General features: G+C 38.8%; 4 protein-coding genes and 3 long non-coding RNA genes across 33 annotated transcripts; 4 read left to right on the top strand and 3 right to left on the bottom strand.

The window, feature by feature from the left end:
• Positions 1–186,777: 186,777 nt before the first annotated feature.
• Positions 186,778–523,739, top strand: LOC308193891. Of its 3 annotated transcripts, XR_013950034.1 has the most exons (7): positions 285,888–286,200; positions 310,615–310,750; positions 361,869–361,944; positions 377,712–377,769; positions 382,941–383,076; positions 522,195–522,321; positions 522,772–523,739. It is a non-coding gene; the product is annotated as an uncharacterized lncRNA (long non-coding RNA). The 3 variants fall into 3 exon arrangements; XR_013950035.1 differs by lacking the exons at positions 377,712–377,769; positions 522,195–522,321; positions 522,772–523,739 and adding an exon at positions 392,918–393,301 and having other exon boundaries at positions 285,945–286,200; XR_013950036.1 differs by lacking the exons at positions 285,888–286,200; positions 310,615–310,750; positions 361,869–361,944; ... (2 more) ...; positions 522,195–522,321; positions 522,772–523,739 and adding exons at positions 186,778–186,956; positions 219,692–219,804; positions 224,510–225,993.
• Positions 432,024–438,265, bottom strand: LOC308193892. The gene is made up of 3 exons (XR_013950037.1): positions 437,595–438,265; positions 436,238–436,409; positions 432,024–435,489 (listed from the first exon to the last, which is right to left on the bottom strand). It is a non-coding gene; the product is annotated as an uncharacterized lncRNA (long non-coding RNA).
• LOC308193890 (uncharacterized protein) lies at positions 507,417–938,394 on the bottom strand. Of its 10 annotated transcripts, XR_013950031.1 has the most exons (14): positions 937,912–938,394; positions 936,520–936,595; positions 899,778–899,977; positions 890,368–890,478; positions 867,978–868,088; positions 830,341–830,424; positions 749,544–749,659; positions 662,244–662,395; positions 658,881–659,017; positions 648,979–649,101; positions 646,352–646,529; positions 641,679–641,779; positions 633,113–633,251; positions 630,764–630,955 (listed from the first exon to the last, which is right to left on the bottom strand). XR_013950031.1 is itself a non-coding variant. In XM_080588993.1 (10 exons), the coding sequence occupies exons 7-10, from the start codon at positions 801,421–801,423 to the stop codon at positions 734,757–734,759; spliced, it is 225 nt and encodes a 74-aa protein (XP_080445119.1). In that variant the 5' UTR covers positions 801,424–801,468; positions 830,341–830,424; positions 867,978–868,088; positions 890,368–890,478; positions 899,778–899,977; positions 936,520–936,595; positions 937,912–938,394; the 3' UTR covers positions 734,642–734,756. The 10 variants fall into 10 exon arrangements, 7 of the variants coding, with proteins under 7 accessions (XP_080445114.1, XP_080445118.1, XP_080445113.1 ...); XR_013950032.1 differs by lacking the exon at positions 648,979–649,101; XR_013950033.1 differs by lacking the exons at positions 648,979–649,101; positions 662,244–662,395.
• A 4,272-nt stretch (positions 938,395–942,666) lies between these two features.
• RAP1GDS1 (Rap1 GTPase-GDP dissociation stimulator 1) lies at positions 942,667–1,039,191 on the top strand. Of its 15 annotated transcripts, none has more exons than XM_080590372.1 (16): positions 942,667–942,904; positions 942,944–942,967; positions 974,828–974,935; positions 993,073–993,195; positions 996,980–997,105; positions 1,012,837–1,012,983; positions 1,021,220–1,021,348; positions 1,023,776–1,023,901; positions 1,026,997–1,027,140; positions 1,027,413–1,027,544; positions 1,027,986–1,028,120; positions 1,029,695–1,029,820; positions 1,031,395–1,031,534; positions 1,033,306–1,033,432; positions 1,034,757–1,034,885; positions 1,038,528–1,039,191. In XM_080590372.1, the coding sequence occupies exons 2-16, from the start codon at positions 942,964–942,966 to the stop codon at positions 1,038,653–1,038,655; spliced, it is 1,824 nt and encodes a 607-aa protein (XP_080446498.1). In that variant the 5' UTR covers positions 942,667–942,904; positions 942,944–942,963; the 3' UTR covers positions 1,038,656–1,039,191. The 15 variants fall into 15 exon arrangements, with proteins under 15 accessions (XP_080446498.1, XP_080446496.1, XP_080446499.1 ...); XM_080590370.1 differs by having other exon boundaries at positions 974,825–974,935; XM_080590373.1 differs by having other exon boundaries at positions 942,941–942,967.
• LOC308194429 lies at positions 943,588–958,849 on the top strand. The gene is made up of 3 exons (XR_013950522.1): positions 943,588–953,776; positions 954,563–954,634; positions 955,240–958,849. It is a non-coding gene; the product is annotated as an uncharacterized lncRNA (long non-coding RNA).
• Positions 1,039,192–1,043,196: 4,005 nt separating the features above from the next.
• TSPAN5 (tetraspanin 5) lies at positions 1,043,197–1,127,003 on the bottom strand. Of its 2 annotated transcripts, XM_080590378.1 has the most exons (8): positions 1,126,514–1,127,003; positions 1,066,503–1,066,553; positions 1,056,207–1,056,353; positions 1,054,366–1,054,536; positions 1,052,352–1,052,477; positions 1,049,237–1,049,284; positions 1,049,001–1,049,117; positions 1,043,197–1,048,434 (listed from the first exon to the last, which is right to left on the bottom strand). In XM_080590378.1, the coding sequence occupies exons 1-8, from the start codon at positions 1,126,592–1,126,594 to the stop codon at positions 1,048,369–1,048,371; spliced, it is 807 nt and encodes a 268-aa protein (XP_080446504.1). In that variant the 5' UTR covers positions 1,126,595–1,127,003; the 3' UTR covers positions 1,043,197–1,048,368. The 2 variants fall into 2 exon arrangements, with proteins under 2 accessions (XP_080446504.1, XP_080446505.1); XM_080590379.1 differs by lacking the exon at positions 1,066,503–1,066,553.
• A 14,956-nt stretch (positions 1,127,004–1,141,959) lies between these two features.
• LOC308194713 (uncharacterized protein) lies at positions 1,141,960–1,143,641 on the top strand (the record flags this gene model as incomplete). The annotated part of the gene is made up of 3 exons (XM_080590914.1): positions 1,141,960–1,142,004; positions 1,142,613–1,142,874; positions 1,142,932–1,143,641. 3 exons carry the CDS (start codon positions 1,141,960–1,141,962, stop codon positions 1,143,639–1,143,641), a joined length of 1,017 nt encoding a protein of 338 aa, XP_080447040.1.
• Positions 1,143,642–1,153,433: the final 9,792 nt, after the last annotated feature.

Here is a 1,153,433-nt window from a genome sequence, read left to right as displayed (position 1 = left end):
TCCTCCTCAGGGTGAAAATGTAATTATGATAAATCCCACTTTCTCATTGTACTGTTGTAGCTGAAGGTAAACAGAACGAGGCAGATCTCAAAATTAACAGTTACTGAACTCCTTTCAGAGCTCTTAAATAATCTCTCTCCCTTGCACTATGCACGCTGTCTGCTGTCCCCTGCTTTTGTGACAGATGGTCTGCAGCCAGTGTTGATGCTTGGATGGCCACCACCATTCAGATCCCAGAGCATTAGGTGAGGCTTTTACTTAAGAGTACAACAATGAAAAGCTCCTGTGCAAACTAAGAGGAGGCTGGATGCAATGAACCAAGCAGCCAGTCTTGTGCCTGGTATTGTGCTTAGCTCACTGCTCACGAATGAGGTTACACGTTACATACCCAAATCAGGCCAGCCTTTTGTGGCTGGGCACTGTCAACCTCATTTACGTAAACTCTGCTTTTGATTGCAGGGGCTGCATTTGTACACCATATAATGCAACAAGGTCCTGCTCTCAGGTGGGACCTGTAGGCAATACTGCAATAGACTTAATAGGGAAATAAGATTTTGTGATGTCCTTGGTCTTGTTTTATAAGGGCATCATGCGCCCTGGGGTTTGCCAGTTTGGATTATTCCTCTTTGACTGCCAGGCTTCAAATGATGTCTCATCTGATTAATTCCTTTTATTGTTTATCTGCAGGTGTCAGTGATGCAGTGGGGCTGCCTGTAAGCAGTTCTTCACTGTGACAAACTTAGAGAGACCAAGTGGCTTTCCAAATATTTTTCAGGGTGCCTGCTGTATACAATCTGTCTTTTTGGCATCTACGAGCCTTATGATGCATGCCTTCCCATCATCTGCTCTTTGGCTATTGTCTAGTTTAGAAAGGGTTTTTTGGAACTTAAATGCCAACAGGTGTGGCAGAGTGTACTAAGGCATGCTGTACAGAAACATGGCTAATTATAATTTTTCACTTAATTTTTGTTTCCAGTTAACGATTAAAGGTAAAAATAACACGTGCATACAGAACCCTATGACTTTTTTTTTTTTTTAAAGTTTTCTAATTAATATAGCTTCTAATTAATGAAATTTTACATTCTGTGTCAGCTTTAAGTCATCCCAACCCATACACCTCTTGCTGCGTTCTGCAAGTTTGGAACCAAACTGACCTGTCAGCCTTTTCACAGACAGTGTTTCTAGAGTAGGGGAAGGGTCTGACCACCATCTAACCCACATAAGCAGCATCCTAGCAGATGGGATTGGAGAGCTGGCAGCCAAAATACCCGTTCTGTTCATCAGCTGTGGGCACAAAGCACAGACTGTCCGGCCAGACTTTGCATCTTTAGTTAGCATACCTATGGCAAAGGTGTTGTACTAGGAGAATATTTTAGAGTTCTCAATCCCAAGTGTCACTGATATTGAAATGTCAAATGGGAGAGTATTTGCTACGCAATTGGTTGCTCCCCAGCATGCCATTTTCACCGAGCAGCATTCCTTGAAGTGAGACACAATCTGTGGCTCACTGGTAGCTTTACAGGTGAAGAGCTGGCAGCAGGAGGTACAGCCTATTGCACTTACCTCACTATGAGCTACAGAGACAAAGAATACACTCTACTTTCCCTTTTGTTTCTCCTTAGAGACAAAAGTGAAAAGAAAATTCACGTGTCATCCTTTATCCATAGTTACTTAGATGGAGGGGAAAAGAAACCCACATGGACCACTGCCTACACCTCTCCGATCAAACTAACCAAAGCACTGAGAAACGGGCTGCCCTTAACCTAAAGGGCATGATCCAGAATATCATATCTACCTTGTATCCTGAAGTGCTGACTTACGCTCATCTTTAAACATCTACAACTCTCCCTGCCCTATGCAGCTCTTTCACAGGCTGAAGAAGGGAAATGCATATCTGAAGACAAAAGATAGAGACATGTAAGGCATAGAAACTCCTGTATTTCTACGATTATTCACAGGAGATGAGTTCTTAGTGCCCATTATCACCAGCTACTCAGCAACTCCTCTTTGCTACACTCAGGTTCAGAGCAAACACTCTAGATCATATTTGTGTATGCTTATTTGTGCAAGTAAGGGTGAGGTAAAGGAAGAATGAAATGTTAAGAATGCCAATGCTGTAATTCCACCCTCTCAACGTTGCCTCATACCAAGGTTTCTCTGTGTTCTGGACACTGTCCATTTATCTGTGACTGTGTCCTTGCCTCTCCTACTCCTCTTAATCCAGACAGTGCAGTAAGGTTAACGCAGAAGCTGGTCAGGGAATCTTTTTGCATTATGCCAAAAAGATTTACCAAAATACATCTGTGTAAAAATTTCATGATGAATTCACAAAGCCTCCTGTAAATGCCTAAGGAGTTTGCACCCTATAAATATTTAAAACAAATATCTCCCAATACATAAACACACTCATTTCCTGCTGATAAGCCCAGACACATCAGCAGGGGTACAAGGAAGGCAGTTATCTTTGCTCAGATGTTGTTTAGCATATCCCTAGATGCAATGAAACTTTTTGTGTTAATTCTTCCTTTTCACTTATCCTTTTCATCATCACATAATGTTTCAAAAATGCAGGAGATGTAATCCAGCTCCTAATCTTAGCTAATGCGAGCCGTGTCTAATTAAAATCTCATCACTGTAAAAATATGTTTTGTTCCCAGCAAAAGTAAAAAAAAAAATAATTAAAACACCATCCTGCAATTTTGCTACTTTTATTTCTTGTGCATGATCTGTGCAATTAGACAGTACTTTACCTCAATTAAACAACATCATATACTTGCAAAAGAAGTCTTGTTTACACTAAACAGTTTGGGAAGAGGAAAGCTGTTTTCTAACACAGGAGTCAGCTTATCCACTACTGAAAATAACTGCTCAGGGGTAATAAAGTAGCTCCTGACAACTCAGTATAGTATTACACAGCAGCAGAGAACAAATAGTAGTAATATGATCTAAGTTCTACCTGTAAAGGAGATTCTGCATTGGCATAGCGTTTCCATATGATGAACAACGCAACGCTGATTTTTGTTTAGTGGAACACTGCATCTGGGTTATAAGGGTCCCCAAATAATTAGGCCTCATTTTTGTGTCTCAGCTCTGCAGCACCCGCTCTGATCTCGCTGTCGAACAACCGTGGTTTGGATTCAGGGAATGAAAGCACTCAGCGAGTACTGCTGTCATGTCTGTGGCACTTGGGCTCCTCTGAATGCTCTGCGTGGTAGCTGAACCCTGGCTGTGCTCTTCTGACCCCGAGACATCTCTGAACGGACACGAGGATGGCAGATACACAAAACCTGCCCCAGCATCTTGAAGTCTGGTATCATCCCAGAGCTCCAGGAGATGCTTCGTTGCCCTCTCAAGATTTACCAGGTGGTGGGTGAAGCCCCAGAAAGTATGCAGACCTCCCGTCATTGTAGCTTTGTAATTTACCACCACCACAAAGCTCAAGAGCGTATGTTGTTTATTCATCAGTGTTTGCATTGCTACATTTTTACCATTCCTATTCAGAAGATGGTTTTCCTCTCCTCCTCCCTTCCAGAACAATGCCTTGCAGGGAAACCCTTATTAATGCACTCAGGAGAGCTCCTGCTGCCTGTGCGTGGGAAAGAGTGCAGATTGCATGTGGAGATAGTCAGGTTATATTTCCCCCTTCCCAAGTTCAAGTAAACTTCTTTAATTTATTTGGTAATGTGGAATTAACTTTACATTTAAATAGGCCTTGTCCCCATGAACCCAGCATAGCAGGAAAACACTCCTTGAGTTTTAAAGGCTTTAACTCTTGAAGATCTGGAGAAACGTCCTCTGTTCCCCTTCACTACTCTTGAGTCCTTGCAGCTGCCAAGAACAGCACAACAATGGGAGGTGGGCCGGACAGGCTGGGCGACTGCAAAGATAGGTGTACAGACCTATGCATGTATATACGACCTGTTTGATATCCCACCTTAGAGGTGTGAGGAGGTTTACATTCTCAATTTCTGTTCTTTGCCTTGTATGCACCTTTTATTTTTTTTTTTTCCCCAGAGCATGATCTTTCAAGCAGCTCCACATATTGCCTTAGTTTGGTGCCATATTGCTATTCAACTGTGGCTGACAGCATGCAAGAGTTGCTTGGTACACTGCATGGAAACATGCCACAGAGTGTTTTTGGAAGCCATTCACGAGCAGCTGTATTGCCTCTCTTTTAAATACTCCTTTTCAATGTGAACTAACTAAACTAAGCCATCTAAGCCATATATCACCTGAGCCTTCATTGTTGGTGCTTCAGAGGACACGCAGCCGCTATTCACAAGACTTACTCATTTTTTAAAGTAACCAAATAGAAAGGGAAGCAAGTTTGCCAGCAGGAGCTTTAAGCTACTGTTATTACTACATTATCAATTATCTGTAGGTGAGGCTTTTAATCTACACCTTTATGACACCTACAACAACCAGGGCGCAGGCCTGGCTGCTTGATGCATCACCATAGTAGATGGTTTGGTGAGTTAAGGTCTGTTAATCTCCAAAACAGCACGGCATGCTTGTTCTGCACTGATCTGTGACTTAGCCTCAGCCAGATCCAACACGTACACAGTTGTCCAGCCTGCGCATTCACTTCTTCCAGTGATGCATTAAGCTACTGAGGGTAAGCAAAGTCTAGATCAGCAGTGAACGTGTAGTGAAGCTAGGGAACTTTCAAGAAAGACACAGAATTTGTTCAACTAAGAGCACTGACAAAACTCGAGTGTGGTATCAGATTCTACCCAAGGAACGCAGGCAAACAGCGAGAAAACTGGCTTGTCTGTTGAATTAATTGGTGAAGAAAGTAAAGCTTGGTTTGAACTCTTGAGTCAATGATTCTCCTAATACTCAACTCTGCAGGCAAGAAGTATCACCCTGAAGGACACCATATCTGTAATCAGAGCTACACCACTACTGCTCTGAGTCTCTGCTGGGCCTTGGCTGTCCTGAAAACATCCTGAACAGGATAAGCCATGGAAAAGAGCATTGCTAGTCCTAGCACCTCCCCCTGGAATAGGACACTGTGTTCCCACTGTATGTCTTTTCCCTTTTTTATTCTCCATTTCTTTCCATTTCCCCTTTGCCCTCAGTTTTGACTACCTGGCCAACTGGATCCCTTGCAGTACCTCTAGGGCTCTGTAACCAGTGAAATCCTTAATCTCCACATGCTAAACAGCATAAAATAATTGCAATCTTAGGGGTTTGGTGGGCTTCAGACTGTCCCTGCCCTCACCCATCAGGGGACTTGAGAAGTGCAAAGAGTCAATGTTATTAGCAGAAACTCTATTTGCTGTGTGAGTGAATGTGTTGGTTTTCAGGTGGTGGAGTTTGGGCTTTAATGGCAACAATCTAGACCATGTCAACAAACTTGATTTTCCTCATTATTTTTCATTATTATTTTTTATTACCATTATATTTCATCCCACTTAAATATTTGCTTTCTGTTCCTCTACATAAAGCAAGCTCTATAATTAAGGGGTTTATGGAACACGGAAGGTTGAGTGAAAGCATTAATACTCTACATTTCAACGACTTCCAAGTTTTTCTTAATTTTTCTGAATCTCTAATGAAAGATAAAAGATTTCAAATGGTGCTTTTTTCCATGGGACTCAGCTGAAGTCTCTATGCTCAAAAACCCCAAACTTGTTTAAGTTTAAGAGCCAAGGTCGTGCTAATGTCTTTGACTCTTTACGCCAATCTATTCCAGTTACATTAACACATCACCAAGTCCTTGGCCTCTCTGCTAAGGTGGTCAGCAAAGCTGCCAGCTGTGATGACGGTATTCACAAGATGAAACCTCACCTGCTGTGAGCTGCTGGGATGAAAGAAGACTGCTAGACATTTAAATCCAATGCTAAGAAGAAGCTTGATGATGTTTTGGGATTGAACTTGCAGTAAAATTCCAATTTGTTGTGATTTATGTGGTAATGCTTTTCTTGAACAATGCCCTGAATTATACTGTGAAGCTTGTCTTGTTATACTTTATGAAGCATACAGCAGGGCCTCTCCTTGCATGGCCTGTGTGGTCTGAAGTCTTAATCTATTTAAATTTCTTGTTTCTATAGTCTTTTATTTCTATATAATTTATATATAATTTATAGAGGAGCCCTGTAGTTCTTCATCCCTTACCCCCCTGGCCACATCTGACTCCCTCTCCTCTTGTCTGCTCCCACAGATGTAGAAATGAAGAGGATTTGCTTCTTCCCAAAGGCCACACCTCGGGACCATGCCTTCCCACCTCTTCAGTCACTGTGCTGAGGTCCAGGTCTCTCCCCAGTGCCTCACTTCTGCACAGGGAGGTTTTATTCCAGCCCGTGAGGCTCAGACTTCATAAGCAGGTGACAGACTACTGTGACACCTGCTCAGCTAAGAGAAGTGATGAAGTTATGGACAGTAAAATAATTTATTCACCAACATTTTCTATGAATTGAGGTAGATTCTGTTCAAATGGGGCAATATCTATCCCGCCAGTTGTATGGGGAGCCAGGCAGAGGTAAGCCTGGAAAAGCTTTCTTTTTCTTCTCCAAGACTAGAGATTTTCACAAGCTCTCTACATTTTTTATTTTTTTATTTTTTGGTTCGACAGTAAGAATAGCCATTAGAAATTACATATGCAGGGTCCACCCCCGCTTTGAGCTCCAGGTAGTCATTTATACCTATATTAAGCAACTACAGAACAGCACCTGAAAGAGACAGAACTCTGCACCTGCTCGCTGGAAGTGTGACTACCACACCTGCTGCAAATGAGATTCAGTCCTACCATGCTCAACTGTACACAAAGCAATGTGTGATCCATCAAAGGGCCGGTAGGAGGAGTATTGCTAGAGCAAGGAACACAGAGAGGTGGAAGGAAAAGCAATTGAAGAACTCGGTGGTTATAAAGAAGTACCTTAACGTATTTCTATTTCAATGGCAGAGCAGATTGTGATGAGGATAAAGGAAGAAAGGTGCACAGTACTCAGACAGTGGAGAAAGTAGCAATGAGGCAAAATGGAAGCTTGTTGTAGGTAGGCACAAACAAGCAAATTATGTATATATATATTTCTATTCTAAAAAGAGAGCTTTTACACATACACATTGATTAATAGAGCATCCTTCATTTGTAATATCAGTAGGAAACATAAATCCTAACCATTCTTTGTTTCCCTCATGGGAGGCTTTATCACTGAGCAAGCAATAGGTAGATATACGGTAGGAAAAACTATGATAAATTCTGAATTTTCACAGTAAGCCAGAGCTTTTGCCTCTGCTGCTTTTCTGACAAGTCTTGTTATGCAAGAAGCAAGATAACTAATGGAAGAGATTCAGGTTAGAAGACAACATGAAGGCAGTTGTTCTGCTGGTGCTATTCCTGCCCTTCTCTTTGGGAAGATCTTGCCAAAGAATTTTGATTTCCAGAGGTTTATGTTTCTCCAGGGTAGGTGGAAGAAATCGTGGTCGTTTTTTAAACAGCCTATACAAATGCAAGGTCATCTATTTCCCTGGAGAAAGGGTTACCTGGCATTACACAAAGTGGGAAATTCTGGCCCCATCAAACATAGTGGGAGCTTTGAACAAGGCATTGGTGGGGCCAAACTCCACTATGATCCTGTAGGATGTGCTTTAACTGCAATACTTGAAGCTGGGCTGACGGAAAGCCTGAGTGTGATCAGCTGGATCACGGAACCAACCCACCAAGCAGACCTGAAAACCCCTCTGCTTCACCACTCAGACTGTCTCTTGAATTGCAAAAGTTGTTATCAACATCTTTCTGAGGAGAGGCAGAGGACACTTGAGTTGTCTAGTCTGGAGAAAAGGAGGCTGAGAGGAGGCTCATTGCTCTCCACAGCTTCCTGAGGAGGGGAAGCAGAGAGGGAGATGCTGCTCTCTGCTCCCTGATAACTGATGATAGGACATGCAGGAACAGCACAAAGCTGGGCCAGGGGAGGTTCAGACTGGAGTTAGCAAGAAATTATTTGCTATGAGGGTGGTCAAACACTGGAACAGGCCTCCTAGAGGCAGTTGATGTCCCATGCCTGTCAGTGTTCAATAGGCATTTGGACAATATCCTCATTGGCTGGAAAGGGTCAACATTTTATTTTAAAATACGCTAAGATGAAATGGAAAATATATTTCCCCTGCATTTTCTGTTTGACTTCAGAATGGAATTAATTGCCACTTCCTTCTTTATCTGGGAATTGGGAATATTCTGGTCCAAGACAACACTGCAAGGCATGCATAGAAACAAAACTGGGCACAGGTCTTTGGGACATGGACAGAAAGATCAGCCACTTTTGGATCAGAGATGCTGGCAAATCATCGAATCAATCTGTTGAGGAAAAGAATGAAAGGACTGCATACTGGAAACCAGACCTATGGGCTGCCTGTACCACATGTCACCTACTGCCCAAGGTTATGAACCTAGTGTACACAAAATAAGGTTAAACAAGCAGCATCTGAAGCATCCAGTGTATTTCTGGACATGTGTGACTTCTCGATTTCACACCTACATGGCAGGGCTTGATTCCTTTTCTACGGTTGCTTCTGTACGGTTGCTTTCTATGGGTCCTCTCAGCAGGCACTACAAATAACTTGTGCTCCTTGATTCCCCACCTCTCTTTCCAGGAAATCTATTAACTACATTTTTTTTTTCCTTCCATATCAAAAGCAACCTATTGTGTTTTTAACCCTGAAGTGTTTAACAGCTTCTCTCCTCTTCCACACTTTTTCCCCACTGTGGGATGTAATGACCTGCTTTTGAATGGGTCTGTAACAAACACCCTCTGTCACACAATTAGCAAGCTTAAAACTTCTCCAAAAGCTCTTATCAGATTTCCTGAGAGAAAATAGCCTAAAAAGCAGATCTTAGAGTAACAAGAACAATCACTCAACTCCAGTGTCATACAGCTAATCACAATTCCTATGTTTCAAGCATTTGGGGTCTGTAAAGGAGGCATCTCTGCTAAGTTTCTTTAGGCAGCACAAGGGAAGCATGCTGGAGATAATTCAGTTCTGCCCACACCATCCTCACAGGCAGATTGAACACTACTTCTGCACAACTGGGTGAAGATGGCTCTCTGCACAACTATCCCCTCTCCCTTATAACCAAATGTAGTGTACTTGATTACCTACCTCCACATTAAATTCACAGCAGGTACCAAAACACACACAGGGTGCAATTACTGAACTAGTTTACTCAGTTACCTTAAAGCTCTGTTGGCTACTGTAGAAGTTAGTTTGGCCTGTGATTGCCAGCCTGTGTGTGGTAGGAGACCTCTGGAAACAAACTGAGCTCTCTGGCAAGCAGCAGGAGATTTCATGGAGGGGAGATCTTTGAATGAAGAATTTCTGATGAGCTGAGAGAAGACAGGCAGAGAGATGACTTAGGCACGAGAATCTGATGCTTCCTTTCAGCTTCCTACAGCGCTGTTATTAGTGCAGACCAAAGTACCAACACACTTGCTTACAGCCCTGTGGGCTGCTCCTCCTTTGTCTCTGTCTCCAGCAGTAGAGGCAGCTAAGGCTGCAAGGGCAGAGGTCCCCTACGGACAAGGAGAAGCCAGAGTCCTGCAGCATTACAAGAAGGGTTAGCATGGCCATACCTCTAACTGGAGCATATATGGGTGTTCCCTACAGCCTTTTTAGGAGTCTGCCTCACAAGCTGTGACATTCCGGACTGTGCTCCTGGAGGAGCTGGTCACCGAGGAAACTGGTGGCTCCCAGGGGTTTTAACTTGTAAAAGAGGGAATAAGTCACCTGTAGCATGTTGCCAGTCTCAGAATATTGTAATGGGACTGATGAGGATTTAGGTAGATCGCTTGTTGACCACAAACACTGTTAAAAAATCCTCTTGTCCTTCTCTGATCCAGAAGGCAATGTTCCCAAAGCCAGAGACATTGGCTAGACACATGAGTACACACGAGAGTGTGTGAAATTCTTGTAATGATGTGATATAAAATGGATAGCAAGGACTTTATATAATCAAGCTTGATGCAGTTCTGAAGTATTCCCTTGTGACTTAAAGAATCAGGAGTTCATGGCTCCAAACATCTGTGACTGGAAGACTGATAAACAGAGAATGAAGGGAATATTAACAGGGACACAAGGCACAAATTTCACATTATGAGTGACAAACATGTATTTACCACGGACTGAATGTAGCAGAATTATTCACACTTTCTTATGTCATCTGATTTTTGCATTTTTCTTCTAAGCAAAGATCACAGGTAATTCAAATAGGGAGGACGAGATACCTGGCCAAATCCCATAGTCCTGTTTTCTCCCTGGCTCTTATTCACAACTCTTTCTTTTTTATTTTATTTTATTTTATTTTATTTTATTTTATTTTATTTTATTTTATTTTATTTTATTTTATTTTATTTTATTTTATTTTATTTTACTTCATTTATTTATTTATTTATTTATTTTCCATGACAGAATCACATTTGTGTTTCAAATGCTACCTCAAAGCTTCAGTCTTATCCAAGTTAGGAGTAAAAGCGGTTCCATGAATTGAAGAGGAGGCCCGATAGTCAGCAAAAGCCTTGACCCTGTAGCAGCACTAGCCTGTGGATTTCACACTCTTTTTCAAGGTAGTTCATAAATTAATAAAATAGTTACAGCACATGAAATATTATATATGACATATAAAATACTAAAGACAAAACCATGCACATATTTCTCATAAAATCCCTTAAAAGCAATTATTTCCATTTATTAATACCGATTCCAACCTACAGATGACAACCACTCTGGTGAAATAGAAATGATTTAATTAGACATTTCCCTTTACAAAAATAAAAGCAAACCATGTGTTTCATCTGGGTTGTAGGTGGGATTTTTGCCAGAACAAAGGGTAATTTTTGCCAACTACACTGGTTACTACAGGATATCCACCCACCCCTGTTAGAGGTATTGCAACTGGAAGAAAGCTGGGCAGCTCATACAATGTTTATCAATCTTGCCTTGACAGAGTGACTACCTTTTCCTGAGCTGATGCTGGTGCTTTCAAGCAGATCGATTGTATTCAGTCGAGGTGACAGTGTTCATTCTGCAACACCTCCTTGACCCTCAGGATATTTTGCTTCTCCGCAATGCGCTGCAGTGACTGCATGGGTAAGACACGTCCCTTTGGCTTGTCATATGTCTGGCAAGCTTAGGTATTCACAAGCATGTCAACACTTCTTTGGATATTAGCAGGAGTATAAATGTTAGTTTATGCTAATAAGTAATACAATGAAAAACAAAGAAAAGGTCAGAAATTGTAGTTTTATATCGTGTGATTTCCCAAGACAAAATAAATCCAATTCATGGCACATGCTTATAATTTTCCAAGAGATATATTTATAGCTACGAATATGTACTTTGGCTAACCTTATTGTAAGCAAAGAGAAGAGAGGAGTTTTTTTTCTCACTTTTAAAGAAAAAGGGAGAGGTTAATTGGTTCTGCTAGCTGAAGGGCTATACACGAGGCAGTGGGAGCACGCATTGAATGGAAGAGCTACAGAGACAAACGAGCCAGCCTATATGATGAAAATATCCACCTAATGCCTTGGGATAAAGAGGGAAAAAAACGCCAAGTCACCCATAAAATAAAATAAAATACGTGCAAGAAATCCCTGACCACTTCAGACACACTGATATTAACCAGAATCTCGTGCAAATAGTGAATAACTGTTTGCTTAGAAGGGTATAGAGCATATTGTTTTTTTAGCTGTGATTGCTAGAAGAGGCGGTCATGTCAAGCCTGAGGTATTGCTCAGCCATCACCATCATATTTACCCTTTCTGTCCCAGAGACTCTAGATCCCAAACTAGCTACAGGCATTTCATCTTTAAAGGTTTCAGCCATGCTCACAAAGAACAAATCTCACTTATTTCTTCTGTTTAAATCAGGGATGAATGATTTGTGCAAGCAAAAGGGCAGTGTGGTAAAAGCAAGCTGGAAGAGACCTCTCAGGCCTTGAAGGGAGATCATTGAAGAACAGGGCAGAGATTCCATGGCACTGTTTCACAGACACTGACCATCAGGAACATCTATGTAAACTCACCACAGAAGATCTACAGAATGGGAGTTCTTGATAAAGAAGAAGATCCCCTACATAATTTGCCATTTTTTCCTGAGTTAGTCACAAGGAGCCCATGGACAAAGAGCACCAGTATTGTGTAGGAAAATTATCTTAAATTGTCTTCTTTCTTCAGTTTCTGTCTAGCTCTCTGTCTCCCTATTCTTTCTTTCTTCATTTGGTAGAAACTTCAGTTCTCCTTCAACAGCTATCTGTTTTGCGGAGTCTCGGTGTACTTACCCATCACTTCTTCATTGAAGGTCACACACCAGAACCCAGACTGAAAATTGTACCTTGCACCACCCTAAGCCTCACAGAAGCCAGCAGAACACCTGCAGTAGCCCATCCTCTGGAAAAGCATGAGTCCATTCACTGTACTGACAAAACTTCTGTTACCATGCACTGCTTTCTCTGTTCTTAATTTCTATTCACAGCCTTACAAAAGCTCAGGGAGGTGGCATTATCTCTGTGGTACAGCTGGAAGTTTGTGTAAACCTATGGAAGGAATGACCTGAGCCCCCACTCGTGCGCAGTACCAATTTCCTCCAGACCTGGCTGGAGCCAGAGTGCATGCAGCTTCAAAGGTGTTTGGTTCCACGGGAATTAAACACCTGAACAGCTTTTAGGATCTGGGACAGGAAGATTAAGAAATGGATCTGGAAGATATTCTTGTCTGACCCTTCACAGCCCTAAGTGACTCAGGGTTTTAAGTCCCACTTTCAAGCATGACCTTGCATTTAAGAGTTTAGAATCACAATTTATCTGTGATTTTCATAGGAGTGTCCACTTGGATGAATAGGAGTTTGCAGCGTGGATTAGATAATCTTTTCCTGCTAATCTGCGTTTAATGTTATTGGATGTTACAACTCCTCAGCTCAGTAATATTTTACTGTTGAAGAATTTTTGGTCTCTGCTCTATAAAGTATGCAACAGTTTTAAAACTGGTATCACTAATGTTAATACAATTTGGAAGTTCTGCTGCGTGAATTCCATGGTGCCCTGCGCTGCTGGAGGTCAGAGCTGTCTTTCCTTGCAGCTCTTTTTAAATGGACCCAGAGAAGTAAGACTACATTTCCTTTGGTAGGTTAGCAGTAAAATCTTGCTTAGTAACTAAAATGAAGTTTAGAAATAATTTCTATTGGGATTGAGCCGATGTGTAACTTTGAGAGAAACACAAAGAAGTAGACTAGTAAGCTTGTAAGGCCAACATTTCCTAATGGGGTCCTTTTCCATTCATTTCTTAACAGTAAAACTCCAAACCACAACGCACTGAAATCTCTAGAGTGAAATCTCTATTACTTTAGGCTGTGAATGCCTGCTTTTTCATGTGCTTGGCACATATAAAAACAGACTTTTATTTTATTTTTTGTCAGGATCATCCATTAAAAGACAAATATTGAAAGCTGTCTATCTGATCAAGCTCAGCACTTTGCTATGTGGATGTAAGGATGGTTGGATACTGTGTAGATTAGATGACTTTACTCTTAAAATATTGTGCATTAACATACACAATATTCATACTATTTATGGTTTGAAAAAATAGTAATCTGCAAAAATATTTGTATAGAGTTAAATGTTAACACTGGAATGATTTTGTTTCCAACATACCATCTTTATTTTGCTTGAAGGGGTAGCTGTTGTATGAAATTCTGTTGCTCTATCCAGTAGCAGGCCATGTTAACATGGCCTCTTACCTCATAATGATCATTCTGCTGTGCTTACAATTATTGTTTCTCTCTTATTACAAAGGACACACAGTGTATTTATGTGCCTAGTGCTTTAATAAATAGAATCTTAGAATCATATGTTTTATGTGTAAAAGTCTTTGTAAAATCAGTGTAGGACTTATTTAATGGAAGAAAATCCTTCTGGTTTGTAATGGCTCAATCTAGCAGAAGATGGAATTTTTGCACAGAAGAGAAATGAAATACAGCTTTTGGAGGGATTTCTATATTCAAGAAACGCAAGATGACCCTTCTTACTGTCTGAACCTCAGTAACATAATTTTTACCTGGACTTTTCAAACTGCCTTGGGGGCCCGTTGTCCTACATTGTTGTACTGAGTAATGAACTGTCACTGCTGAAAGTATTGCCCACGTGACATGAAAATTAAATATATTCACATATCGACTGAATAGAAACTGTGCTCTCAAGCAGCAAATTTAGCTCTTTCCACTGTATGGTTTCAGTTTCCAAAGAACAGTTTGGCTGTCCTCAAGATACATATCTCGACTCATGTCCAGAGAAGGGCAACAAAGCTGGTGAAGAGTCTAGAGAACGAGTCTTATGAGGAGCAGCTGACGGAGCTGGGCTTATTTAGCTTGGAGAAAATAAGTTTCAGGGGAGACCTTATTGTACTTTACAATTACCTTAAAGGTGGTTGTAGCGAGGTGGGGAAGGTCTCTGTTTCATTAGCTTTCAAGTCTATTTTAACAGGCAGAGTCAAGGTTGAGCATGAAATGATTATGATTTGTTTCCACTGCCTAGAGACACAGGATTTGTCTGTGCAGTGGTCACAGCCACAGGAACAAGGTGAACTGACATGCTGATACACCAGGGTCACACAGGAGTGGTTCCTGTGACCAAGGAGAGCTGCTTAAAAGTCAGCCTGAGTATCTCAACACCTTGCAGCAGTCATTGCTATAACCACAATGTGGACATACCCAATCTCTTGATTTTACGCCTCAGGTATATGGGCAGTAAAGGATGCAGGAGGAACACCAGCTGCAGCTCAACAGTCCCACCATTAACAAGATAAGTGACACGGAGATAACTGAGAGTGACTGGTATGTGCCTTTTGTCTCTCTTTTGAGTTCGAAATGTTCTCATGCAAGGTCATGGCTAATCCTCAGCCTCCTGGATTCTGGGGGAATTCTATTTAGATAATAAAATTCTTTAGTTACGTTTTTGGTGATTTCTACCTACTGTAAACAAGTGGTGTCTCATGATAAAGAGGTAGCTCTGACACCAACAAGTACACATGGGCAGTGAAATGCCTTGCAGACTTACTACCTTAGCCTTGAAAGGAGGACAGTTGTCTTAAAGTCCATCTGCCTTTACTAAACGGCCTCCTTTATCTGCACAGTCTCTCCAAGCCTGTGGTTTTCTCCACGCATGCCTGATGTGTGGTCAGATGTTCCCCATACTCCTTTCTATCTAAACCAATACAACTGGAATGATGAAAATGATTCCTGTTTTAGTTTAGTCTAGCTCCAGAACACATCATCTTTCAATGCTCCTAAGTGACCTGTAAGGTGAGATTTTTTTTTTTTCCCCAAAAAAACTTCTTGTTGTTGACTTTAGGTCTTTTCAAGGAAGAACATGAACAATGAAAGATCAAAAGAAACAGATCAATGAAAATGAACGAAGACCATGGACTAACACTATTTTGATTTCACCACTTATAAAAGAAAATCTGAAGTAAACAGAGAAATTTCAAAATGAAAACCTCTTTGAATGAAAAATGAAATCATTTTGGTTTTTAAAAAGGGTTCTAAAAGTTCCAAGTAAAATATTCACATTTTTGTTTTGTCTTTGTTCTTTTAACTGAACGGTTCTGTAAGTTTAGTACAACCCCCTTCTTCCCTCATTTACATTTTCTCCCTAAGAAGTGCTTCAGTTAAAAATTGACATGGCTCTGAACAAAAGAAATCTAAAAGACATTATTTTGTCCTTAGTGTGATTTATTTTCTTTCCTGAAAAGAGATGCCTTTCCAAGCCTTACCATTCAATGCTCAGGTGAATTTAGGACAGTTAGAATGGAATTTTTCAGAGAATAAATATAAAAATGAAAACTAAGAAACAATAACAACAACAAACAAACCAGAAAACAACTGTCGTAATCATTTGAGACTACTATTGTATGCATGGTTGAAAAAGTATGTACTTTTATTAATTTAACTACCGAGGTGACCAAAACACTGTAACTTCTCATTCACTTTTATGGGAACATTAAAGTTAATGATAAAACTTCATAGAAACCTAATCTCATTGATGTCTCTATTTTTTAACTAATTGAAATATAACCCATAAAACGTGATTGCATACCCTCTTTTTCACAAAACACTTTAAATTTTATTTTTATTTATATGAGTTAGATGGGAGAAAAAAAAAAGAGGAACTAAGAAAAGGACAGGTCTTTATATTTAGATTTTTTTTTTCATTATGGTGATCTTTGAAAACTCCATTGAGAATTTCTATTACTATAAATAATGAAATCATTCAAGTGGATGTGTGTTTTTTAAAGATTTTTACAGTTCTGTCTTTTAATTAAAACTTTTTCAACATTTATTTTACTACTAGAAAATGCTTGTTGCCATTTTAATTTAAACTTTCATGAATTATTTGAACCTTTAAAAGCTCTGCTTAATAAAAACAATTAACTAAGTCCTATTTAGCACATATAAAATTAAAATGAACTAAAATGTCATTAATAAGAATGATAGACCCTGACACTAGATTTGTAAGTTTCTCAGAATGGAAATAAAACTATCTTGTTTGTGTACACATACGCTCATGCATATTCCTTAGAAAAGAGAACGGATTTTGCTTATTGCTAGATGCATTCACCTTGCACTGCATAGATCCTTAAATGCCTCATGTAGCTGAGGAAATGAACGGTACCTACATTCAAGAAATATCTGCTAGAAAGATCAGACTTTTTATTTATTTATTTATTTATTACTATTTCTGGACAAGACAGAGAAGAAACTGCATCTTCTATGCTAAAATTGGGCTAATCAAAGACGTCAATCATCTTCAAACGTGGAAGAAATGTTGTGAAAAAAAATGTTATAGTACATCGAGTTCTCTGTTGATTTTAGTATTCAACCATGCAACATTGGCACCAGGGACTAGAATATCATACAGTATATGTTAAAGGATGTTCCACTCCAAGCAACACTCTCAAATGACGAGCACATTAAAATGGAAGTAAGAGCTTTGCTTAGGATGGGATGAACAGTATCATTGCTTTTCAGTGAATTCCCACACCTTGCACCATGTGGAAGAAGTGAGGCAGACTGACAGAAGGCAAGGAAATTGCTTCTGATGTGTTTTTGCTTCCACATCAAAAAATATTGAAATAAGCACTCAAAACAAATAGTTACCTTTTTCAAAGCTGCCTAGCCTTACTCCTTCACTGCCAACTCTATCAGTCTGAGAATGGGAGTGAGATATCATTTTGCAAACAGAGGTCATATTGGAAAGAACGACACCATGCATGACTAATGAAGTCCTCTGATTCTTGAGGAAATTTTGATTTAAATTTCAAATCAATAGTGATCTCTACCCAAAACAGGTTCTGAGCAAAGAAGAAAGTAAACTCTGCATTTCCATGGAGATAGTTCGTGAAGCATAACATATAATGGGTCTAATCTCCTTTCATATGTCATTTCTTACCATCAAGCTACACGTTACTCCTTGCTAGAAGAGCACAGTAACTCATGAAAGCAATCTTTATTTTTCTGTTGATTTTACTCCACTCAGTATGTATCTAAAGTGAAATTCCTTATTGTTCAATTATTAATATTTTTTTATACAGTTTTGTGTCTTATACGTAACGGAGGTAGACATAGCCCTAAAAACAGGAAAGTTTCCATAATAGTTTAAAAGGAAAGAAGAAAGGCAATGTTGACACTAATAAAATCTTCTCATCAACATTATATTACTTAAAATATCCCTCCCTTTAGCTATGGAAGGTTTGGTTAGTATACCTCCTGCATGAGTTTACTTTTGTTTCCTGTGCAGGCTATAAAGCCAGCAGTCTCAGTTATGTTTCATGTGATATTATTTAATTTTTATTTTATTTTATTTTATTTTATTTTATTTTATTTTATTTTATTTTATTTTATTCTTTATTTTGGGCCCATAGTCTTTGCCAGGAACAGCTTCTTAGTGCTCAGCACAGCTGAAAGGGATGGGTTGTAGTGTGGAGACAAATACAAATGGTTACACCATGACAGATGCAAACCCATGCAACTATCACCTCTTCTGTTTGCATGAACCAGGACATATTGCACAAGCAGGACCAAAGTTTTGAGGGTGGTTAAAAACATTTTTTCTGCTCAGGAAAAAACAAAAACAAAAGCAACAAAACCAAACAACAACAAAAAAACACACTGTCCCTCATTAACACCAATGTCCTAATTCCCAGCAGTGCGGCAGGTACACAAAGTGCATGCTTCCATCAGATGTTGGGAATGAAAATACTCTGAGACAAGCTGATGGCAATTAATGATAATAGTGTGCCATAACTGCTATCTTATTTTTGTTAGTCATGCAGCTCTGGCACAGAGAGTGCCTGAGCTGGATTATGCTCTCATTCGTAAAAAACCTGTTAACCCAACTGCAGCTGCCAGCCCAGATGTGCCTCCGTGGCACCTGTGCAGTTCCACTGTCTACTTCCCTTCAGGGATATACAGTAGAAGTAAAAATGTGATGTGAATCAAGGCATCTGATGGCAAGGAAGTTGCAAAAATGTAAACGAGGAAAGGTTTTGCCCTGCTAGAATTTTTGTTACACATGGAGCTATCCGTGCCAGACAGAATAAAGATGGATTTTCAGATACTAACACTGGCAGTAGCTGAAAGCACTGGCTATTAGAAAACTCACGGAACACTTTGCCTCTGACAACTCTGTGAGCAGATGCTCCAAACTCTCACAGTGTTGTTTCCACAGGTACAAGTTTCAAAGCATAATTGCAATTTAAACCTGCAAGCACGCACGACACTGATTGCATGGGAGATGCCTTCTGCTGCCTGTGTGCACTGCGGAGCTGGTCGTTTAACTGGGAGGGTCACTCTCCAGGTGTGAGTATCACACGCAGTCATGGTACAGGATTACATGGAAGACAGAAATTATTAATTTACTGAGACAGGAAGTATTAATTTACTGAAGAATATGCTATGTGTTGAGAATGTGAAGAAAAACAGTATCAAAAATACCACATGAAAGCTCTCACTCATACGGTAAGGGCTGCCTTAAACCCTCTCGTTATCCTTTCCTAAGACTAAAAGGCACTCTGACCTTGTCTTCAAAGGTATTCAAAGAGCATCTCATGGCAAACCATAATGCTTCACTCTTTCCATAACTTTTTGCCTAGTTAGGAGCCAAATAAGTAGAAAGCAACAAACATGAAAGCTGCCACTCACCTGGCTTAACACGTCTCTGGAATATAGTCATGGGTTCGGAATAAGGATGGAAAAAGCATTAAGTTGAATTCTGTGACTTAGCTACAGAATCAAAGGAGAGGAGATGCAGGATTAGATCTATTACTGTGTATAAAAATGTGGAGAAGGTAAAGGAAGAGCCAAGACACCTTTCTTTTACAGCAGTTCCACACATTTTCTTTCATGAAGGAAAGGGAAGAAAGAACATTTTCCAAGTGAAACTGAAAGATAATGTAATTGTGACTCACACTCAGGATTTTAGCTCGGACAGCAAGGTTAATGATCCAACACTTGGAAGGATGCCAGGACACACTAGTGACCATAAGCAGTCATAAACTTGGCTTTACAGTTAAGTGAAAAAAACCTGGCAGCACAGCATTGCTTGTCACCCCATCTATGTGGCGAGTTGTGAAAAATAAAACCTTTGCATTCGTTAATATCTTTTTCTGTGATAGTTGAGTTGTATCTGGAGATCACCAATTTAAAACCCAATCCCAATCCTACTTTGCTTACAATATTGTCTTTTTATTATCATTGTACTGTTGATTTTGTTCTTTACACTCTGGAGTATGGCACTCTGCTGCAATAGCAGAGGGCCCTGTGGCCTACCTCAAGGAGTGTTACACTCAATGCATAAACTCATAGGTGAAGGGATAAAGAAAAAAAAAAAAAGGAGTCAGACTTCAGAGAGAAGGGGGCTAAGGCCAGTTACCACATTGCAAGATAAACACTGCAGCATTAGCTGGAAACTGTGTAAAGGGGAAAAATCTCTCAGATTTTTTTTTTTTTTTTTAAGACTTAAGGCCAACTATTTGGACAGAAGTGGATGATACCAGAAGAGGTGCGTGCTGCCATCCCAGCAGATGTTAGGGGTGCCCACAAAAAGCAAGCAGAAAGCTGAAAAATGCCAGAGGAACAAGCAGCAAGTCTAAGGCATGTCAGGAGATAATAAACAGTAAGCTGACAGGGCAGACAAAAATTTCCAAGGGAAATAAATCAGCCAAACACGGGAATTAAAAGAAGAGCAAAGCCCAAAGGACACAGTTAGTTTAACATAGCTTTTAAAGTGTCTAGCTTGACAGAACCTTAGGAGAAAAGCATTATTTCAGTTAGAAGTACTGATGAGGGCTGGAGGGAGGCCTGGGCAGGTTGGAGCTGGGACGGAGCTCTGAGCAGGCCCAGGAATGACAAACAAAAGGAGCAGGCTTAAACAAAACACTTGCAGAGCACCCACCTAGAAACGCGAAACCAGACCACCACAATGCAGATAGAGAGACGGACAGATCAGAAACTGAAGATAAACAGGAACTGATTTAATTAGATAAGCTCTCAGCCTATAAGCAGGATATTGCTTGGGCAAACAGTGCACAGGCAAAACTTTTCCAGAAACAACTATATTCAGCAGTTATCTCTGTTTATATTCACTGTAAACATACTTTCCTAATGTATGTCACAATAATAGCTCCTAATTTTTCTCTCTCACTGGATTTACACTTTGGTAAGTGCATTAGCTTCATCAGCGGGCCTCTCAGATTGCAGCAGGGTAAGTGAGAGCAGCTTGCACCGGCACAGGCAAAAGGCACAAACAGCTACTGCGGGCAGTGCAAGCACAATTCTGTTTCACTCCCACTTGCAAATTCCCAGAGCTCCTTTGTGTCATTTTTCATTACTGAATCCTTCCAAATTTACTTTTATTCCTTCCCATAATTTCATTGGAGCCCATGCTTGCTTGTAGCAGAACACAACAACATATATTTTCTGAGCAGTGAGAAACACAACCATCACACATCCCCATGCAAGCCCTGAATGCTCCACCCTGGCTCCCTGCAAAGTCCTTAATTGAATTTATGCCAGAACAGTTGTTTTTCAGGTTATTGGTCCGACTCCCATTGATACTGGCTAGCAGCAGCCCAGGGCTCTGGCTTTCTCAGTGCTGCATCTCAGTAGCTATTCGTTTTCTGGTGTTCTGTTTCAGGCTCCCACATACGTGTCCCTGGGGACACGGGTCCACCACAGCCGCACACTGCAAGCACCAAGAGCTGCCCACGTTGCCCTGCGAGGTGCAGGCAGGGATGAGGCTCAGCCGAGGAGGCCAGGGAGGGAGCAGCACTTGAGCACAGAGAGCTGCTCCCCGCTAGCTCTCATTACCTTCACCGACTTCCCAGAGCTGCGGCCGCTCCGTTCTCTGCCTGGTGGCTAAATGCTATAGTTGCCTGTCAATATCAAAGCACGAGGTTAATGGTTATATTCACAGCAGGAGTCTTTTTCTCAGTTCACATCAAAATTGATGTGTCCTGAAGAGCTAGTCATGTATTCCTTCATGCCTTAAAACTTCCCTGACTTCAGTGGGAAGTTTGGCTGAAAGAGTGATGCAACACAAGAGTCAGTGTAAGCTTCAAGACAGTCAAATTGGAGAAAATGATCTCATTTATTTTAGTGGCTTTTTAATTATTTCTATGATTATATCAGGTATATTTTTATAGCTTACAAGCAAAAGTCATTTATGCTGGGCAAAGACCCGTGATGCTTTCCGTATTTCTCTCAATGCATCTTGCCTCACTACAATAATAGTTGCTCTTCTCTGTCTTTGAAATAAACTGAATATTTAAATGACACCATTTTAGTCTTGTTTCAACTGAGCTCTAGTTAATTCATCTTTCTCCATTCCTCTATTTCCTTGGCACTGAGAAAGCCTATCCACAACACTATCTGTATTTCACAGATACAGGAAGCTATGGAAGAACAGGAGGAAGAAGGAAGAGCTACATAAAAAAGATTTCTCTGCTTCTGAAAGTACAATCATACATTCACGTTCAAAGACAGGAGGAAATCATGTAGATATCTGCCAATGCAATGTAGAAAATACTCGAGCTGTATTTAAAGTACCAGGAAATAATAAAAATGCTTATGTTAATACAATAAATTTATGTTTGATTTCAAATTAAATGCCCTTTTGAGGAGAAGGAAGCAAGCTGAGCTCATACTTAAGACATGAAGAGTCTGAGTGTTTCCTGGATGAGCTAGCTGCACACCAGGAGGAGACACGGGGTACTTACACCAGGCAGAGGGACATGCGGACATAGCCATAGGGTGTCCAGGACCCACAGAACCTATGGCTCATTCACAGCAAGCACAGAAGAAACTTCTCCCGAAGAGACAAGTTTTCATTTTTTTCTTCTTTTGTCTCTCATATTTTTCACTTTAAAGAAGATAGTGATGTTTAGAGTCTCTTCCATGCCAGGTAGAATTTCACCTCTTTTTTAAAAATATTGCCAAAATAATCATTACAATCCCCAATAGTAGCCAGAACAAAGTAGAAGATTTTTTTTTTTCTTTCTTTTAGTCTTGAGGACTGGACATGAGAGAAGGCAATTTCTATCTGCTATCTAAAAAACAAAGACTGGGATTATTTGCACAAACTAATCTTTTGCAGGAACCTATGTTATGTTCATCAAAATAATCTTTGTATATCTTATTTATTAAATTACGCACGTAAAGTAGGAATAAATTAGGAATAAGTTAGCAACAGACTAACCCACAGAAGCTCAGGAAGATCTTATTAAAAACTCACTGCATATGGCATCTCGAGAATGAAAAATCCATTGTTAATGCTATCTTTTTGAAGATACTATTTGAATACAGTCCTAAATATAAAGACTAATTGTTAGTTTGAAAAAAAAAAGGTACAGCTGATTGAGAATAGAAGTGAATTTGAGATCACAGTTCTCACTGGCGCTAGCACATCTGACTAGCTGGATGGAGCTGCCAAATGTAAAGCACAGAGGTGGGAACTGGAAGTGAGCTTTTAGAAGAAGCTGGTGGTGACTATGGCAGTTAATTTGTCGATGTTCAGTACACAAAAGAACTATTGCCTGGTTTTGTTGTTGTTTTCTTTTGTTTTTATGAGGGCTGAAAACCCTGAAAAGCTGGAACTTCAAAAGGGGGTGGTCAGCCCTTAGACGTCTCAGCCCTTACTTGTCTCAGTCTAACCCTGCAGAAATGGAGCCTTCCTAAACCTGAACACAATCCTAAAAATGTTGATTTCCACTTTTTAAGCCTCTGCTAATTTGATGCAGTAATTTCATATTTCCCAGTTCACTGTACTTGTAGGATGAACCCTGCTAGATGACTGCAGCCATCTCTAGAGGAAATACTTTTTCCTTCTACACAAACAAATGTTGTCAGGCTGGCAGCCTGAACAGGGAGAGTTCACTTTATGCCCCGAGACACCTGCCTCAGGCATCGCGTCTCTGACATTCACCCTTCACTACCTGTGTCTTTGCCTCTCCCAGGCTATTATCAGGTGCCATGCATTCTCATATTCTGTATATCTGCCAACAGATGTAGCAATATTAAACCACATCTGTTTGATAATGTCTTAAGTTTCCTGTGCTGTTTAGGTCTCTTTGGTCTATAGCCTCCAAAGACGGATTTAAACTGCTTGGCTTGCCTATGGCTTCAATCAGTGCTGCTCACAGAGCTGCATGTGTGTGTGTGCAAGCCTTCCCCTGAAGTCATTTTCCTTCTTCCCTGTTTACAACAACCAGGCACTTCAGCACAAACTGTTTTTGACAGGGGAATAACATGTGTACTGTGCAAGAATATTTAGCACGAAAGATGTTCACTTTGCTGGAATTTGCATAGGAAAACTCTGCCCAGAGCCCTGACTGGGGAGCTTCGTCTGATCTGCACTAAGTGCAAACGGACAAACAAATTATTTCCATTCCCCAAGATACTGTTCAGAATTTGCACAATTTCAAAGCTGGCTAGGAGGAGGAGTTTTGCAAAGCCTTGGGGCAAGGTACTCACAGGTGTTGTGAAATGCCAAAAGGATTTCTCACTAGGCAAAACAAAGGTTATGTTTTGATACAGGAGAAAGATCTCAGATAATCAAGGGAGATGTTAAGATTTCCTCCTGTTGCTCCCCACTTGATGCTACCAAAACATATGTTTAGTTATCTCTCAGGAGGTATGACTTAATGCTACATTTGGCTATGAATGGGTTTCTGTGGGTCTTCTATTCAGCAATCACTGTCCTAGAGATGTCTCAATTCTCGCACAGGAAAGAATGTTTTTACTGATAAGATTCCCCCAAGATTAACAGCAAGTAGCATTCAATTCAGCCAAAAATAAGCAGGCGTATTACCAGAGTATTAGCTGCTTGGACAAAAAAGAATCTACATATAATCACAATTTTTTATTGATTTATTTTGCTTTTTTTGGACTTCAAGAAGCAAATCCCATTCCCCTTTAGGCTTATCTGCCAGGCATAAGAAGATCCCTGCTCTGCCTCTATCCCACAGCATGCTCATCCCCATGCTGGAAGCCGTCACTCATCTATCTGGCTGTTGGAGACTACAGCCAAGTAACCAGCCTTTCTGGGCTGTGAACAAAGAGAGTTTTCTGTTTGTATTACTGGTGCTAAATAAATGTTAATATTTTCCTGATAAGAGCAGTTCTTAGTAATGAAAGAAACCATGTGGTAGGCATGAACCTTGGTGTGCCCTTAATCCATTAAATGGACAAACTGAAGAGACAGTTTAAGTTCCAGTGCCTTGTTCTGCCAGAGCAGATTTCTGCTATATTTGAAAGATGTGATATCTATTCCAAAAGATAATGCAATTGCTTGATTTTCTGTCTCTCTGTGCCCCAGCTTGAAATTCAGAATGCAAAGAGTCCCTGAAGTTATTTAATAGTATATAGTTCTGAGAAAGCTGGAAATCAAATATAATAGATATTTTCTGGTACTGAGATGTTTCTATGGATGTGGAAAAAGATTAGATGGTCTCTTTAGCCCCCTGCCAGACCATCTCCTGTGATTACATGCAATCAAAAAAACCCTGAATCAGTCACCAATATTTCTCCTAAATACCCCATGGTTTGCTTCTTTCCCCCAAGTACTGTTTCCAATGACAGAGAAGGGTGACTTGGTTGCTTTGAAGGCGTGACCAAACTTGGTTTTTATTTCTCCCAGTTTTACCAACTATGAATGGTTTCAGTTTTGTAAATTGTGGGTCATACAGTGGTCAGTTTATCATTCTTCTCTTGCTCTTTGAGCTGCTTTGGCATTCAGTCTTCAGAAATTTAGGTGTGGTCTATTTGAGTTTTAGGTCTAGCCACAGTACTGAGTCCCTCTATGGCTATTAATGTATCTCTAATGCTTCCCATCTCTATCATCACTACCACTAAGAAGACACTACCACTTTGTCATTCATTTGCTTCCTCTGCTGTTCACCACTGCCCAGCTGTGAATTGCTACTCCTTGGCCACTAACCACAGGTCTAGGGAGAAATTGCATTTACAGGCATATTGATCCAAAGATCCTCAGGCTATTCCATGTTCTGTATTATATTCCACATTTCAATGCAGTGTTCCTCAATTTGACCCACCTGCCAAAGCAGAACACTAATGCTGCAGTCCTCACACCCTTCCCTTTGCCCCTCACAGTCTTTCTGCACTGGGGTTCCAATTATATGCCCACAATATCTTCCTCCACTTCCACAAACCAGGACCCCAGGCCACAGACTGTGTTCTCCATAGGTAATAACATGTAAGTCTTGATTGCAGTCTCCTTTACTTCAGCCACCACTTTAATTACACAATAATGTCAATGAAATCCATGGTGCTATTTTGGACCTGGTGTAATTAAGACAAGAAACCTCCCCTTTCTACAGTGCTAAGTAACTTGTTATCAGATGACATCTGCGTGATGACATGTGTGAAAAGAGGCAGTGGTCCCAGCTCACCTTGCATTTGGCACTTGCAGTGGGTTATTACCTGCCTGCCACTGCTCTCATCGCTTCTCTTCTTGCCATGACTCTATTCTTCCACGGTTAGACCATCAGTAAAATTAGAATGTTATGATAATTCTACAAATAATTTGGAAGACCGAATGAAGCTTTAAGACTGAATGAAGTATTAACCGTGGCACCTTTGCTTCAGATACTGTGGTAGAAAGCACCATGCCCTGCTTTTATTTCAGGCAGTCCTCACCCTAATGTAAATATTTTAGTACCAGTTTTATTTACTTATCCTTTTTCCAACAGGACTTTGCAAAACTATAGAAGTATTTTCAGGGAAATATAAAAAATCTCCCAATATTTCCTCAAAAGTTACAAAAATGTGGATTTAAATATTCTGAAACACTTTTTCTGGTTTTGGTTTCTCTCTCTCTAATCCCATTTTATTTCTGGAAGGGAAAAATGGGTAAGAAGAAAGAAAAATCCTAAAATTAATTAATGAAAAGTGTATTAAAAACAGTTCTGAACACCCCTGAGCTCTGTTCCTAGAAAGTTTTGAGAGCATGATCAAGCAAAACAGAATTTTGTCTATTCTTTTAACAAAAAAAACAAAATTTATTTATAGGCTCTTCTCAACAGGGGTGGCTCACATTTACTTCAAACTCAACATCTACTGCTGGTAATTTTTTCTCTTCCGACTTCCAAGGCAAAGCCTCTTTTCCAAAGAGTAGTAGCTAGTTTGTAGGTCACCTGCTTTGCTCCCCTTTTGACTTCTCTGTATAGCTCCTCTCAGTTTTTTCCAAGCTTCCTCCCTCTCCTGCCCTTTTTCCATCCTTAGTTTCTAGAGGGCATAAGAGTATTGTTCCTGCTTGCTTTCCAGCTATTGAGAGAGCTTTATTTTTAGCAAGCATAGTTTTCATCTGCTTGGAGGAAAGTGGTCGTGATTGTGGGAGTGCACCAGAGACAGACTGGATCATTGCCCTTTCTAGCAGCAACCTCATCTTTACACTCTTAGACTTGGGATGGATGGCAGGAGGGAATCTTCCTCTGACATCCACACACTTCCAGAGAGGACTCAGAGGAACCTTTCTGCCAATGCCAAAATGAGGTTTCAATCAAACTGTATCACATGCTTAATTTAAAAACAGCAATATTTTAAAACCATGACACAACTGCAGTTCATTTTGTTCTTTTCAGAGGCTTATCAGATATCCAGATAAGGGATTCATTTTTTTTTCCCTTATGTTATGAAGTACAGAAACCCTTTTGTTTCCTTTTCATGATAAAAAACTGGTTTCTGGTCTCACTGTCTCACATGATCAAAGGGCCAGAATTTATAAGCAAAATACCCAAAAGGAAAAGCAAAAGCAAAAGAAAAAGCAAAAGAAAAAGAAAAAGAAAAAGAAGAAAAAGCAAAAGAAGCAAAAGCAAAAGCAAAAGCAAAAGCAAAAGCAAAAGCAAAAGCAAAAGCAAAAGCAAAAGCAAAAGAAAAAGAAAAAGAAAAAAAAAGAAAAAGAAAAAGAAAAAGAAAAAGAAAAAGAAAAAAAAAAGAAAAAGAAAAAGAAAAAGAAAAAGAAAAAGAAAAAGAAAAAGAAAAAGAAAAAGAAAAAGAAAAAGAAAAGGAAAAGGAAAAGGAAAAGGAAAAGGAAAAGGAAAAGGAAAAGGAAAAGGAAAAGGAAAAGGAAAAGGAAAAGGAAAAGGAAAAGGAAAAGGAAAAGGAAAAAGAAAAGGAAAAAGAAAAAGAAAAAGAAAAAGAAAAAGAAAAAGAAAAAGAAAAAGAAAAAGAAAAAGAAAAAGAAAAAGAAAAAGAAAAAGAAAAAGAAAAAGAAAAAGAAAAAGAAAAAGAAAAAGAAAAAGAAAAAGAAAAAGAAAAAGAAGAAAAAGAAAAAGAAAAAGAAAGAAAAAGAAAAAGAAAAAGAAAAAGAAAAAGAAAAAGAAAAAGAAAAAGAAAAAGAAAAAGAAAAAGAAAAAGAAAAAGAAAAAGAAAAAGAAAAAGAAAAAGAAAAAAAGAAAAAGAAAAAGAAAAAGAAAAAGAAAAAGAAAAAGAAAAAGAAAAAGAAAAAGAAAGAAAAAGAAAAAGAAAAAGAAAAAGAAAAAGAAAAAGAAAAAGAAAAAGAAAAAGAAAAAGAAAGAAAAAGAAAAAGAAAAAGAAAAAGAAAAAGAAAAAGAAAAAGAAAAAGAAAAAGAAAAAGAAAAAGAAAGAGTGGGCATTGATTACTTTCAACCTGACAGAAACAGAGATTTAGAGGCATATATTGGTGCTTTTGCTCTACATAACTGAAATCAGAATAGGCTGCTTATAAAGTGAATTAAAAAGGCAAGAAAAAAAAAAAAAAGCAGCTTTTCCATTTCATGGGGTTGCAAAGTCAGCATTAGAACCACCAGTTTAATACAGATGGTGTGTTTATCAGGAAAAAATCATCATTATGTTCAAGTAAGGAAATGGCCATCATTCAGTAGGTGAGACAGAGTGGCTTTTCCACAGCACCTGGCTCAGATGTCAGCTATTCAAGATGTCAGATTACATGGATGGGCAGGTAAAGGGAACATAATTGTAGCACAAATTCATTTGTTGTGTAAAACTGGGGCTTTGAAATATGGAAGAGAAATAGAGAGGACATGCAAAAGATAATATTCAAATTAAGTGGAAATAACTAGAATGAATCAGGCTGTCAAAATCTAATCTTAATAGTGGATACTTTCTTAAACCTGAGCATTAATATTCATCACATTTTGTCCATTACACATTTTTTGTGTATCCTTATCTGGAAGGTGGGCTAAATCTTGGACTTTTTGCCTAATAAATATGCAAAAGATTAATATATTCCAGCACATATGGACATGTCTTTTTTTCCACATAATTTGTGTGATTCATTTTTTCAAGAATTAGATATGCAGCAGGTAACTCCAACAGGAACGATGGTTTAATATAGTTTACTGTCAAGGATCTGACAGGTAAGTTAGAACAATTTAAGTCAAAAGTAAAAAAAAAAAGGCAGAAGAGAAGGATTTATAGAGAACAAAGCTTCATCCTTGGGCCTGCTCCTAGTTATACTGACATGAATCAGAAGTAACTCAAAGAAAACAAGATTGGAATAGATATTTGCTGTTGAACCGTATAAGTCCTGGAAAAGGAACTTTGGTGCTCTTGTTATTTACATTCGCTTTTTAATGTTATCTTCCAGGCTTTCCAGACTTTCATGTTTAGTGTTTTATATAGTTATTTACTGGGCTTCCAGGAAAAATGCATATTTATGCAGGTTCCAAAATCTGTATTATTTAATTCAGTGACCGTATGTTGTAAAAACACCTAATTAATCCTCCTTGTTATTTATAGATTGTACCGCTATATGTTCCCAAAAAGAGCTGCTTCAGCCTTTTGAGTAAATACTGAATACATCTGAAATGAATGTTTACGTATTTTTAAAGTAAAATTAAATAAAACACTTCTATAGTGCAGCAGAGTTTGAAAAGGCTTATTATTATTATTATTATTATTATTGGTTGAATCTTTTGTAAATGAAGGGAAAAAAATGCCATTTCTTGCTCTTTTACACATGTAAAACACAACTCAGATACCACAACTACCTGTGACAGTGCTGTGGAAAGTACTGTGTGTTCAAAGTCAGAAGTACACAGCTGATCCTTCTACACCTAACACCTACATGATGAACACATTTTGGATAGGAAAAAGACCCACCATGAAGTAACAGAAAGAAGCCCGACAAGGAACATCATCATTACCATTGCCATGTTTATCCATGGACATGCCCCAACATACCATTTCACGTGCTATGAACAGGGTCCCAGTCTGATCTTATCATGGAATCATACAATCATTGTATAGTTTGGGTTGGAAGGGACCCTTAAGGATCATCCAGTTCCAACCCCCCTGCCATGGGCAGGGACACCTCCCACCAGACCAGGTTGCAAAAGTCCCCTGCAATGTGGCCTTGACCACTTCCAGGAAGGGGGCATCCACAGCTTCTCTGGCACTTTGTGGCACTCCTCTGGACTTGTTCTAATATGTCCATGTCCTTCTTGTGCTGGGGGCCCCAGAACTGAACACAGTACTCCACATGGGGTCTCACAAGAGCAGAGCAGAGGAAGAGAACCACCTTCCTCGCTCTGCTAACCACACTTATTTTGATGAGGAGGCTCATGGAAGAGAAAAGACTGAAAACAGAATGACGATAACCAAAGAACCTTGGCTTGCTCTAGCTGTTCAGAGCAGATGAGTTTTGGGATCTCTCCTACCTGATTCACTCTGATTTCACTGCCTGCCCAAAGACAAACCACATTTGCAAGCCAGAGTGCCTGGCCATGCCACTGAGCTGTCTGCCCACAGAGTTAAGGGCTAATGTATCTCAGGCAGCAAAGCATGTCCCCTCACTTACGGCACCCTAATTTGCCATACATGCTATGCACAGGCTACGCAATAGATACATTTCCAGCATGTTGTTCCTATAACCGATGAACACCTTTAGCTGAAGTGTGTGTCAGAGAAAATAAAGGATCATTTGGGTGAAACGGAGTTTATTGAACTAGGCAGGCAATGAGATGACTGGAATGTTTTTTCCCTTAATGTTGTCTTAGGCAAGCTACACTGTTAATCTTTTTTTTTTTTTTTTTCTTTCCCCTCGGACTTTTAATAAGGTTAATAATACTTAAGATCTTGCAGATTCATATTTTCATTTAGCCAGTATGGGCCTTCCACCAAGCATCAAAAAAACCTATAAATGCAGGGATGCTACCTACCTGCTAAACAGATATGGTTTTGATCATCTATGTCTTGTCCTATCTACAGGGACATTTTGTATGTTATATTTTATACAATGCTTGCACAATCTGGAAGAAGGTAAAACATTTCTTCATATCGGGGTGCAGCTATTCCTCTGTCTTCTGACCTAAATACTCATTAAGTCATTCTTATCAACAAATTAATGCGCGTATTTTTTAAGAACCCACTCAGAATGCTAATTTTAGGAAGATATTAGAACGAGAAGCACAATTTCTGTATATGCAATTTATAGACCCACTTAGAAACATGGTTTTGTAATGAAATGCTGAGAGATCCTTAATTATTGCAGCTTTAGTGGGCACCATTATAATACTAAGAAGAGACCATGTAGAGGATAATTCCCTTCAGTAGAGACTTGCTGATGACACCTGCTTCAGCAAATGAACCTAGAATGTAGTATCAAAGCATCTTTTGACTTACTGTGGCTGTCCCATTCTCTTGGTCTCAGTATATCTTGCACATGACTGACAAGTATATCTGCAAAATAATAAAATGTGATCAAAAAAAAAGTCTAGTTAGTGTTTCTGCTGATGTATTAATTCATTTCACTTCCTATGTGGTATCACCATTATGCCTAGGCAGATTTTATGAGAAGGCTCACTGAAGTGAAAATCAAGCCAATGAATCGTTTAATATGAACTAATGAAAACCAGATATAAAAGGCTTTCACAACTGGTTTGGAGCTTTAATTGTCAAGCTGATGTAAATTCAGAGCAGTCCTAAGTAAAGCAAAGGGACTGCAATGCAGAAAAAGGAATCACTTTGTGATAATTGGTTTTAATTAAATAGCCATATAAACATCTCTGTCCTGCAAGATACTAAGTGAAATAAAAGAGTTTGCAAGGTAGAAGTTAGAATTGCTAAAGAACGTAAAAATGACAAGTGCCTTATCATTTGTGTCTCCTGCCTTGTACATCAGCTATAATTGCTGATTAATGTACGTGGTTATAGCTTAAGTAGTCAATCTTGTCATAGTGGCATTTATTTTTGCTTGATCTACAAATGCTTTTTCACTGTACAACCTGAAACCCAAATGAACCAAGTATGACAGCCTCTTCCATTTCTATACCATAGTACTGCTTGTAATGCCAAACACAGGCATGGAGTCCACTCTCTTAGTGTGTTCTTCCCTTCATTGTACATGATAAACCTTTGCTGGGGTGAAATATGCCCACAGACAAATATCAAATTTCTGTGAGACACTGTGCATTTGCCCATTGATACGCAAGGGCAAGTTCCTTTTAGCTGGAAATAGATTTAATTCTTTTGGATCGCATAATGTTTCCACTGGCATTGGTAGAATCATAATGGTATATATATATATATGTCTTTGCATTTTACATAACAATCCTGGGAAGCCAGGGCTACAGTACGTTCTGTGGAGTTAACTCTCCACTTTTTATTTCTTTTTTTATATTACTGTCACATGCCTTCAGTGGGTATTAAATATTCAGATTTGATAACGTTTCCCACCCACTTTAATCTGATCTTGAATTGGTGGAAACTGTCAACCCGTGGATGATGCAAGGGAGGATCAAGCCTTATATTCCTAAAATCCCCATGCTGAATGGCATCTGTTTTTCAAATCACTTAAATTCCATATGGCCCACATGAATTGTGAGACATATTTAACCTGAATTCAGTGTTATGTAACAGAAGTCATGCAGAAAGAAGGATGAAACTATCTCCTCACACTGAAGGGATTATCAAAGCCTCATATTCTCGAATTTAGCTTTTTATTATTATCTTTTAAACATCCCCAAGTTGTGTTGAGCCAGAGGAAAAAAAATAAATAATCCATATAGGCTGTGGAAAGCCCAACGCTTGCTATGGTGCTGGTACGTGGGTAGAGTTTTATGTCATACTGTCGGTAGTACAAAATGGGTAGAGTTTGATGTCCCACTGTTTCATCACTGGCCAGAAGACCTCTATACATTTTACTTTCTGGGCCTCATCACCATACTGAGAGAAGGGTTATAACAAGCCTCAAGAGGGAAATGGGTCCATATTTCATTTATGTATCATATTTAGAGAGCTTGAGATGGTTTGTGCCCATGTCTTGTGATTCAATCACGCCGCTTAAAAGGGCACAGTTTTTCCCTGTGCAGGATGTCCTCTGGCAGTACCTAAGTCCATACTGTTCTCGGCCTGACAGGAAGGTGACCTGCAGTTCCCTGCAAGGTTTTTGTGGCATTCTGAATTTCATCCTCCTTGTTAAGATATATGGTATAAAATGAGTGAAGAAAAATGTTTGATAGGTTCTGCTTAGCATGCACGTTCATCCGTCTCAGGGGCTTGTGGAATAGAAAGGTCTATGATGAAAGTAACAATCCATAAAAATCAAGTGTAACAGTGTGCCTAATACTTAGTGGCAGGATCAATATTTGAAGGACTTTCTGTTTTGATGCTTTTGAGTGATGCCACAGAAACCTTACTGCTGCAAGGCTGATGAATGGAGTCAGCAGAGCTGATCTGACAAACACTGGTGAAAATGAACTCAGAATCTGGCCTCCCTGAACAAGACTGACTGTGAGCATTTCATTCATGAAGATAAAATAACTTCAGGGAATCTAGTTTTATCCAAGGCACTCCTATATCAATTGATATGTGTCATATATTGGAAATACGTTTTAGCCCACAAAGATCAATATTTTCTTTGGAAAGGTTTGACTTAACTGGCTGAATTTGTTTGCAGATGCAACAAATTTATACTGCACTTAGTATTCATCTCTGAAATGGCAAAACATTGTGCAGAACATGGACCTTTCTGTTCCTGCCAGCTTCATTCTTACTTTCCTCTGTTCCATGTGTTTGAGGAAAAGAAACTACTGAATTCAGCACTTTTTTTTTTTTTTTGCCAAGGCAAACTTAATTTTGTGTTTTCCTCATATATCTTCATTATTCTGGACATAATTATCAGGCCATCCAAAGCAAACTCTTCATTTAATACATTTAGAAGTACAAGTGCATATGTTCTGTCTCATTATTTCTCCATTTTCACTAGAAATATTAAAGAAAAGAACTAGCATACAGTTGAGCGGCTAAAGTACCCAGTCTTCAAAATTCATTTACCCACATGTATCCCTAATTATATATTATTTTTTGAAGTACTCAGCACATCCTCTTCAGCATGACTAGCCTTCTTCTGTCTACCCATTAGCAGAAGCACCATTATATATGGCATTTGCTCTCAGATTAGCACAGTTGGCCTCCTCCATACGGTGGAGCACCCAGAGAGATCAATCAAGCAATGGCCTTTGCAGGCAGCAGCATTTCTGATTTCGATACCTGGGGGCTCCTGTTTCAGATCTACCTGGATAACCTTCCTTGGAGAGCATATGCTGTGAAAGCATCGCTCTTCTCTGCAGCAGTTTTCCCCACCAGATGGCAATGCAACAGCAAGAGGCCTACTGCATCCAGTAGGAGGGAAGCAAACAGCACTTCCCTTGCTGCAAGTCATTTCCATGTGGAAATTCACCTTGTTGCAAGACATTTCCAAGTCACTTCCATTTCACAGGTGATGGATGAACCTGGAAGAGTGTTCTTGACTACTTCTTTTCCCCCTCCCCTCCACTTTTTTTCTTTTATTCAGTCTTTTGATTTTTTTTTTCTACATTAGCTACTCTCATTTACAGTTACAATGTTCATACATTTTTCCTATACTAAAGCAGGCTTTTATACTCTCCTTTGCACTGTAATCATCCACAGCAAAGTATAAGAAAGGTACTTAGCATGTACACAAGTGTTAACACTTTGAAAACACTGTAAAAAACATTCCCACTTCTATAAGCTAGGTAAGCATTATCAGCTTTGTTTTACTGTGGGAACAAGTGAAACAGTTGGGTAAGTAACACAGCCAAGGAGAGCCCAAACTAACAGCAATGATGACTCAGAAGCTCTTTTAAGTCCTAGATATTGACCATTAGATAACACAGTTCCACTGCCGTACTTACAGATGTTTTTCCTTGTTCTTTTTCAAATGCCCAAATCAGGGTTGCCTTTGTTTTAAAAGCACAGTTCTTACTTTATTTCATCTCAGTGTATGATAGGATTTTTTTTTTCCCTACTTGTATTTCAAAGCAGGATTCTTTTGCTGCATGGCTAAAGCAAGGTTCTTCTTACTGGTACCTCTTTTTGTAGTTCAAAGTGGGATTTTTTGACTTCTTGTAGTTCAAAGCAGTGGTCTTTCTCTTGTAGTCTAAAACCAGGGGTCTTTTTAGCTCAACCCTAGATAATTTGCTCATCTCAGTGAATTAGATATGCTTTACATAAGTATTACTAACATTAACTCTTTCCTTCAATACAAAGATATTTAATCACAGTCAGTTTCAAAATCTTACTGCTTCCCATCGCTTCCTCTGGCTGGCTGTTTCTCTCATGACCCCTGGCGTTTTCCATTTCTCATCTAATAGTGATGATATATTCAGTGCAGTCAAAGACATGCTTAGTGCTTAAGCCAAATTTTCAAATGGACCTTGACAATCAGGCAAATGTATTTTCCGATTTTGGGGGAATGCTTGTTTTGAGACACTGACACGGCTAGAAATTCTTCCCATGGGATACCATTGCCTGTATTGCTGAAAATACATTCTTGAGTTCTTTTCTGCTGTCTGAAGTTCAAAGGAGTTATTGTTCTCAGTTTCTCTTCCTCTGCCCTGGCACTCCAGAACACTAGGCTAATGGCCAAAGCTAATGACCAACCATACAAGAAATGTAGTGAATTCAGCTAGACTGTACAGAAGGTACTGGCTAATACATAGCTCTACTTTGAAAAACAGACTTCTTCCTTGCACTTCTTCATACTGCCAACCCTTTTCTTCACATAACAGAAATGAAGAAAAAAATCCACTAATCCGGAAAAGCGTTATTTTTAAAAAAACATTCCATGAGATGTCTCTCACTGGATATTGTGGAACAACCTAAAATTACCGAATGCAATTTTGAGATAACAGTTTGTTCCACTGAGCAATTTTTAACCCTTACTTATCCTCCCTTTCAAAATGTCTCTGTATGTCACTTGAAAAGATCTGTGCTGACACAGTGCCATAGTATATTATGTTGTATTGAAAAGGTAACAGAAGTAACTGGGAAACATACCTTTAAATCTACACATCTCTTAGAAGAGAGGGATGAATCACAGAATCACAGAACTCTAGGGGTTGGAAGGGACCTCAAGAGATCATCGGGTCAAACCCCCCAAAGCAGGTTCCCTAGAGCAGGTTGCCCAGGTAGGTGTCCAGATGGGCTTGAATATCTCCAGAGAAGGAGACTCAACAACCTCCCTGGGCAGCCTGTTCCAGTGCTCCATCACCCTTACCGTGAAGAAGTTATTTCGCATGTTGGAGACTGCAGAATGGGGTCTCTGGAAGAGCATCTCAGATGTGGGCTACCTCTTTGTGTGCTTGCTTCACCTTTCAATTGCATCTTGTGCCCTTTGGCCTCAGTGATGGTATTTAATGAGAAGGAGGCAGATCTACACAGCAGAGACAGAATGAGCCCCGAAAATTAACAGTTTTTCAAACTTTGCCACACACCATACATGAGAGTCTTTGCTCTTCCATCTGCAAAATGGGTTTGATAATCTCGATTTCACTGAGAGATGATAGAAACTTGTTATGTCAGTTAGTCATCATCAAACTGATATAAGTGTGGTTTGGCTCCATCTACTATGAATGTCTATGCTATCCTAATACAGAATGTGTAATAGGAATATATTCTGGTCTTTGATTAATAATGCACAAAGCGATATTGTTTTAGACATGAAACATTGAAAAAATAGAACTCCTCAAAGTGATTTACAGTTTTGACAATTGAATACTTTTACTACCTCTCTGTGTGTGCTGCAGTCTGAAAGAGCGAGGCTCATCCGGTCTCAAATGTCACCATGCCATTAAAAACAAGGGGCATTGGGATTCCCCGTTGAGCGACTGAGGTTTTAACGTCTTATATAATTGTCTGTTTCATGTCTGTTTGTGTGCTGAAAATTTGGCCTCAGCAAAGTTAATTTTTTCACCTAGCACTCCCTCTGCTCCTTTCTGAAGAAGAAAAAAAGATTTCCTGTGAATTGGCTAGAAGCTCTGCTAGCTTTTCTCTCTCTCTGGAGGAACGCATTTTAGTCATGGGAGTGCAGCTGATAATGGCTGTAGAAATAACACTTCAGCTCAAAGTTTCTTTAAGCACTACTTTGTCTGTCACCTGAGTATTCTCAGGAGTAAAAACTGTTATTCTACCTGCACTGAAAAATGTGCGTATTTCTGAAAGCATTTCTCTCTCACCCACAAATATGCACACACAATGCCTACCTCTGCTGAGGAAAAAGCACTTATACTTATCAGTAATCTCCCGATTAAGTTCTCCACACAAGTTTCTCCTATTCCTTCTTACTTTATTAGCAACAGATTTGTGATTTTCCAGGCAGAATATCCCTGTTTTTTGATATATGGGACTACAAAGTCCATCTTCTCAGTCTTATCTGACAGAAAGGGAGATTGGGTCCCCAAAAAGACAGAGCAATGAAAACAGAACTTCTCTACATGGTAGCATCAATGACTCAGTAATGTTATCTACCAGCCTTCGTTTCTACATTCAGCGGAAAGGTAAGAAATGGTGTGAAATCATTTTGCATCAAATTCTCTTTGAACCAATATATCATTAACGTCTCCACAGGGTAGCTGTGGTCGTAGCACCATAGGAAGCTCACGTAAGTGCGCATAGTGCCCTAACACCGTACGTCGGCGGCTACGTTCTTCACCCCTTTTGTAAAATATCAGACGTGGATAAGTCTGGTATCAGCACTAAGAAATATAATTATTCCTTTGCACATTATTTCATGGCTGTATCCTACATGAAAACAGCCAGCTTGCTTTCACACACCCAGTTAACTACTTGGAATTGGAACCTTTTTTTTTTTTTCCTATGTAGCTATATCTGGATAAACACGGCAGTAAAATAAGATAAATACAACACTAGGAGCGGAGCCCAGATCTGTTAAATTCATATGGAGCTTAATATGATGTAACATCAGGTAACGACCATGAGTTCAGGTGGATCTCGGGCCCCGGCCTCGCCAGGGGCAGCCCGGGACAGCGGCGCGACCAGGCTGACACGGAGCGGGCGTTGCCAGCGCCATTTTAGCGGCGCCCCGGCCCTCTGCCCACAAACAGCCCCCGGGGGCAGGAGGGGCCAGCAGGGCACGCGAGGAGGTGGGCAGGCAGCGTGGCAGGGCCTGGGGCTGTGCACCAAGTATTGGCAGCCTGCGAGATCGCATACCTGCGGTGGTGTCTGTTAGGCAGAGAGCTCTCCCCAAAAGCACTGTGGCGACCCAGACCGGGTGACTGCCCAGAGACGCGGCTGTTCAGCCTCTGGCTGCAGGGAGTGCCTCAGCCTGCCGCTGCTGGGGGACGGCAGCAGGGGGACAGCCCGTGCTCAGGGGAAAGGGCTGCCCAAACGGTGGCCGAGCTCAGGGAGGAGGAGGGCAATTGTAGTAGGAGATTCCCTTCTGAGAGGAACAGAGGGCCCGATATGCAGAGCTGACCCTCATCGAAGGGAAGTCTGTAGTCTACCTGGCGTCTGGATCAGGGATATCACCAGGACACTCCCCAACCTGGTGCACTCCGCAGACTACTGCCCGCTACTGATCTTCCAGATAGGTGGGGAGGAAGCTGCATCCCGTAGTCTGAGGGGAATGAAAAATGAAGAGTGTAGGATCTCATGTGGCAGGAACAGAGTACCAAGCAGAATTGCAACCCTAGACTTCAGTAGGGCCGACTTTGGCCTTTTCAAGCATTTTATAGGGGAAAACCCGTGGGACAGGGTACTTGAAGGAAAAGGAGCCCAAGATAGCTGGTTAGTGTTCAAGGACTGCTGCTTCCAAGCTCAAGAACAGAGCATCCTAACAGGTAGGAAGTCAGGAAAGAGAGCCAGGAGACCTGCATGGTTAAACAGGGAATTGCTGGGCAAACTCAAGTGGAAGAGGAGAGTCTACAGATCATGGAAGGAGGGGCTTGCCACTTGGGAGGAATATAAGGCTGTTGTCAGAGGATGTAGGGAGGCAACTAGGAAAGCTAAGGCCTCCCTAGAATTAAACCTTGCAAGAGGGGTCAGGGACAACAGAAAGGGCTTCTTCAAATACATTGAGGATAAAACTAACACTAGAGGCAATGTAGGCCCACTAATGAACGAGGTAGGTGCTCTGGTGACAGAAGATAAAGAGAAGGCAGAGTTACTGAATGCCTTCTTTGTCTATAATGCCGGAGACTCTCCTGAGAAGCTCTGTGACCCTGAGGCCCCAGGGGAGGTTGGAATAAAGGAGGAGTTTGCCTTGGTTGATGAGGGCTGGGTTAAGGACTGATTTAGCAAGCTGGACATCCGTAAGTCCATGGGTCCTAATGGGATGCATCTGCAGGTGCTGAGGGAGCTGATGGAAGTCATTGCTAGGCCACTCTCCATCGTCTTGGGGAAGCCACGGGCATTGGGAGAAGTACCTGAGGACTGGAGGAAAGCAAATGTCACTCCAGTCTTCAAAAAGGACAAGAAGGAGGACCCTGGTAACTACAGACGGCCAGCCTCACCGCTATCCCTGGTGAGGTGATGGAACAACTTATCCTTGGCATTGTCTCTAGTCGTATCAAGGATAAGAGGATCATTAGGGGCAGTCAGCATGGCTTCACCAAGAGGAAGTTGTGCTTGACCAACCTGATAGCCTTTTATGAGGATATAACCGGGTGGATAGATGATGGAAGGGCAGTGGACGTGGTCTGTCTTGATTTCAGTAAAGCCTTTGACATCATCTCCCACAGCATTCTCGCAGCTAAACTGAGGAAGTGTGGTCTGGATGACTGGGTAGTGAGGTGGACTGTAAACTGGCTGAAGGGAAGAAGCCAGAGGGTTGTGGTCAATGGAACGGAGTTGAGTTGGAGTCCTGTATCTAGTAGAGTCCCTCAAGGGTCAGTACTGGGAGCAGTGTTGTTCAATATATTCATCGATGACTTGGATGAGGGAATGGAGTGTGCTGTCAGCAAGTTTGCTGATGAGACTAAACTGAGAGGAGTGGCTGCCACTCCGGAAATCTGTGCTGCCATCCTTATCCAGGCAAGAACAACCCCAGACACCATTATAAGTTGGGGACTGCCCTGCTGGAAAGCAGCGAAGGGGAGAGGGAGCTGGGGGTCCTGGTGGACTGCCGGATGACCATGAGCCAGCACTGTGCAGTTGTGGCCAAGAAGCCCAATAGCTCATCAGAAAAGAACTGTGGCTTTGTTTTCTGACAGCTCTTTGAAAAGTTACCTGAGCTTTGGTGTAAACTACAGCTTTCACAAAGATGTCCCCTGGTTACTGTGGAAGACTTTTCCAATTAAAAGGTGGCAGCTTCACGGTAGCGCGAAATAACGGGAGCTGCCTGGGAGCTACCACTGTGTGGTTTCTGGATGGGGTAGGATCGCCATGCTCCTTACACTTTGCCAGGAAACAGTACCTCTATTCCCGATCACTCCAGATGGCTCTCAATGCAGTGCTCACAAAAGTATGTCTGAATGACTCATTTGCAAGGAGTAATTTATCAAATTGATTTAGCCCTATTTCCTGTTTGTGGAACTATCTGCATGCAAGTCATGATTTCCTCAAATGTATTCATTATCCAAAGCTAATTTTGTTTAAGGATGTGGACTGAATATGAACTGTTCTCTGTATTTGATCTCTTTTGTTCCAGCAAGGTTGGCAAATAATTGTAAGAGATCAAATCTATCACACGGCTTCGTTTCTGCTTCGTGACTGAGTGAAAGCAGTCTTGGACATGAAAGTTGATAAAAGGGGTTTGGGTAGATTGAGACTCTGGGAATGAGAAGAATGGGATGGCTCTGACTGATGGCATGCAGAAATGACCCCTGACTGGCATACACAGGCCCAGTGTGAACTCCAGCCAATAGCATCACTGGGAGAAATCACTGCACTGGGATGGATTCCATGCCAGATGTCCTCAAAGAGCTCTTTCTCCAGCATAGGTAGAGCTTGAGCCACTGTGGAACTGGTCCCCAGTAGGCAGTCCGACTTGTTCACATCTTTGCTGAGAGCATATAAATTATATTTCCTCACAAGTAAACTATGGAACATCTTTTTTAAATGCCATTATATTTTTTTTTCTGTGACTGACTCATCTTTCCATTATGTCACAGTTATGTTCGTAAATGCACTGAAGATGTTCCTGATTTAAACAAAAAAGCAAGAGGGCAATCAGACCCTACATACTCAAGCAAACAATCTAGAAACTGAATTATAGATAGTCCTAAAGTAAATGTATGAATGTGTTCAAGCTGATTTGTTGACTCAGTTCTATAAACACCTCTCGGATTTTAATCTACACTCTTCTGTTTTCTGTTTTTATGCACCATTCTATTTTTTTACAATTCATCTGTTGTGTTAGATTTCTTCGTGTATTTTGTCATTCAGAGGCTTGTGAATGCAGCACATTTCAAAACGCTGATGTGATATATATCTGGTTTTCTCAGGAAAAACAAAAAATAAAAATAGGAAAAAAAAACACGTAAAGAGTGAGGAGTATGTAAAACCCAGCAATGGCAGGATCTGCAGTAACAAAAGCAACAAAACTTGCTATTCATATCTGAACCAACCCCACATTTCCCATTGTATTTTACGGAGGCTTCTCGTTTTATCTAGGTACTGTCCATCCCTCTTGGTCTTGTACTCTCTCTTCAGTGTACATCTCCACCATGGGGTTGGTTTGCTGAGCTTTCCTACCTCTTCCATTGCCACTACAGTGAAGGCTGACCTGTCAGAGTCCACCTATGTAAGTGGGCAGTGTAACTGCTTCCTTTACCTCACAATTTACCTAACCTTAAAAATATAAAACAAACAAATCAAACCAAACCAAGCAAACAAAAAACCCACACCAAAGATGAAATTTTGGTTATCAAGGGAAAAATGGGACACACAAGCTTTTTAAAGACTGAGTCAATGCTACACAACACCTAAGACTGTTTACCCCAAATGCAGACCAGGAAAAAAAAAATCACACACAGAAGAAAAGAAAGCAGTTTCAAACCAGTAGCTTAAAGAGAAACAGACATCTATTTCTAGCAAAAGAAAAAGTAAATTGTATTGATTTTACCAAGCACAATTGTGATGGGTACAGGGATGTGAAAATCAACTTGAAGTGTTTACCTATTTCTCCATTAGTTTGTATTTCTGCATTTTCTTCCCCAAATAAACAGTCCCTCAGTCCTTCCTTCCTCTTTCTTTCTATCTTTATGTCCACCCTAACATACTAACAAGTGTTTAAACTAGCAAAAAAAATTAGGAAATTGTTGCTGCTCCCCATGACACTGACTGTACACCACTGTACTGAAATTATGTAAGGACAAACCCAGTCTGAATAAAAAACACCACCAAGCCATTTTAAGCTATTTCATATCTGCTTAAGAGTAGCACAACAGAAAAAAAAAAAAAAAAAAAAAAAAGGTTGCTTGTTTGTACAGTATGTCTAACAGCATATTGGATTGGTGGCTTATCTAATTACTTTTTATGCACTAGATTTTCATGCATGTATATATTATGTGGCCTGATCATAACGGCTTCATTTAGTTCCATAAATCAATTTTGGCTATAGACTTTTATCTAAAATGAACTAGATATAAAAGCAGATATATTATGTATTGCTAATTGTTTAACCACATATCCTAGATATAGCATCTCAAATTTATGACTGCAAAGTGAAGGATAGCTCCTTGAGCTCTTCTTTTATTTATTTATTTATTTATTTTTCCTAAAGTAAATTTAGTAGTTAGGCTTCATTAACACCCTGAAATAAATGACTTTGACAAGATCTCAACTAATTCTTCTGGCTCTTGGACCTTTCCTTGGAACAGGGGCACACAGTGCCTCTGTGGCTCATACTTAAACTCTCCTCTTCTTTTTTTTTTTTTTTTTTTTTTTAATCAGTGTCACTCATATTTAGCACCCATCCTACATGTGTGACAATCAGCTGAAACTAGGCTGTTTAGGCTGTTGTTGGTTTCTAAATATAACAGTGTGTGAATGCTTTCAAATGGACGGTTATCCACCATTGAAGTAAGGAATTCAGCTGCTAACATTGTATTAGCCCCATTTCAAGGCAAGTGTATTAAAATTATTGCAGGATCCGTTGTAGACAAACATGACCTTAAGGTTCTTCCTCCTGCCAAGGCAAAGCTGCTTCTTGCAGATTTCTTATCTTCCACTGTTTCATAGGCATCCCAAGAAATAGGGCTTTTAGCACATTTCAGGGGGAGCACTTCCCTTACAGTAAGAAGTGCTGCTTAGTTTCAATTCTCTTAATATTAGATTTAAATTCTTTTACATCTAGTGTCACAGTAACAAATCTGCCTACTTGCTCTCTTCTGTGTTCAGGATCAGTATGTAAAGGACACATCTGTCTCTGAGCAAGGAAATACCAAATCCCCATTCAACTGTATAATCTTAGTTGTCCCTTTTCCTGAGAAAAAGGATGACATAAGGAAAAGGCATGTAAATAGCATTCATATTTGTTTTTCCTGAAGACTGTGAGAAACTTGGGCATGTTCTTCCGGCTGCACGCAGTTGTCTCAAAGTCTTTGAAGCTGATACATTTCCCAGTGGCATTGAGGACAAACAGCAAGCCACTTACTGAAGCCAGTGGCTTATCAGACCTATTTAAAACCTGTACGAGAGATCAGGAACAAAGGAAATACATAAGGTACAAACGAAGACAGCATTTGGATGAAGATCTATTAACTTCTCTGGTGTGAATTTCATTTTTAAATTTCCTGCTCACAGTTGCATTCTCTGGTCCTCTTATTTCTCTCCTCAGTGGTGTTTGAAGTTCCTCCCAAGCCAGGGTCTTTTCAGCCAGTTTTCAAACCTTTTGACTTCACTCACATCCAAATCAATTTGAATTATTGTTATTTTTTTTTCTATACAAGAAAGGTTATGCATTGCCAGTCTGGAGTTTCTAGGACAAAAGTCAAGCCAGCTGCCCACAGACTTCTCATATTGCTTGCTGTTTGTATTTGAAATCTCACAGAAAAGGAAAATTATTTTCTGCACAGTGCATCTGGGAACAATTGGTAGAGTTTACCAGACCAGCAGAAACTCGAGGTGCATTTAAGCAGGTTTTGGAACATTGTAACAAAGACCTGACCCCAAGCTCTCTGAAGTAAATGGAAGAAAATTCCCACTGATTCCTGTGGTCTCTTTGGATCAGTCCGTTAGTTACTCAAGCCAGAGGACACAGTAAGGCACTTCAGTAATTAGCAATGCCTGACTTCCTTGCTGGTGACACAACCTCTGGGGGCAGCAGATGTACTCTGTGTTTTCTGACTTACTCAACCTTAGAGCAGGGGCACGGAAAACTCCTTTGATATAAGCACCTTCAAGTGACTTTAAGCCCTTACCGCAGCTCTTCTGGTGGCATTGGAGGTTGCATAAGGACCTAATGTGATCAAGGATGCAAGACGAGCACGGACCACTGTTCCTTCTGTGCATACAAAATTTGTATACTAAAGCTTTGTAGCAATAAGGAAGTTGTAAGGAATAAAGTAGCAAGGGCTAAAACAAAACAAAACAAAACAAACAAAGAACATTCTTCACTAAAGAAAGCAAAATGCTGCATTTATTCACCAGGTTTGTTTCACAGAAGCCCTTGTTTGTCCTGTGTCTTATTATAAGAAGGCTTTTTGCTGCCAAGTCAGTTTCCTGATGTTGGACCAACATGTTGCACAATGTAGAGCAGCCCACGACACAGGTGAGCAGCCTCTGGCCTCTTAAATAGCATCTAGGATTGCCGACAAGTCTTATAAAATATACCTTGTCCCAGTCTTTTTCACTGACTCCAGACTGAATCTATGTGATTTTGTGGAAAACTATGAAGTTCTTTTCCAGCTGATGTGAATAAGAAGAATCTGGCCAACACAGATCAGTCATGTTTTGTATAATTTCTTAAAAAGTAGACCATGTGTTCCTAAATACTTTACACAGTTTAGCAACAAAATTGATGGGTTACATAATAAATGCAAAAAGAAAATTAAGATCTATAAGCAAGTGCTAAAAGGCACATTTTCAGATGAGATTTGAAAGGAGATGGAGAGTCTCTGAGGCAAAGAACTACAGGGAATCAGTTTCAGATGTCAGGAACTGCAGAAAAATGTGTCAAGAACCACAAGTGGTGAGTTGTATAAAGGGAAAATGAAAATTCAGCTGTAAGAAGAGTATCAAAAGTAAGAAAGGTGATTGAGAAGGAAAATATTCAATAAAATATGCTGTGGCCGGTTTGCGTGGGGCTCAAGGAATAAGTCCAATTGAGAAATGAATAGGGAGCTTACAAGAGAGGCAACGCTGTCTTTTTGCGAAGATGGGTTAAGCCCTAGAAACCTGCTGCTTGGCAATGATGCAGCAAAGGGAACTGAACTAGCCAAGGTAGATATGTAACAATAACATAGCAGAGGGATCCAGTGGGCGTAAGAGCAAGTGAAGGCAGGTTTGGGCAGTGTTAGGTAATTGCCATGTCAGTAGGGTGCATGCTGTTTTCCCCAGGAAGAGATTGCTTTGGAGCGTCTATCTCTTTATAGATATTGTTGTAGTATCACTCCATTATCACAGTACCCCACAAGTTTAAAGACCATTATTTATCACTAGAGATTATCATTCCAAAGGTGTAGATCTGGGAATGGATGCACTGAATCTGATTGTTGCATTGCATATGCGTTTACCTGGAGCACTACGGAGCAGCTGAGCAATGCTTGAGTATTTATTAGAATTGCTTCTTCGCTTCAGATTTGCCATACAAATAGGTGAGCTGTCTCTCCCAGTCCACAATGCAGCAAATGACCAGAACATCCAATAAAAATGGTAAATATGCATCATTTTTTGGTTTAGTATTGCCCCCAGGCCTGACAGAAGGATTTGAAAATGATGGAGATATCACTGGGTTTCCCCCCTGAGCACTAAGGGTGCTTAAGGAATTAACAGCTCTACTTTTCTTAAAATAGGCAAGAAACCTTGGTGTTACATTTGGAATTATCTCAGACTGTCCCTTTTCAATTAAAGCTGGTCATAGCTGACCTATTCGTTATTCCACACTAATCTGTAGCTGCTCCTGAGACACCAGTGAATTCAAGGTCTGGATCTGAATCCCAACCAGCTCCACACTACAGGCAGTGATGTAGGAAAAATGCTATTTGCACCTCTGCTAAGTTTTCTTCTGTAATTATCACCACATAATGTGAAGGCTCACAATTAAAAGAGAATGGAGTTTTAAGAAAGAGCTAGTTAGTGTTTCTAGCCCCTGTTCGTGCCAACAATATTCAGTATAATTTGTAGTCAGTGACTTTTCTGTCACTGTTTTCTATTTTTTTTTATTTTTTATTTTTTAGGAAACAGTCCAGTTAGAGAAGAATTAGCATTGAAATATATTAATATTTTATGTCTAGAGTGTGATAGTCACATATTTATTCACAGAGTTTCTCACAGCTCAGCATTTATACTGTTTGCTCTGCATATGACATCATCTCAATAATATCAAAGCTCCTAGGGATATCGTACTTGACAAAACTCATGCTTTTCTACTCAATTTTGCCACAAAATTTTCCAGCTTATATCCATTATTTCAGTTTAGCAGACTTTAAAGAATTAAATATCACATCAGTCCTTGCAATGGGGTATTCAGAGAACCTCATTCTGTCTTCTTTATTCCTTCATGCTTATCTGAGGACTTCTGGTCCACTCATATAAGATGTTGATGAGGCTGTGCAACTTGTGTTCTTATTAAAGTAAACAGCATCCTTCATTTAAGTGTAATAAGATATGGTTCAGGAGTGCAGACCAGGACTTTAACCTTCTTTGAACTGTTAAAACAACAGGAGTTCCTTCACTTTGTACTTCTAGGGCCTTGTATAACATCTTTTCCATCACTTCCGTCCTCTATACATCCTTTCCATATTGTTTTATTCTCTTTTTCTTCCCAACGCTATCCAAGAGCAGACACCATCCTGGAGAGAACCTACTTCCTCGCACTGTTTGATGTTCTCCCTACCCTACTTTCCCATCTCCCTGCCATATTTTCCCCTATCTATTTGATATTTTCTCATGATTATTTTTCATAAGGAAACATTTTTTCAACAACATGAAAGTTCTCTTTCACCTCAAGGACCATCAGAGTTCCCACGTATCACTGCTGCTGAAAAGAGGGACAAAGCAATGATCCCTGTGGAGCAGTTGCTTGTTCTTGTAGTCACCAGGGATCCATTTGAGAAGGCTTCCTCAGCTCTGAGGTTCTCCATCACTGAGTGAGTGCAGGAAAGCTGAGTCCTCCACCAATCTTTTCAGATTCTCTACCGTATCAGATCTGACTTATCTGAAGACTCTCTGAGGCCATGTAAATGACAGGATATAACACATAACATGAAATGTTGCTGGAGGGCATAACTGTGCCTTGGTAAACTGGTAGAGCTAGTTAGAAAATAACACAACTTGACTGCAGTTTCCTATTCCAGTACGTACATTTATCAAGCAAGTTTGCAGTACATGACTGTCACATTCTGACACTCCTTCTTGAATTAACATGAAAAAATGGGGCTTTAGGATGTGCCTTGTTAGCAGTGCTTTGGTGTGCATTAACCTAATGGGCGGCAGGAGCAGAGCAGCCAAAGACAAGTATCAGTGCAGAGACTTTATTGCGATTTCCTCTCATACTTTACGCCTTTCTTGATCTACTGAAAATCAGATGAACATTTTAAAATCCCTTGAAATAAACTTTTGATTTCTCATGTGTTGTTGTGAAAAGTTATTTTTCCTGTTACAGAACAATCACGAATCTCAGAGCTTTGATAGACTGACCAAGGAGGACAGAAGTTTGTTACAACAAAGACAATATCACATTTGTAGCTGTCAGCCTAGACATGATTAATGGGTCCAAATCCAGATGCACTGCCCTCTGCATTTTTAACCCCCCTCTCTCTGTCTTTCAGAATCCTTATTTCAGGCATTCGTTGGATTTGTCTCATTACTTGATTCAAGGACAATTAATAAAAATAAAATAAAATAAATAAAAAAAATAATAAAATAAAATAAAATAATAAAATAAAATAAAATAAAATAAAATAAAATAAAATAAAATAAAATAAAATAAAATAAAATAAAATAAAATAAAATAAAATAAAATAAAATAAAATAAAATAAAATAAAATAAAATAAAATAAATGAAATTAAGAGTGTAGGTTTTGTCTAGATACTCCATGCATCTAGCATGGAAAGTATAACCTTCTACTGTACCTACTTCTGTTAAGTTGTGCACCACCATAACAGTGATACAGAATAACTATTTATTTACCTAAGCATCACCTCAATGACTGATATTACTATTTAGGTAGGGGTTAATACTTCTTAATTGAGAATACAAGCAACACGATCTTGAGTAGGCGAGACTTCTACAGTTGTTTTACATGCAAGATTTAAACACAAGCATTGGCAAAGAATCACCTGCAAAATAGTTAGGATTGTCTGTAAACTGACAATTTAAGATGCAGTTACACGCATATGGTGCTAGAGTCAGATGGAATGTCAATATAACCCAGTATTTATTTGTATATGTATGCATATAGCTCGAAGACAAAATGTCGGTCTCAAATGTGAGTTGTGTGTGGGTTTTTATGTTTTGGTTTGTTTGTTTGTTTGTTTTTGTGGTGGAGGGTATTTGACATTTAGGATATTAAAGTAGCTCCACACAGGGTCTACATTTATTAGATTTTCCAAAGACTTGGCCACAGAGACATTTCAAACATATAAATAATATACAGAACAACAACAACAACAAGAACTAAGTATATAACTCTCCTTTTTCTTGCTTATTACAAACTGGAAAACACTGATTTTAAGTCTGGCATTCATAGTCAAGACCTACTCAGTTTAGCTTACTTAGGCCCACACGTTAAGAGTAAACGAGATTTACTTAAAAAGGTCACGAAACAAGCAACACTGGCCTCACGAGATGTGAAATGCACTGGGCTATTGCTTATACACACTGACTTCTTACTTGTATGTCAGGATACAACAGACCAAAATGTGAAGGCGCAGTGCCTGCCTAGTTGTACAGGACTAATTATTCATTGGTAACATTGGTTCTGTGAAAGCTTGAAGAATGCAGGGATGGTTGTCATGCTGTCCATGATGTGTAATTTGTATTTGGAGGTCAAAAAGTCATGTGTAAATACTACTGTTCATATTACTTCCAAGCTTATAAGCAATAATTGTTAACCTGCCATGTCCCCGAGTAACAGACTGGAAACAGTATTTTCCATAAGTAATTTTTAAATCAAATACTGGGGTTTCTATCTGATGTAGATATTGCTCACTTGGTGAGTCATTTGGCAGGAAGGTAACTTTTATTGGACTACTGTAGTGCAAGTTCTGTCCATTTTCTCCTCCTCCCAAAATGTAAAAATTAAAAAGATAGCTTTCGTTAAAATAATTATAAAAAGTAGAGTGGATGTAATTTTCAGATAAAATGTCAGAATAAAATTCAGATAAAATTTCAGAAAATATCAGAAAAATGTCATCATATTTTCTGTCTTAGCTCACACAAACTATTTTGTAATTTTTTAAAAAGTAACGGTGAATTTCTCAGAACAAAATTCTTCTCCTGTTATTAGTCTTGCCATCACTGTGTTGCACATTTTTCTCCAGTTCCACAAATTATCATGTTTGTTTGAGGGTTGTTATTATTTTTAGAAATACACAAAACAATTCATCACTGTGGTGTTATCAGATATAAAATAAGAGCAGAAGCAGTCTGCAGGATGCACCACAGCTAATCAATAGTACAGAAAATGGAGGATTTCATTCAGAACTTTTAACTATCTGGAGAACACACTTCCACAGTACCAGCAACACATATCCTGATTATAAAACATTGTCTTTGTATTCTCTGAGTTCAATCATGGAAAATCTTTCATTTAATTAATGCAATTCCTAACTTCATATACAAATATTGTACATTTCTAGACAACTTGGAAGACTGTGAGATCTAGTGCTTGCTCAGAGAATTAACAAGCTTTAAGATAACTACTGTTAATTTCTTATTCTGTTCTCGTTCAGCGTAAAGGAAAAATGTAACTCATCTTGTACTTTATAAATGATTATTATTATCTTGAGAGATTATGATACCTCCTTTATCAACTGCAAGATGAATATCTCATTCTCAGTTCAGTTATGGCAATGTCATTCAACTTTGCTTCGTAGTCCTATAGCTTACCAAGGATGCTTGTGACACAAATAGAAGAACCCCATGACACTACTGTATGTAAATCTTTACTATAGCCACATGAGTTACTCTGATACGATTTTGAATTTGATCTTTACACTTCCTTTACAATCTCTTTCTTTGTATAGATCATTTGACACTAAAAGCACTTTACAGTGCTAATGTTCCTCCACTTGCAATATCTTGGATCCAAACAACTCCCAAAGCATATTACCCACTAGTTTTATTGCACAAATGAGCTACTCAGAATTACTTTACTCTCCTTTGGAGTGCAGCCATATCTGAAGTAAAATGCATCCACTGTTAAACACTGCATAACTATCTTAAGCAAACTGTCAAGACTAGATGATTATAGTAGGCACAGCTCTGAGCAAGAGATCAGTGTAAACATCCCAGAAGTAGCCCCAGTAAGCAATGAACTCATCAGTTCATTTTCATGTCACAGTTTCTGAATAGAAAAATATTTTAGTAATAGTGTCCTCTGAGGACATACTCATTCTCCTTTTACTCTCTTGTGCTGTGCCTTGGTAGCCACCAAAACTCCCAAGGAATGAGGAGAAATACGGCATGGCTGCATGGCTTATGCACATTGCAGAACCCTGATTCCTATAAGGTTGTCATATAAAGACAGGCCGTTCCTTGGCAGCAACTACGGATGCTCCTACGAATATCACCTCATGATAAAGTCTGTAGAAGCTAATTCAGCAAGACAGAGGTGACCTCTGGGGAGGCATTTTCCTCCCAAGTTAATTCACTTAGCTTCCATTTTGACACATCTGAATTTAACCCTGAATTATTGGTATCAAGCAGCCCATCTTTGGGACTGGAGAAGGTCTAGGCAAGAACTCCAGACTGAAGAGCAGTCTGGTGGAAAGTCTGGCTTTTGGGACCCCAATAGCGTGAGTTCTTGTCATGGTCTTTCTTCCAATTCACAGCATATGTGAACCAGGTCTAGAGACTAGGGTCCTCTGGTTTTAATTCTTTTTCACTGAAGTAATAAAAAAAGGGTGGGGGATGCAGATTCAGAAGCAAGAATTGCAGTCTGCATCTCTGAAGATCATAAATTAGATTTGCCCTGGAAGGAAGATTAGATTAGGATCCTGTTTGAGAAAAATATTGTAAAGTAAGGTTTATTTCATGTATGATTTCTTTTTCAATAGGAGGTGAATCACCACGTATTACTTCTAAGGAGACTGTCTACAAAGTCAAATAGTTTGTAGTATGCTACAGCTAGCGTTCAGGAGTTTTTAATTACATGTTCCTATTCTACTGGAAAAGTTTATTTTTGAAGTAAATAGGAACTGGTTAAGGAAGACTTTAACTCTGTACAAGTATGCAATCTTATACCACTAGTGATCTAACAGGATTTGTGACCTAAAAATAAAGAAACCACTATGGCAATAGGTCCAGATTTCACTGACGTGATTGTCAGAGACCTGCAGTACAGTTTCAATGCAAAAATCAAAAATCTCAAAGCATTGCTTCAGCAAAATTGTTTTCTTTGTAAAAAATACAAATAAAATCCTGCAAGGAGGAATGACTCGTCATGCTTCTGTACCAAAGAACAGATGATAGCTTCTGCCTGTATGCAGCTAGAGGAGCAGGAAATAAGCCTCTTTCCAGGCAATTTAAGGAAGTGGGAAACTCAGCGTCCTATGAAGATTACCACTGCAATGGCAGAAAGCAAACAGCAATCTGACCTGACATGCATTGACGAACAAGGAACTAAAAGTCTGAGAGTGGAACATGTTCCACATAATTAAATATGGATCCTTGCTAATCAATGGTGAATGTATAATTACATTTCTCAAGGTTAGTTAGGTAGGGTTTTGTGAGGAGACACGATGAAGAGAGTCAAGTAGACAAACTAGAGAATCACAGATGTGCTCTGCAGCATTAAGGAGGCTCTTAGCAGTCAGACTTGTCATACTTGAAAGGCTCACACTGAAATTTTTATCAGTAGTCTCATTAAGGAGCCACCAAGCAAGGTCAAGAAGGCCTCCAAGATGAGGCAAATCCACTTACTCAGTGCTGCAAAACCACTCCAGCAATGCTGTCTGTGTCTGTCTTGCTCAGGGAAGGCTTGTTCAGAGGTATCTCCACATTTCTGCACATCGAATAGTAGTGAAAAGAAGCAGATCAAATTCCTTGAGACACACTGCTATCTTAAAACAGGTTTGATAAATCCATCTCTTTAAAATGGAAAAGATGTTATACATGTAGTACTAAAATGCTCATTTTACCTGATGAAAAATTCTGTTGCAAGCCTATACTTTATATATATATAAAAAAAAACAAAAAACACAATATGATCATCTGAAGATGTCAAGTAGATGTACATGTGCCAATCTGACCATGAGACAGAAATGCCAAGTAATATAATTGGCATTTATGCTAACCATACAATTAAAACATCAACAACGGAAATGCTCTCCTCCAACAAATTACATCTGTTTTAAAAGATAATTTATTTGAAAGCAGCTCAGAAACTTTTGTTTTCCTCATCTTTTGCCCAGCTGTTTGGATCCTGTTAATCTGAAAGGAATCCTGCACCCATGCACTGCCTCTCAAAAGGAAGGGAGCTTCATGTAGTACCTCTGATAGTGCATACCCCCCACTTCTGCCCCTGCCAACAGTAGCTCCAAACAATGATGTGGACAAGCTGAAACCTTCCGTAAGAATGTATAAAACCTCTAAAGAAGTGTTGAGGCTCTGACTTACATACCTTTAGGGTAAGATTCTGTAATACAGGAGCTTTTCCTGTAACTGCGTGCAATCAGAATCCCTTTAACCAAATTCCTATTGTGGTTATACTAAAAAGACTAGTATTTCCTTCAAATTTAATTTAATAAAGAGATGATGGGGCAAGGAAAAAAAAAAAAGAAAGAAAAAAAAAAAAGATCGTGGTGTCAGGCAAGGCAGTACTTTTCCAAAAACGGCCTAGAGGGATTTCTATTTTTTTTTTCCCCCCAGTGGGATGTTTTTGGTGTGAAAGCTAGATCATTATCTTTGTAATCATGGTGCAGAGAGATACTCTACTCATACTGATTAAGCCAAAAGCACATATATAATGTATGCCATATATATGTACACTATGTATATTGAATATATTTAAGAGAACAAGAGGAAAAAATACCGAGTGCATAGAGCTTTAAATGAAGATTTCACTTCTACCAATCTACAACTGTATGCTCTGAGCATTTTTTTTCCTTAAAAACACTACCATTACTTGCGGTTTTTGTGTAGCATTTGGAGACTTCCTGATGAAAAGGCCTTAATCCTTGTAGGCATTGAAAGTTAGTCCAGATTTCCATCATATATATATTTTTTTCCATCGCAGAATTCAAGCCACAAGGATGCAAACTAGTAAATATTTTCTCATACAAACAATTTTTATTTACCTAAGTTGTAACAGTAAGTTCAGTACAAATGCTAAATGAAAGCCACTTAGAAATCAGAATGCTTCATTCTCAGCCCTTCTGCCATAGCTCCTCCATACTGAAAATTTCCTATACCTGCAGTTTCTCTGTTTTGTTTCACTAGCATATCTTTATATTAGCACTAAATCCATATTAGAATTTGTCCATCATAATTTGTTCCAACTGGTACTGTTCATGAATTCTGATAAGACGGGTTGGGGAATAACTGGCTCATAAGCAGAAAAAATACTGGAATAATTGTACCAATAAATGCATTAAATTTGCTAAACCACAGAGTTTGCAATAAACTGCAATGTTTTCCATTACATGCATATTCTTCCCCCATTGGACATGGCTTTACTGGGTGAGATGTGGAGCATGCAAACACTTCACCCCAGCCCAAGAGGGCTGGTGCTGGGTAGCCATCATCTGGCAGCTGTCTACATGCTGACACAAGAAGTAAATGTAAATTAAGAGAACTGTGAGTGTCCTGGTGTAAAGAGCTTCTTGGTCCACATTCTTCTGAGAAGCTGTTTAGGAACAATATTCCAGAGGATATGTTTCTGAGGTAGAAAAAAAACCCTCATAAATATGAACAGGGCATCTTCTTTATTTAATTTCCCTTAGAAAACAGATACAGAGTTTGAATCAGAAGTGATTAATATGACTGCCTAAATTAGATTCTGTCACTCTTAATCTAAGTGTATATAAGGGAATCTAAATGAATATAAATTTAATATCACAGCGATGAAAATTGTTTTAGTTTAAAGAGATTTCCAGGACCCTGACCACTGTGTTAGCTCTGCGTGCCCGTGTCCGACCTGGTCTCATGGGCTGTTCCCTACCTTCCGATGGAGGGAAGGTGTCTGGGAAAGACCAGGGCTTCTCCACACCCAGGAGAGACAGGAGCCTGTGGATTTCACTCATTGCTTCACCGAGAGGCCTCAATGCAGAGCTTTCTTATTTCATTTGTCAACCAAACCCAGGATTGCTGTTCAAAGCTCACAATTTTTTTAGCAGTGCAGTTTAATCTCTATACATCCGCTCTCCTTCACTCACCTGCCAAGACCAGGTCTGCTTTCTTGCTGTGAAACTTAGGCATGCTAATATAAAGGCAAACCATTTTCTTGTAGTTCTTACCTCACCTCGAAGATATCTGTTACTATCACAAATTCTTGCAGGAGAAACGCACCAGATTCTGGACATTGGCAAAAGAAGAGAAGAAAAAATTATTCTCAATCATTTTGTCCTAAAAAGCACTTGAAAGTTTTAAATGCTGCCACACAGACTCTTCTCTTACTGAGCGAAACCTTAAAAAAACTTTTCTTTCTTTTTTCAAAGTTTCAAATTAGACAACCAAGTGTGTTGCGATTGCTTCTGAGCTGGTTGTGAGTGCATAGTAATAGCAAGGCCAGTTCTCCAATACTGCTCGGCTGATGAAAGTGAGCATCACTCTCATTTGCCCTCATTCAAGAAAAGTCTTAATGGGAAGCGGAGCTCAAAAGCAATTGGCACTTGGAGAAAAATGGCTATGTGGAGAAGAGCACTTTTGTTAATAGTAATTGGAGGACATACTGCAACATCTTTTCCAATTGTCTGAAAGTCTGCGGACAATCCTGAGCCCCATTTACCCCCATTTGATACCAGAGTAATTCCTCTGACTGCATTGTAATGATCCCTACTTTACACCAGCATTAGCAAGGACAGGATTACACTCAGCATGTGCTGAAGTCCCTAGTAAAAGTGCAAATGTCTCAAATCCATACAGAGCAGATGTTTCATTCAATGCCTACATTATGTCTAGAGTTCAAGGCTCTGACTATAAGGACAAAAACAAAAAGACAAAAGAAATGTTATTTTGACTCAGTGTCTCACTGTAAAATACTAGAAGCGTAATGACATAATGATAACTTCAGCAAAAGACACAGAAGGTGACAAGGCTATTTCTTTTTATCAGCTAAGATATCTTCTGTGACAAAACCACTGCTCTGCAGTGCAGCCTACTTCATCCTCATACAAATGCAGAACAAAGAAGGTGAAAAAAGACCTTTCCCCTCCCACCTCCTTTTATTTTTTATTTTTTTTAACAGCATTACTCAGAGGTAGATTTCAGCCAAGCTGAGACACGGCCTTTCAGGACACTTTGTACTCAGTAATTTCATAGGTACGTTATTAGACAAAATTATTTGCAAGCACAAAGTGGAACAGTAAAATGTCTCAATTCCCGCTGTGTAGCAGCCCTCAGGTAGGGAGAGATGCAGCTTTACAGATTTGTTCTAGTGACTGAAATTTATTCCTAAATTGTTGGCAGTTCAGCTGTGCCCCCCCCCCCCCTTCTGTGCTGTCTGCCCACAGTGATTCTGCAGTTCTGCTGTGTGTTAAACATCTGAGGTAAAAAAAAAAAAAAAAATTAGGAGTATTCTTTAACTTTGTTGCAGTTCTAAGGGACGAGTGGTAATTATTTCAGACCAGCCTGAAATTTCAGGCCAACCTGGGTACAGAGCTAACTGTCTCTGCACGAGGTACCAGTTGTAACCTCAGGAGCCTGAATCCCCAAGTTTTTGTTGTTCATTCCTCCTTGTGACTGAGTTTGGGTGAGAAACAGTACGCAGTAATTTGCCAGAGAATATGCTTGCTTTTCCAAACAGAAATTGAGAGCTGGGAAACAGAGGAGGCTGGCTGGGAACCAGTTTAAGACAGCCCTGCTCTTGCTGTGCTCTGTGCTTCGTACTCCTGCCCTTGCTGTCACCTGTTGCCATTCCCCAATCATACCAATTTAATCATTTGCACGGCCACACCATTAAGCAGATATATGAAAGAACCCCTTAAAAAAAGAATGAAAACCAGAAAAGGTATGATGAAGTAGCTGTTCTGCTAGTGTAACTGAAGGGACTGGGGCCCTCCATGGAGGGAGAAAGGGAAGAACAAGAGCAAGAAGCCAAGTCAGGCTAGGAGCACTAATGCCAAAAGATATAACCAAACAAGCCTGCATTATCAACAATTTGTTTCTTCTTATTTTAAAAATAGGTATTTTTTACATCCTGGTACTTCTTAGACAATAATGTAATACCTGTCCTCAGGTAGTGTGGTGTACACATCAAAGTGAAGCATTTTAGTGATCAATCTCCTCAAAAAATAGCTGTGAACCACGAAGCCCTGACTCCTGCAATTGTATCTGTAGCCAGAATTCCTGACCGAAACATGACTCACTCTCAATCAGTCACATATTTTAAGAGGAAAAAAGGTATTAGTACAAAGAGTACCACTGAAAAGAGACAAAAAGATGGATCCTTAAATTATTCTTGTAACAAATGACCATATTTAAAATACACATTATAGTACATTTATCAAGAATTTAAGAATATGAGTTCATACAGAGCCTGGCTTCAGCAATTTTGGAGGTGTTAATCTTTGTTAGAGAATGAAATGTCTGACTTTCCAGTGCTGTTTCTGTTTTGGGGCCTGTTCATAAAGCTAGGTTTGGAGAAGTTTCCACAGAATAAGTATGATTCTTTATTTTCCCTACATAATGGTTAGGAAAAAGTAGTATAAGGTAGAACAACTTTTCACAAAGTGTTAATTTAAACTCCTCAAACCTCAGCAGGTGCTGTGACTTCCTTCATTTATCTGTTTAAGTAGCTGGAATTATGAAGTCAGTAACAATAGCAAATCTTGCAGTCGGATCCCTGTTCTCATGTTAGGTTGCTTTCCTGTGAAGTTTATGGGCTGGAAGATTTGCTTCTGTTACTGTCCACAGTTAAATCCAGTACAGGATTAAAAATGCAAAGAAAACATTTCTCCCTGGTTTAAATGTTTGACCTTAATTTCATTTATTTGGTTAGATATCTTCTCTGTAATGACTCTGTTGAACAATATTAAGTCTCATACACTTCACCGACTCAAGTAATATGCAGCGATTTGTATTCAGGAATGTTAATTCTATCACCGAAAGATTAATCTGTTTTTAGTGGATAATGCTACCTCTCTCTGATCATTGAGTAAAAAAATATTGCAAATAATAAAATTCAAGATCAATTCCTAATGCCATTATGAAACAAGTCAGAGCTTCTGACATGGGGAAGATGGGAAATACACTTTATCTTCATTCCTGTCTTTTTTGTCTGTGGATCTCCTTTTGATTCATAACATCCTACATTTTGTGTAGTTTCATATAGTAAGTACACAATCTAGTCATTCTTGGTAACATGGGTTTAGACAAGAAAATCAACCTATTTTACATGTGGCCTGTTGGGAATATTATGTATGGGACATATGTAGTCATTTTTGCCTCTTCTTATTATATGTTTTAAGAATTTCAGAGTTTGCTTATGACTCATGTTTTTAAGATGGATGGAGGAAAACTACAGAATATTTTAACATTAAATTCTGGTCCTTGGGAGTGTAACAGTGACAACAACAGCAAAACATCATCAACAACAACAGCAACAAGAGTTTATTACCATACATACACAGACAATGCACGGCATACCACAAATTTCTTGCAAGTTGTTAGTTTTCTGCACCTCCTAGTTATATCAGTGGTATTTCATTAAATGTACTTGAAGAGAAATTCCAATTAAGTAATGACTGGTAATGCCCTCAGGTTCTTAAAGATTAAAATGATAACAGAAGTGGGTTGAATATTTGACATTATGCCAATTAATATTGGCTAATAAGAAAGGCCAATTGAAACAGTGTTGTGGTGGTGGTGGGAACTAGAGATTTCATTAAGGTTTCTAAGGATTCCTTTAAGTCCAACTGTTTTTAGCTGGGGAGTGTTCAATAATCTGATGACATCAGCAGTACAACCCACTCTTAATAACAAATAGATGTCATAGGTGAAGTTTACCATAAGGATATAAGCAAATCTGTAGGCTGTGGGTGGCCTTAATCAGACTGTTTCTTTCTTTGTTTTTGCACCTGGCCCATTGTGTAGGTTTTAAAAGTAATGGATAGCATTTTTTAGAGAAAGTGAATCACTGCTCTGCCTTTTTTTGCTGCTTGCTTTTTGGTATTTGGCAATGTGCTCATAAATTTTTATGTGCATAACAGGATAGCCTTGCTGGTCTCACTTTGAATTCCTACAGCTGGTCACATACGTCCTCCTTCACACCTTTGTCTTGCCATTGCATCACCGTCTTGGCTAATAGTCCCTAAAAAGCATCCTAGTCATATTTTCCACTGATATTATTTTGTGAGAGTCAAACTAACTTGCCAGAAACCTTACTTGCTCTTCCAGTACTTAGTCTTGTGTGTCTTCAGATTTATGTCCATCACTTGTGTGCCCTTGTGCTCTCCTCCGGGTGAGGCACTGCAATATTTTGACAGTGTTCTGATACCTGGCACTAAGTTAAAATAACAGACAACTCGAAGGACAGAGGGAATAAACCTGAACAGATAGGGGAAGAAGTACAGGTAAGAGATCAAATTCTGCCAATTTACTGCACATCGGTATTCTCTGTACTACCTGAACTGATCTATGTCTGTGTGTGAGTGCATGCATATGTTTTTCTTTAAGCCCAAGTTACATTTATGCTATGTGTGTGGTTTCTCAAAACTGAACAGTGAATAATGTCCTATGGTTTCATCCTAAAACATCAAAGCTCTCTATACAGTAACCACAGAAATGATCCACTTCCATTATACAGGGAATAAAGGTCAGAGCAATTTTCATCACTTTCCCTTTCTCTCAGCTTCTGAAATCAAAATCACCATGACAGCTTTCTGCAGCACTGAGCTTAAACCTTAAGTGGGATTATTTAAAAGGTGTTTTACTATTTTTCTGCTGTAGAAAAATAATAAAGAGGTTGCAGCTATTACCTAAGACATATCACTTTGAAGGGACATTTGCAACACTTGCAGAAAGTGACCAGTCCTTCCAGAGGTGAAATGCAAAACATCCGTCACCTATTTTTAACAGAAAAAAAAGCTGTTATTTCGACAAATGGTAGTTCTTTCTTTGAAAGTAAGTAGGCAATGACCAGTGTAGGATAAAAGTTATGATGAGGAATTACAGCGTTAATATACTGGCTGAGAGTTCGGCTGCTATTCAGCCCAGTGTGTGATCTGTGCCTATCAGATCACCTTTTTTTCCTCTCCCCACTATTAAGCTGCTGGCTCTTTATCACTTCTCTCATGGCCGACTCAGAGAAGTTTAGGTAGCCTGTTCTCCCTTTAGCAAGGGGAGTGTGAGCAAGAGGTGAATAACAGCTGTCAACAGTTGCTTGAAAAGGGGCAAATCCTGCTGAAGGTTTTTCGGCCAGAAAAATCTGAGACAGCAAATCTGTGAGGATCATTTTAAAAGCTCTGTCTTTGAAGATAGGATGCCATGCCATGGAAGGTTGTGATCACTGCGTACAACACACCAAGTGAAAGTATTAGGCACCAGTGATATCTTCTACCAGAGGTATGGTAGATGATTTTAAAATGATTTTTATTTTTAAAATGATTTTATGATTTTTGCAGAAATTTTGCAGGATTAATTGGGTCAGCTCATTCTAGTGCCTTCTTCCACTGTGCTCTATAATTTTAGCAAAATTGTAGTATTTTTTCAAAGATTATTTAAAAGAACTTTACACACTTGATGAAGGTTTTGTGGGCCTTAGACTAGCAGTATGATTTGTTCTGTTAAAACATGTTAACTTTCTCAGGAAAACATGCCTATCTGCCATGAATATGCATGTGGCTCTGCCTCTGTCTCTGCTCATCTTCCCTTCCTACAGAGATATGTAACATTAAAGGATTGAGAACTGGCAGCTGAAAGGAATTCTCTGAAACAGCATCTAATATAAAGGAATATATGTGATACTGTGGAATACATTGGTTAAAGGAAGGAGAACTTGTTCCCTCTTAGACAAGTTGTAGTGTGCTTGTTGGGCAGAATTTGACATCAGCAAAGGTGGAGGGAAACAAAAGAGTGGGAGAAGGTGGCAGAACACGAATCTGCAAGACCAGTCTCTGTCTAATGTCCTTTCATTCTGGGGACAAAATGCCAAATTCTTTGAAATCCTTTTACCAAGTGTTCTCTCAAGAAATTTTCTAGAAACTGTTGTGTAGGACTTCGGAGAACCTACAGGTAAATTGCATGAATTAAAACACAAAATAAAACAAACAAACAAACAAAAAAAACCAAACTCCAAAGCACAATTGTTTGGTTGCTGTAGTACTGGATCAATATAAAGAAGTATATCTCTGCATTTAATAGTTCCTTAATCAAGGTAATAGTGAGACCAGTTATCCTCAGGGTACTCAGCCTCTTGACCTGGAAGTCTGGGACAGGGAGCAGAAGAACCCACCCCCAAGTTCAAGTGGAAACAGTTAGAGACCTGCTGCTCCACCTGGACTGTCACAAGTCCATGGGGCCAGATGGGATCCACCTGAGGGTGCTGAGGGAGCTGGTGGATGTGATTGCTGGGCAGCTTTCCATCATCTGTCAGCAGTCATGGTCATCCAGGGAGGTCCCAGATGATGTGATGCCCATCTATGAGAAGGGTTGTAGGGGGGATCTGGGGAACTACAGGCCTGTCAGCCTGACCTCAGTGCCAGGAGAGGTGATGGAACAGGTCATCTTGAATGCAATCACACAGCATGTGCAAGAGAGCCAGGGAATCAGGCCCAGTCAGCATGGGTTCATGAAGGGAAGTCCTGCCCGACCAACCTCATCTCCTTCTATGACCAGGTAACATGCCTGGTGGATGAAGTAAAGGCTGTTGATGTAGTCTATCCAGATTTCAGCAAAGCCTTTGACACAGTCTCCCACAGTACTTTCCCGGAGAAGCCGGTAGCCCATGGCTTGGCCAGGTACACTCTGCTGGGTTAAAAACTGGCTGGGTGGTTGGGCAAAAAGAGTGGTGGTGAACAGAGTGAAATCCAGCTCACTAGAAGGACATCAAGGGCCCTGGAGCATGTCCAGAGAAGGGCTACAAAGCTGGTGAAGGGCATGGAAAGTGCATCCCGTGAGGAACGGCTGAGGGAGCTGGGGTTGTTTAGTCTGGAGGAGGCTCAGGGGAGACCTTGTTGCTCTCTACAGCTACCTGAAAGGAAGGTGTGGGAAGCTGGGGATCAGCCTCTTCTCACAGATAACTAGTGATAGGACAAGAGGAATGGCCTCAAGTTGTGGCAGGGGAGGTTCAAGTTGGAAATTAGGAGACACTTCATCTCAAAAAGAGTGTTTAGGCACTGGAACAGGTTTCCCAGGGAGGTGGTGGAGTCACCATCCCTAGGGGTGTTTAAAGAAAGGGTAGGTGTAGTATGTAGGGACATAATTTAGTGGGTTATATTGATGGTAGGTGGACAGATGATCTCAAAGGTATTTTCTAACCTTAATGATTCTGATTCTATAAACACTATAACATGACAAGGGAATAATACATGAGTAATAAAGGACAATTAACAATAAACATATAAACCACCATTTGTAGAAATCACATCATATTCATAAATATTATGGTGTTCTAAGGTACATACAGCTTCCTGAGATTTACATGTGCCTATATACAAATAACATGCAAAGTACTGAAGATTTGCTCATTCAAAATATGTGCAATACATTTATTCACGCTTTCCCATTTGCTGCGTTTGTTCCCCTCCCATAATAGCCTGCTTTCAGTGCTCCCCCTAATACGCATATTCTCTCTCATCACTTTCTGCTGCTACTGCCCTTCTCCACATCCTCTCAGTCTTGCCACTCCTTTCTTCTGCTATTTCTTCCCCTCTCCCAACACACACACACACATTTTCCTGCTTCCACCCATTTGCTCTCATTGACAGACTCTCATTTACACCAAGGGAATGTGCTGCTTCCATTAGCCCATCATCCATTTTTGCTGAAAACCCTGGATTTTTTGGTGCCCATTTTAAGGGAAAAGAATGATCCTGTGGTTAAGGCACTGGGTTACTATTGTTGGGTTCAGATTGCGTTCCCTGGCTTCCTGCCCAGTTAATGTAATATGGTTTTAGTGTAATTGAGAATAAGGAATGCCACACATGTAGAACTTTCAGCAAATCACTTAAACAAAATGCTTGGATGTCTGAAAGCTTTCTCCGAGGTATTCACCACTCTTTAATTCCAATGGGAGTTGAGGGCATACAACACTATGTAGGACACGTTCATCATGTTGAAGGATTGGGCTTAGTTCACCACCTGCAAAATGGGGCTACTTCTTACTCAGCTCACATAAGGCTTATGATGATGAAAACAATCTATTAATGTTCATTATGTGTTCAGTTGCTACAGTAGTGAGTGCCAAGAAATAATTCTCTCAGTAAGATGAATGCCAACTAAAATAATTCTGCTCTAATAGATTAAATTCAATGCAAGGTCACCAATCACCTTCCTACAGCACCCTTTATCTTTAAAATGTTCCCAACACGGAATGAGTCTTTGGCAAAAAAAATTAACATGAAACTCCTGCCCAGTAGGGATGCATATCAAAGACCAGTGCCACATCCCTTAAGCAGAGGAGTATGCCCCAGTACCTGTGGCCATAGCTAGGCAATATGCTGTTTTTTATGACTTTCGGATGTCAGTTTTCGCATTCCAAGTGTCTGCAAGGCAACTTCTGTTGGTGTCATGTCAAGTTCAGAACTGTAGATTCAAATTCACTCTTTGAAAATTACCTCTGGATTTAAGTACAGTTTTTATTGCTAATACACCTCCCTCTCCTAACCCCATATTTGCAGCCATCTTAGATATTCTTTTTCTCTCCCTTTTTCTATTATTTTTTTGAGTCTCCTCTTCATTTCCCATATCTTTTCCTTCATTTGGCTCCCAGTAATTATTCTACACAATGGCCATTTCATATTTTTCATCTTCGTTTCACTAACATCTTTAACTGGCAGCTTAGCTGATATTATCTCCCCCCTCAGTGCAAACTCATATGAGTTTGTTTGGAACTCACTGTGTTTTATAATTTCCTTACCTGAGCACAGAAGATAACTTCCATTTTATCAGTTTTTCTGTTTCTCTTTAGAGCACTGGATTTACCTTAACGTAATTGAAGCTCCATTTTGAATGTAGGAAATGGAGTTTGGGCACATTTATGATTTTCTGTGTATGCTTGAATATCTTGCAGATGTAACATAATTTTTGCCGAAGTAGGGTGTACCTCTCAAGTGTAGAGAGAATGGCAGAATTGTAACATCCCTCCTTTTCTTAAGAAAACTAGTGACATGAAATATTTGAAATATATGATAGTGATCCTTTCCTCTTCACAGGTGGCAGAGTAGAGAACTGGAGGACTGTGGGACAGCTTAATCATGACTTCATCCCATGAGAACTATCTGAGGTTTCTTTATAAAAGTGAACAGTGCACAGTCTACTGCTCCAGTCAGGAGGAGCTGGAGAGACCAGCTGGGGTACAGAAGACCATGCTGACAGAAGTCATAGGGAGCAGTGCTGCCACAGGACGTTGGCAGAATGTTCACTGTAAAGGGTGCACCACAGACCTGCCTTTCAGTGCCTCCACAGGATGATGCTGTCACCTGTAGGAAGCCTCAACAGTTGTATCTCATATATGTGGAAAAGAGGAAGGTTAGCCTGAGGACGAATGGCAGACCATTATACCATGGGAACACAAAATATCAAGGTCAATGAGCTTTATCTCCAAGCTCTTGATTTTTTTTATTGACTTTGCTTTTTGAAGCTGTCACAGCCAGATTCTTCATATGCAGATCCTTACATTGACTTGAACAGCCCAACTTGCAGAGAAGTCAGGGAGAAGCTACAGTGACACACTTTGGAGCAGGTTTCTTATCCTTAATTTCTATGTCATTTTATTTAGTCTCTTCAGAATAAACAGCACTTCCAAATTCTTGTTGCTCAGTGCAACTTGCTGTTTCATATTCAACTCATTAATTGTAACTTTTAGAACTATAAAAGTGTCATAGTTCAGATTAAAAACAAAACAAAACAAAACAAAACAGCTCCTGCAGTGATCCTGACCAGGAGACTTAGGAGTCAGTGATCCACGTAAGAGTTAACCTCAGTGGGTGCAGGCCTGTGCTGTGCTCCACTGTGTGCTACATATCCAGCATGGCAGTCAGGCTGTGTTATTTTGCAAAAATCCCTTGGTCATAGGATAAACACAGCCAGCCCCTTGTGACCGAGGCACCTGCAGGCAGCTTCCACTTGGCACAGTAGGTTACGCCACATGCATGGCCTTGCCTTTACCTACAACTGCAGCAAGACTTTCTCCTGTGAATATTCTTTCTGTTTGACAGTAGAAATGATGGAGTATTTTTTTTTTCTCTTTCCTGTACAAAGATCCTGTAAGAGCCTGAATGACCATCTTCTATGGACAGCTTCTCCCTGGTGTGTTGTGCATTGATCGGATGATGCTACATCACTCAGGGTTCTCAGCATCAAAAGGGATAAAGATTAGCCATGCTATTCTCTTCTTACAATGTTAGCTTCAATAACTAGCATTTTATATGACAACTTACAGAATCTGAGCGTCTTTCCTATGGGGATCGTAATGGACCAGCACCTCATGGTGCAAAGCAGCTCCTTCCTTGCCCACACTCAAAGAAAAGCAAAACAAGACAGCAGCAACTTTTGATCAGAAAAATGTACATAAAAACCTGGGTCATATTACTTTGGATGTTTCATTGCTGAGTTGTTTTAATTGGTTTATTTGGAGAGAAGGTTGGAGGGCGGACTTCATACCTCCTAGAGTTCAGGTTCTTCCTTCCCCAGATGATGACTATGACTTAGATCTTCCTATCAGCAAAACAGTACCCACACTTTGATCCAGCACAGTACCAAGAAATGCTGTCAGTTTTGACTGGCATTATATTTAATGGGAACTGGATGTTAGCAGCATGCTGCCCTTTGACATGTTGGCTCGGAGGAGTTACAGCACAATAGGTAGCACCGTTTGTGACCCAGTCTTTGAAAGGCTGAGGATCTATCAAGTGCTACTCTTTTACAGCTACATCTCCCGGCAGGCTTTGAACAGCAGAAGTTTTGTGCAGTCTTTGGTGTCCTTGGCTGCGTGCACAAAGGCCCGATACTTTGGCACAAGTTCTCCTTGTATTATCTTGGCAGAATACCCAGTCTTCAGGAATCCTAATCTTTTATTTAATCACTTCATCTTTTCAATTTCATCACTTTCCTATCCTAATTCTTTTTTTTTTTTTTTTTTTTTTTCATTAAAGCCAGTACACAAAGATCAGGCTGGTAGAATGTGTTCTGTAGCTGTCAATCAATGGGCACAAAAATACAAAATATGAATAGTTAAATCAGCAGACTTGCTTGCTGGAGTTATCTGCATGGCAGAGATGTCAGAGTATTGTTTCCAAGCCTGACTTCTACATGCAGGGAGTAGCAGAGCATGTCCTGGCCTCTTTTATCTTCCTCAGGAGAGCAGCCAAGTGGCATAATCAATTCTTCCAGGCTTTTGTCTTTCACCTGATGTTTACTTTGCTCACTGCCTAAGGCTTTGTTGTTCTTCTGCCCCTTAAAATGTATTTAACTTCTGATGTTATGAAAAGTAAAAGTAAGTTTTGCATGATGATATATATATTATTAGACTATATCAACACAGAAGCAGAAGGTTTCTCCTTTGCTCAAATTACTGCAAAAGCAAACTCTCCTCATTCATTGAGAAATAGTCAGGCAAACAGAAAATTAGTGCTAAAAAAGTCAAAGAACAAGGAATAGCCTTCCTTTTACAAGCTAATGAGAGAATTTTAGTCATGCAGACAGTTTTGATGAGCTCATTTTATGGGTCTGTGGTATATATTATTGCACCTAACAGAGGTCAAACATTAGAGATGTGACTCTTCCTGTAGCTCCTTGCATTAAAAGAAAAAAAAAAAAACTATTTAGGACTGAGAAGCCCATAAAACATTTAAATAAATGCAAGATGATTTAGCTGGCACATCCACAACACATAAAGCAAAATTGAAGTCGGAAAGAAGAACAAGCTAGATTTTACTGTCAATTGTTTTGTTTTCTCACTGATTTAAGTTCATAGGGCCAGGGTTCCATAAGAGGATAATCGTGACAGTCATGATAAGAAAAAGCTTCCTTTAATTCACATCACTTTTCTTTCAAAGTCAAAGTCACAAATTTGGGTTAATAGACAGACAACATTTCTTTAAGAGCGATACTTTTGTAAAGTATATATTTGGTACAATCATTCAGAAAATAACAAGTGTGTCAGAAGAAGGCTGAGCTGCTAACTGACCAATGATTAAGAAAGCAATCAGGTATGGAAGATAAAATATCAAATGTCGTGAAACAAGTTTCTGACAGTTATTATTCAATGCCACAAATTTCCGAGGACTCAAATTTTTATGTGCGCTGTGTTTCATATTTATCTTCTGCAAATGGAGCTTCAAGTACAGCATGGAATCAGGGTCAGGTCCACAATTCAAATGGAAATACCTGTGTTATACACACCTACAGAGGTGCCCAGTTAGTGAACAGAAATAAAAATTCATAATATACTTTTTACTGTACTTTAAGGTTGTTTTTATAATAAAACTCCTACAGTGCTTTGTAGATTGGTCATTTTTGTTGCATTGTTTATGTTTTGTTTTCAACTGCTTTGGATTAAAAGGCTTACTTTATACACCTGCACATCTATCCTCAAGGGAAAGAGCAGCCTGCCGTATGAAGGAGTAATTTTCCAATGCTTCCATTGGAAAACTTTGGAGGAGGAGAGTGGAAATGTAAATTTGACCTCAAATATTAGTTGATCAAAGTTAAAATTTGTTTTTTTTGAAGTTATTTTTGATAGGCTGTTATTTCTAAAAAGGGGAACAGGCGCAGATAAACAGTGAAGGTTAGAAAGAGTACTTTGTAAGCAAGAAATGGAACAGCTAGAAATATGAAAACAATGCAGTGGTTTCCCTGTAGTTATGCTTACCTCAGAAATCCCTGTATTTGGTCTTCACTTTGAATTTCCTCATTTTCATGGGTGTTAACAGATTTTTGTGACACACTCTGCGAATGCAGCTTTTTCTAGTATTTCATTTTTGGAACACTAACACTGTATAATAGTGCTACTGTAATGAAGGCTTTTCTATTGCCAGGATGTGAAAAGTTGTGTGGCAATGAAATGTGATAGATATATGAAGTATCAGTCCAAGAACTAATTATTCATGGAGTTTTAAAAAAGATGTCTCCTTTTAAAAACAATAGTCTTGAATATTGCATGTCTAGCAATGAAAACATCTATACATATAGATTCAACTTGCAATATGAATAAAAATCCCCAATTCCTATGTGACTTCTGAATTATAGCCAAAGGATATTAAGTATTATTTTTTTCCAGGATTTAAGAGCAAAGAAAGGATAAGGAAACAGTAAGCAAAACCACTCAACAGAAATTGAAAGTGGAAAAGGAGGATAAAACATATTCCCTTACACTGTTAATGCATCAAGGTTTGCAAGAACTCCAGTCAGTTTTGAGCAGCCAAATGTGGGCCAATGAAAGGAATGCATGCATTTGTGCAGCCCTTATTACCACTTGAAATGTGTTACAGAGCATGCAAAACCATGCTATTGACTACTCTTAGCGTAAGTCGATATTTACCTCTTGGGCCAATATAGTTAAGGTATTCACCCAAATATAAAGTCAATTAGTTGTAAGTATTGCTACACTCATTCATCTATAATTGTTCAGAGAATGAAGGTAAAATTGCTCTCCAAAACATTAAAAAAATAAATAAATCCCCTTTCCTTATTTCTCATTTTAAGTGGTGGTAAAAAGCGGAAAACCCCCAGAAATCTCACACAGTACAGATTACCAAAACTTGTTTGTAAGGGTTTCCACTAACCTTGCAATCAACATGGAAAGCCATTATAATCAAGGTGCTTTGTCTTTAAAATTCTGTATAGGAAGACTTCTAGTGGTCTCTGCTATCAGAAGAACTGTCCTGCAAGAGTGTAGACCATCCTTTTATTGGTTTCAGTAAGAAACCATCTGATTATTTCTCAAGCGTTGGTGAGTCTGTATTGAATTGAGACTGCTCAGAGACCTCAGCTGATAGGCACTGAAGGGTCCTAGCTCTTCCCAAGGAAGGAAATCTTGAAGAGTATCTTAGACATAAAGTATACAGATCCTTTCCTATGAACTGTTACTGCAGCAGTTGACTGAACAGGTCTCTGTAGCTTCCTTGTGCACTGAGAAGAGGTATCATGAAATATATTAATGAGCATTTTAAGGGCTCCATTGCTTTCTCTTGAGCAGTAACTCAAATGATTTATTACAAATAGGAAAATAACATTTCTTGTTTAGAATGGCACTTCAGGATGTAATTAGCACTTTTTTTTTTTTTTAATCACTGAAAATAAACAGAAAGCAAAAGAGTGTAGCCTATGCCTACAGTACAGCAAAAGTTAGGAGTGCTGTTTATGTGAGGATTCCCACTCCTTACAAAGGAGTCATTCGGGTTTTAGCTAGGAATTATCACGACAGCATGGGTTTCAGCATCGGCTGCAAAATTTGCAAATGGGCTGGGCTGCAAGGCTGTTCTCAGCGCATGAGCTAGTTTAAATCTCGGTGAGCATGGCACAGTCGTATTGAAATGAAGGGCTAGGCATACACTTTCAGTCTGGATGACACATTTAAGATTAAGACTAACAATGAAAAATGAAGCATCAAAATCAAATCCTGATGAGAGGAAAGAGCTCACTCTGCTTTCTTCTGCTCTAGAATTACAAAACAAAAATGTGCTGCCTCAACAACAGACATGAGGGAGCTCTCATATTTCAAGTTGTAACATACAGAAAACAAGGCATAGCTTTTTCAGGAAAACCCTGTGGATACAAACCCTTATTTTTAATTACAGGACATAACAGCTTTTTCTGATAAGAATAAGACATTCTGAACTTAAAACTGAGACAGTCCCATTGTGAGCTTGCATTTTTACCACAAAGCTTAAGCCCAACATGACAAGTCTAAGCTTGTCATAATATATGTCAGCTTTTACACTACATTTCCTGCCTTTTATCCATTTGTCATAACCTTAAGGGCACCCCAAATGTCATTTTAATTAACAAGATTGTCCTTGCTCTTCTTCTGATAACATTGTATTACAATGAAATGTTAATGGGAACAAATCTAAAAGAACCCTAATGGAAGACAGCAGCTGTACCTTCCCAGTTTCAAAGGCTGTGCCCAAATGCTTAAGTAATGAACACCAGAAGCCTAGTGGGAAAGCACAAAATAATGTTTTTATCAAAAATTAAAGGAAAGTGAGGAAAAAAAAAGTTTAATGTCATTTGCAGCATAGCTTTTTCCAAGGTAAGCATTTCCAATCCAGTAAAACTGAAATTCTCATGAACACACTGAATTCTCCCTTCAGAAAAAGACAAAAATGTTCTGGTGGAGAATGTTGGCGCACTATTATTTGTAATATATTCCCTTTTCTGAAGACAGTTCTCAGAACCAACCACTATCAGTTCAGCCAGGGAGGATCATAGAGGAAAAGACTATCTGAGATGTCTGGGATAAGGATTGTCAAAGACCAAGGAAGTGTGTCCATCCTGACCAGGACACCTCCCTAGCTCCCTGAATCAAAGATGTTCTCAAACCTGGAACAACAATAAAGTCCATTCTATTTTTAGTAGTAGAAGGCTATGGGGACAGTATTTTTAAAAATGATTGATTGAAGAGCCTGTGTTTGATTTTCCACATTGAAAACAGGTAGTTGTGTGTTAAAGTCACATAAATATGCTCCAAAAAAAGGGCCAAATTCACTTGGTGGCTTTCAAGATTTTCAAGGTGGTTTTCCCCCGTCTGCATTTCTATGGTTGTTACGTTGTTTCTCATTCTTTATTGTTGTTGGTGGTGTTTTTTTTCTTTTTTCTTTTTCTTTTTATTTTTTGTACAGACATTATTCCACTAACAGCAATGGTACAAGAGATTAATCCACTAAAAATATGAAATATTTTCATTTTGAAATGATAGAATTATTTTAACGTATATCTCAAACATATTTTACATCTATTCTTCATACAAAACCAGGGTGGAGCTCATTTACACATTTAAAAATTTTGTTTAGAAAGAACAATCATAAAGTCTTTGTCGGGCAATTTTCTATTAAGAGTGAAATAAATTAAAAGTGCAAAAAACTTCACAAAACATACTTTTTCTACTCCATGAAGTCTATTAATAACTCGTTTCCTAACTGCTCCTTATTTAGGGGAAATGGGTAGCTGCTAACCCAAATGATGCCATGAATCTGGCTGTCAAATCAACCTATATGGTATTAAAGAGGATACTAAAGCTTATTTAGAAACTCATTAAAGAGAACTGCTGGAATTTGTTGTGTTATTCTAATGAAATATTCCCTAGACTCAAGGAATTGCTTTAGTTCTTGTGATGTGAGTTATTCTGATCACTGTATTACTAGTGATCACTGTAGACACATCTTTGCTTCCTAGAGCTTTTATGTTCTTCCTTTATAAAGTGGACAAAAATGTGGAAAATCAATACACAGATATTTTCAGTGATTTTTCTACAGTTGCTCCAAGATTTACATTTGCTGTGATCTGGGATACTTCGAAGAATTAAAAAAATATATCAAATAATCCATAAGTAAAACAACCTTGGACAGAAGGGATAACTGTTGGGAAAATAACATATTTAGTAGGTGTTATGAAAGAGTAATAGCAACAGTGTATTTGAAATCCACTTTTTAGAGCACAGTTTTCTATCTGTGATACGGATTTGCCCATGTAGCCTTTCATAAACTAGTTCAATCTTAAATCTGTCTTTAAAACAAAATGAGGCTTTAATAATTGGTAGGTTTGTAGAAATAAAGATGTGTTTGTCCCTGTGTTGTACCATAATGGAAAAAGGACTACAGATTTTGAGGACTGTACAATAAAAAACAGATAAAATGCAAATGAACTCAACAAAACCCAATTTACAATCAAGTCTGAGAGTATTCTAGTTTCATTTAGTGAGGATGCTATAATTCCACAAGAATCTAGACATAACATTTGAAAGAATTTAATTAATATGTTATTGGTTGATAAAATAAATCCAAACCTCACTCCTTATTTTTCACAGTTTTTAACAGTTTAACTTCTGGAAAAGTAAATTCACAGGAACTGTATGTTCTTTTAAAAATTCCAAAAATATTTTAAAGAAAGGAATTGTGAAGCCAAAGTGCTTAGACTTAGAACCACTTCCCTCTCCCCACTTCTATTTTTAAGTTAACTAACAAGGGAACAAAAAAAAAAATGTAGACAAGTAAAAATGTCACCAAAGAATCTAGTCAGGACAGAAAATAAAGAAATGTGAACTTGACAATACTGACATTTGTAATGAAATATCTGTTAATATTTGCAATTAAGTATTCTGAATAATGTTTCAAAATTATTTGGAATGGGGGACTAGTCATCACTTATGTGATGACTAGTAATGTAAAAGACACATTTACACAATCATGACATGATGAAAAATTATCTAACCTCTTCTCCCCACAACCTTAAGATGACTAATAAATGGAATAAGATATTTGCTTCAGATTACTCACCAAATTTCATGGTGAAAGTCATGTGCTTAGACATTTGTTACTCATTTGTCTAGAAAAGGCTTAAAATTTTATTGTATATTACCATAATATTTACATTAACATATGGCAAATGTCACAATCTAGCAGTACGCTTATTCAACAAAATATTTAAGTATTAAGTATTGATTGTTTTCATTTCCTAACCATTGTCTTAAAATGAAAAATATTCTTAAGCAGTCTGCTGAAGAGTCTGGATGTGTGGAACACTATAGTAACCACTAGAGACCTCAGAATTCAATTTCTGAGGATTTGACTCAATTGCCCATATAAATCCGTTGGTCCTTGAATGAAGCCATTCTCTGAAGTAGGGAAAAAAAAAAAAAGTGTTTCAGAAGTTTCTATAAACTGTCCTTTTTTTGAATTTTCATCAGGTGCTCTTTTACATGTGTTTAAAGAACAATGACAAATACTACCATGGTGAAAGTTTAAATTCACACCGAAATCTTTGGTGAGTTCATTTTTCTGTATTCCGGTTGCATTATTGTATTCCTGTCTTTTCTTCCTTAAATGACTTGTGTTCAGAGAATTATTTTATTTCAGCATGAATGCTTATTTATAAACAGTCCTTGTCACAGGGCAGGAGTGTGGAAGTGCAGAGATAAACCTAGCTATTACTTTATTATACATTAATTAGCTTAACAACTTCATCAGCATAACCATTGTCATCCAGGTTACAAAGCTCTAGGCTGAAAAATGCAAAACAATAGAATACCATAATAAAATATGTACAGTAGGTGTACTGGAGATGTATATATTTATTTTTCTTGTGACATAAAATATTTGTGAAAATCTCATGAATATAAAATAATATTACATTTTATTCACACAGAATATTAATAATCTTAATTTTAGAAAACAAAGCAGAAATATATTTTGTGGGAGTCACCCTGGGAGTGTATTACCTTTGCTTTTCATATGCATTTGAACAGTAAATTAGCAACCTGCTCATAAATTATCTTAGCTGGGAAATAATACATGAGAATAAGATTATAAAGATATTTCATTATTGCACAGAATCAAAAGGTGCATAGCTAAAGCTATACTGTCAGGGAGGATGCATAAGTGCTATCCTTTTCCATTTAAGTAATGTTTTCCTTGTTTTAAATATTCCCAACGTTCATCAAAAGTTATCTAAATATGACATCAGTTCCATTTAAAACTTCAAATTCAGAACTGTGTAAGAAAGGACAGATTATATTCCCAGGTAGATGCCCGGGAAGGCTGAGGCATCCTATACAATATGTGATAACATTCTTCTCTTTCCATCTTTCCTGAGTGCCTTCCGTGCGTTCACACTGAACACTTTGCAACCAATATGAATGAGTGGAAGCAGTTTTTCATTCTGCTTCAACTCAGAGATGGGAAAGACCCACAAATTATAAAGAAACTTGTCTGTATTATGCATGTTTACAAATCTGTATTGAAGTGGATTTTAATCAAAATAATAATTAAAAAAAAGACTTCCAGTTCTTATATTTCAGGATGTTTCTTATCGTGGCATGTCTTTCCTTCATGGAAGTATTGGCGTATAGGTGGCTGGACATTTTTAGAATTGTTGAATACTCATTTCTTTTAGTTCTGAATTTTCACTCATTTGGGGGAAAATAAAGGGCACTCATGCCTTCATTACTTATTTTTGCATCCTAAATATACTTGTGCTGTTCTAGACCTGAATGGATCCCTTGTGGTGGACTGAAGCATAATCCTGGCGAGTCTGATGGACTCGCTTTATGGATAAGACATATCACATCACTGAGTGGCGGGGGAAGGCACACTTAAACAGCTGCTACTGAGGCAATTAAACTAAGCTGTTGGATTCAAGACAACAGTTAGACCCATGCTTTGTCTTTATTGGGATTGATGATGAGCAGTTTAGGGCAGCAATCCAATCATATTGCAATGAGAATGCATGATGCTGTAATTTTATATTTTCTATGGCCTCATTTAAATTACTAATATTTTACAGGTACAGTAGAAAATTGGAGATATATCTTCACTATCTTATCTGTGCTCATTAACAGTAATGAATAGTTGTTACGGAATAACATTAAAGCATGTATTTAGCAAAATTAGACCAACGCATGTACTGTCTGGATCCCAAGGGCTGCATGCACCTTTGCCTTGAAACCCATCAGTACATTACTGTTCTCTTAAGCACTAGAAAAGCTCCATTGTTAGGTAATGAGGATGGACACTTTTCAGGACTAAACCTGAGTGTCTTTCTCATCTGAAAAGACAAAGCCCTCTCTGAAGACTCAAAGGAGCAGCACAGGCCTGGTTACATAGATACATGTTTCATGGGCTTTTGAAATGTGTTTTAGCTTTGAACAGAGTTTTCCTCCTTGACTGTTCCTGATAATTACTACGGTGCTCGATATATTGTAGTGAGCTCCCACCTCCCAGACATGACATGCCTTCCTGAGACCAGCCCGCGTTGGAAACCAGATTTTGCAGGTAGGGGAACTAGAGGCTAAGGGCAAGCTAAGGGGCATGTCGGACTTCTGGTCCGACAAAAAGTAGCTGACGGGTCTACTGCTATAATGAGACATCTTAAATAGTAAAATAGAAAGAGTTTAGGGGCCATACAGAGACTGTGTTCAGGATGTGAAAGCTGGACTGGGATGAGCAATCTCAGACATGGGTGTAGATGATACAACCTGAGCAGTGTGGCTATTTTGGACTGCTTTCTGTGGACTACTATGATTTATTTCTCAATGATAGGGCAATGAATGACTTTCATTTGATTAAGCTACCTTCCTCCCAAACCACTTTTTCCCTCCTTTCATTAGACCTCAATGATTTTTAAGTCTGTGCTTTCATTATAAATATATATATATATATAAAGATATGTTCAATCTAAAGGAAACTTAAGTCTTCACAGAGAAGCTATTATATAATTATCGGAACAGTAGTTAGCTAAATAAGGAAGGGAAAGCTAGCAACTTAAAATGGCAATTCATCATCAAGTGTCTGCTGCTTGATATGCTAACAGTCTTTCGCAGCTTCCCTTAAGCCATCTGCTTGTTTCAGCTCTCTCTCCTTATCACCTGCCTCTCCCATTCCACTCCTCTCCATCTCAGACATCTCCCAGCACAAATCGTATCAGACTGATAAGTACTCAGACCCAGATTTTGTGTTTTACCTTCTAGACTCTGTTCTCTTGCCTTTTCCCACAGACATCTTTCTCACAAGAAGTATAAGTATCAGAAGATGCTGCTTAAGAACATATTTGTGTTAGCTCCTTTGTGGGTAAGGAAGCCCCACTGAAAACCTCTCCATTAAAAGTGCGTGTTGAAGGACTAAGGGAGAAAATATGCAGTTTGACAGGCAGAAGTAGATCAGAAGTACTTAGGGACGAAAATAATGTAGTGAAAAGCAAATTGCATGTAGAATGTTTTGTCTTTTATGAAGAGAAGTCTTTCGTTTCCTACTTAGAAATGTAGACTTAACTGGAAAAGGTTTTGTTCTTGCTCTTGTAGTATTTTGCAGATGCCTATCTGCAAAACTGCTGGCTGGTGGGAGTAGAAATGAAAAGGGATTGTACATATAAATGTATAGGAGCGTGAAGACTTGCGTATACAAGCTCATATTCCTGGTGTATGGAAAATAACTATTACAGCAATAAGCCACGCTGTTGTGAAGCATGAGGTTGAAGTCTAAGTACCCGCAGCCATTTGAGAAATGCACACACTCAGCATTACTATGAAAATGTGGCTCATTAATTTAATAAATCATTAGGGAAACATATAAACAGTTTAGTGCCAGGTTGCAATGAGGCTCTCATGGAGATAAGCAAGAAGAGGGTGGGAGACATGCAGAAGCAGACAGAGCACAGCCCCTAAGGGTAGGAATTACCTGCTTCTGGGAAGAACCGTGTCTGGCAGAGAGGGGGCAGAGCCCCTGGCCCTCTTCCAGCCACTGCTGCAATGGGGCCAGAGGCAAAGGGGGATGCCCCCTGCTCCTGGTGAGGAGCAGACAGGCTGCACACTGCTCTAGCTCATGGAGAGGATTTTGTCTTATAGGACCTATAGGGACCATTTAGCCTTCTTGCTCATTTTTAAGGAAGGATGCTTTAAAAGCAGCTGCTTGATCTTGAGCTGTTGAAAACAAATGGACAAGAAGAGACAGGTAAACAGGTGCCACTTCCTTGCCATGATTTAAAATTTGCTGACAAATACTCTTGTGCTGGAAAATTCTTAACCGGATTGTAGCTAGATACTGTGAGGTCATTTCCTTTTTTTTTTTTTTTTTTTTTTTGAATGATCAACTAAATAGATATGGAGATGCCAGCTTCAAATAGCTTGGAGGTTTGGGTTGGCCAAGATGTTTTTCTGAAAAATGGATTTTTGTTACAGTTATCCAATATTTAATATAGTGCTCACAACACCTTGCATCCAGATACTGCACAAAGCAGAATTCAAAAGCCACTATGCTGACCTAGCTCTAGCTTACAGGCATAACCCCGCTCCTCCCAACTAAATATAGTGCCATTTATCTTTAATATCTTAAATTCTTTAGAACACGCTAGGATGAAATCGTGGTTGTTTATACAGTACTGAAGAAGAGAGGTTAGCTCCAAATGTGCTGGCAGTGAAAATCTGAGGAGTTTAAAACTTTGTTTTCAGCTACTGTAAGTAGACCTGGTCAAATAATGCATGCCAGGATTGATTCACACCTCTTTTCTGAATAAAGCTTAGGGTTCACCCTAGTGATACATGTGGGATCATGCTGTTATTTGTATGCAGTAACATTAAGGGGTTAGTCCATTCTAGTCATTCTAGTACAAGAAGCTGTTTGTCCATTATATCACAGGCATGCATACTTTTAGTAGTTCTTGAAGGTTTGATCAAATAGATTTCGAAATAATCTAGAATCTCTTTTTCTACTGACTTAGTGGACTTCAGTTCAGGAGTCATTTTTCATTTTCCCCTTTCACTCCAAATTTCTAATAAATGGAACATGCAAAAGAACAAACATAGTCCAGTATTGAATAAGTCACTAAAAACAACAGTTTGCAAATAGCCTTTGAGGTAACAAATTCTTTACTGAAACATGTGAATAATATATATATATATATATAATTTGTAATACATATGTATATATATATATATTACAAATAAGCACAGATGGCAGGATCCATTTCAGAATGATTCTCTTAGAGAAAAAGCAAGGCTACCTCTACAGCTAGCATATTCACAACCAATATTGCAATTACATCTCCTTGAATCTCTGTTCTGAGTGATATGAGTCATACTGAAACTTACGGGCATTCTGAGGAATGATGAGTGTATCCTTTTCCATATTCCATCCCTTTCCTCCCCTTTTCACACAAGATGTCTTATACTCTGCCCAGTCATGTCAGTAATGCATGCAATGTTTTAAAAGCAACTGTAGGAACTACCTTAAGTATCATCCATCAACAACAAAATGAAAGATTATATCACAGTGACAGGAATAGCAATTACAATAATCACCATCTTCTATTAAGCTTTAAAAAAATAAAGCTAAAATCTAGCACTGGCCTTATATAAGTGATCATCTTTTTTTTTTTTTTCCATTTTAATTCTACATAAATTAAAAAATGATTCGATGTTAATTAAAACTTGGTTTATACTTGCATTTTATTGCAAACAGATTTGTGATAATGTGTATATGGATGACTTTTTAGCCCTGGTATAGAATAGACATTTTATTAAGCAATGACAAGCAATAAAGCCTGTTGTTCTGAGGAAGGGAAGGATGCCCTGTTGGCTGTCATGCTTTTGAGAAGCACAAGGGATTGCCTTGTATTCAAATGGTATAGAAGGTAGAGCTGCAAAAGAACAACGAATTAATTAGAGCAATCATTTCTGAAGAGCAGTTCCAAAACCCATTTTAATTAGCAAATAAAGCAGGATGCTAGCTGCCTAAGAACTATTTTTGCTTTCTGATTTACTGGGTGATGGCAGTTGTACTGTGCTTTGTTACAAATCACAAAATCTAGTGCCTCATTTTGCATGTAAAGCACATTAAAATACCTTGTTTCCCATTCTATAGGGGCCTTTAAGATATATTATGATGGTAAAGTCTGTACAACCCAGTACAATTATTTTCTAATTAGCATCTTTAAATGTTGTGTTGTGGCCTGAATCAGTTTTAGCATTGTCAAAGAGTGCTAGAAACAGCCCTATCTGTATAACCCAGGCCACATGTGACAAAATTAAATTGGCACACTTCACTGTATAGACCTTGTGCTCCTGGCAGTGATAGCCAGCTCAATACCTCAGAGAGAAGGCTCAGCTGTCACTCACTGACCCATTAACACTCTAGTTGCATCCTGCAGTGTCATATTCCTCATTCACACAAAGATAGCCCTCCCTGGAGATCCCAAATACCTGCAGGAATGAGAGAAGGACAGCAGTGACAGCAGCACTATCAAACAGGGCAGCAAACAACATAGTACGAGAGCACCTCGTGCCAGGATCCCAAACAGAGAGTTGAAACCCACCAAGCTGCCCTGGTGAGCCAGCTTTCAATGGGATATCATCTCTAACAAGCTGTCCCCTTCAACATCACGCACACGCATGTAAGAGGCCACTGCTGAGCACCTCTGGTTTACAGCAGGAGCACAGCCTGCTCAGTTCGTGCTGTGGGCCCATCCTGTGAGGTGTCAAATGAAATAAGCACCTGCTGATGTTTCTAAAATGCAGAGAGGAACCACTGGGAGAATAATAAGGAAAATATTTTATCAAAATACTGCCTCTTTTCTTTTCTGCCACTGACTGTACACAAAATCATTTGAACAGACTGAAATGTATTGTCTATCATCAAGAGAATATTGCTTCAGGTTTCTGTGGGGTCTATATGATATGGGAAACGAAACCACAGGTCCAGTTCAATGCAAGAGAGGATATTGTCAATGCCACTCTGACTGTAGAGAGCTCAGTCACCACTCCTCAGTGGTTTAACACACTGGGGATTCACTTCATACACATGATTTAGGCCATGCTCTGCGCACTGGGAAATTAAATTGCACCTTCCCTATATAGAAGTTTGTGGGTGTGTGTACGTGTGCATACGAGAACAAGACAAAGTGTGTGTGTGTCTGTGTGTCTATGTACACAGACAGAAAAATGAGAAAAAGAGATAAATAAAAAGCAGTCTGAACCTTAATGGAAAAGATGAATTCAGGCACAATTACAGCTGTCAGGTAGAAAGGAAAGACCCAATTCTGTTGATTATGTGCAGAACGATCCAGTAACAAGTTTTTCCTTCTAAAGATTCAAACCTCTCAAATTTTCCTCTTGCTCTCTTCTTCTCAAAAATAGACATCCATACCACACCCAATGGGAAAAAAAAAAAAAAAAGGAGTTTATACAAAAAAAGGGAAAAATAATTGAATATTGATATTGTTTCAGGGAACTCTCACTCTGTGCATTGAAGACCCCACGTTCCAGCCTCTAGGTTATGTTCACTGACTGACATAAAACAATGTGAATTTCCCCCCTAGGTTTTGTGAACAGCAGCAAAAGCAAAAACCCAAAGAAACAAACAAAGGGTGGACACTTGACTCTACTCATTTCACCCACACAGAGCTAAAAGATGGATGAACTCTGCTGCTTAAGATTTAGCATGAAATTACATCTGGTTGACAAGCAGACACATGGTCTCAAAAAAGGAAGGAAAATAAAAGCCCGGTTTGCTAGTAGAATTAAAACCTTTGGAAAACCGTCCTTTCTGTGTGGTCCATATACAAGAGAATTTCGAGCGTTCTGATTTTCCAGTGTCTAGGTTAGCCCACCACTTGCATCTGGATCTGGTCCTGTTTCCCAAGCCCAGATAACACTTCAGGCATATGCTCCAAAGAAGCACATGTTTATTCCTTGCTGAGTCCAGAGAAATGCTTATTTTAATATATGACTTTACAGCGTGCCCAAACAGGGGTCCATCCATCAGTTTTCAAGAACATTCCCACTTGGAAATGTGACCTCGAGGAAAAAACTAAATGGGATTATTTAAAGGAGATTATTTCTGGTGCAATTGCTCTGCTGGACACGCCAGATTATCAGCACCATTGTCTTCCAGTTACACAATCAGAAACATCTGGGTTGTCCTGGAGCTCTCAACAAGATTGCATAGAGCTATCTGAGTTTTAGACAGAGATTATAGATGTTTCATTATATAGCAATATAATTATAAAATTTCATTATAATGAATTCTGGAATTAAAACAATATATACTCACATACATTACATTACGATGTATTAAGTTCTCATTTCTGAGCAAAATTAATTGGAATAAAAGGCAGCTCTTCTTTTCTTGCATCACTGCCTTTGCTGCTAACACGGCCAGGCGGGAAGGACCCTGCTCAGGCACTGAAGGTAGCTAATGGGATTCTGGCTGCTGAAAGGAAGCAGAGAGGTTGAGTATAATAGTGCCACATTATACGTCTTCACTTTTCTTTGAAGGTTGAAAAGGGGATTTATTTATTTCATGCAGCACTATGTGTCTAGAGGTTATTAGTGTTTTAAGCACATAAAGGTTGGATATTTCAGGATTTTCCATGACTAATTTCCCTGTGGTATAATTTCACTATAGCCAATGAAAGTAGGGGAGGGAAGAACTTGGCCTTATATACCTTAAAACCAAATGTTGCTGTCAGCATTTCAGGGAGGTTAAATACTTGCAGAGTGTTAAATTTCCAGGTTCAGGCAGTGAGCTGCACTGTCAGCTTAATGCGAGGCTGTAATCACACAGCGACTATAAGGCACACACCCACACCATCAGGAAGGAATGGGAGATTCCCTCTCTTTGGAGAGGCTTGAAAGTGATTCCCCTCTTCCTGGGCCTCACCTTGATTTGACAAGAAGCCCTCATGCACTGAACTTCTCCATGCTATGGCCACCAGCAAGAGACAATCTGAAGAACGTGGAAGCCAAGAGTGTCTTTGGCCTGCAAGGGAACCTCGCTGCCTCTGGGGGAAACACTGGGGCTCAGCTGCAGCAGACAGTCGCCCCTCCTTTGGGAGCACACCCAGGCTGTGCTACATCTACAGGTTGGCAGCTGCCACCCATGATGAAGTGCAGAGGAATCACAAGGGAGCGCAGCGGAGGACTGTGCAGCTTCTGAAAATGCTGCTGCCCTGTGGCACAGCCCTCCTGCCTCCTGCACCCTGTCCGTTTTGCCCTACAAACATCCTGGCTACCTGCTTCAGCTGGGAGCAGGCACTGAATGTGCTGAGTCTAGCAGGAAAGCTCTGTGATGCCATTACACAAGTTTTCTGAGGTGGCAGCAAAGAGAAGTGCTGGAGACCAAGAGTGCCATGCATGAAGATAGATCAGGTTGCCCAAAGCTGCATCCAGCCTGACCTTGAACACTTCCAAGGATGGGGCATCCACGGCTTCTCTGGGCAACTTGTTCACTGGAACCTCACCACCCACAGCGTGAAGAATTTCCTCCTAACACCTAATCTAAACCTCCCCTCTTTTAGTTTGAAACCATTCCCCCTTGTCCTGTCATTATCTGATTGAGCAAAGAGTATTTCTCGATCTTTTTATAAGTTCCCTTTAAGTACTAAAAAACCGCCATGAGGTCTCCCTGGAGCCTTCTCTTCTCCAGGCTGAACATCCCCAGCTCTCTCAGCCTTTCTTCATAGGAGAGGTGCTCCAGCCCTCTGATCATCTTCATAGCCCTCCTCTGGACCCACTATAACAGCCCCACATCCTTTTTGTGCTGGAGGCCCTGTACCTGGCTGCAGCGCTCCAGGTGGGGCCTCACAAGGGCAGGGCAGAGGAGGACAGTCACCTCCCTCCCCTGCTGCCCACCCCTCTGTTGGTGCAGCCCAGGACGCAGTTGGCCTTCTGGGCTGCAGGCACCCACTGCTGGCTCGTGTCGAGCTTTTCATCCACCAGTAGAGCCACTAACCACCACTCTCTGGTTATGACCTTCAAGCTAATTCCTTATCCACTGAATTGTCCACCCATCAAGTCCATATCTCTCCAGTTTGGAGATCAGGATGTCACATGGGACCATGTCAAAGGCATCACAGAAGTCCAGGTAGATGACTTCAGTCGGTCTTCCCTTGTCAAGTGACGCAGTCACTCCATTATAGAAGGCCACCAGATCGGTCAGGTATGATTTGCCCTTGGTGGAGCCATGCTGGCTGTCTTGGATCACCTCCTTCCCTTGTATGTGCCTTGATATTGCTTGCAGGAGGATCTGTTCCCTGATCTTCCCAGGCACAGAGGTGAGGCTCACCAGTCTGTTGTTCCCCAGGTCCTCCTTTCCACATTTTTTAAAAATGGGAGTGATGTTTCCCTTTTTTCAGTGACCAGGGACTTCACCTGAATGCCGGGAATTTTCAAATATGATGGAGAGAAGCTTGACAGCTCCATCAGCCAGTTCCCTCAGGACCCTGGGATGCCTGGCATCGGGCCCCATAGACTTGTATCTGTTCAGTTTCATCAGGTGGTCTCGAACCCCGTCTTCACTTACAGTGAGAGGGACTTTGCTACCCCAGCCCTCACCTACAAGTTCAGGGAAATGAGAGATGTGGGAAGCCTGACTCTCAGTGAAGACTGAGGCAAAGAAGTTGCTGAGAATGTCAGCCTTCTCCATGTCTGTTGATATCAGTTCACCATTCTCATCCATCAGAAGTTGCTTTCCATCAGAAATGTTGTTTTCATATTTAATCATATTTTAATTGTACATTATTAATATTTTATTCATGTATTCTCTCTTCACTGATTCATATATATATGTATATATATATATATTCATACCCCTACTACCCTTGTATTCATGTATAAAAAACACACACAGATCTGAGAGTGTGAAAATGGAAATAAGGCAACATCAGAGTACAACAAAGCTGTCACACTGCTACTTTCACAATAGATAAATAAATGCACAGACCAAACAATTTAGTAAAATAAGCAGGATGAGCTGAATCCCGTGACCTTTTGGACAATGGGAAAGAGATCAATTATCCCCAGACAGGCCCTATTTAGCTCACAGTGTCTTGGGCTGTTGAATCCTTCTGGTCACACCACTCAGGAATTATTAAAGTATTGTCTTGGCAATTTACATTCCCCTGTTATAGTTTAGGTTACCTTCCTTTCAGACAATCTGCTACATGAAATATTACTTTGCAAAAATAGGGAGCAATTATTTTAATAATGTTTCTGGAAAGTAGAAGCTATTAGATTTCACTTGAATACTTTTAGTTGCACATTAGTGAAATGATACTGTCGCTTTAGGAAGTCTATCATATGCTTCCATTAGAGACTTGCAGGCTGCCTGTTCCAGCAGAGCTGCAAATAACCTCCACTGAAGCTATAATACTAGTAGTGGCAGCAAAACAAGTGTCTCCTTTGATGAGTGGAATTCTCCCTCCTTTTTGGAGCACCATAATATTTGGGGCATGTGCAAAGAAAAGTTTTGATTCTTTGTATGCAATAAAACTGTCTTACAGCATGCGTTTGTGAGGTCCTTGTCACTACATCTGATAACTGTATGCAATATTTATGCTTATGAGTGACAGTATTTACCACAGTATTTCCAATGAAATCCTACTCATCTAGACTATCACTTTGAAAGGAAATGAGAGGGAACATCATAGATGATTAAAAGGCCTGGCAACAGACTCTCTAGAGAAAGAGTCTTTTAAAGCATAGTTCTAGACCTAGCTAGGTTTATTCATGTGTCTCTTCATCTGCCTCAAACAGACTTAGAGTGCTTCAGGCCTCATATGAGAAAAGTGGTACCCTTCAAGGAGATAAAGCAAAGCTGCCAACCAAAGCAAATACTGTGGGTGACCCGGCATGGAATTATTTAAGGCCTTCCAGGCAATTTCCAGCAATACCCATTTTACTTGTAATTTATTCGGCAATGATGTTGTTCAAAACAAGGTTTTATCATGACTTTTTTAATATATCCTCAAAAAAAAAAAAAAGCCATTTGGGAATTAAAAAAAATATATATTCCCCAGATTTTTTCCACTGAAACTTCAAAGGACAAACATAATTACCAATACATAAATAGAGAAAACACCCCAACAGCACTCTGTCTCAGAACTACACTGAACAGGAATCTTCTGAAATGCTGATGTATTTCACCATTGTAGTTTTCATCTTAATTGCAGCAACAGCACATACTATGGCCCTTCCTGAAGAACCTCCAAAAAGGAAAATAATATGGCAAACACTTCCATAGGAAAATTTCTTACCAAGATTTTCAGTCATATTTTCTGTATCAGTACAGTTGGATGCTTATGTGAAGTTATTTACCCTTTTTCCAAACAGCTCCTAAGTTCTAAGCCTTTTGAGTTTCATGCATCCTATCATAATATGCACAATGTTGGCTTATGTGTAAGAAATGTGATCTTTCTGCCTTTCCTCACAACTGCATCTGTACCTCATAAAATATAGCAAAGATAGTCCATTTACTGAATATTACCACTTTTTTATATATATATATATTTTTTTTTTTTTTCTGGGCTCTGTGAGTATTAGCAGTTTGCAAGTCTGCAATGGAAAAGAAGATACTTATCAGCCAGTCACATGACTAATGGTAGCTGAAGGAATGATTCTTATCCATAAAAAAAAAAAAACAATTTTTTCTGTACTTCAATCTCCAATGTATAGGCATTTGTCTTCCTAAGCAATGACAATATGCAATAGTATCTATTACAAGAGCATTTGCTATATTCATGTTTTCCCTCCTGAAACCAAACCATGATGGGAAACAAAGCTTATACAGTATCAAACATGAAAAATAGGAGAGAGAGCTGAAGACTTTTACAGGACTCTCAGGATATCCTCCTAAGTGAGGATCATTTTACTTTGACAAAAACTGCCTTTTAATTAAATCTGTTTACAGAAAACAATTTACTCTTCAGAATTATGTTTGTGAGTCCAAGAGCAATAAGTCATGTCTGGCAGACATGATTTTAGCAGCATCCAAAAAAGACAGTAAAATAAGGAAAACAAGAAAATCATTCCAAGCCTCACCCTAATCTGAGCAACTTTTGTTGAATCCATTGATGGACTTCTGATGGTGCCTTGCAGCATGCAGGTAAAATTCAATGTCCATATGAAGCCTACAAAATGTTGAAACTCTCATTTCCAGGCACGAATGAGAACATATAATTTCTGTTTAATATGCTGACTCAGGCATTGTTCTAGGAAATGTAATTTAACTACTGGGTAACTCCCAATTGTTAGTAGAGAAAGCTTAATGTCATGTTTGTTTAAAAAGGAAGAATACAAAGATACACATTTTCTGTGACAAAATCATGGACCCTTCTTAGTTTGTGGTAAAATTATGTTACAGTAACATAAGCAATAAATTATCTCTCTTCTCAGCAAAAACTGCTGTTCGGCTAAGACTGAACAATCTAAATGCAGAAGCAAGTTTTCCATGTAATAAAGAAGGAGATACACAAAACAAGCTATGAACTCTAGCTCTTATTTGCTTTTTCATTTTCTTTCTTTGTATTAAGATATTATTGATCAGAAAAAAAATCAAGAGTAGAAACGTGCTATGGATATTAAATTTCTCCAGTTAAACCACTAGCTTGCATGGGTCCAGAATGACAACAATCCTGGCCAAAGGTGATACCTGTACATGTGTATATTGTGCATGTGATTTCATTTTGGTGGTCTTCATGAAGTCAGATCTTATGGAGTAAACCCTACTTTTTGATGGACAGCACCATATAAAAGTTATTCATATTCTGTAATAGTTCAATGTTGCATATGTGTTGCTATTTACACTCTTTACAGTTTCTCAAATGATTTGCTTGTTAACAAAATCACCATCATTTGTATCTGGTCTGGAAATTTACAAAATGACTCAGTGGTTAAGGCCTACAAAACAATGTTTTAAATTCAGTTTATGTTTCATGATGGTAATTGTCTTTTTTTTTTTTTTTTCTTCTTCAAGAATTCAATACTAAAATAACTCTAATGACCTGTTGGTTGTCTCCATATAGCACCATCCTGATCTACATTCACATTGGTGTTAAAGTAATACCGACAGCAATTTCATTATTACTACCATAGAACATAATATACAGAAGAATATTACTGAAATAATTTAACTTAATAAATAATATATTCATTATGGATTATCAAACAGGGCTAGGAAGAAACTTGAGCAAAGAAAAAGAAGACTAATGCTTGTGGAATTACGTTCTCATCGTGAATAAATTAGCTTCTGATATTCCTAAATAAGGTGGCATTTATCTTCTACCAGTCCAAAAGTAGGGAGCAGGTGGCTATGTTGTGGCAGGGAATGGGAACAGCAGTGTGAACACTCCATTTATTAGCATTATTCATAGACTCTCTATCATAAGCAGCATTACACTGCTTACTATGCAGCATCAGGGTATGAAAAGCGCACTCAAGCTTCAAAAATCAATGACAACTTGCCCTCTACCCAGTGCTTTTCTCTGGCAAACACTGAAAAAGCCACTCCTAGAACTCAGCATGGCATTTTTTAATTCACAGTTATGTTTCCACTTGAAGAGGCAAGCCAAAACAAACTATTCCACCCTGAGAAGCACCACGGGAATAAGTTCCCTCCCAGCTTCAATAATTATTAGGCAAGGCTTCTCCATTCCCTCTCACGCTGAAAATACGGCCTGCTTATTAGGACAAGCTTGTATCCTGCTCCTGTGCTTGCATGGCTGACAGATGTCAGGTTGCAGGTCGGCTGAGCCCAGCAGAACCCCAGCTTTGCTCCTCTCCATCAGGGTGAGCCCTTTCACAGCCGCCGATGGGCCTGACCGGCCACAGGAAGCCATAGGTGAAGGCCAGTGGCCAGGGTCATGTGAGCAGCAGTAAAACTTTTCTCAGCCTCTGACTATTGTATGCCTCTATGTATGCCTCTATGTATGCCTCTGACTATTTCTGACCATTTCTTTACAATTTAGGACTCCAGGCACAGGTGTGCTCTAGCATGTGTGCCTACAGCAATTGTAGTTACAGCAGAGGAAATTCAAACAGATGTTTTCACATCCTTTAGAACTTCAATATTCGATTGCTTACAACAAAACAAAACAAACAAACAACCCCCCCCCCCAACACACACACAACTAGGTCTTTTACAACACATACTCTCAGTACTAGCTAGATTTACATTGAAAGCTTACTTAGCCTAGATTTTCAATAGTCATAAGACCTTTCTACCTTACTGAGTGGAAAATTATTTTCCGAATATCATGTAACACATTGTCAAAGTGCATTCCTCTTACTAATTGGCGTTGTAAATTATTCAGTTGAATTCTTCCAGCATTATACCGTATTTAGTTTCTGCCTTTTGAGTAGCAAAGCTATGGCAATATTTGCAAAGAAACCAATGAGAGAATCCTGAATGAAAGCAAAATGTGTAGTGAATAATATACCATCACCCAAAATAAAAGACCATTTGACAGAAGGAGAAATGAGAGTGGCACAGCTCAAATTGCACACAGTAATGAGCCTATGCAAAACTTCATTATGTCAGAAGAATGAGATGAAAAAGAGATGTTCCTTAGACTAGGCAACAACAACAAGTGTGTGCCAAGTGGTTTTAGATACCCACAGTGATGTTTATGGCCTAACCATACAGCCTAAACAGAGAGACTTCGAGATAAAACATTGGTCAAATGACCAGAAATAAACTACTTGCTCTTCAGGATGAAAACAACCAATTTTCTTTTCAAGAGAATATTTTCTTTCCAGAGCCCTGCTATGTGCTGATCACATCTTCATGCCTAAATCAGCATCTTACAGGGAGTTAACTCTGTTAGTGACTAGTAAATCTCTCATGTGTGAAGAGAATTTTTCTCTTACAGGTGATGATACATAATTTATTTCATTCTCAGTTCTGCAAAATTGATTATCTGAAGCATGAAAAGTTTTCATAAAATAAGGTTCATTTTTATATATGAATGCATCAAAACTATCAACAATAGTGTACTATTTATTCATGACAGTTAAAACTTAAGTGTCTGAAGTGTAAATAGCTATCTCAGCACAGACATTTCCAGATAGTTTTGGAAAATTTCTACTTTCCTCTAGAAAGTTGTTTTGTTTCTCACAGAAAGCTTCTACTTGTGGTTTGGGTGAATATTCAGAGAAAATTAATGTTTATCACATCCTTTGAGACACCATCTGATGTAAATCAATACATTTCCTTCAAAGTCAAATGATCCACAGTCTTCGGCTCCCAAGGAGAAATCAACTCAGAGGCCTGCAGTTGAATCAACTTAGTTGCTTGGATGCATTTCTTCTCCAAATAAGCAACACGGAGCTCATGAATTTATTACTATGATGTCAATGGGGGAAGTCAAGTTTTAGAAACAACTAACTTGATGTCTCTCTGAATTTCTTTTCTCAGTTGTGCAGTGAAGGAAAAATAATGGACCTGATGACAGAATTACTGAAAAAAAGTAGCAAACCTGTTTTTTACTGTGGTGGCTTTGTGCCTATTTGGAGTGGTTGCACTAGGTTCATATTTAGATTTGACTACTGGAAGTACTTAAAGAACAGCAGAACTGTTGTACAGTCCTGCAGTAGTTTTCCATGTCAATTAAAAATGGTATTTCATTCTTGGTTTTCTTCCATTTCTCTGTGAAAAACTCCAGGCCACACCAGTTTTTAATTAAAATTTTTACATCTTTCTTAGCATCCTCTCTTTGATCTTTCTTTATAACCGGCTGAATGCTAATGTCTGAAGTCATATTCTTTCATTAGACTCATCTAACTTGAAGTTATTTTCCCACAGTTTTGTGAAGGAATAGGTTCAGCTACATTGCTATTTCCTTCTTTCTTTCTGGACAGGAGAAAAAGGTTTTCCAGTCCAACAGCATTTTATCCACCTGAATATTCCCCGTAGACCAGTCTGTGAATAATTGATGTGATACTGATCCAATGATGAGCCTAATGTAAAAGATTTCTCTAAGACTTGGGTTAAATTGGGTTTGTTTATATTCTCCAGCTTCAGCTTCACCAAGTTTACATTCTTTACTAATTTTACAAGATACTTTCTGCAAATGCTCTGAAGTGTATGTAAAATCCATGAAGAAATGCTTCCCTTGCCTCTGGAATGCCAGTGGGGGCCACAGAAATAAAGAGTAACTCTCAGATGAATAGTAGCTCTGTTTTTCAATACAGGATGCTATGTCATTAAGGGAAAGAACATTATTTGCTGTGTTTTTCTATTTTATTTTTTAACATCTTACAGCTTTAACCTCTTGATTTCCATAGTACGCATTGTGAGAGAAGGCTGGTTGTTAAACTGCTCTTAAAGGTGATGTAAATCATTGATTCATAGAATCACTGAATGGTTTGGTTTGGAAGGGACCTTAAAGACCAGTTCCAACCCCCTGCCGTAGGCAGGGACAACTCCCACCAGACCATGTTGCTCAAATTCCCATCCAGCCTGGCCTTGAACATTTCCAGGGATGGGGAATCCACAGCTTCTCTGGGCAGCCTGTTTGACTACCTCACCACTCTCAGAGTAAAGAACTTTTTCCTAGTGTCTAACCTAAATCTATCCTCTTTTAATTTAAAACCATTCCCCCTTGTCCTGTCACTCCACTCCCTGACAAAGAGTCCCTCCCCAGCTTTCCTGCAGGCCCCCTTTAGGCACTGGAAGGCCACTATAAGGTCCTCCTGGAGCCTTCTTTTCTTCAAGCTGAACAACCCCAACTCTCCCAGCCTGTCTTAACAGGAGAGGTGCTCCAGCCCCTTGATCACTTTTTTGGTCCTCCTCTGGACTCAATCTAATACATCCATGTCCCTCTTATGCTGGGGCCCCCAGAGCTGAGTGCAGCACTCCAGGTGGGTTCTCACAGGAGGGAGCAGAGGGAGAGGACCACCTCCCTTGACGTGATGGCCACACTTCTTTTGACGCAGCGCAGGGTACGATTGGCTTTCTGGGTTGCAAATAAGCACTACTGTTTAATTTAAACAATGAAAAACTATATTAAAAAAAGAAAACACTCAAAAGCAGACAAATAGTACAGCAGCGCTACCTGCAGAGAAACAAAACTCAGATTCACTTGGAACAAGAAAGTCATTTTAGTATAAACATCAAGTTCTCCCATTCAATAATGTTGGCGCTCACATGTAAACGTGAGTAAAAATATTACCTATCTAAACATACTTAGAGTTTCAGTCTCACCCAGCTGTGCTGTGGCGACAACCGTGAAGATCGTTTTTAGCAGAAGGTGCCAAAGCACTGTGCACTAGGCCTGTGCTTTGTGTGGGCAAGGTGATCCAGTGAAGGAGAACATGCTTCAAGAAAGAGTGAATAATTTTAGCAGCAGATGGGGAGCAAGATAGCTGATAATATTCAAGGTGTTTAATCAAGAGATTTCACATCATTATGTCAGCTACTCTGAACAAATCCAAGTTTGCTGCATTTCTGAAGGCCAAACTACAGAAAAGAAACTTTACTTCAGGTGAGTGAAGTAGGGGTGGAGGGCAGGGACCTTCTTCTGAGGAATGGCTCATAGTTAAGATCCTAAACATTATAAGGAGAAAATCACAAAGAATTAAGCTGTTTTAAGTAGCCATTTGTTAACGCTAGATGTTGAGAAGGTGGCTTGTATCCAGGTCTTTTCTGTTCTTCCCTCTACAGCGTCTACACAGAGCACCCAATGCACTCTAATGATTTGCTAATGCTGAATTTTGTATTGAGAAAAATACAGAACTGTTGAAAGAAAATGGTTTCTTCTGCTACATAGAGCTATGAATTTGCTGGCTTTTTGAACTTAGTTGTTTTTGTTCTACATGTTTTAAATTCATAAAAGCTGCTGTGTAGTCAACAAAGATTCTACCAGTCCTTATTTCACTCTTTCTTATCTCCTCAAAAGACTGAGTTTAAAGTAGTATATTAAGTTTGGGAATAATATTTTGTATTCTACAAAATTGAAGGTGAATTGTCCTAAACGGTGACATCCAAATTGATAGCGCTGTGCAGCTTTAATCAATCTGATAATGTAATGATTTCAAAACTCTTGAAACATATTTTCATACTGTGACTACTATTTGATCAAGACTTTCAAGATTATATTTCCCCAGTAAACTTAAATCTGAATTTTCTAGGCTTCTAGGACTTTCATTTGCTTTCATTCCATATCAATGCTGAAACAGAAAATGAGTTTTCCTTGCAGGTTTAATATAATTTGACTGGGAGAAACAATAACTAATAGCAGAATTAAATTCCATAAATGAGTGATTTAATTAATCTAAAATCCTATTAAAAAGGGTGCTGTGTGTCTTCTTTGCCTATCAGTGCTGTGTCATGTGCATCACTCCATCATTTAATTAAAAAAAATATATTTTGTTTATTAATAACTTCCTTAAGAATCTGTTTTCCAAGGTTCTCATGAAATTATAAAAATATCAATTAAGCATCATTATGCCCATGCAAAGAAACCAAGTGTGAATCTTTTAATTTTACAGAAGAAGAAATCAAGATACTGGGAAACTAAGTGACTTGTCCAAGGGCACACAATGAATTAGAGCTAAAGGACATTCGTAGGCAAAACAGGAAATCCTCATCCCATTGTGGTCAATGAAAATGAGGCCAGGATCACACTGACACTTTCAACTCTTCAGCATCTGCTGGGGTGAAGTTCTAATCTGAATTTTACATGTTTTTCAAGTGTTCATGAAGCTTTTGAATATACAAGATTATAAAATTGCATAAAAAGGTAATTTAAAATGTCGATTTCAAACATAATAATCAATATATATTGTCCCATTGTTTTGAATTCTACATGAAGAGTCTTTTCTGCAGCTAAAGTGCACTCCAGACAAAACTGTCCATACAGCATATACACACTTTTATTAAGTGAGGCAGCTTTCATAAAATGTCAGTGTTTTGGCCAGAAATTGACATTTTGAAAAAAAAAAAAAAAAGCTGCCCCATTTAATAAATTTAAGTAACTTGAACACACTGCTCTATCTATAGTACACTGTAACATAAGAAATATTTATGCTGGCAGTAGAGCAATGTCAAGAAACTACAATGATCTGCAGAAAAAGCCTCTACATTTAGGAATTTATGTAGTGAATTATTTTGATGTAGTGCTGGTTATTGCATTCTGAGCGTCTCTCTTTTATTTATATTGATTATTTGACATGTACAAGATCATTAACAACCTCAAAGAATGTAACACCAAACTAGCTGTGTCAAAAGTAAGCAATGGTACTACCCATCTTACAATTGCAGACTTTGAAGGCCAAGTGAGCAGTGAGGTTGCTACTTGCTGTATTTCCATATTGTGGTAGGTGGGCTTGATGGTGTGTCTTGCAGCCTTCGTCCTTTAATCATCTGCAAAAGGATCTCCTGCAGCATGCTGAGGGCTATCTCCAGGAAAGCAGGGCACATAGGCAATGTCGTAGTGACAGCCTGATTGTGGCACGAAAGCAGGACACAGGCAGGCTGTTCACTAGGAGCAAGGACCTTTCCCATCCCGTAGGGCAGACACAGACACAGCCAAGCAGTTTGTTCAACATTTGGGTTCAGTTAGTTCATAACTTCCTACATGCCTTCCAGAAGAAATTATTTAATCCTGTGTTTAAGATACTCTGAATTCCACAGCTATAAAAGGACAGTAACAGCAGCTCCTTCACCCTCCATTATTTTAATTTTCTACATTTTAAACTCTACAGAACTGTATGTATGAGCAATGTCTTGTATCATGCGGTTCAGTCTCGACTGAGATCTTGCTCAGAAATGATGCTAACTAGCACATCTTGCACCACCATATTACACGTGCTAGTGACATGTCTATTTAATCTCTGAAACAGAGCTTGAAATTGTATTTGGAAATAATTTCTGAGTGAAACGTGTAGTCAAATATGTGCATATATTATACATTGAAATGTTAATCCTACAAAGTAAAGCTTTCCACAGGTAGGAAGTACCAGAATTAGGACTGCCTACACAGTTTGAACTGCAATATTTTCTTTAATAATGTATTTACCTATGTATTTTCAAGGGAGTTCTTACAAATTTAGTTAAAACAACTTTCTCAATTTGCTAAAAACTTCCTCTTTACCAGACAATGTATACCTTGTACAGCACTCACTTTCATCCTTTACTGAATACAGAACAAGCATCCTCAACAGTCCGTTCTATGACACTACTGTTAAATTATCCAAAAGCTCGTCTTTGCTTATCATAAAAGCACTATGAAGCAAACACATGTTAACAATTCCATTTTAGGATAGTGAGAGTCCCAGGCATGACCTAAAGTTAAAAATTCCTAGTAGTTTTGCGTGGTACTTCTTCTCTTCTTCAGCCTAGCTTCCAGCAAGGAAGGCGAGACAAAGTATGTGGCCACACAGAAGGGCTACCACTCATACCAAAGTTTTTTTTTTACCTATTTATATCTTATTCTCTACCTACAAAAAGAACATTATGCATTTGTGAAACATTGCATCATGCATGGCAATAAATAAATTTAATAAATGCCTCTAATGATAATGATAAATCATAAATTATTTTATGTTTTAATTTCCTTGGGTAAATATATTGAAGCACAACATCTCATTTTCACTGCTGACCTGGGGTGAGAGCACAACAGTGTGACATTTACAACAGATACTTCAACTGTAATTACCAAACAGTTAATATATCAATTTAATTAAAATCCTATAGTGATGAACAGTGTAAAGTATCAAAAGAAGTTAACCCAGGCAAAAACAAACAAGAGGATCAAGGCAATCAGTTGAAGCAAAATGAATTAGGGTATTTGTCCCACTGATGCAGAAGCCTATTTGCTGCTCTGAGACAAAAGATCTTGTTGCAGCAGTCTTACAAAAGTATCTCTATCCACTCTGAGAGAGTGCACAGGAATATTTGGAATGTGAAAATGCAGAAAGAAAAAATATCCAAGTTGGATTTTATATTAAGATTGGTGGAAAAAAAAAATCACCTCAGTCACCTCAGTTCCTGAGGCTTATCTCCTGATGAAATGAAAAATAAAGTCATGTTAAGTCTTGCTGAAATTCCTTCTACTGGCTTCATTGTAGAACTTCTAGAGTCCAAATTCCTACAGTTTCAGAACCAATCCATCTTGGATCGGTCCATCTTGGATGTTGCCAAACCACACAATGTCTTGTTACCAACCACTACCATTGCAATCCTTTCCGTCTGAGGTGCATTTCTCATTTACCAGATTAGGAGCGACCAAGGTTAATCAATGTACATCAACAGAAGAGTCCTTTGTCCTCACAATCTAACATTCAATCTTTCCCCTAATTCTGTCCTATTTTTTCTTCTTCTTCCTATCTTAAGAGCAATCTAGCCTTCTTTAGATTTTTCTCAGGCAAAATCTTATTATTAATATTATTTTTCAGTATCATCTTATGTGGCACAGAGAGTGAATTTTTGAACACTTAGGTGGGGAAGCTGCATTTAGGCATGCAATTTCAGGCTTGACGTGGGGATCAAAGCATGAGCAACTGCAAATGTGGCAGCAACAGCAGATTAGTTGAGTGGTTTTCCTTGACAAGCATGAATTCAACTCTTAAGTCACAATTCTGACAAGCAGAGCTTATCTCCAAACAGTAGTATGCACAAGAGTTAAGTTATGGGTCATGTTGAGAGTAATTTTGACATGTGAAATACCAGTAAGATTTGGTAAATGCCTAAATTATTTTTTTTTCTTTCTTCCCTTTTTGAAAACTGCTACAATCTGTTTGACGTGGTTGATATGTAGATGATTTATCTCACCTAACATTAAGCTGGTTCACTTAACTGGCTCCCTCCATCAGATTAAGGAAATCACTCTCTTCAACATGCTTTCAACAGTAGCTCTAAAAGCTTACAGGCAGTAAACCACATTTTAAATGAAACCAACATGAAAACTTCAAGTGAAATCCAGGACTAGGTTAGGTGCCAAGAAGAAAAACTGGGAGCTTTTAGAACAGGATCTGAGACAACTTGTGTGCTGAGCACAGGGCCAAATGCATCCTACACCAACACTGTGAGGAGAGGCCAGAGGAAATGCTTTTGGGAGCAAGCTGTGGGTGTGAACAGCCTCCCTTTTGTTTAAAGAGGAGGGATGTGCCTGTGTCCACTCGACAGCATGGGGCTCCAAAGCTGAGAGTTGTTTTCTGGAGACAGAGCATACCACAGTTTTCTAAAAAATCAGGCAGATGTCAGGCTTTTCAAATTCATTATCAGAGCTGATTCAAGCCAGCAACTCTTACTTGCACAAAGACTGCTTTAACCACAAGGCTATTTTACTTGGAAGACCCTGGAAAACAAAACCAAGCCTTTTGGCTGAGATCTGGATTTCGTTTCTCCAGGCAAATGTTCCAGGCAATGGATTCATCCTCAAGCTTATTTCCTGGCTTAATAAAAGCTGCTATCCTGCAACAGAACTTCAACAAGAATAAAATATGTTCTTGTTCAGTGCTACCTACTGGCTGGTGATTAAAGATCCATCTTCCACTTTGTAAGAAGAAAAGAAGTATTGTACAGGATCAGACACAGCAGAACTGAACTTTAAATCTTCAATTTCAAAGATAAATTCTCAAAAGATAAATTGGTAATCAAATAAACAGGGTTCACACCAACTAGCAGTCATCATTGGATCTGGGGTGGAATCTTCTCCTGTGAGCATGTTACAGATATTCTGAGAACGTTCCTGGACTGAGCCTCTCAGGGTACTTGGAAAGAAGTTGTTCCTGGCTTCTACTCAGGATTGGGTACAAGTTAATATCAGCTGGGCATCCTGTCAAACCTCTAGTATTTCCAGTAACATACAAGTAAAGCTGTAGGGAACTTCTCCAAAAAGTACCGTGCTACTGGAATTTAAGCACGTCTGGGTGTATGGAGCACTTAAGCTGGAGTTTTCATGATCACAGTTTTGAACCTTGGCACCTAATCTTCACTTATGTTCTGCTCTAGGCAATTTCTGTTTGGATTTAGCGCTCTTATTTCTAAAATATCCAGTAGAAGTTTTATGCCCCATTAGGAATTAATTCTCTGGAATGGGTAGCTTTCTGTTTACTGTATTTTTCTTTACGTGAATTTCATCCAAGTTCAGTATATTTTACTTCATTATTGCAATAAAACTTGTAGGCTTTTTTCATGAAAACTGTTTAAGTAGTATGCAAGTTTTACTATGTAAAACAATCCAACTGTTATCGTTGTTGTTATTACTGTATGCAAGAATTTGGTTGATTCTTAAGGGGGGCATGAGGAAGTCCAGTTTCCTTACTACCATAGGGTCTCAAACTGTGCATATTTACACTTGTTCTTATTTTCCTTCCCTTTGGCAAGCCCACTGAGTGGAATCCTTTGTTCAGCTGAGCGGTACTTGTCACAAGAAGCAGGGAGTGGGAGGAAAAAGCAGTCTGAAGACACTGTGTGCTGGAAGTAATGTGGGTCTAGTCCTTAGAGGCTGTTCGAATGTATTTTGGTTTCAATCGTCTCCAAGGATCTGCTTCTCAGCAGAAGTGAGCTGCAGCAGTGTCCTGATGTCCCCTTCCCTCCAGTAGCCACCCCCTGGGACCTGGTAGAGGGCCAAGCAGAGTTTTATGCTTCAGAGGCCCTTCTGACAGGGATGTATGCTGGGGATTGGTAAGGCAGGAAGGGCAAAGGCCAGCAGGGAGACTGTAGTCTTACTTCGCTGTGAATAATGGTCAGCAAGCATGAACAACAAAAGAGCCAAGATAGTTGACTTGGAAAGCAAAAATTACAAGCCTGGTTTATATTCTTTTGCTACCATTATTTCATCTCTTACCTATTTTTCTACTGATTTTACTGCGGTGCTTATTGCAGTTACATTATAAAGGAATAATCATTCTACTTTTCTTCTCTTTGAGAAACCATGTAAAGCCAACTTTAATCAATCCCACAGGCCCAAAGGAAACCAAGCAGTGATCTGAGACTCATCCTGCCTTTCGGAAAGAAAAGAACAACTGGCCTAAGAGTCGCAGTGTGGCAAAGCACAGTCCTGCCTCTATCTCCCCGTTAAACCAGTAGTCTTAGTTACTTGTGAGGGCTTCAAGTTTGTGCTGTACTTGGTGGGCTGTAATGGACTGCTTTTTATTTTATTTATTTATTTATTTTTTGCCTGCAGCTGATACCTCTCTTTGTGAAGTTCCCATTTTGGTGCTATGAGGCTGGACTGTTTATTTAATTAAAACTTCCCCATTTAAATGCAATTATTATTCATGATGAAAATACCAAAAATACCAGTCTTTTTTTTTTTTTTGGGGGGGGGGGAGGAACAAAAACAAAACAAACAAAAAAACCCCACAAGCTTTATAAATGTATATCACATCTGAATAGCTAAGAAGACAGATGATATTACTATAATATCCCTTTCTTTCTAGAATTCAAACCATACTTATTCCTGCTGTTTGTTATGATTATAGACACACAGTCTGGTTTTCCCACCTTAACTCCTTTTCCTACACATCACTTCCCCGTGCCCTTTAATCCTTTGCAACATTCTATCTGTACACATTAATCATTTTCCAAGGCATTGCCATTCCTATTATTTTATAGAATAAATCTTTCCCCTCCTTGAGTTTGGATCTCAGATCTCAGTCCAAACAGATATTTTGCTTTCTACCATTGTCCATGCTATTGAGGATGTGATAAAATGAGTCATATCAAAACAACAAGCTCTTAAGCAACTCCCAAGAAGTCAATTTACAAACTTTTTTAAGAAATAACAAAAGAGAAACATGAATCAAAAATAGAGAGAAGTCTTTTTTTTTTTTTTTTTTTTTGTGGCTTAAAGAAGCGGGGTGCAAATTTTCACACTATTTCAAAGTTGTTAACACCTGTATTCCCCAGTTAAATGTAAGCTCCTTTAAAATATAAATTCCTGTAGCTGGAGTTTTAACGCCAGTTCTACGTTCACAAGTTCCAGCTACATGGACTTGCTTTTAAGCAAGAGAGCTCCAGCCCTGGGTTAGAACATCCCAGGTTTATCTTCAAGGTACTTTGCACTGAGCTTGTATGAACTAAAGTAGCAGGTTAAACTGACTTTTTTTTTTCTATTTTCTCCACCACCAAGCTTATTTTCAAGGTGAAAGACTGCAAATGTGTACATATACATTATGTTAAAATAACATAGCTCCCTTTACTAGGAGCTTACTTTTGCAAGCAGTATAGCTTGGTTAGTGCTACTCCCGGGATGGGAAATGGCACTAGGGAGGAGACAAGTTGTGCTGCTTGCAAACATTTGCAAATTTACTGCCTGTGAGAAATGGAGAAGTTGTGGTTATTTGTGATATTGACATTCAGAAGAACAAAGTATGCTTGGCTAATTTTTATGTCCAGATGGGATTACATAGACCCTGATCTTGAACACTGGCCCAGTATCTTGAAAGAGAGAGGAGATGGCAAAGATGAAACACTGTGCTCCAATTTTAAGTGAACGGGAGACATTTAGATATTGATCTGGGGTGGCATAAGGTACAGTTTGGATCCAAGTAAATATAACCACAGACACTTGGCACATCAGAAGGAAAGCTTCTGTCCTTACCAGTCAAATATGAAAACTCAAATACAAGCATTTTCAATAAGTAATTTATAAATGGATTTATTGATATTAGTGGAAAATGGGGAACATTGGAAGTTCCAACAAAGAAGCAAAATGGACTGTAAGTAATTAGAAAGAACTTGGATAGCAGTTGGTAAATACTGGTAGAACTTGGCCTTTCACACAAGTTACAATACCACTGGATTATTTTTCTAATATGAAGTAATTTATACTTTATGCTTGGAAAAACAAACAAACAAATAAAAACACTCTCCATAAAGAAGGCTTGTTTCAGTTCACTGTGTAGACACAATGAGTTTTATTCTTTATTCTTTTATCCTTTATTCAATATTATCCATAGAAAGATATCCATATCCTTTTATTCAACAAATCCATAGCATAGCTACACAGTCAACGTTAATAAATGATTAAAAAAAAATAAAAGAATCAGATGTGATAGAGAGGCCCCTTGGTATATTAAAGACAAAATTCTACAGAACAGTTATTTATTTATTTATTTATTTATTTTTATGTAGTAGGTGTAATAAAACATCCAATGGGTATCCAAACTCAACTACCACCAACTTATAAAAACTAGTTTCCCAGTAGCATTTATTCTGGTGTTAGCTCCTAAAGAAGAAAACCCATGGCCATAATTTGGTGCCAAAACTTAATGAGCAATAAGCTCAGAAACATCTATTCAGTAGAATTAGCTATTTCCAAAGAATGATTACAACAGAGAAGAGACACTATTATTATTAACAATCTTATTGTTCATGACAGAGAAATAACTATACAGGTAAATCAATGTCTGTACTTAATTGTCTCATGTAATCTTAAAAGAACTGGAGGAAGGGTTTGTTTGTTTGTTTGTTTGTTTGTTTAAAAAAGCTATTAAACTCCGTACTCAGTATAGGTTAAATTCTTAAACCATCCCTGGCATAGCCTGCTGTGTTCCTGCTTCCATTTTAATATGTCGGCAGTTAAAATGTTAAATATCAGAAAAGAAGCTATTGAGAATTTTTTATTAAATATTGAAATATTACTGAAAGATATGCATTTGCTTTGACATTATTAGATGAAAAAAGGCCTTTTGGCATGTGCTTCTTTTAAATGCATAGAAGTTATTTATAACACCTGTTATTTAATTATATATCAAGATTGTTTTTGAGAAGTAGCTTATGTGATATTTAAATTACACACAGTAATAACTAACAGATATAAAATAAAAAAAGAGGACCAAATAGAGCCCCTTGGGCAGAAAATGTTGTCCAAGGTGCCAATCTTGCAAAAATTTCTTTATACTCTTAAATTAGCCCAATGGGTTTAGGCTCACTTTTGTTGTAGGATGGTTTATAGTGGGTAACATTTAAGATAGTCCTCAGAAGTTTCAGGTTATAGACAAAAGCTCTAAATAAGTTCAAACTTTTAACATTGTGAAAGAAGATAAACCGATGCCCTTGGAGGAGAAGAATGTGTGACTATGTCACTTGCCATACAGCAGTAACTTTAACATGCTTTCTCATCACTGTTTCTCTGTCCTTTCTGACAAATCACTGAGACATTTCTACGGCCTGGGTCATTTCATTCCTTGACTTCTTGATTAATACAAACACCTCAGTGGCAAGTTGATGCCAAACATATATGTTGTTTCTGTGACACTTCCTGTGAGAGTCTGCAACTTAAACCAAAGCTTATGATCCAAGTCTGTATCATTTTCTCTGTAAGAGTAACCAAGCTTCTTTCATGGAAATGGACTACATTTTTAATCAATCAAACTACGTAGTTTCTGACTGTTCTGCTTTCTGTACTTCAGTATGCCATATTGAGGACTTCTTACTGATAAGTTATGCCTTTTTTGTTAAATTCTATAAACTACTCTGAAATCAGTAGACAACTGTCCATCAGCTTAATAAGGTTACCAGTTTATCTCTGATGCGATACCAGTCAGCTATCAGGCAGGTATATACTGTACATACACTGTATATACTCTGAGCTAGCTTCCAAGCCAGTGACCCAAAGGTCAAAGCTATGCAAATTTCCTGACAACTCACTAGAGATAACCAGTTCCTCTTCAAGTTCTTCAAAACACAAAGCCAGTACTTAAAGGGTATTCAGATGTATCTGTTCACTGCATTTCACCGATCATTAGAAATTCTGGGATCTTACATTCTGATTTCAAGAAAGGCTTTGAGAGAAGAAAGAAAACGCAAAGTATTGTATTGTAATTTCAGTCTGTGTAGGTTTCTGCAATTAAACAATCACCAACAGTCACAAAAAATCATATTATGAATGGGACTTAAATATTTTAAAAACATATAGATTAATTTAAGTAATATTGCAGCATACGCTCTTTAGTGTTAACTGAGATTTCATCACTGAATTTTTGAAACAAAAGCTATAACCAGCTTTTGAGTCACACCTTAATATTGTTATTTTCATTCAGAATAATATGTCAATAACAGGTAAACCTGGGGGAGAAAAATCCTACAATACCATTATTGATGACTGGGTAGTTGACTTTGAAAAGCTTTTACTGCTTTTACTGCCATTTCCTCATATGCAAAGTGAGAACAACACCACTATTCTTAGGGAACTTATGAAGGTAAAATTATTAATTAACTACATGACTAATATTAATTTACAAGTGTACTTCTGCCTTGGGATAGATCAAGTGGCTTTTAAAGCTCTTCAATATCTTTGCCTTTATCAAGCTGTGATTGTTATTAATTAAATCTTGTTCAACAGAATTACTTAGCAACATGGGTTGCAGCATGGGCAAGATAACATCCATTTTGTGGCCTTTTCAGACAGATTTCAATTTGCTAACAGCTTGCCCAAGTTCTATGTAAATCCTGTGCACAGAAATTCTAGGGTTTGCAGTAGGATGCACGCGGTCCATCTCTGCATGAGACAACACTGGTCCGATCTGTTTAGTTCTGTAGTTTACGCAATAGAAAATCCCTATTTGTTCGTATTCCTCACCAGTTACATATCCTTTAGTAATGCCAATGACTCAGGTGGTAGTGCAAAGCAATGGTAATAATTTTGATCCCTATAATACAGAAAGGGTACAGGACTGAGTACTGAAATAAGTACCCTGTATGAGCACAGATCAAGCAAAATGCAAGGGAAAAAATGTCAGAGCAAATGGATTCCATTCAAACTACTGTCTTGGGGACTTGTTAACCAGGGCCAAGAAGTGAGATGGAAAGGCCTTTTTTTTTTGTTTGTTTGTTTTTGTTTTGTTTTTCTTTTTTTTTTTTTCCCAGATATTATATTATGCTGCTTCCAAATAATCAGATTCTAATCCATTGAATAAGTGTTTGTATCTCAATTGTGCCATTTCAGTATAGCCTCCTGGCCTGCAGAAACATCTCCTGTATTGAAAAACTCAGCCTTCTCCCTCGACTTTCTCTGCCTTCCGAAAAAGAGATGAAGCTATGAGCTTTCCTATAGCTGGGTGCTTAGGATTTAACTTTATAATAATGGTTCATAGACAAACACTGATCAAGGGCCTTCAGTCACAAGGCACAGCAGCTTTAAAGTCTTACCTTAAGAAAGAAATTCCTTTACTTTATGGCTCTGATATGAAAAGCTCCGTATGATACAACCAATACACCAGTACAAGGAAAACAATCTGTGACACAGCTTGTGCTAGTACCTTGTGAAACAAAGCATCAGGAATGGAAATTTCTCTTGATCATTTTTTTTTTTCTCTCTCTCTCTTTGCAAGGTATCTTTTATTCTACAGAAATGTTTGAAATAATCTTTTATTTCAATTTAACAGTGAAGACAGACTTCTCAGATATTTCCATAGGAAGTTCACGTAACACCTCAGGAGTAAAACAACTGAAAACAATAAGGAAAAAAAAGCTTTGAGACCACTGCTGAACCAGTGTCAGAATTCACAAGGTAACCTATGCTCACACACAGGTTTGGAATAAAAGTAGCCCTTTGAACATAATGGAATAAAATGAAAATAAACACATATTTAACTGAATAATTAAGTTAAGGCCACTAGCCTGTTTGAGAGGTTGGTGTTTAAATACAGACATCCAGCAAATTTTTTCTTGAATGGCAGACAGAGACTGACAAAAAAATGGCACTAAATGCCCTTCAAACCCTTGCATTGTTTCCTTAGTGCATGTGTTAAGAAAAGTGAAATAGAAAGTATAGGGCTTTGCATCTTTGGAAACGTGTACAGAGGAGGCTGTTCACAGAACAAAGATCACAGAATCACAGAATCACTTAGGTTAGAAAAGTCCCTTAAGATCATTAAGTCCAACCATCACTGAACACTACAAGTCCACCATGACACCATGTCCCGAAGCGCCACATCCACGCATCTCTTAAATACCTCCAGGGATGGCAACTCCACCTCCTCCCCAGGCAGCCTGTTCCAATGCCCAACTGCCCTTTCCATGAAGAAATTCTCCTGATACCCAATCTAAACCTCCCCTGGTGGGACTTGAGGTCATTGCCTCCTATTGCTTGTCTCCTGCAAAAAGAGACGAACACCCTCCTCGCTGCAAACTCCTTTCAGGTAGAGGGTGATGACATCTCCTGTCAGCCTCCTCTTCTCCAGACTAAACAGACCTGGCTCCCTTAGCCTCTCCTCATAACTGTTGTTTTCTAGTCCCTTCTCCAGCTTCATTGCTCTTCTCTGAATGCATTCCAGCACCATGATGTCCGTGTGGTGGAGGCAAGGAACTGCATGCAGTACTTGAGGTGCGGTCTCTGTACCAGTGCCAAGTACAGGGGGGCAATGACCCTCATCCTTCTGGTCACACTGATACTAGCCAGGATACAATTGGTCTTGGCCACCTACACATAGTGAAGGCACCCTGGCCTCTGCTGGATACCTTGTACAAATGGTCTTTTCCCTTGTCAATCGCAGGATAAAAAATGAAAAAAAATTACAAACAGGCTTCATGGCAGTTTTCAAATGAACACTTCCCTTTTCTCAAAATAAACTTTTATTTCAGATGGGTTGCATATATGGAAGAACAAGTAGGAAATACATGGCTAGAGCTGCTACAGTGCAATCTTTTTTTGTACCAAGAATCACTCGGGCGATTTACAGGACTTGTTGCCTAATGACTTTTTTTGACTGCTTAAATTTATTTTATGTCCCTCAGAAATCCCATGTGGTAGCTGTTATTGACTTGTGGTGACATCTACCAGAAAGGAGAAAACTGTTCATTCACCAGCTACTGAACTCAGACACTACATTGCTCAGGACTCAACAAGTTGATTGCAAACCCTGAGCCTAAAGTCAATAAAACTTTTATAGGCTTTTCGACATTCCCCATGCAAAAAGAATAACTGTGAGTTTGTTGTTTGGAAAGGCATTGATTAGCATATTGTTGGAACAGAGTGCTGACCTAATGATCACAGGCTCAGCATGAGCAAGTCTTCTAAGCAGAAGTATCTAGCAGAATAAGTAGTTATTTCTCTATCAAGTCAACCCTTACTATTAACCATTTCCTTAAGTTGGAAGTTCTGTATTTCACTTGTTATATTGCACATGCAAATGAATAAAAGCAAAACAAGATTGGCCCTCTAGTAAAATCACATTATTAGCTCATCTAGAAGTAGAATAAATCTTTCAATTTTGCATTCAAAAGTTTTTCAAAAATAAAGACATATTTTCATGTCCTTTTTATGTCTCAAGCTATTTATTTAAATAAAATTCAAATGATAATAATTCATTGCTCATGCAATGGCTCAGACATGTCAGTACATCCCGAGAGCACCAAAAAGTATTCACAGACACTCTGCTCTCCAATTCAAGACATCAGGACATGGGTGACATGGGACTGCTGTATTTGTAACACTCCCATTAACCTAGCTGCAATGTAGAATTCAGAATGGTTGTTATGAGCTTCTTAGACTTTTAAAAAGAATATGTTTGATCTTGCCAAAACAACACCAATAAAAACAACAAAAGAAAAATAAGAAAAGCATGTTGAATGAAAATGTATGTGGAACTGTATTGGGAGACATTTCATTGCAATGGCATATTGCAATGAAACAGTATTTTTTGGTTTTGTAGAGGATGGGAGCTGCAGACGTTTCATGTAGAATTAAGGTCATACAAGACACAGGAGTGTCGCACTGCCTCCTTTCTGCTTGCCTGAGCTTTGCTATCACAGAGAGCTGCTCCAATGCTACTCCCTGGTCCAATTTCAGATTCATGGGGCATCCACAGTTCCTCAGGGAAGGTCTGGATTTAAAGTACTGCTGGTTATGTTATGTCTGAGTCTGTACTGCACAGTTGATGTTGGTAATGGAGTTATACTGTAACCATGAAGAATGGAAACTTTTAGCAAATACATATATATATATAAATTATACAGATCTTAACATATGTTTCTCTGCCACTGACCGAGGACACACTATATCCCTCATCCTTATTACTCATGGTATTTCTGCAGCTTCTCTAACCCACTGCTCTGATAGTCAAGAGCACAATGTTTTACAGCTCCCGGAATGCAGGGCAATGCTTCTTCAGCATAAGAAAAAATTTGTGATGAACTAGTTCAAATGGGTCCAACAAACAACAACAACAAAGTTAGATAGAAAGGTTCTGTATATGCCTTATTATGTATCCATTTCTGTGGATGACTATAAATTAGTCTTATATATACTAGCTCTGTTACAACGTGCCCCATTGCAAATTCATTCACTGATATAAATCAGAAAGAATTTTGTCATATATATGTATATATACACCCTTTCTAAAACAATAGAAAAGAGCGTACAACATGATTCTTTCAAGGGATGAGTTTGTTTATAAAGATTGTGTTCATTAACATGCATTCCCGCTTCATGGCAGAAAGCTAAATGCCTCATTACCTGATTATGTCTACACTATAACTCTGTATCATTCCATTTTTACACAGGGAGCACTGAGGCAAAGCACAAATTGACTGTTTAGAGGGCAAATTATAGTTGACCCGGGACTAAATTCCAGCCTAAACCTCCATGTACCAGATGCTGCTGCTATATTTTGGCTCTGAGACCTACTGCCCGTAGAGGGAGAGAGAAGATTTTGCAGAAACAGAGATTTTCTTCAGAGTAACGCACCATTGTAAGGTTATATATTGTCCTCGCAGTTGAGTATATAAAAACTGAAAGAACACAAGATGAAAGACAACACTTACTGAGAAAGTGGGCATTTGAAGGTGGTATGAAGGTGAAATCCTACAAAAGGGAAAATTAAAATAGTAGCACAAGTCAATGCAATTATATTGATGTACAACTGGCATAAGTGAGGTAGAAAGTAAGGTTCAAAGTAATTTCATCTTGCTTGCATTTTAGATGCGCAGTGTTTATGTCTATGAGCCAGTCACACATACTTCAGCATAAAGGTAAAAAGCACTCCTGAAAATGGATTTGACTGTTTAATATTTGTGCCCTGGAATGAAAGAAATTGCATTCGGTTAGTTCCCCTTCTCTCTCTTTCTCAGGGGGAGGTAGCAAATTTCCTCAGATGTAGAAGCATACTGCATCATTGCACCTCCAGCCTTTTTTTCTGCAACAATGGGCATATGCTAAGTGAGAATAAGGATCTGAATAAAGGCTGGAACAGGTTCTAAAATGGCAAATGAATGAATTCAGGGGCCTTTACTTGTTTCTATTCTCTAAGTCAGTTTCTGCTCATTTATTCAGTATTCTTTTCAGTCAGTTTTTCATCCATTTTACCATCCTCTCATTGACTCTAATATCCTTGAATTTGCATATCAACTTCTTCTGTGAAACTTTATCAAAGCCTTACTCAGATCTAAGTCAATCAGATCTATAGCATCCCCAGTCTCTAATTTCTTTGTCCCACTTGCTCCTTGATTAATTCTATCACATGCTTCTGACAAGATCTACTTCTATAAACCCATGGCTCTTGGCTACTGCTTAACAGACTTTTATCTAACAAGCTAACAAGTTCATCCTTTATGAATAATTCTAGAAATCCTTCCCAACACAGCAGTTAAGTCTGCAGGCCTGTTGTTCTCTGCTTCACAACTTCAGTGATTGGCAATGCACAAAATGTCAAAATATTACAATTCAGGCAGTCCCTGATCCAGTGAAGATGTCCTCTTCACAAACTGTACCTGCTTTGTTTTACATCTATAAGACAAGGTTTGGGATGTGCCTTGTTGTCCCAAACTGCTGGGGCATGACTGCAAGATACAGCAGAGGGAAGAGAGAACAAATAAACTGACTGCAAAGGCTCTTAGGTGAGAGAAGATTTAGGGAGAAGGGATTTCTTTCTTTGGATGATATCATTTTCACTGAGTTGTAGAAAAGTACAGCCAAAAACAACATTAAAAGATAAAATAGTACATCCGCTTGCCCGAGTCACATTATACCTATATTATTTCAGACAGATAATTGTCTAACCCCTTCTTAATGACATACACTGACAGATCACCACAAATTCCTATCTATTTCAGTGCTTCATTGCCTCCTTACTGATAGAAAGCTTTTCCATGGGAATCTTTACTGAAAGAGGTGGTAGATAAAAATATTATAAATATTCGAAGTATTTCAAACAAAAATTAACTAACCTACATTCAACATTTAAAGTGCTTGTCAGTGTTACGGACAAGCTATTGAACTACATGGACTGTTTGGTGCAACATATCCGTCTTTATCTTTTTACAACATTGTTGCTCTGCACTGGACTCTTTCCAATGGGTCTGCATCTTTCTGACGTGTGACTACCAATTCCAAGGCTCCGTAGTTTACGTTGTCAATAGCTCCACATCAGAGTCAAGCTGCTATCATCTTGCACTATGTAGGGCCACACTGTCACCTCCTCTGTCACATTTATGTCTCCACTTGTCGCTTAGAGGCCTTTGAGGCCACAGATTTGCCATGATGGCCTGAGTAATGGTTCTTTAAACTGATATCCTCTATCTAGCTGCAAAAATACCCCACTGCCCATAATGGTTCTTAGGACGGTATGTGGTATCTGCAATTAGCCCATCTTTTCCATTGCACATTGACTCCCTCTAGTCATCGTTATTTATTATTTTTATTAATATTATTCCTATCTGTTCCATAGTAAGGACTTCAGTGAAACATAAGTTCATCTCCTTTATAACTGCTTGTCCTCACCTAGGAGATCTTTACTGCTTTTCAGGGACCCAATTTTCCCCCTTTCTTCTTTTATCACCAAGGCTACAAGCCTTGGCAACAGGGAAAATGGAACATCTATTTATAGAAGCAATGAGTGAGGAGTGCAAAGACCTAGAGATGGACCAATTAGTAACTACTCTGTCTCGTTAGCATTCTGTTTAGGATGGAATAGAAAAAGGCAAATCTGAGGATCATCTGCATGAGATACTGGAAACAATGAGACCAATCTAATACTGCCTAAGGCAAATACATAATTACAAAACAGTATGGGTCCCAAAATGGGATCCTGTAGAACCCTAGCATTAATGAATGTTGCATTAAAGATAAAGAGGCTTAACTGCAACAAACTGGCTCCCCTGAAAGAAATATGATTCATGCCATGCTAGATAATCCAGAAGAGATACTTTATCTCTGCTGCAGAAACCGATGTTATTGATATAAAATGCTGCAATCAAATCCTAAAATAGGAGATTAATGTGGTCTTTTTAGTAAATATGTGGAGAAAGCTCTGCTGGATACTTCTATTAAGAATTTGAGGTGAATGGCAATTTCAGAATGACTGAAATTTCTTGCGTATGTTGCTGACTGGGGGATGCTCAGCCACCTGAACTACAGCCACGTCTTGAATGAGTGGGTGTTAAAACGGGTTACAAAATCCTGTAGAATAATTATCCACTGGAAAGACCGATCAACTCAGGATGTATCGTGTTTAAGTACAGACACATAAAATGAAACATGGTTAAGCAGACATAATATTGGAACTAGTAGATAACCTGCAAGGAACAAAATTAGTACAATACTGATTAGACATAACCACTTCAGATTAAAAGCACAATCTTCTCTTACTGTTTCACTGTGTAATATATCAGCTGAAAACAAACCTAGGCCTACTTTTCCATAGGAGGTTACTCAAGCAGTTTCACTCCTTATTTGGGAGCCACCATTTTTAAAACACAGCACTGATTATTCATGATGCCAGGCAACTACAGTTAGAAGTTTTATCACCTAAAATTTTCCTCATGAAATACTAGTAAGTATGGAGTGGCAAATAAACACAACTGTTAATAGTTTTGTTCTTCTACAAACTCTGTGGATGGGTATTTGAACAAAGGTTTTGGATTTTGTGGGTACCCTTCAAAGGATAGACCTTACACGAGGCTTAAAACTGTGTAGTTCTCCAGAGGATGTTTTCTTTACATTTTGAATGAAAACTGTGGTCACTTGGAAAAACTTGTTACAGTGCCAAGTATTTCCTGTTTATGAAAGCCATGCATACTATCTAGGTCATGAAAACAGACACTGCACAGTACGAACGAATCAGATGGGCAATGAGACCTTAGCAAAACAAGACGAGTAGCAGCTCAGGATACAAAATGAAGTTAAAACATTGGACACAAGGATGCATTACTAAAAAGGTTATGAAAATCAAGGTATATATTTACTTCAAGCAAACCATGTCATCAGAGACAGGATTAAGTAAAGAGGTAAAAGATCTCTCAGTAAAAAAAAAAATTCCTTCCCAAAGAAAGAAAGAAAGAAACAGAGAAGGAAGGAAAGATACCTAGTACTGATTTTACAGCTGAGCAGATGGAAATTCTCCTGTAACTTTCCCTGTAAAGTTGTTAAAATATACCCACTCTCCCTCCCTCAATGCTATCTTTACGAATTAGGCAAACATTAACTCCCACATAGGAAGGAAGGGATTTGTTTAGTTAGGATTTCACACTCAGATCCTTTCTGGAGATTTCTCCTTCAGGAGTTTTTCCTAGATAGTTTATAGGCTGTTGGTCCTTTTTGCTTAGACTGGCATTAGTTGAGGAAAGCTTGCTGTGGATAGGAGCTATCTGATCTTCCCAGAGATCTCTTCTGACTCTCCTCAAATATTAATGTTTTAATCTTTATCCTCCTCAGCCTCTCACAGTTAGACAAGCTTTAATTTCACCAGCAATCAGACTGTTGTCCTCAAAAGGCTCCTTGGCAATCACATCTCCTACAAGAGCTACAAATCACTCTTGTCAACCAAACTCTTCCAGAACCTCTTTGGCACTTTGTATGGGAAGTACCGAGTGTACTAGTGAAAAAAAGATAATCAGGACTCTCCTTAAGGGATGATATTTGCTAATTTCAAATTCAGAATATTGACATCGCCATATGATCATAATACATTGTAAGGAAGTGAGTTTAATGGTTAAAGCACTAGAAGGAAACATCAGCAAACTAACACCATCGGAGTGCCTCAAAAATTACAGCCCCTTTACATCTAAACTTTTCCTGCTCCTTACTCATTTTTACAGTCCTCAGGGTAGGGACACTGTGTGCAGAATTTACTGTAGCCATCACTGATGTGGCACAAAACATTTCTAAGATACAGAAAACAGTAGAATCCTTCAGCCTTGTGTTGATGGCACTGAAGATACTTTGCCCATGCCTTGGTAGTTTCCTTAGCCACTCAATTGTTTGGCTAGCCAAGGACTGTCAGAAGGGAGGATTCAAATCAAGGGTGTTAAAAAGATGTGTTGTAGCAAAAAACGCTGCTCCTATTTGGTCTTTTGGAACGACAGGGTTGGGACTTTTCAGGGTATCAGTCTTTACGATCAATGGAGAAGAAAAATTCATGGAAGTATACATACACATATATATATATGTATACACATATAAATATATACACATCAAAATGCAAGTTACAGGGAAACAGACATGTATGTAAAGAGCAGGAAACTGACTATTCCTGTGTCCCACACCACGAGGCTGTTATCAACCAAGACCACGCAGTGCAGTTTCTGGGCAGAGCACAGTTCTCCAAAGGTGGTTTCTCACACTGGAGTTCACTCTGCTGTGAACATCCTTCTCCCACCTAATCTTTTCTAGACAGAGAGGAGCTGGCAGTCACAATCAACGGACATGGCACCATGCTCCATCTTTGCTCCTTTGCATAACTTCTCTGTAAGGCTGACCCCAGCTGTGGTGGCCGTGTTACAGCCGTTCTCCACACGGCTCCAGCAGCTCTTAGCACAGTTCCTTGCCAGTGTCTTTCATGAGCCACCTCTTTGCTGCACTTGACTTGCCAACAGGCATGGAGAAAATGACACATGCACATGTCTGCACAGGGGTGATGAGAGTCAGGCATGGTAGCATCTTGTAACAACGAGCACAGTCATTGTTTGACTGCATCCAAACAAGATGGGCCATTGCCTCTGAGAACTTCTGCAGTTATTGTAAATATTGACAGATAGCTGAAGGCTGTTTCATGGTGCTTCATTAGGCTTATTAAGAGGAGAATGCCAGAAATGTGAAAACAGAGCTGAAGAATACTCAAAGACAAATGCATGGCAGGAAAAAACAGCCAGATATCAAAAATATTTTCCTGTCTAATTGACAACAATGAGAAATTTCCAATCACAGTGCTCCAGGTTTTCTTTGTTTGCTTGCTTTTAAGTGTGCCCTTGAATTTACAGATAACAAAGAACCCACTTCTGCTTAGTCTAAGCTCTGTTTTGTATGGCTTGCAGCTAAAGCAGTGCCCTTGTTCCAGTGCAAACTCTGTTCCCCCGTAAAGACTGCACCAGCACTTCGAAGCTGAAAATTTTCAGACAATTTTACATACTGTAACCCTATCTCTGGGACATTCAAAATACCAGAATGTGCAGCAATCATGTAGCACCAGTGTCTGGCCAGACCTGAAACAGACCCTGAAAACGAGAATACTATGTATTTTGATCAGCCTTCCGTTAGGACTATGGAGGAATTTACTAGGTAGGAGTTCTGTTGTAAAGCAGAAAAGTTGCTTGTTCAGTGTTAGAAGAAAGCCTGTAACTCCAAACCACGCTCTCATGACCTGAACTATGCCCCGTGCTGCAAACTGAGCGAGTTTCCCTTTCTGCTTACTCAGGGTCTAATGCCTCTCCTTTTCAAATCAGTGGCACTGTTCCCATGTACTCCAAGTCAAGGAGCTGGCTCCTGGCTTGTCAGCTGATGCCACCCTCAAAGGATTACACTGTTTTCATACTGAACTCTGAAAACCAGACTAGTTTTTTAGCACTTTTGGCCATATTTATAAGCCTGTCGGTTACAAGCAGCATGCAAGGGATCAGTCACACAAGACTTTTGTGCTCTTACATGAGAAATAAGTTCAGAAAGTGAAGGGGCTGCACTACAACAGAATAAATTGGTTTTCAAGTTTAAGACCAAATCATACTAGTCATTAAAATGTCTGGTCTAATTCAGGTCTGTGAAGTATTTCAAGAACTCCACAGTTTATCTCTTAATGATCCCTCTTCCAAATAGCTTCATTGTCACGAGTAACTTTTCAAAAATACAGATAAAATTCTGAAGTAGGTAATGGTCTGAACACTTGCTGAGTCTCTGGGTAGCATTCGTACTAGCTATTATTATGTTAGCGAGCAGAAGGTACGTGTGTACATTGTGCACTGATGCAACAGCCATGAAAGAACAAACCCAAGGAAGAGACCCAGTATGTCCTAGATTATCATTTAGAAACCTTATTACATGATAAAGGGCAAGCTCACAATGTTGCCATCCCCCTCAACATTTTTAATACTGTCAAACACAGCTCTGTTAGTTACATCGGAAATGCATAAACTGGACTGCAGCCTGAGGTGACTGCTTTCCAGACAGAAACCTGGCTGGAGAAAAAGCGTTGTGGGCTGACATGTAGCCTACAGAGCTCTGCAAGGCAAACCAAACCCTTCCCTTAAGCAACAACCCAGCTCCAGCTTTTTCAGTTCGTCATGTCAGAAAACCATTGCTGACTATTTATTAGTGAGGAATGTGCATCTTCCTGGGTGCACTACCATTAACAGAACTGATTGCTAATCAGGCATATTGTCAAGAAATAATTTTTAAAAACTAGCATATCTGAAAACAAGTAGAGATTTTCAGAAGAGATTTACATGATGTTGTTTTATAAGCAATCTAAAAGGTGAAAAAAGGAGGGGAAAAAAGGTGATACTGAACCTCTGAGGTCAGTCTCTGAACAGATGGCATCTCAATCATTTCAATTTCTTTTCTTCTTTTTAAGACTGATATTTCTTAATAGTTATGTACAAAATCAAGTTAGTTTGTGTGATAAGGTGACTATTTGTTCAGTGAACTTCACCTCTGGGGCAAACCTAAAAATCCTATATATCATCAATTTTACATGGCAGACAAAGGAGAGAGAAAGAAAAAAAAATGACTCCCCTCACAACTCTAAGAAAAGCTGATTAATAATCTACCAAATCCCAGGCCTCTTTATCAGCTGTTTCCTTGGTAGCACAATGCAACTGCGTTTCCCTAAAATAGGAGAATTTCATTATGACAGAGATGGTTTTGTCACCTAAATCCTGGTCGTTCTGCTATGAGTGTGTCACACGACAGAAGGGAAGAGTACGAGCTGCTTCTGGCTGTAGCATCAGCCCTTACTAGCCAGTACAAAGAGTGGTAGCTGTGATAGGTCCCAAGTCCCCAGAAGTCCTGGGAATTGGGTGATAAAAGTGCACACATGGAGAAGGACAGCTCTGCTCCAGAAATACAGGGTACTTTTGTAGCTTGTTTAAGCTTTTCTTTATTTTATGATGTGTCACGTGGAGGAAGCCACAGATTCAGAGTTATTCTCTGACAGCATTTTTGGTTGGCTGATCATGATTTCATAAAGAAATAAACAAAGCCAAACTAGCTTTGATTTCATTGCGCTGTTTCTACCAACAGTGTCTTTCCAACATGTGCAATTTTAGAAACTGTGGTCAAACACACAGATTGTTAGCTCTCTTTCCTTCTCAGCCAAACACACCTACAGCCTTAATCCCCAGTTGCAAAGTGTCTGGATAGAATAATTTATGTGAAATAATTCCACAGTATATGATAGAAGTTACCTTCACCTTTGCAATTTTAAATTAGGAGCATGGAGAAACACACAAAAGCTGTGAATCAGAATGCATTTTTATGAGCAAGTTTCATTTGCTATCATATCCAATTTAAGATTATATGTGTGATTTCACCTCAGAAAAGTACAATATCCATTGCTATCTTTTATCTTTCTCCTTTATTCAGCAGACAATGTCATTTCAAGGACCCTGATGCTTCTGCAGTTGTGTAACAGGTGAGGAGTTACATCCACGCACAGTATTTTCACTAGTGAATTCCTAGTTGTGCATGATGCAGGGTCATGGCTGTTCTTTATTCATTTGGCAAATTAATTATAGCTCTTTAAAGCCTCTTGAGCAACACAAAGCAGTCAGAAGAATTATGAGCTAGTTTAATGCATTTTACCTTGATAGAAAAAGCTTGTAGCTCAGAGCAGCAGTTAAGAAATTACATATACACACAGCCTTCAGCTTGAGGCTTTCACTGCAAGCTGCATGACTAAATCAGCGGTTTATTAGTAACTTGTCAATGACTTCACTTTGCAAATGAACCAGAGTACTAGTGCAGGGAAAAGGTTGTTAGCTACTGGTTAGCGTGATCTGTATCTGGATATTTATCAAACCACTATAGCTGGTTGCTAGATGTTCTTCAAAGAGCAAACTTTAAAAAGTTTGAATGAGGTGTAACAGGACTAACTATGTTTTATTTAATTACTGGTAAGCTTGTCAATACACTTTACATGTACCAGTACTTAGTGTCAAATTTAGATTTCAATCCAACATTAAATTTCACACAGTATCTGAGTTTGGGACTAGCCATTCCAGTTTTCTTTACTTGCCAGATGAACCATTTTTATCCATTATTTAGCAGATTGTGGCAACTTGGCAGCCTGGCCCATGGAACAAGTAAATGTTGCCTATTATGTACAAGGGATTTGATGTAACCTAGACATGACACTCAGTGTAGACCTGACTGGATACTAAACAGTTAAAATTCAAAGGTACCAGAGTATCACCAAAAGTCATGGTCCAAAACCATGTTCAGAAACAAGTATGTTTTGATTTGCTAAATGCCTCTTGCATTGTCACAAGCCCCAATATCTCAGAATGGGGTCCCCTGGATATTCTCTCTCTCCTTTTCAAATGAGAAGACCAATCTAGGAGATGAAATCCAACCAAGACGTCAGACCTGTAAGGTTTAGAGAGGAAAAGACACAAGCTACTATTTTTCTGAGGCACTAGGCCAGATTTTCACATTCTCTCGGTGCTGATGCCAGAATGGAGAGAGGATTAGGAAGGATATATTTTAATGAGCTTGAAAAAAAATTGTAAGTTAGTTTGGTAGTTTTCATGTATCTATTCAATCATTTATCCAGTCTACAGTGTCTTGTTTCAGAAAGTCACTAAATAGGTTCTTGTTTAAGATCTCTGGTACCTTATCTCAATGCCAAAGACTGACCACATTCCTCCTTTTTCTCCCCTGAGAACTGCTGCGTAACTAGAACTTCGAATGGTTGCCCTCTGTCAAAAATCAAGCACTGACAACTGATCTTTACTATCAGATGATTTGTCTCGTGTTTGGGGGCATCACTTACTCACATAAAAAAGTATAATAATGCAATAATCTGGAAAAGGTGCTAATCTGTTGGCTGTTTTGGAAACTCAGTGCCTAGTTTTAAGATGTCATAGCAGAATCTGTGTATTTACTAATTAATAACAGAATGCAAGTGGCAGTGTTTGCAAATAGCAGAATATTTAGGTTGTTCATGCCTAAAAAGAGACTGAGAACGTCAAACGGAGGGAAAAAAACACTAACTCTTGTCATTCTATGACAAAAGCATTGTGTATAATGAACAGATAATTAGTGGTTGTAAATCTCCCGTAAGTGAGGGAAGAATGAATTCATTTGAGACACCACTAAAAATACATACTCCGTTTTCAGCAGCAGCTAAATACAAGGTAAACACAAAGACTGGGTAGCAAATAACTGAAAATATGTCATTAAATCAATTAGATGCATTCATTGACAATAGTATTTTGTCTCTGTGTCTCTTTAGAGAGGAGAAAGTAGGCATGCAAGAAATCCAAACACAGGTAGTACAAATTTGTAGAAGAATGAACAATTTCCACATGAAAATACATGTACAGAACAGGACTAATCAGTCCGAGAAACAGAATAAGAAGAAACAACACGATAGAGGTATACAAATAATGAATAACACAGCTAATAAAAATCATGATATACCTCCTTATCCTTGTTCATGCTACAGTTAAAATACGCACATACTGCAACATAGATTCTTAAAAGTTCAGCAACAAGATTTTACAATCTCATATAAATGTAATGATCTTCAGGACTAACACGAGTGTTCAGACCCTGGGGATAATATTACAGAAGGCAAGCAAAGAGTATAATTGTTTACTTTTAGCATAACCCAAACACTTTTTTTTATTTTTATTTTTTAATTTTAGCAGATATGACAGCAGATATGATCTTCTATATGCTTATTCTCAGTCTCTCCTACTGCGATATTTTTATTTTTTAATTTATCTAGGTGATCTGTTACTTTGTTATGGTATGGTACCTCTATCGTGCTGAAGAAAAATCACCAAAGTTATTAACTTAATGAAAACCCTTCTTTTTTTCCTCTCCATTGCTCTTTTATTGGAACAACTTGAAGAGTACGCTCTGGCAAATATTTGCACTAATCTGTGAAAACAGTAACATTTAGACACTTTTGGATGATAGAATTTCTATCAGCCTCAAAATGTAAGCATCACATTTATTGTAAAATTCTGATGGAAAAAATAGTGATCTTGTGCAGGAATCTCAGTTTCAAGCTCCTTCTAAGGACCCTTCTTCCATTTTTCCTCATCCAAGCAAAAGACAGCTGAACCTTGTTTATTGCATAGATTGTGCCAGATGGAGTAGGCTGGTTTAAAAATCAAAAGGACACAGAGCCTGTTTTTGTAGGAGATAAATACAAAATGTTCTGTATTGCCAGCACCTCTGAGCCCTCCTGTGCCTCAGTGGAGCAGACATCAGTTGGCTTTCAGCTGCTCTGACGCCCACTTTGGTTGAGATGCATCAAGTCCAGGCATTCCATCATCTTGTCTGCCTTAACACTGTCTCTGAGTGTAAATAGTTGTGTTAATTTGCTGTATTTAAAATAATTAGGTTTAGGATCTAAAATATTCTTACAAAAAGCTACCTTAGGGTGATATTGACTACACACATCACAAATAATCAGTTTAGCTTTGGGAAAAAGTCTCAGATTTAACTGTTATTGCATAATACCTTTTCTTATAAAATGGTGAAGAGAAGACAAGTTGGGCAGGAGACTCAAGGCATTTGGTGTGAGAATCGCTGCCACGTTAAGACCTGATTGGGTCCCATTTAGAAGGCACAAGTACTATGAAGAGCTGCAGAGAACTTGCAGGGTTAATTACACACGAAGGTCTCTGTGATATTAATGTCAGAAATTTCACCAAAATCCTCATGAAGATCACAAGATTTTTTCAATTCTTTATCGGACTAAAACCTTTCTTTTTCCCTATTTTGTATGATAACCACCTGATAGCTGGCACTTATTATGAAAGAGTAATACAAATAATGTGGATAATTCCTGAAGGTATTGAGTTCTATAAACTTCCCACGTGAGCTGTTTTTATTTATTATCAGCATTACCAGAACCTTTTTGTTATGTCTTTGTCTAGATAGTACTTTGTTTTCAGACGGGAGGATAAAGGGTTCATTATGAACATATAGATACATACTTAATACCCACAGCCAATTATTTTCCACCTGCACAATAATTTGTCTGCAATATTATAGTGATAAACAAAGGTTTCCTTTGTAATTCTGTGTTATTTTGCTACTCTACAGTGCAAAGCTGTTACTTACAAGCATATAGATCAGAAATGCTTTCAGAGGTTTCACCATGGACCAGGCTGCACCCACTAATATCTTTCTGCTGTAATTTTAATTCAAGACATTTTTTTCTGAGTGAGCACAACCAGAGTGACATCTATTTTTTTTCCTTTATGTATTTCTGTATTCAATCAGTAGAACATAAGCCTGAGAAGCTGGCAATTTTTTGGAGGATTTTTGGATTCTGTTCGGAGAAAAATGTATCTACATGGATTATAGTCAGCCCCCTTCAAATTTTCTTTGAGGGGGGTTACGTTGGTTAGTGCTGTAGAAAAGTGTGATATACAAATGAAATCACATCAGTTGAAACAATTAAGGGCTTTGAAGAATTAGAAAGGCATCACATCTTCTCACCATGACAACAGAGGTGTGTTCTATTGAACTTTCAGATATGATCAAGAGAATCAGGGGATAATACTGTTACTAATAGCTGCAACCATGTCAATTTGAACAGGTACAGGAATTTATCGTGAAAGAATATGAGAGGTTTTATGCAAAACTGATATAATACTCAGAAGTGAAGTCCCCGGAGATACTGTGTTTGAAATTTGCCATAACTGATCTGGATAGGAAGTCAAAACAAAGATCTACTTTTAGCAGCGGTTCAGTGTGAAATGTTAGCGTCTTTAAACACAAAGCTTCATTCAAGAAGAGAACATGCAATCACTTATTCCTGTCCTACAACACAGAAAAGTCAGTGGAGGGTGAACGCATTCAAGAGTTCTCTCATTTAATAGAACTTTTATCATAAGAAGACATTTCGTGTCATTAAAAAATACATATAGTAAAATAAAATAAAAAATTCTATCATATCTGTTCATCAAGTTAAGTGGAATTATCAAAGTCCCTGGATGACAGATAACCAGTATTTCTAGTGCTAACAGATTTTCACAAAATGCCATTCATTGGTCTTGGCATAATTATTCCTATTGAAATAGGAGCCATGCATGTTAACATAAAATGTACACAGCATATCAGATTTAATCAAACTGATACTATTTTTGAATTTTGATTGACTTATTCTTTTTGCTGCTCCCTTAACTCAGCTATGACATTATCAGCACACAAGTTCCTGATCAACGTCAGTAAATTCCAGAGTTGTTCTAATAATGATTTATCCTTAAAATTGAGTAAACACTTTGTTTTTAATGCCGGTCAATTAAGCCTCTGCATATTAGAAGACATTGCAGTATCCCAGTGACGTGCACACTCCCCTCAAAGAAAAGATGTTGCAGTACTCCCTACATGCTCTGGAATAGGAAGGCTTTTCTCCCAAAAGTGCTATTGACAAGGTTGGTCTCAATATCCTAATAAGCAGACTGAAGACTGATCTGAAGACTGAAAGCATTGGAAACAGTGATAGCAGATGCCCTTAAAATCCTGGGTGAGAAGCAGAACTCCAAAAAACTCATTATGGAAGAAGGCGTTTTTAATATTATTTCAGATCCAGAAAAAAAAAAAAAAAAGTAAATCAATCTCAATTACTTGGTTATTAAAAACAAATAATAATGATAAGCAGAGAGATTTACATTCTTAAACATTTGTCACAAGTCAACCATATTCAGCTGTAGGTGAAGGGTACTTTGAAGAGCTTTGTTATTATTTTGAACATGAGATATGACCTGATAGAAGTAAAAATAAAGAATAATAGTGAAAAATACTTTTGGGACTTGGAGGAGGTTTATCAAAATTGGAAACAACTGGTAAACCAAAAGCCAGCCATACTGACATTTATGACTGCTTCTTATAGCACAAGAATTCTTTTTCTGGGTGCACACAAATCGTTCATTCATATGCAAAACACAACAAATGTTTTTTTGGCAATGGACCTTGACTTTCATTTTAAGTCCACTCTCATCATCACACTGGCCTAGTGTATGCAGAGCCCTGCACTTCTAAATCTATTCAGATAACATTTCTATTTTGGGGGAAGAAACCCACATTAATAACTAAATTTAGTGGAAGAGGTAAGTTTAAAATTTACAAAGAAAATGAAAAGTACAGGTCAAATTAAAGCATTACATTGTATATGACATCTTCCATACAAATTCTATCACTGCCACAACATTTACTCAGCACTTTGCAGTTATACTTTCATGCTGGTATTGATATTCTTGTACTACACAACACCGCTATCTGTGCAAAAAGCCTCAATTATTTCCTGGCACCTGGTAGGAGATAAGCTCTGTAAAAGCCATACAGTGAGGACTTGTTTATAGAGTGATGTATATCATTGCAGAAGTGAGTGTGACCACCGCCTGCCAACTGTGTTGATAAAACATGAAGCAGACATGCAAGAAGGATTCAACGTTTGATCATTGCTTTAGCCTTTCCAAAATAATGTTACACATCATTATACACATCACAAAGGCACAGACAATTATGCAAGATACTTCATAGAATTCATTTTTTTCCTCAGGAAACATATGCATGTGAGACAGCAACAGGGACAGAAATGACAATCCCACTGCAGCGAGAGGACAACAGCGAGTTGTGCTCATTTAAATGCTTAAGAGTTCTTGCAGCAAAAACAAAAAACAACACAAAAAAAACAAAGCAACAGCTATGGGGGAAGATGAAAGCTAGCACAACTGACAGTGTCAATGCTAATGAGGAAAGACTATCAATGCAAGCTCTCTGTTGGCCACATCAGTAGGACAATAAAGCTCAATTTGCTGAATATTCCAAAAATAAAACGACAAATTAAGCATTATCATCACACTTTTAAGTGTATGACAACAGCTTTTGTGTTTCCTACTGAGAACCATATAGTACTGTGGAACACATGTAAATGCACACTGTATATCACAGAGCCATTTTTCCCCCATAAAAATGCACCCATCAAAAGCCCGGCATAAGCGAAACATTTAAAACATACCAGCAGAAGTAGCAATGAAACAAAATACATTGTGGAAGCTGATTCTGTTGGCTACTGCCACAAACCAGTTGATGGACCAATATGAAAGAGCATCTTATACAGATGTGCTACAGATGACAAAGACTCGGGGAATGGCAAATGACAGAGAATATTCGTTTTTACAAGTGATCTGGAATACTCGTGATATTAATAAGAACAAAGTGGTATTTCCAACAGCAAGGTCAGAGAAACAAGTATAGGTCCCAGTTACTGGGGGAAGCTGTGGTGTCTTCTGACAGAAGGTGCTTCTGAGAAGAAGTGATTATAAGCAGATACCAACTGAATGTGAATACCTAACCGAAGCTGTCCCTAAAATTTTAAAATGATTTCATTTTTTGCACAAACCAGAATACCGTGTCATACAGTATTATGTGTCATACAGCACATCTACATACAGTACTGTGCCATACAGCATTATATATGCACTGAATGACTTTTGAGAATATCACTGAAGAAGTACCTGGCCAAAATTTCAGTTCATTCTTTAATATTTATGTCGGAAACGGGGTAAAAAGAATGTATCCTGTTGATACATAAATGAATCTTGGTGAGGAAAATCTTACTTATAACAAAAAATGGAAAATTTAGTCTAATTAGTCAATCAGCTAGAAAGCTAAGAGGTAACTTGCTTTGCAAATCCTTATCCACGATGGTTTCTCACAGCAGAGGTCTCTAAACTAATAAAAAGCAGCATTTAGCAACAGAAAGTTGAAACTATCCACATCTAGTCAGGTTCCAGCTGGGAAAAGGGCCTCTTTTTTGCTTGAAGGGAAAGACTATGAAGCACATACCAAGAAATATGGTTTCATTAATTATCCTGAAGAAAGCTACTGCTGCATTTGAGTAACCAAATGTCATAGATGCTTTAATGGAGTGAAAGAGTGACATCTGTATTATGGGCAAATGAGTTTTTTAACATATGCTCCTTCCAATACTCTCCCAAATAAAGCTGGAGATGTAGTGTACTGGAAGAACTTCTAAAGACCTTAAGTGTTGCAAAAAGCTGCATAAACTTTAACCTAGTGCATATCATGAATCACAGAGTAATGTGGTTTTATTGGGAGAGGCATAACTAATCACACCAGTAATTATATTTTGCAACCATTTCATAATCCGCTTTGCCACACGGAACACTCTATAGGGCAACTACCATACTTAAAACTATAAGAATTATGCTGAATAAAAATCTGATATGCAAACGTCGGCAAAGGTACAGTTACTTAATCTCCAAAACAGGTCAGTAATTTTACACATCAGCCCTTTTATGAACCATCAACCTTATTACTGCGGTTCACTGCACAAACTGCCCTTGGGAGTCCAATACTAATAGTGTGCACATGGAGCTAAGACACACAGTCCAAACTATCTTATTATAGACCTACTTTAAAGAAACACTTACATATTAGGGTGAAACAAGCATTACATTCAGAAAAACAAAAATCAGTAAGAGGAACCCAAAAGCTAAATGGGTGTTTTCAAGGAATAACATAAAAATTGGTTTTAAGAAGCAGCCCAAGAAACTGTATATGTGGCAGGTAACATTGATCTGGCTATTTGCGAGGCTGTATGAACTGATGTCATTATACACTCACCATTAGTAGTAAAAGCTCTGCATGAGAGAAGAACTGCATATTTGCATAGGAACATGCTTTAAAACAAAAGCTACAGCAGAGGTCTGATTTTACATCTTCACGTCTGTGTCTTCAGTATTCTCCAAATGCAAATGACAGTGATGCTTGAGGCCTTAAGCCTTTTAAATTGCTAGGTGCTCTGGGGAGCTTTTACTACTTTTATTGAATTTGTGCGGAGCAGAGGATACTTAGGGCCTTGATGCAGATTTCCCTGTGTGAAGCTTTGAAAACACATGGCACAGTAAAACAGAAATGAAGTTTCCTCACAAAATTTCCTTAACAACATTAAATAGGTCTGACACCTGTAAGTTTTGATGTAGCCACTGCAGAATAAGTCCACAACCAGTCTTTTCCTTAGGGATAAACTAATAAAACCATAGAAATCGTAACATGAAATCAACTTGTTGACAATTACAGAACTCTCTGTTCTGTTTAACATATCAAAAGTAGATCACCCCTAAATCTTTAGTATATTATTAATTTGAAAACAATTTAAAATTAATAAATTTGAAACCCATTTACTTTTCTACTCTTAAATCTTGCATCTAATGTTCTCTTTGTGACACTATCGTAGTCTGCAGTTAAAAAAAAAAGGCAATATTTAAAGTATCTGAAAAGATATTTTTAGAATTTAATGGAGACAAATTGTGTATCAATTTATCAGTTTTAGGTCTTCAGCTTAACACTAGGTTTGAAAATGACTTATACAGGAAAAAAGAAAAATATACTGTTGAGATATCAGAAGTACTGAAAACAGATTTATTGTTCATTTCTACTCACTTTATGGACCATTATTTTTCTTAAAATTCAAGTGGAATCAGATCAAACTTCCCTCATACGTTCTTTATTTGTTGTCATAAAGTACCACAGATCCAAAATAGCCAATGCGGAAACATTTTGACAACATACTGTGATCAGGTATACTGGTATTACTTTTGGCTTCAGAAAATAATGTTTAGCAAAAGCAGATGGATGAGCAACAGGTCACAGAAGTTTAGACAAAATACTCCATTTCAAATACACTTCAATAACTAAAAGGGCAGATTTATCAAGGCAGTCTTATAAAACTCCGAAAATGTAGTAAGTTTGAAGTTTAAGTTACATGAAAAACCTGGAGGCTGGGACAGAATGGAAGGAGCTACCAAACAGGGAAAAGACTTGGTATTTCCATTTTAGGGTTTTACTTCAGAAATATAATCCCCCTTTATAGTCCAATTTAACAACAACAAAATAAATAAATAAATAAATAAATAAAAGCAAGACAGAGCAGCATTGGTTCTGGCTAGCTCCCAGCCTAAATGAGCACACAGATACAAACTGATTATATCTGAAAAGATATATTGACCTAAACTGACTTCCCATTCTTTATTTTATTATATTTAGTGATGCTTTTTGTACCAATTTCTTTTCTGAGCACTGGCTTGCAAGTATATCAACTAGAACTGAAAGAAGTGAGTTTCAAACTATGTGGATCAAAACCACAGATGGAAAAAATGTGAGATTCAGTGGGGTTTTAACAATGTGTACCAGATAAGTCTCTGGCTTTTGGAAACAGCTGTGTTCCCAAAACTATGCTAGCCAAACAACCTGTCGTGCAAATGGGAAGTTCTGCTCCCCTCCATGCTCCTTTCCCTTGCTCCGGGGCTTAACTGAGCATTAACCAGTTCAGAGAAACCTGCAGAAAATTAATAGTTTTCTACTTGTTATGTTCCCAAAACTGGTTTGCTATAGGGTCTGACAAGACCCAGAGCTAGCACAGAGGAGTACATGGGCCCATGAGTGCAAAAGCAGAACAGGAACACACTGAGGCCCAACTTCTCATTAGACTTGGTTACCAGCTGAAGGCACACCCTAAGCTCTTTCTTTTCACAAATGTTCCTTTGGGGAAAAAAAAAAAAAGTTTCGAAGTATATAATCTAACATCTTCCTTCTGTAGTTACAAGTGTTTTCTTATTTCTCTTTCACTGCACCTTTGTTTCTCCAGCTTTAAACATCACATTTTAGAATGTCTTGGCCTACAGTGTGGTGCCAAAATTCATGTTTAACTAATTGGATCAGCAGCCTGATTATCAATGCATAACCTAGTGAACATTTAGCACTCTTGAAAATCAGATCACCTAAACACAAATATTTATTACCTACCTTTTAAGTGAAAGTGTCTTTTCTTCCTCAGAGGAGCTGGCAAAGAGAGAGGATGTCTTCCACTTCCTACACAGTTCCTGGGTGAACACGTCATTCACTTCTCTTTAGCAGCCCCAAAATAATGGAAAAAGTCTCTTGCTCCAGTTTACTGACATTTCTTCCCGAGACACAAGAATAGAGCTGAGCAAAAGATCGTGACCAAATTTTGGAGAGTGCAACAAATTGTTAGGACTGAAACGTACTGTGAACAAATTTTATATTTCTCAGATGATTGTTCATGTTAAAAAAAAAAAAACAAAAACAAAAAAAAAAAACAAGCCTGAATGAATCAAAACCTACATCTACTCCCTCCAACACTTGAAATCTTACATGAAGAATATTTGAAATTGAACACATCATAAACTGAAACAACATGTATAAGTGAAATATGCGATGTCTTCTATGAAGATATTTCAGATACGACTGCATGAAAAGTTTTCTTTGAAAGTAGGTGCTATTCTTGAGTAGCATGAGGCCTTCTTTCATTCTGCCATCCTCACCAGCTCTCAAAGCCCTGGATGAAGTCATTTTGAAGTTTTCTCTTGACAGAAGAGCAAGACAAATTGTAGTGCAAATAGCCGTGAGAATAAACAAAGGGGACGGAGTTTCTTGAAAACACCCTCCTTCTTGAGGAACAAAAGAGATAAAACCAAAACCAAAAAAAACCAGAGTAACGTCTATGTGGTTTGCAGTATTTCCAAGGAACTGTGAAAAATGAAGTGCTGAGTACAGTCAGAACAAAGCAGCACGGCCTTCCCACCTGTGCCTCATGCACCCTGCTCTCGGCAAGGCCTTCACAGAGGGTAACACAGCGACTCCTTCTCTCCACTTCCTGTCACAACATGCGTGTTGGGGCCATCAGTGTACTCGTCTTCCGGGCTTGGTCTGTGCCCTGAGGTGAAGGAGAGGTGACGGGCGCCTCTGAATCCCCTGCTCGCCTCGCTGCCCCCCACGCTCTCCCCTCACGCCTCTCTGCAGCCTCCCCACTGAGGCGGGGTGCCAGCACATCACTGAGGTGGAGGGCGGCAGCTGCGGGAGGGAGGTTTGTCACAACAGGTGTCGCACCCTGACACTTGCTGCCGTGTCACGATAGGGTTGAGACACCCTGACACCTGCTGCCATGTGACAATAGTGCGTGTGGCTGGCCGCGTGCCCCCACCACCTGGGGCTGGCAGTGGTGCCAGGGCAATGAGGCCTCAACATGGCCTCCCTGAGGCGACGCACCTCAAGGCGCCAAAATCTGTGAAAAGCTGCCAATGTAACCCTCAGGCAGGCTGAGGAAAGGGGTTTTGGTGGACACACCCAGGCTGAACGAGGCCTGGGAAGCCTGTGAGGTTTGCCCACCTGAATACAAGCTGAGTAGCCCCAGGAGAGGCTGTCAGTGAGCTGGTGAAATGCCCTGCATGCCTTGGAGGGTGAAGGACAGGAGTAAGAAATAAAAGCTTCGTCCATCTCCTTGCTGTTTGTGCTCATGGCAAGTAAAACAGTTTACAGACAAAAATAAAGACAAAATGGGATGCTTTCAAAGTTGAGGTGGGATGGAGATGGAGCGGGAAAGGCTGAGAAGGTGTGGCAGTGAGGGGAGACACAGAGGTGCCAGCTCCATGGGCGGCTCAAGCCTCTGCCTCGCCTTGTGCTCAGCTTATGGGCACAAAAGAAAAGCCGTGAGCACAGGGGCTGGACTGCAGCCTGTAAGCTTGTCTTCCCCCTCCCGCAGACTCTGCCATGTTACAAGAGAGGTTTGTGGACCATTCTGGTATGTAAGTGTACACAGGCATTTAGAGGTGCTCTCCAGAGGTTTCATTGTATGTCTCGAGCTTCATAGCTGGGGCCTAGGAAAATATTATCTATCTGAAAATCTCTTGCCTTATTTCCTCACAGAAGACAGTGCCCAGTGGCCTTTGACTGGGAAGCTGGGAGCAGGCAGGAGGCACGCGATGCAGCTGTGCTGTGAAGCATGCAGAGCTCAGGCTTCTCCAGGATCCTGCACAATGTGCCCGTCCCCTCATGTTGCTGTGCCTGCACTGATGATACAAGCTGATTAGATTTGGAGCCAAGATTATGTAGTGGCACTTCCTGCATTTCCAGAAGTTTTTTCTTTTTCAATGTCAGGTAATTGAATTACAGTGCATTGCCTTCTATCATTAATTTTAAATAATATTCTGATATATTTACCACATATATTAGTCCACTGTGCCTTTGAACTCTACTGAGCAGAATTTTCATATTCCTGTACTACTCTCAAACAACTAAGGTTTAGATACACACATTATTTTCCCTTACTATAAAACAAGAATTTCTAAGTTACTTCACAGGTCCATGACAGCAGTTGCAGGTTAGGGCGAGGATACTTCCCCTTCATATGCTCTTAGCTTTATTGACATTTTATGTTCAGAAAACTTGCTAGACTGGAAGTAGCTGTGAGCCTTTAGTAACTTTCTGAACTTCGTGTCTCCCTTCCTTGAATTGATGTAGATTTTAACAGCAGTTTTGGCTGCAGTTAGCTAAACTTGGTTCATTCCTCTCAAAGTTAAAATACAAGGAAGTAAAACAGATTGTACAGCATTGTAGTGCCAGAATTAGACCAAAGCAGAGCTAGTGAATTCTATCTATAGCCAGTTGCGTTTCCAGTGTAGACAGTGCACAGCCATCTCAAGCAGTAGTTTGTCATACGCAGGTTTTAACTTTTACTCATGTAAAGGGTTTTGCAATAAGGAGGAGATGATGGACAATCAGAAACCCTTTCCTTTGAAGGCTTTGATATGTAGACACTGTGCCTCAGCACTGAATGCAAGCTCTAATTTCTCTCCAGCTTGCAGTGTGCTAAGCTACATTTTTTGAAGGACTGTGTTTTCACATTTTCATCAATTTTTCACTCCCATACAGTCTAAATACAAATTTTGATGCACACCACTAAACCTTTGGGGAGAATGAGTCATTTAAAGCCTAAATGATCATCCATTATATCTTTTTTTCTTCCCCTTTCCGAGTAGTTGTTTTGTTGTTGTTGTTCTTTCCTCCCATACTGAAACCATACAAATAAAAATATAAAAATGCTAGTACTAGGTACAGAAGGACTGTTTTTCACTGTGTGAAATCCAAATTTTTGTATTAATAATCATCACAACCCATGTGGTATGAAAACCTTAAATTATTTGTAACAACCAAAGATTGCGCCAAAATCATTATGTACTCTGGACCTGAAAAATGACACTTGCCCATTTGGTAATGTTTTGGTCTGTTTGATTTTTGTTGTGCCTATTTTTTTCTTTATATAATTTGATAATCTTTCTCAGACCCCAGTTGTTTCTATTGTGGCACGCAGGTGTTAGAAGAAAGATTAGAGAATGTCCGCTATTCTTATTTCATTCTCAGGACATGATTCCTTAGTAAACTGCAACACCTGCTTGTTCATTAAGTTTGTATTAGGTCAAGCAGTCGGTGCAATAAAAATAAACAAACAGCAGGGTGTAAGTTAGTTTTCAAAAGTTAAGTAAGTTAGTTTTTGTTAGTTTCAAAGCTTTTATTGTCCTCACCATTTCTCTTAACTTACTTTATCTACAAGTAATGTGCTTCTCATCGCACTGCAATGTATCATACTCTTATCACCTTACATCTCCACAGTTTGAACACCTTACAACTGTACTGTTTTAATGAACTGAACTTTCAAGCAGCTTTCTTCAAGTGCCTAAACATTATAAATTAAAAATGGTTACTTGGTGTCTAGACACCATAAAGTTCAGTTTAGAGATGATTACTCAAACCCAAATACCATAGTTCAGGCATAGTTTATATAAAAAGAAGAGAGAAAGCAAGTAGGTAGCTGTGAAATGGATATTAAAAACCTGATTGAAGCATTGCAGTGGAAGAGGGTACCACTTCCTTGGGACAGAATACTAGCGGTGAAGGAAATATTTTGGATTGGTTGAGTAAATAATGACAATAAATCTACTAGTGCTGAATTGTTTTCATTTTAGGTATGGATCCTGGTCTCACATGTCAGCATAAATCAAGAGCAGCGTTATGGATGAGTGTGGACTAGCACTGGCGTAATACCAAGTAAGTGAAAGAAGAGCTACCTCTGCTGACAGCCAGGTTTCCAAAGAGAATCCCTAACTATTCAGGCACCTTTATTGACTGTGTCATCTAGGAGGGGCAGCGATTCATGCCTGTCAGGTGCAGAGAGGGCAGAAGGGGAATATGTCTGAGTGTACTGAAGCATCACAGATCTTAGTGGCAATAAAAGTTACATTAGTACTTGTACTCTGATACAGTTGAGATTTTAACAGTTAATTTGATCAAGTAATCCTTTTGGACCTTATCTACTGTAGAGAATCTCAATGTCTTGTATTTTATTTTACTAATCTCTGGATTGCAAACTTCTTGCAAGTATGAGCCAATACTCCTGTGAACAGTAATTCAGTAAGATTGCAAGGAGAAGTGATTGTTTACAAATTATAAGACTTCCAGTCTACTTCAACCATCTTCCTACCATCTTTCAGTTTTGGATGGAATTGAAGAGAAACTTGGTTAGTAAGCAAGTAGAAACTGCTGTACATGAACAATTATAATTCAAATGGAATTTATAGGTTTCTCAGAGTATTACCATCAGCCTGACAGCTTGAAAACTTAAATTAAGATAAATATGCTGTCATTAATTTCATTCACTATTAAATAAATGTTAGGGAATGAAAAATCCTTCTTCGTTTTTCTGCAAAAGAAATGAAGAAATTTTGTAAGTATAAGGAATATTCTTAATAGTTCCTTTTATTGGATTCCTCCTTGAAGTGAATGACCAAAGCTTAAAATGTGAGAATACTGAAAGTATGGCCTTTGAAAATCTAGCTACTTTAGGATTGCATTGATAATTGTCAACTATCATTCTTAAAAGTCTTGGCCATATATGTTCTCCTCTGCTGTTTTTTTCCTTTCCTTAATTGCTATTATTGATATAATAATAATAATTATTATTAGCTAATTGCTAAAATAATGCTATCTTTTTAAATAATTGATAAAATAGTTGCTAAAATAACTAATAGCTAATTGTTAAAATAATGGTTCTTTTCTCTGAATGTCCAGTAACTTATTGTGTTCTGACTTCTGCTGACATCAGTGGGATTAACCTTCAGGTTGTTTTAAGCACAACATTCATTGAGTTCTGTTTCCCTGATCTGTTCTTTTGCTCAGCATCTCCCATGTCTTTCCCCTCCCTGTCCTTATCTTCTGAGACACTGCTTTGGTTAGGTTTAGATGGAAAGATTAAAACAAGTAAAAATTTTTGTTGTTCTTGCCTTCTGCTATGAAGAAAGAGCCCCATGCAAATCCTACTACTGGAACCACTGCCTAAATTTGAGTTATGTTTATGAATTCCATAAAGAGAATATTGTATTACAGTTTCAATCTCTAGTTTCCAAGTGCAGACATTGATATTACCAGAGTCAGCTCAAAGCTATCAATCATTAGAAAGCTTATTGACTGTTCAAAATAGTTCTATCAATATCTCATTTGCTGTCTGATCTAATGCACAGACAGTAATGCCAATGCAATGACTCCATCTTTCAAATGATAAAACATAATTTCTTACAAGCATTTGTGAAAGGCTTACATTTTTATGTTTGGGCCATTGAGTTAGATGGATGTGTTTGGCCTACTTTGCTGTTAGGCTGAGAGCTATGAAAAAATTGCTCTAACAATGTGTATTTCAAGTACATGGTATAGGAATACTGAAAGAAATACTTTGATTAAATATTTATTAAAATAAGGCTTGCGGAATCACTTCACATTTTCTAGGTTAAATGGTAAGTATTACCTTTACTGGAGTCCAAAACAATATTAAAAAAAAAAAAAAAAAAAAAAAAGGATCTAACTGGGTGGTGTATAATAAAGATAACCCAAGACAGTGGTGACAAAACCCAATTCCAGATCCTGCCCCAGCTTTGTACCCTCCTTTTTACTTGGTGACTTGCCACAGTATGATGATTTATAGAAACCATAGCCTGTGTGCTGGCAGCTTTGTCCTTTCTGGAACACTGGAAAGCTTTTTCAGTCACTCAGGACAACACTGAAATTTGGATATCATGTCTGAGCAAATCCAAATCCTTCTCAGTCTTCTCGTGAGGACTTCCCAGACTGGATGTTCAGGAGTTGAGGAAAGAACACATATGATGATTTTCTGGACTGGAGGAAGCAGAAGAGAGACAGAGATGTATTTCTATTCTTCGCAATTCAGTGGCCAGCATTGCTGAGCTAATGTTTGGGGGCAGGAGGGTTAATGATTTGCTGCTGGTATAGGCCAGCAGCTAATTACTTTCTGTCTCCAACAACAGGGAAGCAGGATAGAATTGCCTCTGTCTGATTTGCAGTCATTCCTGTGGAATGCTCCACTGCAGAAACATGCTGCTCCAGGCTGTGTCTTAGTGACATTGTCTAGCCCTCAGTAAAATATGTAAGCACTAGACACTGCTAATGTCTTAAGGGGATAAGAAGGCTTAGCTTCTCTAGGAAGAGTATGGTAGCAGCAAACTTTTCAAAAGACCTTTTGAAAAAGTATAAGAAGATTGGAGACATGAGGAAGCAGATTTTCACAGAAATAAACAAACTTTCAATATAGTATTCTAGAAATATCCGAAACCAAAGTCTGCGTGCCTTTGCATAAACTTGCAAACTAATTAACGTCTCCCAGGTGCAAATATGAAGTTGAAACCAAAAGATTTCTTATAAGATGGTGGTATTTCAAAATTTTTATTAGGCTGGAAAAACAGACTAGCAGGAGCTGATATGTAGCCTCAGACAAGTCTGGGATGAGCAGTCATGCAATGAGATGATGACCCCATATACACTTAAAAATGGCCAACTACAATATTAAAAACAAAAACAAACAAACAAAAAAGTTTTGTATCAGAATATCAATTCTTTTTTTTATAGTTTCACCTCACTTGCAACTTGGAATATACTATGGCTTTCTGCCGCCACTGGGACTTGGGGATGATAAAAGTTAGTTCAAATCTAGAATATGCTGTTCTTTGGGTATTGTCAGTAGAATTAGTGTTGTAGATCTGAGGGTTAAATCACTAAAGTGAATTCAAAACAACCTGTATGCAACCAGGGCATGGCAATCTGTGCTTTTGATCAGAAGCGTACAGGAATGTCGACCAGCAAATGGATATTATTAAGAAGCACAGATGACTAACAATGCAGAATGTCCTCAAGAGAACAAAATGCACAGACCTGAAAAACTAACAAGTATGTCTGATGTTGCTTCCTAGAGAAAATGGCTAGGACTAACTCCTGAGACTTGTTAGGATAACAACTGCCTTAGAGATGTAGCAGAATTTAGAAGTAGTTATGGTAAGTGTGAATAAATAGAAGTGAGTGTTTGAGGTGGTAAAAAGGTGAATATTACAACATATTTATACAAAATAAGGACTATGTAAGGTTTTTTTATCAGTCTTCTCAGCCTGACAACACAGAGTAAAAGTGATTGTGTTAGGCAACTGTTTATTATAGAGAAGGAAAAATAAAATACACTTCTTTTTTTTTTTAACTTATGTATGTGTGCATATAAGTTTTGGAAAGCAGGTGTGCACCTGAGTGTTGCCATGGTTAAGTTATTTCCTAGAATCCACGACCAAACTCGGTGTGTTGTGTTAGGTGCTGTGTAAAGATCATCATAGGACTCTGCTTTTTCCAAAAGCCTTAGTCTGGCAGAGCAGATTAATTATGGATGTATAAAATGAATTAATATGACTTTTCTAGTACAATTTGGGATTTAGCATTATACTTCTTTTGTTTCTTGACTTGTTAATGGAGCTAAGAACATCAGTGTGACACTGTATGTATACATCACTGCACATTTTATTTGGGGTGTTTTATGCAGGAAAAATTACAGAGCTGATGATAGTTCTTGGAGATTTCCACTGTAACATTGTGAAATATTTTTTAGCTCGTGCGTGGTTTTCACCTGTAACAGAAAATGTGACACTACTATTAAGAGTGCAAAACGGGGCACTGAGGACACAGAATGCTATAATTTAGACTTCCAGTGTATAAGTAACAGAGAATAACAACAAAACCTTTTGTATCTAAATACCTACAATTTCAAGCAATATAACATTTATTTACAGGTATTAATGTTTGTTTCTGTTCGTGGTTATAGTTTGCTTTAGTAAATGAATCACCAGACAAAGCATGGTGAACCCAGTCAAAAGTTCGTGATACACCAGTTATGCAGAGTCTCCAGTTTATTACAAATGACCTTATACTTGTATTAGGGTGCTTGGGCTGTGAAGTGTTACAAAGAGTTTTATCTCTTTTAAGGTGAGGCAAGTTCTCTGGGAGAAATAGGATGTAATAGGATGTGTTAGGATGTAATATTATATTGCATATGCTACATATGTCTTCTGTGTATTCTGTTTTCATCCCTGTATCTATAAACATTGAAAACAATGTGAATATTATTTCAAAAACACTATATAGCGTTTATATTACATACAGAAGAGTATAAACAATTTCTTTCATTAAGGATCTCTGCCAGTTATTTGCTTTTGCGATGCTTTGCATCCTGTAGAAAAAGTTTCTTTGGAAGACGGATGAGATTCTCTGAAGTTACAATTCTGGCAGCCTGGGATTGTAGTTTATCAGTAAGTGAAAATTGATACCAGTGCTTTGCCTAAACTCTTTGACTACATCTTTGTTTGTTTTGTACTTACTTTTTATCCTTACATGGATAGGCTCTGGGAAAACAATTAATGAAGCTTCCCTCAGGATTTTATCAGCTGCTAAACAATCAGTTGACAAAGCCAATCAATTTAAGGAGGCAGTTTTTTTTTCTTTTTTAACAAACAAACAAACAAATAACTGTGTGCCATCTCTCAGAAGTGGCAACTGAAAGGATCATCATTGTGACAATCAGACAATAATAATTTTTAATGTTAATAACAGCAGAAGAGTTAAAGAAGCCTTTTGTGAATCTTACTGGGAATGGCCAAATCCATGTGCTTTCCCCCTTCCCCCTCCTCCTTTTTTTTTAATATATATATATATATATATATATATTTGGTGCATCCTAAAAGATGAAATTTATGTTTGGCGTGGGCATAACCATACTTTCATTGGAGTCCAACAAAATGCTTTGACTGACTTCAAGAGACAGACTTAAGATACTAATGAAAATCTCATCCCAACATATGCAGTGTAGTGAAGTGTATTTTCTGAGACTCAGAAAGATCAATATCTGAACAGAAGCAATTTTCTGATGGAGCTTTAAACCACTCATGGGTGACTCTTAAGAGGGATTGGTGCCTGAGACAACACTGCATTTTTTCTGGCTTTTCTATGGTAAATCCTGAAGTGAGCTCTGTCTGCTTGTCCATTTTCTGTTCCATGGATAGGCAATGATGTGGTTCTTTGTGTAAGCAAAAAGTATTGACACGTTCAGGACGTTGCACGTCATGAAGTATAGCTCCACCAGCACTTCCTAAGCTCCAGCATGGTGGGAATTTTGAGGGGAGATGATGCAGCTGGAACTCTTAGGTCCATGAACTGTTTTGGAGATTAATTACCTGAGCAGTAGGGGATGCAGGTGCTGTAGAGCTGATTCCTTTTAACTCTACCTCTTACTGGAAAGGCTGTATCCTTGGAGGAACTACAAGTATACACATGGTTTCTAGAATTGCAGGAGCTTTCATTTGCCTCTAAATGACTTATTCATAGAGGTGTTAATTTGAAAGGTGAAAAAGAAGTCTTCAGAATTCTAACAATGCATAAACAGAATATTTTACAGTATTTCTAGTTAATATCTAATGAGACAACACATCCTTCCTGGGATTTCTGCTTCTAACTCCAATTATTGTTAATGAGAATTTTATGCCCTCTGCATTAAAAAGAATATGTTAAGGATATGCTCAAGCAACAACCTGTGGCTATATATTCATATTTAACACCTCAAAGGGAGATGTGTGTGTGCCTGTATGTCTGTAATTAGTATTGTCATCAATTATAAATATGGAAGCTTGCTGTAAATTTTAAATTTTGATTCAGCTGGGGACTCAGGGCATCCAGCATCTCAGGCTGTTTGGACTGTATTGGTTGGCAGGTAATCTATCTGGGATGTATGCTACATTTTTGTTACAAATTGTAGCTATAATGGAAGCTATGTTATTTCAGGGAAATATAAAGACATCTGCTATAGATGCCCATCAGTAGTCCATCTGACTGTGTAGAGTACCCGTATATGTTATGTATATTTTACAGCCTCGGGTTAATGGAACTGCCTAACTGCTGATATAGGGAAATGTCTTTTATGCTCACATTGAAATATAGACAAATCCATAGCACGTTACTGAAAGTCACATGTGGTTGTCCAAGTCTGACCAAACAGAAAAATTGTTGCCTGATCAGCTGTTAATCTAATGGGAAGATATTGGGATTTTTTGGTTTTCACTTCGGTTTTAGAAGCACATTATAGTGTGAGATAAGGGAGGATACAGGAAATCTTAGATTCTTTAGTTAAGGTAGATGTAAAATGAGAATTTATTTTGGACTTCAAAACCACTGCCATCCTCTGAGTTGGTGGTCTGTACCAATGATTGGTTGCATCCAGCTGGCACCTATAATTACTGCACTTCCACCTAACTGTGCCCACAGACTTGTTCAGAAAGAGCAGTCTCTAGTGATGACCTTGAGCTGTCAGAGAAGATATTTCTTTTGCTGTTATATTATTATTTTCTACAGGGAGAAAGCAAAAACAAAACAAAACAACAACAACAAAACAAACACACACACACACAAACCCAGCAAAACAAACAAATCAAAACCAAACTCAACAAAAATGAACAAAAAAAAACCCCTGTGATGTCTAATGGAGCAATAGCTTGAGCTAAGTGTAAGTGAAATTGAGACAATATGGTCATGTATACATTCAGCCATTTAAGGTTTTTTTTTTTTTTTAAAGCAATCTTATAGTGCAAACAACAGATACTCAAAATATGTGCTGCACACTGTGTGATAACCTTTGACATACTGCGCAACTGCAAATGTGGAACAGTCTATGGCTTGAAATTTCTTACTGGAAGTTGTGAATTTGTGGGGGTTTTTTTGTTTGTTTGTTTTTGTTTTTTTTTTTTTCCTTTATATCATTTGTTGATATCTGTAGTCAAGCAGTTCTCTTTATACACTTGAAAAATGCCAGTCATTTTCAGCACAGTTGAATTATTTACATTAATTTACAATGTGATCTATAAAAATACAGCATTTCAAATTTTGTATGCATGCCAGATTCTTATAAAAGAAATAAATAGTTGTGTTTTTTTTTTCCTCTCTTTCAAATTAGATGTCTTTGACATATGGTGAAAATATAAACACACGTGTTCACAGAGGATCCAAATGGATATTCTGTGCATTTATATCAATATTCAAATTCAGTGATGTTTAAACATTGACTTTTCTGTAAAGGTAGCAGACAAAGGATGGTATCTTTTTGCTTGTGGTCTGGCATGACCTCTGGAAGTGCAGTTCCCACTCTGCTATTGATTGCTAAGTGCCAGTTTATTTATATCTGGAAAGTTGAATTGGGAGCTAGTCAAATAAGTCAGAAATGTGGTTCTCAAACCTTCACCTAGCCCATTAAGTACATTCATTCTTGTAAAGCGCTCAAATTGTCCATAAGTTCTTTCTGTGATTGTCTTGGACCTGCTTAATCTTTTCAGCACCAAGAAGCTCTGAAAGTCTGATTCTGCAGTCAAATCTTTCTACTATTTTCACAGAATCACAGAATTGTCTAGGTTGGAAGAGACCTCCAAGATCACTGAGTCCAACCTCTGACCTAACACTAACAAGTCCTCCACTAAACCATATCACTAAGCTCTACATCTAAACGTCTCTTAAAGACCTCCAGGGATGGTGACTCAACCACTTCCCTGGGCAGTCCATTCCAATGCCTAACAACCCTCTCAGTAAAGGAGTTCTTCCTAATATCCAACCTAAACGTCCCCTGGCACAACTTTAGCCCATTCCCCCTTGTCCTGTCACCAGGCGCATGGGAGAATAGACCAACCCCTACCTCGCTACAGCCTCCTTTAAGGTGCCTGTAGGGAGCGATAAGGTCGCCCCTGAGCCTCCTCTTCTCCAGGCTGAACAATCCCAGCTCCCAAAATACGATTTCTTTAAAGTAAGGTGTGCATAAACAGCATTCTCTGAAAAAGCAAGCTATCATCTTACAGTGGCTTACACATTACAACTAGACCATTAAAGGAATTGATAAGAAAAAAAGATTTATTATTTTCCTCTGTGAGCTCACTATCACACATACTAAATTGGATTGTGTAACAATATCTTAGTTTTTACTTGAAATGTAGAAATGGCCAAAGCAAGTCTGTCTTTTTTTTTAGTAATCTGACTGTGCTCAGGACCAGCTGCTTCAAGGGTAAGTGAAGGGAGCACGATAATGGGTAATTCTGGAGCAGTTTGCCCATTGGGAAAGATTCTTTCTAATGCCCATCAGCAAGAAGTTGACTTATTCACTGAAGCATCAGGGTTTATATCTCATATGTTTTTTTTAATCTCATCTAATGTAGCAGTGGATGTTCTCATTATGCATATAAATGTCTAAATCCTTTTTGAATCTTGTTAAGCTTTTGGTCTTAATAATACCTTCAGGAAAACTGCCACAGGTTAATTATGTGCAGTGTAGAAATATATATATATATTTGTTCAACATTAAAGGCTATCTGTTTGTTTCTGTATTATAAATTGTGGTAAATAGCACTATTCAATTTGTGTTCTTTATTATTATTATTATTATTATTATTATTATTATTATTATTACTATTTCTATGGTTTGAGCTTACATTCCTTTCATTTCTCAACCACACAGTATGAGACTTTTGAAACTCTTTTTCCATATTCTAAATCTTTCCTTTCTAAATACAAATGCCTTTTCATAACACTTACACATTAGCCATGAACTGGGCTGAGGATAAATTGTAACTCATTGATCACATTGTTTTATTCCAGTAAAGAATTTAAGCACTAAAATTCAATCCTGTGCTTCACTAGTATTCAGAATAGGGCAAGATTTCCAGTTCTGATTCGAATGCCTTCCATTACAGTAGTGTGATTTCTGCTGACTTTTTTTTTTAATTATTATTATTATTCTGGACCTGTCTTATTCAAACATGCTGGAAAAGCATTTTCCTTTTTTGTGTTGTTGACTTACATTAGTTTTCTGCTCCTTCCAGTTGTCTTCTCTCCCTCTGGTTAGTATTATTATTAAATTCTGTTATGCCTATTTCAGCATTGTGTCTTTTCCCTTCAGTACAGAGAGGAAGGCATGTTTTTAGGTGCAAGTTTTGTTATCTTTTCATGAGTATTAGTAGTACTTGCTCTCACGGAGTGCTCTGAGCGCTCTGTAGATACTGGCCAATTTAACAGCAAGTAGCATTTTGCTGAGGGTGATCAGTGAAATACTTGTCTGACTGGAAAGTTGAAATGATGGAGAGGGAACTTACTCAAAACCACAGGTCAACTAACACACTTGATCTTCAGGGTTAAATTCAAGAGGACACCTAATTTGCTTCTCATTTATTTAGCAGACTAACTCCTTAAATTATGGTGAGCATTTGGAGGCCTCGCATATTTACCCTGATGTTTCTGAGGACTAAAGTAGAGATAAAGCATTTCCCAGATGAGCCTGACAGTACAGTTGCACTGACCTACTGGGAGCATGCTGTGGAATCCCATAGCTCTTGGAGCCCCTGAGATCCAGAGTGGTACTTTTATTAGTATCTTCTTTGTCAGTACTAAGTATTAGAATCTACTTTGTCAGTACGGATATTCTATGATACTCTTCCTTTCCTAGCAATTTTACTTATTAAATAATTTGGGTTGCTGATGACCCCAGCTGAGGGGAGTGTGGAGGTGATGCTGATAACTTCGACATCACTTGAGAAGTTGCCAACTCCCACTCTGTATACGGTGTGAGAAGTTGACACTATTCCCAGAGCTGGAGACTCATTCTGTACAGTCAGCAATTAGTGTGTGTGTGTGTGTGTCTGTGAGTGTAACTGGCTGAATTGAATTTGGGGCTTGGAGGATTGCCTTATGATGTTTCCATAATTAATTGTTTCAAGTACAGATAGAAATTTATGTGGATAAAAATATACAAGCAGAAAGAGGCAGGTTTAATCTCCTTAGTTGACCGAGGCCATGGATTTATGATCACCTTTGCAAATAACTATGGTGGCTTGAAAACGTTCCTCACTTGCAAAGTTTATCCCCTCTCTGTAGAGGTTGCCATTCCCATAGTCTGCCTAGGAAGAATTTTTAGTTTTTCTTAACCTGCTTCAGGCCAGACCAGCTGGGTTTGTTTATCTGGCCTGAAATAGGTAAGGAGCTATCACTTGAGTCTTTTTGCCAGGAGAGCTATAGGGACAAAACTCTCCAGCTGGTGAGTGGAGAAGTTAAGGATACCCAATGTCTGTCCAAGTCCTAGTTGTCTGAGCCAGCAAAGCTGTTGTATAGTTTTTCAAACCCTCTTGCTTAGCCTTCAGTTGTTTCAGAGAGACTAACTGAGCTAAAAATTGCCTTTCCCTTAGAACCTGATTTGGTCATAGAAAAGATCATTCATATTGCACTCTTTTCACATTTTTTTTTTTAAGTGCATGTGTTAAACAATGCCTGTGGGCACTGGATGAGTGCATCAGGCATTGCACGCTACTGCCTGAAAACAGAGCAGTATTTTCACTATTGTGCTTGTGTGTGCCATTGCCCCCTTCATCCTTAGTCCTTGCTCAGAAAGACTGATCTTACAGATCACTATAAAATGGGTAATTTATATTGCACTGAACAAGAAGCTGAGCAGTGGTATTAAATAGTACTGGACAAACCCCATTAAGGTTTTCTCTCTGGAAAAAAGCTAGCTTGTATTTGGACTCAAGGTAATTAAGTTTCATGAGTAAAATGTTAAGTATTGTGCTTATATTCTCTGGTTAGCATACTATGATCCTTTACCTTCTTCATGATGTTATGGATTATTCCCAGAATTACTGCCTGTGGAAGATTTTCTTGTTCTTTGGTGTGGAATCTGCTGGAATAATTAAGGTTCATGTCCTAAATTTCAAGTTCAGTGCATAAATAACAACACATTGCACTGTTTGGCCAGCAAGTGCCCTCAGTTTGTGAAACGCTAAAATTGTGCTCTAAGCTGTCCCTGAAAAAAATATTTACAGTAAAAAAAAAAAAAAAAAAGGTAAAAATTGGGCAAGTCCAAGCTATCAGGATCCCATATCATCAGGCCAAATCATGTTGCTTTCGTGAAAGAGAAATCTTTTTGCTGAGACAGTGCTAGAATTATGATGACTTCATGCAAAACATGAAGTGTAGCATTTACAATTCTGCTTGTGTTCAAATGCTTTCATAGATTAAAGCTAGACATTGCATCGTTCAGTATACTTCATATTTTGGCATGAACTGACAGTCACTGTTTGTACACTAGCATTTTATTTAGCGTCTCAGCTTTCCACCATATGAGGAGTTTTGAGAACCATAATGAGCTGATTTTTTTTTTCTTTTTTTTTTTTTTCTTTCACAAGTGGAAACTTTTTTGACAAAGTTATAAGAAGGATAAATTGTCTTTTCAAATAAGTAATTTTATTTTATTTTATTTATTTATTTATTTTTAGTGGGAGTATTCAAAGGCAAAAACTACATATACTTTATAAGTAAATTTGAGGGGTAACATTGCATTGAGTTCCACCAAAATAGCAATGCTGAGTTTCTAGCAGTAGCATTCTTCATCATCTGCTGCTCTTCCCAGGGATGGCTTCCAGATGAAGCTCTCCACATACTAGAGTCCACCTCCTTCCCGATGTGCCATGGGTCACACTTGTATTTTCTCATCTCGGCTCATCCCTTTCCACATGCTCACAGCAGGACTTATGTTTAAGTGAGAAAATGTACTTGGTGCAAAACTCAATCCATGACTGTTTGCCATTGAAAAATTCCCTTGATTCCTTATGAGAATTCAGTTTAGGTAATGTAGATGTCTCTGTTACGATGTGTGTTAAATGATAAATGCTGATAAAAAGTTACCATGCAGAACTGGGATATTCAAAAAAAAAGCTACTAGAGGGCAGACTGTTAAATTCCCCTGAGAATAATTTAAAAATGTTTCCTGAGAATTCTGTCCTTGATTATCAATGTGCTGAGAAAGAGTACTTTCCATATATTTTACAGGTTTGAGAGTAGCCAATGTCTTACTTATCATACTGACCCACCAGAGAGGTGCCAATCATTCATAGGAGAAAAAAATCACTCAATGTTGCTTGCTGTTTAAAAACTAAAAGGAAGCCTTTTTTAGTTTTTGCCTTTTAAAGAGCAGGTCAAGAACTCTATCCAGCATTAATGATTTTCTTAATTCATCACTTGATTGACTCAGTAACTTGACTATTATTAACCCAGACCATTAAATGCTTTTAACCCTTTTCCATGGAGTGAAGGGACCTCTCAAGTATGAACAACTTCAATGAATGTATTAATTTCAGGCAGTTGCCATTTGCCCTACAATGCTGGACTGCTTTGATGATACTTTTTTTTTATAAAGACAGTTCACAGAATCACACAGAATCACAGAATCATCTAGGTTGGAAGAGACCTCCAAGATCATCTAGTCCAACCTCTGACCTAGTTCAAAAAGCAAAGGAAGCATTTTTGTTTGTTGTGCTGCACTAGAGATTTTTATAAAGATACGAAGCATGATTGTTGGAGGTGTCAGTAAAAACTGTAGTAGCAGAAGAAGCTAGTATGTTCCATACAGGTGTGAAAGATGCATGCATTTAAGGCACATGATAAAGCATCAAGAGGTGGGAGGTACTACTATAATAGAGAAGAAACAAATGGCAGTGAAGAAACCTTTAGACGTGGTGAAGTCGGTAATTAAAGCAATACAAACAGTCCTCCACAGAAACAGGTTGTGTTTGTCTTTGTACATAATACACGTTTGCTATTATTGGAAATGAGGGCTGTTCCATGAAGTCAGTACAAATAAGAATTTAACTCCTTCTCCTCCAGCCATGTTAATATTAGGTATATGAGAGGTAAACCACTGATGCAGTAAGGTCTGTAAAGTACCAACACGCAAGATTCTTCCTAGCCGCTTGGGAACAGGCACTGTTGTAGAGGGACACTAAGTTCTCCAGACTTTAAGACAATCTATGAGATATGTGTTCCTCAAACTTCAGGTTCATTACCTGGTTTTAGAAGGAAGCTAGTAGTCTCTTCGGCTAGGGTTTTGTTGAATGCTTTGGTGGAAAGTTTTTCCAAGGTCAAACAAGTTTTGGTGTTCATGGTCATCAAAGAGTAGCTCATCTACCCCCATTTGTATCCCCAGCTTTCTTAAACAGCTAGTCCTATTTCCACCCTTCTCCTTTTCTTAGCTCTTCTTTTTGATTTCCAGCTTTCCAACTTTTTTTTTCCAGTTCTGTTGTCTCTATGTGCTCTGTCCTTCCAGATCCCTGCTGTGGTATCCTTAATCATCACCACTGTCCATACTCCAGTGGTAGTCTCATTCTTCCCCCCTAGGCTTTGATTTCCCCTCAACTAGCTTCCACTTTTGTGTCACCTGAATTTGGCCAAGTAGGCATTAGTAACAGAGAACGGAAAAATTATTCACTGCTTCCCAGATCTTCACTTGTTAGGAAAGTCTTGCTCAGCCAGGGCTCTTCAGAGACTTCTGCAGTAAAGGTTCACAAAATGTATGTTAAGCATGTGCAAGTCATTTTTTTTTTCTTTCCCCTAACGTTTTACCACTTAGTTTAATTTAGCAGAATTTCTCAGGCATGTGTAGAAGCACATCCCTCAGAGAATTCATTCCACTATCATTTTTTAAATCATTTAAAAATGTTAAAAGTATTCTAATTTCTTTAACAAAAGGTCAATAAAATGCTGAATGTGGAAAAAATGTTACATTTCTGTAACATTATTTTTGAAAATGGCTTGCCTGTTCTGGCTGAAGTTTTTAAAATAAATGAAACAATTCAATTCAAAAGAGACTTTTATGTGTAAGACTATAGTTTGTATAATTTTGCAAAACTATGAACAACTGATAATGAGTAAGAAGACAGCTTTTATAATAGGGAAAACTGTCAATTTGCTTAGAACGTATACATTTGAAGATTATAAAGCAACTATCAACATTTTTAAAGTTACTGTCTTAACCGTGCTTTACAATAAAAAATGATTGTGTGCCTCTGAATTGCTTAGCAACTGAGGTCTATATTAATTTTGGCATATCTGTAAGTTTTTAATAGGGAAAGATTTTTGTACAAGATATCTGTAGATTGGTATAATTGTAGAAAACCATCAAGCTTTAGGTTATTTGTTTTTAAACAATACAGTATTAACACTTCTATAATTAGTGATAATAATGTTTTACTCTTATGAATTTCTTTCACTTGAGGATCAAAAAGTCTTGTTCAAACACTACATAAGCCTCAAAAGGTATCATTGTAAAGAAAGACTTCTTTGTTGAATCCTATCATTTGGTTTTCGGAAGCTACAAATGAACTAGCTCCCTTGAGGTTCATCTAGAGATTTGAGTTCTTTGTATATTGAGCTGTAAAAGTAAATCTTCAAAGTGAGTCCATCTCTGCTCATTAGCTTCTAACTTCATTCGCAATTTTCAGTTTTCTGCCCTAGTTGTCCAGATAAGGTGTGAGAGAAGATGTGCTTTGATGGGTGACTTCTTGCAGGCTGTGAGAATGAGGAAGCCTTTTGAGCCAAATGAGCAGCATTTCAGCTACTCAGAGACTCCTAGTATTTTTTATTCATGGGCAAGGTTCATAGATATGTCTGACCATTGACCCCAACTATATATAAACCCAGTTATTTTCAGTAGATTTGGCTCTCTGTAGTCTTAAGAAAATTATTGTGATTTAAACAGATTTTTACCACAAATCAAGTGTGTTCCTGGCATTCTGAGTTAATACTCAGAGAAGCAGCATACCCTTCTAACTCTTTTTTCTATACACCTAATATGGCCAAGTAGACATGTGGCCTCACTGGCAGTGAATATGGAGTGTTCTGTTTTCTTCCGTCAGTTTCCTGGAAGACAAGACATAGATCTCATGAAATCAGCTGGTAATTTCGGGCCTCAGCTTTCTACTCCTTGGAATGGGTACTGCAGTTTCTGAAAAGCTTGGGATCTGCTAATGAAAAATAATATAAAGACCTAATAATACTGTAATGACATGCAAGGTCTGAATTTGGGACAGGCATATTGTTATTGGCTGAATCCAATTGTCTTTTCCCTCTTTATTCCCTGGATCATCATGTAAGACTGCATTTTTATTCTAATGTTCTTGTTTCTTCCTTCTGTAAGGCAGCATATCCACTGCATTTTTTTCCCTTTACCACTGTAAGGATCATAATTAAGCAGCCACAAACAATTGCTTTTCAATCCACAGCAGAAAATGGTTTGCTTGATCATAAAAAATAATAGTTTCATTTTACACACCTTGCAGATTGGCCCTAATTGTAGCTGATGCAAAGTAAGCCTTTTAGGAGAAAAACAAAACAAAACAAACAAAAAAAAAACAGTTAAAATGGAATTGTGTGTGTTATAATTCATTAAAACAAAACATCATTTGTTGATAAAATTGCTGTCTGAACTGGTAACAGATTTCACAGTTGTGAGAAAGTTTATTTATTTATATTATTTAAGTGTTCAACAAATTATTAGAGGAGGAAAACTTGTTATAAAACCCCTCAATACAGCTAGGAATCTTCATGCTAGAGAAATAATTTTGATTGTAAATATACATTGATGGGGATAATTGGGTTCAGACACTAGCTCTGGATGGAAAGCGGTAACTTGTAGTGAGCTCTCCATGACTTTCCCATGGAAAGAATTGCAGCCACCGAGACCTGAATGTATCCAGGATCCATAGGGAATACATGACCATTTGAGTAAATGTCATTTTTTCAAGCTGGCAGCCTTGTCCTTGCAGCTTTTCCCTCATCCCTCCACTAAGCAGGTATAGAAATGAAAAGATACCAAGTCTTGGAGTTTAGTAACATTTCATTAGAGTTTCTGTTAGGTACTGGGCTTATTTTACAAAGCCTGTAACAAGGAGGAAATGGTGTCCTTGGCAGATACATGTTTTTGAGTATAGTCCCTGAGGATTCATAATACCTTATTCAGAATTGTCTTGCCACTTCTCTTTGTTTTGGTTTGTTTGTAGGTCTGCATGAGTAATCAAGGCTTACTTTACTCAGTAGACAAAATTTGATTTTTGATTGGAAAATTATGTCAATGTTGCTTCAGGCTGACTTAAAAATATACTTAGCAAATTTGGAGAAATGGCACTTCATTTCAGACTTTGTTCATTCAAAAGAAATCATCAGTTCAATTTTGGGGGCATTTTTTATGGGGGAATGGCAGCTGCCACAAGGCGCTTCTCCATGCTGTCTTTGCATAGCTCAGGGCTTAGTACCTTCCTCTAGAGTTCAGTTCATTGCCTGAGTCAGATTTGAACTACAGATCCTTTCCTCATCATTGGAGGTTGTCTAACTTCCAAGGAACAGATAATCCAGTTTAAACTACTGCTTTTTCATACATATAAATGCATGTTTTTAATAACCTTAATGTCCTTTCTTGTCTCTCTGGGTTGCAAAATGCTTAGTTTTGAAAAACCAGGCTATGTTTAACAGGAGAGGAGTCCTATCCCCAAATTCCCTGCAGTCCAGTGGTGTGTGCACAGAAGGTGTGAAATGTCAGTTCAAATTGTTGTTGGTGGTGAGAGAAGAGTTCTGAATCCAGGTCACCAGCATCCTACTTATTTCTGAGGTTCCCACATGTTTTTGAATGGTTATATCTGTTTGATCTTAGCTGTTAAACCAATGCATTTTGACATTGCCAAAATGAACAGTGTGGGTATGTTTTAATGTAGAAAATATACATTCAAAACTATTGGCTGAATTAGGTATGATTTTTTTGCCATTCTGTATTGATTCTAAGGCTTGTTTATCTGACAAATAAAGTACTCCCTCTTCCTTTCCTCGTTCCCTATTATAGTTCAGCACTTGTGATTTGACTCATCAGCCAGCACAGCATGGGTCTCTTCTACATCTGACACAAAAGAGAATAGCTCTGTCCATCTGCAAATGGGCTCATCATTATTTTCATTCTAATAACAAATTATTCTTATCATAAGGTAATGCTGGCTGCAGTATAAATATTGCTGGTTGTTATATGACGCCTACGTAGGAGTCTGGGCAGATGCAGAAATCCCGCCTAATTCTCTTGTGGTACAAATCAGGAACAACCGCACAAGCAGCTAGCACTTCCATGCTGCTGTAACTTGCATCAGATGCTGTCCTGGTGCAATGCCAGACTGATCTGATGGAAACATAAAGGTTGTTTTAAAGTCCCTTTGCACATTCCCTTCTCCTTTGTTAGATGCAGTCTGAGCTACTGAGCTGTGATTGAGGTCTTAGGTCTATGAATATATAATATTTTATTTGCAGATGCTATGATTAAAAAAAAAAAAAAGATGACAAGGAAGGAGGGAGTATATGCTAATAATATTTTGTTTCTGCTAGATTAGTAGCAGCTTGCTAAAGTGGCCTGCCATCAAACAGTATTTATAGCAATGTATAAAACATATTAGTGACATCCCTTTTAAATTCAAAAGCTTTAGCTAATATTACTCTCTGCATTCAAAGCAGAGCTCAGTGCCTAAAAGCCGGTCAATAAACATTTTAGTACTGCTCTATTCTAGTGATCTGAATTCAATAATGTTACCTATCCAGAAGCTGCAAAATGGAAAGTGAAAGAATGATTTATGGAGCTTAGCTATGCATGGCCAGATAAGAAAGCTTTAACTGATGCTTGCAGGATTCTCTTTAATGAAGTACAAGTTGCCAAGATAAGTTTAGGTAAATGAAGCCTATGTCACAATATGTTATAGCAAAAGAAATGACAGACACAGCAGAGCAGATGGAGGTTATTACAGAACAGTGGTGTCAAGAAATGTAGTCTAGGTAACTGCACAAAGACGGACCAGATGCATTAGGTTTGTTATTAACAATTTCACGACACCAACGAATATTTATAGAATCCATTTAAATTGCACCTAGCAAGCTTCTTTGTTTAAATTTTCATTTAGCCTTTGCTGAGATCATATTTAAAAGCCATTGCTTTCTTTTAAGTAGAATAGTCCTCCTTCTTCACCCTCCAGGACTGATGTTGTCATTAACCTCAAAGCCCACAAGTTTTCCTCTTCAAAATGTTTATCTGTAATATCTGCTTTCTTGACAATTTTGGAAAGCATTAATTCAAATGGATGAAAGTCCTGTTGTCCTTTTTTTCATAATTAGTTTTAGCATCCTAGTTTACATGTAGCATTGTATTGTAAATGAAATGAGATAGGTGATCTCAATGACTCTTAGGGCACTGGACCCAGAATTGGAACCTGAGAAACTTCTCTTGAATTACACTCTTTTCAGGAAAGAACTGGTATCAAGTAAATCCATAATCTGCATTTGCATATTTGCAGTGCATTTCATCCACTGCTGTTTTATGTCAAGGAGGTAAATGATTTTTAGGGGAAAAGATGAATCAGTAGGGAGCTAATCATAATATGACTTTTAACTCTGTACCTGAAGATAAAGCTTGTTTGGTGTCTGAAGTTTCCCAGGTAACATTGCCTCTGCTTCCAGTATATTTAGAAATTAGGACATAAAAAATAAAAAATGAAGGAGAAGGAGAAGGAGAAGGAGAAAGAAGGAGAAGGAGAAGGAGAAGGAGAAGGAGAAGGAGAAGGAGAAGGAGAAGGAGAAGGAGAAGGAGAAGGAGAAGGAGAAGGAGAAGGAGAAGGAGAAGGAGAAGGAGAAAGAAGGAGAAGGAGAAGGAGAAGGAGAAGGAGAAGGAGAAGGAGAAGGAGAAGGAGAAGGAGAAGGAGAAGGAGAAGGAGAAGGAGAAGGAGAAGGAGAAGGAGAAGGAGAAGGAGAAGGAGAAGGAGAAGGAGAAGGAGAAGGAGAAGGAGAAGGAGAAGGAGGAGAAGACGATGACCATTAGTCAGTGTGGAAGGAAGGAAGGAAAAGGAACAATGGAAAAGGAATGCGGGGGAATAAAAGTAAAAAGAAGCTAGGGAATTGGCAGACATCAGATTTTCCTTGTGGCTAGGTTAATTCAGATGTGTGACTCTAACACTGCAGAGTTGTCATTCATGGAGAAATGGCATTCCCATTGAGGCAGCATCCACCCCACTCTAAGTCTGTGCATTACCAAAGTCTGTTTTTTTTTTTTTTTTTTTATATTTCTATACTGTCTTGAGCTCTAGACTGATAATTTATAGTGTTATATAATGAAACATGAACTGATTCCACAAAACTCATTTAATTTAGGTTTACTTTATGCTTTATTTGTCCAGATCTGAAATTTACTAGCTATGTTAATCAGAAGTATTATCTGCACTTTTTTTTTTTTTTTTTTTTTTTTTTTTTCATTTTAAACAAATATCTTTCAGCCTACCAAGAACTAAGACATCTCTGTCTTGGTTTTGCTGAATTGTTGTGTTTTTGTAACAATTTAGCCTGTATGTAAACAGAGACAGATTCCACTCAGATGCCACAATCGGTCAGTGTTTTTTGTGGTGTTTTAATAATAGTTTCAACAGTGGTGCCTTTTTATCACTGCAAGTCTTCTTTCCTACTGCTGTGTTTATAAAGAAAAAAAAAAAGGTTTAGAGAGAAAGAGATTGAGAAAGCTAGGCAGAGCGAGAGAGTATGAGAGCAGTAATTCTATGAGGCTTAGAATTAGCTTCTTGTATTTTTGTCATACATTATTTGTCTTTAAGACTGTTACAGCTAGAAGAGTGTAATAAAGCCTGGGATTTATTTTTTGTGTTCACAAAATCTGAATGTTATCTGGGTTCTGTAGATCCTGGTAGGCTCTAAAAGAAGAAGGGAAATTAGTTTCTGCATCACTTGGCCTACACAATGGAGTAGTTAGAAATAAGTTTGTCTTTTAGTCTTTTAATAAATCGGACCAGGAATCTGTACTTGCAAAACAAAATGAGAACAACTATTACTAAAATTCAGTGAATGGTTGTGGGTTTCTTTTCTGGCTGAGGAGAGGGAAGCTAGGGAAGATGTACCCTTCTGTTTGCTTTTCATCCCCCAATACATTTCATGGGACTTTCAGAAATTGTCAGAATTAATTAAATGGTGAATATCTGAGGGAAGAGGAATGGGCTGTTTGGCTGTCACTTCCTAACCTTTGTTTTCACTGGGCTGAAATTTGACTAGGTTGGCAGAAGGACCTGGAAGTATTTAGGTGTCTAAGATTCCATAAGTACAAAACATTGCATTGCTTTCCAGATATAAAATGTTACAAAGATATGTCTGTTCTAAGAAAGATGTTAGTTTTTGAGCAATTTGCCTTTAAGATTATGACACAACAATGCATCTGGTAGGAAGAACAGGTTACTTTCTTCCCTTTGAATAAAGGTTTAGTGGTGCTCTGAGTATGGTGAGAAGAGCCACTGGCCCTTCCTTGCTTTGATATGGCAGGGACAAACAATACTTCCAAGCACTTTCTTTGCTTTGTGCTGCCAATGTCTTTCTGTGGAAAGAAAAAGTTATGCTTTATTCCTCCTTCTTTCTTTCCTTCCTGCCTGTCCTCTTCCCAACTATCCATCCATCCGTCCGTCTGTCCATCCATCCATCCATGCATCTATCCATCCATCCATCCATCTATCCATCCATCCATCCATCTCCTTTTACCCCTGTCAGTGCTAGTGCTAATTGTGGCTCTGTATACCATATCCAGAAAGAACAAAGACTTTCACATAGCTCAGACCTGCACAGAAAGTTACTTAGGGTATAACTTATCTTAACAAGTTGTTTCTGCCACTCTATAACATAGTTTCTCAAATGCACCTCTGAAATACCAGTATTATTTAGGTCTGGCTCAGAGTTTTGACCTTCAAAATTAAGAGCTGAATCACATTATTTTTCATATGGTTTGGTTTCAATGGTTCATGCAAGATGCTTGACTCAATTAAATAGAGAATTAAATCATAATTAGTTCCGAGTTATGGGAATCAATCTTATATTGTATGGGGCACCTAGAAGGTTCAAAGTGAGCAGCATTTCTTTTCAACTACACGGGAAAATGAAAGGAAGACAAAGCATAGCTTTCTTTTGTTTTTATTTTTAAGAATAGATAGGTAAGGTTTAAATAAAACTCCTGGTAAATACTGAAAATAATAATGAATTAATTCATGATACATTTACCTTGGATGTTCAGCCAGCTATCAGTTCAAGGCAAATACTTCTACTCAGAAACTTATAATTAAAATAGTAGTAATATGCCAAATAACAAAGGGACAGTCATGCGGGAAATGTGGAATAAAACAACAGATTTATTCTGTATCATAGTACTAACATAAAAGAAGAATTCAAATCAAGATCTTTCTGCTTTGCTGAAGTGGCATAGGTCTGTCTCGCTACTTTAACAAAAGGTCACACCAGAATTAATCCCTTTCTGCTTGAATCATCTGTCTCTGCCTCTCTGCCTAAAAAAAAATTTATAAAGATCTTTTCAAATCTGCCCAGGTGATGTTCTTCAACTGTGTTTTTACAAAAAATAAACCCACCTACCTGAAGTATACCATGCAACTATTTATATTAGGGGAACCAAACTTCTTTTATTTCTTTAACTTTTGTTTGATTAATTTCAGACTGAATTTCTGTGTTCTAGTAACTTAATAATTATTAATCACATATTTTTAATCACATTATTTTAAGTCACATTATGAAAAACTTTCTTCATTTTGCATCTGCTAATCTGAGCCTGTAATTTGGTATAGATGTGCTAGGAAAGCTGGTGCTTACAAAGGGAATTTAGGACCAATTAGGGCAACTAGAAATGCCTCTTTTTAGGTTTGTGCTTTAAGCACAACTCTCAGAATTCAGTACACTTCAGAAAGGTATATTAAAACCCAGGTTAAAATTTGATATCAGCAGAACTAATCAGCTACATTCCTGGCTTCATAGGACATTTTCTGTTTTGAAGACAAGCTTATAGAGTAGCTGTCTTTCTTGCAAGCTAGTATAAATATTATTCATTTTGTATAAAATAGTCTTTTGACAATTGCTTTCTCTATTCATGTGATAAAGTTAGAATTAATATTCTTCTCCAAGGGTGCCACCACTCAGTAGTGCTATGTAGTCATTTGAAATAAGCAGTGTGTTCTCTAATCTGTCCAAAAACTGCAATGTCCAAACTCTCCCTGTGATGGTTTCTCTACAAGGTCTAATTTATTCTTTCTTTGTGCTGCACAATGCCAAATGTCCATGCATAACATTTCTCTTGAGCTAGTTTGAAAATTACACAGAGAAATGCAGAAATTTAATAGCACGTTTTTCATTACTTCTTGATTTTTGATGACAGCATAAGGCTTGGGTCTTCAAGACACTGTATGAGACAGAATAATAAAATCTTTTTTAGATGTTGGTCTGCCGGTATAGCTCTGTAGTACAAATTCTGATCCCTCCATTGTGAAGATCAAAAGGTGTGACAGATCATGGTAACTATGACCTTCAGTTTGTATAAGTACTAGGTTTGTGTAACTTTGCTTCATAGCTCTGAAATATGTTGTGTATGTGGAAAAAAACAGCTCTTAAAGGTTCATTAGATCAAGACTCTTTCTGGACTTTCCAGAATTGAAGTGATTAGTAGTGGTTGTCAACTATTTTTAACATATACACAGATGTATAAAAATGTTTGAACAGTATAATTGGATGCCCAAGTTTCAGAAACAGGTGAAAGAGGCTGACCAAATTTGCCTCCATTTTCTATGGAGATAATTTTTTGCTTTGCATGGACAAAATAAGTTATGGTTACTCCTGCAAACTAACATTTTCTGATAGCCTAAAAGCCCCAGAATTATTATTTTTTTCCTTATTTTTTTAAGGTCATACGTATTAAAGTACTTAAAATTACTAATATAAGACTAGCTCATGCAAGTTTTATTCTTCGAAGACATTTGTCTAACATCTTTACTGGTTAAGAACACAGAATTCCTGTTACCATTATGAGTCTCTTACGGATATCAGCAGATAGAAAGAAATAGCCGTAAGAACGTACATGTATTCATGTGGTTCTGTTTCTTCTTAAAAACTTACAGCATTGTGCCTGTTATTTTGAAGAATTTAATTTGATTTCTTAACAGGCTTATGTCTGAACTACTTTCAGTTTTATTAGATCCCAGTGGTTTGTGGTATTGATCTTTTAAGTAAATAGTAAATGATTCAAATGGAAGCTTTCTAAAACCTAACTCACGGCTATTTTTTATTTCTTAAAGATAAACATTCATCTTAGATTTTCAGTAGTTTGAAAAATCAGTCTATCATTTAACATGCCCCTCCTCTGACAACAAGTGGCAGTCTAAACCTGGTGTGCAGTGGACTCAAGTCAGTGTGAATGAGTCACTTGTGGAAAGAATTGTTCCCAATTTTGTGGACACATCTTACCTCATTTATAAAAATTGTTATCAGCTTGGTGAAGAAAGAAAGTAACTGTTCAATGAAATCAAGATTTGGCTTTATTTTTTTTAATTAGATGTGTATTGGTGGGGATTTTGCTGTTGGTCCTGGGTATAAAAGTTCCAAAAATTGGACTTTAAGTTCTTATTATTAAGACATTGGCTACAGAATATCTGTTTTGTTTGTTTGTTTGTTTGTTTGTTTGTTTGTTTTGTTTGTTTATATATATATATATGCTTTTAAGTAGTTCAGTTCTGGACAGATTTGTAAGGGAATCAGATTCCAACATTTATATATAAGTCTGGTTCCTCACGTGTAATAGTGGGAATGTTAATTCTCCCTTCTTAAACAAATAAATTAATTCATTGGCTAGGCAGAAGCTTTCACATTGGATACACTAATCTGTGAGTGCCAGGTTCCTCAGTGCAGAAATCTGTCACTGGATCCAAAGCAACTGAGGACTATCTGGAGAGTAGCGGAGAATACAACTGCATTGTTTTCAGGCCTAAGTAGGCATGCGTGGTGCTGTGCTCTGCAGGTTTCCCAGCCCAGAGCTCCGCACGATGCTTTGTTGCCCAACATACAGAAGACTTATTACAATAAGCAAAGGGACTTAAATGTGTTTTAAAACTTAAAGCTATGTCAGTTGCTTTGGGGAATGGAAGAAAACTGTAAAAACAGCAAATAATAGTCTCTGGATAACTTTAAATTTTGCCCACCATTTTGCAGATGGAAGTTATTTATATCTGCGTCCCAGCTGGAACAGCTCTATTTACAACTAAATAATTTGTTGGCTTTTTTTTTTTTTTTTTAAATGTGTTTATTAGTCAGAATACTGCTGTGCTCTTTAAGCTGTCACCAACTGGAACAGGATAACAATATAATCATAGTGGACTGATTGAATATAAAGCAAGAAGAGTTTTGGTAGGATAAAGTGCTTCTATCCCTCTTTCTCTGGTCTTTGACTGTAATAGTGTGACAAATGTATTGTGTGAAAGTGTTACATTAAGGAGGGTAAGTAATACTCCAAGAAAATCTCTCACTTCTAATTATTGAAGTCATTTGTGATGACTGTATTGATTTCTATCACAAAAGCATAACAGATACTTTCTGTTGGATTTCTTACTAAATCAATACTAACGATTTTCAGAAAAGGAGTTCAGATCAGATGGGACATCCTGTATGCTGTGACTTGCCTTTTGTCTTCTAGTTATTGTTATTTATAGCAGCCTTGGAATGATTAAAAATGGGTGGCTTGTGTCACAGATAGTCCTCTCTCTAAGACAAACAGTGCATTATTTTATTTTTTTTGCCCCTCAGGCTCTTCTTTTCTCTCCATTGTTCAAGGATATTGGTTCTCTTTCATTCAGAAATGAGGTTTGAAATCTTTTGGTAAATATTATGAGGGCAAACAAACTTACCCACCATAATTTATTAGATGGGATGTTTTCTCATCTGGTAAGCAGCCTGTCTTAAGCATAATTCTCTCTGAAATACCATTTTTGAATGGGAAATCTTCATACAGTTTCCAGGGTGATAAAGAACTGTGGAAAACATTAAAATGGTTTAAAAATACATCAGTAACTCCCTACCACACAAGCTTTGACCACTGGCTTTTCTGAACATTTTATTCCTAACATCTTATGGATTAACTTGATGACAGCAACCTATATGATGAAGGAGAAGAGAACGAAGATACAAAAGCTAACTGTTCTACAAGTTCTTCAAGAGGGCTCTAATAGTGACAAAGTCTGGATACTCTCACAATATATTGTATTTTAAAATCATACGTTCCTTGCACACAGTTGTGCTTCGCAGTAAAAAACCTAAATGTGTACCTCTAGATATGGATATCCAAGTTTTCACCTCTTCTAAGAAAAAAATGAAGAAATTTGCCTCTGAGTTCACAAGGGTTGAAACCTCTTGAATTACAATAGTCCACTCCAGCAGCCTTAGGCATCAACACACATTTTTCTATTTTGCATTTAAAAATTAAGGCCTAAAATATGCTGTCATCTAGAAGATATTCTGGTTCTCCACACTCACATCCAGTAAATACAAATATAATCTTCCCCTTTTTGTAGTCACAGAAATCTTGATACTCCTGGCTATATGCTCTGATATAGCAAAATAACTAAATATTTCCTTTGTGGACAAGAGAAATCAGGGTAAAGGAAAAACAAAAAAATAAGAGAAGTTAATTTATAATAAGAAGGACTTGATTTTTCTCAGTTAAAGGTAGTGAAGTAGCTTCAGAGTAGGCAAGGAAGCCTCATCTGAAACAAAAGAGACAGATAAGTTCCGGGGAGAACTGTGGGAAGAGGCATGGCAGATACAACACCATGAGCTGAACACTTCTGAAGGGAACACGTGATTAGTTCAGCCACCAAAATGGATTCCTTAAGACATTCAGAAAGGAAAATAAGTTCATAATTCAAGTAAGTATTAGAAGCAATAAATATCTCAATTTTTGTAGTAAGAAAAAATAGCGGAAGGATATAATATGTTTAAATGTTTTCTAAATGTTCTGGGAGATGGCAGCAGCTCTTTAAATGTATCTGTATCCCTAAAATACAGTTCTAATAAAGAATTCTTCTTTCTCATTTCATAATTTCTGAAGTAAATCAAAACAAAACAAAAAGTTTAAGTTTGATTTAATTCATCTTAGAATGCAGAAAGGAATTCTTGCCTAACCTTTATTTTTACTGTAAGAAGGTAAAAGTTCTCTTAACCCTGCAAGTCCAATTTATTTATTTATTTATTTATTTTAGTGGCATTTTACTGTCTTAAGGTAGTTGGGGAAAAAAAAATACTTCAACTGTTTTCTTCCTACATCTGTTTTCCCCATGTTTAACCGGTCACATTATGTGTCTATTTTTCATCCTCGTATTTGATATTCTGTTATTCATTTTTGTTAGCACCTTCTTTGTACAATGATAATTAAGACCAGTATAGCTAAAAACATAACTCAGCTTTTCAAATTGGTTTCTTTTGTGCTTCTGCCTCTTAGTGTTTTATTTAACCTTCTGGTATTTTTTCAGTTGTCTGCCCTCAAAATCACATTTTTAACCTTGAGCTCAGTTTAAATGTTGTTGGAATTGCAAATTCATTCATATTTCAAAGTCCTGTTCAAGACTAGGTCCCTAGGGCTATGAAATTTTGTTAAATGTCAGAGCTACATTTTATGTTGTATTGTATTTAATTAAGATTCCAACTAAAGTACTTTCTTGAGGATTTTAAGTTTGCCTGATAAAGAGAAAAAAAATCTTTTGCCTGAAAACTCTGGCAGTATCAAACTCCAGAATATCATTCTTCTGTATTACTTGAATTACACGCTATATACCACACATTTTGAATTTCTTTAGTAATGAACATTAATTAGACATTAGATGGGTCATAACATTACTGTCAAATTAATGTAAGTCTTAATAGATACATTTTGATAACTGTTCCATATACCAAATTACTCAGATTTCTTTTCAACCAATGACCATAGAAAGGTGTATTTTTACATTTAAAGAGTGAACATGGTAGAACAATCTGGTTAACTAACAACTGACAGTCAAGTTACGGCTGACTTTCTAGATCTAGGTGTTCAACATTCACAAAAAGCAAGAATGACACGTTACCTTTATTAAGAAAAATTAAAAGCTCTGAAATTTCAACTTGCAAAGGTCTTAGTATGTGGAAGAGTGCTGTTTAAGTACAGAATAATTAAACAGAGCCCTACTGGAAATAGTTTTAACAGTTACTCAAAAGCTGTTTTCTTTGATTGTCACTTAAAAATCTATTTTCAGATTTCCTGTCATTTATACCAGACCCAGTCAATTACTGAAGTTAGTCAGATTCTCTCAGTTTGGGTGTGTACTGCAATCGATACACAAACAAGCCTGGGTACAAGCTATTTCTGTGGGCTTTTTGTGAAAGCCAATTTTCTTTTACAATAATTTCTGATTCTATGCAAATGGAATTTGAATGGCAGTGTGACGAAAACTTGGTCAACAGGGGACAGCAGCCAAGAAGAGGTGAAGTGACGATTTATCTTCTGATTCATCAGAGAGGAAGCATTCCTCTCTGAACAGATATTTCTTATGTATCTTATCAGTCTTAGGAAGTTTGCTTTGCCATTTCCTAGGCTTCGACTTGACTGTAAACTCTGCAAGTTATTTGTTAGTTGTCAGAAGAAAAAGAGCATAGTATATGTATATATACCATTTGTATTAATCAACCTCCGAAGCAAATGGAATATAGGGATGTAAAGTTCAAAATCTCTGGTACAGGATTACTTTTCATTTAAATTTGCAATTTAATCTCTAGTATCTGAATTCTTATCTAAACTTCTGATTTCTGTAGGTGGTGAGAATGCAGTGCTTTGCTTGTGAAATTGATTCTTGTAATCTAAAATATGCTGTTAGTGTAGTGAGTTCCCCATGTCAAAATTTCAGCCTTAGAAATACATCTTGCCTTTCTTTTCAGGAAGCATTTTAATTAAGAGCACCTTTGGAATTATCTGTCAATGCTATGATGGGTTGTTACAGAAGATCGAGGAAAGTCCTACCTGCTGTTGCTGCTTTGAATCCTCTTAAACACTTAATTTAGTAAAACTCTGTGTTTAATATTTGTTCCAGACTATCCTGAGAACAAAAGCTGTTTTTTTTTTATTATTATTTTTTTTTTTATTATTAAATAGGAAAAAGGAAGTGTAAACTTCCAGATTCAAAATTAGATTATATCATTTCAGGATCTTTCTTGAGAGATTTTTATGATTGTTTCTCAGCATACCTTGCTCCTACAAATCAGACTGCTGAATAACAAATACCAACATTTAATAGGATAAAAAAGCTAGAGGTGGAGAAGAGAATTTACAGGAATAATAAGAGACTGATTTTCCCTTGTCATGAATGATACTGTTGCAATTTGCTACTGCTGCTCTGCCATTTAAGTTAAAGCTGGCAAGAAAAGGATGAGCAGGTGGTGAAGGGCTTTGTGTTTCCTTTCAGATGATCTAAATTCAATAGTATTCATAGTATCTTTCTCTCCAATAAAGGTGTTCTAAGGGTAGATCATGAGGTATTCAGGTGCTGGAGTGTAAGGTTGCCATAAAAGTATCTTCTGTAGCCTCTGATTAAATATTTTGCTTTCTCCTCAGCTCTCTGCACTTTGAGGAATGTTGCTATTGAACTTCTAAATAGGATATTTGCTCTCCTCTCATATTCTGATAAAAATAACTCTTTGTCTTCTGATTTAGCACCTATTGAAATAGGAGAGCTGAGATCTCAGACATCTTCTGAAAGGGTCTTTGCGAATTTGTGTGTATGTATTCCTGCATTAATTAAGAGAGTCGTGATTTTAAAGGATATTTTCGGTTTGTTTGTTTATAGCAATTAGAATTAGAAACTTACCTGTCATTTAGGAAAATTAAATATGAGATGGAACAATGTGGGTGTATCTGTCTGTATCTCAGCTAGTTTCATGCCTTTTATTCAGAAGGCATTGAAAAGCTATTTTGGTAAGCACTGCATTTATAATTTTAAAGTATATTCTTTGCCACTAAACATCTTAAAGGTCATTCTGCCTTCAGATTAATAATTTTGCCTTTTGTGATACTCTGTTACTATGCATGACTTCTCATATTGTCTCCTGCTTTTTATTAGGGAATCAAGGGAAGAAAAATGCATCTCATACTTGTATTCAGTATAGTTTAGTTAGTTTAATATTATCAAACAGAGGTATTTTTTGTTTGTTTGTTTTTGCTTTGGTTAGGGACTTTTTTTCTTCTTTTTTTTTTTTTTCCCAATGATTCCTCCAAATCTGTTTAGTCTAGACTGTAGTGCTTCTAATGCTTTGACATATGAAAGGAAGCCAGCTCTGAGTTTCATTTAAGGCGCGATTTCCCCACAAGAAGTTCAGTGTGGTGTAGGATTATGTTATTACTATAAATCTACATCATGTTGTCTGATGGACAGCTTCTTTTGTTTGGTGGTGGAAAAATTCCCACATAATTAAGTCAGTTGGGTCAGTTGGTCCACAAATGTAGGGTTTTTTTTTTTGTTTTTTTTTGTTTTTTTAAGAACATAATGGGAGTTTTGAAATTTAGCTTCCTAGATTTAGGTATTTAGGTTGAGATTTATCATGTGAGCTAGGTTGAGATTTATCATATGAGCTGCAGAGCAAAAATGCCTAACTTCTATTGAATTTTGATAGATGCACCAAACTGAAATAAATGTTTCAACAGTACTTAATTTTGGACACAAAAATGAAAGAATGATTTTTTTTATTTTTTTATTTGGATAAGTGGTAAGAATGTGCATCTCAATCTTCAAGATCTCTAGAAATCATTTAATATCTTAGTGGCTTAATATGCGTAAAGCTGACTTAAGAGGCCAAACAATGTTTAATAATGTTTGCTATGTAGCTGAAATTATAGAATACTGGCTTTGAGTTGCAGACTATATTTTTCCTAATTCAAGGATCCTAAAATAATTTGTAAAATATCCTTACAAATGTACATTTCAGTAACTCTCTTTTTGTTCAGTTTGATGTCAGTTCCGGCTGACTGGGATGGCTGTTTAGCCATCCAGTGATGGCTAAACAAATGATAATGCTGGAAATTTGTTGGTCATTTATATTAATATTGACTTTTATTAATGATCAAAATAGTCTATGGTTGTTGATTCCATTGATAATCTGTATTCCTCAATGACATACTCAAAAATGGCTGTTTTTATGCTGCTAAGATTTATGGGCATTCTCTTGGTTCTGATGAAAAATTACAAATGCCTATGAAATAAGTCAGCTCTGCCTGGTTGCTTATATAGAAATAATCTTTCTACCAGTCATAGGCAGTTCATCAGGCGTGAAAGTGCGATAAAGGGTAAGGAAAGAAAGAATTATTATGGCATTTGTCAGTAATGTGTCTAATCTTGAGAGGCTGTGCAGATGGATATGCAGATGCGTGGAGACAGAAGATTATCTTTCCATCATCTGGAGTAATCTCCAGAGTAGCTAGTAATTTCCGACAGGGGTTAGAAGTTGCCCCAAGCCTGTCCCTTGTATACTGTCAGTGACAGCGGAATAAAGTGACTAGCCACTTCTTTGATGTGCTGCATGGGCAATGAGATCTGTGTTAGTCTTCATTCTGACTTAGATGAGTAAATATTATATTTTTTTCTCAAATATTTCTCACTAAACGCCATGAACTGGCTATTTCTATGTTCTGTTAAGGCAGAAAGTGCCTGGTTTTGTTAATGATTCCCACTGAAACTCCCGGAGTCTGGTTAACTAACTTGGTGTGGTCTTTTTTGATAAAGTGGTTAAATATTTGCCACGGGGTTCAATGTACCTTGCTTCAGGGATCTCTTTGCATGAATCATTTTTGTTAAAACCCCCAAACAGATTGTTCTCATTCTAAGGGTATATAGTACATATTTAAGAAACATACGGAAATTAATATTGCTCTCTCGATATACACTGCAGGGAAAAACAAAAGACAATTCTTATTCCACCAATCAAATGAATGTTCTGCTCTTAGTTACCATTTTAGTGAAATTGCAGAAAGCAGTGATTCATATTATAGTTGCTCTAGGCTTCTCATCCATTCGCTTTCACAGATTGTTTTTCACAGTCTAATCAGCAGTCAAAGGTAGCATAGATCACAAAATGTATTATGAAGATATCTTACAATAATCAACATTGTGCTTTCATCTCTGTGGAACAGTGATTTTGGAGTCAGGAAACTGTTCAGAGGGGAAGTGTGCAAGAACGGGTAAATAAATTCAACTCTCTCTCAGGTTCACTCCCATTCTTTACCTTGGGAATTCCTCAGTACAAACACTGTCTCCTAATATATAAGCATATTTTATACAGTGTCAAGTATAATGTTGATCTGACCTCTGAAGAGGCATTTATCACAACTAAAATAAGACAGTTATGCTATTTCTTGATCAGCACTTTAAATTTTCAGTGCAGTTAACATGGTCTTGTTTTTTACTCCTCTCACTTCAGTGTTTATTGGTACTCTCTATAAATTCTGTGAATAGTGATTTTTTTTATTTTTATTTTTTTTAAGATAAGCAAGTTTCAGTGTGGTAATCTTTTTGTAATTCTTTACGGGAAAGTAGAAAACCAAGTAATTTAATTAATAATAGTAGGTTTAGAAACCATTCAGTCAGGTTCTCTGTGATTATTTTAGGCAGATAGTACCATTCAAGGGCATTTAAAAGTAATTGCCAAAAGCTGGGGACTAATAAGGAAGCATAATACCTAAAAGGAAATGAAAAACGATGATCTGCTTCTGCATGTGATTAAATCTATATATGACCTCAGTAGGATTATCCTCATGTATGTAAAATCAAGCATATGTAGATGTGTGAGCAGGTCACATATAATAGTCGATCTGCCATGATAAGGTAGTAAGTATTATCTCTGGATCTCCGATTTTCAACTTCAGTAGCACTAGCTCTGCATGCAATTCAAGGTATTTATGGGCATGGTTAAAACTAAGATTACATTGTTATAAGAATGTACAGAATTAAAGACACTTCTGGCTTTCTCTGCCAAAGAAAGAAAAAAGAGAAAGTTCTGTTAGAAACAAATGTCACACAGTTGATTGCTAGGCTGTTGCCACTAATTATAAGTGTTTCTGGGATGACCTTACGCAGTCTTAACAGGCCTAAGCCTGAGCAAACACAGATCTTTATATAATGGTGAATTGAGTTGATAATAGCCCTTTAGAACAATGACCTGTAACTTTTGGTTGCTCCTGCCCATTTGTGTTCCAGTAGCTTGTAGTCATTCTGCCCAGGAGTAGAATCCTTGATATGGTTAAACCTGTTTATTAGGGATAATATAAGTGCACTGGCTGCTCTGAAGACTGTGGTTCTTTCGTTTTGGCTGAAGAACATGAATTTGATGAGCATTTTCAAAACGCCTTCTCTGGAAAAGTCACATTCCTTGATTAAGCAAGTATAGTGCAATCAAATGCAAATACTATTAAGAACTGAGTGTGGAAATAATCAAAATTTTCCATAGAGTAAAATCTCCTGAAAGCCACAATCGAATTATCCAGGGTGAAATGATGTCTAGTAAGTGAAAAATTTGATTTTGTGCATTTCTAAAATGACTGCTAAAGTGACATCACATTGTCCTATTTGGCCAAGTGTTTTAAATACATATTGTTATTTTGATGCCTACTGTTTGTTGTTGTTGTTGTTTTCTCTAACGTGGAACATTTTAAAGACATTTTAATCCACCCCTCCCACCTCCTTCATTCCCCCCTAACTCCCCACCCATTTTCTTGAATAGCTGTCCTTATTTAAATTGTATCAGGATAGGCATAAAAAAATCACTACTCATTTTAGAAAATCTTGTCCCAGAGTTATAGTTAGCTTGAGTTTCTTTATGAGAATATAGCTGTGACTCAGATAAAGTCAATAATTTATACGGAATGCATTTTTGTCCTTACTCCACTGAAGTCATGAAGCACTGAATGTAGCCTAACAAGCTGATGAATGACTAGTGACATCATCTTCATTCCTGTGTAAAGAGAGGGCTTTTGTCACCATCTGTTGTTGTATGAATCATATTTTCCTTAAGATTTTATGGGAGAATAAAAATAACAGGAAAGAGAAAACAAAAAAAAAAAAGGAAAAACTGTTGGATATTATGGTCTGCTAAGAGATTTCTTCTTGTTGGGACATGAATATTGCTTGCCTTGACTTTTTACTGGCACTTTCATACAGCTAGCTGATGTTCAAATGGCACCTTTTGTGTTTTAGTTTTCCTCTTGTCCTCTCAATGGACACAAACAGAAAAGTGCCTGGCTCCATCTTCATTGCATTTATGCACACTGCTGAGATCCTCCCTGAGCCTTTACTTCTCCAGGCTGAACAGTCTCAGCTGTCTCAGCCTTTCTTCATAGGAAAAATGCTCCAATCCCTTCATCATTTTTGTGGCCCTTCATTGTGAGGCCTCAGCAGTGCTGAGTAGAGGAGAAGGCAGCCCTCTGCAGCCTGCTTTCAGCAATCCTCCCAAATGCAGCCCAGCATGTTGTTAGCATTCTTTGCTGCAAGTGCACACTGCTGACACGTTCAGTTTGGTGTCCAACAGAAGTCCCAGGTTCTTTTCTCCAAAGCTGCTTTCTAGTTGGTCAGCTCACAGCATCTTCTGGTGCATGTGGATGTTCCTCAGCAGGTGCAGGACTTTGCAGTTCTCCTTGTTGAACTTCAGGAGGTTCCTGTCACCTCATTTTTCCAGTGTGGTGAGGTCCCTCTGGATGGCTGTATGACCCTCTGCTGTATCAGCCACTTCTCCCAGTTCTGTATCATCAACAAACTTGCTGATGGTGCCCTCTACTCCATCATGCACATCATTAAAGAAGATGTTAAATGGGACTGGACCCAGTACTGACCCATGGGGTACACCACTAGTTACTGGCCTCCAACTGTACTTTGTGGCACTGATCACCACCCTTTGGGCCCAGCTGTTCAGCTGGTTTTTGATCCAACTCACTGTGTGCTCATCTAGTCAATGCTTCAACATCTTTTCTGTGAGGATCTTATGGGAGACAGTGCTGAAAGCTTTTTTGAAGTAACAGACAATATCCACTGCTCTCCCCTCATCTACCAAGCCAGATATTTCATTGTAGAAAGTTTTCATATTGGTTAAACATGATTTCCCCTTGTGAATCCATGCTGACTACCCCTGATGACTTTCTTGTCCTTCATGTTCCTGGAAATGGTTTTCAGGATTAGCTCTTCCATCACCTTCCCAGGGATCAAGGTGAAGCTGACTAGCATGTAGCTCCCTGGGTCCTTACTCTTGCCTTTTTTGAAAGTATGAATGACATTTACTTTCCTCCAGTTCCACAGGCACCTCTCCCAGTCACCGTGATCCTTCAAAGATTATTGAAGGTGACCTTGCAATGACATCAGCTGGCTCCTTTCTATTCAACAGAAAGTTTTGCCAGCACGGAATTCACTACCAGGGTCCTGGTACTTCTAGTAGAAATAGAAGTAATAGAAATGTCTAGGAGTCCAAGCCAGTATTCTGCTGTTTATTTAGTTAATTTTTTAGTACTTTATATACATAAGGACCAGCCCTCAAGATGCATTTAGGTACCGAAATAACAAGTCTCAGCCCATGTGACTTGAGAAGAAAAAGTTACTCTGAAAGTCACAGAGGGCTAATGCTTTCTTTTCTCTTTTGAACAACCCCTGGGGGCAGTTTGATGATACGATGCAGTAAGGAGTGGGACTGCACATTGAATCTTAGTAGTGCAGCCCACTGAGAATGGATTTCCCCTCACTTCTGTCAAGTAAAAACTTCTTTTTTTTTTTTTCACTGTAATGACTTATATTTATCCTCTGTGTTATGAAGTGTTTGTGCATAGGGGCTTCTTGTTAAATAAAATATGTTTTTATTACAGAGAATCAAAACGTTAGCAAACTCAGCCAAACTGCTTTCCAGAGACAAGGAGGGGGAAGCATTATGTTACTCAAGTAACACCCACAAACCAGTAGTCTTTACAAACTGGCAGAGTCACAGTTTACTTTCCAGATAGACTGAGACAGTATCTTTTCTGCCTTGCCCAGAATGGATATGTAGGTGGGTGAATGAACTAGTCGTCTACAAAGCACAGCCCTTAAAATAAAATCTCCACGTTATTTGAAGGACGAATTGTTAGGTTACATACGGGTTATTTTTGGTTTTGAACAAATGATGTCAGAAGAAATCAACAGTATTAATCATGAAAGAGAGTGAGGATTTTGGAAAAAAACTAAAGCAAACAACTGGCATTATTTTTGCTCATTAATTGTTTTTGGATCTTAGGTAATTATCAGTCGATGCATGTGGAATGGCTGCTGTCAAAGCGTTTCAGCAATTAAATCCCATTAGGAGAATTCCACAATGCATTAACCCAAGTGGAGGGCAGTCCAGCAGCACTGGCTTCCTATTCTGCTCTCAGGAATTGTTACAAAAGACGGATTGATTAGCACATGATAAAATGAGCCCACAGAAACTACCTACAGCTAAGAAACTTCAGAAATGCCAAAGCATTTTCTGGACAGTGACAGAGGTATGAAAAGCCAACTGTATCCTTGACAGCCGACTGTATCCTGGGCTGTATCAAAGAAGCATGGCCAGCAAGGTGAGGAAGGTGATTCTCCCCTGCTACTCTGCTCTCGTGGGACCCCACCTGGAGCTAAAGATGATAGATTTAGATGAGATATAAGGAAGAAATCCTGTACTCTGAGGGTGGTGAGGCCCTGGAACAGGTTGCCCAGAGAAGCTGTGGTTGCCCCATCCCTGGAGGTGTTCAAGACCAGGCTGTATGGGGCTTTGGGCAACCTGGTCTGGTGGGAGGTGTCCCTGCCTATGGCAGAGGGGTTGGAACTGGATGATTCTTAAGGGTTCCTTCCAACCCAAGCCATTCTATGATTCTATGAAGAACCAAACTGCCACTGTGTTTGCATAGCTAGGACTCCTTGAAGGACCACATTCCTGAGGTCAGAGGGGTGCATTTATGCATCAATTCTATGATTATGGCCCTCTACTGTATTTGCTTTTTCTACCAAGTTCCTGGTTTTCACCCTGACCACATGGTATTCTGCCCCACCCCCCTTCTCTTTATCATTCTCTTCTTCTCTTTTGTTTTAATCTTTTCCCTTCTGCTTTCCAGACTATCTGATATTGGCGATTTAGCCATTTCTACTTTCACAAAGCTTCCTGTTCAGAGTGCTTTGGGACAGATGTTAAAAGCTGAGAAAGCAGCAGAGAACCTGTATAGTTTGAGCTGTATAATATACATCACAGATCATTTGAAACATCCACTTCTTGCTTTAATCCAGGAAGGAGATATTCATTGTCTGTGAGTGCCAGGGTAGATAGCAAGGTGTGCAGCATTATATAGTTTTTATTCCTTTTCTTCTCAGCTCCACAACATCCCTTGAGCCTTGTCTTTCCCCAAAGGGAGAGACCAAAGGAGAGAGATGGTAAACATTTCTAGTTTTAGAAGTTTCCATTTCTACAGAAGAACTTCTGGAAAATCATTTGTCTGTGTTTTTCTTTCAGCCTCTTCACCCGATGGTACAGGAGGGTGGCACCAGCTGGACCCACATTATTAGTCTTTATACTAGTCCGTAAGGAAAAAGAAATGCTACATTAATATGCCCAAATCATTTTGATGTTAAGTCACATGTCAAATCATTGGACATGATTCCAAATGTTAGTGAAATGACCTTTCCACTGTCAAATGTCAAAACCTTCAACTTTTAATGGTTTTGGGGGAGCTCATGTCCAGCTCGTCATTTTTACATATAAGGGATTAGGGAGAAAGTGTATTGTTTTTATCTGATTTATCTATCACATCATATTTACTAGGTAAAGAACACAGAGATAATTATTAAAGTAGATTTGTAACCCACATTTTCTATTCAGATTATGTTCTTACTGTAGCATATTTCTGTTTATTGATGACAATACTTTCAATAGTGATAACACAGAAATGAACTTTTATATAATATATTTGGAGAATTTATTTCTCATTGAAGCAAAGAGGTTAAAATCCCCACTTTGAATGTGACGTGTTCACATCATGGTACACAAAATTGGCAAAATCTACCGTTTAGATGATCTTTGGATCAAGCCTGAAAGTACTCAAGGTTTCAGTTGGACTTGATGATCTTAGAGGCCTTTTCCAACCTAAATGATTCTATGACTCTATCTTAATTAATCTTAATTTTCTTCACAATTAATCATTTCTCCCTCTGAGATTCTTTGGGCAATATGCAAACAGGTTATACTTATTTCTTTTCACATGCAACAATTTTGTTTTAACATTACAGTTAGTCTCAAGTAACAAGAAATTACTGACTATTTAAAGTAAGTCTGTAATGACAAATCACGAGGCTTATTCATTTTTCATTTTAGTGCAATGTGCAGCTGAGTGGGATGATGGGTTTATAGAAGAGACTCCTAGTGAGAAATAAAAAGAGAACAAGAAGTAGTTTGGCTGATGTGTTCTATGTATTAAGCTGCCCCCTATGCCCAGCCCAGCTATCTCGCCTGGTAAAGATAAGGTTTTTCCAACTTTCAGTGATGAAAAGAAGAAAGGTCTGCAGCATACAGACTTCAGAAACAGGGAGCGTTTTGGCATACTTCTTAACACTCTTTGTTTTGCAGATAATGAGAACATTGCAAGCTGTTTGGTTCTTTTGTCTAAAAATTCCCACTAGAGGCTCTTGTAAGCCACCATGTCTTTCAGTGACTGATTCCTGTGGAGCCTAAGTCTGGTTTAGCTGTTGTTGTCAGCTGTTTCTTGTGCTTGTTGGTGCCTGTTTTGCTATCGGTGGGCACCTCGCCAAAGTTCTGAGAAATCCACTGACTTTAAGTGTCCCTCCCCTCACTCCCTTCTTCATGATTGCAATTTGGATCAGTTTCTCATTGAAGAGAGCTGTCATTCTGAAACTCATCACATGATGACATAGATTAGCTTGCATTGCCCCATCCTGACTAGAAGTGAAATGGAACTAATGACCGACATATGGAAGCAGAATGCACAACCACATTGGATGAATTGGATCAGACCTTGCTGTCCTTTGAAATTTTCAACAAGCCAATAATCAGCAGTAATTAAGATTTTAAATGAGTGTTCCAGAGTATGTTACAGTCTAGAATATTAACTTCTTAATTCTCTGTAGTTATTAGTCATATAAATTTTTCAAGACCCTTAGTTTCTGAACACTTGCAGGTTTTTTTCTAAAGGCCGATGCACAGCCAGAGGCAGGAGACATTATGTTAGAAGATCAAACAATCACGGTAGCTATCTTTCAGATCACAAGAGAGGAAGATTTCTTGGGCAGGCTTAACAGACAAATAGAAATTGTGCTGTCTTAGCAGAAGACCTGTTCTTTGCCTTAATCCGACTCCTTTTAAAGCACAGAGTCTTGTAGGCACATGAAGAAAAAACTCCTGCTGGTGGTGGGAGGGAAGCAGATTTCGCTGTACGTCATCCATGTCACCCCCAATTTGAAGTGAAAACTGCCCTAAATTCAGTATAAATTTCTGAGCAACTGCCTTTCATAGAATAATATCTGGGAACACGTAGCATGTTTAGAAATATGTTAGATTTATTTTTTAGAATCCTCAGTATGAATATTGAGGATTTTCTGTGATACCAGGACGCAGCTGTACCACTTCTTTCTCGATATTAGGCTTAAAAATTTTTGCAACCTGCATTACTCAAAGACACTCAACTGAAATGCAGCCTCAGTCTCTTTAGGTTTCAATAATGGTAATCTGATGAAATACAGAAACACGTCTACATGACACCTTGGTGCTCAGTTGAGTGCTCTGGTCAGAAGGCTTGATAGCCGTGCTCAGTTTCCTTCTGTTTCTGGCACAGTGAATCTTAAATTCTCCCCTGTAGAGTGAAGCAGCTTCAACAGAAACAATATAAAAAGTGGACAATTGGAAAAAAGCAGAGCAACATCACGACTGCAGACGGTTTCCCAGAGATAGCATTTTTTTTTTATTTTATTAGACTTTTAAGGGTATGAAAGTGTACATGCTGTTTGGAAGGTGCTGGAGAATACAAGAGGATGATTAAGCATTCTTAAGGATTCTTAAGCATACAAGGATATGACATATAATATGATCCTCCATCCTCAGCATTTCTCATTGGCCAGTCAATTGCCCACTGGACTTCTGCAAGTTTGGTACATGAAAAGTAGATGTCTCATGGGGATTGTAGGTTCCAGGGCCTGGACCAGCCAGAATACATATGACATGGCAGTTAGTAGTCAACATTCAAGTCTCCTTTTGGATTTAGCACAAAGCTTGTATAAACCCCTAATTTTTGTGTTTGCTTTTTTTGTCTGCTTCCAATATCTAAAGAAGCGTTCTACATTCTGGTACTGTAAGCGGACAGTGAGTAAAAAAACATCCCCCTAATTAAATATGATTTTCAGATAATTTTCAGAAACAGTTTTCATGCATGGTATAGGTAACCAAGTGTATTCTACTCTGAGAATGTGTACCATTGAACTCTTCAGTTACAGAAAGATAAAGCGGTGCTTTTGAACACTGCTTCTGTCACTTTGATCTCAATGTGAGGTCTAGCTCAGTCACAGATCTGTATTTTGCTTATGTGCTCATTTCCCTCTCTTAAGAAGCAAGTTTTTTTTTCTTGTTTTATATCATAATTGTCTCCACTAACACTGATATTATTTAGAAATGCCTTTTATTTAAGAAAATAATTTTGTGAAGAGATATCTCTGTAAGAATCCATACTTCCATTATATAGACAGTTTTTGTGTTCTACAGACAAAGATTCTGGAATAAGCAGAGTCTGTTTTTTATGCAAAGCCATATAGTTGGCAGTAGCAAACTTGAAATCATAACAATGCATACAGTCTTACTGTTTCTTTGTCTAACAAACTTGTTCCACGGGAGAGATGTGTCCCTTACTAGGGTTGTAATACATATAAAAGACAGAACCTAATGCTCTAATCACTGCACTGTAAAAGCAAGCAGGGCACAATCTGTACCAATATGAAAGCATGTCAGTTTTGAATACAAATATAACATCCAAAGTATAATGTAAGGAAGACATGACAATATTAAAAGCATCTGCTACAGACTTTGCACAAACAAATCTAATTGCTGGTTTCCAGGGCTATTTAAGATTTAGAAAAAGTTGTTTTTCCCCATCTCTGTCAGTCTAACAAAAGATACTGTGTCTCTCACCAAACCTTACCTTGCTTTAACGAAACAGCAATTTACATCTAAGGCTGAAAAACAGTCCTTCAAACACACACTGTGGTTTCTTATGCTCATCGCATGACTAATATTGCAAATTCATGGCACTGCTTTTAATATAGAATAGATTAACACTGAATTAGTGGTATTAATGAGCTCAAGACCAGTTGAAAGACATTTATTTTCCTGTAAGACTCCAAAAGAAAATTGATATTTAGGAAATGGTCTTTGACAAAGGTCAATCAAAGACAAAGAGCAGTTAGATTAGGTTTCATGTACAGATTGCCATAGTGATTTATACTGTTGAAATTATATCTGCAAGATCACTCAACAGCCCTAAAAGCTAGGCTTTTTAAAAATAAAGTAGGTAACAAGATCTCTCATCTATTAGTTTGATTCAAAGATATTTAGGAGTTCTTTCCAGACACAGAATAGCATATTGAGAGGGCAAACGTCTGTTGGATGAGGTTTGGTAAGAGCATACTGGTCCTGCAGATGGACCTCATAGTTAGCAGTTAAAGTTCTTCAAGCCTTTTAAGCATTGTTTAAAAAAAATATATTTCCTAGTAAGATACCATGGTGGAATTTGTGTTGCTAAATATTTCTTTTACAAACATAGTTATAATCCTGTTTATCTTGAGAAATTTCACTTTTGAAGGCTGGCAATGAATAAGGATGGAGGAAAATCCATTCATTTATGTTCCCTTAAAAAGTGCTCTAAAAAATGACATTGCTCTGCTTAATGCAAAGACAGAACAAATCCATTTCAGTCAATATCCTTCATGCTTAAAAAATATTTTTCATGTATAATCATAGCCTAATAAACTTCAGTGTCTGCAATGAAGCAGTGATGTACATGAAAATGCAGTATAGGTTATTTTGGGAAGAAAAGAATAGGAGAACAGGAAGATCAGAAGCAGTGGTATCATAGTAGATTTTTTAATTGTTATTATTATTATTTAAATTACTTAATGCAGACCAACTAATGAGAAAATTAAAAAAAAATAAATGGCAAAACAACTAAAGAACTTTGAAGATAATTTTTTATAAGTCTTTTTAGGTGTACTCTTGAATTTACGTCAAGTAATTATATTACTGATGCTAAAGATGCTGTTTACATCTTAAAATGTTTTCTGATAATCTTACATGCTTTAAGTAGTCAGATCATTTCTATATATAAATCTTCACAGTATGTAATTAGATGGAGCCTAGTGCAAAGATGTGTGAATTTTCCGAACTGAAATACTCAACCCTCTCAATATATGGAGGCATTAAATCAGACTTTTTCTCCAACGTGGGTATTTCTCTGGCCTCTGGTGGTCGGAAGATGATCTGCAGTAAAGGCATGCAATTTGTAATGAGGGACATTTTATATAAACCCATGCGAAATTATTGGGAAGAGGGAGATAGAAGGGAGGAGAAAAAAGGACCCAATACAAGGAATAAGTGCCCCAAAGTTTCTCTGCATATTGGGACCAGTCTGTTCATTGGCCCTGCTTCCTCTTCTCCTAATTCCTTTTCCAACCCTACCAGCTCATCTAACAAAAGACAAGACTCTTTAGATAAACTGTTATCTTCCATATTCTTAGATCGTCCTGGCCATAACGCAATTAAGGTCACATAATGATTCATTTGGACAGCAAAACAACATATGGCTTTCCTGAAACACAGCTGAGGTTTGCCAATAAGGAAGTCCAGAAGATTTTTAATTTTGCCTGTCATAAGCATTTGTGACATGCAAACTTTCCTAATGGTGTATAGTTGAATAAGAAGACTTAAATTAGAAAGTTTGGGTTGTTTTTTGTTTGTTTGTTTGTTTTCTATCTTATGTCCATTAATGCTTCACAATCCTTTCAATATAACAGCACTAACTAATATGCTTCAGCCAATTCTTAGAATTTTTAGAATCTGTCCTTTTTCACCTAGTCTTGGTCTTCTTTAAGTTCAACTGAAAACTTCTAGGAAGCACCTTCAATTTTACTATTTTCATCTCTTGATCTCTGAGGATGCTGTTGATGAGGGAGCTGTTGTTCTCAGTTTGTGACTGCGGAAAGCTGTCATAGTAAGTTAGAGAAAGAGCTGCCTATGTATTCTTTTTATTTTTTTATTCTTTTTATTCTTTTTGGCTCCAACACCAATCAGATTTGAACACCTTATTAAAATGAAATATCACTTAAAGCTTTCAAAGTCAGATATTTACATAGCTTTCTAGCAGCAAAGAAAATCATAGAATCATAGAATCATAAAATCATTAAGGTTGGAGAAGACCTCCAAGATCATCTGGTCCAACCATCACCCTACCACCACTATCACCCACTAAACCATGTCCCTAAGCACCACGTCCAACCTCTCCTTAAACACCCCCAGGAACGGTGACCCTACCACTTCCCTGGGCAACCCATTCCAATGCCTTATGACTCGCTCTGAGAATAAATTTCTCCTAATTTTCAACCTAAACAGCCCCCAGCACAACTTGAGGCCATTCCTTCTTGTCCTATCACTAGCTATCTGTGAGAAGAGGCCGACCCCCAGGTAGTTGTAGAGAGCAATGAGGTCTCCCCTGAGCCTCCTCTTCCCCAGACTAAACACCCCCAGTTCCCTCAGCCGCTCCTCACAGGACTTGTGTTCCAGGCCCTTCACCAGCTTCGTAGCCCTGCTCTGGACATGCTCCAAGGCCTCGACGTCCTTGTACAGAGAGGCCCAAAGCTGAACACAGTGCTCGAGGCGCGGCCTCACCAGAGCAGAGTACAGGGGGACGATCACCTCCCTGCTCCTGCTGGTTACGCTGTTCACAATACAAGATACCTCCAAGATGTGCTTTCAACAAGAGCAGTTTTCTTACTCCACCTTAACTGAGTGGTGTCAGAAAAAATCATCAATGTACCAAAGGTTACCATTGCTCACAATGTGTTAGAGGAACATCAGGATCTATAATACCTGTAGATTTCAAAGGATTAGAGAGAAAGTGTGAAGTTCAGTATGAACACAGCCTGAAGTTAACTGGCCCATAGTTTGGGAAAACAGGTCTTAATACCTTTTAGAGACTGACCAAATCTCTTCTGGCCTTCCTTTAATGATTACTGTGCACATTTAAATCATGTTAGAAGCAAAAATAGAATTAAAAGAGGACATCTCAGAGAAATGCAAGGTTTTTGGTAATGGCATCAGATTATTTTCAGTTGTGAGGAAATTAATGAATGCGTTGACACAGGAAAAGTTGTATGTGAGTAGGCAGACAGAGCAAGTCAGTGTTGTTGTGTGGAGCATTCTCCCTGGTTTCCGTATAAACAAGTTTTTTGGGATTGGCAACAGGTTTTCATTTTGTTTTCTGTTTTATAACATGAGGCTTATCTGGTCTTCATCCCCCTCTGTGAAGAGCAGACAAAAATCTCCCCAAGCTCTGACTTACCAGCGGGTCTCCCCAGGCTGTAGTGAGGCCTGCACAGTGCTAGATAAGAAAAGAGTATACTTCAAACAGCTTGGCATTAATCATCCAGCACGGCTTCAAGCTCAGTGTTAGAGCAGAGGAATGCATTTCAGAGGCTTGCTTACGTTAAATGAAATTAAACGAGACAGACTCACTTAATTCTTGCTTTTAAAAAGCTCCTGAAGTGCTGTTTTAAACTAGTTACTTTGTGATGCCACCAAGTAAGGCGGTTAATCGGCCTCATCGGAGTGGCAGACACTGTGGGATTCTTTCATCGAATTGTCGGGCTGGACTCGGAAACAATTTTCTTATATCTTATTCATACCTTTTTAGCATAACATATTGTTATCATCTATTATCTTTAACTAGAATACTTAGCTCCTTCTTTTGTATCACTGTTAGGGCAATCTTGTAAAGAATGTAGATGATAGCTTAATTGCAGTATGAGGCAACACAGGGTCTTCTACTTTGCATCCAAGAGCTACATTTATTTGTGTGATTCAAGGGAAGTTTTAGCTGACAGTGAAATTTTCCTCTGTACATGTGCTTTTAATTGTGCTGGGAAAGAACTCTGGAGGATTTGAGGAAATCGGTGTAGAAAGCTGAGCAACAATTCATCTATTTTTCTCATTTTGTAAGTTTCTACTATCAGAAGGAAAACCAATATAACCAATGTGCTCTGTGTTATATTCACTGTAATACAAGATTTTTGGAAACCAAATAGGTGGAAAGTAACAAGTAGAGTCTAAAGTCTAAACAGAATGTGCCTAAGAAAATCCTGTAGTTAGAGAAACTATTCCAAAATGGTTCAGTATTAAGGATCTTTTTCCTAATTAAGTGATTAGCCAATCAAAGCAATCAATTTATGCTAATGATAGGGCTAATACTGAATTCCCAGTTGGGGTTTAAATCCATGGCTGTAAGCTCAGAAGCATCTGTTCTAATGATTAAACCATTTGCTCTGTATATAACTGATACTAGGTCCATTAGCTAAACCAATGATAACTTAACTGTATCTCTTTCTCCTTAGGCAGAAAGAAAAGCATCTATCTATTTTTATATATATACAAATATATATATATATATATCCTATACTGCCAAACTCTTAATAGGTATCTTTTTTTGACATTGTGCTCTTTGAACTATGCTGCAGACCACAGCAGCGAAAAGAGCTCTGCAGCACTTAGAATTGTATCATTTTCTCACGCATAAACAAAGGTCACCTACCAAAATTATGGAAGACTCACACTGAGCATTGGAGCTGTTCTGGAACTCATGGGTATACTTGCCACTGATGTATGTATTTGCATTTATGAAACAATAGCCTTAAATATAAATAGTCAGGGGATTTGTGGAGATGGAAGAAAGGTCAATAGGATGCTGGAGTTCTGTGTGAATGAAAGGACTTTCAACAAACAATTGACATCAGATTTTTACTATTCCTATCTTACCAGAGAAACACTTTTAAAATAAAGACAAATGAGCAATTATAATGCTCTGAAATGAAAACAACACTTCTTATCTATTCAAAGGCCAAATCTAGATCTTTTGTTCCCATCCATCTGTTTCTTCTAGCTATATATAGTTTTTAAAAATGAAGCTATATAAAATAGGATTATATAGAAAATTACATATAATACTATTGCATGTATAAAATTTACCATCTCTCTTGGAGATTTATGCAATTCATTTCAACTATGTTTACTGATATTTGTATTATGGAGTGGAACTCATTGATTTTGTCTACATTAAAGCATGCAATTGTGGTTAATTTTCAATGTATATGCTTTTCTTTGGAGAGCATTAGGTAGCTGTCCCATGCTACCATAATGTTTTCAAGTGAGAGATGTTGAAATAATCCTTTTAACCCTGTACTCTTTGTTGCAAGAAGAAAAAAGTACTTTGGAAGACTATGTGAACAGAAAAGAATTTTTCCCCAAAATCTGATATAATTTATCCTACTACATTGTGTTTTTAAGTCAGAAACTGTTGTAAGAAAGAGGGAAATCAAGCATTTTTTTTTTAAATGAAATTGAAATATCTTTAATCCTGAACGATAAAAATATTGTACTTTCCAAACATGTCTGCCTCTTATGTCACCTACAGGAGAGGAGAGGTTAGTTTTATTATTGGCATATTATATTTGGTTTGACTACATGGCGTTGAAAATGACCTGAGAATGAGAACCGAGAATGTCAACAAACTTGCCTTCTTCTGTTAACAAGACTTGTCCGTGCTTTATCCTAAATGGCTCATTGTCATCTGGGCCCATCTAAGCAATGTTAGTTTTTTATATATTATATTTATTCCAGAGATAAAATGAAAAGGAAATAAAGACTCTTCACAAGGGGCTGGAGGATGAGAAGGCTGAAGGAGAACCACAAAGAGGCTAGGAGTTCCAGTGAAAACAAGGAGAATGTGACAGAGAGAACGTAAGGGAAGTGATGGGAGGAGCAGAAATAGGTAGAAAAGTTGGAGAAATGGAGAAAAAAAAATCCCTCTTTTTTTTTTTTTAAAGATAAAAATTACCAGAGTGGGCAAGTGACACTCAATGCAAAATCTGTCAGAGTCAGAGAATGAGGGACAGGTACGATTTTAGGTAAATGCTAGTACATTAGGTGTTTTGGCCTGTCCAGTCATTTTCCCTCGTCCAGTGTCACAGACTGAAAAACAGAGACCAAAGGCAATTTCGTGTCAGACCTATTCAGCACTCCAATGAGCTGAGCAAAAGGAAATATGGTCAGGACCATATTTATGTGAACAGAAAAATACATAGCAGAACTTAGTGCTTCAGACAACAATATATTGCAGAAAAGGGTGCTAATTTGCTTCCATAGAAATCATTTGATTTTCCTGTGTAACCTACGGGCAAGATAAATGTTTTGTTTTTTTTTTTATTTTATTTTCTTGCCCTCCCCTCTCATTTTCCCCCTCCTTATTTCACGTTCAGTCATCTGTTCTGCAGTGTACTGTCTCTTCAGTCAAGAACACACCAACTATTGCCAATTCCAGTCTTCTGGGAGATGCTCTTGCGTTGGGCAGCTGTCTTCCCAAAGACAGGGGCATCACCTCCCTAAAAACCTCTTACTTTGCTATTCTCAAGGCTGCAAGCTTGAGCTTGTCCCAGAAACCAATCTTCCAGTTGTCACTCAGCGTGCTATCACCATATGCTAAGTTTATGGGAAGCTGTCTTCAAAGCAAATGTGATTGTCCACTCTACCACTCCATGAGTGTGTGGGTGCATATGTGCAACCATGCAGGTGGTGTCTGTGTGTGTAAGCAGGGAAGCAGAGTTCGTATGAAATGATTCAAGTGTCAAACGACAGGGAAAGTTTGATAGTCGCATATGCTGTGTGAACCTGACAGCATTTAACATTTTCCGTGTATGCTTACTGAGAATCAGAAGCCCCACAGGTCATTAAAAATAAAAATAAATAAACAAACAAATAAATAGATAAACAATAAGCATATTTTTTGTGTTTTTTATTTATTTATTTATTTTGTTTTATTGGGGTTACTACAGTAATTTCAAACATGAAGTTCATTTCAGTGGAAACACTGATTTATTCACATTTAGTATTTCTCGTTTTCAGCAACTGGGATGAGCTACATAAGGAGGCAGAAACATGATAAAGAGTCCCCAGATACCAGTAGTCTTTGAGAGCAGAAACTATCTTAGAGCGTTTAAGTGACAAATTTTTTCAAAGTTGTTAGCTACTAAATCAGCTTATTAAGCATGCCTCACAACTCCTTTGGGAATCACCCTTCTTTCTTTCCTTTTTTTTTTTTTTTCCCCCTTTTTTAAGACACAAAGACACAAATCTTTCTTTTAAGAAATATGTAAACACAAGTGAATAGAAACATATTCCAACAGTTATATTTTTCAATTCCCTTGTGTCACACTGAGGACACTTAATTCAGTGGTACTATTCACTTCAGTGAGCTGAGGACAATAATAGAAGGAAAAGTGTAAAAACACCATTTAGACTTCTCTTTGGTAACTGAAGGGCACATCTCCCAAGGCTCCCAGGTGTGGAAATAGAAAGCTTTGCCAGGTTTCTTTTTTGTTGGTTCCAGAATCACTCGTTATATAATCTTTTTCTTTCTTTCTTTTTCCTTATTTCTATTTTTTTTTTTCCAGAAGACAAGGCCAGTAACAAGTAATCTTTCTCTGTGACTTGAGAAATAAGACAAGGATGTAAAGTGATGTCCCCTTTCACCTTGTGTGAGGTGAACAGGTCAAGACAGATAGCTGATTTTGTGTCTGTATAGAGATGTGTACCTGTCTGCCTTGGGAACAGAATTACTGAATGGATTCCCACAAAAGTACAACTTTTCTATGTTGCCCTTATAGCATACCAGGAAAAGACAGCACCTCTATAACAGAAGGGTAATTTCCTACCTGTTTGCTTTCCTTCCAAGCTTAGAATAATATCATTGGTATTGTTTAAAAGGTTCTGTACTTTTAAAAACTTGAACACTGATGTGTAAGTGTCTTGGTTTCAGCTGGGATTTAATTGAGTTAATTTTCTTCATAGTGACTGGTATGGTGCTGTGTTTTGGATAGAGAAGAAAAATCATGCTGATATCACACTGATGTTTCAGTTGTTGCAGAGCAGCGCTTACACTAAGCCAAGGACTTTTCTGCTTCTCACGCTGCCCGGCCAGTGGGCAGGCTGGGGGTGCAGCAGGAGCTGGGAGGGGACAGACCCAGGACAGCTGACCCAAACTGGCTAAAGGGATGTCCTGTACCATATGGAATAACATGGGGGGAAGTTGGCCAGGGGAGCTGTTTTTGCTCAGGAATGGGATGGGCATTGATTGATAGATGGTGAGCAATTGCATTGTGCATCACTTGCTTTGTGTGTATATATATATATATATATGCATATATTATTATTGTCATTATTATTTTTATTATTACTACTATTATTTTCCTTTCCTTTTCTGTCCTATTAAACTCTCTTTATCTCAACCCATGCATTTTAACTTTTTTCCGGTTCTCTCTCCTGCCCCACTTGGCAGAGAGTGAACAAATGGGTATGTGCTGCTTAGCTGCCTGCCAGGTTAAACCTGGCAATACTGGTATCAGTTTAAATACTGGTATCAATCACCCCTATATTCAAGAAGAAACAATGGATGCAAAAGTAAGCTCATTTGGAAAGAGAGGAAACTCCAACTAAGAAGGGGAAAGAAAGAAATGGACAAGGCAGGCTACTCTGAAGCTGGGCCATCATGAGAACAGGAGGAGGAAGGGGCAGAACTCATAAACAAGGCAGTAACCACCTGATTGCTATCCCTGGGTGAGCTGTGAGATATGCGAAAAGATTTCAGCTGTCATCCATGCGAGCACATTGTCATCTGGCTGCTCTTATGCTGGGATAACAGGACCAGTAGCCTGGAGTTAGAGAGCAGGGAAGCCAGGCAGCTGGGATTCCTCTCTAGGAGAGGGGGCTTTGACAAAATTGTTGGAAAAGCAGCACAAGCCCTGTGCCTCTGGAGGTGGCTCCTCTCTGGTGTGAAGGAAAGGTATCCCTTCGAGATGCTGTATGTCACCCAGGCAAGTGGACCACCATGGAGAGAGGTAGCAGCACCTGAGGGAATTAACTGTGCAGGAGGTGATTTCTGATGACCTGGACAACGAACAGTTATCGGAAGATCCAGACGAAGTCAAGTGTGCACCATCATCATATGGCAATTCATTGGTAGTAATGACCTGGAAAGATGGAGAGGGACAAATGGTGGATGAATTGGCTAGCCAACTCTGTCAGATGAAGAAAGTCTCTTTTCTTCCCTATCAGCCTGCATCTCCGCTGTGGAGAAACCATTTCAGTAGCTTAAAGAAAGAGAGAATAAGTTTTCTCCCCACAGACAGTCAGCATTTGTCTGCTCAAGAGAGGATACAGTAGGTACACACGATGTGCCACCCTGTGGTTCTACCAGCACAACCACCAGGAGGACATTGGGCAGTGAGATGGAAAATCTACCTTGACCTTAGAGGTACAGGTACGTGAGTTGCGAGGAAAAATGATGGCGAATGGGGGGTTCTTCCAGGGAAACGGCTGCTCCAGTTTCCAGCGGGCAGTTCTCCAGACAGAGAAGAAGGGCTGATCTTCTGATCTTAACGGCGGGACTTTTGATTCACATTTACGAGAAGTGATTAATGAATACAATGACCAGGACTAGAGGGACCCCGCCTCCAGGTAGGCGGAGGAAAGGGAGAACTGGGTTTATTGGACTTTGTGGATTTGATGGCCTGGCACATCAGACCCACAGGAGTATAAGACTCTAGAGGACACCAGTGCACGGTGTACCCGAATGGCAACAAGCTATAGAGGGGCAGAACCCATCTGTATTTCTGGAGTGACGGGGGATCCCCACAGTTAACTGTATTGGAGGCTCTGGGTGTCCCTGCTTGAGCAGGCTGAGGTGAGTCTAACTGGGAAAGAGTGGCAAAACATCCCATCGTGACTGCCCTGGATGCTCTGTGCATCCTTGGCACAGACTACCTCAGGAGAGGGTACTTCAAGGACCAAAAATGTGCTGGGCTTTTGGCATAGCTGCCTTGGAGACAGAGGACATTGCCATATTGTGTCATGCTGGGTGATTAAACCGTGAAACTGGTGGGAGTTGTTGGAAGGGGGGAGCGGGGGTAAGGGCTCAGAGACTGGCTGGGCATTGGTTGGTGGGTAGTGAGCAATAGTGTTGTGCCTCACTTGTTTTGTGTGTATGTATATTATTATTGTTGTTATTATTATAAATTTTATTTTCTCTTCCTTTTCTGTACTATTTAACTGTCTGCCCCAACCCACAAGTTTTACCTTTTTCTGCTTTTCTCCCTCATCTCACTGGGGGTGCACGTGAGCGAATAGGTGTGTGGCGCTTAGCTGCCTGCCAGGTTAAACCACTACAGTGAGGAAACAACGATCAGGCTCAGTTTTCTTGTCAGTTGGAGAAACAGTAGCTAGGAGATAGAAAGAGTTTTGGTGTTGGCCTGAATGAGGTTTTAAATACTGGATTTAACTAAAATCCCACCTGTAAATGGGATTTTAAACAGGGTCTGTCGCTGAGGAGAGAGGGGAAAGCAAGTTCTGTATCTGAAGATTCTCTCATGTGGACAGTTTTCTTTTCCTAATAGTAACTTTTGTCTCCAAGTAGTAATAAAGAAAAAACATGTTGCTATTAAACTAATTTCTTGCAGTGTCAGTTTGGTGGCTACTGAATTTAACTTCAGCTGTTCAAAAATAGAGAAATGGGGAATATAAAAGCTCTGAAGTTTGAAAGAATCTGAAACATCTTCAGATGATCAGTTGTCAATGCAATTTCTATTTATGTTACTGAAACAAAGAAAAATGTGCTGCTATAACTTAAAGACGGTCTAAGCAATACATGGTTTCTTCTGAGAAACACTTTAAGATAATGTTTATTTTTGCACTGATCATGAAGTTGTCAGAATATCATAGAATCACAGAACGATTTGGATTGGAAGGGATCTTAAAAACCACCCAGTTCCAACCCCCTACCATGGGCAGGGACACCTCCCACTAGAACAGGTTGCTCAAAGCCCAATATCATTGAAAAGAAATTTGTGCTTACTTGTTATATAGTTTTTCTCATCAAAATTGCTTCAAATGCATACAGATTCTAGAGCTATACACTTCAGGATAATTATTGAAGTCAGATTGCCTAATTTTGACAAATGCAGATGGATGCATGGACTAGCCTAGAGTGCACAAGTACCTGTTGAGCTGTTGTGTGTGTTTAGTAAGATGCTCACATGCCATGCTTACACATAGATCAGTGATTATGATATGGAAATGAGATAGTAGAGGATGAGAGTTGCATGTGTATGCAGCTAACATAGTTATGCCCTCCCCTAAATTATGATCCCTGTAAGGAGAATTGCTAGCAAGGGTCAGAAGTCTGCCAGGATCCTTAGTACTGATTTTTATGTAGAAGGCATCCAGATAGTATGGTGAAGGCAGTGGCAGAAAACTGAAAAGAAAATTACTGTTTGCAGCCCTTAGAAAGGCAGGAAAAAAAATATAAAGCTGAGTGAGGAAAATACAGTGAAGCCCCACTGACACATACTGCATCTTCCTGAGAGGGAAGCTTTGGTGATGGGGAAGTCTGGAGGGGAAAAGTAGAGGCAAGCATAGAGGCAGCCTGGGTGTGAGAAGAGATTGCTGTGGCTCAGCGTTCACGTTGTGTTTGGAAGTCTTGGTCTTCCTTCTATCAGTGAAGTGGAATGTCATTCTCCATATAGCACTGGGGACACATGCACGTACACAGCTGTAAAACTGCATAGAAATTCTGGTACAAATGACAGGAATTTTGAAGCAAAATTTGCAGTGAAAGCAGTCATTTAATTGAACAGAGGTTGAGCAGGTAGGAGCTTTTCATTTAGTGTGAGTTTCTTTTCTAAACCTCTACTTTGAAAAGGCATATAGCTGTTGCCTGTCAACTAAATTGGACTGGTGTTTTGAAGCCACACATTTTTATGCACCAGTGGAGCAGAAATGAAAGCTGTCAATAATAAACTTGGCCATACAGGTGTACGCCCACTTACATTCTAATCTTTATAAAAACCTATTCCATACTTCACTGCTGAGGGGTGAAACCAGTGACAGAAAATGTGTGAGCCTTCCACAGCCTGTGCACTACAAGATCACATTTCCTGCTATCAGGCAAGAAATTCTATTTTGTTTTATATTCTAAGTATAAAAAAATAAAAAATAGAGTCCAAATACTAAACATATTCTCTGTTGCTGTCAGTGCCAGACTCCTGCACTGGAGAACTTCCGTACGACATGAAATCAAAAGCTACTGTTCTCTGGCAAGCCAGTCTATCACTCAGTCTGCTCCAATAAAAGAGAAAATGAGGTAAAAAGTGGCAACTTCTGCAACTGTGCAAACATATCACATGTATATCAGAAGGCTTGTGGCTGGGATTCAATGCATGCACCAAGTCTAGGGCTAGCCAACACTTAGCATGTCTGTTCATGTATGCTATATACACTGGAAACATATGGTTTTTGTAGTTTATTGCTTTCTGAAGAGACTGGCTTGTATTTTTCCAGAACTAGATGAAAGCACATGAAAAGCACTACAGAGGAACTTGAATCTGATTCACATAGATGTTCCACACCTTATGGGCATATGAAATACACCTTCCCTACTTAAATCACTAGGATTTTAATCTACCAGATTTTCCTCTTAAATAAATGTGTATTTGCAAATGTAATTATTGTGCTTTGTAATGTTTATTATATTATTCTTTGCAGGAAGCAGACTTGAAGTACCTCATGCATCTCATTTTCATGTAGTTAGTGTTGTTGTGTGTGGCCCTTTGAGAACAAGTGAAGCGCTTCCACTGGGAATTTGGGAGCCTTTCTTTCAGTAGTATTTCTAGGCCTAAAATGATACTAGATATCAGACTTCAAAATGATAAAATTACTCATAAAGGTAAACACAAAGACAGGACTATATTCTTTACTTGAGAGGTGTGGGAGATACAATTACTGAGAAAATTTCACAGATTCGTAATATATTTTTTAAAACACTTGGGATTAGGAACCTCAGTTATAGCCCCTTGCCTTCAGTTTTCTGAGAAAAGATTTTTTTCTTTTTTCCTTTTAAGGGGTGTTGGAACACAAAATAGTTTTTAGCATGAGGGACAGTTAGTTTAAGAGGTTATTTTTACTTCCTGCATTGTCTCTACCCCAAGGATTTTTTGCGGAGTGGGGAAAGGGGCTGTGTTTGTGTGTGTGCACATGTATGTGCATGCAAAAACATATGAATGCTTGTAGGCACACATGCACATAGGCACACAGTTAATCAGCCTGTCACAAATTTGGCCAGTTATTTTACACAGTACCTCTGCAACCTGAGGTTTAAACGAGTAAGCACCTTATTGAGTGTGGCCTTTTGACTAGGTGTTTGATATTTAAATGTTTCAACATTTTTAGTAATAAGATTCTAACAACTTTGGCAAATTATCCTGTTAAATTACATGACACTCAAGCTGGCAACCAGTTTTATCACCTGCAAGTGACTGTTAGTACAGCACATGCTCACATTCATGCTATGCATTCACCACGGAGCTTGTTCTAGTTAAGATCCTATTAGCTGAATTACTTTGCAGCAAATTATAAACATCACTATGATTACAGGGACCAAGCATCTCCCTATTAATTTCTGCAGAACAGGAGCTCTGAGCATCAAAACTACCATTCCAATTAAATTGGAATTGGATTGCTGCACTTCATTGACGGGCACCTCTATGAATAGCACAGGTGTGAATACCTGCTCTCGTGTGGGAGGTCGGGCATGGCAGAAAGAGATTCTCAGCAGAGCACACACAGGCTAACTGAAGGGACTGGCAATTTAAGCTAGTTTCCAAAGTGAATGAAATAAGACAAACAGTAGGGTGGATCTCACAAGTCTTTAGGATGCTTCTCTTTCATAATTTCTGCACTTATGTAAACAACTGCTAAAAAGCCTCCCCTGCTCCAAGGGGCAAGCTCTGCCCTGTGAAGGCAGACATGCATGCAGTCCCATCAGAAACAATGGTGGGTGTGAGTGGCATCCAGGGGGTGGACTCAGACTGAAGGGTAAACCCTGCCTCAGCTACACTTGGGATAAAAGTGTTAGGAATGCAAAATGAAACACTCCAGTAATTCAGTCTTCCTTTCTCTGCTTCTCTACTGTCAGGGTACCTGCTGAAGTGGGAAAATCCTTGGCACAGAGCAGATAAATAATGTTGTTCTCATAAATGAGCTATTTAGAGTGCTTTATTGAGCCTTTTTTTTTTTTTTTAATTTGAGAGAACTTGAACAACACTTTATGCATTGCAAATTATTGCACTGACTTTCAGCTGATGTGGACACAACAGTTATTATCACAGCCTCGCTGGTGTCTTTTGGGTCAAGTCTGAAGAAAAAGTAGAGTCTATTGTGTTACCCAAGCAAGATTGCATGACCAGGAGTATCAGCATTCCCTATCATCCAGAGGGCAGGAATGTGCACCAGACCTTTTGTAACTCCTTTTCCAGAAAGTGTCCAGATGATAAGAACAAACGAATTGGGAAAATCTGATGACAGAAATAGCATTTCTGACAATGTTCAGACCTTTCACCCTCTCTAAGATTTCTCTAAGAAATTCTTCTGCTAGCAACTACACTGTAACTTCTTACGTGCAGTTGCCATGGGCCATTCCTGTATCACTCTCCACCATTTTTCTTAATTTGCTGTAATCTCCAGTTTTAAATGTTTTTATTTTCCAGATCTTGAATTAGGGAACTGCTTATTGCAGCTCTACAATTAGGGAGCTCTATACTGGCTGAGTAAGGGCAGAGGGGAAAAACAGATGTTTCTTATTTTTGTTGGTCTGCATTACTATTTATATATATATTATTTTTTATGAAATTGTAATTTTGAAAATATTAGTTATCCATTCTCCCTGTAAGTTGAGAAGTATGATCATTTTCACAAGGGCAACTAAAGTGAAACAGATTCTAACAAATCACTAATAATAACTGTTATCTGGTGGTTTTAATCATCTCTAGAATGTCAGAAGTCCTCAAGCCCTGATACAAGAAAGCACAGATATGTGGCAAATTAGTATAACATGTTTCTATTCTGTGTTAGATCAGTTACAGTAGAAAACTGGTGTTTTAACTCACATTTGTATTTCTGCTGATAAGCGAATACCTTAGATTGAGCATTTTGCATGTGGCATATGCCTTCAAGGACAAACACAAAGGCTTGTAGTAGGACTCAGTACACTCAGTAATGCTGCAAAAACATCAGGAAATTGTGAAGAAATAAATAACTTGAGTCCCATCATTATGATAGTTAATGGCTTTAGGGATGGCACTAAAGCAGACAATATGGTCAGAATGAAGTCTCCATCTGTGTCTGTGCTGTCAAGGGAAATAGTTTTACATCATTTCTTATCTCTCTTTTGGTCCCTGTGACAAGTAGCCCATGAGGTGCTCAGACCCTGCACTGAACTGACTAATGAAAGATGATAGACTGGGAATTGATAAGTGAATTTGACTTGACTGTAAACCCTATAACGTCAGACAGCAACTCCTCCTCTTATCCCTTTTATAATCTTTCTTTTAGTATGATGCCCCTAAAAACCTTCCTGCATAGCTCTGAAATGTCGTTTTCACAGTGATTCAGAAGTGATCAGAAAGGCAAGCAAAATGACACAGAGAGCAGGGCTAAATTAATGGGCTGTCAAAAAAAGTATTCTCACTTGGAAGGATTTCAGGTTTCTCAGATCTGATGCTAACCCAGAAAAAATCTTGACACAACCGAATTCTATTAATTTTCAATATAAAAGCTGGAGTTTTTGATTGAAAGTTTTGCAATAGACTTTTAATTCATAATCAGACTATTCATGTTTATTCTCCATTCCAGTGACAGGCAAACCCACTTCTGATCCTCGAGCCCAGAGAGGTCAAGAGGATTACTCACGTGAGTGAAGGCATATACATGCTTAAATGTGAGCACAGTAGGAGCCAGAGTTTAACGACCTGTTTCACTCTAAGTAAGAACTTTGCACGCTCATTTGAAATAGTCCAAGTTGTCTGCAAAGAAAACCACAGAAAACCAAACAACCCCCCTATGACAAGCAGCCCCTTCCCTCCTCCAAACCTCAACAGGGATGTGTTGCAAGGTTGCTTGTATATCTTGGCAAAAATCACCACTTAAAAAGTATTTCAGGGGTAAGTTGTTATAACCATTTCAAGCCCTAGTTACAAAACAGAAAAGCAAAATATCACCAAAGACAAAACAACCTTTAAAAAGTTGATTTCCATTTTCCCAAGACCATACTCATGACTGTGCACAGGTAGTAAACTCTGATCCTGTTTTTGAAATAATATTGTGTCAAGAACCAATGGTTCTTTCTATTCTTCTGGAATCTGTGTTTTGACTTCCTATATTACCAAATTACATAAATTTCTTTTTCTTTTTTTTTCTTGTTTTCTATATTTCTGTCCTCCATGCTCTGCAGTATTCAGGCTCTGGGCCAACATAATTGAATTATAACAAGGAGCTCACATCCTTAAGACTGACTATTCAGATAAACTCTGACTGGATGCTTAACAGCGGGAGAATTGGGCATAACATCTCACTGATGAATCTTACCTTTCTCTCTTTTAACTCCAGTCACCAGAAGAAGAACCACCAAAAGCCTGAATGCATTTAGATCGTGAATGGGATGAGTTGCTATCTACAGTGGCTCTAGAGGGAGCAGGGAAAACTATCTGAGACTTGATATATACACAACATTTTATAACGCAAAGTCAGATGATTCTATCAAATATGACCAAATAAGTATAAATTTCTATATGTTCATGAATATAGATGTTAAACTATTCACCTACTTGAATAGGTTACCTACTTGAACCTGTTCTCCTATAATGTTCTGCTAGTACTAAGTCAGTTGAAGGAGGGCAGAATGCTGAGCATAAGGTTCTCTTCTTTAGCTGATTGTTGGTGTGGAGGAGATAAGTTGTGAACAGAATGAAGAGGTTTGTGAGCTTGAACTCTTAAACTGCATCTCTTATTTGCTGTCAATCAGGGCATACTAGCTAAGAATATAGCTGTTGGTTTTTCAGGTAAAGAGCCAGAGCTAGATCTTTGTGATAAATATTTTCTCTCTCTGTTTTATTATTATTTCTTTCAGTGGTGAAACTGAAAATTTAGGGGAGAAGTAAAAGTTGCTCTGACATGATTTTACTGCAAAAAGTGAAAGAAAAAAGGAGATGACTCTTGCTGAAATCAAGCTGACACATTTTAAAGTCATTTTTATAATAATAAAAAAAAAAGTAAATAACTGCATGTTTATTATTTTGAAAATGTTCATTATTTGGAAAACATTCTAAAAGAATCCTTCAGATTTGTTTCCCTTCTTTTTTTCCATCTTTTTTTTTTTTTGAGTGGGGTGGGAGCTGGCTGTGTGTGCATACATTCTGAATTCTTGGCTTAGGGCTTGTGAGAAGTATTAGTTTTCTGTAAATGAAAATTCAGCTCCCCCCCCTTGACTCCAAAAGTAGAATAAGAGAGTAGCAGTTTATAGTCTCCCAAACCTTGTATTTTTGGAAGGGTGAGTCAGTCCTCCTACAAATTTCAAAACAATTAGTTATGAGCTGTTTATAGTAAATTTGATGGATAGTAAATTTGACGAATAATAAGACTGTATGTTTCAAATAAGAATAGATTATTAGTTTTCACTTTTATACATATGATTTGACTGACCACAAGTGTGCACTTAAATAATTAAGGAAAATAGGTAGGGGTTAGGCTGTAATAATCAGGCTGTAAGCAGTTCCTCCTGTGTTACATGTTCTATTCAAAGGAAGCAATGCTTATGTCAGCCCCAGCAAATTTAATACAACCTCTTTGTTCTTCTAGTTCATCTTCTCTAGCAAGTTTAAATGTAGACTTTATGTCAGATTAAAATTTATTCCTGTGAAAATGGCAGTTCTGGAAGGCATCAAATACTGACTCATCCAAACATGGAACTTTTTAGCTAGATCAGGATACCACCACCATGACCACAAAGCTGCTAACTTCTGCTAGAAAAACCATTCTGTACTTGCAAGTGGAAGCTGCTGAAACAAGCAGTTTTATGCCTTCTCATGTTGTGTTTCTGCCTTTGTACTTTGCCATTCTTTAGTGAGTTTTAGTATAAGCCAGGGGACATTAAATTTCTGAAGCTTCATCTTGACTTGGATCCATTCCTCAGAGCTGGGTGATTACGTTCTACACAGGTGCAATGCAGCATTTCTGGGACGATGAAATGAAACCCATCTGCATCTTCCAAGTTTCAGCTATACCACCTGCCCTCACTCTTATTTAACATACTGAGACAGCTGGAGTAAGATGCATAAATCACCTTTAGCCTTTGTCTAACCTTTCTTTCTCTGAGACTTTGGGTATGGGTTCGGTGGTAGTGTTAGAGGATACATGAGAGCCTCTCTATGGTCACCCTGGTCATACTGCCTGCTTTCAGTACTGGTGGAGAGATGAAGTGATTCTGAGGCTGCCACGTATTTGTTGATGTACAGTGAGTAGGATCTAAAAGTTATTTGCTTTCTGTTTGCACATACAAAAAAAAAAAAATCAGTCAGGACTCTAATGACCTGTATCTCTTGATTATGAATAGTTATGTACATGTTTAGTTTCGTATTTCCCTTTGAAGCCTTTGGAAATTTGCTGTGTTGTCTTATGGTGCATTTATTTTGCTCGGAACGCTATGTATACCCTGCAATTTTTCATAACTAATTTGGGAAACTAAACTTTATACCATGATCCAACAAGGTGCTTCTCCCCTTTCTACCCTCTTTTTAACAATGTTTCTTTGTTAGCACTCATTGAAAAACTCCTATAATGTTCACAGATATAGTTTTTTAAGGTATTTTTGAGGATGGTCTCCCTTTCAAGACCATTAATATTTGTAGAATCAGTAGGTGTTAAATATTAGATGTGAGGTCAGATTTGCTGATGCTTATTTTGGTCAAAACAAAAATCGCTCCAATCTTAACCTTTAAAGTAGTAGAAATTCAATGATTTTCTTGTTGAGAAACAGCACCACAATGCTATCCACAGTCTTTAAAATATTATTATAAGAACATACTTACAAATCTTCAACGTGTAACCTAGATAAAGGTTCCAGTAGTACGTATTTTAACCTATGAACAAGGTACTCTACTTCTACCATGAATAACTTCTGCTAAATTGTACTGTTCTGGCCATTTAAAAATTACTAGGCCAGATGATGACAAGCAAACTCAGTATCCAATACGTCCATGTATTAAACATAGCCTATAAACATCTTTTAGTTACTGTATGTCGGCAGGAATATTTTTTGTGTGTTAGTATACAATAAAAGCAGCAGGATTTTTAGATGGGGGAAAAAAAAAAAAAGGAAAGGGAGAAAAACAAAACAAAACATTTTCACATAGTGATGGTGGAATTGATTAAAATAGAAAACTAACTTAAGATTGAAAGCCCCACTGGGGAAAAACATAACAAAACAAAAACCAAGGCATTATATATTGAAGGGGAGGCAATCGATTTTCCATAAGGTTAGGCCTGCTTGTGATGAAAAAAACTTCTTTAAAAGATACCAGAAAAAGAGAAAGGATCAGAGTATATTGAATGGATTATATTTTTCTGACAGAAAACAGAATGATCCTGTTGTAGTTTTGTCAAAATAAAGATAGAGGTATCATTTTAGTTTTTACTACTTAATGTTAGTCTTGTACTTCCATAAAAAGGAAGTTCTGCTGCTGAATATGCAAATAGAAATACAGTTGCCACATGTTTGCCTTCTATAAGAAACACATACGCACTTGGTGAAATAGCTTTCTGTATTATTTCTGCTATCTGTGAAAGAGATTAAAGATGTCCTCTTTGTTAAATCTCTGGGTACTGAAATATTGCACAATTAATTTTAAATCTCTGACTATTTACAGAAGTAAAACAGCTTTAAGAGGATGGGTAGCAGATCTTAAATGCATAGCTTGCATCAGTTTATATCCACTGCACCTTCTGATTGAATTCTGGTTAGTTTTCAGTAACATGCTTAAATTTGATCTAGTTTCCACTATCTATTATTTAACTTAAATGAACAAAAATAAAATGCCCTACCAAAAAATTCCCCCTGTATACCTTGACTTCCTGATTGCAGTAATGTATTCATTTGGAAAGCCAACTTCTCTCAAGGGCATAGATTTAAAAACAAACCAAAATACAAATTAAAAAGAGAGGGGGAGGAAAAAAAGGCAGCAAGGACCAAACAATAGCTGTCTCAGGTTTGTTTTTACTGGGTTACACAGTAAGTCATGTGTGGGCTATATTTGTTTTAAATTTCCTGGCTAACAATTTCTTAGTCAAACAACCTTGACGGTGTCCCTCTAACTTATTCATGGCACCATGCAGAGACATCACAATGAATTTATTTGCATCCCTAAGTATTTCAGGGGCCTACAGCTTCTTCACAAAATCTTCTGTGCTGAACTTCAGAATAAGCATCGCTGTCCATTCCTATTGATTGATTGATGGGCCTGTGAGCCCCGTTCCTCTTCTGACAAGCTGCACTTACAGGAGCTTAGTCTGGGTAAATAAGCAGGTCAGTGAAGTGGGAAGTATGTGGCTTTATAGTGCATGCAGGCCATTGTTTCACCATATGATTACTTGGAGTATATAAGGTGGCCAGTCATCAGAACTGAACGTTACTTAACCTTGTGCTCTCTGGAATAGGGAGAACAGTTTTTAACCTCTATGAAATGAGCTTGTGCTAAGCAAGCTATTAAATGATAGTTAATACAAGATGCTGAGAAATAATTTGAATTCATGAACTCATCAGGCATTATTTAGATGTAAGTTTTTCATTAGCATTTATATTTGCCAAGCATCTCTTCTGCTTTTCATGTGTACTACAGACAGGTTCCACCTCTTTCTGTAAGTGTCAGCAATCATTGGCATTGTGGTTAGTACCGATCTTGTTCTCATTATGACTCTTTCCATCTTTAGGCCCTCTATGAGCGGTTTGGAATCTTTGACTAGGTTGATCTGTGAGCTCCTTTCAGGCAGTGCCATAAAAATGTAAAAGTCATGCTGTGTTTAATTAAAAAAGAAGCGTCACTATCTCTTGTGTACAACTAATTGCATTTCCTTTTAAATTAGGAGAAAGATATAGCAAGGCTGGACCAGATCCTCAGCTGATAATTTACATTTATTAAGGGTCTGTCGTAGGGAGTCTGCCTATGGAATTATGATTACATTTATTTTTTGTAGTTAATGCACACAGTTTGACTTAGGTACTTCAATCATTGCACTGTGTTTCAGTAATGAACATCATCATTGATAACTACAAATTACAGCTCCAAGTAAAAGAGAGACAAATTCATATCCTTCTTCAGGCTTTATTAAACTTTTCTGACATTTAGAAAATGCAGTTTGCTTTCCTACTATTATGCATTAGTGATTTAGGAGAACTCAAATGGAATATATTTGCAGTGTGCATAATCATGGTTTGGGGAGCAATAGATTCAAGGAATCCATTTAGGAGTAAGTAATTCTTCTGAATGGTATCCTTCAAATGAGGGTGTGCCTGCACTGTGCATGTCAAAGATCCAGTCCTGCTTTTTCTTCTTGTCAGTGCCAATATTACTTTTCTGCTCTTTTCCTACCGCATGCAGCATGCTATATTTTCATTGGCATTTGCCTTCTCTGCTCAGAGCTCATTCGATTTCGGTGGGATATCCCTGTAGCAGTGTGAAGCACTTTGGGAGATAAGGTGCTGTAGAAATAGAAGCAAATAGCGGAATATCTAAGCACCTGTCCCATTACCTGGGGTGCGCAGAGGGACTGTAATTCTTGCTAAAGCAAACAACTGAGGACCCTTGTGGAATAGAAGATGTGCTTTGAAGTTGATTATCACTGAGGATAAAACTTAATTTGCTGAACTGTTGCAATTTCTTGCAGCCAAAATGTTTTTTGAGGAGTGCTGTGGGCACAGCCAGAGATATCTTAGGGGTTCTTCTAGCTTGCATCAAGGCTTCCACCTCATTACAAGGTCAAGAAATTAAAATTTCTGTCCTTTTTTGGACCAGAAGATCTGTAGCTACAAAATAATTGTTACATAGACACTAGTCAATTAAACCATTTAGCTACAAAAAAAAAAAGAAATGGAGGAATTTTGAGAAATTTATGTCTGTCTCAGAATAAGATCAGGGACATATCTTACAGATGCTTGACCTACATTTTATTTAAAATACATGATAACATAGGCTTTAAATCTTTCTCAGATTAAGTCTTTTATTGGTTTGCTGTCCTCATCTATAGAAAGCTTTCCTGAAAATGTATTTATATCTTCTTTCTGGAACTTTAGTTCATTTTCACACCCTGTTCTGTCCTTCACAAATACTGAGAGCGATTTATTCCATTTTATTTTTCTTTTGGACTGCTCCTTTACAGGATATTTCCATTCTTCCGTTCAAGCTTTTCTGGACTAAAAGCCAGTCCTTTGAGCTATACCTTGTAGGTTCACATTCTCCAGTCCTTTGAATATGTTGTTTGCTTTTTTCTAGACTTTATTCAGTCCATGTATATCTCTTGTAATTGTGCCAAGGCAAGGATTGTTGTTTAAATTTCAGCATTGCTAGAGCTGGTTGGTGCAATAAATTATCTGAAGATGCTTGCAGATGTTTACATCCACGCAGCCAACTATGTTGCTTGTCACATTCCATAGCCTGACATTATTGATTTTGGTTCAACTTGTATCTCACCATACTGCTGCCTCATTGCTTGTCCCCCTCAGCTGATAGTTTCTGCCCAATGATATCTTTAAACAATCCTGTTTGAACTGAATTCTGGCTTTCCACAACCCATTTTTCTAGTTTGTCAGCAGTGCAAATCCTGTTCTCCAGCATTTATGCTGTCACTTAATGTAATGCTATGTACGAGTTCAATATTCTACCATTGTGTTACTTAAAAAGAAGGTGATTAAAAAAAAAAAAAACACTTTGAATTTGGCAGCAAAAGGTTGAACAGGTGAGTCTGACTGTTGAACACCAGTGGTACCTCAGCCTGCCAGTCTATTTAAACAACGGAGTAAATCAGCTGCTGCTGAGCTTGGGGAGAAAGGAAGCAGCCAAGTGTGTAAGCCCAGTCTGCTGTTGCAACTTCAGTCTGATGGCACAGAAAACAAAAAGTCAAAAAGAAGGCAAGGAGATATTTATGGCTGTTGGTTAAAATCAAAGTGATTACCAATTTAATCTTACTAGGGTGATAATAATGATAATAAATAATATTTTGCACTCATTTGGACATGGAATTAATCAACTCCCCTGAAGAGTGCTAGATGGAAGAGGGTTAGCAGAGAGATGCTGAACTGAAAGGATATACCATAAATCATGGCTGAAGTAAATTTTACTTGCTGAAAAGAAACGCTTGGGAAACTCAGTTTTCAATGCAATAGACTTAGTCATAACCACAGTTCATGGTTAATTAAAATACCTTTGATTAACATTTATGTTATCACTGTTTAAAATGTTTACTATTTTCTAATTTCTTTGGCATTTCTCTGTATTTGCATTAGGGAATGTATCTGCTGATATTTTCTTTGTTCATTATAGGGACAATAAATATTGTGATTTGTCAAATAACAAAAACATCTATTAGTGAAGAAGTGGTTGCTAATATAAAAATCAACAAACATTATTAACAGCAAATTATAGAATAAATAGTAGTTTTCAGAAGCTGCTCCTACTCATTAGAATTAAAAAGACCTTTTGCTTGTCTAATGAAGCATATACAATGATTTATATGGAGTTTTGTCATATGCCCTCAGTGAGGGGCATCACTTAGTTGTTCTGGCCAAACTGACCCACTTTCTTTCTGCTGTCTACTGGCACTCCTGTTCCTTCCTGTTGGAGGCAGAGGGTAGGAACCCCATGGCAGCATTTGCTGTGTTACATACCGCTGTACCCACGCAGCCCAGGCTGTGCTGACCTGTTCCCATGTGAGAACAGCTGCACTGGTGCAGACCTGTGGTCTGTTCAACCCTATAAGTAGTCTCTAACAGTGACCGTAAACATTTGCCAAGGGAAAAGTAGGAACAGGGCATATACTTCTTTCATTCTCTCCCAGTCTCCAGCCGTTTTCAGCTCAGAAATTTTCTTATTTTGTTGTTCCTTAATTAGTAGTTTGCTCTGTATCTTTCTTCTCGTTACTTCTGCAGTCTTCTTGTGAGCCCTGTGAATTGCACCCACACCATCCTTTGGCCTAGGGATCTACTGCCTGAGTTTGTGTTGAGTCTGGCTCCTGCTATCTTATTGGATCACCTGTATTTTATCCAAAACTCTGTAGGTTTCTATATCCCCATAATGTCATCTGCTTTCTAGCTATGACAGTCATTGTTCATTTCTCATATGGTAGCGGTTTGTTTCACTTGGCAATGGCTTCGTTTGCTTATTGACTTTTTCTGAAGTTTTTCCGTTTTTGATGCATCATTTTTGAGATGAGAGGAGCAGAACAAATACCCATGTGCATGAACCATGGTGTGTACAGTGGTGTAATGGTGTGTTTGTTTATTTTTCAAAAAAAAACACTGTCAAAAGTCTTTTGGAAGCCTAAATGGAGTGTCACCTGGATCAGTCTTATCTACAAGTTCATTAATCTGTTCAAAGATCTCTCGAGCTCTGTTGGGAGGGACTGCTATTTAGAGAAGCCATATTGAGTATTCCAAAGTTTATTGTATTTATCCAGAGGTCACTAAAGATATAATAAAAACTAAGAAGTTAACTAAATCTACATAGCAGCTGAATCTATATAATATAAATATCTGTTGGCCTAACATAATTGGCATTCTTAAAGGCCTGTTGATCTCCACATTCCTCCACACTTCCCTTAGAAACTATTTTTAAGACTGGAAATGCATTTGACATCTCCCAGTTTTCATGCACCAAAAAAGTTGTCCCTGTGCATTCTCTGATGGATGTGCTCAAGTGGGGGATTGCTCAGGAGGTAGTTGAAGAAGAGAGATGCTTCATTGGATTGTCATTGACCTACTAAATTTTTACTTCTGCTCAGCATCCCCTATGTACAGCATATGTACATGAGTTACACGAGGATTCATGAAGTAATCCCAAACAGTTGTATTTTCTGCCTTTGTGCTTGGTCTTTCACTTTGTCACAACTGTTATAGTCATCAGGGTCAGTCAGTAATACAGACCCATTTTTATATTCGTGTTATTTTGGCCTAGAATATAAGTCTATGCAGACTGCTGGGTATTTTTAACACCTATTCCGACAACAGCACAGCTTGCTGTCTCTTTATTGAGTATTTTGTCATGACATTACAATTTCTGATATGCTTAGTAAATTAATACCTTCATTTAGAGAGAGACATTCTGCTTCCTCCATTTTATTTCTAGCCTCCTAGCATTTGTGCAGAAATGTGTTTACCTCGATGCTGATTCTTTGCCTGGTTCTCCTTAAGTGTCATTCCATTTATTTTTCACTTCCTGTTTACTTCTAACTTCTAACCCATCTTAGGTTTGGGTTGAAGAATTTGTGGCATCTTCTTCCTTAGAAGTGCCATTCCCAATCATATGCTTTTATGCATATATCAGTCTTTCCTTGTTATTTGCTTTCAAAGTTCACTGATAACCTTTGTGGTTTCAAGTGAGAACAGTTTAGTTTCTTATTGATTTAGTGTCTTGATCTTCTCTTTGGAGTTTTTTTCCCCTTTCTGTTGCCAATATGTAGATAGCTGGTACAAGGTGAAGAGAAGTCTGACTACTGTAGAAACCAGGTCACGCAGATAACAGGAAATGCAACGTTAACTGCACAATTTATTCAAATTAAGCGTAATGAACATAAAAAAGGTACAGAAGTAGTATCATTGGTGTCACAATTTTAGCTAATTCCAGCAGCTTTATCTTGATCAAATAACAGCCTTAAAAAAAAAAATAAGTAAAAAGCAAACCACAATGCTTTTGCTTGGGAAACTGTAGATGCCTCAGCATCTCTTAAGGTATGTGAACTCTTAATTTCAACAAGGTTCTTAAGCTCATGATTAATTTAGAAGGACTAGCTGATTTCAAGAGTATTCTCCTACACACTTAAAGTTAAATGCATACTTAAGCATTTAGATGAAACAGAATCCGCAGGAAACTAGGTAGAGGAATAAAATTATAAAAATATTAGGTAATATGGTCAATAATCATAAGCTAGCTCAACTATCAAAACAATAGATACACATTTAAGTCCTGTAAAGGCACTAGTAAATATCCCATTTGGCCAAACCAAAAACATGAAAGGAACATCCTGCTATATATATGATAGGGCAAAGAAAAGGTATTTTAACTTGTGAATTAGATGACAGAAGAGAGGTAAAATGCTAATCAGTTTACATGGTAACTAATTACACAGAGAAGGAACAGGCATACAGATAGAATTTACAAAGATTGTAAGCTAGTGTGGTGGTAAATAATTCACATATGGAATTAAAACAATTAATGACAAAGTAATTTATAGTATATGCCCCATGTGAAATATATATTACCAAGTGTTTTAATGCTTGTTTTTTTTCCTACAAGGTTCATGAAACTTTTATTGTATATCATATTACATACTTTCTCACTGCTGAAGCTCATTTATTCTTACAGTTTCTGTTCTGCAAGGTCCAGCAGATGTTTCCATTATTTTTCTTATTGTATTTTGTGTCCTACCCCAAACTTAGTGTCATAATGGGTATGTTCAAACAAATCCAGTGAAGTCAATAGACGTTTTGCCTACATCAGGATTAACTTAGGGGTTGCCCCCAAGCATTCAGAGATGCTTTAAATAATCACAGTTAGGAGAGATTTTTTTGTAGGTAATCTGAATATAGAAATATAAATTACATGTAAAATAAGGAATCTGATATTTAATTTTCACATGAGAGAAAACTATCATTAGTGGGTAATAATTTTGCATATTTAAGCTCTTTATCAGTAAGTAGAAAAGACCTTACATTCATGGATCTCTCTTGTCTCACAGGACAATTAATGTTTTCTAGTAAAACTACTGGAAAAACACACAGTAAACTAATTTGAACTTTGCACAAGCATTTATGTGACTTATATTTGAACAGAACAAAATATGTTGTAACATTATGAGTGCTTTACTAGGCAAGGAGACTACTGGAGCTATGCACCTGCCTTAAATGCATTCTTGTCATTTAACTTCCCATCAGAAAGGCTTTCTGAGAGATTTAACATTAAAAATATAAAAGTTATGTAAACTATTTTTGTCATACTGAACATCTTTGAAGGCTACAATTTCGTCTTCAGAGATAAGACATAACTTCCTAAAAGGCCTGGCACTCCCTGAAGAGTAAATACTCGGATAGGAAATAAAACACTGGCCTTTGACACAGGGCTGTTTTCTGCTGGTGATTACGGATGGAAATCCAGCAAAGAAATCCTCTATCATCTTTGTCACTAGACAAACACTGAAGTACCTTGTACAGTTTATTTTTGTGGTTCTTTTAGATCACATGTAATTACCATGCACTGATGCTCTTTAAAATGAACTCTGGCGCCTCCATCATAAGATCAGTAGGTGAGGCAACACAGAAAGAAAACTCCCTGAAACATTATTTGTTCCAACCGTGTAACCAAACACACTTCAAATTTTTCATTGGTATTTATATTAATGAGCAAAGTAATCTGTGAAGCTCAGTGGGACTTGGCTGGAAAACAGACCAGTTTGGAATATTTTCTGAACGTGGTGATTTTGCATCAGTCCTTTTCACAACTTCCATAAAGGATACGGGAACAATATAGTTTAATGCTCAGAAAACCTCAGGTAATGTGCTTTCAATATACTGCATATCTGGTTTTGTTTTTCATTTTTATTTTTTTTATTCACTAGCTCTGTCTATTAAATCTTGAAACTGTTGTTACAGTGCTCTGAAGAGATATCATCTTTGCTTGTAATGTGTTTTCCTGATGATCTAGTAGGTAAAGGGGAGAATTTAAAATTGTGGATTAAATTTATTTTAGTAATGCCTTAGGAATTTGAGGTATATATTTAGTTATCCCTGGAACCAGACTATAGATTGGAGAGTATTGTTTTGCCTTTTTTCACTGTTGGCATTGAGCAGGAGTCTGGGAGGAAAAAAAAAATTGTTGTTGTCATTATGGATATATAGTGACAGTGTTGTTGCAGTTAACTGCAAATACATTCCCCTCCTGCAGCATCTGACTAATGCTTATCTATCAACGTGTTATTGGAAGATAGAAAAGATGTCCTTTTATATTTCTACCTAAAGAAAGCACAAACCAGATGAATGAAAATACTCAGCGAGTCTTTCTGAGCAATGTCCAATGATAAGTGAGAAAAATGTAAGAGAGACCGAAGTAATGATAGCTGGTTGATGTGTGTGTGCATCTCTGCCTCTCTGGGTGTAAAATTATTATTTTTTTTACACAAAAGCGATGCGAGCGAAACCAAAGGATGAGTGGTGGGCAACTTCTGTTGGGCTAGGTTTGGACGCAGGCATTAATCTAGCACCATCAGAGGGGCACTGTGACCGATTCTGTGTGTCTGTCTCTGTAGCGGGGAGTTGCAGTGAGGTGGCTGCGGGGGGATGCTCAGAAGATGGATAAACCGGGGCAGCGTCAAACTTCAGAGCACCGCTTTGCTGGGCATTCATTAGCAATGCGCTTTGTGCTAATGGTTAGCTCTGACTCATTATCAATCATTATCACTAAGTAATCAAACAGATGGTCCTTAATGACTGTATCCCACATTAGCTGTGCGCCTACAGTCCCACAGAATGGATGCCATCTCATTAGCACTGGAGGCTGTGGTCTGCACAGGTTTCAGTTGCTGAGGTTGAGGGGACCAGCCTCCAGCCCTCGTTGATGATGGGAGTTGAAGCTGAAGTGGAAAACCTTGTTCTTCATCACTTTCCCTTAGTCACTGTTGTTATTTTGTGCTCCTCGCTCCTGCCAAAGACTAGAGAGGCAGGTCATGTTCTGGCTCCAACATACATCTTTCCTGCCTGTACTACATCATATGCTTACCTTGCAGACTTTACTGCTTACACATTTTGCTGTACCCTTTTTGCAGTTACGCTACAGGTTTCCATTTAGCCCTTTGCAGTTATATATTATTTATATAGTTCTGTATTTCTCTATATATTAAAGCATAGCTGTGGTACAAAAGCTTAGCTTTGGTACACAGCCTAACTGTTGTACAAAATGCACGTGCATTTTATTTGATTATGCCGCTTGTAGTGTTATGGTGTTACAAAGTGCTTAGTCAGTGGTGCTCCTCATGCTGTTTTGGAGTCCTTAATGGCTCATTTTAAAGCAAGCAAATATTAATTTTATCTTACTACTTCCTTACAATTAGAACAGGACTCTGCTTTGGCTACAAGGGAATCTGCAATTCAATATTATATCCCCAAATGATTAAGGACGTATAAACAATACAAAACTCCCCCACCCCATCCTCTGCCTCTCACGATCTATTTTATGAATAGCTTTCTTATGGACTCTATCTGTTATTATATTAAATAAGATCATAAAATCAGCTTTATGAAGGCTATGCTACTGCCTGTATTAATGAGTGAAATGAAACTTTTTTTTGTTTTCCCTTTCAAATGCAATTAAACTGAAAATCAACATTGGCCAACAGTTTTATTTCAGAATTTCTGATCACAGGAAACACCAAGTAACTGTGAATTATGGTTCTCTAATTTCACTGCAGGGTCAGGTGACAAACTTCTATACTGTTTTATATGGCACCAGAACTACAGAGGGGTGCAATTATAGGCTTATAACTCAGTTTTCTTGATTTTTTTTTTTACTTGACATTATACACAGATTTACTGTGCAGCACAGCCTCCAGCTCTTTCATTGCTCAAGCAGCAACCCCTTTTCTTCTGTCTGCAACTGATCCATGCTTGTATCTGCCTATTGCTTCATTTTTGTCTGCGCTTGCATTTACACATTTAACAGCTATTTCCTCTCTTAATACCAGGAGTAAAATATAAATATATATTAAACATATATAAATATATATATATCAGTGAAGAGTTGAGTACACATAGGAGTTTCAGCTCAAATAACAGACTGGAGAAATATCTTGGGAATTAGAGGTAAATATATCTGTTTCAATCATAACGAGAGGTGCACAGACAGGAGTATGGCCCTGTTACCTACTGTGAGAAAATCAGAAGTGGGATGAGATGGTTGAGATAAATATTTTCAATGCACAGGACAGGGAAAATCATAAAAAAAAAAATAAAGCAAAAATTGCAGTGCCAGTGAGAAGAGGAACTGACAGGAATAAAAAAATAATAGTCATGAGAAGAAAGAGGCAGGCTTTCAAATGAATGAATTGTGCATGCACTGAATCTGGCTAAAGCACTGTGTTTCCTCAGAAAGAAAGAGCTGAAAGTATGTGAGTACTTTAGGATGTTTGGAAGAGAGGATGAAAAGTTATAAAGAGCTGGAATAGCCTTTATTTACCTCATTGGTTCATGCAAGTTCAGGTAGATATGAACTGCCTGCTCACTGGGTTTAGGGGAGGAGGAGAGAAGTAAGAGTCCGTCAACTTTCTAGCAGAAGATGGGTGCAATACTAGGATTAAAATGGCACTGGAAAAGTTTGTTTTGGTGGTAATACTTGACTTGGTTCCCCAGCAGCTGCAGGGAATGGGACCTGACGACCCAAAAGGTCCTTCATGGTTGTTGTTTACTATGTTCACTTATAAAGCTGTAACAATACTTATAAGAAAATGTACTTATTGGCAAAGGGTATTGAGTAAGCTTTTAATACAATGTAGTTAGCTATCTCAATAAATAAATAAATAAATAATTGGCTGTGTTTGAATAGATGGAGCTGAGAACGTTTTATTCTGTTGCTATGTAACGCTGCCTTTGTGGATCCAAGAGAGGTTATGGTGTTTCCTCAGAAACATCAACATTTTCATTGTTTTTAGAAAACATAATACAACTGCAGAAGTGAATTCCTACTCAGGCTTTTAGGACATTTTCAGAAATAGATAGGGTTTGAAGTGTAAAATATTTCTGTCCTATTCTTTAAGAAATCCTTTATGAAACTACAGAGAAGGGGAAATACAATTTGTATGGATTGAGGAGAATGCATCTTAATGGGAATAAAGAGTAACCTGATATTCTAGGTTGAAAAACAACCTTTGAAATATTGCTCATGAAGCCTGGTGATTTATACTCTCAACAGAAATAGTCTAAGAAAATATCAAACTGTTAAGTAGTTAACACAAAGTCATTCATTTTTTTCCCATTTCATCATGAAACAGATGTTTTTCATGTCCTATTGACTCACTATTAAAAAAGAAAATCAATGTAAGATGTTATTTATAAGCAAAGGCTTTTTTTCTGATATTACTTACACCCTTATATCAAGTCAAAGATTCCACTGACTTTACTGAATTTTAATTCAGGTCTTTACCGAAATGTAAGTCAAAAGTACCTCCCTAAAAATCTGTGCTCTCATGCTAGTGTGAAGTGAATGATAAGGTGAACTTGGTTTATGGTGGAAGCTAGTGCTGGCTGCTTTAATTTCTACAACTCTTCTACTTCGATTAAAAGCTCAGCCTGTGCAGTTGGTGGGCTAACCCTTGTATGGGGAAATTAGACCATAATTACATATTTGACCTTTTGAAAATCAAACCTGGACTAGTGGCTTTAAAAGAACAAAACAAAAACACAAACAACAACAACAAAAAAAACACAACAGCAACAAAAAACTTGTTACATAGCCATATGAGTATGGAAGTTGCAAGACCGGCTGCCCCTGCATGTGATAACTGCAGTTATCATGTGAAGTGGTGCCTAGGAGCTCTCCTAAAGTTTAGGCATCATTTCCTAAGAAGTTCAATACCGGTTTCCTCATGTAACTGTTGATTTGGCCTCTCTTTCATGGTTCAATGCAGTGCTGTTAGCAAGATGTGTGTATCTTTTTCTTGGCATGTACCTGTGTGTGGGTAATTTGGGTTAGGTGTAATGCTTTTTGGTGCATGCCTATAGATTGAATCATTATAAAAAAAAAAATTTCAAATGCAATGAATATATTACTGTAATTATCAGAACTAATAAAAAGATTAAATATTTACTCATTTGCAAGAGGAATATGGAACAAAAGACAATGAGAAAGACTATGCTGTATAAATGATTCTTTTCCATTCCTGTTATTATAAAATGCTCACTTTCTGCAGGAATTCTTACCCCTTTCAGTTAAATGCCTGCGGAAGTAGGCAGGTTTAAATAAACTTGAATTACCCATGATGCTTCCTGTAATTATGTGGGGTCTGGTTCTGCAGTGCAGAGTGTTTTGACATTATATGTCTGCCCTGCTGCCTCCCTTCTCTGTGTATGCCACCACATAGACTGCACATCCTCTTTGCTCAATATTTGCACAGTGCACAATGGAGTTTTAATCCAGAACAGGGTTTCCCAGAACAAGGAATCATTTCCTCCGTCACAACATACATCACACTGGTTAATGAATAATACCTTTCTCCTAAGACTATCGGAGAATAAGCCCCTCTAATATTACCTTTGTTATGAGAGTTACAAGACTGAGAAAAGGAGGTAAGAATTTTTTCCTCACTTTTTCAGTATAAAGGATAAAGCTGTCTTTTAAAAATGAATTCACAGGTTTATGTTGTTATGAAAATATATTTGAAAATGCTATCTGAAAATGATTACTTGAGTGGGTAGTTATCAGGCTGAACTATGTATTCCTGTGTTGCAGTAAAATTTTTCATGAAAGTAGTATTTCTGGTCTCAGAAGGTGAGGAAGACACTGACAATTTTTAATCTCAGTGATACTGGCCTTTGTTTCTTTGGGAACGGCTTGGGAGTTTTGTGAAGGTGAAATTTATTACTGCATGTAGTAGGCTTCTCTCTTACATAGACTAGATTGTTTCTAAGGTTTTATAAACATATATTTTCCAAAGACAGTAAAAACATATTGACAGCTTGAAAAAAGTGTATTGAAAAAGTGCATATATAGAGAGAGAGAGAGAACTGAAATTAGAGGGGGGAAAAAATCAGTTCTGTAGGGATTGTAATAAAAACATGGTTTTGATACCTCAATGCCAGTCTGGGATTCCTGTATACTACCAAGAACTTAGTTTAGGTCAATGTGATGTCCTAAACTGACCAAATGATCAGAACAGAGATAAAGTGCAGCCTACAATATTACTTCACATTTAGATTTTCCATTGAACAGTGGTTACTTTGTGCTGAGGAAGTGATATAAAGTAACTCTAAATCTGGCATAAAGAGGGAGAAAGGGGAGAATCTTAATGCCACAAAACCAAGTCAAATCTTTCTTGGCCCTTCCTCTTATGCCATCCTCATATGGTGGATGGAAAATCATGTACAACCAATGCTGTCTTCACCCTGTTGGTTACTGGTGACTTATTAACCTGCATTAGTCCCTGGCTTTGGTATATATGTGAGGATTTTGAGGTCTCTCTTATCTATGTAGACACGTTTTCCTATGTGTGATGTATTACAGAAAAGTAATGGTACAGGTCGGTCTGGTGATGTGCATCTCAGATGTTCTGAAACAATCCAGTCCAATGTGTTTTTACTTTCTGCTGATGACACTTCTAGAACCTTATTCTATTTCAGCTTCTACATTTGCTTTTCCATGACTGAAAACCAAAATGTCATAAAGTAGCTGGTGTGAAATCCCTTCTTCCTTTCTTTTAACTGAGTAACCATTTACATTTCAGCAGAGGGCTTTTGAAGAATAGAGAACTTTTCTAAGGCAAAGGGGCGTTTTTAAAGTGCTGAAGGTAAATGAGCTGCTTGTTATTACAGACAATTTGACTGCCCTTTGCTGTTACCCATGCCATTTGAAAACAGAAAGGGAGGGAAAAAAGCCAGTATTGTTTAAAACAGTTTCTGACAGAACAACTTTTACATAGTCAGCAGTGTGTTTGTTAAGAAGAAAGTACATTCAAATTGAACAGACTGACTATCTTTATCTGATGTAAACAGATATAAGAAAGATAAGGGAAAAAAAAAATGAAGAATTTCTCCCACAGAAAATGGCTTCTTGATCTCTGAAAACAACAAGCTTCTTGTGAAGTGCAGTCAAGGCTTACAAACACGTTGCTGTGGTACACGGAGTTTGAAATCCCAGCTGACATTTCAAATGGTATTTAGACTTATGACAAATCTGATTTATTTGGGTCTTTCTCCAAAGCTGCCGTAAAAGAAGTGCTGATTTGGTGACTTATTAGTCACAGCACCTTCAGACAGCTTCTTTTTCTAGTTGAGGAAAGTGCTAGCAGATCTATATATTCTTCTTGGTGTAAAAGTTGTTGTAAAGATGCTGTTCGTTTGGCTGGACTCTTCAATGTCTGATGAAGTCTTCAAAGCTGTACGTCTCCTTAAAAAAAAAAAAATCCTGTCAAACAACAATTTTGGTAATTGAGGGTAATGCCTTGCAAAATGCTGATTTTTAGTGATTCAGAAGGAACACACTTCAGCTCTGCAATGAAAAACTGGTCCTTGTGGTTTATAATCCAAGTAAAATGGGATTGAAATGTATCATTAAGTATTATTGCCCGAATAATATTTATAAAACTTCCTTTCAAAAGTAAAATGAAATAACTAATTACAACAAACATCCCCTCAGTAATGAGGCCGTTCTTAACAAACAGTTGCATTTAAGGCAGTGTTTTCACATAGAATTGGAATTTGGTTGAAATCTTAGGTTCTAACCCAAAGTTTGCGTCACTAAGGATATTTGAGTGAAGGTGTAAATAAGTATACTTTTTCTGAAATGCGTTCACTGATTTCAGTTAAATGAAGCACACTTTTCTTTTCCCTGTTTCACCATAGAGTGTCTCAGTATTTACTTCAAGATCCTATGTATTGTGAGCTGTGTTCTGGTCTCTAAGTTTGTATTTCTGAACACCCAGGAAAGGTGTATTAATACGAGGAAATCTAGAGTACTGATTAAAAATATAATCCTTTGTTGGTATGCAGGGCAATGCAGGACTTCCTGTGTTTTAAATTCACACTTATTTGTCACAGAGTTTCCAAACTTTCACTTGGGGGTAGAATATATTTCTTAACAAAAAAATACTTTTTTAATCTTTCATTTACAGCTCTAATAGCATAACAGTGAAGTTGGAATGCCTTAATTTTTCAAGCAGACAAAAGTAGCTACTGGTCATAATCCTAAAAAAAAAAAAAAAATAATATGAAAACTTAAGAGTCTGAAGTACTGAATAAAATTCCTGTATCATAATGTTCCTACAGATTTGTGAGTTTCTGATCACGTCTAAATCCTTGTTCAAGTATTGGCCTTTTACTTAAGTAGTTCTTTTTACATCTTCATGAAGCATTTATACATAATAGGCTTACGCCTTCTCCAGTGTAAATTTAAAAGAATAATCCCAGTTCAGTTCATGTTTTTTCTTCTGTTTATTCACTGAAGTGGTCTTGCACAACATTAGCCATTCACGTTATGCACAATGCGAGGCTTCAGGAGCTCTCTCTACAGAGAATCTTGCTCAGTGCAGACAGATGGTGTTCTTTTCCTTTCTCATTTGGCTTGTGACTGCCCAGAATGGCTGTAATTCTCTCATTCTCCCATAGGTGCTCTCCTATAGTGAGATCTGAGATTACAGTAGAAGATTTTTGTCCCTTGAGGTACTAGTTCTGCTTTCATTAATCTATTTCTTAAGGTCACTGCAACTCCTCCTGATATTCCTATCCTTCCTTATATTTACGTAACATTTTCAATATTTTTACCTTTCCTTTCCCCTTGTCATCCAGACACTTAATTACCAGAGTCTTGTTTCTCAGACTGAGACCATTATCGAAGCACTAAACGAAATCAGGTTGAAGACTGGTCCTTCAGAGACTCAACTCTGCCACTGTTCTCTTCCTGTCATTACACATTGTCACAGCCCTTCATTGTTGCCCCTTACTGGAAATTCACCTTAGCATTAGAAAGAAAAAAAAAAAGGCACTTCTTTGTCTTGGCCAGGGTCCCAGGGGACAGTTGTCTGTGCCATAAACCAGTCATACTGTTAGTCCTAATATAAGGTAACAAATTTAATTTGTTCATATTTAACAGTGCCAGTTGTCCGAGTTTAGGTATGAGACTGATGCTTTAAGGACTTCAGAAATAGCTCACAATTTTACTAAGATCCTTTCTGTTTAAACTTACTCTGCATAGCTATTCTTTGCCATTTGCCTCTGTAGTATGAGGAACAGTTTAAAAAAAAAAAAGCTATTGTCTGGAAATGCTGTGAGAGTGACAACGCTAGCGAAGCCAAGATTTTTGCATTCTCCACTGATGTTATGTGCATTGTCCCTGTAACGCATTGTGTGTATCAGTTCACTGCTGCACATTAGGTAGACTCCTGACGACAGCCTGCCAACTGTTTAACAGAAGGGGACCAGAGATAGTTTGGTTGGTTGGTCAGTCTGTCTGTCTTTCTAGTCATCCTAATCTATTCTGATCCCCTTCATCCCTGCTGAGGCAAGAGAGCAGAGGCTAATGTAGATAAGCAGGAACTTCTGTTTTTTTGAAAGGTTTCCAGGCTTATGTCTCCTAATGGATGTGCTTAGAATACTCCTGATGTGTTTTCCAAACGTTGCTAACACTGTTTTATTCTGTCAAAAATTGCAAATAGCAAAACCCCTATAGATTTTCAGATGAGAGAAAGGAATTTAAACATCAGAAAAATCTGAAGACATCCTCCTTTTGCCATTATAGATGTTAATTCTATCAATAATTCTGCATGTTAGTTTGATGAATAAGCTCTTATTTGTGTCTTAAAAAGGCAGACAACAGAGATTAGTGATTGCTGCAAATTGATATGTTTAGCATGTCCTTCACAGTACTTGACCTGACCTAGGTCTGATCCTCATTTATATGGCATAACAAAAATCTACTTAACAGATGCTCAGAGGATGCATTTTCATAGATTCTGAATCTCTCTGGTGTTAATTTGCTTACATTGCTGAAAACAGAGGGGGATATGTCTGAAATGAACCATGTGCAACCAAAAAGAAAAAAAGAATGAAATAATGTGTTCATTTTGAATTAATGCATCAATGAGCTGGTAGGCCTATTAATTGTAATACTCAAAGGAAAATCACCACTTCTGCACTCGCTGAGCAGCTCACCAGCACAGCATATCAGGCTTTGGGATTGCTAGTTAATTTGAAAAGTCATGGAAGTAAGGGAGGGTAATAAAAAGTCAAAGTGTTTGTCTTTGCTATTTTAGCTGAAGTGAAAAGTGTACAACTCCCCTGTAGCCCAGGTCAGCATGGCTTGTGAGCACTGAGTCTTGGGTTAGGTTAAGGAAATGTATTAAATCTTGGAATAAGATCGTTCGGTTTTGCAGCACAGAAGGCATACAATCATCACACTGCACCTCTATCGTGAACTAATAAAGCCTTTAGAGTTGGTTCTTGACATCAACCACACCAGGCTCACGCTAAAACTAAAGCAGAAGCGACTGAATCATTTTTCAGTTTCGCAGCCCTGTTTGCTGAATGCAGCATGGAAAGCCCCAAATCAGGGGATCCTTTCTGAGTTTCTTTAGCACAGCTGTGGCCTCCCATAGACTGATCAGCTGGTTTATCCTTCCTCACCTTTTAATGCTGTACATTTTGCTGTGAGCATTCTGGTTCTTGCTGCGTTATTTCAAAGAAGGAATAGCTACAGCAAGGCCAGATCCTCGCTTGATGTAAATTGATATTGCTTCACCAAAGCCTGCAGGGCTAAGCGACATTGCATCAGCTGAAGATCTGCTCCATAAAATGTCTTGGGAGTTTTTTTCGCTGATCTATAAATTACCAGAACACTGCTGTAGGAGGAAAAGTATCTAGTAAAATGATACAGTATTTTGTTTTTGCTGAAGTGTTAAGAAAACAAAAATAAAACTAAACACCACCACATAAGTGGTATGATATAATAGGTGGCATGATATAATAGGTGGCAGATTATAAAGACAAAGTATTTTTTTTTTGGAAAAAGATTAAGGGGGGTAGGCACACTCTGGGGAAAAAAGGCATGATTGACATAAAGAACAGCAGATGGACAACATGAACTGTCTGGAACTCCAGCAGCTATCAAGTGAAATCAATCTGACCTTTGTTGGGTTCATAGCTGTTTACTACTGAATAAAGTGGAGAGAGGTGCACAGATTATGACCACCATATGTCTTAATCCAGAGCAGAGACATTTCTGGGTGTCCAGCTTCCTGGAGTCATCTGACTGATGAGCTCCCCAGTTTGGTAGCTGATTTTGCGAGACTGCAATGTGCAGACAGTCTGACAGCTGTCCTACAAGTCTGAAAGCTTCATTTTTATGGGTCTGTTGAACGAAGCTGCCTAGCAGACTCTGACATGAAAGCACTGGTGAGGATTTCCAGACTTTTGCATTTTTTGGCAAGAACCTGGAAGACCTGAAAATTCAGTCATATGCAGATCTTGTTAAAAAAACTGTCAACGTATCAGTGAGACTGGCAGTCTAGTATAGTATTTGTCAACCTTTACTTGAACTTGTTTTCAGTGTATCCAGCCTTTTGATCCAAAGATGGAGGTACAGTCTCCTTAACAGTGAGGCATCCAGGGTTTTATGTTAGCGACTGTAGAAATTGTGGAGGCACAGGGACGTCCTTTCCCCTCCCATTTATCTCCCTCCTCACCCAGCAGTGACAAGGGTTCTCAAATGAGGAACCTGGCAGTCTCACCCTGGTAAGACTTACAGGAATTACATAAAACATCTTAACAAAGATTTAGCAACATGTGTCTCACCAAGGAGTGGCATCACTCTAGTGCATATGAGAACATATGAAGAAAAGCATTGGGCATCTGGAGAAGGGTTTTTAAAGTGTTGAATTGCTTCTTCAGTGCACATCAAGTCCATAATGATTGCTACTCAGTTTTCTTTAAATACTTTTGGCTGGGTTTAAACTATTTTTAATTTTTAATTATACATCGCAACATGCAGCCATTCAGCTTCTCATATAAGTGTGCATGCCAGTTCAGTGACAAGAACATTATTTGGTCATTTATACCTATATAGAGCAAGTATATATTGATGTAATTTTTTTTTACTTGTGTGGTATTTTCATTTTTTTTATTCCATTAAATCTTGGCTAATACTAAATTTGTTTCTCTATTGTATACTCTTTTTCTGTTAAATGTACTTGCTACTGTGATAGACAGTAGACTCTTACAAGATTCTGTCACTTATCTACAATTTCTAAACACTGTCCTTCCAGCATCCTTCTTGCAATGAGTTAGTGCACTGCCAAATCCTCCACAGCAAAGGTGGAGCACTCTAATATTTTTTCTTCAGTTTGTCCTTTTACTGAATGCCTGTGTACCCTGATCTCTGCGGAGGCACTGAAGTACCATTTAATAGAGCGCTGTAACATGATAGTACTTTTTTTTTTCCTTACGCGCACATAGGAGTGAGAAATAACTTCTGCTCAAGTCAATGAACCTATTGCTGATTTATGTTGCTGTAAAGAACAGAACCCGTTTTATCAGAGCAACGACTGCAACACTGGAAAGAAAGAAGCTGTGGAATCCGCATGAAGAGAACCAAGACAGTAGATTTTAAGAACTGTTTCCCTGTGTGGTTGGTAGTGTATGAATAGTGGTTTAGTGGTATACATGGAAGCTCACTAAACAGAAGGGAGGATTTAAGGAGATACTGCCATATGTGAAATGCTTGAACCGTTTCAACATTTAGCACCAGGGGAAAAAAAATATTCCTAAAATGTTGATTTAGCACCAGATGAGACATACTTGGCTCCACTGCTAGTCATTCATCTACTCTTCATAATCCTGAAACTGTTATCTGAAGGGCTTATAGTATATTGAGATCATAACTTTGGCACTCTTAAAACAAACTGAAAAGGAAGAAAGGAATAATAGCAGAGGAAAATGTCCAAGGAAATTGGCTCTCACAGAACAAGAAGGGTTCGTTACTCAGAGGCTCAGATCCTGGTAACGCATCTGGCTGCTTTGAGTTGTTCTAGTGACACCAGGCAAGTAAAAAACTAGCACAAATGCCCAGTTTAAAACACTGCCTGGAAACACAGCTGTCTCACTGCTTTCTTCCAAGTACAAAGGGTAGACTGGTGGCAAAGCTTTTTCTTTGCTTTCTTTAGAAAAGCTGTGCTTATGTCAGAGGCTGTTAGCAATTCAGTCCTGCATACCTGAAATGAATGCAAGTTCCCTAAATGAAGCTTCACGGACTGGGCAAGAGCTCTGTTAGGTAGCTTATGCTGCTTACAGTAGTAATACTTGCTGCTAATTGTCTCTGACAAATGAATCCTCAAACATTGTCTATTCCAAAATAAGCTCTGCCTTCCTATGTCCTGACCAAGTGTTACCACATTGTGTAGTTACATCAGGATGAATTAGGTCCAGACTAAATTTCATGTATATTCAGGAAGGGTGTAACAATTACCAAAAATCTGTTAATGGGGGAAACAAGTAAAGTAGCATGCCTTTATCTGATATTAAGGAATCTATATAAAGGGATGTCTTTAAAGAAGAGGACAGTTTTAAAAAATGCCTAGTTTACCTGCATCATCTGTGACAGTTCTTAATGCGATTCACCAACTTGAAGCCAAATTTTTCTTCCACTTTCATTCTGGGCAAGTTGTAACAGGAATGGCACTGACTCTAAACTGCCTATGCCTGGCAGCATCCTACTTGGAGTCCCAGGCAAGTGTGAACTCTTGGGAATAGCTGTACCATTAAACATGCTGGGAACATCAAGCACAGGTTGTGTCCTATTTCCACTCCAACATTAGAAGTTGCAGCACAGCAAAAGAACAAGTTATATAATTTCTTTCATTCTTTTTTCATTCTTTCACTATGTACAGAACTTCTGAAATACATACACAGAGGATGTATTTTTTTTTTTGACAGCATCACCTAGGACACCATCTCACAGTCCAAGTCACTGCCATGTCATTCCAATTTCTCATGCATTTTCTTCTTTCTGTGTCTACATAATACAAAACTATAAAGTCTTATCTCCTACCACTCACCGCAGTAGGCAGTTCAGGAGTTACAGTGAGTCTCATAAATGTCAAGCATAATGAAAAATAAGGGTAACATACAGGAGAAAGTTGTTCCTGTTCATTCCACTCAAAGAAACAATGTGCACCATCCTCCTGCTCATCAGTCATGCTGCAGTGTAAAGGTTCTCATTCTGTTTCCTCTGGTGCTCTTCTAGCAACAGAGACCTACTGTCCTTTAAAAAAATGTCTTTCGCAGAAACAGTCAGCCTTGCCATAGTCTGATAACTAAAGAAAATGTGGCTTCCACCTTTTACAGAGTTCTGCTGTAAATTTCAGATTTTTTGTAGCGAAACCAAATACCTAAAAACTGAAATGTCTGATTTGTGTCTCCTACTACTTTACAGTATTTACTTGTTTGCTTCATAGGCCAGGCTCTCAAGATGATTGCTTTCTTTGTGTACTGCCATTGAAATACTGGAGAGTTTCTTATAGCAACAGGTGTTTATTCTTCTAATTATACAGTAAAACTTTTACCCTGAAAATAATAATAATCATAATGCCATTGATGTTTAAGTTCTGATTTCTTCTCTTTGAAGGAAATGTGATCTCAACCAGTTTTCTAGAATGAACTATATATCTACATTTTAAATAATACCTTTGAGATTCAAAGGAATTTTTTGTTTCTCCATCAGATGCAAGCTTGAAGAAATGAGTACCAAAACAACACTTTCTTTGGAAGATTGCCATTCATACAGATGTAAATCCACCCCCCACAAACTCTTACAGACTTCTGGTGCAATGTCAAAGATCCATGGATATGAGTTTGGCTATAAGCATTAAGTTTTGTATGTTACATGCTAATCACCTCAAAAGTAGTGCAGAATTCCTCATAGCCACTCATGTAGTCTCCTCTATGTATAGGAGAGAGTTCACAGGTTAAATCTGGAGAGGTTTAAGGAGTATCAAAAAGTTTTAGTTAGGCTTCTTTTCCTTACTGATTTTTAAAATCTGTTCCTCTTATTGTGACAAGTCTAGCTTTCAAGGCAGCAGTGAGAGACAGAAAGATACATAAGACTTAGGATTTGAAAATGTATTATTATGTGTACATGAAATATGTGAATGAGAAAGAAACTAGCTTATGATTTTCAGCTTATGTTTCAGATCTGGAAGCAGGTTCTGTTTCAGTGGAAGATGAGAACCACTGTTATCTCTTGTCACATACCCTTCATTTCCAGCCAGGCTGTGTTGTGAAAGAATGAAATTCAAACCTCTCAGTGCTCCAGTGCTAATTACTGCCCATCTTTGGTCACAGGCCAGTGTAATTTTATAGGGACAGTCCTCATTTATGAAAATGAGAGGAAACATTTTAGCAATTTTTATTTTTTATGATCGTAGTTACTGGCAACAGTCTAAAGTCTGGAATATGATGAGTATTACAAGTAATCCCAGGATTGATGGATTGCTATGCAGCACGAAAGTGAGACAGTTGAAACTCTGTGGTAACTGCAGTTTTCTGAACAAAGCTCTGTGTGCGTGTGTTCTGAATAGCACATTAATGATAACTGGCTTGGAAGGCATTTAACAAAATCCTTCAGGGCACAGGGACTTCCTTATGGAGAACATCATTCCCTGAAGCATTTATGTGCATGCAGGTCTTTAGCAAATATTTTTGAGCCCCTTGAACTGTTAAAAAAAAAAAAAAAAAGAACAACAAAAAAAAAACAACTGTATTGCCTGTTTCTTTTGGTGGGGTTTTAGAATAGCCTGATGCTTTGCTGTGTTGCCTTGCTGAAGGCTTGGGTTGTGAAGTGAGAGCCTACGGAGATTGGAAGCACAGCTCCTGTTTCTGTGTAATGCTTGTAAATTGGAAGTATACCATTAGGAGAGGGAGGAGAGGTAGTTTTGAAGTGTATATAGTTTAATAGTATTTTTTAAAAGTGCTGAAAATCAATTGGTGGATAGGAGTCAACAGGGAATAAAAGATTTGTGACTTGTGAAGATAAAAAGTAGTGGAGAAATTTGATTCTGTAAATATCTCAAATAAATAGAAGTCTCAGTCAGGGGAAGGTGTCAGATATCAAAAAATAAACTGCATAGGGTAAGTTATTTCTTCTTCTTTGTATCCCTTATTAGAGGAAAATAAAAATAACACACAAATATCTATAATGGTTAGAGCTGGGAGATGCAGTGCTAACAAAATAAGTAGTCTGAGCTTTCTATTCAATGTTACCATATTGTAGTATGTATATGACATGATAAACAATATGCCAAAGATCAATATGTTGTCTGCTGCCCAAATTGCGCATCTGAGGAGGATGGAAAGAAAAACAGTCATGTCACTAGGAATTTCTAATCTGATAATGGTTTATGTGGCAATATCAGAGTCCTTGCCAGAGGACTCAGTGACCTTACTTAGCTGGCTTTGCAAGTCTGTGAGATATCCTAGAAACAAAACACTGCTGGTTGTGGGAGAAGGTTTGCAAAGAGCAGAAGTTTTGAACAACAACAACAAAAAAAGAGAAGGTAGAATTTCCTCACGCGAATGAAAGGGAAAATTTGGGAAGTAAAATGTGATTACTGTAATCAAATGGCTGAGCACAAAAAAGCTATGTGCTTTCAACATTATAGATTTTTGTTTTAACCTGAAGCAGAAAAAGAGGCAGAAGGTCCAGCCTTTAAGAACAAGCACTGCATGTGTCCATACAGCATGTTGTCCTTAATGTTCAAATGCAGCTATTTTTAAAAGAAATTGTTTTGTGGAAGGTTAGGTGCAAAAACATTACAAAGATAAGCACACAGTATATTTACACTCTATCAAATAAAACTGTCCAAATATTATGAAGGGATGGTTTATTCAGTGTTTTCTTTCCTTTTGAGACATGGGAGATAAAGGAATCCTGAATATTATGCAGAATATTGTGGGACATGCAGTCCAATATGCAAGGACATGCAGTGCCATCCTTGCTTCCTGTTTATTGAAGTGAGACCCTCCCACACCCATTTTTTTGTTATTAAAATTAAACAAGTTCTGACATACAGGAAGGGAGAATTAAGCCTATTTGTCTTGAATTGAACTGTCCTTTTACAAAAATGGTGATGACTGGAAAAATATGCCTACATAAAAGGTTGAGAAGGTTGAAGCAGAAACATTTAATGCAAACAGTGAGGTTTGGAAACAATTTATTGGAGGATTATATTAGTGTTCTTTTGCTACAGATGCAATGATCAGTCAAGACAAAGGAAAATCAGTTTCTTTCTTTGTCTAAAATCTGCTCCTTTTTAAGGCTGTCATTATAGCTTCAGAAAATGGAGCAGTTGTTTTGAAGATCTGTAAAAAATTTTAACAGTCATATGAACTCAAACTCAACATTGTTACAGAATGCTTTCATGAGGGATGAAGAGTCTGTGGAATAAGAATGAAATTATATGTCTTTAGGTGGTAAAGGCAAAAAGACTAATGACATTTATCATGATAGTTTAGATGTTTGAAAGTGAGGGACAGATTGACTTGTGGCATTGTAATAGAAACATTTAGAGATTACTGCTGAAAAAGGAACATATTCTGGCCCAATGCAACAGAATTAGCATCTCTAATGGAAGCAGCACTGAATAACCTGTGAGATTGACTAGTAGAAAGCAGCAGCAACCCAACCAGATGGAGAATGAAAAGCCTCTTCAAAAGCAGAAAGGAATCAAGATCAGGAAGTCTACTTCTTTAGAGGAACTGGTTTTGTGTTTGGCTGTGACTTTAAACTGTTCCAGTACTACACCTGCAGTCACCTGAAAAAACAAGGGTAGTTATCAAATTCCACGCTAAACCCAGGAGGATCTTGTATTGGCCTCTCCCTAAAACCAGCTAAAAGCATGCTTGGCTCTCCCAAATCAGGGGTAGCTGCAGCAAAGGCTCTAGGTACTCAGGGCCAAAGGCAGCTGGCCATGCTTGACAGAAGCTACTAGAGCTTCCTCTTGCCCATACTCTTGTGGCTCCCCTTAACTTGTCCTTACTTGGCAGTAGGAGGCACCCTCAAGTTTCTCAGACAGTTCCTGGGAGCCCTCTGATGATCCTGGACCCGGTATCCAGACAATCCCAAAGCAGAGCCCAGAGACTGATGAGAAAACCGCTGTTTCTGTTGGCTGCCTCTGATTGCTGCGTTCCCATGCTTTCTGCGTTCTCACAAAATGAAACAAAACATGCCTCTGATCTGAGTGCATAAACAAAAAGTTACTAGAATCACTACTGAACTTCTCAAATTATACCCTGGTGAAAGGCCAAACGTCTGGTAGGTCCTTAGACATAACCACAGTCCTTAAAAAGTGACTTGGGGGAGTAAGGACTAGAGTTTGTGTCGAGGTTGAGGTCCAGACAAATCCTGAAAGCACGAGCAGTTCTCTCTGTTCCTTGAATAAAGATTGAGAGTTGAGGGTATTATTACAGTTTCCTGAATAAGCCATGCTTTTACTGTCCTTGGCTAAATCAGACAAAAATATCTATGGTAACAAAGATTAATTTTAACATAAGGGTTAAAATTAAGTTAAATGCAGTGACTTGTAAGTCCTGTCAACATGTGGGACTGGAGGAGGACAGGAGGACTTTCACCTCTATAAAATGCCTAAAGGGCTACTTGAAATGCTATGTAAAATTTTGTCACCACACAGAAATTTCTAGACAGCAATGGAAAATCTGTTGAAGGTTGTCTTTCAACACTGTGGTAGTAAGAATTGTCAGCGTTCTCAGAAGAAGCAGAGGTAATACTGAACTTCAGCACTAGCAAAGGTATTTCTAGGGTTGGAGACAGTGGGACTTAAAGAAAATTCCTATTTATGAAACTGTGTGAATGTCCCAATAGACAGAGAACTTGGTCTGCAGGAGGGATCACACTGACTGAATGGACCTCAGCTGCCTCTTACCTTATTAAGCAATGAGTATACTATACATGATTTGTGTAATCATGATTACACAAATAGGCCTTTTTATTAGTCTTTTAGAGTGATGTTTCTTAGTTCTGAAGAAAGAGGTAATACAGAGTTTTCCAGGAGTCCTTAACAGTGGCTTACGGTTCTAAAATCTGTGGCTGCTTCAACCTAGCCAAAGAATTCATCTTGTTACACTAAGTTTCTCTGTATGGTGTGGGAAATTTTTGTCCTATACCATGAGAAGTTTTGGAGAGGATTCAAATGGATGCGTCTTATGACTAACAAGTTCTTGGAGTAGGATTACTCCCAACTGATGCAAAAAAAAAAATCGAACACTGAATGAAAACTTGAGCCTCATATAATAGATAATGTAAGTTGTGGGTGATGTTTTTAAACACAGGCAATTATGAAAAATACAGTTCAGTATAAGTGTTTCACTGCAGCTGCACTCAGTTTGTTGCCAATACAGGAATAATTAATATATATATATATGTGTGTGTGTGTGTGTATCATGGTATTTCCAGGAGAAAGTTTCTCTCATGAAACAGTTTGACCTGTTGTAGTAAAGCCTTCTCAGATAGAGAGATGGATTCACTAAGATTCTAGATGTGATACAAGATTGTATACACAGAAATATATATGGAGTACGGAATCTCTGCATGAAAATTTGACAAATTCTTTGCAGAATGGCATAAGAATCACCCTGGTATTTTCTTTGCACAAAATCTTTGGCTCAGAGGCATGGTTAGAAGTGGAGGAGGGCCTGCAAAAAGTAGGACAAGAAGTATACCATGGAGAAATCTGGAAACCTAGCATTCCACGAGACTTGTTACTCGTATGAACTCAACACATAGGTTTATGGGGCTTATGGGTGTGCTGGTTTTACTCAGGTGGGCAGCCAAGCTCCACCACAACTGCTCTCTCACTCCCCCTCCTTAAAGGAAAAAGGGGAGAAAATACAATGCAAAGGGCTATGTGTCAGGAGCAAACTGCTCCAGCACGGGTCCCCCACGGGCGGCAGCTCCCCCCAGACCCCTGCTCCTGCGTGGGCTCCTCTCCACGGGCTGCAGCTCCGGCCCGGGGCCTGCTCCTGCGGGGGCTCTCCATGGGCCGCAGCCTCCTCCAGGCCACATCCACCTGCTCCACCGGGGGCTCCTCCACGGGCTGCAGCGTGGAGATCTGCTCCGTGTGGGACCCGTGGGCTGCAGGGGGACAGCCTGCTCCACCAGGGGCCTCTCCACAGGCCGCAGGGGAGCTGCTGCTGCATGCCTGGAGCACCTCCTGCTGCACTGACCTTGGGGTCTCCAGGTCTGTTTCTCACTCCTCTCTCTCCCAGCTGCTGTTACTAGCAGTTGTTTCCCCCCCCCCCCCCCCCCTTAAATCTGCTCTTACAGAGGCGTGAACAACATTGCTTATTGGCCCGGCTCTAGCCAGCAGTGGCCTTATCTGACATGGGGCAGTTTCTGGATTCTTCTCACAGAAGCCACCCCTGTGGCCCCCCACTACCAACACCTTGCCATGTAAACCCACTACAGTGGGTTGCTGGAAGGAGAAAAAAAAATGTTAACGGAATTGGTTTTAATCCTTTGAGAAAAGAAGTGGAAAATGCTAAAAGAGCTTAGTTTTGAAAAATCAAAACTGTGTTTATTACATGGAAAGTAGAGGGTTGAGGCTGAAGACTGTCCCAGAATTACCAATATCCTTCCACATACTTACCTTGATTTTAAGAACTGTCTCAATGAAAAGTGAAATCCATTTCCTCCTGGCCATTTGAGTTATAAGATCACACCAAAGAGCTGACCTAGAGACACAGAGGGACATGTAAGTCCAGAGCTAACCTCAGTGGAGATGGGAGTCTGAGGAGCTAGAGCTGAGGGAGGATGGGAGGAAAGTCAAAACAAAAAAAAACATCTACAAAATGTCTACTACGAAACTAGGGGAAGGCAGGTTTTGCCTTACTGATGCTGCAGAGAGTCACTGCCCCTTTCTTTATGGGTTTAACTGATTTGTAATTCTTAAGTCACTCAGTGAAAATTTAATTTAAAATTTGAAAATTAAGAGAGAGAAATGTGTAATAGCATGGAGTTAAATATGTTCTCAGAACATCATGAGATGGAGCTTATGTGGCCACCACCTGTTTATTTCCTGTTTATTTCAGCAGGAGTAACAGCAGGTTTTTGGGTTTTACTTTTTTTTTTTTTTTCTGTGCTGTTTATGGTACAATTAAAATAGAACAACATGTCCCCTGCAAAATTACGAGTACAGTTTATTTTAGTTGAAATGATCGATCCATTTACACAAATGTGATTTTATGTTTTGTATGTATCAGTACTGTTGATTCAGGCTGTATTGATTAAAACATATTTCATTACATGGACCCTGATTCTCTTCCATGCTTGTCACATGGAAAAATATCTTAGTCTTGCTCACTTCTTTGGGATTAAGTTTATCATCAGATTTGAGGTCAAGCAACATTTTTCCCCCTCAAGCTGGCAGGGATTTCTGTTAGTGTCATTGTTATTTACTTTAATACGAGGACCAGCCTTCTCCTAGGATCACTGTGGAATTTTGTGTAACAAGTTTGCCGTTACTTCAAGAACCTCAGATATTGTTCATGAGGCCTATGATTTTCTTACATATTGCTTTTCTAAGTTTGCTATGGAGTGGTAAGGGCTGATTTCTACAGAATTGTATAAAAAGCAGCTGTTCTTCAGCCCCTGCTGAATTAAACACTTATTGCACAGTCCTTTGTCATTGTGGAGTATTAGCTTTGATGATCAAGGCATTTAGTTCCAGCATTTGTTTCTTACATGCAAGATTAATTTTGATAGGAAACTTTGTGGAGCAAGGTACTACTACTCAGTGTAAGCAGAAGTGGCACTATAATGTCTTGATATTTTCAAATGCACAGGCTGAATCTGTACCCAGATAGAAAGGCACAATGGTTTCTTATGGATATGATGTACATTTCTCATGTTCTATTGAAATGTCAGCTTCCCACAGTAAAAAGATTTTTTTTTTTTTATATTCTGAAGAGAAAATAAAAATCTTAGGTATCTGATTGCTATTCATTCCTATGCTGGAATGTTTCGAGAATGAAATACCACCTGACTAATCAAGGTCCTTAGGGAAGATTTCTATAGATTTCACAATATTCTAAGACAGTCTCAGTAGACTAGTGCCTTCTGTGGTGTATTTAATTGTGTACTTATTTTGTTCAGACTGTGGTTCAACAATGAAGATAGCCTAAAATTGATCAGAACATTATTAGCTGATTAGAAAGAGTGGATAAAGGTGCATTATTCCTGTGCTGACAAAATGGTACCTATCCAACTATCCTCTGGTTGAATTGTGACAATGCAATCAAGTGGCTCTTAGTTGCGGTACATTTTAAATAAAGTACACTTATCTATTACTTGTCCTTTGTTACTGACTTCTCACTATTGCCTCACTGTACACCTCTGTGTTTAGCTTAAAGATGAAAATTCCCCACTAAGTGTACCTTAATCCCAGCTGGCTATTGAGAAGACATGAGTTGCTTGTGAATGAGGAATGCAATTGCATTAAAAAAAAAAAAAAAAAAAAGTTCTAAGACTGTGATGTGAAGACCACTAAAATAAATGGGAAATATTTCCCTGAAACTGACTGGAGTTTGCATTAAAATCTGTAATGATTTTTCTATCCAGAAACTTAATCAAACACTTTTTTTTTTTTTTCCAAAATTTTGATGACCATATAGTTAGGGTATTCCTTCTTGCAACTTCTTGATAAAATTAGTCCCCAGCTTTCTGAATCTGTCCACTAGAAGTAATATATTATCCAGTGGTACCATGATTCCTACCCACTTCCTTTTGGGAATCAAGATACACCTGACCACATCCAAGTTAACAGGGTAGGAGAAAGACTTGCTGCAAATACTTGTATGTGACTGGGAGCCACAAAGCATGTCCGTACTCATTTCTGCCATAAGGATCTGCAATGAATCTCCATTACCACCTTGCAAATTTCAGGCCCAAGTCAGAGATGTCTGGGCACATCATGTTGCTATCTGGCTTCTTTCCCTGGCAAGAAAGTTCAGTCATGAGCCATGGTAGCATTAGTGGCCTAGCTTAAATTGTTTACTCCCTCACTGTGCATGCTCACAGTGAGCACACATTAAAGTGAGCAAAGCCAAGAAGCTAGAAGTAACGTATCTCCAATCAGCATTTACTTCCAGTGGATTTTCTGGTGAATTATCTACCGGTTTTCCATGGAACAATGCCACCAAGAGTGGCTGCTGCCTGGCTTGATTTCCTCCTGACTAGACATATCCCCTGACATTATGTGAAGGCCTGAACCACGCTGTGTTCGTCCAAAAGAGAGTCCACAATCTCAGAGGGAATGGGATTATAATGATGTGAAGGCTCCACTCTTCATCTGTGCTTGCTGGACATGTTTGACAAGGATTATCGCCAACTGACCTCCCTCATGCTGAGCAGCTGCAGGAATGATGTCACCCATATTTTGTAAAGCAAAAGATGAGTCAGTCTCTTCCTAGCTGTAATACTTAATGCTGTTTATTTTCCATTTCCTGAAGAGTAGGTGAATAGACAGTGGGTTCTAGAAAGTCCATAAGCAAGCAAATTCATCTTTATTTAGTTGAAAAAGAGAAATTGTCTTCCAGCATTGGTTGTTTTCTTCCCCTTAGATCTCCAAATCTTGAAGAACTACTGGGTTATGCCACTTTCTGTGTCTATCATGGTAGTGAAACACTGTCCTCTCTTCAATCTTGGTAACAGCTGTATATATTCCCTTTACTTGTCTTAGTTCTGTGTTTGACCAAGAGGGAGGAACAAGCCACTGTATGCTATTACATATTGACTGTGTCCCTCACTCATTTTTTCATCTTTTGTAACGATCACCAGTGTTATAAACTGCAAGTTCTTGAAAAATATACACAAGAAGAAGCCACAAAAAATGCTGGCAAATACCTAGTTCCTAACTGAAATTAGTGTTAGCAATTACATAAACTGTTCTAGACAGAATGCAGCGGTAATGAAAAGCCAATGTCCGCTCCGACCTCCATCTCCTTGCTCAGAGGAGTTGCTGAGAGACAGAAACATAGTGGATTGTTCTCAGTTGTCACTCTCTAAAATCTAGAGTAATTGTTACTACAAAACCATACTGAACGCACTTCAGAGTATACTATAAGCCAAAAAAAAAAATTAAGCCAAAACAACAACAAAAACACCAAAAAAACTGAAGTGCTAAAATAAGTATTAAGCTGTAGTAATAATAAAGCGCTGTCTCTTTCATTCACAGAATGATAGAATTACAGAATGGCTGAGGTGTGAAGGGACCTCCAGAGATTCTCTAGTCCAACCCCCCTGCTCAAGCAGGATCACCTAGAGCGCGTTACACAGGATCGCATCCAGGTGAGTTTTGAATATCTCCAAAGAAGGAGACTTCTGACAGCTGATTGTGCTGGGAACATTGCTGGATTTGAGGGGCAGTTACCAGCTTATTTGTTTGCTAGTCCTAGAATCTAAACAATTCATTTCTAAGTAATATGATGATTAAGATCTATGCATGCCTTTATACGTTATCTTGGTATTTGTGAAGAGGAAATTGGTACTCATTTGCTTCCTTTCTGTGTAAAGTTCTCACCAAATATAAAAGTCAAAAATCCAAAGTGAAAACTGAAATGCAAACATCTAGGAATAGTTTTTTGTTTGTTTGGTTTTGTTTTGTTTTCTTCTCTCTGTCTTCCCCCCAGCTTCTGCAGTCATTTTGAAGACAAAGTTTAGTTACTCTTACAAAAAATAAGTAGTGGATTTAGCTTCAAGATGCTTACTTCAAACTTCAGAACTGGCATTAGTAATGTGATTATGATACCAAATGCTGTGTGAGGGTACACTGACATATCGTGCTCTTTTATTTAAGTAGGTTGGGTGGGAAAGAAATATTGATACCCGCTTAATAGCTGTCTGTTCACTTATTACCATGAGTGCAGATAGATAGCTGGATTATGAAACAGCAAGAGTCAGAAAATGGTTGCAAAAAGAACACATTTCTCTTTCTTTTTTTTTTCTCCCTCCCTCTAAGCTATTAATAGCAAAAGTAATATCATGATACTGCATCTTCTTCAGAAAACTATGCACCTCAGGCATTGGTGACCAAAATTTCCTTATTTAATGCTAATCTTCAACATTAATTTTCAGAATTTACTGTTTATGCCAAAATAATTATTGCACATAAAAGGTTTTATTATTCTTATCTGTTGACGTAGGTTCCCAGAAAGTAAAAAAGCCTTTGTGTTGATGCCTGTTTACAAATAGTGTACTTAAATAGTGGGGTAATAGAGGGTAACAGCTGAAATTTTTTGTAAACCTTAATAGATTGGATAGCATGTTTTAGAGAGATCTGTTACTGTGTTGAGAATGTGGATTTCTCAAATCTCCTGTGTGCATCACCATCTGTTTCTAAAGAGTGATATACCTGTCTAGCCTCAAGCTATTTCGCCAGTGACTCAGGCAATCGGATGAAGCATCCAACAGCTTGATAAAGATAGTACTGCTGTCTGCTTTAACCAGAGGAGCAATTTAAGCTTTCAAATCATAGGAAAACATGAATTTGTGCATGGCAGCCATATAGTTACACCACAGTGTTTTTCTGGGTTGTGACATATGAGAAAAAGAAAACAGCTTTTGGATTGTAAATCCACTGGTCAGCGGTCTGGCAATGTCATTAGATACAGCAGGAACTATTTGGTGTGAAGGTCAAAAATCTTTTTTATAAATATTATTGATTAAATTATTCTGTCCTAAATACTGACTAACCAACCAACCAAAAAGAGATATATCGTATTTTCTACGAGGCTGTTAAAAAAGATTAGTCTGAGTGTAAAACTTACCCCAGCACAGGGTTTAAAGGTCATCTCCTTTCCTCAAGACTTAGTCCTGAAAGACAGGTCTTATACCTTATGATGTCTAAAGTCTTGTGGGTGAGCTTCTTCATTAACAGGACTCCATACATGGGGATAAATTCATAGAAACCTCACTGAATTTGTTAAAGTATTTCAAATGAAATGAAAGAACAGCATTTGACCATGTTTATCTGATTATGTAGTCATGGTCTAAATTCTCTCTATCGTGTTATATGTGAGGTAGCAAAGGTAACACCTTGTTTACTGGTTAATGTGCTGATCTGAAAGTCCAAAGGTTGGTGTTCAATTCTTAATTTTGTCAGGAAGTACTTGTGCATCCATGAGGAAATAATTTGTATAAAAATGCTTTTCTGACGTACGTCCTCAAAGAACCAGAGATCTAAGATGTGGTCCACAGACATTTCTTACCTGGTTTGTTCTCTTATTTGAAATATGCACACTTCAAGAGGAAACGTACTTTAAGTGCTGTCCCCTCTGTGCAGTATTTCTCCACCTTTTATTAGCATGCATAACGTGTCTGCCGAGATGCTGTATGTACAGTGGATGCATCATAACCTCACAGCACACATCCACAAAGATGCATTCCACAGGAGTGGATGTTGCCCACTGTGTACCATATGGTTCTTCTTTGGTCTCTGGCTGCACAGCACTTTGCAAAGGCGCTGAAGTTTCACAGTTAGGTACTTTAACCTCTTGTGACCAAATGGACTTTTGCCTTACAAAAAAAAAAAAAAACCAAAAAACTTCTTCTCCCAAAGAATGCAGTGATCTGGTACATTTAGGTTAGATTCTTGAGAACATCCACCCAATACTTCAAAGCTGCTTGATAAACACTTGTAACAGTGGCCAGCAGCTGAATATAAAGATGAGATTTGTGTTGAGGTAGATGCAGTGTAGTATAGATGCAGCATCTGAGCTGCTTACTCACTGTTGGTTTAAATACTCCTCATGAAAGGAGCTAGTCCCAAGGAGAAATTTAATGGAGGACAATGCATTGTCTTTGTGAGGAACTTGCTCCGTGCGTAAGCAGAAGCATGAAAAGGCTGGCTGGAAAATGTAATATAAAGCATCACTTGCTGGCATAATTGGCACAACATATATCCGGTTATATTCAAGAGCAAGGTATTGAGATATTCTTGAAGTAAAGGCTAGAAGAATACTTGGGGGGGCGGGGGGGAAGATGTGAATTATTTTGAACTGCACTATAAAAGCAGTAGGTCCCGTCAGATACTCCTTGTAAACTGGAGATTCATGATTTAAAGTACATAGTGGAAAGCACATTTTTTGATTCATTTGCCATCAGAAGCAATTGTCAGTCTTGAACAGTCAAGAAGTAAAAACTGTATTTAGGGACCTCTGCTCTGCCTGGAGTGATTGGAATGGTTTATAATGATGTTGGATGACAGTACTAATATTTATTTTATTCCGTACTGACTGAATTGTGTTTCCTCTTTATATTCAGATGCTGGGGTTCTTTGCTCCTAGAGCAGTCTCCTAATGCAGTAGCGAAAATAAAATCAATAGACCCTATCTGGAAGCAGTGTAGATCTTCTTTCCTTTGCTCTGCAGATTGAAGTATCAACAAATTATCCTATGAGATTGACATAAAAACTGTGCCCTTTGCACAGCCATCAAATAGCTTGGTGACTGGAGACAGCCATTTGTCGTCTGCCTGCCTTCACCAGTCTCTCTCAGGGGAGCAGAGAAGACTACTGGGTTTTAGAAATGTTTTGCTGTCCACAGGTATAAGGTGCTTGATAAAGGTATGATAGGAGTAGTATCATATACTAAGGCACTATTAGGGCCTCAAAATCTGCAGTGTTTCGCAGTCCCAGGGAAGTGATCCAATGCCTGAGGTGGGAGTGAGCTCCCTTTGCCGCAGCGAGTGCTTCCCCAGGAGCTTCCAGGTGACCCAGCAGAGCACAGGCATGGACCGAGGAAGCGTGGGCTAAACTGGATGGGTTCTCTCCAGCTCCTCCACCAGCATCTCCCATATACAGTGACAGAGGAATGTACTTACTCTAATGCTTTTACTCTAAAGTAAGAGCCATCAGGGTCTTATGCCTCTCTTTATTCCGTACTGGCCAGGTTGTGGGAACCACATCTGGGCTTTTACATCTTAGTGTCTTCCACGCAAATTAGCAAAAGCTTTAAAATTGGCTTGTGTGTGAAAAAGCCCCAAACCATCAGGCTCTAGTTGTACAATAGTGACCCTGCAACTGGGAACTTATTAATAAAATCAACTAAAAAAAATAAATAAAAATCTGCACTGATTTTCAGTGGGATTTGAATCTGAGCTAAAACTTGTTGAGGAAAAAAAAAAAAAGAAACAAAATCAATAAGTCCCAGTCAATTGATACTGTTTTTGTTGTTGTTGTTTGCTTGCTTTTATTTTTTTAAAAGCATCATAATAAATATAAGCATTTTGGAAACCTTGATGCTAATAATACCCCTCTTAGCAGAAGGCAAGAAGAAAATTCCAACTTCATGAAGTCAGTTTACTGGAGCTCTGTGGTGTCAAGCCTTTGATTTAGAGTTTATGATATATAGGGCTTAAGTAACCTTCTTGGGACCATCTGCAATGGAGAATAAGCTGTTTTCTAAATCTATATGTTGTACGAGTATACTGTAATGCAAATCAAAACAATATTGACTTAAAGTACATTGATTGTCCCTCAGCCACTACCAGTTTTAATAATAAAATTGCTGCAGATGCATGTTTGAAGTGGCATTGTTTAAAGCTCCTATTTTATTTACAGCGCAGATGAAAACCACTCTGCAGTAATAAGCTTTTCCTTCTTAACAGTGTGTATGCGCTTGTTGATGTTGGTTACCCCCAGGTTTCTGATTTTGAAAGCGACTTTGGCTTGATTCATTGAGCAATTTATGCACCATTTGCATGCAGTTCCCCAAGTGTTATTTGAAGTAATTGAGTACATATTTTTATGATCTATAAAACAGTCCTTTAAATTTGTGCACATGAGGAAACTCTTTATGATGAACCTAGGAGTAACCATCCAAGTATGAATAGCATCAAAAAATGAGGGGCAAAATTTTCCCACAGCGCTTGAAGTGCTTAAAAATTCATAGTAATTCTTTCTTTATTGCAATTACTTACCATGCATATGGTACTTCTCATGTGTAACATTCTAAGCGTTTTATCAGCAAAAGTGGCTATTATTTTCCCTTTCCAGCCACCGTTCTACATATTGGAGGAACCGAAAGTAGAGAAAGAATAGGCAGTTTTCTGAAGTGATGTAGAAATCTGCCATGAAGGTGAGAATGGAATTGCAAAAGAGTGATGCTGATCCCACCTCTCCAGGGAACAAGACCCTAGCAAAAAGCTTGCACAGTGGGAAGGGACAATGTGCAGTGGTGTCACTGGGAAGGAGGCTGCTGGCAGTTATAAAGAAGCAATCTCCCTGGCTGCACTTATTCCCCAAAAGAGAAAATATAACCAGGCAGCTCTGCTAAATATTTTGAGAGGGCAAGAGCTGCCTGTATTTGAGGTCTGCCTTTGACAAGGAAACAAAAGTAATTCTGTTTAAAAATAATAATAATCTAAAGCCATACTCTCATGAGATATTTTCAGTTCAAGTTTATTGCTCTAAAGGTTACCAATGGCTTCTATTAAATATTTGAGTGGTTTTATGCATCTCCATTTTCTGTAATTGTTTGACCCTTCTGAAGAATTTCCACCTCTTTGTAACTATCTTAGCGTTTTTGTGAATCATATTGATAAGGTGCTTCTGGTCTATGCCAGTTGTTTCTGTTTGCCTAATTTCTTTTTATTTAATCTTTAAATTGTTATCTTTGCACTTATTAAGAAATAGAAGTCTAATGTTCATTGGGAAGCAACTCTTTTTAAATTTTCATCTCCTTACTAGTAAAATTTCATGCAAATAAAGTTATATGGACAAAGAATAGGGAATAATAATAAATAATAATAATAAAAAAAAGTGAGTATAAGTCCATATATGGAAGGGAAGGCAGTACATGTTTCATTATTGATTCTTTGCTTTCACTGGATCTTGTTTCCACAGAAATATAGCTACATGATATTATAATAAAAATGAACTTTTTCTAATTTATTTTTTTCCTCAGAACTTCTCTTTAATAACCTGTTATGTTTACAATGTTTTACAAAACTTAATCACTTGTATTTTCTTTTTAAAAAAATACCCTATCTCTCCCACTCATTTTATTAACCTTTCCATTTCCATAAATACTTAAGAAGCTAATCTTGTATAGAGAGTCAAGAACTGTTATAAGGCCCTCTGTGTCTTTTACAAATAGATAGAAATGATACAACTTTAAAAAGACGAAATCCACCTATTTCTAGAAGGATCTTTGTTTTAAAGAAACTCAGCTGGAACAGAAGATGCTGTAAAAATAAATCCACGGCAGGTTTTTGTACTTCCTGCTATCCATCGATCTGCTTTCTGTGCCAAATGTGTATGACATTTCAAATAAAGACATTGAATACCAACTGAGTGAAATGCTGCTACTACAGTTCCTATACAAATAATCAGGGACTAGGAACAAGGGTGCAGAAGCTCAGAAGAGCTCTTCCTTGGCTGGTAGTCTTGCTGCCTTCAGGTGCTCAGACATGGGCTATGCAAGATCAGGATGCTTAAGATGTCTTTCCTCAGTGAGCTTTTTCTTCACTAATCTGCTATGCCACCATTCTCTTATAAACTCCATGAAAGAACAACTCTAAGAAATCTTTGGACCTCATTAATCACTTATCTCTTGATTTTGATGGTGAAGTTTTAACACGTCTTAGTTTAAAAAAATGGTTTCAGATGCCCATATAAAAAGGAAGCAAAATGATCCACACTGAGATTTATAAATTTGAACCCTAGCACAAATACAGCATAAAATGAAAGCACAGTAACTAAACTGAGGTCCAGTGCCAGATTAGCATTTCATATTTGAAGTCTATGACAGGTTTATTACCAAATTGAAAATTCAAGAAATGACTCGAGACCACATAAATTACTTAAATGCATCATGGAGAGGATAATGTTTTGGCATCATGAATGACGGTCATCTCCCTTACATTAATTAGGCAAAACACATTTTCTTGATTATTAAGAGTGTATCCAAATTACACAACTAATGTGAAATACCAACATGCATGTTTGTGCACATACCTATGTCATCTAAACATGGGGATAACTGCAGCATTAAAAGAAACAGTATTTCTCCATCCCGTGGCATGGTCGGCATTTGTGTGCATGAGTACTTGCAAGTGTATATACAGTGCTTGCTATATAGGTTTACAGATAAATACCAAGAAAATCTCCATGAGTAAGGAATATGTCCCCTGAGTGTTGAAGATAAAACAGTATCTTCCTATTCATTTTTTATCTGATATTTCAACACCAAGATCTACACTTAGGAAATAAAAGATTAGGACTATTCCAGATGTTCTTAAATCCACTGAGCTTGATAACCAGGATTATGAAATCTCAGAAATCTCAAAGATAACTATCTTTCAAATTCTGGATGGTGGATAAGATGATGGAATACTAGAATAGAGCAAAAACATGAAAAAAAGAAATGAAAACAAATAAAGAAAAATCTTTAGTTGCCTAGAATATGAGGGAGAAGATTAACACCCAACATGTTTTTTGCAAGAACAAGTAGTGCCATAATTATTCAGTTTCTGCTATAGGAAACTGACAGGTCATGTGCATGGAAAAGTAACAAATATCAAAATTCAGAAGGGTTTTTGCCTCTTATAACTATAAGCAATTTGAGAATCCTAACCTGTATTAATTTGCTGTAAGATTTTGTATAAACCTGCTCGGAAAACTATTCTCAGCAGTTGTCAATCTTGCACCATCAAAATGGTGGAGCTCAGTGGGGATCTCTTCAACTTCCAGTAGTATTCAATACTTTTTTTTAATAACATGACTGATGGAATAAAGTATGCTTCTCACAGGTGCAGCTGACAACATTCTAGGAAACCTGTCAAAATGTTCTAAGAGGCTTACTTCCAAAATTATCTTTACAAATTGGAGACGTGATCTAAAAATAGGCTATTTCAGTAAGTACATTACTTTACACTTAGATGGAAATAAGCATCTGTACAAGAATGGGATGGAAAATATACAAATTTTGTACTAAGGTTCTCATAGCTATATGTTATCCTGTTATGATAAGCAGCACACAGTGATGTTTATAAAAGAGAATTAGCTACAAAACGTGAATTAGTAAATCTAATTGGATCTGTTATAAGAAGTGCAGTTCCCTTTAAGTCAGTAAATTTACTTCAGAGCTGTGCTTGCATGATGAGCTAAGAATAGATAGGCTTGCCATTTGACTCATTTCAGTATGTTAGACCGTTAAAACCTACTCTCACAGACACACATAACTAGATGTTTTTTTCTTATTTGCAACGTTATCATAGCATGAAATTGTTTTATTTATTGAACTGCCTCATATTTATTTTAGTTTCAAAAGAATAATAAACAAGTTTGCTAATCAATAATAGGAGCTAGTTCAGGCAAGGGTGAACCTGAAGAATTATTTTAAGAGCCTGATATAAAGTTATTGAGAAGGAATGGATTGCAAGCCTCACACTTGCAAGGCTATATACAGGTTCCCATTCAACATCCATAAAAGTTGTTTTGTGCAATTCTATGGATTAAGCTTTAAACCCTAGCTTGATTACCTAAAATAATCAGAAGGAATAGTAGTTAAATAATGCAGTTTCTAATGAGCAGAATTTGTGATAGGACAAGGCTTGTAAACTCTATTTCTTGTTAAAAAGTACTGATGTGTTGAATTTCAGGATTGCCCTTAAATAGTATAAAATTTGGCAAACGTATTGTCAAGCTTAAGAACAGTGTGGATCATTTTGTTGTACCTCATTTTTACCAATTAGTTTCATTTCAAATGTCCTGTCTTATTTTTGCTTTGGCTGTTAGGTTTATGTTTGATGCTGGAAAATATTGTTGCCACATATACCACATATCTCGGTAAAGCCATGTTGTTTTCCACTTGGCTTATCTCAGTCAGTTACAGCCATATTTCAACTTCTCAAGTTTTGTTTGCTGATACAGTGCCTGTTAATATAATGCCTGTTTATGGCCCAGGAGGAGAGTGTATTGCATCTTTAATGGAGAAAAAGAAAAAAAAAAAAAAAAAAAGCAGAAATAATAGCTCTTGAGCTTCCATCTTCATCTCCTGGACTAGGAGTCTCACTGTGCTGCCTGGCCTTTGCCATTGCTCTTCTGTGAGCTAGTCATCATGTTACTCAGCACCACAAGGCCTTCTTTTGTTCCTCAACTTCCAAATGAAGAGGGAAACACACTTTATATCACACATACACACACACACACAAAGGGAAAAACGAGAGAGAGATCCATCATACACAATTATTCTTGTTCAAGTGTCAGCACATCTGTCTCAAAACTGAAATCTGAGAGCTGAATTAGTTGTACTAGAAGATCACAGCAGATGGTTTCTCGCCATCTCTTTGTACTCTGTGCATTTTGTACAGGCTCTTACAGAATGAGAAAGAGAAGCAGGTTTCCTTTTGGAAGCTTACTGAATCAAGAAACTATTGTGGAAGTTCTGAAAAATGAACACTAGCAATACGCAAATGTGGCTTCGCTACAAGCAGATAATTGCTCTGAAAAGGATTACGAAACCCAGTTGACTATTCCAGGTGCAGGAGGTAATGATACTTGTGGAGGAGAAAGAGTTCAGAGCATCCTCATTTAGTGTAACAGTACATGCAATTGCTTTTGTTGAGTCCCTACAGCTGCAGGCTACTGTCCAGAGACAGTACTTACTCAGCGACTGTGCTTGACTATTTTTGGTTCTGGAAAGGATCTAATTATTTGTCATTGTTCATAAGTGGAAGAAAAAAACCTCCATCCCTTCACCTCTACCAGTCCTCATTTGCCTAGAAAAACTGGGGAGAGATTAAGCAGTGTCCCTACCCTGCATGCAATTCATTAACAAATATCATCATCCAGGTCACCTCCTGATAAGCACAGGTAGGCAGCTTCCTGGATTTTGGACACTTTCCACTATGGAGCTGGAAGAATTGATTCTATTTTTGTCATCTGGGTAGGTACAGAACACAGTCCCTGAGCAGTGAAGTCTTGATATGTTTTGTGGCATAGCTACTGCCAGGCAACAGATCCGTAGCTGTGCCTTTTTTGCTAAAATGCAGTCATTAGACTTCTCGTGTCTGCAAACACATTGAGGATGCACATGAGTGCTGGTGTGTGAGGGCGAGGGACCAGACAAGTGATGATGTGCCAGCTATCGGAGCTGGATCAGCACTATGAACTACAGTTCATAAAGACGTGAGACTAAAGGGAAGAAAATTAAACAATGTACTCGACGATCAAATCTTCCTGTCCACTTCTAATGATAAAATCTTCACTTTTATTAGTCTTCTGTACATTTAGTGAGGGAAACAAGTCGTCTAATTTGGGGAGTGGAACTGAGAGGTGGCAGCACTCTCAGGAACTTGACCATCTCTTTCAGCACCATTGAATTCTTACACTGGCTCAGCCTGACTTCTGTATCTGCACCCAGTGCCCTCTGTCCTCATCACTTTGGAAGTTGTAATACCTCTTTATTACACCAGGTGTAACTTTTTCTGTGCTTGACCAAACTGCTAGCAAGCCAAAAACCCACTGAGGCAAAATGCTTTTTTTTCCCCCCCCACAGGTAAGGCAATATATTCCATATCTTCAGGTGAAGTTTTTCATACACTGGAGCTTACAATTCACAGAAACATATACGTCAATAGCTGTTTGTGTAAATAAATATTAATTAAGTCAACACATGTGGCTCATTTCTGGCTTATGAGTGAGATAAGAGTGATGCTTTTATCTTGGTTTAAGCCCCATGAAAGTTGGGCTGATGATTTTCTGACTGTAACACAAGGTTTGCTGCAGATTCCTCTATTGTCAAGGGCTTAGTTACTTCTAATAGTTACTGATTGGCATTTAATGAGTCTTGAAAGCAATGTATCACTTGGTCTCCTCTGAGTTAGGGTCTCCAAGCACTGTAAGTCAGTGTAACTGGGTGCATGAAATAATCATGGCGATACAAAAAGAGGAATGTTGTATTTTCTGGCCTTTAGAAACAAGTAAATAATTTTATCTGGTTGCATGCGTGCTCCAGATGGACAGTCTGAAAGTGCTTGGATTACAACACCATTAAAAGGTAAGCGTTGAGAATGAGCAGCAAAATTGTATGGTTTACAAGATGTAACTGCATTTATTATTTATATAATTAATTAACAGTAGTCAGGATTTGAATGTAAGTTTCTTCCTCATGCTATCTCAAAAAAAAAATAAAAAAAAAATTGCCTGATAGGATGCTTGTTTACTGCAGCTGTCTTGGCCTTGATTAAAAAATTGACGTCTGAACTAAGAATAGAACATATATTGTGCTATATACTACATACAAAAATAATTTTTAAATTGTGTTCTTTCCTCATAGTTAAACTAATCTCATCTTTCTTGGCTCCTGGTTGTATGAAATAGTTTTATCTGTAAAAGGGAATTTGCATAATGCTTTTAAAAGTCTTAATAGCTATAATAATTTTAATCTACTATGAAGTGTTTATAATTTATAGTAAGCTGAAGCATTTAATTGTGTAAAAGGGAATATTAACCCATATCTTCTAATCCAAAGAGTGGTGAAAACATGAGGTATGATACTTCTTGTTATTTTTTCCTGCTTGCCTCTGGACATCCAATTTTATTATTTTTTCCAAGGACTGAATGACCATGAAAAATGAAGCTGTATCTTCACTATTAGAGACACAAGTTCCATGCAGGTGCTTTATTTAGTGTCCTTTCTGGGAATGCACCAGTTGGCCACACTGAGATCTCATCCTGCCCCTACTCAAATCGATTAATGTTTTGTCATTGGCATTATTGCAGCTAGGTTGAGGGCTTCTATTGTGATTGGCGGGTTTTATTTATTTGCTGGAATATGAAAGACAAAAAATATGAGTCATTATCTTCAGCATGCTATTTAGTCAAGGATCAACCTCATCAAGAGGTGCAGCAGATCTGACATAAAGAACCTGCAGCTGTCCCAGAACAAAACACACATTGTAGATAATAACAGCCTCACATAGCTTTCCTCACTCAAGTGTCCAGGCAAGATACCACAGCATGCGATCAATGCAGATCTCCCAGCAAAGTATAATACAGAAAATTTTCAAGGATTTGATGCAATTCATCTTTTCAAATAGGCAAAACATTTTTATAATGATTATTTGGATTGGGAAAGTCTTTGATAACTATATAAATTTTTGCAGTTACTTTGCCGGGGAAGCATCATTTTGGTTTAATCTTGCAATCTTTGGAAGATTATACCTTGCAATTTTTGCAAGATTAGGCAAAACCTTGTAACTATGCAATGAACCCTGCAAGTTAGTGAAGAAGAACAAGAAGGTTTATACATGGCACAAGTGATGCCATATGTTTGTGCTGAATAAGCTTTAGGAAAATTCTGTTACACAGGCTTTGGTTTCAACTAATAAAAATTGGGAAAGAGAATTTCCATTTTATCATGAATTCTAACATGCAAAAAATATGTTCCACATCAGAATAGAAAACTGATATTTTGCATTTCCCATAAAACAAGCTTTTTTTTTTTAAGTCAAACTTCATTTTAGCATAATTATTTCTATCATTCACCGTAATATTTTCAGCACATTGACGGCTAAAATATGTATTATACATATTTTAAAAATATATACATATACATATTTTAAATATGTATAATATACATATGCATATATGTACATAAATATACATATACATATTTTTAAAATAACAGAAGGTTTATTGACTGTATTAAATTTGATTTTTGATGCAATAAGTTGTTATTTACGAAATATATAATATATATATATATTTAGTAGACGGCTGTGAAAAATGGCCTCAAATCTTTTGACATAAAAGGAAGAATTTTTGATTAAAAAAAAAATACATCTGGTTTATCGCTACTGTTTTGAACAACTTTATGTCTTGCTTCTTATTGTCACTGGGCTAATTCATTTTCTTCATATTTTAGTACAAATCAATACATATTGCAAAAGTTTTTTTATTAGTCCATTGTACAAATTCAAAATCTACATCTCTACAGCTTTTCCCCAGGCTCTGTTCATAAGGCAAAATTAATATACACATATGGGTTTATTTTAAAATATATATATATACTGTTTAATCTGAAAATAATATGATCTATGCTCTGCAGCTAGAATCTGCTAGGTTTCATCTGGGAAATAATACATGTAATTAGGTGATGATGGTCTTGTCTTTTGTCACTGAAGGCAAGGCTGGAAATTTTTTTAGACGCAATGATGATGTGTTTTATAGCATTTGGTATCGCTAAGTCTCTTCAGGGCTGAACATAAATGCAAATAAATTAGAAGCTTCATTGTGTATTTGCAATTTATGAGCTGGTCCAGTTTCACCTACCAGCAGAAGTATTATAAGGAAAGTAAATCTCTATTAGATCCCTGACACCCACTGTGGGGCTGTAGAAGAAAAATAAATAAATAATAATAATAAAATACCCAGACATAACATAATTCCTCTTTGCTCCAGAATCTTGAGATATGTACTGTTCATGAATGTCAAGACTGAGTACCACTCTGAGTTTCTTCCTTCTCCCCCACTTCTTGCCCCTCTCGCTGCATTTTTGGAAATCAGAGTTCACGGGTTGCTGAAGATATACATACTCCAGGACTTGTGTTCAGGAAGCTATTCTTTGTAATATCCCTTCATCTATTTGATAAAATCAAATCTACTTAATAGTAACTTAATAGCATATTGTATTTTAATAAGTTTGTTTGTTTTTAATACAGTAACTCTTCCATAGTGACTTAGATGCTTTCCCTAGAGATGTGAAAAGGATGTTTTCTCCGTGTCTTCACAGTATATACTTTCCTGCATGTGCTTTGCAATGGTATTGATGCAAGTGAGCAAATTCAGTGATGCTCTTCTGGCCATGCAGCATTCCATTCCCTGCTTGTGTGCTGCTTTGTCTTTGTAGAGAGAATGAGCCGAGCTTGCTAACCTTTTCATCAAAGAAAATTACATCTTTGAACATGAAGATGCTGGGGTAAAAATAAGGATTCCCAAAGTCAAACTGAGTTTGCTTGTGTGAATGAAATTAAAACAGCAGTATCCCTACTGTGCATGGATTCACAAAATTGGGTTTAACAACCTGGGTACTCGGGATTAGAGTATTTTATTGAGATTGCAGTAGAGAAGATTTGGAGACATCTCTGATGATTTCCTGCCTTCATTAACTTCCCACTGTATGAGTTTATGTATTTATTTTTATATTTATATAAATAGGACTATATATGTAGGACTATTTCCCCACATTTCCATCTGTTTGGTCTTTGAAATACTAATACCAAGCAGCTATAGTCGTTAAGTAGCCAACCCATATCGACCTGCTGTTTTCTGTTTTTTGGTGCTTTTGTTGTTGTTGTGGTTGTTTTTCCTAACTGATAAGGACCTAGTTTATATCCTCTCACTTTTTTTTTTTATTTATTTTATTTTATTTTATTTCAAGAGATAGTACATTCTTGTAGAAATCTCAACCCAAAAATATTCATGTTTACTCTCCATTCAACTGTCAGGTATTCCCAAGGAGTTTAATAAATATACTTCTGTTTGGAGAATAGCCATACCTAGACAGAAAGATGTTTTCAGGCTGTAAGGTATTTTTAGATTGTCTTATTGAATATGGACCACTCAGAAGTAGCTTATTTTTAATTCTTCAGCCTGCAGCAAGGACAAAAATGCCTTTGCATTTACTTAAGACATAACATAGTTTAAAGTGTTTGAAAACTGCATGCTGCAAATCCTCCATTTCTGGCTTTTTATTGAATCCAAACAGTGTGCCAGTGCGTGGTGCTCCAGATACATGCAAATATATGTGCACCTGTCTGCAGTGGAGCTCTTCACATTGATAGAAATGTTGCTGTTTACTTCAGTGATTGCCCATTGAAATAATGATAGTACATTTATATTTAGATAGTAGCATCTATTTCAAATGATCCTGAAGAACCTTATTATCCTAAGACTTTCTGTCAGTCATAAGGAATCCCTGGTGATTTCAGTGCTTCATATTGTTCAGAATTTATCACAGGAGTGGGGATATAGAGATTTGGGAATTTGGGGAACGATCTTTTGAGTCATTTTTCAGACTTCATTGCTGTACGTGGAAAAATCTGCTAGTTGTTGAATTACATTTTGTGTAATATGAAGTAACTTGCAACCAAGTTGGTGAGGTGCAAACAGGGTAAGTATATCACAGGATGGGTGGGAAATGGGCTGGACCACTGGGCTGAAAGGACAGAATCTTCAGCAGGGCCAGAGACAATGGGAGGCTCAAACATGAGACGTGAGCAGAGCCTGTGATCTGGGCTTGTTTAGCCTTGAGAAGGTGAAGAAGTATCTTATGTCTACAGCTACCTAATGGGATGGCAAGGAGAAGGTAGAGCCAGGCATTTCTCAGAGTGGAAGGATTAGAGGCAATGGGCAATATTTGAGATTGCTGCAGTGAGTTCTCCAAATCAGTCATGCACAAACACACACACACTTTAGTTGCATAAATGCCTTCCAAAAGTTCAGTTTTAAATGAACGTGGGACTACCAGTGGCTAAGGAAACAAGTACTTCTGCACCAAGTGGAAACTACATTAAAATCACATATGTAAATATGTATGCCAAACTGAAAGAGCTTTTGAAGTATTTTACATATGTCTAAACTATGTAATTTGATTTAAAGACCGTAAGTATATCATTCTTCATTTAGAAATGAATTGTTAGTATGCAGGTCAAATATGTCTACAGTCATGCAATATTGATCATGCATGATGCAGAATTGATTTTCTATAGGAAATCTGAGCCATAATGAAAACAACAACAACAAAAAAGTAATTCCTGTGCAGTGTAAAGTTTCTGGTTCCACCTTCACAAACAGCAGACATATCTCCCATCTGTAAGTATAATGAAAGTTCTTAAGTATGTGCATAATTCCAGTGAATGTTGAAAGGCAGGTTTTCCACAAGTGTTTATCAAAATAGGACTTCATACAGCTGGTTGCAGTACACTCATTGACATATTAGTACGGTGCTGGTTTTGTGTTTTGAGTATTCTTCTATCTTAATTTAAAGTGTGATGATCTAAACTACGAGAATTCTTTTCCCTATAAAGTAATTATTTCCAAATATTATTTCTGTGATGTAAGAGATGATTTTTTTAGACAAACCAATTCTACCTGTATTTGTTCATGTACCAAATGAGCAGAGAAGCAAACATAAAATTATGTTTTTAAAGACAATTTAAATCACTTCCTACCTCAAGAAAATTATAATTTTTGGTATAACAGTATTCACTAGATTTTATAGAGAGAATAGAAGAAGAGGGGACCAAGTTTGGGTATTACAGCTATTACATCTGGTGCCAGGGATCATTAAAGAGTGCTGACTTTTTAACACTGAAAGAAAGCATCCTCCAGATCTAGTTAATAGTTTTTTTCCTAGTCTCATTTGCTTCAAATTTGATTCAAATTCAGAAAGTTACTATAAATGCTTTTAAAGCCATTAATGGCTTTTAAAGCCATATTAGCAGTTGAGCTGCAGGGCAGCTGCTCTACCTAACAGACATTCACCTTAACTTCCAAATATCTCTCCACGGGACAGTGAGGATGTGTGCAATGCTAACTCCCTTCCCCATTGCTTCTAACGGGCGTTGGACAAAGGGGAAAGCTTCCACAGTGTTGGTGGAAGTTTGAATGTGTTGTACTGTTGGAAAAGGAAATCCATAATAGGCTTTGTTTTTATTTTGCAGATCTTCTGCCCTTTCACAGCGAGCACTGTGAAACAAAAGCTCTGTGTCATACGTAACATGGGCCATCCTACTTCAGTGAGAGTAGGTACTGAGAAAGCAAGGTTGGGGTGAATAAGGCACATTCGTCTTCCATATCCTAACCGTGCTGCTTCTGTGATGGGCAGAGGAGCACAGGGTGCCTAAGGAAGGTCCCATTTATTACTTAGAGATGGTCTGAGTTAATAAAGTGGTGATAAAATCTTACAGTCAGTTTCATTTAAGAACATTACATGATTTGGAGTGATTTGGAGTATCCTGCTTCACATAAGTTACAGAGGAAAAACACCATTTCATTGCACTTCAAAGACAAATTTTCTGTTTGTGCTTTAATTCTGAACACTTTTTGCCCTTTTATATTTGTATATGCCCTTTGCAGTATATTGCAGGCTGTTTTTTTCCTATCTTAGGCCTTTTTTTGGAAATTACAATGTTACTAGAGAAAATTAATAGTTTTTTTATTACTGCATGAACTTCCATACTCTAAGGAATAAAGCACATATAGACTTTTGGTAGCACAATTTAATGATTTTTTATTAGCACTGCTGAGTGAAAACTACAAAACATCAGCAAATAGTTGACAAATGTAAAAATGAGTGGTTTAGCTGTTCCCTTGCCTCTCTTCTTTTAGCTTTTAGTGAACAGCTTACATTTACCATTAGATCTGCAGAAAAAAATAATAATCATAAAAATAAATATTCATGCTACTCAATAACATTATATTCTCCTCTAAGCTACAACTCTGAAAGAGTATTTCTAATTTCCAATTTGAGGATGTATACTGAAAGGTAAAGGATGGGACACTACTAGAGAAAAAAGTGTTGAGTTTCTTAAAATTTCTGTAAGACTACTGAAAGGGAATCATTTAAGAAAGCTAGAGCAAACATCTTTCTGCTTTCTTTGCACCAAAGACTGCACTATCATGAGGCATATAAACAATACTGAAAGAGAATTAAATTAATGAATATTATGGTGGTATGTTTTTTTTGTTGTTGTTTTCTGTTTTCTTGTTCGTTTGTTTCTTTGTTTTAAAAAATGTTTCCAGAAAAGCAATGGGGTGCCCAGAAAACAAAACAAAACAAAACAAAAACAAACAAACAAACACACACACCTTCACACATTATTTATCATCTTTCCTTACTATTGTTAGAATGATAGCTCATTTTAAGTAGCTTCCTTTTCATAGCCAAGACAAACCTTCACTGGATTACATCAAGTCTCTCTTGAATATATTCATTCATTCAAAGATCAAAACTACTCTGTGGTTCATGTACCACTCAGATACCACTAAAATTGTCTTCAGATACCACTAAAATCTGTCTTGCTCCCATAAGACACTAGTGAGGAACTAGTGAGGAAGCCATTAACATGCAGCTACATAAAAAACATCAACTACATGCCTGTGTTTTCAGAGTTTGTCTGGTGAAGCCAATTCCAAGAGCAAGCAGCCTCCTAGAATGGATTGCAATCTTCAGGTGTGGTTGGCCCCAGACGCATGCATACTCTTCTGCAAGCTGGTGCTTCCAAGGTAGTATCCAACTGCTTTCACTCCATGGAGAAACTGGGCAATATTTTCCTACTGCCATCATCCGGGAGTCGAGAAGCATTAGTCTGGTTTGCAAAGCTGATTGCATTAGCTGATTTGCAAAGTTGGACCACAATGTGACAACTTAATCAATAAATGAGCTCCTGAGATCCCATCAGCTGTGAGGATGGGGTTTGACCAGAACCCCAGATAGTAAGACTTCAGAAAGAACCTGCGTACCAAGGAAAGGGGGGTTAGCATAAGTTACACTTTCTGCATAAATATTCAATACTAAATCTGTGCTTTCGTGTGTGTTGAAAAGGAACTGTATTGCTCACTTTGTGTAAATATCAGCCTTCATCACTAGTGGTTAGTGAAATCCGCGAATTTTTGTCTTTCTAAATAGACCTCTTTGGGCATTTTGTCACAGCTAAACATGAATACTTTGCTATTCAGGAGTTCTGCACCACCTCCCAAAAGAGTATGGTGTGATCTGATTCTAGGATTCTATGATTCTAGGACTAATGTGTTGCAAGGACTAATTAAATATAATAATTTATAATCCATAATATAGAACTACCATATATTACCATCATTACGGACAAGTGCTTAGTCAAGTCAGAGATCTTCAATCACCTAAGAAAGTTTCTCTGCTAAAGAGGAGTCAGCAGCAGCGCAGTCTTTTGGGTTAGATGCACAAGTAACTGCTATATTGAACTGAGATCTAAATTAGCTTCATTTTCCTTGCATGACATTGCCACGTTCTGTCAAGTGCCATGAATGCTCATGGGAAAGTTGCAAATCATTTTTCATATTGCACAGGATATTGGTGTACTGAGAGAGAACTTTGGAAAAGCTAAGCCTGAGAAGAAACATAACAAAAAAGCCAGACCACCTTTTGGGGAAGTTGCCTGGCATTCAAAGGTCTGTCCATTCCTTTCAAAGTTGTCACACAGTCACCATTTACTTTACTACTAGGGGAATCCCTTTGTAGTCTCCTTCAACTTGTCAGTAGAGTAACTTTTTTTTTTTTTTGGTGTGTGTGCGTGTGTGTGTCTGTGTGTGTGAATGCAAGTGTCTGATAGAACAAATTTGGTATGTCATTTCTAGGGTGCCTATTCATCAGTGTCCTCCTGCTGTTCAACATTTTATTAATGAAGCAAGCCATCACCCCCCTACCAGCAGACACTTTATTCCTTCCCAGAATCCGTCTGTTTTCCATGGTCCTTTGAAACCAGCCTTTTTATGGAATCAGCTTTAACAAAGTCTTATTTCCATGGGTCAATTAAAAAGCAAATATTGCTATTTCACAGCTACAGCTCCTTTTAAAGTGTCTCTTGGTTGTGATTATTTCTAGGATGATTTCTGGGGAGGGGCTTGGATGATTAAGATTTTTTTTTTTTTTAACAAATTTGTTTTTACAGCAGATCATGACTGTAAAGGTGGAAAATGACCTAAAAGATGAAAATTTAAGATCATGATTCTGCAGCTCTCCCTTGCCTCACTTATACAATAAATCGCTGGTTGCTTATCATGGGGTACACTATATTTTCAAGTTTTTTTTTTCTTTTTTTTTTTTTTCTAATGATGCATATTTCAAAAGGGATCAGAGAATGCACATGCACATCTATGATCTGTTAGAAACTTAATGAAGAATGAGTAAACGCATACAACTTTTTTAGATGCTATAAAGAATTTACAATAACATTTTGAAAACATCCATCACCCTTTCAAGTACTGAAATAAAGTATGGTCAGTATATCTTGCAAGGGATCATACAATAGGTCAACTATAATATATGTATATTAAATAATTTCTATATTTCTAATTGAAAATAAAGTTTCTGAAAAGTTTTAAAATCACTTTTTATATCTTCAATATTATGAATATATAAAAATTTATTTTAAGCTTTTATTAAATATTAAAAGGTGTCACTAGTTTGACCTCCACTTTTAAGGGTCACTTTTATGCTTCAGACTGGTGTCACTACTAAGGTAATAATACCACTTTAACATATAGTGGGTCATCACTGAAGAACTGGTGGCAGAAAATTTAACAGAATGGATATTATGGGGCCTAAGAACCAATAGGTTTTGTATTTAATTTGTGCTGAATGCCCAACTTCATCTTCCAGTTCAGCATCTGCTGCGGAAATTGGGGGATATATGAAAAGACTTGCAGTTCACCTCTAACTTTATTATTTCAATTATTAATTTAACCATTGACATTCAATATATCCTTCTCACATTTTGACTTTCATAGTTTTTTTTTTTTTTTTTTAAAGTTATGACAACTTGATCCATGGTATTTTAGATGGTGGGTAATAGATTGTGAACTGTCTCTAAATCAAAATTAGGTGACCCATAACTAAAGAGGAAAAAAATTGCTATACTCGGTAACCTTTGCATATGTGTGACTAATGCTTTGATAGAGACTGTTTCTTCGTCCTCTAAAATATGAGAGGCATGACATTTGAAACCTGGGAAATACTTATGCAGTACAGTTGTAACTTGCAATTCTCAATAAAGGGTAAAATGTCTGAGTGGTGGAGCAATGTACAGTCATGTTTTGTAACATCGATGGTGGATTATGTAAAATTCTCTTCTTTGGACTAATTAGTATGTTTGTATCTTGATAAGGCAGTGATGGTGAGTGGTGGTAGTGGGAATTGCTCTAACTGTCCTTCTTTGATCCTGTGATCAGTCTGTCACCTCCTTTGCAAATGACCATGGCTGTCTGGCGGTCTCAGCAAAGAACCACAGTTTGGAAATCCTGAGCATGAAAAATCAAACATGATTTTTCTTCCTTGAGATAATGCTAACAGATGAAGTGAATATTAATTAAATGGATAAAGGGAAAAACGTTACTTCCTTCTGTTTTTATTAGAAGAAACTGTACTTGTCCTAACAATTTTATGCATTAAATTTGCTCTATGCATGCACACATATGTACATATATACTTTGTATAAGAATTGGAGACAAAGCTCTCTGTATTTTAGCATCAGGTGTCAGTCTTGATTCTCTTCTCATAGCACAAAGCAGGTACAAATATTTACATTCTGTTAGTATGCTCTGTGAGCTCAGCTTTCTGTCAGTAGCACCAAATTGCTACTTCTTTAATATGTGCTTCTGCTTCAGGAAAAGCTACAACTTTGGTGGAGAGCATTCAGTTCACAGGCAAGATTCAGGGTCTTGACCTTCAATATGTGACCAACATCTCCAGATAAGCTGAAGGGTCTATTGTTATGGGAAAAAATAATTACATCTCCATAAACATTCACAAACCAATCCTGGATGTAGTCAGGGAAATAATGAATAGATACTCTTAAACAAAAGAAAGATGAAACTTCAAAACAGAGGGAGATGTTTTGATATATGCTCAAGATATTACATCTGGAGTGTTGCGTTAGAGTATGCACCTTTCACTCCTTTAAGAACATTTTGATTTTCTATGCACTGCCAAGGTGTAACAAAATAATACCTAATTGCAAAGTGTTATAATACACATGAGGATTGGCCATATCTAGTACCCAATGACCATATAAGCTAGAACTTTAGATATTTTTTCTCCTTTTCTTATTTTTTTGTTCAATACATTTCTAGGAACATGCTGTTTGTTAAAGCATTAAAGCAGTCTGTTACAATACTGTAAAACTTCAATTCCCAGCTGCACTGTGTCCATAATTAAAAAAAAAAAAAAAGTTTATTAATGGTACCTTAACTGATAAAAGATGAAAAGGAATTTCTAGTCTCTGATGTTTCATTCTGCACTGATATAAAAATGTGAAGTTTTCCATTTTGCTTTGTCCGAAGAAGTTCAGTTTTTAAACAATGAGGTATATCATTTTAATGTCATGTGTTTCAATTTAGTAAGGAAAATACTTATTTTCAATACTAGGAGATTCCTAGTACCAGTATACTGGAAAATAAAATAGTAAATATCATGTTATAATCAATAGCTGAAGGTGAATGTTGAAACATAAGTAATATAAATGACAACCTCAAAATGATATATTTATTGTACTGGAAAACAGTGTTGTGACACTATAGATCAAAACAAGGAAAATAAACTTTATATTATAGTCCTTTCAAAAATTTCAGTAAGACCATCATATTTCTTTAAACATTTTTTATATTAAGAGACTGCATTTATTTTGACTGGTTGTATTGATTTGTTTTAGTAGTGGAATGCATAAACATTTCAGCATCTAAATACTGATTCATCATCCAAACAGGGTAGGATGACCCTGAAAAGAAAGTGCAAGTGAAGTAAATGTGAATACTGTGGCCTTAATATTGGTTGCTGGCTAGTGATACCTCATTGTTTTGAGATAGTGCCATTTTTCCCTAGTTTCCCTTCTTCTGAGAAGATAAGACCCTCTTGTGCTCTTTCAGGAATTAATGTGATATTTATTCTATGGGTATTTTACAGATCACTATCAGGCGGATGGTAACTTGTGTGACGACTTGTGTGTTGCAGCTGGATAGACGGAACATTTATTTCTGTTTGCACTGATGAAATATGAAAGTAATCTTTTTTTTTTTTTTAAATGGTAGTTTTATTCCAATCACAGTAATGCTGTTTTCTTTGTAACAAAGTGCTCTACGAAAATTGTAACTTCAGATGTAAACATGACTCCCAGTGCCCCCTGCCAAGTACACAAACAAACCACCTAATCGTCAACTTGAAATTGCATTTTAACCATAGCAACCTGAACACTTACCTTCAGAAATGCTTTATTATTGAAAATACCAGGGGAATTCTTTGCATCTAGAAAATTACAGTGATTTAGAAATATTTAGTATTTCATTGCAAGCTTCTAACCTGTAGGGAGTCATTCACTTTGGTCATTCAGCTTGTTTTATTTTTACTTTTAATTTTTTGTGTTTCTGAATTAATTTTAAGTTTTCCTTGATAATCTCTGTGCAAAGCCACATTTTAAAAGGGATTCTTCTAAATGTTATGTGCTTTGGAGATTTGGTTATTTGTGTATTTTTTTATTTAATGTCTACAACTACATTATATTTAATCTAAAACACTGTACAGCCATATAAATGTAAAATAGCCAGAATTTTATTTTCCTGTTGTTATTTACTATCATTTCTTGCTATATAAAAAGATTAACTGTAGATTTGTGCCTTGTCATAGGCGCGTATTCCATGGCATGCTTGTCAGTTGGGGCTGTGCACTCTGGACAACATGCCAAGAGCATCTCTTTGGTAGTGCAAAGAGTTCAGCAACAGTACCAGTTTTATCATTCATGCCCCACATCTTATGATCTGTTCTCACAATCAACAACATACCATTAAAAAAAGAACAAGGAATCCGGTGTTTCCTCTCCCTTCCAATTCCCAAGGCAGTAACACAAGAGTTCAGAGCAGTTACTGGAAGGGAAGTATTTGACAACGAGTTATTACAGATGATTCAGCTGTGCCCTGAAGACCACAGTATGGTAGGCAATGCAATCTGTGTAGAAGTATGTGTACTGGTTTCATGACAGCGCACAAAAAATTTCACCGCACCTAGACTTAACTGTACTAGCTAATGTGTGCATTGTACCACTGTCATCTGAAACCACAAGCTAATAGCCATAGTTGGTAATTGGACTTCCACTGAAAACAGTACAGTCTTTGTATGTTAGGAAGTTACTGACAACTCTGCCATTCATATTTCTCCTTCAAGCCACAGTTCTGGCACAAAAATAAAGCAGAGTCATTGATTTAACAACTTCATCGTTTCTCATACATAATAAAGCTTTTTTGTGGATTATTTAGAAAGGGATACCAAGTTTTATTTCATTAACTGGTAAGGTAGCAATCAGTAGGAGGCAAATTCAGTGACATTCCCTTACTGACCTTGTCCTAAAACAAGCTCAATTCTTCACTTATTTGGAAATAAAAATAAATGTGTATTATGTATGAGAGAAAGGTTAATTAACTAATGAGAGATTCCAAACAGTCAGGTCTCTGTTGTTTCACTGGTAATGCTCTTGACACTGCAAATGCATGCAGAGGTAGTATTGCTCATGTTTCCTTGTTCTAAGGGGAAGTAATTTCTGCTTCTGTATAAAATATAGTTTCTTTGAGAAAGTAGTAGGCTTGCACTGACAAATTTTTGAACTTGTCATTATTATGTCATCTCTTCATATTACTTTTGGTAAGAGTGAATGCAAAGTGTACAGAAATCATTCCTCTGCACTTGCAAGTCAGAGGGAGAGCAAATATTGATATGGACTTAAAAACAAACAAACAAACAAAAGCCCCTGACTGAAACAGAAAAATTCTTTCACACTCCCTATGAAGTATAGGTTTAAGAAATCCCACCTCTCCTTCGTGAGCCTTAGTTTGAATTTTTGGCCCTGGACAGGCATATTCACTTCCTTTGGGATAGCTTTTCAATAACAAATATCTGAAGTAGGCTAGATAGGAAGTAGTTTAAATGTTTTTAGAAGTGCTTTCTGTTGAGAAAAGGTGTGGAATCCTGGAGTTATGCTAAACTCTCTGCAGAGGGCGGTCATCAGCCCAACACTATTGAACTGTCCCATCTGGATGAAAAGTGGTAAAGGGGAAGCCTGGCTGGTGAATGTCTGGCAGTGCAGAGATCGTTGCTCACTCTGTAATGTGACCAGCTTGTGCTGTTCTCAGTATGCGTGCCTTCCCAAAAGTAGGGGGGAACAAAGATATGTAGAAGGCAGAATCACTTTAAAACTTTCTTATGAGAGATGAAATTGATAGCAGCTAAAATGTGGAAAGAGTCTAATCAGAATGGAATGATGTATCGGGGAAAATGCAACAAGAAAGCAAATACATGTGAAGAAAGGGAAAAAAAAAAAAAAAAGGAAGCTGAATTTTCAATGGCTAGGGAAAAGTGAGAAGATGATACTTTGGCAGTTTTTCTATGAATTTTTCATCATGTCCTGAGAAAGAAAGCAGTGGCATATCTGTTTGGGCTTGAAACTATGAATCTTGTGATAACCATGATGCCATGGATGATGCATGGCTTGGATAGAGGATCTCTGCTTGGTTAATACTCCATTTTTATCATGCCTTAATCCTATTCTTTTTTGCTGCTAAAAATAAATAAATGAAACCAAAATTAAAACAAAACAAAACACATCATAATCTCAAAGATTCTGAAAAGCATTGTCTTGTGTATCTCATGCTCAGAGAGGAAGACTGCCTTCAGTATGGACACACTATTTTTCAAAATGGACTGCAGGTCCTGTGCTGCTCTTCCCCGATCCACTGTTAATTTTTTATTTTTTATTTTTTTGGAATCCTAGTAAATACTGCCCTCAGGACCCTTATTTCTTCAATCTGAACTAGAGAGTGCAGATATAAGACCTTTGGAAAAAGAAATGATAGTTATTTGGCCTATTTTATCTATCTTCTATAACAACTCATTCTCCTCATCATTCTGAAGCAACCCCATTGCTAGCAAAAGAAAATGAATCATCAATGAAATTGCACAGACTTTTTTTTTTTTCAGTTTATAAAGCTATATAATACACTTGTGTTACTCAAGCATATGACAGGAGAAGCCAGAGGCTTGTACAAATTAGGTGTACAAAAATAGGTGAAAAGTTTCCCCAAACATAGTGACAGTGCAGAGGCTTTTGCACAGTTCAGGAAACAAGCACTGATCTGATCTTGAGCAAATTCCAATTCAGTGTAAGAAATTTGGTTGCACTGATGTATATGGCTTGTTCATGGAGATTTTATCAAATCCCCAAAACACATTTCAGCATATCCTCTAAGAACCCGGAAATTATATGTAGTAGTATAATAACAGAAAGGAAAAGATTAGCCCAGTTTAATAGTGGCCACAATAAAATGTCTCAGTATCCTTTTTGTAGCCAGTTGTCTTCTCTCAGTTATTTTTTAACATATGCTTTTATCATATGAAAATGTAAAAGATGTACATTTAAAAAGATTTTAAAAGCACTGTGCAAGTATTAATAGCTCTCCTGAATGTGTTAAACTTATTCCTCATTAGAGGGAATTATTATGCACAATGTTTGATAATTTCTGAGAGGACATAATTTTAACTTCAGCTGTGTGATTTTACTCTATGAAGCTGCTTATTAGTATTACCGGTAGAGCTTTGCAGGCTTTATGTATTGTAGAAAATAAAAAATATGAGCTGCTGTCCAGGCTCATAGTAGTACCTAATGTAACAAAGTGTAGGTTGTAAGGCTGTGAAAACCAGTGCCCGTCAACTTAACAGGAAAAACACAGATGCAACAGCTCAAAACACTGATTCATTATCTCCCCAATCTGTAACTAATTTGCACTGCATAAGAATCATTTAAGTTAAATATAAGCCTTGCTGATCATCATAGTTTAAATGTGTGAGCAGAATTCCCAGTTTCCTGAGAAAGCCTCGATCCTAATCAGTTGAAAAATTTTATCATAAATCACAGTTTCCCTGTCTTCTTACCTGGCCCCTCCCCCCCCCCCAGATCCAAGAAGAACTCTAGTCAAGAGCATGGAGTTTTATTGGTGCAAATGAGGGGCAAATTTTAACCTATGCATTTAATAAGAAAAATGTTGGCTTTCAGATTCACCCAAGGGTGATACGTGTTACCTTCCTGGCCAATGTGACACTGCACATATTTTTGCATGCCAAATTGCATCAGGCTGCCACTGAGAGCAAACAAGTGAAATAACAAGACCCCTAGCATGCTACAATATAAAATGTGTGACCCAGATTCTCCTAGCTCTGCACGTTGCACCGTTCAGAGCTAGAGGGGTGAAAATACAACCTTATGCTAATGGAGCCTGGTTTGTTCAAGCCAGGTCCTCAGGGAAAATATCAGGAGCCCCCTTGCGCTGGTACACATCAGCTATGAGTCACCAGACTGCAGGGAACTACTGGCCAGGCCTTTTTGCAAATGACTAAGGCCACTTCCCCAGCTTTAAACCTGTGGGAAACAGTGCCACAGCATGTTCTTTAGGGGAATACCTCTGAGAACAGATGCACTGGCCTTGAGACTGTGGGGGCATAATAAGCAATCAGGCACTGCTTGGTGGGTAAATGGGCATGTGGCATTGATCTTCTCCAGTGGATTACCAGGGTGAAAGAAATTGCAGCAAACCAAGCTAAAGTCTTTCCAATAAGCCAGTAAGTTTTTGAGACTAGGACATTTTTCCATCTAATTCCCTGTTAAATAGTATCTACAAATTGTCCTAAAGTAAAACCTAAGGGCAGACAGACTCATCCTTCTTGATGTTATCAACAGAAATGTTGTAGTGGTGTATTATGCCCTTAAATAATATGCTTTAATTTTGGGTAGTCCTGAAGAAGTCGGATAGCTGAACCCGATATTTGCAGGTCCCTTCCAACTCTCCTCTCCTCCCCTTTCTTCTCCTCTCTCCCCTCATTTCTTTCAGGCAAGAATATGTGGAACCCTGAGAGGTCAGAGTAGACTCTTGAATGTCCTTGGCAGGAAGGACTGATGTCCTTTGTGTTGTGGGCATTTAAATACTTCTGTCATTATTAAGGTCCTGATTCAGGAAGGTAGGGAAGCCTTTTCATAACTTTCACCACATGAATGTGTCTAATTTTTCAATGAATGACCTCAACTAGAATACCCCTCTGAAGTACAGGAAAGCATCTGCTATTTCTTTGTGTTCCCAGATGGAATAATCTGTAACACCTGAAGTGCTGCTTCTGCTTAAAGTGTCTGGCAGTCCAGCAAAGCCAGCTGTAGCTTAACCTTCAGATTTGGATGCAGATTGTGTGACTCTCTGCAGTAAATTTTTAATATATGTAACATATTCAGAAAGCTTCGGTGTTGGTTTTGGTAAGGAAGGCTACTGGCTTTGCTACTTACATAGTCAAGTAGTTGTTAATAGAGGATGAGGATGACATGACATGACATTCACGCCAATGTTAAAAGTCTGTATTATAGTTAGACCTTCTGGATTGTGGTGTTGGACAATGGACTTCTGGATTTTAATTGCAAATATAGCATACTGTATTTTCCTGAGCTTTCTAACAGCTCAATATACTTGTGATTTAAGTTACAGTATAAGGGAAATGAAAGCTGTACCTTACACGTCTTTCTTATACCTCCGAATAATGGAATTAAGAACAAAAGCCAACCTCTAAGATAAGTCATTCTGAATTGTCCTTGAAAATTGTCAAAGACTAATTGTTCTGCTAATGTTGTGTGACTTACTCAAAGGCTATTTTTATCATGAAATTTTCCTCACAATGAGAATGTTTCATTCTGCTTCAGTAGTTAGTGATATGTCCTTGAAACATCGGTCCTAGGTTTTGAAATTATCAAGGGCTTTCTAAAATGCAGACCAGTTTACTTTGTAACTGAACTGGTTTTCTCTCATTCCATCTCATTGCATTTAATAAAAGCAAGTTTTCGTAAGTAAAGAGCTTGTTCTGCAATGCAGAAAATTATCACAGTGCTTGAATTTAAAGCCTTATCTGCTTATAAATATATGTATATATGTGAAGCAATACACAATAATATTGTATGAATTCACAAATATCTAGATACTCTGTGCAAGATATCAGAATATAAATGCTAATTAGTAGCTCCAAATATAACCATACTGGAGCATGTTGTCCTTTTCTTCTCTTTTCATGGAATGCAAGAGAAGTGTAAGTTAAGGAAGTATTATGATGTTTCAATGTCAATGAACACTCCTTGACTGCTGTAAAGAGGCATAGCTATCACATTGTTTCTCACCAGCTGAAAGCAATTTCTAATTCACTTTTCTAATATGGATATTCTGGAAGATATGGAGAACTTTCTGGATGAAACCAAGTCTTTATATGTTTAAAATAGGGATTAAAAATCCTTGTGATATATACTGTGACTTGAATGGGACTACAGTATTGGAGAAAGGCAGATCTATAGCATAAGTCAAAAAAAAAAATCTCTTTGCCGTGCTCTAACTTTGTGCAACAATTTCTACACATGCCTCTTCATGTAATTCTATTGAATTCCCATGAACATCCTGGCCATACTTACTGTTACTCTCAAACTCTTATTTATGTTTCCTTGTGTGGGGGGTAGAAATGGGAGATACAAGGCTTACCTTTATTCACCAAGTTTTCAAGAAAGAACTCAAGTGACAAATAGCTATTGATCCAAAAATTCTGATTCAAAGTATTTCACTTCCTTGACATCATCAGGTAGTATGTTTCTACAGGACTGTTATTTCATGCCCTCATTCAGTTATGGGGAAAAAAAAATCTAAAACATTTAAAACTACAGGATAGAAAGAGTATTGGCTGAGAAAGGTGGTCTGTCTTCTTGACACTGACATTGATATCCTTGTAATAGAGGATCCCTTGGTTAAGAGTTTGTCAAGTCCTTATTGAAACTATATAATGAATCAATCTCTCACAGGTAAAGTTTGAAAAGTTGTAAGCGGGGATGCTGTACACAAATACCTGGGGGACAGTTGCTAACCTCTGCTCTCCAGTAATCAATCACTTTAGTTAGGCCAAAATGACAATGTCTGAAAGTCATTTGTTAATGAGATACCATTAACCCTTCCCAGCATTATGTTATGGGTTCAACTCATTAGCACCCACATCAGATTCCCAGCACCAATTCTTACCTTTAGGAAGATATCCTAAGTGACTTCTACAGAGACCAGTGTGAATGTAGAAATTATAAATGGCTGACTTGAAAGATGAAAGAATTAAGAGAAATGATGACTTGCTTAACACACTCAATCATAATTGAACCAGCAGCTGGAAGGGGAGAGAAGATTGTAGATGTAAGGGGTAATTTTGTTCATATTAGGCCTGTTTTGGAAGGATCAGGATTGTTTTTGCAGAAGTCCATGTACGAATGCAGAAGGGGGCTGCAATATAAGTATTGGCATATAAAACAGTAGATATATGGTGCTTAAGATAAGATAAGCAATATTAAATACATCACATTTTGCAGCGCAGATAAATAGAGCAATTTTTGTGTTATCTGTTTCAGATAAGCAGGTCTCTGAGAAATGTGTTGTCACAGTCATCTATACTTGATGTCTTACAGCTATGGCTATCCATTTAGCACTGAAACACATAATGCAGCCTGTGGATCTAGAGGACATGTAAAACTGCGTCACAGTGGTAAAATCTTTCCCACTTTGACTTAACATTGGTCAGCATTTCATTTAGAACTGCAGTCTCGTCGAAAAGTTTGTCTGTCTTCTAAGTTGGTGGCATCACTGAGCTCTGTCATGATGAAAGTCTTTTTCCTTTTAAAAGCTGATTTTTTTTCTGAGGTTGTCTGAAACTGATTTTCATGGTGTCTTTCCTTTTTTTTTTTTCCTCCTTTAAACATATTATTTTTGATTAAATTCTTAGTTTAACAGAAAAAATTAAAGGAAATTTCCTTTTTACCTGTAAAAATCATAGAAAGTAAAGACCCTTATGGATATCCTAAGTCTCAACAAGTTTATTTATTTATACACTTTTTTTTTCTGGCCAATCATATTCTGCAGGCCACAGTCTCTACTCTGTCCTCTCAAAGAAGTGTACTTTGTTCTGCACATCCAGTTATGCCTGCAAAAAAGTGGAAAGCCTGTTTTTCAAATAGAAGTTGTTCCTTAGAATCAGTCTTCCATCTTCTGAGCAGCCTAGAAAGACACAACCTAAGGAAAAAAAGCAAGCACCTGTATTTGTGATCAAAGCTTTAGGGAGTATCTGTGCTTTCCTTTACAAATACCACAAGTACCTAGATCCCCAGTTAAAACTAGCCCTAGTAAAAGTGAACAGCTAACCTTATACTAAAAGCCCAACTGTAAGTAACTCACTTCTGCTCAACTAGCAATCCATTAACACAGCTTCATTAGGAAGCTTTTAAAATTAGCCATTATTTAATTATGGCATCCTAAAAGGCAAAGGTAAAGCCAAAACTAATCCAAAACTCCCCAAAACATAAGGGAAGGCGTTATAAATATTCTTGAAGGGAAGGTGTTAAAAATATTCTTGAAGGGATTGTAAAAATTGTATCGGCTAGTTGAAATCTTTGAGGATTATTTATTTCTGTTTGCTGGTAAATTTATTTATTTATTTATTTTTTAACAACTATGGTCTTCAGCAATTTCTTCCAGCCAGAGATCACCAAAATAAATTTTTATTTGCTGTTTTGTTCAGACTAGCTTCAATTTTAATTATACACTATTTAAAATGCAAATATGGTGACAGAGTGGAAATCAGTATAGTCCTTGCTTTGTGTAACACATACCACCAGCTTCCTTTCCAGTGGATGAGAACTCAGTCAAGATACCTAGAGTATGGATAGTCATCAATACCAATAAACTACTTGCTGGCAATTTGTATGTGGAAGGGATTGGCATTTCTAAAAGGTAATTAAATTTGACTTTTCTTAATCCACACGCAAGAAGGACTGCAGAGTCTGAGTGGGATCAATCAAAGAGCTTACTCATCTTCTGAAAGCTGTTTCTTATTTATTGCAATGAACACGGATACGAAGAAGCCACGTAGAATGTGCTGAGCATGGTGATGAAAGATGGTCAAATGTCCAGGAAGATAGACAGTATTTGTGTTTGCATCAAAATTACAACAAATACAATAACAGACTAAACATTACTACATTTATGTGTAGATTAATATACCAAAAAAAAAAAAAGAGAGAGAGATTTCTGTAAAGTTCTGGAAGCTCAACTCTTAAACATCACATTGTCACCATACCTCCATTTCCTCCAATGCAGAATAGGGAGTATCTGAGACCAAAAGTTGAAAATCATCTAAAAGGCCTAGATTAACATTGCTGTCTACACAGAGGAAATTAGTGTAGTTTGCCTGTTCAGTGATGTGTTTCTATTCCTCCCTCCCTCCCTCCCTCCCTCCCTCCCTTCCTTCCTTCCTTCCTTCCTTCCTTCCTTCCTTCCTTCCTTCTTCTGATTATTTCTATCTCTGGTTTTGATTTTTCCTTGATATTTACTGTAAGAAGAGCATTGCATTTCACTCAGTTATAACAGTATATATTTTGTTTCCATTCTAATGGGTTCTAAATCTTTCCAATGCCCAGTAGCCATATGATATCTCTTAATGGCTCAAGGTCATAGACATGCAATACCAAGACAGACAGGCAGGACTTGCCATTAAAAATCTTAATTACATACATACACATGAAATAGCCAGGAAAAGAGAGATCTTATTTCTAAGCTGTGTAACTGTCCCTCTTTGCCTCTCTTTGTTCTGTTTAGACTGCTTTATATATTGCTTAATGCAGAGGTGGTAGAAAAACATGAACACATCAAATAATTTCATAGTCACAAGTCACCATGTCATTCAAACTTTAATATTCTGCAAACGTAAAAATGAGTTTGACTCCTTTTTTACATATGAGGTCACGTTTAATGTTCAGTGAAATTAGTAAGAGCCTTTCTATCAGTTTCAAGGGGCATTGGATTAGACATTTAACACATAACAATCAAAATGGCATATACGTGATTCATTGCTAGAATAATCATGAAAATTATTACGCCTCCTGCCAGAAGCACCAGGGGAAAAAAAACAGCAACATGTTTTTCTATTGCACATATGATTTTAAGTCCTCCAAATTACCTTTAATGAATCATTTCCTTGAATATATGAAAGCCTTGCAGGTTGTGGTTTTGGAGTGGGTTGATATGGTCAGAGAAATGCTGTAGTTCAAAGGCAGAGTATTTTCCTATATCCAATGAAAATATATATTATATATACACCAAGCATACTATAATATTGTCTTAGATGACAGAAACATCTCAAAATACTAAATAATAATATAATTGAATCTAAGGTTGCACTCAGTGACATTCTATGTTTGCATATGTCTTAGGAAGATCTCAAGGTCTTGTAAGGAGAAAAATATTTTGAATGCTAAGTTATCACTATAAGAAATACGTATTTATTCCTCTGGTATTTGAAAACATCAGAGAATTCCTTTTCACTGACATACTGTAATGATGTCAGGATCCTAAAAAAAGACCATGACATTAACAAGATAAGGCTAGATTAATGCAAATTTCATTGGTAAAATGCCATTCTCACATAGCAGCTAATTGTTCTTAGGGTACTATACACTAATGCCTCAGGTGCTTGCTCATGTGGGCGTAACTACAAAAAATCCTGAAATACTACAAGTTGTTTATCGCTAATCTGTGGCACGTGAGAAGTGACTAATATATTAATTATTGTAATTCACTGACTGCAGTCAAGAATTATGACAGTCTTTTAAATTTAAAAATATTTTGAGTAAATCTCAACTTAATATGTTATAATCTTTTTAAAAGAACTATTGCGTAGAAAAAAAAATTAACACAGACTGCTCACTTTGATGGACAAAGTACTGCAAATAATGAACCTTAGAAATACTTCATTTTCCAGCAATAACTGGTATTTACTAAATATAGTTATTTACTTTAAAAAGTACCCCAGAACTGAAGAAAGCAGGTAAATGAAGATCATTCTTCAGAATCATGATCATGATACTCAATCTGATCTCAAGTGGAATTGTCAGAGGCAAGGAATGCCTTTAGAAATAATGAGGGAAGATGTGAAAAAGTGGTTTAGAAGATAGTTTGGTTTGAGGTAGGCATACGTGGAAAGCTTAATTTGAGGGAGGGGAGATGCTTGTTTAGGTTTTATTTTGGAATTCCCAGTATTTTCACTTGCTGCCATCTGGAAATATTACAGGGGAAGAGCAACTCTTCCATTGGAAGGCGCTTCCATCAAGTTGCACCAGCACTTAAAGCATCACCTCAGTAACAGCTCTCAGAGTTGTTTTCCTCCTGCACTAAGCAAGGCTAGCCATGGCTCTCAAACCAGCACCCTTCCGGGAACCACTGCACACAGAAACTGGAAGTACGTGTGGCCTGTGCAGTAGCCATCAGCACAGAAGGATCCCCACAAGCTTTAAAGTATTTGAGCTGATGCTGCCAAAAAAAGTAATTCTATAAGTGTTGTTTTGTCAGTTCCTGACCTAGTTCCAAAACAAATGCCTGTTTTAGGCTGATAGGCAGAGGAAGGAAGGTATTCAAGTATTTTAGATCGTAAAAAAGAACAGATCGAGTTCAAAAAAAAAAAAATCAGCTGTAATTTAAGGGAAAAACATTTTAATTTTATTACAACTTTATTTGCCTTAGAAAAGATGAAAGTTCTTGTCCCCATACAGGTAAGTGTGCTAATCTTCTCCATTCTCCTTTATCTCAAATATCCAAAAGGGTAGCATCAGCAAGACATAAATGTGTCTATTGAAAGAAAAATAATATATACAGTGGAAAAATAAATAAGGAAACATATGATTTAGTCATAAAGCAGTATTCAAATATTCCTTTTGTCCAGGTTTCATTAATGAAGAATTTCATCATTCATTTGTGAAGAATCACAAATTCTGCATTCTTCTTCATTTGGAGAAACTGTGATATGACCAAGGCATTTCAGATCATATATAGCATATTTCTGACTTGGTCTGTTTGTAGTGCTACAAAGATTAGTCTTAATGATGAATTTTTGAGGGTCATAATGCATGTTTAAGGATACTTGCAACAACCCAGTAGTGTATTTTATCCCAAATCATAGACATGAATACTCCCCCCACCTTTCACTTTAGCACAGTTTCTTGAAGTGAATATCTTTTGTTGTTTTTTTTTTTTTTTATAGATTAATCAAATAATCACAGAATCATAGAATCATAGTTGGAAGGGACCCACCAGAATCATTGAGTCTGAATCCTGGCTTTGCACGGGACCACCCAAAAATCAGACCATGTGTCTGAGAGAGAAATTTAAAATCTAGGAAGAGATTAAGCACAAAATAACATGATCATTTGGAATAAGAAGTAGCAACCTTTCAACAACTTTTTAGCATCATGGGTTTTACAGTACATTCTAATTTTTTATCCCTGCATAAAGCTGCCAGTGCAAGCTAGTTGTTTCAGCTGTGTTGAGAGAGTTTGTATTTTGCCAGGCCGGTTTCTCACTTTCTCATGTGCTTTAAAATGCTCTCATTTCAGGCCCCTTCTGACTTTCTTTAATTTGTATACCTGAACATGTATATGCAAGTGCAACCATATCTCCACAAATGTACACCATTTCTTGTGCCCCTGAATTTCCTGTGCAAACGTTCTCCTTCATCTCTCACCTGCTTCATTCATTTTTGCAAGTGTACGTACACTGTCCTCTTCCCCTCTTCCACCCCAGACTGCATCTCGTGATAATAAGGTTCAGTGGACAGCTATTGAGAAATCACGGATTTGAAATGAATGGCCCTTTTTTGCAGTTATCATCTCAAAAATGGTTCTTTGCACAAGAAAGAACTCCTTTCAGAGTGATCAATCAGCAGTGCCTTGTGTTGTCAAAAGCTGTATCTGTACTGTTCAGTGGAGCACAGGCCAAGAGCAATCTAAGGCATGGCGTGGTGCATAATCTACACGCTGTGCATCCGCATACCTCGCCCCACTGCCTGACAAGCATGACAGTCTACCCAGAGCACAGCACACAGCTGCACACAGCTCCAAGACCTTCCAAGAAAGAAATCTAAATCTTACATGCTGCACGTTTGCCACAATACGGTATTACAAAGCAATTTAAAATATACACTGTAGTTTCAGGCCAAGGACTCCCTCCTATATGTGTGCCCTCTGTGTTCAAAAGTGGAGGTAACTAGGAGATATACTACTTATACCTTGTACATTTTTTTTTCTGTGCTGTCTTGGGTTTAACAGAGTTGTGACGCTGAGCTGAAAGCACAATGTGAATTTAATAATAAGTTAGACTGATGTAGGGAACACAGTGGTCTGCTCTGCTATTGGGGTGTGGAGGCTGCCATCTGGTCTTTCTCAGAGCACCCAGAGCAGTGTCAGCTTTGGTTTCAGTCCTGCTGGGGAAGAATAAGTGATGGCAGTCACTTTAGAAGAGGCTGTTCTTCATGAAATGTTTTGGAGTCAACAGTTTATCGTTTTTATCAATGATCTGGATGCAGGATTGGAATCCACTCTCAACAAGTTTGCTGATGACAGTAAACTGGGAGTGCTGCTGACTCCTTGGGTTCCCCTTGCAGAGGGACCAAGATGCATTGGAGCATTGGGCTATCATTCAACAAAGGTAGACGCTGGGTGCTGCAGCTGGGACAGAGCAGAGCTGGACACAGGCACAGACTGGGAGACGAGAGGCTGGGGAGCAGCTCAGCAGAAAGGGCCATAGGGGTGTTGGTGACAGCAGGGTCAGCATGTGCCAGTAGTGTGCCCTGGCAGCCAGGAGGGCAAAGCACATTTTGGGGTGCAGGGAACACAGCATTGCAGGCTGGTCAAAAGAGGCGATTCTCCTGCTATAGTTATCGTTGGTGCAGCCTCACCTTGAGTAATGTGTGCAGATCTGGGATGTTACATTACTTGAAAGTGTCCAGAGGAGGTCAACAAAGTTGTTAAAAGGGCTGGAAGGCTAGCCCTATGAGGAGAGGCAGAGGACACTTGAGTTGTCTAGTCTGGAGAAAAGGAGGCTGAGAGGTGAGCTCATTGCTCTCCACAGCTTTCTGAGGAGGGGAAGCGGAGAGGGAGATGCTGCTCTCTGTTCCCTGGTATAAAATGAGAGGAGGCGTGGGAGTGGCACAAAGCTTGGCCAGTGAAGCTTCCAGCTGGACATCAGGAAAAATTTCTTGTGGGTGAGAAAAGCATGAAGATGCTCAAAGATGAACAGACTTCCAAGAGAGACGGTTCATGCCCCATGCCTGTCAGTGTTCAAGAGGATAATGCCCACAATAATATGCTCCAACTTCTGATTAGCCCTGAAAAGGTCAGGCAGTTGGACTAGATGATCTTTGAAGGTCCCTTCCAACTGAATTTATTCTATTCTATTCTATTCTATTCTATTCTATTCTATTCTATTCTATTCTATTCTATTCTATTCTATTCTATTCTATTCTATTCTATTCTATTCTATTCTATTCTATTCTATTCTATTCTATTCTATTCTATTCTATTCTATTCTATTCTTTATCTTTTAGAGTGCAGTGAATAAAGAAATTTTTGTTACAATGAGTGACAAAGAATGGAAGTAAGAATGACCCTAACCCTGAAAAATTGCAATGTAGCCTATAAATAACATTTCACTATTTTAACTGTATCAGAAGCCTGAAGCTTCTGGATTCTTGCTATTAAGATTAGTCTGGCATTGTGTGTGAAGTATCTTAAATGAATAAATTTTAATTGATTGTAATTCCTAAAAGAATTAACAGATTTCTGATTAATTCTATACAAATTCATTTCATAATGAGTCAGTGTGGTAATTTTCAGGAGGATAAATTGCAATTTTCATGCATATCAAAAGATTGGATCCCTCTTAGCTGCAGTACCAAAACCAGTTCATTATTGAGCCATCCACAAACTTCCTGTACTCTGTGTTTTTATATAGGGTGAGAATATAAACGTATAGAAAGAATCTATGCTCAGCCTTATTCTTTACTGTTGTTATTTGAAGAGAATTTTGAGCATGCGTGTTTTACAAATACACACTTACATATTTTCTGGGATTGCCAGATGCTTGCCCTTAACTTCACAAGATATGTATTTCCTTTTTATTTCCCTGTAAATTCATATGTATCTGGATAAAACTGTTTTCTAACTGTATATGCATTGTCCATATGGCTAAAAAGCTGTTAAATGTCTGGAAGATTATCCAGAACAGCAGTGCAGTTAGGCTTTATGTTCACTGAAGTGTCATTATTTTTTCAGGATAGTAAAAATCAAGGAATATTAAATGGAAACAGATAAAAAGGTGTTATTACAACAGCCCCTTAATTAGCCAGTTTGATTTTCATTTTGATCTTTTTAATTAGCCAATAAACTGTCTTTAAAGTTATGGTATTGGGCAAGTACATCATGGAGAATGAGTGATTTGAAAGGATTTCAACAAACTCTCAGCCATTTTTATAACTGTAAATGTACTGTAACCCTCAGCCAACTGGCTGAGTAGCCATCTGCTCTATAGATGATCACTCTGATTATGTGCAAAGACAGCAGGTCTCTACTGCAAGACTTTATTTTATTTATAAGTCTATATACATTGGCTTCCATTCTAATTAGATTTTGCACAGCTATAGCAATGTAGGAGGCACTTTAATAAATGCTCAACAATATCTATGCCTCTGCCAAGTTGGCTTAATAGAATGAGATGTCCTTTAGAGAAATGTTCCAGAAGGAATTGGAAAGGGGTTGTTTGCTTTTCGGTCTTATAAGGAGTTAACCAGGACTCTGTAACAGCAGAAGTTTGTAGATTAAAATCACACACTGATTCAACTCATTGCACTATAAAACTCACATGAAACTATTCGTGTGGAGATAGATGGCTCTACGTATTAATCATCCTTGGGTAGAACTTCTTTTCTCAGATAACACCACTTCAGATTAATTGCTAGTACAGGAAATGTTTATGACCCTAAAAAATGATTTTTCAGTGTGGAACCAATAGCTGCACAATTCTTTAGACTCTGTTACTGCTCCAAAAGCATGCGGTCCAACCCTCCAGAAATCACTGCTGCGAGAGATCCTCGCCGGGGCTGCTGCTCTGATGGCTGTATAGTGAAATGGTAATGACTGTTCTGTGTCACAGCCAATAAGCCTCGACTTCATGTTTCTATTTAGCTGGCTTTCATGCTAGAAATCCTGATTCTTAATGAGGACAATTTATCCATTAACTGGAGTAATTATACAGTTTCTCTGATGAGAGGCTTAGTTGTTAAAGAGACAATGTAAAGTGGCTGAGGGCCTACATGTCAGTTTTGTTAAACAGACATTTTTCCAGGTGCTTGTTATTCCACTGAAAACCACGTTTATCATTTTTCTAAATGGTATTGAAAAATTCTGTGAGGTCAGCAGTGTGTTTCTGAGTGTGAGCAAGAAGAAAATGCAACTCCACATAAAAGCATGTAGCTGGCCAAATAGAATGAAGCATTCAAAACAAAGAGTGCTTCAGTTATTCTGTTTTTATATATTTTTTTTTTTAGTAAGTAAAGGTGAAATTTGCTAGAGTGCTATAGAAAGAGGGTGCCACTTCCACAGCGAGCCTCATGTGAGTGAGTACTTTCTATTAGCTCACCACAAAGACACTATTAATAATAATAAATCCATCCACATAATTAAAGGTGATATTTATCCCTTAAGTCCAGTAACAAATGGAAGAAAAAAAAAAAAGAAAAAAAAAAAGAGGTCAAATGAAAATATACACAGGCCTAGCAATGAAAGGTAGATAATAAACATGACAATCAAATCTGTAATCTGAATGAAACTATTTAAGTTGAAAGTGTATAGGTATTAGGTAATAGCTCTAATTTGCATTAAAATAGGTTTAAAACAGTGTTACAGAACTGCTACATGATAATTTCATGTAAATTGTCAAGCAGGGAATAAAAAGGTTTAGAAGGTTTACTACTTATTAGGAACCAGCGAAATGGCAGCATCCTCAGCTTGCCAAGAGTGCAGCAACACCACAAACATGTGATACAGTATGATAGAGTCTAATCACAGCCGAAACAAAATGTAAGCCTCTTAAAGTTAAAAACACCTGACTGGTGTAGAATTGCTGCCAAAAATAAAGGCAGCGAGGGCTTCTGGGTAATCTGGATGTGCAGACATCGGAAGCAGGAATGAAGGTAGTGGTTCAACTGCTCAAAGAGGTACCAACATATTACATTTTAAAAGCCATTATATTGATTCAAATATTTTTTCCCCGCAATTTTCATTGTCTTCCCTTTCAAAACAATCATTTTGTGGTAATCATCCTAATCTAATTACTTCATTGTGTAATTATGCCTTTTCCACTCTCAGAATTTGCCAGTTTCTCTCCTGCATGACAAGTCATGTGGGAGAAATGTGCGGAGGGGAGCACGCTGCTCTGTTCCACGCGGCGGCAGATTCAGTGCGGTGTGATGGCAGCGTGTACTCTGCAGTCCATAGCTTTAAGCACACACAACCTGTTCAAACACAATCACTTCATTTTATAGCTCTATTAGTTTAATAGGCAGCACGAGTCTGAGGAAAGAAAGAGCAAGGGAAGAAAGAACAGTCCTTTATGCTTAAACAGCTTTCCAGGACAGAAGTATTTCCCTAGAGATATTTTTCTTTACATTGTTTATTTTAATTGTTTCTGGAAGACACAAACAGGCAGACGCAATTTACACTGAACATCTCTGTCTTCTCTTGTTTTCCCCACACACATCTGTCTTCACACTCTCACTGAGATACCTCTTCAACTGTCCTATAAATACAGCCATGCATTGAAATGAGGCAATTCAAACTTACATCTGATATTTAACAGCTTTCTGGAAATAGGCGGAAAATTAATAGGTTAAGTGAGTGAGTATGCTTCAGAGAACAAAAGGGAGAATGTTCTGATGTGCATTTTCCAAACCCCAGAAGCAGAGTGCAATTGCTTATATTATTGTTGCTGAATGGGAGGGGAGTATTTTTTTATTTTTTATTTTTAATTGCATCAGTACTATTAAGTGCATATGATTCACTTTTTCTATTTGCTGTTATATCTCTAAACCTAGCATTATTATCTCCACCTCTGACATGAAACTCATAAACCCCTCAGAGGGATAGACTCAAATGTGAGTAGCATAGTCTCATCTTTTAAGAGAGAGGAAATATTACAATAAACAGATTTCTTGTGTGAATCTTTAGGATTGACACTGTAAAATCTGAGATTTTGTGTGAATATTAGAAACTCCTTTGTGCATTTCATAAGGAGCAAGAACCACTGTGCTGCAGGCCTGATTTTCAGAAGTGTTCAGAACAGAATTGTAGCTGAAGTCAGTGGGAGTTGTAAGTGTTCAGCCCTTCTGATAACAGGCCCTGGGGTTTTATTCTTGAAGAGTCATTGAGGAAAACAGAGGGAAAATAAAGTTCTTGGTATAATAGGAATACATCGCTTTTTTTTTTTTCTGAATAAAGCACATTAATCATTTCAGCAATATCTTGTTATGATTAGAGGGAATAAAATACATGAATGAAACAGTCTGAATCCTTCGCCTTCCTAGGAAAGCAATTCTGCAAGTGACAGTAGATATTAAATGTTTAAATGGCACTTTCTGTCTCTGCCCTACCACTTCAAAGTACCATTACTTATGTTTTCAGTTTGACCATTAATTAAATCTCATAATACTCATCATACATTTATATATATATATATATATATATATGTAGGGCATTTATATATATATATATATATAGGGCTTGCATGCATGTATTTAACCCAATGCACTAAGTTAATTTATAAAAATGTCCACATTACCAGTCTTTAAAGTGAAGTTGGCAATGCACAAACAGAGAGCTGGTTGAAAACCACTGCAGAATTTGGCCCTTGCTTGTCAAGCCGGTCTTTGCAAATGGCTGTTCAAAATGCAAAGGAAAGAACTCAAGAGGCTCTGAGGAATGACAGTAAAATTGCCCAGTGAAATTATTTGATAAATAGCTGAAACAATGCAAGTTCTAAAGATGAGGAAAGCTATGGATAAGTCTCCAATAAAATACTTTCAATGAGAACCCTAGTGATTTTTGTTAACTTTTTAAGGTACATTATGCTAGATCTTTGTCCAAATCTTATTTGTATGTATTATGAGCTACTTAAGATTCATGGAGCGACATCATTAGTACAATATAATAATAAATAAAAAAAAAAAGTCACATACTATAGATTGTGAGATACTTGTTCAAAACAACTACTGTAAATTTGACATTTTAAACTACCAAGCTTACTGAGTATTTCCCCTTAAGATAAATCGTCTCCTGAGATTTACATGATAAGTGCATCTCAGAGCAGACCTTATAATATCGGCTGCTAAAAGATGCTGTTTGAGTTTTAAAACCACGCAGCACCGGTACACCAAGGAATGATCAATCTAACATGACTGAGACAGGCATGAGCATGTAAAATGATTGGTATTTTCTGTCTTCACATTCTTTGATTCTGTGAGAAAAAGAAAGTATACATCAGTCTGCTTTGGGAATCTCCCAAACAGAATATGAATATTACTGGGATTTTTATTTTTAATTTTTTTCTTTAGCTAAATTGAAATTCCTGATGTATGGAATAGGCTTCTATTCATTCTGGTGATTTCGAAGTCATTTTGGAGATCGCTAATTCTTTCTCTTGATTTATGACATGTGTTGCTGAATTTTGTCATTATGGTTTTGTATACCAGAAAATCCCATACATTGCAAGAAAATCAATATGAATTCCAAACATAAATACATTTTCCTCTTCTCTCGTTAACTGATATGGCAGTGACTGATGGGCTAAGTCTGTGGGAAGATTTTTGTCTTAAGAGAAACTTTAATTCACTTAGAATCTAAACATTGTTTCTGAGAGTTCTTAGCTACTGAATGTACTTCTTGAGCTATGCAGTCTGTGATGTCTGTACAGTCCTTGGCAAACAGCCTGGATAGATTCTGGGAAGATATGATTTCCCTTCACAAAGTCAAATACACATATAAAGAGCATTAATAACTGGATTTTTGGTCACATTCTGAAAAACATACTGATTTAAGCTTATTCTCAATTCTAAGATGGCACTAAAAACCTCAATTTGGGCTCCTGTGTTAGTTATGTGAAAAAGAAAAAACATACCATGACAGTAGAAAATTTGATGCTTCTCAGCTCTTGGCTTCTATGAGTCAATACTGAGAAAATGGGCAATAATATCTGTCTCCAAGATGCAGAATCACTGAGATTTGTCCAGAAGAAAATGATCTCATTTACATATTCATCTGCAAAACAACAAAGTAGCAATATCTAACTAAACAGTGATTTGTGCATTTAACTGATAGATTTGCACATTTAAATAACAAGCATTTGTATTTTTGCTCCCTGAGCTTTATCTTTTTTTTGGCAATATGTATATCTGATGTGAAACATTTCAATTATAATGACGACACCTAATGCTTTCCTCTAATTTGACCTAGAATATCGTTCACCGTAAGACTTCATAGGTGATTCTCCCCAGACATGCTGATCATAGTTGCTGCTCAGTAATACATGCTTCTCCTGATTAAGTAGGAAATGAATGTGAAAAAAGTGTCATAAAAACAGTCTGTGAATGAATCTCTCAGCTCTGCATTTTCTCTTGAGTTTCATGTCCTCTTTTTTCCTGTTACAAATCATTTTGCTTGCCAAGCACATGAACGATAAGCATCTTACAGCAACTTGATAATGGAATGGATGCCCCACTTTCTGTAAAGACAGATCTAGTTAAAAGGAGACTTAAATTTGCAGAAATGATAGGCTTGACCCTCACCTTGGTCTCACACAGATCATTAACATAGAGTTTCATTTAGTGGCATCGATAATCTTTATACTGTCCTTCCCGTGTGGAGGGAATTACCTTCCCAAATCAGCAATTTCTTTTGGACAGTGTACCAAGGTTTTCTCATCTATGTAACATTTTATATTGTCTCTTTAAGAGCATGCATCAGATGTATTAAGACCAATAGCTATTACTTTTCATCCCTTTTTTGAAAGTATTTTTACAATTTGGTACAGCAGTCAGGTGGCTTTCAAGTAAAGATGTAATGGATTGGTGGAAGTTCTTCCTGATGGAACAGATAATCTGCAGTTTTCTCTAATAAAGTAGATCAACCACTGTGACTTAAAGGAAAAAAAAAATATATAAAGTATCTCATTTTTGATAATGTATAGACATGCATTACGACTTAAACAAATAAATAAGTCAGAAGGAATAATTTTCAAATAATTATTATTTAATCAATATTTTATTAATAATAATTTTATTGTTAATAATTTTATTATTAATAAAACCCACACCAAAGTACTTCCAGATGACTCATATTGTATGAAATTCCTTCAGTAGTTGCTCATCTGTTACTGATAAGGGAGGCACTAATTAAATCATATGATAAGGACTTGCATAAAACTTTGTAGTGCAACTAGATGGCAGAAGGTCTGGTGTTTAACACCACTGAGCTATGCAACTATGTGGTTAGGAATTGACTAGAATGTAAATACAGGATCAAGTAGGATTTAGCTCATTATCTTTTTATAAGAATTTGAAAATTCTGTGATAATTTCTCTGCAATTAATAAACATCTAAATACTGTTGAAAGTTTTGGATTGTATATGTCAGAGTGTACAGACTTGAAGATCTGAGGAAGTATTGAAGAGTAGAGAGTTTGATTACAGTTTGATTCAAGGGGAATTGACAGGCCTACGTCATAGATGTATGGCATGGTTTTGGTTGGAAGGAACCTTAAAGATCATCTAATTCCAACCCCCCTGCCATGGGCAGGGACACCTCCCACTAGACCAGGTTGCTCAAAAACCCATCCAGTCTGGCCTTGAACACCTCCAGGGGTGGGGAATCCACAGCTTTTCTGGGCAGCCTGTTCTGGTGCTTTCCCTTCCTCAGAGTAAAGAATTTCTTCCTTATATCTAATTTAAATCTCCCCTCTTTTATTTTAGAGCCATGAGTCCTTGTCCTGTCACTCCACTCCCTGACAAAGAGTCCCTCCCCAGCTCTCCTGGAGGCCCCCTTTAGGTACTGGAAGGCCACTATAAGGTCCTCCTGGAGCCTTCTCTTCTCCGTGCTGAACAGCCCCAACTCCCTCAGCCTGTCTTTGTAGGAGAGGTGCTTCAGCCCTTTGATCATCCTTGTGGCCCTCCTCTGAACTCATTCAAGTATGTCCATGTCCTTCTTCTGCTGGGACCCCAGAGCTGAACTCAGCACTCCAGATGGGGTCTCACAAGAGCAAAGCAGAGGGGGAGAATCACCTTCCCTGACCTGCTGACCATGCTTCTTTGGATGCAGGCCAGGATACGTTTGGCTTTCTGGGCTGCAAGCACATATTGCTGGCTCATGTTGAGCTTCTCATCAATCTACGCCCCTAGGTCCTTCTCCTCAGGGCTGTTCTCAATCCATCCTCTGCCCTACCTGTGTTTGTGCTTGGGATTGCCCCGACCCAGATGCAGGACCTTGCACTTGGCCTTGTTGAACTTCATGGGGTTTGTACAGGCCCACCTCTCAAGCCTGTGCACATCTCTGTGGTGTTTTCCTCAGGTAGGCAGCTGAGCTCCACTTCAGCTGCTCTCTCACTCCCCCACTCAAAGAGAAAGGGGGAGAAAATACGATACAAAAGGCTCTAGGGTTGAGATAAGGATGGGGAGATTGCTCAAGAATTCTTGTGATAGGCAAAACAGACTCAGAGTAGGGAGATAATAACATTTATTACCTATTACTAACAAGCTAGAGAAGTGAGAAACAGAGGAAAGAAACCAAGAACACCTACCCACTCTCTTCCACCTCCTCCCTCTGAGAAGTGCAAGGGAACAGAGAATGAGGGTTGCGGTCAGTCTATAGCACTTCATGTCCACTGCTCCCTCACGGTCACTCTCTGCCCCTGCTCCCCGTGGGGTCCCTCCCACGGGATGCCGTCCTTCCCAAATTGATCCTGTGTGGGCTTCCCACAGGCCGCAGCTCTTCAAGAACTGCTCCCACACGGCTCCGTACCACGGGGTCCATCCCCCAGGAGCAAACTGCTCCAGCACGGGTCCCCCACGGGCGGCAGCTCCCCCCAGACCCCTGCTCCTGCGTGGGCTCCTCTCCACGGGCTGCAGCTCCGGCCCGGGGCCTGCTCCTGCGGGGGCTCTCCATGGGCCGCAGCCTCCTCCAGGCCACATCCACCTGCTCCACCGGGGGCTCCTCCACGGGCTGCAGCGTGGAGATCTGCTCCGTGTGGGACCCGTGGGCTGCAGGGGGACAGCCTGCTCCACCAGGGGCCTCTCCACAGGCCGCAGGGGAACTGCTGCTGCCTGCCTGGAGCACCTCCTGCCTCCTATTGCACTCACCTTGGTGTTTGATATTTACGCGGCCCTCATCATCGCACTGAGAACTGATGCATCGCTGAACATTGAACCATCTTCAGTGCATTTGCCCTTCATAACGCTCCTGTGAGGTAAGGTAGTACTATAATTTTCAATGTGCAAATGAAGAATTGAGTTACCAGAAAACTAAGGTTCCAGTAATTTAGAGGTACTATCTTGAATAGTTAGAACAGGTAATTAGACCTAAGTCTCCCAAATCTTGAGCTAAAGCTGAAACTGCAGAACCATCTTCCTCCTTCTACAAGAGAAACTTTTGCTGTTCCATATCATACACTACCTAAGTCATACCCTGACTGAGGCTGTTTCTTTTCTCTGTTGGCTTATTGAACAGATATTCAGGCACAGACTGTTAGTTAAAGGAGAAGAATCCCTGCTTCTGGAAAGCAGGATTTCTGCCAAACTGGGCTTTTCAGTGGCACCCAGGAGAGCACCAGTATCTGTTCTTTTGGCAGAAGGGATATGTGAAAAGAGTGAAAGAAAGAAAGCACTGTTTTAAACTAAGTTTTCCCTCATGTTAGTGATTCCAGATGAGTCAAATAAATAGCAAAGATTCTGGAATAAATGAGTCACTTGCAAGTGCTTTTGCATATGTTTTAATGTATATTCCTGGAGAGAGGAATGAAGTTCTGTGCTAACTTTCTGCAACACAACATTTTTTGTTGTTGTTTTTGTGTTCTGAATATTTTATATACATATATATATATGTAAAATGCCAAATTGAATTCATTATACCTCAGACTTCAGAAATTGCTCTGTTTTCCTGACCAGAAACCAAGTAAGAACTTCAGAAGTGGGCCTAATGGTTCTGTGATTATAACACAATATTATCAGTGTGTTCTTTAAAATGTCAGCATGAGGAGAAAAAAAGCTATGGGATATTATTTTCTCATTATTATGGTGCTCCTTTGAATACTGTAAAAAACATCAAACACACATATTAGAAACAAAGGAGGACAGAGTAATTGAGATCATGCTGAGCTCTTTGTTGCTCTGGATAGATTGTTTTTGATGTCCAAACTAGCTCAGTAACTCGTTTTATCTCTCTCTGGAATTACAATGCAGCCTGCAGCATCAACATGTCTGCCCAGACAGCCAAAAACCATGGCTGAAATTCTGACCTTTTTGTATTTTCTCATAACTAATAAGCAGTTAAGTTAGAACTTTTTTTTTCCTCTCCTGAAGATACTTCTGATACAAAACAAAATACCAGAAGTGTTATATTTATGCAAAATTCTACTAAAGTTTCATTTTACTTTTCTTCTGAAGAAATCTTGTTATGGAGAGCACCTGAGTGTATGAAGCAGCACAGCTTCTTTTCACAAACCACAGATCCAGTTACCTCACCGCTCTGCCTTACAGCATGGCCTTTTTGAACAATATGTATGTTTCCAAAAGTATTTTAGGAAATCTTCAGTGTTGAAATTAAGTGTTCAGAAATGTCACGTTCATTGAAAAGTGTCTGAATTTAATCACAAAAGTTACTAGATAGCACTTTTAAGACTGACTGATGTGTGAACTAGTTAACCTGTTTCCTCTAGCTGCTGCACTCCTGGCGAACAGTTGTCACTTATTTACCATGTCTTTCAAGGATGTCATCTGTCAGTAATTTGGTGTCTCCGCTGGCTTTCTCTCTTGGCTTTTAGGCAGGAGAACATCTGTCTTTGATTCTTCAGGATCCTGCTTTGAGCCCTACATAAACATTTGCAAATATATTCCCAGTAATCTTGAGCCTCTGGGGTTGTTGCTTTACTAACTGATAAGATCCACTTTAATGTCTTGTAAACTGTATGTATAGACATAATAATTTGACCAAAGCTAACATTTTCTGCTGGATATTATATGATGCCTGGAGCTCTATAGACCTAGAGATAACAAGGGTAAAAGCTGGAATGCCTGTTTTCAACATAAGAACTGGGAAAATACGTTAAAATTCCTTAAGAAAGGAGAGCTGTCCAATCACATAAGAACAAAATTCTCATGTGTTTAATTCTCAGCTAACAACTTGCAAGTTTATGATGACTTCATTATTAAACATGCCTATCAAATGCTTTGTTGAAAACCTAAAACCTCATAACTAAAATCCAAGTATCCCTTTCCGATGATATTGACAATGAATTATATAGAACATAGCAAAAAAGCTGTAGAATTGCTTTCCACTATCTGCAACTGGATCTGCATGTGAGGATCATGCATAAAAAATGTGAGATTTGCCTTGAAGCATTTTTTATCATCTGTGGTTGTTTATGAGATGGGTGAGATTTCTTAGGCATTTCTTGAATTGACTGGAACGCTTCATTCAATGAAACAAGCAGCTGAAACGCATAAAGCAATCTTCTGCCAACACTACATATTTTCAAATATTTGCAGATTTTTATAAATGTTTATATTTTCCAGATTAAAATTATTTCAATTATTTTAAATAATTATTCTTTTATAAATTACATAATAAATAACTTCTTTCATTGATAACACAGATTTTTCTTCTCTGCTTTTGTTACTTGCTGGTGAAGTGTAGGTGTATGTGGGTCCTAGAGATATATATGTATTGAAATATGTTTGTCTAACGTGGAAAAACACTGACTTTGAATAGAATGAGTGACTTGAGTTTGATAGCTGAGTGTTTGAGGAGGAATTGGAAACTATGGATCCTTTCTGGTGTCTGAATTAGTGCCTTTGAAGCACTGGGCAGACTGGGGCATTCACTTTAGAGTAAAAGCTAAGGTACAAAGCTGACACAGGAACAAACTTGCTCTTTTTCTCTGCGTCCATGTTTGAGCACACTTTTTGTTGCTTACTCTAAAGTAAATCTGCAGTAAACACATTGAAGCAAAGGTTGTCTTCCAGTCTGACAGTACTGAGTTCACGAGTTCAACTTCCATTACAAATGCAAATTCTCTGCGTCTTTCTTCCTTTGTTTTAACCAGGAAGACCTGTGGCAGTTTTCAAAAGTGCTTTTCTCCTTCCTAAAAATTATAAGTAGGAGGAACAGAGAAGAAGGAATTGGAGGATAAAAAAAGGAGAGGGAAGGGCCTATTACTGTGTTGTTTTCAAAAAATGTTTTATCTTCCAACAGTGATTGAAGAGAATGTGACTTGTCAGAAGTATCAATTTAAAGCTTTGATAGAGGATATATTTTTTTGGTCATTTTTGTTGTTGTTTTGTTTTTGTTTTCTTTCACTCTCACATTTTCAGAACCTATCTTCTAACTTGAGAACCAGGGTGAACTATGATTATCCTTTCAAAGTCCTGGTGATTTGACATGATCTTTCTGATACCCAGCACCCATGGCCATTTGTCAAATCTGTGGCTCACTCTTCTGCACAGCACAAGGAACAGATGGAAAGGGAATCCAAAACCCTTTCTCGAAGTGGCACAAAGAGGGTTGGGGTGTACAATAACTTGAGTACAGGTTGAGTTTAAATCCCAAATGCACCATGCATGAGCTCTCTTCGTGGGACTTTATTTTTGCACACAGAGGTTTGACAAAAATATTGTTTGTACATGTGCAGTATAGGGTAGTATGCATTTGCACACAGTGTTTGTCACAAATGTTTCAGTGCATCTTTATATGAGACATGTACATTTGCAAGGTAAGGAGTATGTCTAGCAAAAAATGGCTTGCCTATTCCGCGTCTGTGGATAGGTATGAGTCAAAGGCAAGCTTTTGTCACTGGACTGGGGGTGACTTATTTTGGTTATGAAATAGATTATTATATAATATACATTTTCTATATTATGCCTGAGTGTATATATATAAATATATTCTATAATGAATATACACCATATTTTGATTATACAGTGAAGAAATATTTTGGAGATACAAGTACTAGCACTAGTAGGAGATTATCCCTTTTGTGCAATTCAGCCACACTGCTGCAGGAGTTGGTTGTGTGACAATGGACAAGCTTCTGAATTAGCTAATCTTACAAGACAGAATAATGCAACATAACAGTGCAATGTATTGTTATCATTAAAGAAATAATAGAAATGATTTTGTTTTCTTCCACCAGAGGAGTTCTTTTCTTGCCAGGACAGTCAATACAAAAGTGGATCTGACTACTTACAGAAGTGTTTCCAAAAAGACAGGCTGTTTTCTATAAGTGGTTTCACAGAATTATGAAGATCGTATTAATTAATAAGAATTATTAAGATCTTATATTAATTATTAAGATCTTATAGGATTATTAAGAATTATTAAGATCTTATAGGTTCCTTGTTTGTGCCTTTACTTTTGGTCAGGCCACTTCTTCCGACTAGGGAGTGTCCTCATTGACTACTGAATGCTTATCAGCATGATCCCATAGACAAATGTAACAAGTTTGCAGGCTGTAGCTGTATTTGTAAAGTTTGGTAAAATTCTGTGGTTTTGTGTGTGTCCTTTTTCATTAAGTGCATCCAAGCACATCATTTATAGAACCATAGAATCATTAAGGTTGGAAAAGACCTTCGAGATTATCTGGTCCAACCACACACTTACCACCAATATCACCCCCTAATAGATATAATGAATATGTAATATCTATTATAAGAAAAAAAAAAGAGTAATTTACTACTCTTAAAGATCCTCCCTCATATTTTTTTGAAAGTTGACATGATTAAAGTTTCAGTTGCTTTTTATGGTTTACAAGCAAGATAAGGAGACAGCTTTTCACTTCCTTATTCGACAACTCCTCTCACTCATCTGATCTGTCTCTGCAGTGCAAAATGCCAGTTCTTTTAACCTTGTGTAATAAGACACTTCCGATAACTGCACTAAAGACACAAGAAATGTTTTCCTTGGAAGTGTAATTTTCTTTTTGAACAAAAATTAACACTACACAGGAGTTATGTTTTCTGGCTGGCTGGCAGTAATTAATCGGAAACTCCTGAGTACTAATTCATTGGAATCAGTCTGGAGTGCTTTATCTGATTTATTTTTAATTGAGTGATCAGACTTAATTTCTTTGCACAGATAAAGTTGCTTATGTTTCATGTTAATTTTCTTTGGTTTAAAGAGGAACATTTTTAGGTGTTTTTTTCCCCTCTCTCCTTACTAATTACACCATTGAGGTTCAGGCAGCACAAGGGCCAGGAGGGAAAAAAGCCTCTTTCCTATTTTCAGCATCCCAGGCCAGGCAGCTGTGCCCTGACTGTAATTCTGTTCCCCTGCCAATCGCTTCTAACATGAACTGGAGGAATCACTTTATGCCTCCTTTGGCTCTGTTTTATCAGCACTGATGCTTTGAGGGCAGTAATAAAGAAGCACTATCTTAATGACATCAGGAATGACCTTAATGGACTGGGAGATTGTTAGGAGTAACTTAGTGTTTGTGATTAGTTTTGAAGTAAGGGTAGGGAATCCCATAAGTGCAGTAGAGAATAAGGCAGGGAACTGGTAGCTACCTAGAAGAGGGAGCAGGGGGGAGGTAGAGTGAAAGGGTTCAGTAGAGCCGTAGGGAAAACAGCCTTCCTAAAGGAAATGTTGAAATGAGTTAATTTTCTGAAAACTTGGGGCTCTTGCAAGGACTATAGGTGCAAGCTTGAGAATGCAGACAAATATTATAGGGAAGCTTGATGGATTCCACTAGTACCAAATGATTCTGCTGGTGTCATTTTATTTTTATAGTAAAGAGATTCTTATTTTCTTTCACCTGATAATTGTTTTGCTTGGGTTTTCAAGTTCCTTTATGGCATCTTTTACCCAGTACACATACAGAAATGATTAGTTTTTCTGACTAAACCTCTTCTAACCATGTAGATACTGTGCTGGTAGCTGTAGGTGAATTCCTTAGGTCATATGAAAATGCCAAAATGATATTCAGTTTAGCACAAGATCCAGTCCTCTCTGAATTGATATGTCCACCTTTTTCATATAATTGAAGAGCTTTTTGTTGTCATCGCTTCAGTTATCCCCCAGCTTACACACAGACATAAGCCTAATTATTTTGCATCTAGCATGTGATTATTAGAACTCCTGACTTTATGACTAGATTAAAAAAAAAAAAAAGTCATGTATTCTTTTCCTATCTGAACTGCTTTAAAGACACTGTGCTGCCAGAAACTAGAAAATGGATTAGGGGAAGGAGAATAGTGTTTCAGAATTTTTAGTTTTTGTTTTTAAAAATAAATAATTAATATATATATATTCATCAATATAGAGTTACATGGCTTTGGCACTTTAAAGTGTAGACATTTCTTGTTTTGTCACCCATTTAAGTCTGGCACAGTGTGGCAGAAATTGAAGATAAGCTTCAAGATGACTTGTATGGAACAAATTAGTGCTGTCAGCTTTGTTCTTAATGTTGAATTGCTTTTAATCAAGACCCATGATCATGACAAGTACTCTTGTTCATCAGAACATCTGAGAGGGCCACTGTCAAATGTGAGTTGAGTGTGAACTACCTTCCCTCTCTCGGAAGAAGCCTCTTGGCCACATTTGTGGAGACAAACGAATGGGTTGGTGTAGGGGGATGGCTGCATAAACTCGTCCTCTTTGTAGGCAAGGAAAAGACATAAATCTCCTAAGATCCCAGTCTGGCACCTGGCCTAATCATTCAACCCATTTGATATTAATAAAGGGGTGGCCAGCAGGGAGAGGGAGGTGATTGTCCGCCTCTACTCTGCTCTTGTGAGGCCCCACCTGGAGTGCTGCGTGCAGGCCTGGGGCCCCCAACGCAAGAAGGATGTGGGGCTCTTGGAACGGGTCCAGAGGAGGGCCTCTAAGATGATCAGAGGGCTGGAGCACCTCTCCTATGCAGAAAGGTTGAGGGAACGGGGCTTGTTTAGCTTGGAGAAGAGAAGGCTCCCAGGAGACCTCATTGCAGCCTTCCTACTTTCTAAGTTTGGCATATAAGTCTACAATAATCAGCAGAAAAAAATGATCTGAAGAGTTTCTTTCTTTCTTTCTTTCTTTCTTTCTTTCTTTCTTTCTTTCTTTCTTTCTTTCTTTCTTTCTTTCTTTCTTTCTTTTTTCTTTTTTCTTTTTCTTTTTTCTTTTTTTTTCTTTTCTTCTTTTCTAAATCATCTCCTTGTTGCATTGTTTTGAAGCTAACTTTTAATTCAAATAGAATCTGATTGAGATAGAAATGAATTCATTGTTATCCAGTAGCACGATATTTGTCATCTAAATCTGTACAACTATAATTTGCCGTTGACATCAAATAATCCCCAGCTCAGAATTAAAAACTTTAATTTGTTGTGTTTTTTTTTCTTCCCTACAACCTGATATTATTTTCTTGTATGCATCAAGAGTAGTAACACTTGTAAGAAATAGGAAACATTTTTTGTACGTTGATAGTATCCTTCAGATTCATTCGATAAAATTCAAATCACAGGAAATTTTGCTAGGATTTTCAGTGGGGCCAGAACTTTTAATCCTTAATGAAATGCAAATTGTTTTGCTCTAAGGCAAGTATATGAGGGCAACAATCATGCATAAAAGAAATTAAATGATGGCCAGATTATTCAGCTCCTTCTTTACCTTAGCAGAGATTTATCAAAATTTAATAATACCCTAGAGCCAAACTCCTTGTTCTTATAAGTGGTCATGGTTTGCACTCTCAAGCCTGAGTTGTAGTCCCCCATACTAGGCAACAGTGAATACAGAATTGTAGAATCATACAATCATCAATGTTGGATATCAGGCCTTATTCAGGTTACTCTGTGAAGTAAGAGATCAAGTTACTTTGACAAGACTGGAACCAGAGAAGCCTGGTTTTACTGCGTGTTCATAAATAAGTAAAGTTGGTATAATAAGGGGATTGGGCACATACCAAATTTTTCTCCTATATTGGAATACTTAAAGGCCAGTGAGCTCAAGGTCATGCAGTCATCCTTTCCCTGCCAGGGGGGAAGTCATCCTTCCCCTGCTTCTTCCATGCAGCTGCCTATCAAAATTAAACTTGTGCAATTTCATTTATCCTTGAGACCTTTCACGTTCTGTCCAGCTGAGCTGAAATTGGTCTGCGAGTTCAAAATGCACACATACAAATGCAGACAGGCACACACATGCGTAGACACATGATGAACGTGATCACATAAGCCCTCTGAGACTGGAAACCAGGGTAACAGAAAGGGACAGTATGAACAGAGAAAATATTATAAAAAGATTTGGCTTATTTTTGCCATTTGTCAGGAGAAAGGGAAATCATGTGTTATTAGTCTGGCTCATTGCTATTTTACCATGCTTTTTATGCACAACTCTTTGTGTCTGTCCTGGGCAGGACTGAACACTTAACACAATGACATCTCCCACTCTGATTCGTACTGTGATTGTACCTCACTTGACAAAGGCTTATGTGGATTTTCTTTTTCCAATGAAATTGTTCTCTGAACAGCATGTTCCCCAGAGTGTGCACAGGTTTCTGGACTTTGTCTTCTGCAGCATCTTATTAATGTCATTATCATGGTTTTAATTTAATTTTTATTTGTAAAGTTGCCATACAAGATAGTCTCAGCAACTGCCCTGAAAGTTGGTGGGAAAAACATTTTCCTGGGGATCATTAAAGAAGAGAACACACACAACCAGCTCTGTGTGGTTTAGCTTCAAAGCCCCAGGGAATCATCAAAAGTCTTTTCCACTCTCTTTAACCCTAGGGATGCTTCCTGGGATGCTTGTGAGCTTTGGCAGAAGTTGTTAGCATTGCCCCAAATGGTCTTCCTCGTACTTGCCAGATTCTTTAGAGTTTATTAATATAATATCACTGTTGGCTACAAGTAAAATTTCTTGCCATCATCTTAGGGCTGACATTACAGAAAACAAGGACTACAACACTGCTTAAACACAGGAATTCGTGCTGTTTTCAGAGCTGTTGTTTCTGAACATCGTGTGTTTGGGGGTTTTTGTTGTTTCGTGTTGCCTTAGTTCTGCTTAGCTCAGGAAAAAAAAATCAAACAATTTAAACTTGATTCACAAAAGCTATAATTCTGTAATCTCTTGATATCCAATTTAAGATAGCATTCTGCTGTAGGTACAGAAGGGGCTCCAGGGGTCAGATGTGATAGCAGCTGTGACTGAAACCAATAAAAAGAGGATGAAGGCTTTATTCACTGATAAGTCACTTTCCTTCAAAATAAAATTATCCAAAACCATTATCTGTTGAGCAAGGAATGGATTTCATAGATGAGAGATTAAATAAATATTGTATTATGCTGCAAGCAGTTTTGTGTCTCAGTTTTTGTGCTACGAGTTTATTCAAAACTGCTTGTAGATCACTACTCAGAATTTCACAATTCGGTGATGATGACTGCAGTATAAGATGCAGTAAGTAAACTGATGCAGGTGACATTGTAATTTACCACTTATCCTGTGATTTTCATCTGTCTTTAACCATTTCATACCACTTAACTAAAACACAAAATAACCCATATTTCTTCTTCCATTTCTGCGAAGTAGTGGGTGAAGAGATTAAGCTTTCCCTTATGCCCAGAATTTTCTCCAAACTGATAATAAACAGATGAAAAGATAGGTATTGACAGAAAGTTGCAGCTGATTTGGATGCACTATCATTTGTTTATTTATTTACGTTACACCCTTCACTGCTGCATTAGATTTGTGCAGTCACTTCAGTAGGCATCCCACTGGTGACCCACGCTGTGTAGGCAAGGCCATAGTGAGCTGTGCTGTGGCATCTGGGGTGCGGAAGACATGAAGAAGTAGGCAGCATTTTGGGCTCTGGGAGATGAGTTTAGATTGCAAATCGATGACTACTTTATGTTACCATTAGAGCAGTTTTAACCATTCTTTTAAAGATAATATTGCTGAAGGTAAATGGAGCAGAATGTTCCCTTTTCCTTCTCTACAAGTTGTTAATAGCACATGAAAAGCATTTGTACTGACTAGTTGACTTTGTCTGACTTTGTTTTTACATCACTAGATTTTATGTGCTACACATATGCCATCTATATTCACCTGTGCTCAGGCTGCTTTCATTCTTACCTAAGAACCTCTCCCTGTCCCCTTTTATTCAATACACTGCTGGTAGAATTCATGCAGGCACTGACAAAGGCCCTCTCAAATCGTTGGTTTATATTTGTGGGGGTCCTCTGAAGAGCAACATTTAAGTCCCAAGCAGAGACCAGAAGCAAAGTATATGAGTGTCTAAGCAATATTTTCGGCCTACCTGAGTTCCAGTGCAGTTATCAACTGAACCCAAATTAACTGAAGTATTGAAACCTTCATGGAAGATGTTTTGATGTTATCCGAAAAGAGAAGAGAAGAGAAGAGAAGAGAAAAAGAAAAAGAAAGAAAAGAAAAGAAAAGAAAAGAAAAGAAAAGAAAAGAAAAGAAAAGAAAAGAAAAGAAAAGAAAAGAAAAGAAAAGAAAAGAAAAGAAAAGAAAAGAAAAGAAAAGAAAAGAAAAGAAAAGAAAAGAAAAGAAAAGAAAAGAAAAGAAAAGAAAAGAAAAGAAAAGAAAAGAAAAGAAAAGAAAAGAAAAGAAAAGAAAAGAAAAGAAAAAAGAAAAGAAAAGAAAAGAAAAGGAGAAAAGGAAAAGAAAGGAAAGGAAAGAAAAGGAGAAAGGAAAAGAAAGGAAAGGAAAAGAAAAGAAAAAAGAAAGGAAAGGAAAGGAAAGGAAAGGAAAAGAAAAGAAAAAAGTCTTGCATTAAGCAATCTCTTATGCATCGGAAAGAGGAAATGAAAGGAAGCAAGGAAAGAGAACGCCTGTCTCTGCTTAACCTAACAGTGCAAAAATAGGGTGATGACAGTGACATGACCTATAGCTCTTTAATAATGAGAACATCCTCATCAGAAGTGGCTACAGTTCAGGTATCACTGGATGATAAAACACAGATTTACCAAAGAGAAGTACTGATTATTTCCTTTGGAAATTCCCACCTAATTTGCTTTGCTTATGCTTGGTCTACAAGAAAAGTTTCACATCCAGAACACTGCAGGGTAGACTAGAAACTCCATTCAAGAAATTTTGGGTTGTTGAAACAAATTTTACAGTATCAGAATTTTTGGTAGCACTTTTTGGTCTGAAGGGAACCTGCATCATGTTATGCCTGTGAGATGCCCTGACTCTGAGAGTTGTACGTAAACCTGAAGAGCCAAATCCAATTCCTAAATTAGGCATATGCACATTTTATTAGCAGCAAATATTCAGAGTTTAAACAGTACACCTGCATATCTTTTTGTCTCTTAGATTTTTTATTGAAAAATGTGTTTCTTTGCATAATACTGTTGTTCAGCTTACTACTTGCCTATATTTATTTTTGCTGTTGTTATTATATTTATCCAATGGTGCATCCACTTTGGGGGAGAATCCATTTATTTGTGTTTTGGTTTTAAAATTAAAAAAGGCCTTACCAATAAAAAAGGGGTAAAGAATCACAAGAAATGACAGACCTTCACAGAAAGCCTAAGGTCTTCCAGGGCTATCTGCAGTAAGTACAGCTTGCTCTATAGCACTTGCAAAACACAGCTGTTAAAATAAATCATCCCTTGTGTTTTTCTTTTGCCCATTATACGGCATCCAGTCTCTCATTTTGTCTCTTTTTGTACTTAACTTATGGCTTTCATGGCTTGTTACAGTTTTTCTGCATTTATACAGCCATTGCCAAATATGTCTATGGAGACATTAATTGCATTTTTAGTTCATTTAAGTAATGCCACTTACTTTAGGAAAACCTTGTACAGATACCACACAGTGGCTTTTATCTCAACAATGGGCCTGTTTGTTTTATACTTGCATAAGGTGTAAGAATATGACACAGTGCATGATGGTTTTAGATGTTAATAGTCACAGACGCCTATAAATAAAAAACCTTTGCAAGTGATGTTGCTGTCATTGCTTATCCTGCCAAATGAAAGGCCACAGTGTGATGAACACTGTTTACAGGACAATAAGATCAGGAGGCAGGTCTTTATTAAGTCCCCAGCTAACAGCTCTTAAGGCTTTTATCACACCCTTGATCTTTCTTGCTAAATTTTTATTTAAGCTACTACAGGTTTATAAAGAGAATTTTTGACCTTTTCATGCATTAAACAGTAACCACGGAATATTTTATCATGGTTAACTTGAACTATTAATGGATGTCAATTCAAACACAGCAGCTTCCTTCTAACACGTTTATAAACAGTTTCTTCCCCTCTGTCAATATTATATTGAAAACAAGTGACTTCCCTCCTGTAAATAAATAAATAAATAAATAAATAATAAAAAAAGCCCTAAACCTTTTCAGGATCTCACAAATACAACTGAGGCAGATTTTAAGAGTTTTGCTCTAAGCAGTGTATTTCTTTAACTGAGGTTGTGTGTCATGCAGATGTCTAACAGGTCTCTGGGCAGCAGAGGAAAGTGTTTCTGCGTGTGTTCCTGACTAAATAAGAAGGAAGATCTGGAATAAGTTTATTCTATTTATTCTGTACCAGAAACTCATTGCAGAAAAGCAATAGAAAGTGTCAGTCTTAACTTTTGTGCTCTTTGATGCGAGTAAGGAACTTCTGCCTGGAAGAGAAAGGGTTGATATTAATTTATATGAATCTATCTAGAGACAGAATAAAAGTGTCCCTTTAACTACATGTCGAACCACTAGCACACCACTTTTTTTTTTTTTTTTCCCCCACAGGTTCAAAAAATGTTCTTTCTAGCAAGCACTGCTAGGTACTCTGGCACCAGTGAGTCACTGCAGCAGATACATGAATATATTTCATATAATATTTTCTAAAGCACTGTTCTGCAGACGTTAACTACGGTGCCGTTCTCAGCAACTTGTAGAAAAATTATTAAAAACATCCAGCCATGGAAGCAAGAATGAAGGGATGGAGAAAAGATAATGTGTGATTTCATCATTCTTTAAAATATGAAACTCTCTTGTACATAGGTGTAATAGCGGCCAGTGTCAGTGCTTATGATAGTGGAAATGCTATTATTGATCCTAGCAAGACATTTTCTGCCCTGTTACACTGTAGTCTTTTTGAGAATATACTTCTAAACACGTTTCACAGGGTGCTATATACTTAATTGCCAGACAAACATGTCAAGAAAGGAGCAAAATCTAGACATAATCTCAAATGGAGAATTAGAGAAAGAGCCCAGGAAAGCTAAAGCTCCTTAGATTCAGTCTTGGATTGATCTGCATAGATCTTGGCTGTCTGTTGCTGAAAGCCAGCATGTAGTACAGGTATGATTTTCTGTGTTGTCTGATGAATTTCTCTCTCTCGGGCCTCTTTGTTTTCCCCTGTAGCATGCAGAGGAACACAGCAACACTGGGAGCTCCTCAGAGTCGAAACTGAATTTGTGGCAAGATCCTATCACTTCCTAATTCCATTTAGGCCAGAACTATTGATACAACAGCCTATCTTGTAGACTTTTGAACTCCCATTTCTTGATGAAATAAATCAGGGAGTATGATAACAAAGAAAATAGTACTAAGAAAGAAAACAACAACCCAAAGTTCATGAAAGGGTAGAAAGAGCTCCCTGTAACATAGAAAATGAGAAAAACTACAAGATTAGCTTGATTTTTTTGAACACAGGTTTGAAATAGCTCTAGGTTAATGTAGACCAAATTAGCAAGTGGAGTAAATGAGCTTAGTTTCTGTGTTCTCAGCTGAGCTGTAGCAATGTGTTGCTGTATTTTGACCCTGCTTCTCGTGGTGCTGTTGCGCATGCTAGCTATCCATATATATTGCTGTAGAGTACATCAAAATAAATAAATAAATAAATAAATCTTGTCTTTGGATTTCTTAGTGATTTACATCCTCTTTGTATGTGTAGAAAGAATAAAAGGCAGTTTATCACTAGGTCTGTATTGTATGGGAGGCTAGACTTCAGGCTCTGTTGTAGTGAGACTGGTCGGAAGAAAATCCTGCTAGTTTTTTCCAAATTATACTTGTGTGAAGTTAATGAACTTTGTCTGTGAAGCACCTCAATGTATGAGCTGGAAACAGTCTAATTCACTGCATTAAGAATCAGCTAAGTCATATGCACTTCTGTTAGGGTAGATGCTAGGTTTTGGGGGATTTTATTTTATTATTATTTTTTTAAATAGGAATTCAAGTTCTACATTTTAGACATCTTAGGTACTAATTAAATATTATTGTCGCTTGATGAGCTCCAAACTTCTGTACTATGAGAGTTCTTTTCATTATGTGTCAAAATATAATCCATTAATCTTCCCAGTGCAAATATATTCATTAATAAGAAAAAAAAATCATAGGAAATCTGAGAAGCACAGACTCCCTTTTATCTTAAACTATGTAGGTGTTGTCTAAAAAAATTAAATTAGCTCGATTGACTTGTCACTGTCACCCCTGCATTTTAACAGAGGATATTGACTATTGTTATTGATGTGGAAATAGGTGAACAAGGGTGCCACGCTTCTGCTTTCTGTCCTGTCAATCATTTCATAATAAACAGAAGGATCAAATGAGGGATCATCTGGTGGCAACCAATGAAGCAACAAGTAGCAAACCCTTAAGAAAGTCATAACTAAGAACTCCCTATTTTTGAATACTTTGTCCAGTGTAGAAGGTGAATCAATGTTAATACAAACCCTGGAACTGAACAGTGAATAGCATGACATCATTTCTTACGGTTAGGCTCTCTAGCAGAAACTTATCAAATCATGGCAATCTGCCCAGGCTTAATATTCAGATAATTCAGTGTATCTGTACCAGCTCACCTTCCCAAACAGTGCAGGTCCCACTGGGAGGAGGAATTAAATAAAACTTTTCCTGACCTATATTTTCCTCTGTTCTGAAAGAAAATGCCTGTTTTTTTCTTTTCTGTGACTTACTGATTTAGGTTTGCTGAGGGAGTTTTACTTTCAGTAACATAACAACTCACGTACGGATATAATTTACTGGGAAATTTTGCAGACCTGGAAAAAACATCTGCAAAACTCCTTCTTTTAATTATTTTATATTTTAGCAAGTTGTTCATAGCAACTTTGGCACACTTCTGCCAGGAATTTTGAGCATTAAAAACATGCTGTATTTTGTAGAATACTGTTGATATTCACTGATATAATTTGACATATCAAAGGATAGTGTAAAGTTTGCTTCATGTCAGGAGCATATTTTCTGCTTCTGAAATGCTGCGCTAGATATGCATGCAGGAGAGCTTTCCAAGAGAAAACAAAACAAACGAAGCCTGGAAAGGTATGACCTAAAAAAGAATCACCTGCCCTGCTGAGATCTCCCTGGCCTTCAGCCGTGGGTGCAGGGCAATTCTGAAGAAGCAGAATCTTTCCCACTTCCTGACTATCGTGTATGTATGGGAGAACGATGCTGCTGCCTGAAGCCTGCAGCCAGGGCTGGGCTACGTGGCAGAGAGCCTCCGCCAGCCTCCCAGCAAAGAAAGCAAGGAACGTGCGAGATGCAGGGCTTTGATTCTGCTCCTTGAATCTCTGGGTACAACATGCAGCAATCTGCACGGCTGTGCAGGGGAATGGGAACGGAGAAGATTAATGTGCCCTGACAAAGGAGCATTGTTTTGGCAGTATGCAGCCTGTAGGTTCCCAGATGCTCAGAAACCGCTTCCTGCACCCCTGCTGAAGGGCTCTGTTTCTCAGCTGCTCTGCACTGACTTGTATCTACAGAGTGCTGTCTTTCCTTAGATCCCAAATTATACAGGTACCTAATCCCAAATTGGCACTCATATTAATTAGCTTACCAATACACTCTTTTTAAACAGAGGATGTAGGTCAGGCATCTGATCCTTTCTTCCTTTTCGCCCTTTTTATTTTTTCTGTTTTCTCTCTTTCTTTGTTCAAAAAGCATCCATCAGAGAATACATGTTTAATTGCTTATTAGAAATTCAGTAACTAGTATTGTTACAAACTACTTAATACCTAGATGTAAATGGCAGTGGTATAACAACATTCTGATAATGGAATATCAGTGGCTAGTGAAAATAAAAGGATTTTTTAGAATACAAGGGACAGGGAGACGCTTTGAAAAACAGACCTTAGTTTCCAGGCCTTGTTTTAAAGGACACAGGACTAGAGAGAGTTAAATTTTTATCTCACCCCTCTGGTTCAGAAGGCACTGGCTCCAGTGACTGCTACACAGGTGTGACAGCAGCCAGAGCGGGTTTATTTAAACAATCAGATCAATATTAACAGGAAATGTATACCTTATTTACTCAGCCCTAGTTATTATCCAGTTTTGAACAGAAGGCAGAGCCCTCAAGTAGGTTTTGACAGGTACGTAAAGCTCTTGGTCTTTTTGCATTTTTGTCTGTTTATTGCTGTAGTACCCAAAACAATGCTGTCTGTGTGCTGCTTTGCCATGCAGGCTCAGCACAGCCCAGGCAAAGCTGCCTTGCTCTAAAAAATGAGGAAAAGGGATCCAGGCAGAGGAAGCCAGGTCTGTTGGTGCCCAGATCTGGGTCATGACCTGAATAGCAGAGGCTACAGGTGGATGCTACTCTTGTGCAGGCTGAGGGGATTTGTCCTGCATACCATTATTCTGTGACCATCATATGGATGTTACATTATTTTAAAACATCTTTTTTTTTATTATTATTATTTTTTCCCAGTATAAATATTGTACTGTACGAGAGCAGTAGTTTCTCATCTCCACTCCAGGTGGGCAAAGCTGGTGAGAAGCCTGTGCACCATGCAAGGCAATACTGAGCAGCATGGAGCTATCATCAGCTCAATGTAGGGCAATTGCACTCCATGTCATACCCTGCAGTTAGCTGCACAGATGAAAATTATTTTTGTACTGGTTTGGCAACGATGTGGCTGATCCTGAACCACTATATTCTGTGAGACATTGGCTAGTGATTTCCATTCCAGAATGGTCAGAATATAGAAAATTTGAAACTGGTCACTGAGTTTTACTTTTGTCTGATACTCGTAGTATTTAATTTACTTGTCCTATAACTGTGACCGTATTTAGGCTACTGTATGTGGTATTCCGGGCTTAATTAATCCCTTTGCCCTTGGGTTCTTTCTTAGACTTCAGTGACAATGGGATCAGGGCTTAGGTGACTAACAAGAAAGCTTTACTAATGTGTTGTAATTAAAGAACACAGTAAACCTTACCAATATGATGAAAGTCTGTAAACACATTTCTTAGTAATGCCTCTTTAGAGACATGGAGTCTTCAAGAAATGTTAAGTGTTGGTTTGTTTTTCTCCTGTAATTCATGGTGGGATATCAACAATAAAGTCACTAAACATCTCACAGATTTCTGTAACTCAAAAATAAAAATATTTCATTTAGGCCATTGCAAAGAATTTGATTTTAATTTAAAACTTTTTTCCCTTTTTTTTGTCTTAAGAATATTTCTGCTTGTGTGTACCTTGAAAGAAAATGTTCATCTGATAATTAGCCTTCCTTTTTTTTTTTTTTTCTTGAAAATGTAAGAACAGGATAGTTTACCAATTTGAAACTCTGCCTCCAGACAAATAAAAGTTTCAAGTCATGAACTTTATTAAATGTGTTGAGATCTACAAATTCTGTAGTTCTGATACCTTGACTTTTTTTTTTCTTCTGAATTCTGCTGGTATGACTTCCAGGTTGTTGTCGTTAAAATGAGATTTAAATATGAGTGGAAGTGATATAAGTGCCAGGACTGCTGCTGTTACACAGATTCCTTACATACCGTGCCCCTTTTTGAATTAATGCTTTAGCTTTTTAGAGAGTTTGAAGGCCCATCCTTGTTTTTAGCAATACTTGCTCATTGGAGCAGAACAGCAATACGAATAAGCTTGTAAAAGAGCTACAATTTAGTAGTTAGAATCAGGAATAAAAAGAAAGCATTCCTTAGATTTGTTGTGTTGTAGCGATGCTTTTCTGTGACTAAATGATATTGACTGTTGTTCTTATTGGAGAGGAAATAAGTATGTGCTTGGAGCTACTCAGACAACTATTCATCATTCTTTCATGCGACAGAAAGAATCCCCATGCCAGAATACAAAAATGTCAGCTACAGTAGCAGAAAATCAGTAGTCTGTATTAGAAAACTCAGAGGCTAATCAGAGCCCAATTTCCAGGCATGATGCACTTCTTCAGAAGCATTGCTTTAGGACATAACTCAATTCTCAGAACACCACAGTCTGCAACTTAATTCAAGCATTTAGGAGAAAATGAGAGTCTTTAAAATATACATTTTGTTCTTTATTGCTTTCTAGTGAAGCTTCGGTGTGGTACTGTAGTGAATAATGATAATATTCGTTCTTAAAATCTGATGCTGGCTCAGTCATTATGCCAAAATAAGATGAGAAGCCCTGCTGTGCAAGGTGATGAGACACCATTAATAAACATCATTTTTTATAACGTAATACTGAATATTGTCACTTGGTAAATGCACTATTAATATCTGTAAAGGTAAATGATTATTGCTTGGTTACTTTAATTTGTGGAAAATTGTGTTGGTTCATAACCACTTACTTAAATCTGAGTCCTAGTACAAAACAATAGGTTTAAAATTATATCATAGAATCTGTTGCCCTAATTGGAGTCAATTGAAAAAGAAAAAAAGAAAAAAGAAAAAGAAAAGAAAATAGATAAATAGGTACAGACTGGTAGATTCAGTCTCAAAGGTGTCTAGAATTGTAAAGCTTACACAGTAGACTCAGAGAACCACAACTGTCTCTCTGGGTGTGAAGAAAATATAAATCATGCTAACCTGTTTTCTGGCCATACTTAGATTTACATCCTCTTTGCAGCATATGGAATATGCTCTCTCTTAGTTTAACCTACTGTGCATACATTTACCCACAAATAGCAACAAATACAGTAAAGGTTAAACAAACAGAGCTTTTGGGCAAGTGCTTTCTACTTTGACCAGGAAACACAGAGTAACTTGGTTAAGATCCAAGACTTATGAGATGGCAAGACGCAGATGGGAGCTTCTTACAAGTAGCACCTATGTTAAGGAGTGTGCTTTCTATCACCATGGCTCAGCCCCTCATTCATTTTTCATAGCCTTCCGTTATTTGAATTTTCTAATGAGAAACCATGTTTCTACAATATTGTGCCAAAATTAAAACAATAAAAGGAAGTAACCATTAAACTATTTCATTCTTAACTGAATTTGAAAACACTGTAAGATACTTATCATTGCTAGTTTTCATATATTATTAAAAGCTTCATATTCCTTTTGTAATGAATATAGGAAATGTGGAACCTAATCTGAATTCAATAAAACCTGGAAAAACAAGAGCTTTATCAAGAAAAATGAAAGCACTGCTTGGAAACAAAAGCTAATTAAAAAAATCTTAAAAATGCCCTAGAGAGAGACAAATGTACTGATAGTAGTCACAGTCTGTTTAATATTGGCAAGAATGTCTAACATAACAGCACATTCAAACCAACCTTTTCCTGTACAATCCAGCGTCTGGCATGGTTATGATGATTAGACTTCATAACATTTATCAGAAATCTTATGCCTATTAAACTACATACAGAAGCATGTCATTCTGAAGTATTACTGTTATTTCTATTTATCAGTAAATATCTCATAGATTCTTTAATTCATTGATTTGGAGTTTTTCATCTCATATTTGTTTGTGAGAATATTTAAGCGATACAGAATTAATGTAATTTACTGTTGTAAAGAAACACGGCAAAATTCTTGTTCCTCTTTGAAAAAACAGTTGACAGTAACTGGGAGAGTGTGAATGGTTAATATCGGTAAAACTAATAGAGAAAATATTTTTAGTCTACTTTCAGGTTTTTTTTCTAATAATTTCCACTTTGATGTTTCTTTATCTACTAGTCAAAGAATGGTATCTTGCTCCATCATTTTCTAGAAAATGTACAAATTCACCCTGTGTGAAATGTATTAGCATCATTTCTTATGGATTACTATGTCCACAATTTTATATCCAAATGGGGAGTAACTGAATTAATACACTTTTCCATCTTTAACCTCTGTCATTGTATGGGTAGATGTCATAGCATGACATATTTTGTATCTCTAACAAAATGCATTTTCCTTTGCTAAACCCACAAGTTACCCACAACCACCGTGGCAAAAACTGAGTCCGTACAGATCTTCCGATTCCCCTTCTGCAGAAAAAGACCTTTTTAGAAAAGGAGTTAAGATATTCTGTAGTTTATGGAGGGATCTGCCCCAGTAATAGAATACATAGGTACCATATCATACTTCATATCAGTGTAACGCTTGCAAATCCTTTTTTTTTTTTTTTTTTTTTTTTTTTGACCCTGTGAAACATTCTGTCAGAGTCCCGAGTGCATTAATAAGTTTCAATGACCCTAACTGCCTCACCTGTGTCCCCCCCACACCCAGGGCCACCTGAGCTCAGCCTGGGGGCAGCTGGTCCCTGCCACAGCTGTACCTGGTGAGTCCCCAGCCTGCCTTGAGCCAGACCTCCACCTGTGGGTTGACCTCCATCTTGACCTCTTTGTGACCCTAATATTGCATTATGTTCTCAGTGCTTGGTGGGATCTGGTTTCCATCTCCAGTGTTGCATCACTTGCCTTGCTTAGGTACTTGGAGATGTGCTCTGGCTGAAGAGGTCTCTTCTTGACCTTCCATGGGGTGTCCTCTGCTCTGGGTTGTCCTCCTATTAGACAGCAGTCCTGCTTGGGTGGCTCCATCCCATGCTGATCTGAGAAAACTTCCCCTGGCAAGGAAGGTGGGACTGGAACTGTGGTTGAGTATACCTTCGGGGAGAAGCAACAGGTAATTTTATAAATGTTTCTCTTCCCTTTGTCAAAAATGCATTAGTAACTAGTCTGGATACCTTTCTGCAAAACAAAGCTGGGAAATTCCTTTATTTACTTGTATGCCTTGAAAATACATAACTCTAATTATGTAAGGTCTAGTATGCATGTTTGAATATTAGGAGACAAAATTTACTTGTAATCCTATACCTGACTGCAATCCCAGAATCTGGCTGCTCATTTCTGGGAGAATGTGATTTTCCTGTGTAGAAAATCTGTCTACCCATCTACCTACCCAACCCTCCATTTCAATATGTTTTTGCATTTTTACATGTAATAAAGTTTGTTCTTAAGTCACTCTAGAAAATCAATTTCTTTATTATCGCTTAAAATCATTTTATATTAGAGATCTTGTGAAGAAGTTACACGTTACTGTTCTTTCTAAGATTAATACTGTTAAATATACATGCAGTAACACATCCCTGGGACTTTTTTGATCTATGAATATTAGGCCACTAAAAATCTGTTACTGCTATTTGCTATGACATTCACTGTATTTTCAAGATTTCTGTAAGCTGAAGCACTGCATTAATACAGTCTGTTTTGTGATGGAAGTTAGAAACAAACACAAAAGTTATTTCAGATCTGTAAAACTTCAGTGCCTTCATAGCTGTAATATAGCATGTTGCCCACTTTCAGTGATAAGCAAAAGATTTATCTGTCCAGACCATCAAAGTATCCTGGAATGGCAATATAGCTTTATTCTTACTTTCTATTTATTTTTTATTTTTGTTGATATGGTTAAAATACACAAGAGCAAGATGAAATGTTTTGATTTCAGAGCTAAACATAATGCAGCAAAGAAGGGAGATGACAAAATTACAGTCACTAGGAAAAACTTAACTGTTGTCAAAGGCTCTGGAGTCTCACCTATAGAAAAGAAGCTGGGAAAAGAACAGATATATACTTCTAAAGCTAAAAACCTGATTTCAAATCCTGTTTTTAATCTGTTATTCATGTATTTGAGGAAGTAGCTTAGGTATAAAAGTATTGTTGTAGTACAATAGTGCTGTCTATTTTGTGTATGCAACTTCATGTCACTGGGCAATGATATGTGCAGACACTGACACTGATAAGTGTGTTGGGGATCCCATCGTCATCTGTTTTGTCATCTCTGTGGTGAAGATATGCACGTGCTATCCACTGCTGTTGTGTGCTAGGTGGTACAATGGTGCTCAATGGAAATCCAGGTCAAATTTTTGATAGAGGCAGCCTTGCACCTTTGTGAGTGTATTTGGAAAGAAATCCTCTGTACTTTTTCCAGTCCCTCTCCCTTTTAATGAGAAAATGTGACGCTCGCTCCTGTCTGTGTCATGTAGAAAGGTAGTTGTAACATCAGCTGTACCTCCATGTTGTAGTTTATCACAGCATATAGCATGCATACTTCTGCTCAGGAACATACATACCTCTGGTGGGCTCTGACTGGGGTGGCTAGTCTGGGCAGTGCCTTACATCTGCTAAACAAGTCAGGTTTTCAGTCCAACACTGACAGGTCAAGTCCGCAATTAATTTTAAGAATAAGTATGGGCAAGTGGCTTCACTCTTTCTTTCTTCTTTTTTTTTTTTTGGGCGGGGGGGGGGGGATTGGGGGAAGGGGTGGTGCATTTTTGTTTCCAAGACCTCTCTGTACTGGAAGTCTTCCAGAGTGAACTTTGACAACTGCGATGTGCCATGAACCACAATGGGATTCCAGTTGTTCTTTGGAGTCCTAACTAATACTGGGACATAAGCATCTGTTTTATCCACAGGAGTTACTAGTTTAAGAAATATCCAAAAACAAACAAAACCAACAACAATAAAAAGCCCGGCAGTTGGCTCCCTCCTAGTTCTACACCCATTTAACAAAAGGGAGGAAGACTGCACAAAGTAGATCCTTACTTCTCCCTGCTTGCCGGTTCCATTTCAGTGACTAATAGTCTTTAAAATGTCAGTGTTCCTCTGCAGTTAGCATAATGTGGAAACATTCACAAAACAGTAGAAAATGTATGCTGAGAGGCAGCGCATAAATTTAAGTGCTGGCAAGAAATGAGGTCTTATCAGTGGTTAAAATAACCTACCATGACTTGGCAAGCTACCACTGTCATTTACATTCTTTACTTCTGTTTCTTGTAAAACCAAACAGCAACAAACCATCTCATGCAAAATCAGCCTTACGCAGAGAAAATGATTGTTTTTTTTTCCCAAATCTTTAGTAATTACTACAAGAAAACAAAAAGTAAGCATCAGTAATAACCAGAAGGAAAAAAAGCCAAAACTCTTTGTTCTCGCTCCTCTCCCGTTATGTGTCACTCATCTGACTGCTTACAGCCTGACCACATTTTGCTAATCTTAGAGATTATAGTCCCAAATCTGAGACAGCAAGAACCTAAAGGGAAAGTTGTGGGATCCTTTGACAATGTTGGCTATAAGCAAGAGTCATTACCAACCTAATGATCAGAGAGTGATTTGGCCTCAGAAAAATTAACCAAAGTAGCCTATAAGGGCAGCCAAGGAACACCTAATAAGCAGCACTTGTTTTTGTTATTGGTGGTGGTTTTTTGGTCAGATGCTCGACAGGAAACAAAGATGGTAGTTTTATTTGAGTATCTTCAGTTTGTGCTCTAGGAATGGCTCTGGCAGGTGACTTAGTGTGGGTGACATGGATACTGGCTTTAAAGGGAGCTAAGCCCCTATGCTTTGATTTTTTTTATTTTTTTTTTTAAGGATGGGAAATATACTTTATGGGTACTTCTTCTAGAAGCTGAGTATGCCTTATGATTTATTATATTTTTATTTTTATTATTTTTAAAGCTTACTTTTAAGCATAGAAGCAATCCTGTTTGTATAGTAGAAGCATTCACCTGACAATTGTATTTATACTTAAATATCTTGATGAATTTTACCTCCAGTATTTGTCACTTAATTTAATCACTTATGTTAATCCTTCTAAGGTTAATATATTAAATAGACTAAACATCAACACCAATCTATTTCAAAATTTCTGAAGAGTAACCCGTATTTTCAAAATAGTTCTACGTATCAAGGCTTTGCTAGCATGTACACAGATGAGCTTTTTAAAGCAAGTAACCTGTTTGTAGAAAAGAAATAGAAATTGAAAATCCTTTATTAAAGATGCTTCTGTAGATACTTTACAAGAAAAAATAAAAGTTGTGAGATTAATTTCACAGATTGAAATTATAACCCTATATTTTCCACACTGAGTTACAAGCTGTAATGGAACCCAGGCTGTTACTAGTACATCTTGCCATGTTCTTAATGGCGTTAACTCTTAATGAATTAGGAAACCAGATACTAGACTGTGCAATAGCTTTATCAAGGCTGAATCTTCACATTAAGAATGTTTGATTATATTTGTAAAATTTACTCATCAAATAGTGCTATTAAATTTAGGATGCCTTTACAGCACCGTTTCTATTGTTGTTTTCACATTCTATTTTGCTGGCAATAAATCATTTTGAAGCAATTCATTTTTTACACATTGAGAGATAGACAGCAGATCCTGAACTCAGCAGGTGACACATTAAATTCAGAGACATGTCAGTCACATTTAAAGCATATGGCTAACTCCTACAGCAGATCACTCCAGCGGAAAAAAACAGTTTCTATGCAGTTCTCTATCCATGTCAAGCTGAAATAGAATTTGATTTTTCTTCACCTAGAGAATGAACTCCTTATGAATATTCTGTGCTTTGTCACACAGTACTTATAAAAGACTAACCAGTATCTGTATATAATCTCTGGAGTTCATACCTTGAACGGCCAGTCCAGTAGTTCTGATCAGTGCCTCTTTGATTATACAATATTTATATTTTCCAACCAGAAGATAAATTAAAAGAAAACTAAAAAAGTTATTTCTTATTCCAGTAATAAGAAAGCTAATACTTCAGACGTTCCCACCACTGGCATCCACCTTTGGAGATCAGCTGTGATGTAGGGAAGAAACTTTTCTACGGCCTGGCAAAATGCAGACAGACTTAACCAGACCAGAGCCCTGCTCTGCTGCAGATTGTAACACGCGCTTCTGAACATGACTGGCACTTCCTGCACTGGTCCTCAGGGCCAACTTTGTCTGTAGGAGTCTGTTCTGACAAGCCATTCATAAATAAGATCCAGGGAAGCTATTCAATGAAGTAGAAAATGGCATCAAAGACAAACATCTCCTGCAAACACCATATTTTGTCAGTTCTTAGCAATTAAGAAAGTTAGTTTCACCTTCATTTTCTCACGTGAGAAACTACTCACGCTGCAGTGTGAAAATCTGACTTATAAAGATTGTTCCGTATCTTTTAGTTTCATACAGCCAAAGTTAGGCTGTGACATACAGTTGCACTTGATTGTAGGTTTGAACTGTCCAAGCCAGTTGATGTTAAGAGGTAGCTTTGCACCTTGGCCTGTAAGGAATGATATGTAACGTCTGTAGCAATTACATGTTTCCTCTATTGTCTCTGTTATTTAATATTAAAGTTCAGACTACATAGAACTGTGCAACTCTGCAAATTTTGTCTGGATCCTTTGCATCTATGATTTCAGCTAATGGTTTTAAAACTAGACCTTGTATCGCATCTACAGGGCATCATGGTTGGAGGTTTTATGCATATTGAACAGGAATTCTGAGCGCTGCTGAGAAGCAGCACGTTGTGGTGATCAATTGCCATTTGCTTTGTGTCAAAGATGTTCGGAGTTCAGATGGTGATGTCCCAAGTATCTCTCTTATTGTAATTATGATTCTAATGGGAATGTACTTTTTTTTCTCTAACACAGACTTTCTCTGCTGTGAAATCAGTATATTTCCTTTCTTTGATGCTAGTCATTAGACCTATCTATAAATGGAGTGAAAATGGACACAAATGTGACAGATGTGACTTTCTAATTGACATTTATGGTGGAAGGTCTTTGTGCATTCTCGTACCAGAACACCAGCAGTATTTCCCCTAAGTAACATGATGGCTCTGTCAAACGCTTATCTGAAAGGTCAGTCGCGTAGGCTATAGCTCTCGTTCTCCCCTGTTGCTGCTACTTCCCATTCCATCACCAGCTGACATTAGAGTGAAAGCAAGTACCGCGGCCAGGAGACCTCTGCTTCAGCATTAAAAGATCTTCCCAAGAGAGCGGGGATAGTACTTCTTGTATCTGTGGTAAGGTGTGACTGAAAGGAAAGTGGCATAGTAGCCTGGTGACTGCACTGTTTGTCGGGTAGGCTTTTTGACATGGATGCAACATCCATTTGGCTTTTCTTTATGCAGAAAATCAACCTGGAATTAATTTTCCTCTCTTTACAATGCCACCTCTCTTTACAATCCCTCCGACATGCAGCATGTGCTCTTTAGCCAGGTGTGATAAACAAGGCTTGTCATGTTGTATTTCCTGGGATGTGTTTCTAATATGTCCTGTTAAGGTACATTTAACACTAAATATAAAACAGAAAAACTGTATCCATAGTAATTCTTCTTTGTTTGATTTTCTTACATTTAAGTTACATAAATGTTATGCATACCAAACCTCTGCATGAATTTCTGTATCCATGAGCTGTACCCTTCCTTTTCTGATTCTTTCATGAAATAAAACTGTTCAGGACCTGGGGAAAAGAAGGAAGAGAAACCAAGAAAGCTGCATGTCATTGAGCTCTGTGCAAATTTGGCTATCAGGGAGGCTACATTTTTCTGTTCAAAAAATAGCTGACTTACAGACCTGAAGCAAACCTTGCATAATTCCATTACAGAAGTAAGAGGTTTTGCAGAAGGACAGAAGTATACAGTCTTCTGTTAAATGTCCAGAGAGCAAGTAAAACTAACATGGTTGGACAGGAGGATCAAGGACATTTCTTAATCCATTTAAGTAGAGTAAGATACACGCAGAGATTTCTAACTGCAGACCTGGGAAGTGCAGATGGATGCATCTATATCTAGTTTTTCCTGATTTATGTTGACAGGGAATATGCTATCAATGCTGGAAATTATTTTCCCCTGACATAAAGGTCTCTCAATAATTGAAATTTGACCCAAACATGAGGGACTGGTTGGGGTAGTTCAGTATTATCAAATTTTCCATAAATTTCCTGAATGGATTGACCTTTAGCATCTGTTTAAAACTCTAATGTTTCCCACCACATCTCTGTGGTGGCCTAAATTTATGTCTCTGGCCCTGTGCAGCATGAAGTGGGCATTAAATGTGTGCTCATAATTTCCTTCTCCTCCCCTCTACCCCCTCAATCAAGTTCTAGAAACACTTCGTCATGGATGAGAGTTTTCAGACTTCTTTTAGCAACAGAATTAGCAAGGAGAATTCCAACTAATGCATTGACATTTTGTTTGAAAATCTTAATTTACTCTCTGAATCATTAAATTATTGTGCTTTTTCTTTGGTGAAGGTATTGATTCCTTCCTTTCTCCTCCCTCCTTTCCCCCTCTTTTGTTGTCATTGTTGCTATGAGATACATGGATGTTTTTCCTTTTAATTGGAACGCATCTCTTACGTTCTCACAAGCATGCAAACTACTTCAGTGTACAGCTTCCGCATTTGTGCATTTGATGGCACTCTTTCTCATAGTCAAAACATTCAGCAGGTGTTTGTATTGTGATCAGGAAGTTCTTCCTGCTTGTTTTCCATGAGAGTGCATACACTGGCATCCACTGATATCCTTGTGTGTGTATATATATATTTTTATTATTACTATTTTTTTTTTGTGAACTTCTATGAGGACCAAAAATGAGTTTACTTTTTTTTTGGAAGCTGTAGTCAATGAACTGAATCTATTTCCTGTAGATTTTGATTGTTGCTGGCTACTACTAAAAATCTTTCTTCTCATGTGTGTCTAAACAATGAAGAATATTCATTGTGAATGAAGATTCTCAACCTTAACTAGTTTGATCATTTCTCTGTTTTTTGGGGTTTTGTTTCTTTTTTCTGGCTTCTTGAGGTGTGTCTGTGTGCACATGTTCTCCATTAATTTCTTGCATATTGTTAACCTTCATAGGTACCTTTTCAATTTCAGTAATTCTAGAAATCTGTGACTCTTTGTTATCAGGGAAGTAGGAATAGTATGTAGAGCATCATTTAGCAACCTATAATATATATAGCTCCTTTATGAATACACTGAACACCAGTTAAGTAACAGTACAAAAACATTACAAAGCTAAGACCAGAAACTGAATAGACTGCTTTAGATGTAAATATATGCTTTAGAGCAGCCAGTTTTAGAAAGGTGAAAACACCTGTGAAACAAATCAGCTTGGGGAGTGGGAGAATTTAATCAGAAAAATGTGAGTGGTGGGGGGGAAACCTTTAAGATAATTTCCTTTAGGTAATGATGTGTCTCTTAAAGGCTTAACAGAAAAGAAATGCATACTGGCTCATGTCTAATGTTCCTGGGAATGTTCAGTGAAGTTCTTGCAGATCTTTCTATCTAGAATTTTGGACAAAGAAATACAACAATAATAAAAATAATGAAAGCAACTTTTTCTGTATGGGTTGGTATTTGGCAAGCATGCAGTTACACAGTTTTACATAAATGTATGGAAAAGGTATTTTTCTTATCTCTAAATGGGAGTTTTTAAAATAATTATTTGATAAAATATTTGTAGAAGTTAATGAGACTTGCATACTGTATATCAGTGTTTTGACAGTGTCCTTCAACAACTTTTCCCATTTCACTCAAAATCTTGAATGTATGGCAATCTTTTTTTCCTGTAAGTGAGTGCTTTTGAAGTTCTAATTTCCAAGGGCTGGACTGGACCAAAATAAATATATCTGGGTTACAAACTTATCCTTCACATTCAGTGAAACATGGACTAACACAGGGGAAAAAAAAAAAAATCTATCTGGAATAACTTGAGGTTTAAATGCTTACTGTTACACTTCTGTTGGTGGAGATTTTCCTCTCTAGGTTAACAAGATGGGGTAGTTATTATTATCACTGATTCTCTTAAGGTACTTCCTGGAAGATCATAAATACTTCTCAATTATTTCTATATCACTGGCTGAGTAAATATTTCTGAAAAGACCTTTGAAATTTGAAATACAGTGTGTTTTGGCATCTTTGGTAGTACCCTGGGTGGAAGATTTGGAGTGGATTCTTTCTTAATTGTATAATAGAATGGCCTAATCCACTTCATGATGAAGGAGAAGTGAGTGTCTGTTAAAAGCAAGGTGCATTGGAGCACACCGTAATACCTGAAACGGCTTACGTACTGTTTATTATTTCAGAGAAAAATTGTAAAACTTTCTGAAAACTAGGTCACTATTACTGAATGCAAAACTGAAATACACAAAACCTAAATTATCTTTCAGTCTGATAAAGGGGTGAGAATCACAGTGTGTGTGTATGTATGCATACATATATGTGTGTGTGTGTATATATATATATAGGGAAGTTACATTTTGTAAGTCTGTTATTTGCTAGTCAAATAAACAGTCTGGTCCAAACATCATTCATGGTTACAGTAAATTTCCCTGTTTTCACTAGTACTACATAATATAAGAAACAAAGACTTGAATGCAATTTGACTTAAATTGCTTGTACATTTTCAGAGCTTCATACCAAACAAACAAAAAAATTACATTTTTATTTTTCAAGAAATCTCTGTTAAAGATCATAATGTATCTAATAATTGCCTTATTGGGTAAGCACTGATTAATATCAGATATTTTCATATCTTTCATTTCTCTATTTTTCTAACTGGGTAAGAATATTCTCTGAAAACTTTGCCAATTATTTTAAAGTGTTAGGCGTTCCAATATGTAGATGTTCTTATTCCTTAAATGTAGACCAATCTTACCTATGTATATGTCAGGAGAGATCCACTGCAGCCATTATTGACTTCATCAGTAGTGTGCCTAGAATGTTCTTCAGTCATAACCTATTTTAAGTGACGTTATTCTATTCAGTAAATCTCCTTTACAACTACTTTTGTGTGCTTGTTATGAACTATGATACTATTCTGATGGACTACAGTTTTATTAACTATAAATGTTAGTTGTGTATGACCTCCTCCTGGAGAAATGATTTTGTGCCATTTTAGGATTTTTTGTCATTGCTTTGTTTTTCTCTCACTCTCTCTTCCTTTCTAGAACCTCTTGAAATGCTTGGGAAAAAAAAATATAGATTTTTATATCAGTAATGAGAAGTCCCACATCATTGATGTAGATACTCTTCATCTTACCCTTTCTGTAAAATAAAATTGGGGAAGAGAATGAAAGGACATAAGAGGGTTTGACAGAGTTCTCTCCATGTTAGTTCGAAAATAAAATAATAATAACAATAAAAAAGAAAAATATTGCAGAAAAATAACTCTTTTTTACTGTTTTCAAATCAGTGTATTTACATGATAGCTTGATATATTTCAGATCTTGGTAGCAAATTATCAATATGAATATTAAAAATGATTCAGATCACCTTCCCCAAATCCTCACAGAAAATTTGAAGGTAAAATTTTTAACACTCATTATTTTAAGAGTTTAAATGCTTGTCAACAGACTACTATATAGAGGAGCCATTTGTTTGCTGGTAACACTTTTGATATCAAACCAGTAAACAGTTAATGTCTTCTTGATTCTTATACATTTCTTTTGATGTTTTTGTATTCCTGTAGATAAAAATACTTTAAAGCAGTCGAAGTTATTTTACTGCATGGTAAGTCTACGCCTGCTTTTTTGTTGTTTATTCAGAGATAGAGGAAAAACAACAAAGTGTGGTTGTTTGCCCTGTTTTTCTTCTATTGCTTTTTCTTTCTTGTGCTATTGCTTTTACAACATTTTTATATGGGGCATTTGTATTTGCCTTGGAATTATGTGGGTTTTTTTTGTACTGTTATCTTCTCTGTGTTGTATTGCCTCCATTTATTCTGTACTGCTTATGGGTTTTGTTTTTTTAGCTCACATGTTCTGTTTTCCTCCTAGACACCCCTTATCTTATAAAAACAAACAAACAAAAAACTAAGTTCTATTAGTATGCTATGGTATAACTTTTGATATGGCCAATTTTTGTACATAGCGAGGACTATAAGTGAATCTCTTCCCCCTACTCTAATAAATCCCTCTCTAAGATACACAGAACAGTGTAACTGAACTTTTGGGTTAGAGTGAGAGTTTTTGCCAAACTGGAAATTAACTTCGCAATATCACTTCTTCATGATAGGATTTAAAGTAAGAACTGAGTTCTTCTACGTCCGATAGACATGAAATAATGCTACTTCCTCTGTTGTGAAGATTGTTACTAGTTGCTTATAGATGTGTTTTTTTAATATAAAACCAAAGCAAAAGCCATTATCAACACAGTCTTCATTTTCATCTTGTTTTCTGAATGGAAATGTTATAAAACTAGTAGACAGGGGAAAATGTCAGTATCTGAAAAGATGTACTGTGCCTTACTCAATAAAAGTAGCAGTGTTTTAAGCTCGTGACTTTGTTTCTTGATAATTAGACGTGGCCGAGCAAAGATTTGTTCCCTAATGAGAAAATGAAATCAAAGTATCAAGCAGAACCCTAATAAGAAACATTTAATTGAATTGCAAGTATTCAGGAAAAGAGACCTGTGGTGTTAAATTCCTACACTGAATGTAATTGCAAGGGTGGACAGGCTTACAGATCTGCAAGTGAGGATATACATATGCATAGGCATAACTGGAGTAGTGTTGCTCTGACAGATGGTCATTCAGAATCAAGCAGGACTTTTTTGTCCGTTTGTTAGCAATGTGGAGTTTAGTGTTGCTGCAGTAGAGTAGTTACCCATCCATGTGCCCATCCTGAATCAGTAGAAGCACATCTTCTGGATCTTCCCCTCTGGCCAAGAGACAGGGAGTCTTTGACATCACTTTTCTTTGAGTGTTAGACTATTACTGCAGCCTTACTCAAAGCGTAGTGGCCTTTTGCTGAAATCCCAGTAATTTCTTTAATCTAATATGTCAGTTTTACATGGGATCTGCAGCTGTTTTGCATAAGTGTGTCTGGCCAAAAATGATGTCTTCACTGAACAGTACTTTCTTTCCTTACAAGATTCCTTCCATTCTCTCCATACCATGTCATTTTTTTCTAATATCTGGAGGATATTACATCAAAGTCCCACTTGTGATCATGTCGCTCTGTTGCACTATGTTAACACAGTTTTTGAATGAAAGTGTTCTACAGTGTGCATTAATGAGGAAAGATCTTTGAGTTTATATTCTTCTGAAGAATTGGTAGTAAATTAAAGACAGCTTAACTGATTCTTTACATAAAGAAAGAAAACTTTTCCATTTGCATAGCCTTGTAGAGAGTCTTTAATTCTGTGCTTCAAAGTTTATTGAGGTTTCTGAGCTATATTCAAAAATATGAATAATTGATATTGGAAATTATGACTCTTTTTCAGGTAGAGCTGTTTTCAGAAGGACTTTACATAATCTGGACAGAAGTACATTCCATTTATTTTAAAACACTTCTAAAACAGATTCTGTAATGCAAAAATGCATTTTAGAAGATTAAGCCTGAAAGTCACCTTATCTAGTCTTCCATAACCCTCTGACACACGATAATCTGAATTTATTCCTATGATCTCATGATTTTACTAGTCTATAAAATCAAGTTATTATCACTGTACACATTCAGAATAGTAACACTTAGTCTTTATGTAATGATTTATCATTTATTTCTCTCCACATTACACATGCTAATTCACTAGGTCTCATTGTGTGCAGTAGAACAGTATTATTAAAATCCAATTTATAGGTAGGTAAACTGGGGCACACAGAGTTTGAAGGCTTTGCCAGCTGGCTGACAGCAAGTCAGCTTTAACGAGGAGTAGGCTCAGACTGTCTTGATTTTTTTCAGAATGCTTTCATATATTACCCTATCTGTTGAATATAGTTCACTCGAATTTGAAATCATGTTGCTAAAACAAAGCTCTCCATGCTGGTGTGTATGTATGTAAAAAATATTTAAAAAAAAAAAGTCCTCTTCTGGAAGTGAAAGACTTTTTCACTGTGTGTTCAAGGAAGTTAAGGCTTGACTATGCAAGATACTCCACTGAAATGGCTCTTGTCAATTGGAAAGATTTATTCTGTTTGGCTGTGAGACTGTAATATGTATTATGTATGTAACCCATTATACGGTACTCTCCAGTCCTGATGGTAGTGATTTTTCCTTTTTTCTAAGGAAGGCAAATTATCCTTCATTAATCTCACTCATGCTCCATTTAGACCATTGCTAGTACACTGCTAAGTTTTTGTTTTTTAAATATCTCCCTGTCATCTGAATGCTGCTCAGTTTTCTAGGTCACTGTATTAGACTGAAATTTTCTTGTGGAGGGGGAAAAAAATCGTTCAAAGCTTGTATATGCACAATACTTTAAGCAAGAGTGTGGCTCTACAATCTTACAGGAAGTCTTGGAAACAGATAACCAGTTAGGGTGTACAGGCACCTAGTTAGGGTGTTGGCAAGTAAGAACACCTACTGGTAACACTGTAGACCCTATGCAGATCTTTCCTATTTCTTTCCAATCCCTCTTTTTTTCATGAAGTCTCAGAACTGTCAATTCTAAAGCAGTACTTTAAAACAATCATTCTCACACAGAGCTGTTATGTACATTCGGATACCTGAGTCCCAGTATAGTAGCTCAGTATCCAAGGTCTGGATGGAGAAACATCAAGCAGACCTGTTAGATATTGTGACAGGTGTTGGGGAACTTATTAAATTTATGGAATGAAATACCTTACAGTTCTTCACAGGCCACATTTTGTCCTCAGTTACCACTTCCCCTGTCAATATCCACCATTAAAACTGAGAATCATGGTGAGAGATGAGAACAATAAGAGTGTATTCCTACTTTTTGCAGCTGTTTCCCATACAGCTCTCACTAAAGCAATCGTTAATTAAACTTGTTCTTTGACATTCTGTAAAGAAGGAAATATGAAGTGGCTGTGTTGGCTTTAGTGGATTGTTCTAAGCTAGCTAAGGACAGCATTTGACCACTAGATTTATTGATCCATCTAAGTGTTAAGTTTAATCAAGGAGAAATATTTGTCTAGTGGACTATTACTTTGTTAACATTCTAAAATATGTTTTAAAGCATCATATGCAATGGTTTTATTCTTATATAAAAATATAATATATGGAATTGCAGCATGTGGTGAAAGTTTTAGCTGAAATCCTGCAAGAAGCATGACATTTCTTAGCATGGAAAAGAAACACGTCGCACTCTTTTCTTCTCAGAATGCTGAATAAGGAATAACACTTTCTGGCCATTGAATGCAAACCCTTCTGAGCTAGCTAAAAAGGGGATCACAGAATCATAGAAAATAATAGAATCATAGAAACACAGGGATGGAAAGGACCTACAAGATCATCTAGTCCAACCCTCTTCCTATCACCAATACTACCCACTAAGCTACTGAATCATATCTTGTAGCACCTTATCCAGGTGCTTCCTGAACATTGTGAGGGACGGTGATTCCACCACCTCCCTGGGCAGGCCATTCCAGTGCCTGACCACAATTTGAGAGAAAAAGTTTTTCCTGGTACCTAATCTAAATCTCCCCAGGCACAACTTGTGGCCATTTCGTCAAGTCCTATCATTAGTTATCTGGGAGAAGAGGCCGACCCCCTCCTCATCACAACCTCCCTTCAGGAAGTTGTAGAGTGCAATGAGGTCTCCCCTGAGCCTCCTCTTCTCCAGACTAACCATTCCCAGCTCCATCAGCTGCTCCGCATGAGACTTGTGCTCCAGACCCCTCACCAGCTTCGTTGCCCTTCTCTGGACATGCTCCAGGGCCTCAATGCCTTTCTTGTAGTGAGGGGCCCAAAGCTGAACACAGTACTTGAGGCGTGGCCTCACCAGAGCAGAGTACAGGGGGACGATCACCTCCATGCTCCTGCTGGCTACACTACTTCTAATATAGGCCAGGATGTCATTGGCCTTCTTGGCCACCTGGACACACTGCTGGCTCATGTTCAGCCAAGCATAAATCAACACCCCCAGGTCCCTTTCCTCTTCACAGTCTTCTAGCCACTCTGCCCCAAGCCTATAGCGCTGCATGGGGTTGTTGTGGCCAAAGTGCAGGACCAGGCACTTGGCCTTGTAAAACCTCAGCCCAGCAGTCCAGCCTATCCAGATCCCTCTGAAGGGCCACCCTACCCTCAGGCAGATTGGCACTACCTCCCAGCTTGGTGTCATATGCAAACTTACTGAGGGTACACTCAATCCCCTCACCTACGTCATCAATAAAGATATTAAACAAGATAGGCCCTAGTACCGACCTTCCAGCCAGTTCTTGACCCAGGGAAAAGTACACCTGTCCAGGCCACAGGCAGCCAGTTTCACCAGGAGAATACTGTGGGAGACTGTGTCAAAGGCTTTGCTGAAGTCTGAGGAGACTACATCAACATCCTTTCCCTCATCTACCAGTCTGGTCACATGGTCATAGAAGGAGGTGAGGTTGGACAAGCACAACCTGCCTTTAGTGAACCTGTGTTGGCTGGGCCTGATCCCTTGGATGCCACACACATGCCATGTGATCTCACCCAAGATGATTTGCTCCATAATTTTCCCTGGAATGAAAGTCAGGATGACAGACCTGTAGTTCCCCGGGTCCTGTTTACGGCCCTTCTTGTAGATGGGAGTCACGTCAGCAAGCCTCCAATCCTCTGGGACCTCTTCAGACAACCAGGAACACTGGTAGATGGTGGGAAGCGGCTTGGCAATCACCTCCACCAGCTCCCTCAGCACCCTAGGGTGGAGCCCATCTGGTCCCATGGACTTGTGACATTCCAGATGGAGAAGCAGATGTCTAACTGTCTCTTCCTGGATCACAGGGGGTGATTATCTACCTGAATCACAGGAGACCTCCAGGTCAGGGCGTAAATTATTGAACTGTTTGCCCTAAACCCCTGAAATCTCTTTTCATTGTTCACAGGCTTCTCTGAGTGACTTCATCACTGCCCACCTGAACTATGAGTAATGGGTAGTAATCAGTGGGGTGAACCAGCTCTGGGAGTTTTCTACTTATGTCTCGGACCCAGGTAGGCAGCACACTTCCCTACAGCTCAGGTCTGATCGGCAAATGGGGCCCTCCGTTCCTCTGAGAAGGGAGTCGCCTACCACAACCACCCTTCTTTCTTTCCTGGCTGAGGCAGCCTGAAGGCGTGGAGTCAACTGCCTTGTCCTTGGTAACTTCTTTGGGGAACTCTCCCATGCTTCCCCACTTATCTCCCCTTCACTTTCCGGTGCTATAAACCTATTGCTTAGGAGGACCTGGGGATGCAAGGAAAGCAGCGGGGAGAGGGGGGTTCACCCATGATGCTGAGCAGGAACCCTCTCCCAACCCTCCCCATCTCTCAGGTCCCCCTCCTCTGCCCACCAGGGACAGGGCGGGGGGTCCACCACCATTGTGGGGTATCTCCCTGGCACCTTTCCCTCTGGCACGCCACGGAGCTACTCCACCAGTCGATCTCCTGCTCAGTCTCTTATGGCCCTCAGTCTCTCAACCTCCTCTTTCAGCTCTGCCACCATGCTGAGCAGACCTTCCACCTGCTCGCACCTCACACAGTGGAATACCTGCCTCCGTCCCCTGGCAGCAGCAGGCTCTGGTACTCCCTGCATCCAGAGACCTGTATAGAAACAGTTCTGGATAGGCCCTCTGTTTGGGTCACTACAAACTTGGTGGCTTGGGGCAAGCTCTCTGCCTAGTGGAGACCATGGCAGAAGCTGCAGTCACAAAGACTGCCAGTAGATAGGATGGACTCGAAAGGGAAGAGGGACAGAACTCCTGTGCCCTGCCAGATGAGCTCTCACACCCACCAGTGCAGCACACTGCAGGTGGTTCTTGCATGCACTGCTGGCCCCTCCCTGCTCATGCTGGGCACCGCACATCACTGCCCTCCTGGAGGCTTTTTTTTGGCGGAGGGCCTGGGTGCAGTTGCTGTGGCCCTGGCAAAGCCCACCCCCAGTCACCCTCTCTCGTGAGAGCTTGCAGGTGCGGCCTGGTCGTGCTGCTGTCCTGAGCCTCCCCTGCTGAGGCCAGGGCCTGAGACACCCCTGAACTTGTGGTCAGGCGCTGCGGCTGCGCCAGCTCCTCAGAATATACTAATCACGTCTGTACTACTGAGTATTTGAATATCTCAGTATCTGTTCTTGGATGATGTGTAGTCTGAAACGCAACAATATCCAGGTTTCCTTGGTACATTATCTATAAGGATTCCTTGGTATGTTTGTCTTTAAAGACGAAGGAAATACTTTATTCATTTTAATAGTTTTTCAATAAGCTATTTTACGCTGACGAACCTAATATCTGTGATTGGCCTAGGTGTCTTGAACTGACCTCCTCAATGAAAAATCTATTTGTTGATACAGTAGCTATAACAGAAATGAACCAGATAATGTTCCTCTGGGTCAATGAGTGCCAGCTTGGGTCTGCCTCACTTAGAGCTAGTACTCCCTTCAAAGGTTCTTCAGAAATCGTGTTTTTATTCACCTGAAACTTACTTAGAATTTGACAGTATTCTTATGCTTCTTAATTGTTCAAAGCTACTTCAGAAAATATTTCTAGAGAAAGAGCTCAGGAAGTAGCATATATGTCTTTGCCTGGAGATACTCTTGTTCATTTGGCTGTGTGATCCCAGGATGCTTTTTGTAACACCTATAAGTTGAGAAAAAAATATATTTGTACTAAACCTCTCTTGTGAATTGCATGTTTCTTTCATCAAACTCAATGCTTCTAAAAGGCATTATGTATGGCAATTTACTCTTCCCTTTGGAGAATATTGTCTTTGCTGTTTACTTTTTTTTTTGGCCGGGAGTCTTGCGCTCGTTTGGTGTGTTAGTTATAACCTCCCTTTTATAAAATTCAGTCATCAACTGTGATTCATGAATTAACTTTCAGTCATAATCAGAGCTGTATGTCACTTTTGTAACTTCTGAAAATGTTGATCAACTCATGTTGTGTTCCTCCTTCCTGACAGCAAAATCAAAACATGAGTTTTTTCATTAAGTTCTCTTATCAAAGACCCATTTCTTTTACTTTCTCTGAATCTGGACACATTGATGCCTTTCTGCATGACATGACTCTTTTGGAATGTTCACTGAATTCATGAATCATTTCACAGAATACTATTTTTGGATGAAGGTAAGTGGGAAACAAATATTGTATCTCTCTTCCTTTCATTTTTTGAATTAATGACTGACCTGTAGCTATCCATCTTTATCCTTGTTATTCTGAGTCCATGAAAAACTCCTTTTTGTTTTGGCCACACCAGGGACTTATCGTGGCATTTTCTTTTCTTTATAGCGAGGATGGTTCAGGAGAGTAACCATTCATTTAAGTTTCTGACAAAAGGATAAGTATTGAAACAGAGCCCAAACAGTGGTTGAATCTTTGAGAAAGGTGCATGTTTGAAATGTATCCTGAGAGTACTGTAGGAAACAGAAGTCAGTGAGGAATTTAATGTGGCAATTCTGAAGGAGCCCCATCTCTTCACTGAGGTCATATGGGTTCTTGCTAATAAATCACAAAAGTGACCCTCATGGAAAAACATATGAACCGTATTGTCCAACATCAGCTGCAATATACATTTTTTTTTCACAGAATAATTAGCTATTTAGCTGTTTTTCTATATAGCAAGGAATTGTCATTTTCCTGTAATGCTTTCTCCATTTGTGTCTTGTCTCCCTGTCCCTTAATTAGCCATTGTGCTGCAGGCAAATTAAGTACAGCGAATCTTGGTGGGTTATCCTATAATCCTAAATTCAGAGAGGTGCCTTCCCTTCTGTTCTTGAATTCATAATTCACACAGTTGAACATCTGTAGTTAATTCACTTGCCTGTTTGCCATCAGAGCATACAGAAAACAAGTCCATGAGCTTTTTCTCTGCAGGCATGCTCCACACCTTTTTGGTGATACAGGAAAGAAACAAAGAATACTGGGAATGAAATTATGGCTGTGCAAGTCTGAAGAGAGTTTCATTTGCCCTGCATGTCCCTAAATTAGTAGGTGACAATAATCGTTAAGGAAGTTGCTGAAGTTGTAATTGGTATTTCTACTACCATACGTTGAGGTAGACAAAATCCATTATTTTCCTGCTGCTGACATATGAAGGTCACTTATGAGAGACACTGACTCAAGAAGCAGTGTCATTGCTAATGGAAAGAAAAAAGAGGCTGATGCTTGGGTATATTTTTAATAGCTTTCCTCAAATTATGCGGGTAGCTGCAATTTCATTATTTATTCTCAACTTATGAATCTCCAATAACATTTACAGAAGCAGATAAGGATTTTCAAAATCAAAGCTTAAAGTAGAGTGGACACAATTGCAGATGCTGATTTCTCAGACAAAATACCGTTTCAACTTTTGGGGCAAGTTTCAGTATTCTGTAGTAACAAGACCCTGTAAAGAACAAAACACTGGTTAATGAGGTCTATGTTTCATTTCTCTGTCTTTATATGGCACCCCATGGATCTTAATATTTGATATATTATTAAACATATAAGACTGACAGTAGTACTCAAGCTCAGTAATTATAAAACACTTGCTTATCTCTACAGAGCTCTGAGGCTCTAGCAGGATAAACACTTAAGAGAATGTTTCATCTTCAGCAGAATAGACAATTTAATTTCAGTCTTGTATGATATATTTTTCCTGCCCATGGAGTACCAAAGTTCTTTACAAAACAATCAAATACATAGCAAAGTGAATATATAGACAAACATAGCAATTTGTATCATGCTCAGCAAATCTAAATGGATGTTTCATTCCAAAAACTGGATGAAATTCTGCTTGCTTAGTGTTTTGGTGAAAATAGAAATCTCATAGATTTCACTTATATTGGGTTGAATTTGAGATATTCCTTCCTACTATAGCCCAGAATGGTTTGAATTTTTCACACAGAGTTTGAACAATATAAGGAACAGAAATCAAAAGGCTTGATAACTGTATCTACCACAATATAGTCCTAGAATTATTAGTCCTAGAATTATTATATCACAGTAACTATTAAGTTAACAATTTAAAATATACAGTAAGTGAAATGAATAATAGAAACTTTTCTAAATTCACAAATAGAATTAAAGGACTACACTTGGGAAACATATTGTCCACTGTACTTTACTATCGGTTCTTTCTTCAGAGATGATCTTGGAGGTTTCTTCCAACCTAGATCATTCTGTGATTCTGTGACTGCGATTTTCCCATTTAAGTTTTAATCCCTTTGAAATGTAATTGGACACTCATCTTCCCCATAATCAGCTGCAAAGAGAAAGGAAAAAAGGACGTATGGTCGCAGGTAGGAGTGTTGATCTAGATGCGGGTAGGGCCATTTGTCCTTGTGCTTAGAGGAGAGACTGGTAGCAATGAAATATACTGGAGGGGAGGTGAGACCTACCTCAGACATATTTTTGCTGATGTAGGTACTGTAAGTTGGAGGGAAAGTCATAAACCCATGCAGATTTGCTAGCCAAGAATGCAGCTTCAGAAGGCCTGGTTGTTACCTTTGGATGAAAAATGTGCAATAATGCAAATGTTTAATAAATTAACAACCAAACTTTTCACACTTAAAAACTTTTACCAGTAGTTTTCTGCAACACTCTTTGGTCTGAAGGGACTCACATTGGTTGAGAGTCTAGTTCAGAGTGACTTTCAGGTTCAGATGCTACCCAAAATGCAGAGCTTGATTATTACTGAAGTAGTTAACCATTATACTGATGAAATGGATTCTGCCATACCTTGGTTACTTGAGTACCTAATCCAAATCTTGCATTCATGTTATTGAATTTCATGTTGTTTTTCTCTGAAACCACAGAAAGCAGAACATTTTTCATTTCGTCACGTTATGAAATCTTAAAGTAGTTCCTCTGTTGGCCAAACATGCAGCACACCACAGAAAAACAAAACAAAACAAAGGGAGTATATTGCTGATTTGTATCTGTATTTCAAACATAGATTACTACTTCCTTTTTGAAACACAGCGCATGTGAAACAAGAAACACTGCTTACGTTATATTGCTTTACTTTGGCACTGACCTTAGTGTAACACCCCATATACTAGAGCTGAACTATCATCAGCACTGTAGCGTTTTCATTGCATCTGATGGGCAATTGTATAGCAGTCCTAAAACTGCTATGGAAAAATGATCTAAGCCTCGTATAAAATTTTAAATGGTGTAACTTTTCTGTATCTGAGGCTGTCTATATTTTGGGTGATGTACATTGTCTGTCTAGAAGCCATTGTGACAATTTTTACAATGGTTTACCAAAATGGATAAATAAAAATTTATAGAGGGATTAAAGGTTAAAACTAATGGAAAATTGTTAATAACATCATCTTATTAATGGGAGCTTATCCATTCAGCACTATTTTTTCTTCAAATAATGAGCGAACAAATATTAAGAAAAAAAAAAATGAGTTGGTGCTTTTGTAAGGAAACATAGTATCTCACCTGACAATTGAAAATGCACCTTTCCCTACTCCTAGCACTGCCAAACAGAATCACTTACTCTGCTTTTCACTATTTTAGAGTATTTTGAAAGCTAATGATATTTACATAGAGGAAAAGGATATGAAAATGAAGTAATTAATTATAAAACAGGATTTGATCTATGCTGGCACCAGAAAAAAAATCACCCTGCTCTGAGGACAGGCCTTGTAAATGTATATAGCTTTCCTTTATTTTTCAAAACCATGACTTGTGATTATTAGATGCCCAGCTGAAGTACCTAGAGGTGGATACTGAAGTTCCTAGTGTCTTTCACAACACCTACTTTACTCCCTGCTAAAATCATTGCCCGTTTTGACATCATAAATCCTACTGAGTCAATAAAAAACTATACTCTACTGTGCTATATATATTTGTAACAACTTTCTCTCTTTTGGAAATGTTTCTCTCCTATACAGAATTTCTAAGCCATGCCAGCCTGATTTATGACTTTTATGATTTCCTACAATGTCTTCAACTGTGGTCACAATGCCTGTTTCTAGTTCATGTTATATCATATATGACTGCAAACTGTTTAAGGCTAAAGAGAAATGGATTCATCCATTTTACTAACTAAACCTGTGCTATTTCTTTGGACACTGTTTGCTGTCAGTATTGATAGTTTTGTAACAAATAATGTCCACAGGCTGAGTTTTCCTAATGGGCATCAACTAGACAGCATTGTATGGTCTTGGAAGCAAAACAGCAATTTCAGATTGTAGGAATAAAATATAAACTAAAATATGGTCATGACAGAGATACATTGAATGATGGTGTTGACACAATGTGCCATTTCTGAACCATTACTGGGAAAAAACGCATTTCAGTCTTTTTGAAGTACCTACCATGTTCATGATAATATGAACTGCTGTGCAGGATAAATAGCTATAAAACCATTTTCACTACATTAATTTTTAAAATGTTTATTGTTCATTTTTGAAATGAACTATAAGTTTTAGACTACATCTCAGCCTTACTGTATGGGTATTCAGATCATGGCAAGTAGAGCTATAAAATTACCATACTTGTATGTATTAATCAATGATGTATATTTAAATGTATTTAATACAGTAAGGCTTTATTTTTCATACAGACCTCCTTCAGCAATTTCCTGTAGTGATGATTGTATAAGCACCTGAGCAATAACAGTAACACTAAACACTATTTAATACCAAATAAGAGGTCAGATTAGAGGTATTATTCCTTCTTGTTTCTGAGTTTTCTAAATATTTTATGAGTTTCAACTTTGGAATGTTTGAATTAATCTGTCTCATATTCTTTATTGCATTCTATGTTCAACTGTACTTTTAAAGCAGGAAATTCAGGGAATTTTAAGTAGGTAGGAAATGTTATATTGTTTTTATCTGCTAAATTAAGGCACATAAAAGTTTGTGCTGTCTGTTGAAAACACTGAAAATAAGATGAATCAGCACTTTTTAATATATGTGATTTAAGATGCAAAATCCTGAATTACTGAAGGCAAAGACTACTCAGGCTTTTGTGACCCTTCCTGATATTTCTCAATTTATAAATGAAGCCAATTTACCCTTGGCTTCTGTGAAGTCTCATAATAAATGTGGTTTCTAACAACAGCAAATTCAGAAGTTAGAAAAAGGGAACTTTCTTTTGTCTAATAAAAGAAACAAAGCTGGTGGTCTCCATGAGGAGATAAAATCTGTGCAAATGCAGGTCCTTACCTTCACTAATTAAATGGAAAGAATAGTTTGAAAACAGCTTCACAAAATAGGATTCCTGCAGAGTTTCTACTTGCTTTTACTTATAGTTTTGTTTAGAAATCTTGTTTCCAGGATTATATATAAACTTTTTTTTTTTTGATGCAACCAGGATGGTAATTTTAAGTGAAACAATCACTAAAATGTAGAAGATATGCATGTTTGAAGCTTTTAGCCAGTATGATGAGAAATACACATCAATAGGAAATGAAAATGGATGCTAACTAGCATACATAACAAGAGTAGCAAAAAAAGAAAAAAAAAAGAAAGCTACAAAGCTGGGCCATTAATATGGTATCATGCATTCCTTTAGTGTGTATGCTAGTGTATTTAATCACTGCCACTTATAACTCGATGTTCAAGACTTAAAAATCAAATTACACTTTTTATTTCTACTAATGTTCTTTACACAGGAAGGAGACAGTGTCAGCTCATTACTGCACTATTCTCCCATGGCTCTTTCCTGAGGGTGAAAAGTACCATACCAAATAATTTGTACTGAGTGGAAAAAGCTTTTTAAAAGAATTGTAAACAGTAGGAAAAAAAAAAAAAAAAGAAGAAGAAAATGGAGGAAGATAAGAAATTAACTTCCTAACAATTATCATTTTTTTCACAATTACTATTTCAGTTCCTATGGACTTAATGAAGAAAAAAGCCTACTAAAGTTTTTTGTTTGTTTGTTTTGTTTTAAATATAGAAAGAAATCACATTGGTTAAAAAATCAACACTTACCACTGCTGGATTCAAATGTCTGGTTTCTTGCAGTGCACTGTATGTTCTTAACCACGAGTCAAAACGTCTTCTTGCTAAAATTATGCATGTGACGAGCACTATGCAGCCTAGTGGAAGTTACACATTAGAATCTGCACATAAAAGAAAAGATGTTTTCTTTTGATTATTCTTTCTGATTACAAAAGCTCCAGGTAGAGGCTACTAGGTAGGGATCAGAACCCTTTTTCTATGTTGGTCCATTATTCCCTTAACTATTGCTTTGCCATTATATTAATATGATTTGGGGATTCAGGAAAGTCAGAGAAGAGAGCCACTTTATACTTGTTGTTTGGCTGGTTGGTTGGTTTGGCTTAGTTTGGTGTGTTGTGTTGGTTTGTTTGTTTTTTGGTCTGTGTCCTAACATTGGATTAGAAAATGAGTATATATTCATTTTTAAAATGTAGGGTACTTGTTGTGGTTTAACCCATCCGGCAGCTAAGCGCCACACAGCTGCGAATCAGAAAAAAAATGATAGCCTGTGGGTTGAGATAAAGACAGTTTATTAAGACAGAAAAGAAAGGAAAATAGTAATGATAATACTACTACTAATAATAATGTGTATGACACAAGTGATGCACAATGCAATTGCTCACCACCCGCTGACCGATGCCCAGCCTATCCCCGAGCAGCCGGCCCCCCACCCCGGCCACCCACCCCTATATATTGTTTAGCATGACGCCAGATGGTATGGAATACCCCTTTGGCCAGTTTGGGTCAGCTGTCCTGGGTCTGTCCCCTCCCAGCTCCTGCTGCACCCCCAGCCTGCCTGCTGGCAGGACAGAGCGAGAAGCCGAAAAGGCCTTGGCCTGGTGTAAGCACTGCTCTGCAACAATTAAAACATCAGCATGGTATGAACATTATTTTCATCCTAAATCCCAAACGCAGCACCCTATCAACTACTAGGAGGAAAATTAACTCTATCCTACCCAAAACCAGGACAGTAGTGCGCACACAATGTGAGAATCTCAGATTAGTCCCTTTTAATTTATGGCATTGTCAAGAGTGTGTATGTCCCGTGATGCACCAAGGAATATGCTTCACTGAGTATGATATCTCTTATCTAATTTTTTTAATTGACTTTTTTTTTCCCAAAAATTTATAGAATTGATAAGGAATTGGAGTAATGTTTTAATTATGTTTTTTAAATATTCAGTTCTATTTCAAAATGTTGTATTCTGGTAAAGTTATCCACTATAAAAATTCTTAGCAATTTCTTTAATCTGTGAAGTAATTCTTCTTATGTTTTTAAAAAGAGCAATAGAAGTTACTTGGTCATGAGCTAGTATACATAGGTGCACCTTTGACAACTTCAGAGAATGGTGCTTATTTACTGTGACTGGAGATGTGCTCCAGAGGTATACAAAATACTTTGTGCTAAACTGCCTCTGTAGAAGCATAGGAAGTAGTAGAAACACAAGAAAAATGTTCTATTTCTTCCAGGTCTGGAACAGATATTATGCAAACCCTGCAACTCTACTGGTGCACGCTGCCTTGCAGGGAATGAAGTTACGCCATCAAAATATTCAGACAAATATTGACAACTAGCTGTGCAAACTGAGCGTTTCCTCTGTGAACTGTAAGTAAAAAGTTATGACTTACCAGATCGTTACATAAATTTCTGTTTCACCCCATACATATGATGCCACCTGCTGAACTGCTTATTGTTTTTCCTGTCTGTCAGGGAATAGTGGGGGGACTGGTGCTCTTTAACTTGTTTGTTGATCTGTATTTTTTTTCTCTCAGATGTGTAGTAGGATGTGTGTAGCATATATTTACCTATGCATGCATACCAAATACATAGCAGATTGAAATACTGTTCATAACTGCAAGGGTTCAGTGCTTCTTGTTGAAAGCAAGCCATAAATCACGGAGTTTTATCTTTTTGGATGATACTATTTGCAGCATAGCATCCTGCATATTTTTAGCCTAGCAATCCACAGAAGTATTTGAGTGAGAAGGCTTCTTTACTCCCTGCCACTTTTGCCAATGAGAATGCAGTTCAGAGTGACTTGTTTGTTCGTGGTTGGGAACGAGATGCTGTAAGAGAAAGGGAATGTGAGAGGCAAAAGCTGAGAGAACAAATCAGAAATAGCAGAAATCTTGACTCTGTTATTTGCACTCTGCAAACACCCTTGTTGAACATAATTATCTTACTGAAAAGCTTTTTCAGTACAGTTCATAGATCACAATAATTACTGAGCAAAGTTAATTTAAAACAAAACATATATGTATATATATATTTGCACCGTTCTACTTGTGGATTTTGCTTATGTTTCCGGGTGCTTCACAGTTTTAAAAGCTGAAAGATCATTGTCTTAAAAAGTTACATGATGTAGGTGCCAGAGCAATACAGCAATGGCAAAATGTTGGTGGGCAGCACGTCTAGAGCAATGCTGCATGTCCTGTTCTGGTAGGGTAGAATACCAAGCACTCCTTATTACTCTCTTTTTACTTTTTGGCACTGCGAGGTAATGTGGACCTCAGAACTGGCAACAGTGTAGCCCTCATGTCAAGGTCCTTCCAACAGTGAAACAGTTTGATCTGTTCTCTTTCCTCTGAACACCTTTGGTAGCTTTTTTCTGTGCTTATTAGACACTGAAGCTTTTTGTTTTCTTTTGCTCCACCCCCCCCCCCCCCCAAAAAAAAAAAAAAAGTACTTCTCCCTCCCAAGCCAATAGTTTTGGAGAGAATTGTTAAAATTATTCTCTGATCTAGGATTATGTAATTCAAATACAAAGACCATCAAAGACATGCAGCGCTAATGAGACACTTTTTCATTACTCTCTTTTCCTGAGATCTAGGGTCAGCTCACCCAAGGGACTCCCTCAGCTGCACACTCAGGAGCCCAGGTTTTGTATTTTGCTATAGTCTGTACTATAGTCCTCTAAATAACGGCATCTATTAGCATTTTGATGAGACCCTACAGGCCCCCTGCTGCTATTTCCTTGCAACTCTCTCCAGACATGATGTGCCATGCTATCACATACTCTCCAACTGTACTACCTCCTGCACACCATCTTAGCCCATACTTGCATCAGTCTGCCAGCAACTCGCAATATCTTTCATCCTTCAGCTTTCATTCTGTTGCACCTAGACCCATCATTTTACCTTAAATGTACTTTTCACAGTGCATTACCACTTTCACCCTAGGAGCCTGACCATCAGGTGCCCATTTCCCTCCTATTGAGCGCTCCCAGCTCCGTTCCCTGGACTTGCACTCCTCTTCTGCCTTGTGTCTGCATGCAGGTGTGCAAGCCCTGACCCTAACCCAGGTGCTTGGCAAGCAGTGGCTGGGCTGGGGATGTGCCAGCCTCGGGGCACCAGCTTTACCGAGGGCAGTACACCACTTAGTGCCACTTAGCACAGGACAGCAAGTTGTTGTGCATCACTTCTTCCAGGGTGCAGGCTTTTACCTTGTGTACTTAGTGTTAAGTAGCCAAGGAGTTTCAGTCTGACTCATGTTTATTGTAGGTAAGATCAGGGGGTAAGCAAGATGCAGCTGAAGAGTGGTAGGTCATTGCTAGGTGGTGGCCTGTTCGGATGGCTGTGCACATGGTCTGTGGTCGAGAGGCAGGCTGAACTGCCTCAACTATCACAAAAAAAAAAAAAAAAAAAAAACCAACAACAACAACAACAACAAAAACAACAACAAAAAAACATAATATGAGCAGTGACTCAACTGGTGCCAAGTCTGTTGGGCACCTAACTCTTGTCATTGCCTTGATGGATGGCCTTGGCTGAATCTCTTGCTCTGCATATGCCTTGCTTTCCTTCTCTGTGAAATTTATGTAATGTTATCAAATTGCTTGGAAAGCACTCTTGAGATCTAGTCGTAAGCAGACAATGTAAGAGCTAGGTTTATTTCATTATTAATTTGCTTTCCTATCACTCATTATATCTAACTTTGGGGCTTGCTTTCTTTTCTGTTACTTTAAAGTTTAGTACTTTACTGTTATCTTTCATTTGTGTGGCTGTAATTTTGGATGTCAGTGCATACTTAGTATCTAAGTAGTATACAAGTATGTGCTTACTGACCTTACTTTTTAGAATAAACTTTCTTCAAGTATTTGTTGCCTGCCTAAAGACTTTTTATAAACTCCTTAGTCATTAAAGTTGCTAGTTTTCACCATGAAATACAGCAGTGGAAAACATAAGTATGTCTGTTTGAATTTTAAAGTATGCCTGCATTTTGTTTTCTCAGAACTCAGTCCTGCAAGGTGATGAACAGTTTGTCCTGATGATTTCAAATGAACTGTTCACATATTTAAGTGTTAATGAGATAAATATGTGCTTTGTTGGATTACATTCTGCTGGACAAAGACCATTAAAATTTAGATATTCTGCCACACTGAGAAGAAACTAATTTCATAGATAAAGACTGAACACCACAGGGGCAGGGTTTCTTAAACACTTCCAAAATGACACTTGTAACTTGTATTTATCCAACTTTTTATAATATAGATTATATTGTCTCAAGGTATTTTATTTTATTATTTTTGAAAAACTGTCATCATGTGTAACTACCAAAGAACAAACTTAAAATTTTTATTTTTATTTTCCATAAACTGATATGAATCTAGACACCCACCTTATATGCCTAATTTTAGCCTAAAACTTGTTTTTACATCTCATGGAAAAATAGAGGTCTGCAGCACATTTGCTGACGCATCCTTAACTATAGCATTGCTACTGGGTTCCTCTGTAATACAGTACATATTTCTTTGTGAAAGAACTGAAAGCTGCAATAATAAAGCTTAACTTTATGGTATCGAAATTCTCTGTGTTTGTACCTCCAGGGAGAAAAACAATTAGAGAAAGACAATCTACCTAAATAGGCTGGGAAACTGAATTGCTCTGTCTATGCTTCATTACCCTCCCTCTTTCTCATCTCACACTTTCCACAAATAGCATGATTATGTTTACCTGACATCTTCATGCTTCCCTGCTGAGCAGGCTGAGGAAGCCTGGCAGCTGAGATCAGCTGTGCTTTCTATGGAGAATGAATTATATTTTTATTTAAAGGGTCCAATTCTTGAGCCATTTCAGTGAGAAGCTTCAGAGTGTCCCTGAGCTCAGGTAGGGAGCAGAATATATGAAATGACAGTGGGCATTTTTATTTTTTATTTTTTTTTTTAAAAAAAAGGATCCTTGACAGTAACGAGTATTAGCTTGGCTGACAAAATGTTGATACATCCTTAGTTGCTTGATACAGAGGCGTGGTTGGAGAATCTAAATGTTAACTGTGACCTGAATGGCTGACAGCACCCTTGACTAATTTTTCTGGAAGGTGCCTCTTTTCAAAAGTTCTTCAGGAATGCTTCTTTTCAGAAGCTATTTTGCCCTGCAAAATTAGCTCCTAAGAGTTGCACTGAAATAAAATGCCTTTTTACAGATAAAAATCTTAATATAAAGAAAAAAGATCTAGAATAAGCTCTGCAGTGAAAGTTATCAAATGTTTTTTCAGTGACTGCTTTGGAGAACTGAATCATAAATCCAGAAGAGCAAAAAGACTTGAGAAATATACAGGCTGCCTTTATAAGGAGCAGGTATTTTATTTTTCAGACTTCTCAGGTAATGGGGAAGATTCAGCACTTTCTTGTTCTGAATTGCCAAGTTATAAATCTGAATAACTAAACTACAGATAATTGGACACAATTCCTCAAATTAGAAACCAATATTACATGTGAGAATTAACGACATTTCATTATGCATTACTGTCTACATTAATAAACTATGACTGTATTAGTTTTAGCAGCAGCATACAAGCCTCTATTTCTTGTAGCCCCTGGGATCTTGCTCTAAATCTAGTTTTAATCTAATGCTGTAGGAGCTGCAGAATAACTGGACTTGAATTCAGCTGCATGTTAGTTTAAAGCACCCAGCTATACTCTGTGAAAACACTGTCATGGAATATGCAGGCACCTGTGTATCTACATGTAAAGTCATAGTCAACATAATATTAGGCTTAATATTATTAGCCTAAAACCCTGCTTCTACGTTTGCTTTCCCAGCAGCTGAAAAGACACTGACTGGCAGAATTTCTGCTTTTCTCTATTTTCATCTTACAGTGACCATGATCTGACCATGCTCTTCAGGTGCCAAAAGCTTCTTCAAGACTCAAGGTCCTGAATAACTAGAACTCAAGATTTGTTCCATATTTTAGAAAATGTCGTCATATGTAGAGCATGGAATTAATAGGCACCCCTGCTTTTCTGCCCTTCCACTGGTACCTCCTGTTGCTTGTTACAGTTAAAGACACTTCACTAATGTGATGACTTGGCAACTGTCTTGAACTTTCCTTAAATACACTGTATTAAAATGAAATATGTAGATTTTGATCCTACTTTCACTGTTAGTGAACAACATAAGCTAGAGTAGTTGAAATCAGAGTGATTAGCTTGGATGAAGACATGATTACCTTTCCAACCACCACCTCTAATTCCTGCTCCATCATCTCAAAGCTAAGACATCCTGCAACATTACAATAAGTTGCGGATATTTCTGGCCAACAAACCTGAATCTGTTAGCAGACCGGCATTAATCATTGTGGGTGTCATGTTATTACTGGAAAATTGTGGATAAACAGGCAAACAGGCAGAAAGCTCACAAATTCATACTTCAAAGGACCTTGGAATTCATATTCATAATTTGTTTCAGGATAAATGCAGCAATACCTAGGCAACAATCATAGCCTTATTTGACCTTAGACAATTATGGCATCACAGTTCCACTCACCAAAACTCATAACATAAGGAAAGATGTCTCAAAAGACTTGGAAATATCAGCAGGATAGTTATGATTCATTTAATGTGCAATAACCAAAGACAAGCTATTGACCTCCTGCGTGTGTTACAGCAAGGAAGGGAGGGGTAGCTATGGCAAGGCAGTAAAATAACGTCATGCACCTTGCTCTCATTTATTAATAGTACCTGGAGATCTAAACATTTTATATTACACTGATCTAGGCTCAGATCCTTCAGTCACTAATTTTATGCAAAAGAGTATTATTGCATTAACATTTTTAATGCATTTCATAGAATCATAGAACAGCTTGTGTAGGGAGGGACATTAAAGACCATCTATTTCCACCACCCCCCGCCATAGGCAGGGATGCCACCCACTAGATCACATTACCCAGATCTTCATCCAACCTGGCCTTGAATACCTCCATGGTATCCACAACTTCTCTGGCCAATCTGTTCCAGTGCCTCACCACCTTTAGAGTGAAGAATTTCCTCCTAACACCTAGTCTAAATATCCCCTCTTTTAGTTTAAAACCATTCACCCTTGTCCTGTCATTATCTGTTCAAGCAAAAAGTTGTTCTCCATCTTTTTTATAAGCCACCTTTAAGTACTGAAGTACTGCAACAAGGTCTCCCTGGAGCCTTCTCTTCAGGCTGAACAACCCCACTCAGTGTTCTCAACCTTTCTTCATAGGAGAGGTGCTCCAGCCCTCTGATCATCTTCATGGCCCTCCTCTGGACTTGCTCTAACAGGCCCACATCTTTCTTGTGCTGGGGGCACCAGACCTGGACTCAGCACTCCAGGTGGGGCCTCACAAGGGCAGAGTAGAGGGAGATAATCACCTCCCTCCACCTTCCCACCCCTCTGTTGGTGCAGCCCAGGACACAGTTGGCCTTCTGGGCTACAAGCGTGCACTGCTGGCTTACACTGAACCTTTATTCTACCAGAACCCCCAAGTCCTTCTCTGCAGGGCTGCTCTCAGTGAGTTCTTCTCCCAGTCCGGACTCATGTCTGGGATTGCCCTGACCCAGCCACAATACGTTGCACTTAGACTTGTTGAACCTCAGTTGGTTCATGTGGGCCCAGTTCTCAGGCTTATCCAGATCCCTTTGGATGTCGTCTCTTCCTTCTTTGTTATCAACTGCACCACTCAGCTTGGTGTCATCTTCAAACTCACTGAGGGTGCACTCTGTCCCATCGTCTGTGTCATTGATGAAGATATTGAAAAGTATCTGTCCCAAGACAGACCCCTGAGGGACACCACTAGTTACCAGCCTCCATCCGGACACAGAGCCATTGACCACCACTCTGGGTGCAGCCTTCGAGCCAATTCCTTATCCATCTAATAGTCCACGCTTCAAATCCATCTCTTTCCAATTTGGAGCTCAGGATGTCATGGGAGACTGTGTCAAAGGCCTTGCAGAAGTCCAGGTAGGTGACATTGTTTTACCATGTTGATTGATGCAGTCACTCCATCATAGAAGGCTACAAGATTGGTCAGGCCCTTGGTGAAGCCATGCTGGCTATCTTAGATCACCTCCTTGTCTTGCATATGCCTTGGCATTGCTTCCAGGAGGATCTATTCTATGATATTGCCAGGCACAGAAGTGAGATGAGACACAGAGGTGATCTATACATTTGTATAGATGTTTAATTTCTACAAATAATGTTTAATTCATTTTTCCAAACAGCACAAAACAATGCAAGGGACCAGACTACTTGCTATGATTTGTATGTTTGTGGCTTCCCTATTCTTTGTGCTGCTATAAAAAATAATAGCCATTTAAGGTTTCATGAGTTTTTCTTGCCAGTTAACTCGAACTTAATGACTCTTGGGTTTATGATCTGTCTCCCGACCACGTTTTGTCTCCTAGAGCCAAGAAAGTATTGATATGAGCCAACACTGTCATTCACCATTTACCTTAGAAACAATCTTATACACTCTTGTGTATAAGAGCCACTTACACAATCTTGATAGCCTTTCCTCTGCTTTGTTTCCAGTGTAGTACAGATTTGTCAATGCAGAATGCAGTGTGGCTTTTTTTTTTTTTTTTTTCCTCCAGTGGAGTTTCTCTCAAATGTTCGCACATTTCTATCATGGAATTGACAGCATTAAACTTATTGTAACTCATTATGGTCTAATGAAAATGAGAGTAGAAATGTACTCAGACATAGACTTCAGAGATCTTTGCCCATAAATGGGTTTAAATTCTAAGAAAGACTGAACAAAACTGGATCTCTCAGCTCTGCATAGAGTCATTGGTTGAGGGTCTAGACCTTAAAGTGAGAGAGAGAGCAGTACGCTGAGGCAGGACCCAGCTCCAAAACAATGATCTCTAGAACTAGTAACCATAGGGTTGTCTTGGTGGGCTGCTTTGTTGACCCAGTTATTCCTGGCAGAAGGCTGTCTTGATGCAACTTTGCTGCTTTTAGAAACCAAGCTGACGTTTCTGTACCGTGAAGTGCCCTGCTATATAGCTGTATCGGGTCATTCAGAACTAGCTGCAAGATTTCTGTATTGCAGCACATTTCACAGTGTTAGGCTTACCTGGAGAGCCCTTTCTGAAGGTGTGCACTGTCTGTTAAACTAGAGATTGGTTAGATGCACAGAAATTGTCTTGGTTTTCTGTTGATATTAAAAAGAAATGAGAGAGAAAAAAAAAAAAGGAAAGTGCACCTTGCTAGTGCTGTTTCTTGAGAAATAGCAATAAACAAGTCCATTATTAATAACCCAATAAAAAACTCTTCTGCACTAAATATATTGGGTCAGCTTTGTGATGGGTGTCAGTCTGCCTACTTCCACTGATTAAAATAAAACTGCAGTGATTTACACCTGTGTTGACTCAGCACACTTGCCCTTGTAAGTAGCCTGTGATAAAATAGACAAATAAATAAAATAAAAGCACAAATCCTGTATGATATAGATATTGCTTAAATAATTCATTATGGCTGCAGGGATAGAAGTAAATACAAAGAAAAATGCTTGCCTTTTGAAATACTAGCTAGAGCAAAGGTTTTTTTTTTTTTTTTTTTCTGGGCTGGGGTAGCTCATATTTTCTTGCTACATACTCTTCAAGAACTTATAAAAGTGCACAACTCTTTAGGGTCTCACTTATTTATGTGGTGAAGCTGACATAGTCCCATAGATCTAAACACTGTTCACAACTCTGAGCACTGAAACAAATGTGGCCATGTAGCGTATAAACCTGCAGTCCATTTGTTAAGTCTGAGAACAGCTCTACTGCTATTAAACCCCTGTCCAGCTTCTTAATGATGTCTCTCTGTTGTTAAGTTGCTCGGCTTTCTTTAGCGCTGTGATAGAGCGGCACTTTGGCTGAATCACAAATGTGGCCCTTGTACCTGAATTATGCAGTACTCAGTAGATGGCTGCTAGTCACCATGTCTGCTTAATGCTAAATAGTTACTGTTAATTGAACAGTAAAATAGAGGGGGATTTCAAATAAGAGTTACCAGGCTGTGTTTATGTTTACCCCTTTTGTAGAAACCAATGGCTCACCTAAATAGGAACTCATCACCTGTATGACACTGCAGCTTTCAATAGGTGTGGAAAAACATCTATTCAGAAAAAAAAAATAATAATAACAATTTATGGTCCTGTAAAAACAATGGAAAGATTTGTACCACATCAGTCACTTGAAACATTGTTGTTGTTGTTTTAATTCTTTGCATACTTGAAATGTTGGTTATTTCATTAGATTTTTTGTCATGAAATATCTATTTTCATATTGAAATCTACTGTATTTTATAATTTTTTACTGCAAAACTCAGAAACAAATCACTCTAAAATCCCATATTGAGCAAGGCAACTGACTGGTTCTAGTACATGTGAAAAAAAATAAAAATGAAAATAATAATAATAATAATAAATAGGTTTTAGTGATGAGATGCTCTAATTATTTTTCAAGGTATCTAAAAGGTCTCTACTTAAGTTTATGGATCTTATTGATGACTTTCTGGTTTCTTCAGTTCTATGTGAGTCAAGTATATCCACTGTCAGACTGTACCAAAATCATGAGAAATATTCCCAAGGCAGGCTTTTCAGTGATAACTTAACATGTGGCCTCCCAGCCGTACGTAGCTCCAGACACAAGCAAGTGAATCAGAACTTTGCTTTTTGGCCAACAGCCTTTTTTCTGCCTTGTCTTGGGGGGAAGCAATTGTGATGATGTGAGCACTAACAGATCCTGCCTCACCCTTTCAAAGAGTTACAGAAATGATGGGGAAAAAACATATCCTCTTTTCAGTAAGTGGGAGAGAAGAAGCCATGTAGCTTGTAGTTACATGGCTTGTAGCACGGCCATGTAGCATCTAGTTACACTTTACTACAAATGAAGTTCAGGGCAAGAAATTGGCATTGCTTCATGTTTGTTTATGACTGTATTTTGCCACCAGCAGTTCTTGTGTAGATATCTGCTCTTTAACCAATAAAAGCTTTGAAATGAAATTGTCTGTAAAGGTAGTGTGCAAAGCTATGTAAGTGTGACCTTCTTACAAGTGCAGGCCTTTATTCTATTAGGCTTTATTGTCATACTTATGTGCAGAATAGAAGTGTGTAAAAAAGTCTCAACTTTTACAGTTAACATATGAAAGAATTGAAAACAGCATGTGAAAACATGCAGTTTAAGAGCTGCCAGATTGGTTTCAGCCAGCATCTTGTGTCTAGAAGTATCAGAATTAGGTCCAATGGCACATGGTGCTTCTTTTGTTGGGTCTTTAAACAAAGAGAGATTTAATGTGCTCCTGAGGTCCAGGTTATGTTTAGAAGACCACGTTTAAAAATGAATAATACATGCTTAATAACCACTAATTTGTCTGTCCTTGCAAGTTTTTCTCAGTCCTTTTTGGCCACCACAGTATTGTGTGGCAGTGGAGCTCACAGGTTAATTATGAGCTGTATGAGGAAATGTTTCTCTGAATTCATTTGATTGTCCTCTGCATGTTACCTTCTGAACAAACAAAAGATCTGCTCCATCTATCACTCAGAAATCTACAAAATTCTGTCTTGTTAGTCATCCTGGTCCCTGCTGAAAAGTTTTAGTCAGTTCTGACTACTTTCAGATGGAGATGGATTAGTATCTCCAACCATCCGCAGTTTTTCTTGTGCCATTTATGACTATAGAAGTTAAATTATGCAGATTAAGCTAGGTGGGAGTACCTGAACAGCAGGCTTGTCTGTAATCTGCCTGGATTGCAAGGTGAGCAAAATCCATGCAGCCAGGATGGTGAGCTGGGACTGACTATGCTGCCAAGCATTAGTGGCTTGCTAACATCATCACATAGCTTTTGGATTTGGTCTGGATTGTCATGACTGGTCAGAGTGTGGGCAGAGCTGCTTTTACCTTCCTAGCCATGTGAAGTACCTTACAGGGTGTTATAGGCTGATGCTGTCCTTCTTCAGTTTCCATCAGATAATTTATAAAAACAGAATGCTGGGACAGTTCCCTATGTGAAAATAGTGTACATGCGGCAAAATAAAGAGTTCTTAAACTCTGAAAAATTTTAGGCCACTGAACCAGGACTGCCAAGTCTGATAGGAAAGTATTCTCTTTGTCTCCCTTGATTTCTTTCTTTACTGTTGTAAAGGCAATACACTTAAATAATGGATGTGGAATCCCAACCCTGTTTAAATCAAAGGAAAAGAATTCCACTGACTTTACTTTAGCTGGTCTTTGCCTGAGGATATTTATTAACTTATTCTGTATTCCCATTCTTAAGATTTGCTTAAAAAGAATACCAATGTGCTGCCCAACAAGGTCACAGTAGCTGTAAGATGCATGTTTTTCCAACACCAAATGCATGTTACCTGTGAATAATTGCAGAAAATTGGCATCTTGATCCATATGTTCCCGTTCCTCCTCCAGTAGTATCACTGCCAGCATCTTTCTTCACTTTTGTGTCTCCGTCTTGGTCTCTACTAGGATTGCACAAGGGCAGCCCAGAAAGAGCATTTAGCTGGCCCAGTAGCCATTGGAGGAATGAACATTTGGCTGTAGGCAGCCTACATTCTTCCCTGTAAGCATAGTTTAATTTTAAGATCATGTAACAACCGCAACATGGAAGACATTTTTTTCCTGCCAGGTGGCAATGATAGTTCAGTGTGCGTAACACCCAGTGAAGTTTTTCAGTCCCCAGAGAAGGAGGGCAAAGACATGGCAAGACAACGAAGATGAGAAGATAACGCAGGAATAAATTCTGTGAGGAAAGTGTGAGGATGTCTGACCATTGGGAAGCATTCATGGAACAAAAGTTCCTCTGAACTGGTGGACCCCACTGGAGTAGCTAGGAGCCTTCTAGGGCTGAGTTGAGCATGTCTGATTAAAAAAAAAAAAAAAAGTGTTTAAATATGCCGAGATGGCAAAACAAGAAGAATATAACAAAAGGGTGAAAGTTTGCTGGAGAGTAGAGTGGCAAGGGAAAAATAATAGTTCTTGCGAGTCATAATGAGGCAGATATATGAAAGAAAATGGTAAAATAAAATATGGTGAAAAAAACGTTTCCTTATTGTTTTTCAGAAGCAACTGTATTTTATTATTATTATTTTTAATAGTGATGCAAGAAGAATGGGCAAGAAAATATAAGAAAATTACTAGTTGAAGATGTGAAATTGAATATCATGGGATAGCAGAAACAGGAGCTCATAGTACAGGTGCAGAGCAATACATTAATGCTAAGGAAAGACAAAAATAAAGATCCTGGTGTAAACTAATAAAGGAGTAGGCTGTTAGAAATACCACACATCTGAGTCAGAATCACTTGCAGCAGGAATGAGATGAGTGCATTTAGGGAGTTTTGACTGTAAAAATTATATAGAAATAATGTAGGTGATAAAGCAAATCAACTGAACTTAGTGTGACTTGGAGGATTGATATTTTCTGAAGTCTGGATAATGTGTTGTAAAGAGGCTCTAGTCTTCATGACAAACTATAGAGATATGACATGAGAGCAGAAAGCATACAAAAAAACCATGCAAATAGGAAAGAAAGCCACAGCTTGTTGAAGTGCGCACATGCGGCAAGACCTGCTCTAGGTCTGACTCATGGAAGAAATTGAAACAGGGAATGAAATGCATCTGTATGGAAAAGAATGGATAATGACTGGAGGTGAAGGCTTGGTATGACTCCAAAACTAAGCAAACTAGTTGCCTAGGATATCTCATGATTAATGAGGATGTTGTAGGACATGAATACAGGAATGGATTCAGAAATGAACACTGCCAAGTCTAAAGCAATACTGCAAGAGCTAACACTGTCCAGTTTCTGGGAAATCTGCATAATCTTCATTCTAGGACTGGGAGAGATGCGGTACTTAAAATCACAAATACCATCCCAGACTTCCTCTTTGGATGCAGTTCTGTATAGCACTGTTCCACTGTGACTTGCTGGAGTTTTCTTTCACCAACAGATCTCTTTTCTTTTAATTGGAAAGGAGCAAAGCCTGTGGGTTATGTAAAATGCCTTTCTTCTTAACACCGTGTGGATTACACCTCGTGAGAATCCACCTGAAAAATAATCTTCCTGAAGTTTTCCTTTAAAACACATCTGGTTTTGAATTGCATCTAACAGCACAGTATGTAGAATTTAGCAGAAAGCTTATAAGCACAATGCTTGTTTCAACATAATTTTACCCTTAGAGATATCATTTCAACTTAGTTTCAAAGTTCTACAGCTTTTATCTATTGCCTCTCACTCTCAGCAATATCCTGATCAATAGAAGCAAGCCTGACTTATTTAAATCTCCATTGTTTCCTTTCTGTGAGTTCTGTAATGATGCACAGCTCTCAGATGACTGCAGCCATACCCATAGCAAAACATTTCCTTACCAAACGTATCCCCTTTCACAGAGTTAACAAGACCACCCTCAGGCAAGTGGTGTAGCAGAGGTACTGTTTTACAGGAGTCGCTCATTCAGGCTCTGTTATAAAATGCAAGCTCAAGCCTCTGGGCTTGTGTAGGGTATGTGCGATGTATTAGCTTTGGGCCAGCCCTCTGCCCTGGGGGAGTTCCAAAACCATAGGAATATTGTCCACCCCATCTTTCAAGCAGTGACTTTGTCTGCATATGTACTGCATGTTGTGCACACATGTCCTGGGGCTGGTTACTGTTATTGGAATATAAATTATAATAATGATGTCATAGCTTTTCATGCGTAGTAGACCTCTCAGTCCACAGTAGAGGAAGGGCATTTGACATTTCTGATGAAAGAACAGGAATAGGACAAAAAACAACCTTTGAGTCTTTAACGAGAAGGGTCTGCAAAATGGAGGCCTCTACTCTGCTCATTCTGATAAGGTAGTGACATAGGTCATTTTATGGAATATCTGATAAGGTAGGGACAGAAGTCATTTTATGGAATATCTGATAAGGTAGGGACAGAAGTCATTTTATGGAATAAGCCAAGTTGGTGCCTCTCATGGTAATCTGTATTTGTTCCTAGATTTCCGTTAGTAAACATTTATTTGCAGTATATCAGCTTCCTCATGTGTATATACATTCTCGTAAACTTGTTCCAAAATGCTTTTTTTTTTTCTTCTTTTTTTTGTAGTTGAAGAATTTGAAGTGACATAACAGGTTTTTTTTTCTTCTTTTTTTTTTTTTTTTGTGCCACTTCTGTGGTAAGCATCATAAAAGTTCATTAGTGGGTTAAGTTGAGAGGTAATTGTGCATGTCATACTTGTGAAAAATAGCCTGGCATATTTTGCTGACAACACAGAACAGTGCTGTCAGTCTCTACCTCTTCTTAGTCTGTACGTAGTAGGGACATGAAAGTCCCGTGTATGAGAGGGAGAAAGACAGAGGTACTTCCTTCTCATTTTGACTGAATCCTGTGGTCTTATCACCAAATAATGTAGACCAGAAAAAAAATTTAGAGTATTTCTCACCAGGTGAAAGGCAAAATACGAAATGTTATATTCAATTTCTTAATCTGAAAACAAAGCTTATTCTGCACCCTACAAATTGTGCACATGTTCGTCTCTATCTCTCACTGATCTGTTTTGAGAATTGTGTTATATAGAAATGATGTGGAAGTGTCTGAGAGCTAGGCTAGGTCAGAAACTGCCACAGCTATTGAGGGGGGGAATAGAGCAGGCAAATTTATGACAGTTTGACATTTCAGATAATAGAGGTCAGTCCTTCAAGTTGCAGTCCCCCTGAGACAGGTGGGTTTCTGCGGGTGAATATGGGAAGAGCTGGTACTATTAAATTGACTCTGCTGCTGAAGCCTGTGTTGATAGGCTAAAATAAAAGAATTCCTTCAATTATTGTAAGCCAAATTCTGCTTTTTTTTTTTTTTTTTTATGTGGTAGATCCCTTTAATTTCTTTGGCATTACCTTCAGGTGGGAGAAGAACGTGATTTCAATTTCCAGAATAAAGTGTCACGTTGTGAATGAACTGGAATGACGTGCACTAGCGCATCATTAGGCAAGACTTCCCTTTCTTGCACTCACAATTAAAATCTTGAAGATTGTTCACTATGAATACTATTTATGACATCTGAGACCAAATATTATCTGCTTTTGAACATTTTTCGTGCACTTTTTCAAATGAAGATGCAATAGTACTTACTCTTTAGGAGTACGAACGAACCCTGTCCCCTTTTGCATCTCGCTGCCTTGGACACTTTTCCTAGCAGTTACATGAGCTAGTGATATGCAGAGTGCTAGCTGCAATGGTGGAAGGTTTATGTTCTAATATTTGCTAAGTGCTTTGAATTTTGGACTTGGGAAATGGATTAGGGGAGCAAATGAACCATTATTTGTGTAGTTGTTTTCATTAAGTATTATGAAAATGTCGTAGTGATAATTTTAAATTTGATATTAGTACATTATTATATCTTATTATAATGAATTATATTGGCCTTCTTTTTCAGAACTGGGAAAAATCCCCAATCTCCCAAAATAAAGAAAACTAACAATACTCCTCAAATTAGAAATACGGCTTGTTTGTTTTCTTTTAATAAACATTTTTTTTATTAAATATTTCATTTTGTTCTTGGTATGTTTTCTACTAAAAATATTCTAATTACAATGTCAAGAGCTACCCAACTTACTGCTGTTTAAGTGTGAACTGTCAAATTTCTTAAATATCTATATTTAAATTAGCGGGGGGGAACAAAGTATTTTAAAAAATCTTTTTTTTTTTTTTGATAAAATGAGGGAAAGATTAACTCTGTATTCACTCAGCTTTTAGTATATGACCTGAAATCTTTGTTTCAAAGACACTTAAGAAATAATATTAAAGTTAAACTGTTACGTTACCAGTGGTAACTTGCTGTAAAAAAGAAAGAAACAAAATTTTTAAAAAAGTATAATTACAGTATTTATTATTTACATTAAGCTAAATTGTAGCATCAGCTACAGTGGTGTTTGCTGACAAAATAAGAACTGATTGATCCCTTGAATTTCTATAGATACCAAACATAAATTTAAACCGGTCAGGGCTGCATCTAAAGGAATTCATCAATCCTTTTTCTAATTGAAGACAAAGCATTTAATAAATATTAAAAGCTTTACTTTCTGAAAATGAACCTACTGTATACAACCCCCTAATAATATTGCCCCTTCCTTTAAGTTTCCTTATGAGAAGTAGTCCTGTGCTTGGCTAGATTGTATGTCTAGTAGTCAAATATGCGCCAGCAGCTAGAATATATAGCTGCTAGGATATGCCAGGAGTGAGAGACTTTACGCTTGCCTACTTTCTTCTGAGAAGTGATATTTGAAAATAAAAAGCAAATTTGTGCTGTAAATATACAATACTTAGTGTATATATATATGTTTATAAATCATATAGAGCTGTACAACAAGTCACCCTTAAATACTCGAAGGAGAAAGGGAAGACTCTCTGAACATTAATATTAATAATTGCAAACAGCATGACTCTACTAGGGAAAATGCATACTGAATTTTCTTTCTTACTGAACTGTGACTGAATCCTTAAATTCAGATAGCCAAAGTCTGCAATTAACTTAATACTCAGAAATCCAGTGTTACTCAGGACAAGACAAAATATACATTTATCAAAATGTGGATTTCCCTCCAACCTGGGAAGGAAAGTGTAGAACTGCTCTCTGAACCCCCAGATTGCAGGGTTTTTTTGTTTGTTTCTGTTGTTGTTGTTTTTGATGTTTTTTTTTTTTTTATTATTTAGTTTAGTTTGTTAGGTCACAACCTACTTGTTTACTCTTTTAAGTTTTATGTTCTTTCTGTACAGCTTATTTTATCTCTCCTCATTGCACTTGTGAAAAGGGAGAGAGGAATCATAATGTTCAGGTGATAAACACAATTGATAATGAAAGAAGGATTTCCATTTCAATGAGATCCCTTCTTCCCCTACCACCCTCGAACAGTGCTGGCATCCTTGTGCAGCAGCCTTGTCATCTGGCCCTCATCAGGCAGATTTGTGCAGAACAGGTTTTCTGGGAATGATGGATCCCAGGAAAGATATCCCTGTTTGTGTTTGATTCAGTTATCTCATTGGATCGTCATCATCTTCTTGGCAAATTAAAATTTGCAGAGTTCTTGGCATTTGGTATTGAGGCAAGCTAAGGCTAGGGGTATGAAGCCAGGAATTAGAAAAATTAGAGTTCTTGTAAAGACATTCAAATGTCATATCATGTCACATTACATTAATGCACGTCAGGAATTTCCTGTGGGACTGACTTCAGCAAAATTTTAAGCTCTTCAAAACCAGAAAGGAGTTGAAAAATAAATATTAGGAAGTTACTTAGGATGAAAAAGAACAAAGATTAAAAGAAGGTAATATAATTTTTCTTATGGAGGGCTATGTGATTACTAACCAAAGCTACAGAAATCCCTTTAGAATAGCTGGTATATATCAGTTAGTGTTGTCTGTCTGTCTAGTGTTCATTGTCTTTTTCCTACTTTAGTGTGTTGCTGAAGTTTGTTTTTCCTTCTGTACTCCCACAACAAATATTTACCGAGGGTGTGTTTTATTGTAAGTATTGTTCCTGTAGCTGCAGTGCTTTTAAAGGCATGTTTAACGATGGACAGTCACAATCACAGTGCTGGACACCCTTTCTTTTGCTGTGTTGAGAATTTTTATTCTTGTTGCAAGCATGTGCCAGATCTTCTCTGGAATTGATATCCACACTCGTTAAAAGTTTATTAGCAGAATACTCTTATGTACCACCCTCACACTTTCATTTTGCTGTGCAGATACACCCTCACTTTTTAATTTAATTTTATTTTTTAATAAGACAGAAGAAAGTTTTAGTGTACTTTTATAAGATTTCTGTGTTTTGTTTTTTTTTTTTGTTTGTTTGCTTGTTTGTTTTGGCTTATTTTCTCACAAGCAATGGAGGGAGAGAAGCAAATGTTATTACAAATATCTTTACTTTGATTTGTTGCTGTGGAACTACAAACAAAATAATAAAATAATAAGTGTAACTTTGTATGAGAATCTTGTTAAATCTCACAAAAACACTGATATATCATCTGTGCATTTGTACAAAAGGGAATTGAATTAGTTCAACATAAATTGCTTCTGCTCAAAGAATCCAATGCTCCTGAGGTCAAAAGTTTACAAGTTAGGCCTGATCCACAGATGAGCTGAGTTTTCATATTGGCTACAGTAAATGTTGAATAAAGCTCAGTCAGGCACTTTTATTGCAATTTTGTCTTTTTCAGCCAAAAATGATTTTTTTTTTTTAAAAATAAATATTATCTTATTGATTTCTGGAGTCTGTAAACTGTGTCTGTAGCAAATTGATATTCTAGAAATCTGTATGATTAAACTGGAGAACTGAATGTGAGCTTTACTTTGTAGTTCAAAATACCCAGGCTCTGGTGTCATACTACTCAACATCAAAGGTGGTTGTTAACATCTCATGTCCTGTGACAATTCTGGTTACACAAGCAAATTACTTTATTCATTAAAAGTTTTTATTTATTTTCTCTAATACAAGCCCAGATGGGAAAGTAGTCCAAATTCTTATGTAGTCATGAAATCTTTGGGCTTGTTGCAGTCAATTTTTATCCAGGAAATGGTAAATCTCCCTGCTGTCCTGGATCACTGTTGCCATATTGCCATCAATTATGTTTGTTATTTATTATTTGGACTTAGTACACATAATTGCATCTACAGTAGCAAATACTGTAGCTCATAGGAGCAGATTTATATAGCAAAAAAATTGCAACTGAGAACTCCAAATACATAGTGTAAATATTTCAAGTGCTTTATTTTGTGCCAGTTCTTGTGCCAGTCCCACAGCTGCCCATTAGTGAGAGAGGCGTATCAGATGAAACCCTGGAACAGTTCTTCTAGTTTAGTTTTATTGAAAATAAATCCTCTTTTTGCTGAGACCACCCTGTGATATGAATTGAAGCAGGGAGAGTCGGCAGAGGCTGGTAGAGACAGGAACATATCAGATGAAGCCCTGAACAGTAATGCAGATATGCCCACAGATGACTGAAATGGAAGGAACTTGCCACTGAGCAGGTGCACAGAGATTTTCTTTCCATTTCTCATGTGGTACATTAAAATCTTGAATTCAGCTGAAATTTCTACTGAGCCTGCTGAGATCTATGGGGTTGGATACACTATGGACTTATGTGTGCTTTTAGGAATTCCAGAGACAGGAAAGTCTTCTGCCACCATTTCCTACTGCAATAAAAGAGGTTCAGTTCGTGGGAATGAAGTTCAAGTTATAGTTCTATTCAATAGGTCAGCAAATACAAAGATATCACAGTACCATTTCCTCAGTACACTTCCTATAGAGGCAGATTTAACTCTTGATATAAATTAGCAAGGCTCTTTTATTTTATATAAGCAGTCTGATTTATAGTAGCTGACAATCTGGTTGGTAATTTCACAATTTTCTGCTGTGCATAGCACAGTACCTCTCTCTTCTAGGTACACGTATGGTTTCCTGCTGAGGAAAACATCATAGAAAGAAGACCCCTTATCCAGTATGTGTTGTGATAGGAATTACACAGGTTTAGTGTTACTGCTCACTTCACCAAAATAGCAATTCATCAAAGTGACTGGAAACAACAGGTTTCACAGCCACTTCAAGTTGGTGGGGAATGACAGGTTGTATCTCAGATGCTTTAATCTGAATTTAGTGCATATGAGAAATCTTGAGATTCTTATATGAAGGTCCTGAAAGAGTTCTTTCTGCAGTGAAATTTGGCTATTAGAGTATGCAAAAAGATATAATGAAGATAAAAATGTAACAGCAGGTGCTTAATTTAGCCCCCTGAAATCCTGTGAATAACCCATTTCCTATCCTCTGGCCAGGCTACTAAATGAGGCATGGTCGGTAATTACTGTATTATCCCTTTCAGCAGGGGGAAAGAAACATCATTGCAAGGCTTTTGTTATTTTACTTTCACCCCCATCAGTGTTACTTGCTGCACCTAATAGGCTGATAAATGGGGTATTGCCACTGTCGGTGACTAAATGGCACTTAATATTCCATTTTGAAGTTCAGGAAATCAGAAGTAGGAGGAGAGGCTTTTGATGGCCATTTGCTTAGTGACACAGACTTATAATCAAGGAAATTGGTGTTGAAGGTTCAGTTACACAGATCTTACCACAAAATGGGGCTGTAAAATTGTGCAGTGGATGCAATGGACTTTGGCAATATAACCCTTGACCTTATTAGGATTACCTCTAAAAATAGTATTAAAAATCAGGTGTAGACCCCAATTTCTCATTCCTGTAACATTACTTCAGCAGAGGTGATGAAAAGAAGAGGTGTTTGGGTGCAGAGTGCTCCATTTTATTGCAGAATACAGCAGGCCACTGAAGTAGGTTTAAGCGACGATTTCTGCTTTGTGGTGCTCAAAGGCTATGAGCAGGCACCTTTGCTCGGTGATTGTGTCTCAGCTGAGGAAGGGGGAGGATAACATCGTAAAACATTCACACCGATGACTCCTGTGGACTCTCTCTGGGACGACTAACCTGCAGTTGTTAAAGCCAATATATATTTAATAAATTCTTTGTAACTTAGTGTTTTTTATTCCTATGCATCCCTTCTCTTTGTAGCAGCCTAGGTAACACGCAGAAGCACATTATTAACCCATGTGTACTGTTTACAGTTGAATTGTATACTGTTCTGCCAGCACAGAACACAAAATAGCACAATTCTGGCCAATTTGCTTTTTGGCCAGAGGAGAAAAGTACTCTGAAGCAAGGTGATCCAGATCCAGACAGCAAAAGCTTGCACAGCTGGATCTGGACTCAAGTCTGTGTTTTAAACACGCACATTATTCAGAGTTGTTTCTATGTGGACAGCTTGTTCTGACCTTTTCCGATTCTCTCATGCAGAAAGACATTGACCATTGATTCATGAGGAAAAGGTGATATAGCAAGTGGATTAACTGTAGGCAGAGAGTAGCTGGTGTAGGGGGCATGCTGAGGTTTTATAGCCACAGAGAAGCAGTTTGGCCTCTGCTTGTGTCACTGAAGTCCTTCTCTTGGGCTGTGATCTCTTTTCTGACCCAAGCGTTATCTTAGGTAGATGCAGTCTCCCTGCCCTGACTTTCTCCTGGTTTGGGCTTTCTCCTGGTCTGTACTTCACCAGGACTCTGAGAGGTGCCTTCTCTGCAGCCCCTACCATCTGGAATAGCTTTACTGTGGCTCTCTGCCTCATTGACTCTCTTCTTCATTTCAAATCTCAGTTGACCATTTATCTTTTCTACCTTGCCAATTTCTTTTAATTTCCCTGCCCATCTGCTTGGTCTATTTAACTCCGTGAAAGCTTTTAGATTACGTATTTCATAGTGGATGCATGGGAAAATGGTACCGTATTAGACATATGAACAAATTTCCCTCCTTGGACAAGCGAGTTAGCATCAGCTGAAAAAAACCCTATGTCTCCCTGATGTGCTCGGTGTTACACTTCACAAAGTTATAGGGGGATGCTGAGATTGTGTTGACAGCCAGAAGAATATACTTACTTTCCTAGAGCCGCAGCAAGTAGAACAGATGGTATTTTCTCCCATTCCCCATCACTCTCTGTCCTTTCCTTCCTCATGCCCCATTGTTCATTTTTCATACCTCACTGTCAGTTTGGGTCGGATTCAACACCTGCTGAAGTCAATGGAGAATCTCCTACTGAATTTATTTGGCTTTGAATCCTGCTTTCTGTGATCTTTCCTCCCTCTGGCTATGACTGAACCGAAATCCCTACTCTGACCTCTCAACTGTTTGGTTTGTGTCTCTGCATCACCTCTCTTCTCACTGCCTGCACTTTTCCAAGAGTCTCAGCAAAGCAGTGATGGGGAAAACTGTGTGGAACAGATACATCTTGGTTCAGTAGCTGAAAAGAAAACTTGTGAAAATTTTTCAGTTTGGATCACTCTGAAACATTTTCTTTAGTGTTTCCCTCACTGAAGCAAAAAGAAAACGAAAACATAATATGGATTTAAATAAAATATTACTGGAATTATATTGAAATGTTTTACTTCGGGATTTGATTTTTACTTAAAAAAAATACACAGGTCAAACCAAAAATAACAGCCTCTGTTTTGAAAATGTCATAGTGAAATATTTTGCTTTTCCATAAATATTTTTCTCCCCCCAAATTCATAGGCTATAGTGATTAACCCCAAAATGTGTTTTCCTTTTCCCCATGATGCTATTTCCTTTCACGGATTTTCTTTGTATTGCAAAGCAAACCTATTTCTTCTATAAGCCTAGAAATGGAAAACAAACAAAACAAAACAAAAAAAGGAAAAATGTGTGCGTGTGTATGGGGAAGGACCAGGTTGCTATAGCTCTACCACCAGTTTTATCTTGTAGGCTTTGTGATGATTCCTTTGATTTTTTGATCTAGTACAAGACTGGAATAATTGTTACAGCATTTTCCAAATAGTACTACCTGCAGCATGTACAAGCTTGAGATTAGTGCTTTGTGACCTGCTGTACAGTGCCTCAGCTTCAATAATGAATTTGACTAAAGTTTATACAATTTCCTCTCAGAACAAGGAAGTCAAAGGCCTTATTCTTTCTCAGAATGTTTGATTTCTAAGGAAAAAAGTCATCTCCCCCGTGAAGTCGAATGAAAATTTCCTTTGCCTTCATATAGTCAGAATGGCTTTTTGCACTTCCAACAGTCGCTGTGTTACTTGATACTTGGGTCACTCCAGAACCAAAAATTCTTCTTATACCCACATTATGGTTTTCATAAGCTGTACCTCAGATAGCAACTCTATGTGCTTTTCTACACCTGGGAAATATTTTGTGTTTTAACTGAAGTCCCTAGGAGTTCTGAGATTTCTCAGCAACTTGAAGGATTTAACCCTAATAGTATTTACAGTAATTAAGCAAACTAATTAAATAACAAAACAACTAATGACAAATTGATTCAATGCCAAATAAAGGACTCAAATAAATGCTTAATTAAAGATGCTAATAAAATCCCCCTCAGCCTTTTACAGTCCACTCCCTAGGGCTAAAGATGACTTTCTACCTCAGAAGTCTTTATAGCCCGTTACAAGCCCAGTCTCTTGGGTTACTGCCTTCTTTAACCTCTGGATTAAATGCTTGTTAGCTAAGCACTGTATAAACCTATTTGAAAAGACATCAGAATAATTAAGTTGGATCCAGAATCCTCTGTGTCCTCCAGATATGATATGCCATGACATTCCCATCTGCGTGCAGGTTCCCATTCACGAAGGTTATATCTAATTTTGAGCACCTGAGCAGTTGGACATACATCTGACTATCAGACCTACTTAAGCCAATGGCAGAAATCGTGTGCTTAAATTTAGGCTAAGTACCTTGATGAATTGAAGCCAAAGTGAGAAAAAGCATAGCCATAATGCAGTCCAGTTTAAGTAAAGCAAGACAGCTGTTTTGTAATTCATTATTGATTCTGGTAAGCTTTCTTATTTATCACCTAAGTAGAATCCAGCAGTAAAAATATGTTTTTAAATAAATGCATTGGAGAATGGAGCTGCTATAAATATTGCTATTAAGCAGCACTCAGAACGGGAAGAGTTCTTTAAGTTACTATTCAATATTTCTTTCATGTGCTAAGAATCTCTCTCTCACCCTGGCAGATAGCCTCATTAGATATTTCTCTCCTTATCTGTACATATAGCTTTTTACATTTTGTGTCAATAGTGATAAAACAAATGCTTATAAAAGCACACAAAAATGAAGAGTAATTTCCCAGCCTTTCATAGATGGTTTGCAGAAGGAGATTCAAGCGGGCAGGCTGCTGTGATCACCAGATATGCAGTATGTAGCAAATGGCAGCCGTTACCACTTTACTCTGTAGTGTTGTTTTGTGATGAGGTTGTCGTCTTTGGGGTTGTCAGCAGAGAGCTGATCTCAAAGATTTCCTTTCTGCCTGTGATACGTTACATCATTTCACATTATCTCATCTTACAAGCCAGTGTGATTTCAGATAATACTGTATACATTTAATTTCAGAAGGAGCTCTTAACCCAGTGTGGGCATCTATTATCAGCTTTGGTATTATCCAACTCCAAATTTGGGGCCAATGGAAGTACATGCATTGTCACTGAGAAGGAAAAAAATCCTTACACTTTGTGTAAGCCACTTCTGTATCTGTGCTATCTGTTTAGAAAAGAAAACGGGTTGTGCAAATTGTAGGGAAATGATTGCACTTGTCTGAGTGATGTAATCTGGATTCTGTTGAAAATCTTTACAACGCATAATCTATATGCCACCTTCAGTTGTTGGGGAGGGCAGTGAGTGGAAATGGGGAAAGAGCTAATTCACATGAAGGTACGACTAGCAGTATGTCTGATTACCTGTTGGATATCTGAGTATTTGCAAATATTGCAAATAACTTGTACTTATCCCTCTGAAAACCCAAGAGTAATATCTTGCCTCTATGGCAAGTTAAGAAGTATGAAGACAAATGAACATGGAGGAAGCTTAAGAAAAAAAAGCCCCAAAACGAAACACAAAACCCTGAAGTGTGAAAATAATAGAATTAGAATTAACAGCCTTAACAAAAACAGTCACTCTAACCACTGATCTTTCTAAACTGCATTGCTCTGAATCCTCCTATTATGTCTGCATGCTGCTTTCCATCAAATAAAGAAAAAATCCAATCCTCCAGGCAGCAGTATTTCAAATGATTCATCGCATCATGAAACAATGTACTACAGTGCCAGATCAGTGTTACGCTAAGTCATGTTCTGACCCATCAAAGATTGCTGTATTTCCTTTTTCCTGTTTGTTCCTGGAATTTAAAATATTCATTCTTACTTCATTTATATTTTCAGTAACTTCAGTTAGCTCTTATTTAGTGCTATACTGGCAGTGTTTCCCACTGGCACATATTGCAGAGTTTGGCTGTTTCTTTAGTCACTATAATGTGTGTATTTTTCAGACCAGAGGGCTCAAAATTTCACAGAATCACAGAATTGTAGGGGTTGGAAGGGACCTCGAAAGATCATCGGGTCCAACCCCCCTGCCAAAGCAGGTTCCCTAGAGCAGGCTGCTCTAAGGAACTAAAATTTGTCCAGTTGTTGATTTTTTTTGTTTGTTTTGTTTTTCTTTTAACTCTAGTAACTGGTCAAAGAACATATGCTACTTATGCCTACTTATTGTTTATGTACTTAGACCATCAAGACTAAAGCAGTAGGGCTGCAGAGCACTTTAAAACCCTACTACTAATGTGAAAAGCTATTTTAATCCACTGTAAAAGACTGAGAACAAAAGTAGAGTTCTGGGTCATGTCTCGTGTCTTTTAGAAAAAATATTTAACTTAATTTCCCTGGAAGTTGTAAAGTAAAAGAACAACAGCAGCACTTCTCTGCCAGGAGAAGTAATATGCGAAGATCATTGCAAAGCTCAAAAGCAAGAGATTTTTCTGGAGTACTCCATCCCTGTCTGTAGGAGCTTTGTCCTTGGTTGTTTGAGATATGATTCTGCAAAGTGAAGCAGGGAGTTCAAAGCAAGGCAGAGACAAAGCTGACTAAAAAAGAGCATCTGCAAGCCCTCCTTATGGGACTTCCTAATATTTATCTGTCTCTCTCTCTCTCTGTCCTTTCTTATTGTTGTTGATGAAAATAGTGATGTCTGTTGAGGTAAATCTATACAAGCAGCTTCGCTTCCCTGGAGTGAGAGGGGCTTCTATTCTTTACATAGCCTCAGGAGAAGCTGAAATACAATTCCAAATCCTACCTCTTTGAGCCATTATTTGAATTGTTCTCAATATCATGCAGTATTTCCATGGATAACTTGAAAAACTGTTCTGTTATCACCACAGGAAAGAGCCTAGAAGGGAAATGCTACTTTATAATAAACAAGACACTGTCTGGCATGGCTGCACTAAGATGAAGAAGGAAAAAAAATATCACCATACAGTTCAGTAATACTTAAAAGAAGCAAAGTGATTCCAATCTGAGCAAAATGTCATGGTTGTTCCCAGAAGTGTCACAACACGGGAACATGGGAGTACAAGATAAAGCTCTGCTGAAAATGGTTATGTCTCTCGATGGCTTTAGTCAGCAATGGCAGGAAAAACAAAGGCATTTCTTGCTGTGTTGCAGAAGTGTATACTGGGCTGTTATAAAGGAACAAAATTAGTAAGTCACACTGACACAATAATGCAATTCAAATTTCATTTGCTTCAGTAAAAGCATAAAAAATATTCTTATATTACAAGGATTTCAGTTATTCTTTTAATGACAGTAATTTAAGGTTCTTCCATTGAGGAGTGAGTTGCAGTAGTTTGAAAGGTGGAAATTGCATCATCACTACTTAATAATATGGAGATGAAGTTAAGCTTTGTCAATAAAAGAAGAAATAAGTGTGTCTTCAGTTTCAAAAACTCCTTGGTTTCAACTAATGACAGAGAATAATTAAATATTTTAGTGGAAAGGGGGAAATAGGATGTCAATAAGGACATTTTCAACAAATGTGGGCGCTGAGACATTATTTTCAGAACTGAACTAATTTTGAGGTGCAGAACATGCAAGAGATCTCACCTGTTTCCAGTTCAGTAGAATAATTAAGATTTGGAAACTAATATTTAAGTTAGAGGAGATACAGACAGTGCTAGTAAACTAAATGGAATGCATCAGTGAACGAAGTGTTAAAGTGGCAAGAAGTCATGCTGAAGGGCCAGAGGAAGCTTGCCGGGAGACCTTAACCAGTCTGGTTCCTCATGGAATTGTTCAGGTTTAATGTTGGTATACTGGTTGTCATGTTGGTTAGGACTAATGCTTATATCTCTGAAAGGTAAGGTAGTATTTGGAATATTGCTAGTGGCACAAAATTAAAGGTACTGTCTGCACGGGAGAGAAAATGGGTATTTTTCAGTGAGAACTGGGTGCTGTCCCTGACTGATCAGTGGTAAAAACTTGATGAAATATAATAATGAAAGTGTAATGTTAAATATTCAGTAATGTATAGTCAGAATTCCTCTTATATCCTAAGACCTCATTAGTCAGAAATGATAGAGGATGAGAAGGATCTACATCTACTTGTCATTCATACAGTGATTACGAACTGCTCTTATTGTAGGGCCATTAAGAAGGTAAATGCAGTTCTAAAATTATTTTGACAAAACTATTTCCAGAGCTAGTAATCGCACTGGTTCATCCGGAATACTGCATGTGCCACTCTGGTCACTTGCATATAGAAAAGAAGAATTTAGGCTTAAATAGGCATGAAGAAGGAGACCAGAGTAACAAAGAAAATAAACTCATATGTGATGGCTTTGGTGGCCTATAGAAATAAACACTGAAAGAGAATATCATTTTTTTCTGTGAGTGAACTGAGAAGCAAGTACAATGAGCCTTTGTAAGTAAAAAAAGTTAACACAAGAAAAATGGGTATAAATGAATGCCATCAAATAAAAATATGAAGATGTAAAATCATAATAGTGGGGCTCTGGACTATCCTCCTAACAAAAGGTGGAGAACAAGCACAATGAGTATTTTTAGGATGAAGTTTGCTTAGTTTATGTAGGGGATGGAATTGGCATCAGGGTCTGTACGCAGATTGAGGGTGCATCTACTGTCGCATTTTAGTTTGAATCAGGAGTGTACTTTTGATGCAAACACCACCAGGGGTGGGATTTTTTTTTTCACACTGGCACAGTCTCAGAGTCCACAGTTTCAGATGAAACTGAGATAGCAGAGGCAGTCCGGAAGCATGCTTGGTGCTGCAGCTGCTTATGGCTTCTTAGCTGACAGAGCCTGGCTAGTAGGGATTAAAACCCTGGGACATGCATATGCTGCAGATATGAGGCTCTTAGCTCAACTGTTTCACTGTTTCTGTCTGCTACTGTCCTTGTAACCTGACTGAAAAGGAAAAATGCTGAATCTGTGATTCAGTTTCTGTTATGCTTCTTGCTCATACATCAGAAGGCTAAAATGAAATCCATCTTAATGCCGACAGAAGGCATTTTATATTTACATATATAATGTTAGTGGTTTACTGGTATTTGTAAAGCAGGAGGACTGAAGTTTTTTAATGCTTTCTAGGAAGAACCATCTTTACTTATATATATGTATTTATACACATACACACACTGCACAAATGTATGTTTATGCACAGTACCTTGCAGAGCAGATTCACATATCACATTGCAAACACCATCAAAGAATGGACCATTAATATGATCTTATTTATAGATTTTTGTTTTGCTTACAACATTAGTTACATGCCAGTATACTGTATTAATTACAAGGATTTAGCCCTCATTTGCTCCATTAGGAGATCATAATTAAAACAAATTCTCATTGCCCAGTTAGCTTACATTTCACTTTGCCCTGTCTGCTTTACAAAGATGAATTTTTCCTCTTTGCAGTAAGTATATGAGAATTTGCTGTTATTTCAATACATTGTCAAGGACTGATAGAAATCCAAATTTCAAACTGGAGGCTGAACATATAGGGGAAGAGAAAGCATAAATTTCCAACAATAACTCTGCAATGAAAAAATACTTAATTTATCATCATTTAGTAAGTATCATTACTTTACGTCAGTCCAGTAGTTTAGCAGAAATGTTTAATGTTGCTGTGAATTAGGATTAAGTGGTTCTTGTAGTCTCTTTTAATGGATAGTGGAGGAGTCAATATGCAAATCAAATTTTTATTCATTTCTGAAGATGTCATTTACCATTCAAAATCTAACTAAGCACACATTTTGCAGAAGCTGTGCTCAGGTCTTTTTCAAATTTTTTTTTTTTTTAACAAGGTTTTCTTTCTATTCCCTGTGCTTCAACAAGGTGCATTTTAACCTTGGTGCTGGTAGTTTAGCTCCCACTTTAAAGGTGAAGAACAATTCAGGTTTTAGGTTCAAGTCAGCCATAAACGAATCTAAGCTTAATGGACATTACTGTCTTCTGGATCTTTGAATCATAGCCAAAATTGCAAAATTAGAATAATATTTCATAGTTAGAGTTTTCTTAATTCAGGTGACTATAGCTGAATGTATTGACTTCCAGAGCAAAATAATTTGCATGATGCTGTAAATTGATAAGAGCAAAATATGACAGCCTGTGGCAAGTCAGTGACACAGTGGTCCACAGAGATTAAGAAAATCATCTCACAGATAAGTACAGCTTGATTTGTGTTTAGAGAGTGCCTAAACATGTGACCTGCACTTCAACATCTCACTCCCTTAATTTTCAACGGTACACTCAGTAACTGTAAAAATAGTTGTTTATCTAGCCAGCTAAGTGTGAATAAAAGAGGCCTACTGTCAACACCTTCAATATATATATATATTCTACAGAGCATGCATGTATGTCTCATCTGTGCACCAAGTACACATGCCATAAGACTGTTAATGTTCAGAGAGTATTTACTATTTCATGAGGATGCTCAAGAGCTGCAAAAGTGTGAGGGGTAGATGCATATGCCCAGTAAAGTCTTCACTCCTCCAAAACTGAAGTGCTATGTAATGTTTGTTTTTTTTTAACCCTTTAAAAATAAGAATCATTGTGCAAGCATTCCCCTCTTACATCAGTGCTATTATGGGCTGAAACAGGGGTGGCCAGAGCTTGGTGAGACAAACTGTGAGGTTTTCAGAGAATCACAGAGTAACCTGAGTTGGAAAGGACCCACCAGGATCATCAGGTCCAACTCCCAGCTCCACACAGAACCACACAAAAAACAGACCACATGTCTGAGAGCACTGTCCAAATCCTTCCTGTACTCTGGCAGGCTCGGTGCCATGACCACTGCCCTGGGGAGCCTGTCCCAGTGCCCGACCACCCTCTGGGTGCAGAACCTTTCCCTAACCCGCAGCCTGACCCTCCCCTGTCCCAGCCCCATGCCGTTCCCTCGGGTCCTGTCGCTGCCCCCAGAGAGCAGAGCTCAGCGCCTGCCCCTCCGCTCCCCTCGTGAGGGAGCTGCAGGCCGCCATGAGGCCTCCCCTCGGCCTGCTCTGCTCTGGGCCAAACAAACCAAGGGGCCTCAGCCACTCCTCGTATGTCTTTCCCTCCAGCCATTTCACCAGCTTTGTAGCCCTTTTGGACACTCTAACAGTTTTATGGCTTTCTTGTACTGTGGTGCCCAGAACTGCACACTGTACTCGAGTTGAGGCTGCACCAGTGCAGAGCAGAGTGCGTCAAACACTTCTCTCAAACGGCTAGCAAGGCCATGCCTGATGTACCCCAGGCTACACTTGGCCCTCCTGGCTGCCAGGGCACACTGAGGGCTCGTGTTCAACTTGCAGTCAACCAGAACCTGTCAACCCGTTTCTGCGGGGCTGCTCTCCAGCCTCTTGTCCCCCAGTCTGTACATATAGCCAGGGCTGCCCTGTCCCAGGTGCAGAATCCAGCACTTGGTCTTGTTAAACTTAATATGGTTTTGTTTTGTGCCAAACCACAGAAGAGCTTCTGCTACAGCACTAAGATCCCAGTTGTTGTTATGGTAAAGCAAATGAGACATTCCTCTGTTATGCAGAGAATATGGTATCAATATCTGATTAGGTGAATATATATCTTTTCTCACAGTAACTAGTCATTTCCTAATGAGTTCTCTCACAGGAGCCCTGCTTCTCCAGCTGCTCCACTGAGCTTGCCTTCTGCAAAAACCTCGGACTGACTGGCTCTCCAAACAGGAGATCAGCAGGTGATCTTTGTTACAGCCGAACAAGCAGCTCCTAGCAAACTGAGGCCTCATAGGGTAATGTAGCTGAATTGCACTTGGTGGCCCAAAATGTTCCTGATGAGGTTTTATTCAATATAGATGGACAAGCACTTGGGCAGCTAGATAATTTATCCCCTAAAATGTCTATAATTTCTTCTAAGAAGTGCCTCATGTTTCTGTCAACAATCGATTTTAAGCATTATTTCTGTCTTGAAGAGAAATGATCCGAGTCACTCTTCTGCTGGGAAGAGGTCAGTAACACAGGTAACCACAGAAGACTAATTTTGAGTAAAAGTTTGCTGGTTCATTCAAGTACTGTTCAGTTGCTTTTTCATTTCATTTTATTTATTTATGTTTGTTTGTTTGTTTATTTATTTTAAGCGAAGAACTTATAGCACTGTATTGCCTTGCTTTCAGCTCTCACATGTTAAACATGCTTGAATTTGCTTGAATATGGACAGCAATTAATTGTTAAGTTTCTAATTTATTTTTCTGTTTCTATTTGGGCTACTTTACATTTTGTAAGCAGGCTATTTTGGGAATGAAAGGAAAATAAAAATCGTACTGACTAACAAAGAGACATTAAAGCAGGATTTAAAATAATCACTCCTTTTCTTTATGACGCTTCTCTATCTGATGCTTCAGTATGTTCATCAACAAGCAACTGTCATTTATACTAACTATAAATGTGAGCCATGGCTGTCAACTTCTTTTTGAAGTTGCTGCATGAAGGACTATAAGTAAGGTTAGACCACACAGGAAGAACTTTTTCTTTCATGTAAGTTTGTTAGGACAGCCCTGTCTTGAACATCAGCAAATATGCCCACACTGAAAACAGCTGCTTGTCCAGTTAAGTCTGAGTTTCTTTGTCAGACAGAAAAGTCTGGGAAGCTTTTAGAGCTCTACAAAGATAGTGAAACCTTCCCTCCACATAGGACTGCATCTCAGCTGGATGTCCTGAGATGGGCGTATTGTTTACTAAGGAATGCAGAATATTGCAAAGGTAAGCTGCATTCAGCTACGCAGATGTTTCAGGTATTAATTTAAATGAAAGGTGCTCAGCTGTCAGAGCTCCCAGAGTGTTCATGTCAAAATCTGACAGGTTTGGGCTTGAGGACTGTGGTTTGCACTGCAGTACCAGGGCACTCTCTATGCTAATTAGGTTGCTGTAGGAATGTCATCAACAGACTTCATAAAGTCAGCAGTGTTTCCACTCTTTTTGCACTTTCAGGCAAATTGTAGGATGGGAATTAGCTTTTCTCTTTGGTGGGGTGGGGTGGCAAGAGAGCATTGTGGTACAGAGAGATTCTGTTGTATTCTGTTCTCTTTTTGAGAAGACTGCCTGATACCACCATATGACAGGGCAAACGGACTTTCTTCTAGAAACAGAAGAGCCAGGCTACTGTCACAAGAATAGTGAAAGGGGATACAGAAGTAATTTAGAATCTCCAAAGAGAGTTCTAGCAAATCACCAACTGAATATAAATGTTAATTCATGCATCCTCTGTGATTCAGTTACAACAGGGCTTGGAAATTTGACTATTTAATAAATGCTACTGGCATTTAAAGAACTATTTATTTCTTTGTTGAATTAGTATTCTTCATTCATACACTACATTTTGGTGCTATAAGAGCATTTTGGAGACTAATAAGTGCTTCAAATTGTTGGTTTGATAAGAACTATGTGCTTACTGCTTTGAATTTGCAATGTGGTAAGTACTCATTACATAACGAAATTAGAGAAGATCCTATTTGTGATTGAAGAATATTCTCCTGAAGGCAAGAAGACAGGCCAAATTCATCCCTCACCTAACTCTTTTGTCATCAGCGAAAAATAGGACAAGAAAAAGTTTGTCTTAGTAGTAGTGTGGCAGATGTATACTGCTAGGATTCCTTGTGGTGGTTGTTAACTCAGGGCTCTAACTCTTACCTTACCTACATTCATGCTGTTCATACTTACTGAAGTATGTGGATAGATGTAGAGAGAAGCTGGAGATTATATGTACACTCTTGTTTCCATCCTGAATTTAAAGATGGAAGCCTCCATTACATACCTTATGACTGAACAAAGAATAAGTAAGTAGCCCTCTGACATAAAATCAGTAGTGGGACGAATGTCACTCCTCCTCGCCTCCCAGCAGTCAGGACACCTCCTCATGTCATCATGTCCAGTTCAAGAACAGTTTGAGCCAGTAAACCACCTCCAAAGACAGTCTTCACTGGCTTTTGGAGCTGTGAATTATTTTTCTTTGGCTGACTTTGCTAAATCAATTCAAATGCACTAATAATTTTAGAGCAGCTAAAATTGCTCTTTGTAGAAAAATGTGAATACCAAGTTGTCATGGCTGTGCGGACAATTTCTGAGAATAATTAAAACCAAACAAAAGCGCTCCCCAAGAGCATTTGATATCTGTTAAGATTTACTGAAATAATAAGAAAAAAACCTTTTCACATCTGTATTTCTAACACACTCTTGAAAAAGTTTCCATAGAACATAAAATAAAGCTATGCCAACACAATGTCAGTGGGAGACCTGCTAGAGATACTACGTACTCTTTGTTCCTTAATAGCCTCCCCCCAAGTCTAGGCTCTGTGCAAATATGCAAGAGAGTATCCCTAACATAGCAAGCTATGAATGTGAATGGGGAACCTGATGAGGCATTTCAGGTTTCTGTGTTATGGAGGGGCAAATTGACCTCAGCCGGCGTATATGGAAAGCAGACACCTGATGGAAGCAGACCTTCCTGATGGAAGGAGAAATTCAACAGAGAGGGAGTCTGGTACAGAGAGAGGAAGGGATGAAAAAAAAAAAAAAAAAAAAAAAAGCTTTGAGCTCTTTTATTTATATATGTATTTATTTATTTACTTTCTGGAATATAGGTAAACCAAGAAACTGAACTCGGAGCACTACTGAGGTAGCAGATAGCCAGAAACATTTACAATCTGAAATCCTGTGTCTGTGTTAAATGAAAGGGAAGTCCTTGGTCATGGAACTTGTGAGTTTTCTACTGTTGGTTTAATGTAGGGGAAGGATGCCTCTAAAGACATGCAGAACTAAAAGCCTGAGAATAAGGTTGCAAGTACTCAAGCCCGATAAAAAGAGGGTAAGCTGAAGGATTGTGTGTTTGCCATAGCAAGAAGACACGAGCAACTGGGGCATTTTTTTTTTTCTCTTGAAATGCCACGTGTAGCATGGGAAAGTCAGATCACCATTTTTTTGAATGAGAGAAGTCCTTATAAAATTAACATCTCACCATGGATAAAGAAAAAAAAAATATTTAAAAATATATTTGTCAGACCACGGACTCTAGTCAACCCTGGCATAGTTACAAACAAATCTTTAGAGTCACTCACAAAGGTAAGGTGGACTCTGTAACTTCAGTGAGTCCTCTGACTGCAATATGTGTATAGGATTTTTTTTTCAGCTGATCAATGAAGCAACTGATTTTGTCAGTAAAAATATTTTGGTCCATCTCTGTTACAGTTCTCCACGTAATAATAGGTTTTGGGCTTACTGTTTGATATTCTTTTATCTGTTATATAAACAACTAGTCAAAGACAAAGAAAACTGTGACATCCTCTCTTACGAAGATAAATAAAGATCAATCTTTCTTGACATTCTGTCTAATAAAAAAGCAGCAAGTGAGCCAACAAAAGAAAGTAAACAAAAATGTTTTAAAAAGAGAGAGAGAGAGAATAAGATGTAGGAAACAACTGTCTGGAAAGATGTATGTTGCTCATGAAAAATAAACAAGCAAAAAATATTGGCTGAAACTGACAGCTCTACATTTGGAAGATATTGAAAATACTTATTTTCTTGTGAATTTCAACATACATTGTCCTAATTTTTCACTCCCCTGGGTTTAGTTCTCTGCTTCTGAAACCAAAACTCCTGTCAGTACCAGCACTGTGAATTAAAGCAGATGAATTTACATATGACTCTTTTTCTAAGTGGAAAAGGATTGAAAAGAATTAGTATTTTGTTCTCAAATGATTTAAAATTGGCTTTTCATGTCCTTGGGTATATATCTTGATAAGTGTATATTGAAATAGGATTAAAAATAACTTGTGAATATTAATTGATAAATTAAATTTCCATTCTGAAAACCTTTAAAATTTGGGGGGAAATGCATGTGTAATGTAAAACTGTCCTGAGGTACTTTAGTGAATCCCCAGTAAGAACTGATTTCATTGATCGGTTTGACCTTGGGAGAATTAAAATACACAGGTCATAATCTTTTATGAAAGAATTAGTAGATATTGAAATTAATCCTGTCTGTATAGTACTCCTCATTCACCTGTTTTCTCTATTACTATTCCTCTTTCATTTTAGTTGTAAATTGTTCTTTTAAAATGTATTCTTAGGCAATGCCTTAATGATGAACTCATTTTAGGAAAGGTAAGCAGTACAACACTACATCCTTAAAATTATCATCCCTTTGAGGGAACCACCTAGTATCTTTAATTAGTAGAGGTGCTGCCTTGCATAGTGTGAATTATTCAAACAAATCCCTCATGTGGCAAACAATAAAGCATGTGCATAGTTTTTTGCTTATGTAAATATATGTACATACTCAAGGGTCTGCAAAGCCTGGCAATAGGTCATGGATCATATCTTGTACTGTATTTCTACAGATCTTAGAGGAGTGAGTAGAGGAATCCATATGTAGGTTCAATGGCTATTCCTTTTACTGGATAATCAAAGCATTGCTAATTTGACTGAGCTTGGGAGAAAGCTAGTGATATCCTTCCCATAACAAAGACGAAATAAAAATAATTTTTCTCATATCTTGCTGCCAAAGTTCCCATTGGAGTGATTATTTTAATACTGATGAAATTTCATTGTATAATGGGATTTCTAGAACAGTGAATATGCTTCTAAGAACCATTTAAAATTTTAATAAATAAAATGGAAAGGGATGAATTCTGAGGAACTTTTCCATTTTCTTTTTGTCAATCATTGTTATATTCAGATAATGCTTTCTTTGTTTAGGAAAATAAAAATAAAAATTCAGTGCCATAAAATTCCAGATGGAAAAGATTTTTGTCTATTTCTGGCTTTAAAGTGAAAAAATATATATTTTGATAAGTCAATGAAAAATAAAAACATCATACTGTGAATACTACTGGCTTGGTCTCTTATAGGAGATCATCCTAATTCTCAAAACAGAGTAGATGGCCATTGAATTTAGAAGTAAAAAGTAAAACGATGATTAAAAATAAATACCATTGATTCTAGATAACTGTGCCAAGTACTTCAATACAGAATTTCATTAATATTTAACTTGATGTCTAATTAGAGTTATGCAACAAATAGATTTGCCAAGTGTGTTTTGTTTTTCAATATTAGAAGTAATAATAATCATATTTTAGCTACATTTTTCAACAGAGCAAAGAATAAGGATTGTGTCATGGGGTGTGATAAAAAGAATTTAAATTAATAAAATCAGAAGATTGCATAGGCTCCTTTTCTACAATTTTGTGCAAGTAATTCAATCATATATTGTGCCTTGCAGTTGTAGATTAGCCCTTTAATAATATGTAGGATTGTGGGTTCTAAGATACTTCGGTGCTTAAACAGTTACTATGTGTATATGTGAATAATGACATTGAGTATATGAATACATATTAATTTATATAGGTAAGACAGCTGCAAGTTATTGCCTTCTGTTTGAACCATAAATAAGACAAAACCTAATCAAGTATGTTATATGTTTGGCTCAGCATTGCATTCCTTGGTGTCTCAGCTTGGCCAAGGAGCCTCGCTCATTCCTATGCTTGCTCAGTCCCTAAGTCCAGAAGTATTTAGAAAAATTAGTGGAATGTATGGAGATAGAGACCAGTTTTATATTGTCTCCATTCATTTGCTTCAGGAATACTAATAAGTTAAGAGAAAACTTGTTGTTAATCATTCTTTAAAAGGAATTCAACCAAACAGTACAAGAAAAACACATAGCAAGTCAGGACACCAAGAAGGAGGACTGTTATAGATTTCATGCATACTCTACGCTTAAAACTGTCATTACTGAAGTAACTGTGTCAGACTATTCAAAAGAGAAACTTTCAAAGGCACAAAGGTGCCTGATGTCTGTTTGCTTTCAATGGGAATTGAACAACTAACTCCCCTTTCTGACTTTGAAAAATTCTCAGTGCAATTACAAAATGCTGTGGAACATTTTTCAAATATGTTCTTGAGATGCCTGTCTCTCGCTCTATTAATTTTTATTGATATCTGTATCATAGCTTTAAGCTACTGTAAAATACTTTTAAAATGTCTGGTCAATAGGAAATGACATATACCACCACAAGAAGCATCTGAATTGAAAGCTTTCCAAACACCATGACTGGTCTAAACAAATCAATAAAACTAGTATTTACTGTATAAAGTTAATACCGTCTCTGCTTTGGCACTGCTTTTAGCCACAATATTGAGTTAAATTTTTTAAAAAGACTCTGATTTCACTAATGTATTTGTGAATTCATAACTAAGCTAATTATAGGTTACAGCAGCGCAGCTATTTTCAGAAAGTGGTCTCACAAGCTATTACTGGTGTGTAGTGAAAATGAGTCGATGACTTACCCTTTCTTCTTAAGAAATAAGGCTTTTATAGTCCTAATGCTTTCTAGTCAAAGAAGGCTGAGATTTTTCTGATATGTTATTACAGGTGTGATCTTAATTAAATAAAGTCTAACAGTTAATTAGGGAAGTGTCTTATGAAGGTTTGCAATGGCTAAGTAAACCTGTGCTGACAAACGGCACACAAACATAGCTATAGTAAGTTTTTCCACCTAGGAAACCATCTGAAGGTCTTTCAAGCTTAAAGCTATCATTTCTCTCTTCAGCAATTACCTTTTGTAATTATGCAGAAAAAGGAAAAACTCTTTAGTAGTTAGGCACTGACTGAGTTTTCCTTTCCCTCATTTTGCTGAGAGCTCCAAGGATCAAGCAAGTTTATTTGCATGAGGTGCACAAGAGAGAGGTGAAGAACAAAAGTCCCTTTGTACAAACAGTAAATGCAATTTCATGTTTATCAGGTTCCCTGAAATCTGGGATGGGAATCAGTACCCCCCATCTAGTATTGTTACTCATCTGATCTTGATTATGTCTAGTTTCTGTTGAGAACTTGCAATGATCTGAGTGTCTTAGAGGAGGTGTTACAACTTGACACTTTGATGAAGTTTCAAGTTTACATGTCAGAGGAAATCTTCGAGGGAAGGGTTAAATAAGGTTCTGAGTGTAAACTCAGAGAGAAAATGGGTATATACCTGATAACAAAAGCATCACCCAGAGCGTCTTACCTGGAAGCTGAATCCTGTCTGTAATGGCCAGTAACTTTGTTTTTGGAAGACACAGAAAAATACCATGAAGATTAATTCATATTTAGTTATCTGTAAGCAACATTTTTCTTTTGACCTCTGTACATCTCTTCCTCAGCAGAGAAGTAGTAGTCTTTCTAAGTAAAGAAGTTATTTACATTTGCCTAGAATTAAGTGCTTGGTGTCTGGTCCATTCTAGGCATGCCCTTTTCATGTCAGTGGTAGAAATACTCTCATGGCTTCCCTTGCCCAAACACAGGTTGAAGACTTTTTTTGATAGTAAAGCACTTGGTGGAGTTTCAAAATGATAATGCTGAGTTAGGAGTGTCACTTTCAAGGGACCGGTGTTATTAATATCCTTTTTACACAGCTGGCCAGTAAGGAAATACCATAACCTAGAGATATCCCAAGAGTTAGCAAAAATACCCTTTTAAAACCTACAAGTAACATTTATGAGAATATTTTTGCAGATATCCCCTGTATAAATGTTGCTTTTCCAACCTACCTTCTTAATTACATTACAGATGAAACATCATGGATGAAATCCTGGTTCCAATAAAAGTATTTATGTTCTCAATAACAAAATAACTGAGCCAATTTCTGTATAAGACCTGAAAGCCTGAAGCTATGAATTAGTCTTAAATAACACAGTGTGATGGAGAGGCAAAATATGAAAGAAACTGAGCTTAGAATTGGAGATGAACTTTAATGTTTTTTGGGGACATCATCCCAAGTTCTGTTTTCATGGTATGTTTTTCACTAACTGCTTGGCACAATACTTGTAGCATAAAATACTGTTATGGATGGCTTTACTATTCCTGCATCTTTGAAACATTGGATCTGTAAGAGAACCGTGCTGCTTTTTCCCAGTCAAAAGTAGAATGAAAATTTCTAAAGTATAGACTTTTTTTTGTTTGTTTGTTTGTTTAGGAAATTACCTTTAGCACTTTATGCAAAATACTTAAGCTTCTATGACATCCAGCAAGTTACCTTATCCACCTCACATCCCTCCTTTAAATAAAGGACACTTATATTAGTGATTGGTGGTGTTAGATGCTATATGCATTCTTTTACATTAAACAAACATAAATCCATACCATCAAAAAGAAGGCAATTAATAAGTTGCTTAGATCAGAGTAAATAGGCAATGGAAGAAGAAAATAAAACTTCCCATCTTTTGCTTTCATTATTCATTTGGCTTTCGGTGTTAGTAATACACTGCAATACAGAACAAGGTAATACAACTCGTAGGGTGCCTTATTATCAAGTATCCTCAAGGCACTTCACAATAACATCAAAAAGGAGACCCAAAGATAATAGTTCATCTATAAGATAGACTTAAAGCTTTTGTTTAAAATAGGATGAGGTGAGGTCCCATCAACTTTAAAAGAATTTTGTTTAGGGCTATATCTGTCGTTTTCAATTTTGGTTTGTGTTTGTATTGTTTACTGTACTTCACAGGAGGAAGAATATTAGAAATGCAAAAAGAAAAAAAAAAGTCCTTTTGGTAGTAATCTGCCTAGTAGTGTTTGTAAAATTGTGGGAGAAGGAGTTTAATGGGAGTTCCACATCAGTGCTGCTGTCTTCACGTTGGTTAGGAAAGGAGACAGAGGTTTTCATTAATCATACGCCGTCCCTAGGTATTACCATCCAGAGCAGTAACAAGTGATGTATTACTTCATGAAAGGACACAGTTCCAGAGTGTTGCTAAATCTGGTACTCCTCTGAGAGAGAGAAGGCTGCTGCAACCACAGATCCAACCACTAGCAGGCTGAGCACCTTCTTGCGTGGGCTGATGCTTTCCTGTGATGGGCCTGGGAAGAGCCAGGGCAGGATGGTATTCATTTTCCCTCGACTGCTATTTTGCCTCTGCTCCTTTGTGCACATGCAGATGAGCTGTTTTTCACACAGCCTAACATACAGAACCTCATATTTTAGAGATTCATGATACCTGGCACTTCATAGGAATACCAGTAAGGAGACGGGGAAGCAGGACCAAGGTGCCACTGTATTTCAGGCATCTGCATTAGCTCTACACCAAACCGCAATCAAAACTAGTCTGTGTGTTAGTATAATATTGCAAAAGTAGCGTGTGATGATGGATAAATTCATAAGTAGTTAACCAAGGCTGCTAGTGACCTAGTAGTGATGCCACAAAGACATAGCAAGGCTGCCAAAATCATCTTTGAAGATCGTGTTATTGTGTGACATCTCCACTGAGTCAGCCGGAGACTGCTTCACCAGCAAATGCATCTATTTAGCAACAACTGACGTGAAGTTATTTGGAGGTTACAAAGGGCTTAGACGTTGTTTTGCATTACTCAGGGAAGATAATATAGAGGCTTTGACCCACTGATATCACAGAAAGGAAACATCGCTGGAATATTTCTAAGCATATTTTCATGGAGCACAAAGCATGGATAGATTTTCAATAGACTTAGGTACTGATTGCCAGTGTAATAAAATCTTTACAGTTAGCCAAAGCACAGTGAGGATATAAAATGTATTTTACTAGGCAGGGGCATATTTAGTCAAAATATTGTTTACATGGGTATTGTGATGATTGAATGAATGAGATCAAATGTATGACCGTTTTCTATTTAATTAATATCCACAGGATGATAAAAGATTTTACAGCCCATATATCAATCTTAATTACTCCATTTTAGCTAGAATATTAAGTTGGATGCTGCAGTAAGATGTCTAATAGAAATTTTATGACGGATGTGGAGGCTGACACTACTGTATAGTTTGGGCAGAGGTAAAATGCCTGGGTTGCACTTTATGCCATTTCTAACCAGAATTTCAAAGCCAATGAGATCAAATGAGGGCACACAGCATAAGTGAACGTAAAGTGTACTAACGAATTAGTCAGGATGCAGAGACCAGAGAATTTTGCTAGTGCCTTTAGCTAAGAGCCTGTCAGTAATTTTTATTGCAAATTTCCATTCCAGGGCCTTTATTATATAAAAGGAATTCTCTTGAGTAGTTAAAAATAAAATAAAGTAAAATAAAATAAAATAAAATAAAATAAAATAAAATAAAATAAAGATCTTTTTGACGCTATAACTTTCATGAATACAAAAAGAAAATAGAAATTTTGAGGTCACTCTGGTGCACATGCAAACTTTGTTTACTTCATTGTGTTTCCCATGACCAGCAGACAACAGTGTGGATGAGACATATCTGAAACTTAATGAAAAAGCTGCTCTGATTTACTCTGAGATTTAAGGGACAGAGCACATTTTGTCAGTTAAAGCCAAGGGATGGAAGTCAATATTAGGAGTTTCCTTACAGTTTTAGATGAGTCATAGCTTCTCATAGCTTCAATTTACCCACTTGAAAAATGGAAATAATTCTACCCTCTGGTATGTTCCAGAGATCTAAACTTGCAAATATTTTCTGTTTGCAAAGTTCTCTGAGATTTCAACACAAAAGATGAAAAGCATAAAAAGATAAGCTTTCATAATGAATAAACATGAGTGCTATTGTCTCCTTGGATATATTATACTGTTCTAGTCCCCATTTTGCTTTTACCTGGCTTCATCATTTAGCAAACAGATTGGAGAATGCAAAAATACAAGTATTCAGAAATTTAAAGTGTTTAAATAACTGCATATTTAAAGATCATGGCATTGAAAATGGCAGAGTTTTCCATTCAGGCACAAGTATTGACAGTGGTGGTGCTCGCTAAGAACTTTATCAGCAGTTAACAGTGTTGTGTTCCCATGGGGGGCTTCCCTATAGAAAAAGTATGTTTTTTGATGTCAGCCATAAACTGGTTCAGAGCAGTCTTGTGTTTATCTACCCTTTTACTGGTCTGATCTCATCATTAAAGAATTTCAGACCAATTTCCAAAAATATGGGGCAAGAGATGGATCCCATTAAGAAATCTGTCAGAAACCTTAAAACATACATTGGATATCTCATTAGATATGACTAATGCATACTTCACTATGAAACTTGTGATGTCATTTTGTATTGAGGTATTGCATCACTGGCCTTGGACAGTCAGCTTCCAAGGTTTTATTTTGTGTATTCAAACAGATTCCTCCTAAACTGATGGGTTGAGTTGAATTAGTTGAAAATACTGTAAGGATTCCATGTGCAGTATTGGAAAATATTACTTGGGAAATATGTTGCTATTCTTATAGATTATGCAAGGCTGAAATGAGCAGGCCACTTGAATCAGAACAAAATGATTTGATAAGGTAACATTATGATTTAGCAGTCACCTTGTTCATGAGATGGATGGACAGTGGAAAAAGTAGAGAATTAATCCTATTTATTAGGCACATTGCAGGCCAAACAATTTCCTCAAATTATGCAGAACTTGAGATGTTCTCAGAGACAACCTTAAAAATAAAAGAGAAAAACTAGTCCCTGTGCATTGCACATAATATTTCCAAATTCTAATTGGATCTCTGTTCATCTCGTCAGCCCTTTTCATAATGTCCAACTAAATGAGTTTCTTTATATTTACCTCTTTTTTTTCCAACTTTCCTTGCTAATTAAAGGAATTTGCCCGTAAAGTCTGCTTTTATTTTGGACAAGCTGAATGGCAGGTTTGCTGGTGCCTGTGGGGTAGAAGTCATTGTTACTGGATGAGAGAGAAGCTGATATCTTGCCTCAGCATTATCTGACGCAGGAACAAAATAATAATCTCAATAGAGAAAAGGGTTGTGGTTACTCTCTGGTGCCAAAAAATACCCTGGAAGGAACCAACTTGAGAACAAATGCAGTCAAATGACCTTGATGATTTTAGATTAACTTCAGTGAAATTTATGTTCTTATTACTTAAAATCTTGTTGTCTCCTGAAAATGGGAGTAGCTGGCAGACAGTGCCTAATGAAGAAGATGGTTCATTATTCCATTTGCATTTTACCAGCCTTCAAAACCACTCTTAGAAAGATGAGATTTCTAAGCAGGAAACAACAGGAAAGCAAAGTTATATCTGGAAGTGAAAATTTTTAATTATTATTTGGGTTCTATATTTTTTAAATGTTAGGCTTAAACAGGAAAGTTTTCTACTGAGGAAAATAAATAGTTATTGCTATTCAAAATAGCAATGCCTTCTATTTTGTAACCCTCTGTTATGTAGGCTTAATTTACACAGCTTGATTAAATGTTATATTTCAGAGAAACTTTACAATTAACGGACAAGTCTTGAGCAGGTTACCTTCTATTTATCAGTCTCAGATTTTCAAACTTTAGCAGAGTTGTCAGTCCCCTGTCGGGCAAGACATTCTCTCCATCCACTCCTTTCAGGAATTCAGCCTCCCCTTCTCCTGATTCACACAACTCCTTCTGCTGTGTTCAGGTGGGGTTCACCTTTGAAGTGTTTACTTGTGCACTACGTTTGAGTGAGACCCTTTTATTCTTTCAGGCCCTTAGGTTCATGGTTTCGTTCAGTCAGAAACGAAAACTTTCTATTATAGCTTCACTGTGGGTGTGTTTTATATCCTGCTGCGCCACAAGTAAAAATTAAAAACCTTGCTCAACTTTAACTTCATAGCATTATAGAGACATTATAGAAATGTGAAATTACTCAAATCCCTGAAGCTCACCGTGAACTAAATTAGTGATTTGAAGTTCTCCTATTTAATGTTAAGTATCTTTCAGATTTTGAAGGTACCAGCTGAATGCACTCATTGATAGCTTTTTGAGCCCTGTTCTTAATTTCTGTGTATTAAGAAGTTTTCACCATATTTTTATCAATTGTTCCTTTTCTTTAGGTCAGCAATACGATGAAGTAATTGAAATAATTCGCTACCATGTAACAACTTTACATTAAAAGATACTAATGATAACAGTTCTGACTTATTAAGGAACCTTTTCTTTCTCTTCATAGTTACACAGCTGTATATATTATCTTTAGAGCCTGTTCCAAACGTGCAGTTATTTCACATTGAAACCTTAAGTTGCAGGACTTAATATGAACAAATTTATATGTAATTTCTCAATATAACTCCATCGAAATGATTGTGTAATTCAGTGTGACTACATAAAAATGACAATATAGCTGCTTCCCAATTATAGAATGGTTACAGTGCAGTCAGTGTTTCAGTGTAAAATGTAATTGATTCTTAATTATTCTATCTTGCAAGAAATACCGCTGCTCATAATTCGATTAAGGTGATAAGAAATGACTCTGCAAAAAGAAAAAATCAGGCACAGGTAGACATGGTCATTTTGTGTTTGCTGAAAGTACCGTTTTTTGATTATATCTGTTCTTTCAGGTGGGATTTGTAAAGTAGTACTCTGTTATGAAGTTGCAGCAGTATCAATACCAGAAGAAGATTTGGATTTTCAGGGTTATTTTCAGGGTTATTTCAGGGTTGTAATCAGGTTTTTCTTGTTGTTGTTGTTTTTGTTGTCCTCTTGACATGCATTTATTTACTGTCCCAGAAGCACTTAGAAGATGAAGTAGTGCTATGAGGCAAGTTATTTCAGAAGAAATAGCAATATGCAATAAAAACAAATAGGCAGATTTTCTAGTGTGAGTTCAACCTTATCAATAACAAATTCACTCATCAAGCAGAAGTAGTCTACCCATAATCCCATCAATCAATTTGATGTTTTTTTGCTGGCCGCCAAGGCTATTTCTCTTCTCTGTCCAGCTCCTGCATGGTCCCTGCTCCTTCTGCCCCCTGGTGAGGACTCCTCGAGCAGAGCACATAAGGGCACTAATACAGTTGTGGTGTCAAGCTGTGCTGTCCATGCAAATCAGGGATCTTGCATCGTTTGGGGCTCAATGCAAGGGAAGAGTTCAGTGTAGTGGAGCTAGCCTAGCTCGTACTGGAGAGGGATAGTTTTCCCGTGATCTTCAGCACCACCTTCATGGTGTTTTCTTCCATCAACATGGTAAATAGGAACCTATGAGCCAATGGGTACAATTATGCTCCATGGTGGAAGCTAAGTCAGGTCTGAGGAGACCTTTTATACTGCTTAGAATAACGTAAAAATATTTTCTCTGTTATTAGTCTACACTTGCAAACATATTGCAATACTGCACACCTTTTGATGTCCCATAGTAACACTTATCAATAGGATTATTCAGCTATGTGCACTGTTCAGATTACAGGACTCTTGTTCAAATGGAAAATTTCATTTTGAGCGTGCAGACGTGTTTCTTTCTTTCTTTTACTTCCACATCAGAAAATAATTCTGAAGGCCACCAGCATGAGGTTAACAAAACCAGTTGTCAGCTGAAACACTCTTCCACGGAAATGAAATACTTTTAAACAATAAGTGAACATCCTCAATGAGAGGTGGCCTTCATGGATGGTTGCCTAGTGATGAGCTCATACAATGCAAGGCTGACTGACCGGCAGCTCACATCTGGAAGGCTGTAAAAAGTCAAGGTTTTTTACAGTTTGGGACAGGGAGCCTCACAGGGAATGCTTTCATTAGCTCAAAGTGAAAGAAAAATGTTTTGGGGTATGTAAGCCCCTCTCTTCTAAATGAAGAAAACCCTGCAAGGACCCCCCAAAGCTGGCTAAAGGTGATGGTGTGGGGGGGGCTTTATGCCTAGAACACCTTTTTCTTCGTTTTTTTTTTTTTTTTTTTTTATCTTTTCATTTACATAAATTTAGGGATTCACTGCAAGTTTTGTTTCAGGCTGTAGTTAAACCCATGCTGTAACTTTGTAGAAAATTGTGCAGCTGTTTAAACATACTGTTTGTGCTTGTCTCTCCCAACACAAGCGCATGCACATTAGAAAGACAGGGATATTGTGTAGAAAGGAGAGGTCTGAAGTGATTTTAACTGGGTGGGAAAGGGCAGGGCTTGAGGCTGGACGGATTATGGCGGACTAAAGGGACTGCACAGCTAAAGTCTCATTGAGTTAGCACATATATTGTGACCCCAAAAAGGTGAACTGTAAATCCACAAATACCCAGGTGACTTGTGTTCAGAGAAACTCATGTGTTTTGCAGAGGATGGGAATTTGATTATGGTCCCAGTTCATAAAATAATCTGAAAGGTCTTCTGCACCAAGAGTGACCCTGGAATTTGCCACTCAGGGCCATGGACTGAGCTCTGTTTAACTCCTGAGAGTTAAAATGCTTTCATTTTCATTTAAAGGAGTTTAGAGTCAAAGACAAAGACGTTAAGTGACCTGGAAATTATTGCACAATGTTTTATTTTGTGTTGAACTGTTTTAGATTGACCACAGGTTAACCTTTTTTTTCTTTTCTTTTCTGAAAAATAGTTTTACACCAATATCTTATAATACTTTTCAAAATAGAGCCTACAACTATAGTTTGATTATCTGGAATTACATTTACTATGGTATTTGGTGAAACAGTATAAGAACAAAGGCATATCAACCTTGATTTACAATTGTATGTCTGCAGAAACTGGCAGTGACTTTGTATTCCAGTTGGATCAATGCAGACAGAAGTTTCATTTGTGTTTTGTTACCTCACCGATATTTCCTTTTTCTTCTTCTTCTTCTTCTTTTTTTTTTTTTTAAATTCATTGATATTCTATCACTTTAAGATGAGAAAAATTCTTATTCAGACCACATTGAAAAAAATCTTTGCAGAAAAGAATCACACTGTTGGGCAAAAATGACTTCTGTACAATGTAAAACAAATTGTTTTGGTTGTACAACAACTCTATATGTTGTATGGCAGAAAAAAAAAAGTGACAGAGAGGAAATGTGCCTCAATTTGCCTAATTGAGCTTTAGAAATCTGATGCCTTCTCATTTGAGATCTGGCTTCCTTTGCCCACATGAAAGCTAGTAGAGTTGCCAAATATGAAAATCCAATCAAATTTCCACTTGGTGCCAAACAGTGGTACTACACTGGTTAACTTCTTTTCATCTTGCAGTGAATATACTTGTTCACTTTTCTGTCCAAATTCAGTCTTCAGATATCTCTTGTTGCCCTCTCATCATGACAGTCTAACTCCTGCATCTTTTCTCTCGTTTTTGATTCCCACTGCTGATTTCTTTAGGGTTTCTTGATCACTTCAAGACCTGATTTGGCTTGTCTGCAGATACATAGCGATGTCATTAAGTGGAATGCCTGACCCATGTGGGTGGCAATAACATGTATTTCTTTGAAATAGCAACAGCTATTTCACCAGCATCTTTCAGGGCTGGCAGAAGGTTCCTGGGGAGCAGGCACATCGTGCCATCTCACCACCCCAGGTAGCGAGGCACTCAGCAGCATGCCATATGTGCCAAGCATGACCAGCTATCAGCTCTCAAAAGAGGGATGGATATCTACAGAGAAATGAACTGAGAGCATCCCATGACAAAGTATATCCTCAGTTACAAGGCTGTAGTCATTCTTGTTTATTTTCATTGTTGCATTTCAATTAGATCTAGAAAATAGTAATAATAATAATAGCAATAAAAAAAAAAAAAGCCTGGCTATCCTGAGCTAAAAACTATTATGACTTTGAGGGCTAGTATATTCTCATATTTTCAACTAGTTATATACAGAATAGAAGAGCAAGACCTTTCCGTAGTTTCAAATTTCCTCTGTAATTTTTTCTGACAGCGTAAGTAAGTCAGGTGATGAACAACAGTTTGCTAAGTTAGGCCTTTTGCCACGTACCGTCTGATATGGCCAAGTGACAGCAAGTGCCACGTGAGTCAGGAGATGGGCTTAGTGCAGCTCAGCAGTGGGAAGGGAAGGCTAAACCCCGTGGGGACTTCGTGGTGGTAGGAACTAAGAGTAATCTCTCAAAATACTCTACTTCCTGCCACTTCTCCTCAGGCCATTGCAGAGTGATGTCAGGCATCAGAAACCGGCCAGAAGGAGGGCGGGGAGAGAGAGCGGCTGCAAGAAGAGCGCTGCATCGGTGGGGAAGTTGTTGGCTGTCAAACACGCTCTGGCTCTATGGATGACTGCTGTGTGCAACTCAGCCTGCTCGGCCGCACTCATCCACCTGCATCACGGGAACGAGGAAAATTCAGCTTAAAGGCAGCCTGGGCTGACAGTGACTAAATGCACAAGCAGCTGAGAGCAGCTCAGCAGCCTATGCAGAAGATCGGTGCCTCATGTTGGGTGTGCGGTGGATAGGTATCAGAAGCGTCATTGCCGCAATTAGAACTAATTGGGACAGTTTTTGTGGGCAAACTCGGTGTGGGATGGAGAGCCACAGGAGGTCTCACGCCTGAGTTACCTGTGTAACCCTCAGGGCAGTGTTCCCGTGTTGTAACGGCTCTGTGAGGAGAATTGAAGAAGGGGCTCAGTTCCTTGTTCTGTCATCGTAATGTGTAAGCAGTCAGTTATCTGACAAACTAGAGAAATGAATACCCTTCATCCCAGAAAACTTGAAAAAGTATAATATCATATATTGTTCCAAAAGAGTCATGCTTTTTCTACTACATATTCAAGAGCAATCCTTTTATTTGTGTGTATTAATTTTTGGGTAGGAGCCCCGATCATTTACTTAAAATAATTTTGCTTTTTATTTGCATTTTTGGATAATTTATTGCTTATCAAACTAGTTTCTCATTCAGCTAAAAACACTGGATAAAAATCTACACCTGAAATGAAGTAAGAAGTCATAGCTGGTGATTGTAATTGTATTTTCTGGTTTAAGCATTTATGAATCATACAAAATAATTTATCCAGGACATAATGAGTGCAGAGCAGATATCTGTCACAACCTTTCAGATTCTGTAATTTTTTTACAGCTGCTTTGCAGTTGTGGTCACACATTTCAGTGCTTTTCCTCTACCCCACATACCCTATCAAATGAGCACAAAGGCAAACAAATCGATATTAAGCCATTAAAATGCAGAAAGTGTTTTTAGTTGAAAATTGTTCATGAATTAAAACAAACAAACAAGGAAACCATCCCCACACCTGTTCAAGTTCCTCACATGGTAGGGACTTTGTACAACCTAAAGCAGCAATCAGTTTTTCTTGCTTGCTTTCTGCTGCTGCACAACTCCAGTTCCCATCCGCTGACAGTTTAAAGCTGCCCACAAAGACCGTGTCCAGCGATGCATGAGATGTAGGGCACGGCCAGCAAGTGGTTTTGAGCATTTTGCTACTCATCCTGTGAATGGTTCCACTGGAAGGATTTTGTCAGCACTCAGCGCAGGGTAGAGCAGGCTTGCTCCAAGGGAGTGCTCCTGTGCACCCAGGGAAGAAGGCAACAAGGGAAAGGAAAGGGCACTGAGACACAGAGGAGCATCTGAATGGATCTGAGCGTCGTTCTCTGAACTGTCTGAACCTTAGCTTGAATTTGGAGCATCGCTATTAAGAGCTGTATCATGCTAAATGCTGTGTGAACACAAAACAAGTGTTGTACATTCGAAACGGTTATAGTTTTTATAGTGATATTAATTCCCTGAGTCATATAACTGGATGTACTTCAGAGGCAGCAAAGACAGTTCAGAAGGAAATCTTTGGTTCACATGCTGCTTTTTGCTCTGTCCTGTTGTTGTGGATGCTATATTTTTTCCCCTCTTTTAAATATATTTTAGCAGGAATAATTCCAGCCTGGCAGCAGGTCTGCAAGAGCAAAGGAAGTAGCAGGAACTGTAGCTTTTTTGACTGTATTTTTGTAAGTTTAACTAATTCATTAGTAGCATACTGTACATATTATAAGCAGGGATTTCATAGATGATTACAAGCTGCCAATTCAACCTGTCACGTAATTCGCAACTTTTTTTTTATCAATTATGTTCCATGTCAGCACACTGCTGCATATTACTAATCTACTAATGAAGCAGTAGCTATATGCTGTATCTTTCTGATTCCAGCAAACACAGAATAAGTGCAAGTCAAACATTCCCTTGACAAATTGTATGAGCCAGGCTCTCATTTCTATCCAGAAAATAATCAGTTCAGCTAAGATGGGGGACATCTAGGTTACTATACATCTCAGCTCTGAGACTCTGTTGGTCCTGGTTGGTTTGCTGGTGGAATTATTCCAAATGCAGAAGAAGGAATCGAGGAAAAATTCTGGCATGTGGGACCCTCTGGGGCCCAAGAGGGACCAGGAGGTGTAGGGATGGTGCCTGTCTGGATAGCTTGCCCCAGGCCCTGTGGAGCAGCTGGAGAGCAGCTGGAGAGCAGCTGGAGAGCAGCTTCCCGCAGGTAGCATAGCCCATGTCTGTGCTCCTGCTTCCAGGGCAGAAGGAAGGCGAGGAGATCTGTGACCTGCTGGTAGCAACACGCTGGCATTGAACATTGACTGAGCTCAGGATTGTCTGGAAGAAAGATGCTAGCATTAGAACGAAAGTTTCCAATACAGTTTTTCCACGTGCTGTTCTCAGCTGCCAGCTCCTTATATAAGTCAGTACAGTTCTCCTTCATTTCAGCCCATTCCAACGGTGCTGAATGCTGATGAGCTAATACTTGGCTCAACACCAGCAAGTAATTTCCTAGTAATTAATTTGTTTTCTCTACACCTGACCTGAATTTTTTTTCAGGTAATTTGCAGGTTGGGTAACCCATCAGAATCAAATAATTTTAGGGGGTACCCAGGAGTACAATGAGTAATGGTTATTTTGACTCTGGCTTCCCTCAGTCTCTTTCTCCCTCTCTCTCTTGGCATTCAGGTTTCATCGCTATTATAGCACTTTGCATATAATTACCAACAGCTTTAGGTTATAATTATATTGTCATTTAGTACATTTGCAATGGGGAAAGAATGAACAAAGCAGTGAATTAAATATGTGAAGACTGTTGGTGTGTGCCTTTAGCTTTCTTAGCACCTTTATTAATATTTTGCAATGTTTATGAGGAGCTACCTAGGAAAACAGCCATTGCATGCATGTAAACATGTCACAACTCTAGGAGCTAGAAGGAAGAAATAAACAGGATGAGCAGATACCCTTCAGGATTTAGGAGTTTTTAATATGGACTTTAAAAAGTACTGCAATAATTTGAATGTTTATTTCACACAACATTTTCAAAAGACAGCAGCAACGAGCTAATGCTGCAATAAGTGGTAGAACTCCTCTTGACCTCAGTGAGAGAAGTAACAGTCACTCAAGAAAATACCACAGGATGCTTGCTATTTGCACAACAGTGTGAAAGTTAAATCACTGGGAGTCTGTCTTTTGTCCTTGAGATAACAGCCAAACTCCTTTGCTGTTTGGTGTTTCCACTGCTGGTAACCAATGTAAAATACAGTTGAACAACTAAGTTTTGCCACCATATATCGGGAATAAATATGTTGTTTATCTCTGGGAAATCCATAATGGCTCCAGTTTACAAATAATCAAATCACCACATTTGTGAGTGCTGTGTAATTGGTATGTATGTGTATACATATACAAGCATACTCAGTTGCACATGTGTATATGTAGTTACAGAATGAAGAGATTGAATTGCATAGCACAGTCAGGCAAAGAAAGCCGTGTGTTTCAGCTGCCTGACTCAGCAGGTGACCACAAGCTTCAGGGTGTCACATTATTTTCCTTCCTCTGATGGACCATGTTATGTCTGCCACTGACACTGGTTGCAGCACAGATCACAGTGATGGGTTACCATAATCACCAGTTTAGCAGCAGGCTGACGTGGAGTTTATTATAGCGTTGGTGCCTGCATGTGTAACACTGATCCTTTATTTGCAGGTGAACCTGGGGCCCCTTCAGGGACTCATGACTGCGAGTTTCATACAGTTCAAAGGCCAGATTTAGTTTGATGTGGGTGAGTACTTCAGAGCTTAAGACACAACAGCTAGTTTTCAAACTTCATGACATTTTTCTTATATCAGATGAATATGTCAACAGCATCTTTGCATGGCACCAAATCATTGCTAAAAACGTTGGTCAGTTTTTACATTCCTATGAACTCTATAAGGGAGTATACATGAAAAACAATGACTTGGAATATCTAAACAATTTCATGTTACTCTATGGTCAAAGAGAGCTATCCAACTTAAATCCTTGAGATGTACGGGTCATTCCACAAGTTTAAAATATAAAGACTAGCAGTAAGATATTACTGAATATATGAGAGAGATAGCATGGTAAAACATAAAATGTATCAGAAACTACAAACTTTCAGTGCCATATCAGTCTATGTAAAATACACTTTTACTGAATATATTAATTGTGTAGTTATCGACAAAGATGATAAGTATTTAGTAAAATAATTGTGCTTGTAACATATTTCAAGTTAGTATGAGAAGTTAGAATTTGACAGCATGGATGGAGATATTTCTAAAGATTGAATCATAGATTCATAGAACCATAGAATCATAGAATGGCTTCTGTTGGAAGGGACTTTAAAGATCATCTAGTTCCAACCCCCCTGCCATAGGCAGGGATGCTACCCACTAGAACAGGTTGGCCAAGGCCCCATCCAGCCTGGTCTTGAATACCTTCAGGGATGGGGCATCCACAGCTTCTCTGGGTAACCTGCTCCAATGCCTCACTACACTTACATTGAAGAATTTCTTCCTAATGTCTAATCTAAATCTATCCTCTTTTAGTTTAAGACCATTCCCCCTTGTCCTGTCTTTATCTACCCAAGTAAAGAGTCCCTCTCCATCCTTTTTAGAAGACCCATTTAAGTATTGAAAGGCTTCAATGAGGTCTCCATGGAGCCTTCTTTTCTCCAGGCTGAACATTGCCATTTCTCTCAGCTTTTCTTCATAAGAGAGGTGCTCTGGCCTTCTGATCATCTTTGTGGCCCTTGTCTGGACCCGTTCTAACAGCCCCACATCCTTCTTGTGCTGGGGGCCCCAGACCTAGATGGAGAACTCCAAGTGTGCCCTCACAAGGGCAGAGCAGAGGGGGACAATCCCCTCCCTCCACCTGCTGCCCGCCCCTCTGTTGGTGCAGCCCAGGAAGCATTTGGCCGCCTGGGCTGCAAGCGCACACTGCTGGCTCATGTCAAGCTTTTCATATACCAGAACCCCCAAGTCCTTCTCTGCAGGGCTGCTCTCAATGAGTTCCTCTCCCAGTCTGTACTCATCTCTGGGATTGCCCCAACCCAGGTGCAGCACCTTGCACTTAGACTATTTGAACCTCCTTAGGTTCACATGGACCCATTTTTCTAACGTGTCCAGGTTCCTTTGAATGGCATCCCTTCCTTCTGTTGTATTGACTGCACCACTCAGGTTGGTGTCATCTTCAAATTTGCTGAGGGTGCACTCACTCTGTGTCATTGATGAAGATATTTAAAAGCACGGGTCCCAAGACAGACCCTGAGGGACACCACTTGTCACCAGCCTCCATCTGGACATAGAACCATTGACCACCACTCTCTGGGTGCAGCCTTCAAGCCAATTCCTTATCCACTGAATTGTCCAGCCTTCAAATCCATCTCTTTACTATTCTGGAGCTCAGGATGTCATGAGGGACTGTGTCAAAGGCCTTGCAGAAGACCAGGTAGATGACATTTATCAGTTTTCCCTTGTCAAGTGATGCAGTCACTCCATCACAGAAGCCCAGGCACAATTTGCCCTTGGTGAAGCCATGCTGGCTGTCTCGAATCACCTCGTCTTTTGTGTGCCTTAACATTGTCTCCAGGAGGATCCATTCTGTGATCTTGCCAGGCACAGAAGTGAGGCTCAATGGTCTTTAGTTCCCTGGGTCTGCCTTTCTACTCTTTTTTAAAATGGGAATAAAGTTTCCCTTTTGCCAGTCACCATGGGCTTCACCCGACTGCCATGATTTTTCAAATATGATGGATATATTGCTCTTTCTAGTGCAAATATTGCTTTTCCTAGCGATTTTATCTGTTGACTGGATAGGCACCTCTATATAGTGCAAGCAGTGGTTTTACAAGTGAAATCTGAGTGTTGATTTTTAAATAAAAGGCAACTTGCATAAGTCAATTTGGTTTAGAAACAATTTTCAATATAAGTGATTCAGCTAAAAATAATTAACAATAGAGAGTGTAAGCAATGTATAACTTCTTCATATTCAAATATTTAGTATTAAATGCTTTACAGTGTAACCCTTCAGTCCAACATATCTTCGTGTAGTGCAGAATAAAGTGTGAAGGTAATGACAATCAAATACGAGTGGAAACACTAGCTGACATTTCTCAAATGACAAATTTTAGTGAGATTCCTCTCAAGTTTTTTTTTTTACACGGAAAAGAGTATTAAAAGAAAAATACATCACATCTCCTGTCATTTCCTGGCCAGGTAGGAGGAGTAGGACTCAGATCATTATGGCTATGTAAACATCATCATTCTTTGTACTATGTAGAAGCCATAATATTCTTTTGGCAAAAAGTTACACACAAAAAGAGAGAATAAAAGACTCTTGAAATTGCAAAGGCAAGACGTCCACAATTAGGCAATGCCACAACCAAGCTTTAAAGCCATTTCACCAAATTGTTTCCTTGCTAGGATTCCTCAGTGCAAGAAGGCAATAAGGACTTTTTAAATCATGGACAAAATACTTGTCCTCATTGCTGGGAGCTGCTGATATAATAAAAGCTCAGAAAGCATCCTGCAGTGGACAGATAATATAGGTGATTTCAGGCCAGTGTGTTGAAATTTGACAAAATTCTAAGTGCAAATAAAGTTCTGTAATGGGAGAACCTCACTGATTTTGTTGTGCTTAGCTGTGTTGGATGTGGTGTAGGGACTCCAGCCTAGATGCCAACTTATATTTCTAAAATCATAAGATTACAGTGTTACTTGTCCCCAGGGTAGCAAAACGCCAAATTGCTAAGTGCTGGGCCTGATGCCTTAGCCCTAGCAGGATTCTCAAAGCTGAGACTGTTTATTGAATCTCTTCTGTGAAATCTGATCAGGAATAGTTTTCTGAGTGAACGATACCCCTGAGAAGATGATGACTATGAGCCCCCGAGTAATATATTGCTTAGAAGACTAACAGAGAAGGTGATGGTCCCCAATTCAAAACATTTTATCTCTACCCGAATTTGAAAGCTGGCTCTAAGTATGTATCTGAAGATGAAATAAGCACCTTGACCAAGGCTGGAAAATGGAATCATCAGTTGTTTTTCCTGACAGCCAAATTACAAAACTGTTCTCACTCTTTCTCTCTGGATCTATGAATAATTAGTATTTTATCATGGTCAAAGCTATTTTGAGTTTCAAGATCCCTGTAATTAATTAGCTAATTAAAGCATTTTTGGACCATTCAATGACTTTCTCTTATGGAGAACTAAGCACATATCTTAACCAGGCAATGTGTTCTGGTTAGAAAAATTTCCCACCAAATCATATTCAGTCACGTATAAATTGGTGCAAAAGACATATACACCATGAATTCTGTGCAAGTCTTTGTTTATTCCTACATCAAGTAAACTACTTTTACAATTATTTATTTTTAATAGAAGGAAAACAAACTCTGAATTTTTAAACTATGTTAATTTCATGAAAAGAGATGAGCAAAGTAATTCATTTATGACCATTGAATGCTAAGAGGCAAATTATATGAGTTTTCATTTTTCAAATTTTATGCACAAAGCATAAAATTCATTGATAGCAGCAATACCCTTCCAGCATGGTCTCTTAATAAACAATCTTTCAGAAAAACTATGATAAATAAAATATCTTTGATAGGTAAATGAATGCCATGAAAGGTAATGCTCTGCTTAATGGATGTACAACTTTACCATCATCCATTAATTTGTATAAGAATGAACTGTAAGTATAGGTGGTCTTCAAGTCAATTATACTTCAGCTAAGCATGACATGAAGAGCATACAACAAAACAGCTTCCTTGAAGCTGCAGTAATGGTGAACAACAGGACAGATAATCATGAAGGATTATTTTACTGGATCATAAATCCAGATCAATGCTGACAGGACTGAGCTCTGGGGATGACAAATCTCCTCTTTCTCTTGTGATGTTGTCTCAAAGATGCCAGGCTAATGATCTTAGTACATTAAGCTTTTTCCAGTACCATCATTTGATGGTGTCTTGTTTGAGTATTTGTATTCATCGTAAGTTACCAGATGAATTTTCAGGCCTTCATACATCTGATAAAAGTCATTCTGCAAGCTCTCTTTCCACAGAGAAATTTGAATCCAAACATTTGCTGTTGTTGCTACCAGATTGTATGAGTCAATACATAGCCATTCCACTCCATGCTGCAGAAACAGTTGTGTATTTAAATAGGACTAATTAAAATGCAATATGAAATCAAAATGAAACCCCCAAAAGTGTTATTGATGTTTCAGAAATATCCTTAATACTTTTGTTAATTCTTCTAACTATTCAACTTTTTTTATTAGGAGGGATTCAAAATGAAGTGGCTGAGAGACATTTTTGATGTGTTTTCTTCTTGCTATATTATCAACAGAACTTTGTTTTAATGATCATTTCATTATTAAATGGTTCAGAAGGTATTGTCAGTCTTTCTGTGTATAATACCCCTATCTCTGATGATTCAGTATCCTTGACTCAGTCATGCACATTACATCTTTTTAAAGAGAGGATGTTACTGAACATGGTATTCAAGGTTTGGGAACACAACCTTGTCTATTGTTATTAATATACTTACATTCATATCATATTAATGTCATTGGATTGACCGCATTTTCTCATGTATTATCTGTGACTTCACTTTCTCAGCAGCGAATTTCATTTGCCCATGTGCTGCCCAGCTCCCTACTTTTGATAGATCTTCCAGGGGTACCTTCCTGAAATCTTTGTTCTGCCTAGTCAAAACAATTTTGTAATATCTGCAAAAGTTACCACTTCATTTTTCACCCCTTTCTGCTTCTGCAGAAAATCTATTTGTAAATATATATATATATTTGTATATTTATATGTATATTTATATTTATATATATATTTGTAAATATATACCTAGCAAATAATACATAAGTACATTTCAAAAACTGCTACTTTTCTTTGGATTATCTGGCCATATTATTGCAGATTTCTTTCCATGCTGAACTTCTGATGTACACTGTTACTTTTTTTTTTTGTCTTTTTACCAGTACCAAAGTTTTCCTAACTCTAACTCTTTTGATATTTCAGTCGAATTTCCAGATAAATGTATTTAGATCAATATTTAGATCAAAATTGTATACTATTATAAAATGTATGTTATTAATTGAAACAACAGATTAGTTAAAAGAAAAAGTAATTCTGTTTTAGAGAAGTGATTATTTTCCTTTCATTTCACTGGTGAAGTGGCTGTTGTTCATAAAATCTTAGAATCATAGAATAGCTTGGGTTGGAGGGGACCTTAAAGATCATCTAGTTCCCATCATGGTCTTGAACACGTCCAGGGATGGGGCATCCACAGCTTCTCTGAGCAACTTGCCTCACCACACAGTGACAATTTCACCATGTGTGAAAAATTCCCATTTAACATCTAATTTAAATCTACCCTCTTTTAGTTTAGAAACATTCACCCTTGTCCTGTCATTATCTGCCAGAGTAAAAAGTTGCTCTCCATCTTTTTAATAAGCCCTCTTTTAGTACTGAAAGGCTGCAATGAGGTCTCCCCAGGGCCTTCACTTCAGGCTCAGAACTCTCAACCTTTCTTCACAGGAGAGGTGCTCCAGCCCTCTGATTATCTTTGTGGCCCTCCTCCAGACCTGCTCTAACAGGCCCACATCTTTCATGTGCTGGGGGCCCCAGACCTGGATGGATCACAGAATCAGAGTATTAGGGATTGGAAGGGACCTTGAAAGATCATCTAGTCCAATCCTCCTGCCGGAGCAGGAACGCCTAAATCACATCACACAGGAATGCATCCAGGTGGGTTTTGAATGTCTCCAGAGAAGGAGACTCCACAACCCCTACAAGTGGCAGGCTTAGGCGCTCCCTGCAGCCAGAGGCTGAACAGCCACGTCTCTGGGCAGGCCCTCCGCCTGGGTCACCACAGCGTTTTTGGGGTGAGCTCTCTGCCTAGCGGATACCACGGTAGGAATGCAATCTCGCAGACTGCAAAGAGTTGGTGCAGAGCTCCAAGCCCTGCCAAGCTGCCTGCACACCGCTGTGCGTGCCCTGCTGGCCCCTTCCTGCTCCAGGAGGCTTTTTCTAGGCCGAGGGACTGGGCGCAGTTGCTGTGGCCCTGGCAACACTCGCTCCTTGTCAGCCTCTCTCACAGGAGCTGGCAGGTGCGGCCTGGTCACACCGCTGTCCTGGGCCACCCCTGGTGAAGCAAGGGCCCGAGATCCCCCTGTAACTCCTGGTCAGGTGCTGCGGCTGCGGTTGCACCAGCTTTGAGGCAGCCGACCCCAACTACTGGATGGATGCAGCACTTCAAGTGGAACCTCACAAGGGCAGAACAGAGGGGGCCCCTCCACCTGCTGGCCACCCCTCTGTTCATTCAGCCCAGGACACAGCTGGCCTTCTGGGCTGCAGGCACCCACTGCTGGCTCGTGTCAAGCGTTTTGTCCACCAGAACCCCCAGGTCCTTCTCTGCAGGGCTGCTCTCAGTGAATTCTCCCAGTCTGTGCTCCTGTCTGGAGCTGTCCTGACCCCTGTGCAGCACCTCGCACTTGGACTTGTTGAACCACATTAGATTCACCTGGGCCCACTTATCTAGCTTGTTCAGATCCCTTCGGATAGCATCCCTTCCTTCTATTCTCTTTAGTGTGTCTCTTGCATTTGTGAACATCATGTTTGGACCTATATCACGACTGATCAACATAGTACATATATAGTACATATACTAGCATATTCTAACCTATAATATATACAATCTGCTAATCAATATACTAATATAAGGCAGGTTTTCTATAGTCTCTTTTCTTCTAAACTATCTTGATTTTAGAGCTGTATACATAAACAAATAATGTCCATGACAGTTAATGTTGTTTAAAAGGCTAAGTGCATGGCATCATGTTGTGCTCACCTGTTTTCATGTCTGTTTGAACACCAACATTATGCAGTGACTGTATTACCTTTCACTTTAAGTCAGTGGATGTTTGTCACTGGTACAGTTGGTAAAAGCTTTGCTGATGTGAGTGAGTAGGTAACCTCCTGCTATCTAGGAACCAATCAATATGGCATTAGGGACTTATTTTTTCCCCACAGCTTTACCTGTCCTGATCTATTTAACTTGTCTGTCTCTGTTATCTCTGTGTTAATATGAGGTCTCAGCAGTGAAACAGTTATAAAAGAGTTCTAGTGTCCTAAGTTTACAAAATCATGTGAATCACAATAGGCACTTCTGCATATATTTCATCAAAAATTTAACCCTGAATGCTTTTATTGGCTTCTGTTTACCTTCCTTTTATTTTTCTATATACTTCTAGAAAGTAACACTAAAAATAACATATTCCCAGAAAAGGGACAATTTTCTATTGTCATTGTAAAACCTAACATGATGGGTCTTTTATTTCTTACTTTTTAAGTATTATTTGGATAAACATTGGTTTCTTCTTCAGTGTGGGATTTGGTTAAGTCTGGATGGTGAATTAGCAAAACAGGGAGGGTTGACTTTGTATTCTTACTGACACCAAGGCAATACAGGGTGAAGAAGCACATATGCATTGATATCAGTAGAACCTTTTCATTTTAAATAATTCAAAAATATGATCCTAATCACTTTCTTACTCATTTCACTAGTGTCAGTAGTTTAATTTTGCCTTTGCATCTACTTCAAGTTTCTTAAAAGAGGAGAAGCCTATAGATGGCCAAGAAGGGGAGACTATTTGTGAAAAGTCTTATATAAGTCTGGCCTGAAAACTTGCAGTGAGACTAGCATGGGATGTTATCACATTCTGAGATGTTGACAAATTGACGGTTAAAAGGGGGTGCTTTACTCATCCTTCCCATTCATTACTCTGTTTTGCCTACAGAAAGTTGAAATGAGGTAAGGAAGACTCTAGAAAGGTGAAAGCTTGGTGTTATAGCACAACCCTTTTTATTCTACATTTGCATGCAAATTGATCTGGAAATCCATCAGCTGACTCTGTTAATGAGGTCAAGAAAAACATGCAGAGTTAATCAAACCCAGCTATAGCTTTTATTGGTTAACTGTCTCCAGGGATGGAAACTCGGGAACACAATCTTTCTTCTGTGCTTGCAGAAACACCTTGCCAAAACAGTGGTATCAGAATTTAATTTCATTTAAGAGCTGCCTCTCTTTTCCCTTTTGCACAAAAGTTACCCATCCATGTCATTCTTGTCATTTTAATTGAACTTATAGACATGACTGGCATGTGGTGGAATTTACTCTGTCGGTATAACAATAATAAATTATTGCAGAAGGTTTGATAAAGAAACCTGGGACTTTGCAGAGAAGAATAGTAAGGAATTGGGGGCAGGGAGGAAGTAGTTTCATGAAATATAGCATTGCCTGCCAGTCAACCTCTCTGTTTTATCCATTTATTCTTGTCATTTTGCTGCCTGTTGTTGCTTAATTATTCCAGACACTATGCCCATCATATTCTGAGTTATAGCTATTAATCAAATGGTTCAATCTTTTCCAGTATGCCTTTCAGACAGGATAATGTTCCTAGTTACCTTTACAGCTCCTCTGCTTTTTCCACCATTTTGCTTGCACTTTGAAATGCATTGTAGAAATAAGATTTATCTACTTGAATCCATGAAGGATATTAGGGAGGAAATTAATTTTAACTTTGAATCTGATTATCCCTAAAAGATTAATTGACATTGCCATTTGTGACCATGTGGCCTGAATAAAAACCATCATGGGAAATGCCTGGATTCATAAGTATTCTAAATAAAGTCCTGCTGTAGTACATGTATTCATGAGAATTATATTCATGGTGGCCTCCCAAGTTTAAGATGCAACTAGGGAAAAACTGGGTGCTCATTTAAGCACGTATGTAACTGAAAAGGGTACCAAGAGTTTATGAGAGAGATGATGAAATTACGCAGTGAAAGGCTTTTCAAAAGAGAAGATAATGTCTGATGTGGTTGAGAATGAAGAATCAGTGTACATGCAAGCAGCAGGAATGAAACCGTTTCTCTTTAACAGCTGTAGGCCATCTTGCATAGTTTTTAGATGGTAAGAACTGAGGACCCTGTCTTGCCCCCCAGTTGTGAAAAGAGGCCATATTAGCTATTTCTTTAAAAAGTGTTTATACCTCTTTGGAAAATAAAATATCAAAAATATTGTAAAACTAGCTGAAGTGGAATTTAGATTTCTAAATCAAAAATAAAATGTATGTGGATGTCACTCTGCACTGTCAGAACCTTGAGAAGTTTCCATGATGGCTTCCCCACATATGTAGAAACATCTTGAGCAGTTAGATACCCCTTTGCTGTGTGCCAGATGTGAGGCGAAACAGTCCTCGAAACCAAAGGCTCTTGACAAGCCTGGCTCTATATGCTAAATGTGCTTAGGGCAGATCTACCCCACAGCAACAGTCCCTGAGCAAATCCCAGCATTTTCACCTATCGCACTTTTCAGTATGGCCGAAGGATGAAATGATGATAATGGATTCTGCTTCAACAGTTTATGTATTTTCCTTTAAACAAAAAAGAGGCATAAAATGTAATTAGTCTCATCAGAAACCAGACTAACTGATTGTCCCCTACCAAGGTGAATAACCTAACTGGTTGGATACCGAGTAATGCTTCTTCATTAATCATGAATGTTGTCAAATTTAAGGATATTATTTAGAGATTTTAGTGAGTAAATTACTTCAGAAAGGGGTTCTCAAATTGTAGAGGTACCACCAAGAATGGACAAGGATGCCACTGTGAATAAGTGGGCAATTGAGATTAGCCTGAGTTCATAGGTGTTAGAATCAGGGAAGGGAGATTAGTAGATTATAAAGAATGGGAGGCAGTAGGATGATCTAGGTTAAGGTAACACTCAAGATAGACATTGGTCAGGAAGGACTGCATTTTTCAAGCTGAAGAGAGAAACACTGAAGTAGGCAAGATGCAAAAAGTAAAGTTCCCAGGAAATAATTTTATCTGCATGAATGTATAAAGGAGACAAAATCTTAGCAATATTGTTCAGAAAGAATATGCAAACTTTGGATTTTCAGATTTAGGAAAACGTCCAAACCTAAAATGGCATCCAGATAAATGTGACAGTAACAGGCATCACACTTTTGTTCACTCTGATGGAGGGTGTAAAGGGAAATCTTGAGTCACAACAGTATTTCTGTTTTAGTTATACTAAGGCAAAATGAGCAGCTGCACCACCGCAAGAGATATCAAAGAGACAGACTATAATTTTAGTTTAGACCAAGAGAGAAGAGTTTGGGATAGAAAAACGCACCCATGCATTGTCAGAATACAGTAGGTGGTTAAATTGGGGTCGTTAAGATCTAGGGCAGTCACGTTCATTGAACAGAGTTTGGAAAGTTTGTATTTTAAAATTGAATTAAGTAAACAAATATTATTTAAGTTCACCATAGTGATTAGGAAGAAGAATATGAAAGTCTTTGTTTTCCCATCAAAGGGTTGTAAAGCAAAACATAGTTCTTCCTTCACCGATGGCGTTACCTTGATGTTATATTTTATAAGTAAAAGAACATTCAATCTCTCAGAATCCTTTTAACAGCTATGTATGTGGGTGATGCACATGCAAAGTTAATTTTTTTATTTCATATTTCATAATTAGAAACTAAAGCCTTTGATAATGTGATAAGTGGTCCAAAAGGAGGTTGCAAATCATCATGGCTAACTAATTATCTACTGTATAATCAAAAAAACACAAGAGGAACAGACACCTGCATAATGCAAGCCTTTGGAACAGATGTGCCCCTATTAATAGACATGAGTTGCCTATTAAAACTCTGTGGTGACACAGAATGTTTTCCACTTTATGAAGGATACCCTCCCTAACCTTCAGTTTCTGTGTAATAATAAGCAAGAAAAATGTAGAAGTGGCGTGACTTTCCTCTTTTCCTCATTATGGTACAACGTGTATCCTTAGCCCTCCAAGGTTTTAAAGGTGCCATGCTGCTTATCCAGTCTTTGGTTGATTTTATGGAATACATATTGTCTGAAAATGTGACAATAAGATATCATTCAATGGCAATGTTTGTCAGTAAAGAAATTCAGTACTCAAAGTCCATTACAAATATCAGACAGATGTGCTGCTAATTACATATGTAACAAGCAATGTAGTGTGGGAGAGTGTTCTTAAAGATACCAGAATAGCGGTCTCAGAAATGTATGACAATAAAAAAGAGAGCTACTAAAAATATGCTACAGGGAACAGAAAACTCATACATTTATTCATGAGAGTATTATTTTAGATATTAATAACTGTTTCCTGGCCCCAACATGTTGCAATGGACATGGGCTGTTTCATTTTGTGGAAATGTACATTATATATGTGGCTTGTCCTATAGATTTTAATGGTAGTATTTATATGCTTAAAACTAGGTTTATGCATATGTGTTTACAAAATGCAACTCATAAGTATTAGATATGTTGCCCATTCTTCCCTGATACATACAGCTAAAATTAACCAGGTCTAAAAAATAATTGAAGTATTTTCTGGAGAAATAAATAAATAAATAAATAAAAATTTCAGATTAAAACAATTTTGGAGAAAGTGAGCAAAGCAGAGGTAATTAAACACAGTAATCTGATACGAGTTGACTTTTTTTTTTATTATTTTTTCTTTTTGCTGTACATGAACAACACAACTGAAATGTTATGAAAAAAATAACAGAATATTTTTTCAGTCATTCAGCCTGGCAAACTCTGCATCCATAGTCTTTTTTTCCTTTTCATATTTTCTAGTAAAAAATTTCATTTTCATTTGAAATTTGAGGAAGAGAATACTTTCTATATCCTCCAAATTTTCTTAGTTGAGATAACCAAACACTAGTGTCAGAGAGGAGCTATCTCAAATGCAAGTCTTCCTTTTTCAATAACTTGCAGGTGAAATTCTTACAGGACATGTAGTATGGGGACATTGGTGTCCATGGTTTTTCTTTAGGATTAAGCTCTACTGAGTCGATGAACTGAATGAAGGTGAGGAATTTCAAACTTCCTTTATTAAAAAATCCATTTCCGATAGCTGATAGACTTCTGCAAACCTCACACAATATTCAGTTTCCCTGGACTGCAAAGGCAGGTGAAGATTTGGGGCACTTCCCAGCAGAGGACCTGGAACCGTTCTGCCTTCTAATTCCCGCTTCCCATAGTGTGATTAAAGCAGATGGACTGGAGGTCTGAGGAAGGGCCCTAACACCTATGGCCATGCAGTATTAGTTACCTTTTTCTGGAGTAAATATTTCATCTTGTGGTGGTTTTACCCTGAAGGGCAGCTGGACTCCACCACACTGCTTTCTCTCTCCCCCTCCTCAAAGAAAAAGGGGAAGAAAATACAATGGAAGTGGCTCAAGGGTTGAAATAAGGAGAGGGAGATCACAACAATTATCGTCATGGGCAAAACAGACTTAGAGTAGAGAGATTAATATAATTTATTGCCTATCACTAGCAGACTAGAGCAGTGAGAAGCTGAAAACAAACTAAAAACACCTTCCCCCTCACTCCATCCATCCTCTTCTACCTCCTCACCGTGAGCAGTGCAGAGGAACAGGGAACGGGGGCTGCGGTCAGTCCATGACGCTTCGTCTCCACCGCTCCCTCACGGTCCCTCTCTGCCCCTGCTCCCCGTGGGGTCCCTCCCACGGGATGCCGTCCTTCCCGAACTGAGCCTGCGGGGGCTGCCCACAGGCCGCAGCTCTCCAAGAACTGCTCCCACATGGCTCCGTACCACAGGGTCCATCCCCCAGGAGCAAACTGCTCCAGCACGGGTCCCCCACGGGCGGCAGCTCCCCCCAGCCCCCCTGCTCCTGCGTGGGCTCCTCTCCACGGGCTGCAGCTCCGGCCCGGGGCCTGCTCCTGCGGGGGCTCTCCATGGGCCGCAGCCTCCTCCAGGCCACATCCACCTGCTCCACCGGGGGCTCCTCCACGGGCTGCAGCGTGGAGATCTGCTCCGTGTGGGACCCGTGGGCTGCAGGGGGACAGCCTGCTCCACCGGGGGCCTCTCCACAGGCCGCAGGGGAACTGCTGCTGCGTGCCTGGAGCACCTCCTGCCCTCCTGCTGCACTCACCTTGGGGGCTGCAGGGATGTTTTGTCTCTACATTTTCTCACTCCTCTCTCACAGCTGCTCTTGTGGAGCAGTTTTTTCCCTTTCTTCAGTCTGCTCTCCCAAAGGTACAGGCAGCATTGCTCACTGGCTCAGCTCTGGACAGCAGCAGGTCCCTTTTGGAGCTGGCTGGAGCTGGTTCTGCTCTGGCATGGGGCAGCTACTACATTCTGCACACAGAGGCCATCCCTGCAGCCCCCCTGCTACAAAAACCTTGCCACATAAACCCAGTACACAGGTGGAAGAGAAATACTCTGAACTGTGGCTAGCACTGGGATAATGTGCCTGAGTTTGTAGAGAGATGGCAGCAGAATCTGTGATGAATATAAATTGTCCCATCTATCCTGAAACAGAGCTTAGGAGTAGGCAATGCCTACACATGCATTACCACTGTCCAAGTTTCTCTGTTACAGGACAGGAAGGTTGGCTGGTAGTGCACAAAAAGGAAATCCCAATTAGAGAAGCATGTAGAGCTTTATGCATGACAAAAGGTGACACATGAATTGAAAAGGGCTGTACTGGCCCAAGAATATGTGGTTAATGTGTCCTCCTCTTTCCCTGTTGTTAAAAACTGCATGAAGCTTCTAATTTTCAGAAACTCAATCCAGTTTCAAAAGTGTTCTTTTTACATACTATTTTACTTTTTTTCTTGCCAAAATTCAGGATAAGCTGAATACAGCTATAAGATTCAATGATCAGTTTAGAATACATAAATGGAAAATGTTGGCCACAGATGATTCCGTTCGGGGTAACAGGAGCCTTCCTTTTGGAACAATGTGTTATGCATTTCTAAAACATGTTTGACAGCATCAGGGCACTACAGTGAAGCTGAAAGACAGCTGAGGTTTAGATATTTTCCGTGTCTAAAATATCTTTATTGTGACAAGTAGCGATTAGCTTAAAAGGTCAAACTGAATGTTATATCATGTACTGTAGTAAATGTAGAGAGATGTTAAAATATATTCATAGAGAATGAGAGCATGTGTATATTCATTCAGTGAGAACAAATATATTCAAATATATACAGGAAATCTACTCCATCCATCTAAGTCTCTCAGACCCAAAGTACTCACCATTAAAACGTCAGCAATTGTTAATGTTTATCGCAGAGTAGGAATGAGATTACCTCAGCTTTTCCTTCCATTTAAGATGAAAGATATTCTATAATAACTGGTTTTTTATTTTATTTTATTTTTTAATAAAAGAAAAATGCATTTGTGGACTGAGGTGTGGTTTTCTTTGTTTTGTTTGTTTTGTTTTTTTTTTTTTTTTGGTGGTGGTGATTTTTTTATTTTATTTATTTGTTGTTTTTTATTATTATTTAAGGCAGTTCTCAAGTTACAGTAGCTATTTGCACTTTGGGATTTTAAAGAGTGGTAGTGCCAACTTCTGTGTCTGCATGGAGACAATGGGACCGTCATTGCTTCTCTGCCGGAAGGTCATGCTAAAGATGGTGTTACAGATCAGAGATCCATTCTTCTCTTTCTTCTTATTGTTCATTCTTGTTGTAGCTCTGTTGCTGACCTCCTAGAGTGCCAGATGTGACATTTTTAGGGCTCAATTCACTGCTCTATATAAGGCATCGAATGCTTTTTGAGATTCCACATCAAATGGAGCTAACAGATTAAGAAATAGGACCTACAAGAGACCTATGTCTTATGAAGCGGCAGCCAGCATCCAAGTGAAGTACCTTAGAGCACCTCAAGTGCCACTATGTCAAAATGGCATCCCAACACATACATGCGGGAACTTTAGTCACTTTTTTGTGTAGTGAGATGTAGCCAAGTCTCCATCTGCTTTCTTTCCTTCACTTCTCACCTGCCCATATAGTTAGAAATAGGCTGCTTATCCTCAGGTCAACATAACCCATAGCACAAGGGTAGCTGTAACTGGATATATTTATGCATGGCCTACTGGTGACAAAGTCTAACTTGGTGAATTTAGGAGTATACATTTATGTATTTTCTTTTCTGTGGCCTATTCACTCTCCTCATTGCTATTGCCCTCAGGGACACATTCACTCACAAAGATTTGTCATCTGTCATCCAGAATTCATCATAATTTTGTTGCACATTAGATTTGACACAACTATGATGAATACCCAGGGTACTGCTTTCCCATTCTGTGAGTGCTACTTAAATTTATACAGTCTGTATTATCCTGGTGACTCATTTCATTTTGATACCATTTTTTTTTAATCTAGAAGGCTGAACAGCATGTCCTGACTTTGGTCTCTTGCCAACTCTAGTGAGCTTTGCTTTCCCACAGTGCAGAAGATCCTCGCCAAAAAGCTAATGCATGCAGCTGAGAACTCAGCTGATCAGAGCAGCCCTGTCCTTTCACATAGAGGGGGGAACAGGCCACTGAAAACTGGAGGAGAACATGTAATTGATTCATATTAGATCTTCTTCATAATTCTGGAACAATTTCTTTGGTCTAAATAATTTCAGTTGTATTTGGCTTATGTTGATATATACAGGAGGTAGGACCTTTTCTCCCCAAACTGCTACTGGCCCAGCATGAATGACTTCAGAAAGGTAATTCACTTCCCCATGATACTGTTTCCTTGTCTGTATATATGAATAACCTCCACAGTAAGGCATATGAGGATTTTCAGATAAAAAAGAGAGTCTTTCTGAAATCTAGATATTACTGTGATGAGATCTAATATACCAAATATTCTCCATGCAGTTACATAAACAAAAGGTTAGTATGCCATTAGAGCCAGTTTGATCTTAACAGCATGGGATAGGGTATATGAATTGATTTTATAAAAGTTGGTATTCTTTCTGAATTGAAATGCCATGCTCCTAGGTGCCAGCAACAGGCAGATACACTATGTAATTGCAACTGCCCAAGCCATATACCAAACAGAAATGTGAGATCTACATGATGTAAATTGGAAATTGATCCCATGTGTTTAGTGCTTCCTCAAGTGTAAGGAACTGTACATCGACATTGTCAGCGTTGAGAGTCACCGACACTCAAAACCAAAAATAGGGTGGTCTTCTCTGTAAATAACATGCACATCAGGCAGATAGTCTGCCAATCAAAAGAGAGTGAGAACCCATCAGCCAAAAGATATCTGTTTAGACATGGAGAAGAATACCCCACTTTCTCCAAAGATGAGTAAGAAGATTTTATTTATGATGATAATTTCTTTCTCTCTCCTCCGCATCTGTTGCACAGATGAGAAAAAGAGCAGAGAAGAGTATGGATTCAAGACTGATACATCCCACCCATGCAGAGCAGTTCCATAATAGTATGGGCATTACTACATTAACCCACACAGAAAAAGCCCCCATTCTGGGAAACTGGGCTCTTTCTTCACAGTTTGGTTGCAAATCTGCCAGGTTTATCCATACAAATAATGCTCTGCAAAAACATGAATGCATTTTTAAACTTGTAATTTCTATGGTGAGCTCACATAACCATTTTCATTATTATTAATTTGTAAAGACATAATTAAAAGCCTAAGAAATTTGAAGAGCCACAGGTCTGTGTCTGCCTTATGAAGATGCATGCCAGTTGTTATTTCTCTTGATGAATCAAGATGCTCAGGGTTTTGTCATTTTCTATTAAAAAAAGACCATCAGAAGTATTGTTGCATACAGAAACGCTCAAGTCTGAGAGGTCTGATCCTGAGAAGGATCTATACAGCAAGTCTTTGTAACTGTTTGTGGACAGAAATGATAGGAAAAAGAAAAACAGAAAATAGCAAAAGCTTTATAAAACAGAAGAGCATGTATAAAAGTTAAAAAACAGCATAAATGAAGCTTTGAAGATGACCTCTGAGAGACACAAATGAGCGTGTCTTTAGAACAGATAGGAAATTTAGTAGAAAAAGATAAATGGAACTGATTTGGCATAGCAAATGGAATACATCTATTAAATATACACTTTATGTACTCTAACTCATAGCATGCATACAAGTACAAAATGTATTAACCAACCTACTGGACAAATAATCGTCCAGTGCATCAGTGTTACAGTATTATAAGCTTCTGTCACATTTTCACATTCTGTAAGTAATATCAACTAAGTACTGCATATTTTAAAATGAAAATTATAACTAATCTTTAGATTTATTAAACACATTTATTAGGTTATTTTTAATTAGTATAATTAAATGTATCAAATTGTTACAGTATTTTTTTTTTTTCCATGGAGTGTGTATAAAGTTGTTCTTGCCTTCGTCGTGTACAAGGAATAAGTTGGTTACTAATTGTGAATCCTTTTCTGATTTTAATGATTTTAATTGTAGTATCTGGATGTAGAAATGTAGGATTAAACATTGCCATACTTGATTATACTGAAGGCAGTGGTCAAAATCAAAGCAACAGAGTGAAAAGATGACATTCTGCTTGAGGGCACCATTGTTTGTACAGAATATGTAGCTCTTGAGGTGTTCCTAATGTTTTACCCTTTGGGGTCAAAGCAATTAAGGCAATTCTCCATGGAACTAATGCTTTTCTGTGCTCTCTGTTTTCAGTATAAAGTGTTAAAAGCTCTACAGTCTCATCATCTGTGTACCTTCTCCTTTCCTGAAGGTTTAGAATTAATTTATTGTATTCCTTTTTATGCTAATGTTAGTTTTAGCATTCCAATATGAATTTTTAGTCTGGCAAAGTCATCGTCAGGTACATCTAATGCCCTCATATCTTTAAAGAAAGAGAGAACAGAAGATTCAAGCTGCTGCTAAATTCTGTGCTTTGTAGCAATAATATACTCATTATAATGGTAATATGCCATTACAACCAAATGGGAGGATAATATCTATGGACATGTCATCATAATGAATTAATGCGATTTCTCCTTAATGTGAATTCTCCTTAATTAGATATCTATATCCAGATAATATTTCCAAATTAAAGTTTTCCTATGTATTGCATGGTTTGGGTTCAGTAACTGGGCACTGTTCATACTGGGCACTGTACTGGACACTGGGCACATATCAGCGTATATTGCATAAGCATATCAGATGTGATTAAAGATCAGTGAAACAGGAATTTTTTTCAAATAATAAGCCTCATCCTGTATTCGTGTCTCAGACAAAATTCCAGTTGTCTTGATGGACAGTTGGTTTGCATACATTTTTAATAATTTATTTTTATCAGTGATCGAAAGAGGATAGTTGTCATTTCACTTACAGAAAAAAATTGCCCAGCAAAATGATGGATGTTTCAACAGAATCTGTAAATCTGATGAAATTGGAAGAGATGTGTTTTTCCTCTTCCTTATTTTGTTCCATTAAAATACTTCAAGAACATAATAGAGGCAGTAAAAATTAGATCTTTTTAGTAGTGCCATTGAGCTCATTGTGAACTGGAGGTGTAATAGAAATTGTGCCTTAGTGTTTTAGATGAATCTTGATTTCACTCTTCTGTGACAGAACAACAAGAACAGATGCCGTTCTATTTTCCTTACGAGGTCATTCTTTCAAAGCAGTAAGCATAACAGAGATACATATCTGACGTGAGAAAGTGAAGCCTGCTATGTGAAAGAGCATTCAACTGAATAGTCTCACCTAAAAGGCCAGGTTGTCAACCCAGTGCACCCTCAGACTAACCATCCTGGGCCCTGAAGGTATGACAGGGGAAATGAAGAGGAGTTCCCTCCAACACAGAAAGCACCACATTGGCAGGTCGAGACTGTGACCTCTACTACAGCCCGCAGGCAGCAATAACTCCTGTTGCTTATGAGACATCAGTTCAGTGGCAGAACTGACTGCTACTTTAGCCATGGGGTAACAGTAAGTCCTGTGGAGCTTTAGACCCCAGGTCCCAAGCAAGGGGGCTGGTGTAACCATAGGCATGAATTCAGAAAACATGCCCTTCCACCTTTTTTTCCTTAAGTCTTTCCCCCATGTAATGTACTAGTGTAATCAGATCTTCTGTGCCTCACTGTGTATTTGTGTGTGTGCATCTGTGAATACAAAACCATGCAAGAATTCATCTAAAAAGGAGTGTAGGTAAAGACAAATTAATACTAGCTACAGGATTACTAGCTAGTAATTTGGATCATACCACTAACTACTTTGAAAGGAACTTGGGTAAGACTCCTTACCACTGAGACAATTCAACAGCCAGACACTTAGTTAAGAACAACATTCCTGCTGTCCAAAGTAGAAGAGGATCCACCCTTCCTCAGGTATGTGGCTGGCAGGAAAAAATGCAGCATGCTCTTCTTTTATTCTTAGCCTTGAAGAGCATGGCTCTAGGAACCTATAGACTTGAATTGCAAATGAGTAATAAAGGGCATTTTTAGAGAATATGTTTTAAAGCTATAAGCCAAATTCATTTTAATGTAGGGCTTCTGATGCGGAACCATCCATCTTAGATGTGTTGTAACACTATGTTGGATGCAAAACAGAAAAAGTTTGGAAGTGGATGCAGGGGCAGCAGGGAAAGCCACTGCTGTTGCAACTTCAACTGGGAAGGCTCTGGAAAAGCTACGTGTTCCTCCTACCAAAGTCCTTAAGAAGACAGATAACACTGTTACTCCCTTCTACTGTGTGAGAATCCCATAATAGGCTGGGCTGATCAAGTTGTTGTTATCTGTACTTCTTTATTCTGGCAAGATTCAATCTCTTTCTATAATAAGAAGTTCATTCAAACAGTCTTTCCAGCAATATTAAATCTCTATTCTCTCTCATACACTGCAGCATTTTTGGATCTTCTTTTTGTTAGAGAAATATGTCTGGGTTCATTGTGGGCATTGTGTTGTGGGATATCACATGCGTAGGCTTCATCTAAGAAAACATCTTCAAACTAATGAGTGGCAAGCCATGCTTCTGCCTGTATACTTGAATATTTCTCACAACCTCACAGACAGACTCACTTCTTTTATTAAAAAAGTCAGCAAAACTAGTGGCACTGAAGTTTGCTTCATTTTTCAAAATTTCAGGCTTTCAAAACCAAGATCCTTACTGCTTTGTCTAGGGCAGCATTAGCATAATCTTGCCTCCTCAGCACAAATGTTCCCCTTCCCTGGTCACACAAGTTGTGACATTTAATTGATGCTGTTTGAATGTATGTACTTAGCTGGTGTAAATCAGCACCACTGCTCTGCTTTTGGTGAAGCAGCACCAGCTTACAGCTGACACTAGACTTCTTTGATGAAAGAATGCAGGTCCTTTAGGGAAGCATCACACGCAGGTGTGAAGGGTTGTGGAGAAGTTGTGTTGTTCTGCACTTCTGCATTTGATTTTAGAACAAAAAGTAATAAGGATAATTAAAGTGCTTAGTGTATCTGCACTTGCAGTAAGTTATACTGGTTGGTAAAAAAAGGATATTGTACCTGCTACAATTTGCTCTAGCTTTAAATATATGTTCATATTTCTACAGTTTGAATATAAGTTCTAGCAGTGAGCTTATAGTGCACTTTCCCATGACAACAAAAACAAAAAAAATATTAATAATCAATATTTTACTATTAGTTGACCAAAGCTAGCTTAAGAGTCGGTCCTTTTCCTCTCTTTCTCACCTTGCATCCCCCAGATCCTCTTCTGTCAGCCAAAGAGTAATTAGATGTATGTTTTTGTTATGCACAGCTCAGTCTATACATGTAGCTATAAATTCAAAATGCCTCAGTCACCTATTCCAGCAAACCATGTGTGCAAGGTGTTCTTGTTGAGACTTTTAGTCAGATATCAGGATCCAATTAGGTTTCCCTTCATCTTTATTTTTCTTTTGGAACATCTTTACAGCGGAATGCAGAGGGGAAGAGGATAAATGGCATAAAACTGGCCAACATCAGAGGACGTTCTACATCAAGACACATTCCTGGATGAGTTGTGCTGCCTGAGAAGAGTAAAAATCTCGTTAAGAGAGGAAAGGATCTAGGTAGGTTTCTTTTGGCATTATATTTCTGCATAAACTGGACAACTATGTCATTTCTAAGGTTGTCCAGCTACATGGCTTTGTGTCATATCATGCTCTAGTGAGTGTCTAATGAATCTTGCATTGTTACCACTGTGTACAACTTCCCGTGTATTTTTTACTTAATTTAGTGGATGTATTTTGAATACCAACTAAATCATGAGCTCATAAATAGGTTCATAAGGCGACCAGACTGTATTCAGTTTAATGAAAGAGTGAATATCCTGATATTTTGCATCTGAAGCAGAGTAAGCAGGTGTCTTGTATCAAGCACAGTTCATAATGAGCTATAATTTTGCACTGCAGCTGATGCTTGCAATTCTATGGAAACAGTAAAACTTTGCAACAAATTTTCTCTTCTTGTGTTTATGTTTTGATGTGACATCTTCTTTTGCAATTCATCACCTTTGTAGCAAAAAAAAAAGAAATCTAAGTATGTATGAATTCCATGAAATATGAACTTAGTAATGTGAGATATGAGCTTTAAGTTGCTGCTAGACTGAAGATCTCTTACCTCCAAAATACGACATTATTGGATTATTTCTAAATCTGGCAACATTCCACATATTGCTTGAAATTTGTGGATTTATATTCCCACTCTTTCTGAATTTCTTAACAGCTACAGTTCTAGTGAGAATGTACTAAAATTTAATTTGTCTGTAAATCTCTTCTGTCATATGCAAACACTGTAAGATCTTGAAGAGAATTGCTTTTTTAAAATAAAAGACACACAATACCTAGATTTTCAGTGTAAAACCCTGGGTGCAAAATACAAATGAGAGAAAATATGTCCCAGAATAATTGAAATAACTGCCCATCGGCAGTGTAAAAATCATATTATAAGTATAAATAATAGGGGACATGGGGCCAGGGTCTGCCATCAGTTGCTTCACTAAAATCAGGAGCACAAGTAAGTAGATCCAGATAGTTTTCACCACAAGTGAGGATTTAGCAAAATCTGGACAGCACTTTGTGTCACGTTGTAAATAAGGATTTTGAATGGTAATGGCATCTTAGCAGAAGGGAAGACAACTCCCATCCCCTACCAAGTATCTTTCTTCTGTGAAGGACAATTTCCTTCCTGTGTTTCATTAAGTTCTGAAGGATGATGTGCTGTACACCTGTATTTTATCAGTGTTCAGCTTTGGTAATATGCCTCCTATTATGCATTAGGTGCAGTAAAATTCTTGTTTTCATATGTAGCTGATAGGATCTTTGTGAAACAGAATTTGAATTTGATTTTTGAGCCATGAATTTGTGAAGGAAAAATGTTATCTGATATATTCTGGTTAAAAACCTGCTATTCTCTGTATTTACATGGTGAATCAGAGCTGTTTTGAGGCAGGCATCCTTTGTGTGTATATTTATACATGTATTCTTGCATAAGTGTGAGAGAACAAGTACGCTTGAGAGCAATAGCCCTTAAGCAGAAAGCACATGGAGTAACTGCTGTGGGCAAGGAGCCCGCAGGGGTGCAAATTTTTCAGTCCTATTTACAACTCCAGGGGAACACAACTGGTAAACACTATCCAGAAGGTATTTTGCATAGCTGGGCTAACAGTGACTGCTAGGGACACACAGTCTGGACTTCAGGATATAAGCTCTGCTGAAGAGTTGAGTATAATCTGATAACGAGAGAGGGAGAGAAGAAGCTGCTGAGTATTTAGCTGTGAGTGCTTTGGGGTGGATGTGTGGGTGCCTCCACTAAAAACTCCGTGCATCCAGGTCTGTGCAGGGGTTCTTCCTACAGTGCATCTCTGGAAACGCACAGAAAACTAAGCCTACAAGTCATGAAGCAGGGAGAACAGGTTGCCCTGTTCTTTAGCTTTGCACATCATGCTCCTCCAGGAGAGAGTGATCTCTGTTAAGTGGATTTGTCATTCACCTCTAACTGACTCCACTCTGTTGACGAGGCTTCAGTGGGAAATGCTCCAGCAAAGCAAGCTCTCACTTGCAAGGAGGAAAAATGACCGTGTGGCTCTGCCTGCTTTCAGGTGCCTGTCATGCTTCCCATGGCTCTCCTGCCTGGGCTTTCATGCCAGGCCAAACCAGTCACACCTTCCCTCTCCCACTAAGGCCTCAGAAGCAGGGAGGCATGCTTTCACCAGTGACACTTCTTTCTATCTGAGTAATCACCTCTGTCCCTCAAGACACTGTCCTAGGTGAAGTTGTCTCCATGGCTTGGCAAGGGAGAGAGAGAAGCTAGCTGAAGGGTCTGTACTGATCTGGGGGGGCATCACAGATACTGTGGTGGTAGCCAAGACTTTTAAGAAATCCATAGGCAGGATTTAAATGTAATTGTTGAAATTGTGTCAGTTCATTTTGTACTTATCTAAGATGTGTTTTCTGTTCTTTGTAGTCATGGTTTAAGAAAGGCTTATCTGAAATCTGAACTGTTCAAACAAGGGGCTAGGCATAGCAGATCTCACAAGAGCAAAAGGAACATCAGAAAAAATAAAAGCTAAGCTATGTTCAGGGGCACGCTATTTGGAAATAGAGGCCTCCAGAAATTCTTGTTGAGGTCAAAGGCAGGGGGAAGAAACTGGGCACTTGTTCGACAGTGCTGTGCTGTCCATCCCTGCAAATGCCAGCAAAAGCTGCAGACAGTGAGGTGGTGTGAAGTGGTATGGCTCAGCTGGGCGCCGTGGGACTGGCCTGATTTGTACAGCTGTGCTTCTGATGCCTATTTGTTTGCTGCTGAAAGCCCACTTCCAAAGATCATAAATAATAGCTATGTGGCTGTTTATGAATTTCTGTGTCTTCTCTTCACCATCCATCCAAACTACTTAACCTTGACATGTGGAGCTAATGGGGAGTATACCTTGTTACTCCTTCAGTTGAAAGAATCCCTTCTGATCGCTAATTGAGGCTGGATTATAAATTCCATAACCATGTAATAAATTACAACTGTTCCAGTTCTATTAAAAGGAAAAAAAGAAAAAAAAACACACCACACACACAACAACAACAAACTGTACATAGGAGCAACCTGCACATAGTAGGAAGGTCAATATTTTAAAATAATCACATTGCAGATATTTCCTCAAAGTGACCTAAAGAGGAACCTAGCCTTTTATGAGGACCAAGGCCTATAAAATTTATCCTTTTTTAAACAAAAAATACCCTTTAACATCTGATTTATAATCCTGACTCATATATCTAGCCACATGTGCTATATTAATTAATTAAAATAGCTTTTAAAAGATGTCTATAGAATGATCTGAAAGTACCTTGTAATGGTCAGAAGATCAAGAAACTTGTACAGGAGTAAAACAACACTGCAATTGTGATAGGGAGGACGAATAGCTACAAATGCCTGTGTTTTTGTCTAGAAATGAAGTAAAAGAGTATTTGTGTGTGTGCGTGCATCCCATTAATGAGGTGTAAAAACTGTGATACTGGAGAGGGGAAGGCAAGACTTTTGGAAACTGTATTTCCCCTATCAATCAGGTTGAGGGGGCCTTTTCTCTTTCCCTTGTAAAACATGAAGGTATATGAGTATACTATAAGCATACAGAGAAATAGAAGGAATTGGAGCCAGGATGTTAATAAGGTTTGATCTTGGGGAAGAAAAAAAAAATGAGAGAGAGAGGAGAAATATAATAATGTTTTGAATTTGAATAACATGTTAGCTAACAGCAACGGAAAGAAACATCAATTCAGAGGGAAGGAAAGTGGCCAAAATTGCATTACAGAATATGAATCATAGAATAGCTGGAGAGCAAGCTATGTAAGGAAGTAGCAATGACAACAAAAAAGACTAGACGCTTTACAAGGATTCTGCAATTGAACAAGCTGTCTATTTCTACAGTTTTTCTACCAACATAATATAATTCAGATCTTCCAGAACAGAATAAATTACTAGATAGAAATTATGATATTTAAAAACAAATAATTTTTAAATGTGACTTTGACTTTACCATCAGCCTTGGCTACATACAGTGATGCACACATATACTTGTTTCCCTTTCCTAGATCATCTATCAGGTCAGTGAAAGGTGTCAGGTTAGTATGAATCTGCCTTTAGTAAATACATATTCTACATATTCTATTCTATTTTTTTTTTTTTTTTTTTTACTTTTTCCATCAGAATTTCCATAGCTTTGCAAAATTTTGCAAATTTGCAAAATTTTGCAAAGTCTGGCCATAAGATATCTGGTTATTTTCTTTATCTTCTGTTAACTGACAGCTCTTCTCTTGTTATTCCTAAGCAAGGTAGTATTATCCTTATTTTGGCAGGGCTCCCCTGTTCAGAGCCACCCTGAATTATTTCTAGTAACCTATTTCACCGTTGTTTTAGAAAACTGAGGTGAGATGTTTGTCTTTTTTTTTTTTTTCATTTATACCTGCAAATTCAATTTCTCCCCTATTTCTCATTAAGTAAGATCCCAATTTTCTTTCACAACTTTTAGCATTTGTCCGAAGGCCATTTTGGTGGTGCTTTTAATCTACTTGATTGCTCTACCTCAGCTTGCCTTGTCATAATTCTCACTAAAACCTTTAGCATTATCACGTAAGACATAGCTTTTTTTTATCAATCAGTTCTTTTTTCCCTTTTCATCTATAGACTCTCTGCTGTTTCCCTGTATCTTATTTGATGTAATTATTCATCCAGTTACGTGGGGAGCCTTTCCTTGAGACTTCTTTTCCTTCTCTGTGTCAGATTCCAGCCAGTTTTATACCTTTCACATTGTTCATTTGCAGGGTACACTCACAAATTAGTTTTCCCAAACCAACACTCATGGAAGAATTAAGGTTTAATATTAACAAATTGTTTCCTTTTTCCAAGTCCATTGGCAAAAGGAATTGAAAGTTTTAATTGGAACTTCCAAACTGTAAATGAGACTGAAGTCAACAAATACAGGCACTTTATTTTCTTCTTCTTCTGTTTTTTTTTTTTTTTTTTTTAATCCAAGCTCTGGGAATTACTGTTTTTATCCCTCGGAATAATTTAGACTCAGGCTTTTAATTTACTAGGTTCTTAACCTGGATACTACATATTGTTCATATAGCCAGCTGATAAACATCAGCTGATAAATATAAACTGCAAATGACTTTTGAAGACCATCTGCCAGTGGCTATAATGGAGACTCAGGCAAGCTCCTTTGAAAGGAGTCACGTTAAGACAGGTGGTTCCTATAGGTTACACCACATTTCTGAAGGCATCTGCCCTGGTGAGTGTCCCTGAGCCCAGAGTAGCAGTTCAGAGCTATCCACCCAGTGCTATCTATCCACAGCAGTGAATTAAACAGTTCCAGGTACTGTTGTCAGGAGCTGGAATTGGATTATCTCGGCTGTTACACTGTCAGAGGTATCTCCAGTGTGCGTTTGGGCCACCCTCGATGGGCAGTTTGCATGAAGGTATACTGTAATCTTAGTAATATAATAATATAATAATTATGTTAGCAACATAAACATAATTGTTGCCCACACTGAGCCCAGGTTATCAGGGCTCCCCCAGGCTCCTTAGAATCTAAAGATAGTTTTGCAAAACAGTTTTTAAATTCATAATACCTAAAGCCATGCGAACGTTGTGCTGTATGCCACCAGCACGATGCCTTTATGTAATTGCACCAGGTGCAGAATTGCACACACATTTGCCTCAGAGATAACTCGTTCATTTCAATACAGGGCTGGGAGGAAAACTAACATAAGATGTAGCACAGCTGGTCGGGGGACTGAGGAGCAAACTGGGGAACCAAATTACTTGGCTGAGCAGCAATAGCCACCAAGCTTTCAGCTCTGGTGCCCAGCCCCTTGTCTGCGTGGTACTGTTGAACTGTGCTAGTGTAAGAGCTTTAATTAATGGGGAAGAAAACCTGTCTTAGGAAAAGGAGCACTTAATTGACCAGAAACCAGGGCAAACAGCTCTTCTGTTTGTGCTTTCCCTTTGGTTTGTTTAGGAAGTTCCAGATTGTTAAGCTAAGTGAACGCAGCAGCTGCGATGTGAACATGCGGCAGGAGCAGGGCAGAGCCCTGGATGTGCTCCCTACCTGCAGTGACTGGGAGCAGCGTGCACCAGCTCGTGCACAGCCTCAACCACTTGGTGGCTTTTCTGGGCTAAAAGTACCTGGGAACTCTGAGACTACAGCAGCACGCATCGTGCCTGCACAAACAATCCAGGTGCTTGCACAAGTGTCTGGCTTTAGGTGCATGAACAGTTTTGTTGACTCGAAGGACACTTCGCATGCATTTACAATAAGATATGTTCTTGTGCCTGTGGCTAAAGGGTGCCAGAAGCCTACTTCTGCAGTCACAACATGTTACATCTGTCTTTGATGCCTACTGTGATTTCCAGAGGAAGAGTTTGCAAACACTAGGACAGGTTCAAATATGTTTATTCATGCTGGGTATCGTTGCAGAACTCTGTCGGCATTCCCTCTCACTTTCAGCAGGGCCATTTGCAAAGCAGAGCTACTCAACACGAGTAACAGCATCAGAAGCTGGGTAGTGATGCCTGTGAGACTGCAAATCTCAGCCTGAGCCTCTTAGTTCTGGCAGTGCTAAACCAGGCTTAGAATCAAGCTCCCTGTCACTAAGTGCAGTACATAACAACATCCATAGTACAAGCCACACAATATTACTTTCCAGCTTCATGCCACTACTGGTAATTAAGGGATAATAGTGACTGTTTGCTTGTTTATGGGACAATAATCTTGTTCCCAAAGGGAAAAAGTGCAAGACCGAAAGGAAGCAAATTATTGAGAGGGAAAACAGGGAGGATACTATAAGAAATAGGCATCTCAGATGAGTACAGCCTCACATCCTTCTTGTGCTGGAGGCTCCAGGCCTGGCTGCGGCACTCCAGGTGGGGCCTCACGAGGTCAGAGAAAAGGGCGACAATCCTCTCCCTCCCCTGCTGCCCACCCCTCTGTTGGTGCAGCCCAGGACGCAGCTGGCCTTCTGGGCTGCAGGCACCCACTGCTGGCTCACATTTGGCTTTTTGTCCACCAGAACCCCCAGGTCCTTCTCTGCAGGGCTGCTCTCACTGAGTTCTTCTCCCAGTCTGTGCTCACGTCTTGTTGACAAGACTCAAGTCTTGTTGTCTCTGCATATAAAATGTTCGTTCAGTTTCAAAAACTGGAGCAACTGGAACTAAGTCAACAAAAAAACTACTTTTCTTCATGCTGATGTAGGCATGGTTTTTACAACGCACAGTTCTCATCTTGAATTTTCAAATTGCTTGTAGCCACTTTGTTGTGTATAATAACATCATTTGGAAAGTAATGGTTTAGAGGTAGTTAAGAGGGAATATACTGGAGTGGTTTGATGACTGAGCGTTAGCACTCACGGCTAAGTGTGGTCTATCCAGAAGAGACACAAAAATCTCAGAGACTAGCAGCAATCCAAAGCTAGCATTATTTAACAAAGAAATTAAAACCCAAGTGAAAGAGGCCCTAAAGAGAAACTGGGCAAAATAAATGGCTATCTTCCCAAAGCTTATCTTACTGAAATGAGATTTAAGTTAAGATAATGTACAGTGATGGAAATCAGACCCATTCAATACAAAAGACCAAGGAACATATTCCCTTCCAGATGGGCAAGCCAAAGTGAAAATGAAGGTCACAAACTGAACTATGCATACTAATTAGCTCAATTTCTGTAACTACAATATTCTTGTTCCACCCTAGTACAACAATCATTAATCTTACACTGAATATTGCAGGCATATATCAAAAAAACAGCGAAAACCAAAACCCTACAACAAAATCCCACTAAGAGCTTTGGCCTAAAAAGGCACCGTGAGCTATTAAAAAGTAATCCCTGCTTGTGTAGTCAAATGAGTTTGCCTGAGATCCTGCTCCACATTTTCATCTGTGTGCTCAACAGATTTAGGCATTACTTTTTCTTATATTTGCATGTGCAAATACTCTGTTGGGCCTACAGACACATATACCTGTTCATATACCCTAGTAAAGATGTACGAAACACAAAATAAAACCCTCAGCAAACGTGCGAGGTGGTGTCCAGAATTTCTGAAATAAATGTTTGGATGAACAACAGTATTTGGAGACATTACCTGTGAAACTGGGCAGAGTGTGCAAACGCAGGGAGAGCTTCTAGCAGGAGAGAAGAAAGACATCAGAGGTGGCTCTGTGTTCTGTGTCTGCCCCGAGCGGTTGCCCACTGCAGTACCTCGCAGTTAAAAGGAAGGAGCAGTGCTTTTCAGTCAGAATGGAAGAGGAACAGGGGATGAAGCAAGCAGAATTTCTTCCCTTTCAGCCTTCTGATATATCCGGACTGATAGATGTTTGAGTAATTGGTGGACTCAGTGAAATATCTGAAGTGAAAAGTCTTGGTTCACATGGCCAGAACTACCTAGAAGAAGACCCGTGTAAAACCATTGATTTAGCTACCAAATCATCTGCTTGCAATAAATCACTAGATTTTGAATTCTTACACTTTAGCCAACATTGTTCGAAATCATATTACCCTTATGGAAAAATGAACTGCATACAAAACGGTTGGGGAATCCTCAGGATGTCTGTGAGGTGCGCCAACTCAGGCTTCTTCAGCAACATCATTCCAGCAGCTGCAGAGGCTAGCGCAAAATTTAGGCTAAGCAGAAAGCTACTCAGTGACTCGATTCCTCTTCCCGAATGTTTCCTATCTTTTAATGTCATACTAATTCATCTGTAAAATCCGAGCTATGTGCGGGGAACAGGGATGAGTCCTGAATGTGCATCGGTGGGCACTATTTTCCATCAAGAAATGTGCTGGCAGCTAGGATTTGACTGCATTTACACTTTACTGCAATTATACTTTACTTAACTTAGTTAACTATTAACAGTCTCCTTACTGCTCACTTTCTAGTCATCATCTTCTGAATATTTGGGACATCAGGAGAGACTGCCATGGAAAATGCAGCTTCATGTAATCTATTCCCTCATTCAGTTTGTGCTAGAGTAAATATTCAGGGAGAGTCAATTATAGAAGTAGAAGGGAAAGAATTAAAACCTAATGAAAGTTAATCAAAGAGAAGAACTTCCTTCAGGCTGGCCATGCATGTCTGGAGTTTGTCTGTCATTTATAATGCTGCAGCCTCTGGTTCATAGTCAAGCTGTAATTCTGCCAGTTAATGTATCCAATTAACCCCACTAATGAGCTAATCAACAGTGTAAAATCTGTGTAAAATCACTGAGGGTGTATGATGAATGGGAAATGCACTGAACTCTCCTGGTATAAAAAGTGCTTTATTGCACTTGTTAAAGTGGCACTGTCTTCTCCCTCTCTAAAGGGTAATTTATCACTGGGGTCTGTAACAGTGCCATGCCCTGATAAGGGAGAGGTAGCAATAAAGCCATCATACAATGATTACTCAGGAATGCAGAGCAATTAAAGTGTCTCTGCATATCAGAGTCATAGGCTAGGGAACAAAAGTGGTATTTTTTGGTGTAGGGTCCTAACAAAAGGCAAGCTATTGATTAAAGGTGATTCACAACTTGGAAAGCAACTACCTATCTAATACAAATATTTCCATTTAGAGGTAAATAATCTACTGAACGATTGATGGTAATTACACGAACACCATTCCAAACTAGATACTGCCCTTTTTTTTGTGTGTGAGAAATATTTACTGCAATGATTATCCTACAAACTTCAGTGAGATAGTTTGAATAGGAAAGTAATCTTAACCCAAATAAGCATGGCAGAATCTGGCTGAGAGGAAAGAATCAGATGAACTCTGCTTTCTTTCCTACAGTGATGCCTAATCCAAAACACTGATAAGAGTAATTAATTTCAGTTATTTTTGTTGTGTTTTTCTTTTTTTCTTCTTTCACTGTCCTTTCTGTATTTCTTTTAGCATCTCTCTTTGTTGAGATGAAGTTTATAGAAGAGTAACAGATGATAAGAGAAGAAAAGAAGGAAAGGAAATTGAAAATCTGGCATGACAAAAAAAAAAAAAAAGATCATTAAGTAAAGGACAATAAAGAGACAAAAAGTCATCTTCTTAACATTTGAAGGGGGAAAAAAAAAGAAATTTTACTGCATATGGGAGCAAATTTAATTGTCACAGGAGTTTGGGAAACTATTTGAATGCAAATATGTAAGTTGGAGACAGTTAACAGAAACTTTTATAGTTAAAAAAGATGAGCTCACCTGGTGCAAGAAATGCATTACATGAATTGCTGAAGATCTAAACTGTTTTGTGAATAAAGTTGAAACTATTATATTTTCCATGTAACAAGAAAACCTCTCTATTTTGAAATTTATGCAAGAAAAAGCAATGATTTTAGTAGTGGGAAAAAAACAACATCAAGTATTGCCTGGGACACTGAGGCATACATACAACTCAGCTGTACAGCTTATACTATGGGACTGAAAACTAGAATGCAGTTGGCACTGCTAAAATATAGTCTTCACAATTTTTTTTTTCTTTTGAGTGTAGAGGCCATATGAGTCATTTTCAAAATAATTATATGAAATATATACTAGACGAGGTTTCTAAAAAGCAGTGTTTGTCAAAGCATTCTGCAAAGCGACAAACTGCAGGACATTTTTTCTTCTGTTCCGTGTGCTGAGTCTTCAAAACAGAGGTAGTGTTATTCGCTATTTTTGATCTCCTTGCCACTCTTCTGCTGGCAAAAATAGGTTTAAGGAAAGATTTGCAGAGAACGTGGCTGTTCTCTGTTGGTATGATTGTATTCCACGATGTGAGGACATGTCCCGGGCTTAGCTGTGTAGGATAGTTATGTCCTCCTCCCTCCTTCTTTCTGCACTTTTCAGCTTTTCAGTCTTACCTCCAAAAGGAGGAAAGGCAACTGAATGAGCAGAAAAGGAAACTGTGAGGTTAGCCCAGGACATGCTCCGTCGTCACCGTGGAGTGCCTGAGTGGCTCGCTGGGGTGGGGTGGGAGAGGAGCTCAGGGACTGGCGAGAAATGGGGATCAGAGAAAATCAGAGGAGACCCTGGTTAACAGTAGTTGGCTAAGAGAGAGAAAAAAGGAGACACAGTAAGGCTAGGCAGGACGTTGTGGGGACAGGAGCTCACAGAGGGCCTGGAAGGACTCAGGCTTGAGGCCCCTGTGTGGTAAACGAGCCGCGGGAGGGAAGGAGATGTCTGGAGAGCAGGCATTGGTATAGAACAGACGTGGTAATAAGAAATGGGTGGAGGGCAAGAGAGAGAACTTAAAAGGAGAGGAATGCCATAGTTTTCAAGGAAAATCGTGTTTGTTTTTCTTTATTACAGAGGCATTTACAGAGTGACAGGGATCTATATCTTCCCATTTCCCTGTTCCACCACCTTCTCTCCACCCCAGAATTTGCTGGCAGAGTTATCTAATTTTCTGTAATCTTAGACTTTGGGCTAAGAGTGTTATTACTGTGTTTATTAGCAAGAAAAATATCAAGAAATGTTATCAAGGAAAACAAGGCCGTGGTTACATTGTGTGCATTGTACATAACATGTGTTCAGTTACCTGACTGGCACACAGGATTGAGATAAATCTGCAGATTATTTCTGAAGCAGGTCATATAAACTACTATTATTATTATTATTGTGCTGTTGGGTTTCAGGCAATACATCACTACAGCGACTAGAAACAGTTCGCATTTCTTTGCTGTTTTCTCCTTTGCAAACTCGGAAAGACAGTTACATGCTTTGAATTACTCAGTTCCCATTTGGAAGGTTTAGGTGCAATTCCAAGGGATGGAACTAGAAAGGAGGACATGCCTTCTGCTGACTCTGAGTGATGCACACTTACTTTGGATGAGCAGACACCAACGCTGCCACTGAACCTGTGGCTGATGCTGCTCCACACTTCTGCTATGCCAGACGAGTACTCTTGAGCCTTTGCTGTAAATTAAGGTGTTCTGGGCTAAGACTATTTGGTTTCTTTTTCTGGGTTGATTTTTTAAAAAATTTCTCACTCTAGTTGTTTGCATGGCACAAGAAACTTGGAGGCAGAGGAATAATCAGCCTGTGGCAAGGTGAGAACAGGATGCTGCCTTTCAGCAACAGTGCCAGCTTCTGCTGCCTTAGTGTGCTAATGCCAAACAGCCTATACACATGCCTGAAGCAAGCTACATCCTTAACATTACTTCTGCAGAAGTATAATGTAAAAAATTGCTGTCTGCCACTAGTCACATAAGGCTGGTTTCAGAAACTACTACATGCTTTATATCTGGAATTTTAAAATATTGCTGCATTGTATCTGCCTACTTACCTGAGAAAAAACTTACTTTCTAAAAATAACAAACAAACAAGCACCCTGCAATAAGGGTTTCAAATTGAATGAACAAAATAATCCAGAATTATTGTTTTTTAAATGAACTGCAAACTGCAGGAAGACTGTGTACCAAAGTCCTATATCTACAATCAGGTAAATCCAGCTTGCATTTAAGTCTAGTTTTATGTCTAGTGGTAAATAAATCACTTCCTTGCAAGGTTGTCTCATGCATCAGACAAACATAAACTTAAAAATATTCTCTTAAAGTTCATTTTTTGATGTAGAGTTACAGTGAGAACCATATTTGTATGCTTGAGGATAGGAAATGTCATATTGACAGATGAGTTGCAAGTCTCCCTCTTCCTGCATTGGGCATTGGGGGCCCAATTCTGTTTTCCCCTCCACTCTGATGAATTGAATGGCATTGCATTGATATAAATGAAAGGAGAAAGGCAGCGTGGGAGTGCCTTTCATGATCAATAAAAATAATTTCATACAAAGCTGAATTTTCCAAGTGGGTCAGAATCAATTAAGGTGGAATGTACTGCTACTGGAAGTACGTTTGCAAGACCCTATGCAGAGTCTGAATTCATTTTCCTTTCTGGGAAATTTGACTTCTTGCCAGAACATTTATATGAATTGCATTCTACTGAGTGGAAATAGAACTCTTATTCATATTTTATGAAGTAGCTCTTTCGGAGATATTCTGTATTTTCAAAAAGTTTTCAGTATATTTTCTGCTACACATTAAACTCTTTTCCTTTATCTCCGTAAATCTTACCTTAGATAATACTTTACTGTGGATATTGCTGGTATTGGGACAGAAAAAAGTTGCAGGGTCACCTGTTGATATTAGGGCTCCTCTGCATTTCTGACTCAACAGAGAAATACACTGGTTAGCATAAATGTTACCTGCTATACTTTTTCTGTCTCTTTGTGTCCACCTACTTCATATCTGAACACTTTATGCAGTCGGCATGAAGCATTAAGTCAGCATACTGGCAGTATTTTCACATTCACCTAGTAATAACTAGGTAATAACACCTTATTAATAAGGAAATTTTTAGTAATAAGGAAATTAGTAATTCCTTAGTAATAGGGAAATTATTACAGTAGTAATAACACCTTAGTAATAAGGAAATAACTACACGTAAAATTCAGTGTCGACCAGTGGTGTCAGCCCCTCAGCCCTACATCTCAGCTTAGTGTCCATATCAGAGGAATAAAATCTGCCATTCCAGCATTCCTAAATTTTAAGAATCAACACCTGGACCAAACCTATTTTTTTTCAACATTCAGATTTTTTGAATCAAGTATTTAGAATTAATCCAATATGAAGGGCAGGAAACATAGTTTGAAGTCCTTCTTACATTTGGGTTATTTCTGCATGCCGTTAAAAGACTAATCCCAAAACTGATCGTGTTTTGTTGGCATTTCTGACTGAGAAAAAAAAAAAAATGACAGCCATCTCCTCCTTTGAACCCATTTATAATTTTGAGGTTGTATGATTTAGAGACAAGCTTGTTCAAAATGGTTCTTAAAGTCTCTCTCACTAGGAACTGTATTAAAGCAAAAATAAGACAAAATTGGACTTGCATCAAGTTTTCTCCTTCTTTACACATATCCTTAGATTTATCTCTAAACACAAAGATGCCTGAGATTCTTTTATGACCCAGCCCATTACAGGACTATGAACGAGACCTTACTCCAGGTATACCTACAAGGTTCGAGTTCAACCCTACTTCAGGACTTTGGCTATTACAACAGGGAGATAATTAGAGTATATATTTACTCAGTAGACAAGTCACTTTGCAGCTGAAAGAAATTTCTTTTTCCTTCCCTTCAACAGTATAAGCATTTTAGTTAGAAGCTGATATGCAGATCAGCCAACCTTGTAGAAAAGGTAAGCAGTGTGAAATTATATGTGAGTTATTAATAACTCCTAATAGGAGGAAAAGACCTGACAGAAAGGGTGAATTAAATGACTGTAATAATCACATAGAGATGCATTACTTGGGATTCATTTCAGCACATTTGTGATACTCTGTAATGTAAGAGACAACTTTTAACTCCGTGAGAAAGCATGTTCTTCCTCATTAACAATGCTTCCTCTTGAATTTAAATTCCTTTACTTCACATTCATACAATGATGCCAGCACTACAGTTAGCACAGCTTTTTGTTATAAAAATGCTTGTCTAAATGCATCCATTGAACTACAGTTCCCAAAGTGAGAAACAGATTGTTTATGTCTATTCTCAGACCTTTATCTATTAATCTCCTTTTTCACTAAATTCCAAGAAGGTAGTAAAGAAGTATTTGTTAAATACTGTTGGAATAGCAAAAGGATATCTGCAAGAAAAACAAAAGAGAAGAATGCTACACTATGCAGAAAAAGGGTGGGAAACTATTTGGAGATCTAATTACACTAGTTTTATCTGTCTGTTAGAGATTTTAATCCTTATTTGATCTAGTTGCTTTTTTTTACAGCTGATTTTCAGATTATAGTGTCTCTTTCCATGTGAATATATTTTCAGCACAGTGCTGTCTAACTGTTGTTTGACAAAGCAAGATCATCTGGATAAGACTGACAACAGATTGGAATATGTTAAAGAAAATGCTTCTATCATATGCCACTAACTTTTCTCAAGGTCCTGCATGTATTTCTAAAAGAGTTGGGTGAATCAGACAAGCATGTCTGAGTGTGTGCGCACACATCCACCTCAAACCCAAATATAAAGGAAAGCCTTCTTTCTGAGAAGGAGGATACATAAATGCCAACAAGAGAGTTAGATAAAGGGCTGTTAGTTTAACTAAGGCGCCAAGACCCGAGTGGGAAAATGGGATGAATTGCTATAGAGGAAGCCTTGATAAAAAGGAAGTGAAGAGAAACAGTTTAAACAGGATGAACACGTACATGATTATGAAGAGCCCCAAGCTAAAAACTACGTGAAGAGAAAGTGTGCAAAGTACCTGTACTGTTATATGTCGAATTTTATCTACCTTATTGGTTTACAGAGAAACTGGGACAAAGCTTAGGAAACAGGACCCGCCATACAGTGAATTACTTCTGTTCTGTAGCTCACACAGAAGATGAATATGATGTTCATTGCAAGTGTACAAACGGTGTTAAATAAGGCTTTAAAATACAAAACTAGTAAGCGAAGATTACTGTTCCTGATCAAATTACGATAGCTGATTACAGCGATTTGGAAAATACCAGCATGTGTGGGTGATTTTGGGCTAGAGGCAAAGGGAGGTATTTATTTACTGTTTTGTTGTTGTTGTCGATTGTTTTTTTGCAAGTGGTTTCCTTATTTTTTTCCTTTTTTTTATACTTTAAAATTTTCCACTTCAGTTTTTCTTTCCTGCTTAAGTTTATTACTAGAGAATTCCTATATCTTTGATATTCCATGGCTGGTCAACACATTCGAGAACAGTTAGATGTATACTCATTTTAGTCTTCTCATCTTCCATGATCAAAGATGCCCATAAGGAGACAGACTTCGCATTCTCATCCATACCAGTGGATGTCTCTAGGGGCTTTTTCTACCTTTGCAAAAATAAAAGTAAAAATGCCATTGCATCTTCACACACACACAAAAGAAAAAAGAAGAATTGCATTTTAGTCATTGAAAACCTGTCTTTCCTACATGGACTGTTTGGTAGGATCAAACAGTAGTGATATGTTCCTGTCTTGGTAATCCTTTCTGTTTTTCTCAGTAATATCTTAATATTAAGGGGTTTTGTCTGTGCTAAACATGACCAGAAATATTGTGCACAATTCATATTTATTGGATAGGTAAACAGAATACCTTCCAGCACAAATTCTTAGAGCTTGTATTTGATTATATTTTTGTCAATGCAAAGAGGAAGTCAGAAAATGCACATAATCCCTTCCTCTTCATTTCAGATCAAGTATGTACTCCAAAAAATACTTACTTGTAGAAGGAACAGGTCTCATGATACTCCCTGAGTGACGACAGTGTACTCTGTAGATGTTCCTTGGTTCACTAATCTCAGCTATTTCAGGAGATTATTGACATTATAGGTCCTACCATTAAAACAGAGATTTGCTTTGCAGCAAAGTCATGACAGCTGAATGAACAGAAAAGACCTTATAAGTTGTGCCTTGTCTTACTAGATATCATGTGGGGATTTTCATTTAAGGCTGTCCAACGTCATGCACTTTAAGGTAACATTCTCATCTGCTTTAAAGCTTTTAATTTCTTCAACATGGAGATTGAAATTTTCTATGTTGTACATCTTTCTCTTTGAATATCTTGGGGAAAAGAAAGACAGAAGCCTATGGTAAAAGGGGGCATACGACTCACTGTGGCTGTAAAGAAAGTCAGACTGTGCTCAGGGCAAAGACATAGCAAATTGAAATAGAAGAGAAAATGAAGCTGAATTCAAGGAGCTGAGGGATTGTGAAAGCTTGGATATAGACTGAATTTATAAGGGATAAATTATGTAAGCACAAGGGAGATAGATCAAAGTCTGGGGAAATGAGCAGAAGCACCTGTACTCACTAGACCATGCTATACTGAAAAAGCAGTAAGAGACCCAAGGTTCCTGTTTCCCTTCATTCTTTTGCTATCAGTAAATATTTATGGTTCTCATTTCCTACCAGTGGTGGTCAACATATAAGAACACAACTGCATTACACATTTGTCACTTATAGCATTTGCCCAAATGGCAAGCATCTACGTGGCATGTCTCAATCCTTGTTTATTCTATATTCTAAAGCCATGCAGACATGGTCCTGGACACGTGGGTCTAAGTGACCCTGCTTAAGCAGGGGGCTGGACCAGATGACTTCCAGAGCTCCCTTCCAACCTCAACCTCTCTGTGATTCTGTGAAGTCATGATCTAGTGTCAGATGTTGTAAAGGAGGAGCAGGGTCAGGGGAGTGGGTTGGTCTTTCTGAACCCTGTGTCATGACACACATTTCTTAAGAAGGGAAAACATACCTGGTTTAAAAGATCCTGATTGCCATAATGCCAGAAAATGATTTGTAAACACAATGATTCCTGCTGCTAAAGGCAATACTATGCAGACTTTGAGTTTCACTAATCTTCAAACAAACTATAAAGAATTTCCCAAATCATACAATATGCATATCCTATATAGAGAGAACATGCTAGTTACCCTGACTTGTATCTTTCCTGCGAACTGTTGTTTTTACAACTTAGACAGACCCAATAACATTTTTCTCTGCAGTCCACAATGGATCCTACAAAACAGATACTAATAACACTGCATTTTTTGGTATAATGGTAAGTAGGAAAATTAACATTCAAAATTTGATTGTGTACCTGTTCAGAATTTACAGATGAGTGGCCATAATCTTTGTAGTGGGAATACCAATAAATATGTGCATATATATGTGAGAGCTAACAATCCAATAGAAGTTGTATTGACATGTAGGCAGGGGGGTGTTTTTGCCTGATCCTTTTTGCCCACAGCTTCCAGCCCTTTGGATATTACTTGTTCTGCCTCTGGCACAGCTTCTATTTTCCTCTTTATTCTCTTTTTCCAATGTTCTGGATGCTGTGTCAGATACCTACAGGAGGAGCAGTACACTAGTCACCTTCAGGAATTTTCAGACCCTTTTTAGTAATTGTGTTCAAGAACAGTTTGGTGATGTAAGGCTTCTTTTTACAGGCAATTTAATTCTTAATCAGTTGGGCTTTTAGTAGGAAAAAATAAATAAATATTATCATAGGAAAATGCCTAAGAAATGTGGATGAGCTCTAGGGAGATGTCATTGTCTGTCATCTTCTGTGGTCATTTTCACACACAACTAACACAACCATGAGAGGTGGCATATAGAAGTAAATGATGGCAAGTTTCTGCAGAGCTGTAGGATAATGCAGCTGCTTTTAGGTCATAACTCCATGATATGAAGGAAAAAAAAAAAAAAGACTATGAATTCTATCTATATAGACTGACTATAAGCAAGGCAATTTTTTAGATTAGTTTGTTTTATAAATTTAGATAGTTCTTCACTCCTACATTAGATCTATTTTTCCCTCAGCCATTCTGAATGTTCCTATTCCCAGTTTTTGCCTGAAGGAGCCTTCTTTTTTCACAAGCACTGACTCTGCATGTAATAAGAGTCTAGTTGCATAAGTGTTTCATGTGCTTGCATAAAAAATGGTGCTGCATAAGGCTGTATGGTTACGTCTTTGTGTCCTGAGCATGGAAAGGCCAGTAGCACTTTGTGAGTTGCCAAGTCTGGTTTCTATGTGTTGAACCCCGTGTAGGGTATGACACTGATGGTTTAAGAAGGACAGGAATTCACGCTTTTTTTTTTTTTTTTTTTTTAACATGTACAGGTGTTCAGAAGCTCTGGAATAATTTTGTATGGATATATATACACACTTCTAAATACATATATATGGTGTGTATGGGTGTGTATACTTCTCAAAGGACATGAACTATGAGCTTAGAAGATACTTAAAAATCATTTTCTGAGAAAATACACCCTAACTGATGGTACTATTGACATAATTCATAAACGGAATTGTTGATTACCTGTTGTGCAACCGAGCCAATGAATATTCATAGTTCCCTTGGTATGGAGCTGGCATATTTCTGCTAATTAACTCTTCTGCTTAGTTGGTGCATATGCACACTTTTCTGTGATACCAAAGTATGTTTAATTGAGGTTTGACAGATAATACCAAAGACAGTTTGCAAACAAACAACGTAGACTCTGCTGTCATTTCCATAAATGAAATGGTATGACTTAATAGAAACTTGTCTAAAATTAACATTGTCATCCTATTTTGCAGGGGCCTAACATTCACACTTGTACAACATGTTTCAGTTAGAGAGAAATTGGAAGAGAAACAGGTTTTTTTTAGGTAATATTACTTATTTTAAAAGAACAGACAAATTGCTACTCCTTAGAGTGCTTCTAAATGTTGTTGGTATTGACATTATCCACTTTACTGAATATATTTGAGAATACTGTGCAGCCTTTGAATTAAAGTTTTAAGATATCATTTTCCTTTGCAAATCCTGGATGAAAGCCAAAGTAAACTACAGATCAGAAATTGAGCTGCTTTCTCAAGCAGTTTCTTTTTTAACTTTCTACCGTCTGTCACTGGGAGCACGCACTGTAGCTGGCAAGGAGCACAGTCTGCCACAGGGTCCTGGTCCTCACATTGTTAAACCTGGATATCTAAAAACATGCACTGAGGCTGGTTTTGGGGTATGCACTCAGGTACTGATACCAGAGTGGTGTGATCCATGCCTGGGTCTTGGTCCACTGCAGAGTCTGGACACAGCTGAGGTGTCCACTTAGGGGACCACATGGAGCTCTCATTGTCTGAGTTTAGGGATCAGAATATTCAGCCAGAAAAAACTGATACAGGCGATGTGCTACTCTGCTTCCATGGATTCTTGCCTGGTATCTCTTTTTCTCTGCCAGTCTTCTTACATCCATCCCACAGCTGAAGGATCAAAATTTCAGTTCAGTGCCACAATGTTCTTGCATAGGTGGGGCACATCAACCCCCCCACTGCTGTTGATTTATTGTTTTCTGCCTATCAAGGGGATAACTTATTCATTTTTAGTCTAAAATTATATTTCTCTCTCCTTTTTTTTTTCTATTCTTTTCTTCACCCTATAACCTTATTCACCATAAAGGCATCTTCCCATGCATCTCCTTGATGTCTATTAGTGCGCAGCAGATTTATGCAAGTCCACCATCTGCAACAGCATCTTTAGTTCTAATTGACTCCTGACTCCTTTTGAATCCCATCCTTTTCTCTGACCCATGACTGCTAACACTTTCTATAATAAAGATATCTAATTCTAGAGTGTGTGTGATTTAAGAGTTGGTTACGAAACAGAGCTTTTTAATCAAAGTCATTACTTCAGCCCCACTCCATGTTATGCAGGGCTGGAGTCCATCTGGAGGAATCATACGGATACAGGTTTAAGAGAATAGACTCTATTTGCTCAGTAGCTGGTGGGAAAATGTTTCCATGCTCTAAGGCATCCACAGCAATATTTATATCAGTTTAGATGTGTTGCTGAAAAACAAACAAATCAAAGCGCCCATGAAAATTCCCCACACTCTGCACTAGCTTAATATACCACTGTATATTAAGCATCAGAGTTAGACACCATGTTAGAGTATGTGATTCTCTTTTAATTCAAATAAATCTCATGTCTTCCTAATGCAAGTTGATTTGAGCACTTTTCTGACATTCATCTAGACCCATCATCAGCTAAGGACGGTGTGGCTTTACTTACAATCCAAATTATGGAGTTCTGATTCTTATCAAAGAATTATATTTCTGATCTCAACCATTAAAATTGTATTCAACTCAGTGAAAATCGATTGAACTGTTCATTTTTTGAAATTACATTAATTCTTTATGTACTTTCTAATCTGCTCTGAAACACTATAACACTTTCCTGTGTATGAAGCTCTAAAATAATATAATCTGTTATAATCATGACCAGCATAGGAGTTTTTATGTTCTTGATATAACTTATCAAAGAAAGAATAGCAAGTAGAACTCTCTCTTTAAAAAATAAGTTCTGAACTACACTTTTGTTATTTCTTTCATGAAACTAGAAGCAGGCTTGTTCATGTCCTGCTTCAGTAATTTCTCATGAAGAAAACGCATTTGAAAACTGATGAGTCTTTTTCCTTTTCCTTTTTGGTTGTGTTTTGTTGTTGTTGGTTTTTTTTTTTTTCCCTGACTGTGAAGCTTTAAAAAAATGAATTCCATAATGAAATTTTGTCAGTAAAGCTGAGAAGTTGAAGCTAATTATATTTTAGCTACATGATGATTTTATCATAAATGCCCAGCTATTAAGTCATAACTGCCAATCAGATCATTTAATATATGAATCTCATTTCATAATGACTTCTAGTTGATTTTGAAACAGCAGTGTAACAAAAATATTTGGAAAATATTTTTTTTTAAATGTTAAAGCTATACCAGACTTCTTTTTGTATTTTCAACGTGCTTCAAGGAGTAAAAGTAATTTTGCATTCTAAGAAGGCTTGCTTTAGATTTTTTTAGAAAATCAAGTGTAGCATGGGATTTAGAATGAAGTGTGTTATTGCCTTCTGGTAGCAATAGGGGACAAAGGCACCTGGGAGAATCTTCTGATGGGCTTTTGACATGTGTTAGCACTTTTTCCCCATTTTTTTCTTCAGTTCTGGTAAATCAAATAGCTGAGGTTTTTGTTTGTTTGTTTCCTTTTATTTTTTTTCTTTTCACAAGCAACCTGGAGTACCCCTTTTAGTTCTGAGCCTTTGAGACTTATGAGATGGGTTTGCTCTTTTATTATACATACATTTTAATTATTGTAAACACCAAAATCATCAGATAGTAGTACTGTAATGGCCTTAGCTAATGCACCAGTTTTAACACTGCATTTTAAAAAGGACTAATGATTTTGGATGTTGATGTGTTTGCATGCAGATATCCCAATAAGCATTTTATGGTATTTCTGTGTAGATGAAACTACAGATTTATAGTAATGAAAATGTTCAACAGGTAACACTATATCTTTCCAACTCCTTACAACTGTTTAGACTAGCATTGGCTTTTAACAATATGATTCTGAAGCACATATTTTTATCCAGACGAGAGCATGATCCACTTTTGTCTAGTTTAATCTGTCTCACAGGAGACCCCCTGACCTGCTTGCCCAGAAAACTGAGAAAATAGAAACTCATTTGATAGTCCTGTGACCCAGAGTCAGAAATCAAATTGCAGTGTCTCTCAGGAGCACTAACATTCACTTTCAAGAAGCCATGTATTTAGAGGCACTGTCCTAAATTCCTATTAGAAGGTGAGACCAGAAACTAGTAATTCATAAATAAAACAAATAAGGTTACTTGTATGCTGCCATTCCAAATTAATTGACTTCAGCAGAATAGGTTACCTAATAGTGCTGTTTCAACTTTGGTTTTGCTTTACGTAGTCAAGCAGTAACCTCGCAGAAGTTATTGAGTAAATAGGCATGCACAAGAACAGAATTATACAATGTTGAGCACTGTATTTTCTGTTTGTATTATACACAATCAGTGAATCCAGTGACTACTTTCAGGTAGGTTGCAGTGTTTTCCTTTGATTTTCACTTCTTCTGTGTAGTGGAAATGAAGTATGAATTTTTTAGCTTGCTAATAAAATATTCCTTTTATGTTAAGTGCTATATGTCCAAGATAATACTTTATTGACAGTGTGTCCACTCAACAAGTCAGCTATGTATCTAAAGCCCTACCTGCCCACCAAAGGAGGAATTAGAAATATTTTCTCTTGTTCCCTGTGGGAAAGCAAAACACCAAAACACCAGTCAGTAGATCTTATCCAGAATAAACTGCAGTGTTTTTTTCTGCATAATTTAAAAGACATATCCCTGTCTTCTTGATTTTACAGAGGTACAGACATAATACGTTGAGAAATAGTAAAAGTATTTATGAAGGAAGGGAATAATGTGTATAAGGTTATCAGAATCTTACCATGTAGCACTAAATAATTAAAATTGAGATTGCAATGACTTTTTTCGTTCTTTCTGGTGGCTATTTTTCTGTAACTTTTTGGAGTATACTTACATGCTAGCAAAAAAAAAAAAAAGTAAAGCAGGCGAAGTCATTAAGTTGCATTATAACTGCTTTTAACATTAGCAGCATTCTCTGGATCTGAAACAACCACTGTTATTTAAAGCTTGACCTCTTTGATCTGGCAATAACTTAGCCCTTTAAGCTGGAAGGTAACGTGGTCAATTACACTTCAGCATCATTTTCACAGGAAACTTGGCCTTCCTAATGCAGATTCAAGGAAATTGATGATGTTTGCCTTAATTTTGCTTTTGCATAAGTAGAGTGGCAAATGGTTGCATTTATACTGTTTAAATCAAAGGTGTAATAAGAATGTTTCCTGATCCATAAGCTAAGCTTATAAGGCATCCTTCTTCATACTCTTCTCTTAATTGAGTGCTACTTGCATGTCAGCCTTCTTTGCTAATCTTTACTATTTCAGTATATGATGATATGTCATCTGGAAGTGCTGAAGCACTTTTTCTAGCATGTTCTGGAAAACAAAATTGAATATGTGTATGTACGTTTGGTTAATGTTCAGTTAAAAAAAAAATCTTTGATATCTTTGATACTAAATCAGGATTGAAATACTGTAGCAAGGCTACTAAAATCTGAAATACTTCGCTTGCCCCAGGCTAAATGTTAGTGGAAAAGCTTATGCAGCAGATGAGTTCAGTGTTCATCTGAAAAAATCAATCTCTTTTGTGTTTGCTTCTAAATACTAGGACACTCATTTCAGTATCTGGATGGACATGAGCGAGACTAACAAATCAGGAATAGTTAAAGCTAATCATCAAATATTGGATCTGGATGAAGGGTTTGAAATGAGCAGGTTAATGGAACATTATTTTTATCTCAGCTATGCACAGACATTTCATGATGGGCAGACTGCATTATTTGTGCTAGAAGTAATTTATAGATTAGTCTAGTCTTGACTAGACTTCTTTATTGTTATTATTTGCTTAATCCTGACATTAAAACAGAAAGCATAATGTACTACCCAGCATACCTTCTTCCATCAAGTTCACTGCAACACTACCACAGAACTGAGCGTGATGTGAAAATATGAGTTAAAAGCTTCTCCACACAGCATGCCCTCAAAATGGCAGTGGTTCCTCATGCTACCTCGCTATGACCTCTGCAGGGGAAACTTGGGCCTTTCTGTATGCTGACAGATTCCCTGTTGGTATGGTCACTGAGCATCCGATTTTACAACTGCAGGAACAACATGCAACAAGCAGAATGAACACTGTGGAGGAAAGGAAACAACTTTTAGGCCACTCAAGATCCACGGGTTAGAGGCTAGATGGCAGCTGGGAGGGCATAGCTCCATTCTGGGAGCTGCAAGCTGTATGAAAGGGTCACTCATTTCCCAGCCATGGGCAAAAATAATCTCAGATGTATGGGAGAGCAAAAATAATCTCAGATGTATGTGGGAGAGCAGTGCATTTATGTTAAGTGCAGTTAAGTCCTTGTGACTTAAGTCCTACAGTGAATGTTAGAGAAACAGCTAACAGAAAGCTTGCCTTACAAACTGGTATGGCCATTTGTATTAGGACAAGAAATCCTTCAGTAACGGTCAACCATGTTTCCCACCTCTTTTCACCTATCTGGGACTTTCTTTTTTCCTCTTGCTCCCCACAGAATGAACCGTGGGACATTGTTACTCAAAGCTATTGTCTATGAAAGAACCCAGAGATCTCCTTCCCCCGGTTGTGCTGCAGCTCAGTTTCAGGAGAGTTTCTTGCTCAAGGCCATGGGAGCTCCAAGGCAGCTATTTCTCAGTTTTCTTCTAGTTAAAAAGCAGTCAAATCAGGCCACTGAGCCCCTTCTTTCTCTGTACCCAGTTAAAAGCCTGTGATTATCAATGCAGAGCACAAGAGTCTTATCGTACAAATACAAGGCAGCAATAGAAGATGCCCAGTTTGCATATACCTCCTTCTATATTAAAGAGCAGATAACGATCCATAAAATACACACGTTAGCTAGGTAAACTTAGAAACCTCACTCTCATAAGGTATGATCATATAGTTGCTAAGGCATCACTGAGCAGTGGTAGTTGCCTATAGGCTTGGTTCTGCAGATGGAGATGGGAACGCTTCGCTCTTCCAGTCCCCTGTGGGATCACAGATGGATCCCACAAAGTGGGAAGGAAACCTTACTGTCTTTCACATCCTCTCCGAAGAGGCAAGATGTGTGTAGGAAGCATCTAAGGCTCATTTGAGAAAGCAAAAGTAGTTTGCCACCGGTAGCAGAAGAGAGAATTTTCGTAAGAAAAGGAAAGGAAATTCACTGTGGGAAGAGTTTAAGTGGGAGTCCAGGAGTGTTTACTTTTTGAAAATTCATGTTCTAGTTTCTGAAAGGTATTAAGCTTAAGATAGTGACTAAAAGAAGGGAAGACCCAACAGGGTCCATAGATCAAGGAGCAGCAGAACACTTTCAGAAGGCTGCTTCCTTTAGAAAGATTAAGCAACTGGCAGCCTTCAAATACAGTCACTTTCTGCTTCTAAGGACAGCAATTTTCAAAGCTATTAAGCTTGGCCAGATCCCAGGACATCAAAAATAAATATTGGACTTTGACACTTTTGAAAGTTGATTTATTTATAAAAGGAAGTTGCATTTTGTCTTCTACTCTTGAAGAGGGCAGAAGGGTTTCCAGGAACTTTTTTGACCAGCCAAGCTTTAGAAAAAATATTTCGTCTGCCTCAGAGTTGGACTGCTTCTCCATGTCATGTCTTTAGACTGATTTCAACCGTGATTAAGATTTCTAATTGTATTATGGCTGGAAGGATAAAGCACATCAATGAAAGCAGAACCAAACTGCAAAGCAAGCTGAGGGTAATAAAAAAGCCAGGCCACAAGAAATGAAAAAGATATTCACTAGTAGAAATGTAAGCTGTTATGAAGTGCCTTTCAGTTCTGGTTCTCAGAGCAAAATGCACGTTCCTTTTTTCTCCTTTTCATCTGGAAGGAACAAAGGCACTAACCATTGAAATGACTTAGGGAAAGGGCAAATGCAGAGAAACAAGTCGTAAACTTGGAGCATAAAGAGATGACATTTGCCATGGAGAACTTTCAGAAATGTGTTGGAAGGCAATTTTCAGTGATGAAGCTGTAGGATATTTCTAATTTGCTGTCATTTTTTGACTGCAACAAAATTGAGCATTTCAGTATTTCTCTAAGAAGTACAATTCTGGAGGGAAGAATAGTACGTTTGGGTTATTCAAAATATTTTGTTTTCACTTTGATTTCTGTTTCAGATTGTACTACAGGAATGGAACCAAAAAAATCTTTGATAGGAAAAAGTTGAAATTATTTATTCAGAAAAAAAAAATCACTAGGACACATTGACATTAAAATTCCCCCCTTCTTTCTCTTTGAATTAATGCTCAGCAAAATCAACACGGTTTAAAAAAAATATATTTAGTTTTGCCAGAACTGTATTTCCAACAGAAAATGGTTCCCTTAAAAATTTTTCTGACCAGCTCAATTTCAGAGCCATATATCTAGACTACCCTTCTGCTAATGCAGAATTGTCCCCTGCAGTATATTTTACCAATGCTTTGTCCAGTCTTGCTATAAATGTCTCAGACAATGAGACTCCCACTGAAAGATTACTCCATAGTCTAATAGATCTGTCAGAAAGATTTTCCTGAAACACAGACTATATTTTCCTTGTCTTAATTTGGGATGTCGCGGAGCAGCTCATGAAATGCAAGCGTAGTAAATCACTTGAACCAGATGGTATTCATCGGGGGGTTCTGAAAGAAATAAAGTGCGAAACAGGGAAGATACTGGCAATAAATCATTAAAAATAGCAGCTGTTCCCTTTAAAAGGGAAAATCCAGCCTGAAACCTGTATTTAGAATAAATGTTATTATTCTTTTTTAACTGAATAACAGAACAATTTTAAGAGTTGTAGCTTGATGAGCTTAATCTCGGCTTTAAGGAAATCTACTAACAATCTGAGTATAATCCAAGTATTAGATGATTATGATTTTAGACCGAACCGTTGCATCTCCCACAGGGGTAAATAAGGGTTCTCTAATCTGAGAAAAATCTTTGGAAGAAAAACACCCACAATTGTGTAGAAAATTCCCATCTAGATAAATTTATAACTGATAGGCTCTAACTTTCCTGTTTTTTTAAAAAGCTTTAGGAAAGGAGTCTCCAGAAGAGGGGCTTATTGGAGGGGGAGTTTACTATTGCTAAGCTGGGTATTTGCTAACAGTATGCTAACAGGATGTAACTTGTGGAGATGGAGCAGGGAAGGAGTTTATCACACCAGGTGTCCCACTCTTCGGTAGTTATGTCTGTCATTATAAGATTTTTACTTTGCTTTAAAACGTGATGTGTTTACATTAAAATAAAGTGAAGAAAATGCGCCTTGCAAACGGAGTGTGAGTGAGCTAAAATTTGTGATGTTCCCCAGGTCTGGTGGAAGTCCTTTGTTCTCCATGGCTTCCAAAAGAATCCTTTATCTCAACCAGCAACCGCATGAAATTTGGTGCATCCTGCTCTAATTTGGATAAATTTTTCATCAGTGGAATTAAAATAACAAACAAACCTCTCCCTGTGAAGTTTGTGTGAATTATCTCTTAGAGAGCTGAAAACGTAGCACAAGAAGGGCATATTTCTGTTTTCTTAAGGAGGAGGTAATTATATTACAAAGCAGGAGCAACACAAATTGGTATTCCCATATAGAGATGAATAATTGCATTTATTGTTATTCATATCTTATCTCCAATTGTGTTGGAAATTTAGCAGGTATTCCTGGGGCCTGAACCACCTGTTGAGAAAATCTCACTGATTAGTGTTGCATGAGCAAGTTACGGGAACAAAATTGTGAGCAGGGTGAAAGCTGTCACGGAAAGAAGAGCACACACTTGGCAAAAAGCTGCTGGGAGATATTTTAAAAAGCAAAGAGGACTAACAGCCCAAAAATAATTATTCATTCATCTGATTCCTTTGGGAAAGGAAAGATAAATGCTTTGTTTCTTTTCCACTGTGTCACCGTGTGGCCTACTTGGTCTGTTTGGATTGCCCCCCTTTAGGTCTTGTTCATGTTGGCTCCATCCACCCTGTCCTCCTAGGTCCATGTCAGGAGCAGCAGACAACAAGGATATCTTCAAAACCTCACTCCCAACATTCGTTTTTTCTCTTGTTGGCATCCCACACACTGCCCTGGATCATGCTGCTCGCATTTCTCATCTGCATTTGCAGCAGACAGAGCCCAAGCCCTTGAAGTCAGTGCGGTGGTGTCCCTGTGAGGAAGGACTGGATCTGTTTTCTACAGATGACTCAAGAGGATATAGCTGAAGGCCTGGTTTATTACTGCTACAAGGGCTTGGGGAAGAAGGGAGTCTTGCAAATTCTGACCACACCAAAAGCTTTCCTCGAGCAATTCTGGAAGGGTGCCCTAGAGCCAGCACTGGCGCTGTTTCTACAACAGGAATTTTAACCATGGTTATTTTGACTTCAAAGCTGTCAGCAGAGGGAGTGGAGAAATCCACCTGGGCATGTAAGCATTGCTACTAAAATCTTTTTTTTTAAAAGTCATATCATCTTAACTAGAAACATATCCAGAAGTTTTTATCTCACTATAAAGTCTGAATTCTACAACATTCTTTCACTCTTCAAAATACTCATTGAAAGTCAGACTCTTACAGCTTTCCTCTGGCTGAAGAAACTCCCATTTCACAAGTACTTTGGCATAGCACTGCTATATTTTACACCTGCCTGCGCTTCCAGAGGACGACAGCTACAGTGTCTCAAGCAGACATATAGGTGAGACTCTGCTCCTGTACCTCCTTGTTTTAGGATTCCTCCACAGAGCAGAAATCTCAGGCAGCCAGCTGAGGCACCCTTCCCACGTCCAGCTGATGCCCAAATGCAAATCTCTCTGAGTAAGAAATCCAATTTCTGGGCCACTGTCCACAAATCTGCATGTACCCTGCCTGGATTTAACAATATTAAAACTGAAATCTACGTGAGAGAGAACTGAACGTGGCAAAGAAGAGAACGTGATATATTTAATTTCTTTGATTTCTTCATGAAAGCACCAAATCTTAAGAACAGAAAAACAAAACACAAGACAAGCAACGACGTCAGTCTCTTCACAAGTGTAACAACTCCTGTGAGTCACCTGAAGCAGGTGTGTTCTGCGGTCTTCATCTTTGGGGTCTTGATGCAGTCATAATCTCTCAGTTGTCCTGAGTGAGAGGTGAACTGGGGTGCTCCTTATGCCACTCACATTGTGGTTTCTCTCCAAACTGCAAGGGGATACTACAGCCCTTACAAGGTCAGGAGGCAACCAAGGTTCACACCTATTGCCAGGACTGCAAAATGCACCACACACAACATGACTTCTTACAAAGATACAACCACTGTGATCTGGTTCGATCCTTATTTTTCTTATATTACCTTTCCAGTGTTACAATTATATGACCTTCAGAAGAGTGTATTTGATACACAGTGGGCTCCCAGACAAACCTCAAAGTCTGAAGTAGCCTCTCTGATTTAAAGCTGCTTTGGGAAGACTATGAAATCACTCAAAAACTTTGTGATCAGCTTAGAAATCACAGTTTCTTAAAATATAATGCTTTTTCTTTTCTTTTCTTTTCTTTTCTTTTCTTTTCTTTTCTTTTCTTTTCTTTTCTTTTCTTTTCTTTTCTTTTCTTTTCTTTTCTTTTCTTTTCTTTTCTTTTCTTTTCTTTTCTTTTCTTTTCTTTTCTTTTCTTTTCTTTTCTTTTCTTTTCTTTTCTTTTCTTTTCTTTTCTTTTCTATTTTCTTTTCTCTCTTCTCTACTCTACTCTACTCTACTCTACTCTACTCTCCCTTTGGGGTCTACAAATTTACCGAGTAATCCTTGTACTGTGAGTGCTACATAAACTTTTCCTTTTCATTGCTGTAGATGCAGGCTGCAAGAACTTGCCATAAATTGGCTTTTGTTCCCTCTGAAGTATTTTTTTATTGTTTGTTTGTTTGTTTTTTCTTTAATTATACTTTGCTTCCCAGAGTTCAGAATTTTGGCCAAGCTATTATGGAAAGTGGTGGAGAAACAGAACAGCTGGTATTCATTTTTTTAGGGCACACGATGGGTTCTTCCTGGTGACTAGATGTGTGGTAAGCTGTTGAAGATGGTATATGGTCTGGTGTCAATTTTATTTCTGAAGTGAATTGTTCATGTTGGGTTGTGTCCCGCCTTAATACTCAGCATAATTTGATTGTGCTCTTTTGCCGACGTGTTACCACCCTTATGCAAAGCCTTCTTGGCTCGCATCTCTTTGAAGATTGCTCCCAGAGGTGTGCCATAGCTTCTTTCCAGGGAAGAAAAGTCTGTCTTGCTGTCATTAGCCTGGAGAACCGTGGTAATGAGGTCCCACTGTGGTATGGCTCGCCCACACTTAGCACAGAACAGGATCTCAGACTCAAAATTCTTCAGACTTTAACTTACAATACACAAATATGGTGAAGATGTCACCATTTTCACAGATGCCATAGAAATCTTTGGTTAGGAAAAAACGATAAAGACTTCCAATATAGGGATTATATCATGTGAAAGGAAACACTGTGCTTTTTCTCCCCTTTTTGTAGATAAAACATTAGTGGATAAAATAGGGGATCATATTCCTCTTTTGAAAAACTTCCTACTTAGAGATTTGAAGAAAAATCAATGTGACATTTGAATACACTTTGAAGTTCTTTCACAGCTTGAAACTTCACAACTTTTGTCTCTCCCTTTTTTTTATCAACTGTATTCATTACATTTCCATATAAAGCAGCCTGCTTGTTAAATACCATCTCCCTTTCTCTTGCTCTTTTCCTCTTGCTCTTTTGCTTTTTTTTTTTTTTCCATTTTCTCCCCTCCTGTCCCTCTGCTCTCCACGCGGATTGAACACTTTCTCTCAAAGGTAGCAACGCACCATTCAATTAAAGCTCCAGCCTTTGTAAGGACAGATAATAACTTTGATCGCTGCATTTGTATAATTAAGGGACAGGCCTCTGGTTTAAAGGGGCTCCTCGTTTGCCTTTGAAACCGCGAGAGCGTGATGAGCTTTCCGCGCACCGGCGCGGTAGGAAAGTCCTGCTCTCCTTTGGTGCCACATCTATATCTGCGTCCCCCAGCCTGCTCGTCCCCTGTCCCAGGGACAATGATGAGGCGGCCCCCCTGCTGGCTGCAGATGGAGTGAAGCGGAGCGATAAGGCAAGCTGCCTTTCTCCCCCGCCTCAGATCAGCGGAGGGAGAGCTCTTCTTCACAGGCAGCCCGAGTGTAAGCCGTTTAAACAAGCGTGCAGGAAATATTGGGGTAATTACTAAGCGCAGGGAGGGGGTCTCCAGCTATCAGCGGCATTGAGAATGGATTCTGAAATTCACTCGGCAGATTAATTGATCCTTTTTCTGCAGCCCGTCTTTTGAAATAATTCTCACAGCAGCTCCTAGCTGAAAGTTGGGAGAGGGAAGTGTGCAGAGGAGAGGCTTTTTCACGAGCAGCCGTGCGCATTTACTAGCATCCATATCTGGCTTTCTTCTCTGCCGAGGCATTAAGAATTTCAGCGATAATTCATGCTTGGTAAATTTGTTTTCTGTAATAAGATCAAACCCACAAAGGGAGAATAAAAAGCAGTGCCGCCTGCGCTTCCTTATCGGCGGTGATGCCAGCTAAGTGCTCTGATCGCAGGGAGCTGCTCCCGGGCGCTCCTGCCTGCTATTTAATTCAGTTTACTTATGAAGTGAGTTTGCCACAGTTTTAATTCTCGGTCTCGCACCGACGAAGCGGGTCGCCCGCGCAGCGGAGCCGTGATGACCGGCGGGCCCCCCGCGGAGAGCAGGCTGGCTCCTTGGTGCCGCCAGGCTGCTCGAGTGGAACCCCAGCCAAGCGACAGGTTTGCTGCAAGGACCTGCCTTCCCCTCTCCTCCGCCTCGTGCTGCCTCTTCCCAGCTGGCGAAGGAGGGGAATGGGCAGCGAAGACCTTGATGCTCCACCGACTTGTGGCACTGCCCGGAGCAGGCCAGCTGGCAGGTGGAAATGGCGCGGTGTGCTCGCAGCAGTACTTTTGCATCCATCTCCTGTAGGTGCGTGTGTGCGCTAGCATGCGTTTTGTGCGTGGAGCAAAGAAGTACGGGCGGGGAAGGAGAACGTGCAAGAGCTGTGCTGTTTTGCTTTCCTGGCTGACTGATTTTAATCACTCATTTAGGGAAAATAAAATAGCATTCTGTGATTTAGAAGCTGTCCTGCGGAGAGGATTTCAAAACCCTTTATTAGCACTGTCCTAGCAACTTGAGATAAAGCAAGTGACAACAATGTCCTGATTTAATTTTGAATACCTCTATTTGCACAGAATGATCTGATATCTTGGCAGTTTCTGTCAGGGCACATATCAATTCAGACTGCATTTAGTCAGCACACAAAGTAAATTGCTATCCCACTAAAAAGCATTGAACGGAGCAATTAAAATCCATTTTTGTTATGGTTGCCAGCTTCTTCAAGCAATAGAAGAGAGATATTGTAGGAAGTCAGAAGGTTAAAAGTCACTGTGTGTTTTCCGCAGCTCCATTTTCTTCCTGTCTTCTGCAATATTATTGGTACATCTGTGAGTGTCATACCTTCACTCCCAAAACACCAAGGGCCAGACTTTTGCAATTAAATTGCAAACATTTGCATGAGGGAAATTATGTGCTGACATTAGGTGGGTTCAAAAGACCAAAGATTCACATGATTCACAGCTGGGAGTCTGTTCTGCCACCAACACGTACGCATCTCTTTTGCAGGCACTCGCACAGACATTCACATGGAAAGTCTCTAAGTGCTTGCATCTCCAGGGTCAAACTACAAGGCCCTGACTTGTACAAAATGCTTTCAGTCTCTTATCTTGTCAGATGTTAAGAAGGTTTCAAGTAGAAAATACTGTTTATTGTGAGCAAGTGGATTTATGTAAATTTCTGGGATTACCTCTATTACATGCCTGTACGTCTCCATCTTTCGGCCCTCTAAAACAGTGAGGCGTGTGGCTGGCTGATTTCACAGGCTCTCATGCAAGTGTCCTCACGTGTTTTGACCCTATGTCTTATATTCTTTCAGCCTTGGATGTAGTGATAGAATAGAATTTCACCTGCCTTTGCACTGTAGTGCAAAACAGAAGGGTCCAGCTTCAACCCATCTGACTGAGTTTCATTTTGCATCCCGTATTTACCCTTATTTCTTTCAGACTGGGGTGTCTGCAGATTGTTAGAGATTACAAGGTACCCTCTTTCCCGCCTGCCTTTGTCCACAGTTTGGTAGCTGATAGACCACAAAAGCAGGTATCTGCTCATACAGAGGGCTGAGGACCTCTCAAACACTCAAGCTTGCTTCGGGTGGTGAGGGCAGAGGACATGACTCCCTAAGGCTGCCACAAAGCAGGAAGGTGCTGGAAGCAGCCTTTAAATATGCCAGACAGTAGTCATTTTCAACAGGCTCATGTAGAAAATGACATCAGTTGTGTGTTGTTTTAAATCCACTTCTCTGTAACCGTGCAAATGACTGCTTGCAAGGAATGTATTCTTAGACACAGGAAGGGGCTGTGCTATTGCTGAGCTGATGGCTTTGGATACACCCATATTGACAGTATTGCACAAGTGGGAGCCTGTTTTGTTTTGAAAAGAGCACAGCGTAGCTGCAGCTTTCACTTTGTCATAACTTACATGAAAATAATATCCTACTGCAAATGCGTGTAGGTTAAAGGAAACCTTCCCTACAGCACATGCTCTTGAAATTAATCTATAGCTTCTGAAATGTACCCATTCTGAGGAGAAGAAATAAAGCTTGAAAGCACTCCAAAGAACCATGTTGACACCACAGCTGCTGTTTTTAATACCCCACTGTGCAGGGTAGCATCCTGAAAGAGACTAAAAGCCTCTGTCCATCTACTCATGCCAGATCCAAAGCAGGTGGCTGTTAGAGCTGTCTTTTTCCTGTTGCCAGGCTTTCTTCTGGGTATCCATCATGGAGCCAAGGGCTGTCTCCAATGGGAATTGCACCAATTGTTTACTCTATTTATATTTAGATAATTAAGTGATAATCCTAAAGTATCAGGGCACATGTGAAATAATAATTATTACTCGCATAGCACAGACGGAGCAAGTGATTGGTATGGTTTGTTTGTTTGTGCCTAACAATAGTACGTCTGCCTTTCCAAAAGCTGTAAAACTGCTGATCCAAAGTTGCTTAGTTCATCCTGGGAGGTAATTTTGCTGGCAAAAACGTATTTACGGACAGGAGGAGTTTTGCCCACAGGAGACAACTGCGTTCTGATTTCAAGGGATGCATGTAGGACAAAAATGTGTGGGCCGCACTCAGCTGTGATGGACATCAGTAATTTGTAGGTTCCCTGTCATGGTAAGTGTTGGAAGGGCCACAATTCCTGATTGCAGTAGGTGAGTGGGACAGCAATAATGACTCAGCCACTCTGGAGAACACGTGGTGGTCTTTTGTTGTGGCTGCTCCAGAAGCACCATCAAGAGGTAAAGCAGGAGGATGTGCCTCACCATGGACTAATGTCCAACCTGTTGTGTGATCAGAGAGAAGTACTGACACCAAACTGGGTGGTTGGATGGCAGATTCAAAACAAAATTTTACATAATTCTGAGGGACAACTGTACAAGCTTGTTGGAGAGAGATTGGTCAAGGGCTATTAAATACAAAGTCTCTGAACCACAGAGAGGGTAGCTTATAATAGTATCACTGCATGTTCCTCTGTCCTCATACTTACTGGAGTAAGTACTCCAGGCAGTTACTTTTGGCCACTGTCTGATATAGGATCCTGTTCTAGATAAACTTTTTGTATGACCCAACATATGTTGAGTCCTTTTTCTTTTTATCCCTTTCTCCTGTTTTCTTTTAAAGTGCTCTGGACTGAAGTTGTTGGGAAGTTTTGGTTGTGCAAGAGTGCTCTTGCAGGAAAAATAGCTCCTGTAGCAATGCAATTATGGTGGGCTTTATTTTTTAATTATGAATTATTGCAATCCCTTTGATTCATATTTTATTATAAATATATTTATATTTTAATAAACACAAAGTAAGAGAAGAAAGTTACTTTTCTGTTTCAACACATGATGAATTTAAATTGGATCTTTTTTTTTTTTTAAAGAAAAGGCCATAAAGCCATTTAATTATGTTGTCTTCACTACTTCTTTTCCCATTTATTTCTAAATAATTTATCAGTTGAAGTTACTCTGTGTGAAAGCTAAAGGCAACTTTTCTCAAGCCAATGAAGACAACCATCTATGGTTGTAATTGCTTTAGATAAACTGCCATAGAAAATAACTGATCCTGTATTCATGGGAACTGTTACAGAGTAACAGCCATCTGAGTAAAAAGAAGATAGAAGATTATGCAAGATGGAAGAGGGAACTGAGCAGGAACAAGTTACTCGATCTTTTACATGGGATGTTTAGCTCACTGGTAGGTCAGGAACGATAGAACTATATTGTGCAACTGAGTGTGCAGGACTGGGACCTCAGCAAACAAGCAGTGCATGAGTTCAGAAAAAAAAAAGAAGAAAAAAAAGAAAAAAAAGGACAGGTTTCATTTTGACATAATAAGGTTAAAGAAAAATGCAAAACTGAATTTTTATGGCATCAAGGGTTTTAAGAGAAAAAGAGAGAAGAAGAAAAAGCTGAGGGAAGAATATAGCCATAGATAAAAAGCAGAAGAAATCAATTTAGCAATCAGAGGGGGGGAAAAAAATAGCAAGGAGATGTTTTTTCCATTTCAAGTTAGCGTAAAAAGTGACGCATGTCTTTCAAATCTGTAGTAGGTAGTTTTTTTCCATTATTGTAACCTGTGCCTCTTGAATCATGCAATGCAAACCAGTTACATGAGATTCAGTGACTTATTTAAAAGGGCACTCTCAGCTTTGTGGACATTTTGTGTTGTCTCATATGAAAAAGCTGAGGTTTTTGACAGATCCAAGGAACAGAAGGCCTGCTTTTTTTGTATAATGACTTGTCCTTTTGCCCTCATTTGTGTTTGAAAAGCTGCTGCCCATCATGTTCTTCTCTCCCCTCACCTTTGCTTCTTTTTGGGTCATCTCCAGTTTCAATTTCAAGTCTCCATGGCAGCTGTTTCAGGTAGGCACTGCCTTCCTGCGTCCTGGTGATGCTGCAGACAAAAAAAAAAAAAAAAAAAAAAAAAAAAAGAGAGAGAGAGATAAGGAGAAAGGCAAGGGTTTTTTTTGGAAGGAATTTTCCTATTCTACTTGTAGTTGGTTTGAGGGTTATTTGTATCAGTAGTTACACATAACTGTAGTTATTTGTAACAGAACATTTTTATGACATCTTAAGTCATCAGCAATGTCTTTAAATTACTGTGTTTGATCACAGAATTCAATGTGGAAGATGTGTTCATGCATCATACACGCTTGCAAACTGCAAACCCTCTTGGCACAAAATAGAAGGATACAGGTACGGAAGGCATCACTTAAAACTCCAGCATAGTACCTCTGGTGAACTCCAAAAGCCTTTGCTGGGTACCATCTTACTTCCAGAGAAGTCAAACTGAATTTTCTCATGGCAGAAATGGGCAGTAGGTTTTCCCAATGTACTTCTGGTTTCACAAAGATTTCACAAAGGTGGAACTGGTGACATAAAAGAGCATCCCTTCTCTTGAGCATTTAAATTTAAACAAGTCCTTTTGTATCTCCTCAAGACCACTTACTTCAAATACAGATTATCAGAAGCCATTTGTTTCATCTGGTTCTGACACTAAGATCCTATTGCCACTTAGTTTAAACAGCCAAAATAATGAATGAATGCTGTATAGGGATAGGGGAGAGCAAGGACTGGGGGTAGCTATCCAATTTAATCCTCAAAGCTCCTGGTATTGTATTTGCAGCTGAGAAGTCTCTCTCATTCGAAATAAGACAAAATAAGTCAAAACAATTCAGCTTTCCTTTACCTGCAGCACTAAATCCTGGAGAAGCTTTATCCTAGAGACATCAGAAAATGCTATTCCACTTCATAAAATAAATAAATAAATAAATAAAATAAAACTTTTAAAAATGGAAATATGGAAATGACAGAAGTATCATCTGTTTGCTTTCTTTGACTGTGAATGGGATCGGGCACCCAGGGAAAACAGCAAAACCAAACTGTTAAACCCAGTATCTCAGGAACAACCAGCAAGGCAGTAGTTAGCCACTCCTACAAGTCAGGTAAGGGTTAGCTCAGCACCCAGGGGTGCAACCTCAGACTCCTGTCTTTCCACCTCTTATTCTATATCTGATCTGTCTCCTGCTTTGAAGAATGTGATGAGGTGGCCCTTCAGTCCCTGCACCTATTTATTAAGCAAAGAGACAGACATCCTACAATGTGTCCTTTGGGTCAAATAGTAGGCGAATCAAGCTTGCAAGGTATACATTTATGGTCTTTAAAAGTTTCCGGGTAAAAAATGGCAATCTCCTAATATAAAAATAAGTTAAAGACTATTAACTAGACTGAAAAATAAATACCTTTCAATCCATCAGAACCACCAAGTACTTAAATCTATTGGGATCCTGATGTTCTGCTAAAGAGCTTAGTCTGCACAGTTTATGCTTCTTATTCATAACTTTCACCTTTATGCAGAGTTCATAATTTTCTAATAAACACTGAATTAAACCACATTATACCTGTCAGAATGTTGCACATACCTAGAGCTACTATTACATGGAAATGACAGCGTATTCTCCATTTTGAGAAGAAAATGGTGTGTGCCAGATTAATGAGGTTATGAGCAAGTGAGCAGAATAAACCAGTAAAATGTAATTAAGCCATTTAGCACTCCATAAAAACAGGAACACATAAAAAAAGGTAATGTAAACCACAGGGTGCAGTTACCGGCCCCACTATGTCAGTAGGACTTAAAGGGGCACTGTCAACGCATTTCACCCTCTTTTTTTCTTTTTCTTTTTCCTGTTTTCAAAGCAAAAGAATTATGTAAAAATATTCAAATCACTTGGAACTTTAAAATGTCATGCCTGCTACTCCTTTCTGTCCCCCCAGTTAATGTCTTCAACAGCAGGGGAATGTTTTTGAAGAGATCATTGAGCTTCTTTCACTCTTTCCATCTGCAGACAGACACTTCCCCTTCTTTAGCAGTTGTTACTGTGTTCGCTTGCGGACAGCAGAATATGTAAACTCTCCAGGAAGCAAACGCACCAACCAAAATTGCTAGTCTGTGACATACTTTGCTGTTTTGCTTCCGAGCTTCACATTTCAGTCACTTCATCAGAGATGCCTGGACAACTGAGCCTTAGAAAGCACAGCATTGCATCTAGAGACAGCAAGAGCAAGTTAATATGTGTTCATTTGAGGGCTGAAATAGTCTCTCAGAGATAACCCACAGCAGCTGCAGTTCAGCAAAGATATTTTCATTGCAGAGAACAGACATTTCAAATAGTTGTTGTCTATCAAAGGTTGTAAAAGTAGATTTTCATTATGCATAAAAGCATTCCAAATGCCACCATGTAAGAGGAAAAGGATCAAAGGGAGAGCGCTTAACATGCTGGCAGTATGTCTTAGATTCCCTCTAGTGGCTGATCTTCCAGAATTTAATAAATTACTATTGCCAGTAGCTAATATAAATATAGTCCCTGATTTAGCACAAGCAGTTGATGTTCAAACCATGCAGATGATAACAGCGGGGAATCACAGTAAGGCATGGCAAGGGAAAAAGCAGAGGGAGAAAAAGTTATATGTTAGCACAGGGCTGCATCCGGGATGGGGACTTCTGGGAGAGGCATGGGGTGCGATGTGCCAGTGGTGGCTTGATGTGACAGATCAATGGCTTGCATCCTAGAGAAGACTGAATACAGAGATGGTCTGAGGGTTTCCATGCATCACGATAACAGTCAGACAACAGGAACGAACTTCAGTAAAACCAGAAAATTGTTTGGCAGATTCTCCTACAGATGATTTCAAATGCAAATTGGAGAGCTGAGATTTTCTAGGGGAGAAAACATGACAAACCAACCAGATAACTATTCTAACATGAAGAAAAGAGAGGGGTTGCAATAAAAGACCAGAAATGCAACACCAGGATCTCTTGAATGACATGAAAATCAAAGAGAAACCATAAGCAGAAACAAGGTACTACAGGCTGATTATAAAAATACAAGGACATGCATGGACAAAACCAAGACTAAGGAAAAAATGTAATTGCAACTAGTGACAGATATACGGGGCAACATGAAAAAATCTATAAATATTGTTTCTTTATGGGAGATGGAGGAAAAAAACAAGTGTCTTACCTAAAGGAGACAGGAGCAGAAACATTCAGCTTGTGGGTTTGTTTTTTTTGTTGTTGTTTTGGTTTTGTTTTTGTTTTGTGTGTGTGTGGTTGTTTTTTTGTTTGTTTTTTTCATCTTAAAAAAGAATGAAATTGTAGTTGCTCCTCTAATACAGACAACAAAGCTAATGAGAGGACAAGAACTCTGGCCAAATAGTCAAAGATCAGGTCAAATAATTGTTAGATACTTTCCAGTCATTAGGCTTGCTGGAATACACTGTTGGAGTATTACAGAGATTAAAGCAAGCAGTTGCTGCATAGTGATTGATACTCTGAAAGGATGGGGGAATTCCAGCAGTATGCAAGAGGACAGGCATAATGCCTAACTTTAAAAAGAATGGAATGAGGAACAGAAGAGAAAGCGAATTAGAGACCAACATACTGAATGTCTGTACCCTAATAGAGTGGAAAGGACCTCCAAGTGCTAAGAGGATGCAGTGGCACATAACAAGTGTGCATTCATCAGGAACAAATCATGATGAAACAAAGTCTTTCAGAAACAGTGTTGCACCTTTAGTGCAGACTGCAAGGAGGCAGTAGACACCGTCTATCTCCATTGCAGTGAGGCTTTGGGCCCATTCCCACACGGCCAAAGCAGGAAGCAGTCTAAGAACTACGGTCCAGATGAAATTACAATCAGGGTGACACACAATTGAAGTCACTTAATATGACTCAAAAAAGAGAAGGAAAATCCTGTGTATGTGAGAACCAGAGACTACTCAATCACATGGCAGTAGCAAGACCTGGAGCTGGTATCCTGCTTTCTGGGGATTACAGACCCGGTGTGAGTCACCAATGCAATACTGCTAGCCTGACAGAAAGCTTGTGCACTTAGTTTTTAAAGTCTTAACTTCTTGGTGTTAAAGAAATGTGTAGGTCAGTAAGAGTTTTGAGTCAGCTGTGCAGAGAAAGTGGACAGTAAGGTGCATGGCTGTCCTCTATAATCCCAAATCTGTTAAGAAGCAGATACGTTCCAAATTCTAGACTTTGCTGACTTCTTCAATATGTGGTCTCCCTTGGCTTCAATTTCTTATTCACAACTTAATTTTACACTGTGGGGATTGAAAAAGACCAATTTTAATCAAGTAGCCTGACCTTGTGTGACCTTTCCTGAGTTAATTCTTGTCTAAGTTAACTAAAGGATCTCTTTTAGAATAACTTCCAAGCCTATTGTTAACATGTCCAAATTTGAGTCTAGCACAGCTCTCTTTTAAATTGTTCCAGTGATTAGTAGAAATGTGGACTTCACTTCTACTCTGAGTGTTTCTGACTTTTACTTCCGGTCCTGAATATCATTACATGATTTTATTATCAGAGTATTCTTTCCTATTACTTTAATACTTTGATCAAGTTATCCCTTAACCTCTGATCAACTGGCTTTGTGGCTGTCCTTGACTTTAAAGCTTGTTTTCCAATCCTGTAATGATTCTCACTGATTTTCTGTGAACCCTCTCCAACATATCAACATCCCTGTTGAATCATGGACACCATATTTCAGCATAAACTTCCAAACATGATTATGCCACTGCCAAATCCAGACTTAATATAATTCCTTTCTGCTTGCCTGCAGACTGGCTGCCTACAGAAATTCTCATGTTTATTCTTCCAGGGACTGTATTGTCTCTTTTGGATGCAGCATCACACTAGGCACTCATGGACCATTGATTATCCACTATGATTCCTAAATGCTTTTTAGAGTCCGTGAAGTAAACTGCCCTTATTCTATAAGTGTGGCTTACATGTCAGATTCCTGGATATATTCCTTTACATTTTTCTGTGTTATAGCAGTTAGCGATTGTTCGTTTGTCTGTCTAACCTATCTGGTGAGTTTTTCTGTCTTGCCCATTTTTCTGGTTTATCATTTCTCCATTTTTAGGCCTAATCTGCAGCAAAGATGATAATTTTCTCTGGTCTTTCAGATCATTGTTTAAACTGCTAAAAACATAAGGGCCAAAAACTGATCACTGTGAGGCCCTGATAAAAGCTCAGTCTATTATAGATGATTCTATGATTTGAAAACATTGTAAGTGTACTGTGTTAGCTTTCTATTGCTCTCAATTCTTGTGCAAAATCCCACACCAGCCATTCAATTGTCTTGCCAGGCATAAATGTCAGATATGATGCCTGTCATTACCTAGGTCATTTAAATGACCTAAATAATAACTTAAATTATTAAATAACAGCAACACCTGTGGTTTCTGTCCCGTAGTTTTAAAAGCAAATGAAAATCAGCAAAGTAGTTCAGAAAATTTCTAACCATTTCCTTTTAGAAACTTGGGGATGCGCATTATCCCCTACTGATTTAAAATGTCCAGCTTCAATAGCATCTTTGTAAATCTTTAGTTTCTCTTGGAAAGCATAATATGAAAACCATTTTGTTAATTTTCTAGCCTTAGGTGACTTTGCCCAAACACAAAATAGAACAGATGTCTAACTGAATGCTCCTCACTGATGGTGAATCTCCCACCCACAGTTAGTCTTCATTATGCATTATTTATTCCTCGTTTTATTATTACGTACCAACTCCATGTAGCATCCGGCCTGAAGTGAATTTTATAGATACTGTGTCCATCAAGATTTATTTCACAACAGGGTTACCTAGGACATCCCATTGTTGTGGTGATTAATATACTTCAGCGCTGCATACAGCTATAGAATCATCATCTTGGCTAGATGCTGGATCTTGTTTGTGGCTTACTGACAAGGTGGATGCCAGTCTTCAGATTACACCTCTTTGACTGAGTGAAGGACAGGTATTCAGGTATTTGTAAGCAAAAAGCAAAAAATTGTACTGTACACGAGAATTACTGTATGTTGGGGGGTGTGTGTCAATGACTACATTTTAGTAATGCAGTGCAGTGGTTCGCAGCTCGCAGCTAATCTTTGATTCACTTCCGTGAAGATCAGTGTGAGATTTGAGTGAATTAATGCAAGTAAGTATTTGCAACTCAATACCTGTAAGATAATGATAGACAACTTTACCTTACTGTATGGGCTTTCTAAAACATCTGCAGTTGTTTTTGTTTGTTTGTTTGTTTTGATTTGCTTTGCTTTGCTTTGGTTTTAAATCAATTTACTTCAACTGACTGCCCAGTTCAGAGTCAGTGTGTGAATTCTGCTTACAGTATTTCTTGTGCCTTTTTATCTGACAGAACTTGAGGCATTATCATCAAGTAACAACTACATTTAAAAATGGCTAATATTTATGTAGTTTTCTGAAGAAATATGTTGTTTTCTGTGATATCATTTTGGAACTTGTGAATTCAAACATTTAATTGCATTGGAACATTGTTAACGTTCCTGTTTTGCAGACTGACCCATTTTTCACTGAGGTTTGAGGAGATAAAGGACGTTAAATTTAAAAAAAAAAAAAAAAAAGTACAAAAAGTACTTTGAGTGTCTAAATGTAGACAATTAAATTTATATTTGACTTTTTCATCTAAGTTTTAGAAAAGCGCTGAGCATTTTGAGTTTCTTCTGAGTGTCTGCAAGTGCCTGCAGGCACCCAGGTTTATCTTAAGGCACATATAAGGACAGTAAGGAAAGCATCAGGAGCACACTTTTATTTTTCTTCTATTGTATATAAAGTGCATGTCACACAAAATGCAGCACAGAAGACGCACTGAGCTGCTATGTGACTAAAGCTGCTCCTAGGACCAGAGCCAGCCGCTCTCCATGGCTCTGCGTGTGCTGTGCTGTGAGAAGCTAAGCTGGGGGTCCCAAACCACTCCTCAAACCTACGCACAACGTCTGCAGATAATTCCTTGACTGCTTTTGCATTATTCTGTGTCTCTGCTGAGCTGTGGCCCCTTGACACCGCAGGCAAGATGAAGGTGGCTTCATCAGGTGCCACCGGAGAGGAGCGATGGTGTTTTGCTGCCTGCACCACGCAGCGCTCCGTGCTTTTCCCTGGCCAGGCACAGCCATGTAATGGCACAGCTCATGTTCCGGATGGAGGCGATGGGAGAGCATGCTGAGAAAAATAATTGAAAGTGAAGCCACATTTAAAAGTAATCAAATTACTCCTTGGGATTACATTTTGAGAGCCAGATTTTAGCCTTGTTCGCTGGTGGTGCCTTGCCAGGACCATGTAGTTTGGCCTGGCTCCATGCCTGGGGGTAGTTTACTGCTTTTCTGAGAAAACACAACATAGGGAGCCAGATTCTCAATACTTTCATGCTTGTGTAAATGCAGCATTTTTCAATGGAGTCCTCCCTGATGAACATGTATGTCCATGAAAGAAAACAGAGAGAGAACAGTTCCACAGCTGCAGTTTCTAGCTCCGCTCCCAAAGTGCTTGGGAAAGGCACTGGCAGGGAAGGATGAAAGGCCTGGCTATGTGGGGCATGGTAACTTCTTTGGGGACCCTGGGTCTGCCCTGTCAGCTGCAAAGAGAGCAGCAATCTCCAGCATTAAGAGTCTCATTCCACCTTTGGCACCTGAGAGATGTAAAATTCCTGTTTAAGGACTAACCTCTTCACATTGTTGGGGGATTTCTCATAAAGTGCTTGCCTCACTTCCATCTTCGCAGTGTACCACGCACACCCAGCCAACTGTTTTAGGCAAGAGCTAACAACATGGTATAGGCTATTGCAATGATATCTCTGGGCACGTGAGCCTGAGTATCTTACAGTGTCTTAGGGAGATGCTCTTAAAATATGTATATGTATATATACATTTGTATGTATGTTTCTGTAAATGATTAAGTAAAACACAAATTAAGAGTTTAAGCGTAGCGAAGAGAAAGAAAACCTGAGAGCACTGGCAAGATTCCTTATAACTGAGCATGACAAATACACCATCCCAGGTTCTGTTGCAGTGAGGAGTTGCATTATAACATATGTATCTGTCTCTCCAGTTTCTTACACTGAGACCATCAGCATGTTATTTGAAGACTTTTGTGTCATATATCCTACACTGTGCTCTGACAGTATCTAGGCACTACAGAGTGAGTTAAGAATGGACTGACACTTCCAAGACAGTCCCTTGCTGTTAGTTTAGCACTGTTTCATGTGAAAAATATCTTCAGAATGGCTGTTTCTCTTTCAGATAACAGACCTGTCTACCCTCACTGCTGACAGCTCCATCCCTTCCACTTCAGAAAACAGAGGGCATCATTAAAATGTTGACATTCACCAAACATTTTTAAATTTATCATAGTATTTCCTGTTCTCCATATAGGAATACCACAAAAAGAAAACAGTGAAGGTAAATACCAAGGTCTGGGAAATGTCAAGATTTTAATGGAACCCACACTGTTGAAGACCTCAGCACCAACCATTTGTTCAAGAAAAATGTCATCATTTCTTTACTGTTCTGGTTCTTGAAAACTGGTAGACAGGATTTACTAAAATTATATCTCTAGTGTTCCAAGGTGAGAGTCACCGCATCTGTGGTCTCATTAGAAGACTTCTCTTCATCCAAAAACACATCTATTGAAAGATGGTAGGAAAGAATTCAAGTAATGAAATCAGATGTGCTTACTTCTTTGGGATCTTAATTCAACATTCACTGAAATCAGTGGAATTTTTTAATCATGTCCCTCTGATCACTTTTGGTTTTGCAACAAGGTTTACTAAGTGACAAGCCTATGAACTCTTTTTTCAAGTTGTTTCTAAGATGCAAAACAACATTTAAGTAATAATGTGCCATCTTCACATTGCACTCAGTCTATGGACAATGTAAGTATTTAAGGGCATAAAAATATCAGTTGCCAAATCAGAATGGACACATTCAACACATTGATTCTGAAAATGTCCACATGTATGACAAGACATTACAGTAAACCATGTAATAGAGGAGTGCGGCCATAGACAGATTTTGTTCCTGGCCTTCTGTCAGATAGAAAGAGCTCTTTGCCTGAGGTATGCATGCTTGTTTTCTCCTTTATTTATTTTTTTTCTATTGTAAAATAACTGTGAAAGATCTTATTGTCTACAAATGAATAAAGTACCGTATGCCCAGTTCTGGCCTTTCCCCCCCAAAAAACAGATACAAAGCAGATACAAGGCTCAACCTCTTTCTCATTAATCTGATGGCAAAATTCCCATCATTTGTCCTACCATTAGAAGAGATTTCTCTGTTGAGACTAAATTCACCAAAAATGTCACACAGCCAACCAAAAGGATTTGTGAAGCCTTGATTAATTTCTAAAATTATGTAGGGCAGAAATGGTGAAAAACTACAAAAGCACCGAAAAAATAAAAAATAATTAAAAAAATACATAGTTTTGATTTTCTTCTTCAAAATTTTCATACTACATCTTCAGCAGTTTATTTTTTATGCTTTTAAAAATGGTCCCCCCAAAAAAAGAGAAAATATTAACCCTTCAATTATGTCTTTCGTCTTTCTCAAGGAAGAACTAGGATTAAAACTGCAGTATCTAAATAGCTAAAAATGCTTTCAGTCTCTGATCTCTAATTAAGTAGCCCCTTATCAAAGGACATCCATTCACAGAGGAAAGGAAATCCTATCTTTTAAAGGGACAGTAGTCATTAAATATAAATGAGAAGATAACAGTAAGGCTATGTTCTCTTAACATGCATCATATCCCACGGTGATCTTTTTTCCTTATAAAGCATTAAACTGATTGCATACTGTTTTGCTCTGTATCACTCACAAGGACTGCTCTTGGGTAATGAAGTGTAATTAAGAGGAATCTTATGTATCTCTTCATTCAAAGCCAATGATTTCCTTTCCCATTAGTTACACTCTGGAAATGCAGTGCTCTGCAGACGTAATCTTTATCATTGATTTAATTGATCCAGCTGTCTTCAGATGTTAGAACTGGGTACCAACATCTAGATCATTTAGACATGTTTCTGCTTACATCATAAGTTCAACAAATATAAACATATAACATTCCTTACCAATCATCAGGACTGGTTACTAGGCCCAGTGCTAAGCAGCCATTCCTTCCTTTGAATAACAGGAGGTATGCACTTTTTTTTTTTTTTTCCCCCCTAGGAAGTTTCTTTGCATTGAACTTGACAAATTGCATGTAAATTAGGTAATTTTCTTGACTTTTTTTTTTCTTTCTTTCTTGCGTTCAACTACTGTGTTTTAGAGGCTGATGAAATATCAGCAGGACTTGGAGATATCAAATACCTGACTGCTGGCTTTCTAAGCACTGAAAAGTCTGCAAAACCAGTCTATGATGTTGCAAGCAAGAGTGTAGAAACTGAGGGAAGATTGGTGCCCCTCAGAACTGCAGCAACTTACAGAGGTGTGTTATTCCTTACTTACAGCTGATGGCTGACATCTCACTAAAGATAATGATGAAGTCCTTGACATCTGGCTGGAAAGTCACAGTAAAGGCCCATTCAGGAAGTTGTGCATCCCAGTAATGATATATAGGTGAAACTCAGCATAGACATGCTAAAATACAGGATAACCAAAAATTTAAATAAACAATCCAAAACAAAAACTGAGCTTGTGAAATTGGACATGCTCCAATTTCAACTTAGATTTAGCAATCTTTATCTTGGTCTTCTATTACGGAAAATACCTTTGAAAGAAGGAGTTAATTTGCTTATTTTCCAGAATTAATGTGGCCAAAATAAGCAGCTAACTGCTGCTAAAATAACTCAATTACTGGACAGCATCATCCCAGTCTCTTTCAATTTCTTTATCAACAGTTAATTGTAATGCATTTCATCAGCCGTTCTGATACCTGCCTGCAAGTAAGCATGAAAGGTATCACTGTGACTAAAGCAACCAATCTGAAGAAGAAGGTGCTCTGGTTTAAGTGGGTGAAACCAAAGAGAGATTGCGTGTTGTACAAGTGTACCTCTAGACTACAGCTGTCTCTTCACAATGAAATATTAAAGCAAGCCAGCTACTTTCCTGTATGGGTGGAATAGAGCCATGGGATGATTAATTCTTCATTTGTTCCAGCAAATGGCCTATTCTGAAATCACCATATCTTTGCTTCATCTCTACTCTGATCAACAAAGCAAGGTCAGTTTACTGATGGAGGATGGGAGGCATTAAAGGTGTAATCCTCCCACAAGACACACTCTATATCTACAAATAATCATTCAAACACAGATTTCTTTCCATGGGAGGACGGGGCTTTGCACTGCACCATGCCTTCTGTGAAAGTATGTTCTTCTATGTCTGGAGGCAATTCCTGACTGTGCCCTCTAGGGTGTATTGGTAGGGACCCCACAAAAACTGCAGTCCAAATTTCCATTCTGCTAAAACACGGTTTGAGCAGAGTTTGGTCAGTGAAAGCCAAAATAATTTTGAAAGAAAAAAAATATATATATATATATATATATATTTGGTTTCTTCCAGTCTCACTCAAGGTTAAACCTGCCTATTAACTATATCTTTTAGCTGCCTAGAAGGATACAAGACCACTGTAAACCTCACTTCAGGCCTAGAGTTTTCTGCCAGTCAGCACTGACACCATTGTGTTAATGGTCATCAAATGTCAAAAATCACTTTCACCTTGTAGAAAGCATGGAACAAGAGAATAGTGGCTAAATAAAGCTTGAAGGTTAGGGACAAATATGTTATTTACATTGCACAACAGAAGGGAGGTTACCCAAGCAGAATTTTTTCAGTATGTGTATGCAAACATAGAGAAGACAATCTCTTCTCTTTCAGTCACGTTACACATTTGTATATGTTAAAGTCAGGGAAAATACGACTATTATGCACTGCAAAGAACTATAAAAGTGTTAGTGGCTTTCCTTTCATTTTCAGCCATTGTTTTAGTGAAGTATTACACACTGGATTCTGAAAAGCCGTATGATATTTTGAATAACCACCAAGGAAAGAGATTACTTTTAAATACTGTATTTTAGAGCTCACAAGAGACCGCAGACAGTTTGTTATTCATTTCAACCTAATGCAAGCATTAACAAGCTTACTAAATAAGCCTTCTACTGTCTGAAATGTCTTGAATATCTTAGGCTGATTATAAAGTGTTCTAATATACATAATTCAATGCAATTTATTGTATATATCTAGATATTCTTTAGGAAATCAGGATAATAGACTCTCTTTCCATTAAAAATGCCCTGGACAACATATTTTATTACTTCTCAGTTATCTATTGTTTTGAATATATAAATTCAAAGAGGAAAAGCTCTTAGAACAGAGGGATCATTAAGAGGGCAAAAACATCAAAGACGGGCCAAAACAATAACATTCTTTAGCTGCTAATAATCTCAGAACTGCCAGAAATGCTTCCTGCAGCCTGCATTTTAGAAACCGAGGCAATGCTAATGACATTTTCTATTCTTAGGACCCTCAGTGGTGTCATTAGTATAAACTCATCGCAAGGTAAATGCTCCGTGTAGCTGAAGGAGCTGTCTGGGACTTGGCTTTCGCACATTTCCACCAGGCAACACCCGGACACAGCAGGTTGGACACCCCTGTGCAAGTGCCAAGGGACAGAGCTCATGGTCAACGTCACAGCTGTGATGAGACCTAGTCAAGCACAAGGCACTGCCTCCTTCATGGCACACCAACCCCATTGGCTGGAGGTGGGGATGAGCCAAACTCACTGTCTTGTATCCTACGTATCCCCACCTTTAGACAGAAGAGAGGGAGCTTGATAGCTGCAGGCACTAGCAGGGCTAGCCAGAGTTATTTATGGCACTAGGTGAGAGCAGTGACACCAGCCATATTATACTTCCATACCAGAGGCTCCTTGTGTCTTCTTCCCTGTCTGTTCATACAGTGCCACACCTGGAAGCAACACAGAAGCATTGCTAGATGAAGGAAGCAGCTGTTATCATTAGGTTTGACTGCAGTAATGCTTCGTGTTGTATGGTCTGTGAAAGGTGAGAACCATCCTATCTATGATATTTTTTTCTAACTGTGAGAAATCAGAAGAGTGTGTTGTTTGTTAACAACGGTTCTTCCTCGTGTCCAGGAGCTCCATTTTTGTCTTACATTTGAACAGATCTTAGTGCAGCACGATTGTGGTTCAGAAATAAGAAATAAATAATAAATGCAGCAGCATTCACATCTCCCAAATACTGATGCATCCTGATTTGGGAAGCCACTATAAAACCAATACATCACATTTCAAGCACAATAAAACATGTCAGTTTTGTAAAACTTTGGGAGATGTAAAACCCCTTGTTAACCTTTGTCCCTCTGTGCACTGCTGAATTTAGAAAGCCTAATCTTGAGGCATCTGGCTGACTTTAACTACTCCTGTTTTATTCTTCAAATGCCGCTGATTTACATGATAGTTTGCCTTAGACTGGGCAGCCAGGCTTTGATATCTGATCCCCATGGGAGTGTTGATTAATAAGGGCTGAGAGGAAAAGTTGTAAGTGCAGAAAATGAGAGTAAATGAGAGTCCTTTGTAAATGAGAGTCCTGGGATCTGCAATGATTTCAAATTACAGTTCTGCATGCATACGTGTGTGTGTGCAGTCAATTGTTCAGCATGCCAACAGCTCTTAGTGCACTTCAGAAAAGATGCTCTGAACACTAATAATCTGTGGAGCTAAGCTATCTTGGTTCAGATAATTTTATAAAAATATCGCTATCAGGGTGCTACAAATGGAAAAAAAAAAAGTGCAGAAAAGATGCTGTAAAAGCAGTGGGCTAAGGAAAACAAAAGGGCTCAGCTATTATAGTTGAGAACTGTGCAGTTTCTTCCTGAAGGTATAATAAGAATGGACTTATTGCTTTAAAAAGCAAGATCCAAATTTGGGGCCTGAAGGACCAGCAGTAAGCTGTATGCTTGACACCAGGGCAGCCACCTGACCTCATTGCTTTGGGCTGTTCCTGAGCAAGCAGGAGCTTCTACATTTCCTGTATTCCAATTTTGAAAGGGTCAATGTGTGGTGTAACAGTTCTGGCTACACAAAGCATCTGACGCTTTTTCATATGACCACACACGACCTTTCTTAATGTGGAAAAGGCTGCAAATCTACTCATTGCCACCAAAATCTAATCATGAATTGTGTTACATGGATGTAACCAAAACTCCACTGCAATTTTTTTTTTTTTTTGAAAAATGTTTGCAACATATGCAATCAAAATTAAGAAAACATCTTTGGAAACTCAGATTGCAATAATCTCAAATTTTGCTGATGACCTTCGCTGAGCTGAGCTGAGTATAAATTGAGAATACTGTGAAATCCACAGAGGCCACATTTTTCAAGCAGCCAAATGTTGAATGCTGGTTTTGATTTTCAAGGAATACGATTAGCTTAATATTTTTATTTCATTTTACCTCAGATTAGTTGTACAAGGAATATTAAAGCTGGTATTCTGCAGCCAGTACAGCTCAGGGTATTTAAATCAGAACATAGATCTCTCTCCTAAGTACAGATAAGAAGGGCAGACACTTAATAGTTTTGAAACATATGGTTAATAGGCCTGTGGTTTTAATTTATAGCTCCATGATTATATTTTATTTTTCTGTTTGTAGATATTGGGAAATGAATCTTCAGATGGTCCTTAATTATTTTGAGTTCAGCTAATGAGATATGTTGCTTTAGTCCAGGCTCTTGGCTCATAATAAACAAAGCCTAAAAGAAAGAAATACCCGTTATTGTTTTATTGCTGAATGTTATTTAGAAAAAAAAAATATATATATATATATACAATATTTCCTAACTGCTGAGCAGGTTTAAAAAAATAATAATAATAATAATTCTACATCACAGAAACTTTATCATTGTGCTCTGTGCTTTGTACTACATTTTTAAAACACCCAGTGCAAAGAATCTGGGGGAGGAGGGCATGTTTAGGTTGAACACTCATCCTTGGTCCCATGGTGGGAGCAGCCCCTTTTCCACGTGACATTAGGAGTTGAGGCCTCATGCCGAAGCTGCACCGGCCACAGGACAAGGGTTACCCACACACCCACTGGTCCCACCCCACTCTGTAGCTTCTTGGTGGCTTGAAAGAAGCTCAAAGGAAGGTGCCTTATGTCACTGCAGCCAGTATCTCTAGTGCCACCACTGTGCCTGGAGGCTAGGACATGGGACCACAAGAGACAAATGATTTGGAGGGGAACAGGGATGATGCCTTTATTAGTGTTCCTCTCCTGCTTCCAGTCTCTTGGAATAAATTTCCCTTACAAGATTTTTTTAATGAAATTGAGGTCTTATGGACCATGTTTTCCACTTTTGCTTTACAAATGCTGCATCCTCTCACAGATGCAAGGCATCCTTCGTGACCAGGACTCCGAGTATGCCTCCAGCTAAAAGCTGTCATTCGGAGATTAAAATAGACATCCGTTTACATACCATAATACTTTTATTTCCCCAATTTATGTTTGAAAAAGTACAAGGAAAACATGGAATTCAGGCAGATTTGCAGCTAACCCCATTTTACAATAGCAGGTTTGCTCCTGCTGTGGCCGCTGGTTCAACTCCCCCTGACAGTTTTCCATCACTGCACAGCGCTCCCAGCCTTTATTGTGTGTAGTTTGTGCCGTTCCTGGGGTTTCTGTGGAAAAATAGATTTGGAGACAATACAAAAAAAAAAAGGGGGTTGTTTTTGTGCTCCCTTTCATTTTTTCTGTGTACTCTCCAAAAGAAAACCAGCAAGGAAGGGAGGAAAGTACCACAGGGCCTGGCAGAAAACCAGAGAAAAGGAGTGCTGCAGGAGACTGAACATGGATCATCTTCTGTCCATTTCAAACATCCCTGTTTTATTCTGAGCTGCACAAGTTGTACAAGACCTTATTCACTTGAGCAAGCCATTCATGCAAGAGGTACCAAAAAATTTCATGTTTTCTGTTGTTCACACCAGTCATGACGAGGTCTTCATTTTGGGACCTCATCTTCTTCATCCTGTTATCCTTGCCGCTGGCATTGTTCGATGTATGTCAAGTAGTTTTGGTGACTGCTGTTCTACCTCACAGAAGACACCGAGTGCTTGATGTGATAGCTACTGCACGGATATTACTGATTCATGCTGTGGTGCTTGAACTACTTTATCCTGACACAGTCATCTGATCCCCAAAGTCATCATTCTGCTCTTCTGTGTTTGGTGGAGCTTGCTGAGAATCACCTCTCTTTAACCTCCTGCCACCAGTATTCCTTGCCCCTGAGTACTCTACATCTCCCATTTCTTTAATGCCGCACAGCTTTCTGAAACCTCCAACAGACATAGGGCAAATGCACAGTTCTTGTTTGTGCTAAGGCCAGAGGATAGAAATATTTTTCCAGAGTGAGAACTTCAAGTTTTTTGTATCTGGTTCATTTCCTTTAGTATCTGAGTTTTAAAGAAGTCATTGCATTCCCTCTGGGTAGAGTGTGTTGGCAGAAAATACAAGTAATTTCTGATACTGGGTCTATTCAGGGATTTTGTATTGAGCTGCATTCCCTTTTCAACTCCTAAATAATAGAAAAGAAGGATAATATATTGTTATGTATAAATCATCTTAGAAAGACATGTTTGACCTTGATTTAAACAAGCTCTACTAATAACATAAGAATAGGGAAAATGGGGGTCGACATGATTGCTAGCAAGGTATTTATAGAACTATAATTAAAACAGAGTATAGGTTATGTTAAAGTAAATGAAGTCAATTTAGTTCATCATCATTTTTGCAGTGTTGCAAATTAACATAACAATGACAACTGTAGTTGTCGCTGACTTGAGCAGCAGCAGTTAATCATTGCAATTAATCATTATTAATACATAATTCATAATGATCGATCATGCTTGACTCTAGGATCATAGTGGACTTATATAAAATACTATAAAAATAAAAAATAACTGTCCAAAATCTAGGAAAACCTGGCCCCCATTTTCCATTTTGATGTACGAATATGAGCTATCACTGCCACATGTCTGAATCTGTTAGGTCTCATTTAGTTTGAATTAACCTTGACAGGTGAGAAGTGAGATTGTAGCACATACAGGCAAATTTAATAAATGCCCCATATTTGTCTGAGATAGCTGTGTACATGTCAGAGTGCTGGTAAGTCTGTCAGGCAAAACTGGAAAACAGGGAGAGGGGAGTTTTGTTCCTTTGCTCAGAAAAGGCATCTTTAAACCATTAGTAACCTGCAGCGTATTATGAAGTATAAAATACAGCCCATTCTCACTGAATACCTGAAAGACAAAATCTTTCCTTACCTGGTGGGAATGTATACATTACATATGAAAGACCAAAGCCTTCAGAGCAAATAATGAGGTTATGCATTGTATATCTCAAGTGCCTTCTTTCCACTTCTGGAATTTCCACATTTTTCTCAGAGACAAACTGGTGCTTTGGCCTGGAAGCCTTCAACTCTCTCCCCGTAGCAAGCTGAACACCAGAAAAAGCAACAATTGTTTTTTGAGAACCCCTCTCAGTTCCTCCTTGTCCCATGTTCTCAAAATTTCTTCAAGAAAGGCTGCTTCCCAGGTGTACATTGAGCTGTGCTTTATAACTGATTTGCCCATGTGGCTTTAGAGAATACAAGCCCAGACTTATTTATTTATTTATTTATTTCTCGTTTTATGTGCTCATCTACTTCTCTGGGAAAAAAAAAAAAAAAAAAAAGCAATGACATACCTTACATATATTCTCAGAATACTTCGTAGCACTACTTTTCAAGTTAAATCTGCCTAAGACATTTTTGTGTGTTCTTTGTACTGAAAATCAACCATGGCTCAGACCATATTGCACCCCAAAATAAATTAATTTTAAATAGAAGGCTATCTCAAAGCTGTTTTTCCTCAATGAGTGAAAAGAAAATGCATATTTCAGTCTAAATTAATTCTAAATATTTTAGTTTGCTTGAAGGAAGACAAGAAAGAACCAGGTGTGCATATCTGTAATGAACTGCAGTAATACTTACTTCAAAATGACTCTTTCTCTGAGGATTGCATACAACAGTGTTCAGAGAAAACCAAAAATTCAATACAAACAAAACGAAAGCATTAAAGTTTGATAACCACATGATTTCTGGGCAGAGGGTAAGGACCCACTGGAGAAGCTGCAAAGTGACCTCACACAGCAAAAGATGTTTAAAAGCAAGTGCTTTTTTCTTAACCAAACAAAATATTTCAAAAGCAGCAAACCCTTTTTAAATTCCTCCATGAAATGAAAGCCTCTTCAAGGGTAGTTTGGTAGAATTAAACTATTAATTCATCGGATTTCAGCAGCGTCTGATCCCTGAATAGCATGCATACCATTTCATGCCTGAAGGACAAGCAGAGCCATGTGACTCCTGAAAGTGGGTAGACATCCTCAGAGCAAGCTTAGAGCAGCAGATAAAATCATGCTGTATCTGCCTCAAAACAGGCCAGGCAACAGGGAGCCATCCACTAAGTACTGAATTCAAAATTAGTCTTCCTACCACAGGTATAATTTTAATCTTGTTTTCTACCTAGGAAAGTTCCTCTTTTTTTTTTTTTTTTTTCTTCTCCCCCCTCCATCTTCCTGGTAATTTTTTGCCCAACTTTAAGAATCCTCGCTGGAACTGTTATTTTTATCGTGCTGCAGTACCTCTGGGAAATCACTCCTCACACTGCCAAGGACACGGGTTTGCTTTTCAGCTTCAAGCCAGTGCTTGGCCATGTGTCTCTCCTATTCTGCTGATGACATCCTCACCTTCTGTGACCACCGTGCTCAGAAAGGATGCCAGTAGAGCAAATTATTTCTCTATGTAAACCTGTCTGCAGCCACTTGGAATAAGCCTTGGAATATAAGGCCACCAGTAACATGACAAAGCTGGGAACAAGGCTCTGAAGTGAACCTTGTTTCTGAGCCCTAGCAGGGAACTAGTATTTGATGAGAAAAGGGCTGTTCTGCGTTTCTCCTCCAGCATATTCCCACTGTTTAACTGTGACAAAATGATTTATTACCCAAGCTGAATTAAGAATGGATTCCACCTTTGTCCTTCTATTTTCTGAGTCACAAAGGGAGCTGGAGGGAGGTAAGCATAAAAAACTTGAAAGTAATGTTGCTATTAAAAAAAATATTTTAAAAGTCTCTCCTCCCACATACTCCAAGAAATTTCAGTGAAAAAGTAGCCTAGGAATGACCTGAGATAAAAGAAAGTTACGTTAGGAATAAGATATTCATAAAAGATCACAGTAGGAGTTAGGAGATTACATCCCTCACAGGTTTGATTGTGAAAGATTTATTGATAGACTGGTAAAAGCTTGACTGCCAAATCTTCAACATTTTAATTTTCGGGTCCTGGCCTCTGAGAGAGAAATCCTATGCCAAGTACCTTGACACCCTCAAGAAAGTGTGAGAGGGGTGGAGCAACACGGAGCTGGATCCAAACCAGCCAAATGGAAAACTGGGAGAGCTGCTGGGGAGGGGAGGAATTAAAACTGCTTCAGTGGTAGAGGTAGACTTTCACCCAGGATTGCCATGAAGCATCTATCTTTGTCCAGCTGAGATCCACAGCCCAAAAGAAAGCAATAAAAACTATTTATTTTTTTTTTTTTCCCTTTTGGTAATGAGGAATTGGGCAGGGTTTGCTGCTCTAATCAAGGGTAGTGGCAGCAGCAGGCGTACACAGGTGTAAGCCTCAGAGCTTAGCGGATTCAAGGTTAGAGAGAGCACAGATACATTCAGGTTGAAGTAGTAGCTGGCACCTGGTTTTGAGAGGCAAGTGTTCTCTGTGTCTCCTGTATTTGATGCTAAATCTTTTATTCTGTCCAGCCTTTTATCAATTCTCGTAGATATGCGATGAAGAGGACAGAAGTTCTTTCTAGGCACATTTTTTGTCTTGTTTATTTATATTGGTCACTTTTCTGCTGGTGAACTATCACTGTCCGGATACAATGTACCTAGCAGAGTGAAGGGCTCATTAAGAGTCATGTTTTCAAGAATATTGGATTATAAATAATAATTTATGTATACTTTTACCTTGTCTACTGTCTTACTTTGTCTACAACAAAGCAGTTGGTTTCTGAAATGCAGGGAGCCTATACATTTTTCAGGATACTACTGTAAATGAGTTAAGTTGTGTGGCACTTGAAAAAGTCAACCACAATGTTTTCTCCTAAAAAAATTCTCTTTATGTGAGGTCCTGAACATAATAATTTATCAGCTGACTTCCCCTCTGTATGTTTCATTTCAGCCCTTTGAGTCTCATAAATACAAGAACTGTGATGCTTTTAGTGTCAGATTGCAAATAATTAGATTTTGTTGTTGTTGTTTCATGTGAATATAATAAAACTATATTTTTGACACCGACCTGCTGTGTGTTAACGTTAATTAAATAAGAAAAATATATACAAATTAAAATTTTGATATATTTGAAATATTGTCTATAGAAAGTCTGCTTAATTCAGAAGTATAGAAACAAATGTGTATGTGAATGAGTGACATTGTCACGTTGACATGTTGTAGACACGAGGAGTGTGTTAGCATATATTCTTAGACTCCATTTATGAGTGCATATGAATGATTACAAATTCCAACAATGCTAAATTCATTTGCATATTACTTGCATAAGAAGCTGTAGGCATTTGTGTAGGTAATATAATTATATTTATATATACAGCAGAATACAAATACTTACTTTTCAGTCTTTGTTAAAGTTTTGGTAAAAATTGTAACTGTTCAAAACTGAGGGCACTATTGATAAACAAGGTTAGAAATAAGAACTTGGAAAATCTGTTCATCATGTGTTTCCTTTGTGTCCCCCTGCATGGGTTATCAAAAGAGTTTTTCCCAGATGGCAGTTTGATGTGGTTTTTTTAATACCTTATACTGCATAGGGACACTGGTCTTCAAAAATACAGGTGCTTATTACCAAGAGCCACTTTCAGCCACTTCTCAGTCAATGCTGATAAATTTGTGCTTGATGAGGTTCAGGTGCCTAGAGGGAAAACAGCATTGTGTGTACACTACTTCTTTTCTGAGGGCTCTTCTCCTTTCTCTTGCCCACAACTGTAGTTAAGCTACAACCCTAATAACATTTGCTCTCGTACATACATCCACATGTTTTTGAGGGAGACATGGTAGTAGCCAATGACCCTCCTCTTGAGGCTCCCCTTTATCATCTTAACCACATCTGCAGACCCCTAACAGACATTGAGTGAAAGAGACCTGCAATATCTATATAAAAGGTGCAATTTAACTTGATCTATTTATTTATTTTTTAATTATTTGTGCAAACAGTCTTCTATGCAGTTTAAACTCTGCTCTGGCAACACAAGCTGAATAACAGATGCAGATCTACAGCACGAATGATAAAATCTTCATGATACTGCAACAGGAGGTTGTGGGGTAAGCATAGGTAGCATTCTGTATTATTGAGCCATGGTGTAAAAGTAGAGGTTTCCCGTGCTGTTGTGTCCTATCGGAACTAGTTACTGGTGTCAGTGTGAGTTTGAGTCTGCAGCATTCTGCTCGTGAGAAATGCCACTGCTCCAGCAGCTGGTGAGGCCAAGGTGCTCCTCGGCACAGCTCAGTGAAGGCCCTCAGGAAACAGGCATCTGAGCTCCTCAAGAGCTTTTCTATTGCATCACTGCTTGTTTGATGCTCAGAGACTGATGATATTTGGGATTCAGAAGTATTAGTGCACTCATTTGTTCACACTTTGCATCCACAAAGAGATCACCATTGCTGTGCCTGGAGCTATTTCCATGTCCCAGCCAAATTTAAATGGCCATTTGGTTAGAATATTTGCAGAGTGGGACACTATCATAGTTCAGGACCTTCCAAGTAAATATACCTTTGATGTGGAGGTTATAGATAACCTCGGTTATCAGCCACCTGGGTTGATGAGGTCTAGCAATGAATGATTATTTCTTAATACTCCATTATTTCAGGGAGGCTATCTGATTTCCATTTATACATAAAAAACAATAGTGAATCTTTTTGGCATCTCCTATTGCTTTGGCATATGTTTCCACTAAGATCTTGCTATACCTGTTGTAAGTACAATTTGTTGTGGCAAAATGTATTTCCTTCATTCAAATGTGATTTGAAGGTTCTTCTTAATTCCATTGCTTCTTGTTATAGAAATCAAACAACAGCACTCAATTTACCTTCTGTACCACGCACCATTTAAATTCACATACGGGCTACCAGCTTATGAGTCATTTAGTCATTTTTCTATCTAACTCTTGTAATGTAATAAATATAATTATAATATTATAATAAATAGTTATAATAAATATAATTTAAATTAAAAGAATAATAATAATAAACAAACAACAACAAAACACTTCCTTTCTTGTTACACCTAAGAAGGTTAAAAATGTGAAAATCAGGTTCGCATGATACCCATGAATGAATGTGATAAAGTTCTGAGCTAGATGTCAGTGTTTTAAGGTTAGTTTATTTTATATGCCTAAATTTATGGACATTAATGGTCATATTTTGTCACACAATTTATCATTCTCCATTACCACGTTATGCTTTTAGCCTAATTTACCATCCCTGCTTTTGACACTGTGCATTACTTTGTATAAACCAACTAGTCTCACCCAGACCCCTACCAAACACCTTTTCTCTCTGGTGCTCATGCTACCTGGAGGATAGAGCTAGATTATTTGGTTCAAAATGTCTTTTAGAGAGTAGAGAGGTTAAGAGCATTTTATGGAATTTCTTTTCAAGTAGGCTGTTTTTCAGAGAATTTCAGAGCTGGCCAAAGGTGCTACAGTGATGGGGTTTGAAACTGCAGTCTCAAAGGCAGGATGTGTACCTCCAGCACCTCCAAAAAAGCTGCACTAAGGTCCCTCCTAGACCCATCACCAGACATGCTCATCTTCCAACAACTCATTTAAGTGTGTTACCCTGCCTCCGTTCTTATTCTTAGGATAACCTGAGGATGCTGCCAAAGACCTTGAGCTCCTCTTCCTTTTCTAAACTTTCCAGTGATAGTTAAATCAGTGAAATAGGTCACAAGGAAAATGATACTACAAATTCTCACTTCTTCATAAATTTATCTATCACTGTGTTTTCTCTTACATATTAACATCTTCCAGAGTAACTACACTTAAACAAACTGAAACAAAGATATACAAATATTCTTCCTCCTATAGTGAGTTAGGAAATGGGAAACTTTTGGTATTCATATCATAATTCCAAACTTTCTGCTAATCTGTTGTTTATGCTGCGATACCACAGAAAGCAGTTAAGTAAATTCAGATTCTTAAAAAACCAAATGTGGTCCATTTATGGGTCAAATAGTGTTTTCAGATGTTCTTTTGAACTTGTTCAGTGTTTTTTCCAAATCATATTATAAAAATGTCAACAAAGAAGAATACTTGTCAGCAGAGAGTAGAATAAAATAGATTAAAAGCACATTTTCCTTCTTAGTTAATTTACTTACTTCTTCCTTGGCAAAATATGTACATCAAAGCTCAATCTTTTTTTTTTTTTTTTTCCCCTGGAGTCCAATCCTATACAAAGTGCCATAGCAAGACTTATATGTTAATTGAAATTAATGTGAAATTATATGACATTATTTTTAGACCCAAAGCAACAAAATCCTAATAGCCATAATTTTACATTAAGTACTATTGTAAAACTTTCCAATCTCCAATTCTCAATCTCACTAAACATCAACTTTTTTCAGTTCCACTTCATGTTATAGACACTGAATTGTTATGAAAATAAAACTCTTAATTTTCATCTTTTATTTTCTTTCTTTCTTTCTTTCTTTCTTTCTTTCTTTCTTTCTTTCTTTCTTTCTTTCTTTCTTAACAGGATTTTTTTTTTGTTTCTAAATTCTGATCCTGAGGTTAGATGCAGCTCGTTTTACATTTCTCAGTTTAGAAGTTCTTAAGGATTATTTGTTTCCATAAAGGTTGATACAGCAAGAGAAAATACTACTCTTTCATTGAGATTTGTACCCTATACATATTAACTGATTATGTAGTTGAACTCTATGACCTATTTATCATCCTGAAAGAAACAGAAATGACTTTGTCACAAGCTGCAGAATATATGCAGGACTGCACAGTGCTCAGTCTCTACTGCATTCTGAACAGTGATATATTTTGGCATCTAATATTTATGTTCATTTCAACTTGTATTCTCATTTTTCTTCTGCAATGCCCTTGGTGATGATAGAAATTAGTTTTATTATGGTTTCCTTTAAAGGACATCCAGGCTTGGAGAAAAAACAGGGAGAGAAAAAGTCATCCAGAGGCATGGGCTCCAAATTGATATGTCAGAAAAGTGTATCCATGAATTTCCTGTTGAAGTATAGTGATCCATAATCTTCTCTTGTATTATACACTTATAAATTACCTTCTTTTATAGTATGTCATTTAACTATACAGGTCTTTGTATCAAAAATAGCGTTTCAAGCGCAGGCTGGAGCTGTCAATGCTGCGGAGGTCACCCTGAAAAATAAAATGGATATCAGTCTTGACAAGCGAAAGCTTCCTTCGCATCAGACCCAGGTGGGGATGTGGCTGCTGCAAGTCCATGGCAAATCCTCGTGGCAGTATTTGTTCCCGTTATGTGGGACGGGCTGACACTACTATCTGTCACTCACTGCACTGTGCGGGTTTTGTGTTTATGCTGCACCTCACTTTTTTTTCTGAGGTGGCCTCCCTCTAGGCTGCTGTAGTTTAAATCTTAGCAGTCAGGTGATATTTTTCCAGTATATAGCCTGTCAGCCTGGATCCTTGTAAAACCTCCAGCAGGCCCTTTTCTCCTCCCCACTTCCAGAAGGGAGGCATTTAAGTAAGCCAAGTTTCAGTCTGTGACAGGAAACAGATAAAATAATAAAGCATCCTTCCACGCCTCATGAAGTTCTGGTAAAAGTGTAGTGAAGGGAAGAGTAATTACAGGGAGAAAAAAATGTTCTGCATTGCCTAATCTTCTTCAATATCCAACTTGCTAAAAAAAAATCATGGAAATTATACTATAGCTGCAGCATTTTTGTTAGACTGGCCCTAATTATCTGACACTTACTTGGTCAAATTGACAAAATCTATTAAATATATATGAAAACATTTTGCAATATACAGATAATAACCTTGCCCTTTAGACCCGTGGCTGCAGAGATAATGATCTGGGGCTTGCTAAACATTTCACTCATGTTTCAAACTTCTGCAAGCTGTTTTTCTTTTAAGAAGGAGCTTTTGAGCCTCAGCAGTGTCTCCACGTCTCATTACAGGGAAGGAAAACAGGCAGGCAGGCATAACGTGTATAATCTGAAGCTGTTAAAATAGAGCGTGAAAGGGGGAGTGAGCTGAGTGACTGATGGAAATTCCAGGACTTCCAAATAAATTGACAGAAATGTAGACTTGTGGTCTGAAGACAAATGTGTTATTCAGAGTCTTCTGGAGTTCAAAACTCAAACCTGACACTGCTACCTGCTGTAGCTCGTGAATGACTTGCCTAATTTCCTCTTTCCCCGCCATGTGCAGATTGGGAAACTAACGCATATGAAACCTAGCCACACACAATGAAGGTCTCAAATACGGTCTTTAAATAAGTGATGTATCATTATCAGTTGATCACAAAGCATTTTCCAGAAGAATTGCATCCCCCCAAAAGAGGGGGTGCTAGATGAACAAAGTCACTACGTGAAATTTTTGCCCATTTTCTTGTCACCTTTCCCTACACCCCCAAAGGGAGTTTGTAACCTGAATGATTTCAATCCATGTCTCCTCAAGCAGGAGGATGCAATCTAGGTGTGACATAGATGCAGAAACAAGCTGCAAAGGTGATAAATGAAGACTATTTTAACCCAGCTCTGCTGCTGAAGGACACTTTACACTGGAAGCTTTGCACCAAATCTCCAGAGCCTTTGTCCAATCTTTGTAGCAGGCTATTTTCTCTCTTTTCCTTCTGCTGTGCCGGGTACATAAGGGTCAGATCACTTGAAGCAAAGATTATCAATGTGTATAATGACTGCTTTATTTAAGGAAGGCTGGCCCCAAAATCTAGCATTTCAATATATTATAAATAAGCCATTTGTCCATTCCAGCCCTGATTACTGGGGAAGTCCATAGCTCAGCCTGTCTGGTCTCCAGGACTATGTTCTCTCACTGGCTCCTTCAGCTCTCTCTAGGCTTTCTCAATCATGATACTCGGGAAGAACTGATGCAGATCCTGCTAGTTGTTTCTGTTGCAAATGACCATTTGCAATACCACCACAAGAGAACTTAAAAGAAACTAGAAAATGCTATTATTAGGAATTCCCTGGGAGGACACGGGGAAGTAGCACTGGGGAGGAGCCCATGCGGCCAAATATTTGATTCAGTGCTTAAATATTTATACTAGATTTGACAATATTGTCTTTCTTGCAGAAAAAAAAAAAAGAAAAAAAAAAAGTTCAGACTTCTGCTGTCCTTCTGCCTGGCAGAAGCTGCGTAAGGGCAAGTGGTCTCTTTGTGGGAGCAGCACAGAGCTAAGGCTGCTGATGAGTTATTGAGGTACAGAGGGAAATTAGAAATGCTGTTGGGAGGCCAGTGAGAGCCCCAGGCAGTTGCTTTCAATACAGACAGCACATGATTGACTGCAGGCTTATTTTTCTGTCTTCCCAGCACACTGTGAAATACTTCTCTGTGTACACTTTAGCTATCACTGATGCTGAAAAGCCAGAGAGAAAGGAGGACCACAGCGCTTTGTGACTGCAGTAGCATCTTCTGTTCCTTCCCAGCTGCTGCATGGAGGAGAAAAAGCTCTCCGGCCCTGTCCTGACCTGCAGGCAGTGTTTCTGAGGAGGGATGAGTTTAGCCAGCTGTCAGTGCTTCCAACTTTATGCACATACTAGTAAAATCCTATCTGCATCAGCCCCTCCTTCTACACTGCAAATGGCTCGGCTGGAAGGAGTGCCTCCCAGGCCCCTGGGGAGGAGTAGAGTGAAAGATGTCATCTTCTGCAAAGGTGTACCAGAGTGTAGGGTGCAAGTCAGATTTGAAATTACAAGAAGTGCAGTGTTTTAGGGCATGCCTTCAGCAAAATGAAAATAAGGTTTTCCAGAGATGTGAAGTACCTGTCTCTGTACTGACAGCTGTAATACTGTGCAGTGCATCTCTAATGGAAGAACATTGCAGGCCAGGTGACATATCTGACCACGCTGGTCTTTGCACCATTTGCAACACTCATGATTTTCTTCAGATGTTCTTCTGACTTTATTTCATTTTTTGCATAACATGACCAAATAATTGTATTCTCTAAATTCAGCCTAACAAGTTCTTCTCGCCCAGTATTAAATCCTGATGCTGGAGGAGTTCAAGTTAATGTTACTATGCATGTTTTTAGGGTCTGTATTCTGAAATAAGTAATCTCAATGAAATACAGCAAAAACATATATAGGAAGGAACCTAAGGCGGAGTCAGCAATCAGCTCTGAAATAACACACTACGTTTGCTTTTCCCTGCCATGGAAATTCTTCCCCCCAAAAGCCATCCTTTTGTTGCAGTCCCCTTCTATTTGATGGAAATTTTCAGCTATAAAGACCTGGAACTTGTTGAAGCTTCCTCTCTTTTGCATTACAGAAATAATTAAGCATTGACAAATATTTCTTCTATGATTCTTGCTGAAGTGATGGTGTATTTTCCAAATGACTCTAGCTTTCCACATCATATCTATTCTGGCATTTGGCAGGCAGGTTAAACTCTGATAAAGTTCTGAAACTTTCAGATGGAAGCCCACTTTCTGATCTACTCAGCAAATAAATTTGCATTGATTTATTGTGGAACTTCAGTCTGCCTTCTGTAACAAGGTTACATGCTTGTGCTGGGCAGTCTGTGAAGAAGTCCCCACAATACCAAATGCAGCATAACCCATTAAACCTGTAGAAGTCATGTTTGTATTTGCACCTGGATCTCAACCTATATTCTATTAAAACATCAATATAAATTATTCTGCTTAGTAGGAAGGTCTAAGAATGATAATAATAATCATAAAAAAATGATTTGCAATAGGTAATGAGTCAGTAAACGTTAATGATCCGATGTTGAACAAATCAATAAGGAAAAGGTCTTTGTGGCAAAGAGAAAATGGAGGACAATGAAGACTGAAAACGAAGATATAAAGGAAGACAAAGCAGATAAAGAAGATGCTAGAAGAAGGCAAGCTTCATACAGTTGTACAGAGTTATGCAGAAAGACAGAAGCAGAAAAAAACAAAGTGGTTGAACAAGTAAAGGACAGGAAAGGTAGGAGAAAACTAATGATGCTTGCAAGGCATGGGAAGGAGATAAAGAAGTTTAACATGAACTCAGGCCTAGAAGAAAGCTAGATATCTAGATGTATCAAAGTGATAAAAAACAATCATAAGAAAACAATGAAATATTGAGAGCTGTAGGAAATAAGAGAATAAAAAAAATGCAGAAACACAGTGGGGATTTAAAAGATTTTTTACGTCTTCCTCCTTATTAAGCATCATCATTAACAGAAACAGCATTTTATTTATAGTATCAACATACTGCAGCTGTAAGATCTCCAATGCTATAGCAGCAGCAGCAAATACAGGTAGATTTGAAAGCTTCTGAAGATTAGTGCAAGGTAAAGCCACAATCAGCCACTGCTTTCTCACATTTCAAATTATGCCAATTGCTTGGACTTTGGTAATTCAGTGCTCCTCCACTGAGAGCTTTTTGAGTATCTCCAGCACATTCATTAGACACATGTGCAGAGGCGGCAACAAAAGAGTCAATGAGAAGCCTCTTATGGCAATGGTTTATCAGGAGGAGAAAAGGAAAACAGAGAACTAGGAAACCCTCATTTGTGGTTCACTCCTGAAAATAATAGGATGGACACTATAAATTAAAAAATTAATAATAATAATGAAAGTGAGGTATGGCTAGTACAAGGAAGAGAAAAGTATAGAAAGGGGGGCAGAAACAGTTTGAATAATGGGAATAAGGCATGAATGTAGAAAATAGATACCATATGTAAATGAGCCTTTTGAAATGAGAACTGGGAATAAGATAAATGCTGCCATGCACTGATGTCAGTTTTGACAGTAATAGTGATTAGCGTGAGTTGATAATTGACGACAGCCAGAACAGAAACTGTCTGCACCAAAGTCCTGTGACACTATTACTTAACTCAATTAGTTCAAATTACAGACATGTAGCTGAATAAGCAATATTATGAACTGTGATTCACATAAGCATTTTACTCTGGGAAGGTAATTCAGAATCTACTAACTAGAAGCTAATAGCCAGCAGGAGCACATGCACAATTTATGATTTTCATTTAAGGAGGACTACATACCACAGAATAACTACTTTAAAATGATAGGTCTGTTTTAACACCTTTCTGGATACTGAAGAGAAAAATCTGTGTTAAAGCAAAATCATTTTTCCAAGCTGTGTACAGTATTAATTTTGACTAAAGTAGATGCAGCATCATTTACACAGATAATCCCTTATATCAGAGCAGTGTTGTTAGCTTTACATCAAACATCAACAGAACTGTAGATCACAAAAGTGCTATCATAGCCTGAACAATATTTCTAGGTGTGTGGTTTCATTAACCACTCACATTGGCTACTAGGTTTCCTACTGAATTAATTCAAGAGGTTTTGGTTTTTGTTTTTGTTTGGCTTGGCTTGGCTTGGCTTGGCTTGGTTTGGTTATTGTTTGTTTTTTTTTTTTGACTTACACAGCCTCTGCCTAGAGCAGAGTCAGATAAATCAGATCTAGCAGTGAAAACAATACGTCAGTGAAAGCTTTCTCTGAAAGAAGACTTACTCCACAAGAAAAAAGAGATTAGACCCCCTACTCGGTAACAAGCTCAGTTAGCTTGGTGTGCTGCATGGTATGTTCACAAGCAATACCAAATACCCATCATCTTTCCTAAATGGCATGACTGTTTCTTCTGACCACAAAATCTATCATGTATATCCAAAGATGCCATCACTTCTACAGTGATCGAGAAGCACACGCTCTTCTCATTTTCCCTTCGAGTTCTTCTTTCTGCATTCCCAGGTTTGGGGGAATTTTGGATGGGGGGGATGGAGTGTGCTGGCTTGTGGCATTGGTTGTGTTTTTTGCCTAGAGGCTTTTTCAACTTGATTATTTCTTTGATTTACTTTTCTCCTCGATTATTTTGCAAGCTCTCTCTCACAGAGCCCTTTAAGCATGCCAGGCGTAAGAAGATAATTTAAGGTTTAATAATGTAATGGAGTCCACTTTAAGCTTGCACAAACAGATCTGTTAACCAATACACAATGCTGAATCAGTTTGTCCTCAGAGCATTTGCCAGATGCAGAACATCCACCTATGACCACACTGATCAGAGTGATTTACAGTACAACCTGCTGTACTTCAGCAAGTCCAAATAGATGGCATTAGAGCACGTAGTGTTTTCTGCAGCCTACATATTTGGTTTGCTCTCACTCTTGTGCTTGGAAATGTAGTTTCTGCTTTAAATAAATACCTGAAATGATGCCAGCATAACATTTTTTGTTTTCAAGGCTGAAGGAACAATATTGTTTAAAAAAAAATAATCAACACACACACACACACAAATACTGATGTCACAGGTGTGCTTCTCATTTAACAGCATCTCTCCTAGGTCTCTTTTCCTAGCAATTGCAGATGATGTGGCATTATTCCATTTTGAAGTACCTGCTCAGAAAGTGCTCTCAGTGTAGCCTCTCTGTCTTGCTATCAGTTTAGCAACAAAGACCAGGTGAAAAATGCCTGGAAATGCTTTGTGGAATATGACAAAATATGTAGTTCAAACTGAGGTTCAAGTCAGGAAAATTTCTGGAGCTGGACATATAAATATATGTAATGATACAGGTCCAAACTACTGCTAATTTCCATTATCAAGAAATAGCTGTCAAAGCATAGAAAACAGGAAGTTTAGGCCTGCATCTAAATTGCTACCCTGAGATCTCTTTGCTGTTATACGAGCTGGTATCTGGAATATTTAGGTGTCCAGTGCTTGATTCACTTCTGTATTTACCAATCCTCAGGTGCCTGGGTTTCCTTCACAGCACAATCCCAGCAGACAACGTCCATCACAATCCCAGTCCACAATGACCAGACATAGACTCCCAGCAACAAATGTGTGTGTGAGCAACTTTATTTCCAGACACTGGGTTTTACTTTTGTCCCCAGCAGAGCTCATTGCAGTCCATGTGCACCTGCTGGGTTGCCTTGGTTTTGAGCAGCCCTCAAAAGCTTTTGGTTATTAAATTGGAGCTAGAGACTGCCTATTCATGAAGATGGAGATCCCAGGCCAATCTGTTCCCAGACCAAGGATTTCTGGCCCCCACGCGTCACCTCCCAGGAGACTGACATTGACGTTAAAGTGCTCTAAACGGGGGGCTCTGTCAGGAGGACACCCTCTGCCCTTCAGCGGTACATCACTGCTGGGAAACCTGCGCTGCTCTGCAGAAAAGGATGCGGGATCTCTGCAAAGAGCTCTGCTCACAGCCCACTGCAACGAACCTGGGAAGGGAGGGAGGGAGGAGGTCTGGGGTACGAGCTGCTACGATCCACTGCTCCAGTGGCTCCAAAAACTCAGAAGAGCTCATGCATTTTTCAGTGTTGACTACCCTTGTTCAGCAGGTGATGAATTACAGATCCTTTTGCAGCTATGACACTTTCTCTAATTGCATTTCTTCAAATTAGCTCAGAGCTCTGAGAAACTATGGCATGCAGTGAGACAACCCGGTGGGACTGTGGGATTTTCCTGCCCTTGTAATATTGCATAGATAAAAGCTCTTTTGTGCCATGTATATGAGCAGATAGCCAGACCCTCACCTAAAGGCCGTCAGAGTAGATCAACTCACTTCAGAGTAAATGCTTCTTTACATCAGCTGAGGATCTGGCCTGAAGGATTATTAAATTATGTATTTCAGTTTTATAAACAACCGTGTCCTGCTGTGATGATGTGCCTGATTCACGGGGCCTGTGTTGCTGCAGAGGGCAGTTGATGGGCAAGCTAACTAGCAGTCAAATCGTTAAAAGACAATTAGACAGAAGGAAGCCAGAAATTCACCTGCAATCTCCCTCTCCATTTTGTGCTTCACCACCCACTGGCGCTTCCTGCAGACAGCCACACGCACACACAAGGACAGTCCCTCCTGGCAGCCTCGCCACACCTTCTCTGGGGCGAGCAGCAGGTGAAAAACAGATTGTCTTTCCTAAAATGGGGCATCCTGTCAGCAGGAAAAAAACAAACCAAACAAAAGACCCGTTGGAAAATAATGTGGTCGTAAGCCAGCACATCAATTCAGACCATTTTTTCATTCTTTTGTTAGATAGTTAGTCCAAGTAAAAAAAACAAAAACAAAAAAAAAGAGTGATAAGTGAACTAGCAGGATATGGATGGATATTGATGAATTTCTGTTAATTTTTAAAACCAAGGCTTTTATTGCAATTACTGCAATTAGCATGTTCATAGTAGAAACACTAACGCTGTATTTGTAAAGTGAATTAAAACAGTACCTGAATCTGAAAAAATGTCCCATGTCTATTAGGTACTTAAAAATAAATAAAGAATAAAAACCTTCATGTGCAAAAAAAAAAAAAAAAATATTTTGGCTGAAGCTACCTGAATTCTGAAGCTACAAGACCGTGGCCTGTAGCACCACAGTACTAACTCTCAAGTCCTTCCCCTCTCTCCCTTGCAATGAGTAATAACAGAAGATGCCCCGAAGACTGCTGGTTTTACGCACATCTTTATCCAGCTTTTCACTGAATTCTCTTAGGTTCTTATTCTGAATAAGAATGAATTCTTATAGGTGCTCGGTAGCAAAAATAAGGATTTTGGAACAATGTACCATTTCAACAAATGTACCATTTGCTATAATTTCAAACACAGGTGGTCCTAATTTTTGGCATGCATTAGCTTCCGAAAAGGCTTTGAAGTGCTGCGGTTAATCACCCACGTTTGATAGACTTGTGGTCTGACTCTGCCTGTCTGCTCATGTTTGTGCTCCTTGCCTAAGTGTGGTCTGTGCTTAGCACCGTACAGGGGATTGCATTAAAAATCGAAGGGATGTCTGCCTATGACTTATTTAGTAGGGCTAGGCAGAACAGGAAGCATGCTGCAGATTGCCTTGGGGTTTACAGGAGTTACCTGCACGGGCGAGGAGCAGCCAGCAGCAGCAAGTTAGGCCACCCCAAGCCAAGGCAGGTCGGTGGCTAGAGGCAGCCCAGGAGCATCGCCAACCCTCCTTTTCTAGCTGCTTTCCCCTCCCAGCCCGAGGAGCGGGAGTTTGCTTCACTTGCCAGGAGCAGCAGTGGGGCAGCTTCCAGCTTTGGGCTGCCCCGAGACACACCTGCAGACACTGACAGAGGGTCTTGTGTCTTCGGCCAGCCAGTCACACTCCAAAAGCACAGGCAAATGGTGGATGCCCTGCATCCTTTGTCCTGCTGCTAGAGCATCCTCTGCCATCCCTGATCTGCACCATCTAAATTCCCCTGCTGCTTCTGCCGTCTGCATTTCCTCGTCCTCCATCCCCCCGCCGTCTTAAACATACATAAGTAACTCAGCAGCATGGATGAAACAATACAGGAGCTGTGAAAGCAGTGAGAGCACAGTGAGAGCAAGGCAGGCAGCGGCCAGTAGCAACAGGAGAGGGAAGACTATAAAAGAGCATAAGCATGTAGGATGGTACAATTTCCAAATGCGTGCAATTTGTGGGTTCCCCAAGCAAGAAGTTAATATATTTGTGTAATATCCCTTGATGGATTTTTATTTTTTTTTAACTTATTACTCTTTACAGTGATGTGGATGATTAGCTTTTAGCTCCTGTGACACCCTGTGGAAATGCATGCTACTGCCCGGTTACGTAGGGTGCAAAGCAGCATCTGCTGCTCCCTGCTTACTTGTTAATTTCTTTTTGGTGCCACCAGTTGTTATATTAAATTTATTCATGAATCTGTGATCCCCGTGTATGTACCTCATAATTCTCAGCATTTTTACAGCTTTATCACAGGCTTCACAGTTGGCTTTTTCTAGGCTGAGGGGCTCTATTAGGTCCTGATACAGAGCCATACCTCTGACCAACCTTACTGCTCTTCTGTGTTGGTTTGTTTCCACTGTATGTTTCAGTGGAGAGGACAGACTGCAACAGCAGCAAAGTAATCATGATTGGGGTGAACTGTAATAGCTTATTACTTCCCCTTGGACCCCCTTCCCCCTCTCAGTATTTCCCGGTATTTCTAACGACGAGATCTCTTTCCTAGGCAGTTAACGGTCAGGTCTGAGCCCATTTTTGTGTATACGGAGTTAAAATTGTTTTTTCCCATGTACACTACTATACCTTTATCTACATTCAATTTTGCCAGCCCTTTCATCTGCCAGTCAGAGTCAGAGGTCTGTCTGCACCTTTACACATCTGCTTTCATTTTTCACTACCTTGGGCAAATGAGTATCATCGGCTGGCTTTGTCACCTCAGTGTCCATGCTGTTTTCCAAATGGCTTATGAGCTATCTAGTACAACTCGCTTTTCTTCAGTAGAGTTATGCTAAAAAAGAACTGGATGTGCTGGGTGAAAACCTTCTGCTCTGCTGCCAAAAGAGTTCTGTTAACAACTTCAGTGGGGTGAGGGTTGGACACATTAGGCTTAGGTTTTTCCAGTATTTCCTTTATGTGATTTTTTTTTTTTTTTAAGACAGAAATGAACGTAAACTTCTGTTCTGTCCCCTCCTTTTTTTCTCTTACTCTTGGCTGAAGAGTCTTAAACAAGCATCGGTTATGTTTACCAGGATGTAACACACTAGGGGACTTTATTCTGATTAACAGACAAACATCTTATCTTGGGCTACTCTGACTTGCACTACATTATTGTCAATAGTTGGCCAAATCTTGTCGTTAAGAAAGCCAAGCCTTCATTTGTTTTAGTTGGTGACAAACACTGGTAAAAGTACTGGAGAATTATTTAGCAGAAATTATTAATTTCAACTATGTAAACATGGTCCTTTCAAGGTTTGAAAATTCCTTCAAATTCTTCTATTTGCAATGGTAATACTTAGCACTAATACAGTGTCTTACATATTTAAAGCACAGTGCAAACACTTACTAATTAATCTTGACACCCTATAGGCAACCTGGAGTTGCAATCCTGATTTTATATATGAGACACTAATTTAGTACCCTGCCTCTGATCAGCTTCGGGGCTCTTTGCAGTTCTCAGAGATAAAAGACAAAGACTCTGACCCTTCCCTTTTTTTTATTATTTTTTAAATTGTTGAAGTATTTTTGTGCTGCCAGGTTGTTCCTTTGTTACTTCATCCTTTTTTTCCCTCCTGGCTGACCATTTCACTTTGCTCCTTCAGCTAATTTCTGTTTCTCTTTCTCACTTTATCAGGAGCTGTAAATAAAGACTTCGTGTTTGGTCACTTTAGGTGTAATTTCCTTCTATTTATTTTGACAAGATAGAAAGTATGAAATTATATATGCAATTCAAAGAAGCTGCAATAGCTTCTGCTGTATGGTATGTAAACTTCCATGGAAATGTTACTTTTTAAGAAACTCAGAAAGTGTATAATGTCCCTCTTTGAAATACAGCTGCATGTAGCTGATCACTTAATCTTTCTGTCTTTTTTTTCCCAAGTCTGCCTTTCCTCTTTAGTACCTTTCATTCAGCTGAGTTTCAAAGCTTTATCAGGGAAAGTTTCCCAATCTTACTACCATTTAGGCTAGTACTATCTGTTTTTCACATAACGTTTTGCTCTGTTATGATATAAAGTGGCCAAAGTCTACAAGCAGCTCTTCTGTATGCTGGAAGCCCTCTTAATGTGAATAAATTTTCAAGCTGTGATTCTAACATTCCTTCAGACATATCTAGATTCATGCTTTCTGGCAATGAGATGATATGTCTTAGTGTGATGAAGAGGAAGACAAAGTGGGAATAATTAATAATTATTGAAGATGGACTCAGAATCTGCAGAGAAGGGTGTCAAGAAAAACAGATTTAGCGGGGGAACTCATTTATAACGTGATCTATTTCTTTTCCAAATAGAGGAAGACCAACGTCTTAAGTGGTGTTCCATATATCATTCACAGGTAAATAAGATTATTTTGCTAGGAGCAATAAATATTGTATATGCTATCTGACTCACAGAATACACACGTGGGCTTGGATTTCCAGAAGTGATTTCTCAACCAGAGAGGCTGCTTTAGGGTGCATAACCTTAATAATCAAGACCAGTTATTGGACTATCGATGCAGGCTACTTTCATTATCATGCACAGCTTCAGACACCTGATGTGTGAAGGGCATGGATAAGTGTCCAAACACCTCACTGCCCCATCTGTCCTGTCTGTCCAGCATCCCTACTCAAGAATTTGCTTCTCATTTTTCCACAAAACTGAAATATGTATTTATCAAAATTGTCCTTTCCCTGTTATGTAAAATATATCACGTGTTAGACTCTGACACTCAATTTTGCCTATACCTGTGTTTTAAGATGTTTTTTTCTCTCTCTTTTTTTTTTTTTTTTACATTCATTGTATGGTGGACAATGATGGTTGCAGAAACTGAATATTCCTTGTAGTGCTGCAACCGATAGCGGAGAGAGAACCTGATCTGTTGTTCCCGGTCCTTGCTCATCCCAAACTCTGGAAAGTTTGTCTCCCTTTCAGTGCTATTTGACTTGTGGTGTTCAGCATTTGCATTGCAATATGTAAATGAGCCAGTGTGCTGCTCTCAGATGCCCAGCTGCTTCTGATGAAACAAGTATGTTTGCGATGGGTGGCAAATGCAGGAAAAATCACTCTCTTCCTCCTGTGGGTGCATCACAGACCCAAACATGTGCCTCTTATAGGCATTTCCGTGTTGTGGCTGTTGTGGGATGCAGGGGCTGTCAAGAGGAATGCCAGGTAGAAGTGAGGCAGACATCTCAATAGCAGTTTGTAAGTAGAAGGCTGGGCTATGACTTGAGGCCTGCTAATGCAGTTAAACCAAGAAAATAACAGAGGTATAAATTAAGTGATACTTACATGTGTAAATGGAGTAGAGATGATTTTTAAATGAGAATTTAAATATCATGGGGAGTCAGGGGCTGAACACCTGGTGATGGACTCCAGTACCTGGACATCTTCCTTTCAAGAAACAGTCCTTGGGCACACTTGCATCCCTTGCCAAGGTCACCTCCATCAGTGCCTTGTCTTTCCAGATCCCATCCCTGCACATCTGGACAGCATCCCTGTACTCTTCCCAGGCCACACGTCCCTGTTCCCACTGCCTGTGTATTTCTTTCTTGTGCCTCAGTTTGCCCAGCAGGTCTTTGCACAGCCATCCCAGTTTCCTGCCCTCACTTTCTTGTACATGGGAATGGAGAGTTCTTGCTCTCTGAGAAAAGCATCCTTAAAGAGTTGCCAGCTCTGTTCAGCTCTTTTGTCCCTAAGGACAGTGTTCCAGGGGATCTCATCCACTAGGTCTTCAAACAGCTGGAAGTTCTCTCTTCAGAAGTTCAGAGTCCTGACTTCGCTCTTTGCCAGGCCCATATTCCCTGAGATCACAAACTCAGCCAGGACGTGATCACTGCAGACCAGACTGCCTCCGCTCTTAACCTCTTCAATGAGTTTGCACTGGCGAGCACCAGGTCCAGTAACGTTTCTCCTCTGGCTGGTTTGTCTAATACCTCGACCAGGAAGTTATCCTCAATGCACTCAGGGAGTCTCCTGGATTGCTTACAGCCTGCTGTGTGGCTTTTCCAGCAGACACCAGGTGGTTGAAGTACTCCATCAAGATGAGAGCATGATGCTTCCTACAGTTGAGGCAAGAAGTCCTCATCAGCAGGCTCCCCTTGATCAGACAGCCTGGAGAAGACCCCCGCCACAAGGTGTCCTTTGTTGGTCCAGTCCTTAACTTTCACCTACAAGCTCTCTACCTGCCTGTTTCTGAGAGGCATCCCTTTGCAATCTTTCCATTTCTTAACACAGAGAGCAACACCCCTGCTCCTCCTTCCCTGCCTATCTCTTCTGAAAAGCTTGTAGTCCTTGATTCCAGTGGCATGATGCATCCCACCACGTGTCTGTGATAGTAATTAGATCACATTCCTACTGGTACTGTGACTTCCAACTCCTCCTGCTCATTTCCCACGCTTTGTGTATTGGTGTAGAGGCACTTCAGCTGGGCTATCGGGTGTGTCACCTTTTCAGAGGAATCTTTCCTAGTTCCTTTGGGACAATTCACAAGTATTTCCCTGCTGCTTCCTAAAGGGACAATGTTCCCAGGTTCATTTCCATCACTCGGAGGTGCATACCCTTCCCTCACTGAACCTAGTTTAAAGCCCTGCTAAGGAACCCAGCCAGCTTACTGCCCAGAACGCTTTTGCCCCACCTTGTCAGATGTCTCCAGCTGTCCTTCAGCTTTAACATACCTTAACTGCATTCTTGGCTGAATCTGTGTGTGCTTATTTTTCTATATCATTGCTCAAAAACATATACAACCTGATGGAAAAGGGATTGGAAAGCGCTAAAATAAATAAATAAAAAATAAAATAAATAAAATAAAATAAAATAAAATAAAATAAAATATAAAATAAAATAATATAAAATAAAAAATAAAATAAAATAAACCAAAACAAAATAAAAATCAGGCCTTTGTTTAAAACAAAGTAAATTCATTCAGTCCAGTGTTGTTAATGTCTCACAAAAGTCAGTTGTGACTTCAGTGGTGAATCATACAATTTGATAAAGCAATAGCTAAAATCAGAAAACCATGTGTGCATTATCTGAATCTGAAAACTAGTTCAACTGTGAGCAAGTTAATGAGTTACTGCCATCCAGAGTTTTTGCTTTTTTTATTTTTTTATTTTTTATCAGATAAATAATTAAAATATCTAAGTACCTTTAAAGTCTGGTCACATACTTAGGAATTTAATATGGGTTCAGAAGAAAAAAATTGTCTTCTAATATTTTGGATTTGTTGAAGCATCATATATAGAGAGTTTTTGATGTTCAGCGGACAGTCAGTGTCCTGCTTGCATGAAGAGACAAACATTTCTTCCTCATAATGTTTTGAAATCTATTCCACATTTTCAGCAAAGACAGGAGCATATTAGTCAAAATGAGTTTAAAACCTTCAACCTATAGTTTTCAACCTGCAACCTCGCAGCTCTCTTTCGCTGCAAGACCAGGGTATTTGATTCCCTCCCACTGACCGTAAGAATTGAAAGCTTGGTCTTGCTTCCTTTGTGTGACTGCAGATCCATGTCAAATTTCAAATCATGCTTCACAGCTGGTACAGCCAAAAGAGAATTTTCATCACAAGACTGAAGGAAAAAATAGTGCTGCAATAAGATCAAAACTTTAAAAGCATCCCTGTGTGGTCTGGACAGAGTAGGCAAGCAATCCCTATCTGATCTGTAGCATTACAGACCATTTTTGCCTGCAAATATTTGCCCACTGACAAGATGTCTCTGTGCTGTTCAGTGTTGTAAACAATTGATAGTTAATATAGAAATTTAATTACCTCTTCTTTATATTTGGGCACCCATGGGAATAAAACATCTACTTGCAGAAGATACTTGCATTCATTAGTGTTACCTTAGTGTTATTGATCATTCTGCCTTCAGTTTTTTCTTATCTTTGATCCAACCTGTCTGGGCTATAACAGGTTGATAAACCTGAATCAAACCCCAGCACACAGTTTTATTTTTCCAGATAAGCTTCTGATAGACTTGAGAGTGAAAAGTTCTTCATCTTCCTTAGCCTTCTGCAAGACTGCATCCCCAAAGACTTGCGTGACATTCACAAATGCAGTATATTCACATATTCAGATGCATTGATAAAGATGGTTAAGTACTGGAAATAATTAAAAATATCTAACTCAATAGTGGCACCATTACCTCTCATTTCCATGGCAGCTTTTAAATGGATACGAATACAGATTGACTGGCTGACAGTGGCAGTGGTCTGTTACTGAAGTATATTGGCAGTCTTGCTCTTGGCACTTGTACACATTATTTGAGTATTTACAATGAAATTACTTTAGCAAAACTGTAATCTGGTTGCTGAAGAGTATAGCAACTTTGGATGACTGTAGACTAATATATTTTCCAAGGTTAACCGTGCGATTTTCATAGTGCACCTGATTACTTTTTGCTTAGCATGGACTTTGTTTAAAAAAACTGTTGTGGTTTAACCTGGCAGGCAGCTAAGCACCGCGCAGCGATTTGCTCCCATATCGCCCTGCCAGTGAGATGGGGGTGGGAACTGGAAAAAAGGTAAAAACCATGGGTTGAGATAAAGACAGTTTGACAGGACAGAAAAGGAAGGGAAAATAATACTAATACTAATACTAATAATACTAATAAACCAATACATGTATATTGAGATATATGTATACGCACACACACACAAAACAAGTGAAGCACAAAGCAATTGCTCACCACCTGCTAACCAAAGCGCAGCCTGTCCCTGAACAGTGGCATCCTCCCCCAGCTAACTCCCCCCAGTTTTATTGTCCAGCATGACACCACATATTATGGGATATCCCTTTGGCCAGTTCGGGTCAGCAGGCCTGGTTCCGTCACCTCCCAGCTCCTGGAGCATCCCCAGCCTCCTCACTGGCAGGGCAGTGTGAGACGCTGAAAAGTCCTTGGCTTAGTGTAAGCACGACTCTGCAATAACAAAACATCAGTGTGTTATCAACATTATTTTTCTCCTAAATGCAAATCAGGCAGCTGTCAGGTCCACCCCTGAGCCTTCTCTCCTTCGTGCTGACCAAAGGAGGTCCCTCAGCCTGCCCTTGTATGCCGTGTGCCCCGGCCCCTCACTCCCTCATGTGCCCTGGGCTGGGCCCACTCCACACCCATCAGTATCTTTCCTGTCAGGGGGAGACCAGAGGGGGATCCCGGAGCCCAAGTGCAGTCGCAAAAATGACACCAAATCAGAGAGGAAAGTGGTTTTACTGGTTGTTGTTTATTATTATTGTTGTTGCAATGCAAAAATCATTTATTTATTATGATTATTCTATCATTTTATTGCCCCGTCCTGGGAAGAACTGGAAACCAAGCATCTTGAAGGGTCTTTACGCTGCACTCCTGCGCTGCTTCCTGGCAGACCTGAAGGCTTCTGCTTCTGCAGAGGAACAGCTCTCTGCGTGCCCGTTTCGAGGGATCTGCTGCTGTTCTCTGTGCACCGCCATGCAGGGCGCGGGTTCATCTTCAAGCACCTCTTGGCAGCCTTCTCGTCCTCAGACCGAGACACCCCACGCCAGGCGTGGCCTTCGGAGGGCTTCTCCTGTCGCCCGGTGCAGCAGCCCAGAGGAAGCCGAGTGCGCTCTTGCCCAGCGCTCGGGACTCCGTGCAGAAGGGGCGACACCTCTCCAGGAGAGGTGGGGAGGGGGGACGGGGAGACGGGGACAGGGGGTGGGAGAAGAGGCCATCGTGCAGGCAGTCCTGCCAGTTGGTTAAGCGATGGCCTCTTCCCCCTATTTGTGGAGGCGGAGGCAGGGCCGGGAGTATGGAGCGGTCCGGGCGGCTCTGCGATGACGATGTTGTTGTCTCGCTGGTGGGAGCCCTGGCACGATGACGTTGTGCCACATCAGATGGGCTGGAGGTGGATCCACCTCCATCGGCTCTTCGTCATCTGCAGGTGGATCCACCTCCATGGGCTCCACACCAACCGCCACGGCCGCTCCATCTCCGCTGGCGCTCCTCCGCCTGCACTTCTTGGGTGCGGTGACCCAATTCACTTTGGTCCCACGAAAGGGTGGGCAGCTTTCAATCAACGCTCTCTTAACACCAACCATGGTTGGATGTCGCTAGAGATGCTAGGATTCCAGCTAGTGGTGTGCCAGGCGCAGGGGCTTTTATAGGCCCCAGAACAAAGGGGGGCGGGCAGATGCCCTGTGACATCGGGAGAGTTCTGTGATGGCCGCCATGATGGCGCGCCACGCCCCAGGCCCAACATGGCCGTGTTGGGAGGGGGCTTCTGGGACCTGGTGACATCAGGAAGCCTCTGTAATGGCGCGCCACGCCCCAGGCCCAACATGGCCGTGTTGGGAGGGGGCTTCTGTGGCCTGAAAGAGGCCCTCGTGTGGAAGGAGGATGGTCAGGGGGGCTGGGGGCCCCTTTCCTGGGGGTGTCTCTCCCGGGCCATTTTGCTTCCCAGAGAGACAGGCTGCCCCTTGGGCACTGTGACTGCCCTCTGCCTCCCCTCGTGTGCCCTGGCCTCCAGCCCCCTCCTCAACCCATGCCTGGCATCCCTGTGCCACAAGATGGTGGCAACTATGTTTTGGGAGGGGCAGCAGTCCTCCATTACCCCCAACCTGTTACCGCCACGTAACAGGTTGTACAGGGCAGCGTAAAGTCCCTTCAAGATGCTTGGTTACCAGCTCTTCCCAGGACGGGGCAATAAAATGATAGAATAATCAAATAAATACATTGCAACAACAACAACAATAATAATAAACAACAACCAGTAAAACCACTTTCCTCTCTGATTTGGTGTCATTTTGCGACTGCACTTGGGCTCCGGGATCCCCCTCTGGTCTCCCCCAGACAGGGAAGATACTGATGGGTGTGGAGTGGGCCCAGCCCAGGGCACATGAGGGAGTGAGGGGCCGGGGCACACGGCATACAAGGGCAGGCTGAGGGACCTCCTTTGGTCAGCACGAAGGAGAGAAGGCTCAGGGGTGGACCTGACAGCTGCCTGCAGCTGCCTGCTGGGAGGGAGTAGAGAAGATGAAGCCTGCGTCTTCTCTGAGGGGCTCTGTGGCAGAAACGTGAGCAGCACCAGGCCCACACTTGCAGGTGGAGACAGCCCAGCTAGTAATTTTTGAAACAAGTGCACACTTTCCTAAACTTAATATGCTTCATACTGGAGTTTCCTTTCATTCTCATAGAATCGGAGACACAGAGTATAACAGAGTAAAAAACCGTTCATATGTTAATATTCTTGCCCTGATATCCACACCCACTTCGTGCCTCTACCTACCATGAAACAAGTGAGCAGGCAAGAAAAATAATAAAAAAATAAAAAATATATTATTAAGAACTCTTACAAAATTATTTATATGAAGGCAAAGCAGAGCCAAGTCCTGGTTTTAGTAGAATCAGTAATGTCCACAACAGAAATGCTTTCAAACATTTTACAGTGAAAATCTTTGTCTGTGCAAATGACTTAGTCAAAGCCTACTATTTATGCAAGTTAACTAAACATGACTTCAGTACAAAAAAACTGGGTTTATGTTTCTTTCCCAAAGAATTGTCCTCATATTCTTGCTTCCAGAACAGTTTGTTTCTACAGACAAAGAGGAAAAAAATATCTCATTTCAATGCAATATGTGGTAGGAGACAAATAACACGACAGGTGATGATAAACATATGCAGAGAGAGCAAGTTTGCTTCAGGAGTAAGAAGTAATCCACATATACATTTAATTTTAACTGAACCTGAAATGTCTTAGTTTCAATCACTGAGTCCAAAGATGATGTCCGCGTGCCAGTTCTGCTTAGAGTGAATGGTTAATGGAAAAACAAAAATCTAGTCCTTTTTTTTTCTTTTCTTAAATAAAGTTAAAAAAAATAACAATTTATGTCTATTATAGCTATTAGAGCGATTCCAGAGAAGGGCCAAGAGGATGATCAGAAGGCTGGAGCACCTCTCCTGTGAAGAAAGGCTGAGGGAGTTGGGGTTGTTCAGCCTGAGGAAGAGAAGGCTCCAGGGAGACCTGATAGCAGCCTTGCAGTACCTAAAGGGGGTCTCCAGGAAAGCTGGGGAGGGACTCTTTGTCAGGGAGTGGAGTGATAGAACAAGAGGAATGGTTTTAAGCTAAAAGAGGGGAGATTTAGATTAGATATTAGGAAGAAATTCTTTACTCTGAGGGTGGTGAGGCAGTCCAACAGGTGGCCCAGAGAAGCTGTGGATGCCCCATCAATGGAATTGTTTAAGGCCAGGCTGGACGGGGCTTTGGGCAAAGTGGTCTAGTGGGAGGTGTCCCTGCTCATGGCACGGGGTTGGAACTGGATGATCCTTAAGGGTCCCTTCCAACACAAACCATTTTGTGATTCTGTCATCTCATTTATGTACCATGCTATAAAACACACAGAAAAAAAACTATTTTTCCTTTTCAAGAGATGAATTCTAAACAAGTTAAATTTTCTGAATCTTTCTGCTGGAGAATAGCTTATTCATAATACTTTACCTTACATATTTTCCCAAAAAGAACTTCCTCTTAAAAAAAAGTTACTGCTCTTATTGCAAACTATACGTACAGCAGAACTTGCGTACTTCCTTAATTCAAAATCATTTAAGATTAGCACAATAAATTGTCCTGAACAATACCAGGGTACAGAAGAATTGTCTCATCGTGGTCATTTTTGATGTGATTGATATATACCTCCGCAGCTTTTTACAATGCTGCCGAGACATTTTCTTTTGTGAATCACAAAGAACTTCATAGTAAAACAACTAAAACTAAGATTACTCCAAAATGAGGTAAAGAAAACAGAAGATGCCCATTTGATAGGCAAGTAATACAAAGCATGATAATATTATACAGTTTATAATGGTAAATTAGTGGCACAGGTTAGAAATCCTGAAATATAGTCTAAATTCCAGTTGACAGCTCTAGAAATAGTTTCTGCCACAGAGCCCCTCAGAGAAGACGCAGGCTTCATCTTCTCTACTCCCTCCCAGCAGGCAGCTGCAGGCAGCTGTCAGGTCCACCCCTGAGCCTTCTCTCCTTCGTGCTGACCAAAGGAGGTCCCTCAGCCTGCCCTTGTATGCCGTGTGCCCCGGCCCCTCACTCCCTCATGTGCCCTGGGCTGGGCCCACTCCACACCCATCAGTATCTTCCCTGTCTGGGGGAGACCAGAGGGGGATCCCGGAGCCCAAGTGCAGTCGCAAAAATGACATCAAATCAGAGAAGAAAGTGGTTTTACTGGTTGTTGTTCATTATTATTCTTGTTGTTGTTGCAATGTATTTATTTGATTATTCTATCATTTTATTGCCCCGTCCTGGGAAGAGCAGGTAACCAAGCATCTTGAAGGGACTTTATGCTGCACTGTACAACCTGTTACGTGGCGGTAACAGGTTGGGGGTAATGGAGGACTGCTGCCCCTCCCAAAACATAGTTGCCACCATCTTGTGGCACAGGGATGCTAGGCATGGGTTGAGGAGGGGGATGGAGGCCAGGGCACACGAGGGGAGGCAGAGGGCAGTCACAGTGCCCAAGGGGCAGCCTGTCTCTCTGGGAAGCAAAATGGCCCGGGAGAGACACCCCCAGGAAAGGGGCCCCCAGCCCCCCTGACCATCCTCCTTCCACACGAGGGCCTCTTTCAGGCCACAGAAGCCCCCTCCCAACACGGCCATGTTGGGCCTGGGGCGTGGCGCGCCATTACAGAGGCTTCCTGATGTCACCAGGTCCCAGGAGCCCCCTCCCAACACGGCCATGTTGGGCCTGGGGCGTGGCGCGCCATCATGACGGCCATCACAGAACTCTCCCGATGTCACAGGGCATCTGCCCGCCCCCCTTTGTTCTGGGGCCTATAAAAGCCCCTGCGCCTGGCACACCACTAGCTGGAATCCTAGGATTTCTAGCAACGTCCAGCAATGGTTGGTCTTAAGAGAGCATGTATTGAAAGCTGCCCACCGTTTCGTGGGACCAAAGCGAATTGGGTCACCGCACCCAAGAAGTGCAGGCGGAGGAGCGCCAGCGGAGATGGAGCGGCCGTGGCGGTTGGTGTGGAGCCCATGGAGGTGGATCCACCTGCAGATGATGAAGAGCCAATGGAGGTGGATCCACCTCCAACCCATCTGATGTGGCACAACGTCATCGTGCCAGGGCTCCCACCAGCGAGACAACAACATCGTCATCGCAGAGCCGCCCGGACCGCTCCATACTCCCGGCCCTGCCTCCGCCTCCACAAATAGGGGGAAGAGGCCATCCCTTAACCAACTGGCAGGACTGCCTGCACGATGGCCTCTTCTCCCACCCCCTGTCCCCGTCTCCTCGTCCCCCCTCCCCACCTCTCCCGGAGAGGTGTCGCCCCTTCTGCACGGAGTCCCGAGCGCTGGGCAAGAGCGCACTCGGCTTCCTCTGGGCTGCTGCACCGGGCGACAGGAGAAGCCCTCCGAAGGCCACGCCTGGCGTGGGGTGTCTCGGTCTGAGGACGAGAAGGCTGCCAAGAGGTGCTTGAAGATGAACCCGCGCCCTGCATGGCGGTGCACAGAGAACAGCAGCAGATCCCTCGAAACGGGCACGCAGAGAGCTGTTCCTCTGCAGAAGCAGAAGCCTTCAGGTCTGCCAGGAAGCAGCGCAGGAGTGCAGCGTAAAGACCCTTCAAGATGCTTGGTTTCCAGTTCTTCCCAGGACGGGGCAATAAAATGATAGAATAATCATAATAAATAAATGATTTTTGCATTGCAACAACAATAATAATAAACAACAACCAGTAAAACCACTTTCCTCTCTGATTTGGTGTCATTTTTGCGACTGCACTTGGGCTCCGGGATCCCCCTCTGGTCTCCCCCAGACAGGAAAGATACTGATGGGTGTGGAGTGGGCCCAGCCCAGGGCACATGAGGGAGTGAGGGGCCGGGGCACACGGCATACAAGGGCAGGCTGAGGGACCTCCTTTGGTCAGCACGAAGGAGAGAAGGCTCAGGGGTGGACCTGACAGCTGCCTGCAGCTGCCTGCTGGGAGGGAGTAGAGAAGATGAAGCCTGCGTCTTCTCTGAGCGGCTCTGTGGCAGAAACGTGAGCAGCACCAGGCCCACACTTGCAGGTGGAGACAGCCCAGCTAGTAATTTTTGAAACAAGTGCACACTTTCCTAAACTTAATATGCTTCATGCTGGAGTTTCCCTTCATTCTCATAGAATCGGAGACACAGAGTATAACAGAGTAAAAAACCGTTCATATGTTAATATTCTTGCCCTGATATCCACACCCACTTCGTGCCTCCACCTACCATGAAACAAGTGAGCAGGCAAGAAAAATAATAAAAAAATAAAAAATATATTATTAAGAACTCTTACAAAATTATTTATATGAAGGCAAAGCAGAGCCATGTCCTGGTTTTAGTTGAATCAGTAATGTCCACAACAGAAATGCTTTCAAACATTTTACAGTGAAAATCTTTGTCTGTGCAAATGACTTAGTCAAAGCCTACTATTTATGCAAGTTAACTAAACATGACTTCAGTACAAAAAAACTGGGTTTATGTTTCTTTCCCAAAGAATTGTCCTCATATTCTTGCTTCCAGAACAGTTTGTTTCTACAGACAAAGAGGAAAAAAATATCTCATTTCAATGCAATATGTGGTAGGAGACAAATAACACGACAGGTGATGATAAACATATGCAGAGAGAGCAAGTTTGCTTCAGGAGTAAGAAGTAATCCACATATACATTTACTTTTAACTGAACCTGAAATGTCTTAGTTTCAATCACTGAGTCCAAAGACGCTGTCCGCATGCCAGTTCTGCTTAGAGTGAATGGTTAATGGAAAAACAAAAATCTAGTCCTTTTTTTTTCTTTTCTTAAATAAAGTTAAAAAAAATAACAATTTATGTCTATTATAGCTATTAGAGCGATTCCAGAGAAGGGCCAAGAGGATGATCAGAAGGCTGGAGCACCTCTCCTGTGAAGAAAGGCTGAGGGAGTTGGGGTTGTTCAGCCTGAGGAAGAGAAGGCTCCAGGGAGACCTGATAGCAGCCTTGCAGTACCTAAAGGGGGTCTCCAGGAAAGCTGGGGAGGGACTCTTTGTCAGGGAGTGGAGTGATAGAACAAGAGGAATGGTTTTAAGCTAAAAGAGGGGAGATTTAGATTAGATATTAGGAAGAAATTCTTTACTCTGAGGGTGGTGAGGCAGTCCAACAGGTGGCCCAGAGAAGCTGTGGATGCCCCATCAATGGAATTGTTTAAGGCCAGGCTGGACGGGGCTTTGGGCAAAGTGGTCTAGTGGGAGGTGTCCCTGCTCATGGCACGGGGTTGGAACTGGATGATCCTTAAGGGTCCCTTCCAACACAAACCATTTTGTGATTCTGTCATCTCATTTATGTACCATGCTATAAAACACACAGAAAAAAAACTATTTTTCTTTTTCAAGAGATGAATTCTAAACAAGTTAAATTTTCTGAATCTCTCTGCTGGAGAATAGCTTATTCATAATACTTTACCTTACATATTTTCCCAAAAAGAACTTCCTCTTAAAAAAAAAAGTTACTGCTCTTATTGCAAACTATACGTACAGCAGAACTTGCGTACTTCCTTAATTCAAAATCATTTAAGATTAGCACAATAAATTGTCCTGAACAATAACAGGGTACAGAAGAATTGTCTCATCGTGGTCATTTTTGATGTGATTGATATATACCTCCGCAGCTTTTTACAACGCCGCCGAGACATTTTCTTTTGTGAATCACAAAGAACTTCATAGTAAAACAACTAAAACTAAGATTACTCCAAAATGAGGTAAAGAAAACAGAAGATGCCCATTTGATAGGCAAGTAATACAAAGCATGATAATATTATACAGTTTATAATGGTAAATTAGTGGCACAGGTTAGAAATCCTGAAATATAGTCTAAATTCCAGTTGACAGCTCTAGAAATAGTTTCTGCCACAGAGCCCCTCAGAGAAGACGCAGGCTTCATCTTCTCTACTCCCTCCCAGCAGGCAGCTGCAGGCAGCTGTCAGGTCCACCCCTGAGCCTTCTCTCCTTCGTGCTGACCAAAGGAGGTCCCTCAGCCTGCCCTTGTATGCCGTGTGCCCCTCACTCTGCTCTGCTTCCATTGCTGTAACCACCCTCACGGGGCATTTTGCCACCATCCATGAGTCAGTACAGAGACAGAGAATGGGCAACTTGTCTCATTCAGCAACATCTAAAGCCAGCTGGATGGCTTTCACTTCTGCAAACTGGCTCAACTCACCTTCTCCTTCAACAGCTTCTGTAACATATTTTGTAGGGCTCCATACAGCAACTTTCCCCTTCTGATGCTTTCCAAGAATACAGCAGGAGCCATGAGTGAACAGGGCCATTGCTTGTCATTTTTTGGTAATTTGTTATGCAGTGGAGCCTCTTCAGCACACTATCACCTCCTCCTCTGGTGATAGCTCAAAATCAGTGATAGCCCAAAATCTTTGTCCTCTGGCCAATTCATGATCACTTCCAAGATTCTTGGGTGACTGGGATTTCCTATTCAAGCCTGTTGTGTGATCAGTGCGACCCACAAAACAAATCAACCAACCAACCAACCAAAACAGGTAGTTCTGTGACAAGCTCCTGTTTGTTTCCAGAGAGACAGAGTGGTCTCCAAAGAAAAAGAAATAATGGCCTCACAAAAACTGCAGGTACATTACATGACCCACACACATTCTTTAGTTTATTTATTCTCATTTAAAAAATAAAAAAAAGTAAAAAAGGGATATTAGAACTGTAGCTATAGAAGTAATCTAAGTTTCACTTCAGTGAAAAAATTTGAAATCCAAAAATTTGCATGTGTCCTATAAATTACATTAGATCTCTCTGTTATGTTTATTGGTAACTCTGCAAAGCATACACAGGGAGGGTACACATTTTATGTATACGGCTCAACATTTATCATAACTTTAGTCTCCTGATATAATGTTCCGTATTTTTCCATGAAAACTAGATTTTATTTTTAATTTTTTCCGTGCATTATTTTTTTGTCTCTTTTTTGTCTTTTTCTCACTAATGCAGTTGACATTTTCCAGAAGTCTTCCCACCATCCTTGACAGTGAAGGGTCTTTTCTTTGCCAGGTTTTTGGCTGCAGCACAATGGTGCAGTCTCGGTGAAGGTGGTGTGAGCATGGCCTTTGATGACATTCTGCCCCCCTGGCCGTCCTGTGGGGAGTACAGCTTGCAGGGTGGCTGGGACTGTAAACAGCAGCTCGGAAACAAAACCTCTAATTTAAGATATTAATGCATTTTCCAGTGCAGAAATACTTCTGTTATTATTTTGCTTTAAATATGTGAAGATAAAAGGTCTTTTCCAGCAGTGGTTTGTGTGTAACGTGCTTGACAAGGGTTAGGCTACTCCAGGGAGCTATTTCATGCGCTCTGCGCGTTACAGGAGCTATCAGCCTTCAGATTATGCACTATGGACTATTATACTTGGAGCTATTATACTTGTGTCATTTACATTTATTTTCACTATTCCTATCTGACAATTTTACTCACATCCCTTTATATACAAATTTACATATGCATATGTAGATATGAAAAGACAGTCTTGACTTCATAGTTTAGAAATAACTAATTCTCAGACACAGAGATGCATTTGGGAAAAAAAATACTTATAGCAAGCAATGTTTGTTTTGCTGAAACACTCCAAGGGCTGGTTTAAACGTAAATGTTCTCCTAAAATGAGAGACAGAGTTTCTGAAGTTTATATAAACAATGCTGTAGTAACAACCAGTAATAGTTACCTGGCACCTGTTGTAAAATGTAATCCATATATTGCTTATAATCCATAACATGTTTTATGATCTTGTGAATATTTCTTAAAAGGTTGAAAAATAAACTGCCTATTGGACATTTCTGCATTCTGACTGATAAGATTTCTAGCACATAGAAGAGATTCTTCTGCAGCCCCTTTGTAGACTTCCTTCAGGAATGCTCTGTCCCAGACATGTGCTGCTGCTCTTGGAGAGTGTCCATGTCCTGCCCTTGGGCTATGTGAGACTGCCAGCAGGAACAAGGCTCTTAGCTGCAGGAACTGCTCCTTTCTGCATCAGCATCTGACTTTGTGGCTGGCACCTTCTTTTTATAGAATAGTCAATATGTACAGAGAAAGCATTAAAAAGGCAAATAAATCACAGTCTGTGTCATTTTCACCCTGGTTTCTTCAGGCCTTTGAAGTGCTGGATATCCCCACTCTACTTTTGATCTACACCTCTTCCTCCCTGGTGAGCTGACACTGCCTCCTTAGATGAAGATGCCCAGCTATACTCACCTATAAACAATATGTAACAGCATAACTGCAGAATTTCTCAACAGATCTCCTTGCCCCTGCTTAGCTGTTGAGGAATCATCATGCCCCAAGTAGCTGTGCAAGCATACAGATGGGTTTTAGTTATAGAACCAATTAACAATTATATGTATGTATGCATTTCCATTTTATAACCAATGCCATTTGGATGATTGCCTGTTTGCGTATCGTATCTTTGCAGTAAGGAGGAAGAAAGGGGATAGGAGAAGAGAACATGGGACTCAAGGGCCCTGTATATTGAATATTGCACTAATTGCTAGCAAAGTAACATTACTAAGTGGTGGGTTCTCTAGCACGCCTGGTTTTGCCATCTGTAGCTTCTTAATGAATTTATTTATTCTAATTTTTTAAACTTGAAAATTCTTATCAGTCACTTACAGTAAGTACACCTGCAGTCAGAATACTAGATGTTGTGAGTTTATTTAATCCTTTTTTTTTTTCTGTATGGAGTTTATCTGCTTGAAGCATGTTTTCATATTTTTCCAGCTGCAAAATCAATACAAGTATAGGAGAGCAAGCTGTATCCCTTTGTCTAATGCACAATAGAGCTGGCTGTAGGACAGCAGTCCCTTTTCACAGTAGCATTTGAGATATTTAAACTTGTTTTCTTGTTTTTTAAACTAAAATTGCTTTCAAAGTTTTACAGAAAAAAATAAAAAGAATTGCTTTAAAGGTCAGTTTGTATGTTTTCCTAACAGTTATGAAAGTTAAAGAAGAAAAAAAGAAAGTAAGTCAGGCCACGATTGATTTACTTTGCAATACTTTGCCAGTGGTAAGCAACTTTCCTCAGATCACAGTCTGCAGTTCATACAATATATTTTATACCTCAAAGGTCTGTAAGGAACCAAACAGATTTAATCTGTAAACCTGTTCTATGACATGCTATTTGATTTCCTCCGACGAATTTCAACTAATTTCTCACAAAGTAATCAAAAGAAACTCTTACAATTTTCAGTGTTGATACAATATCCAGTCACACCACACATTTCTTTTAAAAGATGCTAGTTTTTCAAAAATACCAAAACTAAAAGCAAAAAACACTGGGCTAGGAGATGTAATGGACTAACATCTGAGTAGGAAGGGATTTTAGCCATTTAATTTCACCTTTTTCACTTTCCTGTGATTTATTCTTCCTTAAATGGATATATCCTCAAATATGACCACTTGTCCTCTTGAAGACAGAACGGTTCAGGCATTTTAAAATCTTGATTATAGATGTTCAAAGAACTTTTTAGTTGGCAAGAAAGAAGTAACTACAACCTATCACCTCTCACCTAAGCCATTTTTCCATTGGAAACGGTGAATTTTCGGTAAAGACTTGCAGAGCAGCAGGATATTTCTTTCTCTCCTGCTTCCTGCTGTCATCTTCTGTTGCGTTGGCCTTCATGCTTGCTGTCACAGTACTGTGAAGGGAAGTTTACTATGAAACATGCAGGCAACCCCCTTGCAATCACCATTGCTGACATGCAATTTGTGAGCTCCAACCAAGATCTGTGGCTCTGGCACAGCTGCACAGACCTGAATTTGGTACATCCACTGAGCGTCTCAAAAGAGTCCAAAATTTGTGCAACGTGTTGATGTACTTTTAATTCTATGTTGTGTGAATTTGTGAGGTCAATGGAGTAATGCTTTCCAAATGAAGAAAGTAAGAGAATGGTTGGCTCCTGGGAGTGGAGGAAGACAGCTGATAGCTGGCTGTACAGGGCTGTGCAGCCAAAATTTCTTCTCCTACAGGTCATTGAAAATATCTCAATATCTCAATCAGAAATCATCATCAGTGATTGCTGATGGACTTTCTTGATGTCATGAATTTATTCTGAATTCAATGACACACTGAGACTTTCTTGGCGCAAAAACATGAAAATTGTTCTCTTGACTCGCCACAAGTGATGCATTTGCAGTAGCTGCATAGTGACAGTAATACTGAACAAAAGGCAAGTCCCCACTGAGCTGCCGCTTCTCCTTGTCTTCGCACCTCTGCAAAGCAGAGACTAGCACAAGCAAAATCCATCAGCATATATTATCTAGAGTAATGAAAGACCTTAGCCTTGTATGTTTAATTAAAAAAAAAACAAAAAAAAACCTCTGTTTTCTTCCTCAGCAGTGCTGCAGGCTGTAGGTGAGAGCCTTCAAGTGTTCTACATTTTTTAGATGATGAGCCTTCATGGGTTTGGTGCTGCTGAATGTAGACAGGAAATCTGGATTTCTTTTTACCAGTTATGTTCTTAACGACCTATTGGAAAAGCATATATAGAAATATGGCTAAACACATTGATATCAGATTTTTTTTTTCTCAGAAAAAAGCACAGGCAGTGGAGTGCCTTCTTATAGGAGAATTTAAGGGCTTTCTTCTTAAAAAAAAAAATAAATTGTGGGGGATATATGTATGTAATGTTATTATATATCAATTCTAGCTAAAGATCAAGATAAAATGATTCACAGTTTTATAGCCTGCCATAAGCAGAAGACAAGCTTGATGTGCTTGAAGTAGTTTGTGTTGCTAAGGATATATTGTATGGTTGTAGTCCAACTGAGCAATGATCAAGGAATGAATAACTGAAGCCATGTTATTATTCATCAGATAGGAGTCCCTTGCCAACCAGAGATAGAAATCATAATTCACAAAGGTTGCCATGTGAGAATTTAGCTTCAGGAATCTAAATAGACACAAACTGAATTAATAAGTGGCTGATATTTACGGTCGATGAAGAGAGACCTTGAATCCAAATTCATGGAAATATTTTCTTATGCCCAGCAGAAAAATCTTTCCCTTATCTGGGGTCAGTTTTATCTGCTGTCCATTGTCCATCTTTCAGCTCAGTTGTGATGATTATGTAGTTGAAGTTTCATAGTGAAAAATAATGGAAATTTCATGTCTATAGAAATAGCTGAGATTAAAGCAGTCAAATGAAAAACCTAATTTAAACTTTAAACGTGTTCTATGGCTTGCCATTAGACACTAAATCAATGTCCTTAGGCGTTGTTAGTCTCTGAATCCTTTGCAGTTGGGAGAGAGGAGTAAGGAAGTTACCTCCACAAAGTAATTGAGAACTCAGGTAAGGCAAATTGCCATCTAGGTTTCTGCCTCTCCCAGCTCGGATGCAGTGAAGGGTCGATACCTGGTTAATGGTGCAACAAAGCCTTGTACGCTACCAACAGCTAAGGAAGCAAGCTACTGCCATGATATTATTACTCAACAAAGTAACATATTCTACTTCTAGGTTTAATAGATCTTTTCATAGTTCCTTCTACAACGTGTTCTGGGGACTTAGGATAAGCAGGATGTACTGCAGGGATCTTGCATGCCAAGGGTAAAATTGTGTTTACAGAAGCTCCTGCTATGGAAGTGTCCAAAAGAGCCAAACGTTGAGAGGAAAGGGGGAGGCATAGTTCAAATTATCCAGGAAAAGAAAAGGATAGAACAGACATATTTTAGTATTTGTTCTCAGAAGCGTACTTTTTTGTGTGGCCTAAACAAGGTTAGGTTGGTGAGATTGTTATATTTGGTGCTTTACAGAAACTCATCCGGACAAGGCTATCCCCAGGCCAGGAATGTGTTTAGCTCATACTCTGTTTTTAGTCTGGTTGCCTGAATGCCAATAAGAAAAAGCAGGCACTATAAGCAAGGCAGACCTTCATCCCTGTAATTGCATGTCTCTGGAGTAATCTAGCGTACTTACTGAAGCAAATCTCCAGCTCTGAGCACCTGCCATGGCTGTCTGCCTTGTGCTGGGGAGTGCAAAAATAGCTGGAAGCCTGGTGACGTGGCTTCCTCCTCTTGAGCTGTTTTACTGGTTCCTGCACCAGTTCAGCCAGCAGCTTCTGCTGTGTCTGGCTCTCCATTGCTGTGCGTGTCTTGTGCAGTCACTTACCGCTGTGCAGTAGCTGCACGTGCTTATCTTCTTGCTTAATATGCTTCTAAATAAGTAAGCTCTCGATTGTCATAATTTCTTTTCTTCTTTCCTCAAATACTATGTTTCACCAGTTCTCTTGCACTTTATCTTCTGCTGTCCAAGAGTAAGAAGAGACATAGTGCTGGAAAATCTTGCATAAAACCTGTTTTTGTTCCTGCTATTGTTGTTGCAAGCCGACACCTCTCTTTCTCTCTTGCTGTATCAAACACTCACAGCATCTCAGGGACAAGCTGTGCTTCGCGTCTACGTTTTCTGTGCCTTTATGGAATCCAAAGTGTAAGTGTCATTGAAAATCAGCCGCTTCTGTTTAGTTTAGTAATTCCCTTTCAAAGTGAAAACAGATTGTGGAGTTGTACTCTCCACCCCCCTCCCAAAGACTTCTTTTTTCCCTCTCTCTTTCTGCCACTATTGCTGATCAGACAATGAAAACTTGTAGGAAAGTTACGGAAGATCTCAATTTTAGACTATAGGGTTTTATAGTAATCTGAATGAATTTACCAAGATCTTTGGGCCTGATTCTCTTTTTCATATGTGTGTCTGTGGGACTAAAAGCTTTGAGGCAAGCAGAATACCAACAGGGATAAGTTCAGTCCTGCTGTTTTCCTTCCCCATGTGAATGTGCCCGTGAGATAATATATATTCCATGTAAATATATACATATAGTTATACATATATAGTTATGCTTGCATCTGTAATGAAACCACTTATTTAAATCAGAGAAAGGGGAACGAGTGACACGAGGTGTTGAGCCTGCAGACCGGGTGACCAGACAAAGGCGGCAGAGCAGAAGCCCTGCTGAGCCAGTGCCTGCAGAGCGCGTGCTGCCAGGCAGCGCGGCTGGGCTGCTTGCTGTGGACCACTGATCCATTGGATGAACAAGGTTCTAATCAAAGGATGGGAGACAAGCCATGTCCTTCTGTCCTCCTCCCCTCTGCTAGCTGCTGCTCTCCCCTTTCCCCTAACATGCTTAGAGACAGACAGACACACATGTTCACCCGTCCTTCTTACTGTGTTTCATTTCCAGTGAGACTGATGAGTTCACTTACAATGTACTGGACGTTCTTACAGGAACAAATCAAAGCAAAGATAACTGTATATATTTCAAGATTTATTATTTTGATAATAATAAGGTGGTCTTTCACGTGCTGAAACACCGTAACAAAGAAATATGCAAGTACCTCTTCAGCTGCAATGCTAGTTGTGAATTGCTTTCAGTGTAAGAACATTTTCGAGCTTGAATTGGTTATTGCTGGTTCAGACAGGCAACTCTGAGGGATTACAACATAACACAGCTTTGCAACACTTAGTCTGAACACTAAGTGAGCAAAGGCATGTATATTGGTCTGTATTTCATAGAATCACAGAATCATAGAATATCCCGAGTTGGAAGGGACCCATAAGGATCATCAAGTCCAACTCCTGGCACCGCACAGGTCTGCCCAAAATTTTAGACCATGTGACTAAGTGCACAGTCCAAACACTTCTTAAATTCAGACAGGCTCGGTGCAGTGACCACTGGGGAGCCTGTTCCAGTGTGCGACCACCCTCTCGGTGAAGAACCTCTTCCTGATGTCCAGCCTAAACTTCCCCTGCCTCAGCTTAACACCGTTCCCGCGGGTCCTGTCACTGGTGTTTACGGAGAATAGGTCCCCTGCCTCTCCACTCCCCCTCTCGAGGAAGTTGTAGACTGCGATGAGGTCCCCCCTCAGCCTCCTCTTTTCCAGGATGAACAGGCCAAGTGACCTCAGCCGCTCCTCATACGTCTTCCCCTCTAGGCCCTTCACCATCTTCGTCGCCCTCCTCTGGACACTCTCCAACAGTTTCATGTCCTTTTTGTACTGAGGTGCCCAGAACTGCACACAGTGCTCGAGGTGAGGCCGCTCCAGCGCATTTGCTTGATGATAAAGAAAATCTTCTGCTCATACTGAATGAACTTTCAAGCCATTCATCTAAAAGTGTTTACAATGAAAATCATTGTGTAAACATCCTAAACACATCTCTGTTTAGGCTTTTGAGTTGTGTGGCACTGCTGGTGCATGGGGAATGTTATCATTAGTGCTGTGCGTGGTGTGGAACACCTAGATCCAATGCAGTGCTGTGTTTCCTCAGAGTTTGAACCTGAAAATGTCTTTTTAAAACACTATTTTATGTCATTTAAAATGTTATTAGATTTTTTTTTTCCTAATCAATCTTATCAGAAGTATGAATAAACACAGCAATGAGGCTAAGTAACTTGATTTTTCTACCATAAAGTCAATTGGAGTGTACTGTGCTACTGCGGTGCTATCTAGTGCTTCAAAAACAAACAAACAAACAATGCAATGCATTTTTTTTGTTGTTTGTTTGTTTGATTGTTTTTAAATTACTCACAGGACACATTCAACACATCCGATGGCAGGGTGAGAGTGCACTGTTTACATTGTAATCTTGTGAAGGAGAATGATTAAAATTAAGACAGGTAAACAGTCAAATGAAGGTTAAAGATTACTCAGAATTTGTTATGCCTTATTCTGTGATTTCATGTGATGCATGAGTACAGTGAAGGATATATTTTTGTGCCAGGTCAGAGGGAAACAAACCTACAGTGGTCCTTATCGGCAGAAAAGCAAGTCCTATAAAACATATGGTTCTGTAGGAGATGTTCCCTTATTAACAAACCAGATTTCAAAATTGATATTTTCTTCCAGAAAGAGGGTCAAAAATTGCACTTTAGTGTCTCTGTGTTACTTGTAACACCATATTTAGCCACAACTTTCAAGGTCTTCTAAGCTTTGATAGAATAAAAAAAAAAAAAATCATAATTAAAAACAAACCAAAACAACTTATATTCCAAGGTTTCTGTCATCTTGGAAGAGTGTGATCATGGGCAATTTGTTATCTTTAAGTTTCTTAAGGGTTTTCTAACTAGAGAAAGAATGAGATCTTTCCCTTGTTAAAATGCCAAGGAAAAATAAGATCATGGGGGAAATCTAATTTTTGATAAACATTTAGAGTTTAAAGAAAACTTCAATCAATGACTGAATTGACAGAGGTATATGTCTTTAAAGAATTGCAAATTATATTTCAACTGTAGTATGATGCTCAATTATACCACTTATCTTCCTTGAAATATTTCACGGTAATGTAGTTATAAAATACAACGTCCACTGGCAAGGAAGACTGACCCAGGATATACTAATGAGACCCACTTTAACCAACTATCAAACACTACTGGAACATGTCGCATGAAGCAGCCAGTTGCTCAGTGAAGTTTATAGATAGTGTTAGTGAAGTTTATAGATAAGTGTTAGAAGAAAGGAGGGTGTCTTATTTTTCTTCCCAGAATTATGCAGGCTAGGCTATATTGCTTTTTAAAGCAACAAAAGAAAGTTTGTAATAACAGCATCGTTCTGTTCAGTGTAGATCCTGCATCTCTCTCAGAGAGGCATTCCTTTATGTTATTCATGTCTCTTTAATATGCAAAGAAATTATAAGTGTTTGTTGTTGTTGCTGTTGTTGTTTTCCCCTTGAGAAAACTGCATGTTCATTTTGGCAGGTGTCAAAAATGCAATTAATTCTCCTACCAACTAGACTTCTACATATTCCAATTACTTCCAACTACTTCTACATAAGCTCTTGAAGGCTTTTGCACAATTTATCTCAGACGCAATTCCATTTTGTATCCTTTCATCCACTGTAGTGGGACAAAGTTGGAAACAGTTTAAAATTTCTGTGATTATCTGGGCAAAACTTTGTTTTCCCACCTCCACACAGATCTCTGCAAGTCATTTTTAAAACTGCAAGATCGTTTTCTGTGGGCTTTCAGAAGTGTAGCTGTGTTTAAATGTGAGAGGCTTTTTTTAAATTTTATTTTGTTTGTTTGTTTGCTTTAAATATCTTCAGATACTTGCTACCTGACCCAGGTAACATTTTAGGTTTTATCTTGTTTTTTGCCTTCTTTCCACCACCCCGACCCCTCCACCCCCCCAAGCCTCACTTACAATCTACTACAACTAATTTACTTAGTCCTTGGCTTTTTGGACTTAATTACTGGTGTTAGTAATTTAGTGTTTGGGGATTTTAGATCCCATACCTGTACTTTAACCTTTGCATTGTGTTTTGAATGCTGGTATAGTTAGGGCAGTAGTAAGTAGGTGAGAGAAGCTGAAACAGCCATTCTGTCAAGCTGAAAAAAAATTTGCTTGGACAGTGCAGGGTGTGTATGTTCATTGCATGCTGTGTTTTTGCTGTTGTGGTATTTTGTTGTTTTGTTGTGGATTTGGTGGTTTTGTTGTTGTTGTTTTCAGATATTTTTCAATGCACCCTAAGGACAGTATTCAGGTTTTGTTTTTGTTTTTGTTTTTAATGGTAGTTTCTGAGCTTTCTCATGCAGCTGGGGAGCTGGGGAGTTTGGCAAAAGCCTATAGAATAAATTTTGTATACTCTATTTACTTGTGTACAGCCAAATTTTCCTATCTGTTGGTTTATATGGCACTACATCTGCAGGCCCACTTTGAAAAAATCATGAGCATTATCCCAAAGAGCACTAGTTTGATCATTAGAATTAATACTCTACAGTATAAACTCCGTTAACAGGTATTTTGTTTCTCTCTGACCTCACTTGTATCTGAAAGAAAGCAAAGTTTTCTGAAAGTCATTCAAATGTTCGTAGTTAAGAGAAAACAAACAAATGAGCACACGGCAGACAATCTGGTGCAATTAATATAAGACCTGTCAGGAGGGTATATTGTAATAAAATGAAGTGACAGTGCTGTTCCAGGGCTAAACTTAAGGTTTCGACTCCAGGCAGGAGATGACATTTATGCTCCTTATAAGTTCCATTTCAATGACAACCTTCATTTATGAAAGATGAATGTATTTTGTTTTGCAGGTAGAAGAGAAATAAAACCTGTTCTTTTCCTCAAAGGAACTGGCTTAGGACTTTAAATTACGGCAGCTGAAACATTAGGGAAAAAAGAAAGCTTACAACAAACACCAACCAGCTGCTTCTGCTGTATTTTTAATATGTACAGCTCTATTAGATTGGTTTATTAATACATCTGCAGGTATCTTGCAACAGGGGCCAGATGGCTCGGGAGATGGAAAATAGCATTAAAAGGGTTGCAAGTAGCAATCTAGGTCAGAAACAGCCAAATTGTGTTGTCGTCTGATGTCTATTCAGTAGCCAGGAGGAATGACTCTGGAGAGAGAGTCTCGCTCCAGAGACCTGCATGGTCCTGTAGCACCAAGACTCCACAAGTATTTCTTCCATGTGAGAAGAAGACACAAAACATATAGAGATGCTTACAGGTAATTAGGCCAGTGATCTCTTCACGTTAGAGATGATGCTATGCGGTAGGATGCTGCAGGACGTTTTTATTTTGGGGAATAACAAGAGACCAAGTTCAGCAAGTGACTCTGAGGCTCTGTAGGTGGGAGTGTATTGGTGTCCACAGCAGTTCCTGGGCACTGAAACACACATACACTGGGTTTCCAAAAACTGGCATCAAGGGCCGTGCTGGACACTTGCCAAGGGACCACAGCCTACACTGATTTGTACGCTTAGTAATCCAATAGGCTGCATTTTGAAATTTACATGACTGACTCTATGGTCCTGAATTGCAAATCAAAGTGCATTCTTAAGGAAATCCTTTTATCTAGGTTTTCTGAAAACCTAGAATACGAATATTAGGGAAAAAAAAAAAGTGCCAGGCTTTGTGCTTGCCTGTACTTTTATCTTCGTAAAGTTTAGAAGTAGTTTGTTGTTTTGAATTTATGAGCTATGAAAACTGGCATTATTAGGTGACAGCAGGAAAAAATGTGAGAAGTTATGATACTGCAGTCTTAATAAAGCTGGTATAAAATGAGTTATCCAGATGCAATACAAACCTGATCCTGCTTTCTCTGTTTGATGGGGCCATAAAGAATCATGATGAGATTCATCATATGACGAGACCTGCAAACACTTGCTGTAATGGTCAGAGCATTTTTGTCCAGAAATACCACTTGTTTCCTGGTATTACCTGGTCAGTCAGGGTAAGATGACATGCTCATAATACAATATGTGCTGTATGGAAGATCCTTTGCATAACTCCTGGTTTTAAGCATCAAAAGTAAAATTCATGAGCTTGGAAAAGCTGTTGAGCGTGGTCTAAGGAGGTATCCATGACACCAAGATAAGCGTTTCCCTGATCTCTCTTTCTCTTGCAACCCTCTAAGGTTATTTGTACCTTGTAACTCAGTTTGTAATAAATCACTTTGATAACCATTTAGAACAACAGTGGCCTGTTGCTGTACCTCAAATCCAAATAATCCCCAATTCTCTGCTTTCAGGGAATTCTCTGCTGAAATTCAAAATCCTCATCCCTGAATGCTAATAGATATGGCTGTCAAAACAACCACACAGTCTTTTTCAAGTAATTATTTTTTGGGGATTTGTCCATATGATTTTTTTGGGGTGTGATTTTTCAATTTATCATTTTTTTGCTTAGTTATTCCTCATGCTTTGTTGCTGTTAGCCTTGCAGATGATACTGAAGATAGAAAATGCTGAGATTTCAAACTGGAGCAGGAAAGGGGCTGGATATCGAGTAAATCCAAAACCAAAAGGAAAAAAAAATGAATCACCAATGCTACACAAACGTAATTTTTGGGAAAGAATCTAAAAGCACCTCAGCCTTGCACTGTGGAAGCACTGACATCGTCCTCTAATAAAGTTAGCTAAGTTCTGGAGATCAGATTAGAGAATCAGACAGCAGCAGCATGAAAGATTCTTCTTAACAAGATCCAGTACTAGAATAATTATTTAGTTCATTTTCTCTTTCCTCAACAGCGGCCTTCGGCACAAAAAGAAAGAAAGAAAGAAAGAAAGAAAGAAAGAAAGAAAGAAAGAAAGAAAGAAAGAAAGAAAGAAAGAAAGAAAGAAAGAAAGAAAGAAAGAAAGAAAGAAAGAAAGAAAGAAAGAAAGAAAGAAAGAAAGAAAGAAAGAAAGAAAGAAAGAAAGAAAGAAAGAAAGAAAGAAAGAAAGAAAGAAAGAAAGAAAGAAAGAAAGAAAGAAAGAAAGAAAGAAAGAAAGAAAGAAAGAAAGAAAGAAAGAAAGAAAGAAAGAAAGAAAGAAAGAAAGAAAGAGAAAGAAGAAAGAGAAAGAAAGAAAGAAAGAAAGAAAGAAAGAAAGAAAGAAAGAAAGAAAGAAAGAAAGAAAGAAAGAAAGAAAGAAAGAAAGAAAGAAAGAAAGAAATCCCCCCCAAAACCCCTTTTTACTAGCCACCTATGAAACAAAGCAGATGAAAGCTCCTGGCCAAGAGTCAGCTTGTGTACACTTGTAAAGTAAATGATGTTAAAATACAGAAATAAAGGCCAGATCCTTAAATGTTTTAAACAGATTTACCTCCATAGCTTCCCCAGACCTATAGCATTTTACATTTGCTGAAGATTTGACTCAATATAATGAGTACAAATATCTATAAAAATAAAACACTCAGAAACTGTAAATAAATATTAAAACCCTTATTGTATTATGAACTTAAAATCTTATTATATATATTGTCAAATTATTTCATGGAATAAGATAATTATCTGACATGAAAATACAACTTTATTAGTATAGATTAAAAGAGTAGTTATTAAAGTTATTGCTAACGTGACCAGACAATAAGATCTATTCAGTGAAACATGACCTTAAAGACTTTGGGAAGTAAAAGCAGTTATTTTAAGTCTAAAATTATACCCCCCTGCAAGAATTTAAGTGGAAGAATCAGATCTGCAGTGTTAAATCTAAATCCAACAAGAATTAGTTTCTACTATCCAATGGTTTCTAACCTGATCTGCACAAGGAAATAAGTAACTGCCAAATCTAAAAATAAACAACTACAGAATTTATTTATCATGCTCTCAGGCTGTCAGAAATGTTTGAGTTAGATGTGAAATTACATCTACCATGGATAAAATAAAAGTAGAGCAAGAAGGTCCTTGGCTAAAATTGTGTACATTTGCCTATAATATACTAAATGTAAAGTTTCAATCAAATGCTTTAACTCGCAGAAAAACACATACAACTTCATAAATTAATCATAAGTTCATTTTGTAATTGCTGCAGCTGTCCTTGACTCATACTGTGCCCTACCTGTAGAGAGTTCTGCAGCTGTGTAATGTCCCCTGTAATGGATGGTGATTTTTTTTTTTTCTCATCTGTTAGCAGCTTTGGTCATGTACTTTGGTTTCCCTTTACTATTTTTAAGGAAAGTCTTTGATGTCCTTTAACTCTCCACCTCTCTCTTCTCTCTTGGAATCACTTATCTTTATCACACGTCTCTTTTAATTTGCTCCAAAATTCACCCTTGCTTTTTTTTTTCTATATATCTCCTCACAGTTCACACATGGTAATGTTTCATTCTCTCACTCACATGTTACTCAGTCACTTCCAATGCTTAGGAGGGATAAAGGCTTTTCACACTGCCTGCTGTCTTGTGCATTTAAGGGACTGTATTCATGGCACGGAATAAAAAATATGTTTGGGGGTAATTAAATGCACTACTGAAGCAGAGGAGTGTCCTGACTGCAAGGCCTACATGAGTATATTACTTCCTAGAGCTGAGAAATTCTCATCCTTCACCTGAGCAACAGGGAACTGAGAGGCTCTGAACACTTTGTAGGAGCATATGAAGAAATTTATGGAGAATCCAGAGAATATATAAGTATTATATATTTGGCTGACTTCATCAAGCACTCCTTTTGCCTTGTAGAGGCCTGCAGATTTTCCAGACCTGCCTTTTCAATGCAACACCTTTGATGACATACAAAGACCTTTGGCAAAGCATTAGTTAAGAGATATAAATAGAAAAAGCTCTAGTGAGACCTGGCTTTGGCTGATTCCTCTGATGCTTGCACACTTAGCTTTACCGCTAGCTATAGCAATGGCGCTGCTCTATTCTTCAGTCTTGAATAGCTAAACCAAACAACACATAACCATGGCAGTAGAAGAGCTATAAATACGGACAAACATGCTAATAATCTTGCCCATTTTGGGGGGTAAATAGGCTGAAGTAAAGCCATGCTCAGGTGATTAGTTATTATGCAAATAACTAGAATCGCATCTCAAAGTGCTGTATCATTTTGTAGTCTGAATTTGTTAATAAGCTAATCGCTGTGCATATTAAAAAGGATTCTTAAGGTATTTACACATGCACAATAGATGACTTTCAATCTTTTACCAACTTGGCTGCAATAAAGAAAATCAATTAAATGAAACAAAATGCCCTGTTCAGTACTGTGGATTAGTGCTTGCAGAGATTTCATTAAAATAAAAATCTTCTAAGAAGAAAAGCCTAAACTGATAGACTTTGGGGATTTTCTATTTTTTGTCTTAACTAACAGGCTTACAAATTTTCAAACATATTTTCAAATGTGTTTCAGTTAATTTAAATGTTCCACTTGTGTGTTCCTCTTCCTGTCTACCACTCTGTTCACCAAATACAAAATTAATGTAACAAACCCAGAACAAAACTGTAATCCTTTAAACTACACTGAAATCTTGGAAATGGAGAGAAGCAAGAAGAGGTTTCAATAAATAACTTGTTTCTAGTGAATATGGATCAAGTGGAGTAAAACTGGTTCAAAATCAGCTAGCTCCCACCAAACTGCTGCTCCGAACCACCTACCCACAAAATTCCTATTTTACCTTATTTCTAAAACCTTATGTATGTTATTCTATATGAATAAAATGAAGTTGAAATACCATCTTCATAAAAAAGAAAAAAAAAATCATTCCACATTCTTCATCCCTCTCTCCCTCAATATGCCTTGCTGACAAGCAGTGGACAAATATAGTATTTCTGCATTCAAAATATTAAATCTCATGATAGGCTCAAGAATAATAATGGTCCTGATTGTGACCTTCTGGGGAGGAAGGAGTTGGAGGAGCTGAAAGGCACAGTACTGTTTCTTTTGGTCATCAGAAAAACAGTGTCTTAGATAAGTTCCTCTATATACACTCCTTCACAGAACAAAAAAAAATATATATTGCACATTGGTATCATTCATACATGCAGGGAAGGTTCACACCTAGCATGCACAGACACAGATTTCAGAGCTGTCTTCTGATTTTAGCACCAAGGTTGACCTGTAACTGCACAAGCTGTTCAAGCAAGGTGGTCCTCAAAAGCCAGTTAATTCAATACTCTAGGAGGATAAATATGCTGTTACTTTAACAAATGACTGCAAAAGTTCTGCTGAATACGGTGACAGCTGATGCTTCAAAGGAAAGATGTGTTAACTAAATTTGCTGCTAAATGTCTAATGTTTTCAATTGCCCTTACATACAGATTTAATCCTTTAGTTGCACTAAGATAGGTAGAAGTATTTTTGTTGCCTGCAATAGGCTTTCCATAGCTCTATGTACATGTGTGTGTATGTACGTGCATATCCACATTCAGTGAATGTCCACTTTTTTTTTTTCTTTAGTGAAACGGTGCAGAGGCATGAAGGACCATGCAGGTGCAGCTTCATGCTGGAACAGTCTACTGATATTTTCTTCTCGGTAAAGATTTCCACTCAGGGCAATAGGAGTTTTACTGATGAGTTCTCTGGGTTTGGCATTAAAATACATATATATAGTATCCACAGCTTGTGGTTAAATCAAACATCCTGGCTGTCCAAAGGGTTACATTTCTAAGAGCTGATGCCATGCCTGATGGATTCTTATTCACCACAGTTTATATATATAACATTCAGATTAGAATTGTACTGGAGGAAAGAATAGTGAAACATCATGGTATTATGTTGAGGTTGAACAATTATAATACAACTAACTACACTGTTTAAATATTCATTTTTATGAAAGACATTCATTATGTTCTTCATTTGGTAAGTCGCTCTCACTTATGCCTCACTCCAGTGTTCAATCTCTGATAGAACATTGGAAAAAATCATAAAGTATTTAAATATTCTCGTTATGTTTTGTATAGCTTGTATTGACAGTGTATCCCATGCTTCATTTACAACAAAGCTTACAATTTTTTCCACTTAGAGAGACATGCAGCTCCTCTGAGGCAGAAAGTATTTGATACTAGGAGTTAAAATGAGCATTGCTGGGAGAGCATAGATTGAAAACTAAAGGGCCCTTGACTTCAGTGTAGGTTAACACTCTTAAGACTTGCACTGAACCATTATTTTAACTTATAGGGTATATAACACTGTTTAGAGACACTGCATGGCATCCAGCGTAACATACAACACCATCCAGAATAATATGTAACACCAGCATGACAATGGCATGAAATGGAATCCTTGTACATTAAGGCTTTTTAATCTCTTTTCTTGCCTCTTGTTCTGTCTTGCACACTGCAGCCTCTGCCAGTTACTGTACAGACCTAACAGGTACATCTGTAATTTCACACACTCACTAAAGCACCTATTCTTGAATGTGTTACTGCATCTTTGAATTGCAGTGCTAGGATTATTTTTGTTATATACCTGTTTTCTGCCTCCTTAGTGAAAAAAAAAAAAAAAAAAAAGGAAAAATAAAAAAATCCTTGCAGAAGGGAGGGTATCAGGCTGTTATAACTGTATCACCTTTGTCTTTGTACTGAAATCCTTTTGGTAAGAACAACTCATTATTTGAAGCTAAACTAAAAATATTATATGAATATTATGAGATGGAGGGTAGCCACAGAAGCTCTGGAGCTTTCTTTTGGGTAAGCTCTTCAAATCTGAATTCTTCTCTGACTATTTTGAGGAATGCTAAGCTTTTCCAGACCACAACTGCCTCCAAATTCCCTGTAAAGTCAGACAGGAACATTCTGAACGCACAGGAATGCAGCACATAATCACCAGCCACCATCCCTAGCTGCTGAAGAAATCAGTCTTGGCAAATTCCTCTCAGCACAAATTTAAGATGATGCTGGTTTGGACACAACTCCAAGAGCTGGCAGGCCTGCAGTAAGAGGGGAGGGGGCTACGGTTTGCTACCCCCCCATACACCATGCCCAGGACGGAGGGCAGTACCCTCCCCTCTCCAGTCCTATGCTTCAGGAGGGCAACTGTTGCCGTCTGGCCTCCACCTGGCATGGCCGCCACCTAACATGGCCTCCCTCCTCCGAGCACCTCACGTGTGTGGCCACTGGCCTTTCTTGCCTCTCACAGCCCCTCCAGCCTGCAACGTCCCTACAGTTGTCACTGCAATCTTATCTTCTAGTTGTACCCTCAGGCCCTGTCTAATATTTTAAAGCACAGATGGGGAGTTTCAACACTTTTTATGTGTATTTATGATGAGCAGAAAAGTTGTAAATGAGTATAAGATGTATAATGAATTTGACTTCAGCCTTCTCTGCTCTCCTTCTGCATGTCACACGTCCTGGGATATAGGCTCTTCAGGGCATGGTGTTTTATTTTTGCATGTGGTTACATAATGTTTTGCCCAACAATGACTCATTTTTGATTTGAACCTGAGGCTCTAAATAGGGCTGTAATCACAGAATCATAGAATCATTAAGGTTGGAAAAGACCTCCAAGATCATCTGCTCCAACCATCCCCCTACCACCAATATCACCTACTAAACCATGTCGCAAAGTACCACATCCAGCCTTTCCTTAAACACCCCCAGGGACAGTGACTCCACCACCTGACTAGACAACCCATCCCAATGCCTGACTGCTCTTTCTGAGGAGAAATGTCTCCTAATTTCCAACCTTAGCCTCTCCTGGCACAACTTGAGGCCACTCACTCTTGTCTTATCACTAGTTATCTGCAAGAAGAGGCCAACCCCCAAACTTCCTTTCAAGTAGTTGCAGAGAGCAATGAGGTCTCCCCTGAGCCTCCTCTTCTCCAGACTAAACAACCCCAGCTCCCTCAGCCACTCCTCACAGGACTTGTGCTCCAGGCCCCCCAATAGCTTCGTAGCCCTGCTCTGGGCATGCTCCAAGGCCTCGATGTCCTTCTTGTACTGAGGGGCCCAAAGCTGAACACAGTGCTCGAGGTGCGGCCTCACCAGAGCAGAGTACAGGGGGACGATCACCTCCCTGCTCCTGCTGGCTGCACTATTCCTGATAAAAGCCAAGATGCCGTTGGCCTTCTTGGCCACCTGGGCAGACTGCTGGCTCATGTTCAGATGAGCATCGACCAACACCCCCAGATCCTTTTCCTCTGCACAGCTTTCCAGTCACTCCACCCTAAGCCTGTAGCACTGCATGGGGTTGTTGTGGCCAAAGTGCAGGACCCGCCACTTTGCCATGTGGAACCTCAGCCATTGGCCTCTACCCATTGATCCAACATGTACAGGTCCCTCTGCAGGGCCTTCCTAGCCCCTGGCAGATCAACACTTCAGCCCAGCTTGGTGTCATCTGCATATTTATTGAGCGTGCTCTCAATTCCCTCGTCCAAGTCATCAGTAAAGATATTAAAGAGGATGGGCCCCAACACAGACCCCTGGGGAACACCATTGGTAACCGGTTGCCAGCTGGATTTCACTCCGTTCACCACCACTCTCTGGGCCCAGCCCTCCAGCTGCTTTTTAACCCAGAAAAGAGCATACCTGTCCAAGCCATGGGCTGCCAGCTTCTCCAGGAGAATACTGTGGGAGACCATGGCAAAGGCCTTGCTGAAGTCTAGGTAGACTACATCAACAGGATTTCCCTCATCCACCAGGTGGGTCACCCAGTCACAGAAAGAGATGAGGTTGGTCAGGCCTTTCATGAACACATGCTGACTGGGCCTTATCCCCTGGTTGTCTTGCACATGTTGTATGATTGCACTCAAGATGATCTTTTCCATAAAATGTAATGTAAGCATAAATAACGTAAGCTTCTGAGAAGATAAGAAGTTGTTTGCCCCTTCCTAAGGTGAAGAGAAGGAGGGATGGTCACAGCTGTTTTAGCTGGATGAACTGTTTGTACACAGTGTCAGAAAAAGAGAGAGAGATGGGGGAGCTGCTCAGCTTTTGCTGGCAATGGGGGATTTTTGTGATAGGAAAACAATTTCTTGATCAAAGCTTTCTAACCAGAATTTCTCAGTGATGCTTTATGAGTCATTTTAAAATACATGAACTTAAAACCTTCTTCATCACTAATGGAATGACAGACAGGGAAAAGATTCTCAAACTGTAGTGATGGAAACGCTCAAGGGATGTTTTGGAGTGTCAAATGCAAGGTAAGACTCTTCCTGGGGTTTGAAAGAACTATGGCAGTACAAATAACAATATACTTTATTAAAGCCCCATTCTCAGCACACTGAATTTACTGAGAGGTGATACTGAGCATTTCCCAGCAAGAGTTGTTTCAGATAACCTCACAACTTGGAAGATAAGCATGGTAAAATATGATGGGACCATACCGTCTAAAGTATGTAGAGCTGGATGAGGGAACAGTGTAGGACCAGGAGCTGGAGAGATAATCTATTTTGAGATTGTGCTGTCCACTGAAAAACAGCAGGCTTTTCTGGAAATGAGGAAGGATCAGCATAGTGGTGAGAGAGCATTTGATTATTGGATATCTGCATTGAGTGTGAGGAACAAATGTAACTCATTAGTTTGTTCTGAAACAGAGGGTTGTTTTTCTTTTCCTTTCATGGATATATTGTCAAGTGTTTCTACAAGCTGCCCTCATATTTTATTTTTTTTCCTCCATTAAGCTTTTCTCTTTCTTTATATACATTAATCATAAATGGGAGAGTATTCCTTACTTAGAGTACCTTGCAAGCTGTCTAGTGAGCTCCCAAATTCTAGATGGATGCATGTGGGATCATTTTAATAGGGAGTCTTAGTTGCTAACAACTGCATCTGACAGACTTGTTACAATAATAATACATTCCCTGCTTGATGCTTTTGCAACAATGACTTATTTGGTAGCAATCGTGAAGGATTCTTAGAAGAACAGACCATTGGGCAGGATGAAGAACAATGCCTTCACAAATGCAGGGTAATCAATGATTTCTATTTTCTGAGCAAGAATAGTTTCAATTGTACTGCAGTCAGAATTCCCTCTGGTTGAATAAGTTGCTGAAGTGGAAAATTTTATTTAGCAGCTTTTGGTATGAGTCTCACAAATCTCCACTGAGTGGTGTGGTACAAAAAGCCTGTTTTAGCTGACTGTTAAGTTCTGGCTCCTACCTGGGTGAATATTGTAAGAGGTTGCAATAGCCCTGCAGGGGCATGCTATAAGCCCCTTCCCACTACCCACAAAGAGCAGCCACTTGTGGACTTGGACAAGACCTTTTGTGGGAAATCAGCCAGGCTTCTAAACTTCCTTAACGATAGCTTCAAACTAAACAACAAGGATTCTTTGATATGACAGAGCTTTGCCTTATTCTGTTACATCATGATTCACCAGAAACCCCTACACTTACTTCATTGATTAACAGCAAATCAAATTTATACCCTAAACATTTTTGGTTAAGTGCCAGGCTGACCAGAGATGCAGGAAGCTCTAATGTCAGTTTAACCCATATTTCTTCATCTGTTTCTCCAGTTCTGTATATATGTGTATACATATATACCAGTGCACACGTATACCAAGAGCAAGAAGTTACTGTGAGCAAAAAGTCATGCTTCCTACATACAGAGGTATTTCCTAACATCATAATTAATGACAGAAAATGCCAACTCATCAACATGCTCCAAATTTGAGCATTACTTACTCGGCCCAAACAGGTGCATAGGAAAAGCATTTCCTTTGGAAATGGGAAATTGATTTTCAAGTTATCTTACTACTTGATTGAGACTAAGCTTTCCACGTCAACCTTCTGTGTGAATGGTCTTCTGTGAGGGGGTAGGTCTCTCCTTCTGGGGATGTTCTGCTCTGTGTAAAGTATTTATCTGCCTTGGTGCAAACTTCTGATGATCCAAATCACTGGCCCATGCTCAGGTTGCTGGAAAGTGTCTCCTCTTGGATTATTTTTTCACTCATATTTTAAGAGAAAAAGAGAAAGATTTTACTGTGAAAGACTTCGATTGTATAGAAGGGGAGGAAATTATATGCTGAAGTAGAGGTGGAAAGGGAAGACTAAGAAACTGTATTTCCATTTACAAATTTCACTTGGTTATTTTACAATTGCCTGGGTAAATGAGTATGTACATTTTCTGGCCAAATTAGAAATCTATGACTAACCCGTTGCTAACATTTTTATAAAATTTCTGGAGGTACAGACTATGGAAAGGTGAGTAAAATATGTCCTAGAGCTTCTACATCAACTCAGTTGTGATGGGTTTGGCTGCAGTCTGCAAGAGAGAACAGCAAGACCACTGCCCTTTCTTCTCTTCCTTCAATGTCACGTTCTGCATTAGCTGATACTGGCTGGATCTACAATCCTGTCCCGTGCTCCCCCCAGGGCTGGAAGACAAACGAGAACACCTCAGGAAGAACCTGACCGAATAACCATGATGCCAGCTGGGAAGGCCACCCATCATTTTCACTGCAGTAGGTTAGCATCAGTGGCCTCCCTCTGAGCACAGCCATTAACAAAAAAAGCAAAAGATAACACTTTTAGCCTATTGTTTGGAGTTACCAGAACATTTTAATTGAAGCAGAACAAGCAAAGGCAATTCAAAATGTTATTAACTGCTTGTCTGCATGAGGGATACATCTGGACAGCATACTAGCGTCTTGTGAAGGGATACCCAAGCTAGCTCTCTCTGAGCTAGTTCAAGTACTGCAAGTAATATAACCAGACTAGCATGGCACTCTGCCCAGACTAATTTATCTGTCTTTTCAAAGGCAGGAAGTCTGACAGGTCTGCTTTATTCAGTGCCTCAGTTGTCACTAATGAGCGCTGTGTAACTAGAGCCTCTGAACAGCACAATAATCAATTTAAAACAGCTCTTGCAAGAGCTCCTTGAAGTTGAGTTCTCAGCCCTGTTAATGATGCAAGATGAGAGTCCATCTACGTAGACTGGCTGTCTACAGTTAGCTTGCGCAAAAACTACAGAAGCACAACAGAGGGTAGAAAACACATCGTCATGGCTGAAAACATACACCAGAGCTTGCGCTTCTGAGCATCACTTCAGAAAAAAACAGGGTTAGCCCACCTGTGCACCCACTAAAAGTTAAAGCTAAGACATCAAGGTCTGGGGACAGTGCTTGAAAAATCCCACCCGCAGTCTGCAGTGACCCTGCTTCAGCTATTACTGCATTTAAAATCCTTCAGCATGCTGTTAAGTCAGGCCATCAGTGAGAGGGCAGCAGAGATGTTAAGCCTCACTGTCTGGCCCTGGCTCTTCGCTTTGACATTTTTATCAATTTTTCACTTCTTTCGCCTGTTTAATCTATCGCATTTTCCAAACCATCCACTGTCTACTAAAGTTATTTTCCTTCCTGGCATTATTACTTTTCTTATTTTGAAATACTATTGACAGGTATGATGCAGGCAAACTGATAACTAATGCCATGATAAATTAGATACAGCTGAATCCCAGTTTCCTGATATAATCATATTAGAAGAAAGTATTCTGTTATACACATGAGACCCTAATGAAGTCAACACAGCTGCTCATGTGTAAAAACAGCGGAATTTGATCCACTGAGTTCAGCTGGATCTGGCAGCTTTCCAGATTTTCTGAACTGAACTATTCTAATTTCAGACATCACAGTCACCAGTAGGAGCCAGTAACATTCAACATCAGAGCAGCACTTCCCAGAGATAGTCAGTCCTCTATAGAGCTGATTAAAATAACACAACCTCCAGAAATATAATATCAACAACTCTATTTACATTCACTGCTTGAGGGGATATTAGTTTACTGTGCGTTATATTGTAACATTCAAAATAATATTTATCATAGCCTGAACCAACTCTTTGCTCAGAGCCATTTGTAAAAGTCAATGAAAACAAATTAATCTACCAACTCTATTTTAATGCTTCAGAAACCTGTATCTCTATTCTCAAGTTCTCTTTCCTTTAAACTGCTATTTTAGTTTGTTCCCCTGACCCATCTTTTTCTAGCTTTCATCTCAAACACAGAAAGAACATATCGTAATATCTAATCTTTATCTTCAATCTCTATTGTGCCCTTTTGAGAAGATGGTGACCAGTACCTCCCTCCTTCCTCTAGCTCTTCTCTACTCTGGCACTTCCATGCACAGCATCCAGGCTATGCCTGCTTCAAAGAAGGTTGGTGGGGCTTTGAGTTTTGCTTTTTTTCTTTCTTTTTTTTTTTTTGTCCATAAGCCCCAACAGCAACTCTAAGATACAACCTCTTTTTGCTTCTCTAAATGGTTAATGTGCGCATCTGCTCTGATCATTTCACTTCTCGAGGGCTACAGCATTCCTTTCACTAGTTTTGATAAAAGATGTTTTATACAGGCAGCATCTTCCTGAAAAATGTCTGCCTTACCTAAGACTACTTTCAATAGCTTATTCCACATCTATCCTCAGATGTGAAATTATACTTTTTATTTTTTTCCATGGTGCTACAAAAATGTTTAATCTCTTAATGTGGGATGATTCTCACCATCGTTTTGGCCATTCATTCTTTGCAGGTTCCCACCTGTTTATATTATTTGTATACTGTATATTGAAATTTATTTTGACTCTGAACTCAACAGGCTGTAGTAGTTTTGTGATGCACTCATACAATCCCTACAATCCTGAAGGGGTTCTAATACAAAGTATTTATAAGCAGTGCAAAAATATAAATTATAATATCAAGAGTGTCTTTAATTTATATAAAGGAATATAAATACCATGAACTGTAACCTAGATTAGCAACTACCATTCCAGTGTGGGTTTTTTTTACTGCATACAATTTTTTATGCTTGCCACAGCTGATGTAGATACAAAAAGAGCCTCTGAATAGTGTGAGATACTGAAAATCCATGCTGATGAGGTAACCTGTGGGAATTATTTTAAAAATCAAAACAAAGAAAAATCGGTGTACTATGACTTAAAAAACAAACAACCACCACCAATGACAACACAAAAAGAAATAAATTATTAGTGATGTTAAAAGCTTTGACAATTTTCTTCCACATTTTTTTAAAACTTTGCATCCAAAAAGGGTGAAACCAATGATAAAGTAGACTAGAATTAGATACTTTGTTATTTACCAACCGATCACATTATTACAAAAGCTAAACTTCCTGTGGTAGATCAGGGAATGGGGGGAAGTGCTTTTGTCCAAGGAATGCACTAAGTCTGAATTAGACAGTAAATACAATACCTGTATAAGATGGAAAAATGTATTGTTACTACTACTGTTTGCTGAAACACGCCTGAGTTCTTCAAGAAATGTAGCTCATCCCCACTACCTCTAAGAGACATGCCAGCAGATAACTGCTTTTGTTGGCCTTAGAAGAGACCATATTAAAACAGACTTTATTTTGTAGGTCTTTCTTGGAATCCTTTTCCTGCCAATATGTAAATAAGATGCTAATCAAGAGGTGTGCAGGGAAAACATATTCTGACACATTGGCACATAGCATTTTCAAGCAACACACAGCACATTTATCATTATGGTAATGTGAGATCCCAAAGGCAGCATTGCCTTTAAGGCATACTTGAACATGCCAAAGTTTTCCCTTTCGTAGGAGGCAAAATGGAAGATAGATTTGTCATTCATGAAAATTCAGATTCCCTGATTTATACAGACCAGTCAGAAATCCTAAAATAAAATAATATTTTGGGTTTCTTCCAGTGATATTTTTTCAGTGTTGAATCATGAGCAATTTATGATCTATGTTTTTTTCTCACTCTTAGAGATGGCATAACTCAGGCACTGAGTTTAAAGCAGAATTTTAAAAATAATGGTGGTGGGAGTCCCATACAGTTTGGCTGCTAAAGGCATTAAACACCAGTGGTTTCCTTTTCCTTTCCTTTCAGAAGCTATATATAAAGAGAAGACATATAGATTCTCTAGGTAAACAACCGAACAAACAGTAGTCCATGAACACAAGATCAAAGAGAGCTCCTAAAGCATTTGTCTGAGTCACTTGCTCAAGGTCAAACTGCAAGTAAGTGAAAGAGTTAGGAAAAAAAATGTGACTCCTTATTTTCAGCTTGTTCCAACCCTCATGTCAGATAATACGCCAAAAGCTTAAAAGATATTCCAAATGTCATATGAATCTTTTTCTGAAAAGAGATGCAAATCTCAAGGATATGTCTTATGGTAAGGTTCTGGGAATAGCTTATTCCTGTGAGCTTTAAGTGGTGAGATTTAGCTATAGGCCTGCCTCAATAAATGTCTCCAAACTTTCAGGTATCTAAGTTTGATTTAAAGATATAATTAACAATGATTTAGCCTGTATCTCCTAAAGTTTCTCCTCCTACTTCATACCAAAAAGTAAGGTAGAGAAATAGGAATTAAAATATATAAAATGTAAGGTAAAACAACCCTTCCAGTACAGAACTCGCTGATTTGCTGGATCACTGAATCCAGGCCCCTACTGCAACATCTAAATGTACATAATGTGCATAAAAGCATCAACCATGTTAAAATCCATTAGATGCCTGAGCTTTCTTCTCTCTTTACTGTTATAGAAAATTAGTTTTCACTCATAACACCTAGCTCTCAGACATCTGCAAACTATGAACTATCTTCAAACCATTCAACAAAAGGCAAACAAATCCACTCAAACAAAGAATTAGCACTTTATTCCTTCACAGCCAGGGAGAAATTGTTCACGAGAGGTTCTGAGGATATACCGGACAGAAGTGTGGATTAGATTTAAACCAAAGCACCATGTACAACTTCAGTACTAGGATGCAGCTTGTTATGAACCACAGCTCTGCCTTCTCTTGTGCTGCTTAGTGACAATGAGCTAACATGAGCTATCAATGAGCTACCAAGTAGCAGAAAGACATTTGGGATCATAATGGACAATTATAAAATTCAGAATCAATAAAAGCAAAAAAGAGTAAGAGCAGTCCTATCTTTCTGACAGTTAGTATCTTTAATACCTTCATCTCAACGTGAATGTTTAAGGTAGTCTTAATTTTGGATCATCTAAATGCATGGTATTCAAGCAGGCAACATTCTATACAGAGCAATAAAATGGCACAAAAACCCAAACGAAAATGTTGCTAATTTTCATTCGGTCAGGAAAGGTTTTTTTGTTTTGTTTTGTTTTTTACTTAGTCTCATGCTATTTGACTTTGTTTTAATCTTATCTATTTGTGCATTAAGACCACGGTGGTTTAGAATCACAAACTTACCACAGTCAAGCAAACAAGCACAATCTGTGCGTGAAGAATGCAACGCTCATGGACAACTTTGGCCTGGATTTCCCTCCATCATAGGGAACCTTCAATAAAATGGGTTCTATTTATGAAAGAGAGGAAAAAAAGTACAACTGACATTCACCCCTGTTAAAACCAAACAGAAAAGGGTGTTCTGTTCTAGGAGGTTTATGAGAAACAGTATAAGCACTGAGCAGTGGGAGACCTTAAAAAAGTACAAATAACCTGGCTGAGGAAGACAGGAATATCTGTTAAAAGAAGGGAAACCACAAGTTAACAAGATAATTATAAGCAGAAAATAAACGAAGAATTGTTAGATGGATAGAAAGCTCACTAAAAAAAAAAAAAAAAAGTGAATGACTTTCATTACTTGTGCTCTTTACCAAAATGAGGTAATTTATATCAGCTTTGCTGCCTCTGGGCGAGTTTTGAGCCTTTTCTTGCTATTGGCATTAATAGGCACAAGCTAAAAACTCTGAATCTGTGTTTTAGATGCTCCATAGTCTGTGCGTTCAGTTCATTTACCTTCATGACAATCAGGCAAAGCACACAATTATTTTCCCATTATCCATAATCCTCTTATTTACAGGTCTTCAAGCCAGCAATTTTTTATAAAATTAATGAAATAATCACATGAAATATAAATAAAATATAACAATTGAAGTTAGGTTCTTGGGATGCCAAAACATCACAAAGAGTCCTCTTAATCAGTACCTCCTTTAGAAGCCTTGCAGGAGGCACTTTACAGGACTGGATGAGGCTTTGTTGAGCACATCATTAAACAGAGATGGCTGAACATCTGCTGCTGCCTCTGACTGCCCTCAAGTTGCTGCTGTGACAACAGAGATGCCTATCCTTATTGTCCCCGGTCCTTGCCGCCACACTCAAACTGAACTTGAGGAGGTTACATGTTGTCCTTCACAAACATTTTGTCACAGTTCCCTTGAAGGACTACTTCTCAAGTTGTAAAATAGCAAACAAAGGCTTTTCATAAAGTAATGGGTACTATACCTTCCCTTGTCTAACTGTGCAGGTAAGTGTCCAACTTCACAAGCACTGGCTGGGAAGTATTAACTGCCCAGAGCTTCAGGTGTTAGTGAACAATTCACTTGGTTTTCGTTATTGTGGAGTATTGTAGATATTTCCATATTTACCAATGTATAATTAAATGCAAATAATGCAGAAGGTGAAAGTACAGCTCAGAAAAGAGTGTCACGAGTTCTCCCTTCGTATTGCATTAGCAGCTGCAGGCCCTGACAAAGGAGCAGGCTGTGCCCATGTGCACCCCTGCTGGTACAGCAGCCTGAGTGCGCCCATGAGCAGACCCACCATCTAAACCGGCAGGAGGGACACAGGTGGGAAAGGCAAGGGCAGTACAGGGACCCGAACCGCTCATCTTAAAGGCCATGCTGCAGGTTAACAGCAGAGCAAGAATCCTGAGCCCTGACCAGCATCACGTCCAGCCTTGGCCACACCACATCCAAAGTCCTTGGTAGAAATAGCCTTAAGGCTGGCAGGAACATCTCTGCGTCAAACACTGCGAGGCTGTGTCTCAGGGCACGGGGGTTAACTGCTGGCAATGTCAAATGAGAAGGGCTGATGCTGAGTGTAGAGAAACTGAAACATTGCTGCTGAACCAGCTGATCGCTTGGGCAACACGGTGGGAGTAAAACACTAATGCAATCATCATTTTTTTCCATGAGGTCAACTCTTTTATACATAGTTTTATATATATATATATATTCATATAGTAATATATATGGGTACAAACACACACAAAGAGATAAATATTCTCATTCCATCAATTCTGAGACCTGAAATAAAATGCCTAATGCTTCTCGTCAGGGCTAACCTGCCAAGATGCCACATTAGCAGCACTAAGAAAAGTGAAGGAGCCCCCGAATCTGCTTTGCCTTTTGGTGAGTGCTGACTCAATACCCATCTCCCTTCCTATTATCCAAAACTTAAATGCATTTATAACATGGCTGATGCTTCTAGGTCATGTATGTCTAGAAGGTTCCTGAATTTTCAGCACTTTTAAGGATTACTTTGTGACACATTCTTGTAAGTAATCATTTTTTTTCCCACTGCAGCTCATTTTATTTTCACTGTTTGCCCCGGGTGGGAAAAGGAGTATCCATCTCCGGTGCCTCCTCTTCATCTGGAACAGTTTTCTGACTGCTAATGAGATAACTGAGTGTATTGACGATTCCAACTAGTCCTACAGAAATTTTTGTGCCAGTAATGATTCAGTCTTTCAACATTTTTCCCTTAAATACAATGAAAGAAATAAGAAAAACATCTTTCAAGGAAACATCTGGAACTATGAGTAATAATACATCTCTGTCTCTACCGCAAACACCCGAGTGTAGATTCTTATAATGCACTTCAAAATGTTTTTCACTCATATTAAGTACCATTAATGATTTGCTCCTGAGTGTAAAAATACCATTTTGTTTTACCTATTCTATTTCAATTATAAAGCCTTTTTTTTTTTTTTTTAATTTTCACACACTGCATTTCTCAAATTTAACTTATTGCCATGTAATTGCCCAACATTTAAAAAAGAATGGCATTCAGTCCCAGAACCTATCACAGAGGCATCTTAACCAGCAGGAGATGCCAGTTTGATCACTATTTTGAATTGTTCCAGATACAGTAGGAGAACTATAGAGAAATTTGCCTCAAAATTAAATCACGGAGAATGTTAGAACTACCAAAGACTGGCTTTCTAAAGAAAAGGATATTTAATTAAAACCATGACACTCTGATCATGGAGACTCAGATGATTTGTTAGCACCTTAAAATACATGTTCAGCTTACCTACAGTACTCAGGATGCCCTGACCTCGTACTGTCCTTTTGGTCATGATGCACCTCATGCCACTCTGTAGCAGACTGGGGAACACTGGAAACAGCTATGCTGTAAGGTGTTTCCCTCACTAAAAGCAAATCCCTTTGTAGTCATTAATGTATTTCTAGTCCAACAGCTGTTCTAACTGTGGCCAGAGAACAGTGTGAGGGCTCAGAAGATAGAAAAAGAACTGTCTTTAAAACAGAATGGAAATTATTCAATGGCCTGTGCTGGCTACCATCTCTCTTAGATATTTCTGAAGACACTCAGATGTATCTACTAAGAATCTACTCAAGAAGCCCAAATGACTCTGAAAAACTCAACCATCAGCAAATAATGTGCTTGCTGCCAGCCTTCTTTTTTTCTGTGAATTCTGAAGATTTTTTTATCTGAAGGACTTCAGGTACAGCAAAGGCTCTTTTTCTTCTGTGTTATACCCATATCAGGCCTGTGATAACTACTGTCTTCCTTATCAGAGAAAGAGACCATCACAAAGGCTGGATAAGCCTGTCAGGATTTACCAGGAGTGCTTTGCATAGTTTCTCAAAGATCCAGTAGAGCATGTAGTATAAAGCTCATTCTCCTGGGAAGCCAGGAAAGCCCTTCTTGCTTTCACTGAATGCTGGTTTTGCTTTTTAGTTTGTATAAAGTGGTATTAATTTAATTACTAGAAAGTCACCGAGTAGCACATTTATCATTTACACTGTTTATTAGCACAGAGATGTTATCCCTTGATGAACCTATGTATGGCTCTAATAGTTACTACCCAGAAACTACATAGTTCAGGGTAGAGTAGAGCAAATAGCTCAACTATCAGCATGAACCCGTGTCTCTCCTTCACTGCCTGCACACTACCAGAATCTGAAGTGGTTATTGCCACTAATGAGATTTAAGATGCATGATGGCATGATGGGGCATTTGTTTAATTCTGACTACTGCTCAATGAATAAAAGCTTGACATAGGATACAGGTATTTGACCCAACCGGTTCAACACTTGAACCTCCTCAGCTCACCATTGATCAGACAGAAGAAGAGGGAACAAGTAGCAAAACTATGTGAGGATGAGAAAAATATGACTATATGAAAATATCACTAACCTACACCCTCATTATCCAGCAGGGACTTGTACCTTCATGTCCACATGATGGGTATGCCTGCACAGCACTGTGAAGGATAGACATGTTAAAAACAAAAGGACATAGTGAAGCTCCTCTGCAGCTGTAAGTCCTCACATACCATTTGAAATATGAGAGTTAGTTCATTCATAACCTAATCTTAATCAATGAATGGTAATAATAAAACCTAAGGTATTTCTGCATGACATTAAAAGAGTCTGTCTATCCAAGAATGCCAAGGATTGCTACAACAGAATCAGAATGCTGCAAGGAGGTGTAAAAAAAAACATCTATACCTCCCAGTCTCCGTAAAGATGATGATCTGATGTTGCATTAGCATCTAATTTTCTTGTGATAGTCATGTGCCCAGAATGTTTTCTTCATCCATGAAAACTCTGTACATCGTGTTTATTAGTCTTGATGAAGCTGGCATTGCCTTAACCCACACAGGCACACTGTCCTTTCTGTTGTGAAAGCACCAGTTCAGGCTGACACAGAACATACATTCTTGCCCCTGGCATGAAACCAGAGCATATAATTGTATACACAACAATATACGTGATGACCAGTATAACCTGAAAGAATACTTTGCAAACAAAAAGCTTACTGTGGTTTGTAGTTAATGATCTTTTGCTGTGACAGCATCTATTTAAACAAAGGTGTTCTTGCTGTAATTCCACTGGTTAATTGGAGAATTTGCCCCCTTTTCTTGAAGCATTCACCTCTTCCTTTATAGTGGCTGGAAACTTTTTGTTCAAACAATTTCTGTGTGAGAAATGTCATTGAACTAAAGCTGTTTTATAACACCATTTTTGACACTGTTGTTCTAAGAAAAAAGTTTTATGCAATACTTTCAGACATACATTTGTTCAGCTCATATGGAGTATGGATTTCAAACATTTAGGGGTAGGGCCCCATTTAATAGATTTGTCAGAATGCAGTGGAGGGAGAAGGTTTACTAGAAATTTTCCCACTTTCATTGCTTGGAGTGTGGCAGTGATACTTCACTGCTATTTTCAGTAGTTCTTGCCTTTATGCAAAATAATAAATTTGTGGGCCCTCTTTGTTTTTAGGAAATATGATTAATGGATTTCTTATAATAGATGTGAAAAAGTATGAGCAATCCAGATTTAATTCCTGTCTATTTGCATTCAGGAGAATCTCCTGCAGCATGTGTATTGCTTTTTAGGCATCTCCAGTATCATATCCATGCACTCAAGCCACTGAAGGCTTGGCTTGGATCTAATTTGTGCTAGAAAATCCCCATTGTGCACCATGACTTTTAAGTTTTTGAGCCTGTGTCTGCAAAACAGCTGGGCAGTCATAAAGAGGTTTAAGGGCTTTAGATTTAATACTGGACAATATGCCCCCGTGGACTTGGGAACAACAAATACCAAGCCCAAGCAGCCCCATGGAGGCTTCTGCTGGCACTTGCTCTGAGGCCCCACACTCCAGGCTTTCTCTTATCTCCCACCCTATGTCCAGTAAGGCATTTGAGAAAGGGAATTCTTGCCATAGGAAACAACTTGGAAATATCATTTTACCTCCTCTGACACCTTCAGGAAAAAAAAAAAAAAGGATAAGTCTTTCCTAAATTTGACACAAATCCAAAGCCTTAGCCTTCTTGATGCCATCAGTGAGGGGAGAGGCAGGCAAAAAGCTTGTGCTGATTGCAGAAGGTTAACCCCAAAGAGACTGTGAAAATGTATTTTTTTCACACGGCTTTAAAATAAATAGTATGGGCTTTAGAGATGCTAAAATGTTGTTTTGAATTTTCGGGCTGCGTCTTAGAGCTAAGACTGCTATGTAAAGTTGGAACTCCAGAAGTTACCCAACGTGAATGCACTAGATGTACAGAGGAAAATGTATATACTATATGCATGAAGTGTGTCCTAACCTATTCAAAAGACTATCTGCTTTTATCAGTTGATTAGATCCAAGTAACCCAAAAAAATCCTCTTATAAAAATGTGGATGGTCTTCTTGTAGAAACAATGTGGTTTGATATATTTCATCCACACAGACACACTTTTTATCTACTGTATGGCTGAAGCATATATTTTATAACTCAAAGTGTGCGCACCCAGGTTTTTATCTAATAGTGTCTGGAAAAGCTACATTAAAAGTACCACAGGCTCCTTAAGTTCTGTTCAATGTCTCCCAATATCACGGGTAAAAAATGTTCTTGTCTGATACTGGAAGTGATCCCTATCAGTTCTACTTCATAAAACTCCTAGAGCTTTCATTTTCACACACCTTCACATCTTTCACAACCAGCGGTATTGATATGCCATATAACAGCCTATCTCTAGGATGACTGCAGTAAATAAGCAGTACTAAAAATATCACAAAGATTGATCCTTATTTTCTTGCCCAGTTATCTATAATCAAATGATTAGATAGTTCCCCTGGGCATAAACATGGACAGAAAAAAAAAGCCTTTGAGAAACAGCGCAGAACATTCTGGATGAACACCAACTTTGGGAACAAACCTTAACCCAAATTTATACACAATTACTGTATCATGTGTGACAAGAATGAAAAATGAGAAGAAGCATCTGTGGTCATCTAGTCTGGTCATCATGTATACCTCGGGTTGCCTGTGGCCAGTTTGTTGTGGTCTCTGCTGGTTTATTGCTACCTGAGTGGGTGAGCAGTGGATTCTGATGCAGACCCCACTGGAACCATCGTGAACACTTTTGCAAGCTTATCCTTCAGTATAATGCAGCTTCATTTTGCTCCACGTGAGCCAGTTTAACTTGTAGTAACAAATCCATATGCCTGTGAGCCTTGATGTGGTGGTTTATGCAAGCTGCTCTACCTGTGTGTACCACGGCTCTCTGTGCAGCTCTGATGCCCTCTTCTCACTGCCCACACATGCAAATAACTCCCAGAAACATAAAAGTCTTATTAAATGGCTAGTTTAATACGCCCCCAGTGCCCAGTAAGCTATAAAGAATAGCTTCTGCAACAATATTGTTACTCCTGGTGGATATAACCTGCTGTGTGAAAAAAGGACATTCAATCTCAGTGTAGAGATTTTAAGTGATTGTGTGAGTGATATGGATGCGACAGCACTTACAAGTATGTGTATTCACAATTTAGGTATATATAAACATCAGTAGGAAATAAATAAACAAATAAATAAAATGCACCTCTGCTCGCTAGTGTGAAGGCTCCTTCTAGGTCAGGACAGAACTAAGATAATTATGAGAATTTCGATTTCCTCCTCCTGGTTTGGCTTTTCAAATGTGTGATGAAATGACTGAGCTACCTGAACAGCCCTGTGTCTGGAGAGGAGAGCCTGGAAAGGAGCTCAGTTCTAAGCTACTTCTAAGTGACCTCAGGAAACACTGAATACAAACTGGTTTCTCATAGCAGCTTTACTCACTCACATGCAACAACAGATACATCCCCCTGAAAAAGTAAATGGATCACACTGAGCACCTGACTTCTACACCCCGAGAAAAATACTCATTCTTTCCATCTAACCAAATGCTCCCAAACCTAAGGTCTTGGTAGCAGAGACAACAGACTTCCTACCATGCTCTTCGTCAAGACACAAAACTTCCATTAGAAAACAGAGACAGAGGAACACTGAGCCTAGAGGACTGGAGGGCTGGTGTGGTACGGAGGGGTGACCAGCTTCTCGGGGAGCAGCAAGGGACCTCTGTTATTTCTCTGAGGAGGGAGAATACAACATCACTGCTTTAAGAAAAGCAGAGCATAAGATTCATGGAGTTAGGGCAAGCCAGCAGAAGCGAAAACTGTGGAATTGCATCTTTGGTTAAAATATTGACAGAGTCTTGCTTTGGCTTATGCTCCCTTTATGAAGTATCGGCTTTCAGAAGGGAGATGTAGCAGTCTGATAACTTTGGTTTGGTCATATAACACACAGCACCAATAAAAAGGTGATGTGGGGGGAAGGACCCGTTCTTCGCACAACGAAAGCATTCCCAGCTAATGAAAACTGTGACAGAGTCATTACCACCATAGGGGTTCTGATTACATCTGTTGATACAAGATTGATTTTTCTTGGCCCACGGTCAGCTGCCATCTCTGCAAACAGCTCAGAGCGATACAGCCCACAGGGGGTTATTTTAGAGCCACTGACCTAGGCGGCACTGTTTGGTTTACTGTTTTCTTGTGAATGCTCCCAGACATTTTGGTGCCTGCGTAAGTATGGGGCTAGCCAACAGCAGGCAATGCAGGTCATAAAACACTGTAACAGAAGATTTCCATTTCAGCTGTGACTGTCCTGCATTCAGGGCAGCTGCCTCTGGAGCGCTATAGTTAAGGGTGTTTATGATTCAGGAGAAAATTCCAGCCCATACAGTAGCTGCAGCTTTTATCTCTTTGGCTTTCATCTCCTATATATTCTCTTAAATATAATTAAACCTGTCACATCATTTTCCCCTTTCTCACTTTCTCTCTGAAACAAAATGCTAATGCACAAATTAGGAACTTTAAACAAAGACAGTTCCAAGAAGCAATAAAACAAATTTGTGACATTTCAGCTCCATCTCGGACATCATTTCCCAGCAAACACAGTGAATTCCATCCAGGCTAGCTCCTTAGCCAGAACTTTTTATTTTACTTTTCCTAGCACAGTGTATTTTACTGCAATTTCTCTTAATGTCTGACACTTGCAAGCTCAAATTGGGAGTGTGAACGCTAATATCCTCCTTCTCCTAACACAGCATTAAATGATTTTGACAATGCTGGCATCCAACCAAAGCACAACTCTCGCTGACAAACTGCACAAACTCCATCTTGTGGTTTGACCCACTGATTAAACTCATGAACAGATCTGTAAGGAAACACCAGAGTCATTAAACAACAATGTTGTACGTTATTCCAAAGTTTTAACATACATTGAGGAGAATAGGGCTGAACTTGGCCCCTTAAAGAACCACATCCAAGCTCAGTGTCTGAGGAGATACCAAGTACACAACATCCCAGTGACCCATGCTTTTTTTTCTTTTTTTTTTTTTCTTTATCACATACGGAGTTTTGCACAAACAAAAGAAACAAAAGCCAGGCTACTTTTCAAAGCTGTTTTACACTGTCCTTAACCTGAATTAATTCCACAGAACTTTTGTATCTCCACCAAGGATTCCCCTTATAGCTACTTACTGGTAGTAAGATCTTTCCTAACATTTCTAATTTCAACTTCCCATTGCATTCCAAACATTTGTGGGTTTATCCTCGCAATACTTCCTCCCACCCCATAGCAGCAGAAGTATTACCATCTTACAGATGAAGTCCTGAGGCATAAAATGATTACATGATTTACTCACTGCTGCAACAGAATTTTGAAGCACAGCCAATTTTTATCCCACACTGAAAGACTGCTTTTATACTGATGCTAGGATCCTATGCAAGGAAAAGAAAAATTAAAATAGCATGTTAGGAAAGACATCTGGTATGACTGGCTCAACTGAACCTAACGGTTTACATGAAAGACTAATAAATTATATAGAAGAATGATGAATTATATGAAAGAACGATGAAACCACTGAGTGTACTGTGCTGAGTTTCATTAAAAGTGCACTTGCTTTAGAGTAACGGATGACTCAGAAAGACAGAAGCTTGGCTGCTTATGGTTTACACTGTAACAGGTAAATCACAAAATGGGATACTCACAGAATGGATAAGTACTTTAATGTACTTTAATTTATGGATAAGTTTGGATCCTTTAATGGGTAAGTACTTTAATTTACTTTATCTTGGCACACCTTATGAACAGTTTCTGCAGAGTTTCTCTAAAAAACTCTGCAGAGTTTCCCTAAAAACTACCTGAGCAGGGTGTGGACAAGTTGCTAGCCCTGTTCAAGTGACCTGAGCCAGGTGAGGGCAGCAAGGATGTGTTAGATTTGCTGTGCCTGGGCAGTTTTGGTGTGGTTGCATTAGTTTCGGTGCTTCCTGGACCCACTGGGGCAATTGCACATGTGCAAAATCTTTGCCATGATTCTGAATGCAGCTATTAAAATCAGTCAAATGTCAAGTCTAGAAATTAGTCTAGAATTAATTTATCCATGAAAAGATTATAAAATGATAAATTTGGGTTTATGAATACTTACAAGAAAGAAAAATATAGGACATCAGATGTTTCTTTAAGCTAATATAAGAAGACATTGCAAAATGCTGCCAGTGGATGGAAACAGAAGCTACATCAATTTCAGTGATTTTAATTGATGTAATTCTTTCACCTTTAATGGAGGTCTCATGGTTTAGGGATTTTGCCTGTCTCCAACTTCTGCAATTATTTCATTACTAGCATCTCTGAAAAAAAAAATTATACATATATATATTTCTATCCGTCAATGGCTGCACACACACACATACACACAGATAACCTGAATACTGAAGTCTTTACTACCAGAAAAAGAATAAAAATATACCCATCCTTTTTTATGCGTGATGCTGGCAATGGGGGGGAGTAAGTTGGAAATGAACCACACAACTGTTTTAAGTGAACATGGGAGCTACATGGGAACAGTTTACACAGCTGAGTTGCTCCATTAACTTGGAGTCTAGTTTGCATGGGTACCTGTAATAGAAAAAATACTAACTCAAATTTTTGGACCTGCAAACGTTAGAGATGCTTTGGCCTGTTGTTGTGCAAAAACTTGAATTAAATGCCTATCCTGATTCTTCCTCAATGTAAGAATATATCTATATTATATATTTCATTTTATATACTTTCTACATATACACAAATGCCAGCTCCGTGTCCCACTCACAATGCATCCCCGAAAGACCCTGTCTGCCTCACACTGCACATAACTCCACAATACATGGCTGGTATGTTCTCTGAGGGCTTGTCATCTTTCTCTCAGCCATGGACCCTTGATGCAGTTACTTAATAAAAGCTTTTTTTTTTTTTTTTTTAAAAAAAAAAAAAAAAGAAACAAAACTAGATGCCCAGAATGAAAGGAGAAATAAACAAAGCCAAAGCCCGGCATCCTTGAGAATGTGTGACTACTCCAAGTCAGTGTTTTACAGACAAATGCAGGCTAGACAAGTGAGCACAGCAACAGTCTTAAAGACAGCACATTCTCTTTTTGGAAGAAAAAAAAAAAAAAAAAAGACATAATCCAGCCCTGTTAGCATATGTTGTATAAGGGTTTTCTTTCGGTCATGTCAGACATTATCTGATGTAACGAGTTTTGTCAGCAGTGTGATGTGACAGCACAACATGGCGTGACAGAACCTCAAAGGAGGTGATTGTTTCAGGTGTATTTTGTTTAGAAACACAATCTTTTCACTGGTTCTCTTCTTTGAAATAGTGCCAGGCTGGAGCAGACTCACACTGCTGGAAGACACAGATATTTTTGCCGTGCTGACAAGAAGATGTTCCTTCTAGACACGCTCTGCAAAGCATGCAGGATTGTCACATGTGTCTCATTAAACGAACTGACATTCTGAGGTAGCTGCACAGGTTATTATTTATAGAGCCCTACTCTTACAGGTATATACATCAGACGGTGCCAAATACTATGCAGGATTATTCATACTTTTCAGAGCTGTAAATCTGGGCATGGAACGTAGTCGTTTTGGAGAGAGAACTGAAAGGGTGAAGTATAGTGAATGGAGAAAAAAGGACGTGAACTATTTGTGACTGACATCTTAAGGCTCTGTTTTGCAGATCACTGCCCATTTGTTACAACCTTAAATTCTCTTATTTGTCCCATCTATACTGCAGCCTTCTTGCGTGATGTCCTTGTATTGTACTTGGTCTATGGCTGACATCTTGCTCCATGCCAGAAAAACCGATCAAGTATTTACCAAGGACTTATTTGAGGAGAGAAAACAAGAGTCATATTTAGTTCATTATTCTCACAGTAAAGTATTTGGGGCAAGATGCAGAAATAGAGGATAAGGTTAAAATGATATGGACTTCTTTTTTTGGGGGCGGGGTTTCTTATTAATTGGTGCAGTTTGTATAACAGTCAATATGCTATACTAAAGCATAAAAATAAAACAGCACAAATTGCATGTGATGGAAAGGGTCTTAGAAAGCCACTGAGATTTGTACAATACCGGGTGCCCAAAACAGATAAGAGAGGAGGCCAGGGACCTAAAACAATACACATGCTTTGCTTCAGCTCAGTTCTTCTGTCTTTGCATACTTGTCTCTTTACTATATTCTGGTGTGGTTTACTCCATGTCCTTATTTCTAAATATAGAAATAACTAAATGAAACAAATCTTTTGTTTCCTGCTGCCCTTCAAAGCCCTGAGCATCCTCAACACCCACTGGAGCCAAGGAGACCTTTCAAGAGCCGTTCCCTGTACAGTAGCAGTTATTGATGTAAATTGCATTGATAGTGCAGAGAAAGTCCAAAGGGGAATTAGAACTTTTGTCTTCATTGTGCAGCCAGTGCTGTACCAGCTACAGCATAAAAGCAGCCATGCCAGATCCTTAATTACATTCAGTGGCTTTTTCTCAAAGGCCTTGACAAACAACTATACGCCTTATTTGTCAAGAGAGATATGATTGTTAGCAAGTCAGATCCATAATTTTTTATGAGCTTGACATGTTGTTTCTGCTTTCACTGATTAATGAGATAGTGCCCCTTATAGTAGGTCACAAATTAGATTCTGTAAAAGAGGACATTACAGGTTTACAGCGTTTGGGGGAAAAAAAAAAAAAAGGCAAGTGAGTGGAGCATACAATGGGTATTGACCAGCTTCCTTTGGGACTCCCTTACTACAGCACCAGGGAACAAATGATCATCCCTCAAAAATGACTGATATTGTGATCTACAAGGCAGATACATTCAGGGTCTTTTCATCAGGGAGAGTTTATTGCTACTGAATCTTGCACAGAAACTGAAGAGGGGCTTGGTACACAACCCCCTGTACGTAGTGTCTTTGGGAACTAGAAAGAGCTTCCCAGCAGTGAGCTGGCTTTCAGGTGCCTCGTCATCACTTCCAAGATGGGATCACTTCAACGCATTAGGTGTAGCATAACAAGATGGAGAGCCTCCATTACACAGTGTCCACAGCTATGGACAAGACGTGGTGCTTAGTGATCTCCTACAGGATATTCATCTGATACAGGATATTCATCTGATATCGTTACAGTGCTTCCACTTTTGCAGGCTGTTAAGGTAGGAATTGCTCTTACCATCCACCACAGTCCAGTAATTCTACAGAAATGATTGGTCTTAATTATATGATATGGTGGTTAAATATGCTTTCTTTTTAATCACTGTTCAGATGATTTATTTTATGTACATTCAATCTAATGGGCAAGTACCTTCAAAGGTAAACAAATTAACCAACTCTTGAAAAACCTATACAAAACATGATTCTACAATCTGCTTGTAGTGCATTAATCAAGTACCAGAGTAAGCAAATATTGATATGTAGTTTAATCTGTCCACCAAAAAAAAAAAAAAAAAAAAAAAAAACTGTCCACAAATAAAGACATACAGTTTCAAACACAGGTCTTCCATATCTGGCCCTAGGTCCATGCTTAATTGTAAAGCGGGGAAACATGAGCTTAAGACTGTACTTCTTAATCACCTGAACTACAAAGTTGAAAACATACATCAATAATAGTTTGCAATTAAAGGTAGCATCACTGAGGAGGGAGCAGTGCTTCAGAGCAGACAAAAACAGGAGGGGAAAAGCAAATGCTAATGCCAAAAGCAGCCTCCTGACCTTTGTACTGCTTTTGTGCATCCTGCCTGAACACATTTCTAGGTAGGCTGGCAATGACTGCAATGGTCTTAAGGGCAAAATTGCTAACTGTAGGGTGTTCAACAAACCATACAAGCCAATCTGAAACCCGAGCTCAACACTGTTCGCAAAATTAACTACAATAAGAAATTACAAAGAATGTGCTGTAGGTAGAAAAACCTCAACCTCTACCACGGCAGGAATAGAATACTTTAAAATATCCTGATCCCATCTAAAGGAAGGCAGTGTAAGAAAATTGTGCATATTCTCACATTGGGTGTAGGTGGCAAGGTGTTGGCAGCCCCCACCCCTCTCTATCTCTCAAGGAGGGGAGAGCTAGAGGAGCTGGGAGTGAAGAAGTGAAGTTGAGCCTAGGAAAAAGTGAGCAGGGGGAGATATTGTTTTAATTGTTTTAATTTTGTCTTTGTTTCTCATTCTCTAAGTCTATATTTATTGACAATAAATGAATCCAATTCGAGTCTTTTTTTTTTTCCCCATGATGGTAATCGATAAGTGTCTCCCTGTCTCTATCTCAACCCATGAGCTTTTTCATCCTATCTTCTCACCATGTCCTACCGAGGAGGAGTAGTAACAGAGCAGCTGGGTGGGTGTCTGGCTGCTGGCCAAGGTTAACTCATCACACGTGCATATTGAAAGTGTTGTATCCAAGAAAGAATAATGATCAAGATAGAGCCCAGAAACCCAGCTGATGCTACCAGCACCTGCAAATGCATGAAGTTTTCTAACTTTCTTAGCCACACAGCTGGAAAAGCAGTTCTGGCTGGGTTTTGAGGTTACAGCCAAACCATACCTTTTCACCTCCCAAGAAATATAACTTTAAACTGAGTTGAAACATGTCTTATTTCCTAAAAGAAACTAACAATTTGTGGAGAATCCCAATTTCGCTTTGGTTAGACATACCTCTTGAATTGTAACACGTAGAACAGACACACTCTTCTCTTTTCTGGTCAGGACATTTGTTTGATATTCACACGGTTGAACCACTCATATGCATGACATGATTTGTTACCTTATTGAAGGTTTAAACACAATTTACAACCCTACAAACACCTGCTTTATCTGACTCCCAATCAATAAGTGGCAAATGGTGACTTGTAATGTTTACTTAAAATAATTTGACTTAAATACCTGTTACCCTATTGTGAAGGTCAAGAACTATATGCATAAATCTTCTAGGGACAGAGAGTGCATGTGCAAAACACCAAGATGCAATGGAACTACAGGAAATAAATTCACAGTGCAATAATGAGAGATTATACAGTTGAAACCAGTATGATTGATGAGTTTTATCAGAGAAAAATTGCAAAAGCTCTCCGCTTTCTTTTAGAAAAGGATTATGGGTATCAAAACCTCAGAATTTATTATTCTGATAGATATCACACGGGAGGTATTTCAAGCATCTTTTATCATAGTGAGAAGAGCCTTTGTATCAGGACAATATGCATTTCAAACAGTCAATATTCATTTAGTTTTTCTTCATTAGAAGGAAGCCAAATGTACACAAATATAAAACACCAGAACAGCAGTACTGGACATGAGTACAAATAAAACACGTTCTCTTTTTTCATATGCTTCATCCAGGTGAGGATAAAAGACCTTCACTCAATCTAACTTTCCATATTTTTGTACAATGAGGTCCCAAATCAAGGAATGATTTTTCACAGAGGACTTTTCTGCAGAAAACAATACACATGGTTGTCTTGCTAGGCAATGTTTGTTTTCCTGTCAAGGTTGTCCACACGGCCGTTACAGGAACTGTCTTCGTAGTCCATGCCAGAAGGGTGCCTTTTTCTACCAGACTCCTGCAAACTAAAACCTTCCTGAATCTTACTTCAGAGCTGCTGCGTTCCCTCATGGCTGTAACTTCTGCTGGTATACACTCTGTCCCATAGTGATGCTGACCAGTGTTGCTTTTGCATTTGTGTGCAAGAACAAGGCCAAAGAGTCATCTTCCACATACAAAAATTTTAATCATTTCAGGAAACATGGGTTCTTGAGTGTGGGGAAGGGGAGCAAGAGGGCAAAGCTGCCTGCAAAGCCGCTTGAATAAATTAGAAGAGCCTCAGGGCTCCTAGAGGCGGTTCAAGAAGCAGGAGCTACCCACACGCTGCCCCTTGAACCAAAGGCCCATAAAAGTCAGAGCTCTGGACATCTTCCTCTCTGGATTGAACAGCATTACAATGCCAACACAAGACACGCATTTCAGAATTGTTCTCTAATTGCACTGTGTCTGGCTCCTGGGTGCCTTCCTTACACTCTGCAGACAAACTGATTTACTTTGAAAAAGCATGCAAAAGGCACGCCTCATTAGAGGCTCAATTCTGCAGCATGCTCAGGGCCTCGATGTCTCAGAGCAGGTACTCAGCTGCCTGCAAAACTTCCCTCAGTGATGCTATGTGCCAGCCAAAGACATCAGCGTCATTACGCTCTGCAAAGTGCACTTGTTGTAATCAAGAGCGAAGCAAAGCTCTGTGCTGCAAATTGGCAACTTTTTCACCTGCAAACTGTAAACAGAGGCTGTGCAAACTGCGAGCCATGGATGAAGGCTTTCTGAAGTCCCTAGGAAAAAAAAAAAAAAAAAAAACTTGTTCCAAAAATAACACAACATGCAAAGCAGCTGACAGAAACAAGGACAGCGAAAATAAGAAATCAGGTTTCTGAGAATGTCAAGGCAGCTTCCCCATCAGCTCTGCATCTGTGTATTTCACAGTGTTGAAATTTACTGTGAACAGCTGAATTTCCAGATTCCCCTTCATGATTTATTTCTAACCAAGCATTCTTGTAAGGATTTCTGATCATCAGTTTACCCTTTAATAAGGTATGTTGTTTGGGAACTGTACCTACTCAACTATGCTTCTCTAGCCTGAGATGCTGTGCACAGCATTATTACCCATCAACAGGGATCACCACGCAGTGACAGAGAAAATAGCAAGGCAGCAGAAATCAAGAAAAAGATTTAATGTAGGTAGATCTGAAGGGTGAAAGGTTGCATCTTATCTCCAATATTTCCAGGCTGTTGTTTTAAAACACATGTAGCTTGTTCGCGAGATGTCAGTTTTGATTCTGGCTTGTTTTAATGATTGTCAACTATACTGAGTATTTTTTAAGCAGAAAGCAAAAGATGGTGATCATTAGTGCCTCGCTTACTGGCACTGGAGGTCATTAAATAATTATCATTTTCCAGTCTGCAGAGCCACGGCACTGACATCTCTGTTATTCTACGTACAGTAAAAGAATCCCAGTAAAGTGTTCAGTTCGTGTAATGCTTAATGAGTTTGTAGCAGAGCCTTTCCCACATCTGCTTTACTGATAATATGCACATTAGTTGATACAACTATATCATGCTTAGATAGGATGGCTACTTTCCAAAAGAGTGTCAGTTTGTTAATTGGCAGTGCCTTCCAAACACAGAAGTTTACTCGAATCTTGTTTTGCAGGTTGGTCTGCCCCTTTGTAAGAGAAGAGTCATAAGCCAGAATGAAATAAAAACTGAGTCAAATTTTTGCCCTGGATTCATATTTGTATTGTTCTTTAAATATCTTTGTGATGTTTCCAGTTTCTCTTTCCTGATATTACTATTTATTATTCTGTAATCTTTACATTATTTAAGGATGATATATTAATAATTTAGGCCCCTATTCTCTACATATTTCTGTCTAAAGTGAGTCTAAGATGATTCCTTGTGGACTGTGCTATTATTTTCACCATAGGAAGATATGAAGCTGAAATTTCCAAAAGAAAGTGACAGTACTTGGTTTCTACATGCTACAGATGCTAACTGGGACGCAGCCTATGTTGGTTACTCTTTGTGGTTGCAGCATCTAGGGCTTAACAGCAAGGTTGTTATCCGCATTTAATTAGCAAAATGACTTTAAATTTCATTCCAGTTTCTTCACCTGTTTGTTCCAAAGGCAATTCTATGGAAATTAATTTGAAAGTGATAGAAGGTAAGGTGCTGTTTTCCAGCTGCATCTGATTGCAATGCAATCTCTTTTCTTTTTTTTAAAGAAGGAAACGTTAACTGCCTGTGTCTGTACATGCATATCTTATCCCGACCCAATTGGAAGAAGCAGCTCTGCCATTGCTTTTTGAGAGGTGAGTGTTGAAGTTAATGTGTGCCCTGCTCCATGGCTGCCTGCTCACCACCTCACGCGGTTTTGCAGGAAGGGAACACTCCCCTTCCCATCCTGCACGGGGGAGCCCACAGCAGCTCTCACCGGCTGCATTAGGTTGACAAACAGCACAACCATTAATTACTGTCTACATCCATTTGTGTGCTAAATCTAGCCGCTCTCTGTCTTAGGAGAAAATTGCATAAGAAATCAATAAGCTCAGGGAAAATGGCTATAAAAATACAGTTCTTTAAGTGGAAGGTAAGTAAATTGCCCATGCTGCTCAGGTAGTTTTGGATTTGTTGCCTGTTTCCATATGAGAGATTTCTTTCCCAATAACTTAAGTCTTAGAAATTATTGTTAGTCAGTGTAAGCTTAAAAGTCTGATGCATTAATCTTTATATATGTTCCCTTCTATTGCTTCTTGCTTTATTTATGGAAATCATTTTGCTGGAGTAATACCATAAGCTATACAACTTGTTTTTATGAGGAACTGAAGTTTTAAAAAATAGCTCAAAATAAAACTAGACATGAAATATAATTTGAAAAGCACCACATAACAATTACAAATATTTATTACTTACAGTAAATATTGCCCTGCTTTCTATGTAGGTGAAGCTTTTTAATACCACTACAAGCCACTATTTATACATCTTCTTTGTCATTTAGTAGTTTAAAACCTCTCAAGTGTTTCCTCCTCACTTGGAGAATTCACAGGCCACCTGTATCTTTTAACACATCACCCATCTAAGTAACAGATTTATTTCTTTGAAAATGAACTCAGACTACAGGTGAGAGCTTTGCCCACAGCATAGATAGCAGTATTATATTTGGATAGACACACACACACACACACAAATCTGTTTGCTACAAAGTTTAAGTAACTAACTAAATCTCACCTGAATGGCAGCAAAATATAATATGAAAAGTCACTATTTATGTCCTGTATCTCGCCAGCAATTCTCAAACTGGTTGGATTCTTTAAGACTCACAGTCTACTCCAGGCTCTTATAAAATGGAGCCAGTTGTTTCAAAGAAAACCATCGGAGGAAAAAGTACTGTAAATGTCATAGTGTTTACAGTGCCCGGTCTATGAACCAAATAAAGCAGATTATGAAATGTGTGCAAATAAATTGAGCCTGATTTGCATCTGCATCTCTGGAGCTAGGTGTGCAAATGGTCATCCTTATGCACTACTGTTACACCTCCAGGTGTAATCAGAGGTCCCATATCAGGTGTGCAACATCTCTGCCTTTGTATGAATGCGGTATTTTATGAAAACTGTCTCCAAAACCTCAAGAGCTCAATGCAGAGGTACTAGGGGGAAGAGGAGGAAGCAAAGAAATTGTGATTTACTTGTCATCTTTAAGCCTCCCTCTAAGCTGTCCGCATTATCTGTCATCCTGTGAAGGATCTCCAAGGCTGCTGTTCTGTCCCCACCCATGTTGCTAGCAATCACACAGGGTAACTGTTATTGTAACGGTACAATACAGACACCATTTTTATCTCTAAGTGGTGTTTTGTGCACAATGTATGATGTCAAAAATTTATCAGGGTATTCTACAAGTATTTCAGGACTGAAATACTCTAATAGGAAGAGAAAATTTTGATCCATTGTATTTACAAATGCTGAAGGATTTGTGCACCTGCTTGTCTTAGGAACACAAAAACCATCATCAGCCACCTCTTATGTGGATATTCATAGAATCATAGAACCATAGAATCATTAAGGTTGGAAAAGACCTCCAAGATCATCTGGTCCAACCATCCCCCTACTACCAATGTCACCCACTAAACCATGTCCCTAAGTGCCACATCCAACGTTTCCCTAAACACCCCCAGGGATGGTGACTCCACCACCTCCCTGGGCAGCCCGTCCTAATGCCTGACTGCCCTTTCTGAGAAGAAATGTCTGCTAATTCCCAATCTGAACCTCCTCTGGCACAACTTGAGGCCATTACCTCTAGACCTATCACTAGTTACCTGTGAGAAGAGGCTGACCCCCAGCTCCCCACACCTTCCTTTCAGGCAGTTGTAAAGAGCAGTAAGGTCTCCCCTGAGCCTCCTCTTCTCCAGACTAAACAACCCCAGCTCCCTCAGCTGTTCCTCACAGGACTTGTGCTACAGGCCCTTCACCAGCTTCTTTCCCCAGATGTCTTTCCTCTGCACAGCTTTCCAGCCACTCTCCCCCAAGCCTGTAGCACTGCATGGGGTGTTGTGACCAAAGTGCAGGTCCCGGCACTTAGCCATGTGGAACCTCATCCATTGGCCTCTGCCCATCGACCCATCCTGTCCAGGTCCCTCTGCAGGGCCTTCCTACCCTCTGGCAGATCGACATTTTCCCCCAGCTTGATGTCGTCTGCAAACTTACTGAGGGTGCACTCAATTCCCTTGTCCAAATCATCAATAAAGATATTAAAGAGGATGGGCCCAAGTCAAAAACAAATGTAAATCTCTAAAAGATCTGCATTATAGACACTCCCTGATCCCTCACCCCTGCCTAACCACAGTAAAAGGGCAGATGTTAATCCCAGAATCAGTTTGCCAGGCTGCTAATTGAAATATTCAATTATGAAACATGGCAAAACCTGCATTTTCTGATTTTCTTTTGAAAGAAATGGAAGAAAATGACAAATGAATAAAGCATTGAAGTTGTCATAAAAGTAGCTCAAATCTGATCCATACCCAGCACTTAGGAATAAGTTTAGAAACAGCCTCACTTCTGATTTTTCATTAGCCATTTAAGCTTTGCAGCGATTGATCAGAAACCAGAATCTAAACATGCTCATTTCAGTGTCAGATAGCAGCATTAACATCCTAATTAATTAGCTTACAAAACACTGGGTAAACAGCTCAGAATACTTTTAAGCCTCTTCGCAAATTGGTTTGTAATTTCAGGATCAATAAATTAATAGGGCTTTTTATTCTTCTTTGGCCTTGAAGAATATTTTACAATAGCATGTCTCTTCTTCACTTCAAAGGTTAACATTTATTATCCTGTGTATTATATAAGCCCAGTGGCACAAGTTTATGTCATGAAATGGTTTGTGCTAAACACCATCTAGTTCCCCCAGGGATGATGTGGAAAGTCCATTTAGGTAGGATTTTAAGAACAGGTTATACAAAGATCAGTCAGGAATGGCTAGCACGACACCTTTGCAGGAGGTGAACTTGGTATCTCTCTGTCGTTAGCCCACAGACTGCTAATGGCTTAAGATCATTAGAAACTGGCTATAAAATAATAATAATTTTAAAAAAATGCAACCAAGTTAATAAATGATTCCCAGTTACATGAGCAACAAATACTTTAAATGGAAGGAAACAAAACTAAGAAATGTATACTCAAATTCCGGTTAGCCTTCCAGCTTGAGCCTGTAGAAGCTCTCCAGATGAATATGCTGCAATTTTAGGGTTAAACCAGGAATTTCCATACTCCTGTATGAGAACTGTGAAGATGAAGAACACCACTCCAGCTGGTATGAAGAGATAGCTTTCAAATTCCAGTGCTGGAATATGCATTGGAGTTGTAGGGGTAGAAGTTTGTATTTTAGTAAGAAGGAGAAAAAGTGAGTGCTAAATATTTCCCACGCACATGGCTGATCTTTGCAGACACTCACGTCGCCAAAGACACCCAAAAAAAAAGCAATGGAGTAACTACCTGGGTTGAACAAATGCACATTGTCTGATCTGAGGCATTTTAATGTAAATTTCCCAACAAGGATTGCAATCCTGTAGCTGGAGTAATCCTTACCTGTGCCATGTTTACTGCCTGCTGTGACTCCCCCAAACCTAGTGCACTCCTTCTCCACCACTCCTGGTGCACTTCCCACCACCTCTGGTCCCTTTCTCCATGCTCAGCATCCAGCAGACCCTGCCTAGCCACACGTGTCCAAGGAGGAAACCAGCCTATTTTCTCCAGGTACTCCGTGCACTGTCCCAGGGACACAATATACAACAGCTTGCAAACTACCTAACAGACATTTAGGACATGCATGCCTTCACACAATTCTGAATGGTCAATTCTGAATGACCACAGACCCACAATAATAATAATAATAATAATAATAATAATAATAATAATAATAATTAATAATAATAATAAATTAGAAAAACGGAAGCTGGTCAAGTGGTTGCAGTGCCATGAATTGCTATGAAATAGAATATTCCCTATTTCAGACCTATGTTCTTTCTGATAGTCCTCCTGACTTCTCCAAAAGGATTTGATGCTTAAAATTATTTTCTGGATATTATTTGCCTTTGTTCAGTATTCAGTATTGCATGCTTTCAAATTTGAAACAGTTGTGGTTTTGTTTGTACATCTCCTTGCACGATAGGGCATGATGAGGACCAATTCCTACAAGCTACAGTCACGTAAACAGTATTTAATGACTGGAACAGTTTGTGCTCATCTTTGTAGTGCATTTGGGCTATACAAACATTTTTACAAATGCCTGGCAGCTGGCAAAATACTGGTAAACAATGAATAATACAACTTAGTTAATAACAGAAAACCAAACACATTGGTTTTATTACAAATCAGCTGTTAGTACTTGCAAAAGCAGTATCTTTCCCCATATTGCTAATTACTTCAAAACATCAAAGGCTTTGAGCACTCTAAATTTCATAGCTTAATTACTCAAATAGAGAGAGATTTGCATTTTCAGGTAGACAGACCCACTGGAATTAGACCGCTGTTATCACTTTATTTTTGACACCTAATTACAAATAAGTACTTTAGGTCAGTTGACTGGTTGCATCCAAGATCTGCTGACATGGCAGAAGTGCAGTAAAATAAGGGCAAAGTCAGCTTAAAGCCATCTTTGAGAACTCCCACAGCTTGGCGTAATTTAGAGTTCTAAATATGCCTGCAATAATCTTCTGGAAGCAATTATTGTAAGCAAAGATACTGGCATTTCAGCAGCACCCAAGCCACTCCATCTTCTCACCAGGCACTTTTACACCCTCTGAATGGGGGCTGTCCCACTGCCAGTCAAAGCGCCCTGCCTACTTGGTGCATGGATGAGAGCTCTGCAAGCACAGTCTTCGATTTGATAAGGAGACAAGAATCAGACAAGGGCTTTGTTTGAGGTCGTTTTGATCAGGAAATCATGGTACAACAGTGAGCTGGGTTAAACCATCTTTCCCAGCTTACAGTTTTCCATTGTTGATGGGGCATTGATGGTTGGCATAGTCCCTTAGCTAAGAAGAGATGGTTCCAAAGGTAAACTTCAGTCAAATTGCATCTAAATACTGAGCCCATCAACTGTGCCTAGAGGCACTACTTCTTAAGGATTAGTTACATTTTCATTTGCATACTGCAAATTGACAGCCGGCATCCACAGCATGCAAAGTTGCTTCATCTTCCTCTTTAGATGGCAGTACCGAGAGCCAGTGGTTAAACAATGGAAGTTCGTTCAAAAGTAACATCTGTTTGCACTTCAAACCTCCAGTTGCACCGTGGTGTTTGCTTTTCATCAACAATTTAGCTGTGAAGAGCAGGGGTATTTTGTATAATATGTCAGAATTTGCTCATGTAAAATACAGAAGCATTACTTGTAAGATTTTGAAGAAAAACCTCATATCAAATCCCATTTTCTAAATTCTCATTTGTATTTAAAGTGTATACGTCTAATATACTTCCACTTCTTGTCTCTTTCTGAGCTTTTGTCAGTCAGACAGCATGTGCTGTTTTGCACATGAAAAGCGTATTTCTGCAATACTAGTCTTCTTCAGTTCTTTTGGCTTGTGCTGATCCATGGTACAATAGTTTCATTGACTCTACTACACGGTGCTACAGCACCGACCAAATTATCTGTTTTCATGTGATAACTAGATACTAGAGATTCTGTTTGCTGATTAAAAGACAACTTTTGAGAGCATCTCTGGATAACACACGTGCAAGTCCCTGTGGTCCAAGCTACAAAGACTGATGTAGTGGCAGAGAGTTTAAAGGAGCTGTGAAAATTTTATCAGTCGTGCGTCTGGAGAGCAACTTCTCATTTTCACAGGGAATACTGAGATTAGAGCAGTAGAGATGCCCAAAGTACAGTGGAGGTGAAAGTGCTTCAGAGGAAATTTATACCTGTAACCTACAGAGCTGATCTGCATGATCCACCACACAGCTTTGCTGATGTTCTTTGAAGTCCTTCTTAAGGGAAATGCTGAAGTAAGGAAGGGCAAAACTATAAAAGAAGAAAATAAATTTCGAATGCTAACTATTTTTAAACGTTCTTCGGGCTTCAACCAAGGTTTCCAAAGGTGACCAGTGAATTTATATTTCTCATTGGCAATACAGCAAAAGGCTCTGATCTTCAGAAAAGTGCTGAACCACCCAGAATGTTTAATATACTACTGTACACTCTTGGAAAACCAGGCCACTCTCTGCACAAATGTGAAAAACTTAAAAATATTAATTTCATTTGAGTTTTACATCTTTTTTTTTCCCCATTGAAACTTCTTTATTTTGTCACAGACAGCATAACAAACACTTCATTCCTACTATAAATAAAAAAAATAAAAAATAAAAAAGTGTATTTTGCCCTGAAGATCCACGCTTAGAGGGTTCTACAGAATGCAGGTATTCTCTATCCTATGATTTCTATATAGGTGTGGGGCTTGGGTCATTAGGTTTTTGTTGGTTTGTTTTTTTCTGAGACTGCATCTTCAAAAATTAGCTAACGAGAATTCAGAAACGATAGAAAACATCTCACTCCTGAGCGAATTATGCAAGTTTAAGGATATTATTAAGTTCAGAGTTCAGAGCAAGAAAAAGAGGTTAGATAAACTCTTGTGTCTCCTTTCCTCTTCCTAAGTGAATAAATAAATAAATAAAAAGATAAATCAAATTTGCAGTTCACAGTCACTGCAATTAAAAAAATAATAATAATCTATTTATATTGTTGAATGATGACATGTCAGGGAAGCAAACAGACCCAGAGAAGAGTCTACAGGCACGAAACAATTTTTCAAATACGGGGCACATAATGTCCTTCTCTTCTGACTGTGCCACATTGCCTTCCCAGAGGAGGATCTCAGCCCAGCAACTGGTGCTTAATTAGGTTTCATTTTTGCTTTGCTCTTGCAGTTCACCTTTAAAAGTTGAGAGACATTTCATCAGGTAGGCCAGAAGGTGCTGGAAACCGTGCTCTATGCAGTCTGCTGCAGACCCTTCCACAGAGTCAGCAGTTGTGCAGCTCTTTCTCTCTACCCCAGTGCCCCTGGGGATTTCTCAAGGACAGGCAGTCTATTTTTTTCCTTTACGGTGTCCATATCCACCCTAATTACTTTGAACCAGGCTATAAGGATTAACCAGATCCCTTCGGTAAGAGGCTTTGCAGAAAGAGTGACCTCCCACCCTCCCAAGTTGCGTGTGTGTAAGCTCAGCTGAAGCTATCTGGAGAAGTGAACATGTACACCTGCATTCAGAAATGCCACAAAAGACTACTGTAATATTTTCCCTTTAATCTCTAGAAAGCAGACACTGAATTTTTCCCTTGCACAATGTTTATACCAGTATAAATGCCGCTAAAGTTAAAAAAAAATAAAAAAAAAATAAAAATCCAACATCCATAGGCCTAGCAGGAGAAAATGGGTCCCTGAATGTTCCTTACGTGGGCTTCAAGGTTTTTATGTGCTGCTTGTGATACTCAATTATGCTGCCTTCTCATTTCCATGTCTAGGTTACCATTTTTAACATGGTGCTATTAATCACCTAAACACTATTGACTTTTTTCCCTGTTGCAATCAATGATTTTAGCCCATCTTCTGGAAGTTTTGACTGCTTTTATAAGAGGGATATGCTGCTGTGACAGAAACCAGATTTGTTGCAATAGGATACCAAAATGTGAATGCAGATGAATGGGAAGCTCCAGGGCTGAAAAGATTTCCAGTGACAATGCTCTGGGAAGCTTGATAAAGCTGTGTGTGAGGTGGTTGTTGGAAGCTGATAAGGACTGAAAGTAGAGACAAAAAAGCATAAAGTGGGATTGTTAAACAGAACATACGCGAAGTTCACAGAAAAAGGTAAAGCTTGAGAGGACATCAAAACCATGGCCCTGAAGTGAGTTCAGACTGCTGTATTCCATCATAATTTCTACTTAATGCTAAGATCAATGGAATTTCACTTTGGCTCTTTCCGAAGTTTCTTGTAAGAAAAATGCTGAGTTCTCACTCTGCAGCTGATTTTACTGTCCTGGCTATTCTGCAGAATAAATTTCCTGGGGAGAGATTCCACTTCCCAGTACCGGTCAGGATAACTTCAGGCTGCAGCAAAAAAAATCCTGGATTGACACTGGTGCCATTCAGAGCATATTGTAGCTCACGGTATCCTACCTGAAGGTCAGTGTCTCCAGAAATTTTTCTTCTGCTTTTAAGAATTCCTATTCTGAGTTGACAGTTTTACTGATTATCCACCCCCTGCCCCCCCGCCCCCGAAAAAAGTCATTTCTCCTTCTTTTTATTGTTTTTGAAGCTTCTACTCTTAACAGTGCCGTCATTATTAAACAAGTCTTCCTTACACTTTTTAGTAAAGGTACTTATTTTACAGGGATATGTTTCCTACCCACTTTTCATTAAATAATGCCTGAATCAAAGCCTACCGAAGACAGAAAAGCTCTCTCTTTGACAAAGAACATAAAAAATTTATTACGGCAAAATATTGCACATACACTACAAATTTGCACTGTATTTCCCAGTGCTCTTCTTTTACCCCTGCCAGAGTGGACTTCAACCGCATCTGGATGTTATAGCAGACATAACTGCACACGAGTTTATCTGCATTTTAGCTGTCCTCTCCTGAGTTTCATCTAATCTGTTAATTTCAGTTTTGTGATGAGAAGCCCCAAACTACATACATTTTTGACTGCATTCTTACCGAGGATGCAGAAATGCTGTTACTCAGAAAGAACAAAAAGTGATTTATTTCAGTCACTCATTCTTATCCTTAGCAGGCCAGGCTGAGCTGCACTAGGGACATTCACTTGTGTAGAAGGCTTAGCCAAATGTGGAAACTCATATACCATATTACGTCTGTACCATCGATATTACTCCCTAATACACTAAGGATGGCAGAGTTAGAGAAATGTAATTTCTTTATAAGACATCTCATTCTTTTTTATATCTATCTTTGTGTTGCTTTCGCAACATAACTGTGGAGCCTTTTAACCCTTTCACATAGTATGCCTCCCATTAAATACACCACGCACATTACTATTTCTTCTAAACCAACAAAACTGACGGAATGAGTGATGCAGATAACTACTGTTAAATACTATTTCTCCTTAAGCGCTCTAAACCAGCCAGACACCCATGCCCACTTGCAAAGCACTACATCTACCCGGTGGTGCATCCTTACAGCCTCTCTCCCAGCTGCTGCCACACCAATATGCCACCAATGTGCCACCTAAAAGTGACGAAGCTATATTTGTGCAATTCTACAGAGACAACGTTAAGAAAGCAGAACACAGTGCTGACCAACCATCCCATCAAGAACCAGTGCCTAGGATTCATGGGACGCACCACCGCCAAAGTTTGCCATGAATGAGGGAGTAAACCACTCTGGAGCAGGTAATGACATTGTAATGACACCTGGTTTGGATGACATAAGGCTTTTCACCCAAGTGATCCAAAGCATTTTGCAATCTAAGTACAAGCATTAGCTCACTGGATTAACAAGCCATTTATGGCTGTAAAGTTGTATTGTCAATAGATCCTGACAGAGGGGGTTAGAGAATTGAAACTGCCCTGAAACTGCCCACATCCATTGAAATGGGATGCAATTAAGAGAAAAATTATTAAGAGATATTTGACCAGAGTCTGAACCAAAACAACTTTAATTTTGAGGAAGAATTGGAAACTAACATTCCCTCTGCTCTCCCAAAGATGACATTTTACAATGCTGGACAAGAACTTCAAATGATAAATCCATGATAGCAAGCTACAGCATTGACAGGGGATGACACACAGTAGTGTGAAATCTGAGTGATACACTTATTTATTTATTTTTTTAGTCTTCAGAAATACCATCTGTATCTATGCCCTGGCAGATTCTTACCTGGTAAGAAGCTTTTACATGTTGTAACTTAGGTGTTGTAACAACTTTTCAGGATGTTTGCAGTTACCTCTGTCACAATATGTTACTACCGTTTGTCACCGTCCAGACAAAATAACAGAGAAAGGTTGTACGGAGCTTTATAAAATTCTGGCGAAATTGGACCATGCTATCCCCAAGGTACAAGCCACCCTGGAGTTAATAACCCTGGATTTTGCCTTTAGCAAAAGAAAACATTCATAACCTTGTGTTCCATTCCCTTTGCTTGATTTTAGATTTGATTTCATTTTAAATGTACACCTATAATTTGCAGTCTAAGTATAAACTACCATATTGCATATATTCTTATTTATGCTGCAATGTAATAAAAAGCTGTTATCTGACACAGCTGATTGAAATCAAATAAACCATAAATTTAAAATGTTTGTATTTACTGTGACAGTTAAGGTGTTTGTATTATGCAGCAGAAATAACAGAAATTATAAACAACACTTGAAAAGCCATGATACTTTTAACCATGGAAAGCATCTGATCCATAAAAGAATAAAACTCCACTATTTAGATATAAAATATATAATGGTCTTGTTTCCAAAAATCTAATTTGGTTTCACTGAAGTCAAGTGTCTATTGGCTTTAATGGCTCTTTGATTTGGGACTTCCTGGGGTATTTCAAAAGCTAAAAAATATAAATACAGGCACTTGAAAGGCTGAAAAACAGGTTAAGTCTCCCCACTTATTTTCTGCTGCTTGTCACACCCACCTAATTTTTTTTCTTGTTATTATGGAATAGGTTTCACATATGGATCAAACAATTACTATGATACACATACATTATGCTATGCAAATTGTACTCCTTCCCATCACAGTCTTAACACTAAATTAATACAAGGGCAGGGTAGGAGGCAGGAACACAAGAAGACTTACTACTCCTGAAATTTATGTTTTTATGTCTAATATTTTATGTTGAAAGATTTCTTGAGAAAATGCCCCACATGGAATATGACTTTATTTTCACCGTAAATCTAGCCCTGAAATTAATGTTTGTTTCAATCCATGGACCATCAAAGGGGAAAGACAATGTCTCCACAGACAACTGCACTCTCCAAGACATGAAATTCAGCAAACACTTATACTCCTGAAGCTACTGAGCTGTTCAAGCTAACCTCAACCCTCCAGATATCCAGGCAACCATACCAAAGCCTGAGAAAACAAGTTCACCTCTTCTGATCCCAGGCTTTGCTGCAAATTCAAAGGTCTACACAACACAGTATGACTTCATGCTCTTGAACCTGTTGATTTCCTCCATGTAAGGTTCCTCTAGTCCTGACTATTCAGACCCAGGAAAAGACCACAGTGCTCTAGCTTCTAGGGCACTTATGCCTGTCAGTGCTAATCATGAGTATAATCTTAAACTCTGATGTGAATTTGAGATCAGGTCCCTTAAGAGGCAGAAATCACTTAGGGATATTACTCTCCCTGGTCAATTAAATAAAACAAATCAGCTTTAGAAGATACTTTGCATCTTCCCTCTGAAAGCCTAACTCTCATTCATACCTAAAATTGCACAGTAACCAACATAATACTCCACACATCAATGTGAGATACCTGCATCCCAGTAAAAGCCCTCTTTCTGTCTCTTCAAGAAGCCAAACACTTTTCAGCTTACTGGCCTATTCATTATAATAATTAACCAAACCAGTATCTAAACTGCAGTTCAAGTTGTTGACACAGGCTTGTAAGAAATAGTGAAAAGCAAAGCCACAGGAAGAAGTGTCTCTTCTTCTGTAATAAGGTGAAAATGAAAGATGTACAACAACCTGGTGTATTTCCAAGTCTTTGGGGGATTGATTGGAAGGCCACCCACTCTAATGATTTCCTGCTGCATTTCCATAAAAAGGAGTTTCCTCCTTATTCATTTGCATCTTTTTCTTGTCCCACCTTTTTCAGTGAGATGATTTAGTACCATTGTCCACTGAACAAAAAAAAAAAAAGAAAGAAAGCCTGATTAATGTGCAGCAGCTGACATTAGAGCATATACATTCATGCAAGTGATGGAAGAGCCACACGTAATTGGATCAGAAATGGAATAAAATAATGAAAAATTTAAAACAGTCTTTGTCTTTATGCCTTACACTAGGATGGTTGGGAGGTCAGGGAGTATGAAACAACTAGGGGCATTTTATATTCTTTTCTGGCACAAAATTTGTTTAACACGGGCCCATGATTAAAAAGAAAGTGATATCCCACTGCAACACAGAGGTACAAGAGAGGGAATAATAAATTGGTGGCATTGACAAGGTGTCATTTATTATCTGCTTTAAAATGTCAGGTCATGTCATTGCACTGAAATATTTTCTCTCTTGATGTATGTCTTACAAAGCAAGTTCAATGTTTGGCACTGTTCAATTTCAATAAAAGAAAACAGCTTTTAATCTGGAAAGCATAGTAACCAACAGGAAAATAAGGTCAATTCAAGGCTTCTATCTGAACAGTTTTTCACAAGCATCTCAAAAAATCCTATTCTAAGTGGCCTAGTTCATCGCAGAGCCTGTTCATCCTCACAGAGCCCTGGATGACACTTTGCCCTTTTTCCACTTTTATTTTTTTTAATTATGTGTGTTTCTCTGATTTCAGTAGCGAAAAGTCAAAAAGAAAGAAATGTTAATTTCTGTAGGACTTGAGTGTTGTGCTAAATAAATCAACTTCTCAATCACAGAAACTATTAAGGGAACATTTCCAAAGCTGACATTAATTATATGCTGGAAATGCATATGAGGAATTAAAGTAAGCTGTGAAATGATATTGATGACAATATCCATTAAGTAAAGCAGACATCTTATAGGAGAAGAGAGAGGTTGTTATGTTTGTGGGTTTTTGCATTAGTGGTGAATAAATAGAGATGAGTGAAATCCTCATTGCAAAAGATTTTTTTTGTTTCCCCTCATAAATTTATCAGAAACGTGGAATCTGGAGAGGTGGGGAAACATACTGATAATGACATAACACAATTAAATTTCAAACTGAGTCACAGATTTAACTCACAGAACCTATTTGAAAAAAAAAATGCAAATGGTAGTCAAGTGTTAGGGAAAAGGAAATGAACCTTGTTTTGCTTTGTAAAGCACTCACAAACACACTTCCTAATGAACCCGAGAGTTAGTTACCTCTTGAACCTGCTCTCCCAGGAGTACTTTATGTTACCATTTTGGGAAACACGCCATGACTATAAGCAATATTACAGGGCTGAGAGTCAGCAGCAGACCAAAGCCTAACTCATATGACTTTTTATTGGTAGATTAGACTAAAGCACCACAGCTCCTGACTTGCTTGTTCCTGGAGACAGAAAAATAGCTGAGGGAAGGAGTGGAACTGTAGAGAAGTCACAGCGCGTACTTATGGTCAGATTTGGATCAGTGCATGACTTTTTCACTGGGGCTGATGGAGGGCTCACTGTTGTCAGAACAGCATTATCCAAGTAAGCAGCTATAAAGGATTAGTGCATTTGAGTCTTTGTGCAAGTCTGCCTTTTGCTGTGTTGTTCTCTCCTCCGTTTGTTTGCACAGTTCTCAGCTTCAGGGCAGCATTCCCACACAGGGCTTTAAAACCAGTTTCACTGACTTAACCGTGACATTCGTGCTGATACAAGAGTGTGTTCCCTGAAAATAAAGATCCTCGCCCTGGCAGGATGATCGTGCAACATGGTGACAAAACAAAGGTTGAAGGGTTTTGCTAGTTGCTTCCCTTGCCCAGTTCTTACTGGATCCTACTCCTCTAAGCTTTCTTCTAAAATCAGCTCATCAGTCCCCAGCTGGAACCTAAATTCCAGTTTCTTCCAAAGGACTTTATTTAATATCTCCGGCACACTTTACCTGTTACACAGGTTACCGTATATTCATCAAGAGGAAAAATTGGATAGTACTGTAAGAATGAAGATCCTAGGGTTGTGATTAGGTTTTATTCTGTTTCCTCTCTACATCAGTAGCAACAAAGAATAGCATCACAGAATTCACAGAACCATTAAGGTTGGAAAAGACCTTCAAGATCCTCAAGTCCAAACATCAACCTGACCTAGTCGGTACCATCACTAAACCATTCCCTTTAGTGTCACATTAATCAGCAGCTGCTCTTGTTTGCCATCATCCTAATGAAGATAAAAATCCCAGTCCTGCCAACTGCTGTTTCACCAGTTTGACCACATCTCAGCACCAGTGATTTTCAGACAGTTTCTCCTCACCACTGCTCTTCTGGATTTATCCCCAAATTGCAAGATGTAAACAGTGGTGGAAGGGGTAGGAAGGAACACCTAGTTCTTTAAGAAACGGGATGAAATAGCATTCAAAAAGGAATTCCATAGCAGATGTGTATTAAATGCTAATAATATTACTAATAAACCAGTTTGGCCTAGCTTCCTGGGCAATGACTGCTTTCAATGTTAACGGCTAGTTTATACAACATAATACTGTAAAGTCTAATTTATGACCAACGTCTCACAGAGCACACAGCAAGTTCTCTTACATTTTTCACATTTCTGTAGTCCAGCTAGATTTTTTTTTTAACATCACCTTGAGCTGAATGCCTTCAAGACACTAGAAAAAGAAAGCACTTTGAGTTATGTGGCAATGCTTCACTTCAGCTATTACAGTACAGTTGTTTAGACTAGTAGAATAATAAATGGCCCAATTGTTAGCAAGGGACCAGGGATTGCTGGGCAGGGGGGATTATTGCTATTGTCTGTTGTTTAGTAGCTAGCATTTTGATTTGATGCCTGATACAGACTCATAATTAAAATTTAATTTATGAGTGCAAGAGAGAGACAGAGAAAATATGCACGCATTGCACAGTTGATGGGAAGAGAGAGACTTTTCTCTGCTTATGGACCAGTTCCAGTGAGGTATTTAGGAAGTTTCTAGTGAGGTGGCATGGCTAAGAAGCTCAAGACTGAAAACCTTAGACTCTAGGACTACGAATCTATTACAGTTCATGAAAGATCATCCGAAATATGCATGTATACACTAAATACTAAAACTATAGATTATGTCCTTTTGTTTCGAAAATTAAGACTTCTGTCATTTAACTGATGGAATGGTAATACTAAGTTTTTCCAGGGGATATATTTCAACAGTCTTAGCCCACACATTGAAATAAAGTGCAACTTTTACCAGGAACGATGATAGCAAGACCTTACCACTCCTAAATGCAGTGCACCTGGAAATGTTTTTTACACAAAGTAAAATAACTGTAGTATAGCTTATTTTACATTTCAGGCTGAGAATATTTTACATGATTATTTAAATGGTAGATATCGCAGGATTTTAGCAGTGCCTGTCACCTATGAGGAACCTGTGCTGGAGGGAGACGCTGCCATAGATGTGCATGTGCCACAACTTCCAAAACACACAGAGAGTTTTATGGCTAATAGCTCCTTTGGCATTAAAAACAGTAAGGTATTGCCACTCCACTGCTGTATATCAGCTGACACATGCCCCTAAACTCTTTACTTAATAGAAGTTCACTTATAAATTAGAGATCATTCAGACTTCCCGGCAATATTTTCTGACAGACAAATCATAAAAACTAAAACAATTACGATTTACTGATGTGCAGCTATAGTACTGGACATTATTACCATTTCTTAGATGTATTAGGAGACAAATAACAGGAATGCCAGGCTGCAAACTGCATTGTGCAGACTTCACAGCACACGTGTCTCTCCCAGTCACTGACCAGACTATGTCCTAGGGCATGTTGTCAGGGATTCTGTTCTCAGAAAGGTACAATTGATATAATAAAGTGGGATATTTCTTGATTTTCATTATAATGGTGATAATGGTGATATGCTCTCCTTTTTCACCTACTAACTGGTTTCAGCTGAATAACTATTACTTTTCTGGCCTCTCAAACTACTACTAATATGTATTTACTTATTAAATTTAACAAACTTTCTAGGACTGAGAATTAGACAGTGACCTATATATCTTGTGGATGCCAGATGCCTGCTGCTAATATTTGCTCAAAGAATCATTTTTTTAAAGACATTAATTTGAATGAAAAAAAATAGCTTTGGATATTAGCAAAAAGGAATAAAAAAGGAGTTGTAAAATGAACGATGTGAACAAGAAGCTAAAATTAAAAAGGATGGATTTTTTTTTTCCAAGAAGAAACACACTTCTTTTATACGGATTTCAGTTATATACTTTTTTCAGTTCAAGACTATTTAGCTTCATATTTGGGCTATTAAATTTTTTGAAATTACATTTTGGCACTTGAAAAGTAATTTTGAAAAATCTTAGATATTTTATTCCAAAATGGCCAAAATTTTTCACTTTGCCTTTCTTAAATTTGTGTTTTCTGCAGCAGTCATCTGCAAATCTAGGTGAAATTCAATCATTATCATCATCATCTAATCACCCTGAAATCCTAATACTTAACGTAGAAAGCTGTGAGTGATTGCTTCTGAATATTTTTTAAGCTATTCATTGGTTCTAGCAATAAAGTATTTCAAACGTTACTTAGAAACTAGGAGGAAAAAACTTGCACTTAGAAACAAATACATATAAACTCCACCATCTTACAAGCATAGCTCCCTAAATGAACAACAACAAAAAATGGTACTTTAACAAAACTGAGATATCTGTTTTCTTGAATTCCTAATTTCAAAATTCTGTAAAAAATTACTTAAACTATTAGAAACTAGCTACATCATAACTCTATCAGGTGGAAGTAACAATCTTATTTTTTTCTCATAAGTAATTTCTGCACCCTTCCTCTCTTAATCTAGATTCCACAAACAGTAGTATATCTTCTAGTTATTAAAATGCGGATACTCCTTTCAAAAGACACCAAACCTTTCCATGTGCTATCCATATACATGGCATTCTTAATGTTTTAAGAAGCTTTTTTATACAATAAATTTTTCATATTGATATAGAAGCATTGTGCTACAATAAACACCAGGAAAACTTGTTGTAATAAGTCTCTACTTTCACACTTGACAGTTTTAGTCCTAAAGTACACAAAGGGTATGTTAGTTGCATTGATAATGCTGAAATGTTCTCTCATTTTGTAGTATTATCTCTTGATAAAACAAGTTCTCTTATTGTAGAGCATTTTTTTTATCCGCACGCAAAATATCATTGAATATTTCTCTGCTTCCAAAACTGAGGCAGATAGCCATTTGTACATTTAATTATTCTTAATATCTGTGTTCAGTATGTACCTATTTGCATCTATTTTATATAAATTAGATCTGGGGGGTTGGTGGCCCTCTCTCCCCTGCTTCCCTACCCTATGGAGTTATTTTTTGTTTTTCCTCACTTTTTTCTTTCAAGTTACCGGTAATCAAATATCTTTGGGATTCTTCTTTTCTTCAGTTTAAAAATCAAGTTTGTCAAGACCAGAAGCAGTTGTATTCTATATTTTCATTTTTCAGAACAGAAGCCTACTTTTGAGCTACTTTGGTGTTTTCAAAGAACGACATTCACTCCTGTAAGGCACTGTAAGACAAAATAATCATTTAGAAATAATGTTGTGAACAGCCCTTGAGCTGTACAAGATGGTAAAGCTCTTCTTGGTTACATGTCAATTTTATCTTGATAATGACACTTCTTGTTAAAATAAACTAGATGGATTGCATTTTCTCCTCTCCTCTCCTCTCCTCTCCTCTCCTCTCCTCTCCTCTCCTCTCCTCTCCTCTCCTCTCCTCTCCTCTCCTCTCCTCTCCTCTCCTCTCCTCTCCTCTCCTCTCCTCTCCTCTCCTCTCTTCTCCTCTCCTCTCTCCTCCTCTCTCCTCTTGCTAAGAGAAATGACAGAGCTCCTACCAATGTGGACAGACTCCTACAGACTGTAAGATTACAACCTGAAGGAAAAAGATTTGCACATTTTTGGACAAATGAATTCTTCTGTCTTTTGCCAGAGCCTAACTAAAAGGTACAGATTAAATACCCATCAGTAGGTTTCTCAACCTTTTTATAAGGATATGAAGAACTGACTTTGATCTCATATTAAAATAAATATTCATGAATCATAATGCTGAATCAAGTGAAGAACTTGGTCCCAGTGATACTACCGGAAATCCAGAATGACTCTATTAATTTCAATAAAGTGATTGCAGTTTAACACCAAAAAGCTGAGTTCAGACCTGGGACCACTGGAGCATACCATCTTAAAAGGTGTCTCACAAGTCAGTGATTAAGTCTCACAAACACTACTTTCATTCCAGAGTAATTCCACTGGGTCACATCCAAAAATCTTACTTTGTACCAGCCTTTGTGTAAAAGCCTGACGGCAGCAAGTAAATCACAGCAGGAAGACTGTAATTTAAAGGCAAATGTAGGGGATTGCCAGCAGAAGTGGTTGCACTTCAGCGGATCTCCAAGTGGCTATTTCTGCTGTATTAACAGCACAAGCACAACACAACGCGTGTGTGCAGTGAGTGATGAGCACACTAGAGACTCAAACAATGTCAAAACAAAATGGTAGCAGACTATTCTTTGCTACTCACTGCCTGGCACGCCCCCAGTGGCTGGCCTGCTGAGAAGTCATCTGGACCCAAAAGCAGATGCGTTTCAGCAGGTCTGTTAGCCTGCCCTCTCAACAAGCACTGCCCCGCTGGAAAAAGCAACAAAAAACCCATCCGATGCCCACTGCAACTGGACTGGGTAACAAATATGAGCAGCTATTAAGGAAGGTTGGTGAGATGCAAACCCATGCATCCAGAACTGGGGCATGCTGTAAAGAGCCTATAAAAGAACTGAAGCAGTGCAGCACTGTGTAGGAATCCCAGGAAGCATGGCACAGGGGAAGAAAACCATTCTGGGTAGTGTTAAACTGCTGGAGAATGATATCCGAGGGGAATAAACATTAATGAATCTTTACACATGGAGAGGTCCAATTGAAAGCTAACTGAACGCATGCTCCCCGCTGACAGCAATATCCCACATACCTACCTATCACCAAATCAGTTAGTGTGAAACCAAAAGACAAATTTCTGCTCAAAGGGGTAAAATCTTAAGTACAACTGCTCAGGTCCCCAAATTGACAAGAAGGTGTAACTGTACTAAAAGCTCCCTAGGAAACACTGTGTTTCATGCTGCCGAACTGGTGGTCGGGCCACCACGCAGGACCACTATTTACCTGGTTCTGAACCTCCTTTCTCTTTGCCTTTCAATGATATACATAAAAACACAAATAAAATTCTACAAGATCAAACTCCACCACTTTACATCAAAGCTAATGGATGTCCTGGGGCAATTTGTATTTATGGTGAGCAAGAGGAAGGTAGAATGATAACACAGAGGTCCACGACTTCTTCAAACGTCATCCTAAAACACATCAGTTGTCAAGTGTTCAAACAGCTCAGATCCAAGGTTAAGCGCAAACAGAAAGTGGTACTACCACTTGTACAAAGGGACAGGTCAAGACAGATGTAATACTGCTGCCTCCTCTTGTTCTTACCCCCACCCCAGTGCACACGCAGGTACAATTTAAGCTGAGCGCAGCTTCTACCTTCCACTCACATGGACACCACACAGTTGTGTTACCCAGAGATTTGTAATGTGAGGAAAAGCTCACTTGTATGTACAGTCATCCAGAAGCTGATTTGCGTATACAAAATATGGCAGACATAAGTGTACTTCCTGAGCAAGTTGCTGGGGGAAAAATAAAAAAAAAATAACGTGGTCAGTCCGGCCACAGTACTCTGAATTTTAAAATCACATTTCAAATTTAGCACTCGATTTCCTACAAGAATTGGATTTTTTTTTTTTAATTCAAAAATACAAATTAAATTAAAATCGCTTGGAAGGAGGAGTTCCTATTTATTCAAAAGAGAATCCACTTATAAGAGTAGCATTCAAGCCATTCACAACTAGGCAAGCTACCTTGTAAACCTTCATATGGTAGTTCATAAACCAGGCCTGAGCTATGCAGGATTAGACAAAACAGTGTAACAGGAAGAGGATCTCTGCTAATGACCTCCACCAGGGAGGACTACCCTCCAAGAAAATACTCATATGAAATGACAATCCTGTGTTCTCAGTTTGCTTCACAGAGGTATCGCTGCCTCCAAAAGCGGACCAGGCAAGACAAGATATAGCAGCAACAGAGGTACCAGAAATACTTCTCATTTTCTGACAACCATATGGCTTTTCATTCAAGTGTTATAATATTTCAATTTATATTTTCATAAAGTCTTACTGACTATATGAAATACTACTTCAGAATTGTGTGGGGAATGATACCTTTTTGTTTCTTTTGTAATAGTTTCTGGTTTTGTTTGGGTTTTTGTTTGTTTGTTTTGATGTTGCTGTTGTATGTTTTTTTGTTTGTTTGTTTGTTTGTTTTATACATCCCATAGTGGAATGAAAACTAAACCTCTAAAATATTCAGAAATGGGAATGACATTTCTATCTCTCTTCTCTGTTTTTATTGCAAGCCCAAGTCTGTCAGAAGCCTCTGACTCAGGGCTTCTGTCTCCCACTTTTTGTCACATTTATAGAAAATGGCCAGAGACCAACAGACAAAACTAGAGCACACCAAGGCTGAACAGTTCTCCATATATCACTGGGAAAGTGATATATCACTTCTCCATGTATCACTATGAAAGTCGTCTGTGCAGCCAGGAGAAAGAATGGATTTCTTAACTAACGCTGTGTTACTATACTCATTAACCAGTGATATGCTTCCACAGACATTCACAAAGCAAAAAAATGTGACAACAAAAATTTAGCTGAGCTATTGTCCATATTTCAGTGACAAAACACTAAATAATACCTGCAAGGTGCAAAGCCATACAAAGTGCAATTACTTTCATGCAGTGGTATGTAGGGATGGATTTATTTTTATCTACCATCTGCTTCTATGCAAAATAAAATAAAATCAGACTTTGTAAAATGTATATATTCATTTTAAAAAAAAGGGGGGGAGGGGGAACAATGTTAATAACAATACAGTATTTAACTAATTGAATATACCAAAGAGTATTGAAGGGAACAAATTGCAATAAGATGTTCATGTAATCTTAACCGCAAGATAGGAAGAACAGTGTTGGTCTTTCTATTTAATGTTTTCTTTCAGAAGAAAAATAGCATAATCCAAGCCTATCATTTTTGGCCTACATATCCTTAACTTCAACTTCTGTCAACTTCTTAGCATTTGCAGGTTGTGAATTTGCAGGAAATCCATCACTCCAACTAGTAGTTAATATCCTGGGTCAGAAACCAACAAAGCTTTACTCAAAGTCCGTGACATGGAGCATTCTGCTAAATACCGGTATATTTATTTTATGCCATTGTTTGCCATTTTGTCCCAGATCCATGAAATCAGAGAGGAGCTCTAATGGCTGCACATAGTAAAATTTGTCAGCTCGGGATTCACTTCATTTCATCAGAAGAGGTGGGTCAGACAAAAAAAATATATATATCATTTGAAATTAGAATTCAGAGGAAAAATTGCAAATTAGTTCCTGGCTGTCAAAATGCTGCACTCTTTAAAGCTGAAGTAAGTAAACAGTTTCAGGGGGAAAAAGAAGAAAAAAAAAAAAAAGATAAAGAAAGAAAAAATAGGAAAATCTGCTATTTTATCATCTGATTTTTTTCCTCTTCACTCATTCATATACCGGTATGCTTTTAATCTTCCTTTCCAGCAAGGACAGATTGTCCTATTAAAAAGAAATATTCCTTCCTCCTACACTACCAACAGGAAGAAAATAATACTGTGTGGACTCATCCTGAAAGGAAGGAGGATTTTTTAGGAGCTCAAAATAAACCAAAGAGCTGAAGAAATTAAATTGGGTTCCATTCAGCTTTGCTTTGCTTTTTCTTTTCTAATTAACTTCTTTAAAACTTTTTTTTTTTTTTTTTTGGCTTTTCACTGCAAGCAGCAGTTTACAGTTAAAGGGAAAACAAGCAGATCTCTCTAATATCAAAGGAGGGTCAAACAGAGGACACCATGCACCTTTCCAGGGGCACCTGTGCTCAGCAGCCTGAACACAAAAATGAGCCAACATCACTTGGCAAGCAGTTTCTTTACTGGCGTCTGCAGAGATCCCTCATCTCTCAATGCTGCCCTGGGTGTTGTGAATCAGCAATAATGCTGCCTTCCTTTTTCTACAAGTTTTGGTTGTTTATCTTTCCTTCCTTCACAGTGAACGAGGGGCTTTTGAAACAAAGGACACAACCTCTCATCATGCGTTTGCTGCAGCACCATGAAAAGGGCTAGCCAATTCTAAGCAAAGCTGTTGGGTTTGTTTTGTTGTGTTTTTTTTTCCTAGCATAAACAAATTTGTTTTCCAAAATCTGGAAAAATGGGGGGAAAAGAAAAAAAGCCTCCCCAAACACACACACTTGAGCAGAGAACAAAAACTAAAACTGAAAATTTGTCATCAAAATCTCAATCTCTGAGCTGAGGCAAATCAAAGAAAACATAATGAGATTATTCTTCCTTAGATAAACCTTTGGACACTAAGACACAATACTATACATATCATGCAAATCCCCCACTTTTCTCCCTTTAGTATCAGCTTCTTAAACTTAAGCAGAGTCATCCAACAAACAGCAGCTGGCTATGCTTACACAACTATTTCAATTTGGCACATCATGCTCAGAGTAGACAATATAGAATCGGTGCATTAATAATGAAACACAATCTGGCAGTAGCTGGACCAGCTTTTTTCCTCCTCATTGCTTTTTAGCATCTCAAATTCTCCTGCTTGTTTCAGATGCTTCTGGTGCTCAGACTTCACATTTGCTTAAGGTTTTTTTTTTGTAGGACACGGTCAAAATGTACCTCCAACACTGATGAAGTATATAGCAACTTTTTTTTTTTTTTTAATTTTATTTTAATGTGAATGAACTCTTTCCTTCCAGAGGAGGTTAGCGTATCTACTCTGCAATTCCTTATACTGGTGCTGCGTCTCCAGCTCTTACCCTTCCCAATTTCACAGTTCAAACACTGTGGCTGTCACCATCACAGGACCTCAAAGATGTTCACCTGCCTGCAGGATCCCCCAGCACTGCTGGCAGGGGGACTGCGCACAGTGGAAAGCATTTTCCTCTATCCTCCCCTGGGTTTGAGCACCACCTGAAAAGCAGGGCAGGGGGATCAGCACAGGCTGTGCTTCGAGCCCCCCCAAAATCTATTTCTGCCCTTTCTAAGGTGTTAGAGTAGGACCCCTCCAAAAAAAAATGAAATACCTTTCAGACCAAAGAAAAACAGCAGTATTTTCTTTCTCTATTAACAAGTGCAGAAATATGCTGCTATAACTACTACCACTTCCCTGGGCTACGTTGTCACATCTTTTAAAGATGCTTGGGAAGTTACCTCAATCAAAAAGGTGCACTTCAAAGCAGTTACAGCCCTGCTCAAGCATCCCAAGTGCTCTTAGCTCTCTCCTTGTAGAGGTGACACAAACAGGGAATATTTCTGCAAGGAGAGCAAAGATAGAAATCTCTGTCCAAGATGCTGCTGCCCATTAATAAGATATAAATCACGAGTAGCAACAAAGTCCGTGAAGCTACCTTCGTCTGCGCTCATGTGAGAAAGTAACTCTCACTGTACCTACAAAAATTTACAAGCACTGCAACTGAGTTCTTAAAAAAACAAGCAGAAAGTGAGGTCTCTGGATGAAAAAAAAGGATCAAATTCCATCCCAGCTGGCAGAAGATGACTGAAAAAGGGATTTTTTTTAAAGCAGTTGCAAGCCTAAGCAGGATTTACCTGGTAATATGAATGTATCAGAGCTTATTGAGAAAACTGAAGGTAAGTACTGCCTGCAAAGAATATTATCACCTCCACAACATGCCAGCATTAGTGACTGTCCACAGACCAACAGTTTCTTTTTTCCTTTCTTCTCAGGACCCATTTTTTAAAATTCTGAATCCAAGTTAGCACACACATTTTTTCATCCAAATATTGGGACTCTACTTACTATTATTGTCACACCAAGGTCTGTACTTAGCTTTTTGGGAGGAAGAAAAATGCTTTTGGGAGGAAGAATTCCTGAATATTATTTCTTCACTACCTGCAACAGGTGCTGATACACTGTATATTTTCAAGGAAGAATATGAATCCCTATCAAGATTTCTTGATCTTTAAATTGAGCAATAAGATTTTAGATTAATGTCACTGTTTCACTGTTCCTTTCAGTAAGTGCTGTTATATACAAGAGAGTATCTCAGCTGACCGCAGAAGCTTTTTTTTCCCTTCAACCTTTTCTTTAGTCACCTTTATTATAAAAAGAACTCATTGACAGACCAAAGATCATCTATAATAGAGTTATTTCATCCAGGATTGTAAGAACCCCTCACAACAGACTGCCAAAATGCAGCAAGTCACCTAGCGATCAAGAACTATGGCATGACCTACAAGTAGAAAGCTCATTGTTTCAAGCTCTCCTCTCCCCATATAAAACTTCAGTTCCCAGCCAGATGCCTGCTTTTCTAACCTGGTTAGGTTTTTCTATTATAAAAGGCAATTGAACCGAGTCAGCTTCCATCACTCTCTGGCGTAATACAGATGGCCCCCTCCTGTTCTGGCAGTGAGACCTATGGAAGCCCATTTTCACTGCGTATATTCCCCTGACTGAGAACCCGAGAAAGAAAGTTTTGCAGAAGTTCATAATAATGTTATTGCTCTGTGGGCTGGTTCATAATTGCTTGAAAGAAAACTCATGACATATCCTACTACTTCATATTTACTATTACTTTTTTTTTTCAGTTGAAATGATTAAATTCTGCTCTGAAACAGATAAAAGATTCCTCACAGACATTCCCCAGATAAAAATAATTTCATGAGGAAAATACCATTGCCCATTTTTTCCTTTGGTGCTCAATTTCACTTTTGTAGAAAACTCTGACTGAAGAAGTCTCCAAATGTTTTTAGCAATACTTCTTCATTTACAGTGAGACACTCAGCAATATGATAGAAAATGAGAAAACGAGAAAAAGACCAGTATTTGCATCCAGTGTTCTCTGCTCCAAGTGAACAGATCATTTGGTGTTGTCTCTGGTACTTTGTACAGAATCCAAATGAGACAACTCTGTTTATTGACCACTTGACTATCCAAAACATGCCAGTGAACAATCAGCAAGCTCTAACACTCGTCGTCCTGCATCCATGGATTAACCAGCAACAAACTATCTGAATTATTTTTACTATTATGTTTCCCTACTAAATTTATCTATTGGAAATACCATCTTCTTCCATTATATATTTTATTCATTGTAAATCAAGAAGGCTTATGTGTTTTATGCTGAAGTTATTTCAATTTACACTGGTTAAAAAAAAAAACAGCAGAGCTGCACTGGTTTACAAATGCGTTTGAATAGTACTGCAGGCTTTGTGGTGAAGTGTCTCCCTAATGGCAATTATTTGAGTTATAGCTTGCACAGTGTAAAGTAGGGATCTTCCACAGGCAGGTGCTGATGCTTCCTCAGGTTTGCCTCCAGCATAAATTCAGTCTGCTCTTCATAACTGCTGGACAACCACAGTTCATCATCAGTGCCCATTTACTGTGGCACGAGCTTACTCACCATAATAATGGATAGCTTGAAAGGCCTTTAAATATGCTCTGTGTGATAATTTTATTGGCTTTATGCATATAAAGTCTCAGAAATTTAATTACTGGTCTGGAAAAATATAAATACAAATTATAAAACTCAAGGGGTTTATAAATTCAAGCAGCTAGAATAAGTTGCCAGTTTCACTAGCCATGTACTAATGTTCTGCTTTTAGAAACTTTTGGTCTCTAATTTCCTAGAGCTTTCATTATTTCTTAAATTGAGATGGAAGCTACTCACTGCTGCTATCTACTATTTAGGATTGAATATCTCATATTACAAGTGCCCATCTGAAACAAGTTGAAATAAGACCTCCAGGCTGTCAAAGCCTCTTGAGGCCCACAATACAGTGAGATGCACATCATATGAAGCTATCCAGTAAATCAACTTTTAAGTAAATAAAAGCAAATACAGTTTTAGCAGTCATAGAAGAAATAGTAGTAAAAGAGACAAAGTAGATGGCTCTTAAAGAGACTGCTATTTTCCTACCTACATAAAATCTTATATAACGTTTTCAGAGCTTCTCCACAATGTTTCAAAAGGTCACCACTTCAATAAAAAACACACATATTTATATAGGTATTTAATATACACAGTTTTAGAGCACTGTTTGGTTTAAATCCTGCCTAGTGTGAAATTAATTCAGATTGCTTATACAACATGGAATCAAAGTTTGCAGTTGGCTAATGAGAATAAAAATAACAAGCTGAGAGAACAATATATTTTCTACTCCTCTCTACAAAACTGAAGCTAGGAGAGAATTCTTTAAACTCTGATATTTTCAATCAAATATACTAATTTCATTTAAGAGAAATCAAGTATTGTAAGCACACCTGGAAACTTACAGCTTCCAGTTCTATGCGTGATTCTTCTTGGCATGCATTACAAAGCAGCACTGGCATGATTTTAGCCAACCCATCCATTTTGTAGGACACTCACCACCAACTACCTGCAATTTACATAATAGAGCAGGTAATTTGAGATCTGCACTTGCTCCTCCCCACATTCATTTTCAGTATGGCACAGTTCACCTGCTAAGTAATAGCAATTCATCACTGTTTGACAAATAGCACAATAAAACTGCTCGCAGTGTCTTGTGATGGGAACCAAATCAAGCCAAAAGAAAAAAATCTTGCACAATGGACTAGACACAGGCCCATGTAATACCATTACAAATTCAATTACTTTGCACTGTGATTATTAATGACAGAACAATGTAATGAGCCTGAGTGAAGATAAAACTCCTCTGGTTAAGTGAGTCCTTGATGCTGAATTTTCTTTACCAAATTAAAGCATTTTTTCCCCAGGCGTTTGGAAGTCTCATTAAAAGTCCATTTAAACCAATGAGAATCTCCCCACTGACAGGCATAAGTTTGAATTAGGTCCTCACTGCATTAAAATTGAAACATTTGGGGGTCAATTTTTAGGAAAAACAATTTCCTGGTACTGGCTTGGAATTGCTTCTGTACCTGCTCATGCATCCCACACAGATTTATGTGTTCATATCAAGCAACTACACAAAAATGCATAAAAAGAAATCTCACTATATATGTACATATAATAATTCAGTTTGCAGGTATAAATTGTGACAGTAGATAATCTTAAATAGGCCTCAGAGTTCTTTCAAAACCTCTTAGTTATCACAGGTATGCACTGAAGCACATGCCATTTTCCCTTCTCTCTCTTATTACTAAGAATTGCAGGAATTTTGCACTTAAATTCTCCACCCATAGTTATATAACCTTATCCACAGAGACCCTACAGCTACATTAAGGAGATGGTTGCCTAAATCCAACCGAATTCCCATTGTCTTGCCCTAATTCCAAAACTGCTTCTCAAATTCCCTGGTCACTGATCATCTAAGCCTGTACAATCCATAAACATCTACATTTTTGAAATTAAAACTCTCCAGGTGCAAGAGGAATTGCAGCCTCCTCAGTGCATAGTTCACATTTCCCAGGAGGTTGGACAGGACAGACTCACCTCTCCTTCCTGAAACTGTTCAACTCTTTATGAAATACATATTTTATATATGTAAATAAAATCAAGTTTTAAGACAGTGAGAGCAAGACTGAATAGGGCTATGCAGCCTGAAATAAACCTTGAATCTGGAGACTCTCCAATTCCAGTCTCTTCTCAGACTGTTGTTACATACTTATGTGGCATGGGACAGAAAATAATAAAATAAAATAAAATAAAATAAAATAAAATAAAATAAAATAAAATAAATAATAAAATAAAATAATTCACTCATATTTTAGAACAATGATGAGAATACAAGTCTTTTTGCCTCAAACCTCAGTGGTTACAGACTTATCCAGTAGATTGTAGATATTATTCTTTGGCCTCATAACCTCCAATTACATTGAACACAGTGGAACAGCTTCAAACAAAAAGACTAAATCACTCCCGTTCCTACCCTATCCCAATACTTTACTGGAAATTATGCACAGGCTTTTAATAAGAAATGATTGACCTGAAAACTTTCTGGAAGACAATAAAATAAAACATAAAAAAATAAAAATATATACTTTTCTGGCACTCACAGAAGCTTCAAGAAAAACTAACTGGCTATATATAATCACTCAAATCAATACACATAGCCTAAGGTTCCCTTTTTGGTTTTAAGTTCTTTGAAATTAAGCATGTATCATGTGCATTTCACTTGATGCAGTCAAATCTGCATTGTTTCTAACATCACTTTTAGTCTTCATTGCAAAAGTGTTCCGAATGTCCAAGTTACTACATGAGTTTTTCTGGAATGTATCATGCAGATAATCAAACCAGATGATCTCATAGGTCCCTCTTGGTTTAAAATTTCATGTGCTGGCTCTTCCTTTTATCTGCCAAAGATATTTTTTATATTCTGAGCATGTATCTAAAGAAAGATCAAAGCTGAACATCTGTAATCTACCTGTGCCTTTACAAATGGCGTAGCCAACTTCCCACTTCCATGTGTGATATTACAAATGGAAACATGAACTGACTGGGGAAAGGCATATGAAAATTTTGAGATGTTTTCAATATTCATAAATGATTTTCAGGGGTATATTCAAACTGGAGGTGCTTTTGGTTTAGCTATCCAACTCCTCCTAATGGGAAGTGAACTGGTAAAACCTCTTGCCTCAAGCTGAGAATGTGCTCTTGCATTTCCAGACATAAGATCGCTATTTGACTGAACCTAGTAGCCTGTAGTCTGCTACTGAAGTTGTAGTCAAAGACAGACCAACAGTAGCTTTTTTGTCATAAGAGAGATTTTTACTGCTCCCTTGGAACCAACTCCATTACATATAATTCACATTTGCACTAAAATTCATAGCCCTTGGAAGTTTGAATTCACTCAATGTCCCAGGCATTTGGATCTCACTTGGAATAGCTGAAAGAGGATGTGCTGGCACTCACTTTGGTGCTGCAAAATAAAATTCAAGGGAGAAAAGCACCTTTTCCTGTTTTTTTCTTTCTTTTTGAAAGTATTCTCTAACTTCAGAGTACAATGTACATCTTGCTTGAATACCATAGACCTGAAAAATGTTGCCAAATTCTATTCACAGTATGCACAAATCTTCAGAGAATTTAGAAAGAAATCCATACAACTAGACAAGTTGATTCATTTTGTCCATCAATTAGAGAAAGTAGTGATGAGAGCGGAAAACCAGCAGAAATTTCAGTATACTAAATCATATTCACTGGGTTATTTACAAACAGCATAACTCTCATACAAAACAAGTATGAAAGTATGACAGCAATATCAAGAAAAAAAGTATTAATCTCATTTCAACCAAAAGACCAAGCTGACCCAAAGTTCTGTTGCCTAAGCTTGAAAATAGTGGCCAATATCACTTAAATCCAAAATAATTACAATAAAAAGTGCTCTCTTACAGATTCTGCAAGGCCCCCAGAAATGTGCCAGAAATGTGGTAGCAACCTTGTTTCAGTCAACTTTTATTGTTAAAAAGCCAAATTAAATCTGATAAATAACTGGGTGAGATCTTGCCCAAAACAAGGTCTACAGGAATCAGATGATTTTTTTTTTCTCCTGAAGGCATAAGAAGGGTTGAACTATTTCCCTGTCTCAAGTGATCTGTTAGTGTATGTCTACAGGCAAGTGCACAACCTTCTGGTTTGAGTTAGGACTACAGAAATGCTGTAATACCAGAATCTTCTGAGATCTAAATGCTACAGTATTAAGCGTAGCTTTGAAAGTCAAAGCTGTATTATTTTACCTCAGGGGTTGTTGCCTCATTGACTTTCTTTATCTGATCAGAAACAGGAAAGCTTCAGACGTATAAAAAGCTTCCAGCCTGTTCTAGGAAGATTTCTTACCCAATTTTGTAGCTCTAACACATTAGGAGATTATACTGCATGGAGGGCAAGAGGCAACCTGTAGTCCATTTACGAACTCAAACGGTTGGGAGTAGAGGAGGATGTCTCAGTAACACTGAAGCGTGTATTTTCTGGCTTCCAGAACTATTTGAAAGGTATACTTTTTGATCAGGAAAAGGTTCCCTAAACCTAGATTAATATTAGATAAACTTCCAAACGCTTAGATACTTATCTAAAAAAAGAAACCGGCCTTTACTATTTGTTTTCTTTCTGTGAAGAATTTAGGCTTTTGATGGCATCAGACACAAATGCAGTCTAAACTAATACAAACACTTAAAAAATAATGTTTAATACCTCAGTACAAGGCTTTAATTATGAGTTTTCAAATAAATCAGTGCAAATCAGTACATCTACCATGAATAGAGAATCTGTCTGAATTAGTTGATAGCCACCTCTGTAATGTGCACCTATAACAAAAAAGGTTAACAGGTAAAATAGTAAAAGAAAAAAATCCGGTGCTAGCACATCAACAATGCTGTCAGAGGTGTGAGATTTACTTTACTAACATTTATGAGACAAAAGTGCACAGACATTGGGGAGCCAGAAATAATCCCAACGCAGAGACAACAAGGATGGGGGCAGCTCCCCATTCCTGCTGCATTTTGCCCGCATTTCTACTGATAGGACAGTCTGTACACTAGGACAGCAAACGCTGCAGTACCTCACCCAGCTCCTGGCTTTCTGGCTCAGTGCTACCCTCCTGCTCTGGTCCTTGGGCAGCCCGTGTGAAAATGCTGCGAGGAGTGTGATAGAGCACCCTGAACACCTCTCTCATGCAGTGCCTCTTGGGACTCTCAGCAAATATGAAGCTTCAATTTCCAAATGTCTCTGGAAATAAGAAATGCAGCCTGCCCTTTACCAGAGGCGAGTAAACCCTTTAACCAAGCATGCAAAATAGAAACAAGGAACCCACAGTGCTACAGAAAGAGTTTGGACCTCTCTAAATAATTATGGATCCTTATGGATCCTTTATGTATAAAATAATTATTTAATATTTAACTGTACTTTTTTTCTTTATTTTCACTTTTTCTTTTTTCTTAAAAAAATTAACCGGAAAGTAACAGGAATTATGACAGTCTACCTAGAAGCAAGAACATGTTAATTTTCTTAGCAGGTATATCCTGCTAATGGAATATATTCACAGCATTACCATATCAGCGTGTTAATACCATTTGCAGAACTCAATAAGAGTTAATGAGAACAATAATTATTTGAGAGTGAATTTTGCTTTGGGCTTTATTATCCCTTTCTTATAATTTTGAGCTTCTTTGTTTTGGACTCTGTCGAATGGTAAACTCACTGTGTTGCCAAGTAATTGAATTTCTCTTATTACACACACACACACAGAGTATAAAGAGTGTGCCATCCAGACAGGGCTTATACAATTCTTTGCTTCTCCTTGCTGGATCATTCAAACCCTTTTTGTGGGAATGAGTCAAATCCTGGTTACAAGCACTCTATTGAAACTCAATGCAAGGACCACAAATGTTCATAGATATTCTTCATTTTCAGGGGTCTTCTGTAATCAAGATAATTTGCAGACTGAAGGCTTGTAGCAGCCTTGAATTAATTAGTAAAAATAATCACATTAAGGCTTGAACTTAATAATAAACCAATACAGCATTAACATTTTTGTCATTAAACCTGTTTAATTAAATTTAATCGAGCTCTCACATTATTACAATTACAGTACACTAACTATCCACATTGTCTTGTCCATCTTCTCTGGCTCCCACCATAAGAAAAAGAAGAAAAAAATAAAAATAAAAATAAAAATAAAAATATAAAAATAAAAATAAAAATAAAAATAAAAAAATAAAAATAAAAATAAAAATAAAAATAAAAATAAAAATAAAAATAAAAATAAAAATAAATAAAAATAAAAATAAAAATAAAAATAAAAATAAAAATAAAAATAAAAATAAAAATAAAAATAAAAATAAAAATAAAAATAAAAATAAAAGGAGACAGAGAGAGAGAAAAGACAAATAGAAGAAGGGAAAAAAAAAGGAAAAAAAGAATAATAAAAGAAAACACTTCAGTGAGATTTAGTTGGGAGAAAACAAATGATTCAAAAGCGCTTCATATCAGAGCCAAGCTTCATGAAATTAGAAAATAAGATTGTTACAAATCAAGGATGGAAAATACACTAGGTCACTTTGCTGAACCTCTCAAATCCCTTGCTAAATCATATCTTCTCTTATATACTTTTTTTGCAACTAACATGACATTATTTGTATTTATGGCACTTCCACACTCCTATTAGCAAACAAATTATTTAATATCAAATCATAGGAAACAGTATACAAACTAATATTTACATACTTCTCCGAGTGTACAAACTATGACTCAGCTGCTTTTTTATTTAGTTTCCTTCCCACGTATTTGAAATGTACCTCATTTTAACTTTTAGAAACTTTACAATGCACTAAGCTAGAAATTTCATTCTCTTTCAGAAATATTGCTGGATTAAATGTGCAACAGTCAGCTCTTTCTGAAATATAACTTTGTTACATAGTATCATTGAGTCAGTATTAATTTTTGCCAACACTGTGTAGATTCCCCTAATGAAACTACATTTAAAGCAAGAGAACTTACACATCGTATTAGTAAGTTATAACTCTTAACAGTCGTGTTCCCACTGAATTAAGCAGACAAGAACTCTGCATGTTCATAGCTCCAACTCCACCCTGAAAGGAACAACCTGGGCTTCTTTCCCTTCCTGGGTTAATGCTCCACACAAATTTCTTATTTATTAGCACAAGAAATGCCATTTGAGCCTCCCCCTCTCTAACTGGCAGCTCAGCAGGGATGTTGCAAGAGCCAGTGGCACCTATGTGCTTTTCCACAAAATCATTTGACAGGAAACTGTCAGTTCAACTAAATTTAAGTGTCTGCTTTTCACATTTTTCCATCAAAACAATATCTGGGAAATAAAACTCTTTTGATTTAGACATGTCACTAGAGCATTTCACAGCAGTTAGAGATAAATTACCCCATACCTTCATTCTTCAATAGGTGCTAGATGCTTGAAGGAAAGGCTGTGATGCCTTCTGGAATATGTAAATTGGCTGGGAGTACATAAGCAATATAGATGGACACATGAACCACTGAAGTATGACTCCTCCGAGATATCACAACAGTGATCCCAAATACAAATATTAAAAATTTATACCAAAAAATGACAGTTTGATTTTTCACCAGAAATTCATACCTTTCCAAGGAGAGAAAAGCCCATTTTTCAAAACAGTTAAAATTATCACGATTTACAATGTTTAGAACAGATCCTGGCAGGTTGCTGTGCTACAAGCTCTGGTAGACATTTCACCTTGCCCAAGTGCTTTAAGCATCTCCAGAGATGTTTCCCACAGGCTTTGTACTAAGGTGCTCATTCAAGCTCAGATATTTTATTGTGGTTCGTTTGAAGCTCATAAATAGCATACCTTCTGCTACATCCAATTTCACTGAACCACTTGCAATGTTCTTCAAGAAGTTTAAGATTTAGTGTATAGTTTTTCCAGGAGTTAATTCTTTATATGAAATAAAAGATACAGCAACGAAACCTATCAAAACCTTAACATTTTTCTGTGCATTTCAGGATATTATGAAATAATAGACTACAAATAGTAAAGGATAATTAGCAATTAAGACAGATTTTAAGCTGCCAAAAGAGAAAGTCAGGGGAAGGAAAAGGAAAACAAAAAATTGCACAGCTTGAATCTCCAATTTTAACCAGAAAAAGGTAGCAAAATATTTTGTTGGCAGCCAAGTACCATTGTCAAAAATGTCGGAGATGTGTGGATTGAAAGGCTGTCACCCTAATGAAAATAGCATGATGGAAAGTCTTGTCATTCTACTTAGAAGAGAAAGAAAGACTATAATCTTTGCAATCAGTAAATCAAATTTATACAGAAAAGTGGACAAAGGCTTCTTTTGCAAATATACAACATTCCTTGAAGAAAAAAAAAAATGATAATAGTTAACAAGTAATTTGAACACTTCAATTACCTGTAGAAAAGTGCATATTTTGCAAGAGTTTATATGGAAAATAAGAAACATCACAAAACAAGGTTTTATTTGTATCTTTATATATAACTTTACATATATACTTATCTTTATATATATAATCTAAAGTATATATATTTATATGCATGACATCAGATTTAATGAAGTTCACTAACGCTTTTTGTACCAGTAGTGAAATATGAGTGAAAAGTCCTTGTTTCAAACTACTAAACATCCTGTTCTACTACCCGATCAACTGTAAGTCTTTCCCTAACTGAAAGATGCTTTTATGTTAGATATGTTTGATACAGAATCCTTGCTATTCTACCTCTCTTTTAAGGATCCCAATATGACTAAAAGGGGAAGAAATGACGGAGAATCTCAGAAGTGCTACTTTAAATCAATTTATCCGGTGAACCCAAATGTCACCCTCATCAATATTTATAAGAGAGGATTTCACAGTATATGTCCAGCACTGAATGGTACACGTTATTCTTATTAATGTTTCATAAACATTTCTACAAAAAAAAACAATATGCTTTATTTTGCTTTTAAGTATTAAGTAGAATTATGGCAGCATCTGCTTCCAACAGTTGAGTGCACAAGCTATTCATGCCCTGTCGTAAATTCCATGATGCATTAAGATGCCATTAAAGGTACCTTCTGTGGCTGTCTCCTCATTTACATACCTTGTAAATCATCAGGTAAAAATCAAGTGAACTGGGGAGTAATCTCCTGCACTCTTTCCTTCTGCCACGAAATCCAGTGCCATCCACATCGTCCTCCATCTGAAGCATTGCCTATCAAAATATGAAGTCAATGATGAGAAATTCAATTGGTGAAGGCAATCCAATATTTTTGTTGTCTTTTTTTTTTTCTTTTTTTTTAACAAAGCCTATTTTCTTAAAGAAACAAAATTAGAGAGACATGAGGTACAGGCCAGCTGGAAGACAGGAGCATGGTTGTGCATCCTTTTTCTCTCCAGGATTTTCATCTTGGAGTCTGACATCTCTTGAATAATAAGGTAATTAGATAAATAAAATAACCAGAGGAATGAAATGCAGTTAAAACTAAAGCCTCTTTCTCTTTGTGTTTTTTTTTTTCCCACTGTTTTTTATTTTCCCTTACAATTCTTTCAAGCGTATCTACTGCCTCCATACCTGAGGGAAAAAAAAAAAAAAAAAAAGGAGAATCCAAAAAAAGGAGGAACTTTGAAGGAGATCACTGGAAAAGGTTTCCTTTCCTGGAAGTGCCCAGGCAGTTCCTCCAGTGGCTGGCAGGACAGCTTTGTCACTATTGCAGCTGTAATTCCAGCGCCTGCAGACTGTCTCCCTCACCACCCTGGTAATTCAGCCTCTAATGGTCAGGAGTTTGGAAAGAGGCACCTGCACCTGGGTACCACAGTTGGCAAAGCAACGTGCTGCTGGCAGAAAATCTGATTTGTATGATTGTTTCCCCTCCAACGTTCAGACATGTCAGGCCCGGTAAATTAGTAAGATCAGCTTTTTTTGAGTTTAACAATTATTTCCATGCATTTCTCATGAGCTTTGCTCTTTCTGTGAAGCCAGATAAAAATTTGTACCGTGTGGAAACTTTGCCCTGTGTCTTTATTGTGTTGTGGTGTCCTTGAAAGGGAACAAGCCTGGTGAACACCAGGCCTGAAATCAGCAACAAAGGAAGGCTGGGGAGAGGGAGGGAGGAGGGATGGCAGCTGAAATGGAGTGCACGCATGCATCCAAGGTGAACTGCACGACTGCCAGGGGTAACTCGTTTATTTCGTTTGGAATTTGTCACCTTCTACTGGAAATGTATATTTCTTAAGCTTCAGAAAATGAAATAACCCTTTCTTTTTTTGGGTCAGACTTCCACCTGACACACGTGACTTCCTTGCTATGAGAATGCAGCCCACGGGAGTTCTTAGCATCCTTTCCAATAGCAACAGCTTCTGAAAACAATCAGATCACAGGCTTTTCCTCAGAAGGGAAACAAAAAAAGGGAAGAAGGAAGCTAATAAATTACATGAAGTTTCTTACATCTAATGACAAACGTTATGAAAAACCCCACAGCCCTTTTTAACTGATGCTTTCTCCTTGCCTGTCATCTTTGTTTATACTGTACCTATCCGTCTTTGCTACCTCAAGTCCTTGAACTGCTGCTGAAAGGAATGACGAGAAGCATATAACACGTGCTTTATTACCAAACACTGAGACTCTTCTCTTTCTTTAGCCTTTCAAGAAATAGTGGGGGAGAGGACTGGGAATCTTCCAAAGATGAGAGGAAAAGATGCTGAATTGGGGGTGATAGGTCTGCTATCGACCTGTGGGTACAGAAAAGAGTCCCCACAGGTGACATTGAGACAGCTCCAAAAACTGAGCCAACTCGTGTCAAACAGGGCTTCTGGATGAGAGCCTGCTTCAAGCTAGCTCTTCAAACAGGAGGAGGTGAGGTGTTTGAGTGTTTCAGGCACCTTAGTATGGACAGGAATGGAAAAAACACATTTAGAGACATGCGTCCTTTAGAGATGCCTATAATTATCCATCACCATTAGTAAAAATATTAACCTGAAAACCAGACGAAGTCTTTGTCAGCCTTATGCTGGTAGATGCGAGCACAGGTAGCAGTGAGGAACCAAGAGCTTTGGGTAGCAGCACAGCTGTGGTAATAGCTGCTGCTCTTCCCTCTGAGCTGCCACGTGCTCCTGGGTGGACAAGCCAGAGGGAGAAGCTTGTTCTCTCCTGCTTTATTCCCACAGGTTTTGTTGGGTCACTGACACTGTCTCCGTAAGGACAAACCCTCTATCGGCTGTTCGGCTGCTTCTCGGCTGCTGCTAATCCTCATCCCCCATTTACTTATCATCGCCTAGAAGCAGAGACTGCCTTTGTGCCGTGTTCTTTCTTTGGAAAAGCTGTTGCCATTTATAAATACTTACAAATACTTTTCACATCTTTTTATTACATTTTTACTAACCTTTGTAAACAGTTCACAGATCAGCCACCACTGCCATAGCTTACATTCCTGCTGTTTTTCAGTGATTACTGCTATTGCTTATTTTCATTTCCTCAGGTCAATGAGGCTGTCTGCTAACCCCCTTGCTTCTATAACTCTGGAACCAGTGTTTGCATTAAGAGAAACTCTTTGTGATGCTGAATGAAAGCAGAGCACTGGGGGCACCGAAAAATTAGAGCATACATTCGTTCTTTAAAGACTACGTGGTCACTTTGCTCCCTCTTCTTCTTATTACAACACCTCCATATACTCAGTGTTTGCCTCTTACTGCAGCCTCATAGCTCAGAAATTTTAAAAATAGATTTGTACCCAAATCCAACTTCAGAATGCTATCTATCTCCTTTGAAAATTTCTGCAGTTTAATTGTCCTAAAAAAAAAAAAAAGAAAAAGAAAAAGAAAATCTCCTTTTTTAACGCTCTAAGAACTTTTAAATATTCATACATAAATAGATTAACACCAAAACCAGGAATTTTTAGTCCTAACTGCAAAAGCCAGACCCTGCAATTGCTTACACCAGTGCAGAGTTCTTCTAACTCAGTCGAAGGCTACAAAGATGCAGCAGTCTGTCCATGTGGCTTTATTTCTAGTGAACTCATCCCAAAAATCACCACGCTACATTTCTGACTCTTATAAAATCACCAAAATCTATTAATAAAAAAAAAGAAGAAAAACATAAGAAAAAAAAAAAGAGAAAAAAAAAAGAGAAAAAAAAAAAGAACTGATTGAGAGAAGAGCTTGAACCATCTTTTAATTTTCTACCCAATTTCACCTAGCAGTCTGACCGTGATCCAGGACTTTTGCTTCTGTGCAATACCACAGCATAAGTTATAATTCCTTTAACAACTGGCAAATATAACTGAATCCAGAAGCACAGCCGAATGCTTAGCATCCAAAATCTAGTACCTTTTATTACCACATATGCAATTATTTATATACACATCTTGATCTTCCTGACTTCCGATATTCTTTTTTGTTACTGCCTACATTTTTAATTAATTATATAATTGTTCATTACCTCTTTTTTTCTTTTTTTCCTCCAAGAGCACTACTATTTTTTTGTGTGTGTGTCAGACATATTATATCCAGCAAGAGAAAAAGAAAAAATTGTTATGATAATTTCATTTTCCTAGACAATGAACCTGAAAAGAATTACTCAAAGGAAAATTGGGAAAAAAATAGTACAAATTTGAAACCAAAACAAAACTTTTGAACCAAAGTAAAATTTATTTTAACTCTTATTTTTCTCTGGAGGATTTTGAGTAAATAAAACATTTGCACCGCTTTTTTTTTTTTTTTTCCCTATTCCCTTTCAGTTTGAAATTCAAATAGGAGAAGGAAAAATATATATATACCTAGAAACAACAGAGGATTTGTGTACCTGTAAAGTTATATTCTGGAGGGAAATGAAACTTTTTCATGAATGTTTTCACCCCTTCAAAAGGAAAAATGTTTCATCAGGAAAAAAAAATGCAGACAAATGTTGTAAAAGGTACTTTAAGCATATCTCAGACATATTTATGACTCTGAAATGTATGATATCTCAGTAATCCCTGCTCTATTACATTATTCAGCTGCCAACTATCCTGCATTTCATACCCTTTATAGGCGTTTAACATAAAGCACCCTTCATTCTGACTTTGAATTTTACTTTTTACCTTCAGATTGCCATATCATCTCTATTCCTTACCTATTCATCTACGTATTTTACTAATGCAAGTTACTATAACGTTTAGGAGTTGAGCTCTATATATCTACTGCTTTATATTTCCTATCATCGCATTCACTGAATACCAAGGCTTTGCTACACGTTTTCCATGGAAAGTCCCTACTAGACATTAGGTAAAATCAGTAGACATTCCAAAATAACACTTCCCTTTAACTGTTTGATTTCTTTTTATAATTTTAAATTTGTTTCCCTTTCTTTTTCCTCTGTTGTTTTCAAGCCTCCTCCTACCATTCCCTTCTATATCTGTTATGGCAGTCATAGTCCTCATGCCAAAATGCCAGCTTGGCAGGGCCGCACATGAACCCTGGGAGGTGTCATCCACTTCTATAGGTAGCTAAAGCCAAGCTGGACACATTCAAGAAAGCTATCTTGGTCTCTGCCTCAACATCCTAGAATGACTTTCTGTTCCTCCATCCTCTCCTTTTATACCCCTGAAATCACAAAGAAAACTTGTTACAGAACATGCAGAAATATTGTCACCTTAAACTACAGAGAAGCTGTCTTGGGTTTGTCTAGACATACACTGTTTTCTATACCAGATTTGCTTTTTTAATATCAGATAAAAAATCTGTCATTTTTATGTGGAAAGCCATTTTGCCCAGCACAGAGATACACAAACATTTATAGTATTAAATAACTGTTGTATCCATATGCAGGCTTTATTCTTGAAGCAAAAACATCTCCCAAAAGATTATGTTCTCAAGTAGTGGTGATTTGAAATAAAACAGCGCATATGTTATTGAATAGGAGCATGATAGCATTCGCTTCAGAAGTAACCAATGTTGGACTAATAATAATAATAATTTCCAGAGTGCTGGCTGCCATTCAAAACTCTCCTGGAGTCACTGAAACCGGTTGATTGAATAACCTAACAAACAACTCCTTTCCGTAGCCTTCCCTCTCTCTGCCAAAAATCAAAAGTAACAAACACAGTATGGCTCATATCTGCCACTCTACTTGATGTCACTCTGACATATTAATTCAAATTTTACCAAAGGTTCATTTCAGGAAATCTGAATGCTCTTTTAAAGAGATGCCAATTATGGTTTCTGCTAATGTCTTTCCCAGCTAAAGACCCTAGTATCATGACTGGCCCTGCTGACGGTAGAACAGACTCAGTCAAAAAAACAAGTGCCAACCTAAAGAAACAGTGCGTGACAAATGTTGTAGTTAAACATTTGATAGATCCTCCAGGAAAATACCGCAGTATTTAAATGTGAAAGGAATATCCAGCTCAGTTGTGTGAAAACCTCCAGTTAATTCCTACATAAAGGGCAATCTTGGTCTGCTAATGGAACCTGGGCTGTATATTAATATCAGATCCTTATTCGAGTCTGGATATACATAACATCATTTGTAATTTCTCCAGAAATCTGAAGTGGACAAACCCTTGTTTTCAGTTGTATTTTTCACTGATATCAAATACAATTCTTGGACCTGATGACTGTGTGAACTGATTTTCTGCATCCGCTCCAAAATGTTTGGAGAAAATACTGTTATTAAGCCCTATACTACTGCTCCTTTAGATAGATGTACTGAAAGGAAACCTTTAAAAGAGCAAGACAGGTAATTTGGAAATAACAAGTGGACCAAAAGAAAGTTCACAGTTCACCTGATCAGAGTACAAATCTTGGGTTGGCTGCTACTGAGACAGCAAGCAACCACAACATAATCTCAAATCTACCAGTAACCTAGCCCTAAATCCTTTAAGTGGGGAAAAAATAAAAAAATAAAGAGATGAAAACCAGCAACAAAACCTACTTGGAGTGAATTCATTAGGTACTTGTTGAATCTTCAAGGAACACATGATTTTGTTTTCCAAAGTATCTAACACTGAGCTGGCTTCCACGTTCTGCTAGCAATTTATTATTTTTATTTTTTTTTTAACTGGGGGGTAGAATGAGATTGTAAGTAAAATGTTTTCAAAAGACATATTGAGGATAACTTATCTTTGTTAACTTCCTGCTTTGTAACCAATCTGTTCTCCACTTAAATCTACATACAGTTATTTAGCAGAGTACTGAAGTGGACAGTAGTAGTAGGTCCAACAGTAACACTTTGATCCATTTGGCCCAAATAGCCCTATAAGGACTTGTGTTTGAAACCGTGGCTCACCAAATCCTGCTCAGCAGCAACCTGCTGTTAGCAACACTTGGGCTCATGAGATATCCTCAGTGATATCCCAAGAATCTTGCTCCCCTCTACGCCCTGCATAGCTTCAACAGATTCAAAGGGCCTTAGAAATTGACTTAAAAGTTTTGGTCTTTCCTTCACAAAGAAAAGACCCCACCTCACCCCCCCTTATTGACCTAAATAAGAATCTAAGCTGTATCTTTAGTTTATGTCCTGAAGCCTGTTTCCCTGTTAGCGATGGAGCAAAAATAAGCATTTTCCCTGCATTTGTTGAAAGCCTAGCAAAGGACACATGGCTTAGAAGAAACAAAGGCAAGACAAGGTGGCACAGTAAGAGTTTGTGAAAAAATATGTAGGCTATCCCTACTGTCACCACAGCAGCATAATTTCTACTAAACTGCACTTTCAGGCAGTGCAATTAAGAATTTAATGGTACCTCCTAAAGAAAACAGAAATATCACATTTTTACAGCTTCTTACACACCAGAGTCCTGAGCCCCGATTTATTCCCATTCTGTTTGAAGCTTGTAACAGCTCTGGAGATGGATTTCATTAATGTGATCTTCATTGCTTCACTTCTCTTTCTAAGTCCTCCCCACTCATTAGCTCCAAAGAGAGCCAGTGCAGGTTAATGGTAGAACAGCCATATAATAGACCCATAATCTAATAAGGGCAAAACTTTAAGTGCAGGAGATGAGGGGAGGAAAAAGGTGAGGGGAGGGAAAAAAAAAAAAAAAAGAAAAAAACATTTCACTATTCTGTTTTTGAGACCAGAATGACAATTTACATTTGTTGCTCCCCTGTAAACAGATGTGAATCGAAGTCTGCAAGTATGAACAGAGAGTTTTGGATCAGGGCCTAAAGCCTACCCAAAACTCCAGCTGGATTACATGATGAGTCCAGTTCTAAATCCTCATGTTCATTTTAAACCTGCTCAGTAGCTGGTAGCAATACTGGTAGTGTATATATTTGGATAAATGCAAGTTCCAGTGAAAATCTGTTTTAGTCTCTGGTCAATCACAAAAGATCACATACTGCAAGATCCCAGGTTACTACCAACTGGTTACACAAAGAATCAACTCTGATACACCTCCCCCTTCCCTCTCTCCCTTTTTTTTTTTTCTTTTTTTCAATTCGGTATGAATTAGATGTCCCAAATGATCTTATAGAGCCTGCATTACGGTGCCTGCTTGCTAAGCTGCAAGGTAGTGCTATGGTTATGTTGATAATGGTCTATAATAGAAAACACCAGCATGTTTTTCTGATCTGATAGGCATCTAGCAAGCAGTTATCAGCCAGGAAAATGGTGCAGGGCTAAATCCTTAAATATATTCTTAGGTCAAGAAACTCTATCTTGCCTGCAACATATAAAACTTCAGTTGAATGCAACTAGCCTCATGAAAATGAATGCAGCAGTTAGGGGTAACTTTCAACTCACTAGCTGGGCAATGTAAGTGTGATTTGGGCACATTTGTTATATTTGTTGTCCTTTTCAGCCAGAAAAATCAAAAGCTGCATCAGAAGCAACCCCACAAGTTTCTAAGCAAATGACAGAAACTGTTCTGCAGCAGCCTGCTATAACGAGGTATCACAACACCAACCAGTGCATTTCAGAGGTAATAAATAAATAAATAAATAAATAAATAAATAAATAAATAAATAAATAAAAACAAGGGCTTGCTCAAAAACAACATGCCCGCAACCCATTCTCACCAGTGCTACAGCCTAAAATGCATCAATTGGCTTTTATCTTTTTGTGGAAGGATACAGATTGACCTAAGCCACTGGAGGTAAATGATTATATGATTTAACAGGCACTAATGCTTGTTAAAAGCTTTGCCTGGGCAGCCAATTTTACACCCACAGAAAATACTTCCTGCATTATTCTAAATACCAGTCTTTCCAGGTACCGCTTACAACAAGCTCCCCGTTGTTTTTGACTTGATTACCTTTCTGTAAGCATGATGCAACCTTAAATAAATAAATAAATAAATAAATAAATAAATAAATAAATAAATAAATAAATAAATAAATTAGAGTTCAGTCATCGTCCTGGTGCAGGATTCTTCCCCCCTTGTACAGTGTGCTTCAGTTTCATAAAATGCATCAGCTAGGCTGGGGAAATCTCATTGGGCCCTGTGCAGGGGCTGTGCCAGGCAAAGGAAACTTTCTCTCACAGTGAACAATAATTGTAGCCTCTTCAGCTTCCTCCTCTTAATTTCATTTTATTACACCTACAGATTCACCTGAGAGCAGCAGCTTACACTCTGCTTGAGTGATTTCTTTTTCTTCTAACAGACCTAGATTTGCATGGGATTTTTAAAGACAGCTGGGTTTTAATCAGGACTAAAAAAATATTTTTTTAAAAAATGCATCTAATGAGTCATTAAACCATGTATAGTTAGAAATACTTCTACTTTCAATACACATCAGAGTTTTTTATTTCTGGAAGAAATGCACATTAATTCATAATTTTACAATAAAATTGGGATTATTTTGCTATAGTTATTTTTACAAATAAATGCTGGGTTCTTGCTTATTAAATGTGCCTTCAATATTGATATTCTATTCACTTCCTCAGCTTGGTGGTATGCAGACACATGCAGATGATAACCATGTATTTTAATATCCACATAAGTTTACATTTTACTTTAAATTAATTACATATTAATGAAACCAAGTATAAAAAAGAAGTCATTCCATAAAACAAGACAATATCTAACTGCACAGACAAGGAAGTGGTAATATTAGCCAATAGCAAATCATTCAAATTCTACTAATTCTACAAATTACTATATTTAGAAAATGAATATCATGGGGCTATTTCTACCCAATGTGATTCCACTCAGTGAAATTACATGCCATAGAGCAGAGTAACACTGTGATGCATGAGCACCTCTGTGTTTTGGGAGAAATAAAACTGACATCTTGCTTTGTTTAGAAGAGTCTTCAGAAATGTACCTCTTAAAATTAATATCCTCTGCAATTCTCAGTGAGAATGGCTAATATCCCATATCAGGTTCGGGCATGTAAAAAGGTGATCCCCCTAAGAAGCACTTAATTTAGTTTGCTTTGCTCCTCTTGATGCAAGTCAGCACAGAATAGTTGTACACCAAGCGAATCAGACCATTTCAAAATAGCACACTTTCTGCTGGACTGATAGAGAGTTTTCCAAGACTCACCTTTCACTGAGCACTTAACTTTGCCTGTCTCCAAAATAGGCGTGTGAATGATTAAATGAAATTCTGAAACCTGGAATGAACAAAGACCTGCAAATTGGCAAACAGAATTGTCATACGAAGCAGAGAAGGTCATTTATTATCTCTCTGCCACAAGTGACCCATCTGCACAATGAGGACACCAACCCACAGAGAGGCATTTATAAGCTTTCTTGAGGTCCCTAAGTATACATGTGGCAAACATCACTACCAAGTCTTATTAAGGGCCGGCTTCTGAATGTACGAAGCATAACAGAGCAATCGTATATACCACTACGTTTCTTAATAAAGAAAGAAAGCTTTCTTCAAAATGCAACTGTTTATGATTTATCATTGATCTCCAGAAACTGCGTGTGTGTCCAGGAATTGCACTTATGAAGCAATACTTTAAAAGCTAGCTCTGGGAGAAGAAAGGTGGCTTTAAATCGACAAAACATTTATTTTCTTGGAAGTCATTAGAATCGACATTTATCTTCCTTTCACGTGTCTGCTTGACAATTCTTTTTGTTATTTTTCCAATAAGCTTTGCTCTGTTAGCATTTTCCTTTTTTTTTAAAAAAAAAAAAAGGAAAAAATGTAAGTGTAGATGTGGAATTGCAGGACAAGCTCTGCTGTTACAGCTGGGAGGGAGCAAAATGCTACAGGCTGTTGGGTGAAGTCCTGCATCAAGGAAAGGGGGGATGAAGTACGAGGTGGGAGGGCTTGGGATCAGCTTATGCAAAGCTCCTCTTTCACTGTGCTCCTCTCGACAAGGGAAGCTATTTGAAAAGCTGGAGCATACCCAGCAGTGACACAGGTGGCCAAATAAATTTAAATTTTATCCAAAAATTTAATGAATGTAGACTTCAGGAGTTATTAGTGCTTGCCTTAGGTCACCCTTTGCCCCTTAAATGTGACCCCTGTCTCACGTTACATGCATTTAACTTGCCCCCTCTCCCAAAGCCCCCTCAAAAGTATTTTAATAACTCCCAGCAAAGCCTCAGATGGCACATACTTCAGGAGAAAATCTACAGTTCACCACTGAACAACAGCCACACACTTCTCTGAGCACTGCAAAACAGAAGCAGCAGTGGGATGAGGATAAAGAAGTGGAATTAAATTTGCACTCTTCTCCCATCTCGCTCTTATCGAATGAAAATTGCAAGAATAGGGCTTTATCCAGATCTACTATAAATACTTTCTCCCACTCCAAGAGAGCATTTACATTTCTGTACAAACAAAACAACTTTTTTTAAAGAGAAAAAAAACATTCTCACTTTAAAAATAAAATAAAATAAAAAAGTAAAAAAACTCCACTAAATATATGTCATTTGTTTAATCGTGGAGACAGACATGATGATGACAGAAGATGAAAGAAGAAGGGGAAGGAAAACGTGAGAAACAAGTTAACATTCAGAAGCCAAGCTGATTAAAACCCTGGACAAAACACTGCATTTACAATTTGCTATTTTTGCCCTTATTCGGGGGCAGCAGAGTTACGCCTGCTCTCCACGAAGCTTCAGAAGATCGTTTTGTTTAATAAGCTCAAAGATCCAAGAGAAACATTTGCTGGGAAAAATACCAGAGGAGCTTGGCTTTCAAAGTGATTCAAACACATCTTTTTACTACAAAGTGTCTTTTCAATTAGGATGCTAGGAATCAGACGAAGCTAAGAAGTAAGGTAATGAGGGCAGGCATGACATGGCAGCCTCGGGGCTCCGTGGGATTTTCCTTCAGCATTTGATTCAGCCCCTTGGAGGAACCTGGGGTGAATGTGATAGCAAACGTCTGCCTCTCTTCCCCCATGTCCCTGCTTTCAGGTCTCATGTGCTCTGTCACACGTTCACATCTATTGTGCGCATACCACTACAATTACAGACCTTTTGTTTTCAGGAGTTCACCAGTTTGTTCTTTAAAAAAAAAAAAAAAAGTAACTTTAATAACAGGAGGCCAGACCTGTTTCTAGCCACTGGGAGATTAAATGAGGGAGGGAGGGATCATCTGAAAGTCTCTCTGTGTTAGAAACATCAAGTAATGACCTTTATTACTAATGACCTAGGCCCTCCAGCGATGAACCTAGACAACACTGATTAAGAGAGAAGCCTGCTGCTTTTTAAAGGCATATAAAATAAAAGGAGCCTTTGAGTTAATAGAGTGGGGTATGACACCGAAGGAAATGTAAGAATGAATGAGCTGTAAAAAGAAGGGATTTTTCCCACTCTGTGGAAGACAATGAGAAATTAATCCATCAATATAAAAGCTTGAATCGTAATTTCATAAGACACTACAAAAGTAGATCTTTACAAGATAACATTAACTAAATCTCACACTGCAGATTTGCATAAAAGAGACAGCAGCTTCCTTCTGGTAATGGTATGGACCAAATAGAAACTTATGCTTAACAAAACATCAACTGCCAGCCTTAGCATAAATAACTCATAATGAATTTGGTTTTGCATCATATGCCAGTTTAAAATAAAATAATAAAAATAAAAATAAAAATAAATAATAGTAATAATAATAATAATTATTATTATTATTAATGCAATGGCAATCTTAGCTATTTCTACCAATGTGGTAGCTAAAGCTTCCAAAATGTTGACCCTGCTTTAATTCTGTGAATGCCAAATCCTCAGGCTGGTACAGTTATCAAGAGTCACGGGACATGACTGGTTGTTATCAGATGCCTTCTCTGGGAATACATCTTCAGTGGAAAGATGTTCTCCTCTGATCTATGCCATTCCCAACTCCACGCTGTAAGAGCACTAATAACACATACAGCTTTTTATTATTAAATAGTTACAGCTCAAAGCCATCATTAAGAGCCTCAGTGTTTATGTTCACATTAATGACAGGCACTACATGCAGCAAGAGAAAATACAAAGAGCATGCTACAGAAACACTGCTGTGGGAGAAGATGTCAGAAGAAAATAAAAGCTGCAGACAACATGGAAACATGGTAAGGCAAGCTAAGTTGAGGACAAATGACAGCTAACATCAGAATTTGCTTGTACACCTCAAAAATAGCTGGGGGGTTGCCAGCTGATGAGGAAGAGTGACACTAACTCCCAAAAATATCATCTGGCTGTGTCCTGTAGTGACATAGATGTATGAAATTTGGTAGAGCTCAGGTGATGATAAGTTACACCTGCCCTTTTCTGTGTTGTACTTGCAATGCAAGTACAAGTTTTTTCCTCCCAATGAAGAAAAGTTGAGCCCCATTCTTTTACCACAAGCAAAGCTGTTAAAAAAAAAAAAAAAAGTGTAGGAAATACATATACATATGTTTTAAAGAGAGAGAGAAAAGCAGCTGTTTAACATATTAGTTTTGTTGCCTCAAATATGGGGAGCAGCAGACAGAATTCGGGATGTAAAGATGGAGAAATGGAGGCTTTTGTATAAGAGGATATGTATTCCTTTTGGCTTTGAGCTGTATTCATACATATTAATGTACCCCTGACCTTTTAGTCTTGGTCACGCCATAATCACAATGCTGCTCCACAGCTGGCAATTGTCCTCTCGATATGGTGGTGGTGTCTGGAAAATCTCCTCATTATATTTGCATATATGTGCACTGATGTCTATTTTTAGGCCGATGCCACAGGTCTTACCTGACATGTCACATACCTGACTGATTTAAAGCTAATGACAAGTTTACCTATTCATAGTTAATCTATTCATGTCTGTCTGGATTTAGCAGCTTATCTCGACATTGTTTGTTGACACGGAGCACGTAAAGTTAGCTGTCATGAGCTAAGGTTTAAGATGCCTTTTGTCAGGACAGACTAAAGACCAGAAAACCTTCTCATGGATCCATAGGTTGGTACACACACACAGTTACCAGTCCATGCACATGCTTAACCAGGGAAATAAGCAGGCAGCTTTCTTCAGATGCTAGGCTCTGATCTGGCACATCCTAGGATTGTTTCCATCAGTGAGGGCAGGACACTTCTGCCCTCATGGCACACACAACTCCCCAGGGGCAATTAAGGCCCAGGCATCACTTCCAACAAGTTTCCAAAGCAGCACAACAGCCAGGACTCCTTTCTCTTGACCCTCAGGGGGAATCACATCGTTTTTTATCCATCGGACCGCTCTTCAGTGCACACAGGCTCAGTCAGGTGCCTTTTACATCATTCTGTGACGTTGCCTGGCCACTTTCCCTTCAGACCACTTCTTGGTCTGCTGGATTTCCCCGCATAACCAAATGCAGTCTGCAGCGGGTGACCCATTTCTTCCAGGCAAGCGCACCCCAACAGCTGCAATTTCAATCACGCAGTGAGATTTTTGGTCCTTAAAAACAACAAATTTCATACATGATTAACGAATAACCCTGTCCAGAACACGGCACTGCATTAAATGTATTTTCCCAGATCTACACAGATTAAAACTGTGTATTCTCTGCATTACGCCTACAATTTTTGGAAGTCTTTCCTGAGCCAGATTTGTCAGGAAATAATCAGTCTTTGTGGAAATATGCTGGCTCAGTCTTCATATTTGTCTAAATGACTGATTGCCCCTTTAAAAATTAATTTCTACACTATCTATACCACTGAGCTCTGAGAATTATGTTTCATGTTTTAACAATTCTTCCTTAGCTCTTTCTTAAAACATTAAAGAAGTATTTGCCTCCCTTCCAGCTCCTGGCTCTACAGCAACTGAGAGATCTTTCATGAATGGTTTTTTTCACTGTAAAATTGCTATTCATGAAAACTAAATGAGTTCACAGGAATGGGATGGCTTACATTACACTCCTGGCTTAAGAGGCTCATTTTTATTAAATCTGTTTATAGTCACAACAAATTTTTATTTGGCTATTTAAGCTATCTACACTCTATAAATGGTTGATAACTTCAAAAAAAATTTTCACTTCAATTTCAAAATAATATTTTTAGATGTGTCTGTGCAGAATATTTTATGGAGTCTGCTATTTCAAAAAGTTCAGTGCTTGCTAGCTTTTCTATCTGTTACACCACAGCCCGCCGAATAGCATGTAGAGCAGCCAAATGCCAGCCTGCGTGCAGAGCTGTGACAAAAGGGGACAGGAAAACTCGAGGAGCTCCCAGTGACTGTGGAAGAAATTGCCGGAGTGCCAAAAGGAGGAACAAACAAGTTTAAACTCTCAAGAGAGGAGATAAAGCAGTAAGGGCAGAAAGAGTGGTTTGCTGAAATGCTCAGAGCTGAGCTCAGCCTCCCCCTAGCAGCCCCTAGGTGCTCCGAACGAGCACCACTCATGTTAGAAAACATTATCATTGCTCAGCTCTCACTATCAGCCCAAGCCCGGCTGTGCCTCTCCATTTTCTGTTTGGGATCATCTTTATCAAATACAGCAATGCTACTAGGCAGCAGGGCAGCGCGTCTTTACTTTCTTGCCAAGGTAAAAACGCATGTTTACAGACAGACCCCCTGCAGGCTTCCTTTCTGTCTGAGAGACACCCCAGGTGGTCACGCAGCTGCAAGTAGCCATCTCCCTCCCAACACCTTTGTCCTGTAGAAACATCTTCTGGATTTAGCGGTAACATGATGAGCTTGGGCTGCCTGGTTCAACTGAGCTTGTAGGGTAAGGCTTCGGTCCACATTTGCTCATCTGGTAAACTACTCACTTTACCATTTATTCAAAGCAGGGACTGGCTTCCAGTGCTCTTCCGCATTTCTCCTGAATATCCAGGACTGACAGCTTTAAAATACACAGCTTCTTGCAAAACAAAGGTTAAGAGGCACCAAGTAACTGCACCAATGTAATACCAGAGGGAGTACTCCAGAGTGCCTACACACATTTGGGCTATCCTAATTTCTGTGTTCATTCTGCTTTACTTTTCACCTGTGATAACTCTAACAAGCTGGAGAATATCCTTTAAGTATAAAACATAAATCCTTTTAGAGTGTTTAAACACTTAATTTCCTTTGAAAACAATTATTCGAATGGATGGCCTATTGAAAGTCAATGCCATTCGCTGATAATCACTAGCACCCGTAGTTGTAAAAGTCTAATTACATGGTTATTTTAAAGGATTGTTTTTCAAATGGTTAAGCCAGATTGATGTAGATAAACCACAAATTTGACTGTAAAAGCTTTTATTTCAAATATATATATATATATCATCCAAGGCTGGATTAAAGAGTAGAAATTCCTGGAGCAATAAAATATTATAGTTCAATTTAAATAAGATTTCTACTCAGTTTTTACCCATGCCCACAAAACACTGGGTTGGAACAAATTTTCTTCCTTACTTTGCAACTGCAAATTCAATGTATGCCTGAGTCATGCTAACATCTCTCTCCCCAGTGGAATGGAAATGCTTCTACTTTTTGTATAAACCAAGAAATTAGAACTATTTTTGGCTGTGATGCATCCATAATGCATGCAGATGCATTTGTACCTGAGAAATGAAGAGTATGTAAATGAGAAACAGAGGCCAAGAAGTAAAGAGGTCAGGCTGCTAAAAATCTTATCTTCCCTAATAAGTTGTTTTAGTGTACTAAGGAAAGGGGGACACATACACAATTTGTAACAGAAATACAAGAGGTTAATTACTGTACTCTGTCTTGGCTGGATTGAAAGCACAATTGGAAACACCAACATCTTGCTAAATTGGTAATAATAATTATTATTATAAATAGCAGAGTATGTGATCCATTCTCCCCACATAAATTATTTGTGCTAATTTTATCCTAATGAATCTTACTCCTAAAACCAGATAGGCACTGCTGATCATTTTGGGACAAACCATAGGATGCTCCTCCCAAAGTTCCAGGGCTACAAGCAGCCTCATGGTCATGTCTGTGGACTGTCTGAAGTCCCTCACAGTTTGTTCTACGGGACACTTTACTTTTGAAGAGAAGTTCTGGAAAACCTGAGCTCACAGGGTCCAGACAAAAGTGTGGTTTTCTGTTTGTTTGTTTTTCTTTTCTTTTTTCTTTCCTGCGCTTACCACTGCAATGTCATTGTGTGAAGCTCCCATTAATCATTTGGAATTTGCTGTTTTGCGAGGTCTGTGATTTAGAATAAACTATCACTCATTCTTCTGTAGTTATAGACAGTACACAGTAAGACTATTTCTAACAACTTAACTTGAAAACATATATTAAATTTAATTTTAAAAGTATTTTAGCCTAGAAGTTTTACCTGTTTTTCTACAGAGAGGAGGAAAGCACAATACAACTGTCATAATTCAACAATGATAACAAATTATAAATTACAGATAAAAAACTATGATAACCCTGGACCAGCACTCCGTACAAGCTGTGTTACAGACACATAGAAAATGCGGTGCTTGTCCCAAGGAGTTTACAAAGCGAATGTAAGAGCAGAGGCCACACAAGTTATAACAGAGAGGTGACGGAGCGAGAGGAAACAGCTCATAGGAATAGACAGAGGCCACAGCACACCAGCTACTTAACCTCAGTTTATCTAAATTGCAATTTTGTTCAGTGGATAAAGCTCTTCAAATGCTACTGCTAATAAAAATCTTTCCTAGGTACATCTTTTATACGCAATTTTCTGCTTCTCAGCATTACAGTATCCAAGCATGCTGTTTTGTTTCTTGTAAACTATATGGTAATTTTGCAAAACAGATTGCAGCTGCAAGTACACAAGTATGTAAGTACATTGTAAGAAAAAAAACGATCCTTTTATAACTCAAAAAGCTATTTTCTCTTTGTTGTCTTTGTTACATTTCATAATCATTAACAAAACCCAAAATTAGCAGTATGCAGCTGGTCTAGCTGCCTGCAGGATCGTTTTTCCCCCAGGATGGAAGATTCATGTTTTCCTGTTTCTGAAAAGACAAAGTCCGCTTCTACTGGATGGGTGAGAAGGGGAGTGATGTTTTTGGCAATGACTTGATACAAAATCATCATTTCATTCCTCCTATAGATAATCTGAGTAATCCCTTACCAACACCTACCATTTTTCTCTGCCTATCACCTTTCTAAATGCTGACAGTTTGGAAAGTGCATTAAAATCGAGCCTGATAACAACGCTCAGTATTTCACCCGGCAGTTGAACACGGTAGAGTCAAGTACTACTATCGCAGGTGGAAAACCTAAGCAGTAATTCTAATTAATACTGACAAAGCCCCACTGTGCTTAATTCTCGAGGCACAAATACATGGTTTGATGGTTGCAGGCACTACTGTTAGATGAGACCACTGCTTATGCCTCAGCAACGCTGCATTACTCAGCTGGCTAGCACATGCTGATAGAGAAGAACAGGGAATGCCACACACAGACAGAAGCCTCCAGCACAGACAAACTGAGCTCCTGCAAACCCACCCCAAAGACAGGCACTGAGCCGCACTGCATGATGCACTGCGCTGCCATGTTTCCAGGAGAGCCACCCTTTCCCCTGCAGGGCAAGCTCAGTCTTCCTGAACCCACCCTCATCCTCATCCAGCCACTGGTATGGAACTGGGAACAGGGTTAGTTTTTCTTTGGGGGAGCAGATAGGAAAAAGATTTCAACCCCACAACACTGAGAAACGGGCATTTTGCAACAGAAGAAAGATTCTGAGTTGAAAAATTCTCTGCTCCCTCCCACCACGACACTATCCACAGGTGGGCAGCCTTCTAACCTCACTAATCAAATCTGCAGATTCTCCCTTGAGTGCAGATTAGCGAGACTCTGCTCTTCCATATTATTCATTTATTTGGGAGATGTAACAGTGCCTAGGAAACAAGAACTACTGTAATTTAATTCTTTTTCCATAGACTGTATTGTGTGCTGTATACAATACTGGATAAATCCTCTATGGAAAACACTAAAATAACAGATTGATTTTCTTTCTCAACAAAACCGTATTAACCAAGAAGAATACACGGAGGGAAGCAAGGACTGAAAGTCCTGTAAAAATCACAGTGGGCAGCTAACAGGTTGTGCATCTTACAGTCCAAACGATTCAGGGTTCAGACCCACCGAAATTTAAATAAACACCCCACTCCTTTTATTAAAGGGCTTCAAAGATGCAATCATTTATATCTAAAAGGATGTCTTTACATATCAGAACAGATCATTCTGAAACAAGTTCCTTCCTCTGCCAGTAGAAATACATATTGCCATCAGAAATTCAGAAGGTATACTTTGGATTATACTCTTCATGACCAGCATGGGAAATTGGCCCTATGCCCTGCCTTACAGTCGTGTCAGATTTTTAAGCCAAGACCAGTCAGTAAGATCAGGTGGAAGCAAAAGTACTATTTATTTGACAGAGCACTCCAAAATGTTTGGGTTCTCCCAGTTGAAAATGCTCTTACTCTCCTCCTCCTGTACCCCTACCAGCAGTCTCACCAAACATTAGTTTCCTGCAGACAAATCACTGCTCCTTAGATCTGCAACATTGGGTGGGAATTGTAATGAGGAGCAGCATATGTTATTGTTTCACTAGCACCTCTTAATCAAATCCCGGTAGAAATCACAAGCATAACATCAACTACAAAAAGTTTGAGTCTAAGTTTTCAAGGGAGATTCAGGAACTGACTGCCCTTAGGGCTTCCAGTTTCTCTCAGCTGCTTTACACATCCTTATCCAAACTTACTTGAACTGCTTAATAAATGTCTTCAGAAACACTTCTCCCTTCATGAGACTGATAAATCAAATGTTCTCAGTAAATGCCTGTTTTGCTTCTTAATTTTTCTTATTAGAAAAATGAGAGGCAACATTTCAACTGTTTTAGACATTTTTGCTTTTAATACACAATATTTGGCTGTTACCAAAAACAGAAATGGAACTTGGCTTTCTCTTCTTGGATGAAAAGTTAAGTTTACTGTTTACCATTTCCAAAAGAAACGCTTATTCTGTCATAAGCGTCACAGAAAAATAAACAGTGCTCCTACTTTCCTGTACAATTCACTTCTTGTTCTTCAGATGGGAGGGAATAACCTTGAATAACTGACAGAGATGCTTCATCAGCCCACTCTTGTTAGTATCAAGCTTTTAAGGTAACAAACTAACACAACTATGTTTTCATTACACTTTTGATTAGTGCTATTCCCTTTTTGACTTTATTTTTTGTTAAACATAGACCTGCTACCACAACTACTGCCATATCTACTTTGTCATACAAAAAGGGAAAAAATTAATATTACTGTTTGTTTCAGCTAATGAAAAACCCAAACATGTCCAAAGGCATCATGCCTCTTTAATCTCCAGAAAGCAGAAGGAGAGTCTGTTGAAGAGCAAGCAGGAATGGAAAAATAATGTTATATCTATTTCATGCAACAGATTAAAGGGCAAATACATCATAATGTAGCCCATTAATACAAACACAACAGTTTTAGATTCAGATTTTTCAGTTTCCTTGTCACGGATATTTTATTCATTTCATTCTCACTTCCAAGTCTTGAACGAGACTTTAGCAAGAGAAAACAAGACAGAACCAATCCTACATTTAAGAATTGGCCAAGACTTTTAAAATATTTTGAATCATGTAGAGAAGAAAACAGAATAAGTACATCTGGGAAGCACAAGCAACAAAGGCTGAACAGTGGCCAAAAAATAAAAATAAATAAAAAATAAATATAAAAGGAACTACAAAGCAGCCAAGCATCTTCCTATTAAAGAGACTTCCAAATGAAATAAACTTCTAGGTATGAATCCCACTACAAACTAAACAATTGAAAAAAAAAATAACCATACTATGATGCATCCAGAAGATGCATTCAAGAGGGAATATGTGTCTCGTTACTACATGTTAACCAGAGAACGAGATAAGGCTATCATTTACCACAAACAGTAATTGACTTAGAAGGTACTAAAAGGCCCTTCACAAGGTGTCCCTAGCTATTTGGAATAAGGATGCTAACTGATCTCCACCTTCCAGAAGTGATGGAAAGCTGATGTAGAATATCCCTTCTATGGCTCTTTCCCCATGTTCTTGACGTCTTCACCCCTCCCAATTACCTCACTTGCAAAAATTTTTCTTCCACCGTACAGCTGAGCACCAGATTAATTTTGTAAAATCTTCTGTAATGTGGCCTGTAAAAATTGCAGTTAATTGACCAACCTTCTTCATATTTTTTCCACTTTACTGTAGAACCAATATCTGAAGTGATTTTATCTTTTAATAGACTTTGTCCAGTGTCATGCAAACAGAGGAACATACTGACTTGTTCTAACTCACGCTTCTGTACTATTATCTCTTGACTGGTGTGATGCTGGCATCAGAAGTAAGCTGTGCAGCTGGATGGTTATGCAACATCCCAGCTGGATGGTCAAGGCCAGCAAAATATGGCAAGGTCAAGTTAATTTAAATAGACAAAAAGATGCAATTTTATCTTGCATAAGGCAACCCGAAACAATAATGCCAATGAAAAATCAAAATTAGAAAATTATAATTTACATTTTTCACATGTTGTAAACCTTTCACATAAGCACAGCATTTCTGTCTGCCAATTTCCAAGACACAATGACACGGGACTTGATCCTCCACATGAAAAAACTAGGACACAAAGAAGCATCCTAAAGCTCAACAACCAAGGAGCTTATTCTACCTACCATATTAGTGCGTGCTTTAATGAACACGCAGACATAAAGCAGCACTGCTTTTCTACAGAAGCATTTCAGACATTAGCAATAAATACATTAGACATTACCCTAAATGCAGAAATTTTGGCTATGTGAAAAAAAAAATACATATATATGTCTCTACTACAAAACTTTTTAGGAAGGCTATCTGTTCACTAACTCTGCCTCTACACAATCAGTGAGTTGGAAAACAAAAACTCTAGCCAAAAATTTCCTCCTTACAGCAAAACTTGCTAGTCCACATTTGTAAAATCTCCAGGATGCACCAAAGACTTTGTAGAAGATGAATGTGATTAATCATTATTCATTTTTACTTTGGGTAACTAACACAGAGATACTCAGAAAAGTGAATTTCCTTCCCAAAAGGCATTTCACATTTTGGGGAGAAAAAAAAAAAAAAAAAAAAGGGTTTCTTTAAGCTGAAATAAAACCTGTCTTTGTTTATCCATATAGCCCTCTTTTTTTTTTTTTTTTTTTTTTTCAAGGGATATTTCCTGGATTGTCTATAAGCATCCACTCTCCTCCTCTTCTTTTCCCAAGAGTTTGTATTTCAAAGTTGCCTAACTCCATTTCCAGCCAGTGGGAGCCCACAAGACAGCTCCAACAGCTTGTGCTGCCAGAAACAGGGACAGCTGGACAGCCTAGCTGGGGAAAAAAAAAAAAAAAAGAAAAAAAAAAAACAGTCCAATAATCTGTTAGGAGTCTGAGGTTCAATACAAAGACCCAGTATCAGACTCCAGGGCTCACTCGTGATATTGGAGCTGGGCATGCCACACTTTTTGCTTACAGGCTCCAGTCCTGAAAAGGCTTCGACACATGCCTAATTCTGCTTGCTAGCATTAGCTTTGCCGATTTCACTGGACAAGTCGTCACAGCATGGGAAATTAAACAGAGTCTTAAGCATATTTCATAACTATCTGTAAAGCTGGAGAGTTAATAATAATCTCACAGTATTCCATTAAACACATATTTGTAATATAAAAATGCAAATAAAGATGTATGCCTTTATTATTACAGATTACTTATGCTGATATAAGTCCACCTTTTTGCCTTATTGAAATGGTCATTTTCAAACCAATAGAGCAAGAGAAGCAGCAATATGCTGCAAAAGTATCTTCCAACACTGAGATTCAAAAGCCAGGCAGGCTTGAAACAAAAATGTTAAAATACTTCAAATCATTTTCTCCAAAAACAACTGAAATAAACAGATTTTTTTCTTCCTTTCTCTACTTTACTATTCCATTTTTATTCTGGCTATGTTGAAAAATTACACCATGCTGATGGCAAAATATTGCACTCCCCAAATCCTCATCCTTGCGAAATATAACTCCAATTGATTGCTTAACAAGTGACACACGGAAATCCACAGAGTTTCCCTTAAGATGAGGTTGTCATTGCTTTGCACCACTCTGCCTGACAGCTGCTAAAGTTTGCCATCATCATTCTGCACGAGAAGGGACATTAGAGCGATGTTTTTCTTTGCAGGTTTTAACTACAGAACGTATATGCAAAGTACAGAAAATGTATCTCTGACACGCAATGTGTAATAACCCTCAACACTAATTAGCATTCCTCTGACTTTGTTTTGCAAATAAAGCAGGAGAGCAGAGTGCTACACATTTCCCACTTTCCTGTCCTCCTCTTCCTTCCTGTCCCTTGGGCAGCAGAATTACCTTACTGAATAATCCCACTTCATTCACTGTAGCTATAAGCAGGGAATCAACTTCAAAACCTCAAGCTAAAGCTCATGCTTTTCCTGCTTTTTATCAGTAATTTTTTATTTTCTTTTTTTTTAACTTTTTAACTAAGACAGGTGAGAACATTACACGCACACAGCTCCATCTCATAGATGATGAGAGCATTGCATGGAGGACCAAAGGAAGGAAAATGAAGCACACGGCAGGTTAATTCATTCCCAGCCTCCCTGCCACTAAAACTGATTCTTGCCACACTAAGGTTTGTCACACTGGGCACCAGAATGTAAATTGAGCATAAGGAGGTTTGGACTAGTTGAAAAGAAAAATCTTTTCTCCATCTGAGCAGTGGCACAGGTTGCCCAGGCAGGCTGTGCTGTCCCCACCTTCACAGGTTTTCAAAACCCAAGAGGATAAAGCTCTAAGCAACCTGGCCTGACCCGCCAGTTGACCCTGCTTTGAGCAGGACTAGAGGTTGGACTAGAGATCTCTCAAGGTCCCTCCCAGCTTGAATTATCCTCTGATCCCCGTGGTCAGAGGACACCCATAGAAGTCTGCAGAAGGAAGAATGAGATTAAAGAAGCTTGAAGCCAGTGACTTCTCATTTTGTCGCACCGGACAGAGCTGTTGTGATTCTGCCCAAAGCTTCTATTTTTGCTGGTGGTTGGTGCTGGGGGTGGAATTGTGCAAGTTTATGTTTGAATTTCTGTTAATTTGTGAGCCAACAGTCCTGAGTGCTCATATTTAAGAAATAGTGCTTGTCACTGCTTGAGCACTTGTCTTCAGAGCACTTGCAAACTGAAAAAAAAAAAAAATATCATAGGAAAACTAGAAGACAGTTCTTCACTCTGGCTAGGATGATTAGTGATGATTAGTGTGCTTCACAGAACAAAAGAAACGGAAAAAGGAATGGTATATTATCTCCTTAAAAATGCTGAATGACACTTTTACTTTTCCTGCCTCTTTTCTTAATATATTCCATAGTCATATTTTCCAACTGCTTTTAAATAGCATTCTGTATGAAATAACAGATAATGAAAAGATATTTTCAAATAAAAGAAGTTTCTTTTTTTTTGTGGTTATTCTGAGAAACGCAAAGACAACGATGTGTCATTAAAGGAGAGCTACCAAAGAATAGGGTACAGGAGATGCAATTAAATTCCCTCTCTCTGCCAAAAAATGTAGAACATAAAAAGAAAGATTTTTGATGTTTACTCTTCCCTTTAAAAATCAAATATTCTAGTCCCTTCAAATACTACCCCTTCAAACTCCAGTACAAGAGTTGCCATCAGTGCCACTGCTCCCATTTCCAGTGTATGTTTATTTCAGAGATGAAGGGAGACAACTTCTCAGCTTCTTCTGACTTGCTGGGCCCAAAGCTCCCAATGAAGGCATTCCCTTCAGCATTCCTCCATTTTTCTATCAGTGGTCTCCCTGCAAGGGGAGAGGGCAGGGGACTGACTAAAACCAGTATTTCTCAACAGATAATTTACTCTCGTTTCCATTTCCTTTTTACCCATGATGTGTTTGCCTTGTATCTTAAACGAAGCAGTTTAGATCAAGGACTTTCTTATACTATGCAGTAATATCCAGCACAACACAATATGACTCCAATCACATTTGTGACAAATACCTGACAGACAGACACACAAAAGCAAACAAACAACAAAAGTAAAAATACTATACTATCACAGCTGTAGTGAAAATATAGGCAGATGAAAGGGAAGCTTTCTTACCACACAAGTGTTTTTGCAATTTCTCAGCAATTTCTATCAGATCATAAGCCATTTCCTCCTTGGGTGGTTAGACAGCATTAATAAATCTTGTCCTTGAGGTTGCCTGATAAGCGGAGGACTTCCTGTAATTTGCTGGTTTTAGACACATGGTTTAGGACCTTAGAAGTGATATTTGTTTACCAGAGGTGCAGGAAAAACAATACTCAGTTAGTGCTTGAAAAGATTTTGCTGAAAATGGAGCGTTTGCCATTTCCGAAAGTATATACAGGTGTGGCCTTGCTTGGATGATGACCATCTGGGCTCAGATTCGTGCAGTCAGCCCACCTGGCTGCACACAGGGGAACACTCCATGTTGTGGAGATCTTCACCGTGTTTCCAGAAGGTAATGATCTTATTGACAACTGGAACGTGTTCAGCAATATGGTCCAGAGGACAGAGCACCTGCCCAATGAGGAAAGCAGGCTTATCCAGGCTGGAGAAGAGAAATCTTTGGGGGGATATGGCAGCAGCCTTCCAATACCTGAACTGAGCAATGACAGGTTTTGCTAACCTCCTTTCCAACCCCATCAGTTGAGACTCACTGCTCTCCTAATTTCCCGAGGCAACAAATCACAAAGGAGTAAAGAGATCGCAGAGGGAAAATAGCTACATGAGCCTCCTCCGCTGCTTAATAAGAAAAGATATTGTGTCTTCATGTCTGATGGGGGGAGGCGGAGGTGCTTGCCTTGATCAGTGGCTTCACAGCGTCAAAGAGAAGTGGAAGCAGAGAACAAACAAACAAGGTCTCTCACTGAACTTCAGTCTCACACCCGTAACATCGAGCACCAAACAAAGACTGCCTGCTTAAGGATGAGGAGGGGGGCTTCTTGTCATGTTCCTGCTTGTATCATACAGACATGAAAAGAAACAAATTCTTGTGATTTGCTACATAGAATTTACTTCACAGACTCCTGGCAAATGTCTCCTCCGTTGGAAAAAAAATAATAATCTTTCCTTAAGTCATCAGCTTTCACACATCTTATTATAGCAGCCTCCCCACTGAAATTCATGCATGCTGATGACAACGCTGGTACACACACATGTCATCCGAGCTGTTTATAGCCACTCTTTCATTTAATGCATCTCATCTGCCACGTTTTTTTTTCCAGGTTTTGTCTGCTTTATCATGTTATCGTTTAAGTCTTTATCTATAAATCACACTGATATATAAACCACTTTGTCATCTTTTGTTTCACAGCATATGTACAGTAAGCAGAGACTGCTTCTGAATAGGAAAAAATGAGAATGCAAACACAGGCTGGAATATGCACAGAAAATAAAAAAAAAAAAAAAAAAAAAAAAAAACACAAACAAACAACCAAAACAAGATGGGTTTTGTTTCTAATAACCAATGGCACAGAAGGATGTTTATGCAAAGGATATAAGAGAGGGGAAAAGAAAAAAACAACAAAGATGATGACACTCTTCAGATGCAAATGTGATTTCTTCCCTGTAATCAGGCCAAGGAAAGCAATCTGAGGGAGCGCCACATGGAAGAATTAGGACTGAGTTATTTGCAGGAGGTTCCTAGCACACATACATTGATGTGACAAGTCAGTTGCAAGGAAAAAAAAAAAAAAAAAGGACCTGACAGATTTCCACTATGTTAGTGAGCTTTCATTGACAAAGTCTGATCTTTGCCAACACGCTTTGACCACTCCAACCCCACTGTCATGACTCCTGTGATACCCTTACTACTGAGAGGACTGTAAGCCATAGCTACATTACTGTTGTACTCTAAACAGTGGCAGAAAATATACTGCTAACCACTGTCCAGGTCAGGCTTCAGAGCATTTGAAGTGCTGATGGAAAGGCTTTTCTGCGGTGTATGGGATGCCATTTAGCAACACATTCTTGACAATATTGAGAGCATTTATTATAGGCATTCCTCTTCTGGAGGCTTCTTTTACTCTGGAGAGTCAGACTGATCCAAAACATGAAATATGTACTTCTCTCAGCAATAGTGCGCCTTAGTGCACTGTTGTGGGCAAGGACCTATGATCTGGTCCATCTGGCTTTGACACTGATGATGTTCAAAGCGAAGGCAGACCATGTCAGGTCAGGTATCTTAGTAGATGGCTTATGTCAGCCAACATATGCATATATCCTTACCTCTAAACCAGCTTAAGCATTAGACACAACGTTTTACATCGTATCCGGCATTTCCATTAGCCTGATGTGTAGTTATTGTTCTTACTGTCCACATGAACACCCAACCTCCTGAAACTTCATAATCTCTTGGTCACAACCACTTTTGTTCATAAAACACAGGTGAAAAATGTCTTGAGAAGAAACTTGGGATGTACTTGGGGTTTTGGTGAGTATGAAAAAAATATATGAAAAGGGCATGTAAACAGTTTAACCTTTAGCCAGCTAGATTTAAACATTGATCAAGACTGAAGAAACTTAATAATCACTTTCTGAAGAATCTTAAAAATGCCCCCAGTTTTAGAAATGCCCCCAAACACCAACAAATGTTCCTTTTCATTTCCATAAAACCCAAACACATCTGTAGGAACCTTTTCCTACCTAAACACTGACCTTAGTGTTGGTAAAAGAAGATTTTTTGAAAGCTCAGGGAAAGAAATTCCTTTGTACCCCAAATTAAATCCTTATCTCACAAACAGTGATTAAAGACCAAGAACAGACTGAATATTGTGGGAAAAAGAAAACAAGGAAAAAAGAAAAAAAAAAAGTAAAAAATACATATCTGTAGCAAAAGGTAAATTACAAAAGCAAATAGAAGTTATAATTAGCAATTTCCATTTATAACTCCAGCAATATCCCTGATGACAGGTAGCGTAGTCAGCAAAAATCAACCGTTAATTTATCAGCTTTATTAACTCTAGCACATTATTTTAAATGAAGTAAAATATGCTTTAACTGTGTTACTTGTACTTCCATGCCTTGTCCAAATTCTAGTCTTCTTTAAGAATAAGTGCAAAACATTGAAAATTTTCAAAAGGCCCTAAAAAAAGCACCAGCACGGAAGATTTAGGCCAGATATATGAGACGTCACATATAATCAGACCTCCAACATTTACAAACTTTAATTATGCCACAACTGTATGACAACTTTTAGACAAATTCTAATAGTATGAAACTTCCTTTAACAAAAGCCATGATGGTGACCATCAGTTTGAACAAGCTTTAAGATTCCAACTTCTAGTAAGGTCCAAGTGTCCGATGTTCTTCATCAAATCTAAAGTGACCAAGATTTGCTATTCCCATCTTGCATAAATTTGTACTGAGGTCAAAAGATCGCTAGAAAAAATTACCTAAATCCTCACTATCTCCCTCTGATCTCATTCACTATAACATTTTAAGACCTAATGGGTTAGATACTTAACTAATTTGCTGACACCTTTCCTCCTCAATACAGGGGAGAATTTACTTTAAAAGCTCTGAAATATACAGATATTTCTGAATTTTCCACAAAGCAACACAAAACAACCAGAACTAGAAGTATTTATTTGGAGTAATTTTTCTCTTTCCTAATTCATTTTAAAATCATTATTATGTAATGGAAAATATCTATCTAAGATTCTTTATGTTAATATTTGTAAAGTTTTATAAGGTATTGTAAATTTATTAGTTTTCATCACTTAATGCAGTGTACCTAAAATGCACCTAAAGCAAAAGATACTCGAGTTCTGAGTACTGAGGGGCTTTTGTATGTTTGTTTTTATTATTATTATTATTTACAGCAGTTTACAACCACATCAGCACCACAGGAGGCAGAAGTCTTTTTTGACATACGGTAGTGCAACTGGGAATGAGAATCTGGTTCTGAAATATGGCATGCAAATGTTTTTCACCCCCAATAATGCTACAAACAAAACAGACTTTATTATAAATCTATTCCTCTGGGGAAAATAAATAAATAAATAAATAAACAAATAAGTGTTGCTTATGCAAAACAATCCCCGACATAGTGCAAAGTTCTGTAGTCCAGCTGGTAGTGGGGTATTTTAGAAAAACTAGAAGCCCATTGTTGTAGTTTTGTAATCAGACCAATTTCTGAATAGTTATCAACAGGTTTGGGTGCTTGCATATATTGGTCATGATACAACAGTTCTAACACCATTTGGTCCTTGCCTCATATTAATCAAGACCTCAAGTAATATTTCCAGATGCTTTATGCATGATTCAGATCTTGAATAAAAACCTCTATCTCTGATAGTCCAATTCAACAGACAAATAATGCCCATAATTTTGCTCTAGGTACTAATTTGTGTTGTCCTGAGTGTTTTAAGCATGAAACACTTGCTCCCCAAAATGGAGGCAAAGGTGAATATTCAGGGCTTGGGTCACATTTTAGGTCTTGCTAGGGAGCTAGCTGCAAGCACAAGGCGAGGAGGCACAGATGGGAGAAACAGCCAGCACAGAAGGAAATCAGGACTCTAGTGCCTGCAGTTATTCAAGCCTGGCATGCAGCAGTCATCACTGCTATACCACCAGCATGGATCTGAATGAGAAAATACAGCCACTCAGAAGCAAGGGGGAAAAGGAGAGTGAGAGAGGGAGCAGCTAGCCTAATAATTACTTGATTACAGAAAGGAAAAATATCACTTAAGAAACAAGATGTCTTCACTGAACTGAGAAACAGAAGCCTGCCGATCTCTGTAGGATTCAATTAAAATGCTTCAAACTTTGCTTTCACTGTGAGACGCCTGCTGGTAACAGGCTCTTGCTGGACTTTGCTACATCTGGAAATTCGGCATCCAAACCACGCAAGGCCCGATATGTTTTCTGAGAATAATGTTTTGTTTTATTTTATTTCCTTAAATCTCCAGAGCTCAAGTCAATTAAGACAGAATAGCGAGCTACTCAAACTGAGAGGTCACTCTGTAGGGCAACTTACTCCACAGTAGAACAGATAATCATCTTAAGCACTTTTCAAAGCCTCAAAACACACATCTCTGGCTATCCAAAGATCAATAATAACGTGCCCACCCTCCAGCCAAGCTAAGCAAGATTCACTAGAATACATTTTTACCGTGTGAAAATGAAAGGCAAACTTTTGTTAGGCTGGAGGGCTTCATTTAGGGACGCAGCCTTCACAGCAGTATGGACAAAGTACAGAGATACTACCTTGTATACATCTCGTTCTCAGTAGTAATTAACCTCTTTGGAAGCTGTATGTATTGGTGTTTTTAATAAAAGACTTACAGAGCAACTGAGGTTTCTACTTTTCCCCCAAGGTCTGCCTTACTTTTATAGGCTTGGTAGCCAATTTTGCCCTTGATTGCTTATGCATAACTCTCACTGAAATCAATCAACAGACTTTTGCATATATATATGTGGCCAAAGGCAAGAGAAAAGGCAATTTTCAGAAGCATGCAGCACTGACTCCTTTTCTCCCATTGAAGTCAAAGGTAATATTTTACCATTGTCTTCCAAGGAGGAGCAGAGATAAATCAGCTGTGAATACTTAGAAAAACCTCACAACCAATTTGCACATATTACTAGTAGTGTACCCACAATATCACAACAGGGCAGTGTTTACAGAGCAGAAGTTGTGGGTGTGCTGTCTATCCAGGATGTAGTTTCTGCACAAAATTACAGTACTGGTGAAGAAAGCCAGCAAGAGAATGAACACAAGTGTCCTGTGTGCAGCGGAAGGGGCAAGCCTGAGTTCACACAGATTTCCCAATGCATTTTGACTGACAATCCACTTCATCTTTTAGAGGAATACTAAGTTGCACCGTATTCTTCAATATCCTCTCTTATCCTCCAAGGAAGGCTTCTGCACTAATCCAGGTGGACACAACCACCTCCGGCCTTCCCAAGAGCTGCATATCACACGCAAAGGACAAGCATAATTGCTGTGCCTCCCTAAGTTAATATAAAAAGAAAAAAGAAAAAAGAAAAAAGAAAAAAGAAAAAAGAAAAAAGAAAAAAGAAAAAAGAAAAAAGAAAAAAGAAAAAAGAAAAAAGAAAAAAGAAAAAAGAAAAAAGAAAAAAGAAAAAAGAAAAAAGAAAAAAGAAAAGAAAAAAGAAAAGAAAAAAGAAAAAAGAAAAAAGAAAAAAGAAAAAAGAAAAAAGAAAAAAGAAAAAAGAAAAGAAAAAAAAGCAACAAAGCAACAACCCAGTTTCACACTTCAGGTTCTGCAGTTCTTGAGTATTTCCTGAAGCATAACAGTCCAAGCGCTGTGTAACCTTTTAAATCTGCTTTTACTATTTTAATGTACAAAACCATTAAGAGCCATGATTATTGGGGCTGAACACTTCTAATATTCCATCTACAATGTTATCTTCTAACACAGTTTTTGGATCCTATATAACTTGCAGCCTGTAATTGTTTAAAGAAAATGCCTTTATTTCTCTCTTTTTAAAACAAACACGCACACACACACAATTTCCATTAGCTTATCATTCATTATGTTAACAAAATAAACTACTTTTTAATTAGACTGTAATTTACTCAGGGCCCTTTAGCTCATGGATGAGAATTGTCTGGGCTGAGATTATTGTTTACTACAACTATTAATGCTTCATTGTCTGCTCTGCTTAAAGCTCATTCTCTTGTACTGAAAGCTGACCCAGTCTGGACACCAATTCTGCAGTTGTTCATTCATCATCTCTTGTTAACCAGTGAACAGCAGTTTGCTGCTCACTGCGATCCAAGCTCCCAAGCCCTTTTGTATCCAGTGACTAATTCCACCATCAGTCCCAGACTGACTAATGAAATGGACTTGCCTTTTGGGTGGTACTGTGTCACAAAGCCTTCCTGGAGTCATAATACATTATATCTTTTTCTTTACCCCTGTCAAGTCTCATTGACCATCTCTCCTTCTCAGAGACATTAATTGGGTGTGTGAAGCATGACCTCCCTTTCATTAACCCACAGCGACCTCTTGACCAGTGTGTATCTGTCCAGCTTTTCCCCAACTTTATTTTAATTAGTGCCTCAAATCTTTCCTAATTCAAAGGTTACATGTGCACATATGCAGTTTTCTCATTTATCCTTTAATCCTTTGCTAGCTGTAAGTGTTACAACACAGTGAGTTCACATTCAGCTGATAACTGATTAAGACTAGAGCAACTAGAGGAACTTTTTCTTACACCTACACATAGACACACACACGTGTTTCCCAAAGGAAACGGGAAAAAAAATCAGCCTTTCTTTAAGCTCTGATATCAGATATCACCAGCAGAGCTAAAATCTTATTTGTCTTAAATTAGCAGATAATCAATCTGTTTTTCTCAGTGGGTCATCATTATGATCACCGAGTTGGCAGTTAAATTACCTGCCTAGGCAATCTATCTCCCAAGAAATGAAGGTTTTCAAGAGTCAAATTCTACACAGAGTTGGCAGCCTGTCAATGTGAGATGGTCAAAGCTTTAGGGATTAAAAAGAAATCTGCGAGCAACAGCTGGGTATATTTTGACTACACATTCTACAGAAATCTGTTATAACATCAAAGTTAAAATACTTCATAAAAATCAAGACAACAGTTAAAATTTTATGTGAAAAACAAGAATGGAACAAGAAGGAAAATAGGAAATGTGCAGATACCAAGTACCGTAAAATTATTTTACCAAGAAAAAAAAAAATAAAATGAATTTTCATTAAATTTTTGTATACATAAGGGAAAATAAAGTTGAATTTTAAATTGTTCTGCCTGCAACAGAACATCTGAAATAACCTGAAAATATACAATCAACCATATCTACCACTCAATTTTTCACAGAATCACAGAATGGCAGAGGTTGGAAGGGACCTCTGGAGGTCATCTGGTCCAATTCACCTGCTCAAGCAGGGCCACCTACAACAGGTTGCCCAGGAACACATCCAGATGACTTCTGAAGATCTCCAAGGAGGGAGATTCCACAACCTCTCTGGTCAACCTGTGCCAGTGCTCCATCACATATAGAGTACTTTCCTTTAGAGAAAATGGAATTATTTTGATATAGAAACATTCTACACTTTTACATTTCAAAATGTTTCAGAAAATGAAACGCGCTCTAATCAACCCTAGGAACTACTAGCAACAGGAAAAGATAATAAAAAGCAAATCCCACCAGCACCAGATATTTTGTCTTGTGCTTTAAATAACTAGACCAATATATTTTTACTGTCCAACTAGAATGTGACTTCTGCACCCATATTAAGGCATTTAAATAGTGTGGCTTCATTTACTTTCAGGTAGTACAACCAGCAGGTCTAACTAACTTCTGCATCTTGTACTAGTGGAATATACATCTGAAATTTAGCCAACTTCATTGCTGAAAAGACCAAATTATGTATTTAATTTTAAGTATCTAACTTCATCTCCATGTATGCAAGGGCACTACATAAGCTATATGCTTGTGCCACACCTAGGAAAACTCTGCATTTTACAATTTCACCAATTTTTGACTCTTCTTTAAAATCTTAAGACCCAGCTGACATTTGCACAAGATTCACAGAGGTCTTTTCCATCCTCTATGATCAATAGTAAAACATGTATAATTCTAGGCTTCTGTTGTATGGTTTCACCCTGCTGGGCAGCTAAACTGTACTACAACTACTCTCTCACTCCCCCTCCTCAAAACAAGAGGAGGAGAAGAAATTATGATAGAAGGAAAAAGGCTCACGGGTTGAGATATGGATAATTTAATTAAAGGGAAAAGGAAGAGGATGAAACAACAAGCAAAGGCCATGTGGAAGCAGAGAGAGTTAAAATAATTTTTTTTAAAAAAAAAAGGTAATAAAAAAAAAAAAAACCCACAGTTATTCTCTCCTTCCCATCAATGAGTGATGTTCAGCTACGTCCTGGGAAGCACTGCTGTAATAATAAAAATCTTAACCTAACTTCTTCATTTGAATCCAGGTTATAGTACCTGTACCCTGCTCTCCACCCCCACATCATACCTCAGGATTTTAGATCCACCTGAGTTAAAGACATTCTTAGACCTAGCATTTTGTTCTCAACTACTCTATCTAGAAGCAAGAAAAAGCCAAAATTTTTCACGAAGTTTTACAACTTCCTCTGTTTTCATCACTTGCTACTAGTTGAAAGTTTAAAGCTGTGTGGAAGAACTTGTCTTCACAACTACTCACCAAGCCACTTAAAATCATGTTCCTGATTCATTCTCCTCTCCTCCAAACCTCCCTGCCAATCTGCCTAGTGAACATTGATTTAAAGAAGTCATTCTGTTTCATAGAAATATCTACATCATCTGTCATAAGTTTCCTTTCAGTATTCCCCCACAGGGCCTGCAGTCTCTCTCATCAACCTCTTACTCCTTACACTTTACATTTGTATAATCATTTATTATTCATATTCACGTCCTGTGTAATTTTCCTTTCATTTTCAATCTCAGCTTTCCTGATCATTTCTGTACCTTTTTTCTTTTGCCTTCTATACCTTCTCTTCCAGAGCTAACACTTGTGATTTATCCTAAGGGATTTATTGGAAATGAGATGTTAGCTCTCAGAGGGATTTTCTTGGCAAAACATTTAAAAATAAATAAATTATAGATGTCTTTGCTGCATTTCTCCTGGCCTTGATTTTCTCCTGCATTTCCCTGGTCATCCATATTGATCATTTCTGCTAATTCTTGAATGTTTATTTCATGACTAGATATATATATATTGTATTTGCTGAGCTCATGGTAATTTGCCTTTGGTACTTCAGTACTCATTTCACTTCCCAGTGTGTTTTGCTCAGAGGTATGAACCACTACATTACTGCAGAGATGCATATCACAGTCTTGGACTACAGAGGCTGAATGACTACAAGTTATCACGCAGCAGCTGAAAGTACTCAGTTTGTGCCTGGAATGTCGCATTGCCTACGACAAGATAGTCAGGGTCAAATTCTCCTACTATTACTCTATTTCATGAAACATCCAAGTAAATGAAATCTACACTACTCAGGTCGATGCAAAACTGATTACTTCTGATTCCTTGACATGAAACTATGATAGATCAATTCTCCATTTTTCAATCTATTGTAGTAATGTCTATTGCAGTAGATAATCTACTCTGCATACACTCTCCTTTTGATGTATACAATTTTACCATCATGTACTGTCAAGTTTTACTGTGTTCACAGTTTTTAAACAACTGTTTTATCCAGGAAAAAAAATAAAATAAAAATTCTCCATAGTACACCCAGTCTGACTACTACACAGCATTTTCACATGACATAATGTATTCTTACTTTGTGAGGGAGCTATTATTTGACCTTCATCCACTCAAATAAAGGAAACATCACTGTAAATTTATTTTCCTCAGTTTTAACAGATGTAAAATGGGTGTGAAAACCTCCTCAGCATTTCAGGGATAGACTGAAGTTATTGTTGCAATACAGACTGTGCGTTTTACTGTCATGTACGTATCTGTCTAAGCTAGAAAAAGAGTATCTAGCTCTCTTTTGCACTTACGTTCTCTCTACTTGAAGACATCAATCCTGATTATTAACCAGAACTCCTTATCTACCATTCCCCAGCTACAGCACTTGCATCAGCAGCCAGGGATATATCCACGCATATATCCTATCCCGACAGTTGGAAAGAAAACTGAAAATACATGAAAAATTCATCTAGAGCATACATACTGAAGTAGTCTGGGATATCATAAAATGATTCTGCTCTACATATTCTCTTTTATACTGTTCTTATTAGTTGTGTGATGTCTTAAAATGGAGCACTGCATGAACACAGGAAAGCGTAAATGGGGAAGGTGGGCATGGGGGAAACCGTGTCTATGTGGATGAATGAATGACAAGTAGAGAGGTGGAGAGAAGTATGTGAGTTTGTAAAGAATGGACGCAAAATTGATGTTGAGTTTGCCTTCAATGCTTCACGTGAACACTAAAAGTGCAGAACTGGCATTTCAGCATCTCCCAGAGAGACGCAAAAGATGTCATTCCTATTATATTCCTATTATTTAGGGCCTTTTATTACTTCTCCACTACTTCTGGAAGCCTCTCCTTTGTTCTTGGTTTGACTGCTGACCAGTACAGGAGATTTCTTTACAGAGGGATACAGGTGGTGGAGTCTGTGCTGTTGTGCCTATCATACTGTGAAGCCATCGAGTTCTCACTATAGATAGCAGTAACATATCCACATTTGGTGCCTAATGCTGTAAAACGATGTGTTTTAAACATTGGGGAAGGTGTGACAGATTTTGCAGGGAGTTGCAAGAGTTCAGTATCCCTCAAGCTTTGCCTTTTTGTCCCTGTAATTCACTTTCGCCACCTCTGCTTTTCTCCGAGACTACACAATTATACCAACAGGAAAGAGTAAGCCAGGAAGCTTCAGGACCAACAGCCTGCAAGACAAGGACAGTTCATTCTAGGATTTGGTTTTGCGCTGTTGCATTATTTCAGCAGATATTGTTGAAGAAGCCATTATAGACAGCTAATTATAGAAATAAGCACCACCATTTAATATATATGAAGTGTGCACATACCCAATATAGAATCACTAAATGAACGTGTTGAGCTTTGGGGACACTCCCTTTGCAAATTTATTTATTTATTACGTTTGTACTTGCTTTACCCCAGGATGAGGTTTCTCTCCTCAGAGAAGTATGCACAGCAGTCATAACACAGCAGTGATTACAACAGATTGTGAGACTCAGGACTTCCACCCACAACATAATGCAATATATGTCCTTAAAGTGATTTATGCTTTCAATTATACATCAGGAATGCATGATCACTAGCAAAGGATGCAGTATGAAAAGTCTTTTTGATTATTTTGAATGATACAATGTGAGAAGTATAATGCTATAAAGGATTTTCCTATTTAACAAACATCATAAACTCCACAAAAACATTTACACTATGTGCTGTCCTGTATCATCATCACTTACTTGAATCACAGAATGATTGGAGTTGGAAAGGACCCTTAAGGATCATCTAGTTCCAACCCCCCCAACATGAGCTGGGACACCTTCCACTAGAACGCATTGCCCAACGGCCCATCCAGCCTGGCCTAGAACATTTCTGGGGATGGGGCATCCACAGCTTCTCTGGGCAACCTGTTTGACTGCCTCACCACCCTCAGAGTAAAGAAAGTCTTTCTTATGTCTAATCTAAATCAACGCTCAACACTAGTTGAAATTAGTAACTTCACGAAGAGGTTGCTTCTGTGGAGGTGGAACCTGGATGCTGAATGTCAGACTTCTTGATCATGAGTCAGTCTATTTAAACCATAACCAAACCAAGCAAACAAAGAGCCTCATAGACACCTGGGCCAAAGAGCATGGTATTGAGTGGGTATATCACACCCCTTATTATGCATGAGTCTCTGGGAAAATTGAATATTATAACAGGCTATTAAAGGCTACACTGATAGCAATGTGTTCTGGCACATTCAAACTTTGGGATACATGCTTAGCAAAAGCCACCTGGTTAGTCAGCACTGGGGGATCTGCCAACTGAGCTGGACCTGCCCAATCAAACCTCTTACGTACTGTAGAAGGGGATAAAGTCCCTGTAGTGCTGCTCATAAAGAACCTGCTGGGGAAGGTAGTCTGGGCTATTCCTGCCTCAGGGAAAGGCAAACTCATCTGTGGGATTGCTTTTGCTCAGGGACCTGGGTGCACTTGGTGGGTAATGAAGAATAATGGGGAAGTCCGATTTGTACCTCAAGAGCATTTAATAAGGGGTAAGAATATGCCATGATTTGAACTGTATTATGTTAATTACTGTATGTCATTACTACTTTGATTGCTATATGTCCTATTCATGGTATCACAGTAACAGTAACATAGAAAATAACAAATGAATTTTGATAGAACTGGACAAGCACAGCGGTGTGATGGAATCAGAAATGGCTTCAGCATGTGACGATCCAACACCACAGACCATCTCATCTGTCCTGAAAGACCAGAGTGACAGATGGAACCCAAAGTCAGTCACAGACTAAACACACTCAGTGGACATATTACAAACACATATGAAAAGCAATGATTCATTGGAAAGTGTGGGACTAGAGCATGACATAAATGGTGTGGAATAAGGGGTGGATACTGTCCCGGTTTCAACTAGGATAGAATTGATTTTCCTCATAGTAGGTGGTATGGTGCAGTGTTTTGGATTTAGGATGAGAATAATATTGAAAACAAGCTGATGTTTTAAGCATTGCAGAACAGCGACTACAATAATCGAAGGACTTTTCAGCTCTAGAGCTATACGGGAGGAGAGGGGGGTAGAAGGGAGAACAAACAGCTGAGTGGAGCTTAGCTGCCTGCCAGGTTAAGCTACAGCAATGTCCCATTCCTGGAAGTGTTTAAGGACAGGTTGGATGGGGCTTTGGGCAAACTGGTCTAGTGGAAGGTGTCCCTGCTTCTGGCACGGGGTTGGAACTGGATGGTATTTAAGGTGCCTTCCAACCCAAACCATTTTGTGAGTCCAGGATACAAACGCCCAGCCTTGTGCAGTAAAAGTCAGCTACACCCCAGGACAGAGACTCCGCAGCCTTTCTGGACACTCGTTCTGTCTGAACGTTGTTGCGGGGAAAATTTTTCCTTTTTGCTAGCTGGGCTGTCTCCATCTGCAAGTGTGGGCCTGGTGCTGCTCACGTTTCTGCCACAGAGCCCCTCAGAGAAGACGCAGGCTTCATCTTCTCTACTCCCTCCCAGCAGGCAGCTGCAGGCAGCTGTCAGGTCCACCCCTGAGCCTTCTCTCCTTCGTGCTGACCAAAGGAGGTCCCTCAGCCTGCCCTTGTATGCCGTGTGCCCCGGCCCCTCACTCCCTCATGTGCCCTGGGCTGGGCCCACTCCACACCCATCAGTATCTTTCCTGTCTGGGGGAGACCAGAGGGGGATCCCAGAGCCCAAGTGCAGTCGCAAAATGACACCAAATCAGAGAGGAAAGTGGTTTTACTGGTTGTTGTTTATTATTATTGTTGTTGCAATGTATTAATTTATTTATTATGATTATTCTATCATTTTATTGCCCCGTCCTGGGAAGAACTGGAAACCAAGCATCTTGAAGGGTCTTTACGCTGCACTCCTGCGCTGCTTCCTGGCAGGCCTGAAGGCTTCTGCTTCTGCAGGGGAACAGCTCTCTGCGTGCCCGTTTCAGGGATCTGCTGCTGTTCTCTGTGCACCGCCATGCAGGGCGCGGGTTCGTCTTCAAGCACCTCTTGGCAGCCTTCTCGTCCTGAGACCGAGACAGCCCACGCCAGGCGTGGCCTTCGGAGGGCTTCTCCTGTCGCCCGGTGCAGCAGCCCAGAGGAAGCCGAGTGCGCTCTTGCCCAGCGCTCGGGACTCCGTGCAGAAGGGGTGACACCTCTCCAGGAGAGGTGGGGAGGGGGGACGGGGAGACGGGGACAGGGGGTGGGAGAAGAGGCCATCGTGCAGGCAATCCTGCCAGTTGGTTAAGGGATGGCCTCTTCCCCCTATTTGTGGAGGCGGAGGCAGGGCCGGGAGTATGGAGCGGTCCGGGCGGCTCTGCGATGACGATGTTGTTGTCTCGCTGGTGGGAGCCCTGGCACGATGACGTTGTGCCACATCAGATGGGTTGGAGGTGGATCCACCTCCATCGGCTCTTCGTCATCTGCAGGTGGATCCACCTCCATGGGCTCCACACCAACCGCCACGGCCGCTCCATCTCCGGTGGCGCTCCTCCGCCTGCACTTCTTGGGTGCGGTGACCCAATTAACTTTGGTCCCACGAAAGGGTGGGCACCTTTCAATCCATGCTCTCTTAAATCCAACCATGGTTGGATGTCGCTAGAGATACTAGGATTCCAGCTAGTGGTGTGCCAGGCGCAGGGGCTTTTATAGGCCCCAGAACAAAGGGGGGCGGGCAGATGCCCTGTGACATCGGGAGAGTTCTGTGATGGCCGCCATGATGGCGCGCCACGCCCCAGGCCCAACATGGCCGTGTTGGGAGGGGGCTTCTGGGACCTGGTGACATCAGGAAGCCTCTGTAATGGCGCGCCACGCCCCAGGCCCAACATGGCCGTGTTGGGAGGGGGCTTATGCGGCCTGAAAGAGGCCCTCGTGTGGAAGGAGGAGGATGGTCAGGGGGGCTGGCGCCCCTTTCCTGGGGGTGTCTCTCCCGGGCCATTTTGCTTCCCAGAGAGACAGGCTGCCCCTTGGGCACTGTGACTGCCCTCTGCCTCCCCTCCTGTGCTCTGGCCTCCAGCCCCCTCCTCAACCCATGCCTAGCATCCCTGTGCCACAAGATGGTGGCAACTACGTTTTGGGAGGGGCAGCAGTCCTCCATTACCCCCAACCTGTTACCGCCACGTAACAGGTTGTACAGGGCAGCATAAAGTCCCTTCAAGATGCTTGGTTACCTGCTCTTCCCAGGACGGGGCAATAATATGATAGAATAATCAAATAAATACATTGCAACAACAACAACAATAATAATGAACAACAACCAGTAAAACCACTTTCTTCTCTGATTTGGCGTCATTTGTGCGGCTGCACTTGGGCTCCGGGATCCCACTCTGGTCTCCCCCAGACAGGAAAGATACTGATGGGTGTGGAGTGGGCCCAGCCCAGGGCACATGAGGGAGTGAGGGGCCGGGGCACACGGCATACAAGGGCAGGCTGAGGGACCTCCTTTGGTCAGCACGAAGGAGAGAAGGCTCAGGGGTGGACCTGACAGCTGCCTGCAGCTGCCTGCTGGGAGGGAGTAGAGAAGATGAAGCCTGCGTCTTCTCTGAGGGGCTCTGTGGCAGAAACTATTTCTAGAGCTGTCAACTGGAATTTAGACTATATTTCAGGATTTCTAACCTGTGCCACTAATTTACCATTATAAACTGTATAATATTATCATGCTTTGTATTACTTGCCTGTCAAATGGGCATCTTCTGTTTTCTTTACCTCATTTTGGAGTAATCTTAGTTTTAGTTGTTTTACTATGAAGTTCTTTGTGATTCGCAAAAGAAAATGTCTTGGCAGCATTGTAAAAGGCTGCGGAGGTATATATCAATCACATCAAAAATGACCACGATGAGACAATTCTTCTGTACCCTGGTATTGTTCAGGACAATTTATTGTGCTAATCTTAAATGATTTTGAATTAAGGAAGTACGCAAGTTCTGCTGTACGTATAGTTTGCAATAAGAGCAGTAACTTTTTTTTTAAGAGGAAGTTCTTTTTGGGAAAATATGTAAGGTAAAGTATTATGAATAAGCTATTCTCCAGCAGAAAGATTCAGAAAATTTAACTTGTTTAGAATTCATCTCTTGAAAAAGAAAAATAGTTTTTTTCTGTGTGTTATATAGCACCATACATAAATGAGATGACAGAATCACAAAATGGTTTGTGTTGGAAGGGGCCCTTAAGGATCATCCAGTTCCAACCCCGTGCCATGAGCAGGGACACCTCCCACTAGACCACTTTGCCCAAAGCCCCGTCCAACCTGGCCTTAAACAATTCCATTGATGGGGCTTCCACAGCTTCTCTGGGCCACCTGTTGGACTGCCTCACCACCCTCAGAGTAAAGAATTTCTTCCCAATATCTAATCTAAATCTCCCTCTTTTAGCTTAAAACCATTCCTCTTGTTCTATCACTCCACTCCCTGACAAAGAGTCCCTCCCCAGCTTTCCTGGAGACCCCCTTTAGGTACTGCAAGGCTGCTATCAGGTCTCCCTGGAGCCTTCTCTTCTCCAGGCTGAACAACCCCAACTCCCTCAGCCTTTCTTCACAGGAGAGGTGCTCCAGCCTTCTGATCATCCTCTTGGCCCTTCTCTGGAATCGCTCTAATAGCTATAATAGACATAAATTGTTATTTTTTTTTTAACTTTATTTAAGAAAAGAAAAAAAAAGGACTAGATTTTTGTTTTTCCATTAACCATTCACTCTAAGCAGAACTGGCATGCGGACAGCATCTTTGGACTCAGTGATTGAAACTAAGACATTTCAGGTTCAGTTAAAAGTAAATGTATATGTGGATTACTTCTTACTCCTGAAGCAAACTTGCTCTCTCTGCATATGTTTATCATCACCTGTCGTGTTATTTGTCTCCTACCACATCTTGCATTGAAATGAGATATTTTTTTCCTCTTTGTAGAAACAAACCGTTCTGGAAGCAAGAATATGAGGACAAGTCTTTGGGAAAGAAACATAAACCCAGTTTTTTTGTACTGAAGTCATGTTTAGGTAACTTGCATAAATAGTAGGCTTTGACTAAGTCATTTGCACAGACAAAGATTTTCACTGTAAAATGTTTGAAAGCATTTCTGTTGTGGACATTACTGATTCAACTAAAACCAGGACTTGGCTCTGCTTTGCCTTCATATAAATAATTCTGTAAGAGTTCTTAATAATACATTTTTTATTTTTTTATTATTTTTCTTGCCTGCTCACTTGTTTCATGGTAGGTAGAGGCACGAAGTGGGTGTGGATATCAGGGCAAGAATATTAACATATGAACGGTTTTTTACTCTGTTATACTCTGTGTCTCCGATTCTATGAGAATGAAGGGAAACTCCAGCATGAAGCATATTAAGTTTAGGAAAGTGTGCACTTGTTTCAAAAATTACTAGTTGGGCTGTCTCCACCTGCAAGTGTGGGCCTGGTGCTGCTCACGTTTCTGCCACAGAGCCCCTCAGAGAAGACGCAGGCTTCATCTTCTCTACTCCCTCCCAGCAGGCAGCTGCAGGCAGCTGTCAGGTCCACCCCTGAGCCTTCTCTCCTTCGTGCTGACCAAAGGAGGTCCCTCAGCCTGCCCTTGTATGCCGTGTGCCCCGGCCCCTCACTCCCTCATGTGCCCTGGGCTGGGCCCACTCCACACCCATCAGTATCTTTCCTGTCTGGGGGAGAACAGAAGGGGATCCCGGAGCCCAAGTGCAGCCGCAAAAATGACACCAAATCAGAGAGGAAAGTGGTTTTACTGGTTGTTGGTTATTATTATTGTTGTTGTTGTTGCAACGTATTTATTTGATTATTCTATCATTTTATTGCCCCGTCCTGGGAAGAGCTGGTAACCAAGCATCTTGAAGGGACTTTATGCTGCACTGTACAACCTGTTACGTGGCGGTAACAGGTTGGGGGTAATGGAGGACTGCTGCCCCTCCCAAAACATAGTTGCCACCATCTTGTGGCACAGGGATGCTAGGCATGGGTTGAGGAGGGGGATGGAGGCCAGAGCACAGGAGGGGAGGCAGAGGGCAGTCACAGTGCCCAAGGGGCAGCCTGTCTCTCTGGGAAGCAAAATGGCCCGGGAGAGACACCCCAGGAAAGGGGCCCCCAGCCCCCCTGACCATCCTCCTCCTTCCACACGAGGGCCTCTTTCAGGCCGCAGAAGCCCCCTCCCAACACGGCCATGTTGGGCCTGGGGCGTGGCGCGCCATCATGGCGGGCATCACAGAACTCTCCCGATGTCACAGGGCATCTGCCCGCCCCCCTTTGTTCTGGGGCCTATATAAGCCCCTGCGCCTGGCACACCACTAGCTGGAATCCTAGCATCTCTAGCGACATCCAACCATGGTTGGATTTAAGAGAGCATGGATTGAAAGGTGCCCACCCTTTCGTGGGACCAAAGCGAATTGGGTCACCGCACCAAAGAAGTGCAGGCGGAGGAGCGCCACCGGAGATGGAGCGGCCGTGGCGGTTGGTGTGGAGCCCATGGAACTGGATCCACCTGCAGATGACGAAGAGCCGATGGAGGTGGATCCACCTCCAACCCATCTGATGTGGCACAACGTCATCGTGCCAGGGCTCCCACCAGCGAGACAACAACATCGTCATCGCAGAGCCGCCCGGACCGCTCCGTACTCCCGGCCCTGCCTCCGCCTCCACAAATAAGGGGAAGAGGCCATCCCTTAACCAACTGGCAGGACTGCCTGCACGATGGCCTCTTCTCCCACCCCCTGTCCCCGTCTCCCCGTCCCCCCTCCCCACCTCTCCCAGAGAGGTGTCACCCCTTCTGCACGGAGTCCCGAGCGCTGGGCAAGAGCGCACTCGGCTTCCTCTGGGCTGCTGCACCGGGCGACAGGAGAAGCCCTCCGAAGGCCACGCCTGGCGTGGGCTGTCTCGGTCTCAGGACGAGAAGGCTGCCAAGAGGTGCTTGAAGACGAACCCGCGCCCTGCATGGCGGTGCACAGAGAACAGCAGCAGATCCCTCGAAATGGGCACGCAGAGAGCTGTTCCCCTGCAGAAGCAGAAGCCTTCAGGCCTGCCAGGAAGCAGCGCAGGAGTGCAGCGTAAAGACCCTTCAAGATGCTTGGTTTCCAGTTCTTCCCAGGACGGGGCAATAAAATGATAGAATAATCATAATAAATAAATTAATACATTGCAACAACAACAATAATAAACAACAACCAGTAAAACCACTTTCCTCTCTGATTTGGTGTCATTTTTGCGGCTGCACTTGGGCTCCGGGATCCCCCTCTGGTCTCCCCCAGACAGGAAAGATACTGATGGGTGTGGAGTGGGCCCAGCCCAGGGCACATGAGGGAGTGAGGGGCCGGGGCACACGGCATACAAGGGCAGGCTGAGGGACCTCCTTTGGTCAGCACAAAGGAGAGAAGGCTCAGGGGTGGACCTGACAGCTGCCTGCAGCTGCCTGCTGGGAGGGAGTAGAGAAGATGAAGCCTGCGTCTTCTCTGAGGGGCTCTGTGGCAGAAACGTGAGCAGCACCAGGCCCACACTTGCAGGTGGAGACAGCCCAGCTAGTAATTTTTGAAACAAGTGCACACTTTCCTAAACTTAATATGCTTCATGCTGGAGTTTCCCTTCATTCTCATAGAATCGGAGACACAGAGTATAACAGAGTAAAAAACCGTTCATATGTTAATATTCTTGCCCTGATATCCACACCCACTTCGTGCCTCTACCTACCATGAAACAAGTGAGCAGGCAAGAAAAATAATAAAAAAATAAAAACTATATTATTAAATACCTCCAAAATGAGGTAAAGAAAACAGAAGATGCCCATTTGATAGGCAATACAAAGCATGATAATATTATACAGTTTATAATGGTAAATTAGTGGCACAGGTTAGAAATCCTGAAATATAGTCTAAATTCCAGTTGACAGCTCTAGAAATAAAACACAGTATGTTCATATTACCTCCCTGCAGTGACCACAGATACCATTTGAATGCACTAGTTTTGGGAGGAAGAAAAAAAGGAAAAAAAAACAAAAGCATCTCTCTATCCATGGAAATGCCTCTGTTCTTTCTGTTAAATTAGGAAGGCGAAAGCCAGCAGTATTTATCTTTTTCCTGTTTTGCAGCATTTTGTTTTATTTTATTTTTTGATTTTTTTTTTGAATGGTATTAAAGAGAAACCTTGCAGATCAAGATTTTCCAGAACTGATTTTGACAAATCTGGCATGTACCAGCAATGAATGTCAAGGCACTCATTCCAGTCATCCCAAAGACCAGAGGTAAAGGCAAAAATTCACATTTCAACCCAATTTTTAACTCTTAAAAGCTTAGAAGCTTAGAAACTTGTTAGTATCAGAGTCATATTTAGGATCAATGTTCACTATTAGATTCTTGTCCTATCCATTCACTCCTGATCACAAGCTTTTTTTTTTTTTTTTAAGAGTTGTTTATGTTTATAATTCTGTCCTGAATTTCAATTTGCTGACAAAGAAAATAATTTCTAAACTAAGTATCCCATTCATCCCAGCTAAATTATAATTCCCCCCGACCTAATGCGACATTAACCAGTCACTTTCACATTTTCTATCCTGCTCTGAAACAATAAGCTCATGCAAGATCTGAGCTCATCAGTGCTAGCCCACTGCATGCAACAGCAGGAGGCATCTTGGCTCACACGACCACTGTCTGAGACAACTTTTGAACAAGTGCGATGTAATTGGCAGGGGGAAAAAAAAAAAAAGGGCAAGAAATGAGTAAGGATTAGCAGGAAGGTTTGAGGGTTCATTCCGTGCATGCACTCACTTGTGCCATCCTACAACACAAGTTTTTCTGCAGAGGAACCAATTTTAGACAAGTCTCTGGGCTGTTGCGCCCGTTCCTAAATCTGTGCCCGGCTGTGCAACAGCGTTGGGTGTCTGTCACATGCTGTAACCAGTAGCGTGGAAAACGACATCTGCAAGCCCGTGGCGGCGGTCATACCTCACCGCTACCCCAACCGCCCCCCGCACTCCGGCCAGCTGCCAGCCCCGCCGCAGCCACCCCTCGCCGCGATGCCATACGCCACCCTGGCACAGGGATGGGGACAGGGCACAGAGCCACCCGGGACAGGCAGCACGTTGGGGCCAGGCCGTGCGTCAGCCCCTGAGGCATCTCTCTATGGAGTGATGAGATCGGATAGGGCACCACTAGGCTCCCCTCCGTGCCCGTCTGCGTCTTTTTAATTGAACGTGGCACCAACAAGGGACCCGTGTTCACTCCGTGGTATCTGGTCTGAGTGAAACAATCACTTTACAATAATTGCTCTGGTGGAGGGCTCCTGGCAGAAATGCCGGAGTTGGTCATGCTCAGCCTTTGCACCCTCCACAGTTCTCGCTCCAGTTCCACGGGGAACAAACCCCACCTTGCAACTCTCTTGTTTTTTTCCCTTGCATCAAATGACTCTAAGGATGCTTTTTACAGTATTTTATATTTAGTGAGAGGCTTTTTGTTTTGTTCTTAAGCAGCTTTTTGAAATAAAGCTCAAGAGATTTGCAAGTATTTGAATTAAGTGGAAACTCAGAAACTCAGAGCCAAGTATTCAGCACTTGTCCACAGCACCACATCCATACCTGAAACCTGAACCTACAAGCGAGCATAGGAACACCACAAACTTTTCCATCCTCTCCAGACTTCCACTGAAGTGAGAGTGCCCTATTTGTTTTTTCCCCTGAATCTCTGAAAAGATCAGACCTCCCAATCAACCCTACCCCTTTGTCACTGTGACAGAAAAGTCAACAGCATCTGTGTTCAGGAAGTTACCCCTGCACAATAAACCATACATGTAAAAACTAGAAACAAGAATGGCTAGTAGCACAGTATTGACAGCGCATATCAGAAATCTCAGAGATTAGAGGCTGGCATAGAAAAACTAACGTAAGGGCGAAGGGCCTCTTTTGCAGCTTGAAAATGGAATAGTTTGGTTGGAAGGGACCTCCAAAGATCATCAAATCCTACTGATATAATAGATTATCTAGTCCAAATATATACATGTATATATAGAGACACATATTTATACATACATACAGAGTTGGAGTGAAAGACGGAAGTCCTCTGAGAGGTGATGACACCCTCACTGCAGGAAGCTTGCCAGGAGCCAGAAGATGCTCCCACGCAGCTAGGAGTTTAATGAGAAAGGAGATGTTCTTTATAGAAAAGGGTTCTTTTTACCAGAATACAAGGCAGAAGAGTCCCGCACCTCCTGCCTCCTCTCTCTGTGGCGCCAGACTCTGAAACTATGCTTTTAACTTGTTTCTCCTTTTCTTCAGTACTGACTTATTGCAGCACTCCTGAAGGAGGAAGCTGACCCTGTAGATGACAGATTCTCAAGCCCTAGGGTCACCTTCTCAAAGGTACTTCTGATATTGCTTTAAAAAGTTTCTCGTGTTAATCAACATAGAAGTGTATCTGAAGAGTTTTTTTATGAGTTTCCATCAATAATTTAAGTTTTATTATTATTGCTGTTGTTTGGCTTTCCTTGTTCCAATTACTCCGGATTGCAGTATGATGTTTTAAGCGCCTCAAGTTATGTTTGCTTAATGTCGAAGCTCAAAACAAAATAAACACATCAATTAAAAATATTGCAACTACCAAAATTACACATATTTTATGTTGGGAAAAGAAGAAAAAGAAAACCCCAAACACTAATGCTGGAAACTTTCTATATACCATATTACAGCCTATAATTCATATTCTGGTGTTCCAGAACACACAATTTTTTAAAAAAATATTTTAGTTCACTAAGTTCTCAGTACAATAACGTACACGTTCATTCTCCTAGACCAAAACTGAACCAGGTATGCTCCCCAGAACTGGCAGATGTCACTCAGACAGAATGACTGATAAAGCACGGCTCCTTTAAGCAGTTATGCTCAATTCACAAACACAAAACTTGATCCTGGCCTAAGGTAACAAAGAGCAAAGCCTTCGAATCAGCAGACGTACAAATTTTGGTGGACTGGGTATAAGCTGCATCGCCTTGCAGGATGGAGTGTATGAAGTTATTATATTCTCAAACAGTACTCCACAGATACAGATTTTTGCTGAAGTTAATATTTACATTGTGTGAAAGCTAAATATATATATATATATATATAAACGTATTTGTGTGTGTGTGTGTAGTTCCTGACCAACCAATGTGTATTAAAACCAATGCATGCCCACAAATGACAGAAGAATATCTCCTCTGGATCCAGCTTTGACACCAGGAGAGCATCAGCTGAACGCTGGGTGTCATCTGTGAGTAGGCTTAACAGCTACAATAGAGAGGCAGGGTGGAAGTGGTTTGTGGGTGCTACAAGAGAATGGAAACAAGAGCTGAAGCTATGAAAACATTTTTCACTGAACCTTCCTACAAGATGAGGGTGGGCTTAGCTCCCAGGCCGTTGAGGTGTTGGACTCAGACCTGGGCCTTCTGCAGGCAGGTCTGAACGAACAGCTGAGGCAGGTGGGTGCACATGCTTATACCTCAGTTTCCTTATCTGCAAGGTAAGGGGTGGTTGCTTCACTTTTTTAAGACTGTGACTTCCACACAAATTTTAATTCATGATTTTACACTGAAGTTTTGCAACTCCTTTTGCAAAGCTAGCTACTACGCTGGGGGTTTAACAGGAGACTCCTCAAGGAGAAATCCTATTGCAGCCCCTTTCCAAACCCTCACCAACAGGAGCACAGCACTTCTTCTCAATCCTAACTTTACCTAGTCCTCACCAGAGCACCCTGTAGCGATCACAGGAGATACTGCAATTTTGAATCCTATAAATATAGAAAATCTAGAGCAAAAGGCATTTTAAAGAGATTAAAAACTGTCAGCTAGTTTAGAGAAATGAGAAGATATATAGATATAGTCATTACATTGCCTTCCTTTCATATTAATTTTTTTCCTAGGCTTTTTTATTGGCATCTGGTCAGCCCTCATGACACAGCCCAATTAAAATTATATTTTATCACAGGTATCGTTTCTCTAGTGCCAATGTTCCCACTGGACAGGAGATTCTTCTGATAGCACTTTGATGTCCACTATTCACTGCTTTAATTTCCTGACAAATCTATCATGCATAATTTACCATCAGAGGTTTTCAATCTCACAACAATAAAAGGCACAGAGCTTGAAGCTTCCCATATCATTTAACGTATAGACTTTTTTTTTTCAATTTATATTAAAACTGCAGATTGCTCTAATGGGTGCACATCAGGAAAGGAGCACATCTTTGCCTTCAGTCATGTTCAGAAGATGTTATGGGTCTGTTTAGATACACAAATCTAAGAAGATATTTAATTATTCTTTCAGTTCCAAAAATCCCACTTCTCTCTAGTCTCCAGTGCGCTGCAACACCAAACTGAAAGAAAACACTTGTCTTTAAAGCTTGTAGCTCAGAAGAGATATGCAAGTGTCATACAAGCAACATTTTCTCCACTTTACAGCATGAGAACAGAAGCAGGCAGAGATAAAGAGATGTATAAAGGCATACTGGAAGTTTGTGGGACAGCCAGGAACTTATAACCAAAGTACAGTTCAGTACTTTCACCACAAAGCTCATTTGTCCTTTCATAAATGTCAAATAGCGTTAGAAAAAGCAGGTGACTAGCAAAGTACTTTTATTTCCTCCTGACAATCATCTACAGTCAAAATACGGAATTCTATCCCAGGGAACATTTTAGACAATTTAAAGAATTTCCATTCTTTAGAATTTCTTCAGAACTATTACCTGAAGCTTAAAATATTTTATTTTTTTTTCCCTGGAGTTCTAACAGCAGGGAACGCTGCTGCTTCTCTTTTAACTGAGAAGGATCCTTAACAAGCAGGATAACGCACCTGAAACTAGACAGGGCAAAAGACAATAACGAATTGGAATGAATGACTATGCATTGCTAGGATGGTGATTCACAAAAGATGATGATGAAAGTTGGTGACTACTGTTCTGGGCATTGTTCTTTTCCCAGCATGTTTAAGTTTAATTTAAAGGCTCTTTAGCAGGAATTTTCTGAACTTGCATAAGCTATCTGCACTCCAAGAGGATCTTCCATTACAGCTTCTGAGCTGTAAGACTCACCTGAAGCAAAAAAAAGCGATATACCTGAGATCATTTCCAAAAAAAACTAACGCTGAATTTTGCTCATCTATACACGTGCATGCCTGTGCATACCTTTATATTAATGGTAAGAAACAACTGCATGTCTATTTTCTAAATTTAGAAATTTAACCTAAAGATGTCAGATCATGATACGTAGACATTTCATTCACCACTAAAGATGATGCAGCCTTATTTGTGAAATACATTTCTTCCACATCTCTTCCCCTTCCACTGTTTAAGAAGTGATTTTAAACTTCTGCACGTGGCTCCGTGCAACTTACGTATTCCTGTTACATCCACTACTAAACTTTGAGTATTTCTCTGTTCCCGAGAGACGGATATAAAAGTTACATACATCTGTCTGAACAAAACCAAACACCTTCAGTTTTCCTTTTTGAGGAGCGCTTTCTCCTTTGACCAGCTCAAGCATTATCTGCTTGTACAAGACATGCATACATACACAGCCACGCGTGACCCAGAGGAGATGCCTACAAGCCTTTGCACCCCCTCAGTCCATCTGCATTTTGTATTTACGTTGGTCAATCAGACACTGAACTGAATCCACCACCTCTTTTCACATCAGGTATCAAACATTAACAGCTTTGAGTTACTACTGAATTCTGTTCGAAATCAGAGAGTAAAGAATAAATAAGCCCTTTACCAAACTTCTCAGTCTTTACCTCCTTATTTCTCATGTTACCCTAACCTTGCCTACAGACATACAGGTGATCTACATGCCTAGCAAAGCCCCACAGAATCGTGCTGCTCTCCCTGTCTCTCTCAGAAAGAATATTGCAAGCAAGTTGAAAACAGATTTAAGTAGCACTTTTACTGATTTTCCATTATAATTTTATGATGTTTATGAATTTATAATTCCATACACAAGCTTATTAAGGTTGAAGGCCCGTAGGAGTTTCTTTTTATGAGTGACATTTTTTTTTCCACAAGCCCTGACTGGAATGATTATGAAGGATCCCAAGACATTTAAATCCTACACGGTACCAGCTGAGGCTGTCAACAAACCCTGGTTTTGGATAGCATTTTAATGATTAAAACAAACAAACAAAAAAACATACTTCTGGTGGCAGACATTGCTGGGTGCTGAAACAAAAATCCTGTTGATGAATCCTCTCAGCTCTGTGAGCTCAAGGCCTGATTCTTCTTTCCTATACATCAGCTCTGCACTTTATTTACACCAGGATACAGGAGTTCAGAGTTAGGACGTCCTCATGAAATGGTTACTCTTCCTTACTGTTTACATGTCCTGGACACAAGATTCCCTATTTGGCTATATGCTGTCTATTCTTCTAAGCTCACAAACACAACCTCAGCCCCTCAGCATGGCACCTGGGTTTTAAATCTGCCTGTACCCGCAAATATCCCTGTGTTGCCAGTGGTGCAAGTAAGGGAAATTCTGGCAACCTTTTTCATCCAGCACAGAAATCTTTTCCACTTCATTGCATCCACTCCCTGCCCACGCAAATGCTCAGAGCCTGAACCCACTTGCCCATACACCTGCATTATTCTGTCAGCCACGAGACAAGCACCCTGCTTCTAGATCTCCAAAATTCACTGTGGTTGCTCTCTCCAATATAAAATGAACAAACAAATCAAACTGAAAAACTGGGCAAGTACCTGTGGGTCACTGCAGCTGACCCGTGGAACAAGTGCTTTAAAGCAGCAGAAGTGCAGGTCCCCATCAGCTGTTTGCAACTCATTTTCTCAGAGCAGACAGCAAATGCCAATAAGACACCTGACAAGGTACATAGGAATGACAGGGTCAGAGAAAAGGAGGGTTAACAAAGGGAATAAGTGTATGAAATGTAAACAGCAGAGAGGTAATCATGAACATAAGGCTCCGTTACACTGAGAAGTGAGTCAACAAGAAAAGGGATTTCCAGACCTCCCCGAAGACGCTGGAGATACAAGTCAGAGGGCAGACAGCTGTAATCCGAGTTGGGAGTTGTTTTCAAGAAAGGAAACCCTAGTGGTCAAGAGATCTGCAAGACCCATGGCACAAACCAAAGTGAAGATGGGGGGAAGGAGGGGCGGAGGGGAAGGTGAAGAAAAAGCAGCATAAATTTTTAAAAACAAAGAAACAAATTTGAAGCAGCTAACTTTGGAATTACCATTTCTTTCCCTTCCTGTTGTTAACTCTTTCCAAAGCCCCTACACCTAGGAGATACTTGGATCTTTTTCTACTCTATCTCCAAGTACTTATATTTAGAGTATCTTCTACTATAAGCTGCTCCTTCCAGATAGCTGGAATGAAATGAAAGCTGAATAACAACATACCTTGCTTAATTTATTGCCTTCATTTGATTTGGTCTCTCCCTTTGTCTGTCCTTCATCCCTTTTATATACTGACATATCCTTTTCTCCTCTTACTCCCCCATATTGTCTTCTATATTAGGAATTATTGAATTAACAACTATTTCTTTGCTTTTTTCAACAGCCAGAGCCTGCCTCCTAACTTCTGGACACTCCACACCCTCCTTGCTCGTTCTTTGCAGTCTGTAATACAATCTCACACAACCTTCGCTGTTGCCCATATATTACTGCCCCTCCACCACCTCCAGTCTCACTGTCTCATCCCCACCCAACTCTCCTTCCCAAGCGAATTCAGACATACTTCCCTTGAAGAGCCTTATACACAGAGCAAGCCCCTCCTCTGCTCTGGATGCCTGGCCTGAGCATCACCCCCGCTTGTCTGAAATCACGTGGCACTGTCGAGATGGGCCGAGAGAGGAAGGAGTAGCTGAAAACTTATCAAGTCTCCTGATGGTCACTTTATCCTAGCTTCTGCCCTTTCACAGATGGAATAAATGGGCTCAGTAATGGTGGTTCATCCACCAATAGTAAATGAGAGGGGTTTTTTTACATATTATTATTTTCAGAAAGCAAGAATTTGCAAACATATGACTATACCTCAGAGGAAAAGGTCAATTCGGTTTTATTCAATAGCAGGGAGAAAAGAAAACATGCAACTGAGATGCTCACATCATTATGAATTCAGATAAGCTCCAGTGTGTTCATAGAATATACTCCAAATAAAGCATTATCCCATTAGATTTTTAAAAAATCTCGTTTTCATTAATTGTACATTATAAAGACTACGTTGCATGTTAGAAAACTGCACATGCACTGAGACAAAGGTTTGAACATGCAGGATGGCAATCTGACACAATTAGCATTCAAGAACTGACTTGTGAAACTTGAGAGCAAAAAGAGGCAACAAAAGAAACAATACATCCCTCTCTTTACAACTTCCTGACAGACTTTCCTAGTTGCAGATAGAGTCATTTATAGAAAAAATATGTACTAATTAGCATTTCACTTTTCTCAGTATTGTCAGAAATTTAAACATACCCAATGTGGACATAATAGTGAGAAACAGCTAATTCCCCTATTACAGGTAATTTTCTAGAGGTTCACAAAAGTAATTTATTGAGGCCTACTGTGCAAAATATATGGTGGTGGTGACAGCTAGCTGCTTTCCCACCTTTTTCTCCATCTACATGCTCAGTATAAGGTCAATTTTCCTTCTCCTTGCAGCTCGGTGTTGCACGTAATTCAAATGGCATTCACATCAGTCATGTAAGAAAAATTGGTGTAATAAGGCCAGCTAGCTAGACCTCCTGCGAGATTTCCCCAGTACTGCACCCAGTTCCTCCAAACGAGTGGGCTGCTCTCGCTCCCTCCTCGGTGTGCTGGAGCTGACTAGCTCAGCCTAACACACAGAGCCAGACCTGGTGCCGGTGCCTAAATCCCAGTGGGAATTAGAGGCAGGGAAAAGACTTCATAGGAACAAAGCTGGCTTGAACAGATTCTTCTCCTTTCCAGCATAAGGTTTTGGCCCCTCCAAACTTCTGGCTGCTTAAATGTCACATTATTAATTTCCTCTTTTGCAAACTTGGAAGTCAAAATAAGTAGCAGGACAAGAAAGAAATATGAGGCCATAACCACACTGTCCTTGCTCTACTACTATACAGTTATATTATCTTCCTTACAGGTCATTCTTAAAACTGCTTGTAGGAGTGGGAGAGAAAATGCCCTGCTGCATGTGAAAAGCATTTACTAAAATTCAACTTTAGTGCCAGGAAAAAAAAAATGTGGGGGAGGCAACACCAAAAAAAAAATACTCAGGAATGAATTTATTTTTCTTAGGGTGACTGATTTTTGAAATCAAACTTTTCCTCTTTTATCTTGTTTGTATTTTTTCTAGTTATAATATATTGGTTGTGTTTAATTGCCACATTACATTGAATTCCTAATCCTCACAGACTCCTTTCACAAGGCCATGCTACTTATTAGATCATCTGTGAACACACTATATTAATCACATTGCATTGCACCACAGACTACATATGAACGCAGAGATTCCCAAACAAATGTGATGGATCTGGGCACGGACTTTCCACTGGAAGTGAGCAAACAGCATATGCCCAAGTCTCTTGCAATGTTCCAAAAATCTCTGCAAACCATTCTAAAACCCAGCGAGAAACTCTAAATATATAAACATCACTTGCTGTACAGATAGATGGGAAGTGAATCAAGTCTGGTTAGAAATAATAAGCAAAGACAAAGTAATGGAGCAGAATGGCTTATAGCTCCACCGGGAGCTGCCCAGGAACAAGAAGTGCTTAGTACTGGCGTGAGGCAGAGACAAAATAAAATCCTTCTATTTAGCACCGGTACCCTTCACCTGGATAAGAAGGCAAAAAAGCGCAAATGAAAAAGACATCAGAATAACAAATAACTGCAGAGAGTCACTCCGGACCTATTCTGAAACAACAGAATACACTTTAAAAAGCAGTAAAACCAATAAAAATCCAGTCATCTTGAAAAAGGAGAGTCTTAGCTGCAATAAAGGCAGTCAATAAAGAAGCTCTCTCATTTAAACATCAAATGCACATTGTTTTGCAACACCTGTTATTCAGCCATAATAGCTTTCTTAACCTGTCAAAGTGTTTAAGCTGAGGAAAAGAAATGGGCCTCCAGCTGTGCACTTCGGTGGAGAAAGCCTGCGCGAAGCGATATTAGTTTAATGAAATGTGTACAGATTGTAATTGTGGTAATAAGAGGGCAATTCCCCGAGGGGCAGTAGGAAGGCGGTGAGTGCAGCCAAGCAGAAAACAGAAGCTGCAGACTGGAGAAAGAGACTGATATCCTGCGTGCGGACCCTTGCTCTCCAACCCACTGCACAGCCCTACCAGACCTCCTCCCCGGCAGGCCCAGGAGTGCCCCCTCCTTGGCGGTCACTTCCCGGAAAAGAGGCCAAAGATAGTCCGGTTCTCAGCAGTGGAGCCTGCCAGAATCTGTAACATAGGCTTACAAAGACACGTGGATATAGAAAAGCAGGAAAAGAGACTGTCAGTGTCCTGGGAAAAATGAGAAGCAGCCCTTAGGTAGATGAGGAAAGAGCAGCCTTGGACAACTTATAAACCTTTCCCTCTGTTTCCTGAAAGAACAAACGCTGTTCAGCTTGCTTGACCACACAAGCACAGCACACCTCATAACACGAGGCAGATGCCTACAGAAAACCTGCCAACTCGTGGCACGTCCCAGGGTTAGTCCTAGACAAAATGTCAAACCAACACCGCTCATCACAGCAAATACTGTTTACAAGAGCTTCTGAGCTATAAAGTCTTTGTCAGCTGAGCCTGCTGCAATAGTTTGACAGGGTAATTCAATAAATCCATCCTCATGGTAGTTTAGTCAGCCCAGTGTGTGTCACAGAGACGCATCAGCTCCCAGGAGTATTTTCTTAAGGGAATGTGTCTCAGCAGCCAGCAAGAATGCAGAAGCAAAGACAGACTTTCTTTTCAGAGATGTGGAGTTTTTCAGGAAACATGGGCAAAAAAGGATACCTCTACTCGTTCCGGAGGATAGATAAACCCTAACTGGAGAATGCTGTAGGAGGGGATATTATTAATAAACAATAATAATAACTACAACAACAACAGAAAGACCTGGGATTCAGGCTACGTCAGCTTTCTCACTAGTTCAGCACTTCCTGCGCTTGCTTCGGTGTTCCTGTGTGGGAATAAGGACCAAATACCTGGAAAAGCCACTGCAGGACTGGAAGAAATTTTGGGTGAAATGACAGAAAGGGAATTGGTGGGAGGCCACACTGGTCTAAAGAGTCACCAGGTCAGAGACGGAGGGAGGCTGAAGACAGTCAAAATATCAAGACCACAAACTACTCCTGTCTATACCCCAGGCTCATAAATGCACGTATACATAAGAAGAAACAAAAGAATAAAATAATGTTTCAGAGTAATCTAGAGTGCCTTTCAGTCTGGGGGACAGCACCAGTTAAACTCCAGAGGGCCCTTCTAAATTCTGTATTTTACATTCCATATTTTTATGTAAATACAGGGCAGCAGAGAAAAGAAGACTAGCTTCAGAGTTGGAAGCAGAAAAAGGTAGCAATGAAATAAGGGAAGAATGAAATGGTCAAAGGAAAGTAAAAAATAATTACAAGAAGCTAAAATCTAAGTATGGGAGAAAAGGAAAAAAAATTAGACTGAAAAATACAAACACGAAAACCAAAACCATGTTCCAAAAATAGCATCAAAACAAAGGAAGAGGCAGAAAATTTGAAGTATTTTATTTTGTGGGCAGAAATACAGGAGCTGAAAAGAGTAGAAGGAAAAACAGATACCAAGCCAAGTTCACGTTTAATGCTGTGTTTGGAGTTGAAGGTGAGGAGACTTTTCAGGCAGGGGTCATGATTCAGGAATAGAAGAAAAATATGATTCATCCAGATTCTCCTAGTGGTAACAAATACTATGCTACCTCCTCACTTTCACAATTGTTTTATTTATCAGTGATATACCAGAAAATAATAATAATAAATAATAATAATAATAATAATCATCATCATCATCATCATCATCCATGGCTCTATTAGATGGTTCACAGAATATATTTTTTTCCATGTGGGTAACTCACCTGAGTGTTGTGCTGCCGTTAGTCAGAAAAGCAACTGAAAAAACGTAGTTTGGAAAGCAAGCGCTCATCTGAAAAAAGTGGTATGGAGGTACTCAAAACTTTAAGTGGCGGGCTGAGTGACCAGCTGGTGAAACTCATCCTGCCTAACACTGCTCAGAGCACTGCTGACTCCCTTTTATAGAAAATGTACCTGTGACATACAGCAGGGAGAGTATTTCCTGTAGCTGCTGCAGGCAAATGCAGAGATATTGCAGACAGGGAGGGAATCTCAGCTATTTGTTTTAGATACAACTGGAAGGTTAACAAGGGCTATCATTGTTTCATACTTTCACATTTCCAGCTCTGCACACATTTACCTCTGCTCCCTGTACACAGGAACAAGCTGGAGCTGCTTGTTGCCATTTAGCTGTGAGCTGTGGACCTGTACTTCAGCTCCCTGACAGCACTTGAGGGAACCTTGTGAGGCTTTTAATTCATTTCCCTGATCGCAAGGAATAGCTCGCAATGTGATGGCTGTAATTAGTTAGGACAATGTTGAGAGCACAGCGATGATGTTCATCAGACTCAGAGCAACTATGCCTCCCCTCAGGTAAATCTGTGCCTTCCATACAGACATCACAGAGCAACTTGCTACATGTCTCCAAAACCTCTTCAGCTGCAACAGCTCCTGACCCAGGGTAACATGGGCGACACAGTTAGCTAAACATGTGGCGTGAAAGGGACTGGAGAGCAAGGGAGGGATGTGAGGCAGTGCTCTGCTTCTCCATCCTACGTCCCTTTTAATGAAGGTCGAGAGAATTGCTCAGACTTCTCCAGCTGAGGCCTCAGTTGTGATGTGACACCATCACCTCTCATCAGTCACATCTCCTTCTGAGCTGGGATGTCACGGAGAACAATGTGACTGATGCAACCTGACACACCATGTCACTGTGCCAGGCCTGCCAGCTGGGAAACTGAGATGTGGAAAAAAAAAAAAAGGAAAAAGAAAAGAAAAAAGGCTTCAGAAAAGGGCAACTTATGAGGAATACATGTTTAGGGAGGTTGCTTTCTTTTTGATAAAGTTTATGTTGCCTGCAAAAACAAAAATAAAAAATAAAGAGCAGAAAAAGGAAAACTAACTGGGGACAAATCAGTGAGCAAATAGTCTACTGAAGGTGTACTGGAGGTTTAAGCAGACCTTCCATACGGGAAAAAAGCACAAAGCAATACGGAGAGGTCTGTGTGCAGTTTTAGAAGTCAGGGATTCACCTTTCTGTCTTTCATCCCCACTGAAAAGCTGTGCAAGCAAACTGAGCCTTTCCACAAAGGGAAGATTCCTGTCCCTGTGGACTGGTCTAACACATGTTCACACCACTCTTACTGCATCAGATGTGTTCTCATTTTCTGAGGTGAGAAAGCAGAGGAAGAAACATTTGCTTATCTCTCCCTTGAAAACAATAAGATCATTTTAATTCAAGACTATGCATAATGATGAATAAGCACACACTCACACGTTTCTGCAGTATATATTGGCTTGGGGACTACAGAGACATTTGGGAGGCAGCATTCCCACTGTTGGAGACAACCCCACTGCTTCTTCACTGCATGCTTGTGAAGAATCTGTACGAGGCAAGAGGATTTACCTTGTGAAAGGTCTCCTCCTGCAGTCTGACCCTGTGACTAGACTTCTTCTGAGTCACAGAAGGCTCCCCTAATGGCATCTCAGCCAAAGTCATCTCTGACACTAGTGCACAGTTTGCACCTCAGTCGTGATTTAATGTATCTAGGATAGCTGTATAGACAACTTTAGCAAAACAAAGGCACAAGGACATTCATTTAGCACCGCCAAGGCAATTTAGAACAACTTACTGCTTTTTCTTTTTTTTTTTCATTTTTATATCTATCCCCAAATCCTGTTTTCTTCCAAATAGCAACAACAAAAAATACCTGGACGCTTGCAGAGCTGCAACACTGCACAACCACACAACTGAAAAAAAAAAATATGTATATATATATATATATATAAAATAGTGGATTATTCACACCGGTTTCCACTCCAGTGTTAGTTAAGCTACATTTTACATATTGACCCAGATTTCACTAAATTCAGTTGCTGATTTTGAACAAGCAGCTTTCTGACACAGAAAATGCGGTCATTGGGATGCCAGAGTAATCATCTGCAGACACAATATGGTACATATATTTGCAATTTAACAAGCATTGTGCCTGCCAATAATCACCAATACAAAAGCTTTCAGTTAAGTAAGATCAGCCTGAAATTCTGGCACATTGCGTGCTGTATTTTGTTGTTACTGCTTTAGCTAAATGCTAAATTGAATTTGGAATAAATACAGTTTGGGTGCCATTACATATTCTGGAAATTCTTATCCTATCAAGTACCATTCTTCAATGTGAGTTTCCTGATTTTCTAATGCTTGAATTGTGAGCATTCATTATCAATTTATTTTATTTTTGTATCAAAATAGATGAAAGTTAAATGCTAGAATCAGCATATCTCTTTTCTTTTTTCCTCCGTAAACAGTGTTGAAACATGCAGTCAACTGAATTGTCCTCACCGGGCAACCCCATCCTGGCAGGCAGGCATTGCGATCGAGTCCTCCTCACTTATCAGTTGGCTTTGGGCACTTTCCCTGCTGATGCCAATCATTGAGCAAGAGGTTTATGCTGACATCTGCCCGTCAGCAAGTCTGACTGTGTCTGTCTTCCAGGGCAATTTTTCTTCTCCTTAAATGACAATTTGTTTAACTATAGGCTGGTCACAGCTGCCAACTACGTGCCATGGTAGCATTTCCAATAGAAAACAAGGAAAGAAAATCTATTAAACACTAAAACATTTAATTCTAGCTCAGCCTCAGGCTGCACCCTCCTCAGGGAGGAACCCAAGATGACTGCTCATTGCTGATGTCAACACATTCTTTTTATTGCCTTGTTGCTCTTATCCTTTAATTTATTTTTTATTTTTTGTTAATATCACACTGTAATTTGTGGATGACCCACAGACAGCAAGGGTGGGCTAGAGAGCTCCCTGTTTCAGTGAAAATGTAGCTCCCTCCCTTTCACTAACAGACTCCTATCCAGAAGACATTCAGTTCACTTTAAGATCTAGGTCTTGACGCCGCTTGCCGGAAGGTACCCAGCTCTCTTTCTACTTATACAAAAAACTAGTGAAGTACTTAAAAGTTTAACCATCTGAACAGCAGTTCTGACCTGCAATCTACTTTGAAATTAAATTCACGTTTACATTTAGTTTGCTGATTTCTTGCCTTTTGTATTTGTGGAAGGGATGAAATGTTAGCTCCAAAAGGTACTACATATTAGCAGAATTACTGGGGAGGGGGACAGGAAAATGAAGGAGCAGTGCAGATTTGAAACAGGCCAGTACCTTACAGACTGCATCAAGGACTTCCAGAACAAAATCCACAATTGCCAGAAGAGGTGCAAAGAGCCAAGGGTTGTACCCTCTACGTGATGGAGAGTAGAGACTCCCACACAGCCCCTTCCCAGTGCATCAGAAGTCCCTCCTGCCACAGGGAAGAGGGTAGCCCTCAGCAAGGCAGGGAGACTGCCATTGCTAGTGACAGCATCATGCGCTGTGACATGGAGCAAGTCACTTACACACACTGTCACGTTCACATCTCTTACAAAGGTGACAGTGATCATGTGAGGCCACAGCTTTCACTCAGAAGCTGAAAGACATGATGAAGCTACAAATATTCAGCTGAAGTTTAAAATAAACACAGATGCAAGGTGGTACATTGAGCTTCAGCCCTTCATTCAAGTTATTTTTTTTAACCATAAATGTATTAAACTGATTACTAAACTCAGTAAGTAGCTGGAACATTTAAAAATATTCCGAAATTCACATTCACAAGCTATTGGTAACCAATACTTCCTTTCCATTTGAAGGAAAAACATACCCTGTAATTTCCATATCCAGTCAGAAGAGAATGAATTGAAAATACTGTATGCTGACAGTGACCTGCTCATAATAAAAGCAGGGAAAATAGTTAAAATGTAGAGGCAGAAGGAAAAACCTTGGTCGTGCATATAATGTCCAAATATCACCACTTTCCCTAATCCATTGTAGGATGGAAGACACATATCAAAAATAAAGGACAATGATTAGAGGCAGTTTGCTCTAAAGAAACTGAAATTCAGATCAGGTTTCAGTGTCCACATATCAGGTCCATCAACACTGTCATCTTACTCCTTTATCTTTACTGCTGCCTCTGAAGGAGACTGAAGCCAGCAGCCTGGATATGAAATGCTGCCTCTACACAGCCACACAGATTTGTGTTTCAGATTCATTTTCTCCTCTTTCTTTTCTGTTTATGCCTCTCTTATTTTTAATTTCCTCCTCTGTAAAAACCTACACTTATCTCAAGCTTCTAGCCAGCCAGATAATTTTTCAGTTTTTCTGCGTATTTAGCACCAGACTGAAATGAAAATTAATAATTCATTCAAAAAATGTGTATGCACCTGTAAGTACTACTGAGACTAGCAGATCCTATTGATGGCATGGTCTATCAGTGCTAAGCAACTGCCAAACTACGCCCCTAATGTAGCACTACTTTTCAAGTAGCCCAATTCATTCAAAGACCCACACTACACAAACCACAATCCAGAGCCACAACCGAGGGCAAAATAAGAAGCAAAGCCATAGAGAGAGTGCTGACTGCCAGCAGAGCTGCCTCTTTACCATCCCTCTCATTAATCCCCCCTTCCCTCCTTTCATTTCTGTCACTTCCCAGATTTACTTCACTTCTTCCCTTCTGGAACTTGGCTGTCTAAGACTTCCTTCCCTCATGCTCCTTTTTTTTTAATTTTTTTTTTTATTCTCTCTCTTATACCAACAAATGCTCCATAGCAGACAGATTCATTCATCTCTAGCACCTTATCTGGTGGAGCATATGTTTCTTTTCTTTGAGGTCAGATTAACTATTCCTTATAAATGGTACAAAGAAGAAATATGTGTTGGCAGCAAGTTCTGCTACTCTTAGCCATCGTTTCTGTCCACTGCATTAAGCCAATTTAACATGCTTAAACATGCCTTTTGTCAACAGCAACAAAAGCAAAAAGCAGCTGAACTCTAGTTAATAAAGCATTTTCTGGAGGTAAAAATCTCCTGAAAAATATGATGCCAAGCAGTTACTGAATGTTATTCTTACCCAGAGGAAAAATGAGGAGAAAGTTTCTGTGATTATAAAAAGGTACTTCATATCTAAATTCATGTATGTAGTTAAAAATGTAGTTAAAAAAAAAAAGAAAAAAAGTCACATTGAATTCCAATGTGCCCCTTTAAACATGGATTCACCCATCCCCAGTTGGTCATATTTCCTAATTATAGAACCAATTCACTGTTATTTAAATTTGGATATGACCCTCTATTTCAAAATGCCAACTCCTGCAACTTTAATGTATGTAAGCGTATGTGTGTGCATACATTAAAATAACATAAAACAATACGAAATATAAAACCCTTGAATCAAAATACAAGGAACCAAAACATTTTCCAACAGCTTATTGCTTTGTCTGTCTAGAAAAGATTAAAAAATAGATAAATAAGCAGCTAAAAAGAAGTCAAAATCTTTAAAAAACTACTATTATAAAACCATCCAAATCATTACTTTTATGTCTGGGATAGATCAAGTTTAAGTAAAAAGCAAGTGGAAACAGTAAAAACTAATTAAACATATTATCATCTGTCATTAATCTATGCTAGTTATCCAAAAAGATTAGGAAGAACAGATAGGAAGGATAAAAGGAAGAATGTTTTTTTTCCATCATCTTTTCCAGCTATCCTTTCCTTCTTCCAGTATAAGCAGTAATGCACAGAAGGTAGGTTTCATACCAGGACTACCATGTAGATACCACAGGTCTATATTGTCACCTGTGTAAGCCTGTCCAGACAGGCACTACAATCTCCTGTGAGCTTGACCCATAGAAGGGCCCTTGAACATTGTAAACAAACAGGACTTTTAACCAACTTACCTTCCTTATCTATATTCTGCCAAAAACACTGCACAATAGACCTGTCATCAGAGACAACTCCTACCTTTCACTCCATCCCCAGAGTGCACCTCATCCACTGAGGAAGAGTGGGTGGTTGTTAACGTAACAGTCTCTGGCCAATTGCTCAAAAACAGAGGCTCATCCTCTTGCTAGAGAGAAGGAAATAGCCTTTTTTTTTTTTTTTGGTACAGCAAACACCACCCTGAGCAAAAGATACTAGGAAATCAGCTAAGAAGTTCAAGATACCATTTATTTAGAGACAATTTTATCCTTGCTGGGGGATAGCAACAAGAAGTAGGTAACATTAAGAAGCAGAAGAAATACTTAGAATACAGCGGTGTTCTGGTTGTGCTGTGTTTCTAGCACAGAGAACTTCCCTGGTTCCCAGACAAGTTGACAGAGTTGAACATACTGAACATACATATCCAAGGCTGTATCAGTATCATTCAGATTACATGCAAGTGACCCTTTGAAGCATTTTTAATGTTTTGTTTTTTTCATATATTTTGACACAGTGCTAACCCTTCTTTCCTCCTGACATTACAGTGTATTTAATCTTCCAAAGGCACTTGGAAGAGAAATTGGATGTTTATCTGCGTTCAGTGTTCAAGTTCTGCAACAACAGGAAAACAGTGACAAGCATAAAGGCCCACAAGGGCCAGTTCTCTTTAATGTTTTCATAAATGACTGGGATGTAGGACCAGAAGATGTTCTGAAGGTGCATCAAGCACGGTATTGCTAACTGGTTGAGGGAAGTCTGACCCGCTCTGCCCTGGTGCAGCCTCACTTTGAGTACTGTGTGCAGTTTTGGGCACCACAGTATAAAAAGGACATAAAACTATCAGAGAGTGTTTAAGGGAGGGCCATGAAGATGGTGAAGGGCCTAGAAGGCAAGATGTGTGAGAAGCAGCTGAGGTCCCTTGGTTTGTTCAGCCCAGAGCAGAGCAGGCCAAGGGGAGGCCTCATGGCGGCCTGCAGCTCCCTCACGAGGGGAGCGGAGGGGCAGGCGCTGAGCTCTGCTCTCTGGGGACAGCGACAGGACCCGAGGGAACGGCATGGAGCTGGGACAGGGGAGGGTCAGGCTGGGTGCTAGGGAAAGGTTCTGCACCCAGAGGGGGGTCAGGCACTCTGACAGGCTCCCCAGGGCAGTGGTCATGGCACCGGAGCCTGCCGGATTTCAAGGAGTATTTGGGACAATGCTCGCAGATGCACAGTCTGATTTTGGGGTGGTACTATGTGGAGCCAGGAGTTGGACTCGATGATCCTTGTGGGTCCCTTCTAACTCAGGATATTCCATGATTCTATGATTTTTTGTAAGCATCAAATTAAATATATATTAAAAACAGTAATTAATTTATGGAGTCTCACATAGGCAACTCCATGAACTCCATGGAAGAGCTTGTAGTAGAATTTAAAAAAAAAAAAAGTCAATGAAAAGCAAAAATCTGATTTCTTCCACATGCAAAGTAATTTGTTTTAAACTACAGTTGTTTCCCACCCCCACCACGTCTGTTTCCTTCTGAGTTTGGAACAACTTTAATAGAAAAAGTAATGTGACTTCTGATTTTAAAAATTTTAGACAGTTAATAAATTTAAAACACAAGTTGTTGTCATTAACCATGTCTCCTCTAAGATCTACATCCCTTTTACCTTTTAAATGTGTTTTATATAGGAAGAGGAGTAGTGCACACTATTACCAGTTGTTTACCATTCGTGTTCTAAAATGGGGGGGGGGGGGGGGGGGAATGCGCTATGCTACCATCAGAGTATTATTCTCCTTGCCATGCTTACTGCTAAGAAGGGACACTTCGGGATGCTGTACAAGACTGAAAGTAATGCACAGCCTTCAGCAAAGGTTTTTCAAACTGAGATGAAACACAGTGGCAGGCCTGAAATCAAACTTCTAAACATAATTTTTTTATGCTGTTTTTACAATGACTGCTAAGGGGGATAAGAGTAAGGCTTCATGCATCAGAACCAGTCATTAGGCTGAGAGTGATTGTGATTAGCTTATTTACCCCAAATTGCACCTATTACCCCCCTCTTTTTACAGCAGCTCCAACATAATTTCCAATACCAGATTTGCAAAGTCATCCTGACTCCAATGTATTTCTACACCAAAACTCCACTTTCTGCACCAGCATAAAGATATAGGTTCACCACCTCATTTACTTTAGCACCTTGTGCCTTTCTACCTTTTTTAAAAATAAAATAAATAAATAAATAACCTAGCAAGCAAACTTTCCTTCTGATGACCTTCTGTGAAGGCCAAGCTAAACCACGGTATTTAAATAGCTTTGGAGCCATAAGTAATACTCCCTTGGGTTCTGTATGGCCCTGACCTTTACCAGACATTTTAACTCATTTACCTGACCACAAGCTCTCATCACATCCCCATGAAACCTAACTGGGGAAGGATTACTGTCTGTTGACAGGCTCAGGACTACTGGCAAATTAGAACGTTATTTTGAATTTAATAAAAATTAAATTGTGGAATTTTTAAGGAGGAAAAAAAGGGAGAAAAAAACTCTCTTGACTGAAAGACAGTTCTTGGACACCAAAAACTCCTTTGAAGTAACAGGCACTCAAATACCTATGATGAAATTCCACATAAATCTAGCTCAGAGATCTGGACAAAGATGACTTGATCTGCAGTTGAGGTAGTGAAAGCTTTCTGCCTCAGAGGGAAGTGTTGCCAGCTCACTAAAATGACCAGAGAAATCGCTCCACTTCTGAACACTAGAATGCAGTACATGCTATTGCAATAGCTGTGTTTTGGAATGAACCATCAAACTAACTTGGAGATATATGAATGTAAACAAAATAATATTTCCTTTGACTAAAAATGTCGTTATTATCTTTTTATTTCAACTCCCCCCACACACAGCCCCCTCAATGTTGTTTTAAAAAGTCATCTTGGTGTGGTTCAGATTCTGTTGCTTTTCATAAAATTGGAAAATGTTATGCTACTGCAATGCAAGCATCAGAAAGAAAAATATCAAATCAAATAGCTGATAACTGATAAGTTACCCAGAGGGGGGAAAAAAAGAAGTGGAACTCTGATGAGGTTCAGCAAAGTCCCGTAATCACTGCTTAGCCTCCAAAATACCAGAGAAACTTCTAAGAGATATAATGATGCAAGGACAACCCCCCAAAAGTCAATTAGAAAAAATATTTCTATCCCAGATTTGGCCAAGTCTTTTGTAGCTTTTTACTTAACTAAAATATTTCACACAAACCTTTTTATCTAGAGTTCTGTACAGTATTTTGATCAAGTGCAGATATCAAATGTGTATAGCCAAGGAAAAAAAATCAGAATATAAAGGAATTTTTTGTGTGAGATGTATTTTTAAATCAATACAAAAACAATATAAAGCAAAACAAACATAAAAATACTTCTACATGTGATAGGCTCTTCAAAGATCAATACAGAAAATTCCTAGATAAAAAATAGCCATTGTAAACTTAATAGTAATATATTTGCTGTGAAAACATGCACAGTATTTCGAAGCCTACAACAAATAATTTTCCTTTTGTGCTTTCAACCATCTCTAAAATACTAGCAGGAGAAAAGTGGGTAGAGACAAATATAGAGATGCAGTCAAAAAAATAAAGACTTGATTAAAGATGGGAAAAATAACCTCAGCTGTTTTACTCTCATGTTAAAACCTGCAAATCTAACACAGCTCAGCTTTGTTTAAAACAAGTTGCTTTACCACTGTAACATGTATGAGAAATCTTAGGTGGATTTGGAAAACTTGTGTCAGAGATGAATTTGGCAATTAGCTTTTGAAATTCAGCTTGCTTAGCAGGCTTCGCTTCGTGCTTCCCATAGCCTGTAATGGAGTTTTCATTTACATTTTTACTGCATTTCAGTTCAATTCAATTTGAACTCTAGGTAAGATCTTCCATATGGTGAAAAATCCAGACCTGATTCTGAGGACAGCATACAAATATGGATGGCACAATTTTATATATATATTTTTTTTTTCTGTCCATCTCTTATTTTCAAACAAATGGGCTCACATATAACTGACTCCTTCTTGTGGAGTGTTGGCAAAATATGCTTTTCACATCAGAAAACTAATTTGTGCATGCCAGGCATGCTCTGACAGAATTACATGCATACGAGTGGAGACAACTGACTAAAAAAACACAAGGCCACAGCAAACTCTGCCAGGCTCTCTCTATAAAAATTAGTCAGCATATGAAGGGACAATGGCTGTGATATTAAAGCACTGAATATTCTCCTCCTTTCCGAGGGTCAGCTGATGTCACACCTACCCAATGGTGCCACTAATTACCTATGGTACCTATTCAATACAAGGTAGTTGTGTCACAAAAGATCCCAAAGATCGTTCTCATACTGCAGCTATTAGATTATATCTGCTACACTCTGCAGTTATTTTTCCACACAGTAATTTTTCCATATGAGGAGGAAACTCTTCATTTTTTCTGAAATAGAAAGAAGGCGGAATTTGGCTACTCTGAGTTGAAGGGCGAATGAAGATACCAGTATGTTCAGATACCCCCTTGTACGTTATCTCAGCTTTTATGTTCATAGTCTTATTGGTAACATACAGAATTATTTCCTAAAAACACCCTTTTAGAAGCACAGTGAGGGGAGAGAGTCCCTGACTGGGAAAGGACAGAGGGAAGTAAGATGGAAGTGCTCTGCTGACCTTCAGAGAGCAAATAGACATTGATACCAATCAAACAATCCTCAGAGGAGCAACTCAGGGCTCCTGAGGTTTTTACTCAGAGACAGAAAATCTGACATGGTTAATCTCCTGACACAGTCACTAATTCTGACCTACCAGTGAGAGGCACAGGCTCAGCTTTGCCCCTGAGCAGCAGTTGTAGTCTGGACTCTCAAAAGGGCCTACAAGAATGTAGAAATGTCAGTGACACATTCAAGGTCTCCTGAAAGTCCCATCCATTTGCGCTCTAAATATTCCATTCACAGGGCAGCCTCTTCTCATCATCTAGATCCATGAACTGATATTCCCAAAAATTCCGTTACTTTCCCCTAAATTATATCTTACTCGTGAGAAAAGATGAGAAATGAGGCTCTACAGATAAACGCTGTTTGTCTCTGAAGGGAAATCATCTGATGCGGCTGTTCAAGAGTCTCAGCTAATTACACTGATTATCTAGATTGACAAAATTTCAGAGCATGTATCCATACACATTCACCAAGGTGTATATGTATATAGACATGCATAAACGCAAGAGATTTATCAAAATCTCTAACCAAATGCATTCCTGGATCTAGTTTCTTAGCCTTGATAATCTAGTTTGTGTGCCATTGGGGGGGAGCTCCTAACAAAGACATAAATGACTCAATTCATCGTTTAGAAATCCAGAAATCTCCTGGTATGCAAGCAGAAAGTCATGGGATAATTTTCCCCACTGTGGCAACGAAATTGCAAAGATTAACCACAGACATATTGAAAAATCAATTTTAAGATAAGCATTTTAATTTTAGCATTTGGGCCTGCTTTTTAAACCTTGTTTCCATTGCTAGAGATGCAATTTTATAACCATGTTGAACTAAAACACACGTGATGGCATTTAGGCACATAAATGCCTGAACATCAGCAGACTTTCATAACCAGAAACACCTAACACTAGTACTTACACCCTCACCGCTGTGCTTGTACTATATTTAGCTACAACATGTTGTAAATGAAATTCACCCAATTAGCCAGAAACAAAAGCCATTAGGAAAGAGTTTTTTTTAGGAGTTAACACCACTCAAAGCAACTCTAATCTGAAAGGACATGCAAGAGCACAACACATGCTTACATTCCTCGAAAACCCTACATAAATTTAAAACATTGCAAGAGAAGTGCAACTAGCTGCAGGATTCATAACGCAACATCTACAGCCTCCTCACAGGCTCCGGTCTTACATGTCCCAGCAAAAACAAGACAACTGCTCACCCTGAGGTACGCACCAAGCCAGCCCCTCCAGGGCTGAAACCCTGCCTTCTTGGGAAAGGTGATCGGCTCAGGTGGCCTCAATTCCCCAATCTTCCAACCTGCCCTTAGGAAAATACCCGCCCAGGTGATGCAGGTCAGCGCCCCTCCAGTCAAGGCTATCAATGCTGCCTGCCATTACAGACTTGTTTCTACAACTCTAAGTTTCTAAATTTTGATTTGTAAACTTTAGCTATCAGTTTAAGATTACAACATTTCAGCTATTCCTGATTCAAACCAACAAGCCAAAGGAGAGTACTCTTATAACATTCTCCTAAGCTATTCACCCGCTGTGGGTTTGAAAATTCATCCACAGACTGACAAATATTTTTTCCTGAAACTTGATATTCCCAAAAGGCTTATAATACTAATGAGAAGCTGTTAATGTTTAATTTTCCTTGTAGAGCACAGGTGAGCAGGTGCACTTTAAAGCATAAAATGAAATATTAGAGGCAAAGTATTTCTTACTTATTATCAGAAGGTTTACCAGATTTAAAAGGTTTAAAAGATTTTAGCTCCACATTAGCGGGTATCTTGTCACTCTCCCTAAAGAGACGGTAACATTTAGCCAGGCTCTTGGAATAACCTTTAAGATGCTGCTTACAAAGGCACCACAAGGGATACTTCAGGCTGGAAACTTTTCCTTGCTGATGGGAGAGGAGCGAGAGAGGGAGGGAGAAGAGAGAGTGCAAAAGGTACTGTTCTTTATTTACAGTATTACATCCAAAAGGCTAGTCAATCTCAACCAAGACATACTCTAGCTAAACATTTTAATTATGTCTCTTAGGTATTCCTCTTCAGGCCCTCAGAGCACAACATAGAAAACGAAGTCAAAAGCACCAGGTTTAGAAACATGAATAATCATTAACTGAAGCTAGACAGACACGCTGGTTCACAAAGTTTTTCCCAAAGAATTTCCAGTCACATAGTGCAGGAAGTTATACAGAAGAAACATCTGTATCAGCAAATGAGGTGCAGATAAGGAGGAAAATCATTCAATCAGCTTTAATAGGGGGTGCAAATCTATTCATTGCTGCATTTTGAGTTGAATCACTGTTCACAATTCCAGCCGGTTCTCCTAACCTCACATGAAACAAGATCTGTCCCTACAAAGGTAGTGTTGACAGAGTTAAGCATTTAACTCCCACACCAAAAAAATCACAGCTGTTTGCATATCAATGTTTGCTTCAGAATCGATAGGCTCTTTCCTGATCTTTGGGTTTCAACAGCAAGGCACTTCTCACCAGAGGTAACCTCATCAAGGAAAACTCCAAATTAAATGCCAATAATATCCTGAAAGTCCTGTTTAACAGAAAACAGGACAGATTTTTAAGATACACCCCTACAGCAAGCCTCTGAATAACATGATGACAAGAACAATATAAATGATGAGTTGAAACTGATGGTCCAAACTCTGTTGCATGTCAAATCATTTAACAAAGTCTATCCTAGGTTGTCTAGACTTGGCATTGATAATCCACCTCTAACATATACAAACAAGATCTGGCTAATTTTGGCCAAGCCAATTCACCTGTTATCTTTACTGCCAATGCCTACAGATTCTTCATGCAGGTAAATCTGTCCTGTAGAAGTCTGAAAATGATTTAATGGCAATGACAATTTTGGAAAGAGGACTTGGATATCTAACCCAGTCCACAAGTTTCAAAATTGACAGATGCTTTTTGTACTTCAAAACTACACCAGCGTTCAGCTATAGGGGTGCACGACAGAAAACGGGTGGACAAGTTGGACACACTGGAGACGAGGCACATACAGCACAGTAATCACGAGCAAAACTGCTACAAGAACGTCAGTCACTCTGCCGCTCTGGTGGTGTTTATGAAACCTCCCAAGCCTACTATTTTTTGACAGTTAGGGGTAGAGAGGTACAAAGGACTTGAGCAATCATTAGGTTTTAGACACAAGCATCCATCATAGTTAACATAAAAGCAATTCCTTGGACACTTTTGAAAAATCTCTTTCCCCAAGTAAGGTAACAAACTAGGGGTTCGTTTCTGAACAACCCACTCTCTTCCTTCAGACCCCTTTGCTTTCCATGTAGCTCAGCTCTTCTACACCTGGTGCTGCTTGCTTCAGTCTGTAGGACAAATACCATCACACTTGGAGTATTCATTTGTGCTTTGTGGTCATCACTCTGCAAAGGACTTCAATTGCCTTTTCATTAACTCCCAGCAGAACAGCACAGCAGATGTTAGTTAGAGAAAATATTTCTTTAAAAATCCTTATAAATTTATTTAGATGAGAACAAACATGTAATGGGAAGAACTTAGAGTATACATCAGTCCCTTACTATTCATTTGTTTATTGCCACTGTCATTAAATATCATCAGATATTACTGTGGTATTTCAAGTACAACTTATTTTTTGTCATAATCACTGTATTTTCAAACGATCTGTGGTACTGATATTTTACATTGGTCTCATGACTAGAGTTATCCACATTATTTGATAAACCTCTCAAAGGTTTGCTATTGAACAAGGTATTGAGGGCTCCAACATTTTTATAAGACATGGCTGTGGCTTAGAAAGAGCATCAGTGCTCTTGGAGGACATTTGTCAAGCAGGCACTCAAAAAAAAAAGTGTGCAGTGATACATGACTGGCAAAAGTGCTAGCTCCTGCTTGGAACTGCAGAAATCATTTTATACATACCCTTTTCCTCGGCACAAGGAAAGTATCAGGGCAGGTCAGTCTGAGCTTTCCTATTCTATATCAATGTGTGGCAATTGTCCAAAAAGGCAGGCTAACAAGCAACCCAGAACACACTGAATTACAACTACAGATACATGCAGAGCAGAATCTGGGCACAAGCTATGGCTGAAGTCCTGCACAGATCATGCGTCGTTCAATGCTACAATTTATTTTCAAAGGCAAAGACTGAGAAAGCACCTCAGATAATTAAAATACACAGAATATAGCAGAATATGAAGAAGAGCTAAGTGGCTATATATTACTCATAAAAAGACTGACCTTTGAAAACAAATAGGGACAATACCTATACCCTTTCATTGTATCAGTATCTAAAAAAAAAAAAAACCAGCCAGACTGTTCACAAAATCAGTTTGAAGCACCCAAGATATTTATGTCAGCTTGCTATTGTTTTCCTCCTGCAAAACATGCTTACATGCTTATTTGGCTTGTATGACCCAGAGCAATGCTCTTGCCCACACTAGCTACTAGCCAGAATGGGAAGAGAGCACCACACATACAAACTGTGGTTTTGCTCTCAAGGAGGTCTGTTTGTCTGACGCCCCTCAGTGATCTAGGCAAGACATACAGCATACGTGTATTCTAGCAGCAATACTCGGGCATGTTCCTCCACCATACGGAGAAAGCCTTTGTAAATCCAAACCCACCCTCTGGTGTGGGGGTTTCATATTATACCAAGGGCAATCATGCCAGCTCTTCTCTAGAAAATTTGTCAGGTTACTTTCCTATGAAGGGTATAATCTTAATCTCCTATTTTTTCCTTAAAATACAGAATTATTCCTAGTCCTTCCTAATTAGGATGCACACAACTTGGATCTGTGAGTCCCCATGTTTTCCTGCGGCCTATTTGCTGGATGCTGTCTCAACAGCTACTTTAAAATTCACACTCCAGATACTAGTAGGCTACCTTGAATTACATCGACTGCCATAACATCAAGACACAGCAGAGGACAAGTCAACAGTGTGAGAAGCAGCGGTCTTGGCAGGCTAGCTGTATTGCTGCAAGCAAGGGGTTACTGTGCTCTACTGCCAGTTCTAACACCATTTCTCTCTCTCCTTGATCAAGACACTGTTTCTGCCTTGTGCCTTCTCAATCAGGTTCATTGAGGTGGCCCAGAAAGCTAAAACAGACCTTGGGACCATGTCCCCACAACAGAAATCCTACCCTGAGTCAGGTTAGGATGTGAAAGCACACACAACCTCTTAGCTATCAACACGTGTTCAAAAATAAACAGATCTGACTAAAGACCCTGACCAGAGTCTAGGCAGTGTTCAGTCTCCTACCACAGGTCTTATGCAGTGCCTCCAAGCAGTGGCAACTACTTTGCGTACACCTTGCACAGGGATTTGTCAAGGCTTTGCATGGATTTTCCTCATGCATGGATTGCTCTGCGTTAACATCTCATCAGTTTACAAGTCACAGCATACAAAAAAAAAAGGAAAAAAAAAGAAAAACCATGCAGTCCAAGCTTTCAGACTCCACAGGGGATAGGAATTGTCTGAGTACAGAAAAGAAAGCCGCCAACATCATTTAGGAAATTAAGAGTTCTGAATATATTTTGCAAACCGCTTTTAAGCATCTTTAATGTCCAAGAAAGTCAATATAGGCTGGCCAGACAGAAAAGAAAACAAGCAAGCAAAACCCTGGAGAGTATAATAGAAAAGAATTGGGGAAAAAAAAATACAGCATGGAAGAAAACAAAAGATGTTTTCACCAAAGAACACTGCACATGAAGGGAAACAACCAGAGAGAAGCCAGGGACAGCGTACTGCAACAGGACACACAGCAGGGTAAGAAAAGGAGCAAAGCAGATTTAGGTAGAAAGCTGCATAAAAAGGGAAGTTGCTGTAACTAGGGAATGAATTGAAAGGCCACATGTCAATACAACAGAGCTTCAACATGCTTGCTCAGAACACTACCTGGCACAGAAGATATAACGTACAGGATATAAATCAGTCCAGTTAAGGGAACAGTGAAGTGGGTCACATGCTTATTCTGAACTTAAAAGAGCCACTGTTACAGAGATGTAACAGTGTTTTGTTTTTTCTCCAAAACTAAATACAAGTCTAATTATTAGTGTGCATATTATGATAAGAAACGTGATGCTGATCAGCTCCTTAGCAGAAACACAGAATCACACACCTTTTTTTCTTTAAGGTAGGGAACCAGTACACGCTGTTCCTTTCCAGTAGGTATTGCACACCATCAGTAAGAGATTTAGTACACAAGACAGCACTATAGAAGATAAAACACAAGCTACGGTGTGCATTTCAAAAAGTCCTATGTCCCGGTCTGCTTGATCTGATGTACTAAACAGGAAGACATCCCTACTTCTTATTCCCTTTTAAATGCTTTCTACAATGATATATCACAATGCAGCTGGATGTTCTAGGTTAGACCCTCACATGGGATAAATAACTGCAGCCTCACTGAAACCTACAACTTTTTAATACAATTTTTTTCCCCTGCTCTTGGAGGAAGGCAGCTGAATTGCATTTTGCACATTTGACAACTCACCCAAAACTTCCTGGTCAACTGGGCCTACTGATATGCTTTCTTTTTCTCCAAATTACTCTCCAAATGCTTTACAGACAATTAAGAACGTCATCTACAGCTGACTCCGAGCCTGGTCAGCCTCATATATTAAAACCATTCTTGTAACTCCACACACTCACAAAAACTAATGAAAATGTTATAAAATAGTGGCTGCTTTGAAGGTGACAAAGCAAACAGAACTGACTCATTCATCCACTTATTTTTCTATTCAATATGATTAACTGGCTGTTTGAGTTAAACTTCTTCATCTTTTTTCAAAGGCTTGCAGTGACAAGGATTATCACCACTGAGACTCTCCAGAAATGATTAAGCATTTATTACTGCTCCCTAAACCCAAATCAACTCTTCCACCACATCTTCATCCCACACACATACGCACATTTGCTAGCATTCTTGCTGGACAGAGACTTTGGTATGTCCTCACATCATAATGATCACGTTATTACTTACAGTTAGTTGACAAGAGCAGCACACAAAGTCATTATGACTTTAAAGTATCAACAAAATATCAGAGAAAAAAATATCATTTTCCAATAAGCAGCTGATTGTAACTTCTGTGAGACTAATGAGATCTTTGTTTCTCTCTAATCACTAAATTTTGGACAGGGTTAGATTTCCTTTTTCAATGTTGTCATTGTAGGATTTTTTTTTGTTTTATTTTTCCCCCCCTTTCTCTTCCACAGCAATACATGCCCCAGTTAAAAACAAAAACAAAAAAAATTAGCCACAACCATTCTTTTTACAGAAAGCTTCTAAGTTGGTTTATATTTGCATTGCAAATACTGATGGCCCTAAAGAAAATGAAGGGGAAAAAATAGAATGTTTCTCCATGAGCAGCAGCAATTCATTACCAAGCAATTAGCTTAGTAATAAGTTTCCATTTCTCAGTTTGGGATATTTCCTTGAATATTGGTATTATAATTATGATAAAAGTTGAAGGCATAGTACAGTACTCAACTGCTAATGGTCCACAAACAATTTGTCTTCATGACAGACAGGAGAGGCTCTAATTACACTGAACATTTCAAGGAAAGATTGAATGTTTGCCAGACAACTCTCCATTGATTGCCTTTAAAGCATAGCACTGGACTGCTGAAGGGAAAATACAGATTCTTGACTCCAGGTAATTAACTTTCATGCTGTTCTCTTCTTAAACCCTAATGAAGCCCCCTTGAAGTCTTCATTACCAAAGGGTATTTGTTAATAAAAAAAGCAGACAACCAACCAAAGGTCCTATTTCCCCCTTCTTTATAAAATTCCCTCTACTACCCATTTCTCAGGACTCAGTAATGTCTTTGAAGTGAGTAATGATGGTCTGAAAAGTGCAAAGGTTGAGGGATACCTAATGAGACAGGACAAAGCAAGAATGAAGAAAAAGCTGAGACAGAAGAGAGACTCAAAATGAAAGAGTGAGGGTGTTTGACAGAGAGACAAGCAGGAGGAAAGCGAAGGCAAAACTGTATCAGTGTTTTGTGAAATGGCATTATCATGAAGTTAAACTGATGAAGGGAAAAGACCAAATCTTTAGAAATGCAGTAACCTGGCAGCTGAGTCTCGGAGACAGTAAATAAATTAAGTCTGGATTTTGTAAGGTAAGGAATAGGATTCCCAACTGACACCAGTGGCAGAGCTTCCAGGATGCATCTGCTCAGATATTTAAAGTGCTTAGTGTATCTGGCAGTGCTCACCACAACAAAGACTCCAGTCCAACAACAGTGAATCCTCTTGCTCCAGCCACAAATAAATATTGTGGCTGAAGCATACCAGCACCTAAGGGAATGTGATCCCTTCTGTTGGCTCCACTGATGACAGTCTTTGGACTGCAGTGATGGGGCCGCAGTATTTCCAGATATCCTAGAGCTATCCAACAAAGCACCAGACTGCTTTTCCACAAGGTTTCTGTGAAGGAACATAATTCTGATCTCTTAATTCCCGAGACAAACATACAAGCATTTGCATCAAAAATGTCAACAATATTACAGTTGGAGACTGTTGATCAGTACCTGGGTGCAGGAGGAAGGTCAAGATGTGAGGTCTGTTTCCTCTTTGTCCGGTTGGCTGAATCCAAGCCAGGTGCCACTAGCAGAAAGGAAAAAATATTTTTATTTCATTTTCATCTATTTCATATGTTAATGAGTCTTTCCAAGATATTAATCCACATCCTTTCCTGCATTCAAAACCTATATGAAGAACAGCAGCTAATCTCTGTCCCTTCTTCTTGTATTGGCAAGAAAGTTTGGCATCGGAAGAGTTTCACTTCCATTTTTTAGACAGCTTGTGCCTGTGTAGAAGAATTTCCTCCAGTTTCCAAGTTTGCATGGTGAGTTTCTGCTGGCTTCCTGACACCCCATGCCCTCATCACAATTTTGGAGAGGCAGCTGTCACATTATAATCTTAGCAGTAAATCTTAAAAAGCACATATGAAAGCACATCCTGGAAAGTTATGAAAGGATTCAGATAAAATACCCTCCCTACTCTTGTGCTGAAATGAACTTTCGGGGACACTAAAAATATGAAGAGATGAGAGTCACTCCAAGTCCATGAACAAAATTTCTGTTTTCCAAACCAGTAAGCATTGCCGCCAAAACATGGTTTTGGTAATTTTGTGGGGGTTTTTTTGTTTGCTTTTTGTTTTTTTGGGGGGGCAGGGGGTTGGGTTGGTTTTTTTTGTTGTTGTTTTGTGTTTTTTTGGTGTTTTTGCTTTTTTTGTTTGTTTGTTTTTGGTGGTGGTGGTGTGTTCTTGTTTTTTGTTTGTTTTGAAGGGGGAGGGAGAAAAATTGTACTTGATGGTCCAAAAATGGTTCCTATTCGAGTGTTTTGTTCAGCGCTTGGGAAAGCATCTGAATTCTACACAGCTGAGTGTCTTAGATATTGTGAGGTTCCACATCCTATTAAGATATACCAAAGAATATACGCAATTACTGATTTCCTTTGTTATGCTTATGCCTATGGTTTCTATAGCTTGCTGTACTATTTAAGTCTCTCTAAAGCTGGGATGTATCCTTCTAATTTCAGGATTTTTTTCAGTCCAGGCTGTAGCTGTCTTTAATCAGCAGCTGCAAGAGATGTTCATTTATGAGAAAGATTTTTTTTTTGGAGCAGGGTGGAGACTAGCATAATCTCTTTCTTTTAGAAATATCTATTAAAAATACAGGCAGAATACTGCATTAAACAGATCTAAACAGACTATTGCATTAAACAGAGTAGAAGCTAAGTAGAAGGCTGCCTACCCAGGGCCCACGTTCACAAGGTCACAAAGAGACTACCAAACTTGGTGGGGCCATATGGCTATCACCCATTCCTACTCTTTCACACAGGGAAAAATGAGGCTGCAACAAGGAGACTCCAAAATACCAAAAAGGACTTTTTATCCCTCAGAAAGATGTTGAAGGGATAAAGAGTTCAGGTAACGTTCTCCTCTGTCCTCCCAGTCGAAGACTAGGATCCAAGAAGGAATGAACAGGTGAAGCGAACGGCTAGCTGGCGCCATACTCAGGGTTTTGGATTCTACAGTCTTGAATGCATTTTTGAGAGACCGTGCACGCTGACACCAGATGGGGTGCACCTGACCAGGTGGGGCGAGAGCATTCTAGGCAGCAAGCTGTCTGGGCTTATTAGCAGAGTTTTAAACTAGATTCAGTGGAGGATTGATATGTACCTCTGAGTGACAGAAAAGAAAAAGAGAACAACAACAGCTTAGGAAGGAACAGGGAAATGCCTGTGAACTGTCACAAAGGAATTAAGGAAGGCTCCTCTAAAAAGGTGATGTAGCCAATAGCCCAGCTGAAGTTCTTCTACACCAATATACGCAGCATGGGAAACGAGCAGGAATTGGAAACCTTGGTGCAATTAGACAAATATGACCTGATTACTGTCATGGACACGTGGTGGGACGAATCACACAACTGGGCCACTGGAATCGAGGACTACAAACTTTTCAGAAGAGATAGGCAGGGAAGGAGGAGCAGGGGTGTTGCTCCCTATATTAGGGAATGGAAAGATTGCAAAGGGATGCCTGTGAGAAACAGCCATGGGCAGGCTGAGAGCTTGTGGGTAAAAGTTAATGACCAGAATGACAAAGGGCACCTTGTGGTTGGGGCCTACTACAGGCTGTCTGATCAAGGGGAGCCTGTTGACAAGGCCCTCCTTCTTCAACCACAAGAAGCATGGCACCCACAGGCACTGATGGGGGAGGGGTTCAACCACCTGCATATCTACTGGAAAACCTACACAGCAGTCACTCCCGTTTTTAAAAAGGGTAGAAAGGAGGACCGGGAGAACTACAGACTGATGAGCCTCACCTCTCCTGGAAGCAACGTCAAGGCACATGCAAGATAAAGAGGCGATCTGAGACAGCCAGCATGGCTTCACCAAGGGCAAATCATGCCTGACCAATCTGGTGGCCTTCTATGATGGAGTGACTGCATCAGTTGACAAGGGAAAACTAACCCATGTCATCTACCCAGATTTCTGCAAGGCCTTTGACACTGTCCCATGTGACATCCTGATCTCCAGATGGGAAAGAGATGGATTTGAAGGCTGGACTATTCGGTGGATAAGGAATTGGCTTGAAGGTTGCACCCAGAGAGCGGTGGTCAATGTGGAGGCCAGTGACAAGTGGTGTCCCTCAGGATCTGTCTTGGGACCAGAACTGTTTAATATCATTATCAACAGCATAGACAATGGCATTGAGTGCACCCTCAGCAAGTCTGCAGATGGCACCAAGCTGAGTGGTGCAGTTGATAACAGAGAACGAAGAAACAACATCCAAAGGGATCTGGACAAGCTAGAAAAGTGGGTCCATGTGAACCTAATGTGGTTCAACAAGTCCAAGTGCAACATACTGTGCCTGGGTCGGGGCAATCCCAGACATGAGGACAGACTGGGAGAAGAACTCACTGAGAGCAGCCCTGCAGAGAAGGACCTGGGGATTCTGATGGACAAAAAGCTCGACACGAGCCAGCAGTGGGTGCTGGCAGCCCAGAAGGCCAGCTGCGTCCTGGGCTGCACCAACAGAGGGGTGGGCAGCAGGTGGAGGGAGGGGATTGTCCTCCTCTGCCCTGCCCTTGTGAGGCCCCACCTGGAGTGCTGCGTCCAGGGCTGGGGCCCCCAGCACAAGGAGGATATGGAGCTGTTAAAGCAGGTCCAGAGGAGGGCCACAAAGGTGATCAGAGGGCTGGAGCACCTCTCCTATGAAGAAAGACTGAGAGGGCTGGGGATGTTCAGCCTGAAGAAGAAAAGGCTCCGGGGAGACCTCATTGCAGACTTTCAGTACTTAAAGGGGGGTTAAAAAAAAACAACGATGGAATACAACTTCTTGGTAATGAAATGGGGGGGGGGGGGTGCTTACTTTCAGGTAATGACAGAGAAAGGGGGGATGGTTTTAAACTAAAAGAGAGAAGATTTAGATTAGGTAATAGGAGGGAATTATTCACTCGGGGTGATGAGGCACTGGAACATGTTGCCCCGAGAAGCTGTGGATGCCCCCTCCCTGGAGGTGCTCAAGGCCAGGCTGGATGGGGCTTTGGGCAATGTGGTCTATTGGGGGTAGCACCTAGTTCCAACCCACCCACGACAGGGGAGCTGGAATTAGAAGACCTGTAAGGTCCCTTCCAACCCAAGCCATTCTATGATTCTGTGATTCTAAGGCTGTCTGAAAGATAACCAAAAATGTGGTAACAGGAGCACAATGAAATCCACACAATTAAAGGTGGCATCCCTATCCAAAAGACTTCTACAGGAGTATCAAACATGAGAAAATACACTATCAAAGCAGGCACGAAGCTCACACAGATTTTTCAGTTCAGGACTATTTATAAAAGCTGATACAAATTATGAATTATCACAGAACTAGTCTTTGTATCCAAAGCCCGTTATTACTTCGCACCACTCCATTTGGCAGAGGAAATTGAGTTCCCTTCAGAACTGCCCAACCAACAGTGATAAGCCAAAGTATCCATTCCAGATCTTTGACATTACAGATAGTAGAGAAGTAACTGATCGTCTGATTGCAGAGGAGAAAAAGCTGACCTACAGTATAAAATGTTGCAGTGTTTTGTAGCTCCTTGTTGAGCTGAACAGGAAACAACCACCAATTAAGGGACAAGCAAAACATTTCAGATCACTGTGAAACTACTTTTCTTGAAGTTTTCACTTTTAGAAAAATACAGTAAATTTTACTTTCACACTGGCACTGCAACACAAACAGATACATTATTCACCTGTCACTAGCTTCAGTATTACAGCTTTCAAAGCAATGCTGAAGATTAAGGAGGTGAAAGGAAGCTAAGTATATGTTGCCATGTGGCATAAGCAATCATAACTACTTATATGTTTGGTTTTTTTTTCCTCCATGTATTGGGTTTATGTGGCAAGGTTTTGGTAACGGGGCTGCAGGGCAGGTCTCTGTGAGAAAAATCCAGAAGCTGCCCTATGTTAGATAAGGGATGGTTTCTGCTGCCTCCAAAGGGACCCGCCACTGGCCAGAGCCAAGCCAATATGAGATGTTTGCACCTCTGGGACAGCACTTTTAAGAAAGGGAAAAAAAAAAAAACTGCTGGGCAACAGCAGCTTGGAAAGTGAGGAATGAGAAGCAGCCCTGCAGCCCCCAAGGTGAGTGCAGCAGGAGGACAGGAGGTGCTCCAGGCACGCAGCAGCAGTTCCCCTGCGGCCTGTGGAGAGGCCCCTGGTGGAGCAGGCTGTCCCCCTGCAGCCCACGGGTCCCACACGGAGCAGATCTCCACGCTGCAGCCCGTGGAGGAGCCCCCGGTGGAGCAGGTGGATGTGGCCTGGAGGAGGCTGCGGCCCATGGAGAGCCCCCGCAGGAGCAGGCCCCGGGCCGGAGCTGCAGCCCGTGGAGAGGAGCCCACGCAGGAGCAGGGGTCTGGGGGGAGCTGCCGCCCGTGGGGGACCCGTGCTGGAGCAGTTTGCTCCTGGGGGATGGATGGACCCCGTGGTACGGAGCCGTGTGGGAGCAGTTCTTGAAGAGCTGCGGCCTGTGGGCAGCCCCCGCAGGCTCAGTTTGGGAAGGACGGCATCCCGTGGGAGGGACCCCGCGTGGAGCAGGGGCAAAGAGGGACCACGAAGGAGCAGCGGAGACAAAGTGTTAGGGACTGACTACAGCTTCCCTTCCCTCTTCCCCTGTGCCTCTTGGGGGAGGAGAAGATGGAAGGTGTTTTTAGTTTGTCATTTTGTTTCTCACTGCTCTAACTTGTTAGCAATAGGTAATAAATTTCATTAAACTCCCTACTCTGAGTCTGTTTTGCCCGTCACTATAATTGTTGAGCAATCTCCCTGTCCTTATCTCAACCCTTGAGCCCTTTTTATCACATTTTCTCACCATTTCCCTTTGAGGAGGGGGAGTGAGAGAGCAGTTGCTGTGGAGCTCAGCTGCCCAGCTGAGTAAAATCACCACACTCCCTAATCTTTTACAACAAAGACACAAGACAGTGCCACTGGCAGCTAATGAAAAATCCTCTTCAGCAGCAGAGGCACTTGCAAAGAGGTAGAAGCCTTTGCACTCCTACACTCAAAGTCCCAAGTCTTAATACTGTTCTCCAGGTGTGAAAATGAACTAGCTTCACATGCATCCCAGTGGGGCACATCAGCGAGATGATACAAGTTGATAGGGGATGCAGTACCCCCATAATCACACTTCCCAGTGGATCCATCTATGCCACAACTCATTGCAGCAGGGACAGTGGCAAGCAAACATTCAGTTCTGGAAGTGGAATGGAAAGTGTTTTCATCAGGTTGTTTTATAGATGGTTAGTGCCTTTCCTCAAGAACATATTTTCACGAGCTATCTATATATCAGGCCCAGGGATAATGGGAAGGGAAGACACCAGTCAGTCTACTGTTCCATTCTCTTCTACTCAGGTTCTTATATGCGCGTTCGTCACTGCAATACTCAAATGCTTTCCAGTAGTGCATGAAGTGACATGACTAACATCTGTCACGTGTTGGTGTCCTCGTTCCCTCCCCAGGGGTAGAACAATGTGCAGTGAAGTGTTTTGTTTTATTAGACAGACTGCTATATATTTTGTTAGGAGGTACAAGGTCAAACACGTGCACTTTTCACACAGCACAGAAGATGCTTTGGTTTGTGTTGGTCCTAGCTCCTGTGGGAGTTCAACCCACAGACCTAAGCCAGGCTCAAGAAAGCTTCGTCTTTATGTAACCTCTAGTCTTACTGATGTGACTATGGTCACAATAGCCACCTACAGGTCTATCATCAAATCTTCACTACTTTTGCAGTAAAAGGACATAGGATCTCTGGTGTTGTGTTACCATAGGAAAAGATCAAAGGAAACTGGCAATAGAGAAGAAATAGGATGAGAAGGGATCGTGATCTTACTACTAAATTCAGCATTTGGCTAAGCTCAGGAAAAAAAAAACAGGCCTTATTCTCCTAACAGATTGGGCCACCTCAGTGACCACTGCATTCATGATCTCTCCATACAGAACCATGTAGCTGAAATAAATTCTACCTGGAGAGTGTAATAGAAAAGAAACAGACCAAAAAAACAGCCAGCAGGGAAGTGATTTTCACTTCCATCTTTCCCCACAAAATAATAATAAAAAAAAGCTAGGCATTTCCACAGGGCTATTCTGTTCTTCCTTTATGCCTTCCCAAAACAGAGGCCTAGTATATTAAGACCAGCGTCCTTTCATGTTCTACGTCTCTGCTTCTTCCTTCGTTTCCTGATGCCTCCCAGTCACAAACCATGACATTTAATACCATTTCATTTCCTAACAGAAACACTGACTTGTAACTTTGCTCCCTAAAAAGAGCAACCCATCAAACATTATTTTTTAAATAAGTTTTTGCAGGACTTGATCCTAACATACTTCATTACAAAACAAGGGCAAAAACCTAGCTTTTTCCTAAGGGTTTACTATCAACACAAAAAACCCGGTGAGATTTAAAAACAAAGGCAAGTGAAGCTGACCCATTTTCAGATGTTAAAATAAAGCACCAGCACCCTCTATCAGGATATTTCAAGCACTGGCAACAGAACAGTGATTTATCCTGAACGGAAAATATGCCTTTAGTAGATATTTAGTATGTACTGCAATTGTTGCAAGTCTGCTTTAATTAAAAGTGCTATTTCTGTTTTAAATTTGACACGAACCACTAGCATTCAGAGCTCTGTTTTACACAGATATTTTTGAGAGCTGTAGAGCAAATTGTTATGCAGTATCACTCAGATAAAGGCCTGCAATAAGAGAAGTGATAATGAAGACAGCAGCTGTTACTAAATTACAAAAACAAGACAGATTTGTTGGCAAACACTAACAATCTGGAAAACTTTTTTGCAAGTTCAACACTTCTGCAAAAAGTCCCTATTTGGGGTCCTTCAGTGGAGTGAGATGGCACCAGTGAAGTTGCTTCCCAGCAGACTTACGGCCTTGCTAACACAACCTGCTGCTGCTCATGCTGATCCTCTTTACAGAGGAGGTAATAACATTCATCCTGACACTCCGTGCAATGACCTTTTTTTTTTTAATGGAAAGAAATTGCACCATAAGGAAGCATTTCAGAAAGAAAAGCTGGATGTCCAGCACCCTCACTTTCCTAAATAATAGGTGCCACACAGTCAGTAGCAGAACAAACTTCTATATTATTACTTACCAAAATCCTTAACTAATGGAGGAACAAACCTTCTTCTGTACCAAATGGCAGAGTTTTTCCCACCAGCTCCTTGCTTCTGAAACATTAAATAACTGTCAGAGTGGCAGCTTCCAATCACTAGAGACCCATGCCAGGTTTCAGGCAAGTCTCCTTCCACCTGAAAGAAAGGAAAGAGGTTTCACAGCCATTCTTCCAGGTTGCAACTACTTTCATACCACCAGCTTCCTTAAAACATTGGTGAATTAAACAACTGGATGGATCCCTGAGATTTCCAATCCACTCTGGTTATGTGGTGCATGCATTTTATCCTTCACAATGACCTCATATAGTCAGGGAATTTCTATATTGAAACTAATGAACTCATGCATTTGCCAATGCATTATATGAAAGCGCATAGCGTAGCACAACTACCTATCCAGGAGGAATCCCAAACATTGCCAGGCTTGTCAACTATGTGCAAGTGTAAAACATGAATTTTGAAGACTGTTTTATCTGTCTCTTACCCCCCCCTTCCAGCATGTGGCCAGGTACATCCTTCTCTCCTAAAAGGAAACCTCAAGAGCTGCATATTTTTCTTTCACTTTTATCATCATTAAACTGACATTGCTCAAAACTCTGCTTGGTGTCATGAAAGTTCAAGAACCCTTGCTGAAAAAAATTGCAGTTGCCTCTTCTATGAAGCACTGGAGCAAGGTTACTAGGACTACTGAAATGGAAAATGCTGCAATATGCTTTGAGAAAAGAGGCCAGGGAAATCAACCCAAAACAGTTCATTACTGTTGTAGCTGTTCTCAGTTGACACTCAGTAAAAAGCAACGCACAGGAGTTCACTGAAGTGCCTTAACTGGAGCTTTGCTCCACATTTAAATAAAGCTTCACTTCCTACTTAAGTAGTTTCTAGTCCAAAAGAGGACAAAATTTGCACATCTGCACAGAAGATCCATTCCCTTTGGGGAAAAAAGGCATTTCAAATGCACGTTATTGTACTGTGGTACCTCATGTTAAAGGGATCTTATCCCTTTCTCAATAAGGGAACTTTTAAGTTGCCAAAGCATCTCAAGTCTTCTAATAATAATGCATACACTGAGCCTCAAAAGTGGAGGACATGTATGGTACTGTAGTAATGGCACTAGTTTCAGAGGGACAACCACCTATCTTGGAACAATAGGGTCATTGGTAAAACTTACTGGATTCTTCTGCATAAAACCACACCAAAGGAAGAGAAAGAGTAAACTGTAACAGGCCAGAAGTTCAAATACTGGTAAAGATGTGCACGCTACTTTATCATGTTTCTTCACTGAGATTACAAACAGCAAAGATACTCAAAAGGTAGAATAAGCATACATACATCACATACAGCAAAGATACTCAAAGGTAAAAAAAGACATTGCATGCTACAGCATTTAGCATAAAGTTCTCCACCATAAATTTTCTCATTACTGAGAAAAGTTGTTCTATGTTAGATTTTATATCAAGTGGCATTTCTTGCACAAGAAAGTTGTTTCAGAAACAAAATTATTTTTTCTAAAGTTTTTTTTTTTAACAAAGAGAGAAGTGGAATAGATAATACTCATATGCAGCAGGTATAAAAAGATGTAGAAGGAGGAAAAAAAAGACAAAACTTCCTTAGCTTTTCTCAGGGTAGCAATAGGACATTAACCAAGGAGAAAAGGATCAGTTGACACCTGCAAAATATTTAATTTCTTCAAATATTAGCTAAAATGCAATTAAAAAAAAGCAACTGTGAAACAATGATACTCAATATAAAAAATACTTACCTGTGCTCTAATAACATGAAAATTATATCTAGTCTTCTATCAGAGGAAGAGATAAGACATACTAACACATACACGTCTTCTTCCATGTTAACCTCCCTTAGCAGCTGTTTCCTACCCAAAACCAGGTCAGATTATTCAGAACCAGTATTGCATACAGTGCAAGCTTTTTCCACCAGATCTGTTTTCATCATTACAGAGCCCACACTGTCTAATCACATTCTGGATTAGAACAACTCCAATGGAAGAACTGTTTTCTTCTGGGTGCATAACATTGGATTCACAAACTTGCCCAACCATGTAATTGCCTGATGGACTCCTCCTAGTCTTTTAGGAATGTAACATGTTTACTAATAATCACGGAGGACCACTGTCTGCCTTCACTGACATTCATTCAGTCCTAACGAAGCCAAGGAGACCTGTGCAGTCTGTCATTCTATAGGGATTGTAGACAAGAAGGCACTAGAATCTTATCCTTTGAACACAGGCAAAATACAGAGATCAGATTAAGTAAGTGCATGTTTTTCTAAATGCCTTACCCAAACAAAGCACAGAGTACAAAGTAGTTGAGCATCTAGAGCAACAGTCAAAGATCAAAAATTCTGGTCCTGGTTCTGCTACAGACACCGTGCAAGTGCAGACCTGTTCCTTGAACTTGATGCAACTTGGTTTCCCCAACTGCAAAAGAAGAGTGAAAAGATATTCAGTACTTGTTTCACAGGGGAGCTGTACACATTTGGATACCAGGGTCCCCAAAACTGTAATCAGATTCAACTGTTGCAGTTCGGAGACACTCAGCGGATTTCAGCAGAACTTTTAACAAGAATCTTGCAGCATAATCCCTACACATGAATATATAAAATTAGTGAAAGTTTGCTAAGTGCTTAAAATTTCTGGGATGACAAGTGTTATATAAATGCAAGCTATTACTGCTACAGCATATCCATCCTGAGAGAATACAGTGACATTTCTGGAGCTGTTCTGGGAGCTGAGGTGAATAACAGACATTTCATAATTTACCATAAGATGCTCCTTTATCTTTAAAGAACAGCAACAAGAGAATAAAAATATATTTTTTTTTTAAAGCACACAGTATTTTCCTAAATACTAGAGAAAACTGTTACAAACTACAACAGCTCCAATAGAATCAGCTGGGAGTTCAGCAATTGAAGATGGCAACTGAACAACAGTATTTGATAAAATTACCAGTGTTGATAATGGGAGCAATATGCAGGACTAGTGGCATTTAAAAACAAACAAATGAACAAAACTTTTGAAGATTATTCTATCAATATTTTCCAGATAAGTACAGCTGCATCTGATGTTTTTGCAGGAATAAATAGCTTTCACTCAGTCCTTCAGGATATCACAAGTTTGTTTGGCACAGGAACAGCGAGTGGCACCCCCAGCAAAACACGAAGGGAAGCTGACAGAGGGTGACATGCCTTCAAGGATGAAGGCATGTTCTCTCTCTGAACTGGGACAGCCCAGCACGTACAGAAGCAAGAGCTTGCTTTTTGTGAGTCTCTGGCTCCTCCCTATCAGCTTTCAGTTCAAACCTGACACAAACACTTCACCTGCTGGGGCACCTGATGAAGGGGGAAGCTAACTCCAGGCCAGTGGGAGCAGAGACCCCATCTCTGGGAACAAAGACCCCAAAAGCAAGACAGATGGTTTTCATGACAGGAAACTGCTTGTGTCTCTCAGAGCTGTGTAGAAGTAAACCTTATGAGCCCAGGGCTGAGATCTCTGACCAGCTGACAAATAATTTCTTTACTTCTATGAGAAGCAGTCTTTCCTGGTTGTTGCTACACAAAGAGCTGCCCTCCCAAAACTCTTTCCTCCTCACTGCAAGCACTGAAACTGACTCCACAGGTGAAGTCACCCCCTAAACCCCTGATCTCTGTCAGTCACAGCACTGGAAAACACACAGGTGTGGCTGTGCAATGTATTGAGGACCTGTGGCACCACACTTGCCACAGAGTAGATCTCAAAGCCCTCCTTTTTTTGTGAGAGCCTTCTGGGGTGGAAGGCTGTGGTCACCTCCAGTATCTTCTGAATGCCTGTGAAGGCCGTGCTCTGGACAGTGCAGGCAACAGGCCAATTTCTCACCCTCAGATTTTCTTTATGAGTAACTGACTTCTGCACTCAGCCAGAGACAGGCCTTATTTCAGGCCTACTCATTCCTAAGAGAAGCACAGCAACATAGATGAATCATAGAATGGCCTGGGTTGAAAAGGACCTTAAAGATCATCTAGTTTCAACCCCCCTGCACTGGGCAGGGTTGCCAACCACTAGAGCAGGCTGCCCAGAGCTGCATCCAGCCTGGCCTTGAATGCCTCCAGGGATGAGGCATCCACAACCTCTCTGGGCAACCTGTTCCAGTGCCTCACCACCCTCCAAGTGAAAAACTTTCTCCTAATATCTAACCTGAATTTCCCCTGTCTTAGTTTAAAACCATTCCCCTTTGTCCTATCACTATCAAGACATGTAAACTGGTGTTCCCCCTCCTGTTTATACGCTCACTTCAAGTACTGGAAGGCCACAATGAGGTCTCCCCGGAGCCTTTTCTTCTCCAAGCTAAACAAGCCCAGTTCCCTCAACCTTTCTGCATAGGAGAGGTGCTCCAGCCCTCTGATCATCTTGGAGGCCTTCCTCTGGGCCTGTTCCAAGAGCTCCACATCCTTCTTGTGCTGGAGGCCCCAGGCCTGCACGCAGCGCAGCCAGAGGCTCTCCTGTCCCCCACAGACCAGACCAGTGAGCACCACCACCCTCTTACTGCCCCAGTGGGGCAAAACCAGGCTCCCCACCACGGCACCTCCAGGGTGCAGGGAGCCCATGCCTTGCTACCCCATTTGGCTGAAAGCCCCCCACGCCTGGCGTTTTCTCTCTTCTGCCCCCACAAAGAGAAGCCCCATCCCATACCACACTCCTGCCAGAGACCACAGCCCTTTCCAGCTATAATGACCCAGACCAGTGAAACCTGTGCAAACCATGGAGACTGGCCATGCTCTCCTCAACCACAGTGAGCCCACAGCTCCCAGATGGGCTGGGAAAGCCCTCTCCCTGGGCAGGGCACAGCCTGAACCCTGCCCTAAGCCACTGGGCATGAGAGGACTGCTTCAGCCACCGCCCCCAAACCCCAACAGTCCCTGCTACCCCAGGTCCAAGCCCCATACCTCCCCTATTTATGGTCCCTGGGGGCTCTCAATGTGCTTCATCGGGGACCTGGCAGCCTCCAGCTCTCCCGCATGCCCAGCTTCTGTTAGGTGCTGCAGGCAGCTCACATCCCAACCTCCTTTCCCAGTCCTTGCTCTAAAGGCCACTGCTGGTATGCAAAGCATGGGGGTTATTTCTGCTAAATAAAAGAAATGTGCATCTGTTCCTCGTTACTGTGCCCTCATCTGTTTCCATCCAGAGCTAATTCAACAGCATAGTTTCCATCACCCACAGTGCAGCTTCTCTGGTGTTTGATGTCTTAGAGCATGTCAAACCTCCCTCCAGCCCCTCAAACACACACGGGTACACAGCTCACAGCCATCACCCAGCTCGTAAATAAGGCTTGGCCACAGACGTCATGACAATTAGAAGGTCAGTCTCTACCATGCCAAAGACTGAATTTTGCCCCATGGCTTGCCAAGTTGTTGTCCTCAGGGTCAGGTAGATCACACAGCCCCAGTAGCAGTGGAGCAGGGAGCCAGGTGCTTCCAGACGCAGGGATGCTACAGCCCCAGAGGAGACTTGTTGCACATTGGCTCTGTCTTTAGAAAAATTCTGCAAAACTTCCTTCTGTCACACTGCTTTCCTGGCATAACAGCAATGACATTCTCTCTCTGGGATCCCACTGGTATTAACAGCAACAAACACTCACTGAAGTAAATGAATGCCCAGAAAAATAAACATGTCTCCCAGAGTACTGCTCAAGAAACCCACACACTGTTGTAGCCCAAGGCCAGGATTTTTAACCTTTAGAAAGTCCACAGGGACCATGAAGTCCAGTTGGTGTTTTATAGCAGTTACCGAATTCCTTATAGAAGTTACTCAGACACTGCAATAACAAGTTCTGTAGCTGCTGAAAGGTACACAGTGCTTTAAATATTATGGACCAAGAGAGCAAGCAGCTTTGCTAACCAATTAGTAGATAGCTGTAAATTATGCTTACTATATAAAGTGCAAATACAGTCACTCTAAAAAACTCTAAAAAAGTGATAATTTTCCCTTCGTCTAGCACCCAGCACACTGCCAGTGTGCGGCTAAATCCCAAGGCTTTTCACTGAATATTTATTCTGTAAACATGCAGGACAATCACAGGTGAATGCTGGTTCCTGGGTTTATTCACATAACATAGCGATTGGATTCTTGCATTGGGAGAGGAGAGAGTGGTGGGAAAAATTGACATTCCTCACTAAGCTTATTTTAAGACACCATTTTCCATCTGGGATCATTTTCATCAACATGTCTTCTCTCTCCATTTTCCCATTAAAAAGAACTGGGAATGAACAAGAAATTTGTTTAATCATCTTCTGTGAGATCAGCTGAATTCTAATGCTGTTTGATTACAGCTAGTCACAAAAATGTCAAGTGCATTTCCATTTAGAGTGCTTGCTTAAACAGCCGTGCAAATGGGGACCACCCGAAAATCAGCATACATCATGAGAGATTTGAGCTTCCTTATGGTGTATACTATACTTGTTTCAATCCACTCTCTTGCTCTTTAAAATAATGCATTTTCACAGTACATCATTTCCCTAAATGAGCATGATACATCACTGCTGCAGATTGACTCATGAGGCCCATTAATAAAGGCCAGGGGTTCTCAGCAGCTTTTCTCTTTGGGAAGGTGTTATCTTACTGTCTGAATTTGTAATGAAAATGACGCTCTTAACTTGTGCCCACCCCACTATTCCAGCTCCCCCTGTCAATTTGGTTGGAGGTTTTCATTGCCCGGGCAGTAGTATCATGTTGGAGAATAAATAATGTATTATTCCTTTCTCTAAGTAAGTAGCTATTCATTTCAAATGCAGCAAATATGCTTAAAGTGAAATGGTTACCCTTGTCATATGGGATTCACCACTTATAAAACATCTCTGCCCTGAGCTTCAGACCTACTCTGTAATTCCTAGTATTACACTATTGCATGATACATTATCAGTATTAGACAAGATATACTAATATTCAGACAGACCCTGATTTTGTGCATGCAGTTTTCCCACGTTTGCTTGCTTTCCAAAAAATTAGTCGGGCTGATCAGAAAACTGGGCTGGAGACTAAAACAAGATACACAAGGGAAAACAAAAAAATCTCAGTTTGTTGCAATGTTGTCTATAAAACTGGTTGGGGGTACCACTTCTTTCAGTTTGAAAAAAATAATATTTTTTATGACAAAATTGTGATGAAAATAAACAGTTTTATTTAAAAATCTGAGGAGTGTAGTATTTTGTACAGGATCAAAGCACTTTCTGACAGCCTGGAAGAGTAATATCTTAGATACTAATTATCTCATTGGGACTGGGAATTTCAGAAGTCCCTATAGGGATCAAAAGATCATGTAGACATTCACTAAGAACTGGACACCTGATTCACTGATTGCTTAAATTAGATTATTAAGTGTCAAGCATACTCAACTGAATTGATCAGGCAAGTGTTTTGGCTCATACAAAGAACTTTGCAGATGACAAAAAATTATTAGCTTTCATGATCTCTATTAATTATCGTGTTTTGCAGTTTCCTTTCCTCTTTCAGTTTGGATCTGTGTATTATTGTAAATGGTATATAAGAAATTATCCATGCTTTGGAGGCTTAGAAAACCTTCCTACACAAAACTTGACTAAATTTCTAGAATCATACAACATGCTGTACTGTACTTTCAGCCAGCTGAAAACTATTACAGAAACGGTATTTCTCATGATGGTACTTCCACTTCCTCTTCTGGTCAAAATTAGGAAGTGCACAGATATTTTCCAATCCTTTCAAGTTTAATTCAGCACTTTTGAACCCTTGAACATTTCAACAGGCCCAACCTGGGGTCATTTACCACAGCTCCTGCTCAGCAAGTGCAAGCTAACAACTGTTAGCACACAGAGCATATCAACTATCGGGTCTTCACAGCATACCTCTTTTTGCACATAATAATAGCTCCCCAAACAACACACAGTCCAAATATAAAACTCGAGAGACATCTAGAAACATCACATCTGTTTTTATACATTTAATTATCAAGAACTGTACCTCAAACATAAGCCAAGCAGGCTTTAGCTCATTTTTGGACATGATGCAATTTTAACATCATCTTAGATGATTTAAATGTAGTTATTGCATTTATTACAAAGAGGTATTAAAATAAGCACAGCATAGAGATGTTAGTTTAACAGCAAGCTTTAAGTAAAAGAAAACGCTAAAAGAACATAGAATAAAAGCCAAATACCAAAAGAGTACTTACAGGCATAGTGCATTGCCACAACAGGAATAACAAAGCAGGAGGCTCTCTTTTTTGACTTCCACAGAATCAATTAAAATAAAGAATTCAGAAAAAGCTTGCCCAAATGCTGGGGAGGGGGATAAGCCCCAAACCCTAAGATTTACCTAGTTAATTGGACACACTTTCTTAAGTCTAGATAAGATTCCCCAGCCCTATTCTCACTTACAATTCCCTAAAGTCTGCTAAAGTTTCAGATCTAGTCTTGTCTGATAGAGTTCAAATTAATAATAGTATCTTGAAAACACAATAGGTTTCACCAACTTTGCAAAAGGCCAGCCTAATAAATGAAAGGTGCACTAGGTCAGTCAGACCTGCAAACCACATTACCATGCACACCTGCAGGCTATGTTGGACTCAGGAGAGGAGTAACCAGATAATTAGAGAGACTGACATTTAACTGCAGGTTGAAGTAATTAGGGATCAGGAAAAATAAGAGAATGACTTTCTAAAGCTTACATTGTTGCATATATTGCCTAGGGTTTAAGAAGAAAACTTGACACCCTCTGATGAAGGCAAGATTTCCAGATATAGACAGGACTAACTTGTAACGTTTCAATTCAGATCTGAAATTCTTGAACTTTTTAAGTGCCACAGCTGGTAACCTGGTTTGAACATGCATCCAAATGAACAGCAGAAAAAGTTCACAGCAACAAAAACAGACTTTAATGTATCTCCATATACTGAATACACAGTAATAATATATGGTATCTCCCAGTGCATCACCCAAGCAATAAAAAGAGAACACACCTGGCAACAGCCTTTACTCTGTGTTTGCTTCTCACATCATTCTACACACTTTGTCCAAGCAGAGGGCAGCAAATAGGTCAAAATCCCAATCTGATCTTTATCATTATGCCTCCTAGCCCTCTTTCATTATGTTTTATAACCAAGCATCAGCCACAAATGGTGAGCAGATTTCCCTTCGGCTGGGGCTAAATGTGTTGCAATAAGTACCAGCAAGAAGAGACAGAGAGACACTGAGACTCTGTCCAAATAGATTAAAATCTGGAAAGCCATGTTATCTGAGAGATGTATTGATTCTGAGGATTTTAGCTACATTTTATGCTGCAGAGCCACAGGCATGAGCTGAACCACGGCGCATTGGCACCAAACCTGAAACTTGTCTCTTTAACTTTAATTGAACATCCAGCAGTAAAAAAAGAAAAAAAAGAAAAAAAAAAAGGAAATGCAACAAAATGGATAAAAGTGGACTGTATAAAAGATGATTAATTGTTTAGTAAGTACAGCAGCTGCATAGAAATGGTGTGTGCTAAACAGCACTCCACTTAACCTCCTCGTAAAACCCTCTCCGTGGAATTGGGATAAAATACAATTGCCCAAAAATGCAGCATATTGTTATAAAGCCTCTCTCTTCATTAGAGAAGCTTAAGTATAGATAATAACTGCTCTCCTGGATAAATTACTGCTGAGAATTGATCAAACTCAGGATGGAAGGACGGGCATGAAGTTTTTCTCCTCTTAGCAGTTTTCTTTGCTTAGAAACAAGCTACTGTCCTGAGCTCCTGACTAAAACAATGGGTCAGACTGTATCGCAGTTACCCCAAAAGGGCAGTGCACGTTTCCTGTAACTTTTCCATGCTTTTGGCTGTGGGAAGAGCCCGAGAGCCCACCTCCATATGAAGGACACCTGCCTGGAATGAGAAAGTGAGAGCAAGACCCCCTGTCGTGTGTTCGGTTACCCTCTATTTGTAATGCAAAGATCTGTAATAAGAGCCATCTGTCTTGCACAAAACCTCCCTACACTGAACACTTTTACCGAGGGCCCCCAAATGGATGACCAACTGAGACTTATCCCGAGGCAGTCTACAGATGAGAAGAAAAGATCTGGATTAAAGAGGCACTTCCCAGGATGCCTGCTGAATGGTTTTAGGAAACAGGCCAAGACGCTGAAGCCATTTTTCACCAAAGACAAAAAAAATCAACCCAGCTGACAATTATTTTCAAGAATTGAGGCTTACTGCCCAAGCTATGCCCATTCCTTTTCTGTGTCAGAGTCATTCTTTCACTTCACTCGCACCATCTGCATATTCTGCAATAATGGGAGGAATCCCTCTGTGGCAGTATGCATTAAGTAATCATGCTTTCACGTACGTATCTCTGATAGCACACACAGTTCCTGAGATCCTCCACTTAAAATACAATAATTGCAAGGAATGATAACAGCACTTTGCTTTTTCTATAAGCACCTTTGAAAGCGGCCTTACATGAAGAGATCACTCATAAGTCTAGTCAATGCTATGCTTTAAAATGCTGTGCCTTAAAATGGATTAAATCAGATGCAGAAAAGCAAAGTGGCTTTCTTACTTCGGCTGAATGACCATAATTTACTGTAATTAAGGGTTAAAAGTTCATTAAGTTCTTGTGAGGTAATAAGAGGTATTTCATAAATTTGACAGAAAAGGGAAAAGAAAACAGTATTACGCATTTTTTTGGTCACTCCATTATCATTACTACAGGATGTGAATGATGCTGGATTACTTTTTGGTTATGAATCAAACTCAGATCTGGCCAGATCAAGTAATCACATTTCTGTGAAGTTACACGTTGCATAAGACATGCTGTTTATGTCACATGCCATACTGCATTGCATCTCACCATCCACTTACCCAGCACAATGTTGTGAGTTGGCTTCGGTGCAGGGGGGGATAATTAGAGCAGCTCCTTGACAGCAATATCCATGGAAGAGCTTTCTATGGTCAGCAACAGGCTTGGGAAAAAAAAAAAAAAAAATCAGAAAAAAAAATGCTACAACACCATTTGGATGCTATTTGTCTATTGGTACTGCAAGGGCTGTCTGTCTTTGCACTGTGTGTGCACGTGTGTGTGTGTACCTACCTCCTGTATGATTTTTTGCAGGCAAACTGCACTAAGTATCAGCACAGGCTGGAGCCTGGCAGTGGTCCCACAAGCAAGAATGCAGCTGCATACAGTTCCCAAAGTGGAAAACTTGTTTCCTGTTGTTTCCAGAAGAGTGGAATAACCTTCTAAAAAGCAGTGAAGGAGCTCTAGCTCTATGCAGCTGGTGCTATTGCCAGTTTTCCTCTCTGATAGAAAAGATGTTAAGGCTTAGGCTCATGCTTCACTCAGCTGCGACGCCTTTGACAACAGTAAAGACTGGTAGCAGGGAGAAGTGCCAAGAGAGGGCAGTTCAAGGTTGCAACAGCAGTGGTCATAGGTATAGATATAGATCATAGATATAGATCTCCAGATAGGAGAAAACACAGGAACCCTGCTGCTGGGCCTGAGACTGATCACTTCCTCCTTACCAGTATACTGGTGAGTCCTGTGCACCTTGCCCAGCGTTTATGAAAACAAGGTGGAGGAAAAAGTAGATGGCTGAAAGCAGGAAGGCTCAGCACAGCAGCTGCCACCCCCAGAGCCTGAGGTAGCAATTCTGCTGCAGGTGACTCCACTGTGATGGATCTCCGCTGGATGCCCGCAAAGCTACTGTGGCACTGTCTGTTCAGCTGAAGCCTTTACTGTGCACATCTTTCAACAAGTACTTTCGTCAGGTTGCACATATGACCTGACAGCTCAATCCCCTCTCTCCTGGCAGAATGATCCTTTTTTTGTTTGTTTGTTGGTTTTTTTGTTTGTTTTGTTTCCCTACAAAAGCAAATGGAGGAGAAAAAAAAAAAAAAAAAAAAGAAAGGATAACAGACAAGTCTATGCTCGTGTCCAAAATAACAAAGAAAACAGATACAAGCCAAGATGCTGTGAAGGCTGTATGACATGGTGTGCTCTCTAGGAGACTGAAAAATGATGTAAAATGAATACTGGAGGATAAATGCATGGCATTTGAGGAGGTGGAAGATACTGCTGATCTCTTCTGATCACTTGCACTCTTTCTTTTCACATGCATTATCTTCTGCCAACCCTCTCTCATGAAGAGAACCCCAGCATTCAGCTTCAGCAGTGCAGCTGATAGCACCTGGGTTTCCTCCACACGTCTTCATTTGTCTGTGCCTCTTCGTACTCCTGGCACATTCATTTTGCTCATCTCTGTAGTCCTTTTTTGTTCTTTTCACCCCTTGGGCTGTAGAATATGGTCATGTACTTTTATCTCTTGCAGGTCCATACACCGCTCGGCATGAAACTCCGCATGAGAATGAAGAAAATTATTGTTCTATCTCCAGCTAGACAAACAATATCCTATATTTAAATGACCTATCACCATTTTGTCACTCTGGTCTTCAGCATCACAGGTGATCATAGCCCCTGGCAAACATAAGTCGCTACCTTGGCAGATTTGGCACAGAAGTGTCAGTGGTGTTACTTCTAAGAGAACAAAACAAGGAAATGTGCCCACATATTCCTGGAAAAGGTGTGAATCCATGACTGGGATTTGCTGGCCCAGCCTCTGACACTGAAGTACAAGAAACCATTGTAGAGTGACAAGAAAGGATGTGGATGGGATGATTAGAGCAGAGAGTCGTTGAAATGGTGGCCAGCCACACCAGTCCTTATGTTAGATGGCGTGATTCTGATTCACGTCACACACCATCAGTAAAAGCATTTCTTCGTAGTAGCCAAACAAAGCCATGCCAAGTGTGCCCTGATGCCGCTGCTGCGTGCGATACACTCAGAGCAAAGGCAGGAAGAGCAATCTGTGCAAGGCTGGCTAGGAGGCCTGCCAAGCTGGTAAATGACAGGGGATTGCTATTTTTATCTCTCCAACTACAGTTCAGTTTTTCAGGCCCTAATGCATAAGCTGGGAATCGGTAAGTGACGTGAGGGTATCTTGACACTGGAGGTGGGGGAAGAAAGGAGTAGGGGAATGAGAACAGCCTGGATATATTCCATGGCATGAATTAAATTCAAGATAAAAGCTGACCAGCTGAACATTTTTCAACATTTCAAAAGGCTGGATGTACAGTGCAAAAGCATGGCCAGCATGACCTGGTTTTCTGTTTGGGAGTTTGGCCAGAAAAGACCAGTGAACCAAATCCAAAGTATTCAGAGGTCCCCAAAGCAGGTTTCCTTATCTGGCAGACTACATATTTTCTGCATTATGGGCCTCTTCTTCAATGCTAGCTGCAACCTGTGGCTCATTCAATCTTGATCTGCTCAGCTCCTGCATACCTAGGGCCCATTTTTGTTAAGATCCGCTGTATAACCGTGCTTTACTGAAATAAGGTGGTGTTGAGCTGTTGCTGTTGCACTAGTGTGTAATTAAGAGACCATGTGTTGGTTGCAATAGTAACTCAAGAGAAAGCTACCAACAGAAAAGATATGAAAACCTAAGGAAAAAGAGTCAGAAGGCAGTAAGTAACTCAACACATGAGAGGACCAGCCCTTACATCTGACTGCCAGCAGCCTGGCCATCAGCAGCTCATAAGAAGAGTGCACTTGGTGGTGGTGAACACATTAATGTGCAGTCCACTCACAATCTTGTCCCATCCATCACTGCGTGTACTAGTAAATGAGAGTCGCGTGCTCATAAAATGTGTATATGCTCCTTCTTTCGTGTTGTCATACATGATGAAAGATGCCCAAATAAAAGCTATCTGAGTGTTATGTAGGGATTCGAAGTTTCTGGCTCCTGAAGCCCCAACTGGTCCTCCACTGGCCCTCTCTCTCTCACTGTTAAGAACATCAGAGCCTGATCACTGAGTGCATCAGCTTAAACATAGGTGTTGTGGATGTGGCTCTGGCTCCTTGATGGTGCTGCTGCTCAGTATGAATGAGGTTTGCTGTTAGTTTGCTATCAATTACTATTGCACATTTCCAGTGCTGTCTATTTACTAATCTGAGTTATGGAGCAAGATCCACTGTGCTAAGAGTTGTGCAAATTTATTGAACTGAAACATCATCTTTGCTCTGTATATTTTACAAGTCAGCTTTATTTTATGTTGGAAAAGACAAAATAAAATTAAATTAAAGAAAAAAAACATTTCTAGTTTACTTTTAAAGGTTGTAAATAATGATATGAATCTATCCTTTTATGAGACCTAGGTATCCACAAGAACTGACACAAAATAGGCACACAGGAACTCAGAGAAAAATATATATATATAGCTAGCTATGAATTCTTGTGATTCCCAAAGAATAGCTGATCAGTGACATTTAGTTCCAGAGTATTCTGTGAATTTCACAAAATATTATTGCACTATATTTTATCAAATTCGTATGTTCAGGACACCATAAACTCAAGCAAATATAAATATAGTGTGACCTTTTATTTCCAAGGCACCAGTGACAGTGATTCTGTTTTGTCATATTCTGCCTGTAAGTCACAGATAATTATATACTATACTTGTAAGGAAACTAGTCCATAAATCTTTAAATATAGCACTTTAACCAAGTTTCAAGGAATGAACAGCTGGATAGAATTGTAATGATATATAATGTGGGAACATAAAAATTGAAGCCTTCCACTTACATAGTAAATTTTCTCAATTTTATATTTATGTTCTCTTCTATAATCATTATAATACACATAATTTTACTTTCTTTGGTATTAAGTTTCTTTCTTCATAATTATACATATATACAGATGACATCAACATCTATGAGTATGGTAAATCTGGACGTGTCTCAATTAAGTTGGAGATAAAAAGACATACAGTGATTTTCTTAAGTACTTTATAAAAAGCTAAGGGAGCATTTTTGGGTGTATGATGTCAAATTCTGGCACTTCACAGAGTTTAAGGGCATGCAGGCCCAATGGTCTTTCTTCACAAGCAACCATGAAGGGTCACTCAGGCTGGAAAGTTTGTTCACCAGCCCAGCTCTGACTCCAGTTGCCCAAGCCTGTCTGAATCATATTTCAGAGAAGCCATTTGGGCAAGATTCGTCTCAACCAGATTTAGATACTTGGAGAGGCACATCTAAGGCATGGCTCATCTCATTCAAGGATAATCTGTAAGGTGAATCACTGGCTGAAAGTATCTGTTTCTCTCCATTGACTGTAAAAGGAGTCTAGGAAATTAACTCAAGTGAGGATGTTTAAGATTTATACGTGGAAAGGTGTGTGAAATTTATTGCACCTCAAGCTTTCATCTGAAGAACCAAAGGCAGAGCATGCCTCATTTAGGTGGTCTAGTAGCCACCCCTTTCATAGTTTGTGCTGCTCACTGCGACAGATCAGTGCTGCTTTTCAATCAGACTAGTTCACCTGTAATTTCCAGTTTATTATGACTTTTCTCCGGCAGATGGAAGATCCCTGTAACACCAATAATTTTCACAATGAAAATGCTTTTACACCTGTCAATCATACCATCACTCAATCTTCTATTCAATCTTTCACTAAATATTTAAATATTGATTTCATATTTACCTATGCAGATGAAATTTCTTTAGAAAATGCGCACTGACTGTGGACTGATGTGCTCTGAACTGTAGATATCCCACTGAAAAGTTGACAGCTGGGCTTCTTTCTCCCACCGTGAGATATTGCTAATGCTTATTAATTCCAAAAGGGCTTGCTTGCCTTCTGTAACAGAAGTGTATAAGTACTGTGTAATAAGGAAGAAAAGTACATTATAAACAAATAATTAAACAGCCTTGAAACTGTAAAAAAAAAAAATGTCAAACAGAATTTATAACAGTATTTATAACTTTAAGTGTAAATTGGTATGGTAAATATTTTTTCCAGTTTATTGATTCAGAACTAGATTATGCAAGGAGATGTCCTATTACCCTTTGTAATTACATTAGTGTGAACCAGAAACAATTAGTTGTATTTTCTGCTTAGAGCTTAATGGCATTGTTTAGGGCATAATACACACTTTATTGGGGAAAGCAAAGTGAAAAGAGATATACCCTTTCCATAGTATTAACAAATACAAAACTGGCTATGACAAGACTGCCCCGGTTGAAGTTTAGTAGCTAGGGATAAGAGAGTAAGTATAGAGCACAGCATCAGAAAATAGTACAAACCTTCACCCAAAGTATTAGTGTTTCTGTTGAAACTTTTAACTGAAAATAATAGGGGAAAAAAAAAACTCCTTAAAATATAAATGAAATGGAGATTTCATTATTCATGAGAACTCCAGACCAAAGCTCATTATCCTGAATAGGAATGAACCCATTGATTTGAGCAGACTGGATTAAGTAATAAAATCAGAAATCATAAAACAGTGTAGAAGGAAAACTGCTAATCCTATGTTCGATCCAATTATGAAAAAGAATTGCCAAGAATATTCTGACAAGCCTAATCAAACAGAAAATTTTGTGGAATCAAGATATTCAGTTTATTTAGGCAAAGATTATGAAATCTCTTTAGACTTTGATATCTGAAATCAGAGTAACTTCCAAACCTTTCCAAGGTCACTAATTGTACCATAAAACAAAACAAAACAAAAAATCTGTTAAAGAAATTACTTATTATTGTGTTTTTATCATACTCCAAGTAGATCTGAAATCCCTTCCTGCAACACACACAGAATAATAATAATAATTAAAAACAAAACAAACAAACAAACAAAAAAAAACCAATGCTTTAGATGTTGACAACAGATGTCTGTCTCTGTATTGAACCAAACCATTGCACTGATTGTTTGACGGATGTCTTCCAAGTCAGGTCAAACCTGGATCCAACTTTAACAGCTAGTTTCTCTTTTCATCATGTGACAAAGCAAACATTGTTCATGGAAGCTCGTACATATGAGAAATTTTGAATTTTCTCTCTGATTTTGCAAAACAGACCAGCATAGCAGTAGTTAAGTAATAAACACAAAATGACTTTTTATCTGAAGTCTGACTAGAAGTTGCGTTTGGAAAGAAAAATATTTCCGAGAGAGATTAAAGATGTAAATTTTCTTCACTTTTAAGACAAGATAACATTTTTGGGTCCACTGCAAAACAAAAATGTCCTGCAAATTTTCACCCAACTATCTTTATTTCGTTGGCTTGATGATATGCCTTATCAAAGAGAAGTGTTCTCTCATACTTGCCAGAATACTTCTTGCTAAACTCTGCTCTCCAAGAGGACTGCCTGATGACTGCTCAGTTATAGCTCTTCATGCTGTTAGTCTCACAGGCCATCTGGGAATCCCTTCTCATACTCTGCCCCAAAGACTGTTTAGCAATGGATTCTTAGGGTGGTTCAGATAATCAAAAGAAATAAAAGAATTAAATAACTTTATGTAGCTGTATAATTATTTTTAAAGAACTGGTCTCTCCTTCTTTCCAGTCTTCCCAGTCTCACTGTTCAGCTCTTCCTTCCAACAGACCTACTCACAGTATATTCCTAGCAGCTGAGTTTTAAATGAGTCCTATTAATGAAGTGATCTACTTGTTACAATTTTTCTTTATCAAAACCAGAGCTTTGGTAACTTCTCTTGTACAGTTCTTTAAAACTAGGGAGAAGAGCTGACAGAGGTGTGTCTCTAAAATTAGTAATCCTAATACTTGAAGGCAAAGAATGCTGCCTGTTTTAATAATTTCACTTTAGGTGAGGAAGCCCTGCTCTTTGAATTGGAAGTGCTTTGGCATTTCTATCAGAGATGTTTGCTGGAATAAACTCTACAAAATTTGATCTCATGATTATATTTGTTTTCATCTACTTTTAATGACCAAGGAGTAGGATAAAAGACACAAGAAAGGGAATGAAACAAAGCAGATGGAGGAGCCTTTACAGGAATGACACCAATACAGACTTGCAGCAGATAATTTAGTTAAGGCACACTTGCATGGCTTGCTTAGCTGAGCAGAACAAACTGTCTGATAAGGTGGCTGGAGCATATTCACAGGCTTTCACTGAAACAAAATATAAAAGCCAATTCTGCAGAGTGTGCTGCACATTGACCCCAAGACATGGAACAAACAAAAAGTATGATTTATTATAGCATTTATATTACATAGAATAGTATATTAAGGAGCAACAGTAGAAAAATGGGTTTTGATCATGACGTAGTTCATCCTTTTCTCTGGTCCATCATTGAAAAAGAAATAAAACAGCACCTTTGACTTACAGATTCCAGGTTTCGAGTTGCACAGCATAAGCTGTAAAGCATTCTCTATTCTGCTGATTCTGTTTGCATGCACACTTGAGTTGATCAGAGCATCTTTTTCACATCCAGTAGGCTAACCCAGAAAAAAAGAAAACAAGGAAAAACCGAGACTGGCAAGCAATTAGCCCAAATGTATCTTATGCATTTTTTACTGGATATGCTGGATGCCGTCTTTAAAAATGAGATAATAGCCAAGAAAGATGAATTATGTATGAACAGAATTCTGTGATGTCTGTTTCTCGGAAACTACATATACAATTTTTTTCAACTGTCATATGTGTATAGCAAGTATCTGAAGGCAAGGTAATTTCCTTTCTTACAGTGGAATAGGTGTAACACAAGGCTATAACATGAGTCACGACATGAAATTACATATCCTCTCTCTTACATACATACACACAGTATGTATATATGTAACATTTTCTGGTCATGGAGCCTTCCAAATCTTTAGGACTTCTGCTGTTGCTACAGAACAGCTCAGCTGTCTTCATGAACTTCTGAAAGTAGTTTTATTTTATTTTATTTTGCCTTGACAGAACAGAAACCTATCCTTACTCAGCACTGATTAGAGGATCCACTGTAATCCTTTCTTGCCAACACAAAACACTAGCTATTATGAGATGCAGCACACTTGGTCCAAATATAACCTTAGTCATCAGTGCTTTCAATAACCCAAGTCACTGTATCCATTTCAGGGCAAAATGATTTCCACGTTAAAACCATGCCCTTTTGGAATATGCCTAACAGATGTCAAGACCTTCTGGAATATACTTGATAGATGTAGGTGTTGTATTCAGTATAACAAAGGAACGATATTAACCACAGGATAACAGGTATGTCTCTTTCTAAATCTCCACCTGTTCCTGCCTTTCCAAGTGTACTTAGCAAATGTACTTTTATCTTCACCGTTTAAACAATGTTCTATCTGCAGAGTATTTTTGTACAACAGAACCAATATTATTTATCATGATTAAAGAAAAACAGGACCTAAATAACTTCTATAATATGAATCATCTCCTGTGAATTTTCCTTTTATCTTCTGGATTAGAGCTACACAATATAAAACCCTTGGGAATTCAAGTGAACAGAGCTATCTCTAGCTAAAATCTTCCCTTTGAAAAACAAAATTCTGGCCAGGCTCCAACCGTTCCTCAAAGTTAACTATAACTTAGCTTTATTTTATATATTTTCCATCTGTCTAGGATGGAAGCACAAACAATGATTTTTAAACACATTCCAGAGTCTAATATTAACTTTGGGAAATGTTATCCCTTGATGAATAATTACAAAAATTACAAATAGCAAACAAAGGCCTAAATGAACACTCTCTCTTAAACCTCAGATTTTTCTTCACTGTCCATCTCATGGTATGAAAGTATTGGTTTATGCATCCTTGTCCTGTCTCCTCTTTTCACACCTCCACTCAAGTGCTGTCACTCCATGCACTTGATATGTTGATACGCTGAAAAATGTTGTGAAAGATTTTGATAGCAGAAGGGACTAGAGGTCTTCTCAGAAGGGCACTCACACACGTTGTTTATGAAAGACAGTCAGACACATGACTTGCTCAGACATGCTCACGTATAGAAAGTTAGGTTAGCTATTACCGATAACTGCTGTAGACAGAAAATATTTGCAGAGTTTAGCAGGTGCAATTCCATCCAGTGTGTGCACTCTGCAAAATGATTTCTCAAGGAATACACCAAGCTATATCAGATGTGGCTCTATTTACTCCTCAAATTAACAACATGTTAACAACATGCAAAACTATGTGTGGGTGGATGCACGTCTGCCAACATCTTTGCCCTGTCTTCATTACCTGCCAGACACCAGACCTCTGACAAACTCCATTACCAAAATTATCCTCTTTTTCAACCTATCATCTGGCCATATCACTAGCCACCATGATCTGCTTCTTGCCTTCTTCATGTTCACCAACTTTAAGTCTTTGTCATCACAGCCTCTGCCCCCTCAATTCCATTTCAATGCACATTTCACAACTCATCATTCAACTCTCATCCCATTTCCACATGGGATGTGAATGTATACCAGTATTCACATTCCCATTTTTTTTCTTTTTCTTTTTTTTTTGTCTTTTACCACTTACTAAATGTTTGAAGAGCCACATAAAGATTTTCTGAAGTATTTATTCCCACTGACTTTCCAGTGAAAGACAGTACAGAATAAACTTTATAAGCAGCATTAATGGTGAGAACATACCGAAATACTTACAACTGGTATTCTGAGCATATTCTTTGGCAATTCTCATTTTTTATGTGTGAAGAAGTCACATATGTCAATGAAGAAAATCCAGAAAATGTTTTTTTCCACATTTTTGTAATTTTACTTAGCACCTATAGGCATCTTTAGATTCTCAGATACCATTGCCTGCCACTAATTCTGTTACAACATTTAATGTTCACCTCTCATTTGTTGAAATAAATATTTCTTGCACCATCAAGTTTTTGCTTTGTTTTGCCTCATGGAGGAGCGGTTTGCCTTTCCTTCTCCCATAACTTTAGGGGTAAAAGGATGATAAATATCATCCTACCTTGGATGATTATCTCTTCGTCTGCCTGTGCAGACACCAGAATGCCACTTTTTACTATTCTACTTAGTAACAACAATTGCTGCTTAGGTTAGTATCCAACAATACCAACCAATGGTTTGAGCTAGGTCATACATTCAGATCATTGACACAGCTCCTGATACCCAAGACAGCTTGAGTAACTCTATTAGGTGTGGAGGAATAATTATTTATACAAGGGGAAGAACTGATCTGAATTGTTAGTACAAGAAGGAAAAATTTCCATGAATGTACATGGCAGCTGGTGGCATTTCTAAGATGGCTAGGGTACTGTGATCTTTCTAGGAAAAGAGCATCAGTGCACTTATTATTAAACCCTGACACAAAGTTCTGATACATCACCTTTCCATGTTCTTATTTGGTGTGACATTGATGACTACTGCTTGATTATATATGTAAATAAAGTAGTGGCCATCACCTTCCTATGATGATGTTGCTCTGAGCTAATGATGAAGTGGGACATGGGGAAGATGCAGGACAAGTCAGTGCTAATGAAGATTTATTTAGTAGTGACATTTGATCAGATCTACTTGGCGAAGTCTTAGGTTTCATTAGTTAAAGACATAAAGCAGTCTGTCTGATTAAAGGGAGAAAAAACAGTGGGGAGCTCACATAAATTACTACAGCTCAATTAGGTGGAGACAGTTTAGTGAGTGTTTATTACCAGTAGAAAGGAAGATTTTCCAATTAGATTAAAAGGTTTTGAAAACAACTCTTATAGTGCACAGTGATTTAGACCCATTGCTGGGATAATACATTGTGAGAAGCTGCATTGATTAAAAGTAAGCTGGTAAGTTATCTGCATTGCTTCATTGTTTATCAATGGAGCCCCTGCTGCCTAGGTACAATTTACCTCACAAGATCAATGCCTAGACTTGGCTAATTTTCTCCTTGACCTGAAGATTTATATGGATGTAAAGGGCATCTGCATCATGGCTGAAAATACCAACAAGATTTATTTGGGATAATCATCAAGGAAGTGAAGTTATATCAGTCATCAGAAGTGTATCCTTGCCATGCTGGGCCCTTCAGGCTGGCATCCCTGCTGCAAATCTGGCTTTAAAGAAAAGTAATTTTAATCAGAAAGGAACTCAATTCCAGCGAGGTTCCACAGGCTCATTGTGAAAACTGAAAAGGCGTTAAAACAAAAGTGTAAGTATATAGAGTGCTCAAGCAGTGGTCAGCCAGTGTTTCTGACAACTGATTGAAGGTACTTGGTGTACAGTGGAGGCTCGTGATTCATGAACCCCAGTGTCCTACAGTGCAGAATGTGACTTCCAGCAGGGCTGAGCTAGCTGGAGTCCAGGTCTGCTTTGCCAAAGGATTTTTAGATACGGGCTGGGAAAGGTAGGGGGTCATTGTCTGTGGCTCTGAATGACTGATTGTTTCCCATGCAGAATGGCATGGGGAGGGAGGGGGGAAGAGGAGCAAAGGAAAAGAAAATGAATGATATTTAAATTCCTTATACTCCTACTGTGCCCTTCAGATCACATAGAGGCCTGCAGCTGCTTCTAATCCCTCTCTCCCAGAATTGTTTATTGTGAAGACTGGAAGAACTGAGACCAACAAACGAAGAAATAAATAAAACAATTCTAATTTTACATATTTGGTATAATGACAACACACTGTTCCACACTGAAGCTTTCTTGTACCTTGTGTATAGATAGGACTCAAATCCAAATGTTACAATACTGAACTGTCCTCGTTTCTTTATCTCTTCCCTGCGATGCTTGCACATGCAGCACCTCTCCTCTGTTAACACAGATCCCCAAAGTCTAAGCTTAAATCAATGCCACAGGAGATGCTGACAGTGTTCTGACCGACTGCAGTGAATGTAGAATTGTGTCCTTCCTCTTGGCTCTAATGACCAGTCCTTCATGCTTCAGAAAAGCATGCGTGCACATTGGGGTGATGGAGAGGGGAAAGGAGCTGTGGCATAGTATCTTTCACAGAATAGTGAAAGCTGGGTATGCAGGGGTTATTGTCTTTCTTTGCACTTACTATAGCAATGCCTCTGTGTATGGTACATGTTCTCCAAACACATAGAAAAGTACATTCTCCTCCGTAAGTCTTCCTCACACCTACAGACGGAATGGACAGCTCTTCTGTGTAAACATTTTGATGTTTAAAAGAACATTATTTAAAAGCACGTGTGTAAGCACAGACTGTCTCTCAAACTGTATACCCACAAATTGTTGGCTGTTTTTTATAATACAGCTTATCAAAGCTGCAACAGTGTGGGTACTTAGTCCTCTGAATAATCCCATTGTCTTCAATGCATGTGTTCACTGCATGCTGCCAAGTTACACATTTGAGCCCTAAAAGTCTTATTTCTCACCTCATAATGAAAAGAGTTCACGTAGTCCATACTCCGACATGAAGTCCTTTATCCTATACAATTAAGCAATGAAACTTTCCCTGTGGCATCTTCTCTACATCACATGAGATATCCCTGCCCTAACCGTAACAATACTTCACTGAAAAAATCAGCAACCGTTTTTCAACAAAATAAGGCACATTCAAACCTTTCTAGGCACCCTGGATAGTACCATTTTACCATTTTGAACAACTGCTCATGAATAAAACACTGATATTCTTTGTAATGTAAACATCCTGTTGGTTAGCAAAACTGGGCTTTGGGTTTGTTTTCTTTACAATTGGAAGGGGTTGTCATTTAAGGCAACAATTAACATTTGTTACGAGCAACTTGACTGTAAATGACTCCTACTATTACACTAAATACATTTAATTATGATTTATTGGTGCATAGCAACCTTTTGTAACATTGTAAGCCAACATCCATTTTCGCTTAATTAAACTCATTATAACAACATTTTGCTACATAAAGGGGGAAAAAAGCAAAATGAGAAAAACCCCACATTCCACAATTAACTGTTCAAAATAAAGGCCATAAGGTAACTATGCAACAGATTTCCTAGTATTTAAACTACTACTGTTACTAATTGTACTCTTGGAGAAAAAGCCGGAAAAGATGTAGATGTAAGAGATTTATTTACTAGTGGCTGGACTTCACTGAGAGCATTGCCCCCAGCAATGGCAACTTGAGAGAGCTGAGCTCTGGCTACCTCAGACCTATGGAAACATCTGAAATATATTGTCTGTGGAAGCCTCTGGGAATTCAAGAAGCATCTCTCATGTAGTTACATCTTTAGTGCATTAGGCAAAGGTTGCAAATTCTTACTCCTTAGGTGTAAGAACAGTTGTGCTCAAACTGCATGCTCTGGTTGTTTACAATAATATATTTAATTAAAAAGAATAAATAAATACATTAAAAAAAATGGTTTCTCAACACAATTTCAGCAAAGAAACTTTCCAAAGGCTCCTTGTATTTCCTGCTAAATTCCAGATTTTCAGAGGACCTTAAACAATCTCTAAATTATTTCTTTGATGGATTACAGACAATAAAGATGCTCTTTCGATGAAAAATCTGTATCTTTATCTCTCAGCTTAATGTGTGTTGGGATTCAGCCTTTTGGTCCTAGCTACAGAATTAAAACACTCTTGAACAAACTGAAAGTCACAACTTGGGACAAAGACATCAGCATCCTGAATTGCTCAGATTTTTTATTGACTTTCCAATGGCAGAAGTTTTCTGCTTTGTCTTGACTTTTCTCCACTGAAAATAAAAAATATCTCAGAAGAAAACACCTCCTTTATTAGGTTCGAAATATACAGCACCTGTAGAGACTGCCTTTGCGCCCACAACTGGTGACATGGCATTTCACTATGATCTTTTTGAAATTCAGTGGTAAGGGAAGTTAAATATAGGAGGGAAGGATTTGAATTATTAATTCCCAATAAACCTAGATCCTTCCAAAGTGCTATCTAAGGCATTTCAAACTTAAAACAAAATCTCTAGACACAATTTGGTGTGAAATGTGGTGTGAAACACGTGTTCAGATCCTTTTCTTTCTAACAGGATTTACTCACTCAGCTTCTGGGTGGAGATTAAAAATTCACCCCGCACACAAACCCCTTCCTTTCTACTGTTAATCACGAGGTCAGAGCTAAACTGCAGCCTGTCAGTACTTCTAATGAATATGTTTTACACATTGTAGCTGGCTGCTTGCTCAGCAACAGTCTGTGCTGTCTGAAGGCCAAAGATAAGTGCTCAGGGATTACCTTTAAAACAGTCCCCCAGCTCTTTTGTCACTAAGAGCAGAAAAGTCGGAACAAAAATCTGAGCTGTAATGCTTGCTTCTGTGGACTGGCCAAGTTTTAACAATCGAAGGTTCAGAAAACGCCCTTGAAAATCTTTGAGCACTGAGGTTCAACCCAAGTGCTGTGGCTGCTGGAAAGTTAGGATGTCTACTGCAACTGTTCACTCCAACCTTTTTTCTTTTTCTTTCCTTTTTTTTTTTTTTTAAACAAGTTAAAAGTGAAATCCAAATCCAACACCAACACCTCCAGTCCTGACGGTCACTGCCATGCAGGTACAACATGGGGTTAGCCTGTACCTGCACGGCGCGTTGGGGAATGAACCTCTGCGAGCAGCCACGTACTCATCGCGGCTGGTGAGACCTGCCCAGGCCTCAGGGGTGCACCACCTTCAGGACTGCATGGCATTGTGCTTTGGGCTCTTGAGTCCCCATTACCCACAGATCGAGTCACTGCCCCAAATTTACGGGGCCACCGTGGTACAAAAAAAGCCTGAAGGGCAGGCTTTGTCCTGGTCAGACCGAAAACCTCTCAGAAACGGTCTGACTGGTTTTTGTCCCTCCAGAAGATGAATCTTTCAAATTTGTAACAATGACTAATGTGTTTTTTAAAGGAATTTGTAAGAGCTACAGGTGGGTACAATTATGACCATAGCATCATCACACGTACTAGTCAGAGCTGGTTTCCCTAAAATATTTTAACTTCTCCACACTGTGCCAATGCCTATCAAGGGCCATAAAAGCAGTGCTGCACACCACTCTCTTCAGTGCCTTCCAAATACCAGAGAATATAGATCTCTCCAGATTCCACAGACCATGATTTTAATGATTATCATAAGATTATTAGTTAATAAGACTAATTATTATCGTATTATACTCTTGCAATTTTTTCTGTGATATTAGTACACATTATGCTTAGCTTGTACTTGATCTTAATTTTAAAACTTTTTTTTTTAAAAAAAAAAAAAAAAAGATTCTACTCTGTTAAGACCAGACAAAGAAAAATACAAAATGAACAAGAATCCTTCTTCTTCTCTTGGACTACCTGAAAAATCCTAAGATTAATTATTTGGTAGCTGTGATTTAATAGAAAGAAGTTTAGAATTTTTCACATTTGTTGTAGAAACCCAACCGTGTACTTGAAGCACCGAAGAGGGAGTGAGGGAAAAAAAAAAAAAAAAAAAAGGCAACCACAGAGGAATTGAGGAACTGAAAGGATAGCAACCATTCAAAACACAGAATCCAGTGAACCACCACGGAATGAGAAATGCTTTAGAATCTTTTAATGATGTAAGAAGTTGCACTTCCTTATAAAACTTAATTGGAAAGAGCTGCATCTGCTGAGGCAACAGCCAGCACCATGGGTTCCAGCTCTCAACCTACACGTTAAATTCAAAGCTTTGCTTATAATATGCTTTGTATGCACTGTCTTGTTCCTATGTACAACTGTGACTTGCAGATACCTCCCCCCACAAACTTAAAACTGCAGGGAGAAGGCACAGAGACACCACATGCCCATTCAGCAAAGAAAATCAAACCTTGATTTACCATGAGAAGGGCTGTAAGGTCACTTAGCTGCTGAGCGCTTTGTTGTATGTCTTGCTCTGTGACAACTCTCTAGGATAATGGGTAAAGACCAGTCCACCCTAAATATCGCCTTAAATTGGGAAGTACATACTCAGTTCTGTAACTGGGGAATGGTGAGATTGTTGTTGGCTATTGAATACTGTAATTTCTAGGGATAGTTTGGCTGCCTCTGTCATGCACATATGAAAACATCTCAAGACTGTTGTCTTCTTTTACTACCACCAACATATACCACCAATGCTCACACATCCTCTTTATCACTTCAGCCACAAGACAAATGTGCAATCAAATGGGCAATTGCATATGTAAAGTTTGGGGGTTTTGACCTGTTCCGTTGGAACATAGCTCCTGCACTGTTCCAATTTGAGTTTTCAAATAAGTCCCCATGGCAAAGGGAAAATCTTACTGATAAGAAATATACCAACAGTTTGCTTTGAGTATTGCTAGTTTGCATACTTGTCTGGAAATAAAAAAGTAAAAATATAGCTGAGATATTTAAATTTTACAATTAGTTATTATTTGCACGACAGTTCATTTTTCCAATATTTTGTATAATGATACCAACTGTTATTAAAGCGTTATTAATGTGGAGATCATACCAGTCCCTTAAGTCTCAGTACAGATTTTAGGGCAAAAATCTTTTCTCTTCCATTATCACAACACTAGATCCTATCATTAACACCAACATAAGCTGCTCTCCTAAGAAACTTGTGTGTTGTTACTTTTTTGGTTGGCTTCGTTATACTAGTGTCAGGTATGCTCAGCACTTCAAAGAAACATGTTCCAGATAAGAGAAGCAGGACAAACACAAAATAAGTTATTCTAAACCACTGCCTGATTAGAACATTTTTCACCCTACAGATAACCAATAGACTATGATGACTGTGCTATGCTGGGTGTTATTTATCTATCTTTCAAACAGAGCACTGATTTTATGGATTTTTTTTTTTCTAGAGACAAAAGAAAAATGTTTTTCATCAATGCTCCAGTTTCAAAAAGGTTTCAAAACATGTTTCCATGACTGCAGAGATTTGTCCCCATTTTGAGTATCCTGGTTAAAGGCAAGGGGTTCTTGAATCATTCTGCACTATGAATTTTGCAGAGCTATGATTGCTGAGAATGGCTCTGTGATAGGAAGAGCTCTCATAGCTAAGCACTGACTTTATTAGGTTGTGATAAAAAGGAGTTATCAATGACTACAGTGAACTTAAGACACTTTATTGCTGAGCACTGCAATGATATATTGCAGAATGCTTTTTAATTGGTAGTTAGCTTTTGATGTTTTGCTAAGACCAGCAATTTACATCTCTTCAGCACCCACATAAAATCAGTTTTACATCTTCACTCAACATTATTACTCAGAATTAACAAACATATTTTCTATTTTCAAAATTTCTTATTTATTAAAGGTTTCATGTTTCACTTTGCTCTATCCCACTGATCAAATATCAATATAAAAGACAGTGAGCAATCATTTATGTATTATATTTAAGCACTTACCATCTATCTTGTGGGTGTGTCTCATTCCAGAAGACTCTGTGCTCTTTTCATGGTTAGATGGTTAGTTGGGTTTTTTTTCTCTTGCTTTCAGATGTTATCCTAATGCCTCCAGCACCTCTGAGGAATGTTACCAGTGACTATAAAGATGGAGAAAACTTGTTAAGCTACATTATCTAGGTCATCCTCTCAGTGTATTTCATGAAAAATATTCTCAATTACTTTTTCCAGTTGTTACCCATTTAAAAGAAAAGTACAGTAGAGGGTCTGAATTATTGGATAGTGGTTTTGGTCTAAATATTTGCTATGTTTACTTCCATGTTCTTACAATATGGGAGGAAAAAAGTAGTGTTCAGAGGTACAGCTTTTAGTATTTTCTGCATAAGATATTCAAAGAAAATTCTTCACACATGACATCTGGAGCTTGCTTTAATGCCAAAAGGCAACATGAGAAAGGATGGCTTGACTCAGGGCCAGTGATACTTTAAAGACATTATATTGTACAAAACTTCAGATTTAGAGATAAATGTCATATAGGTTTGGCAGTCTGAGAATTTTCTTATTCCACTGATACCATTTTGAATTGTTTCCAGGACAAAAATTTGTGAGATAACAAATCCTGAAAAGAGATTGCATGGATTTCCAAATTGCTATGGTTTATTTTGTTTGTTTGCTTGGTTTTTAATTATTTAAATTTCAATATTTGAGCAGCCACTATATCTGGAGGATTGTACAAATGAAAAGCCATCTGAAGCCTCATTCCATTTTTATATGGTACACAATGACATATTTTAAACTTAGTATTTTATAAAACACAAGGAAAACTACACTGGCAGTAAAGCTGGAAAAAATAGCAGGCCATTACTTGCCATGTGACAATACTAAGGGCTGTTCATGTCATTACCCACCATCACAATCCGTCATCTTCTACTATTTCTACTTCCTACTCTCTTTAAGAAATACAAAGAAATAAACAATAACTAAGGACTCCACTATTCTTCCCTTTGTCTGGGCTTATTCTGCTTGCCCAGCTTAGGAGGATCGCAACCTCAATTCTCTTCTGGAGATACCATTCCCTTCCCCTTGATTATATTTGTTATCTGGGATTAATCCATTTTTAATGGCAAGGACCACCTTCCACCATGATAATTAGCTTCTGCTTCCTACAACAGGGCTCCCTTGGTTGGCTGGGGGCTCTCCTTGGGAAACTGGGGAAGCAGAACACATGGTTCTCTTGATTCACTGAAGTAATGGTGGATCCCATCATTTTGTAGAGTAAAATCTACTCATTAATATTTTTATCAGCATAGTTCCAATGTAAGGTGGGCAGGTCAGTGGCTGAACAAATCTCAGAAAAGAACCAGATATGGAGAAGTTGGTACCTCAGCCTGCTCTCCAAGATGTGACTCCCCTCCAGGGAATCTGTGAGTGCTGGGGATCACCCAGGAATGATACTGGTTTTCCCATCTTTTGTGTATTTTCAAGGTAAACAGGCAGTTCTGCCTCTTTTCAGTTCTGTTGGCTCTTACAAAGTCACAACATTTCTGGGTTAATTAGAAAAGAATTAGGGAACATTCTAAAACTTGTATTTGCTTATGCTGTGAAAATAGAGGAGTACTATACCAGTAATAAGAACGGACATCTAATAAAAACAAAAAAGCATAGAGCACAGTAAAACTCTTGCAAGAGCAGTTCTCCTTTATCAGGAGGCTATAAGAACAGTTATTGTGAGCAGCTGGGGAAGATAACCATGAAAGGAATTTCTCCTTTGGAAGGAGTTTTCAGCTTTTCTCTGTCAGTTATGTACTAATGCTGGATAAATCCTATATGAAGTAGAAAAAGAAAAATATGTTTCATCAAATGTAACTTTTCTTAACCCGAATTAAGGAAGTGTTTTCAAATCCTCTCTAGCTCATTATAAAGAAAATTCTTTGGGGTCAAATTACATCCAAGAGATTTATCTAGCTACTGTAGGTAACTAATGAACCATATCAAAATCTACGTGTATTATGCTTGGCATACACTTGCAATTACTAGCCAGCCTAAAATTAGCAGAATGCATACGGTGGCCCCCAAGGCAAAGAGGTTAACCTGAGTGGTATGTTCTGCAGTGAGCAGTTCTCAGAACTACCATGGCCAAAGGAACTTTGATACGATTATTCAGAGAAGAGATTTAAAATGCAGTCTTTGGTGTAGCTTTAAAGACTAAAAGCTAATCAATCACTATGGATTTATTCACAATGTACTTTAATATTCAGAATGTTAAACTCATATTTGCCTTTTCCTATTCACACCCCATTTATAGCCTTTCACAAAACTCAGGTGCTCACTGTATTTCCTTGTGATTCTTCGGTATGTGATCAGAATTTTGTACTTTCAGGAAGGGAAGGGAAGGGAAGGGAAGGGAAGGGAAGGGGAGGGGAGGGGAGGGGAGGGGAGGGGAGGGGAGGGGAGGGGAGGGGAGGGGAGGGGAGGGGAGGGAAGGGAAGGGAAGGGAAGGGAAGGGAAGGGAAGGGAAGGGAAGGGAAGGGAAGGGAAGGGAAGGGAAGGGAAAATGGAGTTGAAACTTCCTTCTCACAGAATTCTAATAGGGCAGAAGTAAGATATATTTCAGTCTACTGCAGTTTAAGAGACCTAATGGTATGCTGCTCAACAGCTTCTATTAGGAAAAAAGTTCATTACCTGGGGAGCAAGTGTTAAAGTCAACATTTTCTAACAGGAACCTGAGACAAAAATTAATTATCTCTGCAGTACTGGTTGTTGTGGTTGGAGGTAAATAATGAGGTTTCAGTGGTTAAGCCAGTTTTCTAAACATTCTTTAATGTTATTTTAGCCTGTTTAAATTAAATGCTTCTTGAATTTCAGCTTTTGTCTGCTTTTCTAATAAATTCAGAACATAGACTTCATAATCATAATTGTTTCCACAGTAACGGAACACAACACCAAGAGTTCATTGCCCTGTTTCTGAGAGAAAAAAAAAAAAAAGAAAGAAAAAAATAATAAAAAAAAAGGCCTTTGGAGAAGCCTGCCATCTACATTTCATTTGTATGGAACTTTTCAGTTCCTCCAACATACATGCACAGAAAATATATATATATATATTATTTGATTTAGCTAAGTGAGAAGGATTCTGTTCTGAAATTAATTTTAAAATGTATTTAAACAAGTATCATTCCTTCTGAGTGCAGATATAAATGCACAGGTGGAAAGTCATGAGTACATTACTGGTTTCTCCACCATGCAGAATAAAGGCACTCACTGCTAAGTCAGACAAAAAAAATCAGTAAATTTCTACTTGGGGGAATATGCTAGAAAATACAATAATACATTTTTAAAATGTTTAAGGCTTTAGCAATCTAGTAATACCCGCCATCATATATCTCCTAAATAGACACAGAGGGGATCATGACAAATTGCCTCATTTTTGCAAAAGTACTCTTCATCTGAGAGACAGTAGGATTCTGTAAACCAATATTAAATGTTCTCTTGAAGACAGCGTCCTTAAGCAATGGGCTTAGCTGTGGATGTACAAACATAAAAGTACCATGTTATGAACACAGCAGCTCGATCAGAAGTTGGCATAAACAATACAAAAATCTACAATAATCTTGATTTTGTAGTTCCTTGGGAAACTTCCAGGCAGATAGGAACACCTAGAAATTAGAATGTGTGATAGGGAAGAATGACAATTTTTTTAAAAAAAGGAAAGTTAGAGGGGGAAAAAGAAAAGAAAAGAAAATGTAGCATTTCATGAAATAGTACTTTCAAATGAAAAAATAACATTGCATTTATGGTTCATATTTTGTTAAATTTTTTAATTCCTCATATTTACTTATTGCTATGATCATTCACATAAGAAAAAAAAATAGAGAGCATGTGAAAAGCAACAACTTTAAAGCGAACATGCTATTTAGGTTAGAATATAAAGTTAAAGCATTCTGGAAACTGCCAATACTTCAGACTGACAGACAAGACCTTTCCTTAGCAGATAATTGGGTGAACATTCATTCACTTAACCAAAAATGTGACTCACAAACCCTGTATCCCACCTTCTAGATAGGTGCTGTTCTCACGGCAACTTTCCCCATGAGAAGAGAAAGCAAAATATAGCCAGCGATATCCTACATAGATAAGAGAAAAGCAGCGCGGAATTTCCATGTCAAAAGACAACCTGTGGCTTTTGCAGTATCCTTAAAGCCTCATGTGGTCCTACAATATCCAGATGCACCTGTGTACTGAGGTGAGATCTGAGAGCACGCCAGCACGCTGCCTTGCTGTCACCATATAGCTTGTCAGCTCTTCCCCTACCGTGGGTATGCCTCTGCGTGTACGTACAGTACCACTTTTACAGTTGTGAAGGCGAGGCAATAGTAGAGAGCTCCCACAGAACAAGCTTTAGGAGAACACTCAAAATGGTAAATGTTTCTGAAGAAAACAGGAGAAAACCTGACAAAACGGGAGAGAAGGTTACTGTATATTTTGTCAGAAAATTGCAGGTTAAAAAAAAAAAAAATACAGAAAGGCCTGACTTAGTCATTGCAGGACTGTATAGGAGCAGAAAGGACCTGAGGACCTGGAAAATATGGAGTGGCAAAGTACTGCAGGACTAGGCCCTAGGCATCCTCCCTGTCTCCCTAATGAATTTCCTTAAAGGCTACATGCTGTGAGTATTGTATTTTATTTGTATTTTTCTCTCATGTTGAAGTATTCAAAATAATAACAGATGGGTCCCAGATCTGTCCCAGATCTTTGGCTTGACTATTTATGGTTAAAAAGAATTTCTAGTCAACAACAGTGGCTGAAAAAGTTCTGAATTAAGGCCGTGTGATTTAACACATAACGCTAGGAATATTTTGAAGGAACTTTAAAAGTCAGGTCGCCACAGAGGACGTAATTCCTAAACAAGACGTCTTATGGGGAGGAAGTCCTATGGTGCACAGCATATCCTAACCCACAGCTGGGATCTCAAGCTGTCATCTCAGCTTGACTGGCTCATAAAGTTGGAAGCATGCAGACAAATGTTAAACAATGCTCTCCACGCTTTTTAGCCCTAATGTCTAATCTGTGGTGGTTTGCAAAGGAGTTTTTGCACTGGCAGGAATACGGTAGTTTTATGGCAATGCAATGTACTTTTGGAAGTTTTCTCGCCCTTTTATACATCTGCAACCTCCTCCCTTCATTGAGAGGAGACATGATGAAGTTTGAAGTTACAAATCTCTTATGCAGCATATGAGCCCCACAAAGTAAAGCTAGTTGTTCATCTTGGAGGGGGTACTTTGAATCCAAAACTCATCTTTAGGACAGAAGCAAGACATTAAGCTCTTTATGTTAATAGGAACATGAGTTTTTCTGCCTGGAACACGATTCAACAGAGCAGGCAACCATTTCTTTAGCTTTGAAGATGCTGAAATGGACCTTGGGTTAAAAAGAACCATTTCCTGGCCTGTCTCTAAAAATAGTTACTTAGGGCTAAAATCTGAGTTTCCTTTCTGTTACGTGAAGATCCAAAGAGACTCATCCTCCCTTCTCAGGGTTCGGTGCTGCCTAGTCTTAAGATTTTCAGTACTCAGTAGTGTACCTCAGACTCTCATATGTTGAGAGGGATTGCACTTCCCTTAAATAATATGGGAATCCCATTTTTCTGTCTCAAGGATGAATGGTGTAAGGCACTTATAAATCATTGCAGATTGTGGTTGTTGTCAATTACCATGTACATTAAGGCCATGCAAGTACCTTCTACTGTTTCATCTTCCCTTTCATTTGTAGTCTGGTTACTACTAAATATTACATATTTGGTGAAATGTCCTAAAAAACCATTACTTTTTAATTTTAACAACTTTTTTTTTTCTAAGTCTGCCAGTAGCTGACACGGTAGAAAGATATGCTTTTCTCTTTCATTCTTGTGAAGTTAGAGGCAGTGCCAATTTAAACTGTGACTGAGGCTCTGCAATGGTGCAAGTCTATCTTACTACTTCAAATTCAGTGACGCAACCTGCGTTTACGTTAATTAACTTTCAAGGATTCAACCAACTTAAAGCTTTTGGACAATTACAATTATTCGAAAACATTCTTACAGGTTTATTTTCTTCATTTACATTTGTTTGCTATCTCCGTCTCATTCAAAGCAGACAGGACTGGTTTGCTTCTCTCTTCTCTGGAAATTTGCACCAGGAACCATTGCTAGAATCAGAACCCTGATCTAAGAGTGTGATGAAAAATTTTGCACTCTAAGTTGGAAATTGGAGAGGAAAGTGTTCATGCATACATGAGAATTGTACTCAGACAGCTGATTACATCTTTTCTTACACCTTAACAGATGTTTACACCTTTTAAGGGAAAACTTTAAACCTGAGAAGCAACAGGTAGTTTCTACGTTTCCCTTGGGGATAGTGTACTCTTCTGTATTTTGCTTCTATACAAACAGTTCAAAATTTTAAAGTTATTTTGTCAGTCATACCACCAAGCAACCTTGCATGGCATTACATGTTCCCCCCCAGATAGATCAAGCCCTGAATGCAAGACCAGACAAGTAAATAATGCCAATATGTAAAACTAAATTGTAAGTACATTACTTTTGGGCATTTTTTTTTTTGGCGGAATTGCAAAATAATAAAATTTAGGTGAAGGAAAAGTTCCTTCTCTTGCTTTTTGTTGTTGTTGTTTCTGTTTTCTTTTCCATACAGTCTTAAAATGAAGGTCCCCTTTTCTGGCCTTTGGTAAGCATGACGGAACACTTCACATTACGTAGATCATATTTGTCTGAAATGATGATATCATACCTATAGTCTGCTGCAGGCTCAAAAGTAGCCTAAGCCTCAGGTACTGTTTTATGCCTTTGCTTTGGTTACTACATCCTTGTAAGTCTTCAAAAGGGAAGTGAAATTATCCTATACAGAAGAAACACCATACAGAAGAAACTTCAGTTGTTAGGGTCTGAATTTTCACTGAAGCCAAAGGAAGGTATCTTACTGACTTGAAGAAAGAGGCTTTAATCTATCCTGGTTTGTTTACTAATGAAGGAGCGTGAAAGAGATGGATGTCCTTGTATCTGAAGAGGAGAGGTGAAGGAACAGCTAGTGCAAGGAACACAAAAATCAGTTGCACCGGACTAATATGTGGTTGTATCTGAGCTTGGTGACTGTAACCATCTTCAAACTTCCAGGTCTAGAGGAACACTTTGGCTGCCAGGGAAACAAACTGTACCAGTGTCGCTTGCACCCATAAGCAAGATGAAAAAAATGGTTTAGAGAGTCAGATCGTTTATAATGCAGAGAAACTCCTGTTAAGACTAGATATGGAGAAGATGAGGCCGGGCCATCAGAGTAACAGAAGGATGAAGATATCACAAAAACAACAGTAACTACCCAAAACCTATACCAGCGTGAGCTACAAGATGTGCGAAAAGATTTGAAGAAGTTGGCATAAACAATAGAAGCCATACACACAATACTAAACCATTACATACAGGGACTTCTTATTTGCTTGAAAATGGAAGTACTTCTGCTATTAAAAAGAAGCAATGAACCTTCAGAGCATGCTAGGAACAAAGCCTCATCCCTGTGACAATTGGGTGCTTGGCCCCATTACAAGGGTTATCAATCAGAAAAAGTGCCAGTTATGGTGTTTCTTGTGATATGAACACCTTCCCAGTAGTACCTCGACTAAGCTCAGCAACTCATTTTACATAGACCACTGACCAGCCATTAGATGGTGTTGAATTTTAGTCACTACCAACCTGAGACAAATATGAACCAGTGACCTGCAGGTGAAAAGATGGGGATTACATTACCAGTCCTCTGATCTATCCCATCTTTTGAACATCTAGCTCCATTCTTACATTTTACAGAGGATCAGCTACTACAGACACACAAAACCAAACAGCATTCAATGGTAAATCACCATGCATTTGTGTCAGGTTGTGCTCCTTAGCCACCATCACTGATTTTATTAAAAGTAATAATTATCTGAAGAAATTAAACCCAGTTGCACAATAATGCATTGAAAGAATTTGTTATTTACTGCTATATAAAAATTATTTTGCAGGCAAAATGCTTGTGATAAAGTGAATTCGTAATAAAGCAGAATGTTTGCATTAAATGAAAAAAAAAAAGAATATATCTTTCAAATCTCTACAGATAAGAGAGGAAAAAGATCTCAGGAATATGAGGAAAAGATAAAGTTTCTCAGACTCCTGTTAAAAACATTATTTTTTTTCTGGACAGATGACAACGGCATTTTCCTAGTATTTCTCAGATACATAAACATACAGCAATCTCTGAGTTCTTTGAATTTATTTAAGGTACCTTCCTTAATAATCTTTCCTTTAAAGACAACTCCCTGCTTTAACTATCACCATTTTGCCATTTTCAAGCCTTGTTGCGAGCAAGCAGCTTTACTGCTTTTATTTCTTTACTTTCAAGTGGCTGCCTGTAATCACAATTTCATCTTTATGCACTTTCATTTTTATTACAAAATACAACAAAAAACACGGCTGTTCTTCTACCCATTACTGACAGCAAAGTAATACTGCTGATAGTACTGACAACTGCCCTTGACACTCCCTGTTCTCTTTCTCTGTAGCCCCTGACGAGATACTGATGATCCTCCAACATTTTATACTGTCCCTTTGACAAAAGACTGGGTGGAGATTTTGATTATCTCATTGAATTGAAAGAAACACAGAAAAAAACAGGAAAAGACGATATTGCAAAGAATACAGCCACCGAATTAGCAAATTTTTAATGCAAAAATATAATTCAGGGTACCATACAAACTTACTACATATTTACATCTTTTTTCTGCAGATTAATAGAAATAAATATTGTTTGTAATTCCACACAGCTCTGTTATCCCTGTTAGCAGGTATCGTTTGCCTCCATCACTCAACATACATTTTTACTATAAAACACTATACCTATGGACTTTGCAAACATTACTAGTCTCACAATATAGTTTATTTTAATATGTCTCTGAGCTGTGTGTAAATTTTTCCATGTTTGTAAGTTTCACATCCTGTAATCAACTACTTAACTAAGATCTTCATTAACTACTGAGATTATTTCCTGACTGTGTACTATAACAGGATTATAGACATTAAAATAATACAGAGTTAATGATGTATTTATCATGTATGAAAGTAATAAGGGCTCAGTTTTGCAGAATGTTACTTCTAAGTGTATTATTTATTCCCACAAGTGCTTCAACAAACAAGGTATATAAGAATTATATGTGCCAATACACATGTACGTTAGGAGTTCTCAGGCTTGCAAAGTTGACTTATAATGTGTATAAGTGTTTCAAGTATCTACCTCTGCTCCTCAGGTATTATACATATTTTTCATCACAAAGGCATCGTATATTGGATTGAATTACGATGGACTAAACAGAAAATATAGCTTCAAAATTAGACTTCAAGGAAAGAGGAAAAGGAGAACAACTAGACTTAAAATAGATTAAATAGATGTTCTGAGTTGTCATCTTCTTTTTAAATACTAGAGGAATTGTTTGAATGGACAAAGGATTGGTGGGAGTGAGCTTGAGGAGGTATAGCAGGACATTCAGGAGACTATGGGGGCAGAGTAGTACTTGATAATATGGCAGTTCAATGGCCAGGTAAAAGAAGTGGATTAAAAAAAAAAAAAAGGAAAAATACATGAAGTAAATCAAATGGCGCTACCACATTATACATGCAAGATATTCAGAAGGTGAGGAAAAAAGTGTTACATTCTTTTTTACTTTTAGACTCTTGCTCTTGACCTCTTTTTTTAACTCTTAAACCACTTTACACTGTTTTGGCAGAAGAAAGCACTTTGCAAACTTTTCATAACATTACATACGGATTTTAAACTAAGATAGAGATAGACATCTTTCCAGTTTATTTTCAATTGATCATGTTTGGGAGAAAGCTAAAATAACATTGCAAATCACAAGTCAGAAATACGGTCTGCAGAATGTATTTGTGAAGAATGATTAACATCTGCAGGCCTTCTTTCTGTCAGTGAATCACCAGGCTGTGACTAATTGTTATTTGTAATTGTCCTATTAATAGTTTATGAAAACACATTTCTGCATCAATGGCATTTGCAAATGTTTCTTTATACTGATGACTTCAGACATTTGGTGTTCATTATTCAATGATTGCGCTCCTAATGCACATTTATAGGCCACTGTCTGTTACCTATATAGACAATGAAGTAAGGGAGAGAGAAAAAATATATATATATATTGTCACCAGGTCATGAGGTGCACCTCATCCTGGAGAAGCATCGGAAATCATAATACAGCTAGGGGATGACACTGTGTATTTCTGAGGACATTGATTATGCCATTAAAAATGTAGGCAGGAAGAGGCACAAAGCAAGATCAGAAAGTAGAATGAAAAATAATCATAGTTAACGAAAGAACCATAAAAAGGAAGGAAAGTAAGCAAGCAGAAAAGAAAAATCTTAAAGCAGCAAAAGTCTGCATGGACAGTTACTTGTTCTCAGGAAGGAGCCTGAAAAGCTGTATGAAAAACCACAAGGCTTAGAATAAAAGAATAATAAAGGAGGGAAAGTAAGTGGTTATATCCAAAAAGATGGCACTTTGATGGCCATGAAGGAATGGTCATCCAAATGAAGGAAAACAAAACCAGAAAAACTAATAGGGATAATAGAAAGAGAAAGGGGAGAAGAAAGGAGGAAAAAAAAAAAAAAAAAAGTGATATCTTCTTGGGAAAGATCTCCAGACAAAGAAACCAGTCATGTTGTCATTTGGGAATATTAATTGAACAAGAGGAAATCAGAATGGTACTGTAAGATACTGTATAGACGTTGAACCAAATGACTGGGTTTTGTTCAGTGGGAAGACTGTAAGTTTTAAACTGCTCTATCAGCAACTTTTTACACCATCATTATTGGTCACAGTGCTAAATATGGGGTGGGCTGTGTTAGTCCATGCTGATCACTCATCAGCTGCAATTGTGTTTAATATGAGATTTTTTGGTTGATTTGCATAGGAACCATGTAGAAAGTATAGGGTTTGTGAATATGAAATAATTAGAAATGGCAATGCTTCTGTGGAGAACCATGGCTTAGCACATATTACATTTCACTTAAAACTTCAGAGGCAAAACGTAGCACAATGGAAGTTCATGGAGGTGTTATTTTGAATATTCTCTAGAACTTAAATGAAAATACAGGTTAACTGGTATTTATGTGCAAATCAAATTCTTCTTTATTCAAACTGCATTTCTTATGCATTGAGCATATCTTGAAACAGATCTCACTTACTTCTTGATATTACTTTATCTTTACTTCTTATACTATATTGCCAGTATATACAGTTACTGTGTACACACACAAACACATATTTTTTGCTTCTGAGACTTACATGTATCACTGCAGCCTTTGAAATACGTTCTTTATTAACTCTCCTTGTAGAGAAAATAGCCTGGAAATAAACATTTAGTCTTATACTAAATTCGAAGTTCTATTTATAGGTGAATTTGGTTTAACAAAATTTTAGTCTCTTCATAGACTTTAAAACTAACAATTTTTCTCTGACTTAAGTAGACTAATTCTTTATATGACACTAAAGAGCTAAACTCTGCTTTTGGTTAGATTATCAAGTGTTTGGGGATATTTAAAGATAATTTTATATGCCTTCTCCTGTGTGCTACTTGGTATACAGTAGAGTTTATTAGCATTGGACATGAACACAAAAATGCATCCTATTTACAGAAAGATAAATGTGAATTCTGTAGCATGCTGTCACTGCTCAAGTCAAAGATTTCAGATTTTATGATTGGGCTAAATAGAAAATAAGAAGTGGAGGACCCATTTTAATGTGATTATCTACTTATATTCAGCATATGCAAATAAATAAATAAATAAATAATAGGTCACTAATACTGTAAAGAGGCTAGTAAACAAAAACATCATTAGATGCTTTATTTTACATCTGTCATTGTAGCAAGCAATAAAATGAGAATGGGATGGCTGAGAATAATTTAAAAATTAGCCAATATAATCCAAAATCATACTGCATCTTGCAATCAGTAATCTCCAGGTAGCTGGGCAAGTATCCCTACATTAATTTTGCAGATGGCACAAGTGAGGTAACTGTATTAGTAAGGCAGAACTATTATGCTCTGTTGCTGCCTGCATGAAATGAGTTTAGAAGAAAAAATAATGACAACAAATTGTATTTACACTGCGTATAATTGAGAAACCTGGGACAAACTCTTAGGGAAGTAGGAAAGGTTTACATGGACAAGCAGTCATACTTGTTGTCTCTGAATGAAGCTTTACGTGAAGTGTATTGGATGAGACATTCAGAGTGGATGATGTCCACTTGGGATGATATCCCCAATTTGGGGACTTAGTCCTAAACATTAATCTATTGCAAGTCCAACGTGAGAAACAATGAAAAACAATTTAGAGATGAAACTACTAATACAGCGCCAAGAGCACTTTATTCAAGTTTTAATATTATTGCCAGTATTTTAATGAATCTTTCAACTCTTAAGAGACAATACCCAAGGAAGTCTTTTGTCTGACCTGGACTGACCTGAACCAGCATAAGCTGAGTACATTAATGTTTAGAACTGTCAGTGAACTTTTACTCTACAGTAAGGCCCTTCTTTGGACCTCCAAGTTTACATTCTACATTCTTTTTAGAGTGACTCTAATGAAGAAACAGCCACTGACAACTAAGAAATATGCAGCCCCTAACCTCTCTGAATTTAAGCCCTAGGGTCTGCAATCTTTGCAGATACAAGTGTATATATATATATATATGTTTTGGTGTTTGACATTTAAATTGTGGTAAACATTTTCCTCAGTGGAATTTTTAACAATTCACGCAAAGGCTGCATTACATTAATATTTATTATCTTTGCAGTTGCCTTTTCTGTTAGAAGCAGTCTGAATCTGACCTACAGGTACAGGTGAGTGCATTCCTCATTAGCCTCTCTTTATACAGATGGAAAGTTAAATTTAGGCCAATGTGTTTTCAAACTCAGCTAAGGTAATTTTTTTTCTAACTGCTTTCCACTTCTGTTCAATAGATGGACACCTATAAATACCACTGGATTATTTTAGACAATACACTTTATCTTGTAAATGGACACATCGCTTCAGGAAAATTTCTTCCCTATGCACTAATCCTTTTGAATTTTCACATAGCATGTCATTTAAACAAGACAAAAATACCTATTCAATATTGACCACTCATATTGCAATTTTACTGCAAATTTGTGTTTTTGTAACTATGTGAGGAAATAAATGATGTTTATATCACAACTGTTGTTTCTTTATTTGCAGATTCACTCTCGCTTCACTGACCACATAGTGCTGCACTGCTGGAAGCCATGAGGGTATTGAAATGGGCTTCTCAGTTATAACTTTCTGAAATTATGTGTAGACAAGCTTGTCTTTTAATATCATAGAAGACAGGAAGGATCGGAAGCATAATTATAAAAATTCAAGGTACAAATAACCAGAAGGACTCTGCAAAAACAACACATTCAAAGAACAAGAACCAAAAAATAACCTTATTCTCCCCTTCAAGGTACAAGCTTAGCACATTCTCCTGAGAAGACTATCAAAAGAAGAAACTGAAAAGCGTTAATTAAATAAACAGATACCCTGCTCTCCTGAAACAATACTATTATGTCCTGAAAGAGTGTAAACTGAAATTCACTCATAAGTCTACCAGATTTCACAGGAAAGTATCTTGGAAAGCTGTTTCCCACCCTCATTCACATCTTGCCTTTTCTCCTGTATAAACAAGAGAATAAATTGCTTCTCAACCCATTTCAGCCATCCATTTCTCTCACAGTAAGTGAGAAACCTGTCTTTTTCAATTAATGATACATCATATTATTATTTGGGAGACCTGCTGTGTAGGCAGCAGCTTTGCTCCTCTGCACATGTGCTGGAAGCTCACATGAGCTCCCATCTGCCATTTTGCTAGCGGGCTTATCCTATAGAGCACGCCACAGGCAGATGCATTTCCCAACTCGGACAAATTCCAAGTGCAAAACAGCTACCCAAAACCACCTGAAAACCCAGCATCTCAGAGGAACAGTTAGAACGGAAGAATGACTTTGGAAATAGCAACATAATCCTAACATGCATGTAGGTTGGAAGGGGATCCCCATCTCCTAATAGCAGCATTCCCTAGAGCAAAACTCTGCCAGTTTTACTTTCAAAAAAAAAAACAACACTTCTGAGATACTGAGTATCTTTCCAGCAGACACCTTACAGTTTTGGAAGTCATGGATTTCTAGTTTCTAAACAAGAAGTCAGACAGAAACATATGTGTTATAAATTCGTACAGAGACTTTGATGGCTCTCTTCAGAACAAAAATCGCCACCGGGACCAGTTCCCAAAAGACTGGGCCTTGCACTTTCAAAGATCTAACCCTATAAGAAGACCCACAACTGTAGCTAGCTAGCTAGGGATCCCTGGTAAGAGTGCTGAATTTTTCACGGCTAGTAAGCCTTCACACAACAACAATCATGAATAGCATTTCACCTTATGTTAAGTTAGCAAGTTAGCTAAAAGTCTCCATTAGACAGAACTTTGAACCTTCGGTAATGGGACATATCTACAGATGAAGACTCTAGTTCTTCAGGACCCTTCAAATACCACACCTTGTAATATATTTTTGGTTTTTAAATTCAAACAGAGCCTCGGTTCTGCATATCAGAAAGACTACCTAAATCCACGAGGCACACTATGACCAAAAGCATAGTTCTTAAAGCTCAGAGTGACATTTTCACCAAAGCAAAAGTCATCCAGAAAAAATAAATAAATAAATAAATAAAAATAAAAAGAGAGAGAGAGAGAGCACTTATCTGGTTTATTTTATTTGCAAGCTTTGAAAAAGCTTATCTTATTTGCAAGCTGAACATGAGCCAGCAGTGTGCCCTGGCAGCCAGGAGGGATAACCGTACCCTTGGGTGCACCAAGCACGGCATTGCTAGTCGGCCTAGGGAAGGGATTGTCCCGCTCTGCTCTGCACTGGTGCGGCCTCACCTCGAGTGCAGTTCTGGGCACCTCAGTACAAAAAGGACATGAAACTGTTGGAGAGTGTCCAGAGGAGGGCTACAAAGATGGGGAAGGGCTTAGACGGGAAGACGTACGAGGAGCGGCTGAGGTCACTTGGCCTGTTCAGCCTGGAAAAGAGGAGGCTGAGGGGAGACCTCATCACGGCCGACAGCTTCCTCACGAGGGGGATTGGAGGGGCAGGCGCTGATCTATTCTCTTTAGTGACAAGCGATAGGACCCGCGGGAATGGAGTCAAGCTGCGACAGGGGAGGTTCAGGCTGGATATCAGGAAGAGGTTCTTCACCGAGAGGGTTGTCGCACACTGGAACAGGCTCCCCAGGGATGTAGTCACAGCACCAAGCCTGTCAGAGTTCAAGAAGTGTTTGGACTGTGCACTTAGTCACATGGTCTGAATTTTTGGGTAGACCTGTGTGGTGCCGGGAGTTGGACTCGATGATCCTTATGGGTCCCTTCCAACCCGAGATATTCTATGATTCTATGGTCCAAAACCAAAACTTTGAAAAAAATTTGCACAGGAATGAAAAAGCATTATAAAGCTCACAAGTTTCTGATTCAAAAGCTGTCTGGTTATGCGTCTTGAATTTGTTTCTCTAATACACACATGCAGAACTGTAATTTAAAAAAATCACACTGTTTGATTCACTAGAGAAATAATAAGAGTGGTGCATGCAGTATTATACTTCTAATTTAATGCCCTACAAGAAGCTCTCTGATGCAATGGTAATACAGGATGTTTCTGAAATTGTTTCATCTGGCATTCCAGCTGTGCCACATTTTCACAAAAAGTACTGAGAGCCTTTATTTCCCCCATCCAGAACAACCTTAATGATATTCAGGTTGCACATCTATAAAATGACTAAATGCTACTTCTGAAATACACTGGATTACAAAACAGTCTTTGACATCACTGCATATCATGAAAAGTTTTAGACAATACCATATCATCACTTACAGAATAGCAGGACCCTCTACAGCAAGTACCATGAAAGAATTAACACTACACGAATGAAGATGTTTTTGCCTCATTGACAAAAGAAAATGCTTTTGTCTCATTCAAAGATTCACTTTTTTTAAAATGACACGAGAGGAGACTGGGACATTTTCTAAACTCACATGGAAGCTATACAATGTAGGTAGGAGCCTCACTACAGTTCATTGCAGATGTCCTTTTTATTGTACATAATCTTCCCGACAAGTCAGCATCTCTTACCCTACATCTATTGGTGATGGTAGGGCTGTACTTGGTCTGAGCACTGTGTTAGTTTCCCTTGGGACTTCAAAACCATCAGAGTGGAAATATTCTTTTCACAACTGATTGTAATCTGTTTGCAAGATAAGAATGCAAAGAAGGCAAGATTAAAATTTTTGCATCTTGGTAAATGACAATTTTTCATTTCATATGAGAGTTGAGTTCTTTCATAAACCAAAGTTGGAAATGGATTTTGAGTAACAAGGAAGCTGAGAAGAAGAGATGGAGACCTTCACTATTTATTACAAGAGGAAGGCAATCTCCTTTCACCTGTGACAACCCTGGTACTGTAGGATCTCAGAAACACTTGGATTAAAGTTAGTAGAAGGAAGACTGGCATCATAATTCCTGAATAAACACAAGTAATCAATGAAAGAACAACGACGCACACTGCAAAATTCATTTCCCAGCAGCATTCCCAGATAAGTTAATTCTGCTGTGGTGCAGTTAAATCATACTGTCTACATCTTGCCTTTCTTCCTACATAAACAAAGAAATGAACAAGCTATTATTAAATAGGAAAAGCAATTAAAGTCATAAGGCTTTTAAATGATGTGGTTACATTCCAGGAAATGCTCACTGTGCATATTAAGGACAACATTAAAAAAATTCTTAACTAGTGAAAACATGGTGCTTTAAGGCAACATCCTACCACAGGGATCTGCCCGAAGAACAACATGGAGTCGTAGCAAATGTTCCAGTTTGAAAAAGAAATACCTTTCATTCCTATAAATTTCAGCACAGACTTTTGTCAGCCCATACTTAATCTCAAAATGCTTACATTCATGAAAAAATATGCTAGCATTCAGGAGACCTCAGACTCTCAGATTGGACATAAATAAACGTTATTTTAGTGTAAATAGGATGTAAAGAGTATAAACGAACATGTTCTTTGGACAGAACTTGGTTTTCTACACAATTTGCAAATCACTGAACTTTTTCATGCAGTAATTGCTGACCATAGCTGATAACACCATAGTAAAAAGCTAGGAAGTGAATCCTCACTAATGTTTTCTTATAAGCCCACAAAATTTTAAAATTTATTTTGCCCTTTAGAGCAACAAGCAATATTAGGAATCCATTTCTGTGCTGATACTATTTTTTAGAAACTTGCACTGTTTTTCCAACTGATGCCAAACTATTAATGTTTTAACTCACTAAACAGATTAAAGTAACAGCACAAACAAAGAAACAACAGAAATAGCTTTCTCATCAGTAATTATGAAGTCAAACTTTTTCATGTGATAATTTGGTAATAAATGAATTCTTTTAAAACCTGTATTTTGTATACTACATTAAAAAAAGACATGAAATTTATTGTTGTACCTGCAATAAAGTTCACACCACTTTACTGCAAACATTCATTGCAAACTGAAACACTCACCACAAAAGCATTTTGCAGTTCCCTTGGAGAAACAAGCTTTTTGCTATCAACATCTCTCATGCCTGTGCTACAGAATATTACTCTAATGCATGCAAAAACTACTAATGTGTGCATGGAAAAAAAAAAGGAAAAAAAAAAAAGAAAAAAAATAAGGCTATATTCTCAAATTTACAGTATTAGGAAATGCTTAGTCACACAGGGCTAAATGACAGTCATGGACATCCTCCCATAGTGCTGTAAAAGATTCCAAAAAGTCATTGCTCAGAGCATTAATATATGGTTAATATTAGCATACCTCAATATATGAGCCAGGCATAGACCCCTTAGTTCAGGACAATATCCCTGCTCATGGATAAATCAAATCTAGTAAGAACTTTTTTTCTCCCCGGACAGGGAGTGAGCTTAAGCAAGTTACTGTTACTGCCAAGCAAGCAAAGTGTTATTGTCAGTTAGGCACACAAATATGATCATAAATAAATTACTTGAAAACAGCCATTTCAATTTATATGTAAGCTGTATCAAAGCCTAATACATGCAGAACAAAAGAGTGAAATATGTTTTCAGGTCAGTCACTCCTGCAGCATTTTATATAGGAGTTATTTTCATGGAAGAGCAGCTGATGTCTGCACAGCTCTGTAACTCACAATATTGAAACAGTCCCAGTAAAAAAGAATAATTGCCTCTTGTACACAAATGGTTCTCTGTATGCTTGTACTGACTTTCAGTGCTCTGGAACAAGACTAGTTGAAGTATTATTAAAAAAGAAAAAGAAAAAGAAAACACTACGATATTATAAATTTTGAATAGGCAAAATTAATAGATTCAGGGTGCATAGAATAATACAACTCACAAGCATCATCATGTCAACCTTTTACAATTTTTACTGAACAGACAGTACATGAGGCACACAGTATGACAGTCAATTTAAGGGCTGAGTGAGCTGCAGAGATATGGATCTACAACTCATCAGGATGTGTTTTAAATATATCCTTCCTCTCTTGCTCATTAGCACCTTAATTTTCTGTTTGTATTTCACTTTTACAGTTTTTAAACATCAGTGATAATAATCAGGTAGCATCTCTTTTTTGATGACAATGATGCAAAGTTTTAAAATCATTGTGGGCTACCAGGAGGGCAGTAGAAAAATTATAAGCATTTTTATTTGATTTTAACAATTAAGTTCTGTGCATATTTGAAAGAATGAAGTTGAGCAGTTGAACAAAATGCCTATTGTAACTCCAGGCAACAGAAATAAAGCTGCCTGTGGGAAGGAATTTATTACACTTGTCCCCCTCCAGACCCACACTGAACTCAGAATTACACAGCATGCATCCCCATCTCTAGAAGATCATGATTTGCCTTTCAGTCAGATGCTTCCTGCTGCTGCTGAAACTTAAGCTGTGTTCCCTGAAAAGGTTCAACTTGAGAATTATTACAGTGCCATGGTTACAAGGTAAAATGTATGGTAGGCTCAGGGAGCCACCAAAGGAAGCTGGCCTAAGAAGAAAAATGACCTTTCCGTTTGGAATTTCTTTTATATATATAAAGTTGGATATTTTTTTTTCCACTTACACATTTTACATATCTGTAAAGTTTAACTGAGCATCTCATAAACATCGTAGTAGTGACCTGACTGACCTGCAGTGCACCGAGTATGGTTCAACAGCTTTGTAACATATCTACCAAGCATGTTTTTCAGATATCACTTCACTGGCAAAGCAACTCTCTCTCTCTCTTTCTTTTTCAAGATGGAGAACGTGTGTTTTTCTCAAGACAAACTATGCATATTTGAACACCTGACAGAAAACATACATTAATTACAGTCCCTGTAACTGCATGCTGTTAGCAGCAACTTGTAACAATGTCAGTGCCTCCGATGTAACAGAAGAACTTACAGCTATTTTAAAACCTAGAACTGTGAATCGATCCCTCACCAAGATTTTCTTCAAATTTTCTTCAAAGATTTTCTTCACAAGGGTAGAGAGGGATTTCTTGAAAAGAAAATGGAAAGCGATGTCTACTTTTGTAATCAGGTGGCTGAAAGAACCAATTTCTGAGGGATCCTGAAAACTCTCCTCTCCTGTAGTATATGATAACGTATGTGCTGTACATGACATGATTTGGCCCACAGATTCCTTTATGTCATGACTACCTAAGCAGGGATAGATTTTAGAAGTGTGATTACATAACCATCAGCCAAAAAACCACTGAATGGCACAGGTGCGATATCATAATTTCTATTACCCTGAAGCTTAGAGTCACAGCTATGAAAAGGAATACTCAGAACAGCAAGCCATGTCCTCAGCAATAAGAATTTATATGATTGAGTATCCAAAAGAGCATACAGACAGTTTTTTGCCCAATGCCTAGGCATGTAGCCATCAGAAAATTGTTACTAAGAGGAAAAATAAGAAGGAATGATATTTTATGAGGGAACAATCTACGCATGATCACTCTCATGACTGGGAGTCTACAATTTGATACGGAAATCAACATGATTTTTGTGGGGTATGTCAATAAAGAATTATCTTTTGCATTTGGTATAGGAACATCTAAGTATTTTTTCTTGTATTTGTATACACACGGTCATAGAAAACATCTATAATATTTAACACAGCTTCCATTCAGTCTTCAGGTATGGATTCTGTCCAGGGCAGAGAGACAAATGCTTTGCTAAAATTATTGTAGCCTCTCTAAATGATGTTCGCAGACACTCCTGTGCACGTTAGGCAGTTTAACTTATTCTTCTCCTCCATATCTCAAATTCCTTATGCCATTTCCCAGAATTGTTAGGCATATCAATCCTTTACTGTTTTTCTCAACCATGCTTGACTACATTTTATGTTCTCTCTTTTTACATTCTCCTGCTTTTTTATTTAAAATATGAAATAACTAGTACAAAAGATTAATGCAAAATATGAGCCAAGGCAAAATGCAGTAGAGTGGTTTTTAGTCCTAATGCAAGACTCTTCATTAAAGATGGCTATTTTTCGCATTGCAGTCTGCCAGAATTTGTAGGTATAAGATATGGCTATTCCAAAAGGAAAAGTTTTTTTCATTCTCTGATAGGTTTTCTCATATTTGGAGAAGAATGATTATAAGAAAAACGGAACAGACTTTAACAATCAAGTGCAACCGATTGCTTGATTTAGAAAGAAGCCCAATGAAGTTATGCTGTATAAAATTCTATGAATTTTAAGGATTTCTAAAATGCAAAGAAATAATAATAAACTCTGAAATGTCTCCCATAAAGTGCTTCTGTTCAATGGAAATTTGAAAATCTAGTGTTCTAACTGGAAATACAGGCATTTTCTCCCCAGTTGATAAACAAAACAATGGTGGCAAAATTTTTAGCGACAAATTCTATAAATTGGTTTGGCGATTCTGTCATTGCTGTGTCTTCTAATATCTGAGAATATTTGAAAAAGTATCAGAAGTTCATTATAGCTAAACAGTTTTATACACCTTTGTATATTGTTTTTCACAACCATCTTTCCAGTGAAGAATTATAGGGCAGTAGGGATCACTTAGGCATATTCTATAAGGGCTCTTCAAAACAGAGGTCAGTATGCAACCTGTACTTCAGCATAAAGCACCAAATCTCTCTCTAAAATGCCTTTCATTAACATGCATAATAGAAAAACTAAGGCAAGCCAGTGTCATGGGCAAAAATCTAAACAGAGTTATCATTGCAAATACAGAGTAATCTTTGTCGTGATTATACGTATTGAGCAGAAGATCCACGGATGAGAGAAAGGTGATGGTCAGCCAAAGTAGAAGTCTGAGAAGATGAAAATACCTTTCTTAGAAAACAGTTCAAAGAAATTTTAGTCAGAAAGATGTGATGAACACATTCATGAGTGCTGAGTTTCCACCAACTGATATGCCCAGAGAGATCAGGCAAAACTTCTGCAAAGGTAAGACGCTGGATGAATACCAAGAATGATCAGCTCAGCATATTCCATACACCAGAGGAGGATCATCCTGCATCCTCTAGAGATGAACTGTCTTTCAGACAATGTCTGGCCAGTGAAGCCAAGTACATTTCAGATACTAGCTCTTTTATGGCAAGAGCATTTCTTCTATACTCAGGACAAGGCTGCTATCAAGTAAGCCAACCCAGTGTTTGACCACTGTCCACAGCCCCTTAGATTCTCTTTGCACTTTAGGTAATCATGGCACCTCTACACTTGTAAGAAAGCAAAAGGACACACACAGTTACAGAAGAGGAATGTGCATTCCTCAGTATGAAAAAGAAGGTAAGAGAAATATGAAATAAACAAAACAGATGGTTAGTTTCTGTATTAGGCACATCATATTACATTTTATACACAGCATTTCTTACCTCCCAAAAAATCCAGAAAGCAGCCATATAGCAAATGTGATTTTAAAAAGATAGATTGGCGTGTCATCATTCTAGATGCTTAAAAATTCTCACAAGTATGAAAGCATTTTGGGTGATGAGTTAAAGCATCTTAACACAACAGTTAAACTACTCATTCTTCATTCTCTCAGATTGTGCTTTAAAGTTACTGAATTTCTTTAAAGCACTTGTTCATGTTGTATTACAACTTTTATGATACTGCAGTATTTCTACAATGTTGCAGTACTTCTCTGAGTGACATATATTGTACATGGATGGAATTTAAGCAAAGATGCAAAAAGCAAAATTTAAGATGGAATTTAAACAAATGGAAAGATTTGTTCTTTACATATCATGTGTAGCTGGTACCTCACCTGCCTTTCTGAAAAAGGAAGACTAAAGTAACATGCTACAATTCATTTTATTCATAATAAGAACTGCATAGAATAAATCATTATGTCCTAACTGATTACAAAAGCCTATTTAATGAAATGCATATTTTTGAAGACTCAGAGGTGCTGTAATGTTTGTGCTATTATTTAAGAACCATTAAGTATGATTGCGACAGTAGCTCTATTAAAGATTTTATAGTCTTCTCAGTTTATGTTTATTTTCTACATCAACTTTTGCACTTTTATAATATTGTCTTAATAATTCAGCATCTATGCAATGACACACTTCAACAGATTGAAGTTAGAAGCACATTTTCCTAAGGGTGTTAAAAAAAAAAAAAAGAGAGAGAGAGAGAGAAAAAGGAGAAAAAAGGAATGAAAAAAAAAGGAAGAAAAAGAAGAAAAAAAGAATAAGTTTCTGGCAAAAAGCCTACCTCATCTACATGAATTATAAGCTATTTAAAATAATTTGCTGTCTCTAGGTCTCTCTAACCTTGCAAGGTAATCTTTAAATGGTTCAGAAGCAAATTTGCATAAATGTAATAAAAGTTTCAAATCTTGGATTTGCACTTCCCAAAGTACCTTCTTGCCATTTGCTTTTGGTTCTAATGGCAATAAGCAATGAAACCTTTGCTCAGGATATTTGAAGGAATGGCATCTCAATACGGATCTTTAGATGAAAATACTCATTAGCTAAGCGAAGTCACAACATAAAGGTGACTTAAAGGCAACAAAAAGCAATGGTAAACTTGACTGGCTTATAGGAAGCACCCCACAGGTGGAACCTGTCCAAGACAGCTGCTGACTAGGAATTCGGAGCTAACCATATTGCAGGAGTAACATGCTGCTCGTTGGAACTGGGGACAGCTGATGTGAGTGCACTTTTCACACCAGGCAAATGTACGCTGTCAGAGGTACAGGAATTACTTTAAGAGCTAGAAGTGTCCTGGGACATATTTTGGATCAATTAATCATTTTGAGAAATTCTCTAAATCATATCACATTACCAATATTTCAAGCTGGTTGTAAAGTTTACATCTAGATTCTTGAACTCTGATGTCTTTCTCAAATCTGTCCTACAGAAACGACCTTCAATAACAATCAGGATCAATCAGCTTGAGGTTTTTCAATTGTGTCAATTAATTAAACCATTTTCTGTTTAAAATCAAATCCATTTCAGATTATGCTGTGTCATGACATGAGGTATAAAAAAAAAATCTAGGTAGTTATCCCCATATTAATGTCTACACCATTTCTGGTATCAAGAGGTATTGAACAAAATATATTTCCCACTGTGAAGGAATGCACTTCTATACATATCTAAATGCATTCATTTGACCAATCTGCCTGTTATGACAGTAAATATTATCAGTTGTACCTAGGACAGAATAGTAATAATAGGTTAACTTTTGCTGAAAAAGGAATTATGGCAAAAAGCACATAAATAATTAAGTAAATAAACATTGATTTAAGGCAGTGCAGTGCAGTACTATGAGTAATCAATATCTTTGGGACAGCTACCACACAGCACTACAATCTGCAACGATTGTTTCTAGATGGCAAAATGTTCTTGATTCATATAATGAGCTTGATTCATGTTATGTGTTAAGTTCCTAAATACTGATAATTATAGCATCCATCTCAGGAGATAATCCATATTAATGACACGACAATCATTAATGCTCCAGACCCAAGAAAAAAGAGAGACATTTCTGTTAAGACACTTAGCATTACCTAATAATCCTCTCAGGAGAACACTCCAGTCACTTCATTCTTGCAAATCCAAAAGATTATTTAAGGTTTCTTTCTGTCATTTTAAAACATGTCCATTGTGGATTCCTGCTCTAGCACAGCATTCGGTGCATTTTTTAAGTGAATTCTATGAAATGACATTTCTCTGTGTGAGAAAGTTTTATGGCATGAAAAATAAACAAGAAAAAAAAAATATTGGTCTTGGTACACTGAAAAAACATTTGTGAGATCTTAGACTGAAGATTTGCCCATGATGCTTAGAAGAGTAACACACAACGTTTTTTTTGTTTTTGTTTTTGTTTTTTTTCCAAAATTTAAGATTTTAACTAAAAGCAGCCTAGATTCAAAGGTGAAATTAGTCATTAGAGAGGCATAACACTTAACACTATTATGCTGTATTAAATAATTGAAATATTCATAATCTACGGGGTGGATGTAACCTACGGGAAAGCTCACACTTAAACTTGTGAATTACAAACAGTTCTGGTTTTGTTGTTCAGTGTTTACCCTTTGAAGTAATATGCTATACATAGCATAGATGATTACCAAAGTAGCTTATGCTTTGCAATACACCTTTAAATCAAGTATGCTTATAGCTTATTTTCCACAAACTTTTCATGGCCCATTCTTACTTTAAAAGTCCAGGTATTACCAAAACTTGTGCCCAACCTTTCCTTTATGGAATACCTTAGAAATAATAACAAAAATATCCCACTTGGCATTAAAATAGTTTGTGGACTTTGTTGGTCATTGTGAGCCTTTGTTGAGATGGAAATCAGTTCTGATGCCAGAAAATGAGAGTGATTAATCACACAGGTAAGAAAGATTAAATGTCTAGCTTTTTTAAAAATAATGTTTTTTTCATTATAACCCCACCAAAGAAGCAGGTAAGTGGGAGAGGACATCAAGTTTCCAAACACAGAATGGATGCTTTTAAGATCAAAAGAAAAAAAAGAAGAAGAAGAAAAAAAAGTAGACAAACTTCTGGATACAGAATCACAGAATGGTTGAGGTTGGAAGGGACCTCCAGAGATCATCTAGTCCAACTCCCCTGCTCAATCAGGGTCACCAAGAGCATGTTACACAGGATCACATCCAGGCAGATTTTGAATATCTCCAAAGAAGACTCCACAACCTTTCTGGGCAGCCTGTTCCAGTGCTCTGTCACCCAAACTGTAAAGTTCTTCCTCATATGGCAACGAAACCTCCTGTGCTCAATTTACACCCATTACCCCTTGTCCTCTCACTGGCCACCACTGAGAAGGTTTTGGCACCATCCACTTTAATTGTCCCCTCAGGTATTTATAGAGGTTGATAAGATCTCCTCTCAATCTCCTCTTCTCTAGGCTAAACAGGCCCAGCTCTCTTAGTCTTTCTTCAAAGGACAGATGCTGCTATCCTTTACTCATCTTCATGGCTTTACACTGGACCCTCTCTAGAATTTCTACATTCCTCCTGTACTGGGGAGCCCAGCACTGCACACAATATTCCAGGTGTGGCCTTACCAGAGCTGAGTAGAGGGGGAGGATCACCTCTCTCAGCCTGCTGTCCACACTCCTCGTGATGCAGGCTGGGATCCCATTGGCCTTCTTGGACACAAGGGCACACTGCTGGCTCATGGTTAACTTGTTGTCCACCATGACTGCCAGATCCCTCTCCTCAGAGCTGCTCTCCCAGGTCAGCCCCCAACCTGTACTGGTGCCTGGGGTTGTTCCTCCCCAGGTGCAGGACCCTACACTTGCCCTCATTGAACTTCATGAGGTTCCTCTCCACCCAACTCTCCAGCCTGTCCAGGTCCCTCTGAATGGCCGCACAGGCCTCTGATGTGTCAGCCACTCTGCTAAGCTTTGTGTCGTCCGCAATCTTGCTGAGGGTGCACTCTGTCCCTTCATTTAGGTCATTGATGAATAAGTTGAATAGCACTGGACCCAGTACTGACCCCTGGGGGACACCCCTACTCACAGGCCTCTAACTAGACTCGGCACCATTGAGCACAACCCTCTGAGCTCTGCCATCCAGACAGTTCTCGATCCATCCCACTGTCCACTCATGGATCCCACACTTCTGAAGCTTGCCCAGGAGGATGTTATGGGAGACAGTGTCAAAAGCCTTGCTGAAGTCAAAGTAGACAACATCCACTGCCCTCCCCTCAACCATCCAGCCAGTCACCTCATCGTAGAAGGCTATCAGGTTGGTTAAACATGACTTCCTCTTGATGAACCCTTATTCACTGCTTCTAATCACCTTCTTTTCCTCCACATGCTTAGAGATGGCCTCGAGGACGAGCTGCTCCATCACCTTTCCAGGGATGGAAGTGAGGCTGACTGGGCTGTATTTTCCTGGGTCTTCCTTCCCGACCTTCTTGAAGACTAGAGTAATGTTGGATTTCTTCCAGTCTTCAGGCACCTCTCCTGTTCTCCAAGACCTTTCGAACATGACAGAGAGAGGCTTAGCAATAATGCTCACCAGTTCCCTCAGCGCCCTCGGGTGCATTCCATAGGGCCCGTAGATTTTTGGTTGTTTAGCTTGCTTGATCAACCTCTAACCCAATCCTCTTCAACCAGGGAAAAGTCTTACTCTCTCCAGGTTTTTTCTCGTTTCCAGGCTAAGAAGAGTTCTTACCCTCTCTTTTTTTTTAATTAAAAAAAAAAAAAATCCTCAGAAGTTTCTCTTTTTCTTCCAACAACACTAATCAGTCTAATAAAAGGGGCCTATAAATCTTTCTCTGCCTATGTCCTCAGGCAACTACAACTACTATAAAAATACCAGATGAGGAATGAAAGAAAAACAAAGGCCAAAGATTTTCTTTTCCAGCTTTCTGAAACTAGTTCTTTCTCCTTATTTTGACTGATTTAAAAGTATTAAACAATTTTCACTCAGCACTTTGTTTTTCTCAAAAGTAATAGGAAGTACTTTTGGCTTCCTAACCTGATTTCCCAGCTCTAACACATGGTGAAGAACATTACTGGAGTCACAAAGAGATGGCTGCTCAGAATGCTCCCCTAGATCCCCCCAATTTCAGTCCAAATTGCATATTTTGTTAAATGGAAGAGCCCTCAGAGTAATTCCATGTTAATGGCTGTGTCTAACAATGTTTTGCTGTTATCCTAATGCTGAAAGGAAAGAACCTGCTACCATCTTTATTGAAGATTCTAAACTTTTCTACTTCCTATAATGAATATTAGAAAACTCTTCTAATTCTCTTTTTTATTCCTTCTTCTCCTCTCAGCCTTCCTTTGTCTAATCTTATTTCTTTTTTCTTATTTCTTTGCCTCTTGTTCCATTTTAACTAACCTGCTCTCTCATCACCTGCCTCATGCTGCTTTTTGTTTATTTTTCATCTCTAGCAATTCATCTTCCTTCCTTCCAGCCCTCACTTCAAGGAGATAAGATATGTGTGAATATATAAAGTGAAATTCTGGTTTCATTCAAGTTGATAACACAGCTCCTACTGACATCAACACAGCCAGCATTTTAGTTGTGCACTGACACTTGACATGAAACCTTCAAATAATTTTCCCACTTGTTTGTGATAAATGCACATGGATTTTTGATAAAAATAAGCTCAGGAAAATTTAACTCACACAGTATTCAGGAAGGCAAAAATGGTCTCATATACACACATTAAATGTAGATGTAGGAATCACAAGGTCCATATCTGAATGCATTAGCTTTTAGAAATAACATACCTCAACTTTTTTGCAGTTGCAAGTTCTTTTGTCCTTCTCTGGGACCACCTCTCTCACTTGCTCTCCCCTTCCCTGTGTCCAGTCAGGTAACGGCAAACCATCCCTAATTCCTCGTTTTTTATTTATTTTTTTTTCCCAGAATGGACAAGAAAGACGAAGCTGTTATTAGTGCAGTATAAGCATTTACTCATTTGCTTTGAAGGAGCTGAGATGCTGTCACCTCTAAAGTCAATTAATTGTCTTCTGGCTAATAAAAACATCTGCAGTCCATAATCAGATCCACCCCTTACTCCCTCACCCTGAAGGAGAACTGCTGCCATAAAAGTCAGTATAACTTAATCCCATTCCGTTTGTCTTGTTCGTTTGTTTTTTCTGTAATATTAATGTACTTAACTTATAATTATAAAGTAACAAGAGTAAATTAATATAAAATACATTTTAACCACTATTAAATGTGCCCATTTAAAATTTCCTGAATAAGACCTGAAGATTTAAGTGGTGGATATTTTAGGTTTAGAAAATTCCTGTCTGTGGTGGCATCATTGGGCTAACTGCTTTAGGATGCCTGTGATATATGGATGGCTTACAATTGTATACATTAAGGGTCAAATTGTAAAATTGTAGTGCACTTACGTTAAAAACTGTTCTACCAATAAGTCTCCCTGTCAACATCTATTTCCTCTATGGATCAAATGTCTGCTGTCTCTCCCAGCAACAACAAGGATCATTTTATCTTAAAGCCTGTCTGGGCAAACCACTTAGAATACACTTGACTTCAGAGACTTCAGTTTTAAATGATGGTAAAATACCAAATTCCGAATTAAGACAACACAGGCTAAAAGGGAATCATATAAAGAGCAAAATTTTTCAGAATGGCAAATTAAGGTTGGTCCAGCTTTTTCAAGAGCTCCATATACCTGGATGATTTACAGGGCTAATCCTTCTGTCTGAATATGAGAGTCTTCTATGGCATAAAAGAACCTTTTCCTTCAGGAGATTTTTTTTTATTGTTTATGTTAATAAAAATGAGAGTGCATTTAAAAATCTTGTGCAATTACTATCCCTTTACCCATACAAATCACATTTCCCAGAGAGTTAGCCCAATCAGCCCAGCAGCTAGGCTGGAAGAAACTTAAACCTAGGCAATAGGAGAGTCTCTGGGAATGACACAAAGTGTGGTAAACAGGCAGCTGTGGCATGGTTTCCAAGCTGCTGAAGGGGGCGTTATACAGAAATGTCGTAACTCCAGAGACATTTGAAAACTATTTTCCCTCTGTCTGTAACACTACCACCCCCGCTACTGCCCTAGGTATTTTTTGTTGTTATTTCTTCACTGTTTCATCATTAACTATCACTTATTTATCATGGTATTCACTAAAGGCCTTTGGTTAGAAGTGCTTAATGTAAATACGGTTCACTTCAGAGTCTAATCACATTCATTAAAATTTAAATCAAGATGAACTACTCTCATTTTTTGAGTTACTCTGGATCCCTGCTGGTGAAACAGAGCTGTACTTGGAATTTTAGTTTTCAATGTTAAGAACAGAATTTTTTCCCTTTTCTGTCATTCTGTTACCTTTCTGCTGGCACTAATACCCTGGCATAGATAGCATGAAGCATTTTGTCCTCCCAGATTGTTACCGTACTCGAACAGCTGTTATTCATGCACTAAAAATAAGGTGGATGATAGAAAAAGATTTTGTAAAGCCATATATCAGGACGAAAGTTTTACAGCTTTAGTGTTGCTTACAAATCAATTCCTCAGAGCTGGGCTACCATTAGTAGCTTTTAAGATTGCCTAGAGCTGTGTCATTCACTGCTGTTTTGACACATTAATGCATTAATGGTATGTGCATGCTGACATAACTTCTCTGAAGTACTATTACAGTAATTACTGGGAGTCTTCAATATGACATGCAAAGTTAAGAAAGGTGACAAAAGAGTGTGTAGATACTCCGACACTCTTAAAACATTCATTCAACATTGACAGTGCATAATTAAGAAACTACAAAACATTGAGACAAAGATTGTCTGCTATGTCTGCTATGTATACTGTCAAAGAAAACAAGCATGAATGAGAAAAGAAATTATGTGAAAATGAAAGCTGATACTATCAAACAATTCTGCTTAAGTAAGAAGAAGCTAAGAGAATCAGGGTAAAAGTACTAGGTTTGCTCAGTTCAGTTCTTTTACACACACAAAAAAAAAAGTTACAACTTCATTAATGTTTAGCGAAAAGGATGCACATTTTCAAAGCTATTTAGAAGGCAGCAGATGGTAGTAATAAATCCTGAGCCTGTGTTTAGAACCTGTGAAACTCAGGAAAAAATGCATTTCTAGATTTCTTAAATTATCACAGATGTCTCCTAAAGTAAATTAGTGAGAGCACAGAATGTTATCTGGAAAACAGATCTTTGCCATTACAAATCATTGTACTTTATTTTTTCCTCAATCAGGTTTATTTTTCTTCAGATAAGTACTACTCTGAATTACAAATTAAGTATGCTGAACTTCATCTTCTCATCTAAAAACACTCTTTCTTCCCCCATGTGTATGACTTAATAAACTAGCTCAATAGACCAAGCACCTTAATTTCAAACTCCTTTACTTGGAGCTAGGATCCGTCAGTATCCTGACATAACATTGTCTCACTATCTGTTGACTGAATTACTTTGCAGGAGCAACCCCTTGGACAACACCTTTGTGATGTTGTGAGATGGCTGGGATTACTGTGAGCGAGCAAGTATGGTATGCTCCTGGTTCAAGGCTCCAAACAGGTATCCATGGGATTCTGATAGCTTTCAAAGATTTAAACATGATGTTTAAGATAATGAAATCACAATTCTTAGGAATATTGCAGTTTCAGACAAAAAAAAATGTAGATTGCTCACTCTTGGTATACATATAAAAAGAAGTATACAACCACGTGATAGTGTTTTTTAAAAAATCTGCTAAAAACTACTAAATTTGAAGGTAGGGGAAGGATTTTTTTTTTTTGCTTGCTTGCTTATAAGTAACAAGGTTGAAAAGAGTCTCAAGCTCTTCATAAGGTTTATGCAGTTGAAACATCTCCTGAACACCTCCCTTCCTGCCTAAGACCCACCTGTAACAGTCAACTGTTTCTTTCACACCACAATCCACAAAAGCAGGGCCAAGAAATGGCATTCCGTAAACTCATATTTGATACTTGCAGTATCACCATTTTCAGCAGGTAAATAGTTAACTCTTTTAGGAAAACATAAATGTTCAAATCACCATACCTAAAGATAAGTTGGTGTTTTGAAAGAACAAGAGTTGATTAAGGACATCAAAATGGCTGTTAATTGTTTACAGCCATAAACTATTTCTATATTTAGCCAAAGATATTTTAAATCACTGCAGTTTGTTTTATAATCTGAAATGAACAGCTAGAATATGGGTGATATTTTAACTGATTCATAAATATTTAAAAGTCTGCTGATTTTCAATCACATCTTTCTGCAATCTGTTTTTCATAAATACTGAATTTAGTGACAGGTTATTTTCAGTAAAATAGCACAATTATCATTCTTCTAGAAAAACAGTTAAAATAGCACAGAAAAATTTTAAAACTAGGAAGTGCCTTTGTATGATTTATTATATAAAAGGTACTAATGTATTTCAGAAGCATGCTAGAGCTGTATTTCTGTTGTTACTATTAAGAAGTTTTAGCTTCCAGCTTGTCAGCTTGATATATGTTTCTTCATATGCCTCATGTTTTTCATTGTTGTCATAAGGACAAAGTGGTAGCAATATTTACTTCTATCCTGCCAAGGCCAGAATATTTGAACATTGATTTGGAAGAAAAGCAACTAAGAAAAGATTGCTTTAATAAATAGTATACTGTTAAATAAGTAAATAAATAAATAAAAATCCTAGATGCCCTTTCACACACACACACAAAAAAATAATAATCAAACAAAATAATGTTTTCCCTTCCCTCTCTGACACCTAGAAATTTTAGGTTTAAATGTAAATGAACCCCATAAACAAATACTAATCCGTTAGGAATAAACAGCCAGTTTAGCCAAATTAACCAATGATACATATAAGATAACGTACAAGAGAACATTCAAACACTATATATCAACACATAAATACATATTATATAAATAAAGGGGGAGGGATAGGCATCTTCTCCCACCCGAACTGGGTGCTTTTAAATAACTAGGTATTTGGAGTAGAAGATATGTGGTGATATTTGGCTACTAATTAAACACTTTCTAGCTATACCCAGTATACTCAGCTCTCTGATAATATGGAGACTTGAACGTAATGCACTATAGCAATACAGTATTGATTACTGTTCCTCACTTGCGGCTGCAGGTGGGAGCTGTACTCAGCACTCAGCTTTTGTGGAACGACCAACCTGTAACCCCATCACAAGTCCCATAAACAAAGCTGCTTTCAAGAAATAATTAATATTCGAATGCCATAAACACATTCCAATTTTGGGCCTACCAATCTCCAGAACTAAAACAGCAAAGCACTCTTTTCAACTTCACAATTATTTTTATACTCCAAAAACAATCTTCTGATGACATCGAGTTGTAATGACAAACACTTACAAAATACACAGATAGAAATAATATTTCTATACATCATTTGCCATGACTACACCTTGAATACTGTGTTCCATTCTGGGCCCCTTCAATGGAAGGGTTGTGTGGCATTGGAACAGGATGACCAGGGAGGTGGCAGAGTCGCCATCCCTGGAGTTATTTAGGAAATGTGTGGATCTGGTGCTTAGGGACATAGATTAGTGGTGGACTTGTAGTATTAGGTGGATGGTTGGACTTGATGATCTTAAAGGTCTTTTCCAAGCCAAATGATTCTATGATTCAAAAGCGTGTGCTCTTTTGTTTTGAAATCAAATCAAAGCTCCTCTGGGAAGAAAATGTATTTTCAGAACAAATGTCATTCAACTGGCCAAAACAAGAAAAAAGTTGGACACCCAAAATTAAATTCCCTTCTTAAGAGGCACAATTGAGTGAGGTCTTAATGATACTCAATCACATCAGACTATTTACAAAACTCAATAGCTTCCTTTAGATATGAAATCTAAGATATAAAATGAAAGTTATGTATAGCCAAGTATAACACCTCAGAAGAATTAACTGCTTTCTTAACATAGACCCCTTTAATGGGAAGATTTATGTTAAAACATATTAATTTACTATGACGTAATATCGCCATGAAATATTGTGCTAATATGTTTTGCTTTAAAACTAAGAAAGAAGAAAAGAAAATATATTGGAAGTATCTAGGTTGTATCAAAGTTCAGTTGAATTATTTTCCTTTTGCAAAGCCAAAATGAAAGATAAGCCTTTGAATTATACAACACTGAAATACATCAAAATGAGCAGAAGCACTGCTCAACTAGAAGCATACAAACCTTAAGTGCTCAATTAGAAACACAGAAAGCAATGCCTGCATGCCAGTTAAGAATAAACAAGTACAGAAACATAGATTAAAGATTTACATATCCATTTCATCCTGCAGATTATGATCAAAGGAAACAATGTTAGGGAAGAGATGACCCCAGTTACTTTGCCACTGTAGTGGGCTTTTTCACGTACATTTAAAAGTAACAAACAGTATTGCTTAGAGACAGATGTTCTTAAAATCAACTTTTGGAAAACTAGTGTAAAAAGCGTTCATAGACGAATTGTCCTGCATGACTAAAAAAGAGAATTCTAACTTGACACATTTAAGAAGGATTTAGCTGCACCACTTCTGGAGCTATTACAATCACCTATGTTTAGATTTCTCTCTTTCAACAATAGCAATATCTTTTTAACGTAACTTTAAAGGTTATATCATAAACCTCTCTTTTCCATAGCACATCATAAATCTTCACAGCAACCAGGATGTGGGTCAAGCTCTAGACTATTCAATTTCTGAAGGCTAAGACATATGAACTGCACGCAGATAAACATGTTCTTTAATTTTCAAATTATATATTCTGACATCACAGAACATAAACCTTTGACATACAAATCCATCCATCAGCTAATCTAAAACTGGAGCCAGGGCAATAGAAAGAATGTTTATATATTGGCTTGGGACGTTTCATTCATTTTCTAGCAACATTTTATTTCACAAGAATAAATTTCAAATCAGTACTGACTATGGGGAATACCTAGAGCTACTAGCAAAAGAATCCCCAGAAGAAAAAAGAGGAAGGAAAGGGCATATTGCAGCATTTTGGGGGTATATAAAGTAAACGCGGAAAACTTGACTGATAAGCAGTTTCCCTGGAAAGCTTCTTTGCTGAAGCAAGATGAACATATAACACCTGAAGTACTCATTCCTCTTTCATAAAGATTTCATAAGTACGTAACAAAACACATAGAATGACTGAAGCAACAGCCTAGGGAAACCCAGTAAATAGAGCTCATTTCATATGCAAAAATGCTAATGAGGAAAGATCAGTTACTGCAGTTGTAATAATGAACAAGAGATCATTCATAACAGAAAATTAAATAATGCTGTGCTTCAGGTGAACAATCCACACCAGAGACTGGAAATTTCCTCCCACTCTCCTAGACCATCTTTTCACTCTGGAAGTATGCAGGAAGAACAAGAGGATCCCAGTCTTCTCCAGCGTTCTCTTTGTGCATATGGGCTTTGCTGTGATACAGAATGACTGCAAGGGTTTCCAAGGCTTCCCCTTTCTCAGCTGACACATATCAGGACACTGCTAGCATCTTTGCAACCAAAAAACAGTTTGGGGCACCAAGAAGCAATGAGGATAACTTTAGAAAGGTTCATAACAGTAGGTCCAGTTTGTGCTTGGTACAGATTAAAGGTATAGTGAAAAAAAAACTGTGTTTCTTTACACCTTTCTTTCTGATATTGTACTGAAATACAACACAACAGCACCCCAGAATAAGGGAGTATGTGCCTAAGTTTTCTGGCAAAAATAAAATCTTTTGTGATGGTAGAGATCTTAGTTATATATATACACACTTTCTGCCATACTCCCACCTTTTTTTTTATTAACTATATATCTGGAAGGAAAGCAATGGCATCTATTTTAATTCTTGTATTTTATTCATTGTTGGTCCTATGCAAATTTTATGATTAAAACAATAACTACAGTAATGGATTTATTTTTTTTCATACTAAAAAAAAATATAGGAAGAAGTTACAAACTTGAGGTGAGTACTAAAGATTTACCATATTATCTCTAGAATCAGTTGAATAAATTGACTACCTATACATTTAGAAAAATCTAAAATTTAGAAAAAATTTTATTTACAGTTGACAAAAATGTATCTTCCAGGTTTCAGATCATACTACGTACACAAAAACTTTTACAAATGGATAAAAACAGTGAATGCAAGATACACAGTCCTAAGACATATCCTCTCCTGAACTGATGTGATGGGAGCCAAGAATTGTTTGGCCAGTTACAGTGAAACTGCAGTAAAGGCAACCACTGAAACAATTCAGGCTTGGCAGTCTGCTTACTAAATAATCTTGCTTATAAACTGACGACTATCCACTTTTTTGGCTTTACATATGCCCATGCACATGACTGCCAAAGAAACTTAGCCCTGCCTTCTAAGAATCCTGACATTTCACATAACAGAGTAGCAGCTTGAAGTCAGTTGCAAGGATGTATGGACCAACTAGATGTATGGACTAGTTATAACTTGTAGTTCACCTGTAAGCTAAGAAGCAGCAAGCAATAGCATGTGCAAGTGAAGACATTCATGATTTCATGATTTCAAATATGAAATAACAGCATGTGAATCTGATAGAAGATTACTATAAAAAATAAAAAATCTGTGTATATAAATGAAACCCAAAATCTTGAACAAACTTGCAAGCAGCTAAAGACACACACACGTTTTCTCATGCACACAAGTACAACTGTTTGCACAGACATTAATTGATGTCACTAGCCAGAAAACATAAGGCTAACTAAAACACAATACAGATGTAAATTACATTTTCGTTACCAAAATGGCACCCTGTCTGCTAGGTCACAAAAATTGTTTTTATATAATTAAGCACAGAAAAAATATCAGTAAATAATTTATTGGAGATGTGGGAAATATGAAATATTCACGTAATTTCAAGAAATCCTCAAAATCACATGGAAACAATAGCCACTTAAATGATCTTCCCAACTAATTATTTTTCTACCTTTTTTTTTTTTTTTTTCCCCAGGACAGAAATACAATGTTTTCTTTCTCTTGGAAGACACTGATCTCTAAGAGTTATAAATGAAATTAATACTACCTGTAGTTTTATAGATCTAACATATGTTGAGTGCCACATAGATAATCATTATCAATAGCCCCTAAAGACATGATGATTTTCTAGGACTCTGTTCGAATGTTAAAATTTCATTAGATCACAGATTGAATGTGCATGTACATAAGGATAAGACTCCTGTTATAAATGGAGTAAAAGACATAAATATTGTATGCATATATCTGCATCCTTCTGGAGATCGGCATGGAGAAGCAACAAGTCTATGATGGACTGCAATTTTGAGATCAGTTGTTTTCACTTCAGCCAAGCCATCTTTAAACAACCCAATCTTTTAGTGGTCCTATCTCTTACAGTCATATGCACTGTCTGTTATGATTATTCTACCTGTGATTAAGAGAAAGAGAATAAGGAAGTCAAGTCATCATTACTTTTAGGCATCTTCTTTAGGATTTTTTTTTTTCAATATTGGACATGACAATTAGACAGAGTATTTCAATACTTAATCAACCAGTGTAAAATAGTAGTGAGTAAAATTCGTATATAATTCCACTCAGACTTCTATAACAGCGTTTAATGGAGCTTTAAGTGATTTGAAACACTTCAGTTAGTTCTTTCGTAAGAGTAAATTTCACCCACTCTAAATTTTCATGTAAATATGCTTTTTAAAAATGCCACATTTAAAATCATTATTTCCACTAGCAATAGTTTAAAACTTTGTATGAAAGGCATGTAATCATAACTATTTTCATTCTGTAGTATTTCATGAGACCCAAGTATTCTTGAGAATATTTTCCACCAAATTTCCACTAATGGAAATACAAGATCAAAGTTGCAATTTAATGCCCTGAATATAAGCAAAATATCATTCTCTCTGTTACACATCATTTTTTAGTTTGTTGTTGTACCTACTAGTAAAGTTCTCTCCTGTATGTTTATAAGAGAGAGGGTTTTGCATTTGTAAGCAAAATATACTTTAGTAAGCTAAAAATGTTAGGGCCAAAATTTGTTACGTATACTGAGATAAAAATATCTTTAATTTAATGGTAATTTTGTCTAAGTAAAAAATGCAGGAGGTAGTCCTTTATGAACAAAGTAGATGATATGACTAATGAGATCTCTAAATGTGAAATTAAGAAATTCCAGATGTGAGAAGATACCTTTGGACGTAACCAAGCTGAAGCTTCCTCAACTACCTATTCAATAGATTGCGTGAAAATGCCCTACATTCATTTTTACAGTAATATTCTTACTAAAGATGTGCTTTTAATCAATGTTGGGGGGAGGGGAGGCAACCAAAAAAAAAAAAAAAAAAAAAAAAAAGCACTTTCAATTTAAGATGTTGTGGTTTAACCCAGCAGGCAGCTAAGCACCACACAGCCATTTGCTCACCCTCACCCTCCCCCTTGCCCCTCGCAGTGGGATGGGGGAGAGAATTGGAGAAAAAAGTAAAAGCTTGTGGGTTGAGATAAAGACAGTTTAATAGGACAGAAAATAAATACATAAATAGATACGTAGATATCTACATAGATTACATAGATATCTATTATCGGGGGGGGGGGGGGGGGCTGTAGGGGTGACCTCTGAAATCCAGCAGGTGCCCCATGTTAGAGTTGTTACTAACAAGTTACAAGTTACTAACAAGTTACTAACAAGTTACAGACTTGTTACTAACCTGGCTAAATTTCATATTGAATATCATCTACAGATACTAAACACAGAAAGTCAAGATCTATTAGAGTCTCTTTTCAGAATTTAATCATATTTTCCAGAAAATAAATAAAAAATAAATAAATTGTTCTGCTGTAACAAAGAGTGTAAGTTTGTAAACCAGTAAAAAAAATTAATTAATTAACTTAATAACTTGTGTCAAAAGGATAGGTATCTTTTGAATAAATGGAAAGTGTGTCTAAAAAGCAGTACATGGGAAGGAAAATGGAGAATGTAATTGCCTTAAGACAGCACATCAATGGCCTCTCTAGTCCTGCATTCTGTCTCCAGAAACATACATAAATAAAGCTTAATGAAGCAAACAGAACATGCATAAGTCATCAGCTGCTTCCAATAAATGCTTTGGGAACTCAGAACGGACTTTACGTCAATAGTATTTTAAAAGGGCATATGCAAACCAATTTCAAACCACTCAAAAAAAAAAAAAAAGTGCATTCAATTGTGCAATTATCTTCTCTACAAATTTCAGATTGTGTCAAAACTGTATTTCGGGCAGAAAAGAAGTGTACTGCCTACCACTCCTTGGTATTCAACTTCAATCGACTGATCTGTATTGATATATTTTGTAAGCCTGTTTATGAAAACCTCTTGCCATAATTTAGAAACAGAATGAATTACTGACTGTGCTGCAGCACCACATGAATTGCTTGTTCATGAAGACTGCGACTACTTTCTGCTTGCTCATGAATATTCTTTATTTCTGTGTCAGTAATCCAACTACTCCTCTTTTTATTGTAGTCCCTTATGAATATATCCATCCTTACTTTACAAAATAAAGAGGGAATAATTTATGAACTAACATACAGTTAATGAATCACAATAAAAATCATCTTGGAGGAAATGACTAAACATGAAGATTACCACAAACACACAAGATCTGATTTAATTACTGTATTCCAGTGGCAGAAGCCAGAGGAAGGATAAACTGCAGGATTATAGTGATAGAAAGTTAACTCAGAGCAAAGTCAAAGACACAAAACGTTACCAAAATATACAATATGTGACTCAGAAGCCAGTCTATCAGGTCAAAGGGACAAAGAGTAACAGAATAGTACGATTCAGCAGAAACATGTTTCAAGATGGTGACACTTAAACTTCTGCAAGGGTTGGCATGATAAAGGGCACATGCTGTCCCCTTCCTGCCCCTCACACCCTGAGGCCTGGCCCTAAAAGCTGCTCTGAACCTTTCACAGTTGCCACCACCTAGCCATGTTCTGACGTGTATTAACAGACTCACGTCTGATTTGGGGACATTCTTCACAGACTCTGTAGGCTAATCAGTCACTTGTCTTTCTCGATTTGGTTGTAGACCCTTACTTACAGCCTGTAAGCTAATACAGATGAGGTCTATTTTAGATCCTATTTAATGCCAATATATTTATTTGTTATGAAAACAACTAGCTGTTATGAGAGTGCGTCTGACACTGTCATACAAAAAAAAAAAGTCACTTAAAGAATGATTTATCATTACAGCACTAAAATGAATTGAAAATACGAAGACGAGCAGACCCAAATCAAAACTCTTAAGATGAGCAACACATCCTACTGCTTTCTAATAAATAATGTTCTGGTTTAGTTTTTCTGAACTCTTGGCTTGGAGACTACATTCATTTTCAAAATTAAAAAGTGTGAAGTTTTATAACTGGTATGACCCATTTTCTTCAAGGTTTATTATTCTGTACAATCAAATCATTTGCATTTTTATTAGAATATGTAAAAATATCTTTAGGTAAAAGGGCAAAAAATGTTAAATATGGCATTTTATTGAATTAATTGTTCATTTTATTTATTTGTTCAAATGTAATAATGAATTTTTCAGTTATGTTACATGTTCATTTTGAATAGAGGTAGCTACTTTGACTTCAGTGGCCAAGGGCTGGATCAAGAAGAACTCTGGTTAGCTGAGTGACAGAAGTCTAAATGCTATGCCATGCACTAAACGTTGGTCATCCTTCCTCAGATACCTACCCCGACCACTTAAGAGCATTTCCTCTATTACAACTGTCAATCAGTTGATCTAGCATTATGTTATTGGTGCCATTCAGTTGCTCAACAAGCTCATGGAAGGAGGCCATGGGCCTCTTCAGGCCTACTGTGCCTGGTGAATAATGCCTCCCAGCTTGGTATACTGCCCTGCTGCATGGGAAGGTAGCAGTTGTGGATGGCTGAATTTTGAGGTGACATTATCAGATAGACTAAACATGTGGTTTTTCAGTATACCATGAAGTAAGGCAGGAAAGCTGATCTGTTTTTCAAACAGATCCTTCTCTCAGTAGAAAGTGCAGCTCCTTCTCTAAAGAAAGTAGGATTCATTCTTAAGAGCAAAGAAATGCATATTCTTCAGCAAGTAGGATCCAGTGGGGCTCATATATCTGTTGGGTAACAGTATATGAAAAATACAAGATCCATGGTAAGAAAAGTTAGCAATTTCCTTTTATTTGGTCCTACCCTCAAGTTCATAATTCTGTGGCAAAAGTATACATTTGAAATTATATTGAAACATCAGCCCATACAATGCAATTGTCATCACTGCATGTGCCCCCACAGAATCCTAGAAAAGATTTTTTGTATTAATCTTCTCGAAACCAGCTCTATAAAAAATGCTTTCATTTCTCTCTCTCTTTTTTTTTTTTTTTTCTTCCATTCTTTCTGGATCTTCTACTTACAGAAAGATTAAAAAAAAATTATCAGAAACTTACTGTTTGTTACTGTCATTGCAGTTGCCAATTTAAGTAGTGCTGGACTTCAGAGTTTTCAAGTGCTGTAAATGATACGATCTGCCTTGTTCTAACACTTCCATAGTCCCATTAAATTTCAACAATCCTTTATTGGAAGGATCACACAAAAAGAATAACAGAATTTTTTGTAATGAACCACTGCTTTGGTAACAGCAGGAATCCCAAATTTTAAGTTCGTTATAAAAGCAAAATTATTACCAGTATCTTCAGTTTCTATGCATGATCCCAATGTGCTTAACTTCTACTGAATTACCTCAGAGTAGTTAAGGAACCAGAGAGGATACTAAATTAACTTGAAGACATTTTTTCTTTCCCTTCTGTGCCTCCACATGTGCTTAGCATAAGAATTAAGGTAATGTCTGCACCCAGTTTAGGCCACAAATTAATTGTCCTCCTGGTACCAAGAGGTACTGGCAAATTGAAAAGTACTTTTTCTTTCCAACTTATAGTTGGCAAATGTAGACACAATCTGTGTTTTAGAGCACGTGACCATTCTAGTGCCTGTAGACAGTGATCATAAATGGAGAATTCACAAAGCCCGTAGATGTTTTCCTTTATGGTCTTGTTCTCTGTTCTCCTCCTATTTTTCAAAACCACAAAATGGGCAAGACCATCATTACGCTCATGGTAAAACCATCACTGACCGATGATAGCAGTTTTGTGAGCATCAAGAAAAGAATACGTTAGCTGATGCCTGGGTGGCTGAAGAGATTTTGTTCAATGTATAGATAAGCAAAATCAGTCTTACAGGGAATGGCGAAGTTACTTGGGTTGGCACCACTAATACAAAGAATTAACCATATTTAACGTGATCTTGTTATGATGAACAAGTTTCATCTAATTCCATCCTTCAGAAACCTTCATTTATCTAACTTACAAAGAATATGTTAAACAAAAGCACTTCACAATATTAGTGCAATTTACATCAAATGCACTAGAGAAAATTACCTAATACAATTTTCTAAACCATTTAGTATTACGAACTGGGAATTAAAAAAGAAAATTACATTGCATGATTTGTAGGCTATTGAAAACACTCTACACCTGAATTCACACAATCTGCACATTATCATGCTGCTCTCACAAAAGTTAAAGGCCTTAATAAACCGGAGAACTAGAAATAATACTCTGTGAATTAAGCAGAAAAATATGTTAAGTTCCTCTGAATCTGCATGAACAATACACTGCGTGTGGTCTTTTCTCACACTTTGACTTCCGAGCCAGGGAACTCACTTCTCACTTTGCATGGGTTTATTTCCAAAACAAACGGAAGACAGCAGTGCCGAAACAAGGCCTAAATTTTCCAAATTTAGAACATGCATTTAGACCAACACCAGGAGATTTCACTATCATTTTTGTTACTTGTCTGATGTTTACACAAAATGCCAATGAGATTGAGCCAAAAAAAAAAAAGGAAAAAAACATTAAAAAAAAATTGAAAACCGAGTTCGTAAAAAAAAAAAAAGGTTGAAATACACAAGCACTGGTTAATTTACAGGCCTATTCCATGGAAAATTATGGAGTTAGAAAGTTTCCCAAGGATTCTCTCCTCTTATTCAGTAGCTGTTCAACAAAAATGTACTTTAAAAACACACTTAACAAAATAAAAGTTGATGAGCACTGAGGATTCAAAATTCTCAATACAATAAATAGATTTGGTATGTAATCAAACACTTTCAGAATTAAAAAGCAGAAATTCTTCCTGAGAAATGATGAATATATATTTTGAACTGCAAAAAAAAATTATATATGTTTTCATTTTCTGGAAAATCAGTTCCAAAATTTGCAATTAATAATTTTACATAATTCTTTTCAGAAAGCAGCAAATGCAGTAATAAGAAGTGTAAAAGCTTCAAAATATATAAAGCTTTTTTTTTTTTTTTTCCAGAAGGCAATCTTTGGAGATATACTAAAATAGCTTTTAGTACTAGAGCTTTTCATTCTGTAGACCAATAATCATTTAATTTTAAAAAATTAATTTATTACTATAAAACTCACTTGCAGTAGCTATTCTTACACTAGCCAAGAATTCTTTATTTAAAATACTAAAAACAAAACTTTTTAAGGCCAAGATATGAGATATTCAGAGTGCATATAATTTATACTTTGACATAAATCATAATGACAGTCTGTATCTAAGATACAGACTGTCAACTTCACTATAATATTCTGTTCATTCCTTAAGGCCCAGAAAGGGTTTCTGTTCAATTGCTGCAATAATCACCAAGCAGCAAGTGATATCTTCAGGAACTTAAAAATTACAGACATACCGAAATGAACAGCTTTCTTGTACTTTCTTGCTTTAGACATTTTATGATATTATCATTTTTTTCCTCTTTCCTTGTATCTTTTATTGCTTTTGTAATATAAAATTACTGGGCTTTCATTCATTAGCAGTGTTAAATTAGATGGTGGTCAGGTTTAACCTATGTTAAAATATAAAACTTCAAATAAATGCTTAATCAGAGTCCACTCTATACACCAACAGTAATTACGGTCAAATCAATGTGTTGTAGTAGGCTACCATGCTGACAACAATCCATTACAGTCACCAGATTTTGGTTACTAAAATAATAAATTAATTGTAGAAGTCCCAGAAAGCAAATCTATGAAATTGTGTGTTTGTAATTTTTATATGACAACAGTCATCATTGATCAAATGCAGTGGAGACAAATTGCTAATTGATATCTCAGACTATAAACTTCAACTGGGTTACAGATATTCATATGGCTTTCACTTACACAGCAATGACTATTTTTCTTCTCCCATGCCACATAAAAGTCTTCGAGACCTTTAGGCTGTCAAAAGATTGAAAAACACCAATGTAGCTGTATCTCAGCTAAAGAAAAAGGATCTGCTAGTTCACGGATTTACAGAACTCTCTAGGAAGGGTGGTACAGAAAAGAATAAGACAAAATTGCCTAACAGAATTCAGTGTATCAGGTCAAGAGAAAATAGAGGCCACTGAACTTCTTTTTTTTCCTAAAACAAGACCTACTGAGAGAAAAACGGTTATTAAATCATGCTTCATTGGGCAACAAAGATAACAAAGAAATACTGCAGACTTCAGCTTTTTCCTGGATAGAAAGATTAACAGTTCCTCAGTTAGATTTCCTCTCTTTTGTGGGATTTGACTCCTATAAAACTGCTAAATCTGTCTGGGGATTTGGAGAACTTGTAGACAGTTGTGGAATAAAAATAAACTTCCATAAGTATGCAACTATAACACGCACATCACTGATTGCACATGACAAGCACTCTAGCAGTCTGATACAGTGGCAAACAAGCACCAAAGTCACCTGGGACTATACGTGGGATTTATGTCAAAATGCAATGAACAGAAAACCCCAGACAGCATCCTAAATTATCATAGGTAACATTCATAGATATACAGAACAGAAACAAGAAAAATAGCATTTGGTAAAATTTCATAGTAGTACATCACTTAGTAATATCAATAGCAACCCATTAAAAACTTTCTACGAAATATTCACTGTACAAGAAAAAAATCAAAGTACTTAATTGGTCCTCCCTGTCTTAAACTCATAAGTACTGAAGGTGGAAATAAAATGGCAATCATAAAAGGTTTTATCCAAGAGGTCCAATACATCTGATACTCAACTTCTGATTAAATTAAAACTTCAAAACTGTAGTGCTTAAAAAGAGTCAAATGCTAAATTATTTTTTTTTAATTGTCAGTGCTGTGTATGAATATTGGAACAAATTGTATCAGACCAACACATTTAAAAATAAAGTAGCAAGGAAAGCAGCTCAGTAAAATTAAGGTAAAAACTGCAAGCTATTCAAAAAGCCTCGAGATAAAATTTACCATGCAAATGTTCTGTGTTTTTCCTGAGAGGTTTTATTTTTAATTTGGCCCTTAGCTTTTGTACTGATCTTTTTAAAATTCTAACAAAGTATGTATTTAAACACTTTAACTTCGGTTTTAAACATTTAGAAATTGCCGCATTTATCACTTCAATTTTTAAAAGAGAATTAACAAGATACTAAAGTAGTAATTATGGCTAATAAAAAAAATAATATTTCCCACATGTACACTCTATTCCATCTATGAGTCTCAATGCTTTAAGATGCCTGAGGGTCAGACTTTGCAGATATGTGAAATTTGGGGTACATATAAAATATATATTAAAAAATCTGGCATCTACTGCATGCCCAAGTGTAAAATGGTATGGCTGCAGTAAAAAGCAACCAATAGGACTCTAAAAGATGACGGATGTCTCAATTAAGAAGTTTGCTGTGTCATAAATTCCTTTCCTATGTTGTTCTCAGAAGGTTGCCCTGGTTCAAAACTCTTAACAAATTCTGTTGATAGAGTTCTCAGACCACAGTCTGGAAAACCTCAGGCACAGATATTTGTATTGAGCAAGGGAAAGCTAGGACATCTTGTGAACTACATGGGCTAAATAACTCTTCTGAAGAAAAAGAAGACAAGTACGATACCAGAATTGGCACTCATTCAACCTTTGCACAGAAGAGAAAGCATCTTTATAGAAGTGCAGTGCAGAATCATGTTGCACAGATCCAGGGAAATAAATTCATCATCAGTGTTCAAATCTCACTGGTTTACAAAAAAATAAAAATGAAATAATAAAAAATAACATGCATTGGAGGAGGGCAGTATTCAATCTAAAGTCATGGGAAGACTTACAACTTATTTTTGCAAAAAACAGTACCAACTTTTAAAAATCACAGTCAGAGGTTCTGGGCGTCAAAATCTAAGGAGAACCTACTTTTTTAATCATTACTACTGCAGAGGAGCATACTAATGGAAGATCTGTCCACAAAGACTGCTGTCAAATATGAGACCAAATGGTAGATTCTGACTATTATAACGTTAATGGAGACAGCTACACTTCCGTATCTTTTGATGATACTTATGGGTCCCTTCCAACTCGGGATATTCTATGATTTTCCATGACAAATATGAGCTTTACTGTGTTGACATTTGTATACCAATGGCATACAGTAAATGTGTACTGTCAAATTCTTAAGTAGGGCATCTCTGTTAATGCTATAGAAGCATATATAGAACCTTCTGAAAATTTTTGAGAGGTTGGCTATGTGGTATCTAAACTACAAAGCTGTACCAACAGTAGGTACCTCCCCTACTACTAGTACCTGTGTCCAAATACAGTACTTTAAACAATCTTATTCCTCTAATGATATCTAACCTGAAAATATGCCTGTATGATCTGAATTACCTCTTTATCTGAATGTTTAAACTAAACTCTTTCACTGTGTTACAGGTAGATTTTATTAAGAAATGAACAGGTTTTCTGTAGTTCAAGCCACATTATTATAATTTCATTTTTAGTCAGCTCTTCATTGTGTGTCATGTCTATATCAAATGAAACCAGCTATGATATTTAAAACTGTTTTTCATCTGCAGCATTAATATAAATTCATGCAGTTTAAACAAATGTATGTTGAACTCTGTTCCTTCTATATCTAGAAATGTCCTGTAGGAATATCCAGTTAATGACAAGAAATGTTTATTTTTTGCTGCATTTTTCCTCTAACTTTCCAGAAATTAAGCAGCAAACTGAAGTGCATCTCTATTTGAAACAGAATAAGGAGTCTGAAGGCCAGTGTACTGAGCTACAATAAACGTAACACAAATAGCATCATTCTAGAAAGTGCATTCAATGATTTTTCCTGTGCAAAAGGAAGCATCTTCTGCACAGTATGCAAACAGCTTCAATTCCAATCGAAACATCGAATCTAGCTAAATTGAACCTTACTGAAGAGCGAAAATAATTGAACCCATCACCATTTTTAGCTTAACAGAAGAAATGCCTTCCAGCATGTAACAAACAGGTTTCCACGGCTTTTGCAATATATGAAACACTCATCTATTATGGGATTTTAGTTCGTAACCTACTAGCACTAGAAGAAAATTAGGTGTCCATTGTTGATTTTATCTGATCAAGCAATGATAATAGATACTCATTAAATATTTTTGCACTCATACATTCTCACTGAATTCGGAAGAGAATTTCTCAGGTGAAGCTATCATACTTTTGGGATGTCTGGGAGCAAAATACCGTTCATAGAAATAGCAACTAACTAGGACCGCCACTAACTGCATATAAATTTGTGTACCATATACAAGCAGGATTGTAATATAACAGTAATATAACAGTATATAAATAATTGTAATATAACAGTAGCAAAAACTTTTTGTATAATTTCAGCCAGGTAGAAAACATGATAACTGTGTCCAAGTCACAAAGAAAATAAACCACCCAAATACAAAAAGATATATATGGAAAAGCTGCTTATGTTATACTGGTTCTAAAAACATCCCAGATAAAATGTATTAGAGCCATAGCGAAAGTATCAGATCCTATGTAGAATCATGTCTGGAATTAAAGCAACATGTGAAATGATAAATCCTTTCTATGAAATTGCAAGTATATGTGATCAGTGTGATCTATAAATACACTCATATGTTATTTTTCTTTTGAAATTGTTTGATTTAAATAATTATCTTTGATGATACAGATCTTAAACCACCACATGAATATTCTTGTTCAAAAGACCGACAAAACTTTATTGTGTACTCTTGTCCTTTCTGGTGAATATGTCCCACGTTTACTTTACTTTAGTTCTTTTCTGTATAGGCTCTTCAAATACCAACATCAACATCCAGTATCTGCTGAAGGCTACAGTCTACATCTTCCATGTACAAAAAAGTGCAAGCACACCAAACAAATACTTAAGCATGTCTGTCAGCTCCTCATCCATTACAGAAATTAATTAAAATATGCCCCTCAGTAAATTTCCTCCATTTTGTCTCATTGAGTTGCTATCTTTCCACCCTTGTTTTTAACTGCTTATCTAGGTCTGGTTTTTGTCTTTGTCCTTCTCTCCATATAAATTAAGCTGCTGCAAGTCTGAGGACAAGCCATAAAGTCAGGTTTATAGCATATGGACTCTGAATGTCACATCATTGTTGAGAGCAAAACAAGAAGAAAGAATATTTTTTTTCTTCATGCCTACTTTATGGGTTACAACTGTACAGCACTACATACATTTTAATTTCTAATTTTCTGTTGTTTTTGCTTCTGTTATTTTGTATGAATAAACACAGATTCAAGAGCAGAATATCCAATAGAGCTCATTGAGGGTCTGGCATTTTAAGATAAGGAGGTAGGATTTAATGAGTGAGGGTGAGCACCACATCCATGAAGGCTCAGGTAAGTATATATGTGATAAACAAAGAGCAAGAGCCAAAGTTGTAATGACAGGCATAGAAAAATTCCATTTTCAATGGTATTTTGGAGACAATCAAAGAGAATAACAGAAAATTAAGGTTAGCCAGCTGGGAGAAGGTTCTATTTAACGTGCAGTAAGGCATAATATTGCCATATTTAACAAGTAAATTGTTTGGTGTATGAAGAATGGTTGTAGCAGTGTGATGATAAGATAAGCAGCTGGAGGTTAAGAAGATGGAGAACTTGCAAGTTCCAATGATAGCCCAAATACAGCTGAGGCATAAGAACAAATAGGAGCTGTGGGGAAAGAATTGTTGAAATACAAAAATTTTACCTCATCTCTGCCTACCTCAGTTAATACTTAATTTTTAAATTCAACAAGTAATTTTTTTCTGTAACTTTGTTATCATTACTTCCTCCCCCAGTATGCCAGGCTTTCTGTCTGGTCCCTCTTGTGCTGAATGGCATCATACGAAGATTACAATTGAGAGCTCAGGAAATCCACATGCTCTCCCTAGTCTGATTTTTAACATGATTTTGTGAAACCCTGCTATGCTTTCCTCAAGCTGCGATTTCCACTCTGTATTTACTCAGGAAAAGAGCCTTGAAAGGACAGAGTGAAGGAAGTGTCTCAGTTTCTCAGGCCAACATTGCTGCCTGGAAAGAGCATGCAGCATCTTCCCACGAGAGATAGTGATAATTCTGGTAATATTCTCCAAGCATATTACCAGTCCTGGAAGGGCCAGATGAGACAAACCTCTGCTGCTCTCCACAAAGTAGCTGCCTGACTTTGGCCTGAACCTCAGCAGAACAGATGAGCTCTTAATTGTCGTAAATTCTTTCATTTAGTGCTATTTCTGTAACCTTCCCAGTTACTAAACAAGTAATTATTATCCTTTAAGTGATAGAGGAAAATAGCGTATATATATAAAATGTTAAACTGTGTTATACGGTACATCAGAATTTAAATACACAGCCATTACTTTTGTGAATGAATCTGAACAATTTGTCATGGTCCATTATGCATCCAAGTAAATATCAGAGCAGAAATGGTGATCCTAATTCCCACCCAAAAATCTGAGCATTATGAAAATTATTCTCCTTAAATAATTGTTACTGCTGAGCCAGAGATTTGCATTTCCAAAGGACTTCTCTGATGCCCAACACATTCCATGGTAACAGAACGGCAGCTACCTGTGTCTACAGTCCTGGCTCTTAAAAAACCTTTCTTTCAGGAGTCAAATAAACACAAAACAACCGCTCAAGATCAAATTCATGATGTATTTTCACAGACTAAAACAGCAGCATCTTTGTGTTTGCATTTTTTGTTGGATTGCACACAAATGAGATACTCCTGTTCCAGAGAAGAGAGGAGAAAAAAAATAATAATTATAAATAATTATAAATTCTTACAGAAAGCGATTACATATATTTTTCAAGTTGGGGCAAAAAACAAGGTATGAAGAAGTGCTTTCTGGCTCAGAACAGTTTAGTGCTAACTCAGTTTCTCTACATTGATTCCTCTTGCATTCCCAATAGTGATTTAGTATTCATTTACATCTACAGCAGAATGATGAACTAATTCTGTGTGATATTAACCCAAGCCAAATACCTAGATTTTCATCACATACACAGAAAATATTGATCTATTTTCCAGATGTGCTGTATTTCACCAAAACCCCTGAATACTTCACTGTCCTTTTCACCAAACTCTTAATAGCAAAATGAAATGTTATTATAGGATATTATCACTTCATTGCTTTTACAGAACATAAATACAACAACTTTTATATTCTGAAAAGACATTGTGATAAATTCTAGGCCCATAAATGCATATTGGGTACATAAATCAAATGTTATGTAATTTATATAAAACCACTTTAATTAAACTTGTCAAATGCATGACTAAAACATATTTTGTAATTAAGACTAGAGCATTTTCAAGAATTTAACTTCTTTAATTATCAGAAGCCAGACACAGCAAAGTGCTCCAAGGCAAAAATGGTGCCTAGCAGAGAAACTACTATTTATTTCCTCAAAACTACTCACATGTTTGAAGTTAAGCATGTGCTTAGGAGTTTTCCTGGGTCACAGACCAATTGCCCAACTATGCCATGATTAATCACGTTATGAAAGCAATTACTGCATGTTTAGCTTCATTAACTTAGAATCTGAGAATAATCCAGATTGTGTAGGAGACATTTCGTAGCCGTCCCAAAGCCACTACACTAAGCACTTTCTCTTATTTGTTCATGCTCACATAACTTAACAAGAAACAGTTTCTTCTAGGTTTGTAATGAATGTACCAATATTTATCATCGGGGAAACAAAACTGTGGGTCAGACTTCAAGTAGTAATACACCGCCTCAACAGTTACCTCGTTTTATTGAGGATACTGAAAGAGCCACATAATAAAAGATAATATACTTCTGAATCATTCAGCAGCTGGTTTTATTTCCAATATAATAAGAACATCAAAATTTGTGACAACTATTCCTCAGTCATGAGAGATTGTAGCCTACACATATAAAAATCATTATTTGTATATAAGACAAATGATGAAAAAATCCATCTGTCTCACTGTGAGTTAGATGATTTCCAAATTTATTTTACTTTCTAAAAAATGTCCTTAGATAACCTATATTTCTAAAGGAGACACTTTTTCAGATTTTAAAATTACATCAGCTCTTTCAAGTCTGAATGAAATTTTAATTTCTTTCTTCCAAAAATACCTCAACAGTATGGGAATATGCTTAGAAAAAAAAATGTAAAGAAGCAATTCCTGGAGAAGAATTAGATTTTTCCACAGCTGTATAAAGGCCTCAAGTAGAACAGGAAACCTCTTCAACTAGTGGCATTACTACAGAATTTCTTGTTTGTTTATATCTACGCTTCATTCACTTGACAAATCATAACTTCTGACTTTGATTCCACTAACTGAAATTATGTTTCAGTACTTTTGTATAGGAAAAAAAAAAAAAAAACCACTTATCATTCAATCACTGTACTATCTTTCTAAGTGAATAACCACCAACATTTTTTACCTCATATATATTCAGCAGCTGCAAATTACAACAATTTTTCAGCATTGGCAGTGGGACATTTGATCATAATCAATAACAGTAATGGCCTCTCAAGCAACATTAGAAAGACACGAACTTGCCTGATGTTAATGTTCCTATCACATTCAATTAACACTAAGTGCCACCACGTTTAGGTTCTCAGAACCAGAAGAAGGTCCAGAATAAGGTGCATAAACGCAGGCTCAACAACTGCACTGTCAGTGCAATGAGTAAGAAAAAGTGGACATTTAAAAATGTGATTCACCTTCATCAGCACAGGGCATTGGAAGGGAAGAAGGCATTGAGTCAACTGATAGGAAGGTAAAAACACAAATTAGGTACACAGACAAGACCGCAACTAAGACCTAACTTTTTTCCTGCATTTACGTGCCTCAGGCATGCCTTTGCAGTGAAAAGCCTACAGTGATGAGAGGAGAAAGAGGTGCTGGCAAGCAGTAGTGGGCATGATCAAAATTATACAAAAGCACTGAAATAAAGAAATTGCCCAGGAAGTGGTATTCTTGTCCCTGTCTCAAATGGGCTTATATATTTTCTGGTACCTGGAAAAAAAAAAAAAAAAAAAGGAGCATTGTCCTGCCCTCCTACTTAATCTATATCCTGTTAGTCTGGCAGTCCTCTCAGTACAGTGCCTTGCTTTAAGGAAGTCTGCCATCTCCTTATCCCCTTCTTGCCTCCCCTGGGCACTAGGAAATGTGGGTACTTGCTTCTGAGTGAGTGCCCTCTCTAAGCATTACACTCCCACACAAAAGATGACCACAGCAAGACTGTGCACAGCCCCCTGGATGCTCATGCTTAGGTAGAAACTTCTATTCCCCCTGCAGATGCCTACATGGAGGGATTTTCTTAATCAGTTAAAAAGAAAACAGCATTATTTTCCTTGCTCACCTATGCCAAATAAACAAAGGAAGAGTGAGCAAATTGAGCTGATAGCAATTTAAATATGTTTTGCTAGGCTATTCCACTGGCAAACAATAGTGGACAAAACTGTTATTATTCCTAGTACTGTCATACAGAGTTGGAAACCAAAACCAACCTCATTAAGCATAAGCCACAGCTGTTTCCCACAAAGTGAATGTTCACTTTTAACAGCCCTGGATGCACTTGTCACACCAAGAGGAATGAAAAGCCACAGAAAGAAGACAGCTGCAAATTAGCTATCCTCTCAGCACATGCATGCCTACATCAGCCCCAAATCTCAGCCCATTTTTCCTAAAAAGCACTTTTTCTTTCCTTTCCTGCCAGTGTTACTGTCCTCTAATGTGATGCTGTGATGGTTCCCAGCAACGTTGTTTTAAGACGCTATAGCTTGCCCAAGATGAGCTTGGGTAAGTTTTCTGATGAAGTACTTAGAAAAACTGTGATGTGAAAAACAGTGAAACTCGATGTTGAATAGTGACAAGGTCACTTACCTCTTACACATTTCCCAAACCAGAATTTCTCAGCTCAGTCACTCTGTAGTGATGTTCAGCGTGTTCAGCAACTGCACACAGCTTTTGAAAATCAACACTATTGTCAGAGTTCGTCTTTCTTGAAACTGCTTTCAGGAGTTGTCAAACACTTCCTCAGGCTACTTATGCTTCAACATTAGCTTTTCCTTACTTAATCCCTACAGTACCTGCAATCAAACTGACCTGTGAAACATTAGGCATGCTCTCTTATCTTCCAGGTGCCTGTGAGTAATGGGTTGAGGAGCTGGGTCCTTCTTACAGCATTGCACTAGCCCAATGTTTAATTTCATTGTCTGAGGAATACATCAATGACAGTGGTGTACACTGAAATTACATAATATAAAACTAGATGAAAGTAAAAATATTTACTTTCAATATCCAAAATAGACTGCATAGTTAAAAATGCTTTATAAAAGAAGTAAGTGAAGAAGCAAATGAAAAATCAGGGTTAGTTTATTTGCACCAAGAAACCTCTGCCTGATTCAGTTGTTTGTTTGTTTGTTTTTCCCTGCAACCCATAACTGTGTCCTCCTGCATGTCATACACCTCCCATTCGTACCACAGAGGAAACCCCTTCCTGATCTACTGAACAAGATTTTATACCGTTTAGGAAGGGTTCTCCAGAAGTCCCGATATGATTCAGCCTCCCTCTGTGCAAACCTTCTTTTCTCAAACATGCCCATGAAAACAGTCCGACTTCCCTCCTCTCTCCCACCCTTCCTTGAAGATGCAGTAGTTAAATTAGTTCCCTCAATCACCTACACTTTATATGAATTTATACTTGCATACATTAAGAAACTATTTTGGTATGAATATCTACAAGGGATTTCTATTACTATGTCACTACAGATTACTGGCGATTAAGATCAGACACAATAACAATATCAATCACTTTGAATGGTCAGGGGTCTGGGTGGATTGACCTGTGAAATATATCTTCAAGGAATACTTTAAAAATGGCACAATATCAAACAAAACATGGAGCTCAAACATTTAGTGTCCTTTGTTTTCACAGTGCAATATGATCCCTCTGCTTCTCAGGATAAAATGAAGTATAAAGTAGCACACTACTGTGCTTTTAATAGAGAGCTAAAACACTAGTAAAAATGCTACATTTACATGATCAAAACATGATACCATAGCAAAAGCCCAACTCTGCAAAATAAAATAAAAATATATGGGAAATTTCTGTGGAGATTTATGCTCTGTAATAATAGAAGTATGTTCTGCAGGAAAATGAGAAAGGGAAAAGCAGAGTACTGTAACAAATGACTTAGTGCACATGCAAACAAACTCACCCAATTCTATTTGAAAAAAAAAGAAAGAAAAAAAAAATTGAAAATTTGACCTTGTGTAGCCATGAGAGATTAGTATAAACTATAATATTCATTGGCACTTCATTTCAGAAATATTCTTCTTCCTCGGTTGGTACCAAACCAATCATTCTATATACAGTGTTCACATGCTTGGTCTACTATGCTAAAAAGAAGTAAACAACTTGAAGTGTTCTGAAGGAGAAGTAAATCTGATTTTTCTGAGTAATTGGATATCAATTTTCTTCCAGGAATAGCACTGTTTATTCAAGTTTCTTGGCTACATTCCAGCATTCGGTAATGGCGATGTTCTCATCTAAAGCTTTGGCAGTCTTCTGTAATGCTTCTCTAATGACTAAGATAGTCAGTCCTACCACTGAGTGAGAAATGCCAGCATCTTGCTACCTGCAAATCTTCTTTATCTACTATATGTATTATGTAGAGAAAATAATTAGATTCTGTAAAATTGTTACAAAGAGCAATTAGTCAATGCAGCATTTCTGAAAGGTCCATCGATCTACCTCAGACCCACTGTCCTTCATTCCTTCTCCAAGATACTCTGCCCTTCAAACTACTTTTCTGTGGCAGAATAAATCCACAATAATGTAAGCTAAGGGAAGAAATAGGGATGACTTCAAGCTATACAGGAAAAAAAAAAAAAAAAAAGAAATCCAAACATATAAGTTTCCAGGGAATAAGAAAGAATCATTCGCATTCAAATCTTATTATCATTCTGGAGAAAACTTAGGTTGTTAAAGAATGAAAACAGTGTATTTCATGCACTTCCTTTATTGATTTTATTTATTTATTTTAAAAACAAAACAAGGGAAGCTATGAAGACCTTGATTTTATTTTAGCTGTGCCACTGGCTTGGCAAATGTGGGCAAGTCACTCCAGTCTCAGTTACACTGAAGTAAACCTAGAATAGCTCACTATTGTAGATTTATTTGTTTCAGGATAAAATCAGATCCACTGGTTTCATATTCAGCATTTTAAACAGCCCATCTTCCATCTCTAAGAAATCTTAGAACCACAGAACGGTTGGGGTCAGAGGGGACCTCTGGAGGTCACCTGGTCCAATCCCCTGCTAAGCGGGGGCACCTACAGCGGGCTGCTCAGCACCACGTCCAGGCAGCTATTGAAGATCTCCACAGAGGGAGACTCCACAACCGCTCACGGCAACTTGTGCACAGTGCCCCATCACCCACACAGTTAAAAAGTGTTTTGTGATGTTCAAATGAAGCATCCTGTGTTTCAGTTTCTGCCCATTGCCTACTGTCCTGTCACTGGACACCTGTGAAAACAGCCTGACTCTGTCCTCTTTGCACTCTCTCTTCAGATATTTGCGTGTAAAATTCTCCCTGAGCCTTCTCTTCTCTAGGCTGAGCAGTCCCAGCTCACTCGGCCTCTCCTTATAGGAGAGATGCTCCAGTCCCTTCATCATCATCATGGCCTATTAATGGACTCTCTACAATATGTCCATGTCTCTCTTGTCCTAGGGAGCCCAGAACTCGACACAGCACTTACCCCCAAAGCATCCCCAGCATCAAATGACGCAGAGGTCAAAATCATCTAAAATCACAAAGAGGTTTTTATTTTAAAAATAAGCAGTAAACTATTGCAATTATCATCTACAACACAATGGAAATATTTATACGTGCATAGTTTTAACCATTGTCTGATAAATGCTTTTTAAATGCGATTGCCTCAAATGTTATTTTCATGGTTATTTTATATTGTGTCAGATATTAAACATATATATTAAATCAACTTCTGACTGAAAACCTATCATTAAAATAATCAATAATATTTATAGTACTCTACATGCCAGTTAAACTTGCATAGCAGTATAGTTAAGCTCCTTCTGATTCTAAATGATAAGAGTCTACCTAGGGCAGCTTGACACTGACAGAGTATAAATACCCAGTCCGGAAGTAATCTACTCACTCAATTTGACAGCCGGTTGCAGGTGATGTCATTCAAGCAATTAAAAGAAAAACAAAATAAAGAAATGTTCACAAAATTATGTTGACAGATGGCTGTGTGATAAGGATAAACAAGAAAAAACTTTTGAGAAGGGGAAAAAATATCCTCCAGAGCTACTGAAAAAAATACATATATTGCTTAATAAAATTAAGGTTTATATTGAGTTTATCTAGTTACTTTATAAAAAAGTGCTCTGCTAATACTTACATGGTGAACATGAACTGTACTCAGATTATCCATGTATTAACTACAGTTGACAGGACCTCATCATCCACAGAAATTAATACAAAATAATTATTTTTATATACTAAAATAAAAATTTAAATCATGAATGAAGAAAATTTTAGAGCATGAGTTTCAGTATATGCAAAATATCTTCACCATAACTTCCTATGAAATATATGGATGGTACAGAAGTACGATTTGTAACATACCCTTCTGTAAAATGCAACAACCTGAAGATCCTATTTCATTTGATTTATTAATCTCTTAGAGTTACTATTAATGCTGAAATGAAATAATTTGGGTGATTATTACTATATGTCAATCTGCTACATTATACCTGCAGCAACTTGACTCATTGTCATATAAGTTCCATTACATTAGAAATCTATTAGCAAGAATTGACTGAAGAAAAAGTAGCTCAATTTTTATCAAACAACATGAATTATTTTAAAATACATTGAAAAGATGACACCACCTTGAAGACTAGTGTTATCTTCCTTCATCTGTCACTGTTAATTATAGGGAATAAACTGTAGCCAAGCAATGCTACTGGTTTTATTTATGCTTATATTTATGTTGCTGCTATGAATTTTAACATTTTCTCGTCAGAAGATGTATTTGCAGATGCTAGGAAAGCCAGAAGCTATCGTCTCCTTACTTCTGATGTGTATACCACATTCTTTTTTTTTCCCACCCTCCAGTTTAGCAGAAAAATCATGTCTTCTTAAAAGGTAACTATTATGATTTTCAAGTCCCCAAGTACTGTCATCTGGTAATCTTTTCAAAAACTTCATTGGTTATATGCTAGGAAAAAAAATAAACTTGCTTAAGTTGTAGTCTTTAGTATTCTGGGGCCTTTATCTGAAAGGCGGAGAAACACTTAACCTACCAGTTATACTTTCCAATATGAGCTAATGATATATACTTTCAAATAAAAAGAGATTGACTTGAAAGACATTGTAGAGAGCTTGGTCCAGGTATTGTAAATATGAAGAGAGGAATATCCTTATATTTGTCAACTTTGTCATAGTACAGTTTTGCAAAGATTGCTTCCTCCGGAAAGAAAATTATGCATTCTGCTTTATTGTAAATATGGGGAGAGTAAATATATATATATATATATATATTATAATCAGACATGCTTTTAACGAGATTTCAGATCTTTCATGAAGGAAATTAATCCTATTTCAAACCTATGAATGACGAATTTAATTTAGAAAAGGGGGAATGGACTTGCACAAAACAAAGAGGTATCTAGAACTCTTACCCATGCATACTCAAAAGACCGGTCTTCCATGGGATTCAAAAAAGCTGCACTGTACCCAGATCATAAAAAACAACTATCCTGCTGTATCAAACAGCAAACTTATCCAAACTAAGAAAAAAGCATTTGAAACACTACATGATTTCAACTACTGCTACTTCTAAGTCAAGAGTAAAATTTCTTCTGCCATCCAAAATGAACAATGATACCAAAGTCTATTAAATTTAATCAAGCATGTCTGAAAACGTTAAAAGTTTGGGAGGGTTTTCAGTTTGCTTTCATATGCTTATTGCCTGTAAAGACAAAATAGGTCAGTTTTAACATTTAATGAAACAACCTCAGATTTTTAAACATGAAATATTAAGATTTTAGTCAGACCTGGTTTTATGGAACTCACTCCAGCAAAAATATTAGGATACATTTTATAAGTCATGTAGTAACTACTGATTAGGAATCATACTTCTTTTGAGGATAAAATTAGTTGCTCACTACCACATGCTGGTCTTTTTAGCTTACATAAATAATTAAGCAAATGTAATAGAAAGGTTGTAAAATTAAAAATACATACCATCGTTTTTCACAAAATCCCTGGCACCGTACCATTCCAATAATTTTATATTTCTAATGTGAGACTTTGATTTTCAATACTGTGTTAATTATTCTATAGAACTAAATTAACCTAAAATTTCTCCATTGTAATTCCGTATGAGAAACAATGTATTATAAACTCTCTGTAGAATTACTGTAAATCCTTTTAACGGGCCCATCTGAAGAGAACAAAGGCTAAAAATGTCACTACTTTAGGAAGGATGATGTTGCTAGATGTACGAGGTTGGGCAAGCTGTCAGAATAAGATAAATGGAGCTCAGTTGTACCATTAACCTGTGACATTTTTGACAGTGCAAGGCTATGCACTGTGAGAAAAGCAGAATATGTATCTTTTGACTTCTTCCCCCTCAGTTAGTAATAGAACTAAGAAAAAAGGTAGAATGGTGTAACGTAAGAAGAAAATGACAAAAAACCTTCTTTCTGCACCCCTCAAAAACATAAGAATTCAAATGAAGAGAGCTATGCTTTAACTCTACAGAAATACTCCACTATAGGATACAAAAGTTAAAAATACACAAAGTAAACGTAATACATCGTATTTGAAGTTAGACCACCATAATAATTTTTCATAAATCTTGACATTTTAGGAACAACAAATTATAACCTCCATACTGACAATTTGATTTACACTTCTGTCAAGCTACCTTTAAGTAACTAGAAAGAGAAAAAGGAATGAATCATTATAAAATGACAATCACTATACTTAAGACAACATAGTCAATCATTATATTAGCAATTTTAGGTTTCATTTTTAGCATTATACATTGCAACAGTTCTTCCTTAAGAATAAATAATGTCTTACATAAAATTAAAAAAAAAAAACTTAATTTGAAACAATTCAACCTAATTCCTATACTGTAAAAGCAATGTGTTCCTATTTTACAAGTTAAAACACACTAAAAAGCAAGGGAATACATTGTGAAAAACATTTTAGATGGCTGATGATTAGAAACCTCTTTCAGCATTCTAGTGAATTCAAAGTTTTATTTAACAGTAGTGTTTTTTCCAATGAAAGAGAACTGAACTGTTCTTGTTTATCTAGGTATCCTTTGAGGTATGGGTGAATGTCTTATGGTAAATACAAAATTGGCACAGGTTTCTATGTATTTAAGAATGATTTTTATTTTTTTCTTTTAAATTTTTGGAAACATTTGCTTTATTTCATTACTTCATCTAACAAAGGCAAGATCTTTAAATTTCTTTTCATGCACCTTTACATGGGACAAAGCACTGAAGGCTGCAGTATCTATAAGGATTACAAATTTTTACTGATTTTTTTGAGTAGACTTCATAGAAATAAAAAGATCTATTGTAGTTACACAATAAACACCATCACTGCTATCATCAGTGGTAGATCCTGGATCCAGTTCCATTAGGATGAACACAGGTCAAGTGTTCTTCACTTCTTGTTAATAATCTTATCAGCTTTTCCATCTCTAATGCATGATGGCATTTAATGCATGATGGCAAAAACATCAGAGTTTGTGACATCTCCCCTAACCTCCCTAAAAAATCCTATCCTGAGAATAAGCACCTTCTGTATCAGCAGAAAATGACTGCAGTTAGGAATTTACATTATCCATTTATTCCCATTTTGACTTCCAATACAACTAAGTCCAGTAAGACTAACAATTTTCAAAAGAGCCAAAAGCATAGCTCATAGCTGGTAATACTGCATTATATTCTCTCAAACTCCTTGAAAAATCTAAACCCATGGAATATTATTATTGCTGCTAGCAATAAAATAGCAAAAAAAATGTTCTACCATAAATAATATCTCATGAAAGGGAAATCTAAGGATTCAGTGGCTCAGTTACAGTGATTTGAGGTACTGGGATGTAAGGTAGCAAACCAAGTCACCTCAGTTCAGTGAACAGAGAAATCCGAAGATTGAAAATGTTTGGTGGTGTAACATTTGTTGGAGTGACATTTTATAGTGATAGAGGGTGGGTAAACTCATTATTTGAACTACTAACCCTTTGAAAAACTTGGGTTCTCTGGTCACTCTCAAACAGATTGATTTGCTGGGAGCTGGGAGGACTACAACATCTGTGGAGGAACAGAGGGTCAAAAACTGCTGTGTGTCCAGCACAACTTCAGAATGTAAGATGGACATTTTCTATTCATCCCAGCAAGGCTATATTTTCATCAATCAGATGGATAACACAACTTTCATGAAGGCCACATCATCCAGCTGAAGCACAAGTCAAGAGCTCAGAAGACCTCCGTAAGGGCTCATGGAATGGAGACCTGAGAGAAGGGGAGAGGCTCTTGTGTCATTGATATCAGTACCACCAGCGTGGAAGGGGAATTTGCCCTGCCCTCTACCTTGTCCAAGCAGGAGTGGGTAGCTACGTTTGGAGTACAAAGTTGGTGCTCTGAAAAACTGTTGTGTTTGTACACTTGGAAGTTTTGAAGACCACTTAAATAATCCTGGGACTTTTGACATCAACCTTCCCCCCATAAACATACCCTAGAGATAAACTTGAAACTGAGCTTCTTCTTGGAGATGAGTATATAGCAAACCCAGGAATATGGGATTTATCTAGGCATTAAGAGCTGTTCAGGATGCTTTGGTTGCAAGACACAAGCAGTTGCACTGGTACCTCTAAGCCATGAGGCAGTTTTGAAAGGCAAGAGACTTCAACATGGCAACAGTATTTAGTGATCATTTACTAAAACTCCAAAGAGCAGGTTTCCTCAATTCAGACAGTAAGAAACTACATTTTGAGGCAACAGATAGTCAAGACCAAGCTAAGTATTTTGCCCTTGAAAGCACTAATAATCTCCCAGCACAAGTTTGCTGGGCAGAGAGTCTGAGCTCAAGTAGACAGCTGCACATGCACATCAGCAGTGCAATGGGCATATGGGCAAATACTTGAATGAAAATCCACACATTACACTGAAGGACAGTGAAAAGCATGAATGTGTGAAAATAAACATACTAAAGACAGAACGTCACTCTAGCAAGCAATCAAGATTTTCACAGCAAAACTGCTTTCCCTAAGTGTATGAGTCTGTGACTACATTCTGTGTCTCAAAAATACTAATGTGTAACAGCATAAAGCGCTCAAAGTGCTTTACCGAAATCATTAATTCAACCTCACACCTTCAAAACTGTCATAGCTCTTGTGGAGTAAATCTTGAGGCTGTTTGGCACTGAAATGCATGTAATCAGACTTCTTTCATTAACGTTAGTACTACTTTTGCACAGTGTTGATACTGAAATATCTTTTACAGCAGAAAGATCTAAAAATTAAAGGAAAGGAGCTGTGACTAAGAAATTTCTGAACCCTAATCCAGCCTACAAAATATCCTATTTCATAGATATTTTGAAATATCTTCCCTTTCTCTAAATGGATTCTTAGTGGAAGCAAACAAACAAACAAACAACAACAACAACAAAAAATTGTCCATAAAATATACCACAACAGTGGCTAGGTATTTTCTTTCCCATAGGCAGAACATTCTATATTTCCTGCTTTTTTTGTGTGTGTGATGGAAACATCCAGAATATTATATTTCAGGAATCACATATTATCTACGCGTTAAGGTAATGAATACTTGAGTTGTATTTCAACCCCCAAAAAAGAGATGGATCCTTTTCCCAGGTGAGCACCATGCAAAAATCCATGTTGACTGTAAAGATGACTTTTTCCAAGACTAATCCTGACAGACAGAACAGAACAAAAGAGCTCATCTAGACTTAGTTATAAGATGAACTACATTAACATTACCTTGTCTAGAAACTGGCTGCCTAAAAAATTATGCAAAACTGAAAGTGAGACTGTATTAAAATGACAGCCTTTTTTTAAACCCAAGAATTAAAAATAGTAGTTAAATTAATGCATGATTAATCCTGAGAGAAATTACCAGACATGAATAAGAACGTCCCCAGTTTCTTTTTGTAAAATACAACATAGTTGACTTTTTCACAAGCAACCATCAGATATTAACAAGAAAGATGTTTTCTTTTTAATTGAGAATTTCAGCAGATAGCACTTATTTTCCGGCCTCAATGTCTCTCTAAAGGCAGTAGTTAGGGCGCTTGTTTTGTACATTATATCTTTTTTTTTTTTGCTTTCATCTCTATGAAAATGAGATTTTTTTATTTTTTATTTTAGAAATGTTCTTGGATTGGCAAAAGAAGCTTATATCCCTTTCAACTGCAGAAAAGCCACAAACCATCTGAAACAAAAGCCACATTCGCTTTCTTACTTCAGAAACATAATTTAGAGCACTACTATACTACTACACACAGAGCAGTAAGACCGGCAAAGACTTCATGGGCAACCGCTTGTAGAATTATCACTGTTAACAGGAAAAAAAAAAATCACATGGACTACGCAGAAGGAAGAGGAAGACCTATGACTTAAAATGATCTATGAAAAGAGAGCATGGCAAAATAAACAAAAAAATCTTTTTTCACTAGAAGCTTGAGAAGTGGAAGAGTCCTTTTCTGGGTCAAATCATGATTTTAAATTTGTTTTAGCATCAGATCATTGACTTTCTGGTAGAAAATACAGGAATTTGAAAAGTATTTTTTTTGAGCAGAAGTGTGGAGGAGAAGAAGTTCAACAGTACCTTCTTAGGAATATGTCTGTGCTGATTTCTCTCTCAAATTAATATAATATCTTTTCTTTGGATGTTTCAAATTACTGGTGTGGAAATTGTTATGATATACAGACATGTCTCTTCAGAGAGGGGCTAAGCAGCATAAACTGCAAAACATTTTCATGCGAATATGCTTTATAATAAAGATGAATGAAATATGGAACAATACAAAAATAGGATGAGGACACTGGCACAGACTTAAGTGAAAGAGCTGATACAACTCATGAACTTTTTGAAAAGGTCCTATTACCATGAACTGGAACTAGAGCTATCTGCAAATTCAATGCATTTAAAGTATTCCACATGAGACCACTTTTCTACAAACAAACACTGAGATCCGTGTTCCATCTGTATCTTATTGTTTAATATTCACCCACAAACAGTAAACATAAAGGGAAAACACTGTATAAATGCTATCACTCACTCTGTTTTCCTCCTTACAGGCATGATTTTTACCCAACATGTGCCTTACATTTCCCTTCTAAGGAAAGAGTTTAAGGCATTCTTGTTATTTTCCATTTCATTATCCCTTTGACTACATGACCTTTTATATTTTGGGATATAACTGATCATGGGAAAAGTCAGCAGAGTAACATTGCAAACAAATGAAAGTCAGCTTTCAAAAGATTACATAGCCTTCAACCAGGCATCCTAAAATGAAAAACAAAAGCAAAAGATATTTTCCTGAATGCTTTGTACATAATGCAGTGTTGTGTCAAAGAGGTAAGAGTCTGTGTCTTTCAAGTCTTTCAATCTGCCAGTCAATTGCCTTTTTTCTTCTACATTTTCTCCTATATTTTAATAGGGGTGGAAAAAATATTTGTCAGGGAATGTCACGGATATTGAATGCTCCTCTCATTTATCCTTTTATTTCATGGTTCACTTTCATCAAAATGTGGAAGCTGACACGGTAGTGAGAAGTTACAGACTCTTCTTTAACAGAAATTAAGTTCACCAGATGATACACAAACCTCTCCTTCACTCACTGATTCTTCTCTGGCTTTGGTCAGATATAACCAATGGAATGTGTCCACTTCTTCCAACCTCAAAAATTAAAAATGATAAGTACTGCAAGTGACTTGGTTTTATCTTCTAGTACAAAACAACATGGACTTGCACCATTTGTCATCCACTTTTAAGGCACAGGTTATTATTTACAAAAGAATAGAATAACTTCTTGAAAAGTATTACAAGGAAAAAAAATCTATCTCCTTATCTATCAAGTTTTTCTAGATTGTAGAATTCTCAATTATTTTCAAGTCACAATTTCAGGAAAAGAAGGAAAATATAAAGAAGTGAGGATCTGCATGCATACGAAAATACTGTATCTGCTTTCATTATCGTACTCCAACAGAATCACAGATGTTAAGAGCAAACTATCATGCATTTTCCTAGGTGGCTTTTACAGTTATTTATTTCAGTTTCTAGTAAGTTCAGACTATCTATCCCATAGATAACAGAAGCGACAACAAACCCAACCAACTATAAATATGGAACAAAGTTAACAAAATAGTCATTTTCTTCATTAAAAAAAAAAAAGAAAAAAGATTGAATATGTGTCTCTAGATGGAAAGTCTGTATACTACTCGAACCACAACTTTAATGGTCAAGGAGCTCTTATCATAGTTAACATGAGTTTTCAAGCAAAAACAGATGGAGAAATTCAGACCACTTGTCTGGTGCTAAGTATCATCTCAGCTAACCGTAGATTTCACTTTCGTAAACCTTGGTCTTTCATACTGACACAGATCAATACACTCTAAATGGAAGCCTGGAACCCATTCCCACAAAAGGAATACTTAGAAGTACGCTTCAGTTGTGCAAACTCAGTGATGATTCTTCCACAAAGGGACTGCATTGGCCTCAGCTACAATCTACTTGTACATAAAAAAAAAAAAAAAAAAATCATCTTTTGGGAGTAGCCATCCTGTCCAAAGTAAGAACATATGATCAGGTACCTGCTGAAGCTCCATATAAATCATTTTTAAACAAACATCAGATACAAGCTGATCCAACAGCTTCATAATATTACTTAAGAACAAACCAAACTATATTAAAATTTTACTCACTAAGTGACCAAGCTACTATCTAAATGTAAGAATAGGACTGTTTGTCTTCAAGCAGACAGCTTGCTGCTAGTGGAAAAACAAACACACTCAGAGTGGTTGCTTGTAAAATTCAAATTTACGTATGTGAGTAGCATGGACTGTTAAAATCTTTTGTTCCCTTTAAGAAAACCAAACAAGTTGACATAATCAAGAAAATTCAAAAATAACATCAGGAGGTTAATGACTACAGTCTAAGAAGAATAAATAATGAAGCATATTTGCTGAACTTTTCCTCCTTAAAAGCTCTTCTAAGAATTGACTATTTATTCACTTTGATCAAACCTCTTCTGTAAGCCAGATATACACTGTGGAGTTTTGCCTCTCCAGACTTTGAAGCTAAGGGTTTCTGGAGGCAGTCAAGGTCTGAGATACAAATGGATGTTGACTACTGTAGAGCATTATGTTCAAAATCTTCTTTATAGGGATGTGTCATATATAAAACCAGAATTTTATTAGTATAATAATCTAATCTATCAATAGTATTTAAATTTTGAGAGTCTGATTAAAGCATTGTTATTACTACAGATGTAATTATTATTAGGGAAAGAGAAAAAAATGCTTCTATGCAAAGTAATAATAATAATAACAATATTAATAGTACAGTTTAAATTATTACACTCTGAATTCTTGATTACTTTTCCTGACAGTATGCATACCCTTCCTAGGGGGCCTACAGCAAGTGGTGTCATTCTGATGTTAGTGATAAGTGTGCTACAATGTCTTGTCATCACCTGTTGATGGCTTCTTCCTCTGTCTAGAACCTATTTGGGGTTATTTTTATATACTTGCTACATGGTTTTACATCCTGTTTTCCTCTTCGCTGAGCTGCAGTTCCACATTACGTCTGAATTTACATATATATTAGCTTTTACATATGTGAGATACCATTTGTTCTCTTTGTTACCCCTAAAACCACTTTTGCTAAGTTCTAGGTCTTTGATTCACCATGAATGACTCATTCAGAGCTCTTATTATCCCACACCTGTACTCCTCTACACCCCATCCTGCACTCCTTTACAGTGAATCATTTTCCAGGCCTCTGCTACGATACCAGGTCGGTATTTCTCAACACTACATCATGTTAGATAACAAATATCTTATTCTACATAGAACAATTGCTTGTTGCAGCTATCTATAAGAAACTATTGTTGCAATGTACATAGATTTTTGAAAAACTAGAACAAATTAGTCAGGTCTATCAGAGAAATTGCTGCAAAAGCTAAGCCAAGGATAGCAAAGCTGTGAGGAGGTCGAGAAAAGTTCAGAGAGAGAAAGTCTGACAAGCCTCAGTCCTTAGACCTTGCAACCTCAGTGCAAAGCCTACAGCCAGTTGCTAGCAATTGCTATAGGGTATTACTACATCTTCTGGGGGCTAAGCTGGCAGCAGGTTCAGATGGCAACTGAACTAGCCAAGGCATAAGCAGAGCTAGAGAGCTCATTGGAGAGCATCTGTTTACAGCTGTGCCAAAAAGACATTGAAACAACTGGCGCTTAATGGTAAGTACAAGCTCATATAATTAATTTTATTTTATTTTTTGTAAGTGAAGGGCTTCATTAAGATATTTTCTTTTACCGGGAAAGAACCGTGAGGCTTAAAGCAACTAAGCAGTCCTAGAAATCAGTGATGAATGGATACCAGAAATTTAGTAAGAGAGCATTTACTATTAAGGACCCTTTCATGCTATACCTCTGTTTTAAGAATAGGAACCAAGAATAGGAACCAAGTAGAACACAAATAGCCTGCATTATTTAAAAAAAAAAAAAAAATAGTCCAGCATAACTGGACTAACAGATTAACATAGAGATGAATAGGATTGAACGTATGCAACAAAGCAAAAGCTACAAAGATGGTAGGTAGGGTTAACAATGCACAATTTCATTACATTCTAAAACATTCACACAGTAAGTTTCTACAGAATTTAAAATTCCAGCTCAAAAGAACTGGAGGACATGCTACGAAATGGCCTCATTTACAGAGAAAAAAAAAAAGTCATTTCTGATCAGAGCTGAAAAATGATTTTTGTGCTTAAATCTTTCATTAAACATTTACATAATTGTCAGCAGATCACTTTATTTGGATTTGAAGTTTATGCATCTGTATAAAGAACATAATACAACTTACGTGTAACACCAAAGATGAACTAAACAGGGAAAATTTTCCTGGAGTTACTCTTCAGATTTTGTTAGCAGCATTTAATTTTTTTATATTTGGAAAATCCTGTGGACCAAGTGAATATTTTCAATTATATTACACTGAAAAATGAAGCATCAAAGATATTTGTCACTGCAAAAAGCATTGACATTTACAAGGACTAACCTTCTGAATCCTATGAATTACCTATCATGAAATTAAATATATTCCAAGATGAATTCTATTCTAATTCTATATTATATTATAAATAACCACACAATAGGATACAATGGCACATGGTACTGTAGGTTCATGACGAATGCTTTTCAACTGATAATAGCTTTATAATGATTTATATTCCTTAAAAAGCTGAAATAATATTGAAGGTTGAAGGAAAAGAAGGTTGAAAAAAAGCATCTCAGAATGTGAGACAATAAAGTTGTTAATTTGTTATTCAAATGCCATAGCATGTGCAAAACAGCTGTACTCCAATTACCATTAAGGCAAAAACAGTAAAATAATGAAAGCACTTCACATCAGTTATTTCAGATTCTGCTGCAGTGAGTGAGGGAAAGAGGGAAAAAAGAAAAAAAAAAAAAAAACTTCAAATTCCAGGGAGGCCTAGCATGTATCTCTCTATTTCGCATGACAGCTCTGTTCAGAAAGATGATTGAGCAGAAATCTGTAGGTATACCAGTACTTTGAGCTTAATTACAGACAACACCAAACTGCCTTTCCACTGCAAAAAGGGCTGCATAATCATTGTGCCTTTCTTCATGTCAAAAGATGTTGTCTGTTTGTTTATTAAAGCTTATATGTGCTTCCTCTATTGACAAAATTAAGCCACTCTCTTTATCAGTGCTAGACCTGCATATCAACAAAATTAGGACTGAACAAATTGCACTCTATCATTCTGAGCATCAACAAAATTGTTTGCCATTACCAGGGACAAAATTCTTGCAAACCTTACTCTGCAGGTTTTAAAGAAGAAATATACAATTTACCTCGAGTTCTGGGCTGAAGTTGCAAGTTTCTCTGAATTCATTTAACTGTGATATTCAATATGGTAGAAACTTTTTGTCATAGAAACCTTTTCTTAGGTCCAAGTATTCTGCTCAAAGGGAAAGAGAAGGACTCTGTGCTAAGGGAGAAGACTAATGTCTTATATGAAAAGAATCTGTTATTTCCTCCTTAAGAATACCTAGAAGTTATGCTACCTTCAGAGTTATTCAGCCAGGATTATTAGTAGTCTGTTTCTTGCCTTCTGTTTTCTCCTTTTCATGCATCACCTATTTGTATTTTGTAACATGCCAGATTTGAAGCTGAGATTTTTGAGTTTGAAACCATGCTTCTTCAGTTCAGTAGCTTCTAGCATGTATGGATGGCATATGAATGAAATGTATCACATTAAAACATACATATTAAGAAACAGCTTTTGTCTTTGTAAGTGAAATTTTGATAGACTTTTTATTTGCATGAATTGCTTTGAAGACAAGTCAAGGAGGTAATAACAGGGAAAGCAGAGGATTTTTTTTATATGCATGATAAATAAAATGGCACATGTAAATATGTACAGAATATTGACTGCTCCATTATACACACAACTATTTCAGTAGGATGTCTGTGGCTATGAAAACTGACAAAGGACGTTACAGTTAAACTGTTGTGAGTACTTTTAAAATTTGAATTATTCAAAACATTAGGAGTTATCTGTAAAAACAACCCTTGTCTTTTAATTTAAGAGCTAATAGAAATTCTGATTGCTTTTTAGAAGAAATATTTTTCAATTTTTTAATTAAAAAAAGTGTCACAGTAAGAACATAAAAGAAGGTTATTTTCATAAAACTAAGCCAATTTCATTTAACCATGTTTGATCTCTGTGATTTCAAATTAAATTTTTATTTACTGAATTCATGGAGAAAGACACCCATCTCCTAGGACACAAATAAAATTTTAAGGCTCAGGACCAGAAACTACTGCAGACAGTGCCAAACCAAGGCTTTCATCCTACAGTATGTCAAATTTATAAGTTGCTATAAGGTGGATTTCTACAATGTTTAAAATGACAGTCAAAATCCTTCTGCCTAAAGAAATGTTTCTAATTCAAAAGAAGGCAATGTAAATTACTGTTGGACCCATCTTTTAAATGAGTTTAGGTGCTGGGAGAGAAGTTATTGTAGGGACAGAAACATTGCATTCATTTTGGATTATTACAGTTCCCAGAAACATTTATCAGATGTTAGCCGCTGTGTATGGTTAATTTTATGTTCAAGTATTTGTGTCCCATCCACTAGGACTGCTCAGAACATTTTTGACAAATGTGCTGCATTTGAAAGCTTTCCTAGGTCTCAGTTTCCACATTAGGTCTGATCAGAGTGAAATGGGAGGAAAGAACATGAAAATAGATATTCCGAAGCAAATAATTTCAAGCTTTTTTTTTGATAATTTGTTTCTTGGTGTGTTTTTTTTTTTGGGGGGGGGGGAGGGGGAGGTGCTTGTTGGTTGGGTTGTTTTTTTGTGTGTTTTTTTTTTGGGGGGGGGTAGGATTTCTGTTTTGTTTTGTTTAATCTGAGAAGTGTTTAAAAATCAAGCTGTGATCATATAGCCAGCTTCCCAGTCATCTTTAGCACCTCAGAGCTGAGCTCCATGTCTTTCTTCACCTTCTGTCTGAAGGCATTTTGCAGTCTTCATTTATGATATTAAAAGGTCCTAAGTTTCAAAGAAGAGATGGGACTAACTTTAAAAAATAATAATAAAACAGATACCATTTTGTTATATCTGTTTTCCTCCTCACACACAAACACCTCCAGAGAAAATGTAATTGACAGTCCGGAAAACAAATTATATTTACAATATACAAACATTAGGATTTGTTGATTTCTCAAATTCCAAATGAAATGTTTAGGTTATATGAAGAATCTGAATTTGGTTTTGTGCAAACCACACACACACAAAAAAAAATGAATAAAATAAAATCCACTAAGTATATATCTCTCAATCAGAAACTTAGTAAATTCAATTTCATTCTTCAAAGTGAAGAGTCTTAGAGCTGATTTCATCAAGGCCTGCAAGTATTTTATCAGGAACCAAATTTCTGGTATGAGTAGGTGAAGACATGGTAAGGTCTAAAGGCCAGAAATAAACCAAACAGATGAGATGGGAAATTAATTAACTGTGACAAAAATGACCAACTAGAACAGTTCATCTGAAGATCTACGTGAACTGTTCATCACCAACAGACTTCAAATTGAGATGTACATTTTCCTCAGCCAGAAAGTAATAGCAGGAAATGAGAATTATTGCAAAGCTCTGTGGCCTGGGTTATAGAAGAGGTCAATGGACGCCGTTATATTGGCTCCTCCTGAAACTGATTAATCTCTCCACGCTTTAATTAAAGCTGAATAGTGTGCCTTCCAGGAATATGCCTTGAGAGCTCTGTTACGGAAACACATGAAGTGTCCTCATTCCTCAGAAAGCATGAAACTTATATACTCCTTGAAGACCAGTGGTGGGGAAGGTAAGAATTCAAGAAGAGCCCTGCTCACTCTCAGCAAAGTCATTAGCAAACTCTCCCAGCTCTGGATCCATACGAGGATTTTTCATTCCCATGTCATGCCCATATAAGAGAATCCACTCTCCAGTGTCTTCTTCCAAATATTGTCTTCATTTCTTTCTTTTGTAAGAAAGCACAATACCTCCACGGAGAAAACACAATGTCAAAATTGGTAGCCATTTTCCAAAATCTAATGGAAACAACATGAATGTGACATACATCCCAATCGCTTTAAAAAGGTGTTCTCACTTAGGAGGTTTGTGGCACAGTGGGACCCATCAATGCCCAAGCATTTCATTATAGGCTGTAGAACAGAGTTAAAAACTGGGAGAAAAACCACTCACCAATCTACCTTTTCTTAACCTTGTCCTCTGTCTAATTTGAGAAACATGTTCGTTTAAACATTAAAAAATTTCAGCACTTTAAAGAGTCACACTCTCTTAAATTGTTCATAAGTTCTTTTACTTCTTCTAATGACCTTTTCTTTAGTATTACTTGTGCTATGCTTAGATGGTGGCAACATGATAGCAATATTTTTTCCTTCAGTTAAAAGGTTTTAATGGATAACATTTCAAGAAGCTGTCAAGAGGCACTACTTAAATACAAGGTTTTTGAGCTATTGGTGTTATTACAACTTTCAATAGCACACACAAAATAAATCCCACTTAATGCAGTAAACACGTATGGAAAGGTATTTACTAAAATCCTCTTTATGTAACTGTCATTTTCACTGACTGAATAACCTGGATAATGCATCAGCAAATACCATCTTGAGAAGTAGCTGGGGGGGTTATTTTCTTTTAATGACTGCTATTGATTTTATTTCCAGTCTATCCTTCTACAAAAGCAAAAACTCATTCATGAGCATTCTCTTACTGGCCCAAAAAGAGAGTAGAGAGTCACGTTAAGACACATAGTGCTTAAACGTACTCTTCTACATGGTGATAATGCCACGTGCTTGCACCTGTTTGGAATGCCAGACTCAGTTTTGGCAGAAATCAAGAAATTCTTCCATGGACATGAATAAAATGCATACAGTATTGCTGCTTAGCTAAACACAGCAGAAAGCTCCAGCTGCGCCCTGATTACATCTGAATGAAGAAGTCTTTTCAGTATCTCCACCATAAAACCAAGGTGATTGCATCTGGTATATGTAAAAACAAACAGTTTTTTAAACATTATCGTGTGAATTGCCTTTATCAACATCATCAACAACAGCAATAAATATATTTGGTCTTCACCCATTCTAACCAGACTTTGATATGGCTGTTTTCACTGTAGGTATCATATAAATACTGCAAGCATTCCACAGATTCTTGTCATAATAATCAATAATACCGTGAACCAAAGTCTACAACAAGATATTCTGGTGGAAAAAAAATATTAAAATGTTTGTATGCTTAAGAAACTTAAAATACTAGTTAGAGGCTGTATATATTTGTTCACGAAGCAAGTTAGACATAATCTGAAAATATCATCATATTGCATATATGTTTTTGTTTGCTTTTGTTTGTTTTTTTATTGTTGTTGCTGATGCTGGGCCTTTCTGTTTATTTGTTTTTAATAGAGTGCCAGGGTTCTATTTATGTATAGAAAGGCCTTCCATAGGAATATATTTTTGCTGACTTTATCCCTATATTAAATCTAAATTAATTTTTCTCTGAAACATACAAATGTTTTGTATTTATTATTTAAGATATCTGAGTTTACTTTGCATACCCAAACAGATAAAAACTATATATTACAGTAATCACATACAATTTTTTTCTTTAGTATTAAGAAAACTTTAAATTCCTAACAAAATATTAAATTCCTTTCAATAATAAAATGTATCTGAATATTATTTTTAAAAAAAATTATTTTATAAAAGTATAACAGTAATTATATATGCGATATTAAGACTTCCAAAAGCAAGTGTTTATTACTTCCCAGTGAGTACAAGGATGAAAAAAATAATCAAAACACTTGAGAAAATGTTTGATCAATGAGAACAAAGTAGTTGGTAATGATCTCAAATAATATGTGTTCATTACTTATGAACAGAAAAATCAGAAGTGATAAGTGCTAAACTCACAGTCATGTACTTTTGAGGTGGAAAAGCTGGAAAAGTAGGCAAATGCCATATATTTGTGCCTCATAGTGCATTTTTGCTGCTCCTAAGGAAGATAATTTCCATGGAGTAAAACACTGCAGCGCTCATCCCAGATTCAGCAAGTTCTTGTTTAGAGATGGTGATATCAAACACTCCCATGTTTGCCTGAGTGGAATTCTTAGTAGTTAACATGTTTTCATTTTCCCCATCTGCTTATTATTGACTAAATATCTTACTTTTGCTCAAACCAAAAACATAAGAAAGTCTCTATGAAAGTCTTCTGTGCTGCTCTCAAGTTCAAAGCAAATTTTCCAGCTGAGTTATAAAGTCCTGAAATGAATTTCTAACGAAAATGCTAACAGGCCTTTAGCTACAGCGGTGCTAGCGGCTGCTGCTAAAATAAATAGAAATCCCTGTCAGTGCCAGAAAGGCATCCCATCATTAGAGGCACTTTTCTAGAAGCTTTTTATTATATCTGGGTGATGATAATCTTCCCACCAGTGGGCATGCTGGGTTTTGGCACATATCAAGCTTGTCAGAATCATTTTACACATTCCAAACAGCAGGCAGAATAGACAATAACAAAACAGAAAAGAAACTTTCTCAACATGATGCATATCTTTTTTTCTCAGGAGTTGCTATTGCCTTTTTAGCAAGGAATCAAAGCAACCATTTAACCAATCTGCTATGCATATTAACGCTATTGTCTTAAGTTCCAGCAGGAATACCGGTGTTTCTGGTCCAGCCTCAGCTCTGACAGAAGTAGTCAGTAAATACGAAGACTGCAGGAACAAGTCCCTGTGGCCGTGGAAAAACAGTTTTAAACCACTTTTGTTTCCAACCACATACCCACCATGATCTTGGTACTTTCTTGTATCCCCAGAAAGCTATTAGGGAAGATGAGGTTCATCATAACATTAGGATACGTTAGCTAGCAGTCTCCATGGACCTTTATAAATTGAGTATTGCAGAGGAAAACGTCACAGGACAGTTATTTTGAGTCACCCACACAAAATTATCCTTTTAAGCAAAAATCAGCAGTTACCTCATGTGCTATTCTCAGCATCACAATGATAACTGCTACAGTTTTCCCAGAGCAGCCCAAACCTTACTTTTTATAACACTTCGACACCGTTCAAAGCCAAAAGAAACAAGGGAATAACACAAGGCAATAATGGGAATTGTGACACAGTCGTGCAAAAACTTAAAAAGATTTACAGCAAAATGTATGAGCCTGCAAACAAGCTCATATGCCTGGAAGACATTGGAAGGGTTGGATCACACTGGAAGCAAAATTAGGAATGACACTGGACTTTGCTGACCATATTTACCACCAGAGTTACTGGACACACTGTGCCACGTCAGCACAGCTCTTGGCTGATGTTAAGAACAAAATGTCAGGCTGCAAGTGACAATGAGTGACAATACTGTGCCTCAGCCACAGTACAGAAGAGATAAAGCAGATGCGAAATCTGGCCTGCAGAACTTCCATTGCTGACAAGAGCACCAGAGATGGAAAGAAGACAACTTGTCTCTCATGCTGGAGATAATTTGAAGGGATAGCAAAGTAAAAAGCAACCAACCTATTTTTATACTCTGCGGCATATTCACTATGGAAATCATGGAGAAACAATGATATAGGCCATAGGGTGCTGTTGTCAATCACTTTTCAGAATGAGCCAAATCAACAGAGAGCAGTAAAGTAACACAAGTAACACAGAGAGATCAAAAAGAAACGTCACAGGTGTTGTAGCCACAGAAGCAGGATCCTGAACACAGAAATGAGGCAGAATTCTTCATTTTGCAAAGCAATCCCCAACATATTGATTTCCTCCTAATAAAATGTACAGTATGGAAAAAGATACTATCAAGTGTAAATCTGATGAGCGACAAAATTACACATATAAATGAAATGTGTAAATGCATTTACTGTGTTTCCTGAACTAATGTCACCTGAGGTATGTTATATGCTTCAGAAACAGGATTTAACTTTAAAAAAAATGCAAAACTTAACTCAATGGGGTATTTTCTCCTTACTTTACTGTAGGAAACTCAAGAATGTGTATTAGGGCAGCAGAACGTGGCATTCCATTAGAGTTTATCCACACGTATTTCTTCCCACAGTCATCAATAGCAGTTTTATGCAGACACTGAATCTTTTGAATGAAAGGACACCTTCATGTCTTTACAGCCACCTTTTCAGATGGCAGTGCATGGATGAAAACAACCCTAAGCCTACCATGAACCTTTTTGAGTTACCACCATCAGGAGTAAACTCATCAGCTAGCATGATCTGCTTCAACGCACAAGTAAAAACAAATATTATAAAGGCCTAAATTAGGGATTCCTATCAAGATAATATTCCTTTCTTGCAAAATTGAAAACCATTTTCTTTATTCTATATATACAAACCTACTTGAGCTGGTATCTTTCTCCCAGGCTTTCTGTCCACCTCTCAGAAACAATAGAATTAAAAATAAGAGTTTTAGTGCATCCTATGAAACTTTTCCAAAACTGTACACATGCTTCACACTTTATATATCAAGATTTAGCTTGGAGCAAACTTTTACTGCTAATTTATAAATCCTGGAAATAAGGGTTTTAGAACAGAATGCTAATATAACTCTATAGCAATGCTTGCAGGCACTGCTATAATGAAAGAAATAATTACATCAATAAAATTATACTAGTTTGACATTAACAGTTTGCCCAAACAAACAATTCTGAATGACTAACAAGCACTATGAAAATGGTCATATTCATAAATCAAAGCTATCCATGACCAGGGTTCATGCAGCTCTTTGGAAAAATATAAAAAGACAGTATCATTACCAATGTTAGGAATTTCATTAAGAGCACAATTAAGAACTTTGTCTTCCTCTGAAAATTTCATCAACTATCATGCTTGGGAATACAGACAACGTAAAAGACTTAACATAACAACTCTTTAGCTGATTTTTGTTATTTCTGAAAATAGGAAATTATCATAGTGTTATTATAGTTGTGGTAAAAGTTCATTTAAACATTACATCATTCTGTTTCTCATATTGATTATTTCTGGGTTTTTGTGCCAGCAAAGATTTATCTATTTCTTAAAGATATGTTCCTCTCTGTATTATTGAAGGGATAGAAAAGAATTGAAAACCTTGAGTAATTTTAGCATGTGAACATTTTCATGAAATCATAAATATAGATTTAAAAGATAAGAATCTAGAGCCTATACAGTATGCAATCATTTTAAAAGCTGCCTTCTACCTGTATGTAGGATTTTTTCATTTGTTTAGCCAGTTTAAACTAGAAGCAAAAAGTCTTAAAGCTAAATCTACACTGTCCACCTTTATATCAGCTGGAGAATGTCCCAGAATGTAAATACACAAAATTCCTTAATACATTCAGATACTGGTTTGCTGAGTGCAAGCCTCTAAACAAGTCTCAACATGGTTTAAATGGTCATCTTTCCATATAAAACAGGTGGCTATCAAAGTGAGGTAAGAAAACATTTACTTTCCAGTTTGTCCTAAAATGGAAACATCATATTAAAAAGAGCTATAAATAAAATGAGTCTCAAATCAAAAGCTATACGTATTTTCATGCAGCTTCCAGTAAGACTTGTCAAAGTAGGAGAATACTCTGTGGAATGACAAAAAGAGTTTGTATCGGAAATATGGCAATATTTTGCCGGCACTGCCAACATGTTTTACAGTTTTTCTCTTGGTATTTTCCCCGATGTGTTTTACTGATAAGCTGATGAGTAATTACAAAGTAAATCCTAAAAACATAATTAAATTCTGTAGGATTCAGTACTTTTCAGGAAGTTATCAGAATGGAAGCAAAATGAGTTTTTCATAATGTGCACATCCTGCTATGGATTGGTCTCAAGTCCAGTGCACTTAATTTGGTTAATGCATAGTGATTACCTATGATATGCAGAATCGTCTCGAGCAGAACAAGCAGAACTCTTTCTTTTTCAATTTGGATAGTGCATCCAGAGGAAAACACATAAGCAAAATAAAGAGCTTTAGCATGCAAAGTATGTTGCTACAGTAAATTGGTGAGTTAAATTATATTGACAATTCTCCTTACCCTGAAAAATACCTTCCTAACCTTCGCTATTACTCCGTAACAGACCATTGCCAAGCACAGCTGCTAACATGGCTACCAAACATAAATATTTCCTCCTTTTGTTACACGTACCTATAATTTTCTGCCACTACAAGGATAGCATGGCTTGAACTAGAAAGACCCATGTATTGACACAGCAGATAGCCATACACTGTTGAAAAGCTGAAAGCACAGCTTCAAAAAGAGAAAAATTTCAAAGCAGGTCTTATGTCAGGTAATCAATTATAGCATTGTCATACTAATGGCTATGGAAAGGCAGGGGAGCGGTGACAATAGGTGCATTTATCTTACTCCTGTGCTAGGAAAGGTGCACCTGTATCCCCATGCACTTTGTCTCCTGCTGTCCCTGACAAGTACATCCCCTGACAGTGGATCTGATAGTGGGGACGTTACCTATCTGTCATCCCTTCTTCATGAAAGGCACCTTGACTACAGCTAATGACTAAACAACAGCAAGCTACTACCTCCTCTCTCCACACATGTACAGGTTTCTTTGTTATGATACAGAATTCACAGTGAAGCACTGAATACATCCAAAGCTCTAAGTAAAAGATAAAGCATCTTAAAACTCACTTTAGTCAAGTATGTAGATGCGTGTGTGTGTGTTTCAAATATATTTGCACTGCCCTAATCAATCTGTAAATCTTTGCAACCTCATTCCCCTTGTAGTAACACGTAGTAGCAGGACAGCTCTTGTTGCAAACAACCCTCGAAACAATACAGACAGAAATTAGTGTGGTAAAAATGGAGGTTCCACCCCACCTTTTGATTTTCCAGTATTCTTTCTAAGGTTGTGACTGCTTCAGTTTAAGGGTCTTTACACCTGATTGCTGTCAGAGATTGTAAACCGATTTTCAGGATTATGCCCATTTTCACTTTGTCCATGTCTAAAATGTAGGGCAATCACAAAGATTTTCTGTTCTACCAGAAGTTCGCAATCTAGAAAAGCAAAACAACAACCAGATCTGCCTTGGGCTACCAACACTGAAAAGAATCACTGTCAGCTGTGAAATCTGTGCCAAAATAATTGATCCTAGTATTTTTTTTATTAAGAAAGGAGCAACACTTCCACATATACTCTTTTTCAATTAATTCAATTGCTAAGTTTTCCCATAATTTTTGAATGCCTTTCTAGTGATCATTGTAACGTGAATTATATGAAAAGTTTTGTTAAGAATTAGGAAATTTAATTCTCCTTTGTGCATATTTTTAAGTAATAGATTTTTGTTGTGTTGTTGCAATCCCATAAAATCTCACTGACAAGTTATTTATTACAGAGAAGTTTTGCTTGGGGATTTCTATTGGCATGGGGTTGTACAAATGGAGATGAGACAAGGGAGAATGTTAATTTTCATGATAGTGTCTTTTCCCCATAATGATAATAATAATTTCTCCCATCTGTCTAAATCTAATTTAACAGTGTTTATGAGTAGTTGAAGAAGGATTTTAATTAAGTCTTGTAGTTGCATTTGTATGTATTTTAATCCCTGCAGGGATCATTTAAAATTCCAGTTTTCTATATAGGGTATGGAACTACTACATCACGTAGGAAGTGACCTGGAATTGAGGAAGTTAATGTCACACCTGAATGTGGACCTTCCAGCCAATTAAACTAAACATTTCTGGAAGGCCAGAGGTTCACTGTTCACCCTGTTCGTACCCTAGAAGCTGCTTTAATCTGCCAAGAGTCAAATATCCAAGGTAAGATGTAAACAAGTAGCGTGTTGTTATGTTTCCATTTAAACAAGGAAATTATTTCAGTAGAGCCTTATGTGTTATGTAAAAATATATTTTGAAGCAGATACGTTTTTTTTTCAGATCCATTGGAGCTCTTTATCTAAAATTTAGTGCCATAATATTTCTCACAGTCCTTGCAGCCTTCAGCTGTAATATTGGCTGTATCCAACAACAAAGAGCAAGCCTACTGGATTTAACTGCTTGAAAGTTAAGCACTTACCTCAAAAATAAGAGGTTTAGCTTTTGAAGGAAAATCCTGAATTTTAGTCTGCCAAGGCCAGTGTTCTGTCACAGAGCTCACCAGCACTGAGGGCACCCTCAAAACTGATATGACATTTCTACTGTCCAGCCTGCTCACTCAAGCTTATGCTGAATCTCTATCTCTGCACTTCCATCAATGACAGCAATTTAAAAACTGCTGACTCTGTTGGTCACCTTTTACCTGTGTAAGGACATAGCTACTGGTTGTTCAGCTTTCACATTTAAAAAAGGACAGTGATTACAGATGTTCAGAATTTAGGTTTAGGTCCTGAATTTGTACTCAGGGAAACCTCTGCTGAAGTGACCTGAGCTTTATTCACTGTAAAATTTTATGCAGGCACTTCCCATATTCCAGCAAAACCCACACATTCCATACAAAACCCATAAACTTACCGTTTTGGCAAGCATATTTGTCAGCCCCTACATTTAGGGTGTTTTAATATGCAAGTACCATAAATGCCTATGCATATTTTAATTTTAATTATATCAGAGATCACACAGCTTATGAAAATAAGAGTACCTTACAATTTTTATAAAATTGAAAATAATACTTTTCAGGAATTACTCAGGTATGCTGAGTGTAATTATCTCATCTAATCTTACCTATGCAAAAATAAATCAGATGTCTAGTCCAAACCAATCACCTACGCTGGCTCTGCAGGCAACAGAGACACTTTTCCCACTGCAATGGATGCCCCATCCCAGCTAAAATAAAATCACATTTCAGATAGATTGGCCTCTTAGGTACTTCTGCAACTCAGCCGACTTGTACAAAGCCTAAAAGGTCAAATCAGATTGGATCAGATGCCAAAACGTAAGTTTAAGGTGTAGGTTTGACTGTCGTTGGAAACCAAAGAGCATCAGTGGATTCTTACAGAATGAAGCCTAAGTGTCACTAAAGCAGTCACTAAACACAACTGACAAAGCCCTGCAAGCCCAAGAAGCATTCTCTCCAGCACAGGTTTACTTATACACAAGACAAGACACACAACCTTGGGAGTTGCAACAGCTGCTGAGGCTCTGGTTGCTGACTCTGACCTTACACTTCCATTAAGAGAAGAGTCATCCTGCCAAGGAAACAGTAATACATTATTCACTTGGAAATCAATAGGAACTTTGATATTGACCTGAGCAAGAGTCAGATGCATCCTTTCCACTGATACTGATATTCCCCTATGCCCTTTTCTAGGTCTGTTTACCTGTGCATGTTTTCATACCCTTTTAAGACCATATAGACCACTAGAAAGTTGGCAATATCAATTCAGTTAAACAAACATATGTTATACTATGCTTGAGCATAGATTTAGTGATAGGTAAATGCTTTCTCTCAAGATCTTTTCATTTGCTTATTTTCCTGCCCTCACTTTAATAGGTAGGAAATATTGTCACAGAAGAAATATCGAACTAGGCTGCAAGTATTAAAATTATTCAGAAAATAAAAGGTTTTTGCTTCCTGTCTCTAGTTCTACTGGAGGAATGGATGGGCCACTTTTTCTTCATTCTTTTTTTTTTTTTTTTTAAGGCAATAAGATTAGCCTGAGAATTAGAGACTGTAAAATCCAACTTAAATATTAGGTTTATTGGTTCAGAAGAGTTAAAACAGAAATTGAAAGTTAACCAAAAAAAAAAATAAAATGCAACAATGCAACATGAGTTCTGTAATCGGACAGTGTGGGGTTTTTTATTTGTTCTACTAGACTGTTCTGAGGATACCAAACCAAAACATGTATTAAGGAGAATCAATAGACACAATTTATCTGCATCTTTAAAAAGCTTTTAACACCATCATTTTTATAAGATTATCAAGGAAAAACAGAACACATGGGTAAGTAAAGCGTTATCATGGACTAAAGACTGGATAAAACCCATACATACTGCCAATAAATATTCCAAATTGTTAACATTAATTTCATGCAACAATCAAAAATTTTTTATCAAAATTTATCAAAATGTCACACAACAATAGCTGTTAGTGCTTGTGTTCAATACAGTGAGGTATTAAGACTAGACACAATGAGCCAGTGGTTCATAGCAGTAGTCTTGACAATACACAACAGAGGAATGTCTAAGTCTACAGTAATTACTAACTAATATAACAGTATCTGGTAATTTTTTTATGCAGCACACTGATCATTTCCATTTAGAATACAGAGCCCCACATAAGCAAGGATTTACTACAACTTAAGAGGAAAAATTAAATGTACACTATGTGATGATAAAAATGGTATATTTATTATGTACTATATAAAGCATCATGACCTCAGGAAAAATCTAAAATGAGTTGCCTATTCTCCAAAGGAATGTTTTAAATTTTGATTAGGTATGTTGCATAAATCACTAATCACTGAATATTTCTTTCTTTTTCTTTTTTTTTTTTTTAACTGAAGATTGAGAATTCCTCCTAAGATGGTTTAAAACCTAAAATACTAAATGTGTTAAACTATTGGACAAAGTACCAGGGCTTTTATTGCTTTTTAATAACTCTACTGCTTTCTTAGTAGATGATGCAGAACAAGTTATAGTTATGAGACCAATTTAATCATGAAAAACAACAAATGATGACTGGAGTATAATAATACTATGGTTAATTTTGTCCCATTTATAAGTTACAGTATAATTTCAACAGTGTATTGTTATAAGCAGTGCTTTTGCCATAGAAAAGATGGTGAGAAATATGGTAATTCAGTATCTCAAAAAAAAAAAAAAGTGTATTCTGTAAATATTTCTCCAGCCCACTGATTTCTCTTTTGTATTGTGGATTAGAAACCAGGTGAATTTGGTGTTAAGGTTTTCTTGTCACATTATCAACAGTAACTGCACTATGTCCCATTCCAAACTCATGGAAAGACCTCAGATTTGCAAAGCAGTCATCCCACTTCTTTTGTGACGGCAGATCCATGAAGGTTTTGCTATGATAGAGTTCCAGCTCTGAAAATCATGTGCAGCTCTGAAGCTAGTACTGAAACAGGTTAGTGCTACAGAGACAGATATCCACAAAGCTTCCCAAGCACATCCTGCCAACTGCAATACCACATGGCCTAGAAGATTAAATTAAATTTATGAGCACGCTCTGCAGCAGGACAGACTTCGGTCCATTGTATTTCAGAATTACTGAGACACAGAACTGGAAGAATTTCAGAAGTGCAGCAAAGGTGACCAAAGGCATGTAACAAGCATAGTTAAGTGTGGTAGGGTGGTAGGACTCATCTACATAAAGAAAAACATATATACGTATATGAGGGGCAGTGCTGTAACAGAGGTCTATAAATTATGAGAGGCATGCAGAGACTAGGTAGGGAGCGGCAATTATTTTTTTTTAATAATAAAGGATTTTTTCTTTAAAAAAAAATAGCTGCAAAAAAAAGCTAACAAATTTCAAAGGGACTAAAAAAGAAAACTGTTCACACAACATTGTTAACCTGCAGAACTCCCTGCTGTTAGATGTCATAGTTGCAAGAAGTTCACACAGGTTTAAAGCAAGGTTAGACAACCTCATGTAAGAGAAACTCATTTCAGTTTTACTTCAAGAAATGCATAGAAATAGACTTCCAATCTCCTTGAGATGCAAATGATTGGATGCCAGGAGAGCCATTTATACCAGTGCTGCTCTTTACTTGTCACAAGTTTACACATTTCCTTAGATTACCTGCATTTAACAACTACTGGAGAAGGGATTCTGGGCTACAAACCTTTGATCTAACCCAGTACATCCATTCCTACAGGGGAAACAGGAGTGCAGACATTAGCAAAGCATTGTTGCAGTTTTAGCTCCATGAATAACACAAGGCAGCACCAATCACCATGTCTATTCATTTATTCCCTCCGCGGCATATCCAGTATAACAGTGAATCACATTACATATTACTCACTGGCACGACACACGGACTTTCAGCTGGTGCAGGTAATTTGCCAGTTGTCTTATTCTCCTGAGTCTCCACAACTACCCCACATCTTTAAAATCTCACTACAGCACAATATAGTCATTGTTGTAGTCCTTATTCAAAGTAATTTGAGGCCAAAATCAATTGATTATATAATTTCTATTGAGGAAATCACAGCCCTTCACTGGAGCAATCTAATCTCCCAACAGTACAAAAGCTAAAATGTCACCAGATTATGGAGTTTATCTGCTGTGGAAAACCGTCTGTTGTGAATCTAATTAAGCATAATGATGGACTGGAAATGCTATTTTGAATTTATTTAAAATGTAGAGATTATGCACTGAATGCCATTAAAACTTGCTGGCCATTTTTTGAAGCCCACAAAGTGCAACTCCTCCATAATCATTAGTTCCAGCACAATCTGACCTCACAGCCTGCCCTTTGCAGGTGACAATAAGTACACAATACAGCATCACAGGAGCCATGCTCTAATGTGAAGGCATGCATTTTCCAATACTGTATAATTTTAACAGTTTCATACCAAAGAGAGCAGAAAATAAAACTTTTAAGACTATGCTTCTTTATATCTGCAGCTACCAACTTTGTAATGTAATTCTGCAGGAATACAAGCTTTAGCTGAAGACTGGCACTTTCAGCCAAGTGCTGCAGGAAGAAATATTTCATATCAATTTCCTTTTCTCTTTCTGAATCAGCCTAAAGCAGATCTACAGCACAGTACTGAGAGATACACCACATAGCTTTTGGTTCCAACAAGATGAACAGTAAAGCACTAGGATCAGATTTACTATGCCATATTGGAAGTCAAATAAAAAGCAAAATCAGGTACCCAACAATATGTATTAATATTCCAGTGGTAGCTTGAGATATATTTCTTATACTGTTAGACTACAAAAAAAGATTGTCTCTTGAGTAAGAGCTATGATTTGCACCCTGATATCCCAAATAAATTCCATGTTAAACAGCCAGCAATATATTTCCTCTGAATTATCCTTGCAGTTGCAGTGAATAAACCACATTTAGTTAATGTGTTTTATTGTTCTATACCACATAGTTAATGTATACCACTTCTAATGTATTTGTTAAAGGCATACATGTTCTGTGCAAAAGAAACAACAGTACTTCAGTGTTGGATGATGTGCAATAAACAAAATCATTTTATTCTCAAAGTATATTTAAAGCATTTAAAAATCTTCTGCATAAATGAACAAGTTTTTATTTATGTAAGATCTTATTTTGTGGTTTTGTTTTAAATACAGCCTGAAAGTCTATTGTATTATGTCAAAAAAAAAGTAAAGGTTCTTTTCTAATGAAAAATAATGCTAATGTGATGCTTTTGCTGATTGCCTTATTTTTTTGCTATTCTGCAATACAAAAGTAAAAATACAAAAGCCTGCTTAAGTAACAGGAGAAACATGTAAATAACTAAAAATGTCCAGTTACCAAGGAAACTAAAGACAACAGAGTAAAAGCCTCTAAGTATTCTTATTTAAAGAGTCTTTTTTAAAAGCACTGCAGCATTTAAAGTAATATTCAACTATAAATAATATCACAGATAAGTATTTTTACATGGATCAACTAATACTAAAATAACACACGGGAGACCTGCACTTTTTAAAACTAAAGTTAACTCTGATACCCATATAATATATATGAATATTTTTCAAGCGTGCAGTTCCAGTTCTGTAAGGACACTCTCTTTCAGGCTCCATGCTATAACTATGCAACCGGGTCTTTCACGCCATATAGTTTCTTTCCCTGTCTATCCAGTGCTTCCCTTGATTCTCCTCAGACCATTGTTCCCCCCTTCCCAGGTCACTTCCATTTCTGACACCAAATCAGAGTTACAGAGAGAGAAAGCTAAGGAGCTCACCCCATGCCTTTAAAGCTAAGTCAAAGATATCTTTGTATTTTATCCTTGCCAGAGAAAGGGTACTCAGCAGCATGGACCACTGGTCTGAACCAGTATGGCCATTTATCCCTACTGGCTGAAACATTATCCACATTTTGTTGGCACAACCCACTTGCTTCCACCTAGCCTGTATTTTATTAACCACTTAACAAGCAAGATGTAGAGATTCTTCCATCCTGAAACTTCTCAATCTTTAGGGGCTTTGGTGGGTTTTGCTGGCTTGGTGGTGGTGGTGTTTTTAACAGGTATAGATGAAATACATATATCATAGAATCATTAAGGTTGGAAGAAATCTTCAAGATCATCTGTTCCATCCATCCCACAACCACCAATGTTACTCACTAAACCCTGTCCCTAAATACCATGGCCAACCTTTTCTTAAACACCCCCAGGGACAGTGATTCCACCACCTCCCTTGGCAACCTGACCCAATGCATAACCACACTTTCTGAGAAGAAATTTCTCCTCATTTCCAACCTAAACCTCCTCTGGCACAACTTGAGGCCGTTTCCTCTTGTCCTATTGCTAGTTATCTGTGAGAAGAGGCCGACCCCCAGCTCCCCACACCTTCCTTTCAGGCAGTTGCAGAGAGCAATAAGGTCTCCCCTGAGCCTCCTTCTTCTCCAGACCAAACACCCCCAGCTCCCTCATCCACTCCTCACAGGACTTGTGTTCCAGGCCCTTCACCAGCTTCGTAGCCCTGCTCTGGACATGCTCCAGGGCCTCGATGTCCTTCTTGTAGTGAGGGGCCCAAAGCTGAACACAGTGCTCGAGGTGCGGCCTCACCAGAGCAGAGCACAGGGGGACGATCACCTCCCTGCTCCTGCTGGCCACACTATTCCTGATACAAGCCCCATCATGGTCAGAAGAATAAGATGGCTGTATGTACTTTTCAAAAATTTCTGTTTCTTTTAATGATTTCAAGAATCATTTATCTACCATAAAACAGATAATACTTTATACTCATGGATATTCAATACAGAAACATTAAAGAGGTTTCAAACTAGATATAGATATTGTATATAGACGATTTGCAAATAGTTTCTTTTAGAAACAGATAGTTTTCTAAAAGAAACTATTTGTAAATTTTAAATTAATAGAAACTAAAAAAAAAGTTAGTTTTAGAAACTATTTTTGTATCAATTTGGGTTGCAGTCTCCTAGACTCTCTATAGTGAAACAAACAATCAGGTACTTTGCATCTTTGCTGTGCTCTTTCACAGCAGTTAGCAAGATGTTCTTTCCTCTCAGCTCTCCAAGGTAGGTTCTCCATCAGTCCTCACTTTTCTCTGTCTCTACCTCATTCCTACATGAACTGATCAATTCAAATGTGTTCAGCTAAAACCGTAAGCCTATAACAACAGATATCTCTGTGTTTCCCACTTCTCTCTTTCTCCAGGCCCCACTCACAGATGGTTTCTTGACAACATGCTATGTGTAATAGCACTAATCTTCACCAAGGTAAAAAATAAATAATAAAATAAAATAAAATAAAATAAAATAAAATAAAATAAAATAAAATAAAATAAAATAAAATAGCTTCCAAACATTTGACTCATCATATATAATTTTTAAATCTGCAAATCTGCATTCCTCCTAGAGTCATACTTGTTTAAAAAACAATTTTTTCCTTCATATTATATACGTTTTACTCCTCCCCCTATGTTCAAATTATTAAATATATTTTCAATGTGGTACATGCCTTTTTTTTCCCCAAAGACCCGTGTCTTGATTGTTTGCTTTCCCTATTAATTCTCCTGTTATCCTAGAATTTCAATGAGCCAATCTTAATTTTGAGTACTATAATGTTTATGCTTGTACTTTTTTTGCAATACATATCAACAAACAAACACAAAAAGGAAATCCTCATCAATTATTTCAGTGTATCCATTCCTCTGAATATTACTAGAAATTGCTTACATGTAATCAAATTTTATGCATTCATAAAGACAACTATTGCTTCTCTAGAAGTATTTTTATGAGCCAAAGGTTATCCCAATGGTAATCAGTAGAATAATTAATATCAGGTTTGTCAAGCATATTCAATTACGTTCTTTACAATCATTATGTAAAATAGTTAATAAAGGATAGAGAATTTGTAGTATACTCCTGCTTTGTTGTTTGGGGTTTTTGCATTTGCCTTGTTTAAATTGTGCATAAATACAATTTGATAAATCTAAACATGGGCACTTAAGTAAATACACTTTTTTTTCAGAAGTGGCACTTAAATGCAAACATTAATTAAGGACAAGATACAAACAGTTGGATTTCTTAGAGCAGGATAAAAGTCTTGTGTACACTATCAAATTAAAGGGAATTACTATGGAACTTCCATTAAAACAGAACATAAAAGAACACCTCCCCAACCCTGCATAGGTCTTTGAAAACTTACTCAATGCGATTCTCCCCTTAAAGTGGGGAAAACTCACATTGATTTCTTTCATTTAAATAAAAGGAGGGCACTCTTTGTTCTGAAAAAATGAGCATATGCAGAGTGATTGTATTCCTGCTGCTGGTTAGCTCTGTAAACATAATGGATGCCGCTGTAAAAGTTTAAGAGTTCTCTGATTTGCACAAAGAATATTAATGGTATATGCAGCACATAATAAAGCTACAGGTATGCTTCCCTTGGGTCAACAAAAAATGCTTCCCAAATTTCCAATGAGCAACTGAACATGTACCTCCCCCCCTTCTTTTTCTCTCTCTCTTTCTCAAAGATAGGAACATCTACTTTATTTGCTTACTTTGTCAAAGAGTACCCTCTACTTGTGAAAAGGTCACTGTTAAAGTTATTGATAAAACTAAAAAAAAAATCCTTCTTTATGCATAGTACATAACATGTTCTTCTGCTTCAAGTTATTACATGTAAGGTTTGAAGATTACAAGAGGAAAGAATAGGAAATTATTAAATTAAGTTACATAGGAATTTCAATTCTGTTTCATTCTTGATGTCCTCTTACACCTTAATCATGAGCAATGTCGCATCCATGATATTCCCACGCAATGACAGATACAGATTTACACTGAGCTCTACACACATATGACAGGCTCCATTTGCCTTCTTCAGCCACAGAACTAAGAAGTGGCTTGCATGAGGTTTTTCTCTCTTTCTAATGCTTTTTCTCCCAACAGAGTTATCTCAAAGAATTATATGACCAATGAATCTTTTAGAGTACATTAAATTCTAGCAGAGTTTTGAATAAGAGGCTCTGTATACTTAAAACTAAGTAATGGCTAGCAACTCCACAAACAATTTCGTTCTGCTGTCATATTGTACTCTACAATATGTGTAATTCTGCATTACAATTACTACAGTTATTGCTATTTTTAACTGTCTGTACTATAGAAAACAAATGATGAACAGAGCATACATGTTGAATACGTCTGGTTTACAGCATTACATGTCATTACATATCCTTGAAGTCAGTGATCCTAACCAATCAATGCAGAGAAATCGATCAGAAGATCTTGATGAACTCCAGCAGACTTGCAATCTAGATGAAGGTACTAAGGTTAATTACTGGGTAATTTAGATGGAGGAAACAAACTATTTCATTTAAATTGCCATGAGGAGTTTTGAAGGCTTTTTTTTAATAAAATGTAAAAATATTTACAAATTAGGATGAAAGACTTGCCAAAGAATCTGTGTGTATTCTGTATATGTCACTAATTTTTTGACATGGCAAGGGGATGAGCACTTAGATAGAAAAATAATGACAGAACAAATGTGTAGATAACCTCAGAAAAGTTTAAAACAGAAATATAACATCAAGCATCCAGTTAGCCTAAAACAAGATAGCTTTGCTGAAGTCAACAGTGCTACAGTATTGATTTGAGTTAAAAAGCTTCTCATTAAATTCTCAATTCACATCCACTATTCTTTAAAATAAGTAAAAAGTGTTTTTCTGTTAGCAGAAAGCCTCCGAAGCAGCTGAAAAATAACATTTATTCATTGTGAACTAAGAAAGCCCTGGAACAGACAAAAAGCTTGTTTTGCCAGGAATCCATTGAAACAAATAGTCATTCAGCCTGCAATTCATCCCTTAGAAGCTTATTAAGGCAACATGTAAACAAATGTGGTGGTTGTTTTTTTGTTTTCTTTTGTTTTTTCCTTTTAGTAATCTGAAACACTCAGTCTCTCCTAGTCAGTTATGCCAGTTTCCCTTCACAAATGCCCTCACTTAGAGAGCTCTTACTCTGACAGTTGTGACTGTCCGTCTTTCTTAAACAGCTGTTCCTGCCACCTGTACAATAAATACCTGAGCAAGATCATAAGTATACAGATACACAGGACAATGCAACATATGAGCCAGGAAAGGAGAAGAGTACAAAGGTAAGCATGACTTTCAAGCTCAAGGGGGATTGGTGACATATACAAAAGTACGTATTGGACCCACTCTGACAGCCAAGCATGCCTACTGGAATCTCAGATCATCTGCTGGTTTAACCCAGCAAAGGAGAAGTTATGCCTGAATTGCAAGGACTATGTGAGCAACGTTAACAGGTAACATACTGTTCCTTTGTCCTGTAAGGACAAACTGCTCGGACATCTTCTGGATGATGTTTACACTAAGGTAAACTACCATAAACGTTTAATTTTCATATTTAGTATTTGGATGAAAAGAATGCTAGATTTATCTCCACTTACTGAAGTTTAACTATATCTCCCAAAGGGTTATCTTACTCTTTCTTACTCCCTATGGGCTTTTTGAGAAATGTATACACACTGTATGACCTGAGAGATTCTTTGTTCATAAATTTTTCTTGTGCATCAGTGAAGTTTCTCAGGTCTTGCAAGCTGAGTGTAACCTTGTACAGTAAACAGCAAGTTTCCTAAAGAAATCTAGCCTTTCTCCGAGGCTCTACTACCAAATATAGCAGTGTTCTTAGTTAAAGCAAATAGGAGTTAGAACAAGGAGATGATGTAAATGCTACCTATCATCTTGCCTACAAATACAATTTAACATGTAAATTATTCTTAAAAAAATAAACTTACCCACTAATGTAATTTATAAACTGTACAAGTAAAAAAAAATTTTAGTATAGTAAGTGACCATTGCCGTTATACTTGAAAAGGAAATAGGACTCCAAGAAGTTTGATGTTGCACCATTTAGATCTAGCAATAGTAATTATGATACTGAGTTTTATGAACCATGTTGATTTCTGTGACACAAGGTATAAATGACTTTTGTATTATCTGCAATCTTGTATTAACCAGAATCAATCTTACTATACTCTGGTGAACATAGGACGTAAAACTAAATGCAATTTAAGATTAAGGTATAATTTCAACTCAACTGAGATTAACTCATCCAAAAATTTCTGTCACTTATATCATCTCACATGAAAAGAAGACACACTTAATAAATGGAAAGGCCAGAACAGTTCTTACACATTTGTTTTTAGGTTTGCAAATCACTCAGTAAAATTTCCCAAAGAAGTAGGCTTCCTCTTTTACTCTCAAATTAACTGCAAACACTATACCAATTTACTTGGAACATTTGCCTAATATAAGTCTAATTTTCACATGTGAAAGCTACTACATTAGTCAGAAAGGCTAGAAAGAAGTGTATTTCTAATCGTCTCACAATGGGGACCCAGCAGTTCTGACTGTGTCTATAAATATATTATACATCGCAATAATATTTATAAGAAAAATAAAAGTATTTTATATCATAGTCTTGCTCGAATACATGCAGCTTATCACACTGGTTTCCATGTTTGTTAAACATCTCCAAATTCTACCACTTCAGCAAAATCAGATGACAAAACTAAGATCAGATTAGTGCTGCCCCTACTGAAGGCTAGAATTGTTCCACATTCAAGAAAATGAACAAAATTGCCATCTGGAACATAAACAAATTTCACACAGATCTGCTAACAAACGGACTGAAAGTCTCACTCCCATACTGCCTGGTTAAAGAGAAGCAGCATTTAAAATGAAGCAAATGCCTATCTGCTCATTATTTTTAATTACACTTTAAATTAAAGTCTCCAATAGAGCACAGGCAAGTTAAGTGATTTTATTTTATAAATAAGTTTGCAAACTAAAATAAAAAATCCTAAAATCCGTTATCTCTAGCTGAAAGAAATTTTGTATTTTTCATACCTATAAAATATTTCTGAAGATGTATGTTTTAAAAGCATTTCATAGAACTGCAGACAACCTTATATTCTGAAGTGTTTCAAATGTCTGCAGCTACAGAGGTGTTTTTTTTAAAGGTCACTGAAGACCTAGGTTTCTACAGATCATAACATCCTATGTGCTTTTTTCAGGATGCATCATTATATAAACCATTACTTATAACAAACTCCTTGGTATGATGCTATTGCATCTACATATTGACTGAGCCCATAGTGTTGGCTTACATTTGTATCAGGAAAATTCGGAGGATGGAACTATCAGTCTAGTTGTGTTCAGATAAGGTCTGACCTAACACATTCCTAATAATGACAGTACTGACATACCTGGTATGCTCCAGGGCCAGGGATGGTCTCTTCTGGTTCGTTAAAACACTCCACTTTGGAGTCAAATGCAGATATGTGGGAATCTGACTTCATCACGGAATTGTATGCTCCAGGACCTACAAAATTAGAGAGGAGGAAGAATGAAATTATTAAATGAATACCCTTTTTTTAAAAAGGACTGAATCATTTCTTCATCTAATTCTGTATGCAGACACACTTCTTACTATATTTTGGGGGGAAAATGAGTTAGTAGGATATTTGAACTTTTAAAAATGTTTGCAATAGTACCAAAAGATCATGCATTTAGATCTTCTAGAAGAGGCTACTATGACGTAGCACCAACATATTTCCACCATCTTGGCAAAATGGCTTAGCTCTGTTTTAGAAGAATTATGAGGTGGGAAGTGCTCACCCAGTCTCCATTCTACAGGGGCTTTTGCATTTCTAGCAACAAATCAGCTACCATATACGGGACCAAATTTGACTATAATAAAACAGTAGCAACCAGGCAATATCTAGACAGGGCATCAGGCATGATGAGTTTGGAGAATCACACTGGAAACTAATACTTTTTTTTCTTTCTGGTTTCTCTTCACTTACAAAAAGGTAATCAATACAAATGCAGCTCCATCCTTATAGAATAATCCAGCATTGCACATCTCAGAAAAACAGACTGTTTTAACAGCACCTAATCTTTCTTAGATCAGTGAAGCCTCCAAGTCTTGTCTAGGAGAATTTCTGCCATTTTACCCTCATTAAATTTCTCCCTGCTTAATCATACTGGTTTATTAGGTTACATAAGGCCTCAGAAAGTATGATAAAATGAATATATGAAAATAAGCACAGCATCTGTATGTGCCTACAGTGACTTTGGAAAGCACCACTGCTGGGAGTAGGAACATTTCCTTACTTTGTATTTGTGATTTTATTGCTATTGTGTCCAAAAAGCTTTGAATACCTAAGAAAATGTTTCTATTATTGTCATATCATTAGAGAAAACTTCTGATTCTGCATATAGATTCATCTTTCCTTTAAAAAAATAAAGAAAAATGCATATCACCACCACCTTAGCTTCTTCTTATCTGGAAGCTAAACAACACCCATTTTCACAGGAAGTCTTTCTTCCTCAGGGAAGGCTGAGGACACTTGGGTTATCCAGTCTGGAGAAAAGGAGGCTGAGAGGCAACCTCATGGCTCCCTGCAACTTCCTGAGAAGAGGAAACAGCGAGGCAGGTGCTGGTCTCTTCTCCCTGATAACCGATTACAGGACATGCAGGAACACAAAGCTGAACCACACTGGAGGTTCAGGCTGGACATTAGGAAAAACTTATTTACTGAGAGGGTGGTCAAACACTGGAACAGGCTTTCTAGAGAGGTGGCTGTTGCCACCATGCCTGCTGGTGATCAAGAGGCACTTGGACAATGCCCTCATTAATATGCTTTAACTTTTAGTTAGCCCTGAAGTGGTCGGGCAGTTGGACTTGATCTTTGTAGGTACCTTCCAACAGAACTACTCTAGTCTATTCTCATACTTGGTTTAGTGCATGCACTCTGTTGCCTTCCAGCTTCTGAGAAATATTCAATCTGTTTACTAGTACATCTGGATAGAAGCTGAGTCATACGCTCCCTTTCCTACTCTAATACTATGTTGCCTAGCATAAATGCTAGACAGTTCATGCTATATTTCTTTATAACTGTTTCTGCCTTTACTGTGGCATGAGCAGATTTTCTTACAGTGACACAGCAGTTAATGGAAGACAGCAGCTTCACGATTAATTTAATTTTAACCATAAAACTGGAAGATCGCTACATAAGGAACACTAGATGGGAAATCATCCTTTTCTAATTTTCACTTTGCAGTATCTCTCTGGACTTTCAGTGTGAATGTATTTTCCCTTTTATTCTCTTATCTTTACCCAAGCCCAGATGTATCACATTTGTGTTCTCAGTGATCTTGTGTATTTGTACAGCAACTAGCACAACAGAGCCTTGATCACTGCTCCCAGGCAATGCTGTGATTAAAAAATAATAAAATAAAATAAAATAGAAAATAGAGTATTTTTCCTAGACAGTGGCCAAGAAATGACTGGATGCAGGGCTCAATCAAACAACTAAGTCTATCAGAACAGGATCAGAATCATATTTATCTAGGAACTGTGTCTAGACCAAGGTTAATCTGAATGGAAAGACAAATACACATCATCTTGTGATCAAGATCTGCTTAAGTTCCTAGAACATGAATACTCATTTTCTAGTGAATCACTTGCAAAAATAATTTAGCTGTAGTTTGATACCTAACAGGCTTTCTGCTCTTAGCATTTGTCATGAGCTTACTATTAAAAAAACCTTTCTCAAAGCATGTATATTCATGTATATAAAGAATTATTTTCTGGATTTAACTTTATTATATTTTAGATAACTCTGTCTGTATTGGGTGATAAAAAAGATATCATTTGACAAGCTGCTTGACGTTATCTTTCTGTCTTCCTACATTATAGTTGCTTTAAAACATTAAGCATTAAAATGTTTCTGTACTCTGCAGTTTTTGTTTAAGAATATATTCTCTATTATGTATGCTGCCACTCACAAGATACAGGTCAAAGACCTGCATAGCCTCTCAGGCATAACTTCCGAGTTGAATTATGTAGAAAGTATCTTCCGTTTATTTACTGAAATGCCACACTTTAATCACAGGTCAATGAAGAATAAAAACTTCTCATTAGAAATCAAATACCTATGAAAGGTATGTCTGCATCCAGATTGGTATATAATGGGAAAAATCAAAAGCAGGTGATTCTTATAATTCTATATTTTCCAGCCATACGGTAGCTCACTCTCCATGAAATGTCAACCAATGCTACAGGGCAAAAACAGCAGAGAACATGAGGAATGGGTAATTTAAAATGAAAATCTGCTTCTGGCTTCTCCGTCTGAGCATTCTACCACATTAGAAGAGGTCTGGAGAATTGCTCTTTGCAAATAAAAGATTTTAAATCCAACCTAGATTAGAAGCATAGATTTGTCTTTGCAATGAGGAAAGAATTTGTCATCCACAAATTATTCACTTGTTCCTCTACTTTACTGTTGCTTTTGCGATAGTTTATAAAACCTAGAAAAAACTACCGTGAATGAATGCTGAGGCATAAAAAAGTTTACTAGAGGACACATAATAGAGAGGAAAATGGAATTTCATATAGGAGTTTTGTAAAGTTTCTGATATATTCTGATCTTCTTTTCCCTGAACTCTGATGTAGCAACAAGAAATGGGAAAATGTACATATAATGGAAATAATATATTCCATCTAAGAAGCAGGAGGTTTATTATTCTTCCAATAATTCTGTCAGAGAGGAGTTGGATAAAAACAGAAGAACACAAAATAACAATGACTTATTACTAACTAATCTACACTTCAATAAAACATGAAATATGCAAAGAAAAATATTGCATAGGAGCATGTACACAAGATTTTGTATCAGACTTTGCTGGATTTGTGTGATCTGACCTTTGTTTATAATAAGAAAATCACATTAATTGTTCCAGAGCTATTAAAAATCAGTGTTAGAGGAAAAATTGCTGGAGATTTCAAGCAAGTTGAATATGAAACAACTCCAAAATCTTTACCAAAAAAAAATGAGAGAGAGAGAGACTCCTCCACAATTTGACATAAAAAAAAAGGGGGGGGGGGGGGGGCAGACAAATAATTTTAAATACTTAAACCCAAATTATTTTGTTAGGGTGCAGTTGGGCTATATTAATCTCTTCATCTACATAGATTATTAGATTATTTGTTCAAAACAAAACATCAGTGGACAATAATGAAATGAATCCCTTGAACAACAGTTCAGAAAATAACACAGCAGGTTCCTAGTTCAGTTTGGACCTGTAAATAGAATTATTATGATTCATGTTCCCAGGTCACCCTCCTCACCAAACCAACTGACCGTAGTTTTTTTTCCCCACCTTTCAAACGAGAGCCTACATAGCTGAACAAATGCTGCTCAGTTGTAGAAAAAACATCCACTTTGGGAATTTAAAGATTACTTTAACTACCACCCTATTAGAGAAAAGACTGTTAACTGTTACCCATGTTCTCCTCATTCAAGAAAATTGTCACTGTAACAGAGCAGCTTTTACATCTACAAGAGTTTTTAATTTGTCTCAGCTGTGTGTGATTAAGTCAAGCACCCAAAAGAGTCAGAGTTCACAGTAGTTACAAGGAGAAAAATACAATACAGCAAAGATGGTGAAGGCTCTGTTTCATTTAAAGCTCTTTCTCCATCAAAAAAAAATATATAGATAGATTGATAGATAGATGGATATTGTGTGGCAATGTCTCCACTCAAGCAGCCTCTCTCCTCACTAGTTGCCTTAGTTCCTACATCTGCACATATGGTCTATATCTTTTACAATGTGTAATTCAGTAAGAAAGTTCCCTGCTGCATTAGGTGTGATAATTTTTTTATCTTTTTTTATCTTTAAAATAACCAATGTTGCCTTCTATTCCAGCCTCTCCTTCCCTCTTTCCTATCAGTGGAGCAGCAATATGCAAAGCAGCCTAAGTCCCTCTTAAAATAAGCCTTGGACACAGGGCCAATGCGACAGACAAGAGGGACCCTACCCCTGTCCTAATCTCAGGTTCTGTGACATTATGAAATGCCTGAGCAAAAGAAGTCAGTAGGGAAAGTATTTCTCTCCCCTTTCCTGAGAAAATGGATGTTTATGTTTTATCTTTCCATTTCTACAAGGGCTTTACAACAATTATTTACGTTTTTCACACTTTAAGATTAATTTTTTATAAGATTTTCTACTATTGATGAAGCTGAAGGCAGTAAAAGAGCTTTTATGTTCTACAGATGAGAATTCTGTAATTTGTGAATATACCAGTAAGCTTTCTTAATTCAAGGTTAAAGTTTAATAAGTTTATCTAATGGATCTTTTTGTAGATTATGACATAATACCCTAAGGTTAAGATCTGAGGCATAATAAGTACAAGCTGCTGAAAGAACAGTGTTTTTCTGAAGCCTGGACTTGTCAATCCTCTAACCAGGCTGCAAAGCTCATCTTTTACTATTCTCTCTTCAGGTTGTGAAAGTGGATATATTATGGGCTGCAGTTACTCCAGTTATGTTGCAACTATTAATACATAGGAGAGGCACATTAAGCTCTAAATGTACACAGATACGAATAGTGGGGAAATGTAGATGTAAAAATACATTTTCATGGTGTGGGCTTCTAAACAGCAGTAGCCAGGAGATTTCATACCCTGTTTTCTGTAAACATAGCAGCAAGATCAGCTTCCCACATGGCACAATTTTGCAAGCAGTGGAAGAAAGATTCCAGAAGTTGAAAGGCAATATCCACCAAACTACAGTACCGTCTTTGTAAACCAGTGAAACTCATTGATTTCTTAACCACTGAAACACACGTTGGGGTGCCATTATAATGGATCTGAGTTCAGACAGAGAAAGGGTAGGGGAATCAAAGGCAGAGGCTTAAGAACACAAGAGGATCTTGAATCTCCTCTGGGAAACACTTTAAAGAAAACAAAACACTTTTCTGTTTTAATGTTAGTGCCTGGAACGTGTAAATGCATTATGTAACACTACTTTTCAGTTTATGGAATTCAAAACTTGTAGTTGGATACAATTAATCAGCACACACATATGAATTAAAAGAATTTTATGGGGCTAATTTGATTAAGGACAATTAGGATTTTTTACTTTTAATATAAAATATTTGCATGTTTCTGATTCATAAATATTAGCTCATCAACAACAAATGTACTTGAGAAAGGAATTTAGTACAGTAGAATAGAGTCATAGAACCACTGAATATCCCGAGTTGAAAGGGACCCACAAAGGATCACTGAGTCCAACTCCTGGCTCCACACAGGTCTACCCAAAACTCAGACTGTACATCTGAGAGAGTTGTCCAAATGCTTCTTGAACTCTGACAGGCTCGGTGCCATGACCACTGCCCTGGGGAGCCTGTCCCAGTGCCATTCCGTCTCCATGCCGTTCCCTTGGGTCCTGTTGCTGTCCCCAGAGAGCAGAGCTCAGCGCCTGCCCCTCCGCTCCCCTCGTGAGGGAGCTGCAGGCCGCCATGAGGCCTCCCCTCGGCCTGCTCTGCTCAGGCGTGAACAGGCCAAGGGCCCCTCAGCCACTCCTCATATGCCTTCCCCTCCAGACCCTTCATCATCTCTTGGATGCTCTCGAGTAGTTTTATGTCCTTCTGAAGCACAGAAAGTTCCATCTGAATAAGAAAAGGGAACTCCTTTACTATGAGGGTGACAGAGCACTGGAACACATTGCCCAGAGACACTGTGGAGTCTCCTTCTCTGGAGATATTCAAAACCCTTCCAACCTCAACCATTCTGTGATTCTTATGTTGTGGTACTCAAAATGCACGCAGTACTCGAGGTTAGGTTGTACCAACGCAGAGCAGAAATGAAGAAATTATCATACTATTCAATGAGTAGTTTCTATAGTACGAATGTAAGAAGTCCTAGCATTATCTACTGAAAAAGGCAAAAGATGCAAGTTTACCAGTAATTGCAGTATCATATCTGTATGAATATGTCTCTAGACTATAGTTTTCTTAGAATATTATCCTTTCACTTCCTCTAGAGTGCCTGAACTGTCAAGTATTATATAACGTACATGCATACATTTGTATTTGCCTGGTTTCAAAAAGGGCTGATACCTAAAATTTCAAACTGAATTACTTGAGAACAACACTGCTTGCTTCTTGGAATCAGATACATTCATCAGATACAGAGGAGTACAAGTATCTACTTATGTGATTCTTAAAATTTTATTCTTTACGATTGCTTGCAACTTCAACAATTTTGAACTGTGACCAAGAATTGCAAGCAAAAAAATTTAATAGGACAAATAAAAGGGAAAGTAAGTAATCTTGCCAGTAATAAAACCTTTCTCAGCTATTTTATGACTTAATCTAAAGGCTTAAATTAAATAGGAGGTACCTGTAAGGTCAGATGATTCTTTTGGCTTTCTTTAGTTGCTTTACACTGGGTAAAGATGCAAGCCGTAGAAAACCACAAGACATAATACAGATAAAAGCTTATTAGGTTTATTCCTTAACTCCACCTTATTTATTCATTTCATCTCAGTTGTGTACAAAGTTAAATTCTGCGGACTTCTGTGAATTGGAGAGACACGGAGTTGATGGATGGCCACTCTGCAGGTAAGGAATATGCTGGATGGTCACTCTCAAAGGGTTGTGATCAACAGGTCTACATCCAGGTGGGGATCAGTAATGAGTGGCATTCCTCAGCGGTCAATATTGAGGTCAGTGCTTGTCAATATCTTTGTCAGTGACACAAACAGTGACATTGGGTGTCATTGTCAAACTTGCTGAGGGAGCACTAAGCTGTGTGGCACAGTTGACACTCTGGAGGGATGGGATGCCATCCAGCGTGACCTGGCCAGGCTTGAAAGGTGTGCCTGTGAGAACCTCAGAAGTTTCAACAAGGCCAAGCTCAAGTCCTGCATCTGAGTCAGGGCAATCCCAACTACAAATACAGACAGGGTGGAGAATTGGGGCCTACAGGAAAGCTGGGGAGGGACTCTGTGTTCTGTGTAGTGTTAGGAACACTGTATTCAAAGGTAGTTGTTAAGTCATAACAAAGAGAAATGCTAAGTAGATAAGTGGACAGTAGAAGGCCTCACTGTTCCAAAATAAGGTAGAAGCTTGGAAAAAAAAAAAAGAAAACAGGATGAGCAGTGTGATGTTTGTTTTACTGTTCTCACAAGTTCTCAAAACATAAGAGAGAAAAAAAAAGGAAAGGGAGAAATTAAAGGGTTGATCAAAAAAAATTGTACATATATGGTATAGAGGAGCGTCGAGTAGCTTGTAAACCTATAGTACTCAGACAATGAGGAAACAGGGGAGGTGATCAGGTGTCGGGTAGTAGGGAATAAAAGGTTATGATATGTTTACTATAATGCGCTCCTAATTGGCAGGATGCCCACCATTGCAATCACAAATAAAATAGCTTCACAGAAGGTCCTGTCTGAAGAAAATTATTGAGATTTTTCTCACATCTTTAAGGTCCCTTCCAACCCAAACCATTCTATGATTCTATGAATGTCCCAAAGCAAGCACATAGACCCCAAACTACAGGCATAAGGATTCAAATATAAAAGAAAATGAAAAATAAATAGCATTCATAATACTGAAATAATTTATTTTCTCATTTGGCCTAGGTAGTGTAGAATACTCTGATGTCAAGTAGTTTGACAAACCCTTCCAAAATGACTTATACAGTCCTCTAACCAGTCACAAAGTTGCCTAAATCTCTACGTATTTTCTTCAGATATATGATAGCTGAGCTTCTGTGGGTGGACTGACAACTGGAACCATCTTTTCCATTCATTAACCAGTACAGACATGTCATTTAACAAGTTTCCTTTCTGACAACTGTAATGTATTATAACTTTGATTCTTCATTCTTATTTTGATTTTGATAGTGGTTTTAAAGGAAATTCTTTCTAGAAAAGCGAGTGTAACTATAATATCAGCTTCTACTTTTATCACCTTTCAACTACTTCTGTTCAGTTCAAAGATATTTATCAGTCTCTGAGCTTTGACAGCATGATGGACATTTTCTCTTTTGGCATCATTGTCATATATAAAAAAAAAAAGATTCCACAAGCCACATTACATTCTCAGTTACACTTGCACAACTCACTGTATTGAAATTACATGGGAATATATCCTTTTTCATACCAAAAGTTGCTTTAAATCAGCATTGATAGTAGGAACAAAATGTTTTAAAAATACATTTTGTAACTAAAAGTGTTAGATATAATTAAATATGCATACTAAGAAAATCCGTTAAGAGAACACCAATTACAGGGTCATCATATAGAGGAGAAAGTAGTACATAATATCATAAATTCCAGGTAACTATTAGTTTTTACAGGCCTTTTAAAAAAAAAAGTCTCAGTAATAACTGAGACTGATGCATAAGACTTTGTTCAGGAAAGTAGGTAAACCCATAGAAAGCTATCTCTTTGTGGTAAAGTAATATATAAAACAAACATTACAAATTTATTGTGTTGGTTTATAAACTGCAGTAAAAAATAAGTAGCCTTACAGTCCAACATTTTACCGACTACTTGTGTAGTAGTGTGAAGCTACAATGCAGCAGTGAGGCTACAAGTTTTGTTTTGTTTTTTTAATATGTTTGACATTTTATTGTCCATAAATGTTGCAACTTATGCAGCAGCAAAGATATGAAAAAAAAAGTTTAAACTGTGTGCTTCTGAAGACAAATGATTTTCAGCACGTGTCTCACAGCACATGATGAAGTTTGTGTCTTCCTTAGAAGATGAAGCCTTTGTTCACTTTACACTGAGTGACCTCTGCTGGTAAAAATAACTTATAGACATGTTAAAATTCCACTAAACACACATTTACCATTAAGTCATGTACATACACATACAGAAGCACATTCACACTCATTTTTCCTTATATCAGGTAGATATATACATGTAATTATGGCGTTTGCATGCTCAGACAGTGTTGAAGCAACACTATATTTATGTGTTGACACACCAAGTTTATCTTTCTCCCTGAGTCCTTTAAAGAACTGTGCAGCTAGAACTTAGTTTGGAGGCAGCGTATTTGAATAAGCTAATGAATAACTAGTGGCATGTGAACTATAAGCCTAGAAATTTCTTTTACATATGGATTTGGGGTAATAAAGTGGTACAAAACAGCTTATTCCACTCTTCTTTCTGGAAGACATCTGAATCTGGAACGCAGCCTTGCATGTTCTGTGAGGGTTTTTTTGGAGATCACAAACTGATCAAATAACTAAAAAATCTTATTTAAACATTGTTCGTAGTTAATATAAATCTGTGTTAAGAGAAACCTCTGGTTTTACATATCCTTAATGGAGTATAAATCAAATTTATTTATTTTACAGTATGTCAGAATGATGGCATGAAACTCTTCTATTAAATGCTCACCTCTGATTTAAAGAAAAGCAATTAGAACCATGAGATCCTTATAATCCAGAGGAACAGAAGACAACTAAATCATATTCATTTGCAGAGTTGCGTTTGCATTATAAAAACATTCACAAACTACTAGACTAGAAATGAAAAGAAAGCACACCAAAATATTAATTAATAGGAACAACCAGTTTTTATTTCTCTCAGTAAATATTCACAAAATAGTATGAAAAACATCTTTGTAGAAACAAACTATTTTTCATGTTTTTGATATTATAACTAATATCTAAACTCTGAAGTATTTACAAAAGTGTCACAGTTGATGCACTCTAAAGAGTTTTGACCAAGAAAATTATTACAATTCATGACTGCTGATCACTGCAATATTCTATCTTATTTAACAATGTCCATGGAAAAAAGAGAAACACATTAGGTCTCTGCTTCAGCAAATACTGAAATCTATTTATATGCAAATAAGCTATCCATTATTAGTATGAGAAAAAACATAGGCATAAAGGAAGAAATAAATTATCACTAGAAACCCTTAATGAAATCTATTTCAAAACATAACATTTTACAAGAGCCCTCACTCATGTAATATTTGTTCAAGCCTAGAAGGGAATTGGTGAGTTCTGCACTTAGATGAAAAATGATACTACATTATTTCCCATGCTTATTTGTTATATAAAATGCATTTATCCTTCCTTAAGAGCAACTTGCTAATTGTAAATATACTGTTTCCTTATAAAGGAAGTGTATTATCATGCTATAATGAAATTTTATGCTCATATTCCTACCAGCAATTTTAAATTATTCCATTTTTTGTTAAATAATGAACATAAGAATTTGGGAAAAACTCAAGATTGTACTCTTTATTCTAAGAAAAAAAAATCTTCAAAAAATAGGACAAACACTGAGAAAAATTGTTTTTTGTTTCATGGCTGAAAATAAAAATGGATCCAGTGCCTTTAAAAAAAAAAAAGAGAAAAAGAAAGAAAGTTACCACTTCCTGCTTTCCTGCCTATAAGATGTCAGTAGCCTAAAATTTGTTTCACTGAAATAAAAAAGGTTAGATAACTCCACTGAAATATACAGTGAATTCCACAAAGTAAAGCAGGAAATCATATAATGCCCAAAACCTACATTCGGAACTTTGAATAGTTGATGGCCAGCTCAGATGTCAAAATCCTAACTACCAGCTCTTCTTAGTCCTCACAGCCCATGACTGTTTTCCCTCCCAGAAGATGTTCCCATGTAAACTACATTTAAGTGGAGATAAGCACAGAAAGTTTGACACTGTACTACGATATCTTTGGAAAAAATAAATGAAAATATCTATTTTATTCCAGATTATCAATCATCTACCCAGAACCCCCTTCTCTAAATACATCATTTTAATAAAATCCTGTTTCTGTGGAATTCTATTGAGTTGAATTAGGAACCTAATCCAGCAGAAAATTCTCCCCCCTAGCATCTGAGCCCTAATTCCAAGACAAAAGTACCTCAGTGTGCTGTAGCCAATGCAGAGGCTTGCTGCACCTAAGAGACAGAAGTAAACTGAAGAGGATATTGCTTGCTTGACTTGAACCTCAATTTAAGCTGACTAAAACAACTAGTGGCAGCACGTAAGTAATCTGTAACACTGCTAACAAGTAACCAGCATAACCTTTAAAGCACTTTCTCATACGACCAAATATACACATAAACAACATGTAATTGCACACAGTCAAATGAAGACTCAAGGTGTAGTTGGAAAAAAGAGAATAGGAGAACATGTGCAAGCAGTAAAATCCTGAATATAGGATTTCAAACATGAAGGGAACATTTGTGGAGAAGTCAGAAGAAGGTCCCCATCCAAAAAAAAAATAAAATGAACTACCAGGAGCAGATGAAATCCTCTCATTTTTCATGCATGAGGAGGAGCATGAAACAAGGACGAGCATTACAAATCGAGAAGAAAAAGGTCACCCTATGGCTTCAGCTTCCCTCATCAAAGAGGCTGGAGGCTGGTCCCCTCAGCCTCAGCAACTGAGACCCATGCAGACCACAGCTTCCAGTGCTGATGACATGGCATCTGCTCTGTGGGACTGTACACGCACAGCTAATGTGGGATATGATCTTTAAGGACCATCTGTTTGATTACTTAGTGACAACGATTGATAATGAGTCAGAGCTAGCCATTAGCACAAAGTGTATTACTAATGAGCATCAGCCCAGTAAAGTGGTGCTCTGGTTTATCCGAACATTTCCACTGCAGCAGTTCCTAACTATGCACTTGTTCAGCTGCAACAGGCCACTCATCTATGGGAAATGATATCTACAAAACTAGTCTGAAATTACTAATTACACTGTAACTTAGAAGATCTGAATGTCGATGTTATTTCTGTGAAACTAGAAGAAGTTTTTGATGTAAGCAACACCACAAGAAAACCTTCACTTAGCAACGTCATCATGTTACTTAAGCATATATTTTTTCTCATTATTTTAATCCTTCACTTCTTAAATAAAATTGAATTTCTAACAAATTTATTTTATTGACACTGTGCTGCTTCTGGATCTTGCTGTATTAGCAATTCCAGACAACTTATCCTGAATTACAGATTAGCTCTAGCAAAGAACAGCCAACACAGTAGCTGCTGTAGATTAAGGAGGACTTTAAGAAACATGGTTTCACTGTCAAATCCTGTAATTTATGGATTCATAGTAACACCTCAAAAGTGAGGCATTTGCCAATATTGCTTTCAGTCAAATTTTGAACTATCCCTACCTCTGATTCTTCTGTATCTCTGATACTAAAAGAATAAAAGAACAAGAGAACAAGCAAATTTCCTTAATGGTCTAATAAATCAAAATCACATCAGTAAAAAGCAATTACAGCATATTTTACTTCATACCACTCATACCACTCAAGTCAATCTCTAAAATTATGTGTTAATTTCCTTTCAAGTGATACCAAAAAAAAAAAGTTTCCCCCAATGCACCTCTTCTTTGACCTTTTCATTGATCAAATTATCCCATATTCCCTCAAAACCTTTTGAATACAGTGACACCATTAGAAAGGCCATAGCTATTTAACAGCTATTGCTGCTGTTGAAATCTGCCAACAACAGTATTCATAACACTACTAAAAAGGTGTATTTTTCAAAGGAAAGGGTCTGTTGATGCCTGGAACTAATGTCATGCCTCCCAGTTGCTTAAAACCTACAAGCTGCTCAATACCAAATACTTTTTCAACATTAAGATTAAGCTCTGGATATAAGATGAAGAAAAAAAAAATCAGTTCTGAATATGTCAGTCCTTCTAGGAAGGGAGGGTGACTCTTACTTGTGAATCACATTGGTATACATCGGGACTACTCTTACATATTTTAGCATGTGACATAAATTGGCATTTTAAAGAAATATCAATTTTTTGTTTGTTTTTCAAAACAAAATAAATAAATAAATTACTGGATGACCCAGAACCACTGCTGTTAATAGAAGGGGATTCATTAAGAACCTCAGGGGACTAAAAATACACTTCATAAGCTCTGTTTCTTAGATAAAATGTAGATCTCAAACTAAAAGCATATGATAAACATACACCAACGTGTGTATGAGTATTATTTTCTTAAGAAAGATTTTTAAGAAGCCACAGTTATATAAAAGTATGATACACTATTTATATACCTTCTTTTCCGAAACAGGGTTTATAAGATACAGATTCAGCCTAAATTTAACAACCATTTTACAACCAATTATATGCTTACTTCAACAAAATTAACAGAGAGCAAACCCAGCTTTGTGGAAACTCTACAACATAACCAACATCAGAATTACTCAGTATCAGTCATTCAGCCACAAAAGAGAAAGATATACATAATTATTTAACTTCACAATGAGAGTTAAATCACTTCCCCATGAACTCCAAGAAAGGAAAAAAGTCATGATAAACACTCCCCAAAACAGAACAGACAAGTTTCCAGGATTTCAGTCGTGCATTTCCTGAAATGTAGTATACTTAATCCAGTAACTAAGAAAACACATTGCACAAACATGAATAAACTAACTCAGGTAATCAATAAAAGAAAAACATCCAGTAGCACATGGGCATGTATTTTTATAGACCAATTACTTCTTTTATCTCTTGGTCCTAATCCTCAAGAGTTTAGGATTTCTTCCAAAAATGAAGCTAAAAGCTGAAAATTATAACTCTATTGGATGCAAAATATCATAGACTCAATACAGGGACTGCTTTTATGATGTTACTCAATCTTTCTCTTCTACGTTAATTTCATGTTCTGTCTCCTTTTTCCCCAGTAAATAACCATCATATCCCTTCTATCCTTTTTTCTCATTAACATTCTCTCCCCTCCATGGGTAACAGCTGCCTTTCATTTGAGAGGATTTGAAGCATAGAAAATTGCATCCAAAGCAATTGTTTGCACATTGTAATCTCCTTTGAAATTTGCTTGCCTGTCTCAGACCTGAAGAAGGGCCTGTGTGCCACCAAGCTTCCTACTTTTTCTTCTACAATCAGTCTCTTACACTTGCAAGTACCTGTGAGAACCACAAAATATCCATCAACTTAAAACAAAGCTTATTACACCTCTGATTTAAGACTTCAAGCTTCAGGTTAGGTGAAACAGATTAAAATGGAAGAAAGAGAGAAATGAAAGGAGAAGTACAACATGGGACAGCTGTGAGAGACTGAAGAGGTTTGTTGGAAGGAATGCTGCAGATCCCTGTCCTTTCATACAAATCGGAAACCACTGTCAGAATGGTCTGAACAGGTCTCAACATGCTAGGAAACAAAAGTGACTACAACTACTTGTACAATGTGTAACTGGGGTTAGGAGAAAAACAAATATCATTTCAACAAGTTCAGTTTATTCCATAGCCAATTACTTTTAAGCAATATGAAAAAACCAGAAGTAATCTTTAACTGTTATTCTGTAAAGAGGCCAGGGCTTGATACAGTTTTGCTGTATGGTGTTCTCTCACGTGTGTGATCATTTTGCCCATGAAAGTGAGAACTCATTATTTTCAGGGAAATAAAACTGCTGTATTCTTAGAATAATGAGCGGTATGGCAAACAGATGATCACCATCACCTTCAGTTTTAAAGTTTTTGATAAAACATTTTCCGTTCTATTTACAGACTGGGCCGATTTTCAAGTTTGCAAAACCTTCCCTTAGATAGTGTCCTTTAACATAGTAATACTGAGTAACTTCCTGACATACGCAGTTTTTCCTCAATCTCACTTACACAGATTTTCTCAAATTTAAGCCCAGACTAGAAGCACATTCTTCGAACATGAAAATACTTCTCAGTTTGTTTTTACTTGCTTGTTTTTGACAGGATTGTTTTATTTTCAAGCTCTACATATTTTTGGTAGTGGAAAAGGAGTAAAAATACTTTTTTTTTTTTACCTTAGGGTAAAATATCTGGTCACACTGCTATGATTTTAATGAGTCTGCTAGATGAAAACAGAAGAACATTAAAAATTGTGAAAGACAACTCTGCTTTATGAGAGAAAATAAACAACTAAGACTTCACTTCTGTGCATAACGAGTAGGTAATTGACACTCCACGGGTCTCTACTATTAAAAAACATGCAGTGATAGAAAAAAATAAACACTACATCTTTTTTAAAAACTAACCCAAAATACTAACAACCTTCATAAAACTACATTCACAGCATGTCCAGAACGATAGAAATATGTTTCGTGTGTATAATCCATACTCCAGAAAACCTTCATCCCTTTGAAAATTACAAAATGTCCTTGACTGTGTTTACTCAGATTATCTGTAGCATTAGATAGGCAGACCAAAAGAATAATAATGAAGGTTTTCTGCATGATTATAACATGGAACTTAGAACTACTGAATATGTTCTTTTTAAATTATAGAACAGAATTATAGAATCATTTCACTTAAAATTAAAAAGCATCCCTAGTCACTACATCACAGACAGCACTGATGTGATACATGTACTGATACTGAGCGGTGTATAGCTTACACCATGTGCCTTTAATTGGTAGTCATAGTTGAAGACTAAGATAGGCTCCTGGCAATTTCCTTTCCTTTGAAGCTTCAGTTTAGCATGCATACCACATTTGTGAATTTATTTCATTTGTGGACAGTCTACTCAAACACTTCAGAAAAAGTTATTCCATGTGTTCACTCTGTGTATTTACACAGTCCCTTAGGCCAAACATTATTCTTATACAGCTATTATTTCTTTCTCAAATTATAGTACTCCTGCCAGATCTCTTCAAATAATGACCCTCTCCATTCCATTATGCAATTACCTTTCTTTGATGACATCTTTGATATTGGCATGTTAGATCCAATCACACAGGCTGACTGAAAACATCCTTCTTGCTACTGATACCAACACATTTTCATCCAGATTATTGTCGTTTCTACATTCAATATTTTTTCCATGTTACAGTTGAAAGGCAGCCTATTAATTAATAAAGCTCCTTTACTTGAGCTTTGATGAATGAAGCAAAGTAATACATTTGCTTATCTCCCATAGAAAGAATAATGTCTCATGTTATCTGCAATTCTTGTCATTGTTTTTGTTAAAAGCATGGGCATTTAACCCAAATTTCATAGTTTATTTTTGAATTTGTCTCTTAAAAAAAAACTTTCTTTTTTTAAACCAGTTGGTAATTTGTAGATAAAGATCGTACAAATACATACAGTGACTTGATATACATTTAGTATCAACCTGGGTCAATTTCGGTGTGGTTTTGTCATTTCACAGCTTCATCCAAATCGCTGCTACTAAAAGTGTTCAGCTGATTTGTCTTCATTCTTTCAGACAAAGCCATTTAATAGCATCTTTTAACATGTATGCCTCCCAAATTGTTCTTGCACAAACCATTTTTCTGTTATCGTGCAGCAACACCACTGCAAAGTTGATCTGCCTTTCAGTAGAGTCATTACAGCGATCTTCTCCCTGGTTGTCATTCACCCAGGACACAGAGGTCCAGAAGTACAGCAAAGGAAAGCTTGCAGGCAAAGAGGAAGAATTATAGCTATAAAAGCAGTAGCAATAAAATCCACTGGAGAAAAAAAAAACTTCAAATAAGTAAATTATTACGTGTATATGGAAAACTGTTGCTATATTTACAAAGTAAATACAAGCACTTAAACATGTATAATTCCTAATATGAAACTTAATACTAGTTAAGGAACAGTGACAGAGCTTTTGCTACAGGGCAACTGAGATGTCTTGTTAGTGTGTTGATTAAAGAACAGCACCTTAGAAAAAAAATAAAGGTTACTATATTAAAGAATGAAACCATAGTGTCCCCTCTACTAACTTCTTCAAAAGGCTAATGTCACTCCAGACGTACTAATAAGACAACTATGCAGGAAAAAAAGTTACCAGCAGAAATAAACAAACATCTTCAGGTCAGAGCATTAATAGTTTATCCTTAAGTATATCACAGTGTTTCTTTTTAGCGTTAATTCAATGTCTGAATCCACGTTCAAGCCAAATGCATCATTCCTGTTTTACCAAGTGTTTTCAAGCATTTTCTTTAGTTTTCCTTCTAAAACGATTATTCACTCTACACACACAGGAAACAAAAAAAAACGTTAAATAATCCTTCTGCAACAGGTATTGTATTTTTTTTTCTTTTTTATATACTTACATAAAGAGCATTTTGTCTTTGAAATCTGAAATGCAGCAGCAGATTTAGGAAACAGTAAAAAAGCACTATTACTCTAACAGTGTTCTGTGTTTCTTCTGTTTCCAAGAATCAAATGATAATGAATCACTTCTAGGACCATTTAAAAAAAAAAAAAAAAACACATTTAACTCCACCTTAAACTTTCAGATTCAGGTAAGTGTATACTGTGTTAATATCCTCAAATCTGATGCACATGCATGCAGGAGAATTATGTAAATTAATCCCAAATTCACGAGGGGAAAAAAAAGGTCAAGTGTCTAACACGTCCAATCCATTTTCACAGACACTGTGAGCCTCTTCTCCACTGAGACCAACAATCCTCTCAAGCCTTTTTCCTAAGGCATATTTGTACATGTAGAAGTGCTATGCAATATTATATGAAGTAAGAAATAGCTATATTGCAGTTGTGTGTCATAAGCAGATGTGACATCTCCAGCCCATCCCATGGGTAAGTCTCCCATCCCAAAATTATCCCATAAAGCCACAATTCATTTTACTGAAGGCTGACTCACCAAGTACAGATATTAAGCAATTCTAAGTACAGCAACTCAATAGGTTAGACATAAACCAAAAGGCATCAAGTCAGTTTTGTCTACTTCGATGAAAGTAAACAACTACTGCAATTTCCATTAATTGCTGGACTATTTTATCATGTACTCTTCCAAGTCTATCCAAGACCATTTTGGAACAGGAGGTAAATGGAGCACAGAAGTGCTCTGTCCTGACAAGACTCATCTGATTTTCTTCTATAAAATATGTTATTTACCTACCACACAGGGGAGTAGGCTTAAAACTTGCTAAACAAGGGTTATGAAATACAAAAAGCTACTGTGAAAAATGAGTGGAAATTACAGGGACAGAATATAAAGCCTCTGGACTGCCACCACATTAAATATGTGATTCTGGTTATGTCAAATAATCACCTTTGTTTCAAAAGCAAATTTCAGAGTTGATTTCAAAAGCAAATTTCAGATTTTAATCACTCCCCGCCCCCCCTCCCCAACCCTTTTGTTAGTTCTTAGTAGCTTATGCAACACAGGGCACTATCCATTCATCTCTAACCCCCTTAAATTGTTCATGAAAAGCAGGGCACTACAGCACACCCACTGTGTTTCTTCTCAGATTAGCTATTCTATAAATCTGCAGAGCCACTTGATAACAGACAGCTTCATGTAAAACAGTAATATGTTGGGGAAACTTCATAACTGGGCATGTGGGAAAGAGCAGATGAAAATAACTATGAAGACATTCATTCCTCAGACATTGTTTAGCACTTTGGTAGCCTAACAGCAGTGACTTCACGTTCATAAAGATAAAGAAATAAAGAGTATCTTAATAATGAACAGAAGTTAAGTCTAAATTCAAGGGCACAGAGGCAACTCTGGAACCACTGGCTATAAAAGATGGAAAAGAACTGAACCACAGGCTTCAAGCAATAGTGCAGTATGCTCAGTTTCATCGCTAAGCTAAATGATCTGCAAGGGCAAATCTTACACTACAGTGTGATCTCCATAATCCCATCCATTACCATATTCAAAGTACAAAGCCATATTTTCTCTAAGAAATAGAAAGGGAAGTATCAGATAGATCCTTAAAATGGAAAAATAACATACTAGCTTGTATTCAGCACTGCAAAATAATTACACAGAAGACAAATGCTTTTGGAGGCATTCTTCAGGAGAAATAAACTATGATTACGATAATAGTCTTTAATGAAATTAAAGTCAGCATCTCAGGGCTCTCTGTCATATTTGCAAAAGAGTTTAAATGATCTAATTTTGCAAAAGGACTTCAGAATAACACCTTACTCTACCGCTTTCTCCACAGGACTTCATGATTGTTCTCCCTCTTGTCTTTCTCTTACACCTTAGCTCCAGGCATTATTATCGATTAATGCAAAATCAATTTCCATGTCTAGCCCCATAAATCATGAAACTGCTTCTCTACACCAGGCAAATATCTTCCTATGAAAACTAAAGTTTGGTCTGTCTCTAATAAATTCTTACTGTTAACTTTCATCATTTCATAAAGACTCATGAAACCTACATTTTAGTCTATGGCACTTCTTCCAGTAACAAAGAAAATATCACCATCTTACCTCTCCCTAAGACGAATAAACTTACTGATTTCTTTGATGTTCATTTCTTTCTATTTCTCAGTTCCAAACCTTAAGTCTTGCAAATTCTTTCTTCATAACTTGACTACAATGTGAAACATCTGTCCAGATGAGGCACCTTTTGCTCAAGTTAACAAGATGTCTTCGTTACTGTCAGCTTGACAAAGTTATATTGATATACCTTAGCAGACAGACTACATAAAAGGAGCAAATATTTTAGAAGCTGAAGAAAAAAATGTCAACACACAAAACAGTTTATCTGGGCAGCGTTTCAAGTACCTCTCTGAGCAATTTAAAGAAAATAAATCAAAGAGGTAACAATGCCACATATTAGCTGCCTGTAGATAAAGTCGTTTGAGGATGACATTTTGAGAGCTGACTGTCAGAGAGAAGAGCAGCAGGGTGAACATTCTCACATACCGACACACAGAGACACAGCAGAGGCCTATAAGACTATCTGAAACTGAACTTTGGAGGTGGAGAAACAGATTTAAATGACGCATAGCTAGTTGCAAACTAAGCAACTGCAAGGATGCTGGGAAACACCAGTTTAATTAGTACAGTATCTATGGGACCACTGACAGAACCTCATTCAAAGCTCACTTAAAGTGCATAGAAACCTTATTTTGGGTTTATATCAAACTTTCCAGAAACGAAGAGGTTGAAAGAAAGATTAGGACAAAAAATGGTGAATTCAGTGCAGTTTTAATCTTAAATTTTTATTTTTTTGTTATTGTGGCCAAAGTGCAGGACCCAGCAGTTAGCCATGTTGTACCTCATCCTATTGGCCTCTGCCCATCAACCCAACCTGTCCAGGTCCCTCTGCAGGGCCTCCTTACCCTCCAGCAGATCAACATTACCTCCTAACTTGGTGTCATCTGCAAACTTACTGAGGGTGCACTCAATTCCCTCATGCAAGTCATCAATAAAAAGATATTAAAGAGGATGGACCCCAACACCAACCATTGGGGAACACCACTGGTGACCGGTCGACAGCTGGATTTCACTCCATTCACCACCACTCTCTGGGCCCGGCCATCCAGCCAGTTTTTAACCCAACAAAGAGCGTACCTGTCAGTATTTACAAAACAACTTTAAGAATTCATAGAAAGACAGAACAGTTTTTGTGTTTTTGTTTTTTTAAAAAATGTTCTGTAAAATTTCCATTTCTCTACAGAGGGACAGGAGAACAACATCATGCACTGGCATGCACACCAGCAGAACTATTAGGAGTTTTTGCTGTAACAACTTCAAAGGCTCAGAATACTCTAGAATCTTTGCTTCTCTCAGAGGCTTTTTTAGATGCCATGATCTGTATATTATAAAGAAGATTATTTTTCATAACATTTAAAGTAGGAAATTGCCATTCTAAGTCTACCAGAGAAAATTACTCTTTTCAGCCTAGGTTGGGAAGAACATTGAATTAATAATAAAAATGGAGGATAGGAAGGGGCAACAATTAAGCTGCCACTTTGATTTCAAAATAAACAGGCCAAAATTGGCAGGAAACAAAGACACACCTCATTTTTTCCTATAAAACAATGGTAAGAGGTTAGATAATAAACAGAAGGAGATAGAATGAACTGTTTTTTCAGCATAAATTTTAAACAGTGACTTGAGAAAGAATGAAAAGATTACCCTTTGTTGTCTTCAATAGACTTTTATCTCATGTCAAACAGCAAGCGTCTGGACCAAATGGGCACAAGACAATAACTAGATCTTTGTTGCAGACATTCATAAAAGTCTTATAACTGAATTGTGTTTATAATCATGAGGGTTACCTCCTCAAAATAGCGTCCCCATAAAAGTCGTATTTGATAACCTGGGGGTTAAAGATCACTAGATATGAAGCAGGGGTACAGGTCCTGTTTAATTAATGCTGGGCACTGGAATATTCCCTAGCTATACACTGTCATATTCTGAAGACCAGAATTCAGGGATTGTTTCAACAGAAGATTCAGGGGAGAGCCAGAAGAAAAAATGAAAGAAAACCTAAAAAACAAGTCTTATTCCCAAACTTAAAGGAAGTTACCTATGAAAAATAGAGTTAAGGTATGACATGATCACAGACTATGAACTAACTCTGGTATCTTACTTCAATGGGGAAGTCAGTAGGGGTTACTGTACTTTAGCAAGCAAAGATACAAGTACAGTAAGGGGGGGGGGAACATTAAAGAAAGACACATTTGGGCTAAATATAAGATTATTTTAACAGTAAATATAAATGAACCCTGAAATAATGCGTTGAAATCAAGATAAATCACTTGAAATTCTTCATCAACAGACTGGAATTTTTCCTTAAGATGATGATCTACATTAACATAGCTGCTGGGATCTGAAATGGAAACTCTGTTGACTGTGACACTGTCACATGGCCCCTTCCAGTCCTGAAATCAATCACACTTAGGGAAACAAAGGTGGTAATGATTTTGTGGAGTTGGTAAAATCTTTCTTCTATTGATCATACTAAAGACTACATGAATAAAACAATAAGACTCTTACGGTTATACTACATGTTTTGCAATACTGATGAACATAATCTGTGAATTTATCTGGTAACTTTGAAATCAAATCAAAAAGAGCCAATCTTACCTTTTCAAACGAATCATGTTTCCCACTGGATTCTAAATATTCTTTACCAATTAGAAGAAATATGTGTATACAGTTTACATTTGTATTAAGTGAAATCACAATATGATATTGATTACGTAAAGAAAAAAGCTTAAAAGCCTGAAAAAGTATCCTTAAGAACTTTTTTTTTTAATTCCTTCATTTTATGAAATTAAAGCTTCTCAGACTTCTTCTAATGCCACATAAACATCTCTCTGATCTTAAGTGATGCAAACATTTTTCTACTTCATTCAATAGCTCTCATCCTTTCAATATAATATAAGAACATATGTTGGTAACTCTTGCTTTTCTTTTAAATGTATTCAATAACTTCAATGCTATTTCTATCAAAAGAAAATAAAAATCACTTGTATGCATCCTTTGTTCTTTGTTTCTTAGCTTTGATCTCACATTTAAATTCCTCTGAGAAACAGTGTCATCTTGCTTTTCTCAGGCCACAGACAGTATTGAGTCTTGCTGCAGCAGTCATTGAATTATAGGAAGAAGTGCTATACATTTAATCATGTCCTTATTTGATCTGAAAATGCAAATGTGTTTCTATGTTATTGTTAGTACTGACTTTGAAATGATATCACTATTAGTATAAGCAAGGATGGAAGACAGCATGGTAAAAGCTTGATACTCACAGACACTATCTTATCTACCTGTAGCAGTACAGAATTTTCAAGGCAAAAGCAGCTTCCTTGGTAAACATGCTGATTTGCATAGGACTCTAAATAAATACATTTTTAACTTTGCAAATTTTACCAGAGTTATTTTATATGATACAAAATTAAATAAATAACAATAGTGGAATAAAATAAGAAAAAGAGAGGAAAAAATGCAATTTTGATAAAATTTATGAAGAAGTGAAGAATAAGATGGAGAGAAAGCTTATTCTGTATGATAGAAGGTGCAAAGAATAATACAGAAACAATGGTAACAATGTGGAAATACAAGGTCAAAAACAATTTGGACAACAGGAAGAGTACAAATGCCAGAAAAGGTTTGATTTTGAATCTGTATAAGCCCATGTATCTTGTATGTTTAAAAATAGTAATAAAAAGCTGGATTTTAGAAAGCTAGGAGGTTGAGAGATCTCGTAGGACGAAACTACACATTTGAAAGTAACATATACATCAATTTTCTAACATGAGTGCATTGAAGGTATTAAGGTTTCTTATGCAGGTAGAATTCTGGAATTAGTGAATTACATGGGATGACAATAAAGCCAGAAAACCATGAGGGTCTACTCAGATTTCCTGGTCAGAAGCTGATTACGGAAAATAACGAGTGACAATGCATTCCATCCCAAGGTACACATTTGTGTATCTAAATGATCATTGGTTTCATCTCTTGCATGGGGAACTTAGAATATGAAAAAGTGGTATGTATGTTGGAGTTTCGAAACAAATGTTTCCAGACTTACTCCTAAGGAAAGTTACTCATTACTCCAAGACAATCAAAAAGGCTTTTAATTTCTCCTTCCACCACTCAAGCCTATCCTCTCCCACAAATTTTGTAAGCGTAAAAACTATAAAATATTTTATTAGAGATCAAAGTAACTATACGGTCTAGAAGACATACACAGAATTGTCTTCCTGTCCACTGTTTTTTACATGTGGATTCTTGCTTCTATACATTACTTTTTCTTAAGATAATTACTTCAACCTATGAAGTTCAGTCCCACTATTAATTTTTTTTTTCTTCCTATGCATTCTTCAGTCCGTGTTCATCATAGCATAATTATTATTTTAACTACACCATAGAAATGACAGACTAATCCTACATACACTTCCCCATGCAACACTACAGGCTTGGGGCAGAGTGGCTCTAAAGCTGTGCAGAGGAAAAGAATCTGGGGGTGTTGGTCGATGCTGGTCAATGCTCGCCGGAACATGAACCAGCAGTGTGCCCAGGTGGCCAAGAAGGCCAACGACATCCTGGCTGGTATCAGGACTTGACAATGACCATCAACATAAAGGTATTTCTCAGCATTTCATACTCAGGCCTTCAAAATGAAATCTACTACACATAAAAACAGACTTGGAGAGAAGAAAAAAAACATTCCTTACACAAGTTCTTAGATCCCAATATACACTAATTTCCTGATATCATCATCTTCTAAAAAAATATATATACACACTAAACTACTAATATTTTCAAAAGAAATATTTGGAAAAGTAGACAAACCCAGTCAAGGTCAATGTCGTAGAAGCTGATCACAAGCTACTTCTATCAAATGAAAATAGGATGTTCCACAGATATATTTTTTTATTTCCCTTTGAGAAAAGTGGGAACAAGCATCTTCTGAAGGTAATCAATAACTTCACAAAAATAAAATGTCAGCTTAAGTATCTGAAAAGCACAGTTATCAAACAAATTTCATGCAGAACACAGTGTTCATGACTGAAGTGTATATGTTACATTCAACAAGTCTTATTCTATGTTTCTTAGAAGTAGTACACACACAGCGCATTGTCTTGCGCTTACATTAAGCGTACAGTTTCCTTCCACTTGATTAGCCCAATTTAGTAAGAAAAATCAGTAAAAATATACTTCAGAAAAGTATGTCAACAGCTCAGTTCTCTTGGGGTATTTCATTGCTGTCTGATTGGAAGCCATTCATTGATGTAAATTTATTTCCAAATTAAATATGGAATTATCTTTCTAAGATGCTCATAGCTTTATTTTGCTTCTATACCCTTCTGAAAGAAACTTTAATTACTTAACTGATAGCATATCTGTCATCAATCTTGTTAAAGAAAAAGAACAGAGCTCTATATGGAAGGGAAATTGTGCTTTTTTTTTCTGCCATTTCACAAAATCAGTTATGAGTACTCCAGCAAAGAAGCAAAAATAACCTTTTTGATGAATAGTCTTTTTATTTCTTATTGTTGTAAATAGCGTTGCTAACCAACAAAAAGGAAAATATATCAAAAGTCTTCCATGCATAACATTTGTAAATTTAGAGAATATTTTTCCTAATTCATTTTGCCTTTTGTTCCCTTCACAAAGAAAAAGCTTCTTCAAAATATGCCTTTGTAAATATAAAGTCATGCTTTTCAAAAGCTCAGAGGCTGTTCTGAGCTTCCTGATGTTAGATGAAAAGATGTTTTTCTGAAGAAATAGATGAGCATTACAAAGTTACAGCAGTATGTAATAAAAGTTTGTCTAAAGAAAAAAATAAACAAAGTTATAACTGAAAAAGCATCTTTTTTTCCAGAGAAGTAAAAAACGTGTAGTATGGTTTAAAGAGAATAATAGAGATATTAAAGATAAATTAATATTATAATCATTTGGGTAATTACTGAAGAGCAATACTGGTGTTTTGTAGCGACACAAAAGGTTGTGCAATTTCTCTAACTAAATTCAATCACAAGAAACTCCAAGTAAAAATATAGAACGTGGGTGAATAGCAAAGGCTGGTAATCTGTGGGTAAACACAATACTACTCAGGTAAAAACATTAGAGGAAGTTTCACATATAGACTTGAAAAGTCCAAAAGAAGAGGTCTCATCATGGGCTTTAAGATGTCTTCTCTTTTTTAGACGCTTTCTCTTTTATAGCAGCAGGTAGTTAGCACTCCTTGGTTACTCACATGAAATAAAACAAGACATGAACTAACTACAAAATATATTAAGTAACAGATATCTAGTGCTTGACAGTTAAAATTATAAAATGTGTTTGAATTCTCTAGCGAAATTGCAACACAAATGGTTCACATATGGTTGACTGCGGAAGGAGACCAAGGAAACATTCCATGGAGAGAAAAGAAATCACTAATACTGAGTTCCAATGGCAAGGGAATTTGAGGCAACAGTCTGACCTGGAACTGAAGTTGCTGGCTTGTTTCCAGCAACTGTTGCTTGCCTATAGTCAAAACAGACTGAAAATCTATTATATATGATAAACTATACTTGCCCCAGAAAATCAAAACTTGAATAATGAGATTGGTGTAGTTGTCTGTTAGATGGGAGTTTGTGAGTGGAGGTAATCAATTTAAAAATAAATTATATATGAGAAAAACAAGTTAATTCTGAAACTACAATCTTCACAAGACACAGATGCAACAGCTTTTTCAACATATCTAATACAGGGCAAGAGATGCAAGAAAAACAGACTGAGATAAACACTGTAGCTCTCACTGAGCACCTGTTAGGAAGTAACTACTTTGCAAATATTATATACGTGCAAATCAGATTTTTTGTTCTAAATTTCAATATATTTACATGGAAAGGGGGAAAAGGAAAAGAAGAAGGGAGAAAGGGAAGAAACACAACTGCTACAGCAGTACCAATGTGCTCTCAAACCAGGTGGCAAGTGCTGTAAAAAAAAAATTAAAAAAAAGAGGAAATTGTGTACTCAGTGAGTTTTACGGTTCACTGCTCTGCCCAGACACTATTTTAGAGTCTGCAAGACTTTAAGTTTGCATAATGAGCGATCTTTAAGAAAAAATAATAATAATAAAAATCTACCTCTGCTGACTCCCTGGTAATATTTCCTACAATTTATCTATTGTAGGAAGAGTGAAATTGATTACAGAAGTTTATTGGAAGTTGTTTGTCAGATGAAAGTCAGTCTTCACAGGAGCAAAGAAATCCTCAAAGAATCAAAGATGAAGAAAGCCTGTGATCATCCAAGCCAATTCAACTACTGGATAACATTAGGCTATTTCTTCTGAAAAGAATCACATCAATTTTCTGGAAAGTATTCTTCAGAATGAACTAAAATCACACAGTCAGAAAGGACAGAGCTCAAAAATTAAATAAAATCCATTATTATTTCCATCAATTACCAAAGCTACAATACATATTACGTGGAGAAGAAAGGTTAAAGAAATGTCAACATTGCATTAATATTATGGTGTTTATATGTAAGACAATCCAGGTTAAAACATGAGTTTTTCTGGGACCGTCCTGAGGCAAAGCTTATTTCTAACAGGAATTTGGGTTCTATGATGCAAAAACATTTTTCTCTAATCTCTCCCCATTGTACATCTAGTTCTATTAGAGCTATGATTCAGAATAAAAACATGCGCATACAAATGCAGAGACTTCAATACATTTTTTTAAAAATAAAATTATAAAAGTACTCATGGCAACAAAATATTTAAGACTGTGACACAATTCCTCCCGAAACTAATCTCTCCTAAATCTTGCAGGGATTAGAAGACAAATAGAAAAAAAAAGTCTACATTAAAAGCAAATGGAAAAACTGCCATAATTTAAAAACATTTGTCAGAGCTAAGAACCATGACCTAATAGCTGATAAATGTAGCCAATGTATATGCACCCAGCACGTAATGCAAAAAGGAAAGCACTGGAGAGCAGAATCCAGTCACAGAAACATATTGATATTAGAAAAGTACAGCAGCTAATAATAATGACTGGGATTTAACTGGCATGCTTGCCCAATTCTGTACAGCACAGCTGAGACCCTCAAGAAGTTTTACTTGCTGCGCCACTCTAACATGGTTAAACCACCCCAGGAAAAGGCCGGAGCCACCAGCCACCACCTCGCTGGGCACATGTGCCTGCCTTTTCCACGATGACTGAACCCAGCCCCAGCACCAACGCTTGTTTGGTTCTCCTGGTACCCAACAAGTAAAAGCAGAAGAAAGGGCAATATTATTCCTTGTTTGCAAACTGCTTGAAAGTACACAACATTGGAAAATAAAACAAACTCTTCCGGATCCTTTTGTCTTTTCATACAAAATACTGTTTACTTGGCTTCATAAAAGCTTTGTGAAAGCATTCTTTTTTCTAAAACATCATGATATTTCCGGAAAGACTAAGATTAAAGTGCTTTTCAGTGAATTTTAGTACTTTATCAAACACTTTCTGAGCTCTGCTCTGAGCTTCCAGATAAGAAAGATAGGTGTGGGAATGACTGACGATTCACTCAGAAATTCCTTGTATTCTACACAAGAACAGATGGCTTCAAACTGCCGAAAAAAATTCTGCAGGCATTGCAAGACCTGTGCCTTCAGCCAACCAGTTGTTACAATATTGGCATTCTAACCTGTCTGGAAATGCAAGCTAGCTCACAGGTCAAAAAAATAAAACTGAATTTTAATTTAAAAGGTACTTTTAATCTCTGGAAACTATACATTGCATAACAGAAGGAAGCATAAACCTGCCATGTAAGTATCACTGCATGGCTACAACTGCATATTTTAATTTTACTTCTTTTAGTGATGACGCAGAGCAAATATGCTGGCTTGGTCATCTCTAGGAATGGAGAGTCAGACATTTTCACCTCCAAAAGCTCTACGTTTTCCCATGAAAGGTTAAGCAGATTGTCACATTCGAGTCTGCTGTTTCAGAAGCAAGTAAAAGTCATACACTGGAAAAGATTTATGGAGAGAAATCACTATACCTTCACAGTACTTTAAATACAACAATTACTCAAACATCACAAACTTTCTGCCTGAGTTCTAAATAATCACAGTGGTGCAACATTTACCCCTACTTGCAAAGAGCAAAGCACAGCACCTCTATATGATTTTGATATTTCCCTTCTGACATAGGTTCACTTCAATTTGTATTCAATAAAATCCTTTCGTTGAAGTATGAGAACTGTTATGAAAAGAAGCAATGAGGTAGAAAACTGTCTTTTGAACTTTTTCTTACACTGTTAAAAAAGTCATGGTATATTTCAAACAAATAGGAACTGTTACAATCTGTGAAAGCATGTACCCTGGAATGAATTTAATTTAATCCTTACAAAATAACTTGAGTGGAAAACACAGTTCAGAAAATGATACTGTACAGTGAATTTCATTTACAAAGAAATAAAATGACTTACCATACAACTATAATCTCTTCTCATACTCTACTGTGATGGTATGAGTTTATAGTACCATTTTCTCTCCTTGTAGTGAATACAATTTTAGAGTTGTCAAAAATGATTTAGATTGACTTGAAACGCATATAATCCCTTGACAAATATTTTACATGCTATTAAATATACCCAAGTTTTGAATTTGTCTGCCTTCTTTTATAGGGGCAATGGGCAATGTTCATCTTACTGTGAAGCAAACAAAGAAAGATTCCAAAATAATGGACAACAACAACTAATACACACTTCTCGAATGATGTATGTGACCAAGAAAGATCAACAATTGCCTGCTCCCAGGAGTTTATTTAACTAGAGGACAAATTCCCATTAATGATTACCTCCAAATTTATTACTATATCCAAAAGTAACCCAAAAATTTGGCCAGATCTTGGCCCTTGGAAAAAGGTTGTGAAGCATAATCACCCGGCAAAATACAGGGGCAGCTCTATGCCACAGGATGTCCTGTGAGATCTAATGAACAGATATATGGCTTTCCAGAATCTCCACCTACTTTTAATTAACATTGTGTTGAAAACTTTGCTCCTTGCTTACGCAAATCAAGGAATTTTTATCTAAACAAGCTGTACTTCAAAATCCATCTCTGAGATTTCTTCCTCAAAGACCAAACCCTCTACTAGTTCTCATCGGTAACTCCCAGCAAGCTTTGAGTTGATAATGTTCCTTTCAGAATTTAAGAATGGGAAATGGCGTATGTAGAGAAACCAATTTCTGAGAATAATAAAACAGGCTTAGTTGTAAACTGCAGACATACTCTGAGAGCCACATACTGTGGCTGAAGTACTTCTTGACTCTCTCAATAACTCTAACAGATTTTTTTCAGTGCTAGAAAGAAGTAATCTAAAATTTACGTAAGTGCAATTCAGTACATCCCTGCAAACAAACATACAAACAAAAATAGATGCTATAGCTGGGAAGAGAGATGGGGTTGTTTGCTGTTGGTGGTTTTTTGTTTTTTGTTTTGTTTTTTCTTTTTTTTTTTTGGTTGGTGTGGGTGTTGTCGGTGGTGGTTGGTTGGTTTTGTTTGTTTGTTTGTTTGTTTTTCCTTTCCTCATCTGCTCTTCCTTTTTTCCCAGCACTGGTCAATGGATTGCACAACCTAACAAGGCCCAAATATGAGGCTAGTCCAAACCAGTCTGGAAAGATGATCCTTCATTAACCTCTCATGCAAAAAAACTCCAGACATAATCTGATAATGTAAGGATGAATTTATCTGTCACTATTTCAGTACTTAAAATTTAATGTGGATTCCCATGCTTTTCTGTCAGAAGTCCGAAAAATAACAAACTAAACTAACAGAGTTTCAAAACACTAGTCTACCCATGCATCAGTGTAAATGGATTTCAACACAGGAGTACGTGATAACAAGTGTCTGGAGACCACTAAATCCCAGAAGCCTGGAGAGAAATGAAATGTTGACATTGAGAGCTTCTTTCAAAATGTCAAACGCACTGTAGAGATCCCCATGGACCAATCCTGTACTCACAAATAACATATGATGGAGAAATATGGGGATGCGTCTACCACAGACACAGACATAAGAGAATTATTGTCTAATATAAATTCAGTAATATTTTACATGCATATGTCCTTAAGGGAATTAAAAAAATGTAAATAACTTATTTTTGAGTAACTGAATGTGGTACAGCTTTAAACGTACATTCAGATGCTGAATAACAGATGATTAAAACCAGGGACTCGGAAATAGAATTAGGAAAAAAGATTATGCAGGGTCACAAGCTTCCAACTTTAATCATAATTTGGAACAACTTCCACCATAAATAACTCCAATTGGACCATTTATTGGAATGACTACAGATGACAGCCCTTCATTAGAAGCATCAGGACAAAACATGTCCAAACATAGTTTATAACACTCATATCACTTCAACTTTACATTTGAATGGCAGCCACTCAGACAAAACTGATAGTTTTTTCCTGAGTTTAAAAAGAGAAATAGTTGAAGAATTATGACTACTGATGCTTTGATTTTCCCATGAGATTAGGAATATACTATTAGGACTTCTCATAAGCCTGAAAGCATCCTTAAAGAGATGGAAAAATAAACTGTGCATGCACTGATGAAACACATGGAGGTAATGAGCCTAGTGAAGATCGCCATCCATGTGGTTGTAGTTCAAGCATTGAGAAAGAGAGCAAGCAAAGCAGGGTTTCCAAAGTAACATATGGAGTGGATCACTGTTTCAAAGTTATACAGGGAACAATTTTAACACAGTACAGAGTTAATACAATTGCATTGATAAATGGAGGAAAGTTTTACAAGTGTCTCTAATTACTTGCTTGGCAGAAGATTGATGGTTCTGCCATTACAATAAAGGAAAATTGCAATTTAGTCTAGCAGTAGCAGATAAAATCCTCTCTATCAATAAGAATCTGCAATGATGTAACAGTTTTTCACAAGAGTATGGAAAATGTTATCTTCATCATATACACAGATACCTTCCCAAGATCACAATAGTCTGAGGACGAAAGAACCCTCCTAATTTGTAGAAACTACAGGGTAGACTCAGAATGGAAAAGGTTGCAAGTGGTCTGGTAAAGTAATGTTAGAGAGGATAGAAAGCGAAGTCTATGCATAAAAGGCAGGACCTGGAAGTGATTGTCAGTTACTGTGTTATCCTGCAAGTGTCTTAGTTCAGTCCTGGGAAGTGTTTTAGGCACACACAATCATCCACTTCACTGCTTTTCAAGGGACAGTAAGAGAGGAGTACAAAGTGGAAGAAAGTAGGAGCAGTCCCTAGTCAGTCTTCTGATGTGAACGATCAATACTTCACATAGTAGCTGCTAGAATAGATCTAGACAAAGACAATCTGGAAAGATTTATCTCACTTTGAATCATTCATCAAGTTTTGTCTTAGCTCAAACATTAAATAGAGCTAAGACAATAAATGGACATGGACATCAATTAATTAATGAATTCATTAAGGAGTACTAGGATGAACTAACAAAGGTACCTTCTGAGAGGGAGGAGAAACCACATTAATTAGCTCCCCTGTTTTAATATTGTTATAAGCAATAGATTCATTTTTCCCCAAATTCCTTGAAACAAGGGCAAGTCCTTGGGAAAGGGCAAAGAAGAATGAGTTCAGACAGCTAGTTTTCTACCTTTAAGATGTTATCCAACCATAGCACTTACATGACTTGAAGTATTCCATATTTATCTCTAATTCACACCATAGCATCAACGTATGTGTTATCCTAGAAGATAAACAACTACCAAAAAGAGAATCTGCACCATAACACAGAAAATAAACTCTGGTTCAAGTAATTGGCTTGGCTGTTTCTGTATCAGAAGGTGTTTTGAAATGACTAAACACGTAGAATAACAGATTACAGCAAACTGTCTAAAGGATCTCCACTAAGATCATAAATGCTTGCACAGAAAGAGAGATTTTGACATGTATTGGGAAATATTCTTCAGTTAATAATGCTGTGTATAGATACACCCATAAGGGTGCAAATAAATGCTTTGAATAGAAAGAACGTAGGTGTCTAGCTAGTGAGGCTGGCATATGTACTTTACTACATTTAGCTAAACTACTTTCTCTTATTGTCAGACTTTACATAGTTAAGGAATATATTTAAAAAGCGTGAATGTGTTTCTGGTTATTTTCAGTCTTCCTTCCCAGCATCTACTTACAAGAAGGAAAGAAAAGAGGAGTTGGGAGGAAAAAAAAGAAAAACAAACAAACCAATACAAAACAAAAGCACTTAATCTATAATCTGAGGATTCATTCCAAAGATCATTAAAGTCAGTAAGGTGTCTGGTTCATTCACCAGATACCACATATTGCCAGCTAGAAATCTGGATCAAATTTTCAATGCCAGTTGAGAATCATCAAATCTTCCGGTCATTTAGAAAGGCATCAAAAGCAACAGAAGCAGTTCACCCTTTACATGGGGTTCCCAAGAACTAAAAATAATGCTGTTTACAAGATGCGTGCTTTTTTATTTTTCCCCTGAGATTTTGTATGTCCTTTTTTTTTTTTTACAGCTGATACTGTTCAACATTAAATTTCCACAAGCTTGTTCCTTTGAAATTGTACAGTTTAAACCATTTGTTTAGAGATCTTATTCTTTTATACCTAATTTATTCTTAAATTTTAGGAAAACACAAGAGCAGGGCATCTCATTTTGCAATTACCTAGTCTGATTTTATTTCAACTGATTTAAAACTTCATTTTGCATTTATGTGTCAAAATATTTGTCTGCTTTTATTCTGAAGTAATATAAAAGCAGTCACTATAAACAGAGGGAATATTCAGTGAGTTTGTGTGGCCCTTTATTAACGTATAAATACCCTTGAACAGCATCCTACTTAGAAGTTAGTTGTTTTTCACATATACAAACTGATTAAATGAGTTTGAGAATTGATCTGTTCAATAATTATGAAACCATGAAAAAGCACTGCAAGTTTTTACTCATACTAATTTTATTGTTTTGATTTCCTACAACTGATTATTCAGCACTTGCTTTCATGAAATGAGAGCAGGATTTGAAGAGAAAGCATCCAGGTGTATCTGAATTAAGATCAACTCTGCTGATCAACAGCACCGCTGACATTGCACAGAGCAAACTTTACATCATAAGCAATATCTTGCAATTATAACGCTGCTAAACAAATAAAGATTTCTAAGACTATTTTCAACAGAATAAACTAGAATAAACTAACCTCCAACAATGCTCACTATATTTACATCTATTATAACCAACTAACACAAATTAGAAGGGAGTTGGATGAAAACAATTTCTGCACTACCAACCATTGTCCTGTGCTTTCTAACAACGGAAATACTTTAGGAAAGTATTGGGAAAGCAAATGGAAAAAAAAATAATGAAAGACAGTGATTATTTTATTTGAAAGATTAGTATTTTTCAATGTAAAATAAGGATGAAAATACATTATAATGCTATATTAACAGGTAGATGCCAATAGTTATCCTAATCCCTTTACTTACATATTCTGACTCTTTGATCTGTGCACCCACTTTTTCTGTTTTCAAATTGCATAGTCATAAATACTATAAATTAAGATGGTACATTCAAAAACAACAAAAAAAAGTTAATTCTTATTCAGGTGTTGGTCAAATAGCTTAATTCTCTGAACACATTCTGTTTTTATAAAACAGTAACTGCCACTGTCTGCAGCAATTACAGATCTATATTTTAAAACTTATTTTTTTAGGACTTGAGTATTTTCAGAAAACACCAAAATTCTAAAGGATCAGAATCAACAATCAAAAAAGTTAGAAAAGAAGCACTGTTCTGGATTTAAAAATTAAATACTAAATACTGTTGATAAACAATATATGTAAAGCTTATGCTCCAATATAACAAACTGGAGCATCTCCTCTTCTATAGCATTTCTTAAAATTTGCTTTAAAATATATAATATATATATAGAGAGAGAGAATATGAAAATTCATTTTTAATATGATAGCTCTAATGCAGGTGCCAGAAAACCCAACGTTTGGAAATTATATTGAATAAGCAGTGTTGAGATGGAAACATAAAAAAACACTTCACCATAATCATGTAAAATTGCTTCCATATAAGCAAGACTTTTACGGTCTTTGGACACAAATACATCCTGTTTAACTTAACTGAAAACACCGTAACTACACTGATTGGCAAGTTGTTAATAACGCACATGTTTTGCATTTCTCCTTTGTTTAGAAAAAAAGAATTAGAAAAACAAATTAAAAGTAAGCATATGCATATGTCCATTGTTAATATGGGAAGCTGCATACCTATATTTCACAATCACCTTGCAATATATTGGAGAAAAACTAATTTTTTAAGCCACTGGAGCTAGATAATGTCTTTTAATGGCTGTTTTGCGCCATTACTTTTAATTTGAATAAAAAAAATAAATTGCAGTCTTTTGTTAGAATTGTATTACAAATAAAACAGTGCAATTAAAGAGCTAACATTCAACGTACAAACCAATACTTGTAAAATGGAGGAAGAGGATTAGATGGTTCCTCTGGCTGCCAATCAGGGAACAACTCTATCCCAGAAAAGGCCCTACTGATCTCAGCAGGGCTGTGCACAGGTGTAAGATTTGACTGCACATTCAAGGTCGCCTCTCTGATCACACCATGCTTAGACACAGTATTGCAGGATGTTGTAATAATGAGTTATTTCATAATTGTCTCTCTTAAGGCTTTTTTTTTTTTTGGAGGGTATAAGCATGCCCTTCTGTCACAGATAAGTTTTTTAAAAGTTGAAGTGATTTAAGAACTGAGGCACACATTCAAGACTTGAACTTTGGCAGTTAAGAGTTCAGGTGTATTCCCAGCACTTTTACTACTCTTGAAACAAGGACTAACGTTTTTTAAGTCACTCAGCTATTTTCAAAACTCCCAGCTGGGATCAACCTAGACATTAAATTTAGGTCCTGGGAGATGTGGGGGAATGGTAAGGAGGACCAGGCTTTATAAAATAAATTTGAGTAGCACAAATGTTTCTTTTCATTCTCCAGTGAAGTGCTTTTTTTTTTTTTTAAGCTTTCCTTCTCTGCTGAAAACAAAGATATTCCCAATGTTACTTATTACGAAAAAATGACTATTTTGCATGAAATAACAATCACGTAATCACACGCACAATCACAATCCCACAATGTAGTTAAATCTATATTGTGACATCTCAGAAACATTGCATACGCACAGCAGAGCAGAAGTAAACTAACCCCAACTAACTGAAACACAACATGGGGAAACTATTTTCACAAGAAAATGTATTCCCATCTGAACTTGAATTGGTACAGATTGCTACAATACACAATATAATTCTTTTTATATACAAGCAGTCTGCTTTTATAAGAAGCAGGGCTATGATTTACAAATGTAGGAAGTATTCTGCAGTTCAGGATTCATAATATGAAATTAAATGATTCCTTCCATTACAGACATAAGGATACATTAAAAATGGCTCAGGAACTAGGAAAACAACTGCGACTTTCAATTCCCTCCTTTTTAATGCTTATAGTCCTGGAATACATTTTAAAGCATCAATAAATAACAACTGATCAATGTTGTCTTCGCTGTTTATCTCTACAGATATTACTTGTACAAAATTAAGTAGACAGAGAGATGTACCTTACTTCCCAAATTTGTATCATACAGCTTTGACTCTTCAGTGTTAATTTTATATTGATTTATTATTTTTTATTTTATTTTATTATTTTTTTTTATTATTTTATTATTGATTTATTGATTTAAATACAACAGTTATTGCAAGTTTGAATTTTTAAAATTGCGATATCCTTCAAATTTATCAATGGATTCAAGGTATCTGAAAAAAAAAATAAACTGGTGGAAAAGAACTGTTGTTCTAGTATTAATTTCAAGTAGTATTAATTTCAAGTAGCCCTTCACCAAACTTCCAAAAAAATTGCTGATACAAGAATAAATGTAAGGAGAATCCTATGGATGTGTAAATGCCAACGTCATCTGAATTCTAAGCATAATCAGAGCATTTTTAGCTTAACAGAGGTGTTATTAAATGACGAACATAAACCAGATAGTGCAAAGACCTTCATAGGGAAATTAAAGCTTCCACTACAAAAAAAAAAAAAAGCCATTGGTTTCAATGGTGTCAGTATTTCAATACTGTCCAAATAAGAAGTGCTCAAATTGGGGAGTTCTCCACAGCTGAAAACTACAAGAGGCATCTTCTGAACTAGTTGCTTCCCCATCCTGCCAGAAGAGACATGAGAGTACTTTTTGAAAAGAAAAATATTGAAAGAAAAATACCTGAGGACAAGGAGAATAGGTAAAAAATCTGAATTTCTAAGAGTTTTAGCAGAGGTGTGAGCAAACCTCACTGAAGTTCAAAAAGACCCAGTGCAAGGTCATGCACCTGAGTCAGAACATAAAAAAAAAAAGTTTGGGCGATGAGCAGATTGACAGTAGCGCTGCAGAGAAGGACCTGGGGATACTGGTTGATAAGAAACTCAACTTGAGCCAGCAATGTGTACTTGCAGCCCAGAAAGCCAACCGTAACCTAGGCTGCATCCAAAGAAATGTGGCCAGCAGGGCAAGGGAGGTGATTCTCCCCCTCTACTCTGCTTTCATGAGACCCCACCTGGAGTGCTGAGTTCAGCTCTGGGGCCCCCATCACAAGGAGGACACGGAATCACAGAATCATTAAGGTTGGAAGAGACCTTCAAGATCATCTGGTCCAATCATCACCCTACTGCCAATGTCACCCAATTACCTTTGGAGAAGAGGGCTTCGCCCTCATGGCAGCTCTCCCGTGCAGGTCACACCTCCTAGCCCGCCCTGGGAGCACAGGGAAGGCAGCGAATGAAAGAGGCAGAGAAGGGTGAGGGGAGGCCGCTACGACAGAGGGCACGGAGCAGAAAGGCGAGAGCCTCACTTCAGCGTGGAGGTGGCACGGCACAGCCGCAATTACGTGATACCTAGTCCTTCAGGCAGCTGCCATTACGCGACACCTCCTCCCCCACGCAGCCACCATCACGCGACACCTCCTCACTCATGTGGCTGCCATTATGCGACGTCTCCTCCCTTGCGCTGCCGCCGTTACGCGACACCTGGTCCCTCACAGACCTGTTCGATTTAAGTCATATTTTGTATTTAACAAATACAGTCTTAGAGCTGTTCAGGCATGCTGAGACTAAAGGCTTCTCGACCGGTTTTACTACTGTTGAGTCCTGCAATAATACCACTGTATAACTGAGTTACTCCTTCCAGTGTGGAGTAATGGCAGGACTACTAGGAGCTAGCTATGATCTGTGCAGACATGCAATAGCTGCTGCAGAAATGAACCTAGTTTTCATGATACGCTTGTCTGAACTTCGCTGAATCCTGTTTCTGCAAGAAGTATATCCTGCAAGTTTCCAAGAGCACAGTGAGTCTTGTCTGTGAGCTCCTCCTCGACATGGTCTGGGATTTAGTTTAAATAAAATGCCAATTCTGAATTTCTTGAGTTTGCAATATTACACCTTTCTCACATTCTACTTCAAGATTGCAACAGACATTTAAGTCTGATTTCCCATTTAAATAAGTCTTAAAATTGTAATGTCTTTATTATGCAAGCATACGCTCAATATACCCTCATGGCTTCCTATAGCACTTGCATTCCTTTACAAGAGTTACAAGTACATATATATGCACATTCCATTTCCTATTATCACCTCTGCTGCAATATTTTCCTGTGCAAACACGCATCCACTTAGTTTCCTTCCATCTCTTGTCAGATTCTCTTTGCAATTTCTCCCTACAGTCCTTTCTTATATCAGCATATCCTGTTTATCAAGTAGTATTTAAAATTAATGTGAGAGTTCTTAGTGAAACTATCTTCATGTAAGATTTAAGATATTTGCTTGAATAGTTCAACAAATGCACATATTTGATCCTTAATAAAATGGAAGCTATATACAAATAAGGCAGAGGCTTTCTGCACTCTTAAAGAGGCAACTGTCTTACGGACTTGGGACATAAGCAGAAAGTGTCAGTTGCTTACAGTCTTAAAAGTAAATGCTACGTGGCATAGGGGTCCCTTAAGGACATGGCCACAGAGTGAGGTGTGTTCTGTATAACGAATGCAAATCTCACCCGACAGACCTAAGTGTGATCCAACCCAGAAATAACCGAGCTGTCTAGAGATGACTTGCTTGCTGGTGGGAGCAGAGTCAGAAGCAGCAGTAGCATGAACACTGAGCAGGAGTGTTGAAAAAGAACTATGCTGAGTTAGTAGAGGAAGTAGCCTTCTTGATACGTTACCCTTTTCTTTGTCTTCCAAATAATGTCCAAGAGGACATTTTCCCATTTTTCCAAGAGCAGCTGTGGCATTTGTCAACCAGGGATGATAGTACTCAAGACCAGCCTAAGAGAAGAATAACAGTATGTACGCCATATGTATGACTCACTAAGACCAGAGACTATCTCCCCAGCAGTGGATTTTGCAAGGTAGCCAGAAACTGAAGTATTTTTTAATCAAGAGTGTACTCTTATAGCACTGAAGGCAAACTGTATATTCAGCTGCATCAGAAAAAGGACAGATTTTCAGAATCTGACAGGGCTCTGTGCAACTGGATCTAACTGCTTTGGGTCAGAGGTAAGAATAGATGATCCTAGGAGGTCCCTTCCAACCTAAATATTTCTAAGACATTAAAATTTTCCAAATGATGAAAAAGTGGATTTTATTATTTCTACAATGTTTTGTGCAGGATCTTTTTTCCTTCTTTGCATATTTGTTCTTGCCTTGAAATAATCTCAAAATTCTTCTCAGCAATACCATAACACAAAAGGAAGAAGATGGCAGCTGAAGTACATTGGAGCATTCTAAGTGAAACTCTGCTCAATTAAATTTCTGCCAACACTGACAGCCAAGTGTAGCCCTTTCTCAGTACTGCTCAGTTTCCCTCAGAAGAGATTCAGCCACATATTTTGTTCTTTGAGCTGATAACCAGTGAAAGCAGTTGAAGAAAAACCCAGAATCTAGCCAAAAACATTTTCTAAAAGTCAAGTAAACAATTGTGATCTGAAAAATGGGCTGATTTCCGAAATACCAGAGAGACAAAACACAATGCTTTCACAGCTTGAAATGTGCTAGATATACATAAGTAAATAACACTGCCTTTCCATTTCCATAATATTGGAAAATTCAAGATTTTAAGCAGATTGTTGTCACTCCAGCTATTTTAGAAGTTCTAATGCACTTCAAAGAGCTTAAGTGAATACTGAACTATCTTCATAAATGTTAGACAATACACTACAGTAATAATCCCATTATGAATCTTCAGCTTTATTTGTCCTATTGGATTAGTTCATTCTGTAATACATTGCTGGCACTTTGCTCTATCAGTCAGCGACTCTTAGAATTCACGATTACATGATTATACTCAAAAGCCTCATTATTTCAAAATGTTTTATCATCAACTGATAGCTTTTATATTGCCTTGGTGACAACTCAAGCCTACTCTTACAAGATTAGCATTGCAGTCCTTAACTACTATTTTATTTTTTTTTTAAACTTAACTCTACAGGCTCCAAAAATCTCAAAATTTGTAAAAGGTAGAGAAAAGCTTCCTCATGCGTAGGAAATGGGAAAGTGGGTCTAGTAAAGTATCTTCCCAAATGTAAAGATATTTTTCCTTTTTATTCTTAATTTGCTACTTAACTGAAGTTTAAACAAAATACAAACAAAGAATCGAACACACTACAGCTGTAATCATTGCACTCTGTGACCTAATTAGACTTTATCAACTAAATAGGGAAGGACTGAGTCAAAATTCAAGTGAAGAATTTCCAACAAACAAGCATCTGAAGTGACAGCTCTGATAGTATTATGTATAAGTCTACGACAGTTATGACTAAAAAGCCAGGCTTGTTAAAAGCAACAAGACATGGAGCCTGTCCGCAAAGTCACAGAAGAAGCCTATAATATTCTTGCAAGAACTAAAACTGCTGATCCCTCTGTCCACCTGCCATTTCTTCCTCTCATTTCAATCCACTGCTGGGAAAACCATTAAACTATCTTTCCTTTGTCTTCTGTTGGAAGGTGGATCAATAAAATGTATCCTCCATTACTTTTACAGCCTCCAAGAAAAAAGTGCTCTACATTTTCTTTCTCAACTCCCTAATGATTGATAAAATGGCAGGCCCATCTAGATGCTTACTTACAGATGCAGAAATGTTTCAGAGATTTTTATTATGTAAAGAAGTTGCTACACTGACACAAACAAGTACCTGCCTTTTAAGACTCATCAAAGGTACGCACAAAGACTGATAGTACTGACTTATCAGTTTATGGTCCTCCGCAAACCTATGAGCATCTAAAATACTCTAAATCTTTCTACTTTCTGCAGAAGGGAAAAAAAAAAATGCTCATAAGTAGAAAAAGCAGTTTTAGCAAATTCAATGCTTCCAGTAACTGCAAACTGCAAGCACATACATTCTATTTGTCCCTATCTTCGGCTAGCTCAGCTACTACTTAAAGACAATCACAAAACCCCTGTGCTCTCAGGCATGACAGCAAGAAAAAGACATGTTCACTTTCTTTTTTAGAAGGTGCAATTGTACTGCTACTGTAACATATTTAAAATTAAGTCAGTGAAGTGCATGTAACATCTGGAAATAAGTAAATGCTTAACAGCTGTTTTCAAGTTTTAGCTTTATATATTAAACAAAGCAACAGCCACACAGTACACCAGCTATTTCAAAAGGTCCCCCAAGAAGAGTAAAGAAATTTTAAGATCTTGGTTCTGTAAGCAGTCTGCTGATATTGCACTGAGGAAGGAGGTCAGAGACATTAGGGCAGAAATAGTGCTGGAGCTAACAGAGCAGATTCAAGGAGGTAACTATGAGTTCCGTGAGCTCCCTTATACATCTTAGTCATATGGTGTCCTTCAAAAGCTAAACAAACCAAGCATAGCTTAAAGACACATAAGATGTTGCCAATTTTAGAGGAACAACATGGAGTTATATCCATGTTTTTTCATTCACCAAAATGATGCTTTGAATTGTCCTTGAAGATTAGTTGAGGATCACAACTGGTTTCAGAGTAGTATTGGTTCTTTGGGACTGCATAAGTAGAGAACTGCATAAATAAACTCAAAAGAAACTTGTATTCTACGTTTTCACATCTACTAAAAGGCAAAAATACCTTGATACAAATTTTGGGTCTCTGTTTGCAACATTCAAAATATAAAAGAAAAGTAGGTAAAAATAAGCAACACCAGGGACATTATCATTGAGAAGTACTCTCAGAAAGTAAATAATACCTTTAGAATTCAGGCCCTAATTGATTTTGACTTGTCCTCAGACAATCAGCTACCCCAGCTATGTCTGTAGTTACAGGTAGAGCAACCCTAAAGAAAAAGATTCACAAATCACAACAGTTGATGCTGAGAAGTCAACATCCACTCTATACACGTCAGGTATTTTACTCTGAATTAGTTCTAATGCAGTCCTGTGGACAAATTGCCCATTAATAGATGAAGAATACTTGCAGCTCTTTTTTTTTTTTCCCAAAAATTATGCAAAGTGTTCAAGCACTCTGATAACATACTGTGCTCCAAACAGTTACTGTGAAGAAACAAGGGAATATCAGGAGATTCACCTCAAAACAGTATGGTTTTGAAATACTCTAAACTACAGTGCAACAATAAGTGCTTGGGCTGTTCAGTAGGTGCAGTGTTACTGAAAACTGAAGCATACCATCACCAGATATCAAAAGGAAATGCTGAGAGTATTTAAATACACAAATTTGGGATTTAATATTTATGACTTCCTGCTTTTGAAGAACAGGCCAATAACCTGGGATCCATTTTCAATAAAGATTTTTTATACAAAAAGTTGTGAATAAGTAGTAATTCAAAAATAAATACATTTTGAAGGTAAACAATTTTTACATATATGCTCTATATTTGAGTAGGATTTTGAATAAATTTCCTCCTCTTCAGCTTTCCCTTCCACTTCTTATAATTTATATTCTTCAATTTCATATTTTAGTAGTTCATGAACAAATTATTTCAATACATTATAAAGATTAATTGTTCCATAAGCAACAGAATTAATGATACCTGGTTTCCTATAGCTTCACGTTACATGGTTGAATTATTTGATGTCTAATAAACAAACTCTTGAAGCTATTCATATAGCTGAGAATTCACAAAATCTCTCTGCCTTGCAGATTCCTTTACTAATGTGTAAACTCTCACTGTATCCTCTACTGCAGCAAGGGACTAGGATTCTCTCTCTTCTACCTGGCTACCAACACTCATGATCACAATAGAAATGTAGTTTTTATACTACCACTTTTTCTTGTGTTTAATTTGAACAAAATTGTCCAACTGGTTCAAAACATGGAGAAAGTAGTGGAAGAGGAAGCACATTGGCAGAGAACAAACACACAAGCATAGCCAAAGCCTGTAAACTATGCTAAATTTATATGTATATATATATATTTATATATTTTACTAGCAAGGGTATCACTATTTCTAGCAGTTTTAAAGTTGTGTAAATTACAGATGTAAAACTTTTGTTAACACCTGCGGGCCTTTTTTCCTTTTTTTTTTTTTTTTTTTGCAATTGACAGTATAGCTTTTTTAACAGACTTTCATTTCTTGTCAAAAAATGCAAACTGTCAGAATCTGAGTTATAAAATAATCTACTCTTTCTGCTTTTGTATATGACTGATTCTCCCTTAATAAAAATTTTGCACTTAGAACTGGTTTTTATGGAGTAACTAATTGTTAAATATTTCAGTACTGCTTAATTTTTCACTGGTTTCTCTTTTCTGGCACAAAACCTACAAAAATACAAAGGTCTAACAGCAAACATTATAAGTGGGTTTTAGTTAAAGAGAACTTAAGAGTTGTATACAAAAGTGTCCTAATATATAAGCACTATTATAAACAAGAATACTTTAATTAATGGATTAAAAAGTAATATGTCAGATAAAGATCTTTCTCTACAAATTGTACTAGTGTACAAACAATGGAAGAATCAAGCTTGCAGAGGAATCAAACTAATTTTGTTCTATTGTACTATTTAATTCTGTGAATCTTGATTTGAATAATGGAAGTCTTTTCAAATCTGTTTTAAACACACTGAGTCAAATTGAACAGATCAATGTTTTTCTTTCTGGTAGAGTAAATACAGAATACTCAACAGAGGGAAACCAGCGTGATTTAAAAAAAGACTATAATTTAGTACAAAAGAAGTTTTCCCTAAGAAAAGACCAATTAACATAATAAAAATCCTAGTAAAAACTTCAGGATACACACAATGGAACAGTCAAAGAACTGAACAGTTTTAAAAACTCAAGCGTTTCTGACTGCACACTATTACAATCCAACAAGCATAGAGAAGAAATAATTAGTTTTCACACAACACTGACTTTAATATCAAAGGTATTGCTTGTAGTCATTGAAAAAAAAGTGGACAGAACTACCTGCATGTGATATGTTCAGTTAATTTTAAAAGTAAGTTCTGTTTGCTACCTAAAGTAATTTATTTTAGGACTGTGCCTAGAAAAACAATGATATTTTGATTAAGATTCACTATTTTTCTCTGTGAAAAAGACAGACTTTGATGTAGCACAGTACTTCATTTTCTGTCAGCCCTACTCAGTATCTGCCCTGTACTCAGTACTGTATAAAACACATATGGAACAGAAGATAAAATACATATGATAATAAATCTAGCCTAATATGAGGTTTATTAATACAATTATTTTTCAGCTGACTTTTTTCCTCAAAAAAAAAAAACACTTTAATAAGCCCATTAACAAATAGCCACATTCTATTAATAGTTACTACAGAATAAACATTTGGAAATTCATTGGAAATTTACATTGATTTTCTGTGGTTTTGCTTTGTTTTTTAATTTTTATATTTTTAAGAAACATCCCCCTCTAAAATCTTTTGCAAAGCTCTGAATGAAAACTCAGTACAGTAAATGAAAATTCTTTACTAGACAGTGCTTTTCATGATGAAATCTACAGGATGCCTGCTCCTGTTTTCTAAACAATTACTGAAAAAAATATACCAAATAAAATATCCCCACAGAAGCAGATAAAAAGTAAAATGCACATTGTCCTGGTCTAAATTTACTCTAGCTAGTATCAAGAAACTGACAGGGGAAGACCTGTCAATAAAGAATATGTTGCAATCTTCTACGTACTGTGGAACCAAGAATGGTAGAAGTCAAACCTCACATTAAGTAACCATATTTGGTTTTTTTACTAGACATTTCCAAATCATAGATCTTAAACACCAAATCAAAGTTTGGTTCATTGTCACTTGTCACAACAACTTTCGAATATTAAGCTGAGTACCTATGCACTCTGCCAGTTAGTAACTTTGGGTATTTTAACTGATGTTTTAGAATTAAATTTTCCTATTTCATTTTGATTCTTTTCATTTAAAAACAGGCCTGAGTAGGCACAAAACATTCTGACACTCAGAAAAATCTTTGTTTGAAAAGCATACCAAGATACATCAGATTGCTTCTGAGGAACTATTTCTCATAACAATTATGTCCCTGCAACATTTGGCCCCTTCAAGAGAAACTACAGAAAAAAAAAAGATTCATATTTCGATTCATTTACAAGTTTCTGTTATTTCATTACCAACTCTATCACAAGTATGATTTCATAGTGGAATTTTTATTTAACTTGCTTTATTTCAACATTTCCTGCAAAATGTTGCAACCTGCAACGTCCTAAAAATTAATCCAAATAAAAAGAAAAGAAAAGAAAAAAGAGGTAAGTTCCAAAATCAGGCTGACCCACCCTAAATTCTAGGAATACAACACTTAGGAAATGTTGTGTTTGAAATTCATTTTGCAATTATAGAAAAAATCTTTTCTGATCATTTCTGATGATATACTTCTAGGATATCCTAAAATACTTTTGCAGTTTTAACTCTTTGTTGCAATGTTATTAAATCAATTTACCACCTCAAACTATCCTACATAACAAAGATACTTCTTAAAACAATACATTTTCTCACACAACACACTTGTGGGTAAAAGCGTTACATTTCAGTACAATACATTAAGTAATGAAATATTAACCATAAAACTGATACAAACATCAGTAGTGGTTTCGTAAGCGGATTTGCACTTTTTTCTAAGACATGGTTTAGAATTGTTATTTATCTGAAGCTTCCAGATTCTAAAAGCAATTCCAAGTCATTTATCTCATTGAAAAAACACATGTTGCATTTGAATTATATTTGTTAACCAAACTGAGACCTAGATTAGCACTAAAAATGAATCAGAAAGCTTGACTATAAAATCCAATCCAATCATAAGCAGGAAACTAAGTCTATAATTAAAGAAAGCAAAACCCAGAATCAAAAGACAGACAAAACCTAGAATTTGAAATAGCCCCACCGAAAAACCAATGGCTAAATGAGTCCACCATCACTGCAAACCAGTTGTCATAAAATAAAATAATATGGACAAAAATACAAAATAAAAATAAAAAGACTCACCTGGTGTGTTTTTGCCATTCAGAAGTAAGTTGTCTCTAAACGTCGTACTAAGAAAAGAGGCTTGCTTTCTTTTAGACAGCATGGTATGAGGAGGCCTATACTGAACGTGTTTTTTCATACAATTTTTTGACTTCAAAGATATGGTGGTGGAAATTCCTATATCAGTATTATCTGATTATTATCTGAAACAACACAGAATTTACTCAATATATTCTTAAACACCAAGTTATAACACAATGCTGTAACAGTTGTACATCCACACATTTTCAGCTGCTAGGGAAGCACGGACATTACCTAATGGTGCTTTTCCCTTTACTCGTGGGAAAGCTTGGCAAGCAGGGAAAAATATATATAAATATATATATATAAAGAAGAAGTATAACCAAAATCATACACGAATAACCAAAATAACCAAATTCACAATATAACCAAATTCACAAATAACCAAAATTCACTGCCTCTTAATACTAAAAATTCTAAGCCATCCTTTGTTTTCTTTTTACCCCTGAGCTGCTCTAAAATCCCCACCTCCTGAGCAAATACCTAACTGGCTAGACTGAGAAGAAAAGCATGGAGGACCATTTTCAAGACAAGGATGACTCTAGAGAGCCAGCGAACAACTCATTAAGGGAGGATGCCACTGAAGTGATTTGAATGGGTAATGGAGATTATTTAGAGGCTTTGTATGAGCGGTTCTCTATTCTTAGTTATTTTAGGCATGTGGCGAAGCAGACTGCAGCACTAGGAGATGAGGGAATCTCATGAACACCTCTCTTGAGAGAGAGTACAAATTATCAATTACAGCCATAGGTTAATCTCCAGCAACAAAATGTTGGGTAGGTGTTGATGCATCTTGAACTATATCTAGAAACTAGCCAATGGCAGAAAATACATTTCTCACTGGCCTAGAAGACAATAAGGCATGAGAGATGAGATGAAGATCCACGGACCTCATCAGTCAGGGTCTCTCTCTCTCTTCCCCCTGTGCCTAATAAGGTATGTTACTTGGGATCTAGAATGAACCAACACACTGAAACCTGCACGTATACACTAGTACTAGTTTATGCTTTGATATACACTGCTCAAATAATAACAACAACTAATAACAATACTGCTTAAAAAAAAAACAGGCAAATGACAGGATCAAGGACTCAGTAATGTTTTTACCTAGTGTCAAAACAACCTGCTAACACTGGTAGGAAGCAAGAGCTTCCTACTTTGCAAGTAGTGTCTATTAAAAACCATGCCAGATCTTAGGGCTATCGCTAGCAGGATTTTTACAAGTATCAGTCTGTTCATTCTCGGTGCTAATCATCAAATATGGAGAAGCAACTCACACGCTTTCTGAAACACACCTGTATATAAGGGCAGGAAGGTATACATGCACACACCATTTGCAAAGATATTCTTCAAGGAATGTCTTGGCAAGCCACAAGGACCCAACTCTCTTTCACCTGTTCTAGCCTGCACAGGCGTGCTGTGAATGACCGGCAGTAGGAACATCCTTTCTTCTTGGAGTAAGTTGGCTGTTTTTGAAAGATGTGTAACTTCTACTCAATATGGAGGTAAATATAGTTTGTCTATTTATTCCATAGCTTCTAACTGAATACCTCATTTCATTCTAATTGTAGAACTTGCTACATTTATTTTATGAGATGAACTTCCTTATTTCATATTTAATTATTTCAGTAAAGATAAAGCATTTACCCTTTCATCATTTTTAAAACTTTAGCACTATGTTCTGGTATTAATAATTTAATCAACATCAAAGCAACATAACTATAAATAAAAATGTTAATAAAGCTGGACTGATATTTGAAGTTTTGTACACCAAGCTCTAACAGTTCAGAGTTCCCTGCGGACATTAAAACTTCCATTTAAATACAACTCTTTTTTTTTGCCTTTGCTTTTTATTTCCTTCTGTTGTACTTGTGTCATAAAAAAAAAAATGTGTATGAGCAAATGTATTTCCTTTTAGATTTATATTGACTCTTACTCTCCATGAAGGCCTAATTCCATGTTTATGATGTTACAGCTTCCACAGTAACCGCTGCTACGATCCAGAAAATAACAATTTCAAGTGAGGGACAAAGGGCAGGAGCAAACACCTTAAATAAGTTTAACCTGGACTCTTCAGCTACAGAACCTCTTTATAACTTCAAGGAAAAAAAGCTGTCTTCTCTAACTGCATAATGTCACCGTGCTATGATGCAGCTATCAGCCAGCACTACCTTTAATTATACAACCACAAAGCTACATATTTTTACTAAATCTACAGGAAAAAAAAATACTCTGCATGTACAATAATTTTCTACATATATCCTTTGTGAGAGCTTATGTTTTCTGAATCAATATTTTCACACGCAACCTGTATGATGGTGCACAGTAAATGAATTCCAGTAAGGGACTGGCTAAATGATTTTTCTGAACCTGTATCTTGGCAGACTTCGTTTTCTATGTTATGAAGACATTGTCCTGGTTTTGGCGGGGATAGAGTTAATTTTCTTCATAGAGGCTTGCATGGTGCCATGCTTTGGATTTGTGATGAAAACAGTGGTGACAACACGCTGCTCTTTCAGTTGTGGCAGAGCAGTGTTTACGCATGGCAAAGGACTTTTCTGCTTCTCATGGTGCCCTGCCAGCAAGGAAGCTGGGAGGAAGCTCCACAAGGAGCTGGGAGGGGACACAGCCAGGACAGCTGACCCAAACTGGCCAAAAGGATATCCCACACTACGTGACATCATACTCAGCAATAAAAGCTGGGGAGAAGGAAGAAGGAAGAGGAGATATTTGCAGCTATGACATTGTCTTCCCAAAAACACTGTTATGTATTACGAGCCCTGTTTTCCTGGAAGTGGCTGAACTTCTGCCTGCTGATGGAAAATAGTGAATGAATTTCTTGTTTTGTTTTGCTTGTACATGCAGCTTTTGCTTTAGCTAGTAAACCATCTTTATCTCAACCCATGAGTTCTTGCGCTTTCACCTTCCCCTCCCCTCCCAGCACCTCTCCCCACCACACACACAATTCCCTGTGAAGTGACTGAGCAAGAAGCTGGTGGGTGCTCAGCTGCCTGCCAGGATTAAACCACAAGAGTAAGTAATGCTTTCATATCTATGAATAGATTGGCCACTGAAGACTGAAAACTGGCTGAACAGCCAGGCTCAAACAGTTGCAACCAGTGTCACAACATCCGGCTGGAGGCCAGTCATTTCCACAGGGTGGTTATGGGGCTAATTCTGTTAAACATCTTCTGTTAATGACATGCAAGATCGGGCAGAGCACACCTTCAGCAACGCTGCAGACAACAAAAAAAATCAGGAAGAGTACACCCAACAGCCATATTCAGTGGGACCTGGACAAGCTGGAGAAAAGTGCTGACAGGAGCCTTGCATTTCCCATTCTTGAGAAGACTCACAGGGATCTTATTGTATATAAATATCTGATATAGGGAAGTAAAAAAGACAGTGCCAGACTTTTCTTCTTGGTATCCAGAGATAAGACAAGAGGCAACGTCCATAAATTACATAAATACAGAAAATGCCAATTGAACATAAGAAACTTAATGCACTCCAGCACAACAATTCAGCATTCAGCTGAAATGGCTTTTTCTGTTTTCCTGAAATATTATATTGTTTGCAACAATTCATATTTCTCAAAATGCTCTAAGCACAATACAGAAGTTTTAAAATATATTAATCAATACTACATTAAAAAAAAAGAAAAACATGAAGGGCAACCAGCAAATGTTATATATTCTATATATTGCAAAGTCAAGTTCACTTTTCATGAAGAGTAATTTTTGTCTTGCAAGTCAAGCACAGTATCTGACATGTGCATCTTACATTTGGAAGTTATCCAGAGACTTTGCATTTTTAAGCACGAAATCAACAAAACAGGGTAAAAAACAAACATCACACACAAAAAAAAAAAGAGTAAGTATAACAAAGAGGAACAGTTTGAGGGATTTTAAAAAATAATCCTGTGCTTTTATTTCTCAATCTTTTTTTTTTAGTTGGTTTGCCTATCCTCAGACACACTGGTACACTGGTTTCAGAAGACTCTTCCTTAAATTTCACAGTTACACATAACATAAAATGCTAAGAAAAAAATGGGTTACTCAGCCCTTTAAAGCTCTTTCAGCCTTCTCAATTTCTCCTCTCATTTGCTGGAAGAATAATTCATATCCACATTACCAACCAGACAAGTCCTTAAGTTACAGTCTCATTTGTGCTAAGTGAAACTGTCTGTTATACAAATAAAGCCAAGAATTACCATTACTTTACTGGCATATTGGAAGTTATTGGCTTCACATTCTTAGCAATTCAAAACTATTCATGTTTCACTAAAGTTCTAGAAGAAGAAAAATTTTGAAAGGCTTGTGATATATTAGCCACCCAAACTAAAGGATGGGGACTCAATACTGTGCCTAGGACTAATGTCCAGCACTTTAGTCTAGGTGAACAGGCGAGTTACGCATAAACCCTGGAGAAAGGTTTGTTTATTCTGGATTTCTTTCCCCTTTTTTTAATATTATCCCAGAACAATTTTTTGATTGTCTCAGAACAATTTTTGTTTTGTTAACAAAGCAATAACACTGGTCCTGAATACAGAATACATTAATTTTCGTTTTTGAGCCACATACATGAGAGACATTTGTCAGAAAGGAGCTGAAATCACCCCTTTGTCAGGACATCCTCATGGTGATGGACAATGGCCTAATTATGAAAGCTGCTAGACTCGCATTTACTTTCTCACTTCTCCACAGAAGACAACCTTGAAAGGATACTGTGTCATATCAGACACTTACTCATATATTCACATCTTTTTAAGCTTCCTTTTCTTCACTTGTCATTTGAAAAAACTTTTAATTATATATTGTGCTGGGTCAAAATGAATGCAGTAGCTATTAAAGTACAACTAGCATAATCGAAGAAAGCTTTATTCACCACCTCATCTGCAAAGTCATATTTTAAGTGTCCAAAAGTCTTCACTTTTCTGGCTCCCTTACAGAGTCAAAATTTCTATCATACAAGTAATATTTCATTTACTTAACAGGAAAATAAATAAATAAAAACAAGCTTTTAACTAGTTTGGGGAAATTCATGAAATTATCTTTCTAAAATACTGAGGAAATTGACAAGAAGTGTTCCCTCAACAATTCACATAATGGCATTCAACTTTGGACTTTTTTCCCCAGGACTGCAAAATTCCTATCTGATTTTTTAAAATAATTTGAAAAAGGTTCACTACTAAAACAGAATAGTTACTTCAAGTCCCTTAAATGACCGACACTGACATTAAGATTTGACTTATTTTTGTACATCATCTTGCTACAATGCTTCCTTTTTGGAGGAACATCATGAATACTGGACAAGGTAATTTCAGTCTTATCATAGACCACAGAAGGGCTGTTAAAAGGTTATAACGTTTGTTTGTTTTACCATTGTTATTCCAAATTGTTTATCATTTGAGGGAAAATGCATCTTGGCTAACAGGCATACTGGACAGCAAAAACAGCCTGAATAATGCTTCTTTCTTAATGTACGTAGCTACCAATGAAACAAAAAATAATCACTCCGAAGAAAGACCATAATCAACTGCAACTGACATACCAAATTTACTTTTCATCAACTCTATCCACCTTACAACAGAGATGAGCAGGAAGTTTCTTCTCTGAGGAGAATCAAAATAAAAGGGTTTAGATAAATCAGGCATTCCACTTCACGTGACAGACAGCTATTAGCAAACACTTGGAAACTTGGCATAATAAATAATAAAAAAAATAATAATTTATAAATAATAAAATAATAATAATAAATAAATTTCAAGTCTCCAGCCAGTATCCAGCACCTCCCTGGGCAGCCTGTTCCAATGCCCAACACCACCCTTTCCATGAAGAATTTCTTCCTGATATCCAATCTAAGCCACCCTGGCACATCTTGAAGCTATTTCCTTGTACCCTATTGCTTGTCACCTGAGAAAAGAGATTGACACCCTGCTCACTACAACCTCCTTTCAGGTAGTTGTAGGAAGTGATGAAGCCTCCCCTCAGCCTCCTTTTCTCAAAACTAAACTGACCCTGCTCCCTCATCCACTCCTCATAAAGCATCGGACTTTGTTTGTGTTTTTTTAGAAAAAAGGTCTTTGAAATTCTGCTTATGTGCTAATTATCAAGGAGCATCAAAAGGTTAACATATCTGCCACAGCATATCAGTCAGTATGTTTTACTTCAAGTAGAAATACTTCTGCCTAAAGCACTTCAGGGAAAGAAGCAGCATATCCTAATGTTTCCCTTATTCATGACAAACATCTAATAACCGACAGAGAACATTACGAAACCATCTTTTCAAATCATTTCACCAATTTCAGAATGGTTGCTTTGGTTTTTCTATCAGTGCAAATCAGTCTTCGATCCAAATACAGCATTCAGGCAGGCATCTTGTGTTCCAAAAGAAGCAACCCAGCAATTCCTGCTCTTCCGAGGTCACATACAGGAAGTATGTGACAATCTGTACCAGACTGATGCTGCCAGGAATGTGTTTTTTCTAACGTAGTGGTTTTTTGTTTTGTTTTCTTCAAACATTTTTAACAAAACATAAAGAAAACAAAGAGATATATAACACATACAGCCTTCACTGTCCACCTGCAGTGTCTTGCAGCTTCAACTTGGACAAAACCTGCTGCTTGTCCTGGCCTCTGCCTATTTATAGCTTTGGGGAGGGTATGCTCAGTTTGTGCAGGTACTTTCTGGTTCATTGGCTTCTACTCTTCATTAACTACACACCAGCTGTGCCAATCTCTCACTCATTCTTCCTAACCCTCACAGAAAAGCCTACACAGCAACACATAGATAATCGAGCCTGGTAGTTACAGCACCAACTCTGGAGACAAGGACACATAGGCTACAATCCCTCATCCCAGAAATAGACTTGACTACTTCACATTTAAAAAAAAAAACACACCACCACTATTTCTTGTGAAAAGAATTAACTTTGAAACTTCTTAAAATTATATATAACATGAAATATATATAAATGAATATAATGTTATATAAATGAATCTAACATCAAGCCCAATATAAAATAATATAAACAGGTGATAAATAAATACATATGAAATCCTACTTCATTTAAAGCAATAGGTTTGTTTCACTATAGTGGAACTTGGACTGAGATTACAGAAGCTAAGACAACTTTAATGTATTATGTAGGAAAGGTTTATAGGTGCATTTACCAATCCTGTATTTGGCTAAACAACACTTTGCAAAATTAGGCCATGAGTTTACTACTTTGTATATTAAGTCTTAAAACTTCAGGATCACAATGTCCTCAGTCTGGCATTTTTGCAACTTTTCAAGTCCTTAGATAAAGGTTAAACGCTAACGTAACACCATTTGTCTACAGCTTGATGAGTAAGATCACTGTAATGATTTTTGACAGTCAACATGGAGTACTGCCTACTGTGTACTCTCTACATAGCCCACACAGATGATCCGACAAGCTTCTGAGTGACTGTAGCACAAATAAAAGATGCAGTAACCTTAGTCTGTTCACCCTGCCTTTGTATACCTTTTTGAACCATCTGTAAACACACCACATGCCAGGAAGACCAACACAAAAAAGGATCACTTAAAAGGTCCTTCTCTTTTTTTTTTTTTTTAAGCTTTTCCTCTTTATCTCAGGTCCATATGTTTCTACATTTTATTCGTTTGTTGTTTGTTTTTCTTTATATATAGAGTTGGAAGCTAACGAAGATGGTGGCATCTATTAGATTTATCTGAATACCAATGACCTCACATTTTCATTGTTTGTATAATCAAAAAATGACTTCACGATCACATTTTGTGTGGCTGATGGTTCCTGGATGCCTAGTATATTTTAACTTGGTTGTCTATTTCTACTAGGCAAAACAGTAGGTTGACTGGAACATTTAGGATATGCAATACTCATTAAGGAATAGAAATTCTTCAGTGGAAGGCTCTTTAAAAATATATAATCATATTCTCTTGTAGTTTTCAAATCAATTTCAAATATCTAAATGCATAAGGACTGTCATGTAATTGTAACTCATTTTGATTCAGAATATAATGCAATTTTACTAATATCTATACTAGACATAAAAAGATGAGGCGCCTTCCAAATGACTGTATCATTCATTAATATTACTGAGGAACTGTCATAGTAAAAAGTTACTTCTGACTTTTCCCATGTATTTTGCAGGATTAAGCTAAATTGTCTTCTGCATTATTTATTGCATAATTTTTTAATGTCTTTATCATAGTCATTGTGAATCTATAGCTTAACACATCAAAATGAAATAGAAAAAATCTGGCTATAGTATTCAAGACATGCAAGTAGAAAGTACAAATATTTCCAGTTCCATCAACCATTCAGATTCCATCGAACAATGGTTAATTATTTTCAAAATCCATAAAAGTAATCTTTCAATATTGTAAAGGTGCAAGACAACGTTACATCTCAGTGCCTCAAATCCTACCTAAGTTAAAAAACCATAGCATAATTTAATAGAACTGTGAATGCCGTGTATACAGATTTAAGTATTTGTACACATGGGTAAGCAGCTGATACATGCACATTTAAGAAACGTGAAAGTTTTCAGTACCGCTTGGATCTTTTAATTTACTAAATAACAGATGCTAGTCATTTAAACAAATACTCAATGTAAGCCATATACCATCAAAATATGCATCTGCCTTAACTCCTCCTGGAGGTATCCCATTTGGTATTGTCAAATATCACACCGTTCAGAGACATATACACTTCACCATTTATGTATTGTACTATATTGCAATGCTGTAGGAACATCCCTAAGAGGAAATGAATATTTTTTTAAGATTGGAAAAGGTTCTCAACTTGCTCAATATTGTAGGCCATTACATAGAGATTTTGTACCTCTATTTTCCGAAGGAATCATCAACAGTACGTGGGTGGGGACAGGTAGATGTGCTTCAACTATCATAGAGCTTTTGTAAGCTTTACTCCTCAAAACACATTGAACTGATACAAAGAAATAAAATGCTCTTTTCAGTGCTCTTAATTTCCTCTTCTGCTGTACGAAACACAAACTGTGGTGAAAAAATGTACTCAACAGGAAGCTATTTTAGAATATTTTCTTCCCGTCATAACATACACCATGAAAATGCAAAAGCCAAAACTAAATACAAACAACTTGATCTTTCCCACACAAGTAAATAACAAAAGCTTAGTTTATTATTTTTCTTTTTATGGTCCTACAAAAGCAATTCTTCAGCATGTTTTCAGCACAGCACGCACTTTTAGTCAAATGTTACAACTTCCTTGAAAACTAATACTTGACTCAAATATATTAGCTTATTTCAAAGAAAATTATTCCAAACATTTTTTTAAACTAATGTATTCCCTTTTTTAGTTAAATTAAGTGCAAACATCATCTTCATTATATTTTTCTTGCGCTCGTAATACATAGTGTTAACTCCCAAGGTATTCCTCTCTCTTGCAACAAACTAAATAGTAGAACTGGAAAAATTTCTCTCTTGCTAAGAAAGACTTCTGAAGTGAAGAGTATATCATAATATTACACTCTGCCCCTCCTATTTCTTATTCAAGAACAAGTATAAGGTCAAGAACAAGTATAAGATGATTTGGTATTCAGCCAAAAATCAGGATCTAGATATAATTTCATCTAAAAGGAAACCCAACTATTTTAAAAATACAAATGGCGAGTTTGATCTTTTATTGAAAAATTTACAGATATACATCAGCAGGCTTGAGATATGAAAAGCCTTAAATTCTCAATTTCAGAATTTTCAAAAACCTTAAAAATCTCAATTTCCAATGAAGAGTATAAATTTCTGTAAAAACTGAAAAAGACTACAATAAAACTTCATAGGTTAAACAAAACTGTACAACAATGTCGAACCAAAATTATTTAGAGAGCCATAGCAAAAAATAAAGAAGTTATGAAAATTTCTTATGCAACAACCCCAATTAAATATCTCAAACCCTGACCTAAATCTGGTCCAGATCAATACAATGACTTCCATTGATTTCAACAGATTTTGAAACAGAACTTCAGGCCATACAGAGTTACAGCTATTCACAGATTCAGCTCCTAGGCATTTAGAAATTATTAAGGGAAAATATGCAACTTGATATAGTATATATTTTATAGTGAGGTTTCTTTCAATGTTTCACAATGGGTGAACTAAGGACTACTTCACTGACTAGGAAAAAATACTCCAACTTTAACTGATCTATGCAGGCCTTTCAGATAACATAAAGGAGACTCTGGAAAAAGTCATATTACAATATTTTAAGATCTGATTATTAGATGATCTGTGTCCTGCAGTGCAGAGCATTGCAGAGCCAGCTGCAACTGGCTGTGGGCATCCCCCAGCCTCTTCTCACAGATGTCATACCTACTGGAAGCAAACACCCAATACACCTCAGAAGGGAAGAAAAGTTTCAAGCATTGCCACTGCTTTCTCAAGAACTTATCAAAACACAGAACATCTGAATTTAACTCCCTCACACCTGAAAAAGTCATAAACACCTATATCTTAGTCATTTATAAGTATATAACAAAAGAGAATATTCTAATCAAATTAAATGGTACCCACATAAAAAGAGAAATGAATTACGAAGTATTCCTTGAAATTGTGTTATATAAACATTTGATTTAGAGCGAATCTTTATCTGCAGTGTTTCAAAGACATTTTTATTACAAAATTAATGTTATTTTTATTTGGATGTAGAAACAGGACTAAAGCTGTTCTTTGCAGACCTATAGCCTGACCTGAATGTAGTATGAAAAGAAATGGGGTGGCCAGAAACATATTGATGTACTGATTAAAGCTGGTTTTCAAATGATTTGTGATGGAAAATGTTAAGTGTCAGGTGGCAAACTCTTGCAGTGCACAGCAACAGTCTCTGTAGACTCAGATGATTTGCTCATAGTTATGAGGCTTTAATGACATATGTCTAGGTTGATTTATGCTGCTCTGCATCTGGAATGAAACAACAGTTCCTTCTGATAACAAACACTCAGTAAATCTGATCAGGAAATCAGTGCAGCGTATCCATCAATATCAAGAATTAAATTCAAAATCAATTGCTTATTAATATTGAAGATGCAATAAATTAGACCCAAGAGAGGTACCACTACAGTCCAATGCTCTACAGTTTTAGTAATCCTCCTGCTAAATAAAGGAATAATAAATGAAATAAACAATAACATATGACTAGCACACACTAGAAAATTAGGTCTAAAACAAAATCCTTGGCATCTCTTTATTTGGGTTTACCAAGACAGAAAGAATATTGAAATATTCCTACTGTCATAACAGAAGAAAAAGCTTCCATTGATTTGTTCACTGGATGCCCTTCAGACTTTCTATTTCCAATAACTTTCACTGCTTATTAAAAAATGAAGAAATTAGCAAATTTATTGCTCCACCAGTGAGTGCTCAGCTGGGCCCTGAGAAGATTTAAATTTGTGGTTACAGGAAGATTAAGCAGTTATATTCTGACATATACCTAGCCAAAAGATCCTTTCAGACAGAATGCTCTATTGTTATACTGAATAATACTTCATATAAAGTCTTCATTTCTAAATCAATGCACATTTATTAATATAAACAGTTTAGTCATTAAATATTATTCTTTAACAGACTAACAGTCTAAGGCACAAGGAAATATCTCAAATTCAAGCAATAAGACCCATTTTTTCGAAGTATTAAAGTGTTTCAATTAGTTCGCTTAGTCCAGAAACCTGAACCTTGATTCAGGTGCTGTGGTGGTGCCATCCACCAACACCACTCGTTTGCATTGTACATTGCTACTACTCCACATGTGCTTAAGCTTTCACTTCTCCTGTAATGCAACTCTCTGTAAGTTTCATAATCTTATTTCTCTTGAATTCACCATCAGTAGACGGCTGCTCTCTGCTTTATCAGATTAGAAAGAAATGTCTACAATCACATCTTTAGAAAGTTCCTAATATTTCTTTTTCTTTTTTTTTAAATGAAATCCATGACTTAGTGAAATCAACTGGTTTCATCAATACCTTTTTATAAAAGGCAACGAACAATCAGAACTTCCAATAACATTACTATTGGCAGCATTACCATCCTCCTCCTTAGTTTCAGCTCCTTGCATTTACCATTTATGCTTCTCCTTTCTCAAAGTCATGCTGTTGTTCATGCAAGATTGCTCAATTAAACCATATTGCATGATATTTGGTTCTTCCTTTCCTTAGTTCTCTTGTGTTTGTGCCACCTTTCTCTACTTCTCTGTTGCCACTACTTTATGCAGTTTAATACTAGATTAACAAAATTTTCCAGTGTACTGGTAACTTGGACAAGTACTAAAAACAGTACTATGTACTCACGTGAAAAATAAATTACACAATAGCAAATACCTTACGTGAGGTAAACTTTCTACACAAAACTGAAATTTTATTACCAAGCAGCCCTGTTCTGTGTGTAAAATGTCATCCCACTGTGATTTACCTCTATAAAGTATCTGTGAAAAACGATCTACTGTACATGGGAAATTTAAATATAGAATCAAGGAATCACAGAATCGTTTGAGTTGGAAGGGACCTTAAAGACCATCTAATTCCAACCTCCCTGTCATGGGCAAGGACATCTCCCACTAGACCAGGCTGCCCAAAGCCCCACGCAGCCTGGACTTCAATACTTCCAGGAAATGGTACACTTTCCATCCACAACTCTGGCATGGAGGAACCATCCACACGTGGGGACCATCTCAAAAAAAAAAAAAATTTGTAATTAAATACATAAATAAATTTAATAAAAAAAACTGTAATTTGCTGAATAGCGTTCAAAGCATTTCATCTGGCTTATATTGTAATTGGCTGAACAATATTTGTAAGTAGTTTCATATCATGCATCAAAGCATGTATTTCCATTGTCGCAAGGAGACTTTGGTTCTATGAGAGCATATGAAAGAGAAAGAAATTATGCAAGTAATAAGATCCCAGTGAAAACTCTAGATTTACAAGGGGGTTCTGGTGGTGTGTTTTTTTGTTGTTGTTGTTTGGTTGTTTTTTTGATTCAAGGACCAAATTCCAAACTCTGTATCAAACACAAAGCCTTTTACAAAAGGGCATAAAATTAGAGAAGAAATTTATTCCTTTGCCCTAAGTATTCTCACTTAAAATAAGCATTTCAGGAAAATGTATCCCCACTCCTCGACAACTGTGCAGTTACAGTAGCTCATGCTGAGTGCAAGTATTTTTATTTCTCTAATAGCTGATGATAAAAATTCCCACACCCCTCAACACTGAGGTTATCATTGTTATTATTGGAAAACATACACCATTTATTACTAAAAAAGAACTAAGAATGCAAGAAACAATATAATAAATTCAATCAAGGACACTGTTGAACATTTGAAATATTGAACATGTGAATCACCTTTACTCTTGTACCAGAGAAAGCTACATATTTCATAGTAGATCTCAATAGTTACTTAAACTTACCCAGAAGTGGGACAATATTTATGCCTTTTCCTTGCCTTTTTGTTCTGATTTTTGTTCTGCTTTAGCTTGGTAATCGTGTAATCACATTGTTTTCTTTCCACGTTCACTATTCACCGTGAAAATACAGTCATTGCACACGAATACTATGAAGACTCCATCACATGACATAACTACATCTGATTGCAAGAATGATTAAAGAAACATACGCAGTGGAAAAAAAATCATAAGATTATATTTGATATGAAAAAAGACATCTCCGTATTCTGAAAATACAAAGAATCATAGAATCATTAAGGTTGGAAAAGACCTCCAAGATATCTGGTCCAAACACCACCCTACCACCAATGTCACCCACTAAACCATGTCCCTAAGCACCACATCCAACCTTTCCTTAATCTATGACATACAATATTTATTTTTCAAATAGATTTTCTAAGTCTTTGTTATCACTCAACACTTCTCTTTGTATTCTCTACAATTCTTTAAATGGCACTGTAATACTAATTTTTGTAACAAGCAATTTTGGGGAGGGTTGTTTCAATTTGCTTGCAACTTCAGATAAATATTTTTTTCCCATAAAACTACATTTTAGCTTTACACATTCATTTCAAAGGAATTATTCAAAACAGTATTTCTCAAATATATAATAATCATCTTTAAATGAACAGGAAAATTCATAACAAAGTATTCATCATTTTCTATAGTAAGGGGAAACATTTTCTCTAGGAACAAAGCTTCTGTTTTGTTTGGAAATCAGAGGAAAAAAGTATAAAATCAGTACCCTTTAAAAGACTCTTACAGTAATAGATGCATTCGAATATGCTACATCACAGCACCCACTCACAGGATTTAACTTTATTTAATTCATGATTTAAAAATAATAATAATAATAACAATCTTTTTAATAGCAGTATCAGACCCCCAAAATCATATTTCTTCATGCTTGTAGAAAGTGATGAAAGTTATGCCACAGAAGAGTAAGTTAGAGGACTGTGACTACTGGGGCAGGGGAGAAGAGAGGGAACTGGAGAATTAAGGGTAATTAAAGGTAATAGGATGAGTTAATGTTATTTTATGTATCCTGCTCTGGGGAAAGGAAGACTTCTAGCTGCACTATGTTTCCAACTGAAGATTCTCTAACAACTTATTTGTTGCAAGAGGCTACCATAAAATGTCTGTTCCATTTAAGTCCCAGAAACTCAGCAAAAATCAACAAAACAGCCAGAAACCTGCAGGATTTGAGACCACTGGAAGTTGGAAGTAAAAGATTTTTTGAAACTAGTCCTGGTGTAAAAATCCAGGAGGCGTGGGAAGTCCTTGATATGACACTTGCAGGAATAGGTGAGCCACATATTGCTGAGAAGGAAACACAAACTTAGATGTAAAATAAATAAATCAAGAAATAAGACTTCCTGTGCTTAGAAAGTAAACAGTAAAGATATATATATATTTTTTTGTCTCTATTGCTGTTGGAAGTCGGCAAGTCTATATTACTTTTAGACTTATCTCTTGGTTGAGTCCAAGGTATACAAATTTCTGATTATTTTAAAACTTCCATTATTTACTAGAGAAGGTGCATCTAATTCATAATATACTGTGTATATATTGCATGTATAGATACACAGTCTAAATATTTAACAAGCCTGCCCCTTCCACTGTGGCTAACCTGTAGCTCTAAGAGCTGTTCCCAAACCTGGAAAAAAACTAAGAACACTATAAATATTGTACTTTGCATCCAAGAAGAATTAATGTCTCCCACTGGCCCAACATTATACTGAAACTTCACAAGAAAACAAACAATATCTCTAAAATAGCCCCTTAAAATGCAGTCATGAATCTTTCTGCATTGCTATACCAGACTCTGAATTTACTGGAAACCATGAAGTATAAAAATAATTAAGTCATAAGAAGTACCCAGCAGTTAAATCCTGTATTGAACTCCTTTGAAATTGCACAGTTCCTCAAGCTTTGTAATAAACACATAGTTTGATCATTGATTCTAAATGCAAAGAGCAAATACAAGAGGAAAAATACTTTTAAGTGACTGTTATTGAGAACATTTGAACATATTGAGAACAGAAACACAATGTTTATTGAAAAACATTTTCTTAGGCTTAAAAGATTGCTCTCTTACTCGTATCTATGGAAAGCAATGGAAAACTGCATTGATACAGGCATCTGTTCTTATGCTCATCAAGTAGAATTTCAGAAGGGTCCATTCAGATTAATAAATTTTCACAGTAGGCTGCAAATCAAATCATTACTTCCTGTTCAGAATGCCTCAGAGTAACTCCACACTGACAACTGTAATGAATAGGGAATAAAGCCACAGAATTGCTATTTAGCAATTCATAGTTCCTAGACATAGTAACAATGAACAGAAAAACAGGGGCACCCTCCAGAGGAGGAGGAATTATATGCAATTGTGCCTCAGATGAGGAATGTAGAACCGTTAATACTAGTTTATTAGATGCTATTTTAATCTCTCACACCATGAAACACAAGAAGATGGTAAAAGAATCCAATAGTAACTGCCACAACATCATGCTGATTTTCATTAAATTTGTTGAAAGGGGACTCAGCATGGAATTATTAAACTGCTTTCAAAGGCAAATGACTAAAATGGCTCATCTATTTATAGCCATCATTCTCAATCACTTTTTTTTTTTATAGTGACACCTGCTAGCGCCTGCTACAGTTAAGATTCTGTCAGCCTTTTCTCAATAACGCAATTTTTTTCCACACTTCTATCTTGGTGATAAAAGAAACTATCTTTCTCTAAAACTGGCAGTAAAGCTACTTAGAAATGGTTTTAAGAAAATGGAAATAATGAAACCACATAACTGTCATCTGATTATTTCTAAAGATCTAAAACTGTCATCGGTCCTTAGAGGTTTCAAACTGATTTTTGCATTTTAATGACCCAGATACAAACTTGTTTTTTAAATAGTATATTTATAGAACAGTAGCTTATATATAAGCTATATATTTCATATAGTAATATTACATAATAAAAATAAAATTATACACATCAGTAGAGTAGAATTCTGTGGTTTTAAAAATTGTTATAAAGAAAAAAAGTTTATATTTTTCAGTGAACTTAATAGTAACCAAAATTTTAGACTTAGTACATCCAAAAAATCTGAGGGACAAGCAAAACATCACAATACTCTATATACTCCTACATCTGTGTCACAGCAACCACACTGTGAAAGTAATTTTGAAAATACTCAAAGTTTTAAAATGACCCAGAATTTGGTAATTAGCTTTTGATATCCATATAGCAAATTGCATCCTCTTACAGAGACAGTTTCCATTTATATCATTCAAGGCATTCTTGTCGTACCTTAAAATAACTGTATATAGGCTCCAAGGAAGAAATCAGCCAAGTTATCAGCGTTTTCTTCCCTTCGCCATCCACACATTCAAACAGTGGTGTCACCACCACATTAAAAACATCCCTACGCAAGATGCTTAAGACTTATCTTTGCTTATACAGACAAATTGACTCATCAGCTTGCTCTACAGATCAAACTGAGCTACTTTAGACCTTGAGATATATCACAGTATAAAGGAAAGTAGTACCTACAAAGGAAAGGAAAAAGATGCAAGAAGCCCCCTTCTTTTCACGAGAAGGGTGTTTAAGCTTCGGGATCTCTCAGATTGTAGTCTTAAACTGAAGAAGACAAGGAAACCTTGAAGAAATCAGGTAGCCTTGAGCTAGCAAAGGCAAAGGAGACAAGGGATGAAAGCTAGAAAACAAGGAGGAAAACAGCTGAAGGAAGATTCCAGAATGACCCATGGTAACCTTTTGCTCATTAAGGGTCATTAACATATTAAAAACACACCCATCAAAATACAAATGTGAGATTTGTTCCCACCCCACCCCATCGGTCCTCTGTAATGCACAAACTCGGTAGAGATAAGTTAGGTGAGCCAATGAAAAGAAGAGAGTCAAAAGTAGCCAGAGAGATAGTTTCACAAGTTTGCTGTATATAAATAACAGCGATTCGAGTTAGAGGTGTGCTTACTTTGTGAAAGATTGCCAAGCACCTGACTATGCAGTTATATAATTAATTGTTTAATTAAAAGACCTTGGTGTGGATTCCAACTCTGTATGCTTATTGGTGAGATGCACCAGGCACAAACCTATGGATAACAAGATCATTAAAAAAACTAGAAGAGTATGGAAGTATTTTGAGAACAGACAGCTGTAAATCCTTTGCAGAACTTGAAAGCATCCAAAGATTGATTCTATTCTGAAACAAACCATTTATTTCATTATTTCATGTTTAAAAATAAATAAATAACTACTCCAATACTCAGTATTATTCAGCCATTCTGCCGAGATGCATCTTAACATTTGTCAGTGATTTAAATAATAAAAATAATAAAGAACGCTATAATTCCGTGTGATGAACAATTTGTAGATCTTAATTTAGAACTATCAGGATAGGTCTTTTTCACCTTCAAGTCTAGCAGTCTGCTCAGGCAACTAACTGAACCTCCCCTAAGTAAAGAGGTGCACACACACTATCTAGCCAAGACATTTTGTCACTATTCATCTTCCTTTCTGTTTGTTAATTCAGCTTCTTAAATATATTTGAACATAACTTCATTCGAGAAATGTCTTTTAATGTTTGTACATCAATCACAATGGGATCCCTAACTGGGGCTTCTAGGTACAAATATAAATATATAAATAAGTAAATAAAAGTAAAAGCAGCCTACAAAATTACTCAAAATCTTTACAAGCTGTTTCTGCAAATCAATTGATAAATAGAAGCCTTCCAGCTTAGGCATTCTTGCGTACTTCATTATAGCATGCAGAATCACGGGAGAATAAGTGAAAGACTCTCCTCAAGATAAAACATAAAAACAACAAACTGACAGAAGGCTTGCAAAGATACTAGTTAAATTTGCAACTACAAAAGATAATTGGACTACATCAATTTACCACCACTAAGGATGAGATTTAGTTCATCTAAAATACATAAATCGATTAAATTGGATATACTGTATGAAACTGCCTGCAACACATATAGTAACTGAGTTCTTGGATACACCCTTCCGAATTAACCAAAAAAAAACCTGTTACACAAGACTTTTGTTGACATTCACTTGTCTGTTCCTTTATCATTCTCTCGTTTTCATCAGATATTACTGCCACATTTTCTTGCCACTAACTTTTAAGGTCAATTACTAGGGTAATTGTCACTTTCTTACATATTGAAATGAGTTCACGCTCAGCCCACAAAATTAAGATTCCTATAAATTAGAAGCTGGACCTCGGGAAATGAAGTTTGCACAAAATAATGTTCTCAAACTTATGCTAGGTGGAAATCCTCCTGCATGGCAAGATTCACATTGTGAGTGTGTGTGTATGCTCTTTTTCACTTAATTAAGAGCTATATCAAGAGAGTTCCTTGTGGAATTTGCCTTGTGTTTTTTTCCACATCTTCTATTTTGTTATATATTGGCCAAACATATACTGATTACTGTTCAAAGCATGACACTGAGCTAAACAGACTTGCTCAGATGTTCTTAAAAATAAAAAAAAAGCTGCTTAATCACCAATCATGCAATCATGATATCATGGGCTTTTATATGCTAGTGTTAAAAAGATCTCATTGAGGTAGAATTCATTGGTGGATATCAACATATCTTGGATGCTTTGAATCAGGATCAACACCACCAGTAACAATACATGGATTTAGAACTTTCAAATTAATCAATATTTTGCTGAAGGTTTGCATTCAAAGATTTTTTTATATCTATTTAAATGTTAAAAATAAAATGTGGAAGTAATGTTGTTGTGGTTGAAGAGTATCACAGAATAATAGAATGGCTTTTGTTGGAAGGAACCTTAAAGATCACCTAGTTCCAAACCCCCTGCCATGTGCAGGGATGCCACCCACTAGATCAGGTTGCCCAAAGCCCCATCCAACCTAGTCCACTAGGTCTTTAAACAGATGGAAGTTCGTTCTTCAGAAGTTCTGACTTTTCTCTTTGCCAGGCCCATATTCCTCGAGATCACAGACTTGACCAGGGCATGGTCACTGCAGCTCAGACTGCCTCCAGTCTTAACCTCTTCAATGAGTTCATCTGCACTGGTGAGCACCAGGTCCAGTAACACCTATCCTCTGGTTGGTTTGTCTAACACCTGGACCAGGAATTTATCCTCAGCGTACTCCAGGAGTCTCCTGGATTGCTTACAGCCTGCTGTGTACCTTTTCAAGCAGACATCTGGGTGGATGCAAGGCTTTTAAAAAGAGGTAATATCTTACCTTTTCTAAAACCACTTGACATAACCAAGAGAAAAGACAGTCAAGAGACAAAAGCATTTCTCCAAAGAAAAGTTTTGTTCAATCACCTTAAAAATAACCTGAAAAATTTCACTTACTCCAAGTGATACAACTGTTGTATACTATCTGTTGATAGCAATGCATGAAGTTGTTCCAGATCTTATCACTCTATTTATCTGCTGTTGAAGGGCAATAAATGTCAACGAATAAATGCCAGCCTAATTACAGACTCCTGGTGCTGGAATTTTACTCCTTTGACCAAATTAATCTTACTGAGTTCACTTGAAGTTGCACTTTTCACTACCATTAGTCAAAGGATATGGAACCAAACTGTCTCAGACTGACTCCTTTGCAAAGGCCTTACACTTACACTGCAACACTTTTAGCTCTACATCTCATCGCTGCTTGTTAACTGTCTGTACTGGATCACTAGATTCTGTCCAGACAGTATTGCAAGTATAATCAAATGGTTTCCCAAGTAAATCACTTGCTCAACGAATCACAAAACTGTTTACTTGTTGGGCATAAAATAACACAGTTATTCATGTTTCTAGCTTTCTGTTTATTATATAAAATATTGACATCCTGTCTGTTTAAAATCTAAACACAGGAAGAAATGATTAACTGCAGTTTATGCAGTTTTTACTTGAATCCAGTATCTGAGTACTTTTTCTTGGAACTCCGAAGCAAATTTAATTTGCCTCAATTACAGCATAGCTCTGGATGAACCAAAGAAAGTGGTCTTTCTTTATCTTCTGAACACTACATAAATTTGATATTTAAGTTTCAATATATGTATATATTATTGTATGCATACACATGATTATACAAAATTATATAAAATTATCAAGATAAAATGAGTTTTATCTCTTGTTTTCCATTTGTTGTGTTTTCTCAATTTCTTTCTTTGTGCTAAGAAAATGTACAAATTACCCATAAACTAATTCCAGAATAAGTGTTGACTAGAGATGTACATGACTATGTCTCTCTGACATCTCCAAATTTAAGATTATGCAGGTCGGAGCTGCATGGGCCTTCTTCTGTGAATAATGCTAGCACATGAAAGTAAGTATTCTAAATCTACAGAACCCATCATTTTTTATCAGTTAATGTTATCTAAGGATAAACATAAACCAAAACACATTAAACACCATATTTTAGTTAAATTACCTGATTTTCTTGTAACTTATTGTTCAATATGCTGCAATAAATATATGCACTATAATGCAAATCAAGAAATATCTTCCTGGTTAGCTTTAAGAGCCACAATAATAAGCCTGTGTTGATGGAAAACCTTTACAGAATTGTAAGATGCCTACCTGAGAAGGAATGCAAATTCCTATTGCCACATACAGAGTTCAAGCCTCTTTCCCCATTAAAAGTATCTTTAACATTTTATGAATCAGAGCTATCATGAGCTTTGCATTTAAATGTGTGTAAATGGCAATTAATAGCAGGCAACTGCTGAGTTTAAATTGATTACTGTGTCTCATTTTGTGATAGTCTCAAATTTATCTGTATAAGAACATAAGTTCTGTAAAAAATAAATTGACTTTCTAAACAGCAAGATGTGAGGAATTTAAGCAGCTGGATGCTATAGGCAAATGCCAAATTCTCAATGCTATAAATGTAGCAGCAGATTTTGATATTTTTCCCCCCATAAAGACTAGCATGTGTTTAAGAACAGGAACAGATTATTATTTTTCACTTCCTTTTCCTGCACTGATGTTCAGAACAAAAGGTCCTTTAAAGATATAGAAAGCAAAATCATATCTCAGAGAAAGCATTATACAAAAACAAAAATATCACACCTGTGTATATTTTCTAGTGGAACATTTCCCTGCCCATGGCAGGGGGGTTGGAACTGCATGATCTTTAAGGTCCATTCCAACCCAAACCATTCTGTGATTCTATGAAGCATTTTGAAAAACATCAGAGGCAGCCAGGGAACAAAAGTTGATCGTTATTTTCCTTCATCATAGTCCTTCTGAAAAAGACAAATTCCCCAGTTTCTACACTTGCCAGTTTGAGAGCCACATGGGTGTTTCTTCTCACTCTATTTATTTTAATGGAGTTTTTAGCTGCTCTTTCCTACTATCATCACTAATGAAATAAATAAAATACCTTTCATTGCTGCTTTCATTTGATTCTCTCCCAACTGAAACATACCATGATTAGTAATTGCCAGAAAAATGGTCTGCAATTAAGAAACACAGAAAAGGGTACATAAAGAAGAAATTTTGCTTCTTGTTCCATGAAAATAGTCCAGATGTCTTGTAACTATTTGGGAGTTAAGAATATGAATCTTTCACTGTGTTGATCAAGATACAGCATGTACGAGCAGTAACCAGTAAGAAACATTTCCACATGGTCCCCAATCAGCCCATGCCGCCAGGACTTGTCTACTCGGCTTGGTATTAAAAAAAAAGAAGACGTTTCAGCCCTAACAGTTGACACATTCATGCTTACTGACGTGAGCATAAAACAAGATATATTTTTTTAATGATGTCATTGCAAGTGATTTTTTTATCTATTTTTTTATATACACAGTTAGATTCTAGTTGTCTACATGTAAATTTAAGTTCTGCCTATTGCACTCCCTTCCCTTTGAACCCTCAAACTGGATTAAACATTTCATTTTACTTCCCTGATTTTAGATGCATGCAGCTTACATGAAGTCCTTCTTAGGTAGTTATACCGCATTCTATAACAAGGTGTCACTCACCAAATCCAAAACTGCTACTATCAATGATTATTAATTATAACTTTCCTGCTAACAATAAGATCTCATAACAAAGGAGAAACACTAGCTGAAGAGTGGTTTTCTTTATAATGAATAATAGGTGGCTGGAAAATATTCTAGTGAAATTTTATTTTCAAATACTATTAAATTCGCCTTTAAAAATATCTATTCAGGAACAGTCCATCTTCTCAGATTAAAAATTCAGAATATTTAAAGAATATTTAAACCAAAGCAAACAATCTCCGTGGTCAAAAAGTACATAAAGGAGGAATATTATAATGTTCAAGAACTACAAGATGCAGTAACAATAAAGGTACTAAAAGAACCCACCTTAACCATAAAACCAAATTTTCAAATATTGATCAATAAACACAAAATCTTCGATGACACACATACATCAGGAAGTGGAAAATCAGACTGTTTTCCTTCAATACCTTCAAAACTATCAAAACTGAGAAAGAACTCATACACACAAACAAAAGCTAAGGTTTATTTCTAGAACAGATGCTACCTTGCTGAGCATGATATTCCTCTGCGTGCATGAACTGATATCCCAGTTTTCACAGAAATTAAAAAGTAAAGCAGGTATTGAAAAAAATGCAAATATTATTAGAATGGCTAGAAGTTGCAACTGACCAAAATAAGCATTGATAATTATTAAACTATCTCACACAGTTCTCAGCAAAAACCTGCAAAGGCAAGTACGTGGCACCACTATGAGAAAGTATTACATTACATTATTACATTAATTTAAAAGAAAGACTTGCCCTTCCCTCACCAGTGGGGGCCAGTGGTAATAGTTACAGGAGTTGACTAAGCTATCTTAAATGACTGTTTATACATTGCTCTTCTGTGGTGCAAATTAATGTGGTGAAGAAAACATAACTGAATCTATCTATCTATCTATCTATCTAACTATCATTGTTAGTGTATTACACACAAGCAGTTTTGACAATCTGCTGGTACAAAATAACTGTAACTGACTTGCTTAAAGTTTTATTGCAGTTTATTACTTATCTAGGAAACTTGTATTCGTTTGTCATTTTCTCACTTTGCTCAGAGATGCAGTAATTCAGACATGCCTTAAAACCTCTTTATTCAGCAAGATTGTATTGAAGTCGTAATTGGGCCAGCTTCCGTACTTGCAGAAGATACAACAGTATTTAATCCATTTGTAGTTTAAAAGCTTTACAGTTCTCTATTTCTGTACTTCTGGAAAGGTGTTCCTTAACAGCATTCTACTTTTATCAGGAAATCCATCCTCTTTTTTATACATACAAGAATGACTAGCCAGTAGAAAGCCATTGTATCATGTTATTTCTTAGGAATTTGTTGTCAGGCAACAAGAAGGTATGAAACTTCTGACTTCAGTGCAGTGGCTATCAGCTGATATCCTTCAATTAATCATCATGACAGAGAATGTTTTATGTCACTAAACTTAACCTTTGAACAGCAGGTATGTATGAGAAGCACAAAACTGGCATTCATAACTGGCCATCTACACAGCAGGTTAACTTTTTGTGGTCTGGACTATAAAGACAGCAAGGGGCTTTTGGGACACTGCTGATGCAATGTGTCAGTTACAACAGAGTATGAAGTATGCTTGTTACTAAAAGGATATAGGAGCTAAAAAAAAAAGTTTAAATAATATTTTTATCCTTTGAGTATAAAAATCCAACTCTGATACAGAAAAAAAATAACTTCATCTCAGAAGTTAACTTTTTAAAACAGAATCGATCTTAAATGCAAATTAAAAATTACAAAGGACTTTTGTTATTAATATTTCATAGAGATACTCAAATCCAGAGTTAGGCTGGTTTTTAAACCTCAATGCATATAATTGCATTTTTGCAGTAGACCATCTCCAAAGATGCTACTGTAAGAAGGAATAAGAAATAAAGACAAATACAAAACATAGAAAGTTGCTTTTTATCAGAAACCGAACATAAATATAAAACAAGCTGCTTATAGCACTGACCAAGAAAGGATATTCTTTGTGCAAGAAGCACCGAGTGCCTGTGAAAATATATGTGTTTTCTCTTAACAGGGTTAACACACACTATTTCCCGAAAGCAAACTGAGGATGATTTTTTCTAAAAACTAAGTTTGGAAAGAAGCAGTATCCAAATATAATCATTGTAGCCACAACACACACAAAAAAAAAGATCTTCCTTTCCAGGAATATAATTTACTACAAAATGAAAAAAAAAAATGTAAAGCATTTAGAGGCTCACAGATCTCCATTGCCATATGGTATCACAGCATTAGATGAGCATAAAATAATAGCTACCTATTGTAAAGTTAATGGAGTAATCTATCTTTTAAAATGAATTTTTAAATCCCACGTGAAAACATGTAAAAATTTCCAGGAGCTAAATACCTTAGTAAGCAGAAAGCCTCAGTTGCATTTGGCTTTACTATTGTTCTAGTGCTTATATGCCATGTGTTTTCAAAGCTCTGTAGTCTCAACAAATTACCAGTACCATAAATGCCAGACAATGAAAATTTTTATTATCTCTACCTAACAAAATTTTAAATCTCGAACAGCCAATTTAAATGGCATTGTAATTGGACTGCTTTGTTTGAAGGAGGCAGGAGTATAGCTATAATACAAAATAACAGTGGTAGAGTAGATGATGAAGCTGAACTGCAAAGCAATATACCAAGGACACTCTCCAAGGCACAACATACCTGCCTTATGGGGTGCTTGCTCTCTGAGTGGAAAGTGACTGTTAAGAATATAGGGGCACGGGGAAGGTTAGCCTACATATTTAATTCAACCTGAAGTATATGTGTCTTTTTGCTAGAATACATATCTTTTTTCCCACAGAATCACAGGTGTGGGAAACATAAACTACCTGCCTATGAATAATTTTCCTTAGCTATTCCACCCACTTTCATCTTGACAATCACCTTTCAAACATCAATATTTACCACTAAATTGGATGGAGTTAAACAGTGAAAGTTACTACCTGTCACTTAGTAGGTGTACACAGAGTAAATAAAAGATATAAATAAAATATAAAGATAATTATAAAATAATTATTAGCAAAAAAAAAGATAATTATAATACAATTAGCAGATACTTAGCAAATCTTACTTCCATATATTTATTTTGAAATATGTGCATTATTATTGCTGTTTTTCAGTCCCATGCTCTTTTATAATCATAAACTTATTATTCTTATTTTCTAACCTATTATGTCAAGTATTTTCTTCAAATTAAAAAAAAATGTTGCGCAAATACACAAAAGAGTCTAAGCAGTCAATTTAACACTAAGAAAACCCTTAAACAGAAGCAAAATATGGGAAATCTGCCAATACAAAATGTAACCATTTTTTTTTCACAGTGTAAGTGGCTATTTTATGCAATGAAAATATCTGCAACCTAATCTGAAGGCAGAGTAGTCATGCAAAAGAGAGGGGCTGAAGGTTTACAGTAGGTTTACGATCTGTAAGTTTAAAGTTTTGGCCATCAACCTGCAATTACACAACAAAGTCATCCTGCAAGCCTTAGTTCTTCAACTAACTGGGGTACATGGTGTGCACTGCATATAGTATGGCCCCGAAGTGGTTGTACTAAAACTTCAGTATGAGAGAGGCAATTCTGCCAATATACTGAAAATTATTTGGCCTTGAAATAGAAGCCACCTAACTGCTTATACAAGATATACTTGCAGAAAGAACAGAGCTAGAAGCAATCCAGTTACTAAATCACTCAAAAAGCTATAGATTTTCTATATTTCTTGTCTTTAATATGTTAGCTTTTCACATGCATTCACTTCTTGAAAACAAAATGAGGTTACACAACAATTATTTTTAATAAAAAAACTCTCAGAGATTTTGCTAATATGAAAAAAGACTAATAACATTAAAAAGCCTTAGCCATTTTCAGAATTATAATTATTTCTATCTCCCACGGGCACATTTCACACTTGGAATGGTTAAAATCTTACCGTATTAGAACAGGAGAAACTTTCTGAGAAAAACTGCTGAGACTCTATTTTGCCATAAGTAATAAAGATGAGTTTCCAAAAGACAAAAATCAACAATATTTTACATTCCACCCACATTCTCCATCATTACTAGCACCACTCCTGCACTTTCATTCTTTCAGATTTAAATATGACCTAAAGACTTCTACTAAAACCATATAACTTCTTGTGTAATTTGTCTTTCATTCTTTACTTTCTTCCTGTCTTTCACAAAATCAGGTCCAAAATAATTCCTGACCTTCCTTTTGCCTTTTTTTTTTTTTTTTTTTTTTGCTATTTTCCAGTTACATTTCATCCCTATCACCCTATCATTGTTTTTTTCCTCCATTCTTCTAAGGCTGATTCTTTTATTAAGTTATTCTATATGTCTAAAGTATTTCCCACACCACAGACACTTCCTTTTTTCCTTTAAAACCCACTTGCCTCTTTATCAGTCTTTGTATTGTTTCTTATATCTCCTGAAACTCTTTTCATTTATCTCTTATCTATTCACAAAAGAAAGTTTAGCATGCCGCTTGATTTACTTAAGCACTCTAAAATCAGAATTCTGCAAATTATGTTCTGCATTTCCATGGACTTTAACTCTGCTAGTAATTCAAAGAGTATCCTCTGCAGCACTCCTGTTCCAGCTGCTACTCGATCCAAATCAGACTGTTAGCCCCATAAAGTGACACCTAGAATGCTACTTTTTCCAGTAAATATAAAATGTGTTGACAATATTTTCAAATATTGATTAGTTTTGTTATATAACACTGTCATAACTGAAGTCATCTTGTTAGCTTTCCTAACTAAAGTAGCTCTAAGATAAAGTCAAACAAAACAATGAAAAGTAATAAGCTAAACATCTTAATAAGCTAAACAACTCTTAACAGAGGATGCTCAGAAAGAGAATAAAAAGCTTCCATACGTTGCTGAGCAGTTGGGATCCCATTTTAATTATCCAGACTTCTAGATAGCTCTCCCTAGAAAGTTCTTAGTACTAAAAATGTTTTACTAGGACTGATGTACATGTTTGACAGAGATCAGTCTTACCATACCCCTCACAGTTATCTACCTCAGATTTTTATTTCACAATTTCCTGAAGATAGACTTCCAGCAGTGAGAGACGCAACACTTGAACACATGAAGATCAAGTTTTCAGTGTTGATGAATATATAAAATCATCAAAACAAGAACAGTTACATACCAATATCAGCATGCAAGAAAATTAATTTTAAGGCACAACACAAAGCAATTTTTGTTGTTCAGTTTATAGGGCCTTCTAAAAGTAAAGAGATAAGAAAACAGTTTTAAATGAGGTGTATCAGCTTATAAATGCTTTTAACTTTTACTACCTAAAACACATATGGAAATTCACTACTGATTTCTGTTAATTTGTTTTTCCTTTCCTGTAAGTTTTCAAATATAAGGAAAGTAAAGAAGTGGGTATTTTTCATTTGTTTGTTTCCTGTTCTGTTTTACAGAAAAGGAATCACAGAGGATACTGTAAAAGATATGAGTGGCCTATTCCTTACCTCCCATAAAAGTAGTATTCATTACTGCATATGTATATATATATATATACACACATATGCATATATCTATATATATGTATATATATACACATATGCATATATCTATGAAATATATATATACAAAAGCTATATATAAAAAACAAAAGAATTAAATGCTTATCCTCAGACTACTAATACATACTCATAAGTAGACTTGAACTACATTTTGATGGCATATAAACAATAAAATGTGTCAACTGAAACAAAAACAAACTAACAAAAATGCACTTTATGGATTAAAACGTTTCAACATTTTCTAAAGAATTCAGTTTATTATTCTATTTTCTTTAATCCAAGCAATTTTGATTAATCAATCTCAGTATACTTCAGGGGCATGAAAATTGAAAGATTAGGTAAAGGCCAGAATCAGCAAGGGGTCTCTTCTTCTCCAAAAGTAATACACGAGTGTACTAGCGGCCATAAAAGACTATATTTAATTAAGTCCTCTTCAGGAGTACTGCTCACTGCTAATAGCTTAATGGCAGTCTACCAGCAGTTTACATGATTACAGCTTAATAGTGGATTAAACCTGCCAACTTCAGCCTATTTTACAGTTCAGAAACTTTATTCTTATCCATGGTAGATTTTAATAACTGGATTAATTTTTAGTTCACTGAAAGCATTGTGAAGAGACTGTCCTTTGTGACCTGCTCCAAAATAGGCACAGAGATAAAAGCATGCACGTTTCAACAGACATACATGTGATACATTAAACACATTCACCCATTTATTCTTTCTGCAACTTACATCAGTTATAGACTATAATTATTTAACTTGCCTTGTATGATAGCACATGCAAGTATGCCCGTGACATATCAAGGAAAGATGTAATTCAGTTTCAGAAAACAACGCAAAAAAAAAATTTGCAACTGATGAAACTGAGAAGTGGCGTATTGGCAAAGAATAACAAGCAGATTATCAAAGCTTGTCATGCCCTTCAATGTGCTTCAATTTATGAGCAATCCTATTCATTTCAACAGTCTGTACACTCAATGAACTCAGCATTCTGTGTTGAGGCAACAAAATTCATATGAAGAGTTAATCATTTACTGGAGTACTTTATTTAAACCAGAGAAATGAGCTCATTCTCACACTTAAAAAAAAAAAAAAGTAAAAATAAATAATTTTTAAAAAGCCATTCTTAATGAGACCTTCCTGGGAAAATGTTTATTTAAACATCATCTAAAGAAGGGTTCAAGTTCACAAAAGCTTTTGTTCCACCTCTCACATCTTCTCTCACACATACGTACACTACGTGGTCTAACAAAAGTAATTGGTCTAACAAAAATAATTTTCCCCTTCCTACAAATATGGCCTCTTATACAAGCATAACTACTATAATGCAGATACTATTTGCTGAGTAGCCCTGCAGCATAAATCCCCAATGGTAGTAAAAGACTCATCCACATTTACATTATGTGGCTGAAAAAGAGAAACACTTTCTTGCGTCATACTCAAAGGCTGTCAGCATAAAAAAAGTTAAATATTATCTTTTCATTATATTTGAAAGTATGTAATCACTTGATTTTTTTTATTCTTTTGAACAATTACATGAAGATCATTTTTGAAATAGTTATTATGCTAAATAAAAAGGATATTTAAAGAATATTTGAATATAACACAAAGCAATTTTGAATTATATTCTTTTAATTACCTTTCATATTATTTGCTCTACTGACCCTTCAAAAGAACAGAAATAATTAAAAATCTTTCATTAATTTATTTTTGTATATGCATACTAACTATGACAGGGCAAAACAATGTTCTGAAATATTATTGCACCTTCTTTATCTATCACAGAATAATGTAATAAAGATTAATTTATCAAGGAAGAGTACTGAAATGTATACTTATTCTAAACAGTATCTATTAAATTGTTTTATTTACACACATTTATTTTTTAAAGGTGATTTTATTCAAAAGTATGATTAGCTGCATCACTGAACTTAGTTATATACATCTGATATACTATGAGATGTCAGTAATACCAAAACAGTTATTCCACTGCATATGACCAGACATTTAATTTTTAAGTATCTGTTCAAATAAAATTATAAATACAAATAAGCTGTCTGTTAAAGGTTTGGGATACAAAAAAAAAGTACTAAAATTTGTCACCACTACAAAATTAAATTAATATTAAAAGATGACACACAAAAAAAGCTGTTTCTCATGGACTAAATTATAAATTTTCTGATTAATGAGGAAGTATACAGAAATTCTCATATTCAAAGTCAGTCAAAGGAAAGTCAATCTTTCAGTTGGTTGGCTGGTAAACAGGTATGACAGCTAGAAGTGAGAAAAAAAATGCATGTCTATTGGTTTATTCAAAATATACATTTTTTTTTTTAAATGCCAAGGTGATCTTCACAGTTTCAAAATTATTTTGTTTCTCACTTCCGTGGTAACAATCAAAATTTCAAATAAGAAAACTGTTTCCTTGCTGGAAAATGTTCACATAAAAATACACGTTTTTCATGATTAGTGCTAAGTATCAACGTTTTAAGAAAAAAATAATAATGGTGCTACAGCTAACTGCACTTGATATTGACTTGTGTTATTAGAGCTACCTTTATTTTCTGACCAAATATTCCAGTACTGATATTTATTAGAATACTTGAAAAATAATAACCTGGCAACAGTTGTCCAAGGTTGTTGTTTCAGACAAATGGTAGCAGAGAGATTCACAAACTTCCATCTCTCCAGGATGTCCTACTCTGCCCTCCTACTTGTCTTCCTATTCCTTTTTGGAGAGTAATGGTAGGCTCCAAGGTACCAGGACCAATGGCTCTGCCCATAAAGTCTTTCCTAGAGTCTTGAGAGTTTCCCATGACACCTACACATTCACAACTCATTCAAGTCTACAATGTTATTTCATTCAGAGATATCAATGGCTTCTTATCATTCCTCTCAATGCACCCACTATGGCATTTCCATAATTGCTATCCATGACTACTTCCTCAAGGATTTTTACATTAAGCAGTTCCTGGTGAAATAAATTAGTCAATGTTTTTAAGAGTATTACATCAATTAACCTGGTCCTAGAAAATCTGTAAGATATATATTATGTTAACAATTTTGTAAAGTAGTGCACTATGCTTTGCAGTTGAGTGACTGCACCAATTCTTTCTACCACTCAATCAGAATGAAATTATTTATGCATGCAATTAAGATACCCTGAACAACTTACTTTCAGAGCCTTTATTAGACAGAAGACTGTTTTATATGCCATATTTCTAAGGCAAGACAACGACACCATTGATGATCTACTAAAGTAAGATTTATTGGGTTTCTAGGCAGCCCAGTAACACAGATACACTACCTTCCCCATTTGGGTATTATTTTAGAAGAGATGGTCTAGTTATCATGACTAGTACCAGGACTGGAGTGATATCCCCTATTCACATAAAAACATTCCATTTAAAAAAAAAAAAAAAAAAGTAATGAGATCAAAGAGAACATTAAAAGACCCAAAATAATTGTAATAATTTCATTCATAGAATATGCACAAGTGTCTGATACAGGCACAAGATTTGTTCCATGGGCTGTAATTCAATTCACTGAACATTGAACATCTGTAACATACATCTTGGTTCTACCTTAGACCAAATTAGCCGTAAAAATACATTCTTTTTCCACTAATTATAAAGGTGTCTAGACTACTAACTTGTTCTTACACAACCGTGGTTACAAATTACAGTCACCTCTGCCTCAGTGTCATTTTCAAGGAAAATCTGAAAACAAAAAGCTAGTATTTGTCTGTTAGAAACTGCAGCAAGTTTCCTTAACGTCTTTGACAAGATAAGCGAGACTTTTTTTGGTATTTCTCTTTATCCTGGCTCTTCAGTGGACTAACTTTTTAAAAAGTAGAAATGACAAAGATGCCTAACTTAGGAATAAATGTAGTAGTCTCTACTGGCACTTAATTTTTTTATATTGAGTTACAGAAAAGACAGAAATTGTTGATATCCTCTTGACAGTTCCAGGTAGTTCTTCATTAATCAAAGGCAATGATGTAAAAACCTCTGAGCCTTTCTCTTGCTAAAACCCTTAGTCTCAATACACAGCTTCTTGAGAATTCAAAGATTCAACAAAGTAGTCAGTCATTGCTCATAGGTAGGGAGAATGCAACTGCAATTTTCTAGTGATGGTAACGATACTTTAAATGAAAGAATCAACCCATTCTTCCTTTTTAGTACTGTTTTGCTTCCATCATCCCATATTAATTCCTACGTAAACACAGAAAATGATTTTTCTGGGGTCATCTGGCCAGTGATATCCTCAGGGACATCTCCTCTTTCCCGTAAGTTTCAGATACCAGTGTTCTGTTCCTCAGAAAAAGGTTTCAGGCAGGGCATTGAGACCAAGTGGCAAGTTACATTAACAATAATTAAACTGAAGAACTGTATACTGATAATGTAAACAAAAAAGAATATGTGACGCTGGTCAACCAGTAGATTCCTGATCATCCAAACTGCTTAACCATTAGATTTTCCTAACTCTGACTTCCATGTTATTCAATATGCAGCAGTTATAAGCATAATTTTCCAGAATAAATATTCAACTTTTTTAATGCCTTACAATGCAGAGCTAATCTCAGAAGTGTTGTTGAAAATGGCACTGGGATGTTCATGTGGACTACTGTGTTTTCTTTTGAACAAAATTTGTTCAGATATTCTCCTTTATCATACTCTACATACCCATTTACAGTCACATAACCTTTCTATAGGAACCTCAAATTCATTCAAACGTTGCAGCTCAAATATATTTTTTCAATAGCCTATCCTTACAAGAATGAGGCTACTTAATTAACGTGACCTAAATTCTGAAGGCATCAAACTCCATAGCAATAGAACAGATGCTAGTTAAACATACTGTAACTGAGTTGCAGAAGCAACACATAAATGCAAATAAAAGCAGCATACAGAACACAACAAAAACCCTTATTTTAACAGTTAAGTATGAACAGACCACCTGAGTGAATATTCAAATCCATGGGAAGACATGACCAGAAAAACAACAGAAGGAAGCTCAAAGCATGTGAGGGAAACAGTAAAATGAAAGCATGCAAGACAGACATTCTACACATCAAATTTTCAAAAAAAAAAAAATCAAGTGGATATATATGTTGAATGGATAGGTCCCAGTTATAGGAAAAAAAAAATCATACTACAACAAACTAATAAATAAATGAGGAATAGAAGTCACATGAAGTAAATACTGCATACCCTCTAATTTTATAAAAAAGGATCTGCTAACAAAATTTGCAATACTTACCTGACACGTGTTTTAAAATTAGTGCTGCAGGAAAACCAGGAAATTACAACACATTGGCAGATAAGCCAGTTAGAAATACAATCTAAATCTTTTAAGATAAGATCTTAAAAGCTTGTAAAAATACAAGGACAACGCAATATAATTTCTATGAAAAGATGCTATCATTTCAATCTTCTCTAAGACTTTAAGAAAAGATGGGAAAACTCAAAGAAAAATTTGGTGATGAAAAGTAAATTGCTAGCAAAGCCCTGCAAGGAGAGGGTAAAAGCAGTTCCAGATAGAGCCCTCAGCTCCATTGACTGCTGCTGCCATTACCACCCAGGGAAAGGGGCTCAATATGACAGGAGGTGACCAGGAACCTGGACACAGGGCCAGAGAAACAGGATGTTAAATCCAAATTACAAAATGTCTCATTCAGGCTTTACCTACAGTTAAAAAAAAAAAAAAAACTAAAGCCCTATAGAAAATCAGTTGTTTGTTGTTGTTGTTTTTTGTTTTTTGTTGTTGTTTTGGTGGTGGTGGTGGTTTTGATTTGGTTTGGTTTGGTGGTGGTGGTTTTGTTTTGTTTTTTGTAAAGCAAAAAAATACTGTCTCAAAACCCAGTAAGGAAACATAGGGGGGGAAAAAAACAAGTTATACAGGGATAGCGCAGAATATAAAGGTGCTTAATGTATTGTAATCATATAGAACAGGAGAAAAATTTGTAAATGTTAGAAATACAGCTAATTCCATATCAAGAAGAAGCTGAAGCTATCTATAGATATTAAACAGAGGCAGCTGAAATGACTGCAAAATGGAAACCAATATTTTGTGGACACATGCAATGCTATGTGAGAAGGTGTAACTAAATATGTGAAATGCTGCATTCTAAATAAACTGTAATTGTTAGGAAAAAGATCTTTTGATCACATTGTCTAAAAATCTGATCACTGTGCAAGTGTTAAAAAGACAATATTACAAAAAATGAAAGTACTTTTGACAAAATACTTTGCAGTTTCATGTGTTCTGCAATATGTTATTCTCACAGATATTGCATAGACAACATAGAAAATCAATGCTGGACTTTCTTCAAGAAAAATTGTTTAGTTCTGCTGAGCCCCACAAACCTTTTTTCATTCAATAACTTAAAAACAATAGAGGAATTACAAGAATCTGGGAAGTTTTCTTACCAGAGCAGCTGCTGGGCTTTTTTCTGTTGTTGACAAGACAGATACTGGTTTCTGTTTTTGTAGTTTTTCAGTGTTTTCTTTGACCTGAAAATTATAGAGCATACAGACATGTTCCAACATAGCCTTTTAAAAATAACTCATTTACGACTGCCTTTTATATTTTAAATTCATGTGAACCTTGTTAACATTAGAACTAATGATCTAAAGTCAATTTCAGTGTATGCTGCTAGTTTTACTGTTTCTATACATCAGACAAGTTTTACATTTTATTATAAAATGAAGAACAGATTATACTAACAAAACGTTAAATACTAAAACTCTTGTAAAATTAAACAGCTATGGTTACTACAAAAACACTAGAAGCCATATTTCTCAACTTGCATATTTTATACAGAACATTTTACGTAATAGTTGCAAAAAGTAAATGCCTATTACAAGAATCAGAAAAAGTCAAAAACAATGAAGACCAAAAAGACATAAAAACACATTTCCTTTTAACATTGGAGCTTCACTCTTAAAATTATATAATGTTAGATGAAAAATACCAAAATAACATCTCTGAATTATTGTGAAAGAATACAGAAAACATTGATTGTAGACTATAACATGTATCTATCACTTCTTTCCAGCTATATAAGGTACAAAAAATTTAAAACATGCATCCAGTCACCTCCACTTAATCTAACATCTAAAACACATTTGGTTTCAGACATCTAGCTCAAGGAAACACGTTAAGAATGTGTTTAAGTCCCAATGACTTAAACTCCATTTGAGTTATTATAATGTGAGAAAAACAGTTGAACATGCATGCACTGAGGTGTCATTGTATCACCATTTTTCAGAAAAAGATGCAGAGAAGCACTCAGGTTGTATGTGCATTCTTAAATATCCTCAACTTTAGCTCCTGTTCACATCTGACACTGAAATGAACTTGGAAGATTTCCTGAATTAGGTTGTTAATGCAACCTTAGCTGTCTGCCTTTAGATCTACGCAACAACAGTAATATCGCAGGGCTTCCAGTGTCCAGCGTCACATGTAGAGAATTTGTCCTAAGAACTGGTATGTAACTGTGGTGGTTTTACACAGGTGGGCAGCTGAGCTCCACCACAACCACTCTCTCACTCCCACAGCTCAAAGGGAAAGGGGGAGAAAATACAATGCAAAGGGCTCAGGGGTTGAGATAAGGATGGAGAGATCACTCAACAATTATCATCACAGGCAAAACAGACTCAGCACTGGGAGATTAGGGAAAATTATTACCAATTACTAACAAGCTAGAGAAGAGAGAAACAAAGGAAAGAACTTCAAAACACGTTCCACACTATCCACCGTCTTCCACCTCCTCCCCCTGAACAGCACTGGGGAATGGGGGACAAAGGGTTGTGGTCAGGCCATGACGCTTCGTCTCCGCCACTCCCTCACGGTCCCTCTCTGCCCCTGCTCCCCGTGGGGTCCCTCCCACGGGATGCCGTCCTTTCCAAACTGACCCTGCGGGGGCTGCCCACAGGCCGCAGCTCTTCAAGAACTGCTCCCACACGGCTCCGTACCACGGGGTCCATCCCCCAGGAGCAAACTGCTCCAGCACGGGTCCCCCACGGGCGGCAGCTCCCCCCAGACCCCTGCTCCTGCGTGGGCTCCTCTCCACGGGCTGCAGCTCCGGCCCGGGGCCTGCTCCTGCGGGGGCTCTCCATGGGCCGCAGCCTCCTCCAGGCCACATCCACCTGCTCCACCGGGGGCTCCTCCACGGGCTGCAGCGTGGAGATCTGCTCCGTGTGGGACCCGTGGGCTGCAGGGGGACAGCCTGCTCCGCCAGGGGCCTCTCCACAGGCCGCAGGGGAACTGCTGCTGCCTGCCTGGAGCACCTCCTGCCCTCCTGCTGCACCGACCTTGGGGGGGTCTGCAGGGCTGCTTCTCACTCTCCAGTCTCCTGGCTGCTGTTGTACAGCAGGTCTTTTCCCCCTTTCTTAAATCTGCTCTCCCAGAGGTGCAAACAACATCGCTTATCAGCTTGGCTCTGGCCAGCAGTGGGTCCCTTTGGAGCTGGCTGAAACTGGCCCTTATCTAACATGGGGCAGCTTCTGGGTTCTTCTCACAGAAGCCACCCCTGCAGACCCCGCTACCAAAACCTTGCCATGTAAACCCACTACAGAAACATAAGAATTTGCTCCTAACTACCAAAAGAAATAGAGCACAAAAAGAACCCTAGGACCATGAGAGAGAAGTCTAAGCAATTGGGTAGATCCATTAAGACTACAAAATCAGAAGCTGTTTCTATAACAACTGTATTCTGTGATGGCAGCAGAGAAAAGAGAAGGCACTTGTGTGGATGCTTACTGAGCCACAGATATACAACTGTTGTGGAAAGGGGTGGAGTTTGTTTAGAATCGTGTCTCTTTCCAAATTTACATCCTTCTGCTACTCACAACTTTTATGCAACTGTGGTGTTTTTTCTTAAAAAAATCATATATGAAGATCTTAATCTTTATGAAGAATGAAATAAATAGTAACACTGAGCGTGTCTCATGATAAATGCTTTTAAACAACGAGCTATTTTTTATAATATTGAATAAAATTTCAAAGTATTGAAATTTTAAATGTTAACTACAGATATTTTTGTCTTTCCAAACGAAAACAGGCATCATCAATCTTTGCTAGCAATTGGGTTTAGTATATAGGCTGGGGAACATGAAGTATCTTTAGTTCCAACACTGATTATACAGGTGCCATATCTAAATATATCTACGATTAATTGCCAGGACAATATAAGTGAGCAGTTGAGTTTGGCTGATTAACACCTGAGGGAACTCTCTTATTTCTGTTTCTGTAATGCAGAAAAATCTATCCTAGCATTTAATCTAGCTAGCAAAACACATGCCTTTGTCTTTTATGAGGATTCTCAGATGGTCATGTATAAGGGAATAAATGGCAGAACACCATAACCATCTCACAATTGAGAAAGGCAGTAATTTTGTATTATAATCCTTTTAAGTTCTTAGCTATATTTTATGTATGCATTTAAATAAAAATCAAGAAATGTATCTTTCCTTCTATAAAAAATGCAAAGAAAAATGTACAAAAGAGGGAGAGGTCTATGGATGATTCTATGACTCTAAGTATATTTAAAAACAGATTGTATTGTGTATGCTATATAGTTGAATGAATAATTGTTCATTTATATAATAACATAAACAGAAAACTATAACAAAGACTTCATAAACCCAGAAGTCTGGCATAAAATTACCAACCTTTTCATCAGACAATATGATTCACATTTTGCCATTGTCCAGTTGAAAACACTGTAATTAATTATTTTCTACAAATGAAAGTGATTATCACCTAGTGAAGTTCCTCTTTGAGTAGTTGTGTGGAAATGTATGCCTATAAAATTGAAGGGAGTCTCCAAATGCATATTCTGTCTGCAAAATAATCTTTTCTTGACCAGGAAGAACCTTTCAAAGAAAATCAGCAGTGATAATACTAGCAACTAGCCTGTTCTGCAAGACCAGTAAACCTTGCTTTTTTTCACCTTTCTTACTTAAATCTACTTTGTGAGAAAAACTGAATCGTGTTCATTATCTGTAGCCATACTTCAAAAACTGCAAAGATTTTTCTTTGCCAAAATCTAAATGCATGGTTTTACTGTGGAGAGTCTGTAACAAAGACAAACAGAACAAGAGGTCATGGGATTTGATATCTATTTATTTATTATCTATTTTATTTATTTATTTTTATTTGTTATTTTTATTTGTTTTTATTTATTTAATATCTATCTATTCTAAAGAGAACCAAAATGCTAATCATGAAACTATACTGTAAAGAGAAATAAACTTTGCTGTGGCTCTTTACCCACCTGCAGAACCAGAAGAAATTAAAAAAAAAAAAAAAAAGAGTGAATGAAGAAAAACAACACCCACAGCCTAACAGAGTGGCCTCTCTTAGCTGAAGTAAAAGGATTTCAGCTGTTCCATCTAGGGATACTGTTTTACACACACAAAAGTATGAAAGCCAGGAAAGAGTTGTGCTATAGTATCACTGAGTTACACATCCAAGGGAAGAACTCATTCAAGTAACATCTTCATTTTGGGCTACATGTGTTTCTGTGCCTTGGGGTAGAAGCACATTCCTCACCCATACATTGATTCTTCATCCTGGTGAGACTGGGCACAAACCAACATCTCAGTCTCCGTGGATGGGAAAACCCAGTGTGAAAGTGAGCAATAATCAAGTTTTTAATGATCAGAGAATGAGAAGCCCTCAGACACAATGCAGCACAAATTTAGGCTCCCAGCAGTAGAGCATTTACTTAAGTGTAGCAAAAGAGAAGGGACAAAACATACTCCAACCTCCAGATTTATTTTTTTTTTAAACAGTTAAATCTTTGTAAAAAATAGGTCTTTATATTGGGTGCTGAGATAAAAAATTGTGCTACTTTTAAGGCTCTTCTTATTGCTAAATAGCATTAAGGGGTGTTTTGTAAATATGTATGACTGCCTAAGTTTTCAGAATTTGTTAATTATCTGATTAGTGTGATCTTTATTTTACCCTTCTAATTTGCGCATCTTCTATTCACTGTTCCAAGATTTGGTTAGCATGTTAAATTTTACTTTTGTGTTCTATACTCAAATCAAATTAGATTTCAGTGTTCAAATTAGAATGATGAATGATTCCCTTAGAAGTTAGGGCACAAGGACTAGCAACGTAACTATATATTTTAAAAATAACAGACTATTCATTAGTGAATGTGAGTATATGATATATTTTGCTGTGAGTTGGATTCAACATAAACATGGAGTCATGGTGATGGAGCTTTACAATCATGCTCTTAAAAACTTCCTTTCAGTAGATGATGACTTAGAACCAGGTCACAATATGTTATAAGACTATATAACACTTAGAGAAAGTAGTGAAACATATTTTTAAATGATTATTTGGAAGTAGAGATAGGGAACTTGTGAATAAAATCAAAAAGACTACACAATAAAAATTTAAGAAGGAAAGCTGAAGAGCCTCAGAACTTGTTATTCCAAAAACAGCTGGTAAACTCTCTAATTCACCACCTTTTTTTTTTTCCACTTCTTCTCTAGTATTTACATAATTTTCCCAAATCATAAAGTGTTCTTTTAATTTTAAATACAGACAAAAATAAATGTGACACCATTGTGATAAAAATATTGTCTGCTTTTGACAAAAAAAAAAAAGGTCAAAACTGATTGGTTTTGCGTTTAAACTCATTTCTACAGAAAAAAATTCTTCTTCAAAAACATAATATTCATTTGGAAGAGTTACTATAATGTCCAAAGTACTGAGGCTTTTAAAAAAGAGGTAAACTTTGAGGAGCTGAAGATCCAAATGCCAAATGATGGGTGAGAATAGCCCATGATTTGAACTGTATTATGTTAATTACTGTATAATACCGTATGTCATCACTACTTTGATTGCTATATGTCCTATTCATGGTATCACAGTAACAGTCACGCAGATAATAACAAATGAATTTTGATAGAACTGGACAAGCACAGCAGTGTGATGGAATCAGAACTGGCTTCAGCATGTGACGATCCAACACCACAGACTGTCTCGTCTGCCCTGAAAGACCAGAGTGACAGATGGAACCCAAAGTCAGTCACGGACTAAACACACTCAGTGGACATATTACAAACACATATGAAAAGCAGTGTGTTGTGGTTTAACCCGGCCGGCAGCTAAACACCACACAGCCGTTCGCTCACCCTCCCGCCTCCCTCTCTGGGATGGGGGAGAGAAACGGGAAAGTGAAGCCTGTGAGTTGAGATGAAGACAGTTTATTAAGACAGGAAAATAATAATAACAATAATAATAATAATAGTGATAATGGTAATAGTAATAATAATAATAATGTGTACGAAACAAGTGATGCACAATGCAGTTGCTCACCACCCGCTGACCGATGCCCAGCCTATTCCCGAGCAGCCGGCCCCCCACCCCGGCCAGCCACCCCTATATATTGTTTAGCATGACGCCAGATGGTATGGAATACCCCTTGGGCCAGTTTGGGTCAGCTGTCCTGGGTCTGTCCCCTCCCAGCTCCTGCTGCACCCCCAGCCTGCTCGCTGGCAGGACAGAGCGAGAAGCCGAAAAGTCCTTGGCCTGGTGTAAACACTGCTCTGCAACAATTAAAACATCAGCATGTTATCAGCGCTCTTCTCATCCTAATCCAAAACATAGCACCCTACCAGCTACTACGAGGGAAAATTAACTCTGTCCTAACTGGAACCAGGACACAGTGATTCATTGGAAACTATTTCTAGAGCTGTCAACTGGAATTTAGACTATATTTCAGGATTTCTAACCTGTGCCACTAATTTACCATTATAAACTGTATAATATTATCATGCTTTGTATTACTTGCCTGTCAAATGGGCATCTTCTGTTTTCTTTACCTCATTTTGGAGTAATCTTAGTTTTAGTTGGTTTACTATGAAGTTCTTTGTGATTCACAAAAGAAAATGTCTCGGCAGCATTGTAAAAGGCTGCGGAGGTATATATCAATCACATCAAAATGACCACGATGAGACAATTCTTCTGTACCCTGTTATTGTTCAGGACAATTTATTGTGCTAATCTTAAATGATTTTGAATTAAGGAAGTACGCAAGTTCTGCTGTACGTATAGTTTGCAATAAGAGCAGTAGCTTTTTTTTTTTTTTTTAAGAGGAAGTTCTTTTTGGGAAAATATGTAAGGTAAAGTATTATGAATAAGCTATTCTCCAGCAGAAAGATTCAGAAAATTTAACTTGTTTAGAATTCATCTCTTAAAAAAGAAAAATAGTTTTTTTCTGTGTGTTATATAGCACGATACATAAATGAGATGACAGAATCACAAAATGGTTTGTGTTGGAAGGGACCCTTAAGGATCATCCAGTTCCAACCCCGTGCCATGAGCAGGGACACCTCCCACTAGACCACTTTGCCCAAAGCCCCGTCCAACCTGGCCTTAAACAATTCCATTGATGGGGCTTCCACAGCTTCTCTGGGCCACCTGTTGGACTGCCTCACCACCCTCAGAGTAAAGAATTTCTTCCTAATATCTACTCTAAATCTCCCCTCTTTTAGCTTAAAACCATTCCTCTTGTTCTATCACTCCACTCCCTGACAAAGAGTCCCTCCCCAGCTTTCCTGGAGACCCCCTTTAGGTACTGCAAGGCTGCTATCAGGTCTCCCTGGAGCCTTCTCTTCTCCAGGCTGAACAACCCCAACTCCCTCAGCCTTTCTTCACAGGAGAGGTGCTCCAGCCTTCTGATCATCCTCTTGGCCCTTCTCTGGAATCGCTCTAATAGCTATAATAGACATAAATTGTTTTTTTTTTAAACTTTATTTAAGAAAAGAAAAAACAAGGACTAGATTTTTGTTTTTCCATTAACCATTCACTCTAAGCAGAACTGGCATGCGGACAGCATCTTTGGACTCAGTGATTGAAACTAAGACATTTCAGGTTCAGTTAAAAGTAAATGTATATGTGGATTACTTTTTACTCCTGAAGCAAACTTGCTCTCTCTGCATATGTTTATCATCACCTGTCGTGTTATTTGTCTCCTACCACATATTGCATTGAAATGAGATATTTTTTTCCTCTTTGTCTGTAGAAACAAACCGTTCTGGAAGCAAGAATATGAGGACAATTCTTTGGGAAAGAAACATAAACCCAGTTTTTTTGTACTGAAGTCATGTTTAGTTAACTTGCATAAATAGTAGGCTTTGACTAAGTCATTTGCACAGACAAAGATTTTCACTGTAAAATGTTTGAAAGCATTTCTGTTGTGGACATTACTGATTCAACTAAAACCAGGACATGGCTCTGCTTTGCCTTCACATAAATAATTCTGTAAGAGTTCTTAATAATATATTTTTTATTTTTTTATTATTATTTTTTTTGCCTGCTCACTTGTTTCATGGTAGGTGGAGGCACGAAGTGGGTGTGGATATCAGGGCAAGAATATTAACATATGAACGTTTTTACTCTGTTATACTCTGTGTCTCCGATTCTATGAGAATGAAGGGAAACTCCAGCATGAAGCATATTAAGTTTAGGAAAGTGTGCACTTGTTTCAAAAATTACTAGCTGGGCTGTCTCCACCTGCAAGTGTGGGCCTGGTGCTGCTCACGTTTCTGCCACAGAGCCCCTCAGAGAAGACGCAGGCTTCATCTTCTCTACTCCCTCCCAGCAGGCAGCTGCAGGCAGCTGTCAGGTCCACCCCTGAGCCTTCTCTCCTTCGTGCTGACCAAAGGAGGTCCCTCAGCCTGCCCTTGTATGCCGTGTGCCCCGGCCCCTCACTCCCTCATGTGCCCTGGGCTGGGCCCACTCCACACCCATCAGTATCTTTCCTGTCAGGGGGAGACCAGAGGGGGATCCCGGAGTCTAAGTGCAGTCGCAAAATGACACCAAATCAGAGAGGAAAGTGGTTTTACTGGTTGTTGTTTATTATTATTGTTGTTGTTGTTGCAATGTATTTATTTGATTATTCTATCATTTTATTGCCCCGTCCTGGGAAGAGCTGGTAACCAAGCATCTTGAAGGGACTTTATGCTGCACTGTACAACCTGTTACGTGGCGGTAACAGGTTGGGGGTAATGGAGGACTGCTGCCCCTCCCAAAACGTAGTTGCCACCATCTTGTGGCACAGGGATGCCAGGCATGGGTTGAGGAGGGGGATGGAGGCCAGAGCACAGGAGGGGAGGCAGAGGGCAGTCACAGTGCCCAAGGGGCAGCCTGTCTCTCTGGGAAGCAAAATGGCCCGGGAGAGACACCCCCAGGAAAGGGGCCCCCAGCCCCCCTGACCATCCTCCTTCCACACGAGGGCCTCTTTCAGGCCGCAGAAGCCCCCTCCCAACACGGCCATGTTGGGCCTGGGGCGTGGCGCGCCATTACAGAGGCTTCCTGATGTCACCAGGTCCCAGAAGCCCCCTCCCAACACGGCCATGTTGGGCCTGGGGCGTGGCGCGCCATCATGGCGGGCATCACAGAACTCTCCCGATGTCACAGGGCATCTGCCCGCCCCCCTTTGTTCGGGGGCCTATAAAAGCCCCTGCGCCTGGCACACCACTAGCTGGAATCCTAGGATTTCTAGCAACGTCCAACAATGGTTGGTCTTAAGAGAGCGTTTATTGAATGCTGCCCACCCTTTCGTGGGACCAAAGCGAATTGGGTCACCGCACCCAAGAAGGGCAGGCGGAGGAGCGCCAGCGGAGATGGAGCGGCCGTGGCGGTTGGTGTGGAGCCCATGGAGGTGGATCCACCTGCAGATGACGAAGAGCCGATGGAGGTGGATCCACCTCCAACCCATCTGATGTGGCACAACATCATCGTGCCAGGGCTCCCACCAGCGAGACAACAACATCGTCATCGCAGAGCCGCCCGGACCGCTCCATACTCCCGGCCCTGCCTCCGCCTCCACAAATAGGGGGAAGAGGCCATCGCTTAACCAACTGGCAGGACTGCCTGCACGATGGCCTCTTCTCCCACCCCCTGTCCCCGTCTCCCCGTCCCCCCTCCCCACCTCTCCCAGAGAGGTGTCGCCCCTTCTGCACGGAGTCCCGAGCGCTGGGCAAGAGCGCACTCGGCTTCCTCTGGGCTGCTGCACCGGGCGACAGGAGAAGCCCTCCGAAGGCCACGCCTGGCGTGGGCTGTCTCGGTCTGAGGACGAGAAGGCTGCCAAGAGGTGCTTGAAGACGAACCTGCGCCCTGCATGACGGTGCACAGAGAACAGCAGCAGATCCCTCGAAACGGGCACGCAGACAGCTGTTCCTCTGCAGAAGCAGAAGCCTTCAGGCCTGCCAGGAAGCAGCGCAGGAGTGCAGCGTAAAGACCCTTCAAGATGCTTGGTTTCCAGTTCTTCCCAGGACGGGGCAATAAAATGATAGAATAATCATAATAAATAAATAAATACATTGCAACAACAATAATAATAAACAACAACCAGTAAAACCACTTTCCTCTCTGATTTGGTGTCATTTTTGCGACTGCACTTGGGCTCCGGGATCCCCCTCTGGTCTCCCCCAGACAGGGAAGATACTGATGGGTGTGGAGTGGGCCCAGCCCAGGGCACATGAGGGAGTGAGGGGCCGGGGCACACGGCATACAAGGGCAGGCTGAGGGACCTCCTTTGGTCAGCACGAAGGAGAGAAGGCTCAGGGGTGGACCTGACAGCTGCCTGCAGCTGCCTGCTGGGAGGGAGTAGAGAAGATGAAGCCTGCATCTTCTCTGAGGGGCTCTGTGGCAGAAGCGTGAGCAGCACCAGTCCCACACTTGCAGGTGGAGACAGCCCAGCTAGCAAAAAGGAAAAATTTTCCCCGCAACAACGTTCAGACAGAACGAGTGGCCAGAAAGGCTGCGGAGTCTCTGTCCTGGGGTGTAGCTGACTTTTACTGCACAAGGCTGGGTGTTTGTATCCTGGACTCACAAAATGGTTCGGGTTGGAAGGCACCTTAAATACCATCCAGTTCCAACCCCGTGCCATAAGCAGGGACACCTTCCACTAGACCACTTTGCCCAAAGCCCCATCCAACCTGTCCCTAAACACTTCCAGGAATGGGACATTGCTGTAGCTTAACCTGGCAGGCAGCTAAGCTCCACTCAGCTGTTTGTTCTCCCTTCTACCCCCCTCTCCTCCCGTAGAGCTCTAGAGCTGAAAAGTCCTTTGAATATTGTAGTCGTTGTACTGCAACACTTAAAACATCAGCTTGTTTTCAATATTATTCTCATCCTAAATCCAAAACACTGCACCATACCACCTACTATGAGGAAAATCAATTCTATCCTAGTTGAAACCGGGACGGTATCCACCCCTTATTCCACACCATTTATGTCATGCTCTAGTCCCACACTTTCCAATGAATCATTGTTTTTCATATGTGTTTATAACATACGAACTTGCAGGTGGAGACAGCCCAGCTAGTAATTTTTGAAACAAGTGCACACTTTCCTAAACTTAATATGCTTCATGCTGGAGTTTCCCTTCATTCTCATAGAATCGGAGACACAGAGTATAACAGAGTAAAAAAACGTTCATATGTTAATATTCTTGCCCTGATATCCACACCCACTTCGTGCCTCCACCTACCATGAAACAAGTGAGCAGGCAAAAAAAATAATAATATAAAAATAAAAAATATGTTATTAAGAACTCTTACAGAATTATTTATGTGAAGGCAAAGCAGAGCCACGTCCTGGTTTTAGTTGAATCAGTAATGTCCACAACAGAAATGCTTTCAAACATTTTACAGTGAAAATCTTTGTCTGTGCAAATGACTTAGTCAAAACCTACTATTTATGCAAGTTAACTAAACATGACTTCAGTACAAAAAAACTGGGTTTATGTTTCTTTCCCAGAGAATTGTCCTCATATTCTTGCTTCCAGAACGGTTTGTTTCTACAGACAAAGAGGAAAAAAATATCTCATTTCAATGCAATATGTGGTAGGAGACAAATAACACGACAGGTGATGATAAACATATGCAGAGAGAGCAAGTTTGCTTCAGGAGTAAGAAGTAATCCACATATACATTTACTTTTAACTGAACCTGAAATGTCTTAGTTTCAATCACTGAGTCCAAAGATGCTGTCCGCATGCCAGTTCTGCTTAGAGTGAATGGTTAATGGAAAAACAAAAATCTAGTCCTTGTTTTTTCTTTTCTTAAATAAAGTTTAAAAAAATAACAATTTATGTCTATTATAGCTATTAGAGCGATTCCAGAGAAGGGCCAAGAGGATGATCAGAAGGCTGGAGCACCTCTCCTGTGAAGAAAGGCTGCACTGTACAACCTGTACTTTATGCTGCACTGTACAACCTGTTACGTGGCGGTAACAGGTTGGGGGTAATGGAGGACTGCTGCCCCTCCCAAAATGTAGTTGCCACTGTTAGCGTTCATGAAAACACATAATCCACAAAGTGATTATATGAAGGTGCTTTATTAGGCGCCGGAAGTTAGGGGCATGCCTGCCCAAATCTAACTTAGTCTGATTTGTTTTCTTAGTTCTCTTTTATCTCCTAAGATACTACATATGCATTAGGTTTCACAACTCATCTATGCATATTCATTTCCTAGCTCCACCTAGCCTCGCTTCGTATGCTAATTATCTTATCAGTCCCTCTGCGCTTACGTATTACTCTCTGGTGGTCGTCCGGGTGGTCGTCGGGATGAAGTAAGATGTCTTCATCAGAGCTGAACTTTTTAACCTTTCCTTTTCACGCATGCTCTCTGAGCCCTTGGTCTCAGTCCAAACCGCAAGGTTGGTTTGATCCAGTTCCCAGAGTCCAAGAAGCCCCAGTTATCTAGATGTCTTGCAAATGGAGCATTCTTTTAATCCTCCTTACTCCTCATCATGAATTGCTGCATTCTCATGTTACCCTTGCACATATATTTTGTATCTTCCAAGCGCAGCCTCGGAACAGTACATCGCAAATGTAACATACTAAACAATATTGTATTATTTCTTCTTCCATTACTAACATTTCCCCCCTTTGAAAGCATTTCACTCCTTTCGAGGAGGGCAAATGCTTTCACTAACTAACTAAAATATTTTACACTCAGTGCTCACCAATAATATAATCACGGAAAATTACATCATTAAGAATCAAGGAAATTACAAAGATTAGGATTGTCACAACATTTCATAAGTCCACCACTTCTGCTTTATGTTACGTTCACCCTTCTGGTTGGGTTCACTTGATCTGAAACTGATCTTGTCTATTCGGTTTTCATTCCATTTCACCTCCTGGGTTCCTCAGATTCTTTCTCTGAAATCCAAAGTTGTTAGATGCCGGTGGAGGATATTGAGGATGTGGTTCCATTTGCCGAGCAATAGTTTGCATCACTGTCCGGTTCCAGGTTGTCTTCCTTAGAATCAGACTTTTCAGCATTATAAATGTTAACCAAATTAGTACCCCTACAATCACCAATATAATTATTGTCTCCAGTAAGGACTTAACCCAATTACTAATATTCCATCCACTAAAAATTTTATCCAACCAGCTTGTTGTCATATCTTTCTCTTCCTGTTCTGCATCTTGTTCCACTCGAGCCAGTTGTTCTATGTCATGTTCTACATCAATAGTCACATTTGGAATGTGGATGCAGCAATGATCAATACGATCTTTTAGAAATCCACATATTCCATGTTCCTTTAATAACAGTGTATCTAATGCCAATCGATTTTGTAGCACCATTTTAGTTGTAGATTGTAGTTGGATATTAAGGTCTCTAAAGCCTTCTTTTGTGGCTCTCGCAAGCCTACTCACTTGTCCTGTAAGTTTATAAATCATTTCCCTATTTCGATAAGTAGCTACCTGTGCAAATAGAGATTCTAACGCCCAACTGAATTTTACTCCATCCGAGGGTTCATGCCATGTATCTTCATCTGCCCCTTCTTCTAAACTTCTTTTTGCCCTACTAATTTGTAGGGTTTCCAACTTTCCCTTAAAAGGAGACTTTTTCCATATTGGACACAATGTGGGGAGTCCTAGAGTTATTTCTTTTACTTCCCCATCTATCGGCAGGTGTGTAGTCCAAGTTCCATCACTGGCTGCCCGTACAAATTGTCCTGGACTTTTTATGGTACTATAGCTACAATCCACTGCGACTTGACTAGCCTGGCTATTTCTTTCCGAATTGTACTTAATTCCTCGGCAAGCACATCCTGCCCTAAGAGCTATCAATACCGGAAGTAAGTGCTCGACATCTTCATTATTACTGTCGCAAGTATATTTCTTCTCACAAGTCCACCAAGCTACCTTTGTTGACTCTTGTCTACCACTACTGTCAACCCGGCTTACTGTATAAAACTGATCAGTTCCATTCTGCTTTCCCTGTCATTTAATACACCATGATGTATTCCCTCCATACTGGAATTTCTGCAATAAACTTACTGTCCAGTCACTATCCCACCCTTTCATTCCTTTTGGCTTATTTTTCTCTTGACATTCCCAAACAATCTTTTCTCTAACTCCTTCTACTACACGTAGTTCGTCGTAATAACACTGTCCCACATTCTTAAATCTGCCTATCGTTATGAAATGGTAGTTCTTTTCACATTCAGACCTCGATGTTGGGGGGCTCAGTTTCCTATAGTATTGTGTAACATTTATCTTCTCTAAAACTTTCACTTCTTTACATTGAATTGTTCCATTTCCTTTTACTTGGGGCAGTGGGGAGGTTATTATACCCCACTCAAGCGGGTCCCCTGTTGCTTTTGGAATGGGCAAACAAGCAGTAATTCTATCAGTTCCTTTCATTATGGCAAAATCTTTAATCAATCCTACCAGTAAATTCTCTGATGGTTGCCTGTGTGGGATCTGTACCACTTGTGTCCATGGTGCCTGGCCCTCTCTTCTTCTTCTAGATCCTTTTTGGTGGGCTACCAATATTCCTTTATCCAATTTCGGATATACCAATATCTCTCTTATCCCGTAATCTGTGCTATTTTCATGTGTTACCATGCACCGGTAGTTTCCTTTGTTGACTTTAGTAACACTAAACAGGGTTAAGGTGGTAGCTCCTCTCAGTTGTTGGCCCAATTCTATGGTTATACTTACGTACGCCTTCCCCTCCCATCCAGCCTTCAATCCTGTATTGTCCCTGGTTGTGTCTACGTATATTTCCTGGCTCTGTCCGGAGTCACTTATTTTTTCCCAGACCACCTGTAGAGAGCTAATTGTTATTGGTTTATCGTTGTGCATTCCACATTCCAAAGTAACATTTTCTCCTCTGAATATTTCCTCTTTCTTATATTTTTCTGGTATTTCTAGGAACCCAATTACAAGGTATTTACACAAAACAATTACTGTTATCGTTACTGTTGTTAAGAACCCCAAGATTGTATGGTTATACGCGCTTCATCTGTAGTTTTGTATCTCCGATTGCTCGCACTGACCAAAATTCGGGAACCTTTTTCACCCGAGTATAATGAATCCAAGCATCCACCCCTTCTACCTTTACAGCTGTAAAAGTAGTCAATAATACTTGATAAGGTCCAGCCCACCGTTCTCTCAGGGGTTCTTCATTCCAGTTTTTAATGTACACTCGGTCACCTGGCTGAAAGTCGTGGACAGGATTTTCCAGTGCCAACGGTCGGTTCCACACCAGAACACTTTGAAGTTGAGCTAAAGTTTTACCAAGAGACAATACATAATTATAAACATCCTGGCTCCCTGTTATATGCATATTAGGATTTGGTTCTGGGGATTCATAAGGCTTTCCATACGTAATCTCGTATGGGCTTACTGACATTCCACTCCTTGGCTTTATCCTTATTCTCAGTAAAGCTATAGGCAAAGCTTGTGGCCATTGTATTTTGGCTTCCTGGCAGATTTTACTGATCTGTCCCTTTAGAGTTTGGTTCATCCTTTCTACCTGTCCACTAGATTGGGGTCTCCATGCAGTATGTAAATTCCAAGAAATTCCTAATAGCCGACTTACGTCTTTAACCACAGATGCAACAAAGTGCGGCCCCCTATCCGAGGATATTCCTAATGGTACCCCAAACCTCAGAATGATTTCCCGCAGTAACCATTTTACTGTCTCTTTAGCTTGATTGGTGCGACAGGGAAGGGCTTCTGGCCATCTGAAAAAGGTGTCAACCCCTACTAACAAATACCTACATCCCTTAGTCCTAGGTAACTCTACAAAATCAACTTGCCAGTAATCTCCTGGTTCTATTCCTACTCTAACTCTTCCCATTTCAGCATGTTTTCTTGCTACTGGATTATTTTTCAGACAAATCTCACACTTTGACATTACTGATTTTGCCATTGTTAACATATGTGTAGAGATAACGCTACATTTTAAAATGTTACCATTGCCTCTGCACCCCAGTGACACTCATTATGTCTTGTCTGAAGTATTTCTCGCATCACCAAGGGGGGTATTACTACCTGGCCCGTAGCGGTTACATACCATCCATCAGAGTTCTTTCGGGCCTTTAGGAGATTTGCTAATTTCTCATCCTCTGGTGAATATCTTGGTTCCTTGGGAAGATTAAGACAAGTGGGGCCTACCTTGAGTGGTACCAAAGCCATTACATTCCACACCTCCCGAGCAATTTGTCGAGCTGCTCGATCTGCCAGCCGATTCCCTTCTGATATTTTCAAGGTTCCTCCTTGATGAGCTTTACAGTGCATAATAGCCACTTGTTTTGGTTTTTGTACCGCATTTATCAAATTTAACACCTCCTCTTGATATCTTATATTGGCTCCTTGTGAGGACAACAGCCCTCTTTCTTTCCATAATGCTCCATGAACATGGACTACTCCAAAAGCATACTTGGAATCTGTCCAAATATTTACCATCTTTCCTTCACTCAGTTCCAGTGCTCAAGGTAGGGCTATCAGTTCTGCTCGCTGTGCTAATGTTTCAGGTGGTAAAGGTTTTGCTTCGATCACTGTCTTCAGGGTTGTTACTGCATACCCTGCATATCGTGTTCCATTCTCCACAAAACTACTACCATCAGTAAAAAGTTCCCAGTCATACCTTTCAAGGGGTACATCCTTCAAATCCTCGCAGCTGGCATGGGTATGTTCAATTATTTCCACACAATTGTGTTCCAACAGTCCTTCTTCTGGAACAGTTCCTAGAAATACTGCTGAATTTAACAGGTTAGTTGTTTTCAAGGTTACGTCATCTTGTTCAGTTAGTATTGCCTGATATTTCATCATTCGGCTGGGTGATAGCCAGTGTCCCCCCTTTTGTTCTAAAACAGTTGTTACCATATGTGGTACAAAAACTTCAATACGTTTTCCCAAGGTAAGTTTCCTTGCTTCCTGGATTAAGAGAACTGTTGCCGCTACTGCCCGCAAACATGAGGGCCATCCTGCACTTACAGCATCCAACTGCTTAGAAAAGTATCCCACAGGTCTTTTCCAGCTTCCCAGTCGCTGGGTTAGTACCCCTAGTGCTAGTCGTTGTCTTTCATATACAAATAACTGGAAATCTTTTGATAAATCTGGTAGGCCCAAAGCTGGTGACTTCATTAAGGCATCTTTAAGTTTCTTGAAAGCTTCTTTCTGTACTTTTCCCCAAATAAAATCCTGTGCCTTCTGAGCTTCATAAAGGGGCTTAGCTATGAGTCCATAATCCATTACCCATACTCTGCACCAGCCAGCCATTCCTAAGAAGGCCCTTAGCTCATGGAGATTTTGAGGTTCCGGGATGGTGCATATAGCTTTTATCCTATTGACACCCAGACTTCTTTGTCCCTGGGAAATCTCACACCCCAAATATGTTACAGTTGAGCAAACTATTTGTGCTTTTTCCTTTGAAACTTTATAACCACCCATTCCCAACTGATTTAAAATTTCGATGGTTATTTGGGTGCAGAGCGACTCATTCTCTGTAGCAATCAAAATATCATCTACATATTGTAACAGCAAATACTGACTTCTGGGTACCTGTATTTGTCCTTGCATTGTCCAGATTTCCAGTTCCTTGGCCAGCTGGCTTCCAAAGGGGGTCGGGCTATTCTTGAAGCCTTGTGGGAGTCTTGTCCAAGTTAATTGTGTCTTTCGTCCACTCTGAGGATTTTCCCATTCGAAGGCAAATAATTTTCTACTATCTTTATCAAGAGGTATGCAAAAGAAGGCATCCTTTAAATCTATCACAGTAAACCATTTATATATCTCTCTCACAGATGTTAACAATGTGTAAGGATTAGCCACTACCGGGTGAATGTCCTTTGTTATTTCATTTATTGCTCTAAGATTTTGTACCAATCTATACTCACCATTCGGCTTCCTTACTGGAAAAATTGGAGTATTGTATTCCGATTTATATTCTTCCAGAATCTGATGTTTGAGAAATTTGTCAATAATTTTCACTGTCCCCTGCCTAGCTTCTATCTTAAGTGGATATTGTTTGATTCGAACAGGTTTGGCTCCTTCCTTTAATTCCACCTTTACTGGTTGTGCCAGTTTCGACTTCCCTGGTATATCTGTTTCCCATACTGTTGGTATAACTGCATTTTCTGCTTCTCTTGGAATATTAACGAAGTGTTTATCTTTGATCATTAGGATTTGTCCTACTTTGGACTCAGGTACCTTCATTATTAATTCTCCATCCTCAAAGGTTATTGTTGCATCTAATTTAGCTAATAGATCCTGTCCCAAGAGTGGAATCGGGCATTCTGGTACATACAAAAATTCATGGGTTAGTTCCTTACCCCCAAAACGCAAATCAAGGGGTTGTAAGAATGGCCGTTCCTCCTCCTTCCCTGTGGCTCCAATTATTGTAGTTGTCTTAGTTCCCAATCGTCCTTTTAAACTATTTAACACTGAATATGTTGCTCCTATTACATTTACAGACTAATTAACACAGAGAAAGAAGCTCCTGTAACCAACAACAACAAAAAAATTCAAGCCTCTCTCTTCGTTTCCTAGCTTTATTTCAACTAGTGGACCTGCTAGGGTAGATGCCCCAGGTCCCCGTCATTTCTGACTGTTGTAAGTTTATCCTGCAGCCTAAGACAAATTCTTTCTGATATCAGGGGCTGATTGCCCTAGAAAGAGGCTAGCCAATTGCCTTTGTTTTCTGAAGTCAGGTCCAAATTTTCTGTCTTTTTTTTTTTTCTTCCCATTGCATTTCAAAGTTGGTCCAAAAATTCAAAAATTCCATAGGGTTTTCTTTTGGACCTTGTTGGAACAGATTCTCAATTCCCAGTTTAACCAGATTTTGGTATTTACATAATTTCCGGGGTGGTAAGGGTCTTGGGGGGGGGGGGGGGGGGGGGGTCGGTCAGGGGAATGCAATGGTTGAAAGTTCCCTGAGCGCTCCCATTGGCAATCTGAGCTCACATATGAACTCAGGTTGTTTTAAGAGTTAGCTGCTTTTCTGTTTCCATGACAACTCTCTCCCGGACCCATCATGGTCCCTCCGCCCCAGAGGGCTCACACCACGATTTAGAGATCTCAGCCTCGGGTTGAGGCGGAACTATTAACATTCCTACATCCTCTTCCCCTGCTCATTCAACTTCAAACAGCTCTGTTAAATACTACATGCCACACAACCTTTAACACCTTCAACAACCCTTTTAACACTTCCTTTATCTTCCTCCAGCCTGTACTTTTCTAATGCCAACACCAAAGGCTCAGTCAGGGGCCAACTTAATTCCATACCTTTTCCCTCCAAGATGCTGAAACAACATATCAGTATACAACATTTCATCCTATTTTCCTTCTCTCCTCAAAAACAACATTAATTGCAAGACACTGTTATAGTCGATTGATCCATAAAGTGGCCATTTAGTTTATATAGTGGCCACCATTGATTGCAATACTTAATGGAAATCCTCTTGCTTTCCGCGCCCCCCCCACTCCCCCTTCCGACAATATCCTTGCAGTGTGCCAATATACACCCAAGGAGGCTTTCTTTAAAACGTCTTTGTTTTGGATATTACCCATTTCCTTGATTTCCCATTCCCTTTTATTTATTTATATTAATTACTGTCCCTTGTTTCAATTTCCACACAAACCTTTTTATTGCAGGTTTTTACTATGTTTTCCTAGTCTTCTCAAATGTCCCAATTCTCTGGGATTAAACTCCACATACAAACTTCACTATTTCAGATTATTAATGAGCCCCGTTCCAATCGTAAATCCACAGGACTTCGGAAAAACACCTGAAGCACTCAGCCTTCCGTCTTCTAGACAAACAATACCACCTTTTCCACAAAATTTACATTTCAACAAGGCCGAATTTCAAGCCGAATGCTAATTTTTCTCATGCACTTTGTTAGTAAGCCTACACAAAACAAGGAATCACTCCTGTGTATCCATCAAGACGGGGGTTTAAAAGGTATTGAGGCCTAAATAAATTCGCTCTCCCCCTTCTTACCAAATTCCCAGGGCTCAGGCCCGAACCACCAAGGAAGTGGCTCTCCGTTCTACCGCTTTGATAATCAGTCAGCCCCCCTCCCCCGATACTTGGGAAACTGACCGAACACCACCGCGAATATACCGAAACTTTTAAACTGTTACTTAGATAATGCTCCCACCTTCCTCCTTGTCACACTCAAAACATTTAAGAACGAAATAGGATTGCAAGATACACCGCCGGGCCCGTGTATTGGGCACCACCAATCAACATTTGGATAAAGCAGCACTTCTTTTCGATCTGTCATGCGCTTCGTTCATCTCCGGCCGCTCCCCTCGCGGAGAATACGGAACCGCGGATCGGAACTCCGCACTCGCTTCGCAGCGATGCTGTGTCTCACTCACAACACAATCACGCAATCACAGAGGCCCCTTGCACTTCTCGCTCACAAAATAACATTAATTGTAAGATAGTATTGTACTGTAAGGTTCCGTTTTCTGGCCAACTTTCTTGATCTTCTAGTTCATACTGTGGCCACCAAACATTACAGCAATCAACCAGTTTACCCTTTCGTAACTCCTGCCCAAAACACCCCTCCTTCCAGTGTGCTAGTAAACAGCCCAAAGGGGAGGATCGCGGTACCGAAGCATTACCGCCCAGAATACTTTTAAGTTTTTCCATTATCAGCTATAGCTTTTACCGAACCGAACCAGATGCTGAGCCTGCAGCAAAACCAGACCACTGATGCCGAACCTGCAGCGCTTTCGCGACTGTCTGACGGACGGCGCCTAGGCTTACCACGGGAATTCCCTAGCCCAACCGTGCATGGCTTTCGCCACGTCTGACCGGCAGGCTCCCAGACCAGATCGGTACCGATCACCAGAAAGCACCTTTTTCTTACCCTTTCAGAGGTACGTTGTGAGCAGCGGGGGTCGGTCGCGGCCGATGGCTCCCCGAGAAACTCCTCGGTGCCGGCTGAAGCGTGATCAGTTCGCGAGCCGCCTCAGCAGTGCCCACGAGGTCCCATCTGGGTCGCCAAAATGTTAGCGTTCATGAAAACACATAATCCACAAAGTGATTATATGAAGGTGCTTTATTAGGCGCCAGAAGTTAGGGGCATGCCTGCCCAAATCTAACTTCGTCTGATTTGTTTTCTTAGTTCTCTTTTATCTCCTAAAATACTACATATGCATTAGGTTTCACAACTCATCTATGCATATTCATTTCCTAGCCCCACCTAGCCTCGCTTCGTATGCTAATTATCTTATCAGTCCCTCTGCGCTTACGTATTACTCTCTGGTGGTCGTCCGGGTGGTCGTCGGGATGAAGTAAGATGTCTTCATCAGAGCTGAACTTTTTAACCTTTCCTTTTCACGCATGCTCTCTGAGCCCTTGGTCTCAGTCCAAACCACAAGGTTGGTTTGATCCAGTTCCCGGAGTCCAAGAAGCCCCAGTTATCTAGATGTCTTGCAAATGGAGCATTCTTTTAATCCTCCTTACTCCTCATCATGAATTGGTGCATTCTCATGTTACCCTTGCACATATATTTTGTATCTTCCAAGCGCAGCCTCGGAACAGTACATCGCAAATGTAACATACTAAACAATATTGTATTATTTCTTCTTCTATTACTAACACCACCATCTCGTGGCACAGGGATGCTAGGCATGGGTTGAGGAGGGGGCTGGAGGCCAGAGCACAGGAGGGGAGGCAGAGGGCAGTCACAGTGCCCAAGGGGCAGCCTGTCTCTCTGGGAAGCAAAATGGCCCGGGAGAGACACCCCCAGGAAAGGGGCCCCCAGCCCCCCTGACCATCCTCCTTCCACACGAGGGCCTCTTTCAGGCCGCAGAAGCCCCCTCCCAACACGGCCATGTTGGGCCTGGGGCGTGGCGCGCCATCATGGCGGCCATCACAGAACTCTCCCGATGTCACAGGGCATCTGCCCGCCCCCCTTTGTTCTGGGGCCTATAAAAGCCCCTGCGCCTGGCACACCACTAGCTGGAATCCTAGCATCTCTAGCGACATCCAACCATGGTTGGTGTTAAGAGAGCGCTGATCGAAAGCTGCCCACCCTTTCGTGGGACCAAAGTGAATTGGGTCACCGCACCCAAGAAGTGCAGGCGGAGGAGCGCCAGCGGAGATGGAGCGGCCGTGGCGGTTGGTGTGGAGCCCATGGAGGTGGATCCACCTGCAGATGACGAAGAGCCGATGGAGGTGGATCCACCTCCAACCCATCTGATGTGGCACAACGTCATCGTGCCAGGGCTCCCACCAGCGAGACAACAACATCGTCATCGCAGAGCCGCCCGGACCGCTCCATACTCCCGGCCCTGCCTCCGCCTCCACAAATAGGGGGAAGAGGCCATCGCTTAACCAACTGGCAGGACTGCCTGCACGATGGCCTCTTCTCCCACCCCCTGTCCCCGTCTCCCCGTCCCCCCTCCCCACCTCTCCCAGAGAGGTGTCGCCCCTTCTGCACGGAGTCCCGAGCGCTGGGCAAGAGCGCACTCGGCTTCCTCTGGGCTGCTGCACCGGGCGACAGGAGAAGCCCTCCGAAGGCCACGCCTGGCGTGGGGTGTCTCGGTCTGAGGACGAGAAGGCTGCCAAGAGGTGCTTGAAGACGAACCCGCGCCCTGCATGGCGGTGCACAGAGAACAGCAGCAGATCCCTCGAAACGGGCACGCAGACAGCTGTTCCTCTGCAGAAGCAGAAGCCTTCAGGTCTGCCAGGAAGCAGCGCAGGAGTGCAGCGTAAAGACCCTTCAAGATGCTTGGTTTCCAGTTCTTCCCAAGACGGGGCAATAAAATGATAGAATAATCATAATAAATAAATAAATACATTGCAACAACAACAATAATAAACAACAAAAACCAGTAAAACCACTTTCCTCTCTGATTTGGTGTCATTTTTGCGACTGCACCTGGACTCCGGGATCCCCCTCTGGTCTCCCCCAGACAGGAAAGATACTGATGGGTGTGGAGTGGGCCCAGCCCAGGGCACATGAGGGAGTGAGGGGCCGGGGCACACGGCATACAAGGGCAGGCTGAGGGACCTCCTTTGGTCAGCACGAAGGAGAGAAGGCTCAGGGGTGGACCTGACAGCTGCCTGCAGCTGCCTGCTGGGAGGGAGTAGAGAAGATGAAGCCTGCGTCTTCTCTGAGGGGCTCTGTGGCAGAAACGTGAGCAGCACCAGGCCCACACTTGCAGGTGGAGACAGCCCAGCTAGTAATTTTTGAAACAAGTGCACACTTTCCTAAACTTAATATGCTTCATGCTGGAGTTTCCCTTCATTCTCATAGAATCGGAGACACAGAGTATAACAGAGTAAAAACGTTCATATGTTAATATTCTTGCCCTGATATCCACACCCACTTCGTGCCTCCACCTACCATGAAACAAGTGAGCAGGCAAAAAAAATAATAATAAAAAAATAAAAAATATATTATTAAGAACTCTTACAGAATTATTTATGTGAAGGCAAAGCAGAGCCATGTCCTGGTTTTAGTTGAATCAGTAATGTCCACAACAGAAATGCTTTCAAACATTTTACAGTGAAAATCTTTGTCTGTGCAAATGACTTAGTCAAAACCTACTATTTATGCAAGTTAACTAAACATGACTTCAGTACAAAAAAACTGGGTTTATGTTTCTTTCCCAAAGAATTGTCCTCATATTCTTGCTTCCAGAACGGTTTGTTTCTACAGACAAAGAGGAAAAAAATATCTCATTTCAATGCAATATGTGGTAGGAGACAAATAACACGACAGGTGATGATAAACATATGCAGAGAGAGCAAGTTTGCTTCAGGAGTAAAAAGTAATCCACATATACATTTACTTTTAACTGAACCTGAAATGTCTTAGTTTCAATCACTGAGTCCAAAGATGCTGTCCGCATGCCAGTTCTGCTTAGAGTGAATGGTTAATGGAAAAACAAAAATCTAGTCCTTGTTTTTTCTTTTCTTAAATAAAGTTTAAAAAAAAAACAATTTATGTCTATTATAGCTATTAGAGCGATTCCAGAGAAGGGCCAAGAGGATGATCAGAAGGCTGGAGCACCTCTCCTGTGAAGAAAGGCTGAGGGAGTTGGGGTTGTTCAGCCTGGAGAAGAGAAGGCTCCAGGGAGACCTGATAGCAGCCTTGCAGTACCTAAAGGGGGTCTCCAGGAAAGCTGGGGAGGGACTCTTTGTCAGGGAGTGGAGTGATAGAACAAGAGGAATGGTTTTAAGCTAAAAGAGGGGAGATTTAGAGTAGATGTTAGGAAGAAATTCTTTACTCTGAGGGTGGTGAGGCAGTCCAACAGGTGGCCCAGAGAAGCTGTGGATGCCCCATCAATGGAATTGTTTAAGGCCAGGCTGGACGGGGCTTTGGGCAAAGTGGTCTTGTGGGAGGTGTCCCTGCTCATGGCACGGGGTTGGAAATGGATGATCCTTAAGGGTCCCTTCCAACACAAACCATTTTGTGATTCTGTCATCTCATTTATGTATCGTGCTATATAACACACAGAAAAAAACTATTTTTCTTTTTTAAGAGATGAATTCTAAACAAGTTAAATTTTCTGAATCTTTCTGCTGGAGAATAGCTTATTCATAATACTTTACCTTACATATTTTCCCAAAAAGAACTTCCTCTTAAAAAAAAAAAAGCTACTGCTCTTATTGCAAACTATACGTACAGCAGAACTTGCGTACTTCCTTAATTCAAAATCATTTAAGATTAGCACAATAAATTGTCCTGAACAATACCAGGGTACAGAAGAATTGTCTCATCGTGGTCATTTTTGATGTGATTGATATATACCTCCGCAGCCTTTTACAATGCTGCCGAGACATTTTCTTTTGTGAATCACAAAGAACTTCATAGTAAAACAACTAAAACTAAGATTACTCCAAAATGAGGTAAAGAAAACAGAAGATGCCCATTTGACAGGCAAGTAATACAAAGCATGATAATATTATACAGTTTATAATGGTAAATTAGTGGCACAGGTTAGAAATCCTGAAATATAGTCTAAATTCCAGTTGACAGCTCTAGAAATAGTTTCTGCCACAGAGCCCCTCAGAGAAGACGCAGGCTTCATCTTCTCTACTCCCTCCCAGCAGGCAGCTGCAGGCAGCTGTCAGGTCCACCCCTGAGCCTTCTCTCCTTCGTGCTGACCAAAGGAGGTCCCTCAGCCTGCCCTTGTATGCCGTGTGCCCCGGCCCCTCACTCCCTCATGTGCCCTGGGCTGGGCCCACTCCACACCCATCAGTATCTTTCCTGTCTGGGGGAGACCAGAGGGGGATCCCGGAGCCCAAGTGCAGTCGCAAAATGACACCAAATCAGAGAGGAAAGTGGTTTTACTGGTTGTTGTTTATTATTATTGTTGTTGTTGTTGCAATGTATTTATTTGATTATTCTATCATTTTATTGCCCCGTCCTGGGAAGAGCTGGTAACCAAGCATCTTGAAGGGACTTTATGCTGCACTGTACAACCTGTTACGTGGCGCTAACAGGTTGGGGGTAATGGAGGACTGCTGCCCCTCCCAAAACATAGTTGCCAACATCTTGTGGCACAGGGATGCCAGGCATGGGTTGAGGAGGGGGATGGAGGCCAGAGCACAGGAGGGGAGGCAGAGGGCAGTCACAGTGCCCAAGGGGCAGCCTGTCTCTCTGGGAAGCAAAATGGCCCGGGAGAGACACCCCCAGGAAAGGGGCCCCCAGCCCCCCTGACCATCCTCCTCCTTCCACATGAGGGCCTCTTTCAGGCCGCAGAAGCCCCCTCCCAACACGGCCATGTTGGGCCTGGGGCGTGGCGCGCCATTACAGAGGCTTCCTGATGTCACCAGGTCCCAGAAGCCCCCTCCCAACACGGCCATGTTGGGCCTGGGGCGTGGCGCGCCATCATGGCGGCCATCACAGAACTCTCCCGATGTCACAGGGCATCTGCCCGCCCCCCTTTGTTCTGGGGCCTATAAAAGCCCCTGCGCCTGGCACACCGCTAGCTGGAATCCTAGGATTTCTAGCAACGTCCAACCATGGTTGGTGTTAAGAGAGCGCTGATTGAAAGCTGCCCACCCTTTCGTGGGACCAAAGTTAATTGGGTCACCGCACCCAAGAAGTGCAGGCGGAGGAGCGCCAGCAGAGATGGAGCGGCCGTGGCGGTTGGTGTGGAGCCCATGGAGGTGGATCCACCTGCAGATGACGAAGAGCCGATGGAGGTGGATCCACCTCCAACCCATCTGATGTGGCACAACGTCATCGTGCCAGGGCTCCCACCAGCGAGACAACAACATCGTCATCGCAGAGCCGCCCGGACCGCTCCGTACTCCCGGCCCTGCCTCCGCCTCCACAAATAGGGGGAAGAGGCCATCGCTTAACCAACTGGCAGGACTGCCTGCACGATGGCCTCTTCTCCCACCCCCTGTCCCCGTCTCCCCGTCCCCCCTCCCCACCTCTCCCAGAGAGGTGTCGCCCCTTCTGCACGGAGTCCCGAGCGCTGGGCAAGAGCGCACTCGGCTTCCTCTGGGCTGCTGCACCGGGCGACAGGAGAAGCCCTCCGAAGGCCACGCCTGGCGTGGGCTGTCTCGGTCTGAGGACGAGAAGGCTGCCAAGAGGTGCTTGAAGACGAACCCGCGTCCTGCATGGCGGTGCACAGAGAACAGCAGCAGATCCCTCGAAACGGGCACGCAGAGAGCTGTTCCTCTGCAGAAGCAGAAGTCTTCAGGTCTGCCAGGAAGCAGCGCAGGAGTGCAGCGTAAAGACCCTTCAAGATGCTTGGTTTCCAGTTCTTCCCAGGACGGGGCAATAAAATGACAGAATAATCATAATAAATACATTGCAACAACAACAACAATAATAATAAACAACAACCAGTAAAACCACTTTCCTCTCTGATTTGGTGTCATTTTGCGACTGCACTTGGGCTCCGGGATCCCCCTCTGGTCTCCCCCAGACAGGAAAGATACTGATGGGTGTGGAGTGGGCCCAGCCCAGGGCACATGAGGGAGTGAGGGGCCGGGGCACACGGCATACAAGGGCAGGCTGAGGGACCTCCTTTGGTCAGCACAAAGGAGAGAAGGCTCAGGGGTGGACCTGACAGCTGCCTGCAGCTGCCTGCTGGGAGGGAGTAGAGAAGATGAAGCCTGCATCTTCTCTGAGCGGCTCTGTGGCAGAAGCGTGAGCAGCACCAGTCCCACACTTGCAGGTGGAGACAGCCCAGCTAGCAAAAAGGAAAAATTTTCCCCGCAACAACGTTCAGACAGAACGAGTGGCCAGAAAGGCTGCGGAGTCTCTGTCCTGGGGTGTAGCTGACTTTTACTGCACAAGGCTGGGCGTTTGTATCCTGGACTCACAAAATGGTTTGGGTTGGAAGGCACCTTAAATACCATCCAGTTCCAACCCCGTGCCATAAGCAGGGACACCTTCCACTAGACCACTTTGCCCAAAGCCCCATCCAACCTGTCCCTAAACACTTCCAGGAATGGGACATTGCTGTAGCTTAACCTGGCAGGCAGCTAAGCTCCACTCAGCTGTTTGTTCTCCCTTCTACCCCCCTCTCCTCCCGTAGAGCTCTAGAGCTGAAAAGTCCTTTGAATGTTGTAGTCGTTGTTCTGCAACACTTAAAACATCAGCTTGTTTTCAATATTATTCTCATCCTAAATCCAAAACACTGCACCATACCACCTACTATGAGGAAAATCAATTCTATCCTAGTTGAAACCGGGACGGTATCCACCCCTTATTCCACACCATTTATGTCATGCTCTAGTCCCACACTTTCCAATGAATCATTGCTTTTCATATGTGTTTATAACATATGAACTTGCAGGTGGAGACAGCCCAGCTAGTAATTTTTGAAACAAGTGCACACTTTCCTAAACTTAATATGCTTCATGCTGCAGTTTCCCTTCATTCTCATAGAATCGGAGACACAGAGTATAACAGAGTAAAAAAACGTTCATATGTTAATATTCTTGCCCTGATATCCACACCCACTTCGTGCCTCCACCTACCATGAAACAAGTGAGCAGGCAAAAAAAATAATAATAAAAAAATAAAAAATATATTATTAAGAACTCTTACAGAATTATTTATGTGAAGGCAAAGCAGAGCCATGTCCTGGTTTTAGTTGAATCAGTAATGTCCACAACAGAAATGCTTTCAAACATTTTACAGTGAAAATCTTTGTCTGTGCAAATGACTTAGTCAAAACCTACTATTTATGCAAGTTAACTAAACATGACTTCAGTACAAAAAAACTGGGTTTATGTTTCTTTCCCAAAGAATTGTCCTCATATTCTTGCTTCCAGAACAGTTTGTTTCTACAGACAAAGAGGAAAAAAATATCTCATTTCAATGCAATATGTGGTAGGAGACAAATAACACGACAGGTGATGATAAACATATGCAGAGAGAGCAAGTTTGCTTCAGGAGTAAAAAGTAATCCACATATACATTTACTTTTAACTGAACCTGAAATGTCTTAGTTTCAATCACTGAGTCCAAAGATGCTGTCCGCATGCCAGTTCTGCTTAGAGTGAATGGTTAATGGAAAAACAAAAATCTAGTCCTTGTTTTTTCTTTTCTTAAATAAAGTTTAAAAAAAAAACAATTTATGTCTATTATAGCTATTAGAGCGATTCCAGAGAAGGGCCAAGAGGATGATCAGAAGGCTGGAGCACCTCTCCTGTGAAGAAAGGCTGAGGGAGTTGGGGTTGTTCAGCCTGGAGAAGAGAAGGCTCCAGGGAGACCTGATAGCAGCCTTGCAGTACCTAAAGGGGGTCTCCAGGAAAGCTGGGGAGGGACTCTTTGTCAGGGAGTGGAGTGATAGAACAAGAGGAATGGTTTTAAGCTAAAAGAGGGGAGATTTAGAGTAGATGTTAGGAAGAAATTCTTTACTCTGAGGGTGGTGAGGCAGTCCAACAGGTGGCCCAGAGAAGCTGTGGATGCCCCATCAATGGAATTGTTTAAGGCCAGGCTGGACGGGGCTTTGGGCAAAGTGGTCTAGTGGGAGGTGTCCCTGCTCATGGCACGGGGTTGGAAATGGATGATCCTTAAGGGTCCCTTCCAACACAAACCATTTTGTGATTCTGTCATCTCATTTATGTATCGTGCTATATAACACACAGAAAAAAACTATTTTTCTTTTTTAAGAGATGAATTCTAAACAAGTTAAATTTTCTGAATCTTTCTGCTGGAGAATAGCTTATTCATAATACTTTACCTTACATATTTTCCCAAAAAGAACTTCCTCTTAAAAAAAAAAAAGCTACTGCTCTTATTGCAAACTATACGTACAGCAGAACTTGCGTACTTCCTTAATTCAAAATCATTTAAGATTAGCACAATAAATTGTCCTGAACAATACCAGGGTACAGAAGAATTGTCTCATCGTGGTCATTTTTGATGTGATTGATATATACCTCCGCAGCCTTTTACAATGCTGCCGAGACATTTTCTTTTGTGAATCACAAAGAACTTCATAGTAAAACAACTAAAACTAAGATTACTCCAAAATGAGGTAAAGAAAACAGAAGATGCCCATTTGACAGGCAAGTAATACAAAGCATGATAATATTATACAGTTTATAATGGTAAATTAGTGGCACAGGTTAGAAATCCTGAAATATAGTCTAAATTCCAGTTGACAGCTCTAGAAATAGTTTCTGCCACAGAGCCCCTCAGAGAAGACGCAGGCTTCATCTTCTCTACTCCCTCCCAGCAGGCAGCTGCAGGCAGCTGTCAGGTCCACCCCTGAGCCTTCTCTCCTTCGTGCTGACCAAAGGAGGTCCCTCAGCCTGCCCTTGTATGCCGTGTGCCCCGGCCCCTCACTCCCTCATGTGCCCTGGGCTGGGCCCACTCCACACCCATCAGTATCTTTCCTGTCTGGGGGAGACCAGAGGGGGATCCCGGAGCCCAAGTGCAGTCGCAAAATGACACCAAATCAGAGAGGAAAGTGGTTTTACTGGTTGTTGTTTATTATTATTGTTGTTGTTGTTGCAATGTATTTATTTGATTATTCTATCATTTTATTGCCCCGTCCTGGGAAGAGCTGGTAACCAAGCATCTTGAAGGGACTTTATGCTGCACTGTACAACCTGTTACGTGGCGCTAACAGGTTGGGGGTAATGGAGGACTGCTGCCCCTCCCAAAACATAGTTGCCAACATCTTGTGGCACAGGGATGCCAGGCATGGGTTGAGGAGGGGGATGGAGGCCAGAGCACAGGAGGGGAGGCAGAGGGCAGTCACAGTGCCCAAGGGGCAGCCTGTCTCTCTGGGAAGCAAAATGGCCCGGGAGAGACACCCCCAGGAAAGGGGCCCCCAGCCCCCCTGACCATCCTCCTCCTTCCACATGAGGGCCTCTTTCAGGCCGCAGAAGCCCCCTCCCAACACGGCCATGTTGGGCCTGGGGCGTGGCGCGCCATTACAGAGGCTTCCTGATGTCACCAGGTCCCAGAAGCCCCCTCCCAACACGGCCATGTTGGGCCTGGGGCGTGGCGCGCCATCATGGCGGCCATCACAGAACTCTCCCGATGTCACAGGGCATCTGCCCGCCCCCCTTTGTTCTGGGGCCTATAAAAGCCCCTGCGCCTGGCACACCGCTAGCTGGAATCCTAGGATTTCTAGCAACGTCCAACCATGGTTGGTGTTAAGAGAGCGCTGATTGAAAGCTGCCCACCCTTTCGTGGGACCAAAGTTAATTGGGTCACCGCACCCAAGAAGTGCAGGCGGAGGAGCGCCAGCAGAGATGGAGCGGCCGTGGCGGTTGGTGTGGAGCCCATGGAGGTGGATCCACCTGCAGATGACGAAGAGCCGATGGAGGTGGATCCACCTCCAACCCATCTGATGTGGCACAACGTCATCGTGCCAGGGCTCCCACCAGCGAGACAACAACATCGTCATCGCAGAGCCGCCCGGACCGCTCCGTACTCCCGGCCCTGCCTCCGCCTCCACAAATAGGGGGAAGAGGCCATCGCTTAACCAACTGGCAGGACTGCCTGCACGATGGCCTCTTCTCCCACCCCCTGTCCCCGTCTCCCCGTCCCCCCTCCCCACCTCTCCCAGAGAGGTGTCGCCCCTTCTGCACGGAGTCCCGAGCGCTGGGCAAGAGCGCACTCGGCTTCCTCTGGGCTGCTGCACCGGGCGACAGGAGAAGCCCTCCGAAGGCCACGCCTGGCGTGGGCTGTCTCGGTCTGAGGACGAGAAGGCTGCCAAGAGGTGCTTGAAGACGAACCCGCGTCCTGCATGGCGGTGCACAGAGAACAGCAGCAGATCCCTCGAAACGGGCACGCAGAGAGCTGTTCCTCTGCAGAAGCAGAAGTCTTCAGGTCTGCCAGGAAGCAGCGCAGGAGTGCAGCGTAAAGACCCTTCAAGATGCTTGGTTTCCAGTTCTTCCCAGGACGGGGCAATAAAATGACAGAATAATCATAATAAATACATTGCAACAACAACAACAATAATAATAAACAACAACCAGTAAAACCACTTTCCTCTCTGATTTGGTGTCATTTTGCGACTGCACTTGGGCTCCGGGATCCCCCTCTGGTCTCCCCCAGACAGGAAAGATACTGATGGGTGTGGAGTGGGCCCAGCCCAGGGCACATGAGGGAGTGAGGGGCCGGGGCACACGGCATACAAGGGCAGGCTGAGGGACCTCCTTTGGTCAGCACAAAGGAGAGAAGGCTCAGGGGTGGACCTGACAGCTGCCTGCAGCTGCCTGCTGGGAGGGAGTAGAGAAGATGAAGCCTGCATCTTCTCTGAGCGGCTCTGTGGCAGAAGCGTGAGCAGCACCAGTCCCACACTTGCAGGTGGAGACAGCCCAGCTAGCAAAAAGGAAAAATTTTCCCCGCAACAACGTTCAGACAGAACGAGTGGCCAGAAAGGCTGCGGAGTCTCTGTCCTGGGGTGTAGCTGACTTTTACTGCACAAGGCTGGGCGTTTGTATCCTGGACTCACAAAATGGTTTGGGTTGGAAGGCACCTTAAATACCATCCAGTTCCAACCCCGTGCCATAAGCAGGGACACCTTCCACTAGACCACTTTGCCCAAAGCCCCATCCAACCTGTCCCTAAACACTTCCAGGAATGGGACATTGCTGTAGCTTAACCTGGCAGGCAGCTAAGCTCCACTCAGCTGTTTGTTCTCCCTTCTACCCCCCTCTCCTCCCGTAGAGCTCTAGAGCTGAAAAGTCCTTTGAATGTTGTAGTCGTTGTTCTGCAACACTTAAAACATCAGCTTGTTTTCAATATTATTCTCATCCTAAATCCAAAACACTGCACCATACCACCTACTATGAGGAAAATCAATTCTATCCTAGTTGAAACCGGGACGGTATCCACCCCTTATTCCACACCATTTATGTCATGCTCTAGTCCCACACTTTCCAATGAATCATTGCTTTTCATATGTGTTTATAACATATGAACTTGCAGGTGGAGACAGCCCAGCTAGTAATTTTTGAAACAAGTGCACACTTTCCTAAACTTAATATGCTTCATGCTGCAGTTTCCCTTCATTCTCATAGAATCGGAGACACAGAGTATAACAGAGTAAAAAAACGTTCATATGTTAATATTCTTGCCCTGATATCCACACCCACTTCGTGCCTCCACCTACCATGAAACAAGTGAGCAGGCAAAAAAAATAATAAAAAAATAAAAAATATATTATTAAGAACTCTTACAGAATTATTTATGTGAAGGCAAAGCAGAGCCACATCCTGGTTTTAGTTGAATCAGTAATGTCCACAACAGAAATGCTTTCAAACATTTTACAGTGAAAATCTTTGTCTGTGCAAATGACTTAGTCAAAGCCAACTATTTATGTAAGTTAACTAAACATGACTTCAGTACAAAAAAACTGGGTTTATGTTTCTTTCCCAAAGAATTGTCCTCATATTCTTGCTTCCAGAACAGTTCTTTCCAAAGACAAAGAGGAAAAAAATATTTCATTTCAATGCAATATGTGGGAGGAGACAAATAACACGACAGGTGATGATAAACATATGCAGAGAGAGCAAGTTTGCTTCAGGAGTAAAAAGTAATCCACATATACATTTACTTTTAACTGAACCTGAAATGTCTTAGTTTCAATCACTGAGTCCAAAGATGCTGTCCGCATGCCAGTTCTGCTTAGAGTGAATGGTTAATGGAAAAACAAAAATCTAGTCCTTTTTTTTTCTTTTCTTAAATAAAGTTAAAAAAAATAACAATTTATGTCTATTATAGCTATTAGAGCGATTCCAGAGAAGGGCCAAGAGGATGATCAGAAGGCTGGAGCACCTCTCCTGTGAAGAAAGGCTGAGGGAGTTGGGGTTGTTCAGCCTGGAGAAGAGAAGGCTCCAGGGAGACCTGATAGCAGCCTTGCAGTACCTAAAGGGGGTCTCCAGGAAAGCTGGGGAGGGACTCTTTGTCAGGGAGTGGAGTGATAGAACAAGAGGAATGGTTTTAAGCTTAAAGAGGGGAGATTTAGAGTAGATATTAGGAAGAAATTCTTTACTCTGAGGGTGGTGAGGCAGTCCAACAGGTGGCCCAGAGAAGCTGTGGATGCCCCATCAATGGAATTGTTTAAGGCCAGGCTGGACGGGGCTTTGGGCAAAGTGGTCTTGTGGGAGGTGTCCCTGCTCATGGCACGGGGTTGGAAATGGATGATCCTTAAGGGTCCCTTCCAACACAAACCATTTTGTGATTCTGTCATCTCATTTATGTATCGTGCTATATAACACACAGAAAAAAACTATTTTTCTTTTTTAAGAGATGAATTCTAAACAAGTTAAATTTTCTGAATCTTTCTGCTGGAGAATAGCTTATTCATAATACTTTACCTTACATATTTTCCCAAAAAGAACTTCCTCTTAAAAAAAAAAAAGCTACTGCTCTTATTGCAAACTATACGTACAGCAGAACTTGCGTACTTCCTTAATTCAAAATCATTTAAGATTAGCACAATAAATTGTCCTGAACAATACCAGGGTACAGAAGAATTGTCTCATCGTGGTCATTTTTGATGTGATTGATATATACCTCCGCAGCCTTTTACAATGCTGCCGAGACATTTTCTTTTGTGAATCACAAAGAACTTCATAGTAAAACAACTAAAACTAAGATTACTCCAAAATGAGGTAAAGAAAACAGAAGATGCCCATTTGACAGGCAAGTAATACAAAGCATGATAATATTATACAGTTTATAATGGTAAATTAGTGGCACAGGTTAGAAATCCTGAAATATAGTCTAAATTCCAGTTGACAGCTCTAGAAATAGTTTCTGCCACAGAGCCCCTCAGAGAAGACGCAGGCTTCATCTTCTCTACTCCCTCCCAGCAGGCAGCTGCAGGCAGCTGTCAGGTCCACCCCTGAGCCTTCTCTCCTTCGTGCTGACCAAAGGAGGTCCCTCAGCCTGCCCTTGTATGCCGTGTGCCCCGGCCCCTCACTCCCTCATGTGCCCTGGGCTGGGCCCACTCCACACCCATCAGTATCTTCCCTGTCTGGGGTAGACCAGAAAGGGATGCCAGAGTCCAGGTGCAGTCACAAAAATGACACCAAATCAGGGAAGAATGCGGTTTTTAATACTGTTTTAATTTTATTGTTAATTTTAATATTTTTTTAATATCATATTACTCTGAGGATGACATTGCAGTGTCATTCAGAAGGTATCTCTGCATATTTCTCTGTTTCCAGCACAGGACATTAATGAGTGGCAGATAAAATATTAGGAGGATACATGTCATTTATCTAGGTGGCTTGGGCAACTGGCCCACAAAAACATTACTTCTATGTATGTCAAGAATTGTGAAAAGCAAGCTTCAATGAAACCAGTTGCAAATGACTGGCATGACATGAGGACAAAACAAAGAGAAGCAAATGCAAAAAAAAAGCTACAGAGGGCATCAAGAAGTCTGTTCAAAGTGATTGGTCACATCTGATGACCAAAAAGAATTGATGTGCCATCAAGTACCTTTGACTTTACATGATCATGTGCCAACATCAAAGGAGCATGCTTACATGAATGTGCCTCTTCAAGATGCATTCTACCACTTGCCCTTTCATTCACATACCACTAATAAACTGGTGTGAGACACAAACTTTCCAGCAAAGTGAAAATAGAAGTTATTACTCATGTATTGACCTAAGTAAAATCATGGAAAGAATGCATCTTTAGTATTTTATGTTTATAGATAACTATAGGCGCTGTATTTTGGAGAAACAGCCTTATTTAATACTACCCCTAAATACCAAAAAAGAAGAAACGCAACAACCACAGATGCCATTTATATTGCTTCTTCATTAGTCAGGAATACTATAAACGAAGTAAACCAAACATACTATTATAAATTAGTTTGGATAGATAACGTGTTCAGATTTCCTAAAAACCAAAAATAATGTTGTTGAGAACCGTATTTTCATCCCTGTGGCCAGAATCCAATATATATTTTTTCTCTAATTCTTATTTTCCTTTCAAATTAACTTCATGTTTACTGTAATTTCAATTACAAGATTAATTACTGGCATCCTAGAATATCAGTCTTACTTATACTAGGTTATGTGCCCTGAATGCCAGTATTTGGATTAATTGCAAACCTAGTGTATATACCAGCCTGCAGTCTTGAGCAAATCGAAGAGCAGTTTGACAAAATGGGATCTTTTTCATTCCTGATGTTTTGTTCAAGGACTTGAGAGCTGTGTGTGGTTCATTATACGTGCCAGGAGTTGGTGTGATTGATTTCACATGTACAAAACTCTAGTGAAGCACAAGGGAAAAAAAATATTCCAATGATAGCCTACAGCACATTCAGGAACTACAAAACCAGAAAGTGCTTACATCAGTACAGTACTCTTTTTCTTTATGAATGTAATTTAGAAACTGTGGCAGCTACCAGCTTGAATCTTTCTGGTCACATAGGAGTGATTTTGAACTGCATATTAAGGGCAAGCATTGACACCACTTGTTTATACAGAATATTTTGTATAGATGCCCACAAACAGATAGCCATATGACTAGCTGACGATATGCAAAATGTTTATTCCATCAGCCTGTGCATTAGTGGTATAGCTACAGGTATATTTTCAAAGCCATGGCTACCTTTGAAATATTATGCCTTCTATTTGCAATTTTCATCATTGCTATTTCTATACATAGTGCATATCATATACAATTTGCATAAATTGCAAAATAATTTTTTATACTTTGATACTTAAATACCACAAACCAACTAGTAGACGTAAAAAATAAGGAGGGAAAGAATTGTAAATTAATTGTAAATACATTTTAGGGGAAAAGAATTTAGCTCATGTGTGGGCATGAGTTGTGCCATGCTAGTTGGCCTTGGCACATGAGAATAATCCTTTGTATGGAACACAGTCCCCAGGCAGCTGAAATTACTGTGTTTAGATAAGTCCCACTAAAGGCCACTATATCCCTAAACCACATGACTTTTCAAATCTTATTCAAAACACTTGAACTAATATTCCTCCATGGAATCACTCTCCAGTTACCAATGCAAACATCAAATTTAGTTGTGCTCACCATCACTGAAAAAAATAAATTAAAAAAAAAAATAGGTACGCACCCTTGTTTTTAGGCTGTTTCATTTTATTCAATCCTGCCTTTTTTTCCCCCCCCCATGAATATTATTTTCAGAAAAGAAATGTTTCTGAAGTATAAAGTAGAGGGGATGAAACCTTTAAAGCTGCTAAAGCTTAGGAGCTACAAGCTATTCAAAGCCTGGTTCCCACACAACTATCACATGGGTCTATATAACATAAATAGAACATGGATTATTTTGGAATTTTAAAAGAAAAAACAAAGTAAAAAGAATACAGTAAATTTTAGCTGACTATAAAGTGTGAAAAATAAAAAACTGCCTTGATAAACCCAACCAGTAACTTTCTGAACAGAAACTTTCTAAAAGTGTTTAAGAAAAGCCAGACATGCTTATTCAGCTATAATTTCAGAATACATTACATTATTAGTGAGTAAGAAGAAAAAAACAGAAAGATAATCTAATTGATAGAAACAGAATCAGGTTTTGTCCCAAAAACTGGGGCAGCTATCTTATGCTAATGAAGATGAATACAGATGGGAGAAAAATAGGCCTTTGGAGAAATAACAGGGAAAGAGAAATGAGAAGCAAAGATTTGTTCAAAACTGTACTACATTATATGTGTATTGCCAGCTTGCATTTGCTGGGTATTTCATGATAATTTTAATAAATAATTTTTTACATTTGGTCACAGAGTCATGAAAATGACTGAAAGATGTAAATTAGCTTATATATATATATAGATGTAGATATATGTAAACGACTTTTAAATATCGTATGAAGTCCAGCACCTGACCTATGTATGGTTCAGTGAAAACCTCCTTTTAATATGAGACAATACCCATTGTAAGTGTATACACTGTACGTTTTTACACTGGTTTACACGCTCAAAAAAGATTGCACTTATTTCTGTCACCATGCCTTCAGAGCACACACCTATGTACTATCATTACCTGAATTACGTCTATAACCACTGAAAGGTTTGTGAAATTCTCCATGCATTGCATGTGAAATAAAGCAAGATTCAAACTGGTTATTTATGTGAGAACTTTCAAGTATATACATAAACACAGACATTTGGATCCATAAGTACTTCTATATCTGATGGACTTTCATACAGATCTCAACATCAACAGCTAGACTAAACAATGCAAAAACATACAAAGACATTAAAAACAGTTATGGAACACTACAATTATTATTTCTTGACAGTTATCTTACTGTTTTACTATTCAGATTATTATAATACTTCTGAATGAAGAAAGAAAAACACATATGACTTACTTGATATTCTGAAAGAAATGGAGCACACAAAAATTAATTTCCCTTCTGTATTATGTTTTCTTTCTTCCAAAACTGACTTTTCATTTCATATTATCCAGGTCCTTGAAAACCCTGAAAAAAATATATATAACTCATGTCATATAACTATCTACATATTTATGGAAAGCAACAATTGCTTGATGTATGTATCAAGTTGAAGTTAAATTAAAAGTGAATGCTTATGTCTATCTCATTTTAAGACACAGATAAATGAGCTACTAACCAGTCACTGTGAGGGTTGGGATGGGGCTGTATATGGAGTAATGACTTACTAAAGTGTTCTGTTTTGTGATTTGACTCCGTTATTCAAACACTTTGCAGCAAAAGTAAGATTTAATGAAAAGTCCTTTAGCTTCTTTACCTTTGCTCCATAGTTCAAAGTACTCAGATGAGGTATCATGCTTCATAGTACAAACAGAAATATACTACATGATCTTATGTGAACTGAGACAATAAATTGGAAATTTTTGCTTATGCAAGATTTGTTTACATTAAAGACTACATATAGCTTGCATGGATCTGTTTTGTTTGAAGAAAACAAGGTCAGATGTTGTAGTTAATATGGTAATCCTCCAGAAGAGCACCGCTTGTTTTGTTGTCATATAAATAAAATAAGATAAATTAAAACTAAATCTCTATACTTGAACATAAGATGTTTTTTCTAAACACCTCCATACTACCCAATAATATATAAAATAACAAAGTGTTTCATGAGGTTTCATGAAAAAAATTTTGCAGTGCAGTTCAAATAATTTAATCCAAAATTATTCCACATTTAACAACTACTGTCTGTCTTGCATGCTGACAAGTTATGGGCACATGCAGAGCTTGGTGTTGGTAGTATCCTAACTAGTTGAGTCTACAGAAGTGATAGCATAACCACAGTGCTTCCTCTCATACAAAAAGCACAATAAATCATATTTAAGCAAACTGTAAAGAAAATGCTGCTTGTTTAAAATTTTAGGTATGGAACTTATTTCAAATTCAGCATTTTACTAAATTGCTATGGCATTATATGCTCAATACCAGGAAGGACTGTTATTAGAACATGATGTTAGTGGTTTTTGTGAACTGTAATTAACAGTTGATTGTCTAATTCATAGTGCATACTTTCTATCTTACAGAACCGAAAAGATTTTGCATCTGCAAAACTTCTTTATGCTACTGCAACATAAATTTACATTAGCCTGAGTTAACATATATTCTGCGTTTCAAAAAATGATATCTGTCCTACATACTCAAATCCAGGAATTTATTAAAATCGAACAGCTTTAGATCAAGCAAGCCTTGTACAGAGATCAAATGGCTAAAGAGAATAGAAAATCAACTTTTGAGTTGATCTGCAATAATAAAATGAAAAATGTTGTCCTTAAAATGATGTACCTGATATAATTAAAAAAATCCAAATCAGAAGTATTCAACAAATTCTATACAAACTGCAACTGTACACGCCAGCATTTTTTTATGCAAAAAATATTTAACCAAATATCGGTGCAGAGCTGTTTTTTCTTTAGCTTGACTGTATCACAACTGTTCTGAATTTGAATAGCAGCAAAAGAATGACATGAGATGTACATATGCATTCCTGCCAGCCTAGCTCAATTTCCACTTACATCTGTTAAAAAATGACAGAGTTTACAACTAGCATTCAGAGTGATTTACAGCAATTCAAGAGAAAATATATTTTGAAGATATCTGAATCATATTGCAACTGAGAGCAGTTCCTTTATAGTCATAATGCACCTGTTATTTAAAATACTTAACATAGGTGGGAGCTGAAACATTTTAACTCTAAGTTACACAGACTCAGGTTAATAATGCACATGCAGCTTTTCCACTCCATCTGCAAACCTTAAGATCCATCAGGTTCTCATACTTATGAGACAGTATTTCATAAATAGTAATATTTATTGTATAATCATTTACCTTTCCTTTAATTTGAAGGAAAACCAATTACTACTGTTTGTACATTACTACTATGGCAATGAAGAGAGAGCAATACTTTAATTGACAACTAAAGCTATCCAGTCCCAGGATGTGAAATAGTGTCCAGTCTCTGAGGTAAGAGAATTAACTTAGAAGGTGCAAGTGAAAAAACAAAACATTTTTCTTCTTTGGAATTTCACAAGTTTACTAATTTTACAGACAGCAAAGTCTGAATAACTGTGTCTAATATATCAATGTGTTTTACAACATGACCTCAGCCTTCTCAGGGAAAAAAAAATAATGGTACATTTATGGTACATACAAGCTATGGAAGATGACAGAATTAGAAAATTCTTCAGTATGGTAGGATATTTCAGTAGATGATGAAACACAATGTTATAAATTAGAAGATATTGAGTATAATAAAATCCTTATATATCAACAATATTTCCCTATAATTTGAAAAGAACAGCATGTTATTCTTTAGGACTATGCATTTTTACTAAGATTTTACTTTGTCTAGTAAGCTCTGCTTATATTACAATACTTTTTTTTAAAGTACAGAAAACTGATTTATGCAGTTTATTCACTGCAGTAGGCAAGAATATTTTGTTCTGACCATCTCTGCCATAAAAACATATACTTACAAGTTAATGTTTGATGGCTTTTAAACACCACTCTTATATTTTAACCCTTTCATTAAACTGATATACTTACAATAACATGTCTTAATGAAGCATTCAGATGAAACATAATACTTAGATTAGTTTATATTGTTAGCATCAAAATTTTCTAGACTAGAATGGGTGGGAACATGTATCAGACAAAAAATTAGGACTACTTAAGCATGTTTGCTATCAGTTATAGATTTAGTGAGAGTTCAGAAACTGTTTTTATTCTGTAAGACAGCAAAACGTGACAGAACTGCAAGTATTGCTTACAAGATTTTAATGATTCAAAATAAAACTAAAAATAGAATCATAATCAGCAGTGGAAAAACAAATTAGGCAAAAATAACAGTGCTATCACTGGGATGGTTTCTTTCTTCCAGAAAGTGTTACTGTGCATTTTGGATGTATGAGAACATTGAACCAGTCCAACCATCAATTATAATACAATATTTTTATTTTTGTATAAACAGAAGAATGCTTTATATATTTACAGTCTTTAACCTAAAAAACTTGAATGTCTCTATATGGGTTATTGAAGTAAATTCTTAACAACTTGACATATATTTGAAAGCAATTTCATCCATATTTTAATAAAGAAACAGGAACCCCGAACAGAACTGATCACGAACTGATTTACAGGTAATCCAGAATACCTTTAATTCCTCCCCAAGAACATAAAGAAATACTTCAACAAAACACTGAACTAAAGTGTTCCACAAATATATAAATGCTTGCTTCTGTTTAATATAAATAACCCCAGGGACGCATAGAAAGGTATTTAACAGCAGTGTTGTTGTTTTACCACAGAAAAGGACATCCATTACAAGGAAATATGCATATGCAAAACCTTTATTTTGGCTTAAGTATGAGAAATATCATTAATAACACCTAGCTTAAAGCTGAGATACCTCTTCCTTCCTTGGTGGATCTCTTCAAATATAGGAAAGCTTTAGATACTAGAATCACTTAATATTAACACAAAAGAAATTTGTTTATTTCTAATTTTCATGAGGGATTTGGTCAAAGTGTGATCAGCAGGGAAAAAGAAAAAAAATAGGATCAGTAGCAATGGGATTTCAAAAGTAACAGAAGAGAATCATATTTCCATGGGCACCTAGTTCCCTTAAGCAACCTCGAAAATTTCAGCCTGATGTTGTATCTCAGAGACTTACTAACTGGATTTCTTTAATAGCTATCAGTTGTGTTGCAGGATTATAAGATCTCAAGGAGAAACTGATTTCACGAAGCAGCTTATTTCCTCCAATTTAACAGGGAATTTCTAAGTTTTCTTAATTATCCATGAGATCACCCATTAATGTCCACATAACACATGGTTACCATTACAATATTCATACAGCACTGCTGTCACCATTAAAACAAGACAGGGAAAGTTTTAGCCTGCCTGTAACAAAGCAGTAACACTGTTGATTTAAATCTTGTTTTCTACTAGAATGTTGTACATTAATTTTTGCTAATAGCCAAACTCCCACCCACCTGCTCACTCATTCTCCCCACCCCTAAGTGGGACAACGGGGAGAAAATAGGATGGGATAGGATAAAGACAGTGCGATCACTAATCAGTTACCATAATGGGCAAAACAGACTCAACCTGGGGAAAAAAAATTACTTTAAATTATTGTCAATTAGACAAAATGTCAAATAGATTCATAGGATCACAGAACCATAGAACATCCTCAGTTGGAAGGGACCCAGGAGTCTAACTCTTGGCTCCACACAGGAGCACCCAAATATCAGACCGCACGTCTGAGAGAGTCGTCCAAATGCTTCTTGCACTCCGTTAGGCCCGGTGCTGTGACCACTGCCCTGGGGAACCTGTCCCAGTGCTTCTCGGTGAAGAACCTTTTCCAAACACCCAGCCTGAACCTCTCTGATGCAGCTTCAGGTAGTGAGAAACAAAAAGACAAATATTAAAACACCTTTCCTAGCCCCCTTTGCAAGGCTCAGCTTCACTCCTTCATTCCAGATTCTTCTACCCCCCTGAAGAGGTTCAGGGACGGCTGACGACAGGGGCTGCTGTCAGCACATAGCAGCATCTCTCCGTTGCTCCTTCTCAGAGTTTTCCTCTGCTCTAGCGCGGTTTCCCTGAAGGTCGCAGTCATTCAGGAAATCTGCCCCAGTGCGGGCTTTCCATGGGACACAGCTCCCATCAGCAAAAATCTGCTGTAATATGGGCACTTCACAGGCTGCTGTCTTTCCAAAATAACCATCTGCTCCAACGTGGGTCCTCTACAGGTTTTAGGAGAATATCTGCTCTGATACCTGGATTACCTCCTCCTTCTCTGACCTTGCTGTTCGCTCTGCTGTTGACCACTTTTAGTTCCCTCCTCCTCCTCTGTCTAAGGTTTTATGCCCTTTTGTAACTGTTTTCACAAATACTCCACCAAATTGGTGGGTGGGCTGAGATGTGTCCTACAGCAAGTCCATCGAGGTGCTGCCTAGAACCAGCTATGTCTGGCACAGGGCAGCTCCTGGTCACAGGGGCCACTCTTGCAGCCCCCAACCCCTGCTACCAAAACTTTGCCACACGTACTCAATACAAGTAGCAATTCAAAGAAATACTAGGACGTAAGAAAATATTTTTCAAGAGTTTACCTATTGGATAAAAGTCAACTGACCCAACCCAAGACAGAAGCATATATTTAAAACATAATGGGTAAGGGTGAATATGGGTGATAAAAATAGACCTTTACATAGTTATACTTTCTCATAATGTATTCTAATTTAAATTTAACTCATATTTACCCCTCAGACTCAGATTCTACAAAAAAAAAGTCAAAAAGTCATATACTGAAAATACTCTTGCCATTGACAACACAAGCATTCGCTTGACTAAAAGCATGTTTAAATCCCACTGTGGGACCCTGAAAGTTGTCTGTCTGCTGCTACTGTATTTTAATATTTGAAACTCCGTGTTCCATTAACTCCACCTGCTCCTGGCAATTCACCTATTTCGTAAGAAAAAAATGCACATCATAGTTACAGCATGGCTTCATTAATGTTACCTTGAAAGATTTACAATCACAAAAGTAAAAAGTTATCTTACTTTGAAGTATGTAATTACATTAGATGCATCCTGCCTTGTTTAGTCATTGTGCTTTTGCTTTAGTATCTCCTAAACTGGTAAATTTTTTAATTGTTAAATATACATTACTAAATACTCCACGTGAGAATTAAAAAAATTGGCCAGGTAACATTAATGAAAAAGAAAGAGGTTTTTCCATATGCGTTACTTATTTGTACTCCATTTTGATGGAGTACCTGATATTCAAGAAACACTCCAAATTTACCCAGCCAGAGCTGTCAGCAGGCTTTACGTCTGCAAGCCTCTGCAAGACAATCATTCCTTGTGAAAATATGCACTGTGCTTCTTCCCCTCCCTCCTCCCTCATCTTCAGACTGTAGGAATACAACTTACACTTGTCATCAGTGATGCACAACTCAGTAGAGCAGAGGTATAATCTGGGAGTCTACAAACATTTATAACTTCTTTTTTAAATGGAAAGACTTACTTCAGTTAAGCCTTCTGCATTTGCCACAGTTTAGAAACTTGCTGACCAAAGAACTGACTCCTTGGACTTTTCAGTGCTTAAAAAGCCAGCCCTTGGACCAAGATGAATGCTTATAGATGCCTCAGATGTGAAAATTTACCAATGAAGAAGTGTTAAATATGCAGTGCTCCTACAAACAAACTGGAGAGCCTCCGGAGCTCCCCTAAGAAAAATTAAGGCACAGGATTATGTCTGATTTATTATCACCCATGCTCACAAATTGCTCATTCATTTTCCTTTAGATAACCATTGATTAAAAAACAGCAACAGTTAGAATCCCAGAATACAGTTAGTCAAGCAATTAGTAGAGTTAAGTCTGTCTAACCAAAAAGCTTTGAAGAGCTAACATTCATCTATTTCTGAAGTTATCCAAAAAATATTAAAAATATCATTCCTTTAAAATGGTAATCTTATTTACCTCATTCTTACACAACTTAAAAACCAGGTGAGAGTCTTTTGTCATTTCTTAAAAACAATATTTAAGTTGTGGGCAGAAACTAAGAATGGAAAATGTCATCCAAGCAACAAGTTACTGTAAAAGTCTTTAAAAAAAAGAATTATATAAAACTCTCCTCTTCATACAATTTCCAAGTTGTTTTTTTTTTGTCAGAATACATACGTTTTTAAAACCTAAGTCAAAAAAAAATACTGAAACTGACGCAATGAAGTTTATTGTTTCTAGGTCTGACAGACAACTGAAAATTTTCAAGATAATAATGCACTTATCAATATAGACTTACCAAAATGCATCATTTTTAAAAAACTCTGAAGATGTATTGGACATTATTATAAATTTCAGTGTTTTGTGAAAAATACTTTTCCCTAATATGTAAATAGTGCCTACTATGAAAATCATGATCTACACTATGATGACATTCATTTAGCCATATTGCTTCTGTTTGCTTGTACATCTCTACCATTTTGTTGCCCTTTAAAGCATTTTCTCTCCAACAAAGTGCATTACAGTGACAGAACTAGAAATTATGCATGTTTCTGCTCTAAGAACTGCCAGATGTTAGTTTTGGTATTAATGACTTTTACAATTCTGTCAAACCTTTAATATTTTCTATACTAAGAAATGGAAATCAGCTCAAGACAGTGTCAGTGCCAGGCACAGCTGAGCTGTTGCTGAGAAGTGTATAAATGCAAATGAAGACAAAAGCAAACTACATAAAGCTTACTTCAAAAATCCTGTCGGAGCTTTGCTGACTACAAAAGCATTTTTAAAGGTCTAAAGTACTATCAAATCAGTTGTCCTTAAGTATTAACAAATATACTAAAGTAAAATTCTAATCCCAAAAACCACTTACACCCTGTGAATGACTATTTATACACAGCATCTATTTGTACTGGCTAAAATAAGATTCACTATTCACAGGATTAAGTTAAACTGCACAGTTGTAAGCATTTTTCCCCACATGCCCAAGCATACCTATGGAGGTTTGTACTCTGAAAGAGCAGAGGTTCAAAAAAAACCTTCAAACACAGTCACTTCTCAGCAACCTTTCAGCATATTAAGTAATGGAACTTTTCCTACTGATTTAATAAAGATCGGATAAAGAATTCAGACACCTGCATGAAGCCCAAGTTCCAGTGATTACTAAGCCACCATATCTAACAATTTTTCAGAATCTTAAAAAGCATAATTTAAATGTCAAACTTTACTCTCTTGATAGTAAGAATTCGTCATGCTTCTCCCATATTAATGCAAGTACAGCCAGTGCTAAATTAAAATACTTTTGGCTTCTAGAGCAGGACGAGTCACAGTAGGAGACACCTAATTTCAGTCCAGCTAAATGCACCCTCTGATCACTAGATGGTATAATTATCTAGCTCTACTGAGATGGGGAGAAACCAAGCTGCACTTAGTGTAACAGAAAAGTGGCAAAAGCAGATAAATACCACTTTCCTATGTCACCTGTCCTGAAAAAAACAAAAGTTCTGCCTATAATCCTCAGAGGGTCACTCTAGCAGCTGGTTAGTACCAACCCACGTAATTTAAAGAAATGTTGGTGAAAATCTCTTTTCCTTCCAAGGAAGAGTAGAGATTTGGAAGTGACCAAAAAAAAAATCTACATTAGCATTACCTCTCACAGATTTTTCTTGGCTTCCAATATTCAGTTTTTTGAAATGCTCTGACACAAATTATGACATAGCTGCAGATATCAAGAGCTACTCCTACCAAGATTTCTTTACACAATAAACAGGCTCTCCTTAAGAAACAAGAATTACATCAGTATTACTTGTTATCAATACAGCCCTGTCAAATGAATTTAATCTCTAAAATGCTCAGCTAACTTGCATATTCTAATTAATATCATGCTGAAAATAGTTAATGACACTAAATTATAGCAATCTTTCTAAAAGGGTCAAATTTGTCGATCTGCATTTAAGCTATAAACATCAGGCAAGAAAATGAATTGGTTTTGAAATAACATTAATTTTGAAAGGTCCTACTTAAGGAAATAATTTCCTTGACTTTTTTTTTTTTTAGTGTTTAATGTTTAATCAAACCATCCAGTAAAGGATTATAACTGATAGCAAATTGAAGTGTTGTCTCTCTTCCTATCACTCTCAGCAGAACTGCTCATTTTTCTTCCGTTGAGTTTTGAGGGAGAAGACTATCAGACAGTGTCCACAAGGATCTATATAGGTACACAACGGAGTATGTCTTTAAAACTATGTTAACGTAAGAATAATATCTCTTAAAAGTGAGGAAGTATTATTAATCTGTAATTTTTATGCCATTCCAGAAGTTATATTATACAGTGCTTCCCACAACATTATGTATTATAATTCTTGATATTTTACAATTTCACATTTTTTAAAGCTACAAAGCTAACTAAACCCAACGATATTCCTGTGGAGAAAACATGTTGTTATTTGTGTTTGGATAAAATTTGGTCATGAACCTGATGGATTAGCCACTGTGTTTGCTGTCAGACAGAATACACTGCAGAGACAAATAAGGTCATAGGACCTCCACAAAAAATGTCAAAGCTTCTTTATTCTGCACATACATTTCTTTAAGATCCTACAGTCAAAATCTTGCACTTCAACACAGTGGATTTGATGAAGAGGTGAGAAAAGAATTAATAAACTGCCAGGCCGATTCTGTGCTCAAAAAGATATAAAATAAAACAAACTTCAATATACTCATATGAATTTAATTTCCCTTGACAGTAAGAGTTCAGCACATGGGTTTCTCAATCCAAAAGGAGATCTATGAAAATTCAGGTCACAGAAGATCGTTTAGAAGCTTGCTTGAGAATAATTTGATTTTCTGAGTCTAACATACTGAATGAAAAACCAGTTTGAATCAAAAAAATATTATAAGCCAGAACACGAATTCCACATGATGATCTCATTAGGAAAGTACAAACAATAGGTAACCTTGAGGACAGGAGATTGGACAGTGTGAGGAGATGGCCAAACAAGACCAGTCGGTATAATCACTGGTTGGAGGTATGATCCAGTCTACCAAACATCTTCAGAATACTATATCTCAAACCTAAAGCATAAGGAAGGCAAACAAACAGATTGTCGTTGTGCAGATTCAGGTCACGTTCTGTCAGAAGGAATTAAACAGAAAAAAGTTTTATGCAGATGTAAGAAAATTTTCAAGAAGCTGATAAAGCATTTTTCTTCATTTATAGAAAAGGAAGTCTGAAAAAGATTGGATTTTGGCATGCTACTGAAATCAGTGGTATAAACGCTTGAAAAAAATACCAACATCTGGAGAAAGTTTTTTCACACACACACAAAAAAAAGTATTAAAAAAATGCATAAACAAGTAGTCTGTAGATAGGAGATACTGATATATGGCAGATCAAACATATAAACGTGACAGCGGTAGTTAATTTGAACATGCAAGTGCCATTATCACATTATGTCATCCTATTAAAATCTCTGAATTTCTTTCATCATCATTTCATCAGGTTAAACTGCAGCAAATAGTATCCATATAACAACACCTTTTCCAGGAGTTTTCAGGAACATAGCTACATAAGGTGACAAATACCAGCATATGAGGTAAATAAAATTCATTAGACAACCTGCTTTCAAATAACCACCATCAGAAAATGACTGGTATCTACAATTGAAGAGGCAAAATGACGTTAATTAATATATTATTCTTAGAATTTGTAATAATATTCATTACAGTTTTACTATTAAAACCCATGAGCTTCAGATCTTCTCAAGGGTCAATACAAAGTCTTTATTTTGCCTTTAAATTTCCATATATAATTTTCAAATAATCACTGGATACAGAGGTGAAGTGTAGCTTTTTTTTAAAAAAAATAAGACTCCTGTTGCCAATTCTACAGTGCACAAAAAATGTTTCACAGATATAAACAACAATTAATAGAACTATATAAAAGTCTTTAAGAGTCTGTATTAGCAGTTGCCAAATACAGATATCTTAACAGAATATATGTGTTTTTTTTTTCATTTTTTTTAACACTGAAAGGTAACTGTATTTGAACATGCCATTATGATGCCCCTAAAAATATTAATCATTCTATTATTTAGGTATGAATTATCATACTCCATTTTCAGGTTCTAAATTTAAAATTGCTCACGTTGTCAACACAATAGCAAAAACACTGCCATTCTTTCTACTAACACATCACAGCATAAAGTTGGTGGTATTAATTAAATAGAGCATGCATCCATTTTCACATACTCATAGTTTATCAGCAGAATGATTACATGAAAGTGTTTCATGTAATTTTGGTCTACATCAAGAAAGCCTGCTGTTAAAAAAAAAAATCTTTTTAATGAGGAAACCAAGGATGAGAGAGGCACAAAGGATAGGTGCAAGAATAAAAAGGTGCAAGGCAGAGAACAGTACAGAGAACAGTGGAACAGAGAACAGCAGCAGTGAGAATGAACATGACGAGATTTCAAAGAAACGTGGTATGTTTTATGTTGTAGAGAGGTTAAAAAAACTACAAGCAGCAGGATGATGCTAGAAAGGAACTGAATCACCTGCATTTCAGAACACCATAAAGAGGATGTGTAAAATATAATATGGAGCTCACACAGGATGAGGAACATTTAAAAAAAAAAAAACTCTTCACTGAGTGAACATTGTCTATTCTGTATATCCTAAGGCAAGATTCTGAAGAAAACACAGTGTCATCATGTAATTAAAGATTGTATCACAAACCATAGATACAACAAGGCCATATTAAGGTTACCTGGGCAATCTTAAATCAAAGCTTACCGGATTATTCTAATGGCTTCTGTAAACAGCATAAATGCATGCACATATTCTAGATGGGTGCTGAATATGATCTTTAGTGCTGGATAATCTGAGATCATAAATACATAGAACGTGTTAGCATAGTATGCTATTTCTCAAAAACAGAGGATGAGTAACTTTTAGTATTTTCCTTAAGTCATAGCAACAAGCCCCTTTTTTTCCAAGCACAACAGCAAAATATATCTCAATCAACAAAAAAAAAAAATGAAAAAAACATAGCAGCAGCGAGATATTGCACTTTTCAGGAGACAAACTATTAATGCTCCCTTCCATGTGCCAAGCAGAATTAACTGTCATAAATCATCTCTACTGCAAGTAAAGAGCATGTATTTTGTTTGTTGTCCAATTCATCTGTTGTACACGCAACTTGAAAAGTTACAGTTTTATCATGCATGAGTATATTATTTCTGACAACTTCACTAATAGCATTCTTCACTAAATACATCAGAACTTTTCTGATAACAAAATTGTTCCAGATTTACCAAAGAAGATGGCCACTATTTTTAATATAAACTGAATAGACTATTCTTACATGAAATACAGCCTTTCCAGCAGACAAGGTCACACCTTCCTAATGAGAACGGTTTCTGTTCATTACTAAAACAGGCACAAGCAAACAGTGATATTACAGAATTTTGAGCTCCAAAATACATTTGCCTTTAAATTCTATTTCAAATGTCCCACCACATAAAACAAAATGTATATCTACACAATCACATGGAATGAACATTCTCTTATAGAAATAAACTTTCACAAAAGTTTAGTATAAGAAATAGTTTATCCAGGAAAATATAAAACGTTCTCTCAGCACTAAAAAAAAAATATTAAAAAAAAAATAGACAAAAATCAGTATCTGTTCCATATTATGAGAAGAGAAACAATATACTTAAGATTTAAATTTGTCAAAGAACTAAGTGGGTAACAGCTTACTTATTAGGAAAAGAAAAAAATATATAATAATTACATTTAAATAAATTGTATGCTTTTTCCAGTAATGCAAATTCCATCCAAAAAAAAATACTGTTCCTGAAACTGATACAGTAATATCCCATCAGAAGACACTCATAATGACCTCTTTGGTTTTCAATCAACTCTTTTGGGGATACAAAATAAGTTTACAGAAATGATTGTCCTAATTACCTGTGATATTCATATTACTACTTCTTGTAAGTGAAAATCCATTTATACTGGTATTTTTTCCAAAGTATTGCTTTACTATTCCATGTTATCCACTGACATTTCAAACACCACTGAAAATAACGTTTGTAAAATTATTTTGAGTGTAATTTTAAAAAGAACTCATGCCTAGCATGTAGGCTAATCAAGGCTCTACATGGCACTGAGTTATATCCTCATCAGTGCTGCTATACTAAACCGTTCAGCCTTCATTCTAAAATGTCCCAGCAGAACTGGAAAGCCTTTCTTATAAAAATATCTCTTTTTGTGTGAGTGTTTAAATTCAACAATATAATTTGTATTTCGTATTCATAAAGATATATAAATGTAAAAACCTTTATAACGAAGAGAGTTACAGACTTATGCAACAAGAAAAGCCAGAAAGAGTAACACCCGGACAATGGGAAATGTTGGTCTCTTAGTTTTGCTTTATATAATAAAAGCTGGTACTTATATGACCCTCACTATCAGTAAAAAAAAAAAAATAGGATGGCAAAGGAAGGGGGAATAACAGCTTGGGGTTTTTATGGAATTCACCAACACCTTAGAGTGGAAAGGGGAGTCTTTCTTCACTGGTGAAAGTAGTCCTTCCACTCTGGAGAATGTGGCAGAGGAGAAGGTAGTGCTTTTAGAATCAGGCTTTCTATCAGAAATTAGTTTGCTTCACATTTAAGTGTGCTTTACATTGAAATCAGTCACTAAACGTACTTTAAAAAAAAAACAAACAAGTGAAATATTGAAATATCAGTTATAACACTACTAACACTGAAAATACATGCTTAACTATATCAAAGTTTTGAAGGAAAGCAATCTGTTGTGATCATTGATACATGGTGTTATATCGAAAACTGTTTTCAACCATGATGGTAAAAGATTTGACTCCTGTTTAAATAGCAGTGCTGATGGCAATAAGGGAAGAAGTCTTTCAGTTTCTTCTCCTGGTAACAGGATTATGAATGCATTTTATCTTCAGCCTTACTTCATAAAATTCTTAAAAAAAAAAAAAGCTTAATTTAATTTGTGTAGGAAATATCCTGGATGTTAAAAAAAAAAGAAGAAAATGAGATGGCGAAATTGGCACCTAGAGTTTGGATGCAAACACTGATTAACAGTTCAGCACTGCAATATGTTATACTTTAATATTTTTTAAGAAGTGGTCATAAATAATTCAAGTCTCTGTTTTAGCCATATTTCCCTATTCTTAAAGCTGGTATCAGACAGAATAAATAAAATATAACTGCTAAGTATAAATTAACTAATCCAAGGAAAAAGCCTAATGTTATTAGACTTGCTATAAATATTTTGGTCCATTTCTGTGAAGGAACTATGCATCCGTGTCCTGCACAGAACGACGACTTTGCCCGTCCTCCAGGTACGCCCGGAGGGCAATGTAGGCTATAATGACCCATCTGTTCACTACTGGCAAATAGCAAACTTCTAATGAAGACAGATGTGGGTCACCCTGTACAAGAAGGCTGCAGGGTGTTAATGAATCCACCTAATGGTCACTACCTGCCACTGTTGACTGATTGATGAGCAAAAGGGTTAAGCTTCAAAAGCAAAGACAAGTATCTCAGGTAATCATTAGTCTTACTTGTGTATCTCTGTCACACGCACTTCCTAATACATACATACATATATGTGCGCACACATACACACGCTTTAATGTTGTCATGTTGTCTTCCCCAATTTAAAAAAAAAAAAAAAAGCTTCTCTTATTTTTTCTTTGAACAGCCTGAAAAATATGAAACAAAGACCTTGTGAGAAATTTATTATCTTTATTGCCCAAAGGAATAGAAGTACCCAATATTCACCGTAATTTTTAGACACAACCTCTGACACTAGCAGGAAAACTAAAAATCTTAAAGGAAATAATTACCAGTTGCAAAACTCTACAAGTAATCACATTTAATAAAAATTATCATCTGATAGCATAGGAAGGAACTTTTACAGTGAACTCCATTCACACAAGGATATAGGGCAATAGATTTTTGTTGTAATGATCACCACAGGAGTTAGAGAGGATTCAACTAATTCTGACAATTCCATATGAAGGTGATGGCAGCACAAAAAAAACAGCTATTTACGAACAAAGTATTGACATAAATCCAACCATTCATCAATTCAGATAGTAAGCAAGTGTCAAGAGATATTGCAATGTGAACACTAGAGAAGGAAGTCTCCCTTGAGAAAAAGAATTATATAGAGATATAGATAGATGCCCTCTAGTGAAAAGTGTTATGACTGAGTTACTGTGAGGTGAAACTTGCGCAGAATTTACCAGCTGCCAGGATTCACCAGGATTTTGTTAATAAAAAGCTAAAATAATGCAAACTCACAGCACTATGCATGTATGTCAAAAAGTAAAATATAAAGTTAATAGTAGAAGGAAGTATTTTTTATGTAACAACTTTTGAGAGGTAGATTTTTTATTTTTATTTTCCGAATATGACAAAGAGAACCAACTAATTTAATTTTTGATAACTCTACTGATAGAGATAGGTAACCCAAAAATACTAAGTGCTACAAATCACCCACAGGGAAATATTCTTTACCAGCCATACCAGGTGATGGTATATTAAAAACCAATCCTGTAGTAATAGTGTAGTGAATAGCACATTGCTTTAGTAGCAGGTTTCCTAAAAATGTGTGAAGACACCCTTACTAGAAGATAAATTTTTATCCCTTGCCATGTTCATCTCTTGAATAACCCTGAATCACCCCTGTAATCTCATTCTCTACATTCTTAACTGTAAAGCAAACACCAGGATCCCAGCACATTCAGCCTGTAAGCCTCAAAATATTCATATAGGGAGGTGGGGGACTATGGGGTGTGAATTTCAAGATAAAATGTATTTGAGAAGTAAACAGTATTATTACATCCTTTTTTTAGGTTAATACATGGTGAATTTTTGTCTTGGTAGAAGTCAGGTTTTTTATCCAAATCACAACATAGCAAAAAGTCTCAACAAACAAAAGATAACACTGAACTACTTGTAATTCTCAGTATTATCAGACAAACAGCCTTTTCAAGTTTTCAGTTGTAACACTATTTTTGAACACAATGGGATATAGTTGTTGTTAATCTTGTGTATGCATTAAACCCACTTTTTCCATTCATATTGTAAAAATCTATACAAAACAAGTGAATCAGCAGCACTCAAAAACTTTCCATTTGTATAATCAGAGATTTCCTGTAAATATGAGGAAATTTATGCCTACTCAGTGAGAGTAAAAACTGCAACTTTGCCTAATGTATGCCAAGAAAGTCTCTAGTGTAAGCTACCTTTTCAAACACATTTAAATTCACAGCTGATTTACTGTTGTTCCCAGAATTTAAATGATTAAGAAGCTTCAGTATTTTGCCTGAGGCAACAGAACTTCTCTCTTCAAGATCCAGTAACTCCTATCTATATGATTCTTTTTGCCAGCAGCTATTAACATTACATCCAAGATGAAACTTTATATATATGGTCTATTGATATGTAACAGAGGGTTTTCACTGATTTATCCTGAGAACAAGCTAACAGCAAGGTTAAAAAAAATGGGAGCAATGTGTACTAAACATAAGTGAAGTGTAGAAAATAGTAATTCTGTAATCATGATTACATAATTAATACATGGATTAATCCATAATACATGGATTATTCATGATGTCACTGGCAAATAAAAGCTATCGGGATATAAAAACCCTCCTAGCCTTTAAAGAGAAACTCAAGTGTTAATGTCATCAATAATAGCGTATATACAGAACATTCTGAAAGGGACTGCATTGTTTTTCATTTAGCTCACTTGCCTGTTGGAGAACTGTAATTTATTAATGAGAAATACTTACGATTCCAGTAAAACGTGATTATCAGTGTATTCTATTTTTATCCATATCAACTTTCCTTCAGGGGTGTCATCACAACTAAGAAAGGATCATGTAGCTTTAAAACTTACAGTGCATGCAGAGAAAGCATTCTTTTTTTTTTTTTTAAATGTCATTTGGGCAGAATGTCATTTCCCTATATACGCATGCTTCGCTCATGCTTCATTCTGCTCACAGAAAAGACAGATTCCTGAAAAGGGGAGGGGAGGCAGGAAGAAGCAGTTGCACGCTTAAATAGCATAGCATACACATTAAACAAGCACTTAAAGTCAGGACAGCTTCAGAAAATTTGCTGGTAGTATTTACAGGTTCGGATTAACTTGTAAACTGATTCAAACATAAATGTGAGGTAAAAGTTGCAGATATTTTTTAAAAGGAAGACTGGTTAAAAGGTACTAAGTACAACGTCCCATATGTGCTACCCTCATGTCATGTAGAAAAAGTTGTTGCACATTTCTTTTCCCAGAGATGTCCCTCTTCAGAGCCATAGGAATATAGCAGACTACTAACTTGGGGCACAAATAGTAAAATAGTACTACATTTTTCAACCATCTTATTTTGAGACAACAAATCAGTCGTTTACCAGACTGGCAAAGGATGCATCCCTAACACAGGGACAATAGTATTGTCTTACTTAGTATGGCAAGTGAACGTATTTTTAACTTCACAATGTCCTGAAACTCATAGGACTATGTATATGTTGCCAGTTCAATACATATATATGCTTAAAACACAATAAAGAAATGGGAACTGAACTGACTACTTCACATTTTTAATCCTTTCATATTAAGGCATTGGAGCTTAACAAATACACTCAGAATTTGCATTTATTTTTATTATTGGCAAAGTACATCCCTCCTCACATGTAATGCTTTGTTCTAAAAATAAATAAATAAGATTTGTTCCACAGATATCTTCCAGAAATCTGAGTCAGGAAAAAAAATAAAATCCAGCCAAAATCTTAAAAAAAAAAAACAGCAGTTTCCTTCCATTTCAAGGAATCGAGCCTTTGATAACCCTCCATAAAGAAGCACATTTACACAAATCTGCATTAGGCCAGAACTTTTCTCTTTCTCCTCATCTTGATTATAAATGGATTTAGAAACGATATCATTTCTTGTCTCTCTTCAGCAACCTTTTACACAGTTGAAGTCGATTACAGTAGTCTTCCATTGTTCTTAAACTAATACAGCTCGATCATTCCCTCCATCTAGAAACAATCTCACATTAGTCTCATTATTTTCCTCTAAACTATCTCTGATTTCTCTACAAGTTTTTGACTTGAAACGTGCTAACTGCAACACAGCACCCCAGATGAAGCCTGCTCTGTGTAGCACTGCCAGTAAGTACATGCCTTGAGTTTCACATGCCTTCCAGGCGATACTTCTACGTGCACATACTAATACAGCATCTGGGATTTATCTTTCTCACAACGTAGCAAAATTCTTGACACAAACTCAGTATAGAGATGGTTGCCCTTTGGCGTTCTTCAGGGTATTCAAACCAAAGCTACCTAAATGTCATGAGTATTAGTGAACAAAAAGTTGACAGCATTTATCCAAGTTGTGCTCATTTTTGTTGATACTATAGGGGATACTGTATTTTGTTGATACTATAGAGAAGAGCAGGCCGAGGGGAGGCCTCATGGCGGCCTGCAGCCCCCTCACGAGGGGAGCGGAGGGGCAGGCGCTGAGCTCTGCTCTCTGGGGACAGCGACAGGACCCGAGGGAACGGCATGGAGCTGGGACAGGGGAGGGTCAGGCTGGGTGTTAGGGAAAGGTTCTGCACCCAGAGGGGGGTCAGGCACTGGGACGGGCTCCCCAGGGCAGTGGTCACAGCACTGACATTTCCGGAGTTCAAGAAGCATTTGGACAGTGCTCTCAGACATCTGGTCTAATTTTTAGGTGGTCCTGTGCAGACCTAGGAGTTGGACTCCATTCTTTCCAACTCAGGATATTGTATGGTTCTGTTCTGTGATTCTATACTAGCAGTTCTACCAAATGAAATTTGTGTCTCTAGTTATTTTTCCAAAATGATTCAAGAAAATGTCATTTTGCACTTGGTCAGTTATTATAAGATGCATCTTTAAAAGCTTAACTTCCTTAAGATAAAGTGTCTTGGTTGTACTACTATAGTTGGAAAAAAAAATAGTTTTATGAACTTTTCACCACAAAATACTAATGCAGTAAATTTTAAGTATCCAGATCAATGCTTTGCATTTTTAGATGAATTACTGCTCTTTTCTGATGTGATATCAGTCTGTTGCTTCCTTCCTAATTCCCAGTTTAAAAACAGCCTACAGATTTTTTTGAATTTATGAACTACTTAATTTATGAATTCCAAGGTCATAGTACTTCATTTTTAAGTACATATTTAATAATACAAAAAATGACTATAAATATATTAGGATCAGCAAACTATTTACTTATTGATTTAAGTTCCTACAATAAATTTTTACAATAAAAATGTACATATCTTCTTTATTGCATATGGATTACTTTCTTGTAATGTGAAGAAATCAATCACAACTCATAAAAAGCCTAGATTAGTTATCTACTGAAATTTTATTTATATTCTACTTATGTATTAGTACTTATTTTGATTTTGTAATACACTGCAATGCAATCTATCTTAGTATATTACAAGAAGCCCAGTGGCATGGTGGTCAGTCTCTTCTCACAGGTAACTAGTGATAGGACTAGAGGGAATGGCCTCAAGTTGCGCCAGGGGAGGTTCAGATTGGGAATTAGGAGCCATTTCTTCTCAGAAGGAGCAGTCAGGCATTGGGATGGGTTGCCCAGGGAGGTGGTGGAGTCACTGACCCTGGGGGCGTGTATGGAAAGGTTGGACCTGGTGCTTAGGGACATGGATTAGTGGGTGACATTGGTAGTAGGCTGATGGTTGGACCAGATGATCTTGGAAGTTTTTTCCAACCTTTATAATTCTATGATTCTAAACCAGATGTTTGTTGGATTTTTTTTTTTGGTAGTTCTATTTACTTTTTCCCAGAAAAACTTTTTTGTATTGGGGACATATTAAAGGAAAATTTGATGTCTGTTCTTTCAAAATATTGCCTTTTTATTTTTTTTTATTTTTTTCTTCAGGACATGATTCCAAGCAGGGAGAGATAAAACAAAGCAATAAAATGAGTGGAAAGATGACTGTGTCAAGTTTCCTACAGTTTTTCTTTGGTTGGTTATTTTTATTAACATTTCATTTTAAATACAAACAAAATGAAATTTATAAGTCCCTCCACATTTTCAGAGATACTGGCTGCACTTTCAGCAAGATTTTACCTCTTGATAACTTTTTTTCTCCCCTTTAGTCCAGTAGGACTTTGCATCTGCTTTGACTAAAAAGTTTTTTTAAGGAACTAGATCTTTTTTTTTTTTCCATTAAAAAGCTGGGGCAGAGGAACAGAACAGTTCATGATGAGACAAGATTATCATAAAAACTTACAGTTGTTAGTAATCACCCTCTAAAATCAAGGACCAGTCCTGCAAACCTCACTGACTGCATTTGTTTCTCATTCATGAAACTATTTATAAAAATATATACAGTATATATATACACTAACAAAAAAAAAAAAGACAATATAAAAAAAATCCTGTAAAATACACCATACAGACATTGTAACAAAAATAAACATCCTAACCTCTGGAAATTCTGACTAAATTACAACTTTAAAGAAGTCCAAATATCTTCAGACATGAAAACTCTCAGTAAGGTCATTTAGAAAACGTTTCTCTCTCCCAAAAGAGTCTCTGTGATAAATATGCAGTCACAGACGAACATTTTAATGTTTTTGATCCTAAATTAGAATGAACTGATGATTAAAAACAATGCAATTTGCAGCCTGGTCTTTAGAACAAAGAATGGACATGGTAACATTTGTAGGCATGTAATTCATCCTTCTGCTATAATTTTGAACCTATTAGTCAATCGTAACCAAATTTGACTGAGAGCTTACAGATACGAAATTCTTACCAGCTTTGTGAAAAAGATTACTTTGAATATCTTTTTCTCTTCTGATTTATAGGATGCACTGTAAGCTTAAGTCTTATCAGAAACCTGTGGATCCACAGGAAAAATGTCATGAATGCCTTTGCAATAGAAAAAGCATAAATTAGCATCTAATCTTTCCTGGGCAGCTGCAAATCCAGTCCCAAAGCTCAGGGTTAAGTCTGGTTGTAAGAGTAAGGTTTCCAGTTACTGCATTCAATCCCAAAGCACAGAGCAGAGTTCAGCTGACTGTTCACATGGCTGTTGCCCCCCTACACCCTTTAACTGTAGTATTGTAGCTATAGACAAAAGATGGTTTTTTTACCTGGCCAGTTGTGCTTTTCACACTTGGAAATATTGAGATTTTGTTACAGTTATTACAACACATTGTTCATCAACTTAAATTACTGGAATGTATTCTCAGCTTTAATTCTCACTTAGCTTTTATTTGAAAATATGAAGCAATATTCATTCAAATTTTTATTGAACCAGCTTGGAGAAAAAAAAAAAATCTATGCTTCTACCTACATGCAAAAACCTACTTATCTTTCCCTTCTCTAACCCTTCCTGCCTAAAAAGACCAGTTTTCCCCTCCTTCCTGAATCTATCTAGTTTTCTTCATTGCTTACTACTAGGTCCTCTCAACTCTTTTTACACCCTCCTGCATATGCTTTTATGTCACTGTTTCTGCCTTCCTCTTCTGTCAAAGGCAGCTTTACCTACCCAGAGAAGGCTGAAGTAGTTCATTAGGGCTAAAGGAATTAAAGAGCCAAGAAAGCATAATCCTACGTTACGACCCCTTAGCATGGCACACATATGATCATACACTATACATAATAGCTATACGTAAAGCTTAAGGTCTTTGAACTTTAATAAAGCTTTTTACCTTGACAAAATGATTTATTTGCTTCTTTCTTTCAAGACTCTAGACGTTTCTGTCTTTTGTCCTGGTAATGGCTGTTCCTTGTTTAATAAAATTCCAGCAAGTTACCTCTAGTACTCACAACTTTGAAAAAATGATGCTTGATGTTCCTATATTGATTAATACCTCAACTTGTTAGTATCTATCCCCTTTTAACATACCCTTTAATCTATCCTTCTTATCATACTTTACAGAAACACCGAGGTAAAGTAGAAAAAATAAGAACACAAAATGACAAGAATGTTTCTTCATACACAGTCTTCACCCACAAATACATTTTGCAGGAGACATGGAAAAGTCAGTCAAAAGAGAAAAATGCAGTTGGATCTCATTAAGCAATTTTTTCTTTTAATCTCAATCTCTAAAAATATAACTATATAAGCAAACAAAAATAAAAAAATATTTAACTAAGGAAAAAGTATAGAAACAATTACTTTAAGTTTTATTGCTTAAGCCTTCTCTCTGCATGAATACCTAAAGGCTCCAAAATTCTGCCATGCAATATAAAACATCTGAAATATTCCAGTTATTCAGTTTGAAACATCTTAAAACTGAACAGCACAGATAATTTATTCTGAGTGTATTTTTATGTATACTTATTGGATGTTGATGAATTCTGAGAAAAATTGTGACTATGAATCATTCAATTTTAACTCTGACATATGATTCCAAGTGTGTGAAAATACACTTCACAATCTCTACAAACAAAATATAGAAATCTTATGCTATGAGATTATTTTTAGGGGTTTTACAATGAAATATGGTAGCAAAAAAAAAGCCCATGATTTTTGATTCTTAAATGTTTGGAGGTTTTAGTTTAGTTTTGTTTTGTTTGATTTTCAATATAAATGCAACATTTTTTCATCCTGCACAGAAAATCTTTACACCTGAAATGCAGATATAGATTAGTCTTTAAGCAGTATGAAAAAGCTGAAGTGGCATTACCTTCTTTTCTTCCTGTAATTCTATTACTTCATGATACCATGGGATGAGGAGGTCATATTTTTTCTTGCCTTCTTTTTGATGTTGACGTTTTCATAATGCAGCACAGTCTCCCTTTAGAAAGTTAAAGGAAAGATTTATGAGCCTTCATTTTTAAATGCTTATCTAAACACACTTAGTGAAAGCCTATTCTCCTGTTACAAACAGCTGCTGTTTGCAATAACTAATGAAAGCCTAGATTACTTACTAATGGGAGGGGTCCCACAATATTGTACAATTAAGCTGTAAACCCAAAGAAGCAACACAAATCATGTTTCAATAATGGCAAAATCATGTAGTTGTTATCACAGGAGGACCCTAACAACCACTCAATGGAGAAAAAAATAAAAACCATACAGGAAATATGACACACCATTTTTGAGATACGTTACTGTACCACATGTAAAACAAAGCTTCAAGTGAGTTATGAGGCTCTAACTCTAATTATGAGAATTACCAATGAAATCATCTAGAATAGACCTATCTATATCACATACACTGAAAAAATGTTGAAAGCTGTCTTGGTAGCAGCAACACTCTAAAGAACTGTTTTATGATTTAGTTTTAGGAAAAAAAAAAAAGAAAAAAAGAAAAAAAGAAAAGACTTTAAGGAAATCACTTTAAATACACAAATAAATTTTATGAACACTTCAAATGGTCATAAAAAATGCTAAGTCTGTCCAAGACACTGGAAAGGATTTCAGCTATGTGTACTGGGTCTGGCTGGGATGGAGTTAACTTTCCCCACTGTAGGCCATATAATGTTGTGCTCTGCACTTGTAGCTAGAACAGCATTGATATCACACCAATGTTTATTGCCAAGCAGTGCTGGCCCAACATCAAGACTCTCTTCAAATTTCCTCAAAACCAGCAGGATGGGGACAGGCAAAAGATAGGGAGGGGACATTGCCAGGGCAGCTAACCTAAACTGACCAAACGGATATTCCATACCTTGCAGTGTTACACTCAACAATAAATGTGGGAAAGGGGAAGGAGAAAAGAGGACTCTCATTATGAAGACGTCTGTCCTCTCAGACAACTGCTATGCGTATTTAGGCCCTGCTTTTCAGGATGTGGCCGAACACTGCTCGATGATGGGAAATAGAGAATAATTGTTTTCTCTCTCCCTTTGCTTCTGAGAGGCCTTTGCTTGTTTTTTCTTCTTTCTTTGCCCTTAATTAAATTATCTATATCTTAACTCGTGAACATTTTTCTTTCCCACCACACTTTCTTCTTCCTCTCTCCCTTTGAGGATAAGGAGTGAGAGAGTGGTTGTGATGTAGCTCAGCCATCCATCAGGGTGAAACCAACACAGCCCTTTTTGGTGCCCAGTGTGGGGCTTGAAGGGTTGAGATAACAATAGATTTGACCAGAGTGCTTTAGAGGGAACTTACAATCATCATATTTATTTAACAGTTGCTGGTCACAATGTTGACTGGTGTGCTCTGAATGTTGTTCTTTGTGATCCTGTTATATGTGATCCATGCCATGTTCTCTCTTTTGCTATATATCACATCTGAGAGCTTGTTAATGGCTGTGGTTTTTTTGTTTATTTGTTTGTGATATTTTTTTTTTCCAGATTGCTGTGCTGTGAAGCACTGGCCTTTACCCTAATCTGATATTTGGGCGTTGTTATCATCTCTGTACTTCGGGAACCACCTCATGAAGAATATTAACAACTACATTCCCTCTTTTTCTCCTCTGGAAGTCAATTGGTGGAGGATATCAGGAATGGTACCTCTTCCTCCTTCCCCTAAACACTAATTACAATAGCTTTTGAGTATTTTGAATGTCCTTGTGTAACCAACATACTCGTATTGATAGTCTCCAGAATGTGTTTCTTGGTTTTCCTAAGGGCAGTGGATTTACGTGGCAAGGTTTTGGTATCAGGGGGCTGCAGCTGTGGCCTCCATCAGAAGAATCCAGAAGCTGCCCCATGTCAGACAAGGTCCACTTTCAACTGGCTCCAAAGGGACCTGCTGCTGGCCAGAACCAAGCCTATAAGCAATGCTCTCTGGAAGAGCATATTTAAGAAAGGGGGAAAAGATCTGCTGCGGAACAGCAGCTGGGAGAGTGAGGAATGAGAAGCAGTCCTGCAGCCCCCAAGGTGAGTGCAGCAGGAGGGCAGGAGGTGCTCCAGGCAGGCAGCAGCAGTTCCCCTGCGGCCTGTGGAGAGGCCCCCGGTGGAGCAGGCTGTCCCCCTGCAGCCCATGGGTCCCACACGGAGCAGATCTCCACGCTGCAGCCCGTGGAGGAGCCCCCGGTGGAGCAGGTGGATGTGGCCTGGAGGAGGCTGCGGCCCATGGAGAGCCCCCGCAGGAGCAGGCCCCGGGCCGGAGCTGCAGCCCGTGGAGAGGAGCCCACGCAGGAGCAGGGGTCTGGGGGGAGCTGCCGCCCGTGGGGGACCCGTGCTGGAGCAGTTTGCTCCTGGGGGATGGACCCCGTGGTACGGAGCCGTGTGGGAGCAGTTCTTGAAGAGCTGCGGCCTACGGGAAGCCCACACAGGCTCAGTGCTATAGAGTGGCCTCATCCTCCATTCCCCCATTCCCCTGCGCCGCTAAGGGAAGGAGATGGGCTAAGGTGGATAGGGGGAAGATGTTCTTGTTTTCTTTCCTTGTTTCTTACTTCTCTAGCTTATCAGTAATAGGCAAAAACTTTTACTGATCTCCTTTCTCTGAGTCTGTTTTGCCTGTCACGATAATTGATGAGCGATCTCCCTGCCCTTATCTCAACCTTTCAGCCCTTTTCATCGTGTTTTCTCCCCCTTTACCTTTGAGGAGGGAAGTGAGAGAGCGGTTGTGGTGGAGCTCAGCTGCCCACCTGACACCACAGAATACCACCCAGGAATGGGCCCCAAGGCAGCGTGGTGGTGGGTAGCAAGGTGAGTGGGAGGTACCTGTCACTGTCTCCTCCAACGGTTTTGGACTTCACCCATGAACAAGTGCAGAATCCTAAAAACCTGACAGAATGTTTGAAAGACGTATATCCTGACCCTGGCAATGCCAGAGAGTGCTCACTGCACTGTGCTGGGGCCTGGCCTGCACCTATCCAATGACAGTTAACATTATTCAGCACCCTCGGGGGGAGAAGAAACTCTCTGAATCTTATGACCAAGTAACAGACACAGTAGTTAGACCAAAGGGCCAACTGTCAATGGCATTATTTGCTCCCATAGTCAAGACAAAGCAATGGAAGCAGAAGTCAGCTCATTTAGTAAGGGAATAAGCTCCTCCTAAGAGCTCTGGAAGGGAAAACCGTAAGGGGCGGGCTGCTCTAAGGCAGGGCCATCACACAAACAGGAAGGACTGTGGCATGCAGGCCACAGTTTAGTTTCACTTGGAGGAGCATCCAGTACACCTGGAATCGACTGCCCCAGGGGTGGAAACACAGCCTTACCATTTGCCATGGACTGATACAGACTGCACTGGAACAAGATGGAGCTCCTAAACACTGGCAGTGCATTGACGACATCATTGTGTGGGGCAACACAGCAGGGGAAGTATTTGAGAAAGGGAAGAGAATAATCCAAGTTCTTTCGAAAGCTGGTTTTGCTATAAAGCAAAGCAAGGTGAAAGGACCCGCATAAGAGATTCAGTTCTTGGAAGTAAAATGGAAGGATAGACGTAACCACATCCCTATGGATAGGATCAATAAAATAACAACTACACCCCCACCAACTAACAAGAAAGAAACAAGAAAGAAACACAAGCATTTCTAGGCCTTGTGTGATTCTGGAGAATGCATGTTCCAGGCTACAGTCAGCTTGTGAGCCCTCTGTATCAAGTGACTCAAAAGAGGAGCTATTTTGAGTGGGGTCCAGAGCAACAACAGGCCTTTGAACAAATTAAACAGGAAGTAGCTTGTGCAGTAGCCCTTGGGCCCTTCCAGGGGCCAGCTGTGCAAAATGTGCTTTACACTGCACCTGCAGAGAATGGCCTCACCTGGAGCATCTGGTAGAGAACCCCAGGAGAAACTTGAGATCAACCTCTGGGGTTCTGGAGCAGGGGATATCGAGGATCAGAAGCCCACTACACCCCAACTGAAAAAGAGATACTACCAGCATATAAGGGTGTTTGGGCCACTTCAGAAGTTAGTACAGAAGTACAGCTCCTATTGGTACGATGACTACCTCTGCTACATTGGATGTTCAAATGGAGAATCCACTCTACACATCATGCAACTGACGGTACATGAAGTAAGTGGGTAACAATTATGGAATAAGCTTGAATGGGGAAACCAAACCACCCAGGAATCCTGGAAGAGATCGTGGACTGGCCAGAAGGCAGAAATTTTGCAGTATCACCTGAGGAGATAACTTATTCCCAAAAGGCACCACCATATAATGAATTATCAGAAGATGGAAAGCATTATGTTTTGTTCGCTGATGGATTCTGTCATGTTGTAGGAAACCACTGAAAGTGGAAAGCTGCTGCATGAAGTCCTACATGACAAGTTGAGGACATCACAGAAGGGGAAGGTGGGTTGAGTCAGTTTGTGTGTGGGGTGAGTCAGTTTTGGGGGGGGTGGCTACAGCGATGGAAGCAGAGCAACTAGCAGTGCAGAGGTAAACCCATCTGGGCTGCTGCATTGTGATAAGACATCAATACCCAAGTGGAAAACACTGATGGAAAACTATGGCATGTAGATGCCCACAAGCCCAAGAATCATGCTACTGAAGAATATCAGAATAATGAGTAGGTGGGCTTCAAAAATGGAAGTGGTTCAGGTGGACCTGGACTGGTAACATAAGGGTGAGCAGCTCGATGGGCTCATAAAACATCAGGACATCTGGGGAGAGGTGGCACACACTGATGAGCTCATGATCAAGAGATGGATCTGACCACTGAGGCTATCACACATCACCCATGAGTGTGAAACCCGTGCTGCGATCAAGTGACCCATGCAAGTAAAGTCTCTCTGGTGGTGGCTAGGATTTTGGTGTGGTGAGGCCTGGCAAATTCACTATATCGGGCCACTCCCATAAACATTCCAAGGCACATATCATGGTAGAAGCAACTGCCGTGTAGCTGGAAACATACTCAGTAAACCATGCCACTGACCAAAACGTTATCTTGGGCCTGGAAAGGCAATTTCTATGGCATTATGGTACTCCTGAGAGAATAAGTCAGAAAATAGGAATCACTTCCAAAATAACCTTGTAACCTCCTGGGCCAAGAGGCACAGCATTGACTCGGTGTATCACATCCTCTATCAGCCACAAGCCTCTGGAAAGGTGGAAAGGTATAATGGATTGTTAAAGAGTATGCTATGGGCATTGGGTGCTGGGGCATGGAAAAACTGGGATGCAAATTTAGCAGAAGCCACATGGCTAGTTAACAGCAGAGGATCTGACAACCATACTGGTCCTGCTGAAATAAAGCCCCTATACACTGTGGGAGGAGATAAAGTCCTCACAGTGCATATGGGAAGCCCAGGAAAGTGGCTGGGGAGGGCAGTGTGGGTTGCTCCTACCTTGGGGAAAAACAAACCCATTTGTGTGATTGTATTCACCAAAGGATGGGTGATGCAAAAGGATGGGGATATCAGGTGTGTGCCTCGAAGAGATTTAATCTTGGGAGAAACTAATCTCTAATCTGAGTTACATGTTGTAGGAAGACACCACAGAACCAATGACAGGTCAACTGGGCAAGTGCAGCAGTGACTCAAGCTAAGCTGGTGTTGGAATCCAGAAATCCTGTTTGCCCTGTCCTGAGTGACTGCCTTGGCAGATGAGACCTAAATCATCATTGGTTCTTATGAACATTTTGGGAGAGGCCAACAGAATGAGAAAAATAGTATCTAAATATCCATTAAGGGACCAAAATGAGATGCTTTTCTTCTTAAGCTCAAGGCTATAAGCTCAGCTAGAAAAAACACTTCCTTACATCCTTTTTGACAACACATCTTTTGGAAGTTAAGAGAAGGGGATAAATTAAGATTTAGTTAATTAAGGGCTAATTTTACTGTTTGTTTTGCACACCTCTCAGGATCTTAAATTCAACCATCTCTTGGACCTTCATATCTCCAACGAATTTATCCTTTTCCATTAGTAACACGGCTGTCAGAGTGCCCCTCCTAGATTCGACTTGCTCAGGGATCTACTTGACTGTTCCCATGGGGCATGGCTTTGAAAAGCCAAGGGGCTCAGGAGAGCTGAGCTGGTTGATATTCAACAACACTCTCTTCAAAGTACGTTCTAATGTGTGAAAAGGCTATCAAGTGTGGCAAGAGACCAGCCTGGATGAACAGTCAAAAGCTCAAGCACGTTACCCAAAGTCGATTATATTTTTTACAAGCCATCAAGTATAAAGTAAATTGACTTTCAGTAAAATAAACCTGTAAAAATGTGTTCATTGCTCTGAAACCACAGCAAAATTAATAACTGCAAGGATTAAGTTTCCAGTGAAACAAGCAAAAATGTCTGCATATGTGAAAGGAAAGTCTTAGTGAAGTATATGAGCTCAGGAATAGCAAAGAATCCTAACTGCTGCAAAGAGAAAGGTTAAAAGCATACATACATACATACATATATATAAAAGCATAATTCATATAAATCTTAACGCCATAACAAACTAATTCTAGAGAACAAACAATGATTTGGAAATCAACAGCTAGAAAACAAAATAAAATATCCTGGCATATTTTTACTTAATGAGTCACATTATATTGCCCAGATGGGCATGAGGTTTAAAATCAGTGTTTTCCCATTATTCTTCTAAAATGTATTCCTTTATATCTCATGGCAAATTAAGTAACACCCTCATGTAAATGGGAAAAAAAAAAAAAAGAACAGTTGTGGAAGAGTATTTTCCAATTTCTTGGCTACGTTTTTGCCATATTTACAAAGCACAGTGAAAATTTATAATAGCTACCAGAAAAAAATATAAACATTACTTACATGCTGTGGTGAATCTTATGTACATGTATTTTGTATGCTAGATATACCATAATTACACTACAAACCACAGAGTAGTTTTATTTTATTACATTGCAAAGGCCTCCAAGCAGGTTTTCACCTCATTTCCTCAGTTGCATGATCTCCATCCCACTCAGTTTCACTGTTCTCTACAGATACCAATTCTGAAACTAACGATTCCCTACTAACATCAGTTTGTTTCACTAATGATATTGTGATGGGTAAGTTGCTGAAGTTAGAAAACAACAGCCTCAGTTATCTGCTAGCAGAGCTTTGAGGATTTACAACTCCACTGCAGTCCAGCAGGTAGGCAGCTTGTGATTCCAGAGAAGATATTTCATTCTAGAAATCTTTTTAGATGCTTTTTCGTTTATTAGAGTTAGATTTTTCATTTTAGTTTCAAAGCTGCTTCTTAAGACAAAGGACACATCAAGCAGAGCACAGACCTGTCTCCAAGAGATGCACTGAAAACTGCCATAAGAAAGTACTGATTAACAACTTAACTTCAAACTAATAATACGGAACAGAATGCATAAAAATGGCAAATATAACAAAATGTAGGTTATCATAGTCCACAACAAGCAGCTACAGTCCTCAACACTATGACCCTGCTCAATGGACCACTTATCTGTCCAATTACACTTCCTGCACACATCCACATGTTCATTTTCATGGCTGTCAAATGCACATACAGTTATGTCCTATTCCAGATCTTATGAAAGTTAGACCAGAACCAACAGTTCTATTTAACATGATATGTGTCAAAAATTTTGAAATTTTATGTTCATGTATGTGTCGTTTTCTTCTATTACATACTTATGTCACACCCCTTTCTGGTTGTTTGTTTGCTTTTTATTTTTAACCAAAGTTGGGGCCTGAATTGCTGGTTTCCAATGTCAGTACATTAATATAGTAATCATGAGTTGTAAATGACTGAAAGAAAAAACTAAACTGGATATAACACATCTTTTTTGACTCTCAATGGGTTGTATACATGTTTAGTTTCACTTCATTACCAACTTTTCAGCTTCATACTCAACTCTATATGAAATTCAGTCTAGGCTATTAAAGGTCATTCTGCATTAGTTAAAACCGTGTAAAAACACTAACTATAAACTATTGGAGTTTGTAGCAGATCTTACAGCATTTAGTATCAAATTCAATAGGTGGAGCACTTAAATCCAGAAAGTTAAATCCAGTGTGAACCTTCACACAAAACATAAAAATACTTTTTTGATAAAAAGAAACAGTGAAAAATCAGAGTCTGATGATAAAGAATTACCTGGGGTATGCATGTTTCTTTGTAGAATCTGCTTTTACTGGGATAGTACAATGAAAGATCCACAAAACATTCCACAGACATTATGTAGAATTCTACTTCTTGACCAGTTGTATATTATCTCATCTATGCAAACTTACTCTCCCGGTTCAGTTATTACTTGCTCACAGAATCAAAACTATGCTAAATAAACACCACACAAGAATGGAAGTAACGTGGCCTGTAGACTGAATGTATTTAGAGATTCAAAAAGCAGAAAAGCAACCAGTTCAGCAAATATGTTAGATATCTAAGATTTCAATCACTAATTCTAAACCCAATCAACACAATTCACAGCAATTTTTACATGATCTCTGAAAAATACGTTCTCTCTGTGATCAATATATCATTACTCTCAGAATCACAAGCTAGGAATAAACTGTTCCTCCATTCAGCTTCTGCTTAGAGAGCACTGTCTTTACAGTATTTTGAAAATGAGGCTCTAACACCATTAATATAATACAAATCCAGGTTAATCCTGAATATTTTTACAATTAATTCAATAATTTTAGCATCGACATCAGTCCCATCTCGGGAAAAAAAAAAAAAAAGAAGAAAAAAAGAAAAAAAAGAAAGATCTATTTTTCCTTCATTTTGATTTTGCACATGTAACCTCAGAATCATGAAAAATATCAGTTAGTGTCTTCCTTGTATTTTATTCCTTCTTTATAAATATGTATCAGCTATACCTATGTTAGCCTTTACTGGAAAGAAAAAAGAATGACAGAAAATAAAATGTAATGAAAAGTAGAAAGGAAAACAAAAATATTTTCCTTGCTTGTACATTTCTGCCTCCAACATTTAAAGCACCTTAACATACCATTATTGCAAAGGAAAGATGAGAGCTAAACTGAAATTTCTGAGTAAAAGGGTGACAGCACCATCAAGTGGCTTCTGTATGGCATTATTTACTACTGTTCTAGTGCATGATAGAACAAGCATTATTGTCCAGATATGTACAGAATTAAATTCTTGAAGTTGTTTTAAATAGTAATATATTGGATCCTATAGAAATCTGATTTACTTTGAAGTCTATATTAAGGATAAGCAGACTGAAATTTTATACAATTATTTTTGCAGAATTATCTACATTTTATTATACTAAGAAAGGAATAGCATGATATATTAATGGAACAGAACCTTCTCACGGCAGGAAAAGTATGTTCAAACCACACCAGTGGAGGTCTCTGTGAGGTGGATGGCCCTGATCTCCAGCATATCCTCTGTGATCCGGGAACATGTTGAGCAGATAGCAGCCTCACATCAGTCAGACTTATTCTCTTTGGCAGCTAAAACTGTAAAGTGAACTCCAAATTGAATCCCATCCAGAGGGATGACAGCTGGAAAAAAAAAAAAAAAAAAAGTCAGCTTGTGGGTCTAAAGGAGTGAGATTAAATTACTAACAGCAAACTTGATGTACACTTTTCCTTCTCTTTTCTGAGGGCAACACTTGACAAATGAACTTGTCACAGAGCAAGAATAGTATATTCAGAAACATATATTAAACATTTTATACCTCACAGAATCATACACTTTATCACAGAAACAAACTAATAGTATGCTATTAGAAGTGATCCATACTTTGCAAATCCAAATTAAAAACAATTAAAAAGAAAATGACAAACATTATATCCTATTTTACATGGGTGAAGTTTTTTTTTGAGAGGTACCATTCTTACAAAACAGTGAGCCTTACAGGAATGAAACAAATTGCAAAATTATGAGCAACTTCAAATACCACTGCTGACTGAACTCAAGATTAAGGATTTTCTGATGAAAAACTGAAATCCTGAACAAAATGTTAGATGTGGTCTCTGCTTTTAAAATAAAAATCTTTAATTCTAATCACTTGCTAATAGAAATGAACATGTATTTCCAAACAAAATTAATATGAGAGAAAACTTTACCACAGAACTACATTATCCAATCATGTGATTGGCATTTCTAGCCATATTCTAACACTTATGGAAGAATGCTCAGCACAACTTTACGGAAAACTTGAAAACCAATTTTAAAAGATTTTTTTTTTGTATAAAGAGATTAAAGTATTTATATACCTAGATTTATTCACGTGATTAAGTACCTTCTTGAACTGAAATCTTTTTGTGCTACTGACTATTGCTAATGTCTGTGTGTGGTGCACTACAGTGGTCTACAGTGGTCCACTATTGAGTAATTTTGCCCACTACTATTCAACATAATCAAAAGTATCCAAGGCACCTCAATCTCAAGGTGCCTAGAGAGAAACTGCATAGCCCAGAACCTGTTTAATATTTTATTAGACATGATACGGAGACTGAGAACAGAGATTTAGGGTTAAGAAAAATAGATTACAGTAATTAGATCATATGGTTTCTCAGTTATGGTATATGCACATCATGATGACTCCATTAAAGTCAATTTTTATGGCATATTAACTCAATTCTTGAAGGCAAAACAAAGGGAGTAGATTCTTAAAGATCTGATAGAGGAAAGATGGAGGTTTGATTTCATTTTTTTTTTTTTTGTAATGGCCTGTAGTTGGCAGTACTATCAGCATATGGAACAATAATCAGAACAAGTGAACTATGAATGCATAAATCAGAACATTAAGCTTAAAATATTTTTAAGTAGTAGATAAGTATTTTTAAGTAGATATTTACTTATTTCTAAAATCACTAAGGTTCTTTTTTACCCTTGAAGTCAGGTACAATTTAATATAAAAATGTGAGGAAAAAGGAACTAATGGCAGCTCCCTGCAGATAATGTGCATGAATTGAAAGTGTGATTATGTATGCCTCTTGATTAAAAAGACATGCAACATCAACTTTCAAAAGGTGAAATGTTATAACAACTAACAGAGAAATACAGAAACATTTTTAATGACATAACAGAGCTCATTCCTGCGGTCATTTATCCCAGATATTATTTTGGTTGCCTAAAATGTTCAAACTAGCCCACTGTAAATTACATACGAAGGTGTTTTGCATTATTATTAAACTATGACTTCTAAATGTTCCAGTATATTCTAAATATTTTTAAGCTGTCTAAATGTAATTTTATTATTCATCTTTGTCTTAAAGAAGCATTCATGAAAAATCAACATCTTACTTTGTTCAATTATACTAGCATCTTCTTTTACACATATGGTGAAATAAACTAGACAATGATAGAGTATAACTTGAGATACTGAAATTCAATGTCTAAATATTTATAAATGTATTTATATAAGTAGCTTACACCCAAGAGAAATGTGACAGTAATAAATTGCATTTGTAGTGATTAAAGCAACTCAATTTTAAAAGACGACCCAATTTAGTACACTTTTTCAAACTCAAAAATAATAAAAATGCCGTCATACATACACCCATATTTAAAATCTGCAGTAAAGATAATATAAATTGACTGTTACTTAACTTACTAACCTGTACATTATTCAGGTAAAGTATCCTATCTTTAATGGAATTAAAAAGCTTTTCAAAAACACTGACAAAGAGTGAAGAATAAATTGATGCACTCTTAATAACTCTAAATCACCTAGCTCTTTATACCAAGAAGTGTTGACAATACCAACTTCAAGGTCATTGTCAACTCGGTAAGTCATTAGCAAATAAAATATGGCTTAATTGGAGCAAACTCAGCAAGGAGCTGCATTATTTTAAGTGAACACTGCAATATAACTTGAAGAAGAATTACTAATCGCCACTCCCGTTGACAATGAAATGGATGAAGAAGGTGCTTTGTAACTTTTTTCTATGACTTTCCCGTAATTAAATATGGAAATAGATTCTGTGAAGAATTAAAAGTCCCTGAGTGCATTAATTCAGGCACTAATGGACTGCCTTCCAGTGTTACAGCACACAGGTAGTTCCCAGCGTGTTACCAACATTAGCTAATAGATCAGTGTCAGCCACCAGCAGTACTCTTGGTTTGAATACGCAATGCTGTAAAGCAGATTTAGGCTGATTACACATGCTGCTTTAAAAGGACATATTTTTCACATTCTGAAATACTACCTCAAACTTTATGTGCATTGATGAAAAAGCTTGATTTAGCCCTGAGATCCAGTTGCCTGAAGATGTATCATGTACCCACAGTGCTTATGAAGCCTTGCAGCCACCTCACTAATGTGTCGCATAATTATCAATGGCTTGATCTTTAAAAATTCTTTAAATACAAAACTCTTCAAAAAATAACCTCATTTTAATATTTTTCATTTTTCCTAGCAAAAAAAATATCACAAACTCCATAACACAATTACACCACTGGGGGTTATGACATTTAAACAAAGGGAGCTCCTCTCAGCACGGACCTCTTCCTACCACTGCTCTGTTCAAACACTTTTCTCACTTTATGCCACCTGCTCCAGCTCTCCCTCCAAGCCACACTTTACAGGCAAGCAAGCCTAAATCTGCAGAGCTCCCTAGGTCCCAGCCTGAAACACCAGCCCTTACATATTTCTAAAGCAACTGTTAATCTATCAAAGCAACTGAAAATTAAAAGATTTTTTTTTTTAAACTAACTCTGTGACATTTACAGTGCATATGTTTAAATAGCTAAAATACTTGCATTATAAAATACATGGAGTTTTTTTTGATCGAAGATGTTGCAGACCTATATGTGTATCAGAGGGTCTACTTTGGTACCACAGTGCAAATCTGTTGCTCTTCCTTCGGCACTACATGTAGGCACCAATCCGCTAAAATACTTCAGTATCTAGTTAGTTCAAAATTTGCAAGCAGTCCTACTGCAGACAAATGCAACAGTTACACGTTAATAGTTAAATACAATCTTAACTGCTCTGTTGGACTGAGACCTACATTTGTTTGACAGTCAAACTGTGCTTTGGGAATTCAAATTATCCAAAGTATGTGCCTATAATAAGAAAAAAAGCAGCAACTTGAAGCACCTCAGACAAATGGATCAGGTTTGAAGGATCAGTGAAGGAGCTCTGACCTAGATGTAGTGATTATGTAAATATAAATAAAGATTCAGTTCAAACAATTACTACATATACTCTGTCACTTCTCTAGGGAAAAGATGATGCTGTAGGAGCTGCTGCAATTGCTAAAAGACTACTCAAAATAGTGTATTATCTGCTAAAGAACTTACTTATTGTATTTGTTTTCCATGTTGTTTCATGTTGTGCTATTATTTTTTAACTGTGAAAACTCATTAAATTATTAAAGTTTATGTACTGTATTTTAAGTAATTTTATATTAAACAAAAATGTGTTTCTAATGAGAAGGCACTATCAAAAAAAAAAAAAAAAGAGAGAGAGAGAGATGACAGAATTGCTTTCACTGTATTTGAAAGCCCTTTCGCTCCTGAGGATCGTAATGCTTTATATTGTTGGTGTGCAATCCTCATACTTGGGAGCTGTTATTGCTTACATATCCACATGCAAAGTATTAACAGATGCTATCGATCCTGTAATAAGTATTAAGAGAAATGTACATCTGCAGCAGGATTTCTCCTGTGAAGTTTAACCTTGCAAACAAGTCCTTGGGACAAATAAAAAACTGTCCCATTCTAAGGGATATAGAAGGGCGACAATACTCAGGCATGGTATCATAACGGAATCAGAAAGTACTACTTTGTTTGATATGTTTATTAGAAACAACTGATACAGGACAAAAAGTTCAACATATGGAAAAAGAAGCCTCCAAAGAATCACTATAATATTTTCCCCTCTAACCCTTAGTAATGATCACTTGGAAAGTGTGATCTGAAACTAGGACCAGTGTTTCTATGCTGCATCTACGTCTAAAACCTGACTAAAACAGGGCAATGAACCTTGAGAAGCCAAAACAAATAAAAATAAGAAAAACTATAAGCAGAAACCAAGAAGAGCTACACAGGAAAAGGCGCACACACAAACCAAAACCAAACAGGGCGATATGATGACAATTTAATAATCTATTAATAGTGGTTAGAGATATGGTAACAACTGCTACGATGATCTAAGGACATGACTTAGAAATGTACTGAGCCAAACAAACATTTTGATCTGGGTCACTTCTTTAAACAGAAACTAATAATTACACTTTTGAAAGATGCCTCTTTCTCCATGAAAGTGTTCATTATCTCCCTTAACAGACAGAAACAAAGCTCCTTTTTGTCCTCAGAAAGTCACATATTTCCAACAAATTCAAGATATAAATATAGTAGGCAAATCAACATACAAGCCCTTGAAAAGCTTTATGATTTTGTGGCCCAACCATTTATGCAGAATAACTACCTCAGAAGTGGCCAACCTTTTTAAAATACCATCAGTCAAACAAACAAAGTGAAAGCTGTCATGGTGAAAGACCTATCTCAGCCTCCAGAACACCAGAGCTGACGAAAGGTGCCTGCTCCTCTTACACAGTTTCTTTAAGCTCCTTTGTATCAATATCTGGCAATATTTATGCCATAACAGTAATAGTTGGTATTTACAAAGGAATTTGCATCCATACAGAACTCGCAATGCAAGCGTTCTGAAGTTCTTGTGCATTCATACACACCAGAGCATGGAATATAATATTACAGTTGTTAGATTTTAACAGGGATGACATGGTCAGCATTCTTTAAAACACAACCATTCAAATTTATCTTGAAAAGCCATCTTTTTACATCACCCAGTTAATACAGAATTCAAACAGTGTTTCTGAATAAGTTACATGAGAAATACAAATTTTAAATAAAACCTTCAGTTGCACATTCTACCATGTTTTTCTTGACATCTTGTCTCTCCCTTCCTAAAACAAAGCTAAAATACTACCTAAAATATTCCAAATCTAGAAATTGGAAACTTACTTCAGATTGAAATTCAGACATTCCCAATCAAACACCTTGTCAGTATACCATTTAATCTCCATTTGTATAAATACAATAATTACAGATAACTACACGGATTCACACATGATTACTTAAGAACTGCTCATTTCGCTTATTCAGTGTTTAGAAAACAGGATGCCTTAGATTGGTGCAACAGCGTTCACAAAAATGTGATTCCTAACAAAAATACTGAATACTGAAGTGCTCGCATTAGGAATGGTTGCAAACTGGATCAACTAAACGACTCTTCTGCCCCCTGCTGTATGTCTTGGAAAAATATTACAGGGAAAGAGTAACCAAAAAGAAGTGATTAATTATTCTCTTTTGTTTTGGTTAATTATGAACTATAATTCACTCTATGCAATTAGAATTGCTGAAGCATCTCCTTTGTCATAAATGCTATAAATAGCTGAAGTTTCTACTTCAGAATCATCTGTAATAAGGAACAATGAACATTAGCTATTTCAAGGAGGACAATATTCAAAGAAAAGACACCTTTAATTTACAATTTGTTTGAGGAGATACAACAGAAACATTAAAGAACATTGTAATAAACATCGTTTATTACAAGAATATAAAAAGTTACATCGCATTGCAGAACAGAAGAGTTATAACCCATGATTTACAAAATTTGAATCCATCACATTTCAGACTGGTTTTAAAGTAGAACTGCTAATCTGTATATATCATCTCATAATAAAAAAAAATAAAAAAAATGTTTTGTAATGTTGAGTTGATACCAGACTAATGGCCTTTCAGCTCTAAAAGTGATTTAACTGCCTGAAAATTTGTAAAAGCTCAGTTATTTGAATAAAGCAGGAAGTTGAGCTAGAATTAAAACTGCAAACAATACAAAGACTTCAGAGTTAAGATGAAGTGGCAATCTACACACTTTGAAGTTAGCATTTTTTGCCACAGTGTGACCTACATCTGCCAACTATACCAGAAGCAGGAGTCACTCAGTTAAATCTCGAGTGTCTTTTTGAAAAAAATAAAAACCAAGAATACACCACTATCCTGACCTACAATGATACTCTCTAATAAAGACAAAACAAATCAAGATCGTTGAGGACATAAACTTTATAATCAGGAAATTGAATGTTGCAGCCAAAAAACTATCAGCAATAACTACTCAGTATGTAGATTGCTTTACTGATGCTTTAGATTTGGAACTCCTATTTTTCTTATTAAAGTTGCCAGATTTTACTGTAATGTCTGACACTTTGGAGAACTACAGATAAAACCACAACCTACTAAGATTTGAAAACACAGTAGAGCTAGCAAAACTAATTATTTTTTGAGTCCTTACTTTTCTAAGATAACAAAATTATGAGAAAATTGATTCAAAGAATTCAGGTATGTCTGTCATTCAACAGGTCTCACATATGGAAATTTTAGATAAAATACTAGAACTTAAGTGTTTTCTGCAAAAGTTCACCTGTGACATTAAAACAGAAGTTCTGTTTTATATGTATAATACAGATACATACATATAGTTATATGCTATTATTCCCTTCTTCAGGAAAGGAGTAAAGGGGGAAAATCTCTTTCCTTTAAAAGTTTTTGTGACCTGCAGTTAAGAAAAAAAAAATTGCCAGAAAGTGGGAAATCTATCAGGAATATTTGCAAATTAAAAAAAAAAAAAGAGTTACAAAGATGTATTTTTAGGGTAGTACTCAGGACATGTACTGCATTATCATAGAATCATAGAATCATGGAACCATAGAACGGTTTGGGTTGGAAAAGACCTCAAAGACCACCTAATTCCAACACCCCTGCCATGAGTAGAAACACCTTCTACTAGACCATGTTGCCCGAAGCCCCATCCAACCTGGCCATGAACACCTCCAGGGATGGGGCAGACACAGCTTCTCTGGGCAACCTGTTCCAGTGCCTCACCACCCTCAAAGTAAAGAATTTCTTCCTAATATCTAATCTAAGCCTACCCTCTTTTAGTTTAAAACCATTCCCCCTTGTTCTATCACTCCACTCCCTGACAGAGTCCCTCCCCAGCTTTCCTGGAAGCCCCCTTTAGCTACTGGAAGACCACTATAAGGTCTCCCCGCAGGCGTGATCCCCCAAATACCTGAAATCTTGTGTTTGAGCCTTAATGTTTTCCTTTTATATTTAATCTCAGGTGAAAAAGTGAAGAGGGAAAGCAGCAATTTTGTGGTTTAATTACTTCTCACTTCTGATGTTCTAATAAAATGGATGGCTAACTCAACAGCTTCAACTGCTATATGCAATTCACATGATCATGGAGGTCCAGTCCCACAGACTCAATTAACAAAGAAATGAATTTGCAATTCTTATCTCTATTTGCAAATAAATTTAGCATGTACATTCTATCTCAATGGAATGCTTTATCAAAAAGGTGACTGTCTAATTAAGGACTGCAAAAGCAACATACATTTACAGAGGAATAAGTCTGTTGTACAGACAGCTCTGTTGCTGTGATTTCCGATTTCAGTATTTTACTTTCATTCACTAAAGATGATTTTAATGTAGGAAGGATTTATTTTTGATGCATATTCCTAAATTATTTGGAAAGCAAACTGAAATCCCTGAAATTCTCTCCCATGGAATGATACAGGTTCTATATGAAACTGAAATTTCTCCAGAAATACCCTATATACAGCCAGCAACAGAGTGGGAACAGGTTGTTTTTTTGTTTTGTTTTTTAATTCTAAGAGAACATATAGCAGGACAATCTTAATACAAAAGCCTCTGTACTTCAGTATCTCAAACTAGAACCAATAGACTGTATTTTCATAAATAACTAAGAACCTACAGCATTTATATATATATATATTCTGGAGAATTTATACTGTTTTATAAAGCAGCTCCATGGTAATTCTTAAAACAAAGGGAGTAGCCTATTGTACGTCAGAAATATGTCATCATCTGCCAAGAAAATTAAGTAGGAAACAAGACTGAAGTATTTAACTTCCTCTTGTAAATGGGACCTAAGATATGAATCAGGAGGAAAACCATGGAGAAATTCCAAACAATTTCATCATTAGTGCTGCTACTGTGACTGTCAACCTTTCAAGATATTTATTTTAAAAGCATGCAGAAAATTCATCTTTAATTGGTGTAAATTTTCAGATATAGCTTATTTTTGATCAACATTATCTCACATCATAAAATATTATTTATGCAGTATTATGGCAGGTGTGACTGAAAACTGTGTAGCACAAAAGTAGATAGAAGTACATAACATGCATCTCAGCTGAAACATGAAAAAAGAGTCATTCTACAAAGCCAGTTATATGTCAATTTTTGTAGCATATTCTTCTCACTGCTATCCTCTCATAAAATATGGGTTATCCACAATGATCCACAATAATCAAATAGAAGTGCCAAAGTTAAAAGGATTACACATTTATATCACTAACTTCAAAATATCAGGTCTAAAAGCAGAGCAAAGGTTCTCGTATGTAATGCCACTACTTGATGAGTAATTTAATCTCTTTCTATTGTAATCTAAGCTGGAGGAAGATTCAGGAAAAAGATGATAAATGAGGAAGAGCAGTGAAGACACTTTATGATACTCTGTCCTATGACTGTCATATCATCATTCTAGTACAAAACTGAATGCAACAGCATTATCACCTTTTCCCACCTGGGGATGTATACAGCAGTCAGCCTGTCTTAAATGATTGTGCAGTAAGAAAAAAATAAAAGCCCTAAAAATAGGTACACTTCATTATGTATTATGCAACTGTAATACGGATTTTTTTCATTGTCAGTTAGCCCCATGCTTAAGACAGTTCTAATTGTTTCTGTAGTTTCACCGTTTTATACATTTCATAACTGTTGGCATTGATACCACTTCAGAGACATGCTATGCTCTTGTTCTATAAGGTTTACCTAACATATTGAAGTCTAAAAAGCTGAATTTACATTTTTTCTTCTTGGCATATGAACTTAATCATACATTTAAATATGGATTCCATTTCAAGTTACAAGCATCACTCTTTTCTGGAGTAATAAGTACTGCCTCAGGCAAACAGCATCCCTGCTCAGCTTCCCATAGTGAGAGGCACTGTTTCCACACATTTAATTATCTTTGCTAACGGGAGAAGAGCCAAAAATTTTCCGTGATGCCTAGAAGTACCCAAGAAAGCATTAGGAAGATCATCCTTCTGCATTCCCCAGAGCACAGGGCTGCAACTGCAGCATTTTGCAATGCGAGGACAAAGGAATGGGGAGAACTTGAAGTACATCTCTTTCCACAGGTATCACAAGATACGCGTCCAATTCTGATTTTTTTCCCCCATCTGATCCCTGCTTTGTGCTTCCTAGCTAAACACCAGCAGCCCCTGTGGCAGCAGGTTAACAGCATTGCCTCCCTCCAGCTGTGAGACCTCATGCAACTGCTGCTGTGGCTGCTGCAGCTGTATAGGAAGGCATACAAACACTTGTCTGCAGTTGCTGCCACATTTTGTTCCCATCACATAAAAACATAAGAATGGCAACACTGGATCAAACCAGAAGTCCACCTTACCACGTGTTACCGTCTCCCTGGCTGATGTGCTGTTGGTCACTGCAGAAGAATAAGCATGCAGCAATATTTCTCTTAATACTGACTGCTATACTCTATCAGGCAGCAGCTAAAGGAACCCCTAGTGAAGCACATTTAAGAGCTGTTCTGGATTCCTGCTTCTACCAATTAGCCTAATCGTTGATCACATAATTATGTATCCTTTTGTTATGAACATCCCATTGGATACCCCAGTTTGTGCATTGAGAGGACTGGGGGCAGGAATTGATCAGCAGTCACTTCTCGTTCATCTTTCTTGTGAAGCTCAGCACTACATAGACATAACTTTTCCAGGCTGAAGAATCCCAATAGCTCTAATGACTCCTCAAGAAAATGTCTTTTCATATCTATGATCATCCTTGTTGACCTTCTCTGCATGTATTTTAGTTTTATAACACACTTTCGGAAGCTGGATAACCCAAACTTCAGGTAACAATCAAGCTGCAGGCAAACTGTGTCATTTCTGCAAGGGCACAATAAGGTTTTATGGTTTGTTCTCTATTCCTTTTCTAATAATTCCTAATAGTCTAGTGGCTTTTATTTTCTACTGTCTGCTATTGTGCTTAGAGCAGACATTTGCGTACAATGAAATGTTGTAATTTGAAGATCTCTCTCACGCAGTAATACATGACTCAGTGCCTTTGGTTTTACTATGGAAAATTAAGATTGTTTTTTCCCAAGTACACTTATCCGCACTGAATCTCATCTGCCATTTTACCACTCCATCACACAGCATCATTAAATTTTTCTACAGCTATAACTATTTCATTTTTACTACCTTGAATAAATTAGTAAATGAGCAAACTTTAGCACTTTGCTCATCCCTCTCTTCAAAATCACTTACAGAGATATTAGATGGTACAGACCCTAGAGCAAATTCCCATGAGATTCCTTTACATAGGAAAGCCAGTAATTATTTCTCACCTTGTTTTCTGTTTGTTAACAATTATAAAACCTTGAAAAGTGGAAGTTCAATTTAAAAGAAAAAATACTCATTTGGTGAGTGACACTGCTTAAAGTCTTCCTGTACACTCTTGGAAAATATGTCAATCCAATCAAAATATTGCATGTTTACTGGCCCTTTCAAATGCCCCTTGTAGGGCTGTAAGACATCCTTTGCAATTTGCACAGTCTTTCCCATTTTATCATTCTTATCCATATGCCTACAGCTCTATCCTTTATTACATACCAAATTCATACCGAAGCCAGACATATTACCCCTAGAGTTCCCGGTGCTTCTGTTAAACCTCCTCAAAAGTGGGTGTCACGTTTGCCACCAGCTGTTCTTTGAGTGCTAATGAAATTGTAAGCAATAGTTTGTACACCATAGTTAGTGATTTCATACATGAGCTTGGTTAAAACTCCTTGGTGAACACCATATTGCTTGGGAGACACGTGGTTACTCATCTTCTCTATTTCTTCTTCCAGCATTACAATTTGAAATAAGATTCTCCGAAACACATTCAGAGAGAGACTGTACCATGGGAACCTCCTCATGTCCCTCTCCAACCAATAAGGACAAGATTCAGTTTTCAGCTTTTCTTCTATGTCTGTTTTCTTTGGATAATCCTTTCACACCTGTAAAAGGATGTGTTCGCCCTGTAAATTTTCTGACAGACTTCCTACCCGTGATGGATTTGTACAGGAATTATTAGTTATTGTTTCTTTGAAAACTCATATTAATTTTCACCTGGTCTGTTTTGTTTTTATATTAAATTTGTGAGTGAGGGGGTTTCATCTTACTCTCAGTAAATTGCTTTATCTGTTTTTGTTGTTTATTTTTATATACACTGCTTTGTTTTAATTATTCTAGAATCCAGCTGGTAAGTGACAGGCATTTGCCCTATAACTCCAGCATAAATTTTGTTGAAAAACTCAGTGCTAACTTGTACCATTTCCCCCATTTGGCTAAGCCTTTCTATTCCTTTTTCAAAAAGATTTATCGCTCTATATAATTCCCCTTTTTGAAATTAAGTACAATAACCATTAACTTCTTGTTCCTTCTGTTCTTTCAGTGCTAGATTTAAGTATTTCATGGACACTCTCAGAATAGCTAGGCAGTAGTAATTTTCTGAAGCATGCTGCTCAGGTCAAAATGAGCTCTCTTTTGCAGTCCATAAATCTGTTGTTTACTTTATTTAGAGTTCTGTGCCACTCAGCACACTGCCAGGCCTGATGAGATCTCAGCCTAGAATATAGAAGATTAACCAAAACCTTCCCCATAATTCTGGTTTTGTCATCACAGCCTTCCTGATCTTCCTTCACGTCTTCACCACCTTTATCAGTCTAGCACCATATTTTTGCTCCTGAGGTGTGTAATTTCAGTGCAGTTTATAAGAGCTATTGTTAAAATTAACTTAATTGTATGATTTGACTTTAAGGGGACTCAGGAAGGAGGAGTTTATTTGGGTTTGGGAATTTGATTTGTTTTACAAACTGCAATTAACACCAAATGTCCTGTTGTTCTAGAGAATTTGTATACTGACCGTGTCCAGCTGATTGTTTAATTTCCATCAATTTCTGATAATGTTTTCTCTCTTTGAAACCAAGCCTTTCCTATCTTTCACATTTCTAACATCTATAAAAAAGAGCATGAATACTTAGTCCAGCTGCCCATTTGTTTCCTAAATGAGTTGTATTATCCATCCTATCTTTATTTGAGATTTTATAACAACCAAGAGGATATATCATGCCAAATTCTGTAGCCTTCCACACGGGTCAGCTTTGCCTCCAGGCTTAGCTTAAACAACAAGGTCATAATGCATGGTTGGGTTCTGACAGAAGAACATGGCACACCGCAGCCATAGTGCCTGCCGGTCTCTTGTTCTCTTACACATGGATTAAGGAACCAGACATCATACTAGACTTGCAAAGTCTTCAAACTTATGTTTCTAGCTCAGTAAACACAACAATAGTCAACAAAAACATCCATCTACCAAACACACAGAAAAATGTCACTAAACTAGATTACAAGCTCTATGTTTTGTTATTATTTAAGAATAAATATATGTGTAAAATATAGTAGTAAAAATCTGCGTATCTTGGGAAGGTCTCTACCTTTGTTCTCAACACACAAATCCACTTTTCTCTTTCAGAGACATCTATGTGGCAAAACAAATATATAATTCTTATTTCTTCAGGAATGGTTCTCTTGTCAGTTCATTAAGCTACAAAGATATTTTTTAGCTATAGCAGAATCTATAACTTGAAATAAGCAACAGAAGTGAAATGTTTAGGACAACTATTCTAAAAAGACTAAGGCAAAACTGAGCTTTCTAAACATCAGACAGCTCTCAGCTTCAGGGGCCACATTATAATCATATTGCTACAGAAGAAAAAAATAGGTAAACCACTGATAGGACAAGTGAGATTAAATAACAGTCAATAGTCAAAAATCTTCTTTAATTTGCACAGTAAATGTTAAATCTCAGCTTGTCAATGAAGGAAATGGAGCATAACCGGGGGTGGGAGTGTATGAGAAAGAAACACACACACACACAGGTAAACAAAAAAAAAAAAACACCATTTTGAAACTTTGAAAAGCTCATTTGGGCATCATACTATTCCTTAGTAATTGAAACATTTGGTCATATAACACACACAAAAAGATGCTTACAAGTGTAACCAAAACAAGGTTTGAATGTAGGATGCTGTGACTGGCAGCTCTTCAACAACTACTCACAAATTTAGAGCTATATAAAGCCACTATCTGCTGGTCACTGGTAGCTGAGAATTAATTGAGTTTAAATGTAAATGATATCATTGTTATCTCTATTCTGATTTCTTCTGTGGACATAGGGGAAGTCAACCATAAGAATCATTTGTTACAGTTGGAAGGGTGTTGTCTTTTTGTTGTTACTGCTGTTTGGATGTTGGTTTTTTTTGTTTGTCTGTCTGTTTTGTCACTTTTGAATTTTTTTTCCTTGTGGTGTTTTAGTTTGTTTGGGGATTTTTGTTTGTTTTTAAACATAAAGCTTTCTGCTACAGGGAGCACTACAGGAACACCTACAGATGTAAAATTTCCTCGCTGCAATATATATACTCTTATATTGACTACCAATACTCTTCAGTAGTTCAATTTTATTTTCCAGTGAATGTTTTTAGAGAAAGACCAATACAACACTTGGAATTTCATTTCCTTTTTCAGTCAGACCACTTAGTGAAGGAACCAATTTCCCCACAGTCTGGTTGTCTGGAATTTCCTTGTTTCTTCCTTTAATTTACCATCTAGTCTATTCACATTTAAATTCAAGCACATCTTTCATCTAGTCTCCAACTCCCCTTCCCTATTGCTTACCTCTCAAATTGTTATGGAACTTAAACACCATCATAAACCAAAATTGTTATGATCACATTACCTAATAAATACAGTAAGTAGAAAGGGATGGACACGTAAAAGCAAACAACAACAACAAAATTAATGTTGAATCTGTTTCGCTGTGAAAGAAGCAATGCCTAACTGTAAATTTATTTTCAGCTGAGACCGTGTTGTGCTCAAATGTGTTGCTCTCCTCAGGGTCACTGGAGTAGTTTTCTATCTAGTCATCACTTTATTTCTAAGCTATAGCAATGCTGAAGTAAAGGCAAAAGAAAATAAGAATATCACATTGTTTTACATGCTTTTGGTGATTTCTGATGTTTTCTTTAGTCAAACCAAAGTAAACAGATTACAACTTTTTGAGTTGGTTTAAAGCAGAAAATTTTTCACGTAACCATAAATATGAATCTTCTGGGCTTAAATGCTTCTATTCTAATAAGCTGTATTTTTAATGCTACCATTACAAAACAAAAACAAAGCCAGAATTCTACAATCCTGGAACAGCTGTTTAAGAAAACAGTGCTGAAAGGGTTTAGAAGAATACCTCAAGGCATCATATGCCCTAGTAGTTGCAAATGCAAGACAGGGAAAAGACTGATTTTTACATAATATTTTATAAATATATACATATATATATATAGCTCAAAGGCTAACAGAAATGAAACTTAACAAGGCCAAAAAGACAAATGTATGTGCTACCAATAGAAATACCAAGTCATTGAAAAGTTCAAGTCATTTTAAAGTTTAGTGAAGATAGAAAAATTGAACTGCCTTCATACTGTCACATCATTTACATGATGCTACGTTGCCTTAGTCTTCATAGCAACAGAAATGAAGAACTTATATGGAGAAATACAAGAATTCATAATAATGCATTGAAACATTACTGTATGCTAACTTCGTTCTGGAATTCACATTACTTGACTACTGGCTGTGCTAGCGATTCTGAAGTGATTTGTAGTCTTGAAGAGGTGGGCAGGGGAGAAGACACGCTTTTATACATTTTAGGTACAGCGCAGTGATCTCTAAGCTAATCAACACCAGAAACAATGTTGAAGAGCGAAGCACAGGTAAGCCCCACACTGTGGAGAAACTGCCCGGCGTAGAGCTATGCATGGTGAACTGAGAGGGCACCTCTCAAAGCACCAGCTGAGCGCCATCTTCACAACAGCCCCAATGGCCCCAAAGGCCCCATCGGCCTCAAAGGCCCCACTCATGCTGCCTGAGGAGAGCCGAGTGGGATCGGCTTGAAGCAGGTTGCCTGGCCCTTTACCTGCCTTTCACCGCCTCCTTGCCGGGCACCCAGGGCACTCTGGCCACCTGTTTATTTCCCATTCACCCTGCCACCGCTCAGCCTGCTCAGGGAGGCACAGTAAACCCGAACCGAACAGCTCCGTGGCACTTTTGGTCTGTGTTCATTCGGTGTGTTTTAACAGGCCTTACCTGGCTCAGAGTCCCCTTTTGGGAGTCCTGAGTGGTGAAGGTGGGGGGAATCCCTCAGGTGAAGTATGCAGGTTCGAAGGCAGCTGCAAGCAGAGGCTGGGAGACAACGGGAACTTTTGGGAGGCAGGTGGCAAGCCGCAAAGCTTTCCTCCAGCAACCCTCAAAAGAGTCTGAACTAGCCGCCTGAATAATTATTTCTCATAATTATAATTATTACTACCTCTTGTGCCGTTTCCATCTTTGTTTCCCAAATGTTGCTTGCATGGCTTCGTGCTCCCACAAGGTGGCTGAGCTCCCTGGATCATTTCTAGCACTGCATCCATGCAGCACTAATTCTTAAACTGCTGACAGCGAGTGGCTCCGCTGCCTGCTCTCTGAACAGAGCACCGTGTTCAGACGTGCCTTATTTCTGCCCGGGCTCCAGCAGCAGCAGCTAGCTGGCTTGTTTCTTTGCACTAAGCTCATCACGAGAGAGTACAGGGGATTTCCTGAATAGCGATACCTCATCTTGGTATATCCACTTAAAGCACGCAGAAGTGTGGAAAGAACAAAGGAGCCCATTTTCTCCCTTGACAGGCATTCAGGTAAGAGATATTTCAGGTGAGATATTGACACCCCCTCACTGGTGTAAACAGTGGACAGAACAGTGACAGAATTCTTTATATGGTCTTCAACAATAGCTTTGTGGAGAAGATGTTAAAAAAGCAAATACGATACAACCACAAGAAAATAAGTACTACAGAGGTAACTGTAGATGGCGCATCTCCCCAATTTTCTCACGTTATGTGCAGTACAACTGAACTCTGCCCATTTCACCATTGCAAACATGATGCAGCAGAAAGCTTTCCCCATTTTCAGTACTTTCACAAAGAAAAAAATACTTACAAATGCTATCATCAGGCTACCGCAGCTCTGAGATTAAACATGTGTATACAGTACTAACTGCTCACACAAAGAAATCATGTTTCTTCAACATACATTCCAGAATTACATGCAAAAAAAAAAATCATTTTAAAAGCTGCTGCAAGTAAAAATCAATAATGAAACTCTTTTGTCATAAATCATACTCTTTTGAGAAAGTATTCAACATTTTAATTCAGGTTACATCAGAAAAATGCAACTAGAGCTATCTAGAAAAATGCAACTAGCTATGCAACTAGAGCTTAAATTTGCATGACAAAGATCAGCATTCACATGAATATGGGCCTCTGTTCAGGCCTGACAGTGATCCCAGTGGGCTGTGCCAATAACTGCACTCAATATACAGAGACCTCTGCTCCTCTAATCATTTCTGGAACAGACGTCATAAAACAAGACCTGCAATCTTCTGCTCCTCTCTTTTTTTGTTAGCATCCCTGTGGACGTAGTCAGAGATTCTTGACTGATGTTGGAAAGAAGCTGCTGTAGTATAAAATCTTGCAAGGAAACAAGTAAAAATAGATGTGCTTTGCATCTCCAAAGAAAATTTAGAAGATCCACACAGGCCTCCCCGTAAAAATACTAACACAACATGAAATTTGCAGAGAAGGTCTATAAAAATACTCAAATAGGAGAAAAGATACATTTTGGGGTAGTTCACAACAGAAATCCCAAATTTAAAATGCAGAGGGAGGGAGAGAGAGAGAGAGAGATTAGACACGAATGAAAGCTTCATAGTAGTGCTTCATGAAACTTCTAGGAATAAAAGAATAGTGTCAATAGATATTTTTAAATAAAATTCTAAATATTCAAACACTGAATATTAACATTAACAAAACATTAAATATATTTAAAAGGAAAAGATGCAGCCAAGGCATCAGGAGCTTTGATAAGTCTATGGTCCTATTTCTGACTTCTGACACATACAGAACACTTTAGACTCTGAAATTCATCTACGCTATGAATTACACTATACAGGAATGCTTGCTAGGGGTAACGTAGCTCTGAGAAGACTATATTTTCACAAAACCATGGGGGAAAGACAAGGGAAGTAGGCTTATTACAAAAGAAACAATGAAGTGGGAAGCTGAGAGATAAATTACAAATGTTTTTAAATTATTCAGATGAAATAGTCCAGATTTCTAATCCTAGACCAGATGTCTTTTTGTTGGGAATATTCCCAAGTGATGATTCTCCTTACATAGTGTTTCCTTCTACATCCTGCTGCGAATTTTGCATGTTTCATTTTTCAAGCCTGTCGTGTGAAAATATCTAACCACAGTTTTCCACCAGTGTTCTTTCTGTGGCTGAGACTTCCCTCTGTTTCCGTTATCATCTTCCAGTCTGATGGGAGATTTGTGGTTTCATTTCCTTCTCCCACTTCCAAATAGCTAGCCAGTCAGCAAGTTGTGATGCTGAAACCACTGCTACCAGTTGACATGGACATAGGTACATATACAGTTTGTATGAAGAGGAGATACTGGCCTGACCAAGGACACTTCTGATAAAAAGCCACATATTTGTTCTTCTAGTTGTTTTCCCTAGTTTCAATACCATTCTCTAAATCTTCATACATAATTTCTATTTATCATGATTTATATCTATTTCTGTAGCATCTAATGATCCAAATCCAGGATTAAATCCTCAATGCAGTAAGTGCAGCATGCACACACAAATACAAAGACTTACGCAGATAGAGAAATGCCTACACCATCACCAGAATAATTTTTCCTGTTAAAAATAAGCAAGCAGCATTGGTAAATATTTTCCTAAATTGGCACTTTATACTGCCACAAAATGTTAGAAACAAGAAACAATTGCACAACATCCAAGACATACTGTCAGTTCAGAAAGGTAGCATGTTGCATTACTTAGTAAAGTTAAACATTAGATTTCTAAACAGTGGAGAACAGCCAAAGAAATGGTCTTTTTTTTTTTTCTTTCTTTCTCTTTTTCTTTTTCCCCTTTAAATAGAGAAGAAGATATAAATAAAAGTATTTTATCACATCAGTGATTCAGAAGAAGTTCCAAGCTTGCACTCCATGTAATATAAACACATTATGTATTACAGTTCTTCTCTCCAAAGGGTGATTATCACACATAAATACTTTGGAACTCTGAAGTTCTCTTTACTCTAATTTTTTAGTAGTTTCTGGCAACTACTCTCTCGATTTGCTATCACCCCAAATGTCTCTTGACAGGAGACAATTAAAATGAAGAATAACTGTCTTCTGCTACAAGACAGGAGGTGGGTTTGGTCCTTTGGAAGCAAATCCCATCAGCTATTGAAAGGAGCAGGACAGTGAGCCCAATGGGCCATGGATTTATTTTTCATAATTTGTAGGTTTAGGCTCTAGTTATACCCTCTGTGTTCAACCATGCCTATGAAAAAGAATTGCAGGGCATTTTGCTGTTCTCTCATCACATCACCATTCTTCAAAAATAACAGTCTGAGATTCCCTTATAACACGTGGAATCTCAGATAAAAAGTATAGGATCCGGAGTTGTATTTAGTAGAAAAAATGTATTTAATTGTGTCTAAGACAACAGCAAATAGACATTTCTCAAAATAAAACTACTTAAACAGTATAATCTACATAGCTAGCTGAATTTAGTATGTTCTATCTTGTTTTCATTAGGAACTGGATAAATGAACACATACTTTTTATATAAATATGGCACCAGAGTAATCTCTCTGTAACATATTTTTCTTTGTTAATAAACTGGTGATATTTTTTCCACTTGGCAGCTGAGAAACTTCCTTTTTCAAGTTAAATTCCATAGTCTTACAACTCAGATTAATTTAAATTAAATTTAAAATTAATTTAAAATTAATTTAAAAGTGTGTTTCTCAAAAGTCACCTAAAAATCATTCTAAAATATTAGAATTTATTTTTTTTCAGTGTCTTAAAAACATAGCAATTCAAAAATAAGATAAAACTATTAGAAAACACAACAATTCCTGAGTTCCATTGGGCACAATGAGGTTGAATAAAACCCATTGATTTACACCACAAAGATTACACAAATATAGCAATATTTAGTGGGGGGAAAAGGATCAGTCTTGTCTCATCTATAATACAAGTAGGTAAAAATGAGTGTGATGAAATCAAAGCATAATTCCAAATTCATTGCTACAAATGAGGCCAGGATCTAACATAAGCAGTTGCAAAGGACTGGTAACTGGATGCAAAGTAGTTCGTGATTCAAGTGCAGTCCAGGAAAGTAGTAAGAAGTGGCTTCCCTTTGCCACCTGTTCGGCAGCTTATGGGAACTGAGAGAGCAGTGTTCGTACTCCAGCTGCCAGCAAACAGCTGTCCATCTCAAAAAAAAAAAAAAAAAAAAAAAAGCAGTATCACAAACTGACAGTGAGACAAATCAGCAGTTTTGCCCATTTTCTCCACGGGCCGAAGCCATGTGGCTACAGTTGGAGAATCACACCAGCCCAGAACTAATAAGCCTGGGGACCACGGCGTTACAGTCACATAATTTCTGTTGGCTTAAAGAGCAGGTTGAGCTTGCCCATGTCTGCCTGTAAAATACTGTGTATATGTACCCAGAAAAATGACTGCTTTCTCTATATTGTGCATGGGCCTTTCTTGCCATTCAAAGTCCTTCACTACCTTCCATCAAGAAATCAGTGAAATACAGAGAGCATTATGTTTAGTAACTCTTCTGCTAAATAAACATTGCCAAAGACCTGGATAATAAAATCTGTCTTCTGCTAAATCTTGAAGTTACCAAATTCAGGCTTTAAGTCCAGCAAAATGGGCCTTTTCCTACTAAATTCTTACCATGACAGAAGTCTGAGAGAAAGACAGGAGGAAAAAGAAAAAGAAGAAAAAGAAGAACTCAAGCTTCCAGCTCTTCAGCGTTCTGTGCATGCAGTTGTATTGCTTCAGTGCCACCCAAAATCCCACCCACATTCAGAGGCAAATTGGATTGCCAAGGCTGAGCTTGGATGTCAGATGAGCTTCTGCTGCACTCACTGGCTACAGCTTGCTAGGCTGCAGCTTTCAGTCAGCCTCTGTATTCATCAACTCTTGATTTATGTAATCATCTGCACCATCTCTATAGATTGGTATCAGAGCAGAACTCTTGTTTGGCATTCACATTGCCCAGGTGAAAACAATAACCTAGACCCTAAAGCTGCAGAAAAACTAGCATCATCTCTATTGAAAGAAAAATGTGGATTTTGTCTCAGAACTGAAGCAAGCTGAATTCAAGGCTGCTCACCAAGCCAAAGAGTCCCCTAACAAAAGCCTGTGCAAATGCAGAGGAGAGCAAGGGTTTCCCCTGCTCAAGTCGGAAGGAAGCATCCTACCACCTGTTCCAACTGTTGCTTCTCTAAGGTGTTTTCTTGCACAAGAGCTTTGTCATCTTCCTTAACTGCTTGCTCAGTGACAGGTCAGTTTGAAGGCATGGTGACCCACAAAGGCACTGTGAAAAGAACAGCTGGGCTGGAGAAATGTGCATTTTCTGGAATAACGTGTTATCTGAATGCTGTTCGACAGCACCGCTCAAATTCGCACTTTGCTGGGTGTACATCCTGGGCAATTAGAGGAAGATTTGTTCTCATCCCTACATTTATTATTCTATTTTGGGAGCTGAAAGACTCATCCCTTCCTCCTTGCCTCCTCGGTGGCTTTGCGCAGCCTGTGGCCAGTTTCTATGGTAACTCTAAGGACAGGTGGAAATGAACCGGTGCCACGTGGAGCTGCACTTCCAGCAGGCAGCAAGGGGTCAAGGTGAGAGGACTTCACGGATATATTCTTCTCAAAGCTTTTAGAAGTTAGGTCAGGGATGAAGGGAAAAGAGATGGCCAAAAGTTAAATACGAAGTGATTAAGAGAAGAAAAAGGAGAGAGAAATCTGAAAACTTGGAGCACAAAACTGAAAAACTAATTTCAGTAGTAAGGTGAAAGCTGTGAACTATCTCTGCGAATAGTATGTGCCTCAGCAAAAATTGCTATTTGCTCACTGCTCTACAAAGACACATACATACTGAAATAAGAAAAGAAAGACTTGCACAGTTGGGTTTTTGTTAGGTTCTTGCCCTCTGCTTAGTGCTGGACGAGTTTTTGTTTAAAAACAGCACTGGTTATTAAACACAGAGGCTTTTACTAAAATCCCACTGCTAATACCCTTTGGGATATTTGATAGCATGCCAGCTGTATTATGAGCTCAGAGGCAAGCAATGCAGGCATTTTAAACACCAGGCACTATAGGCTCCAGAGCAGCATTCCCTAAGTTTATATATATATATATATATATACACACACACACATATATATATGTGTATATAAATATGCAAACTGCACTTTAAGAGACCTCTTTTGCTGTGGACGGGTCCCCTTGCACCTCATTTATAAATGCTGGGCTTCTCTTTCCTATTTGAGAATGTGTAACATTATTTAGTAATTAAAACCCTTAAGTAGAGGCAAAAGTGATATTAAAAACTGTTCTGTGTATTTTTAGGGAAAAGTAACGGGAAAGAAACAGCAAGCCAGCATAACACAACATGGTACACAACTGCTCACTGTGGACTTGGGCGTGACAGACTCTAAAAGCTTTCACTTTGTTCCAACTTACAGCCATATGCACATCTAAGGATAAAAGGATCTCTACTAGAGCTGGCAGGAAAGTGCACGTAACACTGGGGTGAATCCAGCAGACAGGCAAAAAGAGGACGAACGACATTGTTCCTCAGAGTTACAAGGTGTTGCACTTCCATCTCTTCCCTCCCCTGGCAAATAAAATCTAAAGCCTCCTTTTGTTTTTCAGCTTAGTTCAGCTCTTTCACAACCAAACCACGCTTCAGCATCAACAAATAGAGAAATAAAATTGTAACACAGTGGGTCTAACAGAATGCTTGCCAAGTACTACACTTTGCTATTTCACTAGTATAAATTATAGACACACACAAATAAATAGTAATACATAAACAACAGAAATAATAATAATGAATGAAACACACAATATATAGATATTTAACTACGTTATAGCCTCCTGTCCATCTCTGGAAATGTAAAGTCTTCAGGGAATGGATGATTATGTTACATTTGTGCGGTATCTGCAGCACTATGAAACCTTGATCTTAGCTAAAGCCTATACATGCTGCTAAAATACCTGCTTTGTAAACAGAGATAAAGACAGCAGTGACACAGAATGTAAGATCTCTAACCTACATGCCTGTAGGTTGCTGATGAAAAGGGAAAGGAATTTCTCCTTTGTCTTAAACACTGATATACAGACAGCTAAAATGTAAAGTCAGAGGAATGACTGATGACTCTGATCAGCACTTTCCAGAAGTAAAGATTGTTCCCCAAATGCTAAGCAATATTGCACATTTCTATTGTTACACTTGGAAAATATATTACATAAATATTTCCTCTGACAAGAAAATGAACGTTTATGAATATTTTCTGAATTATTAGTTCTTTCTACAAAATACATGTTTTGCAGGTTGGCTGATTTAATATTGTAAAAGCTTTTCAGGATTCTTCTGCTTTTTATTTAAATTTTAAGTCATACCTATAGCTATTGGATTAGTTTCATGCATTTAGTTTCCAGTAAAATGTATGTATCCCTACAGACATTTTCACAAACATATGCAAAGTAGTTCCCTTCATTATTTGGAGAAAAAATCAGTAATATACATATATTTTAAAACATACATTCATGCTATGACTTCTCTACTTCTTGCTTGCTTTCTCTGATTTCTGTTTGCCTTCCGTGTCTAGCATACCATACACAGCCACAGCTGCCACTGGCCTGTTCCTGAGTCCAGTATCTTCTTGAATTAAGTTCCTCAGCCTCCCACGCATGCATTCATGGCACAGGACACTGGGCAAAGACTTCTGAGTTTTTACACTACCTTATTCAATAAAGAAATTTGTCTGTCTCTTCCCTTTAGCCTTTAGGAAGAATGATTAGTACATGCGTTATCTCGAACAAAGTCCGCTGTTGCTTCCTCGCGCCTGCTCCTGCATAATGTAGTTTCCTCCCCTGCCTAGCAATTCTACTCCATAACTACTGAATCAGTCAAGTAATTAACGCTCTGCTTCATTTGACCTTTTTCAAATCCTCTGGAAACTGAAAAGCTAGTGTGTAAACTATGCATATCGTAACACAATTCATTAAATGTTACTGCTTGCCTTAAAACTGTAAAAGCCACCTGACAGGTATCCTTTGGGCTGTGTAAAATATTTATGTTAATGGTTTTATACAGAACTTGCACAGACAGTTCTGCCGCATGATCTCAAGTGCCCAAAGGCCATTTCAGCTTCAACCTTGTACACAGTGAATCAGAGAGCCCTCAAACCTTGCAGCACCTACCAGTGCCCTCACATAAGAAATCTCGTATCAGATGCAGTGCAGATGTGTGCACTGAGCATAGACCCAGCACTGCAACCAGGCTCATAAGCTCTTTTTAAACTCTGATTAATAGCACAGTCTGATAGTCACACACCTGAGTTGCCCAGTAAGAGACAACAGGAGACCTGGCAAGGCTTTAAGCTGCAGCTCTTTGCCAAACTTTGCCAACTCTGCAGCATTCTTAGGTCTGTCTCTATGTTCCTACCTTCAATACCTCAATTAACCAAGTGTTTTCATTAGCGTTTTCTCTACTGCTCTCAGAAATGGACTGCAGACTGCATAAAGATTATATCCTGGCACGCCATCGACTGTTGAGCATACCATCAAAACAAACAGTGGTTAGCTGATTATCATCCTTTTATTTCCTCTTTTGGCTGGAGGAAAGTGCTAGAATGACGACTTTTTGACTGCTTGGAATTAAACATTTGCAATTCAGAACCCCAAGAACAACGGAGAATTTAGTCAACAGAACCTTAGATGCTGTTACAACATTTTGGATTCCTGCCAGCTGAATTTCCAACTATAAGTTACCCTACCAGTCCATGTATTAAAGAATACTAACTGCCAGACTCTCCCAAGCAAAGCTCTCACATCGGTATTCACACAGGCAAAGCAGTCTCCTTTAGTATTCTTACTTTGCAGTCAGTTTGTCTTCTGCTGGGGCTTTTCATCTTTAGCCTTAAATTCCAATGAACAAGGAATTGGCACACTACCAATCTACTCTAGAATGCCTCAGGGGATTTTGCCTATGTAAGGAACAAATATCATCTCACACCTATAACAGTTCAGATTAAATTTACTTTTTCTCTCTCCTTCTAGTGTTCAAGTGTCTCCTGGCCAGCTGAGATGGATGGCTAGTTCTAAGGTGCATATTACAGATTTGTTTAAGGCTTGGATGATGAGATTTCTTTTCCTACGGGTAAATTCTGCAGCACCCTCAGAGGTGGGTCACTCAAACTGTCTACTGAAATCCCTCTTTTTGTCCATTACAGTCAAATAATCATCACAAAGAGTTTTTTCCTCAAAGATAATATCATTTAAACTGAGACGATCCAATTTCTTGTCTCTGTCTTCTGCAGATTATGAATAGAGTGTAAAATAGGAGTAGGATGGAAAAATATCTTCTCTTACCTAAGTCCTTCGGATGTTCCAAAAATGCACCCAGAAAGCTAGCTCCTTTCTGAAATCTTTTTCTTTCTTTGTGAGCTAATTATTTAGCTCCTTCACTACCTACAGCATCTTATCTCAGCATTTTCCATGTTGGCCAGTAGTTTCCATGTCTCCTTTATTTCCTGGAAAACTCTGGGTCATGACAGTCAGGTCACTGAGCACCTCATCAATCTGTCTTGCTCTTATAGACCAAGAGCTCTGCACTTTGGCTTCTACGTTTGCTCAGACACTTTTAACTGCATGGCTAACAGAGGTTTTATCTCCTTTGACAAGTCATCTCCCAGTCCCTTTTGAGAGATGTATAGCCCTTAAAGCAGAACATGGTTAGCACGGTCCACTGTCAACTGTTAAATGCCTGTCTTCTGTCAGACATTAACATAGCACCAAAGCTGCAGGCTAACTGTGGAGGCCCTTAGCAGGCCAAGACGGTAGCTCAAAATTACATCCACACCTTCTTTACCTGCCAATAGCCTCTCTTCCAGAAGAAGAGAAGTGTAGGAGCCATTATGTGAGCTCTGCATTATGCCTGCACTGTGATGCTGCTGTTACTATTAAGGCAGCTCTAGGGCTGTTTTGTACCTCTGGTCTGGCCCAAAGCTCTTATTGCTCAATTGCAGAGCAGCATTTTTGTGTCAAATAAAGCTTGAAAAAAAATAAATAAAATAAACCCTAACCTGACAGCATGCCTGAGATAGGAATGAAAATTGCACTAGTCCAAGGGTTAGTTCTTGTTCAGATCAGTCTAGATCAGTCCCACAAAATATTACATTGGAAGAGTCCCATTGAATTCTAGTTGCTCATGAGTCTTACTATACTACATTTTCTATATTTTGTCCAAATTCTACACCATTCAAAAACTGAGGACCTCACCTCACCAGTAATAATGGGTTGCTTCTAGAATTGGCATGGACCATAGTTCCAAATTAACGTGTTTGTTAACAGGCATCTATACCCAATAAAGCAGGTTAAGTACTATTTAGGCATTACCAAAGTAGCAAATGAAGCTTTAAACTTGCTTACAGACATATTAGAAACTGAAGAAAGCAATGAACTTTCACCTTTGTAAGGTAGTTAGTGCTGCACACAAGCACATCCATCTCCATCTTAAAAACAATAAGGTACCTCAACTATTCAGAAGGCTGTTCCAGAAGCCTCTTTTAATTAAATGGGAAGGACAGAAGAAGCTAAATTAATGAACAGTCTATGTCCATATGCAATCCCTGTTTTAATTCTGTTTCTCTTCCTCTCTGATTTTTACCTCAATTCAGTATACTCATAGAGAACAAATGTGGTCTTTCAGCCTGCATTTTCAGGATCCACAACAGGCCACAGTACCCTTTTAAATTATGGTCTCCATCTTCCTGTACAGCAAATTTCTATTAGTTATTCTTGCACAAGGATAATCATACTTATGTATAGATTACAAGTAAGATCTAACCAGTAAGAGATGTCTTACAACTTGAAATGTTATGTTGGAAACAGATCAGGAGAGCTGTGAGATGCTAATGAGGGTGCAGTATTAAGGATGTGAATGTTGACCACTTACTAGGGGATGAGGCTATGGGTTAATGCACATACCCTTCTTAGTTGAAATCTCTTAAACCCCATATTAAATTACTGCAAAAGAAAAAACAAAAACAAAAACAGAAACAAAAACAAAAACATACCTGATTGCAGGCTAGGTTACAAGAAGCACAATAGCCAGACCATATGTACTTCGTTCTTTTACTAAAACAGCAAGACTAAAAAGACTAAAAGAATTATTCTTTGCCACTTTCTGCCTTGTTTAGCCCTTTGAAGCTAATGGACCAGGTTAATGCAAGTCAACTAAGACAGAATTTCATGATGCATTTTGAAATCAAAATCATTTTTTCTTTTTTGTGCTTTTTATTTGAAGTTGTTTTGTGATTTCTGGTTTGTTCACAGAGATTGTGCCACTTGAACCAAGGACCAAATGTAGCAAAAAATAAAGATAGAATCCTCTTGTGTATGTGTTACGATATATTATGCCAGGCCAATATCAAATGTTCAATATCAAATGTTCTTAATGAAAATTAGTTATATCAATATCGAATGTTCTTAATGAAAATTAGTATTAGCATAAAATGTATATTAAACTAGTAAATAATAAACTGTACTTAACATTGACACAACTGAACTGTTACACAGTTTCTCATCTTGCAACCGATGTTCATACCAAGAGAAATACTCGATTTCAGCAATTATCTTCCAAGTATTCTGGAAATAGGCTTCATTATCATTAGCACCAGAGCGCTTGGTAGCTTTTAGATCATTTTCCTTCTCATTTCTAGTTGTACTATTAAAAGCATTTCCTCAGTACTGAGGGCTGCAATTACACTCTGCCTGTGCCTTAAACCTCATACCCAGTCCATTTAGTTTCTCTGACAATCTCCCATGAGGCATAAGTCTATTTCCCTCACCAAGCTCATTAGTATCTACTCCCACTCCAGCAGGTAGATCTCAGACTTCGAAGGTCTTTTACTTGAAAGCCTATTTTAATGGCGACTGTATACAGAGAAAAGGATTGTTATGAATGGAAGATTAAAGGAAATCAGCGGGTATCAACTTTTAAATAAAAGTAACAACATCTTTGCCAACAAAACCTTGCAGTATAGATCTGACTTGAATGACCACTTGAACCAAAAATCCAGAAAGAAAAGTGGGTTTACATAGTAAGATGCTAATGATATGGTTACACAATATGCATTTTACTGACACACTGATATCTGCATAAAGGTAGTTCCTACTGGCAGGTATGCATGCTTAAAGTATATCTTTCCCATTAAACTGCTTCCACACTAGAGTTTTTGTCACTGTGCCAATTTTATATTTTAAAAATGGTATCTTTATCTATTAGAACAGAGTAACTATTCATAGCACTGCACAACGTTAGGATCTGCTCTTTAAAGGTATGGGTAAGATACAACTTAAATGAAGCCCCTGACCCTTTTTCCCTCAGCAACCAAGTGCTTTTTTTTTTTTCCTCCAAGAGTCGATCATGCTGTTACAGTTATTGTGTCTGTGCTCCAAAAAAGATAATATTTCTTCTGAGAGATATATTTGCATCTCGCTATATGCCCTTGATAACACTTAAGACCTTCATGAGTTTTTCTGAACAGAATAAAATTCTATGTACATCTCAAAAGCGTGACATACCTTGCATTTTAAAAGCATTCATTAGGTGGTATAATACATACAGCTCTGTTTCTGAATGGCAAAGCATAAAAAAACATCTGACAGAGGAAGAGAAAATGTGGATGCTGATTATGGGAATGCTACCAATTTGTTTAGGAAGAGAAATGACTCATCTTTTATGAAAAGTTATCTGAATGCACTTAGCCAATGCTAGCGCTTCATATCCGTCAGGCTTAGAGTATTTCTGGGAACCTAAAGAGCCTGACATTCCTGTCAGCTCCAACAATGTGTACTCTTAATTTAGATATGCATACATACATTTATGAAACATTGCTCCTGTCAAGTGATCTGGGGGCTCATCTGCAGAGGGAATCTATTCTGGAACACGCCAGGGCGTGAATGTAACCTGTCCACACAGAGAGTTGCACAGAACTGGTACTGTGTAGCTGTTTTATCCTGATTCCCCTTTAGTCAAGGATGAAAAAAGAAAATAATCAGTATTTTGCTGGCTTTTGTGAACTTGCAGTCTCGTTAATTACGTCTCTTTAATGCCCAACTCTCAATTTTAAGATGATACTTTACAGGGTACATCAGGAAGGAGTACAGCACTTACATAAAAGCAAAGACAAAATTATTCTGATTAATTAAGCACTTGATAGATTTAAAACACTAAACAGAAGAAGTAAGAACCCTTAAACAGATATGTTAAATTGCTTTAAAAAGAAAAACACACTTACCTGTGGTATTAACTTAAAAAGGCACTTGCAGAAGTATGGAAATCAGCAAATCAGTTGTTGAAATCAAAGACTGGGGAGTTCTAGTAGGGATTACAGGCAAAAACTTTGCTGAATATCTAAGAGAGTCACAAGCTGTGAGTATTTGAAAGGAGGTCATCCCTGAGACTGCTTGCAGACTAGCCTCCTAGACAGCTTCTGCAATCATTTATTTTCAATATTCTGGGAAATAAACACAAGATTTTGCTTTCGCATTTATGTATTTCTGGAACTATTTTTGTATTCACTAAGTTCTGAGAAATAGAATGTGAAAAATAATAATTTGATAACAAGAACCTGAAGGTCTGGACTCTCCTCCTCAGAAGGAAATTAAATAGAAATAGTGTGTTGTGTACATCCCTCCTGGTCTGGATACTTCTACCTGTGGTGCACAGTTACTCTAAAATAGAAGCAGACAGCATAAAATGCCTGGAACGCAGTCTGTCTGGTCTTTTTTCTTTGTGATTATTTTCTTGCACTGTCTGTGACGTGATGTAAATGACAGTCTCAGTTTCAATCTGGAATTTCACTGTGGAAAGCCCAAGCATGTCACGTTAATTCTATTATACAGAACGTCTGCTCTACAGTTTGCAGAACTATGCTAACCGCTCTAGAATAACATCTTTGATGTGTGCCTTAGCATGGCAAATAGCAATAGACACCCTTTGCAAGGGAATTGCATTCCCAAGACCACCAACGGCAGTAAGACTGACCAAATACATACAATAGAAACCACTCTGATGAGTTATAGAAGGCGAAATTGAGAACGATTAATACTGATCACCCTTGACATCTTAATAGTTTACCACTACACGATGCAGTGAAATAGCATTACTTCTCTAAAGATTGCAGTTGTTACGAGTAATTTCTGTTCCTCAGACTTGCTCATGGCAATATTTTCTCCTACAGCCAACAAACTTATGAGAAATTTAAATTTTTATGATGAAAAATGATCACACTTCTTACTGAACAGTTTACAAAAATGAAACTACCATAGCAACTGTGCCAAAGACTAGGAAGTAAAATTAATTATGCTTTTCAATAAAAACACAGAAGTTCAAAGGCGTAGTAATCATATAACAAGAGAGCAGTTGTCCCATAATGCACATACCCACATACCTCATTACAAGGGCCCTGCCATTTAGGAATTACAGATCTCAGTCTTGTAATAATGAGTTTAAAGCACTACTCATTACTGAGTTTGAGGTCTTCGCAACTGTGAGTAGAGTAAAACGTTACAGGGGAGACTGCAGTGGAGCAGGACAAGACAAAGATGGCTGGAAACATGGAGGTGTTGACAAAGTTGACGGAAGAAATTTAATTTTTGATTGTATTTAATTGTATTTGACCTCTTATACTGACCTTAAAGCACACACTGTAAGTTTCCTCTTCTAACATTCAAAAAAATATCAAGATGCTATTGTAAAGTGTAATAAATACTAATAAATGTGTTTTAGTAACATATTATTGTTTTGAAGATCAGTCACACAACCGTTGTACACTTCAGGCTGTATTTTCACATCCAGGCTTTTTAAGGGATTTATAATTTCATTTTCCTCTTATCCAAATTCCCCTCCCCCACCAAAAAAAAGATGTAGCTTCTGTTTAACTAAAAGGTAATCTCACCAAGTTTATAATATAAAACACGATGAAAGCAAACAAAGAAGCAAACTCAACTCTGTTCTTGGCACAGCCTATCTATTGGGATTATCTCCTTTGGTTTAATTGGAATTTTGTACTGACATTACGGTGAAGAGCATGGCTAATTATCTTCTTAGTTTTCAGGACATCACCATAAAAATACAGTAAAATCAAAAATCAGTAACCGCAAACCTGCAAGAGATTAGACTTGTTCATTCTCCTCCTAGACAAAGTAGAAATGAGTCAGTGTGTGCATTCCTGAGTCAACAGAAATACATGGAAAGTTACAAAAGGTTATAAGGACTCCACGAAGGGGTTACTTGAGCTCATTTCCAATATAGAAAAGGATCATTTTTCACATCACTAGCCAATTAAATGAGTTCAAGCAAACCTCTTATATCCTGGGGCAATGCAAATTCACAAGGAATAAAAAAATAGCACTCAGTCTTAGAAATCCAAAGTAAGAGATCAAAGGAAAACACACAACAATACCGCAATGCAAATGAGGTTTTGCCTGGAAAATAAAAAGCTCTGAAAAAATGTCCACAACAGCAGAATTCCTAGAGCTCTGCGTTTTATAAACCCAGTTAGCAGGGCTTGACTCATCATCTTTTTGATACAGAAGCATGACCCTTAGAAAGATATCTGTGCTATTGGAAAGGCAGTCTCAGCTCCCCAAAGTTTGAAGCTTCAGAAATATTTAACTTCAGTTAAATGTTGTATTGAATTTTTTTTTGTTCATTTTGAAATGATTATATCCTATCTACGGTGCACAACACAAACTTCCCATTAAAATAAGAAGCTTTAGGAACAGGAGAATTTTTCAGTCTGAGAATAAGGAACTGAACCCAAAAGCCTACAAGTGCAGAATCCCCTTACTTTAGACCCTCTCTCTGACAAGTAAGTATCATCTGTCTTAATAATGCTTCTAATTTGGTAGAGGAAGGTATCATGGGAAAGTGGATCAAATATTGCAGTGAAACTCTGAGGCAGAAATTACAGTTGCTGAAGACTCCAGTTACTTCTGGTTTTTCCCTCTTGTAAAATTACCCACAAACTTTTTATTTTCAAGGTTTACAATCTATCAGGGTAATACATTGTCAAGCACTGATCATTAACTTTTCCCTTCTGAACAGCCCATTCACTAGCCAGCGTTTGCTCTTACTTCCAGATATTTTATGTAGATAAGCCATTTGTAATGCTGAATTTCGATAGCATCAGATCCCACCGGCATCTGTGTATGAGCCCATATGGGGTCTGAGAGGCTCAGCTTAGGCTCTGCTGTGCATTGATGCTGTCAGAACGCGCAGCTGCTCCGATTAAGGCACTTCTCTCTGTTGTGCATGTAGTCCGGTGGGAGACACAGAGGTTTGCCTGCAGTTAGATAAGCACGAAAAGAAAAGAACGAGGCTTCCCTGCAAAATACAAAGCCCTACAGAATCTCTCTGAAGATGATGAAACAGGAAAAACACAACACATATGGGACAGTACAGAAAAAAAGATGAAATTGTCTCTCTGCGTAATGATGTAGGCATAGATCTCTGATTAGGCATCAATTTTAAGCAAGCCCTTCGCATGAGAGGAGTTACCAAATTTCAGACCTACATCTCTGTGACATTTGCAGGTATGCAACATATAGATTCACACATGCTTCATAATGCATGTGAATTAAACTTCCAAGTCTGATGTTTTCACAAAATTAGCATGAATACACAGGTGTACCCATAGGCCCAGCTCTAGCTAATCCCCAAACTATTCCTGGCATATCACCAAGCAGCAGCAACTACAATGAATGGCAACAGCAAAGCAAAGATAGCCTTATCTTTCTGGCAAGAGCTCTGAAAACTCCACAAGAAACTCATTATCACTAATGCAAACCCAATAAAGGAGGGAAATGTGCATTTGCTAAGCGGCACTCTCACTGGGGCATCCGTTCAGAGTAACATCCACAGGAGCTTATAAAACTTCCTATAATAAAAAAAAAAAAGCAGTAAAGATTCTTGCAGTACAAAGCAAGTGGGAAAGTAAACAGCCATTTTAAACCATCCTGGATCGTGACTTTTTCTATATTACTATTGTTTTCTCCTGCTTATTTCCCCTTGGGGTCTGTTCATTTATTTATTAATTTGGCTTGTGAAGATAAAACCTTTTGGGGAACTATTAGTTGAGAATACCAGAGATTTTTCTTAACAAGTTTTAAATTATGTTTGTAAATTTAAAGCTTGGGTACTTAGTAGTTTCATGGACTACTAAAGAAAAAGTACCATGTTGTGCCTAACCTCAAAAAATTAAAAATTAAAAATAATCAGCAATACAAAGCAATAATGAGACTCCTTGAAACCTGTTCTTAAATATCCCTGCAGTCCATGCCATCAGCACGTGCAAGAAGCGCAGCTGTGGTAGGCCCTGCAGTGAGGAGGTCAGGACTTCAAAGCCAAGCTTTTCAAAGGCCTCTCAGTTCCTTGCTGCCCTGCAGAAGACAGCAGTGGTTCTGTTTCAATTCCAGAGGTCCTTATAACTAAAAATACTGAGATATGCATACCTACGGGGTGTCTCTGAATGCAGACTAACATTAAATGAGAGATTTTTTTTAATGTAAAAAACATCAACGGGCAAGCCATGGTATCAGTGGGCGGAAGGCGAGTTTCAGGGCCATGGCAGAGCCAGGAAAGGTGCAGTACACTGTTCTGGAAAACTGCCATTGAAATCAGAAATGTCTTTAAGGCTACAGAAAATGTACCTCTTAGAAAACTTTCGTTTTAAAACTCCTTTATATGCTCTCTCTCTCTCCCAGCTTCAGTTTTTCCGCCCTGTGTCAATGGACTGGATTTCCTCTTGCAGGCTGCAAGTCCTAACGCTGTCGCAGCCCTCCTCGCCATGCCAAAAACATTCAGATTGCACTCAGTCAGCGCTGCAGGCTCTGAGTCCTGCCTTCCTGGCTCTCCCCCAGGGGAAATCACTCCTAAGAGCAACTTCCATTGCCTGAAGATCAACATATGCAGCAATTATGTTCATCGTGACTGCCACCCCCACTCACACCACTATGGATAAGATTTTCAGACATGACAAATACCAGCGAGGTCTTGCAGTTTGTCACAATGCCTGGCATTATACATTCTTTTTAATTCATTATTTTATTTTCTTTCCGCTTTTGGTCACTAGCTTAGTAGACAGTGAAAATACGGAGATATTAATATATTTCTGCATTCCTAATCGCATCTGGTCTTCAATTCTTTGAATATGATCTCATCTTCTCTTGCTTTCTGATCTGATCTTCTCAGGCTTTAGCCTGCACACCTCCTGGTCTTCTAGCTTGGCAACTTTTGCTACGTGTCAGAACACTGCTGCTGACCACTGATCCCTTCTCTAGCATGTGTTGAAAACATTAGATACTCTATTGCCTTGTTTTTTCTTGAAGCATCACATATAAGCTTTCCCTTGCTACCTAGAGCATAATAATCTTACTTATTTCTTTTTCTCAAATGTGATTTCCCAACACAAGTGTAAACTCTTCACAATCCTATTGTCTTTCTTACTCTTTAGTCCCTTCCCAGTCCAACTGCTGCTGGATCTCGTATCAAGCTGCTGTCTTATACCTGGACTCTTCATCCATCATATCCATACCATCTTCACAGCCCTTTCAAGTATTGTCTTAAATATTCTAGATTAAGCAATACATCTTCTCTTCCATGATCATCAAGAATCCCAATGTCCTGTATTATTCTTCTGCCTGTTGTATTGAAATTGTAATCTTTCTCAGTGAAGATACAGGTCTCATATACATGCCAAGGAGCTCAGCATCAATTGAACTTGCCCCCAAAAGCAAGATTTATTTATTTTTTTGTAAAGACACTATTTGCATATTTCCAGTCCTACTGGGGAAGGTAGACATATATGGGTGGGCCTGAAATATCCTTGTATATAAAGTCTGTTCCATGTAAAACAAACAACCAATCAAACAAACAAACACAAAACAAGAGCAAACAATAAGTAGTGTGGTACTTGTGTCAATGAGGTACAAAGTTGTTTTAATAACATTTTATGCGAGAAAGGTAAAATTGAGCCACTTCTCAGCTTTTGAACTCCTCTACTGCAGTTTGTAGATTGATTTACCTTTTTTTGGTGGAAAGGAAACAACATTAAGGAAGGAGAAACTGCCACAAACATTTTGAGACACCCAGCCTTCTGTGAATGCGAAGCTCAAGAAATCTCATGAACCAAACATCTTGATTTAACTTATCAAATAAACATAAACTTTACAGTTACACATCTGCTGTTAATCACCTTCATAGCATAAGCTGCTATTCTACCCTGACCTCCTGAGTGATGTGGTAGAAGGAAATACAAGGAAAAGAAGCTGGCAGAAGAGATCAGACCAGAGCGCTACACCTATCTGGAAACTCAGTTTTCTTATCAGATGCTTCAGATGCCTCAGACCTGCCAAACTGCATGCTTTCAGCTGTCAAAATCACAGCTGTTATTACAGGCTACAGTTCTTGCAGTGTCTCAAATACAGCATGAGTTTTGAGGACTTGCCTGGGAAATGTGACAACTCAAAAGATGATTTCCAATCACCAGGATATACCTGCAGCTGCCTGCTTGCAAAGTAGGTTCTACCTCTGACAGCCAGGATAACAGGGTGAGACTAACAACTTCTGTTGTGGAATACACTCAGAGAAATATGGGTTGCAACAGCTCAAGAGGAAAATAAGAGTGAATATATGTATACACACACACATACACACGTATATATAGGTACGTAGCTGCAGCAAAATGGTGCATTCAACAGGAACAGGAGGACTTCAACATACTTGGGAAAATGCCATATTCTGTAATACTGAAAACTAAAGTCTAAGATTCTGTCTCTGATATTTAAAGTCATTATTTCAGACCTGCAAATACAGAAAGACTTTCCTCATTCCATTCTTAATTTATATTTTTAAGATATTCCAGAAATATATATGCATGTAGGCACATATGTTTAAATATATTTAATATGTGTAAGTCTCTCTCTATATATACACATACACAAATAAGTGAAGATATAGATTTGTTTTAATTTAGTGAAACTTCTATTTCTGAAATCCAGTGAAGCCTATAGCCAATTTTAAAGTAGAGGAATCATGAATGCATACAATAAGGAATTTCTGCTACCTTAAGATACAGCCTGAGTTCCTGCACTGAAGAACCAAAAATTAAATAAACCACAGAATTCAGATTTCATCTGCTTGAAACGAAGACAGGCTTTAAAAGGACACATTCCAGGCAGCTCCCTTCCCCAGCTTAGTGTAATACTAGCATGTCGTGGACAATAATGTGGCAAGACACTGCCCTAGGAGCTGCAGATTCCTCTGAAGACAATCATCTGCATAATATATTACTCAGTTACCTTCAGTCAGAATTTCAGTTACCTGAGTATGGCAAAATTATGTCCTAACAGTGATGAAGCAAATGGAGTCAAAACAAAGAAAGAGTTAACGAGTACTCAGAAAGACCAAGCTTACTGGATTACAAGGCTGAAAGGATACAGAAAGATAGAAGGGAAAAAAAATGAAAGAAAAAGGCTGCTCTACACAGTTCTCTAATACCTATTTGAATTCTGAGAGTTTACCGACACTGTTGAAGCACAGTAGTATTGAACCTAGCACTGAGAAATATACTATGTGCTACAGCAAAGTGGACTTTTTTTTTTCCTCTGTTATTTTGCCTAAATATATATAATGAACAATAGACCAATTCTTACCCATCAGTTGCTGGAACGCTGTCCTCATGCAAAGACAATCGAACAAGTGCAGCACAAAGACATTTGCCTACAACATCTAGGAAATATAAAAGGTAGAATTTTCAATCAGGTAATTTTTGTTAGAATTCCCTAAAACATCGTTTTTGTTGTATTGCAGTGTATTGTTCTATGCACTCCTCTAACAACTGAGCACAGTGGCTTTACTTAGTTACAGCTCAACTCTCATAATTATTATTGCTTAGGTAGAATTCAAATGATCTCTGTTAGTATTATCCAGTCAGAATCCGTTGTTACAAATTAGAAGTTGCTTATTTGGCTTATTTTTATTTGCACCAAAGTAGATAGATTGATAAAAGCACAGAAATTAATAGAAGGTAATTGTCCCACTGGAGGAGTAATATTTGCGTAGTGACAAAGTATAACATGTACCTATAAAATGCTTCATAACAATCAAATAAAAAACTGTAGCAAATTCTGCTATGGATGTGTGCAGTTCACTGGGGTAAGTCAAAAACCATATGATTTGCATAATAGAAGATACATTGAAGATACGCAATTAAAAATCAAGAGCAGTGTCTAATAGCTCTGTGCATTTGACAACTCCAAAATAAGCCTTTCTCCTAGAACATGAATGTATGTTAGTACTTATTCAGGGACAGTGGTATAAATTCATATATATATATATATATTTTTCTTCCAATTCACTTCACAGCCCTATAACTTAAACATGAAAATAACAAAAATCAGGTGATGACAGTCAGTCATGAGGAATATGCTTACAGAACAGATAAGAGATCTCCACGGACAGAATCTTTGTGGTGAATATTTTAATGTCTTTCATTTTATGGCATTTAAATTGGCTGAAGAGAGTTGAGTTTCTGCCCTCTCCAGTTTAAGGGATATCAGGCAGAAAGCTGGTCCATCCTTTTATAGTTTCTTCTGCCACCCCTCTCAACATAACACCAGAAGGGGCCAAAAGATCACCTCTGTGTCACAGGCCACTAAATTTACCCTAGATGCTCCATAGATCAGTCTGACTTTACTCTCCTGAATGCTGAAGGGATTTGGTCAAATTCAGCTGTGTAACACCTCCGAGGAATGGGAACCACCAAGTTACCATGCCGGGGGGGTTTCACACAGGTAGCTAAACTCCACCATGCAGCTCCCTTACCCCTTCTCCTCAGGACAGTGGGAGAAAGAACTATGAAAAAAAAGCTCATGGGTTGAGATAAGGACAGGAAGATCATTCACCAATTACCATCATGGGCAAAACAGACTCAGCATAAGAAGATTAATGTAATTTATTGCCTGTTGTTATCAGATTAGGGCAACGAGAAACTAAAAGCAGACTAAAACCACCTTCTCCCCATCCACCCTCTTCCACCTCCTCACCCTGAGCAGTGCAGAGGAACAGGGAGCGGGGCCTGCGGTCAGTCCATGACGCTTTGTCTCCACCGCTCCCTCACGGTCACTTTCTTGCCCCTGCTCCACGTGGGGTCCCTCCCACGGGATGCCGTCCTTCCCGAACTGAGCCTGCGGGGGCTGCACGGGGTCCATCCCCCAGGAGCAAGCTGCTCCAGCACGGGTCCCCCACGGGCGGCAGCTCCCCCCAGACCCCTGCTCCTGCGTGGGCTCCTCTCCACGGGCTGCAGCTCCGGCCCGGGGCCTGCTCCTGCGGGGGCTCTCCATGGGCCGCAGCCTCCTCCAGGCCACATCCACCTGCTCCACCGGGGGCTCCTCCACGGGCTGCAGCGTGGAGATCTGCTCCGTGTGGGACCCGTGGGCTGCAGGGGGACAGCCTGCTCCACCAGGGGCCTCTCCACAGGCCGCAGGGGAACTGCTGCTGCCTGCCTGGAGCACCTCCTGCCCTCCTGCTGCACCGACCTTGGGGGCTGCAGGACTGCTTCTCTCTACATTTTCTCACTCCTCTCTCCCAGCTGCTGTTGCACAGCAGATTTTCCCTTTCTTGCATCTGCTCTCACAGAGGCCCAACCAGCACTGCTCACTGGCTCAGCTCTGGCCAGTGGTGGGTCCCTTTGGAGCCAGTGCTGGAACTGGCCCTTATCTGACACGGGGCTCTTCTCACAGAGGCCACCCCTGCAGCCCCCCTGCTACCAAGCCCTTGCCACACAAACCCAATATGCATACTCAACTTGGCTGCATGGCTGGACACTGTTTGGGTGAGATTTACAGAGAGAATCCCAACTAGTGAAGGGAAAGATGAATATACCCAAGGCCCCAACCAATCTAACCTGGAAGCAAGGTCTTTCCCAAGCCCAGATCTTGTGACTAGGTCATTCAAGATGATTTTAGACATACAAAACTATCCTGGGGCAAGTTTTCCCTCCAGTTGATTTCCTGTCTCTTGTTGGGGTTTCAGGAGAGTCATAAAATATAAAAAGCAGGAAGTTAACAAAAATAACACAACAGCCTGGTTATATGTGATGGGAAGAATGAAGAGACTCTTTCCTGTGTAGGAAATCTCCTGCAGTTTTGAAATGTAAGGCTATCCTATAGCTACGGTCTTTATGTGTTATGAACATACCAACCACTAACCGGCCTTTTTACTCTCCTAGAACCCAGGAAGAGGGAAACGTGAGCCATTCAGAAAGTCCCAGATTTTCCGGCCAGGAAGAATTTCTGCAATATCTGAGCTTGATGAACAATGCATGCACGCTCATGGACAACACACACAGAATTAAGCTAAAGCTCTGCTTTTTGAATGATAGTTAAGATGGGGTGCAACAAACAAACAAACAAACAAACAAAACAAAAAAATTTACATTACACTTTCCCAGGTCAGTCATTCTGGTATTTAAATTGCACTCACAGCTAGAAAATTGCACCTTATGCCAAGGTTGGAGTCTTCTAATTTCAACTTCCAGCACTTAACAGAAAGACTTTATCATGAATACTTGTACACCGGACATGGGAACATAAATGAGTTATCACAGGACAAGGTCAGGTGTTAGCTTCTGTATTAATAACTGTTCTTATCCCATGGAAAATGTGAGGCAGCTTGCTTTCAGGGACAGCAAACGTCTAGCAAACATTGAGCCACCCCAGGAAACACTTTTTCCCTGATCACACTTTGTTGTCTTCCTATTTGCATATTTCAGGAAAACCTCAAGAAGTAGCTTGTCCTGTTTTTTGCATGCATGTTCACAGACAGCCCTGCAATATCTCCACCTCTAGTTTTAGAAGAACTTGAATTTCTCACAGTACCAGGACTCACAAGGTTGGTTGCCTGTGCCTTAATAGCAAGCAGGGGCAAAGCACTACCCACACTTCTGCTTTCTTTGCCCTTCTTTTCTTAGGGAACAGTTTATGAAAGTCTATTCCTGTCAGATGATCCCAATTCCACTAAATTAAAGTAATACCAACCATATCATATTTTCCTGTGTATTTGAGCATCCCAACATCCTCTTGTTGATCATGTAGGTTTCTAACATTAGAACAGAGTCAATTAAAATATATTTCTTACATGCACCTTTGTGCCAAATTAAATTAGATAATGTACGCGAGAATATTTTCAAGGAGTTGCTGTGTCAGGGGTGAGGAGATGTGCTGAGAATTTGAAACTGATGCAAGATATGGAGAAGAAAATTCATGAAGTAGTAAGCATTGGAAAGTCACTTTGACCCAATTTTCCATTTTCTTGCAGAATGTCAGATTTAGTCAGTATCTAGGAGTGCACAGACATCGTTAGGTAACAACTTCATAATTTCTGCAGTCTACAACTCAGTTTTCACAGCTGCATTACAACTGCAGAAACAAGCGGTGTTCTCATCAGCTGTTCCAAAGGATGTTCTTTTCCCTTTCATTCTCTTGGCTGAAATTAAACATCCCCTGAAATCCACAGAACGTGCTTGTACAGCTTTCTTCCTCATTTCTATTGCAAACCTCACTGGCAACTTAATACATTGCTTCTACTTCCCAATTTTCCTCAAAAACTTGTTTTTTAATTAATATTTTCCTTGATGAATACATGAAGGCTATCATCATTTCATTGTTTTTAATGAGATATTCTCACAGGCATCACTGCATCGTACTTTACAGTTGCTAATTTCTTTTTAGAAATACAGTGCACTGATTTTGCATATTGTCTTTTATAGCTATGGCACCTAAAAATTCTGATGGCCTAAAGTTTTCCTGTGTATGCTCTTGGAGATGGAAATTCCTTTCCTAAAGACTCCTCTCCCTTTTTCAATGTACCACGAGTACATTCTACATTGTGTATGTACATGCATACAGAACTTGCATTTAACTGCAAGAAAGGCATGTTTTGATTTGGATATTTTTACAGTCCCTTCCTCATGTTATAAACTTGTAGCTAACTAAGAGATTGACAAAAAGCAAGTCCTCAATTCCTTCTCTTTCTCTTTCTCCACTAGAACTAAAACTCAGTCCAGAGTCAAAAAGTCTCCCTAGCTTAGTGCAGTTTTTTTGGATCTGCTAAAACAGTTGTGAACAAGTAAGTTTTGCAGTGCCAGGCCTCTTTATAGATTTTTTTTCAAAAGTAGAGCCCTTTGAAAGTCACTATTCTCAACATCTTCTCTTGGAGCAGGTAATACTCTTACCTTTCTTGGTCTTGCAAAGATATAGGTGTATATTTTAATTAAGACTTGCAAGTACATTTGTGAAACTCATGAATTTTACAGAATGCGCTGATGTATCCCAGGTATCCAAGTAGGGGATAACATGGAATAATACGTGGAAAAATAAATTTCAGGCTAGATTTGAAAACAGATGAAGGCAGAAAAATGCAGCACTAAGACTCATCTAGGAATTCCTGTATTTTATTAGGGATTGAATTATGCAAACCCTACAGATAAAAATGTGTGTTCTGTTTTGAATGAATTTCCTGCAATCTCAAGGCTATGAAAACTGTTTTATTTATGTAAGCATTGTAAAAACATACTAATTTTCAACATCAGCTGATCATAAAATTACAGATTTTCAGGGTCAAGATCTACATAGTGGGAATGTGGTTAACCCCACTGAAGTCAGCAGCAAAATTCCGCTAGAGTCAAAAGGAAAGATGTGGTGAATCACAAGGCTACACCAAAGTAAATGGACAAACCTCAACATGTTTTGTCTGTGCTCCCCAGTAGGACTGATGAATTACTCAGCCTGTCATGTCACACTGCCCTTTTTTAGGCATAAGAACTGCTTGGACCTCTTCCAGAGAGGAAACCCCTGGAAGCTACTGACTGCTGGTGTCACTTGTGAAGCCACTGCAGGGGTTGACTCATTTGCAACTTCTTTTTGCCTCGCTCATCTTTATTGTGCCTGCTATCCATTTCCACACAACAAGCAAGACCTCCTGTCATTCTCTTTCGTCCTATGCTGTTCAGCCAGACTTTAGTATTTACGCTGGTAAAGCTGTGAGTACATAAACATGGAAAAATTTTGAGAAAGTGAAAATGTTACAGGGCCCATTCGGTTAATTTTACCATTAACAAAAGGGTTCCCAGTGGAAGTGATATAATGAGAGGACTGTAAAAGCAAATCGTCCCCACTTGTTCCCATTACAAAGACTGAGTCTCGCAGGGTAGAAAGGAAAGGGGAACACAGTGATTCATTTGCTTGGCAGAAAAAACCTTCCACACACAACCACCTTGGGCATAAGCCTTATAGTTGCGGCTGCAAAACCCCTCACGTTACCTCAGGAAAACGTACAGCAACTGGAACGTGCCTGGTGGTTTCCCTCCTCCGGAAGGTTTGCGCTCACAGAGCCCACCTAAAAAATGCTCTCCCAGCCGGCTTAGCCCTCCCTTGCGACAAGGGTCTTCTCCAGAGCTCCAGTGAATGGGCACACACGGTAACACACCACACCACACCACACCACCACACGCCGCCGCCCCCCAGGCCGCAGCCCCGCGGGCGAGGCGCCGCAGCATGGCCTCGCTTCCTCCCGCAGCCCCCTCGGCGGGGAGGGCTCGGGGCCGCCACCTCTGCCTGGTACAGCCGGGGAGGCGGCCTCAGACCCCTCGGAGGGTGCCGGCAGCCCTCGGTCCGCCATGCCTCCAACAAAGGAGCCGAGGGGCGGCCACGGCCACAGCCGCAGCCCCCCCCCCCATACCGGGATCCACCCCCGGCGCCGCCCTCGGCTCCCTCCTTCCCCGGAGCGCGGCCGGGGGCGCTGCCGCTGGCGGGGCGGCCCCGCACCGCCTTCTCCGCGCCTCCCCTTCCCTTCCCCTCCCCGGTGGCGGCGGCGGCGGCGGCAGGGTGCCTCCGGGAGGGCGGGCGGGGTGTCTCCCAGGCGGCCTTGCCCGGATGTGCTACCCTGACTCATAGCCGCGCCGCACGCAGGCTCCGCGCCCGCCCCAGCTCCGCGCACACGGCTGCCCGAGCACCCGGAGCAGGGCGAGGAGGAGGAGGAAGAGGAGGAGGAGGAGGAGGAGGAGGAGGAGGAGGAGGAGGAGGAGGAAGGCCGCCGCTATGGGTAAGCCCCTGCTGCGCAGCCCCCCGCTGCCGCCCCTCCGCCCCCAGCGGCCGCTCGGGGCGACTTTGGTGCAACTTCCTCGCCGCCCGCCGGGCTCCGGCCCCTGCGGCGCAAAGTTTTCCCCGGGTGCTGCCGCCCGGTGCCGGTGCGGAGCCGCCCCCGAGCCCCCCGGTGGGTCGGGGGGAGGCTGGGGGGGGGGGGCCGCCCGAGCGCTGGGTAAGGCTCGGGGTTATGTAAGGCAGCCCCGGGGCTGGGGCGCAGGTGGGATAACGCGGTCAGGAGGTGATGGTGTGAGCCCCGTGCGGGGTCTGCGAGAGGCATCGGGGTCTCCCTGTTCCCCCCCCCTGCTTTGGGGAAGAGCATTACTCATGCCTACCAATGCAGCCATGTTACCTCTGCCTCTTTTTCTCCTAATATTGTACGCTAAGTACTTTCACGCCGAGCGCCGCTTCCATGAAGCCCCTGTTGCACCTAGGGAGCGTTTGGTTGTCTCCACAAAGCGCTCGCTGAATTCCTCCTCCCTTGCCCACCTCCTCCTCTTCCACAAAACTACAGCTCTCCACCGTCGGCGAGAGTCACCAGGAACCTGGCCGCAGCGTAGGCGCTACGGATGGGTGAGGAGTGTCCCCCTTGCTCCGCCAAGGGCCCGGCCATCCTGCTGAGCGTGGCAGAGGGGTCTGGGTCGCAGATCCTGCTTGTGAGGGTCCTGAGGGCAAGGAACTGTGCTTCATGGGCATGGCAAGGGGGTGGCAGCTCCTGAATTCGGCTCAGGGGGTTGGCACCGGCACTTCCTGTGGCCTTAGGTAGATCGGTTAGTTTCTTTTTGCTGCTCGCTCGCGCCTTTGCCTTGTAGCTAGAAGTTTCCATGGAAGGAAGCAGTTGCAGGGCCTCAGTGTTTCTGGTGGTGAAATGGGGGTAAATAGTCGTTTGCCTCCTTTGCAGGAATGGAGAACTGGTGGAGAACTGTTCAAAATGGAAGCTGTCAGGGACAGGCATAGAGAATAGCTACTGGGTTTCCTCAGAATAAGATACAACAACGTAGCAAAGTTGTCTTTATTTTCATGCAGGTTGAAAAGACAAGACACCAGAATTTAGTTTGAATATATATCCTGTCTCTATTCACAAAGTGCAGCTACTAAGCCCGTCATTCTGGGCAAAGTATAGATGTAACTAATTCTGTTTCGGCTTCCGAAAATAAAAACTTTAGGACATCAGCTAAAACCTGTTCAGAAAAGCTGATGCAGAATTAGTACAGCTCTCCTTTTTAGATGAGACTACATTTCAGTTGCAAGCAAGTTTGTAAACGGCTTGAGGATCTGCTGCAGCTCGCTGTATAAGTAAGAGTAATTGTAATGTTTTCAGGAAGACTGAAATAATTTTCCTGGAGAATCTGTCATCACCTGTCCATAACTGACCAGAGAGGTTACTTGTGAAAATATCGAGGAACTTTTTTTTTTCCCTACTTCTTCCCATATCAGGGCCTGACTACATTGTCCTTAAAATCAAGGCAAACTCTGACAGCCTCTGCAGCAGCTCTTGTTGCTCCAAGGAGTGAGTGGCAAAGGCTGAAATTGGTTTAACCTTGACTAGCAACTAATAATGACTTCCCCTGTTGAAGGTCTATGTTTAAGCTCACAATCAATGCAATAGCTTCCCTTTTTCCTTGTACAGTATTCATTTCATTGCACAGCAGCTGAAGACTTCTAAAATTAAATCAAGGCAGAATATTTGCAGTGTTTAATTTGTTCTTCCTATAGCTCGTACATCATTCCATAAATCATGCTCAACAAACAAGCATTTGCAGCAGAGGGTGCAGTAGTGTCTTACAGTTAAACATGTTTTATTCTGTGCTTAAAAAGGCAGGTATAGTATTAGCTGATTTGGATACTAATGATATAAAGTGGGAGACTGAGTAAGTATATTTCAATTCCAGTCAAAAGATTCCTGCCATTAAAAATATTTATTGTGTATACATGGATCTGCATTACCTTTATTGTATAGAAATCTTTCTGCCACTTTAGCTCCATGTGTCGATTCCTCTGGAGTTTCTTGTGGTAGCTCTTTCCTCCAAGAGGTCAGTGGCTTCCTTTCATTAATATCAGTTATTCTCCAAATTGTTACTTTTGTTGCTTGTATTTATGTGTTTTTTTAAAGTCGTGTATAAGTACAGTTTAAACAATATTCATCTTCTGGCTTTGTGCGTCAAGTTGCTTGAAGTACTCCTGGCAGTACAGCACTTTGAGTACTTGAGATGATGTGCGCCACCAGTAATTTACTTCTATTTTTATAAGGACAATTATAGGTTTTTACTTTTCAGTTACTGATGTAATGCTACAGTTTCCCAATGAATAGCCCCTTCCCTAGTCAATTCTCTTGTTTTGTTTTGTTTTTTAATCTTGAAAAACATCTTTGTGTACTCTTTTGCAAACATATTGTAGCCAGGGAAATTTTACTGTTTTAGGGCAGTGGCTCATGGAGGTTATTGTAAGCACGCTGCAGTTACTGCACAAACACAAATCAGTAAGATAAAATCAGGAATATGATTACGTGTTGACAATTCAACAGTAATCCATTGGCCCCAAAAGATGGAGAAACACCATGAGAGTTTGTATACAGAATATAAATACAAATCACAAGATTATTTTTAGAGCATGTATCAGTTTGCCTGAAATGTAGATGTTGTGGTCCGCAATAGTGAAAGCTCATGAACAATATTCTTGCATTTTAAAAGCACTGTTTTTGTTAGCAGGAAATGGAAGGCAGCCTCTGCTCTGATGAGGCTTGATACCTACTTGAGTGCTTAGTTGGGCAACAAACTGTGAAAGCGACCTGCCAGTTACATGAAGAGACCGAGGAGTTTCTTAGACTCTCTTTACAATACCTAGCAGTAATATCATCATGGCAAGATACAGGAGATACACAGGCTATAATGTAGATGGACTTGTTTAAGTACTGCCTATTTAGCTATGCTGTTGTCAGAACAAAGGTTTATATTACCCTTCTCCTCCCAAAATACTCAATTTTCTCTCCCAGTTTCCATACAGGTTTACCACATGCAGCTATGTATTAAGCTTTGGGGTCAGCCTGGTGGCCATGAACTCCAAACGGAACCGCTGTTCAGGATATAACAGGCCATCCTGTCTTCAGGACATTGATTCATTAAGTAAAGGAGGCAGAAGGGCATGAAGATTCAGGCATAGTTGTATGCAGGAAGATGGGGATAAGCCTGCATGCTTTCTGTTAAAAAAAAAAAAAGTCATCAGTAGCTTCAGATGCGAAAGGAATGAAAGTCTTCCATCTTGAGAGCTCTTTTAGTACTTCTTTTACAAGAGCTGCAAGTCAGCTTAATAGATTGCTTGGAAAAGTGATGTGTTAATTGCACAAAAAGATCATTTTAAAGTCTTCTGAAGTTTTTGTTAAAACAATGAGATTTCTTACAACGCCAGCACATTAGTTCTACACAGCAAGAATACACCAATTTAAGGCAATAAAAAATGTATTACCGTTTCCCAAAAGCAAGACTGACTTTAGCAAAAGACTTGACTTGAAAACACAAAGACAAGAGGAAACTGATTTTAGACTGTCTCTTCTGTTTCAGTAATGTTCCTCGAAGCCAGAGAGGTTATGTTAGTTCTGACTACCCTTCCTTAATGAGTACTGTTCCTGTTTCCTGGCCAATATTTGTGGTCTTTCAGTATTATATAAGACAGAAACCAACCAATTTTGTCTTCAGCTTTAGGTTAAGGGCTTCATTCAAAAGTATGTTTCCTAAGAACAGAATATTAGAGGTTGCTTCAGAAGTCTGTAAGGAACATCTGGCTTTCTGTAGAGTCAAAATAAAAATGGGAAGAGAACGGGGAAAAAAAAAAAAAGGACAGATGAAACCTGAAGGAAACAAAGCAGTGATAATGGAAATGAGAGAGCTACCAAGACAAGAGACAAGAATAGAAAAGAACAAAAGTCCCTTAAGGGAAATGTGTGGAGGGTGAGAAATACTAGAAGCAGAGGAAAGACAGGGATAAGGAATGAATGAATGAACAATAGGGAACAGAAATAGCAAAAAGAAATTGGGAACTCTACTACCCATCTTTGCATCCTCCCCACCACCACCAATCTCCCAAGCTGAGAAAATAGCCAGGGTATAAATGATGTAAATAAAATCAGAGAATTCTTACCCTCTTTTTTTTGTGGTTCGTTCTGGCTGCAGCTGACAATCCTTGAGAAGACTCATTATAATTCTCAGCCTTCCTCAAGTAAAGCTGATCTATTTCTGGAAATTCTGAGGACTTAATTATTTATGAATATGTAAAAAATAAATATGAGATTAACATAAACTAACAGTTGTTCAATAAAGGGGAAAATAACGTCACCATTTGACAGGAGAGAAAGCGAAGTTCCATCTGCGGCATCTGTCAGTGAGGCTGGGAATGATCCCTTCTTAAGTCTGTCGCAGGATGCAGTTCACGTGTTTGGAACATTAATGGTGACCCTGCTGCTGACATAAGAGAAAACCCACTTTCCGCTGTTGGTTAGTCCACCTGGGTCTGCATGTTGAGGAAAAGAAGTATCCCCACTGTCTTTATACTGTTGGAGGTGTTAGGTTTAAGGTTGTAACTTGTTTCCAGATTAAAATTGCTTAGGAGCTACATATAAACTTCTGAAAGTTGAGTCTTAAAAATGTTTATGTGTATTCTCCAGCTACTGGAGAAATATTTTAATGACAGTCTGAATATTAATTAGACAAGGAGCTTTTCCTAGTAAGGCATTTTGTCCTTGCAGTGGAAGCTGCTACTAACAGTCTCACAGGACCTCTTCTTGTTAAATATGGTCTAGAAACTTGTTTCTATTTACAAATTTTAATATAATAGCAACCAGATGGAATTGGTTTTGGTAGAATAAAATGATGGTTAAAAACCACAGACTTTTGAGCATTGAACTTCCATTTAGTCCAAAAAATAGCTGATGTGTTTTAGAATTTCCATGTGCTCCAGATATGCCTAATCGAATTTGTAAACTCTCTGAAACAAATGGCTTTGGTTCAAGGAGCTTCAAAGCCGTGCACCCAGCCTGGCGACGTTTGTTCAGTCCGAGTCGCGCAGTTCTAGTTTAGGGAGCTTTGAAGTTGTGCAGAAACCCTGGTGATCTCATACGCTCTTTAAGCTGTGGCTCAAGAAGATTACGAACTCGGCAGATATCCAGAAGAATTCATCAAGTCTATAAACCAGATAACTGCTGTTCACTTCTCTCCGGATAGAGGACGGAGTTAAGTGCAGGGTGCTTTGATACCTGCAAATAAATACAGCATACCTTAAGTATTCAGGTGAGGACAGCTCTTAGAAATGTCCCAGACACAAAGCACTTTCCGATACATCTTTGCAAATTCTGATAAGAAGTGGCAGGGAATAAATGTGTGTGTGTGTGTCTATAGTAACTGGAATTCAAAACATGTATAAATTGAGAAAACGTAGATGTCTATATAAAGTTGTGTTAAAATTTGCAGCCTAAAATGAAAGCATTTCATGCCTTCTATCTCCACATAAAACAAAAACCTCTTATAAAAATTACATTTACATATTTAAAAATCAGGGAAAACTAAAAAAAAAAAAAAAATCATGCTTTGCAAAGGAAATATTTCACATTATCCATTTCAATACTTAGTCCCAGTTTTCTCACACTTCACATCTCTTAACAAGCTTATGGCTTCCTAGTCATGTATTATAGGAACATCCGAGGGATAGGTCAATTTTGAGCTTTTGTTAAATCTCTGAACTCTTCTTTGTGTTAGTGATAGCTTGGTGAGATTCATGGAAGATAAACCACAATTGTTTACATTCATCAGTTGGTTTCAGCCACTGATATTTGCCAACCTGACAGGCACAATTATTTTGAAGAAATATGCAAAAAAAAAAAGTCAATTTTTATTTTATTTTTTTTGTTGACATTTCCTACCAGTTGACTCAGATTTGGCAAGTCATGTTAGTCTGATTAAATCCAGCTAAGCAGGTGCTTAGATTCACTTGGTGAGTAAGCAGCCTTTCTTTCAGGCTGAGCACCTCTGCTCTCGCAAATCTACTTGGGACCAAGGCTGGACAGAGAGGAACATGGAAGTGATCGAAGAGGGAGATGGAGACTGAAGGATAAGACCGAGATTCAGGGAGGAGATCAGCGAAACAGAATAGGATGTATGATGTGACGAGGATTGACCAGAATTTGGGAATACTTGCCACTAATCCTGTGGGGATCAGGCCTTTGGGAGACTGGGGGAGGTGACAGCTTGGTATCTCCTGGTAGCGTGGAACCTGCTTGTCTGCCGTCAGCTGCCTCTGCATTTTTAATGGCCTTCCTGATACACTAACATGGGAGCATCAGGACACACAACCAGTTAAAAAGCCCTCTCCTTACTGAATTCTTCACTTTTCAGTGGATATTTTTACCTCTAGAATACACCGGTCCAAAAATAACCCCAAATATAACATTAATCCTTCTCGCATGCTGTCTTAAGTGCAGTAAAGAGGTCTGCAGTTTAAAGACAACTCTCTTACACCTAGCACTTTACAAACTCTGTTCTACCCCCTTTTTTTCTTAATTGTATGCAGACTGGAAACTAAAATGGCATTGCACCGTATGGATTAATTCTGTGATAGCATTTTGTGGCTGGAAGCTGAAAACTGTTGGCTTAACAATTCAACTTAAATATAAAAAGACAAAATCCGAGCACCTGCAAGGCTTTGTGGTTTCCAGGTTAAGTGGAGCATTTGGCTGGGGAGATGCACATGGTGCTGAGCATGGCCTGCTGTCTGGCAGCTAGGAACTCCTCTCGAGAGCGTGTTTAGAAACATTTCCTGTCTTTGATGTTGCACCAGTCTCATGACATGATAATCCCGTGACATTATTGGGACTATTTTAGCATTTCTAGCCTTAAAAGAACCCTTACGAGTACATGTCACTATTGCACTGTAGCACTCCCGTTCACTTCTCTACCCTTGCTAAGTTCATTCCCATATCCCTTCTCTGTTGAGAAACCCAAGATGCTCTCAATTTGCAGCGCCCAGTGCCCTGCAGGCATAACTGAGTTCAGTACTGCCAAATAGCTACTTGTGCTACATGAAGGCTTTGGAACGATTTCCGTAAATCAAAATGCTGTTTTATCTTGACAGCAGGAATAAAGCATGGGAAGAGAAAAAGGCTTTAAAACCAAAGCAGGATTGTACACATCTTTCTTATCCAAATCTTCCCTGTCCACAGAATGTTTAACTTACCCCTCCTGGGCCTCTGGAGGAACTGACTGAAGTCAGTCTTTGAGCCTGGTGTGTATGGTAATAGGATGCACCACCTCTGACTGTTTTCCCAAGCACACCCCTTCTGAACTTCACCGAGCAATTGAAGAGGAAACGCAGGGAGTGAATACGACCGTCGAGAAGAGTGGCAGCAGCAATGAAGTTTTGAGGCGTTTCACGCTTGCTGCTGCCTCCCCCTGAAGTAACTAGTAGCCATCATTTTGCCTCCTTCCCCTCCTGTGTCTTCCGTGCTTATACACTGAACTGGTTTAGGATCAGGATGTAGTTCTACCAAAAAAAAAAAAAAAAGACAAGCTACAACAGAACATTGGCCTGTGAACACATTCATTGTAAAAACGTCTGGTGTGATTAAATTCATTCAGAAGTACGTTTAATAGGCTTTACACAAATACATTTGCTCTCATTGTGCCAAGCCTGTTGAGCAGTCCCCTTTGGTAGTAGATCTCCTCGAAGTTCAGGGGGGTTATACAGACCTGCTGCTCCTGCCATATGGAATTAGGGGAAAAGCAGGGAAATGATGGAGATTGAGGGAAAGGTACAGAACATACATATAAGGGATGGCTGACAGGAACCAAGCAGGTTCAGTTTTGTTGTGGTTTTATTTATTTTTTTAAACCTTCACAATAAAAATTTTATCTCGTGTGTATAGTAAAGTAGTGCTTCAGTTGAATCAGACACACTAACCAATAAATTTACGTGCAGCAGTGCCCAAAATACACTGTGTACTTCTCAGGCAAAAAACATACTTCTCTATCTGATGCTACAATGTCCTTATTTTCTTCAAGTCTTTTCTACTTTACCTAAGAATCCTTCCCACTCTCTTCCACAGCCATCCTGTCCCTTCGGTTCTTTGCCCAGCTCCCTTATCTCATTGCCCAGTTTTCTCTAACGTCTTCCTCCTCTCTACCTCCTCCAGCTGTCCTTTTCCGTCTTTCCTCCCATCTCCCACTCTCTCTCCTCTTCTGGTTCTGTCTTTATTAATTATCTGACAGCTTCTTCCATCCTCTACCCTTTCCGCTGTCTTTGTTAGAGAAGGAATTGAAAAACTGGTATTCCACTCTCCAAGTTTCAAAAGCTTTTTCCTTTAGTTAACTATCAGCTAGTTAAAACCGGTTTAAAACCATTTTTTAGTTTTGCCTGATGTACAGTAAGCAAGACTACGTGAAAGAATGTATCTCGCAGGAAAGAAACCATACAGACTTGGGCCTTACTCATGTAAACGCTATTTATACAGCATTCTTGTACCCACACAAAGCCCACACTGAGTACCACTGAAGTCACTGGGATCCTGCTTTTCTGACTCAGCAATAGTAGGGCTAAAGCTGCATAGTTTGGGTGAAACTGCAAAATGGCGTGGATCACCCCATCCTTTCAACACTTAGAAATACTGGCTTTCCAATTTATGCAGTTGAGGGAATGGAAATACTAGAAACTGGGCTGATTTTGACTATCAGAAGCACTTTTACAATGTCTTTTATTGATAGATAGTGATATTGATAGACTATACTAGCATATAGCATGTGAAGGAACTTGTCAAACGAAGAAAGCCATATTCTGTGTTGAAGAAAATGATCTGTTGAACTCAATTTTTTCTTAAAAATTGATGGAATTTTATGGTTTATAGTAATACGTTATTTCAAAGAAGAAACCAATTTAACATGGAGATCATATTATTAGAACATCATCCTGTAAAAGCAATAGTAAGCACAGTGTCATAAGCTATTAATATCCATACAGTTCTATCTTGTAGCAGCATGGGGAAAAAGAAAAAATATGGTTTCTGAAGTCTGTTGCAGAAATTCATTTTGCAGCCATTAGATAATGCCTTTTGATGCTTTCTGATATTCCCAGAAAATGTTAGGAATCCCTCTCTGCAAGACTGCTACACGTTATGCTTCTAATGACACATATTAGTGTGTGGACACTTAATGCTCCAAGGGCGAGAATGGTGGAGAGAAACAAGAACCAATTCAATGCACTTCTTCAGAATGCATCATCATCCCAGAAATGATCTGAAGTGCTTGTTTATCTTTATGAAGGCTATAACTTCTCCTTTTATGAGGAGGGTGAAGGCATCACAATTTCTTTTTTTGGCTGTGGAGAACAAGGTAGAATTTAAGACTTCTCATACAGTCTCTGGAAGAGTTCTCTTGTGAACATAAAATTCAAGTTCTGTACACGTACCTAGTTCAAAACAGATGGCTGGAGGGAAAAATGCCCTAGATAATACAGCAGTTTATGTTAGCAAGGGGTGGACAGTTTTACCTTTTTTTTCTTTTTTATTTTTTAAATGAATTGATATTGTGTAGGTTTTCTGATAAAAAATACCAGATGTGGGCTGCTGGATTACTTTTAGCATGCTTAGCCCTTCAAATTCTGAACAGTTCACAGTACTCAGGGATCACAACAAACAAGGTGTCAGTCAGAAGCCAGCATACTTCAGCAACTATTTAAACTGCTTGCTTTTCTAAAATCAGAAATAAATGGTCATCAACAAAACAGAATTTTTGGCTGTACATAAAGAACTTGCTGACTTTTTCTGAAAGCTGATTAATAGGCACATTTTACAAAATGACAATACTTGGCAGGTTGCTTGAAAAACTGGCTCTTCTTTTTGACCCTTTTTATGTCTTTAAAATAAACAGATCAGTCTATTAATATTTTTTCCATTACTGGAAATGTATTTCTTACAGTCAGAAATATGCTGAGAAGCCTGATGCACATTAAGTTTAGACTACATTTGGGGGTGCAGAGATGTAACTTTTAGATCAAAGAGTAGATATCAGAATTGAAAATTCAGGAATTGTTGCAAGCTCCCGATATTTCCCTTCTTACCTTCTCCCCAGTCTCATGTTCTTCTTGCAGAAGCAGCAATGCTGTCAAAGTAGGCCTCTTCTGGTTTTGGTCAACAATGTGGAATAAAAATACAGCAGCAATTTTCATTTTAACACTCAAGTCAAGTTAGACTTGCAGAGAACATTCAGGATAGGTTTTTGATGGCTGCTGTGGTTATTTTATTTATATAACAGTAAAACGTTCTGTACTTAGGCTTAGATCACAGAGCATGTGTTGGACTTCAGTGTTAATTTCTAACACCTTAAGGGTGCAAGTGCAAATTTAGAAGCCAAATTCTGCTTGTTTACATGAGCATAGTATTATTCCACTCTGTGCTTGTGGAACTAATTTGTCCCCAGAAGTCAGCCTATCATCTGAATCTTTTCATTAGAGATGTTTCTGCTGCTTCATCTAATACAATCTAAGGGTAATGTAAAACCATCAGACAAGAAAGTCTGGTTGCTCTGACGTGAAAGGTCTGCATGCTCAACACAGAGATTATAAAAGGCATTAATTCAATGGAAGAAATGTTGTTGGTTTTTTTCAGTGCTGAGACATGACATCTTTAAATGTGATACAGCAAACTCTATCAAATGACAGCCTGAAGTGTGTGTTGATTTAAATGATGCTGGATTGCAGTGCTTCAACTGACCTGGTTGCAGAGCATTTAGAAGAGGTAATCTGTTGAAACCAGCTTTGCCGCTGAAGCCTCTGTGTAGTCAGATTATAGCCTCAGTTCCCCATTGCCCTGCATTATGCATAAAGTGACTGCAAATTTGATTGAAGATGGTAATTGGGCCCAAATTGTAGCTTTTATGTTCTGCCCGGGCATAAATGACCATGGGATAATGAGCAATAAAATGATAGGTAATAAAATGATGCCCATGGTGCCTTCATATCTGAGATGACTTGAAGAAGTCTTGTTTTTAAACACTCATCCTGGTTTAGTAGAGTTATTGGTTTTAAGATCTGCGTACGGTTTTGAGGGCTGCAGTGACTCACAACTGTGGAAGCCAAAAAAAGCTGCAGATGTTCGGTGTGCTGAAGAATTTGCGGCACCAGGGAATCAGAGGTTGTATTCTCAAAAGGCTACAGTCACTCCGGTGTATCATGATGTCAGACTCAGGTCTGAGGAAATCTGACTTTTCATGCATCAGAGAGAAAAGGTAGATGTGTTATTCACAGGTGATCAACAGTGACTGAAAAGATAACATTACTGAGCTCTATCATTGAAAAAGTCCTCTTCAGAGGGATTTATAAACATTAATTCATCAAAATAGCCTTTTAAATGAGAGATTAAAGACAATGGTTTGTTCAGCTACAGGAAAAGTGAAGCAGGGAAGTAAAACCAAATTCGAATTTAGCACCTTCCACCCAATCCATTTATTTAAAAAAGTGAAAACAAGTAAAAGAGTAGATTGTAAAAAAAGATTTCTTCCTCTCTACTGCTATTCTCATGCAGATTTACAAGTGAGTGGATGACGGAAGGCTGCTATTGACTCAGACAAGGAAACAGGAAATAAGTGAAACCTGGGTAATTGTTTTCTACCTTAAACTCTGAAATGTGAAAGTAAACAAGTAGTCTAACAAATGAAAGGCACAGTGTGCAAAAGAGATATTGATTCGATGTTTCTGAAAACATTTGCTCCCAAAATGTGGTTTTCTAACGTGGCAGTGCACCGTTATGAGATGTATCAAGGTGCAAAAAGTGTCACAAAGACAAGTAGAATTAAAAGCAGCATTTTCAGGCTTGAAGGCCTGTGTGCAGTGTGCAACTCCTTAATTACTTCAAAACATAAGGTTTCTGGTGATTTTGATGATAATTTCATTATATATGTATCATCTCCTAACAACTAATAGGCTGCAAAGTTCCTATCAGCTTGTTTTTTTAATAGAGTTAATGTATTTTTGTAGTTCGACTCGAAAATAGTTTACAAAATTCCAACTGTGGTAATCATGTTCCATTTGTGTCATGCATACTGTCATCTCACAAATTTTGTCATTTTTTAAAAAATCAGAAATCACGTTTTCATTTTTTTCTCTTAAGATCTAGAAATCATAATCTTTACCAAGTATTTAAGTCTTGCTACAATAAGCAAGCCTAATTCTAGCTCTTTTTGTTTGCCTTTACGACTGAAGACTACAGGGAAAAGGAGTCCACCTTCTCTGTTCATCAATGGTACGCTCAGATCCTTCTTGAATAAAATGATTTGCCAAAATCAAGATCAGTTAACAAGTTGCTTTGTCCGAGTAGTAAGACCTAGCCTCCACGATATTTTACAGTCATATTGTCTGTCTGCTTATTTGTCGGAACTCTGTTCATAGTAAAAATAATACATATACTGCTGAGTAAATGCAAGACAAGAATATAACAAAAATCAACAACGTTAGTAAGCAAAAGGAAACAATTTTATACGTACACAGGAGTCCTCTTTTATCCATGATGGAGGATTTTCCATCTCGAGCCCAGAATTGGAGAACTGAAAGTTGTATATCTGTTTGGAAAGGAGGGGAAAACAGATCTGTTACCTAAGAGTTTAGACAGCAGGAATAGTCAGATCAGGATTTTTCCAATCTGTGCTCTGCTGATTTTTAACAAGACCGAGCAGTACATTTCTGTCACACAGCAAGACAGACTTAACCTATAATAAGGATGTCCTACTTGGAAGCACTGTTACAGTATACTTGGAAGCCTGTAGTAGAAACAGTGAAGGTGTTTGAGCTGAAATTTGAATAGATTCACGAACTCATAGAAGGAAACAAGAACTGTCATTTGGAAGGATTTTGAAGCAGTACTCTTGCCAACAGTAGAAACAGGTCAACTGTGTCTTTGTTTAGGTGCATCTTGAGGCCTCCGTGGTCTCTGTAACTTCTCTTTAGGCAGCTGCACTATTCAGTAGCCCCTTAACCTCCTCTTTGCCACACTGAGGAAGTCCAGCTGCCCCAACCTCCCCTTGCAGGTCATGTCCTCTGGGCACAGGCTCTTCTTGGGAGCCCTGTCCTAGACTTTCTCCAGTTTCTCAGTATCATTGTTGACCTGGGACACCCAGATCCAGAGAACGAGCTCTGGGACATGGAGATCCTCACCAGGCACCAAGCAGAACCTTGGTCTGCTGGCCACACTCCTAAAATAGCCAATATGTATCTTTTTGTTTTTTTTTTTTTGTTTGTTTGTTGTTTTTTTTTTTTTGCATTAACAGTGTGCTAGTGACTGAGTCATGTTTTTCTTGGCTTCCACTGTAACCCCCTGGGTCTTTTCAGCTGGACTGTTCCTCAGCCCGTCAGATCCCTGCCTGTACCAATGCTTGGCGTTGTTCTGCCTTAGCTGCAGAACTCGGTGCTTACCCTTGCTGAACTTCAGGAGACTTCTGGTTGTCCAATCCCCAAGTTTCTGAAGGGGCCTCTGGATTGCTATTTGATGAGTCAGCTGATTGCCCAAATTTAGCATCATCTGCAAAATATTACAGCTGTTCAAATGCGTATCTACCTTCACACTATACTGGTTTCAAAAAAAAAATCCACACTCAGAATCTGCAGTTTGACCAGTCCATATAGAGCTGTGCAAACTCGCATTTGATTACTTGATACTAAGTAAAGCAATGATAAACACTTCATATCTGTGACTCTAGGATAACTAAAAAATGATTGCATACTTGAACAAATGTCTGGGAGTTTGTTAGACTAGCATTTGCAGTTGCACGTGAACTTGTATTATTGGTAGTCATTTAATTCAAGTGAGTAGAGGATGGCAAACCTTAATTTGTAGACACCCAACAGACTTGATTCTGCAGAATTACACTGATGATGAAATATGGATTCTCAGCTGTAGTCTAAATGAAAGTCCACCTTCTCTGTGCTACATTACTTACTCAGCAGAGGAGAAGTGTAGAGAAGACTGACTTGCAGGAGCAATTCTTGGGAAACCGTTGTGTCTGTTAGCGTCTACCACTATTTTTATTCCTCTACAGCACTGATAGTGTAGACTTGAACATAGGACAATCAGAGCTTCTGCTCAGCTGTATGAGAGAATAATTCCTTTTGGCAGTGGCATTGAATACATCTGTAGTGGGACGTAACTGCACTATTTCAAGGGATTATCGTGGTGCATTCTACTCACAGGGAAGACAAGCTTCAGTATAAAAGGGTGGCAGTGCACAGACATGCTTTCCCTAGGACAGTGTAGATTTTGTGGTGCTGGTAGAGTTTGTTAGTCCACTCTTTCTGTGCCTTCATGTAATCTTCTTGGAGCAGTCAAGCTGAGATTACAGATGGAAAGTGCTGACAGAGAATAGGGGAGTGTTTAGTCTGAGAAGGCCAAATGAGACATAGAAGGAGCTGTGCATGCCATGTTGTCAGCAGGATTTAGGGGGGATTTAAAATTACCAGCAGCTACCAAACTACTGCTCATTGTTCCTAAGTGCCTATTTAAGTGTGAAAGGAGGAAAGAGAAAGAAGAGTCTCTTTATCTTGTGCTTATAGTTAAAAGATTAGCAATTTTCCTGATAAATATTGCTGTAAGGATCAATTGCTGGCTGTATTAATTAATATTACCTCAATAACTTTCTATATGAGGCTTTTGAGTGTTAATAAAATGGAGAGGAAGGATATTAAAACAGATAATGCATAATTTTTTTTATTATTATTATATGCAGCTTCTGGAAGTAAATGGAATACAGCTATCAACAAAGCTGCGCTGATTTATGCCTGCCAATACAGAAGCATCCTGGCCTTTTCCTCTCGTTTCATTAAGACCTCAGCGTGTGAACAGTAGTTAAAAATGACAGCAGCTTTTGGCATGTGCATAATCCACACGTTTACGCCATGAACTGGGTCTAAGCTTTACTCCCATAATGTGACAACTTCTGAACTGCTCTTTTTCTCTCCACTTTCCCTTTTTTTCTACTTTCAAAGGAACAATAATAATTAACCAAAAGAAAAATCAGAAAAACATAACTGGAAAACTTAATAGGAGACTTCCCTCAGCTGTGGTCTCTCTGCACTGTTCCAGCAGTGGCTGGCGTCTGTGGGGGCTATATGTGCTGACCAAGAGGAATTTCCTCAGCACAAGCACTGTAAGCATGTGCTGTGGAGAAGTCTGTGCTGTTCCCTAATCTTGCTGCAAGATGCCTACAGGAGGAGGGGCTAGGGCACATTGCTGGAGGTTTTCAGACAATTGACTGACTGTTGCAAAGGTTCTTAAGTGTCTCTTGCCTGTCGAGCAGTCCATAAATAACTCCTCAGTGCACTGAGTTATGCTAAAGACTGCACCAATCCTAGCGACACGCAGGAGCTGGTCAGGAAATCACCTCTGCCTCTCAGTCTTGCTGGGTTTTGACTTCTGTTCTCTGCCTCCTGAAGTAGCACTGCATCTCTCAGCCCTAGTGGCAGAAGGATTGGCAGTCGATCAGTAGCTCCGTCTGTGTTGGGTAGTTGAGGCCAATCTAACAGCACAACCGCATTTAGCAGGGATGCAGCGCTCTGAGGCTGTCTTTGAAAGTGGCACAAAATAAATAACATGGATATTCGGAAATACTGCAGTAGTTTTTCTGTAGGCTTGTGGTTAGGGATAGACTGCATTACACATATCCTCTGGGTTTTAGGTGTTGGTTCCCTTTGTGGTATTCAGAAATCTGAGGCAGGTGCTTTGCCTCTCTAAGCAGTGCCTGCAGAGTTCAGAGTAGGATCAACTACCAAGCTCAGCAGGAAGCCACCCATAATTAACATGCATGCTATTTTCTGTTCAGCACAATTTCCTCCTTAAGCCAAGGGCACGGAATTATTTCTGAGAGATAGGTGCCTGCACCCTTTCTATGAAAGCCTGAGCCTTTGTTACTCCTCCTCTTCAAATGTGAACGGAGGATTCACCTTCCTTGGGATGGGCTGCCAACCTCAGTAGTCTTTTGATTTACACAGGGAAGAGTAATTCAGTCCTTTTCTCTGCCTGAACTCAAAGCTCAACCATGAAAGAAACAGGACCTTGGTATGCTTCTGGGAAATTGTGTTTAAATCACTTCAGGCAGAGGACGGGATTGAACGCAGTTTATTTTAGTGTTTCAGCCAATGTGTAAAAGGTGCTTCCATTTTTTTTTGCCATCCACTTTCTGTTGACCACTAGCGCTTTCCCCGAGGCTTCCTGTGCTGCCTGTGTGCCCGGGCGCTTTCTAAGAAAGGCCGAGAGGACTCAGTCCCTCAGAGATCCCCGTCAGGCTGATACACGGATTCGGTTACTGAGCTGCCTGAGAGCTGTGGGTTTGGGCTGAAGCCAAACACACGTGCAACTCCAAAAGGAACAAAGGTTAAATTTCTCCAGAATTCGGTGACAGGTGAATGGGACCATCGGAGGTTCACTTCCTAGAGCCATCTCTGTGTATAAAACTGATTTTCAGTTTTTCCCTGTCGGGCCTGTGATTTAAGGGTCAGTCAAGATTTGCTTGGTCATCAGAGGAATAAATATCTTTGGAGGTATACTGGATGTTCTTGATTTGGGGGCCCCAACATTGAGAACTTTGCAAAAAGGAGCTTTGTATTCCTTGTGAAACATGTCCCAAGGACTTGTCTGTCCTTTCCGTCTCCTTCGGGCTCTGCCCTTCCTTCCCGAGGCCTGCAGATCGCACGCTCCTTTCAGGTGCTGTCAGTGTGACTCTTCACATGGTCTGAGGGACGGTTATCAAGCAGTGAGAGCAAAGCACTCCTCTGCTTCTCTGCAATACGCTCAGGTCCTGCTTGTGGGGGAAACAAATGACTTGCAATTTAATGAAGTGGCATTTTGCAGTGGCATCTTTTGTCTTTTAAGAATATATTTCCTTGGGGAAAAACTCAGTGGCCTTTTCTTATTCAGCTTCCTACAGATACATGTGTTTTTGGAGCATTTCACGTATTTTTGGGGTGTTGTCTGAACACAGCTGATTGCAGACTGGGAAATTAATAGCCTAATTGAGAGTCATGAGATTTAAGACAGATAAAGTAGCCTTTTCTTTCAGATTTTTTTTCCTGATTTGCACTGTCAGATTGTCTTGCTCTGAAAATATATTTTCAGTGGATATGTATTGCATCTTCTCACTCATTCAAATGTTCATCGGAATGGTTTGAAGTAGTACTTGAGGCCAATAACATTTGGATGATGATTTACCCAGCTGTGCATACGTGCTGTAATGTGCTGCCTCGGATACAATAGTGTCATGTTTACTGCTCTGTCACTGTTGTATAATTTTTACTAAATAAAGCTCCTAAATGTCGTGCAAAGGTTAATGATCACTTACAACTACAGTAATCATGCAGAATACTAGTGGGTTTTGTGGAAATATTTCTTTTAAATGGGGCTATATTAAGCATTTTGTGCACCATTTAAATTTTGCCTTCTTATTACTGCAGGTTTGTGTCAGCATCAACATGAAAACCCAGTTGAATCCTTTTCCTCTGGAGAGCATCTGAGCTGATCCTATCAGTGCAGTGTTTTTATTGATGCTGTCATTCCTATCCATTCCTAAGTGAGAACAAATAACTTCATTAATAGATAAATATTTATCACTAGAGCGATTAACCACAGATGTCTACTGATCTTAGTAGCACCAGGTTTAAGGGAATACATGATACCTTTAAAAACAAACTCTGGAGTACATTTTGCCCCTAAAAGCTTCCAGATGAATGATATCAAAACCTAAGAATTCTAAACATTAGATAAACTGCTAATTTGAAGGACTCGCAGTATCAGACAATCTCACCAGCCAAGAACCAGTGCTTTTTGGGACTTGCTTTCCTTTGTATCCTTCACTGGCATTAGAAAATATTTAAATCCTTTTTCTCCTAGGCATGAGGAAGCTGACACTATTTACCAACCCTTCTGTGGCTAAAGGAAATTTTTGAATTACAGGGTTTACAGTTGTGGTTTCAGGAGGAAAGGCTATTTTTACATCCTTTTCTTTCTTGGGAGAAAAATGTTTTACCAAGAGTAACTTGGTAGGAAAATACATGCGGATAAGCAGTTACCACCACATGGATTTTAAGTTGTAAATAAAGGTTTTTAGAGTCACCTATGAGATTTGCAACCTATCTCTTTCTAACAAACTTTCCCAGAAAGCAGAACAATAGAACAGGTTGAAGGTCATTTCCATTATGATTTTGTTTGCCCATATTCATCAAATTCAGTTTATTTTCAGTGCTGAAAGTTTTCGTGCATAGTTTGTAATTACCATGTAACTTGTTATTAAGATAGTGATTTTTTGGGTAAATTTTGGGAAAAAATAAGTAGAAACAAATGAAAAGCAAATGAAGAACATTCTCTGGAGAGCATCATAAGCCACCATTAGGACTTAAATCTAAGAAATATGTGCCTTTTTTGACATCTTTTTAAAGTCCCTCAATCTGACAAGATGCAGAGGCTGCAACTCTAAGCCTTCTACTGGGATAGAAAACTGGGAGAATGCTGCAGGTTTCAGTAAAAAGTAAAAAGACAGCACAGGGACAAGTGTAGTAGATCAGTTGGTTTTAGGAAAGTGGAACTTTTGAAGGAGTGTGGCTGCATAAGGAAATTGTCATCTTACTGCCTTTTTAGTTAGGAACAGTTAAACTAATTTCATTTATGACATTCTTTATTTGTTTTAGGATTTATTTTACCAGTGATATATATATATATATATATATATAATATTTATGTGTCTATATAAAATAGAATAGAATACAATGAGGCCTTTATAATTTTGTCAGGGTAAATACTTACTCTCTTCGTTGAGGTTTTGTTGAAGTATAAGCCCTGGGTCTTTCAATGTCTAGTGTTAGGTTCAGAAACAGGCATCAGAGAGGTTTCTCATGGAGCTAACATGCAAAGGGAATTGTATCAGCACAGGATACCATGATAGCAACTGCCAGGGAGAAACTCAGATCAGTAACTGGAGCAGGGAAAAATGCTTGGCTGGAATGCTCTGAACTACCTTGAATTTAAAGCTAGCTGCTTGAAAATCCGTCAAGCAAAACAAAACTTGGAAAATGGCTAGGAAATACAAATCTATGTATTTTAAGAGTTTTTAAAGGACTTAACCATTCAGGACAATGCTCAAGGTCCAGGCTTCCTTCTAGAATGCTGTGCGTTTGCAGGCAAGTACAACAATTTATATCCCATAATCACATGCAAAAAGACAGTAACAAAACAAAGTTATTAATGGATAAAAATTGAAGATTTTAGACCAGGAATACCAAAGCAGGTTACATTAATTGTTCATTTTCAGTGACAACTTCATCTTAAGTTGCCAAGATATCTTTAAAAATGTAGCACCAAGTGAGTAATTACGGAATATGTAGAAACATCATTATGCCCTGTCAGGAGGTATTTTATAGCCTTTTCTTAAAGCCTCAGAGCTTTTCCTAGATCAGTCACTCTTTTTCCACTTCTTGGGCCTGTTTTATTTTCTTTAGCTCTATGGATCCTAACCATATATCTTACAGCTCTGAAGAAGACTAATTAAGAGTCTAATTAGAAGACTAATAAAGTCTAATACAGCCAAGAGCTGAAAAGAACGTCAAGGTGAAGATCTTCTCCAAATCCTTTCCAAAACTATGTTTTTTTAATTGGTCACAAATTAATCAAAACAACAATAAAAATAGTTTATACTTTTACAGTCTTATTCCCTTTCATGTCACGTTGCACTTTAGGATCTCCAACTGTTTATGCGTTTGTGGAAGACAACAAAAATACTCTAGGAAGAATGAAGTTACTCACCTGTAAGTAGTGACAGAATCAGGCCCTTATCTATCTCCTTATCCTACAGAGATTTAAGATATAAATGAATCCCATTGATTTAAAAAGTTTATGCTTGATTCAGTTAAAAGGTGTTAAAGGCTAGGAGTGAGGAAAGAAAGTTACTCAATCACGACTTATACCTGAAATAGCATTTTTGTCTCACTTTGTACTTCTCACATCCCAGACCAGTGACCTTATAGCTGAGGCTCTGATGGAGTACTGAGTGTTGTTTTACCTGTCTTTTGACTCAATATAATGCAGAAGTGGATTTCCTAAATTACATCTGCCACTCCTGCAATGTGTTGAATCCTTAAAAATTTAGCTATTAGTGTGATTGTTTTACAGTGCTGTGTATTTGTGATGTACATAACCTCATCAGATAGACTCGGAGCATCACATGAAAAAGCAGATTGTTAGGGACCTTGGAGGCTAAGCTGGGCTAACTTTGATGCTAGATCATGTGGCTTCTGTTTATTTGCCCTTTTTTTCTTTTGGCAAGCCAATTTTGTTTTTCCAAGGTAAATCTGAATGCAGGTTACAATGTAGAATTCCTTTTCACTATTAAATATACATATTTTAGCACAATGATTAAGGAATAAATCTATAACTGATTTTGGCACTGAAAGATATGTACTTAATACGTACTGAGTGTAGTACCCATCTGTTGCTGAAATCTCTCTCTCACCATTCAGAGTGGTTCTTGTGATGTTTCCCCCATGAAGATATTTGTCACAGGACATTTCTTTAATTTGCTGCGTACTGGAATGTGATTTCACGCTACATACTCCCATTCTCCTGGCCTTGAGCAGGCTGAGCAGAGTCTTGCCATGGTTGCATTTTTAGAACAACCGTGCACCAGGTCTTCACTTTTGATTTGCCTAAGAAGGAAATCAGAGCAGCAGTAGACTGAACAATCCTAAATGTTAGAAAAAATACATAAAACCAAGCAACAACCCAAAGCAGGAACTCCGCAGTTTACTTTCAAGGGTAGTTTCAAGTTTACATGCAAGTAAACTTGTTACAGCCTAGCCATCTGTACACTATTAGGTGCGTATCTGACAAAAAAAAAAAAAAAAAGGAGGGAATAAATAAAAAAGCTGTCAAATGACTCTTGAACGTTTGAACGGCTCAAAGGCTCTTTGTGTGGTAATGTTGGCACAGCTCCTAAGTGACCAGATGGAATTTTGTTAACACTCAACAGGACAAGGGCTGAGATTTTCTTTCTTAGCTTACTATATTTGAAAAGCTTGCATAAAATGTGTCAGAAAGCTTAATATTTTTTCCTAGTATGCAGAAATACACATATACTTTCCCTTAGTGCAGATATGTTGGTTGACAGCTTCAGAGGCTATCTGTAAGGTGGGTAAGAAAAAAGATGTGAGAGGCTTTTGTAATTTCTAAAACCGATGCCAGTTAAAAGGTAGGAAACTTACAAAGAAAATGCGTAAATTTTCCTGTTAAAATTTTGAAGGTGTATGGTAATTTAAATATTACAATTTGTTAGTGAAATTTAAAAAGGTGTTTTTATTTACACAGTTAGTGATTGTGTTAAAACTAGAATTTAGAAACAGACTTTTTAATAAACAGGCAAAGTTTATATTTTTGTAAGAGGTAACAAAAATATTTAAATACTAAAAAAAACCTGTTTTCTCACATCAGGTACCACAAACAGTAGCGATGTCATATTTCTATTTAAAGACTCTGCTGAATATATAAAACCACGTGAATGTCTGTGAATCCCCCTATTCTCCCATCATCATGGCTTCATTGTCAGTAAGAAATTTCAGAAAACTGAAAATCTCCATAGTCTCTGGTAAATCACGGGATGACTTTCAAACCAGACAGCTTAAGAAGCAAAGAAAAGAAACAAAATCTCTAATCTCTCTCTCTCTTAAGAAACAAAATCTCTAACAAGCCCTGGACTCATCATTTGCCTTTTAAGTGCTTCGTTTCCATTTTCAAGGCTTTCAGGGAATCCATGATAGCCAGAAACGTGCTGTGTTGCAGATTACTGTTTCATAACATCTGACTTATTACAGTATCTGAGGCTTCAGGAGGAACACTAATGCGACATACAATTAGAGTTAGCAGCACTAATTTTGAGTCTGAGTATCTTATTTAGGCAAAATTCTCGCTGTGACCAGGGAAAGATGAGCCTGGGGGCTTTGCACAGACTCAGATCCTGTATTTGTTCAATAACTCAAACCGATAACATAAATACGGTTATGACAGATACTGTACTGTGTACTTATATTGTATGATTTACGTATACTCACTTGCATAGTGTAGGCCAAAGACTAGACCTAGAGCTCATTGAGGTCCAAAAGAGTTCTTCTCAGCTTCTTCAGTACTGGAACTTTGTATCCTCAGCCTTGTACTGCTTGATTTTCATTTACTTATTTATGTATATATTTTTATTGAAGCCTAAGTTTTGCGTATAACTTAAATGTCAGAGAAGCCCAGCATCATTTAACAAGCCATATTTTGTACAAAACTAGGAAAATGTATAGAGAATTGGGAGCCCCATTAAATTATTAAAAAAAAAAAAAAAGGTCAGTGTTTGTTCTTATATGTCAGGGAAATAATTTAAAGGAAAATTCAAAAACATTTTTTGGAAAGTGTTTTCCTCTTTTTTTTGGTGTGATTAGTAGCATTTGCCATTTCTAGTCAGTTAACTAGAGTCGTATTAGGATCAAAACTTTTAGAGTAGGTACAATCAGAAAAGGTTATATGCAGTAGCATAGGTGCAATAGCACCCTAAAGGAAAGATCAAGCTGAGTGAGAAAAAAAAAAAAAAAACAACAAGATTTAAATATTCTGTTTCTAGACAGTACTAGTTTTGTAGATGATTTTTATTCTATCACCTGCTCTCTCTTCTTGCTATCTTGACTTGACAAAGTCTCTCTTGGTTGCTAGATTAAAAACGCTTCAAGCAGATAGGGTCTTGTGTGGCAGGAGAAGAGACAAAAGAACAAAATAAACCAACAGTTATGTAAACACGAGTGGAAGGGAGAACCAGTAAAGAGAAGCTGGCTTTTCTGTGTGTGTGCATGTGCATGCATGTACACATTAGCTTTCCTTTTCTGTGTGGTTGTTTATTTCTATGTAATGTATCATAGGGAATGATAACATTGATTATTATTTGGGTTACACTTTATTTTCAGGATTGTTTCAGTCATTTGCAATATGGCTGACCTTGACTCTTCAGGAAGAGCTTTTTAAATTTTCTCTGTTTCAGTTTGCTCATCGCTCAAGTAGTATATTGATTCCATCTTACCTTATAAATACTCTCTGAAAACAAGAACATTAATATCTTTGAAGTACTCTGACATAATGTAATGATGCTAACTTTGTAATTGCTAATGAGGAAGGAAGTAATCTTTCAGAGGAGGATTTTTGAGTAGTGTTTGGCTAGATTCACTTGAAGGAGGATACACCAAGACATTAAATTGTTGTTCTTTGACAGAACATTTATCCTGAAAGAGATATTGCAAAAAACAATATTCATCATGTATACATCTTGGTATGGAAAAGAAATATTGCAAAAAATATTCATGTATACATCTTGGTATGATATTGTATTGTATGTCATATGGCAAATATTTTCCAGGGTCAAATGTACATGGGATGATTGTATTTTGGAACTTTTTTTTTGTTTTTAATACTTTCTTTGCAACCTAACAATTTTTTGTTTGCAGTGGTGTATATATACACTATATAAGCCTTTGTGTATACACATCTGTAAGATAAAGGAATTATGGAAATCTTATGGACTGTATTAAATTTTTGCACGGATATCTGTTTTACTTATTTTGGGGATTACACTAGTAATGGTAGCACTTGTTTAAATCTAACCGATGCTTAAGGATATTGTGACAAGTACGTTTATAACTGTGCCCACATAACAGAACCTGAGAATGACAAATTATGAGCAAAACTGGGGAAAAAAAATTGAGATTGGTGTAAAAAGTCATTTTTTGGGTTACTTAATACCCTATATATATATATTATTTATTTGTTTGTTTGTTTATTTTCGTTCAAACCTGAGTGGGGAAAAATGTATTTTGAGATGCTGAACTTGATATTCTCAGGTATATGAGACTGAGAGCAATGCCTTTGGAGAAGTACCAGCTAACACGTGATAATATTGTGACAATTGACAACGTGGGAATTGCATCATTTCAGCTGTTCTTGGGAGCTGGTGTGGGAGGCCACAAACACAGCAATTCATTTCCATAGTTGGGCTAAAAAGTCAGAATCAAGCTGCTAGCAGAAACAGGCCTTTTGTGAACTAAGTGGGCAGACAAGAACTAAACAAACTCCTAAGATGCTAAAAGTTACTCTTTTGACTGTCTAGCATCTCTTTTTTTAAAAAAAAAAATCGTTATTGCTGGCAGTAGCTGAAGTGTTCAAGGACATTTCTATTATGGAAGGACACAGGGCAGGTGCCGTGCCCTGCTTTTGCCTGTTTCTCCAAATGGGAAAAGTACTGCAATGAATTTTGATTTTCCTCTGGATTCGAAATTCTGGTGCTGCTTTCCAGAAACACAAGTGCGCTGAATAGTAATATGGGGAGAGAAATCACTTAAAGATTGTCTTTAAAAAACTTTTTAAAAAGGGAAAAACGGTAAGAGCTCCAGTTCAGTAGGGTGTCTGAAGAAATGACCTGTGATACACATGAATTTATGAAACTAACATATTTATGAAAAGAGTCATATGAACATACGAGAATTAAGCCTGAGGACATAGAGGAAGACCAGATATTAATTTTTATGTGTAATTTCGACTGCTCTAGATAAAACACGTCACTTAGGATAAAGCAGGCATCTTACCTGTTTTATTACCACTTTTATAACAGAGCATTGAATCAATTCACTGAAGGGATTCAGTTTTGCTTGTAGATGATGATGTGTGTTTCTTGCTTACTAAGGATCCAGTGAGAATTTAAAAGGCTTTTGTCTAGCAAAGGTCCTAATTAGTATTTTATGTTCTTGCCCTGCATGTCTCCTGGGTTTTGGTTGTGTGGCTGGAAACAATAAACTATATGAAAATAAAATGTGCAGTTATTTGTCAATTAAATGTATTTTTTAAACGATCAGTAGCCATACTGTATACGGTTTTATGTTCTACTCCTAGTAATAAAGTACCAGAAAAGATCTTTCCATTAACTGAGAACCATATGTCTTTGCTAGTTGAAATTATTTTTTCTAACATCAGCTGACTTTTAAATGAAATTTTAGTACAGATTCTCTTTATCAAACAATGTATTTTTTATTTATGAAAAGATCTATTTCATCCTTCTTTTAGACCAGGTTTTAAACATGACCTTTAAGGGTTTTCATGTTTTTAAACACCCTGCAAACCAGTAAAAATTGTTATGTAGATTTCATTGAATTTTAATCAGTTTCTTTGGACCTTAAGGTAACTCCAAATCTTTAGTATTTCATTTTGAAGTATAAAGATACCTAAATCTGTATCACATTTTCCTTAGGAAGGGACAATAATCTTCCACGATCCTGCAAAATCTTCTGAAATGTCATTCTTGTTGTCTTGCCTTTGCAACTCAGGACTAAGTAATAAGGAAAGGATTGCTAACATGTAGAAACCAATTACAGCAGCTACAGATCAATGTACCTTGCAGTAGTGTAAATATGTTTTAATTATATGATATTATATTAATTAAAAGGGTTGATGCTTTTAATTCTACTTACGTGCAAAGGTGTATGTTTCTTGCATCTTTTCAGGCATTTTACTGAGGGAGTTCAGGGGTGAATAACAAAACAAAATGCCCTTTTTTGCATAAAACTGCAGCAAAATGAATAATCTGCATTGGTAAGAAACTTCAGGTGAACTGAGTACTAGCTGGTGCAGTTTTATTTAGGTTTCCCTCCTGGTTTTGAATACGAACTAAGTAGTTGTTAGCGTGTATAGGCTGACCTGATAATTACCAAAAATAATTAGGTAGATTACTGCTCAGGTGGCAATGAGCCATAGTGTGTCAGTATTTTCAGGTAATAAAAATGAAGCTCTTTGAGAGATTGAGGTGTCAGCAGAACAGATGCTGAAGCAAATGGATAAATGAAAGAGTAACAAGTCTCTAAGACCAGATGGTATATATCTAAGATTCAGAAAGTGTTTAAGAATGAAGCAGTTGAACTGTTGTCAAAAATAGGCAATCTCATTAAAATTAGCTACTATGCTGGAAAAGTAGAGCAAGTATACCTAAGTTAAAAACAGGTTGCAGGAGGAGCCCTGCAATTAATGATCTATCAATATTTCCTTAGAAGTAGTAAAATTGGTTGAAAAAAACCTTAACCCACCTCTATGAACATGGTAAGGCAGAGGCAAACAAGAAGGATTTCTGTTTTAAACAAACAAAAGTTCCTCCTGGATTAGGAGGTGGATTCATGGATTTAACTGCTAACCTGGTTTAGGGCCAGGGTCAGCCTCAGGACCCGTTCAGCACCGCAGATGCAGTTAATAACAGAGGAATTACCTTCCTGGCTGTGGTAAAAGTCTTTTCCAGGATGCTGGGTCTAAACAAACAGCCCAATAACATCCAAGCACATCTGGGGAGATTTGTTTGGCCATCTTCTCCTCTTGGTGAACTAGAGCACCGAGGCACAATGTGACCATGCGAATGCCATGTACCCGCCCTGTAGCCCTGTGGGTCATACTGAAAGCCGGGGCACCCAATTTGTCCTATTTCTGACAGTGAGTGCCCAGAAGCATACGTCTGGGAAAACACTGGGCAGGGCAGAGACAGGATGGGGCAAGTGCAGAGTGGTATTCTCCCAATTTATAGTAATCTGCAGGTTAGGAACTTCCTACTCCAGAAGTTTAGTGCATATTTTAGTATTAATAGCCATGGGTGGGTTTTAGTTTCTTCATAAAATTTTTCTCATTGAATAAATTAAGTGAATCTGTTTACAGTTCCAGTTTGACAGTTTAAATACATCTGGTGTGAAAATATAATTTCTTTTCTAAGTTTATTACTTCATAATTTCATTTTGATATTGTAGTTGTGTTAGGAGAAATAGTAAATAGTAGCTTTCTTCTCATTGATTTAGGGCTATTCTTAATTCCATATATCACAATCATTTTTACCCTCAGTCATTGTTTTTTCAAGATGAAGAGTTCTTGCCTGTTTAACTTCTTGAGGCACTCCTTCAGCCATGTCTGTGCCTTTTCTAGTTCTTCAGGGTGTCATTTACAACATGGGGTGCCTAGAGGTGCATCCAGTATTCAGGATGTAGGACCAAAGAGGAAACCTGTGCTAGGTTGTCACTTGGAAAGGTTACACACCAAGAGCACCAGTGCAGCCGAAAGCATCTTGCTCAAAAGATGCTAAGTGAAAAGAGATGCCTGCAGATATAACCAGTGTGGCTAGAGCATCTATGCCTCAACTTTCCGAGACTTGTTTCTCTGTGCCCGGAGATCCTTCTCTAATTTTGCAGGCTGAACAATGTCTGCGGAATGGACATTTGTAGTTCCTGATCGTTCTGGTTCAGTACGTCCTATTTGTTTTGAATTCCTTGACAGACAAGTTGCAAGTATAATCGAATAGTACCTGTACTCAGAACAGTATACTGAGTGTCAATCAAAAGATACAGGAAATGTTAATGATATGTTCAAGGTGGATCTTTTATTTTCTTTTAAAATCTCTGTACTGGGTAAGATCACAAAATTTAGAAAAATAAACCATGCAGACAAAAGCTATCCATCTAAATACTCTTCTGAAACATTTTAAATATTTTTTTTAATGTCAGTCTTAAAAGATGGCTTTTTTGTGTGCCTTGACTTTCTCTGTGGTTTGGATGAAGATGCTGTGAACTCAATGTAAAATTAGCAAGTTGGCTCTTGTACACAAAAGCTGCATCCCCAGATATACTACTGGCTACCTTGTAAAACTGTTTGTAGCATATCCAGCATTCCTGTGACCCTGATCCAAAACAAGGCTGATCAACTACCAGATTTTTATGAGATGAAGGAACAGTACTTTTGTATAAAACGAATTAGTGATTGAAAATGAGTCACCGAAAAGCTCTCAGAAACAGAATGGAATATTAAAGCATTTACTTACGTTAGTCATCTTCTATTTTTCTCTGTAAAAAAGCCTGTGCAAGAGGTAGTAGTAATAATGTGTTGCCACCAAAAGTAACACGTTACTGCAGGATTTAACCCACCCCATTTTTGCGAGTGTTTGTGCAGGAGTAGTTTTCAGGGGAAGTCAAAATGCAACAGGAGGTGGAATGGGCCAGACAGTTGGGTCTGACAGCCCTTGCCAGACTCCACGTCCTGACTTACCAGTTTATATTGTTAGGATATCAAGTACTAAAGGTTGTGGGGTTCAGGATTTTCTGCCCAGATGAGAGAACTAATTATACTGAAAGCAGTCCTTTAAGCCAGGTGTTAAGAATGAGTCACTCCCTGTGCTTGGGATAGACAAAATGGTTCATCCTACTGTTAAACTGCTGACTTGATGCCTCACAAACTCACGACATGATACCAGGTTGCTGAGCAACTGTATCATATGTATCACTACTAGCCTTATTTTTACCTTTACCATCCTGACCTGGTCCCCTTAAATCTTCCCAGCTAATGTAAGCTTTCACGTGACCTTACATATTGACAAAATCTACTTATTCACATTTCCCTGTCACACAGCCAAAAAGATTCCTTACATTGGTTTTATCCCACGGGTTTTTATCTCTGAGAATATGATCAGCCTGTGCAGTAACAAGCCTACTGGAAACAGATTCTACAGAAACAGAGGAAGAGATGGAAAAGTAAGCAAGAGATGATCACAAGAAAACAACGGGGGTTTTGTACATGGAAGAAAAGCATCTGCAGCTTCCTCCCTAAATGACAGGTTCAGCGCAACTGTGAAACTGCAGAAATCGGGAAGCCTTGTGTAATTATATGGTAGGAACCCACGGGACCACTGCAGTCTTTTCACTCTGAATATCCCTGTCGTTGTCATCTCAAACTGTAAGGTTTGTTCTTTTCAGAACAGCAAAAGAAGGGAAAAAAAAGGAACAAAGCCTATGAACTTGTTTAAGATGTATTTGCATATATCCGATACTCCCAGATTTCAAAGATAAATATGTCTTTCAAGGTATTAACCCTGTTTAGAAAGGAGAAAGCCCTGGCTTTGACAGAAAGAGACAAAATGAGCAAGTAATGTGTTTCCTGAAAGGTACTTTTTCCCTCTGTCCCTGTGGCCTTCTGACTTTGTGGCCAGAGGTCTAGTGTTCCTTCAGTATTCCTACATGTGTTTTCTTTTTATGCATATGGTTTCTAATTTAATTTCTGTGTATTGTATTTTTAAATTACTTATAGTATTTAATCATATCTACTGAGTGGCAATTTCACATTTTAAAGGTAATGTGGCATACCACGGCCACAAGCATTGGCTGACTTTTGAAGTATGTCTCAAGCTAAAAGTCTATGTATGTTAGTGAGATGTGTACATGCTCAGTACCATGAAAAGTTGAGGGGTTGAAATATTTAGTCAGTCACGTCTGAAGATTTTGCCCAAAGTACATCATGGTGCACATCATAGGTAACTGTGGAGTATTAAAATGGTAGACTTCCCCCAGAAAAAGTAAGCAGAAGGCAGCCAGGAGGGAGTAGGAAAAAAAGATGGGGGAGACGTTTCCAGCGCCTCCTGCAGGTTCTGCTGTGGCAAGGAGTGGAAGAAATTACAAACATTTGAGATGGAGCACTCATCTCTTTGCCCAGTCAAATACAATTGTAAGTGGGAGTTTGTTATTTATCAGGCATATATGTAAGGTAGAAGAGGCTATAAGAGAGAAACAAGGCCTGGGTGAGGTCTCTGATAACAGAAGCCTCTCTCCATCATCTGCAAAAACTGGTGTGAAGGTGAATTTCTTACCTATGCATTTTCTTCTTCCACAGACACTGGGCACACCTGCTTTTTTGATACCTCTCTCTCTCATAGTCCTCTTGCTATAAACAGCTGCTGCGATTTCAAAGCTACATGTGTTAGCATGCAGGGAGATGAGATGAGGTGCCTGTATGATGGAAGAGAGGTAGTGCCGCAGTAGATGAAAACTGAAGAGAGAGAGATATGAGAGAGGGTAGTGGGTGAAGAAAATGGAAGAGGAGGTGAAGCACAGTGTTAATTTGCAGTAACGTGGTTGGTCATTGAGGACCCCACAGCGGTGTAATTTGACAAATTCCAGTGATATTTCCTGAATAATTTAAGTAATGACATTTTGCAGCGCACGTGCAGCTCTATCGCTGCAACACATGCACTACATTTAAGCCCACTGGACACTAACAGGGAAAATGATATTTTTTCTTGCTGGTTTGTTCCAGGAGGTGTCGGCTTAGCAGGGCGAGGGGAAGGAGACAGGCTTGAGGTCTCAGGGGGCAGCACCAAGTGCAGCTGCCACAAAACCTCCCAGAGTTGCCCACACGCTGCTGGCTCTCATTTAGGGGCGAGGGAGCTCCTTTCTGTAGCCTAGCTAAGGCCACGTGCATATTAGTCAGTAAACAAACCAACTGCCTGATAAACAATTTAATACCTAAAGACTGAGAACTTAAAAAAGTGAAGCACCGTACTTTTATCTGTATGGGAACTTGGGCTACAAAAGGATAGGTGAATCAAAAATGGAAGTGGGATGAAAGCCCCAGCTTTGGATGGGAAGCGAAGCAGCTCCAGGAGTGTGATTCCGCTGCCTCCGTGGCACACCTCCTGCGCCTCCAGCAGGCCGCCAGCGCCTCAAAGGCAAAGAAAGGCAGCATAAGGGAAGCTCTTGCCTCCTTTCCTTTGCACCATCCCGTATGTGGGCAAGTGAGGAGGAGGCAAAGTGCAGCAGCTGCCAGCTTGCTTCTGAAGGGGGCTTCCTACGTCGGTGCGAAGCTCTGAGGCAGCGCTGGCTGCCTTTCAGGCCCAGAAGATGCCAGCGATGTGTGGCGAAGGGGCCGTACCTACGGTTCTGTAGGGCTGGGGTGAAGGCTTTCTGATTAGTCACCAGGGAATGGTAGGCGGCTAGACACTATTTAACATTATTTGTTTTGAGTAACAATTCCTGCTCACTGACAGAGTTGGCATGGAAACCGAACCAGCACTCGTTTTTAAAAGGGTAGTCCATTCACGGTGAGGTTAGTCATCAGCGGGCAGGCCGAAGAGACCCGGGCTGCAGCTGCTAACGCGCTTACATTTTGTTCCCAAATAAGCAGAGTACTCAGAATGGTAGCAGGGATACTACCCTAACTTGTATGAGAATAAAAGGGCGTCTGTTGAGAATTGTATTACATGGTTTGAATTGATTTGGTTCTTTTTTGTTCGTTTTGTTTCATTTTGTTTTGTTTTCTAAAGAGGGAAGAGCTATTGAATTACCTGAAATTCAGAAGGTTCTGATTTCTGGAAGATGCCTTGTATTTTCACAGATCAGTTGAATTTAAACAATTAACACAGTTCATATAAACCGTGGTGCTTGTAACAATGTGGTGGAAAATGGCATAGTCCTTAAAAGGCTCTGAGCTTAGCACTATGGCTTTGTGAATGTCTCATCAAGATGGAACCCTATATAGCACACACAAAATGGCATTTTCAATTACTTTCCCATTGTTGATGAAAAAATTCAAGGTGTGCTTATTTCCATCATATTTTTGCCCCGCACAAGGATAGGAGCAAAGATACTGCTGCTGGTTTTCTGAACCAACTAGACTGAGGCAATATTGATGGCTAAATTGCCGTTCAGCAGCCTTTCATAAAGTGCCTGCTGGCATCCTGTTCTCAGCTGCAGAATGATAAATGTATGCATAAATTTGAAAAGTTTAACTTCATGCATAACCTTTGACTTCTGGCTTTTTATATACTCAGAAATATATACTATAGACCATTCATTCCTTCTTCATTGACACAGGATTTTGTTTACTTTACAGTAACTATTTACATTCAGTGCTGTTACCAAATTGCTAATGACACTGATTTCTTGTTTCTTTGTGTTTACCAAGCAGATAATCTAAGTGATGCCCTGAAAAAGCTGAAGATAACAACCACTGACAGCACGGCAGATAGCTTGGAGGGATGCTTGGACTGTCTGCTTCAAGCTCTGGCACAAAACAGTAAGTTCTATGGACCTTTCAAATTTTAAATCATATCATGAGATCAGTGAATAAAAAGGGAGGTAATAAATTATGTCTGAAAGATTCACTCAAGCAATGGGCTTCTAGGTTGATTGCTCTGGGTTTTGTATTGTTTTTTTAACCCATATATGTGTGACATTCAGGTGGTAACGAAGACAGTGGTAGGTAAATTCCCGATATCTGAAACAGCTGTAGTCCAGTCCTTTTTCCATTATTATGAAGTAGCACAAGAACTTTGAAAACTGAGTGAAGATTTCTTCACATGAAGAACAAAGGACAAAGATGGACAAATGAACTTGATGGGACAAGGAGAGGGATATGGGAGCTGCTTGCTAATTCTGGTTAAAAGAGCATGGTTTCCTATCCATAGTGTATTTTTCCTCGTATTTCCAATTTATATTCCTTAGGAAAGTAGTTTTAATTAGCAGAAGTGGGCCTGCTATCCAAAGATGGTCCAAATTTGACACCTAGTATGATAACAAAAATAACTTAAGAATGGAACAAGAAGAGTTTGCTTGTTTTTTTTTGTTTGGTTGTGTTTTGTTTTGTTTTGTTTTTTACTGAAAGCTGTGGAATATGTGTCCCTACTCCTAGCAGGCAGAAAGGCATGGTAAATGAAGATGACAGCTTATGAGACTCTTCCAGGTTTATCTTTCTTAGCACTTCACATGGTGGCAGAAGAAAAATCTGTGTACAATTTCAGGTCAAAAAACATGTCAGAATAGCTACAAGTCATGATTAAACTTCCTTTTTTTAAAAATAAAATGATGGTCCTTTGTAAATATCAGTACTCTCAAAAGTATATGCTATAAATAAGTCTTGTTTCTTCCCCATGATGTTATTCTACAAATCACATCATTTTGGTTTTCTTGGTGTAAAATACTTCATGAGTTTTTTCACAATAGGATATAAGTTCCATCCATATCACATCAAAGATGTCATGTGGATAATAACAGTCTTTGCATTTAATGGTAGTGGTGGGTTTTTTTTGTTTCAATTTAATTATTTTGCAAGGAGATGTCAGCCAGGAAATAATAAACTCTATTTTTTAGATCAACCCATTTTTTGAAGATGATGAATCATTTTTATAACAGGTTTATTTATTAGGCATATCCAATTCTTTAATCCAATTTTCAATTGGCTTTGGTATTTCCAATATTTTAAAGTCTAATGCTTAAACTTAAGCAATAAAAAGAAGACGGTATGAATAATGACGATGCACTTAGTGCTTAGTGTAAATAGCAGAGTTTATCATTTTGCCTATGAAGGTTGCATAGCTATGTCACAGCACAAGTTTGGCAGATGCAAAGTAATTTTGACTAATGCACAGCAAACATACCAGTGCTTCCTTGCAACCAGATGACTCTCTTCCATTGCAGTCTGGGGCTTTACTCTTCTTTACAAAATCCTTTCTCTTCTGATCTTGTGGCTGCCAAATCAGATAAACAGATTAGGATTTTGACCTCTCTCTTCTTGGGTAGTTTTACAGAATTTAGCTCTAATCCCTGCCTGGTTTACCATGTTTTTTACATGTAAGTCAGTAATATGAATATAACCCTGATGAACTGCCATGTGATACAGATCTGTACATTTTTTCAGTTGCCCAAGATAGAGGTAGATTTGGATCACTTCACTTAAAGAATACTGAACTAGATTCACAAGAAGCAATAAAGGTTCTTAAATACAAATACCTTCAAACACACTTTGCTTCCCCTACTACACTTTGCCTTTTCTTCTTTCCATTAGCCAGTGAAGATGGTGACTCTTTTTTTGCTATTGCTTGGTATCTGTTTTCTCTCATGATATTTTCTGTGCCTTCTTATCTTCCTGTACCACCTTTCATCGCATTTTTCTCTGCCCAGAAGATAATCATTTTATCCACCACCTATTCATTCTCCTCACAATGATTTTATACATGTAGTGACATTGGTTACCAATGCACAGGTTAGGCAAATCTCAACTCTTAAGTGGAGGTAAGGACAATTAATTTCCAGTGGATATAGAGATCTTCCTCCACTAAAATTCTTAAGTGGGCTGCCCTCAATGGAGGTGCAGTTTCAAATATTTTTTACAGGGTGACCAAAAAAACACAAAAATGTTTAATAATGATCACTTATTGATGACTTGTGTGAACTTTCCATCAAAAAGCTTAAGTAGAAAAGCACTATTGCCCTTTTTTAAATTGCTCAGGACGTTAATTGCACCTTGAATATATATATCTGAAAGACAATTCAGATGATATCCTTCAAAACTGCCTCCTTAGAGAACACAGCAATCTTTTTCTTTTGGCAGAAAAAAAGGGAAGAATTAAGTGCCCCACCTAGAGCCTTGGTAAATTGCTGTAGGATATTTCCAGTCTTACTGGAAAGAACAAAGCAAGCAGTAAGTTGTCCTCCAAAACCGAGAATAAGGTTCCAGCTTTGGGTAATTAAACTGACCTTTCCATTTCTAGGTAATTAATTTTCCAGTTTGACAGTATCCCAAAGGAGAGGATGTATTTTGTGATAAAGATTACCACCCTACAGCTACAAAGTAGAGGAGATTAGGTGCCAATACGCTTATACCTCTGCCTGTGTTCTGTGGAGAAGAGAGTCAGCTTTCTTAGTGATCAACTATGCATCCAAAATTTGCTTCTGATACCTTTGAATGAGGGAAGACATTCTTTGCTAGTCCAAAAAGAGAGTATGAAAAGGCTTGTTTTACAGAAACTATCAAAGTAAAGACATTAAAGAAAGTATGTTTAATGATAATCCAATTTAGGGGGAGGGAAGAGCCAAAATGGCAAAAGCATTTTGTCTAAAATAATTCATTACAAATTAGATGGGTTAGATAGGACAGTTTTTTCAACATCTTGCTAGTAAATTAGGAGCCTATAAATCAGTTGCTTTTCAAGTAAATTAGACAGTTTGATACCAAAGTTTTTCTGAGTTTCCAGAAAACAGGCTTTAGTTCCCAAGATAGTCTGATGATTTTGAAAAAAAAATTCAGAAAGAAGACAGGCTTCTCTTTCGGCATAAATTTGTAAGAACAGCAGCTCGTTCAGAAGACTTCAGAGATTATTAGGTAAATTGCATGTAATGGATTGGTTCAAGAAGTAGTTACAGTATATAATTGTCTTTCTAAACACTTCAGTCTGTGGGATACAGTTGAGCTACTGATATATTGTGATGGTCCTTCTTCCTTTGACCAAGCAGCCAGTGAATGTCCTTTCTCATAGTTCTTATCCATCTAGTTAACTTCTTAATGTGGATTTATTTGTTTATTTATTTGGTACGGTGTGGACCATATGTACAGATTACATATATGATAATATCATATAGATGTGTTACAAACTATACCTCTGTGTATTAATACATCTCTCTCTCTCTCTCAATATATGTATATCAAGCAAACATTTAGGGCTAAATGATCACAAATGTTATACCATTAACAAGAAGTCAATCATTTCACAGGAATGACGTAATTTATATTGGTAGATAGGAGCAGTAACACGTAACCCGTAAACAAAATAAGACAACATGACAGAATGGTTTAAGAGATGACTTCCATACCCTTCAGAGAACATAGTTTAAATGGTTTAGAGTCAAATAGCCATTTTGCCATTTTAAAATGTGATTTTTTTTCATGAAACATTTTTTTTTATACTTTAAATCAATTTCTTTTTAAATAACTTGATTTGCCTGAAATGAGTTGAAACGGGAGAACCAGTGAGCTACAGTGCAAAGACACACTGTTACCAAGTTTCTGCCAGATAAGTCATGTTTGGGTACCTTAAGAATAACCTATTATTAAAGCAGATTTTACAGGACTAGTAGTCTAACCTTTTGTGACTATAAATATATATATATATATATATATATATAAACATACATATATATTTAAGGTAAGGGAATTTACCAGGACTGCTCTGAAGACTGTTCATACTGTACAGGCTGTCCCCAGAGTGCATGGAGTGATGCCACAATGATTGATTCATAGCTAGTCTCTTCTTTTGTGGGTAAAATTAAATAATGTCTAGGTAGATAATGTGGAATATGTTTTACATGGGAAAGTTTCATTACTTATGTTTTCATATAACATTAAAATAGCAATGTTTCCACTGTAGATCCTTCAAAGAAAGGTAAAAGCTGAATAATAATAATTAGAAATCAGATTGTTTATACTAAATTATAGGTTAATTGTAACAGAAATAGTTTTAATAAAATTTTTCAAATAATGATTCTACTTTCCCTTAATATATTCCCATGTGTAGGATAATATTAATGAAATTTGCATTCTGATTATAGTTCAGTAAGTCATCATATTAGAGTAAGAACAGAAAAATAATCCATGCAAGGAATAGAGTTTATTTTAATAAAATTTTATAGGTCTGTGATTTCATTGGGAGTTCACAGTGGTATCTTAAGTCACATAACTTATAGTTATATTCACTAAGACTTAGAAATGTAAATATTATTTTAACTTACATAATATTTACTGTATTTTTAATACACTGATGTGTACACTCCCATCTACCACCAGCCAAAAACCACAGTTAAACCCTGTGTTAGTACAAAATTGTGTTTTTAACAAAGGAAATAAAAATGTATCATTCCCACAAGTTCAGTGTAGAAATACTGCATCTACACAGGAATTTTTCTACACAAGGAACTATTACACTGCTTTTAATTGCTAGCTGCATGCATGCAGCATATGTTGTGGTTGTTGCAGAAACATAAGGTAATTTCCTTAGTCTCCAGCAATACAGTGACAGGTTTGGTTCCGTTTACTTTGCATGCAATCTTTTAACTTTTTCTTATGTTAAATTGTTACAAATTACTTTCTTCCAATATCATATTACGTACCATATAGAAAGGGGTGGCGAAGTTGAGATGAATGTTGTAGCTCTAATTTCTTTTTATGTCATCTGTTGTTTGTCCTTTTTTCTTTTTTTTTTTAACAATCCATTTGTCAACCCACCACTTGTTTGATAATGGTAGTACCTTGGAACATGATACCCCTTGTCTAGCCTTATGTGCTATTCTGCCATTTGTCACACCAACCAAATTAAGGCATATGCATACACACGTACTATACTACACAAGGGTGAGTCGGATAATAATTTCTGATAACTGCCAGTAAATATTTAGCAAGTCAAATTGAAATGTTTTTAGCTACTATTTGTCTGGGGAGACAGCAGTGAAGCCTTTCACATCTGAGACCTGGGTCTGAAAATTCTGCACAGATGGTTTCTTCAGGAGACATTGTTTGGAGAGACATTCCTATTTATGCAGATATTTTAGTTCTTATGTGTCACCAGCGCTTGTGGCTGAGGCCAGTCATATATGGACTATCTAGGAGGCACTGGATAAAACTGAGGGCTATAGGCTTAGAGAGGTAGCGGTGACAGGGGAATAAGAGATAAGCACGTGTTAGAAATGCTTTACAATAGGAAAACATACCTTATTGTGTGAACTTCCTTCAGCATTCCCAGTGAAGTCAACTGGCATAGCTGGGGGCTTTGCACCCATCCTGTCCACCATATTTCTGAAAGCAAAACACAAGTGCTTGATCTCCTTCCACCCAGCAGCATTCATAATTTCTAAACAGCTGAACTTTCTGTATTTTAGATCTCCGAAGGCAGGCTGTGGTGCATGATACATAAGCAGTGTCAGCAGCAGAGAAATAGAGTCAGTCAGCCATGCACTGAATGAATTACTGGCTTCTACCAAATCAGGAGGTGAAATTCATATATCACATGTGTTATCTTTTAAAAACTATATATTAAACAAGTGGCTCCATTGTCTGTCCTGTACAATTTAGATGTATAGACATGGTTTGGTGTGTTACTGTCAGGAAAGAATTTTGCTGACCTGTAAGCAGATAGTTTACAGTAATACAAAGTGCAGAATTATCATAACAATTGGAAAAGACAAAAAAAAAAAAAAGAGGAATTAGTTTGTCAGAGCATTTGATTCTCAGATTCTGCAGCTTTTTTTTTTCAATTCAGCTTAAAAACAACAATGCTAAGATTAACTGTGCATTGCAAAATGTAATTTCATTTTGTGTGTAATATGTTAAAATTCCTTCCATTATAATTTGAAAATGTTTAACAAACAGGGGTTGTTTTCGTCCCCTTCCCACCCCCTCCCCAAATAGGCTAGAGTAATAAACAGTTTGCCTTGTAGCTGCTTTATAATAAAGTCTGTAAAGAAAAAAATGAATTAAAGTCTGCAGAAAAATCCACAGGAGGAAATGAAAGCGAAGAGAGCTCTGGTAGGTGAGTCAATGCATTTCTCTCAGAGAAACATTGTCATGTCATCTCCCTGGGTTCATTGCAAAGCGGGGAGCAAGTTCCCTTCCCTGGGGCTTCAGACTGCCCTCTGACACCACAAAAATATCACATACTCGTCTCAAGCCCAGAGCCATCTGCCTACACGTCTTGGCCATAATAGTGAAAGCTTTATATTTGGTGTGATATTTTTGCTAAATTGCTGTCGTATTTAGCAACTTTGAAATCAAAGGGTATTTTGCATGTTTGTTATTTTGTTTTAATTGCAATTACAGAAGGACATTCTCTGAAAAGTCATTCTTCCCCTACATACAGTGGAACTGAAGATGCAAGGGAGGCATATTTGCTTGCCTGACCGACAGAAATTCTCAGTGCAGATACTGCAGACAAATGACATCTAATGACACCATCTCTAGTGGAATCCTTAGACTTGGTGTATTACTGAATGTTATTACTTTTTGAATAACAAAAAGTAGCTGAGTATTACTACATGCTCATGTTATTTTCTATTTTGGAACCAAGAACTGTTATGAAAAAGAAAACAATTATTTGGTTTCAAGAGTTTTGTTTTAAGAGCACAATGTTACGTGTTTTATTATTATCATAATTCAGACGATGTAGTAATTGGAACTTAAATTGTTTTATGCAGAAAAAAATCTGTGAGACAATGGATACATCTTCATCCATTTATGATTTTATTGGCTCAAATATTTTCAATTTAGGCCTTAACCAATATCAGCCTAAACTAACAAAAAAATGTGGTAGCTGAATTGCAGCTAGGAATCTAGTTTTTTATACATAAAACCTAGGAAAGGTAAAGGTAAACCTAGGAAACGTTACATGCTGGAGAAGAGTATTTTGACAGATTATAAAACTTACATTTCTGGTAAGAAGTAGCAAATGCTCTATTCTCACATCTAAAAAGGGAAGTACAATAGCAAACAATATTGGCCATCGCTGCATATTATTACATAGTGATTTATACCTATGAAGTGCTGTCTCATAAATGTTAAGTCTGTCAAAAAATAGTTATCCTAAGATCCTCAAATAGAGGTCCACAAGAAAGGACTGCCTGGAAAAAGAAAACTAGAAGGAAATATTGTTTTTCTTTTAAACCACAGGCCTTCTGGGACAATTATTGCAGTAACAACAGAAAAATGAAAATGTTATTGCTAGTCCAGTCATGCTGCATTTCAGATACAAGAGGTTATAGCAGACATAAATAACCCAGATTTGACAGATGAGAAATCTGAAAATCGGCTGAGAACATTATTTTTGGCTCTGATATTCTTTCTCAGCATAAGAGGCTGAAAATGCCCACTAATCCCAGCCTTCAGCACCTGGCTCCAAAAAATGCCTGGCGTGTGACTGAAGTGCAAAGGCAAGCACACGCATTTCCAACCATTTTTTACACATGCTGTTTGAGAGGCTGCCTGTGAGTTTGCACGTTGGTGTGTAAAAAAATGCTGAAGCAAAATTATGCCAATAAAGATATGCTTAAGTGAGAGGGCAGGGCCCCATTTTTGAAAAAGGGGTTAGAAATTTTGTAAAGCAGTTACAGTTTAATGAAGAAGGTTTAAAATAACACTTTACCTTAAAGACGTGACTGGCTAAGATGCACAATTTTCTATTTATTGAGTTATGTTGATCACTGATAAGGAACCATCAAATGACACAGGAAAATTTTAGCTTCATGTCTGAAACTGCAAATTTCAGCGTTATTATAAGGCTTCTTTGGTATGTCATTTTTTTCTGCCTTTTTTTTTTTTTTGCCCTCCAACATATTTTAGCTATATACTGTAAGCCCTGTTTTCATTTGTATATACTCACTGTGTCACATCAGAGAAAATAACACAATGTTACAAACTTCCTGAGCAAATGCTAGCAGGTCTTTTCCATCACTTCCTGCTGTTTCAGCTTTCTGGTGTTGAGATCGTGAGCTCAGCCCTCCTACCTAAAGCTTCTGTTCAGGTTTTCTCTTGAAAGTCACCAGTGGGTTTTCTGAAACCCCTTGGATCCCATTTGATGGCATCACAGAGGAGGATGCGTTGGCATCTGCTAAAGAAAATGGTGGATTTCAGCAGAAAGTACTGATTTCTCACTTCCTTCATCAGAGATGAAACTTACCATCCTATGCCCTGAATCTTCTGTAGACACTTGCCTTCAAAGGCATCTAGTTTCCTGTCTTCAATGTTTTGGTGGATTTCCAGTTCTCACAACCATATGTTAACACAGAGGTTATATCTGAGTTGGAAATTCTTGATTTTGTTCTGTTCTTTATAACTGTGACTTCCATATGCTGTCGAATTTAGCTTGTACTCATGCTCTTCCTATAATTGACGTTACTTTTTCCGATCTTCACTGGCCATAGAACAATTCAGAACAATTCCTGTACTGGAGGAAAAAAATCACAGAAGATTCAGAGAGAGTTTTTTTGTAATTGCTAAATTCAGATCTCACCTAAGAAATATTGGCTTAACTGATTTTTTTCAAATGCATTGCCACTGCTGATGCCTTTGATTTATGGAAAAAAAAAAAAGTTATTTTTTCTGTTTACCTACCTTTTTTTCTGTTGTCTTTTTATACATTTATGGCAGTTCAACATACATGCACTTAATTGCAGAGTCAGATAAGTGTCTATCTGCTTAACTTGTAGCACGTCAGAATGCCATGCTATTTCAGAGAAATGTTGTGCCTGTTTAGTACATACAGTATTAAGCAGTGGTCATTTCATGTTTTGTTTCTGTGATTGTCTCACACATTACTATGAAAGTAAAAGACTGGTTACCCTCCCAACCCAAACATAGAAAAAACTGATCTATAGAACCCTTTGTCCTAGCAGAGTTATTCTAAGATACAAAAATTACCTGAAATTACATTCATTCGTTCCCATTGATAGGCATTTTAAGCTGACCTTTTCTGAAGTATAGAGAAAAATCTCTACATTTCAGAGGTTGCTCAGGCAAACTTCACCATAAACAACACCAAACTAACCTTTTGCAGTTTTGAAGTCAAATTTAAGCAGAATAAGAGTAAAATGAGGTGTCTCACTTCACGTACATAGTGACCGAGTGACAATGCTTTCATAATTGTGAACTTTTCCACAGCATTATAGCCTAAAACAAAATAATAACCATCTGTAGGCCCTATTCTGACACTCACATGTAGGATTAGCTTTTGGCTACTGTCATTTCACATAAATAAAAAAGAGCACTCAGCACCCCCACAGATTTAATGCTCATTACTGCCGAGTGAGCTGCAACAACACAAGCCTGTGGACAAGCACAGCAAGACAGCGTAGTGCAAGCAAGTAGGCAAGCAATGATACCAATTAATCAGTGGCCTATTAATAAGTAGTGGAGTCAAGTTGAACGTTAAATTTCCTTGCTCTCTAACTTCTCTTTGATCTTTATCATTGCCCTTTCTTCTTAGCAGCAGTCTCCTTTCCAGGTGGATTTCTGAGCCTCCTGAGGTCTGCCCTCCATATTCCTAGCATCTGTCAACCATGAGTGGTCTTGGAGGAGGCAGCCACCCACGGGTGCCTATTGTGTCTGAGCAGAGCAGCCCTGCCTGCCGGTTAGTCCTGATGTCTAACACTGGCCTAGCCTGAACACTCAAACGGGCAGTGGTAACTTACGAAAAGGAAATATGCAGATGAAAGCTAGAATGCCCTCCTCCAAAAAGGCAAGAACAAAACCATATTATTGCTAATCGTCTACTGCTATCTATAGTTGTCTACTGAGATGACAGTATTCTTTGGGAAGATGATGGCCTTAGCCCGTGACAAAGATTTTACTACTTTGTTGCTCCTGCTTTGTCTTGGAAACTGCTAAAATACTAAGAGTAGCACTGAGCTACCTTAGCTCAGTGTAGCACCTTCAACAGCTCCTGTTCTGTGCATATTGGAGACACGAAGTGGTGCCTGTTTAGCAGCTGCTACGTCTTGATCCAGCATCTTTGAATTCAGTGGTGCAGGGATAATTCATTTAATCTGTCTACTCAAACAAGAGAGGGAGAGGGAACAGGAACGGAAAAGTTGAGACTAAGTGGATGAGTGACAAGGAATAAAGTAGTACATATTTTTTAAATGAAGGAAGGAAATGGGAGAAGGGTAGGACAGATTTAAAGATACAAATTTTGAAAGAAAACCAACAAACTAAATGTACCTAGGTACCTAGGCAGTGATGGATGCCATATCTTCTTAATTCCCATTGCCTTCTGCAACAGCTGCTCACACTCAAAATCTCTATTGATTTAGCTCAGTTACTGAAGCACAAATGTTTAGAGCGCAGAGTAAAATTAGTAAAAGGAATATAAAGAAAGGTCCTGATTCTGCCAATATTTCCATGTATTCATACTTTGAAGGACATAAATTCATATGTGCTGTTAGTCCCACTGAGTTCAAGAACTATACTTGTATAAAGTTATGTAGATGTTCAGATCTAAAATGTGTGTAGCCTGTTCTTGCAACTCCTTTGTTACGTGTCACCATCAGTCTTGATTTCTGTGTGACAGTAGGTGTCAAGGAAAGCATTCTTTCTTCAAAGGTGTATTTCTGGTTTATTTCTTTAGTACACCATCTTTGGTATCCTATAAACCTGGTTTTCTTGATGAGGATTATAATGTAATAAAATGTAAAGCAAAAGGCATAACACAAGTGTTTAGCATTTACAGTTGAATTATACTTTACATTTAGATTAGCAAAAAATAATATAACATTTAACATAATTTGGAATATTTGGCATGACAACAATAATTTTGATTGGCTTGTAAGCATAAAATCCGAGTCTTACGCTCACATAGGTGGTGATAGTAGATTACAGAGGAAGAAATTTTTGACAGGAACATTTTCGTAAATGAAATGAGTTTTGATGAGAAAATGAAGATAGTACTTAAAACCCTGAGGAAGGTGTTATATTCTGCTGCCAAAGGGAAGGCTTAGAGAGGATGGAAACCATCTTAGTACAGATGCTGTTGCTACTGGCTAAAACATTCCTTTGCTATACCTTACACCGTGCTATTCCTTTGTAATAACTTACACCTCATCCCTCAGAAAGTAACATTACCAAGAAAATGCATGTTAATTATTTTTCTCTCTTTTGCCAGTATAGTTACATCAGCAATAGGGTTTTGCAGGCAAGAAACTGTTGAACTGAAAAGACCACGTCTTAGACCAGCATGCTCACACAAGCAAGAATTTCTAGTCTGCCTCGGATGCAGATAATCTCTTGTAGCAGAGGTACAAATCTAATTGGGCCAGCTCAGCCAATTAAGCTCATTGCAGTCCATTAGGTTTACTTGAGAAGACTGGTAGTCAAATGCCTTTCTGGAAGTTGGGGATTCTGATGGATATTTTGTAAGAGGGATTTTTGTCTCAAATACTGCGTTATAAAGCATTCTTTCTTCTTGCTACAGATGCTTGCTGCATCTTAGCTCATGAAACTGCTGCATTTTTGTGGCAGTGTTTACACATAATGCAGAAATGTTTCATCATAAGTGCTGTATATTATATCTTATTACAGTATATCTATTTAATTGGAACATACTAAATCAAGGTGACTGCTTTTTATTGGACTATCTCCCAGTAAACTGGCCTAGCCTAATGATACTGGATAGTAATCACTGCTGCCTAGTGGGGTTATATTTTACATAAATTCCTCTTAATAGTGATACATTTAGTTAGTGCCAAATACTTAAATGATGTTTATCCAAGTGTTAAATTCCAAGGACTATTTGTTGAATATACAATGTGCCAAATAAAGATTAAGTATTATATGTTCCTTCTTCTCAGGAGGCCTCAGTGAACAGTAGTTCCAGATAATAGAATATAAAAATTTCTTTTTAGATTGTATTTTTGAAATGTAATGCAGAAGAAAAGGCCTGTTCTTAAAAAAAAAAAAAAAAACTATTTATAGAGAGCATGTAATTCTCAATTTTAGGTCTGAAATTTCTTAGCTTTGGCCCAATCCCTTGTGACTTACAAACATGATCTTTTTTAGATTAGGTTTTCCCTTAAACTGCTTTGGCAGCAAATCTTTTTAAAAACATCAATAGCTAAGAAAAAATATTTTGTATGTAGACATAGTCTCTCAGATAGCACTGGGCAGAATTTTACGATAGGCATTTGAGCTTGCTTGAGAGCACTCTTAAGAGATTGCTTACAAGGAATATGAAACATTTCCTGAATATAGAATATGCAACTTTCAAATCTGATCGTATTTTTAAATTGAAATCTCTTACACAGATTGAAAAACTAAAACATGAGGATACTTAAGGTTGTACCTAAGGTCCTGTAATAAATCCAGTTGGTACAAGCAATGGAGGAGGCAAATTGAAACACGTGCACAAGCTGAGTATAAAACATGAAGGTGCCCGCGGATGACGTGTGTACTTGGATGCCAGACAGTGAACTAGGCAGCTCAGGCACTAATTATCAAACTCTTTAAGCAACTGGGCTACCAAAGTGGTTACCTCCTGCAGAGGGTCAATCAGAAATGTGGACAGGGGGAACTAGCAGCTCATACAAATCCACCAAACTAAGTGTCAGGGCAATAAACTAGGTCCAGCTCAGGAAAACAGACTCCTAGCCGCCTAACCTTAATATTCTGCTTTGTGCTGCTAAGCATCCATGGCAGTATTCATGTGTCTGTTTCTTTACAGAACACAAAACTGGCATGTGTGTTTATTAAATTTCTTCACCGGTACCTGCAACAGGCTATTCAAGTCCTGAGTCTCATCCTGCAATTCACTTTTATTCTTTGGATACAGCTTTTGGAGAATTTAATCAGTGGGAATCATGCAGCTAGCTGGTTGGTGAATCTGTCTCTCCATCTGTCCTTCCGTCCTTGTTAGAGCTGAGATTTTAATTACAAACATCTGTGCGCTATCTCTGTTTCTTCATTAAAAATAGGAGCTGAAGTTGCCCTGTAGCTGCTGGCAGTGACAGAACAGAGCAAACACCATGCTGAAAACATTCACACAGCTAAGGGAGAATCTTCCCTCCCTCCTAGGGGTCTAGTTTGAAGGATACATGAGCAAGCAGATTATATTTGTGGGGAATTCCCTATGTGGGGAGGAGTGTGCCAACAGAAGATGTATTTATACATTTAATTCTCTCTCTTTTCTTTTTCTGTAAAAACAAATCTTGGTAATTGGAATGGTCTTTTTGGCTAAGGTATGTTAAACAAAAACCTCCTTTCTCTGTGGTGTATGTCTTGTTGCATGAGATCACATTATTTGTTTTACTGAGGTTCTTTACAACCCACTATTTGTGTGCTTTTAGTCAGACTAAAATCTCCATTTTGTGGTTTGGAAAAAAACAGCAGTAGGATGCAGAGAGACAGACAGTGCTTCCTGCGAGAGGCAGTATATGGTATATGATGCGAGCATCGTACGTGAACTTTTTTTTTCTTTTTTTTTTTGCTGTGGTAGATAAGAGAATGCACCAGTTAGAAAGATATCCCTTGCTCCCTTCGTTCTTTTCCCTCCTGTCTTTTGAGGGAACAGATGGAAGGTTCCTTTCATGATATACGTGGTTCATCATTATTTATTCATGTGTTCATCCTCCTCTTTCTGATGAGTACATGTGGGAGGGACGTTATAAAGCCAAGGTAATTTTCTGCAGTGGTTTCTGAAGGTTTATAAAACATCTTTGCAGCTAGAAATACATACATTTTTCAAAAGACTAACATGGTTGGCTTAATAAAGAGGACGCTCATGGAGCTGCTTATTTACAATTCTGTGGTGTGCCTCATTTCTCATGTAAAGCTCCACAACAAGGGAATTATTGCAGTGCTAGCCTTCGCTAATATTGGGTTATTTAAAACTCTTTTTCTTCTGGAATAAGAAATTGTTTGCACCAACAAAACATCTAATAGTGTAACTTAAACTCCTTGTTCAAAGAGCGCAGGAACTGTGCACCAATATTTTTCTTCTGCTAGCAAGTAGTGGCAATTCTGACAGGTATGCCTTTCCCTTCCCTTTCCACTCCCTGCCTTCTCTTTCACCTGAAGATGGAGGAAATGATGCAGAGATGAGAAAAGAGTGAGATAGAGAGGAGTAAAATCTAACAGGAAATAGAGCTGAGAGGGGAGAGACAATTTAATTTGAGACACTCATTGGATTTTTTCTTATAATGATTTCTGCCACTTAATTAAGCAGTCTGATAGCCCCGGTGCTCAGCTCTCCAGCTCTGATCTATGGCATTAAAAAATTGCCTGCCCACACCCGTTATTATTCTGACTTCAGGCACTGCAAAAACCATGAAAAGCGAGGATATTGACATTTTAATCACCCTGCTATGACATTAATAAGATTTTGGAACTATGTGATCTAACATATTCTTCATCTTGATATCTGGTGATATAAAGAGACATCTAAAGCTGCAGGTTTGACCTTAGGGCTTTCCTCCCCCCAATTATGCTGCCGTGGCACAGCACCGTATTGTATTGTGTGCAAAAGGACTGTTTCTGAAGCAGCATTATCACAGTCCTGCAGCTTCTTTCCTTCATGATAAGGGCAGTCGGTGCTCTATGGGTGGGTTAGTGCACGCAGGCTCAAAATCAGGCTTTAGAAGAAAGCATTTGAAATCTGGACATGCAGTTAGAGCAAAATGGTTTTGAGGTGTGGCACCCTAATATCAGGCTGCCTTGACTGTCAGGTTTCCTTAAGGCACAGATCGAACAGATGTGAAAGGGAATGCGGTTATGCTAAAGGAGTTAAAATGGTAAGCATAAGGCAACTTGTTAACACATGATTAATGTTGACTATAATTCCTGTTTTCTCCATTATAGAAAGTGTGAGAGATTACATGGTGGAAGTTTTGTCTAGATCTTTCTTGCTCCTATAGAAACATTCGGTTTGCATGCCTCAACTGCAATTGACAATACATTGAAACAATTCAAAAGATGACAGTTGAAATAAAATTCCAAAAGAATTTAGCCTCTAATGTATTTTTTTGGAAGCCCAGAGTAAAACTAGTATGCAGCAGGTACACATCTTTAGCAGACTCCCTTTTTCTTGCACACAAACAGGAAGGCAGGCAGGCCTTCTCCAGCCTATGAAGAGAACAAGCAAAGGGAAGACTTGAGGGTTGCCTATGCTAAAACCATTTCTAATGTTCTGCAGAGGAAGTACAGGGCTTAGGGAGACTTGGAGTAGACAAGCTGGAGCACCCCTATGGCATTTTTAACTCACTCGGGGTAGAGCAGAGGTAAGGGTGTCCCTTGCCAATGATGGGTGACGTACGCTCGCTGCTGGTAAATTCATCAGTTTTCCCACTTTCATTACTATCAAAAGTTTGTTGGTGGTGCTCAGCCTAGGTAACAAGAACCAGTGGGATGCTGGTTTTTTGAAGGGGAGAATATGTGCAGGTGTGGCTCCTGTAGTGCTTAAGAATAAAAAAGTCAATGTTCTGTTTTCATCCGTGTGATGTCAGCTAGCTGATATCCCAGTTTCCAACAGGTGTATTAAGCACTGTGTTTTTATTGATACTCACTTGCTTATCTCAGTTAAATAAATCAGAGCATATCTGCTACATAAAACTGGCCTGGAGAAGCATTTAATTTTATTTTCCCACTTCTTGCAGGATATATTTTGTCCTGTTTATGTAATTTATTCTTTGCACAGTAATAAGTCCATCAAACTACAGATCATAAAAATAAGACTGGATACTGTATATCTTTGCAGCGTGGCAGGAAAAAATGCATTAATGTCTCCTGCCTACTAATTCTGGTTAACATCGTACAGGTTCACAAATACCTACATGTCCAGTGTTGAATTCCGTAGTCTTGTTTTTGAACTTAAGAGAGGAGAATCTCTTCTTTAGTAGATACCTAAGAAAAGTCTGGACCAGTCTCTGGTCCTGTCATGATTTTTTTCTGGATTCAAATTTTTCTTTCATCCTTGCATATGTACAAAGTATGTGCTATAAGTCAGAACTTGCAAAAGCTTGCAAATAAGTAAAAAGCTCCTTTACGTTGCATCTTCAGAGCTCTCAATGAATGTAAAAAATCACAATTAATTGGACTGCAAACAGCTTAATAATAATTAGTGTGTATATTGTGCTTATATTGAAATTAATCTTCGTTTCATACCTAATCCGTTTGTAATCAGACGTCATCACTGTATTGTAGATGAGTAGTCCTAGCCAGAGACTGGCATCCCAAGGTAACACAAGAAATACAGAAACACAGAGGCATGACTGCAGTCCAGGCTAGAAGTTTTCTCCCTCAAATCCCTATTCTGTCACCTAGACATCGCTGGCTCCCGGCCAGTGAAGCGTGTACATACCATACGTGAGCCACAAAGCCAACGTGAGTGACCTCTGCCAGGCTTGTGGGGGCTGCTGCTCAGGGTCAGCTTGGGCAGCTGTCCCCAGCGCTCGGAGCATGGGTTGGCTTGGAGCTGCCACGAGTCAAAAAGGCAGTTGCAGCCCTGAGAGTAGGGGGTGGGAGGAGGAGGGTGAGGAGAGAGGAGGCGGTGTGCCCGGTGACATGTTGTTAGCTATTCACAGGTGAAGCTCAGCTAAAAAATGGTTGCAAATTGCTACTCTAGAAGATTACCTGGTTGTGGCGCACAAAACAAAACAAAACGAAAACCTTACTTTTCTAGGGGGAAAGCAGGGAACGTTTTACTGAAAAAAAAAAAACTATTGGATTAGTTAAAGGCCCCTGCTTTGCTGTTTAAGAGCATCTATCCCTCCCTTTACTCCCTGATTTGAAAGATTCTGTATGAAAGCAAAGCCATTGATTACTACTGTTGCTGCCCAGTCTGACTGTCTTGTTAGCTCTTGATAGCACCACAGTAAGGGTGCTTTGGAGAAGCTGCAGAAAGCAATGCTGAGAGGTCAGCCTTCTCAACACTGAAATGCCTGACAGCCAGCTACAGGAATAGCATACATCGGTTTCTTGCTGTTACTGGCAAGCTCTAGCATTTTGGTTTTTTTTTATTTTAACTTGCACTTACCTTAAAGCTTTTATTTTAAGTGGTGTGAGGGGTTTTGTGCATGTTTTATGCATATCACACTCATATTCAGCTCAGATATGCTGTTATTTGAAAGCATTAGCAAAATACATTTTAGCATCTAGTACCTTATGTTTAATTGCAGTTAATGCTCATGTTCAGTGTTCCTTTTCAGTTTGTACAGAACATTAGGCCAGCAGTGCTGGGTGGGGCCTTATTACGGAGCAGCTGCACAATTCCTTCAGTGTTACAGGCAGAAAGAGGAAAAGCCTTGTCCTGAAATCTTCAATCTCTATTACAAGGACTCTTATTTTTCCCTTCCTTTCCACGGGGACTATACCGGAGCTACTGTAGGTTAGCAGAGTAACATAGAAGATAAGCAAGCTGAGCATAAGAGGAGTCTAGACTAGGATCTGTTTAGCTCTCCTCCTTCTCCAATTTCTGACTCCTATGCTGCATTATACTCTGCCCTCAGGTGTTAGGATTTCCCCATCATTCTTTGAATGTTTGCCATAACTAGTCACTTCAGAGTACCATTCCTGCATTTTTTACACAGTACTTAAGGCTGCTGCATATCACTCCATAGCCTTTAGTCTTTCTGCCAGTCTCTGCAGTAGTTGCTCTATGTATGCATGAGTATGTATGCATATTTATTTATATAACACACAGTCACCCTGTAAAGATTAATTGATTCTGAATGGCAAATTGTAAAGATATATGAGCACATCATATGAAACAAACATGAAGTAGCCGTCTGCTTCCTATATGGGAAAACAATCACTTTGAGTATTACCTTTGAGAAGATATACCTTTCCTTTCTTTCTTCTTTCCTTCCCCCGTGCAAGCTGATGCACAAGTCATTTTTGTGTGATGTGTTTTTCAGATACGGAGACGAGTGAAAAAATCCAGAAAAGTGGAGTTCTTCAGGTGTTCGCGAGTCTGTTGACGCCACAATCTTCCTGCACAGCAAAAGTAGCTAACATCATAGCAGAAGTAGCCAGAAATGGTGAGGTTTTCTACAAGAACTTTTCTGCTGGAACATCTTCAGTTTTTCACCTCACTTGTCAGTATGTTTTACTTCATTTATGTTTTCATTTTGTAGATTAGACATCTTTTTCATATCTCTCCTTTTCACTCTTTTTGTTTTTGTTGTGTCAAATTTTATTTCTCTGCTTTTCAGTACAATTAAAACAGCATTTGGCTGCTGGAATATTTTCAGTCCTTACTTTCATGCTATTTAGTTTTCAAGACAATCACTAGTGTATGTTATCGGACAGAAATAGCATGCCATTAGCTTTAAGAAATGCATATGGAAAAAAAGATGTGCATGATTACATTACTATGTTACGCATAGTTATAACAGATGTATGTATAAATGTGGTTAAGGGATAGCAGATAGTTACTTTGGTCTGAGATTGGTGATAACATTATTATCATTATGTGGCCGTTGACACCACACCAAAAACAGTAATTCCCACCTGAAGAGCACTGTAAGTGTTAGAGTAAGAACACAAGATCCCAAATGAGAATCAGTGGTCCATTTTCATATGTATTATAAACATACAGTCATATAATGTGGAAGATAATCTAAAACTACTTATTTTTTCTTTAGAAATAATTATCTTAGAGCTCACCCGGTACCCTGCATACCTTAAGCACACAAGAATGGCCTAATTTTTGCAGGCAGGGGATATGGGCAAACCCTGCAAGGAGGGCAGAGGAGGTTTGTGGCTGACTTTCCTCACTCCTTGACTTGCTGCTCTACCAGCCAAAGAAGCACTGATAGCGTTTTGCACTTTCCTTCCCTGGGGTCCAGGGGGAGAAAAGAAGGATGCCCCTTACCTCCTGTGCACAAGCAGTCCTGGCAGCTGAATCTGTCTCCCTGTGTAAATTGTCATGCTGGTGTCTCTTCAGAGAAGGGCCTACATTATTGCTGATTGTTTCCACATTCCTTTCCCACCTTTTCCATGGAATCACAATACTACAGCTTCTTACTGATAGCCTCTCTGTAATCTCTTCCACCAATTCTCTGATTTTGAGACAATGATATATATATATACACATATATACACGAATGTTCAACAACATTACCAAGATAAGAAGATACACTTTGTTAGTTTATAAGTTTTTAGATAAATAACCTGTAAAAATGTAAACACGGAAATTTAAACTTAGAAATGTTTCAGAATGATGGAGATTCGTGCAGCCCTGTCACATGTTCCTCCATACTTAATAAATGCATAAGTATATTTAGACTATTCCAGTTGACTGAGCATCTTCAAGTTCTTTTAATCCTCCCTTCTGAAGTAGGAGCTAGGAATAAAAGCAATGTTCACAATAGTTTCACTGATTACGATGCATTGTTTCCTGAAAGATTCTCTATAGAGCATTTTAGCCAGTATCTTTCACTCTGAATTAATAAATGAAACCTCTGAATAGTTTTTAATTTTTCTCTTTTCCAAGCCAGGTTTTAAATTGCTGTTATGAGTACGCTCTTCAGAACAGCTGGCATTTTACCTGGTTCATCATGCAAAATAGCTTTTGTCTTTTTCTTGGAGTTAATTAGTAGGCACAACTAGGACCTCTGGCAGCTAAGGTTAACATGGAAGTATTCAGAAGTGCCTACCACTTTCAGGACTGAGATGAGCTGGGTGTTCCTCTTTGGGTTCTATCTCTGTTGAAATAGTTGCTTAAGCAGGATAGTAGGGAACACCTCATTTGAATTCTATGATTTTCTTTGTCCTCTTACATAAGAATGCAACTGTTTCATGTTTATATTGCATCTTTTTTCAACAAGCTTCAGGGCACTTTGAGAAATTTGCATTGTTGACATCATACAGATAGTAGGCATTAAACACAGGCAATTGAAATTATTTCCCTGTGGTCTTGCCATGCAGCTCTGGCAGAGCTGGGAGTAGTGCCTCTGACTCTGAATCTGGACTTTACCGATAAAAGAACATCTTTTTCTTCCCCACTCCTTGTTTTCCTTTCCCATTCCCCTCATGTGGTCTCCCATCCCATCTTGCCATGTAAAATCCCTCTAACTTGCCTGCTTGGTTTTATCATATTTCGTTTCTTCCTTTTCATCACTTTGTGCCCTTGCTCAATTTCACCTCTCCAGCTCACATGACTCTTCCTTCTCCTAATACTATATGTTAGTCTCTTGTATCTTAAAAATCCAAACAGGCAAAAAACACTTGAGTCACTCTACTCTCACCAGCTGCAGCCATTTCTCTTTCAACTATGGGCCTATGGAAGGCTCAGATGCATTTGCTACCTGGAGTTTCTCTCCCCACCTTTTAAATACTCCTCTGAGGTCTTTAGTCTCTTCTTCTTTGCTAGATTTAGGAATGAGAAAAACATCTTTGCAGTCTATAATACCACAACACAATTAAATGTCTCTGTTGAAATCTTGTCCTCCACTGGTTTATGGTACTCTGTCCTTCGGTGCTCCTCCTCCTAACCTTTTAAGTGATTCTTCAGTGTTTTCTTCAAAGGATCTGCTTCCCCTCCAGGTTAGTGGAAACCTTCTGAATGTCTCTGTTATTGGTTACTTTCCTTTTCTGCTATTTCTTCTGTGCAAATATAGTTGCAGTTAACACATTTTTGTTGCTAACAGATCAGTTTTGCTATGTATGGCACCACTTCTTTTACTTCTTATCCTTACATGACCTTGATAAATACAGGCTTGCTCAGCATATTGCCTAATTATTTTTTTTTTAATTTTTTTTTTTTTTGCTGAATGAGAGACTGAAAGCTTCTGTTCACTCCAAATAAGAGGGTGTTTGGAGAAAAGGTTTCTTACCCTTTCTCACCACATGAGAAAGACCCCAAACATACAACAGCACAGACTGAGACCTCTACCTCTAGAACAAGTTACCATTTCCTCTCACAGACCAAGAGTTTAAAAAAAAAAAAAAATCTGATCTCTGATGGTGCCCCATAGTAAACTATCAAGTTCACACTAGTGGTGTCTCAGTGGCTGCCTCTATAAACTTCCCTTGTGAAATGAACAGCGCAGTGCCTAACTACAGATCCTCCTGGAGACCAGTGCTTTATCTCCGTGGCACCAGGATAATTCTCCACCTATGACTTGCACAGATGTAAGAGAAATACTTTGGTTCCCTATCACCAAGGGACATAGCAGGAAAAAAGGACAGAAAAGTAGAGAGTTTCCCAGTGGATGGGTCCTCTAACTTTCCTCCCATGGTGGGGATCAGTTAGACTGTGGAAAGGTACAGGGCTCACATAATCCCTCTTGTACTTCTCATTCCTTACCTTCCAAATAAAGACCCTGTTACTTGGCTTTGTTTACTTCTATTTTGTTTTTCCTAAAGCAAAAGCTTTTTAGGAGTTCTAATTATGGAAACAGAAGGTTAAAAAGCGCTGCTTATTTTGGGAGTATGAGTACTAGTTTTAAGTCATCTCTTGTGTAATTCAGTAGTTCATGTTTGTTCAAGTGGAGAAAAAGATTGTGAAATCACTTGTTCTTTTCAGCATTTCTTTATGATTCTAAAAACTTTCTCAGTCTAATCTCTGTTAAATTAGTTTCCATGAAAGTCAATTAAATACTCTTAATTCCTTCTAAATTAACAAATAATAACAAATTATAACATAAGCCCAAATCCTGACCTTGGGCTTGTTCTCTAAAAACCTGCATGCAAACTTACATTGTTTGTCCATGCATATGTTTATTCTTACAAAAGGCCTGGTTGCGATGCTAGTGTAACTAGAATGGAGGAAACTGAAAATAGCAGGCTTTCTTTAACAGGCTTTTCCTTTTTTTGCAGAATTTATGCGGAACCCATGTGTGGATGCTGGGTTGATCCCTCCTTTGGTGCAGCTGTTAAACTGCAAAGACCAGGAAGTATTGCTTCAAACAGGACGTGCCCTGGGCAATATATGCTACGATAGCCGTAAGTGTTGAAATATGCCATCTTTTGTAGATGCTCTTGTAGGAGGGAAGGGAATGTTTTGGTACATTGAGTACTGGGGGTCATTTTCCACTTTTCTTGACTTTTATTTGCCACACGCGGCTATTCTGATTGCATGGACACTTGTGCATCACACTTGCATTATGCTTTTGTGACAGAAAGAATAAAAAACTGTTAAAATATCGTGGTACAATTGGACATGATATTAGAAGAGATTTGAGGGCTTCAGTGGTTTGTTTTGTCTTTTTTTAAACATAATGAACTAGTTTTTCAAAGACCAGGTGCTACGTATACAGTGTCCTGAATGGCTAATTATTCTCAAATAGAGTCATAGGGGAGTAGTTAGAAGGGAATATTTATATCTTAACCAGTCTCAAAGATGTGCAGAGCTACATATGTGGGTGAGAGGGATGCCTAAACTATGTTGCTGATTTCTCAAAATTCTGAAGTGGCCAATCACTTGCACCAAGATTACATACTGATATTTTTGATAGTCTGGATTTGGGGTTGGTTACTTTTTAGGAATTTTTTGGCCACAATAAATATTGCAGTGTCAGGCATTAGCAAATTGAAATGCGCTTGTGACTCCATGTCTTTATATTCATATGAAGCTATTAGAAGCCTATGGATGTCTGCAGTTGGGAAGTGAAATTGCATAAGAACTTTAGTATCTTCAGATTTAGCGTCTTATGTCACATGGCAAGAGATTTTTCTTTGTGGTATATTTTGCATTTACTAAAAGTTTTTACTGTTGTGAATTACTGTCTGTTTAAAAAAATAAAATTTTAGTAGGCTCTTCCTTAATACATTTTTCAAGCTAGTTTGGAAATTCGCATTTTATGTTGTTTTAAATTACTTTGTCTTTGACCTCGGGGTTGTTAATAAGATTTTTCATGCTGGCATTTCCATTTACAGACAACTACTGCTTGAGGATGATAATGTTTAATTCTTTCATTTAGGGTTTTATTTAAGGTGACCAATCAACTGAACACCTGCTTCAACACCTGCTTCCCCATGGAAACTTCAAGAAGAAGCTGTTGAGCTTTCCATAACAATTTACTTACTAAATTTTATTTCAGGGTCATATATGATGTAAACCTCAGTCCCAGGTGGCACTGATTTATTTCATATTAGTAAAAGCTACATAACTTTTCATATCATTCTTGTTCAATCCACATGTTTCATGAAATACAGTAAAGCCACATGAATACTGGTTTTGAAGAATCAGGTATTGGGGACTGCTGATGCTGACTTTTACAGTTCAGGATTTACACAGTAGGGGAAAGCTGTACTTGTGATGCTCTTTGCTGTACTTGTGAAAGCCTCGTTATGCTCCTCCATGGAACAAAGCAGATGCTGTTAAAATCTACAGTGCACAGTGATGTGTTCTGTATGCCATGTGTTGCTGTGCTCCTGTAGGACAGTTGCTACCTTCCCTGTGTATTTAAATGAGAATAATGAGTAAAGTGTAATAAGACATCACAAAAATCAAGATTAGCATCCTAGATTTAAGTGGAAGAGGCTATTTACAGTGCTTATTTATTACATCCACCCCATTTTGCTTTGTTTTGTTTGTTATCTTAAAGAGTAATGATTCTGTAGTTAACCTATCCTGGGATCTTACATAAGATGAATACTTTCAATGTGTTTATTATTATAAAATTGAGTGTATTCTCATTTATGACTTATTTACTTATATAGAAATGATTTTTGCATAACAAAGAGCTTTAAAGGATAACAAATACAAGGTGTAGAGGACAATATTTCTAATCACAGATATTGTTATGTACAGATAGTCTTTTTCTTCTCAACTGAGACAAAAGCATGTGTTACCCCTCTGATAAATGGGGCTCTCATAGAAACGTGGAATACCTCAGGAACTCTATTTTACAATATACACAAGTGATTTTTCACGTCTACCACCCTACAACTTCTACAATGCATGCAGTAATGAAGAAGGTCCTTAAGTCCTAAATTACTGTTAGGCTGAAATTCTGAAATCAAGCCCACATAGAATAGCTCATAACAGCATTCCTATTTATTGAAAGCCCCAGTTATCCTGTATTTCATCCAAGCAAGCATATATCATTTTGTTCAGTGACACTTTCTGTGAAAAGGAGCTAATCAGGTCTTTATTTTAGAGGAAAGTCTTCACAGAGCAGGATGGAAGCTGTGGGCTGTTTTTCGTATGGGGACCCAAAAAAGTGCCCTTCCAGAGGAGGACAATTCCCTGATACTTTTCTCTTGATAAAATGAAAATGGCACTGGTTTCTCAGAGTTCACAGATGCCTGAGTTTCTTCATGAAGGCAAGGCCATTTCCACATAACCACATAAGGAACTACTCCTGCAATGTTCCTGCTGCAGAAAAGGTAATTCATTGCTAAATCCCAGTGCTAGAAGAGGTTTAGTAGCCTTCCACAAAGAAAAAGGGGAATTAGGCATGTGCTGACCAGAGACCTTTGTGAATAGATGCACCTCCTCACAGAAAACGTGAAATGGAAAACTGTTGTCTTAATGACAGATTCTCTTCTCCATTAAATTTGAGGTACACGTGGACAGTGTTAGCCCCCTAAAATTATACTGAATAAGCTGTTTGAGCAGGGAAGAAAACACAGGTAATTAAATGCATTTTGTAAACAGTTAAAGACGGAACATAGGTCAAATTTATTCCAAGCAGTCTTGAGAGCGCCTTTTTTAAAGCATTTATGTTGTGAAGAGATCTGCTTTATGTGAGCTTCTGAACGCCAAGAATACGGGAAAACATAATTACAAAGCAGAGTAGAAGGAAGCTTTGTTAGTACTGGTGAGGCTACTAGTCTCCCAGCCTTCCTCTTATATGCAGAGATGAAAGAAACAATTGAGGCAGCTAAAAAGATTTTAAGTCAGGAGCAATCACAGTATGCAAACTGTTCAGTGCTGTCCTACGATTTAAGAACAGATACATTACTGCGTGTTCCTGTACAGCCTGTAAGTGCTCTGCCTGCTTTATCTAATAATGCCACATACACCTCATCCCCCAAATTTTAGTCATAACAGAAAGTTCCAAGCAAAGAAATGGAGATGTGATCTCTCCGTTCTCCATCCTGCTGTCTCTCCCACTTTATCTACATCATGTACTGAACACAGTCACTTGTACTTCTGTATCCCCAGACAGTGGATTCCATAGCCTTGCTCAGGAACAGAATTATGCCTGAACTACATTACTAGGTGCGAAGATCCTAGCCTACTCATTCCTTCTAACCACCAGTTACTTTTTTCGCTTACAAGCAAAGCTAAATTCTTAGGCATTGTCCAGTCAGCCCATAAGACCCATCTTTCTAGTTGCTTTGCCACTCTTTCTCCATGAAATAAATCATAGCTACCTTTCTACTTTTCTCCTTTCCAAAACCCCATGCCATTTTCACTAGTGCTGCTTCTTCAGTAAGTTTGTTCATTTGGGGCTGTTACAGATGTACAGGTGTTACAGATTTATAGGGCATACCTCCAAAAGTCTTCTGAGTTCCCCCTGCATCTTGGTTCCACATGCAGCATTCAGATCTCATCCCTATTGTTTGTGAAAGGTTGTTTAACATAGCATGGTTCTTGCTACAGAAAGCAATGTTGTAATTCAGAGCATAATGGTTAATTCAGCTGCAGATAAAGCCTAAAAGTGATTTGCTACCATCAGCTCTGGCAGTTAGGATATTAAGATAAAGAACAGCATATCCCAGTTGCAGCTTGTGATCACTTCGTGAGCAGCCTGATGGCTAATACACGCGTCAGCTCTGCTGGCTTCTTTCCCACAAATCTAGGAAAACTCTGTTGACTTGACTCGTGTGACAGGCTGAGTGCTTGGGGAAAGGGAGACTGAGCCCACAGTTTGGGAATTAGGATTGTGTTCTTGCAAGATCCACAGGAGAAACAAAAGCCTGGCCGTAGCCAGCTCTGTAGCCTACTTTTATACACCACACACCAGTGCAGTTTTTGTAAATGATAAATCAGGCCAACCAGATGCATTCTAGTCAAGAATTTTAATGGAAACTGATGCTACATTAAAACAGCAATATTTCCTTTGCAGATGATAACCTCACAGTATTTTTATTATTAAGTTTATGATACGAGTGCTATCTTAATCTCAGTGATCTTTCCACAGATAGTTACTACACACTTCAGTTCTGAATTTACTGGTTGACGAACTATTTTCCTTTATTCAACATTAAGCACACTATAGAACCTACTGTAATCGTACTATAAAAGCAATAATTATAAGAGGAGGCAGAAAGCTGAGATATTTAGAGCCTGATTCATACAGACCAGAGGGAGACATTCAGATTGACTTCAGCTGAGACTGGATTAAGCTCTTACCCATTACGAAATAACTCCTCCTTGCTGTTCAAAGCATCCAAATATTCTGAAAGCTTTTAAAGTGAAATAAGCTCTCCATGTACCTTAAAAGGGAAATGGAAAATTTCCCATTCTGCCCTTCCAAAAAATTCATATTAATGGTAGAGCTTGGAGACCTCTTCAGGGAATCTCAGAGCAATTACTATTTGTGCCCATTCAGACCTTTGTTTCTACATGAAACCTCCAGCATGAGTTCATGTTCTCACCAATCACACTTCATGATATAAACAGCTATGGAATTGGAAAGAAACTAAAAATGCCAACTTGTTCTATAAAGCTGACAGCTGCTTATCTTCCTTTTCTGCAGGAAATTTACTGGATCCTTTTCTCATTTCCCAAGCCATACATTTCTTTGTTATCCACTCAGTCTTACTGTATTGATGGCAAGACTCCTTGATGTATTTCACCTGTATGGCCTTTCACATAGATCCAAATCTGTCTTGATCCCAGCGTTAACACTCAAACCATGAACATTATACCACCTGAGTTAAAAAGAACTTACATGTGCAATAAATTCTGTATACTCAGCTGCCCATCGTATAAGGATGTACAGACCTCTTTCGGAAGGAAGGCTATGTACGAAAAATAAGAAACTACTTAATTGTACAGTTACATATATCTTTCAGGAGACAAGAATAATTTCAGGATTCAAAGCAGCTGAAAACCAGTCACTTAACAATTAAACATACTGGAAACAAATCAAATTCTTTTTTCTTCGGAAAATGGTATAACCTTTCTCAGTACCATATGGAAAAACAGCAGAATCCTAGAACACAACTGGTGTTGATAGTGGCACAGTACTGGCTAATCATTTTATGAAGGTCACCCTGATTCATGCAGCCAGGCAGCATCGTAGCACAGTCTTTCACTTTTCTTTGTGCTAGATCCTACCAAATGCAAATACCAGCTACTAAGCTGGTTCCCAAGCAGCGTCATGAAATTGAGACCAGAGGCTTTAACTCGTTGCTTGAAAACTGATTGTTTAGATCAGCTTACAGAGATTTAAAATTCTGGTTTTCATTGCACAGCAATACTGTGTTGCCTCTAGATCTGTCCTCTGTAAGGCATGTCTGAGTCTTAGAAAACTAAACCATTTTTAAGTTAAGAGTACACAATAATGCAGTATTTTTTCCAAGCCTCAGCAGTACAAGCATTGCATTAGCTAAAAACTAAGTATACCATATGCATGCCAACACATATTTTCACAGTAATATTTAGTACTTATCAGTGATTAATCATGAATGTTCTTAGAAAGCTATTAAACAATATCATTCTGATTTACTTATTTTATGGCTGGCCGAAATGGAATCAGAATGAGAGAATCTTCCTAGACCATTGGAAAGAGCCGTTTGAGAGGTGATAAGAAAAACATGAATTCTCATTCTCAGACTATTACTCCTTTCAAATTTATGTTCTATATTTATTCAATGTTTGACCCTACTAAAACAAGTAACAAAATTCTCACGAGTTAAGCCAAAATATAACAACAGTCCACATGGGAAGAAAAATTTACAGCAGATTTTTTCCAATTCCTTACCTTTACCTCCCTCCAGCAGTTTATTCACCAACTGTGAAGTTTGTCTATTACTCATACTCCAACAGGCTCAGAGGCACCTAAAAAAAAAAAAGGATAGAAGGTGTTTCCATAGCAAGCACTGCAGAAAACAGTTTATTAGTTGAGTGTCTAGATATGGCCAAAGAGTCTAGTTTATTCTATGCTAGAAAAGTAGGCATTATTTGACCAGAAATATCAACTATCACTAAATTAGCAATAGTAGAAAACATCAGCTGAATTACTATGGGAAACAGAAGAAAGAATGTATTAGCATCTTTGCTAAGCATTGTGTATTTGTAATTGGGAGGTAAGAGTTTGTTTGCTTGTTTTTGCTAAGCTTACAAACATCATTCTTCTCCTTTTAACACTGTCTTTTAATTCAGTCTTATTATATAATCATAGCTTTTAAAATAACAATATTGAATATAATATTGTTGCACTCTTGGATCCACTTCTATAGATTTTTGCAACACTGCACCATGAATAATACTGTAGAAGCCAAGCCTTTTAGTTGTTTACATGATAGCTACACAGTTATCTGGTTTTATACAATGTTCCAAACAGTGCAATAACAACACTTAGTCAATATATAATATGCAAACCACTTAAATTCAGTTAAATTTGTTTCATCCATATCTAAGGAATATTGTGCAGCTCTTGGACGCATAAATTGGACACTAGTGGCCAAGAATTGTATTCATACAGTCTATCCCTTGATGCAGTAAAGTGCCTGGATATCTCAGCCAGGGTATCAGGACTTTGTTTGGTCAGAAGGTTCTTATAATACTTTTTGGAAACTGGGATAATCAAGAGACTGTGCCCGTCAGAGGAAGTTGCAGCCTAAGTATTTGATACAAGACAGAGGACTGGATGCAGCAGAGGGTTAGGTAAGACTACAGATAGTAGCAAGATCATCAGCATTAAAAACAAAGCTGTATTCCTGTCATAGAAGGGGTATAGAAAGTTGGTCTTTGAGCCCCCTTGGTACTGAGACTGCTGACCGTCTGCATAGCTGTCCAGCCAGCCGAATGGCCTGAGGAATCAGGGTGGGTGCCGTAAGTGCCCTGTCTACAGCAGCATTCACATCTCTGTGAAAAAGATTCAGTTCCCTGAGACAGTGTCCGGTTGATTTATCAATGACACCTTGACACCTGGCCTCTTAGTGTGGGCTTTCTGCGGTCGTAGCGCTTTGCTGGTTGCCCTCGAGTCAAATCAGAGGGCTGCCTTCTGCTGAGGAGGTAAACGATTTCCTAAAGCAAAACTTTAACGGTCTTTCCCAAGTCTCATCCCTTGAGACACAAGCATCTCCCCCTGGTCAGCTCCTCGTGCAGGCCGTACTCAGTCACCAGCCCACACGCTGCTTCTTGAAGCTGCTTTAGAAGGCCGCATCTTGCCGCTCCCTGGGGCTTCATGCTGTGGGGCAAGGATCGCACTGGCCTGACACCCAAGACTCCCTCCCAGCTTTTCCCAGTTTCCAAGGCCACTTGTTACTTTCTCACTTCTCTGAGTAATTCTCTTTCTTCCCAGGGCTTAGTAGGATCTGCAAATATGCTTTATGGTGTGGGATTTTTTTGCTTGGTTTCACTTTTTGCCTCTTGGGCTTCTCCCAACCTATTCCAAATCCCTGTGGGCCACACACTTTCTGAGTCTGCTTCTCTAGATGCTTTGTGGGAGAACCAGAGCTCCTTCAAGCTTCAGCTCTCAGTACTGCTCCTTGCACAATGCCAGGCTAAGCACCTTGCCAGGCTCCTTTCAACAGCACCCAGCAGAAGGCCTCTGCCTTGCACCAGCCTGTGACCATGCCTTGCTCTGTTCACACCCTCATTCTCGGGCAAATGAAGCTGAGAGACATCATTGCATCCAAGGCCCTGGAGTAAAAAATCTAAATTAATTGATGTGTGCAGATTTATTCTGTTAATATCATGAGATGCTATAAATCTCTACCTACGGTTGTAGAAAAACTGCCTGATGCGTTATTGTATAATTGGATTCCATGATTTATTTGATGCTGTATGAAACAAAAAGCATAGGTTGGCTTCAGTTCTGACTTATGTTCTCATAATCCTAGAAAAAATTGTTTGGCTGCAATGAAATGACTCTGGAGTTGCATAGAGTTATAAAATCAGCTGAGGAACCTGCTGTAAGCATTACATGTGGAAAGGAAGGCAGAGGAAAGTGCTGCATTCAGCACTCAGAGCCTTTGCCTGTCTTTTGCATATCTACTATAACTTTTTCATACTGCTTGGTTTCTTTCTGTCTTTTTTTTTTTTAATAGAATTTACTAGTAGAAATTACTACACCTTAAAATCTCACTGGGACTCAGGATAAATTGCTTGCCAATACTGTGACTAGTAGTATTTTATGTCTTGTTGCTGAAAAAAAGAAAGTTTCTTCTGTTACATCAAAATCTCAGGCTCGCTAGCAGAATTTGACTGGAAGAGAAGTATTGAAAAGTCTTGAATAATAAATTTATCACCATTCTTTTGTCTGAAATCAGAAACACATGATTTTTCTTGTATCTATCTGACAGAAGAGGAATATGAAAATCAAGCAATTTTTTTTTTTAAATTAAATCAAGGATTTGAACTGTCTTGCATTTGGCTGTTGCACCAGTGGAACATTAGGGACATTGTGTTATTGGCACATTTACCTGTCCCTTCAAACACTCAGCCACACTCCTGACCCTGTAGACAAAAGAAATCCTGTGATATTCCACAGGAAAGATGAAGGCTTGTTAGTATTGATATCCTATGGTCCATTCATTTAACATACTATAAGGAGTCTTCTAAAAATACTGCTAGATCTCCATATGAATACAAAATTTTTAAAACTTATTTGCTGGAATAAACTAGTTGAATATGTGCTATTGAGCACCTGACAGTTCATTTTTAGTAGATTTTTCATCCATCATCTGTCAGTGCGTTGCCCAAACTGAACCAGGTTTTCGAAGCTGTGTGTCTGGTAGCGGCCTCCGGGCCTGTACGCTGCTGCTTCAGTTTTCATTACCCAGCAAATATGCTGGAAACAATTTTATCCAGAAAGACCAATGCTATTTTCAGTCCTTGAAGACACTATATTAAAAGACAGCGCTCTGTTTGCATTTCTGGTTTACTCTTAACCTATTTTAGCAATCAGTTCTGAGACAATACCCTCAGTGAAGCTGGAGTTAGGGCCAAGGATAGATAGCAGCAATATAAGATCGACCAATTACAAGACTGTTCTACTTATCTTTGCAGTAAGCATGACTAATTCAAGATGATTTTTTTCTTCATAAAGGAAAAAAAATTAGGGCTATGCTGATTGATTTTTAATCAGTAAGCAATTATAACAAAATTGTACTTCTGATAATCAAATTCTACTAATTCCTGAAGGAATTAAATATAGGGAAAGGGATTTCAGAACAAGAAAGAGCAACCCCAAATCAATTTGATCTTTCAAATCCTTAAAAAATGAATCTCAAAGTACAGCATTGCTATGCCCAGTTGCTTTTAGGCAAGTGCACAGAAGATATGGAAAAAGCAGCAAACTGTAACAACAATGCAATATAATTACATGAAGCTTGCTTTCCTTGAAAAAATAAGGTCAATGTAATGCTGCTCTCTGTTCTGCAGCGGGGTTGTAGCTGTAGTCCTGCAGTCAAAGAATTTACAGGGTCCAGAATCCACAGCTTTAAAAAGCATACACAAACAGATTCAAAATAAACAGTAGGGTCAAGTATTAAAATTGAATGTCAGCATTGCATTAAAAGTTCCACCTTTACAGTGTTCACATAGAAAAAAAATAGTAAACTTCTAGGTAACACAAGTGATAATGTTTTCTTCCTAACATCTACATAGAAAATGGGGTTTGCATTAGGTAAGGCTTTGCCCCTAAAATTTAACAGTTTTGTTCTGATAATTTTTTTTATTTTCTTATTGAAAAAGGAAAAAGAGCAAGAGCAAGAGAGCATGTAAGCAGGACCTCTGTTCCTTTGGAGTTCTGCTCCTGCTGCTTTTTCCCCATATATAGTCATAGTATTCTGAATGTCACATCATAACTTCCTCTGCAGCAGCTAGTTTGATGTCACAGAAGATTATGACTTCAGGTGAAAGAATAAGCACCAGGAACAGATGTACAGTAAGAAAAGCCATGCAATTAGGCCCTAATTAAAAAAAAATAATAATTTTAAAAAAAGTAGAAAAATAAATTAAAAATAGAGCATGTAGAAAGAACTCTTTTTTTCCCCCTCCTTGGGCTACTGCAAATTAATTTATCCTAAGGAAAAAAAAAAAAAAGATATTCTCCAGAAAATACTGGTCCAGTCTAAGCAATATTTTGGTCACAAAGATTGGAGCCAAATGCAATAAAGGTGAAGCACTTCAGTGAAAATAGCAGTATAAAAATTAACTAATATGATCATTACACCCAATTGCAGAGGAAAATAATTTTAAAATTAATGCTTAAAATAAAAGTAATATTTCCATGTCACCCCAAAGCTACTCTCCAGGGAGCTTGGTTTATGCAAATCAGGGACCTTTATCTAACACATCATGCTTTCCCTCACCAAGTTGCACCACTTAACCCAGTGCAACTATTTATGCCAATAAACTTCTGGAGCACATGAATTGGAGAAGAGAGGATTCAGGTTTCCAGTTGCAAGATGAAACCAAAACATTTCAAAAAACAAATCTTAAAATTTAAAGCCCAAAAGATGATTTTTAAGAAATGCTGTCAAATAGTTTTCTAGCTGATTATCTGAGAAACAGGTGCATTTTTGAAGCCTACATTTATAGTAAACATTATAAAAACTTGCGAATTTGTGATTTCTGGTACTTTTTAAAGGTTAAATCTATTTTCTGTGTTTCAAGTCTGCAAAACAATATAAGGCCCCTACAGAGAAATGCCATTATATTTGAAATGCTATTGTGAATCATAAATTTTGGATTTCAGAATGGAGATATGGTAACAAAGATTTGGGAAAGAACTGTTTGGAAAGCAATGGCACTGTGGCCATTCATGATGTAAAGGTATAAGAGGCAAAGGTAATATGGATTATTCATATCTTACCTTATTTTGTGAGGAAAAAAATGAACAAGCTTTCAAACAACCCTTCAGTACATAACTACACCAAACATAATTTTCTGTGCTTTTACTTAATTTACTAAATTTCATATTAAAGTAGGCCCAATATGAAAGCAGCAAGCTAATTTAGGGTTTAGATAAAAGAGCATTTAGATGAGCTATTTGCAAAAATATTTTCTGATATCTGTCTGTATTATGGCAGAGGCCTTTGCCTGATGTCACTGTGTTTACAGAAATAATTGCCTCAGAGTAGTGACAAAAATCAAAGTGCCGGTGCATGTATTTTAGAAATAACTCATTAGCTATGTATATCTCATGGTTTACATCGTTTTCATGTTTTAAGCTGTAGGTTTGTTCATGTTTTTTTCCTGTTATCTTTTAGTATCCAGTAGTTAGTTTTAAGGTTTAGTAAACCAGGGAAGAAAGCTCAAGGGAAAATGATGCAAACGCATCTTGGGAAAAGCAAATTGAAGCTGTTCAAAATTCATGACATTAAGAGTTCTGGGAGTACAAGTTCAGACTCACAGACTGCATCTGAATTGCTGCAGCTCTGTCAGATACCTGAAAGCATGTTAATGCATAGGAAAACAATTTCTAACATAACGTATTATTTTAGTTACGCATATTGATCATACTGTATCTGTATGGCAACATCTCTTTGTATTTTTCTTAAGGGTCTTTCATTCTTGGAGCAAAAACATTCTGCAGTACATATACTTGAATGAAGAACAGACAAATCACATGAGCAGAGGGTGGGCACAGAAGATAAACATACTTTGCAGTGTGAAAAGAGAGACATGATCAGATTGGAGAAATGGCTGCACCAGCTCCTCTCATCTTGGAAAAGTTTTGTTTTTTTTTTTGCAGTAAATGAAGGCTGAACTCCTGTAGGCCCTAATTTATATCAGGTCCCCCACTGACAAACAGTCCCAGCCTGGAGGAGAGCCAAGCATGGGTCCTGAAGAAGCCAAACACCAGTGAGGAAAGGTTGAGATTCTTTAGAGAAATAGGCTTTAGGCTGGCACGTCTTCCCAGGTGACATTCAAGAGGAACAGGTGGACGAGACACTTTCTCCTGTCCCTGTGGCTGAGTTTTAAAGATCTCCTAGTCACGCATTAAAAATAATTTGCTCTTTGGCTGGGGCATCCCTTAGATCACTTGTGACTGGGCCATGGCAAAATAAGACAAGTGTGCGTGGGAGGCATGTGGGCAGTCACAGTAATTTGATAATCCATATTAAAACCCATTTTTGCATAAAACTGAGCAACTAAGGATGGAAAAAAAAAGACTGTACTAATTCTTAGAGATAGTTGTGTTGGGTTGGACTAAATAACATTGGGGAAATAACTTATTCTATAATAAATCTCACTATACATTTCTTTGTAGGAAAAAAACATCCCTCTGGTCTCCTGGTTTGTTGTCACTCTGGCATCTTTAAATGGCATCATGCGTACTCAAAAAAAAAAAATACAACAGCATTGCCCTTTGTGAGCTGTAGAGAAACATTTTTAAGTAGAAATGTGAATGCTTATTAACTGTTCAAACGTTGATCTCATAGGAATAGCAAATGTTTATTTTAAAAGGTCACAGGAAAAAAAAAACTTCAACACAGCTTCTGGGAGGCTGGAAGCACTTTAAGTGTGGGAGTTCATAGAGCTGCTGAACTGCAAGGTAATAGTTGGACTGAGAACAAGACACAGCAACATGCTGTGGTCTTGTTTTGACTGTAAATGATTTGGAACTCGGTGAGTATTCTTGTGTGCAAAATCTGTTTCTTAGCGATAGAGCAGGGAGAAGCGAGTCCGTAATAAGTACGTGTAGCAGTCTGAGTCAGAAATACACTTTTTGCTTGGGGATGCAATGGGGTGTCGTAGCCTGAGCGTGGAGTGGGTAGTCAGGACCTTCAGAATCTCCCTCCTACACCTGGTGCAGGATTCTTTGTGGCCCTGCACTAACGAGCTGAGTTAATCCTCTTGGGCATATGAAGGCAGCACCAGGAGATCCTAATTATAGTGCTAGCCAAGGTCTGCTCTTTATCCAGCTTCCTTGGGCAAAAAAGCAGCTACACAGGGTGAGCTCTAGCATGGGAAAGAGGTACAGCAACAAACTCAATTAAGGTCTCTCTCCTACTTTAATCTACCAGCTTATGCAGTCATGTCAAAGACTGGCACTTATATCCTGCCACCTACCTGGGAGGAATCCTGAAGTTCCTACTTTTTGAGTACTCTGTACAGACAGACTGTTTCTTGGAGTGAGATTTGTTGCTGAATCTTTCCTCCTTAGTTATGCTGTTGGTACAGTGGAAGCTGATTATCTACCCAATGAAAATATTGTGTGGGTAAAAGTGTTATCATACGTCTGAAGTGAGAGAGTACCATATACTTAAAACATAGCAGTTCTTGATCTACAACTTCTTTGACAAACCAGAGAGAGAATGGAAGTAGAAGGATGTGTGAGTTCAGATCTTCAGTTGTTCTAAGGTATTACCGCACAATTATTTTCAGTGGAGTTGTGCCAAATTCCACCCAGGTAAGGAACTTGGCTTGTAACTGTTTTTTTTTTGTGTGTGTGTGTTATTATTTATTTATTTATAACCTTTCTTTCCAAACCCTCATCAGACTGTACCTTTATATTATTTGTTGTTTAAATATTATATATGCAGTTCCATACCAAGACATGGAAACTAGCTCAACACCTGATTTTTATCTCAAGCTTAATTTTATCATGGTTTTAGTTTGCTGACTTTAATTCCATTGTAATAATTTGAGAATGATGTTTGGTCTATTTAATCCAGAATTGGTGATTCTGTTTTGTTTTGACTCACAAAAGAGGTGAGTCAAATACAAAATCATGTAATTGCATAACTTTTGTAATCAAAAAAAGTTCTACATGAAGAAACATAAAACAGTATGCTGGAGTATTAAAGGAAAGTTTATTTGTTTATTTTTTCTCTACTGATTTGATAAACATAAGTGCTCAATCTGAACAACTGTATTGTCTTTCTATATTATGCTGTAGAATTTTATTTCACTTCAGCATTATGCCTAAGTTTATCACTGCATCAGGGATGAAAGAGGTTTATTTTTTTCATGTTTCTCCTTTTTTCACACTCCATCCTTGACACAGAAGTGCTTACCTTGAATTTAATAGAATCATAGCATAGCTTGGGTTGGAAGGGACCTTAAAGATCAAAGTTCCAATTTGTTTGGCTATAAATAGATTCCAGGTTCTAATTTTTCAAACTGAAATATACATACCTGAAGTGAATCACATTCCTCGAATGTCCTGAGCAGGTCAGAGGTGGAGACAGTCATGGCAGTGACATTTTTCCTCTTCTGCATGTCTAATTTCATGGTTATTCAGCAAAATGCTTATGACTGTGGTAATAAATATAATAGTTAAGATCCACCAAGAATTTCCCTTCCAACTCCACTCAGTAAATTATCTGAAGTCCCTGCATATGCCCCTTTATATGTATATACACACTATAGTTCTCTCTGCCTAACTCAAGGGGTATAAGAGGTATAATATGTCCCTTATAAATAGTATTGACAAGAATTGGAAGATTTAGAAACTTACTTTTACAGAGCTCTGGAACACTTCTTAGTGGAAGATTGTATCATAAATGAGGGTAACCTTGGTTTTCATACTGAATGTGTTGTAGAATTAGGAAGCCTCAGTACCTCAACCTCCAAGCATGATGGGGAGAGAAGAGTATGATAAGAGTGCTGAATAGCAAAGGAAAGAGGAGATCTGTTGTTGGGCCATTAAGAAAGGGAGGGGAGGGTGTTGGGTTTTTGTTCTTTTTTTTTTCCCCTCTAACTTTACCTTTAGTGATTTTTTTCCACTGAAGATTTTGTTTTCATCCAGATTTTTGAGTTGGTTCCAATTGTAACTCACTTGGAAAGCTCTCCTTTTGGAAGCCATGCAATTAAGGTTATTGACTGTTGTCTATTGCTGATTGCCTGCTGGGAAAGGAAGCGGTATTGTTGATTACTGTAATAAAGGCCAATTTTTCCTTTATTCATACACTGATAAATCAAATTGGATTTGTTGTACAGAGTTCCATACAAAGATTATGGTGTGTTATTTATGAAACCTCAACACTGTAGTCTGTTGCTGATGCAGAGTGAATTTTTCTTTTAGCCATACGAAAAGAATCTGATCATGGTATTAAATTCCAGGTATAGAAGTACGAAGAACATTCTGTGTGGCAGACTGAGTGCATGAACAGAGTTTGTCACTGAGAACTAGTACCTCTGGTCTGCTTTGTCCATTTTTTCCCCGTCTCCCATTGCTCATGGTGTGTTCTCTATATTTTCTCAATCTGCATAACAGTAAGAGCAATTTACCTGATCCACAAAGCCATAAGGATGTATGGACTAGGCGTTGCAAAATGCTCAGCACCTTCTTCTGCATAATCCAATGTGAATCAGAATATTATTTATCAGCTTCAGGGGCTCTGCCTCAAACTAAACTTCTTTACAAAGGTATTAGTGCCAAGTGGTTAATTCATTTTGTTGTAGATGTTTTCACTTTCCTAGCTCTGTTGCACTAAAAGCTGGCCCTTGAGCATCTCTACAGATGAATTTGACAACACTGGAGAAATTACTTCACTGTTTAAAGAACTTGCTTTGTATAATTACTGTCATGTTTGGGACTCTATGGTGGGTTTTGGTTTCATTTTTTTTAATGTAACTCTTTGTTTTACAGATGAGGGCAGGAACGCAGTTGACCATGCAGGTGGTGCACATATTGTAGTAGACCATATAAGGTCACTGTGCAATAAGACAGATCCAGCCAGTGAGAAGCTCTTGACTGTCTTTTGTGGCATGCTGATGAACTATAGCAATGAGAATGGTAAACAACACCAAAAACTTGCTTTATGTCTACCAGGAGAAAAACCCCATCAAAAGAGGGGGAAAAAAAAAGATAAGCGTTAAAGTCAACTGTAGGTTTATGTTGTGGAAACTAACACTAAGTTATTTAAAAAGATCAAGTAACTCAATTCATATATACAATTTTCCATTTCAGTAAAGTCATGTTCCAAAAATACTATCTTCCTGAGGCAAATCCATATAGCAAATCATATAAAGATTTAAAGTCAACATTTGGAATTTACTTGTGTCTGAAAGCAATACAGATTTGCAGAAGTAAACTAGATGGTTACATTAAGTCTCTTTTTCATTTAGTATCAAGTGACACTATAATACTGATTTGTCCCAGGTATTCTTCTGTTGAAATTTGGAGTAAATACACTAAACAGTTCATTTTTCTCTGTGAGAAATGTATACAAAAACATGTTACTTTCATCTAATATAAATGGGGAATAATTTGTGTTTATGTCTAACAGTATTCTGTGCCTACAAATTATAAGTGGATGTTCTTTATCACATTAAGTAGAGGTGTTTAGGGCCTGGGACAAAAATCTAAGACAGTAGCTTAAGTGAGAAATCCTTGACCACTGAGGCTGAGAAAACACTGTTCTACAGTACTTGTACAAACATACTGCTGTTCTAGTACCTAGCTTGCAAGCATGCAAGTGTGGTAGTATGCCAAGGCACATTTTATAGCATTCACATATTTCCAGGTTTTTCTAAATTGGGATTTCTAAGAAAATGGGGAGAAATGTAGAAAGCTGAATAGAGGCTGTTCTCCCAACTTGAAATGGCACAGATTGCAAATGTAGTCAGCTAATCACATTGTTTCTTCAATCATGCCCATTTCCTAATTTGTAGTCTTTTATCTTAGGAAGAAATAGCTTCTGTATTAGCTACTTACCATTGTAATTTATCAGTTCCTGTAACTCACTTTCCAAACCTGTGTCTCCCAAACTCTTCTGCTTTTGAGGAAGGTCCTTAGGTTTAATTTTTTTTTGACCTTTACTCTATAAATTTTTAATCTACTTTACCATCTCTTCTGGTATAGCTTTTCCTTGTGTGTTTTCTGCGCCATCTCTCCAGAGCTCTCAGCTCTTAGTGTTACTTTTCTGCCTCCAAATATCACTGCTGTATATGTCTCATTTCTTTCTCTTGTTCTTGCGTTCTTTTTCTCTCCTCTTTCCCTAGTACTATCCAAGAATACTTGTTTACAGTACTTCTGCCTTCTTCACCAAATAACAACTTTCTAGCTCCTTTATTTCATAGTTTTCAGGAACTTTTTTGCTTGATGTCTGTGTGTCACATTTTTCTGAATTTTATAGAGTTAACTCTATATTTCCTTTATTTGTTAAGTTTTTTTGAGCAAATAGATTTTCTCACCTATAAGCTGCCACAATCCTCTGCATTAAGACTAATAAGCATCCAGTATATTTGATAGCTCAAGACAGACCAGTCCCAAAGTGCTGTGTAGAGATACTGCATCAGTTTTGCTTCAGTGACCAAGCTCCTAGCAAATCTTCCCTAGGTAAACTAAAGATAAATCTCCAAGATAACAGTTTAACTATTATTAACTAAATTAACTAAATGACTATGTCATTTAACATATTGAGTAAATGACTTATCCCATCTAGTAAGATAGCTTGTTCTGATGCAATCAATAAAGCAGTTGTATAGTTCAGTGTCAAATAGGAGGATTCACTAGCTGCTCTCTACTCTGCTAAATGACATATTTTCATCTCACATGAACTAACAAACTGATAACAATGCTCGCAGGATCTACTGAAGCGGTGTCAGAAGTGAGAAACACTCCCAGCTCCTGATTCTGGCTGCAGACCACTGCCCTGTCCCACCACCACATCAGGGAGGAATGCTGGGGACTTTCCAAATCCTCACCTTCAGTCCATGTACTTGGTGGTCTCTGTAAAGGACCTTTCTGTAGGCACCCAGCACCCGTGGGTATGCTGTGTATGCTCTGGTCCTGTAGTTCCACTGTGGCCAGTGAGTCTGCCCACCAGCTGTGGCAACAACTGAATTAAACTCTGAATTTTTTTTTTTGAAAAAAAAAGAGCTTTAAGAAGAAAACTCAGGAACATGTGCGTGGTGAGACAGGTAGTTGGCCTGTCTTGCCAGATTTGTTTTAAGAGCCATAGGTACAGCTGTAGCACAGTTGTGAACTGCTCTGAAAATACTACCTACAAACCATATTATATGTTCAGTACAGCAGTCTGTGTCAAATGTAAGCCCAAGAAAAGCGCTTACTTCCACATATTGCAGCATCAGGTGGATCATATGCTAGGTAATTCCAGTTCTTTACTGACCTGTTAAAGAAGCAAACTCAAACTGCCCTGACAGTGAACTGTATGCACAGATTAACAAATACTGTTTTCAGGATTTACGTGCAAAAACTCAATCCCATGTTACCTACGAAGAAGATAAACACTGTATTGGTTTTACTGAGAGATGAGAAGTGTGAGATTGCATCCTAGAGCCCCAGATTGCTTTGCCTGTAGTTATGGAAACAAATTGGGCAAAAATAAAAAAGAATACTAGAAGCATGAGAAGGAAGTGTTTCAGTCTTTGAAATAGCACTTCTACCTTCTGTTTTATTGTTTCTCTAATCTTTCCCTGCTTAGCATGCTATGAAACAAAGTTGCAGGTGGGGACTTTGAAGATTCCTTTACTGCTTTTAATGACTCACACTCTTTCAAGTTGCAGTAGCTGTCCCCGTAAGGATGATTACAGTGTATTTGGTTTAGTTATGTTTAATTATCTGTGAACACCCTAATATTTTCTAATTCTTAGCATTTTATGAGCAAAGAGCATATAAATTGTTTATTTGATTCTAAACAGCTCACTATTCTCAGTCTACTAATTGCCCTCTTTTTCCAGTAGTGACTATTTTTAATAGCTATAAACTACCTTCTTTTTTTTTTTTTTTTTAACACTAGAGACTCATTCTAGAGTGCTTCGTGTTTTTGAATTAGCATAGGGCATTTACCACACATGAATTTTACCAAAATGGCAACTAAAGCGCAGCTACAAGTAATATTTTCTTTTCCTAACCAGAGCAAATTAGTGTTCTTGTATCTTGTACTAGTTCTGGACGCTCAGCTTGCAATTGTAACTCCATTCATAACGTTGTTGTCTAAGCTTTAAAACTGAGATTTCCTTTGTAAGGTTCTTGTGCCATCTGCTCGTGTTCTGGAATTATTTTTGCCTGCTGTCTCTCAATCCTTCGTTTGCTTCCTTGGTATCTTATCATTTCATTAGGTGCTACAATGTTAACAGAACAAACTTGGCTTTGGCATCTCTTCCTGTTCTTTTAAGTTTAAAAAAAAAAAAGTGTTGATTTTTAATTGCATTGCTAGAAATCAGAGGGATTTTTTATGGGATGCATCCCTTTGTCTTCAGCCTAGGATTATCTTGACCCTGTCTGTCTTAATCGTATTTTAATACCTGTTTTCAGTCAGACTCAAATAGCTCATCCCTGCTTTCCATTATTAGTTCATAAAATGCAAAGTTGCAGGTATGGCTAGGAATGAGACAAGTGTGTTTGTGAACGTTTTTGCTCGTGGCATAATTTCTGTAAAGAAGCAAGTCTTGACAAAAGCCTGTAGCAATTATTTCTTTGTCAAGCCATGCAAACTTTCTTTAGGGAACAGAGCAACTGTGCTTTAAAACAGCTGTTTTGTATGTGATCAGTGTGTTGTTATACTTCTCCCATTCTGAAGACATATTGGTACATACAGTCTCTATATAGCTACGAATCTGCTTAAGAGCAAGAGGCAAAGCAGGCTTGGATAAAGAGTGAAAAACTAATAACTAATAAAACTAATAATCACATGCAAATAGTCACATAAAAGAGCTAGTGACATGAGTAGTTATTCTGCAGATCTCATAATCCTGTGACCTAAGACTATTTACAAGTTAATGGGATCAGTCTATAAGGTAGCTAATTGTCTCTTGAGACTTACAAAACAAATCAAAAGCATTTTTAAATGGAAGGAAGAACTAGGTCAATTGGATTCTTAGGTAGTCAAACTGTAGATCAGAAGTCAACTGGATACAGTATGCATGTGTGAAAGTACATATATATATTTACGTATGGATATATAAAGAAGTCTGTTTATAGATTACTTTCTCATCTCATTTCATATTAAACTTTAGTCTGTCAAAGTTGTCTTTTTCATTCAGTGCCTTTGTAAAATGTAAAATTACGATGTTAAATCATACAACTGCCAAGCTTTTCTTATTCTCACAAAACTCTTAGTGACTGGAATGAATGTTGGGGACTGTCTTGCATTGTTTACCATCTACAGAAGCTATGTAAATATACAAGGACTGAAAGGGAGATTTATGGTACCATGATCACGGTCTAATAGCAATATTTCAACATTTCCTTCTAAGACTTACCTTTGCTAATTTTCATGCTTGCCGTGGTTTTTGTTTCATTTACATCACAGCTAAAAATGTTTAGCATGCTTTCAAGTCCTAAATATACCTAAATGCAAAGTAATCTAAAGCATGTAAAAGCAGATAAGAAGTATGTTTGTTTTTTTTTAATGATAGTGAGGTATGTTATATGATGATTTAATTTAACATAGATGTGGGGGTCACAAGCAGTTGTGTTGGTTTTTTTTAGGGTATGAATTTATGTCACCAATTTGTAGAAAACATTAGTGATATAATCACTGTTACTGATAAAACACAAAATGACTAGCTGTTTTCTGAAATTCTGTCCAAAATCAAACAGTAGCCTAAATCAGCATTTTGAATTCAAATGCCCCCAATAAAGTTCTCAATTTGGGATATTCTCCTCAGATCTTACTCTTTGGAGTTTCCATGTGTGTCACCGAAGGACATGGAGCCATTGAAATTCAAGTTTTAGGTAGGTAATTATTTGTGCTGGCGCATGTATTGATTGCCTTTTATCTACCTGTATATGCATCTGTGCAGCATCACTATCAGTGCTTTTCTGCCCTGAGAGAACACGAAGGCGTCTAACTAGTGCAACATTTGATAGCGGCGTAAAATTTGAGAGAGTTTTCTTTTCTAGCTTTAAGTCAGAAATTCAGAAGAGGCATTCGGTTTTTCATGCTTCCTATTCAGTGTGCACCAAGTTCTGCTTAGGAAGCTGATAGAAATGTTGTTTCATCCTGAGACACGATGTTGCAGGGCCTCGTGGTTTAGTTTAGCCCTGCATCAGGCAACTTCTTGTAGGGTGGATTCATATTTCCCCTGAGACTGTCTCCTGCCCTAATAGGGCCCTAACACTTCATGCAGCGAAGGGTCGACATTACACAGTTATTCCAGGTTACCCAGTCCGTGCGCTTTCACAGGAGAGCCTGAGAGTTGCTGCTGGTCTCTGTTCTGCAGGCTGAACCATTCCAATGTTTTTAATTTCTCCAAACTAAAAAGTGCTGCAGGTCTCCATACCGGTGAGAAGCTTATTGCTTTTCTCCTCAAACTTCACGCTACACTCATTTACCTCAGGGCATCACATAGGGGCAAAATTCAGATGAAAGGATCTTTTTGTTAAAGATGTCTACAATTTCCCCCCAGCATTACTTTCCTTATTTTTTTTTTCCTTTAAGCAATATGAAAGAAAATATTTCATCAGGAGAATGCAGTTTTGCAAGTTTACCCTTAATAGAATTTGCTCTTGCATTTAATAAAGAAAGAGCCTCCTATTGGTGATAATGACAGATATAAAAAACAAATTCAGAATTTGTATGGGAAGCCCAGGCTTAATTATGGCAAATAGCTGCTGTCGGCCTTACATTTTTGAAGGTTTTGCCTCCTGTGCAGCTTTGTGACTCACAGGGTTGTCCTGTCTTTGTCAGAGGAGAAAATATATCCTGCTTACCACAGCTAAGGCATCGATACAGTGCCTGAATTTTCCCTTACTGGCAATTCTTGATAGCCCGTTCCCACACTGTAGGCCATTCCTGTGCTCAGGTGCAGTCCTACACCAGAGAAATAACTCTGGTATGGAGTCAGATGCAACACCTGACTTTTAAACCAGTACAATTATTCTTTCGTGGTATATTTTCTTCTTCCTTTTTTCCTATTAGGGATTTCTAGAGTCCCTTAAAGCAATGCGCTCTTGAACAATATATCCTTCCATTTAGCTCTTAAGATTCCTTTTTTCTTTCAGGGTTGGATATGGTTTCCCTTTTTCCACTCATCTTTTCCTCCAGACTTTTTGTATCTATTGTGTTAAGAGAAAGACAGCAGAAAAAAGCACTGCTCAAAGTACAGAGTTTGTGTTTCTGGTGTCAGAATGCTTTGCCAAGTGAAGCCCATAGAGATTACTCAAAGAGATTCTCTCTTTGTCCATTAGAGTTGGATGAAGTGATTTTAGAGTGACTAAAGGCATAGTCTAGTAACAAAGCAACTTCTTTCCACGTAATTTTCTATGGCATTTGTGGTTTGTGTCTTTGTTCTCCTACTCTCCATGACTACCAATTTTCCTTCAGCATTTTTAAGCGTCTGCAGGGGACAATCACAAATCAAGGAGAAAAACAGATTATTTACCAGTAACTTGAGTTCTCCTACACAATCATTTTCTCCAAAGAACCATTCCTCCACCCTCCCCCCCCCCCCAAGTTTCTCTATTAAGACTTAGATTTTTCAGTTTGGAACGAAGTAGGAGGGCATTGTGTAGTGACTCACACGTCTGCTGGAGGTAAAATGGCATTCAATGCATGCGCTAGTGCAATTTGTACTTACCTGAAATTTGACAACTTCAACAGCTCTGTGATGTCTGAGGTGGTGTTCTCATAAATCTCTCTAAAGACCATGAATCTGTGGAAGAGGTAATACCCCCAGCCCACCCTCCCACCTCCCCCCCCAAAAAAAGGAAAATTCAGTTACTGGTAAGTAATACAGTTTTATTGAAGACATCAAGCCATAAGGATTCCTGTTCATCCCCAATAACCTGAAATAACTGCAACGTTTACTTATTTAGTGCATCAAATTGATGATTATTCAAAAAGTGTTTTTACTAAATATAAATGAACTAAACATTCCAAAATCTTTTCAAAATTTTAATTACATGAAAATTTCAAATGCACTTGGCAGAATCTTGAAGGCAAAGAGGTTTCTGAGAGCATGAGATGATACTAAATCCTCTAGACTTCAGTTGCAAGATGTTTTTATCTCCCTATAAAAATTGCAATTTCTATGGCTCTGATTCCACAGATGTAAAAACTCCAACTGATTTCAGCTGCTCAGAATGAATTCCTTAAATAATAATAATAATAATAATTCCCCCTGTAGGGCTTGATCCAAAGCTAAATGAAGTAATAGAATTCTGTTGAATTCACTGGGCTTTGGATCCTTATCTTTTGAGTGTATAACATTTAAACGTAGTTAAAGTGTTTAGAAATAAAGGAAGAAAGATGCTTAGGAAAATTACTTAACATCTGGTGTGTTCATGTCTGCTTCATTCTATTCAACTGTGAAACAATGTTTTTCTTCTTTGCTATGTAATAGGTAAAATGTGTAAGAGAAAATATGGTTATAAATACTCCTTTAAAACAATCATGTTTCTGCCTAACTATCAAAGCACCTTTCTATTTGCAGACATCTAGGAGCAATAACTTTCTTACTTGTAAATACTATAAACTTTCATCCTATGCAAGAAATTATCAGAATGGCTTCTAAGGACTTTTCTTAAACCTTCCATTTTTTTTGTCTTTATTAAACTTTCTTTTTTCTCAAGCTCCTCATAATCTACATTGTGACTTCCTGTGTTTATAAAACTTTTCATGTTTATTTCAGTACCAGTTTATATTCATTCTACTTTTAATTTTCTGGTTTTGATCTTTAAGAGATAACAGTATATAGAACCATGCTCTTAGATAAGTAAGTTTTTCAGTGATGTAGTTTTGTTTGATTTCAGTCAGTCTCAGTCAGCTAAGAATCAAACCCAACATATATTAGGAACCACAAAAGGACCAGTAGCTGCATAATTCACAATACCTAACCACCAGAGCAGGAGGGGATAATTCTGGGAAGGTGTCCCATTGCCAGGGGAAGGGGGAATTCTGAGTCCATATCCCGTGTCTGGACCAGATCCTAGTGTAGAGGAGACAGCCATTTTAATGCTGCTTAGGCTAGAAGTTGCTTTGTGTGAAAAATGCTTTTTTGATTTAAAGAATAATACTACAAACAGAAATACTAACTCATTGTTATACTTTCTTTTTATGTAGATACCCTGCAGTCACAGCTTATCAATATGGGTGTTATTCCTACGTTAGTGAAATTGTTGGGTATTCATTGCCAAAATGCAGCTCTGACAGAGATGTGCCTTGTTGCTTTTGGCAATTTAGCAGAACTTGGTAAGTCCACAATATTAATCTCCAATTTACATCCAATTTTCTTAAAGTTAAATATTAAGAATAACAAAAGTCTTGCACTGACGCTTCTTCCATTCCTTCTGGTACATTCAAAATTTAAAGCGAGCAATTTCTGCTTATCTCTAAAACCCATAGTTGTCTCTTTCCTTCAGTAACTTAAATTTATTTGGGTACTTAGTACACCTTATGTTTTATGTTAATGTTCTTCAATGCAACTAGGCACATTTTAAATCACCAACAGTATTTCCTGAGCAGTATTTCCTACTTACAGTGAATTATTTATTAATAATATAAATAATGTATCCTGGTGCAGCTCCACAACATTGTATCAGGATTAAATTGGGCTCATGGAAATCACTGAATGAAACTGAGACAGGCACAGTTTGTAAATCTGCCTGTACAATATTCTTTTGGGTGTTGAGTTTTAACATGTAGTAGACTAAATACTTGCATATATAAATCATGAACAGTACCAAGCTAGAGATGGTATTTTTAAAAAGTTCACTTACAACTTCATTTAAATTGAAGTTTGTGATCATGCTTTGATCCATAGCCTTTGCAATCACATTGATTTTCATTGGTAAATAAAAACTAAGTGTAAACCAGCAGGTTATTAGGTCCTGCATTTTATCATTTGTGTTTTACATTGGCGTTGTTCTTTTGCTAACCTATTTTGTAGAATTCTAGTCTTCTCTTTTTTATTTATTTACTTACTCCGGAGCGTAATAATATAGCAGTTAGGATCATCATCCTGAATTTCAAAGGACATTCAGCAATTCAAAATGTGAAAAATGTATCTTTGAGTTAGTACTATTTGGAGGCCTGAAATTATTTAAAGTGACGTATGTTCATAGTTTTCAAGGCCAGAGGGAATATTATGTCCTCATCTACTCTAGTCTGATCACACACGTAATACCTTTATTCAGAGGAGGCAAGTTTGCATAATAAAACAGCAACAGAAAGACTCATCATAATAGCACTAACGAAATGAGCAGATCGGAGATCTTCAAGATAGGCACTGTGTATTGTGTCTGCACAGGAGAAAGTGTAATACAACTCATTTATTGGAAGCTCTAGTGCTGCTAAAACACAACTAAATCCATACGGATATTAAATATAATAAATGGTATCTTTGCTGAGAATGCCATTTCCTTTCCCTGTTTGGGAAGAGCCAGCACTGTCCAGCTGAGCAAAAAGAGCCATGAGAAAGAAGCTCAATGGCAGCCACTTCCCTTCCTGTTCCTGGGTGGTGAAAAATAATGCTTGTTGTATGAGATTGGCACAAAATTAATTTAGCTTGTAATACTTTAATCTCCCTTAAGCAAAAGCTTAGTCAATCACATTGTAACCGTAATATTTTATTTTTGCCTTGTAACTTCAGGGAGTTTTATTGTTAGGTTGTCATCTTTCATCACTTAGAAAAGACAACTGCAATCCACAGATCCCTTGAGAAACATTAAATGAAACTCTTATTCTGTGTCAAAGCAGGGCAAAAACCCAATAGAGAGTAGTAGTTGTGCTTTTATAAATACTGGAAAGGTCAAAAATCCACTTAGAATATGCTACACAGTCTTACATATAGAGAGAAAACAACGATGGGATGTATGGAAAAGGGGCTAGGTCAGTCTGCAGTTCCTGCTTATCCCCAGTCCTTGGTCAATCCTACATTTAAAATAATCCCTAACGATCCATTAGAGCAGTAGCAAAGGTGCTGGAAGGTTTTTTAACTACAGATGGTCCTCAGGAGGTGGCAACTGGAGAATGCAGAACACCAGTTCTACCATCTGCATCCCCTGTAAAACTGCCAGTGAAGAAGAATAAGATGCAGGCGATGGAGGAGGAGATGCTTTTGTTGAATCTACAATGTGTGAAGAACCATTATCTGCTGGCTAACCTCCTTGTAGCAAGCTAGCCTGTCTGCAAAGCTGCCTTATGTGATCTGCGCAGTATAAAACAGCCATATACAGATTTCAAAGGAAAAGTCACCGTTGCAAAACCATGTAAAAATTAAAGCTTTCAGTATGACTCTTCATCTCTCCCATGAAAAATGCAGTATATAATCTGTGATTCTTCCTGTTAAGCTGAGGGTAATCAAAGACTTAATATATATTTTCATAACGTTACTGTTTCTATAGCTATCTTTACATTCTCTGGGGCAGAAACAGCCCCAACAGCCTTGATCATATATATAGATATTTTTTTAACAGTCTTAATCATAATTAAGTCAGTACATTTGTTTAGAAGCATTAGATATTTTTCTTTTCATTTAGTGACAAGCACGAGTCTATTGTTCTTGTCTGTGAAGAGCACTATTAATCATCTTACTGAATAAACACCATAACAGAGAGAAAATAGTTCTACCTTTTGATTTGTTTTGTTTACTTGATATGATTTTTTTTTTCTTCACAGAGTCAAGTAAAGAGCAGTTTGCCTACACAAACATTGCTGAAGAGCTTGTGAAACTGTTCAAGAAACAAATAGAGCATGATAAAAAAGAGATGATCTTTGAAGTTCTGGCTCCCCTGGCAGAAAACGGTGAGAATTTTAATTTTAATCTTACAGTATTTTTTATACCAAAATGCTATAAAGGAATGGATGTTGTTGTCTTTTTTAGGGATTAAAGGCAGAGTAACTGGCTGCTTTGTTCAGAAGTTTGCATGGTGGATCTTTGTGATGACAGTTTCAGATGAAGTGAATGTCAATTGTCTGAGCACATGACAGGGGCCTACAAATTGTTGACGCTGATTCCACCTCTGATTCACTCTCTGTATGATTATGTTATGTTTGATTTCCCTGTAACAGCAGTGGGAATATTAAAGGCAGCTTTTTAGAGGATTTCACATTTGTCTACAAAATGCTCGGAATATCAAAGATGCCCATAAGAGCTTTTATAAAATTTTCTCATGATAGATGCTAGGAAATACATACTAACTATCACACCTCTGTTTCATATTAATGTACAATAATAATGAAGCACTATTTTGTAGAACTAGTAAGTGTTAGGCTCTCCTTCAGCACCATATTCTTCTCCTGTGTTTTGAGCACAGTCTATTTGATTGAAAAGTTACATTTTAGACTCGATGGAGCTTATTATTGGTAGTCATTTCTCTAAAGTAGCCAGCAGATTTATCTGTGAAATGGAAAGAACTCCATTTTCCCCCTAAAGCTCGCAAGAGGCTGTTGTAGTTCTGTAATCCCTGAGAAACAACAGAAGGAGCATCACAATCGGCTGAAGCGTTCATAGTCCATTACAGCACCAATAAATCAGCCGCTACATCATTTCCTGGGATCTCAGAACCACCAACAGTTTCATTTCCTATGGAAATATTTTTACAAGGGGCAAGCTAATTGCAGAGCTAAGAGCAGGACACTCTCTGCTTACTATTCATTGAGAGATCATTTAAATTTAATTTGGGTGTTGGGTGGAATATATTACTATTAGCCCCAGGAGACCTAGGTTCATTGTCTGGTTCGAGCAGTGAATGACACTGATGTGTGCAGGATCATCCCTGCAGGATGTTCCTCCAGAAGGACTTCTGGGTGGTTTGTATAATCTACCATCTGCCCTTAAGGGAAACTGAAAAATGAGTTAACCTGTGGAGCTAGTTCTGGACTGAAGTGGGAAGCAGCTCAGTATGAAGACAGCACAGTATTTGATGGCCCTATACTTTGTTTTCATCACCTCAGCATTAAAACTTGTTTAAATGGAATAAATTCTTAGAATTGTAGATTCTGAAGATTTAAGTCTCATCCTACTCTTTTCAGTGTCTGTCTGTTTTACATAGTATAAATCAAGATAAATCTTGACTTCTATTTAAAGAAGTGGTAATGTCTATTTTCAGCAGTTATTGTCTTTTATTGTAAATGATATGTGAAACAGGATTCCTTTCTTCAGTTCTAAAAATGTGCGTTTTTCCAAAACTATTCATTTATTATATAATAACTAGCATGCAGCTCTAAAACTGTACCATCCTTGGAGACTGATGCAGAATTGGGTCCAACATTTTGTGAGTTTCACATATTTCAGTTCAAATGCTTAATTTTTCTCTGCGTTTTACAGTCACGGTAAACCTTGATGGGTTTACTGCTGCTGCACATAACTCAGCTGCTGGCACGTTATGAGGTTGTCAGCTGAACTCTCTCACTGTGAATTCAAGGCATGCTTAAATGGGAGTGAGTTCACTGTGCTGGTATTGTTTAGGTGCTTTTCACTGTAGATCATTGGCAGTAGGCCAGCAGGCAAAAACATCCAAATGAACAATTTACAGAATGGATTTGGGGGAGTTGTCTTGTTTGTTTGGTGGGGGAGGTATTTTAGTTTGTTTTGTTTTTAAGGACCCTGGTGCAGCAATTTATCTTTCAAATCACAGCAACCTGAAGTTCTGCAACTTTTTAAGGACCTTAGTGCAAAAGTACCTATTTAAAAAAAAATCCCAATTGAATATTTTGTGTTCTCTAACAAAGTTCACGAGAAGGCCAGCTGCTTTGAGAGAAACAATTTCAGTCAGGCAAAAAGCCTAGCAACAGCAGTAAATGGAGAGAATCAGACACATCCTTCACTGGAGGTATGACACCTCCTCACCCAATTGTCGCTTGTGAAAAAAAAAAAATACATCCATTGCTTTGGCCTTTAAAAACATTTTAACTTGGGCTAAACTCCTTACTGTTAAAACACCATCTCGTGCAGAAAACTATGCACTATCCATTTGTTTGGACGTTTCTGCAGAGCTTCTTCTTTTGTCTAAAGTCAGTATGAAAAAACTACCAGAATCACTTTCGTGTAACAAAAAGACATGACACAGCATCAAACAGCCTGCCATTCCCTCTTAACAGAAAGGGAAATAAGGCATGTAAAAGAGGAGATGCCTAGCTCCAGTCGCAGGGGGAAAAAAAGTGTTAAAAACTGTGTTGTAGAGACAGAGAAAATGTTGCTTCCAAATCCTATTTCACCACCTGAACAACATGTTCGTCACCTTCTCTGTTGAGCCTTATTGCTAATAACTAAGCAATGAGTTCGCCGTACCAGTTTTCAGGTTTTCTTCGATCACAACAAATTTCTCGCCCAGCCCAGCCCGTTGGATTTGGCCTTACTGTACTGCTCCTGCAGCCTTTTCAACAAAGGCCAGAAACCTTGGCTCAACTGAAAGAAATAGGTGATTAGTTGCTCTGAAATTTCATCAAAAAGTTTTGTATTTTATATGTGTACTTCTCTGGGAAGTCAGTAGTTCTTCTGTGGATGAAATAGAAGGTGAGACGTTAGGTTTGTTCTGCAGCACAGTCCAAAGTCTTTGGAGATCCCAAACACAGCACAGCCCTTATGAGCATGCTGTGTAAGGACTGAGATGCCAGATGTTTTCTGCAGATAAATTTGCTCATTTTTGAGAACAGAAGAGCAGCTCCACACTGCTTCACAGTGTGTAGATGTGGTCTAAAGGCAGTCCAGAGCTGGGGGAGCACCTGGTAGATGAGCAGTGATGGAAGTTGACCCTGAGAACGTACAATAAATAAGTTGCACTGACAAGCTGTCAGTGAAACACTTGGCATTGTTACATCTGTTTGCTGTTCTGCATGCAGGTACAATAGATGTATTTAAAATCATAATGTTGACTCCTATCCATGCTGTTCTTCAGATGTCATTAAACTGCAGCTGGTTGAAGCAGGCTTGGTGGAGTGCTTACTTGAGATTGTCCAGAAGACTGTGGATAGTGACAAAGAGGATGATGTTGCAGAGCTTAAAACAGCTTCAGATCTTATGGTTTTATTATTGCTTGGAGGTAAGTACAGTGTAAGTACAGTTTACCTTCTGCAAAGCAACAGCAGACACCTGTATGCCATTTGGCTGCTGAAGTTTACTATTTATTAAACAATTTTTTAAATAATCTAAAGGACCTGCCATTTAACATATAGTAGGTCAGATTTTGTCTCTCATCTGATTGCAGGACTGGATAAATTGTAGTGAAGCCAGCATAACTTGACACATATAAAGAGAAGAATTTTCCCTAACATTTTTTTGGCTTGCTGACAAAGCTTTGGCTTTTTATTCCAGATGAATCCATGCAAAAGTTATTTGAAGGAGGAAAAGGCAGCGTGTTCCAAAGAGTGCTTTCATGGATTCCTTCCAATAGCCATCAGCTACAGCTTGCAGGAGCATTGGCTATTGCAAATTTTGCCAGAAATGGTAAGAATATGCTATAGTATCTTACATGTATTTATTTGTGCCTTTCTGTCATGCTACATCTGTACAGATACACAGAAAAAGTGTGTGCAGTGTTAAAGCTGGTATGAGCAGCTGTATATGGTATATACAGCAACGTTCATAGTTTTATACTTTAAAATCCTGGAAAGTGTTAAGCCTACTTTAAAAAAAATAATAATTAAAATAAACCTTTCACATTTGTAATAGATGTATAGGAGATTTCTGCCTTCTTCAGTGTTTCTCATATCACTGTTCTAAATTTGTTATGAGCACTGCAACTCCCATTGGGGATGGTGGTCAAATTCTCCAGCAATAAAATCTAGAAAGGAGCAGGGAAGTGACACTTCTGTTCTTAAAAAGCTCAAATAAAAATCTTAGTAATATTCTTTCATTCACAAGTGACAATTGTCTCATCTTGCACAGACGGAAACTGTATCCATATGGTGGATAATGGCATAGTTCAAAAGCTGATGGATCTGCTAGACAGACATGTCGAGGACGGAAACGTAACTGTGCAGCATGCAGCCCTGAGTGCGCTCAGAAACCTGGCTATTCCTGGTAAGCCTCCCTTTGCATTGCTAATTGCACGAATGTGAAATTCTGTTCTCCCCCTGTAAGCCCCAGGGGCTGAGGGTGGGAGCACTGACTGACATTTCTGGAGGCAGGTCAGCCTGCTGCTTTTCATTCAGGCCCGTAATTGCTGTTGTAGGTTTTGCACAGCAGTTGCAGCCAGCAGTTTTCAATAAATCACAGACCCATCAGCCATCCTTCGGCCACTTTGAACCCACGGTATCATCCCCCACCAAGGAAAGGGCAGCTTTGTGGCAGGCAGGGAGCTGAGGCCTCAAATAGGATTTCTCAAAACCTTCCCTGCAGAGCACTGCATTTTTTCATTTGTTTAATTTGTGTTCTTTCCACAGCTGAGGGTCCCCAGCAGACAGCAGTGCCCAAATTACTGAAGCACTGCATCTCCCTGTAACTCCTAAAGCTTTGACAGTTCAGAAGTTAGAGCTGGAGCTGAACTGTTGGAATAGCCAACCTGTTCCAGTTGGTTACTGTTTGTAGGCAATGAACTGAATGCTAATTTTGTCATTTTTAATTAACTCCACTTGCGTGAGTTTTGATTACCCAAATGTAAAAGAGAGAGTACCTGCACATAAAACAAGCCTATAATAATTATATATGCTTTCAAGGCCACAAAATAAGCCTTTTATCCATTTAACCTTATTTTACTATTTTCAGTTTTGACAAAGAGTAATTTTCTAAAAACGATTGTGCATACATACTAAACCCATGCAGCTTTAGTGGTACGCCACTTGCTTATATTCCTTGGGTAGTTCTGTTAACCTCCATCGGTTGGAAAGCTTCCATGTAGCCTATGCTCAGGGATGTCAGCCAGAGACCTAAACAAGATTTAATGGATATTGTTACAGAAAAATGAGCAAGGAATAATTGGCCCCATGATGAACTGCTTGTTAAACACTACTTTGAATATGAAATAAGTTTTGTTTTTTTTTTTTCCTAAGTACAATATTGGACCAAGCTTGCACCTTACATAGATTTCAGAGAGGAGAGCTCCATGGAAGTGGAGAACTTAAGACTAGTGGAAGGGATGAAGGACAGTTTGGGGGGGCCTTACCAGGACTCCGGACATGTCAGGCCACAGTGTCTTTTGTGTAAAGTATTGGAACTGGGTATGAGGTTGCTCTGCTAATTGGATGCTTTAGTTTCTTTCTCTATGAGAAACACAAGAGTGTTGTTGGGAATCAGAGATGTTTCCCCATATTTTGGGACACAGGTAAGTTCTAGCCTGGGCTTCTGCTTGGTTCATTTTATGGAGGACTCCTTTCCTAGCCAAGGTGGAGAAGTCGAGCCTTCAGTTCATGGTCAGGGTGAACACTGGAGATCAGGCATGCATGCTGGGACAAAGCACTGCATTTCATACCTGCATCTTATCAACCCCAACATTTTTCTGAAACACAGCGTTGTCAACACACGCTCGTGTTCCTGAAGTCTGTGTTCACAAGCTATTTTTCAAACTGTGTCTTAAAAATTGCATCAAGACTGTCTTGGAAATAAATTGCACCTTCCAGAAATGTTCTTGAGATCGTTCCTGTTCTTTATTCATGCAGTTGTAAATAAGGCTAAGATGCTATCAGCTGGCGTTGCAGAAGCAGTATTGAAATTTCTCAGATCGGAGATGCCCCCTGTTCAATTCAAGCTGCTGGGAACATTAAGAATGTTAATAGATGCACAAGGTAAAAATAAGCTGTTCTCTATGTTAAGTAATTCTCTTTGGTTCAGTCTGTGATATACTGCTAAAAGAGAAGAGAAACAGAGGGTTTTTTTATTGTTTTTTTTGTTGTTGTTGTTCTTTTTAATTTTAAGCCTGAAGTCTTGGAATAAACCTAATATATATGCAAAGGGAGAGAAAATGTGGGTTGACTTTTTTCAGCACTCCTAAATTGACTACTAGGGACCCTCAGAATAGGTGTCAAATGCTTATTTACTTTTGTACTTCAGAATTCTCCTACACTGTCACATTATGAGTATGCGTTGAGGCGTGGGAGTTTTAAGCTACCACTCCAGCTTTGCTGTTCACTTGCTGCATTTTCTAGCTGTACCTAGCTTCTTGGAGCACACTAATGCACCTGCTAATTGATAAGCTGCAATTTCAAAAGGAGCAAGCACCTTTCAGTTCTGCCTCTTGTTCTGTACCTAAGAACTGTATTTATGAAATTAGACATCTAAAAAAAAAGTTATTAATGAGATAATTAGCCAAGTATTTATTTTTGACCCAGTAGAGCAGATTTTTTTCAGAAGAGCCAGTGTAGTTCTAGCATAGCTATTAGATGTGAAATAGAAATTCATTGAGGAAACTTATGCAACTGAACATCTTGTTGTGGTTTAGCCCGGCCGGCAGCTAAACACCACACAGCCGTTCGCTCACCCTCCCCCTCCCTCTCTGGGATGGGGGAGAGAAACGGGAAAGTGAAGCCGGTGAGTTGAGATAAAGACAGTTTATTAAGACAGGAATATAATAATAAAAATAATAATAATGATGATAATAGTATTAATAATAATAATGTGTAAGAAAACAAGTGATGCACAATGCAATTGCTCACCACCCGCCAACTGATGCCCAGCCTATCCCCGAGCAGCCCGGCCCCCCACCCCGGCCAGCCACCCCTATATATTGTTTAGCATGACGCCAGATGGTATGGAATACCCCTTTGGCCGGTTTGGGTCAGCTGTCCTGGGTCTGTCCCCTCCCAGCTCCTGCTGCACCCCCAGCCTGCTCGCTGGCAGGACAGAGCGAGAAGCTGAAAAGTCCTTGGCCTGGTGTAAGCACTGCTCTGCAACAATTAAAACATCAGCATGTTATCAGCGCTCTTCTCATCCTAATCCAAAACATAGCACCCTACCAGCTACTAGGAGGAAAATTAACTCTGTCCTAACTGAAACCAGGACACATCTACAAAACGTAATCTAACTGACAACAGTGGTACTTTCTTTTTAAATTTTTGAGTTGGCTCACCTGGGAGTGTGACACCACCTTTATTTTCACTACTGATAATCCATGCACAAGCCTCTAACTGGGCTGAATTAACTGAGTTTTACTTGGGAACTGGGTTGCGAGTGTTTCTGGTATTTTGTTTCCATTTTGGCTTTACTTGCTTCCATGCAACCTAGACTTTTCACACAGTTAGCTCAAGCTGGCAAAGTTCTACTTAAACTCCTTCTAGTTAGTGACTTTCAGCTTATTTTTTTAACGCTTGCTTTAAAAAAATGACAACTTTTCTGTTGTGTTGTTGGCTCCGGCAACATGTAGCAGAAGCAGCTGAACAGCTGGGAAAAAATGCAAAGCTGGTGGAACGATTGGTGGAGTGGTGTGAAGCCAAGGATCACGCAGGTGTGATGGGAGAGTCGAACAGACTACTGTCTGCACTTATACGACACAGCAAATCAAAAGTAAGTGAGTGGCGAAAATTTCAGCTTGTAAGTACAAAGAGTTACCTCTGCACTTCGTATCATTAGTAGCCAAGGCCTCTGGTATATCATCTTTCTAGAAAGCCGGGTTGCTTAATTCATATGTTGGTTAATTCATATGTTACATCCTCTCTGCCTCCAGGACCTGCCAGTCAGACTCAAGCACCAGGTTTAAACAGTCACTGGAACTATGTAGGTAAAAAACATAGAAACGAAGCAAAACAGTCACGGAGTTGCAGACCAATTAAAGAACGTTGTTAGGGTGAATGTGGCTCAGTCTCAACCCGTTTGAATTTGCATTGTATCCTGTAGAAGTTTAACATGCCATATTTTCTACTTTATGACGATATATATAAGGAGTCATTGCATTCAGTCGTTATTATCTTTCTGTATGGATAGATATTAAATAGGTATTCACAGAATAAACGTCTTTGGTAGAAGAAAATGTAGAGCTGAGAAGGTGGGTTTGTTTTTTGGGGTTTTTAAAATGCTTTTACTGCCCTCTAGGTTTGGATATGGGTACAACTGGTTCTTTACTGCACATTACATTTGAATTCATTTTTTTATTTAAAAGTATTTCGGCTAATATTTAGAAAGGCAGTGGTAGTTTAGGGAAACTTATGTCCCATTTTAAAAAATGGAGTCAGTACTGGTCAGTTAAACCACACTGGTACAGAACCTGACTGCTGTCATCTCTTATCTGCTTGGTACTGCCTTTTGGAGGGTGATATTCGCCTATAAAATCATTACAATTTTCATGTCAGGGCATATAGCCAAAATTCTCCACCAACTCAAGTAGAAATTAACAGTTCCCAGAGTATTCAAGGAAGTCTCAAAACCTCTTTGGATTTCTACCAGAAAAATCACAAATAGGAAGAAGCATCATTGCAAGTAAGGAAAAGTATAAATATATATGTATATATATTTTTACACATACATATATTTTATATATATATATATTTATATATATACACATATATACTTGTATATATTATGTCATTCAGAAAAGAGTAAGTTTTTTAAATGTTAAATTCTTGAGGCATTCAGCTGTGACTTGCACCACAAGCATCCTCAATACGATAACTAAAAGTATTTCAGTTTTCAAAGTTATGATCATATTGTGTCTATTTCCTTGCACAAAGAATGTCGCTGCATAGTCTGTGCAAGCTCTGGCACGTAAGACATTCTAAATACATGTAACAGTTAATGAGTTTTGGCTTGTGGTTGGTGTTTAGAAGGGATGTATCCTTTGAATGGAAATTCAACACTATCTTTAAAAATTTAAACTGGATTCTTATTCCAAGAAATAACTATTTCAAAACTTTGCTCCCTCAGAACAAATAAATAGTTTAAAATAATAATAAAAATTGATTTGGACTGTTGCCTTTCGGCATGCAAAGTTACCTGACTTTTGTCAATATTTTGCAAGTATTTTTTCACATATAACTGTGAAAACTTAGATTAGGTGCAAACTAACTTTTTAATGATAATGTACAGGTAAATCAAAGACCTAAAACACCATAAATGGTTAACTAGCATGGTTTGACATGTCCATCTTATAATTAGAGTAATCACAGATAATTGATAGGCTTACGTACACGTACATTTATGTATAAAGTTCTTCAATGTGCATATAACCAATGAGTAGCCTTACCTGGAGATAACACAGGATCGGTGACAACTTTGTTATTTAATAGTTTGTGTGCAATGCGGAATCTTTTCTTTTTTTTAATTTCTATGCTATTTCTTTTAGGATGTCATTAGGACCATTGTACAGAGCGGTGGCATCAAGCATTTAGTAACCATGGCGACCAGCGAACATGTAATAATGCAAAACGAAGCTCTCGTTGCGCTGGCACTAATAGCAGCTTTAGAGTTAGGTGAGTATCCCAGAGGTTAACTCTGCCTGCGTTCTTCTGAATCTGTGCCCGTGAGAATCGCACAGGGGGAGTCGTGCGAGCGTCTTTTGCAATGCAGAGCAGGCTGCTTCTTCCACCGGCCTTTCGGCAGCACGGAAACACATGGCAAGTCATGCACTGACAAACAGGAAATAAGGTTAAGCAGAAAACTGGAGTTTGCTCATGATACAGTTCCTACTCCATTACTCTGGTAGGTAAACACAAGCTAGAACTCCCTCTAACAGATTTCAGATTTGGGGTAAAACCCCAAAGGCTAACTATTTTAGAGTGGAGGCTGTATGACCTAAGTCTGTGTGCACTGGAATGGTTAATCCCCTTTTGAGAGGGCTTATCGAAGTAAAGCTTTCACTTGCCTAATCCCTGAAAGCTAAAGAATACATACGGAGGTGGATGATGCCCCCAAATGTCTTTATTATTATTAAATTCCACAGCAATAGATGCAAGAGTTGCTGTATGAAGGCAGAGATGAGTACATGTCTTAACCTGCCTTTGTAATACTTCAGCTTACCAAACAAAGAAAGGTAAATGCACACTGGGGCTTTATTTATCCTGTTTGCTTGCTTGTTAACTAAGATGATGATCTAAACAAGTAACATTACATATTTTTGTTCTTGATTTCATCTCTTATCATTGTGTACTAGCGGAATGCTACTTTCAACCTCCCAATCGCTGCCAATGCATCAGGGAATTGTTTTGTTTTAACTGAAAGGAAAAATGCTTGTAATTACATGACACTTTTAACCCTTGTCTTGTATTCAGACATTTAAAGGTTCTGAGGCTGAATTCAGTATATTAATGTTTCTTAGAAAACTACAGAGGAAATAACTCATATTCTGATTTTGCAAAGCTTTTCATGGTCTTAATAATGGATCTCTCTACCATGGAGTCAAGAATTACACTGCCTGTATTTAAGTTAGACAAAGTTTTCAAAAGCAAATTCAGGCAGTGAAAGTCTTGAAAGCTTAAATATTGCAGGTGTTGGCTTAAATAGCTAGAAAGCCAGGCAGATTTTCCATCAGCTCACTGCACGTTTAAGATTGGATTTTATTATTAAACTCTGTAATTGTCCTTTCAAGCAGTTAAGCTATTTTGCATTTTTATAGCAAGAGCTGTGATTCCTATCATCATATCATCTGATACGTGCTTCAGTTCTATGCCAGTGAGCTAGGTACCATAGCACCAATTCCACTACAGTGAGAGATCCATGTTTCAATAAGCGGCTAAAACATTGAAGCATCAAACCAAGCGGCACTTCCAGGTTTACGAGTTTTCACTTGTATTTCAGTCACTGCTGAAAAGGACCTTGAAAATGCTCAGCTCGTTCAGATTCTACACAGACTGCTTTCAGATGACAGGAGTGCTCCAGAGATAAAATACAACTCCATGGTGCTGATCTGTGCCCTTATAGGATCTGGTGAGTGTTCAGGAGGGGGTGCTTTTCCAAGAGATTTTTATTATAAAATTTTTGTGGCCTGAACTTGGAGCACATGCAAATGCACTCAGTCTTTGTTTCTGTTCACAGTGAATGTATACAGAACCGTTTGATTTACTATGACACTTCAGTGTCAAGAAAAAGGCTATTAACTCAGTTTTGGATATTAACTGCCAAAATTGGATTCAGGCTTCCGCAGTTTGTGGATAGCTCAAACTTCCAGGAGCTATCGGCAAGTTTTAAAGGAGAAAAACGAAAGACACCTTTTAACTGTACAGTGTCAGGCTCTCTGTGCAAACATGCAGATAAACAAGAACTTAATTTTTACCTTTTAGCTGTAAGCTCCCTGTAATTGATGGGTGATGGCTGGTTTTGGGGTTTTGTTTTTTTTTCTTCAAATAAAATTAGGTGGAAGAGAAGTTTGCGAGGCACCTCCTTTAAATTCCTATGACAACAGTAGAAAGTAAAAAAAAGGAAAAAAAGAAAAAAAAAGGAATACTTGCAGGGACACAAGTGAACATTTAGTACAGCATGTAGGCTGTAGTCCTGCTCACTGACCTTGCTAGGAAGAGTCCTTCCCTTGGCAGCCCTCACGTGCTCTGAGCACAACTGTTTGTGGTTGTTTTGAAAGACGAGCAGGCCATGCTCCAACATGTGCCTGGACTGGCCACTAAATTCTCTTCTTTCTGAGGTAACCCCTCTGGCAATGGTCAGATTGCTTCGAGGATAGTGAAGAAGCAGGCTATGGCTTGAAATTGCAACTTCACACCTCTGCATGGACAAAGAGAGAGGGGAGAAATGGAGCAGAGTATCGTGAAGAGGTTTGATCCCCAGCTGAGGATTCAAGAAGTGGACAAGTTTCTTTCACTCAGTCCTTCAAAAAGTATTTACTCTACGGAAGGATACCAAATTTCACGTGAGAAAAAAATCAGAAATTTACAAACAACTAAGGGACAAAGAACTGCATTAAGTGCAGAAAGGTAGAAAGTCAGTACCTGTTCAGTACCCGTCTCTGCACATGGCTTGATGAGTGTGAAACAGCTGAAGATTTGCCACAGATGAGTTCACAGCAATTCAGCTGAATTGATTAAAAAGTTACAGCTACATGCATGCTGTCTGTAACCAAAGCTGCTTTTCCTATATAGAGTTCACCACGCCAACTGCAAGGCTGGTGAACCCATATATTCATGGTGGCCTATGCTAGTGACTGCTGTATTACTGACATCTTAAAGGAACTAATATATGTTTTTTTGAGCAATATATACATCTCAGTGTACAAAAAAGGGTGCTCAAAGTTTGCTAACAAGCCTCAGCTCCCACTAAGCATTTGCTTTAACACGAAGACACATTGTTTAGGTTTTACTCACGGCCCTCTTAAGCCATTTTGTGCTTGGAGTAATCCATCCATTTTAGAGCAGAAGCCCTTCTGCAGGGGTTCCCTCAGCCTCATTGCAATGCCCTTGTGATGCTCCCATTGCTTCCAACTAAAATAATCATCCTCAGAAATTCCGCTCAACGCTTGCATTTTCACTTACCTGAGTCTTGTCATCTGCAAGATGGACAGCGTTATTTAAAGTCAAATAACCATCTCTGTTCCACTAGAGTAAGGAGCGGTCTTCCCTTATTTTTTTTCAGAGTTATCCAGCTGGCAGAGGTCAGTCTGCCAGCACACTGCAAGTTTTGCATAGACAAGAGGCATCTTAGCATTATTCTCCCAGAGAGCAGACAGCACATTACTGCAATACACAGCTGTGAAGTTGGGGCCCCACACTTGGCTGATCCAGTGGCCAGCCCCGCTTCTTGATGAACAGACCTACGTAACAATAGCCAGTACATAAAAACAATAACTGAGCAACCCTGGTATTAGCTTTTAATTCCCCACCCCCCCCCGATTTTTAACCAGGTGAGGAAGGCAGTGCAATCACAAAGTTTGTTCTCCATGCATGAGAAAATATGAAATACATTTCTTCCAGCCCTGCTGCCTCTAACATTTCTGCCACCGTCTCCACACAATGAGTATTTATGTTTACAAGTTCCCATATTCTACTGTAAACAGAGCCGTAGTTCCACAACAGCTAGAAAGCGGTTGTACTGTTTTTAATTTCGGTAAGTTTAATTCTCCAGTGCCTGCTGTTACTATCCTTCATTACAGGGTATCTGGCATTGTATTTAACTTGATACTGCCAACAGCTGTGCTTTAGCAGTAAATATACATGTATAAATGGGATTTTTTGCCATCTGGAAGTTGCTGTTGCAACTGAATGAATGGCTGGAAAGAGGGAATAATGAAGACAACAGAAAATGGAAACGTGTAACCTAAGGAATAAGCAAAAGCAGAGCATTCCTAGCTAGCACAGTCACGTCTGTGTGTGAGGGTCCCAGGAACCTGGATTCTGGGCACAACCGATCAGCCACAGTAAGTCACAGCAAGCTCCTGAGAGGTAGTTCAGTAACATCTGCTTAAAGACGGCGGTGTCTTAGAAGTAGAAAGAGGAAGGAAAGCACTTACACAGCATAAGCACCCCGAGAGCTCTGCTGACACTACCCGCTATACACCAGTTCCCAGGTGCACGGCCGTGTGAGCGCTCCTAACTCCCACACAGCAGGGGATAAACTGAAAGAAAACTGAAAACTTGTGAACAAGAAAGTTGGCAGGGAAAACAAATGGACAAAGTGTGCTTTTCTGTCCAAAGGAAAAGCAGTAAATATGCAGAGCTAATCTGAAACAGATGGTTGGGATTCCTCCCGGAAAGCTCAGGGATTAGGCCCCCAGCAGCACCTGGGAAACAAAAAAATACCTGTAGGTGTTTGCTGCTGAGTGAGAGTTCACCGGACTCTGGACTAAACAGGGCATGAAACAACACCGGCTGCTTTGACTCTTAACTGCGGGATGCCTAGAACACAGGGCTCCAAGTAAACGCTCCACATTGTATTTTTTGTAAATTGCGTTGTCTGGGTTGTTTCCAACCTGTCCTTACTGACACAACGTACGACGCAATCAAGGATCAGAATCGCAGCACAGTGTCACACTGTCAAGTCAAACACAAATGCTGTACACACGTGCATAGAGCACGATGTGTTGTACTGTAACGTTCAGAGCTGACCCATAGCTGGACAGCTAGCAGTGACCTAGTGGTGACACGGCCAGTAAAGAACTCTCTCACCCTCTTCACACTCCCCCACAAACAACCAGAGCTGATTTACTACAGGTGAACTATGCAGCGAACCCTCCGGGCAAGCTCATTCACTCGATCAGACCAGTTTAAGTAATAAAGCAGAAAAATACTCCATTAAAAAAAAAAAAATACTTCCTAAGCATCTCTTTTGGAGGACTTACCGGGTGGATCTTTGTAACTGCCAGGCAGCAGCTTCATCCTTCATGTCTACCTGAAATCTGTGGAGCCTGGGCATGCCCTAGGCCTAGGGCGTTCTCTCCATCCTCAAAAGCAATTCAGAACAGTAAATAAAAGGAACGTGAGTACGCACATTTGTGTGCATATGCGTGTACACCAGGGACGGGGTACTGCTGACACCTCCCTAAGTGCCTCACACCCACCTAGCTTTGCTGGTCTCTCGCCCGTCTCATACCAAGCACCATTTCTTTTACTCTTTCTTTTTTTCCAGAACCTCTCCAAAAGGAAGTGCAGAGCATGGCATTTCTAGAAGTCGTATCAAAACTCCGCAGCCATGAGAACAAAACTGTTGCCCAGCAGGCCTCGCTAACAGAGCAGAGACTTGCTGTAGAAAGCTGAGGAAGGTCTCTTGTTTTCAATGCATCCCATCACAGATTCCACCTTTGTCCTTCGTCCTGCTGCCGCTCCTGCTATGTTTTCCACTGTATCACTTGTGCATGCGTGTAATGTTCCCACACAAATTGATGAACTGCTGTAGGTACCCGTCCAAAAAAGGTTTCTAAAAATTCATAGGTGGTGTTAACATGAACCTGTCTCCACCCGTAACTGTTCTACTCGTATTCTTGTTGCTTGGGCCACATAGTAGAATGTGCATGTTGTAGTCCTATGATGATGTAAAAGTGGTACTACATGACGACTCCTTCCTCACAGCCCCTAACCGCGTAACAATGTACTACTAAATTAGGGACAATACAAGATGCAGCAAGTCCAGGCTAGTGTGCTGACTGTAGGATTAAGAAGTAAATCTAGCTCCATTTTTGGTGCTCTGGAGATTTGAATGCAATGTACTGCTGCTCATTCACTGGTCTTGCCTATTAATGTCAAACTCGTGGTACCTAGAGGTAACAAATAAAAATTTCAGTGCTCTCACTTTATCCTGTGGTTTGTCCTTTGCCATATTCACCCAGAGAAGCTGTGGCCACACCAGCGTGCACTGGTGAGGAGCCCTTCTCATTCCCGGCTCTGGCCCCAGCGCAATCACTGCCTTTCAGCTCCAAGAATACAAAGGAAGCAATTCCAGCCACTTTCACTGTGTATGTGCGCACAGAGGCGCAGTGTGGTTTAACAACTGGGGGTTTTCACAGGAGCACACTATACAGGCCTTATCCCATAAAGCCACGTGGGTACGAGTGCTGCTGGGCTTGCTTCGGGTTGGGTTTTTTTTTGTTGCAGTGTTTCGTTTTTCTAGATGGATTTTTAAAGGCATATCTCGCAGCAGCTTTTCAAGAGAACCCCATTAAGTGAGAAATGCAGCGTGCAGGTCTTCCTTTTCTCCTCTCCTAGGTAAAGGAGTTGGGAAATTGCCGGTTTAAGCACCTTACCTCAGAGCTGCTCCTCTGTAGGATTTGTGACGACGACAGCGAGCGGACCAGCAGACAGCTGTTTGGCAAAACAGGGAGCAGTGGGGATAGCAGTTTCCAGCAAGCCTGCACATGTTATTTTTGACTGTCAGATACCATTGCCATCTTGATGATTTCTTTAGTGATTGCACAAGATTGTATGATCTGTAACATTTTGAAGAGAATTCAGCGCTCCCTGTGCTAAAGTGGCAGCCTCAGGAGTCTCAGGCTCCTTGTTAATCAGCACAAGGGAAACCTAGAGGCTACGCTATCCATGTGATCCCGTGCCACATGGTTGCAAAACACTGCTTTCGACCTTTCCAAATTCACTTTCTAGCTCCATCAAACCACTGGCTATCCCATACTGTGATGGGAAGATGCCATTCATGACAGGAAAGGAATTACGTACAGAAGCTAAGTATGAAAAGAAGCTGGACACTTTCTTCATATAGTCAATGTAAGATCTGAGACTGTACCAAAACCCCCAAACCTAGCAGATGCTACAGGAGTATTCACACAACAGATCAAATTCCACATCCATTTAAACTAGTGCCAGGAACTAACTGGCAACACAGTAAAGTTGGAAAAATAATAATAATAATTAAAAAAAAGCCTGGTACCAACTGTACACAGCCTCTTATTTAAAAAAAAATAAAATGTAAAAAAACACCACCAACATAGAACTTAGAGCTGTAGACACAGGCCAGGATCCCATGACATGAGGCTCTCAATAACACAGAACCTCTGCACTGGTGAATGTAGCCCACACACGTACAACCACTGTTCGTAACAGACCCACGTGAGACCCAAGTTTTCTCAGGCACGGAAATAATTTTCCTTGATTTCAATAAATTCCAAAATACCAGTTATCAATGGCTTACCTGGTTCTAGAAAGAGACTCTTTATGCCTTTTGACACCGGTATAAACTGCAAATACTCACATGAGCAGGCCGTAACAAAGCTGTGATGAGTCCCATTCACCTGCTTGTCTAACTGGAGCTCAGGTTAAGCATCAAAGCTATCTTTATCGCTGTATTTTTATTAGGGATACCACTGTCACAGCAAGCGTAAAGGCTAACAGGCCTTTAATTTTCAGATGGTTTCTCTGGACAGAATATCAAGTCATTTAAACTTCTAGATGGAACTTGTGCCAAGTCTATATACCGAAGGAAAGTCTGCACAAGGGCAAAGATGGTTTTATGTCATGGCAGAAGGTAAATGAAGAGACTATCTGTCCACACAAATGCATGCTGTAGCCTGCAGGTCATTTCTATGCAGCTGGTAAATCATTTATCCTCTTAGCCTCTTTTAGTAAGACAAACAGGATCTGAGGACATCACCGTCATGTGCATTTCACTAGTCACTTGACTGAAGTCAGCTGAATTGAAATTGCTGACGATAGTTCGGATGTTTACTAGATAGATTACAACTAAGCAGTTTGAAATCTGCTGCTCAGATTATTTTTATGGCAATGATGCTAGACGTCAGGCCTTTTCACTTGCCTATTGCTGCAGCAAGCCAAGCTCGAACAGCCTACAGCTGCCACGCTACGTAGGGCAGGCGGTGCCCGGCTGGCGCGCTCCACTCCTCTGCACCTGCGGGGCTCCTGCGAGACCTAGCATCACAGCAGCACCGAAGACAAAGAGCACACGCAAGAGTTTACATTTCACAGTGTGGAAATAGAGGGAAAGGTTTCTCTTTGTATGAGGCACAAACTCCAACAAAACGGGTTTTGGATCCAAAGGACCAATGGTCAAATGAGACCACGAGACCCAGTAAGGGTCACTTGTTTCAAAGGTCCCAGAAATGGTAACTAGTCGCAACTTCAGGAAACAACATACAAGTTCACTTTACACAGAATACAGGTAGCTACTCCTCATCTCCCCTTCACTGCGTTTTTTATATACAAATGCCACACCTATTGCGCGTTAACAAAATTCAGGCAATGTTCTGGACTCTGCTTCTTTTTGGTTGACTTCTCCAAGCACCCCTCACCCTGGTCTCCACATTTGCATTCTTACTTTGCCAGAAGTCATTTCCATAAGTGAAGATTTATGTACATGCCTGAGATACACAAAAGGCATTTGACTTCAGTTTGGATATAAAGATGTGCTTTCAGATCAGTCACAGTGGCGCTTTGCAGACAAAGTAGTAGGTACAGATGAAGATGAACAGTTAATACGGGGCAGATGTCAGGCTGAGGGGCAAAATTAGCTGCAAATCTGAAATTTGTTTCCACGGGGAAAACAAGGCAGGCTTATAATAAGAGGCAAGACAGTATCATTCAGATCTGCTGCTTTTTCTTTTCCTCCTCAAGATTTGCATACTCACCAGACTGGCAATACTTTGACAGCAGTCAAAAACATAGCAAGGCCAAGTCTCTGCCACTCTTCGGAGCTCACATCTCTGCCCGCAACAGCACGAGAAAGGAGCATTTGCAGTGGGGCAGCACGTAGCCTGTCACCGCCAGAAGCTGTCAAAGGAGCAATGATTGTGATCGCTTGGCCCAATTCCCTCTGACCACCTGATCACACCAGATCAATGAAAGACAAACAGCTCACTGGCCCGTTTGCTCAGAAATCCTATTTCCCAGTGAAACTTCAGGGAAATGCCTCTCGCACAGCCCCACAGGCCAGCACAGAGCTGCACGCTCTTACTCGCCGCAGGGTCCTGATCAAGCCAGGTGCTGCAAGTGCTGCTCAGACAAAGGCAAACTGCACTGTGGGAAGAAAAGTGATAACCACGATGGGTGAAATCAAACCAGGGCACCGACCTCCCAAGGGCATTTGAAAACTCCTTCCAAGAGGTTTTGCCAATTGTTTTTCAAAGTGTCCAATGCCAACTATGCTTATTATTTACTGCAAAATAATGCAGACTGCTGAAATACTGTATTTTAGAGATACTAAACTGGATTAGCTTGCTTGGAAATACTAAAAAACGGCTTTCTCCTCCTCTGTCTAAACAAGCACAAGACATCATTACACATTTTTACCTGTGCAAAACAATAAGTCAGCTCTCAGTATTTCTGTTTAAGGACATGTAACTCTAAAAGTTAAATTCCCACCTCCCCTTACAAAAGTTTAATTAAATCGTGACGAACAGTTATATCCCCCTTTGTGCTGCTCCCTGCAAAGAACACGTCAGGGTCACTACAACAATTACGGCGGGAGCTCCAACAGCTGTACTAACCAGCAGCCACAGCAGCTTGAGGAACACCGACGACCTGTCAGAAACAAACAGAGCACATTTGTTAGCCAGACTTCAACAACAGCTGACAGCAGACGTGGGATTTTCTCACACGTGGACGTGTTGTTGACGTATTAGCTTATTACTCATTTACAGGCAGCCACTGGCAGCATGAAAATGTGCTTTGTGGCTACCTTAGAACACAGCTTCCACATTGCATATGTGAGACTTGGGGGTTTATTTCCCGTGAGTTTTTGGGAGGGAAGAGGGTGGCTTCTTCCGGAGGAGTTTTACCTGAACTTATCTTTGTATCTTCAGTGTTGAGTGCCACATCAAGAGTACACATTCACAGCATCATATTTCACGGAATTTTATTTATAAAATTGTAATTATCTAACAAATTGCATATAAAATGATTTACTTCAAGTAAATACAGAATACTGCACAACTATTAAAACTATCGTATTGTCCATCATAAGTGTATTAAAACATTCCTAAAAAATGCATCTATTAAAAAACAAAAACCCAAGAACACAAGTAGCATGATCAAGACCACTTTCAATAGCTTAAAATGAATTACCAGGAAGTTGCAACAACTTCCCAAGTATACTCCAGTTACATCCATTGAGATCAGCATGTGATACAATACCACAGTCTAATGCTAAAGATGACAAGTAATACATATGCACCTGATCTATGCTTTTCTCCTAGACTGAAGATAACCAGTCTGAAATCAGATAACTAAAGCTCGAGTCAAACTCTACTGGGCATGCAGTTCTGTTATAGCAATGCTTTCAATCGGTAAGTGTAGTTGGCTTTTACAATCAATTTTACAACCGATAAAAAAGGAACACAAGAGAATACATTCGTATAAAAAGGAATGATACACAAAGGGTAAATATCGACACCTTATGCCCTGGGGTGAACCAAGCAGAGAGATACAGCTGGAACTGATCTGGAACCTACTTATCAGAGATGGGTCCGAGTCACAAAACCCAAACCCCAGTCTCCCCAGAGCTCAAGGTAGCAGCAGGTCTGTCCCTGCTAGGTACACAGCGTGAACATGAACATACATACAGATGGAGCTGTGTCTTAACAGATTTGCATTGCCAAACACAACAGACAGCTAGTAGTGCTGCATGGCTGAGCACCTGCCTGATGCACGCTAGCAGTCACAACCCTTATTTTTATACTGCATGTTAAGGGAGAAAGTTTATTGGTTCTGTAAGTGGCAAAAATCGGTAGGTAGTGGATCGAACAAGGTAGATTTGTTTTGTTTGCATTAGGCAGTTTTATGACCAATTACAGATATCCCAAAAGGTTTCAGAGGGAAAAATACAATAAAATAGGAGAGAGGAACTGGAACCTTCACCAGTGCCTGACGCGCTGAGATCTCACCTGCCGCCCAGCCGCCGCCACCACGTGCCCGGACGGCACACGCGCAGCAGGAGAGAGTTACAAACTCCCGTGAGAGCTTCTCTTGCAACCAAGATTGTTAAAATCAGGATGAATTTTACCAAGGGCATCCCTAAAGAAGTCAGAACGCAGATTAACGTCCAGGACAGAAGCGATTCGTATAGCACCATGCTTTAGTCCTTTTAGTGATGCTGACCTCCCAGAACTGGTAGGGGGGTGCTGGCTCTGCCCCTCCAGTTCCCAGTCTGATGCTGTTCTCTCAGTTCCAAGCAGCAGAGGGAAAAAAAAAATAAAAAATAAAAAAGCCAAGGGAGGTTTGCTCGGGGTTGTACCTCCCCCAGGGCCTGCTGCAAGGCGGCCCGGAGGCACTAGGTGGCACTCCGGGGCCAGGTGAACCAAACCGCCCAGGTTTGGTGGGTGGACGCCGGGCTTGCCGGGATGAACGCTTTCAGGGTGAAAAGCAGTCATGTGCAAGAATCATTTAACCTGCATGCTACTATTTACATTTCAAAGACTATTTACACGCCAGAACTACGATGAACAGCTCTCTCTCGGGGGAGAGAAGGCTTCCAGGACAGAGCACGCTTGAGCAACGTCTCCACAGCTTCAAACTCTAAGGGGCACTACCAAAATTATGGATTTTGAAGCAAAATGATCTCAACTGCTACAGAAACAGACACACGCACACACAGACAAATCAAACATTTGTCCATTAAGCTATATATATATAAAAAAAAAAAAAAAAGAAGCAGCAAACAAAGGCTTGTGAGTACGGAGAGCATTTAGAAAGCAGCAGAGGAGGAACAAGGACCGGGATGCCCTCTGACAGGAAAATGGCTTTAAAACTGGGGCTGCCGCTGAAGGGATCAGACCTCCCGACAGCGACACTGCCGTCACGTACAGACTGCCCAGCAAAGCGGTTTCGTGCTCCACGAAGGGCCACAAGCCTGGCAACAAATTTCTGATCAACCACCACACGTTAAGGATGGTGACACTGACCTCTGAGCTCACACCACCACATCAGGCAAGCTAGAAATTGCCAGAAAGCCATAGTGCCTACCGTACCTTATTGCTCTGGAAAATAAGCCCGTGTAGCCAGCGGTTGTGCTCTAGTTGTGCTCACCTGAACGTTTTGCAAGGTTTTCTGGAAGAAAGCTTGATTGGTTTCGGTAGGCTCTGACAATTACAGATGGATTTCCAAGGCCTCCCACAAGCTTTCCAAACTGGACACCTAAGCTGTAAGTAGATCGGGCATTTTCAGGACATCTTACCCAATCCGTAGACAAAAATGTAGCATTTAAATGTGCAACATAGGCAGCTAATCCTGAACATTCAGTATGCATCCATCAAGCAACTGCAAAAATGAGAAAAATAAGACCATCTCTCGGGAGTTATGGGGGGGGTGTCAGCATCTGCAGCAATAAAGACAAGGTCTAGAAAAATACCTTATTTAGTGGTTTTTATTAAGAACAGTCACTCTGGGACTCAGCAGAAATGCTGCACATCTGTGTGTACACATGCAAGCAGTGAGAACAAGACTTGCTCACCTCAGATCATTTACCTTCCTATCAGCCTGACACTGCCAAGGGCACGCCGAGCAGACCGGACCTCAGAGGAGAGCGTGACGAGTCAGAAGGCCAATACAGTACAACTGCAGAAATTCAAGTAGAGGAATGGAAGTTGTCTTCAGAAGCTCACAGCAGCAACAGCAGTGTTCAAGATCAGTGGCAACAAGGAATGTTTCTGTAATGCAGACTTTTTTTTTTTTTCTTTTCTTTTCTCGACAGCAAAGTGCTGGGTCACAACCAAGGCTCTTGGGTGGAGGAGTTACTTCCTGAACCACGCTTCCCTGATTTCTCCCCGCACCATTTCATTACAGTGCAGCAACGTAAGTGCTGATGACCTGTCTGTCCTGCTGCTATCAGGCAAAATGGTGTCTCCCTTTGGGGGAAATGAACACCAGTAACTCCTCAAGATGAGGAGCGCTAAGAAAAACATAACACTGCGGTGAGGTGGAACCAACTTTATTAAGGACAGTGAATTATAATTGCTTTCAAAGGCTTTTAAAAATGCTCTGAGTCACGGCTGGCCTTTAACAGCAGATACCATAGGATACGGAGGCTGCCTGATTCAGAGCCAGTCAGTGGGAGTTAACCAGAAGAGGATGAGGTAATGCTCAAAGACAGGAGGGCAACAGGACTATCTGTGGCATCTGTGGAACAGTGTGCCCACCTTTGGACGGGGATAAAACACAGCTGACTAAAGCACAGAAAGGCAAAATGTGCAAGGGTACGTATACTCACACATTTAAGAGTCATGGGGCCAGAAAGGACCTCAACAGGTCATCAGACCAGACTCCTATCCATCCCCCACAACAGGGAAGCTTTGAAAACAACGCATTCATCTCTTCTACTTCACGTACTCGTTAGGAAACTCATCTCAAAGATGCTAAGCTCTTACAATGAGGTCCTACACACCACCCTTTGTCGCTGTTTTACCAAAGCAGGAGCCAAAAGCTCATAGCTTTTAGGACTGGTTCTGCATATACTGAGAAGGGTCATATAATAAGCTAAATTTATACAAAGTGCAATGAAACTACCCAAGCCATGGTTAGGTTCGGAAATTCACTATTATTTGTGAAGAACAATGAATCAAACTCTAAGCTGGATGGAGTCTGATCTAATTCTTCTGCTATTTGTGCTTTATTCCAAATTCTACTCTTTTTTCAACTCAGAAGAGTCTGTGTCTTGGCTGATCCTAATATACACTTCGATTCTAAAACTTTTATTCCATTGCTTCAAGAAAGCTTTTTGTTGCACTTAGAGCAACAAAGGGAGACATCCCTATAGCAAGGACTTGTTTTCTGGAGGTATGGATTTACTCTGGCAAAAGCTGTTCTGTCCAACTTCCAAGGGAATGGGATATGATCTTTCCATAATCACATGCATTTACCAATAAATAAGTTTGGGTTAGACTGTATTAAAACATATGCACAGATTTAAAGCACTGGAGTGTCACAGGTACTTACTCCACAGCTCATGCAAGAAAAAAGAATTGAAGGAAAAAAAGAAAAAGAGAAAGACCAAAGCCTCAGATAGGAACAGACCAAGGAATTATCTTAAAAGAAGTTTTGCACAAGTATTTCAAAGCACTAATATTAGTGAGATCCCTAAATACATTAGGTTACACTAAATTCCAGAGAAACAAAAGATTTAGCCATATCAGATACATATGCTTTGATTTCTTTAAGTTAATATATAATTCATTCTTTGAATAATATTATTCACTTGGACCCAACATCCACACTGCTTTCATACATTTATACAGTTATATCCCATTCTTGCCTTAAGAAACTGATGTCCTAAAGTATGGCAGCAACCAAAGGATCTACAACCTTTGTTCGTCAAATATAAAACTCCTTTCCTTTCATACAAGGGTGTAGAAAGGAAAAAAGATGTTGATAAAATTAGACAGTTCTCCCTGTGAGCTTGCCGATTCCAACATCAAAGTACAACAGGGAGATGGTTGTAAGCTTGTGTAAAAAAAAAAAAATTCCTTAGTTTTAAAAACATTTTCATATACTGTACAATAGATGCATAGAAAGTTGCTTCCTGCTTGATGGGTTTAGACCTGTAGCTATGTTTAGCTGTGAAAACAAGAAGATTGATCCTTTACAGAGTGGTGAGGAGAGAGACCATCTTGGGAATATTTGGCAGCTATCGTAGAGCTCATGACATGAAGAATAAACAGCATATCCACAGACTACAATGATGCAACTCTGTCCCACTGAATACACCAATTTTTAAAAAGTGTCCACTTGTTACTCAGGATCAAGAATACAGTAGAGATTCACGGCTCAACAGCTTTCAAACTGGTGGTTTAAAACAAAAAAATTGTCAGTGAGCAGCAGATTTTAAAGAGCCCACTCTTCTCTCCCCCACCCCAAAGAAACACGAGTTCACTGCAACATCAGGAACTTAGGCTTGAGACTATGTGGGAGAGAAGGCTTCCCTGTCACCCATGTCCATACAGCTTGGTGTCGGAGCGACACACTGGAGGTTTCAGAGGGTTTCGGTTGTCCAGTGTCTTGTTGTGGTTACTTCAGCAGTTTTACCAGCTGGCTCTGACAGCCTCAATGTCACTAACCAAATTCTGGGCTAAGCATATCCCAAATATCTGGAAGAGACAACAGTTCATTCATTTGGAGCACTGGACAACTCTTTTCACATAGGCAAACTCCTTAGGTTATACAGTACTTTGATATGACAAGAAGCAATGAAGTTAGACATCAACAGTGTTGGCAGAAGAAAGCATCGAAAAACTCCTGTAAACCTAGTATTGTATTTATAGCGTCATTGGGTTCCAGGAAATTGAATAGGTCTAGATTTGCTTTGTAAAAGCAACTGTAAAAGCTTTCCACCGCTCTTTCAAATACCATCAGAAACTGTAGGTCTGTAGAGGTTTAAAAATCTCTGCCCAAACATTTAAAACAGTGTTAATTTTGACCCGTGACCAGTTGAAAAGAAAAACAAATCCATCTCTACTGTTAAAAATGAAATACCCTTTAACACAAAAAAGCCTCATGCATTTAACACACCTCACTAAAATCTACAGACTTCATATTTTGAAGTGAAACTCATGCTGTGTTTCCATTCTCATATACAGTCCCATCCCCAGCCCCTGTATGTTTTATCTCACTGCTGTTCTTCCATGTAATTCATTGCAGCAAACGTGGTATTTACCTGCAGTAATGCTATCCCAATGAATATGCCAGCAACTATGGTAAGATTGTCCTGCAACCATTTCTCAAACTGAGGGACGCAGCCTTTAGTGTAGATAACAATCTGCTGATCAACTTCCTGTCAAGGAGAAGGAAGAAAACATGTCATTATATTCAATTATCCCATCAATAGAATAACCTGCTCTTGCAAGAAGGATTCAGATCTTTAGGATAACACATTTAAAAAAAAATGCTTACTGGTTTTTGCCTTGCGTCGTAGCCACACTGAGTATTAATAACATCTTCCTAGGAGAGAGAGACAGAGGAGAGGCCAATGAGTGAAATGTCTCCAAAACCTCCCGTCCCAGTTCTCCAGAGCTGGTTCTGTATGTAGTAAGACAATCACCCTAACTTCAGCCACCATACTACTTTTTAAAACCACCTTCCCTCTTCCATTTAGTGCTGTTAATTACTCACAACAAACAAAAGCACATAATCAAAAATTATTTTCATCTCTCAGAGCTTCACACTTGGAAAACCAGCCCTCCACCTGGATAAACTCCATATTCCAAATGCAAGCATTCAGAAGTCAAAGTAAAGGGATTAGGAAGCACCTATTTTAAGCAAAACAACTTTCCACTGAAAAGGTTTTGTCTGTACTGAAAATACACCAAGACTACTGTTAACATTTTTTAGGGTTCAGTCTGTGTGGCATGAAGAGGTGAGAAGGGACAGCTTGGTTTGTAGAAGCTGCAAGTTCTTACAGGGAATGCCCGTAGAAATATATACAGTTATACAATATATACATAGCTCCTTTCCAGAAACTATGGAGGAAAAAGACAATATGGGGTAATGTTTTCCTACTGCTCATTCTTTCTTATGGGAGCTTGATACCATTGGGGAAGATTATTCCTACTGCCTCTGCTTTAGCACTCCCCAAGCACAGGAAATAAAACAGGCTAGGACAGACTTTTCCTCGTGAACAAGTGCTACTTGGCAGAAGCTGAAGTTTACTCTGTATATACAGTTATTTTGGGGCAATAAAATGAAGCAACTACTTCCAATGTCAGCTCCAGTGTCAGCAAAATATTAAGTTACCGGATCATATAATCATAATGAGCAGAAGGACCTACTCAAGGAAGTCAGAAAATCAGCCAGTCTTAGCTTTTTCCGTATGGCTGCTATTTAAAATCTATGTCTCTCCTAGCTGTGTTTCTCACTTCCCCCAATTTGATTAAATTGTGGTGTTCGGTACACCTAGCTATCTTCTCCTATCAGCAACTAAGTTCCTCTGCGTGTTTTCCCACTTTGCAGGAAGTACATCAACAGGTTGCCCAAGCTGGATTCCCTCAATGGATCTCTAAGATTTGGGTAATTTTTATCTTTTAATGAGGTGACTGCTTCTATTCCAGGGCTTAGAAAAGCACAGAGCCATATGCTTCAAGCTTGTAAAAGCAGGTAAGATTCCAACAAAGGGATTCTTAGCTTTCTTTTTTTTTTGTGCTGAATGCCTACTTGTTTTATTATCAATGTCTTTTGTCTTTAACCTCAGGATTGGTTACCTGAAAGAAAGCATGAAGAAAGAAATGGAAATAAGCCAACTTTTCTAGGCCTTGCCTGTAGAAAAATTAAGAACCTTTCAACTCATCAAACTACAAAGCAAACTAAAGGAGTCTAAATTGGTTTAGCTTAAACTTTTCACTTCCTGATTTAAGCTGAACTAAATGCTAAAACAAAATAAAGTTCTGTTCAAGAAAGCATCCACATGATTTTTTATATCAGTCCAACACTGCACTGCAATTTCTAAAAGGGATGAATTTGCTTTCCCGTGGAGTAAACCTGCACATATCACTGCATTTGAACCTGTCGCAGATTAGTTTCATTTATATCCATTACCTGCATGAGTTTAATATGGACAGGGTCTTTATTTTAAAGGCAACTAAGTATGCTGCTGCCATACAATGAATAAGAATGAGGCTTATCTTTAATTTTCTGGTTACTGCATCACCCCCTAAGAAAAAACACAGTGAAAGGGAGAGGGAACTTTAGCATGGACTGTGTATTTATAGGATTACCTTGTAGTGCTGTCACTGGTTTGGTTTTATAACAACGATATTTTTAAAACTGGGTTGTGATGACCTCTCAATGTGGGTGGGCAGACAGGCAAACACTGGGGGGAAATCCTAAGCATAATGTAAGGCTTGAGCCTAACATACTTTCCATTTCATTTTAATACTTTCTTAAAAGACATGACAATATTTGTGAGGAAGATTCAAACTAGTGTGAAGACACGTTCTCTGCAAAGGAAGCAGAATGCAGCTTGTGCAAATGGAGAGGAGGAGGAGAAGGGCAGCAGTAGTGACTGGATGCCAGAGCTGCAATTGCGTTGCATTAGCAAGGCAGGAGGCACCTGAGCTGCCTGTTGGCAACTTGCCTGATCCTAGTCAGTGCTACAGATCAGACATTCAAGGAACGAGAAGTCACTCCAGGTGGAGAAAAAGCCACAGCTGAACTACCAGATAATACAAGCACTCACAGGCTGCTTTTTTTAAACGCTATGAAAGTCAAATGTATGCAGTGTTAGCCACGTAACAGTCTCTGTGCACACACCCATCCCTGTTCCAAGCTTTTCACTGTCAGTGAACCGCTTCCCTGAGCTCCTGATCATGTCTGTACTAGTAACATATGGCTCCAGCATTTTCTGCTTGATGATCCAGAACTATTTAAAAAGGATGTGAAAATTTACCAGAAAAGCCGCTCCCTCAAACAACTTCTGACCTTTCAAGTCTGATCTTGGGTGACTGTAGGACAAGCAGCAATTTTAAAGGGAGAAAAAGAGTGAAAAGATTTCTATGATCATCTCAAGATTATAATGAAAACATATTCCAGTTCTTCAGAGCACAGGCAGTCATTTATTATTGCACCTAGAGCAAACCAGGCCAACCTGACTGCAGCCTCTGGACACTCCATTAAATAATGAGTAATACCTGCTTCAGTGTCTCAGAGTTTCTGTTCTTTAAGGCAGCAAATGAAATATCCTGATGATACTCAATTGAAAGCTCATATCCTTCAAGTCATTACGGGCTTCTGCTTTTTATATGTGCTAAAATTAATATGTATGTTCAGCCAAGCTCGTGGTTCTCTCATTCTAATGAAAAGCAGCAAACATGAAAAGCATACAATGAAGGCTTAAGTTAGATCAGGATTTTTGCTGACTGCAGAAAATTAACAGTTAGTCTGAGCTTCAAGTACGGGACAAAAAAAAAAAAAAGAGTGGTGGGAAAGTTAAGATCATGCATGACTTCCAGAAAACTCTTGTACAGTGCTTTAAGATTGGAACAGCAGACCCATTCTACCCTGTTGACTGACTTACAGCAGGGTCCTTAGTGCAGCAAGAGAATGGCACACCACAGCGCTCTCTACTTGCATTGGAATCTGTGCAATTGAAGTAAATATTAAGGTTCCAGTCATCAGCTCCAAAGGCCCCACAACACTGCCACTAGAGAAAAAGAAAGGAGAGCTTCTTGACTTTCAGTATAAACAAGTTTCAGCATTAATAATTATCGTTGTCAGTTTTCCTCTAGTTTTCTATAAAGAATCTGAGATTCCTTCTTGTTTCATCAGAGCTGTATTTTTTTAAAGACCATTTCAAACCTCTAAGTTGTTCCAAAATTACCATGGGGTTAAAGTTGTGTTCATACCCTGCAGTGCTGCTCTTTGGGGAGAAAAGCACGGAACAAGCTGCTAAGCCTAAAAGCACCGAGTTGCACAGTCCTACAAGCTCAGACCCCAGGGCCAGCACAGCCAAGAGTGTGACATTCTGCCCAGTCTGATGGGCCCCGGGTTCTCAGCAAAACGAGTCAGCACCAAGTGCTGCACTAGCACAGCTACTCCATTTGCCAGTTTGGAGGAGTCTTTGTCAGGCCATACATGAGACAGCATGAATCCAGTGTTTACTGCACATCACAGATTACGTAAGTAACACCTTGTTGTGGTTTAACCCAGCAGGAAGCTAAACACCGCACAGCCGTTCACGTACTGAAGGTAAGCAGAATCCTTCAAAACGTGTAAATACCCCAAACGGCAGACTTAGTCTTTTGTGAAACATGCTGAACATACAAAGAATGGACTGGAGATCAGTGGAGCACTGGCAGTTTACAGCACTCAAGAATCTAGCGCAATGAACCCACCTATGCCAGCTAAATAATAATAAAAATAATTAATAAATCAAGCTAACAGCACTTTCAAGTGTTGGAACGGAAATTCTCTCTCTGTGGATGTAACACAGGTCCCTCTAATATCAGAAGCATGTTGTCTTCATCTTATCTCTACTAGCTGAAAAAGTGGCTTGCTCTCCAGACTCATGCTGTTCCCGACTTAACTGTCAGGAGTGCTAATCCCGTTAGGAGAGCAGGTTTTATCCAGTGCCAGCCTGCTGCAAAATTGGCTTGCAGCCTTTTGGTTGCATACACATGTACCAGTGCTTTCAGATTGCGTTGAACTCTGACCTTCTCCAAACCGGAAAATATTCAAACCAGTGCAAGGATCCACATCCTGTTACTCAGTCCCTTTTTCCCCGAGGAATACAGAAGCAAATGAAACATCAAATACATTTATTTGCAGAATATATAAAAATCAGAGAGAACGACGATTTCAACCAGCACTTAACAGTGTAGCTACACAAGGCCAAATTCTGAGTGAAGTTCATAAACACGTTCCAGAAGAAAGTACTGGAGTAAGAACGTACCGGCAAAACCACCTGCATGTAAAAGCCAGTGAACCTGCACAAGCGTCTGCATCTCCGGCTTCGCTCTTCCTTCCCCCCCAGGTGCAGGTGGGGCATCATTTAGAGATTTCTTCCCAGAACTTTGAGTTGCCCACTTCATTAGGCTAACTGCATTAAGTCTTCGTAAAGAGAAAGAACCTTGTAGTCTCGCTCAGATCAGCCAAGCATCTCTGCCGCTCTGCAGTGTGGTGCGGCACCTCTCATGTTGCTAAAACACCACCATCATCATCCCAGAACTGAATGTATGTCACCTGCCATGACACCTAAAACACCTTTTTAGAATATGCAGAATATGCTCCAACAACCTGAACACAAGACTCTGATGGTAGCTACTCAGTCTGACACACTGACTCTGAAAAGCTTCATGAATAAGTCAGCCCAACTCTCCGACTTACTGGTTTTGAATTATACACCAACAAATAAGCCACTTCTCACAGGTGCTGTGGGTATGTACAAGTTCTGTAAAGATAACAAGGACTATATGCTAGAATATTTCTGTTGTTTCTTGAAGAGACCAAACAGATGGGAAGAAAAAAAAAAAAGAGAGAGAGAATGTATTTATTTAAAGCAAGCAAAAAAAACCAAACATAGTCCAACTTACATATTCCTGCGTAAAGTCTATGAGGTTTTGCAAATCAATGTCATCTCGGTATGCTCTGATGTTGTTGTTTATAAAGAAATAAAGCTGGTCCTTGATCCAGTCTTTGAAAACAAATGCTAGAACACCAGCAGTGAGCTCCAAGAAGAAAATAATTCCAAGAAACACAGAAAACTATGAAGAAAAAGAAAGAGGTTTAAATTATTTTGCCTTCTGGCCAAAAATTTATTTTTCAAGGCTCTCAATTATATCTGGTGGTAGGGCTTTGTTTCAGTGCAAGCTCAAGCTATTCCTGCACACAATACACTTTAAATTTAAAATACACCATTTTTAATTAGAGCTGTAGTACAGGACTCTTAATTCTATTCTAGCAAATAATAAAAATGCCAGTGAATTCAAACTTTGGCACCCAGAGCAGGACATTTCACTGGAATTTCCAAAGAGGCCCAAAGGAGTTCACTGTAAATTTCAACAGAGGTGGCCACCTGCCAGGGCTCTCTGAAAACTCATCTTAAATTTCTGTGTAGGCACTCCCATTTTCAAAGGCAAAGAACAAACAATAAAGCCAATGAAATGCTTTCTGAGTGACTTTTTCCTTATACTTCCTCGCTGGTAAAGCTTTGCCTAAGCGGTAAAGCAAAAAAAAATTGGTAACAGCAGAAATTAATTAATGATTAAGTCAGAGAGGAATGTCTATGGAATGATTCACATCCACATTAAAACCAAATGAGGCTGTGATGATTAATGCAAATGCAATGGATGCCAAAGGCATTACTAATGATCTGCCACTTTCTCTAAGCATCTCCACTGAGCCTACAGTGTTTTAAACACACAGGGGTCCTCATATACTGGAAGTCCATCTCTTTTGCAACTGCCTCTTTAAGTTTCTTTTTAATATGCTCTCTGTGTTTGTTCAGATGCATTTTTAATTTCTCCATCAGCTGCCGTATAGGAAGCTATTTCTGGTACAGCAGATGGGTTCATTTTAGGCAAGCTGAGAGAAGCATGGCAGAAGAAAAAAAATGTTACAATAGCTTTTCTTTCCTTTTTTCTTTTTTTTTTAAGCGAGAGCAAGCTAGAACTATCCCAAGCTGCTTTAAAAATGCCTCAAGAACCGTAACTGTCAACTGCCTCCTCCTGCAATACAATGTGTTTGTGGGAGCCAAATCAGGCACTTGCAGGCAGTTGTTTCACTGGAACCCTTTTTGTGTATATTAGCAGTTAATGGTTATGAAAACAAATACTGTCCAGGCTGTGCCCAGCTCTGGAAGCTGGGATAGTGGAGGAAAGAATCATGAGTTTATAATAAATCTTCAATTGACATTCAGCAGTGAGGCCTTTCTGCATGAGCTAAGCAGCGCAGAGCTGAGGCTATCAGCAAGCAGCCCCCTCCGAACAGTCCTATCTCCTCTGTACCACGAGGGCACAGCACAGCGGCTATCACATGGGTCACCTTCAGTGGGGTATTTACATTCCTCCTGTTTCACAGAGGGTTGGTTACGGACTCAAAGTCCAACATGCAGATTCCTAGCAGAAATTCCTCTTGTAGGAACAGGAAGGCAAAATGTTACGCTATATCCATACGAAAAGCTGTAGTTCCGTGTTATGATTCTTACCATCGGTATTTCTAAACACTTAAAAAAAAAACAACAGTAAGCAGCGAAGATGAAGAGCTGTGAAGTATTAACAGTTAAGCAAGAGATTCAGAGAGCAGTACTCTCACCAGTAGCACATCCCGCCCCCCAAAAGGCATTTTAAGACCTTTACACTAAAGCTAAGCAGGAATACAGAACGTGACTTACGCCATGTAACTAGTGACTGCCGCAGTTGCAAAGGCTACTTACAAATTTGAGAAGAAAGGTATTTTCTCGCAAAGCTCCAATGCATCCTGCAAATCCCAAAATGAACATAACTCCTCCTACCACGAGGAAGAGCCAAACTGGATCAAAGCCTCCCAGGTCGGTGATGGAGGAGATGTTGGACAGCACTCCCTGGGAAAGAAACAATGCCAAGGTATAACAGATGTGTTCAAACTTTCTGTTGTACAAATTCAGCTTGCATTTTTCCTTTTTAAAAAGGTAGAGGCGTACAGCAAATAAATGTTCTTCAGTACAGCAAGAAAAGACAGTAAGATCTTTGCATTCAATAAAGAGATGAAAAGGGTGAGTAAGTACAGTATTGCTGAATCAACATGTGGAATGAAAAACAAAACGTGCTTCTAGGGTCTTCTGCAAAAAACCCACAGGGCATTTTGCTGCATCTGTAGCCATAAGAATTAGTCTGCCAGAAAGTAAGAATAGACATTTGAATAAAATTTAACTCAATTTTATTACCCATGGGGAGGTATCATATATGTTGTTTATGTAAGCACACAGTTATAAATGTTCTGATAGAAAAAGCAGTCAACAGCAAGAACATCTTGAATTTAGCATTTAGGCTCACGACATACAACTGACAGAAATTAGAAGTGAGCTCCTAGGTTAACTGCAGCATTTTGCAGCAACAAATTTTGACAAGCTAGACTAAAACTTCAGTCATCTACACGTCAAAAAGTCGTTATATAAGTTAAGTATGGCTACTGACTAATCAGTTAGCAGGAAGAAAAACTGAAATTAGTGTTAAGTCTCTTAGAAGGACAGAAGGCAGTTCAAGGACTTGTCTTAGGAGGTGGTTTGCACTAGCTTAGGTTATACCTATCATATGGTAGATTACATATGCTGTATTTTAGATATGACAGTCAGCACGGTTTGCTTGTAATGCCATTGCCTCCTCAGAAATGGAGCTTGGGTTGTGACGCCAGCAGTCCCAAGGAACTATTTTATTTTTCTGAACACATTTTAACCAGAGCTTGGCTGATGTTGAACAGATGGGTCACGTCAAGGAGCAAACACAAAGTTTTCCTTATTCCAGTGAGCTTGCACAGGAACAGTTACAATTTCTCAAAGCCTTTTGGCAGAAAAAAAGCTGAAGTATCACTATTTCTTCATTCAACTCCCTGGTGCCATAGGTCGATGCAAAGCACACTGCTGTAGTGGACATTTCTCCATGTATTCTCTCAAAGAAGCCTGAGCCCACGCTGAGTGCTTTGGACTACTTTTCTCTCTGTTAACTCCTGAATGAGCTGTGGTTTGAAAAGCAACAACACAAACCTTCTCCTCTACAGCTCCGTATCTGCAGATTTATTCTCAAGTACTTCATCCTTTTTCCTTTTCCTGTTCGTACTCCCTTTGCTTCTTTGAAAGGCTCCCAAAACAGCTATAGTTCTGAAGGATGTTATCATAGCATCATTTCCAAAAGTCATTAGTAACATTGTTAACAGCTAACAACCGTGGCTTTGGATCTGTGATATTTTTTTATACTCAATTTGGACCACCCATAGCATGTAAATAGTGATATATCCAGTATCTCTAATACAGCACTCCACAGTCTGCAACCACTTCCATAATTTCCCACGCAAAACTGACAGTGAGTAAATAGCAAATGAAGGCTGTCTTTTTTCATTTTATTTCTGAAGACCACGATAGACTGGAAAAAATAGGCACCTGCATTTCTCCCATGCACACAGCAAGGTGCCTTGGAAAAGGCCGGCATGCTAGAAGAAAAAAATAGAGCACAGCCCAACCCTACATTACAAACAACAAACCACAACATCAGCGACGTTCTCTCCCTCCTCCTACAGGTAGCTACTGCCTGACAGAGGGACACAAAAAGAATCACATTCACACTTTACTCCAACCTTATATATAGTATTAGTCTTATTTTCATTCATTACATAGACAAAAATAGACATAAGGCATAACGTAACACAATGCTGCTCAGAGGCAGTATGCAAGCAGACCAGTTGGCATGGCCCCTCTTCTAAGCAGCTAGTGATGAGGTGGTACAAGCCAGGCTGAACTCCACTTTTATCAGTCATTAACACTAAATCAACTTGTGCAGAAGTTTTCCACTACTGTTGCTTCATTACATATGCCACAGAAAAGAAATCAAAGGCATAACTTTCTGGTTAAGAATAACAAACATTACGCAGTATAATCTAACACACAAACCTCCAAAAAAGGCACAACCTTGGACATATGCAAGTCAGGAGACACAAGCTCTGCCCCAGGGAAAAGGTCTGCTGTAATGATTTCTAACCAAGTTTCAAAGTCCTCTCTGTGTTTTCTTTCTTCTCATAAGATGAGAAGAAATTATGCCTTAAGCAAAAACTACTACTCGTTTCTTTCAACATTAGCTCATTTTGTGAATTAGTGCACTATAATGTAGCAGAATGTGGAAACAGCCACTGGAGAAAGGACGTTGCCTTTGTATTGCAATTATTTTACTTCAAAAAATCCAGGACGAGCAGTCATTTAAGCCTCCCTTCGTAAGACACTTTGTCTTTCTTTAAAACCAGCAAATTAGTATGTCCAATCAAGTTCTTTCCATATGAAAGTAGAATTCAAATGAAAGATGAAATCCAAGTGAAATTCAGCTCACACTTGTAGACACTGCTCTTAGAGAAGCTAGTCTTGATATAAAGAAGCGTTAGTAAAAAGAAATAGACCACTTTGTATTGTCACACTTGATGATGACAAAATTTAGCAAACCAGTTGTATTTATATTCCCTTTCTGATCATGCCTTTTCCCACCTTACTTGATTTTCTATCACTGCCAGGCTCTTGCCACCCTAGCATGCCACAAGTGGCCAGTCCCCTGGCAAAAGTCTCTCATCACATCTGTGGTCTCCTCCTGGCTCTGACTCCTCAGGATGCTCTCATCTGACAAGCACTGAAGGAGAACAATGTGAGCTTTATCTGCTGTTGTTTGCTGTCCTTGGAGAGCACCTTTATGTGCATCTTTTGCTAGTCTGCATATGGCAATCATAAGCCTAGCCTGGATAAACCCCATGTAATACATCCTGACAGCACAAAGCATATACCGCGTAATTCTCGTTTGTACCATGTGCTCTCTGCATACGAATTCTAAGTTATCAGTATTCTGGAGAGACACCTCAGGATATACAGTCTTCAGAGAGGCTTTGGCAATAAAACAATAGCTAGCAGCAGGAATGACAAACACAGATAATGCTCTGTGGTTACAGCCAGACATGCACAGAGGTAGTCTGATAGAAGATTGCTGCTTACTGCTGAAATACGGTTCAGTAATCTTCCAGATTTGCTTTTTCTTTCTGGACACTTACACGTAAGCTCTCCAAAGAGAAACAGCAGTGCAATACTTTAAAGAAAAGCGTATTTTGCTCCAAGCAGCAGGGCAACAACTGAGGAACATAATTTCATTTTATACTGCTAAACAGAACTGAACGTACACTCCTACAGCCGCATGCTTTTCCTATCCACTGCAGGTTCCTGTAATGCCTTTTTACCACAGTATTCAGGCTTTTGTTGTTGTTATAGCTGACTTCTGGGCAAAGTTTGGCAGAGATGCACAGCGATCTGGTAGTGGCCAATTCTGTCTTTATCCCATCTTTAGCCTACCGGTCATTCTTGTAACAGATGATGATTGTTTGCCACCTCATCTCTTGCAGGGATGCAATTCCTAAACAGACCACCTGTAAATCCTTTAAAGTTGGGCTTTCTACAAATACAAAGGATTTTTCTCAGCAACGCTACTGCAGTAGTCCAATCTTTACTCCTAAACAGTTGCAATTACTCCTGATATTTCAGCATCCAAATGAAGGAAATCTTTTTTCTTAAACCTATATTCATAATTCAGAGGTATGGTCATGTTTCTGGGCACTTTCTTGGTGGTTTAGACATAAGCATGATCTTTACACGGCAGTGAACACCATGCAAAGCTACTTTCTGTTACTTTCCTTCTCGCAGTGGCATCAATCCAGGGCTCTGCTGTAGCCCCACAAGGGGAACCGGCAGGACATGTTCCCTGGCTGATCTCCAGCTCGTCTGCTTGCTCTGTTCGCCCACCCTCAATTGCCTGCTGTACACTCGAGCACCTGGGTTTTTATTTAACTTTTTCATCCACCACAAGTCAAAAATTTGTTTGGGGTTGTGAAGTGACAAAATCATCATCCATAACTGAGCTAAAATCGGTGATGGTGAAGTTACGAATAAAGCTCCTTTACTTGTGAAGTGGATTTGATTTCAGTCACTAGGATAGCCTGAGACAGGAGTGCGACAGAAAAGACCAATCTCATATTCCTACCACACACCAACTCAGGAGAAAAGCCAAGTGAAACAGCAGGACCTGCTCCTGTCCCCAGCGAAGGAGTGGTGGGACCAGCAGTGGTGGTGCCTTCTGCCACACCAACGAACACCAGCTGACCAGGACAGGCCTCTCGGAAGATCTTGCAAACTTGCAGTCACCTTCCTAAGGTATGGGAGCACAGGCAGAAAACCATTTCAAGAGAGACGCCTGAATCCAGTGACAGATTCTCTGTTGTCATGCTGTCTTCCCATGTCCAGAGCCTTCCATCCTACAAGCTGGATCTCACATAGAGTGCACAAGTAACGGATCTACATTAGCATTTCAGGTGAGCTCCTTTAAAGGGACTCCCCGCAAGCTATGCTTCAGTTCACATCAGGTAACAGTCTCAGAGCACACAAACTAGGTTACTTACAAACGAAGACGTGCCCCTGGAATATATAATTCATGTTCTCCGACAACGGCAGGCATTCAGCCCATGGGATCGCGGTAGAACTAGACTGAAGAAAACAGCCGCACACTGCAGGGCAAGAGAGAACGGCTTCAAGCAGAAGCACTACAGACAGCAGCAGTTTTGGAAAGCTGACCCAGTAATGAAAATTCAAGATATCTGGAGTCAGAGACAACTTAGGAGAATAATTGTTCTAGGGAACAAAGAGGTGATAACACTGTGAAAGTACACTTCGGCCCACCAGGGTGAATGTGAAAGAACAGGACTCAACAGTCCTCATGAAAAACAACAACCCAGCAGGCTATTAAAAAGAAGAAACCAACACAAAGAGCATGGGAGAAATCAGAGGAAACAAGAAAAAAAAATAAGACAGAAAAAAGTCATTAAACTTCTCTGCTGCAGAATTCCACTTCTGGGCTAAAAAAGAAAAAAAAAAGAAAAAGAAAAAAGCAAACGGTCAGAAAAAAAGATTCAGCAATACAAGACCTTCAGAAACATTTCTTCTCTGCAGACCAAGGATTAACCTTCCCACAAGCTTGTCTGTAGGACTTAGAAACACTGGCAAACAGGAACATATGAGAGTGATGGGAAATAAAAGTATTTCCAAATGTATTATTTTAAAATGGAAAAATGTCTACTTTCCTAGTCATAAAATTCATGCCATTTCTCCATGCTGCGCATCTGAATGAGCGTGAGGAACAGAACAATAGCCACTGAAACATGCCAAATTAATTCCACTCCAGAATTTTGTTTTTGCGAGAGAGAAACGAGGTGGGGGATGTTTACAAAACTTATTTCCTTGATTTTTGTTAGTTTTGCATTTCCACAGCAAACAGTAATAGCAGCAGAACTTTATTTTCCAAGCTTCTAATGAAGGAGAATTAACTGTCTTGGCAAGGCAAGGCAGAGTTCAATAGGCAAATGACTGGCATAAACACATTTGAGATACAGATTTTTGCCTTTTTCAGGATTAATGGTTACAAGATCTTGGAACGCTAATAAACAATTTAAAGGCCTCTTTAGATAATGCATCTTTAGGTACTGAAATTTAAATTAAAGGCAACAGAGAGTATTAATATACCCTTCTGTCCTTCCCAGTCATGTAAAAACCACAGATGCAGTCCTGGGTTAGAAGCAAGAAATATGCTTTGAGTACCCTTCAGCTTGCGAGGACCCACAGGACATGAACAGCGTTTTGCTGTCAGCAACTGTTTTTTTTAGAAGAGCTAAATAATGGACATGCATGAGCAACAGCTATGGAGCGACTGGTGTATCACTCCCTCTTGATGTTTGCCCCTTACTGAGACAGTAAAAAGCAGCAAGAATTCTTTCTTGAAAAAAAGAAAAAAACACTGTAGTTTTAATTTCAGGGCAAGGGGGAGACAGATTTGGCCTGACAAACAATGGCTGTTTCCATGTAGGGAGTTTAGCCTGTTCTAGAGCACCAAAGCAGGTCTCAATTACATGTAAAAGTCCAGCTTAAACCTTGAGATCCAGATCTGGAGCTCCTGCTCACCAAGAAAACTGTGCAGGCACACAGAAGTACCATACTGGTGCTCCAAATCGCACAGCCTGCCTTCTGAGTTGGAGTATTTTCTAGTTATGCTGATTTAATCAAGAAAAGCCTTCAAGCCATATTTATGCACGTGATCAGCCTCTTCCACTTCTCCCTCCTCATTTCAGACAGCTTTATATGGGAACTAAGTCTAATCAACAAATTTTGCAAGGATCTGTACGTTTTTTCCCCACCTTAGCATCTCTACCTTTACAACCTGCTACCTAATGCAGACCCCTAAACTTTTCTCCTAAAAGCTCCCACTCCACGGATGGTCCCATAAGATGTCAGAAGACAGGCGAGCAATTCATCGCTCATTCTCACTGCACTTGCATATAACTCTGCTGCAGGTAGCAGGAGAACCTGGAAGTTTATTTTCCCAAGTACCTACTGGCATCATACCATGAACGCTCCCAATAAGCCTTAAGACCACATTATTTAACATAATACAACCAAGGAGGGAAGTAGACATTTTGTACGATGTTAGTTTATTTTTAAAAAGTCAACAGAAAAAAAAATACTTGAAGTGCTTTAAAAAAAGTCAGTGAAACTTTTTTTCGCCTGCTACTGAGCAAATGCAGCTTAAGTTGCTTGGGCTTACCACAAGCTCTTTAGTACGTACTCTTTCTATGCTAACAATGTTCATGCTACTAGTTGGGTGTGGGGGGAAATAAAACCAGCTGCTGTGGATTACTTTTTTTTTTAATGGTGCAAGCCCAACTGTAGCGTGCCTGAAAACACTGTGAGACTGTGAGCTATATAGTGCATCCATGTATAGATAGCTTTATTCATGCCCCCCGTTTATTGCCCCCCCCAGCTCTCTGTCAGGTCCATGACTCAGAATGCTAATTGCCCAGTTTTTGTTCAGGCCTGGCCGCCTGGCTGTCAGGCCAATTCTGCTGCCTGTTTGACAAATGAGCTCTTTCGCCTCCCTGCAAAGGAAGGTCACGAGACTGTACAGTGTGCTTTTTTTTTTTTCTTTTTTCTTTCTTTTTTCTTTAAAACAAAGTTTAAAGGGGAGAATTCAAGCCAACCTAGCTAAAAGAAACCAGCCACCATATCCACAGATCTACCACAAACAGCTCATACCCAGCAGCAAATAGGACTTCTGTAAAACGTGGACTACTTCATTGCATCCTGCATTTTTAACATGGCCTTGTACGCTATCTTTCTATTTTAAAAAAGATTCTTTGACACAACAAAAGTATATGCAAGTTGATGGCCAGGATATGGAGCAACACAGCTGGATATAAAGCCAAATGACTCAAGACAGAAGTAAAATCCTCTCCACCATCATATCACCTCACAGTACAGAAGCCCTTCTGAAGATCCAATCCTGCAAAAAACTTACAAATTTATGCTGTACAGTAGTACCACTAAGTTCTAAACTGATAAAAGATATAGTTCACTGGGACGGCAGCAGCCTCCACAGAATCACAGGACAGCTGAGGCTGGAAGGGACATCAGCTTGGCAACAGAGGTCCTGGCACTGGGCACTGCTGACAAGAGCCTGGCTCCAGCCTCTTTGCACCCTCCCCACCAGGTATTGATAAGCACCCTGAGCCTCCTCTTCTCCAGGCTGAGCAGTCCCAGCTCTCTCAGCTCCAGTTTCTTCATTATCTTCATGGCCTTCTGCTGGTCTCTCTCACAGTGGGGAGCCCAAAACGGGACCCAGCACTCCAGGTGTGGCCTCACCAGCGCTGAGTAGAGGGCAGCAATTGTTTGCCTAATGTGGGCCAGGATGCCAGCAGCTAGCTCATGGTCAACTAGGAGCCCACCAGGATCCACAGCTCCTTTTCTGCAAAGCTGATTTGCTGTCTTACAGTACGCCATTACAACAGACCAGGATGCCCAAGAGACATGCGGCAAGAACAACTCCACAGGGGCTGTAACTGCTCTGCCCCCCCTTAGCCCCATGAGGCCTACGGGTATCTGGCACTTGGCCCTACAGCTTCTGGCCATGTACTGTCCCCTAGAGAGCTGCATGAAGAAAAGGTCCCGAATTGGCTTGCCACAAGGCCGTGCTTCCATAATTCCTGCTACAAAAAAAAAAAAAAAATCAAGCCTCTCTGTGCTCAAGAGCATTGCAGTTCACCCGTACCTATACCGCATTTTGATTGATGCGACCACAAACTGAAGCAGTACACACTAAGCACCACAGGACAACAGTTGAGGAGAGATGATGCTCATTTTCAAGGAAAGACCTTTGCTTGCTAGAGCAAGAAACAGCATTTTATTTATTCATTTATACATAAAAACCTACCACATATGGAGCCTGAGCTGATGCCTATTAAACTGCAATAGGTTTTATTTGCTTGTCTTAAAAACAACATGACATTTTTTCCCTCTTTCAGGATCTGACTACTGAGGGTTTAAGATGACACGATAACAGATGTCCAGATCTCAAGTAAAAACATGAGCTTTGGCTTCTGGTTATTAACAATTATGAACTCAAAGCATTTTTACTTGGAAGTGGGGGTGGTTTCGCATACAGAAGATATGTAAAACCTAACAAGCCATCTTTCTGCTCGAACAACCTCAAGCTGTAGGGGTGGTGTATTTTAGACTACACAAACTAGACTATAGCTCATTTCCCTTTACATGCTCATTTATTCTAAACAGGAATCATTTGTGTTACCACTGGAATGATACAAAAATGTTAAAAACTTGTCTGGGAAGCCACTCTGAAATAAAGTACTTCTCTGAGGCTTAAACGTAGGCATAATAAGCTCTGTGAGTTTGCTCAGAGAATTAAATTAAACATGTTTTTACATTTTGCTGAGTGACAGCACCCCTTTCCAAGCCTATTCAAGCCATCCAACATGAGCATCATATAGTAGGTAAATATACATGTATACACATACATACACATTATATATATAAACACAAACTTGCATATATGGGTGTATACAGTGCAAGTTAGTTAATACCCTATTACTAGCCCTGAGAAATACTATTTGTAATTATCAATAACCAAGGCACATGCACAGAGCAATTAGATTTTAAATCAATAACTCACTTCTGAATCAGCAAAATTTGTCCTCAATTTAAGTGGCAAAACTCCAATGTTTCCAATGTGTTGTTTTGTTCTGCTGCAAGCACCAGTTATGCCTGAAGTGAACATCACTTTGGAACTTACTTTGTTTTCCATTAGAAAAGAAAAACATTATGTAACTAAATATCATAGTACCATTGCTATCAACTATGTCTTATTATTTTCAACTCAATTTTTTAAACGAAGAAGAAAAGGAAACTCCTGGCTTTAATTTTAGCTGATATATTATGGCCAAGCTCTTCATTCAGTAACCCAGTACATACTGACTTGTTTTGTGTATTATGCTTTGATACTTGATCTTCTTCCCAAGTTCTGCAGCAAGCAAGCTAAAAATTAGGCTCTGGTTCACAAGTGGGTTCTCTCTCCCTGCCCTTATCTCCCCTTCTTCTCATTTCCAAGTTGATTTTACAGTCTCGAAACAGAAAGCCAGTGGACAACTTCATTTGCATAAGGAAAAACAATTGTTTTGTCTCAGGTCTGGTTTGCTTTTCCTTAAGAGGAACAGCAGCTAGCCTGCCACGTTCAGGCAACGAGGCTGGAGAGGCTCGCTTTCAAGAAGCTGCCCCCTGAGAGGCGCAGGCTCCCTCTCCCTTCCTGGGGCCACGTGCAGCAGGGACACGCTGCCAACACCGCCTTCAGCAGAGCGATCTAGCGCCTGTGCTGCCGTTGGAGCGCGCATGGGTTGAAATGGTTATTTTATGTGCAAGTGTCAGCCATGATTTCTTGCCAAAGCGTTCTCAGGAAAGATGCCAAGGATCTTCCTTTAGGTGAGCCAAGCCAAGGTTTTATTTGACAGAGAAGCTTGCTTTTGTTGCAGTAGAAACTGTGTGGACACACAAAATGTGCAGCATACTGCTATTCCAGTATTTCATCAGAAAAAAAGAAATAAGGTGAGTTTGATGCCACATTCAACTTACCTTTTCATTCCATGCCCACAATCCGATGCCAAGAAATGCTATGCCAAGGAACTAGAGGGAAAAGAATATATATATCAGAATAGGAACTACAAATTTATAGATTTATTTATTTAAACATTCATATTACCTCATCCTTTATGTTGGGTAATCAATTTTATCAGGACTTCGGTAGCTTAGCAAGAGTTTTAAAATATGCATATAGTGTTGGGTTTTTTTATTTATTTATTTTACAACTCAACCAGTAAAACTGAGGGGACTTTTAAGGTTGCACAGCTCATTCAGGGATGTTCTACGTACAAATAGTAGATACAATAAATGTCACTTTTGCAGCATCACACAAATAAGGCTTCTTGGCTTGTCAGACTGCCCCAAGGCAAACTTCACAAGCAAGCAACACATTATTTTGCTGTCGTATTATCCACCACCCGCACAGAACAACAGTCCTCACACCTCTCACAGACCACTCATTAAGAGAAAGGGATTAAAAGAGAGCCCTAAATATACTTTTACTATCAGTTTTAGCAATATTATCCAGAAACACAGAAAGATGTTTAAACATAATATAACACCAGGTTTGGAGAAGGAGGGGGGTGGGGGGATTGACTTCACAGGTCTGAAAGAGTAAGAATTTTTAATAACTAAAGCCAACATTTACTAACCCTTTTCATACTGAACGTTTCTGTATTTCATAAAGGAATGTATGAAAGACCGTCCTTTCTCCACCAAGGGATTCAAAAGTAGCAAACTCAAAAAAGAAAATGCCTTCCAACAATGACGGAAAGGGGAATAGTATCTAGGTTTGCTACATCCCTGTATTCTCCACTCCACTGAGTAATTTAAGTGTATCATTGCCCTCCAAATACTACAGGATTTCCATACAAAATCCACACAAAGGATCTGTGAAACAAGCAGAAAAGGCAGACTCCATCTCTTGACACCACCACTGTATATTTGGCGTGATACGGTACCAATCATACAGAATACTGAAAAAAACATATACTGGGAGGCTAAGCACATCTCTAAACATCCACCTGTCCAAATTTAATCCCTGTTTTTTTAAACCTAAGTGCTAGCTAAAAAGAAAATTACACACACTCTAATTTCAGGGCATGTAATTGAATGGTGCTTGAACATCAAACTTGTTTTTCCTTGTGGTTTCTGGACAACACCGCGCACAGATTTATTTTGGCACGTAGCACGTTTTCTCTTAAGATCTGCGTAAACAGCTAAGTATCCTAACGATTTTTCTTTGCAAAACAGGACAGAAATGTTTTTTTGTTTAGAAGTGGGAGGAGGCAGGAATATTAACTTTAAACGCTTTCCCAGAAGTGATTTCACCAGCTTCAAAGCAAGATTCCTTCTTTGTTATCTACACTAACTTTAAGTGGCAATTCTAGCTTCCATACCACAAGAATTTCCATACAGCGTAACTCAGCATCAAGGGGATTATCCTCACTGCAATACCCTGAAGTCCCCCAATACCCCTCATATCTCTGTGGTATCTTCTGCAAGCGTGCTCTGCCTGCCCAGCACTACTACACCCCGCCAGCTCACCCAGAAGCACATCTATGCTAGCTGCAGTGACACTCTCCTTTTTGACTCGAAGAGTCACGACGGCAAATTTAAACAATACCACAAGGCAGCAAGGGATCTGTCACAAGCTTGGCTGTATTAAACACGAGGATAATTGAAAATTTTCTTGAATAGAAAAACAGGTCAAGAAAGTCTGCGATTTCAGCAGCCCTAATTGTCTATAAAATATAAAAAATGGATTAGAAAGTACAGTCTCCTGTGATACACCATGTGAGCAGGAAAAGGTTATCTTACCTGCATCAGGACTGTTCTTTCTCTGTGGTTGCAGAGCTTGCCAGAAGTGTGTATAATCCTTCTGACTGGACTGCTTATTTGAAACTTGACAAGATTAAGCTGCACAAGTTTCCAAATCACCTTCAGACAAATGCAGTTAAGTTCTTTTTTTTTTTTTTTTTGCCATATCAAGCTCCTTTCCTTCTTTCTTACACGGCCAAAAGTAGCAAGGACGAAGGAACAGGAGTGGGGTAAAAGAAAAGTCATTTTAAAAAAAAATCCATAAACGCATTTGGAAGCGGCGAATTTTTACTTCTAGAGAGATACAAAGCACTACGTTTTGCAAGGAGCTTAATATAGTTTTGAACAGAGTGAGCACAGAAAAATAAAAAAGAATTTGATCAGTGCACACATATGTAACTTAACAGCCATACACATCAGCTGCAAGTCTGTCTCAGATCTACCAACTTTATTAAATTTAATCCAGTTAAGTGTCCTTATTCTTCACCAGATGTTGAGAGATACAGGGATAAGGTATTACCTCATGGGTTGCAGAAGGTAACATAGTAGACTATACGGGTCTCAAGCCAGACTGATCTCATTACTCAATCTGTAAACCGAGAGGAGAATGTACAATACTAAACTGAAGCACCTAAAAAAACTGAGATTGTCAAGCTTCTGGCAAGCCTGTTAACAAAACCCAGGAAACTGATTCTCTTGAAAACTCTCCGAGAGAACGCACAGAATTACTCGCTGCTCTGTCCTCTTCATATTCCAAAACAGAAATCTCTGTCCAGTTGCCTTTTGAGCAGCTGGTGAAAAAGGAACAATGGTCAAGACTCATTAGGAGAAGAAAGGGTTTGGGATGGGAACATGAAACAGGATGCTGTACAAGTCAAACACTTACTGGCATCCAGAATACAGGATTAGATAAATTAATGGAGGATCCACAGCTAACGAAGAGTGACTTTGACATAGCTTCTGGCTCAGAAAGTTTTTAAACCAGTGATTATCAGGAGAAAATAAGCAGGAAGAGATCACTGTATTGATGCTTTGTTGCTTGAACACCTCCTTCCCTAGCCAAACTCTACTTGCATCATTTAAGTCAAGACACTGAGCTAGGCATGCCGCCGACCTAACCCCCTAGGATCACTCCCAAGCAATGCCCACCCCTCCACAAACAGCCTGCTGTAGGGTGAAGCTCCGAGGAATGCTCTCAGTAATCCCCTCTGGCACGAGAGAGATGTTCGCCAGGAGCCTTGCACCTCTCCCCAGGATTAACTCCGGCATCTCTTGACAATTATGAAAAACTTTTGTGTAGCCTAAGAGAAGTAGAAAGTGCTTAGCAAAAATGCAGAGGGATTTTTGCTGTTAGAACCAGAGGTAAAGCAGGATGTATATCCTGCTTATCTTGTAATCCTTCTGCAGATGGCTCCGAGAAGGTCTTATTCTGCTTGCTTGTAACCAGAAGGAAAACTTCTTCACATCCTAAGCACGTGGGGAGAGGATGACACGTATCCACATCTTCTCAGTTAAGTCTGGAAAATTTCATTCACATCCTTTAAATTATTCCAATGAGTAATAAAAAGGTGGAAGTTGGCCTCATTATCTACAAAACACTATACAGACAAGGATGGCCTCAATCCTCCACAGACATCTAGTAAGACCATTTCGCCTGACTGTAAATGGTCACCGGATCTGGGACAGAGCTCGTAAAATCTTGATTTTTTTTTTTTAAACAGCAATTTGCAAGAAAACATTAAAATATTCCTCCAGAGTATTACAGCATTACAAAAAACTTGCACAATAGTACTTCTTGAGCCATAGGCTTTCAGTCTGTAAACATCAAATAAATGTGTTTAGATTTCTCTTCTATAAAGAGTGTAGGTATTTAAGAGCAGAAAGTGTAGCAATACTTGTGCTGTTGCCCTACTTACAAAGTTTATGTGCAGTTTTCAGAAGTGGATTGATCGATAAGTGTTTCAAGCTGCATACATCTTATTCCCAGTCTTGCCTGCATGGCAGTAAATGATTCTTTGTTGCTAGGGATACAGAACGGCATTTCATCTAAAGGATGCTGAGGTAAATAGCAATGTAAATACTAGATAAAATTTTAGAGGGAGATGAGCTTTAAGCAGAGCAATCAGGCGGTACTTCGTATACTGAATTTTTCATTCCAGCTGACATTCTTAAGTAACCTGGCACCGGCTTTCAACCAAAAGCCCGACAGCTGCAGACCAAGCAGCAAAAAGGTCTGTTAACATGCCATGTGCATAAACCAGCGTATGTCCGTATGTGAATGTGTTAGTAAAGAGTTGAGAGGGGAAGTGCTACGGCACGGCTGCCTGAGATTTACCTTCACCACATCATTACGAACGCACTAGCAGGAACATCTCAGACTTGCGAAAGTTCAGAACCAGAACTTCCTCACGATAGCGTTTTTTTTTCCTTATTATTATGTTTTTAAGCCCTGCGTTGAGGCAGCACGTAGATCTGCCGGCTGCCCCAGCTGCCCCAAGAGCCGCGCGCAGCATTAGTGAGGAGCCTCGGGATCCTACAGTCGGTTCGGCGCCACTTCCCTGCAATATCCTGCAGCAATCCACGCAGCAAGACCTCCTCCCGCGTGACTCAAGCCAACGTAACGAGGGAAAGCAGGGCACACTATTTTACCGACAAACGCAGCAGCGATTGGGACGACACAAAGAGTAATATTTCACATCCTGAAATGTAAGCAGGGAAATACCGGGCTTCGGAGCCCTGCACGTATATAAAAGCAGCACTGACAAGTTCCTAAACAGCTCTAAAACTCCAGTGAATAATTTTTCCCTGAGCACTTCCTCTGCAGCAGTCTGTGCTCAGATCCACCCATAGATACTTTGAAGTCAGAATACTCACTGTTTTCTTTACAGGATTTTGTACCAAATCAGTCTTTTGGCTTTTCAACAGAGGGCAAAAAGGAGATTAATGCCTGTGTCAGCACAAGGCATTTACTGTTGTTTGTTTTTAAGAAGCTCTGACAGAGAAAAGGTACCAACACTGAAATTAAAGTTTCATACGGATTTCTTGTGCTCTTCACGCCACTGATGTGCACCCTGCTTTTAATATATCAATCTATATTCTTTTAAACAAATTAAGTAAGATACCCTCTCAACTCTCTTCTCAACAACACAGCTTTTGCCAGGACCAGTATCACAGAGGAAGACACCAGAAGTCTGCTCTGTTCCTTTTTCCCTCCTCTCCAGTTCCAGCAATGTTTCCGTTCCCAACACAAACGGGTACAGCATTTCATTTTCAGGTGGCTAAACACACACCGTGACTATGGGAAAGGCAAACTGCTCAAAACGTACGCACACGCTGACATATTCATGTTAATGCTTACAAAGAACGTGCTCACCTAAAGCCCATTTCTTGTTTGCTTTGAGACATTACCAGCCAGAAAACTCGATGTACTACAGTTGGTGAATGAAGATGCTGCGTAGGTGACTAATTACCATTTTGGTTCAAAGCGACATTCGGATATAGACTGAACATAGATTAAAAGACGTCACATTCCTTTCCTTTTTATGTTCAGCTTTTAAAAATACATTAAACTACATTTCACAGATTACTGTCCCTGTGATACCTGTTTCCTCCCAATGCAAAACGCATACACGGAGAAGAAATAAATCCCAGTTTTCACACATTTTTTGCTCAGCTGTATCGGAGACATAACTGATTTTATAGAATCCCCCGAAGTAGAAAACCAGACCTGAGAACACAGAGAGAAAAGCTGTCTGCTCCATCTCGCACAACTCTTACCATGATGCTTTCTAATGAAGAATTAAGCTTGTACAGACCCCACTTTTCAATGCAAGGTACTGGAACTGTTAATGTATTTATTATTTGCACCAGTATGGGGTTTTCCGTTTTGTTTGTTTTAAAAGTAAGCCAGATATACTTCACCCTCCCAAACGCACAGACATTTGCTATTATTTTTCTTATTGCCTTCTCCAGTTCTTTAATTGCAAAAGCAAGACATCTGCTTTGTGTTACAGTTGCTCTATGTATTTATTTTATTGCTTTCTGGTGGTGCAATTGTAAGTACTGCCAATCAGCTTGAAGCAAGAGTCCCTAAAGACTGAAGTCCCTCTCCTCTTGTCCACAGAAATTGATATACTGGAAAACAGAAAAAAAGGAGGATGAATTAGACTCAATTTCCCCTGCTCCAGCTTTTGGAATAACAACTCCCCTCAAGCCTAGATAAACTAAATTTAACTCTTTCCAAGTTCCAGCGAGACTCTCCAAGCTCAGGTCCTACGCGGGAAGACTGAGAAACTGCTGCATGCACCTTGCCGTGGGCCTCTCCCCTGGCTTTGCTTCAGGGCTGCGCGAAGTACCCGGCGGGCCTCTGCTCCTCCTGCCCAGCCCTGTTCTTGCAGCCGTACCACCTCCACCCCTGGCCCAGGGCAGGTCCAGCTCTGAACCAGAAACTCCCTAATGGCAAATACAGACGTACGTGGCCCTTGTGAATACGGGAAATAAATCAATTGCTGATAGTCACTGCAGTGAGTGTAAAGGGAAGGAGGGAAGAAGGGGATGGATACAGGAGGGGATGCGGTAGGCGTTATGTGACGGCACAGCCACTGCTCACTTTCCAAAGACGCAGCCAGGCGCGCAGAGACCTGTGCTACTTTTGTAACACGAAACAAAAGCGTAACCTCGAAAGCTGTACCAGCTGTGTGCATGCATGTCTGTACATCCCTTGGGTTTTCAGAGAGATGCGGGGAAAGGAAATAAAGCCAAAACGCTATAGACAGGTATCAAAGTTATCTTCCAATATCCAGAAACAATTACTATGAGCCGTCCAGATACACGAGGGGCTGTGAAGTTCTTTATGGTTTTGAACCCTGTAGCCCATGCAATAGAGGGACACAGACAATTGGTAGCGTTTTTAGCCACCGTCAACCCTCAACATTTCCCCTGTATTACACTGTAACTGCCCAGAATTAAAAATTACTGATTAAATATTAAGCATGGTTCTGTAGACCTCCCAGCGCAGCTTTTGGAGGCACAGATGGTCTGTGGACCAGAGCTCTGAAAAATCCTGTTCCAGACAATAAGGTAATCTAACCTGGCAGTTTCTCTTGTAGCTTCTTACCAAATCTAGAAGCTACCGCATGTGCCCTTGATGTATTTGGTTATTCACCAATTTAAGTCAAATTTTTACTTTATGTCAAACTTACACAAAGTTTTTTTTAGATACTTTTATACTACGAGATAGCTTTCTATTTTCCACTCAAGGTAAAATTGGCAGAAGTAGACACCAATTTGTCATTTCTGCAATAACATTATCTGGCAGGGGGTTGAGCAAACAAACTTGTGATTTCAAATTCTTTTCAAACAGGAGCACCGTGGAACAAACAGGAGGCAACAAATGGTCACAGCGCTGTTTACCTGAAGGCTTTATTCCTCGGCAAAAGTTCCACAGTTTGGCAGTCAACAAAAGCAGCCATAAAACAGCTGCCTGTCTAACTGAAACAGGCTGCTGACCCTTTGTCTTGTTTCCAGACAGCATCAAAAGCACCTCTATTATTCATCATTCTCCGCAGAGGAATTGGGGGCTTGACTAAACATGTAGAGAAAATGCTCTTCGTTTCTGCAAGGTGCCCCTTCAAATCACGGTTGTTTAACACGATGCGGCGCTCTGGGGAGGTTCTGCTCCTGGCACCCGTGCTGGACTTGTTTTGGAGACTATACAGCGCTATCACTGCCATTCAATTTGAAGGCATTACGTTTGTTTTAAGAATAAATGTGTTGAAGAAACAGAACTATGTTGTAAGATTTCCAGCTTACTATGAAATAATCTGTTCTCACACAGTATCAGCCCAGCCAACAGCATGAGCAGTATCTTCTAGGTCATATAAAAGGTTCATACGTTAAGTACGATCTTTTATTCCTGATTTCATTGTCACTTGGAACTACGTTATTTCCACAAACTCTAATTCCTGATGACTGCATTGCCTTTGCCTCCTGTAAGACCTTCCAGCTTGCACAAATGCTAATAGCTAATTCCTCCTGTTGAGGCATATCAGGGGGGAAAAAAAAGCATTACAAAATCTCTTCGAGGGATGTGGAAACGTAGTTGTAGTACATACAGATGGCTCGCTAGGAGCAAAGCTATAAAAAAGAAGTGGCGCTGCCTTACTAAGAGCCTCCTGCCGCAGAGCTGTGCTCTTGCGGTCAGTCCTTGCCCACCGCTCCTCCACGATGAGCTTAGAAATCAAGTCTTTATGTCATACGTCAGTTTCCAAACAGGGTCTCTCATGAAATAAATAAATAAACACACGGCAACTGGATTTGCTTTGGCTTTCTGCATTCACCCATCATTTTAACTTAGTGCCAGAGTGCAATTCCTCCTTACACGGGAAATTGATTCCCTTACTTCCTGCTCAGCCCCAGAAGGATTTCCAGGCAGAAGGTATATCAGAGCACAAAGCAGCTTCTTAATAGGAAAAAAGAATCCTGGGCAAGTTTTCATGCTTGTTTGGGCACTGCTTTAAAAGAAAACACACAGTTTTTAGCATCGGGTGCCGCAGAAAATCAGTTTCCCATGGAACATTTGTCCTACGCAGAATCTCAAGCGGGACCTCTGCAACCCACAGGGTCTCAACGCAAGCCTTCCAGGCAAAAGCTGCTATGTTTGGCTCATTTGGTTCAAAGTTAATATGACTCTGGAGAACTCTGCCTTTAAGAGTCCCACGAGACCTTGTTGAACAGTGCTGCTTTGGGCACGCTGCATGACAGTGACACGTTAGGGCACAAACTGAATAAAAACAGCAGACCTCTGTCAGACTGAGGGGCTCCAAAGGCCTCCTGAGTACCCCAACTGCAGACTTCCCGCCCCTAACATTCAAGTCAAGGCTAGAAGGAGATGAGGCAACCTGTGCTCTAACGACCCGTGATGGAAGTAGAAACGTGCGCACACACAACAAAACCTTCCTCAACATTGCTTAAAAGACTTCATCTCCTGAAGGAGTAACTCTACGCTACAAATACAAGTTTACTCTAGTGGCGCTTTTATATAGCAAAGATGCACCTCAGCTGTTAGCCAGAGACAATTAATTCCAGCTAAAAACACCAACGTAAAGAAGGCAGTCTGGTAGGGCCGGGGTAAAAATTTGCACACAAATGGAGAATGCGTGCAGCATTACACTGCTAACCCGGAGCTCAACACCTCCCTGCCTGCTCTGCAATTTGAAGCCAAGTTAGCTGAGAAAATAAACATTTTGCAGCACAATAGCACTAGCCTAACACTGCAGAGAAAAAAACAGCTTAGTATCTTAAAAACATTACTGCAGCTTTACCCAAAGGCAACAATTTTGGTTTTACTTTCCAGCCACTAACCGTGACAAACGCACAGGCAGCAGGAGAGGAGACAACCTGAAAGGCAGCAGCATGCTTTCCCAGAAAGGGATTTGGAGAGGAAACCACTCTTAACATAGTTCCTCCAGCTTTCAGCTCTGCTTTTGTTTAAGAGCACATATATTTGGAAGCCACTTCCAAACTCTCAAGAAGTAAATGCAAAGAACAAAAATGTCACTGAGCAAGGAAAAGCAACATCAAACAACTTTTTCCTGTTCCTTTTCAAAAACAACTGAATTTGTGTCTTGACTAATATGCCCAAGAAAATGCAGAACAGTCTGCTTGCTTTCTCTTCCATTTCAAAACACTTCAGAATGGGAAGTTTCCCCCTTAATCTGTATCTTAGTTCATCCACTACAAAGTAAGAAGTCTTTTAGAACATAAATTAGTGTCCTTTTTGTTTTGCTTTAGTTTTTGTTTGGTTGTTTTTTCCCCTCATATTTTTAGATACTTCTTCACTTGAACCGAAACATCAGGAGACAGGAAGAGACCTTCAAATCTGGTCCTTCCCTGCGGCACAAACATTGCAATTAATCTGTCTTGGGCTACACAGAGGAAGAGCGAGAGGAAAAAAAGGTCTTGGGCGACGCACAATCGGTGACAAACTGTCACCACCACTGCACAGCTATCAGCAAGAATCCTTCCCCAATACCTCATGTCCTCCTCGTAGTGAAGAAAGGTGACCACAAACAAACTGGAGCAGTAGGAGGGCTGAACATATGGGCCGTGCAGATGGCATGGAGTTTAACTATCCACACACAGTATCGTATACTTCAGAAGTAAGAAAATATCTGCTCTAAGCTGAAAACTTGTTCACTGGAAAGATGACAGAAAACGGCCGTGGAATTCTGTGCATCTGTCTGCAAGCTAGCAAGGCGATGCGATGGGAAAAACGGCAAAACAAGATTTTATGACATTTAAAAAAACATTCTCAGAAAAAAATATAATTGCTTTCTAGAAATCTTCCTCATTCCCCTAACTCTACAAAGGTCTAAAGTAGCCAGCACCACCGAAAGTGTTTGGTATGGCTGCAGTCCACCAAATATCTGCAGGCTCTTCTTTCAAATGACACATCAACGCTGGCACCGGCAGCGTCCAGCTGTTCAGGTTACCGTGTGCATTACAGCTCCTGTAGGAGACCCCGCTGTGCCCTGTCAGCATGCAGAAACGAACCCGGGCTCTCAAGACATGTGGACATGGGCCCATAACACTCAGGATGTAGCTGGGCTCGAAACCTACACAATGCTAAGGAGACGAGGCATCCTGGCGAGCATACATTTAAATGCAAACACACCAAAGCGCACAAGATAACCCCACTCTCTCACTTTCCCTTGTCTGTTTTTAAATTAGGCAGCATGTCCCCAGCAGCCCCTTGTGCGACTGTTCCACTTGGGTGCCCCTCAGTCCTCTAACCCAGCATTCTTGGTGCTGGGGTTCTTCTCAATTCTTCAATTTCAAATTCTTTCAAATTCTTTTCAGAATTTGACTTTTCATTCTGATTATACCCAGTCGGAATCTGATTCATCCAACACCGGCAGATCACCCGGCTTGTTTCACACAAACAGCGGGCGCAGGGTTTTCTAGGATTGGGCCCATCATTGCTTCGCCCCAGACACAAAGTCACTCTTGTGGGCGCTCTTTGATCCAAACCTTCACTCACCGATCGGCTGCCAGCCCTTTCCACCCGGCCAAAACCACCTCCAGCTTCAGGTGGGGTTCCTCGGTGCGTGTCATTCAGATGTACCTCCATCCAAGTCTTGGATCGATTCCGTGACACCTGGCAAAGAAAGCACTGACCCGTGTCCAGGCAGGGAGCACGGAAGGGGCCCGGGGGATTGCAGCTGTGGTTTCGGCCCTGACTCGCTCTTCTGGCTGCACTCACGTGGCCTCTGCTTGATTTCGGTCACCGCCGAATAGTAACAAGCAAGTGCAGGGTGCTGCCTGACCCCCTACCCTGATGCGCCAAATCGCACTGTACTCCACGGCAGCCGCCCTGAGGGCACTGAAAAGGGAGAGAAAGGAGCGCAGTGTGTGCGTGAGGACAGACGTCACCGACCGCTTTTAGCCTTGCCTTCAGTTCACGCAGTAATTAGCGCTGCCACCTCTTGCCTCGGAGCAGAAGGGAAAACTAGCTGTGTGTGTAAGGGATATGCCCCAAATTCAGGAGCGGGGTTATTTCCCTGGCCTGCCACTGTAGTCGATACGTATGATGTTTATGTAACGATGCAGGACAACGAGTCCGTGGCGCAGCTTTCCACGCCGGCAGTTTGGTCTGTCGCTGCCTCGCTCAGCGCTCCTACTCGTGCCTCTCCTACACAGCTCCAGGCAAGCCGAGCGTCCCCCCAGGATGCGCTGGAGGGACTTAGAAGCCCCGTTTGGCGAAGTGAGCCCCTGCGCTCCCCACCGCCACGTCTGTGCACAAACAGAGAGCTCATGATCAGACGCGAGGCCATGTGGAGGCTGGAGCTGTGAAAGCAGCAGCAGGAGGAGAAAGCCCACACTCTGCAACGCTTCCAGTGACTAAGAGAGATTGGGTTTGGCTGCTGGCTAGGCCAACTGTCTGCTCCCGTAAGACACCGCATCTATCATCAACCCAGAGGTATACAACAGAACCAAAGATGTTTGAAAAAATATATTCTTTTTTTGACGTTGGAAAAAGCGTGGAAGAAATCTGGCTTCATTAGTCCTCCAGGCAAAGTGCATACACTGATCACATTAAACTCTGGTGTAATTCTCCAGGTTTTCCCTTCGGCCTGTAATTGCAGCTGAGAACTGCTAGAAGCTTTTGAAAAACCTCCCCCAATTACTGCTAAAGTCCAGGGTACCCAGCTTAGAAGAACTTTCTTATTAACACAAATGTAGTTAAATTGGGAAGTAGAAACAAACACCTAGTGGTAAACCAGTAAGTTGTTCTTTATTCTGAAGCCACCCGTTTGTATCACAGAATCAGTAAGCTAAAAATAGAGCCACAGGATTTGAAGCCACCTGCTGCATCTCCTCTTTAAAAATATTTTCTTCAGAAAGCCAAATTTTGATCGGAACATTTACCACCCTTCCCAGATCTTCTGCTTCACCACTTTACACTACAAGCAATCAGTTTTGCAGCTTAAAGGGTTTCACCTCCCAGAATAGCTACCTATATTTTTGCATTCTTTCACAGAATGCATCAGTCCAATTTACTTTCAGTGGTTACCTCCTTGCAAAACGAAGGCATCTTACAGATTGCACCTTTCCTGGAGGGGGGAAAAAAAAAAAAAAACCACAAACCAACAATGTAACATTTACAGAGTTCACTCTTTTCATCTGTTTAAGGATTTCCTCGATTCTCGCCTCCCAGTAAATATAAAATAATTGGATCCGGTTTGAGTCCTAAGAATATACTCATATATAAAACACATTGATTTCCTTCTAAGCACAACTTCACCGATCAATATAATAACAACTTAAGCAGGGACCCTGGTAATCTTCCTACTCCTGTCATATAAATCATCAGTAACTGTGGGAAAAAAAAAAAAAAGAAAAAAAAAAAAAAAAACAAGGACCCCAAGCTCCCAGATAGAGCTTGTTCTATACATTGGAACAAACAGTAAAGAAAATGTATTTTGACTAATTCACCACATTGCTATGCAAGTTTTCCGTAAGTCAGGGCTGAAAGCACTGGAAGTTTGTGCCAAGATAACACGACAGCAACTCTGTGGGTCAATCTCACCTGACAGAAGCAATACAATTAAGAGCTCAGCTTAAGCTCGGGGATATACTTTCTACTTAATTCACTCTTCCAAATCCTGTCACCAAGGACTTCCCCGGTACCCAGCCACTCCACTATTCCAGAAATACAGAGGAAAAGCAATAATACAGACAACAAACCTATCACATGTGTACACATTCATATATACACACACTTAAAAATTTGTACAATAGTTCTCTTCTCCCGTACAGTCTTGTAAGTTAATGCACAATATTAGTAAATCCAAAAATGGGAAAAAAAAACAACTGGCACGTTTTTGTTATAATATTTTTTTTCATATTGATCAGAATATTTTTCTGGCTCCAAAAGAGAAAATATAATCAGGAACTATTAAAAAAAAATCCTGTACCTCAGACTTGCATTTTCCCTCCCTTCCCTTTTTTCCTTTTTCTTTAAAGGGCGTTTTTGTAGGTCTGACTCCTTTCTAATATTTATACTGTAGTTAAACTCAAATTGGTTTGTTTTCCTGTGCTCAGTGAACTTGAAAATTGCCCATCTGAAGAAGTCCCCTTGGCACTACAGTAAGCAACTGCTATTCTTAGCACTCTCTCACAACACGGAGCGTGGCAAGCTGCACGATAAGCATGCAGGTAAGTTCTCGCTACCTCATTTCAGAGTGGAAGCGAACGCGACACCCTGTCACAGCACGCAAAATGAAATTCAAATTAACACTGAAAAAGATCTGTTTTTAAAACGGAGGTGGTCTGTGGCCAACAAGTGACCTCTAAAACGCCAGGAACCAGGGCCTGCTCCTCAAGAAACGATGGGCTTCCATTTCTCCACGCCTCTGGCAAGACACCAGCACGCAGGCTCCCAGCTGCTGGTCCCGAGCAGCTCGATCGGCTTCATGCCCTGCAGGACGCCTGCCAGTCCCACAGCACGACCGTGGATGCCCTTCGTTTTCTGAGCTGTTTCAGTTCTCTGCACGAGCAACCAGTGCCTTCCAGACTTCGTATGCAGTGTAGTCCTTCTTATCAATTAGAAATTATAAAATATTTTTTAAAGTATCCTTATGTCACAATTTCAGCTTTTAGTTCTGTTTTTTTTTTTTTTTTACCCTGAATTTGCAGATTAGAAACTGCAAACTGTCATGTTATCAAGCTTGATAATTTAACCAGTAGTTCCTCATCTATCCCTCCCACACCTTTAAAAACAGGCACTGAGGAAGTCCTTCTATATAAATTTTCACATCGTAGAAAGACAGCTATTTTTAATATCTTTAACTTAACAAGGCTACTGCTATTTGTTTTGCATAGGAAAAAAAATCCTGAAGTAAATTTTTTTCACCCCAAGATCCAATACCTTCTCCAAAAAAAGAAGTGCCAAAAATGTTTATACGCAAGCAACCTCGTGTCCTCCATCACCTCACCATTTAGGCAGCAGCAAGTTTTGCCAGAAGCATGTGAACCAGCTCAAAGCCACCGACGCTTTACTCAAGACAAATTATCCCTGATCCACTTCTCAGAGACCACTCTTTGAACACGCGCTGTCAATGGAAGTGAGTTTATTTGTGCTGTGTGACATTTCCTCACAACTGCTCAAATCCATTCCACAAAATGAAGGCTGCAACCTGGACAATAATTAAAAAGGATCAGGAAATGTCCAATGAATTAGTAAGGGGAATTCTTCGTTTTGAATTACTGCTGAGTGAATAGAGTACACTGTTACATCAAATTACAAAAAAAACTAACGCTCATTTCAGTGAAATTGCATATTGTGGCTTTTTAATCCCACAGAGTGTCTACAAAAAGGGATTAGGAGCAATAGATTGGTGCCATTACAGCAAAAAATAAAAAATAAACAGATGATGGTAATCTGATCTTTTAATATATTTTAGAAGTCAGAAAAAAAGGCCTCAGAGGTGTACTATTTTTTTCCACAGAAGTCACTAAAACGTTTAATACTTAATACACATTTCATTATATATCACTGCTTTATTCTATTGCTGAAATGATTAACTCTGACAAGCCCTCTTATGAAGTTACTGCTACAGTTCTGGTAAAATTGACATGAAAGAAAAACACTATAAGACAAGGAGTGCAGTATCTAATCAATTTATGCTTGGCTGAATGAAGAACAGAACTAAAAATAAAGCTCTTTCATATTCCCACGTTCCATTTAGCATTTAGGATGCTTTACGAAATATCCAGAAGTATTATCTATTGGTATTAATTTGTAACCCTTTTCATTATTAAAATTCTGTCTGCTAAATCCAGCTAACTGGGGATTAGGCCAAAAAACCGTAAACATATTTCCCTTCAAAATAAGAGTAGCACACTCAACTCAGCGCTTGGAACAACTTTAAACAATATGAGCAAAAACAAGCCTCCACCTATGACTAATTTCTTTTTTCCGTAAATCCTAAGAGGAGAATTTAACACAAACGAGCACCGTCGGTTCTGTTGGTTGCATTTCCTTTTTATGGTCAGTTACACGCATCAAGGACCGAGGCTGCAGTTTCTTCGGAGAGTTGCTGTTTCCAGACACGTTTTAATTTTCACGGTGGTATGAAACACAGAAGATGGCAGCTGCAAGGACGAGACGCTGCTGCTGAAGCTGCAGGGAAGATGCAATAAGTAGCCGCTGGGCCTCATATTCTTTACCCAAGCCCCTCCACCAGCACCAGCCCAGGAGCTCCCTTCAGGAGCCTACCTCTGCCCTGAAGCACCGGGCTCGGGGGAACAGCCGCTTTAAAGCAGGGCTCTGAAGTTTCTCCAATTTAGGTGCTCTTATCCCTTTAATTGAGAGGTGGTGGATGAGCAAAATGCGTTTTGATGAACAGATTAGGATTCTCTATCTTTACCTAAGACCACCTAGCACACCGAGTAGCTCGCATTCGGTAGTTTTACATGTGCAAAGATGCAGGCAGTTAAATGCAACTTGGGTTCAGAGCCTATCCTGTATGCACAGCATAGGTGTAAGGGTTCGCAAGCATTAAACAAATGCTTAAAACTACACTTACAGTGTTTAAATCCTTACTATGTCAAAGGAACTTAAAATAACTTTTGAAGATGAAATCATCAAAAAGAGGATTTCAACATACGGAAACAGTGCAAAACTGAATATTGGCAGCAGTGCAATTCTACGGTTGCTGATAAAAAGCTTTGGGCCTCGAGTACAAGGTACGGTTTTCTTCACCTTTCACTGACCTTAAAATAAAAACAACTGCAAAAATACATAAGCCTTTTTCTCTTTTAGAGGCAGTACCCTGGATCAAGAACTTGTATTAGTATTCCCTAGGGTCCTGAACTTCCACAGCCATACCAGACGGCTTGCTACGCCGTGTCAATAATCTGCTGATTAAAGGTCGCTGCTAAGTCCCACAGACATGACAGACCGTGACAGCTTAATGATCCGCTTATTACAACCTGGTGCAAGATACTTCCATAAATCAACATTTTCTCATTCCGAGCTAGTCTGCGAATTTCTGAAGAAGTTCAGAAACAAGACCGGGAGCCCCGAAGCTATAGATTATACGAGTAGCTGAAAGAACGGAGCCGACAGCGCCGCCGCAAAGAAGCCAACGAGAAGCGCGACCTTCGGCGCATGTGTGGCAAGTTGAGGACCGGGAGTGCCTGGGAAGCAGCGGCTGGCAGGCCGCAGCTCCACCACACGAGCTCTCGCCACGGTTTTGCCGTTGACCTGCAACGAGACCCCGCGCAGGTCGCGTCCCCTCCGTGCCGCAGTTTCTCCTGCCGCCTTTTGTCGGCTGAATAGCCTGAACCCTTGGGGACAAGGCCTGTCTCAAAGCTGATGGCCGAGCACAATGCTAGCTCGATTGCACAGGCAAAAAAAGTAGTTTCTCAGGCCCAGCAAGGGCAAAGTGTTAATGAAACGCTGGTTTCTTATTGTTCACTTCAGCGAGACTGGGTTGGGGCTTTTACAACTGATTATTGCTGGTTCACTTCCACTAACATTTTTAATACCGAACGTACGGGAAAAAGAAAACAGCGTGTGAAAAAGCATTTCGCAAAGTTTTCGTTTTAGCAGTACTGCTAACACCCATGTGTTTTAAGCCATACACTGTTACAATAAGGGGGGGGGATCCACTGTTTGACAGATTTTACGAAGTCTACAAGACAATACTGGAGCAAGACTAAGGGAGATAAAGGCCCTGGAACAGAGTGGCACCACTGTCACGTGACGACAAGATTTAGGGGAAAAAATAAAGGAGACGAGAAATGCAGGGGCCCATCTTTTCTAGTGGCCTGCTTTAAATGCTGCCAGAAAATAAACCTAACAGCAGCCTTATCAACCACTCACACCTGGCAAATTTTCATCAGCATCAGGACATTAAAGACTGTTTTGATATCTTCTAGTCACAACAGACAGCTATAGTTTAAAAGATGTAATTACCTTGTCTGACAAAGCCAGACACGTCTTTTCCTTCATAAAAGCCTGAGACTCAAAGGACAGAGAAAAGAAAAAAATAAAGCAAAGTAAAGAACATAAAAAGCAGGATAGAAGGGTTCACGTGACTTGTGCTGTCTAGCTCCTTTTCTCCTCACCTGTCCTAATTAAAACGCATTTGGGATCAGCACAACAAAGCCCAGTAATGCCACCAAGGACCCCACGAAAGCAAGGGCACTAAGCCTGTTTGCCCCAGGCTGCATGCCCCTGCCTTTGCCCAAGTAATCTGAAGTGCTGACTAGACTGAGAACTGATTCCTGTGGTATTTTAAGCCATCATCAGGTATCAGAAATAAAAATCAGGGACCTCCAGCCTGGTAGGAGCTGAGATCGCAGACAGGCCCCAGACAAGATGCTAGCAAAAACATGAAAACAAAATAATTTACACCCCCCCCCCCCCCAAATTATGCAGATATTCTTGTTAGCATTTCCCCCTACAGCAGTACTAGCTACTTGTTATCTTTTCAGTTCTACACTTACTCATCTGGTTTGCATGTCCGCCCAGCTCTCAGAAATGGAGAAGTCCCACCATGGAACGAGGCTTGGAACCAAAGCCCTTCTGGGACAGCAGCTTTCTTCCACTTCATTTCCACTGCAGATTGCATTCACTGCATCAGATTATTTCAAACAAAGAAAAAAACTAAAACACACAAACTTGTTTCCACAGGCCTTTCAGCATCAGCTAGCTCTAACCTGCTCCTCCAGAGCCACCACAGAAGCATTCAGTGACCATCCCAGGCCCTGTTGTCTCTAATGCTCCCTGAGATCATTAGCAATGAAGACTGCAAGACGTATCTACCAAGAGTTTTCCATACAAAATTACCAACCTTAAGCAGCTACTACTAACTTCTTTTCATTTTAGCCAAATATTTGCTGTGCAGTCCCAACAGTTACTGTATTTAAAGGACAATTGCAAGGTAAAATGTTCTTGATCTAAATTTCAGATTTCTTTAATCTTGAGGGCTGGCTGTGATTTTGCTGTTGTTGTTTGGATAGGTTTCAACTTAAGAAGACAAATAATTACCACTTACAAAGAAAGGGATTTGTAAAAGTTTTACTTTTCCTTCCAAAGCATCGACTCTGTTCATTCAAAGACTTCTACTTCTTCCTATCAATTGTTAGCAATCGCAAAACAACAAAGAAAATTTTGCATCAAAACTGGCAGGGTAGCTAGACAAATACTGGATACATGAAGAAACACTCAATAAATTTGAAAAGCTTGAAAATTTCAGAAGGCAGTATCTCCTTAAATATGCCACCACCATCCCTGCTGCCACCCCAAGTCCTTTAAGACATTTCTGGGCATCACTAGTTAAAGAAACTGAAAAAGAAAGGGATTTTAAACTGCTGCTTTTCAGCTTACAGAGAATCGAAACATAGCTTCCTGGTGACCAGTTCAATCATGTTTGCCCTGCACCAAGGCAAGCTTCTGCCAAGTCTTGCTCCACTTGAAAGAACCAACAGAACAACTGTTTATTCAGATGCTTATCAAATTTTCCAAAATCAATAATGGCTCTGAAACAAATCAAATAACGAATAATAGCTTCCTTTCCTCCTTTCTGAGAAGGGCAAACATAACAGGCAAAAAAAAAAAAAAAATCTGACAGCTGTCTTTGTAGCCTTTACACAATGAAAACTGATGGATTTGTTAGGCAGAGTGTTCTTACCATTTCACACACCCAGACTGAATTTCCACTGTGCACTTCAGGTGTACTTACCAGACACCCACTGCATTTTGATCAAAAAGTTTCCCTGAGGACACAGACACTGTGCAGCTGTGCAACGTGCAGCTGAAACTATTTTGATTAATATCAACACACAAAGTCAAAATCCTATTCTTACGGCGATATCCACCCACAAGTTCTCTTGTACCTGTTCTGGGCCCCATTATTTCCAGCAAGACTAGTCTTGAGCGTTTTGCAGGAATTTGAATTAACACACCCCTATTACCAAGTTTGGTGGAAGGCTGGTTTTAGTCAATCTACTAGGACAGCAGGAATGAGGAGAAAAAGCTAGTTGCTAGCTACGTGAGTAATTATCAAACGTTCGCTGCCAAAATGGAGTGATGTGACAAGGATGTTTCCAGGGGCCTCTCCTACGTCCAGTACTATTCAACATTTTTGTTAACAACCAGGATGAAGGAAAACAGCGCATTTATCAAGCTTTCTTACGGCAGCTACAACGAGACTTCAAGTTTATTTTAACAGAGTACAGAGATCTTGACAGAATGAAATAATCCAGTCAGCGGAGACGGTGTACAAGGAGCTACTTGAAAGCAGAGGCAGGCAAGTGCAGCGCAGAGAACAACTGAGCACACAGCAGTTCCTCAGAAAAGCATCTAGCACAGGATTACTCAAATGGCTGATGCCTGTTAAGGCTCATTGCAAGTAAATTCTGCGCGGACTTCAAGGTCCCAAATACATATCTCGCATTTATGCATTATCCAGGAGGATCCCCCGGTTCCTGGAGTTTTCTTGCAGTAGCAAAGCACTGCTGAAATTTGGGACACAATAACTGCGTGCCTCTCTGGCAAATGCGCCGTCACACACTGCTTCTTTACTGAGAGGATATCCTTTCACAAAAACTTTTAAAACGTTTTAAAGACCTGTGGAGAACTGCAAGCTGAATGTGTCAACAATGAAAAGCTCTCACTAGAAATACAAGCTTTACATATGAGTTTACAAATGAAGCAAAATAGCCTGCAAGAGAGTGTAATCCTTATGCTATATTTAGTCTCTGTAAGGCTTAGCTGGGTGTTACATCTAGTTTTAGGCACTTAACTTGTCCAGAGACATAGAATCATTCAGAGCATCTAAGAATGCAAAGAAACGACTGCTGGCCTAAAAAAAAAGAAGTGAAGAGATGACTTAGGATCTTTATTGAAAAACACAAAGGAGAGAAAACCGGTAACAGCCTGCAACAGTTGCGGAAAGAGGCAATAACCGAGGTCTGTGTTCACAACAAAAGCTGCAGAAGGCTGAAATTTAATCACGGAGGATTCAGACGACACATCAAGTCCAGCTTTCTAAGAGGAGGACAAAAAAACATTTCAGCTCCTCTGATGGGTCCCTGTCCCGCTGCTTCCCTGCCGCCACACTCAGAGTCCCCCAGGAGGCCGGGGCCTTGGGGAACCGCAGAGAAGGTGCCCCCTGGACAACAACGGGGACCGGCTTCCTCACAACCTCCTTTTGATGCTGGCATGCTTGCGGAGACCCTTCCTCTTGGCCTTGTATCCTTACCTGGTTTTCTTTTCAGCTACACTTTGGCTTTCTTGGTAGCACTGTGGTGCCCAAAGGATGTGCTTTATGCGCTCTGTCTCCCCTGTCCTTGATCCTATTTCTTCTACGCTCTCTTTTTGTGTTTCAGCTCACTAAAACTCCTTGCTTAGCTGTGCATCCCTTCCCCTGATATGCTTAGCCCTCCAGCACAGAGGGATGATTTGTTCCTGGCCCCTCAATAAGCTTTCTTTAAAGACCTCAATCTGACCAGAAAAAAAAACTGTTTGTTAACAAATATCAACAAAAGAATAAAAGGAAGTGATATGGCTTCAAAACCTTTGCTACATTTTTCTGAGATGCAAGTTACAGGACAGGGTTAAAAATTCTATGAAGGCAAGTACTGAAAAAAAACCTTGTAAATAAGTTATAACTGGAGTTACTATAGACCAACTTACAAGCTGTCATTGTAATTATTTTGCCATCTCTCACCCCATCTCCCACGCCTCCAATGAATAGACATTCTTCGCTTTTGAGCTGAAAGCCCTTGTAGTGAGAACAAGCTGAATGTATTGAAAGGTTTCGTGACTGAGACAAAACAGTGCAAACTGAAGAGACTAGTGTAAGACCCCAGATTTAGCAGTATACACTGAGGATAATAAACCTTTACACATCAAGACTTTCAGCATTATTCTTTAAGGCTGGATTTCTTTCCTCACTCTAAGAGACCTAATCATTTTTTTATTTTTTATTTTTTTTTACTGTGCTGCAAATGATCACTTTGAGAAATCTGACGATCCTATTTGCGTCCCCAGGACGGCAAGGGAGGCAGCTGGCTCCTCCTGATGACATGGCTGTCTCCGTCCCCAGGCCGTGACAGAGGGGTGATCCACGTAAGAACCACGTGTGCCAAAGGCCTAAAATTGTTGAATAGATTTTCATGGTGTGTAAATCACATCCCAACTACCTGCCACCTATAAGCTTCTTCTCACGAACCTTGTGCCTTCCACATAATAGCGGTCTAGGGTAAAAGAAATATTAATACAGTTTGCCTTGTAGTAGCAGAGAATTATTTTATTTGAAAGAACCGACTCCTGCTGAAGAGAGACAAACTGCACCAACTGGAGAAATCTGAGAGAATATGCTATTGCAAAATGCCAGCAACTGTCGCATTCATCACCATAAAATCAGCATTGTAAACTATAACCTTCTTCAGCCATTCCCCAAAAATGAACAACAGAATGCAGTCTGAGGGGTTTGTTGTTTTTTTTTTTTTTTTTTAAAGGTACACATAAGATACACAAATATTACTGTCAAATTTTATTTGCAACATGTCACTGCTTCACACCATAATTCCTTTTTTACTCCCACTTCCATTAGGAAAGTTACATTACAGAAAGTCACATTTAAATTACCAGAAAGAAATAAAAGATAACTTGCAAATATGACAGATGCCTGCTACGGTTACATTTATAACATCATGTTCAGGATTTTTCCCTCACTTGAATGAAGACAATTTACAAAGAAAAAAGAAAAAGCATTCCACAGACTGGCCTAGAACAAAGCAAAGCAGTTTGAAAAAAAATAAAAATAAAAAATAAGAAGCACTAAGGGATTTCTGTGATATAATGCCATTTATATATAGAAATAGAAGCAAAAATAAACATACAGATACTTGCATTATTCTACCACAGGTCAGGTTATTCCACCATTAATGAGAATATGCAACAAAACCCTGAACAGCGCAGACAAAAATAGCATTTTCCAGACAGGACTGAAAGCTGAAGAACCTTCTAAGAGGAGCAAAGTGGCATCTTCCCAGAACATTCCAGAAAAGGAGCATACTTCTACCAGCTTTGGCTTTATCTGACTCACATTCTTCACACAAAAAAAAAACAAATTGTTCTCCATCTACACAACAGGAATGTTGGTGGGGCTTCCAACCTATGGAGAAAAAGACTGGCGCCCTGTTCCTCCGGCTCACCACCACCCAACTCCTTTTGACTGACAAGGAGCAATGGCTCCAGAAGCCCTCACAGCCTTTTCTCAGGTCTCAGTACTAGAGAACAAAAATCTTCAAAACACAGACCTGCAAACTCTTGAGGCTGTTTTACAGGCTTCATTATAATTACATTTTTCCACAAAGCTCTAGCTACTATTAACTTGTTATTCATTACTTGAGGTTCTCAGTTTTGCTTGGCTCGCTGGTTTTCATAGGCATAGAAAAGATAAAAATTAGCAGTCCAAAATTCTCTCAGTCTTAGCTTAAATGAAGGTTCTCAAAATCAAGCCTCCTATCTTGGACCCTTCGGTTTTTTCAAAGTTTGCTCTGGCAATGCCAAAATCATCTTGCTGTGACTGTATTTTCTCTCTCCGTCTTCTTGGGGAGCTGATAAGAATCCTGAGATAAGAATTCCTGAGATAAGAAAGTGATCTAAGATCAATCTTCTTTTGAGCATGTAGAGCACATCTTAAGAAAGGCAGGCAAATAATTGCCAGCAAGACAAAAGGCAACAAATAATTCCAGAAGAAATGCCTGTCTCAGCACCATAAAGCTCTTTATAGGATATATACAGTAGGTAGTTAATAAGCACATAACAGTAAGTGTAACATGCTAAGCACTGAAGGACGGTGTGCAGTTTCCCCTTTGGGCTGAAAGGTCATTTACATGCAAGCTGTAACAGTAGAGAGCTCATGCCTAGGAGCCCTGGAAGAGATTGCTGGCTGGCTGATCTCTAGCGATCCTGTTGCACTCTCGGGTCTTGCAGCCGTGTCTGTAAACTGACTTGGAAGAGCAGCAGTAATTTCTGCCGATCGGGTGTCCTACTCCCAACTACTGGTCTTTCAGAGCAAGCAACGCACGTTAAAGCACATGACACAGACACAAAACAGATAAATAACCCAATAGTGATTCACAAATTCTTTAAAGAACCGAAACAAATGTTCCAGCTGCTCCCAAAAGCAAGTCAACAAGTATTTATGTAGTCTCACAAAGAGAGACTATGTGCCTTTGCAACATGATTTAAGAACGTGCTGTACTTCGGGAACTTACAGAATGACCAACTGATCAAATACAGAACAAAATACATCTCATTCCTAAGTGGGCTTCATATAAGAAGTGCACAAAAAAATCTACTCTGAGATTTTATTGCAAGATTTGTGTATCCATTTCTACAAGCACCAGCCAGAGTCCCCATATAAAAGAGGGACAGGACTGAAAACACCGGAATTGCTGTTTTTTAATAGGCTGTAATTTATTAGAAGATCAGGAGCAGCTCTCCATTATAAAGAGAATGTGGTCATCTGTACCACTGGTTTAGAAACATTGATTTTGATCACCTTGGAATATCAGTGAACAGAGGTTCAATAACAACCATCCACCCTGACAATTAATGGGAGGGGAATAAAAGGAGAAAACTCCACAGAACACAGGTTTCGATCCCCGAGTACGTATATTAAACACCCACTGTCAGTCACCTTGGGAGACCTTGCCTCACCTAGGTGAGGCAACAGATCCCCCTGAGCACTGGGGGGTGAGGAAAGAAGCCATGGGGCTGATGACCAGAGAAACGGAGGCGCACCATGAGACAAACCGCAGTTGCACGACTAAGAGCTCTGAACCAAGAAGGACCTCCACAGCAATCAGCTCGCACTTTGAGGGCTTCAAATAATATACTGGTCAACTCCATTAAAAGGAGTTATGCTGTCTTACACAGGTAAGCAAAGACAACACCCTACCACTACCTTAGGGGTTGCTGACGCTGCTGATTCAGAACGATTCTGCGGGTGACAGTCAGGCTGTATACACTGCCAGAGAAAGTCTGTTAGAAATGAGCTAAAAATTCAAATTGATAATGGAAAAAAGCAAAAAAAAAAATAAATTAAAAAGTTTTAAAGCAAAAACATCCTTGACCTGGAAAGAAGATGTTTTTATATTCTGCAAGGGTCTTAGCAACTTTGCAAAAAAAAGGTTTCCGTTCCAGAACAAGAAATCAACAGGTTTCTTTGACAGACAACCATGCAAGTTATCACCACAGAGTAATCAAGAGCCCAGCTGCCTGGAAGCTTGTTTGGTATGCGAGAGATTCTCTTCTGCTTAAGTCCTCGATTTGTCTGAGCCAGGGGCTGAATCTGATCCGAAACTCTTCCACAGACAGAGCATGGAAATGAACCAGGTTACCAGCCAACCAAAAAAATTCCACACTGAAACAGACAACAAGAAATTTAGGGGAATAATTTCCCCTAAAGATTTAAAAAAAAAAAAAAAAAAAAAGGCCAATTAGTTGAAGTCTACCTCCTAAGTAGTGCATTTTATTTTTAATTTTTATTTATTTTATTTATTTTATTAATTTTTTTTTTAGCCTCTCAGTAAATTCATTCATCTTAGAAAGGGAAGTATTCCTTTATTTATTATTATTGGAATGCTTTAATTCAGCAACTTACAAAGGCTAGGATCTGGACAGATACAGGCCTGGCGAGCAGAAGCCTTTGATGAGCTTCCAGCTGACTGCTCAAGAGGATTTGTTTAGGGCTCCCGCTGCTGTAAAACAGCATGAAAGAAGGTTACTCTGTCCAGAGGGTCACATGAGGGACTCTTAAGACAATCTCGTTTTCAGAGAGCACCGACCTGGTTAACACAAGCTCCCTCTATTATTTTTCAGCCCTGAGCTGCTCTTGCTAGGAGGAACTTCCTTGTAATTCTCACATGAGTAAAACTGTCAAGGGCCAGACTGACTCATCTACCAACGAGGATGAAATGTAGCGTCCCAGAGGAACACAGCGTTAGTACTTCTCCGGCTGGGAAACTGTAGTGGCATTTGCTGAAGTACTTCTGCTGCTGTATTTCCTATAATTACTCCTTCAAGCCCTAATCTGTTTGGATTGGTATAGGTCCATGGCTAGCAAGGAAGCTATCAATGCTTCCTTTGGGGAAAGCCGGGATACAGCTTCACACAAAGAGGCCTTTAAATAAGAATCGCACTTTGCGGACAAATTGGCCAGTGCTCAATATATGCTATTCTTGGGTAGGATCCCTGAAAATATTATGTTAGCAGAATTCTGTCCCTTGCCTCTTTAACATCTCCTTAATCTGTGTCAACCTACTTACCGTGACCTGTAGCTGAATCCCTGCCCTGAGGATCACCTTAGCTAGTCAAGGAGAAATCAGCACGAGCACGTAACAAGTCAGAAAATACCTTTCTGCTGCTTCCCTCTAAGACCATGCCAGTCAAGGAGCAACTTGTGGCTTGTATCTAGCTGGCAAATTGCCCTTTGGACACAGAAAGCAGATGGGTCATGAGCTACTGGATACCGAAAGGCTTATTCGCCTTAGAGAGGGAAGAAAATATATTGTTTTTTCTAAAACTGCTCCTGAAAATCCTCATCAAAAGGCAGCTATGCTTGCGGGCAGGCATTTCATCTTGATGCTGGATCAGTCGGGGCCACTGGTGGTTCAAAGGCTGCTACACCGATGCCTCAGAAGTGGTTGTCCAGTTCATTCCCGGTCCTAAAAACTCTACCCCAGAAATCTGCAAAACTTCCCAGTCCACTCAAAGAGTAATGCAAGAAGCAGCCAGGATAACAGCTGAACAAATGGGGGTAAAATTCTGGATGAAAGCCAGCCGTTCCCAGAAAACAGATCTTAATTCTGTACTCCGTTCTTCCAAGGCAGACTCCAGAACAACAAGCAGTAAGCAATTTCTTCGGGGAACGTTAATCCTTTCAGACAGAGATTGCAAGGACTGAAAGAAAAAAAAAAAGGGAAAAAAAAAACAAACCACACAGGAGGCAAAGAAAAGAAAAGAGGTAGGTGTAATGGAGAGGTGACATTTTCAGCTTTATTTCACTTGATTGGACAAACACATCAGCTGTGCCTTTTGTCGAGCGCAAGGGAAGACTGGAGAGATAGCGAGGGAAGTGAAAAAATAACCTAGACTAGAGAACAATTTCAGTCAAGAGTTTATGTGAGGCCAAACTAGATCCCTGCTCTATTTATGAAACAGACAAAGACTTAAATGACTGGCTACTTACGAGTGATTATCACAGCTATTCTAAAAAGATTTGTTAAGAGAATTTTGGTTGTTATATAATTATCCTATGGGTCACCATCTGTCTTTAAATCTTCATAAAACTAAGCATATGTTGTTTTCACCAACTGCTGTAGTAGATTCACATTCTCATCCTGCTAACGTGCAGCAACGTGAACAGTCTATTCGGATCCCTGGGAATCTGTCAGAGCCAAATAGCAAGCAGTGCTCTGCTAGCAGCTTCTTTCGAAAGCAAGGCCGCTTCCTCAGGTATCCAACCGACAGCTCGAGGGTGTAGACCTCTCGCTAACCCAACATACATGGTTTTGTCCGTTGCTTTGCTGCAGCTTTCCTTCGGCAACAGAGTTACGATCTGAAGTATTAAAGGATGCTTCACTCATCCTTAGCTTCCCTCTGCTTTCAAACTCTGGAAAAGGTCGGCTCAGAAGCAGATCGCGAGCATCAAGCTAACATGCTGCTGACAAAGAGCAAAAGTTCAACCCAAACAGCATTTTATTTGATAGTGCCAGGCCTTTGTAGCAGCTTTCTGTTTATATTTCTTCATTTGTTTTTCTTCCCCAAAGCATAAGCACAGGAGAGCTGACAGAATTGGCCATAGCCACTAGGCCTGCTACAACACGATTAGCTGAGGCGGGCTGGCCCTCCTCTCAGGTGCTTATGGAAGCAGCAATAATCTCAGAAACTGTACAACCAAAGGAATGAGATTTCATTTGTAAAAACGTGCAGAATGACCATTCCTGAAAATGATGGCTAGCAATTAAAAACACTGCCAAAAAAAAAAATCTTAATTAAAATTGAATAAACTGTTGGTCGCACATTGTACTTGATTCCTTAGCATCTGTTAGAGACTGATGACAAATCCCTCAAATGTAAGCCTCATATAGAAAAATGTCTGTGCGCCTTTAAACAAAGATGTGCCATGCAACACACCAGAGTTATATAAATGCGAAGCAACAGTTACTCGATTCCAACACTGTAACCTTTAGGCAAGAATTAAAAAATGCATCTTAAAGAGAGCCACATGCACTAACTAGCGCTGGGGAAAACCATCTTCACGAGCCGTCAGCTTCGTGTCCGAGGCGCACACAGTGCCTGGTTTGTGTAGCCACATGCATGATTAATGAGCGTTTCTAAAAGCAGCATTCCATTCAGCTGAGAAGGACGGACGCAGCGTGTGCAGGAACAGCACCCAGCATGCTTTTGTTCCGCGGGAACAAAAGGAAATTACGAGCGCACAGCCCAAGGACAGAATAGGAGCCGCCGGGGCGCTGCGCCTGCGGTGGGTGGGCAGGCAGTGCCACCTCTAAACGCTTCTGTTACTGGCACCAGGTGGCATAAGACCAAGACCGCGCGGCGCTCAGACGTCTCTCCTCCTGCAGCCCGCCGGGTCTTGCTGTGTCTAACGTGGAAGTGGCTGGCAAAGAGAGCTGCAGAGCGGCTCAAGCCCCCCAGCTGCACGGATGGGTTCCTTCACCAGCCCAGGTACGTCAGTCTGGGCTCTGCACTGGGATGCTTGGCCCCACAAGACCCCTTATTCTGACAGCACTGGAAGAGACCGGCTGATCCGTCTGCTGTCAGGAAATCCACCCTGTTAAGAGATGCTTCTGACAAGTCTCCATTAATTCCTTCCCTCTTCCCAGACCCAAGGAAGTTTGTAACTGTTCTGCAATTCACTACTCCAAGAGTGAGAAGGAAGGTAGGATTAGAGGAGGAACTCTTTCAAACCTCTCCAATTTTCAGCACCCTTTTGTCAGAGCTCTTCAATACCTACAGGCCAAGTAATCACGTAGGGTTTCATCAGCCAAACTGATATTTTATATAAAATATATGATGTATGTATATATATATATATATAAATAAAAGCTGCCCAACTACAGCACCACCACAGCCACCAACAACCTCACAGACAAGACCATCTGCAAACTGACATACAATTTTTCAAACACGTTTGCTAGTAATGCGAACCTTCCCCACATCCATTCCTTTCAGGAACTGCATCATTTCTAAGGTATTTCATGTAACTTCCCTTTTCGTTCTTAACCAAAATGAGAACCGCAGCAGCAGACACTGCTCAGAGCAACAGCCATCTCTACCTAGCGTATAATGTGCAACACAATACCATTCAAAAAAGTTTTTCAGTTAACGAGCAATCAGCTGTGGCAACCTGCAAGTTTGTCAAGTCACATTCCTTGTAGGCTTCATTCCCAGGTACAACCACACTGACTTGCCATAAAGCACAGCATCTGCAACAGAAATTGTTTTGTGAGGAAGGGGATTCAGGAAAGCCTATTCCTCTACCTGCCATTTCCCTCCAACTCTTAGCTGGTACAAAAACCATTACCCCACAACTTGTTATCCATTCTTCAGATCACCTCTTGGCTGGTACCTTGCATTAGGTTCCCGAGTTTCAGATGTAGTGTTTTCTGCGCTGCTTAACTGTTTTCCTACCACTTCATCACACTGCCTCCTACGAAAGGACCTTCTTGTCAAAGTACATCCTCATAGCCCACTCTACATTGCATCCACATCTATTACAGTACACTAAGGACCGTAAAACTGCCAACATGCTTTCCTTACACAGCGTACAAAGCAAGGAGTTGGACTCCGACCCTGATTTCACCCTTCATATCAACCCCGTACACCATACTGCAAATACACAAGAGAGCTACCTTTCCAAAATAAGATGATTTACAAGTACGTGGTTTGTATAAGGGAACTCTCCCCTAAGAAGTCATTGGATAATTAAAACTATAACTTTATCAAATGTATCATTTCAGTAAGGCTTTCTCTAACCTAGGCTAAGGCACTCTGCTGCAGGATTTTTTAATTGAGAACAGACATACATCTAGTATACACTTTAAAAATCAATCTTCAGTGCTGATACATACACTCCAGCTTGATCAATAAGCAAAGGACTCGAGCACAGCAACATTTCCAACGCATGAATAAAGTCAACTCAAGTAAATGAATGCCAGGAAACATTACTTAGATTCACCAACAAATCCATTGTTAGAAAAGGATTGTTTCTTTGTCATTGGTTTCTATTAATGTATTTTGATTAGCACACCCGTTTGTTGATCTTCAAATTGCTGTGCTTCCCTACAGAGTACTCAAAAAGGGTAGAAAATTTCTTTGAAACAGAACCTAAGGAAAAATTTCACCTTTGAATCTCAGCTCTTGCAAAAGGTTTTAAAAGCATTCACCTAAATTTACTATTATGCTGTCATGTGAAACAGGCTTTCAGTAGTCTCCCACTATAAAGCAACTTTCAGCAGACTCAAAAGTACAGCTTCCAGGGGCAAACATTAAGATAAGAAGGTCTCACTCCACTTGATTAAAGCAATCTATGCACTAGAAGAACAAGAGTACCAGCCTTTCCACACGCAGGTAGCTGCTCTTGTGTCAGAAAAACAAGATTCCCCACACCTCCTTCCCAGCCGTGCTGCTTCTTGAGGTCTGCCAAAGGCATGAGCAGCTAGGAGTGGTCAGCAAGGGTGACAGGAGAGCTTTGCAGGTAAAGAAAAGTACACCTAACCAAATCTGGAGAGGAATGCAAGATCATTGATGAACATGGCAACACTTTTTTGCCAGAGCAGCTTTCTGCCTCAAGAGCATAGGGTCATACTACATGCCACGTCCTTGCAGGACACATCGCTAAGGACAGGGCAGAATGGCAGCACGTAAAGCTGATCAAGAAAGCTCTGAAAGGGAACAACTCATGAATGAGCACAAATAAACACCAGCCATCTTGTGCTCGAGGTACAGGCAGAAGACAGGTTGAATACCGTCATCGGTAGGTTTGAGTGTCCCCATCCCAAAGAGCTAACAAAAGTGGTGCAAGAGTTGTGTACCAGGTACATAAAATTTCTCTTGGCAATGTTCATGCAGTTAATTCATGTACTACGTGCTTTACCAGAACAGGCTACGAGGTAAAAACGGTGGTTCTGCTCAAGGACCAGCACTAACCCCCCACGTCACGGGCAGACCCCACACTGCCCCACCTGGCTGTCAGAAACTGCCTGCTGAACTCTGCCTGGGTGCAGTCACACCACCAAGCCTGTCTCCCATTTGCCTCTCCCAGGGTGCACAATCTTACGCCTTTCGTGAGGATGCAGGGCACGTCGTTCTCTACTGCTCCATCAATCTCCTACTTCCTATTACAAAGCTGTTGTTCTTCGTGAACATGTGTCAATAATGCCATCTGCGCTTCGGTAAATTCAAAGCACCACTTCTCTCTCCCCAACAGCTCTGCTACCTAAATACAAACTCGTTCAGAGGCACGAAGGACCATCCTGCCCCATCCCTTTCAGTATACCCGCATTAGTCACTGTGCAACCAAGGCAAAAGAAAGAAAAATCAAGTACTAATGCAATCCTAAAAAAAAAAAAAATTCAGGTCAAAGTAACCCAAACCACACATGTTGCTCTGCGGGTCACTCACTCAACTCTCCTCATTATTCCTAAGGTACAAAGTAAAAATGCAGGTCACATCTGAAAAAGCTCAAAGCAGGTTGCAAAACAATGCTGAAGTGCAGAGATTTACACAGTATGGAAAACTGCTGATCTACTAAAACGAAGCAGGCAACAAAATGAAAGCTCATTGTATAATTATACTAATATATGGCAATTTACTTGAGAGGAAGATGGATTATGTAGTCCTGCAGCAAGCAACTTCCATTAAACGGAGGCAGGGGGAACAGCTGAGGACACGCAGGAGCTACAGTACAGGTAGCTAAAAAGCAGCTGAAGCAAAACAGATCGAGTACTCCCATTAAAAACCACAATCTTCAATAGACTTGTCAAACATCCACCAATTATCACATCTGCTTGCAAAAGAAGCCTTTTTAAAGTTTTTAACATTCCAAATTCACTGCACCGCTGCGTTTAGCTTGCAAGCAGAAAACCCTGACAACAACACAGAGCAGTGCCACTGCACTCTTCCACAGTTGATCTTCATTTTCCTTTCAAAGGTTACATGTGGGCACATACCCATGCCCTCTCTGTGCAGGGTTTAGTCTGTGGTTATGCAAATAATTTTTCATCGGCAGCAGATCTTAAGCCTCAGATCTTCCCTCTATTGCTCATTCCTGCCCCACCCTGGGACAGAGGCTGCTTCTTCCTCAAAGCACGGGCACATCTTTTGTAAACTGTTCTCTAAACTGGAACCATGAATTACGTTTTGTTTTTAAAGGAAATGAAAGAAATACAGGCAAAAAGCTTTATGTATCTGTTTGCAACCTATATCATTTCACCATTTCAGTTTAGAGAGCTGCCAAACAAACATTTATGTCAGTACAATTAACAGTGTCACCTACCAGCAGATGGTGAATGAGCACAGCAAAGACAGGGATAATAATTTCTACCAGATCTGCCACCAAGACAGCCAGTCGCTTCGTATTACACCCAGCTGAAACTCACTGAGATTTTCCTGATAGTAAAGAGGCTCCTCAAAACAGGCTGAGGATCATTAAAAGGGGCATGATTTTCTATTTTACACTGCAAGGAGTTACCGACTGTAATTCCAGGATCCCCTGAAGCACCACAAAACGCAGTATCACTGCATGAAGATTTGCAAGTAAAGGGCCCTAATAACCAAGTACTTCAGAATAAAACAGCAGACGTGTCATCCACACCTCATTGCTTTCTTGCCTATCTGTTCTACAGGGACTCGAACATACTTGACAATGATCCAGATGCACACGCAGCACTTAGCGTAACTCAAGTTTTGACCAGCAGATTACGGTCCTCAGGGCTGAGGGCAACAAAGCATCAGCGCGCTTGGGAGGAGTCCTTATTTTCAGCTTCTCACACCACCACCACGTCTCAGAGCTCTTCAACACCCCAGAGGGAAGCGCAGTGAGAAAAGCTCTCTGGTATGCAGCGCCACGTGCAATTCACTCCGTGCCATCAGAGCCCACCAACACCGCAGCTGCTGTGAGAATAAGTTCCCATACCATCAGCGCCGGTTTGCTTCAACCTGTCAAGCCACGGCTTGACACTCTGCCCTTTCAGCTGACCAGCGGTTTCACTTCCTCAGAGCACCTGGTTTCAAACAGACCAGAGGACGGCTATTTTAGCAGCGGTAAGAAGTTTCTGCAGATTTCAGAAACTCCCCGTGCTTGTGCTGCAACACCCTCTTCCACATTTCCTGACGTCCAGCTCGCTTTCTCCGCGGTCCCTGAGGAGCAGGCTAGGAATACAGCTCACAGAAATAGCCTACAGAAGTTCATTTTGGTTTTCCTAATAAAGCTGCAGTAGGTAACTAACAAAGGGAGCGGGAAGCAAACAGAAATCATGCTGTGATATAACCACCAGGGTGGAATGACATTTGGAGCGCCTGCTTCTTTATGTACAGATCTGCCCCTTCCTACTCAGAGATGTAGCCCAGATCTTCAAAGTGGAACAACTTTAAAATAGAAAAAAGCATTTGGATAGTTTCCTACACTCACGTTATCAACTAAATGATGAAAAGCATACTAAAACTAGATTCAATTGTAGCTTTCATATAAGCGTGAAGTATCCTAATGCTGCAGAGCTGCTCTGAGATTTACGCAGCACTGTGGAACAGCTAAGATGACTAACACACAATGCAACAACTCCTCTGCAGGTTTGACTTTTATAGAAGAATTGATTCAAATAACAATAACCAGATGCTCTCATGTAATGTAATGAACTCTTAAGATGTTTCCTTGCATATTTCCTACCACGGTACAGATCTCACTCTAAGTGCCACTTTTGGTTGTTCCACAGCAGAGTGCCTGTGCTTTGTGTTCACGTACACAATCAAATACTGCTTTACACAAGCACCTCAAATAAACTAAACTATGGAGTTTTTATACTCGCATACAAATGCTCCGAGAGCAGCAGTGGATGTGCATTGCATGTACTATTAATAAAAAAAAACCCACATCAGGTAAATGAAATCAAGAAATAAAGCCTTGAAGATCCAACAGATGGGAATGTTAATGTGCAGACAGAAGTGACTGCCCTATTTACAAGCATCACAGTCTCCTTCCATCTCCTCTGGTCATTTTTGAGAAGACAGACAATAGAAGCGAGCACAGGAGTTGAGGCAGGGAAGGGCATTAAGCATTTTAAAAGAAAATGGCTCGCAACAGTGTTAACTGAAGTACCTATGGGATAGAGACTCTCATTGTTTGTGTGGCATGCTGCAGAGTTTGCCACGGTCACTGCTCAAAGGCTTTAACTTATCCTGGCTGGAACAGCAGGACACACATGCTTGGCCTCTCCATTTTTGCTGGTTTAGTCGATGCACCCATGAGTAGTCAAGGCACAGAGTTCTCCCCAGGACTCTCCAACAATCCCTGGGGAACAGCAAGCTCAGCAGCAGCTTCTCATGAATGGTTTATTCACTCACGTGCTGAGTATTTACTATGCAAAGGGACAGTTCAGCAACAGCTAACTGGCTTGGGTCACGTAATTTAGTTTTGTTTTACTATTTAAAAGCGCTCTGACAAACAGATCTGTTTTTTCTCTCCCTCTCTTCGGTCCTTTAGGCTGAAAAACTCCTTCAGATGTCATAACTGTGTGAGAACCAGGAACTTCTTACGTTGTGTTGAAACTTACAGTTGTTTGCCTGCTGTCGAGTCTAGCTGTTGAGAAAGCTTTATTTGATGTGCACGGCATCAGCCAACAACATCACGCAGCTCTCATGAGAGGTCAAGATCACATCGAGTGCAGCTGCTTTTACAAAAACCTGAATCAGTCACTTAAAGGAATTCTAAAAATAACACTTGTGCCTTCAAATCTGTTTTCAATTCGACCACGTTTGCTGGTACCCAGTGAAGAGGTGCAATGGCGTAAGACATTCTATCCGTACGGTGTCTCAATAACGTCTCAACACAGAAAAATTCACATGTGAAAGAGCTCAAAGACTTGAAATACCTTTTATTGCTAGCATTCAGTCAACTTTTTGGTCAAGGAGTAGACACAGGTACTCAAGAACAGCAGTTGATCGTGGTGTTAAGTATCCAGAGCAATGTCGGTAACGTATTTCCTTTCCATGAAGTAAAACCACTTGATAAATCAACATGACCAAGTGGGGAGCTCACCACAATACATTTGCAAAACTTAGCACACAGAACGCAACCCCACCCCTTACCCCCCCATGAAGAGCTTTTGCTTAAGAGAAATCCTAATTTCCTTTCCTTCACAAAAGATGCTCCGTCATAGGAAACTTCCAAAACTGGTCACTTTGAATATCTTGGCCTTGTGAGGCACCATGATGATGACCATACTGCCACTTCCCCAAAACTAAACAGGAAAACTTGAGAATAAAATTTAGGAATGTGTTTAAGTGTCTGGAGTGAAATACAGAAGTGGTCTGAACGTCACCAGGTCACACGAACACGGACTCATGTCACACATACGGCCAACAGCGACCTTCCCCCAGCTGTGACTGTACTCGCTCAGGGCAGGGCCAAAAGCTCTGTGGTTCACCACTTTTAAACTCTGTGCAACTGCAATTGCCAGTAATAGCTGAGGCAGCAGCTACAGAAGGGCAACTCCCCCTCTCCCCCTCTTGGCAGAGCTCAGAGGAGCTCTCCCCGGGCTCCAGCAGCAGCCTGGTGGCTTGGTGGTCTAGCAAGCCCTGCCACAGCCAGGTAGATGCAGCTCCAGACTGGGATGCACTCGGTTGGGTCTTTGCTCTGCCACCCTGCTTCGCTCTCCCTTCGCCCCCAGTTCTTGCACTGAAGGCACTGTCTTACTACGCAGCCCGGTTATTTCAGAACTTTATGTTTTTATCTTAAAATCTTCCATTAGATTTTCAAAGTCTTATATATGCTTTCAGTGCATTTTATTATCAAAAAGGTGTTTAGACTTTTGAAAGAGATAACCCCTGGGGAAGGCAGCGAGCACGCTACTACTACTCAGTAGCAGTATAAGTACTACTGACAAATCTGGTTAAAGAATTAGCTCTGCTGGATTCCAAGCCCAAAAGCAATAACAAAACAAGCTCCATTCCCTACCACATTCCCTTATGCTCGTCTTTCTAGGAGGCTCATGATCAGACTATGCTACTGTTAGCTACCTGTCCTTCCCTCAGGAAGGGGGCTGAATAAAGCGCTGCAAAATACAGGGAATCGCGGAGCTACGTGGATTTACCTCCTCACTCAACCGCTCCCTTCCTGAGGCACTGTGGTCTAAGAGAAAAGGAAAAAGATCAGAAGAAGAGCCATTAGGACCTGGAACGACAGCAAGAAATAAACGCAGTATCAAGATGTAAAGATGCAAGCAAGCTATGCATCTCCTTACGCACCTGCGTTTACACGGGGGAAGATCACACACCCACAGCAACCCCAGCACCACACAAGCCCCACAGCCTGCAGCACACAACCCAGGCATCTGTGGTGTACGTCACCAAGAGACTGTCAGCGCTGCTACGCACTCACTTCTTCAAACAGTTCAGAATTGACGGAATAAGTCACAAATTACAAGATATACAGCTTTATGGAGTCTGCGCCATAGATCAGCGGTCCCTCCGCGGGGGTTTTTGAAGCCGCAGCATAGAAAGAAACTGCACAGCACTCTCAGAGCTAAGACGTCACCCCTCTGTCACAAACTACCCATAGCTTACAGGTGCCCATTTCCTTCTCCTCCAATTTGCTCAGTATTCTCCACCTCAGCATCACTGCCCCCACCATTCTCACGGCGAACCAGCCAGTTCAAACAGCACGCCAGTTTCTGGCAGCTTTTTGTACCGCTCAGAGTAAAACAGGATTACCAGTCCCAAAACCATTCCCACTCTCACAGCATCGAAACTAACACTGTATCGGTTATACCTATGCCTGTTAATGTGCCAACAATAAACACCGGGCTAAAATAAAAACACCAGCAGCACAACAAATTGAAGACAGTAATCTTTACTTCATAAAAAAGGTTGTCATCCCCCCTTGAGCCACTCCGCTACCATAAATAGCATTTCCAAAACTTCACTCACACCCCAAAATCTGCACTTCTGTTGCCATTCCAGATAATTCAAAATAAGCACTTTTATGAATATGCATCAGCATGGCGCTCAGTGAGGATGACTGAAACAAACAATTATTAATTACTCAATCTGTTTCTTTAGTATGCCTTGACCAGGAGCAGCCATACTAGTTTCACTAGGGAAGCTATTACGACATAGATACCACTAGTGAAGAAAATATAAATACGTTAGGGTGTAGCACAGCAGTGTGAAACGCACCCTTGTGCCATTCTGGTCAATAAAGATGTTTATGAAAACTCCAGCTCTTTCCCCTTTAAAGCCTTCCACCCACAAAAGAACAATGCTTCAGACAGGCAGCAGCCTCCATACAATAGCTGTTCTCTACTATACCAGGGCATTTGTTTCCTAGGAAACAAGGAGAAAAAAAAAAGGACAAAAAGTATCTAGTATGTTAAATATGCAAATAAACTAGGACACACCAGTCATATTTCACTCAATGGAGCGAAGAATTCACAACTCATATTTTGGAGCACAGGATTAGTTTTCCCGTAGCTGCTCAAAACTAAGCTTTATTTTTCCACAGGCATCTCTAAGTACACTGCTTTTTAGGAATAAATGCAAGACTAGCAAGGAAGAGCTTCAGTTACAGCATGCAAATACATGTTGATTTAATGCAAAGAAAAAAAACGCTATTCTAACCAGACAGATCCACAAAGCCTACCAAATTCCGAGCAAAGCATTGCCAACTGCAAGTCACACCAGACCAAAGCCTATTGTCCCAGGCCAAAACCTTACCAAATACTAGGCGAGGTTCCACTGTGATCATTTATGGCCTGTAGGAGAGCTCCAAGCGGAGTAACTGGCTTCTTAACACGCAGACCAAGCCAAGCCTTGCTGCAAGAGGATGTTGAGGAAACAGAACAGAGAAAACGACCCTTTTGAACAATGCTTTTCAGCGTCCTGAAGGTAATACATAAGCGGTTGTTTCCCAGATTTCCTTGAGAAATGGACAGGGTCCAGGGAAGGGTGAGCAGGTCAGTCTCAAAGAAAAAAACACTTGTGTGTCCTTTTCTTTCTTAAAAAGAAAAAAAGAAACAACCACCAAATCCCCCTGGCTTCAAGGGAATTCTTACTTCAGAGAAGAAAACCAAGCTGCTCAAGCACAAGAGAGTTTTTTTTTTTTTTAATATTTCACTCTTCATTATTACACTTGGAATGACACTACAAGAGTATGCTGAGGTCAGAAAGAGAAGCACATTTATTTATTATTTATAACACCTGCACTAGTACCCACAGGCAACACAGGCTAGTTACCACTAACCAAAATAAAGCATCACAAAAAATCAAAATCTCACAGTAAGCCTGTCTGAAAGCATGGCAATCTCCTCGCACAACATACAATGAACAAAGCATCCTATGTTGGGGAAGGCCCATGCCAGCAAGTCTAAAAACTGTCAGCTGGATCATACCAGTATCATTTTACAGAATAATGAATTCTACACTACAGTTATGCACTCCCTCTCTGACACTGAGCTACTGCTAACAGAGTCTCTTCAGCTCGTATTAGACAGCAAGCTGTAACAAAAGCGCTCCGGTCACAACTGAGGGCAGAATGAATGCGGCCAGGAAAAGAAAGCTGCTTGTATTGCACCTAGTCTTTGCAGATCATAGTGTGACAGTGGGCAAGCGCAGGCCACCACGTACTTCAGGTATTGATCCTGCTCTCGATTTTCTAGCCTGCAAAAGAGACATAGCATGAACATCAAAGGTTGGCGCCCTCATGACCTCCTGACATCTGTTTTGTTAGATACGGCATTACATAGAAAGAGGATGCAGATTTGCCGCTCCTCTTCTTCACCTTTAAAGGATAACACAAACAAAGGTATGTCAAAAGTTCAGGGAAATGTTATTTATTTGACCAGCCAGGGAAGGACAGGAAGGAGCTTTATACAAAAGCCAATCTTCCGAACCCTCACGGAAGTCCAGCAAAACTGGTTCACAAAAATGCATTCGAGGATGATACAACTTCAAAACCAGAAAAGAAGTTAGCAGCATCAGCTGACAGGAATGCTACAGTGCCTACAACTAAATTTATGACTCCTCAGCAATCTTTTTGGGTGTCTCACCACCCATAATGCTTTTTCCATCACAATCTTCATCAGATTTATACTTGGACTAACTGACTCCACCCAAAAGCTCGCCGGCAAGTTCACATCAGGGATGTGGCACGGTTCGTACTGGCTGGGGCAGGGTTACACCAGGAAAGAGCTACCAAGGACTACAGACGTACCCTGCCTCTGCTCCTCAGCAAGGATGCTGCATGGACACTTCCTCTACCACCCCTCCTGCTGTACGTGACACAGAGATACAGGATGTCAGCTTGCACGACTATTTATCTGGCACCAGCAAATAGCACTAAGTTTACTGAAGAAAAAAATTAAAACATTTACATGGTGAAAAACGTCTGTTTGCTTGTTTTCATGTAGCAGTTTACTTGCACAATGTTCTCCTCTTGCCTCTGCCAAGGTAACTCTCAGTAGCCTTATCAGCATGATAAAAGGAGCAGCAGCAGCAGCAAGCCCCAATCCTGCTCCTTCCCTCTCCGAAGCTACAAAATCAATTGTTAAAAGAAAAAAAGAAAATGAAATTTTAATGCCACACAAATGTGGATAAAAAAGGTTCTAAGCTTCGTGTTTTATTTTTAGGCTTTCACAATGCAGTATGTTATTAAGGATGACAAAATGGAATAACCTATGTCTTCATTCAGGGGAGTTATTTGAATTACTGGCATTTGTTCGTTGCTTCCAGATTAGGAGAAATAGACACGAGGAAACACAGTAACAGCTTGATCCTGAAGTCACCAGGAGTCACCAGCTCCATGGCAGCCCTCCCTACCTAACCTCACAGCAGGGCAGTTCCACTCTGACCGGTGGTTACTGATTTAAAAAAAAAATCCATTTACCATAACACGTGCAAACTGCTGCAAGAGTGTTTCATTTGTGAACAGCCGAAGACTCAAGAAGGTACTGGGAAGGATTTTTTCTTCACCCCCCCCTCCTCCACTTACCACTTTTTTTATTATTAATTACACAGTTCAACCAATGGACTAGGTGTAGAAAAAAGGAGCATTTTTCTCATCAGTCTTGAGAAACTATTCACCTCAGTGTCAAGTCTATAAAAAACAGGACTTTCTGACCCTCTGTCTACCATCACTAGCACCGCATAAGACAACTAAATAAAGAAATGTAGATGCTAAAGCACATTTCTTTTTGCACGCACCTGAGCACTGCACGCGTCTGCATTAGGCATCACTGAAGACGTTCCAGCTACCCAAACACACAGGGGGGAGATGGAAACCAAGCGCAAGAAGCAGCTACCCCATCAGCAGGCTGCCTGGCAAGGCCACTGTTTCATTAAGCAGCGAGGAAGCAGTTAAAGCACTCAGCGGCTGATTCCAGAGGTATTTTGTTCAAGGACATTAAAATAAATCTGATTATGAAGATACTAATGGCATTTTGTTCCTGTTAAGTCAAATTGGTAGGCAGAACAGCAATTTCCAAATATTACCACGTGCTTATACAGCTTCCATAACCACTGTGATACCGTTAAAGAAACGATTAAAAACAAGGAAAGTTTTCAAAGAGCTCTTACATGATTTAGACGCCTATGATTAACATTCAACATGGAATTCAGTGTGCTGTGCATGAGCAATTCTTATCAACTTCCATCAGTCTGAAGTCCCTTTTGATGACAGTCATAGCTTATGGTACTTTTGAAAGTTTTATCTAGTTCTTTGTCTTCTAACCTAAGCCTCTGCAAATGAGGACCCTTTTTCTGCAGTGCACAAAGGCAGTGCCACTGACTTTAAATAAGACTTCAAGTGCATAGAAAGCCTATCTTTGTCCAGCTAAGGCCTAAATAACTATTTACAAATAATAATTTGATGGCCAACGCTTAGCTTCATTAAAGAGTGTTCAGGAAAAATGTTGTCATCAAGTTATTCCCTTCACGTATCACCCACAAGAAAGTGCCCTGACACACAAGCATACCAAACCAAAGATCATCTGGCACGGCAAGGGCACACAGGGTAAAAACACATCTAAAAAGAAGCCCACCCGCTGCCAATAACCCATACGCAGGTTGGTCAGGATTTCTATAAGAGTCGATTTTGTGACTTTCCACCCCACCAGCAAGTAGCTCCCCTTCTGCCCTCTGGGAGTTGGAGACCAAGATTATATGAACCCTCTAAGACCAAGCTTTAAGCAAATATGACCCAATCAGCAAAAACACTCCGCTCACTGCTGTGCCTTCGGTTACATGCACACAACAGCGATACAATGGCTCTGCTGTTTCTGATGCTCTGGGTGCCCCCATGGGAAGAAGGGGACAGAAATTTGCCCTCTATCTTCAGCAGCCAAAAAAAAAAAAATGTAGAAAAATAGTCCCTCTTTCTCCAGGCATTATAAAAAGGGAAAAAGATTTGAGCTTCTCAAACCCACGTTGATAATTCTTTTCTCTAGGAACTGCTCAGTCACTCAAGTACATAAAACATCTGGAGTGACTGGACTGCTGCACCTATTCAGCCCAGCAGTAAAAGACAGTGACTGATACAAATGCAGAGGAAATTCTCGAGGAAAAAAAGAAGAAAGTCAAGTGAAGATGATGTAGAAGGTCTGATTTGCCATTGCAGTGTCAGCCAAGAGCGGCCACAGGAGACCTTTGTATTTTAATTTATGCTCTCTCAGTCAGGCTGAGGAGCAGCAGCTGCTGCAGAGAGCAGCAGAGAAGGCATGGCTGTCAGCAGAGCAGACAAGAGGGCAGTCCTTATGCCCGCTACCCTGCGGAGAGAAGAAAGATAGCAGGAAAAGATTTCCCCAGCAGGGACCCCTCACTGCAAAAACAGACTCTGGCTGGCAAGAGCAAAAGCTGTCCTCTTCGGCGTGCCTCAGCAGTACCGGTGTGGAGCAGAAGTGGAAAAACAGAACCAGGAGAAAATAATAAACGTATATATAACATCCTAAAGTATACTGCTTACATTGGATTTTAGTAATGCTACTCAGATCCACAAATTCTAGCAATTGCAACTTTGGGATTACACCTAGTCTCGAGTATTAAATCCAGCTTGCAGCATGGGTTTGTTTCTCATTCAACAGAACCTACCGTACTGAAGAGCCAGACACGATGCAGAACACAGTGACACACCAAGATCCAAAGGTGGGATTGGAGAGGGAGGAAAAAAAAAATCCAACCTGCCAGCCAAACTAAACAACGTACTTTTAAACACTAAGCCTTAAAGTGTTTAGTTCCATTGTCCAAGTTTTCATTGAAGTACTTCCAAAATAGATCCCCATACAACAAATAAAATGGATTCCTGGATGAACACCTACCAAACTGTTTTCTCAGGCTTCTACTTTTAAGTAAAGACTTCCTATAGGAATAGGAATTTAGATTACAAAGTTGTTTAGCTGGAAATCCAGTTCCCACTGGGATCAGCCCACAGACCTGGGAACAAGGACTTACAAAGGTGCTCAGCAGCACTCATTATTTCTCAGTAAAACAAAAAGTCTTAGAACTCTCTAAGCTTATTTATTTTTTCCAAGGCTACTAAGCTAGCTTAAATCTGAAGTTCATCTTCTGCCTCTGCAGTCAGCTGACTTTAAAGGATCTGATTTTTTTTTGTCCAAAAGCATACAACCAGGTAATCTAGTCCTTGCCTATCTCATCTTCTCTTTGTTCAGCCAGTCAGAAGTAGTCATCTATGCCATTTTTGTTCTTCCTCCCCTCCCACGAATGTTGTGCACGTAAACAAGAAAAATCTCACTTATTTATACCAGATGTCAAATGCTGTGGTGTAATACGACTTTTATAATTTTGTCTTGATTGAGGAATATGCTGGGACTACAATACAACCTTGCAGACATTGGGATGTCACACACAATGCTGATGACTTCACTGCACATAACTCCTTCTACCCAAAAAGACACACTTAAACAAAAATAGCTTGTACCTAAAGCTCTTGCTTCAGAAAGGAAGACTTAAACAGACTATAAGGGATTATAATGTGCTGATTAAACCAGATATTAAGAACAGCCAAGTTTGAAACAGTGCTGAAGAAAGGGAATTTGTACTAACTGAACAGACTGCAACACAAATACTGACACATCTGCAAAACAGCCACAGTGCTTAACTAAACTGACTGCCAACTGTGTATTAGCTCACCTTCCAAAATAATGGATAGGTGCTACAATTGAGCTTTAACACGTTAGTACTAGAGTCTTCCAAACCAGTAATCAAAGAAGGGAATAATCTGGTGCCTGCCTGAGAACACCCTTCAGATCCACCTGTCCACCACAAAATTCTCATCCCTCACATACTGTTTTATTATTAAATAAGAATCCACCATAACTAATGACGGAATAAAATAATTTTGGGGGTGTACGCTCACTTACTTCCTCCTTTGGGGGGTTAAGGCAACAAGAGGATGAAAAGGGACAGATCTGGGGGCAACTGCAATCCTACATTAAAAACTGCCAATGGAAAAACTGTTTATTACCACGGCGTAAGAGCAGGTACTACCTACCTCGCTGTTAAACATGGCCTGGGGTGAAAATGGTTAATTCCTAACAACTGGAGCTGTGTAAAGATCCAACTAGGTCACCATCTGGGGACTTACAGCCCTTCTTCCCAGCAGCAAGCTTTTTGGTCTGAGACATCCAGCTGCAGTTTCCTTGGATTGATACACTTACTTGGCTTTACACGCCTCCAACATTTGTAATTCGACCATCTGAACTACTGAAAAGGAAAGCATCCAAAATTCTTTTCTCAGTGGTATTGTGCGGATAAGTTAGGGCTGGGAGAAAAGGTGTTTCAAGTTACATTTTTCAGATGCACGACTTCCACTGCACTTTCAAAGAAGCTAGGCAGATGAACGTGCAAGTTAATAGACTCCAAACTGCAGAATGCTTTATTACATGCTTGTTGGAACTCCACCTCTCCCAAAAGGAAGCCAAAATTAGTAGGGAAAAGGTACAAATAATACCTGGATGTCACGTATTTCAGAAAGCTAAGAAATTCAAAGTGCAACTAGACAAATTCACAAATTAAAGTCAATCTAGGGATACCAAATACAAGCATCCTACCTCTGTCTGTGAAAGGCTGAGGATTCACAGCGTATTCCCGAGGAATTATCACTACTTACCAGCCTTGTTCTAATGCTTTTCACCAGGCTTCTACCACTGGTCACTCTTCAAAAGATATTTACCTAAAGGGACATTTTGTCTGTTCCAGCACCATCACTGGAATGTTCTCTCAGTCACATTTTAAAAAGGTTTTTTGAGGACTGTCTTGACAATGTCACCTCGTTTTAGTTCCTTTTTGCATCAGGAAACGCTTTCACCTAATTGTAAATGTAGAGAACAGTGAGAGAAGAAGGGGAGCTTGACTAGGACTCCTCACAGCAGATCGCCCATAAAAGCTTCAAAACAACTGCTCTATCTAGCCCCAAGCAGATTTTCATTAATTAATTTCACTGATTAATAATTGCAACTATATCTGAATTTAAACGTTTTCTTTCTTCTATATATTCTGACTGAAGTAGCACAAGCTTGAAAATTTCGAAGCAATCTTTAATAAAGCACACAAAATGACTCCCAATACTCACTTTGAAACTTCAGCTATTACTTCCTCTGCTCAGTTTCTTTATTGATGATGATAGTCTGCTATGAACATTTCACAAACAACACTTTCATAACCTCACCCTGTTCTCATTTTGAACACCGAGAACTCATTTTGAAATTTCATAACAGCTTACAGACACCATGAAGCCTAAACTGCCAGCATTATCTCAGGTTAAATCAGAAAGACGAATTTGTATTAGACACTTGCACATTCACCCCAAAGCTCCAGGGAGAAAGAAAACCACGTCAGTAAAGTGCACTGGAAATACCATTCCAGGCAAACTCATACTGGGTCATACCAGGTATCTTGATCTGTATTAATGGCTTAGTTTCCAGACCAGTAACTTCTGTAGTAACTGTAGCTTTTCAGATTTCAACATACCTTTCACTGCTGAGGCTTTCCTGACTCAGCCTGGGACAGATCAAAGGTGTTATCCATAAATTCAGACTTCAAGGTTAAAGACCTCGAGAACAATAGGGAAATGACAACATATCTGCAGCCTTACAAGCTAATTAAAGTGAACTGCTTTCAAGGGACAACACATTGTTTATCAAGGAGTGTAGCAGTAGGCCAAGGGGTAATGGTTTTCAACTGAAAGAGGGTAGATTTATTAGATATTAAGAATAAATTCCTTACTCTGAGGGCGTTGAGGCACTGGCACAGGCTGCCCAGAGAAGCTGCGGATGCCCCAACCCTGGAAGTGTTCAAGGCCAGGCTGGATGGGGCTTTGGGCAACCTGGTCTGGTGGGAGGTGTCCCTGCCCACTGGAGGGAGGTTGGAACTGGGTGGTCTTCAAGGTCCCTTCCAACCCAAACCATTCTGTGATTGTTCAGTTTATCACACCTTTTTTCAGAGGTTGGTCTGTCCATAGAAATGACCGATTACACTAAATTGCAGGGTCAGTGTTTAACATGAAAAGCACTCACATAAAACCACACAGCTATAACTCAAGGCAGTTAAACCAGCTGGCGGTTTCAGCAGCAAATGGCTTAGTGAGTCCCCAAGGCCCCATCCCCACCTGAGTGGGCACATTTTCCTCCTGTCTCACTCCTTGCCAGCCCCTCAGCTGGTTTATGAAGCCGTATCTTACCCTGCACTCTCACACAAACTCTTTAAGCTGTTTTTGCTGGCAAAGACACCATCTCAAACCGCCCTCTCCAACAAAAATGTAAAACCTCCAAATTACCTTTGAATTGCATGGGACCCCAGCTGGAAATTAAATATTCAAAAAGACGCCTTTTCATCACGTCTTTCTTACCATTCAGAACACAGTTCATTAATATTTAAATACCTGGTACATCTTTTTTTTTTTTTTTTTTAAGTTGTCAACATACACAAAGTTTACAGAAATCAAGACCACACAATTCATCTGCAAAGACACATTTTTTTAATTCCTTATGGTTAAAACATTTCTGTAGCTTATTTAATAGAGTCGTCGGTGCATTGCTTTATTGTCTCTTCGCACTCCAGAGAGAGGAGCGGGATTCTTTCCCTCAGGGAACTCCCTTGCTCCTAACCTAGTCAAAAGGCAAGGCTCAGCACATCTCCTCTAAAACCTTGGAGCAATTTTGGGATCTGCAGGTTAATGTTACATTTGAAGATGCCTGACACCAGCAGATTAAGGATTCAATGCAGCAGCTAAAAGAAGTTCTTGATCTCCCTTGGTGGTACGATCAGTTTAAAAGGAGGGAATGTTAATCTTGCCCTATTTTTTTTTTAAGCTATCAATAAGAATCAGCTTTATATTTCTTTAAAGTCTTTCTCAAATGCAAGTTGAAAGGCTGGTTTTCCTTTTCTTTTTCTACTTTTTTTTTTTTAAAAAAAAGCATTGAAACTATTGGTGTTAGCACAGACTAACTACCTACTCATACTGTGCTGCCACAAACAACTGGACAATCTAATAGTAGAAGTTAAATTCGTTACTCACCAAGTTCTACATTTAGGTAGGCTGGTTTTTCCTTTTCTCAATCAATCACCTAAGCATAAACAAAACTACTCTGAGGTGTTCAGTTTCCATTCAACTACAAACTGGTTTTCAGCCGTGATTTATACACACAGCTACTTCTACGCTTTGTTTACAGAAATTCTTTTATCTGCCACACTGGCTTACCCAGTAAGACACCATTAGCAGCAATGGAACATACTTCATGCAGAAGCCATTACCTTTAGCCTAAGATGTTGTTGAAGTTCAGAAGCCGTTAATAAAACGTGGTGATTTCTTATGTGGCTAATGGCAGACCACATAAGTAGCGGTACTTAACAGATGGGCGTTACTAGCTCCGTTGGCCACATTTACCGTGAAGTTGCTGCTATTCCATGCATGCCTGGCAAAAGCAGGACTCGGTACATGATACTGTACTTGGAATTGCTAGTCACAAAAAACAGTCATGACCAGCTTGCTGTCTAGACTGATGGGAAGATCATAGCCTGCAGAAACCAGCGCTAAGTGATGGTTCAGCACGTGCAGAGCTATTTCATACAAGCACCTCACTGCTTTAGAACTGGAGAACACAATCACTGCTATCTGTTGCAGATGCATGCTTCAACAGCTAAATTCTCTCAGTGCTACAAGTAGTTCACATGTAGCTCTTGTTATTGAGGGGAAGCTTTCATTTAAAAGGTCAAAACAGTCAGAACGGATACTTTGAGACATTAGCAGCAGAAACAATAGCTCATAGACTCCACTGTTCTCGACAGAGCTTTTTGGTTAGAGTAGTGTATTACCCATTTTGCCAGCTCTTAGCTTCTTAAGCAGACTAAAGTAATGGCTCTAGCCCTTTTGACAGTCTTTTCAGTGTTTTCTTTGGGGACCTCTTTGGGTTTCCCATCTCCCCCTTTCTCTTTTCCCCTCTTTCTTCTTCTCCTCCTCCTCCCTCTCTTTTTCTTTTTTTTTTTTAAAGACCTTGCATGAAAACCAAGGGTCTAATTATGCAGCTGCCACCAAGTGATTCCTATTGAAGTCCACAGGAACTGCTTTTATGCTGCAGCCTGTAACAAGGCCCCAAGTATTTACAGTGCTGAAAGCCTTTGTGCTCTACACCCTAAGTGGATGAAGGCAAGCTATGCAGGGGGCTCATTCAAAATTAATACTACATCAGGAAGTGGATGAGGGAAAGGGAAGGCACTTAATAATTGATCCACAGTTTGTTTGCTCTGAATTCTGAAATGTCTTTATGTACATGTTTGTTTTGGTTTGCCTTTTTGTGTGTGTTTTTCTTCCAAGCTAGAGAGTTTTTAAACTAGAAGGAAGTCCTATTAACAAAACAGAGGGAAACAATGAGAGAGAGCTCCCTAAGCGGCACTGCGATACCAGTAACCGCAAGAAAATAGCTACCCAGAAGGCAACATGGAGGTGGAACAGAGAACAAGACAGGTTTTATTCAGTCAGAATATGACTACCTCATGACTTCTAGAAGGTGTTCTCTAAGTTAAATACCCCTTGCTTTATGGACAAGAGCTGTTCTTCCTGTAAAAAGCGACGGGTTTCTCCTCTCCACCATTTACACAGACATCCAATCCCACCCCACGGCAAAGACAAGCCCACCCTTCCAGCTTATAAACACCTTCAGACTCCTGAAATTTCAAGTCTCAGCTTACTTGCAGAAAAATTTGACACCACAGCTGCACCAAAATTGCTCTGCCCTGCTCAATAAATGTAGTCTGCAGCCATTTTAAGGACGGGGTACCTTGCCAGATTGGTACACGGCAGCCTTTAGTAATAAATGAAAATCTGACCCTCATACACCAAGAAGATCTAAATACATACTATTAAACACTACTCACTGAAGCTGACAGGTCTCTATAGATATAAAAAAAGCCACACCAACTCTCAAAATACTTTGGACTTTACACAACACTTCTAAGAAGTAGAGCAGCAGCAAACAGCCTCTTCTTCATTTCAGCCCTTCGCTCCAGCCTCAAGTAACGTTGCTGAGACCCTGAGCTTCAGAGCAGTAAGCCTTCTGTGTGGTTCAAAAAGGAGACACAGCGGCTCCCCAAAATCTTTGTTGACTTTGCCAGTCTCTGCCACAGCTCCATCCATTCCACCTCACCTGCTTCTACCTGGCTCACTCCTACAGCAATTGCTCACAAAGCTAGAACGTCAGATTCTTACATCCAAGCCAGAGCGGTGTGTATGGCTTTGATATTCATCAGGCTTGTAGTTTGACACCTCAGCTGAGGAAAAATTACCCATACTGATGCTATCTGGGAGGTCTTCCACCAGCACCGAGGCTTGCTGTTTCAAAACAAGGTGCTTGTGCATTACATTGAAAAAAAGCTACATTTATCAAAATAAGATGTTTGCCACATAGGAATGTGTTTTATTAAAAAAGTAACTAAAAAGCCAGTGCTGTTTGTTACTTCTCCTTGCCCCTTTCCTGTGGATTGCTGGCTGGACCAAGTGACAGAGCCAGCAAGCTGCGTCCGTACAAAGGCTTCTCAGAGCACCGCAGTGACCGTGCAAGGGTTGCTGTGGGCTAACAGAGCACAGAAAGTGGCAGGGCTTTCAGTTCCAGAAGGGAGTAAGAACAGGCACAGGCAGATAGCAAGCCACAAAAAGGGCTACCTTGGAGAATGCAACAGAGAGAACAGCCTCTGACTGCAAGCTGGAGTAGAGCAGAAACTGAAAGGAGGGCAAAAATAACAAAGATCAGGTATTCAGAAGAGGCTTAGTGATTTATACAGGCATTAATCAGCTGCTATCAACAAGCAAAGTGCAAGTAACGGTAGAGTTGAGTGTATCATCACTGTCATTTACTAGGTATGACATTTAAAATATCTAGGAAATACTGGATGATAAGTCTACTGGAAATCCCACCTACCCACAAAGTTCTGGGATAGGGAAAGTCAGAGGCAAAAGCTACAGTGGCTCACAGCACAACCACAGCGCAGCCGGTGGGGCGATGCATCTCTGCGAGACAGCAGAGTACTTCAGCAGAAGACAAGAAGGGTCAGATGGGAGCTGCAACTTGTTCACCTGCTACCGCAGCAAGAACCCTCCGGTATCTCTCGCGTCAAAATCAGTATTGATTCTCTTTAATTTGCAAAGCTGTTAACTGCATCTGTTCGGGGCTACTTCTCCGCACAGGGATGAAAGAGGTTTAGGAAAAGGGAAGAAAAACAGAGTCCAGTAAGGATGTAAACTACATAAAAATGTAACTGGTTTATGTCCTGAAGTCAAACACACTAGTTACTAGCATAAAAAAAAAATTTGCATCATAAAGTCTTAATTCAGATATAACTATGAAGCTCTAGACTACCCAGGCAAGGGTGTTATCTACCTTCAAAACAACAGGGCATACTTGAAGAGAATTGAGACTGCTTACATGGAAAAGAAAGCAGTGTTTTTAAACCACACGCAGCCCTGCACGGCTGAAGCAGGAACACCTCCGATGACCATGCCAGAGCTCCCAGCAACAAAGTGGGATACAGCCAGCAGAAGAGCAGTGCTAAAAGGCCTTCTTTCCCTGTACCAGCAGTTAGATGGGTTTCCAGTCTCTCCAAGTCCTGCCTTCACGCACACAGGTCAATAAACTTCTGCTTGCAAGCCAAGATTCCCCCCACTTTTTTCTTCCTCCCTATATATAGATATATAAACAGTGTTATTCTCCCTCTCTCTCTGTGTGCATGTGTATATATCCATCTTGCTCACTACATATAAATGCGTTTCCTACCACCAAATGCTTACTAACCTTTGTTTGCAATGAAGCCATCAAAAAGGACACTTGGAAATGGATAATCATGATTAACACTCCCTGCTCTTCAGAGAGCAGATCATTTGCCACCCCTTCCAGGAGACCACTCCAGTGAAGTACCTTATTACAGAGTGGCATGGTGTTTGGAATAATGTTTATGGGAAGGAAAAGAAACCAGAGAAGTATACGATGGAGCTGTGTGCTTAAACTGAAGTTCAGATTAAGTTCACATTACAACACATTTGGTAGATCCTCGCTGCCTCTTTCTTTATCCAACATCGACAAGCAATTAGGAGAAAAGAGTTAACAACAATAAATCTTACTAGTAGAGAAGATCAAAGCGTGCTGGACAAGCACCCCAAGCATTACGTATGCCTGCATAACGGTTGTCACTGGCCTGAGCTAATTATTAACAAAGCATCATGCCCAATGCCTCTGTGTATTCCAGTCCAAAACCACTTAACTTAGAGCTGAGGCAGGCCCCACTTGCACAATCATTTTAAATTGATCTGTACAGGCAAAGGAGGAGATGAGATCTTCCCATACTTCATTCTTGCAGCCAAACAGCGAGCCAGTAGGAGCTGACCCAGGTGAGGGAAGCTCTCAGTCGTGGCAACTGACTGCTCCGAGCCCACGGAGGCTGCACCAACATACCTGGTTCTGCCGTCTTGTGCCAGCCCCAGCTCTCACTCCAACAGAAGGATTTTTAAGGCAGGACACCAAAACCAGTCAGGAGGCCACTGCTATACCCATGGCAAGCAGTGGCCCTGCAATGGACACAGGTCCTCTCGGGCATTACAGGATGAAGAGAGATGGAGTCAGACTGCAACACTGAAACAGGTGGGCCAGAGAAGCTGTGGATGCCCCATCCCTGGAGGTATTCAAAGCCCGGCTGAATAGGGCTTTGGGCAGCCTGGTCTCATGGGAGATGTTCCTGCCCATGGCAGGGGGGTTGGAATTGGATGTGCTTTAAGTCCCTTCCAACCCAAACCATCCTATGGTTAGGAAAACAGATGGACTCACACACACACACACCTGAACGCCCACAGAAAGGAAAAGAAACAAGAGGATGTTTGGGATATCAAGCAACATTGATAAAGAATAGATCTTAATTTATTAATCGTAATTATACATATTTTATACATAGATATTTTTACACCCTTCACATTCATCATATCGCTGATTTTTTACCTAGAAATTAAGTACATAGTCCCTTGGAAAAACAGGTTTGCGATTTTAAAAATTGTTCCTCTTCCCTTTTACCCTAATTGTTGTTGGACTGACTGAATTCACACTTATTCCTCTGGACAGATAGCCATGTGAACTAGCAGTCAGGAAACCAACTTGTAGGAAATTGTCTTTCACACGCAGGGAAAATGGAACCCTTCTGGTTTTATATTTCAGTGACGAAACAACTAAGTAAAATCCCAAAGCCTTGTTTTGCGCAGAGCAGACCAGCTCAGCATGCTCCCAGCTGAGAGGGGCCCAGGACACTTGCTAACCCTCTTCCTAGTTAGCTGGTAGGACCCAGCATTTTGGATTGCCACCTCTCCCAAACCCTGCTCTCCAGCCCAAAACACTGAACCCCCATGACACGGCACAGGGTACACTACACAAACTCCATGGAGACTCCTTCCACAAGGCGATATGGTTAACTGAAGCATGGCACGACACGACAAAATCGGTGTCATACATTATCTACAAACTTTTTTCATCAGTGCCTCTGCTTTTATAAATATAACAAACAGCAAATAGAGGAACCCCCCCCCAGCTCTTTTTAGTCACGGCTGGCAGGAAAACGGCATGCAGCAGACGACACACACCTCAGCGCGAGGGAAGCCCAGAGAAACCACCCTCAGGAAGGAAAACACGCTCCCTGTGCGTGTGTACACAGAGCAAAGGCGTCCGACAGGGAGAACCTGTGCTGCGGGCTCTGACAGAACAACAGACAGCAGGTGGGCCTGCCAGGAGCGACACCCCACAGGGTGCTGCTGCACCTCTGCTCGGGGCACCGCGGCTTGCCTGAGGGACCCTGCCCTCCTGGCACTGACAGAGGGAGTCCTGCTGGAAAACGCTGTTCCGCATCACGGAAGATTCGCGCCCGAACCGAAGTAAATTAAGCTGGACTCTCATCAGGAGTGAGCCACGCTAATGCTAGGAAGAGCCCTGCAGGCTGAATTACTGCAAGCACCCTTGTGGTATCGCACTCACTACCCTGTAACAGCAGTGCAAACTACTGGGCCTGTCATAGTAGCCGTGCAGGTTTTAACTCCTTAAGACTGCAGTCAGCAAAACAGCAGCCTCTGTGAACCCAAACTATATCATGTACCTAAAGGTATCTAGTCTCCCTTCACTTTTTTCTTTGAATACAATATTAAATACAAGACAAGGCTACAAAGAAGCACCAAACACTTCTAGGCATAATTTTACTTGCTTGTTGATGGGAAAAGAACATTTATGAAAAGGAAAAAAAAGCATGGGATCGAGTGCACCCTCAGCAAGTTTGCAGATGACACCAAGCTGAGTGGTGCAGTCAATCCAACAGATGAAAGTGATGCCACCCGAAGGGACCTGGACAAGGTTGAGAATTGGGCCCACACGAACCTACTGAGGCTCAACAAGTCCAAGAGCAAGGTGCTGCACCTGGGTCAGGGCAATCCCAGGCATGAGCACAGACTGGGAGAAGAACTCACTGAGAGCAGCCCTGCAGAGAAGGACCTGGGGGTTCTGGTGGACAAAAAGCTCGACACGAGCCAGCAGTGGGTGCTGGCAGCCCAGAAGGCCAGCTGCGTCCTGGGCTGCACCAACAGAGGGGTGGGCAGCAGGTGGAGGGAGGGGATTGTGCCCCTCTGCCCTGCCCTTGTGAGGCCCCACCTGCAGTGCTGCATCCAGGGCTGGGGCCCCCAGCACAAGAAGGATGTGAACCCATTAGAGTGGGTCCAAGCAGGGACACAAAGATGATCAGAGGGCTGGAACACCGCTCCTACGGAGACAGGCTGAGAGAGCTGGGGATGTTCAGCCTACGGAAGAGAAGGCTCTGGGGTGACCTCACTGCAGTTTTTCTATACTTAAAGGGGGCTTACAGAAAGGATGGGAGCAACTCGTTGCTGAATCAGGTAATGACAGGACAAGGGGGAAAGGTTTTAGACTAAAAAAGGGTAGATTTAGATTAGATATTAGGAAGAAATTATTTACTCTGAGGGTGGTGAGGCAGTGGAACAGGTTACCCAGAGAAGCTGTGGATGCCCCAACCCTGGAGGTGTTCATGGCCAGGTTGGACGAGGCCCTGGGCAACCTGGTCTGGTGGGAGGTGTCCCTGCCCATGGCAGGGGGTTGGAACCGGATGGAGTTTAAGGTCCCTTCCAACCCAAGCCATTGTATAGCAAAAAAAAAGTTGCTGTGATCCTTTGATTTTTGTGCAGGCAGTTTTGCTGCTGAGAAAGCTAGACAGCAACGGGAACAGAATAGGTATACAAAGTGTTTTCGTAATATGTATTTGCCTTGTTGCAAAGAAAAAGAATAAAAGTCCTCCATCACCACACATCAGGAACTTTGCTTGAAATGATTTTCAATATTATTTGATGTAATGGAGCCTTCACTAGGAGCAGAGGGATTTTCAAGGCTGGGAAGAGGCATATTGATTTTTCCCAGTTCTGTGGGAAATTGACAGTTCATTCATAAGATCCTCTGTGTGTGTGCTGAAATGCTTATTCTAAATGCTGTCCAGAGGAAAGCGACTGGGAAGTTGAAACATCAGCTGAAGGTGGAGATGGATGTGTATTAAGATAAATACTGCTACTGCCATTTGCCTCATTTATTTTATACAGCTAAAGGGGTGGGATCAGGATGTTTTTAGCATCTCCACAAGTCAGGCCATCTGGAGGTTATATGAGATCACACTGAGTCAGAGTTTGGTAACAAATCAAGCACCCTTGCCTGCAGACCCCAATGTGTCAGTGACATTTTTAAATGCAAGCGTAAAGGGGAGGGTGGAACCGCTGTACATCTTTGTGTGCGTTACAGAAGCAGCTACACAGGGCGCACAGCCCACAGTGACATCCACCCAAACCGACCCTTCTACCTGTACAAAGTCCTGCTGAAATCAGTGGAAATCAACATCCGCAATGAGCCAAGAGAGAGGACATTTTTTGGCAAGAGCAGCAGCAGAATCACAAGAAATGGGATGTTTTCCAAACTCACACAACAGTACAATGGAAAAGAAATAAATTAGGTTTCAAGCCAGTAAAGAACAATCTATGTTTTCCTGAATCTTGCGCTGTAAAGCTGCACTAGCACACAATTCCGTACATTGGTTAAAAAAATAAAAAACACAACCCTTTTGGATTTAATTCTTTCTTGCATTGCAACAATAAGAAGTTTCTAAGTTTTAAAGGGGGGAAAAAAAGCTGGAAAATGGTGCAAGACTCCAAAGTCACACGAAAGGCTAGCTAATCAAAAGGTCATGTATTTAGAAGAGTTAAAGCAAATTCCCTTTACCTGCAGGCACTCCAGTGGTTAACGCTGACGGTCACTTCTGGGTGCTCACTAACAGAGCTGGGTTACCCCAGGAGTTGTGCAGCTCCTTGCTCCTGCCTACACCAGTGGAACAATTACAGCCCTGTTGACAGGCTACCAGCCACGCACTCGAGAAACGCGCTGCGTATTTTGGGCAATGCAAAGTACGAAAGCTCATTCTATCCTGTAGCGTTATAGTCCAAGACTGGAATTCGCTACCTGGCAGAATTAGGTCACGAGATTTCTTTGGGTCAAAAACATTTTCTCACCTCCCCTTTTAACTGAAAGCACCACATAATATTCTAAATGCTCGCAGCAAATCTTCACAGGTTCCTGCCCTTGGTTAATGGAGTATGAACTGCTGAGGAACCTATACCAAGCATTTACCAACACAACAGATTCTTGCTCCAAATTTATAAGCTGCAATGGCCTTAGTGTCAAAAGCATTTTATAATTCTTTATCTGCAAAAATCCATTTGTAGCAAGGGGGCTTGAGAGAAAGTATCCTGGAAGTGCTGTTTCACTAACTGTAACCCCAAGTTTCTTATCCCCCCACTAATCATTATTTCATCTTCCAGAGTTTAACAGATAAATAAAATAAAGTTTGAGAAAAAGTACTTTGGGATTACTATAATCTATGGAACCAGGTCTGAGAGTGTTTAAGAAAAGATTATGTACTTTGAAACTCCCCTCCACTGGAGAGGACAGAGAAGAGTCTGACATTTTTATTCCTTCCGCTTCCCAGGTAGGAAAAAAAAAAAAAAATCTATTTGAAAATTACCCCTACATCTATTGCACTACCTGATATAAGGTTTTATTTTAATTTTTGTTGTTGTTGTTTATTTTTCCAAAAACATGTTCTCTGGGTTCCCTTTTCGGGAGGGGGACACAAAACCCATTTTCTTCAACAGTATAGTTGGTACTTGCTTTTCCCTGTGTGCCTTTGCATCATATGGAGTAGCTGAGTATGTACTTACTTATTTTAAATATACTAGTAGAGTCTATCACAAAAAGCCATCTTATTGAATTAAGGTAGCATATTTGCTTTCCAATTCAGTGTTACTGGAACATAGATCTATTGCCTTTAGAAGGAAAACATGCAACACAAAAGACCTGACCAGGACCAATGATACCATCTATTTGTATACACAAATATTGATAAACTGTTTCACTCACTGCCCACACACAGGATGCTGTTCACATGCATCAGCTTTCCTCTGACTGGGACACTAAAGATTCAAAATGTGTTCTTGATACTCTGCGACAGATGTGCTACCAGGTGAAGCTTACTGTGACATGCCAATCAAGGTGGGAAATTGGCAAATACATTTACCAAATTCATCTTTTTAGTACAAGTATGTAAGCTGCACTCGATAGTTCCAATAAGGTGAATTTGAAGTACACCGAAATCAAACACCAGAAGTTGACCACAAGATCAAACGCTACAGAATGCATTTGAAGATTGCATGGAACAAGTCTTGCACGGATTTTTTTTTAACCAACGGGGCAAGGGAAAGTTACATAACCAAAACTTCCTTAATGGACGTCTGAAAACCAGCTAGCATGAGAAAATGATCTTCTGTCCCTTCGAAAACAAACTATCAGCATTGTACAGAATTTAATAAACAGTCTATTTGTTGTCCCTCAAAGGTCACTGTCCTTCTCCAACACTTCTCGCATAACGCACTTACATAACCTTATTCAGTTTTCTTTTTGCTGTCTTCTTGTAACTCAGAAGACTATTTAGACTCCCATATGGATACCACCAAAACCAGCAGATGCCAAGCAACTTAAAACACAAATTATGACTTGTAATATGCTGATGCATCATAATCACAGCATATCTCATGACTTAGAGTGAATCATCAGATAAAGCATAGGTTGCTGTCGGAGGTGTCAGTGCTTTCTATACATCCTTCCCATTAGGTTAGGGTCAGCGGACTCCAGTTGACATTGAAATTCCACGAGGAAAACTACATACGTACTTTTTTTTTTTTAATCAAGCACAGTAAAACACAGATAGGAATTTAAAATACTTCTTAAAACTAGAAATCAGCTCAGAACTGTCTTGCAGAAGTAGAAGGGTAAGAAGGGGAAACGGTCGTTGCCTTTCAGGAAGCAAGGTGACCTACTTTCGCTTTTTGCATTATACCTTTGACATCGTTCTACATGGATGCCTAAATAGGGAGCAGGGAGGGGAGCTGGCATTGTTTGCTTACTTGCTTTAACTACATAAAACTGTTTTCTGTTACCTAGAAATATCCAGAATACGTTACGGTTTACCTAGACAAAGACGTAAAGGCTCACAAAAAAGCACCGACTGTTCCACCAGCCTAGAAAGGCCGCGAACATCTTGTGGTGCTTTCATGCAGGCATTATGCTGGTCAAGTTAAGGCACAGGCATGTGCCCTAACGAACAATCAAAGGAGAACGACATCTGAGCAACAAGAAGGGAAGCATAACATTGAATTCTGACTTTCCATTTAGATATCTTTGCGCCTATTTGGTCTCAGTTCCTAAATATTACTTTGGCAAGCGCCAAGCAGGCATTTCTACGAGAGCACTGCAATCTCAAAGTTCTCCAAACAAGCACTTTCTGCCTATTTACCAACTTCAGTGCTGGATATCAAAAAAGGAATTAAGCCTGCAAGTATACCTAGAACATTAATTATGTATAGACTCTGAGGATAACGTCCTCTTCTGAAACGCAGAGACAAGAACACGTTGCCTCGGGTGGAGCAAGACTAAGAACTATCTCCTTAAGAGCATAATGCCACCTTTAGTCACAACTAAAGATACAGAGTGCGACTTCCCATACTCATTATTCTAACAATTCAGTGGTGTTTTTTTAAGCAAAGGAACAACAGACTAGCATAAAACCAAAAAACTGAGAAAAAGACCCGATAATTTATTTTGCCTATATTTGACAGCATATAAAGCCTCCAACATTTTTTTGTAATATCTCCAGTTTAAGTAGCGTGTACAATTATTCCCCACATAATTTCAGCAGATCTATAAAATTCCTCTATTCAAGGCACTGACAATTTTCTTGTCAAAACCATTAGTCTTCCAACTCAGTTGTCTTTATTTTTAGTCCATTGTTTTATGATGCACAATAGAGGGTATTTTCCATTTGTTTACATTAAAAATTTAAAGGTTGCGTTAAAACCAGCATTTAAGAAAGCTTGAGAAGTTTTAACAAAGGTGTTCTACGTATCTAAATGCCTGCAAGATCCCTGGAAGGTGTCACGGGGATGTCACGACGACCTCTTTATCATTTCAATCTATTTATAATGACTACATCAGTGGCTATTTTTGATTATTGCTGTCTGTGAACAGCTAACCAGGCCTCCAATTTTCATTTACAGATTTTCTGGCCCAGTTTCGTGGGAGAATATTGAGCACTTTGCTATTAATTCAGTAAAAACTTTAAAATGCATTCTGCAAGAGTCACCGCCTCATTTCCCATCATGAGAGACACGGGAACAAACTCAGGCTTCCTCATAAAAAGGTAACATATTTCTGAAGAAGTTACCAAGCTCACATAAAGTGCTTTTTCTCCGTGGATCTCACAAAGTCTAGCCGTGGACACAAACGAGACGATTAGCATTCTGTAAAACAGGTAATCTGCAGGCAAGGGCCACACAAGAAGCAAATGGCAGAGTGGGTGACAGGCTCAGGTCTTTGGATTAGCGCTCTGGCGGCACAAAGCCACGCGGCCCAGCGAGATCTCCTTTAACCCATTCCCCCACACAAGATGAACGCCTGCCACCATGCAGAAGCTACAGCCACAAAGTACCACTTCCACCATCCACACGCTAGCCTTCAGAGAATAAACGGAACAAAATTAAAGGGTAGGGAGCTTCTTATGGGCTGACAGCGCCTGGAGGAGCAAGATAACACATTTATGCGCATTTTCTCATAATCTCCCTCCGTTAGTCCAAGGACACGCCACACAAGTGTTCCTCACACTGCTCTGCTCCCTGCTGTAAAACATCTGTGTTCACAGCAGTGTGCGCCCATGGGAATCAAAACGAAAAAACAGACAAGCGAAGAGAACCATGACAAACTGAACCACTAAAACTGATCAAATAATAAAAGCAGCTACTGTAGGCTCAGAGTACTGCTTCGGAACAAGTCAACACCACAGGTTTGTTTCTTAGGCCAAGTACACTTTGACATACAGGCATGCAACCCCAGTCAACTTCACTCTACCAACATACCTTCTCAGTTAAGGAAAGGCATTTCACTGTAAAAGCGTGATTAATATCAAAAGTCCCGTTCTTCCAAAACATCCTTTCCAGTAACCTTTACTTTCCAGAAACACAGACAAAAGGTTAGCTACAAGCACTTCTTCGCCAAACGCCTTCCTCTATTCTCACCACAGTGGTGAGCACAAGCTTCGTATTAGCAAGACGGTTTCTCTCCTCCATTACTCCTCACCTTCATCTATAAAAAGGTGGTGGTGGTGGTAGGGGGTGTTCCCCCTGAGCCAAGCCACCTTTATAGTCCAAAGAAGCCAACGTACGAAGCATGTGCCCATCTCACTTTCAAAGTCCCTTCGGAACACATTCACCCTACTCGGGTTTGTGCACGTTCGCCACTGCTAAATGGAGCATCTCACGAAAAGAGGGGCATGGTACGTCTAAGCGCCTTCACCCAACTTTCCTACTCTATGCAGCGCTCGTGTGCCTGTGCAAACACTTCACCCCTCAGCAGCTCCAAGATTTGGAATAACACACCTCCAAACCCAGTCGCTTGCACATCCAGACCCAGTCGCTCCTCTTTCAAGCCCGTCACACCGAGAAGATGCTAGAAATGCTACCGCACACCGGTTATGCTTCACTACACGGCTGTGCCTGCCCGGTGCCCAGCGCCGGCACTGCACGACAAGCCACGGTGCGGGCAGGGGACCAAGCACCGCGGCCAGGAGCCCCACAAACACCCAGCCAAGCCCCCCGGCGGCTCGCACCTGAGGGACGGGTGGGATGCCGCTACCTCCCTCCTCCATCCCGTTACCCCATGCTAATAGCTGGCCGCGGAGCGACCCGCGCACGGCCCCGGCATTGTGTAACCGTTCTCCGGCACTGTTGGGAGAACTTGAGCCACGATTTATTTTTCACTGCTAACATATCACCGTGAAGACATATAGCTCGATCCCTGCTCCAGGCCCATGCGTTTGGCTGATCCCTCCCCCACCACAAACCGGTCTAAGGGGGAGGGAGAAAAAATAAATTATTATTATTTTAAGGATGAAAACCCCTTGGCACCTACAACAAAAGCAATTAGGAGGGTCGGCGGGGCAGGGGAGCAAGCAGCCCCGGGAGGCGCAGGAATGCAGCGGCCGCACTTGGCAGGGGAAGGGAAGGGAAAAGAGAAGGGAAAAGGGAAGGGAAGGGAAAAGGGAATAGGGAAAAGGGAAAAGAAGGGGGACACCCCGTCCCCAACCCCATCCTCGAGGCCAACTGTCACGATATGTCTCCTGACACATCCCCCCCCGGGAGGAGGAGGAGGAGGAGGAGAGGCGAGACGCCCGGCCCGCTTACCCAGAAAATGACATTGAAGCCGAAGATGAAATATTTGATGCAACAACTGACTTCAGGCCCCTTGTAGTGCTTCCCGGACATCCTCTGGGCTCATGAAGACACTTTGCTGGCGGCCAGGGGGGAGAACCAAAAGAAGGGGAGGGCGTGAAAAATGAAATTAAAAATAAAAATATAGAGATAAGGGAAATAAGAGAGGGCTCAGCGCCGGCTGCGCGCCGCGGGGAGATGCGGCAGGAGCGGCGCGGCGGCTCGGCACCGACTCGCCGGGCGCCGGGGATGGCCGGCGAGCAGCTCCCTCCTCCTCCTCCTCCTTCTCCTCCTCCTCCTCCTCTCCCGCATGGAGGAGGAGGCCCCGGCGGGGAGCGGGGGGAAGCCGCCGGGAGGCGCCCGGGCAGAGGCGCGGGGGGCTCGGCGCTGCCCTGCCGGAGCCTCCGCCGCCGCCCGCCGCCCTCCCGCTTGCCGCCCCCTCAGCGCCGAAAGCCGCCGCGCCGGCCCCGCCCCGCGCCATTTTGGGGGGGGGGGGGGGGCTGGCGGGGGGGAGTGCGAGGGGGCGGGCCGCTCGCCCCCGCGGGATGATTGACAGCGCGCGCCGCCAATCAGGCCTCGCGGCAGCCCCGCCGGGTGCCCCGGGGTGCGCGGCCCCGAGGGGGCTGCGCGGGGTCGGGGGGGCGGCCCTGAAATGGCGGCCGGGGGGAGTGGGGGGGAGGCTGACGGCCTTTGTCAAAAGTCCGGGTTTCTTCCGTTTCATGCAGCCGTGATATGCCTCCCCCGGCAAAATCGCCACTGAATTTATGTTTAACATATTTACATTTAACACATTTCTGCTTAACATACTTATATTTAACGTATTTACATTTAACACATTTATATTTAACGTAACAACCGCAGCGTCATGTCGCTTAGATGTGTTCATACGCTTCGTGGGATTCAGAGTCCACCCGGTCTGGTGTTAGCCACGTAACAGCGTTTTTTTGGCTGAAGGATATCGCCGCTTCAGCGCTGCCAGCCTTCAGCTTCCTGGCCCTGCGATAAGTGCGATACTTTTAATTGAAAAGATGGAAGACTTCTTTGTAATGATAAATTACGTCTCCCACGTCGACGAGGCTGCGAGATGACATGCTTCAAAAGTAGGATATTGTGAGAACTGCAAAAGGCAGGCTTCGGTTCAGCATCACCTGGTGCTGGTTCGGGGGCCTTGGGCATGGGTGTTCTTTAAGAGAGAAGGGAAACACTTCTTGTTAGAAAAGAAAAAAGAGAAGAGAAGAGAAGAGAAGAGAAGAGAAGAGAAGAGAAGAGAAGAGAGAAGAGAAGAGAAGAGAAGAGAAGAGAAGAGAAGAGAAGAGAAGAGAAGAGAAGAGAAGAGAAGAGAAGAGAAGAGAAGAGAAGAGAAGAGAAGAGAAGAGAAGAGAAGAGAAGAGAAGAGAAGTTTGCTGAAATAGATCTGTGAAATAGATCCATGAAAACAAGCCATGTGTTTAATGGTAAAAGAGAAATTAACGCGACACATACCTATACATTTTAACTGTAATGGTATAGGTTACCATATGATCGATAACCGTGTGTATGTTGTTATTGTTAACTCTGTGTCTTTGCAAGACCACTCATGGGAAGAGGGCAGGAAAGGACGGATAATCAGTAATGCATAGGTTCTGTACCAACGAATAAAAGCCTATCATCATGTACAGTATGGTAATGGAATATTATATTAAGGTGCTGTTTTTACAAGTGATTTCAAATATTGGTGACAACCTGTACAAACATTGATAATGCTACTGTCACAACACCCTGCTAACACCACATGTTGGCACCCTTTAGCATTTTAATGCTTCACAGGCAACAGGAAAATATTGCAGAATAATATTTATTACAATAAATTCAATAACAATCTCTGATAGTTTACCTGTCAAACCTTTCATTCCTGATCAACAACTGAAAAAGAAATGCAACCTACATCAATTATAGCATCGCATTACATGCCTTCATTTGCATTCTCAATCAAGAATAGTATCATCATTGCCAAGTGTCATTTCAAAGTCAAAAGCTTTTCATATTTTCCCACCATCTGATCAGATTAAGAAGAATTTAGGACTTCTAGTGTTAACGGTTAGACTGCACACTTCAAGAGGGTATTGAACACAGAGCCCTGGTCTTTTTAATTCACTTTGTGTGTACGGTTCCTGTGCAGCCTCAGAAATGAGCAACCAGACAGCAAAGGCAGCAGAACAGCTTTGATGTAGGTAATTGATCTTTCAGAGTGCCAGCTGGAACAGAGTCCTCTGCACCTGCAGCAGCCTCTCTGGTTTACAAACACATTTTGTCTCCTGTCCTAAACAAACAGGAATAAAAAAAAAAAAAAAAAGGATCCGTTGGCTTTGTGCCATCACTTGTGGATCACTTCTTACATGCTTTGGCGACCTACGTCTGGAAACTGAGCAGGACTGGCTGTGACAGCACTTTAAATTCGGTGTTAGTTACTAGACAACACTGAGTTCCAGTGTGATGTTTTGGTGCAAAAGCCGGAGGCAATACTAAGCAGGAGTGAGGAGATAATATTACCTTTCCTTGCAGCGCGATGAGACAATCATTCAAATTCCGTTACTTTATAATTCATCTGCCTAGTCACTGGAGTGCTAAGGGAAAGTGTTTCAGGGACAAAGCCATGCTTCTAGTAGCCCAATGCTTCACAACACTAGGCAACGTTTTGATTCGCTGCTCACTCTGGAGAAAAAGTCCCATCTGAATGATTAAATCTACTTCCTATCTCTAAGATCTAAGTATCAACAGACTTCTGACCAAAGGCTGACCAAGTCTGATGCTAGTAAGTGCAGGAAGTTTGATACATTCATATCTTAAAAGGGGTATAGTTGCAGACTCTGAAATTCTTGCTTCACACCGAGTAGAGAGCTCTCATTCCAATTCCTCAATTCAGTCATTTCTTAGATCCAGCACCTCTGTGTCAGCGCCTGGGTTTTGATCTATGAGTTCTTAGACATTTTCCAGGGAAAAAGAAATGCAAGTCAGAGTGACTTGAGATGAAAAATGGCTAAGCAGTGTATTGAAGATGGTAGTTCTGTGAGTTATCACATTACTAATCTCGCCACGTGCCACATTTAGTGAGATAAAGAGTTGTGGTCTAAGAAAAGCTCAATGTCTGTGTCCCTAAGTCTAGTTATTTCCTGGAGACTTCATTTTGGTTGAAATTCATACAATAGCAATATTTTTCCATTGGGAAGCCATAGAGCTTTCTGACATACAAGATTTATGGAGTCAGAGGTATTACCTACCTCAGAATACTTTTCAATCTAGTTACCCTACTAGCTTGTAATGTCTTTTGTGTTCATTTGGTACTCTTGCAAGCATGAAACCCCCTTGTTTTCTGCTTAGGAAATGAGTGTCCTCTAACGAGTGAGTGTTTTTTAGGTTTAAAAGTAGTTTTGAGATAAGCATTTCATAGGACTGTACTCAGGTGTTGACACAAGTTGCGTTGGCTTCAGTGGATTTACATGCCCAATCCCAGCTGTGAACCTGACTTCAGCTTCCCACAAGAATAACACAGATCTTTTTCAATTCATTTACAAGTGCAAGTACTAACTAATTAGCATTCTGGCTAACACAGTTTAGTGGCTTTCTGGTGAGCACTGAGCTGCTTTTTCAGCCTGAAACTTAGCCTCTGAGTACTGAATAATATCCTCTCGCACAACCAACCTAGTGCCATTATAATGTGATAACACCAGCATTGTTGGTAGGATGAGTCACAAAGCATTAAACATGTCTATACATCTACAGAGTGAGAGGCCAGAATCTGGGTGCATCAAATAGTAAACAATAACCACTTGCATTATGTCTGATTTTACTTCCTCAAGACAACATGTATCTGAGCCTTAATTGTCTTTGTTCAAATGCTGTACTTTTGGTGTGAGGATCTATTACCTCTTTTGTTCTTATAGTAAAAGTGCCTGTATAAAGAAACCACAAGTTCTATTCACTGCAGTTCCCACCAGGATTTGGCAGGTTTTGGAAGAAAGATGATCGGAGCCACTAACTAGGATGCAAATTACTTAAAGAGAACTACCAGGTATCAGCAATAATAGTCACAAGATCTACTCAGCCAAGCTCTACTGCTTGCCTTCTGCAAGTTGGTTTGCTCAAGATGAGCCCAGACAAGTCTTGCAGCGCTCTAAGCAGGTAGACATGAAGACACAGCCTCAGAAGTCCCTTTGGAGCAAGCACATGCAAAATGAGATACGCAGACCATTAGTGCCAGAAATACCACTTTCAAACAGTAAGGAGGAATAAGGCACCCTGCTATTGCTTTCTCACAAGAAAAAGCAGTAGGTGGGGGGAGGTTCTATTTTTCGCTTTGGTTTGTGTTTTTTTTTTGTGCCAGGCACCTCACGCCAGGAGCTGCTACCTCTGCTGCTTGCAAGAGGAAGAGGTGGGAGCGGTGGCAGGCTTCCGCCCTCGCGCTTTGCGGTGAAAGGCAGCACCATTGTGCTGCTTGGGGCAAGCACCCCGAAGCGCAGATCTGTTTCTGTAGTGCAGCACCTCAGCAAGCCCCTGTTCTGGAGATTTTCACAGAGAGCTTTCTTAGTAATTCCCCTGACCTGTCTGTATACCGTCGAGGCAGGAACAGTCTGATGTACCTGGTCCACAGCACGCTAACACGCGGCGACTGCAGATGTGGTTGCAAGCACCAGCATTTTATATCCAAACAGGCTCCAAAGAGCATTAACTATTACATACTTCTTACCATTTTGTACACAGGACAGTGACAGGACTTAATGAGATAAAAACGTATACACCATTCTACAAAAATACTCACCTTTGCAGTCCCGAATTAGTGGCGACTACAACTAATATGTGGGCAGTCCCCTCCCCTTTCATTACTGGTGCCATGGGGCCACTGTAGTTAATATGGATGTAAATTCAGACTCCAGTAAGTGCAAAACGTACCCTTTTAACTTTGAATTGCTAAAAGCACTGGACAAACTCTGCAGATCTGGAAGCTGTTCAGTTCCCAAACAGAGACATTTGTTTGTGTGTATCTGAAGGTTCTGGTGTCATTCTTTCAAACGTTCTGTCCCAAAAAGAAACTGGTGTTTGTCCTGTGATGGAGTACTGTACCATTTTCTCAGGTTAAGGTCCATTAGGTTTTCCGAGGCCCTCTGAATTGCTCCCAGCCATTCTTCATCAAATAACAGAGGACACCCTCGCTTCACAGCTCAGAGGTTTAACATATGGTGTTTACTCCATAACAGCACTCAGGAGAGTGAGGATTCCCTCTGAGTATGTTTTTAATGGTGATAAAATTTTCTGTAAATCCACCATTTCAAGTAATCTTTGTGTGTATTTCTCTTCAAGGTTTTCCTTTACTCAGCTGTAAGCCAGCTGAGCTTCCCCATCCCTCTTCCTGTGTGGATCTTTTTCTTACCTGGGAGCCTGGATCAGAGCTGTCCAGACGAGCAATCCCTCAGGAATCAGCCCAGCATCTCCTTGCAGGCAGATCTGTAAACCCATCAGAAGGTGAGGGAGTGGGAGCAGGAGGTAGGATGAGGGACCACAAAACTGCAAATCTGGTTGTTGAAGGCTTTAAATGCAAGTTGCACTCAGAGTGGTGGGAGGGGAGGATAGCAGAGCAGTTCATCCCAGAGCCCAGCTTTCAGAAAAGATTTCAGCTTTGGGCTGGCCTATACTTGAGCTAAAACATGTTGAAGTAGATGTTTTGTTGCCTCAGTCAGGAATTCAGCCCTCAGTGCAGGCAGAGCCTTAAATCATCTTGCTGAGAAAGGAGTGGGAAAAGCCGACTACAGAACAAGCTCTTATTTTAAATTCAAGCAACGCTTTTTCCATTGCTTTCTGATTCAAATGGCTGTAGAGATGCTGTATTATGAAAGGCCTCTATGTCATTGTGGAGCCAGAGCCTTCATGGCAGAGAGCGGACCCAAAACCCCCGAGAGACAAGGTGCCTGAGTGAGTCAGCCTCTGGCAAGGACGCATTTGTTCATCCCAGCTATGGCAGTAGCACCCTTGCTGCAGTCCCTGCCTGTCAGAAAACACAACAGAGCATATCCAGGGCCTCTAAATGTTTGTTGGGAAGGTACAGGAGTACTGCAAGTGATCTGATCATCCCAAAGGAAGGTGGCTGATATGTTTAATGTGATTTCCTCACAATTTTGTGTCCTGTTTTTCTTCCACAGCTTCTCTGCTCACATCTGACAACAGTTACCACATAGCAAGATCAAAGACACCGCAGTTTCCTTTACCTTTAGCATTAACACTTCTGAGTTCTCAGATATAACACAAAGACACCTGCCACCACAAATATCACACTTTTCTTAGCACCAATGGACAGGACCAGCTGGGTAAGATGGGTCCAGACTTGGTTTGAGGGCTATTTTCAATTGCAAACTTACAATTCGTAAATAACCTGCACACATTACTCCTCAGATGCCTTTAAAATAAAGATGCTTCAGGAAAATATAGAATTTACTCGTTTACAAGTCCAGTAAGTGGAAATGTCCATGCCTTTTTTTTTTAACTCTCTCCTGTTACATTGACAAAGCCAGAAACCATCCTGTGGAGGAGAACAGAGGGGCCACCAATATTCTTGTCAGGTTGTACAATTGCTTTTGAAGTCTTATTTTTCAGAGGCTTGTAGTTTTCTGCATGCTTCAGTGCCTATGTTACACTGAGAGCTGGGATGGGTGGAGTTCATTTTAATTTCCTGCTTCTCTCTACCGCACTAATTATACCATCAGCTTTTTTTCTTGCTGTCATAGTCCTTTAAGAAAATTGCACTGTGAGCGACTGATACCTGAGCCAATATTTGGAGAAAGAGAAGAAATCCTACCCCAGGCATACTTCTGTTTCCATCGCTACCTTACTATTTCATGTACCACACACCTTTCGGCTCATCTTTGGCATATCCTCAGCCTCTCACGTAACTGCTAAAGTGCCCTGAGATTTCCAGGTTTGCTGTGTTAGATTATACTGCCTTAAAGGCAGGGACTGCGTCTCTCCTTGCTCCAGCAAATGGTCATTAAAAAATGCTAGTATTGTGAGAGCAAAACAACCAAAGTAATCTTAGTTTTAAAATGTGCTGCTCCACTGTTTTGACCTCAAGGATACAAATATATCTACAAACACACAATGTGGACCCAGTAAATACAAAGAATGGATCTGAAAATGCAAAAAAGAAACTAAGGGAAAAAAAAAAAAGTAACATCTTCAAGAAACAGATGCATACTTTATCTTTCTTTCTTTATCTGCCTTTCAGGCAGAGAACATCTGCCTTTTGAGGTAGGCCTGCTCATCAGTGCAGTGTATCAGTCTGCAGTCACCAGGGAGGTTGACGTTTTTCACCCAGAAGTATAACTTTTTGGAAGAGACTGCCTGTGAGCAAAATAATTTTTATTTGGACAAGGAAAGGTAATTTGGTATAGAAATATCCCTCCTGAGCAAAATCAGAGTGACCTTAAATGTCAGATTTCTAAAAGTTTTGCAAATTGTACCTTACCAAGTTCACCAGACCAAGCTATGTCATGGCTTCTCGGGACTTTATTGTGCTCTATCCCACTCTGAGGGATGAACCATTGAATGTGTGACACTCACGCATGCACCTCTGAAATAAAAAGACTCGATGAAAATTGTTTTACATGTGTAATGGAAGGCAGAAAAAACTGCAATAGGGAGCTTTTTCTTTTTAGTTTCCACCGTGTGAAACATTCATCACTTTCTTAGAAATTAGCACAGCTCTTTCGGTATGTTTGAAAAAAAAAAATGAACTATTCATCATAAAAGTAAATTTGCTAAAAGCATAAACCGTTTAAAAATGTTAAGTTATAGGGGGTGGGCAGAGAGTTTACAAGAAGTCCATTGTTCTGCTCTAAGCATTGTCTGTCTGAGAAAACAGAGCTGGACAAAGAGGAGGTCCAGCCATCTAGTGGTAAACTATGTTCCTGTACAGCATGCTGAAGTCTGCCGGCCGTGGGGAAGCTCACAGACGTGTTCTGTAGAGGAAGAAAGAGACATTTTATCTAACTCTTCCCAAATTTTGATGCTGCAGGACTCTGATGGAGTAGGATGTCTCAGTACATAGATGGCTCAAGTACATAGGAGCCAGCAGCTAAGTTAAGAAAGGCTGGCAGAAGTAACCGGGTGTATTGGGTTTATGTGGCAAACACAAGGCCAGGTTTTGCTAGACTGAGACAAGGAAGGCCCCAGAAGTCTGCAGTCAGTGTTATCTTTTTCACCCCTAGAGTGATAGACATCAGAAAGAGCTTACAGTGATTATTCAGACAGGTTATGTTTTGTGTTTTTTTTTCAGAATATATCTGTGTCCCTGGGAGCTTGGACTTGTCACCTGTACAGCAGTACCAGAGAATGGGGGCAGTTTGCTGTAGATCCTTAGCAGAGAACAGCATTTCTAGAGGATCTTCCCAACAGAAGGGTGCAATGCTCGCAGGTCCCACTTCACCCAGGGGAAAGAGAGTTGTAAGCCAAATTGGTTGTCATGACTGAAACAAGAAGGATGCAATCAAACAGCTACACGGAGGAAGCCATATGCTTAGTTCAAGCTAGGATAAAACAGTTACCTACCAAATGTATTGAGAGTGAACGGTTTCATATTTTCAATATGGTTACAAACTCATAGAAGAAGCTTAATCTTGGCAAGGCCTGAAGAGACATCAGAACAGTAAAACATAAAGGGAAGTGAAACATCCAAGGGAAGAGTTGCCAGAGTTCCCATTTCAAAAATCTCCATGCTTAGAAGCCCACATCTACTTGAAAGCAGTGGGATGCAAGTTCTGTGGGGCCTCATATGAAATTTGCTTGGCATCCGGTGGGACAACCTGAGCATTCTGAACATTAAAAGGTCATTACTTTTGATGTCAATTGGACTCCAGTAAAAGCATAAAGCCAGGTGTCTGTTTACCCAGCTCTAGATGCAAGCGCTTTACTTACCACAGCTGAGATTAAAGATACTGCCTCTCCTACATAGTAACAAGCAATTGATTTCCATCTCTATTTGTCAACCCATCGAGTAACAGAGCATGACATTAAATTCCCTGTTGCTACATCTTCCCCCAAGCTATTTTGACTGCTGCTGAATTCTTTTGAAATATCAAATTTTGTCCAAAGCACATCCTGTTCCTGGCTTTCATACCCTTGAAACTGCATTGCAATTCGTACTCAGCCGCAAAACACGGCCAAAGTACAGTCACGGTTATGCCCAGCATAGCCAGGTAAATACGCAATAATTCTGTGAAACTATAATAGCTACTTTCCGCCATAATTGAGAACTTTCGTAGCTGAAAACAAGGTTTCATTCCAAGCAGTTACTGCAGCGTTAAGTAATTTCAGCGTACACGTTTGTTCTTTATCAGAAAACACAGTACTGGAGAGAGTGTGGAGGACAATGCTTCCCTTGAGGCAGAGGATATCCGAAGTCAGCTCAGTCAGTGTTACTTGCTGACAGCCACTCACATGGAAAAAGAAATACAGCTGTTTCCTACCAGGGTGATATCAGCTACTATATCTCAAACTCTCACTTCTATTTGCGTCATGTTTCTATTACCTTCAGCGGACAGCTGAAAAAGCAAGGGAGAACAACACATCTGGTTGCTACTTTGGAGTGCTATTTGCCATTGATTCTCCTACTAAAAACTGGAAAGTCGATAGGGATGCGGGTTCATCATGAAGATTTTGCCGGTTCTGTTCTAGGAGCGTTTGGCCACAGAGAGGCTGAATCTCCCAATGAGCAAACTATGCTCATATTTCATGCAGTCTTAACCAAACATGATCTTTCACCTGACTAACAGGAGAAATAAACCGTGCCCCTTGGTGGGACGGCTGCTTCGTGCCATCAGGCTTTGCCCCTCTCTTTCCACTGACGGATCACACCTGATATTTGCGTTGAATCCTACTCCACAGCCCTTTCAGAGCTGTCTGAAGCTGCAGATGTTACAAGGGAGAGAAGGAGCAGAAAAGCTGTGCTTTGTACATCTGTATTACCCACTGGGAGGCTGAGACAACAAGCAGGCTTTAGTGGACTTCCTTACAGTACCCCAGTAAATCAGAGGCCAGATCTGAAGAGCCCAGAGGCCTGAAGTTGCTGCCTGTTCCTGGCCTCAGCACTCAGTAAGAGAACAGGATGCTAGACGTGAGCATCCTGCTTCAAAACCTCTGTCTGCTATTTCATTTTTCCAGGTGAGAAGGGGCCTGTTTTGAGGATGGAACAGTACCCAAATCTGCATCCCTCTGTCATATATTTTGGATATTCATTGGATATGGGGCTGTCTGTACTCGGGGCACCACTGTCTTACTTTCTCTGCAGGTTGCTAGCTGCGCTCTCCAAACACTGCGGTTATTTTTGAAGCAGCTCCTTAAAACAGATGTCCTCATATGTATCTCTACCCCTCTACGTAAATAACAGTTTGCCTCATGCTCCTGCCATCCTTCTGATCTAAAAAAAAAAAAAAAAAAAAAAAAAAAAAGAAGAGTATCCCTTCCCCCCTTCCCACTGGTGATTTCTCTTGTAGCTTTTGTGGCACTCCCCCTGTTGCCTTCATGTCCTTCTTTAGCTAGCTAAAAAAGGCTTTTTCTTACTGTCCTTCTTTCCCTTCCCAGGTTCTTCCCTCTTTAGCCCCTTCCCAGCTCTCTCCCCCTTCTCCTTCTGTTGACTTCTGGAAGCAGTGCTAACACCTCGTAGAAGTCTCGTAGAAACTTCCTCTCAACTAATATTACCAAGGAAAGATCCACACATAACAGAGTTTGTCCTCCTCGCATCGTAGCAAGCAGTACCATTGCTTGCCAGCTGTGTCTGTCTGTTTTGGGCATTACTGACCCTTCCCTGGGAAGGAATCCTTCTTCTTACTCACTTTATCCTTCATTTTTTTTTGGTGATACGAGCATTAGTATATTCCCAAATAAGTCAATTCAATGTGTGCAAAATGGATGAGAGGCATGGATGCTGCCACGTTCCTGCAAACCTGACAGAACCAAGCCAGTAACACCAGCAAGACCCATCTGATCACATCACTGGAAAGAGCTGAACCAAACCACCACGTTCCCCCTTGTCTCTCATTAAAAAACAAGTCTGGGACATCACTGCCAGCTCTCAGAGGATGGGCTCTGCTCTTCCACAGAGCAGCAAGCCCCAACTTGGGCTTGTGGTTTCCAGAGAGAACTCAGAGAGCTGCCTTAGCCCCAGGATTATGTAACTTCTGAACATCTATTTTTAGGTGTTGAATCTAGGGGAATCAGCCAAACAATCAGCACAACCATCCCAATGATTAAAATATGTGCTGACTCAAAGAAAAACACATGAAATCAAATATCCTTGAGAACATTTAGCCTAAATGTTGTTATGCGGTGTCTTTTATGCGCTCAGGGACTGATTCTGCTAGCCTGGCCCATAGAGTAGCCAGGAAGTATCCTCGTGGGTTTGAAGAGGACTGGTCAATAAGGCACTTTCTGTGAGCAGAGGAAACAAGCACAAAGCAGCAGAGGTGGTGGCAGAGTAATTGCACAGGCCTAAGGACTTCGATTCCACACACGAAATCCCAGCTCTGAGCAGATCAATAGGAGTTGGTGATTTTGGCTGGGGGTGGAGAGATTTTACCACACAGCTTAATGGGCAACATTCCCACCAAAATACAAACCAAAACCCAACTGCAGAGCCAAGGGCCTGGAACAAGACAAGAATATTTTCCTCCGTAGCCAAGGCCCTACAAGCAGACACCCATTACACCGCTGGAAGCTCAAACAAGAGAGTGTAATCTGTAAAATGAGACATCTCAGAGACAGTCCTGGTGGTTGTAATAGCATTCCTGAACGGTTAGCACTGTCATAGACAAGGAAACTGGGATGCCAAGCAAGGTTTCAACAATTGCTAAAGCAGCTCAGTCATCTTTGTTTCTTAGCAAACATAGCCTAAGTGGCAGAAGCATGATCAGACTGTCCATTTCCATTCCTTGTCTTGCCTGATGTCTCTGGAAGCAATGTCCTGCAGTCTTGGATAGCAGCAGGAGATTAGCTGCTGGTGGCACAGGGAATATAAACAGACAGTAATACAGGGAGAGGGTTTAAATCAGACTAGCGAGGCTTGGACTGTTTCTTTTTCTCTGCTTTTATCTTCTGTTTTTGTTTTGTTTTTAAACCACGTACTCTCTCTTAGCAGCTGTGCTCCCCCTAATGCTAGAAGAGGAAAATAGCCTTCTTTTATTCAGCACTGTCTAAAACAAGATTCAAAGGTGCTTCACACACAGACAGCCTTTCCACACCCTGTGGAGGGTTTCAGCCTCACGTTACATCTCCCAGCATGGCTTGGCCAACAGAAGAAGCTGGGAATGCAAGCTTTGCCTGCTGGGCACAGCTCTGTGCTACCCTGTGAACTATTACAGAGCTGCTGTTTTAGCACAGAAAACGGGCCTCTGCTGTGATTTCAGGAGGTCATTCGCCCAGCCACTCAACAGTGGAAAAGGGAAAACTTTAACTGCTGCTCTGCCAAAAAAAAAAAAGAAAAGAAAAAAGAGGAAAGCAAACCCCAAACCAATGTGACACAAACCTGGAGACGCACACTACGGTTATACTACAAGGTTCCAGCTACTGGGCCTGTTAGAAAACAAACAACCCCCCTAGATGAACACGAAAAGAAAACAAAATTTCATTAGAGGAGACGAGGTAAGGCCAAACATCCCCAGCCCCACAGCAAAGCAGCCTCCAGAGAAGCTGCACCGGGGCAGGGGCAGGCTCCGGCCTCCTCTTGCTGGCACTGCGAGCCCTCGGGAGGTGACGTGAGCGTGGTCACGCAGAGCCAACAGGCCTCAACGAGAGGCAGGGGATCAGGTCACGAAACACAAGCACGTTTCCTCTCCATCACCCTGTGAGGTAAGGATGGGAGCGGGAGCGGGTTGAGGGTGGCGGGTGGTGGCACAGGACTCCTGCTGCTGCTGGCCCTCTCCCCATCCCCACCAGGAGCACACCTCTCCCTTCCTCCATCCCACAGCAGCCCAGCTTTCTCCTCTCACCATCCTGGCAGCCGGGAGGCTAGGAAAGGAAAAATCATGGGAGGACAAGACACCATGCCCCTGGCAATGGAAAGAGCTTACCGCAGGTCATCTCTCTCCTCACCCTGGCACACAAGTCACGCTACCTCCTCCAGACACCTTCTGAGCCCTGCTGCACCAGGTGAGGGAAGAAAAAATAGGGTGGTTTTAGTTAATTTTAAGCCAGTGAAAGCTGATTACTGGTTAGCAAGCCTAATCCATGCCTGCTGTCTAAATACAAAGGGAAAAGTGTGTAGGTTTTCCTTTATATAACAGAGAAAAACAGAATAGGAGGAAAATCTCTTCGGGAATCATGAATCAGAGGAGTTGATGAGAGCTGTCCAGTTCGATCCTTTTTCTTCCAAACTACCATTGCAGCCAGGAGCTGAAAATTCAGCTGCACTAAAGCTCTCAGCAAAGTGTGGTCAGCTGTGTGCGATCAACATTCCCGTCCCACAGGCTAGCCCACTTGCACATTGGAAAAAAAAAAAAAAAAAAAGATATCCCTGCATGTCAGAAGCAGTAAATTTCAAAACCAGCAGAAACTTAGATGCTCGCAACATCAGGGAACAAAGGTCCAGCGATACATGTCATGCTGACTGGATCAAGCCATTGGCAACAGGCATACTTTGACACCAAATCCTCTTTCTCACATTTAGGTGTATTAACTGTTTGAGTGAGGGCTTCCTCCCACATACCTGTTTTCTATCTCCATTAATGCATGGCTTTCTGCCACACAGGGAGCAAAATATGCTCACCTTCTTTGTCAGGTCACAGAACAACTCCAGCTGTTCTTGAAGCCGAGCAGTCTCCCTGCTGCTGCTGCCACTTGAGTCTCACATGGGTTGATTCAAAGGCAGCAGACTTCAAAGTCGTGTCAAGCAAAACTGATCCATCCCTCCTGTGAAAAGTACATAGGAAAAGGCAAAGGCGGGCACGGACAGTCTGCAGATCTTCTAAAATCATTTGGCATGAGAGTGGAGCTAGACTGAAATGAAAGCAGTGCAAGGAGGCTGGCCAGGCTGCCTGCATCCCCTGCAGACAGGGGACCGAGGAAGGTTGCAGCCTCATCTGTGACTACAACCTGTCTTGGCACTCTGACAACAAAGCCAGAGAAAAAAGAATAACATTTGCACTCCAATTCCCTTTCTTTTTCTGCAGATGGCAAATCCTCAAATTTTCAGACTGCTTTTATGCCCCCACCCCATGCGTCATCATGACAAATATTTGCAGGACATGCAGTAGTTCTCTGTTTGACCTCCTTCTGAGCTGTCTCCTCCTTAGACGCAGCTTCTCCCTTCAGCTTTTTGCTTTGTAGTCTTTGCTTTTCTATTTGCTTTGTTTTCTGGGAGGATGTAGGTGTTTCTCTCCCTACCTCCCTGCAGTGGTGAAGCCCACCAGGTTAAGCCTAAAGCCACATCTTCTCTACTGCACTCGTACTGAGGCTATGCATCTCTGCTCTTCTTAAGGTTTTCATTATAGACGTGTACCATACAGACTTGGCCCATATGTACAAGGTTGAATGACAGTCTTAAAATACTCAAATCCCTTTGAATTTGAGCTACAATGAAAATTTTAACTAGTGGGAGTGCTAGCAAAATGGCACCCACATGGCCTTGTAGGTCTATATAGTCCCTAAGTGAAAAAGCTTGTGTTAATCCTGGGAGTCTTAAAACCAGTTTCGGAAACAGATTGAGTAGAGTTAATGGAACCAGCAGCTCCATGGGTCAACTGCACTCAGTCCTGATGCCTCGTACTGGGGGTGGACTCCTACAGGCAAGACTTCTATGAGTAACTCTTTGATAAGTATCACCCAGACTGTCTGGAAGGAGCTTGATATCATTTAGTTTGTTGCAAAGAGACAAGGAGCGTTTCTTGCAGGCTTGCAAACCAAAGCAGTCGTTCTAATGGGAAAGAAATCATGAGCATGTGCCTGAACATCTGAAGCTTCATGATACGCAGAGACAGAGAAACTACTGTAAATGGACACCATCATCAGTAATAGGATCTTGAAAATGTTCATAAGTTTGTAAGTGCTTTTCTTTAGGAGTATTTGAAGAAATATGCCAGAGGGGTATGAGTCTGCCACTGGGAGCCCTGCTCCCCCACAGCTATCAGCATCTACTCACCTTCAGTGCAGCTGCCTTGTCGTTATCAGCAAATCCCACAAAACTCTTTGCAGAGCAGCAGGCTGGTCAGGTTATCTGGCTGCCTTAAAGCTGTCTCTTTCTGACAAATACCACAAATTCTGGTCTAGCAAGGGGAGACTTGCAACAGTAAAACAAGTAATAGCACCTAGCAGTAGATAAAGCCGGAGTCAGATCCAATGAATACATCCAAAGGGAAGCCTGGCAGTGTCAGGCAGCCAGGTAATTCTGAAACCAGGATTTACACAAAATGATAATGACTGACAGAAGCTGCAGATCAGATCCCTCATCCAAGGTATGTCCCCAGGCTGGCAGGATCACAAGCACTGTACAAGCAGGAGGCCTGGGCCTTGCCTCTGGTTGTGAGAAAAGGTGTAGCCTGAGCCTACATTGTCTAAGGCAAGGTAAAATGCTGGGTAGGTGAGAGCAAGCCAGACGTAGTTTTAGCAAGAGCTAACAGGATGAAACAACCGATTGGCATCAGGAAGTGCATAGTTCAGTGTGACTCACACTAAAATGCAAACCGCTCTGTCCATGATAGGATGTGAACTATCACGCACTAATAACACATCTTTTTTTCCCAACCAAGCATGTATCCATAAAGTCAGAGAGCAGGAAGCACATCCTTCCCCTCTTAGGTAAACCCATCTAAAGATGTGGAACATACATCACGATGTCATTTCTTCCATGAGGCCACTTCCTAAGACACTTTATCTAAAGCAGACACTAAGCGCAGCCTATGCATTACACCTAGGTCCCTAACACAAATACAGTTGCTTCAATTAAATCTGAGGACTGAAATAAACCGCAAACTCTTTGTGCGTCTATACATCTTAGATTCCTTGCCCTGTGCTTTTTTTCACAGGAAAATAGGTTGTAGCTGGGATTTTCTGTTAATTTGAGCTTCTCTTCGCACACTTAATTCAGCCACTCGCTGAGGCAATCGGCTCCAGGGCAGCGGAGCGAGGGATCGAGGCGGGCAGGGCTTTTTCTCCGGCATCGAGGCCACTCGAGGCAGCCGAGGGAGCCCCCAGGGCCCGGCAGCCCTCGTTGAGGGAGGCTGACGGGGTACGGGCGGAGCCAGCAGCGCCCCCTCCATGTTGTACAAAGGCAGCTCCTGGGGAGCGCGGCCACCAGGCCGGGCAGGCAGGGCATGGCGCCTCAGGCAGGGCATGGAGCCTCAGGCAGGGCATGGCGCCTCAGGCAGGGCATGGCGCCTCAGGCAGGGCATGGTGCACTCGGACAGGGCAGAGCGTCCCTCCCCACTCAGGAGAACAGCTCGTCTACCGGCTGTCTGCCTGTAGCTACACCGCCGTGGTCTGCACTAGGCAGAAAGCTCTTTCTAGAAAGTCTGTGGTGACCCAGACTGAGTGCCTGCTCAAAAATGCGGCAGTTCAGGTCTCCGGGCGCAGGGAGTGCCTGAGCCTGTTGCTGCCATCTGAGGGTGGCAGAGACACCGTGTGTGTGAGGTGCGAGCAGGTGGATGGCCTGCTCAGCCTGGTGGCAGAGCTCGAGGAGGAGGTGGAGAGGCTAAGGGCTATCTGGGAGTGTGAGCAGGAGATAGACTGGTGGAGCAACTCCCTGCCAGGCCTGAAAGAAAGGCACCGGGGCGAGACACCCCAAATACCAGCCCTGAGGCTTAGGCAGCTAGCAGAGGCTCCACAAAAAATACATCACCCCCTACTGCCTTGCGAGCAGGTAATAGGAGGGAACCAGCAGGCAGACGGTGTTCCTGGTACAGTGAGCCCACTCTTCTCTCCTCCCCCTAACAACAACGGTGATGAATTGGGGGACAGGGGGCAATGGCAAAAGGTCCCTGCTCAGCGTTACAGGCACAGCAGGTGCACCTGCCCAGTGATTCCCCTACCTCCCCAGCTGCCCCTGCAGAACAGGTACACTGCTCCGCGAGGCACGCAAGAGATAAAGAGGTGACCCGACACAGCCAGCATGGCTTCACCAAAGGCAGATCTTGCCTAACCAATCTGGTGGCCTTCTATGATGGAGTGACGGCATCGGTGGACAAAGGAAGGACGATGGATATCTTCTACCTGGACTTGAGCAAAGCCTTTGATATGGTCCCTCACCACGTTCTTCTCTCTAAATTGGAGAGGTATGGATTTGAAGGATGGACTGTTAGGTGGATAAAGAATTGGTTGGCTGGTCACAGCCAAAGGGTTGTGATCAACAGTTCTATGTCTGAGTGGAGGCTGGTCACAAGTGGTGTCCCTCAGGGGTCAGTCTTGGGACCGGTGCTCTTCAACATCTTTATCAGTGATATCGACGATGGAATCGAGTGCACCCTCAGCAAGTTTGCAGATGACACCAAGCTGAGCTGTGCAGTCAATACAATAGAGGGAAGGGATGCCACCCAGAGGGACTTGGACAGGCTGGAGAAGTGGGCCCATGAGAAACTAATGAGGTTCAACAAGGCCAAGTGCAAGGTGTTGCACTTGAGCTGGGGCAATCCCAGGTATTTAAATAGACTGGGCAAAGAAGAACTTGAGAGCAGCCCTGCGGAGAAAGTCTTGGGGGTCCCGATGGACAAGAAGAATGTGTTGATTGTGATAGGACAAGGAGGAATGGTTTTAAACTAAGACGGGAGATTTAGGTTAGAAATTAGGAGAGAGTTTTTCATTCAGAGGGTGGTGAGGCACTGGAACATGTTGCCCAGAGAGGTTGTGGATGCCCCATCCCTGGAGGCAACCCTGCCCAGAGCAGGGGTGTTGAAACTAGATGATCTTTAAGGTCCTTTTCAAACCAGGTCATTCTATGATTCTATGATTATTGAAAGATTTGTATCCCCTTACCCCGTGAATGTAAAATAAATTATATTTAAAAGCTATTACGTTGAATGTCTGATATTTTTGTAAGTACAAGAAAAGTTTTCGTTAATAAGTTACAGTAAGGAGATGTGTGAAAGTTGGTTTTATAGAGACAAGAAGACAGACATTCATTAAGTTTCTCTTACCGGTAGAACTTGTGCACAAATAAAGCACAGTTGTTTTAGACGTATTTCTATCTTTGACAAAACCTTTGCTAGTATTTCTATCTTCAACTAAATGCAACTGGGAAAGATTTAAATTTTATTTCAGTAGACAACGTGATACATCTAGATCTGATAAGACATTTCTTTGGCAGAGAAAAATTAACAAATAATCCTACATGGGGGAATTGTAGCAATTACAGCAGGGTCAGGCTTTTCCTCCTTTGCAGACACCAGCCTTTTCAAATATGAAAACTATGCTCCTGAAATTCATGCTCGGTAACAGAAAAAAATCTGAGGACTGCTTTTTTTTTTTTTTTAATTTTTTGTGTCCGTATTCATATTTATCATTATCAACAGTTCCTTCCTTTTTGCAAGCTCCACCATGAATTTATTTATTCTAGAATAAAACGAAACAAAACAAACAAAACCCTTCCTCTCACGTAGATCCATCTTTTCCTCTTGTGAATCCAGTCTTTTGCTAGATTTCCAGCTTTGCCATTCCGTCATCCAGGATAGATGAAATCTCAATTTGTCATGTAAAGAGTAAGCAGAAAAGAAAAATCGTGACATCCTCAACCATCACTCTCACTTCAGCCTTCCTTCATATGGAAGAAAGTAGTCAAAAATGGGATTCAGCTGAAGGCATTTATTTATTTGAAGGTCAGCATTAAAATAAAGGCTACTGTAGGTACCTTAGACACCTGTGAAAGGCGTCTAATTATTATTATTATTATTATTTATTTATTTATTGTTACGTTTAATGGAGGAGGGAGCCTGAGCTCTGGAAGAAGGCAGAACGAGGGAATAGGCCTGTGCTCCCCTGGGGGACCAGCCGCACAGGAATGCTCCTCAGGCTTCCAGTCCAGGTGAACACGGCCTGCACGTGAGGTCCTGCTGCTGGGTGGGTGCAGCTCAGGGCTGTGGATCCCATGGAGGGAGGGGACCATCCTCAGCTCCCTCACAGTGCCGGGGGAAGATGAGCTGAGACATGAGTCATCTCTTTCCTCATACCTCTTTTTTGACAACAGAGTTGAGCCAGCCAGCGCTGACTTTCCCTGGCAAAATGCCTGGCGTGAAGAAATAAGGCTGGCTTTGTTTACGGCTGTTTCATTTGTTAGGTCACAAGGTTCCTGAAGTAATCGGGAACCGGCGGCGGCTGCGTGAAAATAGCTAACACAACAGGGCACAGGCACAGGAGGGATGGTTCCTTTGCAAATATACGGTGTATTTCATTTGCCATTTGAATGTATTTTTAATCAAAAGGGGACTTACAGAGGCAGAAGAGTGAAGAGCCCGATATGGACAGCTCTGCCAAGTAAAATCCAGATTTCATGATCCAACCGTTACTAAGGTCAAAAAAAAAAAAAACAAAAAAAAAAAAACAAGGCTTGCATGTGGAACAAACACGGTCCTTTTTGTGAGGTGAGGTGGTCACGGGGAGGAGGCAGCTGGTGCTGTTTTGCAGAAGAGCTGCTGGTTATCAGTCTGCTTCTGTCATTCCATTCAAGGCATCGTCTCATTTCAAGGCATCGTCTGCTTAACTGCAAGACTTTTATTTACATTCCATGATGGATGGTTTGCGGCGTCTTAGATGGAGGAAATTAAGTTAACCAGATTCCCAGTACTCACCAACTGAACAACCCAAATGAAGAAGAGATACAAACTGAGATGTAAACAGGACTGGTGGAGGGCACAGATTGATCTTTGCTTTAGATTTTTATCTCTGCTTTCTTTTGTACAGTGGTATTTCCAGCATGTCTGCCACCAGACTAAATTGGAAGGGCAGGCTCAACCCGAAGATGGGTCTGTTTGTAGGAGGCTACTGCAGAGGATGGTACAGATGGCACTGCCTCCTCACAATTCATCGTTATGCTGGAAACTCAATCGCCATGAGAATATCTAAGGCCAACACCATAAATCTGTTCAGAAGGGGACTGGCCAAGTCAGTGGAGGCAGATCAACCAGCAGCTGTTAAATACGATGGTCCAGATTTGAGGTGGTTTTATGGGCAGAAGCTGAGAAGGAGTGCCAGAGGAAGGATCACACTGCAGATCTTTACTTTCTTAAGCTGTTTTGTCATTAACCGCTGTTGGAAATGGGAAATGGGTTAGGTCAACATTTTAACCAAGCCAGCAGATAGGAGGACATCGTTGCTGTCAGCCCCAAGCTTAAAATAAGCATGGCCAAGAACACAGTATGAGCCAAGGGGAGGCAAACAGCAGCACTCCCAGCTCCCAAGTGAGCCAGAAAAGCAATTTTCTGCATGGAATGCTCTAAGTAATAAAGTATCATTTTTGTAGCTCTACTAGCAGTAATGAAAACCCTGTGTTTGAAGGTTGTGTCTTTTTTTCTTTTTTCTTTTTTTTTTTTTTTTTCTGAAGTCTCCAAAGAACAAACAGGCCCTGGATTTCACCACATGGAGAAAACTAAAGCTTATTCTCTTTTTAGTGACATTTTAGTCTGTGGAACATGAATTTAATGAGAAAACTCCTGTCAGCTGGCTCCCGTGTTACATTTAAACATAATTCATTTTTCCTACTAATACTGCAATTAATAGATAATGATTAACCATGCAAACAGAAATATCACGGCTTTGTCCTTCGGGACTGAAGGGAGAGCAACAGCCACATCAAACCGAGGGCTGTACTGGCACAGACACTGCGGAGTCTGCCGTGGCTGAGGAGTTACCTTTCTAATCACGACGGCTACAGAGAGCTGCTGTATCTATGGCAGTTCCTGCTGCTTTCGACGGTGGCAAGGCACAAGAACATTTTCCGCAACAGTTATTTTCCTCTTGCACATCTCATGCCGCTAGATAAAAAGGAACAAGCTGTCTAAAGGGCTCGGTGCAAATGCCACCTCGTGCCCCCGCAGCTGAAGCCTATTGATTTTTCCAAACCTTGCTTAAGTGCCTCTTGCTGAGGCAGATACAAACAGCTGTACGGGAAAGCACCGGGAAGGTTTTGTGTGCTCCTGCACACGCGGCAGACGAACACGATGCTGACTGTTGGGAGAAGGCAAGGCGCTGCTGGCTTGTACCTCGCCTTGCCCGTGCTTTTCAGCGCAGCTCCGTTTGGGACCTGCTGCTTATTGCACATGGAGGTCCGGCTGCTCAGCCTTTCCAGGGCCAACCCGACACGATCGGAGCACTGGTGGACCTCTCACACTCCCCTCAGCTCTGCTCTTCGTGCAGAGGAAGGAGGATGCCCAAAAGGCAGGGGTGGTGCTGGAGCCCAGGAGGGAGTTTGCAGCCCAGCAGGACCGCCAGGAGCTCCCTACCCCATGCCACTTGGCACGTCATTTCCCAGGGGGAGCACTGCGCCCTGCTTGGTCCTCCCGGCTCCTGCCACCTTTGTGGCTTTGAAGAGCTCATTTATCCCGAGCAAATTCTTAACACATGCAGCCACATCCCTGTCCATCTTTATAGCCTCTGCAGCAAAATCTAGATCACAGCGGATCAGCTCCATGTTGCTTCCTGACAAAACACAAACAATAAAACTTTGCTGAAAGGGGAAAATAACAACAACAAAACAGGCTAGTGTTTTTTAAGCTGCCAACCACTTTTCTGCATGGGTGAAAAAAAGAGCTAAGAATGGAGCAAATGAACTTGAAGCCACAGGGCAGAAAATACTGGAAAAGAGCTCAGCCCTCGGCGTTCGCTGATATTTGCCAATAAATAAACCAGTCACCAGGTCCTACTAGGTGGAAAACAAAATGGCCAAGTAGCAGCTTACCTGAATCGCTTCCCCTAGTATGAGATCACAAACTCAATTTAATTCTCTGTAAGATACCCCAGGGAAGGAGGGAAGACAGTGGATGGTGTGTTTTACCCCAACACCACACAGACATGAAGACCTGGCCAGGCTTACACAGACCAGTGGGAACTCAAGGAAACTCGTGTTTTTCTCTGCCGTTCCTACCTTCACATCGCCATCCGCTAGCACCTCGGGGGCACGTTGGATGAATGCTGGGGCAAGCTCTGTCCAGAGAGCAAAAGCTCTCTCTCTTCTGGCTGACTAGTGATGTCTCCGCAGGGACCTTGCTGCAGAGAGCTGCAGGCTCACTTTCCCCGCATTTAGACTTGAGCAGTTAAAAGGCCTTCACAGTCAACTGCCCTGAGCTCAAGGGAGAGCTCAGACTGCAATCTGGAAAATATGAACTGCCCCGTTCGGCAGCGCCATTTGTCTGCTTTAGTAAGGGAGCAGCACGGGCTGAAAAAGGAAAAACCTGAAACGTTGCGTGAAGGTAGGCAAGAGACAGAGCCGTTACGTGCACCAGTCACCTCGCAGAGCAGCCGCTCCACAGAGAGGATGTGATGCCGACCGATGATGAACTGTAAGGCTTGTTCCACCTTTATCACGCCTGACTCCAGGTTCAGCATCTGCCCAAGGGAATGCTTTGTCCCAGCTCCCTTTCATGTGTCCCCATCGCCACCACTAATACTCGTTTCCTCGCTGGCGTTAATGCCGGGACGATGCCTGCCTGCTGAGCCCTCTGGCACAAAACCTCCAGCGTGAGTCACCCGTCCCCGAATGCCATTACGAGGCATGGAACAGCTCACACACGCTCTGCTGCTGGGCTGCTTTGAAATTTCACCTCCACTAAAGGGCTGCTTGGTGCCTGCAGCCCAGCAGCTGCATTTTAACCAAGCAAAAGTCCACCTGACGAGAAACCGCAGGGCAAACGCGGCTGGGGAAGCTCGGTGCTCCAGCTGGCGCACGCTGCGCAGAGCTCATGCAAGGCAGCGCTGTGCTGCTGCCCGTATCACACATCAAACAGCTCTTGAGGACAGAACCTACGGATTTTAATGGTCTTTCAAGTTATCTCTTAGATCCAGCAAGAGCTGTTCCACTGCCCCAGCAGCTCAGGCACGGCTGAGTCATAGTTTCACTGCCCTGTGGCGTGCCCTCGTGAGCCTCTGCTCCTTCTTTATCTGCTGCTGGACTCTCCTCCCTACTTTCTCCTGCGCAGAGTTGAAAAGCTGTTGTAACTACGTGCCTTCTCCACATTGTCACAGCTCGGCTTTGGAAACCCCCCTAAATACATGCACTAAGCCCCTAGGAATCTGTTTTCTCTTCCTTTCCAAGCAAACATACTAACCTCAGAGCCAAGCCCAGCTGCACCCAGCCCAGCCTGGAAGCAGGTGCCTTGACCAACACGCTACCCAAAAACCCGTCAAACATTTTAGCACCCAGCATTGAGCAGGGCTCAGCAAAGCCGGGGAAGTCCTGAGTCTTTGTGTGTTACAAAGCATGGAAAGAAAAGGCCCCTCCGAACTGACACAACATGGGGAAGAGGCCGTGCATTTATTTTATTTTTTTTAGGGCAGAAAAGGACTGAGTTGCCTTGGAAGAATTTTATTAGAGATGACCCTAAACCATTTGCTTCAGTGCAGTGGAAACGTAGCCCCAAGAGCGCAACTGAGGAAATGCTGGGGTTGCGTTCAGAATTAATCATGTTCTGGCAGGAGACCTAGTGTTTCACATGAATACTTGTTCTGGATTGTATCACAATATAAAATAAATAAATAAATCCTACAAGTGACAGGGTTAGTGCAATAACATCAGGTGGATCAGGCCCGAGAGCACGTTTCCACACCACAATACAGGTCCAGTTGGTGGACACGACCTCAGAGGGTAGAGCTGAAAACCTCACCTCCATCCTGGAGCTTAACGAAGGTAACTGGCAGCTCCCATGGCAAAAACTTACAGAGTACAGCCAGATCCCAGCTGCTGAGAGCTGCCTCCAAATGAGGGCACCCCAGTTATCACCAGCACCCCCCCCAGGGGAGAGACCCACTGCACACACTGCCAGGGAGGGAAGCCTCAGCAGCGCTGCATCTGTGAAGGAACAGCAAAGGAAAAGCCCCAGAATTCTGGTAGAAATAAATAAATGAATAAAAACACACGAAAACCACCGTATAGTTAGTTTTTCACCATCTTCACACCTGACCAAAGTATGAAAGGACCAACTGCTCCATTTAAAGTACCTATACCCAAATGCAGAAAAAATTGTGTTGCAGCCCCAAACAGCTGACTGCTCTTGCAGCTTATGACTAGTCCACACCTCTACTACAAGCCAAAAAAAAAACAAAAATTAAAAACAAAATGAGTAAATTCCCAGTGTAATGAAGGTGAAAGATGAGACAAATCCATATGATCTGAAGAGGTGACCTTCACAAATTTTAACAAACATTAGTTTGAGCATATGGGGCTACTTATGAGGGAAGGTTTCTCTAAGTATTGCAGGTGTACACATGGACTCCAGGAAAAAAAGACTTGAACTGTTCAGAAGTATTTAAAAGGAAGGAATACCACTTCCTTGCAACAAAGAGTTAGACTTACAATTACGTTACTTCCCAGCTAAACCTGCTGGTGCTTGAATCCCACTCTGAGTTTTTACTTCCCAGAATACCTTTAAACAACCCTCATGGTCTAAGGAAACCTTAGTTCTGGCCTCACCCCCGCCTCCTCCTCGCCCTCCATTGATGACTTCAGTAACTGTAAGGCCTTTTTAAGCTTTTTTAACCCCCCAAATTTGGAGAGCATCTGTCCAGACTATGGCTATTCCTGCCTTGCCTTTAGGGAATGAACACAAGGACTGGGGCAGGTTCAGGGAGACTTGAAAGCAGCATCTCCACTTCTGCAAGGCAGTGGGCCCCGTTTCCTACCTACGCAGGAACATCACCATTTTGCAAACGCACAGGAACTGAGGCCCTGTGGTGAAGTGAGCTTACAGCAAACATCTAGTCTTGTGTCCCGCTAAAATCTCCAGTACTAAGTGGACAGCTGCTCAACGATATGCTTACAGAGCAAGTTTCCAAGTTTCTTTTTGGCTGTGAAGCCCCCCGAGAACTGCCTACAGGCCCTCGTGCCAGCTGAAGGTGCTGCCTCCAGCTGTTTAACACCGCTGGGTGGCACAGCGGGAACCCAGGTGCTTCTGTGAGAAGAGCAGCTGCAGTCCTCCGATAGCCGGTACCATTATGCAAGTGTATTCAGGCTTCACTCTTCCTGCTGGAGAAACTATGATAAACAAGGGATGAGCAGTCAGCAGCATTTCTAGCCATGCTGCACGCATTATTTGGAACGAGGCTAACCTGTGGACAAGCTGCAGAGGCACAAACTATGCATGAGCCCCAACAAATTGAAGACTGAACACATTTCAACTACTAATTTGCCCTTGATTTGCATTTCTCAACATCCCGTACAGTCAAGAAGCAGAGACATTCAGTTCCTCAGAAGCTTTATTTTCATTCAAACTACAGAAATAAAGTAGTACCTTTCAATTTCTCATTATACTTTCTGCATATTTATATGGCTCAGGGTGAGATGCACTAAGATAACTACCCTGTTCGTACGAAGGAAGAGAAAGTTCAAACAGAAAAGTTGCTCTATTTCAGAGAACGCCAAACCTTACCTATGAGGTTGGCTCCAATTCCTAGGTAACACTAACAGGCACAACATCAGATCAGTATTTTTTCGTTAACTACCTACTGTAAGCAAAATCCAAGAATTCATTACAGAAAGTCATCCAAAGAAATCCTTTAGAAATAACAAAACAGTCATTTTCTACTTTGAAAAAATAGATGAGTCATTTTTGCTTTTATGATATATTCACACACACTTTCAAGTATCATTTTTGCTATCATACTTACACGGCTAGAGGTAAAAATAAAAAAAAAAAGGAAAATCCCCTAAGCAGATTATGCCAAAGAAGTCACACAGTCTTTATCTGGGTTTAGCAACAGGTGGAATTCCACATAGTATAGCATCATAGTGACCAAAAAAGCAGCGACTAGACTCAGTGTAGTTTTTACCTTTATTAAAAACATTTTAATAAAGTTGAAAAGGACCAGGATTTAGAAAAAAAAAAGAGGTGGGAAAAGCACAGGAGCACATGTGATCACAAACCCCACAAATGCATGGTTAAACTCATCACTGGCTCAGTACTAGCAGGGAATAAGACGACTGAGTTATGTTTGGTTAGCAGGCAACTGACACCAACAGATCGACTTCAGCCAGAATGTTTTTTTTTTTGTTTGTTTGTTTTTTAACATTTAAGGCATCACACAAAAACAAGTTAGTGCTGGGAAGCAAAACAATCATGTGCTCAGCCACAATTCACATTTAGCTCTGGACATCAGAATCTGCTTCATTTCAAGAACAGGAAGGCTAGGGAATCCCGTGGTCTTCTGGGGAAGCGCCAGGCAGCGACCAGGCAAGAACAGAAACGACCATGGGTTTTGTTATACGGGGAGGGATTTAAGTGCTTATTAAAGGCTTTGCTGCAGAACTAGATTCCAGCAAACAAGTTCTGGTAGAAAACAAAACTTTCAGGGCTGAATGGCAGTAATTCTGTTCAAGCAACTACACCGGAGAGATCAAAACGCATTATGTTCAAAATTCAACAGCTTCTGGAGCTTTGAAAGGGCGATGGAGAGGTTCAGCAGGTGCATTCGATAGCTAAGACAGGTTTGGTTCCACACTGCTTGCTAATATGTTCTGCACTCCTGCTCACCAGGTCTAGTTGGGACAGATTCAAAATGGAATAGCCAGGTATAAACCCTTTATTTCTGATGTCATTTTCATTTGTTTCTGAACTGGCAGCTGAGAGATGGGGAGGAAGAAAGTATACAAGCATGAGCAGAAAACATCAAGTCACCTAAACAAAGTAAACTCTTGACACACAAAGTTCCCAAACAAGACAACACTTTGCTCAATGTGGAAAGGCACATGTTC

This window comes from Anser brachyrhynchus (assembly GCF_964034855.1).
Source record: "Anser brachyrhynchus genome assembly, chromosome: 4".
In the NCBI taxonomy this organism is placed as follows: domain Eukaryota; kingdom Metazoa; phylum Chordata; class Aves; order Anseriformes; family Anatidae; genus Anser; species Anser brachyrhynchus.
Note: the sequence above shows the minus strand (reverse complement) of the source record. Positions and strands in the feature narration are given on the sequence as shown.

What these genes read in the sequence shown, in the direction of transcription:
- LOC308193890 (XM_080588987.1), bottom strand. An exon ending in TCCATTAGTTAAGGATTTTG is followed by an intron (nt 623,244 to 630,798) that starts GTAAGTAATAAT and finishes CCTTTCTGCTAG; the next exon opens with TGGCACCTGGCTTGGATTCA. An exon ending in GACCTTCCTCCTGCACCCAG is followed by an intron (nt 593,973 to 623,167) that starts GTACTGATCAAC and finishes TTAAACTCCTAG; the next exon opens with CTGCGTGGGAGCATCTTCTG.
- RAP1GDS1 (XM_080590370.1), top strand. An exon ending in TGCAAATTTTGCCAGAAATG is followed by an intron (nt 1,027,545 to 1,027,985) that starts GTAAGAATATGC and finishes CATCTTGCACAG; the next exon opens with ACGGAAACTGTATCCATATG. An exon ending in CTGTGCCCTTATAGGATCTG is followed by an intron (nt 1,034,886 to 1,038,527) that starts GTGAGTGTTCAG and finishes CTTTTTTTCCAG; the next exon opens with AACCTCTCCAAAAGGAAGTG.
- TSPAN5 (XM_080590378.1), bottom strand. Translation starts at nt 1,126,594, where the DNA reads ATGTCCGGGAAGCACTACAAGGGGCCTGAAGTCAGTTGTTGCATCAAA. An exon ending in ATACCTTTCTTCTCAAATTT is followed by an intron (nt 1,054,537 to 1,056,206) that starts GTAAGTAGCCTT and finishes TTTTCTTCATAG; the next exon opens with TTTTCTGTGTTTCTTGGAAT. An exon ending in ACGACGCAAGGCAAAAACCA is followed by an intron (nt 1,049,118 to 1,049,236) that starts GTAAGCATTTTT and finishes TCTCCTTGACAG; the next exon opens with GAAGTTGATCAGCAGATTGT.